The sequence below is a fragment of the Schistocerca piceifrons genome, chromosome 1 (genome assembly GCF_021461385.2).
Source record: "Schistocerca piceifrons isolate TAMUIC-IGC-003096 chromosome 1, iqSchPice1.1, whole genome shotgun sequence".
Taxonomy (NCBI): domain Eukaryota; kingdom Metazoa; phylum Arthropoda; class Insecta; order Orthoptera; family Acrididae; genus Schistocerca; species Schistocerca piceifrons.
This window is the reverse complement of record NC_060138.1, coordinates 275,410,831-276,564,263: the sequence shown is the minus strand read 5'-3', so window position 1 is coordinate 276,564,263 and position 1,153,433 is coordinate 275,410,831. Positions and strand designations below refer to the sequence as shown.

At 42.9% G+C, this 1,153,433-nt stretch overlaps 2 protein-coding genes and 1 long non-coding RNA gene across 7 annotated transcripts; 1 reads left to right on the top strand and 2 right to left on the bottom strand.

The window, feature by feature from the left end:
• Window positions 1-393,518: 393,518 nt before the first annotated feature.
• On the bottom strand, window positions 393,519-933,000 carry LOC124715316. Its single transcript, XR_007005650.1, has 3 exons — window positions 932,895-933,000; window positions 731,670-731,708; window positions 393,519-393,660 (listed from the first exon to the last, which is right to left on the bottom strand). It is a non-coding gene; the product is annotated as an uncharacterized LOC124715316 (long non-coding RNA).
• Window positions 933,001-1,008,642: 75,642 nt separating this feature from the next.
• On the bottom strand, window positions 1,008,643-1,075,607 carry LOC124801523 (putative tRNA (cytidine(32)/guanosine(34)-2'-O)-methyltransferase). 3 transcript variants are annotated; one of them, XR_007017113.1, is made up of 8 exons: window positions 1,075,411-1,075,566; window positions 1,065,450-1,065,573; window positions 1,038,980-1,039,049; window positions 1,029,017-1,029,201; window positions 1,023,471-1,023,680; window positions 1,011,931-1,012,114; window positions 1,009,387-1,009,585; window positions 1,008,643-1,009,239 (listed from the first exon to the last, which is right to left on the bottom strand). XR_007017113.1 is itself a non-coding variant. In XM_047263094.1 (7 exons), exons 2-6 carry the CDS (start codon window positions 1,065,568-1,065,570, stop codon window positions 1,011,954-1,011,956), a joined length of 747 nt encoding a protein of 248 aa, XP_047119050.1. In that variant the 5' UTR covers window positions 1,065,571-1,065,573; window positions 1,075,589-1,075,607; the 3' UTR covers window positions 1,009,286-1,009,585; window positions 1,011,931-1,011,953. The 3 variants fall into 3 exon arrangements, 2 of the variants coding, with proteins under 2 accessions (XP_047119050.1, XP_047119040.1); XM_047263094.1 differs by lacking the exons at window positions 1,008,643-1,009,239; window positions 1,075,411-1,075,566 and adding an exon at window positions 1,075,589-1,075,607 and having other exon boundaries at window positions 1,009,286-1,009,585; XM_047263084.1 differs by lacking the exon at window positions 1,008,643-1,009,239 and having other exon boundaries at window positions 1,009,286-1,009,585.
• Window positions 1,075,525-1,153,130, top strand: LOC124801151 (putative tRNA (cytidine(32)/guanosine(34)-2'-O)-methyltransferase). Of its 3 annotated transcripts, none has more exons than XM_047263055.1 (7): window positions 1,075,532-1,075,750; window positions 1,090,915-1,091,038; window positions 1,102,778-1,102,847; window positions 1,105,306-1,105,484; window positions 1,124,259-1,124,468; window positions 1,134,804-1,134,988; window positions 1,152,934-1,153,130. In XM_047263055.1, exons 2-7 carry the CDS (start codon window positions 1,090,918-1,090,920, stop codon window positions 1,153,042-1,153,044), a joined length of 876 nt encoding a protein of 291 aa, XP_047119011.1. In that variant the 5' UTR covers window positions 1,075,532-1,075,750; window positions 1,090,915-1,090,917; the 3' UTR covers window positions 1,153,045-1,153,130. The 3 variants fall into 3 exon arrangements, with proteins under 3 accessions (XP_047119027.1, XP_047119011.1, XP_047119019.1); XM_047263063.1 differs by having other exon boundaries at window positions 1,075,532-1,075,758; XM_047263071.1 differs by lacking the exon at window positions 1,124,259-1,124,468 and having other exon boundaries at window positions 1,075,525-1,075,750.
• The last annotated feature ends 303 nt before the right edge of the window (window positions 1,153,131-1,153,433 follow it).

Sequence of the window (1,153,433 nt, the reverse complement as noted above, 5' to 3'; positions counted from 1 at the left end):
TGCCGAGGGCGCAGGGCGCTGTCAGCGATAGTAGCACATATAAACCAACTACTTAAAACCTGACGGTACCGAATAGTCGCCGTATTTATATACGGGGTGTTACTAAACGATACCGAGTAGCTTCGAGGAGTTGTAGCAAGAGTCTTAAGCGACAAATGGAGGACAGAAACCCCTGTCCGGAAGCGACAACCAACGGTCCAACAGGTCGTCGAAGTTGCAGGCGTCGGCGCCTGCCACTAAGCCTTCGGGAGAAGACGCGACTTTGTAGGCTGATTTACCGCAGGCGGAACATCTCGCAATGCTGCTTGTTATTCAGTGATGGCGACTGATTATCACGGTCGTCAGTGGAGACGATGGAGCTGGCCACTGCGAAGACGGGCTTTGTTCCCTATGAATGCGATGCTTTGCTGATCAGTTGATGACGTTCAGGGAAACAAGTTGTCATTCTGCAGTTTCACTTCTGTATACCGAAAAAACACATTCTACAGCTCCTCGAAGTTTATCCATATTGTTCTGTAATACCCTGTGTCTCTATATACAGGGTCGCAGTTACTGGACTATATGAAAAAACAGTAAAACAGTTACAAACTAAGGCGTGCACGCACTTTGTGCAATGTAAACGCCACTACAGATATTCAGATTTAGGTTATGACATGTTCGATATGCCTGGCATAATTCACGATGACGTGGCGCAGACGAGTAGCACAATTCTGCATCACCCGCGGAATATCGATGCTGTCAATGTCCTCTTGAAAGGCTGTTTTAAGCTCAGCAATGGTTGTGGGGTTATTGCTGTACATCTTGTCTTTAATCAAAGTCCACGAAAAGGAGTCGCATGTGTTCAGATTCTGAGAACATAGCGGCCAATAGTCGCCCATGCCACTGGCCTCTGGGTACCCCAGAGCCAGAATGCGGTCCCCAAAGTGCTCCTCCAGGACATCAAACACTCTCCTCCTTCGATGGGGTAGAGCTCCGTCTTGCACGAACCACATCTTGTCGAAATCTGGGTTACTTTGGATAATAGGAATGAAATCATTTTCCAAAACTTTCACGTACCGTTCGATAGTCACCGCGCCGTCAAGGAATATCTCACCGATTATTCCCTGACGGGACATTGCACACCACACAGTTACCCGCTGACAATGAAGAGACTTCTCGATCGCGAAATACGGTTCCCAGTCCTCCAAATGCGCCAATTTTGCTTGCTGACAAACACATCCAAATTAAGATGGTTTTCGTCGCTAAACCAAACCATAAAATTTTCTTAACGCCACTTGGCCAACCGCGCAGTTTGAACGTCCTGACGCAAACCGTTCAGAAGCTACGACGATTTTATTTCATGTAGTTCAATCGTTGTTACCCTGTATATTCACTGAGGTGAGAAAAATCATGGGACGGCAATCTGCTCGTATACAAATGGCGATAGTATCGGGTACGCAAGGTATAAAAGGTCAGAGCGTTGGTGGAGCTATCGTTTGTACTCAGGTGTCAAGAGTGTGCCGAGAATACGAGAGTTAAGGCACTACCTCTAACCACAGCAAGGCAGTGTCCGAAAGCCTTCACTTAACAACTGAGAACAGCGCTGTTTACATAGAGTTGTCAGTGCCAACAGAAAAACAACACTGCGTGAAATAACCGCAATCAATGTGGGAGCTACGAAGAACCTATCCGTTACGACAGTACGGCGAAATTTGGCGTTAATAGCCTATGGCACCAGACGACCGTCGTGATTAACTTTCCTAACAGCACGACATCACGTCAGCGCCTCTCGTGGTATCGTTACCAAATCGCTTGGACCATAGACGACTGAAAAAACTGTGGCCTAGTTAGATGAGTCCCGATTGCAGTTGGATTGGACTGATTTGGGGGAAGAGACCAAACAGCGAGGTTATCGGTCTCGTCGGATTAGGAAAGGATGGGGAAGGAAGTCGGCCGTGCCCTGTGAAAGGAACCACCCCGGCATTTGCCTGAAGCGATTTAGGGAAATCACGGAAAACCTAAATCACGATGGCTGGACGCGGGATTGAACAGTCATCCTCCCGAATGCGAGTCCAGTGTGCTAACCACTGCACCACCTCACTCGGTACCGATAGCAGTTGTTAACAGCTTATGGTATGGTCCGAGTGTGGCGCAGTGTTACGAAGCCATGGGCCTAAGGTGTCAACAAGGTACTTTTCAACTGGTGGTGGCTCCATAATGGTGTTGGCTGTGTTTACGTGGAATAGACCTTGTCCTCTGGTCAAACAGAACTGATCATTGACTGTAAATGGTTATGTTCGGCAACTTGGAGCCCATTTTCAGTCACTCATGGACTTAATTTTCCCAGACAACGATGGCATGTCAACCCTCCACAATTGTTCGCGGTTAGTTCGAACGAAAGGTTAGGTCTCCCAGATCGACCGATATATATCCCATCGAACATTTGTGTGATATAATCGAGAGGTGAGATTGTGCATAAAATCCAGCACCGGCAACACTTTCGCAATTATAAACGGGTATAGTGGCAGCATACTTCAATATTTCTCCAGACGACTACCAATGACTAGTCCGTGCCACGTCGAGTTGTTGTACTCCACCGGGTTAAAGGAGATCCGTCACGATTACAGGAGGTATCCTATGACTTTTGTCAGTGTATATTAAGCTGACAGGAGATAAAAACTGTTGGTATGTAGTTGGATCTGTTGCGTTTTGTGAGTAAGATGAGTCAACTGTTGACTTAGAAACCATTATTTCCATAGTAGATAATTGTTGTATACCTACAATCTATTCCACATTGTTTGAATGATTTTGTCTTGTTGTACAACAGTTAATATTTTACGGAAAGCAACGAACACATTAGCGAAACATATTCTTTAGTAACTGATATAGAACAGTGTGCACGGTTTGTCCACACGCTACTGCACGGTTGTTGCAGTTGGGAAACTGAGTCTCAGGCGAAGTGCAGAAAAGTAAAAGCGCTGCGGGTCTACATCTATATCTACATTTATACTCCGCAAGCCACCCAACGGTGTGTGACGGAGGGCACTTTACGTGCCACTGTCATTACCTCCCTTTCCTGTTCGATCCGCTAATGGTTCGCTCGAAGAACGACTGCCGGAAAGCCTCCGTGCGCGCTCGAATCTCTCTAATTTTACATTCGTGATCTCCTTGGGAGGTATAAGTAGGGGGAAGTAATATATTCGATACCTCATTCAGAAACGCACCCTCTCGAAACCTGGACAGCAAGTTACACCGCAATGCAGAGCGCCTCTCTTGCAGAGTCTGCCACTTGAGTTTGCTAAACATCTCCGTAACGCTATCACGCTTACCAAATAACCCTGTGACGAAACGCGCCGCTCTTCTTTGGATCTTCTCTATCTCCTCTGTCAACCCGACCTGGTACGGATCCCATAGTGATGAGCAATACTCAAGTATAGGTCGAACGAGTATTTTGTAACCCACCTCCTTTGTTGATGGACTACATTTTCTAAGGACTCTCCCAATGAATCTCAACCTGGCACCCGCCTTACCAACAATTAATTTTATGTGATCATTCCACTTCAAATCGTTCCGCACGCATACTCCCAAATATTTTACAGAAGTAACTGCTACCAGTGTTTGTTCTGCTATCATATAATCATACAATAAAGGATCCTTCTTTCTATGTATTCGCAATACATTACATTAGTCTATGTTAAGGGTCAGTTGCCACTCGCTGCACCAAGCGCCTATCCGCTGCAGATCTTCCCGCATTTCGCTGCAATTTTCTAATGCTGCAACTTCTTTGTATACTACAGCATCATCCGCGAAAAGCCGCGTGGAACTTCCGACACTACCTACTAGGTCATTTATATATATTGTGAAAAGCAATGGTCCCATAACACTCCCCTGTGGCACGCCAGAGGTTACTTTAACGTCTGTAGACGTCTCTCCATTGAGAACAACATGCTGTGTTCTGTTTGCTAAAACTATTCAATCCATCCTTACAGCTGGTCTGATATTCCGTAGACTCTTACTTTGTTTATCAGGCGACAGTGCGGAACCGCATCGAACACCTTCAGGAAGTCAAGGAAAGTGGCATCTACCTGGGAGCCTATGTCTAATACTTTCTGGGTCTCATGAACAAATAAAGCGAGTTGGGTCTCACACGATCACTGTTTCCGGAATCCATGTTGATTCCTACAGAGTAGATTCTGGGTTTCCAGAAATGACATGATACGCGAGCAAAAAACAAAAAACATGTTCTAAAATTCTACAACAGATCGATGTCAGAGATAGAGGCCTATAGTTTTGCGCATCTGCTCGACGAACCTTCTTGAAAACTGGAACTACCTGTGCTCTTTTCCCATCATTTGGAACCTTCTGTTCCTCTAGAACTCTGCGGTACACGGCTGTTAGAAGGGGTGCAAGTTCTTTCGCGTACTCTGTGTTCCCGTCAGGTCCAGTGGACTTTGTTGAGTGATTTCAGTTGCTTTTCTATTTCTTGGACACTTATTTCGATGTCAGCCATTTTTTCGTTCGTGCGAGGATAAAGAGAAGGAACTGCAGTGCGATCTTCCCATGAGAAACAGTTTTGGAAAAAGGTGTTTAGTATTTCAGCTTTACGCGTGTCATCCTCTGTTTCAATGCTATTATCGTCCCAGAGTGTCTGGATATGCTGTTTCGATCCCCTTACTGATTTAACGTAAGACCAGAACTTCCTAGGATTTTCTGTCAAGTCGGTACATAGAATTTTACTTTCGAATTCACTGAACGCTTCACGCATAGCCCTCCTTACGCTAACTTTGACATCGTTTAACTTCTGTTTGTCTGAGAGGTTTTGGCTGCGTTTAAATTTGCAGTGAAGCTCTCTTTGCTTTCACAGTAGTTTACCAACTTTGTTGTTGAACCACGGTGGGTTTTTCCCGTCCCCCACAGTTTTACTCGGCACGTACCTGTCTAAAACGGCTGTCTAGGGACGGCGGTTCTGCGACGGCGGCAGGGGTTCAGCAGCAAGCGCGTTACGTGGCACCTCAGGCCCACACTTCGTATAGGGCACTCGAGACGCACTGCGGCGCAATATTTCTCTCATGTTTATTTCAGCAGCCCGGCGACACTGTCCTCAGTTTTATGAGCGTCAACAGCAGTTTTGAAGAAACTGCATGCATTCAGAAGCAGGGGGAGAGCACGAGCAATCCGTTTGTACTTTATCTGGAAACGGCACAGGGAGCCGTAGTGGGGGCGGCACACCCCTCTCTACTCAACGAGTGCGACTCTGGACTACTGACTGCATGGCCTGGGCAACTAACTTTAGGAACATTCGTGCCTAATGCAACATTTTAATCCCGTCGCACACTCACTGTACGAGAAGAGGATCTGGTGTTTAAGCTCTGCAAGGTCTAACTACCCTACCACAACAAAGGTCAAAATTTTAATAACGATTGTGGTGTTGCTCACGCTCCTAAATACTGCATTATCGGGCAACAACAGTCATATTATGTGGCAGGTGTCATTGGAGCACTGTTAATAGTCATTTCATGTAATAATGAAAAAACTAGGTACTCATCTTTTTGTGTTTCCCACGCTGGTCACGTCGTAAAATCATGGCTCAATCGTTGAAAATCTAGGTGGATATGATTCCAAGCTCGGATGCAAAGAGGCCTAGGTTTTATTCTGCTGTATTCAAAAGTTATGTAGATGCGCTTCACAAATCATTCTTGGAGATTAAACCTTTCAAAGTTAGCACAATAGTGATGTAAAAAAATAATCAGCACTCCGAATATAAGTTACACTTCTTTTAACTGCTTTTATTGCAATATCACGTAACACACAAAACATCACATCACAATACAAAACATACTTGAAAACATCTTCCTCACAAACTTCCTGGCAGATTAAACTGTGTGCCCGACCGAGACTCGAACTCGGGACCTTTGCCTTTCGCGGGCAAGTGCTCTACCATCTGAGCTACCGAAGCACGGCTCACGCCCGGTACTTACAGCTTTACTTCTGCCAGTATCCCCCAGGCTGTGGCTAAGCCATGTCTCCGCAGTATCCTTTCTTTCAGGAGTGCTAGTTCTGCAAGGTTCGCAGGAGAGCTTCTGTAAAGTTTGGAAGGTAGGAGACGAGATACTGGCAGAAGTAAAGCTGTGAGTACCGGGCGTGAGTCGTGCTGCGGTAGCTCAGATGGTAGAGCACTCGCCCGCGAAAGGCAAAGGTCCCGAGTTCGAGTCTCGGTCGGGCACACAGTTTTAATCTGCCAGGAAGTTTCATATCAGCGTACACTCCGCTTCAGAGTGAAAATCTCATTCTGGAATCTTCCTCACAGTCACTGTTAAAGTTCAGATTTTATAAGCGGACTACAATACTCGTCTTTCCAACATGACGTCCAAGACTTGACTTTCTCAATGTCCTACTCTCTAACAAGATAACAACTACCTAACAATCGCTTACGCGCCAAGTACGTCAAAGATCATAGTGACAAAAGAAAGAATACACATAAGAATAATATCATTGCAATATAAACATATCGATGTATCAAAAGTGCAATCAAATCTGAATGTTGTCTCAGAAATATGTTAAGTAGTTAACAGAAATACAGTAGAATATTACTGGTATCGAGAGGTTCAGGTGAGGTGCCGTAATTGTTACGTAATTCAAGTACCATTACAAAGGTGAGACCCAAGCGCAGTGACGTTTTCTCCCGCTGCGTGTCGCTGCTATACATTATTTTTGATCAGCTGAGCAGTGCCGGGCCGCGTGTGGGGTCGTAGGTTCGATCGGAGTGCTTCTTCTGGTAAAGACAGTTCTACGTGTTCAGTGATTTTGCAGTCGTGCACACCACATAACGGAGAGGACAGAACTTTACGCTGTGCGAGAACAGATGCAAACGGGGGAAAAAGGCATTTTCTACAGAATCACTATTGCTTGAAACAGTAGACATGTCTGCTTTTGCCAGTTTTGAGTTGGCTGTTCCTTTGTACAACTGTCGAGTGGACCTGCTCAGATATTAGAAGTGTGGGCACCTTTTAGAGGGTATTAATTTATAAGATACAGATTTTTTCTCTACACCACTGAAGCAAGAAAAAGGGGTTTTATTACTTGTATATTTCAAGTTTTAAGTTAAAATTTAGATCCAGTGAAATACGGGATAACACAGCAATTACAGCACATCGCTTCGTATTTATGGCTTCTTCTGTGACAGAGACTTGCGACTCATTTAGGAAAAGGAATAAAGACAGTGTTTTAAGAAAACATTCTCTTTCCAATTCCCAATAATATACATTTCCAAATATGCGGTAAATTAAAAACTGATACTCAGGTTGCAAACAGTGATCGAAGGGAAGTAGGAAGCTAAGCAAACACCAAGAAACCTCTTCCTTACATAACCGTTTTGTACCATGCCCTCTGCCAGAAACCAATATCAGATGATGGGGATAACGAGGAAGGTAACAGGAACATCGCTGTAGACGAAGACGAGTAAGCCAGCTCAGGTGCTGGCAATGAAATAATGCTGTTGTTTCGGAAATGTTTGAGTATGTCCTGCATGTAAGGTACAGTCTTTGGATCAAAAATTCCAGTTTTCCATAAAATACCACTTGCTATTCAATGTCAGTCACAACATTTATCTGCTGTTGCCACAGGTATGCGTATCTAAGACCAACTTATCAAAGACAATGGACTTTACAATTCTACAACATCTGTATTTACGATCATTATGCTTTATCGGGCTTTCTGTAGTATGTATATTCCGTCTACAACACTTCTATCTATCTATCTCTATCTCTCTGTTTGTCTGTGCGTGTGCGTGTGCGTGTGCGTGTGTGTGTGTGTGTGTGTGTGTGTGTTTGTGTGTGATCTTCTTATTTAATTACATTTTAACAAACATAATGAAACAATGTTTTCAAGTATGGTACTAGAATGATTTATAATAAACAAGTGAAAGTACATAACTGCTTTTTCTCGAAAATCAGAACACAGACGTAGTCTATTTCGTACTCAAGAGTCCATTTAACAATTACGCAGATTTTCAGCTTGTCTCGTATTTCAGACTTCATAAAATGTATTTCCTGGAGGAAGGCTTCAACACGGTATATGTGTAGTAAACAACCTTTGCAATTGTCACTGGACTCGTCTGTTTAACTGGACACAGTTCAAGACCGCAAATTAATCGTGCAGTTGACCTGCATGGTGCTGCGATACGACTAAGTCTGAGATAATCTTCCTGCCTGTGTAGCTAAGCAATCATCTTCTTCACGTTTCCCAAGGGGACACGTTCGCTCTCCAGCGCGGCGACTTAATGGCGTTGCCTGTGAGCGTGCTCTCAGTCGTTTATACCCGATAACTGCAAGATGGTCATCCAAGGGCAAGCGCTGCTAGTCACCTAGCACTTGGATGCTATGACAGTGTGCCCAAGTTGAAAATTACTTTGAGTGAAAGTGTAATTCTCTGCGTGTGTGTGAATTCCTAAGCGACCGAACTGCTGACGTCATCGGTCCCTAGTCATACTTTAACGCATATGTAAGAAAGCAGACTGCTACGGTCGCAGGTTCGAATCCTGCCTCGGGCATGGGTGTGTGTGATGTCCTTAGGTTAGTTAGGTTTAAGTAGTTCTAAGTTCTAGGGGACTTATGACCTAAGATGTTGAGTCCCATAGTGCTCAGAGCCATTTGAACCATTTTTTTGTAAGAAAGCATAGATGAAGATGGTTCTTTATTTTTCCAGGAAAGCATTAAAGACAGCAGTCAACTCGCGTATATCACTACCACCACGATAGACATACAGTAGAATGATGCCTCGACGAAAAGTAAAAATAGTGTTTCTCTGGTACCTGATGCTTCCATCTCAACATATTCTCGTATTCCTCTTGCTGTTGTGTACTCGTTCCAATGTACAAGAATTGTTCGGCACCAATCAGAAGACATGCAAGTACTCCCGCAATTTCCCCCCATTTAGACGTATTCTCCCTCAATTTATATGTATTTTCCGACATTTTATCGATTTTCTAATTTCTGTCCATGCAATAATGGCATAGCTTCCCGTCCGTGTTCTAAAATTGCTTGTAAGTGTAGTACAGCTGCCAGTATCTAGCGCAAATGCACTATTTTTCTGGTCGGGCAGCATACTACAGCACTGTACTTGAAAGCATCCAGCCACCTCCAGTCGCATATTCTACAGCTGCAGCACGTTTGTTTATTTAGTGTTGTTTATTTACAGACACTGAATGCGAGAGACGCTCTCAGGTTGAGTAATTTGTTAAGAAAACTGAAATAAATTGCTTAATATACATGTTTTTTCTTTAGAGTTTGAATTCTCGCATTTTCTTTACTCTGATGACGGTTTCGAGAAAACGAGGACATTCTGCGGTGATCGGTAATTTTCTCAGCAAAATAATCGAAGTTCTTTTTTTTCCTGATTTTCCACATGCTCCATATTTTCTCTGCTGATCATTTGTGATCAGTGGCTGCGCGCTTCGTGGTCGTCACAAAATAATGAGATGTCAATTGTATCCTGCAGTAAAACATGAGAACTATACCGATTTTGCTCATAAAACTAAAAGAAAATGGACTTTACCTATTTTCGTGGAAAGAGGACATTCATTGTCATCACAATTGTGTTTTCCTTTTTTAATAGTTGCTTTATTATAGGAGTCGCATTGATGTTTAATAGTCCAGTGCAGAAAGGCGGGCTGCTGCGGGTGAGTTCCCTAAGAGACCGCGGGTCTCCCTTTAGACAAACAACCCTTGGTCAGGATAGCAGTAATACATCACAGCTTTGTTCTGATGGATTCCGGCATTGCTCTATGTACTGAAAGCATTGCGGTGCGAGGCTGTGCTCGCTTTAGGCGAGAGAGGCTTCCTGTTTCACAAGCAGCCGACTTTTGAAATAGCTACCTGGAGCATTCTCTGGATGGGCGGGGTTGTGCAAAGGGGTGCTGCCTCAAGGCATGCAACATGTCATGACTGACCATGGAGCGCTGAGTGAGGCCAGCAGCCACAGAGGGGGAGGCAGCAGGGGCACGAGATGCTCTGCAGAGCATGTGGCTGTTTGAAGAAGTATGTGTCCTCCCCGTAGGTTGGTCGAGGAAGATAGGTGGGAGCGGGAGGTATGAGGAGAGGTGAGAGGGCCTTCGTTTTTGGCAGTTTGTGACTGTAAATTGGGGAGAATGCACATTCAACTACTGCCCCTTTGAGGTCTTTTAGGACGACGATTTTCCCCAGTACATGTGCTTCATTATGACCTAATCATTACGAGTGCTGGTTTTTTCACGACAGTTTCAAAGTGTAATTAGAACTGAGACGCATTTTTCTTCGTCAGCTGTGATAGCGTGTATTGGCTTTGATTACCTGGGCTGCAGAATGGTTTATAAGCAGGCATCTGTAGCGAAATCTGACGTTAAACAGTGATAGATGCTGTATGCTTACAGGTAATAAAGTTTTTAAACTCCTCTCTGTCCAACACCGGTATCTCCTCAGTTGAACGTATTTCCCGCCAAAATGAATAAAGATAGTCCTTTACTCCCCTGTCTTCTTCCTGACATTTGTAGTTGAAGGGTAGGGTTTGAGTGTGTGTGTCACTGATTTCGAGTGATATTGCGAATTTTTTTCCCAGCAGTATAACACCAGTTGTATGGCATCGTCAACTTTTGAGTCGCATTGCGCTTTTCTGCTCTCCTTGTCTAGCACTATGCATGTAGTTTGATTCATTACGTTATTAGCATCGATCTTTGGGTCAGTTTCCTGACCAAAATAGATAAAGTACAGTAACCTAACCTTCCTCTCCCACATCTGTTTAGCTTCCATGAGTTGGGCGGGAGGGGGGGGTGTTGCACTTAGGTTTTCCATCGAGCAGAATAAGGATTCAAGTCCCGGAAAGAGCAGCACCATTTTTAATTTCTCGTCAATTCCAAGCACCTCTGGTGGTATAATTGTGTAAGAGGGTGGTAACTGGGCTTTCTGTCCAGGAGGAGCAGGGTTAGTGTCTTGGAAAGGGTCCCACTAATTTTAAATTCCATCAATTCCAAGTGCCTCTGGTGGTATAATTGGATTAGGGAGGTGCAATTGGGCTTTCTGTCCAGGAGGATCAAGGTTCGAGTTCTGGAAATGGTACAACCAATGTTAATTTAACACCAATTCCTGGGTGGGAACTGGTTTGGGATGTCAGAACAGCTGTGTGACAAAGAAATTCCCGCCAAAATTCAAAATGCCCACCAAAATTCGAAATGCCCGCCGAAATTCGAAATGCCCGCCAATAAGGTAGGTTGGAGGACGTGGTGTGTGTGTGTGTGTGGGGGGGGGGGGGGGGGGGGGGGGAGGGACACACGCGGTGGCTGAGAAAAACACGTGACGTCATCTGGGTGTGGGGGTGGGGGTGGTCGGAGTGATTAATTGATTAATTTAATTGATTTGCATATTAATTTGATATCAAAAGTGGAGTCATAGCCCTGTTACCCTACTACTGTTGACGCCCTTGGAACGAACAGGAATAGGTGGGCAGACGGTTTCTCCCTGGGTGGTGCGTAGTGGGATAGCAACTATTTTACCATGCAAATGCATATCGTAGCTGCCTGTTCCTCACTCCCGGTATGGTGTGGGCTGCCAGCTGTCGTGTGTTGGCTCTAAAACATTCACGTTGCGTCCGGAAATGACCTGACAGCGTTGCGCCCAATCCACGCCTGACCGTTATGGCTTCCGTGTTAGAACCGGCGGTCCGCGTTGTCGCATTTGTACTCCTACAATCGGATCAACGCTTTCGGAAATAACGTTTCCTATCTCTTCCGACAGTTGACTTAACTCCTGACGCATGTTTTGAATACGCTTGTTTCAAACATCGCCAATTTCCTTTCCGTTTACCTTATTCACAGACCTCTACCGATCGTCTTTACCTGTTGATGGCCTTTATTTCGGCAAGCGCAAATGCAACGAAAGAGTGACACAACGCACTTATCTCTTGGAAACTATTTCTGTGTATAGGAATTACTTGCCTTCGATGTCTTACTTACCATTTTGGTGTACAGTGTTACCTTTGGCGTTAGTGATACTTATTTAGAAATTTCACACATCCATGGTGAAGCGCTCTACGGTATACCCCGCTGGTATTGGTTAAATGCTGAGAATGTAAATGTAAATTTTCATCTGATTTTTCCGTGAAGGTATTTGCTGCGTGTCCGTGCAGTGGAATCTTCAGGCGCTTTATGTGATTGTTTTGGTAACATGAGCACATAAAACAAAGTGTACAAGTAGCGGCTGCCAGGCTGAGATTCACTAGAAGAATTAAGACAATGTGTTTCATTCTCGAAATAAGTGGCTTCCAAAACTTTCAAGATAGATATGAATATTTTTCATCAGTATGGGATCTACTGTGCTGCATTCATAAAAGAGACAGAGAAGAGCCAACGAAGAGAAACCCGTTTCTTCACGCGGTACTCCTGTATGAGAGACAGCGTTACAGATACGTTCAGCGAATTTCAGTGCCTTACCTTACAAGAGAGGCGTTGTGTATCACTGAAAGAATTATTGCTGGAACTGCGAGAATTTATGTTCCAAGAAGATTTTTCTCGCATTTTTCTAGGGTATGAGCACGATGACAAGAGAAACTGGAGCTCAAAGGTCTATTAACGACATTCTTTCTTCCCACATACAATTAGATAATGAAAGAGAATAGGGAGGAATGGTAGTGGAACCAAAAACTGTAAGATGACTTGCGGAGAATAGATATTATTGTAGGTGACATTTTAACTTCGCAACTGACAGTAACTTGTTGGAACTAACACTTCGGGCGATAACATAATTCTTATATAACTGTTCTCTAGATAAAATGTTTCAGCTTGCTGCATACTCGTTATTTTCGTCATCGACGGCAATACTTGCTAAAAGATTGCTGTTGCTCAGAAAATTTTGTCAATTAATTTCCTCGAAAAGACTGTCTCCGAATAAAGTAACATCGCTGTTTAGATGTGTATGGAAACATATAAACCCATTTAGAATATTAATTCTAAATATTAATGCAACCCGCACTCGCTGCTTATTCAGCAACACTTTTGAGAGATAGGTGACACATGAGTCATTCGTTATACTGTTATATGACTATTCCACTATTAATCGTTAGCTATTATGATTGAGTAACAGATGCGTTTCTTAAGTGCACACTGTACGTCACATCCTGAAACGAAATATACATCCCAGGAAATATACTGAGCGTGTTTTGGCTTCGTTGCTACCAGAATTTTAAGAAAATCAATTTCCTTTCAGGTTGACATGATCCCCAGAATGGCTCTGAGCACTATGGGACTCAACTGCTGAGGTCATTAGTCCCCTAGAACTTAGAACTAGTTAAACCTAACTAACCTAAGGACATCACAAACATCCATGCCCGAGGCAGGATTCGAACCTGCGACCGTAGCGGTCTTGCGGTTCCAGACTGCAGCGCCTTTAACCTCACGGCCACTTCGGCCAGCGACATGATCCCCCTCCTCATATCTTCCCAGTATCTTGTTTGCAAGTTATGATGTTATTCTTATTTACTTAGTTACAAATACTTTAAATGATCTGCTTCTGTGAATGTATTTCTTGTTGCATCTGATAGTTTGGGGCAAATTTTGCACTCGTATTGCAAAAGCAGACATATCAAACTTGCATGAGAACTTTTCTTTATCTGTAATTACTTCCAGTCAGCTTCTGCACTTAAATGTAAGGATATCTGCATGTGACTCTGATATAATTATACTATCTCAGGTGTTTTGTAAATATCATCTTGTATAATCAAACGCTACATTTCACGAACTGTGACCTAGTGCATTTAGCGCAATGTAAGTTATTGTATCAATAAAATTCGACTGGAAAAAATAGTATAGATAATTATTACACTGCAGTAGTTGTGTTTAGACATTTTGTAAGAACCGGCTAAAAGATGTAAATAAGCTTTTTACAAAATGAGTTTTTTACAAAAACTTTCAAAACATTCAACGTAATCCTTAACGTACCTCACAGGAAGGAAATTTGTATACAGCTTCATCTTACAGGAAACATAGTGCCCATATACAATTTCACAATGCTCCTTGCGCGCGGAAACGAGTTCTTTTTCTATTCTGTTGAAAATTCCGTCGCCTTTACGTTGTAATTTTCTCCCTCGCTGTACACAACCTTCTCCGACGACGAAACCCTTTTCCAAGAAGTGCGTAAATGCTGCGATTCAGCTCACGAATGTGTTTTATTAAGCGCCTCGTCGAGGCCAGAGATAACATTGTGCAGGGCAATGAACCGGGCTGCCGCCGGGAAAACGCGCCAGAGGTCGTAACCTCTCTGACGATGAGCGAGTGCCGACGTTAAAGCTCATGGCACACAGCGTTGGTTTGGCCGTAGTACCTCTGAGAGCGTTTCAGGTGCGATGAAGGGGATGGAGATAGCGGGTCTAAGAGCAGATTTCTGGCTCTTAAAGACGTGGAGGATACCTTAGAGGGCCCGCTAAGTGAGTCAGATGTGAATCTGAGGAACTCGTTGTTGTAAGTCGTTTGCTGACGTTATTAATACAGTATATGTTTATGAAGACACACACGGCGCTTTCTAGCGCACGAGTGTGAAGTTCATAATAGTAGACGGCAGAAGTGCTCGTAATGTCTATGTAGATCTTACGCAACACGTATAAGAAGAATTCAGAAAGTGTGAGTGCTATTGATTGATGATGTGGTCAATGCATCCACGAATATTGAAATGTTTTGAAACTTTCTCGAGATTTAAACTATGTGCCGGGCCCCATGATCTTTGCTTTTCATGGGGAAATGCTCTACCTACCGAGCAATCGAAGCCCGATTAACGACCGGACGTTAAAACTTAAACTTCGCCACCGCTTTTCTCCCACCTTCCAATGTGGATATGTCTTTTTTAACAATAAAAAAGACGGAGAAACTTCCTGCTGTAATTAGACATGGTCATTTAGTCTCCTGAACACTGTTTAGGAAACGTAAAATAGATAAATATTCCAACAGTTTAATGAGGTGACTCGATACAGCTGTCAGGAATATCAAGAAATTGTATGTTTTTCTATCAGCTGTACGGATTTATTCTTTATCTTCTAACGTTTTCGGTTGTAGCGACCATCTTCGCAAGAAGAGGTAAAGATGGTCGCTACAACCGAAAACCGAAAGAAAATAAGGAATAAATTTGTGCATCTGAAGGCAAAGATGTAATTCTTCAAATAAATATTCTTTAATTTTCTTGTGACACAACCACAAAAGTATTTCAAAATGCGCAAAAGGCTTAGAACATTGACCAGCATCATCTAATACATCCGAACGCCCTCATGGAACACACTTTGAAAAAAATTGTCACTGACAATATGTCATTCTTTCCAAAATAAAGAAATATATAGTAGTAAGATTCTGAAAACAGTAGGGCTGTATTATATAACGAATCACAATGTAAATACCTACGTTGTACAACACTTTTGGAGGCTCAATAAATCATCTTTAATTGTTTGCCTTTTCCGCTGTTGTAATGGAACGGGAGCAAGTGAGAGGACTAATCGGAACATTTTGAACATTTGGCAAATTTTTTCTGTATATACGTTTTTGTTTTTATTGTGAGAAAAATACATCCGCATAATATGCACGCTTCAGACATTAGCTAACACAGCACTGGTGGCTACAATGAGTATGCGATGTAAACTTCTATGCTATAGAACTAGCCTGTGGGCCAGCATGAGTCATGGTTTGATGTGATTAATTGTGGAACGAAGTGCCACATACCTTTGGAAACCTACTATGGTCTTGTCGGATCCATACCACGCAGAACTGCTGCTGTTTCACGTGCACTATGTGATCAAAAGTATCCGGGAACTTGGCTGAAAATGAGTTACTAGTTCGTGGCACTCTCTATCGGTAATGCTGGAATTCAATATGGTGTTGGCCCACCATTAGCCTTTATGACAGCTTCCACTCTCGCAGGCATACGTTCAATCAGGTGCTGGAGGGTTCCTTGGGGAATGGCAGCTCCTTCTTCACGGAGTGCTGCACTGAGGACAGGAATCAAATGACTCTGAGCACTATGCGACTTAACTTCTGAGGTCATCAGTCGTCTAGAACTTAGAACTAATTAAACCTAACTAACCTAAGGACATCACACACATCCATGCCCGAGGCAGGATTCGAACCTGCGACAGTAGCACTCGCGCGATTCCGGACTGTAGCGCCTAGAACCGCACGGCCACGCCGGCCGGCGAGGACACGAATCGATGACAGTCGGTGAGGCCTGGCACGAAGTCGGTGTTTCAAAACATCCCTAAGGTGTTCTGTAGTGTTCAGGTCAGGACTCTGTGCAGGCCAGTCCATTACAGGAATGTTACGGTGGTGTAACCACTCCGCCACTAGCTGAGCATTATGAGCAGGTGCTCGATCGTGTTAAAAGATGCAGTCGCCATCCCCGAATTGCTCTTCAACAGTGGGAAGCAAGAAGGTGCTTAAAAAATCACTGTAGGCCTATGCTATGATAGTGCCACGCAACACAAGCACCCTCCATGAAAAACACGCCCACAGCCTAACACCACCGTGTACGATTTTTACTGTTGACACTACGCACGCGCCGGCCGGAGTGACCGAGCGGTTATAGGCGCTTCAGTCTGGAACCGCGCGACTGCTAGGGTCATAGGTTCGAATCCTGCTTCGGGCATGGATGTGTGTGATGTCCTTAGGTAAGTTAGGTTTAAGTAGTTCTAAGTTCTAGGGGGCTGATGACCTCAGATGTTAAGTCCCATAATGCTCAGAGCCATTTGAACCATTTGAACTACACACGCTGGCAGACGACGTTCACCGGGCATTCGCCATACCCACCCCCTGCCATAGAATCGCCGCACTCTGTACCGTGATTCGTCACTCCAGACAACGTTTCTCCACTGTTCAATCGTCCAATGTTTAAGCTCCTTACACCAAGCGAGACGTCGTTTGGCATTTACCAACATGATGTGTGGCTTATGAGCAGCCGCTAGACCATGAAATCCAAGTTTTCTCACCTCCCGCCTAACTGTCATAGTACTTTCAGTGGATCCTGAAGTGGTTTAGAATTCCTGTGTGAAGGTCTGAATAGATGTCTGCCTATTACACATAACGACCCACGTCAGCCGTCGGCGGTGTCAGTCAACAGACGAGGTAGGCCTGTGCGCTTTTGTGCTGTTAAGTGTCCCTTCACGTTTCCACTTCACTATCACATGGGAAGACCCTTAGTCTAGGAGTACCGTCTTTCATAATCCAAACGTCTTCGATCCCGAGTTCTAAGCCGGCAGCTGCTTAAATTTTTATTAATAATCAGCATTAGAGGTCGAAGACTTCCGGCGTAAGAAGTCACCCTCATTCTGCCAACGGCCTTGTCAAAGAGAGCGTGGAGCAGAGGTTCAGGACACTCTCTTGTCCTAGGGGTGAGAAACTGCCCCTAATGGTGGAAAAATCTGTAATGATCAGCGGCATGAGGATACAGAAGGCAATGGAAACCACTGCATTAAAGACACGTAACGCGTATTCACAGAACATGTGACCTATAATTGTTAAAGTGTCATGATTAACTCTCCATTGGCAAAAGACTCCGGAATAGTCCCCCATTCGGTTCTCCAGGAGGGGACTGCCAAAGGGGAGGATTCCGTGGGATAAGATTGCATAATCAACGGAAGGATAACGTTCTACGAGTCGGGGCCTATAATGTCAGAAGCTTGAATGTGGTAGGGAAACTCGAAGTGAAGTGGAAAGAAGACAAGGATTTCTGGTCAGATGAGTACAGGATAATATCAACAGCAGCAGAAAATGGTATAACTGGAGTAGGATTCGTTATGAATAGGAAGGTAGGGCAGAGAGTATGTTACTGTGAACAGTTCAGTGTCAGGGTTGTCCTTATCAGAATCGACAGCAAACCAACACCGAGAACGGTTGTTCAGGTATACATACAGAAGTCTGAGCACTATGGGACTTATCATCTGAGGTGATCAGTCCCCTAGAACTTAGAACTACTTAAACCTAACTAACCTAAGGACATCACACACATCCATGCCCGAGGCAGGATTCGAACCTGCAACCGTAGCAGTCGCGCGGTTCCGGACTGAGCGCCTAGAACCGCTCGGCCACTGGGGCTGGCACTATAGTTGGTGGTGGCTTTAATTTACCCTCGATATGTTGGCGAAAATACATGTTTAATTACGGAGGTACATATAATACATCATACGAAATGGTCTTTTTGTATCCCGCCTGGAAGGCGGCGAAGGGGCTGCTCCTGAAAAGAGAAGGGTATGCCGAACGTAGGAAGCTAGGAGGAGCAGGTGAGGTAGAACAGTTGGTACTGTAGTCAGGTTATACCTCTTTTACTTAACTTTGCGTACAGATGAGCACTTAGGTGCGAAGCCGTTCATCCATCAAATCTAACAGTGGCTAGAAGTTACAAAGGCAAAATCTGTAGTGGCTCGCCGACTATGAAATAGAAACAATGTTGCTTGGTCGTCTACTCGGAATCAAATGTGCTGAAACTGGAGCGGCGCTCGTAGAGCTGCACAGCGCCGGCTAGAGGGCGCTGTCGTCTGTGTCGGTGTCGTAGTGCCAACCTACAAACTTGCACCTACGCCGTGGCATCGTAGCTATCGATACCACAGTGCTAAAAGCATTATCTGAAAATTATTTCGAGCAGTTAGTTCATGAGCCTACGCGAATAGTAAACGGTTGTGAAAACACACTTGAGCTCTTAACAACAAATTATCCTGAGGTAATAACGAGCATCAAAATGGATACAGGAATTAGTGAACACATGCTTGTCGTAGCGAGATTGAATATTGTAACCCCCAAATCCTTCAAAAATAAACGTAAAATATACCTTCTCAAAAAAGCAGATAAAAATTCAATTGACGTCTTCGTGAGAGACCCGAAGTGGCTTGAATTCAGAGAAATAGTATCGGGAGCAATTGAGAGATTTATACCAAATAATTTAACAAACGACGGAGCTGATAGTCCCTGGTACACAAAACGGGTTAGAACACTGTTGCAGAAACAGCGAAACAAACATGACAAATTTAAACAGACGCAAAAGCCCCAAGATTGGCGATCTTTTACAGAAGCTCCAAATTTAGCGCGGACTTGAGTGCGAGATGCCTAAACAGTTTCCGCAACGAAACTTTGTCTTGATACCTGACAGAAAATCTAAAGAGATTCTGGTCGTATGCGAATTATGTTAGTGTCAAGAAACAATCAATGCCTTCTCTGTACGATAGCAATGGAGATACTATCGAAGACAGTGCTGCCAAAGCAGAGTTACTAAACACAGCCTTCACAAATGCCTTCACAAAAGAAGACGAAGTAAATATTGCAGAATTCGAATCGAGAATAGCAGCCAACATGAGTAACGTAGAAGTAAATATCCACGGAGTAGTGAAACAACTTAAATCACTTAGTAAAAGCAAGTCTTCTGGTCCAGACTGTATACCAATTAGGTTCCTTTCGGAGTATGCTGATGCATTAGCTCCAAACTTAACAATCATATACAACCGTTCGCTCGACGAAAGATCCGTACCCAAAAGCTGGAACGTCGCGCAGGTCACACCAATACTCAAGAAAGGTAGTAGGAGTAATCCACCTGATTACAGGCCCATATCGTTAACGTCGATATGCAGCAGGATTTTAGAACATATGTTGTGTTCGAACATTATGAATTACCTCGAAGAAAACGGTCTACTGACACACAGTCAACATGGGCTTAGAAAACATCGTTCCTGTGAAACATAAGTAGCTCTTTATTCACATGAAGTGTTGAGTGCTAGTGACAAGGGATTTCAGATCGATTCCGTATTTTTGGATTTCCGGAAGGCTTTTGACACTGTACCGCACAAGCGGCACGTAGTGAAAATGCGTACTTATGGAATATTGTCTGTTATGTGACTGGGTTTGTGACATCCTGTTAGAGAGGTCACAGTTCGTAGTATTTGACGGAAAGTCATCGAGTAAAACAGAAGTGATTTCTGGCGTCCCTCAAGGTAGTGTTATAGGCATTTCGCTGTTCCTTATCTATATGAACTATTTGGGAGACAATCAGACCAGCCGTCTTAGGTTGTTTGCAGATGACGCTGTCGTTTATCGACTAATAATGTCTTCAGAAGATCAAAACAAATTGAAAAACGATTTAGAATAGATATCTGAATAGTGCGAAAATTGGTAGTTGATCCTAAATAACGAAAATTGTGAGGTCATCCACTTGAGTGCTAAAAGGAATGCGTTAAACTTCTGTTATACGATAAATCAGTCACATCTAAAGGCCTTAAATTCAACTAAATACCTAGGAATAACAATTACGGACAACTTAAGTTAGAAGAAACACATAGAAAATTCTGTGGGGAAGGCTAACCAAAGACTGCATTTTACTGGCAGGACACTTAGAAAATGTTACAGATCTACTAACGAGACTGCCTACACTACGCTTGTCCGACCTCTTTCAGAATAGTGTTGCGCGGTGTGGGATCCTTAATAGATAGAACTGACAGAGTACATCGAAAAAGTTCAAAGGAGGGCAGCGCGTTTTGTATTATCGCGAAATATTGGAGACAGTGTCACTGAAATGATACAGGATTTGCGCTGGAAATCATTAAAAGAAAGGCGTTTTTCGTTGCGACGGAATCTTCTCACGAAATTCCGGTCACCGACTTTCTCCTGCGAATGCGCAAATATTTTGTTGGTACCGACCTACATAGGGAGAAACGATCACCGTGATAAAATAAGGAAAATTAGAGCTCGTACAAAAAGATATAGGTGTTCGTTCTATCCACGCGCTATACGAGATTGGAATAATAGAGAATTGTGAAGGTGGTTCGATGAACCCCCTGTCAGGCACTTGAATGTGATTTGCAGGGTATCCCTTTAGATATATATGTAGAAAGAAGGTAACTGCGAAGAAACCATTGGTAACAGAAGAAATACTTCAGTTGATTGATGAAAGGAGGAAGTACAAAAATGTTCCGGGAAACTCAGGAATACAGAAATACAAGTCGTTGAGGAATGACATGAATAGGAAGTGCAGGGAAGCTAAGACGAAACGGCTGCAAGAAAAATGTGAATACATTGAGAAAGAAATGATTGGCGGAAGGACAGACTCAGCATACAGGAAAGTCAAAACGACCTTTGGTGACATTAAAAGCAACGGTGATAACATTAAGAGTGCAACGGGAATTCCACTGTTAAATGCAGAGGAGAGAGCGGATAGGTAGAAAGAATACGTTGAAAGCCTCTACGAGGGGGAAGATTTGTTTGATGTGGTAGAAGAAGAAACAGGAGTCCATTTAGAAGAGATAGGGGATCCAGTATTAGAATCATAATTTTAAAAAATCATTAGAGAACTTAAGGTCGAATAAGGCAGAAGGGATAGATAACATTCCCTCACAGTTTCTAAAATTGTTGGGGGAAGTGGCAACAAAACGACTATTCACGTTGGTGTGTAGAATGTATGAGTCTGGCGACATACCATCTGACTTTCGGAAAATCATCATCCACACAATTCCGAAGACGGCAAGAGCTGACTTGTGTGAGAACTATCGCACTGTCAGCTTAGCAGCTCAGGCATCCAAGTTTTTTACATGAGTAATATGCAGAAGAATGGAAAAGAAAATTGAAGATGCGCTAGATGACGATCAGTTTGGCTTTAGGAAAAATAAAGGAACTTTAGAGGCAATTCGGACGTTGCGGTTAGTAATGGAAGCAAGGCTAAAGAAAAATCAATACACGTTCATAAGATTTGTCGACCTGGCAAAACCGTTCGACAATGTAAAATAGTGCAAGATTTTTGAAATTCTGAAAAACGTAGGGGCGAGCTATAGGGAGAGACGGGTCTTATACACGATGTACAGCAACCAAGAGGGAATAATACGAATGCACGACCAAGAACGAAGTGCTCGTACTAAAAAGGGTGTAATACAAGGATGTAGCCTTTCACCCCTGTTGTTCAATTTGTTCATCGAGGAAGCAAAGATGGAAATAAAAGAAGGGTTCCGGAGTGGAATTAAAATTCAAGGTGAAAGAATATCAATGATACGATTCGCTGATGACATTGCTATGCTGAGCGAAAGTGAAGAAGAATTACATGATCTGCTGAACGGAATGAACAGTCTAATGAGTACAGAGTGTGGATTGAGAGTAAATCGAAGAAAGATGAAGGTAATGAAAAGCAGTAGAAATGAGAACAACGAGAAGCTTAACATCAGGATTGATGGTCATGAAGTAGATGAAGTTAAGGAATTCTGCTACCTAGGCAGTAAAATAACCAATGACGGATGGAGCAAGGAAGACATCAAAAGCAGAATAGCTATGGCAAAAAGGGCATTGCTCGCCATAGGAGTCTACTAATATCAAATATCGGTCTTAATTTGAGGAATAAATTTATGTATGGTAGTGAAACATGGACTGTGAGAAAACCGAAACAGAAGAGAATCGAAGCATTTGAGATGTGGTGCTACAGACGAATGTTGGAAATTAGGTGGACTGGTAAGGTAAGGAATGAGGAGGTTCTGTGCAGAATCGGAGAGGAAAGGAATATGTGGAAAACACTGATAAGGAGAAGTAACAGGATGATAGGTCATCAGTTAAGACATGAGGGAATGACTTCCATGACACTAGAGGAAGCTGTAGAGGGCAAAAACTGTAGAGGAAGACAGAGACTGGAATACATCCAGCAAATAATTGAGGACGTAGGTTGCAAGTGCTACTCTGAGATTAAGAGGTTAGCACAGGAGAGAAATTCGTGGTGGGCCGCATCAAACCAGTCAGAAGACTGAGGACGGAACAGTGGACCTAGGGATGTCTAGGAGTGTGGAAATCTTGCGTACAGACTTATGACACATGTGACACCCAGTCACCTGACCACGTTCGAAGTCCGCGATGTTTCGCGGAGCGCCCCATTCTGCTGTCTCACGATATCTTACTACTGAGGTCGCTGATATGGAGTACCTGACAGTAGGTGGCAGCACAATACACCTAATATGAAAAACGTATGTTTTTGGTTGTGTCCGAATACTTTTGATCTCATAGTGTATTATGACCACTTGCTTAACAGAGTAGTGGTTCTATGCGCCATAGAAACGACAAAACATTCCTACAGTTCCGACGACATGTGGCACTCTTCTCTACTTTGCTACCAAGTTCCATATTAAATTAAATAGAACGTCGCAACACCAATCACGCTGTCCCAAGTGGAAGTTCTGTAGCATGTTACGTTACATCACATGCTCATCTTTATGACCAGTGCTATGTCAGGGAATATCTACAACGTGCTTGTTATGCGTCTGTCCTTGTCTCGTTACCTAAAAAAAGTAATTTTTAATAGCCTGGTTTCATTAAAGGTAAAAATGAGTTATACATTACTTTCATCGGCACCCAATACATTATCTGTGCAGATTATACATAGAGCAGAGGTGCAAGCTTACGTTCTTCGAGTACCAAAAACTGTACAACGTCTATGGAGAATCTAATTCCCATTGACAGCGACCACATCACATTAATTAAGTGTAGCTCTCTTTCAGTGATCGAGCTGTAATAGCATAAGGCGAAGAACTTAGCGTTGCTTGGAAACACCTTGAGGGATATGTGAATGCACAGAATTCACGTAATTGGGCTGTAGAAAGTCCACATAAACTGCGCGAGACCACTCAGCACAACAAAAGATAGGTATCTGACTCCAGAAGAAATTTTCATTCTGCATTGGAGTGTGCGCTGATGTATAACTTCCTGGCAAACTAAAACTGTGTGACGGACCGAGACTCGAACTCGGAACGTTTGTCTTTCGCGGACAAGTGCTTTGCCAATTGAGCTACCCAAGCACAACTCATGACCCGTCTCCACAGCTTTAATTCCGTCATTACCTCATCTGCTTCCGAACTTCACAGAAACTCTCCTGCGGAACTTGCAGAACTAGCACTCCAAGAAGAAAAGATAGAGCGGAGATGGTTTAACCAACGCCTGGAGGGTGTTTCCAGAGTGAAATTTTCATTCTGCAGCGGAATGTGCGGTGATGTGAAACATCCTGCCAGAATAAAACTGTGTGACGGACCGAGACACGAACTCGGGATCTTTGGTAAAGTGTCTCATGTCAGAGTCTTTCACTACCCTGTGGACAGTCAGCGCTGCTTACAGATTGGCAACAATTGGTTAACACTGTACTCCAAGACCAGTTCGCATAGTTTCAGCCAAATTATGCTATGGTTCATATGGCCCTGAGATGCTATGAGATCGGAACGCAGTGAGTCTATAAAGTGAACCGATCCCTTCCCACGAGATTAAGTGAAATGACAAGTTGTATACGGGGACAAATAAGCACAATTTCTCTCGCCTAAGTGCGGGATGGGTGTAGATAGCTGGCTGTACGAATTAATTCAGTAGAATGAAACTTTGATCTGAAACAGATAACTTCACAGCCCCTTCATCACGACAAACACAAATACAGCTCACGCTTACCACTAAGCTGATAAACAGAGGAAGACGCTGGCTATAGTAGTGGCTGAGAACACTTAATGTAGCCCCAGTATCTGTGTACAACTCTAAAGGGAAGACGTCTCCCTCTGCAGTATTGAAGTCTACTATGTCATTCCCTGTGGCGAGGTGTCTTTCTTCTCTCCTCCACTAAATCTAACTGGTTCCGACAGTCGAAGAATCTCACTAGTCAATAGTAATATACATTCTGGCCAATTAAAAGCCTACAGCCAATGCAACAATCTCCATTCGCCAATCGGAACTGCAGTTGCTAACCAGTACTGCTCAGCACTTCCTTATGTGTGTGTATTCACGTTTCACTGAACTGAAACACTTGCACATATGCACTCACGAGTCTCCACCATTGCTATGAAATTAACTTTGTGAGCCAACCGTATGTCTCCGTACAAAATTCAAACACAGCTCCTAGTGGCTAGCAAGCATGTTGAGTGCACTGTATTTTTCTCCTTCCTTCGCTGATCTTATCTCTTCTAAAGGGCATTCTTGAACCTCCTCGTACACTACGGTAAAAATTTACACGGTGCTGGGCGTTCCGACAAACGCAACAAGACATACATTCACAGAAGAAAATAATTTAAAATATTTGTAATAAAGTAAATAAGAATAGCCCGCCCGGTTTGCCGTGAGGTCTAACGCACTGCTTTCCGGATTAGTGCCGAGATCGGGTGTGCCGGCCTGTCTGTGGATGGTTTTTAGACGGTTTTCCATCTGCCTCGGCGAATGCGGGCTGGTTCCTCTTATTCCGCCTCAGTTACACTATGTTGGCGATTGCTGCGCAAACACTGTCTGCATGATCACACATACCATCAGTACTTTACTCCGCAAACATTCAGGGTCACACTCGTCTGGTGTTAGACGTTTTCGGGGGACCACTGAGGGCCGAACCGCACAATAACCCTGGGTTCGGCGTGGGGCGGCGGTGGGGTGAGTTGTGCAACACTATGGGCTACGGCGGGGACGAAGCCTATCCGTCGTTTCTAGGTCCCCAGTTTAATACAATAGAATGCAATACAAATAAGAATAACATCATAACTTGCAAGCAAGTTACTCAGAACAGATTTAGGGGAAACAAGTCAGCCTGAAATGAAATCTGACTTTTTTTTTAAATTTTAATAGGAATGAGGACAAAACTGAATGAGTATCTTTCCTGAGGTGTACATTCAGTTTCAGGATGGCGTGTACAGTGTGCACTTAAGATATGGATCTGCTAGTCAGTCATAACGTGTGTGTGAACTCTTATGGGACTAAACAGGTAAGGTCATCAGTCCCTAAGCTTACACACTACTTAACCTAAATTATCCTAAGGACAAACACACACACCCATGCCCGAGGGAAGACTCGAACCTCAGCCGCGACCAGCCGCACAGGCCACAACTGTAGCGCCTCAGACCGCTCGGCTAATCCCGCGCGGCTACTCAGTCATAATGAGTAACGAATAGTAGTGGAGTTGTCACATAATAACATAACGAGTGACTCATGTCTCGCCTATCTCTCCTAAGTGTTGCTGAATATGCAACGCGGGTTGTATTAATATTTAGAATTAACAGTCTAACTCGGTTTGTATGTTTACGTCCACATTCTTACACGCAAGATGGTTCAAATGGCTTTGAGCACTATGGGACTTAACATCTGAGGTCATCAGTCTCCTAAAACCTAGAAACTACTTAAACCTAACTAACCTAAGGACATCACACAGATCCTTGCCCGAGGCAGGATTCGAACTGCGACCGTAGTAGTCGCGCGATTCTAGACTATAGCATTCTTATACGCAAGACTGCCAATTTGAGGTATATATTCTACCTACATAGGCGCAGGAACAGAAAAGTGTTTGAGTTTCGTTTCTCGTTGTAAAGGGCAAATATTGATACAACACTGAATTTTTGCGCTAGGCAAATTATCGAAAACTTCGTGATTATCAGAATGAAACTTTCACTCTCCAGCGAAGCGTGCGCTGCTATGAAACTTCCTGGCACACAGTTTTCATCTGCCCGGAAGTTTCACTGTATGATTAGCTTCTTTGCAATCAACACTGTCATTTTTTAAAAATATGTGTCTGATTATTCTCCCACCAAATCAGATTTCCTAGAAGAAATAGGCTCTGGGTGCTGAAGACAATTGTTAGTGTTATGTCCTAGGAGTTCAGTATGAATCTCCTTCACCATCAGACAGATTTGAACTTTCAGGCAATATTACAGCACATTGGGGTTTCCTTGTATCATAGAAGGCCTGTGCATACACTCTGTCCATGCAAAAACTGACCATAGACTGCCAATGTCGCCTAAAAGCAACATCATTTTTGTGACCAATTTTATATGGTCCGCGACGCATAGCCAGAAGATATTTAGCATTGCAGTTCACTTTCAGAACCTCTACTATTAAATAACTGCGATGATAATAGTGGATTATAAGACACAGAGAGTAAAAAAATATGTTTAGAAATGCATGGTACCACTAATACAGATAACTATGCAAAGCGTCCAACACAGAAATTCGTTGCTGGCAATTTTTGCAACTAAGAGTACTCTAAACTACTCCTGATTTCTTAGTTGCTTCAGAGAAAATTGCCAAATAAAAGGATTAAACTGCAGAGACAACCGTTACCAAATAATCTAGAGGTGATAAATCGCAGTTTCTTGTTAAATGACTTTGACCTGCTGTGATGGTAAGTCACATAAATGGACATATGGAGAAAGGGAAATGAAGTTTTGGTTATGAGACGTGTGAATTATAAATTATTTCAAGACTGTGTACGTGTGCGCGATGTATAATAATTAGTAAAGAACGTAAGTCATTATTATCAAAACACAAATATCTATGTAATTAACAAAACACAGTTTTTTTTGTATAATCTCTGTGTACATAGGCTATGAAGATCAGAGACAATGCTTTGATTGAAAGATCTCTCCTGTTTTGTTTCGTCTAGCGATACACCGCCATTGTAGTGCTGTCTAATAATTAACGTAAGTTTTATCTGTATTTTTGAAAAATATAGTAGAAATTGTTATTAGAAAATATGTATTATTGACTTAGTTGTCACCTCTCATGATCGCAACCATTAATTATAATTAACAAAGTTTTTAGAGAACTTCGTAGTGCAGGGAGCTCATCTCCCCTAGCAGGATTGAGTCGGCCATTACGCTGACGATTCATGTTATTAAATGTAAATGCGAGAGACTTCTCAATTTTGATCTTTCATTAATTTCGAAGTCAAAATTAATTTCAGTTACCAAAATTCACAGCACTGAATGAGTTCAGTATGTTTCATTTTGACCACCTAACGGGAGACGAGATTATCTCCAATTTTGCCTTGCAAATAATGGACAAGAAATATTGAAAATCTTTACATTCCGCAATATCTCAGTTAATCTTTACGTAATTTGGCACATAAATATCCAGTAGCCCCTGAGACCCATATTAATAATTACAGTTTGCGTAAGAATACGCATATTTTCTTTTCTAAATGGCAGCGCTCAGGCAAACTATTTATTAGAAGGCGGTGAGTTGCGCGCTGTGTTTAAAAAATATTATATCGTACGTACTTCGGGGCAGCCGATGTCCGTACGAGTGTTATCGTGGAATAAGTTAATTAAAAGTCTCATGATAGCCCACAATATTTAAAGCCACCCCAACCAAAATCATAAAAAATATAGTTATAATAACAAAAATATATAATTATTACATAATTACACCGTGACACTGCCTCCTTTCTTCTGTTGCGGACGCCAGAAAATAAACTGTTTTTGGCGCTGGCGCTTTTCCTGCGACTTATCGGAGTACATTGCCGGTCTCTGTCACAAGACTATGCAGCTCACATCGTGTGATGAAGTTACTTCCTCGTTGCTAGGAAGGAGAGGCGCCAGAAGATCGTCGTAGATTCTATTGCTTTTACCAAATGTGGAAAAAGGAAGTTCAGCTCAACCGTGTCAGTGAAATACATCCAGCTCTCCATTCCTTAGTCATATGTCACCACCCCCTCCCCCCCCCCCTTTCTTCCGACATTGCCTAGACACATCGTTACTTATCGCAGATATCGACTTCATATCGAATAGACTCCGTGTCTATGCATAGACATAAACATCCTTCTTTTCCGAACGTTCCGAGCACAGAGGGGCGCTGAACCCACTGGCCTCGCCGTGTGTGCCCACAAAGCCCTACCAGTAGCAGTCACAGCGCAGAACTACGCCGTGTGTGTGTGTGTGTGTGTGTGTGTGTGTGTGTGTGTGTGTTTGCGCCGACGCATTTAATTATGGAGTCGGTCCCCTTGGGCGACTTTTCTGTGTCGCGGCTTTGAGCAGGCAGGCCTAGCGCGCCGGCCACAATGAACTCCCCAGACCCCTCAGCGCAGGCCGACTTCCTCCACCGAACCGCACGGTAAACCCGCGGCAGCCGAGTTGTGCCGTGAAAAAGCAGCCAGCCACGTGTTTGGCGGCTAAAATGCGCGCTCTCCCCATCCCGCATACAGCAAGTGCTGCAAACAACCAACTCGGCGCTTTTGTCGATCCTTCAACCGTGTACACTCTTAAAAAGCGATGCTGCCCTTACTTTCCCAAACAGTCGCAGCAATGACGGCCACGTGCAACTCCGTCAAATACACGCACGAATAAATCGCAAAATGGTACACGTGCAAGTGAGTGTTCTAAACAAGTTTCTGCCGCCACTAGCCTAATTCACAGCTAGTAAATTTGCGATAACTACAGTTGCAGGTAACTGGATACACCTAGAAGTCTCTGTCACTGGTATAAGTGCTGTCGGACTGAGATTAACCATAACAGAGTCAGCTGGGATTGGGGGGCAGGGGTAGGGGTGCTATGGAGGCGGTTTAATTTTATTGTAATCTAGTCGTGTAGTTTAACACTTAAAAACTGAGAAAATAAAATAAATTTTCAATAAATTGTTCTACTAGATGATAAGTATAACTGTTTTATATTTTTTCAGCTCAACTTAATCAAAAACTTAAGTATTGCCCCTCACCCCCTACCCTCCTTATTAGTAGATGCGACCTGCCGCAAAGAATGTCTTATTCAATAAATAATAGCATTAAAAGATATTTCCACATTGTAGACCTCACTTACACATCAATCCTTAAAAATTGTGTTGATAATAAATCAACAGCATCTAACGAAAGCTGTATTTTTTTATTTTTTTGTTCTTGTCCTAAGTTGCACCTGTAAGTGGACGATTTAGATACCTGCGATTTGACGCCACTTCGGCGACATGCGTGTCGACGGGGATGAAATGATGAGGATTAGGACAACACAACACCCAGTCCCTAAGCGGAGAAAATCTGCGACACAGCCGGGACTCGAACCCGGCCATTAGGATTGACGTTCTGTCGCGCTGACCACTTTTTTTTTTTTTTTTTTTTGTTCGTTGTTGATCGTTGTGTTTGGTCGTTGCGGACGTCACATGGTATCCGTTCAAGTTCGTTTGTTGCTCCTTTCACTCAGTTTTTGTTACAGAGGCCAACCAGCTCTGGTGGACGTCCTCTGACATCCGTTAAAGTTTGTTTTGTATCAAACTTTTATTCAGGAGAGGAACTTTATTAATGAGTAAAAGAAATATGGTGCTCTTTAAAAAAGATAATTTCTTCGTAACGAGCAAAGTTACAAGAAAGACAATCGTACTGGTTAAAGCTCCTTGGTAGCTAAACAGCATTTTCTGACATTTTTTGCACCGCGTCTGGACAAAAAAGTTACTGAGGTGGTCAAGACAAATGGGAATCCCCCCTATATACACTGCCCGACGAAAAAAGGGAATCACCCAGAAGAAACAGTCGTATTTCGTTGTAATTTAGTACACGTGCATATCGTCAGCGGGTATGTAAATGATTAGAGTTTCCATTCTATGATACTGGTAGACTGGCCGCAGGAGTGCGTCAGAATTTTTCGTGTTTAGTGGTGTATAAGTACACAAGGTGAGTCAGCAGGAAAGGTACATGATTTTAGGGATGATGGTATTAGTGATTCTGAACAAAAAACTTCATACGGACGAAACCACCATCTGAATCGTTGCAGAGAGAGAACACAAGTAACACGCATTGTTATTTATTTTCTGTATTATTCAGGCATTGTCACTCTTTGCGACCACCACTGTTGTGTATAGGAACTTCAGGCGAACAATTTCATACAGCACACTTGCAGTCTACGAAGTCGGGAAACGACCTCAAACTGCCCTTTAAAGATTTCCTAAGCTACAGCCATGCACATCGCGCGAGATTTTGAGTATTCTAACGCTCTCTTCGCGCAATGTTTTGTAGTATTTTTAATTTAGTTTACCTTCGTACTGCGACATATTTTCGCTGGAGTTTGCGGCTTTCGAGTTATTCAAGAAAAACATACAAAGTGATATTAAATGTGTTCTAACTCGGAAACCATTTAGAATGTGACATATGTCCATATGACATTTTTTGTTCAGGATCATTAATACTATAGCCCCACAAAGCATGTACCTTTCCATCTGGCTCACCCTGTAGGAGGGTACATAAGGGACGAGAACAGCATCAGATGTAGGGTGAGGACTGCAAAGACACGGAGACGCCGCGATCTCGTGTGAGACAGCTTATCATCTGACAGAGTTTGAAAGGTGCCTGGTTGTGGGTTTCTCCTTGACCAGTTGATTAAATAGTACAGTACCTGGATTTGTGGGGCGTTCGCACGTAACAGTGGCCACATGTTGGACAGCATGCGAACACGAAGGCAGGCATATTCATCGTCAAGGTTACGATCGAGCACGTGTGGCCACCATAAGAGAGGATCGCATTACTGCGCACCAGGCACAGCATAAACGTTTCACATCTGATCTTTCCAATCGGAAAGCAGTAATGCAGTCTCTGCAACATTCTGTGACACGCCTCATCATTGCTCGGAGGCTAATAGCAGCCGGACCAGGGAGTCACCGTTCCCTGCGCAGGCTGCCCAAGTACCACAGCACAGTTGCAGCGTTTGGAGTGATGCCACCGGGAAGTATTGACTGCTCAAGACTGGCGTCGTATTATCTTCAGCGGTGAATCGTGGCTGTGCACCACCTCGGATGACCGTCAGTGAGTGTGGTGGTGATTTGGAGAGAGGTCCCGTTCTTTCAGTTTTATGGAGAGGCGCAGCGACGGTACTCGTTGCGACGTGGTGTGGGGAGCCATGGGGTATGAGCCCAGGTCACGGTTGGTTGTAATTGGTGTAACTTTACAGCACAATACGAAAAGCACATACTGCGTCCTTATCTGTTAGCTCTCGCGTGACAGTAACGGGGTGTCATTTTTCAACGTGTAACGACCGCCCGCACATGGCATGTGTCTCCCTGGACTGTCTGTATGATGAAGTCCTTTCATGAGCGTCAAGATCCTTAGATAAGTCTCCGATAGAACATGTGTGGGACCAGCGTGGGCGTCAACTCCGTCCCATTGCCAGTGTCCAGGATGTGAAGGTCCAGTGAAACGAGTTGTGAGCCAATTTGTCTCAGGAGAGGATACAATGTCTTCATTACAACCTCACCAACCGAAATGGTGCATGAATCGACGCCAGAGGGGTGAAACGTCATACTTATATTTGGCCTCATGCCGCTCAGTTCTGTGTAAATTTGACTCCGTTTCGTAATCACTGAAATAACACCACACACCGTCTCGTCATCCGTGAAGTTTCATTTCGTTTCCTCCGCCTCTTCTGGGTGTTTTACTTAGTTTGTCAGGCGGTATATACAGGGTGGTCCATTGATAGTGACCGGGCCAAATATCTCACGAAATAGTCATCAAACGAAAAAACTACAAAGTACGAAACTTGTCTAGCTTGAAGGGGAAAACCAGACGGCGCTAAGGTTGGGCCGCTAGATGGCGCTGCTATATGTCAAAAGGATATCAACTAAGTTTTTTTAAATAGGAACCCCCATTTTTATTACATATTCGTGTGTGAATGTTTTAGTTGGACTAATTTTTTCGCTTTGTGAGATGGCGTTATAACAGTTACAAATATATAAGTACGTGGTATCAAGCAACATTCCGCCAGTGCGGACGGTATTTGCTACGTGATACATTACCCGTGTTAAAATGCACCGTTTACCAATTGCGGAAATGGTCGATATCGTGTACATGTATGGCTATTGTGATCAAAATGCCCAACGGGCGTGTGCTATGTATGCTGCTCGGTATCCTGGTATCCTGGACGACATCATCCATGTGTCCGAACCGTTCGACGGATTGTTACGTTATTTAAGGAAACAGGAAGTGTTCAGCCACATGTGAAACGTCAACCACGACCTGCAACAAATGATGATACCCAAGTAGGTGTTTTAGTTGCTGTCGCGGCTAATCCACCCATCAGTAACAGACAAATTGCGCCAGAATGGAGAATCTCAAAATCGTCGGTGTTGAGAATGTTACATCAACATCGATTGCAGCGGTACCATATTTCTATGTACCAGGAATTGCATGGCGACGACTTTGAACGTAGTATACAGTTCTGTCACAGGGCACAAGAGAAATTACGGGACGATGACAGATTTTTTGCACGCGTTCTATTTAGCGACGAAGCGTCATTCACTAACAGCGGTAACATAAACCGGCATAATATGCACAGCTGGGCAACAGAAAATCCACAATGGCTGCGACAAGTTGAACATCAAAGACCTTGGCGGGTTAATGTATGGTGCGGCATTATAGGAGGAAGGATGGTTGCCCCTATTTTATCGATGGCGATCTAAATGGTGCAATGTATGCTGATTTCCTACGTAATGTTCTACCGATGTTACTACAAGATGTTTCACTGCATGACAGAATGGCGATATACTTCCAACATGATGGATGTCCGGCACATAGCTCACGTGCGGTTGAAGCGGTACTGAATAGCATATTCCATGACAGGTGTATTGGTCGTCGAAGCACCATACCATGGACCACGTTGACCGGACCTGACGTCCCCGGATTTCTTCCTGTGGGGAAAGTTGAAGGATATTTGCTATCGTGATCCACCGACAACGCCTGACAACATGCGTCAGCGCATTGTCAATGCATGTGCGAACATTACGGAAGGCGAACTACTCCCTGTTGAGAGGAATGTCGTTACACGTATTGCCAAATGCACTGAGGTTGACTGACATCATTCTGAGGACTTATTGCATTAATGTGGTATTTACAGGTAATCACGCTGTAACAGCATGCATTCTCAGAAATTATAAGTTCTCAAAGGTACATGTATCACATAGGAATAACAGAAATAAAATGTTCAAACGTACCTACGTTCTGTATTTTAATTTAAAAAAAACCTACCTTTTACCAACTGTTCGTCTAAAATTGTGAGCCGTATGTTTGTGACTATCACAGCGCCATCTATCACAAAGCGAAAAAAGTGGTCCAACTAAAACATTCATATTTCTTTACGTACTACACGAATATGTAATAAAAAATGGGGGGTTCCTATTTTAAAAAAACGCAGTTGGTATACGTTTGATCTATGGAAGCGTCATCTAGCGGGCCAACCATAGCGCCATCTGGTTCCCCCTTCAAGCTAGACGAGTTTCGTTCTTTGTAATGTTTTTTGTTTGACACTTATTTCGTGAGATATTTGGCCATGTTACGATCAATGGACCACCCTGCATAATAGGACGACGAACGTGTTTCTGCTACGGACTTCTCAAAGTAAACGCGTCTCAGTGGTAAGGCACCGTGCACATGCTTCCCAGCCGAGAGCTGCTTGACCGGGAACCTCCTCGACCCATCCGAAAACTTTTCGTCCATATCTGCCGGGGAAGCGGTGCCAGGGACGGCAGGAGCTCTTCGCCGTGGGATATTACTGCGGCAGGTATGCGCAGAGCAGATAATTAAATTTCAGCCCTCCTACGCCGTCCCTCTTAGCGGAGTTGGCGGAACAAGTTGCCGCCAGAAGACCTGCTGGAGGGCCGTTGTCGCCTCTCCAGAGTAGATTAAACCCTCTGCTTTGCGCCGCCTGAGTCCGACTGCCAGCTTCCGACGCTGCTCTGTACTTTTGCCGCACACACGACGAACTGTCAAGGTTTGAGCAATCACCCAGAAACAAATTAAATTCTCTGTTTATCATGTTTTGCTCAATATTAGGGTTCTAGCATTCCCGGTTTTGTGAGTCAAGCCGTTTACACCGTTTCCATTGACACTGCAGCGTAGAGATTCAACCCTTAAATTATTAGTGTAGAAATTTGTGAAATGATAATCAAGGCAGCACGGATAGACTTCTACTAATGGTCACTTTTAACGTAAATTTCAAAATTTGAACTTTATTCACACAAACTTAGGAAAGGCACTTTTGTGATGTCAGTTTTAAAGCAAAATAACTTTTACTAAGATTCTATTTATTTAAAAAAAATGGCTCAAATGGCTTTGAGCAATATGGGACTTAACTTCTGAGGTCATCAGTCCCCTGGAACTTAGAACTACTTAAACCCAACTAACCTCAGGATATCACACACATCCATGCCCGAGGCATGATTCGAAACTGCGACCGTAGCGGTCGCGCGGTTTCGGACTGAAGCGCCTAGAACCGCTCGGCCACTCCGGCCGGCCTATTTATTTCATTTCAGTTTATTTGATACAAAATCAAGTTCTGAGACGTAGAGCTACATAGGATAAATACGTGATAGATCGACTAACTAATAAACAAGTACTAAGCAAAATTGTTGAGAAAAAGAGCCCGCATCTCGTGGTCGTGCGGTAGCGTTCTCGCTTCCCACGCCCGGGTTCCCGGGTTCGATTCCCGGCGGGGTCAGGGATTTTCTCTGCCTCGTGATGGCTGGGTGTTGTGTGCTGTCCTTAGGTTAGTTAGGTTTAAGTAGTTCTAAGTTCTAGGGGACTGTTGACCATAGCTGTTAAGTCCCATAGTGCTCAGAGCCATTTGAACCATTTTTTTGAGAAAAAGATTTATGGAACTACTTGGCCTAAAGGAGGGATACGTTCATAGGCTACATTCTGACACAAGAAGGAATATGAATTTGATAATTCAGGAAAGTGGAGTGAGGGCAAAATCTGTAGAGAGAGGCTAACGCTTGAATACAGCAAGCAGGTTCAAATGAATATAGGGTGTAGTACCTATGCACGTATGAGAACGTAATTGTTGAGAAAAATTTCGATATGTTGCGTCGTTTACAAGTTAATTAGCAGTAAAATTAGCTAACCAGGCAGTTGCGCGTGCAAATTCAAGAGGCCAGCTACATACAATTAGTATCAGCTGTTTCTGTAGCATAGATGACACCGCACGAGACTGCTAAGCCTCTGGCTCGTGTTCGATTCTTACTATCGTCCCATTTTCAATTTCTGTGCCCCTCCCTTACTCGGCCTTAGTAAACCAAACGAAAACCACCTTTTACGACACAGTTTGTGCCAGGGTCGCTTGACTTTGCGAGCGCAACTCCCTGACTGGCTAACTTCAATGGTAATTAACCGGGAAACGGAGAAATATATGGAATTTTTTCTTAACGGGTTTCTTAACAATTTTCAAACTGTTTCTGACCATCCTGTATAGACGCGTTAAGCATTATACGTCAGAAGATGGAAGGAAGTCTGGAAAGTGTACTGTAATGTCTATTTCTCTTACTGAAAGTGGGAAACAGGTTGTCTCCGTATACATGGACTAACATTCTGTTACTTACTATTAATGTCTACATCACACGTTCACTTGGAAATTTTTACAATGCTTTTTTAAGAAGTGTTTAAACACAAACATTTATTTGCACCGATTCAAATATTGAAACAGGAACACGAACATTTTGATTTGTACTAAATAGAGCATTCGATACTAAGCAGTTGAATACAAATATTACAAATACATACATACTGTATTGTACATAGCGTAGGGTACCTTGTACCACTGCTAGTAATTTCCCTTCCTATTCCACTCGCAAATGAAAAAAGGGAAAACCGACGGTCTACACATTTCTCTGTACGAGCTGTAATTTATTTTATCTTCGTGGTCCAGACGCGAAATGTATGTTGACGACAGTATAATCATTCTGCTGTCGGCTGCAAATGCCGTCTTTCCAAGTTCCGGTAACAAAACTAGAAGCTGACTTCTACATCTACCTGTAATCTAGCGGTTCCCAATCTGGGTCTAATTACCCACTGAGAGGTAAAATGACATTTTCTGAAGGGTAAAAACAAAGGGGTAAGTTTGTTTTTCGGTCATCAAGCTACATAATTTCTAAAAGATCATTATTGTTGTCAATACTTTCGTAAGACTGCAATGGTGATTACAAAATATCCCAATAACTATTACTTTTTAAATTACTAGCACTAACACTGGACTCATCGTGGTGTGGATTACAGCTTTTGAAACGAGTGTGAGGATGTCATCTTTCTCACGTAATCCACCTATTACACACAATATTCGCAGTATGTGCCATGGATTCATGGCAGTAAAATTGAGACATATACATCAAGTATACTTAAATAGCTCATGAAAATGCCTTCCCCCAGATGAAGGTAGCTTCTGCAAAAGACTAGAAATTGTTTCACCATTCACTTCGCAAGAAATAAACTAACTGACAACACAACACAACAGTAAGTGTGTAATGGCTATTACATATCTGTAGGACCTACACAGTCTTAGCTTTTATTAGTGGCACTGATGAAACAGAAACCACTGCCAGCTTTAAGTCTTCCATTCTCCGCCAGTTTCGAAGAAATGAGTCCAGAATGAATGATTTACAAAGTACCTGTGGTAAATATATTATAACTTGATTTTAAATGGGTGCACAGGGTTATGGTCAAGTAGGCGTCGCTAGAAAGAGGAATGCTGCTGAGGAAGCATCCATTTTGTAACAATCGTCTACCGTGAGTACGGATTATCTGAGGAGGAGCTGTTGGAAGAAGTTGCGATGCATTGAGAACTGCGTCATCATTCTAGAAAAAGGTGGTTTTTGGAAGTAAGCAGTACCAATTCTGTACTGACACATTAGTTCGCCGTTTAATAAAACACCAAGAAAACCAATGTTTATGTTGATGGAGGAAAGTGGGTGGCGTACTAAGTAATATCTGATTGTACTCATGGGTACTTATCTTAGGGTGGTTGGGGATCACTGTTTAATTTGGGTTTGGTTTTGTTTCGCTTTATGGCGCAAAAAGCAACTGGGATCATTCGTGCCCAAGTCAAAACTATAGAACACGAAGACAAAGAGGAGTTAAAAAACGACTGTAAATCAGTCCCAATTGACGTAATAGAAGACAGCTCAATATAGGCACGTGGAAAAAGGACTAAAAGACACCATACAGAGACGGAGGTCCAAAACCAAAAATTAAATGGCCTTCGCCACATTGCTTTGGCCGATAAAAAGTAAAACGCAGTCGTGAGCCCGCGCGTCATTTGCTAAAACGGAAGATAAATCAGATGGAAAATCGAAGCTGGAACGTAAACGGTTAAAAAATAGGCATTCCACCAGGAAGTGTCGGACAGTGGTTGGGTAGCGCACGTAGCAAATGGCGATGGCTAAACAGGCAGTGCCCAATACGCAGCCAAGTTAAAATGACCTCCTCCCGGCGGAAGGGCCGAGAGGAGGCTGTCCAAGCCGCTGAGACAGGCTTAGTAAGCCGGAGCTTATTCCCGTGAAGGGAGGACCATTGGTGACACCACCTCTTGATGGAAGGCAACACAGGTATCATCGGAGGGAATATGGGTATTCGCGGTCTTAGGTACGTGGACTTCAGTCTTGGCAGCAGTGTCAGCAGCCCCGTTTCCCGACAGACGAACATGACCAGGAACCCACAAAAACATTACACTGGCTCCACCAAGAGTGAGCTAGCGACAGTTTTCCTGGACCCGCTGCACTAATGGATGGGTGGTGTACAGCGCACATAGACTTTGAATGTCACTGAGTGAGTCTGAGCAGGGGACAAAATTGAAAGGGCTGTGTCGCCGGATGAAATCAGTGGCTGATACAAGGTCAAGAGTTTGGCTGTAAATATTGAGGAGTGTGCCGGAAGCTGATATCAAAAGTCACGGGTGTCAATGACGAAGTCACACCTGACCCCCAGTCAGTCCAAGAGGCACTAGTGTATACAAAGGTACTACCGCAATGTTCCATGCGGTGAAACTGAAGACGATAGATCGAGGCTGGAGTAGTGTCCTTGGGAAGCGAATGAAGGCCACGGTTAACTACGAAGCCAAGGTGGTGAAGGGTTCACACCCACCGAGAAAGTTGCGGGTAGTGTGGAGATAACCCACAGTAGCAAGTGCCGACAGCGAACTCCAGAAGGTAATAGACAAGAGGGACGAGCCCCATACTGACAAAGGAATCATCAAAGAAGGATGCATAATATGGGTGACCACGCACGGCAGACAAACGGTGTGCATACCTGTTGAGGAGAAAGACACGGCGGTAGGACAGTGGTAGTTCAGCAGCTTCAGCACACGCAATCTCAATCGGGCTGGTGCAAAAGGCGCCCATGGGCAAGCGGGTGCCATGATGGTGGATAGTATTGAGACGGCGTAAGAGGGATGGGCGTGCAGACGCATAAACAAATCAATCATAGTCAAGTTTCGAACGGACAAGGGGTGGTTCGATCGGCACCCCAGAAAGTACCATTGAGGACACGTAGGACATTGAGGAACCATGTCCAGCGGCCTGCCAGGTAAGGCACTTGGGAGGACCAAGAGAGTTTCCTGTCGAGTATGAGCCCCAGGAATTTCGTAGTTTCAACAAACGGAGGGGCAGCAGGCCCAAGATGTAAAGATGATGGGAGAAATCGCTTGCGTCGCCAGAAATTCATACGAACGGTTTTGTCAGTGGAAAAGCGAAAGCCATTGTCGATGATCCAGGAGTAAAGACGCTGAAGATGCGGCTCAGTGGGACAGGTCCGTGGAGAACTACAATAGATAGAAACATCAGCGACAAAAAGGGATCCAGAGATGCCTGGCGGGAGACAGGCCATGATAGGGTTAATGGCGATAGCAAAGAGGACGACACTCAGGACGAACCCTGAGTCACCCCGAGGAGGGTACCGCCAAAGCCTCCGCCGCTCGTTTCCGATGGCGGAAGGCAGAGTGATAGTGGGAACAGCTCGAAAATTCCGCAAAATGGTGATCTAAGGTGTTGGAGGTAGCAATAGGGTGCACGATAACATCGCCTTCTACTGTGAGTCCGGAAACTGGGGAATGGATCTTGATCCCAGGGAGACGTTGGAGGTTGGCCCACACGACATAGGAAGGCGTGGAACTGTTAAAGGAACCAGTGAACGAAATCCGGCTAGCTCGTTTGCTATCCCAAAGAACGCGACGACACTTTGCACACATCTGTTTATAATGAATGCAGTTTGCCATCGCAGGATGACCGTTAAAACCGCTGAGAGCACGTCTCCATGCGCGAATTGAGTCGCGGCATGCCTCAGTCCACCAAGGGACTGAGACACGACGTGGAGGAATGGAGTGCGAGGACTGGAACGTTCTGCAGCAGTAAGGATAACGTTGGTGAGATATTCCAACTGGTCATCACAACTGGGAAAATCTGGTTCTTCGAAGGTCGCCATGGAGGAGTAAAGCTGCCAGTCAGCCTTGGTAAGCTGCCATTTGGGCATGCATGTGGCTGGGGTAGGAGTCAGCAAACGGAGATTACAGGGGAAATGGACGCTCGATTGGTGTCAGAAAGAACGGACCACTCAAGATGATGGGCAAGCTGGGCAGTGCAAAATGAGAGGTCCAAATGGGAAGGAAAGTGGGTGCTCCATTGTTAAGGCAGAAGAGGTCAGGTTGGTTAAGAAGGTCAGCCAAGAGGGCAGCTCTCTGACAGGTCCTAGGAGAACCCCAAAGGGGATAACACGCATTTAAGTCATCGAGTAGCATAAACGGGGGAGGTGGCTGCCCAATAAGCTGAATGAGGTCTCCCCTGGTGACATCGAATAACGGAGGGACATAAATGGTACACACGGAAAAAGTCAGGCAGGGAAGAAAAAGGTAAATTGCAACAGCTTGAAGACGGCCAGTCAGGGAGATGGGCTGACTATGAATGTCATCCCGTATGAACAGCATGACGCCCCCTTGAGATGGAATTCCGACCTCAGGGGGAAGGTCAAAACGAATCGGTCAGTAATGTGAAAGCTCAAAGCGGTCGTGCGAGCGCAATTTCGTTTCCTGAAGGCAGAGTACAAGGGGATGCTGCAATGCTAACAGCAGCTGTAAATCCTTTTTGTGGGACCGAAGGCTGCGAACGTTCCATTGGAGGCAGTCATGAGGAGGAACAGGTGGAGTGGTGTCAATTCGGCGGCCACTGAGTGACAGCCTGTGTAGGGTCGCTACTACGGGGAACAGAAGCAGAAGGATCCTGCTCCATGGGCCCCACAGAAGCATTGGCTTGCTTGTGCGGTTGGTTTGTGGAGTCCAACGCTGAACAAAGCTTCGTGGTGCGCACCAGCGATACAGAGGCTGGCTGGGCTAAGGTACCATGTGGTGACATCGTCGAAGAGGATCTTCGAGTTGGCGAAGGGGAAGACTGTTTGCCTATGGTGGACTTCTTTGAGCTTTTCCAGTTACAGACAGACTCGGGTGTTTGGCTGGAGGAACAGAGGAAGTCTACACAGAAGTAATCATTCTGTCCTTTCCAGCCTACCGGTTGTGTAGCTGATGGCTCGCCCCTTGAGGCAAGAGTTTTACGGGTTGTTGCACAGCTGGATGGGGGGATGGCGATGTTACCTGGACACTGGGCGATTTCACAACCTCAGAGATGAATTCTGCATGGCCATGTCCTTCATGGAGCGAGCCGTAACATGAACAGAACTATAGGTGCCAGGTGGGAGAACACAGGTTTGCGACTAGCCAGTAACTTGAGAGTTACTGGGTAAGGCACCTTTTCGTTTACCCGAATCTCTTGGTCAGCCCACTCATATAGGTACATGGGACAATCCCGAGAGGAGGCGGCATGGCCGCCATTGCAGTTGATAGAGCGGAGAGAAGAAGGCAGACAGTCACCTTCGTGTGCATCCCTACCAAATGTTACGCATTTTGCTGAGTGTCAACAAGACGTTCTAGTGTGGTTGAAACGATGACACTGGTAGCAGCACATCGGGTTTGGAATGTACGGCTGGACTGTGATAATTTCATAGCCTGCTTTGATCTTGGACGGCAGCACCACTCTATCAAAGGTGAGGTAAAGAGTGCGGATAGGCACTAAGGAGGAATTTACCTTTTTCATTACACGATGGACGGCAATGACACCCTGTTCAGAGAGATAAGATTGGATTTTGGCCTCGGTTAGACCGTCGAGCAGCGTGGTGTAAATTACATCACAGGAAGAATTCAAAGTTCTGTGGGCCTCGACACGAACTGGGTACCTGTTGAGAAGCGAGGCAGCAAGCAGTTGTTATGCTTGAAAATCAGAAGTAGTCTCCAAAAGATAAGGGCCATTCCGTAAACGAGAGCACGATTTCACCGGGCCTGCAATTGCAGCAACACCTTTCTGAATAATAAATGGATTTACCATGGTGAAGGACCGACCGTCTTCAGTACGTGAGACCATGAGCAACTGTGGTGCGGCGGGAAGGGTCTTTGAATCAAAAAATGGTTCAAATGGCTCTGAGCACTATGGGACTCAACTGCTGAGGTCATTAGTCCCCTAGAACTTAGAACTAGTTAAACCTACTAACCTAAGGACATCACTCACATCCATGCCCGAAGCAGGATTCGAACCTGCGACCGTAGCGGTCTCGCGGTTCCAGATTGCAGTGCCTAGAACCGCGCGGCCACTTCGGCCGGCGTTCTTTGAATCATTAACCTCATTACGTGTACCTTTCGTAGACATTGATTGTGAGAACGATTGACTCATAGCAAGGAAATCCCCCATGACTGTCAGCATCTCCAATGGTGCGCTCCTTCCAACTGGGAGACCCCTTCACAAGGGGGCGAACCCGCCTTTGGTGATTGTTCACACCTGAGGTCACACCTCGCGAACATTTGACAGAGGGTCCAATCGGCAATTTGGAAAGGTTGCAGCTCAGGCGATCAACGTTCCCTGGGCCTGGCCTGTACCAGGGTTTACGCGCGAACCCGTTATGCGTCAGAGGCGTGGGCCGGCCTTGAGGAGCGCATAGGGAGGAAGAAGAAAAAGAGGAACCTCAATCGCCAAAGCGGAGGAACGAGAGGAGAAGGGAAACAAGGAAAGGAAAAGGGAGCGAAAAACAAAGGTGAGATTGTTCTTACGTAGCGACAGCCAATGCAGAACGTATCCAATAACATCCCAGACATGTTCCCCAAGGGAGAGGAAAAAGAACAGCAGGAGGATAGACATGCAGCATGGAATTGAAAAAATGCTGCAAAGGCTGGAGCCACGTGGTAGCCAAGCATGAACCCGCCAAAGAGTGGAGAGCCCCCTGGGGGATATGCAAATGGGTCGCCACATTAGCGTTCTATACTTTATATATGAGCCACGCTTTCTAAAATTCTTCCAATTAACCCAAGTCGACCACTCGTTTTCCCTGTTACCGTCCTTAAAGGCTCATTCCATTTCACGTCACTTAGCAACGCTGCAACTAGATACTTATTCGACGTGACTTCGTCAACCAGTACACCACTCACATAGATCATAGTACTGCTTTGTTTCATCCACCACAGGTCTACGACCATTTATGTCGAACGCTTTGTACTGGAAATCTCGGCTGGACGCAATAATGTTTTCGGTTACATCAAAGTACTCTTTAAATAACACAACGTTTTATAACATGGGAATTCGCAGGTTGGCATGTGATTCAAACAACGTGGAAAGCGGACAAGCGAGTGAGTGGTAGGCCCGTAACCAGCGAGCACCGAGTGACGGGCAGCAACGTCCAAGCGTGCGAACGCGTTTTGTGGCTAGCGGACGACTAACAAAGGGCACCGATACTATTCATCATCGCCGATTTCGTCCTAATTTATGGTACAAATCAAAGTTGCACAAATGAAAGTGGATGCTCCAGATGGCCAGTCGTTTGGAGAAAATATCGTTTTTGATGCAAGTCGGGCAAGGTATGAACCTTTTGTATGAGCGTAGTTCGTAGACAGCGGTTGGTGCGGTGTGAGAAGTATAGACCGGGGTCGTGGGGTCACTTGCCTATGAGGAATCTTTTCTTTTCTTTTCAATCTTTACGTTACTTACCGAAGTAATGACCAGTATATTGTATTCGTTAGTGTTTTCTTAATAGCCAGGAAAAGGAAAGGAAAGGAGAAATGTCGTGCATGAGGACGTGGCATAATACAGGAATGCCCTCATTACTGCATCAGGATCTGGGAATCTTACACAAACCTTTTACGAAAATATTTTGATGGTGTGATGAAGCCTTACGTGCTGGAGAACAAATTTCGTTTGTCAACTAACTCGTGGGGAGGACGAACCAATCCAGAATTATACGTCGCGGTTTCTCAAGATGAGATAGGATTGCCATGATTTGCTATTAAAGTGATCCTCCTCCCCCCCGACCCCCGCCCGCCACCACCCCTCAGCCATCCCGTCCCTCGCCCCACATCAGCCTGCACTCGATAGCGAAAACTTGCTATGTCTATTTTTGTCGTGAGGTGAAGAATGTGATCAAAAAACTTCAAAACTGCTGTTATCTCATTGAGAGAGAAAAAGAAGCCACACCCCGAGAACACTGCCTTAAAATACACTCCATTCCAATATTTGGTCAAATGATGCGTTACACGTGGTTTGCGACTGCAAAGGATGATGAGAGAGAAGCTGTTAAGAATGTCAATGAAGTTCGTTATTCCTATAAAAAGCTTTAAACCAACCTGTAATTATAAAATGCAGCGATTACAATGTGTGGAAGATGCTAAGAAAATTCCTGCTTCTCCTGTTTTTACCCTAGCACGTATAAATCATCAGCTGTGAAATAATAAAAGTATATAATTTTATACACTAATTCTCATGTATGTCTTACAATTCCTACCAGGAAGTGTATTTGCAGTCTCTAATTTTCGTTGACCTTTTCCCGCCTTTTTTTTTAATGTTAGGAAATAGAATACACTGAACATTACTTCGGTTTGCTTGCGGCGCAAGCAACGCAAAAATTGAAAATAAAAAAGAAAATAAGTATTTCCACACGCAGATGCCATCCCACGACCTTCGGATTTGAGCAGTTGTCTTGTCGACACGCAGCTGCTTACCCGTCGCCATCTCCAGCAAACGGTACAATCAATCTCAAGGTGACCTACTCTTTGCTCCGAAACTGTTCGCTTTAGATAAATGATATTTTAAGGTCGTGTCTGTTTCTCCATAAGTAATAACCAATCTGTAGTCTTTCTGCTGCACCATCCGCTGCCTGGGAGTTATGCTAACAAAAACGGTTAATGTCTCGCCTGATCCTCGCCCAAAATGCTATTTCTTTTCTAAACGAACAACCATCTGGAGCTCCCGCTTGTATCACTTTCATTTATGGCCAAGACCTGGGTATATCATAAATTTGGACGAAATTGGTGATGAGTAGGCGCGGTCCCTTGTAAGACAATCCTCTTAAGTGTCAATGCATTTCACTACGCCACAAACTCAGATGGAGAATGGTACTTAGTGACCCAAATTAAGAGCAACATTTGGTCTCAGTATAATTAAACAATTGCGAAGCCAGGAGACTAGGGGGTCCATTTTAGAGGAAGGTTCCAAGTTTGGGCTCTTTCCACTCTTACCAAACACTATGCTACTTACACCACTCCCAACATATCACGTTAGCGGTCAAAGCGATCCAGTTTTTGTAAAGCTTCCATGGTCGGAGAAAGATACTGCTGTGCGAGGACACGGACGTAACTCCCGCTTGCAGCTGGCGTTTCGTTAGTGGATCAGCTGCCATGACGAAGTGGACGAGGAAACCTGCCCCACTCGTATCCATTAGGTGGCACCCTCGCCTGGCAGTGGTGGGGGTAGGAGGCACTGGGTTAATGGCGGTGCCTTCCCGAGGCCGGTGGTGATGCTCGGCCGGTGCGGACCCCAAACGAAGACTAGTGGTCCCCGGGGCCCGCGCTGCCCCTCGGTCCAATTAGCGGGCCGGCGCTGCCGGCTGACTTGTTGACCCAGGGCAGGCGCCCACGAGAGTCTCGCTCCGTACTGTTTGCTTCCCGCCGCACTAAACACCTGCGCCGACTCGCGTCCGCTCCTCCGCCAGCCATCCGTTTTGTTTTTCCCCTTCGACAGTTGGCTGACGCAGGTTTCTTCACACAAATTGTGAGGGACGCTTCGTTGACGAGGAGAATGACAGAACTGGCGTTTCCAAGACTCTGGTGATACTGCTGTTTGCTATGGTCTGTTAAAAGGACATGGTGACACTGGTAGTAAATTGAGGGAAAACTTCTTGACCTCTGATTCCCAACTAACAGATTCACTCGGCCTTAACTGCTAATTTACTGCTGCCTCGAACAAAGCCAGCATATAACCCCCATCTCGTTTAGTAGGGGTTGCTGATAGCTAAATGATTAGTTGTAGGAGGCAAAAAGGGAATTCAGCTGACCAGAAGTCCAACAGATCTGATAATTCTTGCCTATATTGTTCCAAAAAACACATCGAAATGCGAGGTAGCCTGTTACACGTTAGTTACAATTTACCCATACACAACCTAGCTTGTACAGTCTTGCAGCAAGACAAGATAAGAGAGACAACTAATTGCCACATAAGCGAGCGTTTTGAGGAGTTGTCCTCCTCTGAACAGAGAAAGGAACAGAGCGAGAGGAGAGAGAGAGAGAGAGAGAGAGAGAGAGAGAGAGAGAGAGAGAGAGATAGAGAGAGAAAGAGAGAGCACTGACGAATTCGTCAAAATGATTGAAAGCCACGAGAATTCAATACCCTGAAGCTCAGGTAGGGGCAGTACGAAGTACTATCACGAAAACACAATTAGATCCATCGCGCCCGCTGACTGAGATGCAAATCACTGCATTTCTAAGAATTCACGACCAAAATTTCGCGGTTGCATTACGGTGAATGTGAAACAGAACCATCCTGTGCTGTGTTGTCCATGGCTGTTGGTAGTGCAAAAGCATAGGATGCAGCACCTGCACTTTTGAAGGTAACGAAACGACTCCAACCAAGAACTGCAAACGACCCAGGACGAAAGAGCGTCTCTCATCAGTTTTGTTACCGAGGGGACTGCACCTCAGATTGCGCCCGCTGGCAGAAAGAAGCACCAACAGCCAACCCAAACAGTTTTTCCTGGCCAATACAGCCAGATCGCACGGTTTGGTGGTTGTGTCCCTGGAGAAACGGCAGTTCTGCGTGGTTGTGTCCCTGGAGAAACGGCAGTTCTGCGAACATGCGGGACGTTCTAGTGTTATGTAAATTAAGGGAGGAGGGTGAAGAAACGAAAAGATTATTGATATCAGCTGCATCAGGACTCGGTGCGACATTAGCGGACGAGGATTCGAACCCGGGGTCTCCTGCCTACTTTTTTTTATCTCATTTTCATTGTTATTGTTTGTTCTGTTTTTTCAGAGCGGACTTCCCATGACGCTTGTCCAAGTTCATCATTGATCCATTAGCTCAGTTTTTTCACTGCAGAGGGCAGCTAACCCTCTGACCGAACACGCTGAGGTACCGTGCCGCCCCTACTAGGCAGTTCCTTTAACCACTGCGCCACCCGGACACAGCCCTTACCGCTACTGCGCATACTCTCTCTGCACGCCCCTCGGTCTACCCTCATTCCCACTTAGCGCCACCGATCCGCAGTCCCTTTCCATATCCTCTATGCTCGCTGCTTTGAGGTTCCCGCAGAAGGTCGGACGTAATAGTGCATCTGCACTGAAAGTGTTGCATCCATTGCACATCGAGGCGAATTAATTATATGCTTTCATATAATACGTTCTAGCGCTCCTGCACCGCGAGGAAGCCGTGGGAAGAAATTCAAAGTATTGGCTCGACCAGATTTTGTGGCTAGTCACCATGTTGCAAATTATTATGAATAATTAAACCACGGCTCGGCAACTATCCGCCCCCGAGACGACAGCCCCACCATAGTAAATTAGTTCGATACCGTTTAATTAACGATTATTTCATTGATTTTCTGAATGATATTCAGAGTGACGCAAGACACTTTGTGCACTATCTGAATCTACGATCGGACAGACAAATTGTATTTTACAGGGACACATTGTCTTTCTCAGAAAGGCTGCACATGGCGCAATTAGTTCCTCCTGCTCGCCTTGTCGTAGGCCAAAAAAGAATTCTGATCTGCAGCACTATGTTACAGCTACGCTGTTCTTCGCGGCAAGGAGCGGACACGAACTCCTAAATTCAGAAAAATTATGCCGAGAAAGGGTCCACTAACCTGCCACTCCGAATTCTGCAACTTGTTCTTCAAGTAGAAGGGAGGGTATGTGCAACTACAGAGTATATGATGAAAAGAACCCGCCCACCCTAATGTAAAGCGGATTATACTTACAGCATCCACGAAATCTACAAATAACCTTTCAAGAAAGGATTGTAATGAAAGCGTCCAGGACTTTGTACTACGTTATGTTATGTTGTGTTAACCGGGGACCTAGAAACGACGGAGAGGCTCCGTCCCCGCCGCAGCCGCAGTGGTCCGCAAGCCCATGACGACTACCGCAGTCCACTTCACCCCTCCGCCGCCCCACACCGAACCCAGGGTTATTGTGCGGTTCGGCCCCCGGTGGACCTCCAGGGAACGTCTCACACCAGACGAGTGTAACCCCTATGTTTGCGTGGTAGAGTAATGGTGGTGTACAAGTACGTAGAGAACTTGTTTGCGCAGCAATCGCCGACATACTGTAGCTGAGGCGGAATAAGGGGAACCAGCCCGCATTTGCCGAGGCAGATGGAAAACCGCCTAAAAACCATACACAGACTGGCCGCTCACCGGACCTCGACACAAATCCCCGCTCGTTGTACTACGTTAGTTTAATACTGATCTTGGAGACGACTGTATCGGAATATATTCCATTCTACATCATCAGCTGTCCTCGCAAATATGCGGCGAAATTTGTCGCTGCGCGCAGTTATTGATGGTAAAAATGCGGTATTTACAACGTCCGCAAGACGCTCTAAAAATTACTGCTTCCCATGATTTTACGATAAATATCACCCCAACGGGTGTAAATCATCAATTGTAAAATAATAAAAGTATCTTATTTTTTGTACGACATTCTCGTGTACGCCTTACAATGCCTTCAGGAGAATTTATTTTACGGTCGAAGGTTCGAATCCTGTCTCGGGCATGGATGTGTGTGATGTCCTTAGGTTAGTTAGACTTCAGTAGTTCTAAGTTCTAGGGGACTGATGACCTCAGATGTTAAGTCCTATAGTGCTCAGAGCCATTTGAACCATTTTTGAAAATTCATTTGCCATCCCAAAACTTCCTTTTCCTTCCATTTTCGTGCCTTTTACGAAGATATTAGAAAATAAAATATATTGAACATTATTTTGGTTTATTTTCTGTGGAAATAACATACGAGGTGTATTCCAAAATTAAGGTCCGGTGACTAAAACTGAAGGTAGCCCCGAATGAAGTTTCACGCATGCAGCGCTGCCTGCCGACTCTTGAGGAAACTACTGCAGTGTGTATTGGATTCAGTAGTCGTTTGTCAGTCGGTGAGAGCAGATCGCAGTGGCCGAGTCAATTGTAGATCCCACGCGTTGTGAAGTGCGCGGTGTGTTTAGATTTTTTCTGGCAAAATGATCTTCAGTTGCTGAAGTTAGCGTAAGGAGGGCTATGCGTGAAGCGTTCAGTGAATTCGAAAGTAAAATTCTATGTACCGACTTGACAGAAAATCCTAGGAAGTTCTGGTCTTACGTTAAATCAGTAAGTGGCTCGAAACAGCATATGCAGACACCCCGGGATGATGATGGCATTGAAACAGAGGATGACACGCGTAAAGCTGAAATACTAAACACCTTTTTCCAAAGCTGTTTCACAGAGGACGACCGTACTGCAGTTCCTTCTCCAAATCCTCGCACAAACGAAAAAATGGCTGACATCGAAATAAGTGTCCAAGGAATAGAAAAGCAAGTGGAATCACTCAACAGAGGAAAGTCCACTGGACCTGACGGGATACCAATTCGATTCTACACAGAGTACGCGAAAGAACTTGCCCCCCTTCTAACAGCCGTGTACCGCAAGTCTCTAGAGGAACGGAAGGTTCCAAATGATTGGAAAAGAGCACAGGTAGTCCCAGTCTTCAAGAAGGGTCGTCGAGCAGATGCGCAAAACTATAGACCTATATCTCTGACGTCGATCTGTTGTAGAATTTTAGAACATGTTTTTTGCTCGCGTATCATGTAGTTTTTGGAAACCCAAAATCTACTCTGTAGGAATCAACATGGATTCCGGAAACAGCGATCGTGTGAGACCTAACTCGCTTTATTTGTTCATGAGACTCAGAAAATATTAGATACAGGCTCCCAGGTAGATGCTATTTTCCTTGACTTCCGGAAGGCGTTCGATACAGTTCCGTACTGTCACCAGATAAACAATGTAAGAGCCTACGGAATATCAGACCGGCTGTGTGGCTGGATTGAAGAGTTTTTAGCAAACAGAACACAGCATGTTGTTATCAATGGGGAGACGTCTACAGACGTTAAATTAACCTCTGGCGTGCCACAGGGGAGTGTTATGGGACCATTGCTTTTCACAATATATATAAATGACCTATTAGATAGTGTCGGAAGTTCCATGCGGCTTTTCGCGGATGATGCTGTAGTATACAGAGAAGTTGCAGCATTAGAAAATTGTAGCGAAATGCAGGAAGATCTGCAGCGGATAGGCCTTTGGTGTAGGGAGTGGCAACTGACCCTTAACATAGACAAATGTAATGTATTGCGAATACATAGAAAGAAGGATCCTTTATTGTATGATTATATGATAGCGGAACAAACACTGGTAGCAGTTACTTCTGTAAAATATCTGGGAGTATGCGTGCGAAACGATTTGAAGTGGAATGATCAAATAAAATTAATTGTTGGTAAGGCGGGTGCCAGGTTGAGATTCATTGGGAGAGTCCTTAGAAAATGTAGTCCATCAACAAAGGAGGTGGCTTACAAATACTCGTTCGACCTATACTTGAGTATTGCTCATCAGTGTGGGATCCGTACCACATCGGGTTGACGGAGGAGATAGAGAAGATCCTAACAAGAGCGGCGCGTTTCGTCACAGAGTTATTTGGTAACCGTGATGGCGTTACGGAGATGTTTAGCAAACTCAAGTGGCAGACTCTGCAAGAGAGGCGCTCTGCATCGCGGTGTAGCTTGCTCGCCAGGTTTCGAGAGGGTGCGTTTCTGGATGAGGTATCGAATATATTGCTTCCCCCTACTTATACCTCCCGAGGAGATCACGAATGTAAAATTATAGAGATTCGAGTGCGTACGGAGGCTTTCAGACAGTCGTTCTTCCCGCGAACCATACGCGACTGGAACAGAAAAGGGAGGTAATGACCGTGGCACGTAAAGTGCCCTCCGCCACACACCGTTGGGTGGCTTGCGGAGTATAAATGTAAATGTAGTAGATGTAGATGTAGAAATCCATTGTGAGGTACGCCTAGGGTATGGACCTGAAATAATGAGTGGCAAACAAGATCGATAATGGTATTGGGAATTTCAGAATGGTCGCATAAATGCTCACGATGAAGAGCGGATTGGTAGGCCCAGTATTCCGACCGACGACATCACTGATCAACTGAACCAAAAACTTCGACGTGATCAGCTCTTGACGATTAGTGATCTCGCTAATGAATTCCAAAATGTTGCTCGAAGCTCAGTGTACAGAATATAACAAACTGTGTGCTAGGTGGGTATCAAAAATGCTCACTGATCAGCAGAAAGAGAAAAGCATGCGTGGTGCAGGAAAATTTTTGGAGCGCTGTAGCAAGATGCCGATGATTTGTTACGGGCGACGGTAAGTGGATACAGTACGCCAACGCAGAGTCAAAACAACGCTCAACGCAGAGGCGCCATTCAAATTCACACGAACTAAACAAGTTCAAGCAACCTCCGCTCTCAAACCAAAAAATGGTAGCTACCGTTTTTTGGGACGAAGAGTGCGTCCTTCATGGGCGTCGGTTGAACAGTTACAGCTGACTATAGTGTGAAACGCTAATCAAATTGAGACATACAAACCAAAATCTACGCCACGCGAAACGGTCGTCTGGTATAATCCTTCTTCACAACGACGCACGCCATCTCTCCGCTGTCAAAACCAACGAGAAGATTCAAGATTTTCGGTGGGAAAGTTTTAATCGGCTTCTGTACAGTCCCCACCTTGTACTGTCTGGGTGGACAACGATTTCATAACGACGATGAACGTAAAACTGGCGTTACCAATTGCTTCATTATCCAGGCGGCGGATTTCTATGCACAGGGGTTAAAGAAGCTGGTGCAGCGTTACAGAACGGGCATAGATGTGAACGGCGATTAGTTTTGGAATACGCCTTGTAGAAACTGAAAATGGAAAGAAAAGCTTTAAGCTTCAGGACTCAACCTCAAGACCCTAACATTGCCGTTCTCCAATCTTTTCGCTGGTCCAACCGCTTCCTGGAAACTACGCTAACATTAATGGCTCATGTCTCACCCAACCCATGCCAAAAATGCAATTTTTTGTAAGAGCTTCGTCGTCTGAATCTCCCATTTGTAGCACTTTTATTCCGGCCAAGCTTTACATATTGAACCGTGAATTTACTTTCAAAACCTTTTCTTAAGAATTTACTTTATTTACTAGCGATTCATCAAGAACATTAACACATTTTATCACACTATGTGAGCGTGGAAGTAGTTGCCAATGGGTAACTGATTAAAACAAATTAAATTTCTTTCAAATAATGGAAATTTTATTCCTAAAAGCCCTTTTTCTTTTTTTTGAAACAGATTTAAAATTATAATCAGAAAGCACCCTGTAAATATCAAATTACAATTTATTCAGAGGCAGAAAGAACAAATATTGACAGTATGAGCTTTCGGGTTGAGAACCTTGCCGCTCCCTTTTGACACGGCCGTAGTCACGACCGCTCACAATAACCTCTGAAAGACTACACTGGTGCACATCTGCAACACACCAGATTACTTTAAACTAAAATTCTTAACAACTTACACAAGCACATAAACTATGCACCCGGTAGGAGGGATGGAAATGGTACAAAACACTAACATTAAAAATATTAACTTGCCACCGAAGGTGCAACTTGATTAAAAAAAAATCTCTTACGGTGGAATGGTGGCAACTTAATATACTAAAATGACCAGTTAAATAAAAACCCATGAAATGCACTCTTACATATACAAACATGCTCTACATTACACATATACCGCCTCTCAATATGGTAGGCAAGAAAGAAACAAATTTCAGGAATTCGGCCGTTACACTTCAAGCTATAAATTCGTTAACACTGAATACGACAAACATGACAGAGGCAGCTATTAACGTATGGCAGATTGACAGGGAGATTACTGATCAACCCGAACCGCAGGTTGCTCTAACCCGCCCCTACTCCACAAGGGAAAAACGGACCACCCAATTCGTAAATAACCACCTTCCCGCGGATGGGCAAACGGAGAAGAATGGTGGGACGACCCCAAAACAAAGCGGCTGGTGGCCTCACCAAGAAAACAAGTAGAATTTAACAAGTAAATGAAACAACATATCTCCAATCGCTTAACTTCTAATAAACTGCGATTTCTCGAGAACACCTGGCGCAGCACCCCGCCAAACGCTCTCCCGAACCGTCCGCTGTCAGCCGCTTCAACGGACGCAGGAAGGCGCGCCGATCTCCCGTCTCGCACCAGCCAGCCCGATGTCGTCGGTTGACTCCTGTTGCTCTCGCGTCGACCGCGAAGCCACTACCCCGCGCTATACGGCGCGGCCCACTGCACTCACATGGCGACCTCACATGCGCCGACGCTCAAGGCGGACAAGTCATCTTGTGTCTCAGTGCGCAACAGACCAACCGATCGATCCAACCGCAGGGTCTAGTGAAGCAGGGGATACAACCCGTCGGCTTTGACCAATGACGTCATACATTAGTCATAGATAGTAATGTCTTCACTTCGAGGCATAGATAATAAAACAGTTCTGTGCTCCGTATAAGCGCTATGTACATTAAAATAATTATTCGTAATGATATTGAGGTAATTTGGAGTATCGGTTTGTTATTGTAGAACAATATTTAGTGTGAAACTTACTGGCAGATTAAAACTGTGTGTCGGACCGAGACTCCAACACGGGACATTGCCTTTCGCGGGCAAGTGCTCTACCAACTGAGCTACCCAAGCACGACTCACGCCCCGTCCTCACAGCTCTACTACTGCCAGTACCTCGTCTCCTACCATCTGGGAATATTTAGTGTCTTATTTTCATTATAGGAATGGATTTGTCTCTTTGTGGGTATGTAATTTTCGTTACTGTCTGTCTAGGCGAGCTTCGGTTATTCCTCGATATTTCCGTGTGGTAAGTTCACTTTTCCATTTGCTTCTTTCACTATATTTCACTATTTCGACATATTTCACTGTTTTATTCCACCAATATGTGTATTTTCATGTTGTGAATTACGTAATAGAAATGTCTCAGCTGTCGATCTTCTTTCGTTTCCCAGCACTAGTATCAGTGCGACATTTTCGAATGTGTACTTGCTACAGCACAGGCAAAACCCCCGACACAACTAAAATTTGTATCCCGTCCTTCACTTCGCCTTTACACTGACGACACAAAATTTGTATCCCGTCCTTCACTTCGCCGTTACACTGACACTATATATGTCAATTGGCGAGCAAGATAACAAATGTTGGGTATAGCTATATAGCTCATGTAACGAATGGGATACTATTAGCGTCCAAGGCAACAAGAAAACTGTATCCCATAGTGAAGTACGGGATACAAATTGTACGTGTGTCGACTTCTTGTCTCCGTGTAGTTCAATTGAGGTACAGGTTGCAAATGTAACGTACGTCTATTTCCACCTTTTCGTTACCAGTGCACATATGCAGAGGTCCACGGAAGTTTGGTATACATATATTACATACGTAGGTCCTTCTGTCATCAGTAGTACTGATATGAACGTAAGAAAAGACTGTTAGTAATAGCGGAGACGAAATAAACAACACATCTACGATTTGTATCCCGTGTTCCACTTAGGGTTTACTGAAGCGGGGGATACATCGTTCAAGTGAAGAACAGGACAGTAATGCTAGTGAAGAAATCGACGTACGCTGAACTTGTATCCCGTACTGCACTTAAGCAATACAGTTCGAAAGAATATCGAGATACAACTGACATACATGTAACTTGATGTATTCTTTGCTAGTAATATATTTCATTCATTTCTTTCGATTGTATTTTGCGGAGAAATACTAAGATACAAACACGCGATGTCGTTAACGTGAAAATACTAATGGCCCTTATTATGTGCCCTTATTATGTGAAGTACAGTTTTTCTCTCTTACATTCCTTTGTTTCTGAACATTCTTCTCAGCTCTTTCATCTTTGTAATAGATGCTCTCTGGCCAATTCTGACGTCATTGGTCAAAGCCGACGGGTTGTATCCCCTGCTAAACTAGACCCCAACCGCCAGAGACCGTTGCCCGAGCAACTCGAGCAGACTGGCGGTCTAACTCGCAGACTCAGATGCAGGAGCTCAGCCCCGACCGAGCGACCACTAGCTGAGTTTGTCGCAGAAATGCGAACGAGAGACAGGCCAGCAACTGGTGACGCGAGACTGACCCAGACCCACTCCGACTGACCAACCGCCTCTTGGCGAGCTCATAGCGCCCCTTAAATGCACGTGAACAGGCAACTTTTCCCCTTTCCCACGAGAGGGAGACACCAAAGCTGCAATTGCCACAGCGGCGCCACCGCCAGAAACGGAGGACGACTACTTCATACTACGCGCTGCGGCGCGCTCTTCAAAACAGCAATTTTTACCACGGCTCACATATATCATAAGTATTAAATCGGTGATGAGTATGAGCAGTTCACTTGTCAGTGACGTCGAACGCGGACTAATCATCGGGTGTCACCTGGGTAACAAATCTGGCAGAGATGTTTCAACCCTTCTAAAGCTGCATGAGGTCGACTGTTGGTGATGTGATTGTGAAGTGGAAACGCGAAGGAACAACCACAGCTAAACCGAGATCAGGTAGACCCGCCGGGCAAGGACCGTCGAGCATTGCGGAGTATGGTTGTGAAACATCACATGAAATCAGTGGAAGCAGACACTCGTAAGTTTTGGAGAGCTACCAGTAGCCCAGTTAACACAATGAATGCACGTTGGGAATTACAAATAGTGGGGCACAACGGTCGAGCAGCTCCTCATAAGCCACCCATTTCCGTAGTCAGCGTTAAGCGATGCTTGACATGGTGTAAGGAGTACAACATATGACTCGACACGGGAGATTAGGAGTGATGAATAACGGTGTACCCTGTCGTAGTGCAACGGAAGGATTTGGGTTTGGATTGCTCCTAGAGAATGTTACCTGCCGCCAAGTGTAATACGTACAGTGGAGTACAGAGGAGTGGTATTACGGGATGGGGACGTTTGTAGTGGTTAGGGTGTGCTCCCTTTACTGCGCTTAAAAAAACTAAGTCCGTAAGGATATGGAAGATATGAACACATTCTTGAGCACTGCGTACTTTGTACAGCATAGCAACAGTGCGGTTACGATGACTCTTTATAACAGCATGACAATGCATCCTGTCACAAGCCACCGTCTACGAGGCAATGGTTAGTGGACAGTAACATTCGTGAAATGGACTCGCCCGGTCAAGTCGTGATCTGAAACGAATGGAGCACCTATAGGACGAGTTACACTACTGGCCATTAAAATTGCTACACCAAGAAGGAATGCAGATGATAAACGGGTATTCATTGGACAAATATATTATACTAGAACTGACATGTGATTACATTTTAACGCAATTTGGGTGCATAGAACCTGAGAAATCAGTACCCACAACAACCACCTCTGGCCGTAATAACGGCCTATATACGCATGGGCATTGAGTCAAACAGAGCTTCGATGGCGTGTACAGGTACAGCTGCCCATGCAGCTTCAACACGATGCCACAGTTCATCAAGAGTAGTGACTGGCGTATTGTGACGAGCCAGTTCCTCGGCCACCATTGACCAGACGTTTTCAATTGGTCAGAGATCTGGAGAATGTGCTGGCCAGGGCAGCATTCGAACATTTTCTGTATCCAGAAAGGCCCGTACAGGACCTGAAACATGCGGTCGTGCATTATCCTGCTGAAATGTAGGGTTTAGCAGGGATCGAATGAAGGGTAGATCCACGGGTCGTAACACATCTGAAATGTATGTCCACTGTTCAAAGTGCCGTCAATGCGAGCAACAGGTGACCGAGACGTGTAACCAATGGCACCCCATACCATCACGCCGGGTGATACACTAGTATGGCGATGACGAATACACGCTTCCAATGTGCATTCACCGCGATGTCGCCAAACAAGGATGCGACCATCATGACGCTGTAAACAGAACCTGGATTCATCCGAAAAAATGACGTTTTGCCATTCGTATACCCAGGTTCGTCGTTGACTACACCATGTGTTTGTGATGCAGCGTCAAGGGTAACCGCAGCCATGGTCTCCGAGCTGGTAGTCCATGCTGCTGCAAACGTCGTCGAACTGTTTGTGAATATGGTTGTCTTGCAAACGTCCCCATCTGTTGACTCAGGGATCGAGAATCGGTTGCACGATCCGTTAAAGCTATACGGATAAGATGCCTGTCATATCGACTGCTGCCGCGCGGGATTAGCCGAGCGGTCTGAAGCGCTGTAGTCATGGACACTGCGGCTGGTCCCAGCGGAGGTTCGAGTGCTCCCTCGGGCATGGGTGTGTGTGTGTTTGTCCTTAGGATAATTTAGATTAAAGTAGTGTGTAAGCTTAGGGACGATGACCTTAGCAGTTCAGTCCCATAAGATTTCACACACATTTGAACATCTCGACTGCTAGTGATACGAGGCCGTTGGGATCCAGCACGGCGTTCCGTATTACCCTCCTGAATCCACCGATTCCATATTCTGCTAACAGTCATTGGATCACGACCAACGCGAGCAGCAATGTCACGATACGATAAACCGCAATCGCGATTGGCTACAATCCGACCTTTATCAAAGACGTAAACGTAATGGTACGCATTTCACCTCCTTACAAGAGGCATCACAACAACGTTTCACCAGGAAAGGCCGGTAAACTGCTGTTTGTGTATGAGAAATCGGTTGGAAACTTTCCTCATGTCAGCACGCTGTAGGTGTCGTCACCGGCGCCAACCTTGTGTGAATGCTCTGAAAAGCTAATCATTTGCATATCACAGCATCTTCCTCCTGTCGGTTAAATTTCACGTCTGTAGCACGTCATCTTCATGGTGTAGCAATTTTAATGACCAGTAGTGTAGAATGTAGACTTCACTCCAGACTCCAACGTCCAAAAGGCTCACCCTAACATTTACATTTTTGTAAGTGACTTGAGGGCTGTGGAAACTGACTCTTACACTCCTCTAAAAACTTTAGGCTCTGGTTCCCTTCCAAAAACTGCCAAAAAAACCAAAGAAAGGCAAATATCCATCTAGAAGAGACTGTGTAGTGGTAAAATGGTAAAATGTGCAGTATTCACTTATTGAAATGTTTTTTACAAAGCTTAAATGTTATCGACAACTTGAAAGTATCTTCTGCATAAAACTACTTGCAATACAAGTTCATTATTATTTCGTTCCTTCTCTTTGTACACATTCATCCTTCTCAGAGTAAGGGTCCTTAAGGTAATAGTTCATGTTTATTTTTTTAAATTTTGTAAGACAAATGTAATAGTATCCGTTTTCATAGCCGAGAAATGCAGCGGTCCCAGGTTCGCTTCCAGGTACTGCCAGGGATTTTTGCTTGAGTGGGAGACTCAATCGGAATGCACTCAGCCTCGTGATGCCGACTGAGGAGATATCGGACAGAGGTAGTGGCTCCAGGGTCGGAATGTCGACAACGGGCGGGAGAGTGGTGTGCTAACTCCATGCCCCTCCACACCACATTCGATGATGAATGTCTGAGGACGACACGGCGGTCGGCCGACTAATGCGTGGTCTTCAGGGACTGATAGTGGTGCTTCCTTTCATTTTTAAATGTATTCGTACTCTTTAGCTTAACATTGCCACATCCCAGCGGTACGGCACAGTAACGTGTTGGCTGTGACCAAGAGAAAATAACATGTCTGCTGCTAGCCGCAGAGTTCGGTTATTGACGATATAGTTTTTCGTAACTCCCTTTGCAGGGCACTCCGTATGCACCTGTTGCACCATCACTGCACGCATCAGTCAAAACGTCGACGTACACTAGACGAAAGTGACCACGAATCTGTAGCTATTTTCAGGCCCCTTCGCATCCTGTCAATCAAATGTCCATCTGGTTTTGCGCAGGTTTGACATCAGCCTATTTTGCTGCGTATGCAGTAAATGCTAATTCCACAAAAATGTACGTCTCCACAAATAATTGTCCATCGTTACATTTTCTGAATTGAAAACCGATGACTCCTACAAGGCGAAGGGTGGAAGACTTTGAACCATCATATTCATTTTTGAGTTGCAGTTAGCGCTGTGTTTACTATCCGTAGGGTCTTCTCTTCCATCGTATAAGGGAGTTGCTGTTCGAAGGCCGAACAGTCCAGAATCAGTATGCCAATCAGGCAGAATCGCCGTGAGCATTGACGCCATCATACTGACGGACCAGGTTGAAGATATGCGTTTCGTAAAACAACGTAGTGTGCTTCAGGAGGAAATCCATAACTGGCTGCTGCACATCCTCGTTCGACAGGTACCGACGACCATTCAGGGCGTTTTTTAAGGGACCGAAGGCGTGATAATCGCACCGGGAGAGATGAAGACTACTTGGCGGATTCTCGAGAGTCTGCCACTACGGTAGCCTTGATGAAGCTGGCCTCCAGGATCGACGGGCGTCTTCTGTCGACCAGCATGGAACTTGGCGCTCCATTCCACGACGCTGGTTTTCAACGGACACGCTGGCGCGTACACATCTCTCATTCTCCGATGGAAGTCAGCCGGTGTTTGTCCTTTGATCACCCAAGAAAGAATACTAGCGCATTGGTACAGTTTGAACGCATTTCGTAGTAACGTCGCCGTAGTATATTTCGGGCTTAGTCAGCCATCATTTTAGGCTCCAAGAAGCTGTTCCCAGTGCAGTGGAGATGCAAGAAGTATATAGATGACGAAATGTGGTGTGAGGTACCTGTGACAGATGTTAGATTCGGTACCATTCCCGTGAGAAAGACCGCCTGCATAATTCTACTGCTCTGTGATTGACTAGTGTGTTCGGAGCAAGGGCCCAAAACGTTAAAGCTTAGTTTTTATTATTAGTTAAACTACTCATTGGAATGACTTCACTTTTTAATATAAATATCTCTCAACAGCTGACTATCAATCAGTCATTTTAGAATTATTAAAAACAATTTAAATCAAAAACAAAAGACTGACGAAATTGCAGTCGAAGCACTTCGGAAGCGTTCGGGTCACACCTTTTCTGGTATGACGCGCGAAGTGTTTCGGGCTATTCGTCACTCTGGATTAGGCAGTCGAGAAGAGCAGACATGTAGGCTGTGTTTCCAATTTTTATTTAAGTTCCCGTTCGTCACGCTGGATTAGGCAGTCGAGATGTACAGTCATGTTGTCTGTGGCAGGATGTGTTTGCCAGTATTCAGTATTAAAAGATTCACTCCGCTAGTCATGAGGCATAGACACGTGCCACAAATAGTGTAAAGATACATTTTCGCAAATATTGTGTTTGATCATGTACTTTGCTGTATCAGAATGTGCTGTATTAAGATCATGTAGTTTCTCGTGTGGATATATTAAAAATACGCGAGTGGCATCCCAAAGAAGTGATACATTATTTCAGAACAGAACCTCGCTAAAAGTAAGTTTCAGCCTCAAGATACAGAACCTACGACCTGCGTGCTGTTTTCTGCGCTGGGGACATCAACTTGAAGATAGCAGGTTAGTGAACTATAACAGAACCTTCGTATTCCACACAGTGCAGTGGAAACAACTAGGCGCTTCACGTGTACTGCATGCACAGAACAAATGTGCTCAGTGACACGTCATCTGCAGTAATGCAGAGGAGGTAAAGGAGGATGATCGTTATTAATACCAACAATCAATTCATTCTTCATTTCTTGCCGTAATAGTTCACGTTTCCACATCTACTGGACACACGTCGAAAAGGCATGAATGCCATACTAATCCCTTGCTTACATGTCACATCTTATGTTCCCGTATCGGAGTAGCATTAAGTTGCATATTCATGCAGCAACGCCCTCACATGGAAACTTTTTAATAGTCCCTTATACACTGTCTGTGCGGCTGGTCCCGGCGGAGGTTCGAGTCCTCCCTCGGGCATGGGTGTATGTGTTTGTCCTTAGGATAATTTAGGTTAAGTAGTGTGTCAGCTTAGGGACTGATGACCTTAGCAGTTAAGTCCCATAAGATTTCACACACATTTGAACATTTTTTTTCTTCGTCAAGAACAAGATTGTAGAAAACCTTTAAAACATTGCATGTTAGATACTGAGTTTGTTTTCTAATATCACTTTGGTCCTAGCATAAACCTGGAAGATACTGGCTAGAAACTATGCTATGAGCAGAACGTTGCTCTTCAATATTCCTAACAACTGTAAAGCAGAACGAGTTGATCGAAAAGAAGGACACCAACCACCTACCAGCTGATCCTTCACAGGGAAACATTGCACAGGCAGAGATGAACGGGGTCAGGCGTGTGGGCTAAAAGGAGCGACCTTGAGCCGCCTGCGTTCCTGACCGGGACTGTAGCTCAGCATGCAGCAGTCGAGGGCACTTCGCCGCAGAGAAATGTCCACAGCCGTAGAAATATTCCGGAACAAAGGTGCACCACTAACAAGATCGCGTTCGTCCCTTGTTGTGCTAACGAGCGAGATGGCGCGGTGATCAATGCAGTGGGCTCGCAAAGGGGAGGACGGGGGTTCAGATCCGCGTCCCGTTTTTCAGACATAGGTTTCCCGTGATTTCCCTAGATCACCCCTGGAAAATACCGGGATAATTCATTGGAAAGGGCACGGCCGAGTTTCCTTCCCTCATCTTGAAACATCTCGAGCTTGTGCTCCGTCCCTAATAACCTCGGTATCGACGGGACCTTAAACACTAATTTTCGTTCCTTGCTATGTTGACGTGACATACTCCAGTAGCACATTATCGCTTGATGTTTCTGCAGCAGCAGTCAAAAGGTCACGGTTCAAAAACGTCATTTCGTGTAAACCGATAACATTGATTGTTTGGATACCTACAGAATGCTAATCACGCGTCATCTGTCGTCGATGACGCACACAAGCACCTGATTCACGTTGCCACTTCATTTTGCGACTTTTCACTGGCTGAACTTGGCGGAACACTGACACTTCTGGTAACAAGAGAGCTAACTCTATTGCGTCTTTGCTGCCTTAAACATTTGCTGCTGATACGCTGTTCTATGTGTCCTCCAAACTACCTTTGAGAGCCCAGTTCGTTGGTGTATCCGTTGGATCCACCAGAGGTGGGCGCTGAGGAGCAGATGAGTGCCTAGACAGAAAGCATAAAGCCGGCCGCGATGGTCTCGCGGTTAAGGCGCTGATTCCGGAACCGCGCGACTGCTACGGTCGCAGGTTCGAATCCTGCCTCGGGCATGGATGTGTGTGATGTCCTTAGGTTAGTTAGGTTTAAGTAGTTCTAAGTTCTAGGGGACTGATGACCACAGAATTTAAGTCCCATAGTGCTCAGAGCCATTTGAACAGAAAGCATAAATGATTAGAAGCAGACGTACTCTGAATGATTCGATGACTTAACTGCAACTAGCAATTCGTAGACACTGGTTTAATCAAAGCCTATAACTACAATCACAGACAGGCTACTGCAGATACTTCTACATTTACATCTACATGAGTACCTGGCAGAGGGTTCATCGAACCACCTTCACAATTCTCTATTATTCCAATCTCGTATAAATACTGTTGAAGCTTCGGCTTATTCCGCTAGTAGACTGGAGATTGGGCTGGCCTCGTTGCAACGTCTTCTCGTGCTGGGTCGTCGGTGGCGCTATGTGCGCTTGCAGCTCTAGGTGGATACTCGAACCGGCCGTCACATGATGTTTACTGCCAACCTCGTGATGCGTTCTGCCTGGTGTAATATCGATACTGTATGACACAACGATTTCGACGCCCACTGTCGAACGTGTCTTCAAGGAGGTACGCCACTCATAGGTATGAATACGGCGAAAGAACAATGGCTGCAAAAGGAACATAAGCAACAGGAAGCAGAACGAGCATGACGCCTTGCCAATGAGAACCGCTGACGATTCCGACAGGAGTTGCTGTTATCAGCAAGTGTAGGTCCGTGTCAACCAGATTCCGAAGAACATTGCGAAGGGAACTGCATGCAGTAGATATTTGGAGTCAGGTAATCTGGTCGTAGAGGCGCATAGTGCTGCACGTCTTCAATGGACACTCTTCACGTTCAACAGGATAATGGTCACGTTCACGGGACTACAGGTGTACCGGTATACCCCATGTTAGACTCAAGCACACTTCATCCATTGGCCTTCTAAATCACTTGATATTTTTATTTCAAATGTCTAGAACTATTTGGAACAGCACGTCTAGCTTAACAACCAGCAAACCTGAACTTCAGTAGTTCTACGTCATCTAATAACCAATGAACCTACCCTGAGCATGTGTTTGTGACAGTCGCCTGATTCGTTAATTACCAACTTTAATTTTTTTGTGATACGGCACCACCGGTCTATTGCGGTCTAACTGTGTTGGTGACGCAGTAAATTTATCCAGAGGGCAGTGACTGCGTCACTGCAACTCACTTTGCACGTGTGACGGTGGGACTTGTAGTCTCGTATCATTCTCCAAATACCAGCAACCTACAGGCCAAGAATTATATATATTGAGCCAAAAAGTAGCTGCGAGCGCACAGCGCTCCACGGAGTTACAATAATTATTCTTTGGAATGGTATATATGGCCGGGTCCACACATTGATGTGTGGAGCGGTGAAATAGCATTGGAACCAACATTGGTCCCAAAGTTGGTACGACTTCGTTGCTTCTCGGAATTTCGACCAAACATCAAAAGACGTTGGGGCAATATCGATACGCATACCACAGGTCTAAGAAACATTGGAGCAAACATTATTCACTCTCAAAACTCCAAAGGCACCGGTCTCGACCTGTGCGTCAGACATGTTCACATTGCCACTACACGAATTCAAATGAATGTTAGCTCCAATGTGTTGAAGGGTTATTATGTGAAACGAATGACAAATGGACTTCAACTTGAGGCTTAACGAAATAAATCTGTGTATAATTAACGTTTATAAAAATACATTGTTGTATATGCACGATATTGTATGAATCTGTGTTACGTCAAAAGTATTAAGGACCTGAGGTGCTATTATTTCGGAAAATTATTTGTACCAGGTACCCAATGCGTTCATGTATTCATTATTTAGTTATTATCCCTGACATGGAAGTTCTGGCTGTAGAGAAGCACTATCACACGCGCTTGTTCAGAGAAGCTGTAGAAATACAAAAACACGCGAACAGTTTCAACAAGAAAGGGGAAAGCCTTAAGGTAAACGGATCCTGGCTTCCCGTACTCCAGCGACCGACCGTCGCAGGTAGCAAGAAGAGAACCGCACCGGAAATGACGGCAGAGAAGCCCTCGGACGTCGGCGTGCCAGGTACATATAGTCTGCGGCCGCGAGCTCAGCTCCAGTTCAGCAGCGGCAATGGAGGGTGAAGCTTTGACAATGCCAGCCACTCGTGCTGGCGAAACGTTAGTAAAATCATTAGATGAACGTCGGCCGAAGAACCCGAGACAGAAGCCAATGGGCTTGTGTTGAGATTACAAGGATCGATGATTGGTTTTGGATGATAGACAGGACCTGCAATCGCTTATTAACTTTATGTGAAAATAGTAACGTCTAATTTGAACTTTTAATCGATTACATCGAAACTTTTGACTGGCATATCTACTATTCAAGGAACTGTCTACGCGCGCCGTACGCATTCTTAGTTATCATACAAACGATTGAGAAGTGCTTGTGTCCGATTCACAGTCAGATACAACTGACTTTTATTTTAAAATTTTCAGAAGACTCAAATAAGATATCTGCACGAGCATTTATGAACACTAAATACATTTCTACGAGATTAACATTCATATGTCATTACAAATGAACCGTCTCTTGCTTGGTTATTACCTAGGCGCACAGTGTGAAGTAGAGTTTTCCCATGGTAACGTACATACACAGCAGTTGAACAGCCTTGTTATTGTCTTTAGTTGACTGAGAGACCACTTGATACACACTGAATACAATATCGGTATATATTTAAAAACATACCGAGTTGTTATAACTGAAGTGCAGCTATGCACAGAGGTCCAGTGTGGACTGTAATTATGGTATGGCAGCGAAACTTCGTAGAGCTCAAATGGCTCTGATCACTATGGCACTTAACATCTGTGGGCATCAGTCCCCTAGAACTTAGAACTACTTAAACCTAACTAACCTAAGGACATCACACACATCCATGCCCGAGGCAGGATTCGAACCTGCAACCGTAGAAGTCCCGCGGTTCCGGACTGAGCGCCTAGAACCGCTAGACCACCGCGGCCGGCACTTCGTAGAGATTTTAATGTGTTAATGAGGAACCTATTTACGCTGGAAACAATAGTTTCAGCGTTGGCCATCAGGCGAAATCTGGCGCGTTGAATGCAAGAAAGACGGGTGTAAACGTTTCCATACATAATGAGTTACGAACGGGATGTGGGCAGAAAAGGTCAAGTAAGTGGGAAAGGCATAATATTGAGTCTTACTATTAATCGGCGCTTGCACAGTTTGCCCAGTGTGAGCACAGGGCACTTCAACGAGATGATGCATGCGTAAAATGACGTTATGTCTCTGAAGTTATCGAAACTGTGGTGTCCACTTAGAAGAAGACAAATAGCTATATGTATTATCTTTGATTTGTTACGATGCTGTAGAGTGCAAATAAAGGTATAAATATGCAGCAACTATTTAGCCATACCCGTATAGCGAAAACTAAAATGTGTCGAGCAAGCTAATTGCACTAACAACATGTTCGCACAGCATCTGGAGCAAGAGGCGAAACAGCACTTTCATTGCGTGCCAGTGTGCATGTTCAATAAACAGAGGAAGCGCGGGGCGTGGCCCCGTGCTTTTAAAACAGTAATAAACTGTCGCGCAGAGTAACTCACCCCATCCGCAAACGCCTCCCGGCTTCTTTCGCTGTCAATAAACCGAATATGGCGGGGTCGCACTCGCTAATTAATTTCATCCGCCAGCTCGCTACAAAAATAACACGGTTCGTCCGAATTTTTGTACGCGCGTCCATCACAGTCCGGCTTAAGCCTGTTAGGCCAGCCTTTAGCGCACATGCCAAAATACTAACGGCAGGGTAATGTCGTTAATGGATGCATCAAGGCACGTGGGGTCACCGGCCTCAGCCGTTTCGCGTATGCGAAACCTTAATCGCATTTCGTCGTTTCGAAACGATTGTTTGCACATTCAGGTGTTTCAATGTAGAACAATTTTTGTAAGCTGTTTCTGTACAATCGCGTCCTCTATCTTCGCCATTGGCTTAGGTTCCATGGTAAAGAAGCCAGATGGTTTACTGTTGATTTAAATAAAGCTATCAACGTGGAAAAAGGATGTTATTCACAGGAAGAAAGGTCAGGTAGACTTCACATTGTCTTTCACTAAACTTTTACAACGAATACATCAATGTTTGTTAATAACATCATGATGTACGAGTACACACTGACGAAGCGTTTCAGGCCGTTCAACATCACAAGTCACCGCTACAGGTAATTGAGATGTGTTTTAAATTTAAATTTTTATCAAAAACTGTATTCCTGAAACAGTTTGAGAGAGAAAAAGTTAACGCATACATGTAGCGTGTGGGTTGGGTTGGGTTGTTTGGGGAGGAGACCAGACAGCGAGGTCATCGGTCTGATCGGATTAAGGAAGGATGGGGAAGGAAGTCGCCCGTGCCCTTTCAATGGAACCATCCCGTCATTGGCCTGGAGCGATTTAGGGAAATCACGGAAAACCTAAATCAGGATTGCCGGACGCGGGATTGAACCGTCGTCCTCCCGAATGCGAGTCCAGTGTGCTAACCACTGCGCCACCTCGCTCGGTCGAATAGCGTGTAAACACGATGCTTAGGCGAAATAAAGAACATGTTAGGGATTACTGATGAAAAAAATCTAAGGTATATCGTACACTAACGGAAATGAAAAATGTAGCACCATACACACCTTCACTGAACGTTACCGGACTGATAAACCAGTATTAGTATGTCTGCAGGCTAACTAAAATCTCATCTGTTTGTTGCTTGGAGGTAACGCCTTAGACGTCCTAGCAACAAACACGCCTGAACTCATCGAATCGGTTAAGCTAGAGGAAGATGTCAGAGATCATAAGGCTGTGACAGTATCTGCGACTATTAAAAGGTAGGAAAATACTTTTGCATGGTAAGAGTGAGAGGATAGAAAATGTGGAGTATATGACCAGTCAGCATCATATATTGAATGCTGAAGACAAATATGTGGAGCACAAATAGAAAAATAATTCATAAGCATCGTTCAATACGCGTTAGACAAGGTTTTTTTTTTCCAGCAAGGTGTTAAGGGATGGGAAACGCCCACTGTGGTTTAACAGCCGTGTTCGAAACCTGCTACGTAAACAAATAGAGCTTCATCTTAGATCCAAGAGAAGCCAATGCCTGACAGACAAACAAAAGCGGAACGAAGCGAAAATGTGCATAACGAGGACAACGAGAGAACGGTCGAATTAATTAGAAAGTGAAATTTTGCCAACCGCTCTGACTAAAATTCCTAAGACGTATAGGTCTGACGTAAAATGAGTAACTGGTCTGAAATCCTATATTCACTCACTCTGCGACCAAACTGACAGCAAAACGAAAGATAACGGGGAAGTCCGAAGTACTGAACTCAGTCTTTCGAAATTGTTTTATTACGGAAGATCATAAGACGGTCACTTCTTTCAGTCGTCATACGAACGTGGGAATGGCAGATATTGAGATAGCCGACTGCGGAATGGAAAAGCAACTACAATCGCATAGTAGTGGGGGCAACAGGGTCATATGACATACCTACAATCCCCTACAAAAACTGTGCCAAAGAAGTTGGTCCACTTCTAACAGAAATTTATCATTTATCGCATGAGCAACGAAGTATACCTTGCGACTGCAAAAAACCGCAATTAATTCCAGTTTTCAAGAAGTATCTTAGGACAAATGGAAGAAAGAAGGCAGGATAAAAATTAGAACCTCCGGAATGGATTGCAGACTTCGCGTTTTGCCGGCCGGTGGAGCCGAGCGGTTCTAGGCACGTCAGTCTGGAGCCGCAGGACCGCTACGGTCGCAGGTTCGAATCCTGCCTCGGGCATGGATGTGTGTGATGTCCTTATCTCAGTTAGGTTTAAGTAGTTCTAAGTTCTAGGGGACTGATGACCGCAGAAGTCAAGTCCCATAGTGCTCAGAGCCATTTGAACCATTTTGAACTTCGCGTTTTAAGTTAACCTGAGTGCACACTGCTCACACTAAAACATAGCAAAGAAACTTCTTTCTGATTTGATGGGTTCTAATTTAAAAAAGAAAGTCGCGTTGTATGAGAGAGAGACATTCTGTCAATTACAATCCAATTCTGTAAACTCACTGACATTAAAGAAAGCCCGAGATATGAAGAATTCAGCGTGGCCTTGCAAGAGTTAAAATGCTAGTTTCGTAAAGGTTTTGAGGACATTGTCAGTCTTACATCTCTTTTCGAGCTGTTTTCCAGAACGTTTGGCGTTTCAGTTGAAAGCACCCCTGTGCATGGGCAGACGTAACTGGTTGACCTGCGTGATAATTCCAGTCTCAGTGACAGGTCCTTTTTTGCTAAAACCATCCAGACGTCTACATTCCCTTCCGCAGGTAGATTTTCCGTCCCCCAAATGAGGTGGCAAAAGTGCTACAATATTTCGGTCGGCATAATTGTCTGAAAGAGCTCTTTTCGGTTATGAAAGTAAATAAGTCACGATTACGTTGCAATGTGAGTGAGAAACTCTGAAAATTGTCTGCGCCTGTCCATATGCCGACAGGTTGTACCAGATATAAACTATATTACGTGCTCAGCGCGCCAAAAATAATTAATTAATACCGAAAACTTGTTTTGTTTGTGATCTATGTTGTTGAGAAATGTGAAGTATAAAAAAAAGTCCCATGCAGTGCGACTGCACTACCATTGAAGTGCGTCGCGTCTACTATTTTCCGCTTTTCCCAGCACCCCTCCCCCTTGCGTTCAGACAGCATAGCGTGGAGGTTTGGGAAACGTGGCAGCGACGCACAGCACTATGGCACTGGGCCGCGGCATGGTCCGCCAGCCGAAATCTTGCCCACCCCTGTTTTATACGGTCGCTGGCGTCCACCAGAGCACAAGTTGCGGTCACGCGGCTCTCCTACGGGATGCGATCACGTTTAATGGAGTTGCAGGCCCACTAAGTCCTTAGAGAGGGGTTGAATGGTCCGGGGGGTGTCAGCAGTCTCAAGAACGTCATCCTGTTGCTCAGCGCACTGCGAACTGTCGTTTTCGACAGCGAAATGTGAAAATGAACTTCTCAAAGAAAGTGGTTGTTTTATTGATGCCCATTATGTCGCCCCATGAGGCCTCTTTGTATCGATTCTTAGAAGCGGTGTGTCTCATATGTTTTCCTCTGCCATTCATTAGAAAACCGCATGATTAGAACGCTCGGCGTCGTGATTCTGATTTCCATCGTAGAGGCGTCGAGAGAGGGGATGAAATATGGGTAGGAGGGGGTTGTGACGCTGTTCTGTGCATTGCAGAAGATTGCAAGGGAATGCATTGCTGTGGAGAATGAGAGGACCTATGTACGCAGCCTAAACGTAATATGAATAACCACATCAGAACTCAGGAGCGTGGTATTTCTTTCTGTTGCAACTTCATTCTTCCCGTTAAATTTATCTTGTTTAGCTCTTACAAAACTGTTGATTTTATTTTATGTGTGTCCATTGACGATTATCTCCTTCAAATGGAGCTGCGAGAGAAAAGGCTAACTAAACAAGAACAAAGGAAAAAATCGCAGATTAAATTAGCATGCAGTGAATTAATTGATCGGTTTTATTGGTTTTTAAGAAGCTAGATATTAAATAAACAACGCAATACTTCAGCGAAAATCGTAATATGATATAATTGAGCCTGCGGATAGAGAGATAAATAGCCTAAGACCTTCACTACCACAGACTTTCCCGACTTCCGTGAGAAGGGTAACTCAGGACCGAACCTCCGACGTCATACGGCTCACATAACTCGCTTTCAGCAGAGGACCCTCATTTCGGACCGCTCTGCTCATTGCTCAAGCCTCAGCCTGACTTCTATCGTTTATTCAAGACTTTCCCTTGTTATTTTTTCGGACTGTTTCTCTTGGCGGCTAATAAGACTGTAGGCCGACTACGGCCTTTCCTGGTGGGTTCGTAGGGTGGTTGTCTATTACGTTCACGTAAAGCCACGGACTGGATTTGCTCACTATGAGTATATTTTGGTTTTGTCTTTATGGTAGAGAAATAAATTAGTTTTGTTTCACAGACAGGTGCTACAGAAGACGGTGAACCTAGGCATGTTGTTGAGATTCAGTATTGTAGCCAAAGTGACTGGCAGTAGGTAGTGCAGCCAGACGGTGGGACACTGGTTTCAAGAAGAGGGCTGACGGACACAAAGGAGAACGCAACGACTCACAAGTAGTCGTTCGAGTTTTGCTTTCTTCTAACCAACAAACTGTGAGTACGTATTCAAAATTACGTAGCCATCTAGCCAGTGTTTTAATTAATAGAGACAACTACGTCCTCGTAGCGGTAACCCATGCTGTCATAGATTCGAGATAACCCGCCTTCCTAGCTTAGGACGCCAACTAACGCTTATGTGATGGCTTTAGAGTCTAAGGGAGCCGGTTCGAATTCTGTGGTACAAGACTTGGCCATCAAGGGGAGGAGAGGTAGTGGAGCAACGTCACTAATCACCAGACTTTGCTTCAGTGTCCAATCTCTCCGCATGATCGTGGCATGAGGGCATATGGCACTTGACCCTTCCTACGGGTGGGGGAAATTACGGTTGGCGGGGTCCCTTGGTGGTGTTCGAGAGGGGTACGCTGTGCGTTATAATGGGGTTTCACGTTCCCTCTTCTCTCACCATACAACATAGACATGTCTCTACACTGTACATACACCACTACACTCAGTAGACACACTGCTCAAGCAGTTTGAAGAAAGAGTCATTTACGACCACAGGAGGAAAATTCTTTCGGATTAGATGGCTGCACCTTCCCTCGGGGTCTCCCAGCCAACAATGTCTTATACGTTGGCGTTCAGAAGATTTCATGAAGGGTTTAATAACTATGACTTAACTCCATTTGAACCACGAAATTTTCCACAGTGGAGTGGCGGCTTACATGCCTTAACGATACAGACAGCCATACCATAGCGACAACCGAATCGGAGGAATATCTGAAGAGAGGCCAGCTTATCACGTGGTTTCTGAATACGGACAACGGTCTTCCCAGCTTTTCAAGAACAAAAGTCTGAATGTCGACGTAGTCTGGTCTTCCAAAATTTACGAAAATGCCCTTACTATTTCAGTACTACGGACGATTGAAAGCTAACAAATTCCTGAGGACATGGCGCTCCACTTGTGCTATAATGACGGCAGCATCTTTTTGGGTAAAAAATTCTGGGGATAAAATAGTTTCCCATTCGGATATCCGAAATGGGTGTGCTCAGGAAGATATCAGAAATGCACTAAAGGAAATCAAGGTAAAATTTGGGTTGGGAATCAAAATCCAGAGAGGAGAAACTTAAGCTTGCCGATGACATTGTAGTTCTATCACAGAGAACAGAAGGTCATTTGAACGGAAGATAGTGTCTTGAAAACTGATTATAAGATGGATGTCAACAAAATAAAAACAATAGTAATGAAACGTAATAGTATTTAATTGGGTTATGTTGAGTGAATTAGAGTTGGTAAGTAACAGCTGAGTTTTACTGTTCGAGGAACAATATAACTGGCTATGTTAGAAATCAAGGAAACAAAATACAGACTAGCAATCGGAAGAGCCGCTTTTGTGTGGAAGAGAAGTGTGTTGCCATTAAGGAAAATATGTTAAGATTTAATATAAATTTAAGTATTAGAAATCATTTTCTGAAGCTATTGTTTGGAGTTGTGCGTTGTATAGAAGTGAAATGTGGAAGATAAAGAGCGTCTACAAGAAGAACGTAAAAGCTTTTGAAATGTGGTTCTGCAGAAGAATTCGGAAGGTTAGATGGATAGATTGCATAGCTAATCATGAGTTACTGAACTGAAATGGGGAGATAAAAAAATTTATAGCACAACTTGACTAAAAGGAAGGATCAGTTGACAGGTCACATCCTGAGGCATTAAACTGTTAATGGAGAGAAGTGCGTAGTGGGTAAAAATTGTAGTGGCAGACCAATGCCTCACTACAGTAAGCAGGGTAAAATAGATGCAGGGTGCAACAGCTATATGGAGATGAAGAGACTTACACAGGATAAATTAGTGCAGAGCGCTGCATCAAACCAGTCTTCGGACTGAAGACCACAAAAACAACAGCAAATAAATTCTTTCAAGATTTTATATAAAATCACATAATAATAACGTGCAAGATACAGGTGAAGGAATGGTATTTGTAGCCTCGCACAGTGGATGGGTAACATTCACCGTAAAATCGATTGGGTAATAATTTACGATTCCCTTACTCGACCATCAAACGCACCCTTCTTCGTTGCAACTACCTACTTTTTTACATTATACACTCCTGGAAATGGAAAACAGAACACATTGACACCGGTGTGTCAGACCCACCATACTTGCTCCGGACACTGCGAGAGGGCTGTACAAGCAATGATCACACGCACGTCACAGCGGACACACCAGGAACCGCGGTGTTGGCCGTCGAATGGCGCTAGCTGCGCAGCATTTGTGCACCGCCGCCGTCAGTGTCAGCCAGTTTGCCGTGGCATACGGAGCTCCATCGCAGTCTTTAACACTGGTAGCATGCCGCGACAGCATGGACGTGAACCGTATGTGCAGTTGACGGACTTTGAGCGAGGGCGTATAGTGGGCATGCGGGAGGCCGGGTGGACGTACCGCCGAATTGCTCAACACGTGGGGCGTGAGGTCTCCACAGTACATCGATGTTGTCGCCAGTGGTCGGCGGAAGGTGCACGTGCCCGTCGACCTGGGACCGGACCGCAGCGACGCACGGATGCACGCCAAGACCGTAGGATCCTACGCAGTGCCGTAGGGGACCGCACCGCCACTTCCCAGCAAATTAGGGACACTGTTGCTCCTGGGGTATCGGCGAGGACCATTCGCAACCGTCTCCATGAAGCTGGGCTACGGTCCCGCACACCGTTAGGCCGTTTTCCGCTCACGCCCCAACATCGTGCAGCCCGCCTCCAGTGGTGTCGCGACAGGCGTGAATGGAGGGACGAATGGAGACGTGTCGTCTTCAGCGATGAGAGTCGCTTCTGCCTTGGTGCCAATGATGGTCGTATGCGTGTTTGGCGCCGTGCAGGTGAGCGCCACAATCAGGACTGCATACGACCGAGGCACACAGGGCCAACACCCGGCATCATGGTGTGGGGAGCGATCTCCTACACTGGCCGTACACCACTGGTGATCGTCGAGGGGACACTGAATAGTGCACGGTACATCCAAACCGTCATCGAACCCATCGTTCTACCATTCCTAGACCGGCAAGGGAACTTGCTGTTCCAACAGGACAATGCACGTCCGCATGTATCCCGTGCCACCCAACGTGCTCTAGAAGGTGTAAGTCAACTAGCCTGGCCAGCAAGATCTCCGGATCTGTCCCCCATTGAGCATGTTTGGGACTGGATGAAGCGTCGTCTCACGCGGTCTGCACGTCCAGCACGAACGCTGGTCCAACTGAGGCGCCAGGTGGAAATGGCATGGCAAGCCGTTCCACAGGACTACATCCAGCATCTCTACGATCGTCTCCATGGGAGAATAGCAGCCTGCATTGCTGCGAAAGGTGGATATACACTGTACTAGTGCCGACATTGTGCATGCTCTGTTGCCTGTGTCTATGTGCCTGCGGTTCTGTCAGTGTGATCATGTGATGTATCTGACCCCAGGAATGTGTCAATAAAGTTTCCCCTTCCTGGGACAATGAATTCACGGTGTTCTTATTTCAATTTCCAGGAGTGTATTAAGAAATAACAAAAATGAACCCAGTTAACAATGACATCCATACGAAAAATGTAGATACGTAGACGACATGACATGAAAAGCGGTGTGGCGGTCGTTTACCTTGTGCCCTCCTGACTGCGCCCCTCACCCCGTTGCCGCACACGCTCCTCGGCATCACGTGGCGAGTGGCCTGTGAAATACCAGCGCCCGGCCTGCGGAATGTCTGCCACGCTCGCCTTACAGCAAAAGCCCGTGCCAGAGCCGCTCCTCCACTCGGCGTACAGTTGGCTTCCACTTCGCAGTTAATGAATCCCACCTCTCCTTTGTGCTACTCTTAATCGTCTCTTTTTCTGGCATTGCATTAGCTCGCGTTCTTTAGCTCCGCAACCACATAGAGGATTTTTTTCGGACTGAGTTAATTCACACACGTAACGGCGAAACGCTAAACAGAGAGCTCTGGAATTTTCTTTTTCTACCCTCACTAATTAGATTACAGGAGAATTTGCGCCTCCCGCTATAGAGACTGTTCTCGGTAGTTCTTTTTTAATGCGATTGCCGGCGCAGTTCCCGGGAACCGGGGGCTGTTTGTTTCTTAGTCTATCTCTCACTATCCTACTTCCTTCTTACTTCGAATATTTTTCGCAAAAAAATAGAACTGAGTAACATTTGATATGTTGTGTATCGTCTTTAACACTTAACTTTTTATGTATATAACTAACTTCGACAACGTATGTGTTCTTAAGTAATAGAACCAAGTACGTTGTCCTAGATGGTGAGTGTTCATCGGAGGAGAGGTTATCATCTGGAGTGCCCCAGGGAAGTGTGGTAGGTCCGCTGTTGTTTTCTATCTACATAAATGATCTTTTGGATAGGCTGGATGGCAATGTGCGGCTGTTTGCTGATGATGCTGTGATGTACGAGAAGGTGTCGTCGTTGAGTGACTGTAGGAGGATGCAAGATGACTTGGACAGGATTTGTGATTGGTGTAAAGAATGACAGCTAACTCTAAATATAGATATATGTAAATTAATGCAGATGAATAGGAAAAAGAATCCTGTAATGTTTGAATACTCCATTAGCAGTGTAGCGCTTGACACAGTCACGTCGATTAAATATTTGCGTGTAACATTGCAGAGCGATATGAAGTGGGACAAACATTTAATGACAGTTGTGGGGAAGGCGGATACTCGTCTTCGGTTCATTGGTAGAATTTTTTGAAGATGTGGTTCATCTGTAAAGGAGACCGCTTATAAAACACTAATACGACCTATTCTTCAGTACTGCTCGAGCTTTTGGGATCCCTATCAGGTCGGATTGAGGGAGGACATAGAAGCAATTCAGAGGGCGGGCTGCTAAATTTGTTACTGGTAGGTTTGATCATCACGCGAGTGTTACGGAAATGCTTCAGGAACTCGGGTGGGAGTCTCTAGAGGAAAGGAGGCGTTCTTTTCGTGAATCGCTACTGAGGAAATTTAGAGAACCAGCATTTGAGGCTGACTGCAGTACAATTTTACTGCCACCAACTTATATTTCGCGGAAAGAGCACAAAGATAAGATAAGAGAGATTAGGGCTCGTGGAGAGGCATATAGGCAGTCATTTTTCCCTCGTTCTGTTTGGAACAGGGAGAGAAGATGCTAGTTGTAGTACGAGGTACCCTCCACCACGCACCGTATGGCGGATTGCGGAATATGTATGTAGATGTAGATGTATTGGACACAAATCCGCCTCCTTCTCTCTCTCTCTCTCTCTCTCTCTCTCTGTGTGTGTGTGTGTGTGTGTGTGTGTGTGTGTGTATGTGTGTGTGTGTGTGTGTCCACCTCTCCCTCCCTCTGTCTAATCCATCTCGTCCTCCCATCTCTATCTGTCTATCCCCTTCTCTGTCACTTCATCTCCTCCTCCTCTTCCTCCTCCTCTGTTTGTCCATTTCCTCAACCCTCTCTCTCTGACCATATCTTCCTCCCTCCTCACACAGGTCATATCCTCCTCCCCCTCTCACAATCTTCATCTCCTCATCCCCATTTTCCACCTGTCCACTAGCCCTCTTAAAGTTCCACCTACTTCATCTCACCCTCCTCCTCCTCCTTTCTCTCTGTCCATTTCCTCCTCCGCCTCACTTTGTCCCTCGCCTCCTCTATCCATCTCAACCTGCTCTAGTCATGCGCCTCAGCTCATGTAGCTCTTGCAATATAGTTCTATAAAGCAGGTGATTCTACTCCACAACACACTTGTCATGCCAGGCAGGCTACACATCACAGGTTTGAAAGTCATTTATTTGCCCCTAACGTACAAACCGCCTTGCAGAGCAGGTCAATAAAGCAGGTCAATATTACTTCAATACAACATGCCTACATGTCTGCATATCAAGGCCCAGAAAACTACTTCTTGCTCCTGACATTGAGGCTTCCCAGAAAAACAGGTTAATTTGGCAGGCCATGCAGGGCAGCCTATACATCATGGGCAGAGACAAAACACATTTTGACTGTATCTATCGTTGCTATTGGCACAAGAAGATTATAAACCATGCAGTGCTGATTTGGTTCAACTCAATTCATAGGTTTGGGAGGAGATACCATCCTGCTTTATATATAACAGAATATATTGTGTATTACTTAAACACCTAGCTTTTAAGTCCACATTAAGAAAGCGCTGCTTCTAGTCCTTCATCTTCAGAGTTGGTATGACAGTAATCAGACTCATACAAGCTTACCGGGTAAAATGTTAGTCACCCACTTAAAAGAGCACACTGGTCGCTTTGGAGCCCTGTTGAAGGTGTAGAACTAGTACCAGGAGGTCACGTGACTCCTCCTCCACGACGTACAAGGAAGTGTGTTGTGTGTATGTACCAAGAGGTTCCATGGAACAAGCTCAGTAAGTTTAGTCGATGTGGAGATGTGACAAAATGGCAGAAGGGAGTACTGTGGCTGGATTCGCTCTTAAACATACTGTGAATTAAGGTGCCTATTTGTTGGGGTGTCAATAGGGACTGTGCAAGGTGAACACAGTGTGTGGTGTACCATTCACAGCGGTGTAAACCGTGTAACGAAGTAGCTGTAGAAATATCCTAACTGACAAGAGCTGCAGACGAATGACACGCCTTGTCTATGACAGTTTGTTTTACACTACTGGCCATTAAAATTGCTACACCATGAAGATGACGTGCTACAGACGTGAAATTTAACCGACAGGAAGAAGATGCTGTGATACGCAAAAGATTAGCTTTTCAGAGCATTCTCACAAGGTTGGCGCCGGTGGCGACACCTACAACGTGCTGACATGAGGAAAGTTTCCAACCGATTTCTCATACACAAATAGCAGTTGATCGGCGTTGCCTGGTGAAACGTTGTTGTGATGCCTCGTCTAAGTAGGAGAATTGCCTACCATCACGTTTCCGACTTCGATAAAGGTCGGATTGTAGCTTATCGCGATTGCGGTTTATCGTATCACGACATTGCTGCTCGCGTTGGTCGGGATCCAATGACTGTTAGCAGAAAATGGAATCGGTGGGTTCAGGAGGGTAATACGGAACGCTTTGCTGGATCCCAACGGCCTCGTATCACTAGCAGTCGACATGACAGGCATCTTGTCCGCATGGCTGTAACGGATCGTGCAGCCACGTCTCGATCCCTGGGTCAACAGATGGGGACGTTTGCAAGACAACAACCATCTGCACGAACAGTTCGACGACGTTTGCAGCAGCATGCGCTATCAACTCGGATTACCCTTGACGCTGCATCACAGACAGTAGCGCCTGCGATGGTGTACTCAACGACGAACCTGGGTGCACGAATGGCAAAACATCATTTTTTCGGATGAATCCAGGTTCTGTTTACAGCTTCATGATGGTCGCATCCGTGTTTGGCGATATCGCGGTGAACGCACATTGGAAGCGTGTATTCGTCATCGCCATACTGGCGTATCACCCGGCGTGATGGTATGGGGTGCCATAGGTTACACGTCTCGGCCACCTCTTGTTCGCATTGACGGCACTTTGAACAGTGGACGTTACATTTCAGATGTGTTACGACCCGTGGCTCTACCCTTCATTCGATCCCTGCGAAACCCTACATTTCAACAGGAAAATGCACGACCGGATGTTGCAGGTCCTGTACGGGCCTTTCTGGATACAGAAAATGTTCGACTGCTGCCCTGGCCAGCACATTCTCCATATCTCTCACCAACTGAAAACTTCTGGTGAATGTTGGCCGAGCAACTGGCTCGTCACAATACGCCAGTCACTATTCTTGCTGAACTGTGGTATCGTGTTGATGCTGCATGGGCAGCTGTACTTGTACTCGCCATCCAAGCTCTGTTTGATTCAATGCCCAGCCGTATCAAGGCCGTTATTACGGCTAGAGGTAGTTGTTCTGGGTACTGATTTCTCAGGATCTATGCACCCAAATTGCGTGGAAATGTAATCCGTTGTCAGTTGCAGTAATATATTTGTCCAATGAATACCGATTTGTCATCTGCATTTATTCTTGGTGTAGCAATTTTAATGGCCAGTAGTGTATATTTGTGATACAGCAATGCTTAGAAACGTTTTTGCTTTTTTAATCTGTCCTACAGCTGTCTTGCTCAAGCAACCCTCATTAAGAAGTGGCTGGTTCTTCTCGAATGGCTAAATTGTCTCTCACTGTGGCGGCTTTATATGGTAAATCAGGTGCTCCTGTTGGAAGATTTAACTTCATTTATTTGTATAACTAATGATGAATGTACTTACCTCAAGGTTACAGAGAGAGTAAATTTCCAGCAACTAGCACAATTTCTTAGTTTAATATTGTACAAGGCGTAGACACGCTAGCACAACGTTTCTTTGTCGAGTACGGAAGTGTGGAAGGCTGTTCACTCTCTCCACTGCCAAGTCCCAGCACGTCAACAGCACTAGGCACACACACAATCCAGCAATACACTGATTTTTCGATATCCCAAGGTTATGGAAAATAACTTCATAGAGGTCTGATCTGCACTGTATCTCACGTGATGTATCAAAGAAAAATCCACCTCGGGTTAAACTATAGCAACGGAAAGAAAAAATTAATCTGATACTATTATTGTATCCCATGTTGCTGAGTAGATTTCAGTAGCCACTGGATACTAACAAGAAGTATTAATGACGATAAGCTGCGACAACAGAGATAATAAATATAATACAGTTGTGTAATTACATACAGTGGTGCATGAAATGGGATGTTAACGGCATACAAACACACCTTCACAGAAAATAGTGTAACGCGGCACTCTTTTAGAACATCAGGCTGTTGAGAAATTGCCGCAAGAGGCTGTGCTAGCTCTGCAGGTCTGTGGCGGTGGTGAATAGTAATTATTACATAGCTCTGAATAATTTAGCCCGTGGCAGTGATGAATAGTAATTATTTCAGAATCCTGCATAATTTAGGCCGTCGCTGTGATGAATAGTAATTAATTTGCAATTCTGAGCAATGTGGTGGCCTGTGTTATAACTGTATATCGTTTAGTTCGCTTGATGAGACGGACTGGCGTATGTAACCTGCACAGGAACTTGTCTGACCGTGTGAATCCTGAATAACTGGCATCGGTTCTGAGGCTATTACCAGAGAGTGTGGTTAGAATTAATTGGTTCACGCCGTCATTAACCTGACGGCTCTATTATTTGTCGGACACTGTCAGTTAATCGCGGCGTTTAACACTAGAACAGAGTTGGACACATAACGATCGCTGCTGAAACAGCTGCCTATCGAACTGGGCAGCAGACTGTTTTAATGTTAGCATGTATAACAACACTGTCGTAACGCACTGCCTAAAATAGAGCTCTACCGACAGACAAACGGCAATGAATAAGCACATGGCGTAAAAGATGTATTTCCAGGATTTGATTTATGTCTTATCAGAAATACAGATACGTCATATTTTTCTCCCGTTTAGATTAGTATTTTTGGACTCTTCATCCATACGTTTTCTGGTGGATATTGGGACAAAAACCGTTATTGTATGTTATACTTACTAAAGATAAAATCATAACTTTTATTTGCTGGTGTTATTCATACCCAGCCGGTTTCGATGTTCGGGCCCTATAACACTGATGCCGCTGGCGTCTAAATAAAAACAGTAAATAGATCTGTTTCATCCTCACTACATTTAAGAATATCTCGGGAGCTTTTCAGACTCGTCGTTATATCTATGATTTTGGACACATTGTTCTACCGTCATGTCTGGACTAACTTGCTAACAGTGAGAGAAATTTGTCCGTAGCTGCTTAGTAGGTACGTAGGTGACGGCAGTCGAAACTCTACTACGGATATCTAGAGCTACGCCGTTATGGAAGAGTATCCTGTTCGTGAGGAAACTTGGTCAGCAAATACACTAGTGGAAGAAAAACTATATCGTGCTTCTGCAAGGGACAGGAAGGCTTTTAAGCGGTTTATTTCCTATACACTACTGGCCATTAAAATTGCAATACCGAGAAGAAATGCAGATGATATACGGGTATTCACTGGACAAATATAGTATACTACAACTGACATGTGATTACATTTTCTCGCAATTTGCGTGCATAGATCCTGAGAAATCAGTACCCAGAACAACCACCTCTGGCCGTAATAACGGCCTTGATAATCCTGGCCATTGAGTCAAACAGAGCTTGGATGGCGTGTACAGGTACAGCTGCCCACGCAGCTTCAACACGATACCACAGTTCATCAAGTGTGGTGACTGGCGTATTGTGACGAGCCAGTTGCTCGGCCACCATTGACCAGACGTTTTCAGTTGGTGAGAGATATGGAGAATGTGTTTGCCAGGGTAGCAGTCGAACATTTTCTGTATCCAGAAAGGTCCGTACAGGACCTGAAACATCTGGTCGTGTATTATCCTGCTGAAATGTAGGATTTCGCAGGGAACGAATGAAGGGTACAGTCACGGGTCGTGACACAACTGAAATGTAACGTCCACTATTCAAAGTGCCGTCAATGCGAACAAGAGGTGACCGAGACGTGTAACCAATGGCACCCCATACCATTACGCTGGGTAATACGCCAGTATGGCGATGACGAATACACGCTTCCAATGTGCGTTCACCGCGATGTCGCCAAACACGCATGCGACCATCACGATGCTGTAAACAGAACCTGTATTCATCCGAAAAACGACGTTTTGCCATTCGTGCGCCCAGGTTTGTCGTTGAGTTCACCACCGCAGGCTCTCCTGTCTGTGATGCAGCGTCGAGGGTAGCCGCATCCATGGTCTCCGAGCTGATAGTGCATGCTGCTGCAAACGTCTTCGAACTGTTCGTGCAGATAGTTGTTGTCTTGCAAACGTCCCCATCTCTTGACTCAGGGATCGTGACGTGGCTGCACGATCCGTTACAGTTATGCGAATAAGATGCCTGTCATCTCGATTGCTAGTGATACGAGGCCGTTGGGATCCAGCAAAGCGTTCCGTATTACTCTCCTGAACCCACCGATTCCATATTCCGCTAACAGTCATTGGATCTCGACTAACGCGAGCAGCAATGTCGCGATACGATAAACCGCAATCGCGATAGGCTACAATCCGACCTTTATCAAAGTCGGAAACATGATGGTACGCACTTCTCTTCCTTACACGAGGCATCAAAACAACGTTTCACCAGCCAACGCCGGTCAATGCTGTTTGTGTATGCGAAATCGGTTGGAAACTTTCCTCGTGTCAGCACGTTGTAGGTGTCGCCACCGGCGCCAACCTTTGAGAATGCTCTGAAAAGCTGATCGTTTGCATATGACGGCATCTTCTTCCTGTGGGTTAAATTTCGCATCTCTAACGCGTCATGTTCGTGGTATAGCAATTTTAATGGCCAGTAGTGTATATCTACTGTTAGTTCTACCTCGTAAGGGTTCCAGATCTACTTGTGACCTTTAAGCTCTCAATAATAACTGATCAGATATTTTCTTCGGATAGTTATTTGCTGTGTAAACATTCAGTCCTGTACTAGTTCCTCGTATCATAATTGATTTTTAAGCTATCGAGGTTTAATACCATAATCACGCATTCTGCGTTCTCTTTTTGTGCTCTACTTGAGCATATTTATGATTTTACGAATTATCAAAATGAAACTTAAGAACATCATTTAATACAGATTTTTTTTTCTTGAGAGTGACATTTTGAATTTAGCTTTGGTAAGAAAGTGACACAAATTGCAAGCAGCTTTCCTCCGTCTTTCGATACCTTGTATGCATTTATGGTATCGGGCGGTGCGATGATCCTAGCGTCACCTCTTGATGCTGTTATTAGTTTATGTATGAAGTACGTACTTACAACCGGCTTGTGTTTGTAAGCAGAAAATGGACACGTTTGCAGGGTGGACTAAGATCAACAGATTCTACATCTACGAGATTATTCTGGTATTCACAATAAAGTGCTTGGCAGAGGCTTCAGTGAACCACCTTCAAGCTGTCTCTCTACCGTTCCACTCTCGAACGGCGTGCGGAAAAAACGAGCACTTACATTTTTCTGTGCGAGCCCTGATTTCTATTGTTTTCTCATGATGATCATTTCTCCCTATGTAGGTTGGTGCCAACAGAATGTTTTTCACAATCGGAAGAGAAAACCGGTGATTGAAATTTCATGAGAAGAACCCGTCGCAACGAAAACGCCTTTGTTTTAAAGACTACCACTCCAATTCACGTATCATGTCTGTGACACTATCTCTTCTATTTCGCTAGAGTTCAAATTGAGCCGCCCTTCTTTGAACTTTTTCGATGTCATCCGTCAGTCCCACATCAGGCGGATCCTACACCGCACAGCAATACTCCAGATAAGGCCTGCAAGCGTGGTGTAAGCAGTCTCTTTAGTAGACCTGTTGCACCTTTTAAGTGTTCTGCCAATGAATCTCAGTCACTGGTTTGCTCTACCCACAACATTAGCTATGTGATCGTACCAGTTTAGGTTATTTGTAATTGTAATCCTCAATTATTTAGTTCAATTTACAGCCTTCAGAATTTTTTGACTTATCGCGTAATCGAAATTTAGCAGATTTTTTTAGTACTCATGTGAATAACTTCACACTTTTCTTTATTCAGGGTCAATTGCCACTTTTCGCACCATACGGATATCTTATCTAGATCATTTTGCAATTCGTTTTGGTCATCTGATGACTTTACAAGACGGCAAATGACAGCATCAGCTGCAAACAATCTGAGACGGCTACTCAGATTGTCTCCTATGTCGTTAATATAGATCAGGAACAATAGAGGGCCTATAACATTTCCTTGGGGAGCGCCGGATATTACTTCTGTTTTACTCGATGACTTTCAGTCTATTACTACGAACTGTGACTTTTCTGACAGGAAATTATGAATCCAGACGCACAACTAAGGCGATATTTCATAGGGACGCTGTTTCCTTAGAATACGCTTGTGAGGAACGGTGTCTAAAGCCTTCTGGAAATTTAAGAATAAGGAATAAATTGACATCCCCTGTCGATAGCACTCATTACTTCATGAGTACAAAGAGCTAGTTGTGTTTCAAAAGAACGATATTTTCTGAATCCGTGCTCACTATGTATCAATAAATCGTTTTCTTCCAGGTAATTCATAATGTTCGAACAGAGTATTTGCTCCAAAACCCTACTGAAAAACGACGTTCGTTATATGGGGCATAATTCAGCGGATTACTCCTACTTCCGTTTTTTATATTCGTGTGACATGAGCAATTTTCCAGTATTTAGGTACGAATCTTTCTGTGAGCGAGCGGTTGTATATAATTGCTAAATGTGGAGCGGTCATATATAATTGATAAAGGTGGAGCATACTCTCTGGGAGGAACCTGACTGGTATACAATGTGGACCGGAGGCTTTGGCTTTATTAAGTGATTTAAGCTATTACAGTTCTTGTTTCTTGTGGTGTCACCGCCAGACACCACACTTGCTAGGTGGTAGTTTAAATCGGCCGCGGTCCATGTAGTACATGTCGGACCCGCGTGTCGCCACTGTGATCGCAGACCTAGCGCCACCACCAAGGCAGGTCTCGTGATACGAGAGTGGACTCGGCCCCAGTTGTACGAGAACCAAGCTACCGCCCAGTTGTACGCGAACCTAGCTATCGCCCAGTTGTACGAAGCCTTCTCTCTCATTAGCCGAGAGACAGAATAGCCATCAGCTAAGTTAATGGCAACGAACTAGCAAGGAGCCATTTGTATCAGTGCCTATAGCTTACGAGTAATCAAGAGAGATGTATTCCAAGGAATTATTAAAAGTTAAGTAAAAAGCATCTACATACTTTTCTTCTTATTCATTCATAAGTTCTCATGTTCCAGACTTCACGCTCGTCTGCTGTATGCCGTGCGTGCACTATCGGCCACAGCTTTAGTCTAGCATTCCTTTTCAGCAATCCACATCACGGTGTCGGTCCAGCTACCGACACTACAATTATTGGCGACGAGCAAAAGAGTTTGTATTACTTCGTTTGTAACATTGACGACGTTTTAAAGTGTTCTGATTGCTTACATTTAATTGTGTCATGGCTTCGCCACATTCTCCAGATGTACTGTCCGAATTTTATCGCTTGCAGAATCAGCAGACGCAGGCGTTACTGGATGCCCTTGGACAGCTCGTCCAGGGTCAACGTACCATTCAAACCGATGCGGCCGCCGCCGCTTCTTCGCTACCGCTGCCACTAAACGCTGTTGCACCTCCCTTTCGACCATACGTGGCAGCCGATGAGACGTGGCAAGAGTGGTCTCGCCAGTTCAACTTCCACCTTGCTGCCTACAGAATTCAAGGTAATGAGCGGCAGCCGTTTTTGCTTTCTTGTGTCGGTGTGTCCACATACCGTGTGATAGTGAAATTGTTTCCCCGACGCGACGTAGCAACTCTGTCCTACGAGGAAATTTTGTCTGCATTAGATGCCTATTTCAAAGAAACAGTTAATGTGGTTGCCAAACGGTATACGTTCTTTCGTACAAAACGTACGGCCGGTCAAACTAATAGGGAGTGGGTAGCAACATTGCAAGGACTTACTAGGGACTGTGCCTTTGAATGTGACTGTGGTCTTTCTTATTCCGATACAATGGTGCGTGATGCAATTGCACAGAACGTTTCTGATGTTCGCATACGGGAGCAAATTTTGAAACTAGTTAATCCCTCCCTTCAACAAGTGATAGACATCTTGGATAGACAGGACACCCTTGACTGTGCTCAGGAATCTTTTGAAACTTCGCCAGCCGTGTGTAACATTAACCGGCCCGCTGGACGCGCTGCGCGGCCCGGTAACCGGGCCTCGCGCACGGACGCACAGCGACCGCCGCGTGCTAAGCCAGGTGTGCCGCGCCAGCCCACAAATGTAGTGAAATCATGCCCGCGGTGTGCTACTAGACATTCGCGTGAACATTGCCCGTCACGCCAAGCTATTTGCTTTTTCTGCAATAAGAAAGGACATGTTCAAAGTGTTTGCCAGAAAAGGCTCAGATCAGACAATCACAATCGTTCCAGGCCCTTTGCTTCGCGCCGGAATCGAACCAAGGACACTCAGGCTCGTGGACCTTCGCCTATGGACATTCATGTCGTTAATTCCACTTCGTCCAGTGACACTTTCTCTAACAGTGACTGTGATCGTCCCACAAAAACTGTGCGTCGACGTCGCCGGAAATCACGTCAATTAGCAAGTGATTCTGTACCAGTGTCTGTTCCAATTGCACAAAACAGTCGCTCTTGTCGTCAGCAGGACAATAAACTTTTTGTGGACTTAGACTTTGAAGGCACAGTGATACCATTCCAGCTCGATACCGGAGCTGCAGTTTCATTGCTCAATCACGACACATACAAACAACTGGGCGCACCTCCGTTGCGTGCCGCAAATGTTAAGCTAACTACATATTCCGGACAGAAAATTCCTGTGTTAGGACAGTGCAGCCTTCTTGCAACATTCGAGGGACAAACAAAACTTGTGTCATTTTACGTTCTTCGTTCTTCTTCTGCAGTGAACTTATTTGGTCTAGATTTATTTAAGTTGTTTCACATGTCTATTGTAAATCAGGTCCTATCTGTGAATCAGACTGTGCCTCCAGACAGTGTTTCCCGGCTGTGTGACGAATTTGCAGACATTTTTGCACCGGGCTTAGGTTGCGCTAAAAACTATGAAGCACATTTAGAACTGCAGGTAAACGCGCAACCGAAATTTTTCAGGGCGCGCAATGTTCCCCACGCATTGCGTGATGAGGTCGCAAGAACGTTACACGATCTCGAATCACAGGGTGTAATTGAACGTGTGCAAGCTTCTCTCTGGGCCTCACCCTTAGTAATTTTGCCAAAACCTTCCGGAAAATTGAGACTTTGCGTGGACTTCAAGGCCACAGTGAATCCACAGCTAGTGACTGCTACTTTTCCTTTGCCCCGCCCGGAAGATCTTTTTGCTAAACTGTGCCCGGGAAAATATTTTTCAAAGTTGGACCTAGCCGATGCGTACTTGCAAATACCGGTGGACGACGAATCCCAGCGCGTATTGGTGGTTAACACGCATCTTGGATTGTACCGCTTCAAAAGACTGCCATTCGGGTGTGCATCCGCCCCTGCCTTGTTTCAGCAATATTTACAAACTATTTGTGCGTCGGTCCCTACTGCAGCAAACTATCTGGACGATATAGTGATCTCCGGACAGACAGAAGAAGAACATCTTGCGAATTTACGAACATTATTTCAGGTCTTGCGGCAAAATGGTCTTCGCTTGAGGAAGGACAAATGTGTGTTTTTTGCTCGTGACTTACCATACCTGGGACATGTCATTAATGCCCAAGGCATACATCCGAGTCCAGAGCCCCTCCGTGCCATACAAGACTTGCCGTCCCCTCAAAATCTCAAACAGCTACAGAGTGTGTTGGGTAAAATTAATTATTACCATAAATATGTGCGCAATGCCTCTTCCATTTCAGCTCCGCTTCATCGCTTACGCCGTAAAGGTGTTCCGTTCGTCTGGACGACGGAATGTGAACGCGCCTTTCGCCAGTTGAAATCGGCGTTGCTTTCTAATACTTGCCTTACGCCATTCGATCCCCAGAAACCCCTTTTGTTGATGGTAGATGCATCGGATTTCGGGATCGGTGCTGTGCTTGCGCACAAAGTTGGCTCACATGATCGCCCTATTGCCTTTGCGTCCAAATTGCTCTCGTCTGCGCAAAGAAATTATTCACAGATAGAGAAAGAAGCTTTGGCTCTCGTGTTTGGTGTTACTAAGTTCCATGATTTCTTGTATGGTCGTCACTTTACCATCATCACAGACCACAAACCTTTGACATCGCTTTTTCATCCGTCCAAGCCTGTACCTCCACGTACAGCGCAGAAATTCATTCGCTGGTCTATTTTCCTCTCGCAGTACCGCTACGATATCTTGTATCGGTCCACTGCTAAGCACGGAAACGCCGATGCGTTGTCCCGTTTGCCTGTTGCTGAGGATAAAGCATTCGATTCTTCCGAACTTGCTTGCATGTTCATTGATTCGGAAACCGATGAAGTGGTCGAATCGTTTCCGATTGATTTTCGTCGTGTAGCTACAGCCACAGCTGCTGACCCTGTCCTTGCTACTGTTTTACGTTTTGTTACTACGCAATGGCCTTTGTCAAAGTCTCGGATCGAGGATCCGTTGGTTCGCCGATTTTTTGCTCACAAGGAGAGACTTTTTGTTCAACGTGGTGTTTTGTTGTTGCGTTCTGATAATGATCAGTCCAGAGTCGTGGTCCCACGTTCGTTACAGTCCTCTGTTTTACGGCTTCTTCATCAAGGACATTGGGGTATAGTGCGAACGAAACAACTTGCTCGTCAGCACTGTACTTGGTTCGGAATCGATGCTGCGATTACGAATATGTGTTCTTCGTGCCCGGCGTGTGCCGAACAACAGTCCGCACCGCCGCGGAAAGTCTTTGCGTGGCCAAAAGCCACTTCCCCTTGGCAACGCTTGCACATTGATTTTGCTGGTCCATTCTGGAATGCTCGATGGTTGGTTCTGGTCGACGCCTTCAGTAATTTTCCTTTTGTTGTCCGGATGTCTTCCACGACGTCCTCCGCCACCATCCAAGCGTTGTCTGCTATCTTTTGCATTGAAGGTCTTCCGCAGACTATTGTTTCCGACAATGGCCCACAATTCATGTCCGCAGAATTCCAGTCTTTCTGCCAGGCCAATGGTATTCAACATCTGACATCCGCGCCGTTTTCGCCTCAGTCCAACGGTGCCGCTGAACGATTGGTCCGGACTTTCAAGTCACAGATGTTGAAATTGAAAGAGTCGCATTCTCGGGAGGACGCATTGTTGCTTTTTTTGTCTTCGTATCGCTCTCAGCCCCGAGATGGTCGCTCGCCGGCTGAGTTGCTCCACGGTCGTCCTCATCGCACCTTGATGTCTTTGCTGCATCCGCCGCATCAGGTTCCTGCGCAGCGGCAGACTCCTGCTTTTGCTCCAGGCGACGTTGTATTTTATCGCAACTATCGAGGTTCACGGCGTTGGCTCGCAGGGCGCATTCTTAGCTGCCTCGGCCGCGCGATGTATTTGGTTTTGGGGGCCTCTGGTGAGGTGCGTCGGCATCTCAATCAGCTGCGCCTCTGTCGTCGCTCGGGTTCTGCCGCTCCCCGTCTGCTTTCAGCGACGGTGCCGTCCGGTCAGCGCCCTGGGGACCCATCTACTGGCTCGCCTCATCCCCAGGTGTTACCGACGATGCCTTCCATTTTGCCCCATGGCGACGCGCCGCCGCCGCAGCAGCAGCAGCAGCAGCCGCCGCCGCCGCCGACCGCATTCGACGCTTCGTTGCAGCCGCCAAGCGCCTCCCAGGGTCACGCGCCGCCGATCGCTTCCCGTGACCAGCTGTCCTCCGCCATGGAACGCCCGCCCGCTCCGGACCACATGACGTCATCGCGCGTCGGCTACCCCGACGCCATGGACGTCGACCCTTCAGTACCTCCTGTCTCTTTACGGGCGCATACACCGCATGTTGACGTGCATCCTGGACTAGTTTTGCAGGCGTTTCCTAGCTCCCCTCGGACCGGATGGCCGGGTGCGGGTGGCACAGCCTCGCCTGTTGTTAGGCTCCCCACCTCATCGCATACGTCAACATGTGGTCCTCCCCACGGCGGGCGGAAGCCTTATTACACGACCGTTCGCCGATTTGCGGGGGAGGAATGTGGTGTCACCGCCAGACACCACACTTGCTAGGTGGTAGTTTAAATCGGCCGCGGTCCATGTAGTACATGTCGGACCCGCGTGTCGCCACTGTGATCGCAGACCTAGCGCCACCACCAAGGCAGGTCTCGTGATACGAGAGTGGACTCGGCCCCAGTTGTACGAGAACCAAGCTACCGCCCAGTTGTACGCGAACCTAGCTATCGCCCAGTTGTACGAAGCCTTCTCTCTCATTAGCCGAGAGACAGAATAGCCATCAGCTAAGTTAATGGCAACGAACTAGCAAGGAGCCATTTGTATCAGTGCCTATAGCTTACGAGTAATCAAGAGAGATGTATTCCAAGGAATTATTAAAAGTTAAGTAAAAAGCATCTACATACTTTTCTTCTTATTCATTCATAAGTTCTCATGTTCCAGACTTCACGCTCGTCTGCTGTATGCCGTGCGTGCACTATCGGCCACAGCTTTAGTCTAGCATTCCTTTTCAGCAATCCACATCACGGTGTCGGTCCAGCTACCGACACTACATTTCTCATCTTGGCAGTTGTTCTTGAATGGAATTCAGGAATATTTACTTCGTCTTCATTGGTGAAGGAATTTCGGAAAACCGTGTTTAATAACTCTGCTTTAGTGGCACTGTCATCAGTGACTTCACCGTTGCTATCGCGCAGTGAAGGTACTGATTGTGTCTTGCCACTGGTGTGCCTTATGTATGACCAGAATCTCTTTGGGTTTTCTGTCAGATTTCGAGACAGAATTTCGTTGTGGAAATTATTAAAAGCATCTCGCATTGAAGCACGCGCTGTATTTCGAACTTCTGCAAAACTTTGCCAGTCTTTGGGATTTTGAGTTCTTTTAAGTTTGGTATGCTTTTTTCGCTGCTTCTGCAACAGTGACCTGACACATTTTGTGAACCATGGGGGATCAGGACCATCACTTGTAAATTTATGTGGAATATATCTCTCAATTGCTGTCGATACTGTCTCTTTGAAATCTTTCCACAACTTATCTACGCTTACATGATCAGAACGGAAGGTATGAAGACTGTCTCTTAGAAAAGTGTTAAGAACGTTGTTATCAGCTTCTTTAAATGGATGTACTTTGCGTTTCTTTTCGATGGTTGCAGGTGTTACGGTATTCAGCCTGGCAGCAAATACTCAAACAGATACCAAAATTTGATAACAATCGAAAACAGTGACAACTATCATACTCAAGTAACAACTCAGAGAGTATCAAAAATGTAGCAATTGCAGAGCGTTTCAGATAGAAATAAAAAAAAAGATAGGCCGTCCGAAGTGGCCGAGCGGTTATAGGCGCTTCAGTCTGGAACCGCGCGACCGGTACGGTCGCAGGTTCGAATCCTGCCTCAGGCATGGATGTGTGTGATGCCCTTAGATTAGTTAGGTAGCTCTAAGTTCTAGGGGACTGATGACCTCAGAAGTTAAGTCCCATAGTGCTCAGAGCCATTATTATTATTTTTTTTTTTTTGAAATAAAGATAGAAGCCCTTGTCTGGGGTACTCAACAGAAAGTGGCAGGATATCCAAGTTGGCAGAAGAACTAAACCTAAACATGGACAGACTTTGATTGATCACATGTACACACATCAAAGAAGTTTTGCATCACCTCGGTTCCGAGAGTTTCGGAACCCGTTCAGAAAACTGGAATAAAGATCAACATAAACATCATTTCCGCCCTTTTTATTGATCATGAAAACCACACATTGCATGTTGTACCACCATACAGCGAGACCTTCAGAAGTGGTGGTCAAGATTTCTGTGCACACTGGTACATCTAATACCCAGTAGCACGTCCTCTTGCATTTATGCATGCCTGTATTCGTCGTAGCATACTATCCACAAGTTTATCAAGACACTGTTGAACCAGATTGTCCCACTTTTCAGCGGCGATTTGGCGTAGATCCCTCAGAATGGTTGGTGGGTCACGTCGTTCATAAACAGCCCTTTTCAATCTATCCCAGGAGTGTTAGATAGGATTCATGTCTGAAGAACATGCTGGCCACTCTAGTCGAGCGATGTCATTATCCTAAAGGAAGTCATTCACAAGATGTGCACGATGTGGGCACGTATTGTTGTCCATGAAGACGAATGCCTCGCCAATATGCTGCCGATACGGTTGCACTATCGGTCGGAGCATGGCATTTACGTATCGTACAGCTGTTAAGGCGCCTTCCATGACCACTAGCGGCGTACGTCGGCCCCACATAATGCCACCCAAAAACAGCAGGGAACTTCTACCTTGGTGCACTCGCTGGCCAGTGTATCTAAGCCGTTCAGCCTGACCGGGTTGCCTTCAAACACGTCTCCAGCGATTGTCTGGTTGAAGACATATGAGACACTCATCGGTGAAGATGGACCTCGCCATAGACGTCGGGAGTGATGTTGCGCGTCACGCTGCCTATTGCGCAGTTTGAGTCGAACACGACGTCATGTGTCTGCACGAAAAGAATTATTCAAAATGGTGGCGTTGCTGTAATGGTTCCTCTGAGCCGTAATTCGTAGGTAGCGGTCATCCAATGTAGTAGTAGCCCTTATGCGGCCTGAGCGAGGCCTGTCATCGACCGTTCCTGTCTCTCTGTATCTCCTCTGTCCGAACAACATCACTTTGGTTCACTCCGAGACTCCTGGACACTTCCGGTGTTGAGAGCCATTCCTGGCACAAAGTAACAACGCGGACGCTATCGAACTGCGATATTGACCGTCTAGGCATGGTTGAACTTCAGACAACGGGAGCCGTGTACCTCCTTCCTGGTGGAATGACTGAAACTGATCGGCTGTCGAACCCCCTCCGTATAATAGGCGATGGTTGTTTACATTTTTGGGCGGGTTTAGTGACATCTCTGGACAGTCAAATGACTGTGTCTGGGATACAATATCCACAGTCAACATCTATCTTCAGGAGTTCTGGGTAACGGGGTGATGCAAAACGTTTTTTGATGTGTGTATTCCATAGAGCATAGCGAAGGAGGGGCAACCATAATGCATCAACATTCTTTTCGTGTAGCAGACATTTCTCATCCTTTTTATATGATACTGCTGTACCCGGCAACGCACTGCTGTGGCTCAGTCTACCTAAATGACAAAAAAAAAAAAAAGAGAGAGAGAGAGCACGCGTCTCTAATATCTATGGGAATTTGGTGTACGCCCTAATCTACTTCTCTCCCTCGTCGCTCTCCATCTCCCCTTTCCCCTTTCTTTGTCCATTCGTCCTCCTTCCCTCTCTCTCTGTCCACCTCTCCTCCCCCACTTCTCTCTCCATCTCCCCATGCCTTCCCTCTCTTTCCGTCTCCTTCTTTCTGTTTTGTATGCTCATTTCCTCCTATCCTTCTGTCCATATCCTCTTTCTCCTTGTCTCTGACCCTGAGCTTTGTTTATTATTATTGCAAATTCGGATTCTGTAGAAATACTCTAATCATAAACCAATGAGCCATAACTACAACATTCTTTTTATTAAAAATATTTATATGTTATATGCAAAAAAACATATATTAAAGAGTTAGCTACCTAAAAAGACACCTGCATCAGACTTCAACGTTAACTCAAAATTTCTAAGCAATCGCCTAAGAGCTTTCGGAGATTAACGATTTGAAACAAACAAACATTCACATTTTTGTTCATGTAGATTTAAATTCATCTGTCGCATGCAGGCGCATGTATTGAATTAAGTTTCTGATTTCAGTATGCTGCAGTTACACCAATGTAAATAAACGTCTCTGAAGTATTAGTTGAAATAATAGAACAAGAGAAGCCTTGATTTCAATCTTCTTTATTTTATGTTATAATTTCAAATTTTCTGCTAAGCATATGGTGCAGTATTTCCTTAACGTTTGGTAGTTTTTCATCATAAGCTCAAAGTCGACTATGAACCACTATTTAGGTAGATGTACTTTTTTCACTCTAATATCTGTTTCATAATTTTCTTTAACCTTCCTCTATGTCCAAGTCCTTATAACGTTTCCTTACTTTAAACTACGTACGATGAGAATTTAAAATTAATTATTTTAATCGTGTAGGTAAGACCATTATAAGCTGTATACTTTGTAGGAGGCCAAATAAATGTTTGATTTTATTTTTGATGAGCGCCAGGTTCCCTACAAGTTTATAATTTCACGAAATAAAGTCCAGGCCAGAATTTATATATCTGACCCAAGCGGTATCGCTGAAAATATCTGACCTCTCGCAAATTTGAATTACTGAAATACTAAAACTCAAATTAAATAAGGATTTGAAATGATTTCGTAGACTCTGCTATGAAGTAAAATTGCAAAATAACATAATATTTAAATCTGCCGCGTAATTGCGGCCAATTGTTGCTGGTCAGCGATAACGGCTATTGGGCGTCGTAGCAGCTCAAAAATACTAATTAATCTCTCTCGTCAAGTTAAACATTTAGATGACGTGCTTGCATTATCTCGAAATAATAACGTGAGCTATTTCTATACATGCATTTCAAGCAATAATTTACATACACACCTTAACATCGTCTAGAAGAGAAAACAACAATAACATCTGCAAGCGTTAAGTGCTACACATAATCTCTATATAACAAAGGAAGCAGAAGAAGATCGGTTTGTTTTGTTCATCTTATATATAGTTACAGAAAGATATAAATATTTTATTTCAATATATTTTTTACTGCGATATTAATTATCAGCGATAAGGTCTTCTTCTCGTCAGAGATTTACGTTACAGTTTTTTTGTAAATATTAATCGTACATTTCTTCGCAAATGTCTTTTAAGTCTTGTTTGTTTTTTTTAATCACGTTTTTTATATGCATTGCACGCGCACTGTCCGTAAAAATCGTCTAAGGGACACTACATCCTTCTAAAGCCTTTAATCTTTCAAATTATTGCTACAACCAATCTAATGAGCGTAGTAATGTGAAAAGCTACAGCTTCAAGACGAAATTAAATGAGATTAGGTTATCCTCAGCTGTGAATAACATGCAACAGGAAGCACTGTAGCAAACTTGCGGCATCCCCTTCTACTACAGGTACCTATTAGAGTTTTGCTAAGTTGAGAGTGGTAACGTATTCTGCCCGAGCAGGGGAGAGAGTAAGAGAAACTACGGCTTTCCTGAATGCGAGCAGCTGAGTGCGCATTTGGCGGTTATCTGTCAGGGGGGGGGGGGGGGGGGCGAGCATTGGACGGCGCTGCAGGGCTTAAGCGATAAGCTGCCCCGCTCGCCCCGGAGCTGGTTTATTGCTTTACGGCTGATAGCGTCCGATGAGTTGGGCCGCGAGCTTTGCGTGGCTTCGTCCGTCTCCATTACGGCTGCGTTACTGTTTGCCCTCTGCTCAAGGTCGCAACCAACACCGGGAGGCGCCCCTTAATCACCATCGTGGTCGCCGGTGAGGTTGACCGACACGTAGATACGACGCGTCCTAACATGGCCGACCACTGATCCCGAAGTGTAGCGCTATTTGTGTGCACAACTATAGTGTATTACTGGTACAAATGTCGTGTTTTTGACATATAATACAACAGAATATTCGTCTAAATATTAATAACACCACCACAGCTGTGTTTCAGATACGTTTACTACGTCACAACCAGTTTCGTTCCAAATGAACGTCTTCAGGCGACACCGATAGTTCACAAGCCTTCTTCGTAGCTAATTCTCACAAAGTGGCAGAAAGGTGACGGTGCCGTGACACGATGTACTGTACTGTTTAAGATTTTAATTTTGTTTTCGTTGAGCGACACCGCCTGAACAGTCCAGGATGTGCTTAAGTTCCCTGCAAGTACTGATGATTGTGCAAGTGCAAAGTGCCGCGCGGGATTAGCCGAGCGGTCTCAGGCGCTGCAGTCATCGACTGTGCGGCTGATCCCGGCGGAGGTTCGAGTCCTCCCTCGGGCATGGGTGTGTGCGGTTGTCCTTAGGATAATTTAGGTTAAGTACTGTGTAAGCTTAGGGACTAATGACCTTAGCAGTTAAGTCCCATAAGATTTCATACACATTTAAATATTCTGAACAAGTGCCAAGCGATGCGCTAAGTGTTTCCGTGTGTTCGTCACTTCCCTGAATGGCCTTTTAGCGTTACGCATGACGACGACTATTTTGGTCACGGCACTGGTACACTTCTGCCACCTTGTCAGAATAAGTTATGAAGACTGTTGGTGAACTTTCGGTATCATCTGAAGATGTTTATTTAGATCGAAACGTAACTCACAACTGCCTCCTTTTGAATTGAAATTATGACATTCTCTCTGATCCGTAAGGTATTTAGCCTGTCTCAGATTTTGTACACCAGACTGAATAATTTTGCCATTGATGGCTCTACCAAGGATCTCAGTAATTCTGAGATATTATCGCCTATTCCAAGGGCCTTGTTCCCACTTAGGTCTTTCAGTGGTTTGTCAAATTGCTCTCCCAATATATATTCTATCTCATCTTCAACAACTTCCTCATCTCTTTCTAGAATTTTGTCCTCAGATTTGTTTCCCTTACAAGGACCCTTCACATATTACTTCCCTTTCTATGCTTTCCCTTTTTTGCTTACAACGGGATTGCCATCTGACCTACTGATGTTCTTCCAGCTGCTTCTCTTTCACCCAAATATCTCTTTAATTTTCCAACAGGCGGCATCTCACTTCGCGCTAGTTGTAAATGCTTCTACAGCCTTGCATTTGTCCTCTAGTAGCCGGCCGGAGTGGCCGAGCGGTTAAAGGCGCTACAGTCTGGAACCGCACGAGCGCTACGGTCGCAGGTTCGAATCCTGCCTCGGGCATGGATGTGTGTGATGTCCTTAGGTTAGTTAGGTTTAAGTAGTTCTAAGTTCTAGGGGACTTATGACCACAGCAGTTGAGTCCCATAGTGCTCAGAGCCATTTTTTTTTTGTCCTCTAGCCATTCCTACATAATCATTTTGCATTCTCTGTCAACCTCTTTTTTTGTATTCTTTTATTCTGTTTGTCTGCTTCATTAGTTAAACTTTTGTATTGTATCCTTTCTTCCATGAAACTTAAAATCTCACGTGTTATTCAACGATTTAATTGCGTCTTGTGTTTTTGCGTAGTTTTTTCTATACAACATTTATTATTTAATCTCTTAAAGTCACTTTTTCCTTTTTTTTACATTCAGTGCCAGAGGAAATATTCAGGAAACGAATGTGCAGACGCTGAAACAGGTAATAGGAAGGATTGCTCGTTCCTCTGTATTAACAAGTAATAATTATAAAAAATGTAGACAGCACGTTAACAAAGTTTGCGAATGAAATAATTTAGAAAACAAAAGAATAAGATCTTAAATAAGACAAACTAGTTCTCTTAAAATATGAATTTTCAAACATTGATCTTTTTTGCCTCTACTTTGCTAAAAATTTCATAAACTTGTGAGGATTCGGGAGAGAAAGAGTATATTAATTGAACATAATTTGTGGAAATCTATTAATAACATAACTAGTCTTAGATAAGGATAAGAATAGGTATCTGAATCTACCAATATCCATTCTTATTTGACATTGTATTGTGCTTAGCGGCTGCTCTGTTATGTGTGTGAAGACAAGGGGTAAAATTCTTCTCTAGCGGTGAACGAATAATTTTCCACCACAGTCACTGCTTACAAAAAATTCTCCAACACTATAATGTTCCAAGATAAACAAAAACATGCAAGACACACTGGGAACACTTTCGAAAACATTAGGGAAGGTAGCTCAGGCTAAATTTAAGATAAAAATTTGTTCCGATCACTATCCAAATTTGTAAAAAAAAAAAAAATTGAGGAGAGAAGGGGACAGATGAGATACTGCCAGCTGGCATCCCTAAAGAACTTTGAACTTTCTTCTCGAAGTCATAACAACTCAATATTATGCGAGGCATCTTACTGGTAGCCTCCGACATCCAAGACTGCAAAGTGGGTATCTGCCGCTCCCTCGGTATAGACTCCACTTTCTATTACTTAAATCACACTGGAGGATGACAAGGATGAAGAAGCTCACTACATGCCAGGTCTAGTGGCCGGGCGTTGACGACAAAATGGAGCGGACGGTCTGTGCCTGCACCGACTGTTCAAGGAATGAAATGGCCTCCCCAGAGTCCGTTTCTACGTAGGCGAGACCGGAAGACCCATGTGAGCGTGTGAGCATCAAAATATAATGTGTGTTAGCAATGAAACTAGACTCTACTGAACGATATCATCTGCGGATATACTTCTAGGATGTTCTTCAAAACGGCAACCTAGTGGTGAAGTTCGACAATCTTCGAATGCATCCACCTACTTACAAATGTAATAGAGCCGCAACTTTTTATAAATATCCAATAACTTTGACCGACAATTCGTCGACGATAAACCACCCAACCAAAAGAATTTTATGAATCCCAGTAATATGGTTTGAACAGTAGAGGCACAACATGGAAACTTTATAAATCTGTATCTAAAAGTATCCCTATGTCAAGTTACATTTTCATAACAGCGGTATATCTCCACTTTAAATAAAGTGCCATTGATATTAATGCTTAGTCTACAGAAAGTCGAGAAATTTTCTTCCTGTCCTCATTTTTGTGTGAATTTCAGAACCAATCTTCTACACCGGTGAGCAATCTTACGATGTGAGGTGCATGGTGCATGGTGTACACTGTCGTTTCCCTCCAAAACTGGTACCTGTCACGGATGGAGCGGGGGCAGAATGACTGTTGGTAAGAAAGCATGTGAGCTCGAATATGCTTTAATTCTAGCCTCACGATATTTGCGCAAGATATCTGTAGGTGGAAGCAATATTTTAGTTGACTCTTCTATAAATGTACGCTATCTGTGTCTTACCAGTGCACCACTCCGCGTAGCACAAAAGATATCGTGTAGCGTCTGACACTACAGTCGGATGAGCTCATCGCTAAATGAACCTATGGGTGAACGTGGTGCTATTTCCTCAACCAGTCCTACGAGGCGAGGATCGAAGGCTAAGGAGCAATTCTCAGCAAGGGATTTATGAACTACCTCCTTCGTCGTTCTAATTCATTTCCTGAAAATTATTTCAGTTTATTTCAGCTTGGCATTCGTTTCACTCCCTACGTATACTTCCAGTAATTAATTGCATTTGGCCGTTTCTAGTGATTTTTCAGCATTCTGGATGTAAACATCAACGAGCCTTTTGCCTTGTTATATGCAATGCGTGACATTTGAGGGTCAACCACCAAGCCCTCGACCAAGCGTCGGTCCCCTGGAAGTCATCTTGCAGCCTGGTATTTATAACATTTCGACTTCTCTGTCTACAGCAACAAATCTCCGAACTGCATCATGGAGAACTGCATTGTGTCACGAATATTGCTAGGAAAACGCTTGTTGGTAGAGCTCCGAGTTAACCTAAATCCATAAAATTTTGTATTTATTGCCTTTTAACGAGATATACGTAAAAGAAACTCATTACAATACACAACCCTTCTCTTTTAGCGCCCGCCACAAGAATTGGATGATCATCTTCACTACGCTTTCTTTCTTACTAAACCACCCTGTGACGAAACGTGGTGCTCTTTCTTGGATTTTCTCTATTTCTTCTATAAATCCTGTCCAGTGAAGGCAAGAGACTGACAAGCAATACTCAAGTAATGGTCGAACGAGTGTTTTGTAAGCCTCTTGCTTCGTGGGGGGATTGTACTTCCTGAGGATTCTTCTACTCAACCCCAGTCTGCCATCTGGCATGTGACTTTTCTACTACAGATTTATATCGTTGTCTCACTTCCCACGCACACTAGCAAGTATTTAATGGATTCGACAGTTTCTAGTGGCAGACCAGTATTCTTGAACTAAACAGTAATGATCTTTCCGCCTAGTTACAGGCAATACGTTATATCTGTTTAGACTGAGGGTCCTAGACACTACGTCGATTCCGTAGAAGTCATCCCGCAATTTGCTATAATTTTGTAGTATTTCGACTTCTCTTTGTATAGTCATACAATGAAGCGCCAAAGAAACTGGTATAGGCAAGCGTACTCAAATACAGGGATTTGTAAATAGGCAGAATACGGCGCCGCGGTTGGCAACGCCTATATAAGACAAGTATCTGCCGCAGTTGATAGATCGGTTACTGCTGCTACAATGGCAGGTTATCAAGATTTAAGGGACACAGTATATCCGAGGTAGCGATGATGTGGGCATTTTCCCATACTACCATATCATGGGTGTACCGCAATATCAGGAATCCAGTAAAACATCAAATCTCTGACATTGCTGCGGCCGGAAAATATCCCGCAAGAACAGGACCAACGACGACTGAAGAGAATCGATAAACGTGACAGAAGTCCAACCCTTTCGCCAAGTGCTGCAGACTTTAATGTTGGGCCAACAAGTGTGAGCGTGCGAACCGTTCAACGTAACGTCATCGATATTGGTTTTCTGAGCCGAAGGCCCACTCGTGAACCCTTAATGACTGTATGACACAAAACTTTAAGCCTCGCCTGGGCAAGTGATCACCGACATTGGATTGTTGACGACTGGAAACATTTTGCCTGGTCGGACGAGCCTCGTTTCAAATTGTATCGAGCGGATGGACGTGTACGGGGATTGAGACAACCTCATGAATCCATGGACCCTGCATGTCAGCAGGGGACTGTTCGATCTGGAAGAGGATCTGTAATGGTGTGGGGCGTGTGCTGTTGGAGTGATAAGACACGCCTGATACGTCTAGATACGGCTCCGACAGGTGACACGTACGTAAGCATCCTGTCTGATCACCTGCATCCGTTCATGTCCATTGAGCATTCCGTCGCACTTGTGCAATTCCAGCAGGACAATGCGACTCCCCACACGCCCAGAATTGCTACAGAGTGTCCCCACAAACACTCTTTTGAGCTATTAAACACTTCCGCTGGCCACCAAACTCCCCAGACATGAACATTATTAGCATATCTAGTATGTCTCGTAACATGCTCGTACTCTTAGGGGTTTATGGACAACCATGCAGGATTCATTATGTCAGTTTCCCTCCAGCACTACTTCAGACATTAGTCTAGCCCATGCCATGTCGTGCTGCCGCACTTATGCATGCTCGAGTGCATCCTAGACGACATTAGGCAGGTGTATCAGTTTCTTCAGCTCTTCAGTGTATTACCTACGAATAGCGTCAAGATCCTTCAGACGTTAGACACTGCGTCATTTACTCTGTCCAATCATATTAATGTGACCACCTAACAAAAGGCTGAATAACAACCTTCTGCAGCCCAAACCGCTGCGAGACATGCAGGACGAGAGCCAATAAGATTCTGGAAGGAACGGAGAGGGGTGCTGTGCCTCGCATACTCGTGGCATGACCAGGGTTCGCGGCTGAGAATCTATGGCGCGAACAGTCCGCTCGAGGTGGCCCCATACATGCACGGCTGGATTTAAATCGGGGGAGTTCGGTGGACAAGAGGTACGGTAAATTCATTTAGGTGCTCTTTGAACCACGCACATACACTGCAACCTGTGTGACACATTGTATTATCCTGCTGCTAAATGCCATCGTGCTGAGGGAAAACAGACTGCATGTAGGGATGGACATGGTCTCCAAGGATAGAGGCATATCGTTGTCGATGTACTGTACCTTCCAGAATGAAGAGATATTCAGGAAATGAAAAGAAAAGATTCCCTAGACCATGCCGCTCCCTCCTAGGTGCAGGGTATTTGCTTTCAAATGTATGGTCTTGGAAATTCCAGCCTTCGTCGCCGATGAACAACGGTCAGCATGGGTTCATGAACCAGGTGCGTGCTGCAGCGGCCCGTATGCAGCAATGTTCACTGGTCGGTAGTTGAGGAGTCACTGTTGGTCGCTCCTTGGTTCATCTGGGTGGGCAGCTGCTCAAAAGCTGCACGTCTGTTTGCCCCTACACACCTCTGCAGCCGTCGCTCACCCCTATCATCTGTGGTCCGTGGTGCACCATATTTGCCTTGGCGTCAGTTTTCATAGCTCCAAGGTGACACGCGAACAGTTTACAAACAATAATGATGCCCTTTTGGACGTTAGATAAACGGCTCCGTTTCCGCGGTTACGACAACGACTCTTCCGTTTCCCGCGATTCCCCGACACGGGTTTGTAGGTGAAAGAACGTCTGCGAACCGGTATGTTCTAACCATAGCAGCAAATATTGGGTCAATGTATTTTTTTTCAGCGTAGCAGTCTTAAAAACCAAGTTGTAAATTATTCTGTGTGATAAGAAAGGGAGTTTAATTTCGTCAGACGACAGAGAGAAGATTTAAAAACAAAAGTGGCAGAGAAGCGAGAAGAAGAGGCGAGAGTAGAAAGTTCGCCCGCCAAGTGCTGGGAGGATAATTAAAGGGAAAAGTTGAGTGCAAGTTGGAGCGGGCAATCCGACCGGAAGATCGACGGCCGCCCGGCCGCCTGGTGTGCGCGTCTCCCTCTTTATCCTCGTCGGTACAGGGCCGAGCCCAGGACGCCAGACAAATTAATTCAGGCTGCGGTCCGCGCCGTCTCTTAATAACACGCGCCAAGTGAAGAGGAATTAATGTAATCAGCTTTTTCGTGCAGCCGCCTTGTTTGCATTACACGGCCAGAATAAATCACCCGGTGGCCTCATCCTCTTTTACCGATTTTTGTGGCGGCGGTGGCAAGGTGCCCGGGTTCTGCCCACAGCGGTGAGGAACCGCCCCTGTGATTTATCAAGAGCTTCCGGCAAAAAAGTTGGCAACCGAGAGAGCACAGACCGAACAGTGGAAGATGGCTGGTGCGACTGGATGTCCCTGCTGCGTACATTGCAGTGTAGGTTTCTTTAACATATTCTTCACCTTGTGTACGTGAGAAAATCTAAAAAATCAAATGGCTCTAAGCTCTATAGGACTTAATAGCTGCCGGCCGGAGTGGCCGTGCGGTTCTAGGCGCTACAGTCTGGAACCGAGCAACCGCTACGGTCGCAGGTTCGAATCCTGCCTCGGGTATGGATGTGTGGGATGTCCTTAGGTTAGTTAGGTTTAATTAGTACTAAGCTCTAGGCAACTGATGACCTCAGATGTGAAGTCCCATAGTGCTCAGAGCAAGCCACTTAATAGCCGAGGCCAAAAAAATGGTTCAAATGGCTCTGAGCACTATGAGACTTACTTCTGAGGTCATCAGTCGCCAAGAACTTAGAACTAATTAAACCTAACTAACCTAAGGACATCACATACATCCATGCCCGAGGCAGGATTCGAACCTGCGACCGTAGCGGTCGCTCGGTTCCAGACTGTAGCGCCTAGAACCGCACGGCCACTCCGGCTGGTAGCTGAGGTCATCAGTCCCCTAAACTTAGAACTACTTAAACCTAACGACATCACACACATCCATGCCCGAAGCAGGATTCGAACCTGCAACCGTAGCAGCAACGCGGTTCCGAACTGAAGCGCCTAGAACCGCTCGGCCACCACGATCGGCTACGAAAATCTCTTGGACGCATTATAAGATACCGCACTTACACAACATCACTTTCCACAAAGCAATGAAATATCTCAGTAACACAGAAGTCAATCGCGTAAAATTATTGCATTGCGGCAGTTATGGGCTCTTTACACGTACACTCTTATGAAATCGCGGCTGAACATACTATACCACTTGTGTTACCGTTGGTGTTCCAAAGTAATTGGATTGCCTGATGAGCAAGTAATAATGTATTATATAGAACGTTCTTGATCGCATAAAAACCCTTTCATTCATAAGAGGTGATTCGTTTCGACCCGATGTGTATGATCTTTGAATGACACTCCAGTGATGTGTTGCGGAGACTATGATATGGAGCAGGAACTGGCCACACCAACTACTGACGCAGTCGATATCAATGGGTGATACCCACAGTTCTTTCTCCATGCGACAGACTCAACACTTCGTCCATGGAATGTGGCTCTAAGTTGATTCACGTCGGGTCACAACCAGTCGTCTCTTCTGAATAAAACTGTTTTTATGCGATCAAGAACGTTCTACATCATGTTTTCGACTAGTTCATTTAGATCGCTGCTGCACCCAATACGTCTGCAAAACTTCAGACTTTAAGACACGTGTTGCAGTTACCAGTATCCAACAAAAAGTTCTCATTTGCTGAAAAATCCCGACAGCAGCGATACTGTTAGGGGTAGTGAATAAAGCAGTTCCTGTTCTCAATCAAGAACAGTTTGCCTTAAGCAGAAGCTGGTTAACTATTCTTACACATCGGACAGTCCCACAAAATAAAGTGTGTAGAGATACGTAAGTGCCGCGAGGGATTAGCCGAGCGGTCTAGGGCGCTGCAGTCATAGACTGTGCGGCTGGTCCCGGCGGAGGTTCGAGTCCTGCCTCGGGCATGGGTGTGTGTGTTTGTCCGTAGGATAATTTAGTTTAAGTAGCGTGTAAGCTTAGGGACTGATGACCTTGGCAGTTAAGTCCCATAAGATTTCACACACATTTGAACATTTTTTTGATACGTAAGTAGCCTTTGTCTACTTAGAGAAAAACATATTTCACAATGTTTCATCGGACTATCTTATCAAGGCAATGAGTGAAAATGGGCTGAAATGCGAGAGGACAAATATGCCAAATTATTGAAGGATGCAAGATTAAGATGCCAATAATCATCATCATTATTGAACACTTATATCCAAAAGGCAAGATGTAAATAATCATAGCAGTAATCAGGAATGAACCTCTTCAAGAACATGGTGTTGTCGTTAAATGCTGAAGATGTCTTCTGTCGAGGGACTAAAAAATGACTACAAGCTGAGACTAATAATCATGCAACTAGACCTGGAATACAGTAATTTGAAGCTAGATTAGTCCTTTACTTTCTGAATATTGCGTGCGTACTCCCAGGCCACTTTCTTAATACTACACTAGCCCTTAAAGACAGAAAAAAACTTGCAGTTGTTCAATATTTCCAGTTAAAATGAAAAACAGTGCATCAGTACACAAGAACACGTTGCCAGTTTCACAAGATACAATATCTGCAATTTTCCTTTGCAGAAGTTAACAATATCTGTGTACACTTCTTCTGTAGGTCCAGTGTCAGTTTAGATGTAAAGGATTTCCGTCAAGCTTGTAAAATGCAGATAGAATAATATATAGAGTAACGCAAAGAAAAGTTTAATACGTATTGGATGGAAGTCTGTTTGGTTTCAGAAACGAAAAGGTACCAGAGAAATAATACTGATATTGTGTTTGGTGACGCAGACAGACAAAAGAAAATCAGAACACATTTCTGGCACTAGATGAACCTAGAGAAAACGTTCGACAAGTAGACTGGAATTTGATTGTAGTAATCCTCGAGACTGAAGCTGAAGTATCGCGGCAAGCGTATTTATTACAACATATACAAATTCCAAGTGTGACTAATACAAGTGGGAGGTTAGACAGATAAGTTCATTAACAAGAGTGTACGACGCGTTGCTGCTTCACCAAAGCTGTTAGGTTTTACACCATAGGAGAAATGAACGTACTGGAAACAATGTTGAGGAATAAAGTACAGGAAGATACCAAGGCTTATATTCACAGACTAATTAGCCTTCCTGGTCATACGTAAGGAAGACTTAGATCTATTGGAATGAATGGACAAAATTTTTAGAACAAATTATGGCTTAATAATAAATAAAGAAAATAGTAGTAGAAATGAGAGTAACTACTTGCTTAACAACAAAATTAAGAATGGCGATATGGCGAGAAAAGTGAAAGAACTCTGCAATCTAGGGAACAGTATAACGCAGGGGAGTGAAGCAATCGGTGTTGGCGCAGGTAAAGAAAATTTCTTCAGCAATGTCATGCTGGTAACAGACAGTGATGTGGAAATCAGGAGTAAGTTTACAAGTTATTGTATGGAAGCGAAATATGCAATATCATGAATCCGGAAAATAATAATCTCATAGCATTGGAACATCTGCTAAAGCACCCAGTCGTCATTATCTTGGTGCTCGAAGAATTAGAAGCAGAAAATAGTAAAACAACGGAAGGCTAGAGGCCGCAGCAAATTATAAAGGATGCTGAATGTTTAAATTACGTACTGACGAAAAGATTAGTATAAATTACGAAAATATGGAAGCAGTATCAAAGCAGGACTCGAACCTGCAATCTTCGCCTCCCGTGGCAACTGTTCTACCGACTATGTTACCCAAGCACGACTCACGACCCGCCCTCACAGATTTTCCTCGGCCATTACATAAAGTCCCACCTTCCAAAGTTCACCGCAGTTTCCGTGCGTAAATCGTGGGACTGTCACTCCTGTAAGAAAGGCGAAAGGCAAAGGTTCCACATTCGAATCCTCGTCCGGCAGACAGTTTTAATCTGCCAGGATATTTCAAATCAACATCCACTCCGCTGCAGAGTGAAAATTGATTGTACTATCAAACAAGTCGAAAGACACAGTGAAAGAAGAAAGGTCGCGTGCATATGTCGTGTTATGTAGCAAGAGCTCTACTGCCTCTGGTGGTGAAATTACACTCCTATAAAAATTACGTGAATTAAAGGCGATGAGGCTTGTCTGGGGTTTATTTTACTTTTAAAAGCATTCCCGCTAATCTCCGAACTTCAAAAAGAATATTTAATTAATAAAGTAAATCACAGGTAATGCATTAATGACATGAGAGCATGCCATTACCCAAGGCTAATTCCATTTTTACATTTAATTTAGCCTGACCGTGATGGGCTTTTATTTGCATAGCGGCTTCGTTTATTTTCGAAATTAGCTCTATTTAAAAGAGTTACCGAATCGGCATACAGTTTCATGAATTTTTGATGCAGTGAGTCAATTCACATCACATTTATATTGGCCGATAACATCTGTCTAGCGATCCCAGAGGTAGATGAGATTGTGCCAGAATACTTGCATCTATACCATGAGTATTTCAGGAGGTGGAAGCTAAAACAAAACTCGATGAAGAAAGAAGTTGTAGCATTCTATCCGAGAAACAAATACACAAACTGTCCGCAGATAATACAGAGACAATGTATTACAATGTAAGAGAAATACAAAATACCTGCTCGGCAACTTGATTAGGTCATTTACCTTCCCGCACCTTGCCCGGAAAAACGGCTGAAAAAGCGAAAAGCCACAATAATTTGATGCAAAAGCTAATTGGATCTTCTTAGAAAGTGATTGGAAACACTCTGAGAACAGCAGCACTGGCTTTAGGTTGTTCATCATCTGAGTTCTGTTGAACCGTATGATTTAAAAGTTCCTACACTCACCAGGTAGATATTCTGTTTCGATAAGCCATGCGCACTATACCTGGTACGCATCTTTCTACGTGGCTCCTGGTGCTTTGCAACACCTCTCAACCACACGTAAGATGGCAGTAAGCTCTCACTAGATTACGGACGAGGAGAATTAGTATTTTCGCCAACGCGATACCATTCGGCGAGATTCTACAACGCGACTGAAATGTCGTCAACAGCTTGAACAACCGCCACGAGGATGGTAGCCTCTGCTTTCCACCTTATGGCTACCTAGAAATCGATGTGGCTATGCTGACCCAAGCAAAGCTTCTTGGAAGTTTAAAAACCAACTGTCGAGTTCAAGATTTTCAGTTATGAATCATTTCTACAGTAAAAGATAATGAGCATTCTACTCCCAAAGAAAAAACTGCGTGTTAGGTACAAATTTGTTAATGAACACTCATTTTCACTCCTTGATCTTATCCCAACTGAGAAATATCGTGATATTCTAGTGACATTTCCCTTCTGGAAAGTAGTCGTTTTGATAATACTACAAACTGTTCAGAAAAAAATAGATTGCATTATTAAAATTTTAGCTGGGCAGTGTTTGTAAGTTCTTGAGAACGTTATGGCACGGAATGGTAAGGGGTAGAAATTTGCACAATTTTGTTTAAATTTATTTGCATTGCCACATACGAACTCAAGACATGCCAGATACAAGAGGCAGAAGCAAGAAGCGAGGTAGTGTGTCACAAGTGGGTATTTACTAGATAAAGTCGATGTACGACATTCGTGCGCCACCCTGTCATTCAGGAGAAAAGATGGAGAAGGATATTCGTCGGGCTGTCCCCTTAAAAGATCTAAGGGAATCAGAGAAAAATTAAATCTGAATGAATGGATGGCGATCTGAACCTCAGTCCTCCGAGATAAGAGTTGAGTATCTGAACCACTATGCAACTTAACGGTGGCAAAGGGCAGAAGAAAGCAGTTGCAAAGGCGAATGAAATATCCGAAGGTACACCCTACACCCTGGCAGACTCTCAGGTTGAATTCCACAGGCTTACTCCTATCATTCCCGCTTTTGCTCTAAAATGCTGCCGCCAGTTTCAGATTTTGTGCTTAGTCTATACACTGTCTGTCTGCAGGAGGCCCCCCTCGAACGATAATGAAGACTTCGATCTTGGTTTCCGCGTAAAACAACACAGTCTTCAATTTCTTTTCTAGTGTCAACCGGTCCGTGTCCGACATTTTACTAAACTAAAGCGGTGGCGAAACACATGCGTGATTGCGACAAGTGCTGTCTTCTGGTGAACCATGCACGAAATTTCCAACGTTACCTACCTGCAAATAAAAATTCCTTTCAATGGAGTCCATCACTGTAGTGAAGTATTCATACACCTACATGCCAACAGTTACGATGACATGACTGAAAAATATTGCAGTAATGATTAAAAAGAGTAAAACCAGAGCTCTTTAGGGGAAAAACTGGTGATGAAAAACAGGAAGTAGTTTCCATGTGTGTCATTAATTCAAGATTTGGAATTTCTTGACATCTAACACCATAGTGATTTTTGCTTAAAACGTTTGCACCTACACTCCTGGAAATTGAAATAAGAACACCGTGAATTCATTGTCCCAGGAAGGGGAAACTTTATTGACACATTCCTGGGGTCAGATACATCACATGATCACACTGACAGAACCGCAGGCACATAGACACAGGCAACAGAGCATGCACAATGTCGGCACTAGTACAGTGTATATCCACCTTTCGCAGCAATGCAGGCTGCTATTCTCCCATGGAGACGATCGTAGAGATGCTGGATGTAGTCCTGTGGAACGGCTTGCCATGCCATTTCCACCTGGCGCCTCAGTTGGACCAGCGTTCGTGCTGGACGTGCAGACCGCGTGAGACGATGCTTCATCCAGTCCCAAACATGCTCAATGGGGGACAGATCCGGAGATCTTGCTGGCCAGGGTAGTTGACTTACACCTTCTAGAGCACGTTGGGTGGCACGGGATACATGCGGACGTGCATTGTCCTGTTGGAACAGCAAGTTCCCTTGCCGGTCTAGGAATGGTAGAACGATGGGTTCGATGACGGTTTGGATGTACCGTGCACTATTCAGTGTCCCCTCGACGATCACCAGTGGTGTACGGCCAGTGTAGGAGATCGCTCCCCACACCATGATGCCGGGTGTTGGCCCTGTGTGCCTCGGTCGTATGCAGTCCTGATTGTGGCGCTCACCTGCACGGCGCCAAACACGCATACGACCATCATTGGCACCAAGGCAGAAGCGACTCTCATCGCTGAAGACGACACGTCTCCATTCGTCCCTCCATTCACGCCTGTCGCGACACCACTGGAGGCGGGCTGCACGATGTTGGGGCGTGAGCGGAAGACGGCCTAACGGTGTGCGGGACCGTAGCCCAGCTTCATGGAGACGGTTGCGAATGGTCCTCGCCGATACCCCAGGAGCAACAGTGTCCCTAATTTGCTGGGAAGTGGCGGTGCGGTCCCCTACGGCACTGCGTACGATCCTACGGTCTTGGCGTGCATCCGTGCGTCGCTGCGGTCCGGTGCCAGGTCGACGGGCACGTGCACCTTCCGCCGACCACTGGCGACAACATCGATGTACTGTGGAGACCTCACGCCCCCACGTGTTGAGCAATTCGGCGGTACGTCCACCCGGCCTCCCGCATGCCCACTATACGCCCTCGCTCAAAGTCCGTCAACTGCACATACGGTTCACGTCCACGCTGTCGCGGCATGCTACCAGTGTTAAAGACTGCGATGGAGCTCCGTATGCCACGGCAAACTGGCTGACACTGACGGCGGCGGTGCACAAATGCTGCGCAGCTAGCGCCATTCGACGGCCAACACCGCGGTTCCTGGTGTGTCCGCTGTGCCGTGCGTGTGATCATTGCTTGTACAGCCCTCTCGCAGTGTCCGGAGCAAGTATGGTGGGTCTGACACACCGGTGTCAATGTGTTCTTTTTTCCATTTCCAGGAGTGTATAAAAAGCTCAAAAGTATTTGTCACCTTCTATGTTCTAAAAATAGTGTATCTTATAAGCTACAGCTACTACGAAAAAACTTATTGTAAGGATTATAAAAGCTCACATTTGTCTTCAGATAGCTATCCAGCATTAAGATTTTAATCATCTGCTCTGATAATGGGTGTGAGTAGCTGAGACTGCTAAAGCAATAAAGATGGCAGCATTGGAATCAATGATAAAGAAAAACAAAAATACCATCAAACAAGATTAAATTTTTTAAAAGAATGTGTTAAGTGCATCATAATAGTAGAAAAGCTAACTTTTTGTGATTGACCTCACGAAAAATGTCTGAATGAAACACGATGTTAATAATAGTGAGAAATTACAATAAGCTTTGCTAAACTGTATAACAAAAGCAATAACAAAACAACGTACAGGGTACAAGGTAAAAACATTGACTATTTATCACTCACTTGTGGACAAAGCTTAAAATAAACGGAATTAAAATACTCGTATATGAGTATTTTTGATTTTTTTCACTCGTTTCTTTTGTACTAAGTGTTTCACACGAAAAGCTAGTCTAAAGAATTAGTCGGATAATTGCGAGAGAGACTGCCCAAATGGTGGTGATAAATACTTTTATTTAGAGGAGGGAGAAAAAATCGGCCTTCGTCAGAAGTTTATTGCTCAAAAGGCAGAACCCTTTAGCAGAATGGAGAAGTGTGAACAATGGTTAGAAAGATGGGAAGCAGTGAGTTTCATGAAATTTTCTTGTCTTTACTGGTTGGAAGGAACGCTGGCAACTGCATTAACAAACATAAATTCTCAACTGGACACCGTCTGAGAACAATTTACTTTAGAGGTATGTTCTTGCGTTTTTATGTTTATTGTTAAATATTTTACTTGCTACTTGCAATTAAACAAAATTTTCAACGTGGAAACTGTAAAATACACAGCGTGGTTCTTCAATTCTTCTGTAATATGTGAGCATCCTTAATCATTAATACATACTCAGTTGTATCATAAATGCTAATCATTTAAGGCTTCGCCGGTTATAATATTAGTAGAATTTACGCTAAAGTGAAAAAACATGACAGCAACGATCTTTTATGACTTGTAGTTTCCGATATAGGTTATACGGAATGTGCGGTAGCGTGACGCGAGCACCAAATGGCTCCGGTAGCTTGAAAACTCAGAGAAATTTCTCTTAAACAACGATAGTATATGCGCCAATCGGTTCTTGAAAAACAACAAATTCTCATTCATTACCTTATTTAATTTTTGCGGTACCGTCCGTGTGTTTTCATCTTAATTCATAAATATATTTGATTAGTAACAGTAATGTTATCATCTTAAAATAAGGTATGCTCTGTTTACAGTAACCATTCCGCTGTTGTTATTTTAACTTTGTGGATTTGTCCCCAGTTTCTAATTTATTTTATCTGTAGATCAGAAGCTGAGAACTGCACTTTGAATTTCATCCTATCCGTTTCTTTTAGTACATCAAATGAGAGCAAACCAGAAGTATATTTCTAAAGTTAATAATCAGAGTCACAATCAAGGCATTGCAGCAATACCTGTTCTGAACACGAGAAGAATAACGTGGTGCCGGCCGGTGTGGCCACCGGTTCTAGGCGCTTCAGTCTGGAACTGCGCGACCACTACGGTCGCAGGTTCGAATCCTGCCTCGGGCATGGACGTGTGTGATGTCCTTAGGTTAGTTAGGTTTAAGTAGTTCTCAGTTCTAGCGGGCTGGTGACCTCAGATGTTAAGTCCCATAGTGCTCAGAGCCATTTCAGCCAATAACGTGGTGCTTCGCTCTTGCAAGATTAATATGATTTTAGTAAACAGCAGGAGCATCCAAGGAAAGGTCTCATAATTAGTATCGCTTATTGAAGGTTAAAAGGCACAGATAAGATTGGGAACAGAAAGATGGTTGGAGCCAGACATCAATGACAGCGAAATCCTAATTTCAGACTGGAATGTTTATCTTCAGAATAGGTTAGTCGCCAATGGAGGCGGGGTGTTTATTGCAGTAAAAAATCGATAAAATCTAGTGAGGTTATCACGCATTACGATCGTGAATTAATCTGGGTTAGATTGAGAATCAAAGAACGGTCAAAATGGTGATCGGATGCTTTTATAGACCACCTGGGTCAGGATCTGTAGTTGTAGAGCGCTTCAGACAGAGCTTGCAGAATATCATTAGAAATTTCCTGATCGTGCCGTTGCAATAGGGGGTGACTTCAACTTGCCAGGTATAGATTGGGAGTATTACACCATCAAAACTGTTGCCAGAGACAGGGAACCTTGTGGCATTGTTCTGGATGTCTTGTGCAGAAATTACGTTGAGCAGATAGAGAACTAGCTCGTGATGGTAACGTCTTAGACCTCCTGGCAACGAACAGATCTGAACTTATCGAATCAGTTAACGTAGAGGAAGGTATCAGTGGACTCAAGGCTGTGTCAGCATCTATGACGACGGGTCCTACAAAGAATGTTAAGAAAGGTAGGAAGATATATTTGCTCAGCAAGGGTGACAGGATACAAATTTCAGAATATCTCAGCAGTCAGCATCAAATATTCGGAGAGGAAGACGAAGATGTGGAGAACAAATGGAAAAAGTTCAAAGGCATCATTCAACATGCCCCAGGTAAGTATGTTGCGAGTAAGATTTTAAGGGATGGGAAAGATCCATCATGGTTTAATAGACGCGTTAAAAAAAAAGCGCTACGTAAACAAAGAGCACTTCATCTCAGATTCAAGAGAAATAAAAACCTAGCTGACAAACAGAAGCTGAACGCAGCGAAAACGAGCGTAAGGAGAGCAATGAGAAAAGCGTTCAATGATTTCGAAAGTATGACGACCTGAGTAAAAACCCTAATAGATTTTGGTCGTATGTAAAATCAGTAAGTGGGTCAAAATCATCTATTCATTCTCTCAGCGACCACACTGGCACTGAAACGGAAGATAACAGAGAGAAGGCCGAAACACTGAATTCGATCTCTCGAAGTCGTTTCACCGCGGAAGATCCTAACACTGTTCCTCCTTTGAATCGTCGTGCGAACGTCGAAATGGCAGATATTGAGATAACCGGTCGTGGAACTGAAAAGCAGCTACAATCGCTTAGTAGTGGAAAGGCTTCAGGACCAGATGAGATACCTATAAGATTCTATAAAGATTATGCGAAAGACATTGTCCTTCTAGCAGTAATTTATTATAGATCGCTTGAGCAACGAAAGGTACCCAACGACTCGAAAAAGCGCAGGTCATTCCCGTTTTTAAGAAAGGCCGTAAAACAGATCCACACAATTATAGATCTATATCGATGACGTCAGTCTGTTGTAGAATTATGGAACATGTTTTATGTTCAAGAATTATGACGTTCTTGGAAAATGAACAGCTCCTCTACAAAAATCAAGATGGATCCTGCAAACAGAGATCCTGCGAAACTCAGCTCGCTCTGTTCCTCCATGAGATCCACGGCGAAGTGGGCAACGATGCTCAGGTTCTTGCCGTGTTCCCTGATTTCAGTAAGGCATTTGACACCGTCCCGCACTGCCGTTAAATGAAAAAAATACGAGCTTACGGAGTATTGGAGCAGACCTGCGATTGGATTCAAGACTTTCTTGCAGATAGAACTCAACACGTCGCTCTTAACGGAACTAAATCGACAGATGTAAAGGTAATATCCGGAGTACTACAGGGAAGTGAGATAGGACCGTTGCTGTTCACAATATATATAAACGATCTAGTAGTCGGATGCTCTTTACGACCATTCGCAGATCATGCAGTTGTTTATACCAAAGTACCAACGCCAGAAGAAAGGAAGAATTTGCAGAACGACCTGCAGAGAACTAATGAATGATGCAGACTCTGGGCCCTGAACGTAAATGAATGTAACATATTGCGCATACATAGGAAAACAATTCGCTACTGTGCAGCTACACCATTGATGACAAACAGCTGGAGAATGGGTCTGCCGTAAAATATCTAGGTGTAACTATCCAAGGCCACCGTAAGTGGAATGACCATATATAAAAGATAGTGGGAAAAGCAGATATAAAACAGATTCGTCGTAAGGGGAATGACCATATATAAAATATAATGGGAAAAGCAGATACAAAACAGATTCGTCGGAAGAATCTTAAGGAAATGTGACTCATCCACGAAAGAAGTGGCTTATAAGGCGCTTGTTCGCCCGATTCTTGAGTATTGTTCATCTATCTGGGATCCTTATCAGGTATGACTGATAGAGGAGATAGAGAAGATCCAACGAAGAGCGGCGCCCAACGAAGAGCGGCGCGTTTCGTCACGGGATCGTTTAGCTGGTGAGGGAGCGTTACGGCGATGCTAAACAAAGTCCATTGGCAGACTTTACAAGAGAGGCGTTTTGTATCACAGAGATACTTACTATTGAAATTTCGGGACAGCGCTCTTCAGGAGGAGTCAGACTACATATTACTTCCCCCGCATACATTTCGAGTATTGACCACGGCGAGAAAATTCGGGAAATTAGAGCCAACACAGAGGCTTGCCGACAATGATTCTTCCCACGCACTATTCACGAGTGGAACAGGGTTGGAGGGATCAGATAGTGGTACCGAAAGTACCCTCCGCCACACACCATTAGGTGGCTTGCGGAGTATGATGTAGATGTAGATGAAGGGAGCTTTCATCCCCGCCTCCATCCCCCTTGGACAAGTAGCCGATAGGGGGCTGCCAGTGCAGTCGATCCCAGCGAGGGCAGGCCGGCCCGTTAATTGAGTGCCTTACGCTAATTGGCGTCCATTACGGCGCAGCGCTGTCAGGGGTAAACAACTTGAGACGAAGTACCCGTCGGGATCAACACAGCCAAGAGAGGCAAAACGGTGGTGGGGACTGTCTTCTGTTTTCCTAGCGACTTTGCCTCTATAAGCCCTTGTGACCCCACTTCGTTCTCGCAAATGTTTCGGAAACTATGTTTATCTGCAATGGTTTCTAAACGCAGTTAGAAAATATTTCGGTGAGTGATTGTACTTCATCAGTGATTTGGTGGGAAGAAAAGTGAAATCTGGAGATAACTGGCAGAGACACATTACTTTGACTGTCAAAATTTTTGCACTGATTTGGTACGGTTTTCTATTTCTCCCTCTTCTATCTTAATGTCTTCATTTGTACGCGTTACGGCACTCAACATATTCACTGTTCTCTTATCTAGAAATCTATTTTTATAATCCCGCCACAGATTTATCGTGCTCCTTCCATACAAGTACTAACTAGTTCAAAACGCTTTCTGAAATGTCTTATCGACATGTACCTCTGATAACTACGGAGACCATTTTGTTGACACTGGAACTGTAGATTGTTTGATTTTTTTGACGGAACCGCAACCTCCCTCTGCTTGTACCCCCTCATCACTGTCAAGCTGAAGGCCTCGAAGACGTTGTTTAAGTTTCTGAAACGGATGAAAATCGGTTGGGACCAAGTCGGGACAGTATGGAATATAATCGATGACAGGTAACCCCAAGCGTCGGATCGTTACAGATGTACAGCGCTCGTATGCGGTCTGGGATTGTCAAGCTGAAGAGGAGGGATAGCCATGGGTGCACGAACTCCTCGAATTCGTGTCTTCAGTTTTCGGAGGGTCTCTCATGCACCGTCATTGTTACGTTACACCCCGTTATGTTACTTGCTACAATTCGGAGCTCTCTTCAGGCAGAGAAATACGCAGATACAAAGAATGAAGATACAGGATGTTAATAATGATGGTTTTATTTTAAAAGCTTTAAAAGTTTTCACATAAGATATTTGGAGACATTACTTTTCAGCACGCCATCGTATTATCAATACACATTCCCCTGATCCATAATTTTCTCTTTGAAAGCGTCTAAAAGTAAAGTGTAATTTAAGAGAGAGGAAATTGAGAGAGCAAGAGACAGAGGGAGAAAGAGAAGCAGGAGAGTGGTACCCCATACCCTGAATAGGCATGCTATTCAAATGTAACAAGAAACAGTGCTCTCTCCATGAACTCGCAGTCGCGTTCAATCTTACATTTCGAGCACACTGTTGTACCACAGTGGGTGTCAGTAAAGTGTCTCTCCAGGCATTGATTTGCAGATAAATCTCCAGGATATGTACAGTATTGTCGCAAATGACCGGAACTACGAACCACCTTTTGTTTCGTCTGTCGATCAGATAATAATGCACAATGGATAAGCCTGAGAAGAAAGAGATTACGAGTGAACACAAGATCAGAAGATATTGGTATCCGAAAAATTATGCAGTAGTGCTTTTAGAATGAACATGTTGTAACAAGTGTGTGTCGTTTTTAGTGTGGAAAAAGAGGGCATTATCCAGTAGCATATAAGTTCCTAACAAATAACTCGTTTCTATGTCGGGGGAGAGGTAAAAACAATGTACTGCCCAAAAAATAGTAATGAAATGCCCAGTGCACATTTTGCTGCACTCCAGTGAAGAGAAGACACAGAAAAATACTCTCATTGCTGCACAGTTTGCAGCAGGGTCAGATCCGTAACTACTGCTGGATGGTCGCTTCCGGTTGTTTCTCAGTGTAAGAAGCATTATTGCCACTCGTCACACGGTCTGACCTAGCTGCAAACTTCACGACAGTTGGACTTTGTAACATGGAAGTGCTGTTATATCAGAAATAGCTTTTGACGCCTGCACAGAACCGACGCACTGCCTAGTAATGACACGCACTAGAACATTCCCGTAACAGTCCACCTACGAAAGTCATGTTTGCTTCAAAATAGTAACTAGCACCCAGAAAAGGAACCATGAGATAAACATTAAAACAATGATAATATTTTTTTTCTTCTTATTCTTAAATGAATGTGAGAAGAAGTTAACTGTTTCACTAAAAATTTTGTAAAGCACCAGTAAAACCAGCTGCGAGCCTAAACAGGTGTATGTTTTTTGAAATAAAAGAAATGTTAATGTATTTTGGCTACGTTCCTACAGTTTATATGCATAGTCGTTTACTTCATCATTGATTGCAAATCCTGCATTAAAGTGCTGGTATATAGTTAATAAATGTAATTAATGTATATTGGCCTCCAAAGCTGGATATCATAACAAATACATCACCCCATAAATACGCTTCCCGAAATGAGGTGAACAACTGATTACTGCAAGCTACCTGCAACAGGTCGGATCGCAACATCGAGAGCGATGAGTGTGACACAAAGTATACTTTCAAGCTTGTAGTATAATTCATACATTTCTTTGCAGGGCATGTAGGTATGTTGACTTTCTCGCCTCTTTGGTAGCGGTAGGATTTCTGTCTATGCCCAGAGGTGCAGATACAAAGGTTAACGTATTGTGATAACATAGGTAAATAGGATACCACTGCACTCTCTAGCAGGGGTGGTCGCCAGGAGTTAGACATTCCCTGTTAACTGTTTTGGAAAGTATTTCATATAATTTTCAGTATTAGCTTTAGGATGACAGTGATTACTGCTACATGTTCCATCACTTTGTACAATAAATTTCTTGTGATAGTGCTTTACCTGGGGCACTGAAACCACTTCGATATCTTATTCACGAGTCAATCGATTATGCTTAAATACTATACTCTACGGTAGAACAATACTGAATATGTAACACTTTCCTGTATCTGTACATGTCTAATGTAGTGGTCTTTTATTCCTCTCCACCTTCGTACTGCCCACGTTGCACTTCAGTGAAGCATTTTAGTTCGATGTGGTAATTCAGAAACTCCTTTGTAAGTTACTTAAGGTATTCCTACGGAATTACCAAAAAAAGGTAAGTTTATTTCACCATACAGGCTTTTGATTTATCTATTTAGATCATCGTGGGTGATATGGATTGAGGCATATTTCTAACATATACGATATTCATACAGTAAACTACTGAAATGTAAATAATACATACTATATTCTCTTTTGCTTTCTGCTTTCGTACGGAAGTGTCTTTAGCACGTGCATTTTTCTGATATTCCTGCCTTTTGTCTGGTCTTTTTGACCCATTTTCACTTTGACGTGCAGCACTACACAATATCCTATGTAAAACGCATCTAAATATTGCGCCCTCTTTTCACAAGGTTGATCTACCTTCCTTTTAAGTTGCATGTGAGTAACTGATACCAGAATATCCGTTATACTGAAAAAAGAAAGAAAAAGAAAAAAAAAGAAAATATTTTTCTTGACTGTACCCTTCAGAAACTATTAATATACATGATTCATCATTCTTTATTGCACCGATATTCCTTCCGCATCCACATACTATTCGTCACTGCGTATTTTCTTTTCTCCAGTGTAATTTCGAATAGTTAAGGTCTGTCACCTATCTACTTGAACGCTTTCTCTCTGAAACTATGTGAAGAATCAGGGTATCTTGTCGCAATGGATGGCTTCGATTACTCAGGTACCTTATTTGTATTACAAACTACAGCGGTGTCCGACACCGTAGAGGAATCTTTAGACCAGCAGACAAAGATGCAAATCATTACACCAGAGTGACTAGAGGAAGTGTGTACTTGATGGTTTATATATTCTTTCTATTTTACTTTTATTAGTTCTACATAATCGATTCTTAGCTGCATTTGATATATTCCCTGTCTTGTATCATTCCTCTACAGCTGCTCATATAGAAACTCTGAAAATAGCATAGCGTTTAGAATACACACCAATTTTATCCCCACGGTCAAATTCTGAACAGTAGGCTAAGTCATAATTGCATGAATAGTAGGCACGAAAAAAATTCTAAGTTGAAAAGGTGAATTTCTAAAAATGATACGTCTTTGGAATTTTCTTTATGTACACTACTAGCCATTCAAATTGCTACACCACGAAGATGACGTGCTACAGACGCGAAATTTAACCGACAGGAAGAAGATGCTATGATACGCAAATGATTAGCTTTTCAGAGCAGTCACACAAGGTTGGCGCCGGTGGCGACACCTACAACGTGCTGACATGAGGAAAGATTTCAACCGATTTCTCATACACAAACAGCAGTTGACTGGCGTTGCCTGGTGAAACGTTGTTGTGATGCCACGTGTAAGGAGGAGAAATGCGTACCATCACGTTTCCGACTTTGATAAAGATCGGATTGTAGCCTATAGCGATTGCGGTTTACCGTACCGCGACATTGTTGCTCGCGTTGGTCGAGATCCAATGACTGTTAGCAGAATATGGAATGGGTGGGTTCAGGAGGGTAATAAGGAAAGCCGTGCTGGATCCCAACGGCCTCGTATCACTAGCAGTCGAGACGACAGGCATCTTATCCGCATGGCAGTAACGGACCATACAGCCACGTCTCGATCCCTGAGTCAACAGATGGGGACGTTTGCAAGACAACAACCATCTGCACGAACAGTTCGACGACGTTTGCAGCAACATGGACTATCAGCTCGGAGACCATGGCTGCGGTCACCCTTGATGCAGCATCACAGACAGGGGCGCCTGCGATGGTGTACTCAACGATCAACCTGAGTGCATGAATGGCAAAACGACATCTTTTCGGATGATTCCAGATTCTGTTTACAGCATCATGATGTTCGCATCCGTGTTTGGTGACATCGCGGTGAAAGCACATTAAGAGCGTGTATTCGTCATCGCCATGCTGGCGTACCAGCAGGATAATGCACGACCGCATGTTGCAGGTCCTGTACGGGGCTTTCTGGATACAGAAAATGTTCGACTGCTGCCCTGGACAGCACATTCACCAGATCTTTCAGCAATTGAAAACGTCTGGTCAATGGTGGCCGAGCAACTGGCTCATCACAATACGCCAGTCACTACTCTTGATGAACTGTGGTATCGTGTTGAAGCTGCATGGGCAGCTGTAGCTGTACACGCCATCTAAGCTCTGTTTGACTCAATGCCCAGGCGTATCAAGGCCGTTATTACGGCCAGAGGTGGTTGTTCTGAGTACTGATTTCTCAGGATCTATGCACCCAAATTGCTTGAAAATGTAATCACATGTCAATTCTAGTATAATATATTTGTCCAATGAATACCCGTTTATCATCTGCATTTCTTCTTGGTGTAGCAATTTTAATGGTCAGTAGTGTAAATCTGCTCCTGTACCTTGTGGTCAATATACGAGACGTGTACCTCGCCTCTACGCAGCTCATACAAAAATTAAACAGTGCGCTAGTTAGGAATAATGTTTTAGAGCCTAATCAGTTAACTTCAACCACATGTTCCATCAGTGAATTCTCAGTTTCCTTACGTACCTACAAGGTATGTTAGCGCGCAGATTAATGTTCAGATTTGCTTGTAATCACGCTCATAGATGTCTTCGATATCTGTGAAGCTAAGGTAAAGCTATCTTCGAGATGGAAATAATGTTTGAGCACCGCAGTGCTTTCCTATGCATGGTCCTATTTGAACTGGAAATTCTCTTGCCTCCCTCACACCTCTGAATTAAATTACCCAACCAGTTGTGGAGGTTCTTTACCATTGTCTACAAACTACGGCTGTCAGTCCTCACGTAGATTTTAGATGCAAATACGCTGACGGAAAAAGATGACGACACCAAGGAGCTGTGTGTGACAAACAAAAGTTGGTAGGCGTGTTTCTACATCTGAAAGATGATGTCTACTCAAATTTCGCAACAGTCGCATAAGAGTGGCGCTAGTAGCGCCAACTATTATATTGCAAATCAGGTTTGCTTTAAATAAATACTGCAACGATAGTGAGCATTCATCATCTTTGACGTTGGACGTGGTGAGTTGATAATAATCAAGAATGTCTTTACGGCGACAAAGATGCCATTATCTACACCTCACTCAGTTTGAATGAGGTCGTGTAATACGACTACGAGCAGCTGGATAGTCCTTCTGTGATTCTGCAGAAAGACTTGGCAGGAGTGTAGCCACTGTACACGAATGCTGGAAGCGTTGATCACGAGAATATTCGGTCGCAAGAAGACCGGACTCGGGGGGACCACGTGACACTTCCATCAGGAAACAACGTCATGCTCAGCGTATGGCTCTGGCGCATCGTACTACATTTGCAGCAGCAGTTCGAGCTGCAGTTTGCACAACAGTGACGTAACTATCTGTTAGAAATCGGTTACTTCAAGGAGAGCTCCGCTGTAGCGTGCATTCCACTGAATCCCGTAATGTTTGAATGCTCCATTAGTAATGTAGCGCTTGACACAGTCACGCCGGTTAAACATTTGGGCGTAACATTGCAGAGCGATATGAAGTTGGACAAGCATGTAATGGAAGTTGTGGGGAAGGCGGATAGTCGTCTTTGGTTCATTGGTAGAATTTTGGGAAGATGTGGTTCATCTGTAAAGGAGACCACTTATAAAACACTAATACGACCTGTTCTTGAGTACTGCTCGAGCGTTTGGGATCCCTATCAGGTCGGATTGAGGGAGGACATAGAAGCAACTCAGAGGCGGGCTGCTAGATTTGTTACTGGTAGGTTTGATCATCACGCGAGTGTTACGGAAATACTTCACGAAACTCGGGTGGGAGTCTCTAGAGTAAAGGAGGCGTTCTTTTCGTGAATCGCTACTCAGGAAATTTAGAGAACCAGCATTTGAGACTGACTGCAGTACAATTTTACTGCCGCCAACTTACATTTCGCGGAAAGACCACCAAGATAAGAAAAGAGAGATTAGGGCTCGTACATAGGCATATAGGCAGTCATTTTTCCCTCGTTCTCTTTGGGAGTTGAACAGGGAGAGAAGATGCTACTTGTGGTACGAGGTACCCTCCGCCACGCACCGTATGGTGCATTGCGGAGTATGTATGTAGATGTAGATTTAGACCCAAAATCACCGTCATTCGCGATTTCAGTGCTGTCAAGCGAGAGGTCACTGGAGGACAGAGTGGAGGTCTGTTGTATTTTGTTATGGAAGCTGGTTCTGCCTCGGAGCCAGTGATGGACGTGTGTTGGCTAGAAATAGGCCAATTGAGGGCCTGCAGCTAACCCGTCTGCGTGCTAGACACCATGGATCTACAACTGGAGTTACCGTCTGGGGTGCGATTTCGTGTGACAGCAGGAGCTCTCTCGTGGTTATCCCCGGACCCTGACTGAAAATTCTGGTAACTCGAACTGCTGTGCTGCCATTTATGAACTGCGTTCCAGGAGGTGTTTTCCAACAGAGTAACGCTCGCCCGTACGCCGTTGTTGTAACCCAACATCATCTACAGAGTATCTACACGTTGCCTTGGACTACTCGATCACCAAATCTGTCTGCAATCGAGCACATATGGGACATCGTCAGCAAATCAAGCATCATCCACATACAGCATTAGCCGTCGCTATATTGACCATACATGTGCATCCCATAAACTGACATCCGGCATCTGCACAACATAATGCATACACGTTTGCATGCTTACATTCAACATTTCGACGGTTACACGGGTTATTAATGTACCAGAATTCCACATTTTCAATAGCTATCTCGCGCTTACATTAACCAGTGACCTTGCAATGTTAATCACTTAAATATTTTACACAGACAAACGTATTCCCAGAATTTCACTACTCTACATTAAGAATTTTTTGGTGCTGTGATTTTTTTCCATAAGCGTATTAATGCCGTGATAATTGAGTCATAAAAGACGTGATAAGATCACCGGACAAAATGTCACCACACACTTACAAGAGCACACTGGTCCCTCTGGATAATGCACAACTGATACCAGGCAGTGGCACACACACCGGCAACAACAGTGACACAATACAAAGATGTAACACTGCAGAATTAACTCTATAATACTTACATTGAAACTTTTGGCAGTAAATTCCGTAATATTTTTCGTGCACCTTGGCGCGCTTCATATGTATTTTTCAGTGACATAGATTAAAGATGCCGTTTTTCGACTTGTGTCACTTTTTTTGCCTGGATGCGATATGGAACCTTCCACCGTTTATGCAAGTGAAGCCAGTGCACTAGTGTGAGCGCGCCACATGGAATCAGTGATGGGTGGCGTGCAGCCATGGCAGAATGACAGAAAGCTGCTAACAAGCACGAGGGCTATTTTTTAAAAAAAATGACTGATCGTTCGTGCAACTAACAGTGAAAATCGATGAATTCTTGGGCAGATGTGTGGTGCAGTGTTTCTAGAGTGGCCGTCACGTAGCACTTTCCAGTTCTGAATGCCCAGTGAGCACGTAAAGATGCCTAGAACAATAGATGTCGCGTCAAGTGTGAAATGCATGCTGTCGTTCGATTGCTTTTTGCTGAGAGGTTCCACCTGATTTCATGCAGCACACATAATGTAAATGTAATGCGTGACAGCAGAGCGCAGCAGTGGTGCAGGAACTCTGAAGCAGGATGTACTGATGTTCGCGATGCAGGCGGTTAGGGAAGCAAGTGAGTGTCAACCGACAATCTCGTTCAGCGAGCGGATTAGGCGACCCGAGAAACTCGTTTACAAAGGCACTTCACAACAAGCGTTGACGGATATTGTCATCAGGCAATGTACTTCATGGCAACGCTGGGCCGCAAACTGCATTGACAGTAATATGCTCCTGCAGCGTTTTAGATGGGAAGTGTTTGATCACCCACGATTAGAGTTTCTCTCTGACAAAACTACGGTTCGGTAGTTTTGGTATACTACATAAAGGACGCAGTAAACAGGAGGATTATCCGTAGTATTGGCAGCACTGGCAGGGAAAATAACATAAATGAATGTATAAGAAAATATAAATTGCACTTTATAAGCAATAAAAATTAGTTGATCGCGTAACTTCTGTGCTTTTATGTAACGAAAGTAATTACAGTAAAGTTTACACGCACAAAAACCGAAGTTCTGTGTAATTATTGTTCTCATTCTGAACTCAATAGAACGTTCGTCATCATGATCGAAGGTAAGAGTCTCTTGTTATTATTGATAAATATGAAAGTTCTTTAGGCATAATAGAAATATGCTTCATATCAGTTCGACGAAGTACTCAAGCAATGTGTGCTACACTTTTGTTTAGCGTTTTTATTTCACCTTTTTTGTTGAAGAAATTGTGTTTTCTAGCGCTATATGATAAATCTGCATCGTTTTCTTCATTTTTACTTCACTATTCTTCTGTTTCACTTTACAAATCAATAATTTTAGAACAAAATCTTAAAGTAACATTGACCATTTCAGTTTTGCTGTAAATATTGTTTACTTTAAAAAACAGACAGAAGGATAGCTATGTAGAACAAAAGTTTATACATCTTCACTCAGTTTCTAGAAGTTTCACTGCTTCTTGTTTTTAGGGGAATATAGTAAGACAGACTGCATACGTACAGAAAGCGATCGTCATGAGTTAGCGCCCAATAGCTATAAAATGCACGTAACGTACAGGTAACACCTGTACGACCTGAAATGACCGAAGCTACTAGGAAAATTTCCGTAGTCTACAGTTACTTATGGTAGTCTACAGTAGCCTACGTTAGATTTATAGGTCTACCCACGGTACAGCCCGCACGTTGCTCCGTCTGATATTCGTCTCTTTGATCACGTGACTGTTGGCTATGAGAACGAAATTTTGCCACAGACAACGAGCTGCAGACAAGCGTAGAGAATTGGCGGAAGGGACAGGCGCGTGCCGTCTTTGAGGAGGGTGTTGAAGTGTTGATACAAAGCTACGGTAAGTGTATAAATCGGAGCAGTAGCTTTATAGACAAGTAGCTGGAAGGTGTCATTTTCACATGGTGTCCATTCACGACTGATAGGACCCTGAGAAAACAATTGTCTCTCGTATAAACCTACCGCTGTGCACACCATGAATGAAGATGCCAGATGCGTTGCAGTAACAACGCAGAGAATTCAACTTGTCTATGGTGAACCATGAAACACGACACGAGAACAGTCATCGTAAAAAGATCGTAACTGACAGGGATCAGGGATGAGTATCATGCCTTGTGCATGGTAATAGTTTTTAAAATCGACAACAGTTGCTGCTATTAATGAATGCAGGTCTATCTCAACCTGTTTCTGCTTGAAAACTGAGACGAAAACTGCATGCATTAGATATTTGCAGTTGGGTACATCACAAAAGCCGTTGCTCAAAAACGGTTCAAATGGCTCTAAGCACTATGGCACTTAACATCTGAGGTCATCAGTCCCCTAGACTAAGAACTACTTAAACCTAACCAACCTAAAGACATCACACACATCCACGCCCGACGCAGGATTCTAACCTCGACCGTATCAGCAGCGCGGTCCCGGACTGAAGGGCCAGAACCGCTCGGCTACAGCGGCTGGCAAAGCCGTTGCTCTCTGTGGTAAGCTGTCGTAAGCTGCAGGTCTTCAGTTACCCTGACTCAAAACACACGCAAACTTGAAAATTTCTGACTGACGGCACGCAGTGTGGTCTGATGAACTAGGTTTTTGACTGTTTTGAAATGATGCAAGGCATGAGTACAGCGATCACCCAATGACACATTTAACCTACAGTTCGCGGTGGTGGATGTAGTTCAGGCCAGAAGTGGTTCACGGTGTTTTGGGGGTGGTTGTTGTTCCAGGACTTATGCCCACTCATCAGGACATGAAGGACGTCGTCTATTTCGACAGTCTAGATGATAACATGTTGGCCTTTTTTCTGCCTTGTGATGAAGAGCCGTGGACGCTCCCATACTCCCATCTTTTCTAGGATGGGAGTTCCCATGTTCACAAGGCTGTTGGCATACGTCCCCTATTTGATTTGCAGTCTGGCACCATATCACACTTCGACTGCCCCTCTGATTCACCTGATCTTAAGCCTATAAAAATATCGATTACTGCTTGACACAGCAACATCCCTAGAGTTTGTAGCTGTACAGTATTTCATCACCAATCTGTTGCTTCAGCTGAATATAGTATACGTGTAGAAAATTATGGTTTCTCTTCCTCGCCAAATTGAGATCATTATGTGTTACACAGAATTCTTATGTTGTCTGCTTGGGATGACTAATCTTTTGCATGGTGTGCTTATTTAAATATTTTAACTGGTTAATTTATCGACAGTAGAAAATGTAATACACTACTGGCCATTAAAATTGCTACACCAAGAAGAAATGCAGATGATAAACGGGTATTCATTGGAAAAATATATTATACTAGAACTGACATGTGATTATATTTTCACGCAATTTGGGTGCATAGATCCTGAAAAACCACTACCCAGAACAACCACTTCTGGCCGTAATAACTGCCCTGATACGCCTGGGCATTGACTCAAACAGCCGGCCGAAGTGGCCGTGCGGTTAAAGGCGCTGCAGTCTGGAACCGCAAGACCGCTACGGTCGCAGGTTCGAATCCTGCCTCGGGCATGGATGTTTGTGATGTCCTTAGGTTAGTTAGGTTTAACTAGTTCTAAGTTCTAGGGGACTAATGACCTCAGCAGTTGAGTCCCATAGTGCTCAGAGCCATTTGAACCATTTGACTCAAACAGAGTGGCGTGTACAGGTACAGCTGCCCATGCAGTTTCAACACGATACCACAGTTCATCAAGGATAGTGACTGACGTATAGTGACGAGCCAGCTGCTCGTCCACCATTGACCAGACGTTTTCAATTATTGAAAGATCTGGAGAATGTGCTGGCCAAGGCAGCAGCCGAACATTTTCCGTATCCAGAGAGGCCCCTACAGGACCTGCAACATGCGGTCGTGCATTATCCTGATGAAATGTTGGGATTCGCTGGGATCGAATGAAGGGTAGCGCCGCCGCCGCGCAGTCCGGAACCGCGCGACTGCTACGGTCGCAGGTTCGAATCCTGCCTCGGGCATGGATGTGTGTGATGTCCTTAGGTTAGTTAGGTTTAAGTAGTTCTAGGGGACTGATGACCATAGTTGTTAAGTCCCATAGTGCTCAGAGCCATTTGAACCATTTTTGAAGGGTAGCGCCACGGGTCGTAATCCATCTGAAATGTAACGTCCACTGTTCAAAGTGCCGTCAATGCGAACAAGAGGTAACCGAGACGTGTAACCAATGGTGACACCGCATACCATCACGCCGGGAGATACGCCAGTATGGCGATGACGAATACACGCTTCCAATGTGCGTTCACCGCGATGCCGCCAAACACGAATGCGATCATCATGATGCTTTAAACAGAACCTGGATTCATCCGAAAAAAATGACGTTTTGCCATTCGTGCTCCCAGGTTCGTCGCTGAGTACACCATCGCAGGCGCTCCTGTCTGTGATGCAGCGTCAAGTGTAACCACAGCCATGGTCTCCGAGCTGATAGTGCATGCTGCTGCAATCGTCGTCGAACTGTTCGTGCAGATGGTTGTTGTCTTGCAAACGTCCCCATCTGTTGACTCAGGGATCGAGACGTCGCTGCACGATCCGTTACAGCCATGTGGATAAGATGCCTGTCATCTCGACTACCAGTGACACGAGGCCGTTGGGATCCAGCACTGCGTTCCGTATTACCCTCCTGAATCCACTGATTCCATATTCTGCTAACAGTCATTGGATCTCGACCAACGCGAGCAGCAATGTCGCGATACGATAAACCGCAATCACGATAGGGTACAATCCGACCTTTATCAAAGTCGGAAACGTGATGGTACGCATTTCTCCTCCTTACACGAGGCATCACAACAACATTTCACCAGGCAAAGCCGGTCAAATGGTTCAAATGGCTCTGAGCACTATGGGACTCAACTGCTGAGGTCATTAGTCCCCTAGAACTTAGAACTAGTTAAACCTAACTAACCTAAGGACATCACAAACATCCATGCCCGAGGCAGGATTCGAACCTGCGACCGTAGCGGTCTTGCGGTTCCAGACTGCAGCGCCTTTAACCGCACGGCCACTTCGGCCGGCTCAAAGCCGGTCAACTGCTGTTTGTGTATGAGAAATCGGTTGGAAACTTTCCTCATGTCAGCACGTTGTATGTGCCGCCACCGGCGCCAATCTTGTGTGAATGCTCTGAAAAGCTAATCATTTGCATATCACAGCATCTTCTTCCTGTCGGTTAAATTTCTCGTATGTAGTTCGTCATCTTTGTGGTGTATCAATTGTAATGGTCAGTAGTGTATATATCAGTAGTAGTGATTTTCAGTAGCTAAATAATGTAATCTACTCTTCATTTACTCTTTAATGCGGATTTGCATGCCCTATACAGGGTGTTACAAAAAGGTACGGCCAAACTTTCAGGAAACATTCCCCACACACACATAAAGAAAAGATGTTATGTGGACATGTGTCCGGAAACGCTTAAATTCCATGCTAGAGTTCATTTTAGTTTCGTCAGTATGTTCTTCCACCTACGCTCAATGGAGCACGTTATCATGATTTCATACGGGATACTCTACCTGTGCTGCTAGAACATGTGCCTTTACAAGTACGACACAACATGTGGTTCATGCACGATGGAGCTCCTGCACATTTCAGTCGAAGTGTTCGTACGCTTCTCAACAACAGATTCGGTGACCGATGGATTGATAGAGGCGGACCAATTCCATAGCCACCACGCTCTGCTGACCTCAACCCTCTTGACTTTCATTTATGGGGGCATTTGAAAGCTCTTGTCTACGCTCGCCGGTACCAAATGCAAAGACTCTTCGTGCTCGTATTGTGGACGGCTGTGATACAATACGCCATTCTCCAGGGCTGCATCAGCGCATCAGGGATTCCATGCGACGGAGGGTGGATACATGTATCCTCGCTAACGGAGGACATTTTGAACATTTCCTGTAACAAAGTGTTTGAAGTCACGCTGGTACGTTGTGTTGCTGTGTGTTTCCATTCCATGATTAATGTGATTTGAAGAGAAGTAATAAAATGAGCTCTAACATGGAAAGTAAGCGTTACCGGACACATGTCCACATAACATATTTTCTTTCTTTGTGTGTGAGGAATGTTTCCTGAAAGTTTGGCCGTACCTTTTTGTAACACCCTGTATAAACGAGACAACACTGAAAGCAGATGGGGATGAGGCGACAGTGCCGTAGAGTCACGTAGGTCACCGCCCTTGAAGCGGTTCTTGGAAGGGAGAACCAGGAGGTGCAGATCAAGGGCCACCAGACAGGCTTTCGTGCTGCTGCTCCTGGGCATCCAAAGAACCAAAGGCAGTCATAAAAAACATCTCCTGTGGCGCAGTGACCCCAGCTGCGACTGTGGAATGAGTAGCAACACATTTTTAGTGGAGTCCAAGAATGTACCATTGTGTACAAAACGTAGAAATATTTTCTCTTGAAAGTGCCAGATTCGATGAGAAAAAGGTGGGGACCCGCAGTTCTGGTATGATTCGAAGGCATGAGATGCCACTGAATGTTGACATCACAAAAAACAAATGATTACACAACACAGCAACCGCCAGAATTGGATAATAAAAAAATAAACTAGACGTTAGACAGAGAAATTCAATTTTACCAATGAGGACTAACCTCACTAGCCACAGAAAGATATGGAAAAGGGGTGAGATGCTCTTTTTCAGTGTTAACTGGTAGGACACGTATTACTAGTTAACTGCCGAAAGAAGAGGCCAAGGAAGGGAAGCAGCAATTTCTACGGAGCATTTTTACCAGTCGGTGCTCAGAAGATCAATGGCACAGCCAGCCCAAATAAAATAAAGAGCGAAAACGCTGAAATACGAGCTTTTGTTGTAGCGAATACTTCTTACTAAATTACTTTTATGCATCTGCAAGAAGAGCCTGCATGGTTTCTTTTTCTTTCGATGACTACTTCTTCAAAGACAGACGTCATCACTTCACTCTGAGAATTCTGTCTGCCAGGGTCCGACGCAGAGCGAATGTAATGAGGGACTTAGTTTTCGGGCTGTTCTGCACATAGTTACTGGCAAGGGTCGTCAGCGTGCCGCCAATGACTGATTCCGCAGCCACTTCAGCTTCCACCTATAGCTTAATATGATGAGATCGAGCCGCAACTGCGAGATGATCCGTAGGGATATTAAAGCCATTTTACGTAATTTCGTAACTTCAAGCTGAAAGACGGTGGAGCCTTCCAAGGCAGGCCACTGCCGTGGTAATACCTATCAGGCACTTCCCCTTTCATTTTTATTTCGGTGATTATCACGTAATTTCATTCGCCTTTGGTGTATCTAAATTTTCCCTGATTGATATTAATCTGATGGACTGTTAGGGTTAGGGTAAACCACTGATTGATCTCAGGGTACTTTCGTGCCTTGATTAGTAGGAGTAGAATTAAGTTCGGCAGTAGACACAGATCTTTGTACACAGGAGGTGATCATTGTATTAGGGGCAGCTTTAGAGATTTCCTCGAGCAGCAAGCGAGTCCGTGAAACCTTCTCATTGCTAGTCTCCCTCTGTAGTCACCAAAACTGGCCACCCGCACTGTAAGGCAGTGGTTTATCAACCGCCATTTTGGTGGTCGATCCTGTTCCGCTAGCGTCCGAAGCAAGAGGGTGGGAACACCATGGCTGAATGCGAAATGACCTTCTTTAGAAACTGGCGGCGCCCGGCTGCCTGGCGCCGGCCTAACCACTTTATTAGCGAGTGGATGTGGTGTGGGAGTCTGGTCTCCTTATCCCGTGTGCGGGTCCAGGTGAAGGGGAGTCGAGTCGGGCTGCCGCTCGGCTAATGTGTTTATTACGAGAACAGCGTACCATGCGAGACGGGACGATGAATTTCTTCGGATGTCGCTTTTCTTACGTGGTGCCGCACCTCACCAAAACTGCTCCCACTAAATCGTTTTATGGGCGAAACGGAGCTTGTTTTCACTAAGAAGATTCTCTCATTTTGAGAAATGCGCTGGGGGTTTGGCTGCAGGACCTGCAGGCATTATGTGCTGGTTTTTCGGAGAAGAGAATGTGTACTGTACTGCAGTGATTGGTTGAGGCAGCTCGGGTCTCCTTACTAGAAAACATGATTGGCACGGTGACCACTTCTGGGCCATGATAGGTTTATTCAAGAACATTGGGGGGAACTGCTGTTGTTTGGAAGGTATTGAGCAACGGGAGAGGGTTGAATTTGCTTCTCGACCATTGCAGAGTACAGTCGCTAGAGCTCTTCAATTCGCTAGAGCTCTTCAATTTCTACGGAGAGAGCAGTTGTAAAGACGTCCGGACACTTGGGCAAAACTGTATATTTTCGCAAACATGAGACAATCACCATCGGACGTGGGGTCATCTCCCACAGTACGATGTGCCAGGGAACCTAGCAGCTTTGTCAGTGCGCACATCAATATGATAGCATCTCGTGTTTCATCCGCTATATTGGTAATGTTGCACAGCTTCGGGAAGTTCAGAAGCTTATCAATCGTGTTCATGGCCATCTTTCTTATAGCAACCTCATACTCACAGTAGTCGCTCCCATTGTCCATTGCACGCTTAATTATATTTTGGCACGAGAGACCAATCAGTGGAACAATACAGCAGAGCGTGCTGGCCTAGACTGGCATTCTTCCACTCACAGTAGGAAGACTCACAGTAGCAAGTCTCATCTACACGTAAATTCCTATTAGGTTTCCCAAGTCTACTGCCAACCAACCTGATTTCGTGTTAATGGGATGTTATACCACTGAAGTTTCTGTTTATATGTTTGTTCTATTTTGACCTTGATATTAATTAATAAATCTCTTTGTGATACTATAGTCCTTGTTATTAATTTTTCAATGACACCCATTCTTATTCCCTACAATGTCATTTATTTTGCTGTGGGTTTGAAGGCATTAAATTACTTTTATGTCAAGTTAGTCAACTCATTAGGTGATCCACACAGGGGCACTATTTATGAATGTTAGATTTCCTTACGCTATTGATAAATGTGACACCCCTTGGGTGTGGTGATTTAGTCATTTGGCAGATGGAGAACTTCCTCCATCACAGGCTAGCTTCCAAGGCTTCACCTTAAAGACCTGTATAACATTCTATAACCACCTTGCTTTCAACTTCGACCACATATTCAACGAATTCCCTTCTGTGGTACTATCTGTCATTTCTACTAACGTCGTGGCAATCATTGTACAAATTCGTGATCGCAGTTGTTTAATTTAAGTATCTCTTAGAATGATAGCCAGGACCCTTTTATCACATGTGTCAAGGTTAGTACAGTAATATTATCGTTTCTTGTCTAATGTTTTCTTTAATAAAATGAACCGAATGAATTGTAAGTCTAATCTCTAATTCAACATTTTTGGAGGGTAAATAATTAATATTTGTCAGATACAATGCACAATTTCCACAGCTTCAACCTGAATCATACAATTGTAGGCTAGCAAAAATAGTGGTTAGCTTTACCAGAATCACAGGGAGAGAAAGGTCAGAATAAACTAAGTTTCAGCAAAAGCAATAGTGGGATAAGACCACTGTTGGTTCGTCTCCCAGTGCAAATCGAATCAATATTTATTGTTCTGGTTATAATGTCCGAATCCACTTTGCTTCTGGTCCATGTCTGATCTGTTGTTTTAGTGTCAATTATGTTCACGATATTCTCATTTCAGTAGCTGGATGTTGCTGTCAATTGTTCACATCTTTGCACAAGAACATTGACACTCAGTACAGCATGCTGCACTTGGTTGTCATGGGACGTGATTACGTATTTTATGTGTATTTTTTCTTACTTTATCCGAAATCCGAGTGGATTTCTCATCGGGAAGTTATTTATTGGTACTGCTCCTTTATCATGTGATTCACGACAAGAACAATAGGTAATAATTTTTCAGGTCATATACATAGCCCAATATCTCGTGCGATAAAACCGCAGACACAAATAAATCTTGTTCCTAAGAGTGACATGAACCGACGGCGAAAAAGAAATGAATACTGGTGCGTGAATTGTAGTACTCAGCAAAGCTGCAATGAGAGTGAAAAGAAGATGACGGACGCCAACAAAGCTCCGAAATCAACTGACTGTGTATCAGGCTCAGCCCGTCAGGGGACGGCAAAAAAATAAAGAAACAAATAAAAGCTCGCTGCATCTGCCGAAAATACGTCAGTAATACGTCACTTATTAAGCACGCGCTAACATGGGCATAGCAATGAGAAATTCATGACCAAAAATTCATGAGGACATAGCGCCTGTTATGCTGATGAGAATATGGAAATATGCAGAGGAACAAGGCCTGTTTTATGTAGACTGTTTGTCAGTTCATTGTGACTGAAACCCAGTGATTTCTTTGATATCCTGCCCCAGCGTATTGAAGAGATTATTTATAGAAAACTAGCAACAACGGAGATTTGTTTCCAGAGCTAAGAGAAATATTAACATAGCAGACAAAGCATACGAGGCGATATGCACCAAAGAGCGAGTAAGCCGGCCCGTGTGGCCGAGCGGTTCTAGGCGCTTCAGTCTGGAACGCGCGACCGCTACGGTCGCAGGTTCGAATCCTGCCTCGGGCATGGATGTGTGTGATGTCCTTAGGTTAGTTAGGTTTCAGTAGTTCTAAGTTCTAAGGGACTGATGACCTCAGATGTTAAGTCCCATAGTGCTCAGAGCCATTTGAGCCAAAGAACGAGTAACTGAACATGAATAATATTTACCCAAACTGAATTATAGCATACAGTAGGCCTATGTGGCAGCTTTTTAAACGTGAGGTGACTAATTTTGCGTGCAGTTACTCAATTGGTGCACTACTGATAGCCAGATTTTTAAAAAGTTCTTTACAATGAGCCTTACTCCTACTTTTGTAATTTGTATAGCCTGCTTTTGCAGTTGAAATTGTGTCCATACTTCATGTCTTCGGTCTTCAGAAAAAATCTCAATAGCTAAGAAATGAGTGTAGAGGAGACAGGAGTTAGGTGCGCCGCAGGAAGGTGTCTTTGACGAACTCAAAATTCTATAAAAGTTTTCTCTTGCCAGCGCTAAGCTACTAAAACCGGACCAGTGCACTGTGTAGGAACCAGAATGACATACAGGCGGAGAGCTGATACTGCAAACAGTATGGCACACCACAGAAGCCGTTATTTCACCTCGCTCGAGGGGGAAGTTTAAATCGTTAATTCAACAAAGTGACCTCCCTCAGAACGGATCGCCATATCATTCTGAAAGCACAGCATAATGCCACAAAAACGAGTAAATGTTTCATAACAACATTTATCAACTCGCCGAGATGATGGATAAGCATCAAGCCGAGGCACTGAATGTCACTGCCGTAACACTGAGGTGTGGCGAAGTGCGGATGAACCCAACAAAACCAGGACACATGCGGTCATCTTCGACACATGTCACTTCATTGCCTCAGATGAACAGTAATATATTCTCAAGCTTCCAAGATAATAGGCTATTCAGTTACAGTGAGCCAGCTACGATGCAAACTGTGTGACATGCTGCTTGCCATTCACCAGACGACATCAGCCTGGTCTGTCAGACGTGGTTACTGTGAGCAGCCGACCTCTCATCTGTTGATGTGAGGTCTTGGGGACTTCTACGTCTGACTTCAAGAGAACTAAACTGATGACAGTTGGCGCACCATCAACCCGTCGCTGTACCTGAGATTCGATGCACTTCCATCTACATCCTGTGCAGAGATGTTGTAGTTACTCCGATACACCATTCGATGTCAAAAAGAGTTCGTAGGAAAAAGGCAGTCAACGACCTGGTGGTCACCGACACCGTAAGAGCTACACGTGTCACCCATTGGCTTGTAAGGCAGTGTTACATGAGCAGACAGAACCGATACAACATCCCCGATAATCTGCTGAGGAAGATGAGTTAGCGTATTACCAGACTAGATGCTGCGTCCACTCTCCATGGCTGCGGAAAAGGTTATTCAAGTGTAACAGTTCAATCGAATAAATGTATGTCTTACTATTTTTATTTCTTTATTGCACAGAGCGCCAAACGGACTTTATTGCTGTACTCTACACTTCGCCATCCTACGACCGTACCGGTCTCAGCTTAGGCTCTTACTGTTGGCAAAAGAGGGCTAGTTGGCGCTCATTGTCTATTTCCCGCTACCACGGCGGTGGAGTACTGTCATTGTGTTAGATCTTTCTTTTTCGTGTGTGTATGCACGTGTGTGTGTGTGTGTGTGTGTGTGTGTGTGTGTGTGTGTGTGTGTTTGTGTGTGTTTGTGTGCGTGTATGTACAACTGAAGATAGAATTGAAACCCTCTTCATGCTGATTATCGAAAGACCGGTTGATTATATCGTAATCTTTTGTTTCTGATGTTTGATACTGTTTGGTATCTATTTCATTTTTTCATACCCTCATTGGCGTTAGTCGACGTAGTTAGATATGTAGACATGTGACCAGTTGGCATAACTATGACAACTCGCCCCACACCCTCGCCAATTACAGCCTCCATTACTGTTCATTAAGAAACGAAACACTTTCTTCAAAAATGAATAAATAAAATGAATGAGTACACATCAACTGTGTGGTCTCGCGGTCGCGTTGTCGCTTCCCGAGCATGGGGTCCCGGGTTCTATTCCCGGCGGGGTCAGTGATTTTCACCTGCCTCGAGATGACTGGGTGTTTGTGTTGCCCTCATCATTTCATCATCATTCCTGAAAGTGGCGACATTGGACTGAGCTCAGGTTGGGAATTTGTAAGGGCGCTGATAAACACGCAGTTGAGCGCCCCACAAACCAAACATCATCATCATCATCATGAATGACTCGCCCATTCAATAACTCGTCCATTAAGTGAGCAGCCTGCCTGGACAGTCAGCATATATGCACGTCAAAGCAGATATGCTGTGTCTGTGTGTCGCAAATGTCAAACGAGCCGTGTGCTGAAGAGTGGACGCACATGGCTTCCCTTTGGCTGCGAGCCATTTTGCCTTAGGCTCTTGAAGTTAAATCTTATACAGAAATTTGTATCTTAAACAGTAGCTTAGCATCCACCTGCTTCGCTTGCTTTGGCTGCACGGTCTGCACATTTCTTTTGCTTTTGTTTAATCGAATGTTTATGTTGTTACGCCCATTGCTCATGTGTAAATCAACACTGTGTGCAAACAGAGGAAAAGCAAATATCAATATTCGTAATTCTAGCGTCAAAACTGCCTTAATAGCGGCATACTTTCAAAAATTCTTTCGTCCCATATTTCATACGCTTAGGGATAGAATTTCGAAAAATCCTTTCTTAAACGCTGCCAACAGTGTAAGCTTAACGCCCTGTCCAAACGTCAAGTTGCCCTTAGCGGTTTGGGCTCGGCCATGATGAGACAGTGAATCAGCCACGCCCTATTTCACCATCTCAGGCGTTGAATTTTCCAAAGTACTGGAGCACATATTTTTTATTTCTACGTAATACAAATTCTCATAAATTTAGCTTTGAAGATGCTATCATAATGAGATACTTTCATAAAACTTTGCATAGACTACTTCACCCCGTAGGAGTTCAGTTTCCAAAAACCCTAAGACATCTATTTTTTATTTCTAACCGTGATGTTAATTACCGATTTTCTTAGATCTGCCTTTACAAATCCTGTAGTACATCTTTGATAATAATTTATTTTTTTAAAAAATTGGCCACTATTTCAACGTTAAATTCCCAAAAATTCTGAAATATATATATTTTTTAATTTCAGACGGGAAAACAAACACCAATTATTGTAGTTCTAGCGGGACACGGGCAACGGTGTGAGTGGGGATGAGAGCCGGTGTGGTGTTACTTTCAGTCACATCGGACCCTGGACCCAGTCACAGCGACTAAGTGGAAACATACGACCCAACATAAGAAATTAGACGGTGGGTTATAAAAAAATAAGCAGCTAGTGAAAAGGAAGGAGATATGTAGATGACACACTACTGTTAGTGAAAGGAGATACCAAAGACATCACAGACATTCTTAATCATTTCAATAATCTACATGAGAAAATCAAATTTACAGTCGAACATGAGCAAAATAAAAGTATCAACTTTCTGGACCTAAATATTACAAGATACAACAACACATGCACATTCAAAATTTATAGGAAAAACACAATGACTGACACCACAATCCCTGCATTCTCATGTCACCCAAATATTCATAAACAGGCAGTTTACAGGTCAATGCTGCATAGGGCAACAAAAATACCATTGAACCAAGAAAATATGCAACAAGAAATAAACAGTGAAGAAGATTGCAGTTGCCAATGGTTACAATGCTTCTATGGTTGACACAATCTTAGACAAAGTGAAGAGAAACCCAGGTACAAACTGTACCACAGAAGAAAAAGAGAAAAACAAATATATATCTAGCATTCCATACATAGGCAATGTATCACAGAAGATTGCAAATATTTTCAAAAATCACAGAGTAAAAATTGGGTTTTCTACATCCAATAAACTACACCAAAAACTAATACATAATATAAAGTGTAATCATGATCCATATTCAGACTCTGGAATATACAAGGTAACATGCCAGAAATGCTCCAAGTTCTACATAGGACAAACAGGCCGAAATATCAACACCAGGTACACAGAGCACATTAGAGCATACACACATAACAAACACACTACATCAGCAATAGCAACACACATACATCGTACTGGACACCCATTTGGAAAAATAGAGCACAATGTCAAAGTACTCCACCGACTAAATAAAGGACATAAAATGGATTTGCTTGAAGAACTGGAGGTATATTCACATTACAGAAAATATGAAGATAAAATATTAAATGAAAAACTTGAAAGTGAATCAGTGAATTTCTTCAGATGTTTCGATAATATACTTAAATAAAAACAGTAAAACATAGAAATAAGCACAATTGTAAAATCAGTATAAGTAATTCATGAGACAAATTGTAAAGATAAATTAACCTCTGTACAAAAGCATATCATAATCTGTGAAAGACCTATAATGTTATCTCTGTGAACTACCTATAAGAAGATCTTTGTAACTGTTTTGTTTATATAAGATATTTTCGATGTGTAAAATGTACAAGTTGTGTGTGATGTTAAGTGTGTGTGACTCTCTACACAAATGGACCATTAGAAAACTGTAAGTACAAATTGTTCTCAAACTTTAGCCACTAACCTCACAGAAAGAATTGATGCCCAACTAAAAATCGCGTTTCTTATGTATTACAGTAAAAGTCAACAAAATGAAGCAGACTCACACACACTGACAACATCAAAAGAAATGGCTTAACACACACAAAAAAAAAACGCACTTGAAAATGGGAATTATTTCTCGAAACGCGTCGTGCGAATAGTAAAATAAAGAAAATCGTGACTGGTAGCAGAAGATTTATTTATTTATAAACAAACCTATTGTATCTACAGTCGCAGGCTTTCAAAAACCATTTATAATGCATCAAATCAAATTCTGGATTGATTTACGTTTGCTGTAACAGATCGGCTGCCACATTTTTCCTTGTTTCTCGTTGTTGTGGTATGAGATTTTTGGGGACCATGTTTTCACAAATCTTTCTCATACCAAGATCTTCAGTTATTATTAGACGAACCGTTTTTCGATTGATGTTCAGTTCTTCTGCAATTATTTTAACAGATAATCTTTGATCAGATCGTACAAGTTCACACACCCTGGCCAAGTTGACATCCGTCCGTGAGGTTGACGGTCGTCCACTGCGGTCTTTATCTTCAACATTCTTTCTGCCTTCACTAAACATTTTATGCCAACGAAAAACTTGAGCTCTTGGCATAACCTCTTCTCCAAAAGCCTTCTGAAGCTTACTGTAAGTTGTCGTCGCATTTTCACCCAATTTAACGCAAAAAGAAATGGCATACATTTGCGCAATATTATGCGGTTCCATTTCCATGACGAGAGACACAAACACGTCTTAACTTATTACAGCATAACTAACGACTGAGAAGTTGCATCGATGTGACGCTTGGATTAGAAGCAGCTTATAGAACAAAGCTATTGTGCCTATGCAAGCCTGTGAAGAAATTCGCGTTTTCCCCAAAGCCGGGCCGAGATAGCAATCCAACCAAGACCGAAAACGAAGATAACTGCTATCTTAATAGAAAGTCCCATCAAAGTTAGAATTCTTATAAGCTGCAAGTGGCTTAACAATTGTGGCTGGGAGTCATTGAGTCCACGTCCACCGTAGTGATGACCTTTCACGAACAAGCTGCTGGTTTGTATTCGAGTAATAAGTTTTATGTATCAACAACTCCTATCATATGAAACTTTGCCTCATCAAACGTCACAATCTTTGTCAGAAATTCGTCAGACTGGTCCATTCTTTCGAGTGATGTTGTGCAGAAAATTACTTTACTGTCGCACTTCGTATTTTCAAAAAAATTTCATCCTCTATTTCATCTCCTTAGGGGTGGAATTAAGAAAAATACCTTCTTAATCGATGTCGACAGTGTAAGGTCAACACCTTCTCCAAATTTCAAATTCCTATTCTTATCGGTTTTGGCTGCGTGATGATGAGCCAGTCAAGACATTCCCATTCATAGATAGCAAAGATTGCGTCTCTGGCCTAAGGGCACAGCTACGTAGGGCAGTAAATCAAATACATTAAGTTATTTAGATCGATTATTTTAATTTAGTTTCAATTCATGTAACAGATAATTGATGTTTTTTATGGGTGATGCCAAAACGCCATTTATAAATTAAAAAAATAAAATACTGAAATCTGTTTGATGAACCGTAAATTACTATCTATAGTATATTATTAAGTATTCCTGAGCTTGTACGTCTCAAATTACTTCGCGGAATGTCCGTGTATTATGGGTTCGTCGTGAATCCGAGGTAATGACTCCTAAATGCAAACCAGTAAGTCGGGCACTGCATTTGTGTGGTCTCCGAATATCTGGTGACTGATACGCAGCCACTAACACCAGGTGCCAGGCTTCGCATGTTTTATTTGCGGCCAGAAACAAAGCCGCCTCTGTGGCGTTAATTAATGTATGTAGCAGCGGCGGTGCGCGCGCGAACCGTTTATCGCGCACGGCGTCCATATTACGGCACGGATTACGCTCTAAATCTATCGCATTTCCACAGATAATACAGCTTCTCTAGCTACATCTCTCAGTCTCCACAGCTATCCTAGTGATTCTCGCTTTACCTACACACCTGACTGGGATTAAAATTAACTCTTTCGTAAAAACAGGGACGTGATAATTTCGTGGATCACCACAATTTTTAATTAAATTTTTTTGAATTTAAGAACTTCCCATTGTACTCCTGTTTTTCCACGTAAGTGAAAAATGTTTCCCAAACAGAATGTCATGTGGCAGAGTAACATTCGGGAAAGCTGTTCTAATCTATCTTGGTGACAAGTTTTGTGCCGGAGTTTTATTTCGCTTTTCAATTTTCAATTGTTTCTTTACTCGCAGGTCCGATTTTTAGGTCGTCGAAAACGGGACATCCAACACAGGTGAGGTGGAGTGAGGAAAACAAGTCATTGTAATCCATTTTACAATCACAGAGCATTCGCCTGAAGTGGTTTAGATAAGCTACGGATTGCCGTTATACACCTACAGCCTGTATATGAACAAGTCACGGACAAGACGATTTTGAACTTGAAAGTTTCTCTTGTCCTCTTGTTCCTCCAACCCAGTCCCCAGTCCCAATACCTTCAGGCACACTTTCCCTGTTACAGTTCTGGAAGCGAAGAAAAATGCACCAAGCACACATCACTTAGAAACAGCACGAAGGTTGGTAATTTGTTGGCTATCTTTTTAAATCTCAACTTCATCAACTGATTTCTTCTGTGCCTATTCATGGTACTGTTATAATTTATTTATCCAGACAAATAAAGTGTTTCCTCTTCACTTGAAAGTATTCAATGAAGAGAACCCTCATCCTGTTCGGAACATATTAACTTCAAATGCGTGCCTCTATAAGGGATCAATGGGCTGCAGTTCATGCACCATTTGACATTGAAACAAGATCCAATAAAGTCATTTCATCCTCATTGTTGGTATCGGTAACTGCAAATGTTTCCTCACTGTCGATATTGGTAACTGCAAACACTGTATGTTTTCCCAACCGTTTCTACGGACCACATAGGCAACTTTTTGCGCAATTTCAGATACAATTTACTTCCCAACGCGTTCTTTTACATATCTGCTCGTGCGTCCCTTGTCATAAAACTACCCGTTTCATCCACAGGTATTCCCAAAACGTTGATTGCACGAGACTCAAAGCGTGCTTTCCTCACATCATGACATCAAAGCCACGGGTCAAGGCATTTGCGTAGATACAGTATTTCTCGACTTCTGAAAAGCATTTGACTCGGCACCATACCAACGCGTATTAACAAAGGTCGTATCATATGGGGTATGAGACAGAATTTGTGATTGGACTGAGGGTTTCTTGGTATTGGGACCCTTACTGCTCATGTCGTATACTACTGACCTCGCAGATAATATTATACGTAGCCACAGACTTTTTTTCAAATGATGGAGTTATCAATCATTAAATGCTATTTGAAAAAGTTGCACAAATATTTAGTAAGGTCTTTATAAGATACCAAAGACTGGCAACCTTCCTCAAATGTTCAGAAATTTAAAACTGTACGTTTCAAAAAATGCAAGGACGTAGTTTCAAACGACTACATTAGAAATGAGTAAAAACTGGTAGTAGTCAAATTGTACAAATACCTGGACGAAACAGTCTGTAGGATTATGAAATTGAATGATGGCATATTTTCAATCGTAGGTAAAGCCTATGGTAGATTTCAGTTTATTGATGCAACCCACCCCAGAATGTTGCTCAAATGTGTGGAACACATACCAGATAGGACCGACAGGGGGGACTAGGAGATTGAATAATGGCTGGACGCGTTTGTTTGACCCACGATGCTGACTAACATGGACTAGTACACGACGATCATCCCGTGAGAACCTACTTACTGTGTTTGAAGAAACAGTACTTAGAAGTCCAGATATACGGAATGCCCCAGGATGGATATTCACGGATGTGAGAAGAACTATTAGTCGAAGCACAAAGTCTACTAAAGATGGGCTCTAAAATGTAGCCTTAAGATCGACGACTGCATTTTCAGTACAAGAGATTTGTTTCGCAGCGGCGAAGACAAACAAGTACCAATAGGTCTTAAAGTATGCACTTCAGAGCACACGTTTACTGGACATTTTTCTTGGTTTAGTTCAACTACCACCTGTCAAACTAAGGAAAGCAAAGAGTAGAAAAGATTTTTTTCATAGTATCGAAGATGAATAAGTTCTCATGGCTCTGAAGGTACGCATTTTAGAGGCCATATTTACTAGACTTCTAATGCTGGTTCCTGTCATATTCTTGAATATTGACCATCCGACCTGGAAAACCCTGTGTATTATACGACAAGACAAGATCATATTGATCACTGTGCAAACAGAGACATCTAGGCAATCATTGTTCCCGCACTCCTTACGTAAATGGAAGAGGAGGAAACCTTAATACGTGTCGCAATGGGAAGTTCCCTCTGCCACGCACTTTACAGAATATAGATTTAAATGAATGTGTGAATAAGCTTCCACTAGCGTTGTGATTTTCTGTTTACTTCCGGAGTTGAGCGTACGTCTCTGCGTCGCGATACTGACCATTTCCACGGACATTGCTCGAATTAATATTCATCGTGGCAGTACGTTTGCAATTATATCAGTGCCGTATACATAACGAAGTTTCATCCAACGTTATAGAAGGCACCTTTAGAATGGAATGACAGTGTTCGTGACGAGGTCGTTATTAATTGGCGGCACTTTTATTGGCATTTTTGTTGCTCACTATTGTGGACACTGAATCAAACTGGTGCCGTCACATGGTACTACATCTTAAGTGCACTATTTTGGCCAAGAACCGACTGTAAGTCATTTTACCTTCGACCGCATTGCTTAATAGCTTGGTTAGCAGTAAAGAGGCTCCTGCTGGCACACATCATGGTAGAGAGCTGATTCGCTCTCTCAGTCGCTTCTGTAAGCTTCCTGTTGCAGGAGAGTGCCTGTCAAGGTAAATCTCCACTTTCTTGGAACTGTATAGGCTTGCTGTGAAATTGTTGCACCATTAAGCATCAGCCATATATTCACCAAATTTCACGGAGGCGGCCTTCACATGACAAGTGTTAAATGATGTAACTGATGTGCATCATCAACAGGGCTATGACGTCAGACCCTACTGGAACGAATACACTCGTACCAGCGGAAAATGCTCCTTTAGGTACACTAAAAAGCGAATACGCTCCTTTCCTTTTTTAGAAGAATGTGACTAAAAAGTGAGGTACCAGAAGCCTCATTCTACATTCCTCAGCACGTTTAAAAATTTCCAAAAATTTTTGGAATGCGACCATATTCCCACCATTTTCGACATAAACTCACATCGCACTCCCACAAGTTCCCCTACATCGACTAGTCTCTCGCTGTAAGTCATTCATACCAGTCCACTCCCACTTGTCCCTTCTCTCTCACTCATTCAGCCCGACTCATTTTCGTTATCTTTTTGTGTCTCTCTAATCGTCACTGTCCTCTGCCTCACAGCCACGGTTCCTTCGTTCCATCCTACTACTACTGTCTCTTCTCACTGTCAGTGTCTCCCTCTCGCTTTCTTTACTGCTGAAATCTAATTCCTTCCTTCCCACTGCTTCTGTCTCTTCCCGCTATCACTGTCTCTCTGTACCTCGTTGTTACTGCCATAGACTGTCTCCCATTATCAATGGCTTTCACCTATTTCACTTTATCCTTCTCTTTATTGCTGTCCCACTGGGACTCTCTCGTTCACTATTTCGCTAGTACTGTCCTGTGACTGTCAACGATGTTCCACTGCCACTGTGTCCCTCTCTTTCCCTCACATTGACAAAGTTCCTTCGCTTACTTACACCACAACCACTGTCTACTATCATCCAGTAGTTACTTCTTTTCAGTCTCTTTGCCACTGCCACTGTCTCCTTCTCTCTCAATATAAAAAATATGTTCGCAAGCGAAAAATTTTGAAAAAAAATTTAAAGGTGCTGAGGAAGATAGAATGAGCCCTACTTATCAGTCACAATCTTTTGAAACAGGAGTGTATTAGCCTTTTTCTGCTACGATAGGAGCATTTTTCCGCTGGTTCCCTGCTTTTCCTAGCTACAGCACGGTATTTCACTGATATGAAAAGGGCTTCATGGGTCAGTAAAATTTTGATAGTTTAGTTTGGTGAAGTTGTAATAACAAGCAACTAATTTTACACTTCAGACTCGATTTTATGTGCAGAAAATTTTTTCATGTCGTTGATGGCCGATGTTACCACACTCAAGGCCTGATTTCATTCATATAGCCAGGAGATATTTAGATGGCTTAACTACGCTTGAAGATGGAATTCAAGGTAAAAATCGCAAGCATAGCGCAAAAGCAGTTGAAGGGTTAGGCTCGTGATTGTTAGTCCGATTTTTGAATAATTTCATGCTTTGCTTTTCAGTGAAAGAAGCCTCCTTATCCTCCAAATAATAATAATTATTCTCCACATCTAATTGATAAATAAATGCTGTGGTTTTTAAATGTTAATGTAATTTCGAAATTGAAGTAATTTATTAATCTGACATTCAGTTATTATTTATACCTATGTCATTGTCTATTATTGGTCTTGATGATTCTGAAGTTTTTAATAGACTTAATTTAGGATATCCCTTCTAACGAGGTATTTAGTAGCTAACAGGCCCCAAGCAAACTCCTTTTTATTAAATTCATTCTCAGTAACAATAAGGTTTACCGCTGCTGTTGCATGCTCCTGCGAATTACTGTAAACCATACGGAAAAAAGCAGTCATTTAAAGAGGTGAGTGCAAAATTTAGGGCCAAAACAGAGAAACTGACACACCACTACATGTCATGTACTCTAGTCCAGTAAAATTCCATTGTACAAGTCAGATTCTGCATCACTTGTACATTCTTGTTCAGATACGCAATCAGATAGCTTATCCAAATATTAGCTTTAAGTTTTTCATTTAATGATCTGTTGAGGGCTTAAAGTACAGTGAAACTGACACTCATACAACCCAAACACAGTGTTATGCAGGTTAGATTCGTTTACTGATAGCTCAGGTTGCTTATTGAGTCCATTTTCACAGACTAACATAGGCAATATTAGTTGTAGCAACGTTACATATTGGTTGCATACACGTTACATAGGTAACTGAACCTCTGTATCTCAAAAACAGATGAAGACAACAAGAAAATGTTGAGGTTTGTTTGAGATCGGAATCCTAGGAAAATCTTGTGAAAATTTCAGCCATTTTCTGTGCATAGCCGTCTCATAATCCACGGCTCGGTTTTGGTATCCAAAAACCATGTTTCTCGGGTTTTCTCAGGAACTAATGATAAAGTAAACAGTGCTTCCAGAAGTCCCCTAAGGCGGACCATAGACCACATACAATGGCAAAAAGTGAAAACCGAAGCCGGCTGGTGTGGCCGTGCGGTTCTAGGCGCTTCAGTCTGGAACCGCGTGACCGCTACGGTCGCAGGTTCGAATCCTGCCTCGGGTATGGATGTGTGTGATGTCCTTAGGTAGTTCTAAGTCCTAGGGGACTGATGACCACAGATGTTAAGTCCCGTAGTGCTCAGAGCCATTTGAACCATTTGAAGAAAACCGATTTGATCCATTTGCCTGAGCTGGAAGGTGTGTAATATCCAAACCTTGACCCTGTGTTGTAGGATAGTTAGAAAATTCTTCTGTTGGTTATGCAACCCTAGCCCAAGGACTGTCCAAAACAATCTTACCTTCCCGTCCCCAGTAGTAGCCGAGGTATGAGCCCCGGAAATATCCCGCTTTTATGAACGGTGTTTTGCAACGTATTATTTAGTGCTCGCTGTTGCATGCATGCCAATCTGTTGTAGCATGGAACCAAAATAGCCCCCGCACGGCACATTGAGAAATTTCTTGCCATGCTTGAAACACATGCTGTTTCCTTGTGGATTCTTGCATTACCCTCGCTGAAAATTCCATTTAGTCTTCTGCTCTTGAAGAGTATGACAACAGGTTTCATCATGAAACTTCCTGGCAGATTAAAACTGTGTGCCGGACCGAGACTCGAACTCGGGACCTTTGCTTTTCGCGGGCAAGTGCTCTACCAACTGAGCTACCCAAGCACGACTCACGCCCCGTCCTCACAGCTTTACTTCTGCCAGTATCTCGTCTCCTACCTTCCAGACTGTGAGGACGGGGCGTGAGTCGTGCTTGGGTAGCTCAGTTGGTAGAGCACTTGCCCGCGAAAGGCAAAGGTCCCGAGTTCGAGTCTCGGTCCGGCACACAGTTTTAATGTGCCAGGAAATTTCATATCAGCGCACACTCCGCTGCAGAGTGAAAATCTCATTCAGGTTTTATTATTCTTGCCAAACACTGGCCAGCCTTCGGTCTCTCTTAAAAATGTCTTATAATCATATCAAGTAGCTTCGCAGGCATTGATACCAGTAGTGAGCGAGTTATGACTTTCGAGATTCGCTGCTTTCTGTGACCTTTCACTAGGTCGTCCACGGTCAATTAGACGTTGATATGATCGCCAGAAACAGAATCGACAATCATAGTTGAGCGCCATACAATCCCACTCAGTGTCCCAGTTTGTCCGTACACCATGCAAGTATCTGCTGTCGCTGTCCTCTGGTGTCTATGGTAAAAACCGCGCAGATTCGAGATCTCAACACAGCTTCCAGTTACCTGTTCCCGACGGTTTGCGGAGACCCTTGGCCTTTAACCTCTACGAGGGCTTCAGCTGATGTCAGTCATTTATTTGTCAAACCTACTCGAAATACACTAGAGCTTCGCGTGGTGTACTATTTGCGCCACATTGCTGTCGCGAGTCCGTCTCGGTACTACTCGCTCTGCAATCGCTCTACTGTACGGTCTATTGATATGATGCTCTTATGGCCGTCGTGTCAGTGTAACCTCGAAACCAATCAATAAGATGCATATATACGTCCCTGGGGTTGATGCGCTGCGGTCTCCCCGCGTAATGTTAGACAGAGCCAACAGCCATCGCGTACTCGTACTATTCTTCATCTACAGTAATGTATCAAATATACCGAAAATAGCGGTTGCTCAGAGTGTTCGCGGTGTAACAGTTTCCATTTCCGTCAGTGTAGGTCGCTCCAACTCTACGACGCTCACTCCTGAGAAATGAGAAACGTAAACTTTATGGACAGAGGCGTTGGTGCGTAAAATACACTGCCTGTCGAGAAAGGACATACAAGGGACATGAACAGCGTCACACGTTGAGTGATCACAGTGAATGACATGGAGATACTACATACTCATCTGAGACATCGACATTAGGACGTGGCAAAGTTTGAAAGAATTCTCAGTGTATGCCTCCTGTTGACCAACTGGCCGAATGATACAATACTGTGATCTGTGGAGCATGCTCATGTGACAGCTGGACCGCATGGGAACGTCAGAGCAAGCTCACTCGTCGACAAGATACCGGTGGACGACGTGTGACTCCACATGCGAGGATAGCGCAACTGTGCACCCAGCACTTCACAGCCCGTTCGCCTACGCGTCTGTCATCCAAGAACAAGTAATGGACCCCATAAAACATTCTGCGCCATCCTACAACACTGATCAAAGATTAGCAGCTTCTGCACTAGGGACATACCGTTCCATGCCGTTCACACCATGACACAAACTGCGTTTGGTATGGTGCCGTGACTGAGATGCATGGACTCCTAATGAATGAATGTAAATGTAACTCCACCCTATGTCTGGAGTGCTGTACTTCGGCTGGTCGACTACCAATAATACAATACCAACAGCCGTTATTTTGGTTTTATTTATTAGGCAACCAGTTTCGATATTACATTATGTCATCTTCAGGCCTGCGTATATCGAGTAACCCTCGTGTTACAAACCAATGCAGCAATGTCGATTGGTCTCAGAAGACATTTTTTCCACGTGCATGTGCGCTCCTTGTGCAGCTGTCAGCAACTTTAGTTCAGAAAAAACAAGTCACCTTGAACGACTAGACATAGGGCGTTCATATTCACAGGACATGTACATTAGTATATTCTGCAGAAATGATTAGCATTTCAGTCACCTCGGTTCAGCATGTGTCCTGTTGCCTAGTAGGCACATGATCCGTCATGAGCCCTGATGGCTTGTTCCATGCGTGATGGCATTGACCCATATAACGCGCGAATGGTGTGCTGTCGTATAGCCATCCATGCTGCTTTCACCTGATTCCAAAGTTCATATGTGGTTGTTCGCACTGGGTTACAGTGCTGCACCCAGCGTTTCACCATATCCACACACTTTCTATTGGCAGCAATTCTGGTGATCTGTCGAACCAGGACAAAAGGCTGACGTGCTGTGCAGCAACATGTGGTTGTGCATTGTCTTGCTGAAAAATGGCGTCTGCTCTGTTATGCAGAAAGGGTACGACCACGGACCGCAGGATGCCATTCACGTACGTCACACTGGTCACAGCGCCATGGACACTCAATAAAGGTGACTTGTGGTTGTCTCAGTAGCACCCCACACCATAAGGCCTTGAGTTGGCACTGTATGTCTTGCGCGAATGCAGTCATTGTGATGCCGCTCCCCCTGTCTGCGGCTAACCAAAACGCGGCAATGATTTTCAAACAAACAGATCTCGGATTCGTCCGAAAACTATCTGACGCCAATCCCGTCCCCGTTCTCTTCACACGCGTTAATTACTAATTCAATGTCAAAATATCTGTTCTTTTCAGCTTAATATTATGTACGTTCCGCATCGGAGATCTTTCAAGACGTTACTCTTTTCAAAACCTGGTCATAATAGTAAAATGTGTATAAAATTCTAAGTAGCTGCCCTATTATTAGATTTTTGGCGAACTGATTACGAAACCGTTGTCGGAATTACAAACTTAGAAAAGGCGGATCCAGTTTGGCGAACCAAAAATTATAAAGTTAGCAGATTCGTGTAAATTTAGGGAATAAAGTATTTTGAGACCGCTGATAACGAATTAGAGGTCTAAATCACCATACTGAAACGTTTTATTCGATATTTTAATTTTTTTCAGTCGAAATCGTTGTCGCAATCGTCGCTTGCATCATTATTGCTATTAGAAAGGTCGCTGTCGGGTTGTCCACTGTGAGATGGTTCAAAAACCAGATCTTATACCTCAGGTGGCATCTGTTTATGTTTTTCAATTGTCATTTTATAGAATATCAGATGATTTGATCCGAAGACGGCGAAGCCCATGGCATACGTCATGCGTCGTTTTCTCACGTGAATATTTGCGCGCAAAATTTTCTAGATAACGTAAGATATTCGTATTGGAGCATATTCAGATAGCCGACCAATCGGCAAGGGAGAAGCTTCAATTATGCCATATCCGTGCTAAAAGACTATGTGAACCGATGTCGACATAAGGCATTATTGCAGGATGTTGTGCATTATTGTACAATAATTGTCCACCATGGCTGGCTGAAGTGGCCGTGCGGTTCTAGACGCTGCAGTCTGGAACCGCGAGACCGCTACCCGTCGCAGGTTCGAATACTGCCTCGGGCATGGATGTGTGTGATGTCCTTAGGTTAGTTAGGGTTAACTAGTTCTAAGTTCTAGGGGACTAATGTCTTCAGAAGTTGAGTCCCATAGTGCTCAGAGCCATTTGAACCATTTTTTGTCCACTATGTCGTATTGCCGCATGAAAGAGAAACGACCCTCCACTAAAAACGCGCTAACACGCACACTCAAACACATTTGAATTCGTTAATTATACTACTAAGCTAGTAGGGCAGTCATTAACAAAAGTGAAACCATGCCCAGGAAATTTTCTAGTTAACGCTTTCGGATAATTTTTGTAGCAGTTTAGTTTTAATTCGATATACGCCATTACACCAGTTAAAAATTGTATAAACGTGCCTTCTGGAGTCCTATACACCTCATTTTATCATGAAAACTCGGCAGAATCGCTGTTATATATTAAATTGGCCACACAAACAATTAAGACACAAATGAATTACAGATATTGCCTGCGAGTGGGCATTGGCTGATACCAACGGGAGAAGATGAAAATTTTTGCTGGACCGAGATTCGAACCCGGTCACCTGTTTACGAGGCAGACGTTCTAACAACACACCCATCCGGACACAAGTCATCGCCACTGTACAAACTGCCGTAGTACGACTCCCGACAGATTGGTTCAAATGGCTCTGAGGACTATGGGACATCTGTGGTCATCAGTCCCCTAGAACTTAGCACTACTTAAACCTAACTAACCTAAGGACATCACACACATCCATGCCCGAGACAGGATTCGAACCTGCGACCGTAGCGGTCGCGCGGTTCCGGACTGAGCGCCTAGAACCGCTAGACCACCGCGGACGGCACTGCCGACAAACCCAAATTCTCAATTCATGCACACAACTAATGTAGTGATACTTCAAGTGAGTAGACCGACGCCATATGCGCGTTGCAGTTGGCGGTGTTAATATGTATGGATGATTCCAAGGAGCTCTGACATTCAGTACTACATGACAGTGGCACAGTTCTCACTGTGGCAGAGGAATTGAATTCATCATACTTCAGCCGACTTGCAGGAAATAGTTTTAAATTATATATACAAACGTTTCTCTTGAATCTACCACTGAAAATGATATCAAAGTTCCTAAAGTGGTGGCTGATGTTATCTTGAAAATATAGACAGAAATTGTGGCAGGGAATTTTAATTTATATATATACATGGAGAAGATGTATAGATAGATCGATAGAGGTTGCACAAAATGCTAGAATTAGGGCTGGGCAATCGGTTCAAGTGTTTGAATGATCTCAAGATTTTCTGATAAGCCATAGAGCTCGGTACAGTATCGAGAGCTGCTCGAACAGCCTAGTGAGATTTGACTGGTGAGGCGCAAGTGAAAGCGATAGACGAGAAACTAGCAGCTAGTGGCAACAAGAAGGTATATATCTCACTGAAATTTGAATATTAAGTGAATCAGAGGAGAGAATAGCATTAAATCATATTACCATGCAAACTTTTGTTGTGTTTGAAAACATTTTCAAAAGGAGTTCTCACATAGTATGATTAGATATATGAACATTTGTAACTTACGTTAACAAATGAAAGTGAAAATTTTATTCTTCACAAAATATCTGTGGACTATGAACACAGCACAATATTTTACTCCCTTGTGGAAACTATGCTTATTTACGAAGTGGATTGCAAATGATCATTTTGACCTTTGTTCTCATATTAGAATAATGCTTAATGAAGATACAAGCTTTCACTCAGCTTAGAAACAAGATCATAACACTGAGATGAAACGAGGAAGAAATTTGATTAAGAATTGACTGTAATTACCTGACGTTGCCAGAAGGAGAGCGATCTCTACATCAGTGTAAAACAGCATCCAAAACAGAACTTTTACAGTCCAGATCACGTTGATACATATCCTGATTACCAGTTTCAGCAAAGTTATATTGCCATCTTCAGATTATCAGTAAAGTGAATTATAAAGTCCCTACGCGTCACACATTTCATGTGGCCACGGAAAATATGGAGGTAAACTAACTCACAGAAAAGGCAGTTCTCCACATGCACACATGTGACAGCAGTAGATGTGCTGTGTCTTATATATTTGACACCTCTACATGTGCTGTATCTTATGTATTTGCACCTCTATGCCTTCCAGATAGACTTATGGCTCTTGGTTTAGTATATTAAGCGTTGCATGGCAGTGTATTTTCTGTGAGTTTACCTCCATTCTTTCAATGGCCATATGACAATGTACCAAATGCAGGGGCTTCATAATTCACGTATCCAATGGCCAGAAGATGCCAATACAAACTTGCTGGAACTATTAATCAGGATATGTGTCATTTGCGATCTGGTCGATAAAACTTCTATTTTTGAAGTATTTTCTAGGTTAAGAATTAAACAGCTAATTATGGCTCAAATGGCTCTGAGCGCTATGGGACTTAACATCTGAGGTTATCAGTCCCCAGAACTTAGAACTACTTAAACCCAACTAACCTAAGAACATCATACACACTCATGCCCGAGGCAGGATTCGAACCTGCGACCGTAGCGGCCGCGCGGTTCCAGACTGAAGCGCCTGGAACCGCTCGGCCACACCAGCCGGCTACCTAATTAACGAAGTAAACTGTATTTAAACTGACTGTAACTGCGATAGTGAAGATAAATTACAGCATCAAGATCTGTCCTGGAGATAGCGCTAGTAACCGCCACTAGATTGTGGGACGGTTGAGAGCTCCAGATGTAGACTAAATTTATTATTTTCTTTTTTTTTTAATTGTAATCCACACACAAGAATACACTTCGGTCAGTATCTCAAAGCTATTTTTGCTATTAAAAGCAACAGTACATTACTAATACTGAGGAATGCAGAGTAGATAGTACCAAGAGCGACAGTTCGAGCGGAGTGCGAGGCAACTCGAGCTGTGACGTAAAAAGCTCGAGCCGTTCGAAATGTGTTCACATAGCCAGCTGCAAAGCTCAGCGGGCTTTGTATCTCGCAGATACTGAATTACAGGTTACAGTATTGCAGCATTAATAACAATGGAAAAGTAAACCACTGGAACATGAGTTTTGCTGACGTGACCTCAAAGACACACAGAAAGTAAGCTCTTCATAAGGTGGTAAGTAACTGACAAAGGGCCACTTCCCGAAAAAATATTTGTTTCATTTCATCTCAGTGGTGTGCACTCTGAATACGGTTTGGGAAGTAATCTGACAGATGCTGACGCTATAATAGAGTACTGGCCATTAAAATTGCTACACCACGAAGATGACGTGCCACAGACACGAAATTTAACCGACAGGAAGAAGATGCTGTGATATACAAATGATTAGCTTTTCAGAGCATTCACACAAGGTTGGCGCCGGTGGCGACACCTACAACGTGCTCACATGAGGAAAGTTTCCAACCGGTTTCTCATACACAAACAGTAGTTGACTGGCGTTGCCTGGTGAAACGTTGTTGTGATGCCTCGTGTAAGGAGGAGAAATGCGTACCATCACGTTTCCGACTTTGAAACAGGTCGGATTGTAGCCTATCGTGATTGCGGTTTATCGTATCACGACATTGCTGCTCGCGTTGGTCGAGATCCAATGACTGTTAGCAGAATATAGAATCGGTGGGTTCAGGAGGGTAATAAGGAACGCCGTGCTGGATCCCAACGACCTCGTATCACTAACAGTCGAGATGACAGGCATCTTATCCGCATGGTTGTAACAGATCATGCAGCCACGTCTCGATCCCTGAGTCAACAGAGGGGGACGTTTGCTAGACAACAACCATCTGCACGAACAGTTCGACGACGTTTTCAGCAGCATGGACTATCAGCTCGGAGACCATGGCTGCGGTTACCCTTGACGCTGCATCACAGAGAGGGGCGCCTGCGATGGCGTACTCAACGGCGAACCTGGGTGCACGAATGGCAAAACGTCATTTTTTCGGATGAATCCACAAACCCATCCGGACACAGCGTCATGACGGTCGCATCCGTGTTTGGTGACATCGCGGTGAACGCACATTGGAAGCGTATATTCGTCATCGCCATACTGGCGTATCTCCCGGCGTGATGATATGGGGTGCCATTGGTTACACCTCGGTCACCTCTTGTTCGCATTGACGGCACTTTGAACAGTGGACGAAACATTTCAGATGTATTACGACCCGGGGCTCTACCCTTCACTCGATTCCTGCGTTATCCTACATTTCAGCAAGATAATGCACGACCGCATGTTGCAGGTCCTGTACGGGCCTTTCAGGATACAGAAAATGTTCGACTGCTGCCCTGGCCAGCACATTCTCCAGATCTCTCACCAATTGAAAACGTCTGGTCAACGGTGGCCGAGCAACTGGCTCGTCACAATACGCCAGTCGCTACTCTTGCTGAACTGTGGTATCGTGTTGAAGCTGCATGGGCAGCTGTACCTGTACACGCCATCCAAGCTCTGTTTGACTCAATGCCCAGGCGTATCAAGGCCCGTATTACGGCCAGAGGCGGTTGTTCTGGGTACTGATTTCTCAGCATTTGTGCACCCAGATTGCGTGAAAATGTAATCACATGTCAGTTCTAGTATAATATATTTATCCAATGAATACCCGTGTATCATCTGCATTTGTTCTGGGTGTAGCAATTTTAATAGGTAGTATTGTAAATACGGTATCAAGCTGCAATGTTCGTCGAAGCCTTCATTTTTCGAGCTAGCAAGCAAATTACAGGAACGGCGGCGAAGGCAGGCACGAAAAGCGCTTTAGCGTGGAGAGCGTGGCCTGAGTGAATACCGCCTCCTCCGCCCCCCCCCTCCCCGACTTTCTTCCCCCTCTCGTCTCCTCAACGCCACCCCCTTCCTCATCCCCTCTCTCATTCGCTCCCCTAACCCCGCTATCTCCGTTGCCCCTAAACTGTGCCCCGCGGCGCGCCAACCAATTCCTGGGTGAGGCTTTTAAAATTTCATTTATTAAACTCTTTTCTAAATGCAGATGGCCCGCGGGCCGGTAACGCCGTTACCGAGCTGCCCCTGCAGCAGCAGCAGCCGGCCAGGCCAGCGCCGGGCAACGCGTGTCTGGCGACCAGCTGCCATAATGCAGCTCTTCCTTCGGCACAGCACACCTTACTGGAAGGTTAAACGCAGATCTCACTCGACCGTCTTCCGGTGGGTGATATCCACAATTTACATAAATTAAACAACATGTTCTGTTCCCGAGTAAAAATGGTAACGAATTCTACAAAATTCGTGTTACGTTTAATGTAGAATGTTATCAGTTGCTCGCCTGGGTGGTAATCCACACGAACTGGCTTGTGGCCCGACCGTCAGAACAACGCTTTCCAGCCAGAGAAAGACCGTAGCCGCTACGAATCCAGCATCCATCCTTGAGTCAAGCGGAAAAACCGGCAAACCACAGGAATGTATGTAATGTATTTGCAGGTGCGGATACGAACGACCATCAGCTGTATAATAGACTGTAGTGCCTGAACTATTCCGAATTATGATGCATGCATGTCCGAAGGAACATTGCAGCATAATTCGCAACAACACAGGCAGTGCAATACCATAAACCACATGGAGTTGAGCAAAGCAAGCAAGTAAGGAACCTTCCGGAAAAATTGATATAATTGAACGGAAATACAAACGACTGAAGAAAACAACATTATGTCCATTTACGCGCTCACAAACCCTTAATCTGCTGATCTTTGTTCAAAATCGTAGTGTTAAATAAAACCTGATAGTGTTGAGTGCAAATTGGATTTTACATCTTCTAAATGATGACGTTATCACAGTTATGAATATCTTACTATTACAGTTGTAATCATATGCACAACTCATTTATTTTTCAAATTTTGGGACACACGCTTTCAAAATCGTGTAGGTTTCTTATTTTCTTCCAAGCTATGCTTCACCTAGTACTAATGTAAACAAACTGTTATTATTCTATTAAAACGATTTTATACGCCCTGCATGGAAAACAATGAAGCACATATAAAAAGTGATCAGATATCAATGTAACTTCGTGCCTGTATACACGCCCTGCATGACAAACAGTGAAGCACATATAAAAAGTGATCAGATATCAATGTAACTTCGTGCCTGTATACGCCGTAGGCAAGTGTGTAAATGGCTAGAGTTCAAATTCTCAGTGAAACGTAGACCGACCACCAGAATGGATTAGTGCTGTTATTGTTCAGCGTTTTCACCAGGTCTGGTAGGGTAAGGTATAAAAGTTGAACCAGAACTCCCTCAACAAACTTTCAGAGTTGGTAGCATGGACCAAAACAACAACAACAACAAAAATAACCAAGAAACATACGCTCTAAAATTCATATTTTATGAACTATGAACACTTGTTTATCTTTGTCGCTGTGAGACGCATGTCTGCAATTGAAAGTTCATTGCTTTACATTTTTGGGAGGAGGCAGAGAGGAAACATGTGTCCAGTAAATATTGGCTCTAAAGTAGGTACCTTAAGGGCTGTGAACACGTCTTCAGCAGAAAAGATGTATTTACAGCACCGAAGACGAACAAATGTCCATAACTCTTAAGGTACTTATATCAGAGCCCATGGTTTTTGGATGAACAGGTGCTCATAGCTGTTAAGGTATGTATTTTAGAGCTCATGTTTACCGGATTTTTCTTCTTGTTTTGGTCCATACTACCATCTTTGAAAGTCTGTCGGGGGAGTTCTGCCTCACCCTGCCTGAACAGCGTCAGATGTTGAATGATCACTGTCAAGGACAAAGAGACGTGGCGTACTACTTTGGGACGCTGTTATTAGCTCCTGGCACTGGGGCCTCATTGTGCTTCTCCATTTCTCCGGCAGGTCGAATCGTGTAGCATTTGCGTTTTACGGTGGTCTGATGAAGGACTGTATGGGAATACACGGTGACTCGTCGTCAAGTTTCCGGACGACCTGAAGAGCCAAAGAAACTGGTAAAGATATGCCTATCCACACACAGAGATACGTAAACAGGCAAAATATGGCGCTGCGGTTGGCAACGTCTATGTAAGACAACAAGTGTCTGGCGCAATTGTTAGATCGGTTATTGCTACTACAATGGCAGGTAATCAAGATTTAACGTGGTGTTTTCGCCGGCGCACGAGCGATGAGCACAGCATCTTTGTGGTAACGATGAAGTGGGGATTTTCCCGTACCACCATTTTACGAGTGTACCGTGAATATGAGCAATGCCGTAAGACATCAAATCTCCGACATCCCTTCGGCTGGAAAAAGATACTGCAAAACGGGACCAACGACGACCGACGAGCATCGTTCAACGTGACAGAAGTGCAACACTTCCGCAAGTTGCGGCAGATTTCAATGCTGGGCCATCAACAAGTGTCAGCGTGAGAACCATTCAATGAAACATTATCGATACGGACTTTCGGAGCCGAAGGCCCACTCGTGTGCCCTTGATGACTGCACGACACAAAGCTTTACGCCTCGCCTGGGCCCGTCAACACCGACATTGGGGTGTTGATGACTGGGAACATGTTGCCTGGTCGGACGAGTCTCGTTTCAAATTGTATCGAGAATGTCAGCAGGGGACTGTTCAAGCTGGTGGAGGCGTTGAAGTGACATGAGACTCCTGATACGTCTAGAAATGACTCTGACAGGTGACACGTACGTCAGCATCCTGTATGATCACCAGCATCCACTCATGTTCATTGTGCACTCCGACGGACTTGGTCAATTCCAGCAGGACAATGCGACACCTCACACGTCCAGGATTGCTGCAGAGTGGCTCCAGCAATACTCTTCCGAGTTTAAACATTTCCGCTGGCCAGCAAACTCCCTTGACATGAACATTATTGAGCATATCTGAGATGCCTTGCAACGTGCTTTTCAGAAGAGATCTCCACGCCCTAGTACTCTTACGGATTTATGGGCATCCCTGCAGGATTCGTGGTGTCAGTTCCATCCAGTACTACTTTAGACATTAGCCGATCCCATGCCACATTGTTTTGCGGAAGCTCCGCGTGTTCGCTGGGGCCCTACACGATATTAGGCAGGTGTACCAGTTTCCTTGGCTCTTCGAGTATGACTGCTACAAGGGATGCTTGGCGGATCGCCGTATTGTGGACCAAGGTCATTGGAGCCCCTTCACAGCTATGGCTGCCATCTGAGAATACGTAACAGACTCCCTGCAACATTCTTTGTTATCCCACACCACTAGCCGCACACTAGTAGCAGCCGGACTAGGAAATTACCGTCCCATGCGTACGTTGCCGTCATCACCATAACACAAACGGTTGTGTTTGAAGCCGGGTCTACACCGGGAAGCAAGGACTACCAAGTGATGGCATCGCAGAGTGATCTGCGATGAATCGCGGTTCAGAGATGAAGCGCATTACCCCATACGACCGTTGTCGATGAGTATGCCAGCGACCTAGAGAGAGGTCCAATTATTCCAATTTTTTGGAGAGGCATAGTGGTGTTACTCCTGGGTTCATGGCGTACACCGCATCGGTGATACCTTCAGGTGAGGACCGCTTATGACGGATGGAGGTGTCAAGGTGCGTGTCTGTATGAACAGTCTGCGTGATGCTCAGGTACTGTCATGGCCACAAAGATTCCCAAATCTTTCTCCAATAGATCATGTGAGGGATCAGGTCGCACATCAACACCGTTACAGTGCCAGTGTTCAAGATATCAAGGACCAGTCACAGCACTTGCGAGCAGGCTATCTCAGAAGCTGACAAAACGGCTTAATCACATACTTCCAACTGAGTTAGTACGTGACTTTACGTCAGAGGGGCTCAAACATTATACTGATAAATTGGTTCGCACTGCCAAGTGCTTCGTAAATTTGACTCGATTTTTTAGTTACTTAAATAACGTAGCATACCTCTTAACCAGTGATGTTTCATATAGTTTCCTCCTTCCCTTCTGAGTGCTTGACCTTTTTTTGTCAGGCAATATATTTTGGTTTTAATATTAAAACCAAGAGAAAATGAGCGTAAGGAGAGCAATGACAGAAGCGTTCAGTGACTTTGAAAGAAGAATTCTGTCAACCGATCTGACTAAAAACCCTAAGAGGTTTTGTCTTACGTAGAATTAATAATCGGTCCGAAATTCCCTATTCATTCAATCAGCGACCATACTGGCATCAGAACGGAAGATAACAAGCAGAAGGCCGAAATACAGAATTTGGTCGTCCGAAACTATTTCAGGCGAGATCGCAACATGTTCTCTCCTTCCAGCCATCGTACGAAAGTCGAAATGACAGATACTGAGATAACCGATCGCGGTAGATCACTGATACAGCGAAGACTATCCAAGCACATAAAAAAGGTGATCATTCCCGTCTTTAGGAAGGGTCGTAGGACAGATGCATGTAAATCTATGCGTATATCGTTGACGTCAATCTGTTGTAGAATTATGAATCATGTTTTATGTTCAATAATTGACCTTTTTGGAGTACCAAAATCTCTAGAAAAGTTAACATAGATTCCGGAAACAGAGATTTTAGGCGCTCAGGTTGATATTGTGTTTCTCGACTTCAGGAAGGCATTTGACACCGACGCACACCGCACTTTAGTGAAAAAAAAACACGTTACCGAGGGTCGGGCCATATTTGTAACTAGATTCAGGACTTCCTTTCAGATAGAGCTCAACATGTGACTATTAACGGAGGAAAAGGACAAATGTAGCCATAATTTCTGGAGTTCCTCAAGAAAGTGAGATAGGAGTTTTGCCGGCCATGTGGCCGAGCGGCTCTAGGCGCTTCAGTCTGGAACCGCGCTGCTGCTACGGTCGCAGGTTCGAATCCTGCCTCGGGCATGGATGTGTGTGATGTCCTTAGGTCAGTTAGGTTTGAGTAGTTCTAAGTCTAGAGGACTGATGACCAGAGATGTGCTTCGAGCCATTTGAATCTGATAGGAGTCTTGCTGTTTACAATGTGTATATAGGGTGACAATCATTGAACTATATGAAAAGAACATAAGTTACAAACTACTGTGTGCACAAAATTTATTCAACATGTAAACGCCGCTACAGATATTTGGATTTGGATTATACATGTTCGATATGCCTGCCATCATTGGTAATGTTGTGGCGCAGATCAGTAGCGAAATTCTGCATGTGTCGGAACATCGATGCTGTCGATGACCCCCTGAATGGCTGTTTTCAACTCAGCAATGGTTTTTGGGACATTGCTGTACACCTTGCCTTTAATATAGCCCCACAAAAATGCGTCGCATGTGTTCAGATCTGCAGAATATGGCGGCCAATCGAGACCCATGCCGGTGGCCTATAGATACCCCTGAACCAGAATGCGGTCCCCAGACTGCTCCTCCAGGATGTCAACAAATCTCCTGCTTCGATGGGGTCGACCTCCGTCTTGCATGAACCACATCTTGTGGAAATAAGCGTCACTTTGGATAATGGGCCTGAAATCATCTTCCGATACCTTCCGCACCTTTCGGAATAAAAAGGAATGTCGCACCGATTATTCTGCGACTGGACACTGCACATCACACAGTCACTGTTGAGGGTGAAGAGACTTCTCGATCGTGAAATGTGGATTCTCAGTCCCCCAAATGCGCCAGTTTTTCTTATTGACGATCCCATCCAAATGAAAGTGGGCTTCGTCGTTAAACCACATCATATTCACATCGAAGTCCTGTTCGTCAGTGTTGTAGACAATAATGTTGGCGAAACACAACCGCTGTTCCATGGCTCTGTTACTTAATAGCTAATTGGTTTCAGTTTTGTAAGGGAAAAGATGCAGGTCTAAAGCAACAATTTGTCACCGTCTTCCGGTTGATTGCCACTTGTTGTGCTGCTCGTCTGATCGGTTTCCTTTGGATGGTTTTAAACAGAGAGCGTGTCTTGTCGATGTTTGGACGACCGACATTGCCAACAATGTCATCATGGGTTCTCTCAATCCTGTTTATCAAATTCATGATTGTTAGCACACCGAGCCGGTTGTCTTCAGCTCTAACTCGGTCGCAAACTTCCTTTGAGCTGCAGTTGGGCTGCTGTTGCCCGCATAGTAGGCCTTTACAGCCGCTATACGCTCAGGCACGCGGTATCGTGCCGTTTTCACGTACGAATGACCAATAAGAAGGCGCGTGCGCATGCGCATATTAATTCGCATCAGTCACCGCGACCAGCCGTGCAGTTTCAATTCCTAATGCAAACCTCTCAAAAGTTATGACGATTTTATTTCATATTGTTCAATAACTGTCACTCTGTAAATTATCTAGTAGAAAGCTTCGGAAGCTTTTTAAGACTGTTCGCAGATGATGTGATTGTCTATAAGAAAGCAGCAGAGCCAGAAGATGGTATCGATTTACAAAAATGGTCTGTAGAGTATTAATGAATGGTGAAGGCTCTGGCACTTGACCCTGAACGTAAACTAGTGTAAGATACTGCGCCACGCCGGAACAGAAATCCACTACTGTAAAACAGTTCATGACGAATTACTGGAAACAGTATCTGTCGTAAAATATCTAGGAGTAACTATCCAGAACGACCTTAACTGGAATGACCACATTAAAAGCAGATGCCAGATTGAGACTCATAAGAATAATGTTAAGGAAATCAAGTCAGACTCGAACTGAATGGCTTACAAAGCGCTTGTTCGACGGATGCTTGAATACTTTTCATCGATCTGGGACCCTTAGCACCTACGACTCATAGAAGAGATAAAGAAGGTACAAGAAAGAGCGGCGTGTTTCGTCATTGGTTCATTTAGTCGGAGCGAGAGCGTTACCGAGATGCTGGACAGCTTCCAGTGGCAGACGTTACGAGAGAGTCGTGCATCACGGAGAGGTTTGCTACTGGGATTCGAATAATAACTTATGGCAAAGAAACAGACAACATAGTAGTTCCTTCGACATGCATTTACGAAATATAACCACCAAGGGAAAATTCGAGTATTTCGAGTTTATACAGAGGCTTACTGACAATCATTCTTCCCACGCGCCGTTAGCGAGTGGAACAGGGAATGGGAGATCAGTTATTGGTACCGGAAGTAGCCTCCACCACCCACCTTAGGTGGCTTGCAGAGTATAGTCTAGATGTAAAATCTTATGCATCTATGACGTATTAAAAGTGTATGTAACAGAAAATATGTTTTTGGTGGGGGGAGGGGGAGAGGAGCGGGACTGGAAGAGTAGTTGACGGTTACCAAATACTGTTCTCGTCCAAAATCCTACCCTAGATCCGCAACTAACGTGAAACATCACGTAGTCGTACAGAACCTCTATACCTGTCTGTATCACCAAGCGCACCCTTCCTCTCTTTTCACCCCAAGACTCCTATAACCTGAGCTGAACCATCCGCCATGTTTTACGTAAAGTATAGGATATTCTTACTTGTTTGCATGTGAGTCACGAAGCGAGTGGCGATTTTGAATTAAATGTATTCATGAAGTCGTCGTAAATATGCATAGCTGCTCAGCTGTAAGCTGCGCTAACCATTGCATAAATAGTTTTCGCATGTTTAGTTTTCCAAGTGACCCCGACCAAAGATAAAGATGAACCATAAATTGTGGCAGAGATAAAAGGACCTTATACTCAACTGTGTATTGCAAGTTGGGGGTTGGGTTGTTTTGGGGGAGGAGACCAGACAGCGAGGTCATCGGTCTCATCGGATTAGGGAAGGACGGAGATGGAAGTCGGCCGTGCCCTTTCAGAGGAACCATCCCGGCATTTGCCTGGAGCGGTTTAGGGAAATCACGGAAAACCTAAATCAGGATGGCCGGACGCGGGATTGAACCGTCGCCCTCCCGAGTGCGAGTCCAGTGTGCTAGCCACTGCGCCACCTCGCTCTATTGCAAGTACATGTTAATAAAAGTAGTTATAAAAATGAAACCAAATGCATACAATTTCGTTTCTTTCTCAGTCTAAACTGATACTAAGCAGTTCATCACAATTTTTTTTCGATTCCTGAGATATTTTCGCAATTGGCGAAGTGGAGAGGACTATTTATTGTGACATTTTATACATCGTTATCATAAACATATACACACAAACTGAATCATACTTAACCCCATTTCTTATATAGGTGTGGTAGGGCATGTGATAATACGATATTTTTGTAGCGGTTTGGTTATTGTGACGGAATGTACACAAATAACATAATCTTCAAAGCATAAAGTTTTGACCACAAATGGCTCTGAGTACTATGCGACTTAACTTCTGAGGTCATCAGTCGCCTAAAACTTAGAACTAATTAAACCTAACTAACCTAAGGACATCACACACATCTATGCCCGAGACAGGATTCGAACCTGCGACCGTAGCGGTCGCTCGGCTCCAGACTGTAGGGCCCAGAACCGCAGGACCACTACGGCCGGCTTTTGACCACAACTGAACTAGAAACATACTCTTCTTTCTGCAACATGAAACTATACTTTTTCGCACTGTTTACAATAGGAATGCTGCATTTCTTGAAGTATCTACTTAAGATTAAAAAATTAACAATAGTTTCGCAATTGCTTACATACAAGCAAAATATAATAAATAGACACGCACTGTTACTACATACACCCGTATTCGAAGACACTAGCATCGACTTCGTAGCTCATTACATTTAATGTTTACGAACTACCATAAAAGCCCCTGTAACCGTGTAATACTACACTTCAGTTTTTCTGTTAGGTTATCCTAAATATCTATATACACATTAATTACTGTTCGGTACTCTTCATACATGCTGCATCAAATATTAGATAAGAGATATTGTACGAAGTTGCGTGAACAGGTTAACCACCCAAAAGGTAAACTTTGCCAAATCCTCAGGTTTGGGCAAAACATGGTGGACGATTCAGCATGTTATATAAGAGGTATGGTTCCCCGAGGCCCGCGAGAAAGACAGACCATGACGCATACGTCACAGCATGTGTCACTGCAGGCCTTACGAGTGCCAGCAAAAATGATTGAAATGCCTCTAAGCACTCTGAGGTCATCAGTGCCCTCGACTTAGAACTACTTAAACCTAACTAACCTAAGGACGTCACACATAACCATGCCAGAGGCAGGATTCGAACCTGCGATCGTAGCAGCAGCGCGGCTCCGGACTGAAGCGCCTAGAACGGCTCGGTCACAGCGGCCGGCTCCGGCGGGGAGCGAGTAACTATTTAAGACGAATTTAAGAATTCTTGACCGGGTGTATAAGTGTACGAAAGGTCTCTATAGCATACGAAAAACCTTTAGTGGGTATCTTTCCAATTATACACACATTTAAAAAGGTTTTGCACCACCCTGGTTCCCAGAACTCCTGAAGATAGATGTTGACTATGGGTATTGTACCACAGACACAGTCCCTTTGACTGTTTAGAGAAGTCACTAAACCCGCCCAAAGATATAAACAACCATGCATGAGCAGTGCCTATTAGACAGAGGAAGTCCGACAGCCAACCAGTTACAGTCATTTCACCAGGAAGGAGGTACACGGCTCTTGTTTTCTGTAGTTCAACAATGCCTAGACGATCAATATCGCGGTTCAATTGCGTCCGCATTGTTACTTTGTGCCAGGAAGGGCTCTAAATGAGGGAAGTGTCCAGGCGTCTCTGAGTGAACCAAAGCGATGTTGTTCGGACATAGAAGAGATACAGGGAGACAGGAACAGTCGATGACATGCCTCGCTGAGGCCGCCCAAAGGCTACTACTGCAGTGGATGACCGCTACCTACGGTTTATGGCTTGGAGGAACCCTGACCATGCTGAATAATGCTTTTCGTATAGCCAAAGGACGTTGTGTTACGACTCAAACTGTGCGCAATAGGCTACATGACGCGCAACTTCACTCCTGACGTTCATGGCGACTTCCATCTTTGCAACTACTGCACCATGCAGCGCGGTACAAATGGGCCCAACAACATGCTGAATGGACCGCTCAGGATTGGTATCGCGTTATCTTCGCCGATGAGTGTCGCATATGCCTTCGACCAGACAATCGTCGCAGACGTGTTTGGAGGCTACCCGGTTTGGCTAAACGCCTTAGACACACTGTCCGCGAGTGCAACAAAGTGGAGGTTCCCTGCTGTTTTGGGGTGGCATTATGGGTGGCCGATATACGCCGCTGGTGGTCATGGAAGGCGCCGTAATGGCTGTAGGATACGTGAATGCCATCCTCCGACCGATAGTGCAACCGTATCGGCAGCACATTGACGAGGCATTCGTCTTCATGGACGACAATTCGCGCCCCCATATTGCACATCTTGTGAGTGACTTCCTTCAGGATAACCACATCGCTCGACTAGAGTGGCCGGCATGTTATACAGACATGAACCCTACCGAACATGCCTGGTATAGATTGAAAAGGGCTGTTTATGGACGACGTGACCCACCAATCACTCTGAGGGATCTTCGCTGAATCGCCGCTGAGGAGTGGGACAATCTGGACCAGCAGTGCCTTGATGAACTTGTGGATAGTATGCCACGACGAATACAGGCATGCATCAATGCAAGAGGACATGCTACTTGATATTAGAGGTACCGGTGTGTACAGCAATGTGGACCACCACTTTTGAAGGTCTCGCTGTGTGGTGGTACAACATGCAATGTGTGGTTTTCATGACCAATAAAAAGGTCGGAAATGATGGTATGTTGATCTCTAATCCAATTTTCTGTACAGGTTCCGGAACTCTCGGAACCGAGGCGATGCAAAACTTATGATGTGTGTATATTGATTCCACGTCGGCCCCGCACGGAGCCTAATGTTCGCGAAATGCGTCTACTAGTGTGATGTCACAGGTTCGTTGCAGGGTCCGCATTTCTCGTGGACCCCGCTACGTCCCTAGGCTGGAGCGTTGACGTTCCGGAGCGGCCAGTGCCCGCACAGAGGAGGTGCGGCCAGTCGTGGTCGCGGTCGCAGGCTGGAGCGGCTGTTTATTTTGTCGGGCGGCTATTTCTGGCCGACGCTGGTGCTGTCGTCGTCGCGGCAGAGTGGTCTGGGCTGAGGTGCTGCCGGAACGCCGTCCCACTGCCGTGCAGCTTGGTGTCCCTTCCTCGTTTACGGCAGTTCACATGGAATTTATTTTATTTATCTGTTGTGAAGCCAATTTATAACCGTATCGCGGAAGAGTACTGAGATTTTTACCCATCAATTGTGAGACTTGAGTGTGCCTAATGGCATATTAATTTTAAGAAATTGGTAATGGAGTATGGTGTATTAAATAATTCACACATTTTAGACAACTGGTGTGTAATAATCTTCGTGCTGTATTTATTCTCTCTGTTCAGTAAACAGTCAGTAATTTGAGTTTAAAATACTTCGTAAGCACACACCTTAATGAGCAAGGTAAAGTTTCGAGGGAAGTCGATTTACAAACCAAATTTGAAGTGAAATGGCTGCAGGAAAAAGATTTAAAGAAGTCGAAAATGGTATGGTAATAGATAAGATAGATTCGGCATATAGAAAAGACAAAATAGCTTAAAAGCAAAGGCATTAGCATTAAGAGTGCAAAAGGAGTTCCACTGTTAAAAGCAGAAGAGACTGCGGACACGTGCAACGCCTACATTTGACGCATCCACAAGTGGTAAGAACGTCTAGTGATACGATACAAGTGGGAATGGTGCAGTTTTGGAGAACATAAGGGACCAAATATTAGAATGGGAGCTTGACAGAACTTTGGAAGATCAGAGAAACTTAAATTCAGAACGTGTTACTCCGGTGATCAAATGTCCACGATGTCAATTTAAAGTCGTCCTCGATGTACTGTCGCTTCAACATACAAAACCCCAAACGTAACTGGCCTCTCTGCCAAGCTGCAGCGACGTAAAGTTTTTCTGCAGGTGAATATTTAATTTTACAGGAAATCTGACAATTCCAGTTACAGGATTCTAGAGATTCTGGAGGAGACTCAGCAGATGAAGTTTTGATAAAACACACATGCTCACAAATATATCTTCTGGATTTACAGTAAGTTTCAGGTTCGGATCACTTTCAGAGCTCCATTGTTTACGGTACGCGCACAAGAAACAATAAACACTCCCCTGTATTCCCTACAGGAGCCTATCGCATGGGCAGTGTTTTGATTACTCGTTGTTGGGTTCTCTTCCATGTGTCGAAGGACGCCCTCCTCAAATTCAAGAGAACGATGCGAAGGTGGTGCACCAGAGTCAGCAATCCCAGATGCGATGATGATCTTTATTTTGTGAGGTGCTCAACTGAGCGGTTATTGGCGCCCGTACAGAGTCCCAATCCTTACACATCCCAATCACGCCATGTTCACGAATGATGATGAAATGATGAGGACAACATAAATACCCAGTCACCGGGCAGAGAAAATCCCCAACCCGGGCGGGAATCGAACCCTGGACACCGTGATCCAGAGGCAACAACGCTAGCCGCTAGTCCACGAGCTGCGGACCCTCCAAGATGCGTACGTACCATTTCCTCACAGCCTTTTCTGTAGTCAGACGAAAAAAAGTATGCGATGCCATAATTGCAACAAGGCCTAACGACGGTGCCCACTTAGTTTGTGTGCATACCGTTATACGGTCTTCTGACACATTGTATATCCTGATGGCACATTTCTGGTCACGGGTCCCTCATCAGCTTTATCTGCTATCTACTAAATCCCCTCTACCATCCCTAGAAGTCTGTAACAGGAATAGTGAAACTCCTTCTAGTGATCATCAACAACGTCAGCATTATAAATTTTTACTGCTCCTAAAACATCCAGATCGACCTCAATGGGGACAGGGGTAAAGGTAATCTGGCATCAATGGCGAATACCACTCCTCACTTTTTCTCCTCAAAACCAAGTTACAAGCCCTTACTGCAGAAGAGCATCTACCATACAGAATCCCTGGGGTCGGGTAGTCGAGTATTTTTCAAGAATTTTGTCTCTTCAGTAGTATTGTTTTAATCTTCCAACTATATCTTTTCCTGTCTGAAATTTAACCCGCCTTTACCTCCCACTCTATAAAAGTATACATAACACCAAAACTATGTCCCCATAGACTGTTATCCAACTTAAGCTCGTATGCTAACCTTTGACTAAACAGAAACTAGTTGGAACTGAAATGTAACTGATCAGAATCAACTTGTCTTTACATTAAATACGCAACTGAAGTAAAACAATTATCTGCCTGTAATCAAAATTTCCACTTACCTCGCATCTTGCCAACATTGTTGCAGACTTCTCGAAAGCACAACAGCAAACAGCAAGCAGGCAGTGGTTAAGCTAGACGTATATTTCTAAATACATATTCAGACTGTCGCATGCGGTAATGCTTAATGACAACCAATGGGACGGGGAGATTAACTATTCCTATGAAATGATATTCCAAGACAACGATTTTAGAATGAAGTATGTATTCAAAAAGACAGAATAAAACTTCACACATAACATAGGTCTGAGTTATACTATGCTTAACAAAGGGAACCATGATTTAAAGATGGTACGATGTTAACAGAGAATTTCTATAAAAACCAAACAGCTTAGTCAGTTAATATGTTACTACAGACTCAGGAAAGTAGGGTGATCTTCCTCTCAGCTTCGAGCGAGTGAACTAGCTGACAATAATCATTCCTACAAATTACGTGCGCAGTGTTGCAGTCTTACCTCAAACTTCTTCTCTTCAAAAATAGCGATATTATTCAAAATATATATATATATATCATATTCATCGTTGCTGTCCTTTACAATCAGTTTCTTCATCTAAGACATACAATCACAAGTCAATGCAGCACTACAGAATACGTCTATCACCTACCATCCTTAAACTATAGAATGGATCAGACGTATCAGACTGTGCAGAAGCATAGGGAAAGACAAGATCAATGATTGTTTAACTAACGTAACTTGCTTCTCTCTGACGTGTACAACGACGCAAACCGAAAACCAAAATGACATGACCACCTTAAATTATGTATTCTGAATACGAGGCCTTTAAGAATGGTCAGTTTCCTGAACGATTAAAGTACTCAGTAGTAAAGCCGCTTTATAACCAGGGAGAAAGAGAAACTGTAGACAATCTTAGGCCAATTTCTATGCCATAATTGTTTGTTAAAGTTATTGAAAAGGCTGTGTGGGTAAGGATAACTGACCATTTGCTGTCATACGTACAGTTCGGCTTTAGAAGTGGTTTAATAACTGAAAAAGCTATATTCTCTTTTCTTTGTGAGGTACTGGATGGATCAAAAAAAAGGTTTCGAACCCTATGTATCTTCCTTGATTTAACTAAGGCGTTTGATTGTGCTAATCACAAAATATTGTTCCAGTAGTTGGATCATTCTGGAATATGGGGAGTAGCTCACAATTGGTTCACCTATTCCTTTAACAACAGCCAGCAAAAGGCTATTATTCACAGTGTTGAAAATAGCTGTGATGTGGGGTCTGAGGGGGGGGGGGGGGCACGGTCAAAGGGGGCTGCCCCAGGGATCAGCACTTGGGCCAATCCTGTTACGTATTTATATAAATGATATGGCCTCTATTACTACAATTAATTCTAAAATATTTCTGTTTGCTGATGACACCATAAAGGATGTTGTGCGCAACATTGGCTCTGTTTCAAATAGTGCTGTTCATGACAAATGTTCATGACTTGTAGAAATTAAACTAACGCTAAATCACAGCAAACCACAGTTTTTACAGTTTCTATCACACATTTCAACAAAATCCGTCGTTTTAATTTCACTGAATAGGCGTGTGGTTAGTGAAACTGAACAGTTCAAATTTCTAGGTGTTCAGATAGATAGTAAACTGCCATGGAAAACCCACGTTTAGGATCTTGTTCAAAGACTTAAAGCTGCTATTTTCATTATTCCATTGGTATCTGGTGTAAGTGATCGTTAGAAACGGAATATAGTCTATTATGCTTATTTTCAGTCGCTTATGTCGTATGGTATTGTATTTCGTAGTAACTCTTCCTAGTCTCAAACGAATTTTCGGCCCAGAAACGGTCAGATGGGGCAATAAGTGGTGTAAGTTCGCAAACCTCTTGTCGATTTCTCTCCACTTAGCTGGGTATTCTCACATTGGCCTCTCAATATATATATTCTTTCCGTCGCTTCTTGTTAACTATATTAACTTATTCCCAAGAATTAGCAGCTGTCACTCAATTAATACTAGGCAGGAATCCAATCTGCATTTGGATCGCACTTCCTTGACTCTGGTGCAAAAAGGTGTGCAGTATACTGCTGCATCTATTTTGAATACGCTACCACAAGAATTCAAAATTCTTAGCAGTAATCCACGCGCTTTCAAATCGAAACTGAAGAGTTTCCTCATGGGTCACTCCTTTATTCTGTCGAGGAGCTCTTTGAAAAATTATGCTGACTCCTATGTTATTTTGTAGATTGCATTTACTTAAACTTACGGTTTGTCTTTTGTGGGTTAATAAACATTTTATTTTACCTATTATTATGGTTAGTGAAACTGAACAGTTCAAATTTCTAGGTGTTCAGATAGATAGTAAACTACCATGGAAAACCTACGTTTAGGATCTTGTTCAAAGACTTAATGCTGCCATTTTCATTATTCGATTGGTATCTGGTGTAAGTGATCGTTAGAAACGGAAAATAGTCTATTATGCTTATTTTCATTCGCTTATGTCCTATGGTATTGTATTTCGTAGTAATTTCATGTACTGATACGTTCCATGACCTTGGAGATTTGCTCCTCAATTTGGTCCTACGGGACTAGACGTCTAAAGAAAAATGGAAAAGACACAGCTCGACTCTTCAAAAAAATGGCTCTGAGCACTATGGGACTTAACATCTGTGGTCATCAGTCCCTTAGAACTTAGAACTACTTAAACCTAACTAGCCTAAGGACATCACACACATCCATGCCCGAGGCAGGATTCGAACCTGCGACCGTAGCAGTCGCGCGGTTCCGGACTGAGCGCCTAGAACCGCTAGACCACAGCGGCCGGCACAGTTCGGCTCTGATACGAGGTGCTGATGCTACGTAAGAATTTAAGGAGACCAAACAGCGATGGTCATCTGTCTTTTTTTCATCCCCCAGAACAGCAGTAGTGCATCCAGCCTCTCTGTGCATGGAGTAAATTCTGTGTACAAGAGTCAGAAAGTGTTCGAATGTTTGCGTAGCGTGTGTCTGAAGTGGAATATGGGAACCAGCCTGATATTCACGCAACAGGACGTGGGAAACCACCTGAAAGTCACATCCAGGCTAGCCAGCATGCTGACGCCTCGTCGTTATCTCTCTGTGCGGATTCGATCCTGGATCGGCATACATCTCCGACCCGGAACGAGTGGCATTAATACACGCGGTTGGCCGGGCTGGTATTACGGGGTAGTTCTCTGCCGTAGATTCAGCGTAAAGTGCTCGGTGATTTGCACTCCAGTGACCACTTCCCCATTTGGATACACTCTGCAGGGGAAAGGGTAGTACGGAACCGCGCGACTGCTACGGTCGCAGGTTCGAATCCAGCCTCGGGCATGGATGTGTGTGATGTCCTTAGGTTAGTTAGGTTTAAGTAGTTCTAAGTTCTAGGGGACTGATGACCACAGATGTTAAATCCCATAGTGCTCAGAACCACTTGAACCATTTTTTTGAAAAGGGTAGTAGAGTGTAAAATGCCAAAGTCGATGTTTCAACAAGCTGACTGCATGTTGCATAGTCAGCTGGGGGTATTTGAACCTCGGGCAATGTCCAGAAATGGGTAGGCCACATTACGACTGTGATCCAACAAGACGCTGATGCAGCCTCTAAATCTGTAGGCCACTTACGAACACTGCCTGCTGCTCACACCGATTATAGATATTTTGCCAGTAAGTTGATATTAACCGTTCTTGCCGATTTTTAAATCCATTTGACACGCAAATGAGAGACACGATTTTAAATCTCAAATATTCTATTCGGTTTCCAGGCCTTATACTTGATCTCTAGTTATACTGGCTTCCTCACTTTGGGGACCAAATGGCAAGGTCCCTCAGGAACTAAACATTTTGAAGCGCCTTAGCCTCAGGTACAGGCGAGCAGACAGAGTGCTGCACCACGTAGTTATCTGAAGATCCTTGATGCTATTCACCATGAGGATATTAGGCCGGCCACAGCTGCGGCTGGGGAGCCGCCAATTGTCATCCTGTGGCAGCTCCTTCTGGTGTGTCAGGAGTACAGGTTCTCTGACACTCCAAATTCACTAGCAAAGCAAACTGTTGCTCGCTCTTCCATTGAAGCAATTTTTACAAATGTCCCGCAAGCATTCTGCCATTCGTGCTACGCATGTCCATGTAGTTTTAGGTATGGGTCAAATATGAACATTAACCCAGGTCTTGAACCGGTTGCAACGTTTGCGACTTAAGAACCACAGAGTAATTTCAGTTTATGGTAGAGACAGCACTCCTATACACCTTTTAAATTCGTTCCTTAACACTTTAAACGCGCAACATAACACAGATGGACCCAAGCAAGGAATTTTCTTAGCTGATGAATGCTTTTTCCTGAATGTATCCTTAAGACTTGTTTAACAAAAGAATTTACCGTATATCATACATGATAGAAATCTTGAGCGCACTGGAGCAGGTAACACGTATCTGTGCTGAGCAGTTGCTCATCTTCGCCGCAACATTAAGTGTCCTCGAACTATATAACAGATGTAACCTGCAGACAAAAATATATCCAGAACAGCCAAGACTCCGTCCTCCAACTGCAAAGGCTGGGTAAGGAGTTGTCATTCTGAGGGGTAGCATGGCACAATGGAATTTAGGTAAATGAATTATCGGATACTGCATTCAAGATAGAATGAATGCTAAATCGTGTGGCTAAATTCGTTGGTTTTTCTTTATTTTTTTGTACATGCTACATACTCGCTGTCGCGATACAGTGTCATGCATCGGTGGGAAGAGGAGTGGTTGGAAGTGACAGTTAATAAGCTGCAGTTTGTAAGATCAACTACCGGGCAGTGGCGTACCTGTTCAACCTCTTCACCGATAAAGCAATGAAAAATCAGGGTGAAACAGAATGAATAATAATATTTTATGATGGTATTGACATATGGACCATTAACAGATAGTAAAGCAAAGGAGGACGAAAATGATTAGCTGTACGGAAAAAAAGAAAAGATTTAACGACAAAATTAGCGAAATTTACGGCCACGTATCAGATAATATGAAAGAATTGTGTTACATTGGAAACAAATTAACGTGTGATGTTGTCGAAGACGGAGGATATATGAAGAACACTAGCACAAGCAACAAAGCCATACCTCCCCAAATGAAGCCTACTAGGCCCTAAGTTCGGGAATAAACGTATAAGAAAGACAACAAGAAAGGAGAAATCGCAGTCTTTGAGATGTTGTATTACAGAATGGTGCTGAAAATTGAGTAGGATGATACGGTAATGAATGAGGAGATCCACTCTAGTAAACCAGTGACACAAACGTGACTGTGGAAGGTCTCGAGCAACTTCCTCTAGATTTAATACTAAAGACGTAGTATTTACAAAAATGTACTATTGTGCTAAGACATCTCCAACACTCTAAGGGTTTGGATTAGGTTGTGAAGAAGATGATATCTATAATTATTGAAATTACTTTAATATGGAATCTACATTTTCCAGGATTTCCGGACCGGTTGGTGAAGTCCCCATGAGATTTTACATACAGGGGCGTGGGTGGCGGTGTGAAGTTCTGACACGCTAAGTATAATTCTCGAATTATTGCAGAAGTCTCAGCCAAACTTGGTAACATATGTGGCTTGCTATTTGTGAAACAATATTGTAGGCTTAGCACTGATTGGGTTGGGGTGGTGCTAGGAAGGTGAAGGAGATTAACGTCCATGAACAACTTTGGAACGAATCATAGTGTATATTTGGCTTACGCTCTGCCACGCGGGGTAGCCGCGTGGTCTTGGGCGCCTAGCCACGGTTCGCATGGCTCCCTCCGACGGAGATTCGATTCCTCCCTCGGGCATGGATGTGTGTCTTGTCCTTAGTTTAAGTTAGATTAAATAGTGTGTAATCCCAGGGACCGATGACCTCAGCAGTTTCGTCCCATGGGAACTTACCACCACCACAACTTACGCTCTAGAAAACAACGCTATGAGATAACACAGCCGATGCGCCTGTGTGCGTAGGGAGAAGAGTAGCAAGTAAAACGATGATAAGTAAGTATAAGTCTGGAATGTCTGCAACATTAATAGGTAAACTTTGTGTATGTATGACTCAACAACTGGAAAAAAAATTCTTTGGATAGGACGTCTCTATCACTGTTAGGATGGGGTAGAGGCGGTCAGCTTACGACAGAAAAACAATCGAGAGCGATCTATTCTAGTGTGAAATCCAAAATTTTCGTGGCTTCAAGTCTGATTGTTGGCAATTCCACTGACGTAAATTCAAGTCTAAATAAGTAACCGGATCATCAGCTTTAATTCGTAATTAACAATTACAGGATTACTTATTAGTAGATTTGGGGTTTCAGAAGAGAACTGCGCAAAAACTACTACACATACAGAAAAATAACGCGTATCAGCGGACAGAGCGTCTCTCCTTTTTAGATTCGTAATACACGTCGTGACGAAGTTGTAGACGGCATCGCTAGGGGGAATGATGTCAGAACATGTAGGCAGATGACGCGCTCATATCAGTATTATCTCATCGAATTAGTTCGCACCTGCAAATAGGTAACGAACATATTTACTAAGTGAGCTTCATTGCACCTGCTGTCTCGCTTCCCACGCCCGGGTTCCCGGGTTCGATTATCGGCGGGGTCAGGGATTTTCTCTGCCTCGTGATGACTGGGTGTTGTGTGATGTCCTTCGGTTAGTTAGGTTTAAGTAGTTCTGAGTTCTAGGGGACTGATGACCACAGATGTTAAGTCCCATAGTGCTCAGAGCCATTTTGCACCTGCTGCAGCAGCAATTTCAGTGAACTTCACGCACATATTGACGTTTATAGAGTCATAAATGGTGTCCATATTGAGCATCTTTAATGTGACTTAAACAGGTACATTTTCCTCTGATATGTGCCATTTACTTTATGTCCTCTGTTTTTCGTACAGTCGTGCTCTGAAGCCTAGACGTACGTGACTTATCAATAACTCTGTATTATTAAGCTGAACTACGCGAGTGATATCAGGAGCTAGTGGTCTAGAAGTTAGTCTCTAGGTCTAGGTCGCCGGGGCCCGGGTTCGGTTTTTGGCCGAGTCGGAGATTTTCTTCTTTCGGCACTGGTTCTTTCTGTTGTCCTAATCATTCATCTCATTTTGAAAAGGAAATACCTAAACTATTTGAAACATGTTTAAAATCCTTTTCGACAGCTGTTTCGACTTTGTTGGCATTCTCAAGTAACCTGCGAACACCATATTGATGAAGTTATGTACACATATGCCAGCAGTCCATATGAATAATTGCATATTTACATTGGCACTTCTGTTTCGTTTGAGTTGAAGATCATACTACATCTACAGTAAACTATCATTACCCAATTTGTAGTTTTACGTGACATGTGGTAATTAAGCTGAAACGCCAAAGAAACTGGTATAGGAATGCGTATTCAAATACAGAGATATATAAACAGGCAGAATACGGCGCTGCGGACGGCAATGCCTATAGAAGACAAGAAGTGTCTGGCACAATTGTTAGATCCGTTACTGCTGCTACATTGCAAGATATCAAGATTTGAGTGAATCGGCGCACGAGCGATGGGACACAGCATCTCCGAAGTAGCGATGAAGTTGGTATTTTCCCGTACGACCATATCACAAGTGTACCGTGAATATCAGGAATCCCGTAAAACATCAAATCTCCGACATCGCTGCGGCCGGGAAAAGATACTGCAAGAACGGGACTAACGACGACTGAAGAGACGTGACAGGAGTCCAACCCTTCCGCACAGTGACGCAGATTTCAATGCTGGGCCAACAATTGTCAGCGTGCGAACCATTCAACGAAATGTCATTGATTCGGGTTTTCTGAGAGGAAGGCCCACTCGTGTACACTTGATGACTGCACGACACAAAACTTCACGCCTCGCCTAGGCCAATCATCACAACACTGGACTGTTGACGACTGGAAACATGTTGCGTGGTCAGACGAGCCTCGTTTAAAATTGCATCGAGCGGATGGACGTGTACGAGAAGGGAGACAACCTCATGAATCCATGGACCCAGCATGTCAGCAGGGGACTGGTGGAGGTTCTGTAATGGTGTGGGACGTGGCACGCCTGATACGTCTAGATACTGCTCCGACAGGTGACACGTACGTTAGCATCCTGTCTGATCACCTGCAACCATTCATGTCCATTGCGCATTCCATCGGACTTGTGCAATTCCAGCAGGACAATGCGACACCCCACACGTCCAGAATTGCTACAGAGTGGCTCCAGGAACAATCTTTTGCGTTTAAACGCTTCCGCTCGCTACCAAACGTCCCAGACACGAACATTATTGAGCGTATCTGGGATGCGTTGCAACGTGCTGTTCAGAAGCTATCTCCATCCCTCGTACTCTTGCGGATTTAAGGCCAGCCCTGGAGGATTTATGGTGTCAATTCCCTCAAGTACTACTTCAGACATTAGATTTTTGAAAACATAGTCAGCGATCTTAAAATTAGTTAAAATTTAAAACAGTCTTGATCGCAATCTTGTTAAATTATTTTTTTATTGGAGTGAGTGACCGGTTTCGACTCTATGAAAGAGTCATCTTCAGACTCCAGAACGGTGGATGGACACTGCCCGATGAGTTCCGTCGACCCTCGACGCTCGTGTAACTGAAGATAACTCTTTCATAGAGTCGAAACCGGACACTCACTTCAATAAAAAAATATTTTGACAAGATTGCGATCAAGACTGTTTTAAATTTTAATTTTAACTTCAGACATGAGTTGAGTCCATACCACGTCGTGTTGGGGCACTTCTGCATGCTCGCGGGGGCCAACACGATATTAGGCAGGTGTACCGCTTTCTCTGGCTCTTTAGTATATAAACGTATGAAATACATTTTGACAGTTTGTTAATTATACGAGGGATATTCGGAAAGTAAGGAACTATAGGTCGCAAAATGGAAATCACAGTGAAAATCAGAACTGTTTTATTTGCAACAGTTAGCTACAACTTCCAGCTACTTATCTCCATATTCGCGCTCCGACTTAGACGTTTGTCGTAGCGTTGTACCAATTTTCCAATACTGTCGTTATAGAAGGCAGCCGCCAGTGCTTTCCGTCAATTCTCTACGCTGGCCTCCAGCTCGTTGTCTGTGCCAAAATGTTGTCTTCATAGCCAGCGGTTCATGTGAGAGCAGAGATGAAACTCAGAGCGAGACAATTACGGACTGTATAGTGGGTAATCAAACATTTTCAATTGAAAACGATGCAGGAGGATCTTCATTGCCCCTGCAGAATGTGGCTGAGAATTGTCTTGAAGCAGAAAACGCACGACAGTTATGTAATGTTTGGTGCATAGCTTCAGGCGAAATTTCTCACCAGGCCCTCGTACTTGGCGGGAGATAATATTGTTCTAGGTATCTTTACGTGCTCCCTGTGAGCTCAGAACTAAAAAGAACTGCGTAACGCGATCGACGGGTATACTAGAGACACTGCCCAACACTCCTGTGCAAAACTTCATTGAATTTTCACTGTGGTTTCCATTTCGCGACCGATCGTTCCTTACTTTCCGAATATCCCTCGTATAATAGAAGTTGACATTTATTTGACTGATTACTATGATTCCATGCGTTTACGAAGCATAATTAGGTAAGAAACGGTAGTGTTATATTTCATTGATTGGATTTCGCTGTGAATTGCATCTTTGGTCTGAGTAGGTTTTGTTACCTGTATGTACTGGGTGATCAAAAAGTCAGTATAAATTCGAAAACTGAACAAATCACGGAATAATGTAGATAGAGAGGTACAAATTGACACACATGCTTAGAATGACATGGGGTTTTATTAGAACAAAAAAAAATAAAAACTTCAAAAAACGTCCGACACGTGGCGCTTCATCTGATCAGAATAGCAATAATTAGCATAACAAAGTAAGACAAAGCAAAGATGATGTTCTTTACAGGAAATGCTCAATATGTCCAACATCATTCCTCAACAATAGTTGTAGTCGAGGAATAATGTTGTGAACAGAACTGTAAAGCATGTCCGGAGTTTTGGTGAGGCATTGGTGTCAGATGTTATCTTTCATCATCCCTAGAGATGTCGGTCGATCACGATATACTTGCGACTTCAGGTAATCGCAAAGCCAATAATTTCACAGACTGAGGTCTGGGGACCTTGGAGACCAACTATGACGAAAGTGGCGGCTGAGCACACGATCATCACCAAACGACGCGCGCAAGAGATCTTTCACACGTCTAGCAATATGGGGTGGTTCTAATAAAACCCCATGTCGTTCCAAGCATGTGTGCCAATTTTTAGCTCCCCATCTACATTATTCCGTGGTTTATTAAGTTTTTAAATTTATACTGACTTTTTGATCACCCGGTACTATCCTTTTTGTGTTTCAGTAGGCCAGTAAAATTTTCCTAACAATATTCATTTTTAAAGTCTGTGTATTCGATTAGTAATTAGTGTGGTTAGTCTATCGTATGTATACTCGTACATATCTCCAATTCTTCCAGTATGTTCATAGTGAGTCCTTGTACTATTTTTAATTCAGTTTCCACTTTCTCGGCTTTGTGGTGTTTGTTTCTTAAATGAAAAAAAAAGTTTTTCATTACTGTCGCTACTTCTGGTGTATTCTTTCAATCTGATACTAAAATTTCGTTGTGCTTGACCGATGTAGAAATTACTGCAACCCTCACAAGTTATTTGATATATTCCTGGACTGGTATATTCTCAGATTTTGGTCTTTCCTGAATGCCGTTTTGTTACGAGGTTTTTATTACTACCAAAAGCCAGTTCGATGTACGTGGTTGTGAATAGCGCATTTATCGTGTCCAATATTTATCACAGGGTAGCTTACTGCAGCTAGTCCGGACCTTTAGTTTTAAAAATGTCATACTACGACGCGTTCTTTGGTGCGGGCCCAATCGAACGTAAAACATTCATTTCATCTTCATCGCACGCGCTTCGCTGAAATGGCGTACAGTAGCAAGAGTTGTTGCTCACGGCCGAACGACCGCTGATGACGTGTCGCTCCCAATAATGCCGTAGGATCATTTCAGTTCATTTACTGGCGTAATCGAGGTTTGTGAGATCCCTCGGCTGAGCAGGGTTTAAACTGTGCCCCCGCAGCGCCACAGCAGGCTGTCGGGTGTCCCGGTCGCTGAGACTGGCAGCCTGCGCCCTGATTATCTGCACGCCGCCGGCGAGAGGGGGGCGGCGGCGCGTGTGACTGGCGGTCAGCGAGACACGGGCTGTGGTGTGGGGTGAGCCATCGACCTCTGGCGCGCGCGAGCCGAGCCGCGCTGCGGCCGGCCTGTCCGATGCACCGGTCGCGCCGGAGCTGAATAATGAATCGCCCATTAGCGCGCGGGGCTGAGTAATTGAAAACGCGTCGCTTAACGAGGCCGCAGCGGCACCGCACTACAGCGGCAGGACACAGCTCAGCACAGCGCAGCATCCCGCTGCGGTCGGCGCGACCGCCACAGCGCCCCTCTGTGTCCCGGCCACGCAGGTGCCCGCGCCGTCTGTAGCGAACATTGCTCAGTAAACGCCGAGCGTAATACCACACTAATGCAGTGTGCGGCGGTTAGCAGTGCGGAAATAATTCAGCTCGCATTGTCGCATGGCGGCAGCACTGGCCCTGCTGGTGCATCGTCGAACATGGATGGTACAGAATTCCGGAGCCTCTTACAAGGGAACCTACCCATCGCACCCCCCTCATATTTAGTTATAAGTTGGCACAGTGGATAGGCCTTGAAAAACTGAACACAGAGCAATCGAGAAAACAGGAAGAAGTTGTGCGGGACTATGAAAAAAATAAGCAAAATAATCAAACTGAGTAGTCCATGCGTAAGATAGGCAACATCAAAGACGATGCGAGCTCAGGAGCGCCGTGGTCCCGTGGTTAGCGTGAGCGGATTCAAAATGTGCTTCGGTAGCTCAGATGGTAGAGCAATTGCCCGCGAAAGGCAAAGGTCCCGAGTTCGAGTCTCGCTCTGGCACACAGTTTTAATCTGCCAGGAAGATTCGCAACAATTTACGTCCGCGGCTCGTGGTCTTGCGGTAGCGTTCTCGCTTCCCGCGCACGGAGTCCCGGGCTCGATTCCCGGCGGGGTCAGGGATTTTCTCTGTCTCGAGATGACTGGGTGTTGTGTGGCTTTCATCATCATTACATCCTCATTCACACGCAAGTCGCCGAATGGCGTTAAAGTACTTGTGGAGCGGCGGCCGAACCGCCCCGCGAGAGGTCTCCCAGCCACCAATGCCATACGCTCATCACTATTATTCGCCGGCACGGCAGCTCAGCGTGTTCGGTCAGAGGGTTAGCTGCCCTCTGTAATAAAAAAAACTGAGTTAATCGATCAACAACGAACTGAAACGGATGTCTTACGACGTCCGCCCCGAGCAGATGAAGCGAACAAAATGAGATTTTTTTTTTTTAAAAAAAAAAAAAAAAAAAAGAACGAAAGGTCCTTGGTTCAAGTCTTCTCTCAAATGAAAAGTTTAATTTTTTTTATTTTCAGACAATTATTACCTCTCCGTCCGTCTGTCCGATGCGAGGTAACTGGGCCGTAGTATGGGGACGCTACACCTAAACAAACATCGAAACACACGACGTCAGTCGACTAAAGCGCACGGAAGAGAGAGTATTCCTGCTAACGAGGCTCCCTGGCTGGCAGTTGACTGTTCGCTACTTTCCATCTGCCATGTTAGTTAATGGGACTTGTACCTTATGTAAAGATCATCTGTGGGCGCTTTCAAATTGTTTATTCTAAATGCAGGTGGGATAATCCAGTACATAATTTGAAAGTCGTTTTGTTTGACTTAAAGTACACTTGCGTTGTGCTGATTTCTTATTAACTGTTACTGAGATTTGTGCGATTTCTGTCTGCCATGAGAGTTGATGGGTTATGTTTTTATGTAAAGATTATATGTGGGCCTTTTAAAATCGTTGATTCCAAATGCAGGAACGTGAACCCAGTACATAGTATGAAAGTTATTTTAGTTGATTCCAAGTACACTACATGATCAAAACTATCCGGACACCACCTGCTACCTACTGCAGGTACTCCATATAGGTGACGTCAGTAGTCATTAGACATCGTGAGAGAGCAGATGGGGCGCTCTGCGGAACTCAAGGACTTAGAATGTGGTCAGGTGATTGGGTGTCACTTGCGTCACACGTCTGTGCGCGATATTTCCACACTCCTAAACATCCCTAGGGCCACTGTTTCCAAAGTGATAGTGAAGTGGAAACGTGAAGGGACACGTACAGCACAAAAGCGTACAGGCTGACCTCGTCTGTTGACTCACAGTAATTCCAGCCTGCATCAGGATCGACTGCAAGTACTGTGAACGTTAGGCGGCAGGTGAGGCAACTTGGATTTCATGGTCGAGCGGCTGCTCATAAGCCACACATCACGCCGGTAAATGCCAGACGAAGTCTCACTTGGTTTAAGGAGATTAAACATTGGACGATTGATAAGTGGAAAATGTTGCGTGGAGTGACGAATCACGGTACACAATGTGGCGATCCGATGGCAGGGTGTGGGAATGGCGAATGCCCGGTGAACGTCATCTGACAGCGTATGAAGTGCCAAAGTAAAATTCGGAGGCGGTGGCGTTATGCTGTGGTAGTGTTTTTCATGCAGGGGAATTTCATGAAGGGGAATTGCATCCCTTGTTGGTTTGCATGGCACTATCATAGGTCAACCCTACATTGATGTTTTAAGCACCTTCTTGCTTCCCACCGTTGAAGAGCAATTCGGGGATGGCGATTGCATCTTTCACCACTATCGAGCACTTGTTCGTAATGCACGGCCTGTGCCGGAGTGGTTACACGACAATAACATCTCTAAAGGACTGGCTTCCACAAAGTCCTGACCTGAATGGTATAGAACACCTTTGGGATGTTTTGGAACGCCATCTTCGTGCCAGGGCTCCCGGACCGAAATCGACACCTCTCCTCAATGCAGCACTCTGTGAAGAATGGGCTGCCTTTCCCCAAGAAACCTTCCAGTACGTGATAGTACGTATGCCTGCGAGAGTGGAAGATGTCATCAAGGCTAAGGGTGGGGGGGGGGAGGGGGGCGCCACGAACTTGTTAGTCATTTTCAGCCAGGTGTCCGGATACTTTTGATCACTTCCGTCTTAATATTAGTTCTTTCTTAAAGGTAAAAGGGGAATGGAAGTTTAAATTCAAATTTTTCCTGCTCATTGTTCTTAAAAGATGTATTTAAAAAACATTGTGTGATAAAATTGTTTTATCGATTCTGTTGTAAGGCTACTAGGGAGTTCATCCCTTGAGTTTTCCGTTTAAATATTTGTGTACAATAAAATCATGAACTTTAGTTCATTGGAATGTCATTACGTACGCCTACAAACCCCAGCACCACAACTTCATTGTTATGCCACCAGAAACGCTAAGTGTGGAACTGTATGAAAACCTTTTACAGCATTCTGCAGAGCGTACAGCAGTGGGACTTTTCGGAGACGATGAGTGTATCAGCATGACAATGCATCCGATCATAAAGCAGCCGCCGTAAGTCATTGGTTCGTGCACAGTAACATTCTTGAAATCGTCTCGCAAACCCAGAGTCCTGACTTGAACTGCTATGGAACACTTTAGGATGACCTTGGGCGTCGCCACATGTACCAACGTCCTTCCCTGGTTCGTCTCTTGAAGAAGAATGTACTGCCATTCCTCCAGAGAGATTCAGACTCCTCACTGAAAGTTTTCTTTGAAAAGTTTAACCCGTCACAAACGCGATACAACCCATACTAATGTCTGCCACTAGCTGTTTGGATACTTTTCATCAGGTAGTGTATTTGGATAAGCAGCTCATTATGCCCATACAGGAACTACGAATCAGAATACTGTAATTTACTGAGTAGTTCCTGTATATTGCTTATGCCACTACATAGACCAGAAGATGACCTACTTTGATCGAAACTACTGATACTGTAGAGTTAATGCGGACTGGGACGACAGAATGAAGTGCTTTTAAAAATTATGATCGTTGTTGAATTCTCCCATGATGGATATGTCGGCAATAGTGATTTAGCTTTTTGTTTTATTCTAAGGCTACGGACTACAATACAGCTATCAAACATAAAGTCGTGTACGACAGGATGCCGAAGCTGCGGCCCGCTAACAACGTCAACACTAACGCGCCGGGTTGTTTTCAACCAACCTCGAGCAATCGCCTTGGTGTACCTATTTTCAGTCCGCCCTTAAGTAGCCTACCGCTCTCTGCTTTCGTTGGTGTAAAAACGTTACTGTACAACATAATTGACTGACTTTCAACGTAAACCAGGTAGTGCGAACTGACATTCAAAGGAAACAATCACTGTATTCTGTTCTTCAAACTCAATAAGCGTACAGTTGTTCATTGTTACCTGGCCACTTCAATTGTAGCGCGTTCTTCCATTCAGTCACGAACACTACATTTTTATACGCCAAAACAGTTTGTGCATTATAGCAACAACCTATTCAAAGGGTGGATTACTAGTCGCAAAGTATGGCTTACAATACCTCGTAAAATGTGACACTTTCACAGGTGTATCCCTGTTGTAAATCTTTTATGACACAGCTAGGAACCTACCAAGCACTTCCTCCTGTGTTTCTCTTTAGTGTAATACCAAACGACTTCATACAGCTCTTTGACATTACATGCCGATATGGATTGATTGGAGAGAGTGTGCACGGTGCTGTGGCACACCGTCAAAATACAGTCTAATGCCCCGTTGTCTAACAGGACCGTGTGCAGAACCAAGCGACGGAAATCCCAGCGCACAGCGGTCTACCGCTCGTCTAGTAAGACGGGCTGCAGCTGAGACCGGAGGAAAGGTGTACGTTACAATGATATTCATATGGACGGGTATACATTTGCGAGAGCGAATTACCAGATTCAAGAAGCAATATCTCGCTCTAAAGGTTTTGTGATACAAGCGCCCCATCTGTGGTACTTGTACTTCGGACACTACACTACACGAACAGCTCGACAAATTTTCAGTTCCTTGGAAATTAATAAAGATCTCTAAAATAATTCTACAACAATAAACGAGGGCACAAATGCAACCCACTGAAGAATTTTTCATTTGACGTTAGCACCTCTAATAAGCGATGTCACTCACAGACTCCAGAAGTCGGTGATTATACCAATTTGTTACCAATAGTTTCACTCACAATTGAAACATCGTCATCTAAACAAAGCGACAACTTGTAGCTGGCTTTGGCAGAGAAATCAACAGACAAAATCAAATATTGATTAGTGTGCCACACTGATTCTTTATATTATTATTGGACCACTTTCTGACATACGTTTGTAATACACTCTACAAAGAAAAAGACTGACGATCACAAACGAATTATCCGAAAGGAACCGAAATCGGTAGAATTGTAATCATTTGTTTGACAGTACATGTACAGGACATCTACGGACTTCTGTCCCATTCAGATAATTCGTTTGTGGTCCATCATCTCTCTATTTTTATTCTTAAAGTGTAGTTTCAGTCATAAATTACATTGACATATCATTTTAATCTGTGTATATGATGATAAAATTGTGTTGCTAAGTTAATTTTATTGAGTAATTACTTATGTCTCTACATATAGTGTGATTGGTCCATTAGCATATGAAATTGTGGGGGAGAAAATGTCACATACATGTGTTAGTCAAACGTACAATAGAGAGCAGGGCAAAGTTTCTGTAGAAGACCACACTTTGTGTCGATATACATTGCCCCTCAGAGTAAAAAGAAGAGTGTCAGAGTCCTAACACAGTTGGAAAACATCCACACTGCATCATTCAGAGCAACCAGACCCAGTGCAGAAACATAAGCAGGCAGTTCACAAGCACTCATTGTTCATTCAAGATCTCACAACACCTCAAAAATTAAAGCAACATTTATATATGTATATTTGTTCATCTGGGCTCTCCTGTCAAAACCAATTTCAACCAGATTTAGCACACAACTGTCTTCATGAGTGCCATCACTGGTCCTACCCAGTAGCAGAATCTTTGCAACACGTGAATTACGAAGCGTAAAAGAAAAAGGATCAAAATAGCTTTATACGAGTAGCGCAAGGTGTCCTGTAGATCAAGCCAATTGAACACCCAAAGAAAGGTGTTACAGTTTATACTTATATTAAACTAATAATAAAGTAACAAAACCTAATAAAAACGCAAATGTTAGGAAAAAATTATGTACTGGCGAGTCACGAACCACTGCCCAGACATAAAAATTTCACCGTTCAGTGACGCTACTCCCCACGCTAAATCACCATCATGATGTGAAGTGCCATTCCTAGGTTTTTTTTTTACAAATTTTATCACTTGCAGAAAGCTTTAATCGTAGCTATGTTACTAAAGGAAATTTAATTATAACAAATTTTACCAAAAACATTGCGTTTTGTGTGCATCCTCAGCGTATTGCTGCGTTCAAATAGCATACTCTCATAATAAGCAAGTTACAATAATTCTTTTGCCATGAATATGATGTTTCTCATTATTTTATTGCAACGCATCACACAGTTGACAACGGGTTTTACAGTGATTCTCAATTTGCTGGTGCTCAGAAACGGCATATATACGTACAGTCTTGAAATGAATGCCAATATGGCGCCTCACAACTTTGTGCTTAAGGGAGATGGCTTGCATGTGACGTAGGTGGCGTTATGCCATCTGATTGGTCAACACTCAGACACACGCTCAGAATATCTGACATGCTAGATATTGCTCTGCACGTTCGGAAAGACTTCCGAAAGTGCTATTCCACGCTATGACGTCAGAAACTCGGCACACTCAACGCTCAACGTTCGGATGCACGGTCCGTGTGCCGACGGCTTAAGGCTCGTAAGGCGTGTTATGTCGACAGGCGTTCACGCTCGGAACTTGACGTGAATACGGGTGTTGTTCTTCTGGCACCCACTAGTTTAGCTGTGCAACGGTCTTAACATGAAAGCCGGGTCCAGAAGTCAGGTTACCTTCAACTCCACACTTCGTCAAAGTATTAAGGAGCGACTGCACCCAACCCGAGGCCTCCCCATAATTACTGGCACAATGCAAATGTTTCCTCAGGGCGAAAAGAGGGCTGCGGAGCGGAGAGACGCTCTTTGTATTGTCGGGTCGCGCCAAAGTCGCTTAATTTAAGATTTTTAATTATGCAGTGACCTAACGTCTCCTTGCGTCTCAAATTAACATTGACAGAGGACCCGACTGGAGATTGCGTCGACGTAGTTCAGCTTGTTGGGAGGTCGGTGGCAGACAAGGAAATTAACGAGGGAGATCTGTCTTCTTCTGTCGCCTCCTCTATTTGTCTGCACTTTTGAAAGTGACTTCTCGTTATTTATGCAAAGTTTTGCAAACAAGACATAAAAAATTGTTCAGCGTCTCGATATGGTTGAGAACGAAAATGCAAATTATTTCATGTGAGACAGAGACTACACTATCTGCCTGGGAAACGTTGACTGCCGTAATCTGTAGTGTCATCAGTAACTTACAGATGAGGTGATGTGACGGAATGTGGGTGTTTTTAGTGGTTCTTGCGATGATGAAAACTCTAAATGTAGTAGGATAAAAATGCATTTTACAGAATTGTGTACTGCGTACAGTAGAGGAACCATTCGAGGCGACGATTGATTGTATGAGCATGGGTGCGCACCCTGTCACAAAGCAGCAGCTGTGAGGCAGTGGTTTGCGGACAACGTTCTTTAAATGGACTGGCCTGCCCATACTCCTGACCTGAACCCAGTGGAATACTTAAGTACAGACACCATCGCCCAACATTACTAACGTGTCTGGTTTCGGTTCTCGAGAAGAATAGGGTGATATTCCTCCACAGACATTCAGACACCTCACTGAATGTATCCACAGCAGGGTTCAACTGCTCATAAAGCCGAAAACTGAACACACCCAATATGAATGTCCACTGATAGGTGTCCCAAAACTTTCTAGCACGTGTTATGTATCTCCCTATCACCGCCATCCTACCTCCATGTGCTGTGCTACAGAAAATACGCTGGTTATTTATCAAAGTCTTCAGAATAGTGCATGATTTATTGGCACAAGTGTAAGACTAACAAAAATTTCATGCTTTTCGAAGTACCAGTAGTTTTAACAATAACGCCGATGAGTTGTTAAGAAGTCATGGTCAAAACTGGGTTGACATTAGAGACAGAAATTTCAAAAGTGTGTTTCACTTACTGTTACTATTGTAGTTGTATTAATGTTATCATTGTTCCACTGTACAAAATCAGTTAAAGATGCTACAACTTAAACTTATCTCATTGTATTACTTTGGCATAAAATGTGCAGTTCACAAATCTTTGCATTTTGTTACTCGACCCTTGCATTTTTATGCAATTTTTGCACGCAACAATGCTTTCGTTTGCGTTACAACGTTCATTGCTAATATTTACCTGAGGAGTGGATTCAGGACTCAAATCTGTCAGTGGTCTGTCTTCCACAATAGCACATAGCACTTGCGAGCCACAGATACCTATTATTTAATAATAATAATACTAAAATATTTAAAAAGTAATATAATTTGTTTAAACCACTGGTCAGTACATTGATTTAATATAACTTCATATAAATTACAATTTAACGACCCACCAAGTTAGCAGAGAGCGCTAACGCGCTGCTTCCTGGACACTGGTAGGTGCGCTGGCCCCAGATCGAATCCACCCAGCGAATTCACGACGAGGGCCGGTGTGCCGCCCAGCCTAGATGTGGGTTTTAGGCGGTTTTCCACATTCCACTAGGTGAATACCGGGCTGGTCCCCACGTCCCGCCTCACAAGACTCGCAGATATTTGAAAGATGTTCACACTCTTTCATGATTTACACTAGACGCAGATAGCTGGGGTACACTGATTCCACCCCAGAGGGTACAGGGTGGCGGCAGGAAGGGCATCCGGCCACCCCTTCAAAAATTAACCATGCCAAATCCGATTGTAACAATGTCGACGCTGCGCCAACTGCGGGACGCGGCATAAACCAACGAAAAATAGAAATTACAATTCAATGAAATACATCATTTGAAAAGCAATCATATAAAAATGTGAGTATGCATGTGCCATGCAATTCATTTGAGAAATTTAACAGCAACATGAACTGACGAGTTGAGTTTCCTATGCGGATACAATGCGTCATCTCATTATCTTCAAACAATATTTTTAGCATTTGTTCTACCCTCTCGTACTGACTTCATGTACTAGTTCCGTTTAACATTTCATGTCATTTCTTACCATTACCGCTAGGTAAGACCACCAGATATTTTATTGGTCAACCCCTTTAATGAATACAGTGGTCGCTTTGCAGGATTATCAATAATGTGCAACTGACACCAGGAGGTCACTTGTGTGGGTGCGTGTGTGTGTGGAGGGGGGGGGGGGGGAAGGGGGGGTCTAGGGTGTCAGTCCATTGTATGGTATCACTGCAGTACGATGGACCAAAGCTGAGATGCATCAGAGTGGCAGAAATGAGCTGTCGTGTTTGAACGTGCCCATGACCACAGAATGGTTGAGGTTGCCCGAATTGTTAAAGAGTATAAAAGCCGACGACCTAGCCTGTCTAGAAGGAATGGTGCACCATTATATGCTAAGTAACGCAGAGTAATAACAGCTGATTAAGAATTGTGCTCGTAAGAAGATCTTAACTGATAGAGCGCTAAAACGAGTGTCACGCCTTTTCAGTAACGAACGGTTTGAACCCCATAGGATTTGCTGCTGTCAGTGAGTGCAAGTCCATGTCAACCAGTTCCCGAGTAAACGTTACAAAGGGAGCAGCCTGGAATGGGTTTTCAGTGTGGACAGTACCTCCAAAAAGGCAGTTGCTTACAACGGTTTGTAAAGCTGCACTTCTTCGGTGGGCCAAAGAAACACAGAAACTGAACAGTTGCTAACTCGAGGCGTCTAGTTATTTATTTAGTCGTGTCAGAAGCATCGTACATAAAATCAAAATGATTAACACATACATATCAAGTATATAACAAATACATAAAGAGTATAAAACTATACAGATATATAAGCAGGATCAAGTAGTGTATTTTATTTTATGAAGTCTTGGACCAGAACCTTGCCACGTCCAGCGCTTCCGGGGTGGCATTCATCAAATACTTCATGGTGCAGGTGCTTGGGCGCAGCACACACTGCGCGAGGTGGATGGTAGTTTGAATGTGTCCACAGTCACACAGCGCCGGTTCAGTTGAGAGGCCCCATTTGCGCATATTCTCTTTGGATCGTGTGACACCAGAGCGCAGCCTATTAAGAGATTTCCACGTCGTCCATCCTTCCATATGGCCGGGAGGGAGTTCCTCGCTTGGGACTAACCATTCCCCACAGTGTGCGTTTTCTTCTCGCCACATTGACAGCCTCACTTGCTGCGGTGTCCCGATGGTGTTTTCTGCTGTGTGCAGGAAGCTTTTTTCTAGATTTTAGTCGACGGCGGGCTGGCTGTTGTTTGTACAGCGGGTGGGCAGGTGAGGTCAACGCCTTTGTCTTTTCCTTCCTGCCCGCTACTTTCCTTCTAATATCTGGTGGGGCCACGCCTGCCAGGCAGTACAATTTATCAATCGGGGTTGGTCTCAGACAGCCTGTGACAGCCTGCGATGATGCGGCAGGATTCATTAAGCGGTATGTCCACTTGCTTGGGATGGGTTTGAGATGGTTCCCCTTATAGTAGGTGGCAAGCTGTTCGAGAGGTTCTGACAAATTCTGTTCAACAGTTTCTAAGCTGTCTGCTTGAGCGGTAACTGCACAATCATCTGCATATATGAGGCTTTCGGTGCCTTGGGGGAGGGGCTGGTCGTTAGTAAATTTATTAAAAAGTGTTGGGGCCAGTACGCTTCCTTGGGGGAGGCCATTTTTCTGTATCCTCCACCGGCTTCTCTGTCCCTGAATATCCACGAAGAATCTTCGATTCTAAGGTATGTTTCCAATCAGTAAGGTTAGTCTGTAGTCCCTATTCATTGCGTATATTTTCCCCAGGAGCAGTCGGTGGTTGACTGTGTCGTAGGCTGCTGATAGGTCTAGGAAGACAGCCCCGGTGATCTTCCTGTTCTCGATCCCATCCTCTATGTGTTGCGTTAATTTTAGCACCTGTGACGTGCAGCATTTGCCCTGTCTGAAGCCTGCTTGTTGTGGGATCAGGAGGGGCTCGATGGTATCCGTGATTCTGTGGAGTATCATCCTTTCCAAAACCTTGTACATATGGCATAGCAGAAAGATCGGCCTGTAGTTTTTGGGATTGTCACGTTCTTTGGATTTTCTCCAGATTTTTGGAATTTTGCAGGATGTCATGCAGTTGTTCATCATATCGACTAGCCATTTCCAAGTTACAGGTCCAAAATGCTTTATTTGCTCCACGCATGTATCATCAAGGCCGGCTGCTCTCCGCATTTTGCACTTACTGATCGCCTTCTCCAGTTCCGCCAAGGTAAATGGCTTGGATAGTTCTAGTGTGATCTAATGAGTCACAGTTTTGCCCCTTCTGCAAATGATACAAGGCGGTCAGTGCACCGACAACCCAATGAAGTCTTTAAAGGTAAGGAGGGAGTTTCACGCCGCCGGTGCTTCTGTTTTTCGTATCACAACTTGTGCCCGCCCATGAACGTTACCACGAACGTGGCATTGCCCCTTTCTCTGCATCTCCAGATCACGTTCCCGTCTTAACAGATGGCAAAAGCCATGTTCACGGGGCTCCAAGCGGGCGTTGTTGGTACACTGTGGTACGCTGCCACACATTGACTGGCGAGCTAGATCATCAAGTCTTAAAGCCACAGAAAATATCTGGAACTGTCTGGAACAGCAACGTCCTCGTAGTTTGGTAGCTCGGCGAGACTTGTTAATCCATGAGTGGCTTCATTTGTGTATGGTATACCTGAAGAAACTTGTGTACAGTAGGCGCTGTTGTGTTGTTGTGGTCTTCAGTCCTGAGACTGGTTTGATGCAGCTCTCCATGCTACTCTATCCTGTGCAAGCTTTTTCATCTCCCAGTACCTACTGCAACCTACATCCTTCTGAATCTGCTTAGTGTATTCATCTCTTGGCCTCCCTCTACGATTTTTACCCTCCACGCTGCTCTCCAATACTAAATTGGTGATCCCTTGATGCCTCAGAACATGTCCTACCAACCGATCCCTTCTTCTGGTCAAGTTGTGCCACAAACTTCTCTTCTCCCCAATCCTATTCAATACTTCCTCATTAGTTATGTGATCTACCCATCTAATCTTCAGCATTCTTCTGTAGCACCACATTTCGAAAGCTTCTATTATCTTCTTGTCCAAACTACACTCCTGGAAATGGAAAAAAGAACACATTGACACCGGTGTGTCAGACCCACCATACTTGCTCCGGACACTGCGAGAGGGCTGTACAAGCAATGATCACACGCACGGCACAGCGGACACACCAGGAACCGCGATGTTGGCCGTCGAATGGCGCTAGCTGCGCAGCATTTGTGCACCGCCGCCGTCAGTGTCAGCCAGTTTGCCGTGGCATACGGAGCTCCATCGCAGTCTTTAACACTGGTAGCATGCCGCGACAGCGTGGACGTGAACCGTATGTGCAGTTGACGGACTTTGAGCGAGGGCGTATAGTGGGCATGCGGGAGGCCGGGTGGACCTACCGCTGAATTGCTCAACACGTGGGGCGTGAGGTCTCCACAGTACATCGATGTTGTCGCCAGTGGTCGGCGGAAGGTGCACGTGCCCGTCGACCTGGGACCGGACCGCAGCGACGCACGGACGCACGCCAAGACCGTAGGATCCTACGCAGTGCCGTAGGGGACCGCACCGCTACTTCCCAGCAAATTAGGGACACTGTTGCTCCTGGGGTATCGGCGAGAACCATTCGCAACCGTCTCCATGAAGCTAGGCTACGGTCCCGCACACCGTTAGGCCGTCTTCCGCTCACGCCCCAACATCGTGCAGCCCGCCTCCAGTGGTGTCGCGACAGGCGTGAATGGAGGGACGAATGGAGACGTGTCGCCTTCAGCGATGAGAGTCGCTTCTGCCTTGGTGCCAATGATGGTCGTATGCGTGTTTGGCGCCGTGCAGGTGAGCGCCACAATCAGGACTGCATACGACCGAGGCACACAGGGCCAACACCCGGCATCATGGTGTGGGGAGCGATCTCCTACACTGGCCGTACACCACTGGTGATCGTCGAGGGGACACTGAATAGTGCACCGTACATCCAAACCGTCATCGAACCCATCGTTCTACCATTCCTAGACCGGCAAGGGAACTTGCTGTTCCAACAGAACAATGCACGTCCGCATGTATCCCGTGCCACCCAACGTGCTCTAGAAGGTGTAAGTCAACTACCCTGGCCAGCAAGATCTCCGGATCTGTCCCCCATTGAGCATGTTTGGGACTGGATGAAGCGGCGTCTCACGCGGTCTGCACGTCCAGCACGAACGCTGGTCCAACTGAGGCGCCAGGTGGAAATGGCATGGCAAGCCGTTCCACAGGACTACATCCAGCATCTCTACGATCGTCTCCATGGGAGAATAGCAGCCTGCATTGCTGCGAAAGGTGGATATACACTGTACTATTGCCGACATTGTGCATGCTCTGTTGCCTGTGTCTATGTGCCTGTGGTTCTGTCAGTGTGATCATGTGATGTATCTGACCCCAGGAATGTGTCAATAAAGTTTCCCCTTCCTGGGACAATGAATTCACGGTGTTCTTATTTCAATTTCCAGGAGTGTATTTATCGTCCATGTTTCACTTCCATACATGGCTACACTCCATACGAATACTTTCAGAAATGACTTCCTGACACTTAAATCAATACTGGATGTTAACAAATTTCTCTTCTTCAGAAACTCTTTCCTTGCCATTGCCAGCCTACATTTTATATCCTCTCTACTTCGACCATCATCATTTATTTTGCTCCCCAAATAGCAAAACTCCTTTACTACTTTAAGTGCCTCATTTCCTAATCTAATTCCCTCAGCATCACCCCACTTATTGTTTTGCTTTTGTTGATGTTCATCTTATATCCTCCTTTCAAGACACTGTCCATTCCATTCAACTGCTCTTCCAAGTCCTTTGCTGTCTCTGACAGAATTACAATGTCATCGGCGAACCTCAAAGTTTTTATTTCTTCTCCATGAATTTTAATACCTACTCCGAATTTTTCTTTTGTTTCCTTTACTGCTTGCTCAATATACAGATTGAACAACATCGGGGAGAGGCTACAACCCTGTCTTACTCCCTTCCCAACCACTGCTTCCCTTTCATGTCCCTCGACTCTTATAACTGCCATCTGGTTTCTGTACAAATTGTAAATAGCCTTTCGCTCCCTGTATTTTTCCCCTGCCACCTTTAGAATTTGAAAGAGAGTATTCTAGTCAACATTGTCAAAAGCTTTCTCTAAGTCTACAAATGCTAGAAACGTAGGTTTGCCTTTCCTTAATCTTTCTTCTAAGATAAGTCGTAAGGTCAGTATTGCCTCACGTGTTCCAGTGTTTCTACGGAATCCAAACTGATCTTCCCCGAGGTTGGCTTCTACTAGTTTTTCCATTCGTCTGTAAAGAATTCGTGTTAGTATTTTGCAGTTGTGACTTATTAAGCTGATAGTTCGGTAATTTTCACATCTGTCAACACCTGCTTTCTTTGGGATTGGAATTATTATATTCTCCTTGAAGTCTGAGGGTATTTCGCCTGTTTCATACATCTTGCTCACCAGATGGTAGAGTTTTGTCAGGACTGGCTCTCCCACGGCCGTCAGTAGTTCCAATGGAATATTGTCTACTCGGGGGGCCTTGTTTCGACTCAGGTCTTTCAGTGCTCTGTCAAACTCTTCACGCAGTATCATATCTCCCATTTCATCTTCATCTACATCCTCTTCCATTTCCATAATATTGTCCTCAAGTACATCGCCCTTGTATAGACCCTCGATATACTCCTTCCACCTTTCTGCTTTCCCTTCTTTGCTTAGAACTGGGTTTCCATCTGAGCTCTTGATATTCATACAAGTCGTTCTCTTATCTCCAAAGGTCTCTTTAATTTTCCTGTAGGCGGTATCTATCTTACCCCTAGTGAGATAGGCCTCTACATCCTTACATTTGTCCTCTAGCCATCCCTGCTTAGCCATTTTGCACTTCGTGTCGATCTCATTTTTGAGACGTTTGTATTCCTTTTTGCCTGTTTCACTTACTGCATTTTTATATTTTCTCCTTTCATCAATTAAATTCAGTATATCTTCTGTTACCCAAGGATTTCTACTAGCCCTCGTCTTTTTACCTACTTGATCCTCTGCTGCCTTCACTACTTCATCCCTCAAAGCTACCCATTCTTCTTCTACTGTATTTATTTCCCCCATTCCTGTCAATTGCTCCCTTATGCTCTCCCTGAATCTCTGTACAACCTCTGGTTGTTTTAGTTTATCCAGGTCCCATCTCCTTAAATTCCCACCTTTTTGCAGTTTCTTCAGTTTTAATCTACAGGTCATAACCAATAGATTGTGGTCAGAGTCCACATCTGCCCCTGGAAATGTGCTACAATTTAAAACCTGGTTCCTAAATCTCTGTCTTACCATTATATAATCTATCTGATACCTTTTAGTATCTCCAGGGTTCTTCCATGTATACAACCTTCTTTCATGATTCTTAAACCAAGTGTTAGTTATGATTATGTTGTGCTCTATGCAAAATTCTACAAGGCGGCTTCCTCTTTCATTTCTGTCCCCCAATCCATATTCACCTACTATGTTTCCTTCTCTCCCTTTTCCTACACTCGAATTCCAGTCACCCATGACTATTAAATTTTCGTCTCCCTTCACAATCTGAATAATTTCTTTTATTTCATCATACATTTCTTCAATTTCTTCGTCATCTGCAGAGCTAGTTGTCATATGAACTTGTACTACTGTAGTAGGTGTGGGCTTCGTATATATCTTGGCCACAATAATGCGTTCACTATGCTGTTTGTAGTAGCTTACCCGCATTCCTATTTTCCTATTCATTATCAAACCTACTCCTGCATTACCCCTATTTGATTTTGTGTTTATAACCCTGTAGTCACCTGACCAGAAGTCTTGTTCCTCCTGCCACCGAACTTCACTAATTCCCACTATATCTAACTTCAACCTATCCATTTCCCTTTTTAAATTTTCTAACCTACCTGCCCGATTAAGGGATCTGACATTCCACGCTCCGATCCGTAGAACGCCAGTTTTATTTCTCCTGATAACGACATCCTCTTGAGTAGTCCCCGCCCGGAGATCCGAATGGGGGACTATTTTACCTCCGGAATATTTTACTTAAGAGGACGCCATCATCATGTAATCATACAGTAAAGCTGCATGCCCTCGGGAAAAATTACGGCTGTAGTTTCCCCTTGCTTTCAGCCGTTCGCAGTACCAGCACAGCAAGGCCGTTTTGGTTATTGTTACAAGGCCAGATCAGTCAATCATCCAGACTGTTGCCCTTGCAACTACTGAAAAGGCTGCTGCCCCTCTTCAGGAACCACACGTTTGTCTGGCCTCTCAACAGATACCCCTCCGTTGTGGTTACACCTACGGTACGGCTATCTGTATCGCTGAGGCACGCAAGCCTCCCCACCAACGGCAAGGTCCATGGTTCATGGGGGGGTAGGCGCTGTTATCAAAGTTAAAGGCGGGTTTTACACATTATTAACGGAATTTCTCCCCGAAGTGATAATTTTGTTTGAATCGGTGTGTTTAATTCAAGATTTTAAAAGACTCAACACCATGAAAGTAGCCCTTTTTTAAACAAATGCTTACGATTTATTCATAATGAAGTGTCTGCCGACTGATACAGTACAAAGCGAATCACGCAGAGGGCCACACGTTAGGTATTTATCGACGTGCTGCCACATAGTTGGGATCAATAGCTCGCATGTGAACATTGTTCCCCCGATCACAGATTTAACGGGTCACATACCTTTAGCCTCACAGTTATCCGGAAGTTCCAGTTGCTGAACGATCATCAACCAATTACAGTCAGCAGTCGCTGGACAGTAAAAGCTGTATGTGCTAACAGCGTGAACTTGTAGACTGTCACCTTACAGCAGTTTAGTCTGAAAAACAGACTAACTAGTCTTCGTTCACAGAGTTAGGTTAGATCAGTGTTCAGAAATTTTACTCCAGTGACATGCCTTCTCATCAGGCTAAAGTTGAGTATTCATTATATGCATTCTTTTAATAAATGCTTATTAATTTTTTCTCATGGTGCTGCCAACATTATTTGTGTTTTACGCAAACATTGCCCGGTAACTGGGCAGGTGCAGCGTTCAACCACGTTACCTCAACAAAACAGGTACTTCTTGCGGTACGGGGTCCGCTTCATGCTGTTTTTATATTGGATGCCAAACTAATTTCGTTAACACAATACATAACATCAGAAGTTGTATAATAATTGCAATTACTTAATGTGTAAATTTCATTTTAAAACGTCGCAACACAAGCAAACGCCTATTGTTGATTGTTCAGTTAATCATCTATCTTACGTTGTCGACTAAGCCGTTATGAAATTCGCTAATTTAAAATTCCATGCAGCCGATAAACATCTCACCCTTGATAGCCGTTAGACATCGATATCACTTGGATCAATAGTAAACAACATTCCTTCCTCTCGGAGAACATTAACAATATTGCATGACATGTAGTTTACAATTACGAAGAAAAGAATGAAGAAATTGTGCTGTTTCGTCAACGATCATTGAACACGATAAAATAAAATAAAATTACTGCAATTTGCCTCCACATTCCCATCTATAATATGAGGAGATTCACGAGAAGAAGTCGGTTGCATTTTGTCCAAAAATATGAGCGTGTGCGTTTTCAGAATATGTAGTTGCATGTGGGAAATTACTAGATATGAATGCGAGACTTAAAAGTTTGGTAAGGAAACCGAGAAAGCTTTTTTTAGATGTCCTAAATTAAGAACACTAATCTTTTACCGTTAACATAAAGTAAATGAGATGTTTCAAAACACACAAAACCAAAGTGAATTGCTTTCTATACTAGACTTCCGTGTTTGTCATATCAGACACATTTACAAAGGAATGACAATACTGACTGCTGACAGAATTTCAGAACCCTGATACTTTGTAAATCTTCTTACAAGGCCATTAGGCAAACTGACTTCCGCTGAGTTTCTCCGTCACTAATTCTTGTACATAAATTTTGTTTACGGGACGAGCTTGTTGACAGTACTCGTCTAGTGTTGGATAATTCTTATTTCAACCCGTTATCTTTATTCTTTCTCCCTCCTTGCAAAGATGTGAACGACTGACTTTGTGTTCATCGCGTTTGCAAACGACCCATCGCGTTAAAGGCACTCTCGTAATTAGTCCCATCAGCGAGTATCGATTATAAGCAATAAGCGGCTAATGGGCTGATCAGCAGCCTTGGAAAGATGTTTTCATGCCAGCGGCGCTTACGTGGGATTTATCAACCGATCCGCGTAATTGCCGGCTGCGAACCTGACGAACCTTATAATGAAAATATATCTCGTGTAGTGAAATTTTTAAGATACAATTTAACGCCGACATATTTTAAGGCTAACTAGTTTTTCCTGCATACACGCCGCTTAGCTTTGCCAGTAAAATACTGGCTGAAGCAGCACTGAAAAATTACATCTACACCAGGAGCATCATTTTCAAAAGTGGTAAAGGATACTACTTAGTTATGTATTGAAGTGTCGTATCGCTGAATTAACGGATGGAACGGAAGAGAGTGATTTCTTGTAGGTCTCTGTGGACCTAATGGTTCCTACACGACGTTTACGTGATCGCTACGAAAAGATCTAAAAAGTATTCTTCTCAGTTCTTGAGTTTTCTTAAACACCGTTTTCGGCAGACGTACAGGGGAACCATAATAGATCTTGGAATGGCTGCCAGTCTTTTTTAACGAATATGCTACTATTTCCACTATCTTCCTCAGTAAGCTGTCGATGTCGCCCTTTAGTACGGCCTGCTGTAAATCTCAAATATAAGGAGCAGTCAAGCGAAAACGAGACAAATGGAAAAAAGTAAGTAAACTGTTTATTATTTCAAAAGCAAACGCAATAACTGTTAATAGATTTTTCGCAGTGTGAGAGAGGACGGTCAGTGCCTTCATGCAAGAAAGTTTTCTGTTTCCCACGGAACCCTAGTAGTACCCAGGCGTGCGCCTCCATGTCAGAAGTAAATCGACGACCACGATAGGGCTTCAAAATATGGAATCTAATGGGGGAGATTTTGGTAAGGTAAGGTCTTATGGAACCAAACTGCCGAGGTCATCGGTCCCTAAGCTTGCGCACAACATAACCTAACTTAAATTAACTTACGCTAAAGACGACACACACACCCATGCCCGAGGGAGGACTCGAACCTCCGACGGGGGAAGCCGCGCGGACCCTTACAAGTCGCCTCAGAACGCGCGGCTACTCCTCACGGCCATGGGGGAGAGATCGGGACTGTATGGAGGACGACTAAGGGCTTCTCCGCGAAACTTCTGCAACGTAGCCCAAACGACAGGTACGCCAGCTCCGGCAAAGCCATAATGACCTTTATCTTCGACTGCATGGGCCCGCTGCTCATTGACTTTCTAAAAGGCGGCGCCACAATTAACACGCAGTAGTACGTGAATACTTTGCAAAAACTGAAGGGCGCAATCAAGCCCAGGAATGTTGACAGACAGCGTCATTCTGTTACAGGATAATTCCGTCCCACATGTTGGTAACGTTATTTTGACTACGCTGCAGAAGTTTCGCTGGGACGTTCTTTACACACCCTTCATACAGCCCCGATCTCTCGCCATGTGATATCCATATTTTTGGTGTCCTGAAGAAGATCTTTCGTGGCCATGGATTTGCTTCGGACGAAGAGGTGCACGCCTGGGGGTAATCTTGGTTCCTTAGCGAACCACAAAAGTTTTTCCACGAAGGCATTGACATTCTTCTCTCACAGTAGGGTAAATGTACAGGGTGACAAGTATTGACCTACAGGAAAAACAGTAAATTAGTTAAAAACTACGGTGTGCACACATTTTATTCAACATGTAAATCTCACTACAGATATTCGGATTTAGGTTATGACATTTTCGATATGACTGCCATCATTGGCGATGATGTGGTGCAGACGAATAGCACAATTATGCATGACCCGCTGAAATGTCGGAACATCGATGCTGTCGATGGCCTCCTGAATGTCTGTTTTCGGCTCAGAAACGCTTTTGGGGTCATTGCTATACACCTTATCTTTAGTATAGCCCCACAAAGAGAAGTCGCATGTGTTCAGATCCGGAGAATATAGCGACCAATCGATGCCCATGGCAATGGCCTCTGGGTACCCAAAAGCCAGAGTGCTGTCCCCAAAGTGCTCCTCCATGACATCAACCACTCTCCTGTTTCGATGGAGTCGAGGTCAGTTTTGCATGAACCACAGCTTGTTGAAATCAGGGTCACTTTGCATAATGGGGATGAAACCATCTTCCAAAACCTTCAGGCAGCGTTCGGTATCACCTTTCCATCAAGGAATATCGCACCGATTACTCCGTGACTCATCATTGCATACCATACAGTCACCTGTTGAAGGTGAAGAGACTTCTCGATCGCGAAATTCGGATTCTCAGTCCACCAAATGCTCCAATTTTGCTTATTGATGACCCTTTCCAAATGAAAGTGGGCTTCGTCGTTAAACGAAACCATGTGCATGCGCATACTAATTACCATCATGCCCCGCGTTCAGACGCGCAGTTTGAACATCGTAACGCAAACCGTTCAGAAGTTATGACGATTTTATTTCATATATGGTCGAATAATTGTCAGCCTGCATTAATAGTGTTAGTGGTTAATGTCAAAATAATAGCCGGCCGAAGTGGCCGTGCGGTTAAAGGCGCTGCAGTCTGGAACCGTAAGACCGCTTCGGTCGCAGGTTCGAATCCTGCCTCGGGCATGGATGTTTGTGATGTCCTTAGGTTAGTTAGGTTTAACTAGTTCTAAGTTCTAGGGGACTAATGACCTCAGCAGTTGAGTCCCATAGTGCTCAGAGCCATTTGAACCATTTTTTTTGTCAAAATAATAAATAGTTTTCCTGCATTCTTTCTATGTGTATCATTTCCAATTGACTGTCCCTGTACTTGGGCAATATATGGGCGATATGTTCCACAGACAAAGTGCTACTTCCTAGTAGTATACCAGCAAATAGAGTCATTTGAGCTGATTCGCCGGATACTGAGCGTAGGGGATCGCTCCGCCCTATAACACCATATATTGTCACTACCATATTTTTGTACTGCATATTATTGTGTTGAGAATGTTACAACTTTGCATTTCGTGAAGCATACCAGTTTGCATTCCCACTGGGACATTCTGTTTACCGTAATCCCACATACATGGACCTCCATTTGGAAGCGTCAAGACTCTAGCGGCCACCACCCGCCACAAACTATCGGCGACCTTCGAAGTGGATGTAGTGGCCACATGTTTTGTCTGATGGAGACAGGCTTGCAAAGGATCCGAAACACCTATAATCTGTCTTCAAAGATAATGGATATTCTTCACATCAGTTCAGCACAGCTTTCAGGAAGGAGAAACGTGATCACCTATAACACAAGAAAGAAAGGAGTGCTTGAAGTGTAGGGCGTTCCTTCCAAATGTCGGCAATATTTCGTAGAAATTAGGCAGAAACTTAAGGAAACATTTTGTGAAATTTATCTTCCGCTGAACTACAAAGACGTGCGCTCTTCTCGGCTCGGCAAATGACGATTTGGGATTGCGGAAGGCGGGATTATACAGAATACTTTCCCAGTGGGCCAAAGCCTATATTGGTCAGACAAGGGGCACAGTGCGTGAAACGTGCGTTGAACACGATCGCCACCTTCGCCTTTCACAGCGCAGTAAGTCAGATATATCCGAGCATTGTACCTCCACAGCGCATTCGATGGATTATTTTATCATGGAAATCTTACTCTCGACGAGGTCCTTACAGAAGTCAATTGTTAAGGAATCAGTGGAAATACGTTTGGCGGAAGATCCTATTAAACGTGATGGCGGCTTTCACTTGGCTAAGGCTTGGGATCCTGTGATTCTTTTAATATCGTCAGAAAGAAAAAAAATTATGACCATGACACGTCTACTGACGGTTAATTGTAATTATTTGAAATCGGAATTTTAGCTCTGTGAGCTATGTCGACAGAAAGAGCGCAATAGGTGCAGCAACATTTGAAGAGGGCGTAGTACACGACAGAATTTGCTCATGTAGCCTCTCCCTTCCGCGTCAATTTTTTGACTAAAGTTAGTGACACGCAATAGCAGTCTCCAGTCCAAAACAGCCACCTAAAGATGGATGAATTCTTGACAGTCGATATATGATGGCAAGAAGTCGACGTCATCCATCCGCAAACCCGAAACTTCATGGAATACTCTTAAGAATCACAACTTTTCGTCCCTCTGCACTAAGAGCTAGATCCTCCTTGCAAGAGGCTGATATTTAGTCAAGATCTAACTCAACATTGCTGCCATTTTTATTTGTTTAAACGACGTATGTGAGAACTACACGGCTGAGACTGTAGCTAGTTCGCCCACTATGTCATGTCCATACAGGATGGTACTTGAAGAGTGGAAATAGTGCTGTAACCAAAAAACATGTGGATTAACAGGAACTTGAAGTCGAGTAGTATGAGATGAGAGAAGATGGAGAACCTGTGAGGCTATTGTTTTGGAAGCCGCCGTCTAGGGGCAACTCGTAATTTTCGGATGGAAACCACCTGTTTGCATTGCTTGCTTTGCCCCTACGTCTCGGTGTCGTAGTGACCCACCCAGCATTCGTCCACAGTGACTAAAAGGTTAAACGGGTGACCTGGTCTGGCCTGTCACGGCTGCTGCCTCGGCTCCGGGAGCCTTATGGATGGGTGTCAGAAGACGCTGAATCCAGCGTCGGCGATTTCTGCCACGTCCAAAGTGTCGTGCAACTGATCCGTGATAGATTTCCTCTTTTTCCGCCACCACCTCGATTGCGATTTGCTGATTTTCGAGCACCAGGGCTCCCGCTTCCTTTGTGATTCCCCGTTCTTCACAGGCTGATTTGTTGTCTGTCCACAATGGAAGTTTCTCCGCCACATGACCACTACATGGTGGTGCGTTGTTGCCGTATACTTCCACGACTTGACACGGATTATTTGACCGTTGCTCCTTTTTAAATGCATAAACCGAACTACCGCAAGAGACTCCATATCATCAACGGACTGCGTCATTTTGTATTGGGTCCTCCCCTAAAGAATTCATTACAAGCACCGTTTTACACCTTGTAATTCCGTCCCTGGAACTGATAACTGCCTGGTTCCGGTTAGGAAGTGAGTCCACAAGATTCCGCAGGTATGTCGATGCCACGTGATTTGATCGTGCAATACCACAACATTGCGGGGAAGCTGACGGCGTTTCTCCCACTGTTCCAACATGTTCCACAGATTTTCTGTAGCCTCAAGTCAGATGATTTTGCAGGCAAATCGAGATTTAGTAGGGAGGGGTGGAGGAGTTCAGAAAACCATTCACATATTCTTCCAGCCCAATAGCTTCAAGCGTCGTCGTCTTACTGCGCCTTTTTGAGCAATGGCCTCTGGCGACGTGATCAGCTCCAAACTACAAAGTTCCTCCTTAATAATAACTTCGCGTTTCCAAAGTTCAAATTTATTTCAATTTTGCAATTGACACTGCTGATGCAATATTCGTAGAAATAATTTAAGAGGTGAACTTTGTATCGCAATACAGTTTACCTATCTTGCAGCTGGAATCAGCTTGTAGATTTCTTGTTGAATTCGTTACCTTTATAAAAAATAACTATAGCTCCAAGATTGTTATTCAGCCCTGAGCGAAGTGTAAGAGTACACTTGAGCATAGTCGAGAAACTAGTGACGAATTGCTCGTGGTTTTGGCACGAATTTATATACAGGGTGATTTCAACTGCCCCACGACCTATCGGTTTTTTGCAGCGCACAGTGCCTACAAACAAAACCGACAAGATTTTCATATTATCCCATTCGCTATGAGCAAACTATTAGTCCTACATCAAAAATGAGCAGGACCTTTTCGTATAAAATTAAAGGTAGTTAAACTTTGTACTGGCATTCGTTTTCACTAGAGGCTATGAATTTTATGAATTATTCAAGAAAAACGTCGCTTGAGGTCACTTTTGTGCGTTTTTCTTGAATAATTCGAGAACTACGGCATCTAGAAAACATATAGCCCTTGACAAAATTTAGCTTCGTTAAATTTCCTGCGAAAGTTTTTTTTTCTGTAGGACCAAAAGTTTGCGTGTAGCGGGCAACAGAATATGAAAATTGTGCACATGGTATTTGGAAGTGTTGCGGAATGCATAGAACCCATAGGTAGGGAAGGTTGAATCACCCCGTAGATCAATCAGATAATGTTCTTGAAACATGTAGCTCTTTCTGTGCTCCAAACTGTTCACATTTCTGCTTTTGCTATTTAACACAGGTACAAATAACATGATTTTTTTTCACACTTGAAAATACTATGGAAATGTTATCGAAATAAAATATATTTATGAAAGCGACAAAAATTGTTTTTCAAAAGAGCAGATGTTGAGCCACATTATAAAATCAGCATAATATAGTTTGGTAAATTGAACACGTATAAGTGACATTTCTCACAGAAAACGTTATCCTCCTCTCTCCTCCCGAACAGGCCATGAAAGCCCAAAGGTACCGACCAGCCGCCATGTCATCCTCAGCCACTGGCATCACTGGATGCGGATATGGAGGGGCATGTAGTCAGCACACCGCTCCCCCTGCCGTATGTCAGTTTCCGAGACCAGAGCCGCTACTTCTCCATCAAGTAGCTCCTCAGTTTGCCTCACAAGGGCTGAGTGCACCCCGCTTGCCAACAACGTTCGGCAGACCCATCCAAGTGCTAGCCCAGCCCGACACGGCTTAACTTCGGTGATCTGACGGGAATCGGTGTTACCACTGCGGCAAGGCTGCTGGCAAACGTTATTCTGATTTTATAAAATAAAATTGCGAACGATACTGTATTTTTTATTTTGTTGGGGCGTTTATAAGAAGACTTATTTTTCGTAGTACAACCCCAGGATGCGTTAAAATATCAATATAAACTCGACTAACTTTATGCACGGCAGAACTTCGCCAATCTGTTACAAAATCGTTTAAATAACCAGACAGTAATATTCGAAAATAGTTATAATCATGGTTCAAAATAAAACGGTATTGCAACTTTCAGTAATATGAGTAAATTACGTAGATCTTAGTTCAACATAAAGTGTTCGTAGCAGGCAGTTCATCGGACATTAATTCACTGTCTGTAGCAATTCCTGTTAAGTTTGTAAGCCATTTTGATTTTCCAACAGTACAACAGTAAAACGCACCTCTGGTTCCTCTAAGTCAGGAAGTTTTTCCGACCACAGTTCTGATGACTGGTCTCGTGGCCACGTGTGTTACGCCACTGTTTGTAGCCACGTTAAGCAGTCTGCTACGACACACCGACAAATCCTGCAACTTCACACACCTTACGGCCATGAGCAGAGCTGGGAAAGATTGTCCTTTTGCCACTCAGTCATGTCTTTCCCTACATTTACTCATGTTCACGTACAATTTGCCTTTGAAAAATAGGTGTCTCAGCGTGCGCACTGGGGTGACTACTTTTTGTCGATGAGCTTTCTACACTCATGCTCATAAATTAAGGATGATGCTGATACATAGTGAAACAACGCTCTGGTGGGCGGTCTGCGGGTTTAAGTCACCTCGGTGTATGACCATGCGGTGCATTTGACCTGCGGTCGTCGCACGGTGGCGATGGCAGCAGTCCACATACGCAGAGGTGTGTTGGTGCTTGTCAGAGCACGGTGCAGTGAGTAAGTGTGCAGACATTTCCATACGTGCTAATGGTGAGTGTGTGTTGAAAATGGCTCAAAGAACACATGCTGATGACGGTATGAGGGGTAGAATACTACGGCGACTGGAGGCTGGTCAAACACAGCAAGTCGTAGCACGGGTCCTCCATGTGCCACAGAGTGTGATCTCAAGATTATGGCAACGATTCCAGCAGGCAGGAAACGTGTCCAGGCGCTACAGTACGGGACGGCCACAGTGTACAACACCACAAGAAGACCGATATCTCACCATCAGTGCCCGCAGACGGCCACGGAGTACAGCAGTTAGCCTTGCTCGGGACCTTACTGCAGCCACTGGGACTGTTGTCTCCAGACACACAGTCTACAAACGACTGAACAGACATGGTTTATACCTGCAAGGTGTATTCCAATGACCCCTGGTCACAGGAGAGCCCGTAAAGCCTGGTGTCAAGAACACAGTACATGGTCATTGGAACAGTGGTCCCAGGTTATGCTCACGGACGAGTCCAGGTATAGTCTGAACAGTGATTCTCAACGGGTTTTCATCTGGCGTGAACCAGGAACCAGATACCAACTCCTTAATGTCCGTATAAGGGACCCGTATGTAGGTAGTGGTTTGATGGTGTCGGGTGGGATTATGATTGGTGCATGTCTTTGACAGAGGAACTGTAACAGGTCAGGTATATCGGGACGTCATTTTGCACCAATATGTCCGTCTTTTCGGGGGTGCAGTGGTTCCCACCTTCCTCCTGATGGATGATAACGCACGGCCCCACCGAGCTGTCATCGTGGAGGAGTACCTTGAAACAGAAGATATCAGACGAATGGAGTGACTTGCCTGTTCTCCAGACCTAAACCCCATCGACCACGTCTGAAATGCTGTCGATCGACGTAACGCTGCACGTCTTCAAACCCCTAGGACACTTCAGGAGCTCCGACAGGCACTGGTGCAAGAATGGGAGGCTATACCCCAGCAGCTGCTCGACCACCTGATCCAGAGTATGCCATCCCGTTGTGCGGCCTGTGTACGTGTGCATGGTGATCATATCGCATATTGATGTCGGGGTACATGCGCAGGAAACAGTGGCGTTTTGTAGCACATGTGTTTCGGGACTGTTTTCTCAACGTATCACCAACACCGTGGACTTACAGATCTCTATCGTGTGTGTTCCCTACGTGCCTATGCTATTAGCACCAGTTTTGTCTAGTGCCACGTTGTGTGGCACCACATTCTGCAATTATCCTTAATTTATGAGCATGAGTGTATGATGCCGCGATTTCAGCGTCTACCATGACCGAACACATGTTCCCGAAAAGAAAAATTAATTTCGTAACTTCATTCTTCCGAGGTGATAACAAAAACGTTGTGACCAGCGCTCGCAGACGGTGGGTGACAGGGAGCGCGGAGCAGACGGTAGGTGCGGCCGCCACACCAGCACCGCAGAGTGCGCGCAATTGTTCGGCGTTATCTGGCTGCGCCAGTCGCCCAGCGCCCCTCCTGGCCGCTCGCGTCGTTATCTGCAGGGTCACGTGATTGAGTTCAGGACGACGCGGCGCTAATTCTGCGTCGGCCGGGATTGATTTTCAGTTCTGGATTGGAGACGATTAACTAGATAGCGTTTATCCAGCAGCATCCGTTCGTTTTTGAAATAAGGCACCCCTTACGAAACGTCACCCCCGCCCCCCCTCCTTTTCCGCGAAAAAGCGCTGTGCTGAAGAACGGGCGTAGAGGTCTGCAGTATGTTACTAAACAGCTCGTATGCACAATTTCAGTTGCAGGTCGCCTGTCTAACGGCTCCCAAGAGCAATAAAAGTTTGATTTTCCGTTAGACATGTAATTATTGGCCGAATTTAAAAACTTAAAATATTTTCATACATCACTCATTAAGAGATATTATCTCAAGTTAAACACAACAAGAATCAGTGTATACGTCTTGAGGCAGCGGTAACTCACGGCCCACAAATTACCCAGACTATATTCATTCTGTATTTGAGAATGAGATCATTTAGAGACTTTCAATAAACTTTACACATAATTCCAAACCTTTTCGAAGAAATGCAAACTTTGTGGATTCCCGGTGACCTTGTAATTCTGTCAGACACAGCAAAGGACTTGGAAGAGAAGTTGAATGGAATGGACAGTGTGCTAAACGAAGGATAAAAGATGAACAGCAACAAAAGCAAAAGAAGCATAATGGAATGTGGTCGTATTAAATTAGATGATACTGAGGGAATTAGAGCAGGAAATGACACTTAAAGTGTGATTTGGGCAACAAAACAACTGATGATGGCCGAAGTAGAGAGAATGTAAATGTAGATCGGAAATAGCAAGAAAAGCTTTTCTGACGAAGAGAAATTTGTTAGTGTCGATCCCTGCTAAACCCTACGTTTCAGCAGGATAATGCACGACCGCATGTTGCAGGTCCTGTACGGGCCTTTCTGGGTACAGAAATATTAGACTGCTGCCCTGGCCGGCACATTCTCCAGATCTCTCACCAACTGAAAACATCTGGTCAATGGTGGCCGAGAAACTGGCTCGTCACAATACGCCAGTCACTACTCTTGATGAACTGTGATATTGTGTCGAAGCTGCATGGGCAGCTGTACCTTCACACGCCATCCAAGCTGTGTTTGACTCAATGCCCAGGTGTATCAAGGCCGTTATTACAGCCAGAGGTGGTTGTTCTGCGTACTAATTTCTCAGGATCTATGCACCCAAATTGCGTGAAAATGTAATCACATGTCAGTGCTAGTATAATATATTTGTCCAATGAATACCTGTTTATCATCTGCAGTTCTTCTTGGTGCAGCAATTTTAATGGCCAGTAGTGTATATCACCAGAAAAAATATGTCTTATGGCATCTGTTATCCTATTTAAAACTTGAAATTAAAGTATTCTCGAAACTTTTGGAATCGCTGGGGCCGATATCTTGCAAGTATCGACGTCGATACCAGGCAAAAATCATCGATACGTGGAATGTAGATATGTATACATAACTAAGATTCTACGGAACCATCAATGTGCGAGTCCTACACACACCTGAACAATTTCCTTTTATACTCAGTTCTATTATTTAGCTGAAGTGTTAAAACCGTGACCGAGCGAGGTGGCGCTGTGGTTAGCACACCGGACTTGAATTCGGGAGGACGGTTCAAACCCGCGTCCGGTCGTCCTGATTTAGGTTTCCCGTGATTTCCCTAAAACGCTTCAGGCACCGCCGATTTCCTTCTCCAACCTTCCCTCATCCCCCAAATCAACCAAACAACTAACCAACCAAAACTGTGTCTCCTGAATGTTGCAGCGCTAAACTATTTGCACAGAAACCAGACGGCAGCCGTAAGAGTCAAAGGGCGTGAAAGGGAAGCAGTGGTTGAGAAGGGAGTAAGACAGGGTTCTGGCCTATCCCCAGTGTTATTCAGTCTCTACAGTGAGCAAGCTGTGAAGGAGAGCACGGAGAAATTTGGAAACAGAATTAAAGTTCAGGGAGAAGAAATATAATATATGAGTCTCGCCGAGGACATTACAATCCTGTAAGAGACGGCAATGGTCTTGGAAGTACATTTGAAGGGAATAGACAGTGTCTCGAAAGGAGCATATAAGATGAACGTAAACAAAAGCAAAACAAGTATAATGGAGTGTAGTAGAATGACGTCAGGTGATGCTGAGGGAATTATGGGAGGAAACGAGACGCTTCAAGTGAGATTTGGGCAGGAAAATGACTGATGATGACTGAAGTAGAGACGATATGAAATGTAGATTGGCAGTGGCAGAGAAAGTATTTCTGAAGAAGAGAAATTTGTTAGTACCGAATCTGAATTTAAGAGTTAGGACATCTTTTCTGAAGGTATTTGTCTAGCATGTATCTATGTACAGACGTGAAACGTGGATGATATGCTGTTCAGATAAGAAGAGAAAAATGCTACAGAAAAATACTGAAGATTAGACGAGTAGATTGCGGAACAAGTGAGGATGTAGAATTGGTGCGAAAATAAATTTGTGCCGTAACTTGACTAAAAGAAGGGATCGGTTGATGGGACACATTCTGATACATCAAGGAATCGTCAATTTAGTTTTGGTGGGAAGCACAGGGCGTAAAAAGTGCAGAGGAAGATCAGGAAGCCAGTACAGTAGGCAGCTTCAAATGGATGTGGGTTGCAGTAGCTATTCGGAGATGAAGACGTTGTACAAGACAGAGTAGCATGGAGAGCTACATGAAACCAGTCTTCGGACTGGAGACAACAGCAACAAAAACAACAACAACAACAACACGTGTGAGTAAATTCCATAATTTTTGCTGTATAGTTACGAAAGATAGTCCAAAGTTCTACTTTTTGTACGTTCTTTATTTTTCAGTCATCCGAGTGCACTACAAACACAACTCGCATGATGCCTTCCCATCAGCAAAAGAAGAGAATCTCGTTTGATGCAATGCTAATGACTTTTATTAATCATTCATAATATGAAACACGGGGAAAAACTGTTATTTTTACCTACGAAGCAGACACTGATACGTCAGATGAAGCTAAATGGCATTTGCGACTTTTTCTAATAGTACTTCTGTACACTTTCGTGAAGGAACGCGTAATAATCTTATATGCAATCGTCTACTCGTCTCGAACATTAGTTAATTGTCGGAGATAGAAAACTTTATTTTCCAGATTTCTTGTATGTTCTCATTCATGAGATACGACGCTGAATAATTGTGGTGTACGAAAGCGAACTATGATGACAGGAAAGAATGGGTAGTGTGAAGCATCTTGATAGGTCAACAGAATGTTTGGGTGAAAGAATTAAAAAGTCGTTTCGAAATAAAAGAAGCAGCGGCCACTACTTTCTTAGCAAAAAATGCAGAAGTGGCGTTTACAATGGATAGAACGGGAGGAGTGGGTGAAAATAGTATTATTATCTCAGAAAACGAAAAGCTCTTCAGATGTGACAGATAAATCAGTTATTTCGCTTAGATAACGGATACGTTAATTACCTATTCGAATAATTACGAAAGTTACGTCACTGGTTGCTAATTAATTCGTCCTACTGGAAAATGCATCAAAAGCGTTTTGTTGATAGAATAACATTTTCACGAGAACGTGAGTCTTCGGAGCTCATAAACTAAAGTTGTGTACTTAGATATCTGTCTCCGTTGAAGAATGGAAACATATACAACTCAATTAGCTCTAGACTTGTCTAAAACTGATATTATTGGTTACGAATTAAGCGCAAATTTGAGAACTGCTAAAATTAAGGACTAAATAAAAGGATATTCTGCCTAAACCCAACGAAAATTTGTCGGAGTTGACTTTTCAGCTCTCTGTCTAAACAAATCCGAAATCCAAAATCGAAAAGAGGACGTATTACAATCTTCTGCTTGCTATATTCGTTACTTAAAGTTGTATTTGAGGCTACATTCAGACAACAGCATGTAAATATTTTGCAGCAAATAATGTTAACGCTGAAATTAAATCTTGTATATTGATATCGTATTGTGTGTTTTAGCAGTTATATACCTATATTTATAGGAAAGATGTCTCAGGATGTCTTTGGTATCTGATAAATTATCGGTGAAGAACAATAGAATAACGCTTTCGTGTGAAGTTTCATAAAAGAAAGGCAAAAATGGATTCTCCTGCTGCCCAAACCACTTTTTAGTTGATTGAAGTTTATGAGTCTTGGCGACTCAGTAGAAGAAAGATATGTGCAGTTTAGGATTTATTAGCTGATTTATTAAACTACATTATCAGGTTTGTGAGGATTACTCTGTTCCACTTACAATGCAGGTGTAGAATGCTATATAGGTAATGATCGTTCAAATATTTCACTTGAGACTTCACTGGTAACAGGAATTATTGTCAGTAGAATCTTCCTGTCCAGGGTGTCCAGGGTACATTCTGGTGTGGACCAATATTTTGGGCATTGTTGCAAGTAGGTTTTATCAGAGTGTGTATGTACTACTGCATCAGCTACTTCGGGTGTTTACTACTGCACCAGCCACTTCAGTTCTAATGTACGCTAGCACTGTTTCTTCCTTCCTCTATTGTAGCTGCCCCTTTTGGAGATGTTGTCAGTTGAGCACTTCGTCTTCCACCTGACCCGACAATTTAAATAAACAACTACAATAATTACCATCAATGAAAGACCCGAGCTACCATCGCACACACTCTAGTCGTCCAATCACAAATTCTACAAGGCGTCTGTCAAATGATGACAGCTGCAAAGAGACGCATCAGTATATATGTAACTCGTGACACTGCTCTCGAAGATCGTAGCATAGGATAATGGCATCGACCGAAGCGTTAGTCCGTATTTCAATGCGTGCCCGTGAGAGAAGTGTAGCATATATCATTGGAAAGGCCATTGTAATATCAGCCAAACTGTGGACCACCCAAGCGGAAATTCATGTTCTCAGTGATGTTTGGATGACGCGAAAATCATTCTGAAGTGGCATTACATTTCGCTAGCCACTGTTTATTTCGCAATTGGTTTTGTTGAACCACGTCTTCTTGCCCCTATCTACAAGTAACAGAGACTATTTCTTCATGAAAAACAGAACATCAGGTTCCCGAATCTTTACTACCACCTAAAAAGCTTTCCCGCGCCTGTTTCCACGGCTGCCGCGCCCTATACCATCCAAACCTCAGTGTGAGGTCCCCACACACACTTTATAACAGCCACCAATAGATGTAGAGCTTCTTGTGCCTTCCGTAATACTGTGGCGTCGCCTTCGGGACAAAAACGCCTCTTCGTCTCTAGACGGCTCTCATAGGCGAGCTCTAAAGGGGTAATAATAGATGAAAATCTAAATTGTCCCACCACGTAACTGCAATGTGCAAAAAGGCTTCAGCTTCTCTCCGTGACCTACATAAACACTAAAAGCTATTCTCTCTTGAGCTAAAAACAAAACTTCCAGTTATTGATTGCAAAGATGTTACCTTGCAATGTCTTTCTCAGAAAAGTTCACGGCGCCTGGTTATGAATGCGTGTTTTCGTTATATCTGTCAAGTTTGACTCTTTGATCATGTTTCATCATTATACGCACAACTATCCTGGCAGCATTCGAACAAACGCAGGGATTTTCATGCCCTCTGGCTTCTGTCTTACCAGCGAACAATATCCCTGTCTCTCTTCGACCTTAACGCTCTTGAGCCGGCCGAAGTGGCCGTGCGGTTAAAGGCGCTGCAGTCTGGAACCGCAAGACCGCTACGGTCGCAGGTTCGAATCCTGCCTCGGGCATGGATGTTTGTGATGTCCTTAGGTTAGTTAGGTTTAACTAGTTCTAAGTTCTAGGGGACTAATGACCTCAGCAATTGAGTCCCATAGTGCTCAGAGCCATTTTTTTTAACGCTCTTGTCTGAGCAACATGGCAGAAACATCCTTCCCCGTCCGAACAAAACCCTTTCTATCCCACTCTATCGTTCAGCCACTTTCTCAAAATCCTTCTCAGTACCGGAAACTCGACTCTGTAATAAAATCATGCATTGTATTACACCTCCGAATAACATCTCCAGATTAAGAAGGCATTTAATAACGTATCCACTAAAGCAACAAAAAGCATTACAATTGTCCATGTATGCACTCGCTACCCTTGTATATCCTTCTTTCCAACCAGACCTTCCTCATTTCCAAGTATTCTTAGCTGGCGCAGTTTCCTTCAATTACCTTTTCCCACAGTTGGTTACGTCAGAAAACATTTATTTTGTACACATATAAATTCTTTCTATGTCTGCCTCTATCATTGTTGTTAATATTGTCTGCCACTATCATTATCATATTATTATTATTATTATTATTATTATTATTATTATTATTACTCGTGGCAGCTACTGCAGTAATACAGGTACTGCCAGTTTTAACTTTATTAGCTAACAGTCAGTATTATTTACTGAGATTGCCACTTCAGACACTTAAATCATTTTAATATCATTTGTCATATTAAAATCGGTGTTTCATAGGTAACTGTGATACAAAAAAAGATACTGTATGAGTGTAGCCCTGGGTAGATGTCAGAGAGGTTCTTATGGCCCTTATCAGATCTGGTTAAGTTAACTAAAGCTCACTCGTTAGGATCCGTTACAGCACGCGATTGACGCCGCAGATATCATCGGAATAGGGTGAGGTGCACCAGCAAACGGTTTGCCCCTGTAAATATTTTTGTTTTCTCCTGCTCACCGTTGGTGCTCCTCTCTACCTCCTCCCCAATCCATCCATCTTATGTTCGGCACTTCCATATATTATTTCTGTTACGGACTTCATCTCACCACATTATCTCTTGCAGGTCCATCCATTTTAACACGATTACTGTAGCTAAGCCTTGGTTTGTGCTATATTCTCCAGCAATAGACAAACACTCCTACGATTATATTTAATGGTCATCAAACATTGCTATAACTTAGATTAACATATTGTATACGAAAAAGTGATAAATATGTGCACAAGTGAGTAAACGAAGTTTTGGTAAGTTCAGCGTCTATCACAAGATGCAAACAGTAACACTTGAAGATAACATGAGCATTCATTGGTGTTCCACCATAACTAGGCTACGAAAGCATAGATATCTATCACTTGTAGGCGAGAAGCTGCCCAGCGGGCCTAGAAGGAGAATTCGCCATGGTCCAACAGAGCGAACTGAAGTCGTACCTAGAACTACCGACAGTAGCGATGATAAGACGTCGAGAAGATTCCCCAAACATAACTGGACTGACCCATGCGGTGTGTCATGTTAACATTCATACTTCCCCAGTTGGCCAACCTGGTGACCGGTGGTGGTAGGGCTGGTTTTTCCCGAGCAGCTAAACTCAGGATGTCCGTCTCTGATCTTATCGTTTTGAAACCAGTGGGTGTGGCTCGTTTAAACAAAAGTCTCGTGTAGAGATCATATAATCGTTTATTGACCTATACTACGTATTGCTGAATAGTATGTTAACGAAATCATGAAGTGAATTCCTCTTCAGACGATATTCGAGTTACAAAATATTGTTACGTAATGCAAGAAATAGTTTCGTTACACATTTATCGGAGAATAACTTCAAAGCAAAATGAAATTTCTATATTATTTTGGATATTAACGGAGTGGTAAAGGACACTGACTTCAAGCCAGTTATACAGTTGTTTCTACTTACGGAACGAGCTGCAAGTTAATGGTTATCACCGAACACCCTCAGTAGATGGAGTTGCAGATGATCCGCATTACCTTGGTCTGAAGTTGACAATGTTTTCCTACCTGTAAATAAAACAAACGATCAACTTATAATGTGATTGAGAACAGATGACGAACACTGCTGTAAAGAGAGAAAACATGATAACTAACCTTTCACTCGTGGCCAATACTTCGTAGCACACAGGGCGTTTCACAATTCCTGTTACAGGTTTCTCGGGGCTGTAGAGGAGACTTATTAGATAAAATTTTGATAATGAACTCCTGTCTCTAGATGTACCGTTATGGTATAAAATACACTGATAACGCAGAACATTATGGCCACTGCCCACGGCCACGTTGGATGACGCCTGGTGGCGTTGCCAGTACATACCAGAAGTATGTAGGCGGAGCAGACACGGACGGGGGATCACTCTAACAAATATATGGGCTGTAAATGGGAAAATCCACTGAGATAAGCGACTTTAACAAATGGCAAATTACTATTATTTCGAAAACAGCGAAGCTGGTCGAATGTTCACGTGCTACTGTCGTGAGCATCTACGGAAAGTGGTAGAAGAGCAGTGACACTACCACTTGGTGCTAAGTGGTTCAACGTCCACGACTCTTCACAGAACATGGGGTTGGGAGGCTTGTATGCTCCGTAAAGTAAGACAGACGGCCATCTGTGGCACCTATGTCGAAATAGCACGATGCCGGTGGACGCACGTGCGTTCGGAGCACGCAGTTCAGCTCACAGTGCTGAACAAGGGGCTCCGCAGCAGACGGCACCTGCGTGTCCACATGTTGACCCAACGACATCGTCAATTCCTGTTTCGGTGGGGACGGGACCATCGCGATTCGACAGTCGATCAACCTGTCGGCTCTTCGAGTGAGTTCACATTTAGCGACACTAGGTCTCCACAAACGCCGTCATCGAGGTGAACGGCGGATCGAAACGTGCAGCGTGACACGGACACATGTTGGTGGGAGCGGTATTACGCTACGGGAGACATTCTCTTGCGCTTGTATGGGACCTGTGGCAGTAATCGAAGACACGCTGACAGCTGCGAACCCCCCGCATCGCTTCATGCTCGATATCTTCCACGACGGCGATGTCATCTTTCAGCAGTATAATTGGCCATGTCTCGGGAACCGTGCGACAGTTGTTTGAGGCGCAGTATAGTGAATTCACGTTTATGTCTCGGCGACCAAATTCGCCTGCTGTAAATCCTATAGAACCTATCTGGGTCGCTGTCAGGCGCCATCACCGCGTACGGAAATCAGCGACTCGTTATTTACGCGAATTACATGACCTGTGCGCAGACACCTAATTTCACATACGTCCAAAAACCTACTAACGAAGTGCCCGGTCCCTGATACGCAGAATCAGTGACGTATTTTGTTCCGAAGATGGACAAACAAGCTATTAAGCAGGTGGTCAGAATGTTTTGGCTCATCCCTGTAAGTCCGAAGATCGGATGACTTTCAAATCTCCCGCTTCACAGTACGCACATAAACTGAAAAGAGGTTGCTGTCGTCAGTGTGTGTTGTAATTATGACACTACATAGCAATTTTGTCCGACTGCAACGACAGCAACGAGGAACTCGTACGTTCGAAATTAGGAGGGTTGACTATGGCACCCACGTGCGTGGCTCACTCCCGACTTTGAGGAGGACGTCCTTCGTCAGACAGGACAGATCGCGACGGCGAGAACTCTAACATCGTCCGCTGCAGATCAAAGCACGTTGACTCCGCTGTATGCATAGCATAATGCGGGAGATGCGAAAGTGGTTCGAACTTCAAACTTGTGTTACGTCCAAACCGTACATTTCCAGACTTGGGTTCTCTAACAGGACTTTTTCTGCAAGTCGCCTTTATAACCACTAAAGCCAGTAACAGGAACTGTTACACATTCTGTATAGTATCATTCGCTAATAGAGGCATCTGCACCACCTATGCTTTTCTTAGATAAATACGAATAACTTCATTCAACGCCTCAGTACAAGCGTCTGCGTTATGAATTTAAAATTCATTAAGCTTAGAATTGTACGTTCTGTTGAACATTTAGGCGGATTGTAACGTTTGATTTTTCAGAACATCCAGGAAAATAGTATCGCCGTCTCATATACATAGTGAAAATCTATTAACTATTTGATGAAAATGATTCATTATATAATTACACGTGATATTACTTATTACGCCGTACTTGTGGATGTTGAGAAAAGGAAGTCATAATCTGTTCAGGAAATATTCCACCACAATTTATTTTAACAACCTTGGTCAGATCCCATTCAAAAAGTCCGTGTGAAGAAGATGAGTAGAGGATTTCGAGGAGCTCTCTGGTATACTGCCGCGCAGTGTCGTCCACATTTTGAGATATTAATTCAATAAGCTGACTGGTCGGAGGAAATCTTCAAAATCACTCAATGTAAATGTGACTTATCTATCGCAGTAACCGCTTCACTGATCATTACAGAAGGATAAACTGGTACTCTAAGGAACATATTTAATTTTACGTTGGTGAAAACATACACCAGCACCTTAAAACAACTATCCTTTGTTAACTTTCTCTTATAGCTCAGATAAATACAGGAAAGACCTTGGAGATTTTCTCCGCTCGTGGACTGAGTGTTATGTTGTCTTGATCGTCAGTTTACTATCACCGACACTCAAGTCACCAATGTGACAAGGCCTGAAATAAGATTTGCAACACAGCCGCCTAATGTCCCCGGAGGGAGCCTCCGGCCGTCAACGAAACACGATCATTTCATTTTCCATGTAATTACAGCAGTTGAATTAGCCCAGTAAGATCTTTTGAGTTGACAAATATTTTGTCAGCATTCCAGATACATTAAATAGGACTGAAGTCAGATGACGTACCGGTTCAAGACATCAATAGTACACTATCGGTCAAAAGTTTTCGATCACCTATCACAACTACGGATTTGTAATTAAAACAGAGATTTAGTTTGGAATATTCTATCATATCCCCGTTCCGATCACGAAACCAGTAGAAACATGTGAAGACCAAGCACCTCTGCTATGTATGTAACTGGTTCAAAATGGTTCAAATAGCTCTAAGCCCTATGGGACTTAATATCTGAGGTCATCAGTCGCCTAGACTTAGAACTACTTAAACCTACCATAAGCACATCACACACAGCCATGTACGAGGCAGGATTCGAAAATGCGACTGTAGCAGCAGCGCGGTTCCGGACTGAAGCGCCTAGAACCGCTCGGCCACAGCGGGTGTCTGGTTGTCCGTGCAGAAGGGTGCTGATAAGCATCCACTATACTGACGTGCATTAGACGGTTCCATTCGAATAGCCGTCGTCGTGTGTAACAGGCAGTTCGTATTAGCTTACAGCACATTGTGTGCATCTAGCTGTATGTTCGTGTACATGAACAGGTTCATGCTGTCACATCCTAAAGGGACGGGAAAAGGAGACTGTAATTGAAAAACGTGCTGTTATTGTAGTTCTGCGCCAGGGACGCGATTCTAGTAGGATAATAGCAAGGAAAGTTGGCGCTCTCTAGTCTGCTGTAGTGTATACAATGCAGTGGTTCAAGCAAACTGGTGCCATCAACTGTGTTTCGCGATCTGGAGAACCCCGAGTAACGTCATACAGGCAGGATCAGTTCATGTGAGTACAGAGGACTCGTACTACACCTGTAATTCGCGAGGAAGTAAATGGTATGTGGGCAGCCTGCAACCTCTGTCTCAACAGTGTAACGCCGTCTCTGTGAACAAGGTTTAAATGGGCACAGCCGGCCGGAGTGGCCGAGCGGTTAAAAGCGCTACAGTCTGGAACCGCACGACCGCTACGGTCGCAGGTTCGAATCCTGCCTCGGGCATGGATGTGTGTGATGTCCTTAGGTTAGTTTGGTTTAAGTAGTTTTAAGTTCTAGGGGACTTATGACCACAGCAGTTGAGTCCCATAGTGCTCAGAGCCATTTGAACCATTTTTTAAATGGGCACATAGCGGCAAAAACCCTTTATTACTCAAAATAAGTTGAAAAGATTGCCTTTGGCACAACATTATAAAAGCTGGAGCGCGCAGCAATGACCCAAGGCGTTATTCACGTATGAATCTGAGTGTGAAATATTTGTACTGTGTTCGTCGAGTTTGTGAAGAACGTATTAAGAGTCACAGCGTGAAACCAATGGCGAGGCATGATGGAGGGTCGGTCAGGGTGTGGGGATGTTTTTCGGATGATAAAGTCGGCGAACATCAAAGAAGGAAGTTCCTCGCTGGATACTGATCAACAATGCAGTTTCATATTGAGTTTTTGGTTAGTTCTGCGGTAGGACAATGATCCCCAACACACTTCTAAATTATGCAGCGGATATTTCAGTAGAAAAGTGAAATATGGGGCACTGAAGTATTTGGTCACGTCAGTCAAACGACTTATACCCCACTGAAATTTAATGGGATCAACTTGAAAGGGAGATTAGCCAATCAAGTTCATATAAGGATGAAGATTAATGTAATACTTTGCAGACATGTTAGACTGCAATATCTGCAAAAAGACTGCAAAATCTTATCTCCAGAATTCCAAGATTTTGTGCAATTGTTCTAAGGGCAAATGGTGGGCATTATGAAGAGGATGATATCTAAAACATTTAGTTTCGTATTTAATGATAAGGAGAGAAAATATTTATATTGTTGGTCTATTTACTTTGTTCGATGTGTTTGTACACTGAAACGAAGTGCAGTATACAGTTTTTATTATGGGTGATCGAAAACTATTAATCGGCAGTGTATGCTCACCAAGCAATTCTGTCATATTTTCGAAACGACCAGCTGAACGGTGTATCTTGTTATTAACAAAAGATCACCAGCAACATTCTGGGAGCGAATGAAAATATACATATGAACTTCCAGCAAGATGAAAATGAGGAATGACAAAACTTTAAGCGAGCACCTTACAACTCATTAATCTTTAGCTATGTAACAACACCAGAATCGTGCTCTTTGTTCATCTATGCAATGACTCGGTGGCTTGCAATCAGTGTTAATTTGCCTGACTACAGATACGCAGGTTTCGAGTTCGATCCCCAGCCAGTCCTAGGACTCTTATCTATCATTTATCACTTATTTACCTCTGAAAGTTAAATGCTATGGTGCGTCGTTGTTAGGCGTCCATGTTAAATTGTAGGTCCCCCTATAACTGGTTGGGAAAGTCGGTTCAAAAGCTGGAGGAAGAGGAGAAAGGCATACCACATCTAACAGAATCGTGCCTAGTAAAGTGCGTTGTGTTCAAACCAATTGTCAGATCGATGATAGCTGTACCTTTATTGTTAGCTAGCTGCTATCTGCAGCGGCGCTCACATATCACAAGCTTTGTCATGATAAGTGATGGTGGGTAAGCAACTGTATGTGCAATAACGTCAGCCACCTGATCGGATAAGGATAGCCCATGATTTGCCCCCCACTCATCCCAAGCCGTCCAAACGCTCGATTCGTCAGCATATGCAACTTCGTTCGCTGCCTAGCAGTGCGTACAGCGCAGCACGGCCAGGAACAACCATCTTCACATCGTGCTATTGAACTAGCAACACATCATAGAACGTGTGCGTCATGCAATAAGTAATGTGGGAGCGTGAACTGAACACACGGAAGATTGTACATGCATTGTATTCGTTACCGTTAATTGTATCGCGTAGCAAATATCAAACAATAAAAGCATTTTCACAAATATGATAAAAGTTCAAAACTCAAAGAGTAAACAGCTTTAGAGTACATATGTTTCCCTAATTCGCGCAATATTCTTCAAATTAATAAGTATTTTGTACTACACACTTTCTAAACTACCCTATATTTTTCTTCAGGGTTCAGCCTATCTCCATAACAAATTTCATCGAAATCGGCTCAGTGGGTTACTCGTGAAAACGTGACAGAGTTTCTTTCGCATTTACAATATTATTAGCAATTGTAATTTTTTTTTTCGTGAACCGATTTTGATGAAGAAAAGCCTATACGGCGCCTCAAGCTATGTTCAAATTACCTGCGAAAACCACGCCATAATTCGTCTAGAAATTTTGGGGAAACATTTTAAAAAGACACGACAGTTTTACACTTTTGTTGTCAGCGTAGAAGACAGGTAGTAAAACTGAATACTTCAGCTAGGTTTTTTATCTAAATGGTTCACCTGTTCACATGCACTGTTCATTGATAGTGAACTGGCATGCGGTGTGATACATTGTAACCTCTTTTCATGAGTAGTATGTCAAACCAATTGACGTGTTCTTTTTATTTTACAACAAACACGACCGTTTTAGGCTCCAAAGGCCATTACCCAGTGGTGTCCACACATAATCGAACTAAAAAGTGCAACAGAATTAGTATTAACCAGTAAACCTCCGATTCGTATAGAATGGAACTCCATGTAAAAAAACTCGTAATAAAAAAATAAAAAGAAAGAACAGATTAAAATGCGAGGTTACTTTACAAGTGAACTAACGTGTCAATTATTTGTCTTTAAAAGCATGTACGGTATGCGAGAAAAAGCATAGTAGAAGTTCATGTAATAGGTATTTATTGGTTGTGACAGCTTTCAGTTGTTGTTCTGCAACCGTGTAATTTATTCAGCCTATGTGCGAGTAGTACGTTACCTTTGTTTATGCTGCTGGTCAACTGGCAACCTCTGTAGCAAGCGTCGATCCTTTGCATGTATTCGTCCATTTCGCAACAATTTTTTAGCGTTGCGACTTGTGGGTGTTAAACTGAAGATTTCGCGAAAGCCTTTTAGTACGTCCGACATCATTCACTAGGTCAGAAGCGCGACGCACGCCTTCCTCCGACCACGGGATCTGCTGCTTCCTGGGTCGCGTAGACTAGAAGAGCGAGCCGGTTTCACACGACGGTAGTTTGCGGAATCCATTTTGCTTCCTCTAGGGAATATTTTCGTACTCAATAAATGTTTTAAAATACGAGCATAAAACATGTTCGTAAATTCTACAACATAGTGATGTCTGCTATACAGACCCCTGGCTTTGTGAGTCTGGTCAAAGACTTTTTTCGAAGACGGAAATGACCTCCGCTTTTCTCCTTTCCCTTCGCTCTTCCAATGATGTACGACAGGCAGCTGATAAAAGGGAAGCTACATCTTTCACGTACACTACGTGGCATCATGTAGGTATTTCAGTAGGTCCAGTCGCCTTTCCTCTGTTGAGCGATTTCACCTGCATTTGCATTGAAGTGACTAAAGTTATGGGACAGCGATGTGTCATATACGGAATGGCGGCGTGTTACTGGATTCCCCTAGAAACCGGAAGCGGTGAACCGTCTAGAAATGAGGATATACACTAAGGTTATGAAGTCGTGGGATAGCGATGTGCAGCTGTCATTTGTACTCAGGTGACCCATGTGAAAAGATTTCCTACGGTATTGCGGCCCCACAACGGGAATTAACAGACTTTGAAAGCGGACTGGTAGCTGGAGCTAGACGCTTGGGACATTCAATTTCAGAAATCGTTAGGCAATTCAATATTCCGAGCTCTACAATGTCAAGAGAGTGCTGTGAATACCATATTTCAGGCATCACCTCTCACACGGACAACACAGCGGCCGACAGCCTTCACTTAACAACCGTGGGCTGTGGCGTTTGTGTAGAGTTGTCAGAGCTAACAGACAAGCAATAATGCGTGAAATAAATGCACAATCAATGTGTGACGTACGTATTAATTATGACAGTGCGGTACAATTTGGCTTTAATGGGATACAGCAGCAGACGACCGACGAGAGTGCTCTTATTAACAGCACGACATCGCCTGCAATGCTTTTTTATGGGTTCGAGACTATATTGGTTGGGCAGAGGTCAGATGAGTCCCGATATCAGTTGGTAGGTGCTGATGGTAGGGTTCGAGTGTGGTGCAGACTCCAAAAAACCATGGACCCAAGTTGTCAACTAGGCACTGTGCGAGGTGGTAGTGGCTCCATAATGGTGTGTGTATATGGAATGGACTGGGTCCTCTGTTCCAACTGAACCGATCATTGACGGAGAATGGTTATATACGGTTACTTGGAGACTATCTTCAGACAAACAGCGATGGAATTTTTGTGGATGACACTGCGCCTGTCACCGGCCCATAATTGTTTGTGACTGGTTTGAAGAACAATCTGGACAGTTCCGGATTTGGCCAGTCAGGCTGCGCGACATCATCCGATCGAACATTTGTGAGACATAATCGAGAACGAACGTATTAGTTACGATAATGCGGTGCAATTTGGCGTTAATGAGGTATGGCAGCAGACACCGACGTGAGCAACATCCTGCACCGGCGATATTTTCGCAGTTATGGACGACTATAGAGACAGTATGGCTCAATATTTCTGCAGGGCACTTCCAACGATTCGTTGAGTCCATGCCACGTCGAATTTCTGCGCCACGCCGAGCAAAACGAGAAACGAGGTCCGACACGATGTTATGAGGTATCCCATGACTTTTGTTCAAATGGTTCAAATGGCTCTGAGCACTATGGGACTTAACATCTGAGGTCATCAGTCCCCTAGAACTTAGAACTACTTAAACCTAACTAACCTAAGGACATCACGTACATCCATGCCCGAGGCAGGATTCGAACCTGCGACCGTAGCGATCGCGCGGTTCCAGACTGAAGCGCCTAGAACCGCTCGGCCACTCCGGCCGGCCATGACTTTTGTCACCCCGGCGTATATACAGTGGTCGTTTACTTCGATTTCACTCATTTCGACGGTCGTACGACGATTTAAAGATGAGACCATTGTACGATCTTCCTCAGTGAAACAGATTTGGAAAAAAAAAATGCTGCTGTTAAATCCGCCGAGTTTACGTATGCTCCAGTCAGTGTGTATCGGTCACCCACGAGGCCTGGCAGTATTAACACCGTTTGAAACGATCCAACGACCACGATGTGCACCTAATTATTTCTCTTCCCTGTACGAGCGGTCACCCAGTTACATGACGGCTATCACTAATTCAGTAGCTCATCAGTGCAACTTCATGTTTCATTAGCAGTGCTCGAGTCTGGTTTCCATTTCTAAGTAAGTAGTTAATAATTCGTTGCTTTGTGGCGGGTGTCTCCTTTTGTAGCGGGTCTTCTGATTACGGGTGCAAACAGTCAGTGTACCTGCTGTTACAGTGGACCTACTTGTTATTAATTGTATCGTCTACACGTTCTTCGCGTCCCGTTGCATGTGACTGCACTGATTTCAGCACAGTATTTATTCAATGTAATGAACGTTCACCCTGCTGCGTCAATTTTTGAGAAGCCGGCTGTGTTCAAATAATACTATAAAAACGGAACGAAGAGGCATTCACAAATAATTTTAGTGTTGAACAATATGAAATGTCCGCTTCCTACTTTGTAACCGTAACTCACAGGATGTGTTTCTTGAAGCTTTCCCAGTCGGTGTTGAGAATGCGAAATCAACATAGACTGCACCCGTACCATATTTCTATGCACCAGAAGTTGCATGGCGACGACTTTGAACGTCGTGTACAGTTCTGCCACTGGACAATCTAAATGGTGCAATGTATGCTGATTTCCTACGTAATGTTCTACCGATGATACTACAAGAGGTTTCACTGCATGACAGAATAGCGATGTACTTCCAACATGATGGATGTCCGGCACATAGCTCGCGTGCGGTTGAAGCGGTATTGAATAGCATATTTCATGACAAGTGGATTGGTCTCCGAAGCATGGTCCGTACGTTCACCGGATGTGACGTCCCCGGATTTCTTTCTGTGGGGAAAGTTGAAGGATATTTGCTATCGAGATCCACCGACAACGCCTGACAACATGCGTCAGCGCATTGCCAATGCATGTGAGAACATTACGGAAGGCGAACTACTCGCTGTTGAGAGGAATGTCGTTACACGTATTGCCAAATTCAGTGAGGTTGACGGACATCATTTTGAGCATTTATTGCATTAATGTGGTATTTACAGGTAATCACAGTGTAACACCATGCGTTCTCAGAAATGATAACTTCACAAAGGTACATGCATCACATTCAAACGTACCTACGTTCTGTATTTTAATTTAAAAAAACCTACCTGTTACCAGCTGTTCGTCTAAAATTGTGAGCCATATGTTTGTGACTATTACAGCGCCATCCATCACAAAGCGAAAATAGTGGTCCAACTAAAACATTCATATTTCTCTACGTAATACACTAATATGTAGTAAAAATGGGGTTTCTTATTTTAAAAACGCAGTTGATATCCGTTTGACCTATGGCAGAACCATCTAGCGAATGGAATATGATTTTTACGTGGCAAGACGCAACCAATACCTTCACTGCGCGATAACGCCGGTGGTCACTGATGACAGTGCCAGTAAAGCAGAGTTATTAAATATGTTTTTCCGAAACTCCTTCATCAAGGAAGACGAAGGAAATATTCCGGAATTGCAATCAGAACAACTGCCAAGATGAGAAACATAGAAGCACATATCCTCGATGTAGCAAAGCAGCTTAAATCACTAAATCAAGACAAGGCCTCCGGTCCGGATTGTATACCAATCAGATTCATTTCAGAGTATGCTGATACAATGGCTCCATATTTATCAATTATATACAACTGCTCGCTCACAGAAAGATCCGCTCCTAAGGACTGGAATATTGCTCAAGTCACACCAATAGCCAAAAAGGGAAATAGGAGTAAGCCGCTGAATTACAGGCCCATATCACTAACGTCGATTTGCAGTAGGGTTCTGGAACAAATATTGTGTTCGAACATTATGAATTACCTCGAAGAACACGATTTATTGACACATAGCACGGATTCAGAAAATATCGTTCTTATGAAACACAACTAGCTCTTTATACTCATAAAGTAATGAGTGCCATCGACAGGGGATGTCAAATTGATTTCATATTTTTAGATTTTCAGAAGGCTTTCGACAACTTTCCTCACAAGCGTCTTTTAACCAAACTGCTTGCCAATGGAATATCGCCTCAGCTGTCCGACTGCATTCGTGATTTCCTGTCAGAAAGGTCACAGTTCGTAGTAATAGACGGAAAGTCATTCAGTAAAACAGATGTAATAACCGGCGTTCCCCAAGGAAGTGTTATAGGTCCTCTATTGTTCCTGATCTATATTAACGACCTAGGAGACTATCTGAGTAGTCCTCTTATATCGTCTGCAGATGATGCTGTCATTTATAATATTGTAAAGTCATAAGTTGATCAAAATGAATTGCAAAATGATTTAGATACGATATCTGTATGGTGCGAAAAGTGGTAATTGACTATGAATAAAGAAAAGTGTGAAGATATCCACATGAGTGCTGAAAGAAATCCGATAAATTTCGATTACGCGATAAGTCACTCAAACCTGAAGGCTGTAAATTCAACTAAATATTTAGGAATTACAATTACAAATAACCTACATTGGAACGATCACATAGATAGTGTTGTGGGTAGAGCAAACCAAAGACTGCGATTCATTGGCAGAACACTTAAAAAGGTGCAACAGGTCTACTAAAGAGACTGCTTACACCACGCTTGTCCACCCTGTTCTGGAGTGTTGCTATGCGGTGTGGGATCCGCATCGGGTGGTAGTGACGGATGACATCAAAAACTTACAAAGAAGATATGGGAGATAGTGCCACAGACATGATACGTGAATTGGAGTGGCAATCATTAAACAAAGGCGTTTTCCGTTGCGACGGAATCTTCTCATGAAATTTCAATCGCCAGTTTTCTCCTCCAATTGCGAAAACCCCCTACACAAGCAGAAATCATCACGATAAAATAAGAGAAATCAAGTCTCACACAGAAAAAATTTAGGTGCTCGTCTTTCCCGCGCGCCGTTCCAGAGTAGAACGGTAGAGAGACAGCTTGAAGGTGGTTCATTGAACCCTCTGCCAGGCACTTTATTGGGAATAGCAGAGTAATCACGTAGACGTGATTCCCTAAGGCAATCATAAACGGTAAGTGTTTGTAGCAATAAAAATATAATCAACATTCAGTTACTGATTTCTGGATTGATATCCGGTGGCGACATTTCCGTTTTAGTAATCTACGCTGATACTATGCACCTACTGTTTGCAGAACGTTAAGCGTGTCCATTGCACAACACAGCACAGAGATGACAGTTTAGACTGGGACCAACGGACCAACGCCCAATACTGTTTTTTTTATTTCTTCATAGATAGCATCCAATTTTTACATAAATTCCTTTATACATAACGATTCTAGTCCAGTGTTGCCGCCCAACGTATACATATTATTTTTATTTCGTCACCGTAATTCTCTTAGTATTTTTCCGTGGTCCATCAACCTCTGCGTGGAAATCTTCGGAACGGTGCAGACTGTTTCTGTCCCTTTTTCTGCTAGTGAGGTTGACGTATACGTCATCAGTGATTTGTTCTGTGAGTCTACTCCGAAATATGACACAGATTATATGAACCACATCTTGTGACACACTTGTGATGTCTTGTTAGAGTTAGTTCGCGTAAGGCTTTCAAAATACAATGAATGCCGTTAAGTTACATGCGAAATCTGGGACTGCTCTTAAGACATCGTCTTGCAAGCTGAGCAAGTCAGAAAAACTTTCAGTTCTACACAGATCAGGCAGCTCCTCTACATTCGTTATTGACTTCTAAACTGGCAGTTCATTATATCCTTGATACACTACTGGCCATTAAAATTGCTACAGCAAGAAGAAATGTAGATGATAAAAGGATATTCATTGGTCAAATATATTATACTAGAACTGACATGTGATTACATTTTCACGCAATTTGGGTGCATAGATTCTGGGAAATCAGTACCCAGAACAACCACTTCTGGCCGTAATAACGGCCTTGATACGCCTGGATGGATGATGATGGATATGGTGTTACGGGCGCTCAACAGTGTAGTCTTTAGCTCCCGGATACGCCAGGGCATTGAGTCAAACAGAGCTGGGATGGCGTGTACAGGTACAGCTGCCCATGCAGCTTCAACACGATACCACAGTTCATCAAGAGTAGTGACTGGCGTATTGTGACGAACAAGTTGCTCGGCACCATTAACCAGACGTTTTCAATTGGTGAGAGATCTGGAGAATGTGCTGGCCAGGGTACCAGTCGAACATGTTCTGTACCCAGAAAGTTCCGTACAGGACCTGCAACATGCGGTCGTGCATTATCCTGCTGAAATGTAGGGTTTCGCAGGGATCGAATGAAGGGTAGAGCCACGGGTCGTAACACATCTGAAATGTAACGTCCACTGTTCAAAGTGCCGTCAATGTGAACAAGAGGTGACAGAGACGTGTAACCAATGGCACCTCATACCATTACGCCGGGTAATACGCCAGTATGGCGATGACGAATACACGCTTCCAATGTGCGCTCACCGCAATGTCGCCGAACACGGATGCGACCACCATGATGCTGTAAACAGAACCTGGATTCATCCGAAAAAATGACGTTTTGCATTCGTGCTCCCACGTTCGTCGTTGAGTACACCATCGCAGGCGCTCCTGTCTGTTATGCAGCGTCAAGAGTAACCGCAGCCATGGTCTCCGTGCTGATAGTCCATGCTGCTGCAAACGTCGTCGAACTGTTCGTGCAGATGGTTGTTGTCTTGGAAACGTCCCCATCTGTTGACTCAGGGATCGAGACGTGGCTGCACGATCCGTTACAGCCATGCGGATAAGATGTCTGTCATCTCGACTGCTATTGACATGAGGCCGTTGGGATTCAGCACGGCGTTCCGTTTTACCCTCCTGAACCCACCGATTCCATATTCTGCCAACAGACATTGGATCTCGACCAACGCGAGCAGCAGTGTCGCGATACGATAAACCGTAATCGCGATAGGCTACAATACGACCTTTATCTAAGTCGGAAACGTGATGGTACACGTGGCATCAGAACAACGTTTCACCAGGCAACGCCGTCAACTGCTGTTTGTGTATGAGAAATCGGTTGGAAACTTTCCTCATGTCAGCACGTTGTAGGTGTCGCCACCGATGTCAACCTTGTGCGAATGCTCTGAAAAGCTAATCATTTGCATATCACAGCATCTTCTTCCTGTCGGTTAAATTTCGCGTCTGTAGCACGTCATCTTCGTAGTGTAGCAATTTTAATGGCCAGTAGTGTATATTCGATAATTTTGATGCTAGCGCATTTGAGGGTCACGCCATCAAATGAAACTGATTAACACTGAGATGTTCGGCGCATTTGGCACGTTAGCATACTATCAATGTTTATTTCTCCTGACATATCACTGTTTCGTAACTACATGTAGCCTCTGGAAAAGAGAAGAGATGTTTTTCTTTTGTCAGCATTGCACAGCCCGTTTAGTTCCCACTGTCCTGTAAATGTGATTGGAAATACTGGGAGCATATTTGAACTACCTTTTCTTTCAGAGATCGTAGACACCAGTCCAGCCGTTTGTGTTGTGGTTTTAGCGACAGCCTACACATGAGATGGCAATTTCCTTGTCTGACTGCTGTTAGTGTGCTGGCGTATTCTGTCACTAGAACACCGGTCGGCCAAGATCTAGCGTGAAGATCGGTAGTAGGTGCTAGATCAAGCGCGCCTATCACCTATCACGAGAGAGGCCAGAGACAGACTCGCAAGCAACAGGCCGACAACGCCCTCTCGACAGCAAGTATTTAGGCTGCCGCCGCTGACCGGAGGGCCCCAGTCACTGGATCACTAACTACATGTAGCCTCTGGAAAAGAGAAGAGATGTTTTTCTTTTGTCAGCATTGTCAGTGTCAGTGTCCAGTTTGGCATCCGTCACTGACATCACAGGCTACGACAGTGCATAGCGAGCAGAGTACTCAACATAGCGTGACTGTAGTTTGTAATAGACAGATTACCGATATTGTCTGCAAGAGGACTGTTTCTGATGAGCTTTTACCGCCACACATGCACTCTATTCCAATTACGCACAATTGCTAGTTCCTGTAAATAAAGAACCATAGTAATCCAAGTGTCCATTTGTGTTGTAGAAAGAGGATAACGGCCGATGGTAGGTGCACCTGTCAAGAGTTACCATGTGCTTAGTGTACTGTACGGCGATTGTCCCTTGTGGTGGTCAGACGTTGTCGACTGGAACATTGACAACGAATGCGTCTGCCCTCACGTTCCCATACACTTCAACATCCTGCCTTCGCAACATTCTACTGCCCCACAAATCTGTATTTTGTACGATTCGACCAGATGACCTATTGGAGATCCACAATGAGGTTCCTTTCAAACTCTGTCCAGTACTGATAAAGCTGTCTCGCACGAGTACTCGGCATCTCCGTGTGTTTCACAGTAATCACTCAAATCTGACGCTCTTCAGGTCCCTTACATACCCTGACAGGTCTGGTAACAACGCTTAACATGAACAAACATAAATGCACTCTGATGGCCATTCTACCTGTTGCAGAGAATTGCAATTGTAATCATTTACTTACCAGTCAACAGTGCGTAGATGTTCGAAGCTATGTACTTTGATATACGACACTTACTTCTGCGTGCTTTACTTTTCTTGTCAGTTAGTGCATTGCGGAAAGAAATAGGGTGTGTGTGTGTGTTTCCCCACTTGCTCAAATACCCCATTTTGTAGTAACCCTGGTGGACTTGGCCTTCAAGGGCCCGTTGGAACATAAGTACGAATAAATTGGAAACACTTCCTAATGTTCTGCAAAATTTTGTTTCCTATTTAATATTGTTATCATGTTCTGCCAAGCACCGGCGGAAAATGCGGTTAATAATGTAAGTACAACAATGAGTTCACATTTATGCACTAAAACATGTACGCAGGCAGAAGTAAATAACTGATCACTTTGTTTTAAGGCTGATTTACGTCAGCTGAGCCATGAATGCACAAGACATTAGGTGAAAGGACTTTCTTTTTGAGTTGGTCCATTTGCTGTGAAACTGAAAGAAGCCGCACAGCTGACTGACCGTAGTAGCGATTTTGAGTAGAGGCAGTCGCCCTAGAAATAAAAATAACAGAATTTCCAGATCTTGGAAGCATAAAGATATGACGCATTTCATAAGGGAGGACAGGAGTACATTAAGACCTCTGACCCTCACAGGACAACTTGAAGCACGAATCCGATACTATTCACGGTCTCCTAGCCGATGAACTCCATTCTGAAGCATCGGAAGAAGCTCTCAAGATTTCTCCAGCTGAATCTGATGCACGATTGAAAGACATTTTGTTGCCGGAAACAGGACAAGAGATACATTTCATCTCTGCTACTAACACTTCAGGAGATTAAATCGATAGCATGACGTGCTCAGAAGCAAGAAAACAGAGATAAAAATAAAAAGAAGAAACAAATTCCAAGTGAAATGTGTAAGCGCTGTAGAAATAATTGATCAACTTCCAGATGCAGAGGCAAAAAATCTCAAACAAGAACTGGAAACAGAGAACACAATCTATAACATACACGCAGACAAAGACTGGTTAAAGAGAAACGACGAAAGTCAGAAGAAAATTCCAGGGGCGACAATCAAGGAGAAGCCTCCAGAGTCGACGAAATGTTGAGATAAGGCACTGAAAACGCAACTACCATGAAGGACCATGGTTCACAGCGAAGGAATAACGAATAGTATTACCACCAAGACAAACACCAACATTTAGGTTATCTCAATTTCAGTTTTTTCACTCTTGTCACATCACTGCAAGAACGAGGACTTCATTGTGTAGAGAGTCGACCAGATTACTCGACAGTGTATCACAGAAACCGTGGTAAGGAAGTAAACTACTGGGAATATTTCATGTTTAGAACCTGAAACATGGATTAAATCCATATCCGATCGTATGGTGAACAGCGGTCTACTACGCTTAGCGAAGATATGTTGACGTTTGCATCTGGAGGCACAAGAAAAGCACCCTCTTATAGACTGAGGAAAAGATGATAATTTAAGAGATAAAGACGCTGGTTTTGAGATAGTAGGACAATATCGAACTGCTTCAAACGCCCTACGAAATGAATAACAGTTAGACAGTCATATGTACGAGGGACTTCAATAAGTGAGTTACAAATAGTTATGCACTACACGTCAAAGTGACTCAGAAACATGACACCGTTTTTCGACAATCTCACCAAATCTCTATAAACAACGGTCGGAAAGTTCTTCCAATCGTTCCCGTTGAAAAATCTCTTCACCCCCTCCCTTCCTCCCCTCCCCCTACCAGATTTTCCTCCTCCATTGCCAGCACATTGTCCTGTGTGTTCGATGCGGATGGTCTTCTTTCCCGATCAGCATTAGCCACGTCACATCAGTGAGTTACTGTTGGAGTCGGCCAATTCAAACGTATAAAATGGTTCAAATGACTTTAGGCGCTATGGGACTTAACATCTGAGGTCATCAGTCCCATAGACTTAGAACTATTTAAACCAAACTAACCTAAGGACATCACACACATCCATGCCCGAGGCAGTATTCGAACCTGCGACCGTAGCGGTCACGCGGTTCCACACTGAAGCGCCTAGAACCGCACGGCAAATAAACAAATAGCAACAAAAATAACCTCTCACAGACGGAACGTGGTAGCACTAACAGTGGAGTGTATATAAAGCGTATCCGGGGGAGGGTGCCGTTTTTGTTTTATTCCGGAAACGGAGCGTTTTATCTGAATCCAAAACTCTTGATTATTGGCTTTCGGCGAATGATTTAAGCATTTGCCGTGCCACCGTGGTTCAAGAACACCGTATATGACAAAATGCAGCGGTCCAAAAATCGGCTCCAGACAATTGTGGTGCACCACGGGCCATAGGCAACAGGGGTGAATGACGGCTGCGGATATGTGCACAAGCGAATAGACGTGCAACAGTTGATCAAATGACCGCCCAAATGAACCAAGGGGCTACCAATTGTGTGTCCTTACTGGCCATTCAGCGAACGTTGCTGTGTATAGGACTCCGCAACAGGCGCCTGCTTCATGCACCCACGATGACTGCTGTTCTTCATCGACAAAGGGTGGAATTTGCACGCGTATACCGCCACTGCGCGACCCGTGTGCGGCGCCAGTGGACGTTTCATATGACTCACGTTTTATGCTCCATCACAGATACGGCCGTTGACGTGTACGGCGTGAAACGTCTGAAAGCAAAGACAGCGATCCGCGCTGCAAAAGGTGGTTACTCAGACTCTTGGCAGGTGAATGTGACTGGGCAGTGTTATGTTCCCTGCACGGGCCGCTGGTTCTGCGGAGGGCTAGGCGTTTCAGTATATTCCCCGTGTTTTATCTTGTGCGTGTTAGCTTTTGTCTGGCAACTAAGCTTCATGCACATATGAGATTGTCCTAAATGCTTTCTCCGAAAATTATTTAGAGCAGTTAGTCCACGAACCCACGCGAATTGTAAATGGTTGCGAAAACACACTTGACCTCTTAGCCACAAACAATCCAGAGCTAATAGAGAGCATCATGACTGATACGGATTAGTGGTCACAAGGTCGTTGTAGCTAGGCTCAATACCGCTTCTTCCAAAACCACCAGAAAGAAACGCAAAATAATTTTATTTAAAAAAGCGGATAAAGTGTCACTAGAAGCCTTCCTAAGAGACAATCTCCATTCCTTCCGAAATGACTATGCAAATGTAGACGAGATGTGGCTCAAATTCAAAGATATAGTAGCAACAGCAATTGCGAGATTCATACCTCATAAACTGGTAAGAGATGGAACTGATCCCCCCTGGTACACAAAACAGGTCCGAACGCTGTTGCAGAGGCAACGGAAAAAGCATGCGAAGTTCAGAAGAACGGGAAATGCCGAAGGTTGGCTAAAATTTACAGACGCGCAAAATTTGGCACGGACTTCAATGCAAGCTGCCTTTAATAGGTTCCACAACGAAACATTGTCTCCAAATTTGGTAGAAAATTCGAAGAAATTCTGGTCGTATGTAAAGTACACAAGCGGCAAGACGCAGTCAATACCTTCGCTGCGCAGTGCCGATGGTACTGTTGCCGACGACTGTGCCGCTAAAGCGGAGTTATTGAACGCAGTTTTCCGAAATTCCTTCACCAGGGAAGACGAATGGAATATTCCAGAATTTGAAACACGAGCAGCTGCTTGCATGAGTTTCTTAGAAGTAGATACCTTAGAGGTTGCGAAGCAACTCAAATCGCTTGATACGGGCAAGGTCCAGATTGTATACCGATTAGGTTCCATTCAGATTACGCTGATACAATAGCTCCCTACTTAGCAATCATATACAACCGCTCGCTCACCGATAGATCTGTACCTGCAAACTGGAAAATTGCGCAGTTCGCACCAGTGTTTAAGAAGGGTAGTAGGAGTAATCCAGCGAACTACAGACCTATATCATTGACGTCGGTTTGCAGTATGGTTTTGGAGCATATACTGTATTCAAACATTATGAGTCACCTTGAAGGGAACGATCTATTGATACGTAATCAGCATGGTTTCAGAAAACAACGCAGCTAGCTCTTTATTCGCACGAAGTAATGGCCGCTATCGACAGGAGATCTCAAGTTGATTCCGTATTTCTAGATTTCCGGAAAGCTTTTGACATCGTTCCTCAAAAGCGACTTCTAATCAAGGTGCGGGCCTATGGGATATCGTCTCAGTTGTGCGACTGGATTAGTGATTTCCTGTGAGGCAGGTTGCAGTTCGTAGTAATAGACGGCAAATCATCGAGTAAAACTGAAGTGATATCGTGTGTTCCCCAGGTAAGCGTCCTGGGACCTCTGCTGTTCCTGAACTATATAAATGACCTGGGTGACAATCTGTGCAGTTCTCTCAGGTTGTTCGCAGATGATGCTGTAATTTACCGTCTAGTAAGGTCATCCGAAGACCAGTATTACTTGCAAAGCGATTTAGAAAAGATTGCTGTATAGTGTGGCAGGTGGAAGTTGACGCTAAATAACGAAAAGTGTGAGGTGATCCACATGCGTTCCAAAACAAATCCGTTGAAATTCGATTACTCGATAAATAGTACAATTCTCAATTCTCAAGGCTGTCAATTCAACTAAGTACCTGGGTGTTAAAATTACGAACAACTTCAGTTGGAAAGATCACATAAATAATATTGTGGGGAAGGCGAGCCAAAGGTTGCGTTTCATTGGCAGGACACTTAGAAGATGCAACAAGTCCTCTAAAGAAACAGCATACACTACACTCGTTCGTCCTCTGTTAGAATATTGCTGCGCGGTGTGAGATCCTTACCAGGTGGGATTGACGGAGGACATCGAAAGGGTGCAAAAAAGGGCAACTCGTTTCGTATTATCACGTAATAGGGGAGAGAGTGTGGCAGATATGATACGCGAGTTGGGATGGAAGTCATTAAAGCAAAGACGTTTTTCATCGCGGCGAGATCTATTTACGAAATTTCAGTCACCAAATTTCTCTTCAGAATGCGAAAATATTTTGTTGAGCCCAACCTACATAGGTAGGAATGATCATCAAAATAAAATAAAAGAAATCAGAGCTCGAACAGAAAGGTTTAGGTGTTCGTTTTTCCCGCGCGCTGTTCGGGAGTGGAATGGTAGAGAGATAGTATAATTGTGGTTCGATGAACCCTCTGCCAAGCACTTAAATGTGAATTGCAGAGTAATCATGTAGATGTAGATGTAAGAATTTATGATTACGCAAATCAGGTTTGCTTTGAATACACGCTTTAACGGTCTTGAGCGCTACTTAGCTTTGAGACTGGATTTGGTGAGTTGCTGTCAGTCAGGGACGCCTTTAAATCGACAAAGACTTCATTATCAGCAGCTCACTAACTTTGAACGAGATCGTGTAATAGGGCTGCCAGACGCTTGATGTTCCTTCTGCGATACTGTAGAAAGACTTGCCGGGAATGTAGACACTGTGCACGGTCGTCAGAAAATTGGTCTCCGGACGGCCGTATAGCACAACTGTTCGTCGGAGTCGAAGGCTGGAATCGTATTTGGCGTATGGCTCTGGCGCATCGTACTACATCTGCAGAAGCAATTTAAGCTGCAGTTGGCACCAAATGACACAACAAACCGTTACAAATCAGCCACTTCAATGACAGCTCCGATGCAGAAGCGCTGTAGCGTGCATTCTACCAACCTCGAATCACCGCCATTTTCGACTTTCAGTGGTGTCAAGTAAGTTCTCATTTCAAGGGAGGGCGAAGGTTTGTTGTTTTCTGATGGAAGCTGGTTTTGCCTCGGTGGGCGTGTGTTGGTTAGGCCAGTTGAGGGCCTGCAACCAATCAGTCTGTGTGCTACAGATACTGGACCTACAATTGGAGTTATGGTCTGGAGTGCAATTTCACATGACAGCGGAAGCACCTCCGTGGTTATCCCAAGCACACTGTGTGCCAGTTTGTACGTCAGTCTGCTGATTTGACCTGTTAGACAGCGATATGTGGAATGCTGAACATTAGACGGGTACATCACATTCACACAACTAATGAGGAGGTATTGAATAGAACTGGGGAGAAGAGGTGTGGCACAACTTGACAAGAAGAAGGGATCGGTTGGTAGGACATGTTCTAAGGCATCAAGGGATCACAAATTTAGCATTGGAGGGCAGCGTGGAGGGTAAAAATCGTAGAGGGAGCCCAAGAGATGAATAGACTAAGCAGATTCAGAAGGATGTAGGTTGCAGTAACTACTGGGAGATGAAGAAGCTTGCACAGGATAGAGTAGCATGGGGAGCTGTATCAAACCAGTCTCAGGACTCAAGACGACAACAACAACATGTGGAATGCTCTTCATGAATGGCTGCACAACTCAACTAGCTCTACATAGTGTGGACATGTTTCCTTGGCCTACTCAATCACCAGAGTTGTCTCCAATCGGGCACAAGCGTGATGTCATCCGACGGAAATTCCACTGTCATCCACTGACGGCATTAACTCTCTGCCGGGCGGCTTAGCTGCGCGGTCTAGGGGGGCGCCATCGGAGGTTTGCGTCCTCCCTCGGGCTTGGGTGTGTGTGTCACCCTTAGCATAAGTTAGTTTAAGGTAGATTAAATATTGTGTAAGCTTAGGGACTGATGACCTCAGCAGTCTGGTCCGATAAAACCTTACCACAAATTTCCAAAATTAATCATCCCCGTACTGACCGACCAAGCGCAACAAACATGGAACTCTGTCGCACAAACTGACATCCGGCGCCTGTGCAACACAGTGGACGCACGTTTGCATGCTTGCATTCGACAGTCTGGCGGTTACATTGTGTACCAGCATTTCACATTTGCAATGGCTGTGATCTTCCACTGTTTATCACTTAAATATATTACCCAGACAAAAGTTTCGTTATTCTACATTAATAATTTCTTGGTGTTGCAATTTTTGTCCGTTAGTGTATTTATGTGCGTTTTTAGCAGCTTTTAACCTAATCTGTGTCTTGTTGAACTCCACCTCAAGTGAAGATATCCATTTACATCGAAAACGGATGTGGCCTAATAAATGTACGTTTAGCTATACTGGGCTGGTTTTGTTTAACCTTCATACGGGGTGTTACAAAAAGGTACGGCCAAATTTTCAGGAAACATTCCTCACACACAAAGAAGGAAAATATGTTATGTGGACATGTTTCCGGAAACGCTTACTTTCCATGTTGGAGCTCATTTTATTATTTCTCTTCAAATCACATTAAACATGGAATGGAAACACACAGCAACAGAACGTACCAGCGTGACTTCAAACACTTTGTTACAGGAAATGTTCAAAATGTCCTCCGTTAGCCAGGATACATGCATCCACCCTCCGTCGCATGGAATCCCTGATGCGCTGATGCAGCCCTGGAGAATGGCGTATTGTATCACAGCCGTCCACAACACGAGCACGAAGAGTCTCTACATTTGGTACCGGGGTTGGGTAGACAAGAGCTTTCAAATGCCCCCATAAATGAGAGTCAAGAGGGTTGAGGTCAGGAGAGCGTAGAGGCCATGGTCCGCCTCTGCCAATCCATCGGTCACCGAATCTGTTGTTGAGAAGCGTACGAACACTTCGACTGAAATGTGCAGGACCTCCATCGTGCATGAACCACATGTTGTGTCGTACTTGTAAATGCACATGTTCTAGCAGCACAGGTAGACTACCCGTATGAAATCAAGATAACGTGCTCCGTTGAGCGTAGGTGGAAGAACACGGGGCCCAATCAAGACATCGCCTACAATGCCCGCACAAACGTTCACAGAAAATATGTGTTGATGACGTGATTGCACAATTGCGTGCGGATTCTCGTCAGCCCACACATGTTGATTGTGAAAATTTACAATCTGATCACGTTGGAGTGAAGCCTCATCCGTAAAGAGAACATTTGCACTGAAATGAGGATTGACACATTGTTGGATGAACCATTTGCAGAAGTGTACCCGTGGAGGCCAATCAGCTGCTGATAGTGCCTGCACACGCTGTACATGGTACGGAAACAACTGGTTCTCCCGTAGCACTCTCCATACAGTGACGTGGTCAATGTTACCTTGTACAGCAGCAGCTTCTATGACGCTGACATTAGGGTTATCGTCAACTGCACGAAGAATTTCCTCGTCCATTGCAGGTGTCCTAGTCGTTCTAGGTCTTCCCCAGTCGCGAGTCATAGGCTGGAATGTTCCGTGCTCCCAAAGACGCCGATCAATTGCTTCGAACGCCTTCCTGTCGGGACACCTTCGTTCTGGAAATCTGTCTCGATACAAACGTACCGCGCCACGGCTATTTCCCCGTGCTAATCCATACATCAAATGGTCATCTGCCAACTCCGCATTTGTAAACATTGCACTGACTACAAAACCACGTTCGTGATGAACACTAACCTGTTGATGCTACGTACTGATGTGCTTGATGCTAGTACTGTAGAGCAACGAGTCGCATGTCAACACAAGCACCGAAGTCAACATTACCTTCCTTCAATTGGGCCAACTGGTGGTGAATCGAGGAAATACAGTACATACTGACGAAAGTAAAATGAGCTCTGACATGGAAATTAAGTGTTTCCGAGACATGTCCACAGAACATCTTTTCTTTATTTGTGTGTGAGGAATGTTTCCCGAAAGTTTGGCCGTACCTTTTTGTAACACCCTGTATACGTATCCCCTCTCTCAGGTAGTCCCCTGCGTTTATTAACTGATGTGAATGGTGCTACGCTTGTGACATCAGACCGTACAGAACAGTGCCGACGGCCCTTTGGCTCGGAAAAAGCCTTGCCTCTTTGTAAAATACAATCTCCGCTAACACGAAGGTGGCGAGGGACCTCGTAAAGCAGGCGGCCTCCGGCCTCCCTCCGTCTCCCTTGGGCCGCACTGCTGAATAATGCGGCCGCCCAACGGCGAAAAATCAAGGGGCGCTCTCGGCGCCGCTGACGTCACGACGGGACGGGTCCCCGTGGAGTGGAGAGGAGTGTTTGCGTGGGACGCCCTCGATTGCTGCTCATTCCAAGGCCCGCCTGCTCCACTGAGGGCGCGCGGCCGCCGCTTGGCAACAGCTGCGGGCGCCTTCTGACTTCGCCGTTGAGAGATATAATTTATTACACTCATCTGAAGCGTAAGTCGATATCTTCGAATAAAAAGTTCTCAGGATTGTAGCCGCGTCAAGCGGTTACAGCTCCCCGAGGTTTCACACATACATTGTCCATCGTCAAATGGAATGAATGCCATTGGGTTGCTGGTACGCCGTGATATGTACCACATACCGGTTGTGAAGCCACAGGTGCTGACGGCATCTCCCTATATGGGCATAAATTGAATCGCGGTTCGATGTGCGTACTTCTACCGCGCCATCGCTGGATTCCACGCCGCGCGGAGCTGCAGACGACCCTTTAACTCCAGCTGTTGCAAATCTCCTCATGGAGAATTTGGAGGATATTGCCTTAGATACTTTGCCATTAAATCCTAGTGGCTACGTCCGATACGTTGACGAGACACCCGTCATTTGGTCAACGACGTGAGAAACTTGACGAGTTCTTCAAACATCTCAACAGCTTTAACAGCGTCAAACAGAGCTTGGATGGCGTGTACAGGTACAGCTGCCCATGCAGCTTCAACGCGATACCACAGTTCATCAAGAGTAGTGACTGGCGTATTGTGACGAGCCAGTTGCTCGGCAACCATTGACCACACGTTTCCAGTTGGTGAGAGATCTGGAGAAGGTGCCGGCCAGGGCAGCAGTCGAACATTTTCTGTATCCAGAAAGGCCCGTACAAGACGTGCAACATGCGGTCGTGCATTATCCTGCTGAAATGTAGGGTTTTGCAGGGATCGAATGAAGGGTAGAGCCACGGGTCGTAACACATCTGAAATGTAACGTCCACTGTTCAAAGTGCCGTCAATGCGAACAAGAGGTGACCGAGACGTGTAACCGATGTCACCCCATACCATCACGCCGGGTGATACGCCAGTATGGCGATGACGAATACACGCTTCCAATGTGCGTTCACCGCGATGTCGCTAAACTGGGATGCGACCATCATGATGCTGTAAACAGAACCTGGATTCATCCGAAAAAAATGACGTTTTGCCTTTCGTACACCCTGGTTCGTCGTTGAGTACACCATCGCAGGCGCTCCTGTCTGTGACGCAGCGTAAAGGGTTACCGCAGCCTTGGTCTCTGAGCTGATAGTCCATGCTGCTGTAAACGTCATCGAACTGTTCGTGCAGATGGTTGTTGTCTTGCTAACATCCCCATCTGTTGACTCAGGGATCGGGACGTGGCTGCACGATCCGTTACAGCCATGCGGATAAGATGCCTGTCATCTCGACTGCTAGTGATACGAGGCCGTTGGGATCCAACACGGCGTTCCGTATTACCCTCCTGAACCCGCTGATTCCATATTCCGCTAAGTCACTGGATCTCGACCAACGCGGGCAGCAATGTCGCGATACGATAAACCGCAGTCGCAATAGGCTGCAATACGACCTTTATCAAAGTCGGAAATGTGATGGTACGCATTTCTCCTCCTTACACGAGACATCACAACAACGTTTCACCAGGCAACGCCGGTCAACTGCTGTTTGTGTATGAGAAATCGGTTGGAAACTTACACGAGGCATCACAACAACGTTTCACCAGGCAACGCCAGTCAACTGTTGTTTGTGTATGAGAAATCGGTTGGAAACTTTCCTCATGTCAGCACGTTGTAGGTGTCGCCACCGGCACCAGCCTTGTGTGAATGCTCTCAAAAGCTAATCATTTCCATATCACAGGATCTTCTTCCTGTCGGTTAAATTTTGCGTCTGTAGCACGTCATCTTCGTGGTGTAGCAATTTTAATGTCCAGTAGTGTAGATATCTTGGACACAACGCTTATAGACAACCTAGTTACACAGATCTATATCAGCACATCATGTGGCGTCATCACCCGGCGCAGAATTTCACTGTATTACAAACATTGGTGCCACCTACAAATGGTCTTCAGGAGCAACGGCTGTATAGTTCACAAGATAAATGATGTGATCTCAAGACAATAAGACGAAGAGCAGGAAAGAAAGCTCTGGTCCTTCCGTGACTCCATGTCGATCAAGATAAGCCTCCTGCTGGAAAGACACAAGGTCGAATCGATCTTCAGGTGTCCGACAAAAATCATTTTCTGAGACCAGGTGAAGAGGCAACAGATGTCAGAACGCCTAGATTCTACAAGATACCTTGCGAGTGTGTCAGTCGTAAGTCGGACAAACAGTATGCACTGTAGAAAATGGCCGGCCGGAGTGGCCGAGCGGTTAAAGGCGCTACAGTCTGGAACCGCACGACCGCTACGGTCGCAGGTTCGAATCCTGCCTCGGGCATGGATGTGTATGATGTCCTTAGGTTAGTCAGGTTTAAGTAGTTCTAAGTTATAGGGGACTTATGACCACAGCAGTTGAGTCCCATAGTGCTCAGAGCCATTTGAACCATTTTTTGTAGAAAATTCAAAAACGGGGATGAGACTTTTATCGCCTATGCTATCCCGACAAATCCCCTTTAGGTGATTGTGCTTTAGAAAACGGTCACCGGATCAACTTTATCGTGGCTTGCAGTAACGATTTCTGGGATTATGTAACTGCAGAAGGCATCGAAATAAAAATCAGGTAACAGCCTCAATAGAGACTGTGGCCTGTACCTCAGTGCGGCGTGCGATCCACCAATCGCGTGCTTCAGGCGGACACACCGAACGCTGAGTCAGCATATGCCCATATATGGCAATGCAGCGAGGACCAGTGACGTCACAGCTGGCAGCTAGCGTATACAAGGGCGGACAAGCAGCTCAATGGCAGTCATACCACAGGACAGTGGACAAGGAGAGCTTGACGGGGCTAGAAATCCGGGAACTTTTTACTCAGTGACACCGACGCGAGATTCTGCATTCTTACAATCGATGTCTTTTATCGCCCTCTGGTATTTACCGGTAGCCATTTGCTTGGAAACGGTTGCAATAAGAAAACCGGAGAAAAAATAATCGTTCCCACGGTACAGTGGGCTAGTACCGCGTAACACTGCGTATATACTGATGGCTGTAGACGCACGCACCGATACTAAACGATACACTAGCGAAATCAGCTGTTTTCCTTTGGAACTGTCTGCCGCTCTGGTTGAACTAAACAGCACTTCATGGCTGCATCTACATTGTGAAGTTCGTCTGATTCCACATGATTACGTATCGTGTGTATATTTGAACTGATTGTCGCCTTATCTAACATTTCTAGTGCAGCTTTTACAGACCTAGTTTGAAAACGAACTTGGTAATTCGAAACTAGCCACCAGCATAATAAGATGCAACTGACACGAAATTACAATAAGTAAATTAGAAAATAATCTATTACAAATCTTACATTATATGAAAAGTTCTTTTTCTCGTGTGGAAGAATACGTAGACACAGTGCACGCAAAATTACTTGGCCCTAGCTGTGCAGGCGGCGCGGTAGTGGAGGGGACAGTGGTAGTGGCTGGAGTTTCCTTGAGCACGGGACAACGTAGTAGAGGAACTAAAGCTATTTCGCAGAACTTGAAAGGTACAGCTAGTGAGTTTGCAAACGATCATATTAACACGTTACGCCAGTACAACCAAGAATTCGTCAAAACACCGGATTACACTGAAATGCAACAGAAGGAGCGATGTATATTTGCCTAACTTGTAAACGTTTCCGTCTTTCTCTTGTTGACGTGTTAAAATTAGCGTCTTGTACCAAAATACTTCGGGTTTTACATAATTTTACATTACTAAGTTGCTAAGGTAGTTGCAGTTACTACAAAAAATGGTTCAAATGGCTCTGATCACTATGGGACTTAACTTCTGAGGCCATCAGTCCCCTAGAACTTACAACTACTTAAACCTTACTAACCTAAGGACATCATACACGTCCACGCCCGAGGCAGGATTCGAACCTGCAACCGTAGCGGTCGCGCTGTTCAAGACTGTAGGGCCTAGAACCGCTCGGCCACTCCGGCCGGCTAACAAACGCATCCTAATTCTTATTTTATTACCTATTTGTGGCCCTGAAAATACTTACATCGTTTCAATGAAACGATCTGTAATTCCTCATATACAGCAGTAGATAAAGAACTTACACATGTTAACTATGTGGAAAAACACTCGCCACTTTGTTCAAAATGGTTCAAATGGCTCTGAGCACTATGCGACTTAACTTCTGAAGTCATCAGTCGCCTAGAACTTAGAACTAATTAAACCGAACTAACCTAAGGACATCACACACATCCATGCCCGAGGCAGAATTCGAACCTGCGACCGTAGCGGTCGCGCGGTTCCAGACTGTAGCGCCTAGAACCGCTCGGCCACCGCAGCCGGATTTGACTGTGGTAATGGATGTGATTGCATTACATACAATGCATTTTCCCAATGTTGGTTATAGATACAGATGTCATTAGAAGTTTAAAGAAAAACTGAATAAGTTAGCTACATTTCATAGCCAGCAATGTGCGACCTCCACGCATCAACTGAAAAGTCACACCGCGCTATATTTTTCATTTCAACTGTTCTAAATTCATTACGAAAGTAATACGCAGTTCGTAATGAAGATGACAAATGAGACTACGAGATGTGAGAGAGTCAAATTTCTTTTACCCGTCAGTTTATTTAAAATCATGTGAGAAAGACTACAGAGCAGCTGGGACTCATACGTCTCTAGACCCACAGCGTAGCCCTGGACGCACCTAGGTGGCCAGAGAACGTTTCATTGGTACTGCAGTGACAGCCAAATATGAACGCCACCCGTTTAAAAAAAAAAGGGGGGGGTGCGTACTCGCCCACCGCTGAAAGCGAGGTTGTGTTTCTGCACAGGTGTCAATTTCGAACTGTGCATGCAAACTGCACTGTGTGTTACGAGAATTTCTCGGAGCTTCAGCGACAGATTTCTTGTGACGGAAAGTCCCCTCTTGCTTTATGTGTACGTAGTTTTGTGAGCACCTACAGCCAATTCGTTACCTGTGCACCTCCGCAGCAACTGAATGAGTACGCCATTAATTTCCCTCAGGTCTCGCCCTGTAGTAAGAGGCACAACAACCAGGACGCCACCTGCATTCACAGCAACACTTGAAAAGTATCTTCTCCGTCTATCGAATATAAGCGGAATTCAATACTGAGATCACAGAGCAATGAATCACTTATAGAATCTTGGGGACAGACCTTGGTAATTTTCCACAACAAGAACGAAGTTCCATTGATATTATCGCCATGTTAGTGCTTGGCTGAGAAATTCTCTCATTTAGCTACGCGTGGAGCACATCACGCCCTGTGATGGAATGAACTCCGCCTCCAGTACAGGTCGTTGCCATTTCGCAGAAATTAACCCCTGTGCGAGGAGCGTAGCGAGCGCCACGGGCGGCGGCCCCCGGAACTGGAGGAGCTCCGTCCAGCTGGCTGCCGTGTCTCTGCGAATGATTAACGAGCGGCGCGGAGCCGCGTCTACAAAAAGTGTCTTTGACGCGGCTGCTCATTTCCGTGCATCCGACTGTTGCTGAGTGAAGTGAGGGACAAAGCGGAAAGGAAAGAGACACTGCCTCCAGCTCCTCATCATGCAGCGGGCCACGCGAATGGCGACCACCGAGAATATTTCGCCAGAGAAATTTCGTTGCGAGCAAAGAATGAAATTACAGCGACTCGCCGACGCTTCGTGGAAGTGTAATCTTTCAGAAACCAGAATGTCATGACGAAAGCTGTGATAAAGATAAATTAGTCAACGTTTGGTATTTGCAGCCCTGCATGGAAAGTGAAGTTTCATCGGCTCCCGACTTCCTCCAAAATAACTGATGACGCTGGGGCTGGACATGATTTGTGTCAAATTCTTTGTAACATATGTTTCACTACCGAAAGAAATAAAAGTTGTCAAACGCGTTAAATAATTTTTGTCATGCTAGTGACTGAGAAAACATTGCTAATTCATAGTAGTAGTTCTTTATGTACTTTCTTTTCTCCTTCTACATAACTGCAACAAAGCGAACATTGTAAATAATTTGCTAGTTAGTAGGTTTGTTCTATAGTAACAGGTACAACTGTTTATTGTTTTTACTACGATATGCTATAAATTTATTGTTAACATGTTTATTTCCGTGTGTGCAGTTCTTGAATTTCATGTACAAGGTGTACAACTTTGCTTCCGCCGTTTTTTCACCAACATTTGAGACTCTAATGAAACAAATTGGTTATACATGTATCATTCAAAGTATTTTCCATCGCTGGCCACTACTTTCTCCCATCCTTCGGGCAATGTACGAATCCCGTGTCGAAAAAATTGTTCAACTTTTGAAACCATCCACGAATCGAACCAATTTGTGACTTCTTCATCAGATCGGAAGTGTTGGTCAGCCAGTCCATGCGCCATTGATCTAAACAGGTGATAGAGAGAGCAATGTCTATAGAATGCAGCGGATGGGGTAGGACTTCCAATTTTAACGCTCCCAAGTACGTTTTGACCTCTTTCGCAACGTGGGGTTGAGCGTTGTCGTGCTGCAAAATCACTTTATCGTGCCTCTCGCTGTATTTCGGCCGTTTGTCTTTTAATGCTCTGCTCAAACGCATTAATTTCGTTCGATAACGAGCACCTCTGATTGTTTCACTCGGTTTTAACACCTCATAGTACACTACGCCGAGCCGGTCCCACCAAATGCAGAACATGATCTTGGAGCCGTGAATATTCGGTTTGGCCGTCGACGTGGAAGCATGGCCGGGATATCCCCATGATTTTTTGCGCTTAGGGTTATCCTGATGAACCCATTTTTCGTCCCCGGTCACAATGCGATGCAGAAATCCCTTCCGTTTTTGCTTCTGAAGCAACTGTTCAAACGCCGTTCCACGTCTCTTGGTTTCAGCCCACACGGGACCCAGGTTCCTTCTTTCTGAATCAGGCCCATACCCTTGAGACGTTTTGAGATGGCTTGCTGTGTCACTCCCACTAATCGTGCAAATTCTTCTTGAGTTTGGTGCTAGTCTTCACTCAGCAATGTCTCCAATTCTGCATCTTCGAAAACATTCTCTCTTGCACCACTATGTCGGTCTACGACGCTAAAATCACCGTTCTTGAAGCGAAGAAACCACTCACGACACGTCATTTCACTAACAGCGTCCTTACCATAAGTACTTGAGGGCATTCAGCGAGACTCAGCTGCTGTTTTCTTCATATTGAAACAAAACAGTAACACCTCCCGCAGATGACGAGAATTTGGCTCGTAGACTGACATTTTCGATCAGGAACAAGTTTATGATGCAGACACAAGTCGACTAATGTTTGAATGGGATTATGTTGACCGAGCTCCAAGCTAACTGCCTGACGTCTACGATCTGTTTCTTTCGGCCGCTATTTACCGTTGTCGCCACCTATCGGCAAACGGCGGAAGCAAAGTTGTACACCTTGTAAATATTTGTCACAACTATACCAAATGCATTGAGTATGATGAATTACTATACGGGAGGGAAAGAGTGAGCGATAAATCTACAGTCGGAGAATAGAGCAGCGTGTGTGCAAGTCGGAATTCTCACGGACGCAGAGATATGTTGTCCTGTCGGAATGAAACGCATGACAAACACGTAAATTTCGAATACTTAATGGGCTTAATATTGACATCAAAATTTTATGAAGTAACAGACTGTGACAGTGTGAGGCTCGTAAAATTCTACAGTCTACACTGAGAGAGATTTCACAGGCCAGCCGTGGTTGTCGTTCTGCTGGACTAAATGCGCTGACCTGGGGTGAGTGACAGAGCTGATGAATTTTATTGATTTGCAAGATAATACGGTTTCGCAAGCGTTACTACAATAGAAGTAGTTGCGAAAACAGCCAAATAGTTTGTGCATAAATGTGAATGTGAACCTGCAGGCTGCGAGATCGCGAGTTTTCTGCGTGTGGCAAAAACGGACGAACTGCGTTTTCAGATTCCACGAGTTGACCTGATTTTGCATAGTTCAAAAACACTGAACCTGCCAATAGAAGCTCTACCACGCGAGTGTTATGTTAATTTGGTCAAAATACGAACGTTAATAAATTACGATGCAACTGTTTCCGACGTTCCTTTTATCCAGTGGGAGTTGTCAGAAGAATCTTACCGTCGCCAAATGGATCGTGAACACGCCAAGAGGATGTTACGCCACACTTCGACATTGACGAACCTGCTACACCTTCTCCGTTACCACCTAGTTGCCGAAGACGCAGTGCTGCGTCATCCATCAAGCAAAGACACAACATTACAGTTGTGAGAGTTTCACTCTGCAGCGGAGTGTGCGCTGATATGAAACTTCCTGGCAGGTCAAAACTGTGTGCCGGACCGAGACTCGAACTCGGGACCTTTTCCTTTCGCGGGCAAGTGCTCTACCAACCGAGCTACCCAAGCACGACTCACGCCCCGTTCTCACAGCTTTACTTCTGTTGGAAGGTAGGAGACAAGGTACTGGCAGAAGTAAAGCTGTGAGGACAGGGCGTGAGTCGTGCTTGGGTAGCTCAGTTGGTAGAGCACTTGCCCGCGAAAGGCAAAGGTCCCGAGTTCGAGTCTCGGTCTGGCACACAGTTTTGATCTGCCAGGAAGTTTCTGCATTAGAGTTTCTCATCATCATCAATAGCTCTCCCTTGGCAAGGACTCTGAAAGCAGTTAAAACAATTTATAATGGAGTATTATTTCACTGGCCTTAGCAAATACGTGCTTTTCAATAAACGTATTACCATAATAATTAATTATCCATTATGGAAGGTATTTCAAACCAGTCTGTACAACTACATGAAAGTGCGCAGTTTTGTCACCAACTACGTTTCGTTTTCATCCATTTAATGCTATCTATTTTATACTAGCCAGTGATCAAGCCGTTCAGTAAATTCTTTTGATTAGCAAAAGGAGCAAGCCATTATAAAACAGATATAATCCAAAATGGATACAAATGGACTCAAACAGATAAACTTAACAGAAAAACAAAAATAGAAAAGATGAAACAAAGACTGGAAACCAGACAATACCAAAACTAATGGTGAAGTTGCCGTCACTACTCACAACAAAACACAGAGACACGCGTTTAGCTAGAAATATGGAAAAGGCAGTAGTGATACGTCGTGTCATGTTTCACAACTAGAAAAGAGTAGTGCTGTATATAAAAAGAAAAAGAAAAGAGAAAAGCAGCAGTGACAAAGGAGGAAATTCCTCAGAAATGTGCTAGCGCACGACACCGCCTAATGTGAGTGGTGGGCAGACATAAAATACTATAAGTATAATCAATAGCTACTATTAGATAAATAAAGAAATCAAAATGGTTAATATGTGTCATTACAGAACACTGGCGATGTTTTGTATCAATAAAACGAAATGCGTCTGGTCGCAAAAGTCGCACTTTCTTGTAGAATACCTCCAGTAATTATGGAGCAACTACGGTCAATAGGGCCACAGAAATTTAGAATTCATGAATAATACCACGTCAATTCCTAGGGTCCAGTTAGAGTCAGTCTTAAGTCATCTTATTTTCAGAAGACCCGATATGGAGAATTGAACGTTATATGTTCACACAGCCTGAACAAAAGAGAAGAGAATCCAGAAACTATGGTCAGATGACAGTGTTACTTCGTTCTCATGCACTGACGGTATGTAATTGATTGGAGTTACCCGTTCTCTGTGGCAGGTGAGACAGTAACCAGAGTACTTTAGTGCTCTTCGTGTTTTGTAACCAGGCGTAGTAGGGGATAAAGGGGCTTGAGCAGGTCAGTTGCTGAGTGATCGCTGTAAAGGACATGGATATCCAGCGCACTCGTATGAGACAGCTTTATCGGTGTCTGACAGCGTTTGAAATGGTCCTCATTGTGGGCCTCCATTTGGGCGACTTGCATTTGTGCAGCATTAGGATGTGACAGTGGCCCGATGTTGGAGTGTGATGGCAGGCATACCTGTCCTCAAGGCCCAAGTCGACCACATGTGGTCAAGAAAGGATCGCCGTATTGCTCAGCAAGCACGTCGTACCCCTTCACATCTACGTTTAACATCCGATAACAATTGATTTCCAGCAACACTGTGTATCATACCGCACCACTGCTGCTAGATTGCGAGCGGCCTGTGTGGAGAATTTTCGTCCCTTGCGTAGGGCGCCGTTAACACAACACTCACGGCTGCATCTCGAGTGGTGCCGTGACTCGAAGCATAGATTGCTGATGAACAACGTCGTATTGTGTTCAGTCGCATCGTGTTCAGCGATCAATCACGGTTCTGCAGTTCTCCGAATGATCATCGTCGGCGACTATGTGATAGACCTGGGGAGAAATCTCATCCTTTCAATGTTTTGGAGTAGCACAACAATATTACTTCTGGCGCCAATATTTGGGGTGCCTTCACATAGGAATTTATGAACCGACTGTTAATTAATGAGGGAACTGACGGCACAACAGTACCTCAAGGACATCCTGCGTACTCATGTAGACATTGCTGGTCCACGCATGGCACAAGCCTCTATGAATTCTCTGCTTGATGCTGAGGTACGCCCATGACTATAAACATTCCCATAGCTCTCCCCAATAGAAAATTTGAGGAAGCACCTCTAATGTCAGCTCCGTCCCAGTGGCAGTATCCGGGACATCAAAGACCACAGTAGTGTGGGCCAGGTTGGCTCAAGATAAGCTAAAATGGTTTTACGACTCTCTTTGCAACCGAGTGACCGCATGCATCCAGGTCGTAAGGGGTGCAACGTCAAACGATAACTGGGTTCATGCTGCCAATTTCTTTGTAAATTTAATTCGAACTGCAATTATTGAAACAAGTAGGGTCCTGCGAACAGCGAGGTTCCAGGTTAAAGTTGGTACCTCTCGACAGAACCAGAAGCTATACACAGTCGTTGCCAGAAGCAGCCACGAATGAGAGACGTGGTAGCCGACTGTAACAGCAGCATCATCACAGCTCAGGTGCAGCAGTGAGCTAGTACTATTGCTATGAACTGTGATATCATCCAAAGATCCGGGTGCCAGAAGAAACTCGGTGACGTGCTTCGATACCACAGACGTTAGCGATGACTCATTGCAATCCGAAAAGACGAATGGGAGGCACTCCTGAAGACACACCCTCTCTCTGCACTGCAGCGGCATTACACGGAGGTCGATGTGGAACTTAGCATGGGCTCTTTCTGTCCCAGTTCGTCACTTCAGACATCATCTAGTTCGGACACCAGCGCTATTCAAGCCTTGGGTGGAACTGTAATTTAGTAACTTTAGCTTTAACTTCCGGAAAAGAGTTTTTAATTGTGTGCCTCAGGTAATACTTTACTGTTCAAAGACGGTCGTAAATATTCGCCTTATTCTTGTGGCAATGGATTGTATAAAGTTAAGTAAATCTTTTTATCGTTCATGTAATAAAGTGAAATAATGTTTCATACGTTGTAGCTCCGGTCAGCCATATCCAAGAGCGATCAAAGCATCCATAGTTACGAACGAACGTTTGTAGCCACTTCAGGTCACAACAAGAACTGCGTACCAAAGTATGGTGATAGGTGGCAGTCATCCAGTACAGTTCGAAGCAGTAAACAGTTATTGTGTTCTGCGACAGCACCATAAATACCTACTGTCATTGCACTGAAGTTAAGTGTCCTACTTTGAAGAGTTTATTAACGTGAACGAATGTTCTTGGTGTTTTAGCACAAAATGTGGTAGCTGAAAATATGTCATAACAACACACCACGCTAAGGCAACTAATACTGTTCCCATTGAATAACGTATTGTACTCACTCGTGTCAAGTTCGGAAATGTGGTGGGATGTATTGAAATCGCGGTGCGGCAGCTGCCAGCCACTTGTAGGAGGTCCACATACTCTATTTTGTTGAATGCTTTTGTCAGCTATCATGTAAATAAACATCACCGAAGTGATGCCATTGTCCGTGCACTGGAAACATTTCTTTGCATTGTCTGTACCACAATACTTTTCGCTACTTCTATATTTACTGATGTGAAGCCAACCTGACAGTAGCAGCACAACCTACAGCTAACATGCGTTTCTGGTCAGGGCTAAACGAGCGCAGAAGCAGGTTCTGAATTGTGGGTCTGTGACGGATATTTACACTGGAGACGCAGGTTTCATATATCCGTCCGGGCACCCTAGCTCCCTTGAACCACTTGACCCCGATGATGGACCTGTTCATTGGATGTGTTCCTTAAAATGGAACAGTGTGGCGTTTCTCACCACATGGTCGTCGACGAGACGTCGAACTGTGACCTTGCTTCATTTCAGATAAAGCCTCACACAGGAAGACTCGCCCAGTATATTTTGTACAAAATGAAGCGTCCACTTCAGGACTTTTGCACGAGCATCGCACCGCTTCGGGAACAGTTGAATTTTGATAATTCGAGATTCAAGGGGCCAAACAAAATGTTAGAGATTGGGAAAGATCGATTTAACGGGAGTTTGACTGATGAAAGTGGAATCAGTAAAAAGTCGAATTGGTACTATAGTTTCAACAACATACGTATTTTTGCAGACAAAACAGTCTAGATCACTAAATATATTTCTTTATTTACTACGCGGTTTCGGTTACTGCAATCTTCAGATATGAAAATACTTCGAACTTGTGAAATAAGGTTCATTCTGAATATTGAAACCCATGTGTAACCTGCATGTCACCTCAAGTAGGAGTGTGGAGAAAATGCAAGAGCCTGTGTCACAGTTTGTCCAGTTTGAATTTCGCATACAAGGAAAACAATTAAAAAGTCATTAGGAATTGACGCCCCAATCAGGCATAGATTGTAACACTGACACTGAACCTTTTTTCGCTACTTCAAAGTTTTTTGATATCTGCAGTTAGCCGAAACGGCATAATAAACTAAGAAATTCTTTATCGATCTAGATATTCATAATAATAGTGGACTCATAGATAAAATTTATTTTCATTATTAATATAATATATTTAATACAGTATAACATAACAGGGTAATATAACAGTAACATATTTATTTCTTTTCAAAGGGACGCAAGTAGAACTTAAAGTTTGTTTTTTACCAGTCTGATATTTGAAACGAAAGGGAGACAAATTTCCGAGACTACAGAAGGAAGCTTCATTTCATTCATTTTACCACGCTGAACAGTCTCGCTCTGGTTGGAAGCACCTAATGACGTTTTATCCCGTGTTTTTGAAACCCAAATTGAACGAACTTTGTGATAAACTCTTGCATTTTCTCCGCAAACAGTCTTAAAATTAAGAGCAAATGAGCTACTCTTCTAATGCGATTAAACCTTCAAGCCAAGACTAACAAAGACCAATTTTCTTTACGTACATGCCAATATAATCTCCAGCAAGTTTGGTTTCTCCTCTACATTGGTTAAGCCTGTTCAAAAAGCCTTCTACAATAGGCGGGAACTCAAATGGTTCAAATGGCTCCGAGCACTATGGGACTTAACTTCTGAGGTCATCAGTCCCCTAGAACTTAGAACTACTTAAACCTAACTAACCTAAGGACATCACACACATCCATGCCCGAGGCAGGATTCGAACCTGCGACCGTAGCAGTCGCGCGGTTCCGGACTATAGCGCCTTGAACCGCTCGGCCACCCCGGCTGGCAGGCGGGAACTCACATTGGCGAGTCCCTCTCCTTTCCTTCGATAGGTTCCCAACAACCTTTATCTTTCTGCCTCAGAATTGTCGATACTGTGGATAACGGAATCCCGAAACCTTTCTTTACATCCATTTCTTTCTCTCACACACACTCTTTTTCCACTTAAAATTCCATAGGCACAATGACTCTCTACTTCTCTGCGGATGTTGAATATCTGTACTTCTTTGAAGCAATTTTTACAACTCATTTCTGTACTATGGTAAGTATACAATGTCGAGCAAACAAAGCAGTTTCGTGAGGAGTCGAATGATTAAATGAGTACCCGAAGAATTGATGAAACAATTCGACTTACGGCGCGTTACATAGTGACGGACTTCGAATTATAGCATATTTGCGGCGCCGTTTGTGATGGAAATCACTTCGATTTATGGAGTAAACCAAAACACATGGCATTTTTTCGTTTTATCGAGATTCTTCAAAGGACCCGACTACAAGTTCGATGTATTGAGAAATTCGATTTATCGATGTTCGGATTAGCAAGAGTAAACTATAGTTACCATGACAGACCTCTATGGAGCATCTTACACATTATCACTAGCACTAAAATCAAGTGTCACTATTTTCATTCGTGAAGAAGCAAATCGAAATGTGCCTCATACGAAACAATGTAAATTAGTAAAGTCGTAGAGGCATGTGATCTACGGCAATCTCTTTCAGATAATCATGCACATACATGCATATTTAGATAGATTTAGAGTGTAACCGTATTGCGTATGACACAAATATTTCATCTTCTGCCCGGAGTAGTTGCATTAGCTTTGTGACCTGGGCTAGCGGCCCGTTACTGGAAAATAATTTGATCATCAGATCCAATTTTAGGCGTTATAAATTCTGTATGTGGGAGGATGAATTTTGCACGTGATAGTTTGAGACAATAACAGTCTACATTGTCGTGTGGAGGGGTGCAATTTAATACATAGTAATAACTCGTTAGTGGGCATGACGCTACTAGTTTGCATAAAGCTCTGTAAATTAAAAAGTCAGAATTTTAATTACCGTCACCTTTATGTGAAACGCGATCAGCAAATTACTTCGGTACTGTATGATATATAAAAACTCATCCGCGCGTTTTGTTGTGCGTCATGGGGAAACGTATTAATTCAACGGGCGCTCCTACCTATTCCCGCTGATAGCAAATTTGTGCGACAGTTCCCGTGATGCTTAATTAACAGATTCCGCGGGTCCGGTGGCGCTCGCATGACAATGTGCATTAGCGCAACAAAGAGGGTAATGGGAATGGAAGCCAACGTGGGAACTACCGTATTTCACCTTTCAAATACACAGCAATTTAATAACTTTAGGCAACTCATACTTCCTCTATTTTAACGTCGAAGTTAAATCTTTTTTTCCCTCTAGATTCAAAATTGAATGCTAAGTGCTACTTCCTTTTACGTATATTTGACATGAATAATGGAATATTTGAATTTTACTGTCCCGATTCGTCGGTGGATTGCCTTCTTGTTTTCTTAAACCCTCAATGACATTACCAATTAATTTCAGATTGTTCGGCCGTGTCCCACATCCTCTATTTTCTTATCAAATTGTACTTCTACGCAGTTAGATTATGTCATTTTAAATTACTGTCTGGTACCATCGATGACAACTGATACATTCAATACATTCACATTCGCTGCTCTCTAGTTTCTGATGTGATTATAAGACGAGATCTCAAAATAATATGTTATGGTACACAGTTTTCCGTCGCTTGCTGTAGATAGAACCTCTTACTTTCGTATATTTATTTCTAACATAGTAATCTAATATTAAATCACAAATTTCGAAGACCCATTCTTCCTTACGTCCTCAAAAACAGTCGCGTAGTTAGACGATAGAACTGTGTGACTTTCACTTCTCTTTAGCCAATGACAATTTGTTTGCCTTCACTGTTGCAGCTCAATTACAGAAAAACCGTTTTAGATTAATTCTGTCATTTTTAGATCTAGGGTCATACCAAACTGATATTTTATGTATGCGCAATATATTACATTCATTTACTTTCAGCGTCCTCTGCCAGAGCCTTTGCCATTCATCCATCCTCGATACGTCATTCATACTGTTTTCGACGTTTCTACTCTCTTATAGACAACCGCATCATACGCGAACAGTCTTGAGGAGCTTCCGATGCGTTGTACTAGATCATATTGCAAAGAGAACGGTCGTATCACACTTCACACTTCATTGGGGTACTCCCGAAATTACCTTTAGATCTCTCGATTTTGTTCCGTTAAGTGCGACTTGTATATCTGAGGAAGTCCTGAATCCAGTCACAAATCTTTTTCAATACTCCTCCTGAAATAAAGGAACACGGCATCAACCTGAGCGCCGTTGTATACGGTTATGTGAATCTCATGGAGGAACTGAGTGAGCTGAGTTTCGAAAGGTCACTGTTTGCGGAATCCTTGTTGATCTATAAAGAGGAGATTTCAGTTCTCCAAAAACGACATAATTTTTTAACATAAAACATAATTCTACAACAGATTGACGTCAACGACTTATGTCTATAACTATTTGCATTCGTCCGACGACCCTTCTTGAAAACAGGAATGATCTGCGCTATTTTGCAGTCGCAAGGTCCCCTTCGACGCTCCAGTGAAGTACGATAAACTGCTGCAAGAAGGGTGGCAATTTCTATCAAATAATCTTTGTAGAATCCTATAGGTGTCTCATGTGGTCCTGATGCCTCTCCACTACTAAGAGATTATAGTTGATTTTCTATTCCACTATCGTTTATCTCTCAGTATCTACCATCTCGACGTTTGTACGATGCCTGAAAGAAGGGATCATGTTACGATTTTCCGCTGCGAAACTACTTCGGAAGATCGAATTCTGTATTTCGGCATTCTCTCTGATATCTTCAGTTTCGGAGCCCGAGCCGTCAGTGGAGGAATGAATCGAGGCTTTCAAACCGCTTACTGATTTTACGTAAAACCAAAAAGCTCTTACGGTTTTCAAGCAGATCCGTTGACAAAATTTTGTTTTCAAAGTCGTGGAACGCTTCTCTCATTGCTCTCCACACGCTGATTTCCGCTTCGTGCAGCTTCATCTTTTAGATAATAAATATGCGGTTAAGAAATTCCAGTGCAAGTCACAGAGTACATGAGACAAAATTAATTATTCATCAAGTATCTTCCCCATTATTTTAACTGAAGACATTGAAATATCTCGAAAACTACACATCGGGTCAAAAATAGTTACGATTCCAATTTGTTTGTCGTTTAAGGGGACATGCAACAATACAACACTCGAACAGGTACCCACGCACGGAGTGGGGTGGCGGGAGGCAAGTCTGAAATCTTTTTTTATTAGAGACTACTGCTCTACGGCAAAATTTTCATCCGTTTTGTCTAAGCATTTTCTTCGTTTCACCGAAAATGCCGCTGTAGGCGGAGAAATAGAAGTGAGTAAACGATCGTAATTACAACAGGCTACTCAGCGGCCCTTGAACATCCATGGGGACCCTACCTCCATGCTGCGAGTGGGTGGACAGGTCAGTATTTCATAAATGAAATAACATCTAATAAGAAATCCCATTCGCAACATTGTGTTCCTCCGACCGGTTGAACAAGGGACTACCCGACGCACCAACGTGGCCTTGTAGCGAACTACGGCGTATCAGAAGAGGCAATACATTGCGATCGGAGCTAATGTCTCGTGCGGACGTAGAGCGGATAGCGGCTCTAAACATTACAAACCTTGAGCAGTGTTTATTGTCTCCACACCTGCCTACCGTTTGGAGAACCGACATGCAAATGGACCATGAATGTTGCGACCACAGAAGAAAAAATTGAAATGATCCTGATTTACGGAGAATGTAGGGAAATTGTTGAGGATGCTGCTGCCTTGTATGCCAAGCGTTTTCCAGGCGAAGCTCGCTCTCGTTCGCTCTTTTACAATGTTGTGAACGCCTTTATGCCTGATGGCAACGTACAGACCGGCAAATGGAAACGAAGTAAAGGCGTTAAATGAGAAGCTAATGAGATATCTGTATTACCGGCAGTGCTCCACAACCCAAGGATAAGCGTGCGGCAACTCCACCACGATTCCCGCAGATCCGTAGGTAGCATTGTCACAATACAGCATCGTCATAAGTATCATCCATACGACTTGTCGCTGCATCAAGAACATCAGGGCGCCAATTTCCGTAATCGGGTAGTGCTTTTTGAATGGTGAGCTGTGCACGGCTCGGGTTTATCCCATTTATTGTTTGTCATCTTCTATTACGGAACTGCCGCCTCGTTTTCTTATTCAGTTTAATGGCATCACTAACTTCATGCCTTACTTGCCCGTGAGCGGCAGCAGCAGCGCTTATCGATAAGTGCACTGTCGTACCATCTCTGGAGCGACCGATAGTATTTCCGGGTCGTCGTGTGTCTGTCACTCAGTTGGAGACGGACCAGCAGTGCAATCGGCACGCAGCAGCAGTGAAGTCGGGGACGGAGCGCCGGTGAGGCGCCGACAGCCAGTGCTCGCCGACCGCTGGCGACACACAAGAACTGTCCGACGGAGCGAAGTTGGAGCGGGAAGACTGTTGGTTGGTCGTTGAGTTGGTCGTCTCATCGGCCGATGTATGTTTGGTCCTTTCACCGTGTCCGAGCCTGGGCAGTTGGTCGGTTGGCATGGAACAGCGCATAGTTTGGCTGGGCCCGCTGGCGGCCTCTATGCAGCGTCGGAGTGTGTGGTGCTGTTCCCATTGCTACGTCGTTCGTGGCTCACCGATCTTGAACATGAAAGTTGAGTTTTGACTTAATCTATCAGCAAGTCACAACTGTTCACATTGTATAGTTTGGAGTTCGTTGTCGACTGTTGGGATAATCCCATGAGCAACAACGTGTGTTTTCAAGTTGGCAAATTTTAGCCACCAGCCCCCCCCCCGCCCCCCGCCCCCCCCCCCCCCCGGTATAGTTTAACTGTACTCGGTTATTCGAATTGAAGTGCACCAGCGGAATCTTCTGCCTTGTGGCCGTTAACGTTCCGGTTACCTGCCCTAGCTGTTTACATAAATTCAGGAAATGTATTTTCCTCATCTTGTTGTCACTGACCAGCACGGTGTGTAGTTTGACAGCTCAATGTATAATTGGTTGTGGGTGCCAGTACCTTCTGTGTTGTTCCAAATGGGAACATCAACAAATGCAAACATCTACATCTACACCGATACTCTACAAATCACACTTAAATGCCTCGCAGAGGGTTCACTGAATCAACTTCACAGTAATTCTATATTATTCCATTCTTGAACAGCGCGCAGAAAAAGCGAACATCTATATCTTTCCATGCGAGCTATGATTTACCTCATTTTATTATCATGATCATTTCTCCGTGTATAGGCTGACGTCAACAAAATATTTTTGCATTCGTAGGAGAAAGTTGGGATTGAAATTTGGTGAGAAGCTCCTGCCACAAAGAGAAACGCCCCTATTTCTTGATAATACAAAACGTGCTGCCCTTCCATGAACTTTTTCGATGTACTCCAGCCCCGCCCACGCAGCCACCACCAGCCAATGAAATGAAATGACCGTGCGGCACCGATGGCAGGGAGGCCCCATCCGGGGAAGCTCGGCCACCGGACAAGTCCCACTTCAGGCGACGCCACAATGGGTGACCCGCGCGTCGGCGATGACGAGATGATGATGAGGGCAACACAGCACCCAGCCCACGGGCGGAGAAAATCTCCATTCCGGCCGGGAATCTAACCCGGGACCGCCGCAGACACCCTCCGCAAGAGGACCGGACGTCGCGCCGTCCCCACCACCATCCCACCATCACTGATGTGCAACTCGCCCAATGCGGCACCACCTGAAACAAGACCCGCACCCGGCTGCCGAATCTCCCTGGATGGGGCCTCCCAGCCACCAGCGCAAGACTATCATTTCATGTCACGGGCCGCCAGTGGCAACAGAGGGAGGGACCGGAGGCTTCCAACGGTGACCACAGCATGAAGCACGGAGCGAAGTTGATCTGGGTAGAAGCAGCCAATATTGTGGTTGCATAGTAGACAATATATGGAACGTCGAATGCCGTAAACATCATTGGCTTTTTGCGACCTCGCACTCAAGGTGTTTCTTGTAATTTCATTTTCTTGTAACTCCGTCTCTACTTCCATCTTAATACAACAGATCTTTTTTAAAAGATACTATTTTCTGGTGAGTCTACATTCACAATTACTGGAGGTTAGACAGTCTCCACTGGTTACGGTAAGATGACCATCAACGTCCTCGTTCGGTTAACGTATGGTGCGGCAACATGCTGAACAAACTCATTGGTCCGTCTTTTATCGACGGCATGTTGAATGAACGCAAATATCGAACGTTTTTGGAACAGAAACTACCGGTACTAAAGCAGAATGTTGCCCGGGACGCTCGACAATGAATGTCGTTTCAGCATTACGGTTGCCTAGCGTGTTACGCAATTGAAACACTGGTGGATCAACAGAGGTGGCACTGTTACCTGCCCCGCTAGGTCACCGGATTTTACGTAGACAGATTTGTTTCTGTGGGGATATTTAAAAGATAAGGTGTACCAGCAAGTGCCAGCATGCCGTGAAGACATGGTAGACCGCATCAGAAGAGCCTGTGCTGACGTTCCCGCAGATATGCTTCTGATCCGTCTACGATCATTTGAAAAGCGAATCACTAAGTGTATTGAAGTTGGCGGTACTACGTTTGAACACCTGCTCCATTTGGAATTGTAAAGTAGTGTTCGTCTCGAGCCAACGGCCACAGTACTACATCAAGTAGTCTTCTGTGAGATATGTCCGAGGAATACAACGATGCGAATGGGCTTTCCTGTTCGAAGCTATGAAATACTGACCTGTCCTACCCTCGCAGCATGGAGGTGGCGTCCCCACATCTCACTGGATATTCAATGGTCACTGAGCAGCATGTCGTACATGACGAATGTGTACTCATCTCTATTCCTGTTATGACAGCGCCACTTGTGACGAAACTAAGAAAATGCTTCAGACAAAACATATGTTGATTTCTCCGTAGACTTGTAATGTGCAACAAAAAACGGGGGCTCAAAATGGAGATTTCACAGTTGTCCCTCAGACACCCACCCACGGGGTGAGATGGGGGGGGGGGGGGGGGGCTCGAGCGTGTTGTCATTGGATGGCCCCTCCGAGACAAACAAATTGTAGTTATAACTTCTTTTGGTCCGATGTGTAGTTTTCGATGCATTGAATGTCTTCAGCTAAAATGAAAATCCTGTATACAAGTATGAGAACAGGGAAGGCACAAGAAGGCAGTAGGAATCTCATGACAATGAATACATTGGGACAGAGTTTTCTGCAACTTGTGGCCAAGAATAACTGATTTATTTTATTATCTGACGATGGTTCTTCGTAAATACCTCCAGGGCTTGAGTCCGTATCTCGTGATCTAGTAACTAGCGTTGCTGAGTCTCGACCACGAGGGCCCGAGTTCTATTTCCTGAGGGTTCGGAGATTTTCTCCGCCAGGGTACTGGGTTTTTGTGTTGCCCTGATCATATAATCATTCGAGGCGTGGCGAAACTGGAAATGGAAGAAACTTGTACGGGTACTGATGATCACGATGTTGAACGCCCCAGAAACCAACTTCATCATCATCATCATCATCATCATCGTCGTCGTCGTCGTCGTCATCATCCATAGCTTCAGAACATGACTGTCCGTAAATCACACGACATACAGAAAATAGACACGTATCATTGGACAGAATATCTCTCCAAGAAATAGTTGTATGCTGTGAGTAGCTGCAGCTGAAGTAATCGATATCTGACAAATAAACCACTTCCACCTGCATATGAACTTTTATGTAAAGGAACACGACCGTTTTCGTGATATCAAATCACATCCTCAGGTGTACATGTGTGGTATCTGTTATTTCGAACATGTTCGGAAGAACGGGTACCATTTTTGATTCTTCGGCCGTATACATACGCGATATAAGAGAAACTGGGACCTCAGCCACAATCGGATACTGAAATAAATCCAGTGGTGACAAATGAAAATTTGTGCCGGGTCGGGAAACCGTCCCGAATTTCCCACATTACGCGAGCAGTGACCTTAACATCTTCGGTCATCCGAGCACGCTTTCCGTCGACCTCACGGTGAATAATGATACCTTCGTTGCGGACGCACACTACATCCGAAGTCTTGAGGGAGTCAGTTGAAGCGACGAGCAGCTACGATAATGGACACTGGAAGCTTCATGTATAGTAAGTGACAAGTCGACAATTTTGGTTGGACGGAAAGTGTGGTCGGATAGCCAAAGACGTGTAAGCGACCGCTCGCGTAAAACGGGAAATCCGGGTTCCAGTCCCGGTCTAGCACGAATTTTCACTTGTCGCCATCGAATTTATTTCAGTGCGCGATTGCGGCTGAGGTCTGCGATCCTCTTACGTCACTCCATCAAGTGTACATACGTCAGTGAAACGTAAAGCCCATAATATGCAAAGGACGGGGACTCAGTCTTCTCAAAATAATATGTTGTTACGTCCTGCCTGCTACGTGTAACATCATTTTCACAGATGCTCAAATGGGCACCGTTTGCGAAAAGGCAAACACCAATACGGGCAGAGAAACACGTGCGTGCAATTTATAGTTGTCCGCGAAGGCGGGGTGGCAGCAGCACGCTTTGCACACCTGTTCATTGCGTTGCTCATCTGCAGGCGCGAAGTAATTCGATGCGACAGCACTTCGAATAACCGTGTGCAGCACGAGTGTAAGTGCAATAAACTTCATGACACAAAAATTAACGTACAAAATACAGGACGAACGATTGTTTATCAAGTGCCAACCCTATACAACATTTCCATAGAAGAAGAAATTCGCTTCTATTTATCCGTTCTTTAAGTCAATATTTGTGTTGCAGTAAAGATCAGGCTACATAACATTACACAGGGAAGAAGTACACATTTTTAATATTTACGCCTCATCAGTGGTCATCTTGGTCAACAGAAGATGTCTTTATGGTCGTGCCCTTGACAGTGTGCCGCTTGGCTACACACGCCAGTTGTCATGAGAATCTTTGGCTCGGTGCGGTGACGCCACCTGCGCGTTTGCCGTGAGGAGTGTTCGGAACGGGCGGGGGCGGACAGTCCGCTGTGAGTCTATGACCAGGAAGATATCGGAGTAATTGTAAAATGCATGTAGCGGTTAGCTAAAGCACTAACGAGAAATGAGCCGTGGTAGTGGTCTGACACTTGACCAGGTTTTCTCCGGCACATTACTGGCTGGCATTTGTATCGTAATCCGGATCGGCACCCAGCACGATATGAGCTGAATTTACTTACGATACTTTCGAATATTAAACGAGTACAGTTGATCTTCCTGGCGGGGAAATATTTTGTGAATGATTACACGGCTTCCAAGGAATATTAAAAACAAATGGTACATTTCTTCCGTTACTTAAAGTTGGATTGTGTCTGAGTATATTCCGTCTCCAGGACTGTAGGTTTCATACTGACGGTTTTGAGGTTTAATTTCCGAGCTCGTGTGATTCGGTGTAAGCGAGGACATTTGTGTAGAGCTCTCAGAAGCTGCATTCAGTTTGGTAGTGGGCGTTATTGAAGTAACTAGCTAGGTACTGGGGCCTCATTATATATTCCTGTTATTGTGCCAGAATGAGGGCGATCTGCAGTGTAATAAACTCAGAAGTAAAACTTCGGGTAGCAACATCGCTAATAAGCCATTTATGAGTATTTCCATAACCGATTTCTGTAAAACTACGTTACCATCTTCGTGTCTGCGATGAGTAGTACCAAGCTGACAGGATAATCGCTTCATAACTCAAATATAACAATGTACCAAATTAATTGCCCATACGTTAGGAAAGCAAAGTACCCTACGCTCTATAAATTCACCTAGTAGTTAGCTCCCGCATTCGATGTGTAGCTATAACATAAATTCACCTAGACGTCGAGCGACACAGTACGGGGTATCTAGACAACATGCAACACGTTTTATATGTAACGAAATTAATATGCATAGTACAGATTCTTTACTGAAGTGGTGTTATTCACACACCTTGAACTTGCTGCATCTATTATATAAATTAAAATATTTAACGCCCCTTTCCCAATTCGATGTCCAGCAACAAGATAAATTTACTCAAACATCAAGCGACACATTACGATGTGTCTTTACATCATACTCTATTGATAGTCGCGTAATATGTAAGATAAAATAATGAATATATGTATTGTCACTTGTTCTTATGGAATACTTAGTATATTTAGTTTCTCGATTGCTTTTCCAAACGAAAATTTTACAGTTTTGAACCTGTTTATCGATTTAGGTTTTACAGTATCGAAAAACGTTTGGCTTCATTACTTACTGGATTACGTCATGAAATAATTATACAAACCAATTCCATATGCTAACAGAAGAGCTCCTTAAAACTTTTTATAAAAATTTATTATTCTAAGATCGCTATGGTTTCTGATGTTTTGTAAATAAATTATGGTGTTTTAAAAGTTCTATTTCAATTACCATGTTAACAATTACTTGGTACTGTCTACTCATGCCTGTACTTTACACATAACGATTCGAAACTGTACTACCATAATGCCACCCGGGGACTTATGGAACAGTTGAATCTGCATCTCAGCCTGCAGTCAACTATTGTGTCCATTATAATTATCCGGGCTGTTATGCCGTGGTCGGTTGATGAATTCTGTGTCGATTCCCAACGTTTCGTCTCCGACTGCGGGAGACATCTTCAAGGGGGTCCGTAGCTCTATGGAAGGTCCAACACTGTAGCAAGCCAGTGGGTGTGTTGGACCTTCCATAGAGCTACGGACCCCCTTGAAGATGTCTCCCGCAGTCGGAGACGAAACGTTGGGAATCGACACAGAATTCATCAACCGACCACGGCATAACAGCCCGGATAATTATAATGGACATGATATTTCCGGCCGTGAAAGTCTACATTTTAGTCAACTATTGTGTGAGCACGAGCATTTGTATTCGGCACACTATCCTTACGTTTGTACATATTGTTTATTTTAAATTTAACATGGCGATATCCAGTGATTTTCATGATCTTCACAAGCAAATTCGTCATGTGGCACGATACATAGCACGAATGGGGTATGGTTTGTGGGATTTTTAATGTATTCTGAAGAGTAATTTAGATTTTGGACTAAGTTTTAATATCCATATCAGGTACGGTGCTGGAAGGGAGTTAATAGCTACAGGTGTATAATGCTTCGATAAGGGTTGTAACCTCGGTCTTGGCCAATGTTAATATTTATTGTTTCTCAGATGACCAGAGTCATTTTATTATGTAACCTGTAATAGAGTGGCAAGTATGGAATTTACACATCCTGTGGACGCACCCCTGTCTAAGTATCTACCAGTGCTACTCATTGTATTATTGTATTTATCTAAATTCTTTCGTTTTGTTTCACGGCACGTAACCTTTGTTTCTTAAATTTTTTAACAAATAGAATATTTTAATTAATAAATGTTTCGAGGTGTCATTCTACACTCTAGTAACTCAGACCTCGCTCCAGTATACCATTTCGTACAGCTGGAAGCTACGTCAGAGCCATCTACTACTTCCACAGTTCCGTGTGTGATCTGCAGGCCAGTGAGAAATGCTTGCCCGAGGGCACGTCCTATTCTATCATAATATAAACGGCTCTTCCCGTTACTTGTATGTATGGAGGACGGGAAGACGGACTGTTTAAACGCCTCCGTGCGCGCTCTCTTCAGAATCCCTGTGGAAGCGAGGGTAGGTTATTGCAGTATATTTCTAGATTACTTGCTTGAATTATTACTTGCTTGAGTTAGTTCCTGAAACTTAGTAACCAATATTTCATGCTATAACATGCAAGATCTTCAAGCAGCTGTTGTTTCAGGTTGTTCAGCACCTGTGTAACGCTTTTCCATGAGTTATACGAATCCGTAACCATTAATGCGGCCCTCCTTTGGCTACGTTCAATATCTATTATTAGTACTGTGTGATACAGATCTGGTACATTCCATCTACACGTACGTCTACATGATTCCTCTGCAATTCAAAATTAAGTGCCTGGCAGATAGTCCATCGACCACCTTCAAGCTATTTCTCTACCGATCCACTATAGAACGCATAAATCATTTCGAGCGAGCTCTGATTTCTCTTATCTTATCACGGTGATCATTTGTCCCTAGGCAGCTGCGTGCCAACAAAATATCTTTCCACTCGAATGAGAAAGTTGGTGATTGAAATCTCATGAGAAAATCTTTTCATTTAACGATACCACCTCAATTCGCATATCATATCCGTGGCGCTCTCTCCTCCATTTCGCGTTAATACTAAACGAGCTGCCTTTCTTTAAAATTTTTCGAGGTTTTCCTCTATTCCTATCTCATGCGGGTCCCACACCTCGCAGCAGTACTCCAAAAGAGGGCGGACAAGCGTAGATTAAAGCAGTGTTTTAGTAGACGTGTTGCTTCCTGTGTGTCTTCTGCCAATATATTGCGGTTTTTGGTTTGCTTTCCCATCGATATTATCTGTGTGATGGTTCCCCTTTTATTTATTCGTACTTGTAATCGCTAACTGTTTAGTTGAATTTAAGCCTTTGGATTTGAGTGATTCGTCGTTTAACAGAAATTTAGCAAATTTCTTTTATGGCTCATGTGGATGACTTCACGCTCTTCATTATTTAGAGGTAACTGCCACTTTTCACACCATAGAGATATCTTGTTTAAATCATTTTGCTATTGGTTTTGATTATCTGATGATTTTACAAGACGGTACGTTACAGCAACATCTGCAAACAATCAAGAGGTCTGCTCGGATTGTATCCTACGTCGTTTACGTAGATCAAGAACAACAGAGGGCTTAAGACACTTTCTTGGAGGACGCCACATATTACTACTGTTTTACTCGATGACTTTCTGTGAATTACTACGAACTGTGACCTTCCTGACAGGAAAGTCGCTCTTGAAGAACTGTATCAAAATCCTTCTGGAAATCTAAAAATATTGAATCAATTTGACATCTCCTGTCGACAGCGCTCATCACTTCGTGAGAATAAACAACTAGTTGTACCTCACAATAACGGTATTTTCCGAGCAGTTTTCTAAGATGGTTACACGAGTTTTTTGTAGCCAATCTCCTGTGAATTTTCTTAATAGACTGAAAAACAAACGAAGTATGCCATCTTCTTTAAGTCAGCTAAGACAATGCGCTTGATCTATTTCAAATTCATACAGTTTCTTATATCCATGTATTTGCACGGATTGGCTGATTCCAATCGTAACTTTTGGATATTGTTGTCACAGATGCTGCGTGCTTTCTTTTCAGTCCACAATTTTACATTTCTGGCCTGTAAAAGTAAGTTGAAACGTTTTGCACCATTCTGAAATCTTATTATGACCTGTCTGAATATCTGTCGAACTTTATATCAGCCAATACTTCATCAAAGAGGAGTGCACCATACACGAAAGATTTGAGGTTACTACTAATATTTTCCGGTAGCTCACTAACGTTCATAAACATCAACGGTCCCGATAAGACTACATACGGCGCCGGTGTGGCCGAGCGGTTCTAGGAGCTTCAGTCTGGAACCGTAAGACCGCTACGGTCGCTGGTTCGAATCCTGCCTCGGGCATGGATGTGTGTGATGTTCTTGCTTAGGTTAGTTAGGTTTAAGCAGTTCTAAGTTGCAGGGGACTGATGACCTCAGATGTTAAGTCCCATAGTGCTCAGAGCCATTTGAACCATCACTTAAAGGCACTTAAAGGTTGGGTCATCGGTTTCATCGGATTAGGGAAGGACGGGGAAGGAAATCGGCCGTACCCTTTCAAAGGAACCATCCCGGCATTTGCCTGGAGCGGTTTAGGGAAATCACGGAAAACCTAAATCAGGATGGCCGGACGCGGGATTGAACCGTCGTCCTCCCGAATGCGATCACTTAAAGACAGAGGATACCAAATCCGACTCCATCGTAGTTCATCGGTTGTGTGACGCATTAATAGATTGGCTTGACAGCTCCCGAAAAAGAGTTTTTTCTAACAGACGATTATATACTTCTTGTGAAATAGGGTGTAGAAAACTTATTAATATCCCCTCTTTTCCCCACGCACGTCAGAGGAGGGCCTTCCACTCAGTAAAGTTTTAGCTGTCGTGATTCTTACCATTCGTCTTACTTTTAACTGAAGCAACACGGCCGTAGGGCGCAGTGGGGCGGTACGGGGAATTGCTGCCGAAATCGTCGATTAATCCATTAAACGAAGTGAAGTGGCCATTGATCGCTGTTGGCGTTCATTTGGCAGTTGTGGCCCAGTTTGCTGGACAAACAACGCCGGATTGCGGCACTGTTGGAACACACTGTTCGCCAAAAGCTCGTGAAAACTTTGAATAACGTGGCAGGATACTACTTCATCTGCAAACCTGTCCGTTAAGTCCAGTCACCCCACTGCACTGTTTCTGGTCGCCTGTGTTGTGGTGCTGTACAAGAAAAAAAATGTTGGAATGCTGTGCTACAGCGATATCGCCCTCCTCAGGGTCTGTGAGTGACGAGTCTCTCCAAATTCAGCGTCTGGAACGCGTTTTTGTTGCTGCCCTTCCTGAAGTCACAATATTGCCATGCAGTTACAGAAGCATCTTTTACTACAGTACCATGTACTTTTGTGAATTCACGTTTGTGTGTCCTATTGCTTCTGTACTGTATTCTCAGTATGGAAACAGACAAAACAACTCGTACGTAGATGTCCAACAGAAAAAAGATGACGCTATACTCAAATGACACCACACGTAACCTCCGAAAGATAGGATTAAAGAATATGTAGAAATTTTGCATTAGGATTAAAGAAGTTCTAGAAATTTTTCGTTTACAACCAAAAGGACCGGTCTTCAACAGTCTAGCGGAGTTTGAAATAATGAACAACTAGTTCGTGGTCACAGTGAGCAGACTGGACTTAAACATAAAGGAATGCACAAGAAATGGTTATGGTGTTCACAGTGGGTTCCAGTAAGGAAGGTTTTTGCCTTTGGTTATTTTCGCATATCCGTTGTGTGCTTGATTTCGGCTCCTTTTTTTAAAGGTTGAGCGTGGTGTCGATTGGGATTAGGCTCATCTTTCGTTCTGAGATATTTTTTATGTCTTCGTATCTAATATATAAACCAGATCGACGCTAGGATAGGTTAATCAGCACTCGAGAAAATTAGGCCTGCATCGAATATCGATGAAAGTATGTGCACTGGTGGTCATGATAATCGCAACACTTGGCCACAAAATAAGTAGCGAAATTTTGCTTATTGTTCGTACACAGCTCAGTACACGTAACACGTGATCATATGTCCTGGTGATGTGGGGTCGTAACTTGGAACGGGACATTCTGTTCCAGCATTACTTTTTTTCAACATTAGTCGTGCATACCAGTATTATTTTTCGAATTTTGACCAAGTCACCATTATCTCAGTTGCTCTCCAGCAAACTTCTGTATAATTTTATATGCAGTATGTTATATTTCAAGCTAAAATTTATGAAAAGGAATTATTTTATTTTGGATGTTATAATCGATAAGTACTAGTTCTGAATGTAGAGTTAAAATTTCCCTTTGAAACATCTGAAATTAAGAATTATTTGGCACACGTAAAATTTCTATTATTAATTACGCAATCTAGTACTGTAGACTATGCTTAGTTCTGGATTCACTTTTGAAACAATAATCGAAACGAATAGAAGTTCATTTGTCAAAAAAAATTATACGTCCTTAGGAATACTGTTATTTCCGCTGAGTGAGTCAGTGGTAAACATGCGATCGGACGTATTTTTGTATTTTGTGCGAACAATGTAATTTCTGCTTTGTTAATGTGAAAAATCAAAAGGCTCTATGATATACTAAAAAGTGAGAAAATATATTAAAGTGACAACAAAAATTCTGCAACAATGATTTTCAAATTTATTTAGCTCAATTCAATCATGAGACCTAAAATATGAGAATTTCAGCTGCAAGAATCAGACCGCTAGATAAGAAGAACTGGAGCAAGCTCTACTGAAACGATAAGTAAACTATAAAGTTTATTGTAATCTTCGTTCCTCTCCGATCTTCATAGAAGACTAATGTGAACAAGAGCTGCAAGTATGAAGGAGGGGTAGATTACAAATTGAATACTTTTGGATTGAATGACACTACCAGACCCCAGCATCTAACGTTACTACCTTCTTTGGTTTCGGTTCGTGTGGAACAATGGTCTACCGTCCCTCCACAGACATTCAAACACGTCATTGAAAATGTCCCAACCAGTGTTCAAAAAAATGGTTCAAATGGCTCTGAGCACTATGGGACTCAACTGCTGTGGTCATCAGTCCCCCAGAACTTAGTACTACTTAAACCTAACTAAACTAAGGGCATCACACACATCCATTCCCGAGGCAGGATTCGAACCTGCGACCGTAGCAGCAGCGCGGCTCCGGACTGGAGCGCCGAGAACCGCACGGCCACCGCGGCCGGCGTAACCAGTGTTCAAGGCATCATAGACACAAAGGTTGGACACACCACACGCTTATGTCCAGTATGAGGCATCTGGATACTTTAGAGCATATGATGTATATGCATCTGTCATTCTAATCTGGAAATGAGTCGTAGTGGTTGACAAGCGGTGGAGTGCCAGTCTCTTGGCAACCCTGCACCAAATCTCTATAGATACATGTTTAACGTGCGGCCAGTCCAACAGTCACATACCGTCTGTACCAAAGTTTATCAGTAAACTACGGGCAGTTTGGATTCCGCAGAAATGTTGGAACACGTGAGGCAATACTGACCCTACGACTTATCTTAGAAAATAGATTAAGGAAAGGCAAACCTACATTTCTAGCATTTTTAGACTTAGAGAAAGCTTTTGACAATGTTGACTGGAATACTCTCTTTCAAATTCTAAAGGTGGCAGGGGTAAAATACAGGGAGCGAAAGGCTATTTTCAATTTGTACAGAAACCACATGGCAGTTATAAGAGTCGAGGGGCATGAAAGGGAAGCAGCGGTTGGGAAGGGAGTGAGACAGGGTTGTAGCCTCTCCCAGATGTTATTCAATCTGTATATTGAGCAAGCAGTAAAGGAAACAAAAGAAAAATTCGGAGTAGGTATTAAAGTCCATGGAGAAGAAATAAAAACGTTGAGGTTCGCCGATGACATTGTAATTCTGTCAGAGACAGCAAAGGACTTGGAAGAGCAGTTGAACGGAATGGACAGTGTCTTGAAAGGAGGATATAAGATGAACATCAACAAAAGCAAAACGAGGAAAATGGAATGTAGTCGAATTAAGTCGGGTGATGCTGAGGGAATTAGATTAGTAAATGAGACACATAAAGTAGTAAGGGAGTTTTGCTATTCGGGGAGAAAAATAACTGATGATGATCGAAGTAGAGAGGATATAAATTGTAGACTGGCAATGGCAAGGAAAGCGTTTCTGAAGAAGAGAAATTTGTTAACATCGAGTATAGATTTGAGTGTCAGGAAGTCGTTTCTGAAAGTATTTGTATGGAGTGTAGCCATGTATGGAAGTGAAACATGGATGATAAATAGTTTGAACACGAAGAGAATAGAAGCTTTCGAAATGTGGTGCTACAGAAGAATGCTGGAGATAAGATGGGTAGATCACATGACTAATGAGGAGGTATTGAATAGAATTGGGGAGAAGAGAAGTTTGTGGCACAACTTGACAAGAAGGAGGGACCGGTTGGTAGGACATGTTCTGAGGCATCAAGGGATCATAAATTTAGCATTGGAGGGCAGCGTGGAGGGTAAATATCGTAGAGGGAGACCAAGAAATGAATACACTAAGCAGATTCAGAAGGATGTAGGTTGCAGTAAGTACTGGGAGATGAAGAAGCTCGCACAGGATAGAGTAGCATGGAGGGCTGCATCAAACCAGTCTCAGGACTGAAGACAACAACAACAACAACAACAACAACGGGCAACATGCGGTTTAGCGTTATCTTGTTGAAAGATAACGTCATGTACATTTCACATCCACTGACCTTAATACGTCAGAAACGTAACGCCCGTTGTCCGAAGTACAGGCCACGCGAAAGAGAGGTGATCGTGTAGATTACCGAATGACACAACACACCACTGCAGTAGGTGTCATACTCGTACGACATTGACGAACACAATCTGACAAAATTCGTTCGCCATGGAGCCTGTGTACGAGAGTAATTTCATTGACATGCTTAACGCACATGTGTGACTTGTCTGAAATGACGACATGTCGTCTTCCCTCGCTCTGCTACCGTCTCAAGGTAAGGTGCAACAGCGCTCACCGTGCTGATAGCCCTTGGTGCTCCGCATGCAGTTGACTAGAGGCGTGCAGTATAGTTCAACACTTCGCGGTTTCGCCCTTTTTCTTAAAAAGATACAAGGCATTAATTGCTCCGATGGACCAATGAAGCATTTAAATCGCAATGTCTCGATGGCGTTGCTCAGGCCGAATGTGCATGTGTGACGATTTCCACGTGTTTCCCTTACTGTGACTTGAGATCAGCCAGTCAGCTTACCGCAAACATCGGCCACGAAGTTTTTTCACCATCATCGGTGACGAAGTGTTACCCTATCTCCTATAAGTTCGTGATGAGTATGGTTCGGCCACTCTCGTCTTCCAAGGTGCCGATCGATGTGTTCACAGGGCAAAGTTCCGATGAAAACGCGACTAGTCCGCTAAATTCCCTGATGCTAAAATCATAGATGTGTGGAAATACACTGACGAAAAAAAAAATAGCAACGCAAGAAGGAGTTGTGTGACATAAACGAAAGTCGGTAGGCGTGTGTCTACATCCGAAAGATGATGTCTATTCAAATCTCTCGCCCGTCGCATAAGAGTGGCGCTAATACCGTCACTATGAACATGCAAATCATGTTTGCTTTGAATGCGCGGTGTAACTCTCGTCAACGTTAATTACCATTGGGATTGGAGGTAGTGAGTTGTTAGTCAAGAATGCCTGTAAACGACAAAGACGCCTTTATCAACACCTCACTGAGTTTGAATGAGGTCTTGTAATAGCACTGCGAGAAGCTGGATGTTCCACCTGGGATACTGCGCCGGCCGAGGTGGCCGAGCGGTGCTAGGCGCTACAGTCTGGAACCGCGCGACCGCTACGGTCGCAGGTTCGAATCCTACCTCGAGCATTGATGTGTGTGATGTCCTTAGGTTAGTTAGGTTTAAGTAGTTCTAAGTTCTGGGGGACTGATGACCTCAGCAGTTAAGTCCCATAGTGCTCAGAGCCATTTGAACCGTGTGGGATACTGCAAAAAGACCCAGCAGGAATGTAGCCACTGTACATGATTGCTGGCAGTGGTGGTCACTAGAAAGTTCGATGTCAAGAAGACCAGGGTCCGGATCGCAACGTGACTCTACCGACAGTGAAGACCATCGTGTTCGACGAGGTAGTTGAATGCTTGGTAAATGAACAGCGAATTTGGAAAATTGTAGTGCTTGAAAAGCGAGAGATTCCAAACATGACCTTTTCAGTTTGTGTGTGTGGCAGCGAGATCTCCATATCAGTTGTGGGACCTAAAGCTGAGTAAGAACTAACGTGTCTCGCAAAGCTCAAAGCAAAATTATGTGACGAATGTTTTAACTGCAAGTTTTTTTTTTCTTATTATTGGTTACTTGTGACTGATAAAGAAATCATGCCTCAGCGCAGAGCAAAGCTTTGACGTATTTACTAATGACGAACTCTGAATGCAAAAAGATATCTGAGTTTACTCAGGTACGAGATTTTTCACACACCGGACGAGTCTCTAGTACAGCCAGGCAGCAGCGAAGTCACTGACGCCAACAGAGACTGTTTGTTACAGTATCCACCAGTTGCGTGGCTGTAGTGGGGCACAAGCTTAAGGGCTAGTAGTCATTTGCTCTTGTCCGACATAACATATGTTAACAGTTATAGGGATTTAGTTACACACTACTCCGTTTCCAACACATGCAACGCGAAGACCCCAGGAATGATATTAACACATGATATTAAAACATGTTGGAAAAAAGTAGCATGATTAAAAAACTCAGAATATTATATTTGGATAACCTATATGCCGCCAACTATTTCGAGTACTGTCGTCTTTGGCGTGTGTGTGCTTTCCACTGCCGTGAGATCATGAATACCAACAGGGCGCCGGCCGGGGTGGCCGATCGGGTCTAGGCGCTACAGTCTGGATCCGTTACGGTCGCGGGTTCGAATCCTGCCTCGGGCATGGATGTGTGTGATGTCCTTAGGTTAGTTAGGTTTAAGTAGTTCTAAGTTCTAGGGGATTGATGATCTCAGAAGATAAGTCCCATAGTGCTCAGAGCCATTTTGAACCAACAGAGCCTTCCTGATTGGTCGTGGCTTACAATGAGTGAAGCTGCTGTTTCTGTGCTAAACACGTTATGTTAAATACGAATATCATTCTAAGAGTAATAAACGTTTGTTTCTCCAGACTTATTTTACAGCATATTCTAATACCTTGGCTACTTTTTTTACTTACGCCCATTCAAATTGAAACATCTGTTGTTGCAATTCACAAACTTTCTTCAGCTTTCTGCTTATTCAGTTACCGCCAAGCTGAACAAGCAGCCTTCAGCATATTGTCGCGAAGTTCAATCAGTCGTTGACGTTTCTATCAGTTCGTTGTCGTTTTCATAGTGCTTTCGACCCAAAAAAATCCTTCAGGTTAGCGAGCAAATGGTAATCACTCTGGGCCAAATCCAGGCAGTAAGGTGGATGTTCTAAATCTTCCCACTTAAGCTGCCGAAGCTAATCTTTCCTCAACGCAGCAGAATGGCGACGAGTGTTACAAGAAAGAAACATAATGCCGTAGAACAACAATCCAAGTTGTTTGTTAAGTACAGCGTAGTCACTATAAGGTCTGACAGAAAGCCGTTTCATTAATTATGGTGTCTCCTCCAGAAAAATGTCGATGAGTAGGATCCCAAACACTCTGGCCGTGACTTTTTGGTGCTTAGAATTTGTTTTGATATTTTTTTACATAAAATTTCAGTTGTGATTCCTCTCTTGTTTTTCTCCCCAAAGTTCTTCCAGTTGTTCCGCAGAGAGCTTGATGTTCACTAACCGTCTTCTCAATGTCTTTCTCGTAGTTAAATTTATTACTACGTCGTAGATAACTGAAATGTGGTGTATGAATAAGTGGTATGCAAAGAATGAAAAGGAAACGGGATGAGAAAGAGATAGGATGGAAATAGTGACTTCCTGCCGCAGAGGGCATTGCGGCAACTCAGTGGTGGAAACCGAAGATTTTTGCCAGACCGGAACTTGAACCCGGATGCTGTGCTTCTCTAGAAGGATTGCTTTAATCGACTCAGAAATCCGGACACGCTTCCGTGAGACCCAACTGCCCGCTTCCGCGCCGCAAAGACCCCGCCCATTAACCCCCCAATAACAGTGTTCTGATTTCCATAGGAGTTCGGAGATTGGATGTGCTTCTGCACTGAGGCATTTTCATCAAACAGGTGTTTCCTCATAGAATTATAGATATGAGTGGTGTCTGTTCTGTCAGAAATATCCAAAAGAGCAGATCCCATTTACGATGAATCAGCTGGGATACACACATGACTGAATGCGGTTCAAAGAATGGAAAGCAAACGCGATGGGCAAGAAATACAAAGGAAATAATGACTTTGCTTTCTTGAATTCGTATCTCCGGGTTTGTAGATACAGTTACGTGATAGTATATCGTATTTTTTCTCAATCTATATACTGCTTTGTAAATTATCTTCTGTTTCCTGTATAATTACCTGGTCATTAGCCTGTAACAGAGTGTTTAATTGTATCATAAGTCCTGTTGTAATTTTTTTAACGATATTTCACCTTTCACCTTCATAACTAGGTCATCAATTTAGAATGAAGAGCCATAGAAACTGGTACACCTGCCTAATCTCGTGTAGGGCCCCGCGAGCACACAGAAGTACCGCAGCGAGACGTGGCATGGACTCGACTAATGTGTGAAGTAGTGCTAGAGGGAAATGACACCATGAATCCCGCAACACTGTCAGTAAATCCGTAGGAGTACGACGGGGTGGAGATCACTCCTGGACAGCACGTTGCGACGCATCCCAGATATGATCAATAATGTTCCTGCTGGAATTGCCCAAGTTCTTCGGAATGCATAATGGACATGAATGGATGCAGGTGATAAGGAAGGATGCTTACGTATGCGTCACCTACCAGAATCGTATCAAGACGTATCAGGGGTCCCATATTACTCCAAGTGCACACGCCTCACACCATTACAGAACCTCTACCGGTTTGAAAAGTCTCCTGTTGACATGCAGCCTCCATAGATTCGTGAGATTGTCTCCATACTCGTACACGTCCATCCGCCCGATAGAATGTGAAACGAGACTCGCCCGACCAGGCAACATTTTTCCAGTCGTTAACAGTCTAATGTCGGGCCCAGGCGAGACGTAAAGCTTTGCCGGCCGAAGTGGCCGCGCGGTTAAAGGCGCTGCAGTCTGGAACCGCAAGACCGCTACGGTCGCAGCTTCGAATCCTGCCTCGGGCATGGATGTTTGTGATGTCCTTAGGTTAGTTAAGTTTAACTAGTTCTAAGTTCTAGGGGACTAATGACCTCAGCAGTTGAGTCCCATAGTGCTCAGAGCCATTTGAACCATTTGAACGTAAAGCTTTGTGACGTGCAGCCATCAAGGGTACACGAGTAGGCCGTCGGCTCCGAAAGCCCATATCGATGATGTTTCGTTGAATGACGCTTATTGACGGCCCAGCATTAAAATCTGCACCAATCTGTGGAAGGGTTGTACTTCTGTCACTTGAACGATTCTCTTCAATAGTCGTTAGTCCTGTTCTTGCAGGATCTTTTTCCGGTCGTAGCGAAGTCGGAGATTTAATGTTTTACGGCATTGCTGATATTCACTCGTGAAATGGTCGTACGCGAAGATCGTCACTTCATCGCTACCTCGGAGATGCTGTGTCCTATCGCTCGTGCGCTTAAATCTTAATAAGCTGCCACTGTAGCAGCAGGAACCGATCTGACAACTGCGCCAGAAAGTTGTTATCTTATACAGGCGTTGCCGACCACAGCGCCACATTCTGCCTATTTACATGTCTCTGTATTTGGATACACATGCCTATACCAGTTTCTTTGGCGATTTAGTGTATAAATTAAGTAAAGTGGGTGATGGACTACATCCATATCGAACACTTTGATTTATTGCAGTTTAATCCGATATTTTCATATCTGAACTTACAACTGTTTCAAATTTACATAAAGAATCTTTATGGTAGTAAGATGTTAGGAAAACGTTTTACTTTGAATCTTTTCTATGCAAAGGGGCTTTTTACCTCATGAAAGTCTTTCTGATAACAAACAAATGCTAAATGGGTTTCTAAAAAAACGTTTTTCAATAATTTGTCTTTTTAGAAATATATTATCGTTACACGAACGTCACATTATGAAGACAGATTATTCTTATGAGACAATTGAATCTGCGATAGTTTGTAATCTTGAAGAATTTTCCTGAAAATTTTATATCCTGCATTTAGCAAACTTATTCCTCTACAATTTCCTGTGTCTTTTCCACTGCATTTTTAAATATAGAAATAACTTAAGCGGTGTGTCATTCCGTAGGACAGGAACAATGCTTCCAATGATGTCTGAAAGATGGAGAAAGAAAAATTCTAAAATGATTCGTCCATACTTAATTAATTCAGCATTAATTTCATCTATTCCTGAAGTTTTTCTATTTTTTGTTACTTTTAAGGCTAATTTTAATTCTTTTACGACTATTTGATCTGTTGTTGTTGTGGTCTTCAGTCCTGAGACTGGTTTGATGCAGCTCTCCATGCTGCTCTATCCTGTGCAAGCTTTTTCATCTCCCAGTACCTACTGCAACCTACATTCTTCTGATCTGCTTAGTGTATTCATCTCTTGGTCTCCCTCTACGATTTTTACCCTCCACGCTGCCCTCCAATACTAAATTTGTGATCCCTTGATGCCTCAGAACATGTCCTACCAACCGATCCCTTCTTCTGGTCAAGTTGTGCCACAAACTTCTCTTCTCCCCAATCCTATTCAATACTTCCTCATTAGTTATGTGATCTACCCATCTAATCTTCAGCATTCTTCTGTAGCACCACATTTCGAAAGCTTCTATTCTCTTCTTGTCCAAACTATTTATCGTCCATGTTTCACTTCCATACATGGCTACACTCCATACGAATACTTTCAGAAATGACTTCCTGACACTTAAATCAATACTGGATGTTAACAAATTTCTCTTCTTCAGAAACGCTTTCCTTGCCACTGCCAGCCTACATTTTATATCCTCTCTACTTCGACCATCATCAGTTATTTTGCTCCCCAAATAGCAAAACTCCTTTACTACTTTAAGTGCCTCATTTCCTAATCTAATTCCCTCAGCATCACCCGACTTAATTAGACTACATTCCATTATCCTCGTTTTGCTTTTGTTGATGTTCATCTTATATCCTCCTTTCAAGACACTGTCCATTCCATTCAACTGCTCTTCCAAGTCCTTTGCTGTCTCTGACAGAATTACAATGTCATCGGCGAACCTCAAAGTTTTTATTTCTTCTCCATGAATTTTAATACCTACTCCGAATTTTTCTTTTGTTTCCTTTACTGCTTGCTCAATATACAGATTGAACAACATCAGGGAGAGGCTACAACCCTGTCTTACTCCCTTCCCAACCACTGCTTCCCTTTCATGTCCCTCGACTCTTATAACTGCCATCTGCTTTCTGTACAAATTGTAAATAGCCTTTCGCTCCCTGTATTTTACCCCTGCCACCTTTAGAATTTGAAAGAGAGTATTCCAGTCAACATTGTCAAAAGCTTTCTCTAAGTCTACAAATGCTAGAAACGTAGGTCTGCCTTTCCTTAATCTTTCTTCTAAGATAAGTCGTAAGGTCAGTATTGCCTCACGTGTTCCAGTGTTTCTACGGAATCCAAACTGATCTTCCCCGAGGTTGGCTTCTACTAGTTTTTCCATTCGTCTGTAAAGAATTCGTGTTAATATTTTGCAGCTGTGACTTATTAAGCTGATAGTTCGGTAATTTTCACATCTGTCAACACCTGCTTTCTTTGGGATTGGAATTATTATATTCTTCTTGAAGTCTGAGGGTATTTCGCCTTTTTCATACATCTTGCTCACCAGATGGTAGAGTTTTGTCAGAACTGGCTCTCCCACGGCCGTCAGTAGTTCCAATGGAATATTGTTTACTCCGGGGGCCTTGTTTCGACTCAGGTCTTTCAGTGCTCTGTCAAACTCTTCACGCAGTATCATATCTCCCATTTCATCTTCATCTGCATCCTCTTCCATTTCCATAATATTTGATCTATAGAGTCATTATTAGATATTATATAACAACTTTATTCACTATCTTCATCACACCATAAATTTCTGTAACGGTGCACCCACTGACTTTATGTTAATATATTAATGTTTGCAGGACCTTTCTCCCGTGTGTTATATGTTTCATAAGCTCTATCTTCCGTGAAAGTCATTTTCAACATTAGCAGTAAATCTTCAGCAGGATTAACTATGGTATTTTTTATTAATTTTTTTGCTTTACTTATTTTCTGTTTATATATTTCCCAGGCTTCATCCGTCCGTGTTTGTAAATAGGCATTATAAGCTGTGCCGTCCCCAGTGGAAATATTGAAAAAAGCTCGAACGTTATATTTAAAAACAAATAAAGTGGACAAGAGATTTTATCTCGACACAAAATATTATGTTTTGTTTGAATACTGACGCCTCAGGCGGTGGATAATTTTTCTCCTGTGTTTTATTATTATCATATAAAATATGGACATAAACTTTCGAGTGCAAAGGGTAATCAGTATGCACTACTAAAACAATGGACAATTAACGTAAAGAAGAACTATGTTCAACTGTCTTCTTTTATCAGTTCACTCTCTCTCTTGTCTGCCGTGTGAGAAGTCGGACATATTGATTCGCTGCTGTTGAATGTAAGCTCAATTGTACTATTAATCTGATAATATACTAGTTTAATGTGATTGTCACTTTTACTTGTAAGAGGTGAGCAATATCTCAGTCCGCTTCCTTTAAATACCAAGATTTTTGAGTAATTTTCAGCGCAACAATTGCAGCAGCCGCTGCAGCCCTAGACACCATTATGTGGCAATCGCAATACATAAAATTCGTAGAAACGAAGAATTCATCCGCTAAAATTTTAATAAACATTTTTTCCACAGTTGACTGACGCAGCAGCAGCAGCAGACGTAGTTTTAAGATTTTCATTTCCAATTCTTGGCCGAGATCCAGAGCCACGATTCAGACTACAACTAATTGTTAAAGGTGGTAAGATAAAATTCTCTCGCGCGTGTGTGGGCAATTGCAAATAATAATCAAAGATCTCAAGCTCGAGAAGAAATATTTATCTGAGGCAAAAAAACCGAAAGATTAATTCAGTTCATAACTTAAATGTAACGTATTTCAGGATTATTCGTGAACAATAAGTTTGCTCATGATTAATCTTTATTAATCAACCAATGTTAAAAAAAGGTAATTGAAATTCAAATATCAACCATTTTAAAGAGCCCACTAAGTCACACAATTAATTGTATATATATATAATTGTTACGCGAGAAAGCTTTTAGTTTCTCTTTAATATTGGCTTTTTTTGCATTCCATACTTTCAGACCCCTTTCCCGGTTTGAAACTTTACTTTTCCCTAGTCCCTCATTAGCTATTTTCAACATTGCTGATTTTATAGCTTCGCATTCTTCTTCAATATTGCCTTAGTTTAAGCATTTGCAGTTTGCGTCTGAGTCTTCGTTTGTACAAATTTCGTATACTTTCTTATGTAGAAGATGAACTTTAAATTTAAAGTTTTGCCTTTGGGTCTTCCTTACATTTGTTTGTTTCCTCCATCCTGTCCATATTTAACTCTTTTTAACCAACTGGGAAATGATCAGAGGCTACGTCATTACCTCTAGGTACACTTATCTGTAAATTACACTCGAAACTCACATTTCAAAATTATTCATTTTTGCATACATTTAAAAATCGCGCAAATAAACAAAAAGCGACCGTTACTGCTCACTTTTAGCGTCACGCTGGAGCTAAAGATTAAAGAGTTCTACGACAGGGCTTGAGGCTGCGGGCTGAATTTGGCAGCTGATCATCACAAATGTCTTAACCTTTCGAATGACCCTAATATGTTCACTGATTTTTCGATGAACATTATTTGCTAAACCCCATGAAACTGCTAAAGAGAAAATATCATAAACAACTGTATCTTTAAAATCGAAGTTCTCTTGGAAATAAAATTCCTTATAACCCCAAATCAACAGAATAAATTTTCCGTTTTCAGAATTCTTAAGAAAAACATTATTACAGTTCCTGCTTTGTTTCATCATTAAATAACGTGTCTTATCTGATTCTCACTATCAAAATAAAATATTTTTCTCATTCTGAATGGACTAACTGCTGTAAACATTAGAAGTCTATTTCCAATAACATATGTGTTACTCCTGATTAGCTTTCATTACATTAAAATTACATTAATGTTCGACAATTACGTAAAACTGCTCGATATATTCTTTTAAAAATCTGAAGTGTTTGTTGATGATATTTCCGTTCTTAGACGTTTGTCAAGCATTTTATACTTGCCTCGTACTCTTTTAGGCTGAAAGTCAATACAAAGGAAACTGTTTTGTTAATAACAAAATGATTGTCACATATCTCGAACAGCTTTGTTCGGAAGACACATCGCACTTATTGGCTTAGAGGCCACATCGCATTAAATCCCAGTGCTAATTAATCACGGATTACCATTTCACAAGCGTAATTACAGGAAATTGCTCTTCGTTAACAACAGCTTTCTCTAGCTTCCTGAGTTTCATGATTACCGGCAACGATCTAATTAGGTCCTAAATCCGAAACTGAAATATAAACTTGAGCTACATGAGTACACCTTTCTGCATTGCCTCACAAAGGCCTAAAATAAAATACAAGAAATACTACGGCTGTCACCGTAAACTCTCGCAAAGTGCACAAACAGAGTGAGACAGAAGCGTTAAGTAAATTAGACGGAGTGTTTCAGCACAGCTACGAAGAGGTAAAGCACGTACACATTTCTGTAGCGCATTATGCAGGCTGTTTTAAAAGGATTCGTCCGATTACACAACACCGTAACTTCTACAAGAGTAAAGAGCAAAACGCGGGGTAAATTTTAGCTAACGTATACGGCTACACAGTTTTTATTTTCAAAAGAACCACCGTCTTTTATAAGAATATGTCTCATATCCATATGCACATACAGCCTTGGGGACTTTTTCACCTTTCACAGAGGTCCAACGTTGCTTCACCGGCAATAGTTTCCGACTGGCGTTCCAGCGCTTGACTTTATGCCGCAACAATGTGCAACAGACTGACGATCTACAGGTACGCTGTTTATCTGGGACCAGTAACTTCCATAACATATTCTGAGACTAGGTTCACTTCACATGTAACGACTGTACTGATGTCCATTCTCTGTCTCAATAATGTTCTAGACTCAATTATTCTATGGTTGTAAAACAAGTTTGTTACCAGTTCTCCGCACATTTTCCTGATTTTGTACTTATCTGCACGCCGTGACACGAAGTTCAATACCTCTTAACGATAACTTCTCTCAACAAAGACTAATTATATCCAACACGTAAGTAGCATTACTCAGATAATTTTTAATGTGAGACTGAAATAGCATAATGATGTTAAATTTTGTTCGAGCTTGCTGTGCGTTTCTACAATTTTTTTTTCGTTTTGTACTTGATAATAGCTAAAGAACTTAATCATGATAGTAATATAAAATAAGGAAGTTTGTACAGCCAAAGGGCGGAAATATTGTTCACTGGTTATTACATGACTGGGGCACAAAAACATCAGAAGACGACTTTGCGACCATGTTTGGAGACACTGTATTCACTGATGCTACTATGTGTCGTACTTCGCCTGTAGTTCTTTCAAGCACAGACACATAGATGGAGCCTCTCATAAATCTTCACCCAAACAATCGCATACCCTGAAGTCATGCGACTTTGGAAGCCAGTTGTTGCGGCCACATGTAGTAAGCGTTGCTTCACGCAGCGGAGAATGGCAAAACAGAGGCAGCCGGCGATCGCGGCATTGCGAAGTAGGCGCGGCACAGATAGCCTTGCTGACAGTTGCAGTCTACCAACCGGCTGACGCAAGGACGCACGCAGATCGAGCCCCGAGCGGAGCCTGGAGAGTGCTGAGTAAGGGAAGTGAGGCCAGCACGCTAAGTTACGCTGCAATATACTGCGGGAGTAATAACAAGAAGCTGACACCGAGGGTAAAAAACGTCCTCCTGCCGGATATAAATAGTGGAGCGCAGGCAGCAACGAACAGAAGCGATTAGGAAGCAGTTCGAATCTGAGGACGGACGTGGTCCGTGTCCGAATGTACAATATTCGTAGGTGACGATTCCGAAAGTCTGTTCCAGCTCGCAGGAGTCATCCGTTCGCCGCCAGATGTCTACTTCAGCTCTGGGGGTCGGCTCGAGTCCGGTCGGCACCATGGCTGACTAACTACAGCGAGAACTTCCACCAGGACCGGCCGCAGCGCGGTCTTGGGCACAGGCGCCGCCGGGGATTGACGCCCGGACTCCACGGCATCCCGGCCCCACGGCGCGTGGTCCGTCCATGACGGGAGCTCGCGGACATCGCGACTGACGGCTTCCCAGTCGCCGGTGCAGCAGGCTGCGGCAGCTGGCCTCACGACGACGCGGCTCCGTGGGGGTGCCATACTGGGGCGCCGAGCGGCGACGACTTCATCTCAACCACAGGGCATTGGTGGCGCTCGTTGCGCGCATTGTCGGAGAATCTACACAGCAGCAGCCAGGCGGAAGGATCTGCAGGGCTGGGCAGCGACAACGAGGGAGAAATTGTAAAGAAAACTCAATAAATAATTGCAAAACTCCACGCTGTCTCAGTCTTTGGCGCAGCCACTGTGTCTGCTGCTAACAAGTACTGCAGAAGTCGTAACAAGTAGCAAATGGCCTTAAGAAGTACTGCAGAAGTCGTAACAAGTGGCCATCTGACATAACACGGTATATACGTGGTGTCTTTCACACAAGTCCAAAATAACAGACACTATTTTGATCCTATAGTGACTCTGAACCAAGACACAAAGGAATTTAGGACATTGCTGCCAGCGGGCATTGACTCATATCAAAGTTCAAATTTGTGCCGAACTGGAATTCGAACCCGTGCCTCCTGCTTACGAGCCAGATGCACTGACGACTACACCATATAGACACAGTAGTCACCACAACCGTACTGACTACCCTAGCATACCATCCGTCAGACTCAAATTTTCAACTTTTACCTCGCACTACTGATGTAGTACTCCTGCTCATTACCCACTTACGGCATATCGCCGATTCTCATAACAGTTCGAGCTTGATGTGCATCTCCACTGAAGGGATCATTGGCTGTCATCACCAAAGGCCCCGGCACAAATTTTTAACTTGCCCCATTGACATGAATCAATGCCCACTGGCAGCTAATCTCTTGCAGGAACGAGACAGTGTCTGTTGTTTCGGATATGTCCAAAAAAATAGACAGCACATATACAATTAAGCGATGACAGCCAATGATCCCTTCAGGGTAATGCACACCGTAAACAGTAGACGTGGGTTCGTTCCTAGTCCATCATAATTTTTTTTACTTACTCTATTGATATAAATCAGTGCCCACTATTAGCTAATGTACTTAATTCCGTTGGGACGTGGAAGCCTGTGGTGCAATGCGCTGCCCATTCCCTCTCTTACGAGGGATGCGCCTTGAAGCGGGTCAATTTTAAGAAAAATACTCCGAGATGTAGTTGAACGGCTCCTGTTGAAATGGAATCGACTCTGGGTGACATACGAGCGATCAGCAAGCTAGATAGCCCCACCAGGGTCACGGCGTCTACTGGTAACTTAATCAATAATTTCGATTCGTAAGTGAAAATCAACAGCAAGTTCTGTCTTCATTCACGTAGAAGACATTTACGTACAGCTTAAGCCAAAATACTGTGCGTGCTGAAGGATACCTTATACCACTGTTAGTCATTCCCGTTTCCTGTTACATCTGCAAATGGAGCGAAGGAAAAAGCGACTGTTAATATGCCCCCATATTGAGCACTAACATTTATTTCCTGAGGGATCCTTATGCGTGATATACGTCGATGGGTGCAGAATCGTTGTGCAGCCAGTCCCAAATTCCGGTTCTCTGAACTTTCTCGACAGTAAAACACTCTGTCGCAATTGCGAATATTTTTGACATCATCTGCATTAGACATGCAAATCATAACCTATTCCCGATCCGCACAAATTTTAATGCGTCAGTAACATATTTCGCCATAGCGTTACGTGGCAGGAACGTCGTCTTGCCTCCAAGTATTGCCATCTCATTTTGCGGAGACTTTTCGTAAAAGCGTGTTGGTCGAGCACACTGGTACAAAACTAGCAGCAGACCTTTGAATTCCTTCGATACCTTCCTTTAATACATCCCGGTGGGGATGCCCCACACTCAGTAGTACATCCAGGTCATCCAGATCATCCAGATAAACAAGAGATCACTAACAGCTGTGATGGTATGCAAGAATACTATGTCTCAGTCTCGATTTAAATAAAATTTGATCATTATTCATTTCAATTCAATTAACATGAGAATGATCTATACACAGTTCCTAATACGCACTCTGACATAGTCTCATCCATACTGTCGCACTGAATTAGTTCTCGCCTGCAGGTAGACAACCCAGTTACCAGATTTCCGAAGTCCGTTGCTGGCGTCCAGCGTTCCCATGTAGCTATTTGGATGAAGTGTACGTACTGTTCCGCCTGTACTGAAGGTTCTCGTGCACAAACGGAGCACATACTGAGCAGCTGCAATGTGACTTAAAAACTGGGAGAGATGATGTAGCCGTCGATACGTGTCTATTCGTCATGCCTTGTAGTTTTTGAAAAGTTGTCAACTGCTGTCAGAGGTACATATTATAAACCTGTATTGTATAACTGAGAACTGACAATATCTGTAAATAAGTCACTATTGTTTGACAATAATTTGAACTGTAGCAGTTCAAATTCACACACATCACTTTTGCCACAATTCTGTCTTCACTATGATTACAGTCATTCTGAATTGTTTCCACGAAAACCACGAAACTGTACGTGAAATACTCTATAAGACAGTTATTGTTTTCCATTTTTCACGTGTGATTGTTAGCTTTAACCAACTTGAGTTACATGTAATCAGAAATTTATTTCCTTAATAACCCCCGAGTCATAATTTCCTGACCCTTATTATTAGTTAATATTCTTCTTCAACATATTTCCTCCACCTTATTCTCCGTCCATCTTAATTTCGTAATTCATATTGATTGTGGTTTCACATGAAGCCGCTCCTCTAACTCCGACCACCTCCGAAATTCACTGACTTCACTTGAATCAAAGTACTTATTTAAAACAGCATGCACACTCAAATAGAAAACCACGTATTGTTAATTCTACAAAGCCCAACGGCTGAGTCAGTCTACCAAAGAACTTGGCCTGAGTGTATGTGTTACTCTCAAATTGCCGAATATCGCTCAACAAAACTCAGAATTTCATCTATGTGAACGCCACCTCCGCACCGCACCGCTACCCTACGACCCAACTTGGTGCAATGCCTTGAAACCTACCACTCCCTGATGAACATTTACTGCACGCAGGTTAATTTTTTTTATTTTAAGACCATTGTACAATAACATCAAATCGAAGAGAGACACCCTTTGTTGCTTGAGCCAAGACAAGCTGAGCATGGGGGAGAGTGCTAGAGACTGAGAGAAAGAGAAATCAGATAAGCTACTCTTTACGAAGCACGCCAGCTTGATTGGCCGAAAACATAGATTAGATCGTTCTGAGGAACAAGAGTAAGAAACTGAAATACAAGTACGCAGATTTGTCACTTATTGGTAGGAGACGGTGATAACAACTTCTAATTATTTTTCAAACAATCATGATATGCCCAATGACTGAATGTCACTTTATTACAAAGAATCGGTTTTGATCAGATAAGAGACCATCCTCAGCGAGATGATGTCAATTAAAGGACATATAGATCATGACAATTTATGTGAACATTTGTGTTAAAGATCAACTTGTTCTGTTCTCTGACTAGAGCTGGGTATTTGTAGTAAAGTGACATTCAGCAATTGTACAAGTTATGATTTTTAGAAAGTGCTTCTTAACGTCTGCAATAATAGGTCACGAGTGTGAAACTGTGATTCAGTGCAGAGAAATGATGCCAATGTGAGCACGTTGAGCTATCTATTTTCATGCGGTAGTCGTACGGCTCAACGGCGTAAGCAAGAAAGAAAACACAGAGAAAATACTTCCTCTGAATAAAATCCGGCAACAACAGCTCCTCAGCACAATATTGCCAATGGAGCGAAATGGGTGCACCTCGCCGAAGAAATCGACTGAAATTGCAGCACTGGGAGTTGGTGCGGCAGCTGCCAGCTCTTAGCGTGATCGACTGTGATTGGTCTGTCGATAGGGGGCTAAAGTAGCACACGCGGACACAAGCCACTCCGACGTAAGAGACAAGAGCTGTCTGATAGACTTACTCATTTTAAGTGTCTCAATATTTGTTTGGTTCAGGCACGGCTATCGATTATTTGTAATTCGACCTTTGCAGGGAAACTATGTCATGGCCGCACAGCTCTTCACCTAATATGACTGTATGCAGTGAAGTAATTTTAAACGCCGACAATACTTTTCTTGTGAATTAGAGAGATTAGGCCTCCTGATGAGCTGTATCTGTACCATTTATTTGCACTGACATTTTCATTTGACAAAGTTTAGCAATAGGTATGCGTTTCTTCTCTTCGATTGCAATTCAACAAAATTAAATCTTAATTTTTATGTAGCCTACGTTATGCTTGTTACATTGTACTGTAATTTTTTTTAAAAAGTCAAGATACAAAGAACATCGAAGAGCCTCGAAGTATAGGACAAATCACTGAACTTCTGCAGAACGCCTACACCGACACCAACATAAAATTACCCAGACATGAAAACCATACGGATAAACAACAACAAAAAACACCCCATCTTACGAGAAAACTGCCACATTCAGAAAGCCATAACAGAAAAGAAACAACTCATAAATGAGCAGACCCACTTGGTAAACCACACACACTTTAAACTGTCTGATCACTTAATATACTATTACATACAAACATATAAGGCTCCATTTACCACTACCGTCTCCTCCCAGATTCTGTCCTATAATCATCATCCAGTCTCTCTCTCTCTTCTCTCTCTCTCTCTCTCTCTCTCTCTCTCTCTCTCTCTCTCTCTCTCACGCACACACACACACACACACACACACACACACACACACACACACACACACACATACACATGAAGATGAATTTTAAAAAAAGTATTTGGTAACACTCAAAATGAGAAAGAAAGCAAAAAAACAGACATGAAACCTGTCACTGTACAGAGTGAGTAACACACATAATTTCAGTTGAGTTCATGAAAGTGAAGCGTAAATAATGCAGCGCAAGAAATACTGCAGAATAACTAAAACTGCAAAGCGCATATGTGAATCGACGTCTTTCGACGTGAAACGCTGCTCGCAAGGAGCGAGGAAGAACTGGTTTGCAGAATATGTAAAGAAACAGTGTAAGTAACTTGCGCACCAACTTTATACACAAAACGCTGTTTTTAACCTAAAACAACCAAAGTGTACAAACGTATGTATTAAATTTGAAGAATAACCTGCGAAAATGCTTTATAAGTAAAACCGTAATGCGTCTGGTGTAATTCTCTTTAATTATATTGCAGTAAGCTGAACATGGAAAACGAATAACAACTGATTTTAACAGCTGTTGCAGAAAATGACAATGCAAACAAACGTGAAATGGTATAAGCTTGATGATAAACCTCATACATCCTGCAGGACCCTACATTTAAAATTTCAAGAGACAGTTTTAAGTTGGTAATCTAGGAATATACCAGAAAACTCCCGATTCTGTAAAGAATCGAAGTCCCGTGGGTAAAGTAGCATCAAACGTCTGATTACTTTAGAAATGTGTTATTTAGTTACGCAGGTAAGAGAGAAAAAAATTACACAAGTTCGAAATTATGCTCAAAGTTCGTCGGAAGTCACTAAGTGCTATGATTATGAAGCACTGGATGAATGTAAGGTGTGCAATTTGCATTCGATTTTGAGAAGAGCTCATCCTTCGCGAATCTCAATGTCTATGACGTCATACCTCCAGAAACATTAGTCGTTTAATGATATAATTTTGCACGTACATTCAATGGAATATCCACATACTGCCTGATACCTATGTTGCGGAGGAGGTCGGCACTAAAGAAGTAATAAAGTAAATTAAGGTCATGCATTATACTGAAGTTTTACTGCGCATCTAAATGTCTATGATGTGAGAGCTTGTGAACTATGCGTCGCAAACTGATATTGTTTTGTAAGTACATTGAATGACACGTAAGGACAAAGTCCGCAATCTGGGTTGTCGATAGAGCTAGTAGGGAGGAAGTAAGAAATTAAAACGTCGTGTATGATGTTCGAGTATTACTGCGTGAAAAGCGAAAATGTAGTATGCGATAATGTTTTTTTCTTCCTTTCATAATTTTGTGGGGAGGTGCCAGCGAGAAAAATCTGCGTAAAGGCATATGACCGGGTTCCTAGGAGGAAGTTATGGTCTGTTCTACGAGATTATGGAATAGGAGGCAAACTTTTGCAAGCAATTAAAGGTCTTTACATAGATAGTCAGGCAGCAGTTAAAGTTGATGTTAAATTGAGTTCATAGTTCAGAGTAGTTTCAGGGGTAAGACAAGGCTGCAACCTGTCTCCACTGTTGTTCATATTATTTATGGATCATATGTTGAAAACAATAGAATGACTGGGTGAGATTAAGATATGTGAACACAAAATATGCAGTCTCGCATATGCGGATGTCTTAGTTGTGATGACAGATTCGATTGAAAATTTGCAAAGTAATATTTCAGAGCTAGATCAGAAATGTAAGGACTATGGTATGAAGACTAGCATCTCCAAAACGAAAGTAATGTCAGTGGGAAAGGGATATAAACGGATTGAGTGCCAAATAGGAGGAACATGGCTAGAACAGGTGGACGGTTTCAAGTACTTAGGATGCATATTCTCACAGGATGGCAACATAGTGAAAGAACTGGAAGCGAGGTGTAGGAAAGCTAATGCAGTGAGCGCTCAGCTACGATCAACTCTCTTCTGCAAGAAGGAAGTCCGTACCAAGACTAAGTTATCTGTGCAACGTTCAATCTTCCGACCAACTTTGTTGTATGGAAGCGAAAGCTGGGTGGATTCAGGTTACCTTATCAATAAGGTTGAAGTTACGGATATGAAAGTAGCTAGGATGATTGCACGTGCTAGTAGAGGGGAACAATGGTAGGAGGGTGTCCACAATGAGGAAATCAAAGAAAAAGTGGAATGAACTCTATAGATGTACCAGTCAGCGCGAACAGGCTCAGATGGTGGGGTCATGTTACACGCATGGGAGAAGCAAGGTTACCCAAGAGACTCATGGGTTCAGCAGTATAGGGTAGGAGGAGTCGGGGTAGACTAAGGAGAGGGTACCTGTATTCGGTTAAGAATGATTTTGAAGTAATAGGCTTAACATCAGAAGAGGCACCAATCTTAGCACTGAATAGGGGATGATGGAGGAATTTTATAAGGGGGACTATGCTCCAGACTGAACGTTGAAAGGCATAATCAGTCTTAAATGATGATGATGATGATTGTTTGCAATTCCGTATTAAGTTTGTTTGATGTCGCTAAGTGCTCTCGTTCTCGAATACTTGATGAATAAAAATCGCGAACTTGCGCGCCGTCAGTTATGTTGCCTCGAGACAAATACACATTTACTGACTGTAATGCGTGTGTTAGTCTGTTACAATTTTAGCATGAGAGCATAAATCGTAATGAACAGATTTTGACGGCGTTTTAAACTTTTAAACTGGGTCGGTAATAACTCGAAATATTTAAAATTAAATTTTTGTTGCCTGTGGAAGCCGCTAATAGGAAACATGCAACTGGTACAGGGCTAAGCAATTCGGATTCCAAGATAGTTGCTTAGGAATATAGACTGCAACAACTTAGGTATAGTTTAAACAAGGACTACGAAAACATTAGATTAAGATTATGCTTATCCATTACGGATATTTTAGAACCGTGACTGGTTCTACGGCAGAAAGATGGGTCACACTTTAATGTATCGTCATGCCTATAGCTTATCTGTCGATATGGATGTAAATTTAGTTTTTACTTACTGTGACAGTATAGGCGGTATTTTTTTTTTTTTGACATTGACCGAAAAAAGCCGCCTATACTGTCGCAGTAAGCAAAAACTAAATTTGCATCCATATCGACAGATATCTGTCGATATGGATGTAAATTTAGTTTTTACTTACTGTGACAGTATAGGCGGTATTTTTTTTTTTTGACATTGACCGAAAAAAGCCGCCTATACTGTCGCAGTAAGCAAAAACTAAATTTGCATCCATATCGACAGATAAGCTATAGTCATGGCGATACATTAAAGTGTGACCCATCTTTCTGCCATAGAACCAGCACCCAGCATTATGCTACTACCAGTAATGATGTAACTTCCCGGATCCTCCCGAAACCATCTGAAGATGAACCTGAAAAGGTTCGAAAACCGGTTCATGGAATAAAGCATTATTATTCAAAAAACGTGACTGGTTGCAGTTCTGTATAACTTATTTACATTAGATTAAGAGCAGTGTGCAGAGTCAAATTTATTCCCGATACGTGGTTTAATGGGAATTACCCTCTGAGAAAATTTCATATGCGTTTTGCAGCGTATGTATGAAAATGTAGAAGTGTTTTTGTCTGATACACAGCAACACAATAGACATATGTGCGCTACCCTGCTTAAAATGGACATGTTGGGAGCGCGACTTTTGAAAATAGCTGCGCGGGATTAGCCGAGCGGTCTAGGGCGCTGCAGTCATGGACTGTGCGGCTGTTCCCGGGGAAGGTTCGAGTTCTCCCTCGGGCATGGGTGTTGTGTTTGTCATTAGGATAATTTAGGTTAAGTAGTGTGTAAGCTTAGGGACTGATGACCTTAGCAGTTAAGTCCCATAAGATTTCCCACACATTTGAACATTTTTTTGAAAATACAGGTTTATTCTTTCAAACTCCAAGCGTTTACCCGAAGATAAAGTGTGCTTGGGCTAGAGAATGAGGGAGCCTTCGTGGCGGCTTCTAGACGGTCCTCGCTGTTGCCTCGGCACCGCTGGAGATGGAACCGCACTCCCCCCCCCTCTCCCCAACCCAGCGCTAACACAGTTGATCGCATGTCAGCTGTCGCCGGCAGGCAGCCGTTGTCGTCCGCAGCCGACACCGTTCCGGTTGACGCCACCGTTTTTAAACGCTCTAGCGAGGTTTCAGATCTTACAAAAATCCGGCTGCTGCTGCTTTCGCCGTCCCCACAGTCACTACTAATATGAAAGGGTACCTGCATTAATTTTTTGTTTCCTACTGTGTGTCCCGAAAGCTATTGGACACAGCTCAAATAGAAGAGAGCCGAGCTGCCTACCAGTCAAGAACAGCACAGTTTAGGCTGAAAACAGAGGGACCAAACGTCAATAACTATGATCAAACATCCGCTTTACGTCACACAAGCAGTTCGCAAGTGGACATCCATGCATCAAACAAGGAAGTAACCAGACACAAGGCTCCTCTCAGTTCATCTACATAAATACTGCTGAAGTCACCGTACGCTACATGGTTGAGGGTACCTTGTGCCACTACTAGCCATTTTCTTTCCTGTTCCAGTCGCAAATGAAGGGAGAGAAAAACGATCTTCTATATGCCTCTGTACGAGCCCTGAACTCTCTTATCTTCATGGCTCGTACGCGAAATTTACCTATGCGGCAGCAGTCAGTCTCAAATGCCAGTTTTCTAAATTTTCTCAATAGTTACTCGTGAAAAGAAAGCCGCCTTGCTTCCAGAGATTCCCATTTGAGCTCATGAAGCACCTCCGTAATAAGTATTTGCATGCTGATCGAACCCTCTGGTAACACATAGTTAGTTAGCATGCCTCTGAACTGCTTCGATGTCTGGTTTCAATCCGACTTTGTCAGCAACCTACAGACTCGAGCACTACTCAAGAATGGATCACACGAGTGTTCTGTACGTTGCCACCTGCACAAATGAACCACGCGTTCCTACGGTTCTCGCAATAAACGGTAGTCAGTTATTCGCTTTCCTTCCCACCGTCTTTCGGCGCTCACTTCATTTTGTATCACTCTGCAATGTTACGGCTATACATTTAATCTACGTGACTGTGACGCAGCACACTACTGTCACGTTATTCTGACATAACGGGATTACTGTTCCTACTCATCTGCAGTAACTTACATTTTTCTGCATTTAGAGCAAGCTGCCATTCATCATAATAACGAAGAATTTGGTCTACATCATCTTGTATCCTCGTAAAGACAGTAAGCGACGATACCTTCACGTACACAGCAGCATCGGAAAACAACCGCAGACCCTGTCGGTCAGATCATTTATATTTATACAGAATAAGGACGGTCCTGTCACACTTCCCTATGCCACGCCTGTCGATATCCTCTCCTGTGCTAGCCTCTTCCTGTCAGAGTGGCACTTGCAACCTATGTCCTCAACTACCTGCTGAATGTACTCGTATTTTAATATCTGTCTTCCTCTACAGTTTTTGCCCTCTATATCTCCCTCTAGTACCATGACAGTCATCCCCTGATGTCTTAACAGATGTCCTATCATCATGTCCCGTCTCCGTATCAGTGTTTTCCACACATTCCTTTCCTCTCCGATTCTGCGCAGAACCTCTTCATCTCTTACCTTAACAGTCCACCTAATTTTCAAGATTCGCCTATAGCACCACATCTCAAATGCTTCTATTCTCTTCTGTTCCGGTTTTCCCACTGTCAGCTACCTGCTACTACCACTCACGGTATACAATATGTGGGGGATTTTAGCGTAGCTAGGTTAATCGCAATAATTCTACAAAACTGCAGGTTCTTCGTTGACTTTCAAGGGCAGCGCAGTCGATTGAGATTATTGAAATCTTCCCCAAGGAAGCGTGTTGGCTCCAGTCACATTCAATATGTATACAAACGACCAAGCTACAGTCCCTAACACGAGGAGTTTCTTGTGTGCTGATGACCCTGCTCTTGCCACTCAGCGCTCAGACTTTAATCAGTGGAGAACACCCTCATCAGTGCCCTTCGAGATCTATCAAGATACTATTTGACAAATACTCAAGTGTGTGCTTTTCATTTGCGAAACAGAGAAGCTACTGGTAATTTCATGATGGTATGGTCAGGACTTGAGTTACAACATTGCTGCACTACGAAATGTCTAGGAGTGATCAAGAAGAGGACATATCTCTTTCAAGAGACACTGCATGAATTGCAATGTGAAAGTTTTCACCAGGAACAATCTGTTAACAAAATTGGTCGGATCCCAGGGGGACAGACAATCTGAAACCATCCGAGCCTCTGCATTTGCATTAGCCTATTCTGCAACAGAGTACGTTTGTCCTGTTTGGTAAAATTCATTACATGTCAAACAGACAGACGTAGCTCTTAACGACACCTGCATAAATCTTCTCCTGTCGAATGGATGTATCACCCTGCCGGAAGAGCACCACCTCCCATTCGAAGAAAAATTTGCAGCGGATAAGGAACGAAACAAAGTGGAACAAGAACAAATGCTATCGCCTGTATGGGCATAAACCGCATTCGCAACGATTGAAGTCAAGGAAGAGTTTCTTTAGAACATCAAAAGTACTTACTACAACGCCTGAAAATGCCATGGTGCAGCATTGAAGGAATAACACTTCGTTCCCTCTGGCTGGAAGAGAGTTTCTGAACTCTGCCTCCAGGACATGACGAGGAATGAATCTTTGAATAGGCTGAGATCAGGCGTGGATAGATCAAGGTTTGATCTGGAAAGATGGGACTACAGTACAGAAAACAATATTGTGATTATGGAGAACTCCAGATTGTCCAGCACATGCTTCAGTGTCGACTGTGTCCAGCCTCCTGTATTGCAGAAGACCTCCACAGATCAGCGACAGAAAATGGACTGGAAGTGGCCAAATTTTGGTCAAAGACTATATGACATGTTAAGTGTGCACCTATGTATGTATCTGAAACGACAATAATAATAATAAATAATAACATTCATGAGATCGGAACGTCTTTATAGCGTTGACACACTGCTTTTAAGCACCAAGAGAGACGATAAAAAAATCCGAAACAGAGAACTAAGAGTAATTAGTGAAATTTCGGTCCATATTACACTGAAGAGCGAACATACAATCTAATATCAAATAAAGATATTCAAAATTATATCATCATTTATCCAGATATGAAAACACGCAACTCATTTGGGCGGAATTTGACATTTTGCTGTGACGGTGGCCATGAAAAAAAGGCTGATTCATGTTAAAATATTTATTAATGTATAATTGTTTCTTATCATGTCTTTGGTTCTCTTTGTATACCACAGCGACAAAAAGCACATTGGCATTTTATGTGTAATTTGACGTAGAGAATACTTACTTTTTTGGTCAAAATTTAATTTGGAACATTGTATAAACATATTTATACTCCATTACGATCTTTAGAATGTTCTAGGTGGTTTGTTTAAATAGCTTACGTAATTCGGTGTAGCAGGGAAAACGAAGGAAAACTTGGATTGGATTGATTTGGGGAGGACACAGATCTGCGAGGCCATCGGCTTAGGGAAGGAAGTCACCAGTGCCCTTTCAAAGCAACCATCCCGGCATTTGCCTGGAATGCCTTCGGGAAATCACAGAAAACCTAAATGAGGATGCTCGTACGCGGGATTGAACCGTCGTCCAGTGTGCTAACCACTGCACTACTTCGCTCTGTGACACAAATAAAGAAATTAACTGCATTAAGCAAGAAATTCATATAAATACCAGCTATTTTTTACAGCTTTGAATATTTATGTACTGCAACAATAAAGCGAAAAATAATGTAATTGTCTAACGTGTAACCATTCACCTACTAGAGAAGTGAGCTGAGATTCTAAGTCTCCGCGCCGCAAGAAGTTACTATACATCTACCTTAATGTGTTCATTCATAATTACAGTGTTTGTGGCATCACTGTGGAGGATAAGCGTGAACAGTAATGTCTAGCAAGCGACAGGTCAAGTGAACTTAACACAGGGTGTTATTCGTAGAATGATAACCTTTCTTCCTGCATGAATCACAATCTACAACGCATATAATATCTGGAAGATAGAGAGAGTATCGATAAACAACCACCTACACACGGGATGAGATATGAGTAAACGTCGGAAACAAAGAAATGCTCCAAAAATAATATTTATATCTACACTGCAGGCCTTTAAAACTAGAGCACAATAATACAGAACGTACCAAAGGCGAAACTGGCGTACGTGTTTGATTACCCAAATGTTTTACGTTTCATTGCAACTCAGAGAAGTAGGTAGGACTTACGTCAGCTACATTCTTTGTATAACGCAAAACTACGTAGTTTGTTTCTTATTTAGCAGTATTATTTGAATGTTGATTGCTTATGAGAGTGTGGTCTTATTGCTTCTGTAAGAAAGAGAAATGTGTACAGGCACGTATCAGAACTCGACTGAAGCAGGATTGTCACCTATTGAAGCTGCGGTTTGTCGTTCCACTATTTTGCTGTTCGTGTTAATAGGGATCCCACGACTGTCATGCCAACACAGAATCGATGTTTTAAGGAGAGTCACAACAAAGTTATGCAGTATCTGGAAGGTCCCACATGACTAGTGCCCGAGAGGACAGACATACCATTCTCCAGGACGTACAGGATCCTACAGCTGCGTCATGCACCTTGAGTCGACAAATGGGCTTTCTTGCACCAAGGCAACTGTCCGCAAGGACAATGCGACGATGCACCAAGGATTGTTAGTATGACGACTATCGTCATGGCTTATCTTAAAGCGGCAGTAGAAGGGGATGACGACAGTGGTGTGCCTAACAACATTAGAAACGTGAGTGGTAATACACACGACGTGACAGCTGCCTGGTGCTGATAGCAAGTCGCTGTCGAAGATCTTCAATCTCCACCTTCAAGTGGGTGTTCCTCCCTTGGAACGCAATTGCGGTCATGTGTTCGCATGACCTTTTAACTTCTTATCCTCTCAGATATCGTTCCCTGCCGTTTGCTCCCATTTAGAACAAGTCAGCTGAAAACGAGTAAACTGTTACTTCATACGTAATCGCCATAACTGTTCATACATTTATCCCATTGTGAAACAAGACTGTCAATGCGTTCATGCAAAAATATTTGTGGTTGCCTATGGAAACATGATTGTACACAGACGTGCCCTCTTCATCCGAAGCAAACAGACAACCTAGAATGTCTTTCTTCAGGCCTCCAAAAATATGGAAATCGCAAGGGGAGAAAACTCTGTTCAGAATGTGTAAGTGCTTCCCAGAGAAACGTCTTTAACGTTGTCGAAACAACAGACAAACTAGCTCTGTAATACCCATGATGACCTTTTCTTTGTTTACAAGGCCAAGTTGCCCTCTGACTTTCTGGAACATAGCACCACAAAAACACACAGAGGCGTGTAGATACATTCAAAAGTTGAAGTGCCTCCACAAGTCCAAACGCCCAGGAATGTTGACGGACGATATCATTCTGTTACAGGATAATGCTTTCCCATGTTTCGACTACACTGCAAACCTTTTGCTGAGAAGCCCTTACACATCCTCAACACAGTCCTAAAGTCCCACCCTCATGCGAGTATTATACTTTTGGAGGCCTTGGAAAAGACGTTTGTGGCCAACGATTTGCTTTTGACGACCACAGTGCAACAATGGGTAAGTAGGCATCCACAAACACATTTCCATAAGGGCACTGATCACCTTGTCTCACAGTGCGAGGACGTGTTAACCGTTATGACGTTTACTTTTGAAGAAATGAATAGTTTACTTACTTTTTTGCGTCTGTCTCGTTTTCATTTCATTGCCCCTTATATATAGACTTCCACCAGAGCTTCTCCCACATATGTGTTGGGCACATATACTGAACACACCTCCTCCTCACCCCCCTCTGTGTCCACGACTTGCTGCCTCTGTCTGTCCGCCCCATCTTCCAAATCTATCTCTTCCTCCGCACTCCCTCCATTTCTTCATCTCCTTCTACCACTCTCCTCGTCCATTTCCTCCTGACCATATCTTCCTTCCCCCTCCCTATGCCCTTGTCCTCCTCTCCATCTCTTTTCCATCTCCACATCCCTCTCTTCCCTTTCCACCTGCCCACTACCACTCTACCCTCCACTTGCTTTACAGATCTCGCATTGCGCCCCTTTCTCTGTCCAATTCCTTCTTGCCCTCACACTATCCACCCCCACCTTTATTTGTCTCTACCTGTCCCCAGCTGTGTTCACTGGCACATGCAGCCCCTGCAATATAGTTAAATAAAGTAGGCCAAGTCTACTTTCACAACATGTTGACACCCAAGGAAAGTAACGAATCATGGTCTTGAAAATAATGTATTTTCCATCATGCAAAGTGGGTCGCTAACGCAGACTGACCCTATGCCAAGATACATGTCATGCAGTCCAGCCTACTATTGGGGCGCAGAAAAACTGTTTTTTGCCCTTGACACGTAGGCTGTCTTGCAAAACACTTTGATATGGCAGGCCAATACTGTTTCCACACAACATGCTCGTCGTGTAATGCAACCTGTATGTCAGGGACTGGGTAGAACGTTTTACCTGTATATCTGCTCTATTGGAGCTAGGAGGCTGTAAACCCCAAAGTGCATATAGAAGGACTGCTGCTTCTCTGCCACATTTGACTGAAATCAATACAGGGGCTTGTGAGATCATGGACATACACTCTACTTTTTATATATAACAGATAGATAGGGTGATTTTACTAAATGGAGCAAACTGAAGGAAACGATGCCTGAGAGAAGGAGAAGCAAAACAGTCATATGGACCAATGGCTGGAAATGCATTCTGAGGGAGAAACACTTGGAGATAAAATTTATTTGGCAGTGACCCAGGTAGCACCAGGCAGGTGGCCCACCCAGCGTGTCTACTGTCGTCGTTATGTGCACCACCGTCGGCGCACCCATCTCTTCTGCTGTATTAAGGGAAGCTGTATCAATTGTTGTTGTACTGACTGTCTGTGGTGCTCCACATTTCTTCGCACTGCCGCTGTGGATACTTGTCTTGCTATAATTTGGTTCAAATGGCTCTGAGCACTATGAGACTTAACATCTATGGTCATCAGTCCCCTAGAACTTAGAACTACTTAAACCTAACTAACCTAAGGACAGCACACAACACCCAGCCATCACGAGGCAGAGAAAATCCCTGACCCCGCCGGGAATCGAACCCGGGAACCTGGGCGTGGGAAGCGAGAACGCTACCGCACGACCACGAGACGCGGGCGCTATAATTTGGCGACGCAAGGTACGTGACGTGGCTGTACGATCCACACTTCCCCAATTTAGGCTAGTATAGGACAACGATCCATACTAGTACCACATCAAGTGGCTAAAATAACTAGAAATGTAGTCTAACGAGCTAATTTGTACTGCTACAACGAGCAACTTGCCAGCCAGGATAACAGTAGCCAGAGAGAAACGCGTTTGCGTGGGCGGACAGGAGATGTGGGTTAGCAGTGCGCGGGGGCGGCCCGCGTTGTGGGAGGTCGGGCAGTGCGGCCCAGGAGGCAAACAGGCGTTGCCGTGGCGACGCGACACGGCTCGATACGGCGCGGCGGCCGATGCTGCCGCCCCGGGCAGCGGCTGCGGCTGCGGCACGCGGACCGCCCGGACCTCCCGTCCCTGCCTGCAGCCTCTGCCGCTGCCCGCTGCCCGCTGCCCGCTGGCGTACTAATCCTAACGCGCGGCATTGCGAGTAAATCTAGCCGACAGATTTCCACGCCTTTGACGTGGTCGGTGTGAAGGGCAGATACACAGTGCTTGGACAAAAATACGGAAACACCTTTAACCTAGCCGGTGTGGAGGGCAGATACACAGTGGTTGAACAAAATTATGGAAACACCAAAAACAAAATACGGTAGCCTACCGTGCCTAATACAGCGTAGGAGACCCATTCGCATTCAAAAGATCTTCGACTCGCCAAGGGACTCTTACGCCATTCTTCCTGCAAGTTCGGTTACCCATGATGCAGGTGTACAGCGATCAGGTGTTCCTCTCCTAAATAGACCACAAAGGCTCAATAATATTGACATACACTACTGCCCATTAAAATTGCTACACCAAGAAGAAATGTAGATGATAAACGGGTATTCATTGGACAAATATATTATACTAGAACTGACGTGTAATTACATTTTCATGCAGTTTGGGTGCATAGATCCTGAGAAATCAGTACCCAGAACAACCACCTCTGGCCGTAATAACGGCCTTGATACGCCTGGGCATTGAGTCAAACAGAGCTTGGATGGCGTGTACAGGTACAGCTGCCCATGAGGCTTCAACACGATACCACAGTTCATCAACAGTAGTGACTGGCGTATTGTGACGTGCCAGTTGCTCGGCCACCATTGACCAGACGTTTTCAATTGGTGAGAGATCCGGAGAATATGCTGGCCAGGGCAGCAGTGAACATTTTCTGTATCCAGAAAGGCCCGTACAGGACCTACAACATGCGGTAGTGCATTATACTGCTGACATGTAGGGTTTCGCAGGGATTGAATGAAGGGTAGAGCCACGGGTCGTAACACATCTGAAATGTAGCGTCCACTGTTCAAAGTGCCGTCAATGTGAACAAGAGGTGACCGAGACGTGTAACCAAAGGCATCCCATACCATCACGCCGAGTGATACGCCAGTATGGCGACGACGAATACACGATTCCAATGTGCGTTCACCACGATGTCGCCAAACACGGATTTGACCGTCATGACGCTGTAAACAGAACCTGGATTCATCCGAAAAAATGACGTTTTGCCATTCGTGCACCCAGGTTCGACGTTGAGTACACCATCGCAGGCGCTCCTGTTTGTGATGCAGCTTCAAGGGTAACCGCAGCCATGGTCTCCGAGCTGATAGTCCATGCTGCTGCAAACGTCGTCGAACTGTTCGTGCAGATGGTTGTTGTCTTGCAAACGTCCCCATCTGTTGACTCGGGGATCGAGACGTGGCTGCACGATCCGTTACAGCCATGCGGATAAGATGCCTGTCATCTCGACTGCTAGTGATACGAGGCCATTGGGATTCAGCACGGCGTTCCGTATTACCCTCCTGAACCCACCGATTCCATATTCTGCTAACATTCATTGGATCTCGACCAACGCGAGGAGCAATGTCGCGATACGATAAACCGCAATCGCGATAGGCTACAATCCGACTTTTATCAAAGTCGGAAACGTGATGGTATGCATTTTTCCTCCTTACAAGAGGCATCACAACAACGTTTCACCAGGCAACGCTGGTCAGCTGCTGTTTGTGTATGAGAAATCGGTTGGAAACTTCCCTCATGTCAGCACGTTGTAGGTGTCGCCACCGGCGCCAACCTTGTGTGAATGCTCTGAAAAGTTAATCATTTGTATATCACAGCATCTTCTTCCTGTCGGTTAAATTTCGCGTCTTCGTGGTGTAGCAATTTTAATGGCCAGTAGTGTCTGATGCCTGAAGTGGCCAGAAGAGATGCGAAAACTCATCCCCGTCCTCACAAAACCATTTCTCGAAAGTCCGAGCTGTATCAACAGGGGCCGTCATCTTTGAACATGGCATCAGCAGTGGGCAGGAAAGCATCATACTATGCGGTGGACCTAGTCAGCCAAAATGGTCACATAATCCTTGATGGTAATGAAACATTACAGAGTAACCATGGGACGGATGGAATACAGCGATATGGCGGTCCAAATCGTTACCGTACCGAGCCATGTGTGTCTCCTGGGACATAAACTCGACCAGAAATTAGAAACAGTGTCTGATCAAATGACTTCCTTCGATTGGTCCATAATCAAGGTTTTATGGCTCTGGCACCAGGTTTTCCTGTTACAACCATTTGCATCACTAACGAGTGAGTTTAGAATTCCAGGTCACCCCGCAGTTCCCTGCTTTTTTTATCTCCCTTCGTACAGTTTCTGTTCTGATAGGACTGGTGAGTGCAACATTCAATTCTGCAGTGACTGCCGGCCGGTGTGGCCAAGCGGTTCTAGGCGCTTCGGTTTGTAACCGCGAGACCTCTACGGTCGCAGGTTCGAATCCTGCCTCGGGCATGGATGTGTGTGATGTCCTTAGGTTTAAGTAGTTCTAAGTTCTAGGGGACTGATGACCTCAGATGTTAAGTCCCATAGTGCTCAGAGCCATTTGAACATTTTTTGCAGTGACTTTGTCAGTTGTTGTCCTCTGATTTTTAATCATGATCCTTTTCGACTGTCACAGTCACTCAACACCCATTTTCGTCCGCGTTGTGACTTAGCGAATGATGGTTTCCAGTTTTCCCTTTTTGCAGCATAAATGTTCGCTACAGTGCTTCTTGGAACACGAAGCTCTTGGATTACCTTGGTTACGTAACACCTTCCGTATGAGCACTAACAATTTCCTTACCTTAGAATTCACTTAGGTCCAAAACATTACACCCACAATTTCGCAGAACGCAGGAGAACGCGGCGCTCAAAATATAGTCGCTGACATACAGCCGGCCGTCAATTGCCACCATGCCTCGTAACCCCAAAAATGGGAAGGCTGGCTGCCAAGTGGTGTAGCTCACAGAAACCGAAAAGTCGCCTGACACACGTATCATGACTAGGCAGGTAGGTCTTATCATCCGGCAAATGGCGTGAATCCTAGATCAATAGTTGAATCATAATACGCTGAACGAAATTAGTAAGCACCCTGTCATAAGTTCGGGAACTCATGGCAAACGGGTCTGCTGCTACTGCACGATAACGAATAAATTTGTGGTTTTTAAAATACAACGTTCAGATCTTGTGACAATGCAAGATCTTAAAGAGTATGCCAGAAAGAGTAAAAACAAATGTCGCTGGAAGTGAAAGCAGATGACTGAAAATGTGCTAAATAAAGTACGATAAAGAGTAATGCACCGCAATTTTTTCCTCCAACAATTCTGTATTGAACATAGTGAGACAGGCACGAAAGAATGGTGTTTTATCTAAACACCCTGTTTTTCCACGTAATCTCCTTGCCATACTATGGCCTTCCTCCAGGACGAAACAAGAGCTTGTATGCCCTGTCGGCACTAATCATTGTCCTGTTAGCGGAGCCAGTGCTTCGCTATGTGAACTATCTCCTCATTGTCCTCAAAATGTCTTCCACGAATGGCATCCTTTAATGGCCTAAACAAGTAGAAGGTCGCTGGAACATATAAGGTGCGACACCCGTAGATGGTCTCCCTGACCGTTCCAAATCGTGGAGCTTGCCGAACCACTTTCTGATGACCTCATCCTCCGTGCCCAGCGACTAACTGATTTCTGTCGACAGCAGACGCTCCATAGGTTTTGCACAAGCGTTTCTGAATATTACCCACAGTTTCTTACTCTGCAGTGAGAGATTCAATGAAGGCATGTTGCTTGAACATGCATCACCCACAGATGCCATTTTGAACCTGTTCTGCAGCTACGCTATTTGTCGGAAGTGACGGAAACTAGGCGCGCTCACTCAGGAGACATCAGATAATACATACTTAGTAGTAGTAGTAGTAGTAGATCTCTTTTTACAAGTATATAGGACATGTCAAAGTATTTACAAGTTTAGATCAATTTAAAATAAGCTAGTTCGTATACACATATATTTAAAGACTTCTAGTTAGAGGCAATCATACTCCTGGTATACAATACTTTTATTACAAATAACTTACTCAATAATGTAATGCCATACTGTTCACTCATATCTCACTATCAGTCACTGCACACACTATACACACATTGTTTCATAACACTTCACTCAGAACACACAAACACACACACACACACACACACACACACACACACACACACACACACACACACACACACACTCACACAATGGTAATCTCTGGACCATTTTCTGTACCGCAATTTACCATTTGCTATCCCCAAAAACTGGGCCAGCATCCCTCCATAATGAGTGAGATGTTGAGTTCAGAAAGAGGAAGAGGTGTTAGTATTTTGGTATGCATAGCTTTTGGGGATAAGTAATTCTAGCAAGGAAAAAAGAAGGAAAAGAACATCAAGTGAAGGTGTTATGTGGAATGTTGGATGTTTTACAATCATTATTATTATTATTATTTATTTGCATAACATTTTTTATCAAACCCCTACTCTGTTTTATCTAAGTCTTCCTTCAATGTATAAAGTGTATTGCATAACAGGTACTTTTCTGATGCCTTTTTAAATAAGTGTATTTTTGCAATTTTTTTACTCTCTTAACGTTTCGCATTCGTAGCATTGCTTTCGGCTAAGAAAAGAAGTGCAGTGCATTACTTTCTGGGGAACCCTCGTGTTTCCCAATAACCCCGAATGACTCGGTTGAATTCCAGGAGCTTGATCTGAGAAAAGGTCTTGCTTCTGGCCGGGCGCTCGTCAATGAGATTTGCTCGGCGTCAGTTTTAGACAACCTGGAATAATATGTTTCTAGCTTGGTTAGTACTTTGAGGTACATGTGGCAAGAGCAGAGTCGCGCCATACTAAAGCACGGTTCCGTAATTTTGGTATACTACATGAATAACGTAGTAAATTTTAGGGTTATCGATAGTGTTGTTAGCATTGGTAGGAAAAGAAACATAAATAAATATGTAATAAAGAAACTGGGAACCGACGAATTCTCTTTATTTTCTTTGATTGGTTTGGTTTTAGAACCATACATCGTTCAGTGTTAGTCATTGTGTATTTTATATCTTTTACAGGATATAAAGTTCATTTTAGAAGTTACATAAATTGTAAAAATTGGTTGATGTTTTTATGCAACCGAAGCAATTGCTTTTGATGCACGTACAGCTTACATTCACAAAAATTGTCGTTATTTTGTACTTAGCAAAACGGCCCTCATCATGTTCAAAGAAAGCAGTTTCCTGTATTTATCGATAAACGTGAAAAGTTATTTAATAATAGCAAAAACATGTTTTATATAAGTTCGGCGAAATACTCAAGCAATATTTTGTTTTTTAGTTTTTTTTATGTTTTCTTTATTTCATCTTTTCGTTGTGCAAATTGTGTTTTTCACCGTTACAGGACAAATCTGTATTGCTTTCCCCATTTTTACAACAACATGCCTCTGTTTCACATTGCAAACCAACAATTTTCGAAAAAAAAACTTAATTAAACATTGAAAATTCCAATTTTGCTGTAAATTCTATTTATTTTTAAGTGACAGACAGAAAGAAAACTGCGTCTAACAAAAATATTTCGTAGATTACCCGACCCTTTATATATCCTCAGTCAGTTTGTAGACTGTTCACTGCTTCCGGTTTTTAGCGGAATGTAGTAAGACACTGACCCCATACGTAAAGAAAGCGATGGCTATGAGGTAACGCCCGATAGGGATACGTCACAGCTAATCTACAGTTAATATGGGAACGACCTAAACCACCAGGTCAGATGTTGAAGTGTGGACTGAGAAAGGTTTGTCTATACTGACAGGCTCTGCAGTTACGACCGTGCAGAAAACATGAGGCAGTCGACTATGTGAGATGGTTGCGGGAAGACCATTAAATGCAGAGGAAAAAAGAACAATAAATTTAACTGGATACATATTAAGTTACTAACTATCACAATATCTGAAGTTGTACTCTTAATACCCTGTACAGTGGACCTATTGAACTTCACACCCCCTTTGTCATCCTCATTTCTTTCTGGGTCAGCAATGTGGACGAGCAACGTTTCATTCAATGATGGACAATTCCATAAAACCATGACAATATGACGATAATGATATTGTCAGAATTTTGACTGTGGGTTTTTTCAAATTCCATTTTTCTTTGTATACCATTATGTTATTGTTGTTCATGTTTTTAAGATCATGATTTTGAAAGTTTCAATTCTGAGGTACTTAAAATGTTTCAACAATAAATTTACCCATTGTAGTAGAAATTTTACATTAACAAGCTACTACCGTGCCCTAATTTACTCAAAAAGTATATAATTATGAATTTATATTGAGCTGCAAACTTTAAATCTGCTGTTCTGAGAAAATTCAATTTTGGACAGACACCATTTTGTAGGCGACCTCAAATAGTTAACAAAGTATACACTTCCTGTCTACTAACGATCAGCAACGTCATTTTTATGATAGTAAAGTGTAATAAATGTGACGTCGGTGATCTAGTGGCTCCATTACAAAAGCTGTATATCGGAAACACCCACTCCCCAGCTAATTAGTCTTCACCCTGAGGAAGGCCACTGCAACATGGCCGGAATGTCAGTTGATTTTAATAATATACGTATATGTGATCCAACAGTACATCCAGACATCCAGAAAGATTTCAATAAGACTGATATCGGTCGCCGAAACTCACGTACTTCTGTCAGCACACTTGTCGCTTTGGAGCGCTATATAACTACTAGCAGGCTGCCATCTAGATGCCCATCGCTGACGTTAATAATAGCAGTGAAGTGGATGTCAGTGTTAGTGGATTGTATTGAATCAGCGCGGTAACATGGATCGATGTGGAGATGTAACAGTAGGACGAGTTTCTGTGATTGTACGTACATATGAACACATCACGAATTATATTTCCCGATTTGTAGTTGTAACGACGTTAACTGAATAACATAGGCCTATGTGGAAGAATGCTGTACCACTCGCGGCCTCTTAACATGAATAAGAATACAGGTCAAATAAAGATTCTAACCGACAGAGATCGGACACGCGGGCCACATTTGTTAATGACAGTCAGTTTCAAACGTGACAGGAATACTTGGTGTGATTGGATATAGCTCCGTCTCAAGCAGTCTCCAAACGAACACAGAGAAGGAAACTGCATACAATGGACATTCGGAGTCGCATACTTCGCAAAAATGCCATTGTTAGAGAATCTCTTTAAGGTGCGCGTCTTCAGTGGGCCAAACAACATACAAAGACGATAGTATCTGACTAGAGGCCAGCGTTGTGGTCCGATGAATCGCGAGTTCTCCTCTTTCCAAATGGTTCAAGCCGTCCAGTGCGCCGTCGGCCCAGTGAGCCACGTGGACGGTGTAGTTCTTACTGGATGGGGTCCTGCGATGTTTCAGCGATTTTTTTCATTCCAACACACATGCCCACTCAATCAGGTTGTCAGAAACACGAACCACAATGTTTGTTTCGTAATTATCTGTGACCAACTGTTGCCCTTTCTCCTACATCTCAATAACGAGTCTGCTGTGGACTCTCCCGTCTTTTACGGTGACAACAGCAATGTTTATGAGCTGCATGCATGCGTTTTCGGTTTGACGAACACCTACATACCCTATCTCAGCTCGAACGAGCCGCTAAATAATCAGATATAAATCCCATAGAGAACGTCCGATATTACACTGTCCAGTCACATTAATGTGACCACTTGTCAAAAGGCTGAGTAACCACCTTTTGCAGATCGGACCGCCGCGAGACGTGCAGGAAGAGAGTTAGTGAGATTCTGGAACGTACCGACAGCGATGTGGATCCATACCGATTCCCGTGCCGTGGCCATTTGCGCTAGGTTTCTCTGAAGAGTCATGGCACCGACAGCAGACTCTCGATTAGCTATAAATATGGGGATTTTGGTGGTTGGGAAAGTACGGTAATCTCGTCCTTGGGCTCCTCGACTCACGCACATACACAGCCTAATGGTAGATGCCATCGAGCTGAGGAAAAACAAACCGTATGTTCTACATCTACAGCTACATCTACATAGTTACTCTCCAGTTCACACTTAAGTGCCTGGCAGAGGGTTCATCGAACCATTTTCATACTACTTCTCTACCATTCCACTCTCGAATGGCGCGTAGGAAAAAGAAACACCTAATCTTTCCGTTCGAGTTCTGATTTCTCTTATTTTATTACGGTGATCATTTCTCCCTTCTCCCTATGTAGGTGGATGTCAACAAAATATTTACGCATTCGGAAGAGAAAGTTCATGATTGAAATTTCGTAAATAGATCTCGCCGCAAAGAAAAGCGCCTTTGTTTCAGTGACTGCCACCCCAACTCCCTATCATATCAGTGACACTCACACCCCTAATGCGCAATAACACAAAACGAGCTGCCCTTCTTTGCACTTTCTCGATGTCCTCCGTCAATCCTAGCTGGTAAGGATCCCATACCGCGCAGCAGTATTCCATCAGAGGATGGACAAGTGTAATGTAGGCTGTCTCTTTAGAGCGTTTGTCGCATCTTCTAAGTTATTTGCCAGCAAAGCGCAGTCTTTGTTTCGTCTTCATCACAAAATTATCTATGTGGTCTTTCCAATTTAAGTTGCTCGTAATTGTAATTCCTAGGTATTTAGTCTAATTGACAGCCCTTAGATTTGTGCGATTTATCGTATACACAAAATTTATCTGATTTCTTTTAGTACCCATGTGGATGACCTCGCACTTTTATTTGTTTAGTGCTCATTGCCACTTTTCGCACCATACAGATATCCTCTCTATATCATTTTGTAATGAACCATGAACCATGGACCTTGCCGTTGGTGGGGAGGCTTGCGTGCCTCAGCGATACAGATAGCCGTACCGTAGGTGCAACCACAACGGAGGGGTATCTGTTGAGAGGCCAGACAAACGTGTGGTTCCTGAAGAGGGGCAGCAGCCTTTTCAGTAGTTGCAAGGGCAACAGTCTGGATGATTGACTGATCTGGCCTTGTAACAATAACCAAAACGGCCTTGCTGTGCTGGTACTGCGAACGGCTGAAAGCAAGGGGAAACTACAGCCGTAATTTTTCCCGAGGGCATGCAGCTTTACTGTATGATTACATGATGATAGCGTCCTCTTGGGTAAAATATTCCGGAGGTAAAATAGTCCCCCATTCGGATCTCCGGGCGGGGACTACTCAAGAGGACGTCGTTATCAGGAGAAAGAAAACTGGCGTTCTACGGATCGGAGCGTGGAATGTCAGATCCCTTAATCGGGCAGGTAGGTTAGAAAATTTAAAAAGGGAAATGGATAGGTTGAAGTTAGATATAGTGGGAATTAGTGAAGTTCGGTGGCAGGAGGAACAAGACTTCTGGTCAGGTGACTACAGGGTTATAAACACAAAATCAAATAGGGGTAATGCAGGAGTAGGTTTAATAATGAATAGGAAAATAGGAATGCGGGTAAGCTACTACAAACAGCATAGTGAACGCATTATTGTGGCCAAGATAGATACGAAGCCCACGCCTACTACAGTAGTACAAGTTTATATGCCAACTAGCTCTGCAGATGACGAAGAAATTGAAGAAATGTATGTTGAAATAAAAGAAATTATTCAGATTGTGAAGGGAGACGAAAATTTAATAGTCATGGGTGACTGGAATTCAAGTGTAGGAAAAGGGAGAGAAGGAAACATAGTATGTGAATATGGATTGGGGGACAGAAATGAAAGAGGAAGCCGCCTGGTCGAATTTTGCACAGAGCACAACATAATCATAACTAACACTTGGTTTAAGAATCATGAAAGAAGGTTGTATACATGGAAGAACCCTGGAGATACTAAAAGGTATCAGATAGATTATATAATGGTAAGACAGAGATTTAGGAACCAGGTTTTAAATTGTAAGACATTTCCAGGGGCAGATGTGGACTCTGACCACAATCTATTGGTTATGACCTGTAGATTAAAACTGAAGAAACTGCAAAAAGGTGGGAATTTAAGGAGATGGGACCTGGATAAACTAAAAAAACCAGAGGTTGTACAGAGATTCAGGGAGAGCATAAGGGAGCAATTGACAGGAATGGGGGAAATAAATACAGTAGAAGAAGAATGGGTAGCTTTGAGGGACGAAGTAGTGAAGGCAGCAGAGGATCAAGTAGGTAAAAAGACGAGGGCTAGTAGAAATCCTTGGGTAACAGAAGAAATATTGAATTTAATTGATGAAAGGAGAAAATATAAAAATGCAGTAAGTGAAACAGGCAAAAAGGAATACAAACGTCTCAAAAATGAGATCGACAGGAAGTGCAAAATGGCTAAGCAGGGATGGCTAGAGGACAAATGTAAGAATGTAGAGGCCTATCTCACTAGGGGTAAGATAGATACCGCCTACAGGAAAATTAAAGAGACCTTTGGAGATAAGAGAACGACTTGTATGAATATCAAGAGCTCAGATGGAAACCCAGTTCTAAGCAAAGAAGGGAAAGCAGAAAGGTGGAAGGAGTATATAGAGGGTCTATACAAGGGCGATGTACTTGAGGACAATATTATGGAAATGGAAGAGGATGTAGATGAAGATGAAATGGGAGATATGATACTGCGTGAAGAGTTTGACAGAGCACTGAAAGACCTGAGTCGAAACAAGACCCCCGGAGTAGACAATATTCCATTGGAACTACTGACGGCCGTGGGAGAGCCAGTCCTGACAAAACTCTACCATCTGGTGAGCAAGATGTATGAAACACGCGAAATACCCTCAGACTTCAAGAAGAATATAATAATTCCAATCCCAAAGAAAGCAGGTGTTGACAGATGTGAAAATTACCGAACTATCAGCTTAATAAGTCACAGCTGCAAAATACTAACACGAATTCTTTACAGACGAATGGAAAAACTAGTAGAAGCCAACCTCGGGGAAGATCAGTTTGGATTCCGTAGAAACACTGGAACACGTGAGGCAATACTGACCTTACGACTTATCTTAGAAGAAAGATTAAGGAAAGGCAAACCTACGTTTCTAGCATTTGTAGACTTAGAGAAAGCTTTTGACAATGTTGACTGGAATACTCTCTTTCAAATTCTAAAGGTGGCAGGGGTAAAATACAGGGAGCGAAAGGCTATTTACAATTTGTACAGAAAGCAGATGGCAGTTATAAGAGTCGAGGGACATGAAAGGGAAGCAGTGGTTGGGAAGGGAGTAAGACAGGGTTGTAGCCTCTCCCCGATGTTGTCCAATCTGTATATTGAGCAAGCAGTAAAGGAAACAAAAGAAAAATTCGGAGTAGGTATTAAAATTCATGGAGAAGAAATAAAAACTTTGAGGTTCGCCGATGACATTGTAATTCTGTCAGAGACAGCAAAGGACTTGGAAGAGCAGTTGAACGGAATGGACAGTGTCTTGAAAGGAGGATATAAGATGAACATCAACAAAAGCAAAACAAGGATAATGGAATGTAGTCTAATTAAGTCGGGTGATGCTGATGGAATTAGATTAGGAAATGAGGCACTTAAAGTAGTAAAGGAGTTTTGCTATTTGGGGAGCAAAATAACTGATGATGGTCGAAGTAGAGAGGATATAAAATGTAGGCTGGCAATGGCAAGGAAAGCGTTTCTGAAGAAGAGAAATTTGTTAACATCCAGTATTGATTTAAGTGTCAGGAAGTCATTTCTGAAAGTATTCGTATGGAGTGTAGCCATGTATGGAAGTGAAACATGGACGATAAATAGTTTGGACAAGAAGAGAATAGAAGCTTTCGAAATGTGGTGCTACAGAAGAATGCTGAAGATTAGATGGGTAGATCACATAACTAATGAGGAAGTATTGAATAGGATTGGGGAGAAGAGAAGTTTGTGGCACAACTTGACCAGAAGAAGGGATCGGTTGGTAGGACATGTTCTGAGGCATCAAGGGATCACCAATTTAGTATTGGAGGGCAGCGTGGAGGGTAAAAATCGTAGAGGGAGACCAAGAGATGAATACACTAAGCAGATTCAGAAGGATGTAGGTTGCAGTAGGTACTGGGAGATGAAAAAGCTTGCACAGGATAGAGTAGCATGGAGAGCTGCATCAAACCAGTCTCAGGACTGAAGACCACAACAACAACAACAACAATTGGAATTGATCGTCTGATGATTTTACTTGACGGCAAATTACAGCGTCATCTGCAAACAATCTAAGGTGGCTGCTCAGATTATCACCGAGATCATTTATATAAATTAGGAACAGCAGAGGGCCTATGACACTATCTTACGGAACGTCAGATATCACTTCTGTTCTACTCGATGATTTACCATCTATCACTACGAACTGTGACCTCTCTGAGATGCAATCACGAATCCAGTAACACAACTGAGAAGCTACTCTATAAGTACGCAGTGTGAGGAACGGTATCAAAAGCCTTCTGGAAATCTAGGAATATGGAATCAACCTGAGATCCCTTGTCGACAGCACTCATTACTTCATGGGAGAGCTAGCTGTGTTGCTCAAGAACGGTATTTTCTGAATCCGTGTTGGTTATGTATCAATAAGTCATTTTCTTCAAGGTGATTCATGATTTTTCGAGTACAGTATATGCTCCAAAATCCTACTGCAAATTGAGGTCAGTGATATGGGTCTGTAATTCAATGAGTTACTGCTATTTCCTTTCTTGAATATTGGTGTGACCTGTGCTACTTTCCAGTCTTTAGGAACAGACCTTTCGTCAAGTGAGCGGTTGTATATGATTGCTAAGAAAGGCGCTATTGTGTCTGCATATTCTGAGAGGAACCTGACTGGTATACCATCTGGACCGGAAGACTTGCCTTTCTTAAGTTTCGCAACACTTAAAGTATCTACTTTTATGTCACTCATGCTAACAGCTGTTCTGGTTTCGAATTCTGGAATATTTACTTCGTCTTCTATCCGGAAGGAATTACGGGAAACTGCAAAAATGTCTCAAATGGCTCTGAGCACTATGGGACTTAACATCTGTGGTCATCAGTCCCTTAGAACTTAGAACTACTTAAACCTAATTAACCTAAGGACATCACACACATCCATGCCCGAGGCAGGATTCGAACCTGCGACCGTAGCGGTCACGCGGTCCCAGACTGAAGCGCCTAGGGCCGCACGGTCACACCGGCCGGCCTGTATTTAGTAACTCGGCTTTAGTGGCACCATCATCGGTAACATTTCCATCGCTATCGCTCAGTGGCGGACAAGATCCCCATGGATAGATGCAAGCTTGTATTGATGAACAGCGTCTTCCAGAATGACGAGATCACCCTGGGGGTGACAAGAAAATTTTCCCCAGACCAGTGTGTTGGCTGTCAAATGTTCCACGCCGTGTACACCAACGGCCATATGTAGCATGGAGCATAAACGTGATTCATCCGAAAAGGCCACCTGCCGCCACTCATTGTGGGTCTAGTTGTGGTAATGGCAAGCGAATTCCAGCCTTCGTCGCCGATCAACTTGTCAGTAAGCGCGCATGAACCAGACGCCTGCTGCGGAAGCCCAACGTTAGCGGAACAGTCCTTGAGGAGACATTGTTGGTAGCCCCCTGCTTCATCTGGACTGTCAGTTGCTCAACAGTTACACACACCACCGCAGACCCGTGCAGGTGTCGTTCACCCCTATTATCTATGCCCCGTGGTGCATCACAGTTGGGCGGCCAGAGTGGCCGAGCGGTTCTAGGCGCTACAGTCTGGAACCGCGCGACCGTTACGGTCGCAGGTTCGAATCCTGCCTCGGGCATAGATGTGTGTGATGTCCGTAGGTTAGTTAGGTTTAAGTAGTTCTAAGTTCTAGGAGACTGTCGACCTCAGAAGTTAAGTCCCATAGTACTCAGAGCCATTTTTTGCATCACAGTTGCCTCGGCGCCGATTTTGGATGCGCCATTTTGTCATGCACGGTACACTTAAACCACAGCGGCACGAGAACTGTTGACAGACTTGTGAAATGCTTCCACCCTTGGCCCGAAAGCTAATGATCATGCCATTTTGGACGTCAGATAAATCACTCCATTTCCATATTACGGCATCGAATGCACTATTTTCTGCGTCTCCTCGACACACCTTCTATACCCTCCACTGCTAGTGCTGAAACCTGCCGTCTGTGACAGGTTATTGCTCGTCGGACACTAACATAGGCAGTGGTCATATTAATGTGACTGGACTGTGTATACAGAACGGCGGGTGAAACAGAGCATTATTTTCACTGTACGGTAGCTCTACGGTATGTAACAACAAATTCATGGTTTCAGCTACATATTGGTGAACCGTAAGAAACTTGTGGACTCTTTTGCTCTCCGAATTAATGCCTTCCTCAAGACCAGCGGCTGTGCTACACTGTACGGCAAGAAGAGGTTCTTGAACTTACCTTCACCTGTCGGCAGATGACTCGGTAGACTTCTGTGTTCTGTTAATCCCAAGGCCGTTCACTTGGATACAGGAAACGTCCGTGTCTGAAGAGCGACTGCGGCAGTGTGGAAAAATTACACCCAAGACACGTGTCGATGTGAACCTAGTAGAAAGAATTTTCCCGTGGCCAGAAGAAAGCGGCAGCCAAGGATAGAAATTTCAAACCAGAAGTGTTTCTGTGGGAATTTGTTTAACTGATGCACATCGTTGCTCAAATGGTTCAAATGGCTCTAAGCACTATGCGACTTAACATCCGAGGTCATCAGTCCCCTAGACTTAGAACAACTTAAACCTAACTAACCTAAGGATATCACACACATCCATGCCCGAGGCAGGATTCGAACCTGCGATCGTAGCAGCCGCGCGGTTCCGGACTGGAGTGCCTTGAACCGCTCGGTCACAGCGGCCGGCTTACATCGTTGCACTTAAGAGACTTGTTGTAAACCAATTGTTTCTCACGCCAGAATTCACTGGTTGGAGAACGTGCAAAAGACGACCAATAACAGCAATCCAAGGAAGAAAATGAGAAAATAAGGGCGGAATAACGGTTTGTCTTATCGCACTACCTCGAGCTCTGTAAAGCTGGACAAGCTGCGATCGGTTGCAAGTCTGACGATAGAGTACAATTCTGGTGCGGGCACGAGTATTCCTAAGCTCACCATTCAGTTCCCTTTATGTACCCAACCAGATAATCAGTTTCAATTGCAGTGAACACGAGATCATGGACATTGGACAGTTGCTCAATGGAAACGTCGGATGAACTACATTTGTTGTTACACTAGGTCGGTGGTTGTGTCCAGATATATCGTGATTCAGGCAAATGGCTGTGTGAAACAAGGACTGACGCTAGTCGTTGGGGCAGTATTACGCTAAGGTGGAAATCCAGATCAGCTTCCTTGGGAGCTGCGGTAATGACCAAAAATACTACAACAGTGGACTACGTGAACATTGTCACAGGCCACGTGCATCCCTTCATGCGTGAGGTCTTCCTCGACGGACTGGCATCTTGGAGCAGAGTAACTGTTAGTGTCAGTAGACCAGAATCCCGCTACAGTAGCTTGCTGGTTGTGAAGTCACGTTGATTTCTTGGCCGCGAACTTCGCATGACCTCAACTCGACGGAAAACATATGGGACGCTAACTGAGGCCAGCTCAGCCCCCACAATCCACCTGCCCATTATTTACTGGAATTACGTGAAGGGTACACATACATCTGGTGCCACGTACCCCTGGAAACAAACCAGTGACTTGTCGAATCCATGTTTGAAGAGTCGCTGCTGTGTTTCATTCCAGAGCAGGACCAACATTATCAAGCAGACGGTCAGAAAGTGCATCTTCCACCAGTGTTAAAAGAGAAGACACCTTGGGAAATGGAAACTGCAGCTTATGCTGTTAGTTGGATATCGAATGTCAATACAGTTTTGTGCGTATGGAATGCTGTGCCAAAGTAGTATTCTGTTATTGTCCCGCAGAACATCAGCATATATGATACGGTGGCCGTATACGTATACATTATTTTAAGACAAAAAATGGAGATGTGAGCCGCAATTGGACACCGAAATAATTCAATGGCGACAAGTGAAAAGTTTTGCCGGCCCGTCGGAGCTATATACGGAGTGTGCGACAAGTTGCTACTTCGCGTCGGAAGGGAAGCATGTTCGGATAGCCATAACGATTAAGGCCACTGCTCGCGTAAAGCGGCAAATCCGGATTCGAGTACTCATACGCCACAAATTTTCACTTTTCGCCACTGAATTTAATGCACCGTCCAACTGCTGTAGAGATCTGTATTTTTTCTATTAAAATCTTGTACTCTTTTTTTAATATTTGCGATTTGGAATTTTTTGGACACTTTGCAATTTTCTGTTATTGCGCAAAATTTGTCATTTGGAAATTTTAGGTATTAGTTTTCCATACTACAGAGAAATGAATAACTGCTTAGCTAAATGGCAGCTGCTGCGTAGGGCCGGCCGCTTTGGCCGAGCGGTTCTAGGCGCTTCAGTCCGGAACCGCGCTGCTTCTACGGTGGCAGGTTCGAATCCTGCCTCGGGCATGGATGTGTGTGATGTCCTTAGGTTAGTTAGGTTTTAGTAGTACTAAGTCTAAGGGACTGATGACCTCAGATGTTAAGTCCCATAGTGCTTAGAGCCATTTGAACCATTGCTTTGTAGGTCTTGTTATCTCGATTGTTCGTCACAAGTATGTCTGAGGTAACGACATCTCTCCTACGATCTGGCCACGGTACATCTTTCAGCTACTTGGGCGGTGCCCGCTGTGCTGCCCTGCTTAGCTCTGAGACATCAGCACGTCGGCTGATGGAAGCTGTGTCCCACGCAGCAGCGCAGCCGACGCCCCGCCCTCCCCACAGCGCACAGGCACTGAATGAGCGCCGGCGGTGGCACCGGCGGTGCGACGCGCTCCACAAATTTCGCTGCAGGCCTGCACGTGACAGCGGCGGCCGTGGGATATCGAGCAGGTGGTTGCCACGGCAACGGGGTCTCTCACCACCCACTGCTCAGTCTAACAGCCACCTCCCCAGGGCTTCATCTCCTACTCTACCGAAGAAGATACTACGATTCTCCTTGCTTTAGGCTATCTTCATAATGGTTCACTTATCAGTAGAGGAATCTAACATTACCACCACTTGCGAAGTAGGTTAGAAATCAGATTAATAATGTTGCTCACAAAGCATATGTTCGCCTTATCGGGCAACAACAAAGTTATTGACTGTGGATGGTATCGTCAGAATGGAAATAATGAAGTCACTGTAAAAAAAAAGTCATTAATTTTGGCACTTATTTGAATGGATTCCCACGTAGATTTCGTCGAAGTTGTTATGGCTCATCTTGTTAATTCTAGGGTGATTCCACTTTGACTGCTAGAAGGTCCAGATCTGTATTTTAGCAATATTTGAAGACCTAACAAATGCGTTTTTCAGGAAATTCTTCATGATCAAACAGTCCCAGATCAAAACAGTGGTATGGTAGAAATAATTTTTTGACTTGGTGTTCACGATCCACATTTTTATTAAACTTCTTGTAAATCCACATATACTTCTTCTTAATTGTCACATCATCAAGAAAACAGTTTAATTTCCACTTTAACCAAACACAAGACTTGACTGTCTTTTTTTTTTTTTTTTTTTTTTTTTTTTGCAAAGCTAAATAACAACTTAACTTCTGCAAAGTGAAACAAAGACTGCTCTGTGCTCATTCGCGCCAAAACGGTTACAAGTAAGTGAAAGATTATGACAGTCTCACAGAAATGAATACACACAAGAACCATATCACTGTAATATATCAATACATCGGAGTACCTATACATTAATAAAACCAAATGTGAATACTGTCACAAAAATATGTATGTTACTTCGCAAAAAAGTAGTACGATATTACTGGTATCGAGAACTGGGGTTGGAGTGCCGTAATGGTCATGTAAATAAAGAACCATTACAGGAACTAGCATAGTATTCACAGTTCTTTTGGCTGGTTTTATGCACACCATTTCGAACTGCATCCCCGTCACCATCTCTGCATACCATAGTAGTACGAGGGTTGGAACTTTAATAGTGGCAACTATTTATTTACAGCTCCTACAAAATAGGTATCTGCACCAAAGTTTTACTGACCTTCAAAGTAGTCACCATCATTGTCTATAACCCGTTGGCAGCGATGTGGAAGTCGTAGGATACTCCTAGCAATGCCAGTTGTGATGACAGTTGGAACGGCGTGGTCTATAGCCCGACGAAGTTGTAGCAGTTCTGAAGCGAATGCCATGAAGTGTTTCATTCAGTTTATAAATCGAGTTGAACTCACGAGGACGAAAGTCAGGGGAGTACATAGGTGGTATAGCACTTAGCAGCCCATCAGTCAAAGAAATCAGTAACAGCTTGCACTGTAGATGCTTGTGCATTGTCCTGCAAAATGATGGTCAGGTCCTGCAGAAAGTGTCATCACTTCTGTCTCTATGCTGGACGTATGTTGTGTTCCAAAAACACAGGAGAGTTTCTGTGAAGTTTGGAAGGTAGGAGACGAGATACTGGCAGAAGTAAAGCTGTGAGGAGGGGGCGTGAATCGTGCTTTGGTAGCTCAGAAGGTAGAGCACTCGCCCGTGAAAGACAAAGTTCCCAAGTTCGAGCTGGGTGGTCGAGCGGTTCTAGGCACTACAGTCTGGAACGGCGCGGCCACTACGGTCGCAGGTTCGAATGCTGTCTCGGACATGGGTTGTGTGATGTCCTTAGGTTAGTTAGGTTTAAGTAATTCTAAGTTCTAGGGGACTGATGATCTCAGAAGTTAAGTCCCATAGTGCTCAGAGCCATTTTGAACCCGAGTTCGAGTCTCGGTCCGGCACACAGTTTTAATCTGCCAGGAAGTTTCATACCCTAAGGCTGTTAGCCACCCGTATAGTAACGGGATAGTTTCCAACCACAGTTTGGATTTCAAACGACGCACTCTGTTAATTCCGCTATTTGATATTAAAGAGTGTATAATAAATCTTCAAATGATAAAATATCACCAGTTGGGATCTTCTGCGAGTTATCGAGGGCATTTTATTGTGTGACTCATAATATCCTGTTAGAGAAATTAAATTTTCACTTACGAAATGTGTTACCAACAGTCCATCTGAGTTTGAGAGTAAAACACATTTTCACTACTACATCATTAGGAGGAATAACGGTCTGCATTACTAGTTAACGTACCTACATTTTTGCATAGAAATAGGTGAAATGCGCAGTTATAAAATTTTTGATAATCTACCGATGGAAATAAGTCTTAAAGATGGCAGAAGAGTTTTTAAATGTAATCTAAAGATGTTTCCCCTTAAAAATTGTTCTTATGCGATAGGGGAGTACTTGAATAGAAATAATTATTCATTTTGCAGAAAAAACCTGTAAATGCCCAGCATGGAGTCATAGAAATATTTTTTTTATATTTATAAGTGTTCTATGCGTTATCTATTGACGCGTTCCACGTCCCATCAGATTCTTCATTTGAGTGGCCATAGTGTCTGTAGTTTCTTTATAATTCTTGAGAGTATTTTTCTTCTGTCGTTGCAACTACAAAATGCGTGCTAGCAGACGGCATTACCCGATGTAAGCGAGAAATCAGCCGAAAACTCACCGTAAATACAAATCAACCTATTCTTAACGAACTGTTTTTGATCTAAAACGCAAATCGAAATGTAAATTACTTAATTACAGACCACCGATGATGCTTTACCTCAATAAAGCGAAACGCGTCTGGTGAAAAAAATCACGCATTTTGTAGTATACACGTTTTACGTATCGTAGAAGATGAGAAGATTGGTGAATTTCCGTTACAATATCTTGCCATGAATCTAGTAGAAGCCCGCCCAGTTACGTACACCAGTGGATGGAAGTTATGTCTAGACTAGGTCATTAGTTTCATGTTACGTCTTCAAGGTCGCTAATCCATTCTGTCCCTGCATGTTTTGTAATATCATCTACCCACCTTCCGCAACCTCGTCAACTCGGTGATTTGTCATCTCTCGAAATCCACTGAAGAAATGTATTTGTACATCAAGCACGTTTTCGCCTAGATACTTTCCCCGGCCCACCACTATTCCATTGCAGTCATAACTACGGCTCCCTCTTCCTCTTGCTTGTTTTCCTGTCTCTCGAAGTAATTCTCAACGGATAAATCTCCACTGCTACGCAGCTCCTCCTCCCCCATTTTTTTAATAGTTTGCTCATTGCATGTCTCTTCAGTATGCCAAAACTGATACAAAAGTTTTTGCTGTTGAAGACATATCGTTAGCCAAGTTTTGAAAACTCTATTCAATTCACCAAAACTACACCAGACTATTTTTCGCTCTTGTCTTAATTCCTTTTCTTTCTATCCAGTCATTGTCTCCAGCAGACCTAAACAGCAAAATTCATCAACTAATTCTGTGATTTCATTTTCACTTTGTTTCACTTTCTTTTAGATGTGTTGACGTATACAGGATAGTACAAACGCCTGGAACCTCTCTTCTAAAACAAAAACGATTAGATAAGCAGAAATTTATAATAAAGGATGTGGGAGAGGGGGCAGAAACCGGGAAGAATATGTACGGATATGTTACCAACAAGGCGACCATTTTGGGATCCAAAATCTTGCCTTAATTAGTAACTTTCAAATGGAAAAGCTGTCATGAAAGCCGAACGCATTGAGATTGTCCTGAAGTGAGGAGAGAGCAGCACGCGTGTTATCGCGGAGGATCTCAACAAACGTCACGGAGGCAGATTGCCCATTATGTACAGTGCAGTGGAGAAACTTCTCGAGAAATTCAGTGAAACTGACTCTGGAAATTGGAAATTGTAGTAAGTTTATATGGGACTTAACTATTGAGGTCATCGGTCCCTAGGCTTGCACACTACTTAACCTAACTTAACCTACGCTAAGGGAAACACGCACACCCACGCCCGAGGGTGGACTCGAACCACCGACGGGGAGTGCCGAACGAAACGTGCCGAGACGTCTGAGACCGTGCGTCTACACCGCGCGGCTGAATCTGGCTCTGTCGTAGACAAATCGGACACTGGACTGTCGGAAATAGCTACAGATGAAGCTACATCACATCAACATGTGTTCTAGCGTACTTCAGTAAAAGCCCAGAACGCTGTAGCGGAAAGTAGGGTAAAACTGGGTACCTTAACTTTAATTGCATGCAAATCATTTCCAGTACTCATTTCCAGTGCTAGTCCTGTTTCAGCTTAACCATCGTAACATAAAAGAATTAATCTACTTTGGTACAGAAAGCGGCGTACGCGTTTAAATGAGTGGAAAAGCATGAAATCACGGGAGAGATTTGTTCTGATGCATGTAGAAATCCTTAAAGCTGTGGCGCATAGCGTCAGCTACAAAGGACGGCAGTTGATGGTCGCTTCCCTGGCGTTCCCAATCGGTCCTGAGGAAACACATGCACCCAGTCCACCGCAGTGGACACTCCCCACTGGTGTTGCGCCCTGCATGCGCTTGCAGCCTCGTGACTGGCTGAATACGCCAGAGAAGTAACCCTTAAAATCTATCAACTACAGTGAAAGCCATGCACCACACGGTTAAATATACTCGTTTTTAACAAAGAGCTTCAAAAATTCAAAATATTTCACCACAATGCGCAAAGTCATCGATAACTGGTCCTAATAAAAACTCGAAAACATACGTTATTAACAGTAGAAATCACAGACGAACTAGTCGTCATATTCCTCAGCACTGTAATGAGAGGGAGACACTGGGTGCATCATTCTTTTGATAACGTGTCTGAACATAGCCCGTTACAAAATACTGTTGCTTCGTCTGGGTTTTTTTCGCACGATGAATTGAAAGAAACTTGTTTCTTTTTTATTTCTTTTAGTGCTTCTGAAGTCTATCCAACTGTCTCTTTCTGCTGCTTCATCTTAGTTACTGGTTGGCCCTTTGATTCATTACCACGATAAGTACTCGTTTTGAGTTTCTTTTTTCTTCTTTAACTTTCTTGGCTTTTTTTTCAACTTCTAATCATTTTTATACGGAGAGGGTGTCAGTATTACTGCTTTACCCTTCTCCTATTGGTGACTTCTTCGCACTTTCTAACAAGCCAAGCTTTGGAGGAGGCATTACAATCTTTTTCCAATGCTGCTTTGCCCCCCCCCCCCCCCCTCCACAGTATATCCAATTTCGCCTCACGCAGCAAAACTGAACAAAAGATGGCATCACGTGCGTCATAGAACCATTTAAATACTCTGAAAAACATGCATAATCCAAATAATTACTGAACTGTTTTTAAGGTAATATTTCTCTCAGGACACTGCTCCAAGATGCGCCAGTATCGAAGAAAATTTCAGCAAAAACTTTGAAAATGTCTAGAAGCAAAGGCAACAAGCACTTGCTAATGACCGTTATTTACAACTACTAGAATGATCCATAAAATTTCGGACGTGCAGCCGCATAAATTCAGCTTCTCCTTCTAATATTTCGGCTGAATACCGTCCAGCCGTCTTCAGAGTGAGCCGAGGTGACTGACGCTCCAACACTTGCTCCGTCCTTTTAAACTCCAGGACCGAACTACTCTGTTTAAAAGGACGGACAAGTGCTGAAGCGTTAGCCAACTCGGCTCACATTGAAGATGGCTGGACGGTATTAGAAGAAGAGGCTGAATTTATGCGGCTGCACGCCCGAAATTTTATGGAACAGTCTTTACGCCGCGGAAACATGAAGATGGACATACTAGAATGGTGTTTGCTGGTAGTTCTGAGTGCTGTTATTCCGAAGGCAGCTCTAGTCACGGGATGCTGAAACTACCAGTTTTGAAGTGCATACTCGGTCTTATTCTACTTTCCCCTACTTGCTGGAAACTGGGGTGAGCAGTACAACAGTAATGATAATTTTCGTTATACCTAAATGGTATCTCTACAAAATACAAATGTTACAACACTTCATCGAAGAAGGACCAGATAGTCAGGTTTAGCATGCAGAACGGGCGACGCACAAACTGACTGAATCCCGTCATTATCCTAGTTTCCCCAGAGAATGGTAGGTTGTAGAGATCTAGTGAAGTAGCCGTCACGTTCCCTGGATCTATATCTACATGTTTACTCTCCAGTTCACACTTAAGTGCCTGGCAGAGGGTTCATTGAACCATTTTCATACTACTACTCTACCATTCCGCTCTCGAATGGCGCTTGGGAAAAAGGAACACCTAAATCTTTCCGTTCGAGCTCTGATTTCTCTTATTTTATTATGATGATCATTTCTCCATACGTAGGTGGGTGTCAACAAAATATTTACGCATTCGGAAGAGAAAGTTGGTGATTGGAATTTCGTAAATAGATCTCACCGCAAAGAAAACCGCCTTTGTTTCAATGACTGCCACCAAAACACGCGTATCACATCAGTGACCCTCTCACCACTATTGCGCGATAACACAAAACGAACTGCCCTTCTTTGCATTTTTTCGACGTCCTCCGTCAATCCTATCTGGTAAGGATCCATACCGCGCAGCAATATACCAGCAGAGGACGGACAAGTATAATGTAGGCTGTCTCTTTAGTGGGTTAGTAGCATCTTCAAAGTGTTCTGCCAACAAAGTGCAGTCTTTGTTTCGCCTTCCCCACAATATTATCTATGTGGTCCTTCCAATTTAAGTTGCTTGTAATTGTAATTCCTAGGTATTTAGTCTAATTGACAGCCCTTAGATTTGTGCGATTTATCGTATACCTAAAATTTATCGGATTTCTTTTAGTACCCATGTGGATGACTTCGCACTTTTCTTTATTTAGTGCTATTTGCCACTTTTCGCACCATACAGGAATTCTCTCTAGATCATTTTGTAATTGGAATTGATCGTCTGATGACTTTACTAGACTGTAAATTACAGTGTCATCTGATCACGTCTAAGGCGGCTGCTCAGGTTATCACCTAGATCATTCATGTAAATCAGGAACAACAGAGGGCCTATGACACTACCTTGCGGAACGCCAGATATCATTTCTGTGCTACTCGATGATTTACCGTCTATCACTTCGAAATGTGACTTCTCTGAGAGGAAATCACGAATCCAGTCACACAACTGAGACGACACTCCACATGTACGCAATTTGATTAATAGTCGCTTTTGAGGAATGGTATCATAAGCCTTCTGGAAATCTAGGAATATGGAATCGATTTCTATTTGTGGGGAAAATGTTTGATGTTACATGAGCCCCTTTCTGTTTGAAAATTACGAGCTGCATCCAACACAACATAGCCGCTGAATTGGCAACAGCCTCACATGTTTCTTTCCACCACCACCACCCCTTCCCCCTTCCATAGTCTCGTATTAATTGTTTTTAAATTTCTGTCCATCCATCTGTTTTTGTTCTGTATTAGAAGGGTGATTCCACATGCACGAACCATCCTGCAAGTTATTTCAACCTTAAAATAATTGACGAACTGACGACCATAAGGGCTCAAAGTACAGACATAAATTTTTGAAAAAATAAGACATTTATGAAAATGCAGTATGTATACTAACTACCATTCTCACAGTCTGCATTATTTTTTGATCAAGTCTCAATACCCTACATTTCGAATGAAAAAATTATGTACCCACTTTGTATTATGGAATATTAATTAAGATTTAGTATTATGTTTCTTATTAAGGTTAATGCACAAAATTTCTATACATGGGCTAGTGACTATAGTGCCTTTTGACAGTCGTAAAGTATATAATTAATGTGAAACTAGAATCACCACATACACAATTATGACTTATTTCCACACTTCATGGTCCTCGTCATCATTATCACTATCATTTTCATTAAGCACATTCTGCGGCTCGATGTTAAGATAAAATTGCCGATATACCTCTAATTACGAAGTACTACTACTACATATACCTATAAGAACTGGTTCACCATAAGGTCAACAGATGTCAGGAGCATGCATACAAGCTATAATCTCAAACTGATGACGGTACGGTTTAGGCCCTTACGGTTCTCAGCGCCTCAACTTATTTTCAAGTCTACTTTCCACTTTTCTCTGAGGGAGATATTACAATTTCAGCACTAAAACTAAGCTTATACGGATTTGATCCACTAAAACAGTTCCCGGTTTCCCAGTTTACGGCTGCCGAAAGTAATTTTAGTAATGTAAAAGCTAGATTTCTGAGTCCTCTTTCAGATCAGAATTTCTCACTATGCTGATAAAGCACAATGGAAGCTGAAGCGTTATATTATTTATTGTTCTGCATCTACACTTATATAAATACTTCTCACACCTTTCTACAGCACGTAGCGGAGGATACATCGTAGCAGTAGTATCATTTTACATTGCTATTCCATTTGCAAAAGGAGCAACGGAAAAATTAGATTCTAAAAGCCATTGTATTTGCCTCAATCAGTGTTATACGAGCACAGTTTGAATCAATAGCGTATCTACACTGGGCTGCTGAAAACTGTGTGAAAGATGGGTCAAACCGTTTACAAGCCCCATGAATTCCAGCCCAAATGGTGATTCATATTCATTGCCCCATTCTAGGTATAACTTCATTCCGACTTGAAAATGGTGCACTGTGCTATGTGGACTTCTAAGTCCACCTCGTTCGTTCTCTTGTTTGAAAGACTGCTTGTGTCGTAGTTATAATCATATGTTATTGGACACTTTCTTTGAGTTGTCAAGGCTGTACGCCTGGTTGGTTAGGAAGGAGTTGAAGTTTGTGATGTCTGAAGATGAGTGTAATCCCGAAACGCGTAACATGTTCTAATAAAAGAGTCAATTGAACATCTCATGACTTTATTGCGATTGTACAGCATTGGTTGCTAATTATTAACATAAAATGATCGCAGGCCTCAGATGGGACTTTATGTCCTGTATATCAGTTCTGTCTTTATAGTTGTAGGCAGTCTTCAATATTCTCCAAATACTAGAGGACTCTGGAGGATTTGTGACAACTTTTTATTTTGTTCATATCTATGATTATCTTCCTCTACAGTTTGTATTTACTACTGCGTTTGTTCTTGACAAATCAAAGAACTGAGACAAATCAAAGAACTGAGACTGTCCCGATCTCATGCATTACCAGTCCTTATACTTCACTATTTTACTCAGTTAACCGTCGTTAAATCTGGTAGTTGTCTCGTATGGCTACGAATTTTTTTTCCATTACTCGATACGTATACAATGCAGTGCGGTTCAGATCCCCCTCGAGTTCCACATATTCATGTTTTTTGTGTTTTCACAGAAACAGTTCATGCGAATGCAGGAACCTGTGTTTGACCTTTGTGAGTGTCGTTTATCTCTGTGTTGTATGCACGACGAGTTGTACTAACGACAGTTTTGCATGTGCCTTTTTATGATGTGCGGTGACCGTACTTCGTAACGCATTTTTAGTTCACGTGTGATTGTCACCAGTGTTGTACAAATGTTGCTTCGGTTCCCTCTGTATCTACCGCGATTCGTATCCTTTCTTAAAACGTTAAAAGATATCCTATCCCACATTCCCGATATCTGGTATTAACTGCAGCATCACAGTTCGTCATTCGAAGAAAAAGATAAAGATTAAAGATTAGAGTTTAACGTCCCGTCTACTGCGCGTCATTAAAGACGGAGCATAGCTCGAATTGCGAAACGTCATAGTAGTTACCTCGAGCGATTTAGGGAAACCACCATTATTCGAAACACATATTCATAGTGACGGAAACAGACGCAGAATTCTTACAACCGCTTGTAAATCATTCTTAGGGCTGAAAGTATTGGCATGTTATGGAATATTTTAATCATGTCATGCATTACCACTTACATCAGACGTCTCAGTGAGTCTTTAGATATATTCCAAGCTCTGTCTTCCCCTACAGTTTTTACTCTCTACAATACCCTTTAATACCATGGTAGCTATACTTTGATATATTAACACACGTGCTATAAAACTATGCCTCCTTATAATCAGTGTTTTCCACATATTACCTTCCTCCACGATTCTGTGGAGAACCTCTGCATTTCTTACGTTATCATCTCACTTAATTTTTTTTACTTTTCTGTAACACCACTTTCTCTTTTCCCCTTTACCCATAGTCCATGATTTACTTTGCTTACGATGCAGTGCTCCAAACGTACATCCTGATGAATTTCTTCATCAAATTAGAGGCCAATGTTTCGTGCAGTAGACTTCTTTTATCCGGGAATTCCCGTTTTGCCTGTGCTAGTCTGCTTTTCTATGCCTTCCCTGTTTCGTCCTTCATCTGTTATTTTCCCTCCAGAGTAGCAGAATCGCTTTACATCACCAGCTTCCTGTACGCAATATTAATGTTAAGTTTATTACTAAACCCATTTCCGACACTCTTCATTACTTTCATATTTCTGCGGTTTACTCTCATTACTCTCATTTTTAATACATGATTTTTTTCCATTATTTCTCAATTTCAACGACATAGCAAAGCCATCAGTGAATATTATCACTGATATCGTTTCAACTTGAATTTTAAAGCCACTCCTGATTCTATTTCCATCGTTGTTTCGTCGAGGTGTAGACTGTCTTGTAGGACCGAAACATGCATCCCGACTTTACACAATTTTTAATCCGAGTACTTCGTTTTTGGTTTTCAATTCATATTGTCCACAATATTGTGTACTGTATATTTCATATTAACCAACTTTCTGCACGGCTTTCACCTATTTTCCTTACAAATTTGAACGTCTTGTACCATTTTAAATTTTCGAACGTTTTTTCTAGGTCGACAATTTCTAAAAAAGTGTTTTATGTTTTCTTAAGTGTTGCTTTCGTTATCAGCTATTGCCATTCCTAAAGCCAAACTGTTTGTCATCTAGCAAATCGTCAGTTTTCTTTTCGATTTCTTCTGTAAATTATTATTGCCAGAGCTCTCAGGTTGACTGTACGATAGTTCCATATTTATGTGCTATTGCTATCTCCTTATTGCGTGTATGTTTCCAGTCTCATAGATTCCACACACCAAGCTGAATAGTAGTTTGTCTACACTTTCCTCTTTAGAAGCTCCGCGAAAGAATGTCACCTACGGCTCACGCATTATTTGATCGCTACTCTTCCAAAGTTCTGTAAACTGTAACTGTAGTACTGCGATACCTGTATCTTTCCAATTACTCACATTTCCACTTCTACTACGTCACCAGACTGTTCCTCCGTTCAGTGTGCTCTTTCCTGCTACCCGATTCTTTCCATTGTGTATAACAATGGAATTCCAATGAAACTCTAAATGTCGAATGCTTTTAATTTGCTTTTTACTTTTCTGTAGACTGAATCTGTCCTGAATCTTCAAGAGCTGTAAAAGCGATATGGATAGGCTGTTCCTGATCATTCATATACAGGTTACAGAGTGACTAATATTGAAATACATGTAATAAAATTGGCATTTCTGAACGGTTTGCGTTAGAACGTTCAAACTGCACGGATGGCCGCGGGGCGTTATGGAATTAGTATCGGCTGTATGGTTTGGTTTAACGACGACGCCCACTTAAAATGGAAATACGCAAAATTGGCGCATTTGGGGGACTGAGAATCCGCATTTCGCGATCGGGAAGTCTCTTCACCCTCAACGGGTGACTGTCTAGTGTTCAATGTGGAGTCATGGAGTAATCGATACGATATTCCTTGATGGGACGGTGACTACCGAACGGTACGTGAAGGTTTTGGAAGATGATTTCATCCCCATTATCCAAAGTCACCCTGATTTCGACAAGTTTTGGCTCATGCAAGAAGGAGCTCGACTCCATCGAAGCAGAAGAGTGATGTCCTGGAGGAGCACTTTGAGGACCACATTCCTGCTCAGGGATACCCAGAGTCCACTGGCATGGACCTCGATTGGCTGGCATATTCTCCGGATCTGAACTCATGCGACTACTTTTGTGAGGCTATACGAAAGACAAGTTCTACAGTAATAACTCCAAAACCATTCAGGAGGTCATCGACTGCATCATGTTCCGACACTTCAGCGGGTCATGCAGAATTTCGCCATTCGTCTGCGCCACATCATCGCCAAAGATGGCAGGCGTATCTGACATGTCATAAACTAAATCTGAATATCTGCAGTGACGTTTACATGTTGAATAAAGTGTGTGCACCCGTAATTTGTAACTAATTTATGTTTTGTTCATATAGTTCAATAATTGTCGCCCTGTATGTATCCTTAAAACACAATTTTTTTTGGATTAAGATCGGTAAAGTTGGCAGATTGACGCACTGTATGTCGAACTTCGATCCGTATTGGAAATTGTTGTCCAATAGCTAGCGTAGGAGAAAGAGTGGGTAGGAATCACCGCGACCGGGCCGCCATACGAAAAGTACCAGGGAACATGCTATGGACACAATTTCTGGTAGCGTGTCGCTAAAAGAGCACCTATCTGCTGCTGCGCCCAGCCGTGGCATGAACAAGTGTTCCTGGATAATATCACACCATACTCCGAGTTCAATCAGCGTTGGTACGTCCCAAGTCAGGTACCACGTATCTATGTATGGATTGACCAAAATTTACGCAGCCGTCACAAAAAGCTCTTGTACGGAACTTAAAGTTGCACTCGGGATACCTGCCACCGAATTTTGTATATTGCTTTATGTCGCTAAGAACGCATTGTTCGACATATTTCATTGATTCATCTGGTCAAATGGAGGTCTTTCTTACATCGGACCAGAGTTTTACAAATACAATACTTTTCACATCATATATTTAAAAATTGTAACCATTCTGTTACAATAAATAGCAATAAAATGGTAATTATAGAATGAAAATGATTTAAAATAAGATTTTAACGTATCTAATGACGTATTTTATTTATCAAACACAATAGTTGTCATGCATAAGTTGTTACTCTTTATTTGTAGATGACCGGTTTCGATCTACTACCCAGATCATCACCAGATCTCTATTCTTTGTTGGTAGCAGGGATGCTTTTTGTGGTGCAGGCCCGTCCGTACCGGCGTTGAAAACTCTGCTCAATGTAATATAATCTGACTACATTCTATTATCCTTGTTTTGAATTTGTTGATATTCATCTACATCTGCATCTACATTTATACTCCGCAAGCCACCCAATGGTGTGTGGCGGAGGGCAAGATTTCATCTCGTATCCTCCTTTAAAGCCGTTCAACTGCTCTTCCCAGTCCTTTGCTGCCTCTTACAGAACTACAATTTCATCGGAAAGTTTTTATTTCTTCTGCCTGAACTTTAATTCCCACTCCAAATTTTTCTTTAGTTTTCTGTATAGCCTGCTCAGTGTACACACTGAATAACATCGGGCACAGGCTACAACCCTATCACAACTTCTTTTTAACCAATGCTTCCCTTTCATACCCCACGACTCTCGTAACTGCCTTCTGCGTTCCACACGTTGTAAACGGCCTTTCGCTCCAACTGTTTTACACCTGCTACCTTCAGAATTTCAAAGAGAGTATTCCACTCAGCATTGTCGAAAACTAGCTTTAAGTGTACAACTACTATAAACGTAGGTTTGTCTTTGCTTAACCTATATGCTAAGAGAAGTCGTAGGGTCAGTAATGCATTTCGTGTTTCTTCATTACCCTGGACTCCAAACCGATCTGCCACAAATTCGGCTTCTACTAGTTTTTCCGCCCTTCTGTAAAGAATTCGTGCTAGTATATTGCAACAATGACTTACCGAACCGTTCAAACGTGACAACACCTGCTCTCTTCGGACTTGGAATTATTATATTCCTTTTAAATTCTGAGAGTATATCGCCTATGTCATAAGTCTTGCGTACCAGCTCGAACTGTTTTCTCATTGCTGGCTCTCCGAAGGCTATCAGTAGTTCTGATGGAATGTCATCTATTTCATGGACCCTTTTAAGATTTAAGTGTTTCAGTGCTCTGTCAATTTGTTCTCACGGTATCAGATCTCCTGTCTCATCTTCATCTACCTCCTCTTCCATTTCTCTAATATTAAGTTCATGTTCCTTTTATAGACCCTCGGTATACTTCTTTCACCTTTCAGCTTTCCTCTCTTTGCTTAGTGCTGGTTTTTCATTTGAGTTGTTGATATTTATACAGCTGCGTCTCTTTTCTCCAAAGACCTCTTTAATTTTCCCGTAGGAGGTGTTTATCTTTCCCCCAACGAAACATACTACTAAATCCATTACATTTGTTGTCAAGATATTCTTGGTTAGCCGTTTCGCACTTCCTATCGGTCTCATTTTTAGACATTTGTATTCCCTTTCACCTGCTTATTTTGCCATATTTTTATATTTTCTCTTTTTTATTAGTTAAATACACTGTCTTCTGTGATATCAAACGATTTCTATTACGCCTTGTCTTTTTTACCTATTTGATCCTCTGCTGCCTGCTCTATCTCATCTCTCAATGCTACGCAATGTCTTCCCCTGTATTCCTTTCCCTTGTTTTAATTAGCCGTTGCCTAATGCTCAACTGGAAACGCTGAACAACTTTCGGTTCTTCATATTTTCATACCTTTTTGCAATTTACTCAGTTTTAATCTACAGCTCACAACCAATAAACTGTGGTCAGAGTCCACATCTGGCCCTGAAAATGTCTTATAATTTAAAATCTGGTTCTGAAACCCTTGTCTTACCATTATGTAACCAATCTGTAACCTTGCAATTCTCCAGATCTCTACCACGAATACAGTCTTCTTTCACGATTGTTAATGTTAGCGATGATCAAATTACGCTCTGTGGAAAATTCTACCTGACTGCTTCCTATTTCACTCCTTTCTCACAATTCATATTCATCTACCATTTCTCCTTCTCTTCTTCTTCCTACTGTCGGATTCCAGTCCCCTATCACTGTTAAATTTTCGTGTCCCTTAACTATCTTAACAACTTCTTTTATCTCACCATATATTTCTTAAATTTCTTCATCATCTGCGAAACTAGTTGGCGTATAATATTGTACTCCTGGTGTGGGCGTAGTCTTAGTGTTTATCTTGGATACGGTAATGTGTTCACTATGCTGTTCATAGCAACTTACCCGAATTCCTATTTCATTATTCGTTATTAAACCTATATCTGCATTACCGCTGTCTTATTTTGTGTCTATAAGCCTGTACTCACATATCCGGAAGTCTTGTTTCTTCTGCCACGTAACTTCACTAATCCCACTGTATATAACTTAAACCTATCCATTCCCAATTTTAAATTTTCTAGCCTGTCTCCGCTATTAATGGATGTAATATTCCATGCTCCGACCCGTAGACAGCCAGTTTTGTTGACATATGAAAAGAGAACGTGCAAACAAGAGCAGTAAGTTTCGTTACAGGTTAATCCAGTAAGCATGAAAGCCTTACGTAGAGAGATTCTAGCCCACACAGAGGCTTACAAGGAATCGTTCTTCACGCGAAACTTTCGTGACCGGAACAGGGAAAGGGAGAAGTGACAATGGTATACGAAGTTCAATGGCTCAAATGGCTCTGAGCACTATGGGACTTAACATCTATGGCCATCAGTCCCCTATAACTTAGAACTACTTAAACCTAACTAACCTAAGGACATCACAAAACACCCAGTCATCACGAGGCAGAGAAAATCCCTGACCCCGCCGGGAATCGAACCCGGGAACCCGGGCGCGGGAAACGAAAACGCTACCGCACGACCACGATCTGCGGACATACGAAGTTCCCTCTGCTACGTACTTAAGGTAACTTGCGGAGTATAGACGTTGACGTAGAATGGATCTCTCGGGTTTCTGATGGATTGAGCTTTACCCCTATATTCTCCGCTCGTTTTAATAGTACGTACAGGCAGTGAAGAGGTGTGTTATATCCCCCAGTAAGCTGAGTCGACTTGGAGACATGAGGCAACAAAAGAATGGAGATATTGTATTTTTAAGTGCCCATAACCACACCGAGTAACAACAAATTTGTTGCCGTGTCAACGAAACTGGCCGTCGTGTCTACAAGAAATGGAGGAACAAGAAACACCCACTCTTCAAATACACTCCTGGAAATTGAAACAAGAACACCGTGAATTCATTGTCCCAGGAAGGGGAAACTTTAAGTACACATTCCTGGGGTCAGATACATCACATGATCACACTGACAGAACCACAGGCACATAGACACAGGCAACAGAGCATGCACAATGTCGGCACTAGTACAGTGTATATCCACCTTTCGCAGCAATGCAGGCTGCTATTCTCCCATGGAGACGATCGTAGAGATGCTGGATGTAGTCCTGTGGAACGGCTTGCCATGCCATTTCCACCTGGCGCCTCAGTTGGACCAGCGTTCGTGCTGGACGTGCAGACCGCGTGAGACGACGCTTCATCCAGTCCCAAACATGCTCAATGGGGGACAGATCCGGAGATCTTGCTGGCCAGGGTAGTTGACTTACACCTTCTAGAGCACGTTGGGTGGCACGGGATACATGCGGACGTGCATTGTCCTGTTGGAACAGCAGGTTCCCTTGCCGGTCTAGGAATGGTAGAACGATGGGTTCGATGACGGTTTGGATGTATCGTGCTCTATTCAGTGTCCCCTCGACGATCACCAGTGGTGTACGGCCAGTGTAGGAGATCGTTCCCCACACCATGATGCCGGGTGTTGGCCCTGTGTGCCTCGGTCGTATGCAGTCCTGATTGTGGCGCTCACCTGCACGGCGCCAAACACGCATACGACCATCATTGGCACCAAGGCAGAAGCGACTCTCATCGCTGAAAACGACACGTCTCCATTCGTCCCTCCATTCACGCCTGTCGCGACACCACTGGAGGCGGGCTGCACAATGTTGGGGCGTGAGCGGAAGACGGCCTAACGGTGTGCGGGACCGTAGCCCAGCTTCATGGAGACGGTTGCGAATGGTCCTCGCCGATACCCCAGGAGCAACAGTGTCCCTAATTTGCTGGGAAGTGGCGGTGCGGTCCCCTACGGCACTGCGTAGGATCCTACGGTCTTGGCGTGCATCCGTGCGTCGCTGCGGTCCGGTCCCAGGTCGACGGGCACGTGCACCTTCCGCCGACCACTGGCGACAACATCGATGTACTGTGGAGACCTCACGCCCCACGTGTTGAGCAATTCGGCGGTACGTCCACCCGGCCTCCCGCATGCCCACTATACGCCCTCGCTCAAAGTCCGTCAACTGCACATACGGTTCACGTCCACGCTGTCGCGGCATGCTACCAGTGTTAAAGACTGCGATGGAGCTCCGTATGCCACGGCAAACTGGCTGACACTGACGGCGGCGGTGCACAAATGCTGCGCAGCTAGCGCCATTCGACGGCCAACACCGCGGTTCCTGGTGTGTCCGCTGTGCCGTGCGTGTGATCATTGCTTGTACAGCCTTCACGCAGTGTCCGGAGCAAGTATGGTGGGTCTGACACACCGGTGTCAATGTGTTCTTTTTTCCATTTCCAGGAGTGTATAAATTCTATCTGACACGGGCTGCAGACGAGTGACACGCCTTGTCAGTGTCAGAGGTTTCTATTCCAACAGAAATTACTACTGTCGGTAAATGCGAGTCCACCTCAGTCTGTTCCTGAGTGATCACTGTGAACAGAACTGCTTGCAATGGGCGTTTGGGGTTGGGTGCCTCGCAAAATGCCATCGCTCGCATCGACACATAAAGCTGGCCGTATTTCAATGGAACCAAAAACACAGAAACTGTACAGTAGCCGACTGCAGGAGATTTCGCCTCTTTTCATATGATGCAAGGCGTCGACTGCACCGGTAGTCCTACAAGGTGCTTGACCCATCTAAACGGCCTGCTAAATCAACCGATCTGAATCCCACAGTAAATGGCTGGCACTGTTGTACCAGCGTGTGAAACGTAGCATTCAACATACCCCGCAATTTGGTAGCTCTATGGGCTCTAATCATCAGCGAGAAGCTTTAGTGTGATATTCTTGGGTGTCGGTTGTGCTATTTTGTGTGTCCCTACGATTCTACATTCCGATCCATGGTGAGCTACAGAGAAGGGAAGCGCCCGGAAATTAATTCACGGAAATAATTACGTCACGCAACTGAAACGTTTTACTGAATGATAATTAACATGGGTGGCCAAGTCAATCACGACAATGTGGCTTCTACACCACATCCATAGACATGTTAATGAGAGGAAGGATCATCTAATCTATAACAACAAAAAGTGGTTACTGCAACAATCAGACTTATTATCTCAAAGTAAAACGCATGGGAACATTGAACATTAAACACTTAGAGGGGATTCTAATAGTTAACTGTTAACCTTGGAACAGGTGGATGATCAAAATTAATGCAAAGTTATGTAGATAACAAATGGATATGACCAGTGTCTGTAAGCACGGTTAGTTAATTACGGGAAGAGTACGGAGAAGTAGGATCAGACGTCAGTGAGATCGCTAAGGTGCTACTGAGAGCAAACTAGCTGGCTGCGAAGTATTAAAATTCTTTACCTAGTTCTTGAAAGTAGTGAAATAATATCACGCCCCTGTGGAGCTGCCGACCACAACGATGGACAATCTTACCAAGCAGGTAGTGTAATGTGGAAGGATGCTCTGAGTTCAACTCCTTAAGTACTCAGTACTTGGGTGGAAAAATCCTTCTCTGCGAGCACAAGGCTAGTCGCATCAGTAGCGCCGCAACAAGTCTTTACTCCACGATCTACCAGGAGCAAGTGTACTCTTCCGTCACCCAACGTGCTTCTAGCTAGAATAATTGTTTATTCCTCCATCTTCTTACGTGAAACGTGCTCTTCAGTCGCCTAATGTGAAGTCTTCTCTTTCTGGATCTCTGTAACTTAGCTTTTTTTCGTCAGAGCAGGAACTCGCTGACCCACAGTGGCAGTAAAACACTAGTAAAATGTCAAACGATCTTCTGCTCTTCCAGTGCTCCGAGGTGGGGAGTAAGGCAGAAAAACTCTCCCACTACATGGCTCAATTTTGAAACAAACCTATTAGACAGCTGACGCACAGCCAACGGTCGAGAAACTGCGTGCTCTACTAAAAGTAAGAATAGGAACCAATCAGAACGCTAGATTCTGAAAATGTAAACTGAATGACATTTCGTGGCATCGTTCCTGAGTTAATGGAGATTCACACGCTAACCTCTGTGATGTGAAATGTGACTAGAGATCCCTTATCCTGCTAAAAGCCTTATGCAAATAATGCTTTTTCTTCCGACGGAAAGCGGGCGTCACGTGTCCAGCCCTCAAGCGTGAGATAGTGGAAATGAACGCTGGTCTGTGTACTAGAGGCTGCAACTTCGCCTCAGATTCTGAAAATTCGTATGCGGAACAGCCCCCCGTAAACATACTCTTATCTTTTGCTACCTAGCTCGTAGACATTCAACTTTGCAGTCCCTTCACCATAGTAAAAACGTAGGTTACAGAAAGCAATAAAAAAGGTAGTCACTGGAGGTACTGAATGTTGATTGCAATTACTATGCAGCGTCGGTGATCGACTACATGATCGAGAGAAATGAGAACAAAGTATTCTGGAATATGGTGCGTGATGTTTAGCAGGCAGAAGACGAGGTACTGGCGGAAGTAAAGCTGTGAGGATGGGTTGTGGGTCGTGTTTGGGTAGTTCAGACGGTAGAGCGCTTGCCCTCGACAGGCAAAGGTCCCGAGTTGAAGTCTCGGTCCGGCACACAGTTGTAATCTGCCAGGAAGTTTCTTGGTGGGTGACAGTTTCACAGAAAATTGGCCACCTATCAATAAGACATGTCTGAAGAAACATATAAACTCTTTCTTCGGTGAACTGAGGCTGTTTCCAAGGCCAGATGCGATGATACGCGGTATTTCATGTTGTTACGTACATGTGTATCACCCCTCGACGTTCGTTCCAACTGTACACTGAGCACCAGCTCATATCAGGCAAGGACCAGAAGTTTAAAAAAAAATTGTCACTTGTCACGGCAGCACTTTACGTGATCATGGCCAAGCGCAGAGCAAGAAATGTAAGTCTAGACGTTCGGATAGGAATTTGCTACCCGCAGCTCCTATACACAACACCAGAGTCTAAACAAATGGACCACCCCGCTCGATCTTACCGAAGAGAGAGATTGTCATTAATTTTGGGTGAGATGCAACAGAATATCACACACTATTGCGATATTGTACTCAGGAGACTAAATTAGCATGAAATCTCTGGTACTCTGGATGCAAACATAAGAATCTTAGGCGCCTTTTTCTTGACCATCCTGTTCATAAGGTCAAATAATTATGGTCTCAAATTCACGTTTTGTTGCAGTTGTAATTGGTTGCGGTATTTTATTTTGAAGTGTTACAGAGATACTCACACAATTTCAATTGTAATCTTTAGAATGAAGCTGCCATTATGTCACGAAATGCTATTAATAAACGTGTGTGGCCATGCTACTCTTTCAAAACACTTTGAATTTAATAGAACTAAGACAAAAACTAGCCTGTAATTTCTTTCTTTGCTATGAAAGTAACGTGGAAGCAGATTATATAGTGTGGTAACGTGCCTGTATTTGAACTTCGCTCCTTCAGAATGTGTAGGCAGAGAACTGGTTATCGTTGTGGTAAACAACTTTATAGGAATGATGTTCAGATTGTGCGCTGCAGGATTTGCTTTGTTAGCACTGTTAGTGTCATGACTTGCCATTAGTAGCCGTAGGGTTGAAACACAAGTATGACTGTACATTACAGTGACAGGTAGACAACATGGTTCCGGATAGGGTTAGGAGAGATTTACTCGTAAAACTGTTTTATCAAAGCAAGAGCAACACTGCTGCTGCACTTTGCGAATATCGACGCATGAAATGAATATGGAAAGGCCCTCTTTGCACAGTGAGGTTGAAGAACGTGATTCAGAGGTTCTAATTAATTGGCTATGTGGGAATTGATCCTGGGAGAGGCCGACGGCCAGTTGTGCCACAAATTTCTGAAGAAGTTGTTGTTGCCACAGCTGAAAATTCTGGACGCAACGTGCGATCTTAAAGCAGCGCACGAGATGTGTTACAACAGCAGAATATTCTGTGGTCCACCATTCGAAAAGTGCTGCGAACAATTGTGACATCGTATTCAGACTGTTGTGGGTGAAAATGGTCGTCACAATGAGCAACATTTGGAACCGAGAACGTAAATGTAGTACACAATAAACAAATGTTACCCTCTCATGTGGAAATTAAAATCTGTTTCTTTCAATGCTTTATTCGTTACTTCTCTTCCTCACTTCCTTACAAAAGTTTGCAGTCTATAAAGAAAACCAAAGAAAAATTTATAGTGGGAATTACAGATCAGGCAGGAGATATAAGAAGCTTCAGGTTTGACAATTGAGGCGTAGCGCCGTATACCGATCCTGCCTTGGAGGAGGTTAAGTGGGAGATGTGTCTCAGAGCTGGATAGTGACAGATGGTGACGCGAGACTGGACGCGCACGTAGTTTATGTATCAGCCGATAGAGGACAATATTGGATAGGGAACTCATTTTGTTTCGATTGTGCCCACTAGAGTGCACTAAAGTAATAGAATGTTTTTCATAAACTCTTCTAGTATTTTCATAAAGTTTTATTATGTCTTTTCGTGTAGGTAAAATGCTATAAATGTGTTTTAGCAATATGAATGATGCGTGAGTGTGGTTTAAGGCTAATATGAAGATAATTGTTTAACGAGCTATGTATTGGGATTTAGTGTGGGAACATTTCGAAGAAGTATGGATGTGGACAAAAGGGGATTTTTGCAGAACAGATTTGCAAAGTAAGTTTATGGTAAAGGGAATGTTAATTCAGGTATAAATAACAATAGTAAATAACTTTATGCATAAACAAAACTTCAGCATATTAGATAATTACGTCGGTAAAAAGTGCAATCGTTAGGTTTACTATTTTGCGATTGGTTATTGATGAAAAGCGCGGACTGACGTCGGAGAGTGTCGTTTTGCTATTGGCTGTTGAGTAAACTGACCAGTGGTAAAGCAATATTCTTCGCGCGCCTTTCTTTGCTGGTAGAGAAGACTTAGAGGATTCAAAGGGAAGAGTCGGAGCCTAGCCATGAAACAGAGCGGACGTGTGTAGTAGTAGTTCCGATGGAAATGATAATTGCCGGATCTAGCAGTGTTTCAAACATCAAAAGTGTTGTAAAGTGACGGCATAATTATTCCGATGGGTGTGTAGAAATTTCGGAATTTTTAAGTGAATTTTGTGACGAGAAAAGACATAAATTCCGCGTGGCGTATTGAGCAGTTCGGTGGCTAAAGACTGTGACTGTATTAGGTACCGACAGACTTAATATTTGGTGAGCATTCTCAACCAAAAACAATACGTATTTTTGTAGCTATTACGTTTTCAGGAAATGCAACACCACAAACTTGCTAACGTGAGTGAAAGGGATAGTGAATGAGTGCGTTAAGACTAGCACGGGCTTGGCAGTGATACTTGTTCACCTAAGTTTCAGAATATATTAATTAAGGAAAAAATTTCCAACCTTTCATTTCCTGTGAAAACTTTCTCCCGAAACGTAGATTTAGTGACTTTAATTGCAGCTTGGTTCACGTCGAAGTACAGTAGGTTTCGTTCGGCTTCCCTACTGATGATCTGCTGAGACAATGTTCACAGGTAGGTGAAGGTTCGTCGTAAAGGGACGGAAAGAACCGCGCCGCCGCACAATGACATAGTAATTCTGTCAGAGGCAGCAAACGAAATGAACAGCGCCTTGAAAGCAAGATATAAACTGAATGACAAGAAAAACAAAATAAGGATAATGAAATGTAATCGAATTGAATCCAGTGATGCTGAATGATTTTAGACTGGAAAGCGAGACACTAAAAGTAGTAGATGAGTTTACTGTTTGGGCCTTAAAATAACTGATGATGACCAAAGTAGAGAGGATATAAAATGTAAACTAGCAATGACAAGGAAAGCTTTTGTGGAGAAAAGAAATTTGTTAACATTGAATGTATTCTAGATTGAAGTGCTAGGAAGTCTTTCCGCAAGGTATTTGAGTGTATCCATGTACGAAAGTGAAATATAGACGATAATCAATTTAGACAAGAAGAGAATAGAAGCTTTTGAAATGGGGTGCTGCAGGACAATGCTTAAAATTAGATGTATAAATCACGTAACTTAATGAGGAGGTACTATATTCAAAAACAAGAAATCTGTGGCACAACTTGACAGAAAGAAGATATCGGTTGAAAGAGTACATTCTGAGATATCAAGCGATCGCCAGTTTAGTACTGGAGTGGTAAAAATCTTAGAGCGAGACCAAGAGACGAATACAGTAAGCAGATTCAGGATGTAGGCTGCAGTAGTCATTCGAAGGTGAAGGTGAAGAAACTTGCACAAGACAGAGTAGCATGGGTCGATGCATCAAAACCAGTTTCCGGACTGAAGATCACAACAACAACCTTCTTATTAGTTAACCGATTTGTACATTTTTGTCTTCAGCATTCGCCTGTAGCATCGCGTTTCAAAATTTTCTGTTACACACTCGTCTGAACTGTGTATTGTTCATGTTTCAGTTCTGTACAAACCCACACTCTAGAAACGTACGATCAGAAAAACTTCCTATCTGTTTAATTCATATCTTATGTTAACGAATTTGCCCTTTTCATAATTTTTTTTCCTTACTACTTCCATTATGTACTTTATCTTCTCTGTATCTTGGCCATTTAAAACATTCTCTTCTCTTCTTGCCGGTATCGTTTATCGTCCACGTTTCATTTCCTTACAAGGCTACATTCGAGACAAATACCGCCAGAAAAGTCTTTCTGACGCTTAAATTTGTGTTAAATGTCAACACATACGTCTTTTTTAAAAAATGTCGCCTGCGATTTATATCCTCTTTACTTCAGCCATCTCCATCTATTTTGCTGTGCAAGTAGCAGAACTCATCTACTACATTTAATGTCTCACTTTCTTACCTAACTGTCACAGAACCGTATCATTTGATTCGACTACATTCCTTTACTCTTGTTAAACTTTTTTGTTCATTTTATGACATCTTTTGAAGACAGCGCATATTCCGTTCGATTGATCTCCCGTGTCTCTTGCCGTCTCCGACAGGAATACAGATATCACTGGCAAATTTCAAAGTTTTTACGATGGCTGTTTAGAAAATAAGGTCCGATCGATCGCGAAATGAAAACTGTAGTGAAAATCCGACAAAGCTTTGCACAGATCTGTTGGTCATTGTCTCTATTAAGTACGTCGTAGTGTCTCCCAACAAGTATAGGTGCCTGTGAGAGATTTCGCCTGATTTCATGCAGCCCACACAACGTAACTGTCGTGCAGTTCCTTCTTCATGATAATTATCGGCCGCAAATTGCAGGGGAATGAGGAAGCTCCTGCAGCGTTTGGATGGGAAGTGTTAGGTCACTCACCATACAGCCCGCACTTTGCTCCTCTTATTTTTGTCTCTGCCCCGATGAAGCGCTGGCTATGAAGACGATATTTTGGCACAGACAGCGAATTGCAGATCAGTGAAGAGACTGCCTTGTATGACGATGGTATTGGAAAGTTGGTGCAATGCTACTAAAGATGTCTCACTCGGAGCAGCAACTATGTAGACTTGTAACTGGAAGGTGCAGCTAATTGCGCCAAACAAAACGTTTCTGATTTTCACAGTAGTTTCCATTTCGCGACCGATCGGACCTTACTTTTCGAACACCCCTCGTTTTTCTTCTCCTTGAACTTCAGTTCACTTTTGTAAATTCGTCCTCGGTTTCTTCCACAGAAGCATCTATCATAATCATTTTCTCGTGCAATTGTCCCAATCGGGGCAGGTCGGTATAAATATTAATGCACGTGACATTGTTAATTTAAACGGTGATGGGATGCCATTCCTGTCGCCACCACGTTACCCCTCGGTATGGAATACGCGGCCCGTAACAGTCTGTGTGTAGTGTTATCCCTTGGAAAATGAATGACTGCTTTCTTCCTAAATGTTTGCAAATCGTGTGACTGAGGCGGGACTTGGATACCAACACGGTCTTCACATGTTGTTGCTGTTGTGGTCTTCAGTCCTGAGACTGGTTTGATGCAGCTCTCCATGCTACTCTATCCTGTGCAAGCTTCTTCATCTCCCAGTACCTACTGCAACCCACATCTTTCTGAATCTGCTTAGTGTATTCATCTCTTGGTTTCCCACTACGATTTTTACCCTCCGCGCTGCCTTCCAATGCCAAATTTGTGATCCCTTGATGCTTCAGAACATGTTCTACCAACCGGTCCCTTCTTCTAGTCAAGTTGTGCCACAAACTCCTCTTCTCCCCTATTCTGTTCAATACCTCCTCATTAGTTATGTGATCTACCCATCTAATCTTCAGCATTCTTCTGTAGCGCCACATTTCGAAAGCTTCTATTCTCTTCATGTCCAAACTATTTATCGTCCATGTTTCACTTCCATACGTGGCTACACTCCATACAAGTACTTTCAGAAACAACTTCGTGACACATAAATCTATACTCGAGGTTAACATATTTCTCTTTTTCAGAAACGCTTTTCTTTTCGTTGCCAGTCTACATTTTATACCCTCTCTACTTCGACCATGATCAGTTATTTTGCTCCCCAAATAGCAAAACTCCTTTACTACTTTAAGCGTCTCATTTCATAATCTAATTCCCTCAGCATCACCCGACTTAATTCGACTACATTCCATTATCCTCGTTTTGCCTTTTTTTATGTTCATCTTATATCCGTCTTTCAAGACACTGTCCATTCCGTTCAATTGCTCTTCCAAGTCCTTTGCTGTCTCTGACAGAATTAAAATGTCATCGGCGAACCTCAAAGTTTTTATTTCTTCTCCATGGATTTTAATACCTACTCCGAATTTTTTTTTCCTTTACTGCTTGCTCAATATGTATTCACATAGTGAAATATTAAAAACCGCCTAAAAACCACGTTCAGGCAGAACGGAACACCTACACTCGTCGTTAACCTGCCAGGCGGATACGATCTGGGGCCGGGGCACCTCACCTTCTCGAAGGCAGTGCTTTAACACACAGGGCTATCCAGGCGGGTCACATAGCCGTTTATGAAGGTATCATTTTTTCCTCCATAAGCGAACGTACAAGTAAACACGAAAACAGTGATGCGATTTGTGCCTTGCCATATGCAGACCCGTACTTTGCAGAGAGCCATCAAGAATTTGGAAAGGGAAAAAAGAAGTGGGTAGGACAATACCCACGACAAAGTTGGAGAGTGAGAGAAACGGCAGTGGAGAATGGCAACGGGATTCTCAGAGTGGCTGCGGTCGCCTCTTGCGACCATCTGCACCACTACCGCAACTTCTACCGGCAAAGTTTCCCTGCAAACACTTCCGGATATGGTGGGAGCGCCTCGCCTTCGGGCCACGACTCTCATCGCCCTGCAGCAGTCACCAGGCAGCGGGCAGACCTCGCCGGCAGCTCTTCTAACGGCTTCACAGCTGAAGGGCATTTGCACGATCTTGTTTCCCATGAAATGGATTATTTATTCATTTTCTCTTTTCTTTTAGTCTGTTATCTGAACAGAGAACACACAAAAAATTTCCCATAATTGGCATGAACACAGCACAAAATATTTGAACATACACTACTGGCCATTAAAATTGCTGCACCAAGAAGAAATGTAGATGATAAACGGGTATTCATTGGAAGAATATATTATACTACAATTGACATGTGATTACATTTTCACGCAATTTGGGTGCATAAATCCTGAGAAATCAGTACCCAGAACAACCACCTCTGGCCGTAATAACGGCCTTGATACGCCTGGGCATTGAGTCCGAGCTTGGATGCCGTGTACAGGTACAGCTGCCCATGCAGCGTCAACACGATACCACAGTTCATCAAGAGTAGTGACAGCCGTATTGCGACGAGCCAGTTGCTCGGCCACCACTGACCAGACGTTTTCAGTTGGTGAGAGATCTGGAGAATGTGCTGGGCAGGGCAGCAGTCGAACATTTTCTGTATCCAGAAAGGCCCGTACACAACTTGCAACATGCGGTCGTGCATTATCCTGCTGAAATGTAGAGTTTCGCTGGGATCGAATGAAGGGTAGAGCCACGGGTCGTAACACGTCTGAAATGTAACGTCCACTGTTCAAAGTGCCGTCAATGCGAACAAGAGGTGACCGAGACGTGTAACCAGTGGCACCCCATACCACCACGCCGGGTGATACGCCAGTATGGCGATGACGAATACACGCTTCCAATGAGCGTTCACCGCGATGTCGCCAAACACGGATGCGACCATCATGATGCTGTAAACAGAACCTGGATTCATACGAAAAAACGATGTTTTGCCATTGGTGCACCCAGGTTCGTCGTTGAGTACACCATCGCAGGCGCTTCTGTCTGTGATGCAGCGTCAAGTGTAACCGCAGCCATGGTCTCCGAGCTGATAGTCCATGCTGCTGCAAACGTCGTCGAACTGTTCGTGCAGATAGTTGTTGTCTTGTTAACATTCCCATCTGTTGATTCAGGGATCGAGACGTGGCTGAACGATCCTTTACAGCCTTGCGGATAAGATGCCTGTCATCTCGACTGCTGGTGATACGAGGCCGTTGGGATCCAGCACGGCGTTCCGAATTACCCTCCTGAACCCACCGATTCCATATTCTGCTAACAGTCATTGGATCTCGACCACCGCGAGCAGCAATGTCACGATACGATAAACCGCAATCGCGATAGGCTACAATCCGACCTTTATCAAATTCGGAAACGTGATGGTAGGCATTTCTCCTCCTTACACGAGGCATCACAACAACGTTTCACTAGGCAACGCCGGTCAACTGCTGTTTGTGTATGAGAAATCGGTTGGAAACTTTCCTCATGTCAGCACGTTGTAGGTGTCACATTGGGCGCCAACCTTATGTGAATGCTCTGAAAAGCTAATCATTTGCATATCATAGCATCTTCTTCCTGTCGGTTAAATTTCGCGTCTGTAGCACGTCATCTTCGTGGTGTAGCAATTTTTATGGCCAGTAGTGTATATTCAAACGTGTTGTGTAACTAAGCACTAAGCTTTATGATGTTAAACAGGACGGAGGGGGGGATCTGTATCACATATTGAAATAAAAAGAAAAACATAGTTTTTAAAAACGAAAAACGAAAAGTCAGGATGTTCCATTTGGCCATCTGGTACACAGATATATATTTTCTTTAGGAATCCGGAAGCGCAGGTTTCTGGTCTGCTACACTATGCTACATTGCTGGATCACAAATTTTTAATTTGTAATCGTGAACCACGCTACTGTAGAACACTACACTACACAGTACCACACTAAGCTACAACACGGTACTTGGTATTAGAACCAAGATAAATTCCTCAATTTTTGTGGATAGTTGGCAAATCCTTCCTGTCCTCCACGAGGCTCAACTCCTCGCTGCTTCGGGAAGGTTGTATGTGGATGTTCCGCAGTGGTGCGTCTTGTTGTTGTGACATATAGCCTCTTCCTCCTTGCTTGTCAGCCATGTAAGCTTGCAGTTCATAGGCTGATATTTTAGCTATCAGCGAGTCAGCATATGCCACAGTTCCACATTCCTAGTTATTTGATAGAGTATTGTGTTACCAAAGACGTTCCTGCCCTGATCTTTAGTATCTTGGCTAATGGCACATTCCCGGATGGTGTGGTCCGTGTAGCCGATAGCACCATGTTCACAAGTGTCTGTCGTGCGTTTTCCCATTTTCAGTAAGAAACTGGGATACAGACCACGTCCCGAGAGGTACTGTAGATCTCCCTTGGTCGGAAGGAGGTACGACATTTCTGTTCTTTCCTTTATGTTGGGAAGGAACTGGTAGGTTCTCCTCCCAGTTTCTGCACCCTCCCAGATTTCTTGCCATTCCCTATCAATACACACCATTATTTCCTCATTCGATGCGGCTCTATTGTGTACCTCTCTTCCATACAGTTAGGTCTAGAGATGACAAGCTTAATATCACCAGCAACGCTTCAGTCGGTGTTCTTCTATACGCACCTGCCAAGTTCAGGGGTATACTTCTCGGTGCTCGCATAGGTACAGCCTGTGCTGCCCTTACCTTTCTGGCTCTATGATCCCAAACGCTCAACCCGCAGCCAACAAACACCGATTAAGCGTGTATTGTGATACGTTGTTATTGCTCTTAGTGATAGAAGAAAACTTCTTTAGCCAAATGCTAATATTTTGTTCAGGATTTTAATTCCTCTCTGGCAAACAATTTCTACACGTACACGAAACTACTGTGCTTTGTCGATGTTTATGCCAAGGTATCTATATAATTCTTTCTTTTCATAGATTGGTTATTTACTCTGATTATGGGGTTTTGCTGCTATCGTTAGTTTATTTTCTACGCACCAGTCACTTATTGTTAGCGTGTCAAGAACTGCGCTACTGTTTTCCTCTAATTTAGCCCGCAAGATGGCAGAAAGTATAATTATCATATCGTCTACGTAGGTGATGCTGCCTTTAGTGTTTATTATACCCTGATTCTGACTCAGTAATGGCTGTATGCCAATATCCGAGAGCACTAGACCACAAACAGAGCCCTGTGAGCAGCCTTTGGTAATGTTCTTCCGGGGCATTCTAGTTTCAGCTGCCTGTGCAGTCATCTCTTAGGCTGTTAGGGAGACACCTGGGACATTACATCTCTCGCAGTTTTTTAAATAGGTCAAGCCACCATAAATTACCAATTGTTACATCCCAACTCTAGAATACTGTTCAGCATCTATAGAGCATTCATACGAACTAAAATCTCTGTCTCATTCATTCACCGATGAGGCAAAATACTAGGATCACTGTCACCGCCTTAGGGAATGGCATCTGGTGGCGTTGTGGGTAAGAGACGCGGTAATGAAAGTGTATAAAAGGAGCAAAGAGGAATGGGGAATCATTATAGTAATGATATGGATCATAAATGAACAAATCCACTGATATAAGCGACCTCGACAAAGGGCAGGTTGTCATTCACGGCTGCTGGGAACGAGCCTCTCGGAAGTGACAAGCTGATTGACTACTGTTTCGAACAACCATGAAAAGTTGTTGAAAGACGGTTAAACCACGAATATAAGAGAAGATGTTGGACAGGTACGTCCGTTCACAGAACGTGGAGGCCGGAGGTTTGGCCACTCTGAAGCAGGATAGCCGATGATCTGTGGCAGATCTGACAGAAGGGTACAGTTCTGACGCAGGCATGCTGAGCACAATGTCCAGCGCACATTTTTGAGGTTAAACGTTCTCAGCAGACGATCGCTACGAGTTCCCTTATTGATCCAAAGATTGATGTGGGCATAGGTTCATCGAAATCGGACAGTTGATCAGTGGAAATGCGTGTCTGAATAGATGAATCATGTTTCTAGCACACGGTGATCCAGGGGAACGGCTGCTTGGAACACGCACGTCCGCGGGTCGGTGTGTGTGCAATATGACGCTGTGGGGGACATTCAGCTCCGTTTGCTTGTCACCTGTGGTAGGGACCATGACAGCTGTGGGCAGCTGTGAATTATGTGAACGTTACTGCATCTTTTCATGATTGATGTCGCCTTCAAAGGCGAATAACAGTCAATGCCATAAAACCAGATTCATTCTACGGTGCCATAGGTTGAAAATACAGCTTCAGTTGCAAATTTCCTTTATTATCACGACCGGTTTCGGGCTCTGATAAGCCCATCCTCAGGTGTCGCAACTGTGCTGTGGCCCCCGAGTGCCGCGGTGGACGTGTACTAGGCGCGGCGTGCTACCTATGAGCGTAGAACAGGGAGTTGCGACACCTGAGGATTGGCTTATGAGAGCCCGAAACCGGTCGTGATAACAAAAGAAATTTACAACTGGAGCGGTATTTTCGTCCTCTGTATAATGCTCTGTTGCAGACGTTCTTCCATCAGGATTGTTCATACAACAGTGGTTGGAGAAGCATGATAATGAACTCGCGTAGATACACTCCTGGAAATGGAAAAAAGAACACATTGACACCGGTGTGTCAGACCCACCATACTTGCTCCGGACACTGCGAGAGGGCTGTACAAGCAATGATCACACGCACGGCACAGCGGACACACCAGGAACCGCGGTGTTGGCCGTCGAATGACGCTAGCTGCGCAGCATTTGTGCACCGCCGCCGTCAGTGTCAGCCAGTTTGCCGTGGCATACGGAGCTCCATCGCAGTCTTTAACACTGGTAGCATGCCGCGACAGCGTGGACGTGAACCGTATGTGCAGTTGACGGACTTTGAGCGAGGGCGTATAGTGGGCATGCGGGAGGCCGGGTGGACGTACCGCCGAATTGCTCAACACGTGGGGCGTGAGGTCTCCACAGTACATCGATGTTGTCGCCAGTGGTCGGCGGAAGGTGCACGTGCCCGTCGACCTGGGACCGGACCGCAGCGACGCACGGATGCACGCCAAGACCGTAGGATCCTACGCAGTGCCGTAGGGTACCGCACCGCCACTTCCCAGCAAATTAGGGACACTGTTGCTCCTGGGGTATCGGCGAGGACCATTCGCAACCGTCTCCATGAAGCTGGGCTACGGTCCCGCACACCGTTAGGCCGTCTTCCGCTCACGCCCCAACATCGTGCAGCCCGCCTCCAGTGGTGTCGCGACAGGCGTGAATGGAGGGACGAATGGAGACGTGTCGTCTTCAGCGATGAGAGTCGCTTCTGCCTTGGTGCCAATGATGGTCGTCTGCGTGTTTAGCGCCATGCAGGTGAGCGCCACAATCAGGACTGCATACGACCGAGGCACACAGGGCCAACACCCGGCATCATGGTGTGGGGAGCGATCTCCTACACTGGCCGTACACCACTGGTGATCGTCGAGGGGACACTGAATAGTGCACGGTACATCCAAACCGTCATCGAACCCATCGTTCTACCATTCCTATACCGGCAAGGGAACTTGCTGTTCCAACAGGACAATGCACGTCCGCATGTATCCCGTGCCACCCAACGTGCTCTAGAAGGTGTAAGTCAACTACCCTGGCCAGCAAGATCTCCGGATCTGTCCCCCATTGAGCATCTTTGGGACTGGATGAAGCGTCGTCTCACGCGGTCTGCATGTCCAGCACGAACGCTGGTCCAACTGAGGCGCCAGGTGGAAATGGCATGGCAAGCCGTTCCACAGGACTACATCCAGCATCTCTACGATCGTCTCCATGGGAGAATAGCAGCCTGCATTGCTGCGAAAGGTGGATATACACTGTACTAGTGCCGACATTGTGCATGCTCTGTTGCCTGTGTCTATGTGCCTGTGGTTCTGTCAGTGTGATCATGTGATGTATCTGATCCCAGGAATGTGTACTTAAAGTTTCCCCTTCCTGGGACAATGAATTCACGGTGTTCTTATTTCAATTTCCAGGAGTGTATTTTCACCACCAAATCCGTCTGATCTGAACCTGACGAAACACGTCTGGGACGCTACCGGGCACCTCCTCCGAGCCCATCAAATTGCAGGAATCGTGCCAGCTGTTCGTAGATATTTGGTTCTCTATACCTCTGGAAAACTACCAGCGAATGTTGTGCCTATTAAGCAGATGATCATGTTTGGGTCTTCAGTGAGTATGATACTGTAAAGAAGGCCAGCTTCAACAAGTTCGATAAGTTTCATTATAGACTCATCAAGACATCCTTAGCAGCAATGTAACAAACTTCGACGAACACTATCTCAGTTGAAGCATTCAACAGCCCCCATCATTTACGAAGACACCTACTGGCAGATACATGTCGTTCAAAGAGAAAATCGATTGATGGACAGCCAGGGAAGTGTTTGCACGTATGTAGCTGTTATCCACTGTGCTCTTTCCTGCAGTTTACATTCAAGGGCATGCTGAAAAGTAATGTCTCCGGTTTGTTATTGCGAAAATTCTCAAAGTATTTTAAATAATACAAACGTTATTATCACCCTACATCTCCACTCTCTCGTCTAGATACTTGCAGCCCTCTGTCGCTAGTGGGCTCCGAATTCTAGCTTGTAATACGGCTTTGCTTAACTACGTTGGTGCGTGAGTTCACTGTCATCGACCATTTTCCATACGGTCTCGACTTGGTCCCATCCGATTGTCGTCTTTTTCCAAAACTTAAATAACATCATCGAGGTCTTCACTGAGATAGTGATGTAGCGGTGCAAGTAGAGGTGAGATTGTGGCTCCGTCAACAAAAATTCTGAAAAGACGGTATCAACAGAACTAGTCTCTCGGTTGGAGAAATGTGTTCGTCGCCAGGGTGACCACGTTGAAAATAAAATGTAGACACGAAGAATAAAGATGTAGAACGTTAATACCTTTTGTTTCATTTAAAAAGCTTAAGAGCTTTCACATAAAAAATTCGGAAGCATTAATTTTCAGCACTGACTTGTATTCTATAACCTTCCAGCAGAAATAGAAAATGTGTTACTCCTATTTACAGAGCTGAATTTTTTCTCGGACATACTTCTTCGCATTCTCCCCAAGAGTTCCTCGCAGGAGTTGAGAAGCCATTCGCTATAAGGCGTTGCCCTACACCGACTACTACTAGAAGATTCTGTGCAGCTTCTCAGTAACTATTTACGGATTACTCTGTACACTCATTCCATCTCGTGAAACTAACGGAGAAACCAACCTATTTACTGAAAACTGCCTTACTGTGGAAAGACAGAATATGGTCATTTTCTCTGAATCGTGAACAGTCCTACGCGTCGTTAGGATTCTGCTCTAAACAGCTGCAGGTTGCATTACAAAAGCTAGCCCGTAGATTTTGTTAGTGCTGTTAAGTATCAACGACCTTTGAAAGGAGTACCGACGTTTACATGTATCACATACCGCAAAAAAAAAGTTATAGAACTCACAACCTCCAAAATAATACGAGAACATTGTGTGAGGGGCTTTCCTTCCGATAGTAGTTTTATGAGTTGCAATTTTAAAAATGCTTGGGTTCGTGACTAAAATGTTATGTGTTTATCACTAAGTTGATATATAGATAATTGAGAAGCATTTGCTCTTTTATGAATTGGCTCACACGTTAGAATGCCGCCCAAGAAGCGCTTTATCACAGTATGAAACTATTTTGTAATGACACGCAGAACGTTCCTCTTCGAATATGGCGTACGCATACAAGTCTCCTATTATAATTTAATTTTCCTCTTCCCTAAGTATTGTAATAATACCTTTATTTCGTCATTATTTCTTTCAACCTCTCCAGCATGTGCAGCGTGAATACGTAGAATATTAGTTACATTTATCCAACTGCACATCAATATGCAAGTCACGACATGCGGGGACCAAGCAGCAATCGGAATTGTAATTGTCAACTGTCGAAGCTGCGTTGGTAAAGTACCAGAACTTCAAGCGCTGATAGAAAGCACCGAAGCTGAAATCGTTATAGGTACAGAAAGCTGGCTTAAGCCAGAGATAAATTCTGCCGAAATTTTTACAAAGGTACAGACGGTGTTTAGAAAGGATAGATTGCATGCAACCGGTGGTGGAGTGTTCCTCGCTGTTAGTAGTATTTTATCCTGTAGTGAAGTAGAAGTGAATAGTTCCTGTGAATTATTATGGGTGGAGGTTACACTCAACAACCGAGCTAGGTTAATAATTGGCTCCTTTTACCGACCTCCCGACTCAGCAGCATTAGTGGCAGAACAACTGAGAGAAAATTTGGAATACATTTCACATAAATTTTCTCAGCATGTTATAGTCTTAGGTGGAGATTTCAATTTACCAGATATAGACTGGGACACTCAGATGTTTAGGACGGGTGGTAGGGACAGAGCATCGAGTGACATTATACTGAGTGCACTATCCGAAAATTACCTCGAGCAATTAAACAGAGAACCGACTCGTGGAGATAACATCTTGGACCTACTGATAACAAGCAGACCCGAACTTTTCGACTCTTTAAGTGCAGAACAGGGAATCAGTGATCATAAGGCCGTTGCAGCATCCCTGAATATGGAAGTCAATAGGAATATAAAAAAAAGGGAGGAAGGTTTATCTGTTTAGCAAGAGTAATAGATGGCAGATTTCAGACTACCTAACAGATCAAAGCGAAAATTTCTGTTCCGACACTGACAATGTTGAGTGTTTATGGAAAAAGTTCAAGGCAATCGTAAAATGCGTTTTAGACAGGTACGTGCCGAGTAAAACTGTGAGGGACGGGAAAAACCCACCGTGGTACAACAACAAAGTTAGGAAACTACTGCGAAAGCAAAGAGAGCTTCACTCCAAGTTTAAACGCAGCCAAAACCTCTCAGACAAACAGAAGCTAAACGATGTCAAAGTTAGCGTAAGGAGGGCTATGCGTGAAGCGTTCAGTGAATTCGAAAGTAAAATTCTATGTACCGACTTGACAGAAAATCCTAGGAAGTTTTGGTCTTACGTTAAATCAGTAAGTGGCTCGAAACAGCATATCCAGACACTCCGGGATGATGATGGCATTGAAACAGAGGATGACACGCGTAAAGCTGAAATACTAAACACCTTTATCCAAAGCTGTTTCACAGAGGAAGACCGCAATGCAATTCCTTCTCTAAATCCTCGTACAAACGAAAAAATGGCTGACATCGAAATAAGTGTCCAAGGAATAGAAAAGCAACTGGAATCACTCAATAGAGGAAAGTCCACTGGACCTGACGGGATACCAATTCGATTCTACACAGAGTACGCAAAAGAACTTGCCCCCCTTCTAACAGCCGTGTACCGCAAGTCTCTAGAGGAACGGAGGGTTCCAAATGATTGGAAAAGAGCACAGGTAGTCCCAGTCTTCAAGAAGGGTCGTCGAGCAGTTGCGCAAAACTATAGACCTATATCTCTGACGTCGATCTGTTGTAGAATTTTAGAACATGTTATTTGCTCGCGTATCATGACGTTTTTGGAAACCCAGAATCTACTCTGTAGGAATCAACATGGATTCCGGAAACAGCGATCGTGTGAGACCCAACTCGCTTTATTTGTTCATGAGACCCAGAAAATATTAGATACAGGCTCCCAGGTAGATGCTATTTTTCTTGACTTCCGGAAGGCGTTCGATACAGTTCCGCCCTGTCGCCTGATAAACAAAGTAAGAGCCTACGGAATATCAGACCAGCTGTGTGGCTGGATTGAAGAGTTTTTAGCAAACAGAACACAGCATGTTGTTATCAATGGAGAGACGTCTACAGACGTTAAAGTAACCTATGGCGTGCCACAGGGGAGTGTTATGGGACCATTGCTTTTCACAATATATATAAATGACCTAGTAGATAGTGTCGGAAGTTCCATGCGGCTTTTCGCGGATGATGCTGTAGTATACAGAGAAGTTGCAGCATTAGAAAATTGTAGCGAAATGCAGGAAGATCTGCAGCGGATAGGCACTTGGTGCAGGGAGTGGCAACTGTCCCTTAACATAGACAAATGTAATGTATTGCGAATACATAGAAAGAAGGATCCTTTATTGTATGATTATATGATACCGGAACAAACACTGGTAGCAGTTACTTCTGTAAAATATCTGGGAGTATGCGTGCGGAAGGATTTGAAGTGGAATGATCATATAAAATTAATTGTTGGTAAGACGGGTACCAGGTTGAGATTCATTGGGAGAGTGCTTAGAAAATGTAGTCCATCAACAAAGGAGGTGGCTTACAAAATACTCGTTCGACCTATACTTGAGTATTGCTCATCAGTGTGGGATCCGTACCAGATCGGTTTGACGGAGGAGATAGAGAAGATCCAAAGAAGAGCGGCGCGTTTCGTCACAGGGTTATTTGGTAACCGTGATAGCGTTACGGAGATGTTTAATAAACTCAAGTGGCAGACTCTGCAAGAGAGGCGCTCTGCATCGCGGTGTAGCTTACTCGCCAGGTTTCGAGAGGGTGCGTTTCTGGATGAGGTATCGAATAAGAGAGATTAGAGCGCGCACGGAGGCTTTCAGACAGTCGTTCTTCCCGCGAACCATACGCGACTGGAACAGGAAAGGGAGGTAATGACAGTGGCACGTAAAATGCCCTCCGCCACACACCTTTGGGTGGCTTGCGGAGTATAAATGTAGATGTAGATGTAGATTCCCAAAAGTTTCTTAGAAGTAAATAACCGGATCGGAGTATAGCCGAAACAGTTTATAGCGACATCAAAAGAAGCGACGGTTTACGATCGTTGTAGTCGATAGTCGCACAAACAGCATTTTTGCTTTGTTTCTTGATATAAATTTCGTATCTGTGAATTTTAGGCTCGCACACAATTAAAACTTCAAAAAGCAGCAAAAATACAGTACATCTACGCAGCATTTGTGGAGAGGGTCTGAACAAGAATTTTTCTTATGTTTATGCAGTACGTACAGCAGTAAAATGCCAGAAAAATGTAATAATGTTTAATAAGTGAAGACAGAAAAAGCAACGATTCAAATTGTTCAGTAATGTTGAAACGGTATTGGTTAATGAATGAGATAAAGGTCTGAGCAATATGTCTGAGCAATATTCAGACTTGCTGTAAGTGCTGTACAGCATAATACTGTCGAATGAGAGGATTTAGTTGCTTATTATTTTATCTTGTAATGTCTGCGTTTATGATCCTCATTATACAGTGTTCCTTCAGACACTGCTGATGATCCACAGCTGCTCTTTAAATATTACGAAACTTTTGTTCGATATATTTGTGCTCAGATGATCTCGCCCGTTTGATATTTAAAGAACTGTGTTCGGAAAGGGACTGTACTTTCTCTCTGTGGTTCCAAGTTGGAGAAATCGTTGATTGCGAGACACCCAATTCCTTCGCAATACTGACATTTGTTTTCGCCTTTTCTATTCGCCATATTATGTGTGAATTTTCTTCGACATTAAACAGTTTCCTCTTTTTTTTCCGACATCTTTAAAGCCATACTAGCACTGACTGTTTAATACACATATTGATTTTAAAAAATCTAAAGAAAACGAGAGTTTCAAAATAAGTGTTACATCCTTGTTGGTAGTACCCAACTACATAATAGACAAAAATGAACATTGGACGTTACAGTCGATATGACAAAAATGAACACTGGACGTTACAGCCGATATATGTCTTCGAAAATAATGAAAAATATGTAGTTTCACACAATAAGTTGCAATAAAAGATGTCGTATTAAGCGATATTTTAAATATAGCGTTTACATAGGATTTAGATGGTAACATTAGATTTCGCAGCTGTAGCCAATTTGTTAAAAGCGATATCGCTATAAATGATATCGACTGCTATAGTATTTAAATGATGAACACACGAGTTTATGAGTACCATTTACGGAATGATATCGCAGTATATAACCAAGGTGGCAGAAGATATTTACAGTGCGTACACGCAGCTCGCTTGACAAACAACAAGGGACCTAAATTGCCTTCTGAGGCAAGCACAGACGTGTGTATCTGGACGTGAAGTCGCGCTCTATGGCAGAGTTGCGGCGTGCAGACACTTACAGAGCAAAGGCCTGCGGCGGTAGTCCCGTCACGTCCCGCTATCTTATTAGGCTGTGTCCCAGTGAGCCGCCAAGCTGCCTACACACCAGGGGCGGCTCACCGGCTGCCTAAACAGACAGGGGCATCGTACTTGCCGCCTGTGGAGTAGCACCAGTGGCTCAGTGAGGGTTCTGTTTGAGGCTATAAGAAACACGCTGACTCCGTTTCACCTAATTTGTCGTCTTCTTTTCTTTTGCCTGTTTCACTTCTTTGTTTTTCATGCTCTCTCTACTTCTCTCAGCCTGATCCTCTATCTTTTTTCGTCATCATTATTACATTTTCTTTCAACAATACTACTGGGGTCCGTTCTGTTGTGTCTTAGTGGAAACCATCAATCGGTAAAGCGGTGTATAGTTATAAAGAAATAGCATGTGTAGCCTATCTCTAATCTGCCATAATTTGGATTATAAGTACTTAGTCAAATCCTGGAAGATTTAATGTCAAATCTACTTTTAAATTTCTATCTTTGAAATGTTGGCTGTGAGCAAAATTACGGATAGCACATACATGATGGATTTCTCTGAAACTTAATTTGAAAAGCCAACATGTACTCAAACACTTCTTTAACTTCATCAAATGTCTACACAGTATATAGGGGGGGGGGGGGGGTATTAGCAGAAGAAGGAAAAATGAGTTTCTCATTTCGTTTAAGCCATTTTTATCGTGTCGCTAGCTTGTTGTTATTGCTGTTGTTGTTGTTGTTGTTGTTGTGGTCTTCAGTTCTGAGACTGGTTTGATGCAGCTCTCTTTGCTACTCTATCATGTGCAAGCCTCTTCATCTCTGAATAACTACTGCAGTCTAAATCCTTCTGAATCTCCTTAGTGCATCCATCTATTGGTCTCCCTCTACAACTTTTACCCTCCACGCTTCCTTCCAATACTAAATTAGTGATCCCTTGATGCCTCAGAACGTGTTTTACCAACCGATCCCGTGGTCTAATCAAGTTGTGCCACAAATTTCTCTTCTTACCAGTTCTGTTCAGTACCTTCTCATTAGTTATGTGATCTACCCACCTAATCTTCAGCATTCTTCTGTAGTACCACATTTCGAAAGCTTCTGTTCTCTACTTGTCTACACTGTTTATCGTCCATGTTTCACTTCCACACATATCTACACTCCATACAGAAGTCTTCAGAGAAGGCTTATTAACACTTAAATCCATACTTAATGTTAACAAATTACTTCTCTTCGTAAACGCTTTCCTTGCCATGGACAGTGTACATTTTATATCTCCTCTACTTCGGCCATCATTAGCCATTTTGCTCTCCATATAGCAAACATTATATATTACTTTAAGTGTCTCATTTCCTAATCTAATTTCCTCAGCATCACCTGATTTATTTCGATTACATTCCATTATCCTCGTTAGCTTTTACTGACGTTCATCTTATATCCTCCTGTCAAGACACAGTCCATTCCGTGCAACTGCTCTTCCAGGTCCTTTGCTTTCTCTGTGAAAATTACAATGTTGTCGGCAAACTTCAGAGTTTTAATTTCTTCTCCATGGAATTTAATTCCTTCTCCAAATTTTTCTTTTGTTTCCTTTACTGCTTGCTGAATATACAGATTGAGCGACATCCGGGGTAGGCTATAACCCTGTCTCACTCCCTTCTCGACCACTGCTTCCCTTTCGTACTCCTAGACTCTTATAACTACGATCTGGGTCTGTAGAAGCTGTAAACAGCCTTTCGCTTCTTGTATTTCACACCTGCCACCTTCAGAATTTGAAAGGGAGTATTCCAGTCAACATTGTCAAAAGCTTTCTCTAAGTTTCCTTAACCTATCTTCTATGAGAAGTCGTAGGGTCAGTATTGCCTCGCGTGTTCCAACATTTCTACGGAATCCAAAATGATCTACCTCGAGGTCGGCATCTACGAATTTTTACATTTTTCTGTAAATGATTAGTGTTAGTATTTTGCAGCCGTGACTTATTACACTGATAGTTCGGTAATTTTCACACATGTCAGCACCTGCCTTCCTTGGAACTGGGATTATTACATTGTTCTTGAAGTCTGAGGGTATTTCGCCTGTCTCCTATAATTTGCTCACCAGATGGAAGATTTCTGTCATGGCTGGCTCTTCCAAGGTTATTAGTAGTTCTAATGGTATGTTGTCTACTCCCGCGCCTTGTTTCGACTTAGGTCTTTCAGTGCTCTCTCAAATTTTTCACGCAGCACCATATCTCCCATTTCATCTTCAACTACGTCCTCTTCATTTCCATAATATTGCCCTCAAGCACATCGCCCTTGTATAGACCCTCTATATACTGCCTCCACCTTTCTGCTTTCCCTTCTTTGCTTACGGCTGGTCTCCATCTGAGCTCTTGATATTCACACAGGTGGTCCTCTTTTCTCCAAAGGTCTCTTTAATTTTCCTGTAGGCAGTATCTATCTTACCCCTAGTGATATATGCCTCTACATCCTAACATTTGTTCTCTAGCCATCTCTGCTCAGCCATTTTTCACTTCCTGTCAATTTCATTTTTGAGAAGTTTTTATTCATTTTCGCCTGCTTAATTTACGGTATTTTTATATTTACTTCTTTCGTCACTCAAATTTAGTATCTCTTTTGTTACCCAAGAATTTCTACTAGCCCTCGTCTTTTTACCTACTTGGTCCTCTGCTGCCTTCATTATTTTATCTCTCAAAGCTATCCATTCTTCTTCTGCTGTATTTCTTTCCCCTGTTATTGTCAACCGTTTCTTTAATGCTCTCTCTGAAACTCTCTAAAACCTCTGGTTCTTTCAATTTATCCAGGTCCCATCTCCTTAAATTCCTACCTTTTTTTGCAGTTTCTTCTGTTTTAATCTACAGTTAATAACCAAGAAATTGTGGTGATAGTGCACATCTGCCCCTGAACAGAGAACCGACTCGTGACGATAACATATTAGACCTTCTGGTGACAAACAGACCCGAACTATTTGAAACAGTAAATGCAGAACAGGCAATCAGCGATCATAAAGCGGTTACGACATCGATGATTTTAGCCGTAAACAGAAATATTAAAAAAGGTAGGAGATTTTTCTGTTTAGCAAAAGTGACAAAAAGCAGATTACAGAGTACCTGACGGCTCAACACAAAAGTTTTGTCTCAAGTACATATAGTGTGGAGGATCAGTGGACAAAGTTCAAAACCATCGTACAATATGCGTTGGATGAGTATGTGCCAAGCAAAATCGTAAGAGATGGAAAAGAGCCACCGTGGTACAACAACCGAGTTAGAAAACTGCTGCGGAAGCAAAGGGAACTTCACAGCAAACATAAACATAGCCAAAGCCTTACAGACAAAAAAAATTACGTGAAGCGAAATGTAGTGTGAGGAAGGCTATGCGAGAGGCATTCAATTAATTCGAAAGTAAAGTTCTATGTACTGACTTGGCAGAAAATCCTAAGAAATTTTGGTCTTATGTCAAAACAGTAGATGGATCAAAACAAAATGTCCAAACACTCTGTGACCAAAATGGTACTGAAACAGAGGATGACAGACTAAAGGCCGAAATACTAAATGTCTTTTTCCAAAGCTGTTTCACAGAGGAAGACTGCACTGTATCTCCTTCTCTAGATTGTCGTACAGATGACAAAATGGTAGATACCGAAATAGACGACAGAGGGATAGAGAAACAATTAAAATCGCTCAAAAGAGGAAAGGCCGCTGGACCTGATGGGATATCAGTTCGATTTTACACAGAGTACGCGAAGGAACTTGCCCCCCTTCTTGCAGTGGTGTACCGTAGGTCTCTAGAAGAGCGTAGCGTTCCAAAGGATTGGAAAAGGGCATAGGTCATCCCAGTTCTCAAGAAGGGACGTCGAACAGATGTGCAAAACTATAGACCTATATCTCTAACGTCGATCAGTTGTAGAATTTTGGAACACGTATTATGTTCGAGTATAATGACTTTTCTGGAGACTAGAAATCTACTCTGTAGGAATCAGCATGGGTTTCGAAAAAGACGGTCGTGTGAAACCCAGCTCGCGCTATTCGTCCACGAGACTCAGAGGGCCATAGACACGGGTTCACAGGTAGATGCCGTGTTTCTTGACTTCCGCAAGGCGTTCGATACAGATCCCCACAGTCGTTTAATGAACAAAGTAAGAGCATATGGACTATCAGACCAATTGTGTGATTGGATTGAAGAGTTCCTAGATAACAGAACGCAGCATGTCATTCTCAATGGAGAAAAGTCTTCCGAAGTAAGAGTGATTTCAGGTGTGGCGCAGGGGAGTGTCGTAGGACCGTTGCTATTCACAATAAACATAAATGACCTTGTGGATGACATCGGAAGTTCACTGACGCTTTTTGCAGATGATGCTGTGGTATATCGAGAGGTTGTAAGAATGGAAAATTGTACTGAAATGCAGGAGGATCTGCAGCGAATTGACGCATGGGGCAGGGAATGGCAATTGAATCTCAGTGTAGACAAGTGTAAAGTGCTGCGAATACTCAGAAAGATAGATCCCTTATCATTTAGCTACAAAATAGCAGTTCAGCAACTGGAAGCAGTTAATTCCATAAATTATCTGGGAGTACACATTAGGAGTGATTTAAAATGGAATGATTATATAAAGTTGATAGTCGGTAAAGCAGATACCAGACTGAGATTCATTGGAAGAATCCTAAGGAAATGCAAACCGAAAACAAAGAAAGTAGATTACAGTACGCTTGTTCGCCCACTGCTTGAATACTGCTCAGCAGTGTGGGATCCGTGCCACATAGGGTTGATAGAAGAGATAGACAAGATCCAACGGAGAGCAGCGCGCTTCGTTACAGGATCATTTAGTAATCGCGAAAGCGTTACGGAGATGATAGATAAACTCCAGTGGAAGACTCTGCAGGAGAGACGCTCTGTAGCTCGGTACGGGTTTTTGTTGAAGTTTCGAGAACATACCTTCACCGAAGAGTCAAGTAGTATATTGCTCCCTCCTACGTATATCTCGCGAAGAGACCATGAGGATAAAATCAGAGAGATTAGAGCCCACACAGAAGCATATCGACAATCCTTCTTTCCACGAACAATACGAGACTGGAATAGAAGGGAGAACCGATAGAGGTACTCAGGGTACCCTCCGCCACACACCGTCAGGTGGCTTGCGGAGTATGGATGTAGATGTAGAAATTGTCTTAAAACTTAAAACCTGGTTTCTAAATCTCTGTCTTATCATTATATAATGTATCTGAAATCTTCCAGTGTCTCCAAGCCTCTTCCACGCATGCTATCTTCTTTCGTGATTCTTAAACCTGGTGTTAGCTATGATTAAGTTATGCTCTGTGCAAAATTCTACCAGGCGGATTCCTCTTTATTCCGGTCCACAGTCCATATTCATCTACTACTTTTCCTTCTGTTCTTAAATTTTTGTCTCCCTAAACTATTTGAATAATTTCTTTTATCACATCATACATTTCTTCAATCTCTTTACCATCTGCGGCGCTATTTGGCATATGAACTTGTATTATCGTGGTAGGCGCAGGCTTCACGTCTGTCTTGGCTACAGTAATGCGTTCACTATGCTGCTCGTAGTAGCTTATCCGTGTTCCTAATTTCTTAGTCATTATTAAGCCTACTCCTACATTACCGTTATTTGATTTTTTGTTTATAAGCCTATATTCACGTGACCGGAAGTCTTGTTCCTCCTACCACGGAATTCACTAATTCAACTATATCTAAATTTAACCTATCCATTTTCCTTTTTAAATTTTCTAACCTACCCGCTCAATTAAGGGATCTGACATTCCACGCTCCGATCCATAGAACGCCACTTTTGTTTCTCTTGATAACGAGGTCTTCCTGAGTAGTACCTGCCACGAGATCCCAATGGGGAACTATTTTACTTCCGGAATATTTTACCTATGGCAACGCCATTATTATTTAACGATGCAGTAAAGTTGCATGCCTTCGGAAAAAATTAATGCTGTAGTTTCTCCTTGCTTTGAGCCATTCGCATTACCAGCACAGCATTACTGTTTTGGTTGATGTTACAAGGCCAATTCAATCAATGACCCACACTGTCACCCCGCAACTACTGAAAATGCTAATGCCCCTCTTCACAAAAACCACATGTTTGTGTGGGCTCTCAACTGATACCCCTCCGTCGTGGTTGCACCTAAGGTATGGCTATGTGTACCGCTGAGGCACGCAAGCCTCACTACCAAGGTCCATCGGGGTGGGGGTGATCACTAGCTTGTGAGGAGAAGACATATAAATACTTGTAGGTAACCAAGTTACTTTCGAATGCAAGTAGCCGAACAAACGATACACTTGTGTATCATCGTGTTTCACTTAAACTTGCATAAAAATGGCTCTGAGCACTGTGGGACTTAACTGCTGTGGTCATCAGTGCCCTAGAACTTAGAACTAACTAACCTAAGGACATCACACACATCCATGCCCGAGGCAGGATTCGAACCTGCGACCGTAGCTGTCGCGCGGTTCCAGACTGTAGCACCTAGAACCGCTCGGCCACTTCGGCCGGCCTTAACTTGCATAAACTTACCTTACGTAAACTGTAGACATTTCTATTCGTACTTGAAAATTTTTCCGTAATGTCCACTACAATGATCTTATAATTTTTATTTTAATGAAAGACTTTGCAATGTTCGTTTCTTTTCCGAAGTTATGATAAAGTAAATCATTCGGATGTACAGATATCAAACTACACAATACACTAAAGGAAAATGGATAGTGGAAAGCACCAAATAACTGATTTAAGAGTATCATATTTGCGCCGACAAACGTTACTAATGCAATTCGAGAAGGCGACGTGCATTTCATGTAGCGTAAAAGCTCTGGACCCCTTACATATGTAGCTTCCTTACTGAAAGAGCAGGTTGTACCTCACTGATCTACACTACTGGCCATTAAAATTCCTACACCAAGAAAAATGCAGATGATAAACGGATATTCATTCGACAAACATATTATACTAGAACTGACATGTGATTACATTTTCACGCAATTTGGGTGCGTAGATCCTGAGAAATCAGTACTCAGAACAACCACCTCTGGCCGTAATAACGGCCTTGATACGCCTGTGCATTGAGTCAGAGCTTGGATGGCGTGTACAGGTACAGCTGCCCATGCAGCTTCAACACGATACCACAGTTCATCAAGAGTAGTGACTGCGTATTGTGACGAGCCAGTTGCTCGGCCACCATTGACCAGACGTTTTCAATTGGTGAGAGATCTGGAGAATGTGCTGGCCAGGGCAGCAGTCGAACATTTTCTGTATCCAGAAAGGCCCGTACAGGACCTGCAACATGCGGTCGTGCACTATCCTGCTGAAATATACGGTTTCGCTGGGATCGAATGAAGGGTAGAGCCACGGGTCGTAACACATCTGAAATGCAACATCCACTGTTCAAAGTGCCGTCAATGTGAACAAGAGATGACCGAGACGTGTAACCAATGGCACCCCATACTATTAGGCCGAGTGATACGCCAGGATGGCAATGACGAATACACGCTTCCATTGTGCGTTCACCGCGATGTCGCCAAACACGGATGTGACCATCACGATGCTGTAAACAGAACCTGGATTCATCCGACAAAATGACGTTTTGCCATTCGTGAACCCAGGTTCGTCGTTGAGTACACCATCGCAGGCGCTTCTGTCTGTGATGCAGCGTCAAGGGTAACAGCATGCATGGCCTCCAAGCTGATAGTCCATGCTGCTGCAAACGTCGTCGAACTGTTAGTGCAGATGGTTCTTGTCTTGCAAACGTCCCCATCTGTTGACTCAGGGATCGAGACGTGGCTGCACGATCCGTTACAGCATTGCGGATAAGATGCCTGTCATCTCAACTGCTGGTGATTCGAGGCCGTTGGGATCCAGCACGGCGTTCCGTATTACCCTCCTGAACCCACCGATTTCATGTTCTGCTAACAGTCATTGGATCTCGACCAATGCGAGCAGCAGTGTCGCGATACGATAAACCGCAATCGCGATAGGCTACAATCCGATCTTTATCAAAGTCGGAAACGTGATGGAACGCATTTCTCCTCCTTACACGAAGCATGACAACAACGTTTCACCAGGCAACGACGGTCAAGTGCTGTTTGTGTATCAGAGATCGGTTGGAAACTTTCCTCATGTCAGCACGTTGTAAGTGTCGCCATCGGCGCCAACCTTGTGTGAATGCACTGAATAGCTAATCATTTGCATATCATAGCATCTTCTTCCTGTCGCTTAAATTTCGCGTGTGTAGCACGTCATCTTCGTGGCGCGCCATCTTGCTGAAAAAAATATTGTGCCCGTATCATGCTGTAATTGAGGAATTAGATGATGTCGTTGATTTACCTGGAATACGAATGTGACATTGGCAACTTGTTCAACTGTTACGACACATACTGCTGACCGAACCTGACCCGAGGTCCTATATGATACGCAGGCAGTTTCTGTGAAACGACTTTACCAATCAACAACAGTTTGTCTTTGAGGTGGTGGCTTCCGATATTTAGTTCTGAATTGTCCCTGGACCATAATAACAGATTTGGATTCATGAAACCATAAACAACAACGCGCATACTCTGCACCGTTATACGACTTCGTGATGACAGTTAGACGAACTCATTCGAACATACCACACACCAGGAACTTCGGAAACAAACTGTACACAAGACGACCTAATTGTGCAGGAGGTGACGTCGTTAGAAATGCAACGAAATGCAGAGGGTTTTGCGGGTGATCAGTACCAGGGCAATAACTACGAACATAAATACACAAAAGTAAACGTACGTGGTGCGGTGATCTAGTGGTAGCAAGTAACCGCAATGATCCATTGTCATTACACTAAATGGTCAGTGATCAGTTACTGGAATCAGTCACAACCTTGAAGCATCTAGGATGTTATACCATGTCTGATTACCTTCATCAGACAACACATAAGATAGAGTTCTCCAAAATGGGGCAGGAGCAATTTCTATATCCTTAGCTACGGAAATTAAGAGCTGTCGCACAGCTGTGGTATGTGATAAGGATTAATGTGAATCATAGCTTTTGTAAGACGTTATCTCATTGCACTTCACGTGCACAGTAATATTTGAACTTTCTATTCATGCATCTATCAGCTGTCTCTTGGATTTTACTAAAATTATTTCACGATGTTGTTTTTATGTCAAAGCAACACTGGGCTATAACTGGAGCACAAACTGATTACATGCTCTTAGAGGATCATCTCGTGTATAAATTTAGTTGGGTGACTGATGCTCTATGCAAATTTGTTCTCTTTGCTTTCCTGAGTTTTACACGGATTCGAACGAGAAAATAGCAGGATTTCTTAATAGGCACATTTTCTAATATAGCAGCTACACACTGACAAGCGAAAACATTATAACCACCTGCTTAATAGATTCTTTGTTCGTCTTTGGATCGAAATACATCACTCACTCTACATATCAGGTTCAAATGATTGAAATGGCTCTGAGCACTACGGGAGTTAACATAGAACTGCTTAAACCTAACTAACCTAAGGACATCACACACATCCATGCCCGCGGCAAGATTCGAACCTGCGACCATAGCGGTCACGCGGTTCCAGACTGAAGCGCCTAGAACCGCACGGCCACACTGGCCGGCTTACATATCAGGGATCCGACAGTTTGTTGGTAGCTTTCTGGAGCTATGTGGCATTATGTGTCCACGCACAGGTCACGTAATTCGCGTAAATAACGGGCGCTGATTTGCATATGCAGTGATGGTGCCCGATATTGACCCACATGGGTTCCATAGAATTTACATCAGGCGAAATTTGTCGCCGATACATCCACGTGAATTCGCTCTAATGCTACACAAACCATTGTAGCACGGTTATGGCTCCGAGGCACGGACAATTAAAATGCTGAAAGATGACATCGCCGTCGAGGAAGACATCAAGCATGAAGGGATGCAAGTGGTTCGCAGCTGTCAGCGTGTCTTCCATTACTACCACAGGTCCCATGAAAGCACAGGAGAATGTGTCGAATAGCATAATACTGTTCCCACCAGCTGGCGTCCGTTGGGCGCTGCACGTTTCGAGCGACCGTTCCCCTCGATGATGACGTTTGATGGAAACGACCAGCGATCTAGTGTAGCAAAAATGTGATTGACCCGAAGAGTCGACACGTTTCCTGTGATCGACGGTCGAATCTTGATAGTCGTCGCGTCAACATGTGAAAACGTAGGGGTGGGCTGCTGTGAATCTCCATGCTCAACAACGTACGATGAGCGGTGTGCTATTAAGTAGTTGTTTATTCACCAGCATCTTGCTCTTTTGTCACAGGTGCCACAGATCACTATCTATCCTTCTTTACAGAGCAGACAAGTCTCCGAACCCTAAGGTCCGTGAAAAGTCGTGGACGTCCAAGCATTTAGCACCTAGTGGTAGGTTTCACTGTCCTTTTACCTCTTTACCTAGATGCTCACTACAACAGCTCGTAAACATTCGTCAGGCTTCGTCGGTTTAGAGATACTCGTTCACAGACTCTACATAAAAATAGTCCACCAGTTGTCCAAGTCGCTTATCTCAATATCTTCATATCTTCACTATCGTGATCCCCTGACCGTGCCTGCTCCGCTTACATACTTTTGCTACCGCGTCACGTGCCCACACGCCACCAGGCGGCATCCAAAGTGGGTGGGCAGTGGTCATAATACTTCGGCTGATCAGTATTTGTCACACTTATGACCGTGTCAGTCAAATGTGTATGGCACTAGATTCTGATCCTGGAAGGCCCAGGTTAAATCCCTGGCCCATCTAGAACAGTGCTCTACCCACTCAGTCTGCTGCCAAATTTAGTACTGGTGATCTTTCTCTGGGGATAAAAAGGTGACCGTGGTGATGTTGGGGCGCCACTCTCCCACTCCTCGTGCCACAGCGTAGAAGGGCTGCGGTTTACTTGCAGTCAGACCAATTTCTTTTTTTTAACTTTTTTTTGTAACACACACAGTATTGTATTATTTTTACTTCTAAAATTAACTTTTCATGGAACAAAAAGAATTTGCTGTTAAATATTAACGGAAAGGCAAGGGGACTACTACCAGTATATCAGAGATTATTACGGGAAAATAGCGAGTAGCGGCTGCTGTGAAAGTGAACATTTACGTGTGGTGCAACACGGTATGAGGTTCAAAGCTGACGTGGAGTTATGAACGTGGATCATCACAGTGCTGGCACCTGGTGTACATCAGAGCCTTTCAGACAAATGGCTGACATGTTTGTGGCGCGTATTTGAAAACTCTTCATAGCCAATTCGTCCGCAAACGTTGCCAACTCGTTTGTGTTGAGCACCTTCGATACTGAACATTACAATGCGCACTTCTGTAGCAGTTACTAACAAGGCCCATGTGACTGAGTGCAATCACGTTCTAGTTAAAAGTAGTGTCCGCCATTATCTCGTAGTCCAAACATGGAAAGTGATGGCTGAAAATACCTTTATGGTTATCGTTAGATACACTGATAATGAGAAGCAAATAGCAGTGACAGTGAAGACGGAAGTGGTTGCGGAACGTGCGAGCAAAATATTAAAAGGTTAGTTAGTCGATGGTGCGCAAATTATGTTATCAGCGATTAATACTTAGCGGAGTAGTATTCACCTATCTTCCCCAAGAAGAAGAAGGAAAGGGTAGACAATAAATATCTGTTTGACGACGTTCACAAATGTGTTAATAGGCAGAAATTTACACAGTATTATTTACAATACTTCGAAATACCCACTTTGTGAGAAATTCACAGCTTTTGCCGCACGTAGACTGCTACACAAACAGCGGAACTCGGGAAAAATATGTACTTTTCATGACTCACATACCACTATGTGATCTTATTTCATCACCTGGCTCTTTTTCGTGATTATTTTATTCAGTGTCCTGGACATGTTTGCTTGGGCGGGAATTTTTAGTTTTTATCGCTAGTAATGTTGTGACCTGAGTTCCTGTTTGTAGGCAGGAGGTAGTCAGTACATGTGAATAAGGAGAGGCCACCATCCGCAGGGACGCCACTGTGGCCGAGCGGTTCCAGGCGCTTCAGTCCGGAACCACGCGGCTGCTACGGTCGCAGGTTCGAATCCTGTCTCGGGCATGGATGTGTGTGAAGTCCTTAGGTTAGTTGGGATTAAGTAGTTCTAACTGTAGGGGACTGCTGACCTCTGATGTTAAGTCCCATAGTGCTTGGAGCCCTCTGATTCATTTTTTGAACCATCTACACGTATTATCTACTGGACTGCGGGCTGGCCCATGCTTTTGTTAGCAGAGCCGACACATGCCCTTGCATAGGACAGACAAAGCCATGGAACCACTGCCATCCCCAGAGAATAACTGAAAATTTTTGCCTTTTCTGTACGTACAGCGAAGCCTTGGCACAGCTCTAGCAGCATGAGAAAATCGCTTGCTGTGGCTCCAAATTTTGGTGTGTCCAATTCAATGAGCCACGCCTATCACTGTGTTTAGCACGAAGTGACTAACAAGTTAAAGAGATACTATTCCAGTCGATTACCAACCTCGTGTTTGTATGTGTAGGAATTTCTGCATTGCCCCACCACCCTTGCCCCCAGTTCTTTCGTAAAATAAGCGATATTTTCGTTTGTCACGTAGGCCTTAACATTGACTACTTACTTCTATGGAAAGACTCCTTTAAAAAAAAGAAAGAAAAAGAGGTCTGTTGAAAGTTTTGAACTACGATTCTAGGTGATTCGTCTCCTGGCTGCCGTGTGATACTCATTGGCATACGGGAGCTTCATTGGTTGTAATTTGTGGCCTCCTTTTACCTCGTTAACTCTGAATTCACAGGCTGCCCAGATTAGGAGATCCTGTCGTGTTTTCTCCATATAGTCTTCCATATAATTTGATATCTCATTTTGTAGTTTCATTTGAACTTTTGAAGAATTTTGCTCGGTGTTAAGGAATGAGACAGTTCTCAAACAATTAAGAGCAAATAAGTACCTGGTACTCTAACTTGCCTTAAATTTCAAGATCCCAAAATTTCAAGATCCCACAGTATCCCACAACTTTGCCACGATTAGACGACACACAAATTATAAATACGAGGGTTGGAACTTAAACAGTGGCAATTATTTATTCATAACCGATACAAAAGAGTTACATGTTTGCACCTGTTAGTGTCCTTCATAGTAGTCACCAGCGCTGTACAGAACCCGTTGCCAGCGATGTGGAAGGGATAGTATACCGTTAGCAGAGCCTGTTCTGTTGACGGTGCGAATGGAGCGGTCTAAAGTTATGGTGATTCTCGTGTGCGACTATGATGGTGTTATCCTAACGGACTACGTTCCTCCACGGCAGACCGCCAATGTACAGTATTGCTGTTCGTTTTTCGAGCCTCACCAGCGACCTGCTTTGCTAAACAAGCGGCAACACTTTCTGCGCAACCTACCCATCATTTTGCACAACAAGGCGCGGGCGCAAACAGCGCAAGCTGTGGCTGCTCTGATCGGTCGATGGGACTGGGAAGTACTGTACCACCCACCATACTCCCATGATTTAAGTCCTTGTGACTTTGATTTGATTCCGAAGATGGAGGAACCACTTCGTGGCATTCGCTTCAGAACTGTTCCAGAGATTCAACAGGCAGTAGACCGCTCCATTAACGCCATCAACAGAACAGGCTCTGCTAATGGTATACTACGCTTTCCACATCGCTAGCAATGAGTTCTACACAACGCTGGTGAAGGACACTAACAGGTGCAAACATGTACCTCTTTTGTATCGGCTGTGAATAAACAGTTGCCACTACCTAAGTTCCAGCGTTCGTATAACCTGTTCTACTTTTGAGTCGTTGATTCACTGTGACGGTGTTTTCGCTGTGCACAACTTTCAGTGTAATGCGTTTGGTTTCCGAGAGTAATAGATAAATGAGTCAGCATGTATGAACGAGATGAAATAGTTTTAAAAAAGGCGCAATACTTAACATTATTACGAAAAAATAAAGCATCAGAATTAAAGTGAACAGTGGTGTATTCAGATGAAACTTGAATTCACTTGTAGTGCAGTGTGAATAAATGTTATCAAAATGGGCAAGAAGCATTGTCAACAGAAAGTGCAGCGCACTGTCGCCCTGCCGTGTATAGATGTAGCTCCACTAGTAAGAACACCGGAATGTATATTGTTACTGTTTCCCCATCTTGTTCCTCGGACGTAAATAGGACGGTGTTGCCACCATGAGGTCTTCGTTGCGGTTTGTCGGGCAGTACTTCACGCCTCTCCAGTCTCAGATGGGTTGGAAGTTCAAGTGCCTATGTTAGCTATCAGTGTCATGAAAGCTGTAATAAGACGTGAATCAAACTGGAAGAAACTGAAAAAAATTCTATGCATTTTTTCCTGACAACACTTTTACGTTAAAATATGATTTTAAATCATTTTGAAACGAAATCTGTTTCTATATGTTTTAAAGGAAGTTGAAATTGATCTAACAGTCCACAGATGTACTACCTCTGCCTTATGGTCACAATATTTCGATGATCTGACAAGTCGTCATCATATGAGATGCCGAGGATGGCGAAATGTCTGAGCCCTGAAAAATTGTGCCTACAGAACGTTATGAATCTGTAGTAAATCAGTGAATTATTTGATCAACTAACACACCGGGAGGAACTGAAGAATCACGAAGCTAAAATGATCTGTCGCAAATGAATTAAAGCACTGACGTTTGAACATCACTTTGGATGAAATGGTTCATACCTGAACGAAGACGGAAATGCATATTTTTAATCGAGTAGAGAATCGTTTTCCAGTGGTTATAGAACGACGAAAAAATTTTAGTTTTAAGGCTCCGGTAATTTAAATTAAATTGCATCCTGTCAATAGTCGAAATGGCAGAAATAGCACTAGTGCATGCATAAACATACATGATTTGTGAATTAAAGTTATGAAATTTAATTTGATGTTTTATTGTGTTAAGGCAGTTGGATGCAGTACTGGACTGAAGCAAATTGATGCTCTATCCCTACTTATCTTCAACTCTGTCATGAAAAAAGTAGTAAGAGAAACCAAACAAGCAAAAAATGGAAACATCACTGATAAACGACAAAATGTATTGGTCTCCGCAGATGGTAGTTTTAATACGAAAGAACAACGATGACACTGAACAGCTACTGAAGAAACTATGAAACCGATCTGAAAATAGGTTTAAAAATTGATAGATGATTATATAAAGGGTAAACATGGCTACAGAACAACGTGATGACCATCACTTAGAAAAATACACCTTCAAGAACATATCCAACTTCAAATACCTTCTTGAAAATATAAGTACTTGCAATAGAAGACAAGTTGAATATCAAAGTAAATTACTTTTCCTTCCTAAAACTTTTATCCTCCCAACTCTTGACCAGGAAAAGCAAGCTGAAAATATACAAAACAGTCATCAGGACAGTACTGCTGTATGGAGCATGCCCAAAAGAGAAGAGCGCCAGCACTCAGTCTTCGAAAATGAAGTGTAAAAAAAAATCTTTGGGCTAACATTTTATCACGCAGCACAAAGATGGATTTGGAGATCCAATGAAAAACTAGACACGCTTGTGGAGCAATCCTTGGTAGTGAACATCGCCAAAGTGAGACGCTTGCAATGGGCTGTCAGAAGAGACCCTGGCAGAAGAGTCCGCCAGATTACGACAAAAATGAAGAGGCAAGGCTCAAGACTCCTTGGACGGCCAGGAACCAGATGGCAAGACGAGGAAACCTCAAACTCCAGAACAACGACGCAAGACAGGAAGAACTTGGGGGAGATGCTGAGAGCGGAATCGTCACGGCCCAAAGAAGACATTGGAATGAGTGAGTGAGTGAGTGAAAGACAGTTGTTAGCAAGCGTCAGAAATGCCAGAGAGTTGATTTACTGACACGGGGACTCTCCGTACTGTAAATCACGGATTTTGTTGCCCTTCAAATATGTTGTAGAGGCACTTACCCTGAGTATAAGGCTATCCGGTTTTTTAGCGACGAGCCTTGGTTTTTGAGAAAATCGACTTTGAAGTTCATTGCGTGCTTTGTATATCCTTAATAGTACGCGCGTAACAAGCAAGTCAGCGGAGCGGTAAAAGTTCACGTCTAGTGCGCTGGAGGTACTGTGTTCGAATCCTGCTCGTGAACTTTTCTTGTTTTTTTTTCAAAATCGACCGCATTTTTCAATTTTATTTCAAAGAATATCAACAAACAGTGTAAGGTGTGCGAAATTATGAAGATATATTCAGCTATTAATTTTTTCTGTCATATAATATTACGTAAGCTTCTTTTTCATCGTTCACATTGCTTGATGTACCGGAACAATATTGTGGGTGAAGCTTTTCATAGAAACAACCGAAGCAGTTTTCGCAGCACCACGCGCATTTTATAAAAGAGACCATCTTGCAGGCGCACGGTTTCTTCATGAGCGATACCGGGAAACACAATTCTTTTGCATTCAAAAAGATTCCTCTTTCATCCGCTAATTTCGATGCGAACCATGCTTATCTAATCATGCTTATAAAAGTAGCTGCGCTGAATTGATGTAGAATTAGCGAATGTAATTTTATCGAATCTTCCATAGAAACGATCTCCCTATTGCCTTTCATCAAGTCGGGAGCATTCTGAATAATTTTCGTAATGATTTTCACCTGTCGGTAAAAATAAGCATCGCAGGGCTGGCAATAAGGAGTGCACTTTCGTGGGACCAATTTTAGGGTGCAGGTGCTCGAGTCGATAATGTACAAAAATTTTTTCTGTCCCACGTACGGAAGATTTACAGAACGCAGCTTCGTGAACTTCTCGCATTTCGTGCAGGACACGACTACATTTCTGTATTTCCCAGTTAATTCGTCTACTCGTTTTTGAACGTTAGTATCAGTTTTTCGGGCGGTTCTCGCATACATGAAAAAACATATGGGAGCAGGACTCTAACACGGTACCTCCAGCAGATAGCCGAGAACCTTTACCACTGCGCTACGCTGACTTGCTGGGAATACATGTAATGTTACGAGTATACAAAGCGCGCAATGAATCTCAAAATCAATTTTCTCAAAAACCAAGGCCCGTCGCCAAAAAACGGGGTAGCCTAGTACTCATGGTAAGTTCCTCTACAACATATTCGAAGCGCATCAAATCCGTGGTTTACAATATGGGGGGTCCCCTTGTGAGTAAAACGTAGTTCTTGTAATACCTCCGCTGAGCGTTGAATCTTTATATCGGGCACCTCCAGTAGACCAGAGGCCAGTGTGTTTTGCTTGTGCTGTCGGCAACGAGGCTGACTTCGCGCTGCAGGTTACAAGACGTCGCTACTCTCGGGGAAAGCATCGCACAGAAATGACGCCTGCGCCGCTGCCCGCCACCAAATAAACCACTGCGAAAAACACCGACAGACAATAGCCCTGGCAGGCGAGGACGCGCCGAGCAAACAAAGCTTTCTGTTCCACAGGCCGGCGCCATCAGGCAGCGAGGGCAGAAGCACTAATATATAGCAGGCGGGCAGGACGAAAATATTTTCATACACTCCACATCTGAAAACCTATGTTTACAGGTTGCTCAGACAGGGATAGTGTGCATCAAAATAAGAACCCCCCTTTCCCCCTTTTTTCCCCCTAAAGGGGGCTGGGTTGGCAGCAGCTTAGTACGCCGCTCTTCAGCCTACAGAACTTTTAAAACAGAAGAAGAAGATAATAAACAATAAAAGCAGGCGATAAAAACGGTGAGGTAAATTGTAAAATGGCGGAAAATTGTGGAAGTTAAAATATAAAACAAAGGGTGGCGATGCTAATAAAATACACGGGAAGCAGACGGGCAAAACAGTAGACAGACAATTAAAAAAAAACACGGCGACAGTCTGGTTTCTGCTCTCAAGAGATATAAAAATCACACCCAGCAACAGTTTGATTTCTGTTCGCAAAACTTCGGAAAAGACGCACAACACTCACTTAAAACACTGCACTAAAATGTTGGCACGAAGATGACACACCACAGTCAAGGGCAGATGGCGGGGGACCTGGACAGATGAGGGGAAGAAAAGGGAGAAGAAGAGGAGAAACGAAGTGGGGGGGAGGAGGAGCTGACAGAGGGAGAGGACTCATAAGGGGAGGCAGGGCCGACGCGAGAGGGAGTGGGGAAAGGCAGAGGAGGGGAATGTAAGGACTCAGGCGAGAGAAGGGAGGCAGAGACAGGGTAGGCGGGGCAAAAAACAGGATGGAAGGGGGGGGGGGAGAGGGAGCCTAGGAAAAGGACAGAGGAAGGGAGGGGCAAAATAAGGAAAAATGTTCAGTAAATATGGGACGTAACACGCATACCTTAAGAGGTATGAGCACTTTTTCAACTTTGCTACTGTGAGACGCATCTTGTTACTGCAGAATTTTTGCTGTTACGAACGGTCTGTAAAGTACAGTAAACTAATGAAGACAGTTTCCCCTGCTATTGTCGATGAATATAGCATGCAGTAAACATCTGTTAATTATATATGACTGCGTTGTGTCTACCAGGTGTAGAAGCATGAGCCGGCCGGAGTGGCCGTGCGGTTCTAGGCGCTACAGTCTGGAACCGAGGGACCGCTACGATCGCAGGTTCGAATCCTGCCTCGGGCATGGATGTGTGTGATCTCCTTAGGTTAGTTAGGTTTAATTAGTTCTAAGTTCTAGGCGAATGATGACCTCAGAAGTTAAGTCGCATAGTGCTCAGAGCCATTTGAACCATTTAGAAGCATGAAACCGGAATTTCCCTATATATGGTGCTAGCCGTCAGTGCAGGGCCCGTGAGACCGCGTCTGCAGCGCCATCTGCTTCGTTTAAGGACTGACGACGTATGTCAACACAAGGTAACCCAAGTTCTATACACAAGTATCTGTTTCAAACCTGTTAACATGCCGAGTTTTCCGCCTACGAACTACGATTTGCGGACAGCATTGGTTTTCTGTTATCATTTGAAGAAACCTGCTGCAGAATCGCAATGAATGCTTATCGAAGCTTTTGGCGAACGTGCTCTTAAGAAAACACAGTGTTTCGAGCGGTTCAAAAATTCAAAAGTGGTGATTTTGACGTGAGAAACGACGAGTGCGGGAAACCACCGAAAAAGTTCGAAGACAATGAATGCAGGCTTTATTGGATAAAGATGATACTCAGACTCAACAGGAACTCGCGGAACAATTGAATGTGATGCAGAAAGCCGTTTCTTTTCGGTTCAAAGCTAAGGTAAAGCTGCAGAAAGTGGGAAAATGGGTTCCGCATGAACTGAATGAAAGACAACAAGAAAATCGAAAGACCACTTATAAAATGCTGCTGCTCAGATACAAAACAAAGTCGTTTCTCGATCGAATAGTAACTTGTAATGAAAAATGGATGTATTTTGAGAATCCTAAGGGTCGTGAATCCAGACAAACTATCGACATCCACTGCAAGACCAAATCGCTTTGGAAAGAACACAATGCTCTGTGTTTGGTGGTATCAGAAGGGTGTCATCTACCTATTATGAGCTGCTAAAACCTGGTGAAACCGTTAACACTGATCGCTACCAACGGCAAATGATCGATTTAAATCTAGCATTGCGTGAAAAATGACCGGAACGTGGAAAATGATAACACAAAGTCATGCTGAAACTTCCTGGCAGATTAAAACTGTCTGGCGGAGCGGAGACTCGAACTCGGGACCTTTGCCTTTCGCGGGCAGGTGCTCTACCAACTGAGCTACCCAAGCACGACTCACTCCCCGTCCTCACAGATTTACTTCCGCCAGTACCTCGTCTCCTACCTTCCAAACTTTACAGTAGCTCTTCTGCGAACATTGCAGGCCTAGCACTCCTGAAAGAAAGGATATTGCGGAGACATGGCTTAGCCACAGCCTGGGGGTTGTTTCCAGAATAAGAGCACTTGCCCGCGAAAGGCAAAGGTCCCGAGTTCGAGTCTCGGTCCACCACACAGTTTTAATCTGCCAGGAAGTTTCATATCAGCGCAGACTCCGCTGCAGAGTGAAAATCTCATTCTACAAAGTCATGTTGCCCCTGATAACGTCCGTCACACATAGCAAAACGGCTCAGGGGAACGATCGAGGCGTTCAGTTTGGAAATACTAGGGCATACAGCTTATTCTCCAAGCTTGGCTCCGTCCTATTGTCATTTGTTTGCACCACTGAGACACGCTCTCGCTGAACAACACTTCAATTCTTATGAAAATGTACGAAAATGACTCGCTGACTGGTTCACTTTATAAGAAGAACAGCTTTTTGGCATAGCATTAATAGCCCGCTGGAGAAGTGGGAGAAACGTATAAATAGCAATGCAGATTATTTTGAATAAAATACTGTTTCTCACTTTCAAAAAAACAGACGTGTTTTTATTGTATCCAAATTCTGGTTTCATACTTCTATACCTGCTATTCTTTTGGACATATCCGAAAAAGTAGACACCATGCGTTCATATGAAACTGATTCGCAATGAATCCGTCACCTTCTGTGCGGATGCACAATTACGTTCGGTCTCCTGCAGGAATCTCAAAGTAGCAGGCCTGGAGGAGATGGATGGGGGTTGTAGATAGGTGGCGCTACGTGGGAATGTTGGTCAGCCAAGAGGTGCGCTGAGTTAGTCCGCGCAGTTGCGATAAACACTTTGTGGTTAACGCAAGTACCTACTAATCATGCGATCCTGAGTTCGAACTGCTGTCCAGCACACATTTTTCACCCGTCGCTGCTGATTCCGCATAAACTCCCGATGCAGCTGACCTCAATTGTACCTTTCCTTAGCGCCCCCCCCCCCCCCCACACCAGCTTCAAATTTACATAACATCAGTCAGTTGTTACTGTAAACAGTATCTACAGTTCTGGATAAGTGCAGCGCGTTCATTAGTACTAATGCAGTCAGTCTACGTTTTCATAAGTTTGTTAAACGCTGATTAATTGTGCTTTCTGGATATTTTTCAGCAGACAGTACACGAGCGTTATTGTTGCTTCCATTTACCAGACCATGACAGAAGATTGCGTCTACCGTTCTCCATGTGGAGTAATAGTCTTGCATGATGCTGCATAGTGCAAAGATAACACTGCAATGTCGAGGCATTTCACAAACTTACCAAAACGCAAACTTATTCCGTTAGAATTAACGTATCTGCTCTATTTAACCACAACGGTGAGTACAGTTTATGTTAACAACTCTACGAGGTGTTTATTGCATGCTGTGTGCGTGGATAATAATAGAAATGCGTCCCCGTCTGTTTACTGCTATCTGTACGTCGTACGTAGTGGTAAAGAACTTGCATTAGGTATTTTAGAGCCCACGTTTAGTAGACATTTTTTGTCTTGCCATACCACCACCTCTCCAAAAAATAGAAAATTTTTTTGACTCCCTATATAGATAGTCAGTAAGTCACTGTAGAAAGCACTGTGAAGGGTTCTTCGCACACATATTAACGGCATTATATAGTTCTCGATTCACATATTGAACCACAAAGTGCTATAAATGGACTGCGCAGCTGGGAGCCTCTGAGCTGGCTAACGAACAATGAGAGTTCTTCTAAGACGAGCTGGCTAACATAAAAATATTGATAGTCCGAGGCAAAGATGCAGACTCATGTAGACAGACCGACATTCACGTGCACCCATCCTATGATCTCTGGGCGGAACGTGGCACGGCTTTTTCCAGTCGAAAAAATGAAGCGTTCTTCCTAGAAGTCTTTTTAAAAAATGAGACATCCCTAGCCAGATGTCGCATCGCAGAGACTTGTTTGTGATCCTCTGTTAGATCAGGAGTTGGAGACTAGGTCCGGCACACAGTTTTAATCTGCCAGGAAGTTTCATATCAGCATACACTCCTCTGCAGAGTGAAAATTTCAGTCTGGAAACATTCAGCTTATTTTATAATCCAGCGTTCTTATTGGTTCTTATTGGGATCTTCGTAGAGCACATACTTTTTCGGCCGCGTCTATGTGTCAGCCGGCTTGTAGATATTTTTCCAAATAATACCATGGGGTCATTTTGCGCCTTCCTCTTCACCCCAGAGCAGTATTGGTTAGAAATAGCACAAATTTACAAGAGTACGAGACTGTTTAACATCTTTTCTTGAGTTTTATTGAAATGAACTCGCAATGTCGGCCAATAGATCCCTGCTCTGACAGAAACAACGAAGTTACAAAGCACCCAGAAAGGGAAAACTTCACGCTAGGCGACGGAACGGTGATGACTTCATACTAGGCTACGGAAGAGTAATAACAGAAGCGAGCTTTTCGGTCACAGAGGAGGATTTCCCCGCTCTGGCACTGAGAACAGCAGGAGAGCTGAACTCAGAGCATCAAGCCACCAGTGCCACACTTTGCACGTTACGCTATGAGTTCGTAAGATGAACCATCAAAAAATGTTCAAATGTGTGTGAAATCTTATGAGACTTAACTGCTAAGGTCATCAGTCCCTAACCATGCACACTACTTAATCTGAATTATCCTAAGGACAAACACACACACCCCATGCCCGAGGGAGGACTCGAACTTCCACCGGGACCGATGAACCATCATTGCGATACTTCATTCTATAGAGACACTATATTGGTTCACTACCTTCAATAGCCAGTTACTCTGTTTTAATACTTCATAGCTGGCTAGTTTGCTTTCAGTATGCGCTTTTGCAATGTCACTTGTGTTAGATCCTATTTTTGTATCCTTTCTGTAATTTAATAATTTTGCTTACAGTCAATAGCCGTACTCACACGTTATTTGTATAACTTTCTATTTGAGTCCGGCCGCTGTGACTGAGCGGTTCTAGGCGCTTCAGTCCGGAACCGCGCTGCTGCAACGGTCGCAGGTTCGAATCCTGTCTCGGGCATGGATGTGTGTGATGCTCTTAGGTTAGATAGGTTTCAGTAGTTCTAAGTCTAGGGGACTGATGACCTCAGATAATAAGTCCCATAGTGCTTAGAGCTATCTGGACCATTTGAGTGTTCACCCACTTGTGCCTAGGTTATAGTTCATCATTAGAACGCTTTAGCCAAGATTTAAATGTTCAATTGTTTATCTCAGTGGGTAACTCAGGTGTTTCGCTTTTCGATAGTAAACCCGACTGATATAGTGACCAAGTGTTTCTGTTATAAATTTGATTATCCCCCTCTCATTAATATGTTTATGTGCGTGGTATGTTACCAATTTTGTCATGGTTGATTCGGTCACCTCTTTCAATTACCATTCAGTAAGACGCTTCCATTGTGCAACATTATTATTTCCTTTAATTAATTTGCATGATCATTCCTTCTCCGTAGGTCGTCAGATAGGGGTATTGAAAGTAGCGTAGCCGACATCCCACAGGTGGCAATTCTTTGCAACTCACGAGTCATTCCTCTCACCGATATCACGCAAAAGTTTCCAATCACCTTCTGGAATGCTCGACGGTCCCTGCCTGGTTGTTTCCGCTTCACAATCACATCTCCAACAGTCGGCCTGTGGAATTTTAGAAGGCTTGAACTGTCTCTGACGTTTTTGTTACTCAGATGACATCCAATGTCTAGTCTACATTCAGAGTCAGTGAGCTCTCCTTCCTGACTTACCCCTACTGCTGTTACTGCTTCCCTACTAACAACACAAAATAACTGCCTCCCTTTATGCTACCAGATCTGTCTCTATTCACATCTAGTGGTCAATTCTGCATCACATAGTCGGAATGCTTTTGATCGGATAATGTTTGTAAGAAGCATTTAAAGCCCTGTTGAAGGGTGGATGTAAAATACATACCACGGAATACGGCTCGAGACCCAAGTGACGAAGAAAGTAGGAAAGAGAATAGTGAGTTGCTAAACATCAGCATCAAAAATGACACAATAGTGGTAAGAGTGAATAAGTTCTTCCACTTAGGAAGGCAGAATAAAAAAAATTTGACCGAATAAAGTAATATATCAGCAGTAGATTAGCAAAGACGAAGAAAGCTTCCTTCAGTAGAAGGGCTCTACTGTTATTAGATACCGATCCAGCATTGAGGAAGAAATTAAGGTTTTTATTTGGAGCACAGCACTGATGGAAATGAAACATGGATATCCGGAGAATAAGGACTGGAGAAACTTTAATTGAGATGTTGTCGAGGAATGTTAAAAATTTAACGGTCTCATCAACTAAAAGAGTGTGACGAAGAATGTGTGAGGAAAGTAATCTACGTAAGACCCTTTTGAAAACTAGGAACAAGTTAGTAACACATCCTCTTCGGTTTCTAGGATTAGTTAACTTTCTCGAGGAATGAGAAATAGAGATGAACAATGGTAGCGGCAGACATAAAGGGGGAGAATACAGAAAATCGATTACGCAGGATGTTGTCCATAGTAGTTACGTAGGGATGAAACGATTAGCACCAGGAAGGCGTAATCGAAGGATCGCGGCAAAAAGACCTGTAACTCTAAAGATCGTTATTTAGTCACAATTATTTATTAAACTTTTTCTTATACAATGAAACACCAAAGAAACTGGTATAGGCAAGCGTATTCAAATACAGAGATATATAAACAAACAGAATATGGTAGTACGATCGGCAACGCCTATATAAGACAACAAGTGTCTGGCGCAGTTGTTAGGTCAGTTACTCCTGCTACCATGGCAGATCATCAAGTATTAAGTGAGTTTGAAAGTGATCTTATAATCGGCACACCTTTGCGAGGTAGCGATGAAGTGGGGATTTCCCCGTACGACCACTTCACGAGTGTACCGTGAATATCAGGAATCCTGTAAAACTTCAAATTTCCGAAATTTCCGCGGCCGTAAAAAGATCCTACACGAACTGGACCAACGACGACTGAAGAGAATCGCTCAACGTGACAGAAGTGCAACCCTTCCGCAAATTGCTGCAGATTTCAATGCTGAGCCATCAGCAAGTGTCAGCATGTGAACCATTCAACGAAACATCATCGATATGGGCTTTCGGAGCCGAAGGCCCACTCGTCTACCATTGATGACTGCCCGCCTGGGCACATCAACACCGACACTGGCCTGTTGATGACTGGAAACGTGTTGCCTGGTCGGACGGGTCTCGTTTCAAATTGTATCGAGCGGATGGATGTGTACGGGTATGGAGACAACCTCATGAATCCATAGATTTCCATGTTAGTAGTGGACTGTTCAAGCTGGTGCGGGTGTGGGACGTGTGCAGTTGGAGTGATATGGGACCCCTGATACCTCTAGATACGACTCTGACAGGTGGCACATACGTAAGCATGTTCTCTGATCACCTGCATCCATTCATGTCCACTCTGCATTCCGACGGACTTGGGCAATTCCATCAGGATAATGTGACACCCCATACGTCCAGAATTGCTACAGAGCGGCTCCAGGAAGGCTCTTCTGAGTTTAATCACTTCGGCTGTCCACCAAACTCCCCAGACATGAACATTATTGAGCATATCTGGGAAGCCTTGCAACGCGCTGTTCAGAAGAGATCTCCACCCCCTCGTACTCTTACAGGTTTATGGACATCCCTGCAGGATTCATAGTATCAGCTCCTTCCAGAACTACTTCAGGCATTAGTCGAGTCCAGGACACGTCGTGCTGCGGCACTTTTGCTTGATCCCCGGCGCCCTATATGATATGAGGCAGGTGTAACAGTTTCTTTAGCTCTTCAGTGTATATGATATTCCCACACGAATATCGAAGTGAACGAAAGTGTCTGTCAGGCATGAGTGCAGCACTGTGTCTCGTTGCACTGCAGTGAGATACAGGGGGTTAGCTTGGGAAACAAAGAGCAATGGAAAATCATTTACAAAAGAATATTATTCTCATTCGAAGAGAATTTGTACACATACCTCATTTGCATCTGTAGAGAATTTCGCTTTGTACACATACTTCATTTGCTTCTGCAGAGAATTTCACTCTGCAGTGTCACATGAATACTTAAAAACGTATCTATGCCATACAATCGCGTGGCTAGATAATTGGCCCTGAAACAAGATGACAAACTTATTGGGTGGCTGCGCTGTTCTTTTTTGAGACATTGTTAACACATAAATGGCTGGCAAATTGATTTCAGAGTTTTCCCCGGACAGGGAAGAAATACCAGCAGGTAGTTTTCGACCACTTGTACAAAACACCACTTCATATCCCCACGCCGACCACTAGGGCTACCGAGCGAGGTGGCGCAGTGGCTAGCACACTGGACTCGCATTCGTTCAATCCCGCGTCCGGCCATCCTGATTTAGGTTTTCCGTGATTTCCCTAAATCGCTCCAGGCAAATGCCAGGATGGTTCCTTTGAAAGGGCATGGCCGACTTCCTTCCCCGTCCTTCCCTAATCCGACCGATGACCTCGCTGTCTGGTGTCCTCCCCCAAACGACCCAACCCAACCCAACCCCAACCACTAGGGCTAGCAAGAGCACCCTAGTCCCACACTAATTTTAAGCGAATAATGAGTCATGTAAACAACAAACTTGATTGATGTTGCTCCAGACGCTCCAAAGATATGATTGTATGTCACCTATTTTTGTCCTCATCCTCAGGCATAGGGGAACTAGTGGTGTCGCACTGTAACAGATTCTTTTTTTTCCTTTTTTCCACATAGCAAGAAATTATAGATGTGTCAACTGTCTTTACAGCACCACCATCTCCGTCACCCCTAGAGGTGAAACATCTTCGGGGATGTCATCAATGATCCTAGAGACCCCAGAAACTATATATTCGATAGATTTGGTCGCCATCACTAATTTTCACATGTCACGACTTCTTGCCCCCAGTCCACCATTACGCGTGGTAGGAATACATTATCATTACAATATTTTTATACAAATAATTATAAAAATAACACAAGTAATGAATTATGTATATACGAAGTTTGACTGAAATTGCCCCAGACGAGCGTCAGACTTTGCCCTTTTCATCCCCACACCTATGGAAGTTTTGTTGGTCTTATCCGACAGGTGCTTTTTTGCAGACGTTAAGTGATATGTGTACCAAGTTCAGTTGAAATATATCCAGTGGTTTAGAGGAACTGTGGAACGTACATACACACATCAACGGCAACTTTTCTTTTCTTTTAGGTCCGATAGGTCAGGAAATGGAAACAACAGTGAGAACTAAAAATGTTTTGTTTATAGCATTTAGCTACAACTTTCAGTCGCTTCTCTACACAGTCGCCGCCCCGACTTGGACATTTGTCGTAGCGTGGTAAGAACTTTCCAACATCCACGTCACAGAAGCCAGCCTCCTAAGCTTTCAGCCAATTCTGTACACTGGTCTGCACCTCGTTGTCTGTGCCAAAATGCCTGGGAGACGATCACTCAACACAGAAATTGTGAACCAACAATATTTTCGAATCGCCTGGTCCACTCTCTGAACTAGATCGTTAGTTGACGCTCGCTCCCTGTCCTGATCGCCTTCATCGTGAACTTTCGTACGTCCTGCTTCGAAGCTCCTGCTCCACTGCCGCACTGTGCTGCCACGCGTGACAGTTCTGTTACGTCGGCTACACGCAGTCAGAGGAAACCCATCGGTAATGACATCACCCACTTCCCACTTGTCGGGAGACTCTACTGTGCTAGGCATGTATGGCGATACACGGCCATACTAGACTCCCTGCACACCACATCTGCGCAAAGCTTCATCCGATTATCCACTGTGGCTTTCAGTTCGCATGCGACAGGGCCTTGGAAACAAATAGCCCACGTACATACAATTATTTTATGAATATATAGACAAAGGCGACTGGGATGCAGTAAATTTATTATCAAAAAATTTAAAAAATGTATTTGTGTCAGGAAGTCGTTTCTCAAAGTATTTGTATGGAGTGTAGCCATGTATGGAAGTGAAACGTGGACGATAAATAGTTTAGACAAAAAGAGAATAGAAGCTTTCGAAATGTGGTGTTACAGAAGAATGCTGAGGATTAGATGGGTAGATCACATAACTAATGAGGAGGTATTGAATAGAATTGGGGAGAAGAGGAGCTTGTGGCACAACTTGACTAGAAGATGGGATCGGTTGGTAGGACATGTTCTAAGACATCGAGGGATCACCAATTTAGTATTGGAGGGCAGCGTGGAGGGTAAAAATCGTAGAGGGAGACCAAGAGATGAATACACCAAGCAGATTCAGAAGGATGTAGGCTGCAGTAGGTACTGGGAGATGAAGAAGCTTGCACAGGATAGAGTAGCATGGAGAGCTGCATCAAACCAGTCTCAGGACTGAAGACCACAACAACAACATATGAATGGTGGGCTCCATGTGGTTCCCAAGTCGTGCAGCGACCGTAAACCACAAAATTACCAAATACGCAGCAACCAGTCGCAAAATCATGTTTAATTTATTCAGTTGAAATCTATTTGCAAAAGTGAATAAATAGAACGTGATTTTGCGACTGGTTGCTGCATATTTGGTAATTTTAAAAATATATATGTATGTACAGATATATTTAAACACTCTTTCTCTTTCTTGTGCTTCGCACCTTACTACGTTGCATATCAACAATTATTTTTATTTAGCACATTTAATGTTCTAATCACGTATTTCAGTTTATCATTGTCGTTCTGATGCTACACACACTCTCTCGCGCACCACACACACACACACACACACACACACACACACACACACGCACATGTCGTACAATAAAATATTTTTATGTTAATAAAGTTACATATGAATGCCGAGCCTTTGATCGGATTCACACAAGCGTAATTATCTGCGATTGTAGCGGGAACCACATTTCCGTTACCCATGTTCAGCAACAAGCACAATTCCTCGAAAACGTTTATCGCAAAAAGCGCTTCTAAATACGACATTCCCGATCCGTGTCACCTGCATTTCTGTGACGGGAGTGAGTGGCTGTTACTCTGAAATCACTGTTGAGGCTAATGCATCTCCATTCCGGTGAAAACTGGCTTTCATCAGCGAGAGTGCTGCCAATTCTGAAATTTGACATCGAGCGCGAGTGAACATTTGGGCGAGTAACAAGGCTCGTTCAGTTGTGAAGCCTTGTATCCTCGAATCATGCGAAATGAGTGTTTTCTGTGAGCTTCATTCTGCAAAGAAGAATGTAATCTTTGACTCCAAAGAAGAGATAACGCCAATTATCTCTGAAATCAGCTGTGAAGCTATTCTAAATATATTCAAACATGATCGATGATGGTTCATTTAGTGGGACCTTCATCATAAGGAATGTATTGGAACGGTTCTACCGTTCTTTTAACTACTACACTCCGCCCGAACAGGCCATGAAGGCTCAACGGCACCGACCAGTCGCCGTGTCATCCTCAGCCCATAGGCGTCACTGGATGCGGATGTGGAGCGGCATGTAATCAGCTCACTACTCTCCCGGCCATATGTCAGTTTCCGTGACCGAAGCCGTTTACAGCATCGAAGAGAACTCTGCAAATCTAGTTCGAGGAAAGGATTTTAAAGCGTTCCCGACAAATTCGCATACGAAGTTAGATCCTTATATTATGGTGCGCAGTTGAAGATTTATAAGTCCTGGGGTTCTACATGTCGTAAAACATGGGAAGCAGTAATTCTAAGCACCTTTCATGTATCACAAACGCAACGCTTTTACAATTACATGGTTATTTTAAAGTTTCTATAGAAAAAGAAACTTGGTTCACATTTATAAAAGGTTCTCTCATCGCATAGTTTGCAGCAAATCACCCATGATGCTCTTCGAAGGTCAAAATGAAACCAGTGGAATACGAAGTCCTGTACGCTTTAATTACAATACCAACTTGGAAACGTATGTGCAGAGCCCTCGTGGAAGCTGTGAGCACAATTCGATCTAGGAAATTTATGTGCTATCGGAAATTTTTCTTTGCCTCTCCTTTTCATGCCTCTTACGAAAATATTAAGATACACAATACACTGAGAGCTGCGGTTTACTTCTAGTGTAAGTCGGTTTATTTGCAGTGTAAATCGGTGATGATGAGTAGGTGCTGTCCCCTACTGAGTCGCTGCTTTCACCCTGTGTGTATCGGCTCAGTGCCTGTTATTGTTTGGTTGATGGAAAATGGCGGGAAACCGCTACGTCAGCAGCAGGGAGAATGATACCTTCTTGGCTAATGGTATCCAGTGGAAAAGAGAGAGAGAGAGAGAGGGAGGGAGGGAGAGAGAGAGAGAGAGAGAGAGAGAGAGAAATGTGTGTACTGTGCAGTCCCTTGGAGGAGCCGGTACACAAGTTTTCCTATGCGTTCAAGTGTAAGAGACAACTGGATGTCGGATACGGCAGTATTTATCCACCAGTGTTTACTACCACCCCTATGCGATACGTGGAATAGCTATGGAGCTATGCAGGTTTCAAGAACTACGAGGCTATTTGGGAACACCAAACGGATGTAGGTCGTAGGTGCTCTTGTTTTTTAAAAGTAGTATTTACGTTCCCGGAGAATGGCTGTATCTGGAAAGTCAGCTAGCAGAACGTAGCTTGGTATCTGTGTAGAGTGGGGTTTTGATTGTCTTGTTGTTTACGAAATAATCAATTAAAATAGAATGAAGACCAAAAGTGTGTCGAGCTGCATGTATATATTACGAGCGCAGGCAGTCGGCAGTATGTCGGTGGGGGAGGCCCGCGGATGTGTGGCAAGTGACAGCGTGGCGGACAGTATAACGCTGGATAAATATGCATCAAAAATGGTTCAAATGGCTCTGAGCACTATGGGACTTAACATCCGAGGTCATCAGTCCGCTAGAACTTAGAACTACTTAAACCTAACTAACCTAAGGACACTACACACATCCATGCCCGAGGCAGGATTCGAATCTGCGACCGTAGCGGTCGCGCGGTTCCAGACTGAAGCGCCTAGAACCACTCGGCCACTCCGGCCGACAAACATGCATCATTTGAGACATGTAGTACTGCCATGCACATAGTAAATCGTTTCAAGATAGACACTGACGAAAAAACAATAACAACACCATGAAGGAGCTGTGCGACATAAAGTTGGTAGGCGTGTCTATTCGAATTTCGCGCCAGTCGCATAATAGCGGCACCAGTAGCGCCACTATGAGGATGCAAAAAAGGTTTCCTTTAAATACTCGCTGTAACGGTTGTGAGTATTACTTACCTTTCAGATTTGATGTGGTGAGTTGATCTTTTACGCACAAAGACGCCATTATCAACATCTCTCAGAGTTTGAATGGGGTCCTGTAATAGGATTACGAGAAGCTGGATGTTCCTTCTGGGATAGTGCAGAAGGACTTGGCAGGAATGTAGCCAGTGCACATGATTGGTAGCAGCTGTGATCACGGGAATGTACGGCTGCAAGAAACTATATCTACAATCATTCGACTGAGATTCAGCCACATTAGCTTCCCTGCACATTTACACTGCTTAAACCTATGATATTCAGACGTTTTTGATCCCAATAATTCAGACGTTGTAGGTATTAATCATTTAAACTTCGTTTGTTGCAATTTCCAGCGACCCAGATAACTTATCTCAGAACTGTGAAAGCGCAGCGCGCTATTCTCTATAAGCATTACCAGCCTTCTAAAGAAAAATGATAACGCAGTTTTTAACTGTCTCGTAACAGTTATCTCTCGCAAGATTTAATTTAGTTAGGAATTTTAAAATCTTACCAAATACCTATAGAAAAAGTACGATCACTACTTTTAGTGGTTAATTATACAATTTTATCACAAAGAAGTATGCCCTGGCAAAGCTGTGTGTAAACACTATTATACTGCAAAATGTAATTATTTGTTCTGTATTTAGAAATTACAAGTTTTTTCTATTCTCTCAGTAGAGAAGAAATACTGCTAAATTTCTTTAAAGTAACATATTCACTTACATGTTTCAAAAAATATTCAGTTTTTTTTTTTTTTTAAATGTTCATGGCTATGAAGTATAATTGTTGAAGGCTGCATAGTGAAATTTCCCATCGCCATATAATGCACTCAAGCCCAAGGCTAAACACACAACATAAAATTACATTTTTTAAAAAGCTGAGCTATGGTTCGAAGTCAATGAGAAACTAGGTCCTAACACAACTGTATGAATTAGTCTGTTTACAGGTGTCAAGAAGGCAAGAGCATACATCCTCCAATGGGATCATACCTTGTAAAGCAGCATAATGTAAAAACAGACATTCTTGTTGAGGACAGTTATATCTTTTTATGTAAATATTGAACGCGTAGTGCATCGTTTACATCGCCTCCAGCCAGTTTTTATATTTTCTTCGAACTTGAACCTGTTGTTGTAGTTGTTGTTATTGTTGTTGTTGTGGTCTTCAGTCCTGAGACTGGTTTGATGCAGCTCTCCATGCTACTCTATCCTGTGCAAGCTTCTTCATCTCCCAGTAGCTACTGCAACCTACATCCTTCTGAATCTGCTTGGTGTATTCATCTCTTGGTCTCCCTCTACGATTTTTACCCTCCACGCTGCCCTCCAATACTAAATTGGTGATCCCTTGATGCCTCAGAACATGTCCTACCAACCGATCCCTTCTTCTGGTCAAGTTGTGCCACAAACTTCTCTTCTCCCCAATCCTACTCAGTACCTCCTCATTAGTTATGTGATCTACCCATCTAATCTTCAGCATTCTTCTGTAGCACCACATTTCGAAAGCTTCTATTCTCTTCTTGTCCAAACTATTTACCGTCCATGTTTCACTTCCATACATGGCTACACTCCATACAAATACTTTCAGAAATGACTTCCTGACACTTAAATCTATACTCGATGTTAACAAATTTCTCTTCTTCAGAAACGCTTTCCTTGCCATTGCCAGTCTACATTTTATATCCTCTCTACTTCGACCATCATCAGTTATTTTGCTCCCCAAACAGCAAAACTCATTTCCTAATCTAATACCCTCAACATCACCCGACTTAATTCGACTACATTCCATTATCCTCGTTTTGCTTTTGTTGATGTTCATCTTATATCCTCCCTTCAAGACACCATCCATTCCGTTCAACTGCTCTTCCAAGTCCTTTGCTGCCTCTGACAGAATTACAGTGTCATCGGCGAACCTCAAAGTTTTTATTTCTTCTCCATGGATTTTAATACCTATTCCGAATTTTTCTTTTGTTTCCTTTACTGCTTGCTCAATATACAGATTGAATAACATCGGGGATAGGCTACAACCCTGTCTTACTCCCTTCTCAACCACTGCTTCCCATTCATGTCCCTCGACTCTTATAACTGCCATCTGGTTTCTGTACAAATTGTAAATAGCCTTTCGCTCCCTGTATTTTACCCCTGCCACCTTTAGAATTTGAAAGAGAGTATTCCAGTCAACATTGTCAAAAGCTTTCTCTAAGTCTACAAATGCTAGAAACGTAGGTTTGCCTTTCCTTAATCTTTCTACTAAGAATACTCGTAAGGTCAGTATTGCCTCACGTGTTCCAGTATTTCTACGGAATCCAAACTGATCTTCCCCGAGGTCGGCTTCTACTAGTTTTTCCATTCGTCTGTAAAGAATTCGTGTTAGTATTTTGCAGCTGTGGCTTATTAAACTGATTGTTCGGTAATTCTCACACCTGTCAACACCTGCTTTCTTTGGGATTGGAATTATTATATTCTTCTTGAAGTCTGAGGGTATTTCGCCTGTTTCATACATCTTGCTCACCAGATGGTAGAGTTTTGTCAGGACTGGCTCTCCCAAGGCCGTCAGTAGTTCCAATGGAATGTTGTCTACTCCGGGGGCCTTGTTCCGACTTAGGTCTTTCAGTGCTCTGTCAAACTCTTCACGCAGTATCGTATCTCCCATTTCATCTTCATCTACATCCTCTTCCATTTCCATAATATTGTCCTCAAGTACATCGCCCTTGTATAGACCCTCTATATACTCCTTCCACCTTCCTGCTTTCCCTTCTTTGCTTAGAACTCGGTTTCCATCTGAGCTCTTGATGTTCATACAACTGGTTCTCTTACCTCCAAAGGTCTCTTTAATTTTCCTGTAGGCAGTATCTATCTTACCTCTAGTGAGATAAGCCTCTACATCCTTACATTTGTCCTCTAGCCATGCCTGCTTAGCCATTTTGCACTTCCTGTCGATCTCATTTTTGAGACGTTTGTATTCCTTTTTGCCTGCTTCATTTACTGCATTTTTATATTTTCTCCTTTCATCAATTAAATTCAATATTTCTTCTGTTACCCAAGGATCTCTACTAGCCCTCGTCTTTTTACCTACTTGATCCTCTGCTGCCTTCACTACTTCATCCCTCAAAGCTACCCATTCTTCTTCTACTGTATTTCTTTCCCCCATTCCTGTCAATTGTTCCCTTATGCTCTCCCTGAAACTCTGTACAACCTCTGGTTCTTTCAGTTTATCCAGGACCCATCTCCTTAAATTCCCACCTTTTTGCAGTTTCTTCAGTTTTAATCTACAGGTCATAACCAATAGATTGTGGTCAGAGTCCGCATCTGCCCCTGGAAATGTCTTACAATTTAAAACCTGGTTCCCAAACCTCTGTCTTACCATTATATAATCTATCTGATACCTTTTAGTATCTCCAGGGTTCTTCCATGTATACAACCTTCTATCATGATTCTTAAACCAAGTGTTAGCTATGATTAAGTTGTGCTCTGTGCAAAATTCTACCAGGCGGCTTCCTCTTTCATTTCTTAGCCCCAATCCATATTCACCTACTACGTTTCCTTCTCTCCCTTTTCCTACACTCGAATTCCAGTCACCCATGACTATTAATTTTCGTCTCCCTTCACTATCTGAATAATTTCTTTTATTTCATCATACATTTCTTCAATTTCTTCGTCATCTGCAGAGCTAGTTGGCATATAAACTTGTACTACTGTAGTAGGTGTGGGCTTCGTATCTATCCTGGCCACAATAATGCGTTCACTAAGCTGTTTGTAGTAGCTTACCCGCGTTCCTATTTTCCTATTCATTATTAAACCTACTCCTGCATTACCCCTATTTGACTTTGTGTTTATAACCCTGTAGTCACCTGACCAGAAGTCTTGTTCCTCCTGCCACCGAACTTCACTAATTCCCACTATATCTAACTTTAACCTATCCATTTCCCTTTTCAAATTTTCTAACCTACCTGCCCGATTAAGGGACCTGACATTCCACCCTCCGATCCGTAGAACGCCAGTTTTCTTTCTCCTGATAACAACGTCCTCCTGAGTAATCCCCGCCCGGAGATCCGAATGGGGGACTATTTTACCTCCGGAATATTTTACCCAAGAGGACGCCATCATCATTGAATCATACAGTAAAGCTGCATGCCCTCGGGAAAAATTACGGCTGTAGTTTCCCCTTGCTTTCAGCCGTTCGCAGTACTAAAACAGCAAGGCCATTTTGGTTATTGTTACAAGGCCAGATCAGTCAATCATCCAGACTGTTGCCCTTGCAACTACTGAAAAGGCTGCTGCCCCTCTTCAGGAGCCACACGTTTGTCTGGCCTCTCAACAGATACTCCTCCATTGTGGTTGTACCTACGGTACGGCTATCTGTATCGCTGAGGCACGCAAGCCTCCCCACCAACGGCAAGGTCCATGGTTCATGGAGGTGGAACCTGAACCTAAAGTTACTAAAACTTTACTTATGCCACTCAGCCTGTAACTACACTAATGGGCATTACAATTGCTACATCACGAAGATGACGTGCTACAGACGCGAAATTTAACCGACAGGAAGAAAATCCTGTGGTATGCAAATGATTAGCTTTTCAGAGCATTCACACAAGGTTGGCGCCGGTGGCTACACCTCCAACGTGCTGACATGAGGAAAGTTTCCAACCGATTTCTCATACACAAACAGCAGTTGAGCGGCGCTGCCTGGTGAAACGGTGTTGTGATGCCTCGTGTAAGGAGGAGAAATGCGTACCATCACGTTTCCGACTTTGATAAAGGTCGGATTGTAGCCTATCGCGATTGCGGTTTATCGTATCGTGACATTGCTGATCGCATTGGTCGCGATCCAATGACTGTTAGCAGAATATGGTATCGGTGGGTTCACGAGGGTAATATGAAACGCCGTGCTGGATCCCAACGGCCTCGTACACTAGCAGTCGAGATGACAGGCATCTTATCCGCATGGCTGTAACGGATCGTGCAGCCACGTCTCGATCCCTGAATCAACAGATGGGGACGTTTGCCATACAACAACCATCTGCACGAACAGTTCGACGACGTTTGCAGCAGCATGGACTATCAGCTCGGAGATCATGGCTGCGGTTACCCTTGACGCTGCATCACAGACAGGAGCGCCTGCGATGGAGTACTCAACGACGAACCTGGGTGCACGAATGGCAAAACGTAATTTTTTCGTATGAATCCAGGTTCCGTTTACAGCATCATGATGGTCGCATCCGTGTTTGGCGACATCGCGGTGAACGCAGATTGGAAGTGTGTATTCGTCATCGCCATAGTGGCGTATCACCCGTCGTGATGGTATGGGGTGTCATTGGTTACACGTCTCGTTCACCTCTTGTTCGCATTGACGGCACTTTGAACAGTGAACGTTACATTTCAGATGTGTTACGACCCGTGACTCTACCCTTGATTCGATCTCTGCGAAACCCTACATTTCAGCAGGATAATTGCACGACCGCATATTGCAGGTCTTGTACGGGCCTTTCTGGATACAGAAAATGTTCGATTGCTGCCCTGCCCAGCACGTTCTCCAGGTCTCTCACCAATTGAAAACGTTTGGTAAATGGTGGCCGAGCAACTGGCTCGTCACAATACGCCAGTCACTACTGTTAATGAACTGTGGTATCGTGTTGAAGCTGCATGGGCAGCTGTACCTGTACACGCCATCCAAGCTCTGTTTGACTCAATGCCTAGGCGTATCAAGCGCGTTATTACGGCCAGAGGTGGTTGTTCTTGGTACTCATTATCAGGATCTATGCTCCCAAATTGCTCCACACAGGGTGATTCAGTTGTCTCTACCGCTGTCGTTTTATGCAGCCTTCATAAACCAGCGTTCATAAACCATGGTCGATATTTTCATATACGAGCAAACTGCAGGGTGTGGCAACTAGAAGTGACGCGGACGAGTAGATTCGGTTGGACGTGAATTTGTGGTGGCATTAACGGAGGAGGAAAATACCTCCAGTTACTTCAATACGGAGCAACTGGCCATTCATCCGGCCATACCGTAAAGCATATTTACACGCGACTCACAGACTTTCCGGAAAGATCAGTCTATTCGCCGCCCCAGCTGGTCACCCAGCCCACTTGATCTACCAGTATGCGATTACTTTGTGTGGGGACCTCTCAAGTCTAAGATGTTTTGCAACGACCCTCATAGTGTTCAGGAACTACAGCAGAATATTTCGAATGAGACGGCAGTAATTCCAACAGTCCAGCTCCGATACGCCTCAGCAACTTGCCGACCAGGACCAAAAAGTACCAAGAGATGAATAGTGGTCACTTTAAACATCTGCTATAGCGAGGTTAGAAACGTATTTGGAACTCTGTTCTCTGGGCCACTTTTATTTGTCCCACACTGTACTAGTCCAACAGAAAAATTAAGTTGGATCTTTTTGTAGGACATTGAATGTAGTTAAATTTTATACTGGTATACTATTCAGCTGGTTGCCATGGTTTTCGAGTTAGTCATGAAAATCGTACAAAAGTAGCCCTCACACTCATCCCTCCCCAGTCAGGTTTTCTGACCTTTGGCTACAACTCTGTCAGACGTGAAGGTTATGTAAATGTGCTCCAAGATTTGGCCGGTTGTATGGGCAGATGCTCCTTTCTTCTGGAAGTAACTGTAGGTCTTTTCATCCTCCGTTAATGCTGTCACAAATGATTTCAAAATGTTTCCAATGTAATGCGCTGATCTCCGGGCCACTTTTATTTGCCCGAAAATAACCGGTACGAAGCAAAGGAACAAAGGCTGAATGGAATGTATGCAAGGTCCGTAAAACACAAACAAACTTGGAGTCGATATTATAGAAACAGAAGAGGATACAGAAGAAGATGAGATGAGAGACAATTATTATGAAATATTGTTTGTAGATCACTGCTTTTCCAATCATGATTACAAAAATTACTCTTTGAAATTCTGAAAGTAGCAGGTGGAAATTAAAACGAGCGGTAGGTTATTTGTAATGTACAAAAACCAGACTGCGGTTATGAGTCGAAGGACATGAGATGGAAGGGACGCAGGGTTCTAGCATATTCTTCGTGTTATTCTGTCTGAGAATTGAGAAGCTGTGAAGGAAATCACGGACAAAATTGCAAATGGAATTAAAATTCATGGAGAAGAAACGAAAATTTTAATGTTTGCTGATAATACTGCAATTCGAGTTGTCAAAGGACTTGGAAGAGCATTTGAATGGAATGAACAGGGTCTCCAAAAGACGGTATAAGATAACCATCAACCAAAATTATACAAGGGTCACGGAATGTAGTCGAATTAAATGAAGCAATGCTGAGTGAATTAAATTATAGGATGGGACAATAAAGGTAGTAATTAAATTTTTGCTTTTGGGCAGCGGAATAACTGCCGACATACGAAGTAGAGGGGATATAAAATGCATACTGTCTGCGGCAAGAAAATCGTTTCTGAATTAGAGAAATTACTTAACATATAATAACAATTTAAGTGCTTGCAGATCTTTTTTGAAGATATTTGTCTAGAGTACATGTACGGAAATGGAAGGCGGACACTTAACAGTTCAGGCAAAAAGAGAATAGAAGCTTCTGAAATGTGATGCTGTAGGAGAAACCTAGCGATCAGATCGGCAGATCGGATAGCTATTGAGAGAGTAATGAATGGAGTTAGGAGTAAAAGCAAATTTATGTTACAACTCAAGTAAAATAATGGATCAGTTGATAGGACATGTCAAGGAATCGTCAATTTCATAAAGGAGGGAAAGGTGAGGAGTAAAAATTATAGAGGGAGACCAACGTTTGGATAGAGTTGTCAAGTTAGAGTGGGTGGAGGTAGTCATGCAAAGATGAAAAATCTGACACAAGAGCAGACTAGAGTGAGACCAGTCTTTAGATTGCAGACCACAACAGCAATAACAAGTAACATCGTATGGTATGATTGGCTGCTAGACCCCTAGGGCAGATTCAGTCCTCTAATTGGAAAGGTTTTTCCTATCCTTCGCGCATCACTTTTCCTTCACAAAGTGCGTAATTTGTGTGTTAAGCGTACCTGATACATGTAGTTTACTACAATGTGTGTGTGTGTGTGTGTGTGTGTGTGTGTGTGTGTGTGTGTGTGTGTGTGTGTGCGCGTATGTTATGACGTCAAGTTTGCGTTGTATGATAATGATGAGAACAGAGAGTGTAAAGCCCTGTGCCAGTATACAGGCTACTGTTCTCCAGTAGCACCAAAGAAACCACCGTGGGTATCGCCCCCATCCGACGGACGGGTCGTCATCAATATTGTCCATTCCCTCGCTCCAGGAGACACTGCGAAAAGCTGTACAATTTAACCCGACACATTAGCGCAAATTGCCGGCCGAAGTGGCCGTGCGGTTAAAGGCGCTGCAGTCTGGAACCGCAAGACCGCTACGGTCGCAGGTTCGAATCCTGCCTCGGGCATGGATGTTTGTGATGTCCTTATGTTAGTTAGGTTTAACTAGTTCTAAGTTCTAGGGGACTAATGACCTCAGCAGTTGAGTCCCATAGCGCTCAGAGCCATTTGAACCATTAGCGCAAATTCGGGAGATCCGGAACTTCCCGCCATCATTCCTCCTTGGATAAATTTAGATATTTGAGTGTTTGAGAAAACAGACACCTCTCAAATACACAGAGTGTGACGGCTCCATGACGTCTGTTTCAGTGGCGATGTGCTAATATCGACCGAACTCTCACGGGAATCAATAATTTGTGAGTAGGGTTTATGGTCGAGGGACGATGCGTTGCAGCGTGCCATAAGTTAGAAATTTCCTCTGCGCGAGTCACCTGTCACTCGAAAACTAGACTCATTTTGTGCGAGAACAATGTACGGACGTCTCGCTACCTACCCTTTGACAGGTAGGTGCTGCTTTCTGCAATCAATTTCTAGAATAATTTTGAAAGAAACACTAGCGAACGTAAGAGCTGCTGTCGTGGATGGCCGAGCCAATAGGCAATCACAATTTAATTTCGTGCATGTACTCTTTAGTTTTTGCAGTTTGCTGTAATTCTGCTATAAATACATCGCTGGAAAACAATTATTACACCTGCAAAGACGACGTCGCTTTTGTTCCGGTGACGGCATCTGCCATCTGGGGTTAGTAGATGTACAGATAATGGTTTCAACGTTCTCCTCTAACAGTTAGCGTAGAGGCATAGATACCAGAGCGCCATCTGTCTCTCCTCCTTAATAGGAAAGCTCAGTGAGATGAGACGTACCAAGCAAGCAGTCAGCCATCTCTCATGATTCCTACAGACTACTGAGCGAATTTTAAAAAAAAAATGTTCAAAACGTGTGTGAAATCTTATGGGACTTAACTGCTATGGTCATCAGTCCCTAAGCTTACACACTACTTAACCTAAATTATCCTAAGGACAAAAACACACACCCATGCCCGAGGGAGGACTCGAACCTCCGCCGGGACCAGCCGCACAGTCCATGACTACAGCGCCTTAGACCGAATTTTAACGAGATGAAATTGTGGCCTTGCAAGTGGCGTTATGTTCGTTTCAGAGAACTTCTACGCAAGTTGAACGTACTGTGTCAGCTGCGGAATGATGCTGGTGTCAGTGGTCTCGTGAACATTCTCACACACATACACGAGGTTCTGGATGTCCACATAGTACAGACGCCCACCGTGATCCTTGTATTGTAAGGGCAGCAGTAGCAGATCGACTGGGTTTGTGAGCCCAGACGTACAACACAAATGGGACAACGGGCATGATCACATCTAGCCCATCTTCCACTCACGACGCAGCATCGACGGTCACGGTTGAACTGGTGCCGTCAGAGGATGGCGTGGATGACGGAATGGCGCGCCGTGGTGTTTAGCGATGAAAGCAGATTCTGCCTGCACGCGAGTGATGATCGATCGCGCCTAGACGTAGACCTGATGAGCGCCGTCTCGTAAACTGTAGTAGCCCAAGAGACACTTGCCCCATACTAGGCCTCGTCGTCTGGTTTGCGACAAGCTACAACTCTCATAACCGTTGGTGTTACTTTGCCGTTCTTGTAACAGAGAGATGACGTGTTGTTCCAACTCGTGCACGCAGTGCCCGTGAAACTCTACGTGCTCTGCAAGATGTGCGGCAACTACCCTAGCCAGCACGGTCTCCGGAGCACGTGTGGGATATGATGGACCCGTGGGACTCGTCAACCAACAACTCTTACAGAACTATAATGAAATGATAATTAAATCGACACCCTAGCTGCAGACAGGTGCTGATATGCATCATTGGTGACTTATTGAAAATGTGTGCCCCGACCGCGACTTGAACCAGGGATCTCCCGCTAACATGGCAGACGCTCTGTCCATCTTCTTTTTTTATTAATCGCATTTTGTTCGTTTTTGTTCGTTGTATTTCGGCGCGGACGTCGCAAGACACCCGTTTCAGTTTGTCGATGATCCATTAACTCAGCTTTTTATTACAGAGGGCTGCTAACCCTCTGACCGAACACGCTGAGTTACCGTGCCGGCATCCATCTGAGCGCCGCGTGAGATTACCCGAGCGGTCTGGGCGCTGCAGTCATGGACTGTGCGGCTGGTCCCGGCGGAGGTTCGAGTCCTCTCTCGGGCATGGGTGTGTGTGTGTTTGTCCTTAGGATAATTTAGGTTGAGTGTAAGCTTAGGGACTGATGATCTTAGCAGTTAAGTCCTATAAGATTTCACACCCATTTGAACATCCGTCTGAGCCACCGAGGGCACAGAGGATAGTGCGCCTGCAGGGACTTACCCTTTGCACGCTCTCCAATAATGTATATCAACACCTTTTTGCAGCTAAGGTGTCGATTTGATTATCGTTTCATCCTAGAGAAGCAGCACGGCCATCAACGGTATCTGTTCCTTCCGAAACAGATACGACCTTCATATATCTTACAGAATTACGTGAACAAATAGAGCAGGCGCAGCATAACGTATCCCAGGACAGTATTTGTCACCTGTACGATTGACTGTATTGCAGAGTCAGCACCTGCATTGCCGCTGTGGAAGCTACAACATATACTAATTGGTTGTTTCAGCAGCAGTCGTTGCCTGGCACCTCAGAACCGCTAGCGTTGTTGCTCTGTAAATGTAATCATTTCATGTACTCCACTTGAAATCTTGCAATATTGCAACAATAACTCTTGGGTGAATCAGAAGGGCCAGCTTTTTTTTCTGGCAGTTGAATGAGCAAGAAATTTTGGAAGCTTAAGAGGAAGAAATTGTTCAGGAACTCACCTCCCCTCCTCTTTTCCTTTTTAAGGATAAATTATACTTTATGTCATCATTATTTTAAAATCTGTAATCTATGAAAAAAATGAAGTAAATATGGAAAATAAATGTTAAAGCTTGTCATCTTTTTGAATGTGTTACTCATTAAGATATATCAGTTACATATGTGGCATAAGTGGGTGGTTTTCTAGGCCAAAATTCTTCAAAGTAGCTGATCATCAAGGTGTTAACATACAAGACAATGATCACGGTCGGAGTCTGTACTATATGGGCATTCAGAACCTCTCGTGTGTGTGTGAGAATGTTCACGTGACCAGTGACACCGGCATCATTCCGCAGCTGACTCAGTACGTTCAACTTGCGTAGAAGTTCCTTGAAACGACCGTCACACTACTTGCAAGGCCACAATTTGACGATCTGATGGAAAGAGGCTTATTTAACGAGGCAAGCCGTTGGCATCAACAACATGACAAATTTACTACGTATTTGCTTTTTTTATACGATACGGGGTCATTAGAAACATATTTATACTGACTGAGCCAGCGCATCTGCAGCAGGTGAGCGTGAGAGGGCGGTGAGACTGACCTTGTCGAAGGCTAGAGGGCGGTGTCCGCGGTCGCGGTCGCGGTCGGGCGGTTCCATGCCGATGCCGCAGCGGGGGTGCCGGAGCCGTGGGGGCGCCTCTAGCCGAGCTCCATGGGGCTCTGCGACCGCCCCATCGCGCCAGTCACCCGCGCACGAGCACTGCAACAAGGAGCAGCCGGGTCAGGGGTCGCCGACAGCAGGCAGTGCAACAAAACTGGGGTGAAGCAAACCAAACAAAGGCATTAGCTGCACTGAAACAAGCCAGTGGGCAAAGTTGAAAGTGTGCACCGGACTGAGACTCGAAACGGGATCTACCGCCTCCAATGAGCGGTTTCCTTCCGCTTCGGCTGTCCGGACACAATCCGTGACTGACTCAAATTCTCAACTTACCCACACACTACTGACGTAGTGTTTGTGCCCATTATCCTCAATACTCACAGCATGTTGCTGGTTCCCATGTGAGATCGAGCCTCTGTATGCATCTTCACAGAAAGGATCGCCTTTTTTATATATCTATGATGTCTTTTCTTTCGGAAGATGATCCATTCTGTGCAGACGCACACATATTCTCGACCTCATATGGGAATCAGTGATATGCTGCGAGTATTAAAGGTTATTGACAGGGGCACTACATGATTAGAGCGTGGATAAGATGAAAATTTGAATCTGTCAGGGCAATTGCTCATGAGAATCGGTAAATCCAGGTTCGAGTTCTGTTTCAGCATAAATTTTCAACTTTCACCATTGACTTGTTTCAATGCCCGTTGGCAGCTAATGTCTTTGTTTCGTTTGATTCATTTCACATAATGGCTGCAAGATTACCATATGGTGTCTGCTATTTCAGACGTGTCTGAAAGAAGAGACACCATATGTGTACATACTAAAGTTCATATATACAATATACAAAAGAAGTTCAATATACAATATAAGTTCAAATATACAATATAGGCTTTCACGACCGGAATTTGCGATACTACTGATACTTGATTTATGGGCATAAGGCCTTAGTCCAAAGTATAATTCAATGCCTAATATTTCTCTTCTATTACTGGAGACTTCATCACAGGTTTTAACGACACAGAAAGCCATGACAGACTCAAATACACTAAGCAAGCCGTATTGTATTGACACAGTGTTTAAGCCAACGAGAAAGATGCGCGAATATGGTACATGACAAATTAGGAAAAGGCTGCCAGGTCACACGTATTGTCAAGCCAAGTGACAGAGGACGCGAGGAATTACCATTTTTGGACGTTCTTAAATGTTTAGATTGACAAAGCTGTGTCTCAGTACAGTAATATTGTTAATAATAACAATAATAATAGCAGTAGTAAGAAAAAAGATTAACTAATTCTTCTCCTTTCGCTTACGCCATAGTCCCTCAGCGATCGCAGGGGAGGCGTGTTTACAACAGATTTGGCAGTGTTAGTGTTAGGGATGGCCAGATGCCCTTCCTGCAGCCACACCGTGCACCCCAGGACGGAATCAGTGTACCCCAACTGTCTGCGTCTAGTGTAAAACGTGAAATACTGCGGACGTGTTTCAAATGTCGGCGACGCGTGTAACTGAGGCGGAACGTGCGGACCAGCCCGGTATTCACCTAGCGGGATGTGGAAAACCGCCAAAAATCCACATCCAGGCTGGCCGGCATACCGGCCCTCGTCGATAATCCGCCGGGCGGATTCGATCCGGGGCAGGCGCGCCAACCCGAGTCCAGGAAGCAGCGCGTTAGCGAGCTCGGCTAGCCTGGCGGGTCAAAAGAAGTGAATATGTATTCGTAATATGTTAGATAGCCGTAACAGTGTTAGTAAAGAAACGATATGGTAATATAGTGGTGTGTTACTGTGAACAGTTCAGTGACCGGGTTGTTCTAATCAGAATCGACAGCAGACCAACACCGACAACGATAGTTCAGGTATACATGCCGACGTCGCAAGCTGAAGATGAACAGATAGAGAAAGTGTATGAGGATATTGAAAGGGTAATGCAGTATGTAAAGGAGGACGAAAATCTAATAGTCATGGGCGACTGGAATGCAGTTGTAGGGGAAGGAGTAGAAGAAAAGGTTACAGGAGAATATGGGCTTGGGACGTGGAATGAAAGAGAGAAAGACTAATTGAGTTCTGTAACAAGTTTCAGCAAGTAATAGCGAATACCCTGTTCAAGAATCACAAGAGGAGGAGGTATACTTGGAAAAGGTCGGGAGATACGGGAAGATTTCAATTAGATTACATCATGGTCAGACAGAGATTCCGAAATCAGATACTGGATTGTAAGGCGTACCCAGGAGCAGATATAGACTCAGATCACAATATAGTAGTGATGAAGAGTAGGCTGAAGTTCAAGACATTAGTCAGGAAGAATCAATACCCAAAGAAGTGGGATACGGAAGTACTAAGGAATGACGAGATACGTTTGAAGTTCTCTAACGCTATAGATACAGCAATAAGGAATAGCGCAGTAGGCAGTACAGTTGAAGAGGAATGGACATCTCTAAAAAGGGCCATCACAGAAGTTGGAAAGGAAAACATGGGTACAAAGAAGGTAGCTGCGAAGAAACCACGGGTAACAGAAGAAATACTTCAGTTGATTGATGAAAGGAGGAAGTACAAACATGTTCCGGGAAAATCAGGAGTACAGAAATACAAGTCGCTGAGGAATTAAATAAATAGGAAGTGCAGGGAAGCTAAGACGAAATGGCTGCAGGAAAAATGTGAAGACATCGAAATAGATATGATTGTCGGAAGGACAGACTCAGCATACAGGAAAGTCAAAACAACCTTTGGTGACATTAAAAGCAACGGTGGTAACATTAAGAGTGCAACGGGAATTCCACTGTTAAATGCAGAGGAGAGAGCAAACAGGTGGAAAGAATACATTGAAAGCCTCTATGAGGGTGAAGATTTGTCTGATGTGATAGAAGAAGAAACAGGAGTCGATTTAGAAGAGATAGGGGATCCAGTATTAGAATCGGAATTTAAAAGAGCTTTGGAGGACTTACGATCAAATAAGGCAGAAGGGACAGAAAACATTCCATCAGAATTTCTAAAATCATTGGGGGAAGTGGCAACAAAACGACTGTTCACGTTGGTGTGTAGAATATATGAGTCTGGCGATATACCATCTGACTTTCGGAAAAGCATCATCCACACAATTCCGAAGACGGCAAGAGCTGACAAGTGCGAGAATTGTCGCACAATCAGCTTAACAGCTCATGCATCGAAGCTGCTTACAAGAATAATATACAGAAGAATGGAAAAGAAAATTGAGAATGCGCTAGGTGACGATCAGTTTGGCTTTAGGAAAAGTAAAGGGACGAGAGAGGCAATTCTGACGTTACGGCTAATAATGGACGGAGCAAGGAGGACATCAAAAGCAGACTCGCTATGGCAAAAAAGGCATTTCTGGCCAAGAGAAGTCTACTAATATCAAATACCGGCCTTAATTTGAGGAAGAAATTTCTGAGGATGTACGTCTGGAGTACAGCATTGTATGGTAGTGAAACATGGACTGTGGGAAAACCGGAACAGAAGAGAATCGAAGCATTTGAGATGTGGTGCTATAGACGAATGTTGAAAATTAGGTGGACTGATAAGGTAAGGAATGAGGAGGTTCTACGCAGAATCGGAGAGGAAAGGAATATGTGGAAAACACTGATAAGAAGGGACAGGATGATAGGACATCTGCTAAGACATGAGAGAATGACTTCCATGGTACTAGAGGGAGCCGCAGAGGGCAAAAACTGTAGAGGAAGACAGAGATTGGAATACGTCAAGCAAATAATTGAGGACGTAGGTTGCAAGTGCTACTCTGAGATGAAGAGGTTAGCACAGGAAAGGAATTCGTGGCGGGCCGCATCAAACCAGTTAGTAGACTGATGACCAAAAAAAAAAAAAAAGTGGGCTAAAAGTAGAGAAAGCGAAAATTTGAAGAGAAAAATGAATATTGGACAGATGATATTTAATAGGAATAGTCTCTTTTCGCTACGTTTTAAATAAGATAGTGTAAGATTCGGAGGTCTCTCGGCCCTACTGTTCGATGCGTACATTGAAAAAGCAATGACTTAAATAAAAGGTTCAAGAGTGGGATTGAATTTCAAGATGAAAGAATATTAATAATAAGATTCGCTGATGATTGCTATCCTCTATGTAAGTGAAAAAGAATTACAGCACTTGTTGAGTGGAATCAACAGTCGTACAGGGTATGGACTGAGAGTGAACAGAAGAACGGCGAAAGTAATGAGATGTAGCATGCTGTTTTCACGCTCCGACATAGTTAGGTTACACTTCGCCACGTTACACGCTACAATTCGGAGCCCTCTAGCAGCAGATGGTTTCAAGTTGCGTCACTGAAGCGGAAAAGTCGACAGAGTATTATGTATGACATGTAATGCCTCAATCGATATTGAGAACAGTGTAAAAATTTCGGAAGAATTACTTTTCAGCACTACTACGTAGGTTTGCTGAGCTTCTTGCAGAAAATGTACGGGATGCCACCGTCACAAAAAGCATGAACCTTGAGGTTACTGGTGTCAGAGGAGTACCTTTTTTTGGTTAGATTCTTGAATCGTCGTGAAAGAAGTTAAAACATCAGAAGGAACAACAAAATGCTTAAGAGTGTACATACAAGTAAAGTTCTTTTATTTTGTCTGATTATTCTGATTATAAGGCAATTCAATACTAAAGTTCTTGTCTGTTTTGAACATTTTAAGAGCTCTGAAAATAAAGACATCGTGTGCCTTTTGAGCACCACATAACCACAGGGTTAGACTAGTTAAATGTAAAAGGTTGAACTCTAGCATCTTACTCGTGTAGAAGTAACGTGAGAAAAGGCGGAGTTGTTACAAATATTAACACAGTCACACAGTAGCAAGCAGTTAATAGCCTGTAGTGATTCCATTGTAGATTTTCTAACGGATTCTCATAGGAAACACGAACTGAAAAACATATTTGAATAGTACAATTTGATCTCAGTAACTAAATTTTCAACGTGTCTGGAGAAATACAGTAGGACTCCAATTGATAATTTTTTATTTTATTTTTTTGTGAAGCTCAAAGCAAAAAAATAACTGAATATCCAACAACACATTGTCTCTGATACACATTTAATTACAATAAATAAGGTATTTTCTTACGGTACAGATACCTCTCGGTGGCGATGGGTATAATTAACCATCCCAATCCAAATATTTTTGAGAATAGATGGCCCGGGATGGAATTAATAATAATATCAAATTACAAAACTCTAGTCACAAAGTTAAACAGCCATGTGGGAGCCTGTGAATCACTAGAAAAATTAAAGGATCTTACGAAAAGGAAAGGGAACTGTATCTGTTGTGAAGAACAAGTAAAGATCCTGCAGTAGTTGGACATTAGAAAAACTATTCAAAATTACTGAGACATTTGAAAAATCAGGGAATACTATATATGAAATTAGTAACTCCGACAACAGATTTAAGTCTGTTTGGAATGTAGAGAAACAAGACGGATCAACAGGCCAGAGAACTGAGTAACATTACTATTGATTTAAATGGAGAGTATATAAATGATCAATCAGACAGCAAATATATTTAATAATCATATCTTAAATGTGGTAGAAAATATAGAGACAAACAGTTCAAGAGAAAAACAGATCAGTATGTTGGAAAAGAAACTCATATTATTTAACGATAATGCCTCTCACTCACTTTTTCTGTAATTAGGGAAAATATATAATTTCTCAAAAATAAAACTTCATCTGGACTTGGTGGTGTTTCAAGTCGACTTCTAAATACCTGTTCCCATACAAGAGGAGCTTATAAATGTTCAGAATGTAACAACAAGTAAAAATTAGTTTAGTATGTGAATGTAAAATAACCGGTTCCACAATATTCCGATCCATCGTGCAAAATTATCCATGTAACATGAAACTAACTTACTAGCTATCAACAATAAGGGCTGTGTTTTTTTAAATATGTCATTCATCACGAACTCAGACCATTCTCCCAGGAAGACTGAAATACGCCATTGTTAAATCCATCTATAAGGAATCCTGTAGGAGAGATGTCAAGCAGAGTTCAAGCCGTCGCATAGACGAAGAGTGGACACAACCCATATAATGTCCAGTAAGAGGTGTCCGCATACTTTTTATCAGATACTGTAGATGTTCATGAATAATACGCCCACAGCGCAATCCTCCAATAATAAGTACGAAATCATCAGATCTGCAGGAGTACCAAAACGTTCTTACATAAATTCAGCATTATGTTCACAATTTCAGTTTATCAAAGCTGGCACCATTTAGAAATCTTGTCACTGTGACAATTTTTTAAATAGGATAAACATTTATTTCGTATTCACTTAAAAAGTGAACTACAATTTTCCAGTTGTATGTCACTCGTGACCTTCCCGAGTGTCGCATGGGTAAGACTAAGTATCTACATCTGGACGACGCGTCTGGCGTAGTGGTAATTCTGTTTACGGGCACTTCGTAGGGATAAAAAGAACTGAAAAACGTTAAATGAGTAAGATAGACTTTAACTATTTAAGGTGCGCATCCTAGGAAAGTTCTCAGAAAGCGTTAATATTATGTACTACACTGGACAAAAATACACTCGTCACTACAACGGTGACTGTGCTCCAGGAGGAGGCCGAGTGGATACTATAACACATAAAATATTAGATAACTTGACTACAGCATAAATAACTAGAATTTTTTTTATACGTCCCATTTCTACAGGAATGACACGAGTGTTTACAACTGTCTTTGAACATTAACGTATCACTGGATACAGACAATATACAAGTCTCTCACTCAGAGTACATTTAACAACAATTTTCACGTAGAGCTCTGCCTAACTGACCACACAGCTGGCCCGCTAGAAGACAATGCTGTCGTCTTTACTCGGTGACTGCGAACTGGGCTGAGTAGTCCTACGCTCGGCCGTAAGCAGAAGTGCCGATGCGGCAGCGTAGCGAAACGTTTATGGATATGGCTACGCCAGTGTCGCTGATTCGACGATTCGATTTGCAGCGACTGCGACTGTCTTTTCTTGTGGTTGCGTTGCGAGATACCCACATTGTCGTGCTTTGGCACCTCGCTTTTTGGACGAGACCGCATTACCTGTTCCTTTGTAACTGGCGTATGGTATGAGGTTACGTGGGAATGGTGATAGCTGCAAGGTACCGCGCCATATGTTCTGCTAGAGTGCAGCACTAATCGCGGCGCAAGCCGTAGCCACCTGCGGCCAACCAACTGCAACGCCAGTCCGTTTTCTGCGTGACCTTTTACCGCATTGCGCTTCACACCCCTTGAATACTCACTCCATGCTAAAAAATCTTTTCTTGGAAGCCCTCCACCGCAGGTCATTCAGGATGTCGGTGGTAGCTCGTGCCGACCTCCCAGTAGCGGTAGTTCGTACCAGCCAGACACCGCAGCTGCGCAGACCTATACCTGTTACCACTAGATGCGAATGGCATCGTTTCCACGGAGGCGGGGGACTTTAATTCATCACAGACCAGCCAATCTTCACGAAATTTTATAAATTATATACACAAATCTTGCCCACGAATCCGTCTATCTGTCAGTGAAAACGTATAATAATTCCTACAGTACTTCCTTCGATTACTTTGAACATACAGACAGATACTGCAACGAAGACCTTCATTTTCTGCAGGGTGGTCCGAATCGGTCTGAAAAGCTTGTAAGGGTGTTGTAAGGTGCGCTGTGCTGAGAAATAACTGTCAAGAAAAAAGTTCAATTCGCTGCGCCGTTTCCGAATAAATTAGCATTGAAAGTAGCCAGCAGGTCATTGCAGCCGCAGATGCAAGCGGCCTGCCACAGCTGGTGTCGCCAAACTCGTTCTTCGTTTATTTTCCTCAAACCGAACAAGAGAGCGATACAAAAATTGGACATGGGATGGTAGTAAGGATCGAAGCAGAGCCAAAGGCTGAGCTGTCGCGCCCGGTATCACTAAGCTATGAGAAAAACTGGTACTAATTTTATCTGGCAAGCCGGCCGCGGTGGCTGTGTGGTTCTGGCGCTGCAGTCCGGAACCGCGGGACCGCTACGGTCGCAGGTTCGAATCCTGCCTCGGGCATGGATGTGTGTGCTGTCCTTAGGTTAGTTAGGTTTAAGTAGTTCTAAGTTCTAGGGGACTTATGACCTACGATGTTGAGTCCCATAGTGCTCAGAGCCATTTGAACCATTTATCTGGCAAGTGCCTTGAATTAGCACGTGAAACGGTGCCACTGGCTAACTTTAATGCTAATCAACTCGGAAATGGCGCAATGTATCGAACTTCTCAGGACAACTTACCCTCCAACATCCTTGTAGACTTTTCACACTTTTTCTGACCACCTAGAGTAAGTACACACAGATAAAAGTCAATGTAAGAAACATTCTGCATAAATGACATACGATATTATTTCGTCTATCTCCTGTTAATTAATTGCTTTAAGTCCACTTTAATACGAAGGTGTACTGAAAAGTAAGGCCTCCCAATTTCATAGGTGAGAACCCTTGAAGTTCCTTTTTAAATAAAACAAGTGTTACATTCTACATCTTTTTTATTCATGTCGACAGATCTGCAGCCGGCTGCCGCTAGAGGTCTCCAAATTGTAGCGTGTAACACTTCCGTTTTTAACGTAACATGTTGGTGCGTGAGGAAGAGCGAGCTGTAATCAAGTTTCGAATTCGAGGAGTTCACCCACACATGGAACAGCCTCTCCTTCAGCATGACAATGCCAGACTATACACGAACGCTGCGACGTCTATAACAATCCGACGTCTTGGATTCACTGTCATCGATCATTCTCCATACAATCCCGACTTGCTCCCAACTTATTTTCATCTGTTTCCAAAACTTGAAGTACTTCAGTTTGATAGTGATGAAGCCTACAAGCAAAGATGTGGTTGTCGTTCCGTCAACAAAGTCAAACATTCTACAAAAAAATGGTTCAAATGGCTCTGAGCACTATGGGACTTAACTTCTGAGGTCATCAGTCCCCTAGAACTTAGAACTACTTAAACCTAACTAACCTAAGGACATCAAACACATCCATGCCCGAGGCAGGGTTCGAACCTGCAACCGTAGCGGTCGCGTGGTTCCAGACCGAAGCGCCTAGAACCGCTAGGCCACCCCGGCCGGCAGACATTCTACAGTGACGACATCAATAAACTGGCCTCTAGTTGGCAGAGATGTGTACGTCCCCGTAGTGACTAGGTTGAGGAATAAATATGCATAAATATAGTGTAACGGTGTAGAATGTTAATAACGTTTATTAAATTTTAAAAGGCCTCCCCAGTTAGTCGTGCGGTATAAAGCACGGCTTTCCGGAATGGGAAGGAGCGCCTGGTCTCCAGCACGAATCCGCCCGGCGGACTTGTGTCGAGGTCCGGTGAGCTGACCAGTCTGTAGATGGTTTTTAGTCGGTTTCCCATCTGCCTCGGCGAATGCGGGCTGGTTCCCCTTATTCCGCTTCAGCTACACTATGCCGACGATTGCTGCGCAAACAAGTTCTCCACGTAAGCGTACACCACCATTACCACGCAAACATAGGGGTTACTCTCATCTGGTGTGGGACGTTCCCTGGGGGGGGGGGGGGGGGGGGGGGCGTCCACCGGAGGCCGAATCGCACAATAACCATGAAAGAGTGGTTCGGTGTAGGGCGGCTGAGGGGTGAAGTGGACTGCGGTAGTCGTCGTGGGGTTGTGGACCACTGCGGCTGCAGCGGGGACGGAGCCTCTCCGTCGTTTCTAGGCCCCCGGTTAACATACAATACAATACAGATTTTAAAACCCTTGAAGAGTTTTCATATAAAGAATTCTGAGGTATTGCTTTCAGCAGGCCGTCGTATATTAAAAACGATCATTCGCCTCGCGCTCATACTGCGGCCCCGGACTCTAGTGACTCCACAGTGTTGACTGGAAACAATGTGTATCAGTCGCAGTAGGTAAGCTGCAATTCAAAGAGAACCAACGCTGGAAGAAAGGGTACACAACCCTTAGGTAAGGTGAGCGGGCCGGCCGAAGTGGCCGTGCGGTTAAAGGCGCTGCAGTCTGGAACCGCAAGACCGCTACGGTTGCAGGTTCGAATCCTGCCTCGGGCATGGATGTTTGTGATGTCCTTAGGTTAGTTAGGTTTAACTAGTTCGAAGTTCTAGGGGACTAATGACCTCAGCAGTTGAGTCCCATAGTGCTCAGAGCCATTTTTTTTAAGGTGAGCGGTGTGCTTAAAACGTCCTGAATGCGAGCAATGTGATCACCAACAAAGCAGATGGTTCGGGATCCATACAGAACTAGAACTGTTCTTGGGGCATGGCAACGTGAAGTATCACAAACGCTTCCAGAGTAGAGTGGGGTCGGAACGTGCTGACCTGCCCCGCAGCTGCTGCCTGGCTGAACGGAGCGGTGCAGACGCCTGTAGCAGGATAGCAGGAGTCCTCTGGGAAGTTACTGCACTCGAGACCGAAATGAGAACGCGTCGAGGGTGCAGCAACCTCCACCGAGGCCACCTGCCGCTGCCGCTGCTATACCTATGACGCTGCGCTGGCGCTTTTCCAAAGCTGCAGTCCACTGCCCACTCTTATTCCTGGTTTCAGAAGTCTCGCTTCCTTCCACAGCACACTGGCACTTTGACACCATATACTCACGTCTATAAAATGTGTTGTGTTCCAACATATTTTGGTAGTGCGCCCAGGGTATTTAATACTGATACTTGCAGTACTACTGCTCAAAATAATACGGGAATTGTCCATCAGTGTCGATGTGCTTTTGAATGCGATGCTATGACTAAATTCCTTTGCGCGCTTCATATTGTTGTATGTGCGTATAGCCGGCCGTTAGCATCACGTTTGTTTCTTTGTTGCGCGAGCTTTGGCAACGACACTGAAAAGAGAGGGTGTTGGGATTCCCTGAGACACAGCAACGGAAGCCTTATTCGCTCGTCGGGGTATGGAGGTGACTTGAAATTAAAAAGTACATTTCAACAGTAAAAGGCAGTTATTAGGTGGTTCACGTGCGTGGCGCAACGATATCTTCATTGTAACATTTAAAGCAATTCGTGAGTGGCTCACACTAACTTACATTCGTATACATCTGCCATGCCGCGTTGACTGAACCAGAAAGTGATCAGTATACTTGTGTAATCCCAAAAGTAAGGTTTCCCATTTTGTCATAAGTACATAGACCTGTTTATTTCTACAATGGTTTACATCAGTCTACAGCTTGAACGTTTAGCTATTTTTAGACATAATCACCATTTCTGTCGATGCATTTTTGTAGACGCTGTGGCAGTTTTGTATGTCCATTCATAAGAGAGATGATACCACCAAACCTGTGTTAACCTATTCAGTATAACAGCGCTGGTTCTCTCACTGGCGAACTTTATATTGTGTTTAGACTTTCCAGCAAATCTACAGTCGACAGTTCCATGCAGGTCTTCCCTGCCTTTTCATCTTGGGCCGAAGCCTCAGGTAGGGGTTGTAGAGTTCACAGTCGGAAAATAAGCGTTCCTGTCACCTAACGAAGTACAGTTTAGAGTTACATCAAACAATTGTGTTGTACCAGCCAGGCCGGTAACAGCTTCAGACGAAAATTTCATTACTAAATGATAATGATAATTCCTCTATGGTTGGTCATTCATGCTGTCAGGTGGCACAGGCACAAAATGAAAATTCCTATGACTGCGTATAAGAGGTAACTCAAATGGTGTGTGGTCTCGTGCAAGGCTTTTCTACTTGACGCTACTTGGGTAGCTTCTATGTCAAATCTCTTAAATGTAACTGTTTTGAATACTAGATTTGGTCTTGTTTTGATAAAGGGATTCATAGTAAATATACGCTCGAGGATGCAAATAACTTTATAGAACAATAGAACGTAATATATACTACCGGCCTGAGCGGCCGAGCGGTTCTAGGCGCTTCAGTCTGGAACCGCGTGACCGCTACGTCGCAGGTTCGAATCCTGCCTCGAGCATGGAAGTGTGTGATGTCCTTAGATTACTTAGGTTTTAGATTACTTAGGTCTAAGTCTAGGGGACTGATGAACTCAGATGTTAAGACCCATAGTGCTCAGAGCCATTTTAACCATAATATATACTTATGTATAATCAAACAGCAGTTAATCCTTATCGAAACTGCGTTGCAAAACTTTGTTTCAGTAACAGAATATGGAAAACACATTTATTATACGCACAAAATAAAAAGGTTCACAGGCCATTGAGTATGCATGGCTACTAAAAAGTTAAATTTTCAACATGCACCTCAAATAAATCAAAAAAATTACACATACCTGTATTTTCTTCTAAGAGATACACTCCTGGAAATGGAAAAAAGAACACATTGACACCGGTGTGTCAGACCCACCATACTTGCTCCGAACACTGCGAGAGGGCTGTACAAGCAATGATCACACGCACGGCACAGCGGACACACCAGGAACCGCGGTGTTGGCCGTCGAATGGCGCTAGCTGCGCAGCATTTGTGCACCGCCGTCGTCAGTGTCAGCCAGTTTGCCGTGGCATACGGAGCTCCATCGCAGTCTTTAACACTGGTAGCATGCCGCGACAGCGTGGACGTGAACCGTATGTGCAGTTGACGGACTTTGAGCGAGGGCGTATAGTGGGCATGCGGGAGGCCGGGTGGACGTACCGCCGAATTGCTCAACACGTGGGGCGTGAGGTCTCCACAGTACATCGATGTTGTCGCCAGTGGTCGGCGGAAGGTGCACGTGCCCGTCGACCTGGGACCGGACCGCAGCGACGCACGGATGCACGCCAAGACCGTAGGATCCTACGCAGTGCCGTAGGGGGCCGCACCGCCACTTCCCAGCAAATTAGGGACACTGTTGCTCCTGGGGTATCGGCGAGGACCATTCGCAACCGTCTCCATGAAGCTGGGCTACGGTCCCGCACACCGTTAGGCCGTCTTCCGCTCACGCCCCAACATCGTGCAGCCCGCCTCCAGTGGCGTCGCGACAGGCGTGAATGGAGGGACGAATGGAGACGTGTCGTCTTCAGCGATGAGAGTCGCTTCTGCCTTGGTGCCAATGATGGTCGTATGCATGTTTGGCGCCGTGCAGGTGAGCGCCACAGCATTTGTGCACCGCCGTCGTCAGTGTCAGCCAGTTTGCCGTGGCATACGGAGCTCCATCGCAGTCTTTAACACTGGTAGCATGCCGCGACAGCGTGGACGTGAACCGTATGTGCAGTTGACGGACTTTGAGCGACGGCGTATAGTGGGCATGCGGGAGGCCGGGTGGAAGTACCGCCGAATTGCTCAACACGTGGGGCGTGAGGTCTCCACAGTACATCGATGTTCTCGCCAGTGATCGGCGGAAGGTGCACGTGCCCGTCGACCTGGGACCGGACCGCAGCGACGCACGGATGCACGCCAAGACCGTAGGATCCTACGCAGTGCCGTAGGGGACCGCACCGCCACTTCCCAGCAAATTAGGGACACTGTTGCTCCTGGGGTATCGGCGAGGACCATTCGCAACCGTCTCCATGAAGCTGGGCTACGGTCCCGCACACCGTTAGGCCGTCTTCCGCTCACGCCCCAACATCGTGCAGCCCGCCTCCAGTGGCGTCGCGACAGGCGTGAATGGAGGGACGAATGGAGACGTGTCGTCTTCAGCGATGAGAGTCGCTTCTGCCTTGGTGCCAATGATGGTCGTATGCATGTTTGGCGCCGTGCAGGTGAGCGCCACAATCAGGACTGCATACGACCGAGGCACACAGGGCCAACACCCGGCATCATGGTGTGGGGAGCGATCTCCTACACTGGCCGTACACCACTGGCGATCGTCGAGGGGACACTGAATAGTGCACGGTACATCCAAACCGTCATCGAACCCATCGTTCTACCATTCCTAGACCGGCAAGGGAACTTGCTGTTCCAACAGGACAATGCACGTCCGCATGTATCCCGTGCCACCCAACGTGCTCTAGAAGGTGTAAGTCAACTACCCTGGCCAGCAAGATCTCCGGATCTGTCCCCCATTGAGAATGTTTGGGACTGGATGAAGCGTCGTCTCACGCGGTCTGCACGTCCAGCACGAACGCTGGTCCAACTGAGGCGCCAGGTGGAAATGGCATGGCAAGCCGTTCCACAGGACTACATCCAGCATCTCTACGATCGTCTCCATGGGAGAATAGCAGCCTGCATTGCTGCGAAAGGTGGATATACACTGTACTAGTGCCGACATTGTGCATGCTCTGTTGCCTGTGTCTATGTGCCTGTGGTTCTGTCAGTGTGATCATGTGATGTATCTGACCCCAGGAATGTGTCAATAAAGTTTCCCCTTCCTGGGACAATGAATTCACGGTGTTCTTATTTCAATTTCCAGGAGCGTATGTCGCGAAACACACGTTGAAGTGCATCCGATAATTCTAAGGTTATTTAGCCACGCACTATGAAAGACAAAATCAGTTTACATCATTTATCTAGATTGGTCACATTACCGCATTAAATATGTGAAGAAGTCAGATTTTAAATAACACATTATCTCATATTATTAATAGTACAATTATTAATAATCCTACAAAATTCATGAATGGGGTAGATTCCTAGTAGCAGCTAAACTTTTCATAGGTCCAGGCAAAATTTGAAAATTTGTGTTCCTGGATAATGGACACCTGCCTGGACCAAAACATGTTGAAAGGGTCCTGTAGCCACCTTTCATTAGTCCGGTAACCCATTTTCATTACCATTTCTCTTTCTTTTCCTTGTTTCTCTTTTCTCTCATAGTGGCGTGATTGAATGAATGTGGTTGTGTGTCACGTTGCTAGACGGTGGCGTAGTCTGCTGCAGAAAGTCTGCGATAGTCGTACAGATTCAGCAGCAGTTATACAGAATAGCCAACTCGCGTAGTGGTCAAGTAGGCAAAGAGGTTTTCGCTACTTGTGAGAAATCCACCTGCGTTAGGTTGGTGGCGGAAATGGCATCTTTGGGTTTTCCGGGCCACGTGGAGCGTGGAAGAGGCTGGAGAAGAAGCGGGAGGGCAGTCTGCCGCCGGTACGGGAAGCGTCCACAGCTGTGCTTCAGTCGAAGAAGGGTGAGTTAGACTGACCGCGTAGCGCGTTGTTACTTGGCGAGGGGAGAGCTGTTAGCTTTTGGTCTCGCTTTTCAACTCTGAAAGATTGCTTTGCCTTGTCGCAGCAAGGAATGCAAAACTTTGGCAGATGTTTCACTTAGTAAATTTCTATAGCAGACTTGGATCCACCGGAAGAGCGCCACACAAAGGTGTCGATAAGAAGTGAGCACTTGCTTCTGTATGAATGTCTGTTTGCCTTCAGCTGTGCCTATATAAGCTTTCATTTTTCTAAATATTAATAGCTTTGCCTTCCCGTATATTTTCCTTGCTTAATGTATCTTTCGTCCGTGGGGAGCCGACCACGTGGTTGAACATTAAAGTTTTGTTGGGCTACCGTCGTCACTAACTGTTCGGTCTCATGCTTGTTTTAAAGAACTTTAACCGCTCATGATTGTGTGATGTGATATTGTTGCAACTTGGACACGATACCTACGAAGTGCATCTCCACAAACCACCTGGGCACGCGGGTGTACTGCGAAAAGTGTGCCGCTTTACGAGTTATTGCGATCAGGCAACAGCAGTGGTATGCATGATTCACACCAATGATTTTAGGAGTAGATTATAACGGTGAATGTACCGATGCTTTTCTTTAATGTCTTAGGAATAAATGATTTTATCCACAATTTTCTCTTGTGTTCCGAGGTTACGTTTTTGCACCTAAGCCACTTACCTCATAGCTTTCCCGTTAGCACATCCAACGCGTTTCCTTACGCACAGGTCCAGTGATTAGTTTCCTTTTTTATTTTAAAACAAGTGCTTTAGATTAAGTCTTATTTTCAGGTGTGTTCTGGGAGCTGATCTTATGCAGTGTTCGTGCATTTTCTATTTTATTTTAAATGTTTGATTGTCGTGAACAGTGCGCGGGCAATACTATTGATTACATTGTATCCGCTATGAGCGACATCACAACGTATGCATTTTTGTGAGTTTTTGGTCTGTGATCAAATTAATTTATTTTCCGACTCGACCAAATCTTCGATTAGTTGTATGGTTAGAGGCGGTGGCGACCCTAATCTTCTCACGTTAACTTCCCAAGCAATAAGTATTTACATTCCGAATAATAACGTAATAACCGGTAGTAATAGGTTAGTTACAATGTGACTTTCAATCTTTGATAAGATCATTCTTATTTCTAGTATGAATTCTATAAACTGAGCTATAGAACTAAATAAAGTTATATATTATTTATTATAAAATTTCATTGAGGAATAAATTTATTATGAAACAGTAGTTATTATACCTACTTCGTTGAGTAGGCCTGTCCAGGACATTCTTGAGTTCACACCACTAATAACAGTACGCATTTCTAAATAAGTAGAATATTCGCTTAAACTGATATGTTACCCAAACAAAAAGATTGTGTATGATATTATGCAATGGAAGTAAGTGAAGTATGCTTGCTTATTTTCATTTTTACATCGTCTATGTATGGTGACATCTACATTGTAAATAGAAAATAGTTTTGTCGCTTCAACAGTTCTGTGGCATGCTCCTACGAATTGAATTATTATCGAGTTGTAATCCTAAGGATTTAATACTGCCCATCTCTTCTAACTGCTTGTCATCATATTTCAGATATAATGCTGGAAGGAAAACCTCTAACAAGTTATCAGCTGAACACAGAGAATTATTTCAAAGTTCAGTGACCAAGAATTGGATATAAACCAGTTGTTAATTCCCACGATAATGTCATTAACAGTTCCTTCTGAAAGTGAGCTTGATTTGGTATTTACTGCCACATGTGTATTATCCAACAAAATGAGCAGGATCGCTAGTAATCATTGATTAAAAGTCTTTAAGATATATAACTAAACGTGTGCGGGCTGTAACACAACATTGTGGGACAGCATTCGTAATCTTTTCCCTTTTAGATAATGACTAATAGTCAAATACAGAACTCTTTGTTATCGACACTCCTCTGTTTCCTATCAAAGGGATACGATCCGAACCACTTTCCAGATTTTCCTTTCACAGCATAATATTCTAGTTTATTTAAAAGGATACTGCGATTTGCACAGCTAAATGCCTTTTATAAACCACAGAATATACCAGTAACACGTAATATATTATCCACCGAATTAAGTACTTTCCCGCTATATGTGTCAATAGCTTTCGCAATATCGGAATCCCGTTAGAACTGCAACCTGTTAACTTGAAAATATTTTATTTCAAGTACAGTAGTTAAGAAGACGCTCGTATATTACGTTGTCCAAAATTTTCAAGAAAACGAAACTGGAAATTGAACGAAGTTTGATAGTTTTTGTTGATCTCCTTTCTTATGCAGGGTGATTCAAAAAGAATACCACAACTTTAAAAATGTGTATTTAATGAAAGAAACATAACATAACCTTCTGTTATACATCATTACAAAGAGTATTTAAAAAGGTTTTTTTCACTCAAAAACAAGTTCAGAGATGTTCAATATGGCCCCCTCCAGACACACGAGCAATATCAACCCGATACTCCAACTCGTTCCACACTCTCTGTAGCATATCAGGCTTAACAGTTTGGATAGCTGCTGTTATTTCTCGTTTCAAATCATCAATGGTGGCTGGGAGAGGTGGCCGAAACACCATATCCTTAACATACCCCCATAAGAAAAAATCGCAGGGGGTAAGATCAGGGCTTCTTCTCGGCCGTCCAGAACTTTTCCCTTTGCACAAACACCCATTCTCTGTAAACTGTTTATACCAACGTTTAATACACCACCTATCAGGAGGTTTAACACCATACTTCGTTCGAAATGCACGCTGAACAACTGTCGTCGATTCACTTCTGCCGTACTCAATAACACAAAAAGCTTTCTGTTGAGCGGTCGCCATCTTAGCATCAACTGACGCTGACGCCTAGTCAACAGCGCCTCAAGCGAACAAATGTACAACTAAATGAAACTTTATAGCTCCCTTAATTCGCCGACAGATAGTGCTTAGCTCTGCCTTTTGTCGTTGCAGAGTTTTAAATTCATAAAGTTGTGGTATTCTTTTTGAATCACCCTGTATTGTACGGAGGCTCAGCTTCAGCATATTTGGGCCAATCGCGAACCAGCGATAAACAACTGATTACACAAATAACTAACTATGTTACTCAACTAAGAAGAATTGCAACACCATTTGTATTTTATCACAAATTTTTTATTTGAAAGTTTTCATTGTGAAAATTACTCTTCCTTATGTAGTTATGGACATACCCATACTACTGATGTTTCTATTGACTGGTCTGAGATATTCGATGGCAATGTCTATTAAACCTGATAACCTCATTGTTGTTGTTGTGGTCTTCAGTCCTGAGACTGGTTTCATGCAGCTCTCCATGCTACCCTATCCTGTGCATTTTATATCTTCTCTACTTCGACCATCATCAGTTATTTTGCTCCCCAAATAGCAAATAACCTCCTATCATCAGTAATACTTGTCAAATGCATGTTAAAAAGTTTAGTAACTTTGCACACGCATGTTAACAATACACCATTCACTCAAAGATATGCGCGCATGCCGAAAGATAATGACTTTAAATTTTTCATGTCAAAAAACTTAATGCTTATTAAATAAAACAATCTGTATTGACATTATTTTTCACGTCAATGATTTTTTTCTCTACATAGTCACCCTGGTGGCGAACACGTTTCTCACAACAAGACCACAGTTTGCTGATACCGTCGCTGTACAATGTTTAGCTTTGCTGACAGAGCCACAACCTCACGTTTGCTTGCACCGACTTATCACCATCAAAGTGAAGTTCTCGAAGGCGTTCTTTAAGTTTTGGAAACAGATGAAAATGTCAGGACAGCACGGAGGAACACAAGGCGTCGGGTTGTTGCAGATGCCACAGCGCTTATGTGTGTTCTCGCATTGTCATGGTGAAGGAGAGCGCACCCCGTGTGTTGACGTACTCTTCGAATTCGACATTCGATTACAGCACGCTGTTTTTCACGGAGCGACACAGTTACGTTGCCGACTACCATTTTGCACGCTACAACTCCTAACCCGTATAGCGGCAGAGAGCCCCAAATATGCAGATATAAAGAATAAAAATACAGAATGTCAATAATATTTGTTTTATTTAACATGCTTTAGAAGTTTTCACATAAGAAAATTCGGAGAAATTTCGGCACGTCCTTGCACCTGCTCCGCCTCATATCTGGGTATACCAGTCACTTCCTTATCCATACCCTATATTGTCTTTATTTTATTACCTCATGTCACTATTCTTCTCTCGTAAAGCACTCCGTTTGATGTTTGTATTACTATCAGAGCTGTTTCTGACTGATGCGTACCAGTCTACAAAAACCTCTACTCCGTGATTAATCCGTGGCTTTTCTGTAGAATTTGACCTAATGTGATTGAATTTTTGGGGAAAGACAGTTCCTAAAGAAGGAAAGGCCTTCATTAATAAATCTGTTTTACGAGGGTTGTCCAGGAAGTAAGTCCTGATCGGTCGAGAAAAGGAAACCACTGGGAAAATCCGGTAAAGCTTTGCACAGATGTGTTAGGCAGTGTTTCTAGTACGCCCGTCGATCGTATTGCGTCGCTGTTCTCAGTTTTGAAAGACAGTGAGAACGTAAAGATGCGTAGGGAATAGCGTCTCCCGCCAAGTATGAAGGCCAGGTTAGAGATTTCGCCTGTGTCATGCAGCCCACATAACACAACTGTCGAGCAGTTTCTTCTTCATGCCAATTCTCGGCCGCACACTGCAGGGGCAATGAAAACGCTCCTACAGCGTTTCCGATGAGAAGTGTTTGGTCACCCACAATACAGTCCGTAATTGGCTCCCCCTGACTCTCATCTCTGCTCACAAGAACCGCTGGCTATAAAGACAAAATTTTTCCACAGACAACTAGCTGCAGACCAGTGCAGATAACTGGCCGAAAGCACAGGCGGCTGCTTTCTATGACAAGAATATTGGAAAGTTGATACAACACTACGACAACACCCGAGGTTGGAGCGGCGACTATGTAGAGAAGTAGGTGGAAGGTGTGCCTAACTGTTGCAAATAAAACGTTTCTGTATGAATGCAGAGTCTCACGGCGATAACATTGAATAAAATGTTCTCGGGTTTCCAACCGCGTCAATTGATTAAAACTACACGAGCTTTCGGCCAAGCACTCCTTGGCCATTGTCAAGTGTTATGACTGCCAGTGGGCTGTTGGTGCGCCCTTATATACGCTAGCTGCCGGTTATGACATCACTGGTGTCCGTGACATTGCCATATATGGTCATATTTTGAGTCGGCGTTCGATGTCCCCTCTTCAACCGCGCGATCGCTGGATCCCACGCAGCACAGAAGCGTACTGTATTGCAAACATTGGTGCATCGTGCCAGAGTAATATCAGACGACGACAACCTGCCCCACGAACTGAGCTACCTACGCAAGGTTTTCACGAATAACGGCTACAGCACCCATCAAGTGAAAGAAGTGATTTCTGGGAAATATCAGAATAAGACCACCGACGAAGAGCAGAAAAAGAAACTTGCTTTCCTGCCATTCTGTGGCTCTGTGTCTGGAAAGATAAGCCGCCTGTTGAAAAGACACAAGATCAAATCAATCTTCAGGCCTCCAACGAAAATCCGTCAATTACTGAGACCACTTAAAGACGATGTAGGTCTCAGAACACCTGGAGTCTACGAAATACCTTGTTTTTTTTGTGGTTTTAGGGCGCACAACTTCAACGGTCATTAGCGCCCAGACTACGTTAGGAATGCAACGCGAGGCACAAGTTTAAAACAGCAACTAAAAGGGAAAACACGATAAAAGATCGACAGGCATAGGAAAAACAGCATAATTAAATGTCCTTAGACAGGTTGGTCAATTTGATAAAACGAATAACGCGAGCAGCTGCTCCTGGGTCATCTCCTAAAATGGCATCGAGAGTACATGGCAGGCCAAGATCAAGACGCAGTGTAGTAAAATCCGGACAGGACGTTAAAATGTGGCGGACCGTCAGCAAGTGCCCACATGGGCAGAACGGCGCCGGCGCAGCCGTCAGTAGATGGCGATGGCTGAACCGGCAGTGTCCAATTCGTCACCGGGCCAAAACTACCTCCTCCCGATGAGAGGGGCGTGAGGAGGACGTCCAAGCCGCGGGAAGAGGTTTCAAGGCCCGAAGCTTGTTGTCCGTAAGTGCAGCCCAATCGGCATGCCACAGTGATAAAATGCGCCGACAAATGACCCTGCTACAATCTGATGAAGGGACACAACAAAAAGCTGTCCGAGGCTGGAGGACCGCAGCCTTGGCCGCGGCATCTGCAGCTTCGTTCCCAGGGATACCGACATGGCCAGGAACCCACATAAAGCTAACCGGAGAACCGTCGTCCACCAGCTGCTGAAGAGAGCGTTGGATCCGGGGCACGAAAGGGTGAACTGGATACGGATCACTGAGGCTCTGGATGGCGCTCAGGGAATCAGAGCAGATGACATAAGCAGAATCTCGGTGGCGGCAGATGTAAAGAACAGCCTGGTAGAGGGCAAAGAGCTCAGCTGTGAAGAGCGAACAATGGACATGGAGCCGGTATTTGAAACTTTGTGCCCCGACAATAAAAGAACATCCGACCCCGTCATTGGTCTTAGAGCCATCTGTATAAATGAAGGTCATATTAATGAACTTCGAACGAAGTTCGACAAAACGGGAGCGGTATACCGAACCGGGAGTAACCTCCTTTGGGAGCGAGCTGAGGTCAAGGTGAACGCGAACCTGAGCCTGGAGCCAAGGTGGCGTGTGGCTCTCGCCCACTCTAAGGGTTGCAGGGAGTGAAAAATCAAGGTGTTGAAGGAGGCGACGAAAGCGAACTCCAGGGGGTAGCAGGGCAGAGACATACAACCCGTATTGACGATCGAGGGAGTCGTCAAAAAAGGAACGATAAGACGGGTGGTCGGGCATTGACAGTAGCCGACAGGCATACCGACAAAGCAGTATATCGCGCCGGTAGGGCAGTGGCAATTCACCGGCTTCAGCATGAAGACTCTCGACGGGACTAGTATAAAATGCTCCGATCGCAAGATGTAAACCCCGATGTTGTATGGAGTTGAGGCTGCGTAGGATGGACGGCCGTGCAGTGGAGTATACGAAGCTCCCATAATCCAGCTTTGAGCGGACGATCGACCGATATAGGCGAAGTAGGACGGTTCGATCCGCTCCCCACGAAATACCACTGAGAACACGAAGGACATTTAGTGAACGGGTACAACGGGCTGCCAAATAAGGCACATGTGGAGACCAGCTAAGTTTCCTGTCAAATGTAAGACCTAAAAATTTTGTTGTCTCCACGAATGGGAGAGCAACGGGACCGAGTCGTAAGGACGGTGGGAGAAACTCTTTGTAGCGCCAGAAGTTAATACAGACCGTCTTCTCGGCAGAAAAACGGAAGCCATTGGTGACACCCCAGGAGTAAAGATGGTCAAGAGAACGCTGAAGACAACGCTCCAGGAAACATGTACGCTGCGCGCTGCAATAGAAGGTAAAATCGTTCACGAAAAGGGAGCCTGATACATCAGCTGGGAGGAAATCCATTATTGGATTGATCGCTATGGCGAAGAGAGCGACGCTCAAAACTGAGCCCTGTGGCACCCCATTCTCCTGGCGAAAGGTGTCCGACAGGACAGAACCCACACGTACCCTGAACTGTCGATCCATTAAAAAGGAACGAGTAAAAAGAGGGAGGCGACCGCGAAGGCCCCATGTATGCATGGTGCGGAGAATGCCCGCCCTCCAACAGGTGTCGTAAGCCTTCTCCAAATCAAAGAACACAGCCGCGGTCGGGTGCTTCCGCAAGAAGTTATTCATAAGGAAGGTTGACAAGGTAACCACATGGTCAACAGCAGAGCGGCGCCTACGAAATCCACATTGTACATTGGTAAGTAGGCGCCGAGATTCGAGCAGCCAAACCAAACGAGAGTTAACCATTCGCTCCATCACCTTACAGACACAGCTGGTAAGCGAGATGGGTCGATAACTGGAAGGCAAGTGCTTATCCTTCCCCGGCTGAGGAATCGGTACAACAATAGACTCGCGCCAGCATGCGGGAACATGTCCCTCAATCCAGATGCGATTATAAGTACGAAGAAAGAAACCTTTACCCGCAGGAGAAAGGTTCTTCAGCATCTGAATATGAATAGAATCAGGCCCTGGAGCGGAGGACCGTGACCGGGCAAGTGCATTTTCGAGTTCCCGCATGGTGAAAGGGGCATTATAACTTTCACGATTCGAGGAGCGGAAGTTAGGTGGCCTTGCCTCCTCTGCCTGTTTTCGGGGGAGGAAGGCAGGGTGGTAATGAGCGGAGCTCGAAACCTCTGCGAAAAAGCGGCCGAAGGCATTGGAGATATCCTCAGGGGCCACAAGGACGTCATTCGCGACCGTCAAGCCAGAAACTGGTGAGTGGACCTTAGTGCCAGATAGACGGCGCAGGCTACCCCAGATAAAAGAAGGAGTAAAACTGTTGAAGGTGCTTGTGAAAGCAGCCCAGCTGGCTTTCTTGCTTTCTTTAATAATACGACGGCACTGCGCACGTAATCGTTTATAAGTGATACAATGCGCCACTGTAGCGTGGCGTTTAAAGGTGCGTAAAGCACGTCGACGAGCACGTAAAGCGTCTGTACATGCTGCGGTCCACCAGGGGACCGGTACGCGACGTGGAGAAGAAGTGGTGTGAGGGATGGAATATTCAGCAGCAGTGAGAATGACTTCCGTGAGGTGTGCGACCTGACTATCGCGGCTTGTGAAGGTTTGATCCTGAAAGGTCGCCCCGGAAGAGAAGAGCCCCCAGTCGGCTTTGGAGATGTTCCAACTAGCTGAGCACGGAGAGGGGCTATGATGCAGGAGAGGGATGACACACGGGAAGTGGTCGCTCGAATATGTATCAGAAAGGGCATACCACTCAAACCGGGTAGTACATATAGAGAGGTCTAAATGTGAATAGGTGTGAGATGTGTCCGAAAGAAAAGTAGGGGCGCCAGTATTGAGGCAGACAAGATTGAGCTGGTTGATAAGGTCTGCTAACAGGGAGCCCCTCGGGCAGGATGCTGGAGAGCCCCAAAGGGGATGGTGGGCATTGAAGTCTCCAGTTAACAAAAATGGTGCAGGTAGCTGAGCAATAAGTTGAATCATGTCTGCCCTGGTAACGGCAGACGACGATGGAGTGTAAAAGGTACAAATAGAAAATGTAAAAGTGGGGAGAGTAATTCTGACGGCAACTGCCTGCAGGCCGATGTGCAATGTGATGGGATCGTAGTAAATATCATCCCGGACCAGCAACATAACCCCTCCATGAGCCGGAATACCTACCACAGGGGGTAGGTCAAAACGCACAGAGGTGTAGTGTGCCAAGGCAATGTGATCGCACTGGCGGAGCTTCGTTTCCTGGAGGGCTACGACGAGCGGACGGTGCAAGCGGAGCAGCAACTTCAAGTCCTCTCGGTTGGAGCGAATGCTGCGAATATTCCAGTGAATAAGTGTCATCGTGAGAAGAAAAGGAAGATAAAAAAGGGGTCACCTCGAAGGCCGCTGAGGGCCTGGCTTCGAGCGAGTACTGCCGCCGCTATCAGTAGGCGGACAGTCATCGTCCATTGGTTCTATAGGCTCATCGGCCATCTCGTTAAGATGGCCGGGAGGAGGAGCTTCTTCCGCCGGTGGACGGCCAAATGTTCGGCTACCAGCGGTGCGGCCAGGCGAAACGGATGACGGCCTGGGGCGGCAACCGCTAGGTGGCGCAGGAGAAGAAATGCGCCGTGGAGGAGAAGGAGAACTGTGCTTCCTATGAGCCTTCTTGGAAGGTCGTTTAGTGGAAGTACTGGTCGACGGCTGGGAGTGCGAGGTACGTAGGAAGTCTGCACGGGACGGTTCCTTCTTGAAGGCCCGTGCATCTGATTTCTGGGTCTTCGTCTTGGCAGAAGCTGATGAAGGTGCTTGTGTTGGAGGGGTGACGGGAGGAAGAGGAGACGTCGACCGCGCGATCTTAGCACTGGCCGAACGGACGACCGTGGTGCCGAAGGTCAGATCGCATGTCTGCGTCGCCACCTCCCTGGTAGTCCAAGGAGAGGCGAGGACAGTACTGTACTTTCCCGCTGGGAGCAGCGCGGACTTCCTACTAGCAAACAGCTTGCGAGCAGCCGAGGTGGAAACTTTCTCTTTGACCCGAATTTCTTGGATACAGCGTTCTTCCTTGTAGATGGGACAGTCGCAGGAGGACGCTGCTGGTCACCCCGACAGTTCACACAACAAGGAGACGGAGGTGGACAGTCACCCTCATGGGCATCCCTGCCACAAGTGACACATTTAGCCGCATTGGAACAAGACTGGCGAGTGTGATTAAAACGCTGACACTGGTAGCAGCGCGTAGGTGTCGGGACATAGGGGCGAACAGAAATAACCTCGTAGCCCGTTTTGATACGCGACGGCAGCTGAACACTGTCAAAGGTGAAGAAAAGTGTCCGGGTCGGTACAAGGTCATTGTTGACCTTTTTCATGACCCTATGGACAGCCGTCACGCCCCGCTCAGCGAGGAAAGACTGAATCTCCTCGTCAGTCAATCCGTCAAGTGATCGAGTATAGACCACACCACGAGACGAATTCAAAGTGCGGTGAGCCTCCACCCGGACAGGGAACGTGTACAGGAGTGTGGCCCGAAGCAGTTTTTGTGCCTGAAAGGCGCCCTCAGTTTCTAGTAACAAGGTACCATTACGTAACCTGGTACACGACTTGACAGATCCGGCTATGGCATCTACGCCCTTCTGGATAACGAAAGGGTTGACAGAGGAAAAATCCTTTCCGTCCTCAGATCGAGAAACGACGAGGAACTGTGGGGCAGGCAGGAAGTCGAGAGAGATGGAGAGAAATCCATTGCGGAGGAATCCTCCATGATTGCCAGCGTCTCCGATGGCGCGCTCCTTCCTTGTGGGGACCCTCTCAGAGGGCACTCCCGCCTTAGGTGAATGTTTACACCTCAGGTCACACCTTCCGAGAAACAGACGGAGGGACCAATCGGCATGTTCAGAAGGTATCAGCTCAGGCAATCACCCCTCCCTGGGCCTGGCCTTTACCAGGGGGTACGTGCGTGCCTTACTTGTCTACCCAGGGCGGGGAATTACGCGTTACCCCGTCACCGGCTACGCGTGCGAACGCGTGGGTCGGCCTTCAGGCGCGCACAGGGAGGAAGGAAGAAGAGGAAAAAGAAGAGAGAGAGGGAGAGAGAGGACAGACTGTCTCAAACGCCGAGGCGGAGACCAGAGAAGGCAAGGAGAAGAAGGCAATGAGAAAGCAAGGAGAAGAAGACAAGGGAAGGAGTAAGGAAGACAGTGAGATGGATAAGAGCAAAGAAAGGAACCAACCAAAGGAAGGAAGAAACGAGAAGTGAAAAAGCAAAATGACCGCAAATAGAGGTCGTGGAACCGTCCGTGTCCGGACGCAGGCGCTAACTACCCCCTTGAGGGGGAGGGACTCCTTTTAGTCGCCTCTTACGACAGGCAGGAATACCTCGGGCCTATTCTAATCCCTGGACCCGCAGGGGGGGAGGGGGGGGGGGGAATACCTTGTGAGTGTGGCCAGAAGAACATCAGACAAACAGTGCGCACTGTGGAACAACGTAGGAAAGAACATGAGAGGTATTATCGCCTATGCTATCCAGATAAATCTGCGTTAGCTGAGCATGCGTTAGAAAACGGTCACCACATAAAATTTGGCGAAACCTCTGTCGTGGTTCGCACTAACGGCTTCTGGGACAGTTTAATAAAGGAAGCTATTGAAATAAAAATTACCACAAACACCCTGAATAGAGACCGTGGCTTACAGCTCAGCGCTGCGTGGGATCCAGAGATCGCGCGGTTGAAGAGGGCACACCGAACGCCTACTCAAAACATGCCCGTATATGGCAATGTCACGGACACCAGTGACGTCACAGCCGGCAGCTAGCGTATATAAGGGTGCACCAACAGCCCACTGGCAGTCATAACACTTGACAATGGCCAAGGAGTGCTTGGCCGAAAGCTCGTGTAGTTTTAACCAATTGACGCGGTTGGGAACCCGAGAACATTTTATTCAAACGTTTCTTGTTTTCACTGTGGTTTCCATTCCGCGACCGATCGGAACTTAACTTTCTGGACAACCCTCGTATTTTCTATCCATGTCATGAACTCTGTATACATCAGTCCGCTTCATTTAAGTGGGAAATTTCCTAAACTAAACAATTTTTGGCTTACTGAGTATCCTCGTGGACTCTAATGATTGTATTCATTCGTTTTATAGTATTACATCGTGTTAATGTTGTAGTTGATGATGATGATGATGATGATGATGATGATGATGGTTGCGGTGGTATTAGATGGGAGACAACTGCTTGGGAAGCAGCTTTGGTGACACTCCTCGTTTAACATCCTCATCCTGCAGGTGAATTACTGTCAGCAGTGTAACATTCGGTCAGGAACTGATTGACTGGAGAAGACTTGCCTTCAGTGATGAGATCTGTTTCGAATAAATGTTCAAATGTTTGTCAATATCTAAAAGGGAAAACTGCTGAGGTCATCGGTTCCTCGACTTACGCACTATTTAAACTAACTTCTGCTAAGAACAACACAGACACCCGTACCAGAGAGAGAACTCGAACCTTCAGCGAGAGGGGCCGCTCATTCCGTGACATGGCGCCCTAAACCGCGCGGCCACTTCGCGCCGCCCCGTTTCGAATTGAGCCACAATGACCAGCGAAGACGTGCCTGTCGATGCTCCGGACAGCGGTGTGAGTCCAACCTAACTGTCGCCCAACATACCGTCCCGCATTCAGAAATGCTGGTCTGGTGTGCCAGTTCTTTTCTTTGGCTGTCATCCGCAGCACTCTTGCAGCACAGCCGTACGTCGACGATATTCTACAGCTCGTTTTCCTGTCCTTCGTGGCGCGCTAGGCAGGGATTACATTTCAGCGAGACAATGCCCGCTCTCAAACGGTAAAAGCTTCTGCTGCTTATCTTTGTACTTGCCAAACCCTACGTTGGCCAGCCAAGCCGCCGGGTCTCTCCCCAATTGAGAGCGTTTGGAGCACTATTGGCAGGGCCCTCATCCATCTCGGGATTTTGACGGTCTAACGCGCCAGATGGACAGAATTTGGCGCGATATCCATCATCAGGACATCCAAAACTCTATTCCTCAACGTTAAGATTGAAACGTCCCCTTAGAACAATTATACATGACTGTGCTTAAACTGACACACAATATTTTTTTAGCGCAACGCAATCTGACTTTCAGTAATCCCTACAAAAGAATGGCCCTGACTAACATTAACCTATACCTTTCACAAATCACTTACCACACAAAAATCTTCGTTACTCGAACTACTGCAATACAGCGAGCGCCACTACTGCCAGCTAAATAAAAGATTCAAACTACGGAAGGCACTAACTACTGATAGGCATAGTTAGCAAATGAAAGATTTTAATAGAGAACAAACAATGTATTTACCTTAATATTGTTCAAAAGTCATAATATATATAGCAGTTCATGACATCCAGTCTTACAAATTTCAAAACTCCGCCATTTCTCTCCCCACATCCACCACTGCTGGCGGCTCACCTCCAACTGCGCAACACTACACGCTGTTCAGATCCAGCTGCCCAACACTACAATGGTAGACAACAATGCAAACTAGCCACAGATTGTACACAGCTCAGCCAGTGATTTTCATACAGAGCGCTGCGTAACGTTGCCAATAAGAAAACATAAACAGCCTACTTACAAGATGAATAACTGCTTACATAAACGCCAGAGGCCGTTTCTCTTGAATATAATCATCCAATTATTCTGAAATTGTAACTGTTTTTTCTATGTACATGCACATCAAGTCTACCGATTTTAGTCGCATTCGGATCATTCGTTTGTGGTGCGTCTTGTGGCGTCGATAGTTACGATGCCACAACGTAGGTGCACGCTCTCGTAAGTTGGCACTACGAGAGAAGAGTAACTACGCCGACCACAGCGCACTCTGGCCGAAGCTGTGGAGGTCAGCGAGTGCCGTCTTGATTTCTGCACCTTTTCATCAAGAGGAAACGGCCTGGAAATATCGCTTCTACTACCGAGTGGGTTAGCTTGCTATTGAGATTTTGTATTAGTTACGTTCAGTTAAAGTTTGGACAGCAACGAGCATTTGTTAGTTTTGATATTATGCAAAACAGTCATCCTAACTTCACAGGATTAGACATTGACTACGGCTTCACACCTACGTGTTCATCCCAGCCAAAGTTATGCATGCATTTGTTATTTACTTGTGTTTTTTACTATTAAAAGTGTTGAAGTTACATGCAGTACCGAAGTGCTTCACCTCTCCTGCTCCTACTCGCTTCCTTCACTCTCGGCCTATATCACAGAAGCAGTTCACAGGAGCAGACCCACGCACCGCCTATCCAGGTGGGATACAAAACGTCTGATTTTTAGTTTACAATGAATTGAGAGTTCACGTAGCTACAGACTTCACAACCAACAGTAGTGTTGTTATTTGGTACCTGGTTTTCTGCACCAGAATGAAACCAACTTATAAATCCAATAAAACAGCCAACTTCGTATTATAAATTGAACAAGAATTGTAAAAAGCACTCCAGCATGTTATCTTAGTTACGGAACTTAAAATAACCGGTACGAATCTCAATAACGGCAGCAACACGTTGTAAGTAGGCTGTTTAGGTTTTTATGCTGGTAACGTCACGTAGCGCTCTGTATGAAAATCACTGGCTGTGCTGTGTGCAGTCTGTGACTGGTTGGCATTGTTGGAATATTCGCTATTGTAGTGTTGGGCAGTTGGATGTGAACAGCGCGTAGCGTTGCGCAGTTGGAGGTGAGCCGCCAGCAGTGGTGGATGTGGGGAGTGAGATGGCCGAGTTTTGAGAGCGGAAGATCTGGACGTGTGTCCATTAGAGAGAGTAATTTGTAAGACTAGATGTCATGAACTGATATATACAGGGTGTTACAAAAAGGTACGGCCAAACTTTCAGGAAACATTCCTCACACACAAATAAAGAAAAGATGTTATGTGTACATGTGTCCGGAAACGCTTAATTTCCATGTTAGAGCTCATTTCAGTTTCGTCAGTATGAACTGTACTTCCTCGATTCACCACCAGTTGGCCCAATTGAAGGAAGGTAATGTTGACTTCGGTGCTTGTGTTGACATGCGACTCATTGCTCTACAGTACTAGCGTCAAGCACATCAGTACGTAGCATCAACAGGTTAGTGTTCATCACGAAGGTGGTTTTGCGGTCAGTGCAATGTTTACAAATGCGGAGTTGACAGATGCCCATTTGATGTGTGGATTAGCACGGGGCAATAGCCGTGGCGCGGTACGTTTGTATCGAGACACATTTCCAGAACGAAGGTGTCCCGACAGGAAGGCGTTCGAAGCAATTGATCGGCGTCTTAGGGAGCACGGAACATTCCAGCCTATGACTCGCGACTGGGGAAGACCTAGAACGACGAGAACACCTGCATTGGACGAGGCAATTTTTCGTGCATTTGACGATAACCCTAATGTCAGCGTCAGAGAAGTTGCTGCTGTACAAGGTAACGTTGACCACGTCACTGTATGGAGAGTGCTACGGGAGAACCAGTTGTTTCCGTACCATGTACAGCGTGTGCAGGCACAATCTGCAGCTGATTGGCCTCCACCGGTACACTTCTGCGAATGGTTCATCCAACAATGTGTCAATCCTCATTTCAGTGCAAATGTTCTCTTTACGGATGAGTCTTCATTCCAATGTGATCAAATTGTAAATTTTCACAATCAACGTGTGTGGGCTGACGAGAATCCGCACGCAGTTGTGCAATCACGTCATCAACACAGATTTTCTGTGAACATTTGGGCAGGCATTGTTGGTGATGTCTTGATTGGGCCCCATGTTCTTCCACCTACGCTCAATGGAGCACGTTGTCATGATTTCATACGGGATACTCTATCTGCGCTGCTAGAACATGTGCCTTTACAAGTACGACACAACATGTGGTTCATGCACGATGGGGCTCCTGCACATTTCAGTCGAAGTGTTCGTACGCTTCTCAACAACAGATTCGGTGACCGATGGATTGGTAGAGGCGGACCAATTCCATGGCCTCCACGCTCTCCTGACCTCAACCCTCTTGACTTTCATTTATGGGGGCATTTGAAAGCTCTTGTCTACGCAACCCCGGTACCAAATGTAGAGATTCTTCGTGCTCGTATTGTGGACGGCTGTGATACAATATGCAGTTCCCCAGGGCTGCATCAGCGCATCAGGGATTCCATGCGACGGAGGGTGGATGCATGTATCCTCGCTAACGGAGGACATTTTGAACATTTCCTGTAACAAAGTGTTTGAAGTCGCGCTGGTACGTTCTGTTGCTGTGTGTTTCCATTCCATGATTAATGTGATTTGAAGAGAAGTAATAAAATGAGCTCTAACATGGAAAGTAAGCGTTTCCGGACACATGTCCACATAACATATTTTCTTTCTATGTGTGTGAGGAATGTTTTCTGAAAGTTTGGCCGTACCTTTTTGTAACACCCCGTATATATATTATGACTTTTGAACACTATTAAGGTAAATACATTGTTTGTTCTCTATCAAAATCTTTCATTTGCTGACTGTGCCTATCAGTAGCTGGTGCCTTCAGTAGTTAGAATCTTTTATTTAGCTGGCAGTAGTGGCGCTCGCTGTATTGCAGTAGTTCGAGTAACGAAGATTTTTGTGAGGTAAGTGATTCATGAAATGTATAGGTTACTGTTAGTCAGGGCCATTCTTTTGTAGGGATTATTGAAAGTCAGATGGCGTTGCGCTAAAAATATTGTGTGTCAGTTTAGTGATGATCAGAATAAGTAGAGAGAGAAATGTCTGAGTACGTTCAGTTTTGCTCAGCTGTTTGAAAATCAAATAACGTAAGGGGGTTTACCAGCACAGTAATTCATTAATTTTCTAAGGGGACGTTTCAACGTAGATGAATACGACTTGCAACCAGCCATCGCGAGGCAGAAGCGAGCAAAGAGTGTGCTGAGCGAAAGCGTTTCGCTATGCGTCGACAGTCACGTTAACACATTAATACGGGCAGCGAGTATTTGTTCGAGAGCTCTTGGAGTAACTGAAAGGCCGAGCAGGTGTTGTTGAGGCCAGGACAGTAACTACCTGCCAGCTTGAGGCGTCGTGGAGTTGCTGCGGAGCCTCGCGCGGTGGATTCCCGGCCGGAAGGACGCCGCTAACAAGTGGCGCCGTGTCCGAGCAGGCGGGTGATCACTATTTCACGCGGACACGGGGCGGCCCCTGCCAGCGCTCATCGCTTATTGATGCCGCCGTGTCGCTCGCAGCCCGCCGCTAAATGCACTGCTCGTGCGCTTCTGCACTCTGCACACCCAACGTCGGATCCCGGTTTCTCGCTATTCGTGTTGTCTCCCGTTACATTCGGTCACATATTGCATTACACTGGTATCACATACTCGTTATATACTTGTTGTTGTTGTGGTCGTCACTCCAGAGACTGGTTTGATGCAGCTTTTCGTGCTACTCTATCCTGTTCAAGGTTCTTCATCTCCCAGTACCTACTGCAACCTACATCCTTCTGAATCTGTTTAGTGTATTCATCTCTTGGTCTCCCTCTACGATTTTTAACCTCCACGCTGCCCTCCAATACTAAATTGGTGATCCCTTGATGCCTCAGAATATGCCCTACCAACCGATCCCTTCTTCTGGTCAAGTTTTGCGACAAATTTCTCTTCTCCCCAGTTCTATTCAATACTTGCTCATTAGTTATATGATCTAGCCATCTAATCTTCAGCATTCTTCTGTACCACCACATTTCGAAATCTTATTTTCTCTTCTTGTCTGAACAATTTTTCGTCCACGTTTCACTTCCATACACGGCGACACTCCATACAAATGCTTTCAGAAACGACTTCCCGCCACTTAAATCTATACTCGACGTTAACAAATTTCTCTTCTTCAGAAACGCTTTCCTTCCCATTGCCAGTCTACATTTTATATCCTCTCTACTTCGACCATCATCAGTTATTTTGCTCCCCAAATAGCAAAACTCCTTTACTACTTTAAGTGTTTCATTTCCTAATCTAATTCCCTCAGCATCACCCGACTTAATTCGACTACATTCCATTATCCTCGTTTTGCTTTTGTTGGTGTTCATCTTATATCCTTCTTTCAAGATACTGTCCATTCCGTTCAGCTGCTCTTCCAGGTCTTTTGCCGTCTCTGACAGAATTACAATATCATCGGTGACCCTCAAAGTTTTTATTTCTTCTCCATTTATTTTAATTCCTACTCCGAATTTGTCTTTTGTTTCCTTTACTGCTTGCTCAATATACCGATTGAATAACATCGGGGATAGCCTACAACCCTGTCTCACTCTCTTCCCAACCACTGCTTCCCTTTCATGCCCCTCGACTCTTATAACTGCCATCTGGTTTCTGTACAAATTGTAAATAGCCTTTCTCTCCCTGTATTTTACCCCTGCCACCTTCTGAATTTGAAAGAGAATATTCCAGTCAACATTGTCAAAAGCTTTCTCTAAGTCTATAAATGCTAGAAATTTAGGTTTGCCTTTCCTTAATCTATTTTCTAAGCTAAGTTGTAGGGTCAGTATTGCCTCACGTGTTCCAACATTTCTACGGAATCCAAACTCATTCTCCCCGAGTTCGGCTTCTACCAGTTTTTCCATTCGTCTGTAAAGAATTCGTGTTAGTATTTTGCAGCCGTCGCTTATTAAACTGATAGTTCGGTGATTTTCACATCTGTCAACACCTGCTTTCTTTGGGATTGGAATTATTATTTTCTTCTTGAAGTCTGAGGGTATTTCGCCAGTCTCATACATCTTGCTCACTAGATGGTAGAATTTTGTTAGGCCTGGCTTTCCCAAGGCTGTCAGTAGTTCTAATGGAATATTGTCTAGTCCCGGGGCGTTGTTTCGACTTAGGTCTTTCAATGCTGTGTCAAATTCTTCACGCATTATCATATCTCCTGTTTCATCTTCATCTACATTCTCTTCCATTCTTATAATATTGTCCTCAAGAACATCGCCCTTGTATAGGCCCTCTACATACTCCTTCCACCTTCCTGCTTTCCCTTCTTTGCTTAGAACTGGGTTTCCATCTGAGATGTCGATATTCATGCAAGTGGTTCTCTTTACTCCAGAGGCCTCTTTAATTTTCCTGTAGGCAGTATCTATCTTACCCCCAGTGACATACTTAGAACGAAAAAAATAGACCATCAGTTCTAAATCCCCCCCCCGGTCGATGTCAGGCTTGAGCGAGAAACCTCGTGTATCAGAATCTCGGGGTGAATTAACGTCTTTCTATTAATTACGTTTCACGTCTCATTTCAGGCTGGTTAAAGAGTATAATATTGAACAAGTGTGTGCAACCCACACTAAACAGGAGTAACAGCGGATACTGATTGCGTGCAAAGAAGTCAACGCCTATGGTCACACTGTTGTTTGACTCGTGGTGGAACATCACAGAAAACCAGAAAAACCTGATCTGGTGGGCGGCTGAAAATAGACGCGAAACGTTCAACGAAAACCTACTTACAAAGTTTGAAGGACCAGTATTGAATGAGGAATCTAGGAATTTATTTTATCAATGGACTGTGCCATGGTGCAGGGCTGTTGAAGCATAAGAGGCATTCAAATGAAACTTCGTCATTAGTGTAAAGTAGCGGTAACGATTTTGTTAACTCAAAAATGTAGTTATACACAGTATACATACTCAAAAATAGCCGCCAAAACTGTTAGAGCACTGATCCCATTGCGACACCAGCCAGTCGAGTCCATCCTTGAAGAAGCTAGTAGGCTGCTGTCGGATCCAGGCCTGGATACAGTCACACACTTCGTTGTCCGTTGCGAATCTATGTCCTCGAATAGCCTGTTTCAGAGGTCCAGACACATGAAAGTCACACGGTGACAGGTCGGGACTGTATGTTGGATGTCCCAGCGTTTCCCACCGAAACTGCTGCAATGTCGTCTTCCCTGCATTGGCCGTGCGTGGGTGGGCACTATCATACAGGAGGATAACGTCCACGGTTATTCTGTGGTTGTCCGGGACTAAACCATTCACTTCCGCAACCATTTCCGGTGTGATGACACGATGAGCCTGTCCAGTACGAGCATCGTCTTCCAGTGACTCGCGCAACTCAAAGAATCGTTTGCGCAATTCCATAACACTTGAACGACTCAGACTGTACTCACCGCACGCAGCCTTCATCCGTCGATACATTTCACAGCCTCCAACTGCATCCGCAGCCAAAAATCGAATAACTCCTCGTTGTTCCTGCTTACTCGCCCGCATGTTCAGTAGTTGAAGATAACTAGTGTGACCACTTTCTCTTCGGCGTGAATCCACACTGGCGCTATGCAACATCAACGCGTCAGTCTCTCTACCAATAGATGGCGCCACGAAGACAAAGGTTTCATTTGAATGAACCTCATATATTTAAAAAAATAATGTAATATATATATTTTTTTCAGAGTGATAATTAGAACTTCGTGGCTATATCTCTTATCGCGCCCTTATTCCAGATGGAAACGGTTTAACAACACACAAGATATGATGTAAAGTAACAAACTATACATCAAGTCTTAGAAATACATGAGTAATACAACATAAAATGTTTTTTCCCTAGAATAGGTACCATTTAATATTTATCTCATTATCCACTCTCTATACTAACTGACCAGTCACGTAGTGACTGCCTTCATTAAACATTTACTATTCACATTACGTTTACGCAAAGCTAACAGGATCACTTACAAAAAGAAGCACCCATTTCAATCCAATTCTCTGTATAATACACTTTGTCTTTTACATGTTTATGTGTTGTGCACGGTAATAGTATTTGATAATAATAAGTTCCAGTATTGTTATAACGTATTATTGTTATTAATACTATTTTATTATTATTATCATTTCCTTCTTGTCTCAGACATTATGTCTGGTTAAAAATGGAAGGTGACGCGGACCTTGATCAAGCGTGACTTCCTTTTAACTGTACGGTATATGTTACATTGCATTTAGGAACTTTCGGGTAATTGAACAAGTGTCAATAATTACAGACTTCTGTAGTTGTATATATAAGTTTGGATGTAGCTTTATTGCATTGATGTACTGGTGGATGTTGTGTGGTATGACTCCTGTAGTTGATAGTATAATTGGTATAATGTCAACTTTATCCTGATGCCACATGTCCTTGACTTCCTCAGCCAGTTGGGTGTATTTTTCAATTTTTTCTCCTCTTTTCTTTTGTATATTTGTTGTATTGGGTATGGATATTTCGATTAGTTCTGTTAATTTCTTCTTTTTATTGGTGAGTATGATGTCAGGTTTGTTATGTGATGTTGTTTTATCTGTTATAATGGTTCTGTTCCAGTACAATTTGTATTCATCGTTCTCCAGTACATTTTATGGTGCATACTTGTATGTGAGAACATGTTGTTTTATAAGTTTATGTTGTAAGGCAACATGTTGATGTATTATTTTTGCTACATTGTCATGTCTTCTGAGGTATTCTGTATTTGCTAGTACTGTACATCCACTTGTGATGTGATCTACTGTTTCTATTTGTTGTTTGCAAAGTCTGCATTTATCTGTTGTGGTATTGGGATCTTTAATAATATGCTTGCTGTAATACCTGGTGTTTATTGTTTGATCCTGTATTGCAATCATGAATCCTTCCGTCTCACTTTATATATTGCCTTTTCTTAGCCATGTGTTGGATGCGTCTTGATCGATGTGTGGCTGTGTTAGATGATACGGGTGCTTGCCATGTAGTGTTTTCTTTCTCCAATTTACTTTCTTCGTATCTGTTGATGTTATGTGATCTAAAGGGTTGTAGAAGTGGTTATGAAATTGCAGTGGTGTAGCCGATGTATTTATATGAGTGATTGCTTTGTGTATTTTGCTAGTTTCTGCTCGTTCTATAAAGAATTTTCTTAAATTGTCTACCTGTCCATAATGTAGGTTTTTTATGTCGATAAATCCCCTTCCTCCTTCCTTTCTGCTTAATGTGAATCTTTCAGTTGCTGAATGTATGTGATGTATTCTATATTTGTGGCATTGTGATTGTGTAAGTGTATTGAGTACTTCTAGGTCTGTGTTACTCCATTTCACTACTCCAAATGAGTAGGTCAATATTGGTATAGCATAAGTATTTATAGCTTTTGTCTTGTTTCTTGCTGTCAATTCTGTTTTCAGTATTTTTGTTAGTCTTTGTCTATATTTTTCTTTTAGTTCTTCTTTAATATTTGTACTATCTATTCCTATTTTTTGTCTGTATCCTAGATATTTATAGGAATCTGTTTTTTCCATCGCTTCTATGCAGTTGCTGTGGTTATCCAATATGTAATCTTCTTGTTTAGTGTTTTTCCCTTGACTATGCTATTTTTCTTACATTTGTCTGTTCCAAAAGCCATATTTATATCATTGCTGAATACTTCTGTTATCTTTAGTAATTGGTTGAGTTGTTGATTTGTTGCTGCCAGTAGTTTTAGATCATCCATGTATAGCAGATGTGTGATTTTGTGTGGGTATGTTCCAGTAATATTGTATCCATAATTTGTATTATTTAGCATGTTGGATAGTGGGTTCAGAGCAAGGCAGAACCAGAAAGGACTTAATGAGTCTCCTTGGTATATTCCACGCTTAATCTGTATTGGCCGTGATGTGATATTATTTGAATTTGTTTGAATATTAAGTGCAGTTTTCCAATTTTTGATTACTATGTTTAGGAACTGTATCAATACAGGATCTACTTTGTATATTTCCAATATTTGTAGTAACCATGAGTGGGGTACACTATCAAAAGCTTTTTGGTAATCAATGTATGCATAGTGTAGCGACCTTTGTTTAGTTTTAGCTTGATATGTCACCTGTGCATCTATTATCAGTTGCTCTTTACATCCTCGTGCTCCTTTGCAACAGCCTTTTTGTTCTTCATTTATAATTTTGTTCTGTGTTGTATGTGTCATTAATTTCTGTGTAATGACTGAAGTTAATATTTTGTATATTGTTGGTAGGCATGTTATGGGGCGATATTTAGCTGGGTTTGCTGTGTCTGCTTGATCTTTAGGTTTCAGATAAGTTATTCCATGTGTAAGTGTATCAGGGAGTGTGTATGGGTCTGCAATGTAACTGTTAAATAATTTAGTTAGATGTGAATGTGTTGAGGTGAATTTCTTTAGCCAGAAATTTGCTATTTTATCTTTTCCAGGGGTTTTCCAATTGTGAGTAGAATTAATTGCTTGGGTGACTTCATGTTGCAAAATTATCACTTCAGGCATTTGTGGTATCATCTTGTACGTATCTGTTTCTGCTTGTATCCACCGTGCATGCCTGTTACGTTGTACCGGGTTTGACCAAATGTTGCTCCAGAAGTGTTCCATGTCTGTTATGTTTGGTGGATTGTGTATTTTAATGTGTGTGTTATCTATTGTCTGGTAAAATTTCTTTTGGTTTGTGTTGAATGTTTGGTTTTGTTTCTTCTATTTTCACTTTTTTTGTATCTTCTAAGTCGTTTGGCCAATGCTTTTAATTTCTGCTTCTTTTCATCTAATTGCTCTATCACTTCTTGTTGTGAGATTTTACCTAACCTTTTTCGTTTTTTTCTGACATTTCATTTCTTATAAATTGTGTTAGCTGTCCGATGTCTTTTCTCAGTTTTTCTATTCTGATCTGTAGCCTGTGTTGCCATGCTGGTTTTGTGGGTTTCTTCTGTGTGTTGGTTGGTTCTGATCTCTGCCTAGTGTGTATATTTAGTGTAGTGAGTGCTCCTATATAAACCAATAGTTGTAACTCTTCCATAGTTGTGTTTTCATTTATTTTGTTGTGTATGATTGTGTTGATAGTTTTTATTCTTGTTTCGACTTGTGGGTTATTTGGCGGTCTATGCAAGAATGGTCTAACGTCTGTATTCGTGTCTTTGTATTCTATATATGTCAGCTGAAATGTTTATCCTATATCTAACATGCGTGCACTTCGTGTTCTATTTGTGCTTGTTCTGGTGGCTGTCTTAAGATTTCGTTTTCCTCTGACTGTTTAATTGATGCGTGTTGTTCTTTGTTTGTTTGCTCTGGGATGTTTGAGTCCATTACTGTATTTCCTTCTTCTTCTGATTGCACATTATTTTGTTCCAGTAATTGTTGTACTTGTTGTTTGATGTTTTCTAATTCTGACTGGGGTATCCTGTTATTTTTGATTATTACACGGATCTGATCAGCTAGTCGTTGTTCTGTTAAAAATTTGAATTCTGGGTATCTGGTAATAAATGTTGTGTATACTTGTGATCTGTATCCAGTTGTGTTGGTTCCTAGGTTTGTTGCTTGGTAATAACAGAACATGAGGTGTCGATTAACTTCATCTGACTATCTCATCCTCTGTCTTTGTTTTCCTTCTAGGGTGGTTGCAGGAAGCATATCCTGCAAAACACCTCTATTTGGATTTGAATCATTTTCCAGTTGGCTAGCAGTTGGTTGAGTTGTTGATTTGTTGCTGCCAGTAGTTTTAGATCATCCATGTATAGCATGTATACCATTGTGGGTGAACAAACACAATTAGCTGCAGACGGTACTGTACTTACGCTTCTTCTGACAGCTGAAAAGCGTCACGTGCACCTGTGTATAAAGGTTCCGAGGTGGACACGTCACTCACACGTGACATATCTCCTCTCCGTATGGCTGTCAGGTCATCTTTAATCGAAACACTACCATATATTTCCTTATTATCAGGTAGTGGTTCGGTCTCAGGCACTACAGCGTAATCGTAAGCAGTCCACTCCTAGAGTTCTTGTTGCAGATACCATCTGGCTCCATGCATCCTGGAACTGTTAACACAAATGTCTTGATACAGCCAACTGCTGCCAGTCACGCGTCGCGTGTCCAGGAAACTGTAAAGTTTATCGCGTGCCCAGTCTAACAGTTTAATTAACTCACTATTTGGGTCGATCTCTACACTTCGCTGTATAACTGTCTCGCATACCGTGAGAAACGTCTTTGCAACCTCTCTCCATCGTATTTTCTCTGACCGAAGCACACTAACTGTCAAAGCTATGTATTACTGTACACTACCTGTCGAAGGAACCTCATGAACAGTGACGGGTACGTATAAACCAGTCACACAGTACAACTTTCATCGCACTCATCATTCGTGTGCTTGTTACAAGGAGGCAGTCCAGAAGTAATCCTTCCTACTTTTTTAATTTGTAAACGTCAATAATACGGTAATAAATTACTCTTCGGCGGTGATGTAATCTTCCAGTGCATGGAAATAATAACCCCTTCCGTCGACGATAAGTAGCAGTTTAGTGATCGAATTCCGAATTCATTCTAGATAATGACTGTATTCCTTAATGTTCAGTGTGAAAGCCAGATTGGCATCACTCGTGGCGACAGCCCAACAACTGCCGCTAATTTTCCATCGCCGAGGGGGTATTGTCACCATTGTTGACGGAGAATGATATGTGCTCTGCGAGGTTGCGAGGTTTTTATGCTTTTTTGGAACCACATATCTTTGTTTGAATAATATCAGGCACGTGTATTTGCCCGTATTTGCACGACAATGAGCCAGGGTATCGCGCAGAAAAGCGCGAGTGTACTTTCTACGTCTGGCGTCTGCTGCGAAAGTACGCACACGGAAGTACGCACATTGCACGCTCCCTCAGGTTTCGTAAAGAAAAATGATGCAACCTAATAGTGTACATCTGAACGTTCTGATATCGACAAATGGTCTAAAGTGTTTTGATTAATTGTGCAGTTATCAACATTTCTTACTAACTGCACGAGAAGCAAGACCAATGACTATAATAAGTACGCAGTTATTTCTTATTTTATTTTTCGACTTCATGTTTTACCACGACCCTCGTCGTATTTCCTACAAACTTGGCAGAATAGATTCTTGTCTCATGTTTGCCACCCTTCTAGCCCCGCCTGTGCCCTGGACACAGCCTACAGGCTTATATTCTTCGAACCATTATCAAAAAGTCAGTTGATGGAATGGAATCAGACAACGCCTCCAAAGAAATGAAAATTCAAAATTATACGATTAAAAGGGAAAATTACAACAAATGTCTTTTGGGATGATGTTTGAAGAGGAGGGAAGCAATCAGCTCTGCGCAGTACATCGGGACCCCGAAGAAACTTCAAGTACGTCTTCACCGAGTTCATCCAACTAATATGCTCGTGCCTCTGTACGAAAATGTCACGAAGTTCGCACATCATGCATTTGAAACACCAGACTGTTGATTCAAAGTGGTGCTTTATTTGTCATAAAGGTTCGATTCACTAACGGAAACTTATGGCGGTCAGCAATTGAGACGTAAATCCGTCATTAATGGAGGCGTAATATTCCGATACAAGTAGTGGGAAGAATAATAAATCTGGTTGGTTATATTAAATTGTATTTCAAATTGACACTCATAAGGGTCAAAGTCGGCCCTAACATATACGATATCCGTACTTAAGGTCGTCTTTGGTTTGGAGATAATGAGGCACTGTAAAAATCTGTGTAATAATTATCGAGGAACATAGGCGGTGATCTCTTATGCGCGAAATTTATGCGTGGTCAAAACTGGGTTAATGCTGCAAAGAACGAGGGAGATTACTGGGAAAAAACTACAATAAGCACGAAGGTTATGATTACATTTTGTGTAATTTTCATTTGTGAATTGTAAAAAGAAACAATTTTGCTGTTATGGTAGGAGAAGAAAATACCACAAGTGTAATGATGGTGATAAAACGAAAATGCTGGTTGTTTGTGAATGTCAATTTCAGTACGGATACCATCTTACATACATTTTTCACTAACATGACAGACTTTTGGGTGCAACTGAGTACTGTGTCATCTTGACGTCAGTTGAAGAATTAATAAATGTTTAAACCAGAGGAAGACGCTTATTCATATCCGCCACCGAGGCTTTGCAAAACTCTTCTGTCAAAGGGAATTTTTGATTAAAGTAAGCGGCACGGTTTTTTTACGCCAAATAAACTGCGTTGCATGTTGGGACGTGTAAGGCCCGCTCTCCAGTCCCTTTATGAATACGACAACAAGTGCTGCCACTCTGAAATCACTGGACGCAGCGACAGGGCTTTATACCCGGCAGCAAAAATGAGGGGCGCTAACAGATTCCGACACTTTGCAGGGGTTACGTTTCACACCACTTGTCAGCGACAAACAACCTACTCGAGAAACATGAGGCTGGCGTATACACAGCCACCACGGAGAATAGTAAACAACAAAATTTTACTTTTTGTGCATATACAGTACTAGTCAACCAGGCGGTGCTTCAGAATTGCTAAATATGTATCACAATCGGAGATACGTCCTAAACCCCTTCCGCCTCATCTCTCTGCCCTATCCTCCTCCTCCCCGTCTCCGTCCATCTTCCCCTCCTCCCCTCCTCTCCCTGTGCATCTCCAACTCCCTCCTCTGTTCGTCCATCTCCTCCCGCCCCCTTCCCACGTCCATTTCCTGCCTGCCCCCCATCCCCTCCAGCTCTCTGACCCTGAGTCTTATTCATTCTCATTTCAAACGAAGCCTTGATGAGGAGTTGAAATAGCTGAAGATGAATAGGTAAAATGAAACCTTGACTGGGAACTGAAAAAACTTAAGATGAATGGGTAAATCTGTTGGTATCTTTGGTATTCGTGGTATGAGAGACATCTCTCCAGCTGATGGACCTCTGAGAACACCAGCTTCAATTACAGTATTTCACATGGTTGTCATCTGTGAATTCCTAGGATTACAAAGTTCCAGACCATTCAGATTCCGTAGTAGTATTCTAATCAATCTATGCAATTTACCTATTTTCTGTACAACCGACGGAAAGAAAAAAACCAAAACAGTAGATTTTATTTGGAAATGTGTATATACGACGGGGGACCCAAAAGAAACCGGATTGTTGTCGTAAAAAAATTATTGATGAACCTTTTTACAAAATTACTTCAGTCACCTTCAAAATACTCTCCATTACATGCGATGCACTTGTCAAGTCTCTTTTCCCACTGTTGGAAGCATGTTTGGAACTCTTCAAGTTTGATATTGTCCAGTGCCTTTTGCGAAGCTGTTTTTACCGGCTCCGCCGGCCGCGATGGCCGAGCGGTTCTAGGCGCTACAGTCTGGAACCGCGCGACCGCTACGGTCGCAGGTTCGAATCCTGCCTCGGGCATGTATGTGTGTGATGTCTTTAGGTTAGTTAGGTTTAAGTAGTTCTAAGTTCTAGGGGGACTGATGACCTAAGAAGTTAAGTCCCATAGTGCTCAGAGCCATTTTTACCGCCTCCACATCGTCATAACGCTCCCCTTTTAGCGTTTTTTTCATGTGGAAATAGGAAAAAGTCGCACGGGGCTAGGTCCGGCGAATACGGAGAGTGGGGAACGACAGACCACCTCTGAGATGCCAAATGGGGGGTACCCGTAAGGCCGTGTGTGCTGGAGCGTTGTCGTGATGCAGAAACCAGTCACCTGATCGCCAAAGTTCCGGGCGTTTCCTCCTCACATCCTCTCGCAGACGCCTTAAAACATCCAAGTAAAGTGCTGGTCAACAGTCTGGCCAGGGGGTACGAAACCCCGATGCACAATTCCACGAACATCAAAAAAGACAATGATCATCGTCTTCACATTTGACCTCACTTGCCTTGCTTTTTTCGTCTGGAGAGTTGAGAGTCCTCCACTGGCTTGACGCTTGCTTGGTTTCTGGGTCATAACCGTAACACCAACTCTCATCCCTTGTAATGACTTTGTTCAAGAAGTTTGGATCACGTGCAATCTCTGTGTTCAAATCCTGACACATATTCATGCGGATGGTTTTTTGCTCCTGTATGAGAAGGCGCGGAACAAATTTAGCAGCAACACGTCTCACGCAAATCCTCACTCAAAATCCGCTGGCACGAGCTCCAACTGATTCCTGTCTCTGCTGAAATTTGGTCGATCGTTTGGCGACGATCCTCGTTGATCTTTTGGCGGACCTTTTCAATGTTCTCCTCATTTCGCGATGTTGAAGGGCGTCCAGAACGAGCTTGGTCTTCAACACACATATCACCATATTTAAAGCGCCCAAACCACTCGAAAACCTGTGTGCGGCTCATAGCGTCCTCCTGAAAAGCTTCCTGAAGCATGTGGTGTGTCTCCGTTGCAGTTTTTTTAAGCAGGAAACAAAATTTCACACACGCTCCTTGTTCTTTTTAAGTTGCCGTAACAACTTCTCAGAGGTAACCCGCCAACAGAGCAAGTTCAGCTCTTCACTGACTCCGGCTGCACAGCTGTTTCATGAAGGTCTCTACTAACACCATCTAGCGTGAGAACCCTGCACTACATCAACGAGTGGCAGCTCCCCTTGGAGTCCGGTTTCTTTTGGGTCCCCCTCGTATGTATAAGAAGAAAGAATAATACATAGGTGGAAACAATTTGCGTAATGGTTTACATGCCCTCCTATGGTAGTTGAAACCGACTGCGAGGAAGAAATCAAAACCGCACATTTTCACTGCACAACATTTTCTTTCACTCAGTCAAAAAAATGGCTCTGAGCACTATGCGACTTAACTTCTGAGGTCATCAGTCGCCTAGAACTTAGAACTAATTAAACCTAACCAACCTAAGGACATCACACACATCCATGCCCGAGGCAGGATTCGAAACTGCGACCGTAGCGGTCGCTCGGTTCCAGACTGTAGCGCCCAGAACCGCACGGTCACTCCGGCCGGCTCACCCAGTCAGTTTTAACAGCAAACCTGTGATAGTTGTTTAAAAAGCTATATATGCTTCATCCTTTTGGACGTTTGTTAGAGTATCATGTGTAAGGTGGCAGCTTGAATGAAAGTTAATTTCGCACCTTGCATAAGGTTTTATACGTCGTAACGCGTAGGTGGGTAAGCCACATGACATAATTCAGTGATAGTGAGCAGATTTGACTATCAAAACGTAAGGTATGTAATGCAAGAAGATATGACACTCGATTAGACAGTATTAACACCCCGAACCCAAATCCTGCATGTCAATGAGCAAAATGTGAAAAAAGCTGCTGGAAGAGACACTTTGGGACAGACTCGGGTTGCGCAGCACGGCCTGCACACAACGAAAGGCTTTAAACATGTGGTCGGTGACCCGCAGCGAGAGATACAACGAATGCACCAGGCGACACATACAAGGTAGCAGGTGACGGCCTAGCGCTGTCTGCGATCAAGTAATTCCTTAGAAAATTGCGTTGGGGAATTTCCAGATCGATACAAACAGGCCTGAGACACAGTTAAAAGAGTGTCGCATTTACTAATCACGTGAAAGATCCGTTGTGCTCTCATGATGTATGCGTGTAACTTTTAGGCGTCATGAGTGGGCACAAAACGTCTGACTGGCTCAAATAAACTCAGGAGGAGTAGAAGTGGCGAGATTATGGCGCAGTTTGAAGGTACGTCCTTTGCCACTGGCGGGGGTACTTTCAATGAGATGAAAGGAATGCTCCCATTGGTCTAAAAAGGCCGTGATGCGAAGCACGAAACCACGCGGGGCGGGGGGGGGGGGGGAGGGGAGGGGAGGGGAGGCGAAGTTTGCTACGAAAGACTTTCCTTTGAACCAGCGTCCAGTGTAGAACAGGGCGCATCACGCTCTGGACGACGCCAAAAGAAGAATTTTGCGTGAACACTGCGTACACTTTGGCTGACATTCAGCTAGAAATTAGCTTAAGAGTTATTTGTTCTTGCAAGAACTGAGAGGGCATTGAAGTATACACATTGCTCCACCTATGCACGTGTATATCGCATATTTTTCAGACTAGGGATGAGTGGATATTTTCTCGCCTAATGAGAAACATAAGGCATTTTTAGCTGATAAAATAAATAAAGATTTTGAATAGTTTTTTATAGGATTTTCAGAGGGCGGGAGCAGCCATGCAGACGACAACACGTCGCAGGTAAAGGTAAATGCCACTGGCAGAGGCGTAAAATTATTCGATCACCAGTATGCGTCCACTGTGAACACGAGCAACCTAGAGAAATCTTTTACATATCTTTTCACAAAAACTAACCATCCTCTGTAGACTTTAGTGTCATCCTCAACAGTATTGAACTTAGACCCTGGAATCGGATGATTTGATGTAATATTGGCCAACTCAGACAGTACTTCACTGCTTAGATGTAAGAAAAAACTTATAGAGAACTCTGTATTTAAATTTGATATTGTTGTGTTCAGTGTTATTTCTGCCATTGAGGATGTAATACGAGATCTTGACAATTGCCCTCAAATTTTCATGTCACAATCTATATAAACCAGCGTGCTTCATTGACAACAATACAAAAGATAAACCAATTTTGTACAGCTAAACACTGATGTGCTCTGTTGCAGAATAACGGCCCACTCCTACCCCCAGTAATTTATTCTAGTGACGCAAATGCACTCACAGGATGTTTTTGCTGATGTGAAAAGGAGTGGAGTGTCAGACATGTAAGAAACTGAAGTAAATTGATCAAGATCTTTTCTAGGTTTTTGCCAATAATGTTCCCCCTTTCTATATTATATTATATTCGTATATTACATACATTCAAAATATATAGCCTATGTCAGTCCGAATGTACATTAGAGAATTTCAAGTACGTTGGCCAAGAACTTTTGGAGATTTTTGGTAACATTTCCCCTTTATATATTACATATATACATTTATATACTACATCTATCTGTCCGAATGTTCATTAGAGTGTCGCGTAAAAATGTGAAGTAAATCGAGATTTTTGGTAACAACATTAGAAAGCCACTTGTCTTTATGCAGTAGTAAAGATAAAAGGAAGAATACATGATTGTAGGTTGCTTGGGGTTATAGAGTGTACGAAGTTCAGTGCACAGGTGTACCACCTCTGGCGCCGGCAATGGTACTCATCCATCTAAATATCGCTCCGAACTGAGCTTAGAAGATAGATTATAGCTTAGAAGACAGGTCATTCCATCCTGCTTCAATTAGTGCCACCGTTTTCATCAGTCGCAGCGGCTGGCGAGTGCTGACGATCTGCGCCCATATGATTTCAACGAATGAGAGACCTGGCAAATGTTCTGCAACGTTAAAACACGCTCGCCGTATCGAGGTAGATCAGAATAACTCGCACAACATGAGGTCTTGCGCTGCCTTCTTGAAGATAACGGCACATAGACATTGAAACCAAACACAGCCACAGATCCTAAATGAAACGGCTGCTGTTCATTTCATCAGCTTTGCCAGGCAGAGGTGACAGCTTCATCTAGTTATTACAGACGAAAGAATGGATACTAATCTCGCCTGCCCTATTTGATGGCACTCGACTAATCAGGAATTTAATTTTTTGAATATTACTTCGATAAAAGGTAATCTTTGAACTAATGGACAGAACAGCAGTCTCTTCGTTTGCCGTATTTAATATGAGCCTTGAATTCCAGCCTCATCCAACTGCCATTGGAGATAAGATCTCATTCGATTATATAATGTTATTTCTGAATTTATTCTGAACTCTCAATAATGGCAGTTACTTCTCAGTTTGCATATTTTCTCTATTGTAAGGACGGCAATAAGAACGTGGTACACGATTTCGTACTTTAACACTTAAATCGTTTTTATTACCGTACTGCAAAAGCATATAGAAATCTTTGAATTAACAACTGCACTTTTTCAGAAACAAAAATGAGTTGTGCATTTTACAGTGGCCGTAATTAATTCGAAATTATTCTTTAGAGACCAGCGAGTCATGGCAGTATTGGTAAGGATTCATATTTCGCACAATCGATTCCTCTGCATGGTTTCGTAATCTCTGATCAGCACTACAGGTGACTCGAATTTTCTAGTATTTCATAATACAGTTAGACAACGTTCATTCTCCTCGGAGCCTCTACACAAAAATATGATCATCGGGATTTACGCACAACTGGGACCGGCTGACGTGGTAACACCGTGCTGCGGCGTCGAGGAAAGCCACAACAGAAGTCGCCGTACTTACAGTCATCTCACAGTCCCTGCGGACATTTGTCTTTCTGCAAACAAGCCTGACTCAAAGTACGTGATGTCACTGTACAAACCGCCAAGGCCAAGTACACGAGATGCCTTTAGTCTTGGTTGCTAGAAGCATGGGCGCCATTGTATACCGTATGAATATGCCTCTACTGAACCCATCCATCCCATTTTCTGATGACAACAGCGCAAATCCGACCAACGCGAACAATATCGGAGGATGATAAATCACAGTCCCATTAAATCCCCCCCCCCCCCTCCTCACCTCCACCCATCACCACAAGATTCTAAGGTTCTGTCTTTTCGAATTGCTGGTCGTTGCTGGTAGATGTTTGTTCTTCTCGACTGAAGGAAAACGAGATCTTCTCATAAACAAAGAAGATTCAAATGCTATAAATGTGCTGCCTAATCTTTCCTTGTATAAAGATGCCATTTCTCAACTGTCTTTGTTCTCTTGTCCCGAAAGGTCAAACATTTGTATATCCAAGCACATAGTATATTTCACCCAAATTTGACCATTTTTCCGTATCGCTTTCATGATATTGCATACAGAATGTCGCCTATAGTGAGTGAGTATAGGAATGAAAGAACAGAATACTAGTAATATGAAACTAGAATTTCAATTAGCAGTTCACTACATATACTTCAGGTTGCCTCGACAACGTGCTGTTTTAGTCTTCAGTGCCATACCTTATATGAAGGGCTTATTTCAATAGTGGTACAAGTCCATTACCTCCAATTCTCTGCCTATAATGCTTCTGAAATTAATGATCCAAACAAACAGAAAGAAACGTTCATCTCTAGCAAGAAGCCATATGCTTGAATATTTCTGGTATCTCAACTGCAGAATTTTCAGCTCTCATTTAACTTTAAGAATCTGTATCTCAAAATGAACAAAAATGGACTTGTACCACTACTGAAATAGGCCCTTCATATTATGCAAACAATTCTCGTATTTGAATTAACACAGTTGTCTAATGACAACGCGCATTGTGTACGCACATGTTATCGACATCCGTATACGCCCAAAGACTTCGGGTAGTTACTACCACGACGTGCTAAAAAGTAGTCCCTCCAACATTTTATGTAAAGTCTTTTAAACTTACCAACATTTTGTATTTTTATTCTTCATGTCGATATACTTATTTCTCAACATATTTATCCTGACGACGAACACATTTCTGCCAACGAGAGACCAGTTTGTTGATACTCTCACGGAAGAGTGATTAACTTTGTTGACGGAGCTAGAACCTCACCACTGCCTGCACCACTTCAGAGCTATCAAAGTGAAGTTCTCGAAGGTGTCCCTTAAGTTCTGAGCACAGATGAAAATGGCATAGAGCCAATTCAAGACTGTACGGATGATAATCGATGACAGAGGAACCCAAGGCGTTGGACTGTTAACATATGTCGCAGCCCTTGTGGGTGGTCTAGTAAGGAGAGTTGCTCAATATGTGGACAAACTCTTTTAATTGGAAACTCTGTAGCATCAGGCTGTTTGTTACGCACCGAAATAGTTATCTGACACTCCGCCAAACTACACGCTACAATTCGGAGCCTTCCAGCGCCACAGGGCTGCAAGAGGTGGAGACATTAACAACAAAGATGTAGAATGTTGATAACGATCGCTTTTTTTAAACATCTTTAAGAGCTTTTGCATAAAACATTCGGAGGCATTACTTTTCAGCTCGACCTCGTATTTTGTATCTAAAAATGGCTCTGAGCACTATGGGACTTAACTTCTTAGGTCATCAGTCCCCTAGAACTTAAAACTACTTAAACCTAACTAACCTAAGGACATCACACACATCCATGCCCGAGGCAGGATTCGAACCTGCGACCGTAGGGGTCGCGCGGTTCCAGACTGTAGCGCCTAGAACCGCTCGGCCACTTCGGCCGGCTATTTTGTCTCTGATTGCTGCCACTCTTAGCAGCAATTAATACCCTGTGCAACAGCACTATAGCAGTCATTACTGAACTGTGTATTTCTTAACAAAAGATGTCTTTGTCGCATATGTCAGTATGCAAAAATGCAACGTATAAAAACTTTACAGTGTATAGAGAAGAACAATGTAAGTGCAGATCATATGTGACTTAAACTCTACGAAACAGTACCGACAGAAATTTAGAGACTTAAACCAAATAAATCAGGAAACGACGGAGCTGATACTCCTTGGTACACAAAACGGGTCAGAACACTGTTGCAGAAACAACGAAAACAAAATGCCAAAATTAAACGAAAGCAAAATCTCAAAGATTGGCGATCTTTTACAGAATCTCGAAATTTATCGCCGACATCAGTGGGAGATGCTTATAACAGTTTCCACTACGAAACTTTGTCTTGAAACCTGGCAGAAAATCCAAAGAGATTCTGGTCGTATGCAAAGTATGCTAGTGGCAGGACACAGTCAATGCCTTTTCTGCGCCATGGCAATGGATATACTATCGATGATAGTGCTTCCAAAGCAAAGGTACTAAAGACAGTCTTCGGAAATTCCTTCACCAAAGAAGACGTAAATATACCAAAATTCGAAACAAGAACAACTGCTAACATGGGTAACTTAGAAGTCGATATCCTCGGAGCAGTGAAGCAACTTAAATCACTTAATAAAAGCAAGTCATCCGGTCCAGACTGTATACCAATAAGGTTTCTTTCAAAGTATGCTGATACAGTAGCTCCATACTTTACAACCTTAAACAACCGTTCGCTCGACGAAAGATTCGTACCCAAAGTCTGGAAAGTTGCACAGGTCACACCAATATTCAAGAAGTGGTAGCAGTAATCCACTTAATTAAAGACCTATCTCACTTCTGTGCCCATCAAACTCCCCACACATGAATAGTATTGAGCGTATCTAGGATACCTTGCATTGAGCTGTTCAGAAGAGATCTCCACCCCCTCGTACTCGTACGGATTTATGGACAGCCTTGCAGGGTTTATCGCATCAGTTCCCTCCAGCACTACTTCAGACATTAGTCGAGTCCATGCCGCCGGCCGAAGTGGCCGAGCGGTTCTAGGCGCTACAGTCTGGAACCGCGCGACCGCTACGGTCGTAGGTTCGAATCCTGCCTCCGGCATGGATGTGTGTCATGTCCTTAGGTTAGTTAGGTTTAAGTAGTTCCAAGTTCTAGGGGACTGATGACCTCAGAAGTTAAGTCCCATAGTGCTCAGAGTCATTTGAACCATTTGAGTCCATGCCACGTCGTGCTGCGGCACTTCTGCGTGATCGCAGGGGCCCTACACGATGTTAGGCAGGTGTACCATTTTATTTACCTCTTCAGTGTATATATTAATAGATGACAATGTTTTGATATTTTCCTGGATAAAGTATAACCAAAGAGTCGCCATGTAGGCTGACAAGGATACAGGAAAACGGATTGGAGATGCTTCTTGGGCAGAGTAACCTGTTACTTCTCGCAATTCGATCTATGCTCAGTTGAGTCGATAAAGCATTTGGCCACGGTATCACTCTCGGAAATGATCAGTACGTCATAAATGGCAAAAGATGAGAAATAAAGCATTTAATTAAAATAACAGACAGCGTCAACCGAACTGTGACGTGTTGCAGTTGATGTCTGATGGCTGCAGACCCCAGTTTAAGGAAAACAAAAGAAGCTCTGGCTGTGTACGTGAGAAGTGCTAGAATAAGGTGCAACTTCTGAATCCAGGCGCGACAAACTGTTTTAAGATGTGACATACAAATATTGCTTTGAAGTTTGCCGTTAATTTTAATTTTTAGATAGTAGAAACAATTTCAGTCAACCTTTCCATTCTCCTCAAAGTCTTCTTAAACCTCCAATGGTTTAACAAGATACAAGTTTTACATAACGGATTTCCAAACATCTCACGTTCTCAGTACATACAGGGAATACTACCAACGAAAAAAAAAGAGTAATGGTTCACAAGAGAAAATTTTTGTACCTTTGACGTCAGATTCACTAAATACGGTGTACACTAATGTATACTGTAAAAACCTTTTTTTGGAGGTCATTTGTGGGACTGTAATCATCTCAATAAAATTATTCAATTAAGCGGTGCACGATAGCTGAAACAGCAGCTCTCTTTGAATACAATCAACATGCATGTACCGCGTATGAAACACAGACGATCGAGCTCGGCTTTATGGCAAACAACGCAAATTATAATGTGTAATGATGGTCTGCTGCTTCAGCTGTGTATATCAGATGTAATTAAACGCGCGGACAACCTTTGACCGCTGTTTGCCTCAGTAACGTAGCGGAAACTGCCAAAGCGGGGCTGGCGTGTTTACTTGTGTGATGAGTTGGGCGCGAGCGCACCTGCTCACCTTTCCACAGTGCAGGCCGCTGGGACACGTAAGCTCTGATAATGGCAAATATGTTGTGCTGAAAGCTAGTTCAGAAAGCAATTACTCTGCGGAATGTTGTGTAGAGTTGATAACCGAAAATGTTGCAGACGTCCTTCCAAGTACGGTACGTAGTGAGTCTTACACTACATGCCAAAATACTTACTCCCTAATGGTATTTGTGCTTAATCGTAAGAGTGAAATTAGGATGGGTTATCAAACTCATAACCACAAAAATCTTCTTCTCCCTTCATAAATTACGTGATTTCGCCTGTTTCGGTCAACAAAGTCCAACAAACTCTTCCGTTGTGTTCCCTTCCGTCTTCCCCCTCGTGTTTTGTTGTCAAGAATTAGTTTTGCAAGTCAGCTTTCAAGCATTCGGTCTGTGTGTTCCCACCGCCTGTTTCTATTGAGATCTGTTTTCTTGCGCAATGACTCGGCTTCTAATTCATTAATAATGTCTTCGCTTCTGAACTATCTTCTCTGGTGCACTCTTTAATGGTAAAGAAAAATCTCATTTCCGCAGCCTAGATGCTGCTCACATCCTTTTGTATGGGAGTCCAGATTTGAGATCCAAAGAGCATAGTAGGTACAGTCATTACATCGTAAAACCTCATCTTTGTCTCTTCCGCGGCTTTTTTGAAACATTTTTGTAATTGTCCCATTGATTGCCTTAAATTTTAAGATCTTGTTATCAATTTCACTGTCGAAATTTCGTCCTATGTCATAGCCAAGACACTGGAAACGGGTCTCCTGTTCCAGTGTTACGTTATTTGTTACGATTTTAGGTCCGATCCGTGATTTTACTTTGCTGCCACAAATCTTGTTTTATTAGTAGATTTTTCAAGTCATGTTTAGAAGCCAACAGATAAACAGTTTAGTTCACCAGCACACCTGATGATGGCAACGTGGACGCTTTCCGAAATATTGTGCCCGTTGGACACTGATATGTGGTCATTCACCTGTGAACCATTTTGTATCTAGGAGTAATTCATGTAACTATCAATGTAGAAGTAGAGAAAGCTTTTGACAATGTTGAATGGAATCCTCTCTTTCAAATTCTGAAGGTGGCAGGGGTAAAATGTAGGGAGCGAAAGACTATTTACAATTTGTACAGAACCCGGACGGCAGTTATAAGAGTCGAGAGACACGAAAGGGAAGCAGTGGTTGTGGGGGGAGTGAGACGCGGTTGTACGGTATCCCCAATTTTATTCAGTCTGTATATTGAGCAAACAGTAAAGGAAACAAAGGAAAAATTTGGAGTAGGAGTTAAAATCCAGGGAGAAGAAATAAAACATTGAGATTTGACGATGCCATTGTAATTCTGTCTGAGACAGCAAAGGACTTGAAAGAGCAGTTGAACGGAATGGACAGTGTCTTCAAAGGTGGTAAGCAGTTGAATATCAACAAAAGCGAAACGAGGATAATGGAATGCATTCGAATTAAATCAGGTGATACTGAGCGAATTACATTAGGAAATAAGACACTTAAAGTACTAGTTTTGCTATTTGGGCAGCAAAATAACTGATGATATTCGAAGTAGAGAGAAAAGCGTTTCTGAAGAAGAGAAATCTGTTCGCATCGAATATAGATCTAAGTGTCAGGAAGTCCTTTCTGAAAGTATTTGTATGGGATGTAGCGATGTATAGAAGTGAAAGATGGACGACAAATAGTTTAGACAGGAAGAGAATAAAAGCTTTTTAAATGTGGTGCTCCAGAAGAATGCTGAAGATTATGTGGGTGGATCACCTAACTAATGGTTCAAATGCCTCTGAGCAATATGGGACTTAACACCTGAGGTCATCAGTCCCCAAGAACTTAGAACTACCTAAACCAAACTAACCTAAGGACATCACACACATCCATGGCCGAGGCATGATTCGAACCTGCGACCGTAAAAGTCGCGCGGTTCCGTACTGAAGCGCCTAGAACCGCTCGGTCACCACGGCCGGCACCTAACTAATGAGGAGATACTGCATATCATTTGGGAGAAGAGGAATTTGTGGCACAAATTGACTAGAAGAAGGGATCGGTCGGCAGTACGTGTTCCGAGGCATCAAGCGATCACCAATTTGGAATTGGAGGGAAGTGTGGATTGTAAAAGTCACAGAGGGAGATCAAGAGATAAATAAACTAAGCAGATTCGGAAGGATGCAGTTTGCAGCAGTTACTCAGAGATGAAGAGGCTTTCACAGGATAGGTTAGCATCAAACCAATCTTTTTCGGACTGAAGACCATAACAACAATAACAACAATGTGAGTGGATTGGCACGAATCATAACTTATTTTTTGTGTACGAAAGGGTGCTGAAAAGTAATGTCTCCGAATTTTTATGTGAAAACTCGTAAAGCTTTTTAATAAAACAAATTTTATTAACATTCTACATGTTTATTCTTCATGTCTACATGTTTACTCCTCAACATTCTCAACTTGGCGACGAACAAATATCTGCCAGCGAGAGACCATGTTGCTGATACCGTCACTGTAGAATGTTTCATTTTATTGACGGAGTCACAACCTCACCTGTGCTTACACCACTTCATCATTAACAAAGTGAAGTCCTCGAGGGTGTCCTTTAAGTTCTGGAAACAGACGAAAATCGGATGGGGCCAAGTCGGGACTCTATGGAGGATGAACGATGACAGTGAACCCAACGCGTCTGATTGATGCAGATGTCCCAGGCCTCATGTGTTGACTGGCATTGTTATGCAGAAAGAAGGTGGTCCCTGTACGGACGAACTCCTCGAATTCGAAATTCGATTACATCACGCTGTTTCTCATGCACCGACATAGTTGCACACACGGGACATTGAACGTATACAGAGAAGGGCAGCACGAATAGTCATAGGTTTTTGTGGCCCAAGAGTGAGCGTCACGAAGATACTGAAGAAACTGAACTGGCAAACGTCCCGTGAAACCGTCCCGTGAAAATCTACTTAGAAAATTTCATGAATTAAATTTAGGTGATGAATATAGGAACGTACTTCAACCCCCACGTATCGCGCGGACAGCATTAGACTAGTCGTTTAGCGATTATTCTTCATACGTGAATGGAATGGGAAAAAGCTCTAAAAATAGTACAATGAGAAGTATCCTATACTATCCACTTCACAGTGTGCTTATAGAACACTTAAACCTGAACGCTCTACCTTACGACTTTTTATTACTAGCTTATTCTCTGAATTTTTTAATTAATATTCTTTTTCTCGTCACGTTTTAAGTTTCTTACCTGTCGCAGACAATTATTTCACTTTCAATCTCCCCCAGTATTCAATATAACTATGACGCTCTTCAAATTTTGCCTACCTACTGTCACGATGTGAACTCTTGTGACGGGATAAGAGGTTTTGGGTGTCGTCCCGGACTTTGATTCGCTTCATCGTATTAACTTAGTGGTTGGCAAGTATTAAATACGCGATGAATGGTTATAAATGTATGTGTGTTCTGTAACTAAAATCTCTATGTGTGCAAATGCTGTAGAAAAGGGTGCTTTCGATCGCGCTTGATTTATCGAGACGTTGCGGCAAGGAGTCTCCCCGCGCCGGCAACAGCGTACATCAAGCTGTTTGCGCCAGATATATCATCACATCGAAATGGCCACTATTGAACGAGATGAAAACTTTCTAAGAACTTACATTTAATTGTTTAAAGCAATGAAATTGTGAAGTGATTGTCTACATTGGTTCCTCTGTGGTTTTTGGGATTTAGAAGTTCAGTTCTGATTTGAGTCTTGCTGGGGAAGCCTACGCTACAGCTGGTAGTTGCAGGCTCTAACTATTATTATGTCAAAAAGTCACCGGAAGAGACAATAGATCGCGAATTAGGTGCGATAGCGACTAAATTGTGTGAGAATATCGTCAAGAGGGTTTATTGAGCTGGTATTCGGCCTCTGTTGTCGATCAGAACTTTGTGTGACCGAGTTATTGCACATATTTAGCAGTGTATCTGCTTCACCGCGAGAGAAACTGAAGTACGCTGAACTAATTGATTTGAGTTTAGTTTGGATCGTAGGGCTGAAGAAGTTTTTGCTACGATAATATATGTGGAGGAATTGGTTAATTGACGCCACAATATCGTGGATAAAGTTTATTAGTGATCATGTTTTGTAGGAAGTAACAGGCTAGCGTGCTATTATAAAGTTATGCTCTAATTTCGGTGGAACTGTGGCCCATACTTGGAGAAGTTGACGTTTGAAGGTGTTAGTCAGTCACTGGACTGGACTTCGAGTGTGATTCCTGGTATTGCTGGTGCGTACAAGACTGTAGAATTCGTTGTGGTTTAAGTTGGTGGGTGATGTACTCACACACGCTCTAAGGTAATTGAGCGGTGTTTGATTTTGGACGCCCACTCTAAGGTAGCTGACTGTTGAGTGGTTTATGTTAGTGATTATATTTTATTTAGTACGCACTACAGGGTTGGTGGCACAATAATTATGATTTTATTTACCATTGAGTTTGAGTTTCAATTGGTGTTTTATAATGCAAGGAGCCAGGATCGGCAAGAGTTAAATAAAAGAGGGCACAGTTATTGTAGCCCGTAAAATTCATGACACTAATTTTTGAAAACAGATTTCGTACATCAGGGGACCCACTTAATATCACTCGATGAAATACAATTTAATTGCTTGGTAAGGTGACGAGTGGAAAATTCAGCTTAGGGACCTGAAGTGGATGAGCCTTGATTATTGCAGTCAAGTTATTTCAGAAGTGGTGGCGGCACATAGGAGTTTTTTTTGTGTTTTTGTTTTGTCTTTTCTATACCATTTTTTGTGGGATTTAGATTTTTTGAATGTCACTCGTTCACATGTAAGCTGTATGTGACATATTAATTTTATTCAGATAAAGAAATGTTAAACTGGATTTTGAGTTTGGAGTCTTATTCTGCGGTGGAAAGTATTGAATCCCTGCTGAAAGATACGCAAGTGGCGTAAATAATAAAGAGCTACAGTGATACTAAGGAACTAAAATTCAGTGTTACAGAGATATATCAGTTATTCCAGGTCAAAGAACTAGACACAAAGGAGCAATGCCATACTGAGATTTAATTAGATTTCATTAAAGAAAAGGTAAGGGTGTTAAGTTCTTTATTCACTTAACGGCTGTTTTAAGGGTTAAAGAGAAAGAAGGAAGGAAAATAAGAAATAACGTTTACAGATCGTAAGAAAATTAGTAGTATTACAGAAATAGCTATCGCTGTATCGCTGGTTTGCAATGAAAATATAACTTTGGTTGCTACGTTCGGAATTATTGTAATAAGAAAGGGTTTATTAAATTTAACTGAACAAGGTTGTAAAATATTGAGATTTACGGTAAGTAAGTGAAACGCTGGTCACGGTAAATATTTATTACGCGTTTTTAGGTAATTCTGTTTAACAGTAGTAAGTTAAAGATCTTCGCGTAGTAAACTATACCGATCGTTAGCGATATAGCTATGACGTTTTGGCTTCGGTAACAGGTTTCAGCCATTTAAATAATTAATAATACGTCACAATCGGCGCAAGTTATGAATTATAACGAACACAGTTTTACTGAGAGTTGTTGAACCGTTGCCGCCCGCCGTGGCCGAGCGGTTCTAGGCGCTTCAGACCGGAACCGCACTTCTGCTACGGTCGCAGGTTCGAATCCTGCCTCGGGCATGGATGTGTGTGATGTTCTTAGGTTAGTTAGGTTTAAGTAGTTCTAAGTTCTAGGGGACTGATGACCTCAGATGTTAAGTCCCATAGTGCTCAGAGCCATTTGTCAATAGCAATCCACGTTACGGTCCATTGAACGAGCATATTTAGTTTTCAGATAATGTGCATTGTGCACAAGATTTAATCAGATCCTAGTTACTGTAACAATACGTACCGATACTGAAGTCTGCTGACCCTTCACCACTTCAACGAATTGCGACACTATTGACGAATGTAGTACTGACAGTGAGTGTACGCTGTAGGGTGTACTTCTGTTATAGTCGGATGCGTAGTTCGTGCACAGGTCCTATTACTTTAGCTCTATTACACGTCTTGGGCTAAAATTTAACAATTTATATTAGTACTGGGACGAGGTGTGTCTAGTCTTCAAGGCAGGGCTGTTATCAGTATACAGATCAGAGTAAAGTCTCGACACGCCACTCGTCATAGACCACAGTGGCGTAGCACAGTACACTCTCATAAAACGATAGAGCGCTCATTTCTTAAAACTGGCATTGTCTTCATCACAGTGCTTTACCAATGTTCGTCTCACAAAGATTTATGCTCTGGATAGATACGATACACTTAGATGATAGTGGCGGATCAAAAGTACACTACAACGCCGCCACCGCCGCCGCCGACGACGACGACAAAAGTATCGAGCAATTGTTTCTCTGGGTTTCGCTAGCAGGATCAACGAGCTGCTTGCTGGTGCTACTGCCTACAATTGGCGCCGTTCATTGTTTCTCTACTCTGAACTTTGGCGCACAGCCAAGAGTATAAACAAGCGGGAGGAAAGGCTTGACAGAGAAGTGAAAAACGCCAAGAGGCCAGCCAGTAGCGGATTACAGACGAGAGGCCGAACTTGCGTCAAGGGCTGTTCCCAACCGGCCCTCACAGGCCTCGTTGGTCGCCGTCCGCTTGCGTCACACACACACACGCACACACACACACACACACACACACACACACACAGCAGTGCAGCACTGGCAGTGAACGCAGGTCCAAAAGGCGGCCGGCTGACCGCCTCTTTTAGAGAACCCGCTCTCAGAGCCGCTACACGGGCGGGCGGGCACCGCACGCCACAGACTGAGCAGTGGCCACCCTTTAGCGAGCACTGTGTCGATAACACGTCCAGCTCCTGTTAAACACAGGGATGGGCATTAAAATTACAAGACCGTGCAACGCTATGCAGCAAACGACAAACTGGCATCAGATGAAGGGCTACAACATGCCTGGAAACGCAGATATTTAGCGTTTCATCGTAATCGCACAAAAAAAGGACGAGTACCCCAATTACGACAGCTGGTCAGTAAAGAATGATCACAATTTTTTTTTCGTCATAATTACTTTCGCTGGAATTCAGTCTAACTATATTCTGCTAGCCTAATATGAAACGAAAACGCCCTACTAGATTAGTTGTTGGCATTCCTGGAATAGGTGACCAAACTGCTGACGTCATCGGTCCCTAAGCTTACACACTACTAAATCTAACTTAAACTAACTTACGCTAAGCCGGTCGGTGTGGCCGAGAGGTTCTAGGCGCTTCAGTCTGGCACTGCGCGATCACTAAGGTCGCAGTTTCGAATCCTGCCTCGGGCTTGGATATGTCTGATGCCCCTAGGTTACTTGGGTTTAAGTAGTTCTAAGTTCTAGGGGACTGATATGACCTCAGATGTTAAGTCCCATAGTGCTCAGAGCCATTTGAACCATTAACTTAACGCTAAGGACGACTCACACACCCATGCCCGACCGAGAGAGGACTCGAACCTCCGATGGGGGGAGCCGCGCGGACCGTGACAAGACGCCTAAGACCGCGAGGCTACTCCGCGCTGCTGTTGGCATTCCTGCTTCCCACCTGCGAGAGGTAGGCAAGCTGTGACAACCTTCAGTACCGCCTACCGTAACGATGACGGTCACACACGATGAACAATATGCAAGACTGAAATACAGCTTTTGTCTTAAAAAGTCTTCGGCTGAGGCCTATGTGGAATTACAGGAGGCCTAATGGAGATTCTGTTCTTCCCTACAGAATAGCTCGAAGATGGTTTACATTGTTTAAATAGGACAGACAATCCGTTTCAAAGGAAGATGGACACGGCGCTCCAGTTACTGCTCTTACGGAAGATAACATCAACACGGCTGCTGTAACCGTCAGAGGATCGACGAACAACCTTACGAACACTCTCTGAAATACTGAAAATTTTCGTTGGGTGCCGCTCAGAAACTGGTGAGTGAAAATTTACACACAAGGCGTGTTTGGGTACGCTGTGTTCCATGACTACTGATTCCCGAACAAAAGAACATTCCGGAGCATGTGTGCATGCCGTTGAAGTTGATATTAAAGGAATATTCGGAGTTTCTTTCAAAGGTAATCACAGCTGATGAAACTAGACCACATTATTTTCATCCTGAGAGCAAACAAATGGTTCAAATGGCTCTGAGCACTATGGGACTTAACATCTGAGGTCATCAGTCCCCTAGAACTTAGAACTACTTAAACCTAAGTAACCTAAGGACATCACACACATCCATATCCGAGGCAGGATTCGAACCTGTGACCGTAGCGGTCGCGCGGTTGCAGAATGAAGCGCCTAGAACCGCTCGGCCACAACGGCCGGCGCTAAGAGTACACAGCGAAGATCAGTGCGGAAATCTCCATCATCACCATTCCCCCAATCAGGCAAACTGGTGACTTCTGCTGCGGAAGTTATGGTCATATCATGTTTTTATATTCGTTGAATTGTTTATCGTATGCTGTAACTGCACACGCACATGCCTAACTGGATAATATCACATGGATGTCTTGGAAACAATGTGGGTCAGTATTATGAGCAGAAGACTGCCTATACGTGAAGAGGTAGGATGCTGCACACAATAATGCACCGCTGCATGTTGCAAGTATTGTTACTGAATATTTGCTAAAATTAATATTAAATATTTCCCCATAGTCCGGATTTAGCCCCCATGTGACTTTCACTATTCTCTAACCTAAGGAAATACCTTTGTGTGAGGCACTCTCCGTCATACGAAGCATTCTACATCTACATCTACATCCATACTATGCAAGCCACCTGACGGTGTGTGACGGAGGGTACCTCTATCGGTTCTCCCTTCTATTCCAGGATTGTCCGTATGCTTCTATGTGGGCTCTAATCTCTCTGATTTTATCCTCATGGTCTCTTCGCGAGATATACGTAGGAGGGAGCAATATACTACTTGACTCTTCGGTGAAGGTATGTTCTCGAAACTTTAACAAAATCCCGTACCAAGCTACTGAGCGTCTCTCCTGCAGAGTCTTCCACTGGAGTTTATCTATCATCTCCGTAATGCTTTCGCGATTACTAAATGATCCTGTAACGAAGCGCGCTGCTCTCCGTTGGATCTTCTCTATCTCTTCTATCAACCCTATCAGGTACGGATCCCACACTGCTGAGCAGTATTCAAGCAGTGGGCGAACAAGCGTACTGTAACCTACTTCCTTTGTTTTCGGATTGCATTTCCTTAGGATTCTTCCAATGAATCTCAGTCTGGCATCTGCTTTACCAACGATCAACTTTATATGATCATTCCATTTTAAATCACTCATGATGCGTACTCCCAGATAATTTATGGAATTAACTGCTTCCAGTTGCTGACCTGCTATATTGTAGCTAAATGATAAGGGATCTATCTTTCTATGTATTCGCAGCACATTACACTAGTCTACATTGAGATTCAATTGCCATTCCCTGCACCATGCGTCAATTCGCTGCAGATCCTCCTGCATTTCGGTACAATTTTCCATTGTTACAACCTCTCGATATACCACAGCATCATCCGCAAAAAGCCTCAGTGAACTTCCGATGTCATCCACAAGGTCATTTACGTTTATTGTGAATAGCAACGGTCCTACGACACTCCCCTGCGGCACACCTGAAATCACTCCTACTTCGGAAGACTTCTCTTCATTGAGAATGACATGCTGCGTTCTGTTATCTAGGAACTCTTCAATCCAATCACACAATTGGTCTGATAGTCCATATCCTCTTACTTTGTTCATTAAACGACTGTGGGGAACTGTATCGAACGCCTTGCGGAAGTCAAGAAACACGGCATCTACCTGTGAATCCGTCTCTATGGCCCTCTGAGTCTCGTGGACGAATAGCGCGAGTTGGGTTTCACACGACCGTCTTTTTCGAAACCCATGCTGCTTCCTACAGAGTAGATTTCTAGTCTCCAGAAAAGTCATTATACTCGAACATAATACGTGTTCCAAAATTCTACAACTGATCGACGTTAGAGATATAGGTCTATAGTTCTGCACAACTGTTCGACGTCCCTTCTTGAAAACGGGGATGACCTGTGCCCTTTTCCAATCCTTTGGAACGCTACGCTCTTCTACAGACTTACGGTACACCACTGCAAGAAGGGGGGCAAGTTCCTTCACGTACTCTGTGTTAAATCGAACTGGTATCCCATCAGGTCCAGCGGCCTTTCCTCTTTTGAGCGATTTTAATTGTTTCTCTATCCCTCTGTCGTCTATTTCGATATCTACCATTTTGTCATCTGTGCGACAATTTAGAGAAGGAACTACAGTGCAGTCTTCCTCTGTGAAACAGCTTTGGAAAAAGACATTTAGTATTTCATTCTCAGTTTCAGTAGCATTTTGGTCACAGAGTTTCTATCCACCTACCGCTTTGACGTAAGACCAAAATTTCTTAGGATTTTCTGCCAAGTCAGTACATAGAACTATACTTTCGAATTCATTGAACGCCTCTCGCATAGCCCTCCTCACACTACATTTCGCTTCGCGTAATTTTTGTTTGTCTGCAAGGCTTTGACTATGTTTATGTTTGCTGTGAAGTTCCCTTTGCTTCCGCAGCCGTTTTCTAACTCGGTTGTTGTACCAAGGTGGCTCTTTTCCATCTCTTATGATCTTGCTTGGCACATACTCATCTAACGCATATTGTACCGTTAAAGCAGGCTCAGACATGGTAATTGGGTGTCTCTATGGGCCCTCTGGCTCAGCAGCTGTTGTGGCTGAGCACCTGAAGGATAATTTGGAAAATGTTTCGAGTAGATTTCCCCACCATGTTATAGTTCTGGGTGGAGATTTTAATTTGCCGGATATAGACTGGGAGACACAAACGTTCATAACGGGTGGCAGGGACAAAGAATCCAGTGAAATTTTTTAAAGTGCTTTATCTGAAAACTACCTTGAGCAGTTAAACAGAGAACCGACTCGTGGCGATAACATATTAGACCTTCTGGTGACAAACAGACCCGAACTATTTGAAACCACCAGCCGTAAATAGAAATATTGAAAACGTAGGAAGATTTTTCTGTTTAGCAAAAGTGACAAAAAGCAGATTACTGAGTACCTAACGGCTCAACACAAAAGTTTTGTCTCAATTACAGATAGTGTTGAGGATCAGTGGGCAAAGTTCAAGCGATTCTGAAACGGACAACCTACAGTAGCTAGCATACTGATGGGGTGAACACGAGAAAGTAACCTGTCGCCTAAAATACAGGATAACGTATGCGATTCTGAAAGACGTTACAAAAAACGGTTTCGAGCATGTCTGGAGACTCGCCGAAATTCTCTACAAATACATACATCAAAAGAAATCTTTTATGAGAAGGACCACTAAGATAATGATAATGAATAAAGGTATGGTGTCAAAAAAATTCTGGTAATTCACTATTGAACACCCCCTTACATTATGCATCAAAGGACATATTACGCAGCGGATTTCTCATTCGGAAATCACACCTGAATGTTGGCGGTTCGTGAGAAGATGGTATTGTGGTTTGTCAGTAGGAGTATTGTATCTTACGGGAACTGCCGTACATAATTCCATGATATCGATGCTCGTTTTGGTTGAGATCCACGGGTGCCATAGGAACAAGGAATCGATGGGCTCAGGAGGGCCATATTCAACTCCTAACGGAATCTCAACAGCACATGCACTCAGAGCCCAAAAGGACATACATATTCTTCTTAGGCCAGCAAATCTGCACGGCCACATAATATTTCTTGACTTTTTTTCTTAAAATATTTATTTAACGCTTTCACATAATAATACCACATAACAAAAAACAAACTCATTTTATAAATGATTACATACTCAACAACACATTCACAGTTCAATCTTCAATATGGAAGTCTGCAATAAACTTTCCATTGACCTTTTTCGTAAGCGAAATTTCCGTGAGAATTCACATTACAGATTTTTTAATGATTTTTTTTCTGGATGTTTTATATCACAATATTGACATAAGCCTTACATACTGGAATCTTGAGAAAATTCGCGTACGTTATCCTGTATTTTAGGCGACAGGTTACTTTCTCGTGTTTATCAGTATGCTAGCTACTGTAGGTTGTCCGTTAATGTATACTCAAAAATTGTGTTAATTTCGTGGGCTGTGATCTACATTTTAGAGTTTCGCTTTGTTTCGGGAAACGGTTTTCCATTCGGGTATCTTGGCATTAGAAGCTTGTATATAGTGTATGTCCTTCCTACTGATCAGTTGAATCATGTCCGTTGCAATGCCCCACAAGGCGACAGATTTTAGGCACTCGAAATGATGTTCCATTGTGTCCTCCGTATTACAGTTTCCATATGCAGCCGACTGTTTTAACTGGATGGTCGCTATTTTCCGATTCGCCGCTTTGTACCAAGTATGTCTGGAGCCTTTTCGCGCTATTTTCATCGCTAAGTCTTCCCACAGGATTTTCGAAGTATGCTATGGTAACGGCAGTTGCCAATTATTAGGAATCGCAGTTTCTTTGCAAGCTATGGAAATTTTACGAAGTTTCCCTTGGAATAGGACGGCTATTGCTATGTAACTCCTATTCGGATAATAATTGCGTGCGAAGTTAAATGAGTGTAGGATATTGACAATAATAACCGGGGCAATACTTTTGGAACAGTGTATAGTCTTCTTTGCAGGAAGGCAAGTATCGACACGACCTATGAGACGAAGTCAGGAGAACCACGGACTTTCCGCACAGTCACTATTGTCGTGGCTTCCTGCGACACAGCGGCAGAGGGGAACGACAGTGTTGCACCGAATGACAATACTAGACGTAGGAGCGGTACTATGTTGTCTTTTCACTGGAGTCCTGATTCTGTCTACAGCATTGCGGCAGACATACCTGGTGGTTATTAGTAAAGTGCAGCTTCTCCCGGAAGCCCAGTGCGGGATGTAGTTACCGTGTGTCAGCGAAACTTGGTAGACATGCCAGTGCATTAACGTGGAACCGATTTACGATGGAAAAAGTTAGTTCCAATTTTGACCACTAGGTGCAAATCTGGCGCTGTGAATGCAAGAAACACAAAGACAAATGTTTCCAGAGTGAATATAAATGTTGAATATAAACGTTTCCCTATGTAATGGATTACGTATAGGACACGAGCAGAAAAGGCCGAACAAGTGAGAATGGCGTAATGTTAATTTTATTGTTAATCATTTTCAACGAAAGCAGTGGTTTCCACACATTTGCTGTCTTACAAAGCAAAAATCACGTGCTGTACAAGATCGCCTCAATACGTGCAGCCGTCACGGTACACCTGACAGGCTCTCTGGATGTATTTCCTTCCAAAAAGAACAGACCAAAAGTAAAACTATTTGCGAACCCACGTCACAAAGTGACACGGAGAGAATTCAGTAGCTCTTCGTGCACAACACGCAAGTTAACAGTACCCCAAATCTACATCTATATCTGCATCTACATGATTACTCTGCAAATCACATTTAAGTGCTTGGCAGAGGGTTCATCGAACCACAATTATACTACCTCTCTACCATTCGACTCCCGAACAGCGCGCGGGAAAAACGAACACCTAAACCTTTCTGTTCGAGCTCTGATTTCTCTTATTTTATTTTGATGATCATTCCTACCTATGTAGGTTGGGCTCAACAAAATATTTTCGCATTCGGAAGAGAAAGTAGGTGACTGAAATTTCGTAAATAGATCTCGCCGCGACGAAAAACGTCTTTGCTTTAATGACTTCCATCCCAACTCGCGTATCATATCTGCCACACTCTCTCCCCTATTACGTGATAATACAAAACGAGCTGCCCATTTTTGCACCCTTTCGATGTCCTCCGTCTATCCCACACCGAGCAGCAGTATTCTAACAGAGGACGAACGAGTGTAGTGTAAGCTGTCTCTTTAGTGGACTTGTTGCATCTTCTAAGTGTCCTGCCAATGAAACGCAACCTTTGGCTCGCCTTCCCCACAATATTATCTATGTGGTCTTTCCAACTGAAGTTGTTCGTAATTTTAACACCCAGGTATTTAGTTAAATTGACAGCCTTGAGAATTGTACTATTTATCGAGTAATCGAATTCCAACGGATTTCTTTTGGAACTCATGTGGATCACCTCACACTGTGTATTCACTGTCCCCCGTAGTGTAAAATGTGCCTCGTCGGATCCAGAAACTGAAGAGGAAATTCAGAACGTTGCTGCTGATCATAAAGTATTAGTTGGTGCTCCGTCTGGATCTCGTACGGGTACCAGTATAACGCCAAACTTTGCGTACTGTTAACCATCGGAGGACAGTTGGCGTGACACTGCACCCACAGCACGTGCTGCATTGTCGCTACAGCAACAGCAATCTCTTCAATAACTTCTACCGGGATATGGCGTCTTCCTCTTTCAGATGGCTCACCAAAGTCATCCGAGTTTGGAAATTTCATTATCATCTTCTTTAAATGACTTAATTATGTCGGATCGCTCCTCAAACATTTCAGTCGACGGTAATCTGTCATCGCAGCACTGTAATTGCTGCCGTTCACATAAAATAGCTTCACTAACAGCACACAGTCACTCTTTTCGACATCCATGTTGCTCACTCACGTTATGGCCTATCGATTGAGTGCATGGATTTCATGTCGTCATACAAACAATGTACAGCGCCAGATTTGCACCTGGTGGCCACAATTGGAACTACCTTTTTTTCACTGTAAATCGGTTCCGCATTAACACTATAGCATGTCTACCAGGTTTAGCCGCAATATGATAATTATAGCCCATAATGTATGCACCAGGTTTAGGCGCCATACGATAATTATGGCCCACAAGTTACCTTCGTGAGTAGCTGCCCTTTCATACCACCTGGATCAGTGACAGGAGACTTGGAGGTTAACTGACAATGGCACATTGCTACGTTTCTGACGTCTTAAGATCGGTACCTGTGCCTTGTCTTCGAGTTCCCCTGACGCTATCTTTTATCAAGATAACGCCAGACCTCTGCTTCCTGTGCTGTCCCGACCTACATTCATCAGTACAAAGAGTTCGACTATTGCCCTGCCCAACGCATTCTCAAGATTTCTCACACCAGATACTTGTACGCTAGCACTCTCCTTCCACTACGACTGATCAATTCTGGCAACCATAAACATGTCTGTCATCCAAGCTCAGAGCGCTCGATGACCAGCCGGGTTAAGACGGTTGTTCCTGTAAGGGGCGGCAGTTCTGAGCACTATCTTTCCAACCCTGTACATCCCCAACCACTTAAATTTCTGAAAAGGTATTCTTCCTAATATATTTTTTTTACGTTTACTGAGTAAATTTTCGTTAAATGTTTCCTGTTGTTGCAGTATAAGGGCCAGTAGTCTATTTGAAGGAAATGATCCCGACAAAATAAAGGCTACTGACTTTTTCTTTTTTTCGGAGGTGATACGTCTCTCCAAATTACTTTCTAATAATTGTTTTAAAGTGTCAGACGTTGTCCAGAATGGATCTCTAAACACAACCAGCTGCGAGTGACAAACCCTGTAACAGGGCAATTATAAAGTCCTTCAAGTATTTCAATAGATCGATGAAAGTAAATGGCTAAACATAACGTGACAAGTTATACGGTAAGACAAACTCTCAAAGTTGTGTGTGTGCGTGTGTGTGTGCGTAACATGGTGCCGGCAAGTTAGTTTAGAAAATCGCCGACAGGAGCGCCACTGATAATCACAGTTGCTGAAAATGGCGACGAACCAACCCAGAAAGCATTTTGTGTGCTGCCTGTTGACAGTCGCTCTGAGTATGCAAAAGGTTTCTGTGATACCACCAGTTTAAAATAATGTAGTGAACCAGTCGATCAAGATGATCGTTCGTATGATGCAAAACGTCTTGCCTGACGGTGCTTCTTAGATCAAACAGTGGACCGTGTGAGGTATCTGATTTTGCGAAGCCCCATAAAGTTTGTCTATAGAGCTCGCGCAGAACTGAACATCCTTCAGCCAACAGTCTGAAGAATCATTTGTATGCGATTACGAGTGAAGCCGTACAAACTGCAGCTCCTGAGAGACAGAAGTTGTAACAATAAATTGCACCATCTGTAGTTCTGCGATGATATGCAGAATCACCTTGTAAATAACGACTTCGCACGCAAATAGACCTTCAGTTAAAAATTCAATATTCGTCTTTCGGCGGGGGACAGAGGATCCATGTCTCTGTGTGTAGTTAACTAGAACGATTTAGCCTCTTGAGTAAGTCCTTAACACGTTCATAAGTCCGATGTTTCAAAAAACTCTGTGATGATCAAAACTTATCGTTTCCTGTTGTGTCTGTGTTCATTGTTCATCAAATATCCTAGGACCGATTAAGAGCGAATGTCCTCTGGGTCTCGATGTGATTATATATATATTCTTTTTAAATTAAATATTAAGAAGTAAGGAAAGGTACGTTCATTTTACACTCATTTGCGGGATAAACTGACACTGACGAGGGTCATGATAAATATATTCCTGAATGACTAACAGGAGAGATGAGGAAGAAGAAACTCTTATCGCTTATTGTATGAAAATCACAGAATGCTTACATTACTTAGCCGCAGGCCGCCATCTGCCGTCAACATCATTTACTTTTTCCATTTCTATTACACGACTATGTGATGAAATCAGCCCGGAGCATTATTAAATCTCCAGCAAACCATTTATCTTTTCGCTGCTGCTGTTAAAACACGGTCGACGAAGGGAAACATAGGGAACAGGGGGAAAGGGAAAAGAGGGAGAGGTAGAGAGAGAGAGAGGAAGCAAGCTGGCACGACGCAGCCGGAACTGGAGCCGTTGATGAGAGCGTGTGGCTGGGCTGCGCCAGGCCGCAGGCCAAAGAATTTAATATCGCAGAGCAGCGTCGCCCGGCGAACAGCCCATCCCCCGCTCGGCTGCCGCCATCTGCCCAGAGGATCAATCGTTGGCAGTGGGCGCTCTCTCAGACTCGGCCATTGCCAGTTTTGGCCCCAACAGCCAATTTACGACGGTAGGGGTACAGTGGTAGGGGTGGCGCTCCCCGTAGACATCATGAAAACTACTGGGCCAGCCGCAAACGGAGTATCTTTTTAAACAACTGACTGGCCGGAAGACCCTTTGACTAATGGAATACAACTACACTGACGGAAAAGAAAATCGCAATACCAAAAACGTAGAATAGCTAAATTTCATGAACACATTTGCCTAGGTAACATATGTAAGAGATTCACATTGTAAGATCACAGTTTAATGAAAAGGTATGTCCAGACGATGCCTCTTTCGTCATGCGCAGACGAACAGGAATAAAAGGGCATGCACAAAAATTTGTGGAAAGAACTGTTTGCATAGGTGTTTTCGTGTCCACACGTTGCCTCATAGCACAAGCAGTGGTGCTATTGAATCCCCTTATTTGCTTGGGAACTTGTGTTGCGTTTACTGTGGCGAAAAGACGACAGAAAAAGAAAACGCAAAAGCGACTGTAGGTAAACAGTATATAAACAACAGATGCACGAGAAATACAAGGTGATAACACCGTTTTGTCTGAAAACTTCGGAAGGAAGTCATAACGAGATTTTAGATTTTCTGCTTGGGAATTGTCAGCGATAAGGCTGGCAATAAAATGTTGGTAGCTAGTAAATGGCGGCTTATGAACTCGTTCGAATTACTTAGTCTTCATTACAAAACAAAGCATTAGAATTCTATAAATTTGTAACTTATAATGTGGAATAATTCTAATTTATTAGTTGATTGTTTTATACCTCTTTTCACTGTAGGAAATGCCTAAGCTTGTCATTATTAGCGTATTTTCTTCCTATATAAAATTATAATTTGTACTGTTCTCATGTATAGTTATGATTCGATTAATATCCATGCAATTCTCTTGCGTACTGGATCAACGGAACACGAATAAATAAATAAATAAAAGTAATTAATCCTGAAAAATGATAAATACTTAATGGAGGTTCTTAGTCTTTATGTGAAGGTTAATTTATTTTAACTGTGTCATTTGTATTTAATCATGAAATATAGTATGTGCATTAACATCCTCGGACTTGACAAATTTGGGAATTTCATAGACGCCAGAATCCACTAGAATGGAGATTGTGTTTCAAAGTTTCGTATTTTTTGCAACATCGGTATGCTTGTTTCCCATTTTTAGTGGTTTGTAGAGGAGCTACATATGTCCCATCACTTCTTTTGTTCATGGATCTGGCTCCTTTGTTGTGCTTTTAAGTCGCCATAACATGAATTTTCGTCCGAAGTTTTCATATACATTTTGTTGTGTTGGCAGAAGAGCCGACACCGTGTTACTAGGAGAGGCCGAAATGCACGCGTTTTAGCTCACGCAGGCTGGCGTGAGGAGGGAAGAAGTATACTGACGAGAGGTCTGGAACATGACAAGGAATTAGAATTCAGAAAGCGGACGTAATTAGTTTGATACTTCACTTTAATCCATTAATGATGAACGTCGCTCTTGACGGTACATGATTCACAATGTTATCTGTTCAGAATAAATTCTAGTAACTGAATATGGCGCCTTGCTAGGTCGTAGCAAATGACGTAGCTGAAGGCTATGCTAAACTGTCGTCTCTGCAAATGAGAGCGTATGTAGACAGTGAACCATCGCCAGCAAAGTCGGCTGTACAACTGGGGCGAGTGCTACGGAGTCTCTCTAGACTAGACCTGCCGTGTGGCGGCGCTCGGTCTGCAATCACTGATAGTGGCGACACGCGGGTCCGACGTATACTAACGGACCGCGGCCGATTTAAAGGCTACCACCTAGCAAGTGTGGTGTTTGGCGGTGACATAAGACATTTTTCATTAATTTTTGCCTTATACTTGTCAGTTTTCCTACTTCGGAACTTAGGTATCTTATTCGTTACAGAGATATGATCGGAGACTTTTTACCTAATAAGTCACGCTCAGAGCAACACATCGCGGAGTTTTGTTCAAATAATCTTTAGAAGCGCCATTCCACACGACTTTGTTTGTCTGTAATCATCTATAAACTTCAGCGTGCTTCTGTCAGAGTCAACAGACATTATTGCATATAAATCGCTTCATAGCATAACCTCAACACGCTACACAATCAAATACCTACTGTCCCCAGCTGCCTGTTGTCTGCAAAAGAGCGCAAGTACCACCGAAAGCGGGTAGCAATGGCCTTAAAGCACAGCCTCCAAAATGTTCCAATGTGTGTGAATTCCTAAGGGACCAAACTGCTGAGGTCATCGGTAACTAGATTTACGCAATACGTAAACTAACTTATGCTAAGGACAACACACACACCCATGCCCGAGGGAGGAGTCGAACCTCCAGCGGGAGGGGCCGCGCAATCCGAGATATGGCGCCTCAAACCGGGTGGCCACTCCGGTCAGCACACAGCCTCCATTTTCGGAAAAATTGGCCTGCACATACGCGCATGCGTAGCTGCGCTGTTGGAAATTGATATACAAGCGGAAAGTTGAACACCAAAGAAAAGGCATCGTGTGGACGCACATTAAGCGCGAAATAAGCCGTTGCAGGTGTGAAATGCTGCCGGCCGCGGTGGTCTCGCGGTTCTAGGCGCTCAGTCCGGAACCGCGCGACTGCTGCGGTCGCAGGTTCGAATCCTGCCTCGGGCATGGATGTGTGTGGTGTCCTTAGGTTGGTTAGGTTTAAGTAGTTCTAGGTTCTATGGGACTGATGACCACAGATGTTAAGTCCCATAGTGCTCAGAGCCATTTGAACCATTTTTTTTGTGAAATACTGGTGTCTTAATATCCGGTATAACGTCCAGAATGTTGAATGGAAACATGTAAACGTACGTGAGTTGTGTTGTACGAGTGCAGGGAGTCAGTTTGTGGGATGGAACTCCATGCCTGTTGCATTTGGTCGGTGAACACTTCGATGGCTAATGCTATTTGTGGATGACGCTGGAGCTCTCATCCGATGATGTCCCATACGTGCTCCATTGGAGACAGATCTGGTGCTCTAGCAGGTCAAGACAACACGTCTACACTCTGTAGAGCATGTTGTGTTTCCTGTTGCAAAACAGTCCCTGGAATGCTGTTCTTGAAAGGCAGCACAACAAATCGACTCACCAGACTGATGTACAATTTTGCAGGCAGGGTGCGTGGGGCAACCACGAGAGCGCTCCTGCTGTCATACGAAATCACACCCTAGGCAAAAGCTACAGTTGTAGCTCCAGCGTATGTAGCACGTAGACAGGTTGGTTGTAGGTCCTCACCCGGCCTCCAGCTAACCAACACCAGGCGATCACTGGTACAGAGGCAGAACCAGCTTTCGTCAGAAAACACAATACACTGTACCTCCATCCTGCCCTCCAATGAGCTCTCGCTAGACACGACTGAAGTCGCAAGTGGTGGTGGTTTTGGTCAGTGGAATGCACTCTACAGAGCGTCTGGTTCGGATCTGTCCTTGAAGTAACCGATTTGTAACAGTTCGTTATGTCACTATGGTGCCAATTCCTGCTCAAATTTCTGCTGCAGATGCAGTACGATGCGCCAGTCATCTACATCTACATCTACGTCCATACTCCGCAAGCCACCTGACGGTGTGTGGCGGAGGGTACCTTCAGTACCTCTATCGGTTCTCCCTTCTATTCCAGTCTCGTATTGTTCGTGGAAAGAAGGACTGTCGGTATGCCTCTGTGTGGGCTCTAATCTCTCTGGTTTTATCCTCATGGTCTCTTCGCGAGATATACGTAGGAGGGAGCAATATACTGCTTGACTCTTCGGTGAAGGTATGTTCTCGAAACTTCAATAAAAGCCCGTACCGAGCTACTGAGCGTCTCTCCTGCAGAGTCTTCCACTGGAGTTTATCTATCATCTCCGTAACGCTTTCGCGATTACTAAATGATCCTGTAACGAAGCGCGCTGCTCTCCGTTGGATCTTCTCTATCTCTTCTATCAACCCTATCTACGTGCATACGCCAAACATGACGGTCCTCCCTCTCGGTAGTGTCACGTGGCCCTGCGGAGCCGAGAGTCCTTGCTGCCGTATCTTCTCGTGACCACCCCTGCAGCAGCCATGTACAGTGGTTAATTCCTGTCACGTTAAAAGCGGTGGCTCGTTTTATTTTACAGGTTACTATCCCTCTGTGTAGGGGGCGTAATTTTTGATATTCTTCTTTTTTTTTTTTACCAGCAAGGTAAAACAGAGGCCACTGCTTCCACCACATCAAGAGGATTTAGTGCTCACGTACTCACACTGAGCCGTGAACACTTCCCAGTTTATCAATGGGCGATAATTGAAAATTATTATTACTATTATCGGTGCCATGAGTGCAATGATCGTGCCAGGCGCGCGATGTTGAATCTTGATCCTATCATTAATGGCGCGAGACCTGCACGACCTTGTAGCAACAATTATAATACTTCATTATTCTACTGTGACACTAAGGATGGTTTTACGCAATGAAAGGGAGAATGTACAGATTAAAGGACTCATTTATTTATCAATTGAATACTGAACAATTATACAATCAAATGGGGGTCGGGGAAGAAAGAATTGAGTTCAGCAGCTTGCCCCAACGCTCGTTCATAATAAGCCACGATAGCAGCAGACAAGGAATTTTAGGGACAATCGCCGTATTATCAAATGGGGTCCAATTTACTAAAGGAAGGGGTTACAGGCATGCAACGACCACCACCATGAATCAGCCAAAGACTAAGAAAGACGCTACTGTGGGCGAATCGCTACGTAGCCTCCTGTACTAAAGGAATACAACCAGCAAGACGCGAAACTATTCATATAACTTTGGCTCGCGGTCCGACTACGTTAACGAAACATGAAGGGGCGCCAGACACTCACCACGTCGCGTAGGACAAAGGGCACAAGTTTTCAAGCTAGGAAGACATAAACTCTGAGTCGAATTTTACACTTGAGAACTGAAAGAACTACTGTCGGACGAAGTGGAAAAGTGAGCATGAATGTATGCACTTTAGTGCCGTACTGCAAGCTTCTGTGACTAACCAACACGTCTCGCACATTATGCATGACTGTATAAGAAAAACCCTACAGTCTTATAACACGGAAAACATTGCATAAACCGTAGTTCAAGGAGCTCACATCAGTACAATGACCTATAAGGTTCCCTCTGGGCCGCAGGGCGCGAATCTACAGTGGACGTCGGCGCTCATGTTTACCGAACTTCATCTCCTAGAAGCAGCACCTCCGGCCTCAGGCACGGTCACACTAGAACTGACTACTGCCCCTTTGTCCACAATCCATCCGCGGAGGGCGGGCGCGCACCTGAACTGGCCAATCATAGGGCCGGAAATTCACAGGGAGGCGACCTCGTGACGTTAAAGTTGAGAAGAAATATCAGATACAAGGTTGGAAAGGCAGGTTGGGGAACTGAGAGCAGGAGAAACTTTGGCCACTACTGAACTTTCAAACGCCAACACGTGCTACCCTGGCGATCGGAAAAAGGATAGGAAACGGGGAGCCATCATGGCTGCTAGGAAGACCGCTGCCCTCGCCCATAAATAAAGAAAATTCCTGGTGCCAAGCTCCTCTCACAGGTCAGTGTGAGGCAAGCTGTAAAAATCGTCAAATAAATCAGGCAACCCATAGAAATTATTAATATTACCTGAATTATTATTTTACCGAGTACCAGAATGCGTGGATTGGAAATATGAAATGCGAGCACTGAATGGTGAATGAAGTGCACGTCTTTCAACGTCTTACTGCAGTATCGCTGAAGGAACATCCAGCTACTCGTAGCCCTATTACTCGACCTCGTTCAAACTCAGTGAGGTATTGATAACGGCGTACTTGTCGCCTTAAAGGCATTCTTGACTAAAGTCAACTCACCATGTCCAATTTCTAACGAAACGAATGCTCACGAACCTTACAAAGTGTGTCTAAATCATAAATCACCTTCATAGCGCCACAATATGTGACGTGCTAAATTAGAATAGACATCGCCTTTCAAGAGTAGAAACATCCCTATCAACTTTCGTTTACGTCGCACAACTCTTTCTTCGTGTTGTGATTTTTTTCCGTCAGTGTATTATATATCTACAGTTACCTCTTAGGTTCCTCCACATTATTTTTCATTTTCGAGGTTTCGGATGTTCGACCGAGTCTCGATATCTTCTTCTTCATTCTTCATCTTCTTCTTCTTTTTCATCAGAATTTTCCCCACGATGTAGAGAAGGGTTCGTCCTTTTGGCCCCATCCCACCACGCAATTTGGTCGTCAATGTATTTCTTCTAGTTTAAAATAGACTTCACATTTTCAGGTGAAAATAGTAGCCTTGTAAGTCCACAAAAATGGAGATGATGAAGACACAGGGTTCCTTATCACTACTTCTCATTGTAAGAAATTATCTGTGGATACTATTTGCAACGGAACCAATGAAATGACAAAAACATTAGCGTCCGAATCACTTCCATCAGTGAACTCTTGCGTATACCCACTATGGCCTGAAGAATCATCAAAACCCCGTTTTAATGTTTCTGGAGATAATGTTGCATGGTGTCCTTTTCAACATGTAAAATTATTTTTGACGTATGATTTACGAGTTTTCTACACTGACTTCCGTAAGAGTATCACTGAAGTGTATATCTGGCGGATAACACCTACATTTATCTTCTAATATTTTTTTCTTGAGCGGGGTAGATAAGAGCACTATGTTTTTTCAATGTATTTGTGATAAGCAGGTACTACTGATATTTAGATAATTTTCCTTCAATGACATCAGACAATGCCTCATCGGCAGAAACTTTAATGGTTGCGACAGCTTCTGATAATTTTAACTTCGATCTGTATTTATTAGCGCGCGACGGTGACTTCATCGTGATCTCTTTGAAGTTACTGGCAGTAGCAGAGGCACCAGAACAACGGAGGCTCATTTGAGTAGCCAATGATAATTCCAATTTGCTTACTGTGTTACGTAAATCAGTGCCTTTTCTTCTTTTGCTCCGACCACTTGCTTCATCGATCTCCATGCTTAGTCGACCACGCTTCTTTGATTCTGTGGATTTTGATGTCGGTGTACTAGTTGTCGATGTACTCGAATCTGCAGATTTTTCGTTAGTCGTCCAAACAATCTGTAGAGTACATGGTGGAATTACTGTGCAGAATTTGGATATAAATTTAGGTTTTTGTACTAATTAGAGTTAAATTTCCAGATTTATTTATTAAATTTCAATACTCACTTTAATAATCGTTGAAGAAGAATGCTACTCTTTATTGTTTTGCGGAAACCTTTCAGTTTTTTTTTCGAGATTGTTTCCCTCCCCATTTAAGTATGGACAACACGTCATTCAATGAGCATTTAGCAAACGTTTTTCATCTTTGTAGACCCTGTTGTTGTTGTGATCTTCAGTCCTGAGACTGGTTTGATGCAGCTCTCCATGCTACTCTATCCTGTGCAAGCTTCTTCATCTCCCAGTACCTACTGCAGCCTACATCCTTCTGAATCTGCTTAGTGTATTCATCCCTTGGTCTCCCTCTACGATTTTTACCCTCCACGCTGCCCTCCAATACTAAATTCGTGATCCCTCGATGTCTCAGAACGTGTCCTACCAACCGATTCGTTCTTCTAGTCAAGTTGTGCCACAACTCCTCTTCTCCCCAATTCTATTCAGTACCTCCTCATTAGTTATGTGATCTACCCATCTAATCTTCAGCATTCTTCTGTAGCATCACATTTCGAAAGCTTCTATTCTCTTCTTCTCCAAACTATTCATCGTCCATGTTTCACTTCCACACATGGCTACACTCCATACAAATACTTTCAGAAACCACTTCCTGAGACTTAAATCTATACTCGATGTTAACAAATTTTTCTTCTTCAGAAACGCCTTCTTTGCCATTGCCAGTCTGCATTTTATATCCTCTCTACTTCGACCATCATCAGTTATTTTGCTCCCCAAATAGCAAAACTCCTTTACTACTTTACGTGTCTCATTTCCTAATCTAATTCCCTCAGCATCACCCGACTTAATTCGACTACATTCCATTATCCTCGTTTTGCTTTTGTTGATGTTCATCTTATATCCTCCTTTCAAGACACTGTCCATTCCGTTCAACTGCTCTTCCAAGTCCTTTGCTGCCTCTGACAGAATTACAATGTCATCGGCGAACTTCAAAGTTTTTATTTCTTCTCCATGGATTTTAATACCTACTCCGAACTTTTCTTTTGTTTCCTTTATTGCTTGCTCAATATACAGATTGAATAACATCGTGGATAGGCTACAACCCTGTCTCACTCCCTTCCCAACCACTGCTTCCCTTTCATGCTCCTCGACTCTCATAACTGCCATCTGGTTTCTGTACAAATTGTAAATAGCCTTTCGCTCCCTGTATTTTACCCCTGCCACCTTCAGAATTTGAAAGAGAGTATTCCAATCAACATTGTCAAAAGCTTTCTCTAAGTCTACAAATGCTAGAAACGCAGGTTTGCCTTTTCTTAATCTTTCTTCTAAGATAAGTCGTAGGGTCAGTATTGCCTCACGTGTTACCACATTTCTAAGGAATCCAAACTGATCTTCCCCGAGGTCAGCTTCAACAAGTTTTTCCATTCGTCTGTAAAGAATTCGCATTAGTATTTTGCAGCTGTGACTTACTAAACTGATAGTTCGGTAATTTTCACATCTGTCAACACCTACTTTCTTTGGAATTGGAATTATTATATTCTTCTTGAAGTCTGAGGGTATTTCGTCTGTCTCGTACATCTTGCTCAGCAGATGGTAGAGTTTTGTCAGGACTGGCTCTCCCAAGGCCATCAGTAGTTCTAATGGAATGTTGTTTACTCTCGGGGCTCTGTCAAACTCTTCGCACAGTATCGATCTCCCATTTCATTTTCATCTACATCCTCTTTCATTTCCATAATATTGTCCTCAAGTACATCGCCCTTGTATAGACCCTCTATATACTCCTTCCACCTTTCTGCTTTCCCTTCTTTGGTTAGAACTCGGCTTCCATCAGAGCTCTTGATATTCATACAAGTGGTTCTCTTTTCTCCAAAGGTCTCTTTAATTTTCCTGTAGGCAGTATCTATCCTACCCCTAGTGAGATAAGTCTCTACATCTTTACATTTGTCCTCTAGCCATCCCTGCTTAGCCATTTTGCACTTCTTGTCGATCTCATTTTTGAGACGTTTGTATTCCTTTTTGCCTGCTTCAGTTACTGCATTTTTATATTTTCTCCTTTCATCAATTAAATTCAATATTTCTTCTGTTACCCAAGGGTTTTTACTAGCCCTCGTCTTTTTACCTATTTGACCCTCTGCTGCCATCACTATTCCATCCCTCAAAGCTACCCATTCTTCTTCTACTGTATTTCTTTCACCCATTCCTGTCAATTGTTCCCTTATGCTCTCCCTGAAACTCTGTACAACCTCTGGTTCTTTCAGTTTATCCAGGTCCCACCCCCTTAATTTCCCACCTTTTTGCAGTTTCTTCAGTTTTAGTCTACAGTTCATAACCAATAGATTGTGGTCAGAGTCCACATCTGCCCCTGGAAATGTCTTACAATTTACAACCTGTCTTACGATTATATAATCTATCTGATACCTTTCAGTATCTCCAGGGTTGTTCCATGTATACAACCTTCTTTCATGATTCTTAAACCAAGGGTTAGCTATGATTAAGTTATGCTCTGCGCAAAATTCTACCAGGCACCTTCCTCTTTCATTTCTTAGCCCCAATCCATATTCACCTACTATGTTTCCTTCTCTCCCTTTTCCTACTCTTGCATTCCAGTCACCCATGACTATTAAATTTTCGTCACCCTTCACTACCTGAATAATTTCTTTTATCTCATCATACATTTCATCAATTTCTTCGTCATCTGCAGAGCTAGTTGGCATATAAACTTACACTAATGTAGTAGGCGTGGGTTTCGTGTCTATCTTGGCCACAATAATGCGTTCACTATGCTGTTTGTAGTAGCTTACCCGCACTCCTATTTTTTTATTCATTATTAAACCTACTCCTGCATTACCCCTGTTTGATTTTGTATTTATAACCCTGTATTCACCTGACCAGAAGTCTTGTTCCTCCTGCCACCGAACTTCACTAATTCCCACTATATCTAATTTTAACCTATCCATTTCCCTTTTTAAATTTTCTAACCTACCTGCCCGATTAAGGGATCTGACATTCCACGCTCCGACCCGTAGAACGCTAGCTTTCTTTCTCCTGATAACAACGTCCTCCTGAGTAGTCCCCGCCCGGATATCCGAATGGGAGACTATTTTACCTCCGGAATATTTTACCCAAGAGGACGCCATCATCATTGAATCATACAGTAAAGCTGCATGCCCTCGGGAAAAATTACGGCTGTAGTTTCCCCTTGCTTTCAGCCGTTCGCAGTACCAGAACAGCAAGGCCATTTTGGTTAATGTTACAAGGCCAGATCAGTCAATCATCCAGACTGTTGCCCCTGCAACTACTGAAAAGGCTGCTGCCCCTCTTCAGGAACCACACGTTTGTCTGGCCTCTCAACAGATACCCCTTCGTTGTGGTTGCACCTACGGTACGGCTATGTGTATCGTTGAGGTGCGCAAGCCTCCCCACCAACGGCAAGGTCCATGGTTCATGAGAGGACCCTAGTATATCAAAACAGCTGCCCAGCTTGGCTCGCCATCGTTTATTTCTAACCTCGAAAGTTCAGGGGCGCAAACGAGCAGAATTTTCTCTAACGTCCTATTACAAAACACCATAAGCTATATGGCCCATATCATAAATCCCTGAAAAACGCTAAATACACACATCAAAAAAAAAAAAAAAAAGGCTGCATCACCTCGGTTCCGAGTTCCGAAACCTGTACAGAAACTTGGAATAGAGATCAATGTATACATCATTTCCGTCCTTTTTATTGCTCATGAAAGCCACACACTGCATGTTGTACCATCATACAGAGAGACCTCCAGAGGTGGTGGTCCAGACTGTTGTACACACCGGTACCTCTAATACCAAGTAGCACGTCCTCTTGCGTTGATACATGCCAATATTCGTCGTGGCATACTATCCATCAGTTCATCAAGACACTGTTGGTCCAAATTGTCCCACTGCTCAACGGTGATATAGCGTAGATCGCTCAGAGTGGTCGGTGGCCCACGTCCAGCGCTTTTCAATCTATCCCAAACATGTTCGATAGCGTTCATGTATGGATAACATGCTGGCCACTCTAGTCGAGCGATGTCGTTATCCTGAAGGAAGTCATTCACAAGATGTGTACGATGGGGACGTGGATTGTTGTCCATGAAGACGAATGCCTCGCCAATATGCTGCCGATATGGTTGCACTATCGGGCGGAGGACGGCATTCACGTATCGTACACCCGTTACGGCGCGTTCCAGGACCACCAGTGGCGTATGTGAGCCCCACATAGTACCACCCCAAAATAGCAGGGAACTTCTACCTTACTGCACTCGCTGGACAATGTGTCTACGGCGTTCAGCCTGACGGGGTTGCCTCCAAACACGTCTCCGACGATTGTCTGGTTGAAGGCATATGCGACACTCATCGGTGAAGAGAACATGACGCCAATCCTAAGCGGTCCACACGGCATATTTTTGGGCCTATCTGTACCGCGCTGCATAGTGTCTCGGTTGCAAAGATAGACCTCGCCATGGACGTCGGGAGTGTTTCATTTTTTGCCCCTATCTCGTGGTTATTTCGTTGTGAATACTGAACATTGTTTCAGGTTCCTATTTGTCGATAGAAGTCAGTTAATCTCATTAGGAGAAGGGAGCCTCCCAGCGGAGTTCGGCAGTTTTTTCGAAAACAGGACTGTGACCTGATCTGTGCTTCTGTGGGCAGAGCCAGTGCCTGCCTCACTCAGGACTTGATGCCTCCTCTGCGTCCCCATCGATTAACTCATCGTGACATTTTAGCCTTCTCTGCATGAATATCAAAAGATAACACGCTGTGGCGTCATCCGGCCAGCATGAGACAGTTGGTTGCTCTCACTCCAACAATTCTGGTACATCCAACTAAATGTGTCGCCCCCACTACTGTGCTCGGTGCGAAGAAGCCAATCAATCGAGGAGAGACTGCCCCAGGTCTTTACCAATCTTGTGTTTGTTAATGGGCGTTTTGTATGCCAAGAATGGAAAGTTTCTGTTGCATCTTGTTACCTTTTTCGTGAAATGAGCGACATTCTCGTCCATTGCACCAGCAACAGCATTTGGTCGTCCCCTGCATGTCCAGTTTTTAGGAAAGTAGAGTGTTGAAGAGAGAGAACTAAGTATGGTGAGAGACAACGAAGTATGGTGGCTGTTTGTCTCTTGGCCAATATCTGAAGCTGATGGGAACATGCTTTGCTGATTCTGGGGAGATGTAAGTGTCGCAATCCGTGGAATCAAAGTCTGTATTCCGAGCAGCTCGCTACTTACTTGTTCTGGTATGCAGCTTGAGTTGCTGATTTAGCTTAATTTGTGGTTTTGTCTCACTGATATTCAATTCTTGAGCTGCCCAGAAAAGGATATCCTGTTGCGTTTACTCTATGCAGTGTTCCATATAATTTTGTACTTTCCCATCATTTTGTGTAAATTCAATAGAGGTTTTAAGGAACCTCGCACTCTGTCAACTTCTTGTGAATTGTGTCCATCAATTACACCACATAACAATCTATAAGTAGACTTGCCTTAAATGTCGAGACCCTTTAATTTATGAACTTTTGTTTGGTTAGTTGACCATCTAATAACAAAAAAAATCTTGTTGTGCACCTAATTCTGTTGTTCTCACTGTGAAATGGTTCAAATGGCTCTGAGCACTATGGGACTTAACTTCTGAGGTCATTAGTCCCCTAGAACTTCGAACTACTTAAACCTAACTAACCTAAGGACATCACAAACATCCATGCTCGAGGCAGGATTCGAACCTGCATCCGTAGCGGTCACGTGGTTCCAGACTGTAGCGCCTAGAACCGCTCGGCCACTACGGCCGGCTCTCACTGTGAAGGTATTGTCGTTTTGCACAGTAGCCGTACTCGACGATCGGTTATTTATTATTCAGTATTTATTTCTACAGAGGACTTACGACGACTTTTTTAGTCCATGCCTCGCGCATTTGCTGCACTACGTCTGGCAAAAGGAGGTCGGACACCATATTAAGAGATATCCCATGACTTTTGTCAGCTCAGTGTAGATTCGTTTATTGACTAGGAAGAGTTGTGTCGATTATATCTTTGCTGTGTGTTTTTTCATTACCATTTGGCTAATGACGTTGCTGTTCCTTATCTATATAAACAATTTGGGAGACAATCTGAGCAGCCGTCTTCGGTTGTTTGCAGATGACGCTGTCGTTTATCGACTAATAAAGTCATCAGAAGATCAAAACAAACTGCAAAACGATTTAGAAAAAATATCTGAGTGGTGCGAAAAGTGCAGTTGACCCTAAGTAACGAAAAGTGTGAGGTCATCCACATGAGTGCTGAAAGGAACTCGTTAAACTTCGGGTACACGATAAATCAATCTAATCTAAAAGTCAACTAAATTCAACTAAATACCTAGTTATTACAATTACGAACAACTTAAATTGGAAGGAATACATAGAAAATGTTGTGGGGAAGGCTAACCAAAGGCTGCGTTTTATTGGCAGGACACTTAGAAAATGTAACAGACCTACTAATGAGACTGCCTACACTACGCTTGTCCGTCCTGTTTTAGAATACTGCTGCGCGGTGTGGGATCCTTACCAGGTAGGACTGACGGACTACATCGAAAAAGTTCAAAGAAAGCCAGCACGTTTTGTATTATCGCGAAATATGGGAGACAGTGTCACAGAAATGATACACGATTTGGGCTGGAAATCATTGAAAGAAAGGCGTTTTTCGTTGCGACAGAATCTTCAAAAAATGTTCAAATGTGAGTGAAATCTTATGGGACTTAACTGCTAAGGTCATCAGTCCCTAAGCTTACACACTACTTAACCTAATTTATACTAAGGACAATGTTGTGTACATAGTTCCGCGTAGTCAGCGCGTACACAACTTTCCCACTAGAGCGCGCCCCACTAACCACAACAGCGCAGGCACAGCGCTCGTCTGTCTCCGCACTACGAGATGGCGCTGCCTTAGAGACGGACCAAATTCTGCGTCCGCCGATCCGCGTATTAATATGTAACACAGCGAATGAGATTGCTGCTATCGTAGAACCTTTTCTCCTCGTGGATCACACTCGCACAGTGATACATGAACGCGCGAGGTATTAAAATGAGTGTACAGACCTCCAATCAGTCAGTCTGCATTTGTCTGCACCAGTCTGTACCAGTCTGTACCAGTCTGCGCTAGTCTTGACCAGTCTGTAATCAAGTTTCAGTCTGCACCTAAGAAGATTATCATATTCCTGTACATAACCATGAAGAGAAATGTATAGACACTTTGTCAAGTATCAGAGATATGTGAGAATAAGATTAACGTACCAAGACCAAAGGAACTTCAGATTGTAATTTGTAAATAGCATCGAGAATCAAGTTATGTAACGTTTATGATTGTTATTATTTTAATAAATGTGTGTGAAAATTAATCAAGTTCTGTTTAAAGTTGGCCACCGTCAATCTGCTACTCTAAGTGTGCAAGTGGCATTTCTATCGTCTGACCTAACGGCAGAAGATAAACACGCCACGATAAGACCACGAGACATATTGCTGACACTCGCCTACTTCGTTAGAGCGACAAGTCAAATAATCTGATGGTGTGTGTACCGAAGGTCTTACAGTACGCACACCACAGACAAACACACACACAGGCAGGCCCGAGGGAGGATTCGAACCTCCGCCGGGACCCAGAAATTCCAATCACCAACTTTCTCCTCCGAATGCGAAAATATTTTGTTGACACCGACCTACATAGGGCGGAACGATCACCACGATAAAATAAGGGAAATTAGAGCTCGTACGGAAAGATATAGGTGTTCATTCTTTCCGCACGCTATAAGGGATTGGAATAATAGAGAATTGTGAAGGTTGTTCGATGAACCCTCTGCCAGGCACTTAAATGCGATTTGCAGAGTATCCATGTAGATGTAGGTAGTCTAAAGCAAAGACATATCTTTACGTGGACCTACGACGCACTGCGCTACCGATCCGAGACGATTAATGGGCAGCTTTCAAAATTATCAAATTGTTCTTTGGAATGGGTTATGAGCCTCACGACCCTGCTGCACGAATGAGCAATGACGATAGCGTCGGTAAATATCTGCGGCCGCCAGAAGCTGCCGCCTGCGTCCTGCCAGTAGCGGAGGCCCGGAAGGCGCCGCTGGGCCGGACACGCCGCCATTCGTCAGTCGACGGCCGACGGAGCCGCCTCCACGGCTGCCGGCGCGTCACGCAATTCCGCCGTGACGTACTGCAGGACGCGGCCGCATCGACAAATTTAGGACAAACAAACGAAAAACAAAAACAACGAGATGCGAGTCGGCCGTCGGCATCGGCTCATCATTCACCGCGGGCCAGTCTCCACCGGCTTGTTTATTCCAGACGGGCGACACTCCGGGCGTACAAATAGCTGCCCGCCCTATCTCTTCCAACGAAATGTTTCAAAACAAGCGCTTTTCCCGAAGAGAAATGAAGCAAATCGAGTTGTGGAGGTTTAGCGCTATTCGCGCTTAAAATATAAACAATCTATTTCTAAATCGAACCATATTAGCCCCCGCACGCAAGAAACGCAGTGATGTCCGACAAAGACAATAATTTTCATTTTCCGTAATTTCTGAAAGCAGCGGTGATGAGATACAAAAATATAGGGAGGTAAAGATTACCTACAGCTTGTTCAGAAAGCATGCCGCAGGAGGGAAAAGAAAGGGAAGCGGTAGTTGAGAAGGGAGTTTGACAGTACTGTAGCCGATGCCAGACGTTATTTAATCTTTGCATTTAATAAACAGTAAAGGAAATCAAGGAAAAATCAATGACAATTAAAGTTCAGAGAATAGAAAGACAAATTTTCAAGTTTGGTGATGACTTTGTAATTACGCTACTGACATCAAAGGATTTCGAAGAGCAGTTAAACGAAAGGGGTAGTGCCTTGAAAAGACCTTACAAGATAAACCTCAATAAAATTAAAACAAAGATGGTGAAATTTGGTAGAAATAAATCAGACGATACTGAGGGAACTACGCTAGGAAATGAGACACACAGAATAGCAGATGAATTTTGCTATGCCGGCCGAAGTGGCCGTGCGGTTAAAGGCGCTGCAGTCTGGAACCGCAAGACCGCTACGGTCGTAGGTTCGAATCCTGCCTCGGGCATGGATGTTTGTGATGTCCTTAGGTTAGTTAGGTTTAACTAGTTCTAAGTTCTAGGGGACTAATGACCTCAGCAGTTGAGTCCCATAGTGCTCAGAGCCATTTGAACCATTTTTGAATTTTGCTATGTGGAGAGCAAAGTAACTGACGATGCGCCGGCCGGTGTGGCCGTGCGGTTCTAGGCGCTTCAGTCTGGAACCGCGTGACCGCTACGGTCGCAGGTTCGAATCCTGCCTCGGGCATGGATGTGTGTGATGTCCTTAGGTTAGTTAGGTTTAAGTAGTTCTAAGTTCTAGGGGACTGATGACCTCAGCTGGTAAGTCTCATAGTGTTCAGAGCCATTTGAACCATTTTCGAACTGACGATGATGGAAGCTACGAGTATTTAAAATGGAGACTGCCAGGAGGAGGAAAAATACTTTTGAAAAATAGAAATTAGGTAATACTGAAAATAAGTTTAACTGTTAGAGTATGTTTCCTGAAGATATGTGTCTGCTTTATAGCTTTGTACGGAAGTGAAACGTGGACGATGTAAGGTTCAGACAAGAAGAGAATAGAAGCTTTCGAAATGCGGTGCTACAAAAGAATGTTGAACATCAGGAGGAGTGTTGGATAAGTAATGAGAAATAACTGATCAGAATTGGAGAAAAGAGAAACTTGCACCACAGCTTGACTAAAAGAAGGAATTGGTTGTTAGGAATGGAGAGAAATGTGTGTTGTGTGAGGGGGCAGGGGGTGGGAGATACCAAGAATTGACCACAGCAAGCGGTTCAAACCGATGTAGGTTGCAGTAAGTGTACAGAGATGAAGAGAGACAAACCTGAAGCGCAGCAGTAGCCAGTGTTCGGACTGAAGACGACAACTACAACAACGGACTTTACCAATTACAGACAAAGTACCTGTATGCCCAGACATAACGTCTTTAGAATATTCTAACAGAAACGCAGAAAAACTTTGACCTTGTGAGCGCTTGATTGCAAAGACTGGCAGATTATTTTCACACAGATAAATGTAATGTAACCCTGTAAGGTGGCGGAAAGATCAGAAATCGTTTCACTGTACGGTCTGCGATCAGTCACCAAAGTTAGTAACAACTATTAAGAATGCAGTAATATCTCTCAGGGGGTCGATTACAATCCCTCCGTTCCACCAGTACTTATAAGGCTGGACCAACGCAAGATACAGAGAACACTCAAAAAGCGCTGCTTACTTCGTCGTGTGTTTGTTTAGCCACCGCGAATGCGTCACAGAAATTCTTAGCAAACTATCACTACAGCGCTGCGGCCGTTTTTCGTGGAAAGCATTATTCTCAAAGAACAATAGACTCCAGAAACCCGAATGGCCTGACAAACGAGTTACGGTGCGCATTTTTATTTTATTTATTTTTATTTTTTTTATTTTTTGATCGTATTACGACTTGATGCCGAGGACAAATCGGGACCAAACGACGCCCATGTCATGAAACAACAGTATGTTTCTTTACTTTCTTGTTCAAAAGAAATTTATTACTTTTTTGAACAGATTTAATAGTCTGATTATAGAATGTATTATCTATAACAAGAAAAGATTACGGGTTTAAAACGTAAAATCACAAAAATGGTATCAGTTAAACTTCGGATAAATAGAGTGAGTGACAGGACCATCACTGTAAAATTAATACTCGTATTTTGTCTGACTTGTTTCAGCTGTCACTTCCCGCTTCACCTTCCCTCCCCCTGACTTTGATGTACTAAGATGTATGTACCGTTGTAAATGTGTTGGTGCGGATAATTGTGTATTTTGTACCAGTAATGATTTTCGTTTCTTATTTTATTAGTATCTCTTTCATGTTATTAGCAGATTACAAAGTGGAAATGTGGGTGGGTGTTATTGTATAAACCGCAATAACCGGCTTGGGCGAGGTTTACACAGCCATCATTGCCGCCATCTCACCGTGATAACTAGGAAATGTAGTAATTGTTTAGAACCTGTTCTACGTTTAATGACAAAAGTCATTGCCCAGTGCGTACTGAATTATCGCAATTGAAATATTTCAAAGCTTCACGGTTGCGAAAATACGAAGCAAAGCCAGTTATTCCGGAAACATATAATATTTAGTGTGCATTGAAAGGTTTTCAACTCTTCAGTAGAGTTAAACATTCAGACACGGTATAGAGGCCTATGGGGTCAGAACACTGCCCACCATTGCGTTGTCATCTTTCATGACTTCTGAGACACTAATTCACTCTCAAGTAGCCCCTGAGTTGGCATCACAAGGATTAGTGCAACCCAATTCTTTGCTCCCACCAAGGAAAAATCTCTGGCAGTCCCGGGAATCGAACCCGGTTCCTCCAATAACAGCCAAACACGGTGCCTATTGGGCTATAGAGGCGGACCAGAGTAATTAAGTGTTTAATCTAAATTCTGAATAAAATTGGTTTCTCAATATCTTCTTAGTTTTTAAGATAGAACTTTTATTTTCTCATCTAAACAGGGACCCGAGAGAATATTAAATTGTACCACATTTCCTGGGCTAGCTGCTCCTGTAATTGGTTTCATGATACTAATTTAGGTCTCTGATTTCATTTTTTAGTTAATGAAGTCAGTTGTTAAAACGAAGTCTTTATGTAGTTCTTTCCCCCTCAGGCACATGGAAGCACCTTGGTCAGAGATTCTTGGCAGCAACAAAGGGCTAGACTGCTAGAGGTTTCAATTTATTACTTTTTCCGATTTTTTATGTTGCTAGGGAACACCTCCGCCTTTCTAATCACAGAAAATAGAACCGTCTTCCGGTTGTCTATAGTTTTCACACAACCCGAAAACATACGATAACTCAGTCCAGTCTGCTTGCCGCCAGTCTTGCTTCTGTCTGATACTGCAATGTAAACGAGTTGTCAGGTAATATGTTCCCACCCAAAGGTCATCATGATCTGCCGTCATGGGCATGGAATAAAAGTAAGCTGAATTCGTGTCTGTCAGTTTTGTATTGGGGCAACGGCCTTGCCGAAGTGGATACACTGCTTCCCGTCAGATCACCGAAGTTAAGCGCTGTCGGGTGTGGATGGGTGACCATCCAGGCCGCCACGCGCTATTGTCGTTTTTCGGGGTGCACTCAGTCTCGTGATGCCACTTTAGGAGCTACTCAACCGAATAGTAGCGGCTCCGGTCACAGAAAACCATCGTAACGACCGGGAGAGCGGTGTGCTGACCACACGCCCCTCCTATCCGCATCCTCAGCTGAGGATGATACGGCGGTCGGATAGCCCCGATGGCACACTTGTGGCCTGAACACGGAGTGCTATATAATTAATATAATTAGTAATCTTTCGGTTTCAGTTAATTAATCATTGTTTCGAGAGAGAGGATTTTGTCGGTCACCACAAATTGACTGACATCTAGCTAAGAACAGTCACGTAAGGAAACGCTAGTTTCACTGTTAGCAGTAGCCTATTACGTATTTCGCAAATGCTGATATATTTTCATTCCCTGAATCCATAGCCAGTATGGGAACTAGTATTTTGAATTACGTCCCCTTTCTCCACCATGTCGTACCGGTCACTTTTTTCTTATACACTGTCTTGTTGTTTCAGGGAATCGAACCAAATGTAAGTAACGCTAAGTTTGAGTGTCTTAAACATCTAGTGGCGACTGAAATATTGTACCGGACCAAGACAAAAATTGAGATATTCAGTTCATCGTGAGCTGTTGCCTTAATTGTTAGGCTACCTGAGCTCGCCGCTTCATATGATTGTATGGAGAATTAACTGTCTGTTCCGCTGCCTCATTATGTTGGTGGCAATGAAACTGGCAGCTTATCGTGCCTTAGACGTAGATCCCGTACCGAAAAAAGCTCCGTCCGAACAGGCCTTGGAAGGCCCAACGGTACCGACCGGCCACCGTGTCATCCTCAGCCCATAGGCGTCATGGATGCGTATTTGGAGGGCCATGTGCTCAGCACACTGCTCTCCCGGTCGAATAGTCAATTTACAAGACCGGAGCCGCTACTTCTCAATCACGTAGCTCCTCAGTTGCCTCACAATGGCTGCGTGCACTCCGCTTGCCAACAGTACTTGGATGGTCACCCATCCAAGTGCTAGCCCAGTCCGATAGCGCTTATCTTCGCTGCTCTGACGGGAACCGGTGTTACCACTGCGGCAAGGTCGTTGGCCCTGCACTGAAACAATTGTTTTCTTTTCTTCTACGTGCGCTAACCACTGTCTGTCTTGCCTCCTTTACCTTATAATATGGTTATTAAATGAGGGGGAATGATAACTGTTAGTATCTAATGCTAGGTACAGGTCGTAAACCTAAGCGTAATGACAGGAACACCCGACTTCAGCAAACGTTTTTCCTACGTTTTGGTGTAATAATGCGTCTCCACCCTCGAACACAAGACGACAGCATGTTTGAAATAGTACACTGAAAATGGAGGCATTTTCCCCGTAATTATTTTCACCCATGTCATTCCCTTTTGAATCAAAAATAGTATTAATATTCAAACAAAAAAATAAAGCCAAGAATTCCATGAGTCCATCGAGTTGCAACACATCTTCACTCGTGAAACAATAAAGTCACAGAACGAGCTAGATGCACCGCAGGAGCTCAAATATTATAGGAACGATAGTCGCTTGTATGTAAGATGATACACTACGTGGTCAAAAGTATCCGGGCACACCAAAAACATACGTTTTTCATATTAGATGCATTGTGCTGCCACCTACTGCCAGGTGCTCCAATTCAGCGACCTCAGTAGTCATTAGACACCATGAGAGAGCAGAATGGGACGCTCCGCGCAACTCACGGAATTCGAGCGCCGTCAGGTGACTGGGTGTCACGTGTGTCGTACGGCTGTACACGAGATTTCAAGGCTCATAAACATCCCTAAGTCCACTGTTTCCCATGTCATAATGAAGTGGAAACGTGAAGGGACACGTACAGCAGAAAAGCGTACAGGCCGACCTCATCTGTTGACTGACAGAGACCGCCGGCAGTTGAAGAGGGTCGTAATGTATAATAGTCAGATATCTATCCAAACCATCACACAGAAATTCCAGACTGCATCAGGATCGACTGAAAGTACTGTGAAAGTTAGGCGGGAGGTGAGGCAACTTGGATTTCATGGTCGAGCGGGTGCTCATAAGCCACACATCACGCTGGTAAATGCCAAACGACGCCTCGCTTGGTATAATGACAGTAAACATTGTACGATTGAACAGTGGAAAAATGTTGTGAGGAGTGATGAATCACGGTACCCAATGTGGCGATCCGATGACAGGTTGTGGGTAGGGCGAAAGCCCGGTGAACGTTATCTGCCAGCGTGTGTAGTGCCAACAGTAAAATTCGGAGGCGGTGGTCGTGTTTTTCATGTAGAGGGCTTGCACCCCTTGTTGTTTTGCGTGGCACTATCGCAGCACAGGCCTACATTGATGTTTTAAGCACCCTCTTGCTTCCTGCTGTTGTAGAGCAATTCGGAGATGGCGATTTCATCTGTCAACACGATCGAGCACCTGTTCATAACGCAGGGCCTATGGCGGAGTGGTTACACGACAATAACATCCCTGTAATGGACTGGCCTGTACAGAGTCCTGATCTGAATTCTACAGAACATCTTTGGGATGTTCTGGAACGCCGACTTCGTGCCAGGCCTCACCGACCGACATCGATACCTCTCCTCAGCGCAGCACTCCGTGAAGAATGGGCTGCCATTCCCCAAGAAACCTGCCAGTACCTGACTGAATGTACGCCTGTGAGAGTGGAAGCTGTCGTAAAGGCTAAGGGAGCGCCAGCCAACACCATATGGAATTCCAGCATTACCGATGGAGCGCCATGAACTTGTAAGTCATTTTCAACCAGGTGTCCGGATACTTTTGATCACATAGTGTACATTTAATTTCAGTTGGTTGTTGGCGAGTAAATGCCCATGAGGTAATACTCGAGAGAGTAAACATGAACACAGTGCACTTCACAACAAGGTCCAAACAACATGTTGACAACTCTCGATAACTGGTAGAAAGCATCTACAGTTCGCCAAAGGCTGTAGAGGAAGACTACAAGACTTCAGTGCATTAAACAGCTGTCTTCCTGTATTTGTTCGATACAGCAGTCCAGTGGTGTGACGAAACGGACGCGTGGTGCAGAAGCACCTATTTCAGTTTTTGTTGTTGAGCTATTGTGATTGCTGCTATGGTTGAGAGTGTGTGCTTCGTAAACAGTATGGTGGACCACACTATGTATAAGCAGTGTGATGAGTCTTTACCACGGGGCGGCGAGTGTGCTGCTATTGGTTCAATACAAAGAATATGGCGTGCCATTGCCGAGAGGGGAATCGCAGTTTTAGAGACTGCCAATGCTACAGTTTACTCTCATGTTGTGCTGCCACAACCGCATTCAGTTCGTACAGGGAACATCATGTGACCCCTACTCCTAACCCTGTAACATAGGCTTCCCCAAGCGTCTAGGGTGAACAGACAGCCTCCACCTTCAGACGAAGATAATCCGCCTTCGACTTCTGACGGACGTCAGAAAGGGTAGCCAATGGCGAGGAACTGTTTCACTTCACACATCACGGGATACAAGCAGTGCGGAGTAGTGGTCTCACTGTTCACTAGCATATAGGTCGGACCCGGCGGCTTAAGCGGCGCTGTGTCTTCGAGAGTGTTCCTGCAAGATTTCTCCACAGTTCCTGTAGCCACGGGTCACCTTTCCACAGAAGATCCGCCTTTCTTTGCAGTATCTACACCAGATTGAAGACTATAGTACACCAGTTGCACTTACCGTCAGAGGACTGAAAAACGGTAGGAATATTGTACAACTGTCTTCAAATTGAGTTTGTGTATCATTGAAGAAAAGCGTGTTTTGGACATAGAATTTTAGTTATTTCAGTAATTGTGCTCATAGGTGTGCGTGTCTGATGTGAAGGTGGTAGTGTCACCCCTGTTTACACTGACATCATCTACCCCTCGGTGTTTATTGTCAACATATACCGTATGTCAGTGCCGACGTCTAACTAGAACAAAATATTTCATTGGCTGCATCTCGGTCGTGAAAATCTTACCGGTTTCAAGCTTCATGCTCGTTCTAAAGTTCAATAGTGGAACAGAGAAAGCATACAAGAAGTTCACCAGTAAATCTTTCTGTTCCAGCATTGTAACTGATCACGAGTGTTGAGCATGAAACCGATCGTATATAAAGTAAATTTTATGCCAGTAAAAGGGATTAAGAGGTCAATAAATGCGGAACATCAATAAATGCGGAACACAGGCTAGGATACGACAAAGGTGGGGACACAAATCGACCATGCGCCTTTTCCTCAAAATCATTCTAGCGTTCTCCTTAATGTATTGAAAGAAACTACGGAAGATATAAGTCAATGCTCTTGCGAATGCGAATCCCGTACGTTAATCCAGTACCAACCAGGTTCGAATCCAACATAAAGCGGCGGGATGCGGGTGGGGAGAAGATAGAGGATAGAGGTTATGAGGAGGGGTGGTTGGGGGGGGGGGGAGGCATGTCGTTAGGGACATGACTATCCCTCTGTATCCCCTCAAGCAAAAGCACTGTACTAACTTCTGATAAAAACAAATTATGATGATCGTATTAAAACGTTTTACATAGGGTGGGCCGAAGGTCATCATGTTGATATAACTGTGAATAACTTCTGTGAGGCCCATAATGGTGAACGCCGACTTGAGATAATATTACACACACAGGCACACATAGGTATAAATTATCTGACATCCTTCGACTTTAAGTCTGTGAAATAGGAATGGAAACCAATGATAAACGAAAAAGTTATTCACAGTTACGAACCCTTCGTGAGACATCTGTGGCACGTTAAAATTACATGTGACGGTAATATTTGGGGTGGAGGGAGTGGGAGGGTAGAAGCAGATGGGAAAAGACTGTCACAAAAAATGCATCAGACTGTAGTACACAGGGTAATCCAGCTGCCCATGCCCCTGTTAGGTTACATCTAGCCTTCAATACTCACTCACGAAATTTTCATATTCTCCCGCTCGCTACACGCAAACTATTAGCCACACAGAAAAAATAAACATGACCTTTTTTGAAGGAAATGTAATGTAGTTAAATTTTGTACTGGGATATGTTTTGCTGGAGGCAATAGTTTTGGAGTTATTCAAGAAAAACGTATAAAAGTGCCCTTCAAACGTACCTGCACACTCTTACCTCATCAGTCAGGATTTTTAATACTTTGTTCGCGGTACTTCCTCCTACTGCTGAACAAAAATTTTCGTCTACACAAACTGGTCCAAATAATTGACCCTTTCTTGTCTCTGTTAATTGGACCATTACGCCTCCAACTTAGTCGTCTATTTCATTAACGTTATTAATATGAACGTACCCTTGGTTTCTCAAGGCCAACTAACACCTTGCAGGTTGCATAAAACGACAGCGGAAGGGGCAGCTTAATCGTCCTGTATAAATGTCATCGGCCTGTAAAAACTGCTCGAAATGTGTATAAATTCGACGAATTGTCTGGCAGCACAAATCAACCAAATTGATCTACCTTTTGTCTCATAAAAATAGACCCACTGGGTCACAATTTGGTGCTACGATGTTAACACATCGTTAAAACGTACAGTGGCTCTTTCTGGTATCATAACTACAATTAGATCTTTAGACCCTAACTAGAATTAGACCTCTGCAGCCCAACAGCTGTGAAAGTAATGTTTCCTCCTTCGACACGTTTCGATCTGCCCTGTAATAACAACACTTTTCACTACTGCTGTTTGCTAATGAATAAATGTGCGAAATCAGGGCAGAAGTGTAATATTAAAAATCCCGTCTTAGCTCGAACGAACAGTACTATACATAAATAACGTGACAATTTTGATTTGACGTTGGCCACATGCACAGTACCCTAAGCTCATTATACAAATATTCCTGCTCTACAGTTGCAATACGAAGTTATCATCTGGCAGTACCCTAAAAGTCAAAGGCAGTTTGTAATAAAAAATAATATTTCGCAAAACATCAGGAAATTGTTTCCTATTAAATAATGTCCGCAGCTCGTGGTCTAGTTGTTAGCGTTGCTGGCTCTGGATCACGGGGTCCCTGGCTCAATACCTGACTGTGTCGGGGATATTCTCCGCCCCTGGAGACAGGGTAGGTTTCGTGTTGTCCTCATCATTTCATCATCATTCAGGAAGATAGCGAGGTTGGAGAATGAACTGACTGGCCCGATAACTTCTTCGTTGAGCTCCCCACAAACCAAAAATCGTCATCATCATATTAAATATGTGAGTCTTTAATTTCTCCAGGCGTATTTTATGACGAAATAAACCTCGGGTGAACAGCCTGGTACGAGTGTGCACAGGACATAATATTTCGGCAATCGACCACGTTGCCATCAGCGTGGTCGATTGCCGAAATATTGTGTCCTATGCACACTCGTACCAGGCTGTTCACCCGAGATTTATTTCGTAAAATTAAATATTGTTGTCATATTCTGACAAGCATCAGCAGTAATTCAGTTAATATTACTAAGGTATTGGTACAACGTGGATTGGATATTATTGATCTGTTTTACTCCTTGGTTGGATTTTACATCTTCGATAGTTACCGCACTTCTTCTCATTTTATTCGCCAGCGCATTTACTAAAGCTAGACAGTTGACTTAGATTTTCTGTAGCTGTTATACGATTCCCAACGCAAATTTAACTGAACGAGTGGGTGAATTCGTGATTACAGGTAATTTGCACCACACCAGATATCTCTACACTGCCCGACACTTGCGAGACGTTAAGCAGCGAGCCGTCCAGTGCAGGTGAGCAAGGGCAGCCCTGGACACAAAGCCGAGCCGAGGGACTTCCCCTAATTTCCGGATGGTGTGGCGCATGTTAACGATCGGCCGGTGCTGCCAACTGCCCTCGTGCGGAGCACAATGCTATCTGGCGGCGCGCGGGCCGCATTGTCCGCCACAAATTGTGGCCCCCCTGAATGGCGGTGCGGCAGTCTTAATAGCGGGCGGCACAAAGGCCCTGCCTCTCAGCCGCTGCCGGTAACTGCAGGCCCCAGACCCAAGCTCTGCCCGAGGGCCCCTCGGCAGGAAACCGCGCCGCGAATTAAGGATGGCGATGCGGAGGTCTGCTGGTGTTTCCGTAGCAAACGCGTGGCAGCCCTGGTAATTGTCCACCTGCACCTTTCTCCAGCGGAAGAGCCACAACGGGGCACGACTGGGCTGCATCAACGGGCACTGCAGTGACTGTAGGACTGCCTTAAGGCAATACACATAGCCACTGTTATTCCCTGCAGGTAGAAGACATTTCTCAGAAATGTACGAGGCATGCCCAGAAAGTAATGAATCGCATTTTTTCTTCAACAATTTTTTATTGAACATAATGAAAAATTACCCACACTAAAGAATGGTGTTTTATCTGCATATTTTACCTTTCTACATAATCTCCGTCCCATTCTATGGCCTTCCTCCAGCACTAAAGATGGGTGTGTATGCCCAGTCGGTACCAGTCCTTGCTCTGGTGGTGGAGCCAGTGTCTCACTGTGTGAATCACCTCATCAAAACGTCTTCCACGAGTGGTATACATTAATGCGTCTGTCCTCGTGAATGGCAACACCAGTTCGCTGCAACATGTCAGGTGTGTCAGCCGTGGATGGTCTCCCTGACCGCTGCAAATCGTGGAGCTCCGCCGAACCGCCTTGTCATGACTTCACCCTCCCTGCCCAGCGACTAACTGTACTTCTGTCAACAGCAAATGGCTCTTAGCACTATGGGACTTAACATCTGAGGTCATCAGTCCCCTGGAACTTTAAACCTAACTAACCTAACGACACCACACACATCCATGCCCAAGGCAGGATTCGAACCTGCGACCATGGCAGTCGCGCGGTTCCGGACTGAAGCGCCTAGAACCGCTCGGCCACCGCGGTCGGCTGTCGACAGTACATGCTCCACAGACTTTGTACAATTGTTTGTGAATATTCCCCATAGTTCCTTTCTCTGCAGTAAGAAATTCAATGATGGCACGTTGCTTGTAACGTACATGACTTACAGACACATTTTCCTGCAGCCACGTTATCTGTCGGAAGTGATGCAAACTTGGCACGCTCACTCAGGAGGATTCAAATAATACATAATAACGTCTCACATTCGTAGCATTGTTTTCGGCTGAGAAAAAAATGTCCAATACTTTATGGGCAACTCGTAGATTCACATATATACTGAACAAAGTCAGAAGCCTCCTGGGTCACAATCACATTTTACGTGTATTTAGAGTATTAGTTTCGTTCATGGTTATGTATCAACTTCAGATGGAAATGTAATTACTGAAAATCGCAATTCACCATTAGGGCAAAGATTTGTGTCCAGCAATTTCTTCCTTACCTGAAGTATTAGCAACATTTACTGGAATACATGACAGGTGGAATGTGCAGATGTGTTGTGTGCAATAACATCTCTGATGATTCACGGTAAATGATGACAGCCAAAAAAGTTGCAGGACAAAGATTTATTAAAATTCTTTACCGGTTTCGGTGTATCTAAACATATCTTCATCAGAAGTGAAATACCCTGAACAGGAAGACACTTTCATTAGCAAAAACTTAGCATCGGAAATGAGAAACAAAAAAAAACACTGTATCTTAAGTAACCGTAAAATTACCAGAGTATCACAGGCACAAAAACTTTTAGTCACTTACTAAAATTACATCCTGCAATGGAGATTAATAAAACAATTGTGCCAAAGGCGTCGTCAGTAGTTAAGACTTCATCTCCATTTATACAACATGATTATGGACGGAGGGTCGATGCGAACACAGCTTAGCATCAGTACTTCGCCTATGAACTATCGTGACGAGGGTGTTAAAGCCCTAGGGCAGACAGTTTCGCAGGGAGAGGCCACTTGTGGTATGTGCCAGACACCCGCGCACATTAAAATCCATGGATACATACACATGCGCATCAAAATTGTTAAAAGTTGTGCTAATTCAAACCTTCTGTCTTAATAAATAAAACATATCAGAACCATTTAAAAACATCTACGTAAAATAGAAAATACGAAACCAATTTACCTGTATCCTAGTGTCAAGCAGATGAAGCTTGCGCTACGGAACACATCTAACGAGGGTGAGCACTAGTGTTATGTCCGAGAATCTCGCGTAACTTAAACGGTAAAATACATACTAGCGAAAACAACCAAAATGTTGAAGTAAAACGAAACCATCTGTCGTTGTGAATAAAAACATAACAGTCAATTAACCACACATACACATCGAAAACCAGAAACAGCAAACATCAAAAATACGTAAAATCCCAACAAGGCAATAAAAGCGCATCTCACCGGCATCAACAGGCAAGAAATAATTTTGATGCTCATGTGTATGTATCCATGGATTTTAATGTGCGCGAGTGTCTGGCACATACCACAAGTGGCCTCTCTCGGCGAAACTGTCTGCCCTAGGGCTTTCACACCCTCGTCACGATAGTTCATAGGCGAAGTACTGATGCTAAGCTGTGTTCGCATCGACCCTCCGTCCATAATCATGTTGTATAAATGGAGATGAAGTCTTAACTACTGACGACGCCTTTGGCACAATTGTTTTATTAATCTCCATTGCAGGATGTAATTTTAGTAAGTGACTAAAAGTTTTTGTGCCTGTAATACTCTGGTAATTTTACGGTTACTTGAGATATAGTGTTTTTTTCTGTCTCAGTTCCAATGCTAAGTTTTGGCTAATGAAAGTGTCTTCCTGTTCAGGGTATTTCACTTCTGATGAAGGTATGTTTAGATATACCGAAACCGGTAAAGAATTTTAATAAATCTTTGTCCTGCAACTGTTTTGGCTGTCATCATTTACCGTGAAGAATTTCAACAGTTGCTGTTTCAGCCATGTTTAAAATCTTGATCTCTGATGATCCTTTTTCCTCACCACACTACATAGAATCTTATAGGCAGACTACATACACATGCTTAACTCACACACAATTGTGAATACAATCGAGATTTCACATTATATTATAGTGTATTATTATTATTGTTATTATCCTTATTATTTCATTTATTAGTTAAAAACTAATAAATATGCCTTTATTTAAAGAGATGATGCTTCTTAAGATTTGCGTTGTAAATTAAATGTTTTCTATGTGATCAAGACTCTTTGAATTAAAAAAAAAAAAACATTTTGTTTAGATCACTGATCTTCCAACAAGTTTATAAAAAGTATATACCGCGAAAACTCCTAACCCTTGCAATATCTTCATATTAAGAACTTATCATTGACAATCAGAGAAAGAAGCCTCACCTATCTTTTAAGCACATTTGCATCATTGTTTGCTGTCATATTTAATGTTTTCACTGCTAGTAGTTTCTCTTCATTAGATAGTAATGCATTTATCTGTAAAACCTCTTCTACTTCTTATTAGTAACTATGTTTCCGTGCCTGAAGTTTTATCTTATGATTGCGTTCACTACTATCCCCTAAATCAATTATGGGGAATGAGTGATACGGAGCTGAAACAGCATCAGGCTTCAACCTGCATTTTGAAAGCTTCAGTAGTTCACTTTTTAAATCCTTTTCACAAACAAGAAGAGCAAAAGCAAAGAGGAAACATAGGCATTAGAGACTGAAAACTAACTGCTTTTATCAATTTTCGTCTTTTCGTATTGTTCTCTGGAAATACATTAAAGTTAATTGCTAGCTTTCTCCATTGTCTGCAGTGGTTAGTACAACTTGTGATCACACAGTAAACTATTACTTTGCATTGAAAACAATACCAAACATACTCTCAGAAACCCTTAATTCTCTGATAACTATGCAGTAACTCCACACTTAGTCGTCAATTCCGGATAAGAACTCACGCTCACATGAACGATCTTGTATTACTCAAAAATGCAATGGGAACACAATGAGTTATGGCAGTGGAGGGCTGTTAAGTGGTGATAGCATCTGGTGTGATGTCAGTGTCACAGATTGCCATTGCACACACAGCCTATGACCTTTATGGTGTATTGCAATTTTAAGTGAAACTTCCCCCTGATGATAAACTGTGTTTTGCAGTAAGCAGATTTGGATCTAAAGATGATATGTACCATAGTCGAAACCGGCAATCCACATAAATATCAAAAGTAACTGAGGCGGTATTTGTCTTTCTTCAGTGTGTTAAAAGTAATCAGACAGATTCAATAAGTAGACTGGATATATGTATGTATAATGCACAGAGAATACCGAGGCAAGTAGATGCCCAAATGGTAGTGGTGAGGGCTGTGGGCAGGCAATATAGGGGAAATGACGAGCGCTGTAGCGGAAGTGCCATTCTAAGCTGAAGCCTACACTCAGATTTTTTTGTAAATATTAAGTGGGGCCACTTCACACCTGCACTTTCATGGTGACCATTCTAAAAGATCTGTCATATGCCTTTTGCTTAGTATCTGAAAAGAATACTCCCAAAACTCCAGCGACAGTGTAACTTTCATAGAAGCTCATGAGTAGGGAATTTTGAGTAAAACCTACACGTTTCTCTTCTTTCCATGTTAAAATTTGCTTGTTTTGCCAAATATCAGCGGAGTTAACACATTCTCACCTCACTAACATGTTGCGCAGCGCAATTGCAAGAAAATTTTGAAACAGTGGTTTATTAAGTGAGGAAAGGAGGAAAAGTAAGGTCAGCAACATCCTTGTTATAAAATAAACGTGTAATGACTTCACTTATGTTGTTCCAAAATTCATAGAATTTCTCATTTCACCAGCTATCGATGGCCTTGTAGTTAATGGAATGACACGATAGATAATGAAGTTTTGCGTAATAACTGTATGGCAAAATAGTCTCCTCTCTGTGAGCCATCACTCGCCAAAATCTCATTTCAATATCTCAATCCATTTATGAAATAAGAGAAATGTTGTGGATATTCCACTCTGACTTTTTCATTGGCGCAGTGTGATTGCAAATGAGTGTGCTAGATCAAATCAATTTTCTCGGGATTGTTGCCAGATTGATACCTCCAACGAAGTCTAAAGAAAAATTCATTATGTTAGCTAAACTTCATATGCAGCAACATATTACGTAATATGCGACAAACGCACAATTATTGCACTCCTATTTTTCATTGCAAACTTTTCTGACTTTCGAGGTGCCTTACTTCCATGTAAATATCACAATAGCTATGACCATTACCGAAATGATGAACCTGACAGATAAAGCTACAAGCAAAGCAAAAATCAAATTTTTTACTTAATAATTTCTGCAAAATCGCTTGAGAAAGATTGCAAGACGTGAACGTCGATTCTGTCATCCCTAACCAGCTGAAAGGTGACAAATGCTAATTGGCCTCCCCTTCTGAACAAACAAATGAAGTCGCCCAGCACTTTGTTTATTGCGCATTTGTGACCATATCTTGTGTGACCTATATGTCTGGGATCTTCTCCAAAACTGATTTCAATAAAACTTAGCACACAAACAGAAAATTTATTTCAATAAAATTTAGCACACTAACAGAAAATTTCGTGAGTACACGGGGTTCATAGTCTCCTATCCCCAATAGGACCTGACATAAACACAAAAAGGTGGCCGGCCGGAGTGGCCATGCGGTTCTGGGCGCTACAGTCTGGAACCGAGCGACTGCTACAGTCGCAGGTTCGAATCCTGCCTTGGGCATGGATGTGTGTGATGTCCTTAGGTTAGTTAGGTTTAATTAGTTCTAGGCGACTGATGACCTCAGAAGTTAAGTCGCATAGTGCTCAGAGCCATTTTGAACAAAAAGGTGATTTTTTACAGCACCTATCAAATAGGTAGCTCTGGACAAAAGGGGTTTTGTGTGGGAATATTATTGACCTCTTTTATCGACTCGCTTTGCACCACAGCCTATTAGTCAAGGCAAAAAATGGTTTTCAAGCCCCTGACAAGTAGGCTGTCCTGCACAATGGGTGTGGCAGTAATACTGGCAGATCCCACATATGTGGATGGGCATGGCTGGTAGAAGGTTGAAATGGATAGAGGAGGGGATGAACAGAGAGAAAGGGGACAGAGAGGGGGGATTTGAGAGATGACAGAGAGGAGGAGGAAGAAAGAGACAGGTAGGGAGAGGGAAGGAGGAAATCGACAGGCAGAGGGGGAAGGAGGAGATAAATAGTGTACAGTGGGGAGTAGTAGATGTGGGGAATGGAGGCAGGACTATATGAACAGAGAAACTGTGGCAGGGGGAAGTAGGCAGAAAGAGAGGGGAACAGAGGAGATGGACAAAGACAAAAAGAAGAGGCACTGGTGAGGGATAGACGCATGCATCTGTTCGATGGCCCTTCTTGACCTGCACATTTTTCTGTACGCTGTTGCAGCTTACAGTTGAAAATTTGTAATGTTTTGGGCTAATTGGCCCCATGCTGAGAGCTGTAAAATCTCATGCATGTTATTGCTATTATGGAAGATACTTGTTTCAGCCGAATATTGTAGTGTATGGAAATTGTTATGTTGTGCAGTATGGGATAAACTCAACTGAGTATACATACAGGGTGGTCCATTGGTCGTGACCGAGCCAAATATCTCACGAAATAAGCGTCAAACGAAAAGCAACAAAGATCGAAACTTGTCTAGCTTGAAGGGGGAAACATGATGGCACTATGGTTGGCCCGCCAGATGGCGCTGCCATGGGTCAAACGGATATCAACTGCGTTTTTTTAAATAGGAACCCCCATTTTTATTACATATTCGTGTAGTACGAAAAGAAGTATGAATGTTTTAGTTGTACCACTTTTTTCACTTTGTGATAGATGGCGCTGTAATAGTCACAAACATATGGCTCACAATTTTAGACAAACAGGTGGTAACAGATAGTTTTTTCTTTAAATTAAAATACAGAACGTAGGTACGTGCGAACGTATTATTTCGGTTGTTCCAATGTGAACTTATCATTTCTGAGAAAGCATGCTGTTGCAGCGTGATTTCCTGTAAATACCACATTAATGCAATAAATGCTCAAAATGATGTCCGTCAACCTCAATGGATTTGTAAATACATGTAACGACATTCCTCTCAACAGCGAGTAGTTCGCTTTCCGTAATGCACTGACAGTGCGCTGACGCATGTTGTCAGGCGTTGTTGGTGGATCACGATAGCAAATATCCTTCAACTTTCCCCACAGAAAGAAATCGGGGGACGACAGATCCGGTGAACGTGCGGGCCATGCCATGGTGCTTCGACGACCAATCCACCTGTCATGAAATATGCTATTCAATACCGCTTCAATCGCACGCGAGCTATGTGCCGGACATCCATCATGTTGGAAGTACATCGGCATTCTGTCATGCAGTAAAACATCTTGTAGTAAAATCAGTAGAACAATGCGTAGGAAATCAGCATACATTGCACCATTTAGATTGCCATCGATAAAATGGGGTCCAATTATGCTTTCTCCCATAATTCCGCACCATACATTAACCCGCCAAGGTCGCTGATGTTCCACTTGTCGCAGCCATCGTGGATTTTCCGTTGCCCAATAGTGCATATTATGCCAGTTTACGTTACCGCTGTTGGTGAATGACGCTTCGTCGCTAAATAGAACGCGTGCAAAAAATCTGTCATCGTCCCGTAATTTCTCTTGTTCCCAGTGACAGAACTGTATACGACGTTCAAAGTCGTAGCCATGCAATTCCTGCTGCATAGAAATATGGTACGGGTGCAATCGATGTTGATGTAGCATTCTCAACACCGACGTTTTTGCGATTCCCGATTCTCGCGCAGTTTGTCTGCTACTGATGTGCAGATTAGCCACGACAGCAGCTAAAACACCTACTTGGGCATCATCATTTGTTGCAGGTCGTGGTTGGCGTTTCACATGTGGCTGAACACTTCCTGTTTCCTTAAATAACGTAGCTATCCGGCGAACGGTCCGGACACTTGGATGATGTCGTCCAGGATACCGAGCAGCATACACAGCACACGCCCGATGGGCACTTTGATCACAATAGCCATACATCTACACGATATCGACCTTTTCCGCAATTGGTAAACGGTCCATTTTAACACGGGTAATGTATCACGAAGCAAATACCGTCCGCACTGGCGGAATGTTTCGTGATACCACGTACTTATACGTTTGTGACTATTACAGAGCCATGTATCACAAAGCGAAAAAAGTGGTCCAACTAAAACATTCATATTTCTTTACGTACTACACGAATATGTAATAAAAATGGGGGTTCCTATTTAAAAAAAAACGCAGTTGATATCCGTTTGACCTATGGCAGCGCCATCTAGCGGACAACCATAGCACCATCTGGTTTCTCCCTTCAAGCTAGACGAGTTTCGTTCTTCGTAGTTTTTTCGTTTGACGTTTATTTCGTGAGATATTTGGCCCGGTCACTATCAATGGACCACCCTGTATACATACTCCGCGAGCCATCGTGCCTTGTTCCACTACTACTCAATTCCTTTCCTATTCCACTCCCAAACAGAGCGTGGGAGAAAAGAGTTGTCTATATGTCCCCGCTTGAGCTCTTTTTTCTCTGGTCGTGTCTTCGTGGTCCTTACTCGAAATATGTGCTGGCGGCAGTAGAATCGTTCTGCATTCAATTTCATATACGCGTTCTCTAAACTTTTTCATTACTGTTTCGTGTAAAGAAGGTCGTCGTCCCTCCAGGGATTCCCATTTGAGTTCACGAAGCATCTGCGCAAAATTCGCGTGTTGAAGAACCCTGCCGGTAACAAGGCTACTAGCATCGCACCTCAGGTTTGCTTCGATGTCTTCCTATAATCCGTTCTGGTGCGGATACCAAGCACTCGAGCAGTACTCAATAATGGTTGCACTAGTGTTGTACGCCGGCCGGGGTAGCCGTGGGGTTATAGGCGCTACAGTCTGGAACCGCGCGACCGTTACTGTCGCAGGTTCGAATCCTGCCTCGGGCATGGATGTGTGTGATGTCCTTAGGTTAGTTAGGTTTAAGTAGTTCTAAGTTCTAGGGGACTCATGACCTTGGAAGTTAAGTCCCATAGTGCTCAGAGCCATTTGAACCATTTTTGAATTAGTATTGTACACTACCGGCCATTGAAATTGCTACACCAAGAAGAAATGCACATGATGAACGGCTATTCATTCGACAAAGATATTATACCAGAACTGACCTGTGATTACATTTTCACGCAATTTCGGTGCATAGATCCTGAGAAATCAGTACCCAGAACAACTACCTCTGGCCGTAATAACGGCCTTGATACGCCTGGGCATTGAGTCACACAGAGCTTGGATGGCGTGTACAAGTACAGCTGCCCATGCAGCTTCAACACGATACCACAGTTCATCAAGAGTAGTCACTGGCGTATTGTGACGAGACAGTTGCTCGGCCACCATTGACCAGACGGTTTCAGTTGGTGAGAGATCTGGAGAATGTGCTGGCCAGGGCAGCAGTCGAACACTTTCTGTATCCAGAAAGGCCCGTACAGCACCTGCAACATGCGGTCGTGCATTATCCTGCTAAAATGTAGGGTTTCACAGGGATCGAATGAAGGGTAGATACACGGGTCGTAACACATCTGAAATGTAACGTCCGCTGTTCAAAGTGCCGTCAATGCGAACAAGAGGTGAACGAGTCGTGTAACCAATGGCACCCCATACCATCACGCCAGGTGATACGCCAGTATGGCGATGACGAATACACGCTTCCAATGTGCGTTCACCGCGATGTCGCCAAACACCGATGCGACCATCATGATGCTGTAAACAGAACGTGGATTCATCCGAAACAACGACATTTTGTCATTCGTGCATCCAGGTTCGTCGTTGAGTACACCTTCGCAGGCACTCCTGTCTGTGATGCAGCGTCGAGTGTAACCGCAGCCATGGTCTCCGAGCTGATAGTCCATGTTGTTGCAAACATCGTCGAACTGTTCGTGCAGATTGTTGTTGTCTTGCAAACGTCCTCATCTGTTGACTCAGGAATCGAGACGTGGCTGCATGATCCGTTACAGCCATGCGGATAAGATGCCTGTCATCTCAACTGCTAGTAATACGAGGCCGTTGGGATCCAGCACGGCATTCCGTATTACCCTCCTGAACCCACCGATTCCATATTCTGCTAACAGTTATTGGATGTCGGCCAACGCGAGCAGAAATGTCGCGATACGATAAACCGCAATCGCCATAGGCTACAATACGACCTTTATCAAAGTCGGAAACGTGATGGTACGCATTTCTCCTCCTTATCGAGGCCTCACAACAATGTTTCACCAGACAACGCCGGTCAACTGCTGTTTGTGTATGAGAAATCGGTTGGAAACTTCCCTCATGTCAGCACGTTGTAGGTGTCGCCACCGGCGCCAACCTTGTGTGAATGCTCTGAAAAGCTAATCGTTTGCGTATCACAGCATCTTCTTCCTGTCGGTTAAATTTCGCGTCTGTAGCACGTCATCTTCTTGGTGTAGCAATTTTAATGGCCAGTAGTGTATACGCTATTTCCTATAGATGAACTACACGTTCTTAAAATTATTCTAATAAACCGAAGTCGACCATTCCGTTTCAATGATATGCCTGTATACTTAATCGACTTACCTGTGTCAGTCAAGACGCCACACAGGAGAATACCATGTCTTCTTCTTACTGGTCGCTTCGGTGCAGTCAGTACTTCATTTCCATGCGATGAGTTACTCCAGAAAATTGTTCCATAGGACATTATTGAGTCCAAATATGCAAATATGTTACAAGGTTGCTCCCAAGACTAGCAATTACACCAAGCGTAAAAGTAGCTCTGTCCTTATTTGTTTGAGCAGGTCAGCAATATGCTTCCTTGAGTACAAGCTACTTTCAACAAAATGGCTCTGAGCACTATGAGACTCAACTTCTGAGGTCATCAGTCGCCTAGAACTTAGAACTATTTAAACCTAACTAACCTAAGGACATCACATACTTCCATGCCCTAGGCAGGATTCGAACGTGCGACAGTAACGGTCGCGCGGTTCCAGACTGTAGCGCCTAGAACCGCTCGGCCGCCCCGGCCGGCTTTTATCAACATGTATGCCGAAAAATTTTTAATATTCTACCCGTTCACTGTGCTACAGCAGTTGCTGGTACGACGTTTTGTCGAACTGAACTGGGAATATAGTGTGATTTGTCAAAATGCAGGGAGAGAACCACTATTTTCATAGAACCAGTTAATAAATCTTTGAAACACATAATTAACAATCTCATGTATTACCTTCTCTCTAATGGGATGTATATTAATTCTAGTATCGTTAGCAAAAATCACCATCGCTGCTTGAGAAATGCTTATGTAGACATGCACGAACTTCTGCACTAACATATAGAGTGAGTTTGCGTATTTTGTTCTTTAATACAACTGTCCCAACAGTAAATTAAGAACAGTTTTATCCATTTCGATAGTATAGAGATATGAGTGGCTCTGGAACACAATTTTAGTTTTTATTATAATCATCGCAAACACTCCTTTTTTGTTGTTGTTTATTTACTACACACAACTTATTTCGAGTGGATGTTAGTCTTACTCGGTCTGTAACACAGCCGCTCACTCACGTTGGCTTACTGGTGTGGCAAAGTAGGCTTTACTGGTGGCAACATAGAGTGTTGTACTTGGTTATTACTTGTATTGTAAAGTCAATTATTCCAAGTTATTAATAGAACTGACAGTGCATATGGTTACAGATCTCACTGAGAGGAGGCAGTTGAACAAACAGTAGAAAGATCCGGTGCCCCTAGTATACGCAGTAAACAACAGCATATTTCCAGCAAAACCACGTGCAGTTAATGGCAACTTCCCAACTTAACTGTCACGATAACTGTCAGGTCAGATAGAAGAGACAGAGTCGATCCCACGAAGAGCGGCGCGTTTCGTCGCAGGAACGTTTAGCCGGAGCGAGAGCGTCGCGGAGATTGGCAGACGTTACAAGAGAGGCGTTATACATAACGGAGAGAGCGCTTTCCGAGAACAGTCGGAAAACATACTACTCCCCCCCCCCCCCACCCACGTCTCGCGTAATGACCACGAGGAGAAAATTCGAGAAATTAGAGCCGATACAGAGGCTTACCGACAATCATTCTTGCCTGCGGTATTCGCGAGTGGAACAGGGCTGGAGGACTCAGTGGTACAAATGTGGTGTCACCGCCAGACACCACACTTGCTAGGTGGTAGCTTAAATCGGCCGCGGTCCATTTAGTACATGTCGGACCCGCGTGTCGCCACTGTGTGATCGCAGACCGAGCGCCACCACAAGGCAGGTCTCGAGATACGGACGAGCACTCGCCCCAGTTGTACGACGACATTGCTAGCGACAATACGGACGAAGCCTTCCTCTCATTTGCCGAGAGACAGTTAGAATAGCCTTCTGCTAAGTCCATGGCTACGACCTAGCAAGGCGCCATTAGCCTTACCTAGTTTGAGAGTTATCGTATAAATGTCTCAAGAAGAACGTTGGCCGGCCGAAGTGGCCGTGCGGTTAAAGGCGCTGCAGTCTGGAACCGCAAGACCGCTACGGTCGCAGGTTCGAATCCTGCCTCGGGCGTGGATGTTTGTGATGTCCTTAGGTTAGTTGGGTTTAACTAGTTCTAAGTTCTAGGGGACTAATGACCTCAGCAGTTGAGTCCCATAGTGCTCAGAGCCATTTGAACCATTTTTGAAGAACGTTGTAAACCAACAAAGAATAAAGTTAAGTATATTCCAAAGCTACGTATTTTCTTTATAGCAGTCATAACGTATCCTGTTCCAGACTTGACGCCAGTCGGCGTGTGTGTACACGTGCCTTTCGGCTCCCTTCTCAGTGTGGCGTAGCTAGATTGTTACGCCACAACAACAAAAGTATCCTCCGCCACACACCATTAACTGGCTTGCGCAGTATGATGTACATGTAGATGAAATGTCGGCAAAATGTACACAAAACAATCAATATTAATGTAGCCCCCAAGTGAGAGTAACCGCTTTCTTATAAATGGAAGGCGCCTGGCTCAGACAACTTTCACGAAAGTATTATTTGTAATGATTAACATGGATTCAACTTCCCCAGCATAGGTCTTTCCACTATTTGCTTATCATATCGCCATGCCTGGGAGAAGGATTATATGGGTCCCGACTTTATTGATTTTATTCCCTTTTAACTCTTATCAGCATGCCGGCCACTGTGGTCGAGCGGTTCTAGCCGCCTCAGTCCGGAAACGGGCTGCTGCTACGGTCGCAGGTTCGAATCCTGCCTCGGACATGGATGTGTGTGATGTCCTTAGGTTAGTTAGGTTTAAGTAGTTCTAATTCTAGGGGACTGATGACCTCAGATGTTAAGCCCCATAGTGCTTAGAGCTATTTCATCATCACCATCCTATGTTACCCTTTAACTATAACCTACCTACGGTTAGCTGTATCACGTATAAATGTGTTGTTAATCAGGAGAGCAACTGCGATCGTATAGTATTCACTGATAAGGCAAAACATTATGACAAGTGCCCACCGTGACACTGGATGCAGCCTGGTTGCATTGCGGGCACGTGACGCCGCAACTAAAGTATGTAAGCTGAGCAGACTCGGGCGGGGATCGCCATAGCGAAAACATGGGCTGCAAATGGGTAAATCCGCTGAGGTAAGCGACTATGACAAAGGGTAGATTACTATTACGCAGGGCCTGTGGACGAGCATCTAGAAAATGACGGAGCTGGTTGAAGATTCACGTGTCATGAGCATCTACGGAAAGAGGTAGGACAATGAAAGTACCAACAGGCGCTAAATTGTTGGACGTCCTATGCTCTTCATAAAACGTCGGGTTCAGAGGCTTGTCTGCTCTTTAAAGTGTTTCGGAGAAGACTACACCGACGTATTCACATATTGACCCAATGACATCGTCAACTGCGATTCCATTGAGCACGGGACCATCGGGATTCGACCGTTGATCAATGGAATAGTGTCGGCTCTTCGGGTGAATCACATTTTTGCTAGACTAGATCGATCGTCGACTCCACAAACTCCGTCAACGAGGTGGCTGGCTCTCAGCACTATCGGACTTAACATCTATGGTCATCAGTCCCCTAGAACTTAGAACTACTTAAACCTAACTAACCTAAGGACATCACACAACACCCAGTCATCACGAGGCAGAGATAATCCCGTCAACGAGGTGAACGGCGGCTTGCAACGTGCAGCGAGCCACGTGCGCAGGTTGGTGGAAGCAGTCATATGCTATGGAAGATATTCTCCTGCGCTTGCATGGGGCCTGTGGTAGTAATCGAAGACAATCTGACATCTGCGAACCACTTGCATTTCTTCTTCCTTGATGTCTTCCCCGACGGCGATGTCATCTTTCAGCAGTATAATTGTCCGTGTCTCGGAGCCAGTGCCGTGGTAGAGTCGTCTGAGGAGCATTATAGTGAATCACGTTCATGTCTGGCAACCAAATTCGCCTGATGTAAATACTGTGGCTCGTCATCGGGCGCCATCACCGAGTACGCAAATCAGCGGCCCGTTATTTACGCGACTTACATGTCCTGTGCGTAGGCATCTAATGCGACATACCATCGCAAACCCTCCAACAAGCTGTCGGATATCTGATACGCAGAATCAGTGATCTATTTGGTTCCAAAGATAGACAAACAAGCCATTGAGCATCGTGACGAAAAATAAAAACACCTACAGCCATCCTTATGATTTTATTTGTCGCTACCAGTTTGAAAAAACAATAACCATAAGGACGACTGAAGGTGTTTTTATTTTTTGTCACGATAGTAAACGGCCGTCGTTGGCTCATCAGTGTAGCTTTCTTGGTTCTTGCTATAGCAGTACGGCAATGTCCCCGTTGGGTTTCAGCTTTTAAGATTACTTGTGGCGTGACCAGACTTTAAACAGTTTGTTCCATTCTTTAAAAAGGTACGTCTTACGGTTGGTCAGTCACGCAGACGCGGACTGTGAAATTTTGTTTGTTAACTGGTGCAAGGTTAACTAACGAGCACCGGCATTTTTAGCTCCCACTCGATTAGCCAAACCGTTTTTCACTGTGGGGCCGTTGTCTTGTGACGACTGGTTAGCAGTACCTCACTCTGGGAGCCTGCACTATAGCTCAGTGCCTGCGGTATCACAGAAAGTATTTAGTAACCGCAAGTCGGGATCTAATGCTCTGGCAAGTGACAAGTGCTGCTTCCGAGCGCGATAAAATATTGTGGTAGCGAATCCGGTTATGCTTTTCCATAATGTACGTAATCCATGCAGTAATTGAATTCAACTTTCAATGGATTTTTGTAACTAAAATTCGCAACCATACATTTTTATCGATTTTTAAATTAATTTTAGGAAGGACGACTTAGTTTTTTCCTTACCCAACGGTGTACCGAATTTCTGATAGTGCTCTACAGATTTTCTACATCAGGACGATCCGTCCCAAGGCAGGTTTGACGGCAACCGCGAGCAGTTCGTAGGAATTATTGATGAACTTCCAGTTTTTCCCCTCGACTGCTGCAGCGAGCGCTTGAATTTTTAATGTGCTCGCGAGAAAAATCGTGTCCGATTCCTCTGAGGGCTCTATGCTTTGCTGACAGAATAATGTCCACAGAATTTATTAAGAAATCAAGTCCGACAACGAACTATGATGTTAAGGTGAATCTTATTTCTCACATGACCGCTAAACCTTCGTGGAAACAATACCTCATTTGGTTCAAATGGTTCAAATGGCTCTGAGCACTATGCGACTTAACATCTATGGTCATCAGTCCCCTAGAACTTAGAACTACTTAAACCTAACTAACCTAAGGACAGCACACAACACCCAGCCATCACGAGGCAGAGAAAATCCCTGACCCCGCCGGGAATCGAACCCGGGAACCCGGGCGTGGGAAGCGAGAACGCTACCGCACGACCACGAGATGCGGGCACCTCATTTGGAAGAATGTCCTTGTCATGGTGTGTGATTCGCTAGTCTTTCCGCCTACATGCATCCCACGATCCCATCTCCTGTAATTAATGAGTATAGCTGCCCTTGCTTGAGAAATTGTCTTTGAAATCATATATGAAATTGATACCATTATTTGTCGTACTGAATTCATTTAGTCAGATTCCGTTGCTCATTTCCAATATCATACATGCATACACTGAAGAGGCAAAGAAACTAGTACACCTGCATAATGTCGTGTGGGCTCCCCGCGAGCACGCAGAAGTGCCGCAACACGACGTGGCATGGACTCGACTAATGCCTGAAGTAGTGCTGGAGAGAACTGACAGCATGAATCCTGCAAGGCTGTCCATATTTCCGTATGAGTGCGAGGAGGTGGAGATCTCTTCTGAGCAGCATATTGCAAGACTTCCGAGATACGTTCAATAATGTTCATGTCTGGGGAGGTTGGTGACCAGCGGAAGAATTTAAACTCAGAAGAGTGTTCCTGAGCCACTCTGTAGCAATTCTGGACGTGCGGGATGTCGCATTGTCCTACTGGAATTAGCCAAATCCGACGGAATGCACTTTGGACATGAATGGACGCAGGTGAATAGACAGGATGCTTATGTACGTGTCACCTGTCAGAGTCGTATCTAGATGTGTCGGGGGTCCCATGTCACTCCAACACCACATGTTCCACACAGCATTACAGAGCCTGCACCAGCTTTAACAGTTCTCTGCTGACAGGCTGGATTCATGGATTCATGAGGCTGTCTCCACTCCCGTACACGTCCATCCACTCGACACAATTTCAAACGAGATTCGTTCGACCAGACAACATGTTTCAAGTCATCAACAGTCCAATGTCGGTGTTGACGAGCCCAAACGAGGCGTAAAGCTTTGTATAGTGCAAAAAGTGGTTCAAATCGCTCTAAGCACTAAGGCACTTAACATCTAATTTCATCAGTCCCCTAGACTTAGAACTACTTAAACCTAACTAACCTATGAACATCACACACATCCATGTACGACATAGGATTCGAACCTGCGACCGTAGCAGTAGCGCGGTCCCGGACTGAAGCGCCTAGAACCGCTCAGCCACAACGGCCGGCTGTATCGTGCAATAATTGAGGGTACACGAATGGGTCTGCGGCTCCGAAAACCCATATCGATGATGTTTCGCTGAATGGTTCGCACGCTGACTCTTGTTGATGGCCCAGTGCTCCCGCCTAGCTTTAGTACATGGTCAGGTAACGTCCCCTACGTGTGTCTCGCTTCTGCTTCTATATAGGGCGTTCAGAAATGATTGGCACTACCTTTTTTTGTGTACATAGCAACCATTTGCTGAACAAACGAATACAATGAAAATCACACTGCACCATCTAATGGTACAGCAATCTATTGGGATGTTAAAGATAGAATAGGCAGTCTCGGATGCAAAATGGTTGTTTACTTATTTAATTTATGGTGCGTTTAACTCTCACTAGAGCATCATCAAACATCTCGGGGAAAAACAAGTTTCCTCAGAAAAAATTTCATCGCCAGATATAAAAGTGACAGAGGGCGGAGCTCCAGACGACCAAGCGTATCGGAAAAAAAGCAATAAAAAAATAAAAAGTACGTTTCTGGCGTAGGTCGAGCGAGGGTGAGCCATTTACGTAAGCGTACATAGCAGCCGCTGGTTGGCGCAACGGTAAGTGTAGAGAACGGTACTATGATGATTGTTGGATCGAATCCCTATTCGTTAAATTTTTATTTTCGATTTTTACATTACTTACACTACAAATAGTCAAAATGTGGGAAGCTTTGCAACAGTCCTGTTCAAAACTTTTTTGACTAATGTGATGAAGCCCTATGTAAAGAAGAACAAATCCCTTTCTGTCAAGTCACTCGCGGGGAGGACAAACAAATCAACAATTCTATAAGAGAGTTTTCAAGAAGAATGAATGCCATCGTGCAATGATTCCCACCATATGCAGTTCGCTATTGCATCCCACCGATGTCTATTTTTATCATCAGCTAACGAATATAATCAAGAATCTTCGAAACTACTCTTATGTCTTCGAGAGAGCAAAAGAAATCCCATTCTACGAAGACTGGATCACTAGCTGTGCAAGGCCACTGGTTCAGGCGAGCAGGCAGAAGTGCTGCAACACGACGTGCCATGGACTCGACGAGTGTCTAAAATAGTGCTGCAGGTAACTGACACCATGAATCCTGCAGGGCTGTCCATAAATCCGTAAGACTACGAAGGGGTGGAGCACGTTGCAAGGCATCAAATGTTCAAACGTGTGTGAAATCTTATGGGACTTAACTGCTAAGGCCATCAGTCCCTAAGCTTACACACTACTTAAACTAAATTATCCTAAGGACAAACACACACACCCATGCCCGAGGGAGGACTCGAACATCCGCCGGGATCAGCCGCACTGCAAGGCATCCAGATATGCTCAACAATGTTCGAGTCTGGGGAGTTCGGTGACCAGCGGAAGTGTTTGAAGTCAGAAGAGTGTTCCTGGAGCAACTATGTAGCAATTCTGGACGTTTGGGGTGTGGCATTGTCCTGCTGGAATTGCCCAAGCCCGTCGGACATGAATGGACGCAGGATGCTTACGTACATGTCACCTGCCAAAGTCGTATCTAGACGTGTCAGGGGTCCCATGTCAGTCCAACTGCACACGTCCCACATTATTACAGAGCCTCCAGATCCTGCTGACATGCAGAGTCCACGGATTCATGAGGTTGTCCATACCCGTAAATTTCCATCCGCTCGATAGAATTTGAAACGAGACTCATCCGACCAGGCAACAATTTTCCAGCCATCAACAGGCCAAGTCCGTGTTGACGGGCCCAAGCGAGGCGTAAAGCTTTGTGCCGTGCAGTAATCAAGGGTACACTAGTGGGCCTTCGACTCCGAAAGCCCAAATCGATGATGTTTCGTTGAATCCTTCGTAAGCTGACAATTGTTGATGGTCCAGCATTGAAACCTGTAGCAATTTGCACTTCTGTCACGTGGAATGATTCTCTTCAGTCGTCGTTGGTCCCGTTCTTGCAGGATCTTTTTCTGGCCGCAGCGATGTCGGAGATTTGATATTTCACCGGATTCTTGATATTCACGGTACACTCGTAAAATGGTCGTACGAGAAAATCCCCACTTCATTGGTACCTCGGAGATGCTGTGTCCCATCCCTCGTGCGCCCACGATAACACCACGTTCAAACTCACTTAAATCTTGATAACCTGGCAACGTTGCAGCAGTAACCGATAACAACTGCTCCAGCCACTTGTTGTCTTACATAGGCGTTGCCGATCGCAGCGCAGTATTATACCTGTTTACATATCTGTATCTGAATATGCATGCCTATACCAGTTTTTTTGGCACTTCAGTGTAAAAGAGGAAGTATCTGTTTTTGCTTGTTCCACATTTTCTCCTACACCACTGGACCGATTTGAAACAAACTTAGTACACATACAACACAGACAACATTCGCTGTTTGGATAAGATGCACCTATACATCATAGTTAAGGGGATATGGTATCATGAATACTAAGATGCGTGAAAATCTGTCGCTAAGTGCATGACGTTTAAGTTACTTATATCCTACTGACGCTATCCACAACAAATTCCTCAGGTATACCACCACATACCGCTAAATGCATCTAGAAAATTATATCGTGGTACCAAACATAGTTCAGGAGATATGACGCCATAAACAGTGAGACGTGTAAAATCGTCGCGTCATGGGCGAAGTTCTGATATATTTCTTCTTCACTACTAACACAATATCACAGTCTAGTGAGCTTTGGAAATCTGGCAACACATTTGACAGCTTTCAACAGCGAAAATCAAATGGCTTGAAGCGAAAAGAATAGCCGTCTATAGAGCTATGAAGAGGCGTTGCCGCAGAGATGTTTAGAAAATCGCGCTTTAGACGCGCGAAGTAACTTATTTACACATTTGTCCATTATGCATAATTCTTTGTACAACTATTTGATGATTTCAAAGGTGTTTTCCTGAATGCGTGGAAATTTAACGTTTTCCATATTACACTACAAACAAAGTTCTTTTTTGTTTCCATTACTAACAGAAAATAGGCGAAATGAGTACCCGATGAATGTCGAGTTTGTAAGCCAGTACTCTATAAAAACTGAGAGTTGTCGACCTCCGCGCAAGCGTCGACCACATCACCTTTCATGTTCCACTTTAGAGGTAGGTTTCGTTTTTATTTTCTAAAGTTATCTGCATTCTTCCTCAGGATTCAAGCTACCTCCATACCAAATTTCATCAAAATCAGTCCAGCGGTTAAGTCGTGAAAACGTAAAAGAGCTAATTTCGCTCGCACTGTATTGGTGTGGACAATATACAATAGAATAAGCATGCCGTGGATTTTATAAGCATTTCATTCATTATCTCTAATCGTATTATATAGAACATGGAACATTTTAAGCAGTAAAGGGCTTTTCGCAAATATGATAAAGTTCAAATGTCAAAGGTTAAACAGGTTTTTCAAAGAGTAAACATGCCTCTAATTAACAAATATCTTTTTTTTTTTTTTAATCGTCGTTTAGAACTTTTAGCCAACGCGGGGTTGATCAAGAGCAGAATGTGGGGATTTTAATCGGTCATTTCCTGCCGTTCTCATAGCGCTTCTTTCACGTACTGATTTCTGTGAAAACCTTTAGAACCACCACTGCAACAGGCGCATTAAATTAAGTAATAGAAATTACAGATATCATGAAGCTTTAGATAATGATGTGAGTGGTATTAACAGCGCAGTAGAACATTTAAGAACCTCAGTAGAAGCAAGTAAGATCTCGTGGTGTGCTCACGATGGAATATTCGCACTATCATCGCTACACCAGCCAATTAGTTGCTGCGACTTGCGAGAAACAGTACGACTGGAACGATTACTCATCTCAGCAGTAGCTTCTCCAAACTTTTTCAGCTGTTGCAGTAAGGAAATCTACCATCAGCGAGCATGAACTGCAGTTGCCTATTGACTGATGGTCGCCTGTACCTATCGCGGAAGTCATCCGCAACCAGCTAGAAACGGTGTGCGGTTCTCGAGTCCCACTTGCGAGGGCGTGCTGAAAAGTAACGACTCCGAATTTTTTATATGAAAACTCTTGAGTATTTTTAACAAGACAATCGGTATTAACATTCTATAATATTGGTTCAAATGGTTCAAATGGCTCTGAGCACTACGGGACTTAACTTCTAAGGTTATCACTCCCCTAGAACTTAGAACTACTGAAACCTAACTAACCTAAGGACATCACACACATCCATGCCCGAGGCAGGATTCGAACCTGCGACCGTAGCAGTCGCGCGGCTCCAGACTGTAGCGCCTAGAACCGCTCGGCCACTCCGGTCGGCCTACAACATTATTCATGAAGGTTACGTATCTATTCGTCAACATAGTCATACTGGTTATAACAACGTTTGTTTATAGTTCATTTAATTCTTTTATAAATTTTTTCACTCTAAAAAATTTCGCATATTGGTACTAAATTTTCTGTAAATGTATAGTGAAGTCTGTTATACTGGAGGTTGAAATTTTTTGTGTTGTATGTGAGTAATGTAAGTATAATACTATGTAAATTGTTTATTATGTTAAATAATTTTCTGATAGCCTTTCATATCTAAAAATATTTGTGTGTATAAATTGTGCATGTTGATGTAAATTTGACAATTTATGAAATGGTCACGTTTAGCAACAATATAAGAAATAGGTGTTAGGTAAAAGCCAGTGTGCTTCTGAATGAAACGAAAGGAGCTCTAGGGGAGTGGAAAATGTGGCAGGGACGAATTGGTGTGCTACCTAGAGCAAGCGCGGGAAGTCACACAAACAGTCTGTAGGCAGCAGTGATTGAGGCAACACCTTTGTGGAACAGGAGAAGCTTTGCCTGCAAATTCGCGCAAAATGCCTCGGATGGAGACTGTAAACGGGTTACGGCATATCTGCGAGCTGTTGGGCTACTGTATGTAGATTTTAACGACGCCAAGAAGAGAAATTAAGCCCATACAGGAAAAGACTTCAGGCCATACTGTGGGTAGTGTAGCCGCCATAATTCTTCACCACACCCAAGCCTACAGCCACCAGAGAAGACTTTTTTCATAGTAAATTTACATTTGTACAACGTGAACCATTAAATTATACAGTGGTTTAATAATCATTCTTGAACTTTAAAAAAAGTGTTTCACATGTTATTTCATCCTAATCATACACCTATATATGGCTTCTTCCTGGCGTTTGATGAATCCGAGTACCCTATTTTACAGACTTATGGTGTGCCAAGTTAATATAAAGAGGCACCGTTTAAATTGTTTTTGTGTTTTCTTAACAATTGCAAAGTGTTATAGTAAAAGTTTGCTTACATAAAATTCAGCAGAGAATAGCCAAGTAGTTCAAAGAACAACAGCTTTAGAAAGTAAATTTCAGTGAGAAACAGGTTTTCCTGAAGTGAAATGATCAGTGTAAAAAAAATGTGTGTGAAATCCTATGGGACTCAACTGCTAAGGTCATCAGTCCATAAGCTTACACACTGCTTAACCTAAATTATCCTAAGGACAAACACACACACCCATGCCCGAGGGAGGACTCGAACCTCCGCCGGGACCAGCCGCACAGGATCAGTGTAAAAAGTGTGCGCTTTAGTATCTAACTGTTTTAGTATTTAAGTTTGATGATTATAGAAAATACTTTTCAATAGGTCCCTCCTGGCCAAATTTTTTATAGCTTCCTTGAAGTTATCTACTGTGCTTTCTCTCTTTTAAAAACGCAATGTATAGGGGTGTAGCAGACATCTTGTGAATGACTTCCTTCGGGATAACGACATCGCTCGACCAGTGACCAGCATATTCTCCGTACATGAACTCTATCGAACGTGCCTGGGATAGGTTGAAAAGGGCTGTCTATGGACGACGTGACCCACCAACCACTCTCAGGGATCCACACCAAATCACCGTTGAGGTGTGGGACAATTTGGACCAGCAGTGTCTTGATGAACTTGTAGATGGTATGCCACGACGAATACAGGTATGCATCAACGCAAGAGGACGTGCTACTGGGCATTAAAGGTACTGCTGTGTACAGCAGTCTGGACCACCACCTCCGAAGGTCTCTCTATATGGTGGTACAACATGCAACGTGTGGTTTTCATGAGCAATAAAAAAGTCGGAAATGTTGTTTAGGTTGATATCTATTCCAATTTTCTGAACAGCTTCCGGAACTCTCGAACCGAGCTGATGCAAAACTTTTTTTGGATGTGTGTATATGTAATGTCACTGAGTTATCATCACCTCTCAGACGCCTCCAGACTATTCAGGGGATGAAGAAAAATATGAGAACACGAAATACACAACATTTTACTATGTGTGTGGTACAGTACCGCGTGGAAAACCAGTTGGCATTCCAAACAGGTTCCACTCGTCTTAGAATGCTTAAATAAAAGTCCTGTATGGGTTTCAAAGGAATCTTATACCATTATTCCTGCAAAATAGAGGCAAGATCTGGTAATGATGGTGGTTGATAGCAATTACGCACCTTCTCTCCAAAGCAGACCACACAGGCTCAACAATATTAAGATCTGGTGCATGTGGTGGCAAGGGGAGATGCGCTGGTTCTTCTTAGTGCTCACATAAACAGTTCTGGACCATACGACGTGTGTGAACAGGTGGCTTGTAACACAACATCATCATTGGAGAACAACCTCTGTGCCATGGAACGGACCCGATCAGACAAATGGTCACATAATCCTTGGCAGTAATATGACCTTACAAAGTACATAGAACACCACGATATGGCTGCCCAAATCATCACCGAACCCCCGACGCGTTTCACTCTTGAGACGTAATCTCACGCGATAAGTTGGAAATAGTCTGTAACGAGACTCGTCCAGTCAGACAGCATTTTCCCATTGATCCATAGTCCAGGTTTTATGACTTCGTCACCAAGTTTTCCTGTTCCGGGAATCTGCATCACTGACGAGTTATTCTGAAAATCCAACACGCGTAGCAGTTCGTTGTGTATGTAGCTCCCTTCGTGTTGCTTCGGCGTTGACAGGATTCGCGAATGCTACGTTCAGCTTAGCAGTGACTTTTGTAGCTACGGTCATCTTACTTTTCATCTCGATCCTCTTCAATAACCGTCTCTCACGACCAGCAACACTCACTTTGTCCACGTTGTGACTTAACAGGTAATATTTTCTCCATTTTACTTGTACGTGATGTGATTTTCGGTACAGTACCTGTTGAAACATCGAACACTTGTGGTAACTTGGTTACAGAAGCACTCACCATACTAGCACCACCAAGTTCCCCAAGCTGGAATTCACTTAGCTCCGAGATGATGCACTTACAACTGCACAGGAAGCTGTTCTGACAACGAGAGAATCTTGCAACGTATTGACGACATGGCGAAGGTGCCGTTCGTGGGCAAACACAACACAGCGACCTGTAGGCTTGGCTAGTATCTACATTTATATTCAAGCATGGATTTCTCGTGGTGTTCCCATATTATTTCGACCCTTGCTCATGACATTAAAATTCAAGTTGTAGCACTTAACAGGATGGTTGGTTTGGTAAAACGGGCCAAACAACGAGATCATCGGCCCCATCGGATTAGGGAGGGATGGGGAAGGAAGTTGGGGACAAGTCGGGAAGGAAGGATATGGGGACAGGTAGGTGTGAATGCACTGTGCAAATCACGCAAATATCTGGAAGCGCACTGCGCGGCGTGTGCGAGGTGAGAAGCAAACGTTGACAGCAGGGACATCTTCCAGCACGACACTGCCACATCCCGCACAGGCCGTCCGCTCCACCGGACGAGAGGAACCATCCCAGCATTTGCCTGACTGAACAGGGCTCAATAGCTAAGTGATAAAGTTCCATACAGAGCTCGTTACTCAGTAACAAATACAAATAACTTTGGGTTCAAAGGCCTCGGATTCAATCCCTGGCCAGCCATTTATTTGTATCTGAAAAATGCCGAGCTCCATCGTGTTTCTGCGTTCGTGTTAAACTGTAGCTCTCCCTATAAGTGGCTGAGTAAGCCAGTTCGTAGGTAGGAGGAAGGTCACGACATACCATCTGCCGACCGTTATGGCCGAGCGCTTCTATGCGCTTCAGTCTGGAACCGCGCGACCGCTACGGTCGCAGGTTCGAATCCTGCCTCGGGCATGGATGTGTGTGATGTCCTTAGGTTAGTTAGGTTTAAGTAGTTCTAAGTTCTAGGGGACTGATGACCTCAGATGTTAAGTCCCATAGTGCTCAGAGCCATTTGAACCATTTGAACATACCATCTCACACACAACCACGCTGAATAAAGCACTGTATGTTCAACTCAACCTTCGGGTTTTAATAACTAAGAAAGTTATTCAATTACTTTTTTCGGTTTTAAGCGCTTCTGCTACATAATTTTACCAAATTTTTGTTGTACACTCGGTAGCCATACCTTGAATGTGTGCATGTAATAAGTTCGCAGATATAAAGACGGATATTTTGAACTGCATCAAATGTAAGTTCGCAGGCCAATGTTATTTCAACTAAAATCATTTTGGGTACAAGTTCGCCTCATCATAAAACACTGAAACCACTGAACCGCCGGGAGACCGATCACTACAGCTGACCACCACCAGTACTGTGGTTGAGCTATCAGTTTTCAGGAATGTCGTGTTCTTGCTCGGCAGCTGTGGAAGCAGCAGCGAAAAATAAGAGAGGGTCTGGAAGTAATTAAACGTCCTGACAGCATGGACAGGGAGTAGCTACAAGCTACAGACGACCATGTTGTCAGCGATCCCAGTCCACCTGACCGGTGTACTTGCCAGCCAGTCATTCAGCATGACCCCGCCACAACAGACTAAACACGCGGCCGAAAGAGAATTGCCGTGCGACATCAATGACTCGGTGCAGGAAACCATTGCCCCTGGATAAAAGCTGCCTATTCGCTCTTGCCCATCAGTCACCTGACAGAGTCGAATAAGCAATAGTCAACAGTACTGCCAACTCTCCACAGGAATGTTTGCTTTGAACTTTCTAATAGCATGAACATATAACGTAGGCTTTTACGGCCGGTATTAACTTCAGTTTAAATTTCCGACCTGCCAGGCCGTGGTCGATATGTGAAACGTTCGCCCAACATTCGTTTCCGGTTGTGGCAGGCATCCCCAGAGGTGATGCAGCGAACTTTAATAATTATTGAAGGGGCGTCAAATATGTATGCAATACAGAGGGCACCACAGTCAATCACTTGAGGCCAGCTACAAGACTATCAATGGTAGTGCCAAGATTCCCCATCGAAATATTTCGATCGTCAATCTATCGGTGGCATGTTGTCGTCCATATTTTATCTAATCTGACATCTTCCTCTTTTCTGTTAGAGGTATTACGGTATTTATAGCTCTCAATAGAGTCCATGTACATGTGCTCATGATTGTGCAATGATTTCGATATGACGCTCGTCTCACTGAATTTTATTTCATTATTATCCTCTTGCCAAACATGTTCAGCTACAGCCGATTTACCCGTTTGTCCCAGACGGCAATTCTTCTTATGCTCAACCAAACTGGTGTTAACACTCCTTTTCATGGCACCAATATACATTAGCGCATAACTACACGTAGAAGGAAGTTTATATACACACCGTATAGTCAGAGGACGTCGTATATCTTTCGCTATTCTTAAATATTCTTTTATCTTCGTGGTGGTTGTTTAATGGCACCCCAAAATGTGATGTCGGATACCACCTGGCAACCGAATAAATGCATTATATAGAGAACACCACCCCCAGAATCCTGCAGCACTCGTCCTGAAAAGAACCACTGTAAAACCAACCCAGTCACTGCTGGATCAGTTCTTTTAATGTGTTATGATGACATGGCCATATACTCAAGGTAATATTATTCGGAATGTACAGACATACTTTGACACATTACCCTAAGCTGTATTACAGAAGCAGAGAACTATTGACATTGTAAGGTGGACAGCCGAAGCTGTCAAAATCCGAACCGGGTTGGTTCACGCGTCATAAGCAATTCGTGAGGGAGGAGCATTAAACGCAGGCTTCGAGCGTCGGGTGGTGGCTGCCGCGCGCAACAAACCATCTGTGGTTCCCACCACTCACCAGCCGCATTTTACTGGCGCAGCTGCTAGCGGCGTGTGCAGCCCGCATAGAGCCGCGGCAAAACATGGCACACTGTGCTCGCGGCACGAGCTCTAGTTTGCATTCCACTTTTGTTTAACTGCGCCTCTCTTGCTGTTTGGCGGAGCACGATTTCCAGTTACCCACGGGTTGCTCTCTTACGAACCCTGAAAATATCCTTTACTTCTTCGGTAACGCTTTTTACATGTTCTACAGAGGTATTCCAACTAGTTTGATGTAGTGTGATATCCGGACTATAATGACTCCGTAATGCAGATGAGAGGCCGCGACAAAATTCCACAAGCAAATACAACTGAATTTAAACTACAGCTCGCCATTGTGATGCATCGGCAATCCTGTCCAGTGTGTGTGGCAACCATACTGCAGGCCATTTTTATTGCAATACCATAAACGCGGCATCCAATCAATTTCATATTCACATGAAGTTTTCTACATGCTCAGATACGCAAATAATTAGCTTTTCAGCGCAACCATGCAGTGTAGGTAAGAATAACGACATGTGCATTTTGTGTACTAGCATATTCTTCTCAGTTTCACCTGTGTACACATTCAACATATATATTGCATATGTGACCACATTTCTTCCCACCTCCCCCATGGCCCCCTGTCCACTCTGTCTATCCATCTTCTCCTCCTCACAATCTTTCGTCTCATACACCCTCTCTACTATTTCATCTCCAGTGCTCCCTCTCTCTGATCATCTCCTCCTGCCCTCTCTCCCTGTACATTTTCCCCCTCTCTGTCGCTCTTCTGTCTGTGCCCTCTATCTCTCTCCTTCCATCTATCTTCTCATCCTCCAAGTTCTCTCTCTGTCCATCATGTCCTCTTTCCATTCCATCTGTCCATCTGCTCCTCCCCATTTTCTCTGTCCAGCTCATCCTCCTCTGTCACTATCCGCCTTTACCCAATTGTTCTGTTCAGCCATGCTCACTCGCACGTGAAGGCCCTGAAAGGCATGCTGATAATACATGGGCAACATTCCTGTGATGCAAGTCAGCCTACATATCAGGGATAGGAATCACTTTTCTCGTGTATTTCTGTTCGTAGAGGAGGTTCTAACACCCACACAGCAATTCTCGTATGCCAAGCAGCATGTGTAGCAAAATTGGTTCAAATCGATCCAGTGGTTTAAGGTAGAGATGCTAGACATCGACACATGTACACTTCCTATAAGGAAATATAACGCAGTGGGTTTCTCTCTCCAAACCCACAATTGAATGATGCTTCTTTGTGACTAGATCATATTTGTATAATATATGAAAGAAAATAGAAGCCAACAGTGGCAAAATTGTGGCCTATAAAGACTGTGGTTTATAATTCTGTGATATTCCTGCCATGCCAGTTATGATTTCATAATTGACATACATATTTAGAAACAATGTATTCAAGAGAAGAACATGCCCCATGTGATCAGTGCCTGAGAGGATAAACATATTGTTCACTTTGGCCAGGCAGGATCACAGAGCAACATCCAATACCTTACTTAAGTCATCAAATTGAATTGTTCGTAGAAAGACTCATATCCATACGAACAGTGTGATAATGTATGGAGCACCACAGATTTTGGATGTAGTGACTGTTTTGTGGGCTTTCCATTATGTGGCAGCAGAGATACAGAAGTGACACGACATTGTCTTCTCGAACGAGTCCCAGTTCTGCCTACAGCACCATGATCGACACATCTTCATCTTGATTCTCTGAGAAGAAGGGACATTGCCAAATTGCATTCTTTATTGTCATATGTGCCCAGAACGTAATGTGACAGTGAAGATCTACTGGGTAAACAACATGATCACCTCTAGTTCACATAGCCGATAATTTGGACAGTCAGGCATAGGCTCTCCTATCCAGCAGTGATTTGATGCCAATGCATTGGAAACATCTGGTTATGGCACACAGCCACTCACTAACCTCTACTGTTGACGAACTATGGCATAGAGCTGAAGCAGTATCGAACAGTGTATCCTTATGTCATCCAAGCTTGCTGCTATTCGATGTCTATCTGGGTTAGAACCATTTGTGCTGCTAGTTCTGTTTACTGAAGTTCACATCCTGTATACCCCAAATAGCCTACAAACTTAATCATGTAAGTAGTGGGGAGATGCGGTTCTCAGTGCAATTTTGATATCAAATTGATAAGCAAATTAATTAAATTAATCAATTAATCAAAACCAACCGCTCCTGCCCCGACCACGGCCACCCTCGCCCCTGAGCATGCCCACGTCCATTCTCAGATGATGTCACGTGTTTTTCTCAGCCTGCATGTGGGCCCCAGCCCCTCTCCCCTCTCCACGCTCCCCATCCCCCAACCTACACTAATGGTGGGAATCGAATTTTGGCGGGAATTTCTTTGTCCCAGGGCTGTGCTGACATCCCACCCCAACCCACCTTCCACCCACGAATTCGCAGGAAATTAAAATTGGTGGTACCCTTTCTGGTACTTGAACCCTGATCCACCTGGACAGAAAGCCGAAGTGCACCTCCAACAAAATTATGCCACCAGAGGTGCTTGCTTGGAACTGATGGGAAATCAAAAATAGCAGTGACTTTACTGCGACTCGAACCCTGGCTCTTCTGGATGGAAAGCGCAAGTGCATCCCCCCAAAACATGGAAACTGTCCAGACGCAGGAGAGTAAGATTTGGTTAGAGTGCTCTATTTATTTTCGTTGGGAAATTGACGCAAAGATGGGTTCTAATTACGTAATTAATCACGAAGATTCGGCCTAATTACACAACTATATGCCTTTTGCTATGCAAGGATGACCTTAAATCGCAATACAATTCAAAACCTGATGATATCATACAACAGGTGTGATCCTGCTGGGAAAAAATTTCGCAATACCCTCAAAACTAGTGACAGACACACTCAGCTCTACCCTTCACCTACAAGCTGGTGGGGGAAAAAAGGCTGGGATGTAAGGTACTATCTTTATTCTTTTTGATGAGAAATATGCGCAACTGACAAGATGCTAGTGTTGGACAGAGAGGAGTTTAAAAAGTGTATTACCTCTGAGCATACAATATCTATCGTTGTTTGACGCCAGAGTTCGCTGCAGACGGCTACTCAAAAACCACCCTGCAGCCGAGGTAACCGAAGCCGATACACAATACCATAACTGATGGAGAAAAATGTGTCACAGTTGTAATTACAGTAATTGTCGTGAAAAAAACAGAATTAGTAATGAATGAGTCATGATGCAGCACATGTACTGGGGAAAATCGTCGTCCCAAAAGACTGCAAAGGGGGTAATAATGAACATACGTTCTCCTTCATGTAGAATCACAAACTGCCGAAAATCGAGGCCATGCTCCTCATGCATCACCATCCCCCCCTCCATCCCTCCCTCCACCTACGTGGAGGCCACAGGTTTTTTCAAAGGCCAGCTGCTACGCCAAACACCTCACGGCACATCCTGCCACTGTCTGCCCTTTGCCGTTTTTCTGTGGCCCAACTGCCATCCCTCTTCGGCCTCTGGCCTCACCAGGCCCTTTCCCATCCTCTTTGGTATGATGCATGTCTTAGGTGATGGTCCTAGACAGCTGAAAAGGGAAATTTAGTAGCAGCACCACCTCCAACCTGACAATTCTCCAGATGGCTTTTTCAGAAGATGGCTGCTTGCAAAACAGGAGTCCCTTCCACGTAAAGTGACCACAGCCACACACCAGAGTGTCTTCAATACAAAGCGCTTCGGCGAGTGATGCCAGCATCTCTCAGAACAAAACCGACTGTGGGTTGTTTGTCTAAAGGGAGATCCGTGGCCTCTTACGGAACTCGCCTACACCAGTTCTAAGCACCGGACTGTAGAAAACAGTCGCAACGATAATAACTTTCCACAAAAATAGGTATTAAACTGCAGGATACAATTCGCATCTCATTACTTTGTGACATCTAGTGAAGTGCACTGCCGCCAATCACAGATGATCACGTGTGTATCACAAATACTTCAGACACATGAAATAACATTACATATTAGTCTTTCATGCCATTATCTCATAAGTCGGAAAAAACACATTCATTTTACGTTCGACAACAGCAAGCTATAGTTCAAGATGTGTTGTTGTGGTCTTCAGTCCTGAGACTGGTTTGATGCAGCTCTCCATGCTACTCTATCCTGTGCAAGCTGCTTCATCTCCCAGTACCTACTGCAGCCTACATCCTTCTGAATCTGCTTACTGTATTCATCTTTTGATCTCCCTCTTCGATTTTTACCCTCCACGCTGCCCTCCAGTACTAAATTGGTCATCCCTCGATGTGTCAGAACATGTCCTACCAACCGATCCCTTCTTCTAGTCAAGTTGTGCGACAAGCTCCTCTTCGCCGCAATTCTATTCAATACCTCCTCATTAGTTATGTGATATACCCATCTAATCTTCAGGATTCTTCTGTAGCACCACATTTCGAAAGCTTCTATTCTCTTCTTGTCTAAACTATTTATCGTCCACGTTTCACTTCCATACATGGCTACACTCCATACGAATACTTTCAGAAATGACTTCCTGACACTTAAATCACTACTGGATGTTAACAAATTTCTCTTCTTCAGAAACGCTTTCCTTGCCGTTGCCAGTCTACATTTTATATCCCCTCTACTTCGACCATCAGCAGCTATTTTGCTCCCCAAATAGCAAAACTTCTTTACTACTTTAAGTGTCTCATTTCCTAATCTAATTCCCTCAGCATCACCCGACTTAATTCGACTACATTCCATTATCCTCGTTTTGCTTTTGTTGATGTTCATCTTATACCCTCCTTTCAAGACACTGTCCATTCCGTTCAACTGCTCTTCTAAGTCATTTGCTGTCTCTGACAGCATTACAATGTCATCGGCGAACCTCAAAGTTTTTATTTCTTCTCCATGGATTTTAATACCTACTCCGAACTTTTCTTTTGTTTCCTTTATTGCTTGCTCAATATACAGATTGAATAACATCGGGGATAGGCTACAGCCCTGTCTCACTCCCTTCCCATCCACTGCTTCCCTTTCATACCCCTCGACTCTTATAATTGCCATCTGGTTTCTGCACAAATTGTAAACAGGCTTTCGCTCCCTGTATTTTACTTCCGCCACCTTCAAAATTTGAAAGAGAGCATTCCAATCAACATTGTCAAAAGCTTTCTCTAAGTCTACAAATCCTAGAAACGTAGGTTCAAGATGACATAGCTGTTTTGTACACTTGGCAAGTCCTGTTTTACCATTGCAATTCTATATGGTACTAGCATTTACGAAACAAATTGTGAGTGCCTGTCTCGCTCTGTCTAGGTGGGAATTTATATTTCGTTAAAATATATCGCCACAATGAAAAAAAAGAAACGCCTGTCCAGGAACATTCCGTGGTGCCCTAGCCATCTCCTCCACCAGGCGGCACGTAACTGATATCAATTTGATAGGCTAAGTAATTAAATTCATCCTGAAAGTCAGTCTGCTTGCCGAGTAATTCTTTTCTCTTTTTTTCAGTAGTCGGATTTCACTAACCAGGTAGGTCGAATGGGAATCCGTGGAGGGAAGACGATGTTCTTTTCGATGAACACTTCTGAGAATCGACATTTGAAGCTGACCGCAGAGTGATTCTACAGCCCACACCATATGTTTCGCGTAAGGACCGCGCTATTAAAAACACAATCGTAGTGACTATATTACCGTCACCATGCACAAATGTCGGTCCTGAGTCTACAGGCACACACGAGTCGCTGATAGCATTACGCTTTCTGGTAGAAGTGCTGTCTGCGCTTTGGAATCAAGTCTTATCAATTCTACCACATACGTGCGTTGGAGCCTGTAGAGATGTCTTTTAATGATTACAGTCACTGGTGAATCATATTCGTGCCACCTTTTTCAAACCAATCAGCTAAGGATCTCATACAGTAAAACCTCCAGTGCGGTTTTTTAAACAGTCTCTCTGCATCTTGTGACTGCTCCTCAGTCTCTGCCCCGCCATCCCTGCAGCTTCGTCCATGTGATCATCCCAATTTAAGTCTGACCTGAACGGAAGACAGAGAGCGCTATATCTAAGACCTTCTGCGTCTCATGGAGAAACAGTAAGAGCTCAGTTAATGTGTATTTTTCGGAAATTACTGTTACCATTGCCATTCTTGACTTCACTTGAATATGAGTTTTAATAGTCGTTACGCTTAAACAGAGTTGCTTCTGATTTTCAGATAATCCGTATTTTACATAAATTTACCGTCATAGAAAATTAGTGAATCATTTCCTGAAATTGGTCTCCAAAACCATTTATTTTTACGACAATTACTGTATAATGACAGTTACTAGTTGTGAATATTAGCTCTAAAATAAATTTTGTAACTAAAAAGAAAATTAATATTTTCTGAAATTAATTGTTTACATATCAGAGCTGGTAGAATTTAACACTGAATTATATCTTTATCGAAGTTTCTGTGAATGTAAAATGTATTTCCAGTTTATGCAAAGCTTATTAGTGTACCTGAACGTATGTAAAAGCATAACTTTTAATTCTAAATTTAATCTTACTCATGTTATAACAATACCACGTAGCGACTGTAGTAACTTAGTTATAGTACTGTGTCAGAGCTCTCCATAACACTCTGAAACTACTAAAATTTGTTACAAGCTCAGTGTTACGTAGTTTCGAATGTTTGACGAGATCGATGTGTTTTTATGAGACTTTATAACACGATTGAACAGGGGCTTAATGAATTATTTGATAATGCCAAGTTTTATGTGAAGTGGTGGCAGAAGACTTTTTTCGTTCCACTTTGAGTCGAATAGTGCGTTCTTCCTCGACTGGCCCGAGCGGTTCTAGGCGCTTCAGTCCGGGACCTCGCGACTGCTACGGTCGCAGGTTCGAATCCTGCCTCGGGCACGGATGTGTGTGATATCCTTATGTTAGTTAGGTTTAAGCAGTCCTCAGTTCTAGGGGACTGATGACCTCAGATGTTAAGTCCCATAGTGCTCGGAGCCATTTGAACCATTTTCTTCCTCGCCAACTTTTGGCGTTTTAATTGCACAGTGCATGTCTCTTCCACGAGTGTCCCGTTTTCATAGGAAGCGGAGGTTCTTCCTCACAACATGAACACACTCGATGTGGGGCCCAAGGCTGGTCGTGATCTAAACCTTTTCGCCACATTACGTCAAATACAGTATGTTTACTATTAAAGTTTCGCGACTTGATCCGTTGTAGACGGAAAACTATTTACCATATCGGTACCCAACTTTAAGGGATTCATGTACGGACTGTGCGCTTTAAGATTTGTGTTGTTAGTAGTGTTAGTCTCACGACTTGCGGTTGGTGCTGGTACGTCAACATAGGGTTGTGAGATAAGCACCTTTCTGTATTAAGTTGCAGACAGTCAGCGTGGGTCTGGACAAGATGAGCAGGTTTTACTCATAAAGCTGTTTTATTAAAACAGCACCTGGCTGCTCTTCGCGAGTTTTCAACCCACTAAAATAATACGGAGAGATCCCCTTTCCGCACCGGGGTTGAAGAACATCATTCGGAAGTTCGAATTAACTGATAATTTAGGAATTGCTCCTGAGAGAGGCCAACGGCCAATGATGTCACACATTGTTGAAGAAGTTACTGCCATGGCTGAGTATACTGGACGCTTTGTGCGTTCTTCAAAAGGTGCACGAGCTTTGTCACACTCTGTTCTAAAAGTGCTGCGAACAGTTGTTTAATGGTCTCCGCAACAAGCTTCACATTACTAACCAATTTTGGCGCGTGACGCAGACACTCAAGAAAATTCTGCACTTACGTTTCTTTCAAGGGTTGAAGTTGACGAAATGTGGCCTTGGAACATTTTGTGGAGTGGTGAAGTACACTTTACTGTCACCGGGGCAGTGCACACACACAATTGACGCATTTAGGGTTTGTCATTGCCAATTAACGTTAGTGAATTTTGAACCTTAATGAAGTTCCCCTGCATAGTGAATGCGTCACTGTGTGTTGGCTTTACGGCACAGTTCATAATGTTTCCATTTTTCTTTAAGGAACTCGTATCGCAAGTACCAATGACATGCAGCGTGAATGGCACACGTATTGTGATCTGCTTCGCCAACATGTGATGCCTGGTCTACGGGAGAGAGGTGCTTTAGACGTAACTGTTTTCGATGCGCGATGGATCCCCATCCCGCACTGCTCGTGAGGTCACTCGGTTACTCTGTAACACATTTAGAGAAAACAGAATCATTGGCCGATCGTTCAAAGCTTCGTGGCCACCAAAATCACCAAATCTGAAACCGTGTGATTCCTGGTTGTGGAGTTACCTGAAGGACAGGGTGTTCAACAGGACACTAACAAACGTTGGAAGTTGAAGATGAGCGTAGCAAGGAAGGTAGCCGACATCCCACACGGGAGATTTCGGACAGCAGTAGAGCAATCTCTAGTGCGGTTACAGGCTGCCGTGAATGCCAAAGGTTATCACATTGAGCAACATCTTTAACGTGGAACGTAAACATGGAATGCAATTAAGAAATGTTACCCTCTCATGTCTAAACTAAAATGCGTTTCTGTATCAGTCGTTTATTCTTTATTTCCCTTCGCCACGACCTTACAAATGTTCCCACAAGTTTCATTGTCCTACGATCACTTATTTTTCATGACGGCCCTCTGAAGTTGCCGAAAGTTTAATTATAACCACCGTGTCCAGTCCTTTGAAAAGTCTGAGACTGTTCGCTGCTGCTCTCTTCACTGCAAGATTACCGCAAATGTATCGGAAGGAGAATTACTGCAACCTCTTGATGCCATTAAATTCTCAAAATCGGCCATCAGTCTATTTATAATCTGTTGCTGAAGTCTGCGTGAAAAACGACGTATAATACAAACATATACGCATCAAAATTACAAAATTACAGATGTACAGGCAGCTCTAATATAGACCATAAAATTAAAAATATTTTCGCGTCAGGTTGCATTGCATATCTTCAAAGAACAATACAGGCATAATTATGACGATTAAGTAGTTATATTTTTCATCCACCACACAAATTCTAAATTTGTGTCAAAGCGGCAAGCGATTGAATATTACAAGTACTTTTCCTGAAACGACACCAGAAAAATAATTTATCGTACAGAAAAAAGATTTAATTGTCAACCACTATAACCCTTGTTAGTGTTCCTTGAGCTAAAGTTTGTATACTTGAGATTCAGTAATGAAATGTAGTGTTGAATGAACAGCGCTTTACTTTGTTTCGGATTCTTTTTTATTTATTTATTTTGTTTTTTTTGTCCCACGTTATATTCAGTTGTATTCCAAAGTTTATTGTACGTCTCTATCGTCAATAAATAAATATATTGTAGTACACCCCTGACCTTCTAGTCTCAGTTTTTTATGTTTTCTTCACAATCTGCTTTTAGAAGTACAGACTGGCACTGTGGTTTTAATGCTACAATAAACGTCTACTACGCTATAAAAAAACTGCTGAACTTGTTTCATGATGCACCACATGACGAGAGCGAGATTTATTGCTGCATCCGACACGGAGTTGCCAGCAGTGTAATAATGGCTTTAGCAGCCAGACAGACACATTGCAAGGCAGGCGTCCGGAGCTACAAACACCTCAACAAGAGCATCCTTGTGTGTGGTCTATTGCACTTCAGGCAGAGTACCGCCGTCATAGAGGCTTGCGTAAACACTGCACAACTGCGCCACTGTGCTAGTTCAGCGAGTAGCGATCTCTTGTTCACTATACAGGGGCACTTGGCACAGTCGAAAATGTAGCACTGCAGGAGTAAACATTGTTGAGTTCAGTTACATCTGCCATCAAATGGTCCGGCAGGTCGCCATTTCTACTTAATGGAGAATCGAAATGAACTGTCGTCACTTGTGAAATACTTTCCCTCGGGTTGTGCCTGAGTGACACAGAAATTAAGAGCGAAATGTAAGAACTGAAACAAAACAGGATTCTCTTGGAACATAAAAAAAGCAGAATATTTGGGTCAGTCACTTGTTTTTTGCATTAATATGCGTTTCGATGGTTCACGCTATTTCTTCAGTGTGGAACTACGTTTTTACGTTCTTGGTATTATTTCAGAGTATAGAAGAAGTTTCACATAGCAGCCTAAGTGCGTAGGAAGTTACGTTTCGTCTTTTGAGATAAATAAAACCACCACATGTGAAGTGAAGAGCACAGACAATACACTGCAATATGCAAAACCCTATTTGTTTACGTTACGTCGAAAGACGGAACACAATGTATTTTACACTTGGCCTGACACTGAAAAACGTCATAATAATAATAATAAAAGAGCTCTAAGCTCTATGGGACTTAACATCTGAGGTAATCAGACTTAGAACTACTTAAACCTAACTAACCTAAGGACATCACACACATCCATGCCCGAGGCAGGATTCAAACCTGCGACCGTGGCAGCAGCGCGGTTCCGGACTGAAGCGCCTACAACCGCTCGCCACAGCGGCCGGCACGGCATTTGTGCTCTGAACGAATACCAAGAGTGTAATTGCGTAATGCTCTATAGGAAGATAATGGAGTGAAACATCGGAACTCTTTTTGGTGCAACAAACAAGTACTGACAAAAAAATCTGCTGTATTTATATGAAGTCTTTCTTAGTTATGTATTTATATGTAATAACCAGTCGCACTCATCAATATACCGTCCATCATGATTTGGAACCGTCTATAACAAGGGAAACATTGCTGAAGAAGAAGAATTGAATAATGTCTTACATAAGATTCAGTGTTAGGGAGTCTTTACTGAAGGTATTGTCGAGACTGTAGGGGCCGTCAAACATTTTTGCTCAAGAGCCAAAATGGACACTGTGCGTTGGCATCGGGGCTGCATATGTACTGATAAATGGTTTGTTGTCGTTGTCGTCGTCAGTCCAGAAAATGGCTTGATGCAACTCTCCATGGTACCCTAACCTGTGCAAGCCTCTTCATCTCCAAATAACTATTGCAACCTACATCCTTCTGAATCTGGCTAATGTATTCATCTCTTGGTCTCCCTCTACGATTTTTACCCTCCCCGCTGCCATCCAACACTAAATTGGTGATCCCTTGATGCCTCAGAACACGACTTACCAAACGATCCCTTCTTCTACTCAAGTTGAGCCATAAATTCCTCTTCTTTCCAATTGTACTCAGTACCTCCTCTATAAGTTACATGATCTACCCATCTGATCTTCAGCATTCTTCTGTAGCACCACATTTGGAAAGCTTCTATTATCTTCTTGTCCAAACTAGTTATCATCCATGTCTCACTTCCATACATCGCTACACTCCACACAAATACTTTCAGTGAAGACTTCCTGACCCTTAAAGCTATACTCGTTGTTAAATTTTTCTTCTTCAGAAACGCTTTCCTTGTCGTAGCCAGTCTACATTTCATATCCTATCTACATCGACCATCATCAGTTATTTTGCTCCACAAATAGCAAACCATATCCACTACTTTAAGTGTCTCATTTCCTAATCTAGTTCCCTTATCATAACCTGTTTTAATTAGACTACATTTCATTAATCTCTTTTCGCATTTGATGATGATCATTTTATATCCTCCTTTGAAGATACTGTCCAGTCTGTTCACCTGCTCAACCAGGTTCTTGCTGTCTCTGACAGAATTACAATGTCATCGGCGAACCTCAAAGTTTTTATTTCTTCTCGATGGATTTTAATACCTAATCCAAATTTTTCCTTTGTTTCCTTTACTAATTGCTCAATACACAGACTGAATAACATCGGGGACAGGCTACAACCTTGTCTCACACCCTTCTCAATCACTGCTTCCCTTTCATGCCCCTCAACTCTTATAATTGCCATCTGGTTTCTGCACAAATTGTAAACAGGCTTTCGCTCCCTGTACTTTACTTCTGCCACATTAAGAATTTGAAAATGAGTATTCCAGTCATCATTGTCCCTTAACATCTCTTCTAATATAAGTCATAGGATCAGTGTGGTAACTTACAAAAATTAATATGTTGGTTAGGCGCAACAGACTAGCTATAGTAAAGTCGCGATAACTCGGCCACCGGCCCAGCCCAATAGTGTTTGCTAAAAGCTGGACCATTCGGATCACTTCGTGTCGATTGCTCTGTGTTTCAGACTGCTGCCACATTCAGCGACTGCAAAGTTGTAACACTGTAATCGCCTGACAAAATATTGTTGTTTTGTCTTTGTGAGTGGATGATTAATTTATTAATAACCGCAATTGTACTTATATTTAAAAGCGATGTGGTAGGCAATACGAGAGCCGATCAAAAACCCTCGTTAAATACACACATCAAAAACGTTTTGCGTCACCTCGGTTCCGAGAGTTCAGGAACCCGTACAGAAAATTGGAATAGAGATCAGCATAAACATCATTTCCGCTCTTTTTATTGCTCATGAAAACCACACATTGCATGTTGCACCACCATACAGCAAGACCTTCAGAGATGGCGGTCCAGATTGCTGCACACACCGGTACCTCTAATACGTCCTCTTGCATTGATGCATGCCTGTATTCGTCGTGGCATACTATCCACAAGTTCATCAAGACACTGTTGGTCCAAATTGTCCCACTCCTCAGCGGCGATTCGGTGTAGATCCCTCAGAGTGGTTGGTAGGTCACGACTTCCATAAACAGCACTTTTCAATCTATCCCAGGCATGTGCGATAGGGTTCATGTCTGGAGAACATGCTGGCCACTCTAGTCGAGCGATGTCGTTATCCTGAAGGAAGTCGTTCACAAGATAAGCACAATGGAGGGTGCGAATGATCGTCCATGAAGACGAATGCCTCGCCAATATGCTGCCGATATCGTTGTAGTATAGTTCGGAGTATTGCATTCACGTATCGTACAGCCGTTACGACGCCTTCCAAGACCACCAGCGGCGTACGTCGGCCCCACATAATGCCACTCCAAATCATCATTTGACCTCCACCTTGCTACACTCGCTGGAAAGTGTGTCTAAGGCGTTCAGCATGACTGGATTGCCTCCAAACACGTCTCCACCAATTGTTTGGTTGAAGGCATATGCGACATTCATCGGTGGAGAGAACGTGATGCACATCCTGAGCCGTCCATTCGGCATGTTGTTGGGCCAATCTGTACCGCGCTGCATGGCATCGTGGTTGCATAGATGGACTTCGCCATGGACGTCGGGAGGGAAATTGGGCATTATGCAGCCTATTGTGCACAGTTTGAGTCGTAACACGTACTGTGACTGCACGAAAAGCATTATTCGACATGGTGGCGTTGCTGTCAGGACCCCTCCGAGCCATAATCTGTAGGTAGCAGTCATCTATTGCAGTAGTAGCCCTTGGGCGGCCTGAGCGAGGCATGTCATCGACAGTTCCCGTCTCTCTCTGTATCTCAACCATGTCCGAACAACAATGCTTTTCGTTCACTCCGAGACGCCTGGACACTTTCCTTGTTGAGAGCCCTTCCTGGCACAAAGTAACAATGCGGACGCGATCGAACCGCGGTATTGGCCGTCTAGGCATGGTTGAACTACAGACAATACGGGCCGTGTAACTCCTTTCTGGTGGAATGACTGGAACTGATCGGCTTTCGGACTCCCTCCGTCTAATAGGCGCTGCTCATGCATGGTTGTTTCATCTTTGGGCTGGTTTAGTGACATCTCTGAACACTCAAAGGAACTGTGTCTGTGATACAATATCCACAGTCAACGTCTGTCTTCAGGAGTTCTGAGAACCGGAGTAATGCTAAATTGTGTGTGTTTTGAATGTCGTTCTTTTGCTCACTGCGCTGTATTTCATAGCCTCAATTAATTTATTGTTGCTTCCTACAGATAAATACCTAATTTGAACATGACGATTTCTGCAGTTCGCATTCACGAATCGACGTTACTTCCGTAGCAGCTGATCGGTACGAGTCCCACAGACCTATGAGTTGCCAGTACTGTTAAAACATTCGACTGATATCCTCTAACTCTACAGAGTCCGCTCTAAGTACTCCTCCGTGCCTTGGGGTAAGCGTCGACCTTCATTTAGCTTACAACCGAACTTATCAACGTCAACTAAAATTAAACATATAGTAAATTATTACTGTCTCTGGAAGTACTGTTGGTTGGTTGGTTTGGGGAAGGAGACCAGACAGCGAGGTCATCGGTCTCATCGGATTAGGGAAGGACGGGGAAGGAAGTCGGCCGTGCCCTTTGAAAGGAACCATCCCGGCATTTGCCTGGAGCGATTTAGGGAAATCACGGAAAACCTAAATCAGGATGGCCGGACGCGGGACTGAACCGTCGTCCTCCCGAATGCGAGTCCAGTGTCTAACCACTGCGCCACCTCGCTCGGTGTAAGTACTGTTGTTAGCTACTGTGCAGGAAAACTACACTCGTTGTGTTAAGGTTAGTTAACGTTTTTAGATTCGACTGTTAGTTGATAGATGCATGTTATAAGGAGGTGATGAAAAATTTTCCGTTCGACGACCGTACAGTCCAGAACCGGTACGCCAATCAGGCAAGATAGCCTCAGCATTGAGGCAATCATCCAACTGACGAACGAGATTGAAGACAGGCGTTTGGTATAACACCGTCTCCTGCTGCGGGAAGAAGTCTGTGACGGACTGCCGCGTAAGTCCGTAGCGGGCTGCTGAACATCCTAGTTTGGAAGGAATTGCTGACCCTTCGAGGCCTATTTTAGGAGACCGAAGGCGTGAAAATGATATGAGGAGAGTGTCTCCCACTTGAGTTTGCGTTACTTCTACGTTGCGACATTTGCGATACCGGAACTTACGTCATCGTGAAACAGCAGCGCCCCTTGTCACAGGTTTTCCACAGTGGCGGTTTTCCACTGACGTGCTTCCCCGTTCACATTCTTCACACTGGGATGGATGTCTATCGGTGTTTGTTCTTCGGCAGCCGAGATAAGAATGACAGCATGCCGGTCCTGTTCGGACACATTTGGTAATAACGTTTCCAAGGTTGACAATGCCGCTTTTACAGCACGCACATCGTGAAGAACCCAAGTGCCACACTAATCTCTTGCCGACAAGTCTTTGCTTATACAAGGTGAACATTAATAAAACCGACAAACTCTACGGACGGACTTCCGACTTGAAATGGAGAAGAAAAGATCCTATGAAAATGTGTCCGGAAATGCATCGTTGCCACCGTAGATGGCGCTGACGAGTGGCAGTTCTTGTGACCTCGTACCGTGTGTTCCTTTCTGTTGCAGGCTGTGTGAGTGATGCAGCGTACCGTCAACAGCAGAATGGTCGGGTATTCAAATAGGGAACAAGCCGAGATGGTCTCTGTGTCCGGCCAAGCAGGTGGAAACAGTCGAAAGACAGCACAGCTATATGAAAAGTATTATCCTCACAGACACCACCACATAGCGCAACATTTCAAGCCCTTTTTGGGCGTTTGTGTGATCATGGGCCGTTTCAGACAGACGAACGAGCAGGAAGGAGGTAGACTGTCCGTACATCTGATTTGGAAGACTGGGTTCTACAGGATACTGAGACGAGCCCTAGCATCAGCTCCAAATCTAGTGTATGCACAGTCTGCCATTCCCTGCACATTCGTCTCTCTGAAAGACGCCAACACTCAAAATAGCATGAAATGATGACCCAGGTGTCTCTGAGGGTACTAGTTTACATATAGCTGTGCTGCTTTCGACTGTTTCCACATGCTTGGCCGGACACAAAACACCATCTCTGTTCGCGACCCGAATACCGGACCATTCTGGTGCTTACAGTATGCTGCGTCAATCACACAGCCTGCAAATCACAAGGAAAACGCGGCACGTGCTCGGAGGAACTGTCATTCGTCAACGCCATCTTCATACGACCTTAATTCCCCCATTTCCAATCAGCAGTCCTTTCCTGGAGTTTGTCGGTTTCATTATTGTTCATCCTTTATAACCGCATCGGAGTCGCGCTATGTCGCATACACGCTGTAGGCATGCCCTGCCTCAAACAGAAACTTTTTGATCACCCCTGATGTTGCAAAATACGGCTGAAAGCCGCAGGCCGTATTTTGACGACCACTTGCCTAGAGTGTGGAGTGTGCTATGACACATGGATACAACCCCATGGGCGTCATAGCAACGGAATTGCAAGTTTCCGTCTGATCCCGATAGCGGCCGCGAGGGATGTCGGACCCTGCTAAGAGCGTCCGCTAATCGACACCTGCAGCAGCTTTGCCGCCGCAGTATACACTCCTGGAAATTGAAATAAGAACACCGTGAACTCATTGTCCCAGGAAGGGGAAACTTTATTGACACATTCCTGGGGTCAGATACATCACATGATCACACTGACAGAACCACAGGCACATAGACACAGGCAACAGAGCATGCACAATGTCGGCACTAGTACAGTGTATATCCACCTTTCGCAGCAATGCAGGCTGCTATTCTCCCATGGAGACGATCGTAGAGATGCTGGATGTAGTCCTGTGGAACGGCTTGCCATGCCATTTCCACCTGGCGCCTCAGTTGGACCAGCATTCGTGCTGGACGTGCAGACCGCGTGAGACGACGCTTCATCCAGTCCCAAACATGCTCAATGGGGGACAGATCCGGAGATCTTGCTGGCCAGGGTAGTTGACTTACACCTTCTAGAGCACGTTGGGTGGCACGGGATACATGCGGACGTGCATTGTCCTGTTGGAACAGCAAGTTCCCTTGCCGGTCTAGGAATGGTAGAACGATGGGTTCGATGACGGTTTGGATGTACCGTGCACTATTCAGTGTCCCCTCGACGATCACCAGTGGTGTATGGCCAGTGTAGGAGATCGCTACCCACACCATGATGCCGGGTGTTGGCCCTGTGTGCCTCGGTCGTATGCAGTCCTGATTGTGGCGCTCACCTGCACGGCGCCAAACACGCATACGACCATCATTGGCACCAAGGCAGAAGCGACTCTCATCGCTGAAGACGACACGTCTCCATTCGTCCCTCCATTCACGCCTGTCGCGCCACCACTGGAGGCGGGCTGCACGATGTTGGGGCGTGAGCGGAAGACGGCCTAACGGTGTGCGGGACCGTAGCCCAGCTTCATGGAGACGGTTGCGGATGGTCCTCGCCGGTACCCCAGGAGCAACAGTGTCCCTAATTTGCTGGGAAGTGGCGGTGCGGTCCCCTACGGCACTGCGTAGGATCCTACGGTCTTGGCGTGCATCCGTGCGTCGCTGCGGTCCGGTCCCAGGTCGACGGGCACGTGCACCTTCCGCCGACCACTGGTGACAACATCGATGTACTGTGGAGACCTCACGCCCCACGTGTTGAGCAATTCGGAGGTACGTCCACCCGGCCTCCCGCATGCCCACTATACGCCATCGCTCAAGTCCGTCAACTGCACATACGGTTCACGTCCACGCTGTCGCGGCATGCTACCAGTGTTAAAGACTGCGATGGAGCTCCGTATGCCACGGCAAACTGGCTGACACTGACGGCGGCGGTGCACAAATGCTGCGCAGCAAGCGCCATTCGACGGCCAACACCGCGGTTCCTGGTGTGTCCGCTGTGCCGTGCATGTGATCATTGCTTGTACAGCCCTCTCGCAGTGTCAGGAGCAAGTATGGTGGGTCTGACACACCGGTGTCAATGTGTTCTTTTTTCCATTTCCAAGAGTATAGGAAGGTCGGTGGCTGTTAGGCGGACCACTCACGCTAGAAGTCACGTCACTGCAGGAGGCTACGCACGCGCCATCTAGTCGCGGCTCCATCACTATCGTTGCTGCTCTTGTAATAGCTGAAATCTGTTTCTTTCTACACACTTTGTATTGAGCCTTCGTACGTTCGGAGGAATACGAGTTACGTATACCGTCTGTTTCCTGTGTTACTTGTTCACTAATCGTTTCTGCTTCTTTCCAGGTTTCCTACAATGACAGTTGCAACACCACTCTGCAGCCCACCTGTCCTTACCACTGAGCTCTAGAAATAGTCAGTTTTCTGATGAAGGAAACTGTGTAAGACTAGGATACAATAAAATGTTCAAACAACCAGTAATTATTCAGGGGCGAGTAGGCCTGCACGGCATAGACAAGCGCTGAGAGCTTCATCAAACTAGTACTCACACTGAAAATCACAACAGCAATATCTTCTTTTTTTTAATTTCAATTTATTGGTTTTCGGAACGTGCCCATTCAGCCATCTAAGTAATGAGCAGATGATACACAATATATTGGAGACGATTTCCGTGTCAGTTACGATGAACGTAATACAACACCCAGTTTCCTACAGGGGAAAATCTCCGACCCGGTTTGGCGTCGAACCCGGGCCCTTTCAGTTAGCAACCTGCCGCGCTGACCCCGCAGCTAGTGAATCGGACCAAGAACACCTAGAACAATATAAGGAAAATGTGTACACGCATCGTACATGGTGGTTGTGCGTGTGCAGCTCTGTGACCATCCGGCAGCTGTGCGGCTGGAATAGAGTCGGTGTTTGACTACTGTGCGGGCGCGGCGGGCGGTGCGGCGAGGTCTGGCCGTCCAGCGGCTGGGAGATAGCGCACGTGGCGCCGATCTGCTCTATTTATAACGCGACACTTGTCCGCGGCGCCGCCGACGAGGGCTTCATCGGCCGCTTTGTGGTGAGAGTGGCGGCCGAGGAGGACACTGGGATCGATGCTGGATGATGGAGGCTCCAGGCTGCACGCTGGAAATTGGAAGGCGTTGCTCCAGCTCGTCTGCTCGCACCCTGCTGGTGGCACTGACCGCAGCGGCGAGCAGCACGCGAAGACATAACCACACTGATAACAGCACTGGCGTTTGGCACAGTCATTATTTGATGGTTTGCAAAATTAACATTTGGCAGGTATTCACCCTTATAAATTGCACTAAATTTGCATATACACACTGCGAGACGCTATGTAGTGCGTGGCAGAGGATCCTGTTAACCGCACCTTATGCTGAGGAGTCTTCCCCTTCCATTCGCGGCTGGACCTTGAGAAGAATGACTGATTTCGATATGCTTTTGTATTACATTGAGAGTTGTAGAACTACCCTAGGCTACTGTATAAATAAGCATAGACTACGATAGTATTGGTTCAGATGGCTCTGAGCACTATGGGACTTAACATCTGAGGTCATCAGTCCCTTAGAACTTAGAATTACTTAAACCTAACTAACCTAAGGACATCACACACATCCATGCCCGAGGCAGGATGCGAACCTGCGACCGTAGCGGTCGCGCAGTTCAAGACTGAAGTGCCTAGGCCACTCCGGCCGGCTACGATAGTATTACTTTAGCTCTGGTCAGATAACGTTGTACCTGTGTTACCTGTATGTTAGGTGTGTTGCATAGCTACCGAGCAATACCTCATAATGATCACTTCCTTTATGTATGCAACCAGCATATTATCAGATTCCCCTATAAACCAGAAGAGGTGAACCATCTAGAAACTGAATGAGGATGTGTAAAGGGCCGTGTAACCTATGGAACATTTTTGCTCTACATAGTTACCCTCCTGTCGATTACAAAAAGTGTAAATAATTTTAAATTTTCAGTATTTTATTTAGATTTTCTTTGAAAAATCATGATATGTAATGTGATGCAGAGGGATGTTGTGACAAAAATTTTAAAAAACGACGCAGATTTACCATACAGCGCTACAAAATGCAATTTCATGAACAAGAAAGGTAAAATAAAATAAATCACAGATCAAAAATACGTCAAAAATCGCTTCAATTCTTCATCGAACTTAAATAAAACTTAAATGAAACATCTTTCTGTTTTTCATAAACAACTTTCTCATTTATCAGCAGTAATAGGAAACTCTTGCCTTTGATCATGATGGAGAACCGTCCATTGAGTACAAAAGAACAATATTTTTGTACATGTAAACTGTAGATGCAACAGAAGTAATTGCTTTGGTTAGATAAAAGTACAGAAGTTACGAGATCAACTAACTTTTATTACTTATACAATGTAATTTATATTCTGTAATAACATGAAATATACAACGCACAAACACTGAATTATTTGCGGTTCTCATTATGTGCAAGACAAGCAACCAAACAAACAAACAAACAAAAAATAAAGATAAATCATCGGCTCCCCCCATTATTACGCACGTACGTATAGAGAAACTATAGAGATTCAGAAACACAAGAATAATTTTAAGAGAAAAGATGTGGCGGTCGACTTTGCACCAACGTTGAGGCAATTTATGACCTCCAATCGAGAATAATGACGTTAGTCAGAGACTAACGTACAGTCGGCCCCACGTGTCGTATGATGGTGCCCTCTATGCACTGTATATAAACGGGACCTCCACGGTCTGGCACACTGACACACAAACAAATCGCCAATATCACCCTACACTGTGCATCAGATATACGAAGGTCAGTCAAAAAGTAATGCCTCCTATTTTTTTTTCTACGTTTAATTGTCAGGAAATTTAAATGCAATTACATAGGTTGAAAACCACAACATTGAGGATCATTTTGTCATTTTTCAATGTAATCTCCGCCCATCTCTACAGTTTTGGTCCATCTTTGAACAAGGGCATGTATCCCAGCACGGTAAAAATCACAGCTCTGCTTCCTAAGCCATTGACGCACGGATGTTTTGACGGCCTTCTCATCTTCAAAATGAATCCCACGATGAGCTTCTTTTAGTGGCCTGAACAGATGGAAGTCTGATGGTGCCAGGTCAGGGCTGTGTGGGGGATGAGGCAAAACTTCCCATCCAATTTTGACAATCTCGTCAGAGGTGTGACGACTGGTGTGTGGTCTTGCATTGTCATGCAAAAGAAGAACATCTGCCATTGATTTTGTTGGGCGAACTCGCTGAAGACGTGCTTTAAGTTTGTTGAGGGTTGTGACGTATTGAACAGAATTTATTGTGCATCCCTGCTCCAAAATATCAACCAGAATCACACCCTCTGTATCCCAGAAAACTGTTGCCATAACTTTCCCTGCCGATCGCACAGTTTTGAATTTTTTCTTCCTCGGCGAGCTTGTGTGACGCCACTCCATTGACTGCCTCTTTGATTCGGGTTCAAAAAAATGCACCCATGTTTCGTCCCCGGTCACAATTTTTTTCAGAAACTCATCTCCCTCCAAACGGAAGCGCTGCAAGTGTTGGGAGGCTATTGTTTTCCTTGCCTCTTTATTCTGATCGGTTAACATTCTTGGAACCCACCGTGCACAAACTTTTGAGTACCCCAATTGTTTAATAATCGTGATCACACTGCCTTTACTAAGAGAAATAATGCGACACACTTCATCTGCAGTCACCCGACGGTCACCACGAATGATGTCATCAACTTGCTGAATGTTGTGTGGAGTCACTGCACTCACCGGCCTGCCGCTCCGCTTTTCGTCAGTCAACGGTGTTTGCCCTTCAGCTTCCTTACAACGACGAACCCATCGTCTAACAGTGCTGACATCCACTGTCACAACACCATACACCTTCTTCAGTCTTTCATGAATGCGTATGGGCGTTTCACCTTCTGCATTCAAGAATTCAATCACACAACGCTGTCTCAAACGAACATCGATGTCGGCCATCTTACAAACTTCTGCTGTGCTGCCACCTGTTGACACAGAAAGTTACTACTGCAGTGGATTGCAGAAGAAGGTTTGAGGAATGGCGCCAAATTCAAATTTTTCACTTAACTTAATTTCTTTAAGTAGAAAAAAAATGGGAGGCATTACTTTTTGACCGACCCTCGTATGACCGAAGTTTCATATCAGCGCACACTCCGCTGCAGAGTGAAAATCTCATTTTGGAAACATCCCCCAGGCTGTGGCTAAGCCATGTCTCCGCAGTATCCTTCCTTTCAGGAGTGCTAGTTCTGCAAGGTTCGCAGGAGAGCTTCTGTAAAGATTGGAAGGTAGGAGACGAGATAGTGGCAGAAGTAAAGCTGTGAGTACCGGGCGTGAGTCGTGCTTCGGTAGCTCAGATGGTAGAGCACTTGCCCGCGAAAGGCAAAGGTCCCGAGTTCGAGTCTCGGTCGGGCACACAGTTTTAATCTGCCAGGAAGTTTCATATCAGCGCACACTCCGCTGTAGAGTGAAAATCTCATTCTGGAGATATATGACCATCGGTCACAAAACGATGATGAACGTAACTGTTACAGGTATGCTGAGCTGACGCTGACAGAGAGATCAACACCGGCACCCAACGGCAGCCGCCGAGTAACAGCACCGCACACCGTCAAAGGTATCGACCTGCATGATACACACTACTAACAAAGCATACCCTTGCATGACCTGTCGCAGGCTGCAAGACATCCGCATATGCTCTTACTACCTGACCTAGCTACCGCAGAGATTTTTTTTCCCCTTGGCTCTGCCCTTCAAACCGCTACCCTACGTTCGACTTTCAACTCAACTTCACTACGTGATCAAAAGTATCCGGACACCTGGCTGAAAATGACAAGTTCGTGGCACCCTCCATCAGCATTGCAGGAATTCAATATGGTGTTGGCCACCCTTAGCCTTGATGACAGCTTCCACTCTCGCAGGCATACGTTCAATCAGGTGCTGGAAGGTTTCTTGGGGAATGGCAGCCCAGTCTTCACGGAGCGCTGCACTGAGTAGAGGTATCGATGTCGGTTGGTGAGGCCTCGCACGAAGTCGGCGTTACAAAACATCCCAAAGGTGTTCTGTGGGGGTCAGGTCAGGATTTTGGCGGCCATTCCATTATAGGGATGTTATTGTCGCGTAACTAACCATAATACCAACGCCTCCGAATTTTACTGTTGGCACTACACACGCTGGCAGATGACGACCACCGGGCATTTGCCTTATCCACACCCTGCCATCGGATCGCCACATTTCGTACCGTGATTCGTCACTGTACACAACGTTTTTCCACTGTTCAATCGTCCAATGTTTACACTCCTTACACCGAGCGAGGCGTCGTTTGGCATTTACCGGCGTAATGTGCGTCTTATGAGCAGCCGCTCGACCATGAAATCCAAGTTTTCTCACCTCCGTCGTAACTGTCATAGTACTTACAGTGGATCCTGATGCATTTTGGAATTCCTGTGTGATGGTCTGGATAGATTTCTACATATTACACATTATGACCCTCTTCAACTGTCGGCGGTGTCTGTCAGTCAACAGACGAAGTCGGCCTGTACTCTTTTGTGCTGTACGTTTACCTATAAGTTTCCACTTCACTATCACATCGGATACGGTTAACCTAGGGATGTTTATAGGAGTGTGGAAATCTCGCATACAGACGTATGACACAAGTGACATCCAATCACCTACCCACGTTCGAAGTCCGTGAGTTCCGCGGAGCGCCCCATTCTGCTCTCTCACGATGTCTAATAACTATTGAGGTCGCTGATATGGAGTACCTGGCATTATGTGACACCACACAGCACCTAATATGAAAAACGTATGTCTTTGGGGGCGTCCGGATACTTTTTATCACATAGTGTATCTCCAGATGAGCGCGTATTAATGGTTAACCTTAACCAGACGTACGCAAATATCGCAATACCCACATCCTGCGACACCTCACTTTATCTAAAACTAATCCTTATGCAGAGATGGCAGTGGACCTTTTGAGTTGGCCATTATGCCGGTGTTGGCGTGGAGGGGCTCCACCTCTATAAAAAAAATAATGGAAAAAAGGCCTGGCAGCCATTCGTTGACTCTCCTCGGATGATGCTGCCCGCAGATGGCAACGAAACGTCAGGAAGAAGTAGTTTTACAGATCGACTATGGCCTCTTTGTCCGGAAGTTTTAACTAATGGAGCTATCGTTAGGTTTATACCCTGCATGCGAAACAGTAACAGTGACTCGCTATCTTTCTTTCTCTCTCTCTCTCTCTCTCTCTCTCTCTCTCTCTCTCTCTCTCTCTCTCTCTTCTTTTTCGGAGACGCACATAGTTTTTTGGCTATAGGCCGCCTGAACACGACAGAGCAATGAAAATACCAAAACTTTTTTAATTACTTTATGTTGACTTTGGTTTACAAGGACCACACAGCCAACAATGATTCTGAAGTGTCAAAGCAACATAATCGCAAAAAAGCGAAATTACACAAAATTACGAAGTTAGCGGACAAACACACTCTTAAAGTAAAATAAAAGCGTAATCAGACAAACATCGAACAGCCGGCGGCAATGACGACAGTGATATGGGAGCAGAATTACAAACAGCAACATTATGACAAACATGCCTGTGCTCTTGTAGTAAAAGATAAAACATGAAAGGGCAAACACAGTACAACATACAATACACAATAAGTACAACAATAGCTTAAGAACAAAATTACAGCCGCGCGGGGTAGCCGCACGGTCTCAGGCGCATTGTCACGGTCCGTGAGGCTCACCCCGTCGGAGGTTCTAGTCCTCTCTCGGACATGGGTGCGTGTGTTCAGTTAGTATAAGCAGTGTGTAGGTTTAGGGACCGATAACCTCAGCAGTTCGGTCCCGTAAGACTTTACCACAAATATCCAAATCTCCAAAACAAAATAACAAATAGCGTCATATAACAATATGAGAAATGTAGAATACAGGCAGACGTACTAAGAGTGAAAGAAAAACCCAAAATAACAAACACAATACAACTAACGGTATGAACAACAGTGCCAGTAGAACAGTTACATAAAGTGCACAAGAGAGCAATAATGAAAATTGAATGTATAAATGGAGTCTGTATGCAAATTAAAACACAAATTACGCATCCGATTACGAACCGGGCTGTTGCCATGTGAAAATGAAGATCTCGGCAACTCATAAATTAAATTTGGATGCCGGTGGCTTTCATATAGTCTGTCAGCGAGTTACATTCATCAAAACTGTGGAGTAAAACAGGCGCACTGGTGGGGATGAGGTAACCTCTTGCAACCAGTTTCTGATTGTACCGTCGTGTACTTGGAACATGCCAATATGACGTGGCTTAGATCCGCTACTGCCGTTGTGTTCTTATCGCAGTGTCCAGACCTAATAATCTCCAACCGATATATATGCGCGGGGTAACTCCCGTGTCCTAACTTCATGCTAACGATAGAAGTCACATGACGTTGACGGAGCTGTACCAAGGCGAACCATGGTCGAGAAGAGACGTTAGGTTGTATGGCCGCCAGGTGGCCGCCCTTAGAGTGCTGAAAGACACGCCATTCACGGTTCCAACCGTGATAAACAGCCTTCCGTATCGTCGATGGGAGATCCGTATTTGGCGTTGGGCGTAACTGGCCTTCTACACCACTCCTCTTGGCAAGACTGTCAACAGTTTCATAACGAAGAATGCCATGATGTCCTTTAATCCAGAGTAATCGGACGGTACTGCCCAAGGTCTGCGCGTCTCTAATAATCGCTAATAGTCCAGAACATATCTGTTGGTCTGTTATCACGAGATGTTGCAACTTCTGCAGTACACTGTGAGAGTCCGTAAGTATCAGAGCGAACTTGAATGTACGTGTACCATAATGAATAACTTCCCTCACGGTCAGTAGCTCCACTGTGTGGATAGAAGATTCAGGTGGAAGCGCAAATATTTGGTAACCGTCACTAGAAGGACTAAAGATGGCGTACCCCACATCTGCCTCTGTATAGATATGAACGTACTGCGACCGTTGTATGCTGAGAAAATGTCCCAGGTTGCGAGTGATGGTCTCCGTTCGGAAATCGGACGGCAGGCATACCACTAGGGTGTAAGTGAATAACAGACTAAACGAAAAACGAAAACAGAGGAGTTATGCGTTCTGTAGAACGAGTGGAAAGAGATGGCGCCATTTCTCGTAGCAGCGAACTAATAAAAGAGTAATGTTCATTCATCGTCCATGTGCTGCCTGTGTGAGTCTCCAGAATCGAACCACTGCCTCAACAGATGCACAATCAGATATCTAAGACCGAATGAGGACAAAAATATCAGACAACAGCATGACGGATGCTTTCACCAGAAAGACCCTGGTGGGCGTTGATTTCATGGCTCCATTGTTCAATTGTGTGTGAAATCTTATGGGACTTAACTGCTAAGGTCATCAGTCCCTAAGCTTACACACTACTCAATCTAAATTATCCTAACGACAAACACACCTTTGCCAAAGGTATACAGAGAGACATCGATGGCAGAATCCATGCACATCATAGGTTTAGCGGCTCCACCACAACCTACGATAACTTCGCGAAGAGACCAGTAAGGACTATAAACCTAGAAGTGTTTATATATCGCTGTAGCTTGCAGCACTTTCTGTGTAATTATATGTCTGATAATAAAATTGGCGAAGTTGTGAAAGCTAGTGAGGGGTCAGCCTGCTGATCGGTACAAATGAAGTTTACTGTAAAGTTATTGGTCAGAGGCTCCAAATAATGACTGCCGTCATTTTATCGTAAAAAAGAATGAGTGCACGAAGTGATAATTCTGCACACACAATATTTTCATATTGAATTAAGTTAGAGATCGACAGAGAGAGTTTAACGACCCACTCTACCTTTATTGGTTTTAAAGGCATTTGATTCGATAGAAAGAAGAAACGGCAGTTTCTAATAAATGAAAGAACTGTGTTGCAGAATTATTTACAGAAGTAAAAAATTTAACAATTAGATTAACGAAACTAAATTCCAACACTAAAAACAATTCCAGGTCGAAAGCGTGGTTGCTGATTATCTGTCAGTACTATTTAGGTTTTATATCGACGGTATTCTCAACAAATTAAATTGTAAGACAAGGTATGCAAGTAATTTGAATCAGATTAGATACGTCAACAGGTTTCTATTTACAATCGATAGGCTGGTTTGTCAAAAAAAAAGAAAATTATTCCTTACCAAGTCACTAGAAGCTATATATAAATCAGGAATCATAAACGCAAGCTTATGAATGGTGTTATATTGTATTTATAAATTAACACACAGACCTTCACAAGAACAGTTATGTGTAAATGTAACAATATTCTTTTAAAATATTGAAAATAGCAGCTATAGTCGATCTCCCGAAGGCATTCCACAAATTATCTGCTGTATAGGAAATATTGTACTAGAGCTAGAAGACAGCAGTCTTACTTCACGTCTCCCAAAGTGCATAGAATTAGAAAAAAGAGGATTAATGTACAGAAGACAGTACAATTTTACACTCAAACTATATAGCTATAGCAAAAATACAGTGTAAAAATACACATTAATTTCAATATAGGTACATTTGGAAAATATTCATAATATTATATAATAAGTCGAGAAAATAAATAGGGCTAAAATTCTGGAAGACAATGTCAATGTTGAAACCAAATCGAGTTTACGGGCTAGAGCAACGAAATTCCTTCGGAAAATGAAAGACTGCGCTCAACTAGACAGGCAGAAAAATGACAACATAGCTGCGGCGTTAAATGCTCTATCTGAATTGCAAAATGCAGTACTATACAGATAAATGGGGAGATCATTTAGAAAGTATGTTGGTAACTGATTACATATATAAATAACGCAATATAGTAGAATATACTATTTTGTATACAACAGGCATTTAGGGGCTGAAATGTGAAGTTGGAACAAGCAACCCGAAATGCAAAAAAGAAAACAGAGTGATGCGTGGCGCCTTTATATCGCTCCTGTCTGGAGCCTGTGTATCGGGAGAATGACTCATGAGTTCATAGTGACAGACGGTCTGTAGCAGATTCAGTCGAGGACGTAGTTCTCATTTTCATCCACCAGAATACGTTAGTGGACAGAGAGAATGTTTTTAGGAATTGTTCTGTTTCTTTCTTGAAGGCTTTTTCGTTTGTTTATGTTTGTACAGTTTTGTATATTTTTTTCGTAGTGTGAATGATGCGTGGATGTGGTCTAAAGTAAATACGTACCTCGTTGTTAAACTGAGAAACGCTGTACGAACTATCGTGAGAAATTTAACTGTGTGTGCAGACGACGGCGAATTTTGTATCATAATATGTTAAGTAAGTTTATGGTACAAGGAAAGCTACTTCGAGTACAAATGAAAATAGTTAATGACGTAAAGTATAAATAAAATATCAGAATGTTAAATATTTATTTCGGAAAAAAGTACAATTCGAAAGTGTGTTATTTGTTAATTGGTAAGTCATGAAAAGCGCGGACTAACGCGGGAGAAATTATTTTTCTATTGGCCTTAAAGAAAACTTAAAGAAAACTGACCAATCAGAATGGAGTATTCTTTGCGCGTCTTTCCTCTTGGAGATAGAGAATGCTTACAACAGTCTAAGGAGTCGGAGCCCAGCCTTTCAATGGTACGGTCGTGTGTAGTATGAGCTCCGAAGGACGTTATAATTTGCCGGTTTGAGTTGGTTGGTTGTTGCGGGGAAGGAGACCAGACAGCGAGGTCATCGGTCTCATCGGATTAGGGAAGGATGGGGAAGGAAGTCGGCCGTACCCTTTGAAAGGAACCATCCCGGCATTTGCCAGGAGCGATTTAGGGAAATCACGGAAAACCTAAATCAGGATGGCCGGACGCGGGATTGAACCGTCGTCCTGCCGAATGCGAGTCCAGTGTCTAACCACTGCGCCACCTCGCTCCCAGTTTGAGTTGTGCCACATGTCTCAAGAGTGCTTTAATGTGAAGGCACATTTATTCCGGTGTGTTTTTTAGAAAGTACGGATTTTTAAGTAATTTTATGTATGAGAAAAGACAGTAATTCCGCGTGCCATATTGCGCATATCGGTGACCAAAAACTTGAGTGCATTAGACACCGATAAACTTAATAGTGTGGTTAGCATTTTCATTTGAGAACGATCCGTGCTTAGTAGCTGTTCAGATTTCGGGAAATACGTCCCCACAAACTTGCTAACGTGAATGAAAGGGTTTGTGCATGACTGTTACGATTAGTACGGGCTTGGCAGTGAATGTGTAATTCTAAACTTCAGAATATACCGAAGTTTTGCCAATATTTCCTCCTTTCAGTCAAAATTAAGATCCTTTCCCGATTCTTAGAATAGTTATGTTGTATGCAGCCTGGTATGAGTCGCAGTACGATAGGTTTTTGCTCGGCCTTCCTACCGGTAATCTACTGCGACGAACTCACAGGTAGGTGCTGGTAAAAGGACGAAAAGGAACCGCGCCGCCGCAAGAGATAGTCAGTCGTAACTTGTTAAGATGATCGACTTAGGTTCGCATAGCAAAAATCCTCAGAGATGCTATATCTGATGTGTCGGAGAAGCAACCCAGCGCACCAGCTGGCGTTGCTTGTTTTACAACTTCTACAAGAGTCTAAATCACCGTGTGCCTGCCCCAAGTGATATATAAGGCTTCTACGTCGACAGCTGTGGTACCAGAGGGCGAAGCCCTAACTCCTGCAAAGTCAAGTGGTCCCGAACGGCAGTAATTACTTGTGGCTTCTGTTTACCCTATTCGTCTGGGAACTTCCAACTAGGGCTTCGCTATGCCTATCTGCCCACCCCTGTAAACTGCTCGCAAACACACACTATCTCTCTACAAGGGCTAAAACTTTATAACAATTTCGTCCAGATAATCTCGTGAGTTGTCTCAAAAAATGAGCAATGAGTAAAGGGTAAGTCCGAAAGATAACGAATGCTGTAAAGAACTATACATCCGCCTCTTTTATTTTCGCCTTAAGTTTCACAGCGCCTTGCTACCGAGTGTCCCACTGATATTTAGCAGTAGCTAAGACAACGTGTTTAATTTTGTTTCGATAGTAAAAAATTTGCTTCATTTTTGATACTCTGTTACCCAGGATTTGTTATTATTTTCATTGTTATTCATGGCTTCCTTAGTTTAGCAACAGTTTTTCTCGCCATTGCTAAGTGTCTTGCACGAAGTCAGTATCGTAAAAAAAAGGAGGTATTTTTTTATCTGACACTCCTCCATTGTAGATACGTTCCTATTGTTCTTGAATTTTCACTTTTGTTATTTGTGTTTTCCTTCGCTACTCTTAACTCGATCTTTTTTTAAATAACATCTGATGACACGCCTCCTACCACTTCAGTTACATATTTGAAATATGTAGCACATACATACGTTTTAAAATAAAGTTTCCATTCCTTCATGTGTGACGCAGATAGATTATTCTTCCTCTTATCGTAAGACTTCTGTGTGTTTTGCCACCGGCATCTTCTTTCGTTTAAATTAGCCGTGGATTTTCTCCTGCACACGCGATAGCTACATTTTAAATATATTTTGGAAAATCGTTCTACTTTGAGCAAACACAGTTTTCCTTTTTTCAACGAAATATGTTTCGGTGATGTTTCATCACCAGTACTGTGCTCCTTTAATTTCTTAACAGCGCATGTCGTTCTGCAAGTAATTGTCTGGCGTTTGGTACAGTTTATCATCTCGAATATTTGTGATTTTCACATGATCATGAGTCTATGACACTGTACTCCCAACTACGCTGTGTCACTGTTTACAAAATATCCAACAACTGAACAAATCAGTGATCATCACAATGCGGGCACTATGTTCATCCACGTTGGACAAAATTGAATAAGATCAGGATTGCTGTTTACAACTACATCAAATCACCGACCTCCAGTTCTAATTTTGGTATCATGAGGTTTTTCTAAATCACTTCTAAAAGGCCAGAGCCAATTTTCTTTCCTTTTCTCCTGCAATCTGAACTAGAGCTTCGTCTCTAAACATATCGATATTGACGGGACGAAACAGTTTCACGTTCTTCCGTTCGACCAGCATAATACGATAAGTATTATTGTATTTCAAAATCTATCCCTCAATATGCGCTCTTTTACAAGTATTTGTTCCACAGTTCTTAAGGCTAAAATTACCTCGTATTCTATATTAACTGAGTTGATTTCACGTCTGCCGAATTGGAACACCGATGATTAATACTGGTAGACGCCGTCCACCAAGAGAACAGACAATTTGTTCTTATGTTAGGCAAAATTTTATCGTGTGTATCCAAAACCAGCGCCTGACGTCAAGAGGATGGAAGAATGATACAGGCAGTTATGGACACTGGGAACGGATGTCACATCAACCAAGCAGGTTGGCGTGTTTCCAAAGGAAAAACGATTCTTCGATGCCCAAGAAACTCGACCTGACAGGCTGCACGGAAATCTCAGTTGTCTAAACAACTCTACATGATGTCCAAAAGTGTGCTGCAAGCATTCAGAGTGCTGATCCTCCATACGTTGGTGCTAGCACACGGTCCGCAGCTCGTGGTCGTGCGGTAGCGTTCTCGCTTCCCGCGCCCGTGTTCCCGGATTCGATTCCCGGCGGGGTCAGGGATTTTCTCTGCCTCGTGATGACTGGGTGTTGTGTGATCCTTAGGTTAGTTAGGTTTAAGTAGTTGTAAGTTCTATGGGACTGATGACCATAGATGTTAAGTCCCATAGTGCTCAGAGCCATTTGCTAGCACACGAACCACAAACATACAGCTCTCCATGCTCTCCATTTAAGATATAAACCAACATTGATAAAAAGTAACTGTGTTCGGGAAACATTCTGCCAAAACGCTATATCCCCTGACGTGGCCATACTACACGTTTTGAAAACAGCTATATGACATTACGTCCGTATCCAAAGCACAACTCGTGATTTTTTGAACCATCTGCGAAAAACCCCGGAGGTTAAACTCTGGTATGTAACCTGGTCATCGGATCACTTTTCTGGGGGGCGAAGATGGCCACAGCTTCAACGCACTTAAGCAATCAAAAAGTTTCTGTTCAAAGGCCATACTGTCTAGAATCGGTATGCCAATCAGGGAAAAACGCTTGAGCATTGAGGAAATCCAGGTTGATCATACATGTTTTGTAAAACGCCCTGTCCTGCTGCGGTAGGATGTCCGCAACTGCCTGCTGTACATCCTCCTTCGACAGGAATCGTCGACACTTCAGTACTTTTTTACGGGACCGAAGACGTGATGATCCCATAGTGAGGGATCAGGGCTACGAGGCGGGTCCTCGAGTGTCTCCCACATGAGTTACGACGTTTCTGATGTGGACACGTGCTTTATCATGAAGCCGCAGCACCTTCTGGCGCACCGCTCCATAAAGGTTGTTTTCGACAGACATGCTGCTCCATACACATTCTTCATTCTCCGATGAATATCTACCGGTGTTTGTCCTTCGACAGCCAAAAAAAGAATCACAGAATACTTGGAGAATTCTGTAATAACGACGTCATTTCCGCATTTACCTCACGCGTGTCAAAAAGTCACGAATGCCACACTAATCCTTTGCTTCCGTATCGGTCCTTATATACTCGCAACGGAGACGCGCTACGTTGCGTGATCGCTGTTAGCATCGTCCCCCAACGGTAACTTTCTGGTCACCCCTTACATTATGATTGGTTTTGCAATTTTCCATTGTGCCTAACTTTTTGTTTTTTCATGGTACGTACGAGTAGATCTCCGAGGATAGTCCGTTTCTGTCCAAAACTGGTTGTTTCATAAAGTACAACTGGGTGCCAACCATGGTCTTCCAAAGACTCTAGAAGCTCTAAATCGACTCCTCAAAATAAATGTAAAAGCGTTAAGACTGTTCTTGGAAAACAAAGTCAAGTCATGTCGTCTTTTTGTTTTAAAAGTCTCTTTACTGCAGCTGCAACACTACAAGTAAAATGGCAGTAATGCTGTTTTTTGCGATTGTGTAAAACCTTTCGCGTTTCGCTTTGTTTGAAGCATCTTCAGTGGTCGTTGTAACGATCGTTGTTTTCTTTATAGGTCGCTTTGACAACGTCATAAACAGCTCTCATGTTTAAAGTTTCTTTTTCGCACTCACGTTTTTAGCTCCAATGTTATTTCCATGAGTTCTATTCAGGCGTCAGAGTTTTAGTACACTGGACTGCACCAGCCCCAAATCTTCTAGTTTGCAGGTTTTTATATACCAACATTCATCTCGTGGTTACGTGTAATTATTTTATTTCCACCCCGTGAAATTCGATCATCTCTCGTTTCGATTTTTGTGGTTGTAGCAGCAAGTCTGTCGTGTGTAGAGTCTGCTACTTAGCTATTCAGCTGTGTCTTCCAATATATCCGACCGTTTCTACTTCTGTGTGTGTTTATATGTATGTATGTATGTATGTGTGTGTGTGTGTGTGTGTGGGTGTGTGTGTGTGTGTGTGTGTGTTCATTCCAATTATTATTTTGTTAAAGCTCTTTATTATCGCACTGTATGAGTGCTCATCGACGGTTGTTATAACTTCCCGTTTTTGGTGACAACGTTTTTATGGTGGCTGTTGGGATTACTGTTTATTTACTAGACTATAAATTGTATACAGCCACAAAAATGAACCAAAGGACCATCGCACTGCACGCTGTTGAAATAAACAAAGTACTGGTAACCGACGTAACCACGAGATGAATGTGGTTGTTCAGCAACACATAAAAGAAAAAATACTGTGGTTAATGCAGTGTGGTAAAAATCGGAGGCATATGTGTACGGGAACACATGGAAATAACGAAATGGAGTTGGAGTTAGTAACACGAATAGAAAAGAGTAATTGTAAACACGAGAAGTGTTTGTGATCTCCTAAAACCGATTTATAAACAAAACCATAATTGTTACAGTGACAAATGAAGACACTTTAAAAATAGCGAATACGTTTGGTAAAAATACATCATACAATCGCAAATGATAGCATAACTCGCATATAACTTGTCGAACATGAGCCGCCTCTGCGTAGCTTGTGTGAGTACATATGATTATCTTTAATAGTTTTGATCGTAAATCGCAGTGAAATTAGGGCGGAAATTAGTTAAAAAAAACTACTCAACGGGGGCCGCCCCTACTCGTCATCACAGATTTCGTACCGATTTTCGGTATATGCAGGGCTTGGCCATAAATGAAAGTCACAGAACTGAGAGCTCCAGGTGGCCAAACGTTTAGATGGTTCAAATGGCTCTGAGCACTATGGGACTTAACATCTTACGTCATCAGTCCCCTAGACTTAGAACTACTTAAACCTGATTAACCTATGGACATCACACACACCCATGTCCGAGGCAGGATTCGAACCTGCGACCGTAGCAGCAGCGTGGTTCCGGACTGGAGCGCCTAGAACCGCTCGGCCAGCCAAACGTTTAGAAAAAATACCAATTTCCTCGCGGGTCGGTCAAGAAATGAGCCACTTATATTAGCCATGTTTCCAGACGGCAGTTGGTGCAGCTCGGTAACCTGAGGATCGAGTACTCAAACAGAAACTTTTCCTTTTTATTTCACAATTTTACGTTCTGACAAAGCAAATAAAATTATATAATCCTCAACATATTGTATTTATTTAAAATTTTCATAAAAGGCATGAAAAGAAAGCAAAGGAAAATTTGGGATTGCAAATAAATTTTCAAGGATGGTTCCCATCATACGCATTCCGTTAGTGCAACTCTGTTCTTATCGCCAGGTAAAGAAATTTGTCAACGAGATTCAAAACTGCCCTTACCTCATCGAAAGAGAAAAAGAAATCGCATCCATTCTGAGAAGACTGCATCAGTATGTGTGATCTGGGCAAATAGACTAAGATGGCTGCATTATTCAGATTCACAGATCGCACTCCTACTGACTACGCCAAGTAATCGTTGTCACGTAATTGTAAAAAAGTGGCGTCTGTAAATTGCGCAAGATGTCAAAAAAGATTTCTGTTTCCTCCGTTTTTGCGATGCGTATCACACCAGCATGCGTAAGTTACGGTGTGAGTAACACGAAAATTGAAAAAATAAAAAGAATTCTGCATAGGGACTCGAACTCACGACTCTTGTATTACCATTTTGTACTCTTTTCGTTACGCCAATCGCTGCCTAGAAAGTATGCTAACATTAATGGCCCATGCCTCACTCAACATGCGACATAAACGCTACTTTTTCTGAACTCTTGGCCATCTGGATCTCTCACTTACGTCACTTTCGTTTCTGACCAGGTCCTGCGTGTGCCATAAATTTGGACGGGGTCGGCAATGATGAGTAGGCGCGATCCCCTTGCCAGTAAAGGTTTCTTAAACAGACACCAATATCTGCTTTCTTTCGAAGTGATAGGGTGGAGGGGGGAGGGATGTTGTCATCGGTCTTCTGACTACCTCCGTGGGGTCCGCCATTTGCCCTCCTGCGCGTATGCATATGGCAACCCCGTTCACCGGAACTCGTCCTCGTTTCATCCACTGTATTACCCTCTGATCCTCCAACGAGCTAAAAATTGTCCTCCTGTTTCAATAAGGTAATTATTTATCATGTAACGTTGAGCTGACAACGGAACATTAAGTAAAACAAAAAAGTGGTCTACTTAGTTCTCAGAAGCCGAAGCGGCAAATGCTTAAAATGTTCCGGGTACCGCACAGTAACGAGTTCGCGATAGCCAGTGAGGTAATCTCATCTCCCGTTAGCTGGTAAGCATTAAGCTATTTCGGAAGCCGTTTGACTGCTGGCGTTCTTTTTTCTAAAGATACATGGCCAACCGAACACAACTGCTCTCGAAATATCGACTGCATTCTTAACAGAAACTGTGTGAGTAGCACCTCGGAATGAAATACTTTCCGAATAAATTTCGCATTTAGCTTTTCAGACCCGATGTTCAAATATTCCTGAAGCAGAATCCCGAAAATTGGCTGTGGATCCCGTCAGTTATCACCATCCTCATTATATGTTATTCGAATCGTATATATCTTTGTTACAGAATATCCATCGTTGAATCCATGTAATTTCCTTGAATACGAAATCGAAGTAAACGTTCATACCGAATTTCTGAATTTAATAATAGGTCTAAAATTCAAACCACGGAATTTTACTGACGTGCTGCAACTTTATGCTGAAACTTTACTAACCAGAGATGCGTTACATCGCCGGACTGGAGAGACAATTAATTCCAGTCTAGAGTATAAATCTGGTCCGATAACTCACTACCACTAATTGTGCATTTCAAAGTTCAGTATAATGACTGTGGTAAATTTTAAGATGGATAAGCCGATAGGAATACAGGTATGCTATACAAAGAATACTGCAACACCGAAAAAATCAATTGATCGACATTTGCTGTACTTTGATGAGATAATAATTCAGCGTCACAAAACGTTGTAGTGGAAGTCTTCCGATTGGACGACCCTTCAGTAGCTGACATGTCCCTAAGCTACCCCAGCAATCCTATCGGAGAAAACAGACGCACTGTTTAAGGTCCAATCCGAACCACGTGTTGTTCCTGACAACTCTTCATATCTTTGAGAGGTGAAGTCTAGGTTAGCAGCAGGCTGATAAATTTCCGTGTTTCTTGCGGAATTCGATCCCGAGCCCACTCGGCTTCCAGGCATCGCTTCGTCAGTGCACTTCTAAGCAAAAGTATTTAAGATGTGAAAATCATCTACGACATGAAAATAATGTTATTTCTTTACATATAGCAAAGCCTGGCAGTATATGAATCTAATGAAAGTGCTGGAATTTTTTTCACATATTGCTAAAGATCCATATTCCAAGTTAGTTTGACGAGCATCTTCCGCAGCTGACACAGAAATATTCGTTTTCTAACCCAAAAACAAATTTTTATTGCTGCAATGTATTTTATCTGTTCCAGTCGTATTTCGCCTTTTACTTTAAGCCATCTTCAGTGGAATCTGGAATGATATAGTTTTCTTTTGATATGCGATATTTGTAGGTTGTGAAACAGTTCATGTCTTATTTTTTATGTAAAAGTGTTATTATTTACAGTTATTCGAGTTGTTGGCTGGCATTTGCGTTTCCCCTCTTCTGGTCACATGCTGGAAATCGCACCATAACTATATTAACGAAACACAAGCACATTTTCACGTTGTGGACTTCTTTTCTTCACAATTTTCATGTTGTCTGCGCTAATTTCTGTGGAGCAGTGCTATTGATCTGTTCACTAATCGTAGGTAATTCACCGAAAACAGTGATTTAACGTCGTTACTACTGCTGTGTTCACTTTATGTCTCTCCCTCCGTTGTTTGTTTATGTACATGTTGCCAACCTTACAAAGAATATGCTGAAAACTAACATCTGTTCATTTCTGTTTTGTTTGTGTGTGTGTGTGTGTGTGTGCGTGACATTTAATCCAGAACACTGGCGCAAACAGTGGTGATTAGGGACTGTCAGCTAACATCTCTCATTCCCTTGCCGGGAAGATAGTGACAGTGAAAATTTCATCCATCACCAGGATTGGAACCGGCTTACCTCGTAGTCGAGCTCCACCACCTGGCGTGCGCTAGTTATATCGACTAAAGGGGCGAGTTTCATTAAAAAGAAATACATTTCAGCTGCATGCATCAAATTTTGATTTAATTACATATGAAAAGTAATTAAAAATAGAACGTTATTTTATTAAATTATTATGATTCACTGTTTGTCAACTAAAATTCCATTTGTTAAATATAATATGACATTTCAATAAAAGCAAAGAAGTTGTTAATACAGTAAGTGCACATTTACAGAACTTCTACTCTACAGTTCAGCTATCAATGAAAACGTTAATTAGTTAGTAGCGTTTTCTGCATAACAGAACTTGGAAATTCTTTCAACTTTTTTTGAGAATTGCATTATTTCTTTTTAGGATTTTGATCCCCGACAAGTATAAATACGGAGCAAAACAACTACGGCCAGTTGCTGAAGTGTCATTGTAGGTCATATTGCCTTACGTCAGATTTATTAACGTTTATCACATTTCATGACCAGTTTCGGCAACTATTTGGCTATTTTCAGATCAATTTCCATACATGCTACATCTGAAACGTGCCTATTAACTAGCTTTGTCGTGTAGTGTCACCGTATTGTTCAGGGTGTTTCAAAAAGAATATACGTATTTAGAGTGCATACATTTATTAAACTTAAACACATACGAATATGAAACTTTACACACGTATTTACTAACCTCTCAAGTTCAGATTACAGATGTTCAATATGTCCTCCATCAGCGACACGAACAACATAACATCGACACTCAAATTCCTCCCATACTCGCGCAAGCATGTCCTTCGTCACTGATGTTATGGCAGTACGCATCCGGTTCTTCAGTTCTTCCAGGTTCTGTGGGAGTGGTGGTACATAAACGTTGTCGTTAACGAAACCCCACAGGAAGAAGTCAGAGGGTGTCAAATCCGGTGACCGTGGAGCCCAGCTCAGGCATGCTAAGTCGCCCGCTCCTTGACGACCACTCCAGTGGTTCGGTAGAGATTCATTCGTGTCACACTGTTGATGGTCATCCGTTTGTCGGATGGGGACGTTCAGGTCTCCGGCCCCCCTTGATGTTATTCGAGAGGAGTAGGCTATGTGCCGGCACTGGGTTTCATGCTCTCCCTTCTCTCTTCATCATCATCATCATCATCATCATCATTATGATCATCATCATCGTACAGCACAAACACAACACCACACTATACACGAGTCCATTTCAATCACTTGCAGTCTACAATTACACACAAGCCAAGTCTCACATACCTGCAAGGAAAGGCCACGGTACTTGGCGGGAGAGCCACCTTTCTGACTAGATGGCTGAACCCACCTCTTGAAGTCTCCCACACAACAATACCATAAAACCTACGATTTTTCAAATGAAAAAAATATATTAACGTCAATAACACTGGCCAGTCTCCAGAAATAAAAAAAAACGCATTTAATTCTCTATTAGATCTTTCGCGTTTTTGTTGCATATGGTTCAAATGACTCTGAGCACTATGGGACTTAACATCTGAGGTCATCAGTCCCCTAGAACTTAGAACTACTTAAACCTAACTAACCTAAGGACATCACACACATCCAAGCCCGAGGTAGGATTCGAACCTGCGACCGTAGCAGTCGCGCGGTTTTCTGGACTGAAGCGCCTAGAACAGCTCGGCCACCGCGGCCGGCTTTACATCCGAATTCAGAATATTTATTGAGGTCTGCACTGTCACAAACATACGAACTGAAATTATTACTGATTGTTTGGTGGAATGTGAATTAGTTGAGCTTAGTTATGGGGCTCTGGGTGTACGAAAAGAGTTCACAGTGAGGTAAAATTATTCACATTATTTTGTCAACTGCGTCCTCAATTCTGTTGTTTAAAGAGTCAGTCAGCAGTAACCGACCGAGATCAGACGTAGCAAAAGGAAAGTAACCGCATTTGTCATTTAGGATTTCCTAACCAGGAGCGAATTTTATTATATCATCTGTGTGATTTAATAGTTCAGTTTCTTGTGTTTCTGCGTGTAAAATTAATATCTAATAGCCACAGTTGTCTCGTTTTCGTTTGCGTTGGAAAGTAAACCTATTTTGTGACACATTACAAGTTCCAAATCAGGAGCAAATTATTTAGTTTCACCTGAGTGCTTCGGTAGATAGGTTTTTGAATATCTGCGTATTACTAGACACAGTTCGTGCGTTTTCGTCAGGGTCTACAGTAGAGTTGCGCAGCACGTGCCGATAGTCCGTTTATCTGCATAGTTTAGTTGTCCACGGCCTTTAGTATGGACAGGGACAGCGATTGTTGTGTGCGGATGCGAGCCGAGTTGGTGACTCTTCGCTCTCAGCTTCAGGCTGTGATGACTTTGGTTACACAGCTTGAGGCTGCAGACTGTTGTGGGCCGGCCGTGGGGATCCGACGGACGTACAGCACGTCCGAGTCCTCCGATCGGTTCTCACCGGTGGCCAACCCAGTTACTGCTCGCACTGAGGCTGACCCCTCAGCTGTGGTCGAGTGGGAGGTCGCCCCAGGGCGAAGCAGGCGGCGAAAGACTTCCCAGGCAGCCGCACGTAAGGCCTACCAGGTTTGTCTGACAAACAGGTTCCAGGTGCTGCCTGTGACTGACACTGTCGCTGAGCCAGATGCTGTCGCCTGTCCTGTTTCAGAGAGAAACCACTCAGCCTCCAAGATCCTGGCTATCGCAGAGGGTGGGATTACTGGTAGTTGGGAGCTCCAACTTTAGGCGCGTTATGGAGCCCCTTAGGGACTTGGCTGACAAGAAGGGTAAGAAAACCAATTTACACTCCGTCTGCAAACCGGGTGGAGTCATTCCAGTTGTGGAAAGGGTCTTCCCGGAAGCTAGGAAGAGCACAGGGTGCAGCCAACTGCAGGTGGTGTGTGTCACTTTGGATCAGAAAAGATTCTCTCTGGTTTCGAGCGGCTAACAGAAGTCGTAAAGGCTGCCAGTTTTGCTTGCAAGATGAAAGCAGAGCTGACCATTTGAAGCATAGTCGACAGGACCGACTGCGGACCTCTGGTACAGAGCCGAGTGGAGGGTCTGAATCAGAGGTTCAGACGGTTCTGCGATCGTGTAGGCTGCGGATTCCTCGACTTGCGCCAAAGGGTGGTTGGGTTTCGGGTTCCGCTAAACAGGTCAGGTGTCCACTATACGCAGGAGGGGTCTACACGGGTAGCAGGGGCTGTGTGGCGCGGACTGGGCGGTTTTTTAGGTTAGAGGGTCTCGGGAAAACACGAGAAGGGCTTCAGTCACAAAGGGTGCAGGTTGAACACAGGAAAAACGTAGATACATGAACCACTGGTATAACAGTTGTAAATTGTCGTAGCTGTGTTGGGAAAGTACCAGAGCTCCAAGCGCTAATAGAAAGCACTGATGCTCAAATTGTTATAAGCACTGAAAGCTGGACAAAGCCGGATATAAGCTCAGCCGAAATTTTTGCGAAGAACCTAACGGTGTACCGCAAGGATAGGCTAAACACGGTTGACGGTGGCGTGTTTATTGCTGTCAGAAGTAGTTTTACTTGTCGCGAAATTGAAGTAGATACTTCCTGTGAGGTAGTATGGGCAGTGGTCATTGTTGGCAACCTGCATAAAATATTAATTCGATCCTTTTATGGACCTCCCAATTCAGGTGATACAGTTGCTGAAAGGTTCAAAGAAAACTTGAGTCTGATTTCAAACACGTACCCGACTCATACGATAATAGTTGGTGGTGACTTTAATTTACCCTCGATATGTTGGCGAAAATAAATGTTTAATTCCGGAGGTACGCATAAAATATCATCCGAAATTGTGCTAAACGCATTCTCTGAAAATTATTTCGGGTAGTTAGTTCATGAGCCCACGCGAATAGTAAAAGGTTATGAAAACTCACTTGGCCTCTTAGCAACAAATAATCCTGAGCTAATAACAAGCATCAAAATGCATACAGGGATTGATCAACATGGGGTTGTTGTGGCGAAATTGAATATTGTAACCCCCAAATCCACCAAATATAAACGAAAAGTATACCTATTCAAAAAAGCAGATAAAAATTCACTTGACGCTTTCCTGAGAGACAATCTCCACTCATTCCAAATTAATAATATAAGTGTAGACCAGATGTGGCTTTGAATTGAGAGATTGATACCAAATAATTTAACAAGCGACGGCGCTGATCCTCCTTGGTACACAAAACGGGTTAGAACACTGTTGCAGGAACAACGAAACAAACATGACAAATTTAAACAGACGCAAAAGCCCCAAGATTGGCGATATTTTACAGAAGCTCGAAATTTAGTGCCGACTTCAGTGCGAGATGCCTAAACAGTTTCCGCAACGAAACTTTGTCTTGAAACCTGACAGAAAATCTAAAGAGATTCTGGTCGTATGTGAATTATGTTAGTGTCAAGAAAAAATCAATGCCTTCTCTGTACGATAGCAATGGAGATACTATCGAAGACAATGCTGCCAAAGCAGAGTTACTAAATACAGCCTTCACAAATGCCTTCACAAAAGGAGACGAAGTAAATATTGCAGAATTCGAATCGAGAATAGCTGCCAACATGAGTAACGTAGAAGTAAATATCCTCGGAGTAGTGAAACAACCTAAATCACTTAATAAAAGCAAGTCTTCTGGTCCAGACTGTATACCAATTAGGTTCCTTTCGGAGTACGCTGATGCATTAGCTCCATACTTAACAATCATATACAACCGTTCGCTCGACGAAAGATCCGTACCCAAAGGCTGGAAAGTTGCGCAGGTCACACCAATACTCAAGAAAGGTAGTGGGAGCAATCTACCTGATTACAGGCCCATATCGTTAACGTCGATATGCAGCAGGATTTTAGAACATATGTTGTGTTCGAACATTATGAATTACCTCGAAGAAAACGGTCTACTGACACACAGTCAACAAGGGTTTTTGAAAACATCGTTCCTGTGAAACACAAGTAGCTCTTTATTCACATGAAGTGTTGAGTGATAGTGACAAGGGATTTCAGATCGATTCCGTATTTTTTGATTTCCGGAAGGCTTTTGACACTGTACCGCACAAGCGGCACGTAGTGAAAATGCGTGCTTACGGAATATCGTCTCAGTTATGTGACTGGATTTGTGATTTCCTGTCAGAGAGGTCACAGTTCGTAGTAATTGACGGAAAGTCATCGAGTAAAACGGAAGTGATTTCTGGCGAACCCTAAGGTACTGTTATAGGCGCTTTGATGTAAACGATTTTGGAGACAATTTGTGCAGACGTCTTCGGTTGTTTGCACATGTCGCTGTCGTTTATCGTTTAATAAAGTCATCAGAAGATCAAAACAAACTGCAAAAAGATTTAGAAAAGATATCTGAATGGTGCGAAAAGTGGCAGATGACCCTAAATTACGAAAAGTCTGAGGTCATCCACATGAGAGCTAAAAGGAACTCGTTAAACTTCGGTTACACGATAAATCAGTCTAATCTAAAGTCCGTAAATTCAACTAAATACCTAGGTATTAGAATTATGAACAACTTAAATTGGAAGTAACACATAGAAAATGTTGTGGGGAAGGCTAATCAAAGACTGTGTTTTATTGGCAGGACACTTAGAAAATGTAACAGACTGCCTACACTACGCTTGTCCGTCCTATTTTAGAATACTGTTGCGCGGTGTGGGATCCTTACCAGATATGACTGACGGAGTACGTCGAAAAAGTTCAGAGAAAGGCAGCGCGTTTAGTATTATCGCGAAATATGGGAGAGAGTGTCACAGAAATGATACAGGATTTGGGCTGGACATCTTTAAAAGAAAGGCGTTTTTCGTTGCGAGGGAATCTTCTCACGAAATTCCAACCACCAACTTTTTCCTCCGGATGCAAAAATATTTTGTTGATACCGACCTACATAGGGAGGAGCGATCGCCAAGATAAAATAAGGGAAATCAGAGCTCGTACAGAAAGATATAGGTGTTCATTCTTTCCGCGCGCTATACGAGATTGGAATGGTGGAGAATAGTGAAGGTGGTTCGATGAACCCTCTGCCAGACATTTAAATGTGGTTTGCAGATTATCCATGTAGATGAAGATGTAGATGTAAAGAACTTCCAGGATACAGACTGAGGTCCGATTCATAAATTGAAAGTTACAATTCATTGTAATTTCCATTGTAATTCCTACGGTCAATATTATTTTGCACTTTTCCATTTAGTATTGAATCTTACCTTCTCTTTTAAAGAAAATACTTATTATCTGTGTGTCTTATATTTCTACACAACCTGTGTTCTATCACATCTAACATCAAAATATCATTACTAGGAATAATAGTATATTCAGCATGCGACAAAGCAAATAACGTACATTCCGCTGCACACGACGCCTTCCCTGTGGCTGATTTAGAACTCCGGAGCGTACCACCTCGCAGCTGGAGATCACTTCGACTCTCTGGGCACCGTAAACGTACTGACTAGGAGGCTCGCTCAGATGGAAGGGCTGCCCCACGGCAATCTATCGAGAGCGGCGTTTCTTCCTGTGCAGTATACGTCCGCAGTCGCATGATGCAATGCGCACAGCAGGGCTTTCGTCATAGGGACGAGGGCGTGTATCGCCGACATAACTCTGGTCCTCTAGCATAAACGTCACTGGAGGCGCCCGCCGCGCGTTCATGTTGCGTGATGAATGGCGTCAATACTCCGCGAACGTGACGCACGGCGTGTGCGCATCTGGAGCGCGATACACTGCACCACAGTCCGACACACACCCTCACGCACGTGACAGTTTGCCGAACTGAGAGATGGACCACCTGCGGGTTCATTACATGCTGCGATGGGAAATACACGTATCACTCCTGTGCCCACTGTTAGCGCTCACATGTAAACAGCAGCTTGGCAGGTACACCAGGACAAGACCATTCGTCTTGTGGCTGAAATTCACGTTATCTCCGCGTTGCCTTTCAAATACCAAACAAGTCAGAGTAGTTCTATACTCTCGAAATGGGCAGGGAAGCAGGTGCAGGAGATCTGTATCAGCGTCCTGGAAAAATTCGTAGTGGAGTTGGTTTGCTGTTGCATTCCTCCGACCTGTTAGAAGGGGTGTCAAATTTGCATCCGTGCCGTGTGAATGAGTATGTTGAATGCTTGTACAGTGTAGTGTTGAGTGTGTTGCTAAGAATGAAGGGAAGGCAGGAAGCGAAACCACATAGACCACTCCTCTCAAACGGCACCAAACGGACCGCTCAACTCAACACACTCATCCGACAGACGCATCACTATCATCAATCATCAGTGCCACATTTCCTCACTTCATGGGACACTGCTCGGAGCTTCAGAACTTTGTAATGGAACTCAGTTATCCCTCAAAAGAACTATTAGATGATCCAGACACATTACAACACAAACAAACACACACACACACACACACACACCGACAAGAAAGCGATTCGATGGGAGCTCGCAGGTTCAATCTTTAATAAGGCTCCTTTGATAGTTTAGTGTTAACAATTATGACGCAAAATGCACTGAAGCGCCAAAGAAACTGGTATAGGCATGCGAGGCATGCGTATTCAAATACAGAGGTATACGAACAGGCAGAATACGGCGCTGCGGTCGGCAACGCCTATATAAGGCAACAAGTGTCTGGTGCAGTTGTTAGGTCGGTTACTGTTGCTACAATGGGAGGTTATCAAGATTTCTGTGACTTTGAATGTGGTGTTGTAGTCGGTGCACGAGCGACGGGACACAGCATCTCCGAGTTAGCGATTAGATGGGGATTTTCCATCAAATACCCGATATCCCTACGGCCGGAAAAGATCCTGCGAGAGCGGGACCAACGACGGTTGAAGAGAACCGTTCAACGTGACAGAAGTGCGACCCTTCCGCAAATCGCTGCAGATTTCAATGCTGGGCCATCAAGTGTCAGCGTGCGAACCATTCAACGAAACATCATCGATATGGGCTTTCGGAGCCGAAAGCCCTCTCGTGTACCCTTGATGACTGGACCACACAAAGCTTTACGCCTCACCTCGACCCGTCAGCACCGACATTGGACTCTTGATGACTGGAAACATGCTGATTAGTCGGACAAGTCTCGTTTCAAATTGTATCGAGCGGATTGACGCGTACGGGTGTGGAGACAACCTCATGAATCTATGGAGCCTGCATGTAAGCAGGGGACTGTTCAAGCTGGTAGAGGCTCTGTAATGGTGTGGGTCGTGTGCAGTTGGAGTGATACGGGACCGCTAATACGTCTAGACACTACTCGGACACGTAACACGTGCGTAGGTATCCTGTCTGATCACCTGCAGCCATTCATGTCCACTGTGAATTCCGACCGTCTTGGGAAATTCGAGCAGGACAATGCAACACCCGACACGTCCAGAATTTCTACGGAGTGGCTCCAGGAACACTCTTTTGAGTTTAAACACTTCCGCTGGCCACCAAACTCCCCAGACATGAACATTATTGGGCATATCTGAGATGCCTTGTAAGTTGCTGTTCAGAAGAGATCTCCGACCCCTCGTACTCTTATAGATTTATGGAGAGCCCTGTGGCTGGAGAGTTCTCTCCAGCACTACTTCAGCCATTAGTTGAGTCCCTGCCACGTCGTGTTGTGACACTTCTGAGTGCTCGCGATGGGCCCCACACAATATTAGGCAGGTGTACCAGTTTTCTTTGGATCTTCAGTGTATTAGCACCTAATGACTCACCATGTGCATTAGAAAATTGCAGCGAAATGCAGATAGATCTACAGCGGATAGGCACTTGGTGCAGGGAGTGGCAACTGATCCTTAACGTAAACAAATGTAATGTATTGCGAACACATAGAAAGAAGGATCCTTCATTGTATGATTATATGATAGCGGAACAAACATTGGGAGCAGTTACTTCTATAAAATATCTGGGAGTATGCGTACGGAACGATTTGACGAGGAATGATCATATAAAATTAATTGTTGGTACGGCGAGTGCCACGTTGAGATTCATTGGGAGAGTCCTTAGAAAATGTAGTCCATCAACAAAGGAGGTGGCTTACAAAACAATCGTTCGACATATACTTGAGTATTGCTCATCAGTGTGGGATTCGTACCAGGTCGGGTTGACAGAGGAGATAGAGAAGATCGAAAGAAGAGCGGCGCGTTTCGTCACAGGGTTATTTGGTAAGCGTGACAGCGTTACGGAGATGATTAGCAAACTCAAGCGCCAGACCCTGCAAGAGAGGCGCTCTGCATCGCGGTGTACCTTGCTCGCCAGGTTTCGAGAGGGTGCGTTTCTGGATGAGGTATCGAATATATTTCTTCCCCCTACATATACCTCCCGAGGAGATCACGAATGTAAAATTAGAGAGATTCGAGCGCGCACGGAGGCTTTCCGGCAGTCGTTCTTCCCGCGAACCATACGCGACTGGAACAGGAAAGGGAGGTAATGACAGTGGCACGTAAAGTGCCCTCCGCCACATACCGTTGGGTGGCTTGCGGTGTATAAATGTAGATGTAGATGTGCATCAGGAGGCCGACGGAAAGTTAATGTCCGGAAGACGGAGGGATCAACATTCTATGGGCTGTATGTATTACATTTCACTAAATGGACATCGTCCATATTCAAGAAATGGCCAAGTAAACCATTAACTTCCACCATAAACATCGAATGAAAAATGGCAGTTTCCTGTGCGTTGTCAAGTTCATATTTCGTTATCTTACGTCTTCCAATACTGCAGCACTGTTTGAAGTTTTGCAACTATCCACTGCTTCCCTTTAAATTATTGTGATCTGTGTCTCTTGCAGGGTCTTGTAGATGTGCGTAATGTAGTGTGTCACTAGCATGCACATCCTCTAAATTGTATCGAGCATCCTCGAAATGCGCGAACACCGGTTTTTGTAACAAGTGCGCCTTGTCCACCCTTGAATATCCGTATTTTTCTTATGCACTTCAAGGTCATATTGCTGCGGACTTACGTGAAAGCTGTTCATTATTTTTTTTTTTTTTTTTTTTTTTTTTACAACGCAGCGGATGACCTTCCATGTACGTAATTATATTAAGCACCCGCTCTTCGGATAACGATTGTCCTTTAGTTCGTTTCAGTGCAGACGAGAGTTGTGCTTCCCTGTCTGACAAGAGTGATAACCTACATGGTTCGACACCTGTTTTAGTATCATTTTCACTTGTTAAGCATGTATCGCCATTATTCTAATCCCCATGTATATTGTCGAGCGCTTACGACACCCACATTCCCACTGTGTCATCTTGCAGAAACGCTAGTTTTTTTCATCTGCCACTTCTCTCTCTGCAAAACTTCTTGAGTTTATTTCTTGCAAAATGTTAACTTCGGTAACTTTTGTTGTAGATGTAACGGAATGTTTGCTTTGTTTAATGTTGTGATTGCTTTACTTTGTATCAAGACCACTAGCACTGTAGACTGTTGTGAGTTACTAGTTCAACTACGCCCCTAGCCTCATGTTGGGCTCGGCATTGGATACTTGTAGTAACTCCCCCTGTTTCCATTAGCAGCCAATATTGTGGTTTCGTGGTTACGCCGAATGGCGTAAACATCACTGGTTTTTTTGCGACCTGGCACTGAAGGAGTTCCTTTTGTGATAGAGAGAGACAGAGACCTCTCAGAACCAGCTGTTATTCCCGCTCAACGCACCTAAAACAAGATTGCGGAAGATGCGAATATGTAATAATCAGTAACACAGTGAGTGTCAGAAAGTATAACTTACATAGAGGTATGAGAAAAAAAGGAAGCAACAAAAAGTAAATACAAGCAAATTACATGTACAGATACCAAGGGTTTACCTTCACATACTCGTTGAGATGGCCACATGACACATGTCCCATCCAAAGGTGCGATAACACCTGTGCATCTTGCGTCTGCTCGCCGTGCGACTGTACTTGCCCTACACACAACAACGTACGTGCGACTGATTCCATTCACACCTGTGTTGACACTGGGCGCCTCTGCTTCTGTGTGGGGCAAGCTACAGCAACACGGCGACAAGCCGGAACGAGCACAGGTGTAAACGAGCCAAAACACTGTATATCTTCAAGTGGGCTCTTGTTCCGGTTGCGTCTCTTCTGCCGTTGCTTTCAGGCAACCACCTGCAAACGCTCTTCCCATGTTTCCAATTCAGTTCGTCTTGTAGGGATGCTGCTCCCGCATAATCAACAGAAAAGTTCGTCTGTGTTAAGTTTCCAGGGAAGATAGATTTTGTACGATGCCTGAGGCTAACAATATATTTGTCTTCTTTGGAGAGTTTGAACTCAGTGACGTCGTTCTGGCTTCTTGTCCCAATACGCGACCAAAACTACAAACTACCATCTGAGAATGGAGCAAAACCTCCTAAACTCGTCCTAAATACAAACTTAAAATTTAGAGACGGTTAATATTGATTTTTTTTTAAATTTGTATTTCAACTAACGACAAGCCCTGGTTACGCACATATAGCGCTGAATGTGTACAAGACAGAATGTGATGTTCATCCAACAACGGTAAATATCAAAAATTGTTGGTAAAACAACTCTCAAAGCTCTGGCATCTCTCTCCCCACATCCACCACTGCTGGCGGCTCACCTCCAACTGCCCAATGCTACAGGCTGTTCACATCCAACTGCCCGGCACTACACAAGCGAATATTCCAAAAATGAGTCCAACCAGCCACATACTGCACACAGCACAGTCAGCGATTTTCATACAGAGCACTACGTGGCGTTACCAACATAAAAACCTAAACAGCCTACTTACAACTATAGTTCTGACTTTAAGAGCTAGGAGCGCTACTGTCGCGTCACGTGACAACCCAGCCAGTGAGCTTCAGTAGATGTGTCAATCAATCCCAAAGTTCACCTGGGTTGCTCACGCCTGCTTTAGGCAGACGATTTCCAAGCTAGTTTTGGCGATAGCGTAGCTACACGTACTTGCAGAATGTAGAGGGCCGCCACGGCCAATCGTTGGGATTACTCAGCAGAGGCTAGTGCCTCAATTGACTCACCCAGCCATACCGACACTACCCAGAGCCATAGCGTGCCTCGGCAGCTGTGCTGTGTCAAAAGCACGGATTTCGTTCGTCATTACAATTGCTAAGCATCCGATCCGGTAAATGGCCAATAACACCTGTTGAATACAATAATCATATGTGTGTGATGCATTCGAGCGCGGCTTCAGCGATGTAACAAACAACTCGCCATCACTGGTTCCAGAGATGCTGCTTCAGCGACGCGACGCATCCGCCCTCTATCGACATTACTCGACGGCCAAAAGGAATAATAATATAACTGTCAAAAGCTGGCGTAGCGTTGCGTGATTGTTCATGTAAATGGTTCTCGTTGTATGACATCAGAAAATAGTTAGCTCCCTTGTAGACCTCTTACCGATAAAGTTAATATCGGGGTAGGTCTAGGTCGGATATAGTACCGAACAACTGCGTGTTGTATAGAGACACCGCAATTGGTGTTTGAGGCTTGGGAGAGGTGAAGGAGTTTGGCTGGTGAAGCCAGTGTAGTATGTAGTGCAGCTTACGGAGACTGTGTGGCAATTTTGTTGTTTAGTCCCTTGTTGATAGACGTAGCTGCGACTGTAGTTTTCCTCCCAAGGCCGAGCAACGGAATATATGTAGATTCCGGGATTTTGAAGTAGTCGCGGACTAGACACTGGTTTGGCGAAATTGTGTTTTTGGGCGGAAGATTGGTTGTCGTCCTGTGGACAATTCTGGGGGAAGGAGTGGTTATTTTTCTGTGATGGATACAGCGTGAGAGAGATTTGCGTTCGATGATTTTTAGGGAATCGGTAGAACCCGATATCCTGTCTGTGTTGTATGATTAGTGGTTGCAGCTCGCTCAGAGGTAACTGGGTTGCTAGCTGTTTTTGGGAGTGATTTGATAGTGACTGGTGTGTATCGAGAAGGGAAAGCCTCGGAAACATTTTTGGTTGTTGTTTGGATGCCATGATCATACAGCGGATCTAGAATTGGCTCGTGTATATTCGAACTGTTTCGCCTTGATATGAGACATCGTACCAGTAGGTTGAGTTGGTAAGCGACGGAAATAGAAAAAATTGGAAATTTGTGGTCTTACCGGACCAAACTGCTGAGGTCATCGGTCCCTAAACTTACGCACCACTTAATCTAACTCTAACTTTCGCTAAGGACAGCACACACACACCCATGCCCGAGGGATGACTCGAACCTCCGACGGGGCCGAGCCCCGCGGACCATGACAAGGCGCCCTGGACCGCGCGGCTACTCTGCGAGGCGGTAATAGAAAGGCACCATTTACAGGCAACACGTAACTAAACAAAAAACTTGGTTAGCAGAAGTGACGAGTGGCTTGATTTAATTTAGGAAAATTTAGCGGGTTGCGTTGTGCTAACGCCTGAAGAGGCTCAGTTTTGTTAGAACTGTTAATTAAGGTTAAGGCAAAAGTGGTGGTGGCACCTAGGCTTTTTGTTTGTGTTTTTGTTTGTTCTTGAATTTCGTTTTCAGAGGGGCGGGGTGTTTAGTGCTTGCTGGAAGTCGATCACTTATGAGATTTGAACTTCTATTGAGATACCTCGCCCAAATAAGGGTAAGTTTTCTTGGGTCAAAAGAAACCTTTACGTATGGTTACTTAGTAGCTGTTCATTGTGTTGTAATTGCAAGTTTAAGTGTCACCCTAAAAGTGACGTGTTTGAAGGATATTTAATTTCAAAGGGCAAGGGAAACTTATTTTGGTCGAAATTTAGAGATGAATAATCTCTGAAAACAGTTTTATTACGTAAAAGTGAATCAGAAGAATCTCTAACAAAACGAGGAAAGCAAAGATTTAAATTTCAGAGATATTACTAGCTTCTTGCGTAACATAATCTGGAGTTGGTATTAGGAAGTTTTGGTTTCAGTGAAAATCACTTAATTGCGTTGGTACACGCAAACTACACAAGAGTCCAATGCTAATAAAAGCTAACAAGATTACATTTATGTAAGAAAAGTTTTAAGTGAGCAAAATCAGAATTGAAGTTATTTGAAGTTGTTACGAAAAGTCAGCGATCATACTCACAAAGGTGTAGTAGTCAATCTGTGGAATACATTACGTATCATTATTTACGTAGCAACGTTAGAACTACACAGAAAGAAATAGAATTATCAAATGGCTCTGAGCACTATGGGACTTAACATCTGAGGTCACCAGTCCCCTAGAACTTAGAACTACTTAAACCTAACTAACCTAAGGACATCACACACATCCATACCCGATGCAGGATTCAAACCTGCGATAGTAGCGGTCGCCCTTTCCGGACTGAAGCGCCTAGTACCGCTTGGCCACTGCGGGCGGCGAAATAGAATTATCGCTTCAGTTATCTTTTATCCCGGTATAATCGTTGTCCAGATCGGTTTTTGCACTCACTTCATATTTGAGATGAATGTTAAAAGTTATTAAAAGATTACGAGGCGGTTCCTGCGATAGTAGCGGTCGCCCTTTCCGGACTGAAGCGCCTAGTACCGCTTGGCCACTGCGGGCGGCGAAATAGAATTATCGCTTCAGTTATCTTTTATCCCGGTATAATCGTTGTCCAGATCGGTTTTTGCACTCACTTCATATTTGAGATGAATGTTAAAAGTTATTAAAAGATTACGAGGCGGTTCCAGAGAGATTGTTCTACGTTGGAAGGAAGTCGTTGCTTGTGAGGAAAACTGCAAGCTGGATTTACGATCATAATATAAACAAGTATCATACTGAAATAATTTTGGTGTCGCTGTATTCTGCTCGTCTCCTGTAGATAGCGATTGTCAGTGTCATTTGGCTATTTCAGTGTATCTATCTGTGGTGTAGTAGCATTGCTGCACGACCTCGAATTTTTCGTATAGTGAAAATGCTGTTGGTTATTATCTAGCATTTGTGTCTGCTGTCTCGTCAGTGTTTATTGTCGTTGCACTTGCCAATCACCAAAGGGTTGATCTGTCCTCAGTTTGCTGTCTGAGAGTGCAACTAGTGAACAAGGTAGGCTTCAAGTGTTTGCCAGGCGCTCAGCCACTACTGGATTCTTCTGTGATCGTATAGCGATCCAAGTCATTACATCGACTGTCAATACAAAAACTGTACCTAATTCATGCTGTAGTGGTCGTCTGGTTCGCTCAAACAATTTTGCGCGGCAGGAAGCCATACATCAGCGGCATTGCGACGTTGGTACAGTCCGATCCCTTGTCGTTTTGAGTTAGATCTTGAGTTCCGCCAGTCGGGGCGTTACACAGCCAAGACTAAACACAGCACGAACCACTAAGATCAGCATGACAACCTAGTCTACGGGAAAGGATACAAGAACAGCTGATACAATAATAGGTGCAGGGTCTTCCTACGCCTGGCGAAACATAGATGGAGATGCACATAACCTTTCACATGACCACACAGAATAACGTCCTCCATCACCATTCAGATACTGCATGCAATGTGATTAGTGATATCATATTATAATATTGCCCCATTGCAGTATTGCTTTTTGGAATGTGATACCGTCCATCTCGTGGTCATTACAGCCGGGGCACATCGCAGATGGAAATTAGCCGTGGCCACTTTCACAAACTATCTTGGATTCGCATTTGGTACCACCTGAATATGACTAATTCCAGTTTCCTAACAACTGCGTCACGTTGATACATACAAGATCAAATATCTAAGGAAAAGGTACTGATTGTAACTGCGTGAAAAAGAAATTTATAACTCAGCTTGACTAAACGAGCTGATCGGTTGATAGGACACATTCTCAGGCATCAAGGAATCGTCAGTTTGACAATGGAGCTAAATGTGAGAGAAAATAACTAAAGAGGGAAATCAAGCTTTGAATACAGTAAACACAAGGAATGAAAGAGCAGAAAGACTAATTGAGTTCTGTAACAAGTTTAAGCTAGTAATAGCGAATGCCCTGTTCAAGAATCACAAGAGGAGGAGGTATATTTGGAAAAGGCCGGGAGATACGGGAAGATTTCAATTGGATTACATCATGGTCAGACAGAGATTCCGAAATCAGATACTGGATTGTAAGGCGTACCCAGGAGCAGATATAGACTCAGATCACAATATAGTAGTGATGAAGAGTAGGCTGGAGTTCAAGACATTAGTCAGGAAGAATCAATAGGCAAAGAAGTGGGATACGGAAGTACTAAGGAATGACGAGATACGTTTGAAGTTCTCTAACGCTATATATACAGCAATAAGGACTAGCGCAGTAGGCAGTACAGTTGAAGAGGAATGGGCATCTCTAAAAAGGGCCATCACAGAAGTTGGGAAGGAAAACATAGGTACAAAGAAGGTAACTGCGAAGAAACCATGGGTAACAGAAGAAATACTTCAGTTGATTGATGAAAGGAGAAAGTACAAAAATGTTCCGGGAAAATCAGGAATACAGAAATACAAGTCGCTGAGGAATGAAATAAATAGGAAGTGCAGGGAAGCTAAGACGAAATGGCTGCAGGAAAAATGTGAAGACATCGAAAAAGATATGATTGTCGGAAGGACAGACTCAGCATACAGGAAAGTCAAAACAACCTTTGGTGACATTAAAAGCAACGGTGGTAACATTAAGAGTGCAACGGGAATTCCACTGTTAAATGCAGAGGAGAGAGCAGATAGGTGGAAAGAATACATTGAAAGCCTCTGTGAGGGTGAAGATTTGTCTGATGTGATAGAAGAAGAAACAGGAGTCGATTTAGAAGAGATAGGGGATCCAGTATTAGAATCGGAATTTAAAAGAGCTTTGGAGGACTTACGGTCAAATAAGGCAGAAGGGATAGTTAACATTCCATCAGAATTTCTAAAATCATTGGGGGAAGTGGCAACAAAACGACTATTCACGTTGGTGTGTAGAATATATGAGTCTGGCGACATACCATCTGACTTTCGGAAAAGCATCATCCACACAATTCCGAAGACGGCAAGAGCTGACAAGTGGGAGAATTATCGCACAATCAGCTTAACAGCTCATGCATCGAAGCTGCTTACAAGAATAATTAATATACACAAGAATGAAAAAGAAAATTGAGAATGCGCTAGGTGACGATCAGTTTGGCTTTAGGAAAAGTAAAGGGACGAGAGAGGCAATTTTGACGTTACGTCTAATAATGGAAGCAAGGCTAAAGAAAAGTCAAGACACTTTCATGGGATTTGTCGACCTGGAAAAAGCGTTCGACAATATAAAATGGTGCAAGCTGTTCGAGATTCTGAAAAAAGTAGGGGTAAGCTATAGGGAGAGACGGGTCATATGCAATATGTACAACAACCAAGAGGGAATAATAAGAGTGGACGATCAAGAACGAAGTGCTCGTATTAAGAAGCGTGTAAGACAAGGCTGTAGCCTTTCGCCCCTACTCTTCAATCTGTACATCGAGGAAGCAATGATGGAAATAAAAGAAAGGTTCAGGAGTGGAATTAAAATACAAGGTGAAAGGATATCAATGATATGATGACATTGCTATCCTGAGTGAAAGTGAAGAAGAATTAAATGATCTGCTGAACGGAATGAACAGTCTAATGATTACACAGTATGGTTTGAGAGTAAATCGGAGAAAGACGAAGGTAATGAGAAGTAGTAGAAATGAGAACAGCGAGAAACTTAACATTAGGATTGATGGTCACGAAGTCAATGAAGTTAAGGAATTCTGCTACCTAGGCAGTAAAATAACCAATGACGGACGGAGCAAGGAGGACATCAAAAGCAGACTCGCTATGGCAAAAAAGGCATTTCTGGCCAAGAGAAGTCTACTAATATCAAATACCGGCCTTAATTTGAGGAAGAAATTTCTGAGGATGTACGTCTGGAGTACAGCATTGTATGGAGTGAAACATGGACTGTGGGAAAACCGGAACAGAAGAGAATCGAAGCATTTGAGATGTGGTGCTATAGACGAATGTTGAAAATTAGGTGGACTGATAAGGTAAGGAATGAGGAGGTTCTACGCAGAATCGGAGAGGAAAGGAATATGTGGAAAACACTGATAATGAGAAGGGACAGGATGATAGGACATCTGCTAAGACATGAGGGAATGACTTCCATGGTACTAGAGGGAGCTGTAGAGGGCAAAAACTGTAGAGGAAGACAGAGATTGGAATACGTCAAGCAAATAATTGAGGACGTAGGTTACAAGTGCTACTCTGAGATGAAGAGGTTAGCACAGGAAAGGAATTCGTGGGGGGCCGCATCAAACCAGTCAGTAGACTGATGACAAAAAAAAAAAAAAAAACACACATTCAAATGGACGTGGCGTGCACGTCATAGTAGTTTAACACACCACACCATTACGAATAAACACGAAAGAATTTTCAGTGGAGCAGATGAACTCGGCGTGGGAAGAAACATGAGCTACATGAAAATGAGTAGTGGGAGAACAAAACACTATAGTCGTAAAGATCGTGGTCATTACAAACTAATAATTATCGAAAATGACAGCTCATCAGGACTGACTACTATAAATTTACGAAACAAAACAACGGTCTTTGCACCTACGTAGCGATGGCACGTCAGCGGAAACAGCTGCACTTTTCACGGCGGTGCCGGAATTTGACTTCGCTTGTTTGGCGAAGGCTTGCCTTTTCCGATAAGTCTCATTTTCTGCTTGGTCGAGTGGATAGGCGTGGGCGCGTCAGACGATCAACAGCAGAGAACAAACGCCGCGCCGGAGTTGCTGGAAGAATAAAATTTGGCGGCGGAAGAATTATTACGCTCTAAGAACTTTTCCCTGGTATTTTCTGGGATCACACATATGTGTGGAAGACACTAGCGACCTATTTATCTAGTAAAAGACATCTGAAAATTTAATACGTTTGTACGCGCCGGTCTTGAATGTCTGCCATCCGGACCAAACGTCAGTACAACACACGAATTTGCTTAAATTTTTTTAAGTAATAGGAATAAGACACGAGAAAATTCTTCAGATTAGACTTCAAAGTGCAAGGATTACTGCTAAGATTTTTTAAATTTTTGTTGTGGCTTTCTGAAAATGAACGTAGCAGAATACTGTACGCTTTATTCACACAGGGGTCAAAGAGGTGCAATCGAAATGCAGATTGGATTTCTCCCTAGTATTAACTGTGCGAAAGTTACAAGTTCTTGGTAACAGTCTTACATTGTTATCAACAAAAGACATCAAAGAAAATGAAACGCCAATGTGACAATCCCCAGACTCCTTAATGTGGGTCATCAAGATGAACGCGAACTTGCGAACTTGTTCGAACTGCCAGTCATTGAGCCAACAACACCCTTTGTGAATGGTAAGAGTTACAGTAAGCGAGTGAAAATAAGCAAACTAATTTTGATGTTGGACTGTCCTTTATTCCAGATACTATTCTAATGGTAAATATAGCAGTATTCAGTTTTTTAACAAGATCCTCATCGTAGGCTTTCTATGGCAGCTTACCATCTGACTAAACATCTAGGAATTTGAATCGTTTAGACTCAATAATAATAGGCCAATTCTGTGTAATCCAAGTGACAGTTTTAGTTGAATTATGCGTTAAAAACTGTAAAAATGAAGTATTACTGTGATTCGGCATCAAATTATTTTCTACAAGCTCTGGACTTACATCTTGTACTGGAATATACGATACACTGCCTATGTTGCACTCAATATCCTTCACTTTCAACGTAGTGTCATCAGCAAACAGAAATATTTTGTAATCAATTGTCACATTGGAAGGCATATCATTTACATACGTAAGACACGGTATTCGATACCAATGTTAAATACAGAACTCGATACGAGTTTATATCTGTATTACGCGATATAGAAGATCACGTACAAGGACTTATTTCATTTACTATGTGTTGTATTTAATAAAAGCCTTTCTTTTGGACTATACTCGAAAACAATACGTATGTTTAACATATACTAATAAAAGTTCGCCGTTTCATCATTTATTTTGCAATGGGGGAGATGTCTGGGAACCAAAGGAGGAGTTAACCATTCAGAAAACATTTTGCTTCAGTTTTATACTGTCCATTAAATACGTAACAGGTAACAAACACATTCCCGAAATCGTTAGAATTTTATCAAAGATGTTTCTGATTAAACCTGGTTATTCAATATTTAGTTATCAACCTACTGATTGTAAAATGCAGTTTGTTTTACTGGAAACATTTTTTAAAGAAACTCGGTACCCACTAAGCATTTTGTACATAAAATTTCTACAAAATGGTTCAAATAGCTCTGAGAACTATGGGACTTAACTGCTGTGGTCATCAGTCCCCTAGAACTTAGAACTACTTAAACCTAACTAACCTAAGGACATCACACACATCCATGCCCGACGCAGGATTCAAACCTGCGACAGTAGCAGCAGCGCGGTTCCGGAATGAAGCGCCTAGAACCGCTCGCCCACAGAGGACGGCGAAGATGTCGGTTTTTTGACTGACTGTGATTAAGTGTTTTCACGCAAATGAACAAAGAAAAAAACATAGTACAGTTACTCAATCATCCCAAACCAAACCGGGGTTTGGACAACGAGGTAGAAACGAAAGTTAGAGATAAGTAAAAAGTTGTTTGTTTGTTTAATTACAGGAAGTATGTGTAGCCACCTCGGTTGCACAGAATTATTTTCAAATTGACCATGTTGTCGACAGCACTAAGACGGTCTTCATCAGAATAAAAATTACATAGGATTACCTACAAAATATAATGACATGGCTCAAAAATACGGTATACACTACTGGCCATTAAAATTGTTACACCACGAAGATGACGTGCTACAGATGCTAAATTTAACCGACAGGAAGATGATGCTGTGATATGCAAATGATTAGCTTTTCAGAGCATTCACACAAGGTTGGCGCCGGTGGCGACACCTACTACGTGCTTATTGAGAAAGTGTCCAACCGATTTCTCATATAAAAACAGCAGTTGACCGGCGTTGCCTGGTGAAACGTTGTTGTGATGCCTCGTGTAAGGAGGAGAAATGCGTACCATCACGTTTCCGACTTTGGTAAAGGTCGGATTGAATCCTATTGCGATTGCGGTTTATCGTATCGCGACACGTCTCGGTCACCTCTTGTTCGCATTGACAGCACTTTGAACAGTGGACGTTACATTTCAGATGTGTTACGACCCGTGGCTCTACCCTTCATTCTATCCCTGCGAAACCCTACATTTCAGCATGATTATGCACGACCGCATGTTGAAGGTCCTGTACGGTCCTTTCTGGATACAGAAAATGTTAGACTGCTGCCCTGGCCAGAGGCGGTTGTTCTGGGTACTGATTTCTCAGGATCTATGCACCCAAACTGCGTGAAAATGTAATCACATGTCAGTTCTAGTATAATATATCTGTCCACTGAATACCCGTTTATCATCTGCATTTCTTCTTGGTGTAGCAATTTTAATGGCCAGTAAAGTACTTAATAGGATTACATCCATAAAATGTACAAACAGTGTACTTAAATGTAGTGACACCATGTGTGAAAAACGTCTGAGTAAAAATGCTCTCGTCAAATAGAAATTTTGACAAGAATAAAAATTAAAATGTAAAAACGTAACATGTCTGTCAACTGGAATAAAATATTCCATCGCAATACAATGGCAGCCGCGAGGTCGCTTAAGGCCAAGAAGTGCAGCAAACAGCCTCTACCGTCACACTGGACGCCTAATAGGCCACGGCAGCCACGAGTTGGACACGAAAACAGATTCGCGCCATCTGTTTTTGTGTACAGTTACCGTTACATTTGTCGATTTTGTTCCCTTAAGAACTACTTGTTTAGTTCTGTCTACAAGTAACTAAACAGCAATGAGCGACAGTGGGAAATGCATTCCCGAAATGACCTTTTCCATAGTTTATCTGTTCGCTTAATTTTTAACAATCTTCGATACAGCCGCATTTCGGATGCTTCCAGAAAATTCTCCGGATCTTAAGAAAGTGTATAAGATTTAGGTCTAGCAAAGACAACACTTCCTATGTCACCCTCCACAACACCCGCTCCCCTATCTTTTATCCAACTGCTGGCATCCCCCAGGGCTCTGTCCTCTCCCCTCTCCTTTATCTCTTGTATACAGCTGATGTGCCCAAGCCACCCCCACCTATCCACCTTCTCCAGTATGCGGATGACACCGCCTTCCTGGCTCTCTATCCTAACCTTCAATGGTCCCAACGCACCCTCTAAACCTACGTTAACCAGTACACCACTTGGTGTAACCAGTGGTTCCTCCGTCTCAACCCCTCCAAAACTCAGGCAATCATCATAGGCCGCACCTCCCACACCTTCCGTCTCCATGATTTGTACTTCACCCTTTATGGTCAGCCCATCCAGCCCACTCCCACCCTGAGATTCCTTGGCCTCACCCTCGACCATCACCTCACCCGGGCCCCTCACCTCCACACCATCCAGCAGAAAGCCCATTCACGCCTCCACCTCCTGAAACTCCTGCCTGGCCAGACATGGGGATTTCATCCTTCCACCATCCTCCACACCTACAAATCCCTCATCCATCCTATCCTCTGTTATGCCAGCGCACCCACCCGCCTTTACAAGGCCCTCTAAATCCTCAAACACCATGCGCTCCGCCTTGCCTTCCATGTCCACCTTCCTTCCCCCCCACAGCTCCTGTATGAACTCATCCCCTTCCCCCACCTCCTCCTGTTCCTTCAACATCTCCGCATCCTTTACATTGTCCGCAGGCTTGACCCCCCACCCCCCACCCACTGGTTTCCTCCTTCCTCTCCATCCCCTGCCTGTTGCCACAACTCGATCGCTGTATTCCTCCCTTTCTCCACCTCCACACCCTACATCTCCTTCATCATGGCAATTTCCAGCAGCTCCCCCTCCTGGGTGATGAACTTTGCCGTGACATATATCCTTCCTTCCAACTATAATCTGGCCTTGTTCCCCCCTCCCCAGGGCCCCCTTTTTTCTCCCCCCTCCTTCTCCCAGAGCGAATTTTCTTCCTTCCCCCCCTGAGAACCTGCACCCCATCCTTGCCTCTTTCCCTCCCACGTCCCTCCCTACCTGGCCATTTCCCCCCTCTCTTCACCTCCCTCCCTTCTTCCCTTCTGCCACATCTCCTTGTGCCTGGCAGATCCTCCATTTTGATCATCGTCAGTGTTCTATTTAGTGCTGTTTCTCCCGTGCGTGAGAGGTGTGATTTTAATTGTGTGCTGGCCTTGTACTTAGTGTTACCGTCAGTGTTTGTTCTGTGCTATGCCATCCGTCGATACTTTTATGCTCCGGTCATACTGCGCCTTGTGCTCTTTTAATTGTCCCAGTGAGTGGGTTTTTGTGTGCGCTACTTTTTTACGGTTTTTATCTCCATTTTACAGTCGTCCCTTTTCTGTCTATAGTCTTCCATGATGTTCCCCTTTTTTATATCTATGTTCACCATGTTTTCTCCTTTATTATTTTTATATGTCTTCTATTGTTTGTTCTATGTCTTTCGGCTGAAGAGCAGCGCCTATGCTGCTGCTGCCAGCCCGCCACAATGGGGAATTCAAATACAATAAAGAAAGAAAAGACAACACTTAGTCCCGTGCTAGTGCTCTCATTAACACTAGATCACGAATTAAATTCAGAGCAATGTCGGAGAGTTTTGAAATGAGGTCACTGCCTTAATTATGCTTTATTTCCAACTAGATGATAGCAGAAGTCTTGTACGTGGTCTGTAAATCGACATGCCTACAACTCAGAAATTCACGTGTGGGCCGGCGTATCGCGTGGCTAATGTAGAGCCCGCGCCGGAAGCGGTGGGGCCCGCGGCGGAGGCACAAGGCAGCCCGGGCTGAATATTTCAGGCGGCCACACAGCCCACAGCGAGTAACTCTCGCCACGCGTGCAGCAGGCAGTGACGTCACGCCGCGCCGGCTGAGTCTGCTGCCGCCGCACCAGTCGCAGAGGCGCCGACACGGCGCTTAACTCCGGGGTCGACGTTTTGTCTTTGGGTCATGAGCCATCTCATAATATGATACGGCCCGCCATGCCATCCCCTACTGTGAGACCCTCTCCAATTCAGAGCACCACTTACACCCAACGGCCAATCTCGGCCTTGCCTTAAAATCGTTATCCTCTACAGTCCCTTAGGTAACATGGAAGTCATCCCCTTATGTCTTGTCACATGTCGTGCCATTCTGCCTTCTCTTCTTGTTAGTGTTTTGCAAATGTTCTTTTAAAATGGTTCTGAGCACTATGGGACTTAACATCTGAGGTCATCAGTCGCCAATGTTCTTTCTTCGCCGATTCTGCGGATAACCTCATCGTTCCTTTTCTTATCAGTCCAGCTAATTTTCAGCATCCTTCTATAGCACCGCACGTCAAATGAATCATCGCATTTCTCGGTCGATTTCCTCACATTCTGATACTCACTGCCATAGAATGGTGTGCTCCAACTGCACATTCTCAGAAATTTCTTCCTCAATTTAGGCCAATGTTTGAAACTAGTAGACTTCTTTTCGGTCTGAAATGTTCTTCCTGCAGGTGCTAGTCTGTTTTCTGTATCATACTCTGTTATACGACCGTTTTTACGGAAACACCCGTAACGTATGGAGAAGCATAATGTAAAGACCCATTCGATCAGAACGATTAATCGACACCGAGAAATATGATACATAACAGTACTAGCGACTCTCGGTAGCTGACTAACATAATTTATTCTTCATCCACTCTTTCATTCCAATCTGCATGCGTTATATAAAGGGGAGGACGCTGACAGCATTTTGGGACGAAGTGAAAAAATGTGTGTGATATCTTATGGGACTTAACTGCTAAGGTCATCAGGACCTAAACTTACACATTACTTAACCTAAATTATCCTATACACAAAACACACACCCATGCCCGAGGGAGGACTCGGACCTCCGCCGTGATCAGCCGCACAGTCCATGACTGCAGCGCCTGAGACCGCTCGGCTAATCCCGCGCGGCGCGGCGAAGTGACAAAGCCTTGGAGATACGTAGACCACCACACTTGGAGTGGTTCTCGGAACGGAGTGCCAGGAAGGGTGCAGGTTAGTGGCTCGCAGGGTACCGCCGTTGTGTGCTCGAAGAACCACAGGCAACCACAGATAAGATTTCCTGTGGCTTAACACCGCCAGCAAGGACCGCTTTTAGATCCCAGATGTGGAATGAAAAGGAACTCTGTTTTGCCAAAGTACCAGAAGGCACTATTGTGCACAAAATGTAGAGAGCTGTGTTTTCTCCGAATAACGCCAGATACCATAGATGTTATCGCTAAAACGGAGTGGGAACCTGCAACTTAGAGACAATTTGAAGGTCCGAGACGCTGCTGGATATTGGCTTCACAAAAACCAACGTAAGAAGTGCCAAGATTCGCTAACGTGAATAAACTAGTGGTTAGAGAGACAAACTCGACACTGACGATGTGGACCCACCTCAAGGGTCACAGAAAGGGATGAGGAGTGAGATACCTTCTTTAAATGCTAAATGGTAGGACACGCGTTACTGGTTAACCGCCTAAAGAATACGCCAGTGAAGGGATCAGAATTTTGGTTGGGTGGTTGATTAGAGGTAGGGTACCAAACAGCGAGGTCATCGGTCCCATCCGATTAGGGAAGGATGGGGAAGGAAGTCGGTCGTGTGTTTCCAAAAGAACCATCCCGGCCTTAGCCTGAGGCGATTTAAGGACATCAAGGGAAATCTAAGTCAGGATGGCCGGACGCCGGTTTGAACAGTCGTTCTCCCGAATTCGAGTCCAGTGTGCTAACCACTATGCCACCTCGATCGCTGATCAGACTTTTCTGAACATTTTTACCGGTTGGCGCTCGGAAGATCCATAGCCCTGCCAATGCAAATAGAGTAAAAAGGAAAAACGCGGAAATGCAACTTTTTCTACTTCTTTGGAGAGAGCCAGCTGCTGCCGTTGGACTTCACCTCTGCTGGGTTTCTGGGTTGCCAGAGCAGATGTATTGAGGGACTTAGAGAGGTTTCGGACTGATTCGCACTTAGCCATTGCCAAGGGTCGTACGTGTGCCGTTAATGACTGGTTCTGTAGCCACTTCAACCTCCACTGGCAGTTTGCTATGGCGAAATCGAGCCGCAACCTTGAAATGATGCATAAGGGCATTAAAGCGATTTTATAGAATTTTATAACTTCAAGCGTCAATTTGAAGACCAGTATTGAGATTTAGTGGCCAGCTTACTTTCAAGTACGACCTCAGATTCAACGCATTCCTTTCTTCAGTACTATCTGTCTTTACTGCTAATATCATGACAATCACATCACAACTTCGTAATTGCAGTTGTTTCATTTGCGCGATTATTAGAACTTTACCACAGAGCCTTTTATGAGATGTACCACGGATGTAGTAGAACTATTACCATTGTTTGTCAAATGTTTTCTTTGACGGAATAAACTGAATCAATTGTGATTCTTCTTTCATTTAATAGCCATTTAATTCCTAATTCATTATTTTCAAGGGTGTTTAATTATAATAGGTCAGACTCAGGAACAAATTTTCACACCTCCTACTTGAATCACGCAACCGTAAGCTCTAAACTTGCTTCGGCTCTCATAGAGCTGTGTTATTTTACCATCAACACAGACAATTTCTTCACTTCGTTGTTTTCTGGACCCAGCTTTGATGTTAATTGTGTCACTGACCACATTTCTTCTACTCCTCATTATTTTCCTCTTTCTTCGGTTTACTCCCAGTCAATATTCTGTGCTGAATAGTCTCTTAATTCCCCCGCAGTACGTCCGACAATTCTTCCTCGCATTCATTGAGGACAACAATCTCTTCCGCGGATATTATCGTTGATATTCTTTCATCCTGAATTTTTATGCAACTCCTGAATCTATTCTTCGATGTACAGAGAGAAAGGTTTCACCTCTATCTTACAGCTTTTTTACTTGAGGTCTTCCATTCATGTTGTCCCTTCCTGATTCTTATACATATTGTATATTACCCGCCTTTTCTCGCAGCTTAATACCTATTTTTCTGAGAATATCGAAGAATTTGTTCACTTTTACATGGTCCAACGTTTTTTCTAAGTCGACAAATCCTACGAAGCCTCCTTGATTTTTCTTTAGTCTTGCTTCTATTACAGCTTCTTGGCACATGACTTGTTAAGCTAATTGTAGGATAGTTTTCGCTCTTCTCTGCCATTGCTATGTTTGGGATTGTATGGATGATACTCCTCTAAAAGCGTGATGCCTCCAGCCTCTTAGATTCTAAACACGAACTTGAACAGTGGTTTGGTTGCCTCTTCCAGAATGATTTCGGAAATTCCGAAGGGTTGCTATCCACGTCTTCCCTGTTATTTGATGACAAGTCTTCTAAAGCTCTGTTAAACTCTGTCTGTATTACTGGATCGCCCATGTCATCAATATCGACTTCCATTTCTTCGTCTATGAAATGAAATGATCGTATGGCATTTTTGGCCGGGAGGTCCCATTCGGGTTCGGCCGCCAAGAGCAAGTCTTAATTCAGTCGGCGCCACATTGGGCGACTTGCGGCCGATGATGAGGATGGAAGGATGAGGAGGGCAACACAACACCCAGTCCCCGAGCGGAGAAAACGGCCGACCCAGTCGGGAATCGAACCTGGAACCAGTGCATCGGAGGCAAGCACATTGCCACCCAGCTGAGCAGGCGAACTCTTCTGACTTCATCAGATAGTCCCGCCCCCTGACAAGGACTAACGGACTCTTTCCACTCATCTGCTCTTTCTTTTGTGTTTAACAATGGAATTACTCGTGTTCTCTTATTGTTGACTGCATTGTATTTAAATTCAGCGAAGGCTGTTTTGACCTTAATATATCCTGAATCTGTCCTTTCGATGGAAATTTTTTATTATGTTTCCTCACTTTTATCTTGAGGCCATTTTTCCTTAGCTTCCCCGCACCTCCAATTCACTTCATTTCTAAATTAATTGTATTTCTGTATTTCTATTTTCTCCTCTGCATTTTTGTGCGACCATGTTTCGTCGATCTGTCGACGTACGTATTTCTCTGTTACCAAGGTTTCGTCACTTTTACATGTGCCTGTATAATTCTGTCATTGCACTTTTTATATATTCATTTCTCTTTAACTGAAACACCTACTATGGTATTCATTATCGCTTTCTCTACAGCCTCAGAGAAGTTCAAATGCATGTCTATGAGTACTCCATTATCCCAATTCTTTTAACGTTGGCTTTTTCGAACGATTCCCTTAAATTTCAGCTTACTCTTCATCAATACTAATTTCTATTATGAGTTTACCTCTGCTCCTCGATACATCTTACAATCCAGCACCTGTTTCCTTAATCTCTGTCTGACAAAGATGTAATCTATATGGTATCTTTCCCTGTCTCCGTGCCGTTACCAAATATAACTCCTTCTCGCTATTATCATTTGAAGTCCACAGTAGGTATTCTGCCGGCTCATTCCTACTGTAGATCCCATATTCTCCTACAAAACTGTCTTCTGACATTCCCCTTCTACAGCGTTCTAATTGCCATGATTATTAGATTTTCATCTCCCTTTACGCACTGAATTACAGGTCCCATATGCTCACATACTTTCTCTATCGCTTCATCATTTGCTTCTAGCGTTGGCATGCATACCTGACCTACTATTGTTGGCGTTGGTTTGCTGTCGAGTCTGATGAGAATAAATCTCGCACTGAATTGTTCAAAGCAACTGACTCTCTGTCCTACCTTCCTACTCATAAAGAAACCTACTCCAGATATACCGTATTCTGCTACCGTTGATGTTACCCTCTATTCATCTGAGTAAAAATCTTTATAGTCTTTCCATTTTTTCATTGATCTAGACTGAGCCTTGGCAAAAACAAAACTATATATTGAAATTTGAGTTGGTTTTCAAGTATACCCTAAGGCAAAAAAAAAGGCTCGCACCACGAAGGAATTATCCGAATGCGCCGGAAATCGGTAGACGTGATATCCATGCACAGACAAAAGACCGATTGCAAGTTCAGAAAAATTGGATAATTTATTCCAAAGAAATAGCTTCACAAATTGAACAAGTCAGTAGCGCGTTGGTCTACCGCTGGCACTTATGCAAGCAGTTATTGGGCTTGGCATTGATAGATGGAGTTGTTGGGTGTCCTGAGGAATATCGTGCCAAATTCTGCCCAACTGACACATTAGATCGTCATTATCCCGAGATGGTTGGAGGGCCCCACCCATAATGTTCCAGACGTTCTCAACTGTGGAGAGATCCAGCGATCTTGATGGCCAACAGCAGGAACACCCTCGCTGTGTGGGGGCGCATTATCAAAAAATAGTTCAAATGGCTCTGAGCACTATGGGACATAACTGCTGTGGTCAACACTCCCCTAGAACTTAGAACTACTTAAACCTAACTAACCTAAGGACATCACACACATCCATGCTCGAGGCAGGATTCGAACCTGCGACCGTAGCGGTCGCGCGGTACCACACTGTAGCGCCTAGAACCGCTCGGCCACTCCGGCCGGGGCGCGCGTTATCCTGCTTAAATGTAAGCTTGCTATGAAGAGCAAGAAAACGGAGCGTGGTATACCGTCGACGTACCGTTGCGCTGTAAGGGTGCCGCGGATGTCAACCAAAGGGGTTGCTCTCCATTGATGTGCGCCTCCCCCTCTGTCCATCTCCCTCTTCATCTCTTCTTCCCCCCCCCCCCTCTCTCTCTCCCTATCTTTTCGTTTTTCGATTTTCTGTCCATTTGCTCCCCTTCTCTTTGTGTCCATTTCCCCATTACCCTCCCTCTGCTCATCCCTTCCATCTCCCTATTTGTTTCCATCTCCTCCTTGCCTCACTTTGTCTATTTCCTCCTCAACACTTTCCTACAAATCATCACCCCCACCTCAATATGACGTTGCTAGTTCTTACTCCTACAGTATTTCTTACCAGATAGTAAGTAACATGCACACCACGTTTGACTGATATCATTTCAAGGGTTTTGGAGGAGCTTTTTACCCATGGCTTTGTCCGCGTACGCACATATCACAAAATAATTCACTTATATTTAACATATTTTACACGTATTTGTACACGTATTCCACCAGTATCTATTATGTGTTTTGGCTAGTTATTTCGTTATCACACAGGTCAATGTTTATGATGTCATACATCCTGAACTATGTGTCGCACGATGATATATTGTTGCAGTCGCATTCAGTGGTATATGTGAATACTGTCTGCAAAATGTGTTACAAATAGAGTTAGTAGTAAAGAAGAAATAAATGGAAAGATCATGCCTGATGCGGCAGCTTTGCTGCATTAACAGTGATTATGTCGTAAGCAATTGACTTTTTCCCTTTCATTGGGGGGGGGGGGGGGCGAGGGGGTGTCAGCGATAAAAATTCTCGTAAAGGTTTGATATTAGGTGTAGAGTTTGCTGCAAATCATTAAGTGCTCTCATACTCAAATCCTGGACGAATGTGGTATGGCTATTTGAGCGACTTGAGCTACGAGACTTTTTCAGCGCTAACTTTTTCAGAGGTAGGTGGTTCTTACCCCACAGTTGTTCTAACCCCATAGCGATTCTTTGCAGACAGTAAATGATAGGTGTGCCATGTTTGGTTTAAAGCGATCTAATAGTTCAACAGGAGATGTGTAACGTACACACATTCACGTTTATAAGATGTATGGATTTGTACATAAGCTAGACTGCAATCATAAGAATCGAAGGACGTGAAAGGGAAGCAGTAGTTGAGGGAGTGAGAGTGGGTGGTAGTACATCCAAAATATTCAGTCTGTACATTGATCAAACATTAAAGGAAACCAAAGAAAAATCTGGAAACTGAATTACGGAAAAATAAAATAAATGAGTACTGCCAACGACACATTCTGTGATTGTTAGAAATGGACGTGGAAGTACATTTCAGTGGATGACATAGTGTCTTGAAAAGAGATTATAAGTTAAACATCAACAAAATTAAAGCAAGTTAATAAAACACAGATAAATTACTCGCAAAACATCGATGCTGAATGAATTAGGTTACGAAATGCGTACCAAGGCTAGTACATGAATTTTGCAAAATAGTTGATGATGACTTTAGTGGAGAGGATATAAAATGCAGATTGATCGCAGTAAAAACAAATACCACCGTAAATATCGTATATGGACAACGAAGAAAAGAGGAGAGAAATTAGGGCTCATACGAAGGCATTTAGATTGCCTTTTTTGCCTCACTCTGTTTGCGAATACCGAGTACCCTCCGCCACACACCATGCGATGACTTGTGCAGTATGTATGTAGATGTAGCTATCACGTTGCTTCCTATATTTGCAGTTGAAGGTGATGACAGAAGAACATACTAACCCACGACGGAGTATTTTCAGTTATTGCATGTTATACACTGATGTGCCAAAACATTATGACCATCTGGTTAATAGCTAGTTTGTCCATCTTTGGAACGAAACACATCATTGATTCTGCATATCAGGGATCCAACAGTTTGTTGGTAGGTCTGGGGACGTCTGTGGCATTAGATGTCTACGCACAGGTTATGTAATTCGCGTAAATAACGGGCACCTGATTTGAGTACACGGTGATGGCGCCCGATAGATGGGTTCCATAAGAATTTGGTCGCAGAGACATGATCCTCAAACCACTGTAGCACGATTATGGCTCCGAGACACGGACAATAATTCTGCTGAAAGATGAGATCACCGTCGGGGAAGACATCAAGCATGAAGGGATGCAGGTGGTTCACAACCGTCAGCATGTCTTTGATGGCTACCACAGGTCTTATGCAAGCGCTGGAGAACGTCTCCCGTAGCATGATACTGCTCCCACCAGCCTGTGTTCGTGACGCGTGGCACATTTCGAGCCGCCGATCACCTTGATGAAGGCGTTTTTGGAGACGACCATCGACCTAGTGTAGCAAAATTGTGATTCACTCGAAGAGCCGACACGTTTCCATTGATCGACGGTCGAATACCAATGGTCCCGTGCCCATTGCAATTGCAGTTGACGACGTAGTTGGATCAACATTTGGACACACAAGGGTGGTCTGCTGCGGAGCTCCATATTCAGCAACGTACGATTAACGGTGCTCCGAAACACTCGTGCGTGCACCAGCACTGTGCTCTTTCGGCAGGGATGCTACAATTTCATCATCTCTCCTATTTTACAGAGCAGATAAGTCTCCGAATCCCACGTTCTGTGAAAAGCCGTGGACGTCCAACCGTTTAGCTTCTGTAGCAGTTTCACCGTTTCCACCCCTTTCCGTAGACGCACACGACAGTAGCACGTGAACATTCGACCAGCTTCGCCGTTTTCGAGATACTCGTTCACAGGCTCTACGTAATAATAAGCTGGCCTTTGTCAAAGTCGCTTGTCTCAACGGATTTCCCCATTTGCAGCCCATATCTTCGCTAGGGTGATCCCCCGGCGTATATGCTCCGCTTACATAGTTTTGCTACCGCGTCAATTGCCCGCGACGCCATAAGGCGGCATCCAACGCCGCAGTGGCATTCATCATAATGTTTTACTTATCAGCCTATGTCAGGTTAAGTTCAAAGGTAAGAACGTAGATATATTAAGGTAAAACAATTAACTTACTGTCAGTTCTTTCTAGCGGTATATACGTATCTATAGGTTACCAGTAAGTGGCGAATTCGAAAACACAGTAATGGTGTGAGCAATTTAATCCTTACTAAATTTTGTGTTAGCACTTTCATCCACCGGACCCTTCAGTTACATCTGACTATTCTACGCGCTTATATCAGTCGCGGAAGAATTCAGGGCAACGCTGATTAGTACATTGCAAACAATTTCCTGAATGCTTTTCGAAACATGTTTGATAATTTTTAAAACATTTCTCTATACTTTCACCCAATGCGAACCTATTTTGCGGAAAATGGAATATTTCCTTGCACATATCACTATGAGTAATAGTAACTAAGTCGATTATATGAAATATGCGAAAAAAGAAGTTTGCTGTCTCTTTCGGCACTTCATTATATACATAATAAATTTAAGAGACGATATATTATCAACAAAAGCAATGGTAAGACTGCATTAAGAAGTGTTTGTTCACGTGCAGAACGTAATGCGATGTTTCGAGCATTACCGACAGCCCTCAAAGTTCACAAAAGTATGAAGAGCATTATGACCAGGTTAGTGACTAGCTTTCTGTAACGACACTCATGTATCGACTGTCGTCACATATATGCTAGTAACTGGACCTGCCAATTTTGCACGGGCTACAGCGCGTGTTTGCATGTGTATCACAGATATGGATATCGAGAGTAGATACGTTTAGCATGGTGATTTGTAGCAAGACTACAAGAGGGATTTGCCTTAGAAAAACGTGCCTCTTCGAGGAAAGATAGCCACTAACACGGGTATCACATTGGGGATTGGCCGTAGCCTTCTTATTTCCGAAACAGCGGTTCGAATTGCAGATTAGTGGTTCAGGACTGCCTCTGTTCAGCTAGGTGAATATCGATGAATTCAAATCGGCTACCAAGGGAGGATGGGTGAAGGTCGCCTCACTGCGTGACTAGCAAAAGGCCATCACCCTTTGTTCCTACTAAAATGTGTGGAAGTTTTTTTTCCGTTGACCGTTTGGGAGATACTGATTCATTTACAACGCTTGCGAAGTCAGTCTACGAATTACTGTCTCAAACATTTCAACAGTCGGTTAGACGTTTTGATGAAACTGAAAGGAATGAGAAAACTGTAATATGCCTAATTAATCGTGTTGAAATGCTGTATATTATCACATTATCTTTCGGAATATGAACTACGAAATAAAATGAACTGTCGTATCTATTTTGTCACCAATTGACAATACATTTCTGCTTCATAGTTACTATATTTATTGCATTAATAATATAATAGTTAATATTATTAATCTTTAATTGTAGTCACAGACCACAAAAAATCCAAATGCTATGTTTGTTCGCTGTTGACACTCTCTGTCGACGATAATTATTATCTATTGGCTTCTGTCTCGGGTTCTTCGGCCGACCTTCATCTAATGATTTTTCTGGTGCAAGTTTCATTGAGAAGCTGAAGAAACTGAAACTTGCACCAAACGACATCCTGATCAGCTTTGATGTTGTTTCGTTATTTACGAAAGTGCCACTCAGTGACGCTCTGGAGCACAACGGTTCCATTTTCCCGCAAGACATCAAAATGCTCTTCCATGCATGTCTCACCACGAGCTATTTCACGTGGAATGGCGATTTCTATGAACACAGGTACGTCGATGATACTTTCGTGGTGTGGAGCCATAATGAAGAACAGCTCGGTGACTAAGACAATTGAACAGCCTCCATGCCAACATAACATTTACCATGTAAGTAGAAAAGGATAAGCAACCGCCATTTCTAGATGTGCTGGTCACAAGGGACGGCGAAAACCTGGGACACAGCGTGTATCGAAAACCGACACACACGGATTGATACCTGCACAAACTGTCAAACCACCACCCGAGCCAGAAAAGAGGCATGATTAGTACGCTTGTAACGAGAGCAGGACGAATATGTGAGCCGCAACACCTCAAACGAGAAATGCAACACCTGGAAACTGTTCTGAGGAGCAATGGGTACTCCACAAATTATATTAGAAGTGTAACAGAGCCAAACACTCGGCGAAGTGACCTTTCTGCCATACATTCCCAGAGTGACTGACAGAATCGGCCGTATATTGCGCAAACATGGCGTAAAGACGATTTTCAAACCGACAAGGAAGATCAAAGAGTGTTTTAGATCGGCGAAGGAAAAAAGAGACCCACTTGCAAGTTGGGAATATACCGTATACCATCCACATGCGGAAAAGTTTATGTCGGAATGACTGGACGATCAATTAACACCAGGATCAAAGAGCATAAGCGACATTGCAGGTTGGGGCAGGTGGAGAAAACGGCAGTGGCAGAACACGCACTGAATGAGACCGACCACGTAATAAAATTCGCCGACACGGAAGTTCTGGTTGTAGAGAAGCACTATCACACGCGCTTGTTCAGATAAGCTGTAGAAATACAAAAACACGCGAACAGTTTCAACAAGAAAGAGGAAAGCCTTAAGGTAAAGGGATCCTGGCTTCCCGTACTGCAGCGAACGACCGTCGCGGGTAGCAAGAGAAGAACCGCACCGGAAATGACCGCGGAGAAGCCCTCGGACGTTGGCGCCCCGGGTACGTATAGTCTGCGGCCGCGAGCTCGGCTCCAGTTCACCACCGGCAATGAAGGGTGAAGCTTTGACAATGCCAGCCACTCGTGCTGGCGAAACGTCAGAAAAATCATTAGATGAAGGTCGGCCGAAGAACCCGAGACAGAAGCCAATAGGCAGTTTGTCAACAAGTGGCCACGAAAGCCTTAACAATTTTGGAAAATTATTATACTTCTAACCAAATAATTAATGTGCTAACAATGTCCATTGCTCACCGCTATTGAAGCAGTGGAACATGACATTTTTTTGCATGGTGGCAGGGAGGGGGAATCAGTGGAAGAATGTGTAATGAAGTGTAATGTAACACAATAAATAATGGCATTATTATGATCTAGCTGGTAAATGTAAATGTCAAGTGGCTAGGGCCTCCCGTCGGGTAGACCGTTCGCCGGGGGCAGGTCTTTCGAGTTGACGCCACTTCGACGACCTGCGCGTCGAAGGGGATGAAATGATGATGATTAAGAAACACAACACCCAGTCTCTGAGCGGAGAAAATCTCCGACCCAGTCAGGAATCGAACCCGCGCCCTTAGGATTGACATTCTGTCGCGCTGACCACTCAGCTACCGGGAGCGGACATCTAGCTGGTTAAACAAGTAATTACCAGAGCAACAGAGGGTGAACTACTATAGCTCTTTCCGCTCACGAGAGAGACAGAACCGCTTTTTCTTTACGTTTTTATTTCTATAGTACAGAAATTAACTCCAGATTTGGGTCTCCATTCAAATCATTATCTATCCCGCCTCCTACAGATGTGTTAGTAGTTTGCAATGGGAAATAAGAAATATCCTGTGTGTTAAAATGGCATCACTTGCAGATCATGTGAATTCAGGATAAATGAGCCGCATTCTGCGTGATCCGTGAATGTGAAAAATAAGACAGTAAATTGGGACTAGCAGACATACAAGGGTTGTACACAGTCAGGACGGATGCATATATCAGATATGTTATTAAAACAGTATGAATATCACTCAAACTGCTGCCTGAGAGTTCTTCGCAAACCTGCAGGGATTTACAGTAATATTTATAACGAATGCGATATGAACATGTCAAAGGAGATGCTTAAGGTTTTAAATAAAAGTGGTTATCGTATTACAAGCGGTCAAAGCTCTTTATGATGTATAGAAAACATATCATAAACCAAATAACTACGTTTAAAATTAAAAAGAAACGGTTGAGTAACACGGAATAAAGCGCTGAGAACAAAGTTGCAAAAAGCGCATTCTCTTTGACGTTAATCAAAAGGCTATTCAATCAGAAAATGTATCATCGCTGATGCGATGGAACAGATTTATTAACCCCAAAACGAATGCTACTGGTGAAGTTGTTAATTCAATGTGTGTTTATTGAATTTTCTGTTTCCATTTATTTATACTTAAGGGAAGAGCGGATTCTACTTTTTTAATCGTTATGCTTATTCACATGTTTGTTTTTCCTCCAAACAGATATTTGATCTTTCTACTGCATAAAACTGAATAATTGGCTGACTAGTGATGTAACTAACAGCTCACGTGGCTGCAAATATATGGGTATTCCATACACTGCACGCTTTAGTATTATTTTATCAGTTAGCACAAGTGACGACCTATCAGCAAATCTTGGCAGCTAACATGGCAGTTTTGACTTTGTACATCTTAAATAATCATCTTTATTGCCATAATCATAAGTTGTTTCTTCCTCGGTGTTACGTCTCCCTGCTCCCTGTTATTTCACTAGGAAGTGTTAGCTGTAGGAGTCTATGCATTTCAAGATGGAGGAATATTAAGTATCCGAGACATCCAGTTTTATTTTTCTTGCCTTTATTTGCAATTGCTACCCCTTTTCCTCTATTTCTCACTATCCCACATCCTGGAAAGTGCCAGTCCAAGAGATTATGAGTGTACAAGCTGCTGGTACGTTACTCAAAGATGTTAAATATTTTCATTGTGATCTCGTTCAATAATCATACTTCAAATTTATTCAGCAGAATGCTTTATTTACTTAAAACAGCCGTAAATTATCAGAGGGCAGCTCTCTACCTGGGAGTGGAGTATTGTAAATAATCCATATGCCTATCTGCATAATCATCATCATCATCTTCTTCTTCTTCTTTTTATTTTTCTTCTTCTTCTTCTTCTTCTTCTTCTTCTTCTTACCTTCGTCTTTTTCCAGTCACATGTGGTCGATGTTTGCCTCAGACAGTTCCCCTCAAGTCCTCGAGTACACAATCTATCAATCTTCTTCTTCGCCTTCCTTTTCTTGCGCCATCATTCACTATCACATCGCGAACACAGGTTTCGTTGTTTCTCACGACATGTCCATACCATTACAGTCTTCTCTCTTGAACCTCCTTCAACATCTGCGTCGCTTACACGCTTCATCTTATTCTCTCCTTTCTGCTCCTATTGGCTCTGGTGACGCCACAAATTCTTCTTAGCTTTTTCATTTCAGCTACATCCATGAGCTATGTGCCTAAGTTGGTGCTCATATCTCTGCTGCCAGATACATGTGGCCTCCGCCTCTCACAAACTTTTTATCTGTCATAAAAAGTATGGTCAAATGTACCGAGAATCACAAAAAGTATGATAAACTGTACTGAGAATCACAAGAAGTATGGTCAAATGTACCGAGAATAGGTAGTGCAGTTACAGGGTCTTTCTCAGGACTGTCTTTTTCAGTGCACCAATTTGCAATGAGGCACTAAGGAACGATTTGCTGGAACTCAACACCCTCTCACGCATTATCGCAATATCTATAGCCTTAGAGAACTTCAAAAGCACATCTTTCCTCAGTACTTTAGTATCCGACTTTCTTCCATATTGATTGTTCAGACGATTTTCTTAAACTTCAGGAGTTAACATAGACAAGTTAAATTTGAAACTATGCAACAACTTACCGTTTCTGTCCTTGCATAAAGAGAACATTGTTTTATTATTATTTCGCGCTACACTGCACTGAGCAACTTGTTTAAATTGTTTTGCGTACAACTTTTGGTCGCCACCTTCACTATCGTAATTGAGCTATCGCTTGTTTGCAGTGTAACTATGTGCTATGATCTATTTTTACGTGTCTGAATGCAATATGAGTGTACTAACATTTTTGTGACCGAATGTGCGTCTTCTTTGTCCACTGACTTCTTTCTAGGTGACGTAATTTAGCTGCATTGTTTGAAATATGTTGCTAACAAGTGTGCTCGGTTATTTATTATTTCTGTTTATTATGTTCCATTTTTTATGAAAATGTAATTCTGAATCTTTCTAACCTGCGACCGTAGCGGTCGCGCGGTTCCAGACTGAAGCGCCTAGAACCGCTCGGTCACTCCGGTCGGCATTTCATCAACCTCACTTTAGTTTTGTTGATGTTCATCGTGCAGTCGAGACACTATCACTTTCGTTCAAGCGCTCTTCCAAGTCCTTTGCTTTCTGTGCAAAAGCACCGATAAGCCTCAAAGGTTTCATTCTTTCTACATGAGCTTTAATTAAATTTCCAGATCTGTCCACTGCTTGTTCATTGTACAGATAGAATGACTCTGTGATAAGCTACAATCCTGCCTGGCTTACTTATCTCTCATGCCTTTCGACGCTCTTATCTGTAGTCTGATTTCTGTGCAGGATGTAGAAAACCTTTCACTCCCTGCATTTCATCGCTGCCACTTTCAGAATTTCAAAGAGTGTATTCCAGTCAATATCGTAAAAACCTTTCCCTAGATCTACAATTGCTATGAACATACACTCCTGGAAATTGAAATAAGAACACCGTGAATTCATTGTCCCAGGAAGGGGAAACTTTATTGACACATTCCTGGGGTCAGATACATCACATGATCACGCTGACACAACCACAGGCACATAGACACAGGCAACAGAGCATGCACAATGTCGGCACTAGTACAGTGTATATCCACCTTTCGCAGCAATGCAGGCTGCTATTCTCCCATGGAGACGATCGTAGAGATGCTGGATGTAGTCCTGTGGAACGGCTTGCCATGCCATTTCCACCTGGCGCCTCAGTTGGACCAGCGTTCGTGCTGGACGTGCAGACCGCGTGAGACGACGCTTCATCCAGTCCCAAACATGCTCAATGGGGGACAGATCCGGAGATCTTGCTAGCCAGGGTAGTTGACTTGCACCTTCTAGAGCACGTTGGGTGGCACGGGATACATGCGGACGTGCATTGTCCTGTTGGAACAGCAAGTTCCCTTGCCGGTCTAGGAATGGTAGAACGATGGGTTCGATGACGGTTTGGATGTACTGTGCACTATTCAGTGTCCCCTCGACGATCACCAATGGTGTACGGCCAGTGTAGGAGATCGCTCCCCACACCATGATGCCGGGTGTTGGCCCTGTGTGCCTCGGTCGTATGCAGCCCTGATTGTGGCGCTCACCTGCACGGCGCCAAACACGCATATGACCATCATTGGCACCAAGGCAGAAGCGACTCTCATCGCTGAAGACGACACGTCTCCATTCGCCCCTCCATTCACGCCTGTCGCGACACCACTGGAGGCGGGCTGCACGATGTTGAGGAGTGAGCGGAAGACGGCCTAACGGTGTGCGGGACCGTAGCCCAGCTTCATGGAGACGGTTGCGAATGGTCCTCGCCGATACCCCAGGAGCAACAGTGTCCCTAATTTGCTGGGAAGTGGCGGTGCGGTCCCCTACGGCACTGCGTAGGATCCTATGGTCTTGGCGTGTATCCGTGCGTCGCTGCGGTCCGGTCCCAGGTCGACGGGCACGTGCACCTTCCGCCGACCACTGGCGACAACATCGATGTACTGTGGAGACCTCACGCCCCACGTGTTGAGCAATTCGGCGGTACGTCCACCCGGCCTCCCGCATGCCCACTATACGCCCTCGCTCAAAGTCCGTCAACTGCACATACGGTTCACGTCCACGCTGTCGCGGCATGCTACCAGTGTTAAAGACTGCGATGGAGCTCCGTATGCCACTGCAAACTGGCTGACACTGACGGCGGCGGTGCACAAATGCTGCACAGCTAGCGCCATTCGACGGCCAACACCGCGGTTCCTGGTGTGTCTGCTGTGCCGTGCGTGTGATCATTGCTTGTACAGCCCTCTCGCAGTGTCCGGAGCAAGTATGGTGGGTCTGACACACCGGTGTCAATGTGTTCTTTTTTCCATTTCCAGGAGTGTAGATCTTGCCGTTCCTCAACCTACTGTATGTTCTAAGACAGGTTGTAGAGATCTCCCCAGGATCAGTTTCTACCAGTTATTTCACGCTTCTGTAATTAACTGTCGTCAATATTTCGCAACCCTGACTTATGAAACTGACGGGTCGGTACTGTTCACATCTGTGGACCTGTTACGTTAGCAGCGCCATAATCTCGACCTTAATCAGTGAGATCCCACTGAATGTTGAATGCATACACTCATGTTCAGAAAAAAAACAGAACACCTTCAGCGACTGGAGATAGTCTGCTCAAGTCACACTGATCCACTACCTTCGGTTTACAGCGGCACCGAGAGCCACAGCACATTTAACCGGTAGGTGATGTTGCGCCACGATACCGATGTTGACGCTGAACCCACGGGGCGAAACGGTTCAAATGTTAATCATTTCTGCTCAACATACTGATGTACCTGTCCTGTGAATACGAGCGACCAACCTGTAGTCGTTCAAGGTGTTCTGTTTTCTTCTAAACATGAGTGTAGTTTGGTGCGGGGTCAACTTCAAAGCGTGTTCCAGCCCTGCAGAATTTGCTTTGCAGACACTCTGGAGGCGGCGTCGTCTCGCCGTGGGCGTGCCGCCCCCTCCCCCCTCACCGCCCTAGTACCATCCGCTTCTCCGCAGACCCCGGACTTGCTCCGGCCGGCGGCGCTGCAGGAAATTGCCCTCTTCCCTCCCGTGCCTTCCTCGCCGCCTGCTCCCCTCTTTACAGTACTGGCGCATTCCGCGACAACAATTTGGTACCCGTTTGGAGCAAAATCTGCGCTAAGGGCAGGCGCCTCCGAGGCTACGGTGCTCCCATCCCGCGTGGAATGCAATTTCGGTGGGTGAACAGTCGGAAAGGAACCGCAAGGATCCGGCACAATAGGCAGACCGCAGACTGTGAAAAAAAGAGTACTGCTTTGTACTAGAAAGAACAGTACTCTCCGCACTGCCCATTCAAAATAAGCCAGATGAAAACAGCTTCGAATTCACCCTCCCTTTTCTAGTTACACTGTTGTGCGCTGTCGGCTGTTTTCGCGTTTGATTAGGAAACCTGTGAGGATGCGTGAAGACAATAAGTCACAAATACAGCCATAAAGAAAGATTACAGCCAAAAAGATCTCTAAATAGTGACCACTCCGAACCGACGTAGTGAACACGATAGCGAGGCTTTGCAGCTACTCACTTCGCATTCGCCCGGTTGTTGACTATTGTATTTCGGCGGGACCTAAAGGCAAACTGAAAGGTAACACTACAGAACCTTAGCAGCTTTTTTGCTGTTACTTGAAGTGTATCAGATATTACGAAGAGATTTCAGAAATCAAGTTACATGTGTCGTCCCTCGCTAAGATCATTGCGCAACAATACTGGCCCAGTGTCAGAATATATTATATATTTTAGGATCCATACAAACACAGATCTGCTGCGGTACAAACAACAAGCGCACCACGGTGTGCGAGTAAAATGGCGTGGCAGCTGGAAACATACTCCGATGTTGAAGTTCGTGTGACAGTATGACTGCTGTGGGCGAAACTTCTAAATTTCACACAGACTGACCGTGAAATTCTACCTGTGTCGCGTCAAGCCGCAGTAAAACGATATGAACAATTTTACCAAGGCTGCCGAAACGTGGGAACTGCTGGTCGGGAAGGAACACAATCGACATGGACCACAGACGACAATGCCCAGAATATCGAGGAACAGATTCTCAGCCATCGCTGTTTTTCCGACTACAAGAACGTTCACAAAGCGGTTTTCGAATGGTTCCGTGACCAAGGAGCGGATTTCTATCGTCCACGAACTGAACGACCTGTAGAACGCTCCATCCGTTGCGTACAGAACTTCGTGACTACGTTGAAAAAGAGTGTCAAGTAGCTCTACACTTTGGAGTGTAGTGTAGCATTCAGTAGAAGTTACTTAGCCGTTAATGATAATGGGTAACGTAATTTTTGAAGTCCTCTCGTACTTTCATTTGTACTGAACATTCGGTATCATGTGTCTCTACGCGTCATCTTTACGTTCACGCTACTCAGAGCACAGCAGTGACAACGAAAATGTATTACCTTCTTTGTGCTCTGACTTTATTATCGTTTATAACACACGCGACGCGGCTTGTGTCGACAAAATTCATACGCAGGGCCCATGCATTTGCCTTTCCACGTTCACTATATATTCCTGAAGAATGTATGAATAAAATTACAAAGTTAATTGCTTCTCAGACCTCAGACGATATTCGAGCTACAAAATAGTGATACATAAAGCAAGAAATAATTTCGCTAACTACTTACCGAAGAATAACTTCACAACAAAATGTAATTTCCATTGCATTTAGAATATTAAGCGAATTATTAAAATTTTAATAGCACTGACTCCACACCAGTAATATAATTCTTTCTACTTACAAGTCGAACTGCTAATTAGTGGTTAACACCGAACACCGGCTATAGGCAGGGTCGTTGCTGATCCACACTACCTTAGTCTGAAGTTGATGCACGTTTTCTTACCTGTAAATGAAACAAACAATAAGCATATAGGATGGTTAAGAGCAGGCAAGGCATCGAACAGGAGCACTGCTGTAAAACGAGAAAAGATGATTATTAACCTTTTCACATACGGATAATACTTTGTAGCTTACACGGTGATTCAAATTTCCTGTTCCAATCTTCTACCGCTTTAGAGGGTATTTAGTAGATATTGATAAAAAGGAATGTCCGAAATGTATTGTTTGGATATAAAATAAGTTAGAAGATCGGACCATTTTCAAATATTCCTCTTCACAGTACACACACCACACACACACACACACACACACACACACACACACACACACAAACTAAGAAGACAGCACCGTCATCAGTTCCTGTTGGTTGAAATCACATACCACTTTAGTCCAAATACACAAAAGGCTGTCCGCTACTATAGTTAAGTGATCAGAGCAGATGGTTGCAACGTGGACGGCCCTTTTTCGACACCCGATACTGCCAAGGATTTTTCCTTGGTGGGAGCAGTAGTACGGGGCGCACTCCTCCTCGTGATGCCTATTGAAGAGCTACTTAATAAATAGCAGTGCGGCTCCGAGGTCTGTAAAATCCGGGAAACGGCTGGCAGAGCAGTGTGCTGACCACAAGCTCCTCAACAGCGCATCTCCATTACGCCATACGGCAGAGGAAGACACGGTGGCCGGTCGACATGCCTTAGACCTTCAAAACCTGGACAAGGGGCTCATACGTACAACAAAGGCTGCGAGAAGCTGGTAGGTTTGCAACTAGGAAGTTTGACTGTGGTGCTCCACAAACGTTCCGTATTCACGACTTTGAAGAGGTTCTCCTTCGTCACGTAGAAGCCGACGAAGAAAACTCGAAACACTGCCCACGCCATGGGGTTCCTATAGGCACTCAGTTCGAGCTCATTGTCTCCCGTGAGAGTGCACCGTGAAGCGGGAGATTTAAAAGTGATGTGGTCTTCAAACTTATTTTACATTCGGACGGTACATTTCCGGATATAGGTTCCTGGACTCCATATCAAAACTTTATTTATTAAATCCTTCTGACAACCCCCAAAAGACTGTAATAAGAATTGTGACACATTCTATATAACAACCTGTGTTTTCCTAGTACCAAAAAAAAAAATAATTCTGCGTTTATACGTACGTTGTGTTAGAAATTACAGTCCCTCTCATATATGTACTGAAAAGTGTTTCTCGTACAGTGCCTACTATTTGTATTTTAACTTATTCCTTTTTCTGCATAAACTAGTCTGTTGGTGATATCTTTAGTCTTGAAGGTTTCTCTTGTCACTAACGTCTTTTGTGACAGGTAGTCAGCTGTTAACTGTTGACGGCCTAATAACCCAAAAAAATATAAGCATATATTAGTGGATTTGCTAGCCTTTCACCTTTAACTATGAAACTGTTCTGCGAAAGTTACAGAAGAATCCATTTATATTTTAGAGTGCCATACACAACAAGTGTGTAATTTCTGCGTTGATGGAAAGTATATTTTCTGGTTCCAGCTGAGCTGATTAGACCATTTTTGTGCACTGTTATCATTTTTGTGTACTGTGTTTTAGCACTAACTGATCCATATCGCATATGTGTTCCGAGAAAAGATCTTCAGCATGGTCACTCTACGCACTCACAACACTGTGCACCGAAGAAGACGAGTAGATGTTGCTAAAAATGTTATGCTGAACGTGTAATGTACAAAGTTATGTAATACCACGTGAATAAGTGCTCACACCGTCATCTGCTTCTGCAAATACAGAGTGTTAGGTGCGTAAGTACAGATATTTCTATTGATGACTGAGGGCAGTGTACCGAACAACATTGCATCAGTATTTACTTTATCTGCCGACCGAGCGAGGTGGCGCAGTGGCTACCACACTGGACTCGCATTCGGGAGGACGACGGTTCAATCCCGTGTCCGGCCATCCTGATTCAGGCTATCCGTGATTTTCCTAAATCGTGCCAGGTAAATGCTGGGATGGTTCCTTTGAAAGGCCACGGGCGACTTCCTTCCCTGTCCTTCTGTCCTTCCCTAATCCGATGAGACTGATGACCTCGCTGTCTGGACTCCTCCCCCAAACAACCCAACCCTATTTCATCTGCTGACTAATATTTATGGCTATCACGAATAGTTTTTGGGTTTGTTAGTACCTCCAAGTACATGTGGCACAAGCATTTATTTTCCCCTGCGCAGTAGTTCATGTATTAAAGTGTAGATGCATGAACGCATTACGGGTAGTTATACTTTCTCGCATAGTCCACTTAGCGGCACAGTTACGATCGTGCAGGAAACTTCAGGTAGTAATTTACTCGTATGTGTTGTGTTTGCAGGAAGATGCACAGGAAAAACAACTAACATACTGAAGTAGTACATATTACGGTACCAATGGTCACAAGGTGCGTGAATTCTTAAGAGATGAAACTGCTGAGGTCATCGGTCCCTTGACTTACACACTAGTTAAACTAACATATGCTAACAACAACACACACACCTTTGCCCGACGGAAGACTCGAATCTCTGGAGGGAGGACCGCGCAATCCGTGACATAGCGCCTCCAACCGCGAGGCTACTCCGAGCGACCAATGACCACAATATCTCTATGCGCACCCCTAACAGCCTGTACAGTCCGCAAGGCACTATACAACGCATGGCGGAGGGTACATCTGAAAAATACACAGATTTTCTATCCTACTCCGTTCTCATATTTAATGAGGACAAAGCGACTTCCGCGCCCCTGGAGATGTCCTAATCTCTCTTACTTTATTCTCGTGGTTTATAGGCTGGCACCACAATAGTTGCACAGTCTTCTTGAAGTACAGGTTCTCTGAATTTATCCAACGGGGTTTCGGGAGAACTACATCGTCTCTCTTTCAGAGATTCCCATTTAAGTTCTGTAACCATTTTTGTTATACTTCCGTAGGGGTTATACGGACTACTACGATCCTAGCAGCGCGACCTTGAGTTCTCTCGATGTTTGCTGTCATGTTAGGTGTCTCGTCCCGATACTAGCCGTGATGCTGTTCTCTGCCGACGTCGCACTCCCTCACTTAATGTAATGTGGATATTTGAATGCCTTTCTGTCTGCAATAACCCACAGAGTGCGCCGATGTATCCTGGGTATGGTAAGACTTCGTATTCTTTTTTCCGATGTACTATAAATTAACTATTCGACGGAACCATGACTCACACGAAAATTTCTTAGTAATTAGTGTGTCTTTCTTAATGGGAAATTAATTCCAATTTCTGATTATTAGTAACAGGAGAGATCAGTTCGCCTAGCTGAGCAGGGACTGTTTCTTAAATTTCGAATAATAACTTCAAAGCAGCCTTTGATGACTGACAAAGATTAAAACTGAAGTCTTTCCTTCAATCATATATTTCAGTCATAGGTTTCTCATTATTATTCCGTAATAATTGAAATTGAAGTAATTTCTGCCTTGCTCGTTGGTACAAAATCTCACGTTATTCGACAGAAGTAGTTATCACGCATTTAAAACAACACTCATTTTATTTACAATACATTGGAGTAACATACAGTGATCGTTACAAGCTCACAACTTTTTGCGAACCGATACATTTACATTGATTCATTTAATACATCAGCTTCTTAATAATGCACAGATAAGATGCTTATAGTGATGTGACGGTGTTCCCACCATTGCAGATCGTCGGCGCTCTTGTGCTTAGTGACCCGCACTCCGACTGCTGCATTGGTGGAACCCTTCGGCAGGTACGCGAAGAATCGCCCGCGTGCTCAGACTATAATCCGGAATACTGTATATGATCGATAGCTACAGTATTACCTTACGAACAAGACTCAGACAGTGGATCAGTCCAATTTCTAGCCTTTATCTCACGTAAGTACGCGATTCTCACGGCATGTACACTGTCCACTCACTAACGTGTCCACCTGTCAAAAGCCTGGTTAACCGCCTTTTGGAGCGTGAACTGATGCGATACGTACAGGAAGAAAGTCAGAGAGGTTCTAGAAGGTACCGACTGGGAAGTGGAACTATGCCCACTCTAGTTCCTAGGTCAGGTGCGCTAGGTTTGTCAGTAGTGTGTGGATCTATAGCGCGAACAGCCAGATGTAGGAGGTCTCACAGATTCCAGATTGAGTTTAAATCTGGGGAATTTGGTGGCCATGGGATTATGGTAAACTATTCCTGGAGTTCTTCGAACCACGTTCATACACTGCGAGCTGTATGGCCCGTTGTATTGTCCTGATGGTACATGCAGTGGTGAAGAGGATAAAGAAACTGCATTAAGGGATGGACATGGTCCCAAAGGATAGATGTGTGCTCGTGTTGATCACTTGTGCTTTCCATAATAATGAGAAAACCCAGCGAATGCCACGAAAACATTCCCCAGATCATAAAGCTCCCTCCTGTGTTTGCTTTCAGACATTTCACGTCGTACACGCCAGTGCTCATCTGTCCAATGGAGCATAAACGTGATTCATGTGAAAAGCCGTGAGTCGCCACTCAGTGGTGAGGAAATTCTAGCCCTCGTCTCCGATGAACAGCAGTTCGATGAACCAGGCCCGCAGACCTACACAGCAACGTTGGCAGAACAGTCGTTGAGGAGGCACTGTTGGTACTCAGCTTGATTCATCTGGGCAGTTAAGTTACTCAACTGTTGAATTTCTATTCGCTCATGCACATCTCCCCAGCAGTCATTCATCCTCGTAATGTGTGACCCATGGTGCATTACAATTCCACGGCGCCGGGGTTGGATAGCGCCATTTTGCCATACATGGTACATATTAACCACAGTGGCTCTCTCACATTTTGCAAACTTAGCTGTTTCGGGAATGCTTCTACCCTTGGCCCGAATGCCAATGGTCATGCTCTTTTGGACGTCAGATAAATCGCTCCGTTTCCAAATTGCGACAACGACTGCACTGTTATCTGCATCCCCCCCCCCCCCCCCCACGTTTCCCCGACACGCTTTATATACCTTCCACTGCTAGTGCTTCTACCTACCGTCTGTGAGTGATTATTGCAAGTTGATGTCGAACATAGGCGGTGGTCACATTAATGTGACAGGACCGTGTATGTGAAAAACTATTCCTGTAACTGATTAACTTCGCTGTTAAAATTAAATTGAAAAGTAAACAGCTACAGTTCTCCAAGCATCAAAACATAAAGAACGGCAAATGTTCGGCATTGCTAGGTCGATTTTAATATTTGTTTGTTTGCCCTTCGCCATCTCGTAACAAACAAACGGGTGACGTGCTAATGGTTATCATAAAATTGTACAGGGCGTGCTGGAAAGTAATATTCGGAAGTTCTTAGGAGCAAACTCTTAAAGATTCTTAAATAAAACCAGCGTCACAAACATTCCACATCTTTATTCTTCATATTACATATCTGCAACATTCTAGTGGATTTTCATCTGTTTCCAAAACTTAAAGAACTTGACTTTTATAGAGATAAACCGGTGCAAGCACAGGTAAGGTTGTGACTTCGTCAACAAAGTCAGACATTCCACAGTGGCGGTTTCAACAAACTGTTTTCTCGTTCGGAAAACTCTGTTGTCACCAGGGTGACTATGTTGAGAAATAAATGTGTAGATATGAAGAATTAAGAAGTATAATGTTAATAAAATTGGTTTTATTTAAAAAGTTTAAGTGTTTTCACATAAAAAATCGGAGGCTTTAATTTTTAGCTATCCCTCGTACAATGTCTTGGGAACTCTGCAAGTTCTGGACTAATATGATTCATGATAACAGCGAACAACTACATTTTTCTTAACGAAACATTTGGAGGAAGACGGAGAGGCCGACGTGCCCGGGTTGTTTATCTGTCACGATTCCCAGATTTAGCCCCGCTCCATCTTTCCGCTGAGTCCACAAGAAGTGCCCTAATTTATGAGACGGCGATAGAGTCACGGGAAGAGCTGCTTGCGCAAAATACTCGCTTCGGCAGGAGGGACTCCACGATGAAGTGTTTGTGACGAAAGGTGGATGCCACAGTCGGTCACACTTCTAAACTTGCCTCGTAAAAATGTAACAGACACAGGAATATCACAATAACGTGGCACCAGTATTTTAGAAACGTCTCATCTGCACTGAGAGACATTTCATTTCCATGTAGCAAACGTCCTCGCAAAGGCATACCTGTGGCATGGGGCGCAACTCTGAGGCAGAAGGGCCAAATCCTGATGGTGGAAGAATTTGACCAATCAGAGGTGGAGAGGTTGTGACTTCAATGTTCTGGTCAACACACTTTGCGCCAATGTCGTTGATTAAGTTACAGACCTCTCCATAGTGTCTCATGACGTGAGAGCTTGTGACAGTGATGTTGATGGTGATCCGTCTGTCGCATAGAAAAGGTTATTTCGGCGGTGGTACACAATGTTCTGTACTGATAGACGTTTGTTGTCCATTAGTGTCATACGTGTTCCGTGCATTACCATACTCTCTGTTGTTCACACCAATATTTGTAAGACAGAATGTGTACCAGCAGGGGCTGTCGTATCAGCGTATATACACTTTCGAAGCCATTGTATCAAGCTCCCTTGGCTTCAACGATTCCGACCCTGCATGATCCAAAATAACTGACTGCAGAAATGTTCAAATGTGTGTGAAATCTTATGGGACTTAAATGCTAGGGTCATCAGTCCCTAAACTTACACACTACTTCACCTAAATTATCCTAAGGACAAACACACACACCCATGCCCGAGGGAGAACTCGAACCTCCACCGCTATCAGCAGCACAGTCCATGACTGTAGCGCCTAAGACCGCTCGGCTAATCCCGCGCGGCTAACTGAGTGCGTTTCCTTTCGCGTGCAATATCGAAACAAAATAGTACAATACGGTCAACAACTTATTTAATCGGCTTCCAAGCGGGAAAACCATTAAAACAACTATTTATTTGGATTGGATGAAAAGTAGTGGCAACATTGCCGAAACATGAAGTATGTGCGCCACGTACCATGCTCGCTGTCTGCAGTTAATAGCAGGTCAGTTGATGTAGTGCAGTGACCGGCGACGGCTGTGTATGAGTCATGAGCAGTGCGCATCGTCTGAAATTGCAAGATCCGACCGCTGTGGCCGTGCGGTTCTAGGCGCTGCAGTTTGGAACCGTGCGACCGCTACGGTCGCAAGTACGATTCTTGCCTCGGGCATGGATGCGTGTGATGTCCTTAGGTTAGTTAGGTTTAAGTAGTTCCAAGTTCAAGGGGACTAATGACAGATGTTAAGTCCAATAGTGCTCAGAGCCATTTGAACCATTTGAATTTGCAACGGGCCAGCTCAGGCACCCTAACAGTAGGTTTAGGAAACACGAACAACGTGCGTGGATCAAAACTGAAGTGGTACATGATCGAAGTGAACAACAATGTTTCCTTCGACCACCCTTCATGACAAAGCACGACGCCACCTGGCGTACCGCGTACGGGAGAGTCTACACACTTGGGTATGGGAGATACTAGAACACTCACCGTATTCAATCGATATGAGACCAAGCGATTACGACCGTGTCGCTAACATGAAGCTCTTCGTGGAACGCGCTTGAACACAAGAGAAATCATCATTCATGGCATAGGGCGGTCCTTGAGAGACATACAGATGGAGGCACTGACGATGTGCGACGCCTTCATTGTCTATGGAGAAGGTGATCGAGATACTGCGCAATTAAATTGAGGGGAAGTATCACAATGAACGTCTGTCAGTCAAGTCTGCTATGAATTATAACCGAGATTTCACAACTTTTTACCCAACCACTGCTTGAATACTGCTCACTGATGTGGGATCCGTACCAGATGGGGTTGATAGAAGAGATAGAGAAGATCCAACGGAGAGCAGAGCGCTTCGTTACAGGATCATTTAATAATCGCGAAAGCGTTACGGAGATGACAGATAAACTCCAGTGGAAGACTGTGCAAGAGAGACGCTCAGTAGCTAGGTATGGGCTTTTGTTAAAGTTTCGAGAACATACGTTCACCGAGGAGTCAAGCAGTATATTGCTCCCTCCTACGTACCGGGTGAACAAAAAGTCAGTATAAATTTGAAAACTTAATAAACCACGGAATAATGTAGATAGAGAGGTAAAAATTGACACACATGCTTGGAATGACATGGAGTTTAATTAGAACCACCCCATGTTGCTAGACGCGTGAATGATCTCTTGCGCGCGTCGTTTGGTGATGATCGTGTGCTCAGCCGCCACTTTCGTCACGCTTGGCCTCCCAGGTCCCCAGACCACAGTCCGTGCGATTATTGGCTTTGGGGTTACCTGAAGTCGCAAGTGTATCGTGATCGACCGACATCTCTAGGGATGCTGAAAGACAACATCCGACGCCAATGCCTCACCATAACTCCGGACATGCTTCACAGTACTGTTCACAACATTATTCCTCGACTACAGCTATTGTTGGGGAATGATGGTGGACATATTGAGCATTTCCTGTAAATAACATAATCTTTGCTTTGTCTTACTTTGTGATGCTAATTATTGCTATTCTGATCAGATGAAGCGGCATCTGTCGAACATTCTTTGAACTTTTGTATTTTTTTGGTTCTAATAAAACACCATGTCATCCCAAGCATGTGTGACAATTTGTACCTCTCTATCTACATTATTCCGTGATTTTAGCCGGCCGAAGTGGCCGTGCGGTTAAAGGCGCTGCAGTCTGGAACCGCAAGACCGCTACGGTCGCAGGTTCGAATCCTGCCTCGGGCATGGATGTTTGTGATGTTCTTAGATTAGTTAGGTTTAACTAGTTCTAAGTTCTAGGGGACTAATGACCTCAGCAGTTGAGTCCCATAGTGCTCAGAGCCATTTGAACCATTTATTCCGTGATTTATTCAGTTTTCAAATTTATACTGACTCTTTGATCACCCGGGATATCTCGCGAAGAGACCATGAGGATAAAAGCAGAGATATTAGAGACCACACAGAGGCATACCGAACAATACGAGACTGGAATATAAGGGAGAACCGATAGAGGTACTCAAGGTACCCTCCGCCACACACCGTCAGGTGGCTTGCGGTGTATGTATGTAGATGTAGATGTAGAACCCTTATATTCCCAGTTACAGAGTTTGGCGTTGATGGTGAGGGGGGGGGGGGGGAGGGGGAGGTGTTACGAGGATTTCTTGGTCATCCGGTCTCTCATGAAAAGCTGGGAGTTTTCTAAGTAAAACGTGGTGGAGTCCTGAGACATGTGTGGCAGTGAAATACTTTATGCCCGCGCTTGTGACAGTAATCCGACCAGAGACAGTGTCATTGCTAGTTTCGGCGTATAAAACATGCGCTGGCGATAAGGCGTACTCCAGAGCTCGGTGCACGAAGCTGACGCGCAATCCACGGCGGCCTGATCCCATCGTGTTTACAACCCGCTCCATGCCTGCTGCCTGCTGCCTGCCACAGCAGCAGCAAGAGTGGCAGGGGGAGGATGGTGGCGATGGGGTGGGCAAGGGAGGGTAGGAGGGGGCACAGGGGAAGGGGCAGCAGAGAGGGGAACTCGCTACATCCGCTACACTGCCCACTAGCCGTCAGTTAAAAAACACCGAGAGTGAGAGCCGGCCTCTGACGTGGAGGGAGAACCCTGCCTGCCAGATTATTTTCGCTTGCAGCAACTGGAGGGAAAAAAACGATGCGAAAGGAGTAAATATTTACCCTTTATTCGGTTTCTGTGTTTACGTCGAATGTAGCCAGTGCTTGGGCACTGGGGTTAATAAACAAGTTTCCGTGAGGAAGTTTACGCCGGGTGCGAAGCGAATTTTGTATTTTTGCGCCTGCATTTCTGCAGTGGTGTAGTATTCCATAACTTTGCTTCCAGGTATCATATTATGTAGTCCGCACTATGTCCCTTTGTTGCGTATCAGATGAATTTACTGCAGTAGCTCTTCCTGTGCTAGGTACAAGAAAACAGTCAGTAACTGGATGCTTACACAGGCTATAAAGTACACAGTCCAGTCACATCAATGTGACCACCTGTCAAAAGCTTGAATAATCGCTTTCTGCAACGCTGACGTGCCGGAAGAGAGTCAATGAGACTCCGGAAGGTACCAAGAGAGATGTGGAGGCAAGCTGACTCCAGTGCCATGGCTAGTTGCGTTAAGTTTTTCGGTTAAGGATCCATAGCACAGCCGGCCGGAGTGACCGAGCGGTTCTAGGCACTACAGTCTGGAACCGCGCTACCGCTACGGTCGCAGGTTCCAATCCTGCTTCAGGCATGGATGTGTGTGATGTCCTTAGGTTAGTTAGGTTTAAGTAGTTCTAAGTTCTAGGGACTGATGACCTCAGAAGTTGAGTCCCAAAGCGCTCAGAGCCATTTGAACCATTTCCCATAGCACAAAAAGCCCTATCGAGGTGGTCCCACAGTTTCTCGGTTGGACTGAAATGTGGGGAGTCTGGTGGCTAAGGGAGTCCGGTGGACTCATCCTAGTGCTCTAGGAACCATGCACGTACACTGTGAGGTGCGTGACACGTTGCATTGTCCTGCTGGTAGATGCTATAATGCCGAGGGAAAACAGAGTGCATGTAGGGGTGGACATGGTCCTCAAGAGTAGGTGCATCCTCTGTGCCTTCAAGAATCATCAGATAACCCAGGGTGTGTCACAAAAATACTACCTAGACCATAACACTCCCTCCTCTGGCCTGGACCCTTCAGACGATTGTTGCAGATCCATACATGCCAATGGCTATCTGGAAGATGGAGCGTGAAAAGTAACTCATTTTAAAACACTACCCATCACCACTGATTGGACATCCAGCTGTGGTGTTGGCGTCCAAATTCTAGCCTTTGTAGTCGATGAAAGCAATCATAATGGGCCCATGAACCAGACACCAGCTCCCCAAAGCCATACCCAGCAACATTCACTGAATGGCCATTCAGGAGACACTGCTTGTCGTCCCTTGGTTCCTCTGTGTGGTCAGTTGTTCAACACTTGCCTGTTTATTCATCCGTACACATATCCATAGCTGTCGTCGACCCCTGACATCTATGGCCCACAGTGCACCACAGTATCCTTGGCAACAATTTTGGCTAGCTCCATTTTGTCATGCACAGTATACATTGAGATGACAATAGTCATGGTGTACCTCCTGGTGGAGTGCAGCAACTCGAAATGGCTCTGAGCACTATGGCACTTACCATCTGAGGTCATCAGTCCCCTAGAACTTAGAACTACTTAAACCTAACTAACCTAAGGACATCACAAACATCCATGCTCGAGGCAGGATTCCAACCCGCTACCGTAGCGGCCGCGCGGTTCCAGACTGAAGCACCTAGAACCGCTCGGCCACACTGGCCGGCGCAGCAACTTGGCATGACATGGATTCGATAAGTCGATGGAAGTTGTCTGCAGATAGTTTGAGTCATACTGCCTCTACAGCCACCCAAAATTGCGAAAGCGTTGCCGGTGCAGGATTTTGTGCACGAACTGACCACTGGATTATGCCCCATAAATGTTCAACGGAATTCATGAGAGGTGATGTGGGTGGCCAGATCATTGACTCGAACTGTCCAGAACGTTCTTTAAGCCCTTCACGAATAATTGTGGCCTTCTGGCATAGCGCATTGTCATCCATAAAAATTCCATCTTTGTTTCGGTACATGAAGTCCATGAATGACTCCAAACGGTGTCTAAGTAGCCAAACATAACTATTTCCAGCAACTGTTCGGTTCAGTTGGACCAGAGGGCCCAGTTCATTCCATTGTGGAGGACAGCTAGCATAGTGCCATGTGAACAACTTGAGTCCATGAGTTCGTGTGATCTGCGCCACGCTTGAATCCTACTACCAGCTCTTACAAAATGAGATCGGGACTTATCTGACCAGACCACGGTTTTACTGTCGTCTAGGATTCAACAGATATTGTGATGAGCCCAAGAGAGGCGCTGCAGGCGATGTCATGCTGTTAGTAAAGGCACTTGCGTCAGTTGTCTGCTACCATAGTCTAATAACGCCAAATTCGGCCGCACCATACTAACGGCATAATGAATCCTACAGCCCTCGACCAGATATCGGATTTGGCACGCAGATGCTGCTGGAGGTGTCCACCTTACCGTTTTACAACTCCCTTCACTGTTTCACCCTTACGATCGACGACAAGCGTCAAGCCACCAAAGGTTTGCGGTCTGCGCAAACTTGATCTAGTGCACAGCTTGTGGGATAGCGTGGCTCTACTGTGAAACGCGCCTTTCGGCTCCTCTCTCTGGCTACAGTATACTGTCGTCCACAGTGGCACTGGCGTTGCCCATGGGGCCTCATGTGCGCGTCCGTCGAACGGCCTACATTTATTTCTGCGATTATTTTACACAGTGTTGCTTGTCTCTTAACAATGACAGCTATATGCAAACGCCGCTGCTCTCGGTCGTTAAGTGAAGTTCGTCGACCACTGCGGTGTCTGTGGTGAGAGGTAATGCCTGAAATTTGGTATTCTGGTCGAATTCTTGAGACTGTGGATCTCGGAATATTGAATTCTCTAATGATTTCGAAATGAAATGTCCCTTGCGTCTAGCTTCAACTACCATTTCGTGTTCAATGTCTGTTAATTGCCGTCGTGTAGCCATAATCGCGACGGAAACCTTTTCACAAGAGTCACCCGAGTACAAATGACAGCTCCGCCAATGCACTGATCTCTTATACCGTGTGTAGGCGGTACTATCGCCATCTGTATGTGTGCGTATTGCTATCCTAGTGTACGTTGACCACAGCGACGAGCGAGAAGTTTACAAAATTAACAGTCTAGAGTCCTTCGGCCGACAGCCAACGATCACGCCTTTTGGATGTCAGGTAATCGCTTCGTATCCGCATTACGACAACAGCTGCAGTATTTTCCGCGTCCCCCGACACGCTTTATGTACACCCCACTGCTAATGCTGCCACCTACCATTTGCAAGTAGTTACTGCACATTGTCGCGGAACATAAGCCCTGTATGATAGGAATGTGAAACTAACTGAGCTGATCGACACACTGCACATGTCAAACAAGTCATCGATTTTGTGTCTTACGAGTTCACTCGTAAGCAAACACGCTTCATTCTTTTCTACGATACATTGTCAGTGAATTAAAGCAAAAACAGCTCTAATGTTCCGATTCCGATTGTTCATTATAGCTCAAACGCCATAACCAGCAAATCTCTCCCAGATAATCCTACCTTCAGCTCCCAGTGCCCGGTCGCCTGGTGTTTGGCTGAAAGGTCTCTGACCCAAAGTGGGTAATTAACTCGAACAACCCACACCACGTAGAAAAGGAAAAATTTATCGAAACAGAGAAAACATATGAGAAGTAATGAGAAAAAGAAGAGAAGTGTTGTTTGGACACTTATTTCGAACGGAAGACGGTGCATTAACGAAAATGATTTTCATATATTTGTGGGATAAGAAGACAATGTTCTGAGGCATCAAGGGATCACCAAATTAGTACTGGAGAGAAGCGTGGAGGATAAAAATCGTAGAGGGAGACAAAAAGATGAATACACTAAGCAGATTCAGATGGATGTAGGTTGCAGTAGCTTCTCGGAGATGAAGAAGCCTGCACAGGATAGAGCAGCATGCATGCAACAAGTCCATGGACTGAAGAGCACAACATAACAACACAAGAAGACAACTACAAGTTGGATCCATGAAGAAAAGAGGATTTAGAAATAAAGCTGAAGAAACAACTGACAGACGTGTTGAAACGTTCCCTTAGAAAAATTAATGAGTTACTGTGCTGATAAACCCCTTACGTTATTTGATTTTCAAACAGCTGAACAGAACTGAACGTACTCAGACATTCCGCTCTTTACTTATTCTGATCAACACTAAACTGACACACAATATTTTTAGCGCAACGCAATCTTACTTTCAATGATCCCTACAAAAGAATGGCTCTGGCTAACAATAACCTATACCTATCATGAATCACTTACCTCACAAAAATCTTCGTTAGTCGAACTACTGCAATACAGCGAGTGCCAATACTGCCAGCTAAATAAAAGATTCTAACTACTGAAGGCACTAACTGCTGATAGGCATAGTTAGCAAATGAAAGATTTTGATAGAGAACAAACAATGTATTTACCTTAATAATGTTCAAAATCCATCATATATATATATATATATATATATATATATATATATATATATATATATATATATATATATATATATATATATACGAGTGTATATATATATATATATATATATATATATATATATCAGTTCATGATATCCAGTATTACAAATTTACTCTTTCTGATGGAAACGCGTCCAGATCGCCCTCTCTCAAAACTCTGCCATTTCTCTCCCGACATCCACCACTGCTGGCGGCTCACCTCCAACTGCCCAACGCTACGCACTGTTCACGTCCAACTGCCCAACACTACAATAGCAAGCATTCCAACAATGCAAACGAGCCACAGACTTACACAGCACAGTCAGTGATTTTCATACAGAGCGCTACGTGGTGTTACCAACATAAAAACCTAATCAGCCTACTTACAGTGTTTACGGAAAAGGTATCGGCTATGGAAGGATTGCAAGGTGGAAGAGTGAAAAAACTCAGATGAAGTGGTCAGAAGACAGAAAGAAAGAATATTGTGAACAGATGAAAAAGAAGTGGAAAAAAAAGAGAACAACGAATAAGGAATTGAAATTGGCACGTGGTCCTTAGTTGGTCCATCCGAGAAGAAAGAACTGAACCTAACTTACTTCGAAACGGGCTGAAAAGCACCGTAATTCTGTGATGGATTGGGTTACAAAAAACAAACAGGCCACTCTGCTACATGGACTTGAGAATGAAAAGGACAACAACAAAATTTGAAACTCTTTTGCCTATTACAAGCTCGCCCGGTAGTTGTATGAAAAAGCGTCATCCCTCCTGTTATGTTCTGTGCTTATACAGGAAGGTAAACCAGAGAATAGTCAATTTAATAAGACCAATAGTTAAGTGACAAGATACTTTATTTACTAGAAAACGAATTTTATCTTTGTCCCTCTCCGTTGCTGTGACTGGAGTAAGCATACGTAGTACAGTATACGTAATTCTTCATAGAGAAGAAACAGCCGCAGAGACGGAGGTGCGTAAAATGACCAATCTGTATCTTGAAGTCTGAATGTCTGAATACAGGTACAACACCGATTGTACGTAAGGCACAAGTTAAGAAAATTTCTAAACACAAGTCTGTGAATAGCTCGGCAGGGTGATGCAACGGCGATTACGTACTTTAGAGACAGAAACAGAACATTGACTGGAGGCATAGTCCAAGTCGGGAATAAATGTTTCTGCCTGGCTGCTACGGCCATAGTTCATAGCAGGTGTGCTGCGGTGGCGCCTGGCAACTCCGGGAGGCGTGGCTCTAGCATCATCCGGATTTGGGTCGCCGAGGACGCAACAAGTCCAAGCAGAATCTTTGCAGTGGTCAACTTCCCTACGACATTATCACCTGCCGACGACACGGCACCCATAAAAGGCCTGATCTCAAACAATCCATTGTACTTTTTGACGTACACACCGAAAAGTACCAAAAAATGTATGTCTGGCGCTGCACTTCAGCTAGTGGTAATACTAATCAGATTTACAGGAAATATACTATGCAACAGATACTTCATCAGTCTCTTGGGAAAAAGCGTAATTGTATAATGACAGGAAAGACCGCCGTGACGTGGATCGGAGTTTTCATGTTATGAGATAATCGTGGGCACCTTCTCACTTTGCTTCAGACATGACGGGCTGAAGTCTAGCGAGTATAATCTTTTTTAAGAGTAACCTAATCCGATGAGCTCAACTTCCCAATGACATCAACGGAACTCTTTGAGAACTGGGGTTCCTAACAATACCAGTGGTACTAGCACTGCAGCTCATTATAAGTGGGTCCATTATATCGAAGCCAAAATTAACTGTGTTGTATCCATATCTGTACTTCGCAAGCTATGTTACAGTCTGTGGCAGAGGGTATTTCCGGTACCACTAGACACAGTCGGAAAGAAATATTAGCACACCTGGAAAGACGACGTCGGTTTTGATCCGATGAGGGCATATGCCACCTGGCACAACAACCAGAGTGTCACCCGTAGGCGAGGTTCTGGACGTCCATGAGCCGTGCGTGGATCGTGTTCCCGCCATCATGTATTTTACACCCTGTTTTCAACGTACTTCCACCTCACTATGTTTATTTAAATTACTACACAGAGTTGCTGCTTTGCCTGACCGTGAGCGGGGTTAGCAGCACATATCGATGTATCCCCTCTCGTAGTATCTTTGCGCGACTGATAATACTTCCCGGTCGTTGTCTGTCGTAAGCGAGTTCGGGTGGCGAGTTCGGGTCTGCCAGTCAGTCGGAACACGTCTGGAGTGCCGTCCGTACCTGCCAGTCGGGCAGTTGTAATGCGGCACTAGTGCAGTCGGATTCGAGCAGCAGTGAGGTCTGCGTCAACATGGCTCGCCCGACCATTGCCGCCATGCATCACTTGAGCCGGGCCACAGTCTTGGTGGATCGTTGGTCGGTCGTCCTACCGGACGACGCGTTTTGGCTCCCCGATCGTTCATGACTCGGCTTTGTGTGTGTGTGTGTGTGTGTGTGTGTGTGTGTGTGTGTGTGTGTGTGTGCATCGACTCCCGATTTGTCTTCGTGCGTGCTTAGTTACGGACCAGGAAAGTTATCTTCGCGCTGTGCAGTAAGCTGGGTCCGCTGGCGGTCCCTGTGTAGTGTCGGAGTGTGTGTGGAGCTGTCCGATTGCCACGGGCCTCGTGGTTCACCGACCCAGGACGTGAAAGTAAGGCCTTCACCCGTGAAAGATTTGGAGTTTGAAACTCGTAGTTGTAAAATTACAATTTTAAGATGAAACTGACCCCAACCTTATTTGGCCCTTTCTACAATCCTAATCACCTGTTCTGCCCAGCGGGTTTAGCGGGCGTCTCAGTGCACCCAACACAGACGTTCGTCTGTATCGTGGTATTGTAAGGGCAGCAGGGGAAGATTGTACAGCTACCACAGCTCAGATCAGAAGCCTTGTGAGCCCAGACGTGTCAACACGAACTGACTCGAACCGGTTACTAGCAGCGGGACAACGGGCACGCACCCCTCTAGCCCGTCTTCGGCTTACGCCACAGCATCAACATGCACCACTCGACTGGTGCCGTCAGCGGATCACTTACAAGATGGAATGGCGTGCCGCGGTCTTCAGCGATGAAAGGAAATTCTGTCTGCACGCAAGTGATGGTCTTTTTCCCGTACGACGTAGACAAATGGTTCAAATGGCTCTGAGCTCTATGGGACTTAACTTCTGAGGTGATCAGTCCCCTAGCACTTAGAACTACTTAAACCTAACTAACCTAAGGACATCACACACGTCCATGCTCGAGGCAAAATTCGAACCTGCAACCGTAGCGTTCGCGCGGTTCCAGACTGTAGCTCCTTGAACCGCTCGGCCACTCCGGCCGGCCACGACTTAGACGTAGACGTAGACATGTTGAGCGCTGTCTCCTAGAGTGCAGTCGTCCAAGACACAGTGGCGCCATCCCAGACCTTACAGTCTGGGATGCGATAAGCTATAATCCTCGTCTGGAGGGGCACTAACCAGCGCTTAGTTCGTGCAGAATATTACTAGACTCGTTCTTTTGCCGTTTTTCAACAGAATAATACTCGCTCACGCCCTTGATGTGAAGCTCAACGTGCTCTGCAAGACGTGCAGCAACTTCCCTGCCCAGCACTATCTCCAGACTTGTCTCCAAACGAGAAAATGTGGAATCCAGAATGAGATTTTCCCTCTGCAGCGGAGTGTGCGCTGGTATGAAACTACCTGGCAGATTAAAACTGTGTGCCCGACCGAGACTCGAACTCGGGACCTTTGCCTTTCGCGGGCAAGTGCTCTACCATCTGAGCTACCCAAGCACGACTCACGCCCCTTCCTCACAGCTTTACTTCTGCCAGTCTCTCGTCTCCTACCTTCTAAACTTTACAGAAGCTCTCCTGCGAACCTGGCAGAACTAGCACTCCTGAAAGAAAGGATATTGCGGAGACATGGCTTAGCCACAGCCTGGGGGATGTTTCCAGAATGAGAAATGCCCGCGAAAGGCAAAGGTCCCGAGTTCGAGTCTCGGGCCGGCACACAGTTTTAATCTGCCAGGAAGTTTCATATCAGCGCACACTCCGCTGCAGAGTGAAAATCTCATTCTGGGAACATCCCCCACGCTGTGGCTAAGCCATGTCTCCGCAATACCTTTTCTTTCAGGAGTGCTACTTCTGCAAGGTTCGCAGGAAAGCTTCTGTAAAGTTTGGAAGGTAGGAGACGAGGTACTGGCAGAAGTAAAGCTGTGAGGACGGGGCGTGAGTCGTGCTTGGGTAGCTCAGTTGGTAGAGCACTTGCCCGCGAAAGGCAAAGGTCCCGAGTTCCAGTCTCGGTCCGGCACACAGTTTTAATCTGCCAGGAAGTTTCAAAATGTGGGATATTATGGGACAAGAAGTGACCCTTGCGGCTCGTCAACCAACAACTCTTACATGGAGCTACGTGGACAGGTCGAGCAGGCGTGGTGTGGCGTAACGTATCCTAGGACAGTATTCGCAATCTGTATGATCGACTGGATACCGAAGTCAACGCCTGCACTGCCGCCCTTAGAGACTGCACCACGAACTAATATTGGGGTTTCAGCATGGGTCGATACCTGGTACCTCAGAAGCGCTCGTCCTACTGATGTGTAAATGTAAACATTTCATATACTCGATATGCACTGTTGCAACAATAAATCTTGAGTGAACTGCAATCCTCTAAAAGGGTGTGCCAATTTTTTTCCGACAGTGTACTTTCCCTCCTTCCCTGTTTCATCCACGAATGGAACGTGGGAAGAATGATTGTCGGTAAACCACCATATTAGCTGTAGTTCTTCGGATTTTCTCGATGTTGTCGTTTCACCAGAAGTGTGTAGGTCGAAGTAATGCATTGACGAAGTCTTTCCGGAAAGTAATCTCTCGGAGTGCCTGCCACTGGAGTTTTTCCGAGGATCTCCGTAATGGACTAAACATTTAGATTTATTATCTGATGTCCCTTTATTAAATTTTTGCTGAATCTATTTAAAATATTTTTCAAGCTATGTAATTACTGAAACGTCATTTCTTATTAAGTTTTCTTTCCTTTAAATCTGTAGTAGGAAAATTATGTGGAGAAGTGAAATTTCATGACAAGACCTTGCTGCAAAGCCAAACCCTTTTTTTTTCATGGCTGTCATGTCAATTCGCGTATCATATCCGTGACCGTCTTTCCCCTATTTAGCGATAATACAAATTCAGATGGCTTCTTTAAACTTTGTGGATGTCTTCCGCCAATTCTATCTGATGCGGATGCCGAACAGTGCAGCAGTAATCCAGAAGAAGACGAATAAGCGTAGTGTAGACAGTCTTTTTATTAGACCAATTTCAATTTCTTTACTGTTCTGCCAATAAATCGAAATCTAACGTTTGCTTTCTCATAATATTATCTCTGTGATCGTTCCAATTTAAGTTATTTGTCGGTGTAATCCCTAACTACTTAGCAAAATTCCCAGCATTTAGATTTTTATGATGTATTGTGTAACCGATATTTAGCAGATTCGTATTAGTCCTCATATGGACGACTTCATACTTATCATTTTTTGGAGTCAGTTGACACTTTTCGCACCAGACAGATATCTTTTGTAAATCATGTTGCAAACGGTTTTGATTATCTGATGATCTTAAAAGACACTAAATGATAGCATCTTCCACAAACAATCTAAGAGGACAGCTCAGATTGTCTCCTAAATCGTTTATATACGCTGAAGCACCAAAGCAACTGGTATAGGCATGCGTATTCAAATACAGAGATATGTAAACAGGCAGAATATGGCGCTACACTCAGCGACACCCGTATAAAACAACCAGTGTCAGGCGCAGTTTTTAGGAGGGCTGTCCAGAAAGTAAGTTCCGATTGATCGCGAAATGGAACCCACTTTGACAATCAGAAATATTTTATCTGAAACAGCTAGCTACAGCTTCCAGCCATTGCTCTAAATAGTCACCACTCCGCTTACACATTTGTCGTAGCATTGTAGCAACTTTCCATTACCCTCGTCATAGAAGGCAGCCGCCTGTGCTTCCCGTCAATTCTCTACGCTCATCTATAGTACGTTGTCTGTGCGAAAATGTTGTCTTCATAGCCAGTAGTTGATGCGTGCAGAGATGAAACAGAGATGGAGCCAATTACGGGCTGTAGTGAGGGTGATCAAACACTTCTCATCGAAAACGCTGCAGGAACATTTTCATTGCCCCTGCAGATTGCGACAGAGAATTGTCACGAAGTAGGAACTGTATGACAGTTCTGTAATATGGGCTGCATAACATCAGGCGAAACCTCTCACCATGACCTCATACGTGGCGGGAGGCACTATTTTCTACGCATCTTTATGTGCTCACCATGCGCTCAGAACTGAAAAGAGTGAAGTGATGCAAGCGACAGGTATACTAAAAACACTGCCGAACACATCTGTGCAAAGCTTCATCGGATTTTAACAGTCGTTTCCATTTCGCGACCGATCGGAACTTACTTTCTGGACACCCCTCGTAGATCGGTTACTGCCGCTACATTGGAAGTTTATCAAGATTTACGTGAGTTTCAACGTGGCGTTATAGTTGGCGCAAGAGCGATGGGACACAGAATCTCCGAGGTAGCGATGTAGTGGGGATTTTCCCGTACGACCATTTGACAAGTGTGCCGTGAATAACCGGAATCCGATAAAAACATTAAATCTCCGACATCGTTGCGGCCGCAAAAAAATCCTGACAGAACGGTACTAACGACTACTGAAGAGATCCGTTCAACGTGACAGAAGTGCAACCCTTCCGTATATTGCTGAAGATTTCAATACTGGGCCATCAACAAGTGTCATCATACGAACCATTCCACGAAACATCATCGATATGGGCTTTCGCGGCCGAAGAGCCACTCGTGTACCCATGATGACTGCACTACACAAAGCCTCTACTGGGCACATCAACACCGACATTGGACTGTTGATAAGTGGAAACATGTTGCCCAGTCGAACGAGTTTGTTTGAAATTGTATCGAGCGGGTGGACGTGTACAGGTATGGAGACAACCTCATGAAACCATGGACCCTGCATGCTCACGGGGGCCCTTCACGACAGTAGGCAGGTACACCAGTTTCTTTCGCTCTTCAGTGTAGATCAGTAACAGCATTGGGTCTATAACAGTTTCTTGGTGAGAGCCAGATATTACTTCTATTTCACTAACTGACAGTAAATCACGAACCCAGTCGCACAACTGAGAAGGTACTCCCTAGGTACTCAATATGAATGGATGTCGCTAATGAGGAACGGCTCAAAAGTCTTCTGGAAATCAAAAATCATGGAATCAATCCGACATCCCCTGCCAAAAGTACGCATAATTTCGTGAGAGTAAAGAGCTAGCTGTGCTTCAATGAGAGAGATATATTTTCTAGATCCATGTTGACTATTGGCTGATATATCGTTTCGTTCGAGGTAATTCAAATGTTTGAACGCGGTATATGTTCGAAAATCCTACTACAAATAGTCGTTAGTGATGTGAGTCTGTAATTCAGCGGATTACTCCTACTTCCTTTCTTGAGTAGGTGTGTGAGCTGTGTAACTTATCAGTCTTTACATCTACATCTACATCTACATTGATACTCCGCAAGCCACCCAACGGTGTGTGGCGGAGGGCACTGTACGTGCCACTGTCATTACCTCCCTTTCCTGTTCCAGTCGCGTATGGTTCGCGGGAAGAACGACTGTCTGAAAGCCTCCGTGCGCGCTCTAATCTCTCTAATTTTACATTCGTGATCTCCTCGGGAAGTATAAGTAGGGGGAAGCAATATATTCGATACCTCATCCAGAAACGCACCCTCTCGAAACCTGGCGAGCAAGCTACACCGCGATGCAGAGCGCCTCTCTTGCAGAGTCTGCCACTTGAGTTTATTAAACATCTCCGTAACGCTATCACGGTTACCAAATAACCCAGTGACGAAACGCGCCGCTCTTCTTTGGATCTTCTCTATCTCCTTCGTCAACCCGACCTGGTACGGATCCCACACTGATGAGCAATACTCAAGTATAGGTCGAACGAGTGTTTTGTAAGCCACCTCCTTTGTTGATGGACTACATTTTCTAAGCACTCTCCCAATGAATCTCAACCTGGTACCCGCCTTACCAACAATTAGTTTTATATGATCATTCCACTTCAAATCGATCCGTACGCATACTCCCAGATATTTTACAGAAGTAACTGCTACCAGTGTTTGTTCCGCTATCATATAATCATACAATAAAGGATCCTTCTTTCTATGTATTCGCAATACATTACATTTGTCTATGTTAAGGGTCAGTTGCCACTCCCTGCACCAAGTGCCTATCCGCTGCAGATCTTCCTGTATTTCGCTACAATTTTCTAATGCAGCAACTTCTCTGTATACTACAGCATCATCCGCGAAAAGCCGCATGGAACTTCCGACACTATCTACTAAGTCATTTATATATATTGTGAAAAGCAATGGTCCCATAACATTAGGTTCGGAATTTTCGACTAGCGACCGGTAGTATATAATCGCGAAGTATTGATCTATTATACAGACATACTCTGAAAGGATACAATCTGAAACGGTGGCCTTACCTTTATTAAGTGATTTATGCTGCTTCGCTACGCCGACGATATCTAAATTACTCGTGTTGGCACTTTTTCTTGATTTGAATTCTGGAAGATTTCCTTCGTCTTCTTTGGTGAAGGAATTTCGAAAAACGATATTTAGTAACTCGGCTTTATTATCACTGGCATTGCTATCATGGAGAGAATTGTCCTCTCCGTTTGGGTTTTTTAAGAAATTTGTAGACAGAATTTCGTTGTGGAAACTATTAAAAGCATCTCGCATTGAAGATTGCGCTTAAATTCGAGCTTCTGTAAAACTTCGCCAATCTTGGGATTTTACATCATTTTAAATATGATTCTGCTACAGTGTTCTGACCTGTTTTGTGTACCAAGGGAAATCAGTACAATCCCTTATTAATTTATGTGGCATATATCTCTCAGTTTCCGTCGATATTATTTCTTTGAATTTAAATCGCGTCTGATCTATGATTACATAGATTGGATGGAGAGGACACTTTCTCTGAGGAAGAAGTCAGGTGAATACTTATCTGCTTCTTTAAATAGATATGTTTTGCGTTCATTTTTGATGGATTTGGATGTTACAGTATTCAGTTTGCTACAACGACTTTATGGTCACTAATGCTTATATTCGTCATGATGTTGGCTATTTGCTCAGGATTATTTGTTGCTAGAGAATGTAAAACTAATTCCAGTAAGTCATTTCCTATGTGCGAATAATACACTTTAAATGTCTGTGGCTTCGATGTATCGGTAACCATTTGATTACCAGAACTGCTTCAGAATTACTAACACAAGCGTTCACCCTTAAAGAGGCTACATTATAACTTGCTGTTAGGACGGATTAAAACGTCAAGCAACCTTGAGTTGTACTGTGTATTAATAAATGTACTTAAATTTGCCGAAATAGGAAGTTTCTGTGTCAACACGATTATAACTTATGTTGACAGCAAGTGAAATAACATTTACGTAATTAAAGTTCAGTTACAAGAAACTGTGGACAAGTATACACCATTTATCTGTTTATAGCAAATGTTGTACTTTCAGTTTCTTTCAGAGTACATGCAAACCTATTAGTGTACATACCATTAAAGTTGACAATAAATGCACTAGTATATGTTATTGAAGTCCTGTATGCAAACAAAGATTGCACACATATTTAGCCTTACTAGTTAAGGAAATGTAATTTGCTTTCTCAAAGTTCATTTAACAGTACAGCACTGAAAGGAAGACAGATTTATATTTAGAAGCAAATCAAATGTTTACCACTTTCTTTCCTACTTAGTTTCAGATAGCTTTTTTGAAGACAACTCAAGTTTATTTTTATTGGTAACATTGTTGTTTCGGGTTACACCACAACGTTCATGTCGTATAAATGTTACAGATACCTCAGTGTCTAAATTTTTAGTACCAATATCCGAAAAGAGTTTGAGTTCCCTCACACAATCTTAAATTTGGCTAGCGACTGAAACAGCTCTGAAAGTTTCAGAGCTGTTTCAGTCGCTAGCCAAATTTAATATTGTGTGAGGGAAACTCAAAACTCTTACTCTGTTATTGGTACTAAAAATTTAGCACACAAGATGCAACTCAGATTTTGAGCAAGTTCAATTGTCAATCCAAAGGATTCACAGCATTTTAAAAAACGATATTTGACACGAAGGATATCACACCCGTCCGGGGTGCATCATAGGAGGCAAGTAGTCCTTAGTGCATATTTGTCAGCGTGCCTTGATTATTATGACAGGTCCCATGGAAGCCCGGGTGTATGTCCCCCATAGCATAACACTGTCCCCATCGACCTGTGTCCGTGGAGCGTTTTATGTTTCGAGCAGCATTTTGCCAGAATAACGACCTATGTGTGCACGGCAATCGATGTTGTGTAACAAGAAACATGATTCATCCGATCAGGCGAGACATTTCCATTTGATCCACGATCCCATCTCTACGACCGCGTGTCCATTGCAATTGTAATTGTCGATGTCGTTGGGTTTACATTGGAATAGGCACAGATCGTCTGCAGCAGAGCCGAATTTTCAAGAACATACGTCACACGGTGTGTTCCGAAACCCTTGTGTCAGCATCGTAACCTGTAGATTGATCTGTCGCAAATCACTGCCTGTCCTTCCTCTGAGGAAGTAATCGAAAAAACACAGTTCCATCATCTTTTTTTTACCGCTTTCAATCGTGGACCATCTTCACAGTAAATCTACCAAAAGTACAAATGAAACAAGCAATGCACATGGGAAAATATAAACTACAAAATTTCGTAACAAGTACTTCAGCATAAGTTCTTCATGAAAACTCACAAGGCAAATGTAGATCAGATGAGTACATAGACTATTTTCTTTTCTGGCTGATAGAAAATCCAAGACGTCATAACAGGTATAAAAAAAGAACATAACATTTTTCACAAAAGTCTAATGGAGATATGCCCGAGGTTACAGTTAACGTAATAATGTACAAAAAATTAAGAAATCAAAGAGGTAAGAGATATACAGTGCACCCTCTGTAGTATAAGTCAAGGATGACATCAAAACACAGTCTATCGGTATATACCATAGTTCATATCCAGAACGAGTTGGCGGCTGGTAAGAGCTGGAGTAAGAACTGCATAGAATATCACTGGAAGACATCTAAGTCGTCATAAAATCTAAAGAAAGTTGAAAGTGAGGTCACATCTAGAGACTGTAATAGTCATATGGAGTAAATGAGTTACAGCAGTGAAAACATAAACAATGATATAGTAACATCATAAGCTTAATAATTCGCAAACCTAGGTTAAGATTCACACATTGTACATTGTTCTATTATCAGCCAGCAAAGAAAATGTTTGTATTCACCTGATCTATTTTTGCCTTTTAAGTATTCGTGAAATGATTATGCGTATATCTTAGCACCAAAATTTTGTATTTAATATTTTTTCGTGTACGTTACTTGATCCATTTTCTACCTTTTGCAGATATCCTGTGAACATAGTCAACGACCGAAACCGGTAGATATTAAACAAAAATAGCTGATGTTAATACATGTTTTTTCAATTACTCAACGGCTGTTCACTGTCACCAAACCAAAACACAAGTTTAAGTATTAGGAATTCTTTAGTGGAGCTATTTGTCTGGGATGTAATCTCATACAGACGTGAGACGTGTAGGATAACAAGGAGAAGCGGCTCAGACCAGAAGAGAATAGAAGATTTTCAAATAAGGTGCTACCGAAGACCGCTGAAGATTAGATGGGTAGATCGAATAACTGATGAGGAGCTGGGAACAAAAGTGGGATGAAAAGGTATCTGTTGGTGGGGCACATTATGAGGCATCGAGGTATACTAAATTTGGAATACGAAGAAGTGTGGGGGCTAAATAGAGAGGGGTCCAAAAAAATGTATCCACTGTTGAAAAGTCGATAACTTGCAAACTAATTGACGGAGTTGTCTCATTTTTGGTGGAAGTGTAGCTTAAAGTCCAACTTAAAGATATCACTGTAGGTGTTCGAAATGGTCACCATTAACATCCACACACAAACGATGCCGCCGAACTGCAGCACGAACTACTGACTGCAACGTGTTCCGTTGGATATTTGCGCATGAATGTACGATGAATTCTCGAAGTTCATCCAATGTGCGTGGCTTTTGTCGATAAACGACGTCCTTTAGTGTTCCCCACAGTTAAAAGTCCAGAGGAGTTAGTTCTGGGAAACGTGGTGAATACTCCACACACCTCTACGGCCTATCTTCCTGGTAGATTTTCGTCGAGATACGCCCTAACACGATTTTGGTAGTGTGCTGGGGCACCATTTTGTTGAAAGTAAAATCTTCCGTTCGATACAAGTCTCGGATGGCAGGTAAAATGGATGTCTACAGCTTATGAAGGTACACCTCACCTGTAACTGTGCCATCAAATAAGAACGGCCCAATCAAGCCCCAGTAAGACAACCAATACCACACATTTACTCCTGGAAAATTCACGGCTTTGTCTACATGGACGTTCGGATTTTCGGCGGCCCATAGATGCAATTGTGGCGATCTACTGTACCATCGAGTTTGAACTGTGCCTGATCAGACCACACAATCATCTCTGCAAACTCTTCGTCGTTGCGCACCATGTTAGTAAACCACTCGCAGTACTCCATTCTACGATCTGGATCGTCCTCGGTCTTTGTGTGTTGCAATCGTGCGATGTAGCACTTCCACTTTGGTGTCTTCTAAATTCGCCGAACACTTGAGCGACTCACTCCAGTTTCACGGGCACACTGTCTCACATACTTCTGTAGTGAGCGAGTGAATTGTTGTAACACACGACGGGGGTTAACTGGACTTGTTACTGTTACAGGTCGTCCAGATCGTTGTTTGTGTACATCTTTAACACAGCCTTCGGCTTCAAATTTGTCTCGAATGCGACGAATCGTTAAACGTGTCGGTGGCTCTGTTTGATACTCATTTCGCCATTGCCGTTGAACTTCATTAATGTTTTCGTACTTAAAATACCACTTCAAAACTTACTTCCTTTCATCGAATGTAAGCCTTGCGCCAGCCATGTTTACTCGAGTAACTAGGTGCAACTAAGAACAAAACACTACCTGGCGACTGTCATCTGACAAAACAAAACAACGCAATACAACGCTTGTGTGGCGATTGCCGGAACTACAAACTATTACACTACCAAAGATGAGACAACTCCGTCAATTCGTTTGCCAGTTACGGACTTATAAACAGTGGATACATTTTTTGGACCCCTCTGTATTGTAGAGAGAGGCCAAGGGAGGAATAACAGTAAGCAGGTTCACATTCATGTAGGTCGCAGTAGTTACTCAAAGATGAAGAAAACTAGACAGGGGCGACTAGAATAGAGCTGCATCAACGACTCTTCTGAAGTCCACAACTGCTACAACAGCCATGATGATTGTTCATCAATGGGAAGAAATTGTTCAGGAAACAAAAACCACTCAAATGGAGCATTCATGAGCACAGTTATATCCACAAGGAAGTAAAGAGTAACTAATACTTTGTAACGAGTATGCGCCTCTACAACACAGAATACGTAAAGTCATTTTTATATCTTACTCCAGACTCGGTGAGTCTGCAGGTTGTTGAGCCTCACCTCAAGCCACTCTTCCTCCAATTTAAGCTACACCTGCGCGGGAAGTGAACGTTGCTCAAGCAAAGCTTACAATATGCAATTCTGTACTGATATTGTGGCCACCGATGGTTTCGCAGCACAGTGAGTCCGAGGATCCGCAGTCCTTTGTAAGGTGCTGGAAAGGCTGTTACCGCGGCTGTCAAATGCGCAACTCTTACAGCGGCTGCCACAAGAAAAAAATGTTCAAACGTGTGTGAAATCTTATGGGACTTAACTGCTAAGGTCATCAGTCCCTAAGCTTACACACTACTCAACCTAAATTATCCTAAGTACAAACACACACACCCATTCCCGAGGAAGGATTCGAACCTCCGCCGGGAGCAACCGCCTGTCACGAGAGATGAGGGCTGTGCACAGAACAGAAGGTGGGAAGCTCTCCTTGCCGACCTCTGGCTTTGGTGCGGGAGGAGGCCCTCAGCAAGGGCCATATGCGCAGCACTGCGCATGCGCTCTCCAACTGTGGCCTTTGTCTGTCTGACGCAAAGCCACAGTGAGGCCCACGTAGCCGTCTCGCTCCGTCCGCTTTTGTGCTCCTCCCAGTGGAGCATTTCACATTGCACAAACACTACAAAAATTGTGCGCATATGAATGAGTGTCGAGTTTCAGTGCTACACTTTCCCTTTCCAGTATCATAGTGCACGTGCAAATGCTCACGACATTATATCGTACTGCTCAAAAATCGCATGGGGTTGCCGTTTGATGTTTCATAATTCTGAAGTAAAATCCCTGTAAACCTATCTGTAGAAGAACTGGATCCAGAGCAGCGAAAACTGCACATGCATAAGTTGTGGAGGCAGGGATGAGTGAAGGAGGATGGAGTTCAAGCATGTCCCCCTCCCTCATCTCCCCAAAAGAGAAAACAGAAGTTTTTAAGTTTTTACATATGTCAGTTTCCGAATTTCACGGCTATCTACCGCAGAATTTAACAGTGTGAAAACCAAGAATCTCGAAACTGGCAAGCAATTTTTAAGACAGAATACTTTTCAGTTGCTTGCAAGATGGACTGACCACACAGATTGGATAACAACCTGACAGATAACGATGTAGCCTGGTAAAGGCACACATTCCCAGGCTGACCATACTAGACATCAACAACAAATCTGACACAGTTCGTGATTCCACAGGCAGAACCAGCAACTGCAGACAGAACAGGCAGTCGCAGGAAGCTGAGTAAGGCAAGATAGAAAGTGAAATACTCCATTAATAAAGGAAAAGAAACAACATAAAGACAAATATCCCACTTTTATGGTTCTGTACCTCAACCAGTAAAAACAGACCCCTTGTAGCATGGACAGGCAAGATTTTGGCTCGCGGGTCATGCCTGAACCCGAGTGCCAAGGCGCTCAGCCTCGATTCACGTTTTCCCCTCCACTACGCCACACGCTGTCGGAGCGCGAGGAAGGTAGGGTTGCCATACGTCGGGGATTTCGCAGACAGTCCGCGATTTTATGCTCGAAGACGGGTGTCCTGGACGAAGAGGAAAATGTCCGCGAAAAAAGTGACTAGTAAGTAAAAAAAATTTTTTTACGCATGTTTTGCCACTGACCACCGATCAAGTGTTTCATAACTCATGCAAACTTGACGATAGCCGTTGAAACCTGTGCCGATGTTCCGTATCACTTCAGAATCGCTCGGCTATTTTCAGAACAGACTGTGGAAGCAGTGCAATAATCGATTCTTTGCAATTGTTTCGGTTTTCCGTCATGGCGTTTTATCAGACAGTTAGAGATTATCTGATAAAATGGAGCAAGCCTTTATCCGAACTTGAACATTTTGACTGGATACTGTTGAAGGCTTGGGAAATAGCTGAATGTACACATGAAAAGTGGATGAGAGTTTGCTATTAGACAAGATAGTGAAACTGAAATTTTTTCTTACACAGGAAGATAACCCGAATTTGGAGATGATGCCTCATAAAAAGTGGGTTAAATTTTTTGAGGATTGTGTTTCTAAAGAGCAGTATTCAGAACTGCTTGCTATTGTGCAGTACCATTTCTCCATTCCAGGGCATAATGCCAATGTGGACAGGGTATTTTCCCTAATGAATGCACAATGGACAGAAGAAAGAAACAGGCTAGCTTTAACATCAGTCAATGCAATGCTCCATATCCAATATAACATGAAAAACATAAATTGCACAGATTTTCATAGACTGATTCAGAATCGGAGCGAGTTTCTTTCTTCTGTCCAGGGCCAGAGAAATATGACTGGTTTAAAGCATAAAGTGAAAGATATATATCAATTGTAGCAGAATGATTGTGTACATGTTAATAATTTGTGTTCAGTGCTTTAACTAAAACGTTATTTAATGTCAACTGCAATTAATTTTCTTCATCATTGACCATTCCTTTAAAGACACCATTAATGCTTGGATTAATTTTCCTTGTTAATTACAACTTCTTTGCTGACAGAATTGCTGTTTGAATTATGGTATTTGGCTGACGTGCAGAAAGGTGAAAGGACATTGTGTGATTCCAAGTTTCAAGCACATCTACATAATTGCCACTGTAAAGTAATGATGAAGATTCAACTGAAATGCAAATCATTGGTCACTTGCACAACATAACGGTCCGTGTTTCAACCACATCCTTATAATCACCGAATTTTGTCCTTGATTTTCGTCCTTAGATTATGGAAACCCTAGAGTAGGGGAAGAGGGAAAAACTGCGAACACGCCACATTTAAATGGCAGTGAAACTACACTGCATACGATGTGGTTTTCCGTTTCGCATTTCTCGACAGCAAAGGTCACAACCAAAACAAATTTTCAATATTATTTTATTCTTTTTGGCCCATTGAAGATATAACATTTATCTGCATAGACTGTCTGCGTACGGACAGATGCAGACAGTTTCACAAAGTTTCCGACTCAAGATGCAGCGTAATCGTGACTTATTTAGTTTCATAATCGAAAAAAGGTTTTTCACACAAAAATGTCGATGGAAATATTGTAGCACCTTTGCAACGTCATTATGGATACTTGGAAACTCTACCTGAGAAAAGTAATATAATTTCAATGTAAAAAATCTGTCATTACAACTGGAATATCTTACAGGTCAATCCGTTACATCGGCACATGCACACGGGCGCACTCAACTGAAAAGGCAAATGTTCTTCGAAACAGCACGGAAACAGATGTAAGGTTGACACTGTCCTAAAATCTTTATAAAACTATCCTTGTAATTCTTTCATGGCCACAATGAATTTTTCAGACTTCGAGTTTCCTTCATTGGCAGTGAGCTTATGGAAGTGGAGTGTCTTTGTCAGAATGTGTCCGTTCTACCACGTCATTTTATTTTTTAATGCACCCGCACCAAATCAGAAAGTTATGTTGCAACGTCTTACTGTGGGCAGTGTACAGGCAAGGCCACAGTAAATGCGAAGTCTGCAGTCCATTCCGGATGTTCAAATTTTTGATCTTGTACTCCTTTATCTTTCATAAATTCAACAATAGTGAGTTTTAAATTGAAAAATGCCCCCTGACTTAACTAACGTGCTTTGCAGTAATATGTCTCCATACTCTTCATTCAGTTGCAGTGAAAACAGTTGCACCTGGCAGTGGAATGATGCATGCGACTTCAGAAATTATAGCATTCGTACGGCCAATTTCTTCATGTGCTCCAGGCCTACAAATTTAGCACAAAATGGTTTTTTTATGCCAGCACAATGAATCCCGTCTCTCGATCGGTGTGATTTTTCGCTCATTCGTTAGGAACTAAAACTTCAAAATTCTGTATCATATTGTAGTCTCGTTTCATAGCAAATATGCAGTACCTAATGTTATACGAATGGAGAAGTCTCATGTCTCTCTTCTGGTATTCCTAACATTTTAAGGCATTACGACGACAGATCGATAGACTACCTCTTCTTGTACAAACAGCCACTCGACCAGTGAACGTCCTTCATACGATGAACAAATAGCGAAGATAAAACAGCGCTGACACCACGATTCTGCTGACCTCATAGAGTTGTGGCGACCACAAAATGCAGCGCCGCAATACTCAGTGAAATGTGGCGCTGTTTGGTGTGTGTCCGAGAAGGACCGACCGAAGCCGTGATGTCCGGCACGCCGCGGCCGGCCCTGCCTTATGGGATGACTTTGCTGTCCGTCTGTGTGTCTGTCCGATTGTTAAAAGCCCTTTTTCTCATGAGCGGATACACGGGTCAAGCAGAAATTTCTGTCGCATAATAAGGTCTACTGTCCCTTGGTGGCGTAAAAGATTGAAGCTTCTAAATCAATGCAATCAAAAATACAACCATTTATGTCACATACACTACTGGCCATTAAAATTGCTACACCAAGAAGAAATGCAGATAATAAACGGGTATTCATTGGAAAAATATATTATACTAGAACTGACATGTCATTACATTTTCACGCAGTTTGGGTGCATAGATCCTGAGGAATCAGTAGCCAGAACAACCACCTCTGGCCGTAATAACGACCCTGATACGCCTGGGAATTGAGTCAAACAGATCTTGAATGGCGTGTACAGGTACAGCTGCCCATGCAGCTTCAACACGATACCACAGTTCATCAAGAGTAGTGACTAGCGTATTGTGACGACCCAGATGCTCGGCCACCATTGACCAGACCTCTTCAGTTGGTGAGAGATCTGGAGAATGTGCTGGCCATGGCAGCAGTCGAACATTTTCTGTATCCAGAAAGGCCCGTACAGGACCTGCAACATGCTGTCGTGCATTATCCTGCTGAAATGTAGGGTTTCGCAGGGATCGAATGAAGGGTAGAGCCACGGGTCGTAACACATCTGAAATGTAACGTCCACTGTTCAAAGTGCCGTCAATGCGAGCAAGAAGTAACCGAGACGTGTAACCAATGGCACCCCATACCATCACGCCGGGTGATACGCCAGTATGGCGATGACGAATACACGCTTCCAATGTGCGTTCACCGCGATGTCGCCAAACACGGATGCGACCATCATGATGCTGTAAACAGAAACTGGATGCATCCGAAAAAAATGGCGTTTTGCCATTCGTGCACCCAGGTTCATCGTTGAGTACACCATCGCAGGCGCTCCTGCTAGGGTAACCGCTGCCACAGGGATCGAGACGTGGCTGCACGATCCGTTACAGCCATGCGGATAAGATGCCTGTCATCTCGACTGTTAGTGATACGAGGGCGTTGGGATCCTGCAGGGCGTTCCGTATTACTCTCCTGAACCCACCGATTCCATATTCTGCTAACAGTCATTGAATCTCGAACAACGTGAGCAGCAATGTCGCGATACGATAAACCGCAGTCGCGATAGGCTACAATCCGACTTTTATCAAAGTCGGAAACGTGATGGTACGCATTTCTCCTCCTTACACGAGGCATCACAGCAACGTTTCAGCAGGCAACGCCGGTCAACTGCTGTTTGTGTATGAGAAATCGGTTGGAAACTTTCCTCATGTAGGCACGTTGTAGGTGTTGCTTCTGGCGCCAAACTTGTGTGAATGCTCTGAAAAGCTAAACATTTGCATATCACAGCATCTTCTTCCTGTCGGTTAAATTTCGCGTCTGTAGCGCGTCATCTTCGTGGTGTTGCAATTTTAATGGCCAGTAGTGTATATTGGCTATTGAAAATCCACTCATCATGACCTATAGCGTACTTCCCGTAGACCTAGAATCGTGAAATTCGGCAATAAGGAAGCTTTCACAGTACAAGTAAAGGAAAAACTCAAAATTCTCAATTTGTAGTTATCTCACACATAAAAGAATTATTATTTCATTTATTATAAGACTTGAAACCTATAATATTCTCCGAAGCCTTGGAATTCGCAGGAACGATGTTTTGTCAGTATCAATATCGATAACAGACAAAAACCGCAGAAATTCTCGATTCCTTGTACGGTTGAACTGTCTATATACACAATTAAGTTTGTACGGAACAGTCAGAGCGCCAGTTCTATTCATATCTGACCTTTTTTTATACATATACGCTCTCATAGGCATAGCGTTGAAGATTTGTGTTCGCGAAATGATGGTGTTGTGTCAAATACTGACAACAGTGAGTGAATAGTTTCATTTTCCGTTTTATATTTTATAAACCATTACGTTGTCATAATCGTGAGGGTTTGTTATTGTTTTAGTTCTTCAGTTAGTTGAGTAACACATTTACATCTAAAATTTTAAAAGCTATACGATTAATTCCGTGAACTGCAATTTCCCAGACGTTATGCTAAAGCGAAGTGCTAAGCACTGATGTTAACAAATTATTGTACTAATACTTTTTATATATTTTAGTGTGACTAAAAAATTTAATATATCGAAAAATTTTACATATTTTATCGTTACTGTTATGAAAATCGTACGTATGTGTGGGGACGTTACAAGTAGAAGTGAGAGATCAGAGACGGACAGTCATCGTCTCCGTATGGAGAGATGCTGATGCCTTGTTGCACATCGAAGTTGCTTGCTCTGCCAAATTTAGACTTTCGCCTGTTGTTACTTCTAGACCTTTCGCTGAAAGAGAGAAGTTGATATTTGTCCGAGAACCTGGCTTATGAGCCTAGAACGACCAATCAGTTCCGCTTGGATTTTGGATGGGCTGAGCTTTGACTCTATATCCAGTGCCCATTTTTTAATGCACAAATGTCGGTCGTGAGATCCTCGACAGGTGTCTTCAACTTTATTGGTTGTGTACTGAGCTACAACTGGAGATCATCAGCGTAGATGTATTTGCAGGGAACTTTAGTCGTCTAGAGTCTTTATTCTGTGCAACATTGTCATTATCTTAAATCTTAAACACATTTTTAATGTAGAATGTAATATTTAAGATTGACAGTAAAGACATTCCCATTGTAACAAATAATAAGCCCTTATACACTGATGACGCATCATTTTGTGAAATACATTTAACAACAGACTGTTAGGGTGACATTATAAATTCTCATTGTACTCCAATGGCCATTTAAAATATAACACGTGTTGTGTGCTCCTATTGCTGAATGGATGTACAAGCGTGTCTTTGCGCATATACCGTAACCGCCAGGTTTACAGAGATACCATTCAGACAAATTCTAATTTCTTGTTTCTTTTTCTATGCGTCTGTGCCTGTATTGTTCCATCCACTAGTTAAACTGGCGAAAAAAACTGCGCTCTGCAGGATTCACAGACATACGTGCTTCAGATAGTAAACAACGACGCTTTGTTATTCCGGAACGTACATTGCCCATCAGCCTCTGCGTCAATTTGGCATGGAGAGGGAGAGGGAGAGAGAGAGGGAGGGAGAGAGAGAGAGAGACCATTTCATATCGCTTTCAGGTGTTATTACGTGCCTTTTTCCGGTGTCAGACAATTCTCGCTTTGGATCTTTTTATTCTCGTGCTCTGAAATTTCACGACAGCGCCGATACAAAGAGTCACACTTCTCTTTGATGAACAATTATGAATTTGCTGCGTATTGATTGGAACGCGTGTAGTTTTTAGAGCTGAATTTTTTCATGTTTCTTCTGCAAATAAATGTATCAAATATACTGTCAGACCAAAAGAATGAAAACTCGAGCCCTTGCAGTTCGCGAACTCTTCTTGTGGGCTACACGCGGATGTGATGTTACTTGGTGTATATGAAAAGTAATGATCCCGAATCTGGGAAAAAATCATTGGAGTTGTCGCTAAAAATATATAAAATTCTTTAAAATAGTACTCCTGGTCTTCTGTTGCCGGTATGTCCTTCAAACAGCGCGTCGGAGCTGCTTTGGCATCCGCCGCTGTCTCGTCACGTTGCCCTTTGAGGGCTGTCCTCACTCGGGGAAACGGGAACTGTCCAGCGTAGCCGCGTTGGAACTGTAGTGGGGTTGGATAAGCGCTGAGATGCCTTTCGAGGCCAGGTAGTCACTGGCCGCAGAGAAGGTGTGCATTGCCATGAGGCAGACTCCAGAAGGTGCAATGCCTGGGACTCACTCGGTTGACTCTTGCCCTCAATACATCCAGTATTTCCACGTAATCTCAGACATTTCGCAGAATATTCAGCTATCTGCGACAAAGTACTGTCTGAACAAACCTGCACATATATTCAATCGGATCTCGAAATTTTTCAAAGTGGTTCAAAGATTGAAAACCTGCTTTAAATGTTCACAAATATAAAACTTCTGGCTTTAAGAAAAAACGACAAAAGAAAGTATCTTATGACTACGGTAACAACGAATCACAATTACACGGTCCAGTCACATTATTGTGACTATAGGAGTAAACAAGATGACTTAGATAAGATTTCTATTTGGTGTGATAAATGGCAGCTAGCTGTAATTGCAGAAAAACTTAAGTTAATGCAAATGAGTAGGAAGAACAAATTCGTAACGTTCGAATACAGCATTAGTAACGTGCTGCTTGGCACAGTCATATCGATTCTAGGCGTAACATTGCAAAGAGATATGAAATGGAACCAGCATGTGAAGATTGTAGTAGGGAAGGAAAATGATCGTTTTATTGGGACAATTTTGGGAAAGTCTGGGTTGGGTTGTTTTGGGGGAAGAGACCAAACAGCGAGGTCATCGGTCTCATCGGAGTAGGGATCGACAGGGAAGGAAGTCGGCCGTGCTCTTTCAAAGGAATCATCCCGGCATTTGCCTGGAGCGATTTAGAGGAATCGCGGAAAACCTAAATCAGAATGGCCGGACGCGGGATTGAACCGTCGTCCTCCCGAATGTGAGTCCAGTGTGCTAACCACTGCGCCACCTCGCTCGGTGGGAAAGTGTGGTTCATCTGTAAAGGAGACCACAGAGTATATGACACTAGCATGTCTAGTAAGACATTCTCCTTCTTATCACGCTCTCGAACCTTCTACCAGGATATTGTTAAATGAAACAGACCAAAAGTACCATCGCGCGGACACTTTAACGTGACAAATTTAGGTGGTGTTTGCCTTGAAATGCGGTTGTGTAAGATACCAGAAAAGGTCGAGTTTGAACTATCTCGTTTACGACACTGCCAATTTCAGCAAGATATTACGCGGTAACCGTCGTTCATAGCTTTGTGTAGTCCACTTTGCTTTGCTTTGTGCGTTGCTTGTTGAATCCTTCTACTACTCTGAAATGAGTGAGAGGCTAATTCTGGTCTATAGCGGGGTTCGAGTAGGACTCCCCTGCCACTTGAAAGGATTGGCGATCCACGTGACAATATGTCAGTTCTGCCTGCGCAGAAGCACAGAACACGATTGTAGACTGATAGCCCTGCGAGAGGAAGGTCTGGCTGGCTCCCCTCCACCGATCCTCTCCCCGCGGCAATCCAGTCTTCTTGTTTGTTTTCGCTCGCTGCCGACTGCCACATTTAAGTGTATGTACTGCACGAAATGTGACCGGACATAAACGGTATTTACAGTTCTCACTCCACGACAAAAACGTGGGGAGATTTGGGTTTTATTACAGGTCACTGGCTCACAGTCCTACATGTGGCACTACTTCGCTACAACCTCTACTCTTGGCTAAACAGTGGTGATAACAATTTGTTCCGCCACAGTAGCTCGGTAGGCAGCGCAGAGAGTAGACCGGTCATGTTTAGCGGAGGCGGCGGCAGCAGCCTGGAGCCATCAGCTGGCCGGCGTGTGTGTGTGTGTGTGTGTGTGTGTGTGTATTTGTGCCTGGACGGCCGGCCTGGCCCGACGGCGCAAATATTTGCAGCCGTCACGGATACATTGCGGCACACCGAGCATCGCGAAGCGTCGCTATAGCAGCCGTTATTCGCAGTCCGCCACTGGCCGTGCGCAGGCAAATACGGCGACGCGTACACTATTAAGTACACGCTGGGAAATTGACAAGTGCTTACGTCTTTGTCCAGTTCCCACTGTCGTTTTGTTAACACTGGGAAACGTTGCGGCGCTATTGGTTCCCCTACAATAAGTAATCTGAGAACGCAAAAAATCACGAAAAACTTAAGATTTAATTCATTTTTACATCTACATTAAGCGAAGGATTTGATACGTATTAGAAATTTCAGTTTTACAGCAAGGCGACTTAGTGCAAATAAGTTTGGCTTGCGGAAAAGGAGGAGCAAACTTACACTACGACTTATCTTCGAACAAAGATTGAAGAAAGACAGACCTAGTTTTTTTTCCTACCAAATGTAGATTTACAGAAGCTTTGTTGTCTGCAATACACTTTGAAATTAGGGAGGTAGCAGGGTCGAAATACAGGGAGCAAAAGTTTATTTACAACTTGTACAGAAATCAAGCTACACGCGCGAAAATCAAATGACATTAAAGAGGAGGAGTGAGACGAGGTTGTAGCATATCCCCTATGTAACTTAGTCTGCATGGTAATCAAACTACACGGTAATCGGGCTATGATGAAAAGATTTGGAAAGGGAATTAAAGACCAGAGAGAAGAAATTAAAACTGTCAAGTTCGCCGATCACACTGTATATCTCTAAGAGATTGTAATATTTCTGGCTTATTCAGCCATCATATTAGGCTCCAGGAAGCTATTCCCAGGGCAGTGGAGATGTAAGAAGCATAGAGATGACGCAATGTAGGATGAGGTACCGGTGACAGATGTTAGATTCGGTACCATTCCCGTGAGAAAGACCGCCTGCATGATGCTGCTGCTCTGTGATTGGCTGCTGTGTTCGGCAGTAGGGCGCCAAAACATTAAACTTTAGTTGCTATTGTTAATTAAACCTGTCATCCAAATTACTTCATTTTTTGAAATAAACATCTCTCAACAGCCAGCTATCAATCAGTCATTTCAAAATTATTAAAATCAAAGTATTACTAAAACAAAAGACTGACGATATTACTGGCGATGCACTTCGGTGGCGTTCGGGTCACACCTTGCTGGCTTGGCACGCGAAGTGTCTCGGGCAGTCCGGCTCTCCAGGTCTGGCCGTTCCAGTAGACAGAAATGTTGTCTGTTATAGCAGTATTTGTTTCATGCAATTTTATTTACTATAGTTCCGACCGTCGCTAGGTACAGACATGTTGTCTGTAATATTAGTATTTGATTCATGTAATTTTATTCTCCAGTTCTGACGGTTCCAGTAGACAGACATGTTGTCTGTGGCAGGATGTATTTCATGTTATTTTAGACAGATATAATGACTGTGGAAAGATATGTTCAATACGTTGTGATCAAGAATAGTTTCTCGTGTCTGTATCAATAAAAACGCGAGTGGCATCCCAAATGAGTTATAGTTTATTAGTAGCAGCAGTTCCTTGCGAAGTTAATTTCAGCCTCAAGAAAAAGAATCCACGACCTGCGTGCGCTTTTCTGCGCTGGGGACATCATCATAATGAAGACAGCAGGTTAGTGAAGTGTACAAGAATTTGTGTTTTGCACACAGGGCAGTGGAAACAACTAGGCACCTCACGTGTACTGCATGCACAGTACAAATGTGCTCAGTGACACCTCATCTGCAGTAATGCAGAAGAGGTAAAAAAGGATGAACGTATTAACACTATCTCACTTATATTCCTTTTTTCTTGCCGTAAGATGATAAAGGACTCGGAAAAGTATATGAAATGTATTGTGTAGTGTCTTAAAATGAAATTACAATATGAATATCAAAAAAAGTAAAACGAGGGAAATGGAATGTAGCAGAATTAAATCAGGCAACACTTAGGTAATTAGATTAGTAAATGAGCACTAAAGTAGCAGATGAGTTTTGTTATTTGGGCAGAAAAACAACTGACGATGGCCAAAGTAGAGAGCATATAAAATGCAGAATGCCAGTACAATGAGAAGCATTTCCGAAAAAGAAATTTCTTAACGCTGTGTATAAATTTTTGTTTCAGAAAGTCTTTCCATAAATCAATTGGACCACAGCCATACAACCCGGAAAAATTCTCAGTAGCCGAAACATCCGGTCGTGAAAGCCTTCATTGTATGATTAGCTACATTTATCTTCCAAAAAACGTAGTTATTTTTAAGCCCAGTCGCTGGAACATCAGAAAGTGGAAAGGAGATCGCACGTAAGTACTGAGCTGCCCATTGTTCACTGGATGGCAAGGAAGATTCTTTTTTGAGCGAAAGCGAGAACAACGACGAACGAACGAGAGGAACACTCAGATCCGCTTCCATTGTCCCAAAGTGCGCTCTAGCAGACATAATTTTCAGATCGGCTTCACACAGAGAAAGTAACTCTTAGTAAATAACAATTCGAGTCGCACACAAATATTCTGCGGCACTGTCTTCCTCAGCCGTTCAGGAAATATAAAGCCACTTTAAGAAAAGCTTTGTGGTTCATCATTCCTTTAGCTTTTTCAAATTATTAACAACACTTGTGGATATTTCATAACCACTATGTAAAAAATAGTGAAGAAAAGAGGCGGTTAAACTTGATCCTCACAACTTGTCAGCATCTGTTGTATCATGACGCTGATTACACGAGGGTGATTCAAATGAAAAACTTAAAAGTTACATAAAATTTTGAAAAGTGGTGTGATGGAGATTGAGCAGCGAGCTGTGATGTGTTTTTTGTGTAGTGAAGGTGTTAAACCAATCGGAATTCATCGCAGAATGACAACGCAGTACGGTGATTCGTGTATGTCGTTGCAGAAACTGTATGGGTGGTGAAGGAAGTTTAAAAGCGGTGTAACATCTGTGGAGGATGCCCCAAGACCAGGGCAAGCTCACCGCGTGGTGGAGGACAACATTGCGTCAATGAGGGAGCTTGTAAAGGAGAAGAGAAAATGTGTGTGAAATCTTATGGGACTTTACCGTTAAGGTCATCATTCCCTAAGCTTACACACTACTTAACCTAAACTATCCTAAGGACAAACACACACACACACACACACACACACCCACACACACACACACACACACACACACACACACACACACACACACACATGCCCGAGGGAGGACTCGAACCTCCGCCGGGACGAGCCGCACAGAAAGGAGAACAGACGCAGACCTCTTGAACGAAATAGCCACGAGTTTGAAAGTTAGTATTGGTTCATCGCGGGGAGTGACGGAAACTGGTACTTCTTATTGAGACACATCCTCCTTATTCACCAGAAGTCGCTCCTAGTGAATTTCACATGTTCAGTGCACTCACAGGAGCAATGGAAGGCAGTCATTTCAGAAGAGACGAAAAGGTGAAAACCGCGGTGCACGGCTGGCTACACACACGACCAAAAGAATTCTTTCATGGTAGTATCTGTGGTGTCACCGCCAGACACCACACTTGCTAGGTGGTAGCTTTAAATCGGCCGCGGTCCATTAGTACATGTCGGACCCGCGTGTCGCCACTGTCAGTGATCGCAGACCGAGCGCCACCACACGGCAGGTCTCGAGAGACTTACTAGCACTCGCCCCAGTTGTACGGACGACTTAGCTAGCGACTACACTGACGAAGCCTTTCTCTCAATTGCCGAGAGATAGTTAGAATAGCCTTCAGCTAAGTCCATGGCTACGACCTAGCAAGGCGCCATTAGCATTATATTGCATTTATCTAGAGAGAGTCTCACTTGTATCATCAAGAACGCTGTATACAAATGATGGATTAAAGTTAAGTATTCCAGCAGCTACGTACTTTTCTTTATAGCATTCATTACGTATCCTGTTTCAGACCTAACGCCCGCCTGCGTGAGTTAGCGCGTGCATCTTGGCCGCCTCTTTCAATTAGTGTGCGTAGTGTTGGCAAGTCTGCCGACACTACAGTATCTATACACTTCCGAAGCGGTGGAATACGTGCATTGAACAGGAATAGTCTAACTTACACAGTCGTGGCACTCACTACTGTAAAAATTGTTACCCACATTTATATACGTGTTTGAGTGGTGGCTGCTCTCTTAGACATGTCCGACCGTAACAGACACCACTCAAGTACACACATTTCTGGAAGAGCGCGACGACTCCTTGACTTTTGTTTCAGTTTGGATGCACTCGCGTCCTCCGAACTCTTACAGAAACTGATAATTTGCAAATAGAGGGTTAAAGAACAAGTTACGCTGCATTGCAGCATGCGATAAGTTGAACATTAGAGCCGGTCAGGGACAGTGTCTAGATGGCCGAAGCAGTGAAGGTAACCGCTCATGAGAATCGGTAAATCCGGTTCGAGTCCCCATTTTCTATTTCATATAAAAATTGTTACCGTCTGATAAACAGAGCGACATTAGCACCGAAACGGCGAAAGAGACGTCTGTTGTAAAGTCATTTAAGAATAATACTTGTTTTCATTTCATTTACCATTTAATTTCGCTAACAGTTGCTATATTTTTGCGTGCCAAGCGTTAGTAAAATATGAAATAACATGGATCAACAGTAAAATAAATGTAGCTAGAGGCAAAACCCACGAATGAAATTACGTAAGCTAAATGGCATTCATAAAGAAATATGTTCGAAATTGCATATAACTGCAGCTAATTTCGTTGAAAGCAAGACCACATAAACACATACTGCATGCGTAAGAAACATTTATTAATGTTGTCGAGTATTTCTTCTTTCGACATGCAATAATTTTGTAGGGAGTCTCGTGATTTCCACAGTCGTACACTTCGCTCGATTTTCCAATAAACGAATAAATTTAATATAATTAATTCTTCAAATGACGGCTGTGTTGTAAATTCCAACGCTTTTAGCTCTGGTGTTTGCGGCTCTTTTGTTCTGGCTCTCATGTAACAACAAGCGCGGAACTGGTTTATTCTCTGTCGACAATGATTTTAATGTTTAATTATCCTCCCTTTGTGGCAGCTTTCTCTTCAGCTAAAGCTGTGGCGGCTGCTATGCTGCGATGAATAGTAATGTTTCCTATTTTCACATTCATAAACTAGTTTGGCTCGAAGTGCAACGAACAAAACTTCACTTTATTTTGTATGTATAGCACAGCTTCCTGTAATACGTTACTCTTTCCGTATTTACTAGACAGTCCCGTTCCTAAAAAGAAACGTTATTCTTCACAATACCGTAAAAATCGTGTTCCAAATAAATATAAATGATAGTATTGGCATTCATCAAGCAGTTCAACTTACTGCCAACTTGGAGCGGTTTTGATGCAGTGTGTAACAAAAATAAGCAGGAATGTCGCACCTGTATGCGTTAGGTTGTGCCGTAAATAGCTTGAATTGCTTCTGCTGGAAGACTTTTCTCACAGACGTTGTCTATTTGCCCAGTAAGTGTGTGTCATCGTTATACTTACACATTTTTGTCTTACAGGAACCAAATATTAGCGACCATCAAATCTACCTAATGCGTAAGTCTCATTTTGTGCTCAACTGATAAGAAAATATTATTTTAACGGTCGGGCAATCGCAGGCATAATTGAAAATGGTGAATAAAATCTTCCACGTCTTCTGTCAAAATACTGTTATTAACAAGCCACAAACGATTTCGCATCAATAGAAAATGCATCTTGATGCGCTAAGCTTTTCAAACAATCGTGGTTCGACAAAATAATTGCTCAGAGCCAATGATGGGCTTTGGGCCCAAGCAATTACTTTGTCGAGACATGACTGTTTAAAAAGACTATCACCTGAAGATGAATCTAGATTGATGCGAAAGCGGTAATGACTTCTATGAAAAGTATTTTAACACCCAACGCGAAGGATTTTACTCACCATGCTCGACTGGAAAGGACCGTTAACCTTAGTTTCCAAATTATGGAAAATTACGCGTTAGTTCATACTGCTGTCCGCAGCAACACTTCGAAAACTTAATTCAGTAAACCATGGGGTTCCTTGGAAGAGACGAAGATCATTTTGAAAATATTTTCTTTTAACAAAGCTATGTTTAGTGATTATACAATTTACAATACCTCGATCACTGTGAAATTGCAAGGAAACATTTTAAACATTACTGTATGCCAAAATATAGATAAATACGCAGGATAAAGTTGCGTTAGTCGTACCACAGCCTCAGTCGCACTCTAATAATATCTGATTCTATGTGTATAAAAAAACGACATCAAGTGGTTTAAAATTGAACGGGTCGCTGGCTGTTGTGACAGAAAATTAATTTACAAGTAAGTTTGTTTGACAGCTATTACTACATTCTCTCGCTAAATTGTAAGCAATTTCAAAGAATAAAGTAATTGTTTTCTACCATGTCTATTTTCGTGATACTCTGTCATTCATTTAAGCATAATCAAGCGGTATAAAACTTTTAGGTTATGCGCGAAGTTCTGATTTTAAAGCTCTCACTTCTCAAGTCGTACCTGTGAAGAACTCATTAATCTTACCAGTATTACTTGATGGATATTACATACCAATTAAAAATTATTTGGTTAAGCTGATAAATATGACAAAGAAAGCATACAATTAGATTAGATTAGATTAATTATTCATTCCATAGACCCATAAAAGAGGGAATCCTCCTGGGTGTGGAACATGTGAGATAAACACATTGCAAAAATGTGGCACCAGTGTAATCACATGTACGGTAACTACCTCAGTCAGTACCTAAGAGTTGCGCTGTGGAGCTGGTGCAGTAGTTAGCGTTTAGGGTTAGCACACAGAAGTTCGAGTGTTGATTCTGAGTCGAGGATTATTCCTTTTTATTTGCTAAATGTAGTCTACATGGTACGGTACCAGGCGTCTTAATCGTCATACAGCGATTGCAGTGGGTCTTCTCCACATTAGCAGTTACGTACTACGAACATAGATATGAAAGTACAGTCCTTTTCATTGGCCAGCTTTTAAAAAAGCCTTTTGCACGTCGTGGACGCGAACTGTTTCGCACCACTGGGTCTACCATCTCCTAATAGTTTCATCGGTTAATACGAACTATTATTCTTGCCATGTTCAGGTCCATTACATTTCGTTAGGTCGTTATGTCGCCAATAGGGCTAGAAACATGCTTTGCAAATAATTTCGATAGGACCATTGGGGGGGATGGTACACAGAAATCAGGTTTGGGATCTAGTAGATGCAGTAGTACGAAACATTTCGCGTCCACGACATGCAAAAGTCTTCTTTAATAGCTTACCAGTGCAAACGATTGTACTTCCATCTCTGTGTGCGTAGTACGTAACTGCAAATATTTTGTAGAAGACCCACTGTAATCTCTGTACGAGGATTAAGACGCCTGGTACGGTGCCATGCAGATTACATTAAACAAATAAAAACAAATACACCTCAATCCAGAATCGAGCCCCCGACCTTCTGCATGCTAACCCAAAATGCTAACCACTGCAACAACTATACAGCACTGCTTCATTTCCACGTAGTTTCCGTACATGTGATTACAGTGTTGCCAGACTGCAGATCTGTATGTCCATTTACTGCCCGAAATATACGAAGTACGAAATTTTGTGACAGACATTTTTATATTGCTAGTATGTGAGGTATCGCGCTGCGAAGTCCAAGTGCGCGAATTTTTCTTCACCCTGTATATATTGTGAAAATTATTGGTTCTATAACATTCTACTGGGGCACGCTTGAATTCACTTTTACGTCTGAAGACTTACCTCTGTTCGTAATACACTCCTGGAAATTGAAATAAGAACACCGTGAATTCATTGTCCCAGGAAGGGGAAACTTTATTGACACATTCCTGGGGTCAGATACATCACATGATCACACTGACAGAACCACAGGCACATAGACACAGGCAACAGAGCATGCACAATGTCGGCACTAGTACAGTGTATATCCACCGTTCGCAGCAATGCAGGCTGCTATTCTCCCATGGAGACGATCGTAGAGATGCTGGATGTAGTCCTCTGGAACGGCTTGCCATGCCATTTCCACCTGGCGCCTCAGTTGGACCAGCGTTCGTGCTGGACGTGCAGCCCGCGTGAGACGACGCTTCATCCAGTCCCAAACATGCTCAATGGGGGACAGATCCGGAGATCTTGCTGGCCAGGGTAGTTGACTTACACCTTCTAGAGCACGTTGGGTGGCACGGGATACATGCGGACGTGCATTGTCCTGTTGGAATAGCAAGTTCCCTTGCCGGTCTAGGAATGGTAGAACGATGGGTTCGATGACGGTTTGGATGTACCGTGCACTATTCAGTGTCCCCTCGACGATCACCAGTGGTGTACGGCCAGTGTAGGAGATCGCTCCCCACACCATGATGCCGGGTGTTGGCCCTGCGTGCCTCGGTCGTATGCAGTCCTGATTGTGGCGCTCACCTGCACGGCGCCAAACACGCATACGACCATCATTGGCACCAAGGCAGAAGCGACTCTCATCGCTGAAGACGACTCGTCTCCATTCGTCCCTCCATTCACGCCTGTCGCGACACCACTGGAGGCGGGCTGCACGATGTTGGGGCGTGAGCGGAAGACGGCCTAACGGTGTGCGGGACCGTAGCCCAGCTTCATGGAGACGGTTGCGAATGGTCCTCGCCGATACCCCAGGAGCAACAGTGTCCGTAATTTGCTGGGAAGTGGCGGTGCGGTCCCCTACGGCACTGCGTAGGATCCTACGGTCTTGGCGTGCATCCGTGCGTCGCTGCGGTCCGGTCGCAGGTCGACGGGCACGTGCACCTTCCGCCGACCACTGGCGACAACATTGATGTACTGTGGAGACCTCACGCCCCACGTGTTGAGCAATTCGGCGGTGCGTCCACCCGGCCTCCCGCATGCCCACTATACGCCCTCGCTCAAAGTCCGTCAACTGCACATACGGTTCACGTCCACGCTGTCGCGGCATGCTACCAGTGTTAAAGACTGCGATGGAGCTCCGTATGCCACGGCAAACTGGCTGACACTGACGGTGGCGGTGCACAAATGCTGCGCAGCTAGCGCCATTCGACGGCCAACACCGCGGTTCCTGGTGTGTCCGCTGTGCCGTGCGTGTGATCATTGCTTGTACAGCCCTCTCGCAGTGTCCGGAGCAAGTATGGTGCGTCTGACACACCGGTGTCAATGTGTTCTTTTTTCCATTTCCAGGAGTGTATAATGGTCTGTTCTGTTCTGTTACAGGAATCGCCGCTGTGAATCAATACCGGTCCATCTCAACCGGTGTCCCAGAGAAAATTGTGAAGAGAACTGCATACAAAGGACATTTGAGTTCGTATGCTCAGTCAAAGGACATTGCTCACAGCGGCACACGACGTTGCACCCCTTCAGTGGTATAATCAACTCAGAAACTGGACAGTAGCGGACTGGAGACGTGTAATGTGCCCGCATCTCGTGGTCGTGCGGTAGCGTTCTCGCTTCCCACGCTTGGGTTCCCGGGTTCGATTCCCGGCGGGGTCAGGGATTTTCTCTGCCTCGTGATGGCTGGGTGTTGTATGCTGTCCTTAGGTTTAAGTAGTTCTAAGTTCTAGGGGACTTATGACCACAGCAGTTGAGTCCCATAGTGCTCAGAGCCATTTGAACGTGTAATGTAGTCGGATGATTAGCAATATTGTCTCTTTTCAAGTAGCAGAAGCTGCCGAATGCAACGATGGCCCATTGAGAGTTTTTGGGCCCGCCGGCGTGGCCGAGCGGTTCTAGGCGCTTCAGTCTGGAACCGCGCGATCGCTACGGTCGCAGGTTCGAATTCTGCCTCGGGCATGGATGTGTGTGATGTCCTTAGGTTAGTTAGGTTTAAGTAGTTCTAAGTTCTAGGCGACTGATGACCACAGAAGTTAAGTCGCATAGTGCTCAGAACCATTTGAAGGTGATAGCAGTTTGTTCACAGTGCATACGTTCCTGGTTTGGCGAAGACTGAGCCACACTATCGCACCCCGATGGTCCGCTAAATTACTTGATCTTAATCCCTTAGAAAATTTCCGTCACCAACTCAGCAGCGGGTAAAACATAACAATCAACACGCCCACAATTTGGTAGTTGCACGGGATTTTCAGATCGACGTGCTTGCAGATGGACGTCGCATACTTGAAGCAACTTTTCGACCCTCTTTCCCTGCGAAATAGAGGCCAGGCCGGTGTAACATGGCATTAACGTAATGTCTCCTTAGATTCAGCAATTTTCTGTCTGATCTTCTTACACACTCCAATGTACTTAGCACTGGCTGAATTTCATCGTACACGGTAAGTCGACAAACCTACCTACTAATTACCAGTAACTCTTAAAACTAGTGAATACATACTCCTCGGATCTGAAAAAGACTATATGGCCGAGGCACATTAATGTGACCATCCCCTATGTTCGACGTCAACGTGCCATGTCCACTCACAGACGGGAGGTGGCAGCACTATCAGTGGAGGGTATATAAAGCATGTCGGGAGGATACGGAATTCAGTGCACTCGTTTCGTACAGCTGGAATGGAGCGATTTGTCTGCCGTCCAAAAGAGCATGATCATTTGCTTTTGGGCAAATGATTGAAGCATTTCCGACACGGTTAAGTCAGTTAACTGTTGATGTGCCGCCGTGGTTGAAGTATACCGTTCATAGCAAATTGGCGCTAACCAAAACCGGCGCCGAGGTAACTGTGGCGCACCACGTGCCACAGATGACAGGGATGCAGAGACGTATACGGGCGAACAGACGTGCAACTGTTGATCAACTGACCGCCCAGATGAACCAAGGGGTTACCAACAGTCTCTCCTCAACGACCGTTCAGCGAACGTTTCTGCGTTTGGGCCTCCACAAAGGGGGACCTGATTCATAAATCCATGCTGACTGCAGTTCATCAGCGGCGAAAGTTGAAATTTCCCCGCGGTACCGGAATTGAACATTCACGGAGTGGGGTAGGCGGCCTTTTCAGATGAATCATGTCTTATGACTCACGGGATAGACGACCATTGGTGCGTACTGCGTGAAACGTCTTAAAGCAAATAAGAAGGGAGCGCTATGATTTGGGGAATGTTTTCCTGACATTCTCTGGGTGATCTCGTCAGTGTGGGAGGCACAGTGGATTAAAGTAAATATGCAGCTATCTGAGGACCATGTCCATCGCCACATCCAGTTTGTTTTTCCTCGACGTGATGACATCTACCAGCAGACAATGCAACGTGGCACATTGCTCGCAGAGTACGTGCGTGAGTCGAAGAGAACGAGAAGGAGTTTACTGTACTCCCTGGCAACCAAACTCCCCAGACTTAGACCCAGTCAAGAATCTTTGGGAGCATCTAGATCGGGCTTTTCGCGCCATGGATCCTCAACGGAGAAACCTAGCGCAGCTGGCCACGGCACAGGAGTCGGCGTGGTTCCACATCCCTGTCGGTACATTCCAGAACATCACTGACTCTCTTCCTGCACGTCTCGCGGCAGTCACGTTGCAAAATGTAGTTATTCAGGCTTTTGTCAGGTGATCGCATTATCGTGAGTGGACAGTGTAGATGTTACCTTTGTGAAACAGCGTGTGTAGCAGCATTTTCTGACTACAAGGACTGCAACGTGACAAAAGCCATCGGTAGGTCTCGCTACATGTAACTTATTGCTGCCACGGTCGAGTTTTCGTCAGACAAATTACGAAGAGAATGCGTCTGTCATTTTTTACATGGATCACATTTATTATTTGACGAAAACGAAAAACTAAATTAATACCTATGAATGAAGAAAACTACATTACGATTGCCATAAAAAATTGTTTCTATCAATAATACAAATAAAAAATAAAAGTCTCAAAAGATTTTTGGTCAGATATCTGAACGGACTGAATGCAGGTTTCCCTAGATTTCACACACACTGGATTTTTGTCCGAAATTTCATAGCGAACAGCATGAGGAGTACTTTTGAGAGGAAAAATGAATTGTTTGAAAGTAATCAGGGCAATTAAGAAAAACGTAATTAATTATTTGAAGGAAAGTAGCACAGTGGATTCTTGTCCAAATTTTCATAGCCAAACGAAGAGCGGAAAACTGTGGAAAATTCAAATATTTCGCGAACAGCTGCTGTTAACTATGTAAATGAAGTGTCAAAACGTTCATCTCTTCGAGGCATAGGTGTTTCACGCATAAAAAGTTTCACTTGTATAATTTTTAATTGTCAACAAATGTTTTAGCGGATCTGAAACTAAAATCCCTAAAAATTACACAACTGATTTTGTCCAATTATCATGGGAAAACAAAGAATGGGAAATGAACAGATGAGGGATCAAACTGATAACCGTGAAATCTAGTTCTGCAAAAAATAGTCAGTTACTTCAAAGTAATGGAGTAATCAGAATATTATATATTTTTTCTGAACAAAATTTAAAAACAAAAAGAACTGAAAAGTCGGTCAAATGTTTTGTGAAATGATTTGATTAAAGGTAAGAAATAAAACAGATTAGAGGTCATTCGATGCACCTATGATTGATGTACAGAAAATGAGATGCTGATTGGCAATCTGAAATTCAAGGTTAAACTTAAAATTCTGAAGAGTACTAGATGATATTTGTCTGGCGGTCTGCATAATCCACTAGATAAAAATCCTTTAATGCTCTTTAAATTCTAATATTCTAAGTTAAACATTCAATTTTAGGTTATCATTCAGCATCTTATTGGTGTGCATAATTTCGAGCATCATTCACAAGAGCGTCAAATGTTTCTCTAATCTATTTTACTTGTTACCTTTGGAAAAATCATTTCACAAAACATTTGACTTTTTTTCGAAAGTTTTGTTTGTTATCGAAACAAATGCACATATTACCTTAAGTTACATTACGCACTCTACAGGGCGAACCACAACTCCACTGACAAACTTTCAGAAGTGATAGTATGGACGAAAACAAGAAAATAGTGTTTACTGAACATCGACTCTAAAATCCATACTTTAAGACCTATGAGCATTTGTCCGATCGAAGAGATGATTTTCAAAGTAGCGAAGATGAACAGATGCTCATAGCTCTTAAGGTATGCGTTTTCGAGCCCATGTTTACTAAATATTTTTTCTCTATCTGGTGCATACTGTCACATCTGAAAGTTTGTCTCTGGAGTTCTGGTCGACCCTGTACATTTAACGGCACACGGGAAGGCACGAATTAGTGCTGCTGCAATGAGTCTATAATTGTTGATACGAAAATTCATTGCAATACGATAGTGAAACTGAAAGGGTTGTTACTGTCAACAATTTACAGTAATTGCTAAAAACACAGGCCGTTCAACTTCTTATTGTATTTCCCTTCGCAAAAACCGTATTTTAAAACCTTGTAAGAAAGGGTACACGCTAGCTTAGCAGTTAATGAAAGTAGAGGATTTTTGAAATTCAGTTACTGCTGACGTGATTAACCTCAATGGATAACAAACAACTGCCCCATTTCATATAAAATCATAGTCATAGATCACCTATACAAGCATCAACCGAGCTCATATACAAAACGAAAAACTATTTTTAACGGTATTATTGAACTGTACGTCGCACATAAAATAGACTATGTAAAAGCAATAAAATAAGGGAAAAATGCTATGAATTCGCATTGGGATGTGGAGCAATGTATTAAGGTGACCAGCGTTAGTGCACTTCGACGTGGCAAGAAAAAGAGGTGTCAGAGTAACAGACTGGAACACAGTGACTACGCACTCATCCCGAGTGGACCACGGCTAATTGTGGGACGAAAATGCGCCACTAACTCGGGCTATTAAGAAGTTACGATCGTTTATTCGGAGTTACATTCAATGCTCGTTACTGAGTAACGATTATATGCGATTTGCACGAGGCCTACAGGTGGTCGCCCCACATTCACCCCCCTCGTTACTCTCCGGACCGTGACGTCATGCAGTGGCTTACAATAGACTACTCCCTGGAACACTTGGCCCACTGTTGTTTTGTCCATCAATTCAATCAGCAGTCCGACAGCGTGGTCGGTGATAACCACTAAAATGATATACCAGCGTTTAAAACGTTATTGAGAGTGTGCTTCAGCAGAGTATATAATTCTGTTTGGGTAATGCAACTTTAGTCTAATGTACAGTAAAACAAGTATCAGGTGGAAGACGTTTCAAACACATTATCATGCGTTATTTACATATGAAAATACAGAGTAGTTAGAATTAAACTTTCGCCTCCTGAGAGAGACCCTATGAGAAAAGAAGGATCGTAGGACAATGAAACTTTGTGGAAACATTTGTAAGGACACGTGGAAGAAAAATAACGAATATACCACTGAAAGAAACACATTTTAATTCCCATATGAGAGGGTAATATTTGTTAATTTTGTACCCTGTTTGCCTTCCAGGTTACAAACGTTAGTGTGACGATGAGCTGCGTCTACGACAGCCTGGAACAGCACCAGAGATGGTTTTACAGCTGTCCAAAAAAATCTCAGGTGGGACGTTGGTTCCTTCCCTCGCTATGCTCATATTCAACCTCCAGCGCATATTAGTGTTCCGTTGATACACCCTGTCCTTCAGGCAACCCCACAGCCAGAAATCAAGCGAATTAAAATCTGGTGATCATGGTGGCCACGCAGTCTGAAACAATGGGCCAGTGACTCGCTTTTCTCCAAATGTATTACGGGGTAACCGAGTGACGTCAAGAGCAATGAGAGGTGAGGCTCCATCGGCCATCAAAATTGTTGAGTCCAAAGCACCTCTCTCCCGTATTACATGGTTCACATGTTGGCCAAGCAGAGGACAGCAACGTTTGCCGTTCACACAGCATGTCCTTCGTCCTTGGAATCCGAGTTCCTCCAACAAAAATGGACCATGAAGCCACGCCACACATTGAAGCGCTGACTATGCAGGGGAACTTCATGAATGTTCGTTGACGGTGACGATCCCAAAGTGCGATAATTGTGACTATTCGCTGCCCCGGTGAGCGTAAAGTATGCTTCATCACCCCATAATATGTTGCTAGGTCACATGTCGTCAATTTCAACCAGTGAAAGCAACGTAAGAGCAAAGTCTACTTGAATGTCTGCATCATGTGGCAAATGTTGGTGAGTAATGTGAAGTTTGTAGCATTTCACAATTGTTCGCAGCAGTTTTCGGAGGTTGGACCACGGAATGTTCAGCTGTCGTGACACAGCTCGTGCATCGCTTGAAGATTACGCATTGCGTCCATCAGTCTCAGCCATGGCTGCAGGAACTTCTGTAACAGCTAGTGGCGCATTTGGCCTTCGCCTTTTCCCAGTAGCAATTCCCAAATCATCAGTTAATTCGAACCTCCGAATGATGTTCTTGAACCTCGGTGCGGAAAGGGCACCTTTCCGTATTCCTTTAATGCGGTGATACTCGCGAAGAGCATCAATACTGTTGCTGTTGTTTTGATATAACAGTTTCACGAGTTAAGCCTTGCTCACCTTTTCCAGCCCCATACTGACTGTCTCCATCTGTAATGCAAACTGATGCTTCTGTTTCAACCCTAGGTCGCCTTACCAGTACCAAAGCCTAAGGACAACTTATTTCATTAACACTACGAACAACGTGAATTCTGCAGCGCACAGTCTGAACATCAATCTTACAAAGTTCGGTACCCATTCCGTAAATAGTTTTCCGTATACATCGGCTCAAGTAGCGTTTTAACTATGACCACACTGCACATTACAGCAATTTTTACAAATTCTTATCAGTGCTACAGCATTCAGTACTTTTGTTTCTTATTGTAAAACATGTTGGGTATGCTTCAGCTAACGGGTAGGGAGTACAGAGTCTAACACAGGTGAGAACTTTGTATCAGACTGCACGGAATCCAAACACAGATTTAATAAGACATGAAGTTCATCTCATCACCTGTTTTGGAACAAGTTACTATTTTTGTGGAATGCCTATCGGAAGTCCGTCTTCATGCGTGAACGTCCAGCGCTGACTGACATGGGGAGGGCACTCGTTCGATTCCCGGTATAACGAGGGATTTTTCCTTGATGGGAAGACGGTACGAGGTGCGGGCAGCGTCGTTAGGGCAAATGAAGAGCTACTCGACCGATTAGTAGAGGTTCCAAGGTCAAGAAACCCGACAATGACCGGTAGAGCGGTGTGCTGACCATACGCTTCTCCATACTGCATCCAGTGATGCCATTGTCAGAGGATGACACGGCGATCGGTCGGACGTGATTGGCCCGTCTAGGGTCAGAAAGCAGAAATTTACTTTCGCCTTATGCCCTTCGGATATGATTCGAAAAAGACTTAAAAGACTTTTATCCCCTTGAGGTTAAATGGTTAGACACTATTATTTCAATATGCTCGAAGAAGTCGGAAGTGACCTTGTACGATGTAAAGTGTTATATGACATCAAGATTCCTTGGGACAGGAGGCGCTGAGATACATCAGGGCTGTCAAATTTCGTTACTGTGAGGTATGTGAGAAGGCACGGTGCATGTTTCACAAGACCAGCGGATGGTGGCTCAAGCGAGCAAACATAGCAGCAGCGCCCACACGCAAAGGGTAAAGTAGCATGCCCGCAGCCACTTCAGTGCGATAACATTGGTATCAGCAGTCAGGCGGCAGATGAAACACGTAAATGCTGGCAAGCCCACACATATTTGTAAATCCCCTCAACTGAGGCAGGAAATCCCCAGAAATTAAGAAATCTGGAGGGAAAAATAGAAGCTACGTAGCAAGACACCCTGCGAACATGAAACCAACGATCGTTCGCGCATTATAATAAGAGGCCATCACAAGTATGAGCAATAGTATGTAGTCTTTGTAGTTTACGAATGGTCGGATTTCATCTGAAAAGTCTCGGTGACACAGACTGAGTGCTACGCAGTAGTAAGGAATCTGCAAAGAAGACTGTATTTCATTTAGAAGGACAGCTGGCTTGGATAAATACAGAGCAACAGAAATACTGGCTGTCTCTGCCTGTATGTCATATATACTTGTAATGTTGATGCATTAAGTTGTTCTGAAAGCGGTGCTGATATTCAAGACAATAAAAGCGGGTTAAAAGCCGTGAGCTATCTGGGGAAGTTAACCTTGCATTACTGAGCAACTGTTTCACCAGGTATCCAGTCTAGCTTACAAAATTCCCAACCAGACTAACATTAATTATAATCTTTTAATAGTCACCCTACGACAACCGGTGATATATATATATATATAAGAATTTAAATAAGAAGAAATAAATCAGTTTATATTTGGACATTTATTTTAACATTGATCATTGTTCCGTTAAAATTTCAGCATATTAAACTTGATTCATAACTAAACTGGTGCCTTATTTAGGATTGTGAAAATGTGAGTTTGTAATCTTACGGAACACATCAAATATGGAGCCAAGATTGGGAGACTGCATACAACACTGCATTCATAAAATAACACACGAAGAACGTTGAAACATATGCGAGAGGAAATTAACCACAACCAACCGATTCAATTTTCACCCAAAGAAGTTACGTTCGTAGCACAATCCTGTCTGTCATAAAATTACCACACACTGGTATACTAAATTCATACTCACTCTCTGTGAAATCGTCGCGAAAAGAATAACTGAGGGCTACTTTGATGATTACACCACATGCTTCACGTGGTCAACTTGGTTTACACCAAGCGTGTAACTCCACAATAAGTTTGATAATTAAAATAAATTAGATCGAAAAGCAATTTACAAAAGAAAAACCTCGAACTGGTTACTATCGTCTTACTATTAACCTGATGGGTCAAACAATTGTATAAGCACGTGGTACTGGTCTCACAAAGTACACCCCACGTGAGTTGAACATAAAGAAAAGTTGCTATATTGAAAAATATTGTCAAGACGAGACGTTATAATCTCACGCACATTCGCATTTAAGATTGATGATCTTAGTTAGAGTTACGGATCCTCAACACGTGGTTTCACTTTGCTCTCAAAGTAGTGACAAAGCAACTACTGGAAGATATTCTGAACTTCACACTCGAATTACACTGCGTTGCAATTTAAGATAACATTAGATATTTTAGATCTAAACCTGAAATAAAGGTGATTAAATTTTCAGTTAGGCTGAACTTAAGAAATCCATTGTCCTACGGACTTAGCAGAGACGTGCTTAGCCGGAGATCTTACCACTTCAGACGTTCCCTGCGGACAGACTGCCGTGGGCCCCTACCAAGGGTGCTTCACTGATACAAACGGAAGTGACCAGAGAGGCAGCTTCCTATATCAACATGAGAAGGGATGGACAGGACCATACCAAGAATATAAACCTATTTGCTTTTAGAAAGCGTAGCTACCTGTTCCGACGTTGGTCCTACTGTTCTCTAGCAGACAGGCTTGTCTGCTACCATCAAGCATGCAACAAGAAATACATTTGCTCATTCATCCTTTCACACAGAAGGGAAGAGGGATGACAGTATCTCATCATATACAGTATATAAAAGAAAGCGGATGTAGGTTCCATATGAGACTGTTTGACATGAATTACATATAAGCTGTGTTTTAAAGTGTATTAGTGTGACAGATCGTTCTTGATTATGTGTAAAAGTAACACGTTCCACTGCTCAGTCTCCTCCCAAATAGAGTCAGAAACACCACAGTAAATTTAGAAGTGGAATGTATGCCGTAAATGACAACAGATTTAAGAAATTAACATGAAAGGAATCCAACAGAGACCTTTCACACTGAAGAGCCAAAGAAACTGGTACACCTGCCTAATATCGTATATAGGCCTCGCAAGCTCGTAGAAGTGCCGCAACACCACGTGGCATGAACTCGACCAATGTCTGAAGCAGTGCTTGAGGGAACTGACACTACTAATGCCGCAGAGCTATCCATAAATTCCTACGAGGGGGTGAAGATCCCTTCTCAACAGCACACTGCAAGTTATCCCAGATATGCTCAATAAGATTCATATCTGGGGAGTTTTGTGGGCATCGGAAGTTTTTAAACTCAAAAGTGTGTTCCTGGAGCCTCTGCGTAGCAATTCTGAACGTTTTTTTATGTCACATTGTCCTGCTGGAATTGCCCAAATCCGTCGGAATACACAACGGACATGAATGAATGCAGGTGATCAGACAGGATGCTTACGTACGTGTCACCTGTCACAGTCGTATTTAGACGTATCAGACGTCTCATATCACCCAACTACACACGCCCCACATCATTACAGAGCCTCCACCAGCTTGAACAGTCCCCTGCTGACATGCAAGGTCCATGGATTCATGAGATTGTCTTCATACCCGTACACGTCCATCCGCTCGATACAATTTGAAACGAGACTCGTCCGACCAGGCAACATGTTTCCGGCCATCAACAGTCCAATGTCGGTGTTGACGGGCCCAGGCGAGGCGTAAGGCTTTGTGTCGTGCAGTCATCAAGGGTACAAGCTCCGAAAGCCCATATCGATGATGTTTTCGTTAAATGGTTCTCGTTCTGGTATTTGTTGATGGTCCAGCATTGAAATCTGCAACAGTTTGCGGAAGGGTTGTACTTCTGTCACGTTGAACGATTCTCTTCAGTCGTCGTTGATCCCGTTTCTGCAGGAGCTTTTTCCGGCTGCAGTGATGTAGGAGATTTGATGTTTAACCGTATTCCTGGTATTGACGGTACGCTCATGTAATGGTCGTACGGGAAAATCCCCACTTCATCGCTACTTCCGAGATGCCGTGTCCCATCGCTCGTGGGCGGACTATAACACTTAAATCGTGATGCGGCAGACACTGGTCTTATATAGGCGTTGCTAACCGCGGCGCCGTATTCTGCCTGTTTACATATCTCTGTATTTGAATACGCACACCTGTACCAGTTGCTTTGGAGCTTTATTCTAATAGAATAAGAACAGCACCTTGCATTTGTCTCGATTTTTGAGTTAATACACGTGTTTCTGTAAAGAAATAATGAGTCCTGGATTTCTTTATTTGTTTAATTAGTACTCGTCTCTGATAAATCTGTGTAATTAAGGGAAAGGGAACAGAGTAGAACATCAAGCAGAGTCAGTTATGTAACTGCACTTATCTCTTGTGACTATGGGCCTACAGCGCTCGACTAATCGAAACAGTTCGCTATACTGCAAGCGTCCCTTGAAAGAGTTAGGCCAGCAAGCCATGAGAGGAAAGCCGCCGTAAGACACCTCTACCAGCAATATATATATATATATATATATATATATATATATATATATATATATATATATATATATATATATATATATATATGTGAAATAAATTGTTGAGCTACATTGACGAGAAAAAAATCGCGACACCAAAACATGTAAAGGAATGAAATTTTTGGAATACATTTAGCTAGGTAAAATATTTAGCTGATGAACACTGCAAGATCAGAGTATAATGTAAAAGAGTGATAAGCCATTGCAAATATGAAATCCTGGTATATTAATAACCGGTGTAATCGCCAGAATGTTGAATGCAAACATGCAAACGTGCATATATTGTGTTGCACATGTGTCGAATGTTAGTTTGTGGGATGGAGTTCCATGTCTGTCGCACTTGATCGTCAGCACTGGGACGGTAATGCTGTTTGCGGAAGGCGCTGGAGTTGTCGTCCGATGATTGGAGACAGTTCTGGTGATCGATCAGGCCAAGTCAACATGTCGATACTCCGTATGTAATGCTTGGTTACAATAGCTGTACGTAAGCGAGCGTTATCCTGTTGGAAAATACCCCCTGTACTGCTCTTCATCAATTTCGGCACAACAGGTCGAATCACCAGACAGGTAGAAATTTACAGTCAGCATGCGTGGGATAACCACGACGGTGCTCCTGCCGTCATTCGAAATCACACTCCAGACCATAGCTCCAGGTGTAGGTCGAGTGTTTCTAGCACGCAGACGGATTGGTTTCAGGCCCTCAAGACGGCCATCTCTGGCACCAAGGCATAAAGAGTTTTCATCAGAAAATGCAACAGCCTCCACCCTGCCCTCCACTGAGCTCTTGTTTGACACCACTGAAGCCGCAAATGGGGCTGGCTTGAGATTAGTGAAATGTACTCTACATGGCATCCGGCTCGGAGCTTTCACTGAAGTAACCGACATCTAAAGGTTCCTTGTGTCACTGTGGTGCCAACTGTTGTTCAGATTGCTGCTGCAGATGCAGTACGATGCGCCAGAACCATACGCCGAACACGATTATCTTCCCGCTACTTAGTGCCACATGGCCGTCCGGAGTTTGGTCTCTTGCAACCGTGTATTCTCGTGACTACCGCTGCCAGCAGTCATGTACAGTGGCTACATTCCTCCCATGTCTTTCTGCAATTTCGCAGAATGAATATCAAGTTTCTCGTAGCCCTATTGCACGACCTCTTCAAACTCAGTGAAGTGGAGATAATGGCGTCTTTTTGCTTTAAAAAATTCTTGACTAACACCAACTCAGGACGTCGTAAAGGTAACTAACACTCAAGAGCGTCACAGTGTGTACGCCACTCTTATGCGACTGGTGCGAAATTTGGTTGGTTGGTTTGGAGATTAAAGGGGTGGTGCGAAATTGGAATACACACCATCTTTCAGATGTATGTGGAAACACACATGCCAACTTTCGTCTCTCTCGCACAACTCCTTGTTGCCGTTGCAATTTTTTCCCGTCAAAGTATTTAAACAATAACTGTTTTAAATTCGAAATACTTCCTTGTCTCATAAAAATTCTCTCCGTTTAACTCACATACCCTACGTAACTACGGAAGGCTTTCGCTCCCTTCCACTTATAACAACATTACAAAGGAGCCACCCCACAATCCATTGTCCCTCATTTCCTGGCCGCAACTAATAAGGATGCGGTAGGTAAAGACTCATTTCATATCTTTAGTAACAGCCTACTGCTTCAGTTATTTCCATCGCTGGTTAGCGACGCTAAGGTCCTGGCTTTGTTTCCTTGGCAGTACATCAGTTACTTAAGAGCTAGATCAGCTCACCATCACCATTTAAAATAGTAGTAAACAACCAGCAGTTTGATACGAGAATCACGCAAGTGTCAAATCAAAATCGTACCTCATGCAGTCAACCAAACAATCAATAAGAGCGAAACTGGGTCCAGCAAAGTCTGTCAACACTGCTGTTTATCAGTTTCATCCATGACGTAATGAAGGAATTTCATACCTCGGTTTTTGCTGGTGATGTTGTGACATAGGGAGAAACATAGCTGTAATCACTACTTCGAATCTCCAAATTCTCCCTGGCAAGTGTGGAAAACTTTGCCTGCCGTGGAAGTGTAATTTCTCGAGACAATCTAACCGTAAGTTGCAAATAGGGTTCAGAAGAGCTCATGCTTTTACCGACATATTGGATAGCCTATGTGGGATCCCAAGGTGTACAGAAAACGAAAATCAGTGATGTACAAGAGCCGCTGCAAAACAAATCTAACATATGCTACAGAAACATTCGTCTCCAAAAACTGATTCGCTGTGACTACAGGGGTCAGAGATGGCTTTCTTTTGATCCGTGAATACAGAAAAAAAGGAAAAGAGCAGAGAAACGGCTTCGATGAGGATAGAACTACTAGAGTCTGTCGGAAAATCTAGACTCAAGAGAAATGGGCTTGCGCAACGAAAGGAATCAACGAGGACTGCTCGGTTAATTCTGTTGAGGGAAACTGTGGGGACTCACTGGGTACAGAAACCGAGAACACACTGGATGGGCCTTTTGAAGATAGGTATTGTGGAAAGAGTAGAAACACTGGACGATGTAGGCTTTCACGACCGGATGTTTCAGCTGCTGAGAATTCTTCCGGGTTGTATGGCCGTGGTCCATGGAACTCTTCTATCGCTGATGTTTCGTCCAAGGCTACGTTGCACATCTTCAGAGGTGCTCCTGGTTGTGCTGAGTCTAGCAGACTGACGAGTCGGACGTCGAAGAGCGGCCTAAATACCGTGGAAATTGGGCGTGGTCTGAATTTCACGTGATAGCAGGGATAAACCTTGTCAAAGATAAAATATAACTATCGATCATAGTACGTCAAAGATAGAAACTTTTCATCGGCAAGACTGAGCACAACCAGGAGTACCTCCGAAGATGTCCAACGTAGCCTTGGACGAAACGCCACGGATAAAAGAGTTCCATGGACCATGGCCATACAACCCGGAAGAATTCTCAGCAACTGGACGATGTCATGAACAATAGGATTTATCTCCACACAAATATATGGAGTAGACTCGCACACACCACTCGAGAAACTTCAGTTTGAAAGTTAATAATGATGATGATAATGGCGGTAGTGATGTCATGGCGATGGGAATATTTTTAACACGACGGATGAATGCGGTCATGTTTGTTGGTTTGTCAGATAAATGTAATTTAATTCCATTCATGTAAGGATGGCCTACACTGTGTTAGAGCTACATGAAACTACCTAAAATTTCTTTTTGTAATGTTTTATTAGAACAATTACGGTCCCATAATCTGTATTCGGTGTACTACACGCGACTGATGACTTGGTGGCTGAAAGATGGTGCTGTTGTACAGTGGGTATCGACCGCCACTTTCGGCGAATTCTGTGCCACATAGTGGAGTAGGCTTATTGGAGTCTCCGCAGAGTTCGCGACTTATTTGCAGCTCGCACAGGCGGCGGGCCCGCTTAATGAAAACATCACAGGACTCGGGCGGTCTCAATTAGTGCTCCCGCTGACCTCACAAACAAATACCCACGAATGAATTTCCGATACCGTGCTCCCGGACGGGTCGTCTCACAACAGAGGAATTTGCTTTCTGCTGGGCAGACAGCCAGCAGCATTTCGGCATCGGGTCTACATCTACATCTACATGGATACTCTACAAATTACTTTTAAGTGCCTGGCGGAGGGTTCATCGAACCACCTTCACAAGTCTCTTCGTGAGTAGATTCCGTCGTAACAAAAGACGCCTTTCTTTTAATGATTTCTATTCCAAATCCTGTATCATTTCTGTGACATTCTCTCCCATATTTCGTGTTAATACGAAACGTGCTGCGTTTCTTTGAACTTTTTCGATGTACTCCGTCAGTCCTATCTGGTAAGTATCCCACACCGCGCAGCAGTATTCTGAAAGAGGACGGACAAGCGTAGTGTAGGCAGTCTCCTTAGTAAAAAAGCACTCCGTCTTCAGGCCATAAGTGGCCCACCGCGACCATCCGACCGCCGTGTCAACCTCAGGTGAGGATGCGGATAGGAGGGGCGTGTGGTCAGCACACCGCTCTCCCGGTCGTTATGATGATTTTCTTTGACCGGAGCCGCTACTATTCGGTTGAGTAGCTCCTCAATTGGCATCACGAGGCTGAGTGCACCCCGAAAAATGGCAACAGCGCATGGCGGCTGGATGGCCACCCATCCAAGCGCCGGCCACGCCCAACAGTACTTAACTTCGGTGATCGCACGGGAACCGGTGTATCCACTGCGGCAAGGCCGTTGCCCAGTCTCCTTAGTAGGACTGTTACATTTTCTAAGTGTCCTGCCAGTAAAACGCAGTCTTTGGTTCACAGTAACAAACCACGATAAGTGGGCATGTACACCGGCATCTAATGCTTTTTTCAGTGTAGCACTATCTATGTTCTTTTGCGATATAGGCCTACGTTTCCCTGCACTCAAGGCATCCCTTTGTCCTCCTAAATCAATTGTAAATCGATAATTGCAAACTGTTGCACAGTTTCAATAAAATTGTTCTAGGTCGTAGATCGAGCCGTATTATTCGGTGAGCCAACGTCACGGAGGGTACTACACTTGTGCCATAGATGGACCTTCATTAGTTTTTAGATACTCCGATGAATCTCATCTGCAGAATTGCATTTGCCGTTTTTTCTAAAAATGACGCGATTAAACACCCGAGATACAATCATAAGTAGTAAGTTTGCAAATATGTGTTAGCTCGAAGATTATTTGACCGATAGCGCCCAGTACTTATACTGGACAGCAAATTTTCCATTGAAACAAAATACCCTTTGATGAGTCCCAAGGAAGTGTAATAGGAACTCTAATACTCTGTAATATGCAAAAAAATTATCAGATATACCAAAAACACAACACAATTGTTCACTGATGATGCTGTTTTGTACAGGCAAGTATAGTCTGTTGAGAAACGTAAGCAACTGCTGAAAGACTTCGGCGAAATTTCTTCTTGGTGTAATTAACAGCAGCTCTCTTTAAATGTGGATGAATATAAGATAATGCCTATAACAGTGTGGAAGAGTCCAATAATATGTGATTGCAAGATGTAGTGATCAATCCAAGGACGTCACATCACATAAGAACAAGGTGTTTAAAAATTAATATCGGGATTTTAAGGCTTTGTTGGGTTTATTACATTCGACTCACAATTACGATTTTGTTTGTCTGCCTGTGCGCATACGCATGTAATAAGCCCTGTATTTTTCGCTGAAAAGCGCTAGTAACAAATATGGTGACTAGTGAACAGAAAGCTTTTTGGGTTCTACAGCTTGTAAGAACTGAACCTGTTTGTCACAGTGTAACGTGCGTTCCATTGTAATCTTCCAAGTGATAATAATATCCGTAGATGGTATCATCAGTCTGTAGATACCGGTTGCCTTTGCGAAGAGAAGAGTACGGGACGACCAAGAGTGACTGAACAACGTGTTGAACGAGTGAATCTTTCACGTGTAGCCCCACGTCAGATGGCTAATCGTGAATTATCAGTTCCAGTGACGTCTATGTGGAGACTATTAAGAAGACGCTTACAACTACGTCATTGTCGTTAGTTGTTGTTGCTCTGAACCGACAGACTATGGTTTACGTGCCAACTTTGCAAACTACAGGTTGCTGCATGACGACGAAAATTTTCTGGATCATGTCGTCTTCAGTGACGAATCGACATTTCATTTACGTGGAAATGTGAAGGCACATAATGTCTGATAGTCAGCAAATCCCCATAAGAATATACAATTGTAATGAGACTCACTTAAATTGAACTTTTTCCGTGCCATATCTCGACGGAAAGTTTATGGGCCTTTCCTTTCGGTGAAGCAACTGTAACTGGTGTTTCTTATCTTGATACGCTAGAACTATGGCTCTGTGCTCAAGTAGAAGTAGCTAAATCAAGAACTTCATTTGGCTGCAGGATGGTGCGCCACCTCACTGGCATAACTCAGTACGCGACTAGTTAAACAACGTTGTACACGGTCTCTGGATTGGCGGCAACGGGCTAGATGACAGAAATTGTTTCACACAGCCTTCACATTCACCCGACCTGAAGCAATGCGATGTTTGCCTTTGCGGTTCATAAAGGACAATGTGTATGTGCGTTCTTAGCATAAGTTAGTTTAAGTTATTTTACGTAATGTGTCAGTCTAGGAACCGATGACCTCAGCAAATGTTGCTGCCAGAGGCGACAGTTCTGTATACTGAATTTCACAGCCTGTGTACCTACAAATTTAATCATGTACTCTTCACACTATCCTGCAAACGCACGTTAAGTAAAATTTCGTTGCATGCTTCCCTTCCTGGTACTGCAGTTCTGATAGCTAGCAGTGTATAATCCACACAGACGTATTTTTTTGTTTATTTATTTACAATATGCTCCATAAAAGTATTTCCAACACTAGATGTTTGTGTAGTGTGTGTGGTTCAAATGGCTCTGAGCACTATGGGACTTAACATCTATGGTCATCAGTCCCCTAGAACTTAGAACTACTTAAACCTAACTAACCTAAGGACAGCACACAACACCCAGTCATCACGAGGCAGAGAAAATCCCCTACCCCGCCGGGAGTCGAACCCAGGAACCCGGGCGCGGGAAGCGAGAACGCTACTGCACGACCACGAGCTGCGGACAGCCTAGTGTGTGTGTGTGTGTGTGTGTGTGTGTGTGTGTGTGTGTGTGTGTGTGTGTGTGTGTGTGTCTGTGTGTTTTCTGCATTTTCTCCTAAAACCACTGGACCGAGTTCAAGGACCGATTTGAACCAATCTTAGTACACATATCCCTCTCTGTCAGACAACAATCGCTGTGGCGGTAAGCAACACCAGTCGATCATTGTTCAGGAGATATGACACGATAAACAGTGAGATGCATGAAAAACTGCCGCATTAGGTATGACTTTTAAATTTATTACTTTTTTGCTGCCAACTCTATTCGCAACACATTTTGGAGACAGTATCCACATATGCCTCTAAAATGTACCTACGAAATTATATCATAGTACCACTCATAGTTCAAGAGATATGATGTCATAAACACATAGATACGTGGAAAATTCCGCATCATACAAGAAGTTTCAATGCATTTATTCTTCACTACTAAGACACTCCTATAGTCGTGTCAACTTAAGGATATCCTTGATAGCTTTCAACTGTGAAGAGTAAACGGCTGTAGGCAAAAACCATAGACGTCTACAGAGCTATGAAGAGGTTTATAAAATCGCGTTGTAGACACGTGAGGCAGCTGCGTCCACATAGATAAACTGTCTGAGATCATCTCACACCGCGTCTATTGCAGGTTTCCTTTCTAGCAGAAAATCTGCAAAATGAATATCAGGTCAATGCTGGATTTGTCAGCTAGTAGGTATTAATTATTTGGCGTATTTGATACGGTATTTCACAGCAAAAGCAGTCTCATCAAAGGATAGGCCATCTATCAGAATATTACAGAGAGTATGCACTCTATTTACTTTATCGAATCTCGGCATTAATGGTCTTAAAATTATTTAGTAACAAAATAGATTTCAGGCTCTAATTCGATACCTCATTCCCGCTAAGTTAGCTTATTTAATGCTTCTTCAAATTTACGGATAAAATAATTGAGGATAATTACAGATTTACATACATTCCATTTTGTTCGCGTTTTTAATAGAAAACGGAATTATTAATGAATGACTTATAGGTTACCCACTAGCGATTGAATTGTAACTCGAAAAAAAGACATAGCGATGGTGCTGAAGAGTAATCTTGTACGTCAAAGAAGTCAGTTTTACAGGAGATTGAAAAACTTTATTGTTATCTTGATGTCGAACAAGTGTAAAATTATTGTCGTTGTAATACATTTAATTAACAAAAAATTAGATAAGGAAGGATCGGAAAATAAATTTCAAGTCACGCAGAAATAGAAGCTAACATACGATGTTGTGCTGTATGAACAAATTGACATACGAGGTTGCAGTTCAGCACTGTCGAGAGGCTATTTAATCTCAGAAAGCAATGCGCGGTTGCAGTTCAGCACTGTCGAGAGGCTATTTAATCTCAGAAAGCAATGAAAATTAAAACAGAAAGGTTTTACGTACAGAGGTACTAACTATTTTGGAGCACGGGGTCTTCGGTTCGCTTCCCGGAATGGTCGAGGATTTTTCTCCGCCCGGGGACTGGGTGTTTGTGTTGTTCTCATCATTTCAGCATCATTAGGGACAATGGCGAGACTGGACAGTGTAAAGATTGTGAATTTGTACGGGCGTTGATAATCACGCCGTTGTGCGCCCCACTAACCAAAATCATCATCTTTATCATCTCTTTTGCAGCTTAATCACCAGGGTGGCGTGAGACATGTTTCTTAGCGATATAACTAAGAAATGACAGTCACGTATTTGTCGAGCAGTGAGGGCACAGCTTCTTACTTGACGTCAACGTCATCCGCCCACACGCTTCTCCGTCTTTGGAGGAAAAAGTGACAATCATTGGCACCACACCTATAGTACAGAAATGTGATTCATCAACACTCTTTTGAAAGATTTAAGAATTTGCACTATTCTGTAGTGCAGTGTTTGTGTTGTACTGTACAGTCCGAAGCATGTTTCTGACTGTGTAGTACAACACATACACTGCACTACAGTTAAGTACTTCACGCCATAGCAGAAAAACGTAAAATTCGAAAAACAACCTCTCAACCTGTGCGAAAATCACGGTAGTATAGTGCGAGCGCTAGAGCACTTAGTCACCAGTACAAATGGAAGTCTGGAGCACTCCTGGAAACGTGCTCGACGGAAACTCCGGATTCGAATCCCAGTCCGTCACAAATTTTCATTTATTCTGAAATACTGTACAACTCATGCGGAACCACATTCGCAATTTGAAAATCGTTTCTTAACTAAAGAAGTTGTCCAATGCACGCAGGAGCCTGCAGTGTGACCTTGTATGACAGAACAGCATCTGGAAACGTTTATTTATCTATTTTCCACTCTTTAGTCGTAACCTACAATCTAGAGGACAAGCCGGATCGCGTTTGTCAGTGTTAAAGACTGCACGTTTCCAGTAATTAACAGCGAGAAACGTTTTTCATTAAATATAAAAGTGAACTAAACAGTATATCCAGCTGTAAAATAAGCTACTAGTGGCAGTTTTAAAATAATTGAATGGCTATTCGTTAAGACCAAAGTAATGAAGAAAGTGAAAGCTTGCCTAATTTCATAGCACAAATGAACTTGAGCAACAATATATGACGACAGCTTGCGTATCTGTTTGTTCTGATGTATGTACATAGCCCGAAGTATTGGTTATTCCTAAAACGAGGTAGTGGAGAATGCTGAGACAACATGACTCGGCAAACTAAGTTTTAAAGTGGCGCCAACGAGAAAGAAGAAGGGGAAATATTCAGATCCACTCTTCTGAAATTAAACTCGGACCAAACAAGTCATGAAGGCCCAACGGTACCGCCCGGCCGCCGTGTCATCCTCAGCCCAAAGGCGTCACTGGATGCGGATATGGAGGGGCATGCGGTGAGCACACCGTTCTACCGGCCATATGTCAGTTTACGATACCGTCGAAAACTGACTAGGGGTGGTAAAAAGTAAAATTTCCACATTTCCACTAAAAGGGACGAAAATAAAGTGGAATGTAACTTTGACGGACACCTTCCAGGACATTCAGCATTCGCCCTCTTACGGAAACGGGATGTTTCGTGTCGGCTCAACGGTGACATCAGAATCCAAGCAAGAACTTTTAAACTGATCTTCGTGCTCTCAGAGAAAGAAAGATTAGCATTTAACTTCCTGTTGAGTTTATATAAACTATGGAGCTGCATAGTCGAGACACAGATCACAGTTTTTTTTTTTTTTTTTATATATATGTAGGTATTATCACTGGAGAACACTGAGTAGATGCTGATATGGTGTTCTAAAATACATTAGTCTTTTCCGTCCGTTGTTTCACAATTTTTCTTGCTTCCTCTTCTATTTTGACATTTTTTTTTTTTTTGTCATCAGTCTACTGACTGGTTTGATGCGGCCCGCCACGAATTCCTTTCCTGTGCTAACCTCTTCATCTCAGAGTAGCACTTGCAACCTACGTCCTCAATTATTTGCTTGACGTATTCCAATCTCTGTCTTCCTCTACAGTTTTTGCCCTCTACAGCTCCCTCTAGTACCATGGAAGTCATTCCCTCATGTCTTAGCAGATGTCCTATCATCCTCTCCCTTCTCCTTATCAGTGTTTTCCACATATTCCTTTCCTCTCCGAGTCTGCGTAGAACCTCTTCATTCCTTACCTTATCAGTCCACCTAATTTTCAACATTCGTCTATAGCACCACATCTCAAATGCTTCGATTCTCTTCTGTTCCGGTTTTCCCACAGTCCATGTTTCACTACCATACAATGCTGTACTCCAGACGTAGATCCTCAGAAATTTCTTCCTCAAATTAAGGCCGGTATTTGATATTAGTAGACTTCTCTTGGCCAGAAATGCCTTTCTTGCCATAGCGAGTCTGCTTTTGATGTCCTCCTTGCTCCGTCCGTCATTGGTTATTTTACTGCCTAGGTAGCAGAATTCCTTAACTTCATTGACTTCGTGACCATCAATCCTGATGTTAAGTTTCTCGCTGTTCTCATTTCTACTACTTCTCATTACCTTCGTCTTTCTCCGATTTACTCTCAAACCATACTGTGTACTCATTAGACTGTTCATTCCGTTCAGCAGATCATTTAATTATTCTTCACTTTCACTCAGGATAGCAATGTCATCAGCGAATCGTATCATTAATATCCTTTCACCTTGTATTTTATTTCCATCATTGCTTCCTCGATGTACAGATTGAAGCACTTCGTTCTTGATCGTCCACTCTTATTATTCCCTCTTGGTTGTTGTACATATTGTATATGACCCGTCTCTCCCTATAGCTTACCCCTACTTTTTTCAGAATGTCGAACAGCTTGCACCATTTTATATTGCCGAACGCTTTTTCCAGGTCGACAAATCCTATGAAAGTGTCTTGATTTTTCTTTAGCCTTGCTTCCACTATTAGCCGTAACGTCAGAATTGCCTCTCTCGTCCCTTTACTTTTCCTAAAGCCAAACTTATCGTCACCTAGCGCATTCTCAATTTCGACATAAGAGTTGGCAAAACTGCACTCATTGCAGCACGCTCTCTTTAAGTAAAGAAGTGGTGCATCAAGAATCAAGTATTTCAAATGGCGGTGTTTTGCATTTGAAACAGCTATCAGGAGTAACAAGGAAACTCTATTAATAATACGCACAACTCTTTGCTGGTAATAAATATCTCTGATGAAAGTCGTGGAAAAGATTAGAATGACAGCATTGATCTATTAGCGAGTATGGTTTAGCAGATTCGACAGATTTAGGAGGAATGAAGAGAGATAAAAATACTTGGAGGGGGATATGGATTCAGATTGCACACCCTACGGCAAAACAAATAGTTTATACAATAATTCTGTTCACACTGATGTTTGTTCAGGTATGGCGCACGTGATCTTCAGCAGTTAACTGTGTCAGGGAGTGGCAAACGCTAAAGGAGGATGGGAATGTAACACCTTTTTCTCATATGTCCTGTTACACAAACCGTAACACGACATTGTCTGCCGTAGACGCCTGAAAAGAAACAACACAAGGCAGTTTAGCTCTTTACTTTAAACTTTCATTACTTTCATTTTCTGTTAGCCACTAACAGTCTTACACTATATGATGAAATCTCCTTAGTTACGATGTCACCAAACTCTAGGTGTAAGATTATAGGCGTATTACAACAGTTACGTTGTTAAACAATATTTGTTTGGTTATGTATCTGTTATTTCGTTATCATTCATGTTCGTTTCGTGAATGGTATTTTTCTGCCACATCATTCGAGATGTGGTCTCATAACCAGCAAACCACAGCTATTACTGCAGAAGCGGCAGCTGATGATTCAGTTGCATTTATAAATTCAGTAATCATCGACTGCAATTACAATTAATCTCTTTAATTGGAGTCAATCATTGTTTGATTTTAGTTTATATATTCATGTAATTAGGAATATAAAGCTTGTACACCCATAACTGTTACGTGGTTCGGTCTGTAATTGGCGTTAAAATACTGTCAATCGCACAGTGATTAAAATTGCGTCGGTGACGAGAATTCATGTTATGCAATATAAACGCATTATTACCCATCTGGATTATTTAATACTACTAAGGCATCTACTTGTTTTACTGTCATATGGTGTTTAAGTCACATGACCTTTCTCCAATACGAATTCTTATTTCATCGTATGATTATTTTGACAATACAGATGTTTTTATTTTCCATATGATTCAGTATGTTGCTTGTATGTTGCGAAAAAAAGATCAAATGATTACTTCATCAAACCTCTAAATAGCGCGTAAGCGTTATGCATTGAACAGCCAAAGAAACGAGTACGTCTGCCTGATATCGTGTAGGGCCCTCGTGAGCACGCAGAAGTGCCGCAACACGACGTAGCATGGACCCGACTTATGTTTTAAGTAGTGCTGGAGGGAACTGACACCATGAATCCTGCAGGGCTCTCCATAAATACGTAAGAGTACGAGGGGGTAGAGATCTCTTCTGAACAGCACGTTGCCAGGCATCCCAGATATGCTCAATAATGTTCATGTCTGGGGAGTTTGGTGGCCAGCGGAAGTGTTTAATAACTCGGAAGAGTGTTCCTGGAGCCACTCCGCAGCAATTCTGGACGTATGGGGTGTCGCATTGTTCCCGATGGAATTGCCCAAGTTCGTCGGAATGCACAATCGATATGAATGGATGCAGGTTATGAGACAGGACGCTTACGTAAGTGTCACCTGTCAGAGTCGTTCAAAATGTTCAAAAGTGTGTGAATTCCTGAGGGACCAAACTGCAAAGGTCATCGGTCCCTAGACTTACATACTACTGAAACTAACTTAAACTAATTTATGCTAAAAACCAACACACACACCCATGCCCGAGGGAGGACTCGAATCTCCGGCGGGAGGGGCCGCGCAGTCCGTGACATGGCGCCTCAAACCGCGTGGCCACTCCGCGCGGCGTCAGTGTCGTATCTGTACGTATCAAGGGTACCATATCACCCCAACTCCACACGCCCCACACCATTACAGAGCCTCCACCAGCTTTAAGTCCCCTGCTGACATGTAGGATCGCCGGCAGAAGTGGCCGTGCGGTTCTAGGCGCTACAGTCTGGAACCGAGCGACCGCTACGGTCGCAGGTTTGAATCCTGCCTCGGGCATGGATGTGTGTGATGTCCTTAGGTTAGTTAGGTTTAATTAGTTCTAATTTCTAGGCGACTGATGACCTCAGAAGTTAAGTCGCATAGTGCTCAGAGCCATTTGAACCATTTTTGACATGTAGGATCCATGGGTTCATGATGTTGTCTCCACATCCGTACACGTCCATCAGCTCAATACCATTTGAAACGAGACACGTCCGACCAGGCGACATGTTTCCAGTCATCAAGAGGCCAATGTAGGTGTTTAGGGGCCCAGGCGAGGCGTAAAGCTTTGTGTCATGCAGTCATTAAGGGTACACGAGTGGTCCTTCGACTCCGAAAGCCCATACCGATGATGTTCGGTGAATGGTTCGCACGCTGACACTTGTTGAATGCCTAATGTTGAAATCTGCAGCAATTCTGGGATAGTTGCACTTCTGCCACGTTGAATGATTCTCTTCAATCGTCGTTGGTCCAGTTCTTGCAGGATCTTTTCCGGCCGCAGCAATCTCAGAGATCTGATTTTTTGCTGGATTCCTGATATTCATTGTACACTCGTGATATGATCGGACGGGAAAATCCCCACTTCATCGCTACCTCGTAGATGCTGTGTCTCATCGCTCGTGCGCCGATTATAACACCACGCTGAAACTCACTGAAATGTTGGTAACCTGCTATTGTAAAAGCAGTAACCGATCTAACAACTGCGCGAGACACTTGTTGTCTTATACAGGCGTGGCCGTTTGCAGCGCTGTATTCTACCTATTTATATATGTCTATATTTAAATATATGTGCCTATACCAGTATCCTTGGCGCTTCAGAATATATCCTCACTCAGTTTATAGACGGTTCACCTCTCTCCATAAATCAGTAAGAGTACGAGGGGGTAGAGATCTCTTCTGAACAGCACGTTGCAAGGCATTCCATATACGCTCAATAATGTTCATGTCTGGGAAGTTTGGTGGATAGCGGAAGCGTTTAAATTCAGAAGAGTTTTCCTGGAGCCACTCTGTAGTAGTTCTGGACGTGTGGGGTGTCACATTGTCCTGCTGGAATTGCCCAAGTCCGTCGGAATGCACAATGGACATGAATGGATGCAGGTGATCAGACAAGATGCGTACGTACGTGCCACCTGTCAGAGTCGTATCTAGACGTATCAGAGGTCCCGTATCACTCCAACTACACACGCCCCACACTATTACTGAGCCTCCAACAGCTTGAACAGTCCCCTGGTGACATGCAGGGTCCGAGGATTCATGAGGTTGTCTCCATACCCGTACACGTCCATCCGCTCGATACAATTTGAAGCGAGACTCGTCCGACCAGTCAATATGTTTCCAGTCTTAACAGTCTAATGTCTGTGTTGAAGGGCCCAGGAGATGTGTAAAGCTTTGTGTCGAGATATGGGCTTTCGGCACCGAAAGCCCGTATCGATGATGTTTCGTTGAATTGTTCGCAAGCTGACAATTGTTGATAGCCCAGCATTGAAATCTGCAGCAATTTGCGGAAGGGTTACATTTCTGTCACGTTGAACGATTCTCTGCAGTCGTCATTGATCCCTTTCCGGCCGCAACGGTCGGAGATTTGATGTTTTACCGTATTGCTGATATTCATGGTACACTCATGAAATGGTCGTACGGGAATCTCAGCACTTCATCGCTACCTCGAAGAATCCGTGTCCCATCGCTCGTGGGCCGACTATAACACCACGTTCAAACTCACGTAAATCTTGACACCCTCCCATTGTAGCAGCAGTAACCGATCTAACAACTATGCCAGACACTCGTTGTCCCAAATAGGCGTTGCCGATCGCAGCGCCGTATTCTGCCTGTTTTCATCTCTGTATTTGAATGCGCTTGCCTACACCAGTTTCTTTGGCGCTTCAATGTACTAGATGGGTGTTTGCTCTATGTAATCTATGTTATAATACTACCTGTTGATTATAATTAAAGTGCAGGTACTCCCACAGGGACAGTGTTGGCCGTAATTATTGTATGGTAGTGAAACTTGGTAGATAGTCTAATGTGTTAATGCGTAACCGATTTACGTTGGAAAAAATGTGTTGAAATCACCGGGTACAAATCTAGCGCTGTGCGCTGTTTGTGTGATGATTTGACAGCCACGTTGGCATTTGACAAGCCATAACGCGAGTCACTTTACACCAAAACCATATGGTGGTTCTTACTTGATCACTGTTTTCTTTTCAGTAGCAGAATCTCTACACCATGTAAAATAAATGACTTGAAACAGGAAAGCGCAAAATATCTTACTGCAAGTAGTGCAAGCTATTTTATAGATAACGTCAATCGAACAAACTCGTTCCTCATAGAGCGCGCTCAAATACATTTATGTAAGATCGAATATTATACAACACGCTTCAACTAAATTAATAACACCGTACCAGATCCCTTTAGAAAAGGTGGAGGTGAATAGTAAAATAGTTGAATGGCGGGACCGCGAACCAGCAACACACGTTACCTGACAACTCTGCGTCCCTACTCATCACACTACATCAACCACGAATGATTTACGACCAAAATTTGCATCTTAGCGTCTCCTGAAAGCTTTAATTGCAGATATCTCCTTAACTTACGTTTAATTATAACAAACTGTACCAAGAACCTCGCGCATTTTTGATGAGTGCTCAATGAGCTGTTGCTTTGAAACGGCATACTTTCATAACACACAAGTTACAGTTCGAAAATTCTTTAACCACCAACATGACGTTTCCCCTCATTTTATTACAACAAATCGTACAGTTAACGGCCAGTTTTCGGCAGATATATTCATGTTAAACCCATCAAATATAGGCCTCAAGTGAAAAGCAATATGGCTTCCCCTGACTCTGTACTGGGCAGGTCATGTGAAGCAGGTAGCGTCCTTCCCTCTCGTTGGTCTACGTTCAAACGCTGGTTCAGAATGTCTGGGATGCTAGATATTTCTCTGCACGTTCAGAAAGACTCCCTAACGTGCTTTCTCATCGCTATGAGGTCTGAAACACGGCACCCTCAATGAGTGTGTGAGAATTCCTGACTGGAGCACAGGCAGCGAGTGCACGTCAACATCAAACTCGCAGCACCTGAAGAAGACGAGAGGCCCGGTCGTGGAAATATTGTGCAGAAAAGGGATACAGAAACGTGGCAGAACATCAGAAAATACACCATTATGGGGACATTGTATGTCCTATGCCGCCAATGTTAAATTATCGAATTTTGTGACCCAATATCTTGGAAACTTTTTGAGATACCAACTTACACTTTCCCATAACTATTGAATGCACCTTTCTAGATGCACTGAACTAGAATTATTACTAAAATTGTATTGTGGGGCATATTACCTTTTTGTAAACACTCAATTTTTTGACAGAATTTTGTAAATAAATGAACATAAAGACAAAACAACTCAGGATATTTTAATTATTCTAGTTCCATATGTGTTGAATCTCACACTTGGCATGCTGTGAAAATTTCATGTCTCTGCCATCAGTACTTTTTTAGAAAACGGGTCATTTATTGCAAAAAATGTAGTTCAGAGATATTGAGGTTTAAAACTTTTTTATTACAAATTCTTATACAGACTTACATTCTTGCGTATTTTATGCACAAGAATTGCCCTGTCCCACAGTCTGTGTCTTCTTCAGTATCACAACAACCCAGTGCTTACCGCCTCCTTTTCTCTCTTGCTTCTTTTGTCATTTGCTGAGCAGCTAACTCAGCTCCACATACACGAAACTCATCCAGTTCCTGCAGTCCTTCAGCTGTGCTCTGTCCAAAACTTACCCCTAACTTCTCCAGAACCTTACGTCTTTCATAGTTTCCACCATTAAAAGTTATTACAGCATCAGACACTGCTAACTTTAGAGTCATAAGGCCAACATATACATTTTTAGGCACACGGCACCACACAACATTATTGAAGGACTCATTCACATTCTGGGCCTCACCATGTAAACACTTCTTCAGTAGGTCAGAATTTGCCAAATCTCTGTAAATAGGTTTGACTGTCATAATATCATTACTTTTACCACTGTCATCCATTTCTAAAGTTACTTTCCTTTTCAATGCACTAGGGGGCGTGGTCACTGCAGAAACATTGTGGTTTCCTTCACTGCTAGCACACGCGTTTTCAAGTAGTTCAGAAGAAAATGCAGGTCTCACATATCTGTTACCCACAAATTTGCATTTCTTGAAGTTACTTTTACGCTTAGTCATTTTATTTATGTATAAGAGGTTAGCTTACTACAAAAATAGCCGATAATCACACTACTTTCAACGAAAACTAGTATCAGAAAAAAGTACTGATTTGTTTATTCGTGATGACAACTTCTGAGACATAGCAGTAGGCACAAAACAAAGCAATTCACAGTCTTCTAGACTGTGTAGTTCCCAAGATATGATTGCACAATTGTGGCAGCATATGTGTAGCTACAAAATTTGACAGTCACACGTCAACATTCAAAATATTATTTGAAGGTCTCACAATTGTCTTATTTTAATGTATTATATATCAAAGTGTTCAGGAAAGTCCAAAGTACATTAGGGAGTAGAAAACAGAAAATGTCAAATTTCAACGAATTTCACATACAATTCCCCTTAAATTATGAATCATACAGGATTCCTTAACTTTTATGTACTTCATACCACATGTAGTTCGTAGGGACGCGAAAGGCTTTCAAATTCAATGAATCATTTATGTAACAAAATTGCATTTTCATAATTTTGGGCTGTGATAAATTTTGCAGATGTCCATGTGTCTGTCCACTTATGTGTTCATGTGTTAATATACGACACTAATTTCATGTCTGGCTTGTAAGTGATAGCAGCGTAGTAAATAAACTGGCAGCCTGTACTAAGAATTGCAAAATGCGTGTGTCCATTCAACCAGTCAGTTGTGTGCGGGCAGCGGTAAGTACTGGACATGCGGCCGTAGCGTGTCACTGCTGGCGTGCCATAAATCACAATGCAGCAACATCTCTAAATCAAATGTTCAAGACATTCTACAGAATGTTTTGAAAAGAGAAAAGTTTGTCCAAAGTTTGCCCCACATAGGGGAAGGCAGGGCAAGACGGGGAGGTGGGGTAAGACGGGGAAGGGCTATAAGCTACAGTTAGAGTGCTGCCATCTGTGGATAGCTACGTCAACATCATCAATACACAGGTCCCAGTGTGTTGACATTGCTGAACCTTAATTTCGCGGCGGTTTCTGTGAGCTTTGCAAGGTACGTACAATTGTTATACTGATTTGCAATGTTTTACACCTTTTGAGGTCCTAAAACATGTGTTTCGTGAACACTTGTCCAGACTGTTTATATAGCACTGAGTAGTACGTCTTATTAACAGTAAACTGCTGTGTCAGTAGTCAATGTTCACTCAATAGTGTTCATGTAGGCGTAACATAACCTAACAGCATGGTAGGGGGCATGATGGGGTGGGGCAAAATGGGGAGCTTCCCCATCTTGCTCCTATTAGGCCAAAATACTGTCCTTCCATCTGTGTTATGTAGTCTTTAAGTTCTTATCGTCTCATGTGTTTACCACGCTGCGGGTTTTGAACACGTACATTATACGTTGAATACAATTGTAAATAGAATGGTATTCGTTATTCCAACGTTTCCTAATTAATTACAAATTATGCCTTAGGCTATATGTTGAATAAAAATACACAAAACGTGCAAAGGCAGTATTCTTGCTTCAGATAGTTCGCAAGTATCGGCGACAAACGTCTAGGCAAGATTGGTCATTGGAGTCAATGGAAAGCGCTGTAAATGCTGTTATAGAAGGTCATATGGGTTCTTTCAGGGCTGCTCGACAGTTCAACGTGCCACAGACAACGATTGAACGACATGTGGCAAAGAAACGTGCTAATCCTGGTTATACAGTTGTGAAAAGGTTGGGACCAATCACTAGTGTGTTTACCCCAGAACAAGAGGCAGAACTTAAAGACTACATAACCCAGGTGGAAGGACAGTATTTTGGCCTAATACTTAAAGAACTTTGTGAACTTGCTTTTCAGCTAGCTGAACGAAACAACATCAAACATCCATTTAATACTGTAGCCAAATCTGCTGGAATAGATTGCTTAAATGGGTTTCTTGCACGAAGTCCTACCTTAATAATACGAAAACCAGAGGCCACACCAATCGCACGCGCAATGGGGTTTAATCGAGTTGCTGTAGATCGATTTTTCGATCTGTTAGAAAGTCAATTAGACACATTCAAGTTTACGGGAGACAGCATTTTCAATTGCGATGAGACTGGTTTAACAGTCATTCCAAAAGGTCACACAAAGGTGGTTGCTTTGAAAGGGCGCAGACAGGTGGGAGCAGTTACTTCAGCAGAAAGAGGCCAGACTGTGACTGCAGAAATCTGTGTTTCAGCGTAGGGGTGCTACGTACCACCTATGTTAATTTATCCTCGAAAACGAATGCAACAAGCCTTTGAAACTGGCCTGGCCCCTGGTGCCTGCGCAGAAGTCCAAGAAACTGGTTGGATGACGAAAGAACTGTTTTTGACTTGGTTTAAGAAGTTTATTGCATTTACTGGAGCGTCAAAGGAAAGACCAATACTTCTCATATTGGACGGCCTCAAAACGCACACCAAGAATTTAGAACTGATAGATGTGGCCCGCGAAAATGGAGTTGTCTTGCTGTGTTTGCCACCACACTGCTCACACCTTCTTCAACCATTGGACGTGGCATTTATGAAACCTCTCAGTAAATTTTACGAAGATGAAGTAAGATCGTGGCACCACACCCATCCTGGAAAAGTTGTTACGCTGCATCAGATCGCAAGTTTATTCGGCAAAGCCTTCATTCATTCAGCTACAATGTCCACAACAGTGAACGGGTTTCGGAAAACAGGCATTTGGCCTGTAAACAGAAATGTGTTTCAAGAAAGAGATTGCCTCCCCTGTTCAACTTCAGACATTCATCAAGCTCACACATCTGAAGTTACAGAAACGGAAGACCAAATGACAGAGATGTTGTCAAGATGTAAAACACCTGAACAATTAACAACTGACGATCAAGCCTCTGTTTCGTCTTTCAGGTTACCAGTCCTGAAATAGTGTTACCTATTCCAAAGGTGGATAAAGAAATCAAAAGGAAACCATCTAACAGGCATGGAAAACCCGTTGTTTTAACCAAATCTCCTTATAGAAGTGAACTATCTGAAGAAATTAAACGAAAAGGAGTCCCCAAAAGTGCTGCATGTAAACGAAAACTCCTCTCACAGACGGTTAATAAACCTGGGATACCACCAAAAGGACATAATGACAACGAAAAAGTGACGAACGTTACTGACGTCTTAACCACCCCTTCATGCTCAAGGGATCATAAACAGAGGTCGGAGCCGGCTGGAGTGGCCGAGCGGTTCTAGGTGCTACAGTCTGGAACCGCGCGACCGCTACAGTTGCAGGTTCGAATCCTGCCTCGGGCATGGATGTGTGTGATGTCCTTAGGTTAGTTAGGTTTAAGTAGTTCTAAGTTCTAGGGGACTGATGACCACAGAAGTTAAGTCCCGTAGTGCTCAGAGCCATTTGAACCATTTTGAACTGAGGTCGAATCACAACGTGGAAGAGAGTGAGGAATGTTTATACTGCTATGACTTCTCTGAAGGAGGCTGGATACGGTGTATTAGCTGCGGACGCTGGGCCCACGACACTTTTGGAGGGATAGAAAGTGATGATGACGAGGCTGTCCACACTTGTGTACTATGTGAAACTAAGAGGCCTAAATAACACGTAATACCTGATTCTACAATTCGCAGAACCATGTTTCGAAACCTTATCGTCACATGATTTCGTTATTCCAGTCCTTATTTAAGCTTTAGAGATGAATTCATTCTAGTTCCCCATCTTACCCCGCATGTGGGGCAAGACGGGGAATTGGTAGTTTATGTTTCAAATCGAGATATTTCTAACTAAATGTTACAAGTTTGCAGGTTTCTTTGCATGCTATTGTAATTCAATGGTTAGGTAAACAAATGATAATCAAACCTACTTGAATTTGTTTATTTTTGTCCCTTTTGTAAGGGTTTAAAGTTAGCTTCCCCATCTTGCCCTGCCTTCCCCTACCTTGACTCCCTAACGAAAGCAACGACGCTTGGACGCCTGCCGCGACTACTTCGAATGCAACACCCAGAGGATTCCTTTTTGGAAAAAATATTATCACAGGAGTTGCGAATTCTTGTTATCAATACGAACGTACCTCAAAACAGACAAAGTGCAGAAACTGACGCTTTGACGGCATAAATGAGATACATAACGAGGAGTTATTCCAAAGAAGGATATTCTGACAGGTTGTATGGCATGGTTGCATGGACGCGCGTTGTACTGAAGTGGGGGAGACTATGGAAAACACATAAAGTATTAAAACCATCACCTTAACTGTTTTCATTAATCCTGTATCGAAATTTTGGACTGATACACACACACACACACACACACACACACACACACACACACACACACACACACGAATGCACGCACACCTTCCCACCACGTTTTTACTTTTACTTTTTTCCTTTAGCTCTCTTAGACTCCTTCCTAAGTGTTTCGATCATGCAAGTCAGTCTGATTTCGTCTCGTGACTTCATTGTGAATCTAACTTTCTGATAAAGGAATAAACCACAGATTTTTCTCTTCTCTCGTACATGTATCTAGCCGGATGTTCCCGTCCGTGTGCCACACAGACGTCCGCTCGACGCTTATCAGAACATCGGGAGATAAAAAAGTGGAGCGCTGTCGTCGCACTGCGTGCCAGATATTGCGGGCCGCAGCTGCGCCGCGCTGCTCTGTGTTACGGCGCGGCGCCGCGAGGCTCATATGCCTGCACAACGAGCGGCCGCAAATTCGCTGACCCGCAGATAACGCGGTTTTTCGACACGCTCGTATAATCACAGTCACGCTGCTATTGAAAATGCTGAACGTGCCCGAAAGTCTGCATCCGAATGGGCATTCTGCTTCTGAAACCCCTTCTTTCTGGTTTTTTTTTCTTTTTCCTTAAGCACTATTTTTCCACTAGAGCCAACATATTCGTCTAGAGAGAATCAGCAATTGTACTAATGTTTAAAATAATATTCATTTATTGTTCAGTCTATTGCGTATTTTAAGTAAACAATATTTTTCGATATATCTATTATTCTACGCTTATAGTTTCAATATTTTAACCAGAATTTTCATATAATTTTAATTTTTTGTAATTTCAGAGTTAGACCCGAGCTACTTTATTTACGCTTTTATAATTTACCATTTTCTCACTTTTACAGTTTTACACATCCATTGCTCTACGCTTTTCGTACATTACTGGCCATTAAAATTGCTGCACCACGAAGATGACGTGCTACAGACGCGAAATTTTACCCGACAGGGAGAAGATGCTGTGATATGCAAATGATTAGCTTTTCAGAGTATTCACACAAGGTTGGCACCGGTGGCGACACCTATAAAGTGCTGACACGAGGAAAGTTTACAACCGATTTCTCATACACAAAAAGCAGTTGACTGGCGCTGCCTAGTGAAACGTTGTTGTGATGCCTCGTGTAAGGAGGAGAAATGCGTACCATCACGTTTCCGACTTTGATAAAGGTCGGATTGTAGCCTATCGCGATTGCGGTTTATCGTACCGCGACATTGCTGCTCGCGTTGGTCGAGATCCAATGACTGTTAGCAGAATATGCAATCGGTGGGTTCAGGAGGGTAATACGGAACGACGTGCTGGATCCCAACGGCCTCGTGTCACTAGCAGTCGAGATGACAGGCATCTTATCCGCATGGCTGCAACGGATCGTGCAGCCACGTCTCGATCCCTGAGTCAACACACGGGGACGTTTGCAAGACGACAACCGGCAAGAACAACGAACAGTTCGACGACGTTTGCAGCAGCATGGGCTATCACCTCGGAGACCATGGCTGCGGTTACTCTTGACGCTGCATCAAAGACAGGAGCGCCTGCGATGGTGTACTCAGCGACGAACCTGGGTCCACGAATGGCAGAACGTCATATTTTCGGATGAATCCAGGTTCTGTTTACAGCATCATGATGGTAGCATCCGTGTTTGGCGACATCGCGGTGAACGCACATTGGAAGCGTGTATTCGTCATCGCCATACTGGCGTATCACCTTGCGTGATGGTATTGGGTGCCATTGGTTACACGTCTCGGTTACCTCTTGTTCGCATTGACGGCACTTTGAACAGTGGATGTTACATTTCAGATGTGTTACGACCTGTGGCTCTACCCTTCATTCGATCCCTGCTAAACCCTACATTTCAGCAGGATAATGCACGACCGCATGTTGCAGATCCTGTACCGGCCTTTCTGCATACAGAAAATGTTCGACTGCTGTCCTGGCCAGCACATTCTCCACATCCCTCACCAATTGAAAACGTCTGGTCAATGGTGGCCGAGCAACTGTCTCGTCACAATACGCCAGTCACTACTCTTGATGAACTGTGCTATCGTGTTGAAGCTGCATGGGCAGCTGTACCTGCACACGCCATCCAGGCTCTGTTTGACTCAATGCCCAGGCGTATCAAGGCAGTTATTACGGCCAGAGGTGGTTGTTCTGGGAACTTATTTCTCAGGATCTATGCACCCAAATTGCTTGAAAATGTAATCACATGTCAGTTCTAGTTTAATATATTTGTCCTATGAATCTGCATCTGCATTTCTTCTTGGTCTAGCAATTTTAATGGCCAGCAGTGTAATTTACACCGTATGCGTTTTACACAACCACTACGTTATTAATATTTTAACGAGAATTTTTATGTACTTATACTTTCTATTATGTCAGTAAGACTCCTTCGTTAAATTCATGACATTCTCACTATTCCCCTCGCCTTCTTCCTTTCCCCCACCTCAGTCACTCTAGCCGCACGATGTAGCCGAGAGGTCTGAGGCGTCTTGTCACGGTCCGCGCGGCTCTCTATCCCCGAAATCTGGTAGAAAACCCAAAGAGATTCTGGTCATACATAAAGCACACCAGTGGCAAGGCGCAATCAATATCTTCACTGCGCGATAACACCGGTGAAGTCACTGATGACAGTGCCACTAAACCAGAGTTATTAAACACGTTTTTCCGAAACTCCTCCACCAAGAAGACGAAGTAAATATTCCTGAATTCCAACAAGCACAGCTACCAAGATGAGAAACATAGAAATATATATCCTCGGTGTCGCAAAGCAGCTTAAATCACTTAATAAAAGCAAGGCTTCCGGTCCAGATTGTATACCAGTCAGGTTCCTCTCAGAGTATGCTGATACAATAGCTCCATACTTAGCAATTATATACAACCGCTCGCTCACAGAAAGATCCGTACCTAAAGATTGGAAAATGGCTCAACTCATACCAATACCCAAAAAGGGAAGTAGGAGTAATCCGTTGAATTACAGGCCCATATCACTAACGTCGATTTGCAGTATGGTTTTGGAACATATACTGCATTCGAACATTATGAAGTACCTCGAACAAAACAATTTGTTGACACGTAGTCAGCATGGATTCAGAAAATATGGTTCTTGTGAAACGCAACTAGCTCTTTGTACTCATGAATTAATGAGTGATATTGACAGGGGATGTCAAGTTGGTTCCATATTTCTGGTTTTCCAGAAGGCTTTCGACACCATTTCTCACAAGCGTCTACTTAACTAAACTGCGTGCCTATAGAATGTCGCCTCAGTTGTGCGATTGGATTCGTGATTTCCTGTCAGAAAGGTCACAGTTCAGAGTACTAGACGGAAAGTCAACGAGTAAAACAGAAGTTATATCCGGCGTTCCCCTCTATTGTTCCTGACCTATATTATCGACATAGGAAACAATCTCAGTAGCCCTGTTGCAGGTGATGCTCTCGTTTACCGTCTTGTTAAGTCATCAGATGACCAAAACGAATTGCAAAGTGATTTAGATAAGATATCCGTATGGTGCGAAAAGTGGCAATTGACCCTGGATAAAGAAAAGTATGAAGTTATTCACATGAGTACTAAAAGAAATCCGGTAAATTTAGATTACTCGGTAAACCACACAGATATGAAGGCAGTAAATTCAACTAAATACTTACGAATTACAATTACAAATACCCTAAATTGGAACGATCACAAAGATAATTTTGTGGATAGAGCAAACCAAAGACTGCGATTCACTGGCAGAACACTTAGAAGGTGCAACAGGTCTACTAAGGAGACTGCTTACGCCACGCTTGTCCGCCCTATTCTGGAGTATTGCTGTGCGGTGTGAGATCCGCATAAGCTCGTTTTGTATTATCGCAAAATAGGGGAGAGAGTGCCACAGACATGATACGTGAATTGGAGTGGCAATCATTAAAACAAAGGCGTGTTTCGTTCCGACGGGATCTTCTCATGAAATTTCAATCACCACTTTTCTCTTCCGATTGTAAAAACATTCTGTTGGCACCCACCTACTTAGGGAGAACTGATCATCACAATAAAATAAGAGAAATCAGGGTTCCCACAGAAAAACTTTAGTGCTCGTTTTTCCCGCCCGCCGTTCAAGAGTGGAATGGTAGAGAGATAGCTTGAATGTGGTTCATTGAACCCTCTGCCAGGCACTTTATTGTGAATAGCAGAGTAATCACGTAGATGTAGATGTAATTTAAGTTAGATTAAATAATGTGTAAGCTTAGGGACCGATGGCCTCAGCAGTTTGGTCCCATAAGACCTTACCACAAATTTCCGTTGCACTTTGTGAACATGATGAAAATTCGACAAACCAAAAACAAAATAAATCTCTGCAGGCATTACAGTCTACGCGTCGGAAGCAGCATGCGCTAAGCTAGTAACATACGAGCAGAAATTTTGAAACAAGTGGAGCAGGCATGCGGGTTTTTATACACCGAATCCAGCTTATCTCTTGCAGTTTACCATTTTCCTATAAACGTGTGCATTTCATAGTGAGCATATACACTGAAGAGCCAAAGAAACTGGTACACTTGACTAATATCGTGTAGGACCCTCGCGAGCACGTAGAAGTGCCGCAACACGACGTGGCGTGGACTCGACAAATGTCTGAAGTAGTGCTGGAGGGAATTGATACCAAGAATCCTCCAATGCTGTCCACAAATCCGTAAGCGTACGAGGGGGTGAAGATCTCTTCTGAGCAGCACGTTGCAAGGCATCCCAGATATGCTCAATAATATTCATGTCTGGGAGTTTGGTGGCCAGCGCACGTGTTTAAACTCAGAAAGTGTTCCTGGAGCCACAAGCAATTCTGGAATTGCCCAAGTCCGTCGAAATGCACAATGGTCGTGAAAGGATGCAGGTGATCAGACAGGATGCTTACGTACGTGATACCTGTCACAGTCGTATCTAGACGGATCAGATTTAACAGTCCCCTGCTGACATGCAGCGTCCCTGGATTTATGAGGTTGTCTCCATACCCGTACACGTACATACGCTCGAAACAATTCGATACGTGACTCGTCCGATTAGACAACATGTTTCCAGTCATCAACAGCCCAATGTCGCAGTTGACGGGCCCAGTTGAGGCGCAAAACTTTCTGCCGTGCAGTGATCAAGAGTACACGAATGGGGCCGGCCGCTGTGGTCTAGCGGTTCTAGGCGCTCAGTCTGGAACCGCGCGACTGCTACGGTCGCAGATTCGAATCCTGCCTCGGGCATGGATGTTTGTGATGTCCTTAGGTTAGTTAGGTTTAAGTAGTTCTAAGTTCTAGGGGACTGATGACCACAGATGTTAAGTCCCATAGTGCTCAGAGCCATTTGAACCATTTTTGAACACGAATGGGACTCCCGCTCCGAAAGCCCATATCGATGATGTTTCGTTGAATTGTTTGCACGCTGACACTTGTTGATGGCGCAGCACTGAAATCTGCAGCAATTTGCCGAAGGGCTGTACTTCTCTCACGATGAACGATTCTCTTCAGTTGTCGTTGGCCCCGTTCTTGCTGGATCTTTTTCGGCCGCAGTGATATCGGAGATTTGATGTTTTACCGGATTCCTCGTATTCAAGGTACACTCGTGAAATGGTTGTACGGCAAAATCCCCAGTTCATCGCTACCTCGGAGACGTTGTGTCCTATCGCTCGTGCGCCGACTATAACACCACGTTAAAACTCACTTAAACCTTGATAATCTGTCCTTGTAGCAGCAGTAACCGATCTAACAACTGCGCAGACACTTGTCTTAGATAGGCGTTGCCGACCGCAGAACCGTAGTATGCCGGTTACGTACCTATGTATTTGAATACGAATGCCTATGCCAGTTTCTTTGGTGCTTCAGTGTATTATGCCATCACTGTAAACAAAGCACGAGACCAGATACTGTGAGTTGGGAACTTGGGTCTTAGTGCTAGGCTCTATTTGCACAGCCGGCTCTACGTGGCTCTCTCCCGTGAAGCAAACAAGCTCTTTCTTCGTGTCCCCATTCGTACTATTTCAAACATTGAATACGAAGAAGCTTTATAAGCTAAAAAGGTCCACGTGTAAGAAGTCTTGAACACAGCTATAAATAAATACCCTGGCAACATTGTGTTTCTCAGCTATTTTAATAACGTAAATACGCGGTGTCCCAAGAGTACAAACAGGAACGTTCATATGTAAAAAAGAAAACCCACAAACACACTCTGTTCCGATTGGTTTTCGAGACAGATTACATTTCATCTACTGTACATCCCCCCCCCCCATATCCCTCCCCCTCTTCCTCTCCCCCCCCCCCCTCTCTCTCTCTCTCTCTCTCTCTCTCTCTCTCTCTCTCTCTCTCCTTCTTCGTGTTTTCTATCTAGTCCGCTTACTTTTGTTTTGTTCTTAACCCCTGTTCTGAGCAGCATTGAAACCGTACAGTTAATTTCACAGTTGATTGTGGCTTATGCGACTGTGGTTGTGTGAGCGGTTGAACGTGAATCTGTTCCATTGCACAAGTGGCCGCCAAAAATACCACACGTTGCCAGGAATGCAGGACATGCAGATATGAAATATGTTTACGGTTTCTGCGGTGGCAAGCCTGCTGCTACTGATGTTGCATAATGCCAACAACCCTTCCCGCATATCGAATTCCGCAACGTCATTATTTTACCACATTATGCGAAAGCCGTAGGCTGTTCGGAGCCCATATTTCGGTTTAACGTGGAGCAACTAAATGGGCAGGAACGGCGAGACATCATTACCTTCGTGTAGTGCAGACTACCAACTACGAAGGTGTGCCGAAAAATAACTGTTACAGCTTTTTAAATAAAGCAAACGTTCTTAACATTCTAAATTTTTATTCATCATGTCGATATATTTATTTCTCAACACAGTCGCCCTACCGACGAGCACATTTCTCCGAAGGGGATAACTGTTTTTTGATACCGTCGCTGTATAATGTTTGTTGACGGCGCCACAAACTCATCTTTGCTTGCACCGCTTCATCAGTATCAAAGTGAAGTCCTCCGATCCATCACTATGAAAGTAGATCCGCAAAGGTGTTCAAGTTTTGGAAACAGACGAAAATCAGATTGTGTCAAGCTGTGGCTGTGCAGAAGATGATAGAGGGTTGCAGATATGTAGACATGAAGCAAGACCATGGAGAACGTTAACGCCGTTCTTTTATTTAAAAAGGTGTAAGAGTTTCACGTAAAAAATTCGGAGGCATTACGTTTTAGGACGCTCGCATAGTCGCATAGTAAGAGACGATTTTGTATACCTGTCACGTTCTACAAAGATTGAAGACTTATATCCATTTCAGCAAATGAGGGAATAACATATTCAAATGCCGTCTTAAGTACGGAGAAAAACCTTTACATGTAGTGAGATCAATAACACTCAAGACAATTATCAGTTGTCACACGTGGCACAGCAGAAAAAAATCTAATTTCTAGTTTTCTCCATATTTTGCAGTTTTGCATGTGACTGTATTCAGTAGATAGGATGTATGAGTAATAGCACCTTCAATTACCAAAAAAACGTGTTTCATTAAATCATACAATCTATTTCGGACCAAACAGTCTGCATTTCTGGCCATGCTGTACAGAGCACAGGTACTTCATTAGAAGAAAATATCCTCAGGAGGGGGATTAGACATAATAAAAAATATTGCCATAAACAATGGCACCGAAGCCAAAACAAGAGATAATTTGTACTCACAAAGACACAAAAATAAGACAAGAAATTGCAATACGAATACAGATGTGAATATACTATAGCATCCCATGTCTAGGCCCCATTTCACAATCAATTGCTAACCACTTAAAAATAGCACTATAAGAATGGCATTTTTCGTTACGAATAAGTTAAAAAACATGTGAGTACACAGTGCAGAAACAGATTGCCAAAACTCCTACAACAAAGGGGTGTTTGTAAATATCATGCACCAGTTGTTTCGCCTACTACGTCGGAGAAACAGACAGAAGATTCAAAATATGTTTCCAAGAACAAGTGAGTGTCTTCACACATAACAATTTCGAAAACCAGCCATTTTACAGCGTATCATCGAAACTAAACACATTATCAACAATAGAGAAAACAGTTCGTTAGTATCACGCAATGAACCCAATTGTAATACCTTTTACCTGTTAGAGGATATGGAAATATACCTCCATAAAATCAGAAATCCTGGATCAATGTTATACCAAGAGACAGATCCGGAAGCCATAATTATTTTAGTAATTTTTAAAGATTTGTTTTATATTTAGTAGTCAACGTTTTCCAAATTATTTTATACGAATAACTCTTATATCGCACACTACATTTTCAAACTTCATCTTTGGTCGTGTCATATTATACTGCGCCTCTGAAATGTATTTATGTATACAGACAAGTGTATGCCTATATAGAAGTGATGCGAAATTACAGAATGGATAAATCAACGTTTGTTGACAACACATCATTAAAAATGTTCTCACTGGATTTTTTGGTAAGTTTTTCATTGGTTTTCATCCTATTGTCATTGCTTGATCCGAGAAATTCCAAAGTTAATATCTGAGCTCCTCAAGATAGGAATGTACATATCGAATAACTTCAATCAAGAGCAGACGTAAATAAGGTATTAAACAATTTTCATTTGATGATGGACCCTTAGGGTCTGAAATGCATCGTGTTAGCTGATAAAAAACGATTTTTTGTAACTGAAGGTGTTGTTGTTCACGATTCTCGTGAATTTCCAAGTTCGCTTCTTTATTAGTGTATGTTTTCGCATGAATGATGATGTCTTTTTATTCTGGAAAGATTGTTGATAAGACAAAATAATTACTTGGCATCTTACTTTAGCTAAACTAGAAGGCTTAACTCCGGCCACTTTAATTGCAACATTTCTAGTTTGATGTAGCCCTTGCAAATTCTAGAGTACGTAAGAGGCAAGGCTTTGTCACACTTTCTCAAATCTCAGGTCTGTGATCGAGTCGTAATTTTATCCTTTTCTGGTCTCTATGATTTCCAGAGCTGACAAATTTAAACTGCAGATTATGGGGCTACGTGGAGGCAGGAGAATGCAGGAGACACTCTGGTAGTGCTAGGGCGAATTGTAGCACTGCTGACCTCACAAAGAAATGCTGAAGTGCAGTAAAACAAGATACACATCTTAGTCTCAGTTGGAAAACATTTTCGGTGAATTTTGCTTAAATTAATACTGAGTTGTTCACGACTGATTATAAACAATTTTAACCTGGTTGGCAACTATCTACATTGTACGCCAACTGTTGTAAAAAAAATAGTAAATCTAAATAACATTTAAATTTAAAATTAAAATAAATCATTTATCAAAAGTAATGGAAATTTACATGTATTTATCTCGAGAAACATTCGAAATAAGTTGTATATGTATATAAAGCTTTTATCTATTGATGGCAATTTGTGCCACCTCCAAAAACAGTAACACCACCTCCATGGTGACTTGCAAGAAGCGGACAACAAACCACTGCATTACCCTAGTCACGAACACCTACGTAACGTTCCTTTCCGTGCGATCAAATTTTCAAATAGAGAATAATGCAGAGATAAAGAAGATATTTTAAACGTTCAAACACTTACGTGTTTTCGAAGATATTTGAGGTGTATTTTTTACTAGCAGCTTCATTTTATCAACGGCGGAATTTCTTCTGTTTGTGTGCGGGGGAAGGGGGGGGGGGGGGGAGGGGGGGGAGGGGGAGGGGGAGGGCTTTTTAAATTTACATTAAAATTTGTGGATAGCAGATATCTTCGCCGATTTAAGACAAGCAGTTGATAATGTTATACTCTTGCATTAGTTGGAATATTGGGGAAAGGCGATGGAAATCTAATCAATGGTTCCCTTTGTATGTATAAAAGTGGGGAAAATACCTCAGGAATACAGGTGTGGATCCATGGTTCGGTTCTCTCCCTCTCCCTTCCTCACTCTCTCCCCTCCCACTTCCTCACCACACTTCTTCCCAAATATACACACATCAAAAAACGTTATGCATCACCTCGGTTCCGAGATTCCAGAACCTGTACAGAAAATTGGAATAGAGATCAACATAAACATTATTTCTGCCCTTTTTATTGATCATCAAACCACACATTGCATGTTGTACTACCATACAGCGAGACCTTCAGAAGTGGTGGTCCAGATTTCAGTACACAGCGGTACCTCTGATACCCAGTAGCACGTCCTCTTGCGTTGTTGGATGCCTGTATTCGTCGAGGCATACTATCCACAAGTTCATCAAGGCACTGTTGGTCCAGATTGTCCTACTCCTCAACGGCGATTCGGCGGAGGTCCCTCAATTGGTTGATGGATCACGTCGTCCATAAACAGCCCTTTTCAATCTATCCCAGGCATGTTCGATAGGGTTCATGTCTGGAGAACACCTTGGCCACTCTAGTTGAGCGATGTCGTTATCATGAAGGAGGTCATTCACAAGATGTGCACGATGGGGGCGCGAACTGTCGTCCATGAAGACGAATGCCTCGCCAATATGCTGCCGATACGATTGCACTGTCGATCGGAGGATGGCATCCACTTATCGTACAGCCGTTACGGTGCCTTCCATGACCACCAGCGGCCCCCCATAATGCCACCTCAAAACAGCAGGGAACCTCCACCGTGCTACCCTCGCTGTAGAGTGTGTCTAAGGCGTTCAGTCTGACCGTGTTGCCTCCAAAAAATTCAAATGGCTCTAAGTACTATGGAACTTAAAATCTGAGGTCATCAGTCCCCTAGACTTAGAACTACTTAAGCCTAACTAACCTAAGGACATCACACACACCGATGCCCGAGGCAGGATTTGAATCTGCGATCGTAGCAGCAGCGCGGTTCCGCACAGAAGCGCCTAGAACCGCTCGGCCACAGCGGCTGGCGGTTGCCTCCAAACACGTGTCCGTCGATTGTCTGGTTGAAGGAATATGCGACACTCATTGGTGAAGAGAACATGACGCCAATTCTGAGCGGTCCATTCAGTATGTTGTTGGACCTATCTGTATCGCGCTGGATGATGTCGTGGTTGCAAAGATGGACCTCGCCATTGACATCGGGAGTGAAGTTCTGAGAATGGTTCAAATGGCTCTGAGCACTATGGGACCTAAATCTGAGGCAATCAGTCCCCTAGAACTTAGAACTACTTAAAACCTAACCTAAGGACACCACACACATCCATACCCGAGGCAGAATTCGAACCTGCGACCGTAGCGGTCGCGCGGTTCTAGCCTGAAGCGCCTAGAACCGCTCGGCAAATCCGGCCGGCGAAGTTGTGCATGATGCAGCCTATTACCCACCATTTGAATGGGAACACACGTCCTGTGGCTGTACGAAAAGCATTATTCAATGGCGTTGCTGTCAGGGCTCCTCCGAGGCATAATCCGTAGATAGCGGTCACCCAATGCATTAGTAGCCGTGTAACTCCTTCCTGGTGGAATGACTGGAACTGATACGCCGTCAGACCCCCTCCGTCTAATAGGTGCTGCTCATGCATGGTTGTTTACATCTTTGGGTGGGTTTAGTGACATCTCTGAACAGTCAAAGAGACTATGTCTGTGAGACAGTATCCACAGTCAACGTCTACCTTCAGGAGTTCTGGGAACTGGGGTGATGCGAAACTTTTTTTGATGTGTGTAGTATTTGTGTAAATCAGCGCAAAGTACATCGGTAGCGTCCAAGACACTGAAATTCATGGAAAAATGATATTTGAAAAGCATTCGGCCATAAATTTGAGAAGAACATGCGCCACGCAATTGATTTATGAACTACGAGTATAACAATAATAAACTCAGAACTTGGACAATATTACAATTTGCAACAGTATAAAATGGAAGTGTTATCAGAGTTTCACTTAGCAGCTGACACTACGACTGTCAACACAGGTCCGCAGACTATTGGCTGCGCCAGCGAGTAATTGGAAGGAACGCTGTTTATTTCGGATGTTCTCGCCCACGTTCAGGAAGGCACTGTTTCAGGGTTTTTTAATTTATTTTTTATTGTAGATTCTTTCTTTTTCTGTCTTACCGCATTCAACTTCCTGTGGTTTGCTATTTCCACCTTTGCATTCACAAACCGTGTCTGATTTGTTGTTGGCAACAGGCACGGTCAGGCTGTGGAAGTGCACTTTTTCCTGGCCGGAATATTCCCTGCATCCGGTCAAACCGCAAGCAGGTACGCAGTTGAAAAGTATCCTGTGTTGAACACGACATGAAATTTCTATAATTCCTTGATTTTTGTCAGACCTCGTTTTCGTGCTACTTTACTCTCCAAAACTAGCTGATGAATTTGGAAACTGATGCATGTAGAAAGATAAATGTTTTCATTATAACGTTCTTGGTTGGGGAGGAGGCGCTTGACCTGAGCATTAATGTTTTCAAAGTGTGAGTGTGTGTGTGTGTGTGTGTGTGTGTGTGTGTGTGTGTGTGTGTGTGTGTTGAGGACATTAAAGACTAAGTTATTAGCGCCCTTACAAGAAAAGTTCGTGACGAATGTGGTTAAAGAGTTAAAACTAAAAATAATTACAATAAAATGTTACTTTAAATTCTCCTATTCGTACTCACATTCACCTAAGCAGTCTTTAAAAATGTAAAATTTGTAACTTTTTCCGTGTTAAAATATGTCACTCGCATTAAGATCCTAAATGAACTAAAGCGCAAAAGTTAAATAATACTCAGGGAGGTGTGGCTGGCGGATCGCTTACAAAAAACGAGTACGAGTCAGTCTTGCTGCTAATAGGTTAGGGAATAGGTGAGACATCTACCAAGTCTTGAAAGACGTAACACATTCGTCTCATCTTCAGTTAACACAGAGGACAGATCAGTTGGTAAAGTATATCTGCCCTGTTGTCTGAATATAAATTACTTCAGTTGTTTTGATTGTGTGAAGTAGGACACTCTAAATGGCCCTCTTTGAGCCCACCTACTCTTCAGAAAATATCTGATACATTCATATTACTTCAATTTTTGACCGAGTTCTATGACAGAAAAGACATCTGGAACGAGTTGAAAAGCAACGTAAATCAGTTAGCGTCTCGTCGATATCGGAGCAATTAGAATAATATCGGCCATGCCCTGTTCAATGAAATATCCCCACACTTTAATGTAAATCAGTTTTTCCGGCGCTGACAGTACCTAGTCAGCTCTACAACTCACTGATATTTTCTCGGCGTAATATTTCTATAAAGTAAGTCGTTATGAACAGATACTTCCTAACATTCTGTAAGTCAGACAGCGCCTGCTCATGGAAACGAGTCACCTAGCCAAAATATCGTGTCAAACACAACTGGAAGGAAATTATGAAGAAATTTGCCGACTCGCTGAAAAATACTATTTCAGTAGAATTCCTTGAAACATGAAAATTACTTACGGTTTGATGAGTGTGGTTCGTAACGCAGAGAAGGTAAATTACGGCCCGGAAGAGAACGCTTCGTGGCGCATATGCTTCACAGCACTTACGAAAACTTGGCAACACACTCGCATAGTTCCACCACCCAAAGTTTAATTAAAACAGGGATAATCTACAAAACAAACTCCTGCAGTATACCTGCTTCGTAAATTCACAGCTTGCCGGAGAAAGTTGGTAATTAAATTCCCGATAGCTCAAGGTAAAGACTGTTTATAAGCAGTGATTTAAGCGGCCTCTGCCGTTGTCGTCTTATACAGCGCCGAGCAGTATCAGTAAATACTGCCGTCACGCGTAAGACTAAAGCACTTCGTCAGAGATTGCTACAAGCGTCATAAATGATAGCCATTAGGGTACTGCTGGTAAAGATCGTAGAAGACAGCAGGGTACAGCATGCCGTTAACTGCTTAATACGAAGAACCTAAGGCCTAACACTTTTGTTTTGGTACAATGATGAAAAGAAACGCTCACTGATTTCCGTAGATCAACTCCGAAACGTTGTTACGGTGCGATTCATTCTAGGTTTGTTCCATGCAGTATTTGGTGCTCTATACGCAAGTGATGACGCTTAGCGTGCTACCTCTCAACGGAAACAGGCCCGATATCTACGCGTGTTAGAACGCCTCTTCCATGACGGGCAGGTCCGCGGACCCCGGATCGAATTCACCCAGCGGGTTAACGACGGTCTGCTGGCCGGTCTGGATGTGCTTTTAGGCGGTTTTCTACATAGCACTAGGCGAATACGCGGCTTCCAACAAAGTCCACCACAGTTACAGCATTCGCTAACAATTTTTTTTTTAAATCGCAGCTTTTCACATGCAGAAAGATGGGGTACATATATTCCATCCTGGGAGGGGAAGGTGATGATGAGGTGAAGGCACGAAGGGCATCCAGCCACTTGCAGAGATACGGGCAAAGGCAAAGGAAAAAGAAGAAGAATACGTGTTACATTGTCAGTGGGTCGGTTGCCACCGGTGTTGTTTAACACTGGATACAATTCACAGCCTTTACTGGTCTCCTACAGGTATGATTTTATGTATATAGACTAAAGTGGCGAGTGAAAAATTGTACCTTGCCTTGAATCTAACCTGGGTCTCCTGCTTACCCGGGTTCGATTTTCCAAATGATTCAAATGACTCTGAGCACTATGGAACTTAACATCAGAAGTAAAGTCCGATAGTGTTCAGAGCCATTTGAACCATTTTTCTGCTACGGTAAATCATGCCAGTATATACCGATACAATTACTGGTACAGAAGCGCCTCAATATGGCGCCCAACACTGTCCAGAAGCGTCCGAAAGCGCAGGATTGCATTCTGCAGAAGAGAACGAAGTATGTCTGCAGATACGCTGCCTACCTGTCTTGATATACTGCGCTTCAGATCAGCTCCTTCAGGTAGTCCCACAACCCGAAATCACAAGTAATGAGAATAGGTGATCGCGCCAGCCAAGCACTTGGAAAAGGCTATTTTTTTTTTTTTTAAGGAAGTTCCTATGGAACCAAACTGCTGAGGAGGTCGGACCCTAGGCTTACGCACTACTTAGTCTAACTTAAACTAACTTACACTAAGGACAAAACACACACCCATGCCCCGAGGGAGGACTCAAACTTCCGACGGAGGCAGCCGAGCGAACCGTGGCCAGGCGTCTGAGACCGCGTGGCTACCCCGCTCGGCGGCTAATAATTCGATCGTTTGCAAATGTGTTTCGGAGAAGCAGGTCAGCTTCATGAGCGATGTGCGGTGCGACCCTACCCTGCATGAAAACTGTTGCCTTCAATGCGTCTCTCTGCTGTAGGGCGGATATTAGATGCTGGCGAAACATATCGCAGTAACGCTGGCCAATCACATGTACGTCTTTCGTCCTTGAGCGCAAACCTGTTAAAAAAAAATGGGCCAATGATGAATACAGCCAAGAAGTCTCACCATTCGGTGACATGTTCACTCTACATGATCCCCACGCTCGGCAATTCTGTGTTTATCTCACCCGTCAGAGAAAAATGGGCTTCGTCTGTCCATACAATGGTACCCCTCGTCAACGTCAATCCTTGCGAGGAAGTGCAGAGCGAAGTCAAAACGTCGTTGTGTGTCCTGTGGTGCAAGCTGCTATACGGTATGGATCTTGTACAGATATAATTTGAGAATTGTTCGAAGCACCTTATGTACAGTTGACCACGGGACGTTAAATGTGGTGACACAGCACGCGCATTGCCTGACTATTGGGAATTGCGTGCAGCACTGTCTGCTGTAGCAACAACGATTCATCAACAACCTGTGGTGCAACCGGTCATCGGCTCTTCCCGGGGCGACGTCCAGGTCTCTTGTTGATCCGAATTACTACATCATGCTCCGCACAGTACGTGGAGAAAGAGAAACCTTCTGTAATTCTTTCAGCTGACGATATTCTCGATGTGCAGCTGCAGCATTACTGCTGTTTTGATAACAGAGCTTCATCAATAATGACCTGCTCCTTTTGTCCAAGCTCATGCTGACACTTCAACAAGTGCACTGAGGCTGGTCAGGTGTGACAGTCTATGAATCGCGATGACTGATCACGATATCTGGTGGCCATAGTTGGAACTGGACGATGGCGCTCTGACGCATGGAAATCATGCAGCCCGTACTTTGAACATTAATGCTACCAAGTCTGGTAGTCGTACGGTACTTAGTTTCCGTGTTATAGCGTGTTAAATCGGGAAAGTTTAATTGTAACCAACCGTTACATGAAGTCATTTCTGTATGAGACCAGTAAGGTCTCTGAAATTGTGCCATTTCATTTGTATAAATACCTGCACCTGAGTTTCTGGCTGGATCCCCCATTTACGTTCGATGCTGAGGTGCTATTTCAGAACATGAAGAGCCTCTGAAATTTTGTTCGTTTGTAAGGGGGAATTTAAAGTGGACTGAGGCTGCAGTGAGAATTTGTAAAGAAGAGGGAGCCATGCCAGGGTAATCCGTGCAGTTGTGTGAACCACGATGCCAAGGTGACTTAGCGGCTTACGGTTGGTTGGATGTATATATATTAGCATTTCTGATTCTCTGGTCTTACCGGTCCTCACACTTTTTTGATTTCGCGTTTACTGTATACAGGGCGCTAAGGAGAAACAATCTTTTAAGAGATGCTAGAACCCATCTGAACAATGAAAGCAAGTTTAGTAACCATCATTCCGGAAAAGCAAACTTTGGGAGATCCGAACACTTGTGCAGCTGACGGGCTGGTGCGGATATGAGCACTGCCATTGTATTGCCGCTCCGTCAGTGGGCTCAACAGAGCGTTTTCATGCCTTTCTGTACCACAGCACTCTGCGTACACTTTAGTCTCAGCATTAGGTAGTCTATATTCAGTTGTGTGGCCTGAACTGCGTTGTACAGTTTTTACAATGGACTTGCTTACTGCACGCGAAGTTGCTCGCAACTCTGTCAATGGCTATTGCAGAAGGGCACTTCAGATCCACTGTTTGCATCTTCTGTTTTATTTAGTGAGGAGGTTGGATTCATAAGAGAGTATTTTAAATTTTCGTAGTCAGTCCTCTGGGCTGAGGAAAATACGCAGTTTGTAAGGTGTCCGTAGAGCACTTTATCGCACCCCTGCTATCTGCTGATCCTATGCACTATGATCTACAGTGGTAGAAAACTCCCCATAAGATCACGTGGATTAAAGAAGAACGGTTGCACCATGGATACGGCTTAGGTAATGAAATTACCAGCGTTGTTCCAGTTAAGCATGAAAGTATGGGTACCACACCTCACATGGCATACTGATAACCAGATTCGTCAAACTACAAAAGAAAACTAAGTGTCACTGTAACTATCTGATTGATTGCAAAAATACATCAGAAATGTTTCATCCACTGAATCAAGAACACAATCAGTTGTTAAGTGAGCAAGGGATTGAAAGTACATACTATAATCTTTGTCGCAGGTATGTGGGTGCATGACAGAAAACATAAACTTGTGTTTATATATGTGTTGTCTGTTCTGCCGGTCATGCGGCTTGACAGCAATTAAAGATCGTTCACTGTCGATACATTCTTTGTCCGACTTGTGGGAATCAGCGTGAGGCTGCGAACAGTGTGGGTACTGGACAGGGGTCGCTACATACACAGTATGTGACAAGTTGGGAATTTGGGTTGGACGTGAAGCGTGCTCGAATTATTGAACCGCTTAGGCGAATGCTTGCGTAAAATGGGACATCCAAAATTGAGTGCTGGTGCGGCACAAATTTTCACTTGGCGTCATTGAGTTTATTTCTATTCCCAGTTGTGGCTAACGTCAAAATTTCGGTTTCGTCACGTGTATACACAGATGCAGGATCGAACAGAAATAGTGTCCCTTCTTTCAGACATGTCCAAAAGAAAATGCACCACCCATTTAAACATCCGTACCATGATGGCTATTAAAGATCACTCAATGCAGATACACTCTTCGTCCTACCTCTTGCAGTAATCAGTGTGAGGCTATGATCAATGAGGTTAATGTATAGGTCTATAGGAGATGCTACGTATGGAGTGTGCAAGTTGAGAATTTGGGTTGAAGCATGCTCGGATGGTGAAAGTGGTAAAAGCATAAAGTGGGGAAACCAAATTCGAGTCCTGGTCCGGCACAAATTTTCGCTTATTGCCACTGAATTTATTTCAGTCCCCAGAATTTATTTCAATCGCCAGAATTTCAGTTTTGTAGGATAAAACTGTGTCATAAGTAAGACCTAAAACTACAGAAAAAGTTAATGAGTTAAAGAAGGGTGACCGGAAAAGTGTGACGAGATACCAGTTCGCTTAAGCATATAGTTGGCTATGAAAATTAGATCAGCATTATTGAAACCCTGATGCAAGATAAATGACTTCGCAGTCATCTTGTCTCGGTGGCTGAGATCTCTAACTTCTGCTCTAAGTTGGACGTATCTCGCTCTACAGCTCTCTGCCATTACCCATGCAGCAGTACCTTTTGTGACACTATTCTCTGCAAAACTTATCTGCTTCTGCCAGCATCAGATTCTTGCCGACCAATTACAACGAACATTATGAGTACCAACCAATGATAATTTCATGAACTTGCCAACAATTTCTCTGCTCTTATCGATTTTTCGGTGGTTAACCTACGTTTCTCCCTTCATTCAGGGAGTAAGGCATCAAATCTGCTTCGTCATGTAACAGATTTCTAGTTACGGCCAATGAGAAGGCATCGACATACACATATGCAGGAACACTGCCCCATTACCAAAATTATTACTGTGAGGCAATCACAGACCTTCTTAGAAAATTTTGAACAAACATTCCACCTGACTTTCTCCGGGCCCAGCGGCTGGTTTCACACTCTTACTCTCATGTTCTGTTCTGCCCTTCATATCTGTATGTTTGCTAAACGGGATTATTTTCGCTTCGTGCACAATGAAGCTTTATGATTGGCTACCCGGTCTTGCTGCTCGCTCCTGCTGTGCTTGTTCGGCAGACGGTTCTCCCCTCTTTATCCGCGGAAGACTGGCTTTCAGAAGCAATCACTTCATGACCCATGTGGTTGCACCAAGCGACTCTTCCCTTCCGCCAAACAACTAAAATCCCCTAAGAGCCTACTTACCGTACCAAGAGGAAAAGACAGATTTACTTAGAATTACAATCATTGCCATTTGTTATTATTACTTGCAATTCTCAAGCAGTGCTTGTGACTTGATTTGATTTAACATTAAGAAACGCATATTGGTTTGTTAAACAGGTTACGTGACAGTTTTTGGAAAAAGACTGCCACATAACAAACTGCAGAAACAGATCATCTCTCTTTCTGAATCAAAATGTGGGTGGATGTTCTTGGCAATAGATTAATATGGCAATATGTGCTACAGTAGATTAAATGGGGCTCATTATTAGGACCATCTCATTAACGCACTGTCTACCATCCTGAAGGATGTGTGATGACACTGAAGACTACAGGTGTGGTACACGCATGATGGCACACCAGCACACTTACGCAGCAAATGGCGTGAACATCTGATGCTGGCGTTTCAGGACCACAGTACTGGTCAAGAATGTCCCACAAGTTTCCCTCCTCGCTGCCCAGAGCTAAGCCCCCAGATTTATCTTGAGGAGACACTTGGAAAAAAGTCTATGCCATCCGGTCAATATTGTGCAGAGACTACAGGAATGAGTTGTCAATGCATGTTCAACAACATGCCTGGTCAGCTTCAAGGAAGCCAAAGCAAATCAGCTATCATGAGCGTCTTTCATCAGGGTTCCAAAAAATATGGAAATCAAACGGGGAGGGATCTGGACTGTATGGAGGATACGTAAGGTCTTCTCAGCGAAACTTTTGCAGCGTAGTCGAAACAACCTTGGTAACATGTGGGCTCACCCACACTACGAAGAGATGCACGGCTGGGTACGATCATGATTCTGTAGGCAACTGTAAACATTTTTCCATAAAGGAGTCTCACAGTAGGATAAATGTACTGACAGTTGTGACCATTACCTTCGAAATAATAAAGACTTTCCTTGTCTTTTTTCCCCTCTATCTCGATTGCATTTGCCTGGCCCTTATATGTACACCTGGTTTCACAGCAAACAAGTGCACCTAAATACTGTGGTGTGTGTGTGTGTGTGTGTGTGTGTGTGTGTGTGTGTGTGTGTGTGTGTAAGCTGGCAAAAATAGATTTATCATGGGTACCACGACCCTAGTGTCCAGTTGTACACGGTCGGGAATATAACGTTCCTGTAACACCATCATCTGATGATTGGCGTCCAGTGGCTCGAAAACTACTTCAAGGTACAATAAATCGTATCAAATTCAAAAAGCGACTGGATGCAAATTATACCTAATAAACAGCCGGGTTTCTCTGCATCCAGGCAGTATTCCCAAAGTACTTATTTGCCCGATATTTATTCGTGGTATTTCAGCGAAGTACTGCTTTTATCGCAAAAACGGTTCAGACCGCTGCGGAGAAAGGCCAAGTGGCCATTTCCATATACCTACAGACGCTCCGTGAGTGCATCCCGTAGTTTCTCTTCACTACGCTCTGCCCTGGAAGTCAGTACAGACGCACTCTGCTGGAGGTATCTCGGCTCTTGAAGACATTTCTCTCGTCATTGCCTTCATTCGTTTGCATCGCTAAGATTACATGAACTTACACAGTTCAGTCCCCTACGTCAACTTTTATTTATTTTTCAAGACAGTTTCTCCGAATTAGATGCAAGATATTGCATGCAAAAACTTACTCTATTCTCGAATCTATGAGGAATGTTTCTGAGTTGGCGCTATATCTTACCGAAATGTACCCGTGCCGCTAATCGCAGTCTGTCTAGCACTCGCAGATGTTACTGTTTACACTTTTACCTCCGTGGTTTCCTGACGCAGGTACCTTCAAAATGGAAATAGTACGAGGAGTAAGATTTCTCCTTGGGATATTTTGTGAGAGATGCTGAACCGCTTCACTGCTTTATAATTCCTGTGGGAAGAACGGCACTGGATCGCTGAAACACCGTTACAATAGGAAACGGACTAAATACGCTATTAAAAATGTGAAAATGTAGCATGTATCACGCATGATCGGAGAATCATTATTATTATGGTATCATTGTCTTTTCGCGTAAGATTCAGTGCAGTAGCATTAGTCTATCTATAATACAGAATCTTCATACTATCGAAAAACGTTTCATGAGAATAGAAATTTCCTTCTAGAAATTCACTTTTAAGCTCATGCGGCACTTACACGATGACAGAAGCGATCGATTACAACTGTAGTTGGGGACTGATGACCATAGATGTTAAGTCCCATAGTGCTCAGAGCCATTTGAACAACTGTAGTTCCACATATCTGATTCGCTTCGGACTCTGACTCCGATTTGAAGATGAACCCAGTCAGAGGAGCAGTACGCTAAATACTAAGAGTAAATAACACGAGAATCTTATATGGTGGCTCCATCGTAAACGTGCAGATCTCATTTTTGAAGAAAGTAATTTCTATTTCTCAAGTGTAACCTTTGCAGCTCCATTTCTGACTTTTATCGATTAAGTGTTTCTGAAGAAACGTCATGAGATTTAATCTTTGAATACCCAACATCAAACAGTCGTTTGGAACGTTTCACTTTATACATGTTGAAACGTTTATCCATTAAGTGAAATGGTAGTAAATCTCAGTTTGGTAAGTTGCCACTTTTGAATGCAAATGCCATGATAATTGTCAGTTTATTCGTAATGTTGCCATTTTAAACATCTTTGCATGCTGATAAACAAATGAGCAGTGCACATTCTCTGGTTTCCACAGGATACATTATTGGGTAGAGCGCGAACAAGCAATTAGCTAACAGTCGAGTCGACTCAGCCTCGAGCAGTAGCAGTTTAATGGAGGAGAGAGGGTGTTGTTTCATGTGAGAATGAGCATCTTTGATAGCGGTTGTGGTGCACAGATATTTCTATTTGAGATATTGCATGTAGTGTAAACTGATGATAAAGGATGATTTTTAAGATGATTGTATAAAAAGACAGCACTCCGGAAGAACGTAATTTATTTTGAGGTTGTTAGCGCGAAATCAGTAATTACTGCTGCGCAAATTATCATTATGTCTAATAATATTTGTGTGTTGGTAATCAAGGAGACCTACTAATCATGTATTCAATATTCTAATTTAGCCTTCCCCTATTAACATTCGGTAAATAGTGTTGCATTAGGAAATCAAGAAAACAATTTATGCAATAGAAACATTTTGTAGAAGCAGAAATTATGGCGTTCGACAATGCGGAGAAAGATAATGAGTTAATTTTTGTTTCACGAAAAGGAATGCAGATAAGTTCAAAGTACTTCCTTTTGCAATTTGTAAACATTTCACAACTATAGCCCCAATGTTCAAAGAAAAATTGGTTTGGGAAAATTAGCACTATCAAAAACGAATTTGCTAAAACAGCAATTTAAAAGAATAAGAAAGCAAACTACCATGTACTGATTTATTTCAGCTCCTCATTCCTGCTGCGCAGCCAGAGCAGAGTCAAATTATCCCTTGCAAGGTAAGAATTTGTTGTAGGACCCAAACGAACATTTTGCAGATTATTAGGAACAGTTTTCAATAAGAGAAATTTCATATGAATTCAACAGATGCGTTTTTTGTAACAGTTAGTCATTTTTACTATTCTTTTGAATCATTCTTTCTTTGAAATCTAATTTCAGATTAATTAAGAAGTAATTTGCACAAATAAGTTAATGTTCATAAGTAGGGTAGCGACGCTGATTCTAGATCAGGATCTGTCATCTGAATTTAAAAGTCAGACAATTTTCAGATTGCTGTTGAGAAATTAAGTTACACACAGTTTCAGCATGCAACTTGTACACACATAAAACTTTCAATGTTTTATACTTTTTACTAGCCGAAACGGGCAGAACTTTATACTTTAAAAGGCAGAATTTAAGAGTTCAGGCTTCCCTTCTATTTCGAATTCAGATTCAGCGAATGGTTTAAGTGACGCTTTCGATTCAGAACCAAAATTCCTAGCATTCTCCGTTGAAACATGACTTCTCCTCATAATGTATAGCTCCTCTGATTGCTAGTAACGTTTTATTTCGACCTGCATCTTAACACTCAATGTTTAATAGTGGCATAACGCTCAAAGAGATGTAAATTTGACACGACCGAAGAAATTAAGGGGGCTCTTCTGAAAGCCGTTGACGTGACAAACAAATAAATAAGACTCTGCTGTCGTATAAGTGATCTCAAATCGTTTGATGTAACACTTTATGGAATGTTTTGGGAAATCGCACCTAGTCAACAGATTTGTCATTTATAACTGCCAACATACGTCAGGGTCACGTCAAGCTAGGCTCAGTGTTTGATAATATTGCCATATAAATGTCACAAGCTTTCCGTGAAATAGTGGAACACTTCTGTCATCTAATGCCACGCTCCTTGTGGATGAGCAACTCGGGTTGCAGCACGCCAGTTGGTTAAATAACTTCCCAACATAACATGTCACCTAGATTTTCAGGCAAAACTCATCATCGAGTTCTGGCGGTGGTGTGGAATGGAGGCCGTGGCAAATTAGTGCACGTATCCGCCTGCATTGCCTATAAGTGACCGAGGCGTTCTTTCCTGCTCGTATATTTCAACAGACTCGCGGATAGTCTGTGCCCTGTGTAATAGTCTTAGATGTGATATTTGGATATAAGAATCGTTGATGACGTGTAGACGTTACAGTCTGTGCCCTGTGTAATAGTCTTAGTTGTCATATTTGGAGATAACAATGGTATGATGACGTACAGACATTACAAAACATGAAACAAATAATTAGTGGGTTAATTTTAACACACATAAACAGTTATAACGAAAGGGCATGTTTTTTTAATGATGAGAAGAGATTATTTGAAAGCAAAAGCAATTACACAATATCTTGACTCTGGATAGATTCGTAATTTTCAAATAGTGCAAATCAAGCATACATTGCTGGAATTATACGTATTGCATTGTCAATGAGTGAAACTGCTGATAACCACACTGTAATAATCCAGTTGAAACTTTCCTTTGGTTCGATCTCCGGGGCTTCCGTTGCATCTGTTAAAGAACCACTTTTGGCCGTGGCCAGCACACGCAGTCTTATCGCGGTGCGATGTGCGAGAAAAATCACGCGACTTACTGCTCTGTGGACTTTCTCGGAAACGTTTGCTGGTAGACTGGGGTTATTTCTGTGCACTGCCACGCATACAGGGTGTAAACGATGACTATCTGCAACGCTTCACGAAGAGGAAATCGAGACGAACCATTTAGTTTAGAACATTTCTAGTTTATCACGCCGGGAAACCGCCTTAAATTGGCCTAGAAATCCCATCTAAGTTTCAGAACCTGCTTGACGCACGAGATTTTCAAAATCCCCTTGCCCTCTTACACCAACTTTTTGGTCGATAACTTGTCTGAAATTCTTAATTTCGTTAACTTTAGTAGTTTACATTTTCCCGTGAGGGTAATGAAAGAAAAAATGCTTTTGTAAACGTTGTGGAGAATTTAATTACGTTTACAACGCGATCTAAATTTAACCCATCCAAGCATAGTAGTCTCGTAGTAACAAGCCCATGGAAACAAGTTTGTTTTAAATCTGTTCCCAAAATTCTTAACAAAATTTACGCCAACATGAATGTTACAGTTTAAAAGAGACATGTTTAACGTTCAGCGGCGCTTTTAGAGAGAAAAATAAATGAGCTACAAAGCGTAAAGACTGACTAATCCCGTGGCGTAAGCGGGCGAGTGGATGTTTAAAATCTAGCGAGGCGCGCATGCGCTGCAGCAAGTGGCTTTAGCGGGGCAGTTTAAGGTTTTCCCTGGCTTGGTAGATCACAAACATCGTATACCAACTTGCTCGTCTACAGTTCACCCACACCACATCGTGCGGGAGAGCACAGAACTATTTGTGGCGTTGTCTAAGCTATGTCGGGAACGTTGCGAGTTCGGCAGCAGAGAATTATGAGGTTCTATATTGTGACTGCACTCCGCTTTTAGTTTGGTGTATATTTTAGCTATGGTCGCTCGCGTCGATTTGACATGCTACCTGTAACTTGAACTGTTCTTCACCGCTCCTACTGGAATACACACTGCGCCGCTAGATTAATTTAGACTTCATGCTGTTAGTACTTAGTTTCAGTTTAGCTAATACATGCCTCACTTGATGGTACTGCAACGTGAGCGGGCTATCAGTCGGCAATGAATTGTTGTGACTAGAGCTGCGCTCTACCAAAGCTACGCTTCGCTCGTTTTCGTACTACATAAATGGCGTAGTATCTGGTAGGATCACCGATAGCATTTGTAGGGAGAATGAATGTGTGAGAGAGAAACTGGGATCTGACGAATTCTCTTTGTTTTTTGTTTGTTTGCTCATAATTACAACCGCACATGTTGCTGTCAGACCGTTGTGTATTCTCTATCGTTCCTAAATATAAACTGCATTTCATAAGTAATACAAATTAGTTGATTGCGTAAATCTTGCGCTTTTACGTAACCAAAGCAATAACTTTTGATGCAAGTGCAGTTTACATGCACAAACGTAAAGATATCTATATTATTATTGTTGTTTTTTGTACTCAATAGAACGTTCTTCAGCTCGATCAATGGAACGAGTTTCCTGTGCGAAGCTGATTACGAATAACAGGAAAATGTTTTATATAAGCTCGACGAAGTATTAAAGCGATGTTTGGAATGTTTTTGTTTTGTGGTAATTTTTCATTTTACTTTTTTTAGTAAATTGCGTTTTCTAGCGCTACATGATAAATCTGTATGGGTTTCCTTTATTTGCACTACAACACCCCGCTGTTTCACGTTACAAATCAACAATTTTGGAATAAAACTTTGATCAAATACTGACAATTTCAATTTTACTAGAAACATTTTTTTATTTTTAAGTAACAGACAGGAGGGCAACTATGTAGAACAGAAATATTTCGTAGGTTATACAGCTCTTCACACAATGAAGAGCAAAAGAAACTGATATACGTGCCTTATATCGTGTAGGGCCCCCGCGAGAACGCAGAAGTGCCGCAACACGTCATGCCATGGACTCGACTAATGTCTGAAGTAGTGCTGGAGGGAACTGATACCATGAATCCTGCAGGGCTCTCCATAAAAACGTAAGAGTACGAGGGGGTGGAGATCTCTTCTGAACAGCACGTTGCAAGGCATCCTAGATATGCTCAATAATGTTCATGTCTGGGGAGTTTGGTGGCCAGCGGAAGTGTCTAATAACTCGGAAGAGTGTTCCTGGAGCCACTCCATAGCAATTCTGGACGTATAGGGTGTCGCATTGTTCTCGATGGAATTGCCCAAGTTCCTCGGAATGCACAATGGATACGAATGGATGCAGGTTATGAGACAGGACGCTTACGTAAGTGTCACCTGTCAGAGTCGTTCAAAATGTTCAAAAGTGTGTGAATTCCTAAGGGACCAAACTGCTTAGCTCATCGGTCCCTAGACTTACACACTACTTAAACTAACTTATGCTAAGAACAACACACACACCCATGCCCGAGGGAGGACGAACCTTCGGCGGGGAGGGCGGCTAAGTCCGTGCCATGGCGCGTAAAACCACGCGGCCACTCCGCGCGGCGTCAGAGTCGTATCTAGACACATCAAGGGTCCCATATCACCCCAACTGCACACGCCCCACACCATTATAGAGCCTCCACCAGCTTGAACAGTCCCCTGCTGGCATGAAGGGTCCATGGATTCATGATGTTGACTCCGTATCCGTACACGTCCATCCGCTGAATACCATTTGAAACGAGAGTCGTCTGACCAGGTGACAAGTTTCCAGTCATCAAGAGTCCAATGTCGGTGTTGAGGGGCCCAGGCGAGGCGTAAAGCTTTGTGTCGTGTAGTCATCAAAGGTACACGAGTGGTCATTCGACTCATAAGCCCATATCGATGATGTTCGTGGAATGGTTCGCACGCTGACAGTTGTTGATGGCCCAGTGTTGAAATCTGCAGCAATTTGCGGAAGGGTTGCACTTCTGTCAAGTTGAATGATTCCCTTCAATCGTCATTTGTCCAGTTCTTGCAAGATCTTTTCCGATTGCAGCAATGTCAGAGATGTGATTTTTTTACTGGACTTCTGATAGTCAAGGTACACTCGTGATATGGTCGTACGGGAAAATCCCAACTTCATCGCTACCTCGGAGATGTTGTGTCCCATCGCTCGTGCGCCGATTATAACACGACGTTGAAACTCACTCAAATGTTGGTAACCTGCTATTGTAAAAGCAGTAACCGATCTAACAACTGCTCTAGACACATGTTGCCTTACACAGGCGCTGCCGACTGCGGAGACGTATTCTGCCTGTTTATATATCTCTATATTTGAATACATGTCCTTATACCAATTTCTTTCGCGCTTCAAAGTAAATCGTCACTCAGTGTGTAGGCGGGTCACCGCTTCCGGTTTCTAGGGAATCTAGTAAGGCAGAGACCGAATGCGCAAACTAAGCGATCGACAGGAGGTAACGCACGATATGTATGTAACACATCTAACGTACAGGTAAAGCGGTTACGAGATTAACTGGACAAAGTTACCAGGAAAATTGTCGTAGTGTACGCTTACTTGTGATAGTCCAATAGTAGTTTTACAACCCTCGCCGTGAGCGACCGGGTTACTTGCCAAACAATGAAAACCCCTAGGATAGTTTGAGCTGAACTACTGTAGCTTTCGTTTAGTAAGTTATTAGTTTAACTGGATTTACTTGATATGTTATTAATATGTAATCCACATCACCTGTGTGTGTGACACAGTTGCTTCTTGTGATGGTTTATATGATGACTGTTTGATGTTACCACGAGTTCTGTTGCGGATTATACATAAGGTTCATTTGGCAAGGTTTTGAATCTCCAGGTGGGTCTTAACACCATTTTTGCTACGAAATTTCAGTCCACGTAATAACTTGGAATGCACAGATGTGTCCAACAGCATCTGCACAATCAGCAGCAGGTGGAATATCTCGTTGCTCAATGTGAGAGTTTAGGCTATAATTACGCAACATACCGACCATGTGCTACAGGCGCCAACATTAAACTTCTCCCGCCAAGTAGCAACGCGACAGCATTGCCCCTGAATCACTGCTGACCCGCCGAACAACCAGCCGTTCGGCATGCATGCAACCAGTGAACTCAATACTGAAATGGAGAAACCACTCCATGAGGGCAAACCGAGACGCGGGCGTCACAGCGGCCATGATAGGTCGAGGTAAGCTTTTTAACTGAGATGCTAAACAAGAAAAATGAAATGACTATTTACTGATACTGCGTGACACTGTCTAGGTTTAATTTGGACCAAATTTCAATGGAGTCACTTTCATCTACCAATACAGGACCTCTGCTTTGACGTAATGACATGGTATGTGACGTCATACGTGTGTAATCAGAAAGAGAACGCAACACGGACATTGCCAGTTTTTATGAGTTGTATATTGTGGTGACAGACTGATTTGTAGTGTAACCCTAGATGTTAAAGAAAAACAGTTTGGCTGTATGTTGGCGAAGCGGAACGGTATCAAAGGGTTCGACTGACCATGTCAATGAAGGAATCACACGAAATTTGCCAGCACAAGCACTACCAACAACTACGCATGCCACTCACCAATGTGGATAACATTTATTGCTGAACGGTTTCAGTTCAATGACGGACCATCTTTGGACCAGATTTCAAAGTTGGTTTGTGGAGACGGATCCACGGAGCAGGAACTGCATAAGTCCCCAGATGCTAGAAGCTTCAGCGTGCCCAGAGCCCCGACCTGAACCCAATGGAACAACTTCGGTATGAGTTAGAATGTCGACCTCGCTCCCAACCCTAGCGTCCAACAATACAGCCTTCTCTTTCTCTTCTGAGGCTGAATGGGCTGTCGTTGCTAGACAAACATTCAGACACCTCACTGAAAATGTGCCCACCAGAGTCTAAGCCTGATAAAGTCGAAAGATGGAAATACTCCAACCTTATGTCCACTATTGGTAGTCCGGATACTTATCATGATTAGATATTGTATTTTGTTATGTGGAAGATTACAGACGTCCTCAGGCTGCACATTTTTAATGTTGCTTATTCAAACAAAGTGCATTATCGATTTCGGAATACACATTCTGTCGTAAGATGTATCTGGGAAACCAATCATATCTACATCGATTCAGTGAAATAGTCCACGCATGGGCAGCAGGTACCATCCCGCCATTATGCTTTACAAAGTATGTAAAATGACGCAAAGTTATGCCAAAATCTATTTAATACATACGAATGTATGTATACTATAAGAGGCAGTCAAATAAAAACGAGACAGGTGGAAAAAAAGTAAGGAAACTTTATTATTTCAAAAGTAGTCACTACTGCTGTTAATACATGCATCCCGCCACATCGGAACGAGATGGCCAGTGCATTCATGGGAAAATATTTGCGGTTGCCAATGGAACCATGATTATACCCAAGCATGTACATCTTCATCCGAAGCAAATCGGAGGCTACAAATGTCTTTTTCACCGTGCCAAATCACGGAAATCGCGTGAGGTGAGATCGGGAATGTATGAAGGATGTGTAAGGCATTCTCAGCGAAACGTTTGCACCGTAGTCCAAACAACCTTGGAAACACGTGGGCGAGAATCACTGTGCAACAGCCTGCTGGTCGTTGAGTTTCTGGAAGCTGACGCATAATTAACGCACAGCGGTACGTAGACACCGCGAAAATTGAAGCGCGGAAAAAAGCCCAAACTCCCAGGAATGTCGACGGACACCATCATTCTGCTGCAGGATTATGTCCGCCCACATGTTCCTAACGTTGTTTCGACTACGCTGAAGACGTTTCACTGGGAACCCCTTACACATCCTCTATACAGTTCCTATGACTCCCCATGAGATTTCTATGTTTTTTGGAGCCTCGAAGAAAGACTTTTGTGGCCGTTGATTTCCTTCGGACGAACAGGTGCACGCCTGGATACAATCATGTTTCCGCAGACAACCGCAAATATTTTTTCATGAAGGCAATGAGATCTTGTCTTCCAGTGGGATAAATGTATTAACAATTATGCCGATTGCTTTTGAAGTAATAAATAATTTCCTTACTTTTTCCACCTGTCTCGTTCCCATTAGACTGCCCCTTATACTTTATAACATAGGTAAAACAACGTAAAGTTCTGCTAGAACATTCTTTTTGTTTTCTTTGTTTGGCGGGAGATCCCGTCCGGGGTTGTTCCGTCGCTTGTTTCTATCTGACGCCACTTCGGCGTTTTAAGCGTCTTTACAATACATACGAAACCCAAACCGCCGCTCTAGCGTGCCAGTCGATATTAAGATTATGGTCAGTTTGGGTTTCATATCTTTTGTAAAACAAAACAAATAAAAGTTTTCTCATAACTTTACGTGAATTTGCCTATAAGTTACAATAGTAAGCTAAGATATCGGTAATTATCGTTTATTAATGCATGGACTTATTTCACCGAATTGCTTTCTATGTGACTGGTTTCCCAGGTACATCTAAAGATGAATGTATCATCTGAAATCTATAATGTGTGTTCACATCAATAAAGTGTAGATATAGACGCCTATAACATTTCAAATAATAAAATTTTAAATTTTTGTGATGAGACAAATATAATAATAGGGAATTAAATCGATAGTTCAGGAAAAATCCATATTATAAAACAGTCATAACAGAATAAAAACTCAACTGAATATGCGACATCGGCAACATGTTGTCACACAATCCAACTTTTCCATGATTGTCTCAAGTGGTACTCATAAGCTTGGAGTATTTATTAGCATTCGAGTGCCATTTTTATCTCTTCTACAGCGATGTCTCACTTTGCTTGTAGTATCAGTCGTCAAGAACGTCATAGAACTCCATTTCTGATTGAATGGCAAGTGTGCGAAGATAGGGACTGACAACCGTTGTTAACAGTAGATTTTTTTTAATTAGTATAATCTGGTATTGAAGACTGAACTTAAGGCCATGGCAGTGAAGTTGAAGGACTCTCGCGGTGCATGGCAGCGTCAGATGGGACATCCTCAACATCCACACAGTGGATGAAATCAATGCATTCGCCCAAGTTTGTCCAAAGACACTGTTTATCTACCAGTGTTTAACAAATAATTGAATGTGTTAAATATTTCACGTTGACCACGCAAAACCTTTATGGCTGGAGACGCAAAACCATAATTATGAAGGTTTCATTAGTTTCGGGTTATCCAATGGGAGTATAGCGTCCGTAACTAGCGCTCTGTTTTGAGAAAAGCTAAATTCTCACGCATCTTAACGTTTATGACGTCAGTTCTCCTGAACTGAATCTCTTACAGTGATATAATTTTGCAGGTAAATTCAGTGGTTTATGTGAATATTGTCTCAGAAATACGTTGAGAATAGTGTAGTTTGTAAAAAAATAATAAATTAAGGGATGCATAATCCCGAAATATTACTGCATGAGCAGCGAAAATGTACTAAGCGATGAAATTTTTGCCTTTCATTATTTTGTGGACTGTATCAGTGAGAAAAAGTTTGAAAAAGGTTTTTTTTAAAAATTCGGTAGATAATTATATGAAACGTGCTGAAAATCGAATTTCTGTTGCCCCTTGAATCCGTTAGATAGGCAACCTGCAAAAAGTTGAATGTACAGCTGTATGGCCTTGACACAAAAAAAAAAACAAGAATCGAATAAGTTTCATCAGTCATTATTGTCTTGTGCTACTACCATCGAATGAGTTTAAAGCACTGGACTTACATTAGGAAGAAGAGAAATTCCATTCCCCAAATGTACATTCAGGTTTACTTACCTCTTCAGTGTATCATCTAAATCAATGAATGAGAGGGGGTTCCTTTTACAAATACATGACATGGTAAGTAGGCTGTTTAGGTTTTTTTATTGGTAACGCCACGTAGCGCTCTATATGAATATCACTGACTGTGCTGTGTGCAGTCTGAGACTGGTCGGCATTGTTGCAATAGTCGCTATTGTAGTGTTGGGCAGTTGGCTGCTAACAGCGCGTAGCATTGCGCAGTTGGAGGTGAGCCGCCAGCAGTGGTGGATGTGGGGAAGTGAGATGGCGGATTTTTGAGAGCGGATGATCTGGACGTGTACCCATCAGAAACATTACTTTTGTAAGAATGGATGTCATGAACTGCTATATATATTATGACTTTTGAACACTATTAAGGTAAATACATTGTTTGTTCTCTATCAAAATCTTTCATTTGCTAACTATCCCTATCAATAGTTAGTGCCTTCAGTAGTTTGAATCTTTTATTGAGCTGGCAGTAGTGGCGCTCGCTGTATTGCAGTAGTTCGAGTAACGAAGATTTTTGTGAGGTAAGTGATTTGTGAAAGGTATAGATTAATGTTAGTCAGGGCCATTCTTTTGTAGGGATTATTGAAAGTAATTGCGTTGCGCTAAAAAAATATTGTGTGTCAGTTTAGTGTTGATCAAAATAGGTAAAGAGCGAAATGTCTGAGTACGTTCAGTTTTGCTCAGCTGCTTGAAAATCAAATAATGTAAGAGATTTATCAGCACAGTAAATCAATAATTTTTCTAAGGGGACGTTTCAACATCTCTTATTCACTGTAGTTTATAATTATAAAAACTTCCGTATTAATTTTATTAACATATCATTGTAAGATGCGAAAGACATTTAAGAACTTGTGACCAACGTAGAATAAGGAAATAAATATATCTACTGTGGAAAGGTTCTAATTTCCTACACTCTGCCGTTCAATGTGAGGTACATGGCGACGGGCAGAGTACAATCGAGCACCACGTGCGATTATGTTGAGGGTTGAGGTAATGCCAGAAGCTGGGGTAATTACGAAGTGCGCAGCGTGGTTACATTGATGAGCTCACGTGGCAGCCTTCTGATCACGTGGACAAGATCCTGATCACGTGGCTTGCTCTGCTCCTGCTGCTGACGCCACGTGTACAGAATCAATTACCTGCGTTATATTGCCCCATCTTTTAATGAACACCTCTTACACAAGTTTTGTGTAACGCCTTTATAGTTTTGCGACACAGCTCACATTCGTTCATTTTATTCGTTTTTACAATCAGATTTCGTTTTCGCTTTCGGTCCTAATCATGCACGGCTTGTGGCTTTCATTCTTGCGAAGACTGCGACGTTTCCCGATCTATGTTATACGAGGGTTGGAACTTAAATAGTGGCAACTATTTATTCACAACCGATACAAAAGAGATACATGTTTGAACCTGTTTCTGTCCTTCAAAGTAGTTACCAGCTTTGTGTAGAACCCGTCGCCAGCGATATGGAAGGCGTAGTATACCGTTAGCAGAGTCTGTTCTGTTGATGGTGCGAATGGAGCGGTCTATAGTTATGGTGATTCTTGTTTACGACTGTAATGGTGTTATCCTACCGTATTACGTTCCCCCACGGCAGACCGTCAATGCACAGTATTACTGCGACCAGATTTGCGAAAGAAGCGGCGACACTTTCTGCGCAAACCGCCCATCATTTGGCACGACAATGCGGGGGCGCATACAGCGCAAGCTGTGGCTGCTCTGTTCGGTCGATGGGACTGGAAAGTACTGTACCATCCACCATACTACCCGGACTTAAAGTCCTTGGTACTTTGATTTGATCCCGAAGATGAAGGAACCACTTGGTAGCATTCGCTTCAGAACTGTTGCAGATTCGACAGGCAGTAGACCGCTCCATTCGCACCATCAACAGAACTGGCACTGCTAACGGTATACTACGCCTTCCACATCGCTGGCAACGGGTTCTACACAACATTGGTGACTACTTTGAAGGACAGTAATAGGTTTTAACATGTAACTCTTTTGTATCGGTTGTGAATAAATAGTTGCCACTATATAAGTTCCAACCCTCGTACTTCCAGGTGTCTCTAAAAAATATACAGGCTGTAACCTTTCTTTCATAATCAATTGTTAAATAACACCAAAAGCTAACTCCAAAATAAGATCTACAGGTTGCATATTTAGACGCCGACATCATGTTTCACTACATTGTCACAACATACCGTACTACAAATGATACATTTTCAAGAGATCTTAAATGCAGTGTATATTAGCTTCACTGCATGCTTGATGTTTTTCGTCTTTTCCGTTCCGAACTTGAGACGTATGATGTTTTTAATGTGCGTTCAATCTGCAGCGTTTATGCATTCGAGTGACCAAATAGTGACATCCCATGACGTCCTGTGTTGTGATTCGTTGACAGAAACAAAGAAGCAGCGCTGTTTTGATTTAAATGTTTGTGAAGCTAAAAAATGGTTCAAATGACTGAGCAGTATGGGACTTAACTGCTGAGATCATCAGTCCCCTAGAACTTAGAACTACTTAAACCTAACTAACCTAAGGACATCACACACGTCCATGCCCGAGGCAGGATTCGACCCTGCGACCGTAGCGGTCGCGCGGTTCCAGACTGTAGCGCCTAGAACCGCTCAGCCACTCCGGCCGGCGCGAAGCTAAGATTCCGCGTTTGTTCGTTTTCGTGTTTATACTTGCGTTTTACAAAAATATGCCGTTTAAGTGATACACTTCACCAAAAACATCTCCAAAACCCGTTATTTTTAGTACGTCTGTTGTGCGAAAGTATCGTGAAATGTGACTTCGGCGGCTAAATGTGTTACCCTACGGGTACACTGTTCCCATGAAATTATGTATATAACCTTGCCTGGATTTACACTGTTTTTGTTCCCTATTGATGTTTAGCACGAGCCTCGGCACACGAAGTTCCTTCAGTTTTATCTCCAAGCTCATGTTCCAAGCTTTTGCCTAATCAGTTGTGTAGCGAACTCATATTGTGCTGTTTTCAGACTCGCTACATTTATTCACGTGAAAATAAAACTCAGACACAAGCAACTCACAAAAAGAAACTTGGTAATTACACACTTTATCTCCCAAGCGCCACCACCAAGCAAGGAAATTGTTTGTAACAAAAAGTAACGCGACATATTTCGCGCGCTTATTTTCTCTACTGACTCAGAAGCTTAAATATTTTACACCGCTAAGTGACTGTAGACCGTAGTATGCGACATACGCGAGATGAGTTTCAACTTTATCTCTCTGCTCGTCCTGATAGAAAGGGGTCTTAACAGACACACGAACAGAAAAAGGACATAAAGTATTTTTTGTGATATAATTACAAATTAACAGTTCCCGGACTTTTCCCTTTACGTATACTGTGAAACTTTTCTTCTTAGTGAAAGTGATCAAAAATTTGAATCAACCATTTCTGAATGGCTGGAAGATAAAGTTATGTTTGATCAACAAGATGACTGCGATTCTGGCCCTTCAAGATAATGATTCCACGTTTTCTATCATCCCAATTGATTGGAGAAATCAGTTAGTAATCAGAGAAGACAGACCACAGAACTGCTGATTTCTTTATCAGTGCTGATGGATCTCAGTTGAGTAAAGTTAAAACCGTCCTGAAGAATTTGGGTACACAATACCATCAAAATTCCATATCGTCCAGTCAGAGGTACTGTAACTCTCGTTCCTAAGTAAGCGTAGGACTACTTTGTCTTTCAAGAAATGTTTAGGGAAATGCTGCACTTTCCGAATTTAGACGACGGGAACATTGCTAGTATAGAGGACACAATTGGCAGCATATTACACTGCAGGAAATAAATGCGTTTTTTTGGCTCCCAATTATTGCTGGTAATAGGTGGGAAACTTGCGTGTGCCAATCAGAGACATATAACTTCCCCAGTTCTTCTTGGCCACGTTTCTAATTTACAGAGTTGAAGATATTCGTACAGTCTTGAAACGCAGTGACAAATGGACCATAGAGACCAATTTATATCATGGAGATCTGCGATATTTGGGAAATTTTCATAGAAAGTTGCCAACAAAGGACGTACCCCAATGAAACTAAGTATTAATGAACAACTTGACCCCTTCAGTGGTTGTTACAAGTTTCTTAAGTATATTCCCAGCAGACAAGGGAAACGCGAAACACAGCGCGACCATTAATAAAACCGACAAACTGCAGCGACGGGTTGCTGACTGGAAATGGAGGAAAAAAGGACCCAAGGACCTGTGTCCGGAAATGCACCGTTGCCACGGCGGACGGCGCTGACGAATGAAAGTGTGTTCCTCGTATATTGCAGGCTGTGTGCTGACAGATGCTGGCAGGCGTTCCTTACCTTTACACGAAGAATATTTCATTTCTTTACAAGGAGTATAATAGCCTGCTGTGGAAAACTTAAGGACGAAAGCAAGTTTCACATTATATGTCGCCGCCAAGTAACATGGCTCGATGAAACTTGGGCCATCCCTACGACAGCACATGCTCTGAATTTCTTATGTCAAAACTCTTGAATAGAACAAACCTTATTAACAGTCTACCTCCTTATTCCGCATGGCTATACATTTATTTCTCAACATAGTCATCCTGTCAACGAACAAATTTCCCCTAACAAGAGACCAGTTTGCTCATACTGTCACTGTAGAACGTTGTAGTTGTCTGACGGAGCCACAACCTCACCTCTGATGGCACCGCTTCATCATTGTCAAAGTGAAGTCCTCGTAGGTGTTCTTTAAATTTTGGCAACAATCCAAGCTCCGTCACACACGTGGAGGTTAGACCATTGTTTCTTTCATTAGGAGCACGAACAACCCAACGTTGCATGTTTCTGACGCCGACACAATCTTTACCGTACATAGTACTCATTCTTCTATGGACTTCAGCTGGATACAATTTTTCTTCGGTTAGAAACTCATTTACAGCACCGAAATAATTTCGTTACACACGCTGCAATTCGGAGCCAGTACTATTCTAGCGGCGGAGGTTTGCAACTTGCATCGCCTTAGTGAGAAGTCGAGTGAGTAATATGTATGAAATGTAATACCTCAATTGATATTGAGAACAGAATAAAGAATTCGGGAACACTATTTTTCTGTGATTCTTGAGTTTCTCCCGGCGTATTCGATAATCAAAATATCCACGGGTGTACTGCCGGTCTACAGTGTCCAACGGGCACTGTTAATAAGACGAACAGAAATGGTGCTTTTATTAGAAGACAATAACAGCATTAAAGCCATCGAGATTTATGATGATCCCCTGGACATCAAAAACGGCGTGACACGGCTCTTGTCAGAGTTTCTCTTCACCACAGATGGCAGTGCATACTCTGGAAAGCCCTCGCTCGTTGGCCAGAAGTTTGGAAAGGCGTATTCGTGGTGGGGCGTTCCGTTCCTACTCCAGCGTGGTTGACAAGCGCTATACGGTCGTTAGCGCATGTGGACGTGCTACAATTCGCATCTTACATGGGATTTAAGTCGAGGGGCGTCATGTAGTCTCACACGGCGACAGGTGAGAACACGTCATGCTCTCAGGAAGATGGTCGAATATGATCGTTTTGGTGGTCCAGGTGTTAAGGGGTGGAAACGCATAATGTTGTTTGAGGGAATTGACCTCCAGATTACTGAAAACGGAACATTCACGAAACTGAGACAATGTACTCCTTTCCCATGCACATCTCTTTAAGAGTGCATTAGACCCTGACTTCATTTTTAACGATAACAACGAGCGACCGCATCGAACTGCGCAGGTGGAGGAACTCTTGGAACGAGAGGATATTCGGCGAATGGACTAGCCTGCTACACTATGTGATCAAAAGTATCCAGACAACCCGAAAAATATACGTTTTTCAAATTTAGTGCACTGTGCTAACAGGTGCTCCATATCAGCGACCTCAGTACTCATTAGACATCGTGAGAGAGCAGAATGGAGCGCTACGCGGAACTCACGGACTTCGAACGTCGTGTTATACGTCTGTACGCGAGATTTCCACACTCCTAAACATCCCTAGGTCCACTGTTTCCGATGTGATAGTGAAATGGAAACGTGAAGAGACACGTACAGCACAAAAGCGTACAGGCCGACCTCGTCTATTGACTGACACAGACCGCCAACAGTTGAAGAGGGTCGTAATGTGTAATAGGCAGACATCTACCCAGACCATCACACAGGAATTCCAAACTGCATCAATATCCACTGCAAGTACTACGACAGTTAGGCGGGAGGTGAGAGAACTTGGATTTTGTGGTCGAGCGGCTGCTCATAAGCCACATATCACGCCGGTGAATGCCAAACGACAACTCGCTTGGTGTAAGGAGCATAAACATTGGAAGATTGAACAGTGGAAAAACATTGTGTGGAGCGGCGAACCGTGGCGATCCGACTGCAGGGTGTGAGTATGCAGAATGCCCGGAGAGGTGATCTGCCAGCGTGTGTAGTGCCAATAGTAATATTCGGAGGCGGTGGTGTTGTGGTGTGGTTGTTTTTCATGGAGGGGGCTTGCAACCCTTGTTGTTTTGCATGGCACTATCACAGCATAGGTGTACATTGATGTTTTAAGCACCTTCTTGCTCCCCATTGTTGAAGAACAATTCGGGGATGGCGATTGCATCTTTCAACACGATCGAGCACCTGTTCATAACGCACGGCCTGTGGCGGAGTGGTTACAAGACAATAACATCCCTGTAATGGTCTGACCTGCACAGAATCCTGGCCTGAATCCTACAGAACACATTTGGGATGTTTTGGAACGCCAACTCCCTGACAGGCCTCACCGACCGACGTCGATACCTTTCCTCAATTCAGCACTCCGTGAAGAATGGCCTGCCATTTGCCAAGAAACCTTCCACCACCTTACTGAACGTATGCCTGCGAGAGTGGAACCTCTCATCAACCCTATGGGAGGACCCAACTTCATATTGAATTCCAGCATTACCGATGGAGGACGCCACGAACTTGTGCGTCATTTTCAGCCAAGTGTCCGGATACTTTTGATCACATAGTGTAGTTCCCCAGACTTAAATGACATCGAGCGCACGTGGAATGGTTTAGGGAGATATATTTCCGTATATGCACATACACCAGCTACCAACCAGCAGTTGATAAGGGCACCCGTCAAGAAATAGAATACCCTACCATAAAAAAAAATCGTTACCAACGTCGTGGCCAGCGTGAGAGCAGACCCTGCCATCCGAACTGAACAACCACCGAGTTTAGAGCCATGTCCCGTTTTTTAAACGTCCACGAGTCGATAACGAATCACGGTGGCTTCAATGAATTTATTATCACTGGATAAAAAAAGTCATATCTGTTCGTCTCAAGGCGTATTTCTTTTAGTCGGGGTATGCAATATACTGTAGCAGTTTTTTCAATGTATGGTTCAAGTTTCATCGAGCTATTTTATTTGGTAGTGACACATGGTACGAAAGTTACTTTCGCCTTTAAGTCATGCACACCAGTGTACTAGCATCTCGCAAGTAACCACACTCAAACCAGAAGCATGTTGCGCTGAGTTTCCTTATATGGAGAATGTAATGGTGTTACTCATAGACAATTTGTTTAGGTGTACTGAATATGTAATCATGTACACTACTGGCCATTAAAATTGCTACACAAAGAAGAAATGCAGATGATAAACGGGTATTCATTGGACAAATATATTATACTAGAACTGACATGCGATTATATTTTCACGCAATTTGAGTGCATAGATACTGAGAAATCAGTACCCAGAACAACCACCTCTGGCCGTAATAACGGCCTTGATACGGCTGGGAATTGAGTCAAACAGAGATTGGATGGCGTGTACAGGTACACCTGCCCATGCAGCTTCAACACCATACCACAGTTCATCAAGAGCAGTGACTGGTGTATTGTGACGAGACAGTTGCTAGGCCACCATTGACCAGACGTTTTCAATTGGTGAGAGATCTGGAGAATGTGCTGACCAGGGCATCACTCGAACATTTTCTGTATCCAGAAAGGCCCGTAAGGGACCTGCAACATGCGGCCGTGCATTATCCTGCTGAAATGTAGGGTTTCGCAGGGATCGAAAGAAAGGTAGAGCCACGGGTCATCACACATCTGAAATGTTACGTCCAATGTTCAAAGTGCGGTCAATGGAACAAGAGGTGACCTAGACGTGTAACCAATGGCACCCCACACCATCACGCCGGGTTGATACGCCAGTATGGCGATGACGAATACACGCTTCCAATGTGCGTTCACCGCGATGTCGCCAAACAGGATGCGACCATCATGATGCTGTAAACAGAACCTGGATTCATCCGAAAACATGACATTTTGCCATTCGTGCACCCAGGTTCGTCGTTGAGTACAGCATCGCAGGCGCTCCTTTCCGTGATGCAGCGTCAAGGGTAACCGCAGCCATGATCTCCGAGCTGATTGTCCATGCTGCTGCAAACGTCGTCGAACTGTTCGTGCAGATTGTTGTTGTCTTGCAAACGTCCCCGCCTGTTCACTCAGGGATCGAGACGTGGCTGCGCTATCCGTTACAGCCATGCGGGTAAGATGCCTGTCATCTCAACTGCTAGTGATACGAGGCCGTGGAAATCCAGCACTGCGTTCAGTATTACGCTCCTGAACCCACCGATTTCATATTCTGCTAACAGTCATTGGATCTCGACCAACGCGAGCAGCAGTGTAGCGATACGATAAACCGCAATCGTGATAGGCTTCAATCCGACCTTTATCAAAGTCGGAAGAGATGATGGCACGCATTTCTCCCCCTTACACGAGGCATCACAACAACGTTTCACCAGGCAACGCCGGTCAGCTGCTGTTTGTGTATGAGAAATCGGTTGGAAACTTTCCCGATTCATCACGTTGTAGGTTTCGCCACCGGCGCCAACCTTGTGTGAATGCTCTGAAAAGCTAATAATTTGCATATCACAGCATCTTCCTCCTGTCGGTTAAATTTCGCGTCTGTAGCACGTCGTCTTCGTGGTGTAGCAATTTTAATGACCAGTAGTGTAAATACTTACTGAGACTGTACTCGTCCACTGGATCCGAAGAAACAGGACAGGGGTCTTAAACAGAAGTTAGGTGACAGATTCTTACGTACTGAGATGAACGCTGCGTGTTCTGCAAGGCCGGGATAGCTTTCTTGATTCCGAGCGGCCCCGCGGTGAGTGATCAGGTGTCGGCCGTGCCCTTATGGCCGGCTCAGACATGCCCTAAGTCAACAGAGCTTACTGCCGAGGCGAGCCCGGGCCATAAAACACAGTGTAAGGCGAGCGCCGCGCCGCCTTCCATTAGCTGCCGGCCTGCCCCCGCGCCTTGCGTCGTACGTAACAGGAGCCGCGCCTGCCGCTGCCCGTAGCTCCACGTTAGCCTCTGGTGCTGGGGCCGTGGCTGCCGAGGCGCCAGCCGCCACCGCGTGCAGCCCACACGTTCACCACACTGCCCCCTGTCCTGGCACCAAGTCACCCTCGAGAGCAGACAAGTTAGCATTAACTAATCCAATCGTCAGTTTATTTACACTGACCAATCACATTGTGATCACCTGTCAAAAGCCTGAAGACTCGATGTACGTGTCCCCAAGGATCGATAAGTACTTGAGTTGAACCATTATTTCTTTATGAAGAGCTCACCCAGGGAATGCCACGAAACCATTCCCCCGACCATAATACATTGTCGTACACGCCAGTGGCCATTCGTCCGATGGACCATAAAAGTGATTCGTCTGTGAAGACCACTTGCCCCAACTTCATAAACGTCCAGTTGCGGCAGTGGCATGCAAATTCCAGACTTTGTGCTGACGAAAGGCAGCCAGCATGACTGCATGAACCAGCCGCCTAATGCGGAGGTCCATAAGCATTAACGTTCTATGAACTGTCGTTGAGGAGACCCCTTGGTTCATTTGGCCAGTCAGGTGTTCAACAATTGCGCATATCTCCTCCCATACGCAGCTGACGTTCACTCCTGTAATCTGTGGCCCGTGGTTCAACACATTTACCTTGACGCCAGTTTTGGATAGCGCCATTTTTCCATGCGCAGTATACTTTAACCACAGCAGCACGTGAACAACTTATGAATTCAGCCGTTTCGGAAATGCCTCCACGCTTGGGCTGAAAGCCAATGATCATACACTTTTGGATGTCAGATAAATCGCTCTGTTTCCACATAATGACAACGACTGCACTGTTTTCCTCGTCCCTCCTACACGTTTTATTCACCCTCCACTGGTACTGCTTCCAACTGACATCTGTGAGTGGCTATTGCACGCTGATGTCGAACGTAGACGGTGGTTACATTAATGTGACTGGACTGTGCATATACTCTAACTAATTTATCAACTGACCTAATACAAAAACAAATAAACACCGTCCAAACAGGCCTTGAAGGTGCAACACACCGACCGGCCGCCCTGTCATCCTCTCAGCCCTTAGGCATCACCGGATGCGGATACGGAGGGGCATGTGGTCAACACACAACTCTCCTAGCCGTTCTCAATTTTTGTGATCAATGTCGCTACTTCTCAATCAAGTACATCCTCAATTGGTCTCACAAGGGCTGAGTGCACCCTCTTGCCAACAGCAATCGGCAGAACCAGACAGTGACACATGCAGGTGCTAGGCAAGCCCCACAGTGCTTAGCTTCGGTGACCTAAAGGGTACCGGTGTTACCACTGAGGCAAGGTCGTTCACAACTTGCCTAGTGCAGGGTGTAACAAAAAGATATGGCCAAACTTTCAGGACATATACCTCACACATAGAAGAGCAAAATGTGTCACACGAACATGAGTGTAGAAACGCTATATTTCCACATCATACCTCATTTCCTACTTACCTTCATAATGACATTCATAACTGAGAAATACAACTGCTTCGAATCATACTTAACAAACAGAATGCAAAAATTTGTGATGAATTATTCAAAAAAATTTTTGTATGGAGAAAACAATGTTGTAAGGAGAAAAAGTTTCAGTAACAAGGGGGAAATCATGGAGTCCCGCAAGGTTCAGTTTTGGGTCCATTCGTATTCGCTATTATGGGCTGCTGAGAATCCTCACGAAATTGTGCAATCACGCCATCAACAACGTTTGGACTGGCGCTGTTGGTGACTGTTTGTTAGGGCATTATATTCTTTCACCTAAGTTCAACAGAGAAACTTGCCATGCATCGTTAGAGAATACTTTACCTCTCCTGCTAGAGCTTGTTCCTTTACGAGTACAGCAAACAATTTAATGCCTGAATGGATGGGGCTCCTCCTCATTTCAGTGCTAATGTTCCTACACTTTTAAATAACAGATTCCGCGACAGATGGCTAGGTGGAGGCGGACAGTACCTACCGAAAAAATTAACAGGACGAATTTTTTTTTTTTACAGACATTTTCGTACTGTTAGAATGCCCGAAATCACGCAATAACAATTGGAAATTTTGGTTCAACTTGTACATGGATGACGATTCCGTTAACCAGTTCGTCTCATATTTCGGAAACTTTTCGAGATGAATTGTGACGAAGTCCTCACTAAACGCCTCATAGTTCTAAAAAATACAAATTCAAATGCGTTTTACTCTTCAAAATCCGATAACTGGTTTTAGAAAAAAAAATATTTACAACTTACGACGTATGTGTTTTGAACATTAAACCGATTGGTGTCTTACGCGGGTGTTCATGTTGTTCTTCAGAACTGTCGCTTTAAAGACTGTTGAACTTGTTAACTTCGCATCGTGGGTTAGTGTCAAGATACACATTTAAACTGCAAATTAAATAGCAACAGCTACAAAAAGGAAATCACAGAAGAATTTTGCGATGAACACTTCCTTAAAATTGCGTTTGTGTCACTTTTATACCGGTATCGCGCCCGTGCAACATTCCGTTTCTTCATTACCCGACGTGAGATATGTCTTTATTTACTTATGAAAACATGAAATCTGCATGACAGAGCAATGGGTTTCACGTTGAAAGCAGTTCACTACTAAATTCTAAGTACTGTAATTTCTCCGAAATTATTTACCTGATTTTGAAAACTGAAGCTTGGTTGAATTAATATCTTTAATACTACGATACTAGCAACAGATATAACTACAGCTGCATTTTAAAAAGTGAAGCCGATATCGATCTCTCTGTAATTAAAATAACTAGAAAAAGACACTATATGCTGTATAGTGGAGCCTTTACCACAACTGATCTGGGTGAGAACGGTTCAGAAAATTTCTGAGGTGAACATCTTTGCTGTTTAGGTGTATCCGCAAGCAATCGCGCAATAGCCGTTACCAAATACTTGGCGTACTCTTTTTTGCTTTGTTTGTGTGTTGCTCGTTGTTTTCTAACTTTGAAGCGACTGAAGAGCCTAATCTTGCTTCATTACGATGTTCCAGTACAGTTCTCACAGCACCATTATGCCAGTTAGACTTCCGCTGAAGCGCAAACCACACGTCGACGCGGGAAGCAGACAAGGCTGGTTCTCCGCGCCCTCTCTCGGCTTCTCTCCCTCTCAAAGATCTCCTTTTTTTACGCTCGCGGAGGACTACCGCGTTATAATGTACACACAATATGGGTCTATTTGTCGACCGCCATTTCCATTTTGAAGTTCAAGCTGGTAAATTGTGCTTGAGATTACATAACTGAATTTATTTCCTGTTGCGTCGCGAAATAATATGATTGATGCAGCTGAGTAAAAAATGTAAGACAGCTTCGTTGGCAGTATAGGAAGCAGAGGTAAGTGGATCAAGATATAACAGCCGAACGGAATTTCAAGAAGTGGAGACCGCTGATACCGCGGTACTGTGCGGGCACGCCACGATCCGTTTACCTCATCCCACAGCCGAGCTGGGCAGTCTGAGGCACCAAACTACAGACGCAGCAAATAGAGGGAGCAGCTACGACTCGGACGGCCTTATATCAGAACGTCTATGCTGCAGCAACGTTGCAACTTGTGGTGAGGAAACCAGAAACGTAGCATGACAACTACAGGCCAGTTTCTTATCAGTATTTCTCACTTTTTAGTGTCCGCATTTGATCAGACACGGGGAGTGACCTGTATCGGTCGACCAACTGCTCCTCTAGGTCTCCAGACGCGTGTATGGGGCAGCTAGTCCTACCCTGGGAAGTTAGACATTATTGGCCGCAGATCCGCCATTCGTGCCGAGTACGATGGGGAATACTTGGCGTCTTCGATCAGTAGGCCACTTGGGGAGCCTACTATAAGTACAACTGCTGAAGCCTTCTACCGTGGGGGTCTCTGGTTGCCATCCCAGGACATTCAACAGCTGCTCCACCATCATAGGGATATGCAGTCTCGGCTGCCCGTCGGCTGCTCCTGTGGCCAGACTACGCTGCCGCTGGCCGCTCTGCTACCCAGAGACCACAACGTGCTCAATGCGTCTCCACACACTACATGCACGGCTGCCGGTTGCCTGCTGCCGCTGGTACTGTAGGTGACATCCGGAACCGTCTCGCTACTACAGCAGCCTGGTGACCCCTCTGTCGTTGCAGCAGCGTCCACGAGGGCCACGCCCTTGTTTCGGCGCAAACCAGGTAAGATTTGCACTGCCCCTGCCTTTTTGCCACGAGCAGTGTGGAGCGGTGTCCCAACATCTGTGTAGAGTTAACCGATGAATGTTTAGCTGCTTAATACCGTTTTACTGAGTCCAACGGGAGTCAAACAGGCACCCGTACACCAAGCAGCTATTCTCACGCTTCCTAGGGTGGTTACGCACAGCACTCTGACCTCGACTTGACCTCATCTATCACCCAACATAAAGTTCAACCGCATGGGCGATTCACAACTGTGATGCATATAGCAAATAATTTATTACCAATTCTATTGTACCGTTTAAGCATTCCGCAAGTCTACTGCACAGTCACATTAATGTGACCAACTGTCGAAAGCCTGAATAACCACCTTTTGCAACGCGAACCACTGTGGGACGTGCAGGAAGAGAGTAGATGAGATTCTGTAAGGTACCGATAGGAATATAAAGCCTTGCCTACTCCAATGGCGTGGCCAGCTACTTTAGATTTCTTGATTGAGGATACATGGGGCGAACAGCCCGATCGAGATGTACACATTGATTCTCAATTGAGTTTAAATCTGGATAGTTTGGTAGCCAGGAGAGTACGGCAAACTCTTGCTGGTTCACTTTGAACCACGCACGTACACTGCGAGCTGCGACACACGTTGTATTGTACTGCTGGTAGATACCATCGTTCCTAGGAAACGCAAACAGCATGCAGGTGTAGACATGGTCCCCAAGGATAGATGCATACTTCTGTTGATCCGCTGTGTCTTCCGAAATGACGATATCACCGAGGGAATGCCACGAAAACATTCCCCCGGCTTGGACTCCTCTGACGATTGTTGCAGAGTGCTTGCCTTCAGACGTTTCACACCATACGCCATACACGCCCGATGGAGATAAAAAGTGATTCATCAGAAAAAGCTACCTGTCGTCACTTAGTGGACTTCCAGTTTTGGTACCGGCGGGTAAATTCTGTCTCCTCCTTCAATGAATAGCAAGTAGTATGGGTGCATGAACCAGGCACCTGCTTCAGACGCCCATACGCAGCAACGTTTGCTAAACGGTCGTTGAGGAGACGTCGTAGCCCCGTGGTTCGTCTGGGTGATCAGTTGTTCAACAGTTGCACCTCTATTTGCCCGTACACGCCTCCGCAGCTCTCGTTCACCCCAGGCATGTACGGTCCCTGCTGCACCATTGTTGATCGGCACCAATTTTGGATGGCACCACTTTGCCATGGACGGAACTCTTTAACCAAGGAGGCACACGAACTGTTTAAATACTTAGCCTTTTCCGAAATTGTTCCGCCCTTGGTCCGAAAGCCAGTGATGATGTGTCAGATAGATAGCTCCGTTTCCGCTTAACGATAATGGGTGCACTGTTTTCCGCATCCTCCGACACGCTTTGCATACCCTTTACTGCTAGCACTGCCACCTAAAGTCTGTGTGTGGTTATTACACCTTGATGTCGAACATAGGCGGTGATCACATTAGTGTGACTGGATCCTGTGTTAATAAATGCTGAGTCTGCTGTCGTTAATGGAATACTCCTGCTGCTTGTAGAGAGTACGGTAGACGATTTTCTAACCATGGGGTACCAGATTCAAGAGTGTTTACTTGTGCTTACTTGTGTTTCCACTGAAGCAGTGCTCAGCAGTCGTATCTCATCTGAACGCGCAAGTGAACAGCATGCAGAAAATGTAGAAGACGTTCAGCATGTGGAACGTAGCCCTTCAGCAATCATACGCAGTATTTCTGCACGTACACGTGCTCCATGTACAACAACATAGCACATATTACTTATAGACGGTCTCTATTCATATCCTTTACAGAGGATGCAACACATCTGAGGAGAAAATAAAGGTAGACGTTTCAAATTTCCTAGTTGGCTGGTTGAAGATCGCCATGTAATTCCATCAGTACTGTTTGCTGGGGAGGCCACTTTCACTCACAACGGTACAAATAACATTCATAACACCCAGCGGTGGTACGACGAAAACTAACTTGTCATTACCGAGACACTTTTTCAAAAAACGCTTCTCTGTAACTATGTGAAGTGGTTTGATACACAGTTTCCCTGTAGCGTTACCGCATCGTCTTGCAAGTTCCCGTTATCTATATTTTCTTGAAAACAAAATACCAGCATTATTGGAAGAGCTACTTTTGGTTATAAGTAGAGTTTGGTCCTAATTAAACTCCAGTACTTGAAAGGGCCCCATAAAAACGATTCACCGTGAGACAATGAAACTTTGTGGAAACATTTGTAACAACATGCCGAGAAGAAATAACGAATGAACCCTACAGAGAAACACATTTTAACTTCTACATGAGAGGGTTAACATTCGTTAGATTTTTCAGGTTACAAACGTTGCTCAATGTGACGACCATCTGCATCCATGACAGCCTGGAGCCGCACTGCACATCGCTCAACTGCTGCCGATGCGTCTCAAGTGAGATTTTGTCCGTTTCCCTCCCTATGTTCATCTTCAACCTTCTACGTGTATTAGCGTTCCGTTGATAAACCCTGCCCTTCAGGTAACCCCACAGCCTCAAATCACACGACAGCAAGTCTAATGATCTCGATGGCCGCGCAGTTTGAAACGATCGGTCAATGATTCTGTGACACCCCACCCGTCACTTAGCTGGTTTTGGCGTGTGTTCACCACAACTAATTGACTAACAGATCAACAGAGAGTGCAAAACTGCCGAAATTTCGGATAACGCAAAAAAGTAAAATGGCCCTGTGACTCCTGATTGAACTGCAGTGGCACTGTTGACATTAATTTACTCAGAATTGATCCCTTTTAATTAAAAAGGGGTGCACATTGATGTTATATTCAGCTATTGAACACCAGATGCAAATGTTGAACATAAAATTAAGTAAGAAAGTGGCTTGGGATTTCAACTACTTGATTGAAAACAGATGCAGTCGATTAGCACAAATTTATTTTAACTCCCGACCTTCAATCATCACATTACAAGACTCTTCTATCAGGCAGTGGTAATAAATTGCGTTTGCGTGGAGTAAAGCGCGATAACTCAAAAGTAATTCCTATTGACTGACCCAGGCGTAATGCGAAGTGCGAGAAGAATTCTACAATACACGGCCCATGAAACCCTCATGGAAACTTTGCCGATGTGATCCAGCAAATTAATCAGTGGCCGGCGCGGGCGCAATATCACCGAATTCAGCGTGGCGGAGCGGTGTCGTTGTGCGGACGTTGGCCAACCTCGTGGTGCTGCAAGGCTGCGCTCGTCTATTCACTCCTAGCTATCTTGCTCAGTACATAGCTGAACGAAAACTTTTTATCTCCAAGCTCAATCGTACCGTTTGCTAAGTCCTAAACTGCAGAGATGCTCACTCTCTCTCAGGCAAGCTGAGTAAAGAACGCCACGTCCGCACTCTAGGCAAGCCGGGAACGGAAGACCTCTATGGAGACTTCTCACAGTCCACTCTTCGCCTCGGTTTCCCCTCCAGCAAAATCACTTACGCCACTTGCAGCACAAGTCACGTTAATTATGCATCGCTTCCCAGCGCCAACCAATGCCTGCTCTGGGAAGTGAACAAATTCCCACAAAATTTCCCTTTCTCTCAACTTCTGTTGTTTAGTTCCTCCCAGGCCACCCATCAAGGTTAGCGTCTGCACAACACCAAGTTTTCCGGAATTCTGACTCCCAGGAGAGTAATTCAAATTCCTTGGTCCTACATTCCCATTGGAGGCTGGCGTATTTCATTCTGTCGCTCTTCACCTGATTTGCTTCAGACTCTGCGGACCGTGAATTCAGCGTGAAGTTGCTATAGTCACAAACATGCATATTTTGACCGCTGTTGACCGCTCCACCGTAGCTTTGCGCTGCTTTCTCGCATGTTTCACAGAAAACGGGGTGACGGACATTTATCAACAGGCGTACAAGTTCTCCGTCTGTTTCCCGGTACACCAGCATGGAGTCGGGGTCAACCACCCACTCACTGTCACTCATCTTAAGGCGGCTGGAGGCCGTGCCCCGTTACCGCTTTCTCAGAGCTTGAGCCGCCCTAAGCTGCCTATTGTCGCTTCCCTTAGCCGCTCCCCCAGCGGCCACGGTCAATTCTGAGTACTTCCTTGGGGTAAACTAGCCTCCAGTAAATCGACATGTTGCCACAAAGTTTTCATGTCGTGTGAATTACTTTAAAACCATCACCCAACATTAATTATTCCAATATGTCCATACTATATCCTCTACAAGATGCATTGCGCCTTGTCAGTCATTTTTGTTCGGCCCTACTGTTCGCTCAACGTGAGTTAGGTGATCTTCAATGACTTCATGTAAGGGTCATAGTTCTTGCCATCTTACAATTCAGTTTTCTCCAAATGTGTTCGGGATAAACAAGTGATGCCACGAGCAAAGTGTGGTGGAACTCCATCTGGAAGACGTCGGTTTTTAATGGAGGCTTGCATTAATTAATAATAATATAATCAATTCGCATATTTCATGATGGGAACGAAATGAGAGAATTATTTACGTAGTGACAACGAGGATGGCATTGCTGATCTTCAGTAATGTATGATAAGGTAAGAAGCAGCTCAGAATACAGCTGAAAGTTTTGAAATGATACGAGAAGTTTTTCTGCATAGCCCGAGCAGGTATAGCCGAGCATGCCTGTGCGAATCACGGCACAACAGGCGGTCCAGCGTCCCGCTTAGAGCGAAGTGACCGTTCGGGCTGATGCAATAGTGGAGTGAGGCAGCGACAGAAAGGGTGCCTGGACGACAAGGATAGAGACAGAGGACCAATGAGCCTGTCTTCAATTTGAAAATGCCACTCGGCCATCGGCCGATAGAAAAACTAGCAAGTGAGATGGAAATTGTCCACGATACAGCTAAATAACGCGGACGCCGATAGGTTGGCGTGATGTAGGAAGGAGTTATTGATTTCAGAGACAAGAGCTGTCATTGGACCGTGAAAGTAAATTCGATCCTGTAGCTCATAGTGTGGGGCCTTGTCTTGCTCTGGGGGCAGAGGCGAATGGTAGTCAGGGTTGTGTCCTCTGCGACTGAGGATAAAATCTGTCTCTGTGTGTCCCAGGACGTACACGTTAGTGAATGTGCCAGCGTGTCTCAGATAGCTGTACATTCGTCAGTTAGGGCGCAGAGTGACGAATTTAATACGTTTCACGAGAAGTCTATGCATTCGAAGTATTCTCCTATACTGGTGCGCTCGCTGTGAATCACTGTCTTTGTCTGGCGCGTGGGCAAGCACTAAATCTTACTCGCATACGTAAAGATACAATAGTACTTCATGTGAAGAGTTTTACCGGAAAAGCTACAGTCAAATAGTGTAGGAATTTCATTCTCCTTTAGCTGTATTCGAAGGTCAGGGTCATAGCGCATTTTGGCATCTTCCTCACTAATATCAGTGTCATCCATAGGTTACTGTCAAAATGCAGTCAGTTTCCATTGCGCAACATTTTATAAGGGCCAATATTTTTATATAATCAGTCTACTAGTCCAAACTCGTTAGTTGATTCTACATCGTCCATCGAAATTGTTGAGTCAAAAGCACCTCTCTCCCGTAGGGCAGGGATCGCGTGTTGGCGAAGCAGATCACAATAACGTTCGCCACACACGCTGTGTGTCGTTCGTCCTTGGGGTCTGAGTTCCTCAAAGAAAAATGGACCAATTGTGAACTGTGCCGGAACGTTCGTTGGCGGTAACGATCCCCAAATGCGACAGTTGTGAGTGTTCACTATTCCAGTGAGCGTAAAGTGTGCTTCATCACTCCACAAAATGTTCCAAGGCAACATGCCGTCAACTTCAGCCCTCACAAGATACGTAAGAGGAAAATCTGCTCGAATGCCTGCATCATGTGGCAAAAATTTGTGAGTAGTGTAAAGTTTGCACCATTTCACAACTGCTCGCCGCACTTTTTAGCTCTCGTGACACAGCTCGTGCGCTGCTTGCAGATCGCACACTACGTCCAGCATTCTCAGCTATGGCAACAGTAACTTCAACAGTTTGTGGCTCAATTGATCGTCGACCTCTCCCAAAAGCAATTCCTAAATCTCCAGTCAATTCGAACTTCCGAATCAAGGTCTTCAACTTCGGTGTAGAAAGAGGACCTTTCCGTATTCCTTTAATGCGCCGATACTTGCGAAGTGCAGCAGCACTATTGCTGTTGTTTTGAGAAAACAGTTTTACGAGTAAAGTCCTGATCACCTTATCCAGACCCACATTGACTGTCTACAGCTGTGTTGCACACTGATGCTTGTGCTTCCATTGTATGTCGCCGTACTTGTACCGGCGTTAGGGGCAAGTCATGATACTAACACTTCTAACAACACAGTCCTGCAGCAAACAGTCTGAACACCACTCTTATAAAGTTGGATACCCATATGGTAAATAGATTTCCGTCAACACTGGCTCAAGTAGTGGAAATTTGATTATAATCATTCTGTACATACACAGCTCGCATCATTTGCTTCACAAATGTTTATTTATTTAACAAATATTATCACAACAATGTGTTTCTACGGAAATATTGTTTTCACAGTTTAATTCGAAACATGACACTATTGATTTCACAATTTCTTTGAAGTTTTGCCGGCCCGGGTGGCCGAGCGGTTCTAGGCGCTACAGTCTGAAACCGCGCGACCGCTACGGTCGCAGGTTTGAACCCTGCCTCGGGCATGGATGTGTGTGATGTCCTTAGGTTAGTTAGATTTACGTAGTTCTAAGTTCTAGGGGACTGATGACCTCAGAAGTTAAGTCCCATAGTGCTCAGAGCCATTTGAACCATTTTTTTCTTTGAAGTTTCGCGAAGTTTTTGCAATAGACAAGCACAAAATTGAACCGCTGACGACTAAACAATATCGTTCCCTTCTCCCACGTGCAGCTCTTGCTGCCGCAACTGCATCGTTGTGCAACTGCGCAAGTTGAAAAATAACGTGCCATGAGACAAGTTATTATTCTGAATTGGGGTCCAGTTGCCCCACTGCCAGTTAGACTGGCACGGCTCGAAAGTTATATAAGGGCACGCCTTCTCCTTTCCGGGAGGGAAAGAAATGTGAGTAAAGAAAAGGTCGTTTATAAGAACGAACGCTGAATGTTGGCCCGGTGTCTGTGTATTTACCGTGCATGGTATGGATACAGCAGGTTCTCATGTAGCACTCTCCAGACAGTCTTGTGATCCGCATTACTTGCTGTAGCTAATGGTCTTACACTGACAATGGTACTGTCATCAAGTACATGAAGTTCTTTTTCCAGCTGAGGCGTTCTCGTCCTTCTACTTACCACCCAGTCGCGAGTAGTGGGCTTAAACGTCCATGCCTTGTAAGACGACAATTAACCACTTCAAACGTTCTCCTTTAAGGGAATCGTCGTTCTACAAATCTCCCCCCGATATAAACGATGAGCGCCACGGCAATTACCATCTTTCAATTCGTGCAGCAAATGGGTGTCTAACAACTCCGCATTTGAGTACATCTCCAATGCTTTGTACCAGAAACACCAAACAGTTGATGCTATGTGCGTGATGGTGATAGATAAATGAAGTTAGTTGCATGCAAACACGAGTAATGAAATGAGTCACATGTCAACAGTATCTTCGCTCAATGTGAATAACAAACGATGGCTCTGAACCTAAGAACTGCAATTTAGAGTGCGTTCTAACCAAACACAACGAAGCTAATATTCGACATTTCATGTAAAAAAAAACCTTTCGTGTGATGCTGATACGTTCTCTCTCTGTATGTTTCCCATAATTAACGTGATTATAAAGAGATGTAGAAAATGAACCCTCACACTAAAATTAAGCGTTTCTGAATCCATGTCCACGTAAGGCATTTTATTTGTCCAAATGTGAACAATGTTTCCTGAAAAGTTGACCACACCTTTTTGGAACAAGTAAGATCAGTTCGTGGCGATGACCGGAAGCGTTAGTCATTGTTCTTGCCAGAGGTGTTAGCCCCGTGTATTAAATCTCGCAGACTGAATACCCCAAATCAACAAAAAATTTTATCATGCATTCTTCCTGCTGTATAGTTTACAAGCACGAGTGTAAATCACGTTATTTGTTACCTTTCCTGTTGCGACTTCAGTGTCGAGCAGTGCATTTTCGCTAGTTAAGCGGAACATAAGCTTGACACCTTTTTATAGCTGTATTTTGTTGGCTATTCTGTTTCCAACAGTAATAACTTGTTGCATTCATCAGAAAATTTTGTCCTACATGCAATTCAAGAACGCGTTTCGAGTGACAATGCTCTCATCATGAGGTTGCACAACTTAGCTCATGAGGTCAAAACACTAAGAAATCTATCAACACAATTGCAGCATTCACAAAAGAAAATGGAATGCAAACATGTTGGCCTGTGTGTCCTCGTCTTATCTTACATTATAATTGGTGACTTCTATCAGTGGCCGTCCCCTCTCACACCACATACTGCACCAGGCCGCGCCCAGCTGATCTGCTGTGGGCTGCAAGAGCGTCAAGTTGCAGAGCTCCGAGGGTCGTTGTGAACTGACGTGTCCGCAGTGTTACAGCTGTTGGCTCAACCATAATGCTGTTCTATTCATCACCTACATTTCCCTTATTTGTTAAGTCTACAGTCGACAGCCTATAACTACTACGCGAAAGACGCATTGCAATTTAAACTATGTACCTACCTTACAATGATTCTACAGTTGCGTTAAGAAATCTCATTCCGATGTAATTACCTTGCGCATTGAGAATATTTTTTTCCATGAAGGGTGATCTCAGATTATTCAAACAATCAATATTAAATCTCTGTTTCTAAATTCCAAACTTTTAGCAATATGTTTGATAATAAGTTATACTTTTTAATTTCTCAGGGCACGTGTCCCTTCTGTACTGTGCTTCACTCGGACGCACCAGAGAATATCTGTTCGCGCAGCATCGAGAAAAATTTGTTTCTTCTACAACACATTAGCACCTTTGACTCAGAGTCTTGCTGTCCAGAAGTTCTTGTTTCAGCTAATAGCAACTCGATAAAATGAATATTTTGCAGCAGTAACTTAGACATATTACTCGGAAACTTTCGTTATTTGCTTGTCATATTGCCAGAACACTGCGTGTCCTCTTAATGGTTTCTTTGCAGTTTACATCTTTTATCCATCAGCATATTATTTTAGTCAACACATTAGATGACTCTCAGTCCCATACAGGAAGGACTGAAAGAAATAGGTGTTCTTCAGCGCGTAAGTGCTGTAAGGAAAATACGGTGTCTGCAATTAATACAGCGGTTATTTAGAATATAGCCACCTCTATTTTAGGATAACCCAGCATCAAGGAAGAACAGATGTTACTGCCAAGGAAAAAATTAATAATACTACTTCCAATGCCATCATTGATTTTGTTGTCACATCGAGTAACTCACACCCACTTTCTCTTTATATTCGCTGGTTAATTCCTATGCAATCGTAGATAGAAGGAACTGTAACTCTTCAGGTACTGTGGACAGACTTAGATATTTAACAAATTGACCCAAAACGTCTTATGTAACTATATCAGTTATATTTATCGTATCTATCGCTTTACGTACCTACTACTACTATTACTGCTTCCTCTACTACCAAGTTTTTAGCAATTAAATTCATTAAGTTTATAATCGCTATCCACATTTGTCAGTACTGTTATTTGGCGGAATAGACGAGAATATACAATTTTGAGGAGTGGTGGACAAAAGATTCCGCGATGATTTGACTCATAAATACAGATGGAGCGTGTTCGCAGGGCGTGATGTTACTGTAGTTGTGACTCGATTTGTGGAGGCTTTGATGGATCAAAAGTCTGTAAATAAAACGAGAGAGACGTTTCTCCAGTTCGCTCATATTTGTCATGTTGCTCCCGGGGAGCATCCGTGAGCTCATTAAAGTTTTCTATAAAGGTTATCAATCAATGATTACACATATTTTGTCTATTGGCTATACCGTTATCGAGTCTTTTGTCATTTACTATAGCTCGTAATACTTGTTGGACTCCGGCTGCCTTAGAATGTAGTAGGAGTGAACAGCTCTTCAAGACAACTACTAGACAAGCATTATGGGCTACGTAAAATGACTAAAGAGTTGACACAGTCATAGCTTATAAAATTTGTGTGAGAGTTGATAGATAGCGTTTACAGTCAAATTTCTCATGGATTCCAGGAACAAAATGAGTACATCTGTTGACTTTAACTGACGGGTGAAGTGGAGTATACGGAGGTGAAGAGCTAGTCCGTATTACACTCGTGTCCAAAATTATAGCAACAAACGGAAATGTTCCAAGTTTGCTTTTATTTCGCCAAGAAATAGTATAAACAGGTGATAGTAAAGTAGAAACAATTTAAAGAATATAGAGTATAAACAACTGCAACATGCATAACAGTAGAAAAAAATGTTCTTCGTATTTCCAACGTGACGGATTTGCACACACGTCGACAAGTGGTTAACGTGCTCAGTACTCAGTATGAGGTGTAACCACCTCTGGCAGCAACACAGGTTTGACAATGATTGGTGGCCGTGCGGTTAAAGGCGCTGCAGTCTGGAACCGCAAGACCGCTACGGTCGCAGGTTCGAATCCTGCCTCGGGCATGGATGTTTGTGATGTCCTTAGGTTAGTTAGGTTTAACTAGTTCTAAGTTCTAGGGGACTAATGACCTCAGCAGTTGAGTCCCATAGCGCTCAGAGCCATTTGAACCATTTTTTGACAATGATTGGGCATCCTGTGAATGATGTCATCAATCTTATGTCGAAGCAACAGCGCCCATTCTTCCTGCAGAACTGTTTGTAAATCTTAGGGAATAGTTGGTGGATGTTGTTATGCAACCCGTCTCCCCAGTGCATCCCAGACATGCTCTATGGTATTCAAATCGGAAGAGCGAGCAGGCTACGCCATGCGTGCAACATCATCCGTTTCCAAGAAAATATCCACCACCCGTCCTCTATAAGGTCGAGCATTATCGTCCATCAATACGAAGTCTGTGTCCACAGCACGTCGCAACAACAGCACATGAGGTTCCACGATCTGGTCACCACACCTGACAACAGTTACCCCCTACCCTGTTCACCCATGCAGTTTCATGCAGAAGTGTTCGAGAGGTCAACATAACACCTGGCCACGCCATCAGGGATCCTTCTCGATATTGGTCTCCTTCCACAATGTTTGGATCTCGCTTCACGTTAAGCCATCGGAACACGTCAGTTTGCGACTGTCCTGTGTCTATTCTTCCTGTGGCCTTCCAACGCAGAGAGGCTGGTAGGCATCTCTGTGCTATGCTGTACCGTTGTGGCTGTGTTCACAGCGACTGTGTATGTGGGACTACCTTGCAAACATTATCCTGCTTGACAGATGCCCTGACGTCATCGTTTTGTGGTTGTCTGTTGACCCGAATGCCATCTTCCGTGCAGAACACGATCGTACTCACTCCTGTTAACAGCTTGTATGATTATATCATTAATTAGACACAGGTCGGGAAGATAGTGGTTTGTTGCTTTAATTTTGGACACCAATGTATATTCAGGAAGAATTAATTTTCAACTACTTAGCGTCTCTGTTGGGTTATTAGCAACGCCTGCATCCGTACTATGCAATAGAAAACCATTGATTAGTTAAAAATAAAATTTTGACGTGACCTAATCGAAATAAATCCGTCAAAAAGTACGTAGCGGAAAGGAAAACCACTTGCATTGGTGATAGAATCAATAAGGATTTATCGATGTGCATTTTCGAGTCTAATATCTCGTTTAGACGTAATACTAATAACTTCTCCTGCATTAATTACTATAAACCTGTTTAGAACTTTTCCCTGATCAAACGTACATGCCGATTCTGTGCACAAAGCCTTGCTGATCAGTTGCTCAGCTTTGCTCACGTCAGACGCAAAGACGTGCGATGTATGTCATGCCATCAAATACTGGGAACCAAATGTATATTTCAAACCTGCTGATTTGATCTGAACGTATTTTACAGTGTAAACCGAAAATCGTAAGGAATCGTGTCATGATACAAGAAATTTGTCATTTTTTGAGTGCTAGCTGTATAAAATAAACGTAACAATAATACATACCTCCGTCATCGGCGTGAATAATTACAATACATACCTTGCAAATTATTATCAATATTGTTCAAGCGTTGGCGACCTGCAAAAAATAGATTTCATTCAGCCATGGACAATGGATTCAGTTTAAAATTCAAAACAACTTCAAGAAGCTAACATTGTATTTCATACACAATTTTAAGGCATAAACAAGGCGTATCCAACATAAAAATTCTCAAAAGAAACTCTGCACCACCTGCAAATATTGCAAACATGTGAGGATAGATTCAAGGGGAGCAGGGATGAAAGAATAAGATTGCTGAAACAGAGAATATCATCTTTAATGTGGGATAAAAATAAAATTGCTATAAAAAACGTAGTCCGTTCTTATGTCCACGATCGTGAAATAAAAATCTGCTGCTGGGTAAAATTGAACAACATGTTTCTTGACCCCGTACTTAACTGCTTCTTAGCATGCAGCCCACAAGCTGATCGGGACAGTGTTGCTCTACCTGTCTGCTCTACGATGGCGACCCTCCAAGGTTACGTGGTGTGTGAAGAGAGTTCTTGCGACGACGCTCTGCATGTTTCAACTGCTCCCAAGCATGCTTAACCGCCCTCATATCAGTAGATACCGCAGCCCATTACGTTCGATTGATATCTGGCTCCTGGACGAAGGTGTTCACGATATGGCTGCAGTGTGATCGTAAATTACAGTTCACGTACACCTATCGCTGAATTATTGATAACAGTGCTAAAAGGAAAAGGTGGGAGATCCTGTTACGATACTGCACAGTCCTGAAATTACCCTCAATAGCTATCAGAGGCGTCGAACGTGGTGAAAAAGAGCAGCGTGTCTCGTGACAGGTTAGTTTACTAAGCGCAAAAATATCACTGTGGTGCTCAGCCAGCACCAGTGACAAGAGAGGCGTTCTGTACCACGGTATAGTCTACGGTATGCTTCCGAGAGTGTACTTTCATGGAAGAAATATAATGCTTCCTCCTACATACATCTCGCGAGAAGACCAGGAAGGTAAAATTTGACAGATTCGAGCTAATTCGGAGTCTTGCAGACAATCGCTCATTTTTGGCGTCTATCGCGACTGGAAGAAGAAGTCACCTGAATAACAAATCCATCAGACATTTCAATCCTTCTAACGGTGCCCAAGTCGACCTTTGGTGATATGAGTGTGAAAGTGAAAACGCAAAGGAATAGCCACTGCTAAACAAGGACTTGGAAGACCTCATACCCGCCGACAGGGGCCGTCGAACATTGCTGAAGCTGGAAGTAAAACATCGGATCAGACTGGCGGAAGGAATGACTTGGGAACTGTGACTGCTACCTGTGGTTCCCCTAGCACAATGGTTGGGCGTAGGGAGCTAAAAATAATGGGATACGATGGTCGAGCCACACATCTGTGTAGTATGTGCTATAGGACACGTGAGGTTGAAAAGAGCGGCGCCCGTGGACAGTAGATGACGGGAAACGAATGACCTGGAGCGATAAATCACGCTATTCTCTGCGGCAATATGAGGGAAGGGTTTGGGTTTGGCGAATGCCTGCAGAACCTTACCTGCATCACGAGCAGCGGCAAACAGAGAAGTACGAAGTACGTGGAGTTACAGTTAAGAGATGCCCGCACGTGATTTTACTGATCGATTCATTCGATTTCACTTTAATTCTGAGCATTAGCAAAATTATAATGTGGTATATAACTGTCGCCATATCAAATGGTGGAGCTAGTGTGCTTCATACAGAGAGCAGGCAAGGCCTCTATTGGTCAATTCTAGTGAGTGCAACGTCGTCTGAAGTCAGTAAGAGAACATAACGATATATGACCACACTATTTGTCTGAAAATGCGCAGTGGAAACTGACTAGATAATTTCTCTACGACTGACCAGGGAATGTAATTGATTGATAATTCAAAAAGACATTTCTCGAGCGAGAACACCTTTCTACATTAATCAAGCGAGGTGGAAAGGAGCGGTGGAATGCATGTAGGCGTAAAAAGTAGCGAATAGAACTCTATGGAGAGGACATATTTCATATCAACGTGTTCTCTTCATGAGGCTTAGCTATTATTTAACAAGCAAGTTCCCTTAAGGAGTTCGATTTCTTAATGAATACTATGGACGTTATTCTGTCAGCAAAGTATCGTGCCGTCGGAGACATAGGACGCAGCTGCACTTGTGAACATATTAAAAATTAGTGCACCGGTACCGCCAGTGGACCAAAACACTAGAAGAAAAGTTCACCAACAATAAGTCCGAATTGCAATCGGTTGGGCTCAAACATGGCTAGAGACCATTTCTTCCGCTCAAAATAATGTGTACACCACAATTTAGCTTCATATCTCCCTTGAATTTAATTACTTCACGGGTTACCTACATTACGGGAACGACTAACCAGATTCCCAACAACATTTTGCCCTAATTGCGCTAGGAATCAGCAAGTGGTGCTCAACACATCGTCAGACCTTGACTTACTGCTACAAGCTAGTTTCTAAAACATATCAAACGCCGTGCTCTTGTGCAACCTCCCTTGGTGAGTGTGGCCGTAACCCAGTCGTCAGAATACAGCGACCCTGCAGCACAAACCTTTTGCACAATCGAGTGGAAGCTAAAAATGTCAGTCCTCATTACTCAGCCTCCCAAAATTTATCGAACAAAATTTCGAAAAAGAGTTCAATAGAAAATTCCACCTTCCGTGCTTTGGTCTGACTGACCAATCGCAAGACGTACTTATAAAAAAAGAGTAGGAAAAACTGTCTCCGATCCGAACATACCAAAGGCCAGCTTTGAAAGACAGAATTCAACAGATGTTCCCTTCTACAACAAGAGCCAAAAATGCCATACTGATTCTACGATCCCACATGAACTCCCAATTCACCACACATTCATATATCAGAAAGCTAACTGAGGTTAGGTTATGGGTAAAAGCTAACATAGGATGCTGATACGAGTTAGAAGGAAACAAAATCAATAAAGGCGGTTCCAAACGCAACCGTTCACCCAGGCATGGCTCTTTGATAAGAAAATACCACGAATAACATCATCTGGACGTGGTGAAGCCATGTTAATGATTAAAAATAATACTTTCATGAAACGTTTCTGTGACAGACACCTTTAACGGTTTGGACGGTGTTTTGAGTGGTTAGGATGTGATCCCCTTATAGCGCCTAAGAAAACTATAAATACCGAACAATGTGAACCGTTTTACAGCAGCTTACAGTAAAGGACCACAATCATATTATAAAGTATATTAGGACTTGTACGGAGGCATACAGACACTCGTTTCTCCCACGCTCCATTTGTAAGTAGAATCTGAAAGAAATGTCAGTAGTGGTACACGGCGTCCTCCGCCATTCACTAGGCTGTGGTTTCTAGAGTATGTATGAAATACAGAAAGTGAACTTCAGAAAGTATTGCCACAGTGACTGAATTGATTTATGTGTAACAAAAATTAAATTGGTACTTTAATGTCGTATGATATTGAAGGTCATGAATTAGCTTTGGACCTAGAAATTTTCCTGAATCAGTAGCTAACAGGATAATGACAGCATTTAGTCTGTAACTCAACTTGCACTAAAAGTTAGATACATTTTGGACGGAACAAATGAACAATATTTTCGTTGAGCAACGTGACAATTGATTATAATTGTCAAAATGGTTCAAATGGCTCTGAGCACTATGGGACTTAACATCTATGGTCATCAGTCCCCTAGAACTTAGAACTACTTAAACCTAACTAACCTAAGGACATCACACAACACCCAGCCATCACGAGGCAGAGAAAAGCCCTGACCCCGCCGGGAATCGAACCCGGGAACCCGTTATAATTGTCAACTTCGTTTATAACTGACTAAAACCTCCAGCCCAGATACACAGTCGGCCCTCGTGAGTAAATCGAGCAAGTGAACTAATAGTACTCGTTACATTTGATCATGTTATCTGCACTGTGCGGAAAAAAAGGTGTAGCGCTAAGGGAAGCTTTGCGCGCATGCGCACATTGCAAATTCGCAGTCTATGTGCAAGTGAGCGTGACTGCGTGACGTCTACGGAGCCGCGAACAGCGCTCACTCAGCTGTGTCATCAGACGAGACAGCATCGTTCATCTCCGGCAATTTCCGCCGAAATACGCGAATTGTATTGGCGCTCCCTCTCTCACGCCGCAGCCGCGTGCAGACTATTCGGATGGGCCACGAGCCTGCAGGGCGCTAATCCATCTGACCAGCAACGTCACCTCGTCTGCAAACCTTAGCTTTGGTATCTGCTCCCCTTGCACATTTAGTCTTCTCCAGAAATTTTTTTTTCCCTGTCTCCATTGTTTCTTCGACGAATAATCTGAATAACAGTGATGATAAGCTACAGCCTTTTCTGTCACCCTTCTTAACGCCAAGAGATCTACCTTGATCACCCTTTTTAATTATAGATATTGTACGTTATTGTCTGTCTCAGCACTTTAGTCCCATTCTTCCAAGAACTGTGGTCCCCTTAACCGAAGTACGACAACGAGGAGTGTGTCCGTCACTCCGGAACAGCTAAAGAAAAAACCAGTGGTGCGAAATACCCCCTTGCTGCACTTATCAATAATGAAGGAAGGGAAAGAAAGCCTACAGCTGGAGATTCCACTGTGGACGTCGAAGGTGAGAAAATGTATCAAACAGGTATGGGTCAGGGACCAAGCATTGATCGTTTTGTAGTATTCATCCCAGTATATTCATCCCAGTACCCACCTTATGGAATTTTAAAATAATCTGACTGAATTGTGAAAGTGCACCACTGCTAAACGAAGGTTGGGTGGCAAAAAGGGAGAATTATGATTTAAATATTCTCGCTGCATATCATACACTTTTATTTGGCAAGATTAACACGAATTCCACCGACAGAATGTATGGGTTCGTTCAGGGATATTTTCTGAGTATTTTGTAAATAAGGAGGAGGAGGTTAGTGTTTAACGTCCCGTCGACAACGAGGTCATTAGAGACGGAGCGCAAGCTCGGGTTAGGGAAGGATGGGGAAGGAAATCGGCCGTGCCCTTTCAAAGGAACCAGCCCGGCATTTGCCTGAAACGATTTAGGGAAATCACGGAAAACCTAAATCAGGATGGCTGGAGACGGGATTGAACCGTCGTCCTCCCGAATGCGAGTCCAGTGTGCTAACCACTGCGCCACCTCGCTCGGTTGTAAATAAGAGATCCATGGTCTCCGGTTTCTCATTGCAATGTTTATCACGATTTGCACTATTTCTTAACAGAATTACTGCCGCATTTGTGAAAATTCCTATACAGTAATGGCAAATCCTGTGATATGAATCCATCAAACCAAACAATACAAGAAATAGGAGTACCTGGTTTCTCTTAGGAGCCTATGTATGGGTGAAAAAGCACTGTGATATGTTTGACGTCGCAGCGAGAGCAAAGGAAGGGAGGTTGGGTTTAAGGTCTCGTCGACATCGAAGTCATTAGAGTCGGAGCACAAGCTCAGATTTGTCAAGGATAGGAAAAGAAATCGGCCGTACCATTTCAAATAAACCATTCCGGCATTTGCCTTGAGCAATTTAGGGAAATCACGGAAAACCTAATCTGGATGATCGGACGCGAGTTTGAACCGTCGTCCTCCCGAATGCGAGTCCGGTGTACTAGCCATTGCGCCACCTCCCTCAATGCAGCGAGAGTAGCTCGTCATAACGTCGCCTAGCCGCTCTTCCATTACATTGAGTGAGCCCATACTCGACCAACTCTCCATCACCTTAACCTATCAATATTTATGTGTATCACTGCCAGGAAGATACTGTAAGAATAGAGAGGAGATGGCATTATCTATGCAGAGCACAAACGCCAGTTCAAGCCTGTGAGCCATCTCGTGAATCTTATGAGTCTTATAAGTCTGTTTCTCTAAATACCTGTGTGAAACATACCATCTTAGCGTTAATGTGTTGAACTGACAGTCAGTTCTAGTATATAGTTCGAAACAATATATAAACCTCAAACTACAAGAAAGATGTAATAAAACCAATTCAAAAGGAAGCAGGTGCTAACAGGTGTGAATATTACCTAACTAGCAGTTTAATAAGTCATAGTTGCCAAATACTAACGCGAATTCTTTACAGAAGAATGGAGAAACTGGTAGAAGTCTCGGGGAAGTTCAGTTTGCAATCCGAAGAAATTTAGGAACACAGAAGGCAATACTGACCCAACGACTTCTATCAGACAATAACTTGAGAAAGGGCAAAATTGCGTTTATGGCATTTGCAAACATGGACAGAATTTTGGCAGCGTTGACTGGAATATTCTATCTAGAATTCTGAAGGTAGTGAAAGTAAAACAGAGGAAGCGAAAGGCTATTTACAACTTACACAGAAAACAGGCGGCAGTTAAGAGTCGAGGAGAATGAAAGGGAAGCAGTGGTTAGAAAAGATTTAGACAGTGTTGTAGCCTATCCCGATGTTATTCAGTGAGTACATTACGCAGGCAGTAAAGGAAATCAAAGAAAAATTTAGAGTAAGAATTAAAGTTTACGTAGAAGAAATAAAACTTATAGGTTTGCGGAAGACATTGTAATTCTTTCAGAGGCAGCAAAAGATTTGGAAGAGCAATTGAACGAAACTCATAGTGCCTCGAAAGGAGAATCTAAGATGAACATCAACAAAGGCAAAACAAAATGGCTCTGAGCACTATGCGACTTAACATCTGTGGTCATCGGTCCCCTAGAACTTACGACTACTTAAACCTAACTATCCTAAGGACATCACACACATCCATGCCCGAGGCAGGATTCGAACCTGCGACCGTAGCAGTCCCGCGGTTCCGGACTGCATCGCCTAGAACCGCACGGCCACCGCCGCCGGCTGGCAAAACAAAAAATTGGAATCTACTCGAATTAATCAGGTGATGCCGAGGGACTAGATTTGGAAACGAGAAACAAGAAGTAGTAGATGACTTTTGCTATCTGGGCAGCAAAATAATAGATGATGGCCGAAGTAGAGAGGAAGAAGAGAAATTTGTTAACATTGAATCCAAGTGTAACGCTTAGAAAGCATTTTCTGAAGGTATTTGTCTGGAGTGTAGCCATGCATGGAAGTGACATGAGTGAAAGCAATTTAAACAGTAACAGAATAGAAGTTTTTGAAATGTGGTGCTACAGAAGAAGGCTGAAGATTAAGTGGGTAGATCGCGGAACTAATGTGGAGGTATTGAATAGAACTGGGAAGAAAAGAAATTTGTCACAAAACTTGACCGAAAGAAGGGATCGGTTGATAGGACGCATTCTGAGACGGAGATCAAGATGGCCGGTCATACCCCCACCCCCGTCGGAGGTTCGAGTCCTCCTGTGGTCATGGGCGTGTGCGCTGTCCTTACCAATGACCTCAGCAGTTTGGTCCCATACCAACTTGCCACCTATCCATCCGTCCTAAATCGCTTAAGCCAAATGCCGGGACGGTGCCTTTGAAAGGGCTCGGCCGATTTCCTTCCCAATCCTTCCATGATCCATTCTTGTGCTCCGTCGGTAATCCGATTCAGAAGGATTAGGTTGCAGTAGCTATTCGGAGATGAAGCCTGCACAGGGTACGGCAGCAAGGAGAGGTACCCAAACCAGTCTTTGGACTGACGACCACAATACCAACAACAACAACAACAACAACAACAATAACTTTCATGGGTGAATACTCATCATCAGACAATTGAAAATTTAATTTTTTAGCGCCAATATTCATTCGTCGGGCATGACGTCCACCTCGGCAAAACAGCTGGTTGAAGTGAGGCCGAAGAGCAGCACTGAAACACGAACACTTCACTATGACTCACCAATACGGCGGTGGGAAGCTTAACTTTTTCGTCGTAAGGATGTCTCCCTATATTCTGACCTCCTTGACCAGTGTTAAGGTACAATTAATACCGCTGCTGGAGGTATGACCGTGTGGAAGACTCGAGTAGTAGTGAATGCAAGCTTGAGGGCGAGCAGAAAATGGGCATTACTGTCGTCAAATTGCCGTGACTCAATGGGAAAAGCTTGTCTGGAGCAAGACAAGCAGCGCTTACCGTCGACATCTGCACTGCCATTCAGACGTTTTCAGTGCAGTGCAGATACGCAGGATACGCAGGAACTTCAGAAAGAAGTTACAAGTCGTTCCACGCTAAGGTTACTGTACAACAACAGGGGCTCCTTGTTGAAGGGAGTCCGTCCCGCCGCGGTATAGATAACAGGCGATGGAAACGCACTCCAAATTTGAAGTCCACATGACAGTACGATTCTTGTGAGCGAAACGTCTAAACTGCGCGTAGATTCACCTCGATCTCTGGCGTTATATGGATGAAGTGCAATATCGCAGCCGGCCGGAGTGTCCGAGCGGTTCTAGGCGCTACAGTCTACGGTCGCAGGTTCGGATGTGTGTGATGTCCTTAGTTTAGTTAGGTTTAAGTAGTTCTAAGTTCTAGGGGACTGATGACCTCAGAAGTTAAGTCTCATAGTGCTCAGAGTTTGTTTTTTTTTTTTTTTTTTTTTTTTTTTTTTTGCAATATCGCATCCAGCCGTAGTGAAATGGTGTCAACAATTTTAACAAGACCGCACAGATGTGTGTAGTGCTCATCGATCGGGAAATCCAGAGCCTGCACCATCCGATTTCCACCTTTTCGGCAAGGTGAAGGAATGTCTGGGGAAAAGAGATATCCCAACGGTGTCGACATTCACATTGCGGTTCTCAGATATTTCTGTGACCGAGTAACGGATCTCTATAGTCGAGGAATTGAACGATTGGTAGAATGTTCTGATCGTTGTTTACAGAGTCTAGTTGACTGTGTCGAAAAATTGTGTGATGTATCTGTGCTACTTGGCTTGCCATAATAATGTGTAACTTAACGTTTTGAAATCCCTTCATACAAACGGAAAGGGGGCGAGAAACCAAAAACAATTACTGTGTAACGAACCAGTGGAAACCACAGGCCCCTTTCAACTAAAGGTAAGAAAATATCCCTAAACAATCTCCGAAATTTTGTTAGTGGATTCACGTTCGGTCTGTATAAAAACAACCACTATCGCGTTGTACAGGGTGCTCTAAAATTCCACTTACAAACTTCTAGGACTTGTAGAGGGAATTGAGTAGATATTTTTAATTGAAAACCATGTCCGGAAACGTATTGTTTCCCCGATACAACCATTTGAAAGCATGTTGGTAACGCGATCACTTTTACAAGTGACCCAGTACATCACTTGTTTTACAATTCCACTCATCAATAAACAAAGAAATAAAAAGGAAACAAAGTGTCCTCTTCAAAGAAAGACTAACATTTAGATCCACTACCAGTACAATCCGATGTGGCGATCACTATGTTTGGTGCGTAAATTGCACCTACGAATGATGCTGTGGTACACACACTCTATCACACTTGGTGACTCTGCAATCCGTGCTGCAAGGAACACAACTCTTGCCATCTGTTCTTCTTCTGTCTCTACAGGAGCCTTACAAAATTAAACTCTTCATTTGACCCTGGAGGAAAAAGTGCGATGGGATCAAATCCGATTATAGTGAAGGCCATGCGATCGGACCCCTCGGCCTCACCATCTGTGTCCGAATTATTGGTTCAGATTTTTCCAAACCTAACGTAAGAAGTGAACGGATGGCCCGTCGTGCTGAAACTACATGTCTAAACGGACGTTGAATGGCACAGCATCCAACAATGCTTGTTATAGGAAGGTCACTCAGTAGGAACCCGTGAGCTTGGGTCCAATAACATGATCATTCAGATTACCTGCCCACACACACACAGATACCAAATCTGTGTTGAAATCCTTGTACATGCGTGGCATGAGAGTTTTCTTCTGCCCAGAGATGGCTGTTTCGAGGATTGAGAACAATAGTAAATTAAGATTCATCTGTAAAGATAATGCGCCGTGTAAATTCTAGGGGCTCGATGATGCAGCGGCGCAGAAACTGCGTACAGAACTCAACGCGTGCAGCAGAATCTACTGCCATTGGTAACTATATCTTTTGGAGGTAGTGTGGATGTAGCTGTTGGTCATGCAGAACATACCAGACAGTGCTGGGAGCAACATCCATTGCACGCGTAATTCATCGTGTACTCGTTGACGGGTTCTCTCTTCAAAGTGATGCAATACGGCCTCTTCCAGGTTTGGTGAGCGGCGTTTCCTTGGAGCGCCACAGTCACGCCTGATGACGGTGAAAGTACCCCTTTCCCGAAGCCGCTGCGTAATCGTGGCGAGAACTATGTACGATGGAGTCGGACGTTGTGGATAACAATTTTTATACAGGCGACGAGCAGCTCTTCCATTACCGTGAGCTTCGCCATACACAAGGATCATGTCGGCGTGTTCTGCAAACGTGTACTCACACATGTCGGTTGCACAATGGACTCGCATTCGGTACGGTGACGGTTCAGACCCGCGTTCCGCCACACTGATTTATGTTTTCCGTGATTTCCATAAATCGCCACGCGGGGTAGCTGAGCGGTTTGAGTCGCCTTGCCACGGTTCACGTGGCTTCCCCCCCACCCCCCACCCCCACCCCCGTCGGAGGTTCGAGTCCTCCCGTGGTCATGGGCGTGTGCGCTGTCCTTACCAATGACCTCAGCAGTTTGGTCCCATACCAACTTGCCACCTATCCATCCGTCCTAAATCGCTTCAGCCAAATGCCGGGACGGTGCCTTTGAAAGGGCTCGGCCGATTTCCTTCCCAATCCTTCCATGATCCATCGCATTCGGGAGGACGACGGTTCAATCCCGTCTCCGGCCATCCTGATTTAGGTTTTCCGTGATTTCCCTAAATCGCTTCAGGCAAATGCCGGGATGGTTCCTTTGAAAGGGCACGGCCGATTTCCTTCCACATCCTTCCCTCACCCGAGCTTGCGCTCCGTCTCTAATGACCTCGTTGTCGACGGGACGTTAAACACTAATCTCCTCCTCCTCCTCCCTCCTCCATGATCCATTCTTGTGCTCCGTCTTTAATTACCTCGTTGTCTATGGGATGTCAAAAACTATACACCTCCTCCTCCTCAATCATGTTGCTCTAACACTGACAGACACATGAATGAAGCTCGAACCAGGTCAGAGAGCTAGGATAGACGTCAAACGACATCATCCGTTCCAATGTAAGCGCCCACCACTGTGACTACCCTTCTGCATACCCACCCAGTAAACATGTTTCAAACGGCGGTGCAGCTACTCACAGAGATCCAGTGCGAGCTGTCATTATTGCAAGGCAACTAACATGGTAGATATTCTAATGCGTTAATGCGAAGCCGATTTACTCAGGAAAAAAATTAGTTCCAGTTTTGGCCAAAAGATGCAAATCTGAAGCTGTGAATGCAATAAAGACGTTTGCAAATGTTTCCATGTGTAATGGATTACGAACGGGACGTGGACAGAAAAGGTCAAACAAGTGAGAAAGCCATACTCTTTATTATCAACCGCCGATTACACAGTGCTTTCACTATGAGCACCGGAGACGTCGACGCGATGCTGCATCCGTTAAACGAAGTGATCAATGTTTCCTCACAGCAGTTCTGGTGGAATCTGAGCAACGTGTTGTTGCACACTGGCCGTCAGATCAGGTAGAAACCGAGCGTGTCCATGATAAACTCGTTCTTTCAGATATTCCCAGGGCTTAACGTCAGACGGATTCAGATTTTGTGATATTGCAGACCATGCGTCTGGGAAACCTCTGGAAATAACGCGATCGTGGAAGGTTTAAGCAGATCTTTCACTGGGCGAGCGACACATGTCGCGTGCAATGGCTCTTCGTGACAATAAGCGGTTTAACGGTACCCCAAATCCGTTAATCCTGCGTATACACCGTAGCGTAAAATGTGCGTTGTCACTAAATAGAATATTGCCAGGCCATGTGTCATCAACTTCGATCCGTGCAAGAAACCGAAGCGCAATCTCAGAACGTTGCTATGAATCATGTGGTTTCAGTTGTTGCACCGTTTGGATTTTGTAGGGCAGCAGTGTAAAATAGGCCAAAAAATTTTCCGTAATGTTTACTGTGGAATGGACAATTCTCAAATGGTTCAAATGGCTCTAAGCACTATGGGACTTAACATCTGAGGTCATCAGTCCACTAGACTTAGAACTACTTATACCTGACTAACCTAAGGACATCACACACATCCATGCCCGAGGCAGGATTCGAACCTGCGACTGTAGCAGCCGCGTGGTTCGGGACCGAAGCACCTAGAGCCGCTCGTCCACAGCGGCCGCCTGGACAATTCTCGCGATACTGCACGAGCACTAGGCACATGCCACGTGGTCAGCTACAGCAACAGCAACCTCATCAGTAACCTCTACCAGGACAAGACACATTCCTCTTTCAGCTGCCACACCAAGCTCACCTGTGTTTTCGAAATTCATTATCATCTGTTTTAAACCATTTGGCCTCTCCTCAGACCTTTCAGTCAGCTGCACTCTCTCAATGAAACTCTGTAATAACTGCCATTCGCATAAAACAGCTTCACTAATAGCACAACGACTCTCTTCTTGATGGCCATATTGTTACTCACGTTATGGCTTTGTATGGCAGTATGACACCCACGCTGTCATTTGCAAACGGTGTACAGCGACAGATTTGCGTCTGGTGGCCAAAATTGGAACTTTTTTTTTTCTAGCGTAAATCTGTTCCGCATTAATCTATTGCTATATCTACAAAGTTTCGGTGTCATATGATACACACAGCCCACACTGGACTTCTGTGAGTAGCTACACTTTAATTATAACCACCCGGTCGGTATCTGTAGAAGTTAATACACTACCCTGAAGTGATTCATTCGCCCTTATTTCATTGTAGAGTGTTGTCCCCATAAATATTTACTTGATATATGTTGATGCTGTCAAATCGAACAGCATTCTTGAGAGTGTGGCCAGAACTCATTATACACGGTGGTCCATTGATCGTGACCGGGCCAAAGATTTCACGAAATAAGCGCCAAACGAAAAAACTACATAGAACGAAACTTGTCTAGCTTCAAGAGGAAAAGCAGATGGCGCTATGGTTGGCCCGCTAGACGACGCTGCCATAGGTCAAACGGATATCAACTGCGTTTTTTTTTTAAAAATAGGAACCCCCATTTTTTATTACATATTTGTGTAGTGAGTAATGAATGTTTTAGTTGGACCACTTTTTTCGCTTTGTGATACATGGCGCTGTAATAGTCACAAACTTGTAAGCACGTGGTATCAAGTAACATTCCGCCAGTGCGGACGGTATTTGCTTCGTGATACATTACCCGTGTTAAAATGGACCGTTTACCAATTGCGGAAAAGGTCGATATCGTGTTGATGTATGGCTACTGTGATCAAAATGCTCAACGGGCGTGTGATATGTATGCTGCTCGGTATCCTGGACGACATCATCCAAGTGTCCGAACCGTTCGCCGGATAGTTACGTTATTTAAGGAAACAGGAAGTGTTCAGCCACATGTGAAACATCAACCACGACCTGCAACAAACGATGATGCTCAAGTAGGTGTTTTAGCTGCTGTCATGGCTAATCCGCACATCAGTAGCAGGCAAATTTCGCGAGAATCTGGAATCTCAAAAACGTCGGTGTTGAGAATGCTACATCAACATCGGTTCCAATTGTACCATATTTCTCTGCACCAGGAATTGCATGGCTACGACTTTGAACGTCGTGTACAGTTCTGCCACTGGGCACAAGAGAAATTACGGGACGACGACAGATTTTTTGCACGTGTTCTATTTAGCGACGAAGCGTCATTCACCAACAGCGGTAACGTAAACCGGCATAATAGGCACTATTGAGCAACGGAAAATCGATTATGGCTGCGACAAGTGGAACATCAGCGACCTTGGCGGGTTAATGTGTGGTGCGGCAGTATGGTGGGAAGGATAATTGGCCCCCATTTTATCGACGGCAATCTAAATGGTGCAATGTATGCTGATTTCATACTTAATGTTCTACCGATGTTACTACAAGATGTTTCACTGCATGACAATGTCCGGCATGTAGCTCGCGTGCGGTTGAAGCGGTATTGAATAGTATATTTCATGACAGGTGGATTGGTCATCGAAGCACCGTACCATGGCCCGCACGTTCACCGGGTCTGACGTCCCCGGATTTCTTTCTGTGGGGAAAGTTGAAGGATATTTGCTGTCGTGATCCACCGACAACGCCTGACAACATGCGTCAGCGCATTGTCAATGCATGTGCGAACATTACGGAAGGCGAACTACTCGCTGTTGAGAGGAATGTCGTTACACGTATTGCCAAATGCATTGAGGTTGACGGACATCATTTTGAGCATTTATTGCATTAATGTGGTATTTACAGGTAACCATGCTTTAACAGCATGCGTTCTCAGAAATGATAAGTTCAAAAAGGTACATGTATCACATTGTAACAATGGAAATGGTTCAAATGGCTCTGAGCACTATGAGGCTTAACTGCTGAGGTCATCAGTCCCCTAGGACTTAGAACTAATTAAACCTAACTAACCTAAGGACATCACACACATCCATGCCCGAGGCAGCATTCGAACCTGCGACCGTAGCAGTCGCGCGGTTCCAGACTGTAGCGCCTAGAACCGCTCGGCTACTCCGGCCGGCTAACAATAGAAATAAAATGTGCAAACGTACCTACGTTGTGTATTTTACTTTAAAAAACATACCTGTTACAAACTGTTCCTCTAAAATTGTGAGCCATACGTTCTTTGTAGTTTTTTCGTTTGATGCTTATTTCGTGAGATATTTGGCCCGGTCACTATCAATGGACCACCGTGTAGTGTTAAACTGTATCTTATTTTATGTTACTACACAAAAATTTAAAAAGACAGTTTAATGTCACATAGGCGATGAGGTCATTACAGAGTTAACCTTTCCAAACATTTGTTTCCAATATAATATTTCTTCCCTGTTTTGGTGAAAGGCGGTGGCCCCAGATTTTGCCGAAGTGTTTCAGTTTCAAAGCGTACGTAGAGTACCACTGAACAGTGACTGCAGCACAGCACAGTGGACGAGTGGTGTCTGCTTCACGGCGACGAAATCTTAATAATCCCATAAAATCTACCAGCCGGTTTCCTGTGATTTAGATGCAAAATACACAGCGAACAATTGAAACGGGATTTTTTCAGAACAAAGAGGGAGCACAGGCGCTTAATAGGAGCTTGCACAATCGACGGCTCTGAAATATTTGTCGGTCTCATGGTAGAGCGGCTATGTAAACGAGGTCAGGTCTTTCTGCAACATTACCAGCTTTCAATTAAACCGTCCCATTGACGCCTGAGTATTTTACGCTAATTAATATTCGATTACGCAAATGCCTTTTTTTTATTTACTAATCGTCGCTTTGTTCCCTGTTCCTACCAATTTCAACAGATTTAATTTTACACTCTGTGTCGGGCAATAATTGTGTAAATTGCGAATGTGAATAAAAACCGGTATGCACACACACCTCGTCTGCCAGTCATGTTCTATGTTCAAATTAAATTTACAGAGTATGGTGCTGTGAGGATTCGCGCGGATTTAGATGGAATAGTTACAAAGTGCGTCATGATACTAAACCATGTAAGTACAGATATGAAATAAGTCTTTTTAGCATGTGTTATTCACTTAGATACTGTTCCGAATAACACATTACCAATAAAATTTAGGACGTACATGATGGGCTGGGTGTTGAAGAAAGACGGAATGATCTTGTGACGACGAAACTGGATTTTGGACTTTGATTTTTCCAGCCTCCTCAATGGCAAAGGCGTGAGGATCCAGTTGCGTTGCAGTTTTCGTGACTAAAAACACGGCGGGTATACGTGGGTGATTTGCTGCATGTGTTTTAGTGTAATGTTACAGTACGGTAGTGTGGTGTTTACTTCGGGGGTCTGTGGCGTACGCTGCGCGGTTTTGAATCTTTGCCAGTGGATTGTCGATTGCCGCTCCAAGTGTCCCGTCTCGCGTACTGCCTCATAGACTCCTGTTTTTGTATTGGCCGCTGTAATTCGGTACTACCTCGCAGATTAGTTTTTTCTTTTTATCCTTGCTACGGCAACGGACTGAGCCAAAAGCAAGTTCCCGAAAACCGAACACATTAATATTCGACAACACTAAGGAGTCGCTCTCTGGACGTAATATGAACTGGGCTGTGACTTATCAAAAAAGTAGTCGGGAACTTAATGATGTTAACCGCGTTTTTATCCCATCGGCCTGAGAAGTAGGCTTGCTTCAAAGGCTAAGTCTACAACGAATTAATGAAGTCAAAATTGCCATCCTAGCTATAGGAAGTAAGATAGCAACCACATATACTGTGAAACGATTGTGTCCCACATCTTACGAAGCACTACTTCTTTGGCTAGTTCTTCAGGGGCGCCATGAGCGTCCGCTTGCTCTTGTACAAGGTGAAGCTTTTCTGGCCATTGTCCAGCCTAGTTCTGTTGCATATGGTCAAGCATGTACACTGATCAGCCAAAACATTATGACTACTGCCCATTGCGAGGTTGAATGTTTCCTGGTGGGACTAAGCGTATGGCATCGTTGGCCGGGCGGCCCCATCCAGGGAAGTTCGGCCGCCAAGTGCAACCCGAGCAGAGGAAATCTCCAACCCGTCCAGGAATCGAAACAGGGCCCGCTTCCATGAGAGGCGAGCCCATTAACGACACAGCTAAGCAGGCGGACCCTGGTGGCACTGAGGGCACGTGATGCGGTAAGAGAAGTATACGAGCGGAGCACAGAAGAATGGTGAATCATTCTAGCTACGAAAAGTGGCAGAAATGCGGAAATCTGCTGACTTAAGTGACTTCAAAAGCCAGATTGTTGTGGCCCAGCGCCTGGGAACGAACATCTCTGGAAAGGTGAAGCTCGTCGGCTGTTCCCGTGCTACTGTCGTGAGCAGCTATGAAAAGTGCTGAAGAATGCCGAAACAACGAGTAGATAACAAGATGTTGGACGTACATATCTCATCACGAAACTTAGAGATCGGAGGATTGCCCGCTCTCTAAAGCAGGACAGGCGGTTATCTGTGGCAGATCTGACGGCTGAGTACAGTGCTGGCGCATGCACAAGTGTTTTGGAGCACACCGTTCAGCGTTGAACACGGTGTTCCACAGCAGAAGACGCCAACGTGTTCTCATGTTGACCCAACAACATCGTCAGTTATGATTAGAATGGGCACGAGAGCATCGAGATTGGACCGCGGATCAATGAAATCGTTAGAAGAATTCGCAATTGCGAATAAGGACAATCATCGACTGTAGAATGGAATCACGACAATAAAAATTTGTGTTGACCGGGACTCGAACACGGACTCGCTTATTGCTAGTGGTCGCCTTACCATTTCGCTATCCGCGCACGACTCACGGCCGGAGCCCAAAGCTCCACATGTCGTCAAACCATACGTCTACGACTTGTACTCGTCCGTCCATTATGTAGATTCCCGTACATGTGAGACACTGTACTTGAAAGTCACTTTCCCGGTATCGGCAGATAAATATGATATTGCAGTGCCTGTGATATTGTGATTACGATGCAAAGTATGTCATGCATGCATGTCGGATGAATCCCGTCTAATGTTAAAACAGGTCAATGGTCGTGTCCAGTTACATCACCATCCAGGCGAAAAGCTGTTCGAAACGGGCAGTGCGCCAAGGGCGCAGGCCGGTTGGACCAGTATTATGATATGCAGGATGCTCACCTGGGCTTCCATGGGACCTGCGGTAGTGATCGAAGACACGTGACAGTTGTGGACTACGTGAACATTATTAGGGACCACCTATAGCCCCTTATGCTTGCTGTTTTCCTCAACAACGATGGCAACTTCCAGCACGATAACCCACAAACCTCTGGAAACCGATCAAGTAATTGTCCAATCCATGGCACGCAGAATCACTGCTGAACTGCATTCCAGAAGGGGACCAAAGTGCTTTGTAAGTAGGGGGCCATAACGTTTTGACTCGTCGGAGTAAATCGCGCGAATGGATCGTTCGAGAGCAGAGCAGAACTGAGGTTTGTAAGTCTCCTTCCAGTTTTCATTATTATAAAGTATGGTATTTTTATGTTGAAAATTATAGGAATCGGACTTCGAAGTTTATGACAACACAGGCGTAGACGCAGGTACATGAGTCGAACTATCAAAATCACTAACCGAGCACCTCTTGAGACGTGCCCTAAAAACATCCTACTATTTCTGGATGCCATTTGCAGCAAAATAATAAAATGATAAAAAGGTTCTCATACAAAATGTCCCTACGTTGCCTATTCACCATTCACGGCACAGTTCCAATCACACTTATATCACAGCTTCTCCTGTATCAGCCATCGCTCTTCGAATGAGATACGGTACACGTATTATTAAATAATCTTCCACTGAACACGAAATTAATCCCAATCTTCAGTTGACGCACATCTACCTCCGATTACGGACATCGCGCCCTCTCGCCACCGGGTCGGTGCGCTGGCTCAGACGTCTCCCTCATTGCCACACGGACCATCCTAACTGCACGATGCAGGACGCACCATGCAGTTCCGCGCGAAAGAATATCCGTGTGAACACAGTGGCATTAAAGAGGCAGGAGTGTGGTTAAGCCACCCCGTAACCGCCTGCCAAGTGCATTTAGACGCAAACGCCTGACGTGTGTTGTTCTCACGCATGCTGTTCTGCGTTCACTCGCTGATTCTTTATCAGTCAGTTCGCTACTGTACGCGACGCGATTGTGTGCGCTCTTCCTTAGGTACTTGTCAGTAATCTACAGCACGCGGCGTGATCATGACCGATTCCCGTTGCTGAACCGAAGACTTGACAGAACCTTGAACAAACAAGTGTTGTGCTGTCGTAGAATGTTTAAGATTAAAAGGACAACGAAGTTAGGAAATGAGGTGATACTAAAAAGAATACACAAGGAAAGAAGTCTGCGGAAAGCCCTTACCAGATGAGTAAACAGGTTGTTGGGACATCTGCTACCAATCTAAGAACAGTTACATTGGAGCTGGAAACAGTAGCAGAGGGAAAAATTTAAAGGGGAAGACATACTCTCTAAACTGAAAATAAAAATTGCGAAAGATGTTGAGTGTAGTGGATACAAGAGATGATGAGATTAGCAGCGAATACTGCTGGAAGGACTACATACAGGCATTCCTTCACGGATACACAGCATTAAGCATGTGCTTAAAAGAACGGGCAGCGTGCAGATCGACTTTTCTGTTGCGTACCACTTTGTCTTCCAGCTTGATTACTACAAATTACGCGCTGAACGATGTCGCGATGAGTGCCATCTTCCTGCTCGCATTCTGGAGTGACGCTCTGGGGAGAAAGGAAAGCGATACGAATTGCTGTATTCGAGGGTGCTAGCACACTTTTCTGCGCGGTCTTTCCATGCAGAGGTACCGAAATCGAATCTTAGTAGTGGATGAAATTTCTATCCTGCGGTATTAAGAAATTGTCAGCACAGTAATGAAGGTAAGTGTAGGGAGTCCAAATTGTGGACGAGACCAAGGCTTCATTATAGTGATCAGGTTCAGATGGGTATATGTTGCAGTAGTTATTTGAAGATGTAGACCAGCCAAGGATCTACGATATTCCCCATCCGGGGCTCAACTCCACAGTGGCGTCACCCTCCCCCCCCCCCCTCCTCCCCGCCTCCCCCCAACCCTCCTCGAGCGATTGAGATACGACGTCAAAAATATAAAGAAATCAATTTTTCAAAAATACGTTCATTTTGTAGCGCAAATCTTCTGAAGTATTTGATATATAAAATATATATGTTCGAGGAAATGCAATACATGTTATTTGGTCTTCTTAAGTGCAGTGGCACGCCTCTACACAGCATTCTTCTATCGCACGTATTTCGCTCTGTGGAATTCAAACGTGTATATTTTATAATGGAAGCCAAGCCGTCAAGCCTATATTCAGGACAATGGAAATTAAAATGTCCTGTGGTGCCTCTCGAGCTCCCAGCTGGCCGGTTTGGCATCCTACCCCGTTTACAAAAGACTCGCAATTAATACTGAGTGGGATTATTTGTGGCCGGCCGAAGTGGCCGCGCGGTTCTGGCGCTGCAGTCTGGAACCGCGAGACCGCTACGGTCGCAGGTTCGAATCCTGCCTCGGGCATGGATGTGTGTGATGTCCTTAGGTTAGTTAGGTTTAACTAGTTCTAAGTTCTAGGGGACTAATGACCTCAGCAGTTGAGTCCCATAGTGCTCAGAGCCATTTGAACCATTTGGATTATTTGTGTCCGGGATAATAAGACAGAAAATATGAACTCTTCATTGCTTATTAGCTAATAACTTTCTCTTTTGTGAGACCTGAAATTAAATGTAGGAACCACCAAACCTGAAAGGACAAGAGAAAAACAAGCAGTACAAATTTCTTCAACCCTTTGATACCAGAAAATTTTTCTCTTATATAGCTACAGCTTTACCCGTATGCTTTCCTTTCTGCGAAAGAATATATTACCTCATCAAAGTTCGTCAAATGTTTCGCTACATGAAAAATCAGTATTTCGTTGTCTAATATCGAAAAAGCTGTTGATACGAATAGTACCCAAGGCTGGTATGGCTTCTCGATTTGATTACGTCTCTTTTGTCACTCTCTGCTAGATAAAACGAAATAGGTCTTTCTAATATTGCAGCAATTGTAACACACGACAAATAAGCGACACTGTTTTGTTACAAATTGACATTTTTTATGTACCGTATTTACATAAATAACACGGCAGAACGTAATACACGAAGTACCAATATCAAATGCCTATTATGGCCTACTACAAGCAAAAAGTTTTATGTTAGAAAATAGTTTCACATTTCATTCATACGCTCCAGGTTCTCAAGCATGAGACCTAAAAGTAGTAGTACTACGAAATGTTTTGTATGAATTTGGAATCGTCATGTTCTTCCATACAATTTGTGTGATCTTCTCCTTCCTCCTTCTAACAAAAAAATTCGTCATCTCTAATTTTCCAACTATTCCTGCTATTATCAAACTTATTCTCTAGTTAACTTCACTAACCCTGCCAGAATCACAGGCTCTGTTACCCCCGTTTATTCTCCGATTAGGCATCATTACGTGTTCGTACAACGCGTTCTCCGCTCTTTTCCCAGAATAGCACTTAAGTAGTGCTAAAACGGGACTGTACAACAGGTCCTTAGCAGTGTAGTAATCTCGCAAAAATTTTCTGTCAAAATTTCGCTTTCTAGGACACACCGAGAAGGTAATAAGTAACCTTTCTTACCTGTGATTCCTGTTACTTATTTCCACTATGGTAGCCTGAATCTATGGATTTCGCTAGTAATAATAACGCTGATCATTCGCAAACCTAATCAGCCACATAAACAAACAGCAATCGGCATTCACTCTGGCGTTGATGACGGCGCTGTTGAGCACCCCACAAACCAAACATCATCATCATCATCGACAGCATTCACTCAGTCGGGTTTACTCGACTCAGTTCTTATAGCCCCGTCCCCTATGTCTGCGGAAAAGTTTTTTTTATTTCTAGATGCACACCTGACGCACGCATGCCTGCCAACTCCGGCAGATCCTCGGGCCAGAATGCAACAACTGTGCCTGTGAGTGAGGTGTGCTTGCTTGCGTGTGTATGAAATGGGTGCGTTTCCCTTTTGCTGATGAAGGCTGTGGCCGAAAGCTTTGTGCTAGTATCTTTCAATAGTGCCTTTGTGCAACTTAACACGTCTCCTTTACGATAGATAGCAATCTATCTTTTCCTACATTACCACTTTTATTATAAAACTTTACTGAATGATGAGTCATATTAATATCCACAACCAAGTACTAAATGCTAAAATTAAGAATTTCATTCAGGTATGTATAGTTAGTTAATAGGTTTTAAAGATTTTATTTCGTTCCAGCACTAAAGACGCATGACCGGAAACGTTTACGGGGGATAACATGTAAGGGAATATTGCCACATCTCCAATATGTGGGCACCAAGGCTGAAAAAGATATTTACCTACAATCACTAATGGAAATAATTTCAGTACAGAGTGTGTGTGTGAGAGAGAGAGAGAGAGAGAGAGAGAGAGAGAGAGAGAGACAGAGAGGCCAAAACAGGGATCTTCAGCAAAACGAAGGGCTTTTTAGGTTAAATACAACACTTTCCATGAAGAAAGACCTCAAATATGTATGAAAGTTTTTTTTCAAACCTATGGCTGTCCTCCTAAGAGATAACACAAACTTTCCCATCTGTTACGATTAAACGTTACTCCCACATATAAAAGAGAGTTCTTGCTTTTCCCGGGACAGGGATCACTAAACTAAGAACTCATATTGAGAGTTCTCCTTGAAAAAAAGGAAATTACATACGAAAAGGAGAAGAATATCTTGCAGCAAATAAAATTCTTCTGGTAATTTATTAAGGTCAGCTACAACTAGGGATTTGAGCGACAGCGAAGGATCCATTAGTGACATATGAAGAACTTAACAGTTGAACAAGAAGTCCAACACTCAATACAGTCGTAAAAAGGTGGCAGTTTCCGAGATTGTCGTTCACAAACGACGACCCTAAAATTCTATACTACTCTAAAAGACACAACAAAAATTTGTGAAAACGTGGAAAAAACAGTAGATATTAGTGCCGACTTCAGGACTAATGCAGTATGCAAGTTCTATGGCCCGTGTAAATGTATCTTTAAGTATCTTTGCGTACTTGCTCCCCAGAGAATTCCTTATGGCCGCCTAACGATATCGCAGCACACTACTGTACTTTCTTCCCAGAATAATCTCGAATCGTGGAGTCGGTTACGGTACAGTGACTTCGAAGAGGAAATGCTAAACAAGGCATTTCAGGCGCTCCTCCAAGTCTTCTCTGAAGCTCCAATTTGTAGGCAAATAAGCTTTCTTGAAGCAAGTCAGAGAGAAGCCAAACAGACCAAACCACCAACAGCAGCCGTAAGCTACGTATCTCATCCTAGTTTAGAACAAAGGAGCCACATTAAGTACACAAACCCGTAGATTTGAAGTGAACAACAATCAACGCAAATACTTGAGGATAATCTTATAGCGTACTTTTATTTAGATGAGTGCGTCACAGTTTGATAGCTGTAAACAGTGTAAACAATATCACATATTTCATCAAAACAGGCCGTGATTTGTTTCTCAATCGCAGATTTAAACAGTTCTCAGCACAAGACGACTTGCATGTGGGATGATGTCCCAGCTCAATGAAAATTTGCAGCACGTAACTTTTTAAGGATACACAACATGTTCGCTTAGTTATACCTTTCAGAGTTATCAACCGAATCTTCAGGCAAAGATAATGCGTGTTGCAAAGTCACTTCAAAATGACTGTGTTCTCGGCTTACAACACGTGAAGACGTAGTCCGTTAATTTTGTAGAAAAAAGGGTATATTCTCAAGCGCAAACTCAGTAATGAATCATCATAACTAAGGCAGAAACTTGAAACATTTTTCTTCGCTTATCGATAGGAATTTGAACTGGATAAACATATTCTGAAGTTCCTTAATCAACTATGTGTAGTCATTTTTACATTTTACGTCGTTGTAACTCTCGGAGAGATAAATACGTTAGTAAATTTAACACACTTCGTTTATTTTCACTCGGTAATTGTCTATGACTTTGTATTCTAGAGTAAAGCATCATTTTAGGAGAAAAAAGAACAATATGCGGCGATCATCCACGAAAATGTATTCGGCAACTGTTCATCGAGTTGGACGCTTTCCAATACATGTTTTCGCTTTTTACATTTGTTGTCATTAATACATTAAGGCGTACGAGGCATAATGATGTTCGTAGTTACAACACTAGAGGGAGAAACTATCTTCATCACTCTTCACTGAAACTGATTTTAGATGTACGATGCTGTTACCAAATACTTTAATGACGTATAGCACATACGAAATACCTTGTAGAATTACTAAATTTGAAAGCATGTGGAAACAACTACTTCTGTGCAAGGATGTTTTCATAAAATTACTGATATTAATGCATCAAATAATTGATTTGTGACTCCATGGAGTTATTGTGATCGTTTCTTAGCATTGGTTACTGATAAAACTTGATACCAGTGCCTAAGAGTTTAATTTGTACACCACAGCGCAGATGATGATCACTATGTAATAGAAAATCGATTTTGTTATCAATAAACCATCAATATTACGGCCAAATCTGACCTTCCTTCTAAATTCAAGCATCAAATAATGTTACCTAATTCGAAACACTGCAAATAAGACGTAGCTTACAAAGCGATAAACTGTATATATTTGATCTTATGGGTAGTTCCTGATACCTAAGTAGCGGTAAATATCGCTTCGATAACACTTGTTTATGTGATGGATCGCCAATATCGCGGCCTACGGGATCATCCGAACTGAAGCCACTCGATTTTTTTGTGTGAGGATTTTTGAAAGCTTTGGTATATTGCAGCCCTGGTGATAGTGTCAGTGAAGTGGGAACACATTTTGGATGGTTGTCATTTGATTCGCAACGCACCTGGAATTTTTCAACGTGTATGGGCATCGATGAAGAGACATGCAGAACACATCCTGACATGTGCGGTGGCCATGCGAAACACTTGTAATCTGTTCGTCCAGCTGCAAAGACGCACAAAGGGGAATGAGTACAGTGCTATAATAATGTCGACCAGCGACGTGTACGGCATTCGTAGACATCGAGGTTAGTACCCCTGCGCGATTTATGCCTCTCCACACCATTACACCTGGACCACCAAAACGATCATGTTCGACAGTGCTGGACGCACCCTTCTACCGTGGGAGGTGGAAACACGTAACGCACCAAGGAACATTGTCGAACGCGATCGTTTTGGTGGTCCAAGCGTTATGGTGTGGGGAGGCATATAGTTGCATCGGAGTACTGGTCTCCAAATCTGTGATCACGGTCCACTCACAGGTCAACGTTATTGTGACACTTGTAATGGATCTTGCCTCATCAGAATTTTCGTACTTCTGCTGATGTGTTCGATTCCGTATAAATGTCTGACTGACTTGAACTACTTTTTATACTTAAATTATATACTTCATATCATGACGTGCAAGTCCGAAGAGGAGCCAACATTGACTCTTACCATTATCTAGTGCGGATCAAAGTGAAACTTACTCCGAAAAGAATCCACCACAAGAAAACTCACCTCCAAAAATATCAAAGAAATCAACATAAAAGAAGAAAGGGAAAAGGAAAAGGCAGGCACCTGGCATCAATTCCGTAACAAGATAATCAACAGACCCAAAGAGGCAGTACCATCGAAGAAGAATACGAAACACCGTGGTGGGACTCAGAATGTGAAAAAATGGTTCAAATGGCTCTGAGCACTATGCGACTAAACTTCTGAGGTCATCAGTCGCCTAGAACTTAGAACTAATTAAACCTAACTAACCTAAGGACATCACACACATCCATGCCCGATGCAGGATTCGAACCTGCGACTGTAGCGGTCGCTCGGTTCCAGACACCAGCGCCTAGAACCGCACGGCCACTCCGGCCGGCTCAGCATGTGAAGAAGCACTGGAAGAACAAAAAAGTGCTTTCCAGAAATATAACTCTAAGAGGTCACCGGAGACTCAACATCATTATCTTCAGACCGGAAACGAAGCCTCAATTATTATCAGACAAACAAAGAGGAGGTACATGATGGACCAGACAGAAAAAGACTTCCGAGATCACAATACTCGATATTTTTACAGGACGTTCGCAGGGAGGATTCGAGGATTCACGCCACAGAGCTTATATTTCCGAAAACCAGACGGCAAATTCGCGCTGACCAGCCGAGATAATTCTACAGAATTGGCTCGATATTTCTCAGAGCTATTCAGTTGCCAGGAGCCCACATCAAGATGGCCCAAAGAGACTCCCGCACAAGTAAACCCAGAATCTCCACCACCTACCCAACTAGAAATCCATAGACAACATCTTCAGACTCAAGAATAACAGGGCATCTGGAGAAGATCGTAAAGTTGCAGAACTGTTGAAGAACATAGGCCCAAATACACTTGAGGAGCTAACACAAATCATCATAGACATCTCGATAACGGAAAAGGTACCTGAAGAATGGAAATGTGCACTCATCCATCCGTTACACAAGAAAGGTGACAGATGATATGTCAATAACTACTGAAGGATTTCTCTCCTCGAAGTCACCTACAAAATTCTATCCGCGTTCCATCTTCAAAGAACACAAGAAGAGTTTGAAAACAAAATTGGTTACTATGAAGCCGGTTTCCGACCGGGGCGTTCTTGTGTTGAACAAATTTTCAGTTTGAAGATGCTATTTAAATATAGAGCAACCCGAAGCTCTCCGATCATCTGGATGTTCGTCGACTTCAAGGAGGCATATGATTCGGTCGATCGACAGTTCCTCTTCAACATCTTAGAAGAACAAGGACTTGATCGAAAGACATTAAGACCCATCAAGGAAACACTCACGAAGTCAAAAGTGAAATTCATGGCTGAATTGGCAGAGCCCTTTGAGATAAAGATCGGTGTGCGACAAGGTGATGGATTGTCATCACTGCTCGTCAACCCTGTTCTGTTGTCATTCGAGAATGAGAGAAAGTATTGAAAACCCACCACCGCTGGAAACCCATTCGACTCGGATGAAAGAATGATGACATCAAAGTCTGTTGTTTAGCTTCCGCATACGACCGAGAGATACTAGCGCCTGCGAAAATACAGCGATCAAACAGATTCAAGTCCTCAAGCAATGCGCTGAGAAAACGACTGCAAATTTCATTCGAGAAGACCAAGTTCATTTGCACTAAATTCGACATTCAGGAACCGAACACAAAAATACGGGCAGATAAAACGAGTTCGACACTTCATATATCTCGGTAAGATCATAGAACCAACGGGGTTGGAAAAGGAAGCACAGAAATTTCGGTTACTAAAGCTCAAACGAGCATATGGGAGAACGCGTGAAATCTACAACAAGAAATGTAAGTTCATTCATACAAAGATTAAACATTATAATATAGTGATTAAACCTGAAGTGTTGTACGTGAGCGAAACCTTGGTACTTAATAGATAAGGCGATCTGAAGAACATCTTGAAGAAGGAAAGAAAGATCATGAGGAAAATGCTGGGACCAGATATAAAATAAGAGGAGAATAGACTTAAATCGCGCAAAGCAACAGAAGAACTGTCCAACCTTGCCGAAAATATCAGGAAACGAAGGCTGATATTCTATGGACACACTTATAGACTCCATCTTCCAGGCTAACTCACAAGACTTTTGACATACACTGCAAAACTGAAAAACATTCCATGGATGGAAGAAGTCAAATGGCTCTGAGCACTATGGGACTTAACATCTGTGGTCATCAGTCCCCCAGAACTTAGAACTACTTAAACCTAACTAACCTAAGGACATCACACACATCCATGCCCGAGGCAGGATTCGAACCTGCAACCGTAGCAGTCGCGCGGTTCCGGACTGAGCGCCTAGAACCGCTAGACCACCGCGGCCGGCGAAGAAGTCAAATATGAGTTGTAAAAGTCACAGATAGGAACATCTGAAATATTAGACAGGAAACTTTACCGTCAGAAGATAAATAGCTGGGTAGTAAAGCCAAAGAATGAACTCCCTAAAAGATCAGGGACCAAGTAGTCAGAAGAAAGGAAGAAAGCACATAGCGAAAGAATGAAAGCTATATGGGCTATTAGAAAGGTGAATCATAAATTTAATGCGTGATCCGACAGGGTCCGTAAGCACATAATAATAATAATAATAATATAATTCATATCTAAAGATAATTTTGCATACATTTGGTCAACAAAACACCATTTTTCTGATAACATACACTCCTGGAAATTGAAATAAGAACACCGTGAATTCATTGTCCCAGGAAGGGGAAACTTTATTGACACATTCCTGGGGTCAGATACATCACATGATCACACTGACAGAACCACAGGCACATAGACACAGGCAACAGAGCATGCACAATGTCGGCACTAGTACAGTGTATATCCACCTTTCGCAGCAATGCAGGCTGCTATTCTCCCATGGAGACGATCGTAGAGATGCTGGATGTAGTAATGTGGAACGGCTTGCCATGCCATTTCCACCTGGCGCCTCAGTTGGACCAGCGTTCGTGCTGGACGTGCAGACCGCTTGAGACGACGCTTCATCCAGTCCCAAACATGCTCAATGGGGGACAGATCCGGAGATCTTGCTGGCCAGGGTAGTTGACTTACACCTTCTAGAGCACGTTGGGTGGCACGGGATACATGCGGACGTGCATTGTCCTGTTGGAACAGCACGTTCCCTTGCCGGTCTAGGAATGGTAGAACGATGGGTTCGATGACGGTTTGGATGTACCGTGCACTATTCAGTGTCCCCTCGACGATCACCAGTGGTGTACGGCCAGTGTAGGAGATCGCTCCCCACACCATGATGCCGGGTGTTGGCCCTGTGTGCCTCGGTCGTATGCAGTCACCTGAACGGCGCCAAACACGCATACGACCATCATTGGCACCAAGGCAGAAGCGACTCTCATCGCTGAAGACGACACGTCTCCATTCGTCCCTCCATTCACGCCTGTCGCGACACCACTGGAGGCGGGCTGCACGATGTTGGGGCGTGAGCGGAAGACGGCCTAACGGTGTGCGGGACCGTAGCCCAGCTTCATGGAGACGGTTGCGATCGGTCCTCGCCGATACCCCAGGAGCAACAGTGTCCCTAATTTGCTGGGAAGTGGCGGTGCGGTCCCCTACGGCACTGCGTAGGATCCTACGGTCTTGGCGTGCATCCGTGCGTCGCTGCGGTCCGGTCCCAGGTCGACGGGCACGTGCACCTTCCGCCGACCACTGGCGACAACATCGATGTACTGTGGAGACCTCACGCCCCACGTGTTGAGCAATTCGGCGGTACGTCCACCCGGCCTCCCGCATGCCCACTATACGCCCTCGCTCAAAGTCCGTCAACTGCACATACGGTTCACGTCCACGCTGTCGCGGCATGCTACCAGTGTTAAAGACTGCGATGGAGCTCCATATGCCACGGCAAACTGGCTGACACTGACGGCGGCGGTGCACAAATGCTGCGCAGCCAGCGCCATTCGACGGCCAACACCGCGGTTCCTGGTGTGTCCGCTGTGCCGTGCGTGTGATCGTTGCTTGTACAGCCCTCTCGCAGTGTCCGGAGCAAGTATGGTGGGTCTGACACACCGGTGTCAATGTGTTCTTTTTTCCATTTCCAGGAGTGTATTTTTTTTTCATTTCGATCTATTTAGTAACATCAGTCTTGAACAATGAAAATTAATAATCACAATTGTTAAATTAAATAAGTCCAAAAACAATTTACAGTGAAACTAATATTATTATTCTTCAGTTTTAACGTAAACAAAATTTCTGTTTTCATTCTTAATTTTTCTAATTTTACTATCGATAATTCAGTTTACAATTATATAAAAACAGGAAGCTAATAGTTCTTATATTGTCAAACTTTGTAACATGCATTATTAATTATTAGGCGCGTAAGTCTGTATATAAAAAATTATTTTCAATATACCTGAATAGTAATTTCAATTAACACAGTCATAAAAAATCCTCGTTTGAACTACATCGTGTTCTGCAAGGCTCTGGAAGCTATGTACATAACACTCCTAGAATAATATTTATAGAAAATTTAGGCGCCAAATGCGCATAATAGTTTCAGTTGTTTTCGAGATTGGTCAATGCAGCTATCAAGTTCTTTTTGCTGTCTTGGAATGTTGCACAATGCAGTTACTCTACAAGTGGTGGTCTAGAAAGTGTCAAGAATTTTTGAATAAACATAGATGATTTGAAAAAGCAACAATATTTCAGCGACTTTTACTGGAACAAGAAAACCCTGTACCTAGTAATTGAAAAGTTTAAACGGGAACCGACAACTTAGACAACGATACAGCCACAGTAAGATAAGTAACATTTATGCGGTAATGTAATTTTTATGCCACTACAAAATTATATTAATGTTGAAAACAGTTGACTACTTACTTCAACGTGGGATATTTACTTTCCGTACATCTATGAGCATTTTGATAGTAAGGGATGTTTTGTAAACCATCGTCGCCAGTTCTGTAAAGGCCTCGTCGCTACTGCTGTGGAGGTCGAGTTGCCACTGCTGTTACGGTAGGCTGAGTTTGTGAAACGGCTTCAAGTGCAGTACATCGCTAAGACAATTTCTCCCTGCCACCATTACACAGCCGGCCGGGGTGGCCGAGGGTTCTAGGCGCTTCAGTCTGGAACCGCGTGACCGCTACGGTCGCAGGTTCGAATCCTGCCTCGGGCATGGATGTGTGTGATGTCCCTAGGTTAGTTAGGTTTAAGTAGTTCTAAGTTCTAGGGGACTGATGACCACTGATGTTAAGTCCCATAGTGCTCAGAGCCATTTGAACCATTTTGAACTATTACACAGCTATGCCCCAGGCACAGGTAGCAGGATAGGGGAACGGAGGTTCTACAACTCTCAAACAAATTAGTAAAAAAAATCACACAAATGAGATAAAAAGTTTACTTATTTTTGTGATTTGTTGAATAATGATGTCTGCAACACTGAATGTAATATAACACAAAAACGGCCCACAACGGCTGAGTGTAAGTAATCGTAGGTATACTTCACAGTACATAGCAAATGCAATTTACAACAACTATATGTTCACTTCTAAGAGTTCACTACACGATGTTCCCTGTTTAAGCCAACCTGGACGATGATCTATAACGAAGTGGGCGAGCGCTGCTCTTCTATCTTCCAAGTGGGCTTCTGTCTATTAGCAGAGGCGAAGTCGGTATCTTTATTCTCAGTGCCTCAGTGGAACTCGCGCAAGTGGAGAGTCTCCACAACAGTAGAACCAGCTAGCATGGCTCTGAGCACTATGGGACTTAACATCTATGGTCATCAATCCCCTAGAACTTAAAACTACTTAAACCTAACTACCCTAAGGACAGCACACAACACCCAGTCATCACGAGGCAGAGAAAATCCCTGACCCCGCCGGGAATCGAACCCGGGCGCGGGAAGCGAGAACGCTACCGTACGACCACGAGCGCACCAGCTCGCATCTTTGCGCCTGTGGTGCTTTTGCCCTGGCTGCATCTTGTTCGGAGGACACAGCAGTATGTAAGCTATAATCTGTAGTCCTGCCCCAAGGTGCGTCTTCTCAGGACTGCATTAGTCCCTGGCTCCATTTTTATGGATGACAGTGTACGACAGCATCGAAGTCCGCAGGTGGGGAGGATATTCGGCGAATGGACTAGCCTGCCCGTTACCCAGATTTAAATCACATCGAGCAGTTGTGGGATGCTTTGTTACGGTGGCCCTTCTTCACATTGGCAATCCCCTGTTCACTGTTACACCTGGCATCATTAGAATCATTTGTATATACAAGTGACACGTTGTCTAGCGTCAGGGGGTTGCTCCGTTGCGTATGAAGCCACAAACACCTGCAGGACGTTGACATTCCACTGTGGATCGGTCTCTAAAACGTTGCCGCTGCGGGTGCAGTGTCCCGCGACGTTCTTAATGGCTGATTCACAGCGCTCTATCGTGGCGAGCGCCTAGAGGCAGCCGCATATCCGAGAAGTGGGGTGCCGGCGCGATATTTTAAGGATTGCCGCAGCGGCCACGTAGAGAGGGTTTATTTGCTCGGGCGCTCGCAAGCACTCCGCCCACATTCATCGTTGCCTGGGGCAACAAGATGAATTCGTGGCAGCGCAGGCGGCTCATGCACATCGCGTTTTGACGTTGCGGGAATTCTGCATTCCAAGTTGAGAAACTTCTCTACTGAAATTCAGACAACCGCTAAATATTATATCAGCGCCCGTAGCAATATAGACTTTACACTCATCAGAGAGCACGGGACTGTTTTTCTATTTATTTATTTAACTCGAAAAAGCAACTCACCTCTTCAAAAATCTATAAATGTAGAAATAGAAGTACGGTACCCATTTTCACCTTAGAATACTGACGAAACATATCAAACGCATGTGGTTTTGTTCATAGAAAGACTTGAAAAGAATTACACATATTTTAATGTGTAACCATGAACGTAAATACTGCTACCGATCGAGCGATGGGAATTTACAGTGTTACGCTCAGAAAAATACTTTCAAAATATTTTAGGTTGGATGTATCTTCCTTTTGTCGTTCAATGCTTCGTTTCCTGTTTTATGATCCACTTCGCTTTTTGACGTTGCTCATCGTGTTGGATAGATTACTATAAAAGAAGAAGAATATTTAACACGCATATTAATGAAAACTGTGAACCAAAGACATGTTAACTTGAACACGATCGATGCGAATCGCATTAACATGCTCTCCAACTGAACTTAAGTTGTTCAAACCTTACACTATAGTCAGTGCTACTGCTTTCTGACTTGTCTTCCCTATTTTCAAGATACATGCACTTCTTTGTTTTGTCCGTGACAAAATCTACCAGAAATACAAGTGCCGATCGAGGTCTCTTGGTGCCCTTGGCCACGGTCAATATATAGCCTATGTGTAAATTCGGCCCTGAAAAACGAAAACAATGATGGTGTATAGTTCCTCCATCTGCGCGACAAAAGGCAAGATAGTAAGCACGAATTTAGTGTTTACAATGATCCACGATGATCGTTGTTGTGATGCCTTATAGCTCACATATAAAAAAAGGTGCATTTCGAAGCTTATTACACAGGGTTGGCAATACACCTACAACACATAAACGGAGATAAATATTATCAGATATATGGAGTTAAATAACCTTACAAATTTAATATCATCAATCGACTGATAAACAAGGATAAGGAAGAAAATCACGGTCATTTGGCAAAATGAAGGTGATCACTTTTCCATGTTCCGAGAAAATTTCACATAAGATAATGAACATCTTTAATCCATACATCGTTATAAGAGCTTAGTGAGCAATGCAGTAAACCGATATATATTTTGAAATATGCCGTCATACGTTACGTGCGTGCCTTTGCAATATTTTTGTTTGTATTTTTCAAAAGTGCGAACTTCTTTTATTCTGAATGGAATTAATTTTATATCCTATCGAAATCATTTAATTGTTTCTTAGGTATAGCGAAGAGGTTGCTGTTTTGCATGGCATACTTTATTGTACATGCGTAAGTTTAGTGAAGATGGCATTCCATTGAGGGGAGAATATTTCGGATCGTTCTCTTTACTACACGTACATAGGTTTAGTGGTAATGGTGACCCATGTAAAATTATTTATCTGCTTTTCTCAGATTTTATACAGAGTGTCGCAGGAGAAATGCTGAATATGATATGACAGGATTGCTCATTTGAAGCAAAAAGCTTCATGTTGCCGTATACAATGTCCCGAATGGTTTCCCCGATAACACATTAATGTACGTTAGGTTTTTGGGCTAGTGGCACGCACGCATGCTTCTACCATCCTCTTACACGTTTTATTCTAGCCCAACCTACCTCGTTGCTTTCAGCCTATTTGCTCGGGATGTCTTTTGACCGCTGAACAAGACCGTTGAACGCACAGTTGTACGTGGTCCGTTTTGAGTGAAGTAGTGAGAGGGACTGCGAGTGTATCACAGACAAGCATCGGTTAACCATGTTGGTACACGAGCTGGCTAAAATGCCTCGCATCTACACTAATGAAGGATATGCAGATATGGAGTATGCGCACGGCTTGTGCGATGGTACTGCTACTGCTGCTGCTGTCGAAGAATACTGCTGACGTTTTCCGACACGTAGAATTCCTGATCGTAGAGTGTATACCAGAGTTTTCAGAATATTGCGTGCAACAGGTATTCTTCCAGGTTCCCTTTTCCTTCTGAACGTGTAGTTCAACACCCTGTGCAGGAACAGCAATACACTGTTGAAATAGTGTAGCGTAGTCTTGCTACTAGCATACGGCAACACTTTTCACGTATAATTGTCCCGCGAACACGTGTATGGTGAATATTACATGCGGCACACTGGTACGCGTTTTACATATAGCGTATCCACAATGTTCACATGACATGAATTTTGTTAACCGATTAAATGACAATTGTCATTTGCTTCCATTAATACCACTCACGGATGAAACCATGATTACACGTAATGGAATCAATAATTCACGTAATAGTCATCAAAAGTCATAGGAGAATCCATACGCTACAGTGTAAACCAATTCCCAAGTTCGTTTCTCGATCAGTGACTTGATAGGTTCAGTCATTTTAGAAGAGCGAATGACAGGACAGAATTACTTGCGTTTGGAAAATTAGTCTGTTGAACGCCTTGAGGACATTTCTTTGTCCTGGCGGTTTGCGATGCATTTCCAATATGACAGAGACGCTCCACATTGTACGAGACGAGTGACGGAACATCTCAACCGCACTTACGCTAGTCGCTGGATTGGTCGCGGTAGTGCAATTAACTGCCCACCACGATCTCCAGACCTTACGCTATTCGAGTTTTGTTTACGCTGTTGGATGAAGTCTGAGGTGTACATACAAAAGACGCAAATTCGCGAGATGAATTACTCGGTCGCATCATCGACGCTGCTGCCCTCATTAGCGAACGTGCAAAGGCACTCGGACAACCAACACAACGTGTTCTCCCCAGAGCGCACAAATGCACAGAAGCTGATGGTGGGATATTCGAACATTCACTGCAAACTGTACAACGTAATGTGACGTGTACGATAATGCTTAAAGGTGAATGTGTTGAAAATATGTATTTTTGGGTTGATACTTCGTAAAGTGCGTTTTGTAACGTTTATTGGCTGTTGTACATGTGTAAACCTGACAATGATTGAATAATACAGAAAATAAATAAAAAAGTAGAGTAAGTGTGTTCTTTCTCGGAAACCACTCGTAAAAGGGAATATGAAGTTTTTAGCTTCAAATGACCGTTCCTGTTATATTAATGAATACTGACCATCCCTCCTAGGACACCCTGCACACGTACTTACATTTTTGCTTTGTGTCTGTAAACGTATATTTTAATTGTTTTTGTAATTTCCTGGATTTCGTCTTTTTTGTTTCGTTTTGTCCCAAAAGTATCTTATTCCCGTAGAAGTCTCGTTTGTCGGTTTGTGTCTTGGTAATGTCATTGTGTTAATATCCATCGGTCATTTCATTTCTTGAGGCTAGTATCTCCATGTTTGTGACGTCATCGGTCTATCAGTGTGGTATCGCGTTGTCTACTGATCCTCCTTAACATAGCTTTTCCAATCAATAGTTTGGTAACGTACAGCTTGAAATATAATGAAGGCAATAGGGTAAGTCATCTTCTTCTTCTGATGCGGCCTTTGTCCCGTATCGTGTGCAGGGTCGGAAAGGTTAAGTACGGATTTGGCATGCTTAGTTTTAAGGGGTGGCCGGATGCCCTTCCTGCCGCCACCCCAGGACGGAAATAGTGTACCCCAGCTGTCTGCGTCTAGTGGAAATCATGAAATAGCGCGAATGTTTGTAAAATGTCTGTGAGGCGTGTAACTGAGGCGGGACGTGCGAACCAGCCCGATAGTCACCTAGTGGGATGTGGAAAGCCGCCTAAAAACCACATCCAGGCTGGCCGACAGACCGGCGCTCGTCGTTAACCCGTAGGGCGGATTCGATCCGGGAAGGCCGCGCCAACCCGAGTCCAGGAAGCAGCGCATTACCGCTCTCGGCTAACCTGACGGGTTAAGGAAATAAAAAAACACAACGCTCGTTCTGCGAGGCTAAATATTTGCGACAGGCAGCGATGAAGCTTGCAGCCAAATGCAATCAGCAAACTAGAAGAAATAAAAAACGCTTTCATGCTAGGAGATTATGACGGATCATCAGTCGTCAGAAACGTGTACGCAATTGGCCACACCTTAAAAAAATCAAGCACAACTTAATAACTTTGAACAAGGACCACATAATAGTATAGCAAAAGTACACATTCCTGTTACTCTCCTTGTTCGTACTGCAGTCTTTGTTAATGATTTGTCTCATGATATTGCTCCATAAAGCCTTATCTACAGTAATGCTGTTGGCTCTATAACACCAAAAATCGTATTTCCGTTTGGGACAAGCCATATGATGCAGAACATTTCAAAAAAAAATGAATCACAAGCCTACTACATGAGAGAAGGACATGAAAATAATTAGAATAAATAATGAAGACAATGAAAGACACCTCCTAACTTCAAAAGAAAATTATTACATATACAGAACAAAGGCTGAAAGTAAGCTACTACTTGACAACCAAGTGAACACAACCATTTACTGTTTACACTGAGACACAGAAATCCCGATAGCGGATCACAAATCCCGTACCTCTCCTGAGTATATAACTCAAAAAAGGGATATATTGTGTGTGTGTGTGTGTGTGTGTGTGTGTGTGTGTGTGTGTGTGTGCGCGCGCGCGCGCGAAACTTACGTAACAGACCTACAGTCAAACAAGAAGTACCAGAAAACAAAAACTGAAAAAGTTGGCAACACATCACAGCGATAGTTTTTGGAAAATCTGCAAGCTATCAAGCAGTTTGCCACATGAGACACCCAAAGAAGATGCCTTGTAAAAATAGATGAAACGCTTCTGGGTCCATAAGTAAAATCAAAACTTAATGTACAGCATGCAAAAGGTGTTTTTGTTGCAAAATACAGCAAATTATATACATGAGCTGCGCAAATGCTCACCACAAGAAATTTTTATTTAGCACTTCTATATGGCTACACGTATTCCAAGGTGAACAGTTTCAATCATTTTATACTGCCATCTACAGGCTTATTAATAAGGCAGCCTTCCTGTACTAGTTAATATAACTTTTATTTTTTAATTTTTTTCTCTGTAGGAATTTGTCAAGCGTAGTAGCTCAGATCTGCGCGTCACTTTGCAGACCCTTAACGGCTATGTTAACACGATGTGGTTTGTACAACCTTTACTATGGCAAGTGGATAACAGACAATGACGACAAGTCTCTGCTATAATTATACGAGTAACATGGGATATTGTTTATCCTGTTTATTTTGTGTAACGTCGTAATCCAATAGCTATGTCAGATAATGTTTATTTTGTCCTTTTTGCAGCAGCCTTTTCAGTAGTTACAGGGTCAACAGTCTGGATGATTGATCTGTCCTTGTAACGCTAACCAAAACGGCCTTGCTGTGCTGGTACTGCGAACGGCTGAAAGCAAGGGGAAACTACAGCCGTAATTTTTCCCGAGGGCATACAGCTTTACTGTATGGTTAAATGATGATGGTGTCTTCTTGGGTAAAATATTCCGTAGGTAAAATAGTCCCCCATTGGGATCTCCGGGCGGGGACTACTCAAGAGGACGTCGTTATCAGGAAAAAGAAAACTGGCGTTCTACGGATCGGAACGTGGAATGTCAGATCCCTTAATCGGGCAAGTACGTTAGAAAATTTAAAAATGGAAATGGATAGCTTAAAGTTAGATATAGTCGGAATTAGTAAAGTTAGGTGGCAGGAGGAACAAGTCATTTGGTCAAGTGAATACAGGGTTATAAATACAAAATCAAATAGGGGTAAAGCAGGAGTAGGTTTAATAATGAATAAAAAAATAGGAGCGCGGATAAGCTACTACAAACATCACAGTGAACGCATTATTGTGGCCAAGATAGACACGAAGCCCATGCCTACTACAGTAGTACAAGTTTATATGCCAACTAGCTCTGCAGATGATGAAGAAATTGATGAAATGTATGATCAGATAAAAGAAATTATTCAGGTAGTGAAGGGAGACGAAAATTTAATAGTCATGGGTGATTGGAATTCGAGAGTAGGAAAAGGGAGAGAAGGAAACATATTAGGTGAGTATGGATTGGGGGTAAGAAATGAAAGAGGAAGCCGTCTGGTAGAATTCTGCACAGCGCATAACTTAATCATAGCTAACACTTGGTTCAAGAATCATAAAAGAAGGTTGTATAAATGGAAGAATTCTGGAGATACAAAAAGGTATCAGATAGAGTATATAATGATAAGACAGAGATTTAGGAACCAGGTTTATAAATTGTAAGACATTTCCAGGGGCACATGTAGACTCTGATCACAATCTATTGGTTATGAACTGTAGATTAAAGCTGAAGAAACTACAAAAAGGTGGGAATTTAAGGAGATGGGACCTGGATAAACTGACTAAACCAGAGGTTGTACAGAGTTTCAGGGAAAGCATAAGGGAACAATTAACAGGAATGGGAGAAAGAAATACAGTAGAAGAAGAATGGGTAGCTCAGAGGGATGAAGTAGTGAAGGCAGCAGACGATCAAGTAGGTAAAAAGACGAGAGCTAGTAGAAATCCTTGGGTAACAGAAGAAATATAGAATTTAATTGACGGAAGGAGAAAATATAAAAATGCAATAAATGAAACAGGCAAAAAGGAATACAAACGTCTCAAAAATGAGATTAACAGGAAGTGTAAAATGGCTAAGCATGGATGGCTAGAGGACAAATGTAACGATGTAGAGGCTTATCTCACTAGGGGTAAGATAGATACTGCCTACAGGAAAATTAAAGAGATCTTTGGAGAAAAGAGAGCCACTTGTATGAATATCAAGAGCTCAGATGGAAACCCAGTTCTAAGCAGAGAAGGGAAAGCAGAAAGGTGTAAGGAGTATATATACGGTCTATACAAGGGCGATGTACTTGAGGATAATATTATGGAAATGGAAGAGGATGTAGATGAAGATGAAGATGAAATGGGAAATGTGATACTGCGTGAAGAGTTTGACAGAGCACTGAAAGACCTAAGTCGAAACAGGGCCCCATGAGTAGACAACATTCCATTAGAACTACTGACAGCCTTGGGAGAGCCGGTCCTGACAAAACTCTAGCATCTGGTGAGCAAGATGTGTGAAACAGATGAAATACCCTCAGACTTCAAGAAGAATATAATAATTCCAATCCCAAAGAAAGCAGGTGTTGACAGACCTGAAAATTACCGAACTATCAGTTTAATAAGCCACAGCTGCAAAATACTAACGCGAATTCTTTACAGACGAATGGAAAAACTGGTAGAATCCAACCTCGGGGAAGATTAGTACGGATTCCGTAAAAATGTTGGAACACGTGAGACAATACTGACCTTGCGACTTATCTTAGAAGAAAGATTAATGAAAGGCAAACCTACGTTTCTAGCATTTGTAGACTTAGAGAAAGCTTTTGACGATGTTGACTGGAACACTCTCTTTCAATTTCTAAAGGTGGCAGGGGTAAAATACAGGGAGCGAAAGGCTATTTACAATTTGTACAGAAACCAGATGGCAGTTATAAGAGTCGAGGGGCATGAAAGAAAAGCAGTGGCTGGGAAGGGAGTGAGACAGGGTTGTAGCCTATCCCCGATGTTATTAAATCTGTATATTGAGCAAGCAGTGAAGGAAACAAAAGAAAAATTCGGAGTATGTATTAAAATCCATGGAGAAGAAATAAAAACTTTGAGGTTCGCCGATGACATTGTAATTCTGTCAGAGACAGCAAAGGACTTGGAAGAGCAGCTGAACGGAATGGACAGTGTCTTGAAAGAAGGATATAAGATGAACATCAACAAAAGCAAAACGAGGATAATGGAACGTAGTCGAATTAAATCGGGTGATGCTGTGGGAATTAGATTAGGAAATGAGACGCTTGAAGTAGGAAAGGAGTTTTGCTATTTGGGGAGCAAAATAACTGATGATGGTCGAAGTAGAGAGGATATAAAATGTAGACTGGCAATGGCAAGGAAAGCGTTTCTGAAGTAGAGAATTTTGTTAACATCGAGTATAGATTTAAGTGTCAGGACGTCGTTTCTGAATGTATTTGTATGGATTGTAGCCATGTATGGAAGTGAAACATGGACGATAAATAGTTTGGACAAGAAGAGAATAGAAGCTTTCGAAATGTGGTGCTACAGAAGAATGCTGAAGATTAGGTGGGTGGATCACATAACTAATGAGGAGGTATTGAATAGAATTGGGGAGAAGAGGAGTTTGTGGCACAACTTGACTAGAAGAAGGGATCGGTTGGTAGGACATGTTCTGAGGCATCAAGGGATCGCCAATTTAGTATTGGAGGGCAGCGTGGAGGGTAAAAATCGTAGAGGGAGACCAAAAGATGAATGCACAAAGCAGATTCAGAAGCATGTAGGTTGCAGTAAGTACTGGGAGATGAAGAAGCTTGCACACGATAGAGTAACATGGAGAGAGGCATCAAACCAGTCTCTGGACTGAAGACCACGACAACAACAACAACATATTTGAAACAGGTCGCCATGTAATAATTCTACCGATATAGACTTATTAAAAAGGTTTGTACACTACACAGAGATGGCGTGCTCCTGGATATTACGGTGTTAATTTTGAAGCAAACTTCATGCCTCAGCTGATAACTTGTTGGTATCTTCTAAAGTGCTAAGCATGCTCTGAAACATTTCTTTGTAAATTATTCCTGGCATTCAATTGCTTGGACACAGAGCAAAGGAAATGAAGCTGGTGAATTGTGCCACAAGTCTACAAAAACTTTTTACGATTTAATTGGTCAATACTCGTTCATTATTTTCGTGTATAGTAGGCCTCCCTATCAACGCTACGTCATGTGAATACAAATGTTCAAATGTGCGTGAAATCTTATGGGACTTAACTGCTAAGGTAATTAGTCCCTAAGCCTACACACTACTTAACCGAAATTATCCTAAGCACAAACACGCACACCCATGCCCGAGGGAGGACTCGAAACTCCGCCGGGACCAGCCGCACAGTCCATGACTGCACCGCCTTAGACCGCTCGGCTCATGTGAATACAAATCACGGCACTGTTTGTAGAGGATTGATGACTGCACAAAATATTGTAGTAAACGAAAACAGATAGACATAGGAGTGGTTCCAGCCTTTGGCTGCAGAGGTCCTCACCAGCGCAAATGAGAAACAGAGGAATTCCATATGAAAGGAGTGACAAACTCTCGGGCTGTGAGGGACAGACCGAAAGGTATATATCCCCTCAAACCTGATGCGAATCACTTTATCGTTTCCGCCTAGCTATTTCTCCAAACCGTGCTGTCCTATTAGTGGCTACTACTTTAATACTGTAGCCACGCATTGTCCACATATTCTCCAAAACACTTCAAGCGCTTCCCTCTCTCACACCATGAAGTCCACTGAAAGATGTGACCACCCTTACTGATCTAAACCAATTGCCCTCTTCCTCTCCACATCGAAGTACCTCTGCTCCCCGCACTTATATTCACCATCCTTTTCCAACAGTTTGGTTTGCAATCCTAATGATAATCACCGCGTCATTTTCCTCAGCTGAATAAAGTTTCACATAAAATTCACTCCACTTTTCCCTTTTCATTAAACCTACAGTTACTGAGCACCTTTGTCACAAAGTGTGTGGAATTGAAACCCAACTACCAGGTCCCTTGCATACAAATCGCGTAGGATTATAATCTACAAACTTGAAAAATTCATGCCCATTCCTATTGTTTTAGAAAATTATCAAAAGAATGTACTGCTTATTTTCCTTTAAAAAAGACGAAGTACGCTCCTTGCAGGTGCCCATTCCCATTGTTTTAGAAAATTATCAAAAGAATGTACTGCTTATTTTCCTTTAAAAAAGACGAAGTACGCTCTTTGCAGGATAATATTTCAGAACTACTTCTATTTATCTTAAAGGAGATCTTTTTTCTTGCTTAGATTTTTCATGTATTGAGAACCAAAGAACGAAACATAATATCTCATTACTTAGCAATTACTTAATTTTACCACTTTGCACATTACCAAGCTTCTTCACAATAAAAATTGTTAGGCCCATATCACACTGTATCGTACATATCAGCGTGGGAAAAAGCAGCATATTATGGTATCCGTAACAATGGTTTCGTATGACCGTAATAGCTATGGGCACAACTGTCCCAGGCGTGAATTCCATATATAAAATGTAAAAAGCGCAACCGTTAAGGTCGTTTTGTTAGTGCACCAGTATACGTAGGACAAACGAACTACCTTACCGTGATTATTGTGTGAAAACATGCGTGGCGTGAAGAAAAACTCAAAATAGTAATTTTGTTGAGGTCAAGCACTCGGTACGATTCCATCCGTCAGCCGTGACCCATGACGTCCTACGTGACTTCATAAGTTTACGTTGCGAAGGACGCAAGCGGCCTGTTATTAAATGTTATCAGTGGTTGTCTTACTCACTTGCGTAGTCTATGACGTTGGTAAACTATGCTGTTTATTCCAAACAAGTCGTGATGTACCCCCTCAGGGTGTCGGACCTCGGTATATACGATGCTGTTGACTCAATATGTGACGTCATGAGTCAAAGCAGACTATGGGATCGGACCACACTCTGTTCCCTTTTGTTCGCTATTCACTTCCCACACACATAACAAAAAAAAAAGTGTACACTCCCTCTTAAAAAAGGCTTTTACATATTTCAAACCCTCTGGAGTGGTAAGACGCAATCAATACCGTCTCTCCGCGATGACAACGGTGAAGTTACTGGTGACAGTGCCACTAAAGCAGAGTTATTAAACACGGTTTTCCGAAACTCCTTCACCAAAAACGACGAAGTAAATATTCCTGAATTCCAATCAAGAACAACTTCCAAGATGAGAAACATAGAAATAGATATCCTCGGTGTAGCAAGGCAGCTTAAATCAAACGGTCCAGGTTGAATAGCAGTCAGGTTCCATTCAGAGTATGCTGATACAATAGCTCCATATTTAGCGATTATATACAACCGATCGCTCACAGAAAGTTCCGTACCCAAAAACTGGAAAATTGCTCAAGTCACACCAATACCGGAAAAGGGAAATAGGAGCAATCCGCTGAATTACATGCCCATATCACTAACGTCGATTTGCAGTAGGGTTTTGAAATACATATTGTGTTCTAACATTATGAATTACCTCGAAGAAAACGATTTATTGACATATAGTCAGCACGTATTTAGAAAACATGTCTTTATACTCAAAAATAATGAGTGCTATCGACAGAGGATGTCAAATTGATTCCATATTTTTAGATTTCTAAGGCTTTCGACACCATTCCTCACAAGCGTCTTCTAACCAAACTGCGTGCCTATGGAATATCATGTCAGTTGTGCGACTGGATTCGTGACTTCCTGTCAGAAAGGTCACAGTTCGTAGTAATAGATGGAAAGTCATCGAGTAAAAAAGAAGTAATATGCAGCGTTCCCCAAGGAAGTGTTATAGGCCCTCTATTGTTCCTGATTTATATTAAAGACATAGAAGACAATCTGAGTAGCCCTCTTAGATTGTTTGCAGACTATGCTGTCATTTACCGTCTTGTAAAGTCATCAGATGACCAAAACGAATTTGAAAAATATTTAGATAAGATATCTGTATGGTGCGAAAAGTGGCAATTGACCCGGAATAAAGAAAAGTGTGAAGTTATTCACACTAGTACTAAAAGAAATCCGCTAAATTTCGACTAAGCGATAAATCACACAAATCTTAAGGCTGTAAATTCACCTAAATGCTTAGAGATTACAATTACAAATAACCTAAATTGGAACGATCACATCGATAATGTTGTGGGTAGAGCAAACCAAAGACTGTGATTCACTGGCGGAACACTTAGTAGGTCCAACAGGTCTTCTAAAGAGACTCCTTACACCACGCATGTCAGCTCTATTCTGGAGTATTGGTGTTCGGTGTGGTATCCGCATCAGGTGGGACTGACGGATGACATCGAAAAAGTTCAAAGAATGGCGGCTAGTTTTGTACTATCGTGAAATAGGGGAGATAGTGCCACAGACATGACACGTGAACTGGAGAGGCGATCATTAAAACAAAGGCGGTTTTCGTTGCGACGGGATCTCCTTATGAAATTTCAATCACCAATTTTCTCCTCCGATTGCGAAAACATTCTGTTGGCACCCACCTGCATAAGGAGAAATGATCATCACGATAAAACTAGAGAAATCAGGGCTCGCACAGAAAAATTTAAATGCCCTTTTTCCCTCGCCGTTCACCGTGCGAGGTGGCGCAGTGGTTAGCACACTGGACTCGCATTCGGGAGGACGACGGTTAATCCCGCGTCTGGCTACCCTGATTTAGGTTTTCCGTGATGTCCCTAAATCGCCAAAGGCAAATACAGTGATGGTTCCTTTGAAAGGGCACGGCCGACTTCTTTCCCCGTCCTTCCCTCATCCGATGAGACCGATGATCTCGCTGTTTGGTCTCTACCCCCCCCCCCCCCCCCCAAAAAAAAAAACCTCAGCGTTCGAGAGTGGAACGGTAGAGACAGATTTTAGGTGGTTCATTGATCCCTCTGACAGGCACTTCATTGTGAATACCAGAGTAATCACGTAGACGTAGATGACTGAAAATTAAGGTAAGTATTAGTGCTCAAAGTTAATTTTCCAAGGACATAGATCGAAAAGGGTGAGATCAGGAAAAAATATCAAACACATAGTCCTAACAAGGAACTGTTTACACAATGTTGATGGGAAAAAAGCACAAAGAGTGACAAACGGGGAAATAAAAACTGAGGTAGAATTACACACGTAAACGGCAAAAGAGGTTAATTTCAAAAAACGCGTCAAAGCGATATATATCTACAGCGTGGCTGTCACGAAGCGTGCATCGATTATGTTTACAGTGATGACAACCACAACAACAGAAGGTAAACGACAATGCATTTTGTTTATAGCATTGGCCACAACAATGACCAAACATGAATGTCGTCGAATGATGACATTAAATGTAATTTCACTTTCCTTACTCATCATCAATATTTCCGTCGTGGACAATTTCCCGTTAAGTGAATGCTACCGGAAGAATCGCTTTTTTTCCGTAACCGAGATACACTCTAGCTGTAACTCTTAAGAAAACTGCAAAAGCCTTACAAGGAAGTTTTACACAACGAAAGCACAATAGTGGAAACACAGGCATTGAAAAATATACAGTTCGTCATCAAAGATTTCTGCAATCGCCCGATATTCTGCGTGTGAACCGACGAATCCACAGAAGACACGCATTCCACAGAATAGTTCACAAATTCGTGGTCAAATCCATCCTTCTTTAAAGTTTTGTACGAATTCCAGTCGCCTGTAATTACATTGATTCCAGGCAAGATAAAGATCTTAATAAGATGCACTAAAGTATGTTTACTACTTGAATACACTTATAACTATGAAACATTTCCTAGATTCTCGTTCTGTACTTCCAGACACCCAAATCTGTTCAGTTTTGTTCTTAAGTTGTTCTTTCCCGTATTTTCGAGATGTGATATGGTATTCATATATTTCTACAATCTATTAGTCACAGTTACAGAACACACCTGGTGACGCAAACCGTAGTAATGATAAACAGTGTTAATCGAAAATCCAGTTTCTGAAGCTGTGTTTTCCAATGCGTATTCTTTAACCCAGTAAGAAACCAAGGTGATGCTCTGCTGTATTGTCAGTTTACAAGTACCGAATCGCGTGCTTTTTGTTATATTTGTTCTTTTTAGACATTTAATGCAATAAAACTTAACGACAACTCGAAATCGCATGTTTTTCTTAACCCGGATTGACACACGTCTGCCAATTACAATCCACTCAATTTCTAGAGTTGCAAGTAGGCCGCAGACAAGCCTGCAAACAGATATCCAAACAATTTTACACAGTACTCAATCTACAGATCAAATCACACCATGCGAGATTAATACTACTCGAAACTGTACTAGTTTCAGTCATCTCCTTAAAACTACTGAACTACTGAAATTAGATATTCAGCTGTCACCGAAAGTCTACAGAAAAGGTCGTTGAACTTTTGGTTTTTTACTTTTTCTTTGCAATTAGCTGGCTTGCATAAACACATTGAGAAGAGATGGTTTATTGTATATATAGAGTGTAAAACATATCAAACACGTAAATGATGTGGTCTTCTGGAGTTAATTATACCGCTACAATTTTAGAAGCAATAAAAAAATACCTCCAACACTGTAAAAGCTATGACCTACTTTTTAACGAATCAAAATGTGTCTGCAATCCTCAAAGAAATTTGTGACACTATTTAGGAGCGACACAATTACACTGCACTGACGTTTTATAATTTTATTTTGATATTAAGACGACACGAGACATTACTTTAATGTCCCATTGAAAAAGTCGCTCGAAGCAAGATTCTTTGCCGCAGTTTTATGTCATCGTTGTAAACAAAATCTATATGTGGCTAGATGACACCCGCTCTTTCGATATACAAGTATATCGCCTGCAGCCGTTCTTGGAAATTGGTTAAAATACACAGCGCAACAGAATTAAAGGATCAGTTTTCCGAAACGCCTTCATTGTCTCCCATTGTGACGCATACGTTTGAAACTTGGCTACAGCCTTCCACTGTAATGGTGCATGAGACGTCAGCCTCGGGCTCGAGGACGCTTCAGACAGAAAGGTGTCGACACATAAGGGAAATAGGCACGGTCAAAAGTTCATGTGAGCTGTGAAGTGGGTTAATGATGCCATAGTGGCACCAAATTTCTCCATAATAAGGCCCAACGCCACCGTGGACGTATCACACGATGACAAGGTCATCACAGCTACTCTGACCCACATTTCATTCCTTGTTTTGACTCTCTGCGATGGAGGTCCGGTCTGCGACACCCAGAGTTGAAATCGCGCAGTTTTTTTTATGGGTGGCCGAGGAAAAACTTTGAGACACACCCTCTCTCGGTATCGACATGTAACACATGCGTGAATAAACAGCGAAAGGGCCCTCTAAGACACCCCCGTTTAGAAGCACCCATGGTGTCACCCACACAACTTTGCTGAGCACGTTACAAAATGTCCCTTCAGAAATTTCGGCACCAAATCAGCCCGGCGGCTGTTCCAGCGCCTGAAGGCTAGGCAACCGTTATGTACGGTTTGCCTGCGAGCGAGGCTGAATAGGTGTCAAGAGTTCCAGAAAGGTACACTTGTAACGTGCACGACAAAAGGTACGTTGCCCCACAAAAGATGTCAAGAACATCTTCCTGTTGCTCACAGCAGTCTTCAACAGCGGAATTTGTGGGAATCAACGCTCGAGGGAAGGGGAGGTTTTGCCTGCCGGCGTTTATGCCACCCGTTGAGGCCCTTACGTGTCGATTCTGAGCGATGGTGTGCGTGAAATGTTTTCCTCGGCCAGCCATAAGAAAACCGCGTGATTTCAACGCGGTGCCTAGGTTCTGACCTAGAATGGGTGAAATGTGGGCAAGAGGGGTTGTGGTGCCCTTGTCATTGTCTGATGCGTCCATGGTGGCATTGGGCAGAAGTATAGTGAAGTTTGGTGGCAATATAACATCATCAACCAACTTTACAACTCACATGAATTTTAGGCTGTGACTTTTTTCCTCGTGTGTCAGCACCTTGCTGTTTGAAGCGTCCTCGAACCCGAGGATGACGTCTCGGGCGCCACGCTTTCGCACCATTACAGACAAAGGTTGCAGGCACCTTTGAGCCGCATTTTCAACATAAGCGTCACAATTCGAGACAATTATGGGGTTTCGAAAAAGTAAATCTTTAATTTTGTTGCGCAGTGCAGGTAAGGTTAGGGGCCCTAACCTTACCTGCACTGCGTCCCTGCTGCTAATTTCGGCACGTTAGAAATTTCAGGCTTCCACAGCTGCTCACTAATTTCAGGTTGTGTGCTCATGCGGAACCTCATTCTACTGTTTCATTGAGGGAGTCTGTTGCGTGCAGTACGTTTCGCTTCAGTGTACGGGGTAATTCAGTTGTTACGCTGAGGTGAGTTAAATGTAGCAGTCAAACTAACATCCCGCTAATTCCTGGAGTGAACATTGTGTTGCATCGAATAATGGGCTGTAATTCACTCGTATGTTGCAGTTTGTGGTGCGTAATCACTATACCCATTGGTGTGGCACATATACGGTAATGGGCATCATAATAAATCTGGCGAGGTTCGTAATTTCGTCCCCCTTGCAGATCCTATTTTCATACCGAGGAATAAATTCGGAACAGTTACTAAAATTTTATTTTACTTGCTATTTATAAATATTATTTCACTTTCTTCTCATGGGGAAACCCAAGCAGCGTAAAATGATTTGTTGCACGAAATGCTTAGTTTGGTGTAACGGAATATACTCTTGAAATGCACAAATGTAAAAATTCATATTTCAAACATGTTTAGAACGCCTAAAAATATTGTTCATTCGTGGCCTTCGAGTGATTTATAACAGTGGAAGTATTGGAAATATTATAATTAAAAAATATATTTAAATCAATTTCAGTTTTCAGAATTTTTAAGGGGAACGAAATTACGAATACTTTTTTGTATTTCTGTATTTGGAGTGTCAATGTTCATGTAAAATTCTGATTATTGTATGTTGTGGCAATTTAAATGAAACTTGCCTACGAACGGAAAATAAATTCTGGATTATATATACACATTTTAAGCCTTTTCCGTAATTTTTCAGTCATTATACGGATCCTAACTTACAAAGGCAACGAAATTTAGGTTCCCCCCACCCCACCCCTCTTTTCAGGATGGAATGAGGCAGAGACAAGCGACTGGAATGAGCTCATTTCTAAGGGATGGAAAATCGTGAACGAAAGGGAGGAAAAAATTGGTTAGAACTGTGGATGGTGGATTACCCTGCGACTTGGAGGCGGCGTGGGGGGTGCCCTTGGCAGCCCTTGGCGCAGCCCGGGGCACGGCCGCCAGCCACTCCCTTCGACCATCTGCGTCACAGCCGGGCCTGGCGTTACCATGGAGACGCTGAGCCATCCGAGGCTGCTGCCATGGCAACGGTCGGCGGCGCACGCGTTCACGCGCCCACCCCGCCGCAGCCACCCCATTGGCGCTACCCCCACTCCAGCCCCTTCCGCTCCTAATCCCCCTGGTGCAGGCTGGGAAAAGATGCGCGAGAGTTATTGCTACTTTTTCGTCGTTTTGATCAATGGCTCTTTTCTCTAGACTGTTCTAACAGCAAGCCGAAAACTGAACTAGACTTTTCTTATTTTTTACACGAGAAGAATTTATCTCCTGAAATATCTGTCAACGGGTCCTGCTTTGGAACGAAAAATATAATTTATGTGCAAGGAAAGTGAAATCAGGAGTTAAACAGAAAGTATGATAGACTGCCATGCACAGAGAGAAATGTGTTATAGACCTATTTTCTGTATTATTAATTTACGTAGGTCGATGATGTTGAACGATTGCTCACTCATGAACTACAGTTTCTACGCCTAAAATAATAACATGGATAGCCAGCTCTGCACCATATTTTCCTCTGCGAATAATATTACGCTAGTACAATTATAAATCACGTTAACCGTTTAACCCCTTATTTGACTTTCCCCTTTTATCCAAACTATAGTTTCTGGTTTAACCTGAAATCCGTGACAGAGGATTCAGGAGACAAGTTACTCTCGTTTTTAGGACTAAAATACTAACACAGGAACCCAGTAAGACCGATGTGGATTTCACCTTAAGCACAACAATCAGGCATGTCGAAAACTTAGCATCAGAGGGCTAGGGATAGAATTAGTAAAAATAGTCCATGCAAAATATCTGGCAGTCACTCCGGATTGTCCTCTGAAGTAAAAGCAGCACTGCTAGAATAGGAGAATGCAGGTGGAAGTAATAAATAATATCCTCCGCAAGATAACTGGTAGTACGTAGGGCTTTCAACCACAAACCACGAGGAAGACAGCACTAGAAACACATACAGTGCTGCAGAGAATGCGTGCCCAGTATGGTACGAACGTACCCATGCAAACACAGTTGACAAGACACTAAACGAAAAACGCAGAGCTATTACAGGATGTTTGAGACCACTTGTAAAACTGGACCAGCTCACTGGTGTAGCGTCACCAGATATTCGTCGTGAAGCGCTAATAACCTCGCCGTTGAGCGACCATAAACTCTAAACACACACGCACGCACACACGCACACACAGTAGCTGCCAATGCGAAGAGAACCAATCGGGCTTCTCAGGTAAATCAACCATTAAATGGCACATTCCATCAGCCGCAAGGCTGAGAATCAGAAAAAGTTTCAACAGGAGCACTTCAGTCTTGTAAATTACAGGAGCTTCATGAAGGAAGAAACTGAAGATTTTACGAGTTGAGAATAACTCGACCTGGTCTGCCCCCTTCGGAAACCCTCCCACCTGGTTCAAAAATGGTTCAAATGGCTCTGAGCACTATGGGACTTGACAACTGTGGTCATCAGTCCCCTAGAACTTAGAACTACTTAAACCTCACTAACCTAAGGACATCACACACATCCATGCCCGAGGCAGGATTCGAACCTGCGACCGTAGCAGTCGCACGGTTCCAGACAGCGCGCCTAGAACCGCGAGACCACCGCGGCCGGCCCTCCCACCTGGTCATGAACAGAACTGGACCGTGTGGATACCACTCAGCCGCCTTCAGTCCGGAACTGGAAGATCCAGGAGTAATCTCCGGAAATCACACTTCCCTGTGGATGCCATCAACTGTGACTGCCTGGGAAGGACGCACCATGGAATACCTATTGGTCTCTTAACCATGCAGTGCATCTCGCACAGAGGAAGATCTTCTGCAAGCGGCTCGGAGAACAATTGACGTTGCAAGATTTTGAGCACCAGTAATGCAGCTCAGTAATTCTTTGTTTCCTTTGTTTTGATGGTAGTTACCGTGTATTATATTTGCTTCTGACTCGAATAAACCACAATACGAGGGTTGCCCAGAAAGTAATGCACCGCTTTTTTTCCTTCAACAATTCTTTATTGAATATAATGAGAATTACACACACGAAAGAATGGTGTTTTACCTACACACTCTACTTTTCCATTCCCATCCCGTTCTATGGCCTTCGTCCAACGCAAAACAAAGGCATGTATTCCCTGTCAGTACCAATCCTTGACCGAGCGAGGTGGCGCAGTGGTTCGACACTGGACTCGCATTCGGGAGAACGACGGTTCAATCCCGCGTCCGGCCATCCTGATTTAGGTTTTCCGTGATTTCCCTAAATCACTCCGGGCAAATGCCGGGATGGTTCCTCTTAAAGGGCACGGCCGACTTCCTTCCCCATCCTTCCCTAATCCGATGAGACCGATGACCACGCTGTCTGGTCTCCTTCCCCAAAACCAACCAACCAACCAACCAATCCTTGTCCTGGTGGCGGAGCCAGTGCTTCACTGCGTGAATCACCTCCTTGACGTCCTCAAAATGTCTTCCACGAATGGCATCCTTTAATGGACCAAACAAGGGGAAGTCCGAGGGGGCTAGGTCAGGGCTGTCAGGTGTGACAGCCGTAGATGGTCTCCCCGACCGCTGTTAATCGTGGAGCTCCGCCGAACCGCCTTCTGATGACCTCATACTCCGTGCCCAGCGATATGCTCCATAGCCTTTGCACAAGCGTTTGTGAATATTCCCTACAGTTTCTTTCTCTGCAGTGAGAAATTCAATGACGGCACCTTCAGACGCCGTTTGGAAACTGTCCTGCAGCTACGCTATCTGTCGGAAGTGACGGAAACTTGGCGCTCTCACTAAGGAGACTTCAAATAACTCATACGTAACGTTTCAAATTCGTATCATTGTTTTCGGCAGAGAAAAATTATGCGCGGCATTACTTTCTAGGCAACCCTCACAGTAAGTTCGGTACCATATCTTCACAGAAATGAAGCGGGAGCGGCATGTATGTACCTAAATTGGTCTATGCAGGAAACGGAAAGAAAACTATTATTTTGTAGCATGCGCTGTAACGAAACCATTTAGAAATCACACGCGAAAATAAATAACATGAGTTTCGATATCTAACACAACTGCTGTTTTTAAGATGTTTAATGAGTGCGTTACTTTAATTTTTAACGACTATGAATTTCCATGAAATGGCACGATACTGTGCAAGTGGCGGTAAGATCGATTTTTGTTACGCATTTTTCTTTCAACTTCCAAAAACACACGATGCGCAGTTCAGAGTTGCCTATAAGTGGTCCAATAACTAATTTTAGAAGAACAGTGGAAAAAAGTGGCTATCGCCTGTCAAGAAGCTATTTTAGTAGTCGCCTGCAATTATTTAAGGAAACCAGAAAAACCTAATTCGGTACGATCATGCGGGTACTGCACCCTGGCCGTCTCAAATACAGTTGCTGTGTCTCCGGCAGGGAGTTACATCGCTTCGTTCTACTTTTCTGTTGTCCGTATTAATTAACAGTAAAGTTAATAGCTAGACGATCGTGAAAAGAACCGTGTTAGTCCGTGTCTGGTGACAATTTAATTCTGGCCAGGAGATCTTTGATTTAATTTGTCTGTCTCTGCTTCTCGGCTTTAAATATTTGCCTTTAAGTGATTGCTCTCTAGCATGACGCAGAGGACACGTGTGACTTTAGGAATGTCATTGACGCTGTGCGGAAATGTTGACATGTGGTCGTTTAGTAATGCTTGTATATGTATAGCCATTCTTGTGACTCAAAAGCTCATAACGTATGGTAAACGATCAATAAATAAATTATTTAATAATAAATAAATTCTGTGGTCCGTGGTGTGAGTACATGGGCGCTATTGGGTATGTCTAACATTACTAGATAATTTCAGATGGAGACCCCATCACACTGTGCACCGAGGACGTGCAGATACAGCTTATAATCATCTTTAGAGCACTCATAAAAGGAAGAATCATCGTGGTGAGGGTCATGAGGCCATCACAGCGACAAATCCCATAGACAGCACTGAAAATGGAAATGACCGTACGGCATTGTGGGCCAGGAGTCCCCCATTCGGGGAAGTTCGGCCGCCAAGGGCAAGTACTTATTGCATTCGACGCCACATTTGGCGACTTGCGCGTAGGAGATGGGGATGAAGTAGAGATGAGGGAAACATTATCCAGTCCCGGAGCGGAGAAAATCTCCTGTCTCAGCCGGGAATCGAACCCGGGCCCCTTGGCGTGGCATTCCGCCGTGCTGACTACTCAGCTAACGGTGGGCAGGGGGGGGGGGGGGGGGGGGGAGGCACAGACAGCACTAAGTGCTGACGGTATGTACTCAGGGCAGCAGTGTCACAAGAAGCGTGGGCGCATGTCCCTACAAAAGGACTGCACGAGCAGAAGATCGTAGCATTTTTCTGCTGTCTCTGACGAACAGACGTCTGACAACAGTTGAAATCCGGGCAGAGGTTATGTGCAGAGTCGGAAACATATTACTGAAAGCTGTTTTGAGATATCAACTATCTACGCGTAGATTACCGTTGACACTACAACAGGGAATAGAGAATAGCTTTGTGTTAAGTCCAGAGACAACTGGAACATTGCGTGTCATCAACTTGAGGCGGTCAGACAGACAAGAACGTGTCCTTTGACGATGTAATAGGAAGCAGCGATTATCGATGCACATACTTCTTCAACTCCTCGAATTATTGTGCGGGGAGCTATTGGATATGACAACAGAAGTGGTTTGGAAATTCTTGAATGGAGGCTGAATACTCGTCATTTCGTGGCAAGAACGGTAAAACCTGCTGTCTTACCCTTCGTAATGAGTTTCCTCAACAGCTTATTCCAGCAGGATAACGCAGGACCCACACTATAGTTCACATTACAAACGCACTGAGGAATGTACGATCGCTGACTGGCTTGCCGGGTCCATGATTTATCTGGGATGCGATACCAGTAATATTCGTACACTGACACAGCGTGTCTTTCAGTAATGGCAAGAAATTTCTCAAGACAACATTCGAAGGCTGTTTGTTTCCAAGTCACAACTAATGAAACAGTGTTTGCGTGCCCTGAGAAGTCACAGCTCATACTGATGATGATAATGGATTTAAGTGTCCAATAAAATGAAATTTTAACGATGTCATACCTCAAGTCACAACTAATGAAACAGTGTTTGCGTGCCCTGAGAAGTCACAGCTCATACTGATGATGATAATGGATTTAAGTGTCCAATAAAATGAAATTTTAACGATGTCATACCTCTTGTATGACGAATATCTCCATAAAGTTTGATAAAACTTGGAGTGATGCTTCATGGTGTATCGCTTTTCTTTACTGTCAGCGTACATTCAGCAACTGAATATTCCTGTTAAGTGTACGGCGAGTAGCAGCGCACACTGTAAACTCAACTCCACTCTTATCACTTATCAGTATTAGACTATCAATACGAGATTAAAAGCAGCTATATAATATGCACACATCATCAAATGATTTGCATCAGCCCTTTTTCCAAATCCATGGCACAGAAAACAAAAATTCGCTTTAAAGCATCCGTATACTCGCATATTCATTTTCAATGTGCTCACGCCACCAAGTCAAAAAACCAAACATCGCTATAACGATAAAACTGTCTGTTTCCCATAGCAGGATTTTCGCAAAACTGCTGAGCTACATCAACAAATTCTTGAACGTTCGCTTGGTCGGATGCAGGCTTGAGTCCTTCGCAGCATAATACTGATGGGATTATACAGCCAGCCTTAGTCCAAACTGTCCCACTTCAACGGCGGTTTCGCCGTCGGCGTCTTGAACGTTTCAGTCGATCCCACTATGTTCTAATGGGTTCATGTGCGGGGAACAGGCAGACAACTGCGTTATGGTCATTTTCGCATGCCGAAGGAACGTGTTCGCGAGAACAGCATGAACAAGCAAATTTTCATTCACCAAGATTAAATGGTCTTCAAAATGTTGACGATACGGTCTCACCAGAGAAGCGTACGGCTTCCCCAATTAATGCCACTACCATTTTTGACATGTCAAACACAATGTTGGAGATGCTCGATATTATTGGTTTGTCTCCTAACATATTTTCTGCGATTATCAGGGTTCAAACAGATCCAAGATTCGTCCGTAAATAACACCCAACGACAACATCGGGCGTCTATTCTGCATGATTTCTTGTCCATCTGTACAAGAGCCTCGTCGTGGTTGAAGTTTTGCATCATACAATGGTATCCTAACATTTTGATCCGATACATGTCGTTTTCTAGCCTGTTCGAAGCCAAAGCCAGTTCTGGAGCACTGAGCACACGGTTTCGGTGACTAAAAAGCCGCAGATATCGATCATCCCGTACACCTGTAGAACGCGGACGACCTCTGCGGCGTGAGTCTTCAAAAAGGAGCTTTGAGCACTATGGGACTTAACTTCTGAGGTCACCAGTCCCCTAGAACTTAGAAGTACTTAAACATAACTAACATAAGGACATCACACACACCCATGCTCTAGGCAGGATTCGAACCTGCGACCGTAGCGGTCGCACGGTGCCAGACTGTAGCGCCTAGAACCGCTCGGCCACCCAGGCCGGCCGTGAGTCTTCAACACTAGCTGTCAATTGGAACAGATTCCACATCCCCATCCCATCATTTTTTCTCCAGTGAACACATCGAGTAGATTCAGTGGTTCATTAGTCTTCTGAGAGCAACCTGATAGTGCTGACCCGACGGGTAGCGCTCAAGGGAACTGTGCGTATGTTTGCAAAAAGCGTCAAAGGATGACCCGATCGTTACAAGGACAGTCACAATAGCAACACACCTGCACGGTATATCTGTAAGATCCAAAACTTTTGTTGATGTATATAATTAAGGAAACGGCTACGATTTTCATGCTAATTTTTCTACTTCAAATTCTCTCGGAGTAAGCAGAGATACTTCATAGCACTTTCTTACAGCCAGCGAATTCTGCATGTTAATATAAACTTTGAGCTGTTCCACAACACTCACTGTTCTCTCCCAAGATAGTATCTCCGATATGTGATGAATTAATTAATACATTTCAATGTTTGATCAACAGTAAATGACTGACGACTCAGCATACAGGATACAAACAGAATTTCGTCAGTTCGTAACAACATAAGTAATTCACCCTGTATTGCAGACTGTTCTTATTTTTAAATTGTGTAACTTGTTTTATGGCCTTGTGCTCTCTCAGTTTCTGAAGAGTTGCAGTACTACGTCAGAGCGAGCTACAATGAACAGAGGTTTTTGAGATCAGGGCGAAAGGTTAGTGATTGGTGCAGATTTCTGGCTGTCAGAACTGCAGTACTTTGACGACCGCACGTCGGTATCATGTGTCTGACAGCAGGATTTCCACTGCCGACAGACGCTGTGCCGAACACGGGCGCTTACCCCCGGTATCTCTCGTCAGCATTTTTGGGAGCAGTAAAGGAAGCATGAAAACGATATGAAAGTTGCCGGAAATTCAAAGCAGACTGTGACAGATAAATGATGGGAATTACATGTCGACGACAGATGCGAAGGTGGTCTGAATACCCCTGAATGTCCTCGTTACTGCTGTGTACAAAAATGGACTGCAGAGAGGCTGTCGACTATATGTTTCGCTGCCTGACAACGTTAAAAGTTGCACGAGAGATTTCTGGACCTGTCGACGTTAAAAGATGATGTATTACCACACTGTGGAGACCGAGTGGGTCATAACGAGCGTATCAGCATTTTAGTTTCAGTGCGGTCCATTGTGAAGACAAAATTTTTGAAACGTAAAAATCATCTGCATTTATCGTTAGCAGGATTAGAAGTCCTGCTATTGTGTGATCGTCCGCAGCCGGCGGTCTAGTGGCTAGCGTTACTGTCTCTGGATCACGGGGTCCCGGGTTAGAGTCCCGGCCGGGTTGGTGATTTTCTCTGCCCGGGGACTGTGTTGTCCTCATCCTTTCATCATCATTCGCGACTGTGGCTAGATTGGACTATGTAAAATAAAATTGTCTGTGTAAAAATTGGGACTTTGTAGACGGCTGATGCCTGCGCAGTTGAGCGCCCGACAAACCAAATATCATAATCATCTATTCTGTAATCACCGATATTGCGTTATTTCGGGTCTGTAATCATTTTCAAGGGTATGTGAAATATAACGTGCAGTCAAGTGAAAACGACAGACGAGAAAAAAATAAGTAAACTATTTATTGCTTCAAAAGTAATCGCCATAACTTAATACATTTATCTCACTGTGAGACAAGACTATCAATTCCTTCATGGAAAAATGTTCGCGGTTGTCTACGGAACCATGATTGCACCCAGGCGTGCTCCTCTTCGTCCGAAGCCTGTCTACGGCCATAAATGTCTTTCTTCAAAACTCCAAAAATGTGGGAATCGCATGTAGAGAGATCGGAACTGTATGGAGAAAGTGTAGGGGCTTTCCAGCGAAACTTTTCAGCGTTGTCGAAACCGCGTTGGCAACATGTCGACAGACACTTTGTTCAAATGGTTCAAATGGCTCTGAGCGCTATGGGACTCAACATCTGTGGTCATCAGTCCCCTAGAACTTAGAGCTACTTAAACCTAACCAATCTAAGGACATCACACACATCCATGCCCGAGGCAGGATTCGAACCTGCGACCGGAGCGGTCGCGCGTTTCCAGACTGAAGCAACTAGAACCGCTCGGTCAACGCGGCCGACGGCATTTTGCTGGAAAGTTGTTTCGACTACACTGCCGTTGGCTTGTATCGGACGAAGAGGAGCACGCCTTGCTACAATCGTCGTTACGCAGTATAATGGGACACCTTCTTCTAATATTACCTTCTCTTATTGAAATAATCGATACCATATAGACTCTCGAATCAGGTATAGATGAACATTCTCAGCTGTTTAACTGAATGAACTTCATATGATTTTGTATACGACGTTCTATATTTCAGGCTAAAATGTATAAAAAGAAATTAATTTGTCACAATCGATATGCACTAACGGTTAAAAATTATTTTTGTTTTAGAAATATTTGTAATTAGAAATTTCTGATACACTTAAAATTCATATTAGTCTATTAATTGCACAATCTGAAAATAATTATTTATTTCTGGACTCATTTACAAAATAATGGTATATCTTGGCTTGTCAAGAAAGTTTGTAAACTCTTTTGCTTTATAAATACTTTGGAATATTGTGAATAACGCAGTATGTAAAAAATAGTGGGCATGCCTCTGACAGAAGTAGACGAATTTCTAATCTTGTCAACAACAATGTGAATTTATGTTCTGAAAATGGAGATTGTGAAGTCGGCGTGATTTAGAAGAATGTACAAAATAAAAGAAAATCATAGCAACAGATAATTCTTCATCAGTTATTTAGTCATCAGAAACCCACAATGTTAAATCAAAATTTCAGCCGCAAGAATGTACCCCTAGACACAATAAGTGGAGCCGACAATAACACGAAGAGAAAATGAAGATAAGTAAAATGTTCTTCTTTTGTATATCTTACGCTTCTTGAAGCTGTCGAAACTTCTGTAGACAGAGGACTTTAATAGTGATGTGTGACAGGGTAGATTACAGCAGGCAACCTCAAACACCTTTCCAAGAAGGCACTGACCGTCTCGTCTCGCAGTGGAATAAATATATTAATACTTATGGCAATTACTTTTGAAATAATGAACAGTTTACTTAACTTTTTCCGTCTCTCTCTGTTCCACTGTTCCTTATACGTATCGATATACTTCACTGTGTAAAACAAAACATAGTGCGTTCTGTCAGGAAGGAAGTACTGAATCGACTCACAAATGTAGTCCAATAATCGGTACGCTCGTATTTTCTCCAACAGACGACAGTGTGGAGCAGTATCGAATGCTTTCCGAAAGTCAAGGAATACGGCATCATGATAGGCGCCATTGCACTGGCGCTTTTAGCCTTGCATTTCCTGAACGAAAAGAGCTACCTGAGTGCCGCGATGTCTGTTTTATGACTCTATGTTAACTTTTACGCATGATATTTTCGTTCTCCAAAAAAAGCCATAATGAGTGAGCTCGTCATGTCGGAACAGAATACTTACAGACAACTCGCATTGTTACGATTTTTTGCGTGTGAGTGTGATTCACTTGTGACATGTAGAGCCTCCGTCCCACGATTCCTCGCAGTGGCCTAAAAGGCGACAACCCAACCATGTCGGGCAAGTTGACGCTGAGTGTTTTTTCGGGACTACGGTGGTGTGGTGTATAATGATAACAGATTAGACTCGAATGAGGAGAACTACTTCAGGAGCTTGATAGCAAAATCTGCGAACAAGGTTACGGAAGTCTCTCAGGGCGGAGCGTCTCGGGAAGCTGTCCACGTTGGGGTTATTGCTCCATGACAACGCTGCCAAATTTTGTATCATCCCTCATATTCTCCTAACACGGCAACCAATGACTTCTTTATCTTTCCTCACGTGACGAATTCATTAGAAATCATTCTGTGGCAGGCATTTTCAGAATGAAGAAGAGGTGATTTTGAAAGTGTAACATTTCCTGAACAGACAAAGCACAGACTCCTACAACGAAGGCCTCCGAAAAAAAAGATAGAATGTGCGCATTACATGTTTTGGAAGGGAATCACCTTTCGGGGAGTCTTCTTATGGGACGCGACTTGCGGATCAATGATGATTAGAACAACACAAAACCCAGTTTCCGAGCACAGAAAGTCTCCGACCTGGCCGGGAATCGAACCCGGCCCCTCGCATGGCATTCTGCCAAGCAGATCACGCAGCTAAGGACACAGACCTGTCTCTTCAAAGTCATCTTCTAGAGGAGCAAGACTCCATGAAGTGACTGATAGACTTTGCAATAACAAGTGTTTATTACAAGAAGTAGGGTAAATACGTCATCTACATCTACACCCATACTCCTCAAGCCACCTGCCGCTGTCTGGCGGAGGGTACCTTGAGTACCTCTATCTGTTCTCCCTTCTATTCCAGTCTCGTATTGTTCGTGGAAAGAAAGATTGTCGGGATGCCTCTGTGTGGGCTCTAATCTCTCTGATTTTATCCTCATGGAATCTTAGCAAGATATACGTAGGAGGGAGCAAAAAAACTTGACTCCTCAGTGAAGGTATGTTCTCGAAACTTCAATAAAAGCCCGTACCGAGCTACTGAGCGTCTCTCTTGCAAAGTCTTCCATTAGAGTTTATTCATCATCTCTGTAACGCTTTCGCGATTACTAAATGATCCTGTAACGAAGCGCGCTGCTCTCCGTTGGATCTTGTCTATCTCTTCTATCAACCCTATCTGGTATGGATCCCACACCGGTGAGCAGTATTCAAGCAGTGGGCGAACAAGTGTATTGTAACCTACTTCCTCGTTTTCGGACTGCATTTCCTTAGGATTCTTCCAATGAATCTCAGTCTGGCATCTGCTTTACCGACGATTAATTTTATATTGTCATTCCATTTTAAATCATTCCTAATGCCTACTCCCAGATAATTTATGGAATTAACTGCTTCCAGTTGCTGATCTGCTATACTGTAGCTAAATGATAAAGCATCTTTCTCTCTATGTATTCGCAGCACATTACACTTGTCTGCATTGAGATTCAATTCCCATTCCCTGCACCATGCATCAATTCGTTGCAGATCCTCCTGCACTTCAGTACAATTTTCCATTGTAACAACATCTCGAATACTACAGCATCATCCGCAAATAGCCTCAGTGAACATCCGATGTTATCCAGAAGGTCATTTATACATATTGTGAATAGCAACGGTCCTACGACACTCCCTTGCGGCACACCTGAAATCACTCTTACTTCGGAAGACTTCTCTCCATTGAGAATGACATGCTGCGATCTGGTATCTATGAACTCTTCAATCCAATCACACAATTGGTCTGAAACTCCATATGCTATTACTTTGTTCATTAAACGACTGTGGGGAACTATATCAAACGCTTTGCGGAAGTCAAGAAACACGGCATCTATCTGGGAACCCGTGTCCATGGCCCTCAGAGTCTCGTGGACGAATTGAGACAGCAGTTTACTGAAGAGCAGGACAGGTTAACAACGACGCAGTCCCACGAGGCTGGTAACTAGTAGGCAGCTGGTGCTGTGACGACTCGGTCCTATTAGGCTGACAGCTCGTTGGAATCCTACTGGTTCTAGCGGTTCTAGGCGCTACAGTCTGGAACCGCGCAACCGCTACGGTAGCAGGTTCGAATCCTGCCTCGGGCATGGATGTGTGTGATGTCCTTAGGTTAGTTAGGTTTAAGTAGTTCTAAGTTCTAGGGGACTGATGACCTCAGAAATTAAGTCCCATAGTGCTCAGAGCCATTTGAACCATTTGAGCCTACAGGTAACGACACGGTCCCACAAGCCGATGAGCATGTAGACAGTCACAACAAATACCGCGAAGTGGTGCCCTGGGAACGGCTGGTGGAAGCGCAGCGTTGGACGTGGCACATGAAGAGGGCGGCACGGCATCTTGGCGGGCAGCGAAATGCCAGCAACAGGCGGTGTCCTTAGCGCATACTCGAGGCAGCTGTTGGTTGCTTGGAGCTCGGGACGTTTCTGGCTGTATTTCTTTTGTTTTTTTATTGTAATTTTCAAACCTTTACAGAATGGTAGGCCGGCAGCGGCCACAGAAAAAAACATACATAAAACAAGAAGACATATAAACAAACATACATGGAGGATAAAAAGACGAGACATACATACTAAAATAAATTAAGGCGTTCACGTACGCATTATTTGTATAAAAACGTTCAGCACTGTACACAACGGAGACACAGAGTTTCACGCGTGTACGGAAGAGCATTGAAGGAGAGACACTGAGTAACTGATGGGAAGACAAACACTAACACAGTGGCGACGATCTCCGGCGCACTAAAAACATACTATGCACACGAAAAACCTGGGGGCATGCCACAGGGAAGAGGTGATGGTAGGTGGGAGATGGGAGGGGGGGGGGGAAGACGCCAGTGGGAGAGAAGGAGGGAGGGGGAGGGGAGAGGGTAGGAGGGTGTGGTGAAGCCTGGGGAGGGGAGGGAGGGAGGAGGGGTGAGGGAGGAGGGGGGAGGAAGCGAGGAGGGAGGGAAGGTTAAGAGGGTGCCCTGGAAGAAAAACACAGGAGGAGGAAGGGTAGGATCAAACCTGGTTGAAGGGGTAGATGGAGGGGACGACGGCATCATCAGGGAGGGGGAGTTGGCGAAAGCCACCTTGGACAAGGGTATGGAGTGTGGTAAGATGGAGAGAGGGTGGGATGCAGGTGTACTGGCGCGGCAGCGGACAGGTGTGGGAAAGGATGGGAAAGACAAGCAGGTGCCGGCTGTCCATGGGCGGACCCCTGTCTTAAGTACATTCCTGCGGAAGGATACATGCGTGGTATCACGTGAACATGTGGGCGTGCGAACGTAAATTAGCGGTCGCGACTGAAGCGCTGTGTGCTACGACTTGCACGCCACGTAGTGCGAGATTGGCGCCCACGGACTCTGTGGCGCCTGCTGGCGGTTTGACTATGCACTGTAGCTTGCCTCCTCTATCTACAAATAACCTTCTAGGTGAAGCCGAGGCCGTACCTGTCCTGCCACACATACACGTAAATGTGGTGGCAGAAATACACTGTGGGCAACCCTACATACTCGACAGTTGGAATAAATATCTCCCATCGAAGGGTAAATATTTGCAAAAGTTTGATGACCTCAAGATGATTTATTCGTGGTGATAAATGAAACTATATTGCTACCTTTCGTACAGACAGGGGTGGAAAATATGGTAGTTGGTGCATTGCTTGCAGTAAATCACGTTTCTCATAGCAGTTTCGTTACTGATTGCCATACTTGATGTTTAGTCGTGTATGCGTGCTGAGTATCAACAGAGTATGAGAGGGGTTTCAAAGGCGGACAGGTCAAAGGTCTTGCTGCAGTGATTGCCTGCAAAGCACTTCAAAGCCGGCTTCTGATACGGGTGGGACGAGGCCACAGCGCTATTCGCGGCTTCCCATAGGCCAGCTGATGACGTGCGGCCCGCGCAGCTGCGCGAACTGCCCGGAGCCAGACCGCACGGTCACACGTACGCAGTGAATACCGCGTAGTTAAATGCACGCCACGCGTGCCGACTGCTGCTTAACTCCGATCCGTTCAAGCGCAGCCCCCATCCCCCAAGCGGATACTGCCAGTGTGGAAAATAGTGCTGTGTCTTATTGGTTGTCTTTGACCTCGGTTGTACATTTCTGGCCATTGAAACTGCAACATAGTGAAGGCGGTTTGCTGCAAACGTCAAAATGGCATGAGGTGTAGTACAAATGGTTAGCGTTTCAGTGCAACGACAGAAGGTAGGTACGAGTAATGCTATCTACATCGTGTGTATAAGGAATGACAACGCAGAGGGTTTCTCATTCAGAAATAACATCTGAATGTTCGTTGCACGTGAGAAGTCATGTTCCGCCTCGTGTGAAAAAAAAAAGTTCAAATGTGTGTGAAATCTTATGGGATTTAACTGCTAAGGTCATCAGTCCCTAAGCTTACACACTACTTAACCTAAATTATCCTAAGGACAAACACACACACCCATGCCCGAGGGAGGACGAACCTCCGACGGGACCAGTCGCACAGTCCATGACTGTAGCGCCTAAGACCGCTCGGCTAATCCCGCACGGCTCGTGTGAAAAGGAGACAAGTCTACGAACAAGTGTGCGAATCCCATAGCTTCAGGATCGTGGCCTATAGACACTGCATTTAGTTAGTTTCGATGTGGAAAGAGTCATCTTGCACTAACATTGCAAATTAATTTATAAATATGCTATATGCTGAATATTAATAAGACTTTATTGTTCTTAATATATAGATGTGAGTAGGTGATTCCACCCACTATCTTTTACACATTACAGTAAGGGAATTAGGAAGAGTTGTCAATGAGTAACTTTTTCTATTTTTTTCAAACTTTACTGCATTGCCTGTCAAAAAAAGTTGTCAAAAATCTTAGTCATGGCTTAATACACTCCTTTCTGTGATAAAGACAGTCTTAATGTGGAGAAATAATACTATTTTTCCTTCTGTTATTGAAAAAATGACATTATTCCACATTAAGGTGTCTTTATCACAAAAAGGATTGTACAATGCCGCGATTAAAAACATGTACAGCAATGTTCCTTTTGAACTGCAGTGGATTATTTACAACAAACTCGCGAGGGAATCAGAATGCCAAATTCATTAAACAGATGTCTACAAGAAGATCGTTCGTGAGCATCATACAACACGTTTTTCAGCAATGAAGACTCTCTTTCTTAAAGATGAACTACGCCAGAAGATTATTCCATATGACATTACTGAATGGAAATATGCAAGATACGTCAACATACCGACTTGAGTCTCCTCAAAATTCGCAGTTATTCTTAGAGCAAATGTGGCTGAACTAAATTGTTTCACATGTTCCAAAATGTGCTTTTTCCGTTTTACATTCTCATCAACACGCACCCCTAAGAATTTTCGCGACTCCACCGCATTTACACCACTGGCCATTAAAACTGCTACACCAAGAAGATGAAGTGCTACAGACGCGAAATTTAACCGACAGGAAGAAGATGCTGTGATATGCAAATGATTAGCTTTTCAGTGCATTCACACAAGGTTGGCGCCGATGACGACACCTAAAACGTGCTGACATGACGATAGCGTTGCCTGGTTAAACTTTGTTGTGATGCCTCGTGTAAGGAGGAGAAATGCGTACCATCACGTTTCCGACTTTGATAAAGGTCGGATTGTAGCCCATCGCGATTGCGGTTTATCGTATCGCGACATTGCTGCTCACGTTGGTCGAGATCCAATGACTGTTAGCAGAATATGGAATCGGTGGGTTCAGGAGGGTAATACGGAACGCCGTGCTGGATTCCAACGGCCTCGTATCACTAGCAGTCTAGATGACAGGTATCTTATCTGCATGGCTGTACCGGATCGTGCAGCCACGTCTCCATCCCTGAGTCAACAGATGGGGACGTTTTCAACACAACAACCATCTGCACGAACAGTTCTACGACGTTTACAGCAGCATGGACTATCAGCTCGGAGACCATGGCTGCGGTTACCCTTGACGCTGCATCACAGACAGGAGCGCCTGCGATTGTGTACTCAACGACGAACCTGGGTGCACGGATGGTAAAACGTCACTTTATCGGATGAATCCAGGTTCTGTTTACAGCATCATGATGGTCGCATCCGTGTTTGGCGACATCGCGGTGAATGCACATTGGAAGCGTGTATTCGTCATCGCCATACTGGCGTATCACCCGGCGTGATGGTATGGGGTGCCATTGGTTACACGTCTCGGTCACCTCTCGTTCGCACTGAAGGCACTTGGAAATGTGGACGTTACATTTTAGATGTGTTACGACCCGTGGCTCTACCCTTCATTCGATCCCTGCGAAACCCTACATTTCAGTAGGATAATGCACGACCGCATGTTTCAGGTCCTGTACGGGCCTTTCTGGATACAGAAAAAGTTCGACTGCTGCCCTGGCCAGATCTCTCACCAATTGAAAACGTCTGGTCAATGGTGGCCGAGGAACTGGTTCGTCACAATACGCCAGTCACTACTCTTGATGAACTGTGTGGTATCGTGTTGAAGCTGCATGGGCAGCTGTACCTGTACACGCCACCCAAGCTCTGTTTGACTCAATGCCCAAGCGTATCAAGCCCATTATTATGGCCAGAGGTGGTTGTTTTGGGTACTGATTTCTCAGGATCTGTGCACCCAAACTGCGTGAAAATGTAATCACATGTCAGTTCTAGTATAATATATTTTTCCAATGAATACCCGTTTATCATCTGCATTTCTTCTTTGTGTAGCAATTTTAATGGCCAGTAGTGTACATGCTTGGATCATTGCAATACTTATGCCATCTGCAAAAAGAACTAATTCTGCTTGATGTTTATTAGACAGTAGATCGTTTACACACATTCTAAGACAAAAAAAGACATAACACGAAGGAATTATCCGAATGGGACGTAAATCGGTACATGTGACGTACACGTACGCACAAACAAATGATTACAGTTTCAAAAAAAATTGGATGATATATTCATGAGAAGGAGCTTCACAAATTTAGTAAAGACGCATCTGGAGGAGCCCCGAACAGTGGTGGTGTACCTACTTTATTGTCGGCCTCCTCAAGGCCTGATAACCAGGTGAGATGGCCTGGGATGCCATTTCATTTGCCTCTGGTTGCTATCCGCGGCACTCTTACATTGTAGCAGTATGTCGACGATATTCTACGCCCCAGTTTGTTGTCCTTCATGTTCAACCATCCTGGGCTTACATTTCAGCAAGATAATGCTCGCCCACCCACGGCGAGAATTTATACTGATTTTCTTCGTCCTCGGCAAATCCCACTTTGGCCAGCGAGGTCAGCAAATGTAGGCCCAATTGAGAACGTTTGGAGCATTATGGGCACGGCCCTCCAACCAACTCGGGATTTTGACGATCTAACACACTAGCTGGACAGAATTTGGCACGATAAGCCTCAAAAGGATATCCAACAACTCTATCAAACAATGCCAAGCCGAACAACTGCCTGCATAAGGGTCCGAGGAGGGCCAGCGCGTTATTGACTAGCTCAATTTGTGAAGCGCCTTTTCTTGTGTGTATCAGCCAATTTTTTCTGAAACTATAATCATTTGTTTGTCTGTACATGTACGTCACGTTTATCGTTTTCCGACCCATTCGGATAATTCCTTCTTGGTTCGTCGGTGTGTGTGTGTGTGTGTGTGTGTGTGTGTGTGTGTGTGTGTGTTATAATGTATATGGTGAAAAACAGCGGACGTAATACTCCGAGATGGCACTGCTCGTATTAGTCGGGAGCCCCCGACTGTCAAACGAGCATGGCATCGACTGTTTCATGTCGTAAAGGATCTTAACGGCACGTTGTGTCTAACGCCAGAAAGGACAGACACATTATTCAACTGACCGTTGAGAACCGTACGTGACTCGACGTATCATGAGTTAGGAAATGAACAGTGCGTCTACGTTGTCAGCACGGCGAGCATTGTTGCAGTTTCCATTGAAGCGGCAGCACAGAGAGGTGCACACCAGTGGTGGTGCGCCACACAACAATGGACACAGGAGCGGCACCACATCGTGCTTTGGGACGAGTCTCGCTAATGCTTACAGCATCAAGATGCACCTGTCCATTTGTAGAGGCTCCGAAATGAACGAACATTGGCAGATAGCATTCACAATCGTCATATCGTTACAGTACGTGGTTTGGTGGTATGGGCTGTCATTGACTACTTAACAATACGAAATGTGAAGCTCGTAGGATCGTTCCTGTGAGTGTGACCTGCTGGGGCTGGCAGTGGAAAGTGCTATCTGCCTGCCACACTTACCGTGCTCGTCACACAAACGATGTGCATACTGGTGTAAGAGTTATATTGCCTTAACCCAGAAAATTGCTCATCATAGTAACTCAAAATGCTCTGTGATTCCAAAACCGTTAAATATAAACGAGAACAATTCTCATTGGTCGTTTGTCATGTAAATTAATTAAATTTCCTACCACACACATGTATTCTTCCGTACAGGGGCACTTTCGTTACAACGGAGTGTATTCAGTTATATGGAATAAATCGGTCATATTTCTTAATTGCGTGTCATCTGACCTAATTTATTGTAGGACTAAATAAAAGGGGAAAAACAAATGAATTCTTTTAAATACTGGATTTGTTTTCCCTAAAATTTGTTCACATGTAAAATGAATATTTTCTCGAAATGAATCAAAGAACAGTTTCTAATTGAAAGCTCAGATAAGAGACCAAGTGTCTCTCAAAATAAATCTAAAAAACCAAATTCCCCAATGGAATGGACGTCGATGTGCCCAAAAGTACAATAGATGACACATTGTTGGCTAGTAAGTGGTGGATATCTCTAATTGAACTGGAAAAGCAACACAGGTTGTGGAATTTACCTACAAATTGTGAGGTTCTCAGAGAAAAAGCAGAGCTAGCACTAAAAAGGCGACACTTACTCGATGGATTCGGCGAAAACTGTGCCAGGGGACGCGTCCTCGCACCGACTTTACAACTGACTAACGTTCCTCTCGGCTCCCAGGGAAGGATTTTCAACTTCCGCCACAGTGACGACCAAGAATTCTTTTTAACACGCTGAAACGCAGAGGAAGCCTACAAAAACTTCTCCACTGTCGCTTACAGTATGCCCACTAGCGGCCCAGAGGATGGCGCACTGTATGTGCTACGTCGCTACTCATTGGTACAGACACTGACGCTACAGCGCCTGTGCCGATGACCCTTCTCATAGGCTGACATCACCCGCACAGTGACATTCTAGAATTTTCCACAATGGACATACCATAATGTCGGTGTCGCATATTTTCAACCGCTGACAGGAATTCGTCAGACCAGAAATGCTCAGGAGACCTGCAGTCACCCTGCTACCTTCCATTTCCGTTAACCGGTAGCCCAGCAGGGGATAGCTCACGTATTCCCGTATTCATAGAGCTGCGTCCATCCACGTCCATCCTTGTACGCCCATAGGCCTGCCTCAACGAACGGAAATTCACGAATCCTAAACTAGAAGTCAATAACGATGTATTTCCCTCCAGCACAGTTAAGAACATTAAGCTGCCAATTTTTCTTATCATGTGATGGTATTGTCATATAGATGACCTCTGGTTCGCATAGCCCGCAATATGGACAGCAGCCGCTTCTTTTCTGGCTAAGGCCGGTGGCTGTGAACTTATTTTCGATGTCTCTGTCATGCTGTCTTACAAAAAGGGAAAGTAGGCTCGGATGTTGGCTTTGCTGCCATGATCTAGCTCGATAAACAAGGTGTTTGGCTGTTGCCGTCACAGGCATGTTCTCCTAATTTCTCACCCATTGAAAACATTTGTTCATGGCTGACCGAGACACTAGCTCCACCACTTGCCAGGCCATTACGACTGTTGAAAACTCTGACAGTAGTTGAAGCAGCACGGAATTATACGCCCGTATTTGTCTTCAAAGCTCAGTTCTATTCGACACCGGGCCCGTTTGGAACCGTTGTTGCTGCCTGAGCAAGCATACCTCTGTACTAAATTCTGTATTCTGCACAGTCTCAAATCGCCTACAAATTAAATTATGCGTTTTTCTTACTATACTGTACATACAAAACAACAAACATTCCGCTATTTGCTGTCTTCCCTGATGCTACAATTTTAATGCCAACAGTGTAATTCAAATAATTTTATAAATTTCCACCCAGTTACTCATGTTGTTCGTACAAGAGTAGTAGTGAAATTAACGCAAAAGTCGTCATAAAAGTCTCCATTAACTGATATGAAACTTCATAAGTCACAAGTCGTTAGATTGCCTCTTGGTCTATTCAACGTAGTCTTCATTAAAACAAAACCATCACTGATGCAATACACCTAATACTCTTTGGAAAATATCTGATGTGCACTGTCGTATCCAGTTATTCATAGCCACTTTCTTCCGCATCTGTGTATCTGCTTCGTTGAACCGAAATGGAAGAAGTCGAATGACACAGGACCCAACCTGAAACGTGAATGAGACACTGTGCTCCAAACTAGTTGTATCTGTGTATATGAGTGCCATCTGTTCTGTCGAAAATGTCCGAAAGAACAAATACCACTCAGATAGATACATTTCTGAAAATATGGTAACGGCTCCTTGGCGTCGCTCTCAGTGCGAATGCGCTAATGTCGTCCGAATTCCTACGGAATCAATAGTTTGAGGGTGAAGACATAAGTGGACGAGCGATACTGCATTGCGGCGAGCAATAAGTCGGAAATTTGAGTGGGGCATGGACTGTACCCGAATGGTCGTCACAGAAGGTCTTAGGCCGTGGAGCGGTGGGATTCGTCCAGCATCTCCGTGTCGCTTTTCCGGATCTGTTGTTATTTACCACGCCACTGCGCTAGTGTTGACTGCCATAGTTACGTTCCTGATATCTGATAGCTCTTTCGTATCGGAAAGCCACGATCAAGCTGCAGTTTGACGCGAAGTACGCCAGACCAAAGTCCCACGAAGTGGAGAGGTTTTTACGAGACGCAATACATGTTGACACGAAAGGGCTGCTGGAAATCCACTTTTCTATCGACCCTTCCCATAGGCTGACATCATCCGGACAGTGACAGTCTAGAATTTTCCACAATGACCACGCCACAATATCGGTTGTCGCATATTTGCAACCGCTGACAGGAATTCGTCAGACCACAAATGCTCGGGAGACCTGCAGTCGCCCTGCTATCTTCCATTTCCGTTAACTGGTAGCCCAGTATATTTTAAGTGCACTGACGATGAGGTCTGTGACAAACTTTTCAAACGGAAGGTTACAGATCCTACCTCTCTGACAGAAACGTGGGTGTAGTAACACTTGAACGTACTGGACTGGGAATACAAAATGTGCGCGGTGTTTGAGTTACCATTTTAAGTTACAGCTGATTTGGTCACCCTTACTCTTCGACCCTATGACACAGTCCTCGGCCATACGGCCGTGGAATGGAAGACCTTCAGAACTTATCCTGTCCGTAACGGAGTGCTACAGGTCCGTATTGAATTGCACCGCCATATGCCTTCGTATCTCACGATCGCTGGTTGCCGGGCGATAATTATTTACGACGGTCAGCCGAGGACCTGCTCCGGATGTGGACAGGTAGGCCATGTACGTACGGAATACCTGCAACGCCGACTCGTGCAGACGCCCTCAGCCGATCACATTCACCCGTCGATAGCGACCTCAATGCGATTACGTATGTTGCGGCGGCGAGACTGGAGACACCAGCTACCTATGAGGACCCTTCTATATTGGTACAAGCTTTGGAGCCCCTGCAACAGTTCCTGAGTAGCCTCCAGCGTCTTCCAGCGCCGATGCCTCTGTTGCCCTCTCGTCGAGGCCAGGCTACAACGACAAGCCGACGGTGCGGTGGAAGCTGAAGAACAGGATACAGTGTCCTCCCCCTGCCCTAAGCCGGAGGCGAGACAGCGTAAACAAAAATCACCGAAGCCCCATAAGAAACGGTGCAGAACGACCGAGTAAGCAGAACGGCCCGAGGCAGGAACGATGGATGACGAGGTGGGTCAGACGATTCGCCGATCCGACACGGCCGATCCTAACGTACCACACGGTTTTGATTTCTTCCCCCTGCTACCGATGGCACCGCACACTGTGGGAATGCGGGAGATCACCGAAGCCCCGCCCCGGGGTTGGAGCCACCACTACATCTGCCTCTCGAGATCCAGTGGTATCGATCTCCCTGGGAGACAGGGCGCACGAGACGGCGATGCTGAATGCGTTTCAGGACCCTGACGATACACCGATGCTGTTGGCAGCTTTTACGTTGATGGCGACAGACGCCCAGGCCGGCATGACCCACACCCGCCGCTTGCTATGTCTTCGCCCTGAAGACGCTCCACACCGCAACTACTGCCCGCTTGTAATACCAAGGACAGCCCCCGGGACGTGATGGAACAGGCATACCAACTCACCACGTTCAGTGATAAGGGCATTACTTCTGCTTTCGAAACTCGTTTGCTGCAAGATACATCACGAGCTGCGGATCTGGACATTGTTTTGCTTCAAGAAGTTCGATCAGGACTGTGAATGAATACCTACGGATATGACGCCTACGCTATGCCTTCAGATATGGGCCGAAGAGGTACGGCTATTCTGCTCAGGGAAGGGATTATGGCAACTGATGTATCCTATTTACCGTCGGCCCGTGGGGTAGCACTCACGGTTGGTACAGTTCGTCTGGTGAACCTGTATGCTCCTTCTGGCACCGACAGAAGGAGAGAACGCCGCACCTTTTATGCCAAAGACATAACACCGCTCTTCCGGGGCAATGCTGACCACTTGGTAGTAGGCGGAGATTTAAGTTGTGTGCTCAGGCCATCAGATCAGAAACCGCACCTGTCCGGTACTTCAGTCGCTTGTAAAGGACTTGGCTTTGTCGAACACACGGATTATACAACATGGCCACCGAAAGCCATGCACCTACTTTACTAGTCATTCGTCGAGCCGTTTGGATCGAGTTTAGGTCACACGCGCCCTACGATGGCAATTGTCGATGCTGAGACGTGGCCGGTAGCGATTACTGACCACCTAGCGTATGTGTGTACTCTCAACCACGCCCGCCAACGTAGTAGGGGTTCGTGTCGCCTCAATGTGGCCCATCTTGATGAGGTGAATTGTAGACGCGAAGTTGAGTCCACGTAAAGCAGATGCCAAGGGCGATTACCTGCCTACGGATTCATCCTTGAATGGCGGTTACGGTGTGTCAAACCCGCCTTGTGCCGAACATTAGCCAGCTACGGACGAGATAGAGCGCGCTGGTATACCGCGAACTGACTGTACAACCACCGTAGCCGGAACGACAGTCGGCAGAACACCACGTCAAGGCAAAGCTGCTACGTATCACCGTGGTACGTCTCGCGGTTGTGCTGTTGCGGGCGAGGACAACTGGTGATGTTAGTGGAGAACGACCTTCCTTCCACCATATCATGCACGACAGGGGAGGATGCAAAGGCAGCTCACTAAAAAGGTCGAGGTGGAGGATTGACGACAAGCTGTCATATATACTTCTCTACGAGCGAGAGTACAACATGGATATAGGAGTCAGGGAAGTACTATCCTGCCTACCCGTCTCTCGGAACCCACAAGATGATGCTACGCTCTTGTCGGAGGTGACTTTGGAAAAACTACGAGATTACAATGAAATGAACACCCTTAGCTGCTTACAGGCGTTGACATACGTCAACGGGGACAGATGAAAATGTGTGCCGCGACCGGGACTCGAACCCGGGATCTCCTGCTTACATTGCAGACGCTCTATCCATCTTTTTTTTTTTAAGTCTCATTTTGTTCGTTTTAGTTCATTACATTTGCTAAGGGCGGATGTCGCAAGACACCCGTTTCAGTTCGTCGTTGATCCATTAACTCAGTTTTTTTATTACAGAGGGCAGCTAACCCTCTGACCGGAAACGCTGAGCTACCGTGTCGGCCTCCATCTGAGCCACCGAAGACACAGAGGATAGCGCGACTGCAGGGATTTATCTCTGGCACGCCTGCCGCGAAGCCCACATTCTCAACGTATTGTCCCGCACTACATTCGTAGTGCCCCCGCCCATTATACTCAATACTCGCGGCGCGTTGCCGATTCCCGTAAGAGTTCGGGCACTGTTTGTGCATTCGCACAGAAGAAGAAATGGTCAAGTGGCCGGTGAGCCATAACTATATATATATATACTAAGATGGTACCCGTTCTTTTCAGAAAAAAAGTGTTGCATTACTTATTGAACTCCTCTCGTATAAGGGAAAAGTACACTTGCTTCACACACATAAGAGGAAAGTGCGCTTGTTTCACACACTTGCAGACCACAGAGCCCCAACACTGTTCAGTAATGAATTTCTTGCTGTAACTTCCTTATGATATTATTAGATCTCAAAGCAAAGTACACTGCGCAGTAAAAGAAGAACGTATCACTTTTTCGAAACCCCGTAATGTTGTCCCATTCGATGGATAAGTTTGAAATTTGAATCAAAGGTGCCTACATCCTTGGCGCAAATGTATGGCGCTCTACGACGTCATCCTCGGGCTCGGCGTCGCTTCAAATAGCAAGGTGTCGATACGTGAGCGAAAAAGCCCACAGCGTAGAAGTTCACGTGATGTGTTAGGTGTGTTAATCGTGCTACTTTGGCACCAAATCTCACCACACCACAGCGCCATCGTGGACGTGTCACACGATGGAAAAGTCGTCACAGCCCCTCTTACCCACATTTAACCCTTTCTTTTGACGCGTCTGCATTGCAGGTCAGAACCGCGACACCCAGAGTTGAAATCACGTCGTTTTCTTATGGGCGGCCGAGGAAAGCATTTCAAACACACCGCCGCTCAGAATGGACACGAAAAAACCTCAGAAGGTAGCATAAAGAGCGTCAGTGGAACCACCCCTTGAGACTGAGCGCAGTGGTTAGCACAGTGGACTCTCGTTTGGAAGGACAACTGTTTGAACCCGCGTGCGGTCATCCTGATTTAGGTTTTCCGTGATTTCCCTAAATGGCGTCAGACAGATCCCGAGATGATTCCTGTGAAAGGGCGCGGCCGACATCCTTCCCCATCGTTTCATAATCCGACAGAACCGATGACCTCACTGTTTGGTCCACCTCCCCAAACCAACCAACCTACCCTTGCTGCGAAAATGCAGTTCGCAGTGAGATGAGTAACAGGACGATGTCCTCGACAACTTTCGGTACTGTTGACACCCCCTGCCCACCCCTCTCCGCGCCTGACGATTTAACCCTACTATTTGTGTCTACAAACACCGTCGAAAGATGTCTGACGCCTTGCAGTGTAATGCGACCGAAGATTTTCCTTTGGTATGCAGGGTAGAACCACTTGAGACCCCTCAAAACCATTCAATGAAATTTAAAACGTGATTCTAAGCAGCAAAAGGTGTTTTTGCTTTCCCAGGCCTCCTTTTTCGCGCCCTATCGTGGCCTGACAACGGAGGGGTACAACGTTGATATAACAGCAAAGGGTCCTAGCCCCCCTCCCCCCTCTCCGGCCGCCATTCGGCAGCGCTCGTGGTGCCACGGACGCACTTTCTACATCTACATGTATACTCTGCAAATCACATTTAAGTGCCTGGCGGAGGGTTCATCGAAACACCTTCACAATTCTCTATTATTCCAATCTCGTACAGCGCGCGGAAAGAACGAACACCTATATCTTTCCGTAGGACGTCTGGTTTCCTTTATTTTATCTTGGTGATCGTTTTCGCCTATGTCGGTCAGTGTCCACAAAATATTTTCGCATTCTGAGGAGAAAGTTGGTGATTGTAATTCCGTGAGAAGAACGACTTTATTTTAATGATCTCCAGCCCAAATCCTGTATCGTTTCTGTGACACTCTCTCCCATATTTCGCGATAATACAAAACGTGCTGCCCTTCTTTGAACTTTTTCGATGTACTCCGTCAGTCCTATATGGTAAGGGTCCCACACCGCGCAGCAGTATTCTAAAAGAGGACGGACAAGCATAGTTTAGGCAGTCTCCTTAGTAGGTCAGTTACATTTTCTAAGTGTCCTGCCAATAAAACGCAGTCTTTGGTTAGCCTTCCCCACAACATTTTCTGTGTGTTCCTTCGAATTTAAGTTGTTCTTAATTGTAATATCTAGGTATTTAGTTGAATTTACGGCTTTTAGATTAGACTGATTTATCGCGTAACCGAAGTTTAACGAGTTTCTTTTAGCACTCATGTGGATCACCTTACACTTTTCGTTATTTATGGCCAACTGCCAATACTTTAAAAATGTATCTGTGCAGAGACTTATATGAAGGTTACATTGATCGTACAATAATGTTCCCTTTTCATCAGTGGCTGACCCAAAAAAAAGAAAGAACCCTTGTTATTTTCTTAAACAGATTGCGTTGTTTTGCCGTAAAGCTTCAAGTCTAGCTCCTAATGTACTTCTTGGAATTTAAATATTTTTCACTCGCTTGATTCAGTGTCATTTAAAGAAGTTTGATCTTTCCTACTAATTCCTTCAGGTTATTTTCGTACCATTATCATCGTGACTTCTCCAAGTCTGTCCGTTACAAAATAAAAATCGTAAAGAATCAGGATTTTATGGTACGTATTTTGCCTAGCGCAACCGGACAGTACTTTGTGCGGTGCAAACTGAACGTACCACTGTGATAATTTAGCATTCCTGCTGTTGTTACTTGGTTTAGATGTTGTTACATTGTATGATATGGAGAACAGTGTCAGTTTTATGTAGAGACACAATTAAATGTGATATTACTCACTTTCATACAAAATACAATACTTCAAAGTTAGTGCACCGAAAAACTCACTAGAAATAAATAAGTTGTTGCCACTTCGAATTACACTGTTGTTTTGTTTTAAAATCGCCTGAGCTTTTTTTGAGTCATCAGTCTTCTGACTGGTTTGATGCGGCCCGCGACGAATTCCTCTCCTGTGCCAACCTCATCATCTCAGAGTAGCTCTTGCAACATACGTCCTCATTTATTTACTGGATGTATTCCAACATCTGTCTTCCTTTACAGTTTTTGCCCTCTACAGCTTCCTCTAGTGCAATGGGAGTTATTCCCTCATGTCTTAACAGATGTCCTATCATCCTGTCCCTTCTCCTTGTCAGTGTTTTCCACATATTCCCTTCCTCTATGACTCTGTGCAGAACCTCCTCATTCCTTACCTTATCAGTCCACCTAATTTTCAACATTCGTCTGTAGCACCACATCTCAAATGCTTCGATTCTCTTCTCGTCTTACTGCAGGAATAACCTCCCCATCATCGACCTACTGCTTCCCGTGGAGAGCATCTTTCATTGGGCCGACCAGATGGCAGTCTGAGCGTGCGAGACCCGGACTGTATGGTCGATAAGGTAGAATAATCCAATAAAGTTCTGCACTCTCCTCTGGGGTGCGCAAACTTGTGTGAGGCCTTGTGCCGTGGAGAAGAAGACGTTCGTTTGCATATTAGAAGCGATGGACACGGTTTCTTCCATTTCCGGAGGTCGGCATAGTACCCTTCAGAGTTGATTGTTGCACCATCATGGAGGATATCGTACAGAATAACTGCTTCAGAGTCCCAGCAGACCCTCACCACAACTTTACCGGCTGAGGTTCCGGCCGCGAAGTTTTACTTCGGAGGAGGGGTGGTGTGGCGCAACTCAACGGTTTCCAGTTTTATTTCTGATTACAAGTGATGAACCATTGTTCCATAGCCCGACACGAATTTCGTCAAAGAAAATTTTACTATCAGCCTCGTAACGCGCAAGCAATTTGGCATAGATGGTCCTTCGTTGCCTTTTGTGGCCTTCTGTTAGGCGGCGAGGAACCTAGCGGGCACACGTCTTTGACTTCCCCAACTGCTGGACGAGTGTGGCAGCACTACCAACAGAGAAGTCCAGCTGAGCAGCGAGGTGTTTGACTGTAATCTGTCTATCAGCTCGAACGAGAGTGTCCGCACGTTCCAACACTGCAGGAGTCTCAGCCGTGTGCGGCCGGCCGGCACGGTGGAGATGAGACACGCCTCACCCAACGACTCACTGTTCTTTTGTTCACTACCAGGTTTTCGTATATATTCTGCGAACACCTATGAATATCTGCCATGGTCTGGTTTTCCACCAAAAGAAACTCAATGACAGTTCTCTGCTTGGAACGCACCTCCGTTACATTTAGAAGGCTGCCACCTATCGGAACTTCACGAAATTACATGGGCTAAAGCAGGATTATTGCACGACGTCCCACAACAAATTCTGCTTTCTTCAGCCGTAATTGTTCGAGGAAAAAAGGGGTTGAGTTACTTATTAAACATGAAACTTCTTTATTTAAATGAGTGTGTCTGAACTTTGATTCTGGAACAGCTGAGTAAAACTGAACGTACCGAGCCTACTTTCTCTTTACTTTTTCTTATCATGACAACACTGACCCATAATACTCTAGCGCAACGCAATCTGTTGTTGTTGTTGTTGTGGTCTTCAGTCCTGAGACTGGTTTGATGCAGCTCTCCATGCTACTCTACCCTGTGCAAGCCTCTTCATCTCCCAGTGCCTACTGCAGCCTACATCCTCCTGAATCTACTTAGTGTATTCATCTCTTGGTCTCCCTCTACGATTTTTACCCTCCACGCTGCCCTCCAGTACTAAATCGGTGATCCCTTGATGCCTCAGAACATGTCCTACCAACTGATCCCTTCTTCTTGTCAAGTTGTGCCACAAACTCCTCCCCAATCCTATTCAACACCTCCTCATTACTTATGTGATCTACCCATCTAATCTTCAGCATTCTTCTGTAGCACCACATTTCGAAAGCTTCTGTTCTCTTCTTGTCTAAACTATTTATCGTCCATAATTCACTTCCATACATGGCTACACTCCATACAAATACTTTCAGAAACGACTTCTTAACACTTAAACCAATACTCGATGTTAACAAATATCTCTTCTTCAGAAACGCATTCCTTGCCATTGCCCGTCTACATTTTACATCCTCTCTTCTTCAACAATCATCAGTTATTTTGCTCCCTAAATAGCAAAACTCCTTTGCTACTTTAAGGTCTCATTTCCTAATCTAATTCCCGCAGCGTCACCCGACTTAAATCGACTACATTCCATTATCCTCGTTTTGCTTTTGTTGATGTTCATCTTATACCCTCCTTTCAAGACACTGTCCATTCCCTTCAAGTGCTCTTCCAAGTGCTTTGCTGTCTCTGACAGAATTACAATGTCATAGGCAAACCTCAAAGTTTTTATTTCTTCTCCGTGGATATTAATACCTACTCCGAACTTTTCTTTCGTTTCCTTTACTGCTTGCTCAATATACAGATTGAATAGCATCGGGGAGAGGCTACAACCCTGTCTCACTCCCTTCCCAACCACTGCTTCCCTTTCATGCCCCTCGACTCTTATAACTGCCATCTGGTTTCTGTGCAAATTGTAAATAGCTTTTCGCTCCCTGTATTTTACCCCTGCCACCTGACTGCTCAAAAAATGACAACCTGAATTCAAATAATTAATACAAAAGAAGGCCCTAAATAAGAAGCAATCCTGACAATAACCTATACATTTCATTAAGCACTTACCTCATAAAAATCTTCATTACGGGAACTACTGCAATACAGCCAGCATCAATACTGCCAGCTAAATAAAAGATTCTAACTACTGAAGTCACTAACTACTAATAGGTATGTGGTTAGCAAAGAAAAGATTTTGTTGCAAACCAATTAATGTTTTTTTACCTTAATAATGTGCCATCCAGTTCAAACACGAATATAAATCGTCATTTACGTCTTGTACAAAGGTATATAATCATGAATAATTTTCAGTCTCCAAGTCGGATACTTCCAGATCGTTACCCTACGCTAACACTTCAGATCTCTACCCTCCATCAATGCTAACTTCTCACATTTAACATCCATCACTGCTGGCTGTTCACCTCCAACTGCCCAACAGTACTTCCATCAATGCTGGCGACTAACTTCCAACTACCCAACACTACTGGCGATTAACTTCCAACAACGAGTGCAACCAGCCACAGAGTCTCTTACAAAGAAAGCGCAGTCAGAGATCCAATGCAAAGCGCTACACAGCGCTGCCAACACAGAAGCAGCCCACTTACAAACACTCCTTATCAAATATGTTAGCGACAGATGGTAATAATTTCTTTATTCTACTACTTGGATGAAATGATACTGTAGAAATGAAACTATCACAATAGCGAGCGTTTGCAGTGGCGGGCCGAGGGAAAGGATAAATACTGATCTACGAAAGGTAGGAGAACTCACATGCCTCTCCCGATTCATATTAAACCGTTTTATTTCAGTTGGAATTTGCGCCACTTTTGAGTCTGCGCCTTTGGTAAGGATGTACATCGCCACCCGTCGCTACGACCCCCTCCCTCCCCCTTTGGGCACAAGGTTATGACCAAAAACGTAATATCATAGTGAATTAAACGGTAAGGACGTTGCAGGAAAAATGCAGAGAAGTTCTCACGTGTACAACTATCACAGTTAGGTTGGTTGGTTGATTCGGGAGAGGGGACCGAACAGTGAGGTCATCGGTCCCATCGGATTAAGGAAGAACTGGGAAGGAAGTCGGCCGCGCCCTTTCACAGGAACCATTCCAGCATTTAGCCGAAGCGATTTATGGAAATCACGAAAAGCCTAAATCCGTGTGGCCGGACGCGAGTATGAACCGTCGTCCTCCCGAAATGCTAACAGTGTGCTAACAACTGCGCCAACTCGCTCGGTATCGCAGTTACCACAATTAAATAATGAAAATAGCAATGATTAAGAAACAAAGGGTAGACAGTTTGATGGGAAAAACTAAGCGTCCTGATTGGTTTTTTTACACCGCCTTTCTTGGAAAACTGAGAAGGACTGTTTCCAGTCAAATCTGCTGTGTTTCTAAATGGTTCAAATGGCTCTGAATACTATGGGACTTAACATCTGAGGTCATCAGTCCCCTAGAACTTAGAACTACTTAAACCTAACTAACCTAAGGACATCACACTCATCCATGCCCGAGACAGGATTTGAACCTGTGACCGTAGCGGTCGCGCGGTTCCAGACTGAAGCGCCTAGAACCACTCGGCCACAGCGGCCGGCTGCTGTGTTTCTAATATAAATATGTTAAACATCTGAGAGTATTAATAGCCCAAAAATTTAATATGTTCAGTACCTCACCGACTCAGTGTAGGAGAATGCTATGCTCCATGCACGCTACTTCTGTTTGTTACGCTGGAATGATTATAATGAGCATCTCGATAACAAATGCATACAACGTCCTTATTTGGGAATGTGCCTTGCTACCAAGAGGAGATCACGAGATTCGCATCACGGATTTACTACATACTTCGGACACTTTTTTTTGTCCATTAGGACAACCTAGCGTGCAAGTAGTAAGGCGAGAAAATGGCAAGAGAACATTTACGTGTCATTGACGTACTGCGGCATTGTGACACACTGCACGAGATGGTGGCAGCCATATGATAAGAGTTCAAGCTCCCTTATCGATGCTCACGTTTCTATAATTTACATTTTTTAGTACATTAATAATATTATTTCATACATATTACATATGAAAGATAATTTGATGAAAAGATAAATGTATTTGCAAGAAATGTTATTGAATTTTCAGTGTTATTTTTCTGTTTGCTAATTTTCAGTATCACAACAAATATTATATTTATAATTATCAACAACGGATAAATGTTTTTTCCTGAAACTGTATGCCTGTCGTGATTTACGAAATCCCTTACACCTGCAATCGGATAAGGTACCGAGAACTCCTTTGGTCCTCTACACTTCGTTCTACCGACGTAGGTTTCAAACACGAGGCACAGGCTTAAAAAACACGACTCAAATATCGATAAATAAAGGTGTAAATAACTTTATTCAATAAGGCAATGACTTACAATATGTCTGAGTATGACGGTAACGTACGACTAATCGTCGTACATGCTTTATACATTACAAGTTGCAGGAAAATAGTTTTCATACAGACACGAAAAACACAAATTAAGACGGCATCTACTACATGAAATGAATGCAATTTTCCCTCTTACAAAAGGAACTTTCGTAGTTTCTAAGGAGAAATAATGTTCCTTGACTTCTGAGAACATTTTATTTTGAAAACTTTTTCTTTCTTTCGACAATTTTGATGCAAACCGTGCGTAATGCATTCGCAATTATCGGTGCCGAAAATAGTAAATGTCCGATTGTATGTATTTTAATAGATATTCACGAGAAGCAATCTCTCATTTGTTATCAATCCAATATGAACAACAAATATGAAGGCACGTGATAAAATTTTTATCTTTCCTACGGGAATAAAAGTCGCATAATATTTGTTGCAATAATAAAAAAATGTAAACAGCGAAATAACGTTGGACGTTCAATGGAAGTTCATTCAAATACACATGTCTTTTCATCATATTACCTTTGAAATCTAACGTGTACAAAATAATACGGCCAGTACTGAAAAAACATAAATTTGAAACAAAAATAAGCGAGACTCGATCCCGCGACCCACCGATTATGGAGCTTAAACGTTAACCACATGACCGCCACCAGCTCGTGCTCAGAATCGCAAAGCACCAGCACATTACCGACACTTAAAATTTCTCTTGCGATGTTCACGGAATCGCTTAATTAGTACGACTTACTACTTGCACATTATGTTGCCCTAATGCACTACTAAAAGGGTAGAAGTTCTGAAGTAAATACGTGATCAGAACGTCGCGGCCTCTGCCTCTAATAATCTACACAGAAGAACCAAAGAAATTGGTACACCTGCCTTATATCGTGTAGGGCCCCAACGATTACGCAAAAGTGCAGCAAAACGACGTGGCGTGAACTCGACTAAAGCCTGGAGTGAATTGACACAATGAATCCTACACGGCTGTCAATAAATCCGTAAGAGTTTGAGGGGCTGTAGATCTTTTCTGAACAGCATGTTGCAAGGCATCCCAGATATGCTCAATAATGCTGACGTTTGGGGAGTTTGGTGGCCAGCGGAAGTGTTTAAACTCAGAAGAGTGCTCCTGGAGCCACTCTGTAGCAATTCTAGAAATGTGGGGTACCGCATTGCCGTGCTCGAACTACCCAAGTCCGTCGGAATGCACAGTGGACATGAATATACGTAGGTGATCGGACAGGATGCTTACGTACTTGTCACCTGTCAGAGTCGTATCTAGACGTATCAGGCGCCCCATATCACACAACCTGCACACGTCCCACACCATTACAGAGCCTCCACTAGCTTGAACCGTCCCCTGCTGACATGCAGGGTCCATGGATTCGTGAGATTGTCTCCGTAGCAGTACATGTCCATCCACTCGATACAATTTGAAACGAGACTCGTCCAACCAAGCAACAGTCCAATGTAGGTGTTCATGGGCCCAGGCGAGGCATAAAACTTTGTGTCGTGCAGTCATCAAGCGAACACGAGTAGGCCTTCGGCTCTGAAAGTCCAAACTGATAATGCTTCGTTGAATGGTTCGCACGCTGACACTTGTTGATGGCCCAGCATTGAAATCTGCAGCAACTTGAGGAAGGGTTGCGCTTCTGTCACGGTGAACGATTCTCTTCAGTCGTCGTTGGTCCCATTATTGCAGGCTCCTTTTCCGGCCGCAGCGATGTCTGAGATTTGATGTTTTACCGGATCCCTGATATTCACAATACACTCGTGAAATGATGGCACGGAGAAATCCCCACTTCATCGCTGCCTCGGTGATGCTGTGTCACATCGCTCGTGCGCCGACTATAACACCACGTTCAAACTCACTTAAATCTTGATAACCTCCCACTGTAACAGTAGTAACCGATCTGACAACTGTGACAAACACTAGTTGTCTTCTACAGGCGTTCCCGAACGCCGTGTTCTGCCTGTTTATATATGTCTGTATTTGAATATGCATGGCTATACCAGTTTCTTTGGAACTTCAGTGTATTATGATTAACTAAATTGCTTCAGAGACTTTTCCCATAATGGCAACAAATCCTCCCTTCCCAGAAGCTCAACATCCACATGCACGTTACAACATGCATGCGATTTTAAAAGACGTTGTATTTCTGGTTCATTCGTTTTTTTTTTCCTCAGAAAAACATGTCTAATCATAGGGATAATCAGATATTGCTTAAGTTCAGGTATTATTTAACAGAATGCAAAGCAAAAAAATTCAAAAAATTGTCAATAATTATAAAAAGGGGCATTCCATTGGCCTATGGAGTTGTGCCCACGGTTCTCTCAGATCATGAGTCATCGACTGTTCGAGGTAGCGCCAGGAGCTGCCCCACTGTGAGAGAAGCTGTGTTGCGGGATTCCCCTCCCCCTGTTCCCACGTCGCCAGCTAATGGCTGGTGCAGAGGCCGGAGGTGACAGTAAGCAGGGTGGCCAACTTCGCGGAGATAAGAGCAGCTGTCGCGCCCGTTTGCTGGGGACTCTCCCGGCAGACTTAGGGCGCATTAGTGGTGGCAACGCCGCACAGCGCGCCTTCCCGCACCCACACAGGCGTAAGGAGCCATCCAGCCAGGTCGCTTCTTCTTCCAGACGCCACATTAATTTACTGCAAAATGCCCTCCCTGGTGTATAATGCGGCTCCAACTGCCTCCGCCGAAGAAGTTTCGCTTGGATGTTTTACTCAAGAAACACTTTATATCAGTGCCAAGTTCATGGCAGAATGTAATTCTCCCATTAGCTAATTATTGGTTTGTCTCGTACACTTTATCTACATTCATAACCCTCAAGACGCGGTATGATCCATGGTGGGCGGTATTTTGTACCACTATTTGAAACTTCCTTTCCTTTCCCACACACAAATTGTGCGAGAAAAATTACTATCTTCGTACCTCACTCCATCATACTTCATAAGAACGCAAAATCCCCAAGACTGTCAAAGTTTTGCAGAAGTTCGAAATATAGCTCGTACTTCACTGCGAGATGATTTTAATAATTTCAACAACGAAACACTGTCTCGAAATCTGGCAGAAAACCCAAAGATATTCTGGTCATACATAAAGCACACCAGTGGCAAGACGTAATCAATACCTTCACTGCGCGGTAACACCGGTGAAGTCACTGATGACAGACAGTGCCACTAAAGCACAGTTATTAAATACCGTTTTCCGAAACTCCTTCACCAAAGACGACGAAGTAAATATTCCTGAATTCCAATCAAGAACAACTCCCAAGATGAGAAACATAGATTTAGATATCCTCGGTGTCGCAAAGTAGCTTAAATCACTTAATAAAGGCAAGACTTCCGGTCCAGATTGTATAACAGTCAGGTTCCTTTCAGAGTAAGCTGATGCAGTAGCTCCGTATTTAGCAATTATATACAACCGCTCGCTCACAGAAAGTGCCGTACCTAAAGACTGGAAAATTGCTCAAGTTACACCAATACCGAAAAATGGAAATGGGAGTAATCCGCCGAATTACAAGTCCATATCACTAACGTCGATTTACAGTAGGGTTTTGGAACATATATTGTGTTCGAACATTATGAAATATCTCGAAGAAAACGATTTATTGACCTGTAGTCAGCACGGATTCAGAAAATATTGTTCTTGTGAAACACAACTAGCTCTTTATACTCATGAAATAATGAGTGCTGTCGATAGGGGATGACAAATTGATTCCATATTTTTAGATTTCCAGAAGGCTTTCGATACCGTTTCTCACAAGCGTCGTCTAACCAAACTGCGTGCCTATGAGTATCGCCTCAGCTGTCCGACTGCATTCGTGATTTCCTGTCATAAAGGTCACAGTTCGTAGTAATAGATGGAAAGTCATCGAGTAAAACAGAAGTTCCCCAAGAAAGTGTTATAGGCCCTCTATTGTTCCTTATCTATATTAACGACACAGGAGACAATCTGAGTAGCCGTCTACGATTGTTTGCAGATGATGCTGTCATTTACCGTCTTGTAAAGTCATGAGATGACCAAAAAGAATTGCAGAGTTATTTAGATAAGATAACTGTGTGGTACGAAAAGTCGCAATTGACCCTGAATAAAGAAAAGTGTGAAGTTATTTACATGAGTACTAAATTAAATCCGCTAAATTTTGATTACGCGATAAATCACACAAATCTTAAGGCTGTAAATTCAACTAAATAGTTAGAGATTACAATTACAAATACCCTACATTGGAACGATCACATAGATAATATTGTGGGTAGAGCAAACCAAAGACTGCGATTCATTGGCAGAACACTTAGAAGGTGCAACAGGTCTATTAAAGAGACTGCTTACACCACTCTTGTCCGCCATATTCTGGAGTATTGCTGTGCGGTGTGGGGTCCGCACCAGGTGGGACTGACGGATAACATCGAAAAAGTACAAAGAAGGGCAGCTCTTACTATCGCGAAATAGGGGAGATAGTGCCACAGACATGATACGTGAATTGGAGTGGCAATCATTAAAACAAAGGCGTTTTTCGTTGCGACGGGATCTTCTCATGAAATTTCAATCACCAGTTTTTCCTCCGATTGCGAAAACATTCTGTTGGCACCCACCTACATAGGGAGAAATGATCGTCACGATAAAATAAGAGAAATCAGGGCTGGCACAGAAAAATTTAAGTTCTCGTTTTTCCCGGGCACCATTCGAGAGTGGAATGGTAGAGAGACAGTAGAGAGACAACTTGAAAGGTGGTTCATTGAACCCTCTGCCAGTCACTTTATTGTGAATAGCAGAGTAATCAGGTAGGTGTAGATGTAGACCTCTGTACAAGCTCTCATTTCTCTTATCTTCGTGGTCCTTACGCGAAATGTACGTTTTCAGCAATAGAATCGTTCTGCAGTCAACTTCAAATGAGGGTTCTCTAAATTTTCTCAACAGTGTTCCTCGACAAAAACGTCGCCTTCCCTCCAGGGATTCCTATTTGAGTTCCCGAAGCACCTGCATTAATACTTGCGTGTTGATCGAACAAATCGGTAACAAATCTAACAGCTCCCACTGAGTGGCTTCGATGTCTTCCTTTAATCAGACGTGGTGGGTATTCCAGACACTCGAGCAGTATTCGAGAATGGGTCGTACTGGTGTTCTACATGTCGTCTCCTTCACTGATGAACATTTTCCTAAAAGTCTTCCAATAAACCGAAGTCAAAAATTCGCCTTCCCTTCTACGTCCTTACTTGCTTTTCCATGTCAAATGGCTTTGCAACGTTACGCCTGCATATTTAATCGAAGTGACTGTGTCAAGTATCACACTACTAATGCTCTATTCGAACATTATAGCTTTGTTTCTCCTGCTTAACTGCATTAACTAAACGTGTTTCACATTTAGAGAAAGCTGCCATTCATCACACAAACTAGAAATTTTGCCTTAATCATCTTGGATACTGCTACAGTCACTACCTTCGGCACCTTCCCATACCCTACAGCATAGTCAGCAAACAGCCGCCGATACTGCTTTGTCCGTCAGATCATTCGTGCGTACAGAAAAAAAAAGAGCGGTCGTATCACTCTTAGTGAATGTAGTGTGATAAAAACTTTTGGCTCCCTGGTCTTAAAATGCTGTAATTAATCTAGCGCTGTCTATATGCAGAGTGTAACAGGTGTTAAGTGCAGATATCGTTATATGTAGTACCTTAATAGGTCCACACATCAATGTGTTGGTCATTTTTCTCTGCGTTGAGCATTATTCCCACAAGCAGCCCATGTAGCTCTCCGTTCGCTACATTTTCGAGTCCGCTTCATAATGGTGACACCACATCTCATATCCGCTGATGATGTCGGACAGAAAATTGTCGCCTTCAGTATCGTATTGATTCAGCAGGTCCACAAAAAAATTTCAGTTGCATTACTTTTACTATCTTCTATAAGGATCCCTCCGACTCATCTTGTACACACTTCATGATAACAAAGCTTGCAAAAACATCTTGCCTAAGGCACTAAAACCTAAATTCAGAAATTCAGCTATACATACGGTTCTTTGGTCACAAACTGCCCATCGTCACGGATGAGTTGATCGAGAGGCTGTTCATTATGTGACACTGTACCCAATCATTCACATTTCTCCAATGGAAATCAGCTATAGATCAGATCTTCAACATAAAGCAAATTTTAGAAGAGAATTTGGGGTTGCCACACATCACCTCTTCATAGACTACAAATCAATATACGATACTATAGACAGAGAGAAAATGTACCGCAATTTGAGTAAACTAGTAACCCCTAGAAAATTGTTGAAGCTTGTGAAAATATCAATGAATGGGGTACAGAGCAGTGTAAGAAAATGTTTCTGGTCCACAAGATCTACAAGATGGTGTAACATAAGTAGACGCGTCGGCGTGTCTCCATAATTTTGCCTTGGAGAAGGTTACGAGGGAAGCAAATCTGCCTAACAAGGTAAGGATATTTCATAAATCAGTGCAGGTACACGCTTATATTGATGACATAGATACAGCTGGAAGAAGTCGAAGGCAATTGAGGAGACATTCTTCACACTTGAGCAGGCTAGAAGAAATATCAGATTGAATATCAAACTAAAGGAAACAAAATACATGTCTCGGAGAAGTATACCAAAGGAGAAGAAAGTAACATTAAAAGTTGGTGTGCAGATTTCTCACTGAACTCTTGAGACACGAAAAATTTACTCTAGGAAGCCGCCCTGCACAAGGATATTCTCAAGACTTACGCAAAAACAAAAAAATAAGATTAATTTTCTAACCTCTAGTCTACACAGTAAAATACACACATACAGTTCACTTATTTGCAGAAGCACGTGAACAAAACAGAAAGACTAAATTAATTCACAGTTTATCAGAAAAGTTCTGCTGCTGCTCTGCTGTGCGTCCTCCCGGCTCGCTACATTGATAAGGGGCTTCCTTGGGTAACACCCGTTTCTATTTCAATTTGTTCTGTCATTTGACTTAAAGGAGATTTGTGCAGTAACACCCACTGCCACGTTCTTGATGATGTCGATGGTTTTTAGCGGGAAGTCCATTCGGCGCATGGTCTCTATCAGGCATTCGTGATTAATTCGATCAAATGCCTTATGGAAGAAGTCTACGAAAACAGGCCATATTTTATGTTACTTGTCTGTATTAGCGCAATGACATCGCGGTACAAAACTGCCACAGTAGTTCTTCTGCTGTTGGCCTATGACGTCAGCGGTGCACGGTAAAAGCGCTTATTAATAACTCTAGCTGTAATCTTATAATTCGAATTTAAAAGTGAGATCGGCCGTAGCTTATCTATTTTTTTGCAGCCTTTGTTCTTCTGGATCAACACAATTTTGCATTGTTTGAGCACTGCAGGCACTAGCTTTCCCGTAAGACTTCATTGACAGTTTCGGTGAACTTGTCTCATATTAGGGTCAAAAAATGGTTCAAATGGCGCTGAGCACTGTGGGACTTAACATCTGAGGTCAACAGTCGCTTAGAGCTTAGAACTACTTAAACCTAACTAACCTAAGGACATCACACACATCCATGCCCGAGGCAGGATTCGAACCTGCGACCGTAGCAGCCACGCGGTTCCGGACTGAAGCGCCTAGAACCGTTCGGCCACCACGGCCGGCCATATTAGGGTCTAATTCGTTTACAGAATTCAATGGACAGTTCTTCACGTCCTGGAGATTTCCTAGTGGGAGATCTGGCATGATTTCCAATACATCTACCCTGGTGATGCCCGAAGAAATGTTATCATCATCTCGCGATATTCGTGTAAGATGTGTACCAAAGAGCTCACCATATTCTTCTTAGTTTGTTTCTCCCAGTCCATCCATGCGTTCATAGTACTTGGAGATTTCTTTAATTATTCCCTTCCGGGTAGTGATTATGATACGATCGTCGAGTTGAAGTTCATCCATAAAAATTCTTCTGTTCTTGGTGTGCCTAACGAGATGACACAACGCTGCAGTCTCATATTCAATGACTGACTTTGCTTTGGATTTTACCTAAAGCCCCTCCAGTTCCTTACGTTTCAAACTTATTAACTTTGCTTTTATTCGCTTGACGTCTTTTAATCTTATAGCAACTTCATCTGTCTGATCGTAGAGGTCCCTTATAACACTACAGCAGATTTTTACAGTCTGTTTCCTTTATCTGGCCTCACCTATGCTAAAAGATATTAAAAATTGCCTTCGCCCGTCGGGTCCACCATTATAGCACACTTAGAAAGCTGTTCGGTGAACGAAGACACAATTCCCAAATTCTTGTGATAGTAACGATATATTTAAATTCAAAAAAATGTTCTGATGTGTGTGAAATCTTATGGGACTTAACTGCTAAGGTCATCAGTCCCTAAGCTTACCCACTACTTAACCTAAATTATCCTAAGGACAAACACACACACCCATGTCCGAGGGAGGACTTGAACCTCCGCCCGGACCAGCCGCACAGTCCATGACTGCAGCGCCTAGACCGCTCGTCTAATCCCGCGCGGCTATATTTAGATTCCACTGACTCATGGGGTTGATTGTGGTGTTAAATTTAAGCAGCTTAACAACGCGCTATGGTCGGAAAAATTAACAGAACAGTTTCTGTTTTCAACACTTTCTCTGCTAAGTTTTCCGATACGTAAATTCTGTCAATCCTGCTACAGGAATCCGCAATAAAATGAGTGAAGTTCGCCATTATTGGGTATTTTACTTCCCACTCATCTTTTAGTTTTAAATCAACAACAAGACCTCTCAAGTCAGTTGAGTTACTGAAGTTGGGAATTTGATCTTAACGTTTCAATATACAATTGAAAGCTCCCCTGGTTATGAGTAGCAGGGGTTTTTTCCTCAGTAAATAAATTATGCTCTCTTTAAAGAATGTGGCCCTTGCAGCACTATTAGTGCTGCCAGAAGGCGCATATAATTTGACAATAGTAACTCCTGCTATTTTTATTCCATTACCTCGCTCCGATCCTAATTTATCAACTTATGTACGTGAGCGCCTTCTGTAACTAAACTGGCTGTGCCGACGCTCGTTTCAGTGGATATATTGTAAAAACTAATATAACTGGAAAAATTTAGTTGTGGGGACACCGCTTCCTGCAGGAGAGCAATGTCTGTCCCTGACTCATATAAAAACTGTTTCAGAGCAGCTATTTTTACATCCGACTTTATCCCGTCAGTGTTTAATGTGGTAATCGTATATGGCTGTAACTTTGGAGAGCGACTTTTTCTTTCCTCCAGTCTATCGTTTCATGCCATTCCATGCCGAATCCTTCCTGAGAATCTGAAGGAAGACTTCCATCCCGGTTTGTATTTGAACTTTTCTTTTTGCTTTTCTTACGGTTTGTGTTGACACTGGCCTTCACCGAATGTCTGGTCCGCGCACTCCTTGAGTATTGTTCCATCGAGGGCTGCGTCGCTGAATCTGAGGATCAGTCGTGTGCCACCATCTCGTCTGCCGAGCGCGGCTCATACGCAGTTTGCAAACATTCTTCCAATGTCCGATCACTTCTGTGAATACTTTCGATTGCTTTTTGTTACTGCTATAAAGCTCCGGGTGTTCTTTGTGGCATTTGGACGGTGACGTCACCTGTTGTTGCCAGACACTCGCTACCTCGTCATGTTTGGTTTCAGTTGCATCCGCGGGTGAGTCTGTTTGCGTTGACTGACATGCCCCTACTGCAGCGCAGGGTTATGCCGTCAAATGGGTCCGTGCATTGCCAGCTACTGGCAGGTCCTGGACTCCAGAACTGGGCTGTGACGTCACCTCTACCTGTTCGGTTGACGGTGGCGTACCAGATTTGTCTACTGACATACTTGACTCAGAGTTTGAGTCTATGCCAACAATATTGTCTGAAATTACAGTTTCCAATATTGTTTTCTGAATGTCACCTACAGCATTCAGCGACGTGTTGATTTCCTCTTCACCTGTACCACTGCTGTCACCAGTTCGACTTCTCTTGCTAGTGACTATACCACTTTTCACAACCTGACTGTCTACAGTGCCTTTCCTAAGTAAGAGAGGAAATGCTTCAAGAGTATTTTGTGCCCTCTCCTCCCCTTTTCTCCTAATGATGGAGTCTTCACCACCCATCTGTTTATCGGTCACAAGATCAGCCAGTGTTAATCTTTTAAGCTGTTGTAAATTGTTCTGTAGTACAAACACCTTTTTTGGACAGTTTTTCCGGAGACGACCACTTTCGTTACATATGTTACAAGTCAAACTCTATGGCTCTGAGCACTATGGGACTTAACTTCTGAGGTCATCAGTCCCCTAGAACTCAGAACTAGTTAAACCTAACTAACCTAAGGACATCACAAACGTCCATGCCCGAGGCAGGATTCGAACCTGCGACCGTAGCGGTCTTGCGGTTCCAGACTGCAGCGCCTTTAACCGCACGGCCACTTCGGCCAAAGTCAAACTCTGTTCATCGTTAATAACGTGCGCGTTGTAACCACAAACCAAAACATGAGATGCGATATTTTGTTTGACCATTGTTCATTACGAATTTGCTTGATGGCTCCGTAATTAGATAATATGTCTTTGAAGTAGCAGTTTTCTACCTCAGGGGGCACATTAAATGCTCTGACCTGTTTATAATCAACATTAGCGTTTGAAATAGTCACTGTACTTACCAAATGTCGCGATGGCAGAATTCAGCTTTCCCTTCAAATTTCTGTAAAATCCGTTCCAGCACCAAAGGAGAAAGCAGCTTCACAATAAAGCAGTATTGCTCCAGGTCGTAATAAGCAGTGTGCGTAATACCAATGACATCAACGATCCATTCGTGAATTTCCAATGAACTTGGTTGAACCTTACGGGTTTCTTTATCAAATCCAAATCTTATAGTAGGCTTCATCGAAAACATGGTAGCCATGTCAGTAGGAAACAAGGAAACTAAAAGACTTTATCACCACAATTCGCGACATCCAAACATACCAGCACCGCGCCTGATGCGCCACAGTGCGTCCGCTCAGCGTGGCCGTTAAAGCCGCTATTCTGGTCCCAGGCAAACGAAGTTTGTGCGTCGATTGCTTGTCGAAAGGCTATGAACGACAATGGACACCGGTTAAAGTTCAACTGACTATAATAAAACTATATTTAAAATTATTTCTGAGTTCGAACCAAACTGGGATATCTGTTTACATTGTCCAGCACCCGGCGGCCGCGCCTGCGAGCAGGCTGCACGCAGCGCATAAACTCAACCCGTGGAACGACGAAGCAGGACAAACACCCAACACACTTCTACAAGTACGTCACGCAATAAAACCTGTACAACTGGTCACTTAGCACGCACGCAAATCAATTCTTGTGTACGAGTACCTGCGTCACCATTAAGTACGTGGTAATGGATACCTCCCTCTCTGCCGCTCTGTCCGATATTCTCCGCATTCTTCAGAGGCCGATCGTAAATAAAACAAAACTCTGTTGAGATTGCACAGCATTAGACGAAGCCCACACCTACTACAGTAGTACAAGTTTATATGCCAACTAGCTCTGCAGATGACGAAGAAATTGAAGAAATGTATTATGAAATAAAAGAAATTATTCAGATAGTGAAGGGAGACGAAAATTTAATAGTCATGGGTGACTGGAATTCGAGTGTAGGAAAAGGGAGAGAAGGAAACGTAGTAGGTGAATATGGATTGGGGCTAAGAAATGAAAGAGGAAGCCGCCTGATAGAACTTTGCACAGAGCACAACTTAATCATAGCTAACACTTGGTTTAAGAATCATGATAGAAGGTTGTATACATGGAAGAACCCTGGAGATACTAAAAGGTATCAGATAGATTATATAATGGTAAGACAGAGATTTAGGAACCAGGTTTTAAATTGTAAGACATTTCCAGGGGCAGATGTGGACTCTGACCACAATCTATTGGGTATGACCTGTAGATTAAAACTGAAGAAACTGCAAAAAGGTGGTAATTTAAGGAGATGGGACCTGGATAAACTGACTAAACCAGAGGTTGTACAGAGTTTCAGGGAGAGCATAAGGGAACAATTGAAAGGAATGGGGGAAAGAAATACAGTAGAAGAAGAATGGGTAGCTCTGAGGGATGAAGTAGTGAAGGCAGCAGACGATCAAGTAGGTAAAAAGAAGAGGGCTAGTAGAAATCGTTGGGTAACAGAAGAAATATTGAATTTAATTAATGAAAGGAGAAAATATAAAAATGCAGTAAATGAAGCAGGCAAAAAGGAATACAAACGTCTCAAAAATGAGATCGACAGGAAGTGCAAAATGGCTAAGCAGGGATGGCTAGAGGACAAATGTAAGGATGTAGAGGCTTATCTCACTAGGGGTAAGATAGATACTGCCTACAGGAAAATTAAAGAGACCTTTGGAGATAAGAGAACCACATGTATGAACATCAAGAGCTCAAATGGAAACCCAGTTCTAAGCAAAGAACGGAAAGCAGAAAGGTGGAAGGAGTATATAGAGAGTCTATACAAGGGCGATGCACTTGAGGACAATATTATGGAAATGGAAGAGGATGTAGATGAAGATGAAATGGGAGATACGATACTGCGTGAAGAGTTTGACAGAGCACTGAAGGACCTGAGTCGAAACAAGGCCCCCGGAGTAGACAACATTCCATTGGAACTACTGACGGCCTTGGGAGAGCCAGTACTGACAAAACTCTACCATCTGGTGAGCAAGATGTATGAAACAGGCGAAATACCCTCAGACTTCAAGAAGAATATAATAATTCCAATCCCAAAGAAAGCAGGTGTTGACAGATGTGAAAATTACCGAACAATCAGTTTAATAAGCCACAGCTGCAAAGTACTAACACGAATTCTTTACAGACGAATGGAAAAACTAGTAGAAGCCGACCTCGGGGAAGATCAGTAGAGTAGATTCCGTAGAAATACTGGAACACGTGAGGCAATACTGACCTTACGACTTATCTTAGAAGAAAGATTAAGGAAAGGCAAAACTACGTTTCTAGCATTTGTAGACTTAGAGAAAGCTTTTGACAATGTTGACTGGAATACTCTCTTTCAAATATTGAAGGTGGCAGGGGTAAAATACAGGGAGCGAAAGGCTATTTACAACTTGTACAGAAACCAGATGGCAGTTATAAGAGTTGAGGGACATGAAAGGGAAGCAGTGGTTGGGAAGGGAGTAAGACAGGGTTGTAGCCTCTCCCCGATGTTATTCAATCTCTATATTGAGCAAGCAGTAAAGGAAACAAAAGAAAAATTTGGAGTAGGTATTAAAATCCATGGAGAAGAAATAAAAACTTTGAGGTTCGCCGATGACATTGTAATTCTGTCAGAGACAGCAAAGGACTTGGAAGAGCAGTTGAACGGTATGGATGGTGTCTTGAAGGGAGGATATAAGATGAACATCAACAAAAGCAAAACGAGGATAATGGAATGTAGTCTAATTAAGTCGGGTGATGCTGAGGGTATTAGATTAGGAAATGAGACACTTAAAGTAGTAAAGGAGATTTGCTATTTGGGGAGCAAAATAACTGATGATGGACGAAGTAGAGAGGATATAAAATGTAGACTGGCAATGGCAAGGAAAGCGTTTCTGAAGAAGAGAAATTTGTTAACATCGAGTATAGATTTAAGTGTCAGGAAGTTATTTCTGAAAGTATTTGTATGGAGTGTAGCCATGTATGGAAGTGAAACATGGACGGTAAATAGTTTGGACAAGAAGAGAATAGAACCTTTTGAAATGTGGTGCTACAGAAGAATGCTGAAGATTAGATGGGTAGATCACATAACTAATGAGGAAGTATTGAATAGGATTGGGGAGAAGAGAAGTTTGTGGCACAACTTGACCAGAAGAAGGTATCGGTTGGTAGGACATGTTCTGAGGCATCAAGGGATCACCAATTTAGTATTGGAGGGCAGCGTGGAGGGTAAAAATCATAGGGGGAGACCAAGAGATGAATACACTAAGCAGATTCAGAAGGATGTAGGTTGCAGTAGGTACTGGGAGATGAAGAAGCTTGCACAGGATAGAGTAGCATGGAGAGCTGCATCAAACCAGTCTCAGGACTGAAGACCACAACAACAACAACACAATAGACGAAATCAGTTTTTATCTATTGCCTACTGATTATTGGATTTCCGGGGTTTGAGTGAAGTAGCAATAAGGGTCTGTGTTGTTTTTCATTACTGGATCATACGAAGTATGAAATGTTTGTAAGGTCCCCGGAATAAAATTACAGTCCTCTCTCTCCACCTCAAAAGAGCAATGGTCTCTTTAGATCAGTGGTCGTCAAACGGCGGCTCGCCAGCCGCATGCGGCCCGAATCAAATGTTCGTGCGACCAGATTTCTCAGCTGTGTTTTATGATAACAACTAACAACTAACTGCCAACTCAAGAACGGCAGCTAACGTTAAGAGCTTCTTAATAGTATAGTTTTCCTGCTGAGTAACGAAAAAAAGTTATAGTGACAGTAAAATTTTAATTCACATCATGGAACTCGGCCATAAACTGAGTAACGTTGGCGGCTCACCTCAGGGGCTGAAGGATAAGCAGTGCGGCCATTGCGGGTTAAAGAATATGAGAAGGGGAAAGATTTCATTACTTGTCTGTCAGTATTGACAACTCATGAGCGTGCTCCCTCCGTATCATTTATTGTGTAAGAACCATGAAACAAGGTTACATGTGTGGAAGAGACATGAAGGCACCGGAAGGTTGTAGATTGATTATATTTTGGCAAGACAGAGATTTCGGAACCATATTTTAAATTGTAAGACATTTCTTGGAGCAAATATGGACTCTGACAACAATTTATTGGTTATGAACTGGAGATTAAAAGTAAAATAAAATGTCGTGTGACTAGGGCCTCCCGTCGGATTGACCGTTCGCCGGGTGCAAGTCTTTCGATTTCACGCCACTACGGCGACTTGCGCGTCGATGGAGATGAAATGATGATGATTAGGACAACACAACACTCAGTACCTGAGCGCAGAAAATCTCCGACCCAGCCGGGAATCGAACCCGGGCCATTCCATCGCGCTGACCACTTAGCTACCGGGGGGGGGGACGAGATTAAAAGTGAAGAAACTGCAAAAAGGCAGGAATTTAAGGAGATGAGACTTGGATAAACTGAAATAACCAGAGGTTATAGAGAGTTCCAGAGGGGGCACTAGGGAACGACTGGCAAGAACATGGGAAGGAAAACAGTAGAAGAAGAATGGGCAGCTTTTAGAGATCACATACAAAATGCAGCAGAGGATGAAGTAGGTAAAAAGACGAGTGTTAGTAGAAATCCTTGGGTAACAAAAGAGGTACTGAATTTAATCGACGAAATGACGAAATATAAAAATGGCATAAATGAATCAGGCGAAATGGAATACAAGCGTCTAGAAAATGAGATCAACAGGAAGTGCAAAATATCTAAGCAGGAGTTGCTAGCGGACAAATGCAAGGATATAGAAGCATATATCAGATAGATGCTGCCTACAGAAAAGTTAAAGAGACCTTTGGAGAAAAGAGAAGAACCACCTGTATGAATATCAAGAGCTCAGATGGAAAACCAGTCCTAAGCAAAGAAGGGAAAGCAGAAAGGTGGAAGAAGTATAGTGGAAGAAGTATACAGAGAGTTTATAAAGAGAGATGTACTTCAGGGCAACATCATCGAAACGTAAGAGGACACTGATGAAGATGAGAATCGAGATGTAATATTGCATGAAGAATTTGACAAAGCACTGAACGACTTAAGTCAAACCAAGGCCCCGGAAGTAGACAACATTCCGTTAGAGCTACTGACAGCCATAGGAGAGCCAGCCATGACAAAACGCTTCCATCTGGTGAGCAAGATGTATGAAACAGACGAAATACTATCAGGCTCCAAGAAGAATACAATAAGTCCAATTCCAAAGAAAGAACGTGCTGATAAGTGTGAAAATTACCGAGCTATCAGTTTGATAAGTCACGGTTGCAAAATATTAACAAATATGGAAAAAGTGGTAGAAGCTGACCTCGGGGAAGATCAGTTTGGATTCCGCAGAAATGCTGGAACACGCGAGGAAATACTGACCCTAAGACTTATCTTAGAAGATGGGTTAAGGAAAGGCAAACTTACGTTTATAGCATTTACAGATTCAGAGAAAGCTTTTGGCAATGTTCACTGGAATACTCTCTTTCAAACTCTATGTGTGGTAGGGGCAAAATACAGGGAGCGAAAGGTTACAATTTGTACAGAAACCAGGTGGCAGTCATGAGAGTCAAGGGGCACGGAAGGAAAGCAATGGCTGAGAAGGGAGTGAGACAGGGTTGTAGCCTCTCCCAGATGTTATTCAATCCGTATACTGAGCAAGAAATAACGGGAACAAAAGAAAAATTTGGATTAGGAATTAAAGTCCAGGAAAAGATATAAAATCTTTAAGGTTTTCCGATGACATTGTAATTCTGTCAGAGACAGCAAAGGACTTGGAAGAGCAGTTGAACGGAATGGACAGTGTCTTAATAGGATGATATAAGATAAACGTTAACAAAACCAAAACGAGGATAATGGAATGTAGTCGAATTAAATCAGGTAATGACGAGGGAATTAGATTATGAAATGAGACCCGAAGTAGTAGATGGGTTTTGCTACTTGGGAGGCAATATAACTGATGACTGTCGAATGGATATACAGTAGAATGCAGACTGGAAATGGCAAGAAAGGCGTTTCTGAAGAAGAGAAATTTGCTAACGCCCAGTATAGATTTAAGTGTAACGAAGTCCTTTTTCAAAGTATTTGTATGGACCAGTGGTTTCCCAAGTGTGCGCTATGGTGCACTGGTGCGCCCTAGAATATTTATGGGTGCGCCTTGTAATATTTTATGAAAACATATGGCCAAATATAAAAGAACATATAACTACTCAATTTTAGACATTTCACGACAGGTATAATACAGAACGAGTCCTTAAGTTAAGAAAATAAGGTGGTATATTCTCCTTGTAGTGTCGACAGTATTTGGAACGTTTCATGTCGACTGTCTTCCTCTCTTCCATTGCTGCTAATCTTAGCTCTCTAACAGTAGCGGCTGTTTGGGAATTGAGAAGCGTTATTTCAAAATAATGAGTTATGATAAAGCCATTGCTGGCCCTTTGACGTCATCCCTTACACCACCGAGAAGTGTTAGTAATTCTAGGGAACGTGTAATTCGCAGTGGGACGAGAAAATTGGCAGAATGCTGCGGTCTGGAGAAACAGAATGGTCAGGTAACTGTCACATTTCCACAATCATAACAATATGCATTATCGTTAGTGATTAATTCATTTAATAATGAATGTAGTAAGTGTATTTATAAATCTAACACTTTATCCATGGCCAACACAATAACCTATTTGGTGTGTTGTAAAAAACTTACAGTCCAAGACTGCAGCCACAGACTGCAAGTTTCTTACAACGTGATGCTTCATGGTCATTCATAATTAATAAATGCCTCAAATGCCATTTTCTTCAACTCCAAACACTAGAACTGTATTACAAAAGCAATACCTTAATTTCGCAATTTTTGATAGAAATAACGCACTTTTAGCGAACCCTCTTTACTTTTGTGTGTAAAATAAAACTATCCTAGTCACTGGTCGGTACCAGGCGCACAAGCATCCGTAGATGACTAGCACTGGTCGTGAAATTGTCCTAACCATCCCTTCTCTCACCACCCCTCGCCCTGTAGACTTCGTGAAAATTATTTTCGTACTCCTCGTGCCTTCTTTCCGTAAACAAACTGTACGATACTTGTGTAGCTCTTAAAGTCTGTAAATAAACATTGAGAATTCACAGTGCTGTCAAGCGCTCATGGATTTCTGGTCAGATCGAGACGCTCAGAACCAGGAGAAAACGGTGAAAAAGTATTTGACGAGCGACGGATTTTTCCGACGGAAACTTTTACGTAGATTATCTGATCGTGTCGTGCTTTTGTTTTGCAGTTGACTTGCCTATGGACGTTTTTCTTTTACTATGGTAGCCATGCTGAAATTTGAGCCTTGTGCGCTATGCATGTTATCACAACTTGTCCATAGGATCCGGAAGGTTTCCTGTCGTTCCCAATGTTTGCGAACCTTTTCCACCTAACTCCGTGTGCGGCTGCAAGAGCACGTAGGAAGTGAGTTGCATATTACTATTATTGATCATTATGCCCTTTTTAGCTACCGCGACAGTGTATCACTTTTTAATAATATTTTATTGAAAACGTTTGCCTTTCTCTTGTCAAGAAAATATTATTGAAAAGAGAAACTGGGATAAGAAATTATCTATGAGAGTTGCTTCTTGTTTGACCTCGAACTGTCCGTGATTAAATAAATTTCATTTCATGTTCTCTGCTGCAGATGAGTAGCACATATGAACATCATTGTCATTTGTCATGAAGCTACTTTTGAGCTTCATTTCCACTGCAGTTTAGTGATCCAGCGGATTCATGACAGAAGCAAGGTTGGTACCTCGCAAAGCAACTACAAGAGAAGATAGTTTAGCCACGACCAGAAACGTTTCTGTACGCCGACGAGTACAGTACCACTACGCCCTAGTCCATGTTCATCGACTAATATGACAGGATACTCTTCTAGCAGGCCAGCTGTGCGATCAGTGCATTAGGCGGAATTCTACGTGAAAGTTGTTGTTCACTGTACTCAGAGTGAGAGGCGTATTCTGTCTGTATAAAGTGATACGTTAATGTTCAGAGACAGCTGTAAATACTCATGACATTCTTGGGTAAATGGATTGTCCGAAGGTAAGTAATTCTTCTGAACTATGTTGTAACAAAGCTAACTAACATTTTGTGTGTTGCAGTACCCACATGATCTCCACCCGGAGCAAGACTCCATCATTCTACCAAAGAGTTTATTTTCCTCCGACATGGTACACTCATGTTCAGGAAAAACAGAACACCTTAAACGACTAGAGGTGGGGCTTTCATATTCACAGGACAGATACATTAGTATGTTCTCTTCAAATAATTAGCATTTCAGTCACCTCGGTTCAGCACATGTCCTTTTGTCCATAGGCACACGTCCCGCCACGGGCCCTGATAACTTGTTCCAAGCGTAATGGCATCGACGCGTATAAGGCACGTATGGCGTCCTGTGGTATAACCATCCATGCTGCATTCACTCGGTTGCAAAGTTCATCTGTGATCGTTGGCATTGGGTCACAGCGCTGCACCCGTCGTTTCATCATATCCCACACGTTTTCGATTGGTGACAGATCTGGTGATCTAGGGCAAAAAGCTGACAGCCTGTGACACCAAGAAGGCACTCGTTGTGCAGCAACATGTGGTCGTGCGGTATCTTGCTGAAAAATGGCGTCTGAGGTGTTCGCAAGGTGTCATTCACGTAGGCCACACTGGTCACAGTGTCCTGGACACGCACCAACTGTGATCTGTGGTTGAACACAGTAGCACCCCACACCATAAGGCCTTGAGTTGGCACTGTATATCTTGTGAGAATGCAGTCGCGGTGATGCCTCCATGCCTGTCTGCTGCGAACCAAAATACGGCCATCATTTTCGAACTAACAGAATGTGGATTCGTCCTAAAACACTATCTGATGTCATTCTTGTCGCCTGCGACGTTGCTGCATACACCACTGTCGTCTACCATGTTTCTGCACATTCGTCGAAGGTAGGCGGAGAAATGGTCGACGCACACGTAACCCATTCCGTAATAAACGGCGTCGCGCTGTCACCATTCACAGAGTACGATGTGTTACACAGTTCCACTCACTGTTGCACCAGAGCAGAGGATGACAAAGAATTAAATTACAATGTCTTTCGAATAATGAGGTGTCGATCTTCTCGGGCGGGGGGGGGGGGGGGGGGGGGAGGGTCTTGGTGGTGCGACCTGACCCATCTTGTTGTGTTCTGTGGCCCTCCGTGAGCGATTCTGCACACACCCGTTGCACTGCCGAAACACTTCGTCCCACACGAGCAGCAATTTCCCGGATCCGCGATATCGATGACATGATTCAAATGCTAATGATTTCTTCAGAACACATTAATGTACATGTCCTGTGAATATGAACGTCCTATCTCTAGTCGTTCGAGGTGTTCTGTTTTGTCTGAACATTAGTATACACCAACGTGGAATGTGGAACGCGTCTCCAAGGAATGATGAATCACTCGCATTCACGGAACACGGCACAGGAAGAGCAGTTGTTAGAAGATTCAGGCCGACAAGGTTCAGAAACGAGTGTCACGCCTTGTCAATGACAATCTGTTTAAAAAAACGACAGGCATTGCTGTTGTCGGTGGGCGCCACTTTCCGAGCGACCTTTTGCAAAGTCATTGTTTCCGATTGTCATTTGGAGTCGAGTACATCGCAGTAGAGTACTGTTGACAGTAATAAATACAGCTGCACGTCTTCAGTGGGACAGACAACACGGAACTGAACAGTTGGTGAATGGTGCGCAGTGTGGTCCGACGAATCGTGGTTTTCCCTCTTTTCAAATAGCACACTGCGTCGAGTGCACCACAGCTCAAATGGCGCTGAACGGGCTGTGTGGAGGTCGTGGTTGAGGCCGGAGACAGTTCTGTGATGTTTCGGAGGTATTTTTCGTACTATCATCGGAGACCATTTATTCAAGTTTTCTTGAACATGAACTAGGATGTTTAGTTCAACATCCGCGATCACCATGGATTGCCCTTTGCTGTGAATCCTCATCATCAGTACGCTGTGGACATCCCTCCTAGCAAGATGTAAATAGCAGTATTCAAAGGTTTGAAAGAATATCAGGCATCATTTCGCATCTCGTCTGGCCCGCTAAATCACTCGATGTTGATCACATGGAAAATAAAACACTTCTTAATGTTCTGCATAATTATATTAATTTGGCCACGAACCGATCAGACTCAATTTCCATTTTCCCATTTGTTGAATTAAGTTTTCGTCACAAATACTAGATTGAAACCGTAAGTTTATCTTCTTTATCATCAGTTGTTTAATATATCTCCACATAAAAACTGTATTTACTCCCTCTTTATGGCTCCATACCTCAATCAGTAAAAACGAATGACTTTCTTGTCCGTTTCTCTGCCTTTTTACCTGTCTGTGTGTCTCCCTGTCTGTCCCTCCGACTGTTAAGAATCTTTTTTTTCTCAGGAACGGATAGACGTATTAAGTTGAAAATTATGTAACATACTAAAGCGATGTAAGAAGTTTAAGCTTCCAAGCCAATGCAATCAAAAGATACGGCCATTTATGTCACATATTTTGATATCTGCCAGTATCGATATCGATAACAGGCAAAAATGCTGGAAACTCTCGATTCCCAGAGTGGATTAACTTACTAAATACATAATTAAGTTTGTACGGAACTCTTGGTGTGTAAGTCGTACTCGCAGTTATCCGATTGTTTTATGCAGTGTAATTGTGTCTATGTGACAAAAAATGTAATGTTTTCCTATGTAAACACTCTATGTCATTTTCCCTATCATCTGTACAAATTGTGTATGTGTAAGGCGCGCATCATGTTTATTCGTGTTTGCGGCATTCAGTTGTCACCTGAAGATGGCCTGAGAAGCCGAAAGCCCGTTCGTGAGGAAATAAACATTATTTTCAGAACATTAGCTGCCGTTTTCTTTTTAATATTATTACCATGTTCTCCCATGCTCCGACGAAAAATTCAGTTAATCCCATAGAAAATATTTGGGAATATTTAGAATAGCTTGTGAAAATTCGGAGTAAAATCCATGAAATTTCGTAACTACGGGACGGTCGTCAACGATTGGATTTATTAGGAAATAACATACTTGAAGAAATGTGTGAGCTCTCTCCTCGCCGAGCTTAGGCTATTACGAAGGTAAAGGTAGCGTGAAGGCTGTTACGACTGACTGACTTCTTCTGCACTGTGCTCACGAGAAAGTTATCCTATCCCATACAATGTCTCTGTAGTCACAACGGCCGAAGTGTCTCAGCAGGGATTCTACCAGGGCTATTCGTTTATTAAAGCCCGATCGGTCGCGAAATGGACACCGCAGTGAAAATCCGATGAATCTTTGCACATATGTGTTGGGCAGTGTCTCTAGTGTGCCCGTCGATCGAGTCACGTCGCTCCTCTCAGTTCTGTGCGGGCAGTGATGCCTAGAAAATACTGTCTTCCGCCAAGAGTTAATGCCTCCTGAGAGATTTCGCATCATTTCGTGGAGCCCACGCAACGTACACTATGTGATCAAAAGTATGCGGACACACCCTAAAAAGATACGTTTTCCATATTAGGTGTGTTGTGCTGCCACCTACTGCCAGGTACTCCACATCGGAGACCTCGGAAGTCATCAGACATCGTGGGAGAGCAGAATGGGGCGCAACGCGGAACTCACGAGCTTCGAACGTGGTCAGGTGATTGAGTATCACTAGTGTCATATGTCTGTATGCGAGATTTCCACACTCCTAAACATCCCTACGTCCACTGCTTCCGATGTGGTAGTGAAGTGGAAACGTGAAGGGACACGTACAGCACAAAAGCATACAGGCCGACCGCGTCAGTTCACTGACAGAGACCGCCGACAGTTGAAGAGGGTCTTAATGTATAATAGGCAGACATCTATCCAGACCATCACACAGGAAATCCAAACTGCATCAGAATCCACTGCAAGTACTATGACACTTAGGTGGGAGGTGAGAAAACTTGGATGTCATGGTCGAGCGGCTGCTCATAAGGCACACATCATGCCGGTAAATGCCAAACGACGCCTCGCTTGGTGTAAGGAGCGTAAAAATTGAGCGATTGAACAGTGGAAAAACGTTGTGTCGAATAATGAATCACGGTACACAATGTGGCGATCCGATGGCAGGGTGTGGGTATGGGGAATGCCCGGAGAACGTCATCTACCAGCGTGTGCAGTGCCAACAGTAATATTCGGAGGCGGTGGTGTTATGGTGTGGTCGTGTTTTTCATGGAGTGGGCTTGCACATGTTGTTGTTTTGCGTAGCACTATCACAGTACATGTTTTAAGCACCTTCTTGCTTCCCACAGTTGAAGACATATCCGGGGATGGCGATTGCATCTTTCAACACAATCAAGTACCTGTTCATAATGCTTTGGTGTAAAGGGACAAGAAGGTTGAAGTTTCCCGTACAAAACGCAGTGACTGGCGAAAATAAATACCGTCCACTGACGGTAAAGTTATTTTATCAGAACGGCAGTAATAGCAGAGCTGCATTGTAGGAGTGTCATACACACAGAAACAGCTGTGAAGAGTTCCTATGTCAATAAATGCGCCAAAGGATATGATCAAGAAATCTGAAGAAAGAGGTGAATTAGGTGGTGCAGCTTGGAGAGGGAGGCGGCCCATTCCCATGGCAGTAGTTGATGAAGTTGCTGGAGCTTAGCCGACCGTGCAGCACATGCCTCAAATTCTGCGGCAAGTGCTCGAGCTGAAACAGATGAATTGTCTCTGCCCTGGTAAACAGTTCAAAATATTTGCGGCGTATTTTACAGAGATATCCCTACAAGATTCAGAATGTGCACCAGATTAAGCCACAAGACAGGCTACAACGCCATGACTTTGTATTTTGGTTTCTTCGGTGTTGTTCAACTTCGAAATGGATGACATGTAGATGGTAAATATTCTTAGCATATTTTACTCGGCACGGTGTTGTAAATGCACAGAACGTCCGCATATGGGGCTCTTCACCATCACATATTGTGGCGGATGTCCATTACACCCGGCTTATGTGACTGTATGATGTGATTTACCAAGCTCCTTCATTCTCGGCCCGTTTTTCTTCCAGGAGATGACACCTCGAGGGCCTGTTACGTGTAGACATCTATATGCTATAAGGACTTCCGTGTGTAACACATGAATCCAGCTTTTCAAGAACGGAACTGTGTCCACACGACCATTTTAATGCAGGATGGGGCGACGCCACATGTCACTTGCCAGGTTAAAGATATACTTCGAGAAGCCTCTGGTAACGACCGCATCATCTCTAGACAATTTCAAGATGTGTGACCTTTCTGATCCCCCTACCTAATTCATGTGACTTCTGACTTGCGTTTGCGCGGATATACGAAAGATAATGTCCGTCAGTGATGTACCCAGCCTCTTCCTGATCCGAAGGGTAGCTTACGATGACATATCCCCCCGATTACACCGGACATGCTGCGAGCAGCTGTCGACCATGCCGTTTTACGGTGCAGCGTGTTACTGAGTTGGGAGACCATATTGAAAGCCGATTGCTGTGACCGAGCGGTTCTAGGCGCTTCAGTTCGGAACCGCGCTGCTGCTACGGTCGCACGTTCGAATCCTGCCTCGGGTATGGATGTGTGTGATGTCATTAGGTTAGTTAGGTTTAAGTAGTTCAAAGTCTAGGGGACTGATAACCTGAGATGTTGACTCCCATAGTGCTTAGAGCCATTTGGACCAATTGACCATATTGAATACATGTTGTATATTGTGACCGATCGACATAAACGTGCCACAATCACCGTTTTGATGTGTATGATCGTTCCTCCCCTTTTCTTGGACCCAAACCGCTTTCTTACTGCTTACAGCACCTTAGTTTCTTCTGGTGCCAGGAAGTAGAACTATTTTTTTCAGCATACTCCTCGAGCGCACCGAGTAATTAACGTACGTACGATGTTTCAGCCTCCCACAGCGTATAAAGCCCGCACTGCATCATTAGGAATGCTGTCAGTTTAATTGTAACCACGCTGTATTTCACCTTAAGGTCACCACAAATGGTATATTTACTCGTTACTTTTTTTATATATAGTAAAGGCAGCCCACTGGTTGCAATGGATTTTATAGTCGCATTCACCATGGTTTCGACTCCTAAACTAAGGGAGTCTTCATCAGAATTTATATTACATACGTAAGAAGTTGAGCATAACAGCTCTCGTCATACAATTTTAACACCAAAATGGCCACGTCACATAACAATGCTCAACTTCTTAGGTATGTAATATAAATTCTGATGAAGACTCCCGTAGTTTAGGAGTCGAAACCATGGTAAATTCGGCTATAAAATCCATTGCAACCAGTGGGCTGTCTTCACTATAAAAAATATTTTCACGGTTGCTGCACACAGCTATGTTTAAAATTGTATTACTCGTTACATTGTTTCCAACTGGACACGGCTGCAACGGAGCATTCAAAAAATGCCCTATGCTCCGTTTTCAACTTGGAGGAATCGAGTGGGAGTAGTGGAGGAGAATCGGTGGACAGTGGAGCGTTCAGACGGCAATAGCGGTCCCAGACGGCCGTCCCGCGGTGGATTTCGTGACGGATGCGACGTATTTACCCGCCATCGACCGCGCTCTATCGGGAAGGAGAGCGGGCTTAGCTGCGGACTGGACAGGACTCGCCCGGACACGGTGGACAGCGCAGCTGCGGCCGCATTCGGTGGCCACGACTCTCGGCTGCCCGCACTGCGGCGGCGTATCGGTTCCGGGAAGGCGCGGGTCGGTGCAGTCGATGTCTGGATCGATAGCGCAGACCGCGACGCGCCGCACGCGTAGCCGCGGCGGAGGGGGGCGGGGCGCGGCTGCTCTGTGTCCGTATCTGGCTCTCTGCCGCCCGCCGCTGTCGCCGTGCCGGGACAGCCGGCCTAAAGCTGCCGTTTTATCACCGCCGTCTGTCTGCGGCATCGAGGAGGGGCAGGGCGAGGGTAGCCAAGTACACAGTGTACGTCTGTCGAAACCAATAGCGACATTCCACACGATCAGCCGCAAAAATCGTCCATGCATATACGTATTTGATGCCCAAACAACGTTTTGTACTTAACCGCAGATATTAACCACACTTCGCAAATTGTGCAACATTTGGGCGTCCTACCGCGATACAGCAACAAAGGGTGCTCCTCTCGACTCTACACGTTGTAATGGTTCTTTATTTTAGTGACCATTACGGCACTCCAACCCCAGTTCTTGATACCAGTAATATCGTACTACTTTTCTGAGAAGTAACAGACATATTTTTGTGACAATATTTACATTTGGTTTTATTAACGTATAGGTACTCCGATGTATCGATATATTACAGTGATATGGTTCTTGTGTGTATTCATTTCTGTGAGACTGTCATAATCTTTGACTTACTTGTAACTGTTCTGGCGCGAATGCGCACAGAGCAGTCTTTGTTTCACTTTGCAGAAGTTAAGTTGGTATTTAGATTTGTGAAAGAACAGTCAAGTCTTGTGTGTGGTTAAAATGGAAATTAAATAAATGAACATTGATAAAAAACTGTTTTCTTGATGATGTGACAATTAGGTAGAAGTGTATGTGAATTTACAATAAGTTTAATAAAAATGTGGATCCTGAACACCAAGTCAAACATTATTTCTACCATACCATTGTTCTGACCTGGGATTGTTTGATCACTAAGAATTTCCTGAAAAACGCATTTGTTAGGTCTTTAAATGTTGCTAAAATACAGATCTGGACCGTCTAGCAGTCAAAGTGGAATCACCGTAGAATCAACGAGATGAGCCATAACAACTTCGACGAAATCTACGTGGGAATCCATTCAAGATAAGTGCCAAAATTAATGACTTTTTTACAGTGACTTCATTATTTCCATTCTGACGATACCATCCACAGTCAATAACTTTGTTGTTGCCCGATAAAGCGAAAATATGCTGCGTGAGCAACATTGCTAATCTGATTTCTAACCTACTTTGCAAGTGGTGGTACTGTTAGAATGTGATGGTAATTTTTTCCCTTAGTAAGTGGTATGTTACGTCATAGCTACCCAAGAAACACTTGTTATTATGTTGTTTGTGTTACAGCCCGGCCACCCAACAGCATTTTATCAACATATGACTAATATAAGCTTTGACTGGAACTCAAATATTTTCGTTCGCTTCCCTTCGGATAGGCAACACAGCCGTATAAAATTCCTGAACTGACGATATTTCTGTCACTTATAATTTTTGTGTATTACCCACTACAGGCCAGTTTCGACTGTTACACCACTGTCAAGCAGTTGCTGAAGTGCATGAGATGGTTCAAATAGCTCTGAGCACTATGGGACTTAACATCTGAGGTCATCAGTGCCCTACACTTAGAACTACTTAAACCTAACTAACCTAAGGACATCACACACATCCATGCCCGAGGCAGGATTCGAACCTGCGACCGTAGCAGCAGCGCGGTTCCGCACTGAAGCGCCTAAACCGCTCGGCCAAGTGCATGAGAAAAGGCTACTACTTTGTTCAACAAATGCAACCACACAGATCGCCATAAAATCTGAAAATCGCCAACAGTGGAAAATACACACCCTGGCGAGAAAGCTGGAGCGCTCAGAAGAAGATGAGGAAATGAAATCACACTTCACAGAATGGGAGGGTACGTGATGTTATTTCAGTGATCCCAGTGAAAGTTTAGAAATACCTTGGCAGTACTCGCTCACCTGCCGATTGCCGGTCGGGGTGGCCGAGCGGTTCTAGGCGCTTCAGTCTAGAACCGCGCTGCTCAAAAAATGGTTCAAATGGCTCTGAGCACTATGGGACTTAACATCTGAAGTCATCAGTCCCCTAGAACTTAGAACTACTTAAACCTAACTAACCTAAGGACATCACACACATCCATGCCCGAGGAAGGGATTCGAACCTGCGACCGTAGCGGTCGCGCGGTTCCAGACTGTAGCGCCTAGAACCACTCGGCCACTCCGGCCGGCAACCGCGCTGCTGCTACGGTCGCAGGTTCGAATCCTGCCTCGGACATGGATGTGTGTGATATCCTTAGGTTCTAAGTTCTAGGGGATTGATGACTTCAGATGTTAAGTCCCGTAGTGCTCAGAGCCATTTGAACCATTTGAACTTGCCGATTAGTTACACTCACTTTGTCCTCGATGCATACACTGACTCGGTTAGAAAGGGTGCCATAAAGCCATTGTATCCTCTCTGAGGCAAGCTGGCGCAAAACTGTTGAAAATGGTCCTTAATATGCTGGATGCTGGCAATAAGACGAACTATTCCCACACGTGTTCTGTCCGGAACAAATCCGAGGATCTTGTTGGTCACGGGAGTACCTTAACATCACGCAGCCAGGACATAGAGACAGGGACGTGTGTCGTCCAGACTTGTCATGTTGAAAAATGGCACTAAGGTGCTGCCACATGAAAGTTGACACATATGGACGCAGGGTAACGTACCGTTACGCCGTAAGAGTTCCCTCAGTTACTATTAGCCGGACCCTGGTTCTCCACACCATGACTCCAGGTGTAACACCTCTGTGCCTGGAAGAATAGTGATGCGCTCGGAGTGGCTGCGCGGTTTGGGCGCCATGTCACGGACTGCGCGGCCTCTCCAACCGGACGTTCGAGTCCTCCCTCGGGTATGGGTGTGTGTGTTGTTCTTAGCGTAAATTAGTTTAAGCAGTGTGTAAGTCTAGGGACCGATGACCTCAGCAGTTTGGTCCATTAGGAATTCCCACAGATTTGCACATTTCTTGAAGAATAGTACTTCTCTCCGCGTCCTTGATGTACTCACCGACAACGATCACCCAGAGTAGAGCAGAACAGTGATTCATCATTGAATATATTGCGAAGTCATTCGTCAGCAGTCCCAGTTTCCCCGGTCACGGTATTAACCCAGACGCAGCCGTTTCTGTTTTGGTGTTAAGGGCAGCCTACTCTTGGGACGGTTACCCCACAATCCGGCTGCTGCTAGCCTCTGATCGATGGTGCGGATGACACAAAATGTCGCAGGAATTCCATTGCTTGTTCTTGGACGGCAGACACAGATGAAAAGTGGTTACTGTGTGCTTCGTGCACAACACGGCGATCCTCTCTTGTAGTGGCCAGATATAGTCGACTGGAACCTTGGCGATGAGTATGTCTGCCCTCACATTACGATGCAGTCCAACGTCAGCCCACCGTCACATCCGAATGCTCCACAAATGTGGATATTCCACTGTTCGACCAGCCGGACAAATGGAGACCCAAAATGAGGTCCCTTTCAAACACTGTCGCAACTCCGTGTGCTGCACAGTGATCACATCTGACACTGTTCACATCTCTTATACATTTAACCAGGTCTACTAACAATATTAAACACGAACAACACAAATGCACTCTGGTGGCCATTCAAGCTGTCACAGAAAATCTCAGCCCTAATCATTTACATATCCATCGATGACATCTGACCGGGTCTCCTGGTTGCATCACTTTTTTTCTCAAGCAGCGTGAAAGGATTCCAAGTTAAGACAGTCTATGGTTGGTTGGTTGTTTTTGGGGAAGGAGACCAGACAGCGTGGTCATCGGTCTCATCGGATTAGGGAAGGATGGGGAAGGAAGTCGGCCGTGCCCTTTCAGAGGAACCATCCCGGCATTTGCCTGGAGTGATTTAGGGAAATCACGGAAAACCTAAATCAGGATGGCTGGACGCGGGATTGAACCGTCGTCCTCCCGAATGAAGACAGTCTATGCCGTCTATTATTGCCATTACAAAAGGTTCATTGACACCTTTTCTTTAGCTGTAGCGGATAACTGTTACACTTGTATGTGCTTTCTATTAACATTATTCAAAAGCTAATTTAAATGCAGCGTCGTAGAGCTCTGGTTCCCATTGTACCAATGCTTGCAACAAAATGATCACATGTACCTCCTCAAAAAGAACGCAACGCACAGCCCACACCAACTTACTCCAGATTTCAGGGCCTCCAGCAGAATGTATGAACGTAAAAAGATGAGCATATAAAATAGGAAAGGAAGTGTGGGAAGATAACAGGTTTCAGACGCAGGCCATCATTACTAGAGAGCGAAACCTGCTCACTCCCTCGCGTCAGAATATAGTGTTTTACTGATTGGAGCTGTGGTAGACAATCTATAACACCAATGAAAAGGACGCGTATCCAACACAGGCAGTTTCATTTACTATTCTTTCGGAAAATATGAAATTTTATGTGCTGTAAATACAAAAAAAAAAGTTTCGATTATGTCTCGGCACAACTTTAAAATGTTTTTAGAAATAATCTCTAGGTAGCTTGAAATTCATTCTAAAATGTTCCATTTTCAATTTTCATTTGCAAAATGAACACGATTGCCCCCAAATCTTGCACAGACAAAACCACCCACACATATAAAGAAAAATATGAATTTTTTTCGAGTAAACACACACAGAATCCAAGATAAACAGATCATACCTGTACATGCGCACCTTTCGCACTTATTAACGAAAATTTCGGGTATCGAAAGAAAATTGTTACTCATTTGTTGGTAGGGAGCACAAGCAGCAAACTTATCTTGAATGAACACTCATCGACAGGTATGGAAGTACAGACGTGTTCCAGGCGAGTGTTGGGACACTTGCTATTCACGTTGTATATTATTGAAATGGCAGAATTTCCGCAGATGGTGCAGTAATCTAACAACTGCGGCAGTGAAACGGGCGATTTGGTAACCTTGGAAATAGCACGTTACTTTAGGAATCAAAATACAAGAGTTGTGCCATCTCAGCAACAGACGTCTGCCATTGACCCTGATATCGATGTTCAGTCGAGATGCCGTCGTGGACCGGTGCACAGTGCACTGTTGGCGTGAAGGTATTTTACGAAAAGAACGGCAGTTGCGTGGCTGCACAGCGTGTATTCGTCAATATTACAATGCCGCACGGGATGCCTCAGTTCCGTCGGCACATGCTGTCAAAGTATGGGTACAGAATTTCGGGGAAAGGAATGACATGGTGCGAGAGAGGAGTGGATGTGGAAAACGCATATGTGCGCCAGAGAATATTGCAAGAATTGAAGAAACCCCCAGCCGAAATTCCAGGCGTTCTGCACGCAACTATGCGCTGCAACTTGACGTATCGGATCGCATTGCACGACGAATATTGCCCCCCTTCTTGCACCGGTGTACCGTAGGTCTCTAGAAGAGCGTAGCGTTCCAAAGGATTGGAAAAGGGCACAGGTCATCCCCGTTTTCAAGAAGGGACGTCGAACACATGTGCAGAACTATAGACCTATATCTCTAACGTCGACCAGTTGTAGAATTTTGGAACACGTATTATGTTCGAGTATAATGACTTTTCTGGAAACCAGAAATCTACTCTGTAGGGATCAGCATAGGTTTCGAAAAAGACGATAGTGTGAAACCCAGCTCGCGCTATTCATCCACGAGACTCAGCGGGCCACAGACACGGGTAGATGCCGTGTTTCTTGACTTCCGCAAGGCGTTCGATACAGTGCCCCACAGTCGTTTAATGAACAAAGTAAGAGCATATGGACTATCAGACCAATTGTGTGATTGGATTCAAGAGTTCCTAGATAACAGAACGCAGCATGTTATTCTCAATGGAGAAAAGTCTTCCGAAGTAGGAGTGATTTCAGGTGTGCCGCAGGAGTGTGTCGTAGGACCGTTGCTATTCACAATATACATAAATGACCTTGTGGATGACATCTGAAGTTCACTGAGGCTTTTTGCGGATGATGCTGTGGTATATCGAGAGGTTATAACAACGGAAAATTGTACTGAAATACAGGAGGATCTGCAGCGAATTAACGCATGGTGCAGGGAATGGCAATTGAATCTCAATGTAGACAAGTGTAATGTGTTGCGAATACATAGAAAGAAAGATCCCATCTCATTTAGGTGCAATATAGCAGGTCAGTAATTGGAAGCATTTAATTCCATAAATTATCTGGGAGCGATCATATAAAAATGATGGTCGGTAAAGCAGATGCCAGACTGAGATTCATTGGAAGAATCCTAAGGAAATGCAATCCGAAAACAAAGGAAGTAGGTTACAGTACTCTCGTTCGCCCACTGCTTAAATACTGCTCAGCAGTGTGGGATCCGTTCCAGACAGGGTTGATAGAAGAGATAGAGAAGATCCAACGGAGAGCAACGCGCTCCGTTACAGGATCATTAGTAATCGCGAAAGCGTTACTGAGATGATAGATAAACTCCAGTGGAAGACTAGGAGAGACGCTCAGTAGCTCGGTACAGGCTTTTGTTGAAGTTTCGAGAACATACCTTCACCGAGGAGTCAAGCAGTATACTGCTCCCTCCTACGTATATCTCGCGAAGAGATCATGCGGATAAAATCAGAGAGATTAGAGCCCACACAGAGGCATACTGACAATCCTTCTTTTCACGAACAATACGAGACTGGAATAGAAGGAAGAACCGATAGAAGTACTCAAGGTACCCTCCGCCACCGTCAGGTGGCTTGCGGAGTATGGATGTAGATGTAGATGTAGAAGGAACTGCAGTTCTAAACGTACAAAATTCAAGTAATCCAAAAAATGAATACTGACAACCTCCCAAAGAGACTGTACTTTTGCTGGGAATTGTCGGAACTCGATAACGACAACCCAAACCTGTGCGACAATCTGATTGCGAGTGACGAGGCCAATTTTTGTGTGTCAGACTTTGTTAATAACCAAAACTTTAGATACTCGTCAAGCAAAAATCCTGAAATACTTCATGCAACGCCATTTCACAGCCAGAAAGTGGTACTATAGTGTGGTGTATCGTCGTTTAGAATGATAGGGCCTTATTTTTCGGAAGCCGATAGCGGCAAAGTTGTGATTCTGAATGTCGAATGTTGTGTTCACGTGTTGAACCGTGTACTATTGCGACAGCTTATTGATCTTCCTGTAACTGCAAACATTCACAAAACAAGACCCGTGCCTTAGATCGAGGCATTCAATTAACACGCAACATAACATGTTCCTTGGTCATTCCATCTCCAATAACGGGGACATTTCCTGGCCTGCAAGATTCCCGGACCTTTCAGCGTGTCATTCTGACTACAGTATCAATGACTTATATTTGGACTGTGTCAACTCATAAAAATACCTGGGTCTTACAGTAAGGGGGTGGGGGCAAAGAATGGAACGATCACATCGTCTCAGTCGTAGAAATAGTCTGTTGCAGACGTCGTTTCATTGAGAGCACACTTGGAAATGCGGTCTACAATGGAACCTGTTTACAAAGCAGCCGTAAGACCCTTACTAAAATATTGCTGAAGGGTATGGGACCCGTATCAGATAGCTCACACAGGGGATACTGATAGTATTCAAAGGACAGAGCGAACGATTTTTGTTTGACACACGGCAATTTGTCTTGGAAATTCTAAAGACCCTGAACTGGCAGACGCTTGAAGATGAAAAGCCAACTATCCCGCAAAACACGAAAAATGGTTCAAATGGCTCTGAGCACTATGGGACTTAACTTCTGAGGTCATCAGTCCCCTAGAACTTAAAACTACTTAAACCTAACTAACCTAAGGACATCACACACATCCATGCCCGGGGCAGGATTCGAACCTGCGACCGTAGCGGTCGCGCGGTTCCAGACTGCAGCGCCTAGAACCGCTCGGCCACTCCGGCCGGCCGCAAAATACACTACGGCGTTTGAGTAACCAGAACTTTTCGGTACTACAGCGACAGCGAAGAGATGATGAAACTACTTACAGCGCGCACACAGATGAGAGTGTTGTTGAATGTTCTGTTTGCGGCTTTTGAACTGATCCCTTTTGTGGCCTAACTACAAATACTTGATGACACAAAAATAGTTTATGAAACCGACTGTCTTTTTGAATAAAGATTTTAAACAATCGCAGCGGTCCTTCTTATTCAACGTAGAATATTTTGACTTTGGATGCCCTACACACAAAGTGATAGTCTTCCCTACGCTCTATCCGTGAGCGGAACGGGAAGAAAACACAACACGTGCTACAATTGGAAGTATCCTCTGCCATGCACTTCATTCTGGTTTGCAGAATTTCGATATAGGCACAGACTATCTGACAAAAGTATCCGGAAACCCCCATATAACGCAGAATTTGTCACTACATGTCACGAGAAGCGGACCAGCGATTATAAAAGAAGGGATGTTCTATTGTGTTCTCAGTGGAGAACCAGTAACAGGAGAATGGGTCGGTCAGAAGATGTCACGCGAGCAACAACTCCATCGGAGACATTTCAACCCTTCTAAAGCTGCCCAAGTCGACTACTGGTGATGTGATTCTGAAGTGGAAACGGTAAGGAACAACCTCAATAAACCAAGACGTAGCAGACTTTATGCATTCACGGTCATGGACCGTCGTGTTCGACATGCGTTCTGGCTCTCCATAGTCTTTTTTGTATTCTCTTATACTCCTTCTCAACGTATTTTTCAATGCCTTTTTCTTATTGCAATTGAAATTAGAGTTCGTGATGCTTGCTTTCCGGTAGCGCGTAGTCATGCACTGTGTGCCTTTAATATTTGACCATGTGTATGCCACCTTTTTAATCGGAACCCCCATTGTTTGTGCTGCTTTCGACTCAACGTAGATTTAATGGAAATAGTTGTTAACGATTTTACACATCCTCTGCATGATCCTTCGTAGCCTTCGGCCTATCTTTCCCATAACCACAATCTCGCCTTTTTGTAAAGGGATGTGCTATGTGCACCGCAGACAAGTACATAAATGTTCTGTTTCAACGTGTGAGATAAATGAGTCTACAAGATGCGGGGCAAGGGTTCAGAGATATTCCGTAGCGCAAACTTATTGACTAACCGTTTTTATTCATTTCAGGGTTAGGATCAATAAGATGGATTCTTGATGCACATTAGTTATTAGTAAAGGTAGTGTCTACATTCAATAAAAGAGGTCGCTAATTATCAGTAATAAAGCAAGTATAAACAATGAGTGTTTCAACAGTTGGTGTCAACCTGCAGACTAGGGTCCGACTGTCATACACAATACTTTCAGTCAGCATCTGGCGTGGTGAAATCTTTCAAATTTGAAATATATCTTAAACAACCGATGTTCAGAACTCTGCTCGAGAAATATTTTCACATTTCTTTCATTAGTCATTGTAAAACGAAATCAATGTTAAAAGCGCTACAAAAAGTAATTTTCCTACTAAAAAAAAAGAAAATAAAAAGAAAAAAGATTGAAGTTTGTTGACACGGTTCAGACTGTCCACTGAGGCTCGGAAAGCAGTATCAGTTAACACACGTTCACGATATTGCATTTCATTGAACATATTTATAGACTCTTCCTTCCAATTAAACTTGTCTTCTGTCTTTTCTTGATGACATATTCAAAAATATTTCTGAGTATCCAGGCGACACTCATAGCTTTTATTTTCGTATCATTTGATTCACTTTTTAGACATTAAATTTACTGTTTATGGGCACTGAACTTTATTTCGGAAGTTCCAAGTGTGACTCGGATAACAGCAGTATCCGAAACAGGTTACGCGAAAGAATGTAGAAAAAACTGATTAGGTAACTTAGACGGCGTTATTCTGAAAGTTCATAGTGATCGCAGACTCATACCAGGAATTTATCTTCTGCATGGAGAAATATTTTTTTAGCTCAAAAGCAAGCCATTAGCCCCAAACTGTGTGCAAATTCGGCCGGCCGGTGTGGCCGAACGGTTCTAGGCGCTTCAGTTTGGAACCGCGCGACCGCTACGGTCGCAGATTCGAATCTGCCTCGGGCATGGATGTGTGTGATGTCCTTAGGTTAGTTAGATTTAAGTAGTTCTAAGTTGTAGGGGACTGATGACCTCAGATGTTAAGTCCCATAGTGCTCAGGGCCATTTGAACCATTTTTGTGCAAATTCACGAACGTGACTGAGACCTCACTTCAGTGACGTAATGCACCTTACATCACAAATGAGGTTTGTGGTGGGCAATATACTCTGTTAGATGATTTGCTGGATCATCTCTTACAAATGGTGCCTCAAGTGTGAGCACGTTGGTGAAAATTGACACCTAGTGATTGATTTTAAGGCTAAGAACTATGGACATATAGGTGTGCAGTATGTTTTTTTACATTATCACATGTACCGCATCCTGAAATCAGTTGTCCTCTGTTAACACAGGAATCTTCCACACCGGCTTTCAGACAGTGCTCTTCTCGGTCAGCTGTAGGAAAGATTCTGGATCATCTTCGATTCGCAACTGTTGTAATTAGGAATCTTGTCCGCGAAGGTCAGGTAGATGAACGTGATAATTTGCTCCGTTCACAAAAAAATGTTCAAATGTGTGTGCAATCTTACAGGACTTGACTGCTAAGGTCATCACTCCCTAACCATACACACTACTTAACCTAAATTATCCTAAGGACAAACATACACACACCCATGCCCGAGGGAGGACTCGAACCTCCTCCGGGACCAGCCACTCTTAAGTTCATCTCTGGAAGAACCAACACATGGAATCTACTGGTTTTCCGATACAGTATTGGGAAGTAATCAGCACACAGATATGCCATTCGTAGCCGGTGCTGCAAGTTTCAAATCACTATGGATGTAACAGAATCTGTAGCATCACCGATGATGTAATTTGGTTGCTGTCATTACCGCATTATGTATTAGTTTAAATTCGTTAATCTGAAAACTACCTCCCTCCTGTTGCAAAGAAGATGTATATCAGCTCGTAAACGGCTGATAGTGACACAATAAACAGACCTGGAAGAGGTCGAAATAAAAATCAGTAACTTGCGCACTAACTACTCCTGCGATGGAAACACATGATTATTTGACACCCGTTATCACCGCTGCATCTCTTACATCATTAAAAATTCTGCTTGGCCACTACACACAACGGAAACTGCCCACAATGAATAAAACAGCCTAGCAATGCAGCAAGTAATATTTATTATTTATGGCTTGCTTAACTATAGTGGAGATAATCATCTTGAGGTTGAAGCTCTTTTGCCTGGTTTTGCTTTAACAATACATATGTTTTTGGTTGGGATCCACCTTTAGCAAAACACAATTTTGTTTTTGTCCCAGACAGGTTTCACTACAATTGCAGCATCATCAGTGGTTTTTTTTATTTTATGGCTGTTAAACATAAGGAATACACACACACACACACGCATATATATATATATATATATATATATATATATATATATATATATATATATATATATATATATATATATATATATTAGTTTTCAAATCGTAATTACAGATTTTTGAAGAGCATATAAAATTATGTAATCATACCTTCTTACCACATGGTGTGGTTTTCCTGCTGTATTACGTTTTTAAAGTGTCTATTTTTCTTTTCAGTTTGTCATCTGCAACCATATACAACTTAATGTAGACAAAATATTTACGCAAAAATTACGGTTTTTAACCTGTTATGGCTATGCCTGAAATTAATTAGTTTTATTTGAAAGAGTGTGTGTGTGTGTGTGTGTGTGTGTGTGTGTGTGTGTGTGCGTGTGCGCGTGTGAATGTACATTATGTTTCAAATGCATTTTCTTTTTTCCCCTCATCTTCTTCATTGTCAAGTTCTGTCACTGTTTACCAGCTGTAAAAACAAGATGACGGATGGTGGAACAGCTGAAGGTGTGAAAACAGCCATAAAATAAAAAACCCACTGATGCTCCTATAACTGCAGTGAAGCATGTCTGGGACAAACAACAAAATTGTGTTTTGCTAAAGGCGGATCCCACCCAAAAACACATGTATAGTGGAGGTGTAGCACATCAGGGATCTAGAAATGCAAGTCAAATCAAAAATACAAAGCTTTTTGTGATCTAATCAAGTGAACAATTGACAATGAATAGTACAGAGCAATATTTTAAAAACTGTAGCAAAGTAAAACAAAACTACTCTAAACTCCATGAGATTAGTGTTAAATTTTGACCCAGGAGGAGCCCATTCCCCATGTTTGAGACACAGTGAAAAGCATTCCGCCAACACTAAGGGGTTGCTGAAACCTCCAGACCACTCTTTTAGCAAGAAATCGATTGCGCTCCACTTCCCGAAAAATTTACCAAGCTCCCAAGCTCACACAATTAATTATCGTGTAATCAGAACAGGCTGAAACAAAATCCCAAAGCGATAAGAGACAACCACCTCACACATCTTTTTGCAACAAACCTGTGTAGAGTTCATGCAGGAAATATTTGAAGGGCTCCATCACCATGTCTAAATTTCCTTCACTATTCTGTTAAAAAAAATAACTGGATTTTCGACAGCTGAGATGAAACCAACAAAATGTTGTAGAAGAATACTCGAAGCTCCAGAAAATTATACAATTATTCTGTTGTAATATTGCACTCTTAAAAATAACTTGAACCTGTAGGAAATCTGAGACCACAATCTGCAATACTTTTTGAAAACACCTTAACTCAGCTTTAAGCCAGATAGTCTGTGCAGTACAATTCCCTTTTGGGTTTCCTAATGTTAGATAGTACTCGTAGAGGAGGCGGTGGACCGAAAACCACTCGTACATTAAGAAGACAGTAGAGCATCTAGGCACAGCAGAGGGAACTTGGCGGAATGCCAAACCAATGAAGAACTTTATCACACACAAAAAATCTATGCGTACTTATTTCTAGAGATCCTCCTCCTCGTTGGCTCTCAGTCGACAAGAACCGAAAGATTTCTAACCATAAAAGTTTATGCTCCGCTCGTTGCTAATTTTGCGATCATGTAGTATTTGTAGCTCGGTGGTCTCCAGTGGCGATTACTGAGTGTCGTTTCGTTTTATTGAGCGCTATTCGAATAGTTCTCGCTGGAATACATCGTAAAGTAATTTCTAGTTCATTGAGAATACGATCTATGACTACTCTTCCGAAAAGAAAGCTCAGCGTCCGGAACTGGGGCAGAAAATAGTAAAAACATGTGGTTGTGCTGTACGGGGCATTTGGAAGAGATTCCATCTGATCAGCTCGACTTAAGATTGAGTTAAAGCAACAAAGGAAGTAATATAAAAGCTTTAATGTTTCGTCAACAAATAGGTCATTAGAGACAGAGCACAATCTCGTGCTTGGGAAAGACGGGGGAAGAAAACCAGCCTTGCCTTTTGCAAAAAGCGAGCGGGAGTGCCACAAAACAGCAAAAGTTACATATTCATGTTTTATACCTACATAGTAATTTGAAATTGTGTGCTTAAACTGGGTCTAAAATTTATTCGGGAATTCTATTTTAAAACATTTTTCCACGTTTTTCGTAATTGTACGTGCACTCAGGGAAGTTACGCACCTCGTGATGTGTTCGTATTCAGACCTTCGAATTTCCGGAAATAGTAGATACGGAAAGCTGTGGACTTCACTTATTTGTTGTGGAAACTTCGATCTCCCGGCTGTTATCTTTATCGTAATGGTCAGGTGTGCTTATAGTTTTTGATCTGTGATTGTTTTGAGTCTTGATCGCAAAAACGTTGGAGGTCAATTATCAGACACTTTTTGAATATTCTTCAGCATTATTACGACGTAGTAATAAGATTTAATGTAAATAACATGAACAAAATGAGGGAAGCTCTACGGGCAACGTATTCACACCGATCATCAACTGGTGATTTTTTAATTTTGTTTATACAGAAAGTCCTCCAACATGGCGACAATACAGAGAAGCCGAAGCTACTGAGGTTACTTATCAACATAAAAATTATATAATTATGGCAGTAATGGAGGCAGTTAAACCAATATATAGACACTTGGAACACCAGAGTTTTATCATAAAAAAGTGATCATGGTTGTACCAAGGAAAAAACATTCGATATCTTCATATGAATTCGTATGTGTATATGACTGTATTTTTAGGACATAAACTTTGAACTAAGGAGTCAGTGAAGCCGTTATTTCATTTAATGATGTTCATCTAGGTAGAGATGGCTGGAATGGTCCAGCAGCTAGAGAACAGAGCTCCAGCCCTGAAAGTCATGTGTTCAGTCCTGGATACCGGTGGGAATTTTTCCTCTTTTCACTTCCTCTAGCATTGGCCCAGATCCAATCAGCCTATTATCAAATTAGTGCCAGGAATATTTCTGAGGAGTAAAAGGCGGCCAGGGAGACGGACACGCCACCCACCCCCTCCACAGCCGCAGTGAGGAAAGGCAGTACTCCTGACTACAGTCAGGACAGTAGCTCACTCACAGGTTGTACGCCACACATTTTTCACCGTGTGGATGAGTTAATGGTCTTGGTCTTGGCACTGTTGCTGGTGTCAATCCTGTCAAAGGTCTTCAACATCCAAACAAAATTCGAATACGCAAGGTTCAGTACACAGCTGAAATCAACACCAAGAACGCAAAGGCAGCAAGCAGAAGAAAGCTTTTAGATAAAGCAGAACTAGACTATGACCCTGATTCCTCTGCAGGACACTATTTTATTAAAAAAATCAGTGTTACTTGTGAAATTTCATAAATGCACTGATGCGCCAAAGAAACTGGTATAGGCATGAGTATTCAGATACAGAGATATGTAAACAGGTAGAATACGGCGCAGCGGTCGGCAACGCCTATGTAAGACAAAAAGTGTCTGACGCAGTTGTTAGATTGGTTACTGCTGCTACGATGGCAGGGTATCAAGATTTAAGTGACTTGAACGTGGTGTTATAGTCGGCGCACGAGCGATGGGACACAGCATCTCCGAGGTAGCAATGAAGTGGAAATTTTCCCTTACGACCATTTCACGATTGTACCGTGAATATCAGGAGTCAGGTGAAACACCAAATTACCGACATCACTGCGGCCGGAAAAAGATTCTGCAAAAACGGGGCCAAAGACGACTGAAGAGAATCGTCCAGCGAGACCGAAATGCAATTTTTTCGCAAACTGCTGCAGATTTCAGTGCTGGGCTATCAACAAGTGTCAGCGTGCGAACTATGTATCCAGACATCATCGATATGGGCTTTCGGAACCGAAGGCCTAATTGAATACCCTTAATGACTGCACGACACAAAGCTTTATGCCTCCGCCTGGGCCCGTCAACATTAACATTGGACTGTTGATGGAAACACGTTGCGTGGTCGGACGAGTCTCGTTTCAAATTGTATCGAACGGGTGGAGACGTACGGGTATGGAGACAAGCTCATGAATCCATGGAACCTGCATGTCAGCAAGGGACTGTTCAACCTGGTGGAGGCTGTGTAATGGTGTCGGGCGTGTACAGTTAGAGTGATACGGGACCCCTGATACGTCTAGATACGACTCTGACAGGTGACACGTACGTAAGCATCCTGTCTTATCATCTGCATCCATTAATGTTCATTGTGCATTCCGAGGGACCTGGGCAATTTCAGCAGGACAATGCGAACTCCACACGTCCACAATTGCTACAGAGTGGCTCCTCTGAATTTAAACACTTGCGCTGGCCACCAAACTCCACAGACATGAACATTATTTAGCATATCTGGGGTGCCTTGCAACGCGCTGTTCAGAAGAGATCTCCACCCCCTCGTATTCTTACGGATTTATGGACATGGTGTCAATTCCCTCCAGCACTACTTCAGACTTTAGTCGAGTCCATACCATGTCGCGTTGCAGCACTTCTGCGAGCCCGCAGAGTCCCTACACTATTTTAGACAGGTGTACCAGTTTCTTTGAGTCTTCAGTGTAAATATTTTAATCGCATATATCAGCATTTGACATTTCTGTGTTTTATGTACGAGGATGTGTTGAAAAGTCATGCTTCTTAATTTTTTATATGAAAATTCTTTATGCGTTTCAAATAAAACAAATTAACATTCTACAGATTTGTTCTTCATAGCTACATATTTATTTCTCAACATAGTCGCCCTGGCGACGAATACATTTCTCCCAACGAGAGACTAGCTTGTTGATATCGTCACTTCGTAGACAGAGTCAAATCTCGTCTCTGCTTGCTCCGCCTCATCGCTATCAAAGTTAATACCTCGAAGGTGTTCTTTAAGTTCTGGAGACAAATGAAAATCGGATGGGGTCAAGTAGGGACTGCGTGGAGGCTGATCGACAACAGTGAACGCAAGGCGTCGGATTGTTGCAGTTGTCGCAGCGCTCTTGAGTGGTCTTGCACCGTCATGCTGAAGGAGGGAGTACTCCGTGTGTGGACAAACTCTTCGAATTCGAAACTCGATTAGAGCACCCTCTTCCTCACGCGCCAACATACTTAGGTTACACAACGCAATGTTACAGTGACAGAGGGCTGCAGATATCTAGGCATCAAATATAAAGATACAGAATGTTAATAATGCTTGTTTTACTTAAAACTGTTTAAGAGATTTAACATAAACACTGGAAGGCATTACTTTTCTGCTCAATCTCGTTTCTTTATCTGTCAAAGCACTAGGCCAATGATATACAATTTTTTAGAAATAGTATAAAATAGCTAAAGGTGCCACTGATCCAGAACAGAGACAAGAAATGGCATACTCCATAAATCACATTGAGATATCTGAAATCTTTCTCTGTTACCAATAAGACAGAAACACAGCACAAAAGTGTACAGGCCGATCTCGTGGGTTGACTGACAGAGACCACCGACAGTTGAAGGAGGGCGTAATGTGTAATAGGCAGGCATCTATCCAGACCATCACACAGGAATTCCAAACCGCATCAGGATCTACTGCAAGCACTACGACAGTTAGGCGGGAGGTGAGAAAACTTTGATTTTATAGTCGAGCGGCTGCTCATAAGCCACACATCATGCCGGTAAATGCAAAACGATGCCTCGCTTGGTGTAAGGAGCATAAACATGGAAGGATTGAACAGTGGAAAAACGTTGTGTGGAGTGACGGATCACGGCACACAATGTGGGGAACCGATGGCAGGGTGTGGGTATTGCGAATGCCCGACGTACGTCATCTGCCAGCGTGGGTAGTGCCAACAGTAAAATTCGCAGGCGGTGTTGTAAAGATGTGGTCGTGTTTTTCATGGAGGGGACTTGCACCTCTCGTTGTATTGCGTGGCACTATCACAGCACAGGTCTACATTGATGTTTTAGGAACCTTCTTGCTTCCCAGTGTTGAAGAGCAATTTGGAGATGGCGATTGCATCTTTCAACACGATCGAGCACCTGTTCATAATGCACGGCCTGTGGCGGGGTGGTTACAGGACAATAACATCACTGTAATGGCCTGGCCTGAACAGGGTCCTGACCTGAATCCTACAGAACATGCATGGAATGTTTTGGAACGCCGACTTCGTGCCAGACCTCACCGGCCGACATCGATGCCTCTCCTCAGTGCAGCGCTCCGTGAAGAATGGTCTGCCATTTCCCAAGAAACCTTCCAGCACCTGATTGAACGTATGCCTGCGAGAGTGGAAGCTGTCACCAAGGCTAAGGGTGGGCCAACACCATACTGAATTCCATCATTACCGATGGAGGGCGCCACGAATTTGTCATTTTCAGCCAGGTGTCTGGATACTTTTGATCACAGTGTATATTCAGCTGAAATACGTCGCATATATGGTTGCTAACGACAGGCGTTCCACATGCAGTAATCTATTGATTTAGCTACCATAGACTCACATTGACCGAGTTCCAGTGCTATTTTTTATTGTGCTGCGTGACAAAATGGAGTGCACTGCTGCAACAGAACTCCTAGGACGTCTTACTAGGACCACGTGCCGCCGCCGGCTCCCTGCCACGCCCCCACCCGTTTCGCCGCCAGTGGTGATTGATCCCTGGGCGCTGCCATTAATCACGGCGCGGCTGTGGCTGATACCGCTGGGGTGGCTAGGGATGGAAGCGGGGGCGAGAGTGGGGGTAGTGGTAGGGCTGGGGCAGCAGTTGTATCAGTGCCAGTGCGTCTCTCCCCTCCTTCCCGCCCCTCCCGCCCCGCCAGCAACATCCATCACAGGCCCTCGCCGCTCCTTTGTTGCTTACAGTTTCCCCTCCGGGTTTCAACTCTTTCACCTCGCATCTCTTCTGGCTGTCCTCGCGGCGCTGCCTTTGTACACAAAGACAGAAAGATGTCTCGATCCATTTCTCAGTACTGCTTGGGGAAACAGAACCGACACAGACGCGCTAACAACTGAAAGACTTGAAATTTTGCATCCATTTCCTGATTTATGTTTCTAGTTACACATATTGTAACTTTCGCGGCGTAGCAGTGTGTTGGCGCCGGTGGGACAACGACTTTACCTCCCGTGAAAGACAGCTGCTTCTTCTCAGACCAGCAGAGGCTCCAAATTCACATGCCACCCGGACGATACAGTTTCACTGTCAGGTTCTGCTCTAATACTCCCACCATACAACACTGTTTCGTCTTGTTCCGGCAACAACTCGGAAACAGAAAACACTGTTAATTTTTAAACTGTTTGCAACTGTCAATCGGTCCCATCACTTATTTACAGGCATGGTGATCTGTTTCACAAATGATCGTAGCTAGGTACAGCAGAAGAGAACGAAACCCAAGGATAGATGGTTCTACAAACCAGCATACCAAATTACCAAAGGTGTAAAAAAAAAACACTATGCTATTCAACAAAAAAGGTTCGTTCTAGGCACTTCAGTCCGGAACCGCGTGACTGCTACGGTGGCAGGTTCGAATCCTGCCTCGGGCATGGATGTGTGAGATGTCCTTAGGTTAGTTAGGTTTTAGTTGTTCTAAGTTTTAGGGTACTGATGACCTCAGATGTGAAGTCTCAGAGCCCAGAGCCATTTGAACCATTTGAAAAAGGTTCAAAACAGAGAGCACTGGCACAATAAAGCAGCGTTTTAGAACGATGTCTTTCACGACGGCACTGTTGTGCAAAACATTCTCGGACTTCTTGCAGCGTCAATTCGGGGTAAAATCTCAAGCTTTCGATGATTACCTCCATTGTCTTCGTCAGCAGCAACTAACTGTCTAAACTGCTGTTATGGTGGCCTTATATAGCCCATAAACGGTTTGTGACTGATCGGTAATTACGGAATGCTGTCGCAGATGATGTCATCGTCTGCGCTGGTGGTGCCACTGCTCCCGTAGTAGCGACGAATATCTCTGCTTCTTCTCCCCATTAGCCGGCCGGAGTGGCCGATCGGCTCTAAGCGCTACAGCTGGAACCGCGCTACCGCTCGGTCGCAGGTTCGAATCCTGCCTCGGGCAGGGATGTGTGTGATGTTCTTAGGTTAGTTAGGTTTAAGTGGTTCTTAGTTCTAGGGGACTGATGACCTCAGAAGTTAAGTCCCATAGTGCTCAGAGCCATTGGAGCCATCTTCTCCCCATTGAGAGGTCGCTTCCATGCACCGCTAAGATTATGTCCACTGTCACTGTTGAAGTTCTTCGCACATATTCTTAGTTCTAAAGCCTCTCCAATTACAGAATGCCAATGTGTAGGACCATGGGACAAAAATTTTGTTTCGCCAAACACCATTTTATGTTTGTTTGTAAGGCTTTGCGCAGCAACTGCAGATTTCTTCAGTTTTCGATTTTTAATATGCCGTTGACGTCCAGCATAGTGGTCAAAACCGGGACCCAACTTTGTCATATACAGGGTGTTACAAAAAGGTACGGCCAAACTTTCAGGAAACATTCCTCACACACAAAGAAAGAAAATATGTTATGTGGACATGTGTCCGGAAACGCTTACTTCCCATGTTAGAGCTCATTTTATTACTTCTCTTCAAATCACATTAATCATGGAATGGAAACACACAGCAACAGAACTTACCATCGTGACATCAAACACATTGTTACAGGAAATGTTCAAAATGTCCTCCGTTAGCGAGGATACATGCATCCACCCTCCGTCGTATGGAATCCCTGATGCACTGATGCAGCCTTGGAGAATTGCGTATTGTATCACAGCCGTCCGCAATACGAGCACGAAGAGTTTCTACATTTAGTACCGGGGTTGCGTGGACAAGAGCTTTCAAATGCCCCCATCTAATGAAAGTCAAGAGGGTTGAGGTCAGGAGAGCGTGGAGGCCATGGAATTGGTCCGCCTTTACCAATCCATCGGTCACCGAATCTGTTGTTGAGAAGCGTACGAACACTTCGACTGAAATGTGCAGGAGCTTCAGCGTGCATTAAAAACATGTTGTGTCGTACTTGTAAAGGCACATGTTCTAGCAGCACAGATGGAATATCCCGTATGAAATCATGATAACGTGCTCCATTGAGCGTAGGTGGAACGAAAAATGGTTCAAATGGCTCTGAGCACTATGGGACTTAACATCTATGGTCATCAGTCCCCTAGAACTTAGAACTACTTAAACCTAACTAACCTAAGGACATCACACAACACCCAGTCATCACGAGGCAGAGAAAATCCCTGACCCCGCCGGGTAGGTGGAACGAAACTAAAATGAGCTCTAACATGGAAATTAAGCGTCTCCGGACACATGTCCACATAACATCTTTTCTTTATTTGTGTGTGAGGAATGTTTCCTGAAAGTCTGGCCTTACCTTTTTGTAACACCCCGTACAGCAGCTGAAAGGTAGAAGTGCTGAAGAATTCTGGTCTACGACAGGATGTCATGAAAAATATTTTAGCCCGAGCTCTTAGACCTCCAAGGCTGTGCAAATTAGCTGAAGTCCACAAGCAATGTATTCCACTGAGAGCAATTGTTTGCGCTATTGGCTCTCCTATCTGCAGGCTATCCAAATATTTAAGCAGCTTGATGATTCCGATAGCTGGCCTCTGCGAACATCACATCAAAAACTCTCAGACGTTCATTACATTAGAGTTGGCCCAAACGATATTTTACGCAAATGGTCTCACTAGTTATAAAAGTTCCTGTGGAGGACACATTGCAAGTGTTGGCAGAGCATTTTCCACCTGAAACGATAAAGTTGTTCCAACATGTTTTGCCGACCGCCTACTTCTTATAGGGCGATAAACTTTATGAACCGACGGACGGAATGGCTATGTGTTCTCCTTTCCCTCCAGCAGTGGCCAACTTTTTATATGGAATCCTTTGAGGAACGTGCATTAAATTTGGCTCCCTTTCTTCCGTCTTCACTTCATCGCTATATTGACGACTCGGTTATGGTCTGACCACAGGGGGTAGAATCTCCTGAGTACTTCCTTGAACATGCGAACAGCAAGCCTCCACACATCCAGTTCACTGTCGAGACAGAGAAAGAAGGAATTCTGCCATTTTTAGATGTATTAGTACAGCGAATTTCGGATGAACGTTTCGGCCACTGAGTGTACCGCAAGCCGACACACTCATTTTCACCGTCCAGTCAAGGAGAGAGTAGTTTTAAATGCATTGGTACATAGAGCAAAAACTGTTTCTGACAAGGACGCTTTGGATTCCGAAATTGATCATCTGATGTACGTATTCCAAAAGAACGGCTATGATTCACTTGATATGAAGTCAGCGATCTCCGAGAAAAGACAACGTGAAAATGTTGAACATTCACGTGATGAGCCACTGACTGTATTCCTTCTTTTCTCCGGTGCTACATCAAGAAAAATAGGCAGACTCCTGGGAAGAAGAGGTATAAGATCTATTTTCCGACCTCCTAGGAAGAGAAACTAGATGCTACGCCATGTTAAGCACATGCTCGGCCTCAAAATCCCTGTGATTTTTAACACTCCTTGTGAGTAAAGAAGCAGTTACGTCGGTCAGTCCATCCGTACCGTTTCCGACCGCTGTGCAGAACATCAAGTGCATATTGAAAATTGAGAACTGCAGAACCCTGCAGTTGCTGAGTACAGCCTTACAAACAGAAAATGTTGTTTAGCGAAACAAAAGTGTTGTCCCTGGCGCTCCGTAATTACAGAGGCTGTAGAACTAAGAATGTGTGAGACGAGTTCAACCGTGACAGTAGATACGATCTTAGCGGTGTATAGAAGCGAGCTCTCAATGCGAAGAAGAGACAGATATGTTCGTCGCAATGTTTACGCTACTACGGGAGCACTGGCACCACCAGCGCAGACGATGACACCATCTGCGACAGCATTATGTAATTACCGATTAATTACAAGCCATCTATGGACTACATAAGGCCACCATAACAGCAGATTAGACAGTTAGTTGCTGCTGACGAAGACGATGGAGGTAATCATCGAAAGCTCGAAGTTTTACCCTGAATTGACGCGGCAAGAAGTCTGACAATGTTTTATACTACAGTAGCATTTACTGTACAAACCAGTACTGAATTTAACAGGAAAATAGCCAGAAATGGAAAACAGGGTCTATACCATCCCTCACAACTTTGCTCGGCACTTACATCTTACAATGCTGTTGTGATGATGATGTTGGTTTGTGGGGCGCTCAACATCGTGGTCATCACAATGCTGTTCAATTTTGTTCACTGATAATATTATTAGTGCTGGAGGTGGAATTTTAGGGTGATATGAAATCTGTTTCTTGTCGCTGTTGCTAAGCAGAAAAATATTCCTACCTTTCGTTGTGCGGGGTGTTCAAAACGTCTCTGCGCAGTGCCGTATGTGTTTAGCCGTATGATTGTTTTCCTGCCTGGGTTACTTCCCTTTAAGTGGACTCTCCCAACATTCAACCGTTTAGTTTATCGCAGCCAGCGTCAATAGTATCGTCGGTGTGTGTCGTTACGTGTTGACCTGAACGTATTAGTTCCTTTGTTCGTTTGTTTCGTTTTTGTCACTGCTAAAATGCTAACCATTGAAGAACGTGTGTTTTTAGTCGAACAAATGTTAAAAGCTGGCGGTAAATACACAGTTTCAGTTCGTAAAACATTTAATTCAGTTGTCCCGGAGACAACACTCCCACATCGCGATACTGTGCGAGATTTGACTAACAAATTTCGAAGTACGGGTTCAGTGACAGATGCACGGAGAAGTGGTCGTCCTAGCGTTTTGCTGAGGATAAACTACTCGATATTTCCGATAAAATGTCGCTGAGTCAGTACAGGTAAGTAAGAAAACTAGCCCAGGAAATCGATGTTAGTGTCGGAACGGCCTACACAGCTGTAAGGAAAAAATTAGAACTTTTCCCATACAAAGCGACAGTTGTGCAAGAACTGAAAAATAATGATCATGTCAAGAGACTGCATTGTTGTCAATGGTTCAAAAATTTCGTTCAACAAAATGGAAGGGATGTTCTTAATGAAACTTTTTCACTGATGAGGCGTGGCTTCATTTATCCGGGTACATGAACTCGCAAAATTCTCGTATGTGGAGTACTGCAAATCCATTGTGTATTCATGAGGAACCACTTTATTCTGTGAAAATAGGAGTTTCGATTGCAATTTCTAGACGTCGGATTGTGGGTCCCATATTTTTCAACAAAACAATAAACGCACAAAAATACTGCAGTGATATTCTGTACCCATTCATAGGACAACTTGTGCTAAGTGAACTACTGAACGGTTATTTTCAAGAAGATAGTGCAACCGCGCATACAGCTCGCGTTTCTATGTCACTGCTTGCTGACGTTTTTGGCGACAGCAAAATTTCACATGGACTTTCGGCTCCACGATCGCCTGACCTCACACCACCTGACTTTTTCTTCTGGGGTGCAGTGAAAGCAACTGTCTATAAGAACCGTCCAAAATCCATCGATGAATTGAAAACTGCAGTATCCACTTTCACTGTTTCTGTTACAGAAGAAATGTTACAGCTTGTGTTTGGAAACATGATTAGACGAATTGAATTGTGTATTCAACAACAGGGGGGACACTTTCAACGTTTAATGTGAAAATTTGTAACTAAAATGAATATTCAATACATTAATAACTGTTATTTCACTGAGTTTCATTTCGGCATACGGCACGCGCGGCTAACAATCATACGACACTGCGGAGAGACTTTTTGAACAGCCCGTACTTTTATTTGCAGCAGGATTCAGTGATGCTGTATATTCGCTGATTCCCTGTTCTAGATTCAGTCGAAAAGTTCGGGTCATTTTGTTACCAGCATGTCTAAAATGTTTTCTGCAGTGGTCGGTACTCTGATCAACTGCTCAAGGTAATTTCCGATAATGCGCGTAGAACAATTTCACGTTACTCTCTCTACCTTCTGCCGTCCTGATCACTTGAGCCTCCCAGTTTAAAGCTGGTTAAGTTAAAATCTCCATTTAAAACTTTAACATGACCAAGAAATTTATGCGAAATATTCTCCAAGTTTCCCCACAACTGTTTTGCCAGTACTGCTGCTGAGGCAGGGGATCTATAAAAGCAGTGGATGATGATGACGTTTGCTCCACAATTAACCCTTGTCTTCACTCAAATTATTTTTCGTTCGGAAACTGTACTGATCTCACTAGATATTATCGTACGTTTATGGCTACAAACACGCCCACGCCACCAGCTTCCACGATATCTCTGCGATGTACATTTCAATCGGAATTCAGAATTCCAACTCTATTGATATCTGATTTCTGCCAGATTTCTGTCCGTAGTACTATGTGGGCATTGTTACCGTTTGTAAGCGATATAAGTTGCGGGCCCTTTCCATAAACGCTCCTGCAGCGTACTACATTTTCTTTCTCCGATCTACTATGACGAATGCTACTCTGTTCGGACTCAAAAGACATCTTATTGGGGCTGTGTAGGGATTTCTCTATCCCAGATAAATAGCATGTGTACACCACAGCTACTCCTCTACACCAGTAGCCGCTTCTTGTGCGTAGTGCACGCCTGAACTATTAAGGGGGACCCTGGGGTGTAGGCAGCAGTGCGATCTAACATCGAGTCTTCGGCAGAAGTGAACCATTAATAAAGTCACGACACGGTTGTCAAAATTAGTGTCCTGAAAATCAGGGTTTATGTGCAGAGGTATGTATGACTTCCTCTTCTAGCCAACGCCAACTAAACATGTCTGAATCAAGCTGGACGCAGTAGGTTATCGGCTACTCTACTAATGGCCAACCTCATTTGTCCTAGAAACGACAACTATTGTCCGTCAAGAACGAAGCGCAAGCACAGAATAAGAGCGAAGTGAGGTGCATTCACTGTTTTATTAACTCGGTTCCCAAATCAACAGGAGACGGCACCCTACTAACTCTCTAGCGCTTCCAGCCACCCACCGGTCGTTGTACACTGCATCAGGTTGCACCTACTATGCATTGCAGAGCGAAGTCTCAACGAAATAGACACGTTCAAACGAACAATGACTGCTTCTCGCTAGCCGCCACTTTGTGGTCTTAGTTAATGAATTAACGACTAACCCCATCAAAGAGGATCTTTGGGTTCAGTGACTCCTATACCTGGGGGTGTTACAGTTGTTGCTCAGTCCAGCGATATTAAATATGTAAAATACAATCATCACGTTTCATTGAATTTAAACTAATCCATACATATCAAAATTTATGTTAGATGATTTCAATCCTTTGATTTTTTCTTAATTAAATGATACTTTTATTTTTTGAAGAACTACAATGGCTAATTAACCCCGTGCTTTAAGTGAAGCAAAGAGACTGTCTCACGGGTGGGCTTCCTAAAGGTACAGTATGTTAGGCAGTGACTTGCAGTCTCGTTCAGGCGTGTAGTGTAGCAAGATACGTGATCTTTCTTTATACAGTAGCAACACAATTCCTTGCCTGCCACGGTATATTTGAGGCCACGGAAACAGACGCATTCCATCGCCTTAAAAAGAAGCGTAACTTTTCCCTGTTAAAGGTAGAAGGAACGGGGGCTGCTACTATGCTGAATAGTCATAGTTCTAAGTTTGGTAGTGGTAGGGTGTGAACATGTAAGAACCGGTCACGAAATCTGTGAACAAAATCAAATGGCTCTGAGCACTATGGGACTTAACTTCTGAGGTCATCAGTCCCCTAGAACTTAGAACTACTTAAACCTAACTAACCTGAGGACATCACACACATCCATGCCCGAGGCAGGATTCGAACCTGTCACCGTAGCGGTCGCGCGGTTCCAGACTGTAGCGACTAGAACCGCTCGGCCACCCCGGCCGGCTATCTGTGAACAAGACATATTAATGCACATAGGTACATATTGCGTGGAACTGCGTTATAAAATTTCTTTTTCGACCTGTCAGCCTCGTATGAAGTAACTCTTGCAATGGTATAATTTGATTGTGGCATCGGGAGTTTTAAAAGCTGTTTCTACAGTATAATGTGTATATTCGATTCAAGCAGATCGAGATCTTATTTGCGCTGCTCAAGCACAACTGAATCGCAGTCATCCCTTCACCTTTGAGCCCGGTCACATAACGGATACACGCAACACTAAACATACAGAATGAGCAGGGACTAACAAAAATTCAGAGGTCGCCACCGGGTTCCCAACCGGATCAAACAAAGCTATATTTGCCCGCCCTTAGCATTGATGAGAGTTTCCACTCTCTCAGGCATACGTTCAATCAGGTGCTGGAAGGTTTCTTGGGGAATGACAGCCCATTCTTCACGGAGTACTGCACTGAGGAGAGGTATCGATGTCGGTTGGTGAGGCCTGGCACCAAATCGGTGTTCAAAAATATCCCAAAGGTGTTCTATAGGATTCAGGTCAGGACTCTGTGCAGGCCAGTCCATTACAGGGATGTTATTGTCGTGTAATCACTCCGCTATAGGCTGTGCATTGTGAACAGGTGCTCGATCGTGTTGAAAGATGCAATACTCCGAATTGCTCTTCAACAGTGAGAAGCAAAAAGATGATTAAAACATCAATGTAGGCCTGTGCTGTGACAGTGCCACGCAAAACAACAAGGAGTGAAAGCCCCCTCCATGAAAAACAGGACCACATCATTACATCACCGCCTCCGAATTTTACTGTTGTCACTAACACACCTTGGCAGATGACGTTCACTTAGCATTCGCCATACCCATACCCTGCCATCGGATCGCCACATTGTCTACCGTAATTCGTCACTCTACACTGTTCAATCGTCCAATGTTTACGCTCCTTACAGCAAGCGAGGCGTCGTTTGGCATTTACCGGCGTGATGTGTGGCTTATGAGCAGCAGCTCGACAATGAAATCCAAATTTTCTCACCTCCCACCCGTCGTAGTACTTGCAGTGGATCCTGATGCAGTTTGGAATTCCTGTGTGATGGTCTACCTATTACACATTACGACCTCCTTCAAATGTCGGCAGTCTCTGTCTGTCAACAGACGAGGTCGGCCTGTACGCTTTTGTGCTGTTCGTGACCCGTCACGTTTCACTTCACTGTCACGTCGGAAACAGAGGACCTATGCATGTGTGGAAATCTCGCGAGCAGACGTATGACACAAGTGACACCTAATCACCTGACCACATTCGAAGTCCGTGAGTCCCGCGGAGCGCCGCATTCTGCTCTCTCACGATGTCTAATGACCACTGAGGTCGCTGAAATGGAGTACCTGGCTGTAGGTGGTAGTACAACGCACCTAATATAAAAAAGTATGCTTTTGGGGGTGTCCGGATACTTTTGATGACATAGTGTATTATTATACACGGAATGTGGCCATCTGTCAGAAGCCTGAATGACCTCCTTTCTAGCGAGGACTTGGGGCAAGAGAGTCAATGAGCTTCTAAAGGTACCGACAGGGATGTGGAATCATTCCGATCCCAGTGGTGTAGCCAGTTACGCTAGGGTTCTCGATCGATGATCTACGGTGCGAATAGCCCGATCGAGGTTGGCGCACAGATTCCCGATTGGGTTTAAGCCCGGCTAGCTTGGTGGCCAGGGGAATACAACAATCTGATCCTGGTGCTAAACGAACCACACACGTACACTGCCAGCTGAATGACACGTTGCACTTTCCTGCTGGCAGATGCCATCGTACCGAGGAAACACAAACTGCATACGCAGCCGTACGTCATCCCTAAGAATAGATGCGTACTTGTGTTCTTGCATTGTGCCTTCCAGAATAACAAGACAATCAGGGAATGCCACAAAAACATTTCTCAGACCATAACGCTCCTTCCTCCAGGATGGACCCTTCCGGCAGTTGTTGCAGGACCGTACACGCCAACGGCCATATGTCCGATGGAGCATAAAACAATTCCTCTGAAAAGGCCGCCCGTTGGCACTCGGTAGACATAAAGTTGCGGCAATGGCGTGCAAATTCCAACCTTTCTTGTCTGCTGCGGAGGTCCATAAGCAGTAACGCTCGCTGAACGGTCGGTCGTTGAGGAGACGTTGTTGGCAGCTCCTTGGTTCATCTGGGCTGTCGGTTGCTCAACAGTTGCTCGTCTATGCGCCCGCAAACATCTCCCCAGCCGTCGGTCACTCCTGTCATCTACGGCCCGTGGTGCACAACCGTTGCCTCGCTGCCAGTTTTGGATAGCGCCGTTTTGCCATGCACGATATATCTTAACTGCGGCGGCACAAGAACAGTTTACAAAACTCAGCGGTTTCGAAAGTGCTTTCATCCTTGGCCCGAAAGCCAGCGATGATGCCCTTTTGGACGTCGCTCATTTTCCGCTTCCGCATCCCCCCCCCCCCCCCCTCCCGACACTGTTAGTGCAGCCACATGCCGCCTGTGAGTGGTTACTGCACATTGATGTCCAACATAAGCCGTGTTCACATTAATGTGACTGGAGAGTGCAGTTTCACTTTTCGGAAGCACTACTTAAACCTTACGCTAATTATTTGGTTGTTTTCCTTAAAACAGTTAGTCTATGAATTGTTCCTGCACACGGAAAACCACTCCCAAGAGAGCAAGGTAACTGATCCATTTCACCAGTGCTGTACACCTCTATATTAGAACATAACCGTCAGTCCAAGAGTATGGATGAAGATCTGTTTCACATCCGCCACTCTCGAGTTCCCAAGAGGTAGTGCTTTTCGAGTGCTATCGTCTCTAGATTGGCTCGCACTACGTATTTTTGTGCCAGCCAATCAGGGCTCGGTACCTTCCTTTATGCTACTTGGGCTTTTAATGTCATTTTGCAGTACACGCGGCTCAGAGAAAGTAACTGATATTTCCAGATGACTTTATAGGAGAAAGGCCCTCTTTGTTTACACATAGTGTAACGGGTATGAGTGTGGATACTTTTGTATGTGGTACTTAATATGATTTTTCTCTGAGTTGAACAGCGCTCAAATAAACACGTCTCAAACTTTACGACCTGATGTTTTTCTGCACGATCCTAGCTTCACCCTAAGTGGACTACGCCTGTTAGTATAGACTAACCGATTTTCCTCCACGCATCCACATTTCAACTCCTGATCTGCTGCCCAGGGGAAAATAAACATTAATGACTTGCTGTTGCCATATGTACTTGGAGGTGCTAACCGATCTAAAAACATAAAGACTTATAAAGGGTATAATTAATGGTCTGCAAATGACGTAAATACTGATGTAATATTATTCAGTACACTGTCCTCAGTTACCAATAGAAATATCTGTGCCTATACCCGTTACTCCCTGTATATATCTTGAATTTAGTAACTAGTTTTTATAAAAAAACAAACCACCCGCAATTTAAATGCGCGGCTGTGATTCGCTGATTCCCTGTTTTGGCGGACTCCAGTATATTTTAGACGTGCCGGGCAGCTGGGCCTTCGACTCCTACCTGCCTGATGGTCAACAAATCCCCAGCAAGCCTGGCTGAACACTGTCACTCCTGCATCCATCCTGACGCCATTTTTTCAAGACTGCCGCACTACGTGACACTAAACTGTCTGCTTCCTTATTTATGTATCCGTTCCTTTATGGCTGTGATGTCATTCTGAATGGTTTTGTTCATTTTTCCAGCTTAACTCTAAAAACAAGTCTTCGCGTCCTAAACGGTTAAATCATTTCGAACTGTCATCTAGCACATTCTTCGTAACAATCAACGTTGTATCAAAGGTTAGTGGTCTCTGAACCGGTGAACACGTGCTGGCTACATCAAGTAACATCACTTGAAGGTTCGAGGTGAGTGCTAATTATAACTCTGCGACGCGTGCCTGAAGAGCGTTTGTCCATTGGCGGCCATCTACGTGAACTGTAGAGTTGTCACAACCAGTCGCACTCTCACGTCCTTGACAGTAATGTCGTACCAAGTATCTTCATTTGGAATTGACGCACTCTACATGTACCTACATACTCCGCATTGCATAGTGCATGAAGGAGAGGTTACACATGGTATTTAGTACATGAACTATTCATTGTTTCCTATTCTACTCACAAACGACGCAAGAAAAATATGGTTGCCCGTATACATCTGCACATCCCCTAACCTCCTTTAATTTGTCCTTACGTTTTTGACGACAGAAGAACGTTGGAGATAGAATCGTTCTGCAGTGTCGCAAAAACTGCTTCTCTAAATCTAGTCAATAATGATTCCATAAAACATCATCTTCATTCCGTCAAAGATTCCAAACTAAGCCCACACAGTATTTCCGTATAACCCTCGTAGTGATGGAACCGACCGGTATCAAATGTAGCAGGACTCCTCTGATTGTTTCCATGTCCCTTTTCACCCGATGTGATCAGGATTCAAAATACTCGAACAGCACCCAGGAATGGTTTTCACAAGAGTTCAGCGAGCAATCTCCGTAGTTGAGCATTCACCTTCCCTACGACTTATCTTCTGAGGTCATTCCATTCCATATCCAGTCGAAATGTTATACCCAGATATTTAACTGATGTGACACAGTTAAGCAATATAATATTAATACTACGTTCGAACATTATAGGAATGTACCTATTTGCATTTTTCTTTCATTTATCTATACTTTAAGCGCCAAATAAACTACTCTGCTAAATTTAAAGATGCGATAAATTAAGTAATGTAACACATTAAATTCAGAAAAAAATAATATAAAATAACAATATCGGAACTCGATATTACCATTTCGATATAGATATACAGACGTAAAAAATGTTGTATGTCGATAATTTTTGGGAAAGCATCGATATACCGATGTTTTATCAACGGCTCTATTTCGAACCATAGGCACTGCTGCCCGATGGAAAGGAGGTGGTCGACCAAGTTCAACTAAAAAATGCGCAACATGCCAGAAAGGACGCACGTCGAACATCGAGTGCAATTGCAACCACACTTTACAGGGCAGCAAGGCATACTATCTCACACACACGACTGCAGGGGGTGGACTCTTTGCTCGACGTCGAGTACGTCGTGTTGCATTCACATCCGCACATCGGCGGCCCCGTTTGCGAAGGTAAGAAGATCATATGGACTGGGCCAACGACGAGGCCCACGAGAAAGACAGACCGTGACGCGTGCGTCACGGAGGTAGGCGTAAACCCGGTCGCTCGCTCAGCTCAGCGGACAAAATACGTTTCTAAACAGCTGGGGGTGTAAGTACTAACGAGAATTACGTCTTCTATTGGAATCTGCTATTATGAAGTCTTGCTGATTAATAGTACTACAACAATATTTAATTTAAGATTAATACTCGATATAAATGGTATAACGGATTATTTATACCATTTAGTCTGTTCTGCTTAACAGTCCTCATTTGATACAAGAAGTGGTACGTTATGCAACTGCTTATCATTTTGGCATGATTTTAATTTTGTTGTACTCTAGTACACCCCTAACAAACTATAAGTAGACCTATGGGATTCCGATCATTATAGGACTCCATAATAACGGATTCGAGTAGAAGATGCAATTCTCGTTTGTACGTATGCATCTAGTTACGAGTTTACGGGTGTAGAAACGTAGTTTGTCTGCTGAGTTGAGCGAGCAAGCGAGCGCAGGCCTACCTTCGTGACGTACGCGCCGCGGCCTGTCTTTCTCGTAGGTCTTGGCCAGGGAGGAGTGACGTCACATGCTCTTCTCGGATAGAACAAATTCAATCTGAGTAGTGACTAAGGACGTACTTTCATATGGCGAAAGGTCGTGCAGGAAGAACTTTGTCGAACATGATCGTTTCGACGATCCAACTGTTACGGTGTGGGAAGGCATATTGTTCACGGGCGTACTGAGATCCACCACTGTGGTCGCGAACAGTCACAGGTCAACAATATTGTGACACTGTACTTCTTGCCCAGCTGCGTCTTTTCAGAGGTGCATTAGAAAGTGACTTCATTATTAGTTTAAGTTTAGTTTAGTTTTAGTTATGTCATGTTCCGTAGATCATTTTCCCGATTATTTTATAGATATGATGTGGAACAAGTCAGATTACAAGATATATATACACACATGAATAGTGCTAATATTAATATTACTGAAAGTTTTAGTTTACACATGCAACTACAATTAGAGGTACATTTTTTTCACCATTTCTGAAACAGAATCTCGTCCATGAAGTAGAAGGAGTTGTCCAAAAGAAATGATTTTAAGCTAGATTTAGAACTTGATCTGCTACCTGCCAGACATTTTATGTTGTTGGGTAACTGATCAAATATTTTTGTTCCTGAATAATGTACTCCTTTTTGAGCAACTGACAGCGTCAATAACGGATAGGAAAGGTCATTTTTCCTTCTAGTGTTGTACGTATGAACATTACTGTTCTTCGCGAATTGGGATAGATTATTTGTAACGAATTTCACTAGGGAATATATGTACTCTAATGGTGCCTACATGACGTCCTTGGGTGAACACCACTAATTATTCTCAAAAATGGTTCAAATGGCTCTGAGCACTATGTCCCCTAGAACTTCCTTAAACCTAACTAACCTAAGGTCATCACACACATCCATGCCCGAGGCAGGATTCGAACCTGCGACCGTAGCGATCGCACGGTTCCAGACTGTAGGGTCTAGAACCGCTCGGCCACCCCGGCCGGCAATATTATTCTCACTGCTATCTTTTGTGCAATCACTACTTTATGTCTAAGTAGTGAGTTACCCCGGAAAACTATTCCATAAGACATTATTGAGTGGAAATACGCAAAGTACGTTAGGAGGCTAATCTGTTTATTACCAAGACTAGCGATTATACGAAGAGCGAAAGAAGCTGAACTTAGTTGTCTGAGAAGCTCAGAAATATGCTTCTTCCAGTTCAAGTTGTCATCAATGTGAACACCCAAAAATTTCGACAAATCTACCCTGTTAACTGAGCCCTGTTCATATGCTACATCAGTTGTCCTTATGACACTATTCGGTGTACAGAAACCGAGCGAGGTGGCGCAGTGGTTAGCACACTGGACTCCATTCGGGAGGACGACGGTTCAATCCCGTCTCCGGCCATCCTGATTTAGGTTTTCCGTGATTTCCCTAAATCGCTTCAGGCAAATGCCGGGATGGTTCCTTTGAAAGGGCACGGCCGATTTCCTTCCCCATCCTTCCCTCACCCGAGCTTGCGCTCCAATGACCTCGTTGTCGACGGGACGTTAAACACTAATCTCCTCCTCCTCCCTCCGGTGTACAGAACTGGATATAGTGAGTTTTTTTCAAAATTAAGAGAGAGTCCATTTTCTGAGAACCACTTAATAATTCTTTGAAAGAGATCCTTAACAATATCTTGAGCTGCTTTTTCTCGAATGGGATGTGTGATAACACTCGTGTCATCTGCAAAAAGTAGTAGTTCCGCTTGCTGAACGTTAAGTGGGAGGTCATTCACATGAATAACGAACAGCAGAGGACCTAAAATTGAACCCTGTGGGACTCCCTTTGTGATAACTCCCCATTAACTCGTTTCATCTGGGGGGTCAGTTGCAATTCCATCCGCCCGAACACATCTCCGCAGCCGTCGTCTATAGATGGCGACATTTTGCCATTCACTGTATACTCTAACGACTGCGGCACGCGAGCAGTTTACAAAACTTAGCCGTTTCTGAAACGCTTCCACCCTTGGCCCGAGAGTCAATGATCATGCCCATTTGGATCGTTTGCGCAATCAGACAACGACTGCAGTGTTTTCCACGTCTACTGGACGCGCTGCATATACCCTCCACTGCTTGTTCTACTACCTGCCGCCTCGTGATTATTGCGCGTTGACGTCGAAACAAAGCGGTGGTACATTAATGTGACTGAATTGTGTATGTTGTGCCCCAGCTTTCTAAACCACCCTGTGTTCTTCCTGAGAGTTCAACCTATTCCACACCAAATTTCATCGAAATCGGTTCGGCAGTTTTGTCGCGAAAACGTGGAAGAATTACTTTCGCATTTGTAGTATTAAGATACAGAACTTTAAATAACGATATTTTTTTCGCTGTGCACTTTCGATAAAATGTACACTTATGCTCATAAATTAAGGATAATTGCAGAATGTGGTGCCACACAACGTGGCACTACACAATAGCATAGGCACATAGGGAACACACACGACACAGATCTCTAAGTCCACAGTATTGGTGATAAGTTGAGAAAACCGTCCCGAAACACATGTGCTACAAAACGCCACTGTTTCCTGCGCATGTACCCCAGCATCAGTACGGGATATGATCACCGTGCACACGCACCCAGGCCGCACAACGGGTTGGCATACTCTCGATCAGGTGGTCGAGTAGCTGCTGGGGTACAGCCTCCCATTCTTGCACCAGTGCCTGTGGGAGCTCCTGAAGTGTCCTAGGAGTTTGAAGACGTGCAGCGATACATCGACAGAGAGTTTTCCAGAAGTGCTCGATGGGATTAAGGTCTGGATAACAGGCTGGCCACTCCATTCGCCTGATATCTTCTGTTTCCAGGTACTCCGCGATGGCAGCTCGGTGGGGCCATGCGTTATCATCCATCAGGAGGAAGGTGGGACCCACTGCACCCCTGAAAAGACGGACATACTGGTGCAAAATGACGTCCCGATACACCTGACCTGTTACAGTTCGTCTGTCAAAGACATGCACGGGTGTACGTGCACCAATCAGAATCTCACTCCACATCATCAAACCACGACATCCATACAGGTCCCTTTCAAGGACATTAAGGGGTATCTGGTTCCTGGTTCACGCCAGATGAAAACCCGGTGAGAATCACTTTTCATACTGTACTCGTCCGTGAATATAACCTGTGACCACTGTTCCAATGACCATGTACTGTTTTCTTGACACCAGTCTTTACGGGCTCTCCTGTGACCAGGGGTCAGTGGAATGCACCTTGCAGGTCTCCGGGCGAATAAACCATGTCTGTTTAGTCGTCTGTAGACTGTGTGTCCTGCAGACAACAGTTCCAGTGGCTGCAGTAAGATCCTGAGCGAGGCTACCTGCAGTACTCCGTGGCCACCTGCGGGCACTGACGGTGAGATATCGGTCTTCTCGTGGTGTTGTACACTGTGGACGTCCCGCACTGTAGCGCCTGGACACGTTTCCTGTCTGCTGGAATCTTTGCCATAATCTTGAGATCACACTTTGTGGCACACGGAGGGCCCGTGCTACGACCTGCTGTGTTAGACCAGCCTCCAGTCACCTTAGTATTCTACCCCTCATAACGTCATCAATATATGTTCTTTGAGCCATTTTCAACACACAGTCACCATTAGTACGTCTAAAAACGTCTGCACACTTACTCGCTGCACCGTACTCTGACATGCACCAACGCACCTCTGCATATGTGGACTGCTGCCAGCGCCACCGTGCGACGACCGTAGGTCAAACGCACCGCATGGTCATACCCCGAGGTGATTTAAACCCGCAAACCGCCCACCAGAGCGTTGTTTCACCATGTATCAGCTTTATCCTTAACTTATGAGCATGAGTCTAGATTGTGCGTTGCCCAAAGATACGCTCAAGTTACGTGTTAAAACCTCATGAAAATTCGTCTAGCAGTTACGGAGATTATGGTGTTCAAACAGATAGATACTTGGTTTTACAAAATGGCTCTGAGCACTATGGGACTTAACTGCTGTGGTCATCAGTCCCCTAGAACTTAGAACTACTTAAACCTAACTAACCTAAGGACATCACACACATCCATGCCCGAGGCAGGATTCGAACCTGCGACCGTAGCGGTCGCGCGGTTCCAGACTGTAACGCCTAGAACCGGCCGGCCACTCCGGCCGGCACTTGGTTTTATAATTTTATTATTATCACATATATAAATATAGAAATAGGTTATAAGTATTCAGTATACCATAAAACACATAGCTCCTCAGTACTATTTCTGTAATTAGGTTGCCTTTGCGTAATTATTTAATCAGTCTTCACAAACTGCAGGAACTGTTTGTGATATAGCTGGCTTTGAAATATAGAATAAGTATGCAAGAATTAAAAGGGAACTCCTAATTGCCAAACACCTAGGAGTATCAGCAAGGAATCGCTTTTCTGAAATTTGTGTCTTCCTTTGAAAGTGCCAAATTCGTCAGAATTTTAAAATAAAGTGGCAACATCATAGTGAAATTAGGGAAAGCAGTGTCCTCTTCTACATTCAGCACGCGCCATGTTTGCTACAGCGTGTGTATTAGTACAAGACGACGACTATGCCGTTGTCTTCGGCGAGTATTAATAATGCGGCACCAACCACCACTAATTCAGCGCGAATGCACAACGTGAAATGTTTGCAGTCAACTTCAGTGTTGCGGAATATGCGAATACACACAAACACAAATGTTTGTCGTTAGTGCGCAAGGGGACACGAACAACAAACACAGCTGCAAACATGTAGCGAACTTTGTGGGAAACAGTGTCGCGAACAAGAACATGTTTTTAAACTCAGTGTAAACGCGGCTTAACGCCGCAGCCAGCGGGGCGGCCACGAGCCTCTCTCGCCACGCAGCGCCGTGGGAGCAAGCCGAGCGCGCGTGTGCCGGCCACTCGGCCACGGTACATGCGCGCGCCAACGGCAGGCGCCGAGTGCCCGCCAGGGGGACGCAAACAGGCTGTTTTGCGCCGTGTATACGCAGCGCCGCGCGCAATAACACCGCAGATAAGATTAGCCGCCCGCCTCCCGGCTGTACCTGGGACCCCGTCTGGCCGCCGCGGAGGCCACGGCAAAGGCGAGCGCGCGTCCGTGAGCGTAAAGCCGTCGGCACACGGACCGTGCATCCGAATGTTGAGCGTTGAGCGTGCCGAGTTTCTGACGTCATTGCGTGGAACACCACGTTCGGGAGTCTTTCCGAACGTGCAGAGCAATATCTGGCATGTCAGATATTCTGAGCGTGCGTCTGAGCGTTGACCAATGAGATGGCTCAACGCCACCTACGTCACACGCACACCGTCTCCCTTCAGTGGAGTTGTGAGGCGCCATATTGGCTTTCGTTTCAAGCCTATACGCATATATGCCGTTTCTGAGCACCAGCAAGTCGAGAATCACTGGAAAACCCGTTGTTAATTGTGTGATTCGTTCCAATAAAATGATGAGAAACATCATATTCGTGGCAAAAGAATTATTGTAACTTGCGTATTATGAGAGTAGGCAATTTGAAAGCAGCGACATACTGAAGATCCACCCAAAACGCATTGTTCTTGGTACAATTTGTTATAATTAAATTTCAATTAGTAACATATCTACGATTAAGGTTTTCAGAAAGGCGTAACATAATATGTTTAGATGTGCTGCACGTGGCGTGGATTTAGCGTAATGCGTACCGTCACTGTCCTGTTTATAGTTGTTTGTTGGTGCGGTGGTTCGCGTCTTGACACTTCCAATTTTTTTCCTAACATTCAGGTTTCTATTAGGATCTGATACTTTATTATTAGTTTAATATAAGTAAATACCATAATAGTTGATGTTATGTAAGTATAAGTTCACCTTTTTTTGATGGGTGACTTTGTTCGATTGGCTTAATCTACACGACAGCTTGCGCTACTTGTATAACGATATTTTGCTCCTTTTTCTTTTACGCTTCGTAATTCACATGTTGCAAAGATTCTGCTACTGGGTAGGAACAGTGGTCAAGTAACACTGACCTTGGGGCTTTACTAAAATGTGGGAATGATGAAAGAATGTTTATCTTATGCGGAGAAGTATTCCAAATTTGTACCCCACTGTTTGTAACGGAACTTTTATGTGTCTGTGTCCTTAATGATTGGACATAGTATTTTCCTTTTCGTGGACGATGGAGGAAATGTGCGTTTTAATAGAGGTAACGTGGGAATTTTACGCGCACCCGTTGAGTAAATAGTGTGATTTACGAACTTGAAACATCCGTCAACCGCCGCTGGAGTGCGTTGCGATCGCGTATACCACGTTGGGTCCAACGTACCGTATGCACAAGTCGCATCGTTCCTGAGCGTTCAGCAGCACGTTGAACGTGGCACGCTCAACGTTAACGTTCGACAGCACGGTCCGTGTGCCGACGGCTTAACCGCTGTACAGGATGGTAGTCAGTCAAGGAATAGTTTAGGTAATTGGTTTAAAAAAGTTTATTTCAAAGGCCCAGTGAAATCTTCACAAGTTTTTTCCCAGAGTAATTAACGCCGTGTCTACGTGACAAAAGTCGCTTGCCTTTCAAAACCGAGGCGGTTCTGTCCAGTTAAAGCCGCTGACAGGAGACGCGCTGAGACCTCTGCTGAAACTGCTAGCGAATTCACGCCATTGACTTTAGCCAATAGCGTGCGCGGGATACCGATCACGTGTGTGGACGCAGGAGCGACCTGCGGTGCAGAATACACTTGCTTATCTCACTTGTAATCCAGACGTCGAGCAGAACAGACATCTTTTTGGAAGGCAGAGCCTCTGGCTCTGCTTTTCACGACCGGCCACCGACGTAAGTTAACATGAACCACTTCCCCTTCCGTTGCCCATTTCGTTTAAATGTTTCTAACAACCCTGCCACAACAAAGGTCAAAATTTAATAACGATTGCTAAATACTGCATTTTCGGGCAACAACTCAGTTAATATGTGGCAGGTGTCATTAGAGCACAGTTAATAAAGTCATTTCATGTAATAATGAATAAACTAGGCACTCATCTTTTCGTGTTTCCCACGCTGGTCTCGTTGTAAAATCATGGCTCAATCGTCGAAAATCTATGTGGTAATGATTCCAAGCTCGGATGCAAAGAGGCCTAGGTTTTATTCTGCTATATTCAAAAGTTTTGTAGATGCCCTTCACAAACCATTCTTGAAGATAAAACCTTTCAAAGTTAGCACAATAGTGATGTAAAAAAAGTAATCAGCACTCCGAATTTAAGTTACACTTCCTTTACATTGCTTTTATTGCAATATCACGTAATGCACAAAACATCACTTCACAATACAAAACATACTTGAGAACATCTTCCTCACTGTTAAAGTTCACATTTTATAAGCCGACTACGTCTTTCCAACATGACGTCCAAGACTTGACTTTTTCAAGGTCCGACTCTAACTACTGCTTACGCGCCCAAAAATCAAGAGTTACAAGTACGTCAAAGATCATAGTGACAAAAGAAAGAATACACATAAGAATCATTGCAACATAAACATATCGATGCATCAGAGTATCTCTACATTAATGAAATCAAATCTGAATGTTGTCTCAGAAATATGTCAACTACTTTACAGAAAAACAGTAGAATATTGCTGGTATCGAGAGGTTGAGTTGAGGTGCCGTAATGGTTGCGTAATTCAAGTACCATTACGTGTTCGACCTCCTAGACTGGCCTAAACCTTCTAACTTCCGACCCTAGGCGCGCCTTTTGTACTCCGTATATCGAAATATATCCTCTTTATTGAACTTAATTCCCTGTTTTGTCATTTAACGGCAGCCCTGGACGCCCACTATCAAATCCTGACCGCTCGACCTCCTGCACACTGCCGCCCCTGCCAGTTTATATATTAACATTGGTGACAGAAGTTTCTCTTCCCATCCCCAAACCGCGTACTCTTTTACAATTGGTTTCAGAAGTGGGATGTAACAATTATATCCCCCCTTCTAGGCACGCTTTCTTTTACACAGCACTTCACTGAGGTTAGCGCCAGAGACTCAGTAACGGTGCGGGGCTACACAGAACTTCCAATCGTCAAGAAACGATACACAAAAAACTCAAAACAGCTTCTTCCACCAAACAATTAAATTTTACAATTACATTATGAAACAAGATTAGAGAGTCTCCTGTAACTCGGCTCCAAGGTCTCCGTAAATTCTTTACATGACATCGTTTTCTGCTTTACTCTGTAATTGTTTTCATTGCGTAGTTGCAGATTCGGCTTGTGTGCCACTGTCAAGCATAAGATTCTGTGTCATACTTACCGGCTTTCCCCGGATATATGTTTATTCCAGTCTTCTGCTAATCCCTCTCCTCAACGCCATTGTCTTTCTATCTCCTCTTTCCCTTTACTGGGTCCCACTGCTCTTTCTACTCTCTCTACCCACCTGCTCCTACACCTATCTCTGTCCTTCTTCATCCTCTAAGTCCATCTCCTCTTTCCCCTCTAAATTCATCTCCTCCCCCCTTCTAAGTGGATCTCCTCTTACACTCTCTCTCTTTCCATCTCCTCCTCCCCCACTCTCTATCTGCTCCTCCCACTGCCTCTGCCCATCTCCTCGTTTCCATATTAGGTGCATTGCGCTGCCACCTACTGCCAGGTAATCCATATCAGCGACCTCAGTAGTCATTAGACATCGTCAGAGAGCAGAATGGGGCGCTCCGCGGAACTCATGGACTTCGAACGTCATCAGGTGGTTGGGTGTCACTTGTGTCACATGTCTCTACACAAAATTTCCAAACTCCTAAACATCCCCAGGTCCACTGTTTCCGATGGGATAGTGAAGTGCAAACGTGAAGGGATACGTACAGCACAAAATCGTATAGGTCGATCTAGTCTGTTGGCTGACAGAGACCGCCGACAGTTGAAGAGGGTCGTAATGTGTAATAGGCAGACATCTATCCAGACCATCACACAGGAATTCCAAACTGCATCAGGATCCACTGCAAGTACTATGACAGTCGGGCAGGAGGTGAGAAAACTTGGATTTCATGGTCGACCGACTGCTCATCAGCCACACATCACGCCCGTAAATGCCAAACGACGCCTCGCTTGGTGGTAAACATTGGACGGTTGAACAGTGGAAAAACGTTGTGGGGTGTGTCATATCACGGTACACAATGTGGCGATCCGATGGCAGGCTGTGGTTATAGCGAATGTCCGATGAACGTCTTTTGCCACAGTGTGTAGTGCCAAAAGTAAAATTCGGAGGCAGTGGTGTTATGGTGTGGTGGTTTTTTTCATGGAGGGGACTTGCATCCCTTCTCGCTTTGCGTGGCACTATCAGAGCACAGGCCTATTACATTGATGTTTGAAGTACCTTCTTGCTTCCCACTGTTGAAGAGCAATTCGGGGATGGCGACTGCATCTTTCAACACGATCGAGCACATTTTCATAATGGACGGCCTGTGCCGGAGTGGCTACACGACAGTAACATCCCTGCAATGGACTGGCCTGCACAGAGTCCTGACCTGAATCCTACAGAAAACCTTTGGGACGTTTTGGAATGCCGACTTCGTGCCAGGCCTTACCGATCGACTCGATACCTCTCCTCAGTGCAGCACTCCCTGAAGAATGGGCTGCCATTCCCCAAGAAACCTTTCAGCGTCTGATTGAACGTATGCCTTCAAGAGTGGAAGCTGTCATCAAGGCTAAGGGGGGCAAACAAAATATTGAATTCCATCATTACCGATCGACGGCGCCACGAACTTGTAAGTCATTTTCAGCCAGGTGTCCGGATACCTTTCATCACCCATACGTACATACATTTTTATAATAAGTATGGATTATGGAGTAAGAATAGGTTAAAAATTTCAGTATTCTTGTAGGGCTGTGTCACATGACTTCAGCCAACACAAAGATAGGAACTATCTGATCAAAATTATCCGGACACTCTTAGATAACGTGGACTTGACCACTAGATGTCACGAGAGGTGGACCTCCTAGTATAAACGAAGGTGATGAGTAATGTATTGTCAGTGGAGGAACAGTAACAACAGAATGTGTCAGTTAGGACATCTCAGCGGCTTCGAACATCAATTAGTCATCGGATGACATCTGAGTAACAAACCGATCAAGGACATTTCGACGTTTTTAAAGTTTCCCACGTCAACTCTTGATGTTGTGATTCTGAATTGGAAACAACCAGAGTTAAACAAAGACCAAACAGACCTCATGTACTGACGTACAGAGACCGTCGATCTTTGCAGAGGTGGTTGTAAAAATTCGCGTCAAAACAGCGGAAGGAATCTCTTTTGATTTCGAAACTGCTGGCACGAGTGCAGCAGGCAGAGCAAGTGAGCGTAAGGAGTTTAAAAGAAACGGATACAGTTGTCGTGCAGCTCCACACAAACCAAACATTTCTGTCTTCAATGTTATGCAACTCTTCTGTATTCACTGCTGAGTGACTCTTAGGATGGCGTAAAGAGTGACGCTGCTGGGCAATGCATCATTGGAAACGAGTGATTTGGAGCAATGAATTACGTTATCTGCTGTGGCAATATGATGGAAGGGTTCGGGATTGGCGAATGCCTGGAAAACGTCACCCGCTACAGTGCCAACGCTGAAGCACAGAGCAGGTGGCGTTACAGCATCGGAGTGCTTTTCGTGGTTAGGTTACGGTTCCCTTATTGAAGTTAAGAAAACACTGGATATGAATGGATATGAATACATTTTATGTTGTATACTGCGTACAGTAAAGGGGCAGTATCACGTCCGCCACCGTTAGCTGAGTGATCAGCGCGGTGGAATGCCACGCCAAGGGGCCTGGGTTCGATTCCCAGCTGGGGCAGGAGATTTTCTCCGCTCAGGGACTGGGTGTTGTGTTGTCATCATCATTTCATTCCCATTTCCGACGCGCAAGTCACCCAATGTGGTGGCCGAACTTCCCCGAATGGGGGACTCCTGGCCCACAATGCCGTACGATTTCCATTCCATGACAATTCATGCTGTCATTAAGCAGCACCTGTGAGGCAGTAGTCACATTCGTGAAATGAACTCGCTTTTCCAAAGTACCGACGTGAACGCAATGTAACACCTGTGTGATTATTTACAACGTCGACTTCGCTGCGGACCCCAGCTTCCATTAGCAAAACCTCTGTTTTCGTCTCCTGAGGAAGAAAGGGCTACCATTGCCCCATAGTCATACACACACCTCACTGAAAGTGCCTCTAGCAGAGTTCAAACTGTCAAAGGCGAATGTTGAACACAGCCCACATTCGCTACTTCTCGCATAACGCCAAGAGATGAATCTGTTGTTAAGAACATCGAGCACAATAACACGACCGGAGACGGTTGTCCAGCGAAGAACACCCGCCAAGGAACTTCCACGGCAGTGCTGTAATTCAGTGCCGCAAGCGTGCAAGGGCACACGTCCATTTCTGGCATCCCCCCTTTCAAATGGTTCAAATGGCTCTGAGCACTATGGAACTCAACTGCTGAGGTCATTAGTCCCCTAGAACTTAGAACTAGTTAAACCTAACTAACCCAAGGACATCACAAACATACATGCCCGAGGCAGGATTCGAACCTGCGACCGTAGCGGTCTTGCGGTTCCAGACTGCAGCGCCTTTAACCGCACGGCCACTTCGGCCGGCCATCCCCCCTTTGCCAACATTCTCGACAGTATGAGATTTTCACTCTGCAGCAGAGTCGGCCATCCCCCCTTTGCCAACATTCTCGACAGTATGAGATTTTCACTCTGCAGCGGAGTGTGCGCTGATATGAAACTTCCTGGCAGATTAAAACTGTGTGCCGGACCGAGACTCGAACTCGGGACCTTTGCCTATGGGCAAGCGCTCTACCAACTGAGCTACCCAAGCACGGCTCACGCCCCGTCCTCACAGCCTTACTTCTGCCAGTACCTCGTCTCCTACGTTCCGAGGTCCCGAGTTCGAGTCTCGGTCCGGCATACAGTTTTAATCTGCTAGGAAGTTTCATTCTCGACAGTGTACGGAAGGAAACGAAGGCCCGAAAATCGAAAATTCTCTGCTCATCATCGGTGAAGAGCGCTCTTCAGCAGAAACTGAAGGATAAAGAGGGAAAGGAAAACCAAAGGGAAGAAACACAAATAAAGTAGAATCCTCTACGACAGAAAGAAGACCTCGTTGTGCTAAATGAAATTTACTCACAGCTCCAAAGAAAACAGTCCGCAGTACAATACATTTCCCTCGGGTGCGGATATAATTTTGATGACGACTGGATACAGTGTGGTAACGATACTGTAACTGTACTTTCGCTGCTTGAGCCAGTGTAGACGGAAAACTGTTTCCCGTGTGGGTACACAACTTTACAGGAGTGATGTTGAGACTGTGCGCTGCAGTATTTGCATCGTTAGTAGTGCTAGTGTCATGACTTACCGTTAGGCACCGGTTCGAGTTCGAGTCTCAGTCCGGGACACAGTTTTAGTCTGCCAGGAAGTTTCATGTCAGTGCACACTCCGCTGCAGAGTGAAAATCTCATCCGGGAAACATACCCCAGGCTGTGGCTACGCCGAGTCCCCACAATATCCTTTCTTCCAGAAGTGCTAGTTCTGCAAGTTTCGCAGGAGAGCTTGTGTGGAGTTTGGAAGGTAGGAGACGAGGTACTGGTGGAATTAAAGCTGTGAGAACGGGGCAACAATTGCTTCCATGTCCTTCGACTCTTATAACTGTAGTGTGGTTTCCGCACAAGTTGTAAATAACATTTCGCGCCCTATTTTTTGTCCTTGCTGTCTTCAGAATTTCAAAGATTTAGTCCAGTCAACATTGCCAAAAGCTTTCACTAAATTAGCAATTGTACAAACGTAGGGCTGCTTTTCTTTAATTACCTTATAAGACGAGTCATGGGGCAGAGTACAATAAAAGACTATTTAGATAATCGCTTTCTTTTCTCAACTGCATACTCTTACCCGGGCCTCCATTATGAGTCAGCTTGATAGGCACGCGCATGTCGCGTCGGCCCTAACGCTCTTTCTGACAGGACGGCCCGTGTAATTAGAGGCTGGTAATGCATCTTGTACCATCTGGTTATAATGCGCTAGGACAAATGCCTCAATACTGAGGATAAATCTTTTGAAATCGGTAGTTCTTAGTAAAGGACAATATGACAGGAGCGAATTTAATTTACTGAAGTATCGTCTACATCTTACAACCTGCATACAGCCAACCAAGATCGATATACACGAAACAAAACTTCATGCAACTTTTTGTTCGTGCAAGGATGGCTGCAGTCAGCCATCTGTCACACTTTCGCAAATATTCTGTGCACTGTGGTATAGAAAACTTACGCCACGAATACCAAGTCATCAACCTACGGCAGCAACCACAACAGCGGTACAACTTTACATGCCTATTATCTCCAAAGATGATAAAGAGATTGCAAGAATGTACGGTCTAATAAAAGAAATAATTCAGAACATTAATTGTGGTAGGTGCCAGGGATCCGAAAGCAGAAGAAAGAGGGTGGGGGAAACTAGTAGGAAAATATGAACCGAAGGAAAGAAAAGGTAAGCTGCCTGATAGAATTTTGCCGAGAGCACAATTTAATTATAGTTTAGGAAGAATGAAGAGAAGTTGTACACCTGAAAGGGACCAGTAGACACCAAAAAGATTACAAGATGGTAAACAGAGATTTCGAAATCAGGCTGTAAACTCGGGCAGATGTGGCATCTGACCGTAATTTATTCGTTATGAATTGCAGGTTGTAAATTAAGAAACTGCGGAAAAGCAGGAAATTATGAAGGAGAAGCATGCATATATTGAAAGTACCAGATACTGTTGAAAGATTCAAAGAGAGCCTTAGGCAACGACTGATTCTAAGGTGAACACAATAGAATGGTATACAAATGGACAGCTTTGAGAGATGAAATAGAGAAGACAGCATAGGATCAAATATGCAAAAGATAATGCCTACTGGAAATCATTGGATAACAGGCGAGATATTCGATGTAGCAGACGAAAGTAGAAAATATAAAAATACAGGAGTCTAAATAATGAGATAGACAGAAAGTGAAAAATGGCAAAACAGGAATGGATAGAGGAGAAACGCAAAACTGAAGAAGCACGTATGATTATGGAAAGATAGATGCTCCCTGTAAAAAAAGTATAGACCCTTTGGGGAATAGAGACGAATTTATGTCAGTATTAAGAGCCCAGAGGATAAGCTCATACTAATCAAAGGGGGGAAAGCTGAAAGATGGAACGAATCTACAAGGGTGTCTCAAACCTTTTGGCCGCGCGGTCTAAGGCGCGTTGCCACAGTTCGCACGGTTCCCCTCATCGGAGGTTCTAACCCTCCCTCGGGCATGGGTGCGTATGTTGTCCTTAGCGTTAGTTAGTTTAAGCTAGATTAAATAGTGTGTAAGCCTAGAGACCGATGACCTCAGCAGTTTGATCCCATATGAACGTACCACAAATTTCCAAAGTTCTCAAACCTTTTGGATCAAACTGAAACAGGCGATACTGTGTCCACAACCAATTATACTGAGACAGCGAACCAATGATTAGGAATACATGTTCATTGTTTGTGTAATACACTCCTAACACTGCATAAAGACAATGTAGCTCATAATAATTGTTCAAAATGACGACTGCCAGTCTCAATGCATTTATTACAATGGCGCATGAAGTTCTGCTGCATTCTCTTAAACATCCCTGGTGTCTGTCGTACCAGAAGAAAGGCAGCTTGGACCCTAGCAAGTTGGTCTTCATACACCAATGTCTTAAGGCAAGCCTAGAGGAAAACGTTCAGAGGTGTGAGTGCAAACGATCGCATTAGCCGGGGGACAGGACATCCCCTTCAATCCAGCGACGATGGTATATGTTGCTCAGGTGCTCGCGAACATAACGTCAAAGTGCGCTGGTGCGTCGTGGTGCAGAAACCACATCCTTCCATTGACGACAAAGAGCACAGTCTCCAGGAACTGTGGTAGCACATCTCACAGGAACATCAGGTAGTAACACGGACGAGCCAAACGGGTACGCAGCAAATAAATATTAGATGATCTTGGTCAATGCCCGCCCTTTGGCTGAGAGAGAATCGTTGCTGGTGGCCACCGATGTAGTTGGCGTGGCGATTGTCCTCACTCCGGACACGGCTGCTGCCGCTACTGAAAACACCATCGCTGGTGAACGAGGCCTTATGCGTGAACAACACAAACTATACGAAGTTCGGCACTGCAGCGCTGAGGTAGATAATCCTTTGATAGAGGTGAACGCAAAGCTCGAACTCCGTTCATCCCAGTGCTTGCACACCTTTTCTTATGATAGGGTTGTAACATCTGTTCCATCAATGCTATCTTTCGAAGTGTGCATTTCACGGGCAGGTTGACTGGTGCTTATTGTTGGGTAGTTGGTCACACGATCCAACACCATCTCCTCAAAGTCTAATATCCGAACATGTCTTTGGCGGGGACCTTAGCCGGCTGTATGTGGCGTGAAAGACCCCGTCTCTCGTAAGTTGGTATCCACGGAGATAAACTTCTTCCAATTGGTATGAGGCCAGCTGAGAAAGTGTTCGCTACACATTCGTGCTGCCTTACGGACACTACATTCTGCCACACAGTACACTAAATGGATGTCTGCGAACTCTCGTGACGATTTACGTTCCATTTTTGACTACGCGCCATGCACTGCTCGCTGCTACACAAGTCACCATGGACACGTCACAAGCTGGCTGATGCAATAGATGACTGACACTAAGGCAAGTGGTGCGCGTACGGTACAGGTTAATGTGCCGATGCCATACATGCGGTCGTCACATGACACACGTGCTATGAGGAAAGATGCGTACAGTATGTCTGTTTTCGTGATCGGGGGTGTACGCTGTTTACACCCGCTGCCTGTTACAGTGTACAACAAACGCCCATCACCTTTGCGAGACTGCGGCAGAGCTGCACGCTCCTTATAATACATGCATTGAGGCTGCCGGCCGTCGCTTTGAACAATTACTACCAGCTACGTTGTTGTTATTCGATACACGCTGTGTAGGTCCGTAACACGTTATATATTTCCGACCGTTGGTTCCCTATCTCACTATAATAGGTCGCGGACCCAGTATAATCTGTTTCAATTTGTCCCAAAGGAATGTATAGACGTGCTGTACAACAGAAAGTAACGACTTTCGTCGTTCCTGATCTTTTACCGCGGCTCCAAAGTGTCGTCCATGTCAAATTAGCCCCGCGCAGTGGCCGAGCAGTTTGAGGCGCTATGACATGGATTGTGCGGCCCCTCCCGTCGGAAGTTCGAGTCCTCCCTGGGTATGGGTGTGTGTGTTGTTCTTAGCATAAGTAAGTTTAAGTTAGTTTAAGTACTGTGTAAGTCTAGGGACCGATGACCTCAGCTGTTAGGTCCGATTGGAATTCACACACACACACACACATGTCAAATTCTTCCAAATTGTTTCACACTCACACAGTAGTAGTCGCTCGTCTAGTGCGCCGCTGTAGGCCATACTGCACCGCAACAAAAATCGCAAAATTTTTTGGTTTTGTCTGTGTATTTAATGGCCAGCACTACTCAGGGAGCAGGCGGAACAAAAACCGATGCAAAGCACTCATGTCGGAAGGACAAACAACAAAAGGGCGAGGTAAGCATTTTACGGAATGTTGTGACGAAGATTCTTGTTCAATACCTGTCAACAGCATCTGCGAGTTGCGTGCGTACTGTGAAATGAGAGCACGTGGACCATAAAAAAATTACTGTTTGACCGCAGAGCAAAACATTAAAAGCCTGCAATAAAAACTTAATGAAAGTCACCAAACGAACAGTACACGCAGCTGCAAAAGTGCAGCCAGCAGGTGAGTGCTGCAAACAATGAGCCTGGCAGAATCGTGAAGTACGCGGGAGTATGTACACGCAATGCAGCTGCTCGTGTTACAGCGCCCGCGGCTAGCGAATGACTTCCACGTGAGTACACTAAACGAGAAACTACTGCTCAGTGCGAGATGAAACAGCGTTCGTGTGAAAACCGGCGTAGAGAACACATTTCCCGGCAGTAACTTTTGGCATAAACAAGATTAAAAAGTTTATTAACAAAGACGGTTTTTTCCTGGTCCAGGACCCAGCTAATGAACTCATAACACCATAGCATGGATGTTCTTTTTATGTTTTCCGGTTGACGAGCATGTGCTTACTTTTTTAGTGTTTGAAAAGACGATGTAAGATGTAGAGTATGCCGTACTGTGGGAGTGGCTGAGAGAGTCCATGGTGCACGCAAACGTGTTAGTCGCTCAAATCTTTTGTACGAATGTGATGGCACAACTGTAGCGAGAATAAGTCTCCGCGTTAAATAACCATGCAGTCTGCACCAATCGAGTAAGTAACGGAAAATTCTTCCAGAAATACGCATACACTTTCTGATGAAAAGTATCTGGACATACCTATGCAATGAGGAACTGGCCACAAAATGTCAAGGGAGACGGGCCTGCCAGTAGAAATGGATGTGGAGAGTTTCGTGTTGTCAGTACAGGAGCAGCTGTGGCATAACAGGTGTGTGAGCAGAGCTCAGTGACAGAGAACGTTGATTAGTCACTGGATGTCAACTGGGAAACAGATCCATCAGGTACATTTCAGCCCTTTCAAAGCAGCCCAAGTTGATGTTTTCCTACGAGACTGTGAAGTGGAAACGCGAAGGAACAGCCACAATTAAACGAAGACCAGGCAAATCTCAGATACTGACGGACAGAGATCGTCAAGCATTGCGAAGGGTGACTGTAAAAAAGCGCTGAAAACAGAGGAAGCAATCCTCCGTGAGTTCCAAAACTGCGACCAGAAGTCTAGTTAGTCAAATAAGTGCCCATAGGGAGTCAAACGGAAAGGTGTATAATTGTCGTGCAGTTCTTCATAAGCTACGCATATCTATAACCACTGCTAAGCGACGCTTGAGGTGTACAAAGAGCGAGGCCACCGGACAGGTACGCTACGAAATGAGTGATTTGGAATGATGAACAACCCTGTACCCTGTGGCAGTCTGATACATAGGTTTGGGTTGGGTTGGATTGTTTGGGAGACGAGACCAGACAAAGAGGTCATCGGTCTCATCGAATTAGGAAAGGATGGGGGAGGAAGTCGGCCGTGCCCTTTCAAAGGACCCATCCGAACATTTGCCTGGAGTGATTTAGGGAAAGCACGAAAAACCTCAAATCAGGATGGCTGGAGGCGGGATTGAACCGTCGTCCTCTCGAATGGGATTCCTGTGTGCTAGCCACTGCGCCACCTCGCCCGGTTATGGGTTTGGGTTTGACTAATGCCTGGAGAACATTCCTTGCTATTGTCTGCAGTGCCAACAGTGAAACACGTCGAATGTCGTGTTACGGTATGTGGCTGTTTTTCGTGGTTAGCGTGTGATTCGCTTAATATGTTTAAGAACGCTAAATTCAGGGGGATATGAAACATTTTACAGTATTTGTTCCTGATCTATATTAACGACATCGCAGTAGCCCTCATAGATTATTTGCACATGATGCTATCATTTACCGTCTTGTACAGTCATCAGATGACCAAAACGAGTTGCAAAATGATTTAGATAAGGTATCTGTATGGTGCGAAAAGTGGAAATTGACCCTGAACAAGGAAAAGTGTGAAGTTACTCTTGTGAGTACTAAAAGAAATCCGCTAAATTTCGATTACGCGATAAGTCACACAAATCTGAAGGCTGTAAATTCAACTAAATACTTAGGGATTACAATTAAAAATAACCTAAATTGGAACGATCACTAAGATAATGTTGTGCGTAAAGCAAATGACTGCGATTCGCTGTCAGAACACTTAGAAATGCAACAGATCTACTAAATAAACTGCTTACACTGCACTTGTCCGCCCTATTCTGGAGTATTTCTGTGCGGTGTGGGATCCGCATCAGGTGGGACTGACGGATGACATCGAAAAAGTTCGAAGAAGGGCGGCTCGTTTTGTAGTATCGCGAAATAGGGGAGATAGTGCCACAGAAATGATATGCGAATTCGAGTGGCAATCATTAAAACAAAGGCGTTTCTCGTTGCGACGGGATCTTCTCATGAAATTTCAATCACCAGCTTTCTCCTCCGATTGCGAAAACTTTCTGTTGGCACCCATCTACATAGGGAGAACTGGTCATCACCATAAAATAAGAGAAAACCGGTCTCGCACAGAAAAATGTAAGTGTTCGCTTTTCCTGCACGCCATTCGAGAGTGGAACGGTACAGAGGCAGCTTGAAGGTGGTTCATTGAACCCTCTGCTAGGCACTTAACTGTGAATAGCAGAGTAATCACGTAGATGTACATGTAGATGTATTGCGTACTGTGTACAGAAGAGGAAACGATTATTGTTTGACTCAGACCCTGTCATAAAGAAGCATCTATGAGGCAACGGTTTATGGACAGTAACATCCCTGAGATGGACTAGTCTGCCCAGAGCTCCGACCTCAACCTTAGGGATGAGTTGCAATGTCGACATCACTCCAGACTCCAGCGTACAACGTCACTACTTTGTCTGGTTTCGGCTCTAGAAGAAGAATGGGCAGCCATTCCTTCACAGACATTCAGTTTCCTCGCTGAAAGTGTGCCCAGCAGAGTCGTCATGAAGTCGAAGGGTAGGCAGCCCCATATTACCGTCCACTGAGTGATGTAACGATACTTTTGATCAGCTAGTGTAGCTATCCATTTCGATAACCAGCGAACGATTGCACACAGCATTTACTTGAAGACGTAATCAAACGTATGTCGATGGACAGGAGTTTGTCTCATCTAGGTAGCAAGGAGTGCGTAGCTGATCAGAAATATATTCCATTAAGTAATTACAACATCGGCTGGAGTCTCGGAAACCAATATGGGGAATTACGTCAGTACGAAATTTCGATATTAGTGGAGAATGGAAGGGGAGGCGGACGACTTAACGTCAACCGCTTAGATATCACAAATCTCAAACAAGAACTTCAAAGAATTAACCACCCTAGGAACGCGTGCACAAGGCTGAACCGAGTAAGAACAGGCCTTGCGTGGTGCAAGTCGATGAGGCAGAGCTGGAGTATTTCGACAACTGCGATTTGTGACTGTTGGGAACCTGAGCAAACTACAGACCACTTACTGTAGGAGTGCCCAGCGAAGAAGCATCAAGGACCTATGACAAATGCGATAGAAGCAAACAGATCTGCCTTTATCTTGTTGACGGCAATAGACTTGGATCTCTATAGATACATTAGCAAATTAAATTCCACCGCAGCGTTTTTCTGTCTACGCGCAAACCCTAACCTCAAGAACTGCTGCAGCGATTTTTACAAGGGTTCCGCTAATAGACTGAAACACGAGGAAGGTTTATGTACATAATTCATAAATATTTTATACAGATTGGCCGAGCTATGATTAATTAAAGCCTCAGCCGAGTATTTCTGTCGGTACATGAATACTACACTGAGGAACTACTGTAGAGATTTTAATACGGTTTTCATTGATTGATTGATGCATAAGGAAGGTTTGTGTATGTAATTTATTACCTCTACTGCATACCTTCCAGTAATAGACGCTACATTTTTATGAATTTTGTTGTGTTGGCAGAAGAGCCAACACTGTATTACTAGTGGAGGTCGGAATGCACGCGTTTTAGCTCACGCAGGCTGGCGTGAGGAGGGAAGAACTATACTGACGTGAGGTCTGGAACATGACAAGGAATTAGAATTCAGAAAACGGGCGTAATTAGTTTGATACTTAACTTTAATCCATTAATGATGAAAGTTGCTCTTGACGGTTCATGATTCACAATACTATCTGTTCAGATTATAGTAACTGAATATGGCGCCTTGCTAGGTCGTAGCAAATGACGTAGCTGAAGGCTATGCTAAACGGTCGTCTCTGCAAATGAGAGCGTATGTTGTCAGTGAACCATCGCTAGCAAGGTCGGCTGTACAACTGGGGCGAGTGCCAGGGAGTCTCTAGACTAGACCTGCCGTGTGGCGGCGCTCGGTCTGCAATCACTGATAGTGGCGACACGTAGGTCCGACGTATACTAACTGACCGCAGCCGATTTAAAGGCTACCACCTAGCAAGTGTGGTGTCTGGCGGTGACAACAGAAATTTTTATTTGCATATTTTAACATTCTCTTTTACTAAGCACTAGTATACGACAAATAAATAAAATTAACAAATAAGGTTGTACAGTGGCTATTTGTGGTTATTTACAGTTAGCTCGTTGAAGCTGCGACAGAAATTCGTGTAAGAAGCATGCGACCATGCTGCATAAGCTGAACAGTACTGCTCAAATGCTGGGAAGGTCACTGAATGAAATATCATCAGTTGGAGAATAAATAAACTGAAGTCATTTGTTCTTCAAATGATCACATTTCATTCAGTAACCTATCCAGCATTTGTGCAGTACTGTTCAACTTAAAATCAGATCATCTCTTTTTTATCCCTCATTACATTACTGCCTTTTTTTTTTAATTTGTGGTAAGGTCTTATGGGACCAAACTGCTGAGGTCATCGGTCCCTAAGCTTAAACACTACTTAATCTAACTTAAACTAACTTACACTAAGGACAACACATAGGCCTACACCCATGCCCGAGGGAGGACTCGAACCTCCGACGGGGGAAGTCGCGCGAACCGTGACTAGGCACTTCAAACCGTACGTCTACCCCTCTCTGCATTACTGCCATCATAGGTGTTATATGTGTAGGTGGTTTAAATGTATGTGCGTAACGACACTCAAAAAGATACTTTAATAACGGAACAGTTGCGTTTTGCAGGAACAATTTAACCTCGAAATAAAATACTGGCCAGGTGCCGTATAAACTTAATTATTTATGTACATAGTTCACCTCACCAGGGAATCGGGAAGCTCTACCGTTTTTGCCTCTTATCGAGACTGATACGGGCAAGATATCAGTCCCAGAGATTCCAAAATTGTCGAGAATGTTTTAATTTCAAAAACATGTGACATAATATCATGTAGGAGGCAGGTGACCATTGTTATAACAATCAGTAGTTCTGCATTCAGTCCATCGCAATGGAAAAACTACCGAACTATCAGTTTAATAAGTCGCGGCTACAAAATAATAACGCGAATTCTTTACAGACGAATAGAAAAACTGGTAGAAGCCGACCTCGGGGAAGATCAGTTTGGATTCCGTAGAAATGTTGGGACACGTGAGGCAATAATGACCCTACGACTAATCTTAGAAGATAGATTAAGGAAAGGCGAACCTACGTTTCTAGCATTTGTAGACTTAGAGAAAGCTTTCGACAATGTTGACTGGAACACCCTCTTTCAAATTCTGAAGGTGGCAGGGGTAAAATACAGGGAGTGAAAGGCTGTTTACAATTTGTACAGAAACCAGATGGCAGTTATATGAGTCGAGGAGCATGAAGAGGAAGCAGTGGGAAGGGAGTGAGACAGGGTTGTAGCCTCTCCCCGATGTTCTTCAATCTGTATATTGAGCAAGCAGTAAAGGAAACAAAAGAAAAATTTGTAGTAGGCATTAAAATCCATGGAGAAGAAATAAAAATCTTAAGGTTCGCCGATGACATTGTAATTGTGTCAGACACAGCAAAGGACTTGGAAGAGCAGTTGAACGGAATGGACAGTGTCTTGACACGAGGATGTAAGATGAACATTAACAAAAACAAAACTAGGATAATTAAATGTAGTCGAATTAAGTCGGGTGATGCTGAGGGAATTAGATTAGGAAATGAGACACTTAAAGTAGTAAAGGAGTTTTGCTATTTGGGGAGCAAAATAACTGATGATGGTCGAAGTAGAGAGGATATAAAATGTAGACTGGCAATGACAAGTAAAGCGTTTCTCAAGAAGAGAAATTTGTTAACATCGAGTATGGATTTAAGTGTCAGGAAGTCGTTTCTGAAAGTATTTTTATGGAGTGAAACATGGACGATAAATAGTTTGGACAAGCAGAGAATAGAAGCTTTCGAAATGTGGTGTTACAGAGGAATGCTGAAGATTAGATGGGTAGATCACATAACTAATGAGGAGGTATTGAATGGAATTGGGGAGAAGAGGAGTTTGTGGCACAACTTGACTAGAAGAAGGGATCGGTTGGTTGGATATGTTCTGAGGGATCAAGGGATCATCAATTTAGTATTGTAGGGCAGCGTGGAGCGTAAAAATTGTAGAGGGAGACCAAGAGATGAATAAACTAAGCAGATTCAGAAGGATGTAGATTGCAGTAGGTACTCGGAGATGAAGAAGCTTGCACAGGACAGAGTAGCATGGAGAGCTGCATCAAACCAGTCTCAGGACTGAAGACAACAACAACAACAACACAAACTAAAAATTGGGCTTGTACTGTCTGTACGATCGATGTATATTGCTCATCGAGCAAGTTACATGGATCATTTGAACAACTTTTTAAATTAAATTACATGGAAGGAGACACTTTACACGATGTGTGTACATGATTACTTTTAAAAGAAATGAGCATACATTTTTTCAGTCCTACTCATGCAACTAAAATTAAAAACAAGTCTACTAGTTTTTAAATGCAGTAGAAGAAGTTATCGAGATTGAGTCAGACTTCTATGTTATTGGGAAAATGATCAAAAATGTTTTTTGATGCATATTGTAGGCATGACCTGTAATTATCGTTCTTAATGCCCGAGGATCCACATCTCTACTTTTTAATCCATCTTACAGCGTGTGGGAGAGGTTACTTGTGGTACCACTCACTAATCACCCTCGCCCCCTTTCCTGTTCCATTCCCGAACACCACTTCGAACGAGTTACTGTCGGTAAAACTCTTTATCAGCTTTAGTTTCTCCAATTTTCTAGTTATCGTCATTGCGCGAGACGTATGTGAGAGAAACTACTACGTCGTCCGATTCTTTTCGGAACATACTCTCTCGGACTTCCAATAGTAAACATCTCCGCCAGGTACAACGCCACTCGTGTAGCGTCTGCCCCTGGAGTTTGTTGCACGTCTCCGTACTGTTCCCCTGCCGACTAAACGATCCTGTGACGAAATACGCCGCTCTTCGCTGGATCTTCTCTATCTCTTCTAACAGTCCTACATAGGAAGGGTCCCAGACTGAAGAACGGCACTCAAGAACTGGTCGACCGAGTGTTTTGTAAGCCACTTCTTTAGTGAATGAGTTACATTTCCTTACTATTCTCCCGCCCGTAGCTCTTGGTCTTGCGGTAGTGTTCTCTCTTCCCGCGCATGGGTCCCGGGTTCGATTCCCGGTGGGGTCAGGGATTTTTCCTGCCTCGGGATGACTGGGTATTGTCGTGACGTCTTCATCATCATCTTTCATCCCCATTACGGTCGGAGGAAGGCAATTGTAAACCACCTCGACTAGGACCTTACCTAGTACAGCGATTCGGGTCTCTCGCATCGTCGCCAACGCTCCTCGGAGTATGGGACCTCATCATCGTCACTATTCCCCCACTGAATCTCAGTTTCGCGTCTGCTTTTCCTACGGTTAATTTTGTGAGGTCATTCCACTTTAAGTTGCTCAGAACATGCCAGTCACTGAACCAGTCATTGATCCTCTGCAGCTTTTCCTCCAATCCGCTTCAGCCTTGTGGCGTTGCTATCTTGTAATTGACAACCACCTCACCTGAAAGCAACCCCGTGGAACTTTCGACGTTACACAGTTGACCATTTATAAATGTAAAGGCCCTGAAGTACTCCTGAACTTTCCGTTTGTCGGTTTTGTTTCGTTAAGGTGGTTCTCCGGTACAGAAGTTTCAAAAAATCGATTCTTTTTAGTATCGTATATCTCGATACCTTACATTATGAAATATGTGGGCGAAATCTCTTTGCCCATAAACTATTTCATACAGTCGAAATACGCGATCATGGGACCGGCAGTCACGTCTGTATTCAAAGAGCTATCGATTGACAATTTACTGAAAAGATGCGTTGGCGCGAACACTCGAAAATCTAAAGAGTCGATAAATTCGCTGATTTGTACGTTTTCCCCAAAACACATGAACGCCGGTAAAGAAGTAGGCAAACAATGTGCCTACAGTTATCTTCAGCGACTGCTTCATGGGAATCGCACAGACAATGAATATCATTGGCACTGATGTTGGCAACGCGGTGTTCGAATTTTGCAAAAGGCGCAACGCGGACCGCCTCGTACGCTCAGAGCATCGCCCGTCTACGGCCAGTAAATTAAGCCAGATCTGCGGTCCTGGAGGAAGCGAACGAGATTTACGAGACCGAGGAAGGCGTACTGTACGCTCCAGGCGTCGCAGACTGATGGTAAGTCCCAAAGAACCACCGAAAACCCCTTTCCAAAACTTTAAACGCGATTTCCTAAAAGTCACATTTTTTCCTCGGAGTTTGGATTGCAGAAAAACTACTCGGCCGATTTGGATGCCGCTTAGTTATGTTTTTAGAGATTTGAACTGGCTATGATTGGGACCTCTAAAAGTTTAACAGTTTTCAAAACATCGCTTTTATGTATCTTTGAATGCCCAAAAAAGTCCATTTTTTTAATACTTTTCTATAAACAGCCGCCATTTCTTCACTTTTCAGAGTTTCTGACCATGGCTATGCTCGTATATTTTAATAATTTTTTGGGCTGGTCTGTTTCGGACCACGCAGTTACCTGAACCAGGCCCATCTGCCTACCGGTGCAAGGCGTGCATTACGATCTTCGGCGCCATTTTGTTAAATAATCTCTTAATATGTTTCGACAAAAAAAATTTTAATGTAGCTAAAATATAGGTGAATAAAGAAAAGCATCGTTTGACTTACATTTTGGTTTTATCTAAGAAAAATGTTGAAATTGAGGTAAAAATCGGATCTTTAGACCAAAAAACTCCCTTAAGATTAAAGTGTTGAGCTGCCTCTCCAAAGAAGTCCTAAATTCAGCCACAAATCTGTATCAAAAGGCTACCTGAAGTCAGGGAACGCGGTAGGCATTAAGTTGGACGCCATGCCCACCACGCTCTGGATATCATGGATAATCAAAGCGAGCTAGACGGTCTCGTGCTCACCCGAAATTGATAGTGTTTCAGTAAATAAGTGACAAATCATGAGTTTTGAAAAATATTTTAAAAACTTTAAATCATAATTTTTCAAAATAGTGTAAAAAATATTGCTGCTACTCACCAGGCTTGATGGTATACGATGATTACAGTCACACTGCTTGTTGTTTACTTACAACAGTTCGCTTTTACTGCAAAGTTTGTGTCATCTGCAAACCAAACAAACTTCGCATCTGTTAATGATACTCATGAAAGATCGATAATACACGCCAGAAAAAATACGGTCCCCAAGATTGAGCCTCGTGGACACAATATGTAATTAGTTTCTAGTTGGATTATGACTGACAACTTAATATGTGGCGCCTTCCTATTGGCACCCACAGTTTCCTGTCAGAGAGATGCGATTTGAGCTATTATGCGGCGTTTCTTGCTACAAGGTAGGTCAACCTGAAAGACTACTGTGCTTTCTACAGCTTTGGCAGATCACAGAATAAACCAGAAGCTTGTAATATCTTGTCTAATAAATTAAACAAATTCACACTGTATACTCGTGTGGCTTTTCAATATCGGAACCCATCGTAAATCCAACCAGTGACTTTCAAAATATATAGATTGTAGTCAGGAGGCCCAATCTGTTAACAGAGATGGATGGTGAATTTTCAGTAATACCATTCGTGCTGGTGAAACGTCAGAAAAATTATTTAAAAAACATTGGACGAAAATAAAGAGAGGAAAAACAACGGGTCATGGTTGGTTCAAATGGCTCTGAACACTATGGGACTTAACTGCTGAGGTCATCAGTCCCCTAGAACTTAGAACGACTTAAACCTAACTAACCTATGGACATCACACACATCCATGCCCAAGGAAGGATTCGAACCTGCGACCGTAGCGGTTGCGCGGTTCCGGACTGAAGCGCCCAGAACCGCTCGGCCACTCTGGCCGGCCAACAGGTCATATATCTGTGATTGCCATGAGAGTATTTTTGTGAAACGTTTTGCTGTGAACAATTGTTTAAAGTCCTCAGTCTTTTGAATGGTCTGTTACTAGCTTCCTTGTGTTGCTACTTTGTGCTAATCTAGTCATATCTACATGACTGCTGCAACCTATATTTTCTATACTGTTTTTAATATATTCTCCTCTTTTAAAGCTAAAATGTAGGCTCCACCACTCAGAATTAAAAAACTCTCATTTTCACGCACGCGCGTTCCATGGGGCACATTGAAAAAGTTCACCCATGCAAAATCCTCACAGAAATATCGGTTTATAAATGTGGAAGGTAAAATACATCCACATAAAAGCCAATAAAACTTTCGTACTCACTTCCCTTTTAAATACGCCCTCCTCTTCATACATAGGCAGTCACCGTCTGTACTTCTGCAAAAAAATAAATTGGCACATGCCTTCTGTGAACGTTGGTACAGCCACAGAGCCAACAATCCGTCTGCTCGACCTCTTCTCCTCCAGGAAACACACGCTCGGGCATAAATACAAGTGCAATATGATTAACCGCCTTGTGTATGTAATCGAGGAATCAAAGGCACTCCCCACAGGCATCAAAGGTATCGTATCAAATTTCCCCTATGGATATTACCGGGATTTCTAATCATACTACACACACAGCAGAACCTAAAGGCACAAATATCATTAAAATAACTGTTACTTAAGACTGCCAAATAGATGACGTTAAAATTATGATGGTTCCAGATTTTTTAAATATGTTATTGTCTTTGTCTGCTCCTACTACTTTTCCCGTCTGCTGCTCCTTTCAACACCGAATGAACCATTCCTGGAAACCGCACCATATGTCCTACTAACCCATCCTTTCTTTCCTACATTTTTTTCCTCATCTATTTCCTTTTAGTACTTTATTTCGTAATTATCTGTCGACTTAATTTTAAAAATTCTTAGATGATATCACATTTCATATGGTTCAAGTTTATTCTTCCCGAGATTTCCAATGATCCACCTATCGCTTCCATGTAGAAATAGTCGTAGTATTAGTTGTAATAGCTGGAGTTGCAAAACTACCGTAGGCTATGGTAAACTATCATAAGTACGCGTAGATTACAGCTCTTTTCCTAGTAGTTTCTGAAAGTTAAGGTAGTACCCGCATTACCTGTATGTTATGTGTTTTGCATACCTAACGGGTATTACCTCATAACGATCGCTTTCTCTGCGTATCCAGTCAGTGTCTCACCTGATTCCCCAAAAACCAGGAAGCGACAAACCGTCTAGAGACGGAGTGAGTATACATAATTAGCTACGTAACTTACGGAATATTTTTTTCTACACAGTTATCCTCCTGTGTGTTATTTAAAATTAAACAGTATAGCAAAACGGAAACTTTCCATGTTTAATTCAGGTTTTATTCGAAAATTGGTAGTTTGTAACGTGAAACAGACGGACCTTGTAGTAAAAACAAAGGAAACAATTCAAGTTTATCATATAACGCTAGAACGCAATTTCCTCAACAAAACGGTAAAATTTTTAAAAATCGCAAAACAAAATTACATCAAACGTCGCTTCAGTAATTCGTCGAACTTACTTTCGCATTTATCAGTAACAACAGGAAACTATTGCCTTTGATCATGATGAAGAACGTTATATTGAGTACAAAATATCAATATTCATACATATATTTTATGTTTGTGCATGTAAACTGTACTTGTATCAAAAGAAAAAGTCGCAGAAGTTACGCGGTCAACTAATTTTCATTATTTATAAAATGCAATTTATATTCTGTAATGATATAAAATACACAAGGGACTAACTCTGAATGAATTCTAATTATGTGCAAAACAAACAACCAAACAAGCAAAAAAACAAAGAGAAATTGTCGACTCTCACTTTCTCGACTACATATTCATTTATATTTCTTTCTCTAGCACTGCTATCAATACCACCGGTAGTCCTACAATTTACTACGACATTTATGTAGCGTACCAAAACTACCGAGCAGTAGTTTTGGTAGAGCGCAACTCTAGAAGTAGTAGTAGCAATTTTAATCATTCGTTGTAACGCCTGACACAGTTGATGGATATTCTGTGGCGAATAGTGAACATAGCAACGAAACAGATCAGTAATTGGAATGGTTTCGGATACATCATGCGGCCTGACGCAGTTACAAGCTCCTTTTTTGTTTATATTCAAATTCATTTCTCAAAATGCAATGTACACAGCGTAGGCACCCGTTAAAGTAAATTTAGCACAATCTCCACGTCTTTTAATCCAAACACGTAACATGTCATCAGTGTACAACTACGTCCAGTACGAATGCATAATGGTTTATCAACAGCAACAGATGCACTTGCGGTAGCAGAGTATGACCACACAGTCCCGGACAACATCAAAATCTTGTGAGCGACATCTCTGGGAGGAAAGTTTCCCAGTGCAGTAACACCGACGGTGTTATTCTTAGAGACACGAACACATGCGACAGTAGCACAGTCCTTGTCACCATGAACATCAATAATCGTCAACACAAGATCAAATTCCACACCACGATACACAGCAAGACCGCGAAACAATAGCCGATAAGCGGCAATAGCGTAACAATATTAAATTCAATTTCTACATCACAAAGTTGTTTGCAGCTACTAAACACTCGAGTATGTCGTTGCTTATAAAGCATCGCGCAATCCGGATGATGTCATTACGGACTTAGAATAACCTCGGCTACCGCGACTGATCTCGAACGCAGGCACTGTGTGTTCTACACTCGCGTGGGAAACGGCGTGACTCAACTGTTTCAAGTTTCAAGAATTTCTCGCTCATTTCCATATAAACATCTGACAGAACTACAGCTCTTTTATTGAAACTACCTTTCTTCACCTTTGCCTGTTATTTTTTTGATGTTTTCCTAGCTTCGGCGGTCCTTCGTGGTCTTGCTTCCTACATATGAAATTGCTTTCACAACTGCATTATTCACACTGTTCATTTTGAGCATGTCGTTATCCTGCTTTGTATTATTCTTCATCACCTTCGTCTTTGCTTTCTTTATCCTTAAACCAGATTCGAATCGTTTGCGATGTTGTGTTACAGAAGGATGCTGAAAGTAGATAGACTGATAAGAAGAGGAATGAGGCAGTCCTCCACAGAATCGGCGAGGAAAGGAATACTTGGAAAATACTGAGTAGAAAAAGGGACAGGAGGGAAGGAGTTGCGTCAAGACATCAGAAAATTAATTCCATAGTATTAGAGGCAGCCGTACAGAGAAAAACCAGTAGGGGAAAACAGTTGCAATGTATTCAGAAAATGATTGAGTACGTTGGGTGTCTTTACAGACGAATGGAAAAACTAGTAGAAGCCGACCTTGGGGAAGATCAGTTTGGATTCCGTAGAAATACTGGAACACATGAGGCAATACTGACCTTACGACTTATCTTAGAAGAAAGATTAAGGAAAGGCAAACATACGTTTCTAGCATTTGTAGACTTAGAGAAAGCTTTTGACAATGTTGACTGGAATACTCTCTTTAAAATTCTGAAGGTGGCAGGGGTAAAATACAGGGAGCGAAAAGGCATTTACAATTTGTACAGAAACCAGATGGCTGTTGTAAGAGTTGAGGGACACGAAAGGGAAGCAGTGGTTGGTAAGGGAGGGAGACAGGGTTGTAGCCTCTCCCCAATGTTATTCAATCTGTATATTGAGCAGGCAGTAAAGGAAACAGAGGATTAATTCGGAGTAGGTATTAAAATCCATGGAGAAGAAATAAAAACTTTGAGGTTCGCCGATGACATTGTAATTCTGTCATAGACAGCAAAGGACTTGGAAGAGCCGTTGAACGGAATGGACAGAGTCTTGAAAGGAGGATATAAGATGAACATCAACAGAAGCAAAACGGGGATTATGGAATGTAGTCGAATTAAGTCGGGTGATGCTGAGGGAATCAGATTAGCAAATGAGACACTTAAAGTAGTAAAGGAGTTTTGCTATTTGGGGTGCAAAATAACTGATGATGGTCGAAGTATAGAGGGTATAAAATGTAGACTGGCAATGGCAAGGAAAGCATTTCTGAAGAAGAGAAATTTGTTAACATCGAGTATAGATTTAAGTGTCAGGAAGTTGTTTCTGAACGTGTTTGTATGGAGTGTAGCCATGTGCGGAAGTGAAACATGGATGAGAAATAGTTTGGACAAGAAGAGAATAGAAGCTTTCGAAATGTGGTGCTACAGAAGAATGCTGAAGATTAATTGGGTAGTTCACATAACTAATGAGGAGGTATTGAACAGAATTGGGGAGAAGAGGAGTTTGTGGCACAACTTGACTACAAGAAGGGATCGGTTGGTAGGACATGTTCTGAGGCATCAAGGGATCACCAATTTAGTATTGGAGGGCAGCGTGGAGTGTAAAAATCGTAGAGGGAGACCAAGAGATGAATACACTAAGCAGATTCAGAAGGATGTAGGTTGCAGTAGGTACTAGGAGATGAAGCAGCTTGCACAGGATAGAGTAGCATCGAGAGCTGCATCAAACCAGTCTCAGGACGGAAGACCGCAACAACAATTTGATGTTAAAGGGCGGAGCCATCACACTCTTCATATTTGATGTGCAATATTATTGTGTCATGTAGCAAAGGAAGTGCGAGGCCAAGAACTGCACAATATATTGTCCAGTCGATTCAATGTGACCACCTGTGAAAAGCCTGATTAATCACGTTTGGGATGCGAAGCGCTGCGACTGGAGTCAGTGAGGCTCGAGAAGGTATAGACAGTTCCGTGGACAGCTGCGCTACGCTTTTCGCTTGAGGATCCACGGCGTGTATAGCCCGATCGAGGTGCTCTCAAAGTTTCTCACTGGGTTTAAATCCGGAGAGTCGGATAACCAGGGAGTACGACAAATTCGTTCTTCTGCCCTTCGATCAACGCACGTACACTGCGAGCTGTATGACACGCAGCATTGTCCTGCTAACAGATGCCATTGCGCCGAGGAAAAACAAACTGGATTCAAGGGGTTACATAATCCCCAAGAATAAATGCAAACTTGTGTTGATCTATTGTCGCTTCCGGTATGACGAGACCACCCAGGGAAAGCTTGAAAACAATCCCGAGATCCTAACGATCCCTCCTCCGGCGTGGAACCTTCCGACTGTTGTTGCGAGGTGTTCCCTTTCAGATGTTCCATGTCGTAAACGCCAGCGACCATCTGTCCGATGGAGCACAAAACGTGATTCACCTGAAAAGGCCACCTGTCGCTTCTCAGTCGACGTCCACTTACGTCAATGAACGGCTGTTGCCATGCAGATTCCAGTTTGTCGCCGATGAGCAGCAGTCGACGTAGCTACACGAAATGCACACACCCATAACACTGGAGAGTCCCATACGCAGCAACGTTCGCTAAACTTTCGTTGAGGAGACACTGTTCGTAGCCCCTCGGTTTATCTGGAAGTTAGTTACATGTCTCAGCAGCTGCGCTTCTATGCGCCGCTCCACACCTCCACAGCGTCGTTCACTCCTTTCATCTACGGCCGGAGATGCACCACTGTAGCCCCCGTGCCCGTTTTGTATAAACTCATTTATACTTTAACCACGGTGGCACGCAAACAGTTTACAAACTTAACCGTTTCGGAGAAGCTTCCATCCTTGGCCCCTTTGGACGTCAGATAAATCACTCCCTTTCCGCATTACAACGACTGCACTGTTTTCCGTGTCCCCGCACACACTGCATATACGAGGGTCAATCCGAAAGAAATGCACATTATTTTTTAAAAACTCCTTTTTTTATTTACAGTGTGTAGATACATCCTTTAGGAACAATATTTTCATTTCTCCACATAATTTGCATCCCTCTCAACTGCCTTACGCCATCTTGGAACCAGCGCCTGCATACCCGCACGGTAAAATTCTGCACCAACCTGTTGGAGCCACTGTTTGGCAGCGTGCACAAGGGAGTCATCATCTTCAAACCTTGTTCCACGAAGAGAGTCTTTCAGTTTCCCAAGGAGATGATAGTCACATGGAGTCAGGTCAGGACTGTAAGGCGGGTGTTTCAGTGTTGTCCATCTGAGTTTTGTGATCGCTTCCATAGTTTTTTGACTAACATGTGGCCGTGCATTGTCGAGCAACAGCAAAACATCCTGTTTTTGCCGATGTGGTCGAACACGACTTGAAGTTTCTTCAGTGTCGTCACATATGCATCAGAATTTATGATGGTTCCATTCGGCATGATGTCCACAAGCAAGAGTCCTTCGGAATCGAAAACACCGTAGCCATAACTTTTCCAGCAGAAGGTGTGGTTTTGAATTTTTTTTTCTTGGGTGAATTTGCATGATGCCACTCCACTGATTGCCTGTTCGTCTCTGGTGAAAATGATGGAGCCATGTTTCACCACCTGTCACAATTCTTCCAAGAAATTCATCTCCACCATTCTCATACTGTTCCAAAAGTTCGCTGCATACCGTTTTTCTTGTTGCTTTGTGAGCCACTGTCAACATCCTGGGAACCCACCCGGCAAAAACCTTTTTTAACGCCAACACTTTCAGTATTCTGCAAACACTTCCTTCCCCTATCCCAACGTAGCGTGACAATTCGTCCACTGTGATGCGTCTGTCAGCGGTCACAAATTATTTAACTCTCTGCACATTGTCTGGAGTGTGTGCAGTACGAGGCCTGCCGCTGCGAGGACAATCCTCAATATTGCCGTGCCCGCTTTCATCACGTAACCTCCTTGCCCACCGACTAACTGTAATGCGATCAACATACAACTTTTTCAATCTCTGGTGGATGTTTCCCACTGTCTCGTTTTCACAGCACAGGAATTCTATGACAGCACATTGCTTCTGACGAACGTCAAGTGTAGCAGCCATCTTGAAGACATGCTGTGACGGCGCCACTCACGGGAACAGGTTGAACTAACTTTGAAAACAGGCCGGAAGGATGTATCTACACACTGTAAAACTTCCACACATGCACAATGGAAACTATTTTTACAAAAATAGTGTGCACTTCTTTTGGAGTGACCCTCGTATCTTCCACTGTTAGTTGGTTGGCTGATTTTGGGGAGGGAGCGAGGTCATCGGTCCCACCGGATTAGGGAAGGATGGGGAAGGAAGTCGACTGTGCCCTTTCAAAGGAACCTTCCCGGCATTTGGCTGAAGCGATTTAGGGAAATCACGGGAAACCTAAATCAGGATGGGCGGAAGCCGGTTTGAACCGTCATCCTCCCGAATGCGAGTTCAGTGTGCTGACTACTGCGCCACCTCGCTCGGTCACTGTCAGTGCTGCCACCTGTCGTCTGTGAGTCACTGTTGCAGGCTGATGTCGAACATGGGCGATGGTCATATTATACTGGAGCGCAGCATTTACGTCCGGAAGTTGTAAGTTGGAACTCTGCCTTTGTAACGAATATGCCGGAACTCTATGATGTTAGAACTCGCATCTCACATGTACTGCGATTGCAATGGCTACTTGCTGCAAAAAGAAAAGCAAAAGGAAGCGGCGATGAACGAAAAAGTGGCTTGGGAGGCGTTCTACACGCAGTTATACTAAACGTGCAAAAGAACTTGCAGCAGAGCCGGACGACTATCGAAATTTCTTAAGGATTTACAAGGAATCTTCCACTGAGCTTCGTACACCTTATTTACAGATAAAAAATACTGTTCATATGCTCGGTAGATTTCACTTTCCACAATGCTGGAAGCGATCTGTAAACCTAAAAAGAGAAAGATAGATTATTGCAGAGTATCGGTGGCTAGTGCTGTTATGTATTACTGCCATAAATAATTCATGCTCCTGAAATGAACAAATAAGCAGTTGCAGTGTTATTTCGCTGCACCTCACATTTTTTGTCGAATGTTTCTACAGCCAGTTGCTGGATAACTATTAAACATGTAATCAAACTAATCTCCAAAATGTACTTCAGCAATTGCGCCGTTCTTTGCACATCTGCAGATCACGTGCCATTTATTACATAATGTCTACCGTACACGGTACAATAAGCTGCGGACTGTTTTGAGCGAGCGTCAATATTTTTAAAGCTCTGCGATGTCCATCACAGTCATATCACTCTCAGGCAGTCGGCACTATTGCGCAGTACTTGAGCAATAAATACTGAGAGTGTGAGAGCCCCTTAAATTCAACACTGAGATGATGAGGTTGGCACAGTAGAGGAATTCGTGGCGGGCCCAATCAAACCAGTCAGAAGTCTGGCGATCCCAAGAAACATATACAGTTTCTGTTCTACGTATCGAGTGACACTGAACATTTATAAGTTTTTCTGTGTTCCTGCGTTACTGAATTCGCAGTAACTATAAAAATACATTACACCATTTCAAAATACCACAATTCACTCTTTTTCCTAGTGCTGGCAATATTTGTCGAAAATATTGCATAAAACCATGGAATGCTTTCTTAATCCTGAAACCTAAATGTTAGATATTGATATCAGAGAAGGAAGCAATTATCATCACTATAATTCAACAGTCACGGAATAACGAGCCAGCGACGACTAAACAATTGAGAAATAGAACAGCGTCGACATTCTCTCCTGCGTGATAAACGTGGTTGAAAATAGCTCGTTATCTTTGCACAACGGACATACATATTTTGCAACGCTGGTGTATGAAAAAGGTAACGCCCACATATTGTGAACTTGAAACAGAAATTTGATATGAAAGCCTTTCACGTTGTTCCACTGTTTGTAGATTCGTTATCTGAAAAACAACGCTCTATCTTCTGCATCTAACTCTACAGTTTGCAAAACGCCTTACGGTGTCTGGCTCGAAGTATTTCTGTTACCAACGTCATTTCCTGCTCTTGCTCGACGCATGTGCGAATGGCCGGTGGAATGCCTCCGTGTTTGATCTGTAACTTCCGGGTCTCGGTGATCTCGCGATATGTATGCGCGGAGGAAGTCATATGTTGCCTAACACTTCTCACTCTTTTAAGAGCAAACTTCTCCGTGAGGCACAACGCCTCTCTTGAAACACCTATCACAGGAATTTAATAAACATCTTCCTAACGTTCTCTCGCTTACTAAAAAAGCGCCTAATGAAACGCGCCGTTCTTCTCTATATCTTCTCCATCTCCTCTATTAGTCTCAGCTGGAAAGTGATCCAGATCGACTTGTAACATTCAAGAATCTTTTCAACGATGGCTGTGTAAACATCTTCTATCGTAGTTGAATTACATTTCCTTACGATCCTTCCGATGAATATCATAGCTGCAAAAGCACTTCCTACAACTGCACTCACAGCGAAGACATTCACCACACTGAAGGAGAGTGTTCAGTAGCATCAGAATGTAATATGTTCATACTGAGGGGATTGCAGTGTTAATAATTCCGCTGTCACGGTCATCGGCGATCACATATTCCTCAGAACGCTTGTACTTGCGCCTTCCGTTCTGGGTCTCTAAGAAGTAGCTATGCTGAGATTCGAGGTGAACAGTGTTTGCAATATTAATTCTAGAATACAACTATGCATTGCCGAAGAGTACGTGCTACTGTTCAACAGCTTCAGCCAATTGAAAGGGGTGTGAGCGTACAGAAAGCTGAATGCACATATCGATTGCTGGGCACAATGCATCGGTGTGGTGTCGTTGATTTCAGCAGTGGTCTGTGGAACATTCCCACGCATGTAGACAAGATTCTTGACGCCCGCACAGTACATATGCACGTCAAGATCGACGCGCAGCGCGACAAGTCGTGACAGATCGATCATTATCCAGGGAAGAAACTGCACTGCTGTGTCATTACGAACCATCGGGAACCGTCCGCTTGCAGCAGAAATAAGATCACGTGTGTCTCTGGCCAGATTACCACTGATACCACGACAATGCAAAGAACTGCTTCCCTGGAGTCGCGAAAGAATCTACTGGAGAGTACAATTGGACTCTGTTGTCTTCGGTAATGAGATCAGGATCTGTCTGTGTGCGAGTGATGGACTTGTACAAATACACTATGTGATCAAAAGTATCTGGACACCCACACAAACATGAGTTTTCATATTAGGTACATTGTGCTGCCACCTGCTGCCAGCTACTCCATATCAGCGACCTCAGTAGTCATTAGACATCGTCAGAGAGCAGAATGGGGCGCTCCGCGGAATTCACGGACTTCGGACGTGGCCAGGTGATTGGGTTTCACTTGTGTCATAGTCTGTACGAGAGATTTCCACACTCCTAAACATCCCTAGGTCCACTGTTTCCGATGTGACAGTGAAGTGGAAACGTGAAGGGACACGTACAGCACAGAAGCGCACAGGCCGACTTCGTTTGTTGACTGGTCCTTATTTAAGCCATTATTCGGCTTAGCTTTGACTGACAGAGTTGAAGAGGGTCGTAATGTGTAATAGGCAGACATCTATTCAGACCATCACACAAGAATTCTAAACTGCATCAGGATCCACTGCAACTATTATGACACTTAGGTGGGAGGTGAGAAAACTTAGATTTCATGATCGAGCGGCTGCTCATAAGCCACATCTCATGCCGGTAAATGCCAAACGACGCCTCGCTTGGTATAAAGAGCGTAAACATTGGACGATTGAACAGTGGAAAAACGTTGTGTGGAGTGACGAATCACAGTACACAGTGTGGCGATCCGATGGCAGGGTGTGGGTGTGACGAATGCCCGGTGAAATTCATCTACCAGCGCATGTAGTGCCAACAGTAAAATTCAGAGGCGGTGGTGTTTTGGTGTGGTCGTGCTTTTCATGGAGAGGGCTTGCACCACTTGTTGTTTTGGATGGTGCTATCACAGCACAGGCCTGAATTAATGTTTTAAGCACCTTCTTGCTTCCCACTGATGAAGAGCAATTCGAGGATGGCGACTGCATCTTTCAACACGATCGAGCACCTGTTCATAATGCACGGCCTGTGGTGGAGTGATTACACGACAACAACATCCCTGTAATGGAATAGTCTGCACAGAGTCCTGACCTGAATCCTATAGAACACCTTTGGGATGTTTTCCAACGCCGACTTCGTGCCAGGCCTCACCGACCAACATCGATACCTCTCCTCAGTGCAACACTCCGTGAAGAATGGGCTGCCATTCCCCAGGAAACGTTCCCTCACCTGATGAAAGTATGCCTGCGAGAGTGAAAGAAAATGGTTCAAATGGCTCTGAGCACTGTTGGACTTAACATCTGAGGTCATCAGTCCCCTAGAACTTAGAACTACTTAAACCTAACTAACCTAAGTACATCACACACATCCATGGTCGAGGCAGGATTCGACCGTAGCGCTCGCGGGGTTCCAAACTGAAGTGCCTACAACCGCTCGGACACAGCGGCCGGCGAGAGTGAGGCGAGAGAGGGGCAACACCATATTGAATTCCAGCATTACCGATGGATGGCGCCACGGACTTGCAAGTCATTTTCAGCTAGGTGTCCGAGTACTTTTGATCACATAGTGTATACCTGGTGAACGGTCTATTACGAAGCGCATTCGATGGCGACACACGTGTCATCCCACATGGTGTGGAGGGCCATCTGATACAATACTCGGACACATTTTGTATTTCAGTAGAGTCAAGTAACCAATGCCCCCTACACTGCACAGGCTGCTATGCCCGTGCTGCTGCCATTTTCCCCAGAACGAGGTGGTGTGTTTTTTCAGCAGGACAAGCACGCCCACATACAGCTCTTGCGACGCATCGTGCTCCTCGCGCTGTAACATAACTGCTCTGGCCAGCAAGAACGCCATATCTCTCGCCAACTGAACACGAAAGGGACATATTCAACTCGTTCTCCAGAAACTGCAAGGAGCAATTGCCGATTGCAAACAGAAATACAAGATTTTTGTGACAGTCTATCGAAGGCTGCCGTTCGGCACCTTTATGATCACTTATATGGTAGAACACACAACCCTGCGCTACCGCCGGACGGGGGTACATTGTGTGCTGACGCGACTGCTCGGGCATCCTTCACTGTGACATGTGTGTTTCATTTGGTCAGAATTTGTTTTCATGTACTTCTACAATGATGAACTGCCTGTCACATGATTTGTCAACAAAATGACGTTGTCCTTGGGGTGCTGCATCTTTTTTCCGCCAGTGTAATTTTATATCATCGTTAAGTTGTAGTCGTTCCGCACGGATAGTCCTTAATGTGTTCGGTTATTATCGTGCCGAGTGATTCATCGTCAGTAGTTTAATCGAACAGTATGGGTTTCCCGCCTATCTGTGCACGATACCTAATATTTATTTATGTTTAGGATCAACTGTCAGTCCCTGTACCAGGCGGAGGTTCTCTGAATCTCTTCCTGTATTTCGCTACAATTTTATGACGTTTGCAATTTCCCTGAATACAACACCCTCATGGATCTTCCGATCTACGAGATCATAAATATATGTCCTCCAAACTTTAATAGCTAGTTAGTTAGATAGTTACATGTTACACAGACGATTTGAACGATTTTTTATCCAAATGATGTGGAGCGAGTCAGCTTACATGATATGTATACATGATTAGTATTAACTTCAATGAACACATTTTCTTAGTCCTGTTCGTGCAACTGCACTTGAAAACAATTTTTTTCACAGGCAACCAGTTTTTAAATAGAAATCCGTCCATGAAACAGTAGCTGTCCAGGAGAAATGATTTTATATTAAATTAAAAATTTTCTTTGCTACATGTCAGACATTTTACGTTAGTGGGAAAATTATCAAGGAATTTATTGCTGTATATTGAACTCCTTTCTGAGCCACTGGCAACTTTAATAACGAGTAATAGAGATCAAACAAACCTATAAAGTGGCCGAGCGGTTCGAGGCGCTACGGTATGGAACCGCGCGATCGCTACTGTCGCAGTTTAGAATCCTGCCTCGGGCATGGATGTGTGTGATGTCCTTAGGTTAGTTAGGTTTAAGTGGTTCTAAGTTCTAGGGGACTGATGACCTCAGCAGTTAAGTCCCATACCGCTCAGAGCCATTTGAACCAAACCTGTAACACCTCCTATGGATACTTCAGAAATTAGCTTTACATACGAAAATTACGACGTATGAAGTTCTGTCGGCCAGGAAGTTTTGAATGCAGTCATAAACCTGTTCGGATGTTCCTACTTTGTTCACTGAATGACAGTGCGGATCTACATCAGATGCCTCTAAGAGTCAAGAAATACTACAGTAACCTGGATGCAATTATCTACGACCCTCTAGATTTTATGAAAGAAAATAGCGAGATGAGTTTCGTAAACCTTTGTTTGTGGAATGCATGTTGATTCCTCTAGAGGAAATATTCGTTCTCCATAAAGAACGTAATTAGCGATCATAAAACGCGTTCCATATTTCTACAACAGATTAACATCAGCAGTATTCCATGATGGCACCTCTTTTAGTGCCTTGCCTTTTAGTTATGAGGGAAATTCACAATAGCGGTGATAAAATGCATTCATCACGTTAGTTGAATACACTCTAACACAAAAAAAGACACAACACGAAGGAATTACTCGAATGGGATGGAAATCTGTAGATGAGATGTACTCATGCTTGTACAGACAAACAAATAATTACAATTTCAGTAAAACTGCATGATTTATTCAAGAGAAAGAGCTTCACAAATTATGCAAGTTGGTGCATCTCTGGTCCTTATTTAAGCCATTATTCGGCTTAGTTTTGACTGACAGAGTTGCTGGATGTTCTCCTGAGGATTAACTTGACGAATTCTGTCCAATTGGCGTGTTAGATCGTCAAAACCCCGAGCTTGGCCACCTAGGTCGCTGTACCTCTCCCCAATTGTGAACGTGTGGAGCATTATGTGCAGGACCCTCCAACCAGCTCCGGATTCTGACGATCTAAAGCGCCTGTTGGACAGGATTTGGCACAATATCCCTCAGGAGGATATCCAACAATTCTATCAATCAATACCAAGCCGAATAACCCATTCCATAAGGACCAGAGGTGGGCCAACGCATCATTGATTTGCTCAATTTGTGAAGCTCTTTCTCTGGGATAAATCATCCAATTTTTCTGAAATAGTAGTAATTTGTTTTTTGTACATGTACATCACATGTACCGATTTCCGTGCTATTCGGATATTCCTTCGTGGTCAGTAGCTTTCTTTATTTTTTTTCGTAGAGGGTATTAGTGCAAAAGCATTTGCTATTTAGTTTTATATCTGAATAGAAGAATCTCTCCCAACTACCACTTTCCCTTTAAAAAAACGCGTAAAATGCCAGAGGAAGTATACGGTGTGACTGTTGAACATCTGAACGTTTAGCAATATGAAAACTGCATTAACGTAGATTGGTATACTAAAAATGTACTGGTAAACCCAAAACCAAGTCATGCGATAGTACTTTTTTGTTTGTTGTGGGGAATAGTAAATTATGCATCATTTTATTTGTCATCGTACTGACTAGCTAACACCACGTAATAACTTCAGTTACTATTCGTTCTTTGATGTTTACTATTTTTCCAGTACTGTCTCATCTCCTTCCGATGTCTTTTCCTGTCTTCTCTTCACGTAGTTCCGATTCCGTATTTCTTCTGCTTAGAAACACATCTAAATTTAGTATTTCATTCTTGGAATGGTTTCTTTCTGTTACTACCGATTCTTTGATGTTCCTTTCTAGACCTTTTCTTATTCCTTGTCCATTTTACTGTCAATTTCTTTTTTCAAACCACTATAAATATGAGAAGAATGTTGTTTTTCGGAAAGCTGTCCAGTACCAATCAGCTCCGTGTTAGCGCTTGTGTTCCCAGGAATGTAACATTCCTTTGATGCCATACTTATTAGAATCGAGGCACACGAGTAAGCAAGTACGTCAGGAAGGTAGGTCTGAGCTCGCTCGCTCCCTCGACTCAGCAAACAAAATGCGTTTCTAAACTCGTTAAAATGCAAATGGGCATGTATGTACTAACGGTAATTGCATATTCTACTGGAATCTGCTATTATGAAGTCTTACTTTAAGATCAGTTCTCGACGAAGTTGTATAACGACTTGTTGGTAGCATTTAGTCTCTTCTGCGTAACAGTCCTCATTTCATACAAGATGTGGTGCCTTATGCAACAGATAATCGTTCTGAAATGATTTTAATTTTATTGTACTGCCGTAACAAATTATTAGTAGGCCAATGCACTTTCTACCATTGTAGGCAGTAACATCCCATAATAATGGATCCCAGTAGAAAACGCGATTCTCGTATGTACATGTACACCCATTTACGAGTTAACAGCCGTAGAAACGCAGTTTTTCTGCTGAGTTGAGCGAGCGAGCTCGGCCTACCTCCGTGACGCGTGCGTCGCGGCCTGTCTTTCTGGTAGGCCTCGTATTACAATAAAATATTCATGCCATTAACTAGGAAACAGAGATAAAGTTGTTTTGTAACTGTAAAAAGGACAACCCTATCTAACTGTAAATAGTGTAATGCATTAATTGTAAACTGATATACAATTTGGCAGAAGCACACCGGTCATCTGAGTGAATGTGCAAAAGTTCTCAAACCTAAGTTAATACCGACCTCGTGATGAGTTTTAACAACCTTGTGAAAACCGCCATTGCTCTTCTGGTCAAGTTCTTTGCGCAAATGCGAGTGTGCATCCGCATTGTTTGAATGATTCTGATTTGTGTTAGAGAACTGCAATGTATTCCATCTGTTGTTGCGAATGAATATGGAATGAATGCAGATTTGAGGCCAAATGCATCACCGCCGAACGTATCGTCCTCAACTGACGGGTTTAGGGTTTATCTCCCACACTGCGTACATTCTTGTACTTCTTCCTTACGTCAGAGGATCTAGACATCTCATGTAGTCAGAGGTTCTTTCATTATTCTCCAGTTCCCACCACAATGCACGCACTGAAATTTTGCGATTGTTCTCACCACAAAACTCTTTCGAAATCGGGTGAGTATACTCGACGAATATGTCTCGCACTAGAGTGGAATATAGGATGCAGACACACATAATAGTTCAAAAGAAAGACCATCATTTTCGCACTATAGAGATATCTTTTCTAAATCGTTTGGCAATTTATTTTGATCTCCTGGCGACTTCACTAAACGATAAACGACAAATCAATTTGACAGCATTATCTGCAGACAACCTTAGATGGCTGCTCAGACTGTCTCCCAAATCGTTTATATAGATAAGGAACAGTAGAGGGCCTATAACACTACCTTGAGGAACGGTGGAAAATCACTTTTGTTTTACTCGATGACTTTCCGTCAGTTACTACGAACTGTGACCTATCTGACTGGAAATCACGAATCCAGTCACATAACTGAGACGATATTCTGTAAGCATGCAATTTCACTAAAAGCCACTTGTGTGGTACAGTGTCAAAAGCCTTTTGGAAATCTAAAACTACGGAATCAATTTGATATCCGTTGTCAACAGCACTCAACACTTCATGTGAGTAAAGAGCTAGTTGTGTTTCACAAGATCAATGTTTTCTAAATCCATGTTGACTGTATGTCAATAAATCTCTCTCTTCGGGGTAATTCATAATGTTCGAACACAATATATGTTCCAAAATCCTACTGCATATCGACGTTAATGATAAGGGCCTATAATTTAGTGGATTACTCCTACTACGCTTCTTGAATATTGGTGTGACCTGTACAACTTTCCAGTCTTTAGGTACGGACCTTTCGTCGAATGAACGGCTGAAAATGATTGTTAAGTATGGAATTATTGCATCAGCGTACTCCGAAAGAAACCTAACGGGTACACAGTCTGGACCGGAAGACGTGCTTTTATTAAGTGATTTACGTTGCTTCACTGCTCCGAGGATATCTACTTCTAAGTTACTCAAGTGCAGTTTCATTTGCTTTTCTGAAGAGGTATATTCTTCGTTAATTTTTGGAGGATTTAGGTGTTACAATATTCGGTCTCGCTACGGCAACCCTGTGTTCACTAATTCTGTATTCCTTTTAATGCTCGTTATTTGTTACTAAGCTGGCCGGTGTGGCCGTGCGGTTCTGGGCGCTTCAGTCTGGAACCGCGTGACCGCTACGGTCGCAGGTTCGAATCCTGCCTCGGGCATGGATGTGTGTGATGTCCTTAGGTTAGTTAGGTTTAAGTAGTTCTAAGTTCTAGGGGACTGATGACCACAGATGTTAAGTCCCATAGTGCTCAGAGCCATTTAGAGCCATTTGTTACTAAGACGTCAAATGTGTTCTCAAAAATGGCTCTGAGCACTATGGGACTCAACTGCTGAGGTCATAATCCCCCTAGAACTTAGAACTACTTAAAACTAACTAACCTAAGGACATCACACACGTCCATGTCCGAGGCAGGATTCGAACCTGCGACCGTAGCGGTCGCGCGGTTCCAGACAAATGTGTTCTCACAATCGTTTACTATTCGCGTGAGCTCATGAACTAACTGCTCGAAATAATTTTCGGAGAATGCGTTTAGCACCATTTCGGATGATGTTTTATGTGTACCTCCGGATTTAAACATGTATTTTCGCCAACTATAGAAGTGTGAATCGGACGCGTGTTTGAAATTAAACTCAAATTGTCTTTGAACCTTTCAGCATGTATATCATCTGAGTTGGGAGGTCGGTGAAAGAATCTACTTATTATTTTATTCCGGTTGCCAAGAATGACCTTTGCCCATACTATGTCTTTTAAACGCTACCACGTGCAATATTACTGCTCAATAGAAAAAATTAATGTTTTAAGCTGGTAATATTAAACGCGTTTTTATTGAACTAGTGTGTGTAGTGTCTCTGTATGTCTGTGAAGGACAATATCCCGAGCGGCGTCGACTACTCCCACAGCGTACATAATTTCCTACACGTAGACAAGTTACTCTCATGGTGTAGAAGCAGCTGCCGACTCCGACGGTTGCCTGTAAAATTCAAAATAATGGCTCTGGGCACTATGGGACTTAATATCGGAGGTCATCAGTCCCCTAGAACTTAGAACTACTTAAACTTAACTAACCTAAGGACATCACACACGTCCATGCCCGAGGCAGGATTCGAACCTGCGACCACAGCAGTCGCGCGGTTCCGGACTGAAGCGTCCAGAACCGCTCGGCCACCGCAGCCGGCGCCTGTAAAATTCTTGAAATGTAAGAGAAAGAAAACTTCTATAGGATCTTCTCAAATTGGAACACTGCCATTCGCATTTGGTCATTCGATGATTGTCTGGGAGTGTAATGAATTCGTTTTAGCAGAGAAAGCTTTCTCTTTGTTTTTGACCGTGTTAATGAAGCGTGTTCTACAGCAAACATGGACCACCAAATGTTCGAAGTCCTATACAAGCTTGTAGTACACAACAATTCACCACAGAATACTTTGATCAAAATTAAATACGTGCAATTACCTTTGAAATGCAAAATACTGTATTATGGCCTTTACTTAACTCCACATTAACGTTACATATCGTTTGTGAATCTCAAAAAAACACAAATTATACAATATGGCGGCTAACAATGACTGTTTCACTGCGCACATTTCCTACACGTCCTCTCGTTATCTCGTCTCGCAACAAAGTCCCGTCACATTCCGATTTTCTTAATTTTCTTTGCTCGTCATGGAGCAACGGAAGTCAAGAAGTAAATATTTCGCTCACGCAGGCGAAACGCGCCACCCCGCGATGTTAATTTTAAACCAATAACGATAAGGAAGTCGTTGAACTGATCAGCTGATCCATTCACGACTCGTAACAGCTCGTACGGGCCAAGGGACCCTAAACACGTCACAATATCCGCTACTCCGAAGCAAATTGTGCTACTTGGTGTCAGCATGGAAAATGAAGAGAATCAATGAGCAATAACGAAAACAACAATTAATGGCAAAGAATTCTGTTTCCTTAGCGCACCAACGTAACTGCAACGACCATATTATATGCACGGATTATAGGAACACGAGAGACAATTTGCACAAAACAGCTCTCACAAAAGCAGCGAGTTCCCGACAAATGGAAATGGACGTGTGTTCACTTACAACACCGCTAATTGGGATGTTCACAATTAAACACATTTATCATTTAACGAAGTTCTTAAATGAAATTGATGAAGATATTTGGTGCGAACTGCGAGGTACATCAACAAAGGTAAAGTAATTACGAGAGAACAGCAGTGTTTGCAGTTCACACTGGGGATCAAAGGAGGCGCAGCTGTAAATGGAGTTCATCACAGAACTAAAAATAAATTTCGTTCCCTCCATTATCGTTCAAATGTACTTACAGATGAAAAATACCGGTTTGCACCTTCACCGGTGAGTTCATTTTATTTTCTTGCAGTGTCCCTTAAGTAGCAGCTGGTTACTCTTCACAAAAAAATTTCATTGAAGTCAATGGCTTAAAACTGGTAGTCTAAAAAAAGATCATGATAGTTACCTGTTGAAAAGGGATCAGTAAAATAAGTCTTGTATTGTTCAGGAATCATTTTTGAATCATTATTCTGCTGCGATTGAAGTAACGTGTAGGAAACGTGAATCTAGGTAGTTGGACAAGAATTTCATTACAGTCGTCGCTAAAATGGCCAATTGTTTTATGATGGAGTTATATTCTTCCCTTCGATATCTTTAAGTGAGAGTACTCACATTCCTACTCGTAAATGATCATATTCTCTTGGACGGAGTTTAGGCACAAAAAAAGTTTAAAAAACATCATTGTCATCTTCGTTGTGAAAACTAATTATATATGAAATCCACAACTGTAGTTTCGCTCATTCGGCATTTTCAAATGAACATGGCGAAAATTTGGTGCTTTACCCAAAATTTAAAAAGATTATTCAATGCCTGTCGTCTTCATATGATCCATGTCGAAAATGTTATGTACATACATTGATCACAACATTTTTAAATTTTCGCATAGGCTAAAGCATGAAATTCTTGCAGTGTCTCACTTTAAAATGGACAAAGGCCACATTTTAATCATGTACTTAACAAATTAATGATTTTAACATTAGCAAGTAATGATGATGTCTTTTAAAAACCACTGAAATGACAATACCTGACCGCCAAAACACGCAGACTGAATTCTTAGGACGATATCACCTACCATGATTTTCCTAATGTTGACTGGAATACACTCTCTGAAATTCTGAAGATACGATAACTTTAACACAGATAACGAAAGGCTATCTACATCTTACAGAGAAACCAGCAGCTATTATAATAGTCAAAGAACATGAAAGGGGAGCAATAGTTGCGAAGGGAGTGAGACAATGTTGTAACCTATCATTAACTTATTATCTCTGTAAACTGAGCAAGCAGTAAGGGAAAGCAAGGAGAAATTGGTAAATGTAATTAAAATTCAGGGAGAATAAATAAAAACGTTAAGGTTTGATGATGACAGTGTAATTATATCAGGAGCGGCGAAGGACGCGGAAGAGCTCATGAACGGAGGAGGTACGGCCTTGAAAAGCTGTTAAAAGATGAACATCAACGAAACTGAAATAAGGATAGTGGACGGTAGTCGAATTAAATCAGGTGATACTTCAGTAAAGCTAGAGGATTCAAAATGCATGCTGGCAAGAGCGAGGACAGCGCTGCTGAAACAGAGATTTGTTAACTTCGAATAGAAATTTAAGTGTTGCGAAGTCTTTAACAAAATATTTGATTGAGATGTAGCCTTTTACGGAGTGAAACATGGACGATAAACAGTACAGGCGAAGGGAGAACAAAACTGTTTGAAACGTGGTGCTAAAGAAAAATGCTGAAGATTGCATGGGCAGATCGGGGAACTGCTGAAGTGGTACCGAATCAAATTGGGAAGAAACGAAATTTATGGTACAACCTGACTAAAAGAAAGGGGTGGTTTATAGGACACATCGTGAGGCGTCGAGGAATCGCCAATTTAGTAACGTAAGGAAGAGTGGGAGGTATAAAATATAAAGGGAGACGAAGGTTTTTCTACAGTAAGCAGGCTCAGATGGATGTAGGTTGCATAGTGATGCAGAGATGAAAAGACTTGCACGCGAGACACCAGTGTGGAAAGGTGCCTCGAACCAGCCTTCAGATCGAAGACCACAACGACAACAACACAATTTTGCTGACATTCATTTAAAAGGACTTTGTACTTTTATTTCTTTCCGTTTTATTCGCACATGGCATTTAGGAAGAGAGACTGTTGTTTCCCGCTTCAAATGCTCTAAGTTCACGCTTTCCGCATTAATGCGAAACATCCGTAATAGTAGGGCGTTATGCCGTGCTCCTTCTTGTAGCATCTTGTTTGCTGGAAACCGTGAAAAAGCCGGCAGCTTAATTTTCAAATTTCTCTTTCCTTAATGCAAATTGGTTAGGGTGTAACATTCAAAAAATCCATCGAATGAACTACCTCCTTAGGAACGGAAATGTGCTTCGTTCGGAGCACTGTCGATTAATCTCTGTGCCGCATCTCCCTTACGCACATCTAGTTTTATGAGGCCGTTCAACATTAAATCGCTCCTGCACTTCGTAACAGTTTTCTAACTACGTGACCTCCCAGAATATAACTTCATTGCTGTATCTGACGGTGGAGGGATGTACCATTAGAAATTGATTTCGTTACCTGCAACCTAATGGCGCAGGCGTTAAAAGCTTTCTTCAGCGAAAGAACTCTGCTGCCAACAACTATTTACACAGAACTGAGGAAGGTCACTCTGATGAAGTTGCCTGTTACATAGACACTTCCTATATATTCACAGTTGTATTTGTTGTGTCTTCACAGGCTCGTAGAAATGCTTTGAAAAACTTCAAGTTCGCCAATGACTGTACGTTTATCAAAAATCCACTATTGCAGTTTCAGCCTTTTGGTCATTTTCAAGTGGGTATCAGCAGCAAATAATATGCACAAAAGGTTAAACGAATCACTAACATAATACGTGTTTTACAGTAGCCACACAAATCTGGATTAAAAGAGACTAAAAATTATTTACACGCAGTAAGCACAACAGTAATCTTCAGTAGAAGGAATAAAAATGACGTGAACCTCTAGTGGTCGTATTAGCCTTACCCATACACACCATCCAAATAAATTATAAAATGCGTCAACTGAACGCGTCGTAAAATATATAGATGCAACAAACACTCTTCACTGAATTTATCTTTATGTGATAGACAGGATACAAGCACATGAAATAAAACTCATATCTATTGCACATCTCAGTAACGAACGGTGTACTAATAAAACGGGCGGGAAAGAGCTCCAACGAATTTATGTCATCTGCAAATAGTGCAGTTAAGGGAAGACGGAAGGCAATTTTTACTTCAATTTTGCAATGCTATTTCACCCACTAAATAGGTACACTTCTCAAATGAAGTGTAAGTGTTAAAAAAGCGAAATTTTTACTGAATGTATGTTATGCATATGAGTGCATTTACAGGTAGACTGAACAAAATATCTCTTATGGATTTGAAGAATTATTTATTCTTTCACAAATAAAATTTCACTTTTATAAATACATCATTTATTATAAAACTGTTTCTGTTGAGTTGGTGGTTATCAATGCGCTTATTACCATCCTGAGTACAAACTGACCAAGTTATATATTTCTAAAGCAATTAGTTTAGAAAATAATGGTACCTGAAATTCAAAAAATGTAGTTTTGAGGAAAATCAGCCGCGCGGGATTAGCCGAACGGTCAAAGACGCTGCGGTCATGGACTGTGCGGCTGATCCCGGCGGAGGTTCGAGTCCTCCCTCAGGCATGGGTGTGTGGGTTTGTCCTTAGGATAATTTGGGTTAAATAGTGTGTGAGCTTAGGGACTGATGACCTTAGCAGTTAAGTCCCATCAGATTTCACACACATTTGAACATTATTTTGAGAAAGATCAATTTAAAATTTAGCATTGCAATATTACTATAGTTCTTGATGAGAATTACTTACCGCTGATATTTTCCTGCACCATACTGGGCATCATCTGGGTCATACTGATTTTCTTTTTTTCTCTTGGTCCCTCTTCTTTTCCGTCTAGCTTCTTCTGCGCATTTTAAATTAACAATATCTGCTTTTCCGAGTCTCTCTTTGTCTATTTCCACTAAGGTTTCTGCAGCATTTCCACTAGATTTTCTGCCCAATACTTCCGAAACATCGAGTTTTCTTGTCACACCATCATTGAAGCATAAAATAGTACCATAAACACAAAATCTGAAGGCTGTAATCTGAACAAACACAGTTATCGGTAGCCGGGTCCAAATGACAGAATTCAGACATTCATTTAAATTGTGCGTTTTCCCACGAAGATATTTCTTCGACAAGGTATCTTTACAAAGATCTCTAAACAGAGTTTTAATTTAATTCATTACTGCCTCATGTGAAGGATGTTTGTGGTCATATGTTGCACTTATCATGTACTTGCACCAAGCGCCAGGATCATTCGGGCAAAGACAGTGCTGAGGATTTTCATTTGGGGAAAGCTTATGGAAAGAGATAGCCCATACAACTTTTTCATGTTTTCTAAATTCCCAACATTTTTTCTTTCTGTATAATGTCTATTTAAACATTTTCCAGGCGATCTTCACCACGTATTTCCTTACCATCTTCCAGTACTATTTTTAACTTTTCTTGTAATAATCTTCTCAACCTGAATCACGTTCTCTTCTGGATATGCCCAACGCATTCTAATTTAGAAATTGTGACATTAGGACAATAGTGTTGTTCTGCACACATCCGGTCATAAGCCTGGCTGTTACCCTCGCTATGTTTGGTCCATTTGTTATCTTTTTTCTCACAGTGTTCATCCAGAGAGCTTTTCGAGTTGGACTGATAGGAAATATGAAATCTAATGACAAAAATAAAACCACTATCGTAAAAGTAAACAGCGCAACCAAAGCTCGTGTACATATAAGAAAACAGCGCTTGATCGCGTTCACACGCGAATGAAATGTGATTCCTTTCCGCTTTCAGCTATAATTAGAACGGTTAGGACGCCTGTAAATGACGCAAGCTGGCATTTTTGCTCATAACACTTCCATGAAAAACTAATGTTTGGGGCAGCGAACGTGGTGGGCGCTGGCTTCAACTTTGTGAGGGTCATGACAACTCCCCTTGTTATACATCCATGCACGCAGGCGTCCTGACACGCAACGTTTGCTAGCATAGACAAGTATACTCTTAGACGCTGATCTTTTGTTACTGGGAAACCGAAGTCAGTCAAACTTTATAGCAGTGGTAATAAGCACTGGCGAAAAACGTACATATCCATAAACTAGAGAATACCTTTCAGTGATATATGGATATGAAGACATATAGAACACAGTTAGAAAATGTTCTCGTTCTACATAGTTATCTGCTTATTACATAATATCCAGGCGACACGCCACATCGACGCCAAGTAGTGCGAATACGTTCCTGAATGTCAGATGTAAAAGTATAGCCATAATATTACTAACGAAAAAATATCATCTTCACGTTTAAATAAAAGTAAGCCTCATTTCTGAGTGATTGTATTGTACATTGCTTGGCGTCAATGTCGCGTGTCGCCTGGGTGTGCCGATATTTTACAGCCAACATGATTATGAATTGTTTTGAACATTTTCAAATGTAAGGAAGTTGATCTATTGCCATGTTTGATATGATAATTGCGTTTTTGTAAAAAGTTATTACGATTCTTTATGACGTTACATATTCACTAACCTCATGTCCTATGCTCCATCCTTTCAGTAAGATATTACATGACTTGTTCAGTGCAGTATCATGAAGTATTTTACTAATATTCAATGTGAAGTTTTTATCACAATATCTTTTCGACTATTCTTTATGCCTGTGTATTTGCTCTGTTTAATGCCTTTGTGGGACGACATCTGACTTAACGTCTGTTGCATGATTATGAAGAGCGTTACTTATATTTAAAAATAAAGGCAACATTTTTACAGTTAATAACATTATGGTTGTATTTTTGTATCTGATATTTAGAAATGTATTTGCAATGCTAGGCTTCGCTGTGGTGTTTCGCCTGGATATTACATAAATTGAAATAATTATGTGGTACGAAAACATTTTGTAACTATGTTTTGTTATTGTATAAACATGAAGCGCTGAATGGTATACGATACTTTATGGATATGTACGTTTCTTGCCAGTGTTTTTTAATACAGTTAGAAACGTTTGATTGATTCGGTTGCGCAAAACTATAAGGTCAGCACCTAACAGTATATTTATCTATGCAGGCAAAGGTTGCGTCTTTTGTAGTCTTTGGAAAAGGCGTAAATTCGCTGGAGTTCTTCCCCTCTGTTTTGATCAGTACGCTGTTCGTTAATGATACGCGAAGTAGGCCTGAGATTTATTTCATGTGTCCGTTTGTCGCAAACGGTACATTTAGTGAGCAGTATTGCATTTTTTTGTATCTTCTACGATGCTTTCTCGTAACATATTGATGCATCTTATACTTTATTTAAATGATGTATGTAACTAAGGTTGCCACAAGCACTAGAGACTCACGTCATTTTTATTCCTTTTACTGATGACTACTGCTGCGCTTACAGCACGCAAAAAATTTTTAGTCTCTTTTAATATCGATTTTCGTGACTCCACTGAAAAACATTTACGTATTATGTTGGCGGTATGTTTAAATTTGGTATATTTAACCTTGAGCATATATTATTTGTAGTTGTCACCCACTTGAAAATTACCGTAAGACTGAAACTGCAATAGTGGATTTTTAATAAACATTTAGCCAGTGGTGTGCATGAAGTCTTTCAAAGAACTTCAATTCTTACTTTACTATTTTTTAATTCAAATGTTTCGCTTACTACCTACTTACTTACTTCGCTTACTGCAAAGATGCAATTCTGTACCTAGTTATCAATTCGAACAACTTTGCTAACTTTTGGTCAGTCTGTGAGGTATTCAGGAAATAATTCTCAGTTTAAGGGCTACAAACTTCGAATAAAACATGCGAGCGTTCGATTCTCTCCGCCATCGTCATCAGGAGCTAAGATCACCGTCTCCCTGGGCTGGCACCGCGTGACTGCTTATATACATGCAGTGGCAGCGTCTGGAACCTTCCAGGGAGGGCCGGAGTAACGTGGCTTGTACGCCGAGAAGACTTTATTGAAGCATGCCACCGTGAAAGACTCCGAGAACACACATTCAGGAAATATTCTTTGAGTTCCAGCTGCGTCGGCCCTTCAACCCACTGCCTGAGAATGCTGGGGCATGTGTACGAAAAAGGCATTGTATTCTGTCGTGCTGTAACTTTCATGGGGTGGAAGCGTGTCTCACTTGTGGAGATTCGGTCTCTGGGTCTTCGTGAGGAGATTATGTTTCGAGACTCGGTACAAAAGCTGTCTGCTGTCAATTTATGCGAATGGTAACAAAGGCAGTTTTTTCGCACTCCATATGGATAAATTTTTGCCAGTGCCTCGTGACTTGCGAGCATTATACTTTATCTGATTTTCTTACGTAGTGGAACTCTGAATACCACGCGTTTTTCTGGCCACATATTACACGTACTAGTGCGACTGAGTTACGTTCTGGGAGTCAGTTTTACGGATTTACATACAATTATTGGGTAATTTCCAAGAATGTTTGCCTATCGAAGCCGCGGGCTCCAAACGATAGCTATCGAAAGTGCGATTGTAAATCGATCACGGAACTGTGATAGCGGGCGTTATGAGCATGTTTATAGTGGTCACTACAGCAACGACAAAATAAGAACGTTACTAAAATACTTGTAATTACAAAGGAAACGACCTATCTTACTCGTCGTCGACGCTAACGTCATGAGAAAGTCCATTTGATGTGTATGCTACAGGGAGCATTCCGTTTTTGCCGCAACCTGTGTAAACTCTGCCAATTTCACGCAAAAATATGGGTAGGGTGTCACATGCGTTAAATTTTCCTTGCAACCGCAAGTTATGTAAATAAAGGTACTGAAACAGGTAGAGTTGTCTCTTTCTCCTGGACGCCCTTCTTTTTTAATGGAAGATTTCACATATTTCTACAGCCGCTCGATGCTCTGCGTATGCACACTGGAGCCATCCGCAGGCACAAACTCTAAAGAGTGGTTGAAGAACTCGTGGTTGAATCCTTCTGCTTTGAGTGTCTTGCAGGACTGAAAGCTGTCTGTAATAACTTTACTACCGGGAAATATAAAGCGCTTTATCAAATCGACCAAAGTTACCCTGTCTCTGGACAACACTCACACAACAAAACTCTTCAGGGACTCTCATTCCATACCACCGAATATATTTGATTTCTTCTTTGAAGGTCGTCCTCTCTAATTTTTCCTTCTTGCTATGTGCGATTCGTCCACTTCAACAACTTTACTTGGTCCACCGATCGGTACACTGTCGGTCGTCACTATCACATAATACATGTCTCTGCAAAACCCGAAATAGTCGCACACGGTATTGGTAGGTAGGTCAGTTTCCGATGATGTTGCTTGCAGGGTGTAGTCCCTAATCCAACAAGATAGAAGAATTATGCTGGTGTATGGATAATTTGGAATAGTCATACCATGTATTCTTCCTGATAGTCGTTCGTTTCCCACGCTTTCCGAAATGAAATTGTAACGGTATTTAAGTATCAGAACTCTCCTTACGAACTTTTATACATTTCGGCCCACTGCTGTCTACACAGTCCCTCCTTTTGTCATCCAGTATTAGTCCATATTTGCGACATAAAGTCAAACAAGTTTATACATTGCACAGAGATTCAGGGAGAGCATAAGGGAGCAATTGACAGGAATGGGGGAAAGAAATACAGTAGAAGAAGAATGGGTAGCTTTGAGGGATGAAGTAGTGAAAGCAGCAGAGGATCAAGTAGGTAAAAAGACGAGGGATAGTAGAAATCCTTGGGTAACAGAAGAAATATAGAATTTAATTGATGAAAGGAGAAAATATAAAAATGCAGTAAGTGAAACAAGCAAAAAGGAATACAAACGTCTCAAAAATGAGATCAACAGGAAGTGCAAAATGGCTAAGCAGGGATGGCTAGAGGACAAATGTAAGGATGTAGAGGCCTATCTCACTAGGGGTAAGATAGATACCGCCTACAGGAAAATTAAAGAGACCTTTGGAGATAAGAGAACGACTTGTATGAATATCAAGAGCTCAGATGGAAACCCAGTTCTAAGCAAAGAGGGGAAAGCAGAAAGGTGGAAGGAGTATATAGAGGGTCTATACAAGGGCGATGTACTTGAGGACAATATTATAAGAATGGAAGAGGATGTAGATGAAGATGAAATGGGAGATATGATACTGCGTGAAGAGTTTGACAGAGCACTGAAAGACCTGAGTCGAAACAAGGCCCCCGGAGTAGACAATATTCCATTGGAACTACTGACGGCTGTGGGAGAGCCAGTCCTGACAAAACTCTACCATCTGGTGAGCAAGATGTATGAAACAGGCGAAATACCCTCAGACTTCAAGAAGAATATAATAATTCCAATGCCAAAGAGAGCAGGTGTTGACAGATGTGAAAACTACCGAACTATCAGCTTAATAAGTCACAGCTGCAAAATACTAACACGAATTCTTTACAGACGAATGGAAAAACTAGTAGAAGCCATCCTCGGGGAAGATCAGTTTGGATTCCGTAGAAACACTGGAACACGTGAGGCAATACTGACCTTACGACTTATCTTAGAAGAAAGATTAAGGAAAGGCAAACATACGTTTCTAGCATTTGTAGACTTAGAGAAAGCTTTTGACAATGTTAACTGGAATACTCTCTTTCAAATTCTAAAGGTGGCAGGGGTAAAATACAGGGAGCGAAAGGCTATTTACAATTTGTACAGAAACCAGATGGCAGTTATAAGAGTCGAGGGACATGAAACGGAAGCAGTGGTTGGGAAGGGAGTAAGACAGGGTTGTAGCCTCTCCCCGATGTTGTTCAATCTGTATATTGAGCAAGCAGTAAAGGAAACAAAAGAAAAATTAGGAGTAGGTATTAAAATTCATGGAGGAGAAATAAAAACTTTGAGGTTCGCCGATGATATTGTAATTCTGTCAGAGACAGCAAAGGACTTGGAAGAGCAGTTGAATGGAATGGACAGTGTCTTGAAAGGAGGATATAAGATGAACATCAACAAAAGCAAAACGAGGATAATGGAATGTAGTCGAATTAAGTTGGGTGATGCTGAGGGAATTAGATTAGGAAATGAGGCACTTAAAGTAGTAAAGGAGTTTTGCTATTTGGGGAGCAAAATAACTGATGATGGTCGAAGTAGAGAGGATATAAAATGTAGGCTGGCAATGGCAAGGAAAGCGTTTCTGAAGAAGAGAAATTTGTTAACATCCAGTATTGATATAAGTGTCAGGAAGTCATTTCTGAAAGTATTCGTATGGAGTGTAGCCATGTATGGAAGTGAAACATGGACGATAAATAGTTTGGACAAGAAGAGAATAGAAGCTTTCGAAATGTGGTGCTACAGAAGAATGCTGAAGATTAGATGGGTAGATCACATAACTAATGAGGAAGTATTGAATAGGATTGGGGAGAAGAGAAGTTTGTGGCACAACTTGACCAGAAGAAGGGATCGGTTGGTAGGACATGTTCTGAGGCATCAAGGGATCACCAATTTAGTATTGGAGGGCAGCGTGGAGGGTAAAAGTCGTAGAGGGAGACCAAGAGGTGAATACACTAAGCAGATTCAGAAGGATGTAGGTTGCAGTAGGTACTGGGAGATGATGAAGCTTGCACAGGATAGAGTAGCATGGAGAGCTGCATCAAACCAGTCTCAGGACTGAAGACCACAACAACAACAACAACATGAGCATGGAATTAGATTCTTCCACGTGAGGCAATCGGCCGAAGAAACGTCAACAATACCAGACATCCCAATCACTACCGACATAAATCGTCTGAGTTTCCCTAGCACTCACAAATAATTTATTATAACGCCCGCCACCACTGTCGCGTGATCGATTTACAATCGCAATTTCGATATTTGTCGTTTGGAGCCCGCGGCTTCGATAGGCAAACCTTCTTGGAAATTACCAAATATTGTTTCAATAGATTTTCCTCGACTCTTTTTTACCTATATGTGGCAGTCTACAGGAAATGAGACAGACGGAGGGAAAGTAAGCAAAATATCTATTATTTCAAAAATAACAACCATAACTGTTAAAACATTTATCCCACTATGACAAAACCGTGAATACCTTCAGGAAAAATTTTGAGGTTGCCTACGAAACCATGATTGTACCGCGTCGAGCACCTCTTCGTCCGAAGCAAATCCGCTGCTACGAGTGTCTTTCTTCAGACCTGCAAAAATGTGGGAATCATATGGGGAGAAATCGGCACTGTCTGAGGATGGGTCCGCCCACATGTTGCCAAAGTTGTTTCGACTACGCTACGGAAATTTCGTTGGGAAGCCATACACACCCTCCATATAGTCCTGATCTTTGCCCATGCGATTTCCATATTTTTAGAGTCCTCAAAAAAAGACGCTTGCGGCCGTCGATTTGCTTCGGACGAAAAGGTGTAAGCCTGGGTGCAAACATTGTTCCGTAAACAGTTTTTCATGAAGACGCTTACCGTCTTTTCTTACAGTGGGACAAATGTACGAATATTAACAGTTATGGCAATTAGTACTGAAATACCGGTTTACTTAACTTTTTCCATTTGCCTCGTTTTCATTTGACTGCCCCTTACATTTAGACGAACTGTGCCGAATTGCACTAAGCAGTTTGGAATACGATAATTTGATGCGAAACGTACTACGAGTATTTGCCTGCATAAGCTGGCAGAGGCTTTAGGGATTTATCAATGCAATTAACATCAAAAGCAGTAGTAATCAGAAAGATAATTATATTTCGCATTTATCTGTTTGCTTTTCAGCAGAAAAAGTAGGTGTTGACGTAGCCCTCAGAGACGCAGTGCTTTATTCTATCTGATGCCTTGTAACTGTATGGTGTCATATAACAGGCTGGGTCCACAAGCCCACAGCACTGCGCAGTGCTGGAAGCCACGTTTCTTCGCACATCTTGCCGGCCGGTGTGGCCGTGCGGTTCTAGTCGCTTCAGTCTGGAACCGCGTGACCGCTACGGTCGCAGGTTCGAATCCTGCCTCGGGCATGGATGTGTGTGATGTCCTTAGGTTAGATAGGTTTAAGTAGTTCTAAGTTCTAGGGGACTGATGACCACAGCAGTTAAGTCCCATAGTGCTCAGAGCCATTTGAACCATTTTTTTCTTCGCACATCTTGATGTTTGGTGAGATATCTGCTACAACTGCTCGTGTTCACTTAAATTCAGTTTTCCTTTTGCTATGTCCATTGTTAAGACGTCGCATTGGAAAGTAGGCGTTCACCGTCTAGATATTTTCCTGCAAATTATTTCCAGTCAGATTACGTTACTAATTTGATTTACAGTCCTGTACACTGTACTGAAGAAGGGATTTCTCTTGATTTGGGGCGTATCCGGACTTACTTTCATAGGCAATCTGTCTTTAAATCCCAACAGGAAATTTACAAATTGAATATTTGAATAATCTTATCTTCTTGGGGGACTACATTCGTACAGAATTTTTTGATAGAAATTTTCGCCATTTGGCTTTTAATTTGTCATTTGTTTTATACAATCACGATTTGGCCTTTGGAGCCATTCTCAAGCGCAAAACACATTTAACGTTTCAGCATGCTCTGGAGAATGGCTGCAAAGGCCAAAATCATGATTATCTAAAATAAATGATCAATTAAAAGTCAAATCACGAAAATTTCTTTCAAACAATTGAATATTTGAAGTCGTGTGTTGTTTTCGAAGGAAACGTAAGTGAAGAGACTGGAAACGTTTGAGATGTTGCGATACACAAAGAAGTGAAACATCAATTGGGCTAAGCTATTGCAAACAATAGGCGAGGGAAAGGAAAGACATTTAAGCCTTTATCTTCAACTGACAACGAGATTTTTTTAAGTAACAGTCACGGCATACGCCCAAGGTGGTGTAAAGACGCTCAAATAAGGATGCTTGTACAGGAGTTTGGACTCTCTCGTCCCAATTACGAATCCCGTGTACCAGTCTATGATAGGAGAAACGTTTATAGAGACGCTAGTGGAATGTATTGATGAAGCATCCATAAATAGTGTAACGGCCTTCCGAAGAATCATTAGAGGCCAAAAAGGATGTAGCATACAGAACACTTGTGCGATCCATTCTCCAATGCTGCTTGACTGCTTTCGATCCCCAGCTGATCGGATTATAGAAGACATCGAAGCGATTCGAGACGTTGCGCTAGATTTGTTACCGGTAGGTCCGGCAGCGGAGTGTACGCTGATATGAAACTTCCTGGCAGATTAAAACTGTGTGCCCGACCGAGACTCGAACTCGGGACCTTTGCCTTTAGCGGGCAAGTGCTCTACCATTTGAGCTACCGAAGCACGACTCACGCCCGGTCCTCACAGCTTTACTTCTGCCAGTATCTCGTCTCCTACGTTCCAAACTTTACAGAAGCTCTCCTGCGAGCCTTGCAGAACTAGCACTCCTGAAGGAAAGGATACTGCGGAGACATGGCTTAGCCACAGGCTAACTAGCACTCCTGAAAGAAAGGATACTGCGGAGACATGGCTTAGCCACAGGCCACAGGCTGCAAGGCTCGCAGGAGAGCTTCTGTAAAGTTTGGAATGTAGGAGACGAGATACTGGCAGAAGTAAAGCTGTGAGGACCGGGCGTGAGTCGTGCTTCGGTAGCTCAAATGGTAGAGCACTTGCCCGCGAAAGGCAAAGGTCCCGAGTTCGAGTCTCGGTCGGGCACACAGTTTTAATCTGCCAGGAAGTTTTATTATGGAAATGCTCCGTGAGCTCAAATGACAATCCCAGGGCGCAATAAGTCATTCTTTTCGCGAAACACTATTGAAAAAGTTTAGAGAACTGGCATTTGCGACACAGTGCAAAACGATTCTACTGCCACTCGTGTAATGACAGAAAAGACAAGACAGAGATATCACGGCCCGCACGGAAGCATGTGGAAGGTCGTCTTTCCCTCGGTCCATTTTCTGATGTACCGGGAAAAGGAATGACTGGCACCGTTACAAGGCGTCCTCAATCATTCATTGTATGGTTGGATCCGGATTTCGGGGTTCATGTAAACGTAGAATCTGACAAAGAAATGTACAGAAATAAAGGACAGGAACGCATCTCATTCCGTTCCTACAGAACTATTTCAACAACACCAGTTTCAAAACAGTACAGAATACTGGATTAGCTCCCGGAATACCACGTAATACATGTACAACACGGGGGAGGCGGAAAATTAGATTTCAACACCACGTCGACGACCGCGGCAGATACGAAGCACAAGATCGGCTGAACAAAGATAAAGGAAATCGCCCGATTTCTTCTTTTTTTTCTTCAGGAAGCATCCTGGCATTGGTTTAATCGTTCTGGAATCCATGGAAAACTTAAAATTTGCATGGTCCAATCGAAGTCTGAACCCCACAACTACTGAATATGACCCCAGTGTCTGGATGACTGCCCACCACAATGCTCGGCAAATACAGCCTCAAACTGTTCAGCGACTCCAGGCAAATATGCATGAGAGAATGCTGAAAACGGCTGGCGAACTGGGCCTTATCACCATATTTGTTTAGCTGTTCACCACAAGTAGTCTAAAGATCTTCAAAGGAAAAAACATTTGGAGTTTTCTCCTCTCTTTTCGTTCTCGGGATACAGCCACCTATTGCATGATTTGCGGATGGTAATGCCCTAATATCAGCTAGTAAAAAAATGCAGAGAACACTTCCGAAATTTGCAAACAAGTCTGACCATTTTTGAATTTAAAATTTAAATGAAAAACGTATGATAGTAAGCAAATTAGAATGAAGGACACAATAACAAGACTGAAATTAATAAAATATTTGAAAAGATGTAGTAGTAAGAAAACACCTTATATTTTCATTTATACACTCAGACGCGTTTCGGTTTCTTAACAAGGCGTCCACAGTGGTTGAACTAGAATATTACATGATATTTCGTATTCACATATTAGTTTTTAGTTTTAAAAGAGCTCACTAAGTACTCTATAATAAAATGAAACGGTACCTACAGTAAAATGTGTAATTCATTAACAAAATATGTTTGATCTTCGGGTAATACGTTAGACGCTTCACTGTAAGTATGTTTTCCTTTTATTATAAAATATTTACATTGTTTCAAATCTAAAAACTAATATGCGAAAGGGAAAATTGCGTAACATATTCCAAGCCAAACACCCTGAATGCTTTAGGCAAAACACTTCTGCTTCTATAAATAAAGATTCATGTGCAGCATGCAAAAATGATTTTTCTTCCTAACTACTACTATTTATGTATAGATGCTGTGAAAAATGGCCAACACAACAGCATATAAAAAGTTGATCAGTTTTGTTATTTAGCCACCTTAATTTCGAAGACCACAGATGCAGCATGGAAATCAGGGAAAGAACTGCAACAGCAACACTTAATTTAATTAAAGAAGATAACCATGAAATGAACAGGACTTTAGTATAGGGAAAAGAAACGGTTTGCCAAGACGTTCGCTTCTGGCGTGCTCCTGTATGTCTGTGAAAGATGGACAGACAGGAAAAGCTTGGAAGCAATAGAAATGTAGCTTTTGAGAAGACTAACGAACACGGGCTGGGCAAAAAAATTAAATCCAATGAAGATGTTTTAAAGGAAATCAACTACTGAATAAACCTCATAACTTCTAAATGGTTCAAATGGCTCTGAGCACTATGGGACTTAACATCTATGGTCATCAGTCCCCTAGAACTACTTAAACCTAACTAACCTAAGGACATCACACAACACCCAGTCATCACGAGGCAGAGAAAATCACTGACCCCGCCGGGAATCGAACCCGGGAACCCGGGCGTGGGAAGCGAGAACGCTACCGCACGACCACGAGCTGCGGACTCATAACTTCTCAAAAAGGAAAATCAAAAATTTTTTTGGACATTTATTTAATCAATAAAATTTAAACGCGTTAATGGGATAGAAATCATTTGGGAACTGGAACCAACGGGAAACCATGATATAATATTTCTATCCATCTGAGGCAAAAAGTCAAACGTATCAAGCAATTAACAAGACAAAAATAAAGAAAGAGTGACTGCAGCGACAAAGCATAGATTTTATAAGTTGAATGATTGATATTATTATTATTATTAATATCATTATTATTTAATTTGTATATTGGCTGGTGTGCCGCCCTTGGGATTTTTTTGTGTAACTGAGACACGGATGGAAACTTTGCCGCCGGCACATACGTAAAAAATCCGGCAGTAAGAACGCCCTTTCTAGTACAATTGAAGAAAGAGAGCCGATCAGCGTGTAAGCTAGTGAGCTTGTGAAGCAAAGTGCCTGGTGCCGATCTTCGGAGATACAGGGCGCGCTCCTCAAAGCCACAGAGCTATTAAAACAGCATGCAGAGCAGCGAACTGCTGTCTTTGAAAGTAGCTCCTATTGAACGGTAACGTGAGTGAAAAAAGTCGCGCGCTTATTACTTTCAAGCGAGCGCTCTTGTTAGCTGGAGAGGTCTTATCGGCCCGCTACCAGAACCCATTCGTCATTTATTCTCCGCGTACGTACTGGAACATAGAATCAAGCGGTTTTTTTTTGTTTAGGTTTGTTTCTGTTATTACTGACCGGCAACAGTAACATGCTTGCAGCTATGTTGTAAGTGGTACAAATTTCATTTGCAGTAGCTAAGATAAACTCGTTAGGTTAAAACATTCTGGCGAATGTCATGAAGTCTAAATACTGTCCACAGAAATATTACCTCAGCTCTGAGAGAGAGATGCAGGCAATAAATAAGAAACGGTGAAAAATAAAATCATATAAAACAAGGAGAAGCGGCGAGATGCTGCCTATATCCACGGTTGCGACTGATTGGTAACTCTAGTAGCTACGTTTGTTTGGCGTTTTCCATATTTTTACCATTTACTTCTACATTTCGTCAGGCGCTTGCAAATTCAATTTCGAAATGCAGTATACAGTACATTACGCATCATGGTTGTTTGATCCTACAGACCCGAAATATTCCATTTTATTTTTTTATGCCGTACACTGTGCTTGTGCTGGAAGAATAGTATGATACATAGGGCTCAGTGAGGTGATCGCTACGAATTTTTCCATTTGATTTTATTACGAAACATGCCCATTTTCGTTTCTCTTAGAATAAACCGAACAGAAATTATTTTGACAGGCTGTTAAATTTAGTCTGTCTGTCTGTACGCTAAATAAATCTGCGCGATTCAGAATCAGTCTGCATTGACTCTTTGGCCAGTCTTTATACCAACGGAACGTCATACCAAAAAAGAAGTATCTAACTTGTAATTTACTGATATCGACATTTTTCAGCATGCCCGTACGATAATCCGACGGAAAGCTATCTGGCTATCAAAGGTATTGTTGCATAAACCTTCCCATAAGTCTTACCGAGTTCATGAAAATTAGGTACGGAAACAATAAATTCGGCACAGCATACATGAGTCCTGCCATAGAGAGATATGTTGTAAATGTCCTCAAAGAAGCTCTTTCAACGTAGATCTAACAGTCTTTTTATTTACTCCGGAATCTTACTTTCTGTACAATTGTTAAGAAAATGTTATCGAAATGCAAATCGTTTTTCTCTCTACTCCTCACGAAGTGCACGCTGTAGCGTCTTTTGAATCATTGTATGAGTATTTCACTTATTAAATATAGGTAAAAAAACATTGTGGCAGTGGTCAAGTAATATTTGCACCGAGAAACTAGAAAATATGAATTTATTATATCCACGGAAAAGTTTTGAGGCTCTGCAATCTCAAAATATCAGTCTTCTCGCTATGATTCTGATTTTGCCATCAGTCAATTTTCACGTATTAGTAGTGATTTCGCAATCTATAGAGTTTATGAGGATGGGCCATTGCGAATACAAACTTAACAGATACGGTGTCAATGTGAAAGACAAAAGAAGAATGTATTCCAAAATACGCTTATCATGTTAGGTGAAAAAATACCACTTAAACCTCCGACGTAAACAATTAGTTACAACATACACCCGATGCGTGCATCAGAGGAGGTTGTAAGTACACAAGGCCGTTTTATGTATACCATTTGTACATTTCCTAGAGACAAGAAAGCTTTACAAGGCAGAAGTGAGGCGAACTCGGAGGCGTCGCGGCGAGTGGAGTGTGAGGGACTCACCGGACATGGGAGCGCGCTGGTTCATCCGAGGCCCCTGGCTCTCACACCATGCACGGCCGCCGTGTTGCACGCCCTGCCTTCTGCGAGCCGCGTGCGCGCTCCGCTCGTCGCCGACTGCTGCGCTCCGCAGCCGCGCGCCGCCTCTGACCAGCGATACTATTGATCCGACAGCTGACGTCAACGTAGTGCGCCAACTGCCCGCCAGATGGCACTGTCGACAGACAACCCATCCTCGCTCTCGAGTCCCCAGAATGCAGTTGCGCGAGAGGTGCTCTCACTGCAACGAAAAGTATTGACCCTTTTTATTTTTACTGATACCATTAATATCTGAGATATCACACGATGTGGCCATTTTCATCACCTGCGCACCTTTTCAGTTTCCACCGGAGTAATATTTTGGCATTCTGTCCTTAGGCTTTGTGGTGGAACGCCGTGACATTGGTGGTGCTTTCAGCTGCCTATGAAGGGTGAACATAAAAAAATACCGACAACTCTTAGTACATTATGCGGAAGAATCCTTATGCTGAAATGAACACTTTGGGTGCCGGGGAGAGGCGTGCATCATCCAGGGCTACGTGGAGTTTCCGACCGTGGCATGTCCACCCATACCTAGATACCAAAGGTACCGTGGCACTTGCTACCCAACTGTAGGTGCCACGGGTACAGTGGCACTTCTGACCAACCGGGGGTGCACCGTGGTATTCACGACCAGGGCGTGCCCCACTGCCGATTTAGCCAGTCGTTCACCAGGAGGGGATGTGTTGTCACCTTCTGTCAGGCACTCCCCTCGGCGACAGCCTTCGTTTCCGCGTAACTTCGTACACTATTTGAATTCTTTACGCCGTTAGTAATGTAAATAATCACCACATCGAATGGAGAGCGTGTCTTCCCAAGGACGATCGTCGCTGCCGGGTGTACAGTAAATCTGGTGAGTTTACGAAATGATTGCGCCTGAATTTCGAAGGGAATAAGTTCCGATAACGTTGAAAAACTGCAAATGGCAGAATCATGGTGGAATAGCAACATTCTTGCCAACCTGACGGAACGGATGAGAAGATTAAAAAATGAATGCATAAATGCAAGAAAAGAGGCCGCGAAGAAAAGGCAGTGGCTAATTTTCACTTGCTTGGTGAGAAATTTCAAGATTTGAAAGATAAAAGCTCATATTTCGTCGAAAATACGTCAGATTATGAGAACCCCAAGACTGGACTGTGTAGAGCAAGCGGAGGTGCCATTGGGACGATCAAGAAGCCTGGCTTTAGTTCGGAGATTCAATTGAGTGAAAGTAGTTGAAGGTAATAATTTTTTGAACACTGACGGTGGGTTTCTTCCTGACAAAAGGATCGTGGGGTTCGCTTGTGAAGAAGCGGAGACAATCCAGTGTGAAAATGAAACTGTTCTTGTGGACGGATTGAAAAATAAAATGTCTGGGGAACAGAATACAAAAACTGGGACTAACAGAGAAATACAAGGAAGAGAAGAAATCTGATCGTTTTGCCGCATGCGTGCTGCAGTGGCACATCTTCCATTAAACATTGTTGATGAAGCGTGAGCCGGCCGGTGTGGCCGTGCGGTTCTAGGCGCTTCAGTCTGGAACCGTGCGAACGCTACGGTCGCAGGTTCGAATCCTGCCTCGGGCATGGATGTGTGTGATGTCCTTAGGTTAGTTAGATTTAAGTAGTTCTAAGTTCTAGGGGACTGCTAACCTCAGATGTAAAGTTCCATAGTGCTCAGAGCCAGTTGAATCATTTTTGATGAAGCGTGAATGATAATAATGGGAGAAAATTCCAGCAGAGAAAAGGTCACACAGTTCGCAGACCATATGATCAATCAATTGATGAAAATCCTAGTGCGCTAACTGAAATATTTATTTATTTACTTAATATGATCTCATTGGACCATCAGGCCCTCTGTTACAATGAACCTGGGTTTCATACAGGGTGTTTAAAAAATGACCGGTATATTTAAAACGGCAATAAAAACTAAACGAGCAGCGATAGAAATACACCGTTTGTTGCAATATGCTTGGGACAACAGTACATTTTCAGGCAGACAAACTTTCGAAATTACAGTAGCTACAATTTTCAACAACAGATGGCGCTGCGATCTGGGAAACTCTATAGTACGATATTTTCCGCATATCCACCATGCGTAGCAATAATATGGCGTAGTCTCTGAATGAAATTACCCGAAACCTTTGACAACGTGTCTGGCGGAATGGCTTCACATGCAGATGAGATGTACTGCTTCAGCTGTTCAATTGTTTCTGGATTCTGGCGGTACACCTGGTCTTTCAAGTGTCCCCACAGAAAGAAGTCACAGGGGTTCATGTCTGGCGAATAGGGAGGCCAATCCACGCCGCCTCCTGTATGTTTCGGATAGCCCAAAGCAATCACACGATCATCGAAATATTCATTCAGGAAATTAAAGACGTCGGCCGTGCGATGTGGCCGGGCACCATCTTGCATAAACCACGAGGTGTTTGCAGTGTCGTCTAAGGCAGTTTGTACCGCCACAAATTCACGAAGAATGTCCAGATAGCGTGATGCAGTAATCGTTTCGGATCTGAAAAATGGGCCAATGATTCCTTTGGAAGAAATGGCGGCCCAGACCAGTACTTTTTGAGGATGCAGGGACGATGGGACTGCAACATTGGGCTTTTCGGTTCCCCGTATGCGCCAGTTCTGTTTATTGACGAAGCCATCCAGGTAAAAATAAGCTTCGTCAGTAAACCAAATGCTGCCCACATGCATATCGCCGTCATCAATCCTGTGCACTATATCGTTAGCGAATGTCTCTCGTGCAGCAATGGTAGCGGCGCTGAGGGGTTGCCGCGTTTGAATTTTTTATGGGTAGAGGTGCAAACTCTGGCGCATGAGACGATACGTGGACGTTGGCGTCATTTCGACCGCAGCTGCAACACGGCGAACGGAAACCCGAGGCCGCTGTTGGATCACCTGCTGCACTAGCTGCGCGTTGCCCTCTGTGGTTGCCATACGCGATCGCCCTACCTTTCCAGCACATTCATCCGTCATGTTCCCAGTCTGTTGAAATTTTTCAAACAGATCCTTTATTGTATCGCTTTTCGGTCCTTTGGTTACATTAAACCTCCATTGAAAACTTCGTCTTGTTACAACAACACTGTGTTCTAGGCGGTGGAATTCCAACACCAGAAAAATCCTCTGTTCTAAGGAATAAACCATGTTGTCTACAGCACACTTGCACGTTGTGAACAGCACACGCTTACAGCAGAAAGACGACGTACAGAATGGCGCACCCACTGACTGCGTTGTCTTCTATATCTTTCACATCACTTGCAGCGCCATCTGTTGTTGAAAATTGTAACTACTGTAATTTCGAAAGTTTGTCCGCCTGAAAATGTACTGTTGTCCCAAGCACATTGAAACAAACGGTGTATTTCTATCGCTGCTCGTTTAGTTTTTATTGCCGTTTCAAATATACCGGTCATTTTTGAAACGCCCTGTATGTACAGTACCTTTTTTACATCACAGTTACCTAAGATATAGCAATTTTAATATGAAAAATAGTATTAAAATTATTTCAGTATCTGAAGTGGTTGTGTGAGTTAATGATACTATGAACTAATAAAGTTACTACTGGCAGGACTTGTACTACTGCAGCTCCTGCCACTAATAGTGATAATAGTAGTAATAATGATGACAATAACAACAATGATGACAGTGGCAGATATTACAAAAATTATAAGTACACAAAATATATGGTTTCTGATACAGTTAGTTCTAGGGAAAGGAAATTGAAGGAGACTGCACAAGCTAAGAATACTGGGAAATGAGAAAGATTTGGTTGGAAAGAAAGGATGCTCAAAGGTAACGAATCCGTATAGGGACAATGGTAATCCTTACTGTTGCGTTAGTAGACACATCAGTAACTGTCTTCTGAAGTTGGAGATGTTACGCATTTCTCTAAAACAATTCGGGTGGTTGTTCCAGAGCCTGGTTTCTGCTACTGAGAAGGACTTCGAGAAAGTGGTTGAATGATAGAATGGGACAGAAAGGATTTTGCTCTGATGGGAACCGCTGTTTCTGCCTTGTTGTTCAGACAAGAGCGTTAAGGTCGAGGAAAGATTTGGAGGAGGGGGGGGGGGGGGGGGGGGCAGTGCGTGATGCAACTAGGATAGCCGATCAGGGAGTCGAACATCACAGACATTCATACCCAACTGCAGGCACCTTGAGCTATCCTAAGAAAGGCCTTTGCAGGATAACACGACTATAATCAATAACTGGAAGTGTAAGTGTTAGTACAAGCTCCTTTTTCAGGTCAAGAGGGGATGGTTTTTTTATATTTTTTAGGGCATGGAGGGATGCCCTCTCGTACATTTCAGTTAGTGCTCAGTTCAATTTTAGATTTTCATTTGTTATTGCTGCTAGACTCATTGCTGAAGGAGAGAAGGTGATATTTGTCCCATTTAGGGTTAAAGATGGCAGGGATTCCAGATATTTCGAGCCTAGGATGACCAACCAGTACCGCTTGGGTTTTGAATGGGTTGAACTTTAACCCTACTTCCGACGCCCATTATGATAGTGCATGTATGTCGATACTGAGTTTGTCGATATTTGTCTTCAGATTTATTGGTTTTGCATTTATGTACAGCTGAAGGTCATCAGCGTACATGTGCTATTTGCAGTAGGACAAAACTGATGACAACATTTATGTGCTATAAAAAGGCTATAAGATCTAATATCGAAACGTGGGGGACATTGATACTAACTCCCTCCATTGTCATATCATGGGGCATAGCTGGCGAGACATCAGGTATGAGTGGAAGAATTTACTGCACTTGGAGAGATGTTTTTAACCAGTGGCTAAGGACCACGAACACTACCAGAGGTTAGCATTGAAAACTTAACTCCTCGATAAATCAAAAACACATGAACGTATACTTCGCAATAAATAAGCTAAAGGAAAAAGAAGTAAATACTGTAATTGAAATTAGAAAACATTTCATTGGCCTGGCACTTCAAAAAAGTCTTGACAAAAGGTTAAAATGCATTTTAAAAATATATAAGGACTCGAAAGATTCAAGAGAATGTATAAAACCTATGGATTTCTTAGAAAAAATTGAGTGAGAAACTAAAATCCATAAAATAAGAGCAAAAGTTGCATTATTTGTTAAAGTAAGGCCCTAATGCTGTAGAAAGAAAAAAGATAAAAATTAAAAATAAGTTAAATATGTATATGTATTATGCGCATAGCTAGTCCTCAGTCTGAATAAAATGTGAGGGGATATTTTTACTATTAAAACGGTCGGAAAGTCCATGATGTCGGATCCAGGGACCAGTTGTAGGGGGAAGGAAGTCGGGCACATTTTGCTATTGGTTTCTCTTCCCACCCCCACCTCCTGTCACTTACTACAACTTGCCATTACCCCCGTTTTTAAAGTGCCACAGCTGGCTACGATTTGACAACAATGAAGTATATAAAATGTTTGACACAATAATAATAATAATGTGTTCAGACCACTGTTTAGTGTACATTGCTTTAACATAACTTCCAAGGACCTGTAACTCCGAGAAATAAATAATTTGAAAACCAATCGTCCGTGACATTGAAATTTACATGTGACATGCAATTGGTTTAACAGCTATAACAAACTAACACAACTTTTACAGCGTCATAACTTACAAGATATGAATCCTAAGTGTGCACTTGACGTTCTCAGTATTTCATTAAGCTATGCTGTAGTGAATAGAGGTCTGCGGTCTATGGAAAGTAGGCGTGTAAGTGAGGCAAATGGCGTCATTTACTGTCGTTTTCGCCTACATTTGAGAAAGTTAGTCTTCATTAGTTTGTCTTTGTAATGTTTTTACCTTTCTGTCTTGCCATATTTTCTTGTGAATTGCCGGTTCTATGAAGCACGCAGGGTTTTTTGTTAGTAGTTACGGTCGGTCCGATAATGGGCGCCTCGACCTGGCTGGTACATTCTTTGCTCCGTGCCAGTGCGCAAGCGTATCCTCGTGAGCAGGTGCTCAGGCAAGCAACTGGACATTATCTTGTGTTAAAAGTGACTTGTAATTTTCTGGTATCCCTACTATTCCAAGGCTTGGTTTTCATACTACTATATTTCTCAAAAATTGGTGGAGAAATTTGGAAATCGGTATACGTAAAAATATTAACGTCTTTAATAAGATTTCTTTTTTGGGTGCGAAGGGGTGAGTGGAGTCATGATTTTGTGTCTGTGCCTGACCGCAGGGCATCGAAGTTTGAGAACGGTAGGGTTGATAGCTGATTGATTACGATATCAAGTACATTATGATCAAATTTCAATGGCACCGTTCTTAAACTCTGATGCCCTACATTGATTTTCCGATAAATGACGAGCTTGTCATACTACATAACATACAAGCCTTGGCATTTTTCCTGTATATCCTGTATACAATGAGAGTGTCAAGATTGGAGGTCATTTGCATTAGACAGATCTAGTACACTGCTGGCAACTGAAGCTGCAACACCAGGAAGGGTAGTAAATAACGAAATTTTGCTTATTGTGCGTATACACTGGTAGCGAACCCAGCGATGCTTCGCACTTGCTAAATGTGTCTGGGAATTGGATACATGTCCTAATCTCTTTCTGGCCCCCCTCTCTGCTCATCTCCTCCTACTCCCTTCCCTCCAATTGCTCCTCCATTTCTCTCTGTCTATCTCCTCCTTCTCTCTCTCTGTGTCCATGACTTCCCCCTTACCTCTCCCTCCATCTCCTCTTCCACCCTCTTTCTAACCATGAGTCTTCCCGGGGACTGGGCTTTTGTGTTGTCCTTATCATTTCATAGTCATCATCATCATCATCATCATACGCGAGAGTGGTTGGATTGGACTGTGTAAGTAAATTGGACTGAGTAAAACTTGTGGCTTTGTAAAGGCGCTGATGACTGTACAGTTGAGCGCCCCGCAAACCAGCCATCATCATCATCATGTAACCATGAAAGCTGTTTATTGCTATTGCAAACTAAACCTTGATTGGGAATTGAAGCCGATTGAAATAGATGAGAAGATGGTTGGTATCATTGAGAGAGACGTCTCCAGCGGCTGGCTCTATGAGGATAGTAACTTCGATGATAGTATTTTGCACGGTTTTAATCTGCGAACAGGCAGGATTACAATGTTTTGCAGGATTCATATTCCATAGTAATACTCTAATCATAGGTCAATAACCCATAAAAACTACTTTCCGATTAAAGTAATCTCGTACTGAGGAGTGACCAAAGACACTTTCAAAAGAATAACTTCGTTAACACAACGAAGCTCGATTACAATGTCCTTGGATGAATATCCACACAACTATATACAACAGAAATGTCTCTCCTGTAACGTTGTCTGTCATTTTCCTACACGACTAACCCTAGGACAAGTAGGCAGCGGCGTGAAGCCCTGGGACGCTATTGGGCCGTAGTGCCGTCGAGGAGCACCGAGGCAAAACTGCTGGTAATGCCAACTGGTAGCGCAGGAACTGAACTGCTGATGTGGTGGGACGAAACTGCTGGTACTGTCGACTTGAGGCATAAGGCGTAAATTACTTCGCCCAGTCGAGTCACGGCCTAAATAAACGGGTGAGTACCGATATCCGCTTGGCGCTGCGAGAGCTCGCGACCTGACAGCAAAATAGTGCCCGGCCACAGCACTCTCTGCTGCGAGGAGTACGCCGCATGCTGGCGAGGTCGGCGCTCCCAGATGTTGTGGAGGCGCCGTGCAGCTGCGTGGAAAACGGCCCAGGCCATACAGGAAAAATATCTCTGTTTTGATGAGAGCCGTTTACGCACGGCGTCCTGGCGGGACGGGTACCCACACGGCCTGCCTAATATACGGAAGAAACGACTACCAGGCAGATACAACACCTATTTCCTGTGAAAACCAGCTGTGAGGAAGAAGACAAAGCAGTATATTGTCCTGCATACAATTTTCGTTTAAAATTATATACAACGAGATAGAATATATTTCAGAGAAGCCATTTGTGTAATGATTTAAGTGCCCTGCTGTCATAGTTAAAACTAATTGTGAAAAAGTAAATGAAACTGCACTTTTTTACAGCACGGCATTTTCTTCCTCGCAATCGCTTTTAACAGATAGCAAATTGTTGTTTTAAAAAATATGTAGCCTATGTAAGCACTGAAGAAAATTTGTCAAACACTTTTCAACATTATATATATATATATATATATATATATATATATATATATATATATATATATATATATATAAAATGTCCATACCGATGTTTCTTACGGGATCGCGTAAAATCTTAAGTAATTACCCAAAGACTTTTCGATATTTTAGGTAACAATGGTTTCCCTTTTTATATGCTAAATACATAAACAGCTTTTACCTGTCAGCACGTTATACACGTTATATAAGCGCCGCGTAAATATCTGAAGAACTTTTCGCGATGCATCTATTTACGTACCATACGCAAAAAATATGTAGCGTATGTCCAACCGAACGTTTGTTCGATTATCGTGTAAAAATTTGAAGCAAATCGTTCTATAAATTTCCGAGATTTTTGGTAACAAACGTTTAACTACGACTTGTCTTTATACTGCGTGATTCACGAAGGTATGCAAATATTTTAATATGTTATTCTACAAGTAAAAAAGTTCATATAAACATAGATTTAGTTACGGAGTTACGGTTAGTAAAAGATTTCGCCCGAAATTTCACAACAATGGATTTTTGTGCTTGGGATGAATGAAAGACATAGCTTATCAGGACAAAGTCAATACACGTGAGGTATTACTTGCTCGCATTATGAACGGAATAGACAAAATTAGGAACCACCCTGTGAACCTGAAACGAGCTACAAAAACTGTTTATACACATGCAGCTACATACGTTGAACTCGGCGGAGTCGTTTTTGAACATTTAATGTGAATGTATTGTGGAACTGTATGTACACTGTACAACTTCTATAACAGTGAGCTTTGTTTTTCCCGGTTTAACATGAATTCACGTGTGCTATGATATTAGTGAAAGCAGATTGTCTGACACATCCATACATTTTGAGTTAACGTTATTACCATCATTTTTTGAATCACCCTGTATAGTAGTACAGATTACCGATTGTAGATAACAGGAAGAATGTATGAGTAAATTAGTAAGTGAGTCAGAGATATACAGGACATGAAATTTAATACACACAGCTGCCACCTCTGAGAATAGCAATAGATATAAGCCAGCTGGCCATGGAGTCGAACTGGGCTTGGTTGTCAGATATGGGGCACAACACTCCATGCTGTTTCAACTCTGTGTCACAGTTCATCAATCGTAATGGCTGGCGAGCGGTGGCGTGCCAGTGCATCAGCAACCCATGACGAGATGTTTTCAATACTTGATGAGTCTGGGAATGTGTCAACTGGTGCAACAGCTGGACTCGTACTGTACGGAGTTACGTCAGGATAGCAAAGGCAACATATAGTCTTGCATTATCTTCCGGAAAATTTGACGGATACAGGCACAGCCCTGGGCCCGAAAACTTCAGGTATGGGAAGGGGATCGAGCTGTCTACCCAATGGCACAAAATGCCATCAGGCGAGGCGCCGGGCTCGTATGTCTTGACCAGTTGGTCTTATCTCGAAACAGAAAATAGACTGAAGCCATGTGTTCAGAAACTTTGTAATCATAATGACACTGAAAAAGAGAAAGACACAGCAAAAACTGACATACCAAACGTCTTTTTTCAAAACTGTTTCGTAGAGCAAGATCACACTGTAGTTCATCCCTTAAATCGTCGCAGGAAAGACAAAATGATTGATACTGAAATAAGTGACCGTAGAATAGAAAAGCAACTAAAACACGCAACAGAGGAAAGGCCAATGAACCTGATGGGATACCAGTTCCTGTACCGTATGTCTCCTAAGGAGAGAAGCGTTCCTAATGATTAGAAGAAAGCAAACGTCATTCCTATTTTGAAGAAGGTCCGTCGAGCACACCCACAATACTATAGGCCTATATATGTGACGTCGCTCTGTTGTAGAAGTTGGGAATATGTTTTATACTCGCGATTTATGACACTTCTGGGGAAAGAAAATCTCTGCTGTAGAGACCAACATGCGTTCTGAAAATGACGATCGTATGAAACCCAGCTCACCCTGTTCTTCTATGAGACATAGAAAGCAGTAAATACAGGCGGCCAGGTGGATACCGTATTCCTTGACTTCCGAAATGCATTCAGTAGAAACTTCCTGGCAGATTAAAACTGTGTGCCCGACCGAGACTCGAACTCGGGACCTCTGCCTTTCGCGGGCAAGTGCTCTACCATCTGAGCTACCGAAGCACGACTCACGCCCGGTACTCACAGCTTTACTTCTGCCAGTACCTCGTCTCCTACCTTCCAAACTTTACAGAAGCTCTCCTGCGAACCTTGCAGAACTAGCACTCTTGAAAGAAAGGATATTGCGGAGACATGCCTTAGCCACAGCCTGGGGGATGTTTCCAGAATGAGATTTTCACCCTGCAGCGGAGTGTGCGTTGATAAGAAACTTCCTGTCAGATTAAAACTGTGTCCCCGACCGAGACTCGAATTCGGGACCTTTGCCTTTCGCGGGCAAGTGCTCTACCATCTGAGCTACCGAAGCATGACTAACGCCCGGTACTCACAGCTTTACTTCTGCCAGTACCTCGTCTCCTACCTTCCAAACTTTACAGAAGCTCTCCTGCGAACCTTGCAGAACTAGCACTCCTGAAAGAAAGGATATTGCGGAGACATGGCTTAGCCACAGCCTGGGGGATGTTTCCAGAATGAGATTTTCACCCTGCAGCGGAGTGTGCGCTGATATGAAACTTCCTGGCAGATTAAAACTGTGCGCCCGACCGAGACTCGAACTCGGCAGAAGTAAAGCTGTGAGTAGCGTGCGTGAGTCGTGCTTCGATAGCTCAGATGGTAGAGCACTTGCCCGCGAAAGGCAAAGGTCCCGAGTTCGAGTCTCGGTTGGGCACACAGTTTTAATCTGCCAGGAAGTTTCATATCAGCGCACACTCCGCTGCAGGGTGAAAATCTCATTCTGCATTCAGTAGAGTTCCGCTCGGCCGCCTAGTGAACAAAATACTTGGGTATGGAATATCAGACAAACTGTGTGACTGGACTGAAGACTTTCTAGCAAACACAACACAGCATTTCATTCTGAACGGAGAGAAGCCTTCAGATGTAAAAGTAACTTAGGACGTGGTTCAGGGAAATGTTATACGAGGTGCATTCAAGTTCTAAGGCCTCCGATTTTTTTCTAATTAACTACTCACCCGAAATTGATGAAACTGGCTTACTTCTCGACGTAATCGCCCTGCAGACGTACACATTTTTCACAACGCTGACGCCATGATTCCATGGCAGCGGCGAAGGCTTCTTTAGGAGTCTGTTTTGACCACTGGAAAATCGCTGAGGCATTAGCAGTACGGCTGGTGAATGTGCGGCCACGGAGAGTGTCTTTCATTGTCGGAAAAAGCCAAAAGTCACTAGGAGCCAGGGCAGGTGAGTGGGGAGCTTGAGGAATCACTTCAAAGTTGTTATCACGAAGAAACTGTTGCGTAACGTTAGCTCAATGTGCGGGTGCGTTGTCTTGGTGAAACAGCACACGCGCAGCCCTTCCCAGACATTTTTGTTGCAGTGCAGGAAGGAATTTGTTCTTCAAAACATTTTCGTAGGATGCACCTTTGGAACGCAATGGGTAAGGATTACGCCCTCGCTGTCCCAGAACATGGACACCATCATTTTTTCAGCACTGGCGGTTACCCGAAATTTTTTTGGTGCCGGTGAATCTGTGTGCTTCCATTGAGCTGACTGGCGTTTTGTTTCTGGATTGAAAAATGGCATCCACGTCTCATCCATTGTCACAACCGACGAAAAGAAAGTCCCATTCATGCTGTCGTTGCATGTCAACATTGCTCGGCAACATGCCACACAGGCAGCAATGTGGTCGTCCGTCAGCATTCGTGGCACCCACCTGGATGACACTTCCCATTTTCAGGTCGTCATGCAGGATTGTGTGCACAGAACCCACAGAAATGCCAACTCTGGAGGCGATCTGTTCAACAGTCATTCGGCGATCCCCCAAAACAATTCTCTCCACTTTCTCGATCATGTCGTCAGACCGGCTTGTGCGAGCCAGAGGTTGTTTTGGTTTGTTGTCACACGATGTTCTGCCTTCATTAAACTGTCACACCCACGAACGCACTTTCGACACATTCATAACTCCATCACCACATGTCTCCTTCAACTGTCGATGAATTTCAATTGGTTTCACACCACGCAAATTCAGAAAACTAATGATTGCACGCTGTTCAAGTAAGGAAAACGTCACCATTTTAAGTATTTAAAACAGTTCTCATTCTCGCCGCTGGCGGTAAAATTCCATCTGCCGTACGGTGCTGCCATCTCTGGGATGTATTGACAATGAACGCGGCCTCATTTTAAAACAATGCGCATTTTTCTATCTCTTTCCAGTCCGGAGAAAAGAAATTGGAGGCCTTAGAACTTGACTGCACCTCGTACAATACACCGATCATCCTGAGCATTATGACCACCTACGTAATACCCGGTATGTCCCCCTTTGGCACGGATAACAGTGGTAACATGCCGTGACATGGAAGCAGTGAGGCCTTGATAAGTCGCGGGAAGGAGCTGGAACCACATTTGACCATCCAAGTCACGTAATTCCCGTAAAATCGGGGGATGGGGGCGATGAACTCTGACACCACTTTCAGTCACATCCCAGATGTGTTCGATTGGCTCACATCTGGCGAAGTGCGAGACTAGCACGTCAACCGGAAATCGCCACTGTGTTCCTAGAACCACTCCATCAAATTCATGTCCTTGTGACATGGCACATTATCTTGTTGATCGTCATGAAGCGGTGTACGTTGTCTGCAACCAGTTTACGATACTCCTTGGCCATCATGATGCCTTGCACGGGATAGTCATGTGAAGTTGGCACCCTTAACATTCGAGAAATTTTTTTTCCTAGTTCTTGATGTGTATGCCATAGCTCTACAGTTCTCTGTACAAAATCTGAATAGTTCTACAGAATTTCGCGAAGAAAACAATAACACTTGAGAAAATTTTAATCTTGCGCAAAAAAAATAATTGAAAGATTTGCGAAAAACGTTAATAATAACTAATCTGAACAGCTCTCGAAGAGATATACAGAAAACCCTAATGACATTTTTGTGCAGGTAATAGTTTACGAGATAAATACAACAATGAGGGACCCAGTTCCGCAGTTATGTGAAGTCGGAAAATACCTTCTTTTTCAGAGTTCTTATACTTACGTTTTAGTTCTGGAGCTCTCTGAAAAAAAAATTTAATAGTTCTGTACAATTTTGCGAAAAAAACTATAATCACAATTCTGAATAGCTGAATAGCTGTGAAGTAAGAAACCGATCTTCGAGAAACATACATATTATCATAGTTCCTTACGGATATACTATAGTTCTAGAGTTCTCTTCACAAATTTTGAATAGTTCTGTAGAATTTAGCGAAAAAGAAAATAATGATAACATTTCTGAATACCTGACTACCTGTGAAGTTGGCACCCGACTTTTGAGATATATATCAGAGTTCACGGTATACATGCTATAGCCCTAGAGTTATCTGTACTAAGTTTGAATACTGCTGCAGAATTTCGTGAAAAAAGCTTTAGTAAACGGGAAAACTTTAATGTTGAAAAAAAAATATTTGCCGATTTTCGAAAATACTCGTAAAATTATGATCATTCTGAAGAGTTCCCTAGACTAGATTAGATTCATTTCTCGTTCCATAGACCCAAAAAATGAGATGATTCTCGTGGGTGTCGTACATGTCAGAAAGTATAACATGAAACATTCGAATATAATACTTACTCCCCTGATCATTTGTCAGGAGATTGTCGAAATATGTGAGCAGAATGCGGTAAACTGGAACAGCTAATATATACCGAATTAACACACTGTCAAAATGAAACATTGTTATGCACTATTAATAAATTTTCCTCCCCCCGTGAACCATGGACCTTGCCGTTGGTGGGGAGGCTTGCGTGCTTCAACGATACAGATAGCCGTACCATAGCTGCAACCACAACGGAGGAGTATCTGCTGAGAGGCCAGACAAACGTGTGGCTGCTGAAGAGGGGCAGCAGCCTTTTCAGTAGTTGCAGGGGCAACAGTCTGAATGATTGACTGATCTGGCCTTGTAACACTAACCAAAACGGCCTTGCTGTTGTGGTACTGTGAACGGCTGAAAGCAAAGGGAAACTACAGCCGTAATTTTTCCCGAGGGTATGAAGCTTTACTGTATGGTTAAATGATGATGGCGTCCTCTTGGGTAAAATATTCCGGAGGTAAAATAGTCCCCCATTCGGATCTCCGGGCGGGGACTACTCAAGAGGACGTCGTAATCGGGAGAAAGAAAACTGGCATTCTACGAATCGGAGCGTGGAATGTCAGATCCCTTAATCGGGCAGGTAGGTTAGAAAATTTAAAAAGGGAAATGGATAGGTTGAAGTTAGACATAGTGGGAATTAGTGAAGTTCGGTGGCAGGAGGAACAAGACTTCTGGTCGGGTGAATACAGGGTTATAAATACAAAATCAAATAGGGTTAATGCAGGAGTAGGTTTAATAATGAATAAAAAAATAGGAGTGCGGGTAAGCTACTACAAGCAGCATAGTGAACGTATTATCCCAGATCACGTTGATCTGGGGTATTATAGTGGCCAAGATAGACACGAAGCCCATGCCCACTACAGTAGTACAAGTTTATATGCCAACTAGCTCTGCAGATGACGAAGAAATTGAAGAAATGTATGATGAGATAAAATAAATTATTCAGGTAGTGAAGGGAGACGAAAATTTAATAGTCATTGGTGACTGGAATTCGACAGTAGGAAAAGGGAGAGAAGGAAACATAGTAGGTGAATATGGATTAGGGGAAAGAATTGAAAGAGGAAGCCGTCTGGTAGTATTTTGCACAGAGCTTAACTTAATCATAGCTAACACTTGGTTCAAGAATCATAAAAGAAGATTGTATACATGGAAGAATCCTGGAGATACTAAAAGGTATCAGATAGATTATATAGTGGTAGAACAGAGATTTAGGAACCAGGTTTTAAATTGTAGGGCATTTCCAGGGACAGATGTGGACTCTGACCACAATCTATTGGTTATGAACTGTAGATTAAAACTGAAGAAGTTGCAAAAAGGTGGGAATTTAAGGAGATGGGACCTGGATAAACTGACTAAACCAGAGGTTGTACAGAGTTTCAGGGGCACCATAAGGGAACAATTGACAGGAATGGGGGAAAGAAATACAGTAGAAGAAGAATGGGTAGCTCTGAGAGAGGAAGTAGTGAAGGCAGCAGAGCATCAAGTAGGTAAAAAGACGAGAGCTAGTGGAAATCCTTGGGTAACAGAAGAAATATTGAATTTAATTGATGAAAGGAGAAAATTTAAAGATGCAGTAAATGAAGCAGGCAAAAAGGAATACAAACGTCTCAAAAATGAGATCGACAGGAAGTGCAAAATGGCTAAGCAGGCATGGCTAGAGGACAAATGTAAGGATGTAGAGGCTTATCTCACTAGGGGTAAGATAGATACTGCCTACAGGAAAATTAAAGAGACCTTTAGAGAAAGGAGAGCCACTTGTATGAATATCAAGAGCACAGATAGAAACCCAGTTCTAAGCAAAGAGGGGAAAGCAGAAAGGTGGAAGGAGTATATAGAGGGTCTGTACAAGGGCGATGTACTTGAGGACAATATTATGGAAATGGAAGAGGATGTAGATGAAGATGAAATGGGAGATAAGATACTGCGTGAAGAGTTTGACAGAGCACTGAAAGACCTGAGTCGAAACAAGGCCCCCGGAGTAGACAATATTCCATTGGAACTACTGACGGCCTTGGGAGAGCCAGTCCTGGCAAAATTCTACCATTTGGTGAGCAAGAAGTACGAGACAGGCGAAATACCCTCAGACTTCAAGAAGAATATAATAATTCCAATCCCAAAGAAAGCAGGTGTTGACAGATGTGAAAATTACCGAACTATCAGTTTAATAAGCCACAGCTGCAAAATACTAACGCGAATTATTTACAGACGAATGGAAAAAACTGGTAGAAGCCGACCTTGGGGAATATCAGTTTGGATTCCGTAGAAATGTTGGAACACGTGAGGCAATACTGACCTTACGACTTATCTTAGAAGAAAGATTAAGGAAAGGCAAAACTACGTTTCTAGCATTTGTAGACTTAGAGAAAGGTTTTGACAATGTTGACTGGAATACTCTCTTTCAAATTCTAAAGGTGACAGGGGTAAAATACAGGGAGCGAAAGGCTATTTACAATTTGTACAGAAATCAGATGGCAGTTATACGAGTCGAGGGGAATGAAAGGGAAGCAGTGGTTTGGAAGTGAATGAGACAGGGTTGTAGCCTCTCCCCGATGTTATTCAATCTGTACATTGAGCAAACAGTAAAGGAAACAAAAGAAAAATTTGGAGTTGGTATTAAAATCCAGGGAGAAGAGATAAAAACTATGAGGTTCGCCGATGACATTCTGTCAGAGACAGCAAAGGACTTGGAAGAGCAGTTGAACGGAATGGACAGTGTCTTGGAAGGAGGATATAAGATGAACATCAACAAAAGTAAACCGAGGATAATGGAATGTATAGTCGAATTAAGTCGGGTGATGCTGAGGAAATTAGATTAGGAAATGAGACACTTAAAGTAGTGAAGGAGTTTTGCTATTTGGGGTGCAAAATAACTGATGATGGTCGAAGTAGAGAGGATATAAAATGTAGACTGGCAATGGCAAGGAAAGCGTTTGTAAACAAGAGAAATTTGTTAACATCGAGTATAGATGTAAGTGTCAGGAAGTCGTTTCTGAAAGTATTTGTATGGATTGTAGCCATGTATGGAAGTGAAACATGGACGATAAATAGTTTGGACAAGAAGAGAATAGAAGCTTTCGAAATGTGATGCTACAGAAAAATGCTGAAGATAAGGTGGGTAGATAACGTGTCTAACGAGGAGGTATTGAATAGGATTGGGGAGAAGAGAAGTTTGTGGCACAACTTGACTAGAAGAAGGGATCGGTTGGTAGGACATGTCCTGAGGCATCGAGGGATCACAAATTTAGCATGGAGGGCAGCGCGGAGGGTAAAAATCGTAGAGGGAGACCAAGAGATGAATGCACTAAGCAGATTCAGAAGGATGTAGGCTGCAGTAGGTACTGGGAGATGAAGGAACTTACACAGGATAGATTAGCATGGAGAGCTGCATCAAACCAGTCTCAAGATTGAAGACCACAACAACAACAAATTAATAAATTTGTCATACGGGAAATAAATAATCTTAACTGTTGTGACCAAGCGTGTCAAAACTGAGATCTAACAGACATTTTCATTAAGCTGTCTTAACATTCTATGTTAAGATATTCATCTACAGAGTAAACTGTGCTTTATCTGAAACCAAGTTTCTGATGGTGGCTGGCAATTTATTGAAAATGTGTGTTCCTGAATATTGGACCCCTTTTTGGACCAAAGTACGTAATTTTAGATCTTTATGTAGATTATTCTTATTCCTAGTATTGATATCGTGTATCGAGCTATTGGTTGGAAATAAACATCTATTACTTGCAACAAATTTCATTAAGGAATAAATATACTGAGAAGCAGTGGTTAAAATACAAAGTCCCTCGACCAGGTTTCTACATGATGTCCTTGAATTTACACCACAAATGATTTTTATCACAAGAGCTCTACAGAAAATTTTGAATACTTTTTTGGGCAGTAGTATTTTATGAGATAAATGCAATGATGAGAGATCAATTCTCACCACAGAAAATACAGGAAATCGCACTAGAGTTCCGATGACAGGTCCAATCACAGTTCTGGATAGCAGCCCAAGAGTTTTATCCAGAAACCTAATGTAATTTCTTGTGATATGTAACTGCAATAACGTGGGCTCGACTTCACTAACATATTGTTTTCGATCGGGAGCTGAGTATTGCTGCACTAGTTGTGATCGGTGCATATAGGTACACGTGAGCAAACATCATGTCAACTGTAGTTATGTGTCTGACTGCTGACAACCACAGCAGTCTAACGGTAGTTGTCATTTTTGGTCGTCTTGCGTTGTATAACAAGAACTTCAATTTGATTTGGTACTCTTTGCGACAAAAAAGTACTGAATTTGAAGATAGCGCTCTCTATAATACGCTTTTAAGGTGCTCCTGTTGCTTCAGTGTTCGATACACACTGGGATTTTCCAACATTTAGCAAGACATACGACATTATTTTCACAGAGGGTTCAGATACGTCATACAATTCAAGCACTTTAAACGTCTGTTGTGCCCCAGGTACTGACTACCAAATGGAAAGTCGGAATTAATCACCACTTAGAAGATTTATTCTGAATACAAGTTGAAACATAACTGAGCATCATCTGTCGTGTCCACGACCGTAGCCAAGTTTCAGCTCCCGTGAAACACTATCCCAGCGGTAGCGTCGCGACCGAGACGAGACGTGCTCCGTACTCCAGCAGGCCCACCAGACGACTCCCCTTCCGGGACGCGACGACGCGTTTAATCAAGTGCGGCTGCATCTTGATTGTCTCGGTCGACTCCAGCGCTGTAACTGCCGCATCTCTCGTGGCGTCCCCACTCTCAGCACTTTGATGTATGCTGCTCTGCTGCCAACTGAAGCGTTGGCACACAATGCTCGAGAAGGCGGTGGCCGCGTCTTACGTGCGGCGACCGCCTTGTGTGAACGCACGGCGCAACAGTACCTTCATATGTTCATAGTCAGAGTTAGAAAACAGGAATAGGATTTGAGACCTTAACTTTTCCCGGCGAATTGAATGTTCAAATAACTTACAGGTTTGCTGCCGGGTGACGTCGTCGACCACCGCCGATATTTCGATAGGAGCACACCCTGCCAATCTCAAGGCACAACTGCAAGGAGGAAACAATGTGCAAGGGAATTTAATACCTCGGTCCACAGAGTAAATACAAGGAAGGTACCACACACAGAACAAGTAGCCGCAGATTCAACACACAACCGAAGATAATCAACATCAGAAATATCGATAGCGACTATTAATCAACAGGTGACGTAGCACTAATTCTGTCCCTCTGTTTTTTGATGAGAGACAGAGCAAGATTCCAAGCAGCATTTAAACAAAAACCACCATCTCTGTTTATAAGGTTGCTTGATAGTTTGATTTCAACAGCTTCCTTAATGAGACTATCCCAATAGCTGGACGTGCAAGCCAGAATCTCCGTGTTGTTGTTTTCCATAGGATGGCCGGTGTCTAGGCAATGTTCTGCAATAGCGGATTTGCTCGGCTGTTGTGCGCGTGTGTTACGCTTATGTTCAATACACCGGTCTTCCACAGTCTTGATTGTCTGACCAATATAGGACATGCCACAACTGCAAGGAATACGATAGACATCAGTCTTAAGCAAACCAAGATCATCTTTTACGGACGCCAACAGGGCCTTAATCTTAGAAGGTGGTCGAAAACATAATCACATCATATTTCCGCAAAATACGGCCAATGCTGTTGGAAATGCTTCCTGCGTAAGGCAGAAAGGCCGTAGACTTAGGCGCCACTTCGTTGCTATCGTCACTCACCCGTTGCACAGAAGGCTGATAGCGCAAAGGACGTTTGATCTGCCTCTCACTATAACCATTCTGACGAAAGGTGACTTCGAGATGTGATAGCTCAGCTGCCAAACTTTCAGGGTCTGAGATAACGTGGGCCCTGTGAAGCAAGGTACGAAGTACTCCTTCACGCTGAGCTGGATGGTGACAACTATCAGCTCGCAGATACAATTCAGTGTCAGTAAGCTTTCTATGAACAATGTCCCAACGTACCATCAGTCTTCCTTCTGAGTAACACATCAAGGAAGGGAAGGCATCCATTCTTTTCCACCTCCATAGTGAACTGAATATTCGGATGGATTGAATTCAGGTGTTCCAAAAACCGTTTAAATTCTCACTACCATGAGGCCAAACAACAAAAATGGTCGACGATGTCACCCGGCAGCAAACCCGTAAGTTATTTGAACAGGGATGGGATTGGAGCACAAGTCATCAATAGTCGGAAATCATCTTCTTGATGGCCGGCCACTGTGACCGAGCGGTTCTACGTGCTTTAGTCCGGGACCACGCTGCTGCTACGGTCGCAGGTGCGAATCCTGCCTCGGGCGTGGATGTGTGTGATGTCCTTAGGTTAGTTAGGTTTAAGTAGTTCTAAGTCTAGGGGACTGATGACCTCAGATGTTAAGTCCCATTTGAACCTTTTCATCTTTCCAGAAATAACTTTTAAATCTATATGTGAGAAACGAGAAAAGACTTATTTTGTGACTTATTATTATATTGTGAAATAACAACAATATGTTTTATTGTCTTATAACCAGTTTCCGACAAAGAATAATCATATAACAAAACACAATACTACTAAAAGAATGTACTGGCATTGTACTGTCGCTGGAATTTTTCCTTAATCTGTTCTTCTTCTCTATGATGTATGAAGCAGTTGAGATTGAAAATAAGCTGAGGTCCGTTCTTTTAACTATTGTAAAAGGTAGTCATAAGTGATCAAAAGAAAAATATAACGTACAATCTATTAAATGGAGTTCTAGTGTACGGACTTTTATTTGTAACTAAATAACCAAATATGAATGATTCAAGTTTGGTGTCGTCAGCAGTCCAAACTGTAGTTGTCTGCCGCCATTATGTGAGCGTACGGAGCGGCAATTTTAAACTGCAGAAATAATCAGACAGTAATTATTTCGATCGTTATTACAGTATTTGAACTTCGAGGACAAGAAACCACAGGAATTTATTATTTTTCTATTTTAACAGTGAAAGTAACATTCAGTAGAACAATCTTAGACTTTACATAAACAAAATAATTTTATGGCTGGTGCGTAAGATTAATTTTTCTCAGAATAATTTATCAGTGACTTTAAATAAAAATATTTACAACACCAGTGTTGTTATAGGTAGAGGTTGTGGTGTGATATATTAATTATTTGGTGCATACATTTTAATGTCAAATAAAGAATTATTGGAACTCGTTATAATCGGGCTCAGCACCACATAAATAAGAATTACCAGAGATTATTTATTTCTTTCAAATAATACTGTTATTCTTGCTGCTATATTTTCTTGCGTTTTACAATAACACGTAAACACCATCACAACAACATTATATAGAAACCCATTATCCATTACACCGTGTGCGTATGTGTGTGTTAGAGGGAGTGAGATGGGGTCCTGGGAGCTTGAAACTTGGAGTTGTCTGTTCTCTCTGTTCACTAGAAGGAGCCCCAGCATACCAGTGTTCGTAGACTTAAATGATTTAATTAATGTATGTAAACAATAATTGTTACAGTATAGGAGCCTTACATACCACTATATTACACGCTTTTACCCGTGACGTTGTTTTGCCTTCAATAAATGTCATGGATGAAAAGCTATTCATCTGTATGCCGCCTCAAACAGACATGAGTTTATTCAGTATAAGTGTGTGCAAATGTTCTTAGCTCTAGGAAATGTTCGCTGCGAAATGAATACCAGAAACTGATTATGGCAGGATCATTTTGATATGAAAAGAGCTTGTCAGATTTCATTCTTAACAATGAAATTGTTTTTAAACGAATCAGCTCTGTTTCTGTGTCACTGGGAACCTATATTATATTTTGTCCACTAAGTAAAATTGGTTTTAAAACTTATGAAAACGACTTTCAAACGACCTCTGCAGTAGTTACGTTTTTCAGTGTATTTGGTCACATTGCTCTTATACACAGCACATTCATTCTGTTCTTTTAGGTATGGAAATTGACTCAAATTCTCATTTTATAACTGAGAGATGATTAGCTTTAATATAATTTTAAATGGACTGATACTTTCGCCTTCTCGTTTTATATATAGGCTTTGAGTTGGAATTTTCCTGTTCTAAAAAAGAAGAAATAGCGTTTTTCAAGTTCCAAAAGATATTCAGAAGCTTTCCTTTAGAAATACTGCGCCTAGTAATGTAGGACAAGTTCACTGTACTCGAAATCCAACAATTCGCAGTAGCCTCAGAATTTTAGGTTCATCCACACATTTCAGAACCGGTAGCGCAACATGCTGCTTATACAAGATATTAACGTTTATCCACACAGTGATGGTGTATAGCTCACTAATATTTTAGTACAGGATGGCTTATAAAGTTTTCGAGCAACGTTGCAGTGCCGTTGATCCTACCTATCCTTGACGGCACTCCGTCAGTACACACACTGATGACTGTACTATAATACACTATTAAATTTTTGTAGGTATAAGTTTACTTTTCCAAATATTTGTGATCCTCTTGTTTTAGCATGCAATGTCTTCAGACTGGCAAAGATCTACGAGGACATTAAAATTAACATCGATTTCAATTATAAATGTGGCAAACTGGGCAACAACGCGGTGATTATCCAACGCTGGAGAAAAGAAAGTACAAGAAAATACAGTTGATGAGATACGACCTGAGAGCGTTCCTCGTATCGTCTCGTAACTTGCTGCCTTGATATAGCAGTTTTTTTCCACTTTCATTTCAATACCCTTATCACCATGATCGCGTGAAAGCATTTGGAGACCAAGCATTAACAGTATCTTACCTATCGGAAAGAAGTTTGTTTATTTCACAAATGCTAAAGAAGATTCATACGTCGCTTATGTATCGACAACTCTTAGCAACTTACTTTAGCAAATTTAATTTGTCTTTACCCGGTTTCTACTTTTTTCTAAGTCACATATTCAATCCGTACATCAGCCCAAGTCTAAGCTTCATTTCTTACTTGTTATCATGATATTGTGCTTTGTAGTGTCTGTCAAAGTCATGCTGTCTATTATGCGAAAGACTACTTCATCAAACAATGCAAAGTCTGCTCCTGAAGGATGTGTTTCTAGGCGCTTCAGTCCGGAACCGCGCTGATGCTACGGTTGCAGGTTCAAATCCTGCCTCGGGCATGGATGTGTGTGATGTTCTTAGCTTACTTAGGTTTACGTAGTTCTAAGTCTAGGGGACTGATGACATCGAACCTGCGACCGTAGCGGTCTCGCGGTTCCAAACTGAAGTGCCTAGAACCGCTCGGCCACTTCGGCCGGCAAATGTTGGAAAATCCCAGCATGTATCGAACACTGAAGTAACAAGAGCACCTTGAAAGCGCGTTACAGAGACAGCTATCTCCAAATTCAGCAGTTCTTTGTTGCAAAGAGTATGAAATCAAATTGAAGTTCTTGTTATACAACGCACTAAGTTGACCAAAAATGACAACTAGCGTTAGGTTGCTGAGGTTCTCAGCAGTCAGTTACATAACGACAGTTGTCACGATGTATGCCCACTTGTACCTAAAGACACCAATCATAACTAGTGCAACAATACTCAGCTTCCGATCGAAAAGCAATATGTTAGTGAAGTGAAGCCCACATTAATGCAGTTACAAATATCTTCATAAGAGATTACATTAGGTTTCTCGATAAAACTCTTGGGGTGCTATCCAGAACTGTGATTGGAACTGTTATCGGAACTCTAGTGCGATTTCGCTTATTTTCTGTGGTGAAAATGGATCCCTCATAACTGCAATTTTCTCATAAACTATTACTGCCCAAAAAAGTATTTAAAACTTTCTGTAGAACTCTTGTGATAAGAATCATTTGTGGTGTAAATTCAAGAACATCATGTAGAAACCTGTTCAAGAAACTTTGTATTCTAACCACTGTTTCTCAGTATATTTATTGCTCAATTAAATTTGTTGCAAGTAATATATCTCTGTATACAACCAATAGCTCAATACATAGTATCAATGCTAGGAATAAGAACAATCTACATAATGACCTAAAATCAATTACCTTGGTCCAAAAAGGGGTCCAAAATTCAGGGACACACATTTTCAATAAATTGCCAGCCACCATTAAAAACTTGGTTTCAGATAAATCACGGTTTAAACAGTGTTTGAAAGACTTTTTGATAGGCAACTCCTTCTACTCTGTAGATGAAAATCTTAACAGAGACTGTTAAGCCAACTTAAGTGAAAATGTCTGTTACATTTCAGTTTTGACAGCACTTTGTCACAACGGTGAAGATTAGGTATTTTGCGTATGATAAATTATTAATAGTGCAAAACAATGTTTCATTCTGACAGCGTGTTAATTCTGTAAATGTCAGCTGTTCAACTTTTACCGCACTGTATTAACCTATTTCACAATCTCCTGCAAAATGATCAGGGTTGTTGTTGTCGTTGTGGTCTTCAGTCCTGAGACTGGTTTGATGCAGCTCTCCATGCTACTCTATCCTGTGCAAGCTTCTTCATCTCCCAGTACCTACTGCAACCCGCATCCTTCTGAATCTGCTTAGTGTATTCATCTCTTGGTCTCCCTCTACGATTTTTACCCTCCACGCTGCCCTCCAATACTAAATTGGTGATCCCTACCAACCGATCCCTTCTTCTGGTCAAGTTGTGCCACAAACTTCTCTTCTCCCCAATCCTATTCAATACTTCCTCATTAGTTATGTGATCTACCCATCTAATCTTCAGCATTCTTATGTAGCACCACCTTTCGAAAGCTTCTATTCTCTTCTTGTCCAAACTATTTATCATCCATGTTTCACTTCTATACATGGCTACGCTCCATACAAATACTTTTAGAAACGACTTCCTGACACTTAAATCTATACTCGATGTTAACAAATTTCTATTCTTCAGAAACGCTTTCCTTGCCATTGCCAGTCTACATTTTATATCCTCTCTACTTCGACCATCATCAGTTATTTTGCTCCCCAAATAGCAAAACTCCTTTACTACTTTAAGTGTCTCATTTTGTAATCTAATTCCCTCAGCATCACCCAACTTAATTCGACTACATTCCATTATCCTCGTTTTGCTTTTGTTGATGTTCATCTTATATCCTCCTTTCAAGACACTGTCCATTCCATTCAACTGCTCTTCCAAGTCCTTTGCTGTCTCTCACAGAATTGCAATATCATCGGCGAACCTTAAAGTTTTTATTTCTTCTCCATGGATTTTAATACCTACTCCGAATTTTTCTTTTGTTTCCTTTACTGCTTGCTCAATATACAGACTGAATAACATTGGGGAGAGGCTACAACCCTGTCTCACTCCATTCCCAACCACTGCTTCCCTTTCGTGCCCCTCGACTCTTATAACTGCCATCTGGTTTCTGTACAAATTGTAAATAGTCTTTGGCTCCCTGTATTTTACCCCTGCCACCTTTAGAATTTGAAAGAGAGTATTCGAGTCAACATTGTCAAAACCTTTCTCTAAGTCTACAAATGCTAGAAACGTATGTTTGCCTTTCCTTAATCTTTCTTCTAAGATAAGTCGTAAGGTCAGTATTGCCTCATGTGTTCCAGTATTTCTACGGAATCCAAACTGATCTTCCCCAAGGTCGGCTTCTACTAGTTTTTCCATTCGTCTGTAAAGAATTTGTGTTGGTATTTTGCAGCTGTGGCTTATTAAACTGATAGTTCGGTAGTTTTCACATCTGTCAACACCTGCTCTCTTTGGCATTGGAATTATTATATTCTTCTTGTAGTCTGAGGGTATTTCGACTGTTTCATACATCTTGCTCACCAAATGGTAGAGTTTTGTCAGGACTGGCTCTCCCAAGGCCGTCAGTAGTTCCAATGGAATGTTGTCTACTCCGGGGGCCTTGTTTCGACTCAGGTCTTTCAGTGCTCTGTGAAACTCTTCAGCAGTATTGTATCTCCCATTTCATCTTCATCTACATCCTCTTCCATTTCCATAATATTGTCCTCAAGTACATCGTCCTTGTATAGACCCTCTATATACTCCTTCCACCTTTGTGCTTTCCCTTCTTTGCTTAGAACTGGGTTTCCATCTGAGCTCTTGATGTTCATACGTGTGGTTCTCTTATCTCCAAAGGTCTCTTTAATTTTCCTGTAGGCAGTATCTATCTTACCCCTAGTGAGATAAGCCTCTACATCCTTACATTTGTCCTCTAGCCATCTCTGCTTAGCCATTTTGCACTTCCTGTCGATGTCATTTTTGAGACGTTCGTATTCCTTTTTGCCTGCTTCATTTACTGCATTTTTATATTTTCTTCTTTCATCAATTAAATTCTATATTTCTTCTGTTACCCAAGGATTTCTACTATCCCTCGTCTTTTTACCTACTTGATCCTCTGTTGCCTTCACTACTTCATCCCTCAAAGCTACCCATTCTTCTTCTACTGTATTTCTTTCCCCCATTCCTGTCAATTGTTCCCTTATGCTCTCCCTGAAACTCTGTACAACCTCTGGTTCTTTCAGTTTATCCAGGTCCCATCTCCTTAAATTCCCACCTAAGTATTATATTCGAATATGTTTTTACCTTATACTTTCTGACATGTACGCATATCACGCTCGCCAGAATCATCTCATTTTTGGGGTCTATGGAACAAGAACTGAATCTAATCTAATCTAGGGAACTCTTCAGAATGGTGATCACAATTTTACGAGTATTTACGAAAACCGACAAATAATTTTTTTCCCGATTACTAGTGCTTTTTTCGCGAAATTATGCAGAAGTATTTCCCGATTACTAGTGCTTTTTTCGCGAAATTATGCAGAAATATTTAAATTTAGTGCAGAGAACTCTTTAACTATAGCATATCTACCGAAAACTCTGAAATATATATATATATTTCTAGAAAATCGGATGCCAGCCAGCTTCACATGACTGTGAAAATGCGTCCCTCACTATTACAGTAAACTCATAAACTATTACCTGCACTGTAGTATCCTGCCCACTTGTCCAATCTAGGGTGCCTAGGAAGCTGTTTTCCAGGATCCCTAGACAACAATTCAAGAAAATCATATTAATGGAGTTTATTACAGTAAGTTAAACTGACAATACTTTGCATATCCACAAAGACGTGTCGCAAGCAAATGACGACATGCGATTAATCAATGTCCTTTGGTACGTACAATTTCAATACAAGCAAAACAAAACATTTCATAAGTCACTGCTATTGCGTTTGTATGACGGCCCGTCTTCCATTGCAGCCACGGCTACGTTGCGCGGCGCTTATATTCTCTTCATATAGATGCCGCTTCGGTCGTGATGTCGCCCTAGTCAGCGTGCTATTGGCTGACGTTGTCCACAGCCCTCTCTGCTGTAATGTTCTAGGCTGGTGTGCCGGAACTTGATGTTACGCCGGAACATGCACGAAAAAAATGTCATTAGTGTTTTCTGTACAATTCTTTGGGACCTAATCAGAATTGTGATTTTTTTCGAAAATATGTCAACGAATTTTTTTGTTCAAGATTAAAATTTTCCCAAGTGTTATTGTTTACTTCGATAAATTCTGTAGAAATATCCAAATTTTGTACAGAGAACTCTAGAACTATGGCATACCTATCAAGAACTCTGTAAAAAGTATGTTTCTCGGAAGTCGGGTGCTAACTTCACCAGTCTGCTAGAGCTCCACAAGACCCATAGATGCCCATATGAATATTCCCCAGAGCATAATGGAGTTGCCGCCAGCTTGTCCCCATCCCGCCGTACAGGTGTCAAGGAGGTGTTCCTCTGGAAGACGATAGATTCGCACCCTCCCACCGGCATGATGAAGAAGGTATTGGGATTCATCAGACCAGGTAATGTCTGCCACTGCGCCAACGTGCAGTGCCGATAGTCAGATGCCCGTTTCAGCTGCAGTTGCTGATGTCGTGGTGTTAACATTGGCACATGCGTGGGTTGTCGGCTGATGAGGTCCATCTTTAGGAGTGTTTGGTGCACTTGTGCTCTGCCCAGCGTTGAAGTCTGGGGTTAGTTCCGCCACAGTTCGTCGCCTGTCCTGTTTTATCAGTCTACCCAACCTAGGACGACCGATATCTGTAATCAGAGATGGCCATCCAAACCTACGATGTCTAGACATGGTTTGACCATAGATAGCATTCCTCGAACACCCGATAAGTCATCCAGTTTCCGAAATGCTCGTGCCGACACTCTGGGCTTTCACAATCTGCCCTCAGTCAAACTCAGATAGATCGCGCACCTTCGCCATTCTACACACGGGCAGCAAGCTCACTGATACTACGTGCACTGTCGGTGTGCCTGACTAGGCAGTCATTCCCCATCAATTGCTGCTGCTATCTCCTGGAGGGGTTTATATCGATAGTAGTTCGTTGGTCATAATGTTTGGGATGATCAGTATACATCGTCGGTATTGTATTGTATTGTATTGTATTGTACTTAACCGGGGACCTAGGAACGACTGAGAGGCTCCGTCCCCGCCGCAGCCGCAGTGGTCCACAACCCCACGACGACTACCGCAGTCCACTTCAATCCTCCGCCGCCCCACACCGAACCCAGGGTTATTGTGCAGTTCGGCCCCCAGTGGACACCCCCAAGGAACGCCTCACACCAGACGAGTGGAACCCCTATGTTTGCGTGGTAGAGTAATGGTGGTGTACGCGTATGTCGAGAACTTGTTTGCGCAGCAATCACCGACATAGTGTAACTAAGGCAGAATAAGGGGAACCAGACCGCATTCGCCGAAGCAGATGGAAAACCGCCTAAAAAACCACCCACAGACTGGCCGGTTCACCGGACATCGACACAAATCTGCCGGATACATGTCGGTAGTTCCATGGTGTTTTTCGTGGATGATGCTGTTGTATACAGATAAGTCACGACGCTAGAATACTGTTGCGAAATGCAGCAACACTTACAGAGGATCTATGCATGTTGCTCGGAGTGGCAATTGACTCCTCAACATAAACAAATGTAACGTATTGCAAATACATAGACAAAGAGACCCTTTATTATATGAACACAAAATTCCAGAAAAGTCACTGGAAGCAGTTAGTTCCTTAGAATACCTAGGAGTATGCTTACGGAGCCATTTGAAGAGGAGCGATCACATAAAACTAATCGCGTCGGTAAATGTCATACTACGATTCTCTGGAAGAATCATCAGCAGATGTAGTCCATCAACAAGGGAGGTAGCTTACAAAACACTCGGTCGACTACTACTTGAATATTGCTCGTCAATACAGGATCCGTGCCTGGTGAGAATGATAGAGGAAATAGAGAGTACGCAAAGACGATCAGCACGTTTCGTTACAGGTTAATTTAGTAAGCGCGAAAGCGTCAGGGAGATGCTCAGACAACTCCAGTAGCAAATGTTGCAGGAGAGGCGTTCTGCATGACGGTATGGTCTACTGTTTAAGTTCCGAGAGTGTACATTTCTAGAAGGCTCAACCAATATACTGCTTCCTCCTGCGTATTTCTCACGAAAAAACCACGAAGATACAATTAGCGAGATCTTCAAGCTTACACGATTGGAATAGGAAAATTGTGTGTGTGGGTGGGGGGGGATGACACTGGTACCCTCCACCAAGCCCCATAATGTGGCTTTTGGATTATAGATGTGGATGTAGAATGCCATCTGGCAAAGTTCCTCCTTATTGCTGCCCGCAACGTGATGCTGCACGCAGAACCGCCACTCGCCTCCAAAGATGATGTGGTGTCACAAATGTGTCCAGAGGTGTTGTTGTGCGCCCTTCTATACCGTTCCCATGTCAAAGGACGTCGCAGTAATATTGTCTGCGTCCTATCGAAGTGTATACTCGTCTTGCTGTAAATAACCCGATTTCTTGACTCGTTGTATATTGTCCAATGTTGGATGGGAAAGTGAACAGTATGTCTCACCCCTATGGCGCTAGTCGTATGGGTCCACTGAGATCCTGCACGGCTTTCGGTGTGGGCCTCGTGAAACAATCGATTCCATATTCGTATGACAGTCGTACTATTCCGACCATAACAAGCAGCCATACTGAGGAGCGAGAAACTACAATCTCGGCAGAGCACGACCCCGCTACTGACGAATTTCGGCACTTGTCAATAGACGTTTCTGATCGTTTCTGATTCTTAGACTAGCCGTAAACGCAGTGCTTAATTCCTAAAATTGAACATATCAGAACGCACCTCTTCAATCATGCAACTCATCTCCTCCCCCCCCCCCCCCAGACAGACAGACAGACACACACACACACACACACACACACACACACACACACACACATCGTACCTACCTAGTCATAAAAATCAAGATTCGATTTTTGAAACCTGAGCGTCGACCTGTGTTCTAACAAGGATAAGGAGCAGGGAAAGAGGAAAAGATCTGGAGCGTTACGGGCAAAGAGATGTGAGGGGAAGGATGCTCAAGTATCGGCTCGAAAGGATGCCAACTTTTAGTCATGTGTGTGCCGTGCACATAGCTGATCAGCAGCTATGGTATAAATTACGACACGGAAGACACAAGGTTTCGTGAAAGCACATTGTAGGGATACTGAAGTGTTTCGAGATATTTTCATTCTGTCGTTGCAGCTACAAGAAATGAGTGCTTTTTTTTCTTTTTTTCAACAGACAAGTTTAGTTTTATTGAGGTAATGATTCATCAGTGGCCTGTAATAAAAGGTAAATTATAGGCCACTGAAAATGCTTTACCTCAATAAAATGAAACACGTCTGGTGAAAAAAAAAAGAAAAAGAACATGCATTTATTGTAGTTGCAACGACAGAACGAAAATACCCTCAGGAATTGTAAAGCAGCTACAGACAATATGACCACACAAATGAAGGATTCACAATGACAGTTAATCCACAAAGAATTATGTGACTGAGTTACTACTTCTCACCAAACCAACGAACAGTTTTATACTTGTACTATACGTAGAAGCTTCCAGAAGCTGTGGAGCATGTTAAAGTAACATCATTGAGAAAAATTATAGAGGTTAATTCATAATCGAATTACCACCTTGTTTTTGCTTCGAGAGACTTTGTGCTGTCAACATGTAAGTTAGGATCCATTGTAATTTGCTGGCTTAATAATTACCTGTTTCACTGTATCTGTTATGTTCAGTATTTAAAAAGAACAATCAACCTGTCTCTTCGTAATATCATAATTAGAATTATATTTTTAATGTTTTTCAGCGGCCAAATAGGTGAAGTTGGAGGCAGATTGTTCGCGAGACAATTGCGCAGTCCTAAAAGCATCGACTGCATACCAACCAGCGCATCGTGGCGAAACGACATAAAGAAGGCGCTGACCCGCAGCTCCTGTCTGGGGATACGCTGCGCCCAAACGCCCTCGCTGTCTGCAGATCATACAAAACAAAGTACTCAAAATCATAAGCAATGCTCCACGATACACACGCATCGCGGACCTTCACTGGGAATACCGACTTGAGTCTCTCACGGAGGTAATCCACAAACTAACCACAATACTATACAGAAACTCCAGACATTCGCAGAACCCGTTCGTTCTGAATCTGGGGAACTACGACTACAACCATAGATAGAAACATAAAAGACATACTTGTAAGGACCTAACATCTGTGGCCAAGTACACGCAAACACAACGGTACAGGTGAGCCCCTGTTAATCAGACACCATTACTGGATATCCAGCTGGAACACACTTGCCGAATAACTGGCACCACAGGGAAGCCGTACCGTACACTGCATGCAGACAAGCTTCACACACCACACACACAGTGAGATTATCTATGGCCGATCTCCCACTAACATATAACGATCTTGATTGTTCCAAGAATGCAGCGCACGTCAGCCGGCATACGCCGGCAGCACCGGCCCAGTACCGTCCCACGTCTTCACGCCGCCGGCTTTCTTTGGGTAGGCACATCAGAGACATCACAGGAGAGACATTTCTGTTGTATGCTAGTTGTGTGGATATTCATCCAAGGACATTGTAATTGAGTTCTCATTTATTAATAAACGGTTAGTCTTTCAAAATGTCTTCGTTCACTCCTCAGTACGAGGACACTTCAGTCCGTACTTCTGGAACGCACTGAAGGCCCCGAGCCATAACAACTTATCACGCTACTAGAGGAGATAATATATCGTGAACTACCGCACGGAAATTAGTTTTCCACATCTGAAAGGGAAACAACGACTCTACAACCCATGTTTAATTGGTGGAGGTGTGTGGAAAAAATGCACCATCTATGTAATGTAGTGGTCAGATGGCACACTCTCTTCCAGTGTGATCAAACAAGTCTGAATGACGATTTATGAAGTGGCAGAGTATCTCTCTGAGAAGAGCCGTGAATCGAAGAGACATGGAGGCACTGGTTCTCTAAAACCAGCATATCGCAATCAATCGAAGGGGACAATGGAAAGAGTGAAAATATGTCATGCTGTATATTTTGAACATGACATAGGTCGCCGCATTCACAGTTCTGTGACAGCTCACATACATTCAAAAAGCTTGCGTAACAAAGGCGGCGCCGGCCGCGGTGGCCGAGCGGTTCTAGGAGCTTCAGTCCGGAACCGCGCGACTGCTACGGTCGCAGGTTCGAATCCTGCCTCGGGCATGGATGTGCGTGATGTCCGTAGGTTAGTTAGGTTTAAATACTTCCGAGTTCCATGGGACTGATGACCTCAGATGTTAAGTCCCATAGCGCTCAGAGCCATTTGAACCAAGGCAGCAGTGTATATTGGAACTGCTCAGTGACTCACTTTCACTACGTACTGAACACCTCGGTACATTCGATAAATTTACATTATGATCCAATAAAGTTCAGACAGCAATCAAATTTTTGATAGGGTCAGTAACATAAATAAAATAGGTTTTTGCGCCTGTATATAAAGTTTACATTTGGACAGAAATATAATACTTACCTTATTAATTTTTCTGTTTTGTTTTTTTTTTTATACTTGAAGAACCGGTATTTCTCATATCTTAGATGCATTTACTTAATTAAAAAAAACAATTTCTGTCGCAATTGACACTGAAATTGTTAGTTAAAAACTTTCACCTTAACTTCAAAAGGAAGGTCGACAAGTTATTCATTTGTTCATGTAGAAGGAAAATTTTCTGTGACTTGTGTTTTATCTTTGACTATCCTAATGGATCGGAGAATTTTACTGTCGAGAACTGAAAATTCAGCATTGTAAGCTATTTTTTGTAGTGCACATCTTGCGTCGATAAAAACTATTTGCTTGAATTATGTATTTTGTAAATGGGCAGTAACAGTAATCAACAGTGATTATATTCTTCTGCATCTTTTATTATTAATATTAATAGACAGATTGAAACGAATTCAAAGAACATTCTGCGCCGCGTAGGAACAATCGATATCTCAAGACGACCGTGCATCGGCTTGGAAGAAGATTTAAGCGGATTTAAGAGACAGTGCGAAGTACACATAATTATTTACAATTTTCTGACTGAAACTGAGATTCAAGTTACAATCCGTCACCCTTTGGTTTCAGCTCATCAAACACTCGAAAAACAGCAAGTCAAACAAATTCAGTGTTAAAGAGAGGTCTGCGACAAACATTATAATTTTATGTTGCATACAGACGGAATCAGGGTTAGTAGTGAAAATGTTTCAGCTGTGTCAGGCCAATCCATATGACTTCTAAGGCCACCGAACCTTCATGCGCGAGTGCTGTGTGTAACACTATGTACCCGACACAAAGGAGAAAAGCAAGCAGCTAAAACATGTGGATTCATCAACAACGAAAAAGACGATGACCCAACCATCATTGAGCGAGTTGACGCTGTGAGCTTTTTTTAGACTGCCATGGTATGTTCCTAACAGGCAAAACATCACAAGGGCATACTGCCGAAGTCTCCAGAAGAGTCTACGAGAGGGTGTCGAGGCAAAGTGTCGCGGGAAGCTGATCAAGGAGGTGTTTTTGCTCCACGACAACACTCCATCTCATTCCACACAGAACACTATCACATATGCTGCTTCTTTGAGCTTTAAGACTTTGCGCAGACCTTTTATTCTCCTGACGTTGTACCCAATGGCTTCTTTCTACGTTCTAGGATGATGAAACATTTGCGTGGCAGCCTTTCTGGAGTGATGATGAGTTCATTTTCGAAGGGGTATGGTTACCGAACAGCCAAAATGCAGACTTCTACGAACAAGGTCTCCGCAAAGCCATTCAGCGTTGTCACATTGAAGGGTAAATGTGTAAGGGGGACTATTTTGAGATGGTAAACCAGTACCGCCAGTGAGCATCACAAGCCGAACGACATGGACTGCGTGATGTAGGCAATGCGCCAAATAGCAGTCTTTAATAACAAATCTTACTTGAAAATCACTTGAAGCCGGATGTTACGAATTTTCACATTTTTTAAGGAATGCACGCATATCTCCCGTTCTGTCCCACCAAATGAGCAGACTGAGGTTAAGGCAATCTTTTGTGAGAAATTGTTGCACAAACGTTGAAATTATAAGGAATATGATTTTAAAACTAAGATATAAAATTGTTTAATGAACATTTTAGAGTAAGGGGTATGAGATCTTCAGAAATTCTTTAATAATAAGAAAATAGTTTAATGTCATTTCGAGAAATGTACAATTATTTTTAATGCTTAATACCAAGTCACCATTACTTTTGCCGTTGAATCCGATCGCTCGTACACCACATGTAATTCCTGGCTGTCGAATAGATAACGTATGATGATGCCTAGTAACAAATCCAATTACCCAGACTTGCCTTGCTAGACAGCCTTCTTTGAAAGATTTGTTTGGCAAGCCATTTCTTCCTTCTAGCTGATAGTCTAGTGATCTGACAGTGAGGGGATCTTTCCTCTTTTGACTAAAAAGCCTGCTCTACGTTGACTCGAAGTACGCTATCAGTTGGTCTTTTGGTTCTGCGGTCAACAAGTTTTTTTAAATTTTTCATCTGCTCTCTCAACTCTATAATTGGGATTATATCTTTCCAACGTTGATTTGAGTGGGTTAAACTCCTTAGATGCTTTTGATACTCCAATTTTAGAAAAAAAATGGCTGAAACTGCTATTTCCACTGATTAATATCCAACTGCTGTCTATCAATCTTTCTAATGTAAGTTCACACTATCTGGAAAAACAAAGGAAAAGACAGAAATATAAAGTTTGAAATCTACTTACATCAAGAAACTAAGGGACAGTAATGGACATTCCCATTCTGCTCCGTCCCTTTCCACTCCTAGAGCACTTGCGTCGAGAATAATAACTGATGGATTTAAATGTATTATGTAGTTAACGTGTAGCAAATGGCATGCACTTTAACTTTATATGTCACTTAAGGGCGTAAAATTAAGAATTAACCGCTTATCCCGTGTTTAAATTCACCAAGCGTTATTGAGAACACAACTGTAAACTTGAAGCACAACCGTACATTTACAAGTCACACTCCAAACCAAGTCAAAATAGCTGTCGTACCTTCGCTTCTAATCAGAGACATAGCTACATGTCACCATAGCAGGTTGCAGTTTCCTCCAGTTTAGAAAACAGCGCAATATCTTTGTGCCCCACTGCACCTTTCCGCCCCGATTTCGCCTACTTCTCAAGAGGTTCTCAGTGCCGTCAGCGAAAGACGTTATTGCTCTGTCATAGATTCCCAGCCTTCCACGATGGCTGGAATCGGAAGCTAAGCACTCTGAAACAATGCTCTCAGTCTCCCATACGAATGACGATACTGCGACACCCAAAACAAGAGACATTTTTTTATAAAATTGTAAAAAAAAAATCCTAAGAGACTACGTGAAATTGAAGTGTGCTAATTTTTTAGTAAATACGTTGTTAATTATTAAGTTCTAAAATTGGCTTACAATTTTCTATGTTTCTAACAGGAGTGAAAGTCGGTACGGAATTATTGTTGGATGATTTTCATTGTGTTGTGACTCCTTTCACTTTCATAATGGGTGGGGAGAAGCGATATGATAATGAGGTGACAACAGAGTAGCAGACGTCGGCTCGAGCAACATTTTCGAAGTACTAACAGGTCGGAAATCCACCGTTGTGGAGCTGCTGAGACGGTCCTAACTCTGCTTCTAACTCTCACGGCTGCTACAGGTACTAGATTAGTTAAGTCTGTTTAAGAAATTTTAATATAGCATGAAAATCCTGACGTAAACCACAATACCTCCTACTATAATTGACAAGTATAGCGGAACCCAGTACTCTTGCCTTACTACCCATTATGTCCCAATAGTAAGCATTCGCTAAATCGTTACAAATACATCGGACCTTAATGCACAACGTAGCCACAAGTAAACCTTGCAGACCAAAATTACAACACGTCACGCCTCTTTTTCAGAATCAGCTTAACAACACAAAATGTTTCACGTTTGAATAAACATACCTATCGAATCGTCTCTTGACTAGCTTTCGTGTTACACCTGACTAGGATGGGCAAGGCAACACACTCACATATACTCTTACACATTTACCGTGAGGTTCACCTAAAAGCCGTCAGGCGCATTTTCTATGGTGCTTTGGTCGATATTTGGAATTTCGATTTTGCAGTGTGCAGCTGGAATCATCTCAAACAGCTACTGCTCGTCACGCTTCTCATTCGACGCACAGTGTCAACAGAAAGCGCCTGTTTGTTTCACATTACAAACAAAAAACTTTAAATCAAAATATTACGCGCCTGTAAGATAGAGCGCTCCCAAATTAGTCTAGTCCAAAATTCGTTTTAGATATGTATTAATAGGAACAGTAAAACACGAAGAATAAACACCAATCCAGCAGTCTCTCATAAGCGCTGCACGCTTGGCTGTAGCAGACAGCACGGTCTGGGGCACTACTGTCGCTACTGGAGTACTAGTTATTCGTCGAGTTTTACTGTCCTTATTAATACATGTCGACAAAACAAATATCGCACTCGACTAATCTGGGACCGCTCCTTCGACAGGGATACAAACCGACATTTCCTGTAGACACTGGCCGTCGCATAAAAGACGTGATTGGCGCTATTTATTTGGGCTGACTCCAGCTACACAATGCAAAAACGAAATTACAAATATCTTCTGAAACATTGGATAAAATGTGCCTGACGTATGTTAAGAGAAAACCATATATACAGGGTGGTCCATTGATCGTGACTGGGCCAAACATCTCACGAAATAAGCGTCAAACGAAAAAACTACAAAGAACGAAACTTGTCTAGCTTGAAGGGGGAAACCAAATGGCGCTATGGTTGGCCCGCTAAATTGCGCTGCCATAGGTCAAACGGATCTCAACTGCGTTTTTTTTAAATAGGAACCCCCATTTTTTATTACATATTCGTGTAGTATGTAAAGAAATATGAATGTTTTAGTTGGACCACTTTTTTCGCTTTGTGATAGATGCCGCTGTAGCAGTCAGAAACATATGGGTCGCAATTTTAGACGAACAGTTGGCAACAGGAAGGGTTTTTCAAATAAAAAACAGAACGCAGGTACGTTTGAACATTTTATTTCGGTTGTTCAAATGTGATACATGTACCTTTGTGAACTTATCATTTCTGAGAACGCATGCTGTTACAGAGTGATTACCTGTAAATATCACGTTAATGCAATAAATGCTCAACATGATGTCCATCAACCTCAATGCATTTGGCAATAGGTGTAACGACATTTCTTTCAACAGCGAGTAGGCCGCCTTCCGTAATGTTCGCACATGCATTGACAATGCATTGACGCATGTTGTCAGGCGTTGTCAGTGGATCATGATAGCAAATATCCTTCAACTTTCCCCACAGAAAGAAATCCGGGGATGTCAGATCTGGTGAACGTGCGGGCCATGGTATGGTGCTTCGATGACCAATCCACCAGGCATGAAATATGCTATTCAATACCGCTCCAACCGCACGCGAGCTATGTGCCGGACATCCATCATGTTGCAGATCGTGGTTGACATTTCACATGTGGCTGAACAGTGGTCCATCTAAAACATTCATATTTCTTTACGTACTACACGAATATGTAATAAAAAATGGGGGTTCCTATTTTTAAAAAACGCAGCTGAAATCCGTTTGACCTATGGCAGCGCCATCTAGCAGGCCAACCATAGCGCCATCTGGTTTCCCCCTTCAAGCTATATATATATATATATATATATATATATATATATATATATATATATATATATACTAATGATAATTTCTATAAAGCTAACTGTTTACAATTGAAAACTGCTATGTAATAAAGTAGATGTAAGTAGTGGGGTAATAGGGCTCTAGGCGCATTTTGATATCAAGTTGATATGAACATGAATTAAATTGATCAGTTAATTACGCCACTCCAGACCATTTCAAAGGTTTCCCCAGCCAGTATGTGGGTCTCCATTCCCTCCCCTCACCCTCACCCACCTGTCCTGTTAGCAGGAATTTCGAATTTTGACGGGAAATTCATAAAAGAGCGAGAATTATCTTCGTCCCAAGGCTTTGCTGACATCCCACCGACTCCCCCCACCCCCACCCCACCTCGGAATTGGTAGGAAATTCCAAATGCCGGTACCCTTTACGATACTCAAACTCCAATCCTTCTGGACGGAAAGCACAAGTGCATCCCCCAGATGCAGGAGAGAAACGTTAGCTTAGTGTACTTCATTTATTTCGGATGAGAAACTGAAGAAAAGATTGGTCCTGATTATGTCATTAGCCATAAATATTGCGCTTAATTACACGTTTATATGCATAGCGCTACACAAGAAGCGCCTAAAATCAGAATACAGATCAAAGATTGACGATATCATAGAAGCGGTGTTACCCTGCTGGGAGAAAAATTCACAATACCACTCGAAACTAGTGGCAGATGTGCTCAAACCCTATATAGAATAATCCGTTCACCTACAAGCTAGCAAGAAGAAGGTTCAAATGGCTCTGAGCACTATGGGACTTAACTCCTGAGGTCATCAGTCCCCTGGAACTTAGAACTACTTAAACCTATCTAACCTAAGAACATCACCCACATCCATGCCTGAGGCAGAATTCGAACCTGCGACCGTAGCGGTCGCGTAGTTCCAGACTGTAGCGCCTAGAACCGCTCGGCCACCCCGGCCGGCCCAGGAAGAAGGCTGGAATACAATTAACTATCTTCATTTCTGACAGGAAACGTGTTCAACTGACGAGATGCGGGTGCTGGACAGCACAGCTTAAGCACACAGCTGAAGACTCTGTATATCGCTGTTTGGCGTCAGAGTTTGCTACAGATGCCTCCCACTGCACCGCCCGACAATCACTCTGCAGCACTGGTGATCAAAATTCAACAAGGCCAGTATATACCACCACAACTGATGGAAAATGCTTGACTGTTCTAATTACACATCGAAATTGTTGTGAAAGAACCAGCAGTCATACACAACAGGTCATAACGCAACACTGTGGAGTGAGAAAATCATCTAGTAACACCATTGCAAAAACCGATCCCCTAAACGCTATACCAGGAGAGAGGGGCAGCAGTTGCATGTGTGTTCTCCTTAACATGTGGTCACAAACTACAAAGCTTAGAGCCAGTCCACCTTGCCCTACTACCCCTGATTCCTCTCTCTCCAAACCGCTTCAACCGCACGCGAGCTATGTGCCGGACATCCATCATGTTGCAGGTTGTGGTTGACATTTCACATGTGGCTGAACAGTGGTCCATCTAAAACATTCATATTACTTTACGTACCACACGAATATGTAATAAAAAATGGGGGTTCCTATTTTTAAAAAACGCAGCTGAAATCCGTTTGACCTATGGCAGCGCCATCTAGCAGGCCAACCATAGCGCCTGTTCTACCCAGTCACTGATGCTCCAGAAAGAGATCCATCCAGCGTCACTGATATATGGAAATCAGACACAGATGGACAAAAAGAACAGGCCGCTCCCAACAATCTGTTAAACGTATTTCTTGGAGACAATGCCCCCCCCCCCCCCTGTAACAAAAACGAAATTCTTGACTTTTCAAACGTCTGCAGGTTGGGAAACAAGCAGATGCTACTGCTTCTGTGCATTGCCACGCAACGCACCCAGCAAGTGGGCAGTGCCTTCGACCAACCTCCCCAGTGGAGCTCTAGGCGGTACAGGCGGTCAGCATGATCGATGCTGACAAAAGCTACAAATACACAACAGGCTGCGATGCTAGCGGGCCAAAGAACAAAGCTAGATAAGTGACAGCTACACCAACCATGTGTTGTTTGTCTAACAAGAGAGCAACTGTGGGAGACTATGAGACAAATTCCACACTGCCAGCATCCCGCCCCTGCAAGCGCTCGCCGTTCTGACTAACAACCATTTCAGTGTAAACATTGTATTTACTGTCAATGCACTCTTATAAGCGAGCATCTGTTAAAAAATAAAACACAATCGCGACGATAACAATGTCCTGTTTCCATGAATATAGCAACAGTGCATTTTCTTCTAGTTTTATGAGCAAAATCGGTATAGTTTAAGAGCATTTCTTGTGTTCAGATTATAAGTTGGCATGCACGAGAGCATTACAGTCTTGTCAGACAATTCAATTATCAACATAGAACGACGTCTATACAGTCATTCTTTTATAATCGACTGCAGGTTACAGTTCGCATCTCTCTCTCCCCGTATCATTATTCTGCGACATCCTACATGTACAAAAAAACTACAGCACTGCTGCCGATTAGAGATGAGCAAACTGCAGAGGTCAGAGCTCTATAGGGATACATCTGACAGACGTATTAACTTATCTCACATCTACTATACATGTTCACCCTAAGAAAAATATCAAAAACTTCCACTATTTTCTGTAAAAACTGCTGATCACTTTGAATGTCCGCGTTATTTCGAAACGTTCATCAGAGCAAAAAATAAGCGAGAATTTGAACTCCTAAGAAAAAAGTCTACGTTAAGCAATTACTTTCAGTATGATGGACAAAATTACTAGGTTCAATAGTCTCCCTGGCATTCAAATCAGTGTCCATAAATAAATTGTCATACACGTGTGCATTACAAACTTTTCAACCACATGTTGGGAAAAAAGCAATCATCTTACGTTCGCAACAACAGGCTGTAATCCATGAGAACAATGTTGTTTTGTACACTACTGTCAGTCCCTTTTTACCAATGCCAAGCTAAATCACACAGGCGTTTACTTAATGTAAAATAAAATCGTGAGAGCATGCCTTGTAATAGAACCTCCTATCATCACCTAGTAGAGAACACTATAAAATTCCTGTGATACATCGAAAACAAATACCGTCTGCATGCTGACATCTCTGCTCATAACTCCCCTCTGCTGACCTGCATGTAAAGTTTCTGTCATCCGTACTTGAAGAAAAATTCATGTCCAGCAGACTATAATTTGCGATGATAAAAACAGTCATGATTCCATGAAAATAGATACAGTCGATTTCTGTTAATTTTATCAGCAAAATCACTGTAGCTTGAGACTATTCCACGTGTTCAAATTAGAAATTTTAATGCACAACAGCATTACATTCGTTTCAGACCTTTGAAATACCAATACATATCAGCATCTGTAGAGTCATTTATTACGTTTGAGAGCACTCCTCATCATTATTTAATAACATCCAAAATAAACTCTGCCCAAATAGGCCATGAAGACCAACAGTACAGACCGGCCGCCGTGTCATCCTCAGCCCACAGGCGTCATTGGATACGGATATGGAGGGACGTGTGGTCAGCACACCGCTATATCAGTCAGGTTACGAGACCAGAGCTGCTACTTCTCAATCAAGTAGCTCCTCAGTTTGCCTCACAAGGGCTGAGTGCACTCTGTTTGCAAACAGCTCTTGGCAGATCAGATGATCACCCATCCAAATGCTAGCCCAGCCCAACAGCACTTAAGTTCAGTGATCTGATGTGAACAAATAGGTAAAAAACTACGTTCTATCTAAATCCAAACTTTAGCTAGTCATACCACTTCTTGTAATACGAGGGTTGGAACTTTAATAATGGCAACTATTTATTTACAGGACGTACTTTATAGATATGTGTTTCAAAGTTTTACTGGCCTTCAAAGTAGTCACCAGCATTGTGTATAACCCGTTATTAGCGATGTGGAAGTCGTAGGATACTCTTAGCAGTGCCAGTTGTGTTGACAGGTCGAGTGGTGCAGTTTATTGCCTGACAAATTTGCAACAGTTCTGAAACGAATGGCGTGAAGTGTTTCCTTCAGTTTAGAAATCGAGTTGAACTTACAAGGGCTTATGTCAGCGGAGTGCAGTAGGTGGTATAGCACTTGGCAGCCCCATCAGTCAAATAAATCAGTAACAGTTTGCACTGCACCTGCTTGAGCATTGGCCTGCAAAATGATGGTCAGGTCTTGCAGAAAGTGTCATCACTTCTGACTCTAAGTTGTTCGTTGGTTGTGTTCCAAAAATAAACAACGTAGAGACAGAAGTGATGACACTTTCTGCAGGACCTGACCAGTGTTTTGCAGGACACTGCTAAAGCATGTACAGTGCAAGCTGTTACTGATATGTTTGACTGATGGGACTGCTAAGTGCTACACCACCTACTGCACTCCCCTGACTTAAGCCCTCATACGTTCAACTGGATTTCTAAACTGAAGGAAACACTTCACAGCATTCCATCACTATGGAAGATGTGATTAAATGTGTAAATCATCACCTTGGGACAGCTGTTTGAAACGCTCCACAATGCCACAAACTCTTCCATTTTCCATAGGTTGCGATATCTCCCACATTTTTGTCAGTAAGAAACATTGCCTATGTATTTTACTTTTACTATACTGTGTGTTGTGGGAGCTGCACAGTTTACACCATGCGATGTCCAGATTTCTGTGAGTGCTAATGGATCAAAACATGTTAATGTCGGTTTAGCACCTGACAAGGACATCGAAGTCATGACAAAAGAACAAACTGTATGGTGGTGTACAAAGCTGTAGTCATACACTGCTTGGATGTGCTATAGATGAAGACAAATGTGTCAAACTATTTACAAAAGAATAACACAGGAACCCTCTCTTGTGACTGATAGTCTGTGGGAGATGGTCTTCCTCAAGGACAGGTGATAAAACTTTACATAAGTCTGTACAAGTGATTTTGATCACTGGCCATCTGCTCCAACTGACGAATACCTGTATGTGTAATATGGTCAATGTCAACACACAAGTAGTATTTGTATTTGGGTTAACCTAAAAGGAGACTTGGTAAACTCTTACAGGGGAGAAGTTTGACAGTTCTACGAGGGTTGGTACTTTAATAGTGGCAACTATTTATTCACAGCTCATGCAAAATAGATACATGTTTATAAATTTTACTAATCTTCGAAGTAGTCACCAGCATTGTGTATAACCCATTGCCAGCAATGTGGAAGTTGTAGGATACTCTTAGCGGTGCCAGTTGTGTTGACAGTTCGAGTGGTGCGGAATATATGGTTGCATTTGAATGAGTGTCATTCGAATACAGTGCTATGCTATAGAGCTGACTTTGCACTGTTTTATCTCATACATAAGGATGATATTCATGAAGAACTATCTTCTTGCATCCAGCAGACATCTAGCACAGAAAATAGCGGAATTGGGATGATCACATACCAACGTTGTGGATCTTTAAGAGTATATAAAGGGGTGTGATAGGCGCAATGGGATGCCTTGGTTTGTTGTTATTACTTGAGAATGTACACAAACTTGTAAAAAAATATTGGTAATATATATTGCATCAAAGAGATCAAGCTCTTTAGCAGGTGGAATTTAAATATGATTACATTCAGGGCTGTATCACTGTCGAAAATAATGTACAAGTGGTTGAAATCGAGACTTCGCGATTGGTAACATGCATACAGAGTCTCTATTTGTATGTGTTTTAACGAAATTGCTGTGTAAATTTCGTTAAAGAATAAAATTTGCTTTTAAGTTAATTTTCTTTACCTTACTTTCTTTGCGTGCGAACTTTGTTGTAGAACCTCTCTCTTATTTACGTGTGGTAATAAAAATTTTCACTTTCAAAAGAATTACGTACATTTAAAAATTACGTGAACCCATATTAACTGATTAAGAATATTTGGTTGAAAATTAAATTCTTTACATCATTCGGCCTTGGCACACATTTTCTAAATGCAGTGGATTTTTTGTTAAATATTTTTACTGAATTCTTTCCCGGCGTTAGCTTTTGAACACAAGATTATCACTATTAGCAGAAAATGGTTAATTATTACCAAGCCGACATTTAATTATCACTGATCAAACCTACTTCGCTATACATTAAAGTTATTTGAAAGAACCAAAATTGTTAAATTTCAATGTTAACTATCCGTCTAAGAATGCACAAATGTGTAACTATTTTTTTAAAATCTCAGTCAGTCTCTGGATCGCTGTAAAAGAAGAACATTCTCTTAGTTCACTGTTAATGTTTATCTATCTGTTCCCGATTTATGGGTTTGGTTGATTTTTCCTTTAGCGGAACAATTTTTTAAATGTGCCGCTGCTGCAAATCGATCGGTCGCGGCACAACCCAGCAACACCGCTAAAAAAATGCTGAAAACTCTTTAAAGAAATATTATAGATGACATGGGCAAGCTAATTTACATTAATAATACACACTTTTTATAAATTCTGGTATATTTAGATCAAGCAATAATTCAACTCACATTAGTTTGTAATTTCTCCTTCAATGGCGGCTAAACCTAGATACAGACAAATGACGTCTACCCATTCACCAAATACATCGACACAGCTTCCTACCGCTTTCAGCTCTAAACGAGGAAGACCAAAGAATACATAGTGCATTGTGCTTTTATAGTATTGCTGACTATTAACATTTCTTTGTAATTTCACGACATTATTTCCCTCTGGCTGAATTTATCTCTGATATCTCAGATATTGACACATTTCGCAATTACATATTTAATATAGAAATATTACCATCCTAAATACAGAGAGAATATTACTACAAAAAATATTACAATAATAACAAATGTCTTTTACACAAAATTCAATAATATTTTTTGTTAAATAATTACATTATATACAAATTGCTCAGAGTGGCGTATATGGTACAAATAAATTTCAGTTTGTTAATGTGTGAGTTTGCCAGGGAACGTTACATTGCCCCCTGGCAGCATTTGGCAAAGAGTTTCTATACTTTGACACACTGGTGCCAGTAACGTTCTTTACAATTCTGTATTTTTATGGAATGGCTCTTTTAATCAGTCCCAGGGTTATATATGTTTATGGCTCCCCCATTTGGGCGAAGGCAGACAGAAAACCTGGGCAAAACTGTGCCGGAGCCCAGCCATCCCAGTTGGTTCATGATTAATATTGTTTCTTTAACAGTCATTCATTTGAATTAATTTAGCAGTTTGTCACCAACGGTTACATAATATCACTGTCACATACAGTTCAACGATATACCGCAAGGTCACTTGTCCTAGAATATATCACTTAGTTTTTTGAAATCATTTAGCACAGCATCACTTTTTATAATATTCCCACTACCTACGTGTCACAAATCCATCTCCTACACTTGTTAGTGTTCATTTTCTCTTATCAGTTCGCAGGTATACATAATAAATGTTCAATGTTTATCAAAAATGGAGTCATTGATATGTTATGCAGTTTGTGTAAATATTTTGGAAAATGACAACAATGCTGTAGTCGGTGAGCGGTGCGGAGTGATTGTTGAGCGGCGCTCGGCGCGGCGCGTCGGCTCCGTGTAGGTCACCGCCCCCGGTGTTGACAGCTACAGCGCAGAGGGGCATGGCTGTCTGGTCTGCTACGGGCTGCTGCGGCTGCTGCATGGCTGATGTAGCCGGATGCGCGTTGGATATCAGCTCGCCCGTGTGACGTCTTCTTGCAGTGCTCCAGCAAACATGCAACAAGTTCACAAACAGTGTACTATCCTTATGGGCATTTTTCCTGCTGTGGGAAAGAACGCACACAGTTATTGGCAGTTATTATTCAGTAGGCCTTCATTAGTCTGGTTTGTACAATGTTTCGTTGTCACAGTAACACGTTTTATGGGCACATAATATTTTTCACCATGTCATGACTTGTCATTAGTCACACGCAAGTTTCACCTTAGGACAAAATGTATCTCTGTAGTCAATGCGCTTTTCTGGCGTCCCTTGACACACAAAGAATTAAAGTTTGACACTAACTTGGTCCACCGTCCGTTATCGGCTCACTGTTCGTGTCGTGCTAGTTCCTTGTCCACTTGCACACACGGTGATAATACAGTTTTTTATTACTTATACACAACAACTTCGTGACGTATTGCTGCAGGTTTAACAGTCACTGTCTGTCTCTGCCACACAATACTGCACTTTTGTTTAAGTTCCTTTATTTTTATTTACAATGTCCGCTGTGCAATTTTTGTAACAGCACATTCGTAACTCTTTACCAAGGTGTGTGATATTTGCGTACATGGTAACAAATATTAAAATTTCGTATTAGTTTGCCCAAAAATCATCTATATTCGTGTTCAAGTAGATTTTATTTGTGCATTCCAGCCGGATTCAGGCATATTGTTCAATAACTCCTTTGAAATCATGTCACACTTTACTATCAGGGTCCTACGTAACTACAGTGTAGCCTCTGTAGGTTAAAATTGACTTGGACTGTATCTGGCTAGTTCCCTTTTTTTTACTGATTGAATCTGCACATGCTTCAATTGAAGCTTCTCTGTGCGTAACTTTGCGTTACTTAAATTTGCAATAAGTTTGCCTCCCATGGTGCCCTCGGGTCACTACTGGGTGCATTATTCTCTCTGATAACATTGGTTTGATAATAAAGTTCTCAGGGCCTCATATTATTGATATTATTCTGGGTTCGAATCTGTCAATCTGACAGCTACACATATATACATACATACATATATAACAGAAAAGATTGTGCCAAGAAATATTTCAATTTTGACACACATATAGAAAATTATGCAGTACACTAACTAATCATTACTAAAATGTTCCTGTTGACTGACCTCTGTCACAGCTTAACACTACAAATAATTGCACTAATCAGATTATCAGTGCAGACATTTAGAGCATGTTTTAGATAACACAAATTAAAAGAAGACATAACACAAATATTCATACACACATGAGAAAGTCAATCATATTCTTATAACTAAATACTTCTACACTAGTACATTATGTCTACAGATCACACATTATAAATGTTCATTATTTACAAAAGAATGGTGTCCTCATAGGACTATTAGTCTTTTACTGTATGAATATTTTTACATCCTTACGCGGATACAGTCCCCGTACTCTCCCTGAGTGGGGATCTGCTAAGAGATAGCTACACTCATGTGGCACACTTACTACTCTAAAAGGTCCATTGTACACCAATTGCCACTTGCTATTCTGTTTCAAGGATGCTGAGGACTTAGGATGATTGCGTAAGAGTACCAAGTCCCCAACACTAAATTTTTGGTTATTCGTCACATGTCGATTATATTTTTCTTTCCTGTTCTGAGCGCACCTGGTAAGGTTGCACCCTGCTTTTCTTATCTTCTCTTCCTTAGGCTCAGGAATGACTGGGACCTTAGGCAAAGGTGCCAGCCACTCATTCAGAACTCTATTATTATTCATTATAATCTCGTTTGGTGGATACCCCGTAGAAGCATGCGGGGTTGCGTTGTGAATTTCCACAAACTTAGGTATCAGATCTGGCCATCTTGTGTGCTTATATGCAATGTATAACCCGAAAAATTCATTTAACTCTCCAAATGTTCTCTCTACTAAGCTTGCTTGTGGGCGAAAACGGGAAATTAGTATGTGCTTTATATCTTGTTCATGTAAATAGTTTTTCCAGGTATGGCCTGTAAAATAGGAAGCATTATCCGATATTATCGCTTCAGGCTTACCCACTTGTGTAAAATATTCTTTCCCTAACCATTTAACTATTACACGAGCAGTGGCTGATTTAAGGCAGTATATTTTTAAGTATTTAGAGAAAAGGTCATACACCGCTAAAATGTACTTTAATCCACCCCTGGCTCGTGCGTAGGGTCCTGCTATGTCTATAGATACTAACTGAAGTGGCCGATGAGACACTACAGGATGCAGTTCAAACCTTGTGGACTTATTTTGAAACTTAGCTTTTTGGCACAGAGGACAAGTCCTGATAATGGTGCGAGTCTGCTGGCTTATTCCCTTAAAGTAACAGAATCTGGATAAAATCCTTATTGTTTTGCCTATCCCAGCGTGACCCCATGCTAAATGCGTGTGCCACACTACAGCTGGGATAGCCTGTTGCGGTATACACACGACTCCATGGTCATTTGACACACCCGTTTTATAATACAGAATATCATCTATTATTTTGAAATTCTGAACACTTTTAAGATTGGTTTCTTCTTTAATTTTGCTAATGATATCTCGCCAAATCGGATCAGTTTCCTGCAATATAGACATATTCTTGCACATATGTAAAAAGTCCCTCCTATGTACCTTATCTTGTACTAAGGGTATTCGATATTCCTCCGATTGTTCCAAAATCTTAGACATTGAGGATTGCCCTAGTGGAAGCCTCGACAAGGCGTCAGCTACAACATTATCTTGTCCTTTTAGGTACATAATCTTAATTTTATATTCCTGCAATGATAACCTCTATCTTAGCAAGCAGGTATGGTATAATTTGCAAGACATTAAATAGCTCAGAGCCTGGTGGTCACTGAATACTTTGACTTCTTTACCATAAATGTAATAATTGAATTTCTTTACCGCCCAAACCACTGCAAGAGCCTCTAATTCGGTAGCGGAATATGCTCTCTCGCAGCTGTTTAGTGTGCGGCTGGCAAATGCGATTACATTGATTGTTGTGGGGTCGTTGCTCCTGTCCCATTGAAATAGACAAGCACCCAGACCGTATGTACACGAATCTGTCGCTATGCAAAAATCTTTTGTCATGTCTGGGTGTCGCAGTATGTTTGCATTCACCAAGGCGTTTTTGATAGCGTCAAATGCGCGTTGACATTCTTCTGTCCACACCCAGTGCGCATTTTTACGCAACAGGCTCAATAAAGATTCGTTATTCATTAATTGGTTTGGAACAAACCGTCTAAAAAAGGATGCAAGACCTATAAACGCCTTGAGTTGTCTCTTAGTTCTCGGACTAGGAAACCCACGAATTGCGTCAAGTTTTTTGCTGTCAGGTTTGATGCCTTGTGGTGTTATTATGTGACCTAGAAATTTAATCTGATTACGTCCAAATTTGGATTTCTCAAGATTCGCTGTTACTCCCGCTTGCTTAAACCTTTCTAAGACTCTACTCAGTAGTTCTACGTGCTCCTCCCAGGTGGCAGTAGCAATCACCAGATCGTCTACATACACTGTTACCCTTTGCAGCAAATCCGGACCTAAAACCGCGTCGAGGGCTGTTATGAAAACTCCTGCACTTACATTTAAGCCGAAAGGTAGTACCCTAAATTGGTAGCTCCTTCCCCCAAATATAAATGCAGTATATTTCCTCGGTTCGGGTGTGGGCAGGATTTGCCAGAATGAACTTTTCATATCAATAGATGTCAAATATTGCACTCCATGGAATTTTTGAATTTGCTCATCTAAGTTTTCCGGATGAGTCCTGACAGGTACAATAATTTCGTTTATGTCTCTCGCATCTAATACTAACCGTACCTGTCCGTCTGCTTTTGCTACCGCCACCAAAGGACTACTATAAGGGGACAAAGACGGTTCTATTATTCCCCACTCGATCAGTTTTCTTATCTCTTTAGCTACTACTTCCTTCTTGGACCAAGGAATGGAGTATGAGGCTCGACAGTAGGTTTTGTGAGGTTTCACCTCGATATTGTACTGATATCCCTTAACAATTCCTGGTCGTTCTGAAAATACATCTGCATAATTTGATAATAACTGTACCAAATCCTGCTGTTGCATTGAATTCAAATTTTCGGACTGTGATACTTTGTTCACAAGTGCGTCCACATTTGCTTTTAATTGATCACTTTGTACGTCTGGATAATAGAGATTTTGTCCTATAGAATGATTGTCTAAATGTAGTATCCACTGATTCCTACATTTTATGTTAATAGTATTACAATTAGGCACAGGTACCTCTTCAGATCTGAGCATGGACAATTCTATCCTCCTACCCGCGTTCATCAAACTTAATTTTCCCCGAGAAAGGTCGATTACTGCGTCCCTTTCTCTCAAAAAATCTACCCCCAAAATGCAGGCTACCTTTAAACCCTTTACTACCAGGAATGAGCACGCTATGGCTTCATCCCCTAAATACATCTCTACCCGCACTTGGAGTTTAATTATTTGTCACTGTGCACTTATGGCTCCAGTGACTTTACAATTATTCACAGGAAAAGTCAGCATACGCCTTTCTTTCCACAGTACTTTGAATAAGTCCATACTCATGACACTGACAGTAGCACCTGTATCTACGATTGCTTGCACATCAATATTGTTAATTTTGATCTCTATTATCGCTTGTACTTTATCTTTGTGCTCCCTTATGCACATAGATGATTCAGTTATTAATTCATGTCCCATCTGTACCCCGTCATTATACCTAAGGATACAGATTCCCGATGTTTTGTTCTGTGTCGGGCTGCTCTCACTCCAAACCTCAGTCGACGATGGAGAGCGTATCTCGGCTGAATCTAGTTTGTTGGATTATTGCTGGTGGATGGGTGTGGCTGCTCCGTGTCACTGACCTTCTCTATGTGTAAGTTGTGTTGCGTCGGCCGCCACGGTTGCGCAATTGGCGCATTTTGTGGTGGCGGTCGGTTATTGTCATATCTTTCACTGTTTTGCCGGTCCGGACTGGGCCTCTGGTTCTGTGGCCAAGTTCGGTTTGCATCATTATAAGTATTAGTGTTCCATGGCCCCCTGGCATTTTTCCATCTACTATTGCTTGGTGGGCCTGTTTCATATCGGTCATCAGACCTCCTTTTCCGGTCATTATTCACCGGCGGACTATTGCCGTTCCGGTCTCTACCTCTATACCCGTTTTGTACATAATCTTGTCTCCTATTGTTACCTCCGCCGTTTCCATTACTTGGTGGAGGCGTGTTATTTCGACCATTTCTGTAACTGTTTCCGTTACTTCTAGCCTGTTCAGAGGCTGCCCTAACATCCTCCTGAATCAGGTCAATTGAGTTCAGAACAGACAAGAAATGTTCCATGTCATTTTCGGGCACGTATATAAGTTTTTCCTTTACGTGTGTTGGCAAGTGTGATTTCAAAAGTCTGATCAAATCCCGGGATGAAATCTGCTCGTCCCAATAACAGGTCTTATTAATGTACTTCTCAAAATATTTTCGCAAATTGCCTAATCGTGGAGAATACGGCTCTGGATTATATACCTCCTTCCGTAATCTCTCCTGAATACATGTTGACCAATATTTGGCCAAGAATTGCTCATATGTGTCGCAACTGTCAGCTGCTTCGGTTGCCCATAATGCAGCATCTCCTTGTATGTAAGACATAACGAACTGTATTTTCTGTGTATGACTTGTGATGTTACAAAATAGAAGTGATGTTGTTATTCAGTGGAAAAGTTGGAAATTGAGATTTAACTAACTGTTTTATCAATCACAATTGGCGTAAGAATCATGGATTGACCATTGTCATAAAATATTGCATTATGAGATGTGAATAGTTTTTACTTGCGGTTTCGCGTGGCTTGAGGCAGTCACAACTAGCGTGCTATTGATTAAGAAGTTGCGTTATCGTCTTTCTAATTACTTCATGATCGTAGATACGATCATACCCGGTTGTGAAGTTATTGTTATGACAAAAAAATTTCCTAAGGGACCAGAAAGTTCTTAAGGGCGCAAAAACAACTGTAACATCACACAAAAGAGAAATTCAATATTAAAGCTGATGCAAGAAGACGATACAACAGTTTTCTTTTTATCAATGTAACACGCACATTGGACTGCTGATCTTGGAGTCTGTAATATTAGCAAAATGCATAATTAAAATGAAAGTAATACTGAGGAGATAATAGGAATGAGCACTGCTAAATGATTCAGTATTCCCAGAACAAATATTTATTATAAACTAAAACATATCGTACCTTAAGCTTAGTACTACAATGACGGTAGATTTTTATGTCCATATCATGTCCATTGAGCGCTCTTTTATATAGCCATTGTCTTCTTTGAGTCGCTCGTGCGTCGTCACGGTAAGTTATAACAGTTCTTTACACTTCACTCAAACTTAAACATAACACGTTTTTATACATTTAGTAAAAAATTAGATCAGACTGCCACAGATCTGCGTCCGTCTTACTTGAGAAAAACAGTAAAAGTCTTCTTAGCGCTCAAGGCTTCATTTGTTCTCCAGCGAACAAAATAGTGAAGGATCGCATATCCATCCGTACTTTTCTGTTTTTATTGCCGCCCAAAGACGACAAATTACATCACTAGAAAATTCCACCGTCGCCATGCGACGCCTTATTATATATTAATCATTCTTTATAAACAAGTATTTGCCTTCTGGCTGAATTTGCTGTTTTAATTAAGCCAAAAATAGCGAATATCACAGACTCCAAACGCTAGGCAAAATGTTTCTAAATCCCTTGATAAACACTACAGGGTGAACAGATTTCTTCTCCGTTGTAAAGATCTGAAACTGTCGGTTTCTAATCAGGCTTTCTTCAATCACTATTTTGGAATGACATTTATTTGTTTCGCTAACATTGGTTGCCTGTTCTGTCTCGCAGTCGCAATTTTTTACTGCTGTATTTATATGCCTATCATTGTTGGACCTGGCTGGCGTGACACACGCCTGTGCGTCGCCGTGCAGCAAGCTGATTTCTAGCTCGGCAAGACGACGGTTGACATTCCGCTGCCACAGCGGAATGTCAGTGTGTACAGCCTTTTTTGGGTCCTGCATTTCCGCATTTGAGCCCGCATCTTTGGCTTCAATCGCGGCGTGCACTTGTTCGGACACTTTGTGCTCAATTACTTGATTTGTGTCAATCTCTAATTGTTCCACTCTGTTGGTCAGTACACTGATTTCATCTACGATACTGGCGTTAGCCACTTGGATACTATCTACTCTTTCGCTTAGTTCTTTCACCGCTTTGGGTATGGTTTCATAGTTTTGCTTCATACTAACAATCTCACTTTGCATAGCTTCCAAAGATTGCATTAACTGCAAGTCTCTCTCTGCTTGTTTAGCATCACGTTCTCTATCGCGTTCTGCTTGCATACGTACAAATTCAGCTACCATTCTCTGGTCACGCTCTGCTTGTTTACATGCAAATTCAGCTACCAATCTCTGGTAGCGCTCTGCTTGTTCAGCATCACGTTCTCTTTCACGTTCTGCTTGCATACGTACAAATTCAGCCTGGAAATTGAGCATGCGCTCGAACATAACTCTTAATGATTGCACTTCTGACACCTCACCACTCTCTGGTCCGTGTCCAGTGCTTGCGGGTGGCACAGTATTTCCGCTATCAACTGAATCACTGGGTGGCAGTGGCAACATTTCTTGCCCTTCTGCCCCCAGATTCTCACATTGTACTTCCTGAACTACGTCACTAACATTACTTTGTGTCCCACTTTCTAACTCGGTATCACTACTTACTGACTGTTGTTCATTATCCATGTTGATATCCTTCTGACTACGTAATGTAACCATAGTAAACAAAAGAAATACAATCTGAACTAAATATCCTAACACTCAGGTTTCACTGACATAATCACACAAGAAATGGTCATTTGTTAAAACACACTTATTATATACTACAGTGACTAACTACTCAAATGTCCTGTTATTTTAAAACAAAGCACTAACAACAAGCACACCACTAATGATCCGAGAACACTGCACTGAGGCTACTTTACTACCCACAGGACAACTACACTGTAGCTTTACCTTTTGGTGATCTATGTTGGGTGCAGCTGCCCCATGATGTTGTGGTAGGTAATTAATTTTTCGAAATAATGAGCTCTCTTCTTCAGCTTGCCTCTGGGTATATAGTGTTCTCATGCAAAAAATCATATACAGGTATTACCACACAATATTGATTATGCAATACATACAATACATGGAAAAATTATTAAATGTTCTCCAACAAAGTTCGACTATAATAATTCCCTAGTTATCTCATTGGTATTTAGTGGCCACTGCATATTCAGGCCCCACGTTGGGCGCCAATTTAACGAAATTGCTGTGTAAATTTCGTTAAAGAATAAAATTTGCTTTTAAGTTAATTTTCTTTACCTTACTTTCTTTGCGTGCGAACTTTGTTGTAGAACCTCTCTCTTATTTACGTGTGGTAATAAAAATTTTCACTTTCAAAAGAATTACGTACATTTAAAAATTACGTGAACCCATATTAACTGATTAAGAATATTTGGTTGAAAATTAAATTCTTTACATCATTCGGCCTTGGCACACATTTTCTAAATGCAGTGGATTTTTTGTTAAATATTTTTACTGAATTCTTTCCCGGCGTTAGCTTTTGAACACAAGATTATCACTATTAGCAGAAAATGGTTAATTATTACCAAGCCGACATTTAATTATCACTGATCAAACCTACTTCGCTATACATTAAAGTTATTTGAAAGAACCAAAATTGTTAAATTTCAATGTTAACTATCCGTCTAAGAATGCACAAATGTGTAACTATTTTTTTAAAATCTCAGTCAGTCTCTGGATCGCTGTAAAAGAAGAACATTCTCTTAGTTCACTGTTAATGTTTATCTATCTGTTCCCGATTTATGGGTTTGGTTGATTTTTCCTTTAGCGGAACAATTTTTTAAATGTGCCGCTGCTGCAAATCGATCGGTCGCGGCACAGCCCAGCAACACCGCTGAAAAAATGCTGAAAACTCTTTAAAGAAATATTATAGATGACATGGGCAAGCTAATTTACATTAATAATTCACACTTTTTATAAATTCTGGTATATTTAGATCAAGCAATAATTCAACTCACATTAGTTTGTAATTTCTCCTTCAATGGCGGCTAAACCTAGATACAGACAAATGACGTCTACCCATTCACCAAATACATCGACACAGCTTCCTACCGCTTTCAGCTCTAAACGAGGAAGACCAAAGAATACATAGTGCATTGTGCTTTTATAGTATTGCTGACTATTAACATTTCTTTGTAATTTCATGACATTATTTCCCTCTGGCTGAATTTATCTCTGATATCTCAGATATTGACACATTTCGCAATTACATATTTAATATAGAAATATTACCATCCTAAATACAGAGAGAATATTACTACAAAAAATATTACAATAATAACAAATGTCTTTTACACAAAATTCAATAATATTTTTTGTTAAATAATTACATTATATACAAATTGCTCAGAGTGGCGTATATGGTACAAATAAATTTCAGTTTGTTAATGTGTGAGTTTGCCAGGGAACGTTACAGTGTGTTGAGCTGTCAGCAGTGGACGATTGTGGTTTGAATGTGTAACTTGCTAACTGTTAGTCTATAAAATACACTGCAGGTGAGATGCACTCTGTAGGTAGGGAGAAGGGAAAATCTTACAGTTCAAGATGCTAAGTGCAGTGAACAAACTGTCAATTAATGAGTAACTTATTACTCAGATACAAAAAATACCCTAAATGTACAGTTGGTATGTGTCTTGTTTTGTGGGAATGTATTTGATTTGGTAGATACAAACAAAAGTAGCGAAACTCACTTGGTAAGCAATAAGAGCATATAATTATGGGAAAAACTCGAGAGCAGCAGCAAAAATTAACTACCTACATATGTCACCTCCCTGTAGCAGATCCCTACACGACAGGGTGGCAGTCAAATGAACATCTAGAACTGTTTCCAGACTGAGTTTCCATCACGTGCATCACTACATGAGTCTGTAAACAAGCTGTCTGATCTGTCGTAGCAGTACACAGAATTGTTTGTAGATATCGTTTTTCCAATCTGCACCATTCGTTGAGCCTCGTCTAAGTACAAAGCGAGTGTTAGTATATTTTTCATGATCGTGCTATCCAAAATGCACGCATGTAGATCAATAGGAAGAGGGGAGTTCTTTGGATTTTTTAGTATAAGACAAGCAAATCTCCTCATATAAAAACAATCAACACATGGGTATTTCAGCGATATGATCATATACTCATGGACAACTATCGAAAAATATGAAAACCTGGTGTAATTACGACATATTGATGGAAAATAAGTAAAATTGAGCGAAATATGACGAAATATGTAAAATCACGAAAACCTGGTAAAATTACGTAAACTGACTTAGAGAAAAAATACTATGAAATGTGGAAAACTGTGATTGGGAAGGGAGGGGGGGCGGTACTTGTACGCTCAAGACCAAGGAAAGCTGAAAAATTACGCTCTGTCTGCCTTAATCTTCCCCCTTCCCCAGTAAAATATGTGATTTTTAGTAACACATACTTCAACCAAGGCGATGTAAGTATCACACAGAAGCACTATATTAAAGCACATGTATCCCAATACAGGACAGTGTTCTCACATATTCAGTCGAATATAGATATTACAGAATTATTGTTGGTTCTCACAAACAATGTTATTTCATAAGCATTAAGAAGAAAATCGATGTTTTTAACAGACTTAAGTTATTCCCTAGGGTGTTTTGTAGGAGAGTGGACTGATGTCGCATATACGTATCTGCCTTGATGGTGCGAGGAGGGCGCACTCTAGGGAGATGGTGTTAGGACAAAATTGCTATATTATCCTACACATGAGCAAAACTACCTAACATGAGGCAGTGACCTCTGTGTGCAAGAGGAAGGATGTATAGCATCCCCAGTGCTATATTACGAAAAGACTTAAAAAACAGTATTTATAAATTGAATAATATATTTTTATCATGTAGCTGTAAAGTAATAATCTCTCTGTCCAAGTTTCAAATGCAAAGAAATAATTTATGACAAAATGATCTAAAGAGACGACAAGATACGCTCTTTTGTTAATTTTTTAGACGTCTTCTCTTCCTCTTTTGTCTTGAATGTGTATAGAGGGACATCTTGCGAGTGCTGGCAAATGTAAGCATATTTGTATGAGTTAAGCATATAATATACTGATTTAATATTATTGTGCACTTTTAATTTGTAAGAGGTGATCCCGATTTCATGTCCGCCTTCCTTGAATTAACCTGCATTCAAGTAATTTACAGCTCAACAATCGCAGCGGCCGATGCAGCCAACGACGCCATTACGTGGCGATATTAACTTATGAAAAAATAGCGGAAGCTGAAAGCTCGCCCGCTATTAGCATAATATTAATTTTTCTCCACAGCCGCCCGACGCAGAAAATACTTAGCTTTAAGATTCTTATTTTCAGTACCATAACCGAGACCCAGAGCCAGGACTCTGACTACAATACAATGGTTAACGGAGGTAAGAAAAATACTCTCGCGCGTGTGTGGGCCGCAATTTTAATTAATAACTAAAGATTTCTTGCTTTAAAGTGAACTGACTAGCCGAGGAAATTAATATGAAAAGTTTATTACATTGTTCAACTTAAATATTTTTATTAAGGCCCACCACGTAAGTCGGCAACAATCAAAAAATAATAACAATAATAATATATATATTCAATTACGACGGCCGACGGACGCGAGAGATGCCAAGGCCATGGTGGAGCTACCCTAAACACCACTAAGACTATTACTTCTCCTTTGGCTTGTGCTCCCTCGTAAGAAGTTGCTGTTTCTTCGTGTGCATTTTCATGCAGCAGGGTGTGGGTGGTAACTCAATGTATCAGCTATTGAAAATATTCATGTCGTTTTTCCTTGCTCTATTTCCTAGTGAGACACGGCCACATCTGTCAAAACCATTACTAGTACTAATAAGCATGACTGACACGGAAATGTGATTGAGGATAGAACATTTCTGACTTAAAAGAGATGCATAAAGTCTGCCAATTTCCTAAGAGACCAACAGCAGTCTCCAAACATCGTTCCAGTAGGATTACAAGCAGTTCGAGAGAGGAACATACTCAGACACTTTCTTGGACACTAGAATAGTGTAGAAGGAAGTAGTTTTATCATCTTAAAGCTTTTCGCCGTAGTGATGAGTAAAAAACTTGCAAGTGGTTGTATGCCAGATGTTGACATAGATATCGTGCATTGGAGTATTAAGAGCATTGCATTCCATGTGACTAATGCTTCAGAAACCAGATGGCTTTAACATTACTGCATTTTTAGGTGCAGAACTGTAGGGCCTTAGGAGTGCATGTACTTATACTGTGTCATCATTTCTCTCTTGCGGTAGCTTCTTGAGACTGACTTCAGACACTGGAATAATACTCCAGAGTTGATAGTACACGTAAAATGTTTCAAACTCATCCGTAGAGCTTTGTAATGCATAAACCACATGTGTTTTTTTAACCATTTATTTATTTATTTACGTCCTGAATCTTTATGGTACATATACCATACCTTAGATGTTGGATAAAATGATATTGCATTAATATACTGTTACATTGGTGTATACATTACATTTATAAATTGTTACATTTTTATATTACTATATTGTTACATTACATTTTTATATTGATACAACCAACTTATTTTTCAAGATACTGTGTTACTGAGTAAAAACCATTTTCCAAGAGATACGATGTTACAGATTTTTTAAAGCTATGGATTTTGTTTATGGCCTTTAGGTTACTTGGCAGCTTATTAAACAAATGTGAACCTGAGTGATATACACCTTTCTTGCACAGTGTGGTATAACAATGATGTCTGTGTATGTCACTATTTGCCCTTGTATGGTGTTCATGTACAGATTTATTTTGAATAAATACATTTCCATTTTTTAGCATGCTTTTTTTTAGGAACATTACAACTTCTAGTATATAGATACATGGTAGGGGTAGAATCCCCAGTTCTTTAAAGAATGGTTTGCATGATTTTCGGCTGTTGGCATTTTTCATTACCCTCACAATCTTTTTTTGTTTCCGGAATGTGGTTATGCAATGAGGAGAATTTCCCCAGAATATGATGCCATATCTTAATAGGGAGTGTATGCAAGCGTAATACACGGCTCTAACTGTTTCAGGACTTGTGTTGTTCCATATAATCCTCATCGCATAAGTCATTTTGGATAGTTTAGAATTTAATGAAGTGATGTGGGAATTCCATTTAAGATTTTCTTGTAAGTAGATGTCAAGAAATTTTGCTTCACTGACACTGTTAATTCTTTGGTTTTCCATTGACATGTTTGGTTTTAATGGGTTTTTATTTTGTTGTGTATGGAAGTGTAAGACGACTGTTTTTTGAGGGTTTATCAGTAATTTATTCCTCATAAACCACTCTGAGACATTTTCACTTGTGACTTTAGCATTTAAACTTAGAGCCATTTCATTTTCACCTTCAATTAATATGCTTGTGTCATCTGCAAATAGCACTGGTTCGGAGTGTTGAACGTGTAGGGGGAAGTCGTTTATGAAAATTAGGAAGAGAAAGGGACCTAAAATGGAGCCTTGTGGTACACCGTGGGTTAATGTGGAAGGTTTCGATTGATAAGCTTGGAGTTCGTTTTTTCCCATGTGTTTTACCTCTGTTATCTGAGAGCGATTTTCTAGGTAGGATTTCAGCCACTCGTGTGGCAGGCCTCTTACACACCACGATCTCTCATGTCTACTATACACTGATAAGTGGTGCTACCCTCCTCGACAAGCACATATCCAGAGAGATCTTTTACACTTGGATGAGTGCTATGAGTAAGATTGGTTGGAACAGTCTTCGCTGAACAGCAGTTATGGAGTCAGCTCATTCTGTTCCTTCTCAAGACGTGGAGTATAGTTGGGTTAGTAGTTAGTACCCTCTCACTTCTGGCCGATTGCGGAATAAATCGGCGCGTATGTTGCAGGGAGGGTTGATCAAGGACAATGTAGGGATACCTTTCAATTTCTGACTTTATCCTATGAATGTTAGAATACTCTGTGACTCCCATCGACATAGGGAAAGATGGCCAAATATAATTGTAAATTCCACACTATGATCAATATGACAGAAATATATAGAATACCTAATATCATCTATATAAGACGCTGTCTGGTATACTTTGGTGTATATGACCAAATGGATGTACTGCACCGTCGTCTATCCTCATTTCCAGTCTAGTATATGGTACTCGAAAATTAGTGGAGGGGTGGTTCAGCGATGTTTCAGAAATTCGGAAGCATACTGCTGTTTCGTTGGCTGGCATTGAAATTACGAAAAAACTGGTAAAATTACTAAAATCGATCACGCAGTCAACTGCAGTGTTTATTACAGTACATCATCCCATATCGAAGGTGCGTTTCCCACCCAATCTGTCCACTGGTACGCTATTGGTTACCACATAATGATTGACTGACACCACTTGTTTGAGACAGAGAAAGCCTTGGCGGAACACTGGACATCTGCTACTTATCACTGAAAAACATCGGATTAAATGTAGAGGTCAACAGTTTCAGACAGTTGTTTGGAGACAGTCCTCTATGCTGCAGACTCGTCCTATTTAAATATGCTGTGATGCCCTCTACATATTTTTTTTTTTCACCAGTAAGATAACAGTACTTCTTTCTATTTCTCCTACCCCTCGTGTGGTGGTGAACAACACCCTCCAGGGAAGGCCAGCACCAGAACAATGATCATGTATATGACTCAATATGAGGTAACAATGATCTTGGTGTCTTCAAAATGGAATGCTATGGAAGATGAGTTTAAACATGTAGGTCATCACCTTGGGACAGCTCTTTCGAAACACTTCACAATGCTGCAAACTGTTGCAGTTTCCATAGGTTGCGATGTCTCCCACATTTTTGTCAGTAAGAAACAGTGCCTATGTATTTTATTTCTACCATCCTGTGTGTTGTGGGAGCAGCACAGTTTACAACATGCGATGTCCAGCTTTCTGTGAGAGCCAATGGATCGCAACATATTAATGTTGGTTTAGCACCTGAAAAGGACATCGGAGTCATGACAAAAGAACAAACTGTATGGTGGTGTACAAAGCTGTAGTCATACACTGCTTGGATGTGCTATAGATGAAGACAAATGTGTCAAACTATTTACAAAAGAATAACACAGGAACCCTCTCTTGTGACTGATAGTCTGTGGGATATGGTCTTCCTCCAGTACAGGCGGCAAAACTTCACACAAACCTGTGTAGGTAACTTATAGTATTCTCTGCTACGAGACATTAGGAGCTTCTGTTACAAGACAAGCTCTCACAATTTCTTTTTTATGCTCCGTAAATGCCAGTGCACTATAGCATCATATTGGTCAAACGGGACCTGCAGAGGTGTACAAAACAACAGCATCCTCTTGAATAATAGCATGTTGTTGCTGAATGTAAAATAATTGCGTTCTTTCCGACTTCTGAACAAAGGGCTTGAAAGGCCATATTCTGTAATGTTATTTCATGTGCCTGAAATGTTTGTAATACACGCTTTAATGACAATTTATTTACGTAAACTCACTTGAATGGCAGGGATGATCTCAAAACCTGTAATTTTGTCCATCACAATGAAAGAAATCGACAACATAGTCTTCTTTCTTTGGAGTTCAAATTCTCGCTTATTCTTTGCTCAGATGAATGTTTGAAAATAATGTGGACATTTTGCAGTGATCAGCAGTTTTTCAGACAATAGTGGAATTTTTTTCGATTTTTGTAGGGTGAACATGTGTAGTAGATCTGAGTTAAGTTAATACGTCTGTCAGATCTGTCACTATAGAGCACTTGCCTCTGCAGTTTGCTCTTCTGTAACGACCTTTCCCCTGTTCTGACCTTAATATCAGGTATTCCCACTTGGTATTAATTTTTTACCAAGATGGCAGTAGTCTTTCGATAGGTTCCTTTGTGCGAAGGATAATGCCAAGAACAGAAGGATACCTATGCTGAGAGATAGTTGGAGTTTACAGCTGGTCAGGTAAAGGCAATTGAACAGATCTGCGAAGTTTCTTCAGAATTCGTTAGTAAATTAGACATAATGTTTTCTCTAGTTAAGTCCATTTCGGTTGGCTTTAGAAAATAGTGCCAACCACAAACAGTATGGTAATTTATTTCTGGACACGCGAGTTTTTAAGTAAGACCCTGCAGGATCACTCAGTCCCACTTTTGTCCATTTTTTTTAAACAACTAACACATAACGTTCATGTCTGGGAGTGTGTCCAGCAGAATGGACCTCGTGTCAGGCAAAGTGCTGAAGAAAGTCTTGGAGTGGTTTGATGTTGTCCTACATCTTTCCCTCTCTGTCCTAATACTGCTGTGTCCGGAGAGTCTGTGTTTTATCTTTAAGTTTTGCGAGTGGTCAACATCTACCTGCTGTGAGGTTGACTCTGAAAATTTAGAGGCTATGTGTCCTATGGTAGGGACACTTGTACTGAAATCAGCTAGTCGTTGAAATCTTCACAAGTTCATTAGTTTTGTATTTTCTATCTTTGATCATGAGCAACATGCAAGAACTAAATAGGTGGTGCAGAGAGAATGCACAAAAAAATCGAGAGGTATAGCATTGTCAGTGCCAACTGCAGAGAGGTGTGACGCAAAAATGCCAGGTTTATATCACTATCCAGAAATCGAAAGTCACAGGCTCGATGCACCTGTGATAGACTCTGAGTGAAATTTTTACTGTCGGTTCTGGCTGCTCTGTTCTGATGATCAGATTTCTAAAATGGCGGACTTTATTGTGATTCTGCGAAGATTCTGTCCGTCTTTCCACATAGATCTCTTACATTATTATCTGCAGAGTAGTGATCTACATGGCTAAGGGCATGAAAGCTTGCAATTCTGTACATGATTTGGATTCAAAAGTTTATTAATTTTAGATTGTTTGCATTATCACATAGATGATGTATATGCTCGCAGTTTCGGCCAACACAATGCCACCAGTGCCCTGGTGTAGGTGACATTTGCTTTCTATAGAGGGGCGAGGCAAGGGCTTGGCATCCAACCCACAATGTGTTTGCTACTTACTTCAAACTTCATGCAGCCAGAGGAAACAGCTAACCAAATAACTGTTTAGCTGTCAGAAAATAATTACATGTCATTAATTTTGGAATGATGTTGGGACCATGTACTCCACACCGCTCAGTTTGGCTGGATAATTAGCAACGCCAACAGTTTCAGCATGGAAAAAAGAGTCTTCATGCTTGAGAAAGTGTGGAATCACATAATGCAAACAAATATAGAAAACTCTAACTGCTAAGATAAGGAAAAACGAGGAAGTATCCCAGTGGTTAGGCTATTTGCCAGAGTAGCAGTTAAAAGCAGATTTTTTAAGTATTAAAAATTTGTCCGGTTTGAAGGCAGTTACGAAGAATTATCTGCGTAATTGATGCACTAAATGTCAATCGAGTGGGAAAGTGTCTGCTTCTTCCAGTCTGATGGATGTCACTCATTGCTTGGCAATCTTGAGAGAGGGTACCCTTGGCGACAGTGACTATTGCATACTGCATCACCACGAACACCTTACCTTTCGACGTCTGTTCTTTATGCACACTGGAAAGGCACTTTAACACCGAATTTTGAGGCGAATTACCAGCTGGGACAGACACGAGTGGGTTGGTAGTACTACTGTACTCATTCAAAACTGCTGGCAATGTCCAGTCAATTGTTCCATAAATAACGGTTGTGTATTAAGGTACTTGCACATTCCACTGTGCATACATAAAGCAATACCTACTGGACAAGATGTTGAAGCCAACTGTACGTGATTTGAAAAAAGTTCCTCAGCATGCTACAGGCTTCATGCTATTGCCAAGAGTTACTTCACAGTTTTATGCAACAAGAGCATGAACACTAATCTTGCTGCAGATGTTTCAAACTGTCTGTGCATTCGGAATCTGTTTTCTTAGGTGTGCACAACTGCGTGTGCACAACTGCATGTCCACACTAACACTCAAATCACTACATGCACACCGTCTTTAATTGGAAGAAAAAAACTGTACTACGATGCCAATGCTTCTGCCATTCACTGCCACTACCACACGTCTAACATCCACCATAGGAATCCCACATCTGGCATGCTGTTGTCTGCTCTTCTGTCTGTCTCATTATGTCAAGGCCGGCTGTTGGCTGTTCCATTTACCTTCCTGGCTGGCTTCTTCACATCTTTTTTTAATTACTACTGCTCTTGTAGCTTGTATCATTTCTTACATACATATGATTTACACATATTCATTGTCAGTGTATCATTTACTTTTTAGTTTACTTAATTTCGTTGTATCTTGATATCTAAGACATTTTTAATTTACTACTTTAGATAATAAGTCCTTTAGGGGATCTGCAGCCATGATTGGCAATAATAAGTTAATGTTGTCTTGATGGCCAAACATGTCTTCTATTTTTCATTCTTTATTAGACTTTTGGTATCAGTGTCATCATCTTTGGTGTATAATACACCATAAGACAAGGCAGAGAACAATGTTCTATACAACAATGCAATTGTTTCAGTAACATGCCTTAATCGATAAAGAGTATCTAGCCAGTTGTAAACATTCCTGCTAATCGTCAGGGCCAAACTGGCTCATGCCAAACAGCATGTTGCAAAGTAAATATCTTTTGCAACGAGGTGGCGTTAAAGGTATTGTCAGTACCAGAACAAAAATATCTGAGACATATCAATGCTCATTTTAAATAATATGTAAGTTGTCATTACATTTTCCACAGTATTTAAATAATGCATTACGTTTTACAAGATGTGCTTAGACATGCTCATACCAACATACACAACTAGTACGGCTTACATCTACATGAGATGTTTGAAGATACAGCACTTTGTCAAGATAGTCAGGATAGCAATTTTTAACAAAATAGGAAGGGAACAGCAACTTTTATTAAGAAAATCTATAAGGAACAGTCATACTTGTCATCATGCGTTAATGTAAAACTGCTTGGACATCACTCTTAGATTAAGATCAAATGTGTGGCAATATGAATAAGAATTACTGAGGTGAAATCGTTGAGATGCAATTTCTTCTTGTTGTCTACTATGTGGGTAAGTGGTTCTCTTTTAATATTTATTGCTTATTAAATAAAAATAAATTCTAACTTATTTCCTATACATTAATCAGAAAAACAAATTAATGTGAGGCTGTTTGTAGGTATATCCAATCAGAATAATATAACCCAAATACAACTGGTTAAGCTTAACAAATGAAGTACATTGTTCATAAATTCACAATATGATTCATATGCTGGTGATTCAATGCTACATGATTAAGTGAATTTGAAATTTAACTTGAGGACCCCTCCCCCCAATAAAATGGTTACCAAACATACTACATAAACAAATGACTGGAAAACACAGGCAGTGCTCACAGCTTAAAAATTAATTGAACTCAGAACTTCACACTAACACAAATAAACAGAAGTCTACTTGAAACAAGATGTATTAATCCCAAGTGTCGATCAGTAACAAAAAATAATCAAAATCCCCACTGATAAACTGAGCTAAAATCAGATCCAGTTCAAGAAATCTAATGTCCTAAGCGACTTCATTCATAAAAATACAAGCCCTGTTGAGTAATTAATAGAAATAAAACAGATACCAGAACACTGCTGAACATTTCTAAGACAAATTAAAATTAGATCACAAATACTTCATCTTGTGGAACATAGATTTACATACCAATAGTAGCTGTCATGGTGACTCATCGTAAATCAAATCGCACATGTTACCACATTGCCATTACAGATAACAGACAGTTAAACTGAGCTTGTTGGTTACATTTCCATGCAGCTAACCTTGGTATGATTGTCACTGTTACACTCCATTTTAAAAATATTTAAAAAATAAAATGCAGTAGTGTTACATACAGTTACAATGGCATCCTTAAACAGTGAAGTACATTCAGTTACTATTTTAAAACCATCCCCATATAGATGGTGGAAATGAAATACTAATAACATCTGTTTTGGTATAAAACATAAATCAATAATAACAGTAAAGCAACAAGTAACACATTATGGAAACATATCGCACTCTGGGAGCTTAATTACCTCTTCCAGTGTGGCTTACATTACGAAAAGTAACGTATATAGTAATCAAGTATGAATCAGTATTACGATCTCAAGGAAATGCAACTTACGAAATGACATACAAAAACATAACTGTTTAGTACAGAAACGCATGTAACTTGATTTGGTGTTAATAACAACACAAATGCATTCACTGTCAGTGGATACTGAAATCGCTTACGTAAACATTAGGATGGTTGTTTGTCTGGGGTCCTGCCCACTCGTCTCGTATAGGGTGCCTAAAGGATGCTGCATTCTCAGAATGCTATACAACAATTCAAGCAAATATCATTAGTAGTTTTATTTCAATAAAACATGTTGGAAATACTTAACTTGTATTTAAAAAGGTGTCAGAAGTCATGGGCGAGATGCGAACAGTAATGTTCTTTGCTGTAGACGATGTCCAAACAAGCAACGGATATGGATCACTAATAACTGTTCTAGTAGCACTCTCTGCTGAGCTGTGTTAATACTCTGTGAATAGTGTCCACTAATTCCCAGCTGAGGCTGGCAGAACTCACACTTATATTCACTTCAGCTAGGCACCACTCTTATCGTGGTGAAGTGCTGGTCAGCGTGTTATTGGCCGACGTCGTCTCACGACCTTCTCTTCTCTTGCATTCCTCATACTCGTTCTGGCACTTGTGGTTACGCCAGAACATTCTTCCTCCCCCCTCCCCTCCCCCCCCCCCCCAAAGATATGGACCGTCGTCAGTAGTGGGGTGAAGAAAGTGTCACCCCAAATGTATTTGACACTTTTCAGGAAGACAGAGAACGATCCGCCTCTAAACTTACATGCATCTGCATCTGCGTTAAAGGATATTAGAGAGTGGATGGGGTGATGGATTGAGATGGAGCTGTAATGAGGTACGATTTAATGGTAGACTGATGATGCCTTCTAGAGAGAGAGAAGTTGCTGCAGGTCAATTTTCCCGCTGTTCTGTCAGGAGCCATCAGTCGCATGACATAGCCTGCGTTGGACTTGCATACAATCACGTGTTCTGCATGTGATTTAGAGCATTGTCTACTTGCGATCGTTAACGGCAAACCTCTTGGTCATCAGTGGACTTCCATCTCATGTGTGACGAAACATGACACATTCCTGTAAACGAAATATAATTTATGCAATGTACTCCATCCCCCTGTCGCATCTTGGGTATAATGTTAAGACTTCAACTTAATAACTAAGATGATTCTAAGTTAGCGATAGGTGTTTGTGAGGCACTGCAAACCCCGTGTACACATCTGGCTGACAGATGTGCCTTTTACAGAGTTAGTGGCGGAATGACTTGTAATTTCACATGTTGGATGCAGCTGCTACTCGTTTATCTATTTCCTTGTAAGAGGTATTCTCCGTTACTAATGATCATTTTATATAGGACTGGTGCATGCGTAGAACAATATTTGAACCATGATTGGATTTGATCGGTGGGTGCTATACATCTCTGTAAAGCTATACTGTGCTCTTATAACACACAGCCGATTTTTTAAGGAAGTAGCTTTTTCGTTTTACGGTTTGATAACATAGTTTATTGCAGAGAGACTGGGAAGAAGGATATGTGTCATGCGCTTGAAACATATTTCTTACATTGGAATATTAACAGCGCTGCTTTCCATACGACTGATAGGTCGGAAACTCAAGTGATCTAACATTATAGCCTGTTTTAAGTGCGGAAGGTTGTTGCCTTAGGAGTGCGTGTGTTTAAGCTTTCTTACCAGTACCTTCCAGGTACTGAACCTAGACTCTGTAATAATACTTTAAAATTGATAGCTTGGTTGAGCTGCATAAAAATGCTTCAAACTCCATCCGTCTGGAGCTCCATCACGCATAAAAATCAACCATTTCTTGTTCTTATTAACTGTCTCGTACTACATCACAACACTTTCAAATCTGTTGCTACACATCGATAAGGAGTGAAAACCTCCTGGACATGGGCGCATCTCGGGACATCTTGTGCACTTCTGAGGACTCGGCAAGCTCCATTCAGTCACAAGACGTGGAATGTAGAGGTCTACTTCTGGTCAGCTGCAGATTAAATCGGTAACGGCACTGCAGGGGGGTTGGTCAATGAGAGGGGGTCTTTCAGTCTCTAATTTTATCCCAAGACTGTGAGAATGCTCTGTGACTCCCATCAGCATAAAGAGATAAATCGTAAATTAAGCACTATGCTCGAGGTGTTAGAAATATGTAGAGCACCGTCAGGTATACATTGATGATGTATGTGTTCGACAATTAACAATAAGTGGGCGTACTTCACAGTCATCTATCTACATTTGCAATGATACTCGCAAAGTGGAGAAGGGGTTGTTTAGCTATGATACTGAAACTGGTAAACATGCTGTCGCTTGATTGGTCGGTGTTGATATTACTGTAAATTTGCTAAAGTTGTTCACACTATCAGCTGTGATGGTTATTATTTCAGTGTATCGATGGTGTCTTTTCCATCCGATCCGTCCACTGGCATGCTGTTGGTTATGACATATTGATTGACTGACAATGCTTGTTTGAGTTGGAGGAGGAGTTTGTAGAGCTTGTCAATCACCTTTGGACTATAGTTTGGAAACTTTCCACAATGCCTCAAAACTCTTCCAGTTTCCTTATGTTGTAACTGACTTTTATTTAAAATCATCCACTGTGTGTGTGGTGTGTTATGGTTGCAGTAGTAACATAATTTTACAACGTGCAACGTCTAGTTTTCTGCAAGAGGCCATGGATCAGAACGTGTTAATAGCAGTTTAGAACCTGGCACAAACCTCGAAGTCGAGGCAGAAAAAAAATAGTATGGCAGTGTACAAAGCGTGTTACAGTAGAAAAAAAATGATGTTTGAAACAACGAGACAGGTCATAGGGAGCATCCCTTACGACTTGCAGTACAGTCCACGGGATACTATCATCCTCCTACAGTAAAGGTGATGAAACTTTAAACTGGTCGGTGCAGTTAATCAATACCTGTATATTTAATAGGATCATCACATGTGCACAATGCCGGCATGCATGTAGTATATGTTTACGATATATGAGAGGAGAGAGACGCAGTAAAAGCAGTAAAAATCTTATCGAGTTCTCTATCAGATGAAATTAGTGGAGCTTTTATAGTTCGTAATTTTTCTCTGTTGGGTGGTACAGAATAACAAAGATATCATGTTGGGGAGATAGATGTGACTGGGTGCGGATCTGTAGTACTTGTATGTAGTTTGGGAATGCACCACAGTGCAGTAGCAAAAATCCTCATCGTTCTCCCAGTTCCAGTTTCCACCAAATGGTCAAAACACAGTCCCGACGCAGTAACGCAGCTTAGCCTGTTTCTACATGGGTTGCAGAAGGTGGCAGATATAGTTTTCTCAGACTCCTCCTCAGTTCCGACTTAAATTGGAACGATCACACGCACAAAGGTGGAGAAATGGCAGCGAGGCAAGATGTGTAGGGACTACATGAAAAGAGGATAGAATTTTACTGTAGCAGATAGGTTTGAGAAAGGTGACTTGTTTCGAGATATGAGAGTGCCCGAAATATATTTCATTAGTGGCTGTAATCAATAAATGACTTCTCCATAAGATCCAACAAAGGGATGTGCTTGAAGGGAAAGACTTGATTCCAAATCCCAGACAGCATTTCTACCGAAAGCATAGCACTAGAGATCTGAAACGCTAGAGTACATTTCTTATGAGCTCAATCAGCACGTCATCTACTACTGTTTGTGATCGTTCTCAATCTACCATCACGTATAAACCAGTCAATATATCACCGAACCTCTGATATGGCATCGCTCAATCAGCACATCATCTACTAATGTTTGTGATCGTTCTCAGTCTACCATCGCACATAACCCAGTCGATATATCACCGAACCTCTGACATGGCATCGAGGCACAATGCATTACAAATACTGGAGAAATACCTAGCGGCGGTGGCGTGAGGGATTTGCAAATACCGGTTTCATACCACACTCCTTAGCTAAATCACTTTTAAAATTCGGTAATTTTATTACGAGGTTACACTGTCGGCAACGTGTAACCACATTGTCGGTCTGGTACTATACACTCCGGCAATCAATGTCTATATTCAGTGTCATGGTATTTGTCTGGAAAAAAACCACGTCATTCATGGGCAATGACATTCCTCGATTTATAAAGCGGGTATAGCTTTTAACATGGATACTTGTACGCACCTGCCGAACCAAGACCGTTTGTGATGCTAATATGTTTGTGTTTTGTAACACGCTATTGTTTGTAAAATAATTATGCCTCTCTTTCTAGGACACAGTAGTACCACTTGCAAGAAAACTTGTGAGACACATTGATTTTCAGTCAGTATAATTTCGTTTTGCCGCCAATCGGTTATTGAGGAATTATTATACTTAGTAGTAGGGCATGTGTGATAGGTTCGCCTTGAGCATCAGGCTTATGAAGTAAGTCTTTGTGTTCCGACATGTGTGAAAGAAATGACTATGTCCAGTCTTAAGGAAGATATGGATTTGACGTGTACTTTATTTATTTTTCTCGGGAAATTGACGCAAATATCCGTGCTAATTACATAATTAATCACAAAGATCGGTCCTCTTTACACAACTATATGCATATTGCTGCACAAGGATGGCCTAAATTCATGATATATCCCAAAAACTGACTACACCATACATCTGGTGTTATCCTGCTGTAAAAAAATGTCGCAATACCACTCCAAACTTATGCAAATATTGATCCTAGTTAAGTAATTAATCACAAATATCATACTTAATTACACAATTATATGCATAGTGCTTCACAAGGACAGCAATTCGCCACAAAAACTAGCAATACCATGCAACTCGTGTTATCCTGCTGGGAAAAAAATCTTGCAATACCACTCGAAAACAGCAACATAAACACTCAAACTCTGCCCTACACCTACAAGTTAGAGGGGAAAAGGCTGGGGTGCAAGGTACAATCCTTATTCTTTTTGGTGGGAACGACATTCAACTGACTAGATGCTGTTGTTCGACAGAGAGGAGTTTAAAAAAAAGTGTGTTAGCGGAAAGCATATAACATCTATCCCTGTTTGATGTCAGAGTTCACTACACATGCCTACTAAATATCACCCTACAGCCCAGCTAACCGAAGCCAATACATGCTACCACAGCTGATGGAAAAAATGCATCACAGTTATAATTACACTTCGAAATAGTTGCGAAAGAAACTAGCACTCATACTGAATGGGTCATAATGCATCACATGTACTGGGAAAAATCGTTGTCCTAAAAGACTGCAATTGAACGTGCATTCCCCTCCATGTACAATCTCAACCTATGGGATGGAGCTACTCAGCCGAAAGCCTCGTGGCCCGTGCTGGCCGCCACGCGCACCAATACGATTGCGCTTCGCCAACACAAAAGCAGGTATAGCCAACTAGGAGATAAAAGGGCGGCTTTCCCCAAATGCATCTTGGTCGTCTAAAGTATAGTGGTGCACCTGTCCCTAATGACTAGGTGGAGCCGCTGTCACAGACTAGACAGGTCCCCAACGCTTTTTGTTCTGGGGTGGAAAACACTTTTGTTTAATGTCACGTAGGACACTTCAGCAGGGGCGGCACTCTCGTAGGGGACTCGCCGACATTCTGCGCTCAATTATTTAACAACAACTAGCCTACTATAATAAAGTAAGTATTGAAAAAACATTTGCGGCGATAATAAATCTCCTATTTCCACAAAAATAGACAAAGTCCATTTTCATTTAGTTTTATCAGCAAAATTGTTATAGTTTTTCACATTCAACTGCACTCAGGTCTCATTATTTTCTGATGTCCAGCGAAGTGTAGCACCACCATCACAAATGCCCAGCAGGGAGCAACTTATCCCTTCTGGAGAAGTCTTTACGTGGAAACTCGAAAAAAGAAAATAGAGGAAACTGATATTTCCACTCGCGAATATCGATGTCAGTGATGTAACAGATTCAAAACTATCCCTGTAATTTACAAAGTCAAATAAGGTGTTTCTCACATCTAGAGAACCAGCAGACATGTCTTCCACCTGCTAGATGCACACAGCACAATCAATGTTCTCGAAACTAAATAAAGACACGAAATGTGAAGAAGCAGTCAACCGAACAATTTACATGGGAAGGAATAATGGCCCAGAGCAAACACACACCCATATTGCATCTTCTCAGATTTCCAATTGACCACAAAAGCTGTCCAACACGTATTAAGTATTAGTTCACTAGTTGGCCACAGGCCACCGCCATGACAAGTAGGCATAGACAGAATCATCCTACTAAATCGTATACATATGTGAATGATCGCTATACTTACAATGTTAGGATTGCGGTTTCAGTTGAATGACATTCGATAATGAGCAAAGTATCAGAAATACACCCTGCTGACGGCTGAGGGTCTGGAAATTTATCTACAAGCATATATACAATTTTATAATTTATGAAGATGTTTATCAACAAAAAGCAACCCAAAATACTGTAAAAATGAAGGAGAAAGTGAACAATAATAATAATAATAATAATAATAATAATAATAATAATAATAACAATAATAATAAGAAGAAGAAGAAGAATAATGAAGTAAATACTAAAATACAGAGAGAGAGAGAGAGAGAGAGAGAGAGAGAGAGAGAGTATGAGAAGAGCAGTCAGACACAGTCAAATTTCATAGTTACAAGCAGTGGCGATTCATTCAAAATTTTACCGAAGTGCTACAATGTTGTGTCCTATCTCCTTTTGACTTACATGGGTAATAATAGTAACTAAATTGAATATATTAATTTTACATATTTAAATTGAACTGTTCAAATATTTTATAATTAATAATAATATTTTATAATTAATACTTTAGCAAGTAACAAAACAAAATGAATAATAATAATAATAAAATGAAATGATGGTAGCAGCAGGAATAAAACCCTGTCCAACAAATTGCCAGTCAGTGCACTTGACCACTTGGCCAGGGTGCCATTATGTTCTCTGCTCCTCAAAAATCAGTCATACTCTACACCTACACAAGAAGAAAAGAAAAATACTGACCTGATGCTGTGAGCAATGTAGCACTCATAGTGCTTGAAGGGATGGCATTGCTTCAGAGCATACACAGTCGAAAACAGATGACCACATCCCCTCCCTGAGTTGACTTACCATCATTTGAACACTTGACACTAGTTTCTGATTTTCACAGAGAGCTAAAAAAAAAAAAAAAATAAATAGATAAAATAAAATAAAAAGAAACCGCCATGTTTTTGTCCATTTTATTTGAATACAAGCACGCATTGGAAGGGAAATGGCGCCATTTTAGTGCCACTTCCAGCTTTTATTCCAAGAAAAATGGTGTAATTTTAGTGTGATACTTACAGTGTCCTGTAGCACATTACTATATGATAGCACAGAAATTAAAACTATTGGATTCAGTGATATGCTTGTCTGTACTCTGAAAAATGCAGACAACACAAAAGAAACCATACGGGACATAGCAAATGAAGCTGCATATTTTCATATTATGAAGGTATAAATTCGAATTCCACCCAACACGGCACGTCACTTCCCGAAGCATTGAAATCGAGATTGCGATGCGCCTTTTTAAGCCAGTCATAGCTCATGTCACGTGATCTCACCAGCTGATGACAGCATAGGACACGTGATGTAGTCAGCCAATGGCAAGATCACTCTTAAGTAGCGCGAACACACAAATAAGAAAAGTTAACGGTTTAAATTAATATATATAGCATTCACCTATAATATTGGTCTCGAAGATTAATATGCTGGAAGAGAAGCTAAGCTTCCACATATAATGTTGATCTTGTTTGCGCTTGTTACACTTCAAGATACATCACACAAATGTGCCAGCAAAATTTTTAATAATGACATAAATGTCTGATCTTATGGGCTCAAAATTCTTCTAAATGGTCATCCTCAAAGAGTTGATTTTTAAATGAGAGTCAAACGCTTTGTGATTTAAGAAATTCATCATACATTCTCGCACATAGCTCATCTTATGTAAAAGGAAATCTCCTTCAAATGTAACGCTTTTCAAACCACCATTCGCAATATTTTCCTGCAACCTGTTAGAAATAGGTTCGTTTCAGCAGTTGCAAGAGAGCACCAGATAACAAGCGTAACCGCACTTGCGCAGCTACGATGTCGCAGAAAGCCCATATGGTCGTACGTGTAAAACATTAAAAGATCTTACATTATGTCATAAAAGAAACAAGACATCAGAGGATACTTCAAGAGGGTCGGAATTTCGTGAACCATACTAAAACGCATAATTCAGCTTAAAATGCACATTCGATTGCAAATTTTCTTGGAGTACCAGTACTGTATTATCTCATGTTTGGTTCTTTATTATGACATAATGCCATACGTGCACTTGAAATGCAGCGAATAGTTGAAACTAGTTAATAGTGTGAAACTAAACACTTCGTTTCAAATAAATTGACTGCCTCAACAGAAAAGATTAATGAAACCCAAATCTCTTCAGCAAACCGGCCAAAATAACTTCATTGTTCTGTAAGGCGATTAATGTTTGACTGTCAGAATGGTGGAAATAAAATGTAAAACTAATAACATATTTTAGCCTTCCATAATTACGCGAACATATTTTAATTCATCTGATAGGTCCCCACCACAAAACTCCGTTTTGTTATCATTTAACGTGAGAGCAATAAACGAAGAGGAAACAACAAAATCACTAAACGGTCACGTGGAGACGACCCACCTCCCCACCACAACTCAGACTGCTCTGTGCATCAGCCCCAGATTTACTAATTTCTGAAACGGGGCAATAGTAAGTAGTGGCACCCAGCCACACATCTGTGATGAGAAGCGGGAGAAGGTACTACTCGTACGCGACTCAACTGCAATGCGCAAGAGCCCGCCCGCAACGCCTCAAACAAATCTAATTTAAACAGTTGTCACGCCACGCTCATCGGAGGCAATTTGTTGTTACAAAGCATTGCATAGTCTTCCTAAAGCCTTTGACATACTTTGCTGTTGGCAGACACTTGTATGAGCACTGTTTTGTTGTTGTATACGGCGCATTTCCTTGGCAACTTTAGTTTTATTTCTTTCTTCTTTTTTTTCTCCTGTTCATGTTTTGTTGTTGCAGTATTATTCTGCAGTAGCGGGATACAGTAATATCCTTAGAGTATTGGTTCTTACCAGTCAAAATCACATAAATTTAACTGAAAACTAAAACAATGAAAAATTCCCAGAATTCTAAACAATTCCCGGGTTTTTCCCGGTTTTCTCCCGGATGAAAAAATTCCCGGGTTTTTCCCGGATCTCCCGGTTGTCCCGGGTCGTATACACCCTGTATAAGAGGATTAGATGCCGAAGAAAGAACTCAAGGACAGAAACGAGGACGTCGTTCAACTTCTGATGACGAGGAACGCTTGAATGGAAAGTTGCACATTATCAACAAGCTTCTTGGGAACAAGCATAAGGATTGTGCAGTGTGCTCAGACAGAAAAAAGAAAGGTGGCAGGCGTGAAACTGTGTATTACTGCAAAACATGCTCACAAAACCCAGCTCTCCACCCTGAAGTGTGATTCAAAAAATACCACACAATGGAAAGTTTTCTACTGTAAAAGCTTACATAAATATATGAATGAAAGCACACATTTTGTTTTAATGTATACCCCAATTGTTGGCCAGCAGCCACATTGTTTCCACAAAGAGATCCACGTAAATCTCTTCGGTGCACTGCCGCCCAGGCATCGGCAATTTAAATAAGAGCGCACGGAGCCGCCCTGTATCTGCCTTACGGAGTGCAAAGGGTTCTGCCGCAAATTTTCTTCCTTCCAGGACCAATGTGTTAACATTCAAAGGGCAATTATCAGCTTATGGGTACTCTTAATTAAAGACAACACAGTATTACTACGAATTTAGGAACGTTAGTGTATCTCAGGTTCTATTAAGCATACTTTTTTATCATGACAGCTTCAATTACTATCCACTAATGTTCCTTGAAAGTGAAAAATTAGCTAAGTTGGATGGATTGCAGGACATATGTTGTGCTAAGACAAGATCATTAAAATTCATTTTATTGCAAACACAACTTGTCATTAAAAGTGTAACACACATTTGTTTTGGTACCACTTAGGATAACAGAAACACATGCTGCACTGTCAATTCACAAGAAATTACACCATTCTGTTCAAAATTTATAGTTCAGTAGTGAACTTAGCGTATATCACAAACCGTTAACCTCATGTATTCAAACACTGTCTGAGTCGTTGGAAACATTCAATATCATTCTGCCACATGATGTGAATAAAAGAGATGGCAGAGTGACTCCAGTTCAATTGCTGTATTTCATACAAATATTACAAAATGGATTTGTTGGAAGAATTTGTATTTGTACCACAAGAACTGCCAGCTTCCTGGAACTTTCTCCACAGGTACACTTACTGCATCAAAGTATTGACAAAATTTACACTACAAGATAAAATACCTTTCTAAGAAACAAGTAATATGCTCCAATCATTATGTTTCTGCACAGAATAAATTACTGCAGCCTGAAACAAAAACCACTGACACTATATCAGAGTAATTAACACTTAGTAAATGTTTGTTGGAGGCCATGTGAGGTTCTAGCACCACCCACAACTGAAGTTATTTAAGTAACAAGCAGCCAGTAAGGACAGTTGCGACTGCAGTTAAGTCATTCTTCATTTGGCTGCAAAAGAAATTACTGGGTGTAAGAGAAGATTCTAGAGGGTCCATTTAAACTCAGAAAAAAAGTGATATTTATTCGTTATTATACAAAGTAAAAGCTTGCAAAACAAATGTTCTTATTTGGCAACAACAATTAATGGCTACTCACCACACAGAGGTGCTTCAGCAGTCTTTTTCACTGTACCTGTCTGTGACACATTGCCTCCTCTATGTGGTGAGCAGCAATCTATCCTTTCCATATTGTTGTTGTTTCATCCTGGACTTTTCTTGTTTGATGCATTTCGCTACTCTCACAATTATGAAGTAGCCATAACAACAAGCTATCTTCTTCTTGAAATTTGACAGTTCTGTGAAACATAGAAGGAAACACATGTTTCAGAAATTTACTCATATTCTCATGTGCACCTACAGAAAAAACCACACACACACACACACACACACACACACACACACACACAGACATTACATGAAACAGCAATGTAAATAGTTACACTTGAAAATGGGAACAAATTTCAAGAAGTGCATCATGCTAGATATTATTGTCCTTGTTTCCCAATTATTTTATTATTAAAATACACAGGCATTAATAATGCAAAGACACATCATGGAGATAGTTTCAACAGAAGTTGTTCAAAAGCTTGACAATAACCCGAGATTTATCGAGCTGTGATGTAAACTTCTTAAGCGGTTTCAATTGTGCTTGCGCGCCACATACATGTGTAATAGTAAGACCTACAAGAGCAAAGATAAGGTCATTGCCGTATGTCCAAGAAACTGGACTCATTTTATAGAGATTAGTATGATAATAACCTCTAAGTTGGGTTTCTGTAGTTAATCTACAAAAACCTCACAAATGAAGTTATCACACAGCTAAATAAAATACCTATACCAATGGCATTTTCAGTAACCTTTGCAAGGCATTAGATCTCTTTGTTAATTTATAACTTGGCTGAATCAGTATCCCTGATAATGAACTGAGAAATTACAGAATGAATTAAAATACCAAAAGACGAATGGGAAACTACAATGTTGTGGTGTGATGGCATCCTCCCTCCCTAAGTCCACAACACAAAGCAGATGGTCAAATTAAGGAATACCAACAAATTGACACATACGTATAATATAGCAGAGACAATAAATAGCAATTCAAAAACATTATATTGGCTGCTATTAACATAACCATACTCATTATGGGCACAAATCAGAAATGCCAACTGTAACTCGTGGCAAACAAAATCGCTCTTAACCTTACGAAACCAAAAAGGTTCCAGAATTCATATAACATGTAATGCAGCACTAGTGTGGGTCAGTACCCATGAGGAAGAAGCTTGTAAGCACATATGTACTACAAGCTGAAATAATAGTCACGCACTATTATTTTCAGAACTCATGTAACATTCACAGCTAATATAATTTCTGCACTGAAGGGAAAAATCAACTACACCTAAATCAAGGAGTTTTGTTGTCTATATCGGATGAACACCACTGCCACGTCATGTTTACTTCCTCTTTTCCACCCAGAATACCGCATCTCCTGTACAATGCTTATGAAGTGTTTGACACAACCACACATTCTGCCCCAGTACTGACACCTGCACTGTGAACCTTGTCTGTGAATAATCAATAATCTGCAAGCCAAACCCACCAAGCTGTGTCTCCCAAGCAATTCTCTGCCGGTGTTGGTACTGTGGAACAATGGAAGCACAACTACCTAGATTCTTATGGGCCATTTCTGGGCTCCATGTGACTGATTGTGACTGATTCATTTTCTCACTTCCCTTTCATGTTCTGCATGTCCCAGGTCACTTCTACTGTTACTAGCAGGAAGTTGGAAAAAATCCTCATTTTTGAAGGCATCTCAAACATATCACTTTCAGATAATGTAACTGCATTCACCTCCCTTGAATTCCAACATTTTTATGCCCGTAACACAATTCAATGCTTTTGTGTTGGGACCACGGCTTTAAAATCATTCAACAATTGATTAACAGTTCATCATTTATATACAATGCACTCATCAGAGGATGAACAAAGTGTTCAAAACCAATAATAATAAGAAACAATAAGCAACTCTGACTCCACAAGGAACCACTGTGCACAGTGACTGTATATTATTATCAAGAAAGATAGGAATACAGCACTGTTTTTTATTATATTTATATTATTATTATTATTATTATTATTATTCTCGCTTATCAAGGTTTCACCTATAAATAGCCACCTTCAGTGCGTGTAGGTGAGTTGTAATAAAACAAACTCCCAGCAGTACATATCACCATTCGACTCAATAGATGTACAGCAGTAAGAAATTGAGGTGCTTGGTCAGTTTCCTACTGCCTGTGCGTATATGTAGTGGTCATTGACATGTATTGCTGGGAGTTTGCTGTGTTATAACTCTCTCAAATGCACTGAAGATGGCTATTTATAGCTGAAATCTGAATATGCAAGGATAATAAAAAAACCATTCGTACTGTGACTGACTGCGGTATTCCTGTCTTCCTTGTAAGAAACAATAAATTGTGTTGAAGAGAGTTATCATCCAGTTAATGGTTGGTAGCTGGTTTTCTAACGTATCTTATTTTACAACCAGGGAATGCTCTTAATGCCATCTACTGACAAAATAATTTTCTGATCAGGTACAACATTATAAGCAGCAACTACAGAAGATAAAAAATCTATTTATGCAACTCACCTTCTGCCAATGAGTGATGTCTATCAGTACAGATTCAAATCTCCACAGCTTAGAAAAGGAACAATAGCACGGTTAACTTCAGTGAGAGACCTGAAGTCACAATCTGTTTGTGTAAGTAATGGATTTAGCATAGTTGGTTTGTAGCCTTCAGGTGGTGTGTAGTTCCTGCACAGTATGTAAGCCTCTGTAATGGAAATTTTAATAAGTGAAAGAAAATTTACTTTGTTTAGTGATACAACTGTCACAATATATTAATAATACTATTAATAACAATAATAAAAAGGTGCCATCTTAGCTTGCTATGCCTTAGAGGAAAGTATGTCTGGATAGTAAAAATATACACAATTTTAAATAGTTAGTTCTCACACTAAATCAGTAACTTACAGACCCACTGTGTCAGGAAATATTACTGATGTCTTTCAGTCCACTTTAATAACAGGTAAATAGTTTTTCTTGACACCTTTTTGGAGGACATTTCTCAGGATTTCTCCTGTTCGGCAGTTTATCAAAGTGTTCCACCACATATTTCCATGTCTCAAATACCTTGAAATAATGTACTGATACTTACACATTTCAATCTCGTCAGAAACTGTGTGTCATTCACATATAAAATTTCATTTGAAGTACTTCTTCAGTTACTTTTTAAGCAATGTTTCTCAGATATTGGGCCATGAAGAAGTTGAATACCCACTAGAATAAATGGATCTCAATGGACGGTAGATGGTGCCCGCTAGAATAAATGGATCTCAATGGACGATAGACGGCATTGATTATGCCACTATCTCGCCACGTGAACACACCGGCCAATAGTGTCCCTCAGGGTCGGCATTAATACTGCTGCACCTTGACCGCTGATAGTATTCATTACTATCTCCACCATATTACTGACTACTCATTGACGACTTTGCTTAGATATTGGATTTCCTCTCTGGTCTTTATTCGGATTGTGGCTCTTACTTGACCTGTTGGCAGCATTGTGTTGAAGGTTCGTTGCATTTCATTGTTTAATAGGTTGCTGCTGACTTGCTCTTGTTGTGTCAGGTCCAGTGTTTGATCAGTCCGGTTGCTCGACCCTGGCATGGGTTTGAGTTCCATCCACACGCGGTCTTCCCACCTTTCGTTGTCACTGTTTCTCTCCAATCTTCTGACATGTGCCCCGGTATCCAGCAACTTGCAGATATAGCAATTTCCTTTTTCTATTTTCAGAAGCATATAATGGATAGCAGAAACATCAAGGAATCAAAAGGGTGCACTACACATTGCTCATTAATTTCCATCGACAAAGCAGATGGATACCAAGGTTGAAAATGATATGTGAAGCTAACAGTCTTAAATATTTGGTGTCACTGCAGCTGAAACAGTTTGGCCAAGAGCAGATTTGGTAATGCCTACATGGAGCAGGAATTATTAAATCAACTATTTTCAATAAAACACTTTAAGGAACGCCCATAGCATATCATACTTTGGTAGCTGCTGTTCTATAATAGTAATAGAGCAAAAAGGCTGGCATACTGTTTCTCAGAAGTACTCCTACTTCTGATACTGTAGAACTAAGCACGTAAAAGACGTGTGCCAATGACAGCTTCCTTAAGTATTCACTGCTCTCAATTAAGTGTACACATCTTACATACTTAGTACATAATTTGGCATTTTATAACAACGCCACAATACATATAAGAAACAAGAGGAAACAGTAAGACTGGAAGACCAAAAATAAAGTGCACAGATTAAGAAGGGTAGGATGTGGGACAGGGATCAATTTCTTGCCCTACCATGCAATCTACACATCAAGAAAGCAATGACAGAAAGAAAAGAAGGGTTCAGGAGTGGGATTCAAATTCAGGGTGAATCAGTATCAATGGTAAGATTCACTGATGACATTGTTATACTAGGTAGAAGTGAAGAAGAATTACAGGATCTGTTGTATGGAATGAACAGTTTAATAAGTACGTAATGTGGATTCAGAGTAAACCAGAAACACACAAGTAATGAGAAGTAATAGAAATGAGAATAATGAGAAACTTAACATCAAAATTGGTGATCACAAAGTTAAGGAATTCTGCTACCTTGGGGCAAAATAAATCATGTTGGATGAAGAAAGGGGAACATAAAAAGCAGACTAGCACAGGTAAAGAGGGCATCCAAGGTCAGAAGAAGTCAACAGGTATCAACATAAACTATAAGTTTTTAAATAAAAATTCCTTTGTAGAATAGGAGTTGCCTCAAAGAAATATTTTTAGTTAACTTTCAGATTTTACTTTCCTGTTTGTCATGTACTTCATGTCATTAAGTAACCAACCAGAAATTTTGTTAGCATCATTAGTTACTCCTGTCTGAGCTAAAGACAATTTGGTTAAGAGAATTGAAGATAACGTCTAGTATGGGAAATTATAAATGTCTTTATTCCTTCTGCATGCAATGGATAATTTACAACGAAACACACGAGAGAATGTATGTACTGTGGTGGTGTAATGAACATACCCACAGCTTAAACAATTTTCTACAAAATGATTGTGCACGGGACTGTCTTATAGACTGACTGGACATTTTGTGCCACAAATACTCTTTATTAACCCCTTACTGCTACTTGTGAGACTTGGCTGTCATGCCTTGGGTGTTGCGTCATCACCCCACTCACACTACATTCCAGGTGCTGGATACTTCCAATACTCTCACCATTTCACAGCTTTGTTTTTGTTATGGGCTTAAGAATGGCACCAGGTGAATTAAGAGTATTTATTTACAATATTTACACTATTTTCTGCTGTCTATAACAACATAACAGTCTCACAGTACAGTACAAAGATACAGAATCAGCAGAAATAGCAAAATTAACATTGAAATGTCAACTGTCATAACTGCAGCAGTTACAAAGTACGGTGAAGTTCCACTAAATGGACCAACATCAAGCTGAAAGCAAAATCACTGCAAATTACACAGTCTGGTACAGACCTACTAATAGTGCTGACTTCAAACTGACAGAAAAGTTGTTTGCTATAGACTGAAATGCCATTTGTTAGGTTTACAGCAGATGATAAGGAGTTTAGTTGTTAAATTAAAAGGAAGGTCAGCATTGGCCGTCATATTGATGTTTTATTGATAGCAGAATCGATTTTCGATCACATTGTGATCATCTTCAGTGCTGTACAAATTAAACTCAGACACTGGTATCAAGTTATCAATAACCAAAACTGAGAAGCAATCACAATAATTATTGTGATCGCTTCTCAGTTTTGGTTATTGATAACAATAATTATTGTCCGTCATTGAAGCGACCTGGAAACCTGAGTGAAATGATCCGCATGTCGAAATGCTCATGTAAAAACTCCAACACAGTGTTTGCAGTATGTGGCCTTGCTCCATCTTGTATGAACTATTGCGTGTTGAAGGGCAAGGCAGTAGCAAGAAGCTGTGGAATGAAGTTATTGCGAAGCATGCTCAAATAACACTCGTTGTTCACAGTTTCTTCAAAGAAAAAGGGTCCAATAAGTCCGTGACTGAAAATTTCTGCCCACGCTGTAATCCTCGGAGCATAATGTTGTCGTTCATGAAGCACTTGTGGGTTTTCAGTGGCCCAAAAGTGTACAGTTTGTTTGTTAACCACACCGTCTAAATGAAAATGCACCTCGTCTGAAAACCAAACGTTGTTGAGATTTTCTTCCCTATCCTCTGCCCACTGAGTAAACAGTAGGCTCTGCTGCTTGTGTTCTTCAGTGAGCTTCTGTGCACAGGTCATCTTGTATGGGTACATATCGAGGTCACTTTTAAGAATGCATTGAATGGAGCATCTGGATATTCCCAGTTGGACTGCTGCCTTTCTACACGATTTCCTGGGACTTCTCTGTACAGCAACTAGTACCGCTTCAATATTCTCTGGCGAACGAAGTCGCTTTGCTTCCAATACTGTTCCTTCCTGTACAAATTTATCGTATAACCTGTGGATGGTCTTCTTGCAAGGGACCCATTGTGTGTTAAACTGTTGTCGAAAACGCCTCTGAGTCACAACAAGGCTTTTCGTTTCATGAAAAAGTAACACAATTGCCGATCGTTGCTGTGTCGTCAGTCTTCCATTATCAACCATTGCTGCTTACTAGTCTCCTAGCAGCAGTATCGTGAATTACACGTCATTTCGTAACTCATTTGTTTTTCCAAGCTCTGCTGTTACTGCTGTAGAGATCCCAGCGGGATATCTAATGTGCATCGTAAATTGTGAAAGAAACAATTGGTAACACATTTCGTGCGCCACCCTGTATATTCCACTGAAGTATGGGAGCCATTTCACCAATGTGGACTTTATTTACCCCTGTCTTTGTGCAAAGGTGGTGAGGTGCTTGTAGAGTGAGGCGGGGTTTTGGGGCTGACTGGGTCTGGTGATGAGGCATCGAAATCCATGATGTCCTCAACATCAGTCAGACATGCCAGAATGACGTCTGATGGCACCCGGGTCAGCTTTCAACCCGAATGTTGGGATCCTCTCCCTGCTCCCTTTCCCATCAAGGATGAGGAGTAAAGGGGGCTGTGAGAGCCACTTTTCTTCGAAGAAACTTGGCGTTGAGGGACACTCTGCTTTTGGGGTGCCTTTGGGCTGTGCACTGTGGAAGCATTATTGGTCTCTTCCATTGTAGCTGTTTGAATTGCTATGTCATTCACTTTACTTTGGCACATACAGGTGCTAGAGATGGATAAGGGAACACTGGACGTCGTCTGAGTCAAAGCGTCAACCTTAGTAACAGGTTTCTGCACTGACAAAGCATAATAAGTGGCAAAGACAGGGGGTTTCATTGCCTGATAGTCCGTTTTGGTTTCTGGGTCAGGGATCCGCTTGGTCACTTTGATTTCCTGAATTTTGCGTTCCTCTGCAAAGACAGGGCAGGCTCGGCTCCCGACTGGATGGCTTCCAGAGCTGTTAATAAAGACTGCTGGAGATGGACAGTCCATCCCAGCTTCATGGGCTGCCTTTTCACACTTCCCACAAGTCGCTTCGCCTCTGCAACTCAGCATTCTATGGCCAAAACGCTGGCATTTGAAGCATTGCATAGGGTTAGGTACATAGGGCCGAACCCTAAGTCGGAGGAAACCTGCCATGATGTGTCCAGGTAACATTGGAGAATTGAAAGTCACAATAAAAGTGGCGGCCTTCTCAGTCTCTCCATTGTTCTTGCGTGTTCTTTGTTCGACATCTGTGATTCCCTGTGGTGCCCATTCTTGTTTGAGTTCAGCAACGTCTACATCCCTAATATCACGGCAGGTCATCACACATTTACTGGAGTTAAGGGAGTTACGCAACTCAACAATGATGTCGTACTCACCCAATTTCTGTGACTTCTTAAGGAGTTCCACCTGCTTTGCCCGGTTAGTCTCAACAAGCAAGGAACCATTGCGCAACCGCTTAATAGACTTTAGGGTATCAGCCAGCCCTTCTAAGCCTTTATGGATATAGGAGGGGGACACTTTTTCAAATGCCCCCTCCTTCCTCTTGATTACTACAAAGACACTGTGATTCATGACTCCTGGAGCTCCATTACTGACAACAAGTTGATTATCAGGATGACTAGCCTCCCTCATTCTTTTTGATGAATGGGTGTGAAACCTCCCAGGCAGTACACCCTTTCTGCTGGGAGGAGAAGAACAAGATTTCTAGGATTTCATCTCGGTCCCATGAGCAGCTAGGAAAGTAAGGTTCCACTCACACAGAGCCCCGCATGCCTAAGTAAGCCTTATACAACTGAGGAGCGGCAGGTTCCCCAGAGAATGCCTGCTAATGACTGTTCCACCTCAACGGCCATGCATCTCATCAGCGCACAGCACACCTTCAGACTGAGGGTTTTTTTATAGAGGTTTATTCCATCCTTGTAATCCGGGCAGTCAAGCCAAGATCCCCATTCCTAGATCCCCATTCCCTGTGATATACAACATTCCACTGCCGCGCCGCATTGTGGTTGCTGAAGCATGCCCAGACCTCACAGTGTCAGGGGACTGGCAGCGCTTACCAGTCTGCAGCTCAGGAACCCCGGGGTGACCAAGCCCGTACCCAACAAATGAATGCCGAGCCCCTGGGGGCAAATGAAAAGGGTTTAATTAAGGTTCTAAGAGAATAACTTTACTACTACACCTGTTACTTGTTGCCTTGGAAGAGCTTGAGATCTGCCATCACAAATATACCTACAGCTACAGCTATTGCTGCTCCACAATTCCACAGTGCTCCTACCGACATGTGCGTGTCTTAGTAATCCTCATGTCTGCATATATCCATGTGGTGTGCATTATTTATTTATTTATTTGTTGTTTGTTGTTGTGGTCTTCAGTCCTGAGACTGGTTTGATGCAGCTCTTCATTCTACCCTATCCTGTGCAAGCTTCTTCATCTCTCAGTACTTACTGCAACCTACATCCTTCTGAATCTGCTTAGTGTATTCATCTCTCGGTCTCCCGCTATTTATTTATTTCTTATTTTATAGTTTCTCTTAGTTAATTTTTTTTCATTACCTATCATCCTCTATTATGTAGGTTGACACTTCTCGTTAGTCTTACACTTTCCTTTTTGGGACTATTGGTATTATTTTGACATTCAGAGCATCCACCTGATCTTAAAGGCAGAAAGGTGAGTTGTTTTTTAGAGATTCTATGTGCAATAAAAGTAACTGTAGTCCATAACCTCTGATGATTTACAACTGTCTGCAAATCAGACAGTCTAAGTAATTGGAGCAACTGGAAATGGGGGCAACTGAAAACAATATGATCAGTGGAAACTTCCTCTTCACATTCACAGATAACTGTGTGCATGACATACTTATTTATTTACAGTCCCTGGCACCTTTTGGTGTACAATGTACAAAGATATAGGACATGGTTTACAGTAGCTGTGTGGCGACTGTTTCATTTTTTATAAGACATAAAACAAACGGTATTAAAGTGAAATATTTCCAAATATAGGTAAAATAATGAAAAGATCGTATGGCATTTATTGGCCGGCATATCCTCTTAGGGATTCGGCCGCCGTATCTCAAGTCTTTTTAGTTGACGCCACTTTGGCGACTTGCATGTCAATGATGATGAAAATGATAATGAAGGACACACAACACCCAGTCCCCTGCCGGGAATCGAACCCGGGCCCCCTTGCATGGTAGGCGGTAATGCTACTGCTGCGCTATGGAGGCAGACTCCAAATATAGATCACAGCCTGTTAAAACATGCAGCATACCTCAAATAGGGTGCAGCATACCTCCAATAGTGTTAATGTCCCCCCCCCCCAAACACACACACACACACACACACACACACACACACACACACACACACACACACACAGCCCGTTCTTAATGCTTGGGAATATGCTACAGACCTGCCTTTGGTGTTTTATGGTACTTTTATTGTTCCACTGAGGCTGCCATTCATCTAACCTCCACACTTGTAAGTGTCTTTTATTAGAAATACGAGCTCTGTGATCTCATACACTCAATCACACTGTTAGTACGCCAACCAATGCAATGCTGTCCTGTAGCATATCATGATACCCTTCGGGCATATCCCAAGAATCATTAGCAGACCACCGACAGGCGTTGTGGGAAAGGTACCTGTTATTCACAGGAGAATGCTCCAATACATTTGTTACAGCACTGTAACAGCAATTCACAAATAAGGAATGCCTTCCACGATTGAAACATTTAAGAAAGTTAAAGTTCTTTTCAAATCTTATTGCATGAGTTAGTTACTGTGATTCAATAATATCCTTCGACAAGGGATATAAAACACTAATAGTGACATTTTAATCCATTGTGCGTAATTAACTTCAACTACTCTGTCATGAGGCAGTACTAATAATGGGACAATCCATCATCATCAAGGGGAAGGAGTAATCATCAGTGAAGTGAGCAATAAAGACAAATAAAGTTAAAAAGAAAACACTTGCCAATATTCTGCAAAATTATATTTATTTGATCAAGAACTGGCTTTTGACTTCTCAGGCCATCTTTAGGTGACAACTGGAAGTTACAAATGCAGATAACATGGCATGCATCTTACACAGATATTATTTACACAGACGACATAAAAATGTTAACGTGTAGTGTTTACACAGGAAAGTATCAAATTTCGTGTCACATGCAAAAATATGTACATTAATTAAAAAAATAAAAAAAGAACAGTGGTACTTCTTGTGGAGATACATTTAACAAGTGATGAAAACTAATTTAGAATTTAAACAATAGGAACATCAGGTTGGAATACCAAATATGTTAGAAAAAGAGTAGACTGCTACTGACCTTAAGGATGACATGTAGAGTTGCAGATAGGCACAACAAAAAGACTGTTACACATTTAACTTTCAGGTAAAGCATTCTCCAGAGAGGGGGAAAGAAAGAAAAAAACATGACACACATTCATACAAACAAGCATACCTCATGCACACATGACCACTATATTCAGCAGCTCAGACCAAGCTCCGGTCCAAGCAGCCAGAGATGGTGGCCACGTGTGCATGAGGTGTGCTTGCTTGTGTGAAAATGTGTGTGTGTGTGTGTATGAAGCTAAATGTATAACAGTCTTTTCGTTGTGCCCACCTGCAACTCAATTAAGAATTTATAGTTTCAATCTATTATTAGTAACCAAAACTTAATTTACAAGAAAACTGAGTTTGATTATTTAACACTAAGCTGGCAATCTGCGATTTCTGTTTGTTGATTTCCAGTATTTCCAGCAAGATCATATTTCTACTTTTGTTTACAGAATGCAATGTTTCACATTCTATTAGAGAAAGGCAAATAGAAACAAGGCAGATGGGTAAAAAGTAAGTAAATTGTTCACCATTTCAAAAGTAATTGCCATAACTGTGAGACAATACATTCAATGCCTTCATGAGAAAATGTTTGCAGTTGCCGACAGAACCATAATTGTATCCAGGTATGCGTATCTTTGTCTGAAGCAAACTGGGGCCAGAAATATCTTTTCAGGGCTCCAAAAATGTGGAATTGCATGACGAGAGATCAAGACTGTGTAAGGGCTTCCCAGAAAAATTTCTGCAGCATAGTTGAAACAACCTTGGCAACATATGGATGCATGAACAGTTTGCAAAAACTGAGATGCACCATCAAGTTCCAAGTGCATTTAATAGAGCTGGAGTCACTGTAAACTTGGTGAAGCCAGAGTCTGGAAAGAAGTAAATAAAATTTCTCAGATGCGTGATTATGTAAAAAGGGACTGAACCTCACCCGCAGAAGATGAAGACAACTGAGAACTCCCCTGTATCGACATATCAAAACAGTTGCCATAGGATTTGCTGTGTTCTACCATCGCTTTTCACAAGATACAGCATTTTGTCACCTTACCTATTGAAATTACTAATGGAAGACATAATAAGAACCTGGGGAGCGGAGCAATAGTAAATTTTTGAAGATATTTATTTAAACCTGTTATTAGCATCAATTCTAAACATCTGGATTTGACACAACAATTTTACATGGGATCTGGCAGCAGGAAATTTAATATCAGTTACCATCTATTTCAAACTACCAGGACGATGGCAAAAGTGAGCACTGCATAAATTCCATCATCAGAAAAGCATAATTACTAAGAGAAAGTGTTGTCCATCACTGGCATTTTAATAAGTTTCAACACAATCTGCTTGGAAGACATGTCACTGTGTGCACAGATCAAATACATTATTATTTTTGATGAAATATAAACTGACACACAAGTGCCTGACAAGATGGGGACTCACACTTCAACAGTATGACTTTGAAATTGAATATTTACCAGGAAAGAGAATATTATTCCTGATTTGCACTACAATTACGTGAAAATCTAGAAGTAAATACAGGACAACCAATGGTGAAAGAAATTTGTATGAACAACATCAAAAGTGTAGCAAGTGTGAAAGACATTAAGAAGTTACTGAGGCACATTAATGTTGAACAAGATGCAGACGAGATCTTGAAGATGATGAAAGATACCTTAGAAGTGAAGATCCACACCTATTAATGTAAGCATACTGGACGACACATATGAATTCCGATCACTGGAGATTGTGGACACCTAGCACTGCAGTAAACACATGATTTTTAAAAACTTAGCTCATAGGGTACAAGCAGTGCTGGAATGTGAGCTCTCTGTCACAAAACAAACTTGCCAACTAAATAACACAAGGGATTCATGTATCATGTGACACCTGATAAACCAAGACAGTTAACAGCATTGGATTTTTTCATCCACCAGCAAAAGCTAAAAAACACTTTTTGTAAGTACTGATAGAATGGTAATAGCGAAGGTGAATGATCAACTTCAATTTACTGGGAGAAATTTAGGAAAGTGCAGCTCATTCATGAGCAAGACCACATACAGAAAACTAGTGCGATCCACTCCTGAGTACAGCCCAAGTGTTTGATATCCCCACCTGTGGAAGACATCAAGGTAATACCAAAGCAGGCTACTAGATTTGTTACTGGTAGGTTTTTATCAACACATGAGTATTACAGAGATGCCTTGTGAACTCATATGGGAATCCCTGGAGGGACAATGACATTCTTCTCGTGGAATATTATTGAGAAAATTTGTTTTAGAGAACCAGTATTTGAAGCTAACTGCACAACAAATCTACTGCTGTCAATGTACATTTCACCTAAGGACCACAAAGATGAGATGAGATAGTTTGTATGGTGGCATATAGAGTGTTAGTTTCCCCTTGCTTTATTTGTGAGTGGAACTTTGAAGGAAATAACTAGTAGCGGTACAAGGTGCCCTGTGCCACACACCGTATGGTGGCTTGGGAGTACATTTGTATATTAGACATTGTCGATGTAGTCTTAGAGGTTTTCTCAAAAAATGTCAATTTCTACCTGTTCCAAACAGCTACCAGTAGGATAATGATAAAGAAATCAACATAGGATTATTTCGTGCATACAAATAAGCCAGACAGTATCTTGATAGATCAACAGTTCTGATCATGTGAATGGAAATGTTTTTAGAAGAAAATAATTTCAAACAAGTTCTAATCTCTGCTTACCATCCTGGATCCAATCCAACTGTGCGTGCGATTCATAAACTTGTATGATTCTGTAGAACATCTTGTGGAAATATTCATAAAAATTGGGATGAAAAAATTACCTGATTTTGAAAGTGTAGTTAACAACATGTGCCATATTAGTAATGGTTTACCACCACGCACTGTGTTACTTGGGATAAAAGCAAGCAGTATTTTTGCACAATGCCTTTGGTTTCTGCCTCTAAAGGAACTCCTGCCACAAAACCTTCTGAAAATAGCATTCTACACCATGAAACAAAAAGCAGCTGAAAACAGACATGTTCAGGATAAATTAGTGTGGCCTGTTACGTATGCAGTCAGTGATTTGATCCTGGTTAAGTCCCATACCAAGTCGTTGAAGAACACGGAAGAAATCTGTCAGTTTCATTATTGTTACTTTTGATAAGATAGTGTAACTACCAGTAAATGGAGGCTTGGATAGAACAGAAGAGATAAGTTGGCAGAACTACAAACTAACAAATAAACGTAAATAATGTGACAGAAAGATTTTGTATTTTATCACTTACCAATACTAGAATTTCGTGAGCTGCTTGGTTTGACAACAACAACACTGGGAAAAAATATCTTCATCTGTGAATAAACCAAATCAATATCATTTCCACGGAACACCTTTGCAAGAAATGTTCCACCTGGCTTCAAGACATGTGATGTAATATTAAATGCAGCTAGCAACAACTGCGATTGAACATACTCATCAAGATCATGTAGACCAGTAACTGCAACATAAAATCACAATCATCAATCACTACCAAAATTTAGTTGTCTCATTTCCTCACCAGCAATTAATAATCACATTAGTAAAACACACACACCTGCACCCACATATATTCATAATGACTAGACATAACAACATTGTATTTCTTGGAGAGTGTGTGTATAAAGCAAATGACAGCTGTCTAGGAGCTATACTGATACAACATTTTCAATAAAGTCAGAATCATTACAGGGACTGCATTCAATTTTCCATTACATGTATTTAGCATTTTGAACTACCAGCAATGTTTCTCCAAATATTGGCAAAACATTTTCAGGCTATTCGCAAGCCTGAGGGATGTCATCACTTATTTATGTTGGTTGGAGCTACGTCAAGGCAAAATCCGACTGTGATTATTGGAGTGTAGGTAACAGTTTGGGTAAGCTTCAAGTAAACAACTGAAGATGTCAAGCTTATTGTTCACCTATAGAGGTATGCATGGAAGTAGGCAGCTCTAAGAGATGTGTTCTCTGCACTGAGAGACAGAGAAAAAGTTGCATCATCATCCCTGTCTCTGCTCCATGCTTCATTTTCCAGCTGTTCCCTATCCTGGTAAATGGCAATGCTGGAGTGAGTATTGGACTGGGTCACTGTGTCTGTTTCTGGGTCTCCCTAATAAAACTTTCTTCTTGGAAAACTATTGCTATCACTTCTTAAAGTAATATTCTTTGTACTTCCTTTATAATATCCACAATGAACCCTTACGTGTACCTTCACATGAAAATCACTGCTAAATGTTGTATGTGGACCCTGAAGTGCATGATAAAGGCAAATGCAGCAGAATAACAATAGTGGTTAGTGTGTCAAATGGTAACTGCTCCTTGCCATTGTACATCACACCACCACCACCACCACCACCACCACCCATCTTTCTACATGCACACCACTTTAGGGTGAAAAAGGGTTTCTGTCTGAGTGAGACAACAAGCTCTGGATGAAGCATCCACTGAAATATGTTTTTGTTGAGTTTAGAGAATTGGGCAGATGAGGTGGGAGTGAGGGGGAGATCTTGGGGACACCCAATGCAATATTAATGTAGCACTAACAAAAGGAGAAGAGGATATTTTGAACCTAGGGGGCAATATTTCAAGATCAGACTCCTCATAAAAAGTAGAAAGATAACATTAATGGGAACCTGGAAATGTTTAATTTTCAAGAGATGATAGTATCTCATTCTTCAGAAAAAAATTAAGGCCTATCAGCCCATGAAGCAACATTGCAACTAGACAGCAACTCTGATGCAGTGTAATTGATGCTGATGTAACAGCACGGATTCCTTAAGCCCACTCACAGAAGTACTGCTTATCCACAATGTCATGATAAAATTAATTGGACATCCAAAGACTCTGAAGGATGTTTACATCCTCATTGATTTTAGCCTAGAGTTGCTCAAAATGTGCATACACACTGCACAATTACGAGTCAACTGTAGCACAATTTGAAGAACTTTGAGAGTGCAAATTAAGCTGATAGGATATTTACTGACTGCTTATACAATCAAGAGTTGCAATAATTAACCAATTTCTTGCACTAAGTGATAAGGACTTGCCTTATACGAAAGGACCCCATATGACAACAAAGCTTTCAAAGGTGCAGTGGGGTCAGACATTACAAAAATAGTTTTCTTTGACCCCCCCCCCCCCCCGCCCCCCTTCCCTGTACCACACCATTCCCTTTGTATGTACGTCCAGCTCCCTTATTCTGTTGTATATTCCATTCAAAGAAGCAAAGAAACAAAAAGTACGAAACATCAAACAAAAAAAGTCTGGTTTGAAATCTTGTAGAAAATAAATGTCATTCTGAAATGTCCAGTTATATGGCTGATTTTATTGTATTACCAACAGTGAATTTCAACTTTATAACTACACACATGTAAGTGTGTGTGTGTGGTGGGAGGGGGGGGGGGTTACAGTTTTAAGTGTCAATGACACTATTTACATTAATGGAAGGTCCATTTTTTGTTTAAGATATATACATTAGCCAGCATCAGATATTGTAACTGTCGCAATCTCAGTAAAATCCACAAATGGTGAACATATGTAGTACAATGCTCCATGTTCACTAAATGTCCGTCATGATGACATAGTGTCTGATGCCATTCCTGCACCTGTACTACTACTGCAAGAATGTCAACATTAACTTCAAATTTTCTCATTTGTTTGCAACACCTTGTCTTGTCTTCTCCAAGTACAAATGAACCAGATCTGCTATGCACAGACGACATCACCAATTTGAGAAAAAAATTCTCTCCTCCACATTCTTTTGTAAACAATCCATGCCATTGCCATTTGCCATAAGCAGTTGTAGTTGTATATGGACCCACAGAAAACTCTGAATACCCTTCTACAGACACATCATTGCAACAAGGATTTGTGTACAGATTTACGTTTTATTCGCATTCCAGTACACAGCATTAATCTGAAATCTTATTACAGAATGCACTTCCCACAGAGAGAATGTTCATTCTTAATTAATGCATTACATTTTGTCTTGTAAACTGTAAACTACAGCCAAAATCACACATTCTGAAAGACTATAGCAGAAGAGGAACGTGATTTCTGGAGACACTTTTTTAAAGTTAGCATGCATACAAAACATTAATTATAATTAGGCAAGCTATCAGAGACAGTGGCTCCTTCTGGAGTGGCAAAAATTTTTGAAAACAACGGACATATGAGGTGCATTCAAGTTCTAAGGCCTCCAATTTTTTTTCTGATTAACTACTCACCCAAAATCGATGAAACTGGCTTACTTCTCGACGTAATCGCCCTGCAGACGTACACATTTTTCACAATGCTGATGCCATGATTCCATGGCAGTGGCGAAGGCTTCTTTAGGAGTCTGTTTTGACCACTGGAAAATCGCTGAGGCAATAGCAGCACGGCTGGTGAATGTGCGGCCACGGAGAGTGTCTATCATTGTTGGAAAAAGCCAAAAGTCACTAGGAGCCAGGTCAGGTGAGTAGGGAGCATGAAGAATCACTTCAAAGTTGTTACCATGAAGAAACTGTTGCATAACGTTAGCTCGATGTGCGGGTGCGTTGTCTTGGTGAAACAGCACACGCGCAGCCCTTCCCGGACGTTTTTGTTGCAGTGCAGGAAGGAATTTGTTCTTCAAAACATTTTCGTAGGATGCACCTGTTACCGTAGTGTCCTTTGGAACGCAATTGGTAAGGATTACGCCCTCGCTGTCTCAGAACATGGACACCATCATTTTTTCAGCACTGGCGGTTACCCGAAACTTTTTTGGTGGCGGTGAATCTGTGTGCTTCCATTGAGCTGACTGGTGCTTTTTTTTCTGGATTGAAAAATGGCATCCACGCCTCATCCATTGTCACAACCAACGAAAAGAAAGTCCCATTCATGCTGTCGTTGCGCGTCAACATTGCTTGGCAACATGCCACACGGGCAGCCATGTGGTCGTCTGTCAGCATTCGTGGCACCCACCTGGATGACACTTTTCGCATTTTCAGGTCGTCAAGCAGGATTGTGTGCACAGAACCCACAGAAATGCCAACTCTGGAGGCGATCTGTTCAACAGTCATTCGGTGATCCCCCAAAACAATTCTCTCCACTTTCTCGATCATGTCGTCAGACCGGCTTGTGCGAGCCCGAGGTTGTTTCGGTTTGTTGTCACACGACGTTCTGCCTTAATTAAACTATCCCACCCACGAACGCGCTTTCGACACATACATAACTCCATCACCACATGTCTCCTTCAACTGTCGATGAATTTCAATTGGTTTCTCACCAAGCAAATTCAGAAAACTAATGATTGCACACTGTTCAAGTAAGGAAAACGTCGCCATTTTAAGTATTTAAAACAGTTCTCACTCTTGCCGCTGGCAGTAAAATTCCATCTGCCGTACGGTGCTGCCATCTCTGGGGCGTATTGACAATGAACGCGGCCTCATTTTAAAACAATGTGCATGTTTCTATCTCTTTCCAGTCCGGAGAAAAAAAATCGGAGGCCTTAGAACTTGAATGCACCTCGTAATATGAAATAGGACTCATTTGTGCAAGAGAGGAGAGTTTGAAGTGCTAGAAATTGCGCGAGTGGCAAAAAAGGTTGGATAAAAGATAGAAAAACGGGAGAAAAGCAAAGACTAAATTTAGAAAAAAATCAGAAAAATTCATATCAAAATCGTGAAAACAGATAATGGTTAATAAGAGGTAATGAGTGGATGATCTATATGATACTAAAAAAACTGGAAAAGAAAAAAAAAAAAAAAAAAAAAGATGAAATTTCTAAAATTAGGTAAACAGGAAGCTAAAGTCATAAAAGAAAACGTAAACTACTTAGCTTGGCAATTAAAGAGATGTAAACGCATGTGAAAGAATTACATATAAACAAGCGGGGGAGAAATAGCTGTCAACTTTGCGAATAAATCAGTGAAAGGAAATTGGGAGAAAACCCTACAGCGTAGTAAACCATAAACTGTTGTAATCAAATTCGTAAATAACAATGGAATTGTTATATGCAAATGAAAGTGGACTCAACTATGTGCACAGAAATCAGTGTTAGAAAAGATGTAAGGGCAAAGTATTGATTAATCTTGGTGATATAGATAATGTTGGTATGTTGATAGAGACAATAACAAACACACACACAAATTTCAAGCTTTCGCAACCCACGGTTGCTTCATCAGGAAAGAGGGAAGGAAAGACGAAAGGATGTGGGTTTTAAGGGAGAGGGTAAGGAGTCATTCCAGGCCCGGGAGTGGAAAGACTTACCTTAGGGGGAAAAGGGACAGGTATACACTCTCGCACGCACGTGGTTAAATTTAGATTTGTTTGTAGGTTATAACCATTAATGGTATAGGTATTGTTTTTACTCTTTTTGCTGCACACCTGAAAATGATGAGAGTCAACCAGAAAAAATCCTTATGAAACTGATGTCCAGTCATCTCACAGAATTAATAATTAATTAATCAGGTAATTTTTTCCTCTAAAAAATTAGCTTCTTTCATTAATAACATCCCTAGAGAACAAGAACTGTTGTCTTGTGGAAACAGAGATGGAAACACCAGACCATCGAAGAAATTGCGAGCACACAATGCATGGAGAGATAATTGCAACACCTACAGAACTCTACTTTGAACACGGTGAAACATATTAGTCCTGGCACTTGAGAGCAAACTAGCCAGAGTTGTGTAACTGGATATAAACATAAGCAAGTAAAAATATGGGGGGCAGCTTTCTATCTAAAATAAACTTCAAAGTAGAATATTAAGATTTTCCAGTAGATTACAAATGTATTTCAGACTCAAACATAAACATGTAGCAACACTACACATACCATCTGGTGCACCATCACAAATGACAAGATCTGCTGGACATCCATCAAACTCTTTTATTATTCTTTCAGCTGTATTGGTGTCTGTTATGTCACCCCGTATGCAGATAACACCAGGAATTGGGGCCATTGACTGCAAATCCACTGCCACTATCTTCACATTATCGTCTGCACTCTCATTTTTGGACCTTCAAAAAAAAATTAATAAAATATAATGAGAACTTATATTTTTCAAATAAGAATAAATTGTTCTTCATTGGTCTTACAGTTTCAGGTGCACTGTGTAATTCATTTAGGTAGCACATTCATGTACCTCATAATCAATATGTGCACCAAACAAAGATTATAAATAGCTCTGAAGAAAAGGCAGTTAACACAGCATACTTCCCCAACAAAAATACAATGATAATACATAAAAGTATCTGTTCTATGGCAATGACATGTGTGTAGGTTGCCTATATTGTACAGAGAGTGCACATACTGAGTATGCTGCTGCTGTGACCACAATATCAAAGTTGACACTGATCACGTCAATCTGCTGCTGTGAAAATAGAAACACCAGCACTTCACAATCTGAGTGCAGAAGGAGGAATAAGGAACTTCTATCAGTCAGAAGTTGTGTTGAAGCGACTGAAATGTCTATCATTCTGCACCACAGTCTCACAATGGTGATGAAGATTCACCCCAACTGAGGTGAGCGTCTGCACATCTTCCATGGCCCATTCAGATGCCGTTCAGGGTACTCCAAATTGCCTGAGGCTTGTTGAATCCAGAGAATTTATTTTGGATGCAAGACAGTTTCAGGCATTGTGTGGGGCAATTCTGTTTCCAGCAACATTTCCATTTATCAATGGTAATGAATTCAGTGTCTGTGAGAGTCCTGATTGTGATGAGAGTGGGATGCCTCAATCTTAATCTACATCGTTCAACATTGGGAGGTCAGTGTTATCAGCAGTACCATGCTCTTCCATTTGATATCAGGAGTTGGGATTGGAGGTGAAGTGTTGGCAGAAGAGCCAACACAGTGTTGCTATAGGAGGCCGAAATGCACGCTTTTAAGCTCACGCAGATTGGCGTGAGGTCTGGAACAAGGTAAAGTAATTATCCTATAAAGAAAAGAACGTAGTTCTTGGAATACTTAACTTTAATCCACAATTGGAGAACATCGCTCTTGATGGTACATGTTTTATAATTTCAATATTAACTGGTAATGGCACCTTGCTAGGTCGTAGCAAATGACGTAGCTGAAGGCTATGCTAACTATCGTCTCGGCAAATGAGAGCGTATTTGTCAGTGAACCATTGCTATTAACGTCAGCTGTACAACTGGGGCGAGTGCTAGTAAGTCTCTCTAGACCTGCCGTGTGGCGGCGCTCGGTCTGCAATCACTGACAGTGGCGACACGCGGGTCCGACGTATACTAATGGACCGCGGCCGATTTAAAGGCTACCACCTAGCAAGTGTGGTGTCTGGCGGTGACACCACAGGAGGAATATCCGATACAGATAAAAAGAGGAGAAAGGGCAGTTTCCCATGGTAAGACATTATTCAATGCTCTTTGACAGCTAGTGTCTCTTCCTGTAGTTACTGTAAATGTCCTTCCAGCTAAGTTTTGTTGTCTGTCTGCATAATTCAAGTAATAATAATTTATAAAGCAGTCCATGTCTCCAGACTGTGTCATATGCTGCACTCAGATCAACAAAAGGAACTGATGTTTTCTGCTTTGTTTGGTACGCTACTTCAATAACTCTCGTTAAAGGTAAGACCTGGTCAGCGCAGCTCCGTCCTGGTTGGAATCCAGCTTGCTCTTAGGTAGGTTCTGAAAGCTCGCTGGACTAATCTGTTCGTACAGAATTCTTTCAAGGAACTTACATATAGCGCTCAATAATGCAACAGGGCGATAGTTCTTAGGCTGGTCTAATGCCTTGCAGGGTTTTAGTATTGCTATGATTTTTGACTGCTTCATTTTTTGTAGGATTGAACCAGATATCATAATGTCAGGGAAGAAATGCATCAGCCATCTTTCTGTGTAGTTCCCACTGAGCAGAATAAATTCTGGGTGGATTCCATCATTATCAGTACCTTAAGAGCAACAGAGATTTCAGGTATAGAGAAATTTCTTGAAAACTCAGATTGTTCATTTTGAGCAATGGAAGTTTCAATCTGATGTATTTTGTATGAGTTTTAAGCCTTGATGTTCTTGCTGTGTACAGTAAATGTGACATAAATCTATTAGCTGATGTATGGGTGTTGTAGTTTACTTTAATTTTGTTTCCATCCAACTTCCTTAGTAATTACCATGCTTCTCTACTTTATGTTTGAAAACTGAGTGATTCAACAGTATCTGTCTACCTAGTATATCTTGCTGTAAAATAAATAAATAAAATCCACAGAACAGTTGTTGGTTTCACCAGTTCACAACCAAATTGATATCTTTTAAACCTAACTTAGAGTGCTGATTACGCTGCAAAACAGTTTGTTGCCATAACATACATTTCAAACAAATATTAAAAATCTGTCAAGGCTACTGTGCCCATATTTTAAGGAAACCACAAATAATCTGTGAAGAAAACTGAATAGTTCAATATTAGCACTTGAAATAAGGTGCCTCTTGTCTCACCTCTCACTGGTAACTTAAAACTATCCACCCACTGGCTCTGCAAAACTGATTCATTAGCAACCCATGTGCCATAGAGGAAAAGCACCGTGGCTGACACTGACCCATTTCTAGACTTTTACTATGAGGCCATTATCGTAACCACTGAGGCAACTCAGTTTATAATCTGATTGAAACTAGTTGTCACTTGACTGCATAGCTTCCATCACCTATACACCAATGATACCTGTGCTTGCAGTGGCACTGTCAGCTCCCATTGTGTTTCCACTTCTGCTGTGTTTTGCTATCCCACATATTGTGCCAGCCAGTCCTCAATGAGGCATCATAGTGAGAGATTTAGGTGACTCTTGCCTTGTGATGTGTAATGTAAGTAATGGAAAGAGAGGCATACCACAGGTTCACACCACTGACAGACTTTCAAAAAGTAGCAGACATGTCATGATTATATACAGTCAGTTGCACGAATTCATGTGTTACTCAAGGGAATATTTTGAAAGTGGTAGGGATACAGGAGCGTCTTCTGCTCCGTAGGATAAAATGGTGGAACAAACTGCAGCTGTCTACAAATCAAAGAGTGCTCAGTGATAAGAATCTGTAAGGAGAAAGTCACAAAGAATCAGGGGAGTCATCTAAATTGGTGTCTCATGGAAAGAAGAGACACCTTGAGAAGAAAGTCACAAGAAGATGTGATTTGTTACCAGATATATGCATATTATTCAAAAAAGGAGTAACCAATACTCAAAAAGGTACAAGCTACCTTCGTAGCAGGGGGGTGATGCCACTTTCTTAGGGCATTTGCAGGGACAAATGCTGACAATATCATTTGGCTTAATGAAACATGGGTGAATGCAAGCCACAGTTTTTTTTTTTTTTTTTTTTTAAATGTTGGACAGACAATACCATCAGTGGTAGTATGGCAGGTCAGATTGGTAAGAAAAACAATAATAGTAGTACACGATGAAATTGCAAAAGATTCTTTTCCTAACTGTCTGCTGTTATTCAGATCAAACAAGACCTCTGCCTAAGACGAAGTGATGAATCACAACCTTTTGTGAAATGATTTGAAGAATCTGTGCTTGAAAACTTAATGAAAAACTCTATAAATATTACTGATAATTTAGTTATAGAATATAAGGTACCCACAAAGACAACGAAGAAGAATAAACATTGTTTGCTGGCTAGTGAAACATAAAATACGGTTTAACAGGAACTTGACAAGGGCAGAACTGTTAGAACTTGTGTCAAAACATTTACCAAAGAACCCTGTTTACACTGTGGATGAAATAGCAAAATAAAAACACAAACATAAAGTGCTCAGGTTGTCTCCTCACCATTGCCATTTCAAAGCAATACCAAACAGATTTGGGCTCAGGTTAAACATCATATTGCTACAGAAAATTAAAAAAACTATGTTGACTGAAGTGGAATGCTTTTTGAAGAATGCATTTAAGAAACTGACAACAGAAGACTGGCAAAAGATAGTGAACCCCATGAAATGAGCGATACAGGAAGCAAGGAATAATGAAGCAGTGTTACAACATGCTTCAAAGACTTGATAATATCTGTCAGTACAAGCAGTGACACCAGTAGTGCCACTGACTCTGAATTAAGGGCTGTTTTCCCATTGTTGGATTAGTGTACAGTGCTCTTTAATTAACCTCTTACTTCCATTACATCCTGTGCTCATGAATTTATTTTGATCAATTTCTCTTTTCTGTTCTGAGACTAAGGAATAGTGTTCAGGCAGCTCCCATCATCTCCTTTTGGCAGATCAGATTGCTTTTTAAATATATTTCATTTTTTGTAGACACTGAGAAGTTATTTCATGTGTATAATAACTTTCAAGGCATGCAACCTTAAGAAGGAAACTTTTCCAGATATGAAAATTTCCCCTATTTCAATAACCAACATAACAGCAGCCCAAAATTAAAATTTAGAAAAGATTTTTGATGTAGAGATACTGCTGCCAAATGAGAGCAATAATACACATAAATTTCAGAATTTTTACTTTTTTTGTGAGATAAGAGACTTTAAACTTCACATTTGTTACAAGTTAAGTATTGACACAACAGCATAAAAACACTGCTTTCAGAAGATTGTGTACAGGAAATGTAATGCAATATGAAAAATTTAAATGATTCATAGCTGAGTGAGATATTTTGGTAATGAACAAACGAAAGTGCTGCTGTGAGATCAATAGTTTTCAACATATGAGTGGGGAAAATTTCATATGTTTCAAAAAAATTAACATAACTCTTGTCTTAATTAAAATTAAGAACAGATTTTTGACAGGCTTAGGGACACTACAGAATTTATATTTTATGTGAATTTGAGTATTTCTACTTGACTTTTCTGGATATTTCTCAATATTGTCATTATTCCATCCTAGATTTTCCACTGTTTGATTTTGTCAACTAGTTTAAATTAAATTACAGATACAGAATTATACTTATACCAAGATACTGTTCTCTCCCAATATTAATTTCATGCATGAAATTAGTTGTCAGAGAAGCCACACAGCACGAAAAACAGAAGAAAACAAAGTGAATAGACATTACATAAAAGTAGTCAACATACAGACCATTTAATCAGACAAATCCATCAACATATTAGTCACATGATGTTTTGGCAATGGCCACTCTACAAATTAATCATAGTGTGTGAATGGAAGCAGAGTGCGGTTGGTATATGACCAGAATGCTATGTACAGTCTGCAGAGCCTGTATACAACACATCAGAATTACTACTTACTACGTGCCTAATGTTTACTACACAATTAAAGACATGTATGGTACTGAATGAGAACAAATCTATGGGACTAATGTATTGATGTCACAAATTTATAAGCATGCAAAATGTATCCTGATTTTTCAGTTATGTTCTGCAATGGTGTGGACAAGCAGTTCCCCCTCCCTCAGCAATCACAGCATTTCTCTCAATAAACACCCACAGTCACTGCTCACTAACAGAGACATCATTTGGAAATGCAAAGACAATGACATGAAAATACATTTGGTAACAAAGACACTTTATATTGCACTAAAAGAAAACTGTTAGATAGTAAGATTATTCAATTGAAAATTGGTGTATTTTTGTATGTTACTGTAAAAGTAAGACAACTATAAGTAAATACATCCAAAGATTTACCATTGTCTCCTAGTAAAAGTTCGAAATCTCTACATAGTATGAAATTTCAAACTTTTACCACACCGTGATGGTCAGTCTTAGGTTTCACCAGTTAATTCTAGGATTTACCAATCATCTTACTTTTACAGTAACATATATTCAGATTACTTTACTTTCAATTATGGCTTTCCACCTAATTTCATGTGGCACTTCAAAGTTCAGTAGCTTACAAAAGTATTGAGATTCAATGTTTAGCTCAAATTTACATTGGAGAGAACAGTAATCCACACAGAACATTCTGACATTGCCTATCCAAAGGTTCTATATCATATTACAGCAAGCTATGGAAATTAACTATGATGCTCCTCTACTATCATTGTTAGTCACTAGAGTACTTCTTAATCATCCAAACTCATCTACTATCAATATTTCTTCCCTCAAAAATGAATATATTTTACTTGTGAGTAGTAACTGTTCTATCCATTCATTGTTACCATAATTTATGTTTGCATTCCTTGTGGCAGAAACAGAATGTCTTCTTACTATCCTAAAATCATCATCATCATCATCATCGTTTAGGACTGATTATGCCTTTCAGCGTTCAGTCTGGAGCATAGTCCCCCTTATAAAATTCCTCCATGATCCCCTATTCAGTGCTAACATTGGTGCCTCTTTTGACGTTACGCCTATTACTTCAAAATCATTCTTAACCGAATCCAGGTACCTTCTCCTTGGTCTACTCCGACTCCTCCTACCCTCTACTGCTGAACCCATGAGTCTCTTGGGTAACCTTGCTTCTCCCATGCGTGTAATATGACCCCACCATCTAAGCCTGTTCGCCCTGACTCCTACATCTATAGAGTTCATTCCCAGTTTTTCTTTGATTTCCTCATCGTGGACACCCTCCTGCCATTGTTCCCATCTACTAGTACCTGCAATCATCCTAGCTACTTTCATATCCGTAACCTCAACCTTATTGATAAGGTAACCTGAATCCACCCAGCTTTCGCTCCCATACAACAAAGTTGGTCAAAAGATTGAACGGTGCACAGATAATTTAGTCTTGGTACTGACTTCCTTCTTGCAGAAGAGAGTAGATTGTAGCTGAGCGCTCACTGCATTAGCTTTGCTACACCTCGCTTCCAGTTCTTTCACTATGTTGCCATCCTGTGAGAATATGCATCCTAAGTACTTGAAACAGTCCACCTGTTCTAACTTTGTTCCTCCTATTTGGCACTCAATTCGTTTATATCTCTTTCCCACTGACATTACTTTCGTTTTGGAGATGCTAATCTTCATACCATAGTCCTTACATTTCTGATCTAGCTCTGAAATATTACTTTGCAAACTTTCAATCGAATCTGCCATCACAACTAAGTCATCCGCATATGCGAAACTGCTTATTTTGTGTTCACATATCTTAATCTCACCCAGACAGTCTATTATTTTCAACATATGATCCATAAATAATATGAACAACAGTGGAGACAGGTTGCAGCCTTTTCTAGATCTATAAAGCATAGATACAATTCCCTGTTCCACTTGTAACACTTCTCCATTATTTGCCATAAGCTAAAGATCTGGTCCTGACAACCTCTAAGAGGCCTAAACCCACACTGATTTTCATCCAATTTGTCCTCAGCTAATACTCGCACTTTGCTTTCAACAATACCTGAGAAGATTTTACCCACAATGCTGATTAAAGAGATACCTCTGTAGTTGTTACAACCTTTTCTGTTTCCATGTTTAAAGATTGGTGTGATTACTGCTTTCGTCCAGTCTGATGGAACCTATCCCGACTCCCACGCCATTTCAATTATCCTGTGTAGCCATTTAGGACCTGACATTCCACTGTATTTGATGAGTTCTGACTTAATTTCATCCACCCCAGCTGCTTTATTGCATGGCAATCTATTGACCATTTTCTCCACTTCCTCAAATGTGATCCTATTTCCATCATCATTCCTATCCCATTGTACATTGAAATCTGAAACATTACTGACCGTATTTTCACCTACATTGAGCAACTCTTCCATCTGCCCAAGGCATCAACAGGATTCACCAGCAGTTTTCCTGACCTGTCCAAAATACTTGTCGTTTCCTTCTTACCTCCCTTTCAAAGACTGCTAATTACACTCCAGAATGGTTTTCCAGCAGCTTGACCCAAAGTCTCCAACCTATTTCCAAAGTCTTCCCAATATTTCTTCTTGGATGCTGCAATTATCTGTTTCACTTTGCTTCTTTCTTCAACATAACTTTCTCTGTCTACCTGGGTTCTAGTATGTAGCCATTTTTGATACGCCTTCTTTTTCCTTTTACAGGCTGCCTTGACTGTGTCATTCCACCAAGCTGTTTGCTTCATCCTACCTTTACACAATACTGTTCCAAGACATTCTTTAGCCACTTCTAGTACTGTGTCCCTGTACCTTGTCCATTCCTTTTCCAATGACTGTAATTGACTACATTCAACTAACTGGTACCTTTCTGAGATCACTGTTATGTACTTGTGCCTGATTTCCTTATCCTGAAGTTTCTCCGCTCTTATCCTCCTACATATGGATCTGACCTCCTGCACTTTCGGCCTCACAATACCAATTTCACTGCAGATTAAATAGTGATCAGTGTCATCAAAGAATCCCCTGAATATACGTGTGTCCCTCACAGCCTTCCTGAACTGTTATTATATAGTCAATGACAGATCTGGTTCCCCTGCCTTCCCAAGTATGCCGGTGAATGTTCTTATTTTTTAAAAAAAGGAGTTTGTGATTACTAAGCCCATACTGGCACAGAAATCCGTTCCTGTTGGCCTCCATATCCTCTCCAAATTTACCCATAACCTTTTCATACCCTTCTGTACGATTTCCAATCCTGGCATTAAAATCACCCATGAGCAGAATACTGTCCTTGTCCTTTACTCTAACAACTACGTCACTGAGTGCGTCATAAAAACTATCCATCTTATCTTGATCTGTCCCTTCACAATGCGAATATACTGACACAATCCTAATTTTCTTGCTAGACACTGTCAAATCTATCCACATCAGTCGTTCGTTTACATACCTTATTGCAACTACGCTGGGTTCCATTTCTTTCCGTTTGTAAAGCCCTACACCCCATTGTGCTATTCCTGCTTTGACTCCTGACAGGTACTGTGGTGTCACTGCAAGACACCACACTTGCTAGGTGGTAGCCTTTAAATCGGACACGGTCCGTTAGTATACGTCGGACCCGCGTGTCGCCACTATCAGTGATTGCAGACTGAGCGCCGCCACACGGCAGGTCCAGAGAGACTTCCTAGCACTCGCCCCAGTTGTACAACCGACTTTGCTAGCGATGGTTCACTGACAAAATACGCTCACATTTGCTGAGACGATAGTTAACATAGCCTTCAGCTACGTCATTTGTTACGACCTAGCAAGGCGCCATGTTCAGTTACTATTGATATTGTGAATAATGTACAGTCAAGAGCGACGTTCACCATTTGTGGATTAAAGTTAAGTATTCCACCAGCTATGTCCGTTTTTCTAAATTCTAATTTCCTTGTCCTGTTCCAGACCTCACGCCAGCCTGCGTGAGCTAAAACGCGTGCCTTTCGGCTTCCTCTAGTAACCCGGTGTTGGCTCTCCTGCCAACCCACAACAGGTACACCTTGTATTCTCCCACTTCCTCTTCTTTCTCACCCCTTACCTGAATGTCACTAACAGCTAAAACGTCCAACCCCATCTTACTTGCAGCCTCTGCCAGCTCTACCTTCTTCCCAGAGTAGCCTCCATTGATATTAATAGCTCCCCATCTCATTACCATTCGTTTGCCAAGTCGTATCTTAGGAGTCCCTGGTTTGTCAATTAGAGGTGGAACTCCGTCACCTCCAAAGGTCCGAGGCATTTTGCTCTGATTGTTGCCAGCATCATATTTAAAGTACCAGGGAAGCAGGTTGCTAGCCTTACTTGCCCCAGGTCCCATTGAGTTTTACCCCTAATGGTTGAGGGACTAACTGGTGGATTTCGTAGTCTTTGCCATCTGAACACAAAGGTGACCATGACTCAGAATATGTCCAAGATGCCCAGCCTTATTCCAAAGTAACTGGTATCCTGACTGTCAGGACCACTTACTTGGTCACTCATACGTTGCCTGTGATTCATGAACTAGGGCATGACAATAGGAACCCACACCATGAACCACTATCCTAAAATGACAAAACAAATTATTGAAAAGAAGTAATACCTTAATTTCTGGGACAAAACCTGACTCCAGCTACCTGGGGCTGCACAAAGGTCAACAACTCTTTGTACACCTGCAACAGCAAACATCATATTTATAGAAAAGTCATAGGAAGCTACTTTGTGTTGCGACCAATGTGGTGCACTTTAAGACAGAGATCAACAAACAAATTTTGGATATTTGCTCACATAATATAGATCTTAAATTCAACATAAATAATTTGGCCCCTCCACATCTAAATGCAGAGTATCACAGAAGTATGGTTTTGTTAGTGAGGAACACAGTACAGTGGCACAAAGTTTGAGTGGCATTTTGGATGAACAGCAACCATCATTAAAATTAAACCGCACCTCAATTCAACACTGTTTTAAAGAAACGTAGTAAATGAGGAATATAGTAAATGCTTGATTTGTGTGTTTGGGCTATTTTTGCTTCTGGACAGACCCCACAGCACCATTATTTATACAATACATGTCTGAGTACTGAAAATGTTCTGGCTCTTTAGATATAAACAAAGAATAACAAAACTCAGCTTAAGTCTAAATCAGGGCAAGTAGCGCCCAGAACCCCTTTCTGCTGGCAACATGTCAGTTTCACTTAGACACATATAAGAAATGAAAAAATGTACTTCAAGTTCTGATACTGATTTTTTCCCATGGTGCCCTTAAAGTTACATCATCATCTTTTGTATTAGTAGTAGGGAGGAGCAGCAAGCTGAAATTCAAGAGTATACCCGAAAAGGAGTACATAAATGTTTGAATACTGAAAATTAAGACAGAAAGAGATGAAGTGTAAATTCTTCAAGACGGTGATGAGCTGCCAAAGTAAAAGCTTCAAGAAGTACAGGGAAAGAGAGGGGAAGACACCACAGATATCTCAGGAATTGCTCATGCTTATGAATGAAAGAAAAAAAAAATAACAGTTCTAAAAATGAGGTAGGAAGAGAGCAGATAGGCTACTTAGGAATCAAATTAACAGGAAGTGAAAAAAGGTTAAATCAAAATGAATGCCAGAAATACATAAAGATACTTTAGTTGGAAACATACAATTGTAGGAGAAATAGATGCAGTGTATAGAAACATTTAAAACTCAGAAAAGTAAAATTTAAAGATTAATCTCTGAGAGGCATATAGAAAACCTCTATTAAATGCGGAAGACACAGCAGACAGATGCCCCTGTACAGGACATGGAATTGCCAACACTGTTTCTTTGCTAAGTTTCTGAGGCCCAGATCACCGAACACATTTGTTGTCAATTAGCAGAAGGCTGGAGCGCTACACACCAACTGCATTCACACCACAGTTGACTGTAGCTGAAGGTCACATATTAGCTCCCATAATTCTACAAATGAAATTTATTTATACTACTGGGATACTTCTTACAGTTATATGCAGCAAACATAAATGACATGAATGAAAAGTAATGCTCATAAACATTTCTCATGTTTAGTGTTTGAATGGAGGCCATATTGCAATAAAAGATTTCTGAGAAACTGTTGCTTTATGCAGTTGCGTAGTTTACACACTCGTCACCCGTCACGCTCTCTGTTCTGCAGCTCATTTGATATGGATTATGGGGTAAAAAAAGCTCCACATACAGATACAACACTAGAAAGCTTTCAAATTATTTTCAACTTATTTGAATTTAATTAGTTAGTTTACTGACAAATGATTAACACATATTGTACCAATGCAACTGTAATAAATGTCTGAAGCCTGCTGGTTTTGAGTTCGAAGCCCTATAGAAAATTCGATTACAGCTGTCTCAGTAATTTGTTTTCGGCTTTGCTCTTTACAGTTGTTCATCCCTTGCCAATACCTGCCCATTTCCCCTTATTAGACACTAGCAACAGTAAAAATAAGTTTATCCGAATACAAGAAATCACCTGTCAGTAGCAGTGCCACACAACTGTGGATGGCCCGGCTATACAGGCACCCACTGCTGTTCTGTTCTTTTTTTTCCCCTCCCATCTTACTGTTCTTGCCTGATGTTAAAATGAACATGTACAACAAAACTCACTGATCTTAATGTGTCAAATAAAAATTTAACTGGTGAATAGTAGGTGTAGAAGACTCATTGTAACTGCTAATCAAGTAAATGATTTGAGCATAGTAAACACAACCGAGGTACCATTGGGTGTCATATCTCGATACTACGGACAAAATCCTGTACTTTGTATAGTGGATGTATAAGGTGTAGCTGAATTATAATGACAATATATTTTTAACATTGAGACAGTAAATAAGACTCAGAAAGTGTTTGAACTTCTTTTGCAAATATTTCTGTAACCATTCTCAACCACAACCACATTTTCATCTGATTACTTTATTTGTAAATGAATGTCGTTTCATCCGTATACTGAACAACTTTATCTTCAAGATTGCTACTTTTTTAAAAAAAAAAAAAAAAAAAAAGGAAGAAGAAAAGAAAAGAAATTGAGACACTGTAAAAATCTTCAATATGCTTTCAGCAAATCACTGATGTCACAAACAGAAATGTTTTGCTCAGATTTAACAGTTGCTCACATTTAACAGTTACCTCCTTTTATTTAAATGGGGCAAAGTGATGAAGAAAAGACAATGAAATTTATAAGTGCAGTATAACATATTTATGTCACTTCAACACAACACATTTTTAGTATCTTAAGTTTTAATAAAGTTTTATGAAACATGTCTTTGAATGTAGTTCTGCAACTATAATATAAATTGTATTTAGGAAGATGATTTAAAACAAAAAGTCTGTTTTCATATTCTTCAACATCCAGTCAGTGAAATTATTCAACTGCAGATTTCATGTAGTTAAGGATCTTAAACTTTATGTTTCTGTTATAAATAAACCTTACAGAACAGGACACATATGAGTTTTAAAAAGTCTCAATGTTACTTAACTCAAAAGTTAGAGCTCTGAAGCCAGTTGAAAAATCACACAAATTACCAGTTATGTACCTTTTACAGAGAATAAATAACTCTCTCTTCTCTTGAAGCTCATCACCACAAGTGTCTTCCTATGTCTCCAACAATCGTAACTGAGGGCATATTTATGTGCTAAGCAGCCAGCAAAATGCACTGCTGAACATCGTTCAAAAGAAAGGCCTTTCTGAAAGGAAACCAGATATTCTTCACCTTCAATGTTAGTGTCTTGTCCTCTGCAGAGCAACTATGTGTATAAGGGATTTCCATGTTTTCAGAACCCGTCAACTACTGAGATTCATAACTTCCATTATCCAACTCAATATTACTCAGTAAAAGCATCTTATCAGTGTCATTCTCACACTTTAAAGCTCAGGTTTCATTAGTGAATTCACAGAGCTGGTTTGAACAAGCGCCTTAGTGTTCTTGCAGTTGCATTCCAGTTGTAGCCACCTTTCTAATGTAACATTGAAAATAAATTCTCTAGGCCATCCTCATTTAACCTGCTAGTCAGTAAAAACATAATGCTGACAGTTTGTTGTTCTACAGAAAACTGTGCAATACCATTAATGGGCTGTAACAATCCTGTAACGCATGGTGGTGTCAAGTTTACCTGTCTTATCGATTTTATGTACAGTACTTAAAACTTCTTTTGCTCTTTCTATTGCTGTCATTACCTTTGGACTTTGTTCTGATATAGCAAATCTATATGAATTAGAGGAAAATGCTGTCTTGCTATTAAAAACTTCAAACACATTGTTAATAAATTCCATAAAACACTAAGTTTTCAGCTGTATCACTGTGCATGACATTGTTGCTATACATGTTCTGACAGCTGCGCAACAGAGTAGTGGGGGAACTAAACTGTCATTTTCACATTCATTTTGTGGAATAAATCAGGTTGTAAATGACTGCCAGTGAGTTTTAATATCTTCCACATTTTTTTTTTTTTTTAAATATCGTATGTCAAATGAAACAACAGCATTGTTGGAAGTGAAGTTACCACAAAGCAGATTGTTTTTTATGCTTTTGAATAAATATGGAACATTATAACCAGTAAAATAATTAGCTCCTGTAAGAGTCCCAATAATGATTACTAGCTCCTTCATTGCAAATGACCGATTTTGATTCCTACTTTGCATTTTTCCAGTAGATTAATTAGCTCCTGTAAGAGTCCCAACAAACCCACATTTTACTCCTGAATTAGACAAAAAGTATGAAACAGGCAGTTTCCAGTTACTTTAGATACCTATAACCACAAAAACAAGTGCATACTTTGCAGGAGGTGGTTTCCTTCTCCTATCATCCAAATCCTGTATTCAGATCTTTCGTGTATTCCAGATGGGACATTATTGACATCTCATCAAAAGACACTACAGATGCCCTTTCTAAAGTGGTCTGTGCCTCGGGCTGCTTGCTAAGTTGACTAAAAAGGTTTTTGTTAAAGCCTGGTAGAAACTTTGCGTCACCAATCCATTGTCTAATTGTAGATAGCCCAGATAATACTGCTGTTATCTGAAATCTTTACTAACAACCATTACACAAACAAAATTTCATCAGGTAATAACTACACACTGAATAATGACATGATTAGAGAAACATTAACACCACTATTAACCATCCAAGTACATTACTGAAAATCGAATGCACAATGGCACAGAGCTGGTCTGCCTCAAGATCATTTGTGGAGATGCAAGTGGAGGAGGCCTTGCTGCCAGAGGCCTGAAGAATTTGTATTTGCCAGCTGGGGTGCTGACTGCAAACGATGGTGGTGTGCTTGCTTTGCCCGGCCGCTGGTACTGGATACAAACACTGCAGTGGTAGACCACAAATACGAGGGTTGGAACTTTAATAGTGGAAACTACTTATTTACAACTCGTACAAAATAGATATGTGTTTCAAAGTTTCACCGACCTAAGTGGTCACCAACATTGTGTATAATCTGTTGTCAGCGATTTGGAAGTCATTGGCCAGTGACACTTGTGTTGAAAGTTTGAGCAGCGTGGTCTATTTCCCAATGAATTTGTAGCAGTTCTGAAGCGAATGCCATGAAGTGTTTCCTTCAGTTTAGAAATCGAGTTGAACTTACAAGGGCTTAAGTCAGGGGAGTGCAGTAGGTGGTACAGCACTCAGCAGCCCCATCAATCAAACAAATCAGTAACGGCTTGCACTGTACATCCTTGAGCATTGTCCTGCAAAATGATGGTCAGGTCCTGCAGAAAGTGTCATCACTTCTGTGTCTAAGTTGGTCATAGGTTGGGTTCCAAAAATGAACAGCACTGAGACAGAAGTTGTGACACTTTCTGCAGGACCTGACCATCATTTTGCAGGACAATGCCCAAGCACGTACAGTGCAAGCTGTTACTGATTTGTTTGACTGATGGGGCTGCTAAGTGTTATACCACCTATTGTACTCCCCTGACTTAAGCCCTCATAAGTTCAACTCAATTTCCAAACTGAAGGAAACATTTCATGGAATTCGCTTCAGAATTGCTACAAATTCATTGGGCAATAGATCATGCCACTCAAACTGTCAACACAACTGGCACTGCCAAGAGTATCCTACAACTTCCACATCGCCAGCAACGGGTTATACACAATGCTTGTGAATACTTTGAAGGTCAGTAAACTTTGAATCATGAATCTATTTTGTACGAGCTGTAAATATATAGTTGCTACTATTAAAATTCCAACCCTCATATGATACCCAATTTTCGCAAAAATTTATATGCCGCTGGAGATTTGTAAAATGACATTAGACAGAGGTTTTTCTCAACTGAAGACCACTGATGCTTTTTGCTCTTGCACTGCATTTCAGCCAGTCCCCTGGACTAATAAGCAGGAAACAGAAACAGCTGAAGATGTGGGCATTATTATTTGAGCTTCTACAGTGCAACAGTCTATCCTTAATTTCTGACAAGTGGAAAGATTTGTTTTTTAAAGATCTGTTCTTAGTACGAATTTTCTGTTTCAGTTTTTGCTTCCTTGGAGTATCATCATGGTGCACCATACAGAGTTTTCTTTTAACTTGTCTCGCATGTATTTTTGTGATTTCTTACAGATCTGGAAATGCTTTACCCTTCTAAGGTGTTACGTTAGTTTCTTCCAGAAGGTGACTAACAGCACTGTATGTTCTTCTTGCTGTGCTCACTTTCAGTTTAGGTGATGGCATATAAATCTTATCACTAGACCCTTCAAATACTACTGAAGAGCCAGTATCAGATGTAAATTTTAGTGGAACTGTTGTACGTGTACGCCATTATTTCCTGCTGTTCACGAATGCTCTCTCTTCAAACTGAGCATCACACAGGAGTCTGTTGTGCAACTTTTCTGAATCAAAAAATGGTTCAAATGGCTCTGAGCACTATGAGACTTAACTTCTGAGGTCATCAGTCCCCTACAACTTAGAACTACTTAAATCTAACTAACCTAAGGACATCACACACATCCATGCCCGAGGCAGGATTCAAACCTGCGACCGTAGCAGTTGCCTGGTTCGAGACTTTAGCGCTTAGAACCGCTCGGCCACACCGGCCGGCTTTTCTGGATCCAAACCCAGCAATCTGACATTGCCTGTAACAATAACTGTCTGTCAGAAAAATGTGAAATATATATTTATACACTGATGAGCCAGGAAAGCTTGTTTGTTCACCTTTAGAACAAATTACATCACTGATTCTGTGTACCAGGGATCCAACAGTTTGTTGGTAGGTTTGTGAAGGTATGTGGCATTAGATGTCTACACACAGGTCATGTAATTCACATAAATAACAGGCCACTCATTTGCATACTCAGTCCCAATAGTGACCCAGATGGGTTCCACAGAATTCACTTCAGGCAAAGTTGATTGCTGAGACGTCAATGAGAGTTCACTATAATGCTCCTCAAACCACTGTAGCATGGTTCTGGCACCAAGAAATGGTCAATTATACTGCTGAAAGATGACATCACCATTGGGGAAGACATCAAGCATGAAGGGATGCAGGTGGTTAACAGCCATCAGAATGTCTTCAATTACTACCACAGGGACCATGCAAGTGCAGAAAAATGCCTCCCATAGCAAAATACTGCTCCCACTAGCCTGTGCCCATGGTGCACTGCATGTTTTTCAAGCCGCCTTTCATCTCTATGACGACACTTGTGGAGACGACCATCAACCTAGTGTAGCAAAAATGTGTTTCACCTGAAGAGCCAGCATGTTTCCATTGATCGACGCTCGAATGCTTATGGTCCTGTGCCCACTGCAGTCATAATTGAAGACATTGTTGGGTCAACATGTGAACACACAGGGGTCGTCTGCAGCAAAGCTCCAATGGTCAAAAATGTATGATGAACGGTGTGCTCTGAAACACTTGTTTGTGTATCAGCATTGTGCTCTTTCAGCAGAGACACCATAGATCACCATCTATCCTACTTTACAGAGCAGACAAGTCTCCGAACACTACATTCTGTGAAGAGTCATAGACTACAACCATTTAACACCTACTGGTAGTTTTACCCTCCTACATCTTTCCGTGGATGCTCAGGATAGTAGCACATAAACATTCAATAATAAGCTTCACCTTTTTTGGCATACTTGTTCACACACTCTGCATAATAATAATCCGCCCTTTGTCAAGGTCACTTATCTCAACTGATTTCACCAGTTGCAGCCCATATCTTCGCTGGGGTGATCCCCATTTGTTGGCTCCACTTACATACTTTTGTTACCAAGTCATGCTCACAGCACTATCAGGCGGCATCCGATGTCACAGTGTGCATTGCTCATAATGTTTTGGATAATTAGTGTATTTGACTGTATAGCTCAATGAGTATTAACTTCATAAAAAGGATTTTTCATACAGTATTTGGTAACAGAGCTCTTTATTTTCAAGCTATGTTGGACTAATTTAAATATTTTGATTTCCAGATCATTACATAATTTAGTGTACATTCAAGAGACTTTTCTACATTACATTACATGCTTAAATTCTGGGAATGTTGTCTCTACTGTAAGGACAATTTAAGCCTGGCTAAGACTAAGCGAACAAACATCAGAACTAACTGCATTCTCAGATGTGTAAAAGGTAGGCAGGTGTGAGCAAACAACATTCAGCAGAGTTAGATTTTCAGTTCACTATCCACCAAGCATCTAATGTTTATGAAAAAGTTCAGAAACACATGATTCCTAATCTCTTCTTGTACACGACATTTCTGGCTTCATAAGTGAAACAAATCCTGTCTATTATGTTGTTTTCCCTTAAGTGCTTAGCTGTTCATTTTCCCGTACGTGCTTAGATGTTCACAGTGAGAAACAATTTAGTAGCAAATATATAATACCAATATATGCAAGAGTGTGCGAGATGAAATTCTCATTCTGTTGTGTTCCCTTCCATTCACTACTGTGTTAATACTCATGGAACAGACACCAAGTAATAGAAAAGAATGGCAGATAGCACTGATGAATTGCTCACTTAAGCCCGGTTTCTACCAGGGCAAACACACAGGAGCGGCCATCAACAAATGACAGTTCTCTCCACTATAAATGGTGGGTGAGTGAAAGCAAACATTCAAACATTCAGTCATGTTTGGTAGGCTTTTTTGGCATTTGCTCATGTTCAATTTGTTGTGAGTCTTTTAGAAAAGCATCAATGGAAGCTCGCATCCTCTCTACTTCTGCGCTAGCAGCAGAAAAATTATTCTTCCGCTGTGAACTACTTTATGTTTATCATCGGTAATTAAGGCTCTGCTTTCAAATTTCTTCCTCAACTATAATGGGGACCCAGAGAAAGGTGTCATCCAACCTATTGGCAAAATTTTGGAATAATGCTGTGGTAGTGATTACGAGTGAATTGTCTGTGAATGCTCGTTTGCTTGTGTTCACTTTCATTTGCTGCAGTATAAATGAAGCTTCACACTAGTTCACTCACATTTGCTTCATTTTGCTCTAGTATGCACCCAATTTTAGAACTCAGGAATGAAATTATAGGATGGTGTTTTCTTGGCTGGGGCCACAGTCATGAAATCATTGCTGCCATATGACTGTTAGTTTTTATTGTTTATTTATTTCACTACTGCAATTCTGGCTGCAGAGCCATTTTCAAGTGCAAGGTGACAACTAAAGCATCACTCATTAAAATGGAATTACATTATGCCTTGCATTCTGTTATTTATATATTTTACAGGTTTCAGTTTTCATCTTGCATTTAAAAATGGTTCTATAGCCAAGATTGTGATAGTGAAACAACAAAAACAAATGTCCAATGATGGCAATGATTTCATTTCAAAATTTCATATGGTTCCTGTGCAGGAAATGCAGTTGCCACATAATAACATCATCATATCACTACCCACCTTCCATCTCTGTTACATACAATGCACTGAGCTTTTCACTCTTATTAACTCATCTTCTTCTTCGGTTATCAACCCACAGGTTGGTTGGCAGCAGCACGCCATTCCGTTCTTTTGTCAACTTTCTTCTTCATATCTGCATAGGTCTGGCACCCGATGTCATTTATTACTTGTTGAATGTAGCTTAATCTAGGTCGTCCTCGGCGAGTTCTTCCTTCAATGATTCCTTCTAATATTCTCTTAATGAAATTGTTATGCCGTAAAATGTGACCTATGAAGGTTATTCTTCTTTTCTGTATATTTCGCCAAAGAGATCTGTTTTCTTTCACTCTTCTGAGGACATCTTCGTTTGTAGCCTTGTCTCGCCAGCTGATTTTTTCCATTCTCCGGTAGCACCACATTTCGAATGCCTCTAATCTTCTCTTTTCTTCTTTTCCACTAGTCCAAGTTTCACATCCGTAAAGGGCTGTACTCCACACATAGGTTTTCATGACTCTCTTTCTTACGTCTAAACTAACATTTCTACTCGTCAGTAAGTTTCTTTTTCCATTGAATGCTATTTTGGCAAGTTGTATTCTGTTTTTAATGTCACTTTTGCTCCTTCCATCTGCTGTTATTTTGCTACCTAAGTAGTTAAATTCTGTAACCTGCCCTAGTTTCTCTCCCTTTATTGTTATTCGTATGGGTTCATTGTAGTTCAGGGCGCCACTCACCATCACTTTAGTCTTTTTCTTATTTATTTTCATTCCATACTGTTCTTTTAAGGTGTTTTCCATTTCATTGAGTGCGGCTTCTAAATCTTCTTTCCTTTCTGTAATTATGGCGATATCATCTGCATATCGCAACATATCTATTTTCATTCCGTTAAGTTTTATTCCTACTTCAATATTCTCTCTTATTTTGTCTATTGCTTCTTGGATATATGCGTTGAAAATTACTGGAGATAGTGGGCATCCCTGTCTCACTCCTTTCCTTATTCTTGCTGTTTCTTCTTTGTTTTCCTTCTTAACTAAGGCTGTTTCATTTTGGTATATTTTAAAGATTATCCTTCTATCATTATATTTCAGACCAGCCTTCTTCAGAATTCTAAACATTTCTGGCCATACAACATTGTCAAATGCCTTTTCGAGGTCTACGAAGGCTATAAATACTTGTTTGTTTTTGGAAATTTGTTTCTCAATTATTAGTCTTAAAGATAAGATTGCTTCCCTCGTCCCTACACCGCTTCTAAAACCGAATTGGTCTTCACTTAGAGTGCTATTCAATTGGTTTTCAACTCTTTTCAAAATTATTCTTATTAGAATTTTTGATGCGTGTGAAAGAAGACTGAGTGTTCGATGGTTTTCACAGTCCATAGTAGATGCTTTCTTAGGTATGGGGAATATGATGCATTTCTGATAGTCTTCAGGAACTTCACCTGTTTTGTATATTTTCTGTATGAGTTGCAGTAATGTAGCTTTCATTTTGTCTCCTGATTTCTTAATTAGTTCAGAAGGTATATCATCAACACCTGCCGCTTTCTTATCTGGTAGTTCTTTTAGTGCTTTTTCAAATTCATCTTTCAGAATTGTGTCCCCTAGTTCTTCTTTCTCTACTTCTTCGCTTAATTCTATCATATTATCTGTTAGAGGGTCTCCTTGATATAGCTCTTCAATGTATTCTTGCCATCTCTTCAGCGTGTCATATCCAAATAGTACCTTGCCCTCTTTGTTCTTTATAGTTCCTGAAGATTTTACTTTCCGTTTAGCAAAGTTTTGTTTTATTGTTCTGTAGGCCAAGTCAGTTTTTCCTTTAACCATGTTTTCCTCCACCTCTTTACAAATGCTGTTGAGGTAATTTTCTTTTGCTTTCCTAGATTCTCTGTTTATTTGGTTTCTAAGCTTTCTATATTTGTTTTCGCTTTGCTCGTCAGAGGCATTTTTGTATAGTCTTCTTTCTTCCATTAGACAAATTATTTCAGGTGTTATCCACTCTTTCCTGTTTACAGGTTTGGCTTTCCCAATAAATTCTTCTGCTGCTTTATGTATGCCTTCTTTGATTTGTTTCCACTCCTCGTTAGTACTCCCGGGAATAATGTTTGATGCCATCTCATCAGTTTTCCGTGCATAAGGGATCACTAGTTCTTCAGACTTTAGGTTATCTCTGTTCCATACTTTGTTCGTTTTTCTCTCTAATCGCTTGAGTTTGAGTAAGCATTTCATCATTACAAGGTTGTGATCACTATTAATATCCGCAGACGGGTAGCTTCTGCAATCCTTGATTTGGTTTTTAAAACGCGATTTTACTAATATATAGTCGATTTGGTGTCTTCTAGTATCTCCTGGGGCTTTCCACGTGTACCTTCTTCTTTTATGGTGGTTGAAAAGGGAGTTCGCTATGACCAACTTGTTTTTGGCACAAAATTCAATTAGCCGGCTTCCTCTTTCGTTTCTATCTCCTAGACCATATTTCCCTACAATTCCGTCAACTTTCTCTTCTCCAACACTAGCATTCCAATCTCCCATTATAATTAAGTTCTCTTCACCTTTAACATAATTTATAACTTTGTTGATGTCTTCATACACTGTTTCTATTACATCGTCTTCTTCTGCCGATGTCGGCATATAGACTTGTACTATTACCGTGTTCTTTGGTTTGGTTCCAATTTTGACTAGTATTATCCTAGAGTTAAATTGCACATATCCTGTGACTAGATTCCCGAGTTTTCCTTTTAGAATTATTCCAACTCCACCGATTCCAGTTGTTCCTTGGTTAGTACCTGTATGAATGATACGATAATTTCCTGATCTGAAGTCTCCTGGTTCAGGCCATCGCATCTCAGATATTCCTATTATGTCTGTTCCCATTCTGTCCATCTCTAGTTTGAGGTTCTCTAATTTCCCGCATTGGAGGAGTGTTCTTACATTCCATGTTGCTATTTTTAGTGTATTCTTCAACTTTGCCTGACCTTCCATTGTCCCCACCCGGAGATCCGATTGGGGGACTATTACTCCGGATTTATGTTTAACAGAAGATTCTGGCATGGTGCGCTACTGATTCTTGGGATATCTTGAGTGATCTTTAATGGAGTGGTTTCCCGTTGCCTTCTCCATCCTATGCCGTTGACTGTGAAGTTCTTCCGCCTTTAGGAGCAATTTCTCCTCATGCACAATGTTTAAGCAGTAATCTCTGTCTGCATATTACCCCGTCTTCCACCTTTGAGCTCTCAGGTTTTCAAATCTCATCCAATGCAGCCCCCAACATTCAGTCTTTCCTTCTCATCTCAAATGGTAAGTCTCCCCTGACCCGCGGTTCTGGCTGACTTTCCCAAAATCCACCCCTTTTCCAAGACCTCTCTAGTCCTTTTCCTTCACGCCTCTTCCTTCCCCTTCAAACCCTTCTGCCTGAAAAAGGAGCCACTGGCTCTGAAAGCTTGCCAATGACAACCGTCTTTTACATGTGTATTCTGCCGCCACTTGGTGAGTATATTTTTTATCTCTCCACTTAAATAATTTTGTCAATAATTGATTGTATTCATAGTTGTATCAACATGTAAGATAGACAAAATTTAGTGGGGCTTGAGAGCTTATGATCCCTTATTAGTTCTCACTTCTAATATATTCTTTTGACTAAATTCAAAATCCATTTCTGTGACCTTTCATTGTCTCTGACAGGAAATCTGAACATTTTTAGTTGAGGAGTTGTCTGTCTGCTCCTTCTACGATTAATGTACTCACAGGCACTTGGCATGATGACTTGATCAACTAGCAATGCTTTCTCAGAAACAAGCAAACATCTGTACGTTGAAGCTGCCAGCAAGTGGACAGCACTTTGTGGATGCCTGCATTTGGATGAGATTGCCACTTATTTCACCGAAAGGAGTGCCATCTAATCGTTGGTGCCCAAAATAAGGGTGTCATGCTGTTGCTGCCTGTTCACTGACGAGGGTTGCCTCCCAGAGTAAGCATTGGATCAATCTGTTTCTTATGTGATCTGGGATATCCTTTGTAACATTATGCTTAAATATTTAATAATTGTGCTGTGTCAAGCAGCACACTACCAATGCTGTATTCAAGCATTAAAGGATCTTTTTCCTACTTGAACACATTAACTTACATATTTCTACATTTGAAGCAAGCTGCCATTTCTCACACCAACTACATATTCTATTGAGGTCATCCTGTATCCTCCTTGAGCCATTTGACAGACACCTTCCTGTACACCATACCATCATCAGCAGGCAGTCATAAACTGCTGCTCATCCTGACAATCAGAATAAGAGTGGTCCTACCACTTCCCACACTTAATCTCCTGATGAACACACACCATCTAGGACAATGATATGGGTTCTATTACTTAGGAAGTCTTTGAGCCACTCACATATATGGGAAACTAGTCTATGTGCTCAAGACCTTCATCAACAGCCTGCTACGGGTACCACGTCAAATGCTTCCCAGAAATCTAGGAATATGGAATCTGCCTGTTGCCTTTCATCCATGGTTCATAGGATATCATGTGAGAAAAGAGCAAGACGAGTTTCGCGTGAGTGACGCTTTCTAAATTTGTGCTCATTTGTGGACAGAAGCTTTACTGTCTCTTTTGTGGCGGTGTTCGTAGCGACAAACACTTGGCTGTAGAAATGGCTTACGAAGTCACCGCCACACTTTTAATAGCGGGCCGACCGGTCCGCTGGAACAGTAAACAGAAAGATGAAACCCCAAACACTCTGATTAAATAAAAGTGGGTACTTATCTTTATTGATGAAGATACAGAAACACAATAGTGAACTCGGTGTCTACAGAAATCTGTCTAGTTCGAGTCGGAGCGGCTAGGTCAGCGTCAGCTGACGACAAACAACAACTCTGCCGCGATGAACACACAACTGACTAGCAAGTACACAATTCGGTGGCGAGTATACAACTGAGCGGCGAATACAGAACTGTCCTAGCGCTCGCGACTCCAGCGCTTAAGAAGCCAGAAGCCAGCGGTGGCGCGCGCAGACTTGCGGCGATTTCCTCTCTCGCTGGCGCTGCTTATGCGGACGGCGTCCGAACTTTGATGCTGCCAACCTTCTGGCAGCGGGCTCGGGTGGCATTACTGGCTAGGACATAACACTCCTCCCCCCCAAATCGCCGCACCGTCGTTGAATAATGACGTGGCGAGCGACGACGGCGGGGGAGGGGTCTGGCCGCAGGCGTAGCAGAAGAGACCGGGGCGGAGACTGTTGTCGGTGGCAGTCCCCGGTCCGCACCCCAGCACTGGCTGCGCGGGGCCTCGGGAAACACCGACTGAAAACCGAGGTCAGGGTGCACGCCTGTGACCACGGGCGCAGCTTCTGGTACTGGACGCGACGGGGCGTCGGGACCCACGAAGAGAGGCAGCGTCTCCTGACGCTGCGTCGACGGCTGCTGAGAGGGCGCCGGACAAGGCGCTGCGGTGTCAGACTCCTTGGGGGTGCCCAAGGAAAGCGGCTGCAGGACAGGCTGCACAGCCACCGCTTTGGAAGGCGGCCCGGCTAAGGGGTCGACGTCCATCAGCTCCGAAGGCGGTGGCGACTGAAGAGGGACCGCAGGCGCCGGAGCGACCACCTGGGGCGCTCCCGGAGGAAGCTGCGCGGGAGGCATCAACGGGATGGGCTGTCGGCGTGGTAGCGGCGACGGCTGCTGCTGCTGCCCTGGGGGCGGCAGCGAAGTCGGAAGGCGCGGCTGGAACCCGCCGCGGACCAAATCTGTGGACAAAGAACGAGCGGCAGAATCCGGGCGGCCAGCGCGGCGCAACTGGTTCTGATGCCTCCTGTGCACCCCAGTAGCACCTTGAACAGTATAAAAACCGCGACCCTGGACACGTATCACGGTACCACGTTCCCAACGACGGCGACCGTGATAAACTCTGAAAAAAGCGGCGTCGTTGCGCTGAAAACGCGTGCGATGCTCAGAAGCGGCGGGTCGATCCGGGGGGGTGCAACAACCGTAGGAGGGTGCGATGACGACGGCCGTGGAGAAGCTCCGCAGGCGAAGGGCCGTCGCGTGGCGTGGTCCGGTACGACGACAGGAACGTGATGAGGGCCTGCTGACGAGAGTGCGTAGCACGAAGGCGGTCCATATGATCCTTGAATGTGCGTACAAAACATTCCGCTGCACCATTCGATTGAGGGTGGAACGGCGGAGTAAGAACATGGCGAATGCCATTGGCAGAACAAAAACTTTCAAATTCAGCAGAGGTAAATTGTGGACCATTGTCAGACACTAAAACTTCTGGAAGACCCTCAATACAAAAAATTGAAGTCAACGCCTGTATAGTTTGTGCAGACGTTGTAGACTGCATGGGCACAACAAACGGAAAATTACTAAATGCATCTATCACGATGAGCCAACGAGAATTCCAATATGGACCAGCGAAATCAATATGTACTCGCTGCCAGGGACCGGCAGGGCGTGCTCACTCAAAATAGCGTTGAGGCGGAGCAGCTTGGTGTTCGGCACACGTTGAACAATCTGTAGACATCTGCGTAATCTGCTTATCAATGCCGATCCATGTACAATGACGGCGGGCAAGCTGCTTGGTGCGGACCACTCCCCAATGACCTTGATGCAACAAGGCGAGGACCTTGGATTGGAGCACTTGGGGAACCACTACACGAAGCTGGTCATTCTCTGTGCGTAACAGCAAAACTCCGTGCGAAACAGACAACAGATGACGTTGCGGATAATAGCGACGAACCACAGGATCCGATATGTCCTTTGCCTTGGACGGCCAACCACGTTGAACAAAACGTAATAGTAAACTCAGATGAGGATCCGTAGCTGTCTCACGTGCCACCTGACGATAATCAATCGGAAAATCCCGGAGGGATTGATGCTCATCGGCGTCAATCTGATGGCAAGAGTCTTCAGAGGAATCAAAGACATCATCCGCAGCAATCGGCAACCTAGAAAGTGCGTCAGCGTTTGCATGCTGAGCTGTAGGGTGATACATTATCTCATACTGGTATTGTGATAACAAAAGAGCCCAACGTTGTAGTCTCTGAGCTGTCCGCTGAGGAACTGGTTTAGACGGATGAAACAGTGATGTCAGGGGCTTGTGATCTGTTACCAAATAGAATGGTCTACCATAGAGGTAGTGATGGAATTTTGTGACACCGAACACAATAGCCAACGCTTCCTTGTCCAATTGGCTATAATTACACTGAGCTTTGTTGAGGAATTTAGATGCGAACGCAATAGGACGTTCGGTGTTACCGACTCGGTGAGACAACACAGCACCGAGGCCGAAAGAAGAGGCATCACAAGCTAACACCAGAGGCTTGTTAGGGTCGTAATGGACCAGACAACGATCATTCAATAAAGCCTCTTTAAGCTGCTGAAAGGCTGATTGGCAATCAGCTGACCACACAAACGGAACATTCTTACGGCAGAGACGATGCAACGGTGCAGCAATCTGTGATGCATTAGGTATAAACCTAATATAATACGTCAATTTGCCAAGAACTGCTTGCAATTCATGCAGATTGCGAGGGGCGGGCAAATCACGAATAGCTGCTAAATGTGACTGGGAGGGATGAATGCCTTGGGCATTAATAACATGTCCCAGATACTCCATCTCCGTAAGGAAAAATGAACATTTATCGATGTTGCAACGTAGGCCTGCCTGAGACAACACTTTAAACAAACACTCCAAATTACGGAAATGTTCAGCAGGCGTCCGACCGGACACAACAATATCGTCTAAATAGTTGCAACACGATGGCACATTAGCCAGAAGTTGTGACAAAAAACGCTGAAAAACAGCTGGAGCTGACGCACAACCAAAAGGCAAACGCAGAAAACGGAACAACCCCAACGACGTGTTTATGACAAAATACTGTTGTGATTGCTCGTCGAGGGGCAATTGCAAATATGCTTCACGGAGATCAATTTTGGAAAAGAAACGAGCTTCCCCTAACTTATCCATCAGCTCGTCCGGTCTAGGCAAAGGAAAAGAATCAATGACAGTCTGAGGATTAACTGTCGACTTAAAATCAGCACACAAACGTAACTTGCCAGACGGTTTCTTTATAATAACTAAGGGAGAAGCCCACTGGCTCGCTGATACGGGTTGAATAACACCGTTGTTTTGCCAACGACGAAGTTCATCTTCTACAGGTGCCCGGAGGGCGTGAGGCACTGGACGAGCACGACAAAATCGAGGCTGAGCATTATCTTTTAACGTAATATGAGCGGCAAAGTTCGCAGCACAACCTAGTTCGTCTTTAAATATGTCACTGTATCGTTTACACAAATCGGTTATGCTGTCTTGAGGAACAACAACAGAATTAATTTGCAACACATTGTCTTGGATAGACAGGCCAAACAAGTCAAAACAGTCTAATCCGAAAATGTTTACACTGTCTGTAGCGCGGAGCACTGTGAATGAAACTGTTTTTGTATTGCCACGGAATGTGGCTGGCACGCTACATACACCTAACACAGGAATTTGTTCGCCACTATAAGTAGCCAAAGAATGTTTTGCCGCTGAAAGTTTAGGGCGGCCGATAGCCGCATACGTAGCACTATTTATGAGAGTCACAGACGCACCAGTGTCTAATTGAAAACTGAAGGTCTTATCCTGGATGCGTAGTTTCACAAATAGTTTATTACACTGTCTCTGGATCGGTGCAGTGGAGGCGGAAGACACAAAAGCAGCGCGTTTAGCGCGTGTCTGCTGCTTACGACAACTCGTGGGTTGGGCGGGTGGAACAACAACTCCCGCTTCACTTGCAGTCTGTACATTTCTTTTTACAGCGTTTGAATTACGCTTGGGTCGCATAGCAGAGGGCTGGGTGGGTGGCTTATTGCGAACAAGTTTATTACCCACACGAACCGTGGAAGAGTCTTTAAACGCGACCTTCTGGGCGGGCTGGCTTTGAAGAACATGAATATCCATGGGCTGGGCAGCACTAGAATTGTTCCTGCGTTTACGCAAACAAACAGTCTGGATGTGTCCTTTCCGTTGACAAAAGTGACAAACCGCGTTTCTTAACGAGCAACGTTCACGAGGATGAGCAAGAACACACTTAGGGCAAGACTTAACTCTACCATTTTGCACACGCGGCTGACGAATGTGTTTAACATGACGCGGCCGGCTAGTGTTTACAGTCTGACTCTGCCGGTGGGGCCGCGGGCGTGACCTAACTTGCTTAGCACAGGCAATTTGAGAAATACATGGCTGATCTAACTCACACTCAGCATAGTCAAAAGTATCTTGGGCTTCAATGATGTTCATCACAGTCTCTAATGACGGGTCAGGCAACTTTAAGATAGCAGCACGAATACGAGAATCTGCAATGTTTTGAGTAATAGCGTCTCGTAGCATGACATCACTGTAGGAAGCTCCACACACACAATTAAATCGGCACTGACGGGTGAGGCCCCGTAAATCTGTTAACCACTGTTTATTAGATTGATGTGGCAGTTTCTTTAATCTGAAGAACTTGAATCTGGCTGCTGCCACATGAACTCGCGACTCGAAATACTCAGCAAGCTTGTTAACAACAACATCATAGTCTAAAGCTTCTGGCTGGGATTCCGGGAACAACTTACAAAGGAGTCGATAGATTTCCACATCTGCAGTGGAAATTAAATAAAGCTGCCGCTCAGTACCTGTGATTTTGTAGACTGTCATGTGCGCCTGCAACTGCGCGAAATATTCTTGCCATTCTTCTCTGGATTCATCAAAAGCCCGGAACTGTGGTGCTGCCTGTGCTTGTTCCTTTTGTGTTGGAGGATTAGCCGCTTGTTTGGTGATTGCTTCCACCAGACTTTGTATTTGCTGACTCTGTAACAAGATCAACTGTTGTAATTCGGCAGACATAGTGAACACAAATTAAACCAGCCCCCAAAAGTTTATCGCTATAATTAGTATAACAAGAACAAGTTGAACCAGCCCTGCACACGAGTTCGGAAGACCTCGTCGCCAGTTTTGTGGCGGTGTTCGTAGCGACAAACACTTGGCTGTAGAAATGGCTTACGAAGTCACCGCCACACTTTTAATAGCGGGCCGACCGGTCCGCTGGAACAGTAAACAGAAAGATGAAACCCCAAACAGTCTGATTAAATAAAAGTCGGTACTTATCTTTATTGATGAAGATACAGAAACACAATAGTGAACTCGGTGTCTACAGAAATCTGTCTAGTTCGAGTCGGAGCGGCTAGGTCAGCGTCGGCTGACGACAGACAACAACTCTGCCGCGATGAACACACAACTGACTAGCAAGTACACAATTCGGTGGTGAGTATACAACTGAGCGGCGAATACAGAACTGTCCTAGCGCTCGCGACTCCAGCGCTTAAGAAGCCAGAAGCCAGCGGTGGCACGCGCAGACTTGCGGCGATTTCCTCTCTCGCTGGCGCTGCTTATGCGGACGGCGTCCGAACTTTGATGCTGCCAACCTTCTGGCAGCGGGCTCGGGTGGCATTACTGGCTAGGACATAACAGTCTCAAGGAAATGTATTACATTCAAACTCAGAATGTGTTCAAGAAATCTGCAGGAAACCAATGTTACGGATATTGGTCTATAATTACGTGGGTTCATTCTTTCATCTTTCTTATGTACAGGAGCCACCTGTAATCTTTTTCAATTGCTTGGGACTTGGTGCTTTGCAAGCTAGTAAGAGGCAAATGTCGCAGAATACTGCCTGTAAAATCGAATTGGGATTCCATCTGGACCTGGCATCTTAGGTGTATTTGTTTTTAAATGTTTCAGTAGCACCTCTACGCCAGTGATGCCATGCCTATTTCTATGTAGTCAATGCAAGAGTCTGTGTGACATTCAAACAGTGGTATGTTTATAGGATTTTCCTGTGTGAATGATTTCTTTAACGTGAAATTTAAAACTTCAGCTCTCCTTTTGCTGTATTCTACTGCCACCTCTGGCTGGTCAATAGAAGCCTCTGATCCACTTAGTGGTTTTTCTTATGACCACAATTTTCTTGGGTCCTTGGCAAGATCTTTCATTAAGCTATAGCAGTGGAAATTGTTGGACACTTCGTACGTCAATCTTCTTACACACACACACACACACACACACACACACACACACACACACACACACACACACACATTTCCACTAACTTCTGCCTGTAAACATTTGTACATTCTGTTCTGAAATGAGCATGCCACAGTCTCTGTTTCTTCATTATTTTCCAAATTTTGTTATTAAAGCGAGGTTGGTCTTTTCCATCCTTAATCCACTTACTTAGTACATATGCCTCCACAGCACAATTTACAACCCATTTCAACTTTGTCCCTAATACCTCTGCGAGTGTCGTAATGGAAATAACAACTGCTTATCAGGTTTTTGTAGGATAAATACTCTCCTGGCCTTCTTGACGGATTTATTATCTGTAGTAAATATCGTCACTATAATGACATCACGATCGCTAATCCCTCTTCTCTACACTAACACTGCCAATAACGTCAAGCGTGTTTATAGCTACTAGACCTAAAATATTTCCATTGTATGTGGGTTGTCTAACTTTAATCAAGGAACAAAATTGCAACACCAAAAAATAATTAATGTAGAATAACCTCAGGAATACATTTGTCACGGTAACATGTTTAAGTGATTAACATTGCAAGATCACAGGTTAATGTAAGCGCAAGATAAGCCATTGCAAATGTGAAATACTGGTACATTAATAATTGATTAATTAATTAATTAATTAATAACTGCCAGACTGTTGAAGGCAAACACCCAAATGTGCATGCATTGTGTTGTCTAGATACCAGATGTTAGTTTGTGGGATGGAGTTCCATGCCTCTTGCACTTGTCAGTCAGTACAGGAATGGTTAATGCTGGTTGTGGACAATCCTGGAGTTTCATCCAATGATGTCCATTACGTACTCAACTGGAGACAGACCTGGCAACTGAGCATGTCAAGGCAACATGTTGACACCCTCTAGAGCATAATGGGTTACAACAGCAATATGTGGGCAAGTATTACCCTTTTGGAAAACACCCCCTAGAATGCTGTTCATGTCTGGCAGAACAATTTGTCGAATAAATAGACTGACGTACAAATTTGTAGTCATGGTGCATGGGATAATCAAAAGAGTGTTCCTACTTTCATGCAAAATCGTACCTTAGATGACAACTCCAGGTGCAGGTCCAGAATGTCTAGCACGCAGAGGATGGTTGCAGGCCCCCAACTGGCCTCCTCCTAACCAACACAAAGACATCACTGGTGCTGAGGCAGAACCAGCTTTCATAAGAAAACACAACAGAACTCCATCCTACCCTCCAACAAGCTTTTTTTTGACATCATTGAAGTCAAAAGTGGCAGGGGTTTGAGATCCGTGGAATACTCATTACAGGGCATCTCGATCAGAGCTGTCCTTAATTGTGACAGTTCGTTGTGATGACTGCGGTGCGCCAACTGCTGCTAAAATTGCTGCTGCACATGTAGTATGATATGACGGAGCTATATGCCAAACATTACGGTCTTCCCTCTCAGCAGTGCCATGTGGCCGTGTAGAGCCCGGTCTTCTTGCGGCTGTACATTCTCGTGACCACTGACTGCTGCCAGTAATCATGTACAGTGGCTATTCTTCTCACAAGCCTTTTTAATGTAACTGAATAGATAAAAAAATCTACTCACCAAGTGGCAGCAGGAGTGCAGGAGTGCGTGCGCGTGCATGCACACGCGCGCGCACACACACACAAACACACGCACACACAAAGGTTTAACTTACGCAAGCTTTCAGAGCCAGTGGCTCCTTCTTCCGGCAAAAGAGCTGAAGGGGAAGGAAAAGGGGCAAAGGAAAAGCACTGGAGTGTGTTAGGAAAAGGGGTAACAGTTCAGAAAATCCAACCAGAAACCAGGTCATCGGAGACTTACCGGATGGGATGAGAAGGAAAAATCTTTCTGCAATATCACAGAAGAAACATCCAGCTTCCCGTAGCTCAATTACACGACCTCGTTCAAACTCAGTGAGGTGTTGACAATGACATCTTTGTAGCCTTAAAGGCATCCTTTACTAACATCAACTCATCACAACCAATCCCGAAAGGTAACACACTCACGACTGTTACAGCAAGTATTTAAAGCAAATTAGATTTGCATCCTCACCGTGGCATTACTAGTGCCACTCTTATGATACTGGTGAAAAATCTGAAAAGACATCATCTGTCAGATGTAGAAATACATCTACCAACTTTCGTTTACTTTGCAGAACTCCTCCTTGGTGTTGCAATATTTTTTATGTCAGCGTAGCTGTTCAAGGCAGTTTTCGGAAAACATGATCAAAAGTGCATCACAAAAATATGCCCTCTCTCTCCGCACAGCAGCGCTCTTGCACAGAAGTCAATATTGAGAAGGTGGGAAGGGATCTGCCCCCAGCTCATGACCTTAGCTGAAGCAGTCAACACCATTGAGCAGGACTAAAGAGTTATTCAAGTCTCAGATATAAACATACTTTTGAAAGTGCTGAACACTGTACTTCAAGAAAACAGTTTCTTAATTAGCATATCAAGTGATGCTTTAATAGTCAATGACAGTTGTAAATTATCAAGCGCTCCTATGGCAAAGGATTGTATCAAGTTAAATATCATTCATGTAATAAATTGAACTAATATTTTATGTGTTGTAATTTAGATGAGCCATCTCCAAGAGCAATCAAAGAATGAACAGTTATGGACAGACGATTGTAATTTCATAGTTCCAGTCTACACTTAATAGATTAAAGTCAATCCAATTAATGTTGCATGATCTGGGTACTTCTGCGCTATTGAGCATACACTTTCTTTGAATGGTTTTATAACTGCTTCAGCAGAACTGGATGGCCAGTAAAAACGTTGATAATTAACATGAATTCACCTGTGCCTGATGATTAGATTAGATCCAGTTTTCATTCCATAGACCCAAAAAAAATGAGATGATTCTCATGGGCATGGAACATGTCAGAAACTATAACATAAAACATTTGAATATAATACTTACTGCCCTGATCATTTGTCAGGAGATTGTCTAAATAGGTGAATACAATGTGGTAAACTGGAACAGCTAATATTTACAGAATTAACACACTGCCAGAATGAAACATTGTTATGCACTATTAATAATTTATCATAAACAAAATACCTAATTTTGACTGTTGTGACCAAGTGTTTTCAAAACAAAAATCTAACAGACATTTTTACTTAAGCTGGCTTAACAGTCTCTGTTAAGATATGGATCTATAGAATAGAAGCAGCTGCCTATCAGAAAGTCTTTCAAACTCTGTTTAAACAGTGCTTTATCTGAAACCAAGTTTTTAACAGGTGCTGGCAATTTGTTGAAAATGTGTGTTCCTGAATATTGGACCCCTTTCTGTACCAAGGCAAGTTATTTTATTTATTTGTGTCAGAAGCATTTACGATGTATAAAATATTGTACAATATTTACATGTCGTGTGTGTGTGTGTGTGTGTGTGTGTGTGTGTGTGTGTGTGTGTGTGTGTATATATATATATATATATATATATAAAAACAAAGATGAGGTGACTTACCGAACAAAAGCGCTGGCAGGTCGATAGACACACAAACAAACACAAACATACACACAAAATTCAAGCTTTCGCAACAAACTGTTGCCTCATCAGGAAAGAGGGAAGGAGAGGGGAAGACGAAAGGAAGTGGGTTTTAAGGGAGAGGGTAAGGAGTCATTTCAATCCCGGGAGCGGAAAGACTTACCTTAGGGGGAAAAAAGGACAGGTATACACTCGCACACACGCACATATCCATCCACACATACAGACACAAGCAGATGTCTGTATGTGTGGATGGATATGTGCGTGTGTGCGAGTGTATACCTGTCCTTTTTTCCCCCTAAGGTAAGTCTTTCCGCTCCCGGGATTGGAATGACTCCTTACCCTCTCCCTTAAAACCCACTTCCTTTCGTCTTCCCCTCTCCTTCCCTCTTTCCTGATGAGGCAACAGTTTGTTGCGAAAGCTTGAATTTTGTGTGTATGTTTGTGTTTGTTTGTGTGTCTATCGACCTGCCAGCGCTTTTGTTCGGTAAGTCACCTCATCTTTGTTTTTATATATAATTTTTCCCACGTGGAATGTTTCCTTCCATTATATATATATATATATATATATATATATATATATATATATATATATATATATATATATATATATATATACACACAAGACAATTATTTACACTTTTGCTGCCCAGAAGTTAGTGACCTCTATTGCATTTGGCGTTGCATGTAGCAGGTCCTCTGTTGTGCATGTTGCTGGACATTGGGTACACTGAAGCAGGTGGAAGGTCATCTGCGTTGCTCCACACTCACAGAGTGGCGCCTCCTCTAGGAAACCCCGTTTAGTCAAATTGCTCTTACATTTCGTGACACCTGAGTGTAGCCTGTTGAGGGATCTCCATGTACTCCAATTCTCTGTGTAGCCGGGTGGTAGTCTTTCATTTGGTGTAATCCAGCCCACAGCACTGGTAAGTCTTGCACACCATAGTTCGATTCAGCATTGCTGTACTGCCCCAACTAGAGTCTTGGTAGATCTGAGGAAGCTCTTTCTGGATTTTAATCGTGGGTTTGCTGGTTGATAGCCATACAGGGGGTGAGCTTCAGAAGTTTCTGATTTTTTCTTCTCACTTTTTGCCACTACCTCTCAGAGGATGTCGGTGGATGCAATTCCCGCAAGGCTGTACAGTTTATCCAGAGGAGTAGGCTTCAGGCACCCGGTGATGATACGACACATGTCATTAAGAGCAACATCTACTGTTTTGGCATGGCAAGAATTGACTTTCAAGAAGTTTATACAGATGACATACGAAAGATATAGGGCGGTAGCTTTTAGGGTCACTTTAGTCCTTGCCTGGCTTGCAGATAGCTATAACTTTGACTTTCCTCCAGAGTTTAGGAATCTTGCAGGATTGGACACTGTTGTTCATTAGGTCTCTCAGCCATGCTTTCGTTATCAGCCCAAAGTTCTTTATCTGCTCAACTCTTATATCATCAAGGCCTGCCACTTTCCAATTTTTGCACTTACTCAGAGTGAGATCCACCTCAGTCTGGGTAAATGGTTGAAGCAGAGTATTGGTTTCTTGGTCAGAACATCTCTCACACGTCTTCTTACCAGGCCTGGTTGATTAAGGTGGTTTCCTATTTTGTATGAGCTGGTGTGTAATTTGATCGGCTCAGACATTCGCATGCATATTCACCTCTGAAGGGTCATAATTCAACTGTTTTAGAAGCCTCCAGGCCTCGTCACTACTTCTACTCATATCACAGTCTTCAATCAGTTTCTCCCACTGTGTTCTCTTTGCCTCAGAGATTGGGGAGAAGACAGATCTAGCTATTTGGGAGGTTTCCTCACTGAATGGGTTTTCATTGTATTGGGTATAATATTCCTCGAGCAATGTAGCTGTTTCTGAAGTTACGCCCTGCAGGTAGTTTGTCTTGCAGCCTCTTGGGATACATGCTCGCGAGCAGAATTTAACAAGCTCAACAAAGTGTTCATACTCTTCGGGCATAGGCTTAATTGTATGAACTTTATTGTCCAGCATTTTAGAAAGTTTCAGTCAATCTGCCTTCTTGAAATTATACCTTCGTCTAAAACCAATTTCTCGAGGTCTTATGATGGGAAGAAGTCGGCACATTATTGGCCTATGTATGTGTTAGGTATGGGATGACACACTGATTTGTGGCACTGTTGCGCTACATTTTCACTCACAAACAAGAGGTCAGGGTTGTACCCTCATTGCCACCTTCCACTGTCACAGGATGGAGGTAATTTACTATCATGAATGAGGGACAGGGAGTCAGTTTCAGCCCAAGATATAATGGCTTCACCATTTTCATCTTCTTGAGTGTATCCCCAGGCATGGCTGTGGCTATTAAAATTCCCTATTACCACAGATATCTTCCGCGAATCAAAGTTTTTAGGAGGAACAAATTTTTCGGAATGAGGCTTCTACAATGATGTGATCACACAGTTGCTGAGTTCCAAGGTGATGATCTCGATGTTATTGTCATGTGTACAATAGGCACTCAAGACTTGGGATTTCTGGCTTGACGAAAACAGCACTTCCATATTTAGCACGAGGTATTTCTGCAGCTAGCTGCAAACCAGGTATTTTCAGTCATCATTGCTGGGTATCTCTGTGAGTTTCTCGTATGCACAGTACATCACACTTCTGTTCACAGAAGGGAAGGATGTCACTAAGAACTGGGTTTAATGTTATACATCAAAATAAGAAAACAACATGATTAGTTACCTGAAAGAATATTATATTCTTCATCAATTTGTATCAGTTTAAAAGCACTCCTTGCTCTCCACCCTTCAGTTTTTGCCATGCGGTAGTAAATATCTCTCTTGTCTTTTGTTGTTTTCCCCATTTTCTGAAATAATAACAAGACAAGAAAAAAATTACTACATGAATATGAGTGAGATAGAAAAAGCTTTCTTGTTGGAACTAGCTGTTGATGTTATAATTTTAAGCAACGAAGAAATTATGTCGTCACAAAAGAGGCAATCTATCCTTAATAGGGGTCTCCTCAGAGCATGTGTTAATTCTTAGAATAAACAGCAGCAGCTCCCTGTACATGAACAAGTAACAATATTTACAATACCTAGTGTAATGCAAGCTTCATCAGCAAAGGAAGAAAAACTAAATAAAAAATGGTACCTACAAGTCATGAGCTCATGACTGCCTTGCACTCCAGCATGTGTCTGCCTATGCATTGATGCCAGTCTGGTCTAATTCAAATCGATTAAACCTTTCAATTAATAAATACAGCCATGAGAATAGGTCGCTACTCAATGAGTAGAACAGGTGGTGAGCAGAAAACAGAGATGTAGAAAATGATAAATATTACCTCACCTTTGGAAAAAGGCCATCTCTCTCTCAATCACTCAATCCCTAACTCACTCTCTCTCTCTTTCACACACACACACACACACACACACACACACACACACACACACACACACACACACACAGAGAGAGAGAGAGAGAGAGAGAGAGAGAGAGAGAGAGAGAGAGAGAGAGGAAGAGAGGGGGAGGGAGGGAGAGGGGGGAGGGGGAGGGGGAGAGAGAGAGAGAGAGAGAGAGAGAGAGAGAGCATCATTTTTATGTAACTGTGTGGTGTGAATTACTTTCTCTGAATAGTGATCTAGACATACATTTTCTCTCTCAGTTTTCCAGTAAACATTGTTTTCTATATGCTGATGCTCAATGTCTCCTTTATGTGATGAGTAACAATTAATCCCCAAATAGATATGTACTAGTATATTCAATCCTGAACTGTTGCTCACAATAACATCCACCCTCTTGTCAAAATAATTAAAACATTCAATATAAAGGGTGGGCCAAAAATATGTTAACATATGAAAATGAATAATTTTGATAGAAAGGTAACGCCTGACACACATGCCTGAAATGACATGAGGATCTATTGAAACAAAAATGAGTGCAAAAACCAGCCAACAGATGGAGCTCAACAGCAACACATTAGTGACACTGATTAAGAAATGCTTATAAAATGTCATGTGATTGGTGCAATGTATGCCAATATATTACTAAACTGCATCATACCTTGCCTGGCTGATAAACATCTGTTGAAAGGCATGACTTTTATGCAGGACAGTGCTCCACCTCATAATGCTACATGTATGAAAGATATCTTGCGCACATCATTTGGCGAGGATTATGTGATGAGCCGCCACTTCCATCATGCTTGGCTTCCCAGGTCCCCAGACCTCTCAATCCATGTGATTTTTGGTAGTAGGGTTACATGAAGTCACAAGTCACATGTGGTATGCAAATAGAATAGCTAATTCACAGGATAAAATTAAAGCCATATGGTCAGTTGTGAAGGAAGTGTCTGGTCAGCAGCACAAGGTTGATGATATAAAGTCAGTTCGTAGTAATAATATTTCTGTTACTGATAAATCAGATATATGTACAGTATTTAACAACCATTTTCTGGGCATTGCTGGTGAATTAAATAAAAATTTAGTTTCTACAGGAAATCATATAAATTTCTTGGCAAATGCCTTTCCGAGATTGACGTCTGATATACTCCTCTGTGATACAGACAAGAGGGAGATTGAGTCAATAATTAATTCACTGAAGACTAAGGACTCTCATGGTTATGATGGAGTGTCTAGTAGAATATTAAAGTACTGTTAGCCCTGTATTTAGCCATATTTGTAATTTTTCCTTTAGTAATGGTCAGTTTCCTGAGCGATTAAAGTACCCAGTAGTAAAGCCGCTTTATAAAAAGGGAGAAAGGAATAATGTAGATAATTTTAGACCTATTTCTATGACATCAGTGTTTGCAAAAGTTATCAAAAAGGCTGTGTATGTAAGGTTAATTGATCATTTTATATCACACAATTTGCTATCAAATGTACAGTTCAGCTTTAGAAGTCGTTTGACAACTGAAAATGCTATATTCTCTTCTCTCTGTGAGGTACTGTATGGGCTAAACAAAAAGTTTCGAACGCTTGGCATATTTTTTGATTTAGCAAAGGCATTTGACTGTGTTGAGCTCACAATATTGCTCCAGAAGTTGGATCATTACGGAATAAGGGGAGTAGCTCACAATTGGTTCACCTCTTACTTTAGCAACAGGCAGCAAAAGGTCATTATTCACAATGTTGATAACGGCTGTGATGTGGGATCTGAGTGGGGTACTGTCAAGTGGGGGTTGCCCCAGGGATCAGTGTTGGGGCTGCTCCTGTTCCTTATTTATATAAATGATATGCCCTCTAGTATTATGGGTAACTCTAAACTATTTCTGTTTGCTGATGACACTAGCTTGGTAGTAAAGGATGTTGTGTGCAACATTGACACAGTTTCAAGTAGTGCAGTACATGACCTCAGTTCATGGCTTGTAGAAAATAAACTAACGTTTAATCACAGTAAGACTCGGTTTTTACAGTTTCTAACACACAATTCAACAAAACCTGACGTTTTAATCTCACAGAACGGGCATATGATTAGTGAAACTGAACAGTTCAAATTCCTAGGTGTTCAGATAGATAGTAAGCTGTCGTGGAAAGCCCACGTTCAGGATCTTGTTCAAAGACTTAATACTGCCATTTTCACTATTCGAACGGTATCAAAAGTGAGTGATACTTCGACACATAAATTAGTCTACTTTGCTTATTTTCATTCACTTATGTCGTATGGTATTATGTTTTGGGGTAACTCTTCGCATTCTAGAAGGATATTTTTGGCTCAGAAACGGGCGGTTCGGGCAATAAGTGGTGTGAGTTCACGACTCTCTTGCCGACCTCTGTTCACGAGTCTGGGTATTTTGACATTGGCCTCTCAATATGTATATTCCTTATTGTCGTTTCTTGTTACCAATATTAGTTTATTTCCAACAATAAGCAGCTTTCACTCAGTTAATACTCAGCAGAAATCAAACCTCCATTTGGATCGGACTTCCTTAACTCTTGTGCAAAAAGTGTGCAGTATACTGCTGCATCCATTTTCAATAAGCTGCCAGTCGAATTCAAAAATCTTAGCAGTAATCCACGTGCTTTCAAATCGAAATTGAAGAGTTTCCTCATGGGTCACGCTTTCTATTCTGTTGAGGAGTTCCTTGAAAAATTAAGCTGATTCTCATTGTATTGCTGATAGCGTTTGCTTAAACTTATGGACTGATTTCCTTTCAGGTTCATGAACATTTATTTTTATCTGTTATTACTTTTATGCTGCAAGTTCATGTACTGACACGTTCCATGACCTTGGAGATGTGCTCCTCAATTTGGTCCTACGGAACTTGACATGTAAATAAATAAATAAGCAAGTCTACTGCCATCCTCCGACCTTATTAGGGACATAAAAAGACAACGTTCTTGGCAATTTCTCGTCATACCTACCATTATGCTGTACAGTGCTGTTCACAACGTTGTCTCTCGACTAGAGGAATTGTTGATGAATGACAGACATGTTAAGCATTAATTATAAAGAGCATATAGTTGTCCTTGCTAAACATCAATTTTATACTAATTATTGCTTTTATATCCTACAAAGTGCCACCTGTTGGTCATTTTGTGCATTTTGTTTTCATTTCAATAAAACCCTTGCCATTTCAAGCATGTGTGTCAATTTTTACCTCTCCCCTGCCTACAGTATCCCGTGAAATATTAAATTTTCAAATAATAACAGACTTTTAACCACCCTGTATTTCTGGTTGTTCAAATTATCACTAGCAATATTGCCGAATACTTCATTTAGATGTGAAACAATATTATCAAAGGAAAGTTGCTACTCACCATACAGCACAGATGCTGAGTCGCGCCTCAGCTTCTCCTCTATATGGTAGCAAATTTTCTTTCATAATATTGTTACATTTCCATTATTTCATTTAGAAATGATTAATTAATTCATAGACTATCTTGAAACTGCTTCACCTAAACTGAAAGTGTTAAATGAAATGATCACATGGCATTATTGGCCAGAAGGCCGTGTCTGGGGTCTTTCAGCCTCCAAGGCAAGTCTTTCTATTTAATGATGTGGGGGTGAATAATGATAACGGTACACACTGCAATGTATTCAACACATTATAAACTCCTCGTAAATTACGGGAAAAAGATGTAGACATGAAGCTCAGAGATCCGAGATATTCTCCAGGCATAACAGAAAACACTTACTTCATAAATTATACTTTAACTTTGACAATAGGAACAAGTTTTCTTTGTTGATTGAAACACCTTTTCTTCCCAAACTACTTTCATGATCTGAGCATATATGTAGACAATCATGTCAGATTTGCATGCTCTCAGTTTCCAGCCAGGTTGCAGTGTCAGTATACTGCAACACAGCTACTGTCACACTAATCATCTTCCAACGAAGTGTCAAGATACTACAGATGACCCTGCATTTGTGCCAGTGGAGAGTGCCACGAAAAAAAAAGAATCCCCTTAAAGGGCATTCAAGAGAAGAAAAGAAACAGCAAACCTGGAAGAAGATGGAGGAGACAAGAGACTCACTTTTTTCCAAGACAAAAGACCCACTTTTCCTCCTTATGTTAGGCCACTCACTCTAGGATAGCGATGTGATTTGGAAAATGTGACATCAAAACTACCTTCTAACAATTGTTCATGTCAAAATGCTGCCACCCAGCAGTAATTTCATTTGTGAAAAGAGCCGCTCGGATTCATCTAATCTATTGTGGCATCATGTGATGTAATAAGGCCAATGCTTCTGAAGAAGATATTTTTGCAAATATCAAAACTATGGTCAAGAGATAATAAACCTTTATTTGCAACTGGTTGGCTGATTTTTCAATCTATTCCAAAAAAAGCATATTTTTAATGTGTAATTCAATTGTAGCTTGAACAGCTTAATAAAATAATACATATGCTACATTACAAATAATAATTTTCACAAAAATCTAACATTAAAAATGGCATGATTGAACTGTGCTCTGCAGCTGCTTAGACAATGAAGTGCCGTTTTTATGACACGTTTCACTTCATTAACAACCTACTCATCATTACAGATCAACAGAAACAACAGTATTTCTGTTTCCCTTGACACAAGTTTAATAATCCCTCTTAAGGACATTTTCTTAACCCACATCTGAGACTTCTTCCTGTTGAGGACTGGAGAGCGAATGTGAAACAGTAAATGAAGACAATGTGTGTCCAACTATTGCTATAACACATATCAAAATCAACATTTCAGGGATGCGGGAAGTCCAATATCACACTCTAGCCATTAGCTGCTACAGGACATGTACATAAAAAAACATATGACACACTGAGAATCACAAGGGCCTGAAGCACACTATCAGTGATACTGAGTTAGTAGAATGTATACATATTTCTAATATCTGTTGATTTTATGGTAAACCAGTTTTATTTGTGTTGTACGCCCAGTGTACGTATAAACACACACCAGTTTCTCTGATTTCACTTCTGTATGGGCCCAAAGAACAAAGAATAATTTTGTTCTTCTGGGCTGTTGAATTGTTATCTAGGTTTGCCAATGTGAAACTGCTTCAGCTTCCTCACCTGAAGGTTGGTATCTAGTTACTCAGCAAGCCAGACTAGCTACACCTTTTACAGTCTGGAAAATGGATGATGAGGATGTCAGAGCTTTAAAGTGTGTTAACAACCTCGCTGCCAAATCAAAAGTTAATGTACACAGGAACATTGTAGATTTCAGAAATTTTGCAATGATGAAGTTTCCAACAGATTGCTGGGAACTGTTGTTTAATGTTTCATATTCTCCTTTCAGGTCATGGGAACCCACCATTTTCTCAATGTCACACTTTGGGATGCCACAATTTGTCATTTTCCTGTTGTTTGTAGGTGTCTTGAAAAATCTAGTGCCCAAATACATAGGTAGACCATATCAATCTTGAAACCAAAGACTTTACAATATTGCTGGATCTCATGCCTGAAATGAACAGAGTTTTATTCTGAACTTCCCAAGCCACAGAATGTGTTTCATGATAGTCAAGACAATGACAAATATGAAGTGTTGGAATTGGTCATAATTTATGTGGTGCATATGGTATCTGTGTGCTCTGATTCTAGTTTCACATTTATAATAAACTTCAAAAACTGTCAGAAAGACACTAGCCTATTGTCACCTTCATTATTCAGGCATGTTTCAGCCCACCACACAGTCACTGATCTCTGTTAACTGCTTGCAGCAGGCAGATCAGTCACTCAACGAAACTGTAAGCTTACTATATGGGAAAATAACAGAAGACGAAACCAAAAAATTAACAGTAAATACGCATACCATGGAACGAACAAATGACAAGGAAGCAACACAGAAGATAGTATCACTACAATATATGAAAATAACCGTAGAAGAAACCAAAATGTAACAGTAAATATGCCTTTAGTCGAATGAACAAATGGCAGGGAATCAGCACAGAAGCCGTACCAGAGAGGACAGAAGTTAAAAACAACAGGCAGAAGTTAGCATCCAAACAACATATGAATGATTTTTTATGGCCCAAACCACTGCAGAAGAAAACACCCAAGAAGAAGTTCAGGACTCCCAGGAGGTGAAAATCAGGTCATAAATGAAAATATTTGAGCCTACTCTTCAAAGAAGTAGCCAAGCAAGAAACATACCTCTCACAGGACTGAATAATTCTTTAACTCTCATATATCATAAAGTACAGGACTTAACCAGTAAGTTATATGAGCTAGGGGTCCTTTTGAATGGTTCACTGAAGGAGATTTCTATCTGGCATATAACTAAACACAGGCTACATGAACTATAAAAATGTGCAGTTGGGATTTCTGACTTCCAGTTGGTCAGCAGCTTTTGGAGGGAAACATACAGAGGGGGTGGAACATGTATATATAAGAACAGGTAATAAATCAAAGGAAATTAGATTTTAAAATGTCTGCTGTATTGAAAAAGATTTTGAATATGTTTATGTGAACTAACAGATAGTAAAATTATAATTGCATGTTTATATAGGTCCCCACCTGGTAATTTTGAAGTATTCTCTGAAATTTTGGAAAATCTTCTGAACTATCTGAATAGTCAGTCAAAATATATAATTGTGCTTGGGGATTTCAATGTTAATTTCAAGGACAGCTGTAAAAATGGGGGCAAAAAGTTGTTAATCTACTAAAAACATACAATATAGGCATGTGTGTAGAAGATACCACCAGACACAGCAGCAAAAGTGAAATTACTATAGACTAAATATTCATTGACAAATCAAAATGTGGCTTTAAATCTGAGGTACTGGATACAGGTTTCTCTGATCATCAAGCAATTAAATTGACTTTAGAGAAATCTCATAAGAAAAGTGACAATAGGAGATATATTGAGAGAAGATTAATTAATGATGACAGCATTAGGGTCTTTAATCTAATGTTAAAAAATGTAAGCTGGGACTTGGATAGCAATAGTTCTGTAGATATAAAATTCAACAAGTTCTTGTCAAATTATAAATAGGCCAATGCTATGCTATAAACAAAAAATCAAATTCATGGATAACAAGTGAAATCACAGAGTCATCAGAAAATCTTAGAATGCTTTATAAGTGTGCAAAGCAAAATAATATCTTGTCAAGTGTTATAGGAAAAAGCACAGGGAAGCTATAATTGCTGCAAAAAGGAAGCACAATATTCATATACCAGAAAGAGTAACAACAAAATGAAATCTATGTGGAAAGTTATTAATAATCATCCAGGCAAACATGAAAGTGCAAGTAGGCCTAATACAATCACCATAAAACACAAAAATGAAATTGTTGATGATAGACTTCTAACAGCTAATATATTTAATGATCATTATATTAATGTAGCCCAAAATCTGACCACTAAATATAATCCAAAGATAAAGGTACCAACTCCAATAAATGAAAGAAAATGTACCTATATACCGTAACACCCAAAGAAGTACAAATGGCTATCAGCAAACTAATGGGTAAAATGACCTGTGGATTTGATAGTATCCCTGACAAAATTGTTAAATATAGTACCGAGAATGTTGCCTCTCAAATTGTGGACATAATCAATGACTCCTTTGAAACTGGTGTGTTTCCAAGTAAACTTAAGCAGTCAACAGTAACACCAGTTTACAAGTAGTGACAAGTCTGACATTACAACTTTCAGTCCTCTATCATTATTATCTGTATTTTCGAGAATAATTGAAAGAATAATGTATGGCAGATTGCTAGACTTCCCAAACCAAAATAAAATTCTTGTAAATCCACAAAATGGTTTCAGAAAAGGCAAATCTACACAAACAGCTCTCTTCAGTTTCCTAAAACTTGTCCACAAAGCTATTGAGGACAAGGAACTGATCTGTGGGTTGTTTTTGGACCTTTCCAAAGTGTTTGGTCTTATAAGTCATAATCTACTGCTCTTAAAACTGTATAGGCCTAATTATGGTGTCTGTGGTATTTCCTAAGAGTAGTTGAAGTCATATTTAACTGATAGGAAACAAAGAGTACAAATTTCTAAGGATGGAAATGTGTACCCTTCTGAATATAAAAAAGTTAATTATGGGGTGGCCCAGAGCTCGGTATTGGGACCACTGCTATTCTTGATTTTCATTAATGACCTACCTCAACAGTTTTCAACAGCTGATACCATATTATTTGCTGATGATACCAGCTTCATTATAAAATGGAAGAATGATTATGAGATGCAGCAAAAAATTAACAAAACTACAGAAGTGGCAGAAAAATGGTTTAAAGATAACTGTCTAGTTGTCAATGACAAGAAAACTGTATGGATGAACTCCAGCCATATAAGGAATAAAATAGGATCAGTGTAAAATTCTCATCATTGAATAGCCAAATTCAGCAAAAGAATCACATAAAATTTTTAGGATTATGGGTAGATGAGCATCTAAGATAGTAAGAACATGTAGAAATGCTTAACAAAAGATTAAGCAAGTACTGTTACATATTAAGAGTGCTTAAAGATTGCTGCAATACCGGAACAGTGTTAGTCCTTATTACGCATACATGCTTAGTCTACTGAAGCATGGAATAGTATTTTGGGGAAATACCCCTTTTGCAAAGCAGTCTTTTAAGTTCCAAAAGAAAGCTTTAAGATTAATAAGTGATGTTGCTTACAGACCACCACGTACATGTATCTTCAAGGTATTAAAAATCATTACTTAAAACTTCATAAAAAAAACTGGGCACATTTTTTTCATAGAAATATAGGATTTTGATTGTTGAGACTTTGTTAAAAGAAATACGTCCAATCTATAAGACTGGTGGTTTGCTTATAAACTTGATTTTTACATGGGACCGGGCTGGGTGTATACGTTCGTCATCTTGACGATAGTTTTACCTGACCGATGAGCAAGAAATTGTAGTAAGCAGTGATCCACAGGATGATAGTTTTGAACACCACTGCTCTTTACTGGGCGTTCTTTTACAAGGAGAGGTGAAGAATTCGAGTTTAAAATCCCACCGACCAGGTAGTCGTTACAGAAAAGGCACCCGAAGGAAACCCCAGAAATAGAAAGGGATATTTGAGTCCACTATTTTGTTGGCAATAATGTGAGGACATGCCATCCCAGTACAACGTGTAAATATCAACACCCAACTACATAGGTTGTTACTTAAACGACGCTGTATACAAACGCTCTCGAGTTATGCAAGCTTGTGCTGACATGCAAATAAAAGCCCAGCAAATAACGAAAATCACACACTCCAACTTCTTCCGGGAACAAACATATTAAACTATGCAACCAAAATTAATTTCCCACCTACCACCAATTCTTTGCTATCCTTAACAGACACTGTATACTGTATAGTGTACGCAATAACAACAACATATGTTCAAAGCTTGTCCCAGACAGGCTATCCTATTCTTCGACCATAGATACTATCATTATGGAAGCTGTCACGCGCAAAAGTCTTATAATTGTAAGCACAATATCGATTATACTTGTCTTCCACGTGCAACAAAGCTGAAACCACAACAATTTGCTCTGTTGTGTTGTACACTAGTGGGATCAGCCTGTGTCGATGATCCCAATTTCAAGTTCATAGTCAACTCTGGAGAGACTGTAAGACTTTGGATGCACATATAGTGTGACAGTTGACGCACGTGAGTTTGTTAGTAAACATACATTACTGTATTTGTATACTTGCTTCGAAATTTAATTGAATGCCTCATATTGTTTTCTGCCACGAATCATACGTTGTACGGCGCTCGAGTGTTTTTGTTGCGGATAATAGTTGATGTTCGTATCCTGATGGCTTTTGGATATTTGAAGAAATGGGTTGAACCTACCGATACTAGGCGCTGACTTTTATCCGTGATGTGTTGATATATTTGGGGAGACTCACGGGGAATCCTCGTTGGCCTCTTGTTAGAAAGGAAACACTGACAGTGTTTATTTTTTGCATGCAATGTTTTTTGCGGTTAGGTTATAGCGTCTGCTAGTATTTCATGCATATTTCATACCGATGAATTGTTCATGACCCCCTTTTCAGTAACGTCATATTCAAGAACTTAAAAAAATAAAAATTATTTAATTACTTATATTTAATTAACATACTAAATGTTACTTAGTTAGCCTTCCACACCTTTAAAAGCGCCATCACATTTATTGAGGGCAACTATGTGCTGTCTCAAGAATTTATTTTATTAATATTGTGCCTCAACATTTCTTGACATGCAAGAAACACAGCTAAATAACATTTACACTTCCACATAAATTTTTAACTTGATATAGAATCGTAATGACTGAAATAAAACTTACTACATTTTGGAAGCACGCCTTGATTTATAGTTCTTCACTAATTTCTCAGGTCTTTTCTGTCCCAAATTATTTCGTACTTTTGACCAAATAAGCCCATAGGTGGAGAAGTTCCTCCTAATGGATGCAGTGCGGCACTAAATAGTTATCAGAATGGGTTAGTGTTTTGAATAGTGTAATTATAGGAATTGAAACGGAAGTGTTTAATCATCAGTACGAAAAAAATCCAATAACAATGAAATACAATTTTATTCACTGGGTTGGTTTAAAAAAAAGAAAAAAAAAACAAGTTTTCCTCAACCCTGGTTTACTCTGCTTATCACTACATAGAGAACAAAAGTAGCCTAGAGTGCTAAAGCTGCTATGGGATCTAGCTTGCTCAGTGGGTTGAGCTGTGTCAAGGGTAGGACTGATGTGATCTAACAATATTTTTGTAAAAACTTTGTACAAAACACTGATTAGACTTATGGTGCAATAGTTTTTTTTATGTTTTGAATGCTTCCTTTTTTGCAGTGCAGTATTAGTATTGCTGTGTTCCATGAGGCTGGGATTGTTGAACTTTCAATAGAGTAAGCAAAGAGTTTTGGGTCTAGTGCAGCAGGGGATACAACCCGTCGGCTTTGGACAAGGACGTCACAAGCCGCCAGAGAGCAGTTTCCCATTTTCGCTTTTGCTGTTATGTTTCAGTTTCGTTTTTTTACTGATTGCTTAATAAAGTGGATCTGTTTATTCTATCTCGTGAGATTTTTTTTTTAAAAGCCAAAAAACACTTATCAGCCACTGAAGGGAGCTACAACACTAAGAAGAATCGCTTCTCGATTGGCTGCTTGTGACGTCATTGTCCAAAGCCGACGGGTTGTATCCCCTGCTGCACTAGTCCCAGAGTTTTGACAGGTGCTCATACATTTCCCAACAGTAATCTTCAGAATACCAACAGACAACTCACCATAATCAGCAGCTGTGCTCTTTCCAAGATGTCAGTAGTATATTTGACTTCTGTAGGAAGTACGTCTGAAACTTTTGTGCATGACAGCACAAGTAATGTTGTAATTAGGTTTGTACCTACACCTACACTATGTTTGTGTATCATATGATGCAGCTCCAAGGCTGGCACTTGACTGTAGCAAATTTAAAGCTCAGCAACATATGTAGGAGCTTTAGTATCCACCCATGAATGTGGTCAAAACAATGGAGGCAGCCTTACACATTCCCAGAAATTACTGATCAGGAAGTTAACTGTTAGGCACTCTCAGCATGATGTGATAAGCTGATAAACAAAATGTTCAATTTTGCAATGTTATACCAGTCGTTGCTGAATCCTCAAATACACACTACTTTTGGCTGAGATGTTTTCAGCACTAACCAAGCATTAAAATCTAATCTTGTTTTAAATAAAAACACAAGAAAGAACTGGGAGCCAACTAGTAAGAGCATTGATGGCGGCGATGAGGTTACACATGATCAAATCACTGTTGTTGTCAGTAAGAGAACTAGCAAAGGTTCCCCTACCTAAAAAGTGTCTTAGTTAGCTTAGAGTTTTATACAGTGAGATGGTACACAGAAGATAGAATGTCCAGCACTGGAGGGCACACTAACAAGTAACAGGAAAATAAAAGAATTGTAAGGACAAGTACTAAAGAACTTTACACAGAATCATCAATTCTCTGTTAGAGTATCCTACTATTAAAACTAAAGTACAGCAGAATCTTACAACTCCAAAAGAAATTGAAAAAAATCATAAAATTACTTAAAAGCTCTGGATGTTCTGAACATGATGGAATATCAATAGGATTCTAAAATCATATGCAGACTTAATCAGTCACATATTATGGCATTTATGTAACCAGTCAATGTAAACTGTGACATTTCCAGGCAGACTGAAACATGCAATAGTGATGCCCATCCACAAAAGTGGGGCAAGGAATGTACCATCGAATTATTGGCCCATCTTTTGGCTGCCAGTGTTCTTGAAGTTGTCTGAAAGAGTAGTTTTTGATAGGATTTATGGCCATATGACTCAAAATGGCTTACTGACATTTGCACAGTTTGCCTTTCATAAGGGATTATCCACAGAGAGAGTTATATTGAGCCTAACAGATGAAACTCTAGGTGAATCATATCTCAGAAGGTGTCCAATTTTTTGTTACCTTGCTAAAGCTTTTGACTGCTAAAAAAGCTTCCACTCTAAGGTGTCAAAGACAAACCTTTAAAGTGGCTACAATCTTTTCTACACAACAAGAAGCAAAGAGTTATCACAGTGGAGGCAGGTGTAACAGTAAACTCAGACTGGGGAAACATATAATACGGAATTCCCCAAGCCTTGATCCTTGGGCCACAGATTTTTCTGATCTATATTAATGATCTACCATTTACAATTAATGACACAGCAAAAATAGTCATATTTGTGGATGACGCGAATATTCTGGTCAAGGGTCCCCAACTCTGCAGTGCAGGATACAGTGCTGACAGTCACTAACCAAATACACAAATGGTTCACAGCAAGTAGCCTAACCCTAAAATTTTCAAAAACTAACATTATACAGTTTCAGAAAGTAAATAAAAAACTCTAAGCTCCAGAAATGGAGATCAACAACCAAAAGATTTGTGAAACCAGACATACAAAATTTCTAGGCATCCAGCTAGATGAAGAGAGCAAATTGATCAGCTGGTAAAAAAAAAAACAGCAGCACAGCGTGTTTGCTCTGAGAGCTATTTCTCAGACTCTTGCACACATTCTTCCTCATTGTTTTCATTTATCTTGTCAGTAATCTAGCCACCCAAAGTGCACAGATTTGTACCAGTGTTACCACACTACCCAATGACAAATGAGTCATTTCAGCAATCTGTTGTGTCATCACACATTTGTCATTTTGGATAATTTGATCATTAGTCTCCTTATTCACATCACTCACTGCCGTTGATGGTCTACCCCATTGTGGATTGTCCATTAGAGAGAAATGATCTTCTTTAAACCTCTGCAACCACCACTGGATACTGCTGTGATCCACTGTGTCCTCCCCATAAACAGGGAGCAACTTCCTGTGAATTGATGCGGCAGAGTCATCGCCGGTCTTGAAGAGGAACTCAATCACCGACCATTGTTGCAACCTGAAATCTACTTCATGGCCCACTATGGCTCACCTGTAAATAAAAGAAAATACTTTTATATACCAACTTAAAGCTAAATTTTCCAAGTATGTTCACAAAAAATTTCATTCTCTTCCTGCAAGAAATAAAAAAATTATAGACGACTGTGCAAAACTTTTTGAACACCTTCTGTATAAGAAAAGCTAACGAGTGGTTCCAGTCATACCAGGAAAATGATACAACAGATAAGGAGAGGCCACATTCAGTTGATATTAAATATTTACAGAAACCATTGGTAACACAGGTTTTCCTTCAGGTAAGTATATCAGGACCAATTTTGTCCTTAATAGGTATCAATAATTTTCCAGACAAAATAAGACATCTGGGAAAAATTCTCTTTGCTGATAAAACATTATAGTCACTAGTAAAACACCAAAACTCATAGTTGTGAAAATAAAAAAGGCCTAACAGAGATGTACAATTGGGCAGTATGTATTAAATTAACACTGAACAAAATTAAAACAAAAATCAAGAATTTCTGTTAAAAGAGGAAAAGTAACTCTGTTGCTTTAAACATAAATGATAAATATGTAGACTGCATGGCATACATGAAGTTTATAGGTCATTTGACATGGAACTGAAGATACTGACAAAGAGAATATCATCAACATATTTGCATTTAGTGCAGTAACGCCAACAAATAACTGTGTGGAGAATAACCAAATTGTTTTAATAAGAACACCGATCATTAGTTCCATACAAAGTCCATGTACATAGCTAGGCCAAGTCCAGACAAGTAAGAAGTGTCCTGAGAGTGGAGTCAAGTGAGCATACAATTGAACCATAATCCTCCTCTCTGGGATTATAATAGGTATGTTCACAAGGTGGTGCTGCCATGCACTGACATGAGCAAGTTGAATCATAACTAGATGAGCAGGCACCACACATCTTTTTTGACTGTTTCCCTATTTCTTGCTTTGGCTTTTTCTGGATACGGTTATCCTGAGAAGTGGGATTCTTAGATTCCTCCCTTGTTCTCTTACTGCCTGCCCTCAACATAGAAGGGGTTTGTACACCCCTTTTTCCCTGGGACAGTCTTTTGTTGGAGGTCTTGGGCTCAACCACTTTTAGTTCCCTCCACTTTTGTTTAGGAAGCCACTCTTTTCTCTCCTTTAGCTTTTGTTCTCTAAGAAGTTTCCTCCTCTGAGCCCCAGACAAGTCTTTGGTCTTAATCTGGTCCAACTTCTTAGTAACCATTCCCACTCCTTGAACAGGTCTGTCTCCCTGTTCAGCTGAGGAGATGTTTTCCATTGGCTCCAGCCCCAGTGTTCGGGTGTCTGAGGTCTCAATTTGAGACTGAAGCACTTTTTGAGTTTCCTCAAGACTTTAACGTAAAAAGCCACCTTGCCCATTCCACACAGTCCCAGCTATCCATGTAGTGGTCTCTTGCTTTTAGTGGACTCCTGACCTATTCAGCAGAACCTGAAACCCAACCACACTATGGAAAAAAATTGAGGAATCTTTAGCTTAGATGGTCACAGAAACATCTGAGCCTCTGATGCATATCTTCCACTCAGCTCTGTACCAGAGGTCCACTGTCAGTTCCGTTGACTAGGCTGCAAATATTGAGCTCTGCTTTCATCTCGCAAGCAAGTCCTGCAGCCTTTACCATTTGTGTTAGTTGTTTGGAACCACAGAGAATCCCTTCTGATCCAAAGCAGCATGTATCATTGGTACCTATGTGAGCGCCGCCTGCAGTTGATATTATAGTCATAGGATACTACATTTTTTAGTTTTGTAAAGTGCACAATTTTACATTTCTGAACATTTAAAGCAAGTTGCCAATCTTTGCGCCTCTTTGAAATGTAATCAGGATCTGACTGAATAGTTACACTACAAAAACAGTCAATTATTGATGAAATTATTTAATTGTATATAAAAACAAAGATGTGGTGACTTACCGAACGAAAGCGCTGGCAGGTCGATAGACACACAAACAAACACAAACATACACACAAAATTCAAGCTTTCGCAACAAACTGTTGCCTCATCAGGAAAGAGGGAAGGAGAGGGAAAGACGTCTGACATCTGTACCCAAACTCTTTGTCTTTAAATATGTCTGCTTGTGTCTGTATGTGTGGATGGATACGTGTGTGTGTGCGAGTGTATACCTGTCCTTTTTTCCCCCTAAGGTAAATCTTTCCGCTCCCGGGATTGGAATGACTCCTTACCCTCACCCTTAAAACCCACTTCCTTCCGTCTTTCCCTCTCCTTCCCTCTTTCCTGATGAGGCAACAGTTTGTTGCGAAAGCTTGAATTTTGTGTGTATGTTTGTGTTTGTTTGTGTGTCTATCGACCTGCCAGCGCTTTCGTTCGGTAAGTCACCTCATCTTTGTTTTTATATATAATTTTTCCCACGTGGAATGTTTCCCTCTATTATATTGAAATTATTTAATTGGATAGATAAAATATCTACTCACGAAGTGGTGGAAGAACGCACATATAAGAGACTGCTGTGACTGGCAAGCGTTCGGAGCCAGTGGCTCCCTCGTCAGGCAGAAGGATTGAAGGGAAAGGTAGAAGAGTGAAGGAAAGGGACTGGAGAGGTCTAGGAAAAGAGGTAGATTGTGGGAAAATCACCCAGAACCACAGGTCAGGTGATACTTATGTATGGGATGAGAAGTATAAAAAAAGAGTCTTTCTTTCTCATTCCGTACGGTAAGTCTCACCTGACCCGCATCTCTGGGTGACTTTCCCAAAATCTACCCCTTTTCCTACATCTCCGCAGACCTTTTACTTCACCCTTCTTCCTTCCCCTTCAACCCTTCTGCCTGAAGAAGGAGCCACTGGCTCCGAAAGCTCACCAAGCTCAACAGTCTTTTATGTGTGTCCTGCCGCCGCTTGGTGAGTGAATATTTCTGCAGCTTCTTTCAGACTGTACTTCATTATAGTTCACTGCATCATCTGCAAAAAGTCTGAGGTTACTAATTAATATTGTTTGCAAGGTCATTTATAAACAACATGAACAACGAAGTTCTCAACACACTTCCCAGAGACACACTCAGAGTTACGTCTGCATCGAAGATAACATGCTTTGTCTTCCCTACCAAAAAGTCCTCAATCCAGTCACAAATTTCACTTGATACACTGTACAATCAAACTTTTGACAAGAAGCCCAGGTGCAGTACTGAGTCAAATGCTTTTCAGAAATCAAGAAATACTGTATCTGTCTGACTCCCTTGATGCAAATCTTTCACTATGTCATGTGAGAGAAGTGCAAGTTGGGATTCACATGATCAGTGTTTTCAGAATCCATGCTGGTTAGCATTCTATTCAAGATACCTTAATATGTTTGAATTCAGAATATGTTCTAGAAGATTCTATAACAAATTGATGTAAATGACATTGGACAGTAGTTTTGTGGGTCACTGCTACTTTCCTTCTTGTAGACGGGTGTGGTTTTTTCCAACTGACGGACACGGTTTTTTGTTCAGGTGCTCTACGATAGATTATAGTCAGAAGAGGGGCTAACTAGCTGCAACTTCAATATAGAATCTGATAGGAATTCCATGGGGCCCAGGAGCTTTGTTCAATTTTAAAGATTCCAGCTGTCTCTCAATACCACGGACACTAATACTGATTTCACTCTTCTTTTCAGTGGTATGAGGATCAAATTGTAGCAATTCTCCTGGGTTTTCCTTTATAAAGGAACATTTAAGAACAAAGTTAAGCATTTCAGCTTTAGCATTGCTACCCTCAATTCCTGTCTCATTTGCTAGAGACTGGACACTAACTTTGATGCCACTTACAGCCTTTACATATGACCAGAATGTCTTTGGATTTTCTGAAATATCATTTGCCAATATTCTGTTGTGATAGCTATTGAAGGCTTCATGCATTTCCCTCTTGACAGCCAAATAAGTTTCATTCAGCATCTCCTTGTCTATAGTCCTGTGCTTTGTTTTACACCTGTTATGTAATAGCCTCTGTTTCTTTAGAAGTTTCTTTACAGGGACTATACCATTGAGGGTTCCTCCCGTTATAAACTGTTCTACTGGAGACATATTTGTCCATTGCATAGTCAGTTATCCTCTACATGCACCTGCCCTGTGTCGAAAGTTTCAAGTTCCTCACTGATATAAGACACTACTGATTTTTTATCTACTTAATTGGACATATATATCTTTCTGCTTGTTTTAGTTGTCCTTTGTACATTGGTAATCATTGTTGCCACAATCGCATCATAATCATTGATGCCAATTTCGATGTGGACATCCTAAAGAGGTTAGGTCTATTTGTTGCCATTAGATCCAGTATATTTCCATCATAAATGGGGTTCTAAATAATCAGCTCTTGGTAGTTTTCAGAGAAGGCATGTAGTAATATTTTACAGTATGTCTTATCATGCCCTCCCTAACAAAACTGTAATTTTCCCAATTGATTGTAGGATGATTAAAGTCACCACTGATGATTACAGTATGATTGGGAAACTTAAGTACAAGCAAACTGAGGTTTTCTGTAAACTTTTCAGTTACATCAGGAGAAGAGTCTGGTTTGTGATAGCAGGATCCTATTACAATTTTATGACCACCCCTGATACTAAGTCTTGCCCAAAAAAACTCAAATGCAGCTTCAGTTTCTGTTTGAAAACATCTCACTGGTATTAGTTCATATTTCAACAAGCTTTCTGCACCTAGTACTTAGTGAGCTTCACAGCAACACTTTGAACTCTGGCTCATTGTTGTGAATGCTTCAGCAGTTAACCACTAGGATCTTAATACTGTCACCTGAGGAAGGCATTTCTTTTGATCTTACACCGATAGTTTTGGGTTTACTACATGGTTATCTGGATTGGATGGAGAGTTGCCTAATCTAAAAATCCTTTGTGTGCATCCCACACAGTCAGCTACCTGGCTAGTGCGCACCTTATCCACGTAGGGACACCTTACAGTTCTCATTCAGCCAATAACATTGTCAGTAGAGGGAGAAAGAGCAGACACAGTTTCAGAGTACCCAGTTGCCCTCCATGTGCGAAAGTACCCCACAGCCAGGAGAATCAGCATGGGGATCCAAAAATCTATGGAAATTTGTATTGTGTATCAGCAGGGAATGTGATCTGTAACTGAAAAAGTATCGTAATAATCCCTCTACTGGCAAAAGATTCATATTAGTTCCCCATTCAGATCTCTTGAGAGGGCAGTGCCAAGATGGAGGTGACTATGAGAAAATACTAGGAAAAAAAAGAAACAACAAAAAGGTTGCATTCTTCGAGTCAAGGCATGGAGTAGTCTGAGACTAGAAAATATAAAAATGGAAATGCTGAGGCAAAAACTAGATGTAGCAAAGGTCAGTGGGATATGACAGAAAAGAATAAAAATGTATGGTTGGACAAATACAGGATAATATCAACAAATGCAGAAAATGATATAATGAGACTAGGATTTGATATGAGCAGGAAGGAAGGACAAAAAGTTACTTAGTGGAAACAGATGTGATAGAGTTGTTCTGATCAGAATCAAAATCAAACCAATGCCAATAATTATAGTTTAGGTATACATGTCAATGTCAGAAAAACAAGACGATGAGACAAAGGGTTTATAGGGAGACAAATATGTAATTCAGCATTTAAAGGGAAATTAAAATCTGATAATCAAGGGGGATTGGAATACTATAATAGGAGGGAGACAGACTTATAAGAGAACATGCACTTAGCAACAGGAACAAAAGAGGAGAAAGATTCCTTGAGTTCTGCAATAAGTATTAGTCAGTAATAGAAAATACACTGTTCAAAAATCACGAGAGTAGGAGAGATACTTTGACACTGGATTACCAGCTGGATTACATCATGACGACACAGATATTCCAAAATCAAATATTAGATTGTAAGGCATACCTAGAAGCAGATGCACTCAGATTAGAAGTTAACTTTGGTGAAAAGAGTTGGCTGAAACTTAAGATAATCTTCAAGAAGCTTTACGATACAAGGAAGTAGGACACAGAAATACTGAGAAATGATATTCATCCTGAGGTAATGGATAATAGTAATAATTCCCTGTATCAACAGCAAGTTGCAAGTCTTTCAACTGGACACCATTTCAGTGACACATATTTCTAACCTACCCTAATAATCCTGCCAGAGAAGAGGAACTTGCAGTTTAATGTGAAATCTGAATGGTATATTATTCGTAGCAAATCTTCTCATTATTGAGAGATGAAAGCTGTGTTGAAGGTGGACTGAAATATTGCATGGTCCAACTGGGATTTGACCCTGCTACCTCTGGGTTACCAGACATGTGCTTTACTAGCTTTACTACTAGATTACCAGGCCTGACAGGCGACATATACTTCAGTAATAAGTACCTTAGTAGATAGTTCAGCTGAGGAGGAAAATAAATTCTGGTTAACAGAAGGAGTACTTTAATTGATCTCACACAAGAAAGGAATTTTAAAATGTTCAGGAAAAGAGAAAAAAATTCAGCAGTATACATCGTTTATAAATAAAATCAATAGGAAGTGCAGGGAAGCTAAGTGAAACGACTGTAGGAAAAATATGAAGAAATCAAAAAGGAAATGGTCATCAGGTGGACTGATTTAGCATATAAAAAGTAAAAATAATTTTAGGTGATTTTAAAATGATGGACATTAACTTGAAAAATGTAAAAGAAATTCTAATGTTCAACACAGAGAAAAAGGAGATAAGTGGAACGAGTACAGTGGGAGCCTCTACGAAGGAGTGGCACTGCCTGATAATGTGATGGAAGATGAAATGGTTGTTAGCATGGAGCAGAGCTTAATAAAGCTTTTGAAGACTGGTGATCAAACAATGCAGAAGGAACATATAAAATTCCAGTGGAATTTTTTAAATCAGTAGGGGAAGTGGCAACCAAATGATTATTGAAGTCAGTGTGTAAACATACCTTCAGACTTTTGGAATAATACCATATGCACAATTCCAAATATAGTAAGGGCAGATAAATGAGAGAACTGCTACACGATGAACATTACAGACATTGCATCTAGACATGTATATGTATGTCTGCCCATTTGGAGACATTTTGTATAAGTTAACTCTGATGAAGGCAATGTTTAGAAGCTCAGCAACATTTCCAATCCGTGTTTATATGCCTGTTGACCACTCAATGCCCCAACTATGCATCTACTTCCTTTATTTGTAGTCTCCCTGTACTTTATAATATCATATTACATTGTACAGTGCTGTAGACAGAATTACTCTGCTGCGGAGTATGCACTGGTATGAACCTTCCTGGCAGATTGAAACTGTTTGCCAGACCGAGACTCAAACTCAGGACCTTTGTCTTCTGCAGCCAAGTACACTATTGACTGAGCTAAACAAGCATGATTCGCAACCCGCCCTCACAGCTTTACTTCTGCCAGCACCTTGTCTCCTATATTCCAAACTTCACGGAAGCTCTCGTGCGAAACTTACAAGTGTATAACTCCTAGAAGAAAAGATATTGTGGAGATATGGCTTAGCTACAGCCTCGGAAAATTTCCATAATGAAATTTTCACTCTGCAGTGGAGTGTACACTGATATGAAACTTCCAGGCAGCTTAAAACTGTGTACAGGAGAGTTTCTGTGAAGTCTGGACGGTAGAAGGTGAGGTATTGATGGAAGTAAAGCTCTGAGGATGGGTCATGAGTCATGCTTGGGTAGCTCAGTCGGTAGAGCACTTGCCTGTGAAGGGCAAAGGTCCTGAGTTCAAGTCTCGCTCAGGCACACAGTTTTAATCTACCAGGAAGTTTCAACAGTTCTGTAAGTTTGGACGTACCAAGGAGTTTAGAGCATACTAACTAACATGTGATTGTATAATGTCTGGAGCCAAACAAATGAGATGTCATCAATCTCTGCCTGTTGTGTAACTACACAACAAGGTAAAAGAAATCAGTATCATGGTGTCAGCTCCAAATTTCTTTAAAAACAAAATTAAGGAGTGTATCAAAATTAGAAAGTTGAGCAATCAGACAAACAGTGACAGAGTTTTGAATATATCCAAGGCTTGTCATCTGACAACAAGTTTTTAAAATCTGATCAACAGGTATACCACTGCTGGTGTCGGGAAAACAAATTTGAAATATAAAGGATTGAGTACAGTTACCACCAGAATTTGAACTTGGTTATAGATACTTGCACATTCTCAACAATATCTCACAATTTGCTTGGAGCCTAGACAGCTAGAATACCTAAAATTATCACTCACAGTACACAGATAAGGTGACTGTGTCAGTAGAATCAACCTTTCTGAACACACACTAATAGACGATTTCTATTTAAAAATTCTGGAATATTTGTAATTTTGCACCAATGATGTGTTGGAGCGAATGCAGTTGACATCCCTGCACACACTTGTGTTTAATTTATAGATGCCATAAGCTTCATTGTTGTATGTCTCTTAGTTATTGTTAAATGCTGTATTAAGTACAGTGTTGTGTCACACAGTTCGCGAATTTCAAAATGGCAGAATTAGAGGAACAACGCAGGCATATTAAAGTTTGCGTGGAACTCAAGAAAACCTTTACCAAATGATGCAGGAAGCCTACAGTGATGAATGCTTAAGCTATAGCGGATTTTACAAAAGGTTCACACAGTTTAAAAATGGCCAGATGGAAGTTAAAAGATGATCCTTGTTCAGGACACCCTTTGACATCTACCAACGCTGTTCCTTAAAAGAATCATACGGCTCCTGTGGACTTTTTTAATTTCCAAAGTTGAAAACCTCATTGGGTTAGACGATAGTTTGCATGATCAAAGCGAGAGGGGTACCAAGACTGCTTCTGGAAGGGAAAATGACACTGAGAGCAATTGTGGAGGAGAGTATTTCAAAGGAGATCATGCACAGTAAGTAAAATGTAAATGAAAAAAATTTTGTGGACATAGTTCCGGAATTTTTGGATTGGACCTCATATATCTTTATTCTGTCTGTGTGTCACTCAACTCTTTATATTCACTAGGTTTTAATTAATTTTCTGATCTTGACTTGTTCTTTTTAATATATGATTTGATTGGTTCTAATTGAGCTAGTTTATATTTTAGTTTTTTGCTAATTTGTTAATGTATTAACTTACTTTGCTGTAGTTTATATTAAGGGTAACATGTTGGTGTCGTTATCTGAACATCCCCTCTGCGATCTGGAAGCAAGGTGCTCTGCTGATTTGGTTACAAATTGATTTTTCAACGTGTGTGTGTGTGTGTGTGTGTGTGTGTGAGAGAGAGAGAGAGAGAGAGAGAGAGAGAGAGAGAGATAGCTTGATAGTGGTTAAAGAGATAAAATAAATATGGTATGTCATATAATCAGAATTCTCCAGTGTCGTCTATGTGGTTTCCTAGACTTATAGTTGCTTGAGAGTCTGTATGATGACTTTGATTATTGCACTATGGGATCCGACAGCATTGATGGATTGCACTCTACACAATAAAGCTACAGAGATCCAAGACATCTTTCCCTCATTTAGTAACTGACCAAAGACTAGTTAAGGGTAAGGAGGCCCCAAGAGGTAGTGTCTTTTATTTGAGTATGTGTGGCTTAGCTAACATGAATTTTGAAAAGGACTTGTTAATGATATCTGTCATATCGCAGCTCAGTTGAAAATATGAATTGTCCTAGCCAATCACATTTATTATATTATACATTCTGCTATACATTTCAGGGGCTTATACCTCCCTCCACAAGTGGATTTATGTTGATGGGGCATGGGCTGTATTGAATGTACAATTTTTGGGTAATGTATAATGACTGAAAGACAGTGCCACGAGTTTCCTATAATTTATTCATACAATACATCATGCGTGTTAATGTCTACCTGGTGATGGTGGTATGATTCTGTGAAAGATGCAGTGAAAATACAGAGTGAACATTAATAAAACCCAAAAACTGCAGGGACGATTTCCTGACTGAAGATGGAGGAAAAAAAGGTTGTATGAACATGTGCCCGGAAATGCATCATTGCCACGGTAGATGGTGGTGACAAATGAAAGTTCCTCTGACCATGTGCTGCATGTTTTTTGTGTGGTGCAGACTGTGTAATTGACACAGCATACTGTCAGCAGTAGAATGGTCTGGTATTCACGTCAGAAACAAGCCGAGATTGTGTTTGTGTACGGCCAAGCAGATGGAAACAGTGGAGAGGCAGCACAGGTGTACCAAAACAAGTACCCTCTCAGACACCAACCACATCACACAACATTTCAGGCCCTTTTTTGGCATTTGTTTTGTCATGGGTCCTTTCAGACAGATGATCTTGCAGGGAGGTGGTAGTCTGTGCATGCACCAGATTTTGAGGATTGGGTTCTACAAGATACTGAGACGAATCCTAGTACTAGCTCTAGGCAAGTGGCCTGCCAACAAGGTGTAAGCCAAAGTAGGATTATGTGTATCATACATCACAACTATGTGCATTGCATCCCACAGTGGCCACTTTGAACATTTGTTGTGACATGTTTACGATGCAGCTCTGTACCATGTTCTGCTACAGTTTGTTGTCGTTACACCATCCATTTCCAGACACATGTTCACAGTACCTTTTTTCCTCAATTTCCAGTCGGGAATCAATCACTGCAGTTTGTCAGTGTACACATATTTCACATATGAAAAATTGTCTGTACCTTGTTGTAACTTAAACTGTACAATGAGTTTTTGTCTGAAGCACTATGATTTAGTTTATGTGGTAAAGTGTAAGCTTTATTTGGAGATTTTCCGACTTCTCTTTTATGATGGCATCAGTGGATAATCCACCTAGAGGAAGCCTAATTTTCATGTTTGACTTGTTATCAGTCAGCACTGGCTAAAGTATAAAGGACTATTCTTTGCAATTACTGCAGTTTGTTTGCTGCTGTTGACTGGAAAACCTGTATAATGCTCTCTACCATACACTACATCTCAGATCCACAGAGCAGTGTAAGTAGAATCATCTGCATGTTCAACTGCAGAGTAATGCTGAAGACAACTTTCCCAGATGGTCCAGTGGTCTCAGATACTATCTGTGATTTATTGTTTGCACAGTTAAGACTTTATTGTTGGTCTGAGTCTCATTAGGATGACTTAATAGCTACTTAAAGGAGATGTGAACTTTTAATACTGGTGTCCAGTGATATTTTAGGCACAGGATGAAGCAGCTGTTGGTTGGTAGCATTCGATGTTCCCTTGACACAGATCATGAATTATATTATCCTCATCTTGACTTGAAACTTATCACTGTATCATCTGATTTTGAGTGCCAAACCAACAGTGGTGTCTTGTATACAGTATAGTGTGAGTTGTGAATATCTAAACAGATATAAAATGATATTGTAAAGTTTTCATAATAATTTCACTTAAAGCGTAAAGTATTTTTCCACAGTGTCTTTTGTTAGTTTTATTTTTATTTATGTGTATTGATTATTGTAATTGAACTTTTTTTTTTTAGGGTATGGGGAAAAGGTCAAAAGACAAGCGTGACATTTATTACCGCCTAGCAAAAAGTGATGGTTGGAGAGCAAGAAGTGCTTATAAATTAATACAAATAGATGAGAAATTTAAAATTCTTGAGGGTAAGTACTTTAGAAAGCCACAAACGTAAATAATTCTGGCTTAAACAAAGTTACAAGTATGTGTGTTTGATTGCTAAGAACAATCGTAAATAATATCATAGCCACTGGTCATTCATTTTTAACTGTACAAAATATTTGGCAATTTCATTTCTTTGCATTGTCTGTCATCCAAGTACCTACAGAAATATGATAAAAGTTGATACTTTTTGTTTACATTGGTTTTTAATGAACCACTTTTCTGAAACGATTTTTGAAATCATAATTGTGGTAAGAAAAATGGTTCAAATGGCTCTGATCACTATGGGACTTAACATCTGAGGTCATCAGTCCCCAATTGTGGTAAGACACAGCATTAATTTTGAAAAAGTCCAGTGTTTTGTGTTTATTTCCAAAAAAATACATTTGGACATGGTACACACAAAGAAGCATTAGCTAGATATCCATAAAGTAAGTTTTCCGCTCGTCCCACAGCTTGCAAACTATATGCTGCGTGAAGCGACTGCATGCACATCATAAAGTACTGATGTGCCTTGGTGCATTTGCTAATGGAACTTTCTGAGGTCTCATAGTAGCTTCATGCCAGCAGTTTTTAATTGAGGCTAAAATTTCAGTTCCCAGTATGTGTGAAGCGGGGTGCTGATAAAGTTTTTGATTGCACAGATTTAAATTCGTCATCATCTGTGCCAGGCCCATAGGCATAATGTCATGAGCAAGCATTTGGTATGTCACAAGTGCAGCAACTTTGTAACTGGTCACCTAGATGTTTATGACAAAGAGCGCAGCAGGAGACCATGCCTCTGTACAAGCAAACTTGTGAAGCTCTTGCTGGAACACATTGTGGAGAATCGTCACATCGCAGTCATGGCACTCAGCAGTCAGTTCTCACAGATGTAATGATACTTTTTGCACAGAATTGTCATGGAACCCCTATTGCTCAGAACACATTGTGGAGAATCGTCACATCACAGTCATGGCACTCAGCAGTCAGTTCTCACAGATGTAATGATACTTTTTGCACAGAATTGTCATGGAACCCTTATTGTTCAGAAGATCAACTGGCTCCAGAACAATAAGCAAAGTGCATGGGGGCAGCTTTCATTTTTCTGCAGCAGTACCATGATGACAGGAATGAGTTTCTGAACTGGATAATCACAGGTGATGAGACATGGCTTGCCCACAGTAGTCCAAAAATCAAGCAGCAATCAATGTGTTGGTGTCACACTGCAAGATGAAATTCGAGCAGACTGTGTCAATGCTGAACGTGCTGTGTTGATTGTTCTGGGACAAATGGAGAGTTCTCTTTTCAGATTCCTGATCATGGGTAAGACAGGGAATGCTGATCATTCATGCAAAATAATGCAGAATTAGTGATAGGTCATTCAGAACAAGTGGTGCAGAAAGCTCAGTTCTGGTGCCACCTTGCTGCACAATAACACTCAGCCACACACAACTCTTGCAAATGTTGTGCTGTGGCAACAAGTGCAACAGGAACCAACAGCAATCCGCACAGTGTACATCATGGTGATGGTATTCCAGTCCATCCGAGGCAGAAATTTAAACCAGCTGGCTTACTAGCAGATCGATAGAGGGCAACATTAGTAGCCAGGCCAGCAGCAGATCCAAGGTGTGTGCACAGCACCAGTCAGTGCATGCAGGCCAGTCTGTGCGCACAGACTAAACTATTTCCTACTTCCTCTGATATTAAGTTTTAACTAATCACTTGGAAATGTTACTCTGCGAGACAACTATTTACGCCTGCACTGTGATGGTAGCCAGCAGTTCCAGTGCAGCCAGCCACATTGGATAGACCTCACCTACCATGATGAGTGCTTCTACTCTTTGCCATCACTGTGAAGTTGTACTGGCCCAAACAGGACTATGCCAAGTGGAGGGAACTTGGTATTTCATTTTTCTGCTTCTCCTACACTTGCAAAATGTACCCTAAGTGCCAGTATTGCAAAATTCTTTGCTACTGACTTCAAAGGCATTCAACTGTCACTGTTACTTTTTGGAACTCAGATTGTTAGAGGATTCAGTCAGTCAAGAAAGTTCTTATTCTTAAGAAGTAAGTTACTGTGTTCATCCCCTACAGCCCGAACCTAACTCCCAATGATGTCCATCTGTTTCGGAATCTCAGAAAATTACTGTTCAACCAGAGTCAGCATTTTGAGACTGACAGAGAGGCATAGATGGTTGTCATACATGGATTCCAATCCCTTGTGGCAAAATTCTTTGACACACAGATACAAAAGTTGGTCACACACAGGACAAGAGCCCGAATTTCGAGGGTGAATATGTTGCAAAATAGCTCAACATATTTTGTTTCTATTCCAATAAATCTTTCAATTAAATTGTGTTTTGTTTCTGTTCATGATCTATTTACTTCACATTTTTACACAATACTCCAAAATATATATATATATATATATATATATATATATATATATATATATATATATATATATATATATGTTGTTGTTGTTGTGGTCTTCAGTTCTGAGACTGGTTTGATGCAGCTCTCCATGCTACTCTATCCTGTGCAAGCTTTTTCATCTCCCAGTACCTACTGCAACCTACATCCTTCTGAATCTGCTTAGTGTATTCATCTCTTGGTCTCCCTCTACGATTTTTACCCTCCACGCTGCCCTCCAATACTAAATTGGTGATCCCTTGATGCCTCAGAACATGTCCTACCAATCGATCCCTTCTTCTGGTCAAGTTGTGCCACAAACTTCTCTTCTCCCCAATCCTATTCAATACTTCCTCATTAGTTATGTGATCTACCCATCTAATCTTCAGCATTCTTCTGTAGCACCACATTTCGAAAGCTTCTATTCTCTTCTTGTCCAAACTATTTATCGTCCATGTTTCACTTCCATACATGGCTACACTCCATACGAATACTTTCAGAAATGACTTCCTGACACTTAAATCTATACTGGATGTTAACAAATTTCTCTTCTTCAGAAACGCTTTCCTTGCCATTGCCAGCCTACATTTTATATCCTCTCTACTTCGACCATCATCAGTTATTTTGCTCCCCAAATAGCAAAACTCCTTTACTACTTTAAGTGCCTCATTTCCTAATCTAATTCCCTCAGCATCACCCGACTTAATTAGACTACATTCCATTATCCTTGTTTTGCTTTTGTTGATGTTCATCTTATATCCTCCTTTCAAGACACTGTCCATTCCATTCAACTGCTCTTCCAAGTCCTTTGCTGTCTCTGACAGAATTACAATGTCATCGGCGAACCTCAAAGTTTTTATTTCTTCTCCATGAATTTTAATACCTACTCCGAATTTTTCTTTTGTTTCCTTTACTGCTTGCTCAATATACAGATTGAACAACATCGGGGAGAGGCTACAACCCTGTCTTACTCCCTTCCCAACCACTGCTTCCCTTTCATGTCCCTCGACTCTTATAACTGCCATCTGGTTTCTGTACAAATTGTAAATAGCCTTTCGCTCCCTGTATTTTACCCCTGCCACCTTTAGAATTTGAAAGAGAGTATTCCAGTCAACATTGTCAAAAGCTTTCTCTAAGTCTACAAATGCTAGAAACGTAGGTTTGCCTTTCCTTAATCTTTCTTCTAAGATAAGTCGTAAGGTCAGTATTGCCTCACGTGTTCCAGTGTTTCTACGGAATCCAAACTGATCTTCCCCGAGGTTGGCTTCTACTAGTTTTTCCATTCGTCTGTAAAGAATTCGTGTTAGTATTTTGCAGCTGTGACTTATTAAGCTGATAGTTCGGTAATTTTCACATCTGTCAACACCTGCTTTCTTTGGGATTGGAATTATTATATTCTTCTTGAAGTCTGAGGGTATTTCGCCTGTTTCATACATCTTGCTCACCAGATGGTAGAGTTTTGTCAGGACTGGCTCTCCCACGGCCGTCAGTAGTTCCAATGGAATATTGTCTACTCCGGGAGCCTTGTTTCGACTCAGGTCTTTCAGTGCTCTGTCAAACTCTTCACGCAGTATCATATCTCCCATTTCATCTTCATCTACATCCTCTTCCATTTCCATAATATTTTCCTCAAGTACATCGCCCTTGTATAGACCCTCTATATACTCCTTCCACCTTCCTGCTTTCCCTTCTTTGCTTAGAACTGGGTTTCCATCTGAGCTCTTGATATTCATACAAGTCGTTCTCTTATCTCCAAAGGTCTCTTTAATTTTCCTGTAGGCGGTATCTATCTTACCCCTAGTGAGATAGGCCTCTACATCCTTACATTTGTCCTCTAGCCATCCCTGCTTAGCCATTTTGCACTTCCTGTCGATCTCATTTTTGAGACGTTTGTATTCCTTTTTGCCTGTTTCACTTACTGCATTTTTATATTTTCTCCTTTCATCAATTAAATTCAATATTTCTTCTGTTACCCAAGGATTTCTATTAGCCCTCGTCTTTTTACCTACTTGATCCTCTGCTGCCTTCACTACTTCATCCCTCAAAGCTACCCATTCTTCTTCTACTGTATTTATTTCCCCCATTCCTGTCAGTTGCTCCCTTATGCTCTCCCTGAATCTCTGTACAACCTCTGGTTCTTTTAGTTTATCCAGGTCCCATCTCCTTAAATTCCCACCTTTTTGCAGTTTCTTCAGTTTTAATCTACAGGTCATAACCAATAGATTGTGGTCAGAGTCCACATCTGCCCCTGGAAATGTCTTACAATTTAAAACCTGGTTCCTAAATCTCTGTCTTACCATTATATAATCTATCTGATACCTTTTAGTATCGCCAGGGTTCTTCCATGTATACAACCTTCTTTCATGATTCTTAAACCAAGTGTTAGTTATGATTATGTTGTGCTCTGTGCAAAATTCGACCAGGCGGCTTCCTCTTTCATTTCTGTCCCCCAATCCATATTCACCTACTATGTTTCCTTCTCTCCCTTTTCCTACACTCGAATTCCAGTCACCCATGACTATTAAATTTTCGTCTCCCTTCACAATCTGAATAATTTCTTTTATTTCATCATACATTTCTTCAATTTCTTCGTCATCTGCAGAGCTAGTTGGCATATAAACTTGTACTACTGTAGTAGGCGTGGGCTTCGTATCTATCTTGGCCACAATAATGCGTTCACTATGCTGTTTGTAGTAGCTTACCCGCATTCCTATTTTCCTATTCATTATTAAACCTACTCCTGCATTACCCCTATTTGATTTTGTGTTTATAACCCTGTAGTCACCTGACCAGAAGTCTTGTTCCTCCTGCCACCGAACTTCACTAATTCCCACTATGTCTAACTTCCCACTATGTCTAACTTCACTAATTCCCACTATGTCCCTTTTTAAATTTTCTAACCTACCTGCCCGATTAAGGGATCTGACATTCCACGCTCCGATCCGTAGAACGCCAGTTTTCTTTCTCCTGATAACGACATCCTCTTGAGTAGTCCCCGCCCGGAGATCCGAATGGGGGACTATTTTACCTCCGGAATATTTTACCCATATATATATATATATATATATATATATATATATATATATATATATATATATATATATATATATAGTAATGTACCAGTATATATACATTATGAAACAGGAAAACAGTGTTATTAGAAATCTAAAAATTTCTTGAACAATGTTCTTCAGATTTGTACACAATACACTAATAAAGATTCAAACAGATATGGGCTATATATTTTTTTAAACACTATATAGATTTGATGTTAAAATTGGCTGCAAGAAAGAAAAAGCTGTGCTATGAAAATGTGTGATTTCATTTTCTTTCTCTCAGTCAGTTTTAACAACAAGAGTGGGGCATTTAAACCATTAGACAAATTATTTCTTCCACATATATTCTTTCTTCTTATATATAATATTAAACAAAAATTGTATATACAACAATGTGCTATTTTGTTGTCGTCCTTGCAATTGGTTGTAACAGAAAACAGGAAAGATGTATTTATGGCTTATCAGCTTACAATTAGGGAATCTGAATCATCTGAAGTGAGAATGGGCACACACATGTACCAACATGGAAAAAAAAATGTCCAGAAGCTAGCAGAGTTACCAATCTTGTTTATGTGGCATTTGACAACTCAGTGCATGTACTATTTGGTGGTATGTTACTTTTACTCCTAAATAATTTACCTTCCACCTGATCTTTCTGTAACCATAACTATTAATTTTGCCATTTCTGATCTCTCTGTTGTGGTTACTGATTTTCCAAAATAAAAAACTAGGGACTGAGAAAATAAGCACATAGCATTTAGATTGCTGTACTACAGTTCCCAAAAACTTTGACAAGTTCCTTTATTCTTGAGCATCCTCATACTTTTGCAGCACAATGATTGTTCCATAAAATTTCTGGTGTGCATCTGCATAAATGTCACTTTAATCGTTACTTAGATGTATATAATGAAACATACTCTAAGAAAAAAAAAAAAAGGACACACTACTACAGAATTATCCAAGTGGGATGGATATCGGTAGTGTGAAGTACACATACAGACAAACAAATGATTACAATTTCAGAAAAATTCGGTGATTTACTCAAGCAAAAGAGCTTCAGAAACTGAGTATGTCAATAATGTGTTGTCCGTCTCTGGCCCTTATGGAAGCAATTATTTGGCTTGCATTTATTGATGGAGTTTTTGGATGTCCTGAGAGATATTGTGCCAAAGTCTGTCCAGTTGGCACATTAGATTGTCAGAATTCCGAGCTGGTTGGAGGGCCGTGCCTATAATGCTCTAAACATTCTCAGTTGGGTAGATATCTGGTGATGTTGCTTGCCAAGGTATGGTTTTGCAAGTGCGAAGACATGTGATAGAGTCTCTTTCCATGTGTAGGTTGGCATTATCTTGCTGCAGTGTAAGCCCAGGATGGCTTATCATGAAAGGCAAAAGGCAACAAAAGGGATGTGGAATATCATCGACATACTGCTGTGCTATGAGAGTGCTGCAGATGATAACCAAAGGGGGTCCTGCTATGAAATGAAATGGCACCCCAGACCATCACTCATGATTGTTGGGCTGTATGACAGGTAACAGTCAGATTAATTCCCCCCTCCATCCAGGGCATCTCCAGACATGCCTTCATTGGTCATTGGGGCTCAATTTGAATTGGGGCTTGATTACTGAAGACAATTCTGCTTCAGTCACTAAGATTCGAGTCTGAATATGGCCAACACCACTGCAAATGGGCTGGTTGGTGTACAGAGGTTAGTGGTAGTCTCGGTGCAAGAGACATCTTGAGCTCAGCCCCACTCTTTTGAGTTGCCTAAAAGTGGTCTTTGTGGTCACTGAAGCACCAGTTGCATGTCAGATCGATGATAATGATGAATCCAGGGCTCTGAGGGCATCTATGATGATTGTTCCATCCTCCTGTTCTGTTATCACTCTAATTTGACGGCTTCCTTCTTGATGCAGTGTTCAGCCATGGTACATGGATTCCTGCCAACATCATTGAATAGTGGCATTGTTCCTATTCAAATGTCGAGTGATTTGCTGTTTGCTGCAAACGGCTTCTTTGAGTCCACAACACATCCCCTCTCAAATGCTGACATCTACATATATTGCCCATGCACCTGTCTGTGAGGCATGACTGAGTACATAGAATGAAATTCAGAAAGACTTCATGCAATGGTATTGTCATGTCCCCTGTTTACTGTTCTTGCAAGCAGGATGGTGAACTTGTTCTGCAGTGTCACACATTCATCCATCAGCTGCCAAAATTTACAGTTTTGCATTTTCTGTCAATATCTGTATGTATATCATTTGTGACTAATTTGCATAACTGCTTTGTGGTACACCTTTCGTTTCTCGGAATGTATTTCTTGCTAAAATTTAGCAAAACAAAGTACAGATTAAATTAAAGTGTGTTGCTACTGGGACAGGAATCTCCAGCGCCATAAGGAAAACTACATAAGGAGCCAAAAATTAACCATAATCAAGGTTTTGTTAAGTGTGTCAAACATTATACATAGTATTTATAAAAGTTATAGGTAGCAAAAAATATAAGATAATATGTTCATTGCTAAACATAGAAGTAAGACAGTGGCAGTGTAGTCTACTGTCAAATCAGAATTGGGAACCCATGTTAAAAGTCAAGCTATTTTGCTAATTAATTTAAAAAATGATATTACTGTAACTGCTGTTCAAAATTAAATGGTTCAATAAAATCTGATGTAGACTTGAGAGCCCATTTCCAAAAGGATAATTTCAGAAACAGTGACAAAAATACTGTTTCAAAACTTTTAATAAAATCTGTAAAACAGATGTGGGATACACAGTATTGTTCTTAAAGAACAAAAATTCAGTGGCATGAAATGGAATATGAATCTCTGTAACCACAACTGCATATAATATCATTTCATATCCAGTTATTAATATTGTCAGTCAGTTCCTGTTACAAGGGTGTTACCCAAATGTGTCAATATATGCAGAGAAAAATTCTTTGCTTTGTAAGAGGTCAACAGGAGGTCTGGAAAGTTAACCTCCACACTCTTTTTCACCCTCCTCCCCTCCTAGAGGCATCTAAAGTAATCAAAAAGATTGTGTCAAACCAAAAGAAAATAAATTCTTCCATAAAATGCGTTTTTAATAAGTTTTTCTTCCATAAAGTGAAAAGCACTATAAATGCCATCAGTAAGTTTACAAGGGGGTGGTTAATAAAAAGATAGGTTAATTGTAAATGGATGTAATACATTCATTACAGTAGACAAGAAACTCAAATCCACGGAGATAGAAATTGATGACTGGGCAAGATTCAGCATCAAGAGTGGACACAAACTTATAATTTAGTGCTTCTATTGATTACTCGACTCAGTCCCCTGAAGAATGCAGAAACTGTAGAAAAGCTTCAGGTTGCTAGTACAAGTAAGGTAATCTTTGTAAGAGACTTTAATTGTGCAGCAATCAGTTAGGATAGTTATAGTTTTGTAAACTGTGGACATGACAAAACTTTCTTTGAGTAATACCAAACAGTTAGTTTTGTAGAAATTACAATATTTTGAATGGGATTTATCTGTTTTGAACATGAAAACAATTGCTGCCTTATGCAGAAATTCATGTTGTAGGGAACTCTCATGTCTGGCTAACGAGGTAATTCAGCTTGACACAGTTAAAAGAGTCCGCCTAAAAAAGAGGAATGGTGAAGAAAAGTTTAATTTAGAGCTGATACTAATTTCACCTGGATACATGTGGCTGGATTGGCACACCAGATGGAGTATAAAGGAAGTAGTATCAAAGGATTACTCATCAATTAATTACAGTAATTCTCTTGTTTCTGTCACAGCATTGGAAGATAGGTGCATGTCAGAAGTTGAATGGATTTTTAAAACAGAGAACTGATGTACAAACATTGTTAAATAACAAATTCTTGTCATGAGTTGAGTGTCAAGATGCACACTTACATTTCAAAATTGTAACAGCAACAAAAAGACAATCACAAAAGAATGAAGTTATAAACACTTCCAAGAAAATACTATATAGGTCATCAAGTATTCAAATTGCATACTGTCTACTCCAGTAAATTTATTCAGTAGGTGGTGCAAGGACTTCTGGAGAGACTGGAGAGTGTAAGGGTACAGTATCCTTACATAGTATCCATCATGCACAATGCAGTGATCATAAAAATAAAGCAAAGACTGTAATGCAGTCAACAGTGTGTGAGTGAGTGAGAGAGAGTGGAATGTTAGAGTCCATGAGTGGAAGTCGGGTGTGCGAGAGGCTAGAGACGGTTGCTTGGTAACGAGACTGGGGATTAGTGGTAGAATATAGGTGTAATGGCACACAGTATTTGATTTCTGTTGAGTGTTTATGAATGCTGGTTACAAAAGGGTGTTTTAATTAATAAAATCCAGTATTTGTGAAAAGGAGATGTTATCATTTAGTAGTTTTCCTTAGATTTCACAAGAAAAGAAGGGCACAACAATGAGTTTCATGAAAAGGAGCTATTTACCTATTGTGCTAAATTAATTAAATATAACTTTATCTTCAGCGTATGTGAATAATAGTTTTGTGCAAAACTGTGGGGGGATATTCCTTTGATTTCATTGCATATGCTGTGACAGTATAATACTTCAAATCCTCTTGGCTCATCAGGAACATATGCATAGACTTCATCTTTGAGTTTGCACCAGAGAGAAAGTCCTATGGTATCTAATCAGGCTGATGAGTAGGCCAACTGATAATTTCTTCACTTTGTATCCAGCTACCAGGAAAGGACTGAGCGGGCACTTTCCTAGCCATAAGTGAGTAGCATACTGGATGCCCATCATGCTAGTACAACATACATCTATATATTTCAAATGTCACTTCTTCTGGGAGAGTCTATAATGCTTTGGTAACAAATTGTGCTTGTCTTGTACTCATTAAGATTCCTTCAATATCGTAGGAACCAATCATCCATTCTCACAACAAATGTTCACACTCCACTGACTGTTGTTCAACCTGACTCAGCCAGTGCAAATTCTCAGCGGCCCAATAATCCATTTTCTGACATAAAGATATACATGATTTATGAAGGTAGCTTAATTGGTGAAGATAATTCTTTAAAGAAAGAACCTTTTGTCCAAGTGTCACACCAGAACTGAGCAAAACATTCCATACATATTCTGCTATCCCACTAGTTAATCTGCTGGTGAAGTGACACATGATACGGATGGAAGCTCTTTGCTTGTTAAAAGAGAACAATACTGGGTTGATGTACTCCAGAGGCACTCACAGTTTCTTGAGATTAGTTTGAATTATGAGCAACAGCTGTCAGAACTTTTTTTTTCTGAACTCATTGCAGACTTGCTCCTTACCCTCTGTGTATTGTTCCAGTGCCCTTCCAATTTGCTGAATTGTCATTCCTATTGAATACTTTTATGAGTACAATTCAACTGTTCTCTTCACATTCCTTCTTTGCTCTTCATAAAAAAGTAGTGTATCTGTTATCTTATGGTTTGTGGAAGATATTTATTATAGCAAGCTGACCAGTGCTCCACCCATGTGAACAACACAGGCAAATGAAAGCTACAGTTTCTCTGTGACCCTTTTATACCAATATTGTGGTATGGCAATACTCTGTTTTCCCTTTATCCAATCTGACATATTTTCTTATTTAAGTGTGAAATCATGGACTTCTGCCTAAGACATCAATCAGTTTCATGCACAAAACAGATGGAGTGTAGAATCTAAATATTGTAATTTCTCTGAAACTGCTAGTTAGACTTCAAATAGTGAAATGCAGTACAATTTGGCTCTATTATAACCCTTCATTAACCTCATTTTTAGTCTTTTACTCCATTTTGCAATCCATGTTCTTGGTTTACTGTTGTCTTTATCAGTTCTCATTATTCATTGGTCTTTGAAGCTCTACCCACCTCTCTCTTCCTAACCTGTACATAATTTTTTTTTTTTTTTTTTTTTAAAAAAAAAGAAAAACTTCTTTCCTTCTGTACAAGAACTGCAAGAGGCACACTTGAGAATTTCAACTTCATCCTCTGCTGTCAGTCTATTTTTCTGCATCTTTATACTTTTTTAGTTATTGGAGTTTGATGTACTGGAAATTACCAGCATTTTCTTTTTTTAACTTCCTGTGGTAGTTTTCATATCTTTTTGTTATTGGTAACGCTTTATTTCCACTTTAGATAGGGACCGCTCATCCACATAATGGATTATTTATTTTTGATTGCTATGATATATTAAGATAAATTTCTGAAAAAAATTGTTATTACTACAGTCACCAAAATTTTTATCTGCCTGGGCTGAATATGCAAAAAAATTCTCTTTGTTGCAGAAGTTAGACGAGTAGTTGATTTGTGTGCTGCTCCAGGTAGCTGGAGTCAAGTCCTATCCAAGAGACTCAGGTAAGTTCCTAATATTTTGTCACCACTATATGTGAGTAATGTGCATCAGCAGTACTACAACACATCTGTTACTACCAGTCACAAACCTTCTGATGTCATCATGATTATTCTTAAATCATATTTTATACAGTGTACTTTTAAATCTTTGATAAGGTGATGGTTCAAAAGAAATGCATCTTGGCTGATGAAGATTAATAGGAAAATGTATTGAAGATTTTTAATAGTTTCTCATGCACACGACTTTGGTTATCATACACAGCCTGATCTAAAGTATCTGAACATCTGTTAATGAACATTAATATGGAGTGTGTCCACTCTTCACCTCTATGACAGATTGAACTCTGCAGGGGATACCGAAACCAGAGAAGGTAGCTACATTGAGCGAAGTCGATATTCTAAGTCATCCCAAAGGTGTCCAATTGGGGTCAGGTTGAGACTCTAGGTACATCAGTCTATTTCAGGAATGTTATTGTCCACAAACCGTTGCCTCACAGGTGCTGCTTTGTGATTTGGTGCATTGTCAAGCTGACACAAGCAATCGTCATCTCCGAACTGGTCCTCTGTTCTAAGCAGTTCACAGTGCTGTACAGTGTGTTCATATCCTGCTGCATTTAGCATTTTCTGAAGTGTAATAAGGGGAGCACACACCAGTGCTGAGAAACACCCCTGTACCATAGCACTTCCTTCTCCTTCATTGTTAGCTGTACACTGGATGGCTTGTAATGTTGTCCAGGTATTCATTGAACTCAAGCCATTCCATTGGTTTGCCACAGGGTATAGTGTGAAACAATACTCCAAATAACTCTTTTTTCCAGTCATCCACTGTCCATTGGGATTGCTCTTAACAGCAACTCGACACTGCACAATAATCATTAATGAACTGTGACAGGAGCCCAAACAGAAGTTGTAGATGTACTAGGGCATTTATAAAAGCTCTGAAATACCAACTGAAACCTGGATCTGAAGCTAGAACAGAAACAATGGTTGATTGCTGCCCTTTACCATTTTGAAATTCATATCACAGTCATTGAGTACATTCAACTTCTCTAATGGAAGGTACTTTTATGAACAACTAAATGTTGCTTACATAGATTACAGAAATGCACAGACTACTGATGGTATTCTAGAAGTCAGGAGTGATTCCTTCTGCTGATTTAATGCGATTTTTTATGACCACTCTCTGCAATGTTCAATAGTCGTCCTTGTACATCAGTACATGAGGTCTGCCTGGTCTTGGTTTATCTGTCGTTGTTCCTTTATTTTTCCATGTCACAGTCACATCACCAACAGTCAAATTGGTAGCTATAGAAGGGTTGAAATTTCCTGATGGATTTGTGCCATCCAACAACTAGTTTTTGGTCAATGTCACTGAACTTTCCTGATTGACCTGTTCGCCTGTTACTGCTTCTATATTAACAACACAACACTCTCCACCTCCTTTTACACCGGTGGATCAGCCTCTCATGGCATCTAGTGCCCAATTACGCATTTCATAGTAGTGTGTTTCAAACTGTTCATGAAATAAAAGGGGTGTTCAATATTTGACTCATCCTATATAATTACATATCCTATTGTATCTTCTGAGAAGGAAATGTCAGTATGTCTAGTGGTTATTATATATGACTAAATAATATAGTTAGAACAACTAGTAGCTGTAGTTTCTGTTACTTTCAATTAGAAATATGCTAGGGGTATATACTGACAAATTCACAAACAAGCTGGTTCATCTGACCTCAAGAAGGATAAGCAATAATCTCAGGTCCTGTGGAGACATGTAAGTTATAAACATTACTTTTGCATAATGCTTTAGTTACTAAATAGCACTGATATCTCCTTTGCTACTGAGTATTTTTTGGGTCTATATTTGTTCTGTCAGCAGATGGATAGTTCATTCTACACAAAGAACTGTCATGGTTATCCAAACTCATGTGGAATTAATTTAAACATTTATCTGTATGGACAGGCATATTCTTCTGCTTACATTTGCAAAATTTTGGAAGAGCAGAGTTTAATGTACCATCTGTCATGCTGCACAAGGTATGGTAGGTGACCAGTCATGGTGGTTTCTTTTTTTACCAAAACAAAACAAAACAAGGCACCATTTGCCTTAATCATTTTAGGAATATCATAGAAATTCTAAATCCCAGTTGATGGGTGAGGATTTGAACCCTGCTCCTTCCAAATGCGTCAGGCCTTTTAACCACAATTCCACCACATGTGATGCTCACATTCTAGCAAAAACTACTAACAGATTTTTGTAATTCCAGGTATTCTGGTAATTTATGTGAAAGATTGTTAAAGTACAGTTTTATTTCTAAATATTTATTGTTGTGGATTTCTGTTTCTTTTATTTATACCCTTTCTCATCCAGTCAGCCACTTGTCGGTTTGTCCCATATGCTTAAAAGAAAAGTATAATTAGCTGTTGTCTCTATCAAGAAACATTTCTGCTTTTAAAGGGCTGATGATCCCAACACAGATACAAAAATTGTTGCTGTTGATTTGATGATAATGGCACCCATTGATGGTGTCACATGTATCTGTGGTGACATTACAAAGGGTGAAACAGCTAAAGAAATTGTTAACCAATTTGATGGAAGCTTAGCAGATCTTGTGGTTTGTGATGGAGCACCAGATGGTAAGTTCTATTCTGAAAATTACTTCAGTGTGTTTGACACAGTATACATTAAGTCAGTGGCTAATCAGCTAAATATCATCTAGAACTAGTTTTCAATATGGATACAAGCTGAAGAAATTAATTAAAATTTGTTCCAAGGCTGGGACTTTAACCCGAGTCTCCTATTTACTAGGCAGATGTGCTATATACTATATAACCCTGGCATAGTGGCTAATACAGCTACAGCGAATACTCTAATCCAGTGCTCTCCCTAACACAGCTGACGATTTAAAAAGGAGCAAATCAAGATGGGCTGAGGTGTGAATTGGAGACATGTAGATCATATGTGCCTGAGGTATAAACAAGATTTCTCCATTATGTGCAAAGCTAGAGTGCTATTACAATATCGGAGAGCTTCGGCAGTACTGACAGATTAAGAAGGGGAAAATCAAGATGAGCTGAGGTTCGAATTAAAGTCTGTATGCCGGGATGATGTAGTGGGTAGCACATATACCTAGCAAACTAGTTTTGTTTTACAATCTTTGTGCCTCTTATTTGGTAGTGGAATGCACTGATATGGTAATTTAGTTACTGTATCTATATAGCTTATACATCTAATGAGTGCCCTGTTTCTTATTCATTACTCTAGTGCCACACAGATGTATTAATCACTTTTGTAATTCTGTCTTTCCTTTTTTGTCTAGCATATTGAAAAAAATGACTTAAATGACTTGTATCAAAAGTCTGATTTGCTGGTAACAGCTATTGAAATGTATCCCTTTCGTTTCACAATATGTATTTGAGGGTACATCACTATTTACTAAATAGAAGAGGTATGGAGTAAGGTATAGGTACATCAAATGGATGTCAATGACACATGCGTGCTACTGTGTCAGCAACCAACAGTTGATATATCTCACTCCCCCCCTTCCCCCCCCCCCCCCCACCTCTCTCTCTCTCTCTCTCTCTCTCTCTCTCTCTCTCTCTCTCTCTCTCTTTTCCTCTGTGTGTGTATGTGTATGTGTGTGTGTGGGGGGGGGGGGGGGGTTGCACACGTGTGTGCACATGTGCGTGCACACACTATCAAGAAGAGATTTGCGGTGGGGTGGGGGGAGGTGAAAGCAATTCACTGTCCATTCTACAAATCTGTCTGCTGGTTAGCACCTCTTCCATATGGTGAGTAATGAACTATTGCCATATGCAGTAAAACTTCATTAAGACACTTGTGCATTAATTTTTTTCCTATTTAAAATCCTCTTTCACTTCTGTCCAGAAACTCTTTCGTACTAGCGTATATACACATTCCCTGTTTAATGTGCACCTCTCCCACAATACACATGCTGTCCTTCCATTGGTAGCATCTTTTTGAAAATATATGGAAGAATGAAAAAAAGATTGTTAGTGGCATCATGCATTTTCAGAGTCAGAGGATCCTATAGTCACTCCCCACCCAATTTTATTTGCTTTTTTATAGTTTAGTGTAAGATGTTTTATCAACTTCAAAGAATTGCAATAAATCACATTGTTAATTCCAAACTGTTACATTGTCATTAACAATCTGTTGTTACCTGGTGAACAAATTGTAGTGCTACTGAACAGGTAGAACAAGAAACAATGTTAACTATGATTAGACAATGTTTATTTATTTATTCCATGTGATCCGATGGTACACAGTGTGTTGCAGATGTCGGAAAATATCATTTAACATTGTTAACATATATTAACGTAGGCCTATAGTATCCTAATGTATTATATTGCTCAATGTTTTCAATTTAACACAAACAGCAAGATTACTGTTCTAAGTATTCATTTACAGAGTAAAAACAGTGACACAACAAATATGACTTCACGGCTTTGCTAAATTTTATGTTGTCTTCGATGGACTTAATACTAGTGGGAAGATTGTTGAACAGTTGGAGGCCCATGTGGAAAGATCCCTTTTTACACAGTTGAGTGTTTGTACGTATAACATGCAGGTTTCCATTTTTCCTGGTGTTGTGTTCATGTATTTCATTATTTTTTACAACTCTGTGGTCAGTTGGCACTATGTGGTTTCTGAAAAATTGTAGAGTCTCAAGAATGTAGAGGCAAGGCAGTGTAAGGATTTCCAACTTTCTGAAGATGGGTTTGCAGGAGTCTCTGGGTTTGCTCCCAGTAATAATCCTCATTGCTCTCTTCTGGATTCTGAATGTGCTCAGAGCAGTTGGACAATTTCCCCAGAATATTACATCATATTTTAGGTGGGCTTGTATGTAAGCATAGTGTGCACTGGTTAATGTTTTCAGGCTAGCACATGTTTTCAGTATACTCAATACATAACAGCCAGTACAAATCCTGGCATTTACCTTTCCTGTATGTGTATTCCATTTCAGATTATCTTGAACCCACAGACCCAGGAATTTGAAAACAGTGTCGGTATCTATTGACTGGTTATTTACAGTGACAAATGGCTGAGAGGAATTAGCATTTTGTGTTGTGTGAAAGTTCATGGAAGCTGTCTTTTTGGTGTTGATAGTTAATCTGTTGATTTTAGCCCAGTTGCTGAGTTGTTCAGTGGCCAAGTTCACAGCTTTTTGCACAGCACCTGTATTCTCCCCTTTGAGGAGTACAGTTGTGTCATCAGCAAATATTATTGTTTTGTGTGCATCAATATTCAGGCTCAAGTCATTAATATACAGGAGGAAAAGTAGGGGTCCCAATACTGAGCCCTGTGGAACACCTTGCTTTACAGTTTTATTACTTGATAGTATTTCGGTTATTGAGTTGCTTTATCTATTAGTATATTTCATGCTGACTCTCTGCATCTGATTGGTTAGGAATGTAGCCATCCAGTTGTTTGCAATTCCTCTGATACCATAGTGTTCTAATTTTTCCAGTAATATTTTGTGGTCAACAGCCTTTGACAGATCCAGAAATATGCCTGTTATGGGTTGTTTTCTATCTAACAGTTCTAATAGCATATTTATGCAATCATATACTGCAGTTTCAGTAGATTTGTTGCTTCTGAACCCATGTTGAGCTAAACTTAGTAAATCTTTTTTTTTTTTTTTTTTTCAATGAAGTCCATCTATTTTTTTTTTTTTTTTTTTTTTTTTTCAAAAACTTAGAAAAGCAGGATGTGATTGAGATAGGCCTGTAGTTATTCATATCTTTATTATCACCTTTTTTGAAGACAGGAATTACTTTAGAAAGTTTCAGAGCTTCAGGGAAGATACCTGCCTGGAAAGAACAGTCACAGAGGTGAGTTAATGGCTCAGCAATTGTGTGTTCACAATTTTTGATTACAGCTGCTGGGATACCATCAATTCCAGCTGAATATGAATTTTTTAACTCTCTGAGGGCTCTTGCAACATCATTTTCAGTGGCTTTGGTAATGAAAATTGACTCTGCACATGTGTGATATGCTCGTAAAGAAATTGTTGAAAGAGTTCACCACAACTTCGGGATTAGATATAGATTCATTGTTGAGTTTGATTTCTATGTTTGTGTGTGAAGCTTTCATTTCCCCTCTTTCCCTTTTTATGATATTCCACATTGCTTTTACTTTATTGCTGGATTTGTCAATGTACTCATCATTCTGCATCCTTTTTGCTTGTCTTATCACTCTTCTTAGGATACATGTGTAGTTTTTATAGTATTCTGTCAGTAGGGGGGAGTCACTACTTTGTTTACATAACATGTGGAGTATTCTTTTATGTTTGCAAGAGATTTTTATAGCTGGTGTAATCCAACTCTTGTTTCTATTATTATTATTATTATTATTATTATTATTATTATTTATTCTTACTGGTTTTTGTGGAAAGGCCTCTTCAAAGTGGTGGGTCATTTTGTCAAGAAATATGTTGAATTTCATGTTGACATCATTGGCTGTGTACATCTCTGTCCACTTTTCTTTACTAAGGAGGGCATTTAGCTTGTTCAAGTTCTATTGGGTGAAAAACCTTCGTAAAGTTTTAGGTGGGACTGGGTTTGATGTATCTTTGCTAACATCGACCTTTATAGAGTTGGGTTAAGTTTATTACTATTTGCAAAAATTTGATCTAGAGCTGTCTTGGATGTGGGTGTTATTCTAGTGGGCTCGTTTACAAGGCCATGCAGATTATAAGTTTTTGCAATGTTAATCAATGTTTCCCTGTTTCTGTTGTGGGTGAGAAAGTCTATATTAATGTCACCACATATAATCACATCCTGTTTCCACTGACTTATTTTGGATAGAAACAAGACCATTTGTAACAGAAAGTCATTAATACTACTGGAGGGGGGACGGTAAATTGTAGCTACAATTAGATTTAGATCTGTAAGCTTTATGGCTGCACATTCAAAGATCATGTCTGTTCCTATTTCCTTTAGTGTAGGAAGTGGGCTATATTCAATGTGTTGTTTGATGAAGATGGCAACCCCACCATGTCCATCATTTGATCTGGAATAGTGTTCGCACAATTTGAAGTTTGGTAGTGAGATTAACTTAACTACATCAGTGCAGAGCCAGTGCTCTGCTAGGCATACTACTGAGATATCACTGAGTTCACTGGTCAGCAAAATGCTTAAGTCATCAGTTTTGTTGCTCAAGGATTGGACAGTGTGATAATCGATTTTCAGGTCTGAGTGGGGTTTACTCAGGGGGCTCGAAGTCATATTTACCGTGTCACTGACCTTTAGATTAAATTGTGCTGTATTCCAGGTATGTTGACTTCTGAGCAGTTGTGCTGGTTCTGTTGGTCGTCCTTGGCAGCCGACTCATCTTCCAGGTGGGCCTGAAAAGTATCCACATGCACTTCATTCTCCTGAGGCATCACATTTACATTTCGGAGGGATTTCTCGATAATGTTCACCATCACATTATTGATCCTTTCAGGTTCCTGACCTTTTTGAGGGGTCAGGGGGTTTGTGCTTCGTCTCTGTGACTTCGTGACCCATTTGTCTAGTGTAGTTTGCACAGTATGGCCACTATTACTCTTTTTATTTCCCATCTTGTTTGTCTTTCCAATTGCTTATTAGCATCTGTTTATGGCTTTTGGTTTCTTATTGTCCCCCATAGTTGTCAGGAAGGCCAGTCTATTGCAGATAATCTCCTTACCATGTTTGTTCAGGTGTAAGCCATGGACTCTGTAATCCTTCTCTTAGCTATATTTGTACCTTTCAATTGACTTCTACTTTATTGTATGTAAAATGCTCTTTAAGAAAGCTACCCAGCTGTAGCAAAGTGCAGCATGATTGAGAAAAGACTTTTTATGTAAATGTTGTAGTGCTTAAAGATTTGTGCAAAACACGTGAAAAATCAGAGAAAGACATTTTCAGTAGCAGAGATATTTTAAATTATACAGCAATATGATGAAACAATATGTTGTCACAAAAATAATTTTTAAGTCTCCTAGGATGTTAAATTGAATGTTGCAAGATGATGTGGCAGTTGCTTGTGAAGCAACAGAAAATGAAAGCTGGTAGATAATCTGAGCTGAAAAATGGTTAAATTTCTTATATTCTCCGAACTAGGGCTGTATAAATTTCTGTACAGTAACTGACTAGGAATTCAAGCAAAAGGTCTGTAACTTATGCTTATGTAGACAATATAAAATTTTAAAAATATCTATGGATTGGATCAATAAGTGTGAGACACATTCTGGAACCGATTACCAAAACTCGAGGCCAGACTTGCACCACCTGGAAACTTGCATCCTATAAAGCCTTAACTGAGGTAAAAGACCAACAAACATCTATCAGATAATGCTGTTGTTCCCTAGAAATGTTGCAACAAAAGGCAACAGCCAATCCTTCCAGTACTGAAAAAAAATCAAGAAGAAAAGGCTCTTCTCAGAGCCATCTCTAATAATGGTATCACCAAAAATAGACAACAAATTCTGTCAGAACTTTGCTGCATGCATAAATGGGACTTACTTTGTGTTGAAGAAACACACAGAAAAGAAGGGGCAATAAGACCAGAAATACAGGGAATGAAATTAGCCGCAGAAAATCCACATCCTAAATATGGCAGAGCTATCTTCACAAAACCTGAAATAGCCATAACATCAACCAATAGAACTACCAACAACAAAAACATAGAACTACTGACTGTTGAACATGGCATCTATACAATAACATCAGTATGTGGAGAGGAGGTCATCCTGACATTGCCACCTAATTGCAACAACCAGAAAAGACAGTCCAGTTAGTAGACTTTAACTACCACAGCACATCATGTGGGTACAGATGAGGATAGACACATATTAGGTAAGTGGGTGGGAATAAATAAATTATCCCTGATTCATGACCCCAAGCTACCATGCTCATTCAACAGCAAGATCTGGAATGTGAATTCAACACCAATAATCATTTTGTAAGCACAAATACGGAAGATCAATGCTTAACAACCTTATACACACCTAACACAACAATGGCCTTTTGGAATCCAAATATACACTGCTGTGAGGACAACAAAAATACCATTACTCTGAAGGTTCAACTTTAAAGAAGGTAAATGGACAGAGTGCACTGAGGAACTGGGTGGAGAAATAAAAAATCTCTGCCCAATCCCAGAAATTTACCAATCCTTCAAAAATATCCTTGAAAAGATTTCTAGGAGACATATACCATGATGCATTTTATCAGGCCTGTCCGACAAATCAAAAGACATCCTGAGGAAATACGAAACACTTTATGAACAGGATCCTTTTGGTGAAGAGTTAGTGCTATGCTGAGAAACATAAATGGAAATGATTAGTGAGTCACAGCAGAGGAAATGGGTCGTTCCTGGAAAGAATCAATGTGACCCACAGCAGCAAAGTGGCCTGGAACATAGTCAAAAAACATAACAATGACCCTAAGATAGCCAAGTAAATCCCTACAATAACACCTAATCAAATTTCTCACCAACTCCTACCAAATGGATAACCCAAAAAGAAATGTCTGGAAATAAAAGTTATCAGAAGCCAGAGCCAAGAATCAAACATGTTTGAAATGTCTTTTTCCTGCAGGTATTTTTTATTCATGTCAAAGGCATCAATTACAAGGGAATGAACAGAAACTAACAGTTATAAAACATGTAAGTAGACAATGGACATTAATATGTAAACATGAAAAAGGGACAAAGAAATCAATGATTAACTTGTTTTTGCCCAAAAGTGAGTTACATTCAAAGCATTACAGTTAGCATACAGTCAGAAGTAATTGTACATAAATAAGCATTCATAAATACACTTAAGTATAGACTAACAGACATTGAATTAAATTGTCTTTGACCAGAAATGGGCAATGTCCAAGGCATTAGAACTGGTCAGCATCATCTCTTCTTCTGCACATGATGACAGGCATAGACGGCAGTTGCGCAGGTGAGACATTGTCTGCTCCTCTCCACACTCACAAGTTGAGGGTCCTCTAGCATATCCCCATTTTTCAAGAGTTTTTTTACACCATCCAACACCATTTTGTAATTTGTTGAGGGGCTTCCAGGTACACCAGCTCTCATTATCACTGGGAGGTAGTTCTTCTTTAGGTTGTCTGCAGCCTAGAGGAGCAGTCTCTACTCTCTTTCTTTACATGTCTAGCCTTTGGTTTGTGTTGTTGTTGTTTACATAGATCCTTACAAAACTTTTTCTGGACTTCAAGCAAGAGGATGCTGGCAAATGGGCAAATAATGGGTTAGTGTCAGATGTCAAGGCTCTTGTGTCCTTCTGCTTGAACACCTGCTTCATGCCTGATGTCAGGTGGAGCTATACCTGCTAGATTATACAGCTGCTCCACTTTAGTGGGTCTCAGGCGCCCAGTGATTATGTGGCACGTCTCATTCAGAGTGATGTCCACGTGCCTAGCATGGTAGTAGTTATGCCAGAGAGGTGCTGCATATTAGCCTGCAGAGTAGCACAACGTGAAAGCCGAAGTCCACTAGGTATGCACCCCAGTTAGATCCCCTTAGTTTTCATATGATATTATTCCTTGCGGACACTTTCATTTTGGTGTTTTGACAATGCGTTTTGAATGTTAGGCTCTGTTCTAAGGTCAAGATACTTTGGGGAAAATGAATGTTCAAGTTGAGTGCCATTCCATGAAATATTTAGTTGTTGGTTGGCCTATCTGTTTTTTAGGTGGAAAGCACAGACTTGCCTTTTTGTAGGGTTAGGCCTTAAGTTATTATTTTTGTAGAACCATCCTAGTTCTCCCAGTGCTTCAGACAGTGCCAGTGCGAGATCATCCATGTACAAAAAACTTCTGGTGTACAGCGAGGGTAGTTGATCATTTGTATACATATTATGAATGCTATCGACAGGGGATCTCAAGTTGATTCCGTATTTCTAGATTGCCGGAAAGCTTTTGACACCATTCCTCACAAGCGACTTCTAATCAAGCTGCGGGCCTATGGGGTATCGTCTCAGTTGTGTGACTGAATTCTTGATTTCCTGTCAGGAAGGTCGCAGTTCGTAGTAATAGACAGCAAATCATCGAGTAAAACTGAAGTGATATCAGGTGTTCCCCAGGGAAGCATCCTGGGACCTCTGCTGTTCCTGATCTATATAAATGACCTGGGTGACAATCTCAGCAGTTCTCTTTGGTTGTTCGCAGATGATTCTGTAATTTACCATCTAGTAAGGTCATCCGAAGACCAGCATCAGTTGCCAAGCGATTTAGAAGAGATTGCTGTATGATGTGGCAGGTGGCAGTTAACGCTAAATAACGAAAAGTGTGAGGTGATCCACATGAGTTCCAAAAAAAATCCGTTGGAATTTGATTACTCGATAAATAGTACAATTCTCAAAGCTATCAATTCAACTAAGTACCTGGGTGAAAAATTACGAACAACCTCAGTTGGAAAGACCACATAGATAATATTGTGGGGAAGGCGAGCCAAAGGTTGTGTTTCATTGGCAGGACACTTAGAAGATGCAACAAGTCCACTAAAGAGACAGCTTACACTACACTCGTTTGTCCTCTGTTAGAATATCGCTGCGTGGTGTGGGATCCTTACCAGGTGGGATTGACGGAGGACATCGAAAGGGTGCAAAAAAGGCAGCTCATTTTGTATTATCACGTAATAGGGGAGAGAGTGTGGCAGATATGATACACGAGTTGGGATGGAAATCATTAAAGCAAAGACGTTTTTCGTCATGGCAAGATCTATTTACGAAATTTCAGTCACCAACTTTCTCTTCCGAATGCGAAAATATTTTGTTGAGCCCAACCTACATAGGCAGGAATGATCATCAAAATCAAATAAGAGAAATCAGAGCTCGAACAGAAAGGTTTAGGTGTTCGCTTTTCCCACGCGCTGTTAGGGAGTGGAATGGTAGGGAGATAGTATGATTGTGGTTCGAATAACCCTCTGCCAAGCACTTAAATGTGAATTGCAGAGTAATCATGTAGATGTAGATGTAGATTAAAGAGTATAGGAGCCGGAACACTGCCCCATGGTAACCCATTCCTCTGTAGTCTCCATCTACTGCGCCATCCTTGAAATTCCATGAAAAATCTCCTGTTGCTAAGGAAGTTGGCTATTAAGGTGGTTAAAGTAGAGTCATTAGTGACATCATAAAATTTTTTCAGGGATAATTTATGGTTCACAGTGTCATATGCAGCAGACAGGTCAACAAAGACCACACCGGTTACCATACGTGATTCAAAGCTGTCTTCGATGTACTTGGTGAAACTGAGGATCTGTGATGTGCAGCTTTTACTTGGTCTAAAGCAGCCTGTTGAGGTATGAGCACAGAGTCAATTGCTTCTGTCAAGCAATTCAGAATCATTATCTCCAAGATTTTATACTAATGGCAAAGAAGAGATATGGGACGGTAGTTCATAGGATCATTGTTCTCTTTACCGGATTTAAGGATAGCGATGACACGCGCTTTCCGCCAGACTTTGGGGATCCTACCAGAGCTTAAGCAGTTGTTAAAAAGGTCTAAAATCCATTTTAGTGTTGCAGGACCAAAACGTTTTATTTGCTCATTCCTAAGATCATCCAGACCAGCAACCTTTCCTGTTTTACACTTACTAACCGTCCTCTGCAGCTCTTCCAAGCAGAAAGGTATAGATAGGTTGGTAACAGAAGTACGCATGTTATTAGACAACGCAGAAATGCAGTCTTCCATCCTTCTTCTTCACAAGGACCACAGAATAGGAACAGGTACTTTCTGCAGGTTCATGTCGTCTTGCAGCTTCTTTGCCACTTCTCCTTGGTTATCCATTCTCTGGCTGATAACATCCTACAGGTGGATAATCCCAAGAGTTACGCGGTGTTCTACTATGTGCTGCTTGATCTGTCTTTTCTCCACTTCAGATATGAAAGCATCTGAAATTGTCACAGAACAGCTAATACTCACCAACATTGTTCCTCAGTCAGGCCAGAACCTGTTGGCTATTCAGTAGTAGCTTCCTCCTCTGTGTTTCCTGTAGTGATAGCAAAGCACATTTCTTCATCAGTGACATTAAGCTGTTCTTCCTGCACTATTTTGGCTAGCCCTGTGCACGTATCTTTAGGGACGAGCTGCAGCTGCTCATGACAGTTAGTAATCCAAAGTCCTCTTCAACCACCTGCAGTGCTTATGAACTTCATTTGAATGTAGATTTCTTTTGTAAACCTGAGTAACTTTTTACAATTGAGAAAAGTGTCACAGTTTAACTGAGCTTCTAGACTGACAACTGGGACTCATTTTATTGATGACAATCGCTCACAGCAGTCTGTGTCAGGTGTGCTTGTTGAAAAAGCTTCATTAGTTGGGAACTCTGATCTTCCACATTCTGTGGCTAATTGTGATGCATCAAGATATCCCATCTGAAAATTATGTTATGACTACATTCTGACAAAATGACAAATTTGAAGGGCTGTGTTCCTTCAGTGATTGTTATTCTTACAATATCTGTTCCTGCAGTCTTTCAGCACAGTCATTATCATACAATGGAACATAGTTTCCTCTATCTGGTAATATTAAGCATTCATCATTACAGAAAATGAAACCCCAAGAGTCAACAAGTGCGAAGACAGGTTGGCTGTGAATGAGATTTCCTGGCATCTCGATGACTGTTGTCCATGAAGGATTTTCATTTGTGGCAGCCTCACTTTCATAAATGGTCGCCTTGCTTAGTTTTCGTGAATTTAACAGCTAGTTGAGTGGCTAGTACCTCTGTACAGCACAGAGAATAGGTATGCTGTGTTTGGAAGTGACCTTGTCCAGGTATGGTGATGAGCTTCATCCCACCGGTCAATTTTAATTGTCCGGAGTTGACTGGCATGAATAGAATTGTTATGGTGGTTGACATCTGGCAGTTAAGCAGACATCAAAAACTTGTTTTCTTTCTCTACAGTGGTGTTCAGTGTGTCAAGGGTATGCATTGCAGTCTGTCCTCCAAATGGCTGTTCTTTCTTGGCAGAAGAATTGTTATATGTGCATTGGTCAGGTGCTGGGCTGTCGCTTGATGGTTCCGGAGTAAGTCCAATTAGGCCAGGTCCATTGTTCCTGATGCATTCAACTGGTGGCAGAGATTGGTGCTAAAGATTGATACATGGTTTGTATAAAAAGTAATGAGACAGATTTTTTGCTGACACGACTACATGACTGTACTTCCCAGTGCGACATTGGGGGGAAGGGGGGGGGGGGGGTACCAGGTGTCTGGCCGAAAATACGTGAGGTGCCGTTTGCCTGTGGGCTCTTGTCTCGGGAGCTCTTGAGTGGACACGTTGCAAAGTCGTCAGTCATGGTGCAACATTTAGCAAACAATCACTCAACATTACACCATCAAGTTTTGTGAGAAACTAGGAAAATTGGGTAAGGAAACGTTGATATGTGTTTCCAAGCCTGCAGCAATGATTGCCTGTCAAAAGCCCGGGTTTTCAGGTGTGTGAAGAGCTTTAAAGAGGGCCAGGACAGCTTTGAGGACCAGGACCACTCCAGACACCCGTCAACCAGCAAAACTGATGACAACATTGACCATGTGTGCATTTTATTGAACACTGACCATCACATGAGTGTCAGGATGATAGCAGCGCCCTCAGGCTTGATAAAATGACAGTGCATAACATCATCACCAAAGAATTGTTGGTGAGGAAGATCTGCACCTAGATGGTTCCAAAGATTTTGTCAGACATTCAAAACCAAGCACTTGTGGACGCCTGCCAAGACAATCTCCAGAGCCTTGAAGCTGATCCGGAATTTTTAGATAACATTATCACCAGAGACAAATCCTGGGTGTTTCAGTATGACATGGAGACAAAGTGCGTGATTGCCAAATGGCACACTGCAGCATCCCCATGTCCATAAAGTCCAAAAACAGCTCACATGAGCAAATTGAAGGTGAAATCCATGCCGATTGTGTTTTTCGACGTCAGGGGCATGGTTTATCATGAGGCCAAACTGTCATCGGTTCTTTTTATTGCGAAGTGCTCAAGAGACTGAAAGCCAGGGTCCATTGCGTGAGGCAAGCCATCACCAATGATTGGAAGCTGCATCATGACAATGTGCTGAGTCATACCTGTTTCATGGTAGCCTGCTACCTGGCCAAGAAAGGGATTCCAACAATTCCCCAGCCCCCCTACAGTCCCAATGTGGCCCCACTAGACCTTTTTTTTTTGTTCCCCAAACTAAAAACTTTCCTTAAAGGACACCATCATGGGACCCTGGACTAGGTCCAAGCCATCACAACGAGGACTTTGAAGGACAACCCAGACTCAGCGTTCATGGTAGCTTTTGAAGTGTGGAAATCTCACATGCGGTGGGTTGTTGACTCTCAAGGGTCACACATTGAAGAGTACTAAATGGTTGTAGCAATATTTAGAATAAATTTTGATTTACAAACTCAGTCTCATTACTTTTTATAAAACCCTGTACATCTGTTCTTCAACATTCTCTGTTACCTCCTGATGTATATGGCCAACATTCATTGCTGCTAGTCTGTGCTTACCTGGTCCAATTGTTCTGGCTGCCATAAAATGCTGTATCTCTTCTCTTATAAAATGGCGTAACAGATAGGTGAGGTCATGGTGGTCTTCCACAACCATCATGGGGATGACATTCAGGATTAGATTAGATTAGATTAATACTAGTTCCATGGATCATGAATACGATATTTCGTAATGATGTGGAATGAGTCGAATTTTCTAATACATGACATAATTAGGTTAATTTAACAACATACTTAAGTTAATATAACAACTTTATTTTTTGTGTTTTTTTGTTTTTATTTATTTTTTATTTTTATTTTTTTCTATTTTTTAAATATTTTTTTTCTTTTTTTTTCTTAATTTATATCTAAAAATTCCTCTATTGAGTAGAAGGAGTTGTCATTCAGAAATTCTTTTAATTTCTTCTTAAATACTTGTTGGTTATCTGTCAGACTTTTGATACTATTTGGTAAGTGACCAAAGACTTTAGTGCCAGTATAATTCACCCCTTTCTGTGCCAAAGTTAGATTTAATCTTGAATAGTGAAGATCATCCTTTCTCCTAGTATTGTAGTTATGCACACTGCTATTACTTTTGAATTGGGTTTGGTTGTTAATAACAAATTTCATAAGAGAGTATATATACTGAGAAGCTACTGTGAATATTCCCAGATCCTTAAATAAATGTCTGCAGGATGATCTTGGGTGGACTCCAGCTATTATTCTGATTACACTCTTTTGTGCAATAAATACTTTATTCCTCAGTGATGAATTCCCCCAAAATATGATGCCATATGAAAGCAATGATTGAAAATAGGTGTAGTAAGCTAATTTACTAAGATGTTTATCACCAAAAGTTGCAATGACCCTTATTGCATAAGTAGCTGAACTCAAACGTTTCAGCAGATCATCAATGTGTTTCTTCCAATTTAATCTCTCATCAATGGACACACCTAAAAATTTGGAATATTCTACCTTAGCTATATGCTTCTGATTAAGGTCTATATTTATTAATGGCGTCATACCATTCCCTGTACGGAACTGTATGTACTGTGTCTTATCAAAATTCAGTGAGAGTCCGTTTACAAGGAACCACTTAGTAATTTTCTGAAAGACAGTATTGACAATTTCATCAGTTAATTCTTGTTTGTCAGGTGTGATTACTATACTTGTATCATCAGCAAAGAGAACTAACTTTGCCTCTTCATGAATATAGAATGGCAAGTCATAAATATATAATAAGAACAACAAAGGACCCAAGACTGACCCTTGTGGAACCCCATTCTTGATAGTTCCCCAGTTTGAAGAATGTGCTGATCTTTGCATGTTACGAGAACTACTTATTTCAACTTTCTGCACTCTTCCAGTTAGGTACGAATTAAACCATTTGTGCACTGTCCCACTCATGCCACAATACTTGAGCTTGTCTAGCAGAATTTCATGATTTACACAATCAAAAGCCTTTGAGAGATCACAAAAAATCCCAATGGGTGGTGTTCGGTTATTCAGATCATTCAAAATTTGACTGGTGAAAGCATATATGGCATTTTCTGTTGAAAAACCTTTCTGGAAACCAAACTGACATTTTGTTAGTACTTCATTTTTACAGATATGTGAAGCTACTCTTGAATACATTACTTTCTCAAAAATTTTGGATAAAGCTGTTAGAAGGGAGATTGGACGGTAATTGTTGACATCAGATGTATCCCCCTTTTTATGCAAAGGTATAACAATAGCATATTTCAGTCTATCAGGGAAAATGCCCTGTTCCAGAGAGCTATTACACAGGTGGCTGAGAATCTTACTTATCTGTTGAGAACAAGCTTTTAGTATTTTGCTGGAAATGCCATCAATTCCATGTGAGTTTTTGCTTTTAAGCAAGTTTATTATTTTCCTAATTTCAGAGGGAGAAGTGGGTGAGATTTCAATTGTATCAAATTGCATAGGTGTGGCCTCTTCCATTAACAGCCTAGCATCTTCTAATGAACACCTGGATCCTACTATATCCACAACATTTAGAAAATGATTATTAAAAATATTTTCAACTTCTGACTTTTCGTTCGTAAAGTTTTCATTCAATTTGATGGTAATACTGTCTTCCTCTGCTCTTGGTTGACCTGTTTCTCTTTTAATAATATTCCAAATTGTTTTAATTTTATTATCAGAGTTGCTGATTTCAGACATGATACACATACTCCTGGATTTTTTAATAACTTTTCTTAATATAACACAGTAGTTTTTATAATTTTTGATAGTTTCTGGGTCACTACTCTTTCTTGCTGTCAGATACATTTCCCTTTTCCAGTTACAAGATATTTTTATACCCTTAGTAAGCCATGGTTTGTTGCAAGGTTTCTTACGAGTATATTTAACTATTTTCTTGGGGAAGCAGTTTTCAAATGCATTTACAAAAATGTCATGAAATAAATTATATTTTAAATTGACATCAGGTTCACGGTACACCTCATCCCAGTCTAACTGCTGTAGGCTTTCCCTGAAATTTGCAATTGTTAAATCGTTGACTGAACGTACTACTTTGGAGGACTGTTTAGTATTGCTGAATGGAGCTATGTCATATATTGTAACTAGCTGTGCACCATGATCAGAAAGACCATTCTCAACAGGCTGAGCATTTATCTGGTTAAACTTATCTTGGTCTATAAAGAAGTTATCTATCAGTGAGCTGCTATCCTTTACCACCCGAGTAGGAAAATCAATAACGGGTGTCAAATTGAAAGAACCGAGTAATACTTCAAGATCATTTTTCCTATTACCCTCTTTCAGAGAATCTACATTGAAGTCCCCACAAATAATAATTTGCTTCCCCCTGTCTGACAGATAGCACAACAAGAAGTCCAAATTTTTCAGAAATAGATGAAAATTTCCTGATGGGGACCTATATACAGTTACAATTATAAATGTGCCTTTATTTAATTTAAGCTCACAGGCACATGCTTCTATATGTTTCTCTACACAAAACTTTTTTGTTTCTATACTTTTTGCACAATGATAACTTTTGACATATATGGCAACTCCTCCTTTCTCCATATTTTCTCTCATTACATGTGCAGAGAGCTTATATCCACTTACATTTACCTTATCCATATCAGTAACAATGTGATGCTCAGACAGGCATAGTATTCACTCTTACATCTGTTGTCCAACGTTTTTCTGTTGCATTTTGTCAATTTTTTGGCACCATCTGATTATTTTCTCTATTGTTGTGACATCCTTTACCAGAGATCTTTTGCAACTTCTTCCATCAAGTGTGAGATTTAGTCAGCTTCTGTTGTACTTGGATCACAGTGTGACATAGGCCTAAAACAGTCTGTATGTAAGACTGTACCATTTCCCCATGACATTTTGCCATGTTCTTTCACTAAGCAGACTTGCTGCTGCGTGTTGCCAAATATTTTCTTCAGTTTGGCCTGGATTTATGCCAGCTGTTGAGTTTCTCTTCATTGTTCAGAACCACTGCTGGGCTGTGCCACCTAAGTTAAAGAACATGTTTGCCAAGCACATCAGGTCATTCTGCCTGTTATATTTGGCAACTTGATTGAGTCTTTTCAGCCATGTTTTGGGTCCCAACCAGCCTCTCCAGAAAACACTGATGGATACCTGATGTGCTGCTGACTTACTGTTGTTTAGGAATTCATTGGTCTCCTGAGTATGCAGACCTTGGGAATGATGTACTTCTTGCATTCCAGCTCCTGTCCTCATAAGTTACGGCTTTTTTGTTGCCTAATTGGAGCCACAGTGATGCAGACATTTTGAAGTACCCAACGTCTTCACCAAACAGAATAGAGTCTAAATCCAAAAGCAGGGTTGTCTGTGAAGTACAACACTTAGCACTAAAAGCATATTTATTACAAACACCAAGGTATAGCCAGAACAGAAATGAACACTTGGGCAGAGAGTGCAGCTACTTACACAAACATCGAATGTTCCAGAACATACAAATGTGATTGATTTATGGAACCTTACAGAACTGATAAATACTAAGTAGCAAATAACTGCAGGTATTAAGGTTTGAATAGGTTACCCAGAGCACACCAACCAGTGGTTCCAGCTGCTACAGCATGCTACTTGCAGAACAGCACTCAGAAATATTTGATGTAGACAGATGTGGACTGTTTTTCAAAACTGTGCCTTACAAACGTTACACAGTAATAAATTGACACAATGACATCAACAAAGATAGAGTGACAGTACTCACTTTCAGCACAGAGAAGCTTATGTTGGTCTTTGTCAACTGAGCTGGAAATCTTCCATTTCTTGTAAAATATGCATGAATTGCCATGAGAATAAATGAATTTGCAGTGGCTCAGGCAATATGCATACAGTTTTTTTTTTTTTTTTTCTCTGGAGGAATATGCTGGTTACTCACGAAAGTTGAACTTTTTTTTCCTCCTGATCCATCCAACAAATTTCAGCCCAAGCTTCAAACAATTATAAGAGTGACAGAAGAGTTTTAACGCAAATGTGTCGCTGAACAATATGTTAGAAAATGAAAAGATGTAGAATCCTCTGGATGCATTTGGTTTTGTTTCAGCTGAGTGGAATGTTATGGAATTCCTGGTATCAAAAACTGTTTGTAGATGACTAGTTTTTCAGGTGAATTTATCACTCTTTTTGGGCTGTTTTAAGTGTTTGTGGCAGATTGGGTGCAGTTTTTGTCATACATATTTCAAGAAGGAAATGTCGAAGTTAATAATTCTGATGATAGCGAGTAGGCACTCTACAAAACCTCAGTTACATCCATTTGCAAGGTATTGTTTCAGCTCTGACTTACATTATTACGCCTGAGAGTGGTCATAAAAGATAGTGTTTAGATCAATCAGAGATTTTCTTCTTCAAATATCACACAGAAGACATATGATGAAAATTTATTGAAATATATGAGTAAGTTGAAATGTTTGTGTAGGTCATGTAATTTTCAGAAACTGTCACCTCGGCGATGATGAGGAAATGTAGTGGCCTCATCTTTTTTGCTACACATGTATTGTATTTTTTAATATGGATGATATACTCTACCCCATATATTGATTGACCTTGTTTCATGTAATAAAATTAATCATCACATGATTGTAGAAAGACAGTAGATCATTTTGTCAATGTATAGAATTGAAAATAAAGGTTTCACAGAATTTCATTTCGAAATGATAGCAAATTATTAATGATGTCCAAAACAATGATGGGAAGCAAAAACAAGGAGAATGTGGATGACCTAAAGCCAGAGTAGAAGCCATTCAGTATACTTTAACAACTGTTTAATGGCCATGACATACGCATTAAAACAGTACTCACTGTTGCATTGGTTGGTTGAGAATTCCCGGAATATAGTTATCAACTGAATTATGAGAAGGAAACTTGTTACTCACCATATAATGTAGATGCTGAGTCACAGGTAGGCACAACAAAAAGACTCTCACAATTATAGATTTCAGCCGTTAAGACCTTCGTCAACAATAGGCGCGTGCGCACGCGCGCGCGCACACACACACACACACACACACACACACACACACACACACGTCTTTTTGTTGTGCCTATGTGCGACTCAGCATCTTTCCTTCTCATAATATACAACTGAATTGGTATTTTTTATTAAACAGTAATGGAAATGCCTGAATTGTTGTGGTTTATAGATAAGCACTTGTATCATTATTTTTGACATTCAGTAGTCACCTCAAATACCACTCATTCACTTTCATATAAACAGTGGTATTAGTCCTTTCACTTTTTTGTGTGATGTCTGTGCCTATACACCTGAAATGCAGTGGATCTTGGAACACTCCACAAATATAGCTGTTTGCAATATTGTGGCATAAGCCTCTGAGAGCACATGATCTGACATTTACCAGACATGGAGAATACATTTCATTTTGTTTATTGCACATTATTGTATAGATTTTGTGTTGTCTTATGTTTCAGTCAGCCACAAAAGTGATTTTGATGAATATGTGCAGTCATATTTGGTGCTGTCTGCCCTCAATATCAGTACTCTCATATTAAAACCAGGGGGAACATTTCTAGCTAAAATATTTCGTGGGAAGGATGTTAACCGTGTATATGCCAAACTGAAACAATTTTTTACTGAAGTCATGTGCGTCAAACCAAAATGTTGTCGAAATTCAAGCATAGGTAAGTACAAAGAGAGTATATATTCACAAGATGATTGATATTTATTTGTTCCATGTCAGATCTGATAGCAATAATGTAACAGACAAAGCAAGCCGTTTTTACTGTAGGAGAAAACAAAGTTTGTGGAATCTGAATCATTATACAACTTCAATTTTTACATATTCAAGAAAATTTTATGTGTAGAGATCAACTGTATTTCTTTTAACTGTTGCAATGGTGGTACTGAAGTATTAATTTGAAAGTAGTTGTTCACATCCAGTTCCAAACCCTCTGTGACTTTTTCTTCATTATCCCTATGTCCCTTTTGCAGTTAAAATAACTTGTGACTTTTGACAGTTGAGCCCAGTGGAGGGAACACGGTCGCACTGTCCAGGAAACACCAATGATGAGCCAGTTTTTCCTACAGCACCACTAATAGGTCGTCTGGTGAAACACACTATGTTTCCACACCACATTTAAACAATAGCACATGGTACTAAGCATCAGTCACTTCCGTTTTTCTCAGCTCTTTGCCAGGTGTTGTGTTTTCAGTTGTTAGAGTGTTCAGTGTTTGTTAATTGCTGCTGTGAACTAGTTTTCTGTATTAACTTTATTTTAGTAGCAGTTTGATACACAGGGTGCTTTTGCTAAAATGGGGACAAACTAGGAAATGGTCCCTGAGAGGCTAAGGAGCAAAACAGGTCATAAGCACATATGACCATCATACATTCCATGGCATTTCAGCCATATGCCCGTATGACCTTCCTTGCTACTTATCCTCTTAGAGGTAGTTTCCTGCAGTTTGTCCCCATTTAGCAACGTCACCCTTTATATGTCAACACACGGTTAGCTGCAAATAACATCAACATTTGCTGGCTTCATAAATATGAGAGATTTGGAAATGAATTCCAGTTAGTGGACAAAGCTGCAAATATGCGAGTTCCAAGTGTGAGTACTCCAAATTTAGATAGGAGTGGTGGACAGATCAACCACTGCACTTAACATACTCCCTGTGTCAGAAAAGTTCCATGACAAGTTTTCTTTATTTCTGAATTTGCAAAACTAAAAAGGAACAAATTTTTTATGTTACCTGGTATGTGTGCATCCTTGAAATGACCTACCCATGTTTGTACACAAACTCACGAAGTGGCTAGGCTGTACTTAGTAACACACTGTTGGGTTCTTGGAGCATTAGTTACAGTGACACAGTGGGTGCTGATTGTGACCAAAGAGTGAACATTAAGTTGTGCATCAAGCTCAGGAAAACCCCTAATGAACATGGACAATGGTCATGCAGGTGAAGCACTTTCAACAAATCGTGTTTTTGAGTGGCACAAAAGGTTTTGTGAAGGCAGAGGTACAGGGCAATACAGTCACAGATTTGGTCACACATCTACAGCACATACCAATGCAAACGTGGAGCGTGTAAGTTAGTCATTGAGAGAAGACTGTAACTGTGCATGTGATATCAGAACAACTAAATTTGAATCATGATGTGTGTAATAAGATTTTATGTGAAGATTTAGGAAAATGGAAACTTAATGCAAAGCTAGTCCCTCAAACACTAACAGACAAATGCAAGGAGGAAAGACAAAGAATTTCTGCTGAACTACTGTATAGAGCTAGATATGATCAAATATTTATGTCAAAGATTATTGCTGGAGATGAAAGTTGGTGCCACCAGTATGACCCTCACATGAAGCGCTGAATGGCATAATCCTGAATCACCAGCCTTGAAAAAAGTCAAAGGACAACCTTCAAAAACAAAGACAATGTTGAGCACACTCTTGGCAGTTAAGAATTAGCTCATCATGAGTATGTTCCTTCAGATCAGACAGTGAACCACGCTCTTTACATCAGAGTCTTGAAACATTTGCGACAAACGATTTGCCATCGCTGCCCTGGCTTGTGGCATTCTCAGGACTGGTCCTTAATGCATGACAACGCAATACCTGATACTGCTTTACCTGTTACTGAGTATCTGGCCAGACATTTTGTTGTTGGCATCCTACATCTGCCATATTCGCCCAACCTTTCACCTTGAAATTTTTTCTTATTTCCGGAAGTGCAAAGGCGACTGAAAGGAAAGCTTCATCAAGATATCGCAGACATCCAATGGGCTGTGACAAATGAGCTCACAAGCATTGCAGTTGAAAATGGTAGGACAATCATCCGTCACAGTGGCTCAGCTCATGGTTTCGTTCCAAATTGCTTACTGCTGTTTCAGTGCTGAAAGCAAAGTGAATATCACAATGGGGTGAATGCACAGTTTTCAGACAATGGCTTTATATTTTTCTGCTCCAAAATATTCCCCAGGATTCAACAAAAGCATACATCTACATCTACATGACTACTCTGCAATTCACATTTAAGTGCTTGGCAGAGGGCTCATCGAACCACAATCATACTGTATCTCTACCATTCCACTCCCGAACAGCGCGCGGGAAAAATGAACACCTAAACCTTTCTGTTCAAGCTCTGATTTCTCTTATTTTATTTTGATGATCATTCCTACCTATGTAGGTTGGGCTCAACAAAATATTTTCGCGTTCGGAAGAGAAAGTTGGTGACTGAAATTTCGTAAATAGATCTCGCCACGACGAAAAACGTCTTTGCTTTAATGACTTCCATCCCAATTCGCGTATCATATCTGCCACACTCTCTCTCCTATTACGTGATAATACAAAATGAGCTGCCCTTTTTTGCACCCTTTTGATGTCCTCCGTCAATCCCACCTGGTAAGGATCCCACACCACGCAGCAATATTCTAACAGAGGACGAACGAGTGTAGTGTAAGCTGTCTCTTTAGTGGACTTGTTGCATCTTCTAAGTGTCCTGCCAATGAAACGCAACCTTTGGCTCGCCTTCCCCACAATATTATCTATGTGGTCTTTCCAACTGAGGTTGTTGGTAATTTTTAAACCCAGGTACTTAGTTGAATTGATAGCTTTGAGAGTTGTACTATTTATCGAGTAATCAAATTCCAACGGATTTCTTTTGGAACTCATGTGGATCACCTCACACTTTTCGTTATTTAGCGTCAACTGCCACCTGCCACATCAAACAGCAATCTTTTCTAAATCGCTTGGCAACTGATGCTGGTCTTCGGATGACCTTACTAGATGGCAAATTACAGAATCATCTGCGAACAACCAAAGAGAACTGCTGAGATTGTCACCCAGGTCATTTATATAGATCAGGAACAGCAGAGGTCCCAGAACGCTTCCCTGGGGAACACCTGATATCACTTCAGTTTTACTCGATGATTTGCCGTCTATTATTACAAACTGCGACCTTCCTGACAGGAAATCACGAATCCAGTCGCACAACTGAGATGATACCCCATAGGCCCGCAGCTTGATTAGAAGTGGCTTGTGAGGAACAGTGTCAAAAGCTTTCCGGAAATCTAGAAATACGGAATCAACTTGAGATCCCCTATCGATAGCGGCCATTACTTTGTGCGAATAAAGAGCTAGCTGTGTTGCACTAGAACGATGTTTTCTGAAACCATGCTGATTATGTATCAATAGATCGTTCCCTTCGAGGTGATTCATAGTGTTTGAATACAGTATATACTCCAAAACCCTACTGCAAACCGACGTCAATGATATAGGGCTGTAGTTCGATGGATTACTCCTACTACCCTTCTTAAACACTGGTGCGACCTGCGCAATTTTCCAATCTGTAGGTACAGATCTATCGGTGAGCGAGCGGTTGTATATGATTGCTAAGTAGGGAGCTATTGTATCAGCGTAATCTGAAAGGAACCTAATCGGTATACAATCTGGACCTGAAGACTTGCCTGTATCAAGCGATTTGAGTTGCTTCGCAACCCCTAAGGTATCTACTTCTAAGAAACTCATGGTGGCAGCTGTTCATGTTTCAAATTCTGGAATATTCCATTCGTCTTCCCTGGTGAAGGAATTTCGGAAAACTGCGTTCAATAACTCCGCTTTAGCGGCACAGTCATCGGAAACAGTACCATCGGCACTGCGCAGCGAAGGTATTGACTGCGTCTTGCCGCTTGTGTACTTTACATACGACCAGAATTTCTTCAAATTTTCTACCAAATTTCGAGACAATGTTTCGTTGTGGAACCTATTAAAGGCATCTCGCATTGAAGTCCGTGCCAAATTTTGCGCGTCTGTAAATTTTAGCTAATCTTTGGGATTTCGCGTTCTTCTGAACTTCACATGCTTTCTCTGTTGCCTCTGCAACAGCGTTCGGACCTGTTTTGTGTACCACAGGGGATCAGTTCCATCTCTTACCGATTTATGAGGTATGAATCAATTGCTGTTGCTACCATATCTTTGAATTTGTGCCACATCTCATCTACATTTGCATAGTCAGTTCGGAAGGAATGGAGATTGTCTCTTAGGAAGGCTTCTAGTGACACTTTATCCACTTTTTTAAATAAAATTATTTTGCGTTTGTTTCCGGTGGATTTGGAAGAAACGGTATTGAGCCTAGCTACAACGACCTTGTGATCACTAATCCCTGTATCAGTTATGATGCTCTCTATCAGCTCTGGATTGTTTGTGGCTAACAGGTCAAGTGTGTTTTCGCAACCATTTACAATTCGCGTGGGTTCGTGGACTAACTGCTCGAAATAATTTTCGGAGAAAGCATTTAGGACAATCTCGGAAGATGTTTTCTGCCTACCACCGGTTTTGAACAAGTATTTTTGCCAACATATCAAGGGAAGGTTGAAGTCCCCACCAACTATAACCGTATGAGTGGGGTATTTATTTGTTACGAGACTCAAATTTTCTCTGAACTGTTCAGCAACTATATCATCGGAGTCTGGGGGTCGGTAGAAGGAGCCAATTATTAACTTAGTTCGGCTGTTAAGTATAACCTCCACCCATGCCAATTCACACGGAGTATCTACTTTGACTTCACTACAAGATAAACCACTACTGACAAACACTCCACCACCAATTCTGCCTAATCTATCTTTCCTGAACACCGTCTGAGACTTCGTAAAAATTTCTGCAGAACTTATTTCAGGCTTTAGCCAGCTTTCTGTACCTATAACGATTTCAGCTTCTGTGCTTTCTATTAGTGCTTGAAGCTCAGGGACTTTCCCAGCACAACTACAACAATTTACAACTACAATTCCAACTGTTCCTTGATCCATGCACGTCCTGTATTTGCCATGCACCCTTTGAGATTGCGGCCCACCCCGTACTTTTCCGAGGCCTTCTAACCTAAAAAACCGCCCAGTCCACGCCACACAGCCTCCGCTACCCGTGTAGCCGCCAGCTGAGTGTAGTGAACTCCTGACCTATTCAGCGGAACCCGAAACCCCACCACCCTATGGCGCAAGTCAAGGAATCTGCAGCCAACACGGTCGCAAAACCGTCTGAGCCTCTGATTCAGACCCTCCACCCGGCTCTGCACCAAAGGTCCGCAGTCAGTTCTGTCAGCGATGCTGCAGATGGTGAGCTCTGCCTTCATCTCATAAGCAAGACCGGCAGCCTTCACCAAATCAGATAGCCGCTGGAATCCAGAGAGAATTTCATCAGATCCAAAGCAACACACGTCATTAGTGCCGACATGTGCCACCACCTGCAGCTGGCTGCACCGTGTGCTCTTCATGGCATCTGGAAGGACCCTTTCCACATCAGGAATGACTCCACCCGGAATGCACACTGAGTGCACACTGGATTTCTTCCCCTCCTTAGCCGCCATATCCCTAAGGGGCCCCATTACGCGCCTAACATTGGAGCTCCCAACTACCAATAAGCCCACCCTCTTTGATTGCCCGGACCTTGAAGGCTGAGAATCATCCTCTAAAACAGGGCAGGCAGCTTCATCTGGCTCAGCCAGAGACAGTGCCTGAAACCTGTTTGTCAGACGCACCGGGGAGGCTTTTTGATCAGCCTCCGGGGACGTCTTTCGCTGCCTGCCACGCCTTGGAACGACCTCCCAATCAACCACAGGCGAGGGCTCAGCCCCACTGCGGGCAGCAGCCGGGGCAACCACAGCAGCAGACCGATCTGGGGACAGACGGGAAGAGGTTGACATCCCCGTGATACCCAAGTCCGGCTCCCCACAGTGGTGCCCATTGGCAACAGCCTCAAGCTGCGCGACCGAAGTCAGTGCCGCTTGCAGGTGTGAGCGAAGGGATGCCAACTCAGCCCTCATCCGAACACAGCAATCACAGTCCCTGTCCATTCTAATCGATGTTGAACAACAGTTACTGAAACACGAGTCCGTGCCTAGATAACGCAAGGGAAACATGCAAAGAATGTATTAACTAACCTGTACAAATGCCTAACGACTGCGCTACAATCTGCCTGAATTTACAAATATAGTAACTAAAACTCGAAATTACACGTCCTATACGAAACTCACACGCAATTTAAAATAAGAATCTACTATTCAGGTACTAAGGCGCGATGCTACAACTCTCAAATACTATAATACGCCAGAAATTTATGAATTAAACAATGCAAGTGCCCCAAAACACGCAAAGAAATTAAGAATTTAACTATGTAACAAATAAGTAAGCTAGGGGTATACGACTTGCTGCTGCAGCTGCTAATCCAACGGTGGCAGGGGGCATAGGACATGCACAAAATAATATTTGATAAAGCTACCACAATGCAGTTGAAGAAGCAGATATCTTGTTTTGAGTACAGAGAAATGTTCCATCAGAACCAAGCATGAACAAGGCAGTGTTACTGGAACCTGTAAAGTTTATCTGCAGAAAATTCCACTCTGCCAACTCAACACCTGGCTTACAGCTTTCATGGGCAATAAAATTTTTATTTTCAGTATTTCATATACTTACTGACAAAATTTAAAATGCTGTCATAATCATACTCATTAAGAGCTATAATCTTATGTTAAAGGTTTAACAGAGTAAGTCAAGTGTTACAGTTAGAAAATGTGTATATATCGTAAGGCAGCATAACTCACAGTGTGCAAATTACCCAGACTACATTCATCGAGTATTTGAGAAGGAGAGCACTTAGTGACCTCCAACAAACTTCCCACATAGATTCAAACTTTTATGCAACACTTTCTCACTGGCACACCCCACAAAATGACGAAAGAAAGTTTATTGCGTAGTACTTTTTTTTTATGTTCATGCAATAAAATTGCAGAATCAGGCAACATTTCAGTTATTGTTGCTTTATTACTAAATTCTATTCACACCACATTTTGCAGACAGTATCCACATACACCACTGAACATAACTGCAAAATTGTATCATTTTATGACACATAGTTCAGTGTATGTGACATTTATAAATGAAAGTTCGATTCTTTAAAGAACAGAGGTTGGGGAGCTACTGGTGTCAATCTAATTGAATGTATGAGGGCCCAAGTGACAAAATACAGGACAAAAAACAATTAAAGTTTCCTCTTGGTGAGGTGGGAATGCTAACAAAAATAGTTTTTGAACGTGACCCTACGGGACTGGCTTTTAATTGTGAGCCGTACCAATAAGGTAGTTGAACACACACAGATTCCTGAAGGATTGCTAAAAACATTCAACAGCCTAGACCGTAAAAACATTTCTTTTTCGAAGACAACCAGTTTCAACAGGCTTTTCTGTCTTCTTCAGATCTTAAAAATATTTTTTTGTTATGAAATATGTCCCTTTTACACTGGACCTCATGCCAAGTTGTCATGTGAATAAAAATCAGCACATTGTAAAAGGTTTGTCATAACTAAAATATTTGAAGGTATACAGCGCCTTTTGCAAATGGTCATGTCCATGTATATTTGTTACTCACAGATGCTTGTTACATGACAGAAACACAATAGACAGTAGCACATCTGTTCAATAAGCTAGACATGTTCTAAACAGTGAAAATCAAATGTTTAAAGAATGTTCAGCGTATTTAAACAGATGTGCTACTATGTAAAGTGTTTTTGTGATTCAACAAGCATGTGTGATATATGATTATGTTTTCAAATATTTTAGTTGTAACAAACCTTTTACAATGTGCTGATTTTTATCCACATGACAACTCAGCATGATATGCAAGTGTAAAAGGAACACATTTCATAACAAAAAGAGTTTTTAAGACCTCAAGATGACAGCCAAGACTGTGGAAACCAGTTGTCTTCAATAAAGAAATATTTACGTGATCTAGGCTGTTAAATTTTTTTAGCAAGTAAACAGATTGCTCCTTTGGTCTTCTCAAAATGAGGAAACTCAGTCATGAACAGGCGTGGCTCGTAATTAAAGGCTCTGAGGTGGAGCTGCCCCAAAATATGTGTTAAAGTAAATTTCGCAAGAACGTATTACATAATTTAAATTATCAGGACGAATTTCGGATATTTCCCATTCCGATTAAAATAACGACGGTCAACGTTTTTGAAACTGTTTGTATCGATAGATGTTTTCCGAACGGTTAGTAGTGTTTAGGCTGCGCCTTGGAACGTCCGTAAGCTGGATGTAGTAGCGGTTTGGGGGCGTGGCATCTACATAGTACTGCTCTTTATGGGCGACCCGAAGGCTCAGAGCTTGCAGCCTAAGGGTGTCATACCAACCACCAAACGTTTTTCACGTTCCACTACCTATGTAATAAAGAAATGTAGAGTGGCCGAAACTTCGCTATCCAATCTCTGTCTCTGCACATCTCTACTACGCTTCGACGTGTCATTAATCGACGTTTAATATTATTGTTTTGATAATGTTTTACATAGTTGTTTTGTTTCTGCCATTGGCTACTATATCCACATTTAGAATAAGTTTGCAAATATCCCGCCAGAGTGCACTAGACTACAGTAACATAACAGTACTGCCATCTAGCGAGAGTTTCATAAGTGATTAGTGTGGTGTCACCGCCAGACACCACACTTGCTAGGTGGTAGCCTTTGAATTGGCCACGGTCCATTAGTATACGTCGGACCCGCGTGTCGCCACTATCAGAGATTGCAGACCGAGCGCCGCCACACGGCAGGTCTAGAGAGACTTCCGAGCACTCGCCCCAGTTGTACAGCCGACTTTGCTAGCGATGGTTCACTGACAAAATACGCTCTCATTTGCCGAGACGATAGTTAGCACAGCCTTCAGCTACGTCACTTGCTATGACCTAGCAAGGCGCCATTACCAGTTACTATTGATGCTGTAAAACATGTACCGTCAAGAGCGATGTTCACCAATTATGGATTAAAGTTAAGTATTCCAGCAGCTACGTACTTTTTTTGCTAGTATAATGTCCTTGACCTGTTCCAGACCTCACGCCTGCCTTCGTGAGCTAAAACGCTCTCGGCTTCCTCTAATAGTGGGTTGGCTGTCTTGCCAATCCACAACAATTAGAGGACAAAGCACACGAAACTTGTCCCATTACTTTACTTTACTTTCCTTGCTTGCTGATGCTGACTGCTTTTGTTGATATCGTGTGAGATTAGCAAGTTTCTTTTTTGGAGTGTATTTTGTAAGATTTCAGTGAGCTTTACTTGCACAAGACCTGTGACGTCACCAAAACATCACAGTATTGTCATGCGAACTCGTAAACTTCGAGCTTTGGAGGTAAACCACAATAAACGCCTTAAGTTTAGAACTGAAAACACCTAAAATATTAAGCAGCCGCAAAGTTAACATTCGTCGCATTAAAGATCTCTCCGAAACGCGTCTTTTCATATGATTTGCTGCAAAGTGTCAGAAATTGTAATGATGACGTATAAAAACACTAACCAAAGATTTTAACTCGAAGTTAGCTTCTAATGATATTTAATACCTGATTATAGAAGATACAATACGTGAAATTATGGGTAGAGAGTGATATGCCCACCCCCTCCCCCTGAATCCTTACTTGTTTATGTCAGACTAATCTGCAGTGTAACCCGAGGTCTATGTTGGCTCCGATTGATAAATACCGCAGCCTTCCCCAGTATAGAAGCCACGAGCTGCGCCTGGTCATGAAGGACTGCTAGAAGAACAACTCAGAGAGACCATCATTTCTGCTGTGTCAAGCGTCAGTTCCAGATCTATGGAAGAGGACAGAGATTCTCTTGCAGTTGCACCACTTGTACCATAATTCTAAGCATTTATAAAATACTCTTTGACAAAGTGCTCTGGTCGCTATTTCCATTTTATGATTAACATTGTTTCCTTGATGGCCAGTTAACTACCACATACCAAAAGTACACGTGATGCACTCAATATATACTGCTAATAAAAGTGCTGTGAAAAGAAAATTAAATTAAAGCAACTTCATATCTAATAATTGCTTTTGAACTATGTATGTTTAACACATTATGGTGGTGTATTTACCATTCAAGTTAGTTAAAATTTACCCCTAATCATTTCTCCTGCATGTATAGTACCATTGGCTACTTAGTCTTTAAACAAGTCATTTCTGTTTCACTTGAGTTTTTTGTGTTACAGAAGCCTATGTTTTATGCAAAAACTATTCTCCTCCTGTCAACTATGAGCCAACTACGCAGGCACTGCTGCCTTTGAAGGAAACCTCTGACTTTCTCACTCTGTCTCAGTCCACAAATGCTATTGTACCTTTTATATGCTGTGGTGAAGAAAGTCCGTATGATGCAGATATGTGCTATCCAGTTGAGGTAAGTTTTTAAGTACTGTCTCCGTTATCTTTATCTGGAGGTTTTAGTTTCCACTTAAAATCTGCTGTTTTTTATATCGTATAACCCTGCTTTTACATTCCTGGAATTAACATTTTCCCACCATTTACGGAATTTTTTATTGCTCCAATCAAATTTACTATGTCTACAACGTTAATTTGCACCTGATATTGTGTCAGCATATTTATAATTTTCCCATGATTTACGATTTATATAAAAAAGTTTGTGGAGAAAAAACTGACATAAAATGATGCTGGAATGATGTTGGCTGTCAAGTAGTGTTTACAAACATTACATGGTTAAGTTTCTTGACATCAGGGTGCTTTGCTCAGTAGATTTGGAGCAGTGAATGTGTAAATGTTGGAACATTTCATGCTGTACCTCCTGCCGCTGCCGAGTTCTACTCAGCAAGGTAGCTGATGGGAGTAAGTAACACCCCTTTTATTATATGCACAAACCACAAACAAAGTTGACACTCAGCGCAGCAGCTGATGGGAGTGACCATAAAGGCATTTCCCATTTGCAGTCGCTCCCATTGTCCACTGCACCGAGTGTCAACTTTGTTTATGCAATTTTTTTTTTTTTTTTTTTAATTACTACCAGATTTCGTAAACCGATTATCCAATACTTCTTCTGGGTGGTCAAGGTTTGTTTGAATAAAGATATCAGGACCAATCACAATCATTTCCAAACTGTCTCTACTGCACATGTGTTATTTCTTGATTGACAAAGGTGTGACGAAGATCACAACAACAGGTTTCATTGTTCAGCCACTTGTAGCACTAATTGAAACGTTCACTTGCTTCGCATTGCTCATATGTTTTTGGTTTAAGCACAGCACCAAATATGAATTTCTTTATACTGGGCAAAATGTGTCTCAAGAATTTATTCTCTATGTTACACAAACAATCAATGTAAGTGATAGTTTGCATGTGTGTTGGGTTTATCTGCATAAATGAGGTCAGTACCTGATAACCTCAAAAAGATGAATACAGTGCAAGAGACATAGAACAACAAAGATACAAATACCACACAAAATACTTGTGTAAATATTTGTACTTGATGATGAGAAAAAATTTTCAAACTGCATGAAAAAATATGTAACTGGTGCAGTATTTAAATAGTAAATGACAGCTGCAGGCTTTCAAAAGCATCAATTATGACATAAGAAATGGAGTCAAGCATTTCTACTTCCCAGATAGTTATCAGTTCTCATTACATCAGTGGTTTACATTAGCAAATAAACCTTTATTAGATAATAAACAAACCCCTGACAAGTATTTTGATGCCTATTACGTACGTATGCATAAAGTGAGAAAATGCAAGAGGTTATCCTATACATAACTTTTACAGCTTAAAACATTATTTCCCATATTTTACATTTTCCCGCATTTTACACCATTTTTCTGAAGTCCCTTGAAAAGTGTGAAAGCAGGGTTTCACTGTATGATAAACAGATTCTTTAGTTCTAACCATCATTCTATCGTGTGGGGATTTGTAGGACTCCCCTTGATAGGTCAGGGTGCACTACACAGGAAGCAGCTACTTGGGTAGCACAGTACTTGTGGAGTTCACATGAGGGTTCTTTAGGTTAGGCAGTAGTTTGAGGTGCTCCAATGAACACTCACGAGTCAATATACATCAAGAGAAGCCAAACAATGTTCAGAATAAAGACACTTCAACTGTCACAGTTTTATCAGTAAACTGTCGAAGTATTCGTAATAAAGTTCCCGAATTTACTGCCCTCCAGGAAAGTTCCTCGCACTCAGATTATTCTTCGGACTGAGAGTTGGCTGAGCGTCAAATTGAAAAGCTCTGAGATATTTAACAAGTCATGGAACATGCATCAGAAAGACAGATCAGAGGCCATTGGAGTGGGAGTGTTCACTGCAGTTGACAAAAATATTGTCTCTACTGCGGTGGAATCTGAGTGTGACAATGAAGTGATATATAACAGGTTTAGGTTAAACTAAGTTAATTGTTGGATGTTTTTACTGGCCACTTTATTCTGCTGTAATAGTTCTAGGGTCATTCAAAGAAAGTCTATGGTCAGTAACACATAAATATCCAGATCATGCAATTCTAGTTGGAGGCGACTTTAACCTACTGAGTGTAGACTGAGATGTCTGTGGATTTGTTGCGGGGGTACAGACAGTCATTCAAAATACTTTTGAACACATTTTCTGAAAATTGTCTGGAGCAGCTAGTTCAGCAGCCCACACACAATGGAAATATGTCAGATCTTGTACCTGCAAATAGGCTGGACCTTATCGACAATGTCAGTATAGAAACAAGGATTAACGATCATGATGTCATTATAACAACTGTGATTACGAAAGTCAATAAATCAGTCAAGAGGACTAGAAGAGAGTTTCTGCTAGATAGAGCAGATAAGCAGTTATTAGCATCTCCCTTAGACAGTGAATTGGCATCATTTAGTTCCAGTAAGATGGGTGTAGAGGAATTATGGGTAAAGTTTTACACAGATTGTAAATCGTGGTCTGGAGAGTGATGAGCCTAGTAAGTGGATAAAGGAGGAAAAGACCCACCATGGTTTAATAACAAAATTCAGCAGATACTGAGGAAGCAGAGACTGTCACACACTCGGTTCAAAAGGGAATGCACAAATGACGACAAGTGAGGATTAGTAGAGATTCTTGCGTGTGTGAAAAGATCTGTGCAGAAAGCACACAACAATCACCACAGTCACACCTTAGCAAAAGCTCTGAGAGAGAACCAGAGAAAATTCAGGTGTTATTTAAAATCGCTTAGCAGGTCTAAGGCTCCCATTCAGTCTCTTGTGGCAGTTGAAGATAGCAAAACGAAAGACAAAGCTTTAAGTTTCATGTTCAAGAAATTGTTCACACAGGAGAATCATACAAACATACTATGATTTGACCACCAGACAGACTTGCATATGTACATTATTACATAGTAATAAAGATACCTGGTGTAGAGAAACAGCTGAAAGATTTGAAAGCAAATACATCACCAGGTCCGGACGGAATCCCAGTTCAATTTTACAAAGAATACTCTACAGCATTGGCCCCTTACTTTGCTTGAATTTATCAGGAATCTCTCGCCAAGCACAAAGTCCCAAGCAACTAGAACAAAGCATGGTGGCTCTAGTATACAAGAATGGTAAAAGAACAGACATGCAAAATTACAGACCAATCTCCCTGACTTCTGTTTGCTGCAGAATCCTTGAACGTATTCTCAGTTTCAATATAATAAACTTTCTTCAGATTGAGAAGCTGATGTCCTTGACTCAGTTTTAGAAAGCACCGCTCGTGTGAAACTAAGCTTACCCCTTTTTCACATCATATATTGAGAACTATGGATGAATGACAACAGGCAAATTCCATATTTCTAGATTTCCAGAAAGCATTTGACACAGTGCCCCACTGGCAGCTGTTAATGAAGGTACAAGCATATGGAATAAACTCACAGATGTATGAGTGGCTTGAAGACTTCTTAAATAATAGAACCCAGTATGTTGTCCTCGATGTTGGCGTTCATCAGAGACAAGGCTATTGTCAGGAGTGCTCCAGGCAAGTGTGATAGGACAGCTGTTGTTCTCTATATACATAAATGACTTGGCGGACAAGGTGGGCAGCAATCTGAAGTTGTTTGCTAATGATGCCTTGGTGTACCGTAAGGTGTTAAAGTTGAGTGAGTGTAGGAAGATACAAAATGACGTGGACAAAATTTCCAGTTGGTTTGAGGAATGGCAGCTAGCCCTAATTGTGGAAAAATATAAGCTAATGCAAATGAATAAGAAGATCAAACCTGTAATGTTCAGGTACAGTATTACTGGTGTCCTGCTTGACACAGTCAAGTTGTTTAAATATCTGAGCATAACATTGCAAAGCATTATGAAATGGAACAAGAATGTGAGAACTGTGTTAGGGAAGACAAATGATCGACTTCAGCTTTTTGGGCGAATCTTAGGAAAGAGAGTTTCACCTGTAAAGGAGACCGCATATAGAATGCTGGTGCAACCTATTCTTGAGTAGAGCTCAAGTGTTTGGGATCTGTACCAGGTCAGATTGAAGGAAGACATTGATGCAATTCAGAGGTGGACTGCTAGATTTGTTACCAGTAGGTTTGGGATACACCTAAGTGTTATGGAGATGATTGAGCAAATTTCAAGAACTGGCATATGAAGCTGACTGCCGAACAATTCTACTGCCACCAACATACATTGCACATAAGGACCATGAAGATAAGGTACGAGAAATCAGAGCTCATACAGAGGCATACAGTGTGATCTTTTCCACCATGTACAAACTCTAGGGGTTGATCAATGAGAGAATATGCAGCAAAAAAGGTCTAACGAACATATGTCCAGAAATGCATGGTTTCCATGGTAGGAACTATTTGTTCGGCCGTACTTTGTTACAGAGACTGTGGTCTAATATGTGCTGTAAAAATCAGCCACAATTACAATATGCATGGTTTTCTCCTAGAGGGTCATACTGTTCCTCATATGTCATGCCCTAGCACTCTCTCCTGCTATAGTAATTGGTAATGTTGTGTCTGATTTATTTCTCTTACTGACTCACCTTGCTGTAGATGTTATACAGCATTGTACCAATAGTTTCATATTGGAATCAAGAGCTTGCTGACATGGTGTTTACTTACAGAAAGGCAAATGTCAATGGGCAACAGGTAGCAAGGTTGTGTCAGAAGACCTAGCCCTGCCAACAACCACCACAGCTTTTAGTGTTTGCCATTTGTCTGAGACAGGGTTCAGAAGCAGGAATTCATGAAGGACATGCCTAAAATGTTCGTATACCAGACTTGGAGGAAAATGTGATTAACACTGTGGTAGGCAACTGCCGTGTCAGTATTAGGCAGTTGGCCTGCCGGTACACGGTACGCCAGACGACCACGTGGAACATTCTCCATAATTGTTATTACCCATATCACTTACAGTGTGTGCATGGCTTACTAGCAACAGATTTTGCACATCAGAAGCAGTTTTGTCTCTGGTTTCTTCACCAGGCAAGCACAATTCTGTGCATTGTGTCATCCATCCTATTCGCAGATGATGCCACCATTATACGGAGTGTTATCTTCAGCTTTCATAACAGTCATCTGTGGGACAGTATGCAGAACCTCTAAGGTAGGGTGACAGCAAATCATCTGCATCAGTGCAGCTGGAATTTGTGGGCCAGGATAATTAGCAACCATATTTTGGGACCAGTATTCCTTCCACGTTGCCTAACAAGCTGGATCATTCAGCTTTTCTTGCTGGTGACTTTGTCTCTCCTGCTGGAAAAAGCACCATTGATGACTTGAAGGGTTATCTGGCTGCTACATGATGGTGCTCCAACCCACTTCACAGTTAACATTTGGGCGCACTTCAGTCATGTCTTCCCGGATGAGAGGGTCCAGTTGCATGACCTGCTTGGTCACCAGATCTCAACCTATGTGATCTCTGGTTGTGGGACCATCTCAAAAGTATTGTGTACACAGAGCCAATTTCAGATGTGGATAAACTGGAGCAGCATATTCATAATGCCTTTGACACAGTTCGAACGCAGCCTGTTCAATGTGAACATGAGAGACAGAACATGCTACGGCGTGTACACGACAAGCATGTGGTGATGCACATGGAAACCATTTTCAACACATAATGTAATTGTGCCTGCATGGTATAGCATGTTGTAACAATGGAAAGTTGTACTGAAATGCAGGCGGATCTGCAACAAATTGACGCATGGTGCAGGGAATGGCAATTTAATCTCAATGTAGACAAGTGTAATGAGCTGCGAATATATAGAAAGAAAGATCCTTTATCATTTAGCTACAATATAGCAGGTCAGCAACTGGAAGCAGTTAATTCCATAAATTATCTGGGAGTAGGTGTTAGGAGTGATTTAAAACGGAATGATCATATAAAGTTGATCATCGGTAAAGCAGATGCCAGACAGAGATTCATTGGAAGAATCCTTAGGAAACGCAATCTGAAAACATAGGAAGTAGGTTACAGTACACTTGTTCACCCACTGCTTGAATATTGCTCACCAGTGTGGGATCCATACCAGATAGGGTTGATAGGAGAGAGAGAGAAGATCCAATGGAGAGCAGCACACTTCGTTACAAGATCATTTAGTAATCGCGAAAGCATTACGGAGATGACAGATAAACTCCAGTGGAAGATTTTGCAGGAGAGACGCTCAGTAGCTCGGTACGGGCTTTTGTTGAAGTTTCGAGAACATACCTTCACTGAGGAGTCAAGCAGTATATTGCTCCCTCCTACGTATATCTTGCAAAGAGACCATGAGGATAAAATCAGAGAGATTAGAGCCCACACAGAGGCATACCAACAATCTTTCTTTCCACGAACAATACAAGACTGGAATAGAAGGGAGAACCGATAGAGGTACTCAAAGTACCCTCCGCCACACACCGTTGGGTGGCTTGCGGAGTATGGATGTAGATGTAGATGTAAATATTAGATCGCAGTCTCTGTAACAATGTATGATTGAATAAATGTCCGCCCCGGTAGCTGAGTGGTCAACGTGAGAGACTGTCAGTCCTAAGGGCCCGGGGTTCGATTCCCGGCTGGGTCGGAGATTTTCTCCGCTCAGGGACTGGGTGTTGTGTTGTCCTAATCATCATCATTTCATCCCCATTGACACGCAGGTCGCTGAAGTGGCATCAAATCGAAAGACCTGCACCAGGCGAACGGTCTACCCAACGGGAGGCCCTAATCACACGACATTTCCATTTTCCATTGAATAAATGGTTTCTAGCTTGGAAACCATGCATTTCTGGATGTAAGTCATTAGACCTTTTTTATTCCGTATTCTCTCATTGATCAATCCATAGTTTGTACATGGTGGAAAAAATCACCCTATATAGACAGTCGTTTTTCCCTCATTCTGTTTGCGAGTGGGACAGGGTACCATCCGCCACACACCATGCAGTGGCTTGCAGGGTACCTGTGTAGATGCAGATGGTGCTGGTATTCCTACAGAGATCCATGGGCATCCGCAGAGATTTATGCAAGAGGAGGCAAGATCCTAAAAAAATACTATTTTTTGTTACTGCTTCCATAAGACTGAAAACATGTCATGTCCCAAGCACTATATCTTGCAGGAGAAACAGAACATCCATCGTATCCCACAGGAGTAATTGTTGTCTACTAAATACTTTTAAAGGTAGATACCTTTAATACTTAAGAGGTAGCCATATTTCATCAGGATGTGCAAAGTAGATCTATTCATATTGTTAATATGATTATGGATTATATGTTTCTTGAGTTAATGATTCTAAACTGTATTAAATGTTGGGAATCTATCAAGTTAGGAAATAAAGCTACATAACGATCACAAAAAAAATTCATATTTGCAAATAATTTTACGATAGCACTGCATATTAAAAAGCTGAAATATAAAAACTCAGAATTACTGAGGAAATTCTGCTGGACATCAATGACAAGTAGCAAAATAGATCATTAATACTCCTCAAAGTGAAGAAACATGAAATAAACATTAGAACATTCTTTTTAAACTTTGATCACATCTTTTGCCTACAAAACTCCACACTGATCAGATTAATGCATTGATTCCATTTTACTTGTCGTCTGTATTTCATTATCAACCGGTATGATCCAAGCTTTCACCAAATGTATTTTTAAAGCTGTAAATGTTTGTGTAAAGTACATGCCAGTCCCTACATTTGGCCAGATGAATGTGGCAAATAAAAAAAAAAAAAAAAAAAAAAAAAAAAAAACACCCTCACGTTAGCCAGTACAGCTGACATTTAAGAGCCTATGATTGTATCTAGGCCATCCCCATCTCCCAAGTTTGGCATATTATGTAGCCTTGGCAAGTGTGTTACAGAACTCATGACTTCATGATTTCAAGGTGCTCTCCATCAGAATCAAGAAAATACCAATTTCTAGAAATGAAATGTTTTCCAAGCTTGAATTTTCTGACTTTTTCTCTTCTGTGGTGGACAAAATGGCATTTTTATTATTCTGACTGTCACATTTAGGTCCACATATGAAGTACAGATAAACACATCTACAGCATAATATGGCCATTTTCATTAGGTTGTAGGACAATCATTCTGCCATGTGACACTACATGTGGTCTCTGCAAACCATTACTGGTTTTGTTCACCAACAAAACTGAGGACAGGTGCTGGCCATATACAACACAACAACTGTGTTTATGTATCACTACTGAGAGGGAGTGGAGAAGGTGTCCAGGCAAAATATGTCATAATCTGAATCAGGTGTTGAGCAATTCTTTTTCTGAAGCCTGAGACACGGGCAATGGGGGCAAGTGACAGAAGAAAGTTTGAGGACTCCTTTGACTCTGTTATGCAATTGTTCTCATTTGCCTTGACTGCAGGACAGCACAGAAACTGGCACAGTTCTGAGCAAAACACACAATTTCTGTTGAAGACCATGATAACCAACCAACCAAACTCAGATTATGAAGTGATTTCTAAAGTCACAGTATTTACCTTCCTGCACAGCTGTGTTAGATCTGTTGGTTTACAGAATCCCAGTCATTCCTAGAAATGTATGAGAATTCTAAAAGAACTAACCAAGGCCTCTTCTCGTGGACTATGCATAGGATGTAGCTAAATGGGACTAATAAAAATATTTTAAAAATTAGTTACAGTTAAAAAAGAATAAGAGTTAAACAAATTGTAAATTTTACTGGCAGAAAAATACATATGCTGCTGGACTTGACTGCATGTTACACTGAGGAGACAAAAGTCATGGGATAGCGATATGCTCATACACAGGTGGCAGCAGTATCGTGTACATATGGTGCTGGAGAGTAGTGCATTGGCAGAGCTGTCATTTGTACTCAGGTGATTCATGTGAAAAGCTTTGTGAAGTGATTGTGGCTTCACAATGGGGATTAACAGACTTTGAACCCAGAATGGTAGCTGGAGCAAGACGTAAGGGATATTCTTTTTCAGAACTCATTAGCGAATTCAAAATTCCGATCACAGTGTCAGGAGTATGCCAAGAACATCATATTTCAGGCATTACCTCACACTATGACCATGCAGTGGCCAACGGCCTTCACTTAACAATCAAGAGCAGCAGTGTATGTGGAGAGTTGTCAGTGCTAACAGGGAAGCAACACTGCATGAAATAACTACAGAAATCCACGTGGGGCATACAGAAAATGTATCCATTAGGACAGTGGGATGAAATTTACATTAATGGGCTATGGCAGAAGATGACCAATACAAGTGCCTTTGCTAGCAGCATAGGATAGCCTGCAGCGCTTCTCCTGGGCTTGTGACCAAATCTGACAACTGGAAAACAGTGGCCCAGTTAGACAAGTTCCAATTTAAGTTGGTAAGAACTGATGGTAGGATTTGACTGTGGTGCAGACCTCATGAAACCATGGAACCAGATTGTCAACAAGGCACTGCACAAGCTGGTGGGGCTCCATAAAGGTGTGAAACATGTTTAAATGGAATGGACTGGGTCCTTTAGTTCAACTGAGCAGATCATTGACTAGAAATGGTTATGTTTGTCTACTTGGAGACCATTTGCAGCCATTCAAGGACAATACGCCACATCACAAGGCCACAATTGTTCACGTTTTGTTTGTAGAACATTCTGGACAATTTGAGCAAACAATTTGGCTGCCCAGACCATCCCGTAAAACACTTTTACAATTATGGATGGCTACAGAGGAAGCACTGTTCAGTATTTCTGCTGGGAGGGGGGGGGGGGGGGACTTCTAATGATTTATTGAGTACATGCCATGTTGAGCTGCTGCAATACACTGGCAGAAGGAGGTCCAACACAATACTGTGAGGTATCCCATGACTTTTGTCACCTCAATGTATGTGGTGTTACATATCATACAGGTAGAGTGGTGTGTAACCCTGTACCTACTTGGCAGACAAATCCTACTTGGCAGACAAATAATGCTCATGGACAAGGAGCATTTTAGTGACTTAAATATTAGGAGGGTGGAACTGTTTGTGGTTTTTTTACTTATTTTTGCACATAATGAGCATGCCAAGGAATGTCGCATATCTTCAAAGAGATACATGCAGAAACAAAAGAAGCATATGGGTCATTCATTCATTCATTCAACAATTTGTCAAACTGACTTGTACACCCTGTAACGTCCCACAGGTTAGTGAGTAGTTAAAAATGGTTTAAATACCTGTGAATAGCTTGTCCTCAGTGTCCCTCGACAACTGCATACATGAGCACAAATATGCTTGTTCAGTAAATACAGGATACCATAATGGATTTCACTACAGTAATGTAGGTCACAACTGAAGTAAAGTAAGTAGGTAGATTTATTCCCTTCAAAACCTGTAGCTTATGAGCTCATGATCAATATTCAGTGTAATAAGCCTCATTGTTACTACTACAGCTAACCGATGGTAGCACATGCTACACTGGTGATATTAATAGTCCAGCTGCAGTAATTTGGTGGAAATGCATGTGTGAAGCCCATTGCATTGTTCAGCATTAATACTCACCAAAGTACAAATATAAAGCCACATATCAGTCTGCCTTTTGTGATATTAAATCCGAAATAATCCGTCACTGCACTGTTCTAATATGCTGTTTTAGACTATGTCCAACACACGAATTACTCTATTGTAAATCCAAACCTGAATCATGTACCAAGAACTTATCTCAACTGTACTCACATATCTGTCCTCTAGTGGGTCTAACGGTCATCTACCCTAACAATACTCGAGGCCCAGTACTTATACTCTTCCTACAATGTACTACTGGTTATAATAATACAAAACATGATTTATAATATGAAATAATTTAACAACATTATCAAACACTCTATAATATTCCCTACTTTCCTAGAACAAGTTTAAGTCATTTTCGAAACACATAAAAATCACATTAATATTGAAATTGTAGAAATAAGCATTCTAACAATGCTAAATGATCCATTATCTGTATTTTGTTAATTAGGCTCGAGATTTAATTTGTACCATTTACAGATGATGAGAACAAAATGTGTTATTCTTTTATCTAAACATTTTCCATATATTAATTTCCTGAATCTGATTTTGATTGCTTATGGTACAAAGGGTATTGTAACTACCATTGTTTGGTGTTGCTATTATTCTTCTAAAAGCCTTTTTCCTATTATCAAAAAGTAATTGAATTTAATTACAGCTGGAGATATAAGAACATTGGTCTAGTATTACATAATGCAGGGGTGGTAACCATAAGACCGGAATGTTACAACCCTTAGGCAGCATGTGAAGAAGTCTTGTATTGAAATACTTGTTTAATATTTATGGAACACAAATACACTTCAGGTGCAAAAATTCAGAACTACAAGAGCTGTCATAGTCAAATCTGACAACATACACAGGGAAAACAGCAGTTACTACCAAATACTTGATTGGAGGTTTGAAAACATTGTCTGCAGGGAGCTGGCATGGCTAATCAGTTATTTTCTTTAGGAATTTTCATCCCATCACTTAATTTACTGAGACAATAAAAGTCATTCATAAATTCAAAGACGACAAGCATTCTAAGCAGTTCAAGTTCTGTGAAAGTAACAACTACTTCTGTTTAGTTTCTGTCCACAACGTATGGAAAAAAAAAAATGAAATTGACAGTGAAGAAGAGCCTGATATTTCACCAATGCATGTGTTTACCAACACACACTGAGAAATTGAGCAGAATTTTAGCAAAATGCAGGAAGGGAAAACCTGCAGAAAATCAGTACTTGGTTTATGGACTCCCATTTGACCCTCAATATAAATGAATGTAATGCATTGCAATTAAATGAGTAGAATCATGCGTTATGGTTTGACTTCATTATGGACAACAGATCACTGAACAGTCAGAAACATATAATACCTAAAAGTATGGATCCAGAGTGATTTAAAGTGAAATAGTCATACTTCATAAAACTAATTACAGCAAAGGCAGATACCAGTCAGATTAACTGGAAAAATCTTAAGGAAATGTAATCTGCCCACAAAGGAGGCAGTGAAGATAATGCTCATTCAATCGATTTTTGAGTACTATCACTTGGTCTACGACTCTTACCATATAGGATTAATAGAGCAAATATAGAAGAGCAGTATGTTTTGTTACAGAAATATTCATCCAGTCCCATTGAGAGGTGATGTGCAACCAAGAAAGCACACCCTTCTTAAAAGTACAAGAACTCATTCTAATTACAGTCTTGTAACATGTTGCTTACTCCCAAAAATCTTACAAAATGTCCTTGACATTAAACTTTGAGCTCTTATGGAGGGCCACCAACAGCTGTTCCTTCCATGCACCAGGAATTGAATAAAGAGAGGAGAGGAAATGATAGTGGTACTCAATGCACCATACACTGTTGGGAGGCTTGCAAAGTACCAGGCTACTAAAGTATTACATGTAGAAATATGATCAATGAATGAAGAGAACTATAAACTCATCAAGTTTGCATTTTGCACTCTGCAAATGTTCTGTGAATGCCCTCTGGTCACACGACACATTTCCAAGTCATAATCAAGTTCATTCCATACATTATGCAGCAAACTCCTGTTGATGGGCATCAAAGCAGCATCAATGCAGCCTCTGAGCTCATCCAGAGTTATTGGCAATGGGGGTTCGTAAACACCATCCTTAATCTACCCCCAAAGGAAAAAGTCATGAGATGTAGGTCAGGCCACTTCTGGAGGGGGAGGGGAGGACTGCAAAGTAACAGAACCACATTATCTTCACATTATACCCAATCTAGTGATGTATAATAAGTTCATTGCTTAAATAGTGACGAATGTCGATGCTCCAATGAGGGGCGGAGGGGTCCCGTCTTGTTGGAAGATGAAATTCTCAAAATCAACAATCAGTTGTGGGAACAACCACAACTGCAATGTATCAAGATACTTCTCACAGTCTACTCACAGAGGAAAAATGGTCCATACAGCCTCGTCTGTAACTTTGCATGAGGATTTTCAGTGCCCCACATTCACAGTATGCTGATTAACCTTTCCAGATAAGAAAGGTTGCTTTCTCGGTGAGCGTCAGCTTGGAGGCTAAATGTTCATCCTCAGGTGTTCACTGTATTGCGACACAAAACTGAAGGCTCCAGCCATTATCTTCTTGTTTCTAATTATTGCACTGGCTGCACACAATACAGTATAAAACATAATTGCTATCATAAAATCTACTGCACAGTTTGCTGTAGCATTCAAAATTCATGGCTTGCATGGACTGCCGATTTTTTTGGGGTACATGCAAAACTTTCCCTCATCCTCTCCACAGCTGCATATGGCACACTTGGACAACCAGTACTTTTCTGTTTACAGAGACATCCGGTGCCCCTAAACTGTCTGCACCAAAGCGCAATGCTCCATTTACATGTCTTTTTTCCATAATTCCTTCTGAACACATACCGCATTGTTGTAACAGGTAAACATCTCATGGACAAACACTATTTTCTTGTTTTGACACCATTTTGTCATGGCACTCCATGTGTGATGCCAGCTGATGGGTGAGTTTATGGTTCTATTAATGCATCAGTCATGTTTGTATCTGTAATGGTTTGGAAAATATGTATCTTTGAAAATGAATGAATCATGAAGTTTCAACAAAGCTCACAATTTGCAGCTTTGCCACCAAAACTGATTGTGGCATTTTGGTTCTGAATCGAGTGGAAGGAATGAACCAGAGACTTCAAATGTTCTGTGACGAGCTAGGCTGAGACTTCCTGAACTTGTGTCATAGGGTCCCCCTAAATGTGTCAGGTGTACGCTGCACATAAGAAGCTGCTACTCAGATAGCTGACAGTGTGCAGTGTGCACAAAATGGTTTTTAGATTAGGTGACTGTCCATTCAATCCAGACAACGATAGCCATAGGAAACGCAGAAGCTTCAGTGTAAGAGCGAAAGAAATTCCTCCCACATGCGAGAGTATTAAAATCCTAATGGTAAGCTGCCCAAGCATTTGCAACAAAGTGCCATGGTTTGAGGCATTCCTGAAAAGCAGTGAAGCTCACATAATACTAGATACAGAAAGCCAGTCGAAACCTGAAATTGATAGCAGTGAGATTTTTGGGGAAAATTTGAGTGTATATCGAAAGGATATGCAATTGGGAAATGGAGGTGGTGTATTTGTCACAGTAGGCACAAATCCACCAAGATAGAAACTGAAGCTGCACATGAGACTGTTTGGGCAAGACCCAGTATCAGGGGTGTTCATAAAATGATAACTGGATCATTCTATCACCCACAGACTCACCCCCTGATGTAACCAGAAACTACAGAGAAAATCTCAGTTTGCTTGTATGTAAGTTTCCCAGTTGTACTGTAATCATCAGTGGTGACTTTAATCATCCAACAATCAATTGGGAAAATGACAGTTTTGTTAGTGGTGGGTGTGATAAGGCATCCTGTGAAACATTACTAAATGCCTTCTCTGAAAACTACCTAGAACAGATAGTTAGGAACCAGGCATGATGAAAATATATTGGATCTAATGGCAACAAATAGACCTGATGTCTTTAAGGATGTCTGCATCAAAAATGGTACAGTGACCATGATGCTGTTGTAGCAACAATGTTTACCGAAGTAGTGTTATATCACAGTTAGGAACTTGAAACTTTCAGCAGAGGGCAGGAGCATGTAGAGGAACTATGGCTCAAGTTTAAAAGAATAGTTGATCATGCACTGGTTAGATATATACCCAGTAGTGCAGTTCATAATGGAAGGGAACCTTCATGGTATACAGTCACTGTAAAGAAATTTCTAAAGAAACAGAGATTAATGCATAATAGGTGTAAAACAAAGCATACAGATATAGCTAGAGAGATGCTGAATGGAAAGCGTTTGGCTGTCAAGAGAACAATGCATGAAGCCTTCAGCCATAGCAGAATATTGTCAAATGACATTTCACAAAACCCAAAGAAATTCTCGTCATATATAAAGGCTGTTAATGACACCAAAATTAATGTACAGTCCCTAGAAAATGAGACAGGAACTCAAATTGAGGGTAGCAAAGCAGAGAACTGCCTCAGTTTAATCCTCATACCACTGAAAAGATGAATGAAATAAGTATTGGTGTCAATGTACTGAGAAACAGCTGAAATCATTAAAATTAAATGAAGGTCAAGGGCACATTGAAATCCCTATCCGATTCTCTATTGAATTTATGACTGAGTTAGCCCCTCTTCTAACTGTAATCTGTCATAGATCCCTTGAACAAAAAGTTGAGCCCAGTTCTTGGGAAAAAAGCACAGGTCACACCAGTCTACAAGGAGGGTAGCATAAGCAATCCACAAAGTACCAACCAGTATCCTTAACATCAATTTGTTGTTGAATCTTAGAACATATTCTGAGCTCAGACATAGTGAGGTGTCTTAGACAGAATGATCTCCAGAATGATCTCCTCAATGCCAACCAGCATTGATTCCGAAAACATCGATCATGTGAAACCCAACTCGCACTTTTCTCACATGACATACTGAAAGCTTTGGATTAAGGCAGTCAGGTAGATGCATTATTTCTTGATTTCCAAAAAGTGTTTGATTCAGTACTGCACCTACACTTAATGTCAAAAGTATGATCATATTGGGTATGAAGTGAAATTGGTGACTGGTTTGAAGACATTTTGGTAGGGAGGGCACAACACGTTATGTTGTATGGAGAGTCATTGTCAGATGCAGAAGTAGCTTTCTGGTGTGCCCCAGGGAAGTGTTTTGGCATGCTTGCTGTTTATGTTTTATGTTGATGGCCTTCCACACAGTATTAATTGTAACTTCTGATTTTTTTCAGATATCTGTAACTCAGTACCTGAAAGAAACTGCGTATATGAAACTTCCTGGCAGATTAAAACTGTGTGCCCGACCAAGACTCGAACTCGGGACCTTTGCCTTTCGCGGGCAAGTGCTCTACCATCTGATCTACCGAAGCATGACTCACGCCCGGTCTCACAGCTTTACTTCTGCCAGTATCTCGTCTCCTACCTTCCAAGGTTCCAAGGTTCGCAGGAGAGCTTCTGTAAAGTTTGGAAGGTAGGAGATGAGATACTGGCAGAAGTAAAGCTGTGAGACCGGGCGTGAGTCGTGCTTCGGTAGATCAGATGGTAGAGCACTTGCCCGCGAAAGGCAAAGGTCCTGAGTTCGAGTCTCGGTCGGGCACACAGTTTTAATCTGCCAGGAAGTTTCATATCAGCACACACTCCGCTGCAGAGTGAAAATCTCATTCTGGGAACTGCATATATGTTCAGTCAAATGTTGATAAGATTTCACAGTGGTGCAGAGATCGGCAACTTGCTTTAATGTTCAGAAATGTAAAATGATGCAATTCATAAAACAAAAAAATTACAGTATCCTATCACTATAACATCAGTGAGCCACTGTTGGAATCGGCCAACTCATACAAATACCTGGATGTAGCAGTTTGTAGGGATATGAAATGGAATGATTACATAGGCTCAGTTGTGGGTAAAGCAGGTGGTTGACTTCAGTTTATTGGTAGAATGGTAGAGTACCGGGGTAGTGCAGTCAGTCTATAAATGGGGTTGGTTACAAGTCACTCATGTGACCAGTTCTAGAATATTGCTTAAGTGTGTAGGACCAAGAGGGGATATTGAACATATACTATACAGAGAAGGGCAGCATGAATGGTCACAGGTTTGTTTGATCCGTGGGAGAGTGACACAGAGATACTGACAGAAGTGGACAAAAGTCTCTAGAAAATAGACATAAACTATCCCAAGAAAGTCTGTTAACAAAGTCGCAAGAACTGGTTTTTAATGATGATACTAGAAATATACTACAACCCTTTACATATTGCTCACACATGTATCATGAGGATAAGTTTGGATTAATTACTTCACACACAGATGCAGTCAATCAATCATTCTTCCCATGCTCCATACATGAATGGAACAGGAAGAAACCCTAATAACTGGTACAACAGGATTTATCCTCTCCAGTGCACTTCTTGGTGGTTGGAGAACGTAAATGTAGATGGTCCAATTTTTAATCAGAATGTGATATAACATATTCAGAAGAGTTGGTAGGAAATAATTAAACAGTTTTTTTCAAGAATGAGGGAGTGATTCTTTTATTATTTTACCTTCAGTTTTAATTAGTATTAACTATGACATGTTTTAAGGCTATTGGGGGTGGGGGAGCCTGATTACTATACAGCATGGATATCCGGCAGAACTGACATGTATTTCAGTATATCGTCAGGCAATAAAATTTTTACATATTTCAACTTCAGTAATAGTGACATCCTTAACGTTTGTAGTCGTGTCTTCCCCAGTTGCGTCTAATATTACGGTATATTGATAATTTTTACTTATGGACCGGGTGACAGCAACTGAATAAAACACAACGGTTTTTTCCCACATTCCACAGCACTATGAACTGAACGCTTGTTTCAATACAAAAAATTGCATTGAAACAAGCATTCAGTTCATAGTGCTGTGGAATGTGGGAAAAAAACCTCAAATTGGCATTCATAAGAAGAAGAACAACACCAAAAATGCAACAGGAGCGTAATATGTAAGAAATTGTCCACACAACCAGCCACTGATGATGATGCCTTGCAGAAAATAAAGGCGAAATGCGTATGGCACTAAAATTGAGTTTTATTCAGTTGCTGTCAGATGGTCCATAAGTAAGAATTATCAATCAGTAATAGTGCTTTATTCATGAATTTTATTTAAAAAAATAATAGTGCTGTAAAAGCTTCTTATGTATCACAAGAGATTATAAAAATAGCTTGTACATTTGTGTGATTACAATATTATTCCACATTTTGAATTTTCTGTTAAAAATGTCACCAACCAGCCTGTTATGTGAACTTTTACTTTATAATTATTAGAAACGTGTCTCCTGCATTCTTTTCTCCTTAATAACACCTCTCTTTGTTAAATTACTCACCCAACATCTGAAATCTACTTATTCTCATGAATTTGTTACAGTTGGATGCAGAAGGAAAGCATGTACCTCTCCCACCAGTTCAGGAACCTATTTCACCGCCATATGCAAAGTACCTTATGATGAAGAGAAACAATGAGCTTCCAAAATATTAAAATTAGTAAAAGTTGTGAGAAAATGACCTGGATGTACCACGGTTTTGTTTTACGTGAATTTTATAAAATAAATATGTATAAATTAATATGCTGATGTTCTCCAGTTCATTTGGTACTAAGTAATATAAGTAGAAGTTCTTGATGAATCAGATATTAAATTTTCATACAGCTCTGCCACAATAACTGACATATTGCTTTAAAAAACCTTTCCAATTTTTGTTTAGTGTGAAACAGTTGTGATACATTCCTAAAGGAGGCATCCTCACAATTTACAAAGAAAGTGGTTTCATTAGATTTTGGAAATTATTTTTGAATGTGGTCTGTGTTCCATTCATTGTGTATGGAGAGTGAAAATCAGAAGTTTCAGTCAACTTCGTCCAACATGTATC

Excerpts from the sequence above, each read along its gene's own strand:
- LOC124801523 (XM_047263094.1), bottom strand. The coding sequence starts at position 1,065,570 with ATGGGGAAAACAACAAAAGACAAGAGAGATATTTACTACCGCATGGCA. Across the intron at positions 1,039,050-1,065,449 it reads AGAATATAATATTCTTTCAG|GTGTACAAAGAGTTGTTGAC; the intron begins GTAACTAATCAT and ends TTGCTGTTGCAG. Across the intron at positions 1,029,202-1,038,979 it reads GTTTTGTCCCAGAAATTAAG|GTCCAAAAATGAGAGTGCAG; the intron begins GTATTACTTCTT and ends TTTTTTTTGAAG.
- LOC124801151 (XM_047263055.1), top strand. The coding sequence starts at position 1,090,918 with ATGGGGAAAAGGTCAAAAGACAAGCGTGACATTTATTACCGCCTAGCA. Across the intron at positions 1,102,848-1,105,305 it reads GTCCTATCCAAGAGACTCAG|GGCTGATGATCCCAACACAG; the intron begins GTAAGTTCCTAA and ends CTGCTTTTAAAG. Across the intron at positions 1,134,989-1,152,933 it reads ATATGTGCTATCCAGTTGAG|TTGGATGCAGAAGGAAAGCA; the intron begins GTAAGTTTTTAA and ends AATTTGTTACAG.